This window comes from Zingiber officinale, chromosome 7A, assembly GCF_018446385.1.
Source record: "Zingiber officinale cultivar Zhangliang chromosome 7A, Zo_v1.1, whole genome shotgun sequence".
NCBI classification, from domain to species: domain Eukaryota; kingdom Viridiplantae; phylum Streptophyta; class Magnoliopsida; order Zingiberales; family Zingiberaceae; genus Zingiber; species Zingiber officinale.
The window spans coordinates 107257996-108411428 of NC_055998.1; the positions used below are offsets into that span (position 1 = coordinate 107257996).

General features: G+C 39.2%; 4 protein-coding genes, 4 long non-coding RNA genes and 3 other non-coding genes across 12 annotated transcripts; 7 read left to right on the forward strand and 4 right to left on the reverse strand.

Annotated features, from left to right (window-relative positions):
* The first annotated feature begins 255553 nt into the window (after window positions 1–255553).
* Window positions 255554–255659, forward strand: LOC122003216. Its single transcript, XR_006117870.1, has one exon. It is a non-coding gene; the product is annotated as a small nucleolar RNA R71 (small nucleolar RNA).
* A 263217-nt stretch (window positions 255660–518876) lies between these two features.
* Window positions 518877–520135, forward strand: LOC122000357 (protein XRI1-like). Of its 2 annotated transcripts, none has more exons than XM_042554780.1 (5): window positions 518877–519067; window positions 519145–519272; window positions 519355–519412; window positions 519506–519610; window positions 519682–520135. In XM_042554780.1, the coding sequence occupies exons 1-5, from the start codon at window positions 518956–518958 to the stop codon at window positions 519960–519962; spliced, it is 684 nt and encodes a 227-aa protein (XP_042410714.1). In that variant the 5' UTR covers window positions 518877–518955; the 3' UTR covers window positions 519963–520135. The 2 variants fall into 2 exon arrangements, with proteins under 2 accessions (XP_042410714.1, XP_042410715.1); XM_042554781.1 differs by having other exon boundaries at window positions 519148–519272.
* Window positions 520136–533671: 13536 nt separating this feature from the next.
* Window positions 533672–534202, reverse strand: LOC122000358. The gene is made up of 3 exons (XR_006117100.1): window positions 534111–534202; window positions 533924–534020; window positions 533672–533731 (listed from the first exon to the last, which is right to left on the reverse strand). It is a non-coding gene; the product is annotated as an uncharacterized LOC122000358 (long non-coding RNA).
* Window positions 534203–541291: 7089 nt separating this feature from the next.
* LOC122000359 lies at window positions 541292–541822 on the reverse strand. The gene is made up of 3 exons (XR_006117101.1): window positions 541731–541822; window positions 541544–541640; window positions 541292–541351 (listed from the first exon to the last, which is right to left on the reverse strand). It is a non-coding gene; the product is annotated as an uncharacterized LOC122000359 (long non-coding RNA).
* Window positions 541823–701661: 159839 nt separating this feature from the next.
* On the forward strand, window positions 701662–702362 carry LOC122000360. The gene is made up of 2 exons (XR_006117102.1): window positions 701662–701705; window positions 702099–702362. It is a non-coding gene; the product is annotated as an uncharacterized LOC122000360 (long non-coding RNA).
* Window positions 702363–791614: 89252 nt separating this feature from the next.
* On the forward strand, window positions 791615–791721 carry LOC122003233. The gene has a single exon (XR_006117885.1). It is a non-coding gene; the product is annotated as a small nucleolar RNA R71 (small nucleolar RNA).
* A 43829-nt stretch (window positions 791722–835550) lies between these two features.
* On the reverse strand, window positions 835551–836765 carry LOC121999597. Its single transcript, XM_042554255.1, has one exon. The coding sequence runs from the start codon at window positions 836763–836765 to the stop codon at window positions 835551–835553; it is 1215 nt and encodes a 404-aa protein (XP_042410189.1).
* Window positions 836766–1053144: 216379 nt separating this feature from the next.
* Window positions 1053145–1058627, forward strand: LOC122001967 (probable transcription factor RL9). Its single transcript, XM_042556960.1, has 6 exons — window positions 1053145–1054210; window positions 1054286–1054362; window positions 1055007–1055052; window positions 1055160–1055340; window positions 1057825–1057864; window positions 1058002–1058627. Exons 1-6 carry the CDS (start codon window positions 1053379–1053381, stop codon window positions 1058104–1058106), a joined length of 1281 nt encoding a protein of 426 aa, XP_042412894.1. The 5' UTR covers window positions 1053145–1053378; the 3' UTR covers window positions 1058107–1058627.
* A 3981-nt stretch (window positions 1058628–1062608) lies between these two features.
* On the forward strand, window positions 1062609–1063920 carry LOC122001968. The gene is made up of 4 exons (XR_006117541.1): window positions 1062609–1063183; window positions 1063251–1063346; window positions 1063437–1063713; window positions 1063861–1063920. It is a non-coding gene; the product is annotated as an uncharacterized LOC122001968 (long non-coding RNA).
* Window positions 1063921–1098861: 34941 nt separating this feature from the next.
* LOC122003141 lies at window positions 1098862–1098968 on the forward strand. The gene has a single exon (XR_006117812.1). It is a non-coding gene; the product is annotated as a small nucleolar RNA R71 (small nucleolar RNA).
* An 813-nt stretch (window positions 1098969–1099781) lies between these two features.
* Window positions 1099782–1102228, reverse strand: LOC122001969 (probable xyloglucan endotransglucosylase/hydrolase protein 28). The gene is made up of 4 exons (XM_042556961.1): window positions 1101511–1102228; window positions 1101293–1101393; window positions 1100997–1101205; window positions 1099782–1100442 (listed from the first exon to the last, which is right to left on the reverse strand). Exons 1-4 carry the CDS (start codon window positions 1101713–1101715, stop codon window positions 1099941–1099943), a joined length of 1017 nt encoding a protein of 338 aa, XP_042412895.1. The 5' UTR covers window positions 1101716–1102228; the 3' UTR covers window positions 1099782–1099940.
* Window positions 1102229–1153433: the final 51205 nt, after the last annotated feature.

Genomic DNA, 1153433 nt, shown 5'->3' on the forward strand with positions numbered 1-1153433 from the left:
CACTCTCCTCCTCTCCTCCATTTGTGCCGAGCACTCTCCCTCCCTCTTTCCTCTTGTTGCCGAGAGCAACAACTCTCCCCCTTCTTTCTTTCTTTTTGTTGCCGAGCAACACAAGAGGAAGAAGCCTCCTCTTCTTCCTCCTCCTCTCCACCAAAAGACCTAGCCACTTCTTCCTCCATTGGTGCCGAGCAAAGCAAGCAAGGAAGAAAGGTCCACAAGCAAGTTCTCAACTCTAGGAAACTTAAGCAAAGAAGGTAAGCTTCCCCTCACCTGCGGTACAAGGCTTTCATGTGATTTTCAGATTCTTTTTCTATGCCTTGAAAGAAAGTTTTCCCCTATGTTTGTATACATATATGATGCATGATCAGAGGTGTATGTAACCCTAGAATTTCAATCAAAAATATTGTAAATAGGTTAGGAAAATTATTGTCTAACCAAACTAGTGCAAGTTTCCCTCTATGAAATGCTAAGGACCTTCCTATGGTTTTCTTGCTTGGAAGTTGATTGGAACCAAAAGAACCCCACTCTCATGTTTCGGCCAAGAAAGAATTTAGGGTTAGGAGGACCTTGAATTTAAAATAACTATGCTTATATGACATGATATAAAGTTCTTAAGAGTTGTATACTTGTATGTTGAAAGAAACTCATGAACCTTACTCTTAATATTTCGGCCATGGTAAGGTGATAGTTTAGAGAAGCTTAAACAAAATTCTAATATGCTCAATGACCTCTGTGATATTATGTTATGAAAGATGATTAATGCTCTCATGTTTAATTGGAATGTAGAAAATTAGTTACATGATTTATGACATGTAAGATCACAAGAGTCCTAGCTTGTTTATGATCCAACCTTGTGTATGATGTTCTTAGTAAATCTTGCTATGAAATTTACTTAGGTTTCCCATGCTTTAGGCCACTTAAAGGAAGTTTATATTCTATGAATTTCGGCCAAGTAAGGTTTGAAGGACCTAGAGGCCTTGGAAATGAAACCTAAGGGGTTAAAAGTACTTCTTATGAAAACTTGATAATGTGTGAATGTGATACATGTTTGTATGACCTAAATGAATCATTATGTGTTCGGCCATGAAGGGATAGATGCCCTAGAAACCCTAGAACAAAAATTAAATATGTCTATGCCATGCTGTATGAAAATGATATGATAATAAGTTGGAATGCATGATTGCTTTAGTTACGAAATGATATGCATAATGAAGTTATATTATGAAATATGCCATGATGTGTTATAGCATAGAAAATGCTATACATAATGAAAAGAAATGAAGTTATATTATGATATGTGATAGCATAGAAAATGCTATACATAATGAAAAGAAATGAAGTTATGTTATGATATGTGATAGCATAGAAGATGCTATACATAATGAAAAGAAATGAAGTTATGTTATGATATGTGATAGCATAGAAAATGCTATACATAATGAAAAGAAATGAAAAAGAATAAATGCATGAAAGATTGTTAAGGACATGATATGATAGTTATGCATGATAAGTTATTTTTATGGTTTGTACCAAGGGTGGGCTCCATAAACGCCCCGGGGTCGATGGAGTAAGACTCGGGCCTCGTCAGTAATGGGCCTTTGAGTGCCCTAGGTCGATGGAGTAAGACTCGGGCCTAGTATGTATGCATGGTAGGGCTCAAGACTTGCTACCTTGGACCTACGCATTAAGTATGTGGTACAAACCGGGATCCAAATGATGATGATATTAATTTCAAGTACTATTAAGTATAAGTTTTCAAATTCACGATGCATTGCCTACATTCATATGTGCTTGAATTATATGATGATATGATATAATGTCATGTGATATTATGATATGAATATGATGCCCTTGTATGTCTCATGCTTGTGATTTATTTGTTTTATGATATGATATTCATGCTTCTATGAAATGATATGTGAATAAGAAATATGCATGATATGTTTGAATAGAATGATATGTTATGTTATGATTAGTTGAGACGATGATATGTTGATCCATTCTTGATATACGATGATTCTCGATTTTAGTGAGTAGGAAAGGAACTTACTGAGCCATGAGTGCTCATAGCTTACTTTCCTTGTACCGCAGATAAAAGAGAAAGCTGGATGTACAACGGAGCAGCAAGAGGAGCAGATAGTGATGTGTGTGGTGGTGGCTCGGCAAGAACGATTCGGACAAATTAATATTTTTAGTTATAAGTTCAATATATGCACATTTGAACAAATCAGAATATGTGATATTATGCTTAATAAATTAAATTCTTTAAAGTTTTATTCTTCCGCTGTTATAACTAAAGCATGTACGTAAGTAGTATAAGAACGTAGCGCCACCTTTGGTTGGGTAAGAAGGGTGGGCGTTACATCATCAAGGCTTCTTCATTTGGTCAAGTTTGACTTGACCAAATGCCACCTCATGGAGGAGATCAAGAGACTTGACTCTTGATATTCCATGGGGGTTACATGCCTTGAAGTGGCCGGCCACTTTTAGGTGGAATGAAAAATTGATTTTTCATTCAAGTGGTTGTAACTCCATCTTCTTCTTCCTCTTGAGTTTTCTTCTTGCTCTCCCTCTCCTCCCTACTGATCTCTAAGGTTGCTAGCACATCCTTAGAGATTTTTCTTCATCTCTTGCTTGTGTGGATACACATAGAGAAGTGTCTACTTTGACACTTTCGAGATCCGGCGAACCGAGGACAAGCGGGATTACGAAGGGCTTCGCTTCAAAGGTATAAAATGTTTTTCCTTTGTAGATCTACTGTAGATCATAGTTTGAAACTCGTACTCATATTTTTGAAATCTATCCTTCGCACGAGATCCGTTGGGTAGGGTGATTCGGGGTTTCCGCGACGCGAAAATGTGGTTTTCGTGGCCCAAATAACGCAACAGTGGTATCAGAGCCACGTGCGAAGTTTGTACGAGTTTAGTTTTTGTTTTTATGACAAAAATTCAGTTCTCTGATATTCTGTAATTTTATAGTTTATAGAGTTTCTATGGGTATTTTTCTCATTGAAGCGAAGCACAAGTGTTTCGGCACTTGTAGGCTTCGACTACCGAGAAGAATTTTCCAAAACGGCAAAGTTTCGCCCCAAAATTTTTTGGAACAGCCGGCTAAGGCGCTCTTGGATCACTTAGGAGCAACTCACGATGGTTAGATCGTGGGTAGGGGTACTGCCCCTAATCCCGCAAGGGGATTTGCTCCCCGATTGCGCCCGAAATCGCTAATCGGGACCGCTGGGAAAAATTTACTCATAAAATCTGTAAAATTATAAAAAAAAACTTATAGAAAATTATAGAAATATATAATTTTGAATTATATATTAATTTTGTGATAGTCATGGCCCAAACGACCCAAATTGGATTTGAAAATGTGTTGTAATTCATAATACGGCCTGCGTGTCGTTATGTGATGTGCGTGCTGTATTTATTTTATTTTATTTTATTTTATTTTATTTTCATGACCTTTGCGTCGTGCCTTTCTCTTATATTCTGGTTGTAAATTAGATTTAGACTCGAATGTAACTCGAGTTTCAAAATTTTTATGTAATTTTGAAGCGGTGGAAGGTCCACACGAGACGGAGTTACGAGTAGGGCGCGAGCAACACAAGGTGGTCAAAGGAAGGAGCTTGAGAAGCTGTTGACCTTAGGTTGACCATCCGATCTTCTCATTGGCTTGAGAAGATCATAGTAGGGCCATGACTAAATCACAAATTAATTTAATTAATTGCTTTTTGTGTATGTGATGCATGCTAGTTAATTAAGTAATTAATTAATGCCTAACGATTAGATTAGATCTAAGTCGTGCACATGATGCACCCTTTGATTAGATTAGATCTATCGAGTATATGATACGCATCATTGTTTAGATTAGATCTAAATCACTTCAACTCGTAATGCCTACCATGCCGTGATACCTACCACTACCTCGATCGCATGTAGTTGTTGAATCTGCCAAAGCAGAGCAACACATACTATCTTGGTAGGGTATGGAGGGACAATCTTGGTCCCGCCTATCAATGCATGGGTGAGTACAACTCAATTAGATTGAGTATTCCTAGTTAACTCGGTTGGATCGAGTATAACTATAGGCATTCTTCCAACGGTTGGAAAGTTAGGTCAAAATCACATATATATTAACTCTCGGGCGTATTAGCCAAAGCTAACTCGAGTTTTAATATAAATGCGGATTTTGATTCTATAAACAAGAGCTGCATAGAGATGTAATTGGTAATCGTTACCTACCGATCATACTAAGTCTTGGGCGTATTAGCCAAAGCTAACTCAAGAGTTAGTATGATGTGGATCTTGTCCCACATGAATTATAGAATTCAGTGGGAGCATCATTTAGTTAAAGGCCTAATTAAATGATTAAGAATATGATATTTATTTCTGCTTTTATTTCTGTTGTAGATTACCATGACGTCGAATACGAACACCTTCTCCCTGCGATCTGTCCTCGAGAAGGACAAGCTCAACGGTGCAAACTTCCTGGACTGGTACAGGAACCTAAGAATAGTTCTCACCCAAGAACGTAAACTGTACGTTCTGGAGCAGCCCATTCCGGAGGCTCCTCCTGCCACTGCCCCTCGAGCTGGCCGAGATGCTTTCAAGAAGCATCAAGATGACGCATTAAATGTGTCTTGTCTAATGCTCGCGACCATGAACTCTAAGTTTCAGAAGCAACACGAGTTAATGGGTACTTACGATATGGTTGAACATCTTCGTCAACTGTATCAAGGTCAAGCGAGGCATGAGAGATTTGAGATCTCAAGGGCACTGTTTCAGTGCAAGATGTCAGACGGGGCTCCAGTAGGCCCATATGTACTCAAAATGATTGTGTACATAGAGAACCTACAAAGGTTGGGGTTCCCTCTTGGCCAAGAGCTGGCTACTGACCTAATCTTGCAATCCTTGCCGGATAGCTACAATCAATTCGTTCTAAACTACAATATGAACGAGATTGACAAGCCACTGCCCGAGCTGCTTAGCATGTTAAGAACTGCTGAGCTAAACCTTAAGAAGGCTAAGCCCAACACTGTTCTGATGGTTCAGAAATATAAGGGCAAGGGCAAGCCCAAAGGCAAGGGAAAGTCCCAAGCGAAGGGCAAAGGCAAGGCACTGAAACCTAAAGGAGGGGTCGTCAACGATGCTACCTGCTTCCACTGCGGTCAGACCGGGCACTGGAAGAGGAATTGCAAGGTATACTTAGAGGATCTTAAGAAGAAGCGAAGTTAGATTTTCACTTCAGGTATATATGTTATAGAAGTCAATCTATTTAATTTTACATCATGGGTATTAGATACTGGATGTGCTTCTCACATTTGTACTGATGTGCAGACGCTGAGAAATAGCAGGGCATTGACAAAGGGCGAGGTGGACCTACGAGTAGGTAATGAAGCATGGGTTGTTTCTGTTGCTGTAGGGACTTACTTTCTATCTCTGCCCTCTGGGCTTGTACTAGAGTTAGTCGATTGTTGTTATGTGTCTGCATTAACTAAGAACATTATATCAGTTTCTTGTTTGGACAAGAAAGGTTTCTCGTTTACTATAAAGAACAAATGTTGTTCCGTCTATTTAAACGATATGTTCTATTGTAGTGCACCTCTGATAAACGGACTCTATATTCAAGACCTTGAGAGCCCAATCTATAACATAAATACCAAGAGGTTCAAGTCAAACGACATGAACCAAACCTACCTCTGGCATTGTCGCTTAGGTCATATAAATGACAAGCGCTTATCCCAGCTCCATAAGGATGGTATGCTGGACTCATTTGATTTTGAATCATATGAGATATGCGAGTCATGCCTACGAGGCAAGATGACCAAGACTCCCTTTAGTGGGCACAGCGAGAGAGTGACTGATTTGTTAGGACTCATACATAGTGATGTATGTGGCCCATTCAATGTTGCTGCTAGAGGCGGTTATAAGTACTTCATCACATTTACTGATGACTTCAGTAGATATGGTTATGTGTACTTGATGACACATAAGTCTGAATCCTTTGAAAAGTTTAAAGAATTCAAGAATGAAGTACAGAACCAGCTTGGCAAGAGTATTAAGATACTTCGATCCGATCGAGGTGGAGAATACCTTAGCCATAAGTTCCGTGACTATCTAGCTAAGTGTGGGATTCTATCCCAACTCACTCCTCCTGGAACACCACAGTGGAATGTTGTATCCGAAAGGAGGAATCGTACCTTATTAGATATGGTACGATCTATGATGACTCACACAGATCTTCCGACATACCTTTGGGGCTATGCTTTAGACACGGCAGCTTTTATACTCAACCGAGTTCCATCCAAGGCCGTGATAAAGACACCATATAGGATATGGACTGGGAGAGATGCCCAGGTGTCTTTCATGACGATTTGGGGTTGTGAGGCTTACGTTCGACGTCAAGTCTCAGACAAATTAGGACCCAAATCTGACAAGTGCTTTTTCATTGGATATCCCAAGGAAACTAAGGGATATGACTTCTACATTCCCAGTCAGCACAAGGTAGTTGTGACAAAGACTGGGGTCTTTCTAGAAAGGGACTTTGTTTCTAGAAAAACTAGTGGGAGCGCGTTCGATCTTGAAGAAGTTCAAGATGCGAACAATAGCACTGATGCCTTGATGGAAATTGAACTAGAACCACAAAGTGTTGTGGATGATGTTGTTCCACAAGGAGTTGAGGAACCACAACCAGTTCGAGTAGACCTACCTCTTCGCAGATCTGATAGGGTACGTCTTTAGCCTGAGAGATACTCATTTCTCTTGTCTGACCATGATGATATTGTGCTCATTGAGGATGAGCCTACCACCTATCAGGAAGCTGTGATGAGACCAGATTCCGAGAAATGGCTAGAAGCCATGAGATCCGAAATGGAATCCATGTACATCAACCAAGTATGGACTTTGGTTGATCCACCTGAAGGGGTAAAACCCATTGGGTGTAAGTGGGTCTTTAAGAGAAAGACTGACATGGATGGACTTATCTATAAGGGTCGCTTGGTAGCTAAAGGTTTCAAGCAGATTCATGGTATTGACTATGATGAAACCTTTTCTCCAGTAGCGATGTTTAAGTCCATTCGGATCATGCTTGCTATTGCAACCTACCATGACTATGAGATATGGCAGATGGATGTCAAAACCGCGTTTCTGAATGGAAACCTGCTCGAGGATGTGTACATGACACAACCTGAGGGTTTTGTATATCCACAGCATACTAGCAGAGTATGTAAGCTGCATAGGTCCATTTATGGACTAAAGCAAGCTTCTCGGTGCTGGAATCTTCGATTCGATGATGCAATCAAATAGTTTGGTTTCATCAAGAACGAAGATGAGCCTTGTGTCTACAAGAAGTTTGTAGTGGATATAGTTGTCTTCCTCATATTGTATGTGGATGACATACTACTCATTGGGAAGGACATCCCTATGCTTCAGTCTGTCAAGACATGGCTAGGGAGTTGCTTCTCAATGAAGGATTTAGGTAAGGCATCCCGCATTTTAGGGATACAGATCTATAGAGATAGATCTAAGAGATTGCTTGGCCTAAGTCAGAGTACATACATTGACAAGGTACTCCTACGGTTTGCCATGCAGAACTCCAAGAAGGGATTTTTGCCGATGTCACATGGCGTGAGTCTTTCGAAGACTCAAGGTCCCTCTTCTAGAGAGGAGAGAGACCGCATGGATCAGATCCCTTATGCCTTAGCCATAGGATCGATCATGTACGCCATGCTATGTACTCGACCTGATGTCTCGTATGCTTTGAGCATGATGAGCAGATACCAGTCAGATCCAGGTGAAAGTCACTGGATAGCGGTCAAGAATATTCTTAAGTACTTAAGAAGGATTAAAGAATATTTCTTGATATATGGAGGCGATGATGAGCTAGCTGTAAAGGGTTACAGTGATGCTAACTTCCAGACCGACCAGGATGACTATAGATCGCAGTCGGGGTTCGTATTTTGCATTAATGGTGCTGGAAAAGTTCGAAGTAGGATACAGTAGCTGATTCTACAACAGAAGCCGAGTACATTGCTGCATCAGAGGCAGCAAAGGAGGCAGTTTGGATCTGCAAGTTCATCACTGAACTTGGGGTGGTTCCTAGCATTGCTGACCCTATTGAGCTCTTCTGTGACAACAGTGGAGCTATAGCACAGGCAAAGGAACCTCGCTCACACCATTGGACCAAACACATACTACTGCGCTTCCATCTCATTCGAGAGATCATCGAGAGAGGAGATGTGAAGATTTGCAGAGTACCTACAGAGGCTAGCATCGCAGATCCTTTGACCAAGGCTTTGGCACAGAGGAAGCATGATGGTCACACTAGGTCATTGGGGCTTAGAGCCTACACTGATTGGCACAAGTGCTAGTGGGAGATTGTTAGCTAGAGCCCTAGAGTCAATCATTTGATGATTGTATTTTGGACTAGTTGTATCATATTCTATATAAATAAAGGCATTTGGTTTTTGGTTATTATACTTGTATTGGTGCCAAATAAACTAAGTATAATAACGCCCTTGAGTAGACGGTTCTCACCAATATCAATCGGTTAGTTGAACCGATAGTGAGATGATATAGGGAACACTACTGTTAATCATTACTAGTCGAGTATTAACATTCAGGGACAATGTTAATGCAATAAGACTAGCATGTAGGTCAACTCGATGACTTGATCTCACAAGTCATGGATATAGAGATATCAAGTTGACACATGGGTATGCATTGGAGAATGTATACTGAATGACCCGCCATGAGAAAGTATCATGGATCGTTATATGAGTGTCATATACTTTCTCATGTGGCTATTAGTATGACTACTAGTCCTTAGACCTGAAGTCACCATGGATCCCTACATAAGGAGTTATGTACTTTGGTTTCATCAAACGTCACCCGTAACTGGGTGGACTATAAAGGCGATTACTGGGTATGTAACGAAATATGCAGAGGGATGTGAGTGATGTAGATGGGATCTATCCCTCCTATATGACGGGAGCGACGTCGATATTCTTGATAGAGTGAGACCACGAAGTGCATGGTCATGCCCAAATGAGTCAATATACGATATTGAGCTCATTTGATTGAGTGAGTCTACTTGGAGTTCAAGATTTAGATTGATTAGAGGATGACACGGTCTATGCCTCACATTGATCAATCTAGATATCTAGGATAGAAGGACACTTGTCATATTTTGTGAGGAGTCACAATTAGTAGTCACAAGGTGATGTTGGATCTCAACATTCTTGTAACTTGCGTAGTAATGATGTGTTGCTAGATACCGCTCATTACTTATGCTCCTAAATGGGTTTAGGGGCATTGCCAACGTTACAAGAACCTATAGGGTCACACACTAAGGGCAATTAGATGGAGATTAGGTTCATTAGATGAACCTAAATGATTACGTTCATATGATGAACCAAATTGGATTAAGAGTAATCCAAAGTAGGCTAATTGAGTTGGACTCAATTTGGTTCATGTGTTAAGTGAGTCTAATTTGGACTTAGACTCATTTAATTAATTTAAATCAATGAATAGAGATTCATTAAATTAAAATTGACTTGAACCAATGATTAGATTAGATCAACCAAGGGAGAGAAGTGGTCAAGTTTGACTTGACTTAAGTAGGAAGATGAAGAGTCAAGTTTTTGTTGGGTTCGTCGGGCCGCGAAAACCACTTTTTCGCGTCGCGGAAACCCCGTGTCACCCAAAGCCATGGATCTCGTGCAAAGATTCGTAAACAAAACTTTTCGAAAAACCTTTTTCTTATACGAGTTTGTAAAAACTTTAGATCTACACTAAAGTTAAGATAATTACCCTTGTAGCGAAGCCCTTCGCGTTCCCGCTTGTCCAAGATGTCGCCGGATCTCTAGTTGTCAAAGTAGACAACCTCTATATGTATCCACACGGACACAAGTAGAAGGAGATGACCAAAACACAAGGTGTGCTAGCACCAATGGAGTGTTCGACCAAGGAATGGGAGAAGGAGAAGAGAGAGCACCCAAGGGAGAAGAAGAGTGAATCAAATCAATGAGAGGAAAAACAAAACAACCCCTTAGCCATCAAGTGGCCGGCCACTCTAGGAGGTGTAACCCCCACATTAATTCCAATTAATGTGGAGACCATTAAGAGTTGTAACCCCCATGAGGTGGCACTCTAGGATGATGTGGATCAACACTATTGGTCCACATCTTGCCACCTCACTAAATGACATGGCAACAAGTGTAACCTCCTCATTTAATGTGGGCCGGCCACATTAAATGCTATGGAGGCTTGTAACCTCCATGCGGTGGCACACATTGATGATGTGGAGCAATCCTATTGGTCCACATCTTGCCAACTCACTAGTGATGTGGCAAAAAGTCAAGTCAAACATGACTTTTTCTCTTCCTCTCAAATCAAGTCAAACTTGATCAAATCTCTCTTATGGTTGATCTAATCCAACCATATGATTCAAGCCAACTTAATATAATGAATCTAATTCATTAAATTAAGTTGATTTAATGAGTCATAATCTAAATTAGACTCATTGAATACATGAATCAACTTGAGTCCAACTCAATTAGCCCAATTTGGATTACTCTTAATCCAATATGATTCATCAAATGAATCTAATCCTCTTGGTTCATCATATGAACAAAATCTCCATCTAATTGTCCTTAGTGTGTGACCCTATAGGTTCTTGTAACGTTGGCAATGCCCTAAACCCATTTAGGAGCATAAGTAATGAGCGATATCTAGCAACACATCATTACTACCCAAGTTACAAGAATGTCGAGATCCGACATCACCTTGTGACTACCAATTGTAACTCCTCACAAAATATGTGACATTGTCCTTCTATCCTAGACATGTAGATTGATCAATGTGAGGCTTAGACCGTGTCATCCTCTAATCAATCTAAATCTTGAACTCCAAGTAGACTCACTCGATCAAATGAGCTCAACATCTAATGTTGACTCATTTTGGCATGGCCATGCACTTCGTGGTCTAACTCTATCAAGAATACCGATGTCGCTCCCGTCATATGGGAGGGATAGATCCCATCTACATCACTCACATCCCTCTACATAATTCGTTATTTATAGTCCACCCAGTTACGGGTGACATTTGACGAAACCAAAGTACATAACTCCTTATGTAGGGATCCATGGTGACTTCAGGTCAAAGGACTAATAGTCATACTAATAGCCACATGAGAAAGTATATGACACTCATATAACGATCCATGATACTTTCTCATGGCGGGTCATTCAGTATACATTCCTTAATGCATACCCATGTGTCAGCTTGATATCTTTATATCCATGACTTGTGAGATCAAGTCATCGAGCTGACCTACATGCTAGTCTTATTGTATTAACATTGTCCCTGAATGTTAATACTCGACTAGGAATGATTTAGAGTAGTGTTCCCTATATCATCTCACTATCGATTCAACCAATCGATTGATATAGGTAAGAACCTTTCTACTCTAGGATGTTACTATACTTATTTTATCTGGCACTAGTACAAATAAGCATAATAACCAAAAACCAAATGCCTTAATATATATACATGAATATGATGTACATGAGTCCATACAATCATCAAATGATTGGCTCTAGGGCTCTAACTAACAATCTCCCACTAGCACTAGTGCCAATCAGTATAAGATCTAAGGCCTAATGAACTAGTGTGACCTATTAGAGTGTATACTAAAAGCCTAGCTTTTGGTATAAACATTTATCTAGAAATAAGAATCACATTGGTCAAATGTCTACATTTATGATATATGTAGTTGTTCAATTAATTTATATTGTAGATAACATGGTGTGTGGTGTCACACACAGAGGATCATGTTATCAGTACCTTATAAATTATAAACAGTAACTCACGACCATAATGGAAAGGAACAAACCATTGGAAGGTCGTAGTGTAATTAGGTATTAGTTTATCTTAACTATATAATTACACTAGTACACTTAGAGTGTATTGAGTAGGACCATTAGAGGTCGTTTCTTTTATACTGACTTTATAAAGAAACAAAGACCTCAGTTATTATGGAAGTGTGTGCTCTTAATCCTAATATAATAACAAGCACATATATTTGATATTTATTTCTTTAATTTATCAATGGGTGAGATTTAGTTCGATGAATCAATAGGCCCGATAAGTTGGGAAATGATATCACTTATAGTGTGTATTGTTGATTATAGAAGGAAACTGTGTCCTAGTGATCTAGGTTGAGAATGTCCTCAAGAGGAGCTCATAAGGATTGCCATGTTAAACCCTGCAGGTGGACTTAGTCCGACATGACGATAAGGTTGGGTGGTACTACTCTTGGACTAAGATATTAATTAAATGAGTTGTCAGTAACTCGCTTAATTAATGGACATTTGACATCTTAAACACAGGGAGACTAACACACTCATAATAAGTAGGAGCCCAAAATGTAATTTGGGATTGGTGCGGTAGTTCAATAATAGTTCTTTAGTGGAATGAATTATTATTGATGGAATTAAGTTGTGTGTTCGGGGCGAACACGGGAAGCTTAATTTCATCGGGAGACCAAAACCAATTCCTCCTCTCGGTCCCTATCGTAGCCTCTAATATATAGAGATTTATACCCACCGCATACCCACCTTCTTACCCATCCAATGGGGCCGGCCAAGCTAGCTTGGATCCCAAGCTAGGGCCGGCCAAGTCCAAGTGGATGAGCCATGTAGGTGGCCGGCCAAAGCTTGGGTCCCAAGCTTAGGTGGCCGGCCACTAGAATATTAAAAAGAATTTTTATTAAAATTATTTCTTATGTGGATATCATGATTTTAAAAGAGAGTTTAAAAAATTAAAAATTTCCTTTTATAACTTTCTACAAAAGATTAAGAGAAGAGATTAATCTCTTTCCTTATTTGTAGATTAAAATGATGGTTTTAATTTTTGGTAAAAACTTTCCTTATTTGTAAATCATCTACATGTTTAAAAGAGAGTTTAAAATTTGAAATCTTTCCTTATTTGTTGATTAAAGGAGGATTTTAAATTTTAAGAAAACTTTCAATTTTAATCATGTTCATGATTTAAAAGAGAGTTTAAAATTAAATATTCTCTTTTATAAGTTTCTACAAAAGATTAAGAAAAGATTTGATATCTTTCCTTATTTGTAGATTAAAAGAGATTTTAATTTTTAGAGATAACTTTCTTTTTATCCACATGTTTAAAAGAAATATTTTAATTTCCTTTTTATTAACCACCATGAAGGGAAAAATTATTTGAGAAATTTTTATAAATTTTCGAAAGCAAATTAGGAAGTTTTAATTCTTGTGTGAATTAAAATTTCCTTGATTTGTGGAATGGTGTGGCCGGCCATTGTATTTGTAAAAAGTAAATTATTTTTAATTAAATAAAATTTTCTTTTTCATGGCAAAATAATTAAGGAAGTTTTTAATTAAATTTCCTTATTTGCCAAGACCAATGATTATAAAAGAGGGGGTAGAGAAGGCTTCATGGTGAACAACTCTATTATTCTTCTCCTCTCTTTTCCTCCTTGGTGGCCGGCCCTAGCTTCTTTCTCTTCTCTTCTTCTTGTGGCCGGCGGCAATCCCTCTTGAAGCTCTTGATGGTGGCCGGTTCTAGCTAGAAGAAGAAAGAGAGAAAGGAGGTTTTGTTTCTTGCATCCCTTGGAGCTTGGTGGTGGTGGCCGGACCTCTACTTCTCTTGGAGAATTTTGGTGGCCGAAACCTAGAAGGAAGAAGAAGGTGTTTGGTGGTTCTCATCTCGGAAGATCGTTGCCCACACAGCGTTCGAGGTTAGAAGAGGAATACGGTAGAAGATCAAGAGGTCTTTCTAGAAGGTATAACTAGTATTTTTTCTTTCCGCATCATACTAGTTATTTTTGGAAATAATACTAAATACAAGAGGCATATGATTCTAGAGTTTCGAATTTGTTTTTGATATAGTGTTCTTTTGTTTTTCTTTCCCTTGTGATTTGATTGTTCTTTTCGGTTAACCTAAAGTTATTTTAGGAAATTAAATATTAGCTTTCCATAAAAGGTTTTGTCTAGTCGGTGGTGGTTGCTCCCATATCCAAGAAGGCCATGTGCCTCGCCACGTCAGTACTGGGAACCAATTATGGAAATTAATATTTAATGGAATTAATAACTTAAGGTGATTTGGGTCGAACGTGTTAAGTTCCGCAGGAGACCCAAGTCAAAACCTAAAAGAACGAATAGATTAAGTTTTGGATCAAACGTGTTAAGTTCCGCAGGCGATCCAAAATTTAATTTAAAAGAACACATGGTAGCTAGGAAAAGGTTCAGACCTTTGTACAAAATTTTTGTACAGTGGAACCTCTAGGTTTTCCGAGTAGCAACCAACAATTGGTATCAGAGCTAGGGTTTTGCCTCTGTGTATTTAGTATTAGGTTAATTATGCACATGTCATACATAGTTTAGGCAGGTTAATAGTAGGATGTGCTAACTTTGTGGATACAGGATCCAACTATTATGGCTTTTAATTATTATGTGTGTGATTGGACCCTTGGACATGACAAGGGCATTTATATGTGTGTGCATGATTGTATTAAAATACAGCAGGAGCTGTATTTAGATTTATTAGGATTTTATTTTTGATCTAGATACATGTACATTCCTTTTATGGAATATAGCATCAAAATGTAAAATTCTATTTATGTCGCGGATCGAATCTTGCAAAGCGTGGAACCTTCTAAGAACCAGAGGCGCAGCGGAACTAGGAGCAAGATGGATGCGACAGCTAGACCCGGTGGCGGTGGCCAAATATGGCAGCAGCTTGGGATGATAACACACGGAGGACAACTAGAGATAAAAACCATAATAGTTGAAAATTAGATTTTCTATTTATTGCTTTTATATTGTGCTGTGTGTGCATGTTAGTTTACAAGTTTAGTAGGCTAGCATAGTTAAAAATTCCTCATTTATAAATAACTAAGTGGGAGAGGGATTTTTAAGTAAATCCCATGGTCTCCATTACTGGTTTGTAAGTGATGCAAACAAGCTTGCGCGTTGGCTCTGAGTGCCTTCCTCCATAACGGATGAGCTTGTTTGCAGATCACTAGAACAGACTTCCATTTTTGGATGACTATAGGAAGTTAATTAAGAGCGTGTGATCTTCCCCAACGGAAGGGGCATAATCTTATTAATGGACTTAGTGTCAAGTAATGGTATACACTTAGACACATCTAATAGTAACCTCCCCATCGGAGTCACTGCTATTATTTGTGTGACCAAATGAGACCAACTATTAATTTGTCATAAAACTAGGTTGACAAGATAATAAAATTAAAGGGTTAAAACCCCTCTTACAAATAATTGATTTTGTATACGTCCACACTAACGTGGCATACAAAATTAACGGTGTTTGAGATAATTTTATTTGTCATAAAGTTACGTTGACAAGATATTTAATGGATAAAACCCTCCTCTTACAAATGTTAATTTTGTATACGTCCACACTAACGTGGCATGCAAAATTCACGGTGTTTTGAGGTGTTGGTAAATTTAAATAGTATTGTTAGAGGAATCAATATTATTTTAAATTTAGAGTCTTGACCAAATATTTGATTAAAGATAGATCAACTATTAATTTTATTCGTCATAAAGTAAGGATGATGAGATAATAAAATTAAATAATAAAATTTCCTCTTTGAATTTGTATACGTCCACACTAACGTGGCATACAAAATTCACAGGGATTTTTAAGGAGTTGGTCTTAACCAAATATTTTTGTGATTCTTAGGATGATGGTCAATCCCTAGCTGATATACTTTAGGATAGACTTAGTGGTCCCAATTATAATTGATTGGAAATAGGATTTGGACATTAAGGTAGACTGTTTTTTTAGAACTAAGAATAATAGAGGTGTATTTTATTCATTAGTTGATACATGTTTAGTGGAGTTATCTACCGGTACCTGGAGTGTAGATACAAGATGCCATTAATCATGTCTGCAATTCATTGCAGGGTTCCAGGAAACCCGACAACTAAATGAAAGGTAAATCACCGTCCACATGGGCACTACTGTAAAAGTGGTAGCTATTGCAGTGGGAGATGTTTATCCTTTGATAAGAATAAAATATGGATTTTAAGTAATTGTCTTTACGTACCAAGTTTAGAAAGAACCTGATTTCAGTTTCTAAACTATTATAGATATTGTGTCTATTTTGATAACAAAGTTGTTATCAAGAAAAATAGGGAAGTTATCTATTCTGGTATGATGGTTGATAATTTATAATCCAATAACTCCCACGATGCAACAAATGGAAATTAGTAACACATCTTCTAATTTTAAGAGAAAGCAATCTTCGGAAATGAATCAATTATATCTTTGGCATCTAAAAGCTAGGTTATACTTGAGTAGGATTCATTGGTAGCTAATGAACTTTTGGGTTCATTGGTAGTGGAAATATTTCCAACCTGCGAGTCTTACTTGGAAGGAAAATAACCAAGAAGCTTTTAAGTCCAAGGGGTATGGAGTCAAAGATATGTTGAAATCGGTTCATTCTGATTTATGTGATCCTATGACTATCCAGACAAGAGGTAGTATTGAATATTTTGTCTATTTTATAGACAACTATTCAAGATACAAATAAATTTACTTAATGTACCGCAAGACTAAGTACTTTGATTAGTTCAAAGAGTACAAGGTTGATGCGGAGAAATGTTAAAGTAAAAAGTCACTATGGAAGATCGTAGTGGCAAGTATCTCTTGGGAGAATTTAGGAGTCACTTATCAGTAGTTGGATTTCAACCCCAACTAACTGCACCTGGTACACCCCAATAGAATGGTGTAGTAGAAAGAAGGTAAAGAACTCTTATGAAATAATTAGATAGATGATGAGTTATTCAGAAAATTACCAAATTTGTTTTAAGGATAAACTCTGATAACGAAAGTGAACATAGTACCTTCCAAATTAGAACTCTCTACTCATATAGAATTGCTGAATAGGTGAAAACCTATTTTGAAGCATATTCGGATTCGGGTAATCCAGCACATATGTTAAAGAGAGACAATGATAAGTTGGATAGGAGTTCACTTGTTTGTAAGTTATCCTAGATAAACAAAGGTAGGTTTATAGTCTTAAAAATCAGAAGGTCATTGTTAGCATCAATGACTGATTTTTTAGAAAAGAACTATATAATGAACCACGTGCTCATAAGTAAATTTGTTCTTAAGGAAATAATAAAGGGCATGTCTAACCTAGTACCAACTGTACAAGATGAGATACCACAAGAAAACTGCAACACGTATCACAAATTGATACACAATTACAGAAAGTGTCTTGTTGTAGTGGGAGGGTTGTTATACAACCTAAATAGGGAGAGTTTTTGGACTCGATCCCTGGAGGACATGAACCTGATCTCCGGTCATATGATGAAGCACTCCAAGATAAAGATGCAACATCTTGGCAAAGAGTAATGAATAAAAGAATTAGAATATATGTATTCTAATAAAATCTGGAAGCTTATAGAATCACCAAATGGTGTAAAAGCCGTTGGGTGTAAAAAGGTCTATAATAGGAAAAGAGGGATAGACAGGAAGGTAGTAACTTTCAAAGCAAGGCTTGATGAAAAAGGAAACTTTTTCACTGGTAGTCATGCTTAAGTCTATCCGGATTCTTTTATCTATTTGGCAAGAGGATGTCAAGACAACATTCTTTAATGGAAGTCTTGAAGAAAGCATCCATATAAAGCAACCAGAAGGGTTCATTGCAAAGGGCTAAGAGCATCTTGTGTAAGCTCAATCAGTCTATGGACTGAGGCAAAGCTTCAAGGTCTTGGAACATCCGGTTTATCAAAGTAATCCAGACCTATGGATTTATTTAGTAACTGGATAAGTCTTGTGTATACAAAAGGTGTGATGGAAGCGTGGTGGTATTTCTTGTACTATACGTAGATAACATTTTTGGTAGTTGGAAACAATATCAAAATGTTGTCAGAAGTAAGGGTATGGTTGTCCAAATAATTCGATATAAAGGACTTGGGAGAATGTATATATTTTTGAGATCAAAATAATAAGGGATCGAAAGAAAAAATATATTTTACTTATCCCAAGCTTGATACATCGGAAAATCCTTGCTCGTTTTAAGCATGCAAAACTCCTCGAAAGATTTCTTACTTTTTAAGCATGGAGTGTCTTTATCTAAAGAGATGTCTCCGTTGACATCAAAAGAGATTGAGGACATGTAGGCAGTTCTTTATGCTTCGGCAGTTAGACAACCTAATGTATGCTATACACGAGATCAGAAATCTGTTTTGCCAAGGGCATAGTTAGCAGATATCAAAGTAACCCTAGACAAGGACATTGGACTGCAGTAAAGCATATATTAAAGTACCTTAGAGGCGCTAAAGATTATATGCTAGCTTACAAGGCAATTAATTTGGTCCCTATGGGTTACACGGATTTTGACTTCCAATCGGATAGGGACAATAATAAGTCAACCTCGGGGTTTTGTGTTTACTTTAGGAGGTAAAGTCATAACTATGGAAGAGTGATAAGCATAGGTGTTTTTCTGGACTCCACCATAGAAGCTTAGTATATGGCAAGCCTCTGAGGAAGCCATAAAAGCTGAATGACTTAATTACCTCAAGATAGACTTAGATATGATTTCTAGTTTGTCCAAAGATTATTACAATTTATTGTAATAATAATGGTGCAGTAACAAACTCAAAGAAACCATGAGTCTATAAGGCAAGTAAACACAATAGAGCGCAAGTACCACCCAATACGAGAAATCGTATAAACGAGGAGAAGTTGTTGCCGCCTAGAATGCATCAGATGATGACCTATAGATCTTTTCACTAAGGTCCTTAAGGAGAAAGCTTTTGATGGACATGTTGAAGGGTTGGGAATCAGATGTATGGCAGCAGATATGGCAGCTTAATCTTTTAGTATAAGTGGGAGATTGTTAGAGTGTATACTAAAAGCCTAGCTTTTGGTATAAACATTTATCTAGAAATAAGAATCACATTGGTCAAATGTCTACATTTATGATATATGTAGTTGTTCAATTAATTTATATTGTAGATAACATGGTGTGTGGTGTCACACACAGAGGATCATGTTATCAGTACCTTATAAATTATAAACAGTAACTCACGACCATAATGGAAAGGAACAAACCATTGGAAGGTCGTAGTGTAATTAGGTATTAGTTTATCTTAACTATATAATTACACTAGTACACTTAGAGTGTATTGAGTAGGACCATTAGAGGTCGTTTCTTTTATACTGACTTTATAAAGAAACAAAGACCTCAGTTATTATGGAAGTGTGTGCTCTTAATCCTAATATAATAACAAGCACATATATTTGATATTTATTTCTTTAATTTATCAATGGGTGACATTTAGTTCGATGAATCAATAAGCCCGATAAGTTGGGAAATGATATCACTTATAGTGTGTATTGTTGATTATAGAAGGAAACTGTGTCCTAGTGATCTAGGTTGAGAATGTCCTCAAGAGGAGCTCATAAGGATTGCCATGTTAAACCCTGCAGGTGGACTTAGTCCGACATGACGATAAGGTTGAGTGGTACTACTCTTGGACTAAGATATTAATTAAATGAGTTGTCAGTAACTCGCTTAATTAATGGACATTTGACATCTTAAACACAGGGAGACTAACACACTCATAATAAGTAGGAGCCCAAAATGTAATTTGGGATTGGTGCGGTAGTTCAATAATAGTTCTTTAGTGGAATGAATTATTATTGATGGAATTAAGTTGTGTGTTCGGGGCGAACACGGGAAGCTTAATTTCATCGGGAGACCAAAACCAATTCCTCCTCTCGGTCCCTATCGTAGCCTCTAGTATATAGAGATTTATACCCACCGCATACCCACCTTCTTACCCATCCAATGGGGCCGGCCAAGCTAGCTTGGAACCCAAGCTAGGGCCGGCCAAGTCCAAGTGGATGAGCCATGTAGGTGGCCGGCCAAAGCTTGGGTCCCAAGCTTAGGTGGCCGGCCACTAGAATATTAAAAAGAATTTTTATTAAAATTATTTCTTATGTGGATATCATGATTTTAAAAGAGAGTTTAAAAAATTAAAAATTTCCTTTTATAACTTTCTACAAAATATTAAGAGAAGAGATTAATCTCTTTCCTTATTTGTAGATTAAAAGGATGGTTTTAATTTTTGGTAAAAACTTTCCTTATTTGTAAATCATCTACATGTTTAAAAGAGAGTTTAAAATTTGAAATATTTCCTTATTTGTTGATTAAAGGAGGATTTTAAATTTTAAGAAAACTTTCAATTTTAATCATGTTCATGATTTAAAAGAGAGTTTAAAATTAAATATTCTCTTTTATAAGTTTCTACAAAATATTAAGAAAAGATTTGATATCTTTCCTTATTTGTATATTAAAAGAGATTTTAATTTTTAGAGATAACTTTCTTTTTATCCACATGTTTAAAAGAAATATTTTAATTTCCTTTTTATTAACCACCATGATGGGAAAAATTATTTGAGAAATTTTTATAAATTTCCGAAAGCAAATTAGAAAGTTTTAATTCTTGTGTGAATTAAAATTTCCTTGATTTGTGGAATGGTGTGGCCGGCCATTGTATTTGTAAAAAGGAAATTATTTTTAATTAAATAAAATTTTCTTTTTCATGGCAAAATAATTAAGGAAGTTTTTAATTAAATTTCCTTATTTGCCAAGACCAAGGATTATAAAAGATGGGGTAGAGAAGGCTTCATGGTGAACAACTCTATTATTCTTCTCCTCTCTTTTCCTCCTTGGTGGCCGGCCCTAGCTTCTTTCTCTTCTCTTCTTCTTGTGGCCGGCGGCAATCCCTCTTGGAGCTCTTGATGGTGGCCGGTTCTAGCTAGAAGAAGAAAGAGAGAAAGGAGGTTTTGTTTCTTGCATCCCTTGGAGCTTGGTGGTGGTGGCCGGACCTCTACTTCTCTTGGAGAATTTTGGTGGCCGAAACCTAGAAGGAAGAAGAAGGTGTTTAGTGGTTCTCATCTCGGAAGATCGTTGCCCACACAACGTTCGAGGTTAGAAGAGGAATACGGTAGAAGATCAAGAGGTCTTTCTAGAAGGTATAACTAGTATTTTTTCTTTCCGCATCATACTAGTTATTTTTGGAAATAATACTAAATACAAGAGGTATACGATTCTAGAGTTTCGAATTTGTTTTTGATATAGTGTTCTTTTGTTTTTCTTTCCCTTGTGATTTGATTGTTCTTTTCGGTTAACCTAAAGTTATTTTAGGAAATTAAATATTAGCTTTCCATAAAAGGTTTTGTCTAGTCGGTGGTGGTTGCTCCCATATCCAAGAAGGCCATGTGCCTCGCCACGTCAGTACTGGGAACCAATTATGGAAATTAATATTTAATGGAATTAATAACTTAAGGTGATTTGGGTCGAACATGTTAAGTTTCGCAGGAGACCCAAGTCAAAACCTAAAAGAACGAATAGATTAAGTTTTGGATCAAACGTGTTAAGTTCCGCAGGCGATCCAAAATTTAATTTAAAAGAACACATGGTAGCTAGGAAAAGGTTCAGACCTTTGTACAAAATTTTTGTACAGTGGAACCTCTAGGTTTTCCGAGTAGCAACCAACATCATGCTTCCTCTGTGCCAAAGCCTTGGTCAAGGGATCGTCGATGTTAGCCTCTGTAGGTACTCTGCAAATCTTCACATCTCCTCTATCGATAATCTCTCGAATGAGATGGAAGCGCCGTAGTATGTGCTTGGTCCGTTGGTGTGAGCGAGGTTCCTTCACCTGTGCTATAGCTCCATTGTTGTCACAATAGAGCTCAACTGGGTCAGCGATACTAGGAACCACCCCAAGTTCAGTGATGAACTTACGGATCCAAACTGCCTCCTTTGCTGCCTCTGATGCAGCAATATACTCGGCCTCTGTTGTAGAATCAGCTACTGTGTTCTGCTTCGAACTCTTCCAGCTCACAGCACCACAATTTAAGCAAAACACGAACCCTGACTGCGATCGGTAATCATCCTGATCGATCTGGAAGCTGGCATCACTGTAACCCTTTACAGTTAGCTCATCATTGCCTCCATATATCAAGAAATATTCTTTAGTCCTTCTTAAGTACTTAAGAATAGTCTTGACAGCTATCCAGTGACTTTCACCTGGATCTGACTGGTATCTGCTCGTCATGCTCAAAGCATACGAGACATCAGGTCGAGTACATAGCATGGCGTACATGATCGATCCTATGGCTGAGGCATAATGGATCTGATCCATTAGGTCTATTTCCTCTCAAGAAGAGGGAACTTGAGTCTTCGAAAGACTCACGCCATGTGACATCGGCAGAAATCCCTTCTTGGAGTTCTGCATGGCAAACCGTCGGAGTACCTTGTCAATGTATGTACTCTGACTTAGGCCAAGCAATCTCTTAGATCTATCTCTATAGATCTGTATCCCTAGAATGCGGGATGCCTCACCTAAGTCCTTCATTGAGAAGCAACTCCCTAGCCAGGTCTTGACTGACTGAAGCAAAGGGATGTCCTTCCCAATGAGTAGTATGTCATCCACATACAATATGAGGAAGACAACTATATCCCCTACAACCTTCTTGTAGACACAAGGCTCAACTTCGTTCTTGATGAAACCAAACTGTTTGATTGCATCATCGAATCGAAGATTCCAGCTCCGAGAATCTTGCTTTAGTCCATAAATGGACCTATGCAGCTTGCATACTCTGCTAGTATGCTTTGGATCTACAAAACCCTCAGGTTGTGTCATGTACACATCCTCGAGTAGGTTTCCATTCAGAAACGCGGTTTTGACGTCCATCTGCCAGATTTCGTAATCGTGGTAAGCTGCAATAGCAAGCATGATCCGAATGGACTTAAACATCGCTACTGGAGAAAAGGTTTCATCATAGTCAATACCATGAATTTGCTTGAAACCTTTAGCTACCAAGCGACCCTTATAGATAAGTCCATCCATGTCAGTCTTTCTCTTAAAGACTCACTTGCACCTAATGGGTTTTACCCCTTCAGGTGGATCAACCAAAGTCCATACTTGGTTGATGTACATGGATTCCATCTCGGATCTCATGGCTTCTAGCCATTTCTCGGAATCTGGTCTCATCACAGCTTCCTGATAGGTGGTAGGCTCATCCTCTATGAGTACAATGTCATCATGGTCAGACAAGAGAAATGAGTATCTCTCAGGCTGACGACGTACCCTATCAGACCTGCGAAGAGGTATATCTACTTGAACTGGTTGTTGTTCCTCAACTCTTTGTGGAACAACATTATCCACAACACTTTGTGGTTCCAGTTCAACTTCCATCGAGGCATCAGTGCTATTGTTCACATCTTGAACTTCTTCAAGATCGAACGCGCTCCCACTAGTCTTTCTAGAAACAAAGTCCCTTTCTAAAAAGACCCCAATCTTTGCCACAACTACCTTGTGCTGACTGGGAATGTAGAAGTAATATCCCTTAGTTTCCTTGGGATATCCGATGAAATAGCACTTGTCGGATTTGGGTCCTAATTTGTCTGAGACTTGACGTCGTACGTAAGCCTCACAACCCCAAATCCTCATGAAAGACACCTGGGCATCTCTCCCAGTCCATATCCTATATGGTGTCTTTATCACGGCCTTGGATGGAACTCGGTTGAGAATGAAAGCTGTCGTGTCCCCATAGATGTGTCGGAAGATCTGTGTGACTCATCATAAATCGTACCATATCTAATAAGGTACGATTCCTCCTTTCGGACACACCATTCCACTGTGGTGTTCCAGGAGGAGTGAGTTGGGATAGAATCCCACACTCAGCTAAATAGTCACGAAACTCATGGCTTAAGTATTCACCACCTCGATCTGATCGAAGTATTTTAATACTCTTGCCAAGCTGGTTCTGTACTTCATTCTTGAATTCTTTGAACTTTTCAAAGGATTCAGACTTATGTGTCATCAAGTACACATAACCATATCTACTGAAGTCATCAGTAAATGTGATGAAGTATCTATAACCGCCTCTAGCAGCAACATTGAAAGGGCCACATACATCACTATGTATGAGTCCTAACAAATCAGTTGCTCTCTCGCTGTGCCCACTAAAGGGAGTCTTGGTCATCTTGCCTCGTAGGCATGACTCACACATCTCATATGATTCAAAATCAAATGAGTCCAGCAAACCATCCTTATGGAGCTGGGATAAGCGCTTGTCATTTATATGACCTAAGCGACAGTGCCTGAGATAGGTGTGGTTCATATCGTTCGATTTGAACCTCTTGGTACTAATGTTATAGATAGGGCTCTCAAGGTCTAGAATATAGAGTCCGTTCATCAGAGGTGCACTACAATAGAACATATCGTTTAAATAGATAGAACAACATTTGTTCTTTATTATAAACGAGAATCCTTTCTTGTCCAAACAAGAAACTGATATAATGTTCTTAGTCAATGCAGGGACATAACAACAATCGTCTAACTCTAGTATAAGCCCAGATGGCAGAGATAGAAAATAAGTCCCTACAGCAACAGCAGCAACCCGTGCTCCATTTCCTACTCGTAGGTCTATCTCGCCCTTTGTCAATGCTCTACTATTTCTCAGTGCTTGTACATTAGTACAAATGTGCGAAGCACATCCGGTATCTAATACCCACGACGAAGAAATAGAGAGGTTGACTTCTATAACATTTATACCTGAAGTAGAAATCTTATTTCTCTTCTTCTTAAGATCTTCCAGGTATCCTGTGAAGTTCCTCTTCCAGTGCCCTGCTTGTCCTTGATATAGTTGACGAAGATGTGCAACCATGTCGTAAGCACCCATCAACTCATGTTGCTTCTGAAGCTCAGAGTTCATGGTCGCGAGCATTAGATAGGACACATCTAATGCGTCATCTTGATGCTTCTTGTAAGCATCCCGGTCAGCTCGCGTGGCAGTGGCAGGAGGAGCCTCCGGAATGGGCTGCTCCAGAACGTACAGTTTACGTTCCTGAGTGAGAACTATTCTCAGGTTCCTGTACCAGTCCAGGAAATTTGCTCCGTTGAGCTTGTCCTTCTTAAGGACAGAACGCAGGGAGAAAAAGTTCGTATTCGACGTCATGGTTATCTACAACAGAAAATTTGCAGAAATAAATATCATATTCTTTAAAAATCATTTAATTAGGCCTTTAATTAAATGATGCTCCCACTGAATACTATAATTCTTGTGGGACAAGATCCACATCATACTAACCCTTGAGTTAGCTTTGGCTAATACGCCCAAGGCTTAGTATGATCGGTAGGTAACGATTACCAATTACATCTCTATGCAACTCTTGTTTATAGAATCAATATCCGCATTTATATTAAAACTCGAGTTAGCTTTGGCTAATACGCCCGAGAGTTAATATAAACGTGATTTTGTCCTACCTTTCCAACTATTGGAAGAATGCCTATAGTTGACTCGATCCAACCGAGTAACTAGGAATACTCAATCTAATTGAGTTTGTATTCACCCATGCGTTGATAGGCGCGACCAAGATTGTCCCTCCGTACCCTACCAAGATAATATGTATTGCTCTGCTTTGGCAGATTCAACAATACATGTGATCGAGGTAGTGATAGGTATCACGGCACGGTTAGGCATTTAGAGTTGGTTCGATCTAGATCTAATCTAATCGAGAAGGATGCATCTTGTGCACGACTTAGATCTAATCTAATCGCAAGGGTGCATCATGTGCACGACTTAGATCTAATCTAATCGTTAAGGCACTAATTAATTAATTAATTATTAAATATGCATCAGATACATAACAATTAATTAATTAATCTATTTGTGATTTAGTCATGGCCCTACTACGATCTTCTCAAGCCAATGAGAAGATTGAATGGTCAACCTAGGATCAACAGCTTCTCCAAGTTCCTCCCTTTGACCACCTTGTGTTGCTCGTGCCCGCCTCGGAACTCCATCTCGTGTGGACCCTCCACCGCTCCAATTTGTACATTATAATTTGAAACTCGTGTTACATTCGAGTCTAAATCTAATTTACAACCAGAATATATGAGAAAGGCACGACGCGCAGGTCGCGGAAAAATAAAAACATACAACACGCGCAAACACATAACGGCACACAGGCCGTATTATGAATTACAACACAATCCAATCATATTGGGTTTTTGGGCCATGACTATCACAAATTAATATATAATTCAAAATTATATATTTTTCATAATTTTTCTGTAATTTTAAAAATAATTTTTACAATTTTTATGAGTAAAATTTCCCGGCGGTCCCATTTAGCGGTTTCGGGCGCAATCGCGGAATGAATCCCCTTGCGGGGCCCAGGGGCAGTGCCCCTACCTGCGATCTAACCATCGCGAGGGTTCCTTTGCGATCCAACAGCGCCTAAACCCGCTGTCCCAAAACGATTTGGATCGAGACATTGCCGTTTCGGAAAAATCTTCCCGGTGGGTTCGTTTTTAGCGATTTCGGGTGCAATCGCGATGCAAATTCCCTTGCGGGGTTAGGGGCAATGCCCCTACCCACGATCTAACCATCGTGAGTTGCTCCTTTGCGATCTAATGGCACCCGACCCCGCTGTCCCAAACGGATTTGGGGCAAAATGAAGCCGATTAAAAGAAAACTTTCGGGTAGCTGAAGCCTACAAGTGCCGAGACACTTGTGCTTCGCTTCTACGGAAAAATTACTCATAAAAACCCTAAAAACTCAATTTTTACAGAAAATCACAGAAGGTATATTTTTCATAAAAATATAAACGAACTCGTACAAGTCTTTGCACGTGGCTCTGATACCACAGTTGGGTTCGTCGGGCCGCGCGTCGCGGAAACCCCGAGTCACCCAAAGCCATGGATCTCGTGCAAAGATTCGTAAACAAAACTTTTCGAAAAACCTTTTTCTTGTACGAGTTTGTAAAAACTTTAGATCTACACTAAAGTTAAGATCATTACCCTTGTAGAGAAGCCCTTCGCGTTCCCGCTTGTCCAAGATGTCGCCGGATCTCTAGTTGTCAAAGTAGACAACCTCTATATGTATCCACACGGACACAAGTAGAAGGAGATGACCAAAACACAAGGTGTGCTAGCACCAATGGAGTGTTCGGCCAAGGAATGGGAGAAGGAGAAGAGAGAGCACCCAAGGGAGAAGAAGAGTGAATGAAATCAATGAGAGGAAATTCAAAAAACCCCTTAGCCATCAAGTGGCCGGCCACTCTAGGAGGTGTAACCCCCACATTAATTCCAATTAATGTGGAGACCATTAAGAGTTGTAACCCCCATGAGGTGGCACTCTAGGATGATGTGGATCAACACTATTGGTCCACATCTTGCCACCTCACTAAATGACATGGCAACAAGTGTAACCTCCTCATTTAATGTGGGCCGGCCACATTAAATGCTATGGAGGCTTGTAACCTCCATGCGGTGGCACACATTGATGATGTGGAGCAATCCTATTGGTCCACATCTTGCCAACTCACTAGTGATGTGGCAAAAAGTCAAGTCAAACATGACTTTTTCTCTTCCTCTCAAATCAAGTCAAACTTGATCAAATCTCTCTTATGGTTGATCTAATCCAACCATATGATTCAAGCCAACTTAATATAATGAATCTAATTCATTAAATTAAGTTGATTTAATGAGTCATAATCTAAATTAGACTCATTGAATACATGAATCAACTTGAGTCCAACTCAATTAGCCCAATTTGGATTACTCTTAATCCAATATGATTCATCAAACGAATCTAATCCTCTTGGTTCATCATATGAACCAAATCTTCATCTAATTGTCCTTAGTGTGTGACCCTATAGGTTCTTGTAACGTTGGCAATTCCCTAAACCCATTTAGGAGCATAAGTAATGAGCGGTATCTAGCAACACATCATTACTACCCAAGTTACAAGAATGTCGAGATCCGACATCACCTTGTGACTACCAATTGTGACTCCTCACAAAATATATGACATTGTCCTTCTATCCTAGACATCTAGATTGATCAATGTGAGGCATAGACCGTGTCATCCTCTAATCAATCTAAATCTTGAACTCCAAGTAGACTCACTCAATCAAATGAGCTCAACAACTAATGTTGAATCATTTGGGCATGGCCATGCACTTCGTGGTCTAACTTTATCAAAAATATCGATGTCGCTCCCGTCATATGGGAGGGATAGATCACATCTACATCACTCACATCCCTCTACATAATTCGTTATATACCCAGTAATCGCCTTTATAGTCCACCCAGTTATGGGTGACGTTTGACGAAACCAAAGTACATAACTCCTTATGTAGGGATCCATGGTGGCTTCAGGTCAAAGGACTAATAGTCATACTAATAGCCACATGAGAAAGTATATGACACTCATATAACGATCCATGATACTTTCTCATGGCGGGTCATTCAGTATACATTCTCTAATGCATACCCATGTGTCAGCTTGATATCTCTATATCCATGACTTGTGAGATCAAGTCATCGAGCTGACCTACATGCTAGTCTTATTGTATTAACATTGTCCCTGAATGTTAATACTCGACTAGGAATGATTTAGAGTAGTGTTCCCTATATCATCTCACTATCGATTCAACCAATCGATTGATATAGGTAAGAACCTTTCTACTCTAGGACGTTACTATACTTATTTTATCTGGCACTAATACAAATAAGCATAATAACCAAAAACCAAATGCCTTAATATATATACATGAATATGATATACGTGAGTCCATACAATCATCAAATGATTGGCTCTAGGGCTCTAACTAACAGTTTTGACTTGACTTTGACTTGACCAATGCCACATCATCAAAGCTTCTTCATTTGGTCAAGTTTGACTTGACCAAATGCCACCTCATGGAGGAGATCATGAGACTTGACTCTTGATATTCCATGGGGGTTACATGCCTTGAAGTGGCCGGCCACTTTTAGGTGGAATGAAAAAATTGATTTTTCATTCAAGTGGTTGTAACTCTATCTTCTTCTTCCTCTTGAGTTTTCTTCTTGCTCTCCCTCTCCTCCCTACTGATCTCTAAGGTTGCTAGCACATCCTTAGAGATTTTTCTCCATCTCTTGCTTGTGTGGATACACATAGAGAAGTGTCTACTTTGACACTTTCGAGATCCGGCGAACCGAGGACAAGCGGGATTGCGAAGGGCTTCGCTTCAAAGGTATAAAATGTTTTTCCTTTGTAGATCTACAGTAGATCATAGTTTGAAACTCGTACTCGTAATTTTGAAATCTATCCTTCGCACGAGATCCGTTGGCTAGGGTGATTCGGGGTTTCCGCGATGCGAAAAAGCGGTTTTCGTGGCCCGAAAAACCCAACACTATGAGCACAACGTCATCATGGTCAGACAAGAGAAATGAGTATCTCTCAGGCTAACGACGTACCCTATCAGACCTGCGAAGAGGTATGTCTACTTGAACTGGTTGTTGTTCCTCAACTCTTTGTGGAACAACATCATCCACAACACTTTGTGGTTCCAGTTCAACTTCCATCTAGGCTTCAGTGCTATTGTTCGCATCTTGAACTTCTTCAAGATCGAACGTGCTCCCACTAGTCTTTCTAGAAACAAAGACCCTTTCTAGAAAGACCCCAGTCTTTGCCACAACTACCTTGTGCTGACTGGGAATGTAGAAGTAATATCCCTTAGTTTCCTTGGGATATCCAATAAAGTAGCACTTGTCGGATTTGGGTCCTAACTTGTCTGAGACTTGACGTCGAACGTAAGCCTCATAACCCCAAATCCTCATGAAAGACACCTGGGCATCTCTCCCAGTCCATATCCTATATGGTGTCTTTATCACGTCCTTGGATGGAACTCAGTTGAGCATAAAAGCTGTCGTGTCTAGAGCATAGCCCCAAAGGTATGTCGGAAGATCTGTGTAACTCATCATAGATCGTACCATATCTAATAGGGTACGATTCCTCCTTTCGGATACACCATTCCACTGTGGTGTTCCAGGAGGAGTGAGTTGGGATAGAATCCCACACTCAGCTAGGTAGTCACGAAACTCATGGCTAAGGTATTCTTCACCTCGATCTGATCGAAGTATCTTAATACACTTGCCAAGCTGGTTCTGTACTTCATTCTTGAATTCTTTGAACTTTTCAAAGGATTTTGACTTATGTGTCATCAAGTACATATTACCATATCTACTGAAGTCATCAGTAAATGTGATGAAGTACCTATAACCGCCTCTAGAAGCGACATTTAAAGGGTCACATACATCACTATGTATGAGTCCTAACAAATCAGTTACTCTTTCACTGTGCCCACTAAAGGGAGTCTTGGTCATCTTGTGTAACGCCCACCCTTCTTACCCAAGGGCGGCGCTACGATCTTATACTACTTACGTACATGCTTTAGTTATACTATAATAGCGGAAAATTTTAAATCATTCCTTTTATTTAAATAAGCAAGATATCACATATTTTGATTAGTTCGAATGTGCATATATTGATCATATAACTAAAAATATTAATTTGTCCGAATCGTTCTTGCCGAGCCACCACCACACACATCACTATCTGCTCCTCCTGCTGCTCCGTCATTCCGAATATCCGTCCCCCATATCTACGGTACAAGGAAAGTAAGCTATGAGCACTCATGGCTCAGTAAGTTCCTTTCCTACTCACTAAAACCGAGAATCATCGTATATCAAGAATGGATCAACATATCATCGTCTCAACTAATCATAACATAACATATCATTCTATTCAAACATATCATGCATATTTCTTATTCACATATCATTTCATAGAAGCATGAATATCATATCATAAAACAAATAAATCACAAGCATGAGACATACAATGGCATCATATTCATATCATAATATCACATGACATTATATCATATCATCATATAATTCAAGCACATATGAATGTAGGCAATGCATCGTGAATTTGAAAACTTATACTTAATAGTACTTGAAATTAATATCATCATCATTTGGGATCCCGGTTTGTACCACATACATAATGCGTAGGTCCAAGGTAGCAAGTCTTGAGCCCTACCATGCATACATACTAGGCCCGAGTCTTACTCCATCAACCTAGGGCACTCAAAGGCCCATTACTGACGAGGCCCGAGTCTTACTCCATCGACCCCGGGGCGTTTACGGAGCCCACCCTTGGTACAAACCATAAAATAACTTATCATGCATAACTATCATATCATGTCCTTAACAATCTTTCATGCATTTATTCTTTTTCATTTCTTTTCATTATGTATAACATTTTCTATGCTATCACATATCATAACATAACTTCATTTCTTTTCATTATGTATAGCATTTTCTATGCTATAACACATCATGGCATATTTCATAATATAACTTCATTATGCATATCATTTCGTAACTAAAGCAATCATGCATTCCAACTTATTATCATATCATTTTCATACAGCATGGCATAGACATATTTAATTTTTGTTCTAGGGTTTCTAGGGCATCTATCCCTTCATGGCCGAACACATAATGATTCATTTAGGTCATACAAACATGTATCACATTCACACATTATCAAGTTTTCATAAGAAGTACTTTTAACCCCTTAGGTTTCATTTCCAAGGCCTCTAGGTCCTTTAAACCTTACTTGGCCGAAATTCATAGAATATAAACTTCCTTTAAGTGGCCTAAAGCATGGGAAACCTAAGTAAATTTCATAGCAAGATTTACTAAGAACATCATACACAAGGTTGGATCATAAACAAGCTAGGACTCTTGTGATCTTACATGTCATAAATCATGTAACTAATTTTCTACATTCCAATTAAACATGAGAGCATTAATCATCTTTCATAACATAATATCACAGAGGTCATTGAGCATATTAGAATTTTGTTTAAGCTTCTCTAAACTATCACCTTACCATGGCCGAAATATTAAGAGTAAGGTTCATGAGTTTCTTTCAACATACAAGTATACAACTCTTAAGAACTTTATATCATGTCATATAAGCATAGTTATTTTAAATTCAAGGTCCTCCTAACCCTAAATTCTTTCTTGGCCGAAACATGAGAGTGGGGTTCTTTTGGTTCCAATCAACTTCCAAGCAAGAAAACCATAGGAAGGTCCTTAGCATTTCATAGAGGGAAACTTACACTAGTTTGGTTAGACAATAATTTTCCTAACCTATTTACAATATTTTTATTGAAATTCTAGGGTTACATACACCTCTGATCATGCATCATATATGTATACAAACATAGGGAAAAACTTTCTTTCAAGGCATAGAAAAAGAATCCGAAAATCACATGAAAGCCTTGTACCGCAGGTGAGGGGAAGCTTACCTTCTTTGCTTAAGTTTCCTAGAGTTGAGAACTTGCTTGTGGACCTTTCTTCCTTGCTTGCTTTGCTCGGCACCAATGGAGGAAGAAGTGGCTAGGTCTTTTGGTGGAGAGGAGGAGGAAGAAGAGGAGGCTTCTTCCTCTTGTGTTGCTCGGCAACAAAAAGAAAGAAGGGGGAGAGTTGTTGCTCTCGGCAACAAGAGGAAAGAGGGAGGGAGAGTGCTCGGCACAAATGGAGGAGAGGAGGAGAGTGAGTTGAGGATGAAGCCCCCCCCCCCCCTCATGCCTATTTATACTAAAGTGAGGGGAGGAAAACTTGACTTGATTCATCCTCCTCATTTACTTCTCCTCTTAATGAGAAAGAATATGCTAGAGAAATGCTTCTTGAGTTTCTCTCTTTTCTTTCTCTTAATTTCTCTCCTTTCTTTCCTTTAATTATAATTCCCATCTCTCCTTTTACAATATTCACTCCTATCACACTTGGTTAACACATGCATGCATCCATAAGAGAACCAAGGATCAAATCCTTCTCCTAACATATTTTTGTACAAAATAATTCAAGTATATGCATTATGCATAAATATTTCATACATGCATATATAATATCTCATATCTCTTTTGTTTACATTAATTCCTTGCATTATAAATCATGTATAGAACTTTATATTCTCAACTTTATTTTCTTTCATAAAGTTTTTAATCATCTAAATCCTTCCCATCGTAACATTCAACGTAGACTATCTACACATTCTTTTCATTACATTCGTACTCTCATTGCCCTTACTTTATCTAGGCTTTCTAGGGGTGTTACATCTTGCCTAGTAGGCATGACTCGCATGTCTCATAAGATTCAAAATCAAATGAGTCCAGCAAACCATCCTTATGGAGTCGGGATAAGCGCTTGTCATTTATATGACCTAAGCGACAGTGCCAGAGATAGGTTTGGTTCAGGTCATTTGAATTGAACCTCTTGGTATTTATGTTATAGATAGGGCTTTTAAGATCTAGAATGTAGAGTCCGTTCATCAGAGGTGCACTACAATAGAGCATACCTTTTAAATAAACAGAACAACATTTGTCCTTTATAATAAAAGAGAAACCTTTCTTGTCTAAACAAGAAACTGAAATTATGTTCTTAGTTAATGCAAGCACATAACAACATTCATCTAATTCTAATACAAGCCCAGAGGGCAGAGATAGATGATAAGTCCCTACAGCAACAGTTGCAACCCGTGCTCCATTGCCTACGCGTAGGTCCACCTCGTCCTTCGCCAATGCCCTGCTATTTCTCAGCGCCTGCACATTAGTACAAATGTGAGATGCACATCCGGTATCTAATACCCATGATGAAGAAATAGATAGATTGACTTCTATAACATATATACCTGAAGTGGAAGTCTCACTTCGCTTCTTCTTAAGATCTTCCAGGTACACCTTGCAGTTCCTCTTCCAGTGCCCGGTCTGACCGCAGTGGAAGCAGGTAGCATCCTTGGCGACTCCTCCTTTAGGCTTCAGTGTCTTTCCTTTGCCCTTGGCTTGGGACTTTCCTTTGCCTTTGGCCTTGCCCTTGCCCTTGTGTTTCTGAACCATCAGAACAGAGTGGGGCTTTGCCTTCTTAAGGTTCAGCTCAGCAGTTCTTAACATGCTAAGCAGCTTGGGCAGTGGCTTGTCAATTTCGTTCATATTATAGTTTAGAACGAACTGACTATAGCTATCCGGCAAGGATTGCAAGATCAGGTCAGTGGTCAGCTCTTGGCCAAGCGGGAATCCCAACCTCTGTAGGTTTTCTATGTACCCAATCATTTTGAGTATATATGCGCCTACGGGAGCCCCATCTAACATCTTGCACTGAAATAGTGCCCTTGAGATCTCAAATCTCTCATGTCGCGCTTATCCTTGATACAGTTGACGAAGATGTTCAACTATATCGTAAGCGCCCATTAACTCGTGTTGCTTCTGAAGCTCAGAGTTCATGGTCGCGAGCATTAGACAGGACACATCTAATGCGTCATCTTGATGCTTCTTATAAGCATCTTTGTCAGCTCGCGGGGCATTGGCAGGAGGAGCCTTCAGAATGGGCTGCTCCAGAACGTACAGTTTACGTTCCTGGGTGAGAACTATTCTCAAGTTCTTGTACCAGTCCAGGAAATTTGCTCCGTTGAGCTTGTCCTTGATACCACCGTTGGGTTTTTCGGGCCGCGAAAACCGCGTTTTCGCGTCGCAGAAACCCCGAAAGACCCAGCCACCGGATTCGTGCAAAGAAAAATAAAATAAAATATGAGTACGAGTTTACAAAGTCTAGATCTACAGTAGATAAGAGTATTACCCTCGATGCGATGCCCTTCGCTATCCCGCTAGACCAACGGCTTGCCGGATCTCAAGATTGTCAACGTAGACAATCCTCTACACGTATCCACACGAACACACTAGATGGAGAAGGACCAAACAAGGTGTGCTAGCACCTAGGGTGTTCGTCCAAGATAGGAGAGGGAGAACAAGAAGAAAGAGCTCAAGGAGGAAGAAGAAGTGAATAGCCTTGAATGAGGAAAAATGAATTCCCTTCTCTATGTGTGGTCGACCACAATTGTATCTCCTTTACAATTAATGTGGCCGGCCACATTAAAAGGAAAGGAGGCTTGTAACCTCCATGATGTGGCACACACTTAAGTAACCATGATGATGTGGAACATCATCATTGGTCCACATCTTGCCAACTCACCAATGAGGTGGCATAAAGTCAAGTCAAACTTGACTCTTCATCTTCCTCTCAAGTAAGGTCAAACTTGACTTAATCTCTCTCATGGTTGATCTAATCCAACCATTTAATGCAAGCCAATTTAATATAATGAATCTAATTCATTTAATTAAATTGATTCAATGAGTCATAATCTAAATTAGACTCATTGAACACATGAATTAACTTGAGTCCAACTCAATTAGCCCAATTAGGATTACTCTTAATCCAATTTGATTCATCAAATGAATCTAATTCTCTTGGTTCATCATATGAACCTAATCTCTATCTAATTGTCCTTAATGTGTGACCCTATAGGTTCTTGTAACGTTGACAATGCCCCTAAACCCATTTAGGAGCATAAGTAATGAGCGGTATCTAGAAACACATCATTACTACCCAAGTTACAAGAATATTGAGATCCAACATCACCTTGTGACTACTAATTGTGACTCCTCACAATATATGACAAGTGTCCTTCTATCCTAGATATCTAGATTGATCAATGTGAGGCATAGACCATGTCATCCTCTGACCAATCTAAATCTTGAACTCCAAGTAGACGCACTAAATCAAATGAGCTCAATATCTCATATTGACTCATTTGGGCATGGCCATGCACTTCGTGGTCTCACTCTATCAAGAATATCGATGTCTCTCCCGTCATATAGGAGGGATAGATCCCATCTACATCACTCACATCCCTCTGTATAATTCGTTAAATACCCAGTAATCGCCTTTATAGTCCACCCAGTTACGGGTGATGTTTGACGAAACCAAAGAACATAACTCCTTATGTAGGGAACCATGGTGACTTCAGGTCTAAGGACTAGTAGTCATACTAATAGCCACATGAGAAAGTATATGACACTCATATAACGATCCATGATACTTTCTCATGGCGGGTCATTCAGTATACATTCTCCAATGCATACCCATGTGTCAACTTGATATCTCTATATCCATGACTTGTGAGATCAAGTCATCGAGTTGACCTACATGCTAGTGTTATTGCATTAACATTATCCCTGAATGTTAATACTCGACTAGGAATAATTAAAAGTAGTGTTCCCTATATCATCTCACTATCGGTTCAACTAACCGATTGATATAGGTGAGAACCTTCTACTCAAGGACGCTATTATACTTAGTTTATTTGGCACCAATACAAGTTAGTATAATAACCAAAACAATAAATGTCTTTATTTATATAAGAATATGATACAACAAGTCAATAATACAATCATCAAATGATTGGCTCTAGGGCTCTAACTAACACATTTCCGTCACTTTTCTTGTATACACAAGACTTATCTAGACACTAAATGAATCCATAAGAATGGATCACTTCTTAAAACCGGATGTTCCAAGATCTCAAAGCTTGCTTCAGTCCATAAATGGACCGATTGAGCTTGCATACAAGATGCTCTTTGCCCTTTGCAATAAATCACTCTGGTTGCTTCATATAGATGTTTTCTTCAAGGCTTCCGTTAAGAAAAGTTGTCTTGACATCCATTTGCCAAACCTCATAATCCATATGAGTAGCAATAGATAAAAGAATCCGGATAGACTTGAGCATGACTACCAGTGAAAAGGTTTCCTCATAATCGATTCCCTCTTTCTGAGTATATCCTTTTACAACAAGCCTTTCTTTGAAGGTTTCCACCTTCCCATCTATCCCTCTTTTTCTTTTGTAGATGCATTTACATCCAATGGCTTTTACATCATTTTGTTGTTCTACAAGTTCTCAAACCTGATTAGAATACATAGATTCTACTTCAGAGTTTATTACACTTTGCCAAGATGTTGCATCTTTATCTTGGAGTACTTCATCATATGTCCAGGGATCAGCTTCATGTTCACCAAGGATCAAGTCTGAAGATTCTCCCAAAAACATGAATCTATTAGGTTGCCGAACAACCCTCCCACTACGACCAGGCACTACCTATAATTGCACATCATTTGTGACACGTGTTGCAGTTTCTTGTGGTATCTCATCTTGTACCATTGGTACTAAAGTAGACGTGTCTTCTCTTATTTCCTCAAGAACAAATTTACTCATGGACTTGTGTTGATCTCATAGTCCTCTTCTAAAAATCGAGCATTGGTGCTGACAATGACCTTCTGATCTTTATGACTATAAAATAAACCACCTTTCATTCCTTTAGGATAACCCACAAAAAAGCGAACTTCTGTACGTTATTCCACCTTATCAGCATCTCCCTTTAGCACATGTACTGGACTACCCCAAATCTGAATGTGTTTCAAACTATGCTTACGCCCATTCCATAATTCTGTGGGTGTAGAGGGTACTGACTTAGAAGGTACCAGGTTCAGAATGTACACTGCCGTTTCCCGAGTATATCCCCAAAACGAATTTGGTAATTCTGAATAACTCATCATTGATCTAACCATTTCTATAAGAGTCCTATTCTTTCGTTCCGCCACACCATTCTGTTGGGGTGTACAAGGAGCAGACAGTTGTGATTGAATCCCGACCTCTGATAAGTAACTCTTAAACTCTCCTAAGAGGTACTCACCACCATGATCAGACTGTAGTGTCTTGATACTTTTACCATGACATTTCTCCACATCATCCTTGTACTCTTTGAACTTATCAAAGCACTTAGACTTGTGATGTATTAAGTAAATGTACTCGTATCTCGAATAGTAGTCTATAAAAGAGACAAAATATTCAAAATCACCTCTTGCCTGGATAGTCATAGGTCCACATAAATCAGAATGAACCAATTCCAACACATCTTTGGCTCTATACCCCTTGGACTTAATAGGTCTCTTGGTCATTTTTCCTTCCAAGCAAGATTCGCATGTTAGAAAGTTTTCCACCACCAATGAACCCAAAGGTCCATCGATTATTAACCTTTGAATTATACTCAAGTTAATATGACCTAGCCTTATATGCTAAAGATATGTTTGGTTCATTTCCAAAGGTTGGTTTCTCTTATTAGAATTAGAAGATGTGTTATTAATTTTCATTTGTTGTATCGTGGGAGTTATTGGATTTAGAGTGTACAAATTGTCAACCAACGTACCAGAACAGATAGTCACTCTATTTTTCTTAACAACTACTTTGTTATCAAAAGAAATAAAATATCCATCCTTAAATAATTTAGAAACTGAAATCAAGTTCTTTCTAAAATATGGTACGTAAAAATAATTTCTCAAAATCAATATTTTATTTCTATCAAAAGATAAATAAACATCTTCCACTGCAACAGCCGCCACTTTTGTAGCATTGCCCATGTAGACGGTGATTTCCCCTTCATGTAGTCGTCGGGTTTCCTGGAACCCCTGTAATGAATTGCAGACATGATCAGTGTCTCCCGTATTTACACACCAGGTACCGGTAGATAACACTGCTAAACATGTTTCAACAACTAATGAATAAGATATACCTTTATTGTTCTACTTTATGTGAGGACAGCCCACCTTCCAATGTCCAGACTACTTGCATGTGAAGCACTTGCAATTCGACTTTCTCACACCTCCTTACGGTCCAGTCCCTTGAGGTCGAATCACTTTCTTTGCTAAACTAACTTGTTTCTTTTTCTTCTTCCTGCCTTTCGGCTTAGAAACAGAAACATTTTCAGCAATATGAATTTGAGAACTTTGACAAAATAACCCTTCTGCTACTTGGAGTTTTGTCAGAAGTTCTCCCAATAAATATGTCCTTTTGTTCATATTATAGTTCAGGCGAAACTGCTCAAAACTCTTGGGTAGCGTTTGACGAATAATATCGACCTGGGGTTCTGTTACGCAACCACAAGTGTATGGTTTCATCGTTAGTAATACAAAATATTTATCGAATCCACAGGGACTGCTGATTAAGCACTAGAGATGTCGCAAATAGGTAATCTAGACGGTCGAAGGTTAGCTTTGGCGCTTGAAAACTAACGAGAGTGATTGAAGAGAGAAAAAAGGTTGAGAGAGAGAGAGAGAAGAGATCTTGGAGGGAATGAGCTTTGGGAGATGGATTCTAGGATTTCGATTTCATTATAATACTAGGAGATACTACATAGATTGCTTAGTTTCAATCCCATATGTCAATGCTCTTGCAGGAAGTTAGATTGGCCATTATCCCCAAGTATCATGTAGAGACGATCCCTGTGAAATCTTGTAACGGTTAACCCCCCCGTCACGAGGGCACCTCGGTGGATCACTGGGATACATATCTAGTAAAGAACAATAAGGATAAGGGTAGAGGTTCGGTACGGTTACCTACTCCCTTATGGAGGAATTGCCTCCCCTTTCAAGAGAATGTCCTAGACGTCCATGAACGGGTTACCCTTGTCATTAGGGCCCCTCGGCTATACGATCTAGAGCACTTTTCATGAGAGTAGCGGTTCCTAAGGGATTGTTTCTCCATTTGAGGAAACGTCTTAGACGTCTAGAAAGCGTTACCCCTGTCACTAGGGTACCTTGGTCAATACGCTCTAAGGTATCCCCTTTGCGGGATCAACAATCCTCCACATCAATCAATCAAAGCATAGAAATATAAACATATCACACAAGCATGAACAAGACATTGACAAGTCATCGAATAGAAACAAGGTGAATCTACATAGTTCTACATCTCCATCGTATTACAAATACTCCCTTATCCTAGAAGAGGACGTCTACTCCATTGTGGGGAAAGAACAACCCCAGAACATAAAGAAAAGCGTACTTACAACCCTAGGTGTGAGAAGAAAGGGAAGAAGAGACACTTTGCCGATGATTCCGATGTCTTGGGGATGCTTCCTTGCTTCGGAGATGGACGGATTATGAAGAGACAGCGGTGGATGAAGCTCTATGGTCTTCCCCGAGGAGAGGGATGAAGTTCCGAACCAAAGATGATCCCAAAAGTAGGTTTCTTAACCCATTTATAAGCTAGGGTACGGGCGTCGCACGGCCCGCGCGACGATCGTGTGAGTTGACACGGCCGTGTACATCTTCTGCACTGGTCGAGTGGCATGGACGTGTGAGTTGACACGGCCATGTACATATTCTACACTTGTTGAGTGGCACGGCCGTGTGAGTTTACACGGTCGTGTACATCTTCTGCTCTAGATCAACCGCACGACCATGCGAATTTGTCACGGCCATGCATCAAGCTCGTGCTACACTTGTAAGCCATTTTTGTGCCTCTTAACTTGGTATTCTTGAGATGTGGTCTTCATGAAAGTTGTATATCTTGAAGTTAGCTACAATTTAGTATAAATAACAGCCCAAAACGGACCACAAAGTTATGCCTGTTTTACTCTTGGTGTACAGTGCAGGATTTGACACGGCCGTGTGCTAAGGCCATGTCTCATAGAAACAAACTTTTGACCTTCAAGACTTGGTTTTCTCTAGTTGAAGTCTTCATAAGAGTTGTAGATCTTGAAGTTTTCTACCGAACAGAAATTTATGTTCATTTCACTTTTGGTCTGCAGTACTGAAAATTCCATATGGCCTTCACACGTGCTTGTGGCATTCACACGGCCTCAACACACCCCCCACACAGCCTCCACACGACTGTGTGGGTTCCACACGACCAGAACATGAAGAAAACTTAGTCTTCGCCTACCCGTGACACTCTGGAAGCTCTAGACTTCATGTAGGCTTTGTTTTTGCTCCAAATCACATCCTATCAATCAAAACAAGCAAAGAGTAGATCTCCGAACAAATATAATATAAGTATGACATTATAAGGAAATAGGGTGCAATAAACATAGAATATGCTAATAAAATACAGGTAGATGTGCGTCAAAGCATGCATAAATAATCATATAATCTACGCACATCACACCCCCAGACTTAAACCTTTGCTTATCCTCAAACAAAACCCGCAATCTAGATTCATATGGTTAAATAGTGCATCATAATCTCTAGCGAGTCAATCTAATCCTATCAGATGATTTCATTGGTGAGCAAGATACAAAAGTAGTTTTAGTATGGCCTAAGTAATAGTCCTCCGTGCAAAAGTGGCCAAAATCTATCAAGTTTCAATCCCTAAGTCTAGTCAAGTTGGCATAAAATTGTGTTCCTTATGCTTCCGGTGATAGGCACTTACCTACCACACGCAAGTTCCATTCCCCTCAAAAATGCTATGTATCGTCTACACATGGTCTCAAAGGAATACTCAGTATCAAGAGAAACATAACATTCATTTCCTTAGTAACCTAACTCGGTCTCAAAGGGGTGAATTGCTAGTTTCCACTCACGACAACTATTTTTTTATCCCTTATTATTTTTTTCATTTTTTTTTTGAATGTTTGCAAAGTATCAAACTTGAATAAACCTTCAATGTTTTTTTGGGATTGATTTTTCCAAATGAGCTTACATGATCTGAGTTTATCCAGTAACCAAAATGTAGTTGAGAGGTCACCATAGAAGCAAGAGTACTAGTCCAATTCTATGAATCTTGACTATTTTAGAGTTATCAACCATAAAAAATAGGCATAGTGTATAGAGATCCTAAAACAAGGCCAACACTTAAACTCTAATAGTAAAATATTGCTCACTTCATGCTATCAAAGATAGAAAAAGATAGATCACTAAACATACTAGCACCATAAGTAGCTAATAAACCACATGGAATCTTGAATAAACATGCTAGTATTTTGCAATAGAGAACAAACAATCATGATGTGATGTAAGATGCAACTAGTAAAAAATTTATTAAGCAATAAGAAATAAGCAAAAATTGAACTGAACTAAATGCATCTAATGTATCTCCCTAGACATAAACTTTTCATTGTCCCAATGAAAACTAATAACAATGTGGAGGAGATTAAGAGTAAGAGAAGTTACCAAATAATGTGTGTCAAATGCCCATGTCATCAACTTCTCCATCACGTAATTGCACTCCTCCTAATCTTTAAGTCCTATAAAAGAAGGTAGACAACGAAAATTAAGTAGAGGATACATGTTTATTATAAAGAATGAAACTGGAAATAATTTAATATATGAATGAAGACAACGAAAATGAACTTGGGTTGCCTCCAAAGAAGCGCTTGTTTAAGGTCATTAGCTCGACCACCTCATTAGATTTAACGAAATCGTGATCTAGGAGGGGTAAGATATTTTAGAACCCTCTTACCAAGGGCTCTTATTATGGAGGGAGCTTTCATCAAAAAGTGAAGAATAACTCTCTCCATCTTCATGTTCTTGGAAATTCTTTCAAGAGGTCGAAGATGGTTCAGATCGAGCTTCCAATTATAGGCCCCATGAAAATCTGCACACCCAAAAGAAAAACATACCTCTCCCAAGCATGCTATATCAAATAGAACTAGTACCTTATTAAGATTAACTGAGTATGTATCAAAATTGAATCACATGCAATAAAATTATTTATGGGTACCTCTATAAAGTTTTCCAAAAGATCGCTAGAAATACTAACCTTGCATTGTTGAGATATACCTGAAAGTTCTAAACATGTGGATGTGACTTCTTCAGAATTAAGTACTGGTTCTAGCTCTAACTCAAGTGGTGGTGCTTCTGAAAATGGTGATTCTTGGGGCTTTGCTTCCATTTCACAAGTCCCTACACTTTTATCATCAACCAATTCCATTCTTTGAACTTCCATAGTGTTAATTGGTTGTGCGATAAAAGTAGGTGATTCTTGGGACGTTTCCTTCATAGTACATGTCCCTACACTTTTATCCACCACATCACCATCAAAAATATTGAGGAGTCCACTAACATCAATAGCATCGATGGAGGGATCAACAACATGATCAGATATTTGAAATAATATGCGTAAAGCTGAGATCCCTCGTTGCACCATTAGCTCTTCAGAAACTTGCATTGTGGTCTCCATCTGACTTGGAGCAAGGATATTTGTGTGTTGGAAGTCCTCCAAGTCAACCGGCTCATCTGGTTGTGAATGATGTGGTCTATCAAATGAAAAATCCTCCTGAAACTCTGAGAAACTATGAGATGCTTGACAAGAATGATCAACACCTTGCACACTTCTATAATCAAAATTTTGATAATCCCTCCAATCCTGATTGTAGTGCTGAGGTGGGTCAGAGTTCTACTGCTGAGAAAATGACTACTCAGTCTGCTCTAGAATTAACTGAGGTTGAAAGTTCTGAATTTGATAATCTCCCCAGTCATAGCCATAAGTATCAGGAAACTGCTCATACGCATCTTGATGTTGAGGTTGGAATAAGTAATGGAGTTTCGTGGAAGAGCTAGCAACATTTTGGAATAAGTAACATAAGGCAGCTGGATGGAATGAACTGCCACAAACCGTGCAGATATCATCAGTTGGTTTTGTGGGAGGGTCATCTTCCTTTTGAAAGAGGTGACATGTGGCAGATGGATGAGACGTGCTACCATATCCTCCACAAAGGAACTCAAGTTGCTCATATGGATCATAGCTTTTATCCATGGAAGATCTAGGTCTTACACTCATGAGTGTGAAAAATTCTCTTAAAGACCTACTTGACATGTTAGTGCTCAAGATATCTAAAAAAATATATGAGAAAAATGAAAGACAAGAAATAAAATGTTATATGAAAAAAAAAATGTAGAATTTAAGGACACAAAAAAAGAAAATGCAGATTTTTTTTATTATGAAAAGGGAAAAACCAAAACTGTTCACAAGTCTAGATTAACTAAATTGTCAATCTACTAATGTTAATGCGAACAGTCCCCGGCAACGGCGCCAAAAACTTGTTACGCAACCGCAAGTGTACGGTTTCATCGTCAATAAAATAAAAGATTTGTCGAATCCACAGGGACTGTTGATTAAGCACTAGAGATGTGGCAAGTAGGTAATCAAGACGGTTGAAAGTTAGCTTTGGTGCTTGCAAACTAACGAGAGTGATTGAAGAGAGAAAGAAGGTTGAGAGAGAGAGAGAGAAGAGATCTTGGAGGGAATGAGCTTTAGGAGATGGATTCTAGGATTTCAGTTTCATTATAATACTAGGAGATACTACATAGATTGCTTAGTTTCCATCCTCTATGTCAATGCTCTTGCGGGAAGTTAGATTGGCCAGTATCCCTAAGTATCACGTAGAGACGATCCTTGTGAAATCCTGTAACGGTTAACCCCCCCGTCACGAGGGCACCTCGGTGGATCACTGGGATACATATCTAGTAAAGAACAATAAGGATAAGGGTAGAGGTTCGGTACAGTTACCTACTCCCTTATGGAGGAATTGCCTCCCCTTTTAAGAGAATATCCTAGACGTCCGTGAATGGGTTACCCTTGTCACTAGGGCCCCTCACCTATAAGATCTAGAGCACTTTTCACGAGAGCAGCAGTTCCTAAGGGATTGTTTCTCCATTTGAGGAAACGTCTTAGACGTCTAGAAAGCGTTACCCCTGTCACTAGGGTACCTTGGTCAATACGCTCTAAGGTATCCCCTTTGCGGGATCAACAATCCTCCACATCAATCAATCAAAGCATAGAAATATAAACATATCACACAAGCATGAACAAGACATTGACAAGTCAAACAAGGTGAATCTACATAGTTCTACATCTCCATCGCATTACAAATACTCCCTAATCCTAGAAGAGGACGTCTACTCCATTGTGGGGGAAGAACAACCCCAGAACATAAAGAAAAGCATACTTACAACCCTAGGTGTGAGAATAAAGGGAAGAAGAGACGCTTTGCCGATGATTCCGATGTCTTGGGGATGCCTCCTTGCTCCGGAGAGTGTTTGGATCGTGAAGGGACAGTGGTGGATGAAGCTCTACGGTCTTCCCCGAGGGGAGGGATGAAGTCCTGAACCAATGATGATCCCAAAATTAGGTTTCTTAACGCATTTATAAGCTAGGGTACGGGCGCCGCACGGCCCGCGCCACGGACGTGTGAGTTGACACAGCCGTGTACATCTTCTGCACTGGTCGAGTGGCACGATCGTGAAAGTTGACATGGCTATGTACATCTTCTACACTGGTTGAGTGGCACGGTTGTGTGAGTTTACACGGCCGTGTACATCTTCTGCTCTGGATACACCGCACAGCCGTGCGAATTTGTCACGGTCGTGCATCAAGGTCATGCTGCACTTGTAAGCTAGTTTAGTGCATCTTAACGTGGTATTCTTGAGATGTGGTCTTCATGAAAGTTGTAGATCTTGAAGTTAGCTACAATGTGGTATAAATAACAGGCCAAAACTCCAACATACTACAAAGTTATTCCTGTTTTACTCTTGGTGTGCAGTGTAGGATTTGACACGGCCGTGTGCCAAGGCCATGTCTCATAGAAACGAACTTTAGACCTTCAAGACTTGGTTTTCACTGGTTGAAATCTTCATAAGAGTTGTAGATCTTAAAGCTATCTACATTTTGATATCTGGAATGGCTCATAACTCCAATCGAACAGAAAGTTATGGGCATGTTACTTTTGGTCTGCAGTGCTAGAAATTCCACATGGCCTTCACACGTCTGTGTGGCATTCACACGGCCTCAACACCCCCCACATGGCCTCCAAGCGGCCATGTGGTTCTACACAGCCAGAACATGAAAAAAACTTAGTCTTCGCCTGCCCGTGACACTCTGGAAGCTCTAGACTTCATGTAGGCTTCGTTTTTTCTCCAAATCACGTCCTATCAATCAAAACAAGCAAAGAGTAGATCTCTGAACAAATATAATGGAAGTATGACATTATAAGGAAATAGGGTGCAATAAACATAGAATATGCTTATAAAATATAGGTAGATGTGTGTCAAAGTATGCATAAATGATCATATAATCTACGCACATCAGTTTCCCCATCGATTTCGGCTCCAAGGATTTGTATTTCTTTCAAATGAGCCATCTTCTTGAGGATATGATCCCTCATGGGTGTCCCCTCAGTCATGGTGGTTATCATCAAGTTTCTCATAGCCTCTGCCTAGCAGCCCAATTCTAGTGTCCGAAGAGTTCTTTGAGATTGTACAACATGTCATATGCAGTAGGCATGACCTGATGTTGATGTTGCAATACATTTGACATAGAAGCCAAAATGTAACACCGCTTCATCTCGTCTGACTTCACCCATATCCTATGCCTGTCAATCTCCTCTTCACTAGAATTGCTATTAGGCACGTTAGGACAGACCTCAAAACGTACGAACTTGTACCCTTCAGCAGTTAAGATAATGTCTAAGTTTTGTTTCCAATCAATGTAATTGGGATCAGTAAGTTTGTTTTCTTTCAATATAGCAGCAAGAGGATTGAAAGCCATTTGAAATCCTAAGAACCACAAAATATTTGGTCAAAACTTTAGAATTTAAAATAATATTGATTCCTCAAACAATATCATTTAAATTCACCAATACCTCAAAACACTGTGAATTTTGTATGCCACGATAGTGTGGACGTATACAAACTCAAATATTTGTAAAAGGGGATTTTACCTATTAATTTTATTATCTTGTCAACTTAACTTTATGACAAATAAAATTAATAGTTGGTTTTTTCAGTCACACAAAATAATAGCAGTGACTCCGATGGGGAGGATACTATTAAATGCGCCTATACCATTACTTGATTACTTAGTCCATTAATTAGGATTGTGCCCTTCAGATAGAGAAGATCACACAAAACTAAATAATTTCCTATAATCATCCATAGAGGAAGTTTGATCTAGTGATCCGTAAACAAACTCATCCGATGTGAAGGAAGGCACTTAAAGACAACCGCAAGTTTGAATGCATCACTTATAAACCAGTAATGGAGACTGTGGAATTTAAATAAATAAACCCTCTCCCACTTAGTTATATAAACGAGGAATTTTAACATGCACATTTATCACACATGCACACAAAAGCATACACATCACAGTATATAAAGGCAATAAATATGAAAAAAAATAATTTTTCAACTATTATGGCCTCATCCATAGTTGTCCTCCGTATGCCACTGACCCTAGTCGCCACCAACGGGTCATGTCATGGCGTCTATCTTGCTTCCTTTTCCACTGCGCCTCTAGTCCTCAAATAGCACCACGCCTCGCAAGGATACGATCCGCGATAAAAATAAAATTTTACATTTATCGATCCTATATTCCACAAGGGAATGTACATGTAATCTAGATCAAATAGAATATAAAATCCTAAAACTAATACATGTCCTGCTGTATTTAATAATTACAATCATGCACACACAAAATGCCCTTGACATGTCCGAGGGTCCAAATCACTTACAAACACAATAGGCCATAATAGTTGGAAGTAGGATGTCTGCAACCACAGAGTTAATCTATTTTGCTTATCCTACTATTATCCTGCCTAAATTATATATGACGAGTGCATAATTTAATCGAAAACCAAACACACAGAGGAAGAAAACTAGCTTTGATACTAATTGTTGGGTGCTACTCAGAATTCCTTCTGTTTCCCTTGTAAAAAAAATTTATATAAGCACAGAACTTTTCCTAGCAACCCATAAGCTTTTCAAAAGTTGAACTTGGATTGTAAACGAAACTTAACATTATTAATCCAAGTTTAACTCATGTGTTCTTCAAAAGTTAAACCATATTACAGAAGTTTATTAAATATCTATTTCAAGGATTGGCTTCTAGGTCGTTGGCGAAGCACTCGGCCTTCTTGGTTATGCGATCATCCACCACTTCCTAGATAAAGTCTTTCAAAGAAATTGAATATTTAAGCTTCTTACAGTAACCTTAGGTTTAACTACAGAGATCACAATCGAAGCACAAGATCGAAATACAAAATCAATACACAAAATTGAAACACAAAGTCAAAACACAAAATCGCTAGCCTCTTTTGTCGGCATTTCAGGATCCATACAAAGAAAATAAAACTAGTTGCGCTGCGGAATAAATAACTAGTTGTACCTTTCTTCGTAGACAAAGTGTAACAACCCAAATTTCCTCATTTCGAGTCCTAAAAGTAATTTAAAAATATTTAAAATGCCTTAAAAATATTCTAGAGATTTTTAAAAATTTTTAGAGTAATTTTATGTAATTTTTGGAGGTCGTTTGGTATTTTTACTAAACGAAGGAAGTTTCGACAAAAAATGTCCAAGCCGAGATTCGAACTTGCGACCTCCGGCCGAGCCAACCCTTAAGTGAACTCGGCTGACCAAGTGTGCAAGCAGTCGTTACTGACCAAATAAAGGACAAATTTATTTATGTAGTGGTAGATATAGAAATAATTAGGTATTAAGAGGAAAACTTGAATTGTTTTCCGAAAACCTAATTCTTTCTCACCTCTTCTCCTCTCGCGCGGCGTCGGTCTCTTCTCGGGCAAAAACGCAGCAAGTGGCTAGGGCGTCTCCGGTGGCCGATGAGCACCCTTCTCCGTGAGGTCTTCACACCATCGTGACCCTCTCGTCGAGGAGAACTTGTTGGCACAGAGAAGGGGCCGAGATTTCAAGCTTCTTCGGAACCCTAACAGCTCCTTTATTTGGTTGTGAGCCAAGAACCAAGGTAAGTCGCTACTCACTTGTAGTAGGATAGTTTCGGATTCCTATTCCTTTTGTTTTCAAATTTTCTGTGAAGATTGTTGGTTGTGCTTGCTGCCGTGAGTTCTTATAGGAAGATGAGAAGGGGTTTTAATGGATTTGGCATGTGGTTTAAGCAATTCGGTTATTTTGAGCATGTAGTTTCCTTAATGCTGTTACCATAATGGGTGGGAATAATGGCTTGAGTTATGTTACCTTAATGCTTACACACTTACTGTTTGGTTTTGGGAGCATTCGGTTAGATTCCTCGGTGGTGAGATTAGACCTGTAGACTTGATCTCTATTGCTCTATAAAAGCATAAGTCTTGAATAAGTTTTATACAGTTTTCAAGCTTCAGTAGGTTGTAGTTTTGAATGACTATGAATAGCTTTTTGGTTTCTTTTATTTCCTTGCCGTGGCATTGAGCATGAGGAATCATTATCGCTCTTTTATTAGTTAGTGTGCTTTGTTTCCATGCTTCGGATTTTCTATACATCTAGTGTGCTTTGTTTTCCTTGCTTTGGATTTCCTGTACAGCATTGGGATGGCTAGAAGTTTATGAGTAGCTAGTGTGCTTTATTTGTAACACTCATAGGGTACTTAGCAAGATTTTAGATATTTTTATCATGAATAGGCCTTATATGTAAAATTTCAAAAACAATAAAAATAAGAGAACCAAAAAGAGATGACCAAGGTTTGAACCATGGATCTTTTACTAGATACATGTATGTGTTAACCAATAGACCAAGAGAAGATATTGTTAGAAAGAGAAGTGACAATATAGTTAAGAGTAAGAAAAGAGTTTCTTTCATTTAGAAGGAGAAGTTAGAGTTGCCTTCTTCCTCTCAAAAGAAAAGAGGATTCTTGCCTCCTCTTTTCATTAAAAGAGAAGTAAAGGAAAAGAGAAGGAAAAACCCATTTTTCCTTCTTCTTCTCATGTTGAATAAAAGGAGAAATGAAGGAAAATCTTCATTTTTCTCCCTTCCTCCTCCTCCTCACCATGACCAAGAGCCTCTCCCCACCTCCATTGCCGAAACCCAAACAAAGGAGGGCTCCTCTTTAGGAAGGCTCCACAATCAAGATTACTTCCCTATGGAAATCAGACAAAAGGATGTAAGTATCTCCTCACCTGTGATACAAGTCGTTTACGAAATTTCCATAAGGATTAGAATGCTTAAAAATAAAAATAAAAGAAAAGAAACCCATGCTCATGGATCTCATTATGTTATGATATGAACTTAGTTAAAGATTTATGTTGGAGGTTGTTTAAAGCTTGATCTTCTTCTTATATGTTTAGGCCATGATAGATTCTAGGACTTTAAGAAGCTTAAAATCTAATCTAACATGCTTATAGACTCCCTTATGATATGATAAGAACTTGGCTTGGTATTCATGTTTGTATGTTGCTTGAAATTTATTTTCCTTTCCTTGAAGTTTCGGCCATGATGGATTTAGGATTTCAAGAAGCTCAAAACCTAATTTAACTTGCTTATAGATTCCTTTATGATATGACATGAACTTGACTAAGTATCCATGTTTGTATGTTGCTTGAAAATTTTAATTCCTTTATTGTAAAGGTTCGGCCATGATGGATTTAGGGTTTCAAGAAGCTTAGAACCTAATCTAACATGCTTATAGACTCCCTTATGATATGATAAGAACTTGGCTAGGTATTCATGTTTATATGTTGCTTGGAAATTTATTTCCTTTTCTTGAAGTTTCGGCCATGATAGGGTATAGGGTTTCAAGAAGCTTAAAACCTAACCTAACATGCTTATAGACTTCCTTATGATATGATAAGAACTTGGCTAGATATTGATGTTGGTATGTGCTTGGAATTTATTTCTTTTTTTTTCTTGAAGTTTCAGCCATGATAGATTTTAGGGTTTCAAGAAGATTAAAACCTAATCTAACATGCTTATAGACTTCCTTATGATATGATATGAACTTGGTTAAATATTTATGTTGTATGTTGCTCAACAAAAAAAAAAAATTTAAAGATGATTTCCTTCATTGTAAGGGTTCGGCCATGATTACATTTTAGGGTTCAAGGAAGCCTAAATTTAAAGCCTAGCATGCACATGAATCTTCTCATGATATGATATGAATGTAATTCAATATTCATGCTTGTATGTTGTTAGAGCTTACTTTTCCCTTTCATGAACTTTCGGCCATGACTATATTCTAGGGTTCAAGGAAGTTTAAATTTAAACTTAGAAAGCTCATGGATCCCCTTATGATATGATATGGAGTTAGTTTGGTATTCTTATGCTTGTATAGAACTTAGTTTCATGATCTTAAAGGTTCGGCCACCACTAAGTTAAAAGACCTAGGAAGCTTAGAACCTAAACTTCTTATGCTCATGATATTTTATAGTTTATGATCTGAAATTTATCTAAGGTTCACAAGCTTATATGATGTTGTAATCTAGAACTAAGCATGGTGACTTTCGGCCACCATATGAAATTAGGGTTAGAGACCCAATTATGACTTTGCTAGGTGTCTCACATACTAGGATATGAATTAGGAGATGCTAGTAAATGTTTTCCATGTATGATTATGTTTTCCTATGATGCTTTATATACTTATTTAAGTATGCTTATGAACTATGCATGATGATGACTCTTATGATGTGTTTTATGCTTAAGTATGCATGCTTTATGATAAGACAAGTAACATGCCCATTTATGTATGTTTATGAACTATGCATGCAATGATTCTTATGATGGCTATGTACCCAAGCATGTATGATTTCAAATATGTTGCATGCTCATTTACGTAAGCTTATGAACCAGGCATGAAAATGATTTTTATGATGGCTATGTGCCCAAGTATGTATGCCTTATGATATGATAAGAAAATGGCTAAGAGTTGCTTCCCTTAAGTTGGGATTAAGAGCACTCTTCATGTTAAGACAAGAGCATGACATTAATGTTGATATGATATGACAGTTATGATGATATGATATGCATGACATGTATTTTACTTTGTATGCTTGTACCAAGGGTGGGCTCCATAAGCACCCCTAGGCCGACGGACTATCAACGAGTCTAGTAAAAAGGGATGGGCTCCTTAGTACGCCCCTAGGCCGACGGACTATGAACGGGTCTAGATCCCTAGTAGGTTCGGGGCTAGCTACCCTGTCCTAGGGATTGCGCACATTTATGTATGTATGTGGTACAAGACGGACCCTCATGATGATGATATTATGTTTAAGTATCAAAAGATATGTTTAATGACATCTTGCACCTGACATGACATATGTTTTTAAAAAGACATTCTGCATGATGCACCCATTCATATATGATATGTTTTTTTATGAATTATATGACATGATGTTATGTTATGCTCTTATGACTTATAGGACATAATGTTATGAGATGTTTTGTTTATGATTCATATGACCTGATGATATGTTATGCTTCTATGATTCACATTACATGATGCCTTTATTTATGATATGTTAAGATTATGATGTTTCTTAATGACATGATATGATAGGAGGCTATGTTCACATGATATAATGTTAGATGATTATGTCTCCATTGTTATATGCTTATATGACCATGCTATAAAATACGGTTTTTGTCAGTAGGAAAGGATCTTACTGAGACTGTGTGCTCATAGCTTACTTTCCTTGTACCACAGATAAAGGCAAGGAATGGATGATCTAAGGGAGCTGCAGGAGAGGCAAGGAAATGTGTGTGGCAGTGGCTCGGCTAAGACAAATAAAGACCTGCTTATGTTATTTTTTTTGTTATGACTGACATGAACCAAGTGTATTATGTTACATTCCAGTATGACTTCATGATCTTTCCGCTGCTTTACGTTACTAGAAAGAAATTTTAAATATGCATGTGTATCCTGGAATAGTTAAGTAAGTAAGTAGCCCCGTCCCTTTAGTAGCAGGGAGGGTGGGCGTTACATTATTTTCCTTGCTTCGGATTTTTTTGTACAACATTATTTTAGTAGATGGCATTTCTTTTGCTTGAGCTAAATGACTTGTCTATACTAAGAGGATATAACTGTTCCATTTAATTCTGTTGTAGCAAAAAGAATAATCATGTTTTGGTTTCCTTACTAGTTGCACTTTGGTCTTCCTTGCCGTGGTATAAAGCATGCAGAATAGTGGCATTTTTTAAGTTCCTTTGCTGCCATGAAACTCAATTCAAATTGTTTAGTTTTGAATAGTTGTGTAGTATATAGATTTATCTTTAGTTTTCATTTGCTATTAGATAAGTGGATTTTTTCCATGTTGCCATTAGTAGATCCCGAGCAGTACTTTTCTAGCTTTCCCTATTGCTGTTATTTGAGCATGAGGAGATTTTTAGTTTGCATTTAGTTCCTAGATTCTGTTAAGCATTTCAGTACAGTTTTATTAAGTATTTCCATGCAATTCTGTTAAGCATTTCAGTGCAATGTTAATAAGCATTTTAGTGCAGTTTTGTACGAGACATCCTTTTATTAGAGGTATTAACAAGTATAAGATGATGGATCGAAAGCGCTAGAGGGGGGGGTGAATAGCGCTCGTGGCTATTTCGTATTTCGAAATTGTAAAAGCTTGTTCAGAAATAACGCAGCGGAAAGTAAATAAAGTGGACACGAAGGATTTACTTCGTTCGGAGCCTGTGACGCCTCCTACTCGAAGGGCCGCGATCCTTGATCGCTTCCGGTGGGCAACAACTATAATTCGTAAAAGCTATTACAAGCTAAGTACAATTTAAGCAGAAAAGAATATTGTACCGACAATAAAATGACTAAAACTGAAGCTCCGGGTTGTCGTTGCAGCACTTCTGAGTCGAGACGTTAGTAGCTTGTCGCACGGAGAATGCTTAGAAGATTGTCTTTTAAAGCTGCACCTCAACCCTCCTTTTATATGAGGTTCCGGGCGCCTGGGACCTTTCCGGGCGCCTAGAGTGTGACGTGGCTAGCCAACCAAGTTGCTCCACGTCGCGAAGTCGCGCAGGGGATAAAAGTTGGTTCCGGGCGCCCGGATCTGTTCCGGACGCCCGGACCTGTGCCCAGACCTCCGGGCGCCCGGATCCATCCCGGGCGCCCGGATCACCTTTTTCCAGCAGGTTCCTCTCCTGCAAAACAAGGTTAGTCCGAGAAAATACCCTGCAAGACAATGTTAGAATATGATAAATCATAGTAAAGAAGAACTGACAGTCTTCGGACTGTCCGAGTCTGACTTTGGATTTCCAATCGAAAACCCTAGGTCGACCCGACGCCTACTGTTCCCTCTACGGGGAACACGTCCTCACCTACTCCCCTCAGGAGAGATTACCTGATGCCAGTCCGGTCCTCCAGACCGACTGGACTTTCCGCCTAGGGTTACCACCCCCTAGGACCTAGGGTTACCGCCCCCTAGGGTTTTTCTCCACCTAGGGTTGCCACCCCCTAGGACCTAAGGTTGCCTCCCCTTAGGGTTTTTCTTCACCTAGGGTTACCGCCCCCTAAGACCTAAGGTTGCCGCCCCTTAGGGTTTTCCCTCACTTAGGGTTACCGCCCCCTAGGACCTAAGGTTGCCGCCCCTTAGGGTTTTCTCTCACCAAGGGTTACCACCCCCTAGGACCTAAGGTTACCAACCCTTAGGATTTTTCCTTTGCCTAACCGCAGCTAGGACTTTCCTGAAACACTTATTCAACATGTTAGATCACCACAAACCTTAACTTTGAATCCTTTGCCATTATCAAAACTCAGGTTCGATCGTCGGATGCTTCCCGCACCAACAATCTCCCCCTTTTTTATTATGACAATCGAAATTCAAAGTTAAGTAATAATATGCAGTAAGGTATAAGTACAAGGAAAGAAAAAAAATGGCATTACAAACTCCCCCTTAATATAACCTAAATGGCATTACAAACTCCCCCTTAATATAACCTCCCCTTTGGATTTTTATTCTCTTTGAATTTCTCTACTCTCCCCCTTTGCCATATATAAAAAATAAGCTAGTTTTGAAAAAACTTAACTTTTCAAGACAAAACTTAGCAGAATTTGTTTAAAAATCTTAACTTAGGCAAGAGGCAAATAAAGGTAAGTGAAAAGCAACATCTTAGAGTTGGTTTTAATAGCAACATTTTTGAAAGAAAATTTTGCTAAGGAAAATAGTTTAAGTGCAAAAAAGAACTTTAAATCATTGAGTTTGCTAGAGGAGATTTTTTTTGTGATATATTCAGCTCTTTTTAACTTAGTGAATTTTCTAACAGAAAAAAAAATTTTAAATAGAAGAGACTTGAAAGTCTTAAATTTGAAAAAGTTTTTTGAAAAGCTGTTTAAGATAAATGAATTTCAAAGATACTTAAGGTAAAGGAGAAGCGTTAACCTTAGTGTATAATAGTTTACAAATTTTGTTTTAGTAAGGTATCAGAGCCCTAAGGTCCAAGCATGAGTTAAGATTTGTTTTGATCAGGTATCAGATCCCTTAAGTGCAAGCAACAATTAAATTATCTAATTGGTGTTGATCAGGTATCAGAACCCTAAAGTACAAGTATGCTTAATCTTAATATTTCCATTTCCTTTAGTTTTAGAGATACTTTTAGCTAAGATAAGGTTATTTTTGTCTTTAACAAGTAACTAAGCAAATGTTTGTGATATCACAACACTTTAAATTCTTAGTTTTTAAAAAAAATTGTTTTGATGAAATTTTGAGAATGCTTTGAAAAATACTTAGCATTTTCAGTAAAACTTAGCATTTGAAAACAATTGCTTTGAGAGACACTTAGCATTTGAAAACTTAGCATTTTTTTTTAGCTTTAAAAAATACTTAGCTAAATTTGAAAATACTTAGCTATATATTCAGCTTAAAACTGATTGCCTTGAGAAAACTTCTTGCCAAATAGCTAAGTTTAGAGTATAGTCTAACTAAGCTTAGTTAAAGAAGACTTGATTAAGTACTTAGCTTAAAGAGGTTTTATATAAAGGCTTAGCTTTGAAAACATTCCAGAAGAGTTATAATTTCAGAACCAGGTCATAAATAATTTCAATTTTAAAGTTAAGTTAAGAATAACCTGAATTTTTGAAGATAAGTAAAAAATAGTTTTTAATTTTGAGGTCAAGTTAAAATTTTATTTTAATGAAAAACTAATTTTAAAATCAATTTAAAATCACTTCTCCTTAATAAATACCTTAATAAATTCTTTGAGTTCAGGAGTCCAAGCATGAGAGGTTAAAAAAATAATTTTCCTATCTTTCTATCTCACTCATTCTAGATAAACAAGCATGTTTAGCATATGAGTGAGCGTGAGATGGAGTTAACATTTGCAATCATAATTTTATAATATGATTTGAGAATTAAAGATTTTTAAACCCTTTTAAAATAATTGAATAACATTCTGAAATTAATTGAATAATATTTTGAAATGATTTTTAAAAATTTTTTAATGATTTTGAAATGCATTTTCAAAAGATTTTTGAAATGAATTTTCAAAAGATTTTTCAAATGATTTTTAAAAGAGTTTTTTCAAATAATTTTTAAAGGATTTTTAAAAGATTTTTCAAGTAATTTTGAAATTAAATTTTAAAAGATTTTTAAATAAATTTTAAAATTAAGTTTTGAAGTAATTTTGAAATTAATTTGAATTTGAATTAATTATCAGTTTGTTTTTAATTACTTATTCATCTCACCCGATCTAAATTTTCAATCAAGGAATCCTATAATTTTTGTGAGATGAATTGAGGTTCAATTTAAGGGTTTGGTTTAACTTTGTGTTAGATTCAGGTTTAGCTTTGGGTTCAACAAGTAAGCATTTTTTGGATAAACTTCTGGGCTATGGTAAGTCACAAGGAACTCATTAAAGTAACCACGCCTTCGAGGTTTTCCAAATAGTCCTACCCATTGAACTTAATACTAAACCTTGCTCTAACTAGTTAGGATCCATTTAAGGGTAGCTTCGGTCAGTTCCACTTGGCCAAATGCACCAGGTCGAAGCCATATCTTCCTAGACATGCGATGCCCAAGCTTCCCTAACTTACTATCATCCAAAAACTTCACCAGTACTGTGTTTCAAGTTAAATCTAACCCTTTTAATCTATCCTTACTTACCCTGTCGGGTAATCTACTCTTGTTTACCCATTTCGGGTAGATTAAGTTCGGTTACCCAGTCGGGTAAATAGATTTCGGAATTGCCAGCTATTCTGGACCCTCGTTGAATTTTTTAATTGATTTCGAATTTTGAATTTTGAATTTTAATAATTGATTTCGGATTTGAATTTTGATAATTAATTTTGAATTTTAAATTTTGAATTTTAATTTCGAGTTTTAATTTTGAATTTTAATAATTAATTTTGAGTTTCAATTTTGAATAATTATTTTTGAATTTTGAATTTTGAATTTTGAATTTTAATAATTAATTTCAAATTTCAAATTTTGAATTTTAATAATTAATTTCTAATTTAGAGTTTTGAATTTTAATAATTAATTTCGAATTTAGAGTTTTGAATTTTAATAATTAATTTCGAATTTTGAATTTTGAATTTTAATAATTAATTTCAAATTTAGAGTTTTAAATTTAATTTAATTTCAAATTTTTAATTTAATTTTGAATTTAATTTAATTTCATTTAATTTTAATGGTTTTTCTGTTAACTCCCCCTGGATCATAGCCTCGATATGGCCTATCGAGATAGTATATTTGATCATTCGGGATCCAATATTGACCAAGTCCAACTTGATTAATCAATTTAGACTTGGGGACCCATGCTTGAATTATGTTTCTATTATTTCTATTAACTAGAGACAGATATGATTTATATTTTGTTTTGGTCTTAAATCCAAGTCCGGATTTGTTGTAAATGGCTCGTTGTTTTCCAAGAATTAGATCCAAATTCTTGAAACCCAAGGTGAACCGTTCCAACGTGTCTTTGAGTTCTTTAATTTGAGTTTTCAAATTAGAATTTTCTTCCTCAAGTTGTTGGACTTGAGTCAAATTTCCAATTTGAACTGGTTCAGTTAAAGCACTCAAGTCAGTCGCTTCCTTAAGGGCTGTTACCTCTTTTTGGAGCGACTTAACCCGGACGTTGGATTTAGCCAACTTCTTTAATAAGTAAGGAATTAAATTTTCTGAATCATCTAAGCTAATACTTGAAATTAGAGCACTTACAGTGGTTTTGGGTCCTTCAGAAACGGATACGGATCCGTGGCTTCGCTCGGACTCGGTGTCTGATTCGCTCTCGGTTTCTGAATTGGGCTCGAACTCGGACTCGGCTTCAACAACATGTGCTAGTACTGGTAGAGCGAGAAGGCTCACTTGCTCTTCTTCGTCCGATTCGGATTCATCTGATGACTCGGACCATGTTGCCTTCAGTGCTTTCTTCGTCTTGCTTGTTCCTGCAAATAACGCAACACCTTCCTCGGCCGGACTAGTATTAGTCTGCTCAAATAATTTATTTATTAAACATGGTTACCTGTTTTTGTATTAGGAATACCTTCGTGTAACTCAATCAGATTCTCCCACAGCTCCTTGGCACTTGAGAATGAGCCGGCGCGATTCAGCTCCTTATTCGTTAAGCCACACGAAAGTGTATACGTTGCTTTTGCGTTTGCTTCTACCTTTTTGATAAGGTTCGCGTCCAAGTTCTCGTACGGTAGTGGCTTGCCGGCGCCGTTAGTTGGCAGTTGAAGCCCGGTTTTGATGATCATCCAGACTTCAAAGTGAGTCTGGAGATACTCCTCCATCCGACCCTTCCAATCTCCAAAATCATCTCCGGAGAAGAGCGGTGGGCGAGCAGTGTTGTAGCCTTCTTGATGGGTCATCTTAGAAAGACAATCTCACAAAATAAACACAATAAAACTTGTTCCAAGACTTAGTCTTGGATTAGTAATGCGGAAGAGAAATAAAAATAGTAATTCAGGAATTTTGAGAAAAAATAATAAAATATTATTAAAATAATATTAAAAAAATATTACTACAAATTTTTGAAAATGAAATATTTTGTTAATTCCAACCAATGGTGAAAAGATGAAAATTAATTTTTCAAAAACAGTTTTGGAGGGAAAAAATGAAAGGCGTAATGCTTGAATGGTGGTTGCACCAATTCAAAGCGACCTCGCTCTGATACCAATTGATGGATCAAAAGCGCTAGAGGGGGGGGGGGGTGAATAGCGCTCGTGGCTATTTCATTTTTCGAAATTGTAAAAGCTTGTTCATAAATAACACAGCGGAAAGTAAATAAAGTGGACACGAAGGATTTACTTCGTTCGGAGCCTGTGACGACTCCTACTCGAAGGCCCGCGATCCTTGATCGCTTCCAGTGGGCAACAACTATAATTCGTAAAAGCTATTACAAGCTAAGTACAATTTAAGAAGAAAAGAATATTGTACCGACAATAAAAAGACTAAAACTGAAGCTCCGGGTTGTCGTTGCAGCACTTCTAAGTCGAGACGTTAGTAGCTTTGTCGCACGGAGAATGCTTAGAAGATTGTCTTTTAAAGCTGCACCTTAACCCTCCTTTTATATGAGGTTCCGGGCGCCTGGGACCTTTTCGGGCGCCTAGAGTGTGACGTGTCCAGCCTACCAGGTTGCTCCACGTCGCGAAGTCGCGCAGGGGATAAAAGTTGGTCCCGGGAGCCCGGACCTCCGGGCGCCCGGATCCATCCCGGGCGCCCGGACCACCTTTTTCCAGCAGGTTCCTCTCCTGCAAAACAAGGTTAGTCTGAGCAAATACCCTGCAAGATAATGTTAGAATCTGATAAATCATAGTAAAGAAGAACTGACAGTCTTCGGACTGTCTGAGTCTGACTTCGGATTTCCAACCAGAAACCCTAGGTCGACCCGACGCCTACTGTTCCCTCTACGGGGAACGCGTCCTCACCTACTCCCCTCAGGAGAGATTATGTAATGACCCAATTTTCCCCCATTAGGAGTCTTAAACATTCTTAAAAATATTTAGAAATATTTTAGAAAAATTCTAGAGATTTTTAGAAATTTTTAGAGTATTTTTATGAAATTTTTTGAGTTCGTTTGGTATTTTTACCAAGAGGAAGAAGTTTAAAAAAAATAATAATATATGTTGAAGCTGGGTTTTGAATCCAAGATCACGGACCCGAACCCAAGTCTTAACGAACTCAGACCAACCATCTAGTCTACGGGTGTTTTGTTAATCATATATGGAGCGATATATATTTAAGTAGTAGTTAGGAACAGTAAAATAATAGGAAATAAAATGGTTGCAGCTGGGATTCGAACCCACGAGTTGGGCTTTAAGAAGAAAGCAGCCCACCAAGTGATCCAGCCGTCGGTTTTGTTTAGAAAAGGTAAGAAAATTTATTTAACAAGTTAACAGAATATAGAGATTATAAAAGAGGAGAACTTAGGGCTTGATTGATTACCCGTGACCTAACCTTTTTCCCCCTCCTCCTCCCTTCTGCGCGCGAAAGCGTTTCAGCTAGGGCTTCGATCCGGCGGTCGGCCAAGGTTCCCCGAGGAGTTCCTCCATCTCCTTAAGCTCTTCTCGACGAGGAGGAGTCGGGAGCACGAAGAAGAGTCGGGATTTCGAGCTCGCCGAAAGCCCTAGAAGCCTCCTTCTCAGTTGTAAGTCCAAGAAACCCAAGGTAAGTTGCTACTCACCTGCAGTAGGATAGCTTCGAGGTTTAATTCTTTATTTTCTCCTTGTTCCCGAAGCTTTGCATGAGTTTCCTTGCTTCCTCTATTTTCGGATCTTGTTCTCTTGAATTCTATGGTTTGCTTGTTTGTTTGTTTAGCTTGTGGTTGCTTGCTTCGGATTTTGCTGTTCTAGGCAATGAGCATGAGAAACAATTCAGATTTTGGGTTTCCGGTAGCAATTCCTTTTTGTTTGCTGCCGTGAACCTTAAAGGAAGAAGAGAAGGATTGATTTAGTTTAAGCATGAAGAATAGGAGAATTAGTTTCGAGTTTTAGTTTTCATCTTTGTTTCGGATTGTGTTGCACAGAAATTATGGTTAGGGATTTAGCCTCCCTTTCATGCTTTCGGAACATGTAGAATTTAGGTTTGTGTTCTTTTGTTTGCTGCTGTAATGAACCTGAATTTGCCTTCATAAGATTCAGATTGGAGTTCCTTTGTATGCAGTAGCCTTTTAGCAGGATGGTTATTAGACTTCTTTGATTTCGGAACATGCTATAGTTCTCCTTCTTTGATTCCGATTAAGCTGTACATTCCTTCTTTGTTTTCGGTTCAAGCTGTACAAGAATTTTGGGTTGCTAGGCATTCGGTTAGTTTTGAAGTCGCTGCCATAGAGTTTCTAATCAGAATTTGCCAGATCTAGAAATGAAAATAAGTTTCATATGGGTCTTGTTTAAACCTTTAGCAAGTTTAGCGAGTTCTAGTTCAATAGAAGCATCCTTTCCTTATGCTTGTTTTGCTGGAAATGTTTTAGAATGTGTAGATTCCTGTCTATGTAGTTTTTATTCTAGTGTATCATGTTTCAATTTGTGATAGCAGCAGTAACCTGTTCTTATGCTTTATTCGATTAGAAACAATTCAGCATGTGTAGGTCCATTAAGTGCAGTTTTCCATTGAGTGCAATTTTCATTAAGTGTAGAGTTCTTCCATTAAGTGCAGTTCTTCATAAAATGCAGATTTTTATAAATATTGTACACAGATTTTTATATTCATTGCTTGCAGATTTAGATTTTTAGTTCCTTATGTTATTAGTTGAACATGAGTAGATTTAGAGTTCTAGTTCCTTATGTAATTAAATGTGCATGAGTGGCATTCCTTTAAAGCAATCAGTTTCTGGTTTCTTTTGTATTGGCTATGTATGCAGAATTTAGATTTATCTTTAGTCCTTATTTGTTATTTTAACAAGCATGAGCAGCTATACATGTTATTTATTTCAAGTATTCAGATTTAAGTTTTCTTGCCACCTCAATATGCATGAACGGTTTTATTTATAAGCATGCAATTCTATTTAACATCTCAGCGCAGTTTTATTAAGCGTTTCAGTGCAGATTTTTGTTAAGTGAAATATGCAGATTTTGTTAGGTTTTATAGTATTTTGAGTTTAAGAAAAGGATAAGAAAGATAAAGAAAAGAAAGAAAAAGACCAAGGCCTTAAGTAGATCCCAAAGTCAAGACTTTAGGGATTCTGACACACAAGATGCTTATTAAAATGTCAAGACATTATATATTAGAAGTATTAAAAGATAACAAGTATTTTACTTTTATCAATGACACTGTACTGGACTTTCAGTAGTCCTTGGGCTGGGCTCCCATAGTCGGTCCCTAGGTTCAGATAACCTAGTATGCCGGACTCTCAGTAGTCCTTGGGCTGGGCTCCCATAGTCGGTCCCTAGGTTTAGATAACCTAGTATGCAGGACTCTCAGTAGTCCTTGGGCTGGGCTCCCAAAGTCGGTCCCTAGGTTTAGATAACCTAGCAAATCCTACTAGATTCGGGACCAGCTATCTCGGGTCAAGTTAGGGATGCGCGCATAGTAAGTACAGTTGTCGGGCCCAAGAAGAAGTTGATTATTATTTTGAAGTATTATAAGTATAAGTTTTTGAACAAGTAAAGCAAGTTTTCCATAACTATAAAGTATTAAAGGACAAGTTTAGAACAGATGAATTAAGTTTCATCTTTAAAATCAGCAAGCTGAGTTTTCTTTTATGCTAGCAGCTTTTACATGTTTAGTTTCTTACATGTTATTTATTTGCTAGTTGATGAGCATGTTTAGCTTTATATGTTAGCATTTCAGTTAGTTTGCTTTCTTTATTAGTTTATGAGCATGATTAGCTATACATGTTTAGTATATCAGTTATCATGATGTCCTTGCCATTTGTGAGCATGAGTAGCTATACATGTTAGATTTACTTTACATGTTTAGCCTTTCAGTATGTTTCTTTCACTAGTAGATGAGCATGAGTAGAATTCCTTTTGAGCATTCAGTTTTAGATTTCAGTATATTCTCATGCATATCGACATTTTGTGAGTTAGATAGCGCTTACTAAGCAAATTTTGCTTATAGACTACACTTCCTCTTACTGCAGATACAGGAAAGGAAAAGATATAGAAAGGAAGGCGACAATGAGGTATTCGAAGGATGTGTGATGCCAGGACTATGGAAGCCTTGGGACTAGGAAAGAAGTTTTAGTTTAGTTTTTATTGTCTTTTGCTATGTTAGGAGTACTTGAGATAGTATTTGTTATTTTGATATGATTAGGACGTAGTAGAAGAATTGTAATCTTGTGTGATGATTTCTTATGTTGTATTCTTTATTTTGGATTTATTATACTACGTGGTTGATTGATATGTGTTCCAGCCGCTTGTGGCTGAGCATATATTGCATGTATTGTTGAATAAGGTCACCGGTACAGGGGAGACTTTGTCGAAATTTTTCGGTAGGGTTTCCATGTGATTTTTAATCATACCGGTTAAGTAGAGTTAGTAGTTAAGTAACGGTCATCCTTAGAGAGTAGTAGTAGTAAGAAGGGTGGTCATTACAAATTACCTGGTGCCAGTCCGGTCCTCCAGACCGACTGGACTTTCCACCTAGGGTTACCACCCCCTAGGACCTAGGGTTACCGCCCCCTAGGGTTTTTCTCCACCTAGGTTGCCACCCCCTAGGACCTAAGGTTGCCGCCCCTTAGGGTTTTCCTTCACCTAGGGTTACCGCCCCCTAGAACCTAAGGTTGCCGCCCCTTAGGGTTTTCCCTCACCTAGGGTTACCGCCCCCTAGGACCTAAGGTTGCCGCCCCTTAGGGTTTTCCCTCACCTAGGGTTACCGCCCCCTAGGACCTAAGGTTACCACCCCTTAGAATTTTCCCTTTGCCTAACCGCAGCTATGACTTTCCTGAAACACTTATTCAATATGTTAGATCACCACAAACCTTAACTTTGAATCCTTTGCCATTATCAAAACTCAGGTTCGATCGTCGGATGCTTCCCGCACCAACATAAGAAAGATAAAGAAAAGAAAGAAAAAGGCCAAGGCCTTAAGTAGATCTCAAATTCAAGACTTTTGGGATTTTGGCACACAAGGTGCTTGTTAAAATGTCAAGACATTTAAAGAAGAAGTAATTAAGATATTTTACTTTGAAGAGGCTAGTACCCGACTTCCAAGGTTGTCGTTAAACAAATCCAGGTGACCAATTCCAAGGTCTTGGCCCTGGTAAGACCAAGGTCTTTACCCTCGTAGGACTTGTGACTAGCTACCACAGTCTCTATTAGGGAGCGCGCTTTGGTACTACGCCAGGGCCCAAGAGAAGTTGATTATTATTTTAAAGTATTAAAGTATAAGTTTTGAAACAAATGAAACAAGCTTCACTTATGTTTAGAGTCAGCCTGTTTAGTTTCTTTTAATTCGAAGCATGCAGTATAAGTTTTATTTGTTTCCTGATTAGTTTATTGAGCATGATTAGCCTTATCTTCCAGCATGCAGTTTTATCCTTGTATATCATGAGTATGCAAATTTTAGAGCTTGCTATTGAATATGCATGAGTAGATTTATTTCCTAGTTTCAGTATTTTTGACATGAGCAGCTTTATATGTCTTCTTTTAAAGCATTCAGTTTCTAGTTTCTTCTTGTAAACAAGCATATTCGAGTTTCTGTGAGTTAGATAGCTCTTACTAAGCATTCGCTTATATTTTGCATTTCCTCTTACTGCAGATAAAGGAAAGGAAAAGATTTAGCAAAGGAAGGCGACAAGGTGGTGCGGATGATGTGTGATGCCAGGACTATGGGAGAGACTTGGGATGTTATTGAGTTTTGTGTTCAGTGGATAAGAAACAATTGAGTTGTATTTTATACTTCATGTCATTTGAGTTCATTCGTGTTTTAGATTGCATGCTGAGATGAGTTCTATGTAATAAGTAGATATTTTGGTGTTTGACACTTATTTAATTGCGTGGGTGTTTGATATATGTTCCAGCCACCTGTGGCTGATGTGTACTATATATGTATCTCAGTTTATGGTCACCGGTACAGGGGAGGTGCTGCCAAAATTTTTTTGGTAGGGACTCCTCGTGGTTTCGATCATACCGGTTAAATAGAGTTAGTAGTTAAGTAACGGCCACCTTAGAGAGTAGTGAGAAGGGTGGTCGTTACAGTTGGTATCAGAGCAGTTCCTATTCTCCAGCATCACACATCAGCACCAGCCTTGCCATCTTCAAGTAAGAATGTATTTATACTTTCTTTTATGCTTTTCCTTTAGTGCTTGCAGTATAGAGAAATGTTTAGAAGTACCTGCTCATATGTGTTTAAAGTCAAGAATCATGCTTAAGTAAGATATATCTAGAAAGTATAGTGATGATTTCAAGTTTTCCCTCTGCATGAAGAGAGGTCAAGAAGTGGGCGTCCCCGTACCACTCGTACTGAGGACCGAGCTCAGGAGAACGAAGAGCCCAGAACAACTGAGCCTAATCTTTCTGAAGTTGTTGCCCAACTCCAGAGACAAGTGGCAGAGCAGCAATAAGTGATCATCAATCTGATGGTGAATCAGCAGCCATTCATTCCCACTCCTCCAACTATCAATGTGGAGACTCCAGTGGGGACTGAGGTTCCACCTGTAACGCCCGCCCTCCCTGCTAACCCTAAGGGACGGGGCTACGATACTCCATGTACAAATTTTTATTTTTAAAACAGCGGAAGACTTAAAATAATTTTCTTAGTTTAATAAAAACTTTTCTTTTGTTTTTCTTTTCATCAAATCTGAACTACACTATCATGGCATCAATAACATGATATCAAAATTAGTAGAAACATAACATCAAGTCACACATACGGTACTACAATTCATGATACCAAAGCATAGTTCTTTAAAAGTTTTTAAAGCAGGTTCTTATTTGGTTGCCTAGCCACTGCCACACACATCTCCTTGCCTCTTCTGCTGCTCCTTTAGCTCATCCAGCTTTTTCCTTTATCTGTGGTACAAGGAAAGTAAGCTATGAGCACTCATGGCTCAGTAAGTTCCTTTCTTACTCACTAAAACTGAAAATCATCACATGATCAATGAATGTCTCAACATAACATGATCTCAACTAGTCATGGCATAACATATCATACTCTTTAAGCATATCATGCAACATAACAAAATCATAACTAGTCATGGCATATCATCTCTTAAAGCATAGCATGAAACATAACATAATCATATCTAATCATGGCATATCATAGTATCATCATAGTGGCATGGCATATCAAGCTCTTAAAGCATAGCATGAAACATAACATAATCGTATCTAATCATGACATATCATAAATCATAGCATCATCACAACATGATCATAAGGTATATGCAATATGATTTTGAAAACATGTATCCGAAAAACATGTGTATGTCTCATGATCTTTAAAATCATTTCTTCTTACATATATACTTGAACATAATATCAACATAATCAGGGCCCCGGCTTGTACCACACATAGATAAATCACGTAGATATGCGCGCTTCCTAAGTATATCCAAGGTAGCAAGTCTTGAATCATACTAGGAACTAGGTCCTGATCACACAGCCATAGACCTAGGGGCGTACTAAGGAGCCCATCCCTTTGTTTTTGCTAGCCTGGATCACACAGCCAAAGGCCTAGGGGCTGATTAGGAGCCCACCCTTGGTACAAGCCTTACAAAGTAAAGTAGCATGTATAAAAATGAATCATTTAGTCACATAGCATATCATAGAAGTATGCATCACTTAGGCATACGTTATGTCATAAAAGTATGCATCACTTAGGCATACATCATATCATAAATAGTATGCATCACTTAGGCATACATCATGTCATAAAAAGTATGCATCACTTAGGCATACATCATGTCATAAAAAGTATGCATCAATTAGGCATACATCATGTCATAAAAAGTATGCATCACTTAGGCATACATCATGTCATAAAAGCATGCATATTTTCACCACATAGCATATCATGAGAGCATGCATATTTTAGGCACATAGCATATCATCAAAGCATGCATATTCCTATCCACATAGCATATCATGAAACCATGCATATTTTAAGCACATAGCATATCATCCAAGCATGCATATTTCTATCCACCTAGCATATCATGAAAGCATGCATATTTTAAGCACATAGCATATCATCAAAGCATGCATATTTCTATCCACATAACATATCATGAAAGTATGCATATTTTAAGCACATAGCATATCATCAAAGCATGCATATTTCTATCCACATAGCATATCATGAAAGCATGCATATTTTAAGCACATAGCATATCATCAAAGCATGCATATTTCTAAGCACATATCATATCATGGAAAGTATAAATCACAAACATACATGTTTAAGCATAAGGGTGTATCATGTGATTATACTATCATAAGAAACATGGTAACATAGTTAGCTTGGGTTCTAAGCTTCCTAATCCCTTGGGTTCTTATCAAGGCCGAACCCCCTTAGATCTCAATTTAGGTAAAAACAACCTCCAAGCATGTGGAACGTAAATTATCATCACATCAATTTCATAGGAAGCATTATAAGCATGATTAACTTGGTTTCTAAGTTCTCCAAGTCCCTAAACTTCATGTGGCCGAACCCTATCAGGTGTGAAACAAGGTCCCAAATTTCATGAAAGCATGGAAACCTTAAACCATATTTATAGCATTTTTTTTCCAAGTAACATAGTAAGCATATTTGAGCTAGTTCCTAAGTTCTTCAAGCCCTTAACATATAACATGGCCGAAATTTAACAAGTATTCATTAGGGCTAAAAGCAAGCATACAATCATGTGAACTTGAACTAACATCATGTATAAATTCATAATAAGGCATCATACAATGGGTATGGCCGAAACTTACCCTAGCCTCATTTTAGGTCATTAAACAACATATAGCATGAGAACTTTGGCTTTCTACTTATCATATTTCATGTAGAGTGACATGAGCATATTTAATTTTTGTTCTAGGGTTTCTAGGGCATCTATCCCTTCATGGCTGAAACATACAATGGTCCATTTAGGTCATGGAAAAATTATACAAGCATGTGACTCAATCAACATATTATCATATTTCCATAAGAAGCATTTTTAACACAATTGGATTCAATTCTAAGGCCTCTAGGTCATTTAAACCCTACTTGGCTAAGACTCATCAGTGTTTAAATTTGCTTCAAATAGCCTAAAAGCATAGGAAGTCATACAAGTTTCATAGCATGTATAAAGACAAGCATAATAAACATACATGTGAATTGTGTCTTAGGCTTCCTAGGTTTCTTTCCTTTTTCTTTTATTTTTCCTCATGGCCGAAACCTACCAATCTCTAAACTAGGTTTTAAGTGGCCTAAAGCATGGAAAACCTAAGTAAGTTTCATGGCAAAACTTACTAAGAACATCATATACAAATTTGGTTCATAAACAAGCTAGGAGCCTTGTGATCTTACATGTCATATATCATGTAACTAAATTCTCTATACCCTAATTAAGCATGAGAGCATTAAACAACTTTCATATATTAATATCACAGAGGTCTTGAGCATGTTAAAATTTTGTTTAAGTTTTTTCTAAGCTATCCATCTTATCATGGCCGAAAATCTTAATGAAGAGTTCATGAATTTCTAGCAATATTCAACATGCAATTCTTTAAGAGAACTCTATATTCTATCATATAAACATGGTTACTTAAATTTAAAGGTCTTCCTAACCCTAAGCTCTTTTCTTGGCCGAAACATATGAGTGGATTTCTTTTGGTTCCAAGTAACTTTTAAGCAAGAAAAACCAACAAAAGACCCTTAGTAATTCATGGAGGGAATCTTGTACTAGTTTGGTTAAACAATGATTTCCCTAACCTCTTTAAAATATTTTTGGCCGAAATTCTAGGGTTAGGTACTCCTCTGACTAAGCATCATATAGGTATAAAAACATGAAGGAAAACCTTCCTATATAGCATAGAAAAATATCATGAAATGAGGACTTGTTTAAACCTTCCTAGATTTGAAAACTCTTCTTTGGCCGAATTTTTCTTAAATTCTATTCTAGGTTTTCTAATCCTCATAAAATCCGAAAAGCACATACAACGCCTTGTACCACAGGTGAGGGGAAGCTTACTTCCTTTTCGCTTGTGGATATAAGGTGTGGTGATGGAAGAAGTAGCCTCTTCTTCTAGTTCCCTTCCCTTGATTCCTTGCTAAGTCCTCCTTGTATCTTAGGCTTTCTAAGGAGAAAACCTTGGCTTGGGCTGAAGATGGAGGAGAGGGGACTGAGGGTTCGGTGAGGGAGAGGGAGGATGAGGGAAAATGAGAGAAAAATAGAATTTTCCCTTTACATCATATATTTTTTTTATATTAAGGGGGAAGAGGTAGCAAAATTGGTTTTTACTTTCCTTCTCCTTTAACCCATTTTCTATTTTCTTTTATTTATTTTATTTTCTAATTTATTCTCATCATTTATGATGAGAACAAGGGGGAATGAATCCCCTTCATTCTCAATTTAATGTCACGGCAAGAAAGGGAAAAGAGAGAGAAAGGGAGGAAGGCAAATTGCCTTTCTCTTGCTCTTTTCTTGCTTTCTCTTCTTAGATCTTTACTCCTATCTTTATCATGCATTCCCTTTCCTTGCTATCAATATCTTCTCTCTATCCCAATTGGTTTCTACTTATTAATTCTATAAATTATAATATAAGAGATTCAAGGTTCAATCCTTGACCTCCTCTTCTTTTTATTTCATTTTATTTCTTTTTGCTTCAACTCACTTCTTATTATTTTTCTAAGGCAAAATTCATCATTCTCTTATTTATCTTAAAAGTTTAGTGGGTGTTACATTACCCCGTACCTCATAAAAAGTTTGTCCTAGAACTTTAAAATAGCTCCGGGTACTTTAGTTTCATATCGTCCTCGCGTTCCCAGGTGGCTTCTTCGAATCGTTGATTCCGCCACAGGACCTTTACTAAGGGTATTTCTTTGTTCCTTAATCTCTTGATTTCTCGGTCCAGAATCTGGATGGGTTTACTTTCGTAACTCAGGTCTTCCTGTACCTGTACCGACTGAGGCTCAATCACTTGATCTGTGCTGGGAGTACATTTCTTGAGCATCGATACATGGAACACGTTGTGAATGGCTGCCATGTCTGAAGGTAGTTCCAGTCTGTATGCGACTTGGCCCACTCTTTTTAAAATTCGGTACGGTCCTACATATCTTGGGCTTAACTTGCTCCTCTTTCCAAACCTCATTATCCCTTTTATTGGGGATACATTAAGGAATACCAAATCTTCGGTACTGAATTCCAGCGGTCTGCGCCTTTTATCGGCATAATTCTTCTGCCGACTTTGAGCAGTATCTATTCGTTGGCGGATCTTCTATATAGCTCGGGTGGTGTCATCCATAAGCTCCGTTCGGAATCCCATCTCCTTCTTTTCACCGCTCTCATACCAGCATATAGGGGACCTACACTTCCTCCCATATAGAGCTTCGTAAGGTGTCATTCCAATAGTAGCTTGGTAGCTATTATTGTAGGCGAATTCTGCCAGGTATAAATATCGGCACCAGCTCCCATTGAAGTCCAGGGCACAAGCTCTTAACATATCCTCCAATATTTGATTTACTCTTTCAGTCTGCCCATCAGTCTGTGGGTGGAAGGCTGTGCTAAACAACAACTTCGTGCCGAGGGCCTTCTGAACGCACTCCCAAAAGTGCGAGACAAAACGTCCGTCTCTATCAGAAATAATGGTCTTAGGGATACCATGTAATCTGACGATTTCCTTAACATATATCTGAGCTAGTTGTTCAGTTGAATAAGTCATCTTGATCGCCAAAAAGTGTGCAGACTTCGTCAATCTGTCCACGATCACCCATATAGCATCATATCCGTTTGTCGTCCTGGGTAGACCTGAAATGAAATCCATGGAGATTTCTTCCCATTTCTATTCTGGAATTTGGACAGGTTGTAGTAATCCGCCGGGTCTCTGGTGTTCAGCTTTTACCCTTTGGCAGGTCAGACAAGTACTGACGTACAGAGCCACTTCTCTTTTCATACCGGACCACCAAAATTTCTTTTTCAGATCCTGGTACATCTTAGTGGAACCCGGGTGCATTGCATAAGGCGTTGTATGGGCTTCTTTCGCAACTCTGGATCCTCTGGAGTACATAATCGATCCCTGAGGTATAATATTCCATCGTCTGCGATACGGAACCCGTCATTCTTTCCTTCTATGGTCTCTTGTTTAATTCTTTGAAGGCTCGGGTCCCTGGTTTGCTTCTCTAACATGTTCTCAAATAACGTTGGTGTTATGGTGAGGGTAGAGAGTCGTCCGGACATGGTTTCAACTAACGGATACGAAACATGTCTCAGTTTCTCGATGGATTCCCTCATCAGTTCGCTTTCAGCATTGAATAAAATTCTAGCATACTGACTGAAATTAGATAGCTGACCTGTGACGACAATAGAGGCGTTCGCCACGTCTTCCTGGGTAAGGGAGTAGACTCTGGCATTTGTCACAAGGGGAGGGGCTTCCAATCTTCCTTGGCTGATTGAAGTCCCTTCCATGGCAGCTTGCATCTGGTGAAGCTGTGCGGGGGCACTCCTGTTCTGAAAGTTCTGCGGAGGTGGTGCCTGAGGCTGAGTTGGGCAATTTCTCGCTAGATGACCTTCCTTTCCACAGCTATAGCACTTCCTGGTGCTTAGAAGGCATACTCCGGAATGCATTTTTCCACAAGTGGTACACTGAGGGTATTTAGTTTGCTTATTGGCCGGACCACCTTTTGTGTTGTTCCACTGTTTCCTCTTTCCACTTGAGTTTCCTTTCCAGTCGGTTCTGGTATTGTGCGATATTTGTCCTCCGGTCAGTGCTTGGTTCTTGCCCTTGTTCATTACTTTCTGGTAGTGCTCGGTAATCAGGGCACTGCTGACTAGCTCCTCTGCAGTCTGCGGTCTATTAACTCCGCCGGCTACGTTCAGAGCGATCTCGGGTCGGAGCATCTTTAACATTAACTGGACCCTTTCTTTTTCAGTACTGATCAGTTCTGGGCACAGACGTGTTAGGCGGTTGAACTTCTTGACGGCTTCGTTAACTGACAGATCACCTTGCCGGAACTCAGTGAACTCGTCATAGTGCTTGTTGGTCACTTGCATATGGAAGAATTCTTCTAAGAACTCTGTCTCAAAATCCGTCCACTGCATCTGGTTTATTTGTCTTTTCGCTTTTACTCGGTCCCACCACATCCGAGCATCTCCGATAAGGTAGAACGACGCGCATTTGACCTTCTCGTGTTCAGGCCATTCCAGTAGATCCATTATGCTCTCCACGGTCTTAAGCCAGGCTTGTGCATCCCATGGTTCGCAGTTTCCCGAGAATGCTTCCGGCTTAAGCCTTTGCCACTGAATCAGATAGGCCTCTTGTCGGACCATCGGAATAGGGGCTGCCGGGGGTACTGGCGCGGCTGTAGGTATAACTGGTAGTGTATTCTGATTTGCCGGTGGGGTAACCGGGTTGCCTTGCTGACCCATTAAGGTAGTGATCAGCTGCTGTTGTTCTGTGATCTGATGCTGGAGGTCTGCGACTACCTGTGTCAGGTCTGGTGGAGTCACTGTCCCCTCGGTTCGGGCATTGCGTGTCCTAACCATGTTGATCTAAATAATGACAAATAGACTAGTGTAAGTGGTTATCATTTTTAGCCAATCTAACGTACTGTTTTGTTTGTTTCTATCCATTTGTGAGATTGTTCTGGTATTATTCCTAACCTACCAAGATGCAATCCTAGTCTAAGACTATGACTAAAAATAAAGAATAAGGTAGCAACCATGCATCATAAATAAAGCATAAGCAATATAATAAAGCAAAGAAATAAATAGCAAGCAAATAATGTGACACAAGCAATAAAGCAAATAAAGCATAAATATATAACAAGAAATTTAAGCGTAAGCAATATAAGAAATTCAAAGAATAAATCAAGCAAATAATATATCACAAGAAAATAAGCATGAGCATATAAAATTAAGCATAAACATTCTTACTTGGAGCCGCAGGTCGGAGGCTTGATGTGTGTGTAGTGAGCTGGCAAAAACTTTGGCTCTGATACCAACCTGTAACGCCCACCCTCCCTGCTAACCCTAAGGGACGGGGCTACGATACTCCATGTACAAATTTTTCTTTTTAAAACAGCGGAAGACTTAAAATAATTTTCTTAGTTTAATAAAAACTTTTCTTTTGTTTTTCTTTTCATCAAATCTGAACTACACTATCATGGCATCAATAACATGATATCAAAATTAGTAGAAACATAACATCAAGTCACACATACGGTACTACAATTCATGATACCAAAGCATAGTTCTTTAAAAGTTTTTAAAGCAGGTTCTTATTTGGTTGCCTAGCCACTGCCACACACATCTCCTTGCCTCTCCTGCTGCTCCTTTAGCTCATCCAGCTTTTTCCTTTATCTGTGGTACAAGGAAAGTAAGCTATGAGCACTCATGACTCAGTAAGTTCCTTTCCTACTCACTAAAACCGAAAATCATCACATGATCAAAGAATGTCTCAACATAACATGATCTTAACTAGTCATGGCATAACATATCATACTCTTTAAGCATATCATGCAACATAACAAAATCATAACTAGTCATGGCATATCATCTCTTAAAGCATAGCATGAAACATAACATAATCATATCTAATCATGGCATATCATAGTATCATCATAAGGTGGCATGGCATATCAAGCTCTTAAAGCATAGCATGAAACATAACATAATCGTATCTAATCATGGCATATCATAAATCATAGCATCATCACAACATGATCATAAGGTATATGCAATATGATTTTGAAAACATGTATCCGAAAAACATGTGTATGTCTCATGATCTTTAAAACCATTTCTTCTTAAATATATACTTGAACATAATATCAACATAATCAGGGCCCCGGCTTGTACCACACATAGATAAATCACGTAGATATGCGCGCTTCCTAAGTATATCCAAGGTAGCAAGTCTTGAATCATACTAGGAACTAGGTCCGGATCACACAGCCATAGACCTAGGGGCGTACTAAGGAGCCCATCCCTTTGTTTTTACTAGCCTGGATCACACAGCCAAAGGCCTAGGGGCTGATTAGGAGCCCACCCTTGGTACAAGCCTTACAAAGTAAAGTAGCATGTATAAAAATATATCATTTAGTCACATAGCATATCATAGAAGTATGCATCACTTAGGCATACGTTATGTCATAAAAGTATGCATCACTTAGGCATACATCATATCATAAATAGTATGCATCACTTAGGCATACATCATGTCATAAAAAGTATGCATCACTTAGGCATACATCATGTCATAAAAGCATGCATATTTTCACCACATAGCATATCATGAGAGCATGCATATTTTAGGCACATAGCATATCATCAAAGCAAGCATATTTCTATCCACATAGCATATCATGAAAGCATGCATATTTTAAGCACATAGCATATCATCCAAGCATGCATATTTCTATCCACCTAGCATATCATGAAAGCATGCATATTTTAAGCACATAGCATATCATCAAAGCATGCATATTTCTATCCACATAGCATATCATGAAAGCATGCATATTTTAAGCACATAGCATATCATCAAAACATGCATATTTCTATCCACATAGCATATCATGAAAGCATGCATATTTTAAGCACATAGCATATCATCAAAGCATGCATATTTCTAAGCACATATCATATCATGGAAAGTATAAATCACAAGCATACATGTTTAAGCATAAGGGTGTATCATGTGATTATACTATCATAAGAAACATATAGTTAGCTTGGGTTCTAAGCTTCCTAATCCCTTGGGTTCTTATCATGGCTGAACCCCCCCCCCCCCCCCTTAGATCTCAATTTAGGTAAAAACAACCTCCAAGCATGTGGAACCTAAATTATCATCACATCAATTTCATAGGAAGCATTATAAGCATGATTAACTTAGTTTCTAAGTTCTCCAAGTCCCTAAACTTCATGTGGCCGAACCCTATCAGGTGTGAAACAAGGTCCCAAATGTCATGAAAGCATGGAAACCTTAAACCATATTTATAGCATTTTTTTTCCAAGTAACATAGTAAACATATTTGAGCTAGTTCCTAAGTTCTTCAAGCCCTTAACATATGTCATGGCCGAAATTTAACAAGTATTCATTAGGGCTAAAAGCAAGCATACAAGCATGTGAACTTGAACTAACATCATGTATAAATTCATAATAAGGCATCATACAATGGGTATGGCCGAAACTTACCCTAGCCTCATTTTAGGTCATTAAACAACATATAGCATGAGAACTTTGGCTTTCTACTTATCATATTTCATGTAGAGTGACATGAGCATATTTAATTTTTGTTCTAGGGTTTCTAGGGCATCTATCCCTTCATGGCCGAAACATACAATGGTCCATTTAGGTCATGGAAAAATTATACAAGCATGTGACTCAATCAACATATTATCATATTTCCATAAGAAGCATTTTTAACACAATTGGATTCAATTCTAAGGCCTCTAGGTCATTTAAACCCTACTTGGCTAAGACTCATCAGTGTTTAAATTTGCTTCAAATAGCCTAAAAGCATAGGAAGTCATACAAGTTTCATAGCATGTATAAAGACAAGCATAATAAACATACATGTGAATTGTGTCTTAGGCTTCCTAGGTTTCTTTCCTTTTTCTTTTATTTTTCCTCATGGCTGAAACCTACCAATCTCTAAACTAGGTTTTAAGTGGCCTAAAGCATGGAAAACCTAAGTAAGTTTCATGGCAAAACTTACTAAGAACATCATATACAAATTTGGTTCATAAACAAGCTAGGAGCCTTGTGATCTTACATGTCATATATCATGTAACTAAATTCTCTATACCCTAATTAAGCATGAGAGCATTAAACAACTTTCATATATTAATATCACAGAGGTCTTGAGCATGTTAAAATTTTGTTTAAGTTTTTTCTAAGCTATCCATCTTATCATGGCCGAAAATCTTAATGAAGAGTTCATGAATTTCTAGCAATATTCAACATGCAATTCTTTAAGAGAACTCTATATTCTATCATATAAACATGGTTACTTAAATTTAAAGGTCTTCCTAACCCTAAGCTCTTTTCTTGGCCGAAACATATGAGTGGATTTCTTTTGGTTCCAAGTAACTTTTAAGCAAGAAAAACCAACAAAAGACCCTTAGTAATTCATGGAGGGAATCTTGTAGTAGTTTGGTTAAACAATGATTTCCCTAACCTCTTTAAAATATTTTTGGCCAAAATTCTAGGGTTAGGTACTCCTCTGACCAAGCATCATATAGGTATAAAAACATGAAGGAAAACCTTCCTACATAGCATAGAAAAATATTATGAAATGAGGACTTGTTTAAACCTTCCTAGATTTGAAAACTCTTCTTTGGCCGAATTTTTCTTAAATTCTATTCTAGGTTTTCTAATCCTCATAAAATCCGAAAAGCACATACAACGCCTTGTACCACAGGTGAGGGGAAGCTTACTTCCTTTTCGCTTGTGGATATAAGGTGTGGTGATGGAAGAAGTAGCCTCTTCTTCTAGTTCCCTTCCCTTGATTCCTTGCTAAGTCCTCCTTATATCTTAGGCTTTCTAAGGAGAAAACCTTGGCTTGGGCCGAAGATGGAGGAGAGGGGACTGAGGGTTCGGTGAGGGAGAGGGAGGATGAGGGAAAATGAGAGAAAAATAAAATTTTCCCTTTACATCATATATTTTTTTTATATTAAGGGGGAAGAGGTAGCAAAATTGGTTTTTACTTTCCTTCTCCTTTAACCCATTTTCTATTTTCTTTTATTTATTTTATTTTCTAATTTATTCTCATCATTTATGATGAGAACAAGGGGGAATGAATCCCCTTCATTCTCCATTTAATGTCACGACAAGAGAGGGAAAAGAGAGAGAAAGGGAGGAAGGCAAATTGCCTTTCTCTTGCTCTTTTCTTGCTTTCTCTTCTTAGATCTTTACTCCTATCTTTATCATGCATTCCCTTTCCTTGCTATCAATATCTTCTCTCTATCCCAATTGGTTTCTACTAATTAATTCTATAAATTATAATATAAGAGGTTCAAGGTTCAATCCTTGACCTCCTCTTCTTTTTATTTCATTTTATTTCTTTTTGCTTCAACTCACTTCTTATTATTTTTCAAAGGAAAAATTCGTCATTCTCTTATTTATCTTAAAAATTTAGTGGGTGTTACACCACCAGCCACCCTGGAAGTCGCCACAGTACCTAGAAGACAAGAAGCATACCTGATACAGTGGCTGAAGCTGAAGCCAGAAAACTTCTCAGGCACAACTGAGCCTTGGGATGCCCAAGCTTTGCTCAAGATACTGGAGAGCACCATGGAGCTTCTTGACTGGCCAGAAGTCGAGAATGTCAAGTATGCCTCTTTCTGCCAATCAGGAAATGCTCGTATATGGTGGGAGAGAGAGTTAGAGCAAGAGAGTAGTCAATCAGATGAGCTGGATTGACTCCGAGACAGAGTCTCACGAAGAATTCTTACGACAATGGATCACCAATAAACATTATGAAGAGTTTATAGAATTCAAAAGGTGAACCATCCTTTGAGTTCACGGGAGTGCCGAAGAGGAAGACCCAGAAATTCCTCTCTTCCCTAACAGCTCACCAGATGTTAGCTAAAGGGTGTGCTGGTTTTCTTGCATTCATTGTGAGTACAGAAGAACAAGAAAGACCCAAGCAGGAGGAAGTTTGGATAGTCTGCGAGTATCCAGAGGTATTTCCAGAAGAGCTACTTGGACTACCTCCCAATAGAGAAGTGGAGTTTGAAATTGAATTGGTTCCTGGTACCGGTCCAATTTCAAAAGCTCCTTACCGAATGTCTCCAGCAGAGCTGAAAGAGCTACAAGAACAACTCCAGGAGTTGCTTGACAAAGGTTTCATTCACCTTAGTCACTCACCTTGGGGAGCTCCGATGTTGTTCGTCAAGAAGAAAGATGGATCTATGCGGATGTGCATAGATTTTAGAGCGCTGAGCAAAGTAACAGTTAAGGACAAGTACCCTTTTCCTAGAATAGATGATCTATTTGATCAGTTAAAGGGGGCAATAGTGTTCTCCAAGATAGACCTGCGCTCTGGGTACCATCAGTTAAAAGTGAAGAAAAGTGATATACCCAGAACAGCTTTCAGGGCCCGAAACGGACACTATGAGTTCGTAGTCATGCCTTTTGGTGTGACTAATGCACCTGCAGTCTTCATGGACTTGATGAACAGAGTATTCAGAGAATACCTTAACAAATTTGTCATCGTGTTCATCGACGACATTCTAGTCTATTCCAGACCCCCAGAGGAGCATGACACGCACTTGAGAATAGTCCTACAGACCCTACAACAGAAACAACTTTATGCCAAATTCTCGAAGTGCGAGTTCTGGTTAAATCAGGTGGCATTTCTAGGTCACATTATTTCTAAAGAAGGCATCCAAGTGGATCCTGCCAAGATAGAGGCAGTCAATAATTGGCATAGGCCCAAGAACGTTAGAGAGATCAGAAGTTTCCTTGGTTTAGCTGGGTATTACAGAAAATTTGTAGAGGACTTTTCCAAGATAGCCTCTCCACTAACAGCCCTGACGAGGAAGGACAAGAAGTTTGAATGGTTAGACAAATGTGAGTAGAGTTTCCAAGAGCTAAAGAAGAGACTGACCAGTGCTCCCATCCTGATAGTTCCAGAAAGTGATAAGAGTTTTGATATCTACAGTGATGCTTCCAAGATGGGCCTAGGAGCTGTACTCATGCAAGAAGGAAAAGTTATAGCTTATGTTTCCAGACAACTCAAAAACTATGAGAGGAACTACTCCACTCATGATCTTGAGCTGGCAGCTGTGGTCTTTGCACTGAAACTCTGGCGACACTACTTGTGTGAAGTCCAGTGCAGAATCTTCACAGACCATCAGAGTTTAAAGTATTTCTTCACCCAGAAAGACTTAAACATGAGACAGCGCAGGTGGCTGGAGTTGGTCAAAGACTATGACTGTGAAATCCTCTACCACCCAGGTAAAGCTAACAAAGTGGCAGATGCACTAAGCAGGAAGTCCAGTGCACTCCTGATGTCTTTGTCATCATTAGCCCTGCCACTGCAGAAGGAGTTATAAGATTTCGGACTTGAAGTTATTTATGAGCAACTCTCTGCATTGACCTTAGAGTCAACCCTGCTGGATGATATACAAAGAAAGCAAAGGGAAGATCCAAATATCCAAAGGATCAAGCAAGGAATACAAGAAGAAGAAAATTCAGAGTTTGGAGTATCAGATAGTGGAATTCTTTATCAGAGGAGCCGCCTTTGTGTTCCCAATGATGAAGAGTTGAGAAAGAAAATTCTAGAAGAACCTCATAGTACACCATACTCCATGCATCCTGGTTCTACCAAGATGTACCAAGACGTGAAACAGAGGTTCTAGTGGTCTGGACTCAAAAGAGATGTTGCAAAATATGTCAGTACTTGCCTGACATGTCAGAGGGTCAAAGCAGAGCACCAGAGACCAAGAGGAGTTTTACAACCTCTACCAAAACCAGAATGGAAGTGGGAAGACATATCCATGGACTTTATAACAGGTCTTCCAAGAACCATGAACGGATATGATGTAATATGGGTAATAGTGGACAGATTGACCAAGTCTGCCCATTTTCTAACCATCAAGGTGGCCCATTCTATAGAGCAGTTGGCACAACTGTATGTTAAGGAAGTGATCAGACTCCACGGAGTTCCTAAATCTATTATTTCTGATAGAGATGGTCGTTTCACCTCTCACTTTTGGGAGTGTGTTCAGAATGCACTAGGCACCAAACTCAAGTTCAGCATAGCCTTCCATCCTCAGGATGATGGACAGACAGAGCGAGTAAATCAGATTTTAGAAGATATGCTCAGAGCTTGTGCGCTAGATTTCAAGGGAAGTTGGTGCAAGTATCTGTGCTTAGCTGAGTTTGGTTACAACAATAGCTATCAGGCCACCATTAAGATGACACCATATGAGGCACTGTATGGCAGGAAGTGCAGATTACCCATTTGATAGCAAGAAGCAGGTGAAAGAAAAGAAATGGAAGTAGAGCTGGGCATCCAAACAGAGATGATAGAAGAGACCACTCAGGCTATCCAGAAGATCAGATAGAAAATTGAGACTGGCCAGAGTAGACAGAAAAGTTATGCTGACACACGTCGTAGGCCACTTGAATTCCAAGTAGGGGATTCAGTATTTCTCTGTAACGACCCGGCCCTTTGGGCCCTTTGGGCCCTTTGGGCAGCCCATTTGGCGACCTCTATGTCGTCGACCGGCCCCTTGGGTGGCCCAGCCGGCGGCCCATTTGGCGACTTCTCATGTCGTCGACCGCCGACCCTTATGATCGTGCCGTTACTCACTACGACTTTCCACCCCTGGCCAGTGGATTTTTGCCTCCCTCAGGATTCGAACTCTAAACCCCCAGGCATAAGTATTAGAGTTTATGAATCCAGGTAACCAAGTGAGATGATCTCACTTGGTTACCTGGATTCATAAACTCTAATACTTATGCCTGGAGACCCAAGGGGTCGGTCGACGACATAGAGGTCGCCAAATGGGCCGCCCAAAGGGCCTAAAGGGCTGGGTCGTTATAATAAAAAGGCGCCTTTTTATTATAACGACCCAGCCCTTTGGGCCCTTTGGGCCCTTTGGGCGGCCCATTTGGTGACCTCTATGTCGTCGACCGGCCCCTTGGGTGGCCCATCCATTACTCACTAGTTCTTCCCACCCCTGGCCAGTGGATTTTTGCCTCCCCCAGGATTCAAACTCTAAACCTCCAGGCTTAAGTATTAGAGTTTATGAATCCTGGTAACCAAGTGAGATGATCTCACTTGGTTACCAGGATTCATAAGTCGGCCCATTTCCTAGCCATCAAGGCGTCCCACTCCATAGAGCACTTGGCACAACTATACGTTAAGGAAGTGATCAGACTTCATGGAGTTCCTAAATCTATCATTTCTGATAGAGATGGGCGCTTCACCTCACACTTTTGGGAGTGTGTTCAGACTGCACTAGGCACCAAACTCAAGTTCAGCATAGCCTTCCATCCTCAGACTGATGGACAGACAGAGCGAGTAAATCAGATCTTAGAAGATATGCTCAGGGCTTGTACACTGGATTTCAAGGGAAGTTGGTGCAAGTATCTATGCTTAGCTGAGTTTGCCTACAACAATAGTTATCAGGCGACCATCAAGATGGCACCATATGAGGCACTGTATGGCAGGAAGTGCAGATCGCCCATTTGTTGACAAGAAGCAGGTGAAAGAAGAGAAATGGAAGTAGAGCTGGGCATTCAGACAGAGTTGATAGATGAGACTACTCAGGCGATCTAGAAAATCAGACAGAGAATTGAGACTGCCCAGAGCAGACAGAAGAGTTATGCTGACACGCGCCGTAGGCCACTGGAATTCCAAGTAGGAGATTCAATCTTTCTCAAGGTTGCTCCTATGAAGGGAGTGATGAGATTTGGCAAGAAAGGCAAATTAAGTCCTCGCTATGTAGGACCTTACCTGATTATAGAGAGGATTGGGAAAGTAGCTTACAAGCTAGATTTACCACAGGGCATGTCAGCAATACATAATGTATTTCATGTCTCCCTGCTAAAGAAGTGTCTCCACGACCCTAGCCAAGTGATTCAGCCTCAGTCAGTGCAGATCCAAGAGGATCTTAGTTATGAGAGCAGACCTACACAGATAGTGGACAGAGCAGTCAAGAGACTAAGAAATAAAGAAGTGCCACTAGTGAAGGTTATCTGGCAGAACCAGAAGCACGAGGAAGTCATTTGGGAGCGGGAGGACAGTATGAGACAGAAATATCCAGAGCTATTCTAAGTTCGAGGATGAATTTTTTATAAGGTATGGGGGATTGTAACGACCTAACTTTCCCTATTTCGAGTTCTAAATGTCTTCAAAAAAAATTATAAATAGTTTTAAAATATTCTAGAGATTTTTAGGAATTTTTAGAGTATTTTTACATAATTTTTGGAGGTCGTTTAGTATGTTTACAAAAAAAAAAGAAGAAGTTTTGACCAAAAATGTGGAAGTTGAGACTCGAACCCAAGACCTCTGGCCGAACCCGACTTAACTGAACGCAGCCAACCAATTGGGCTGTGCGTGATTTGTTAATTGTTGGATTTTTCGGGCCGCAAAAACTGCGTTTTCGCGTCGCGGAAACCCTGAAAGCCCCAAAGCCAACGGATCCGTGCAAAGAAAAATTTTGAAAACTATGAATACGAGTTTCTACCGATATCTACTCCTAGATCTACATAAAAAGGGTTATACCTTTGAAGCGAAGCCCTTCGCGTTCCCGCTCGTCCAAACGGTGCCGGATCTCAAGAGTATCAAAATAGATAACCCTCTAGAAGTATCCACACGAACTAATTAGGTGGAGAAAAACCTAAACGAAGGTGTGCTAGCACCTTGATAGGTCACGGCAAGAGAGGAGAAGAGGGAGAGGGAGAGCTTGAGAGGAAGAAGATGAAATGAATGAGATTAATTCACAAAAAAATGAAAACATATCATCCCATTCATGTGCCCGACCACATTAAGATGGTGAGTAACTCCCATGGAATGCCAAGAGTCACAACTCTTGGTAACTCCCATGAGGTGGCATTCCACTTAAGCAACCATGATGATGTGGAGCATCATCATTGGCCCACTCAATGCCGACTCACCAATGAGGTGGTATAAAGTCAAGTCAAACTTGATTCTTCATCTTCCTCTCAAGTCAAGTCAAACTTCACTTAATCTCTCTCATGGTTGATCTAATTCAACCATTTAATTCAAGCCAATTTAATATAATGAATCTAATTCATTTAATTTAATTAAATTGATTTAATGAGTCATAATCCAAATTAGACTCATTAAACACATGAATCAACTTGAGTCTAACTCAATTAGCCCAATTAGGATTACTCTTAATCCAATTTGATTTATCAAATGAATCTAATCCTCTTGGTTCATCATATGTAGGGGTGTCAAAAATGAACCCGACCCGATGACCCAACCCGAGTCGACCCGAAAAAAATCGGGTTCGGGTTGGGCATTTTCGGGTTCGGGTCGGGTTCGGGTTGGAGGGTTGGAGAGTAAAAGAGTCTCGGGTTGGGTCGGGTTGGGTTCGGGTTGACCCGGGTTGACTTAAATATAGGGTTTTGTGGATTTTTTTGGGGTTAAATCAAATTTTATTTTAAAAATTTAGATGTTTTTATGTATATTAATATCATGTTTGTATGATAATGATGGAATATTGAGATAAAAGTGAAGAATTAAAGGAAAAATAGCCCAAAAAAATCGTTTTGAACCGGATTTTCGGGTTATATGGGTCGGGTTCGGGTTGATCGGGTTGGTCGGGTTCGGGTTCGGGTTGAGGTGTTTTGGGTTGAACTCGGGTTCGGGTCGGGTTCGGGTTGGGTTAAAAAAAAAAAAAAAAAAACTTAACCCGACCCAACCCGACCCGACCCACCCGAATTGACACCCCTAATCATATGAACCTAATCTCCATCTAATTGTCCTTAGTGTGTGACCCTATAGTTTATTGTAATGTTAGCAATGCCCCTAAACCCATTTAGGAGCATAAGTAATGAGCGGTATCTAGCAACACATCATTACTACCGAATGTTACAAGAATGTTGAGATCCAACATCACCTTTGTGACTACTAATTGTGACTCCTCACAAAATATGACAAGTGTCCTTCTATCCTAGACATCTAGATTGATCAATGTGAGACATAGACCGTGTCATCCTCTAATCAATCTAAATCTTGAGCTCCAAGTAGACTCACTCAATCAAATGAGCTCAATATCCTATATTGACTTATTTGGGCATGGCCATGCACTTCGTGGTCTCACTCTATCAAGAATATCGATGTCGCTCCCGTCATATAGGAGGGATAGATCCCATCTACATCACTCACATCCCTCTGCATAATTCGTTACATACCCAGTAATCTCCTTTATAGTCCACCCAGTTACGGGTGACGTTTGACGAAACCAAAGTGCATACCTCCTTATGTAGGGAACCATGGTGACTTCAGGTCTAAGGACTAGTAGTGTCACGCCCCGGGGGGAGGGGGGGTCCTTGTCCGAAGAAATTTCAGCAGCACCTCCCCTGTACGGCGGACAATATGAAACATTACTACATACAAAATATACATCAGCCACACTCGGCTGGAATATATGTACCATAGAAAATGGAAACAACACAACCACGCAGTTTAATATACTCAGCCTACTCGGATGGACAAAAAAATAAAATAAGTACAGCGGAAAGAAAACGAAGAGAAAACCCACAAATTGCAAAGTTATCAAAACATCACAAATACCAAGTCCACACAACAAGTATCAAAACATAGTTCTCACAACACCAAATCCAACGAATACGAAATGCAAGTAAAGAGAAATAGAACCAAAATTAATTTTCGAATATGACGCGGGACCCAGGACTGGCAACCGGCATCTCTCCAAGCATCCATGAATAATCTACTGCTACCTGGCGAAAGAAAATCATTTTACGGGGTGGTGAGTATTGAAACTCAGCGGGTATAGAAAGATAGTGCATGAATATAACGTACAACTAGAAAGTGAGCCAAGAGTATACAGTCTCATAAAGGAATAGCAGACACTAAAATAAAGTCATAATAAATGCTCATACCTGAAACCATATCCTAGGCTAGGTATAGTAGGTTAGAACTGGTACTAATCTGCTACAGTACTGCTCATAACTACAGAGGTAATAAGCAGGGTATATACATATTTCCAATGACTAAACATCTACAATGAGAATATATCTCAACCTAAGACAACATATCAGCATAAGTGAACCACAGCAAGAAACAACGGCAGCATAAATATACCACATCAGCATAAGTAAGCAATGATAACATAAGTAAACAGCAGCAGCCAAAGCAGGCATAATAACAGCGTATGCACGGATGGTCACCCCGCCCACCTCTCTGCACCATGACCCCTGTATGGTCGAGAGGCCGGATCAATGACAACTGTACCACCCAAAGGCCGCCACTCCCGCGAGTGACCGGATGGACAGGTGCTGAGTAGCTAACTAGCTACACAGCGAAGGGGGTCCTTGCTGCTCGCAACTCCAGCTACCACTACCCACGCGTGGCCGAGTGCGGCACGACAGGACAAGCGGCATCAACTCCAGCTACCACTCTCTCGAGTGGCCAAGGATGCGGCATGCATGCAATGACATGATGCGAACAATGCAACAGTCATCATATATATAAGCAGAAACAGGTATGCTACATGAAGCCAGCATGCTCAATATCTTACATAAATAAACAACAGCCAAAGCATACAAACATGGTATCTAATATCTACTACTGATCATGGACAACAACAAGAGACTGTATGGATATAAAAATGAATAACTCAAAGATTTTGAGTGGAAGTATCAAACGCAGGAAAATAAGAGTGGAGTCAAGGTAAAAACAATCCTTATCCAAAATGATTCATGCACTAAGGTCAAAGTACTAAAAGAAAACAAAGCAAGAAGTACCCGCCTTAAATGTAGATCGTGCCGGAATAAAATCCACGTTGTGCTGCTCGCCCCAAATCAGTGTCCTACATTCATAGATATTATTTAGCTACTCTCACATGAATCAAACAACTAAACCAATTAGGATAGCCCTAATCAAAACACGATCATCGCTTAGCCCTAATACAATCAACCTTTTTAACCGTTTTGATCCTAAGTTGTCATCATCTACCTATTGATTGATACTCAATCAAAATAACCTCCATCCTAACTAAATTAGCAAAAGAATAACTATTCATCTCCTCAAAACAATACCTCAATTTCAATTAACTCAAATCTGATAATGATCTTGAAAATCAACCACTAGTTAACCACACACAACATATCATGAAATCAAAACCCATTTCGCACCAACTAATTAACCAACTCCATAACCATAATCAGATCCGAGATTAACAATTAAGCACTACTCACTAGCTACTTAGGTTTAGTTTTGTTACCCCAATTTGTCCTACACCAGCTCGGTGGAGATCCCTCTTGTCGAATCTAATGGGAAGATGACTCCATGGTGGCAGCAGGGCAGCAGATCTACCAACGTTCGGCTTTTGAAGGCAGCACAAAACAATAGCACAGCAGCTATTGCCCTAGATCCCGTCAGCATGTGAAAGGCAAATCGATCTCCCAACTCCATCTCTGTTCCTTGGCGACCACTACTCCAAACCACCACACGGGCAGCAAGGAGCTGGATATGGCTTGGCGTCGGGTGTCCGCAACCTGTAGGAGGAAGACGGCAGCCCAACCAGAGCTCAGGTGGTCAGCATTGGAAAAGGGAAGGTGCGATCTGGTTTGGGGATCAACGGCTCGACCCTCACGGCAGTGATGGAGGTGGCGCAGGTCTATCGGGTAATCGAGGCAGCGCGATGCTCAGGAGGCGATAACATCGGGCTTGGGAGACGCGGATCGGCTGAGGGGTTGGCCTCCTCCCTCAGTGCTGGTGGTCGTGGAGATTAACGGCGTCAAGGTGGCGAAGCCCTAGCATCGGTTCGTGGTGGTCGGAGAAGACACCGGGAGAAGGAAGTCTGTGTCGGTGATTGGCGATCGGCGCTCCACAGCGGCAACAGGCGAAGATTGGAGAAGGTGGTGAAGAGATCCCAGGGTGGAGTGGAGGAGACGAGGGGCGTCGGCTGGAGGGGGGGTCGGCACTGCTCTGCGTGGCGGTGGTGGCGCAATGCAGAGGGCAAGAGACTAGGGCACGGGAGAATTTCCCTTTTATAACTTAGGGATTTGTAAAATCAAACCCTAGATCAATTCCTCAATCAACTTCCACCCCTGGTATTCCAAACAGACTTTTTCTCTCACACATAAGTGCATCCCCTCTAAATACCTCCTACGAGCTCCAATTAATTCCAGAAAAATTTCTAAAAATTTCATTAAGGTCATTAGCCTATTAAACTTTATTATTTAATTATTATCTGGGTCGGTATCTTACAAGTAGTCATACTAATAGCCACATGAGAAAGTATATGATACTCATATAATGATCCATGATACTTTCTAATGGCGGGTCATTCAGTATACATTCTCTAATGCATACCCATGTGTCAACTTGATATCTCTATATCCATGACTTGTGAGATCAAGTCATCGAGTTGACCTACATGCTAGTCTTATTACATTAACATTGTCCCTGAATGTTAATACTCGACTAGGAATGATTAAGAGTAGTGTTCCCTATATCATCTCTGTAACGACCACCCTTCTTACTACTACTACTCTCTAAGGATGACCGTTACTTAGCTACTAACTCTACTTAACTGGTATGATTAAAATCCTTGAATAAACCCTACCAAAAAATTTCGGCAGAGTCTCCCCTGTACCGGTGACCAAATCAACAATACAAACAAACTATACTCAGCCACAGGCGGCTGGAACATATATTTTCACAACCAAAAGGAATAACATCACCACGCAGTTTAATGAAATCAAAGCATGCAAGTAATAAATAGCGGAAACATAATAAAAACATACAGTTAACTAACAGCGGAAGACTAAATGACTCATCTAATACATTCTTAATAAATTCTTAAACTAAGTCCCAAGGCTTCCATAGTCCTGGCATCACACATCCCTCGAACACCTCCTTGTCGCCTTCCTTTCTATATCTTTTCCTTTCCTGTATCTGCAGTAAGAGGAAGTGTAGTCTATAAGCAAAATTTGCTTAGTAAGCGCTATCTAACTCACAAAAACTCGATATGCATGTATATAAATAGAAACATGCTAAAACTGAATGCTAACATGCAAAGCTACTCATGCTCATAAATAGCAAATAACAGTAAGCTAACTCATGCTCTCCTAATAGTAAAGAAACATACTGAAAGGCTAAACATGTAAGACAAGTCTATACTATCATGCTAGCATAAAGAATTTAACTTACTGAATTCTAAACACTTTCTGATTTTTATTAAACTTACTTAATAACTTATTCTTTTATTTTACTTATTTAAAACTTATTCTTTAATACTTGTAAACTTTTGTAAACACATTGTTTTATTAGTTCAAAAGCTTATACTTATAATACTTCAAAATAGTAATCAACTTCTTCTTGGGCCCAGGCATAGTACCATCTTATGCGCGTTCCCTAATAGGTTGGGGTAGCGAGCCACCAATCCTAAAAGAGCATACCTCGGTCTACCAGGGCCAAGACCTCGGAATTGAACACCTGGATTTGTTTAACGACAACCTCGGAAGTCGGGTACTAGCCTCTTCTTAAAAGTAAAATACTTATAATCTTAATTACTTATTCTTTAAATGCCTCGGCATTTTAATAGGCACCTTGTGTGTCAAAAATCCCTTAAGTCTCGATTTGGGATCTACTTAAGGCCTCGGCCTTTTCTTTCTTTTCTTTATCTTTCTTATACTTTTCTTTATCTTTCTTATGCATCTATGAATGAAACTAACTATGTAACACATAATCATGCATAGAATACAAAAAGAAATCTGCACATACAATCTGTATTTTAATAAAATCTGCACTTAATGAAAGGAATCTGCACTTAAAATTCTGCATGCTAAGCTAACAAAATTCTGCTCTACAAGCTCTAAGATTGCCTCAGCAATTAAACAGTGAGCTAAAGTGTATAGTAGCTCCAAAGGACTGTTCACACTTAGTAATTCATCACAAAAACAAAAGCTAGTTAAGGTCACAAGCAACCTAAAAACTAAAACTGTTTCATACTTTAAGAACCTAAAGACTCAGACTAATTGTTCATAACACATGGTACACTAAAGCATGCATAACTAGACCTACTCCTCCAAGGAAATAATGAAAACATCTACTACCACATAACTAAATAACACCAATTCGATAATCCCGAACATAACAATTACAAAATTGATTTGAACAGCCACTAAGGCATCATAATCAACTCTAGCTCAGTTCATAGCATTTAGCATATTTTTTTTTTCCACAGGTAATGCATACTATCCTCCATGTTTACTCTAGTTCTGTTCCTAGCATTGAGCACACAATATATATCTGCTGTCGAAGATAATTAGTTCATAACACCTATAGTCCATACTTGCCTATTCTTCTAGCAACAAAGCAACCTGCATGAATCCGTATCAATACCTTTAAAGAACTCAAAAGCACACAATGATCCGGAAAATCACCATGTAACACATCAAAATCCTTTAAATAAACCTTGGAACAGAGATACTAAAGAAACCTAGCAAATTTCATTCTAGAAAATTCTGAATTTCGGAAGCAAAAGAGCAATCAAATCTCGGAATCCACTCTAGGGTTTTCAATAAGCCCCGGAAAAACAAGAACCCGAAACCTCAATTCACGGCAGCATATTTTAAAGCCACAACTTCTATTGAAATCAAAGAATGAATTCGAGAATGCGAAAATCCCTCTCACCACACGTGAGTAAGCAACTTACCTTCGTTTCCTTGATTCACAGCCAAAGGAGGAACCTTCTAGTGCTTCTAGGGTTCGGGTGAACTTGAAATCGGGGCCTCTTCCTCGCTCACGGCTTCCTTCTTGACGAGCGACCTCGGATTGACGAAGAACCCCCGGAGTTCGCCCCTCGCCGGCCACCGGAGGGATGCCCTAGCTGCGGCTTGTTTCCGCCCGGCTGCCTTTGTCGCGCGAGAGAGGGAAGGTCGAAGGAATTAGGTCACGGGAGAGAAAAGAGTATAACTTAACCCTCTCTTTAACTTGTCCTTTTATAACTACAACTTAAGACCAATTCGTTATGAATCTGTTTACGAAATACCCGCTGGCGCGCTTGGTCCGCAGGAAAGAGGATTCCCGAAGGTCTCGGGTTCGAGCCGCCCTCGACTCTTTCCTTTGTTTTTGAAACAGAATTTTAATTTCATTTCTTACAACTACTTAACTACATTTAATTCCCTTATATTATAACAAAACTTGCTTAGCTCAGTTGGTTGTCTGAGTTCGGTTAAGGCTCGGGTCAAGCCCGAGGTCTTGGGTTCAAAACCTAATTTCAACATTTTTCTTTCTTCCCCCCTTTTTTTTTTTAACTTCTTCCTCTTGGTAAAAATACCAAACGAACTCCAAAAATTGCATAAAAATACTCTATAAATTCCTAAAAATCTCTAGAATATTTTAAAGGTATTTCTAAATATTTTTAAGAACTTTTAGAACTCCTAATGAGGAAAATTGGGTCGTTACAATCTCACTATCGATTCAATCAATCGATTGATATAGGTAAGAACCTTCTACTCAAGGACGTTATTATACTTAGTTTATTTGGTACCAATACAAGTAAGCATAATAACCAAAAACCAAATGCCTTTAATTATATAGAATATGATACAACAAGTCCAAAATATAATCATCAAATGATTGGCTCTAGGGCTCTAGCTAACAATCTCCCACTAGCACTATTTCCAATCAGTGTAGGCTCTAAGCCCCAATGACCTAGTGTGACCATCATGCTTCCTCTGTGCCAAAGCCTTGGTCAAGGGATCTGTGATGTTAGCCTCTATAGGTACTCTGCAAATCTTCACATCTCCTCTCTTGATGATCTCTTGAATGAGATGGAAGCGCCAAAGTATGTGTTTGGTCCGCTGGTGTGAGCGAGGTTCCTTCGCCTGTGCTATAACTCCATTGTTGTCACAATAGAGCTCAATGGGGTCAGCAATGCTAGGAACCACCCCAAGTTCAGTGATGAACTTGCGAATCCAAACTGCCTCCTTTGCTGCCTGTGATGCAGCAATGTACTCGGCTTCTGTTGTAGAATCAGCTACTGTGTCCTGCTTCAAACTCTTCCAGCTGACAACACCACCATTAATACAAAATACGAACCCCGACTGCCATCTATAGTCATCCTGGTCGGTCTGGAAGCTAGCATCACTGTAACCCTTTACAGCTAGCTCATCATTGCCTCCATATATCAAGAAATATTCTTCAGTCCTTCTTAAGTACTTAAGAATATTCTTGACCGCTATCTAGTGACTTTCACCTGGATCTGACTGATATCTGCTCGTCATGCTCAAAGCATATGAGACATCAGGTCGAGTACATAACATGGCGTACATGATCGATCCTATGGCTGAGGCATAAGAGATCTGATCCATGCGGTCTCTCTCCTCTCTAGAAGAGGGACCTTGAGTCTTCGAAAGACTCATGCCATGTGACATCGATAGAAATCCCTTCTTGGAGTTCAGCATGGAAAACCGTAGGAGTACCTTGTCAATGTATGTACTCTGACTTAGGCCAAGTAATCTCTTAGATCTATCTCTATAGATCTGTATCCCTAGAATGCGGGATGCCTCACCTAAGTCCTTCATTGAGAAACAACTCCCTAGCCAGGTCTTGACAGACTGAAGCATAGGGATGTCCTTCCCAATGAGTAGTATGTCATCCACATACAATATGAGGAAGACAACTATATCCCCTACAACCTTCTTGTAGACACAAGGCTCATCTTCATTCTTGATGAAACCAAACTGTTTGATTGCATCATCGAATCGAAGATTCCAGCTCCGAAAAGCTTGCTTTAGTCCATAAATAGACCTATGCAGCTTGCATACTCTGCTAGTATGCTTTGGATCTACAAAACCCTCAGGTTGTGTCATGTACACATCCTCGAGTAGGTTTCCATTCAGAAACACGGTTTTGACATCCATCTGCCATATCTCATAGTCATGGTAGGCTGCAATAGCAAACATGATCCGAATGGACTTAAACATCGCTATTGGATAAAAGGTTTCATCAAAGTCCCATGAATCTACTTGAAACCTTTAGCTACCAAGCGACCCTTATAGATAAATCCATCCATGTCAGTGTTTCTCTTAAAGACCCACTTACACCCAATGGGTTTTACCCCTTCAGGTGGATCAACCAAAGTCCATACTTGGTTGGTGTACATGGATTCAATCTCGGATCTCATGGCTTCTAGCCATTTCTCAGAATCTGGTCTCATCACAGCTTCCTGATAGGTGGTAGGCTCATCCTCTATGAGCACAACGTCATCATGGTTAGACAAGAGAAATGAGTATCTCTCAGGCTGACGACGTACCCTATCAGACCTGTGAAGAGGTATGTCTACTTGAACTGGTTGTTGTTCCTCAACTCTTTGTGGAACAACATCATCCACAACACTTTGTGGTTCCAGTTCAACTTCCATCGGGTCTTCAGTGCTATTGTTCGCATCTTGAACATCTTCAAGATCGAACGTGCTCCCACTAGTCTTTCTAGAAACAAAGTCCCTTTCTAGAAAGACCCCAGTCTTTGACACAACTACCTTGTGCTGACTGGGAATGTAGAAGTAATATCCCTTAGTTTCCTTGGGATATCTAATAAAGTAGCACTTGTCGGATTTGGGTCCTAACTTGTCTGAGACTTGACGTCGAACGTAAGCCTCACAACCCCAAATCCTCATGAAAGACACCTGGGCATCTCTCCCAGTCCATATCCTATATGGTGTCTTTATCACGTCCTTGGATAGAACTCGGTTGAGTATAAAAGCTGCCGTGTCTAGAGCATAACCCCAAAGGTATGTCGGAAGATCTGTGTGACTCATCATAGATCGTACCATATCTAATAGGGTACGATTCCTCCTTTCGGATACACCATTCCACTGTGGTGTTCTAGGAGGAGTGAGTTGGGATTGAATCCCACACTCAGTTAGATAGTCACGGAACTCATGGCTAAGGTATTCTCCACCTCGATCGGATCGAAGTATCTTAATACTTTGCCAAGCTGGTTCTGTACTTCATTCTTGAATTCTTTGAACTTTTCAAAGGATTCAGACTTATGTGTCATCAAGTACACATAACCATATCTACTGAAGTCATCAGTAAATGTGATGAAGTACGTATAACCACATCTAGCAGCGACATTGAAAGGGTCACATACATCACTATGTATAAGTCCTAACAAATCAGTCGCTCTCTCGCTGTGCCCACTAAAGGGAGTCTTGGTCATCTTGCCTCGTAGGCATGACTCGCATATCTCATATGATTCAAAATCAAATGAGTCCAGCAAACCATCATTATGGAGCTGGGATAAGCGTTTGTCATTTATATGACCTAAGCGACAGTGCCAGAGGTAGGTTTGGTTCATGTCATTTGACTTGAAACTCTTGGTATTTATGTTATAGATAGGGCTCTCAAGGTCTAAAATATAGAGTCCGTTTATCAGAGGTACACTACAATAGAACATATCATTTAAATAGACGGAACAACATTTGTTCTTTATTGTAAACGAGAAACCTTTCTTGTCCAAACAAGAAACTGATATAATGTTCTTAGTTAATGCAGGCACATAATAACAATCGACTAACTCTAGTACAAGCCCAGAGGGCAGAGATAGAAAGTAAGTCCCTACAGCAACAGCAGCAACCCGTGCTCCATTGCCTACTTATAGGTCCACCTCGCCCTTTGTCAATGCCCTACTATTTCTCAGCGCCTGCACATCAGTACAAATGTGAGAAGCACATCCAGTATCTAATACCCATGATGTAGAAATAGAAAGATTGACTTCTATAACATATATACCTGAAGTGGAAGTGTCACTTCGCTTCTTCTTAAGATCCTCCAAGTATACCTTGTAGTTCCTCTTCTAGTGCCCGGTCTGACCACAGTGGAAGCAGGTAGCATCCTTGGCGACCCCTCCTTTAGGCTTCAGTGCCTTGCCTTTGTCCTTGGCTTGGGACTTTCCCTTGCCTTTGGGCTTGCCCTTGCCCTTATGTTTCTGAACCATCAGAATAGTGTTGGGCTTAGCCTTCTTAAGGTTCAGCTCAGCAGTTCGCAACATACTAAGCAACTTGGGCAGTGGCTTGTGAATGTCATTCATATTGTAGTTTAGAACGAATTGACTGTAGCTATCCGGCAAGGATTGTAAGATCAGGTCAGTGGCCAGCTCTTGGCAAAGTGGGAACCCCAACCTTTGTAGGTTCTCTATGTACCCAATCATTTTGAGTACATATGGGTCTACAGGAGCCCCGTCTGACATCTTGCAATGAAACAGTGCCCTTGAGATCCCAAATCTCTCATGCCTCGCTTGACCTTGATGCAGTTGATGAAGATGTTCAATCATATCGTAAGCGTCTATTAACTCGTGTTGCTTCTGAAGCTCAGAGTTCATGGTCGGGAGTATTAGACAAGACACATCTAATGCGTCATCTTTGTAACACCCATGAAATTTAAAATAGGTATATGAATATTATTTTCCTTAGAGCATAAAGAAATGAAAAGAATAAGAGAAAAAGGAAAATAAAAACAAAAGAAAATATAGAACAAGAAGAGGTGAGGTCAAGGATTGAACCTTGAACCTCCCACAGTTAATGGAGATAAATTGATGAATGATAACCATTAGGATAAGGAGAAATAATTGGATAGAAAGGAATGAAAAATTTAGTTAAAGGAGAAAAGAAAACTAAGCAAAAAGAACAAGAGAAAACCAGGTTGCTTACCTTCTTCTCCCTCTTGGTTAAGAAAAGGGAGGAAGCAAAAGAGGGATTTTCAACTCCCCTCCCTCTCTCTATTTTCGTGGGAATTAATGGAGTGAGGGAAAAGAGGAGTCGGGGGAAAGAATGGGGACATGTCTCATTGGCAAAGGGATAAATAGGATTAGAGAAGAAAAACAAAGGGATTTAATTCATTTTCTTCTTCCTCCTTCTCCCTTCTCCATTCTCACCGAACCAAGAAACCCGTTTCCTCTCCTCATACCCATTTCTAAGTTAAGTTCTTCTCCAAGAAAGATAATTTACGAGAAGGAAACTTCAAGTTCTAGCCCTTACAAGCAAAGGAAACAAGAGGAGGTACAAGAAGAAGAAGCTTCCACCTTCCTTATCACTAGAACACTTTTCTCTCTAAGGAAACCCACAAACGAAAGGATGTAAGTTCCCCTCACCTGTGGTACAATAACACTTATTTTTCTATGTAGAATTCGGTCACATAAAAAGCTAATAAAACATCATGAAGAAATTCTAACCAAGATAAGACCAAAGGAAGGACCTAGAGAAAGAAAGGATCTAAACAGTTATATGCTTGATATTTCTCTTGTAGCATGTATTTTATGGTAAGAAGTTATCTATGTTGAAATGTTTGGTAGAACCTAGATTTATGAGTATTCGGCCATGGTAGAACTAAGGGCCTAGGAGAGCTTTAATTTTAAACTAAGTATGCCAAGATCTCCTTAAGATAAGATATGAAACTATTACGATATACCCATGATTATATGTTAAGTTGAACTCTATTTTATGTCCATGAAGGTTCGGCTATGTTTGGATGTTTTGTTCTTAAAAAGCCTAGGAGAATTTGAAGCAAATCAAAGATGCTCATGATCTCCTTGATGAAATGATTGTGTAGCTAATCTAATGTGCTTATCTTAATTGTTGTATGGAAATTAAATTCATGCTATATAACCTTTGGCCACTTCATGATTTAGGAATTAGGAAACTTAGAACCCAACTCAATCATGCTCATGTTATTCTTTGAAATGTTTGTTAAGAAAATTGTTAAGGTTCTCATGTTTTAGGGCACTTGAACCCTAATTTTAAACCCTACAAGTTTCGGCCAGTTCAAGACTTAGGGCTTAGGAAACTTAGAACCTAACTCAACTATGCTCATGTTATTTCTTGATATATTTGCTATGAAGGTTGTTTAAGGTTCTCAGGTTTTTAGGGACCTTGAACCCTAATATGAAGCCCTACATGTTTTGGCCACTTCAAGATTTAGGGCTTAGGAAACTTAGAACCTAACTCAACTAAGCTCATATTATTTCTTGATATTTTTGCTATGAAAGTTGTTTAAGGTTCTCATGCTTTAGGACACTTGAACCTAAATTTTAAGTCCTATAATATTCGGCCAATACATGATGAAGGACTTAGGAAACTTAGAACCTAACTCAACTATGCTCATGTTATTCCTTGATATTTTTGCTATGAAAGTTGTTTAAGTTTTTCTTGCTTTTAGGACACTTGAACCTAAATTTTAAGTCCTATAATATTCGGCCAATACATGATGAAGGACTTAGGAAACTTAGAACATAACTCAACCATGCTCATATTATTCCTTGAAATGTTTGCTATGAAAGTTGTTTAGGGTTCACAAGCTTGAATGATAGTCTTTAACCCAATGCATGCTTGATAAGGTTCGACCATGATAAGTTGTAAGTTTAAGTAACCTAGAACTCTACCTAAACTTGCTCATGATAGTTCTTATGGTATAAGAAGTGATGCTTGCTTAGGGTTCACATGTTGGGATGAAGTTTTACCAAAAAAACCCAACCTATATGGTTCGGCCACTAAGAGACATTAGGGTTAGAGATCGAATTATGTTTTCCATGTATCTTATATGCCATGATTTTTGAGATTTCTATGCTTCTATGTTTAATTATGCACACTTATGATCTATACATGATGGAACCCCTTATGCTATGGGGTGTATTATTTATGATGAAGCTATGTGCAAATTTATGCATGAAACATATGATGTGCTGTGTGCCAGTTTATGCATAAAATATATGATGTGCTGTGTGCCCCATTTATGCATAAAATATATGATGTGCTGTGTGCCAAATATTTACATACCATTATGATGAGTTGTGTGCCCAAAAGTCTATATGGTATGATATGATAAGTGACACGATGTACAAGAAAAGATAAGAACCATGATATGTATAAACATGCTATAAACATGCTATTTTACTTTATTTTGTCCCCAGGGCGTAGCACAGATGGGGAGTGCATGGTTCTGTGGCTGAAAGGTCCAGGGGTCGATCCCCGGGGTGTCACTGCCTGAGGTTAACGTCTTCGCTATGCACTTTCCACCTGTGTACCTGCATTTACCTCCCTCCATATCCGTGGGACCGGCTCTAGGGGGCCGCTGATGTGGCGGTTCCATATTTTTTTATGCTATTTTACTTTATGTATGGCTTGTACCAAGGGTGGGCTCCATAAGCGCCCCGGGGTCGATGGACTAAGAAACGGGCCTCGTTAGGGATGGGCTCCTAAGTGCCCCTAGGTCGATGGACTAAGAAACGGGCCTAGTATGTATGCCCTGTAGGGTTTAAGACTTGCTACCTTGGACCTACATAGGACGCGCGCAGTTATGTATGTGGTACAAGCCGGGGCCCCAATCATGTTAAGATTATGTTTAAGTATGTATATTATAAGTTTTCAAAGGACATATTGCATATGATTTTATGATACATGTTTAAGAATTCACCTTGCATATACCTTATGATTATGCCATGATATTTATGATGATGTTATGATATGTCAGGGTGCAGTTGATGATTATGTTATGTTATGCCATGATACCTTATGCTTACGTTATGATATGCCATGATATGCTGCATGATATAAAGAATTTCCTCCATGTGTTATGTCTTGTGATTTTAATATGTTATACGGTTTTATGAGTAGGAAAGGAACTTACTGAGCCATGAGTGCTCACAGCTTACTTTCTTGTACCACAGATAAAGGCAAGGAATGGATGAACTAGGGGAGCAGCAGGAGGGGCTAGAAGGATGTGTGTGGTAGTGCCTTGGCTAAAGGAGAAAGACCTGCTTTTTGTTTAATAAGAACTATGCCTAGTTATGTTACTGCTTTATGACTCCATGACATTAAATTTTGTGTTTGGGCATTATGACTTACAAATCATGTTAAGTATGCTATGTGGTTTTATATGTCCAGGTGATTAGTCATGTTGATTTTAAAGAAAAGAAAAGTTTTTAATTTTTATAAATAAGACTTCCGCTGTAGCAAGTAAGTATACATAGGTATGTTTAAGTAATCCCCCGTCGCCTTAGCAGGAGGGGTGGGGCGTTACAGTTTGGTATCAGGGCCAGGTTTAGCCAATTCACTACACACATGTCAACCCTCCATCCTGCCGCTCCAAGTAAGAATCTATGTGCTTAATTTAAATTGTTGTTGTTTGTTTTATGATGCTTTAATATTATGCATGTTTATTTATGTTCGTTATTTAGTTTAGGTATACATGATGGTAGGATAGGAATGGTACTAACCTTTTTGCAACCGAATAGGAATATTGATAATTTATTGTTATTTAATGAATATAAGCATGGCTAGGAGACGTACTACCCGAGAAGACGAGACACCGACTCCACCAGATCTGACCCAAGTAGTTACTAATCTCCAACGTCAGATCACGGAGCAACAACACCTGATCACTACACTAATGGGCCAACAAGGAATTCCTACTACCCCGCCAGTAAATCCGAATGCGGTGCCCGTCGTGCCTATAGTTGCACCAGTACCACCGGTTGCCCTTGCCCCAGTGGCTCGACAGGAAACCTATTTGATACAGTGGCGGAGGCAGAAACCGGACAACTGCTCGGGTACTTGCGAGCCATGGGATGCCCAGGCCTGGTTCAAGATAGTAGAAAGCATAGTGGAACTACTGGACTGGCCCGAAACGGAGAAGATCAAGTGTGTGTCTTTATGTTTTTCCGGAGATGCGAGAATGTGGTGGGAAAGAGTGAAAGCAAAGAGACAGATTAATCTGATGAACTGGATGGACTTCGAGACAGAATTCTTTGAGGAGTTCTTCCATATGCAAGTGACGAACTGACACTATGACGAGTTCACCGAATTTCGGCAAGGTGACCTATCAGTAAACGAAGTAGTAAAACGCTTCAACCGTTTGGCACGCCTATGTCCAGAATTGGTGCGCACAGAAAGAGAAAGGGTCAGACTGATGTTAAAGATGCTTCGACCTGAAATAGCAGTGAACGTGGCCGGCGGAATTAATAGACCTCAGACTACAGAGGAATTGGTCAGCAGTGCCCTCATCACAGAACATTATCAGAATGTAATGAACGGAAATAAGAATCAGGCACGAGCAGAAGGACAGAGACCTTAGAGTACCAAAACAGGCTGGAAAGGAACCCCTATCGGGAAAAGGAAGAAATGGGACAATGTTAAAGGTGATCCAGTAAATAAGCAACCAAAGTACCCTCAGTGTACTATTTGTGGGAAGCTGCATTTCGGATTATGTCACAAAGGTACAAGGAAATGCTACAATTGCGGATGGGAAGGACATTTGGCCAGAGACTGTCCTACTCAGTTTCAGGCACCAATCCAGCAGAATGACTAGAACAGGAATACCCCCTCACAACTACATCAGATGCAAACTACTATTGAGGGAACACTGATTAGCCAAGGGAGATTGGAAGCTCCACCAACTACAACGAACGCCAGAGTTTTCTCGCTTACTAAGGAGGATGTGGCAAGCGCCTCTACTGTCGTTACAGGTCAGCTACCTATTTTTAGTCAGTATGTTTTAGTATTGTTTGATACGGGGGCGACACACTCGTTCGTCTCAGCATCATTTACCAAGAGATTAGACATACCACCCCAGACACTAAATATCACGTTCTTAACAACCCTACCATCCGGGGAAGTTATGCCATCGGATCATATGCTGCGGGCCATACCTATCCGAATCACAGACAGAGAACTCTACTGCAATATGATAGTACTTGACATGCGGGATTATGACATTATACTGGGCATGGATTTCCTGGGCAAGTACGGCGCCTCAATCGAGTGTCGTAACAGGAAAGTAGTCTTCCGACCGGAAGCTGAGCCGATGTTTGAATTTATTGGGGAATCTGGGAAAGAACCTGAAAGATTCTTATCAGCAATAGAGGCACAGAGTATGTTGGACAAAGGATGTATTGGATTTCTAGCACACATAGTTGATACAAAACCAACTAGAAGGCAGAAGTTAGGAGAGGTCAGGGTAGTATGCAACTATCTGGAAGTATTTCCTGATGAACTACCGAGATTAGCACCCGATAGGGAAATAGAATTTGCGATTGAAGTGGTTCCGGGTACTAAACCGATTTCTAAAGCACCTTACCGGATGACGCCCACTGAGTTGAAGGAACTTCAAGAACAGATACGGGAGTTACTCGACAAGGGACTTATTCGCCCCAGTCACTCTCCGTGGGGAGCTCCAGTACTGTTTGTAAAAAAAGAAGGATGGATCTATGCGAATGTGTATAGATTACCGAGCATTAAATAACGCGACGATCAAGAACAGATACCCCCTTCCGCGGATCGACGATCTGTTCGACCAATTGAAGGGAGCAACTGTCTTCTCAAAGATTGATCTAAGGTCCAGCTATCATCAAGTGAAAGTGAAACAAGATGATATACCCAAGACAGCCTTTCAAACAAGATACGGACACTATGAGTTCGTGGTTATGCCCTTCGGAGTGACAAATGCCCCTGCTGTATTCATGGATTTGATGAATCAGGTATTTGCGACATATCTCGATAAATGTGTGATTGTCTTCATCGACGATATTCTCATCTATTCAAGAACCCAAGAAGAACATGCCGAACATCTGAATATTGTACTGCAGATCCTCCGAGAGAAACAACTGTATGCAAAGTTTTCCAAGTGCGAGTTCTGGCTAGATCGAGTTATATTCTTGGGTCATGTCATCTCCAAGGATGGAGTCATGGTAGATCCGAGCAAGATCGAAGCCGTAAGTAACTGGAGCAGACCAAAGAATGCCAGCAAAATCAGAAGTTTTCTGGGATTGGCCGGCTATTACAGGAAGTTCGTAGAGGATTTCTCCAAAATCGCAACCCCCATGACGAATCTCACCAAGAAAAATAAAAGGTATGAATGGACGGAGGAATGTGAGAAGAGTTTTACAGAATTAAAACGGAGGCTGACCAGTGCCCCGATCCTTACTCTACCGGAAAGCAACAAAGTCTTTGATATGTATAGCGATGATTCCTTATTAGGATTGGGAGCTGTACTCATGCAAGATGGCAAAGTCATCGCCTATGCCTCTAGGCAACTCAAAGAGCACGAAAGAAGTTACCCCATTCATGATCTGGAACTAGCAGCTGTGGTCTTCGCTCTGAAAACATGGAGGCATTATTTATATGGAGCCTCGTGCAAGATTTATACAGACCACCAGAGTCTGAAATATTTCTTCATGCAAAAAGACCTAAATATGAGACAACGCAGATGGCTCGAGCTAGTCAAGGATTATGATTGTGAAATCTTTTATCATCCCGGAAAAGCGAACAAGGTGGCCGATGCACTCAGCCGGAAGTCTGGTGCAACCTGACGTCACTATTCTGAGTTCGAGGATGAACTTTTTATGAGGTATGGGGTACTGTAAGACCCACGAAATTTAAAATAGGTATATGAATATTATTTTCCTTAGAGCATAAAGAAATGAAAAGAATAAGAGAAAAAGGAAAATAAAAACAAAAGAAAATATAGAATAAGAAGAGGTGAGGTCAAGGATTGAACCTTGAACCTCCCACAGTTAATGGAGATAAATTGATGAATGATAACCATTAGGATAAGGAGAAATAATTGGATAGAAAGGAATGAAAAATTTAGTTAAAGGAGAAAAGAAAACTAAGCAAAAAGAACAAGAGAAAATCAAGTTGCTTACCTTCTTTTCCCTCTTGGTTAAGAAAAGGGAGGAAGCAAAAGAGGGATTTTCTACTCCCCTCCCTCTCTCTATTTTCGTGGGAATTAATGGAGTGAGGGAAAAGAGGAGTTGGGGGAAAGAATGGGGGCATGTCTCATTGGCAAAGGGATAAATAGGATTAGAGAAGATAAACAAAGGGATTTAATTCATTTTCTTCTTCCTCCTTCTCCCTTCTCCATTCTCACCGAAGCAAGAAACCTCTTTCCTCTCCTCATACCCATTTCTAAGTTAAGTTCTTCTCCAAGAAACCTAATTTCTGAGAAGGAAACTTCAAGTTCTAGCCCTTACAAGCAAAGGAAACAAGAGGAGGTACAAGAAGAAGAAGCTTCCACCTTCCTTATCACTAGAACACTTTTCTCTCTAAGGAAAACCACAAGCGAAAGGATGTAAGTTCCCCTCACCTGTGGTACAATAGCTCTTATTTTTCTATGTAGAATTTGGTCACATAAAAAGCTAAGAAAACATCATGAAGAAATTCTAACCAAGATAAGACCAAAGGAAGGACCTAGAGAAAGAAAGGATCTAAACAGTTATATGCTTGATATTTCTCTTGTAGCATGTATTTTATGGTAAGAAGTTATCTATGTTGAAATGTTTGGTAGAACCTAGATTTATGAGTATTCGGCCATGGTAGAACTAAGGGCCTAGGAGAGCTTTAATTTTAAACTAAGTATGCCAAGATCTCCTTAAGATAAGATATGAAACTATTACGATCTACCCATGATTATATGTTAAGTTGAACTCTATTTTATGTCCATGAAGGTTCGGCTATGTTTGGATGTTTTGTTCTTAAAAAGCCTAGGAGAATTTAATGTGCTCATGATCTCCTTGATGAAGAGATTATAGCAAATCTAAGATGCTCATGATCTCCTTGATGAAATGATTGTGTAGCTAATCTAATGTGCTTATCTTAATTGTTGTATGGAAATTAAATTCATGATATATAACCTTCGGCCACTTCATGATTTAGGACTTAGGAAACTTAGAACCCAACTCAATCATGCTCATGTTATTCTTTGAAATGTTTGTTAAGAAAATTGTTAAGGTTCTCATGTTTTAGGGCACTTGAACCCTAATTTTAAACCCTACAAGTTTCGGCCACTTCAAGACTTAGGGCTTAGGAAACTTAGAACCTAACTCAACTATGCTCATGTTATTTCTTGACATATTTGCTATGAAGGTTGTTTAAGGTTCTCATGTTTTTAGGGCCCTTGAACCCTAATATGAAGCCCTACATGTTTCGGCCACTTCAAGATTTAGGGCTTAAGAAAATTAGAACATAACTCAACTATACTCATATTATTCCTTGATATTTTTGCTATGAAAGTTGTTTAAGGTTCTCATGCTTTTAGGACACTTGAACCTAAATTTTAAGTCCTATAATATTCGGCCAATACATGATGAAGGACTTAGGAAACTTAGAACCTAACTCAACTATGCTCATGTTATTCCTTGATATTTTTGCTATGAAAGTTGTTTAAGGTTCTCATGCTTTTAGGACACTTGAACCTAAATTTTAAGTCCTATAATATTCGGCCAATACATGATGAAGGACTTAGGAAACTTAGAACCTAACTCAACCATGCTCATATTATTCCTTGAAATGTTTGCTATGAAAGTTGTTTAGGGTTCACAAGCTTGAATGATAGTCTTTAACCCAATGCATGCTTGATAAGGTTCGACCATGATAAGTTGTAAGTTTAAGTAACCTAGAACTCTACCTAAACTTGCTCATGATAGTTCTTATGGTATAAGAAGTGATGCTTGCTTAGAGTTCACATGTTGGGATGATGTTTTACCAAAAAAATCCAACCTTTATGGTTCGGCCACTAAGAGACATTAGGGTTAGAGATCGAATTATGTTTTCCATGTATCTTATATGCCATGATTTTTGAGATTTCTATGCTTCTATGTTTAATTATGCACACTTATGATCTATACATGATGGAAACCCTTATGCTATGGTGTGTATTATTTATGATGAAGCTATGTGCAAATTTATGCATGAAACATATGATGTGTTGTGTGCCAGTTTATGCATAAAATATATGATGTTCTATGTGCCCCATTTATGCATAAAATATATGATGTGCTATGTGCCAAATCTTTACATACCATTATGATGAGCTGTGTGCCCAAAAGTCTATATGGTATGATATGATAAGTGACACGATGTACAAGAAAAGATAAGAACCATGATATGTATAAACATGCTATTTTACTTTATGTATGGCTTGTACCAAGGGTGGGCTCCATAAGCGCCATGGGGTCGATGGACTAAGAAACGGGCCTCGTTAGGGATGGGCTCCTAAGTGCCCCTAGGTCGATGGACTAAGAAACGGGCCTAGTATGTATACCTTGTAGGGTTCAAGACTTGCTACCTTTGACCTACATAGGACGCGCGCATTTATGTATGTGGCACAAGCCGGGGCCCCAATCATGTTAAGATTATGTTTAAGTATGTATATTATAAGTTTTCAAAGGACATATTACATATGTTTTTATGATACATGTTTAAGAATTCACCTTGCATATACCTTATGTTTATGCCATGATATTTATGATGATGTTATGATATGTCAGGGTGCAGTTGATGATTATGTTATGTTATGCCATGATACCTTATGCTTACGTTATGATATGCCATGATATGCTGCATGATATAATGAATTTCCTCCATGTGTTATGTCTTGTGATTTTAATATGTTATACGGTTTTGTGAGTAGGAAAGGAATTTACTGAGCCATGAGTGCTCACAGCTTACTTTCTTGTACCACAAATAAAGGCAAGGAATGGATGAACTAGGGGAGCAGTAGGAGGGGCTAGAAGGATATGTGTGGTAGAGGCTTGGCTAAAGGAGAAAGACCTGCTTTTTGTTTAATAAGAACTATGCCTAGTTATGTTACTGCTTTATAACTCCATGACTTTAAATTTTGTGTTTGGGCATTATGACTTACAAATCATGTTAAGTATGCTATGTGGTTTTATATGTCCAGGTGATTAGTCATGTTGATTTTAAAGAAAAGAAAAGTTTTTAATTTTTATAAATAAGACTTCCGCTGTAGCAAGTAAGTATACATATGTATGTGTAAGTAACCCCCCGTCGCCTTAGCAGGAGGGGCGAGGCGTTACAATCTTGATGCTTTTTGAAAGCATCTCGGTCAGCTCGCGGGGCAGTGGCAAGAGGAGCCTCCGGAATGGGCTGCTCCAGAATGTACAGTTTACGTTCCTGAGTGAGAACTTTTCTCAGGTTCCTATACTAGTCCAGGAAGTTTGCTCCGTTGAGCTTGTCCTTCGTGAGGACAAATCGCAGGGAGAAGGTGTTCGTATTCAACGTCATGGTAATCTACAACAGAAATAAATGCAGAAATAAGTATCATATTCTTAATCATTTAATTAGGCCTTTAACTAAATGATGCTCCCACTGAATTCTATAATTCATGTGGGACAAGATCCACATCATACTAACCCTTGAGTTAGCTTTGGCTAATACGCCCAAGACTTAGTATGATCTGTAGGTAACGATTACCAATTACAACTCTATGCAACTCTTATTTATAGGATCAAAATCCACATTTATATTAAAACTCGAGTTAGCTTTGGCTAATACGCCCAAGAGTTAATATAAACGTGATTTTGACCTATCTACCAACCATTGGATAATGCCTATAGTTAAACTCGATCCAATTGAGTTAACTAGTTGCTCAATCTAATTGAGTTGTACTCACCCATGCGTTGATAGGCGGGACCAAGATTGTCCCTCCGTACCCTACCAAGATAGTATGTGTTGCTCTGTTTTGGCAGATTCAACAACAACATGCGATCGAGGTAGTGGTAGGTATCACGGCATGATAGGCATTACGAGTTGACACGATTTAGATCTAATCTAAATGATGATGCGTATCATATACTCGATAGATCTAATCTAATCGAAGGGTGCATCGTGTGCACGACTTAGATCTAATCTAATCGTTAGGCACTAATTAATTACTTAATTTGTTGGGTTTTTCGGACCACGAAAACCGCTTTTCGCGTCGCGGAAACCCCGAATCACCCATGCCACCGGATCCGTGCAAAGGAAAAATTCGAAAAATTTTGAGTACGAGTTAGAAAACTTCGATTTACACTAAATCTACAAAGGCTAAGATGTATATACCCTTGATTCGTGCCCTACGCGAATCCTGCTCGTCCAAAATGCCGGATCTCTAGACCGTCAAGCGTACGGTCCTCTAGAAGTATCCACACGGACAACTTAGGTGGAGAAGACCTAAACAAAGGTGTGCTAGCACCTTGATAGGCCACGACAAGAAGAGGAGAGGGAGAGAGCAAGAAGAACTCAAGGAGGAAGAAGAAGGAATCAATGTGCCTTGAATGAGGAAAATCAATTCATTTCCCATTCAAAAGTGGCCGGCCACTTCATGTTGTGTAACTCCAAAAAATTGCATTAAGTGCAATTAATGTGAAGCTATTAAAGAAAATGGCTTTGTAACTTCCATGAGGTGGCACCCTTGATGATGTGGAGTAACATCATTGGTCCACATCAATGCCAACTCACCAATGAGGTGGCATAAAGTCAAGTCAAACTTGACTTTTTATCTTCCTCTCAAATCAAGTCAAACTTGACCAAATCTCTTCCATGGTTGATCGAATCCAACCATTTGATTCAAGCCAACTTAATATAATGAATCTAATTCATTTAATTAAATTGATTCAATGAGTCATAATCTAAATTCGACTCATTGAACACATGAATCAACTTGAGTCGAACTCAAGTTAGCCCAATTAGGATTACTCTTAATCCAATTTGATTCATCAAATGAATCTAATCCTCTTGGTTCATCATATGAACCTAATCTCCATCTAATTGTCCTTAGTGTGTGACCCTATAGGTTCTTGTAACGTTGGCAATGCCCCTAAACCCATTTAGGAACATAAGTAATGAGCGGTATCTAGCAACACATCATTACTACCCAATGTTACAAGAATGTTGAGATCCAACATCACCTTGTGACTACTAATTGTGACTCCTCACAATATATGACAAGTGTCCTTCTATCCTAGACATCTAGATTGGTCAATGTGAGGCATAGACCGTGTCATCCTCTGACCAATCTAAATCTTGAACTCCAAGTAAACTCACTAAATCAAATGAGCTCAATATCCTATATTGACTCATTTGGGCATGGCCATGCACTTCGTGGTCTCACTCTATCAAGAATACCGATGTCTCTCCTGTCATATAGGAGGGATAGATCCCATCTACATCACTCACATCCCTCTGCATAATTTGTTATATACCCAGTAATCGCCTTTATAGTCCACCCAGTTACGGGTGATGTTTGACGAAATCAAAGTACATAACTCCTTATGTAGGGATCTATGGTGACTTTAGGTCTAAGGACTAGTAGTCATAATAATAGCCACATGAGAAAGTATATGACACTCATATAACGATCCATGATACTTTCTCATGGCGGGTCATTCAGTATACATTCTTTAATGTATACCCATGTGTCAACTTGATATCTCTATATCCATGACTTGTGAGATCAAGTCATCGAGTTGACCTACATGCTAGTCTTATTGCATTAACATTATCCCTGAATGTTAATACTCGACTAGGAATGATTAAGAGTAGTGTTCCCTATATCATCTCACTATCGGTTCAACTAACCGATTGATATAGGTGAGAACCGTCTACTCAAGGACATTATTATACTTAGTTTATTTGGCACCAATACAAGTAAGTATAATAACCAAAATCCAAATGTCTTTATTTATATAGAATATGATACAATAAGTCCAAAATACAATCATCAAATGATTGGCTCTAGGGCTCTAGCTAACATAATTAACTAGCATGCATCACATACACACAAAAGCAATTAATTAAATAATTTTATGATTATGTCATGGCCCTACTATGATCTTCTCAAGTCAATGAGAAGATCGGATGGTCAACCTAAGGTCAACAGTTTCTCAAGCTCCTTCCTTTGACCACCTCGTGTTGCTCGCGCCCTCCTCGTAACTCCGTCTCGAGTGGACCTTCCACCGCTTCAAAATTTACATTACATTTTGAAACTCGAGTTACATTCGAGTCTAAATCTAATTTACAACAAGAATAAAAGAGAAAGGCACGATGCGCAGGTCGCGAAAAAAAAATAAAATACAACACGCACATTACATCACGGCACGCAGGCCGTATTTTGAATTACAACACGAATTATCCAATCGAATTGGGTCTTCGGGCCATAACTATCACAAAAATAATATATAATTCAAAATTATATATTTCTATAATTTTTTTGTAATTTTTCTATAATTTTTACAATTTTTACGAGTACAATTTCCCGGCGGTTCCGTTTTGCGATTTTCGGGCGCAATCGCGGAACGAAACCCCTTGTGGGGCCAGGGGCAGCGCCCCTACACGCGATCTAACCATCGCGAGGGTTCCATTACGATCTAACAGCGCCTTAGCCCGCTGTCCCAAAAAGTTTTGGGGCGAAACTTAGCCGTTTTGGAAAAATCTTCCCTGTAGCGGAAGCCTACAAGCGCCGAAACACTTGAGCTTTGCTTCTACGAGAAAATTACCCATAAAGACTATAAAAACCTAAATTTACAGAATATTACAAAACTGAAAAGTTTTCATAAAACATAAAATAAACTCGTATTCATCTTCGCACGTGGCTTTGATACCACTGTTGGATTTTTCGGGCCGTGAAAACCGCGTTTTCGCATCGCGGAAACCCCGAAAGCCCCAAAGCCAACGGATCTGTGCACAGAAAAATTTTGAAAACTACGAATACGAGTTTCTACTGAGATCTACTCCTAGATCTACATAAAAAGGGTTATACCTTTGAAGCGAAGCCCTTCGCGTTCCCGCTCGTCCAAACGGTGTCGGATCTCAAGAGTATCAAAATAGATACCCCTCTAGAAGTATCCACACAAACTAATTAGGTGGAGAAAAACCTAAACGAAGGTGTGCTAGCACCTTGATAGGTCACGACAAGCGAGGAGAAGAGGGAGAGGGAGAGCTTGAGAGGAAGAAGATGAAATGAATGAGATTAATTCACAAAAAAATGAAAACATATCATCCCATTCATGTGGCCGGCCACATTAAGATGGTGAGTAACTCCCATGGAATGCCAAGAGTCACAACTCTTGGTAACTCCCATGAGGTGGCATCCCACTTAAGCAACCATGATGATGTGGAGCATCATCATTGGCCCACTCAATGCCAACTCACCAATGAGGTGGCATAAAGTCAAGTCAAACTTGACTCTTCATCTTCCTCTCAATTCAAGTCAAACTTGAGTTAATCTCTCTCATGGTTGATCTAATCCAACCATATAATTCAAGCCAATTTAATATAATGAATCTAATTTATTTAATTAAATTGATTTAATGAGTCATAATCCAAATTAGACTCATTAAACACATGAATCAACTTGAGTCTAACTCAATTAGCCCAATTAGGATTACTCTTAATCCAATTTGATTCATCAAATGAATCTAATCCTCTTGGTTCATCATATGAACCTAATCTCCATCTAATTGTCCTTAGTGTGTGACCCTATAGGTTCTTGTAATGTTGGCAATGCCCCTAAACCCATTTAGGAGCATAAGTAATGAGCGGTATCTAGCAACACATCATTACTACCCAATGTTACAAGAATGTTGAGATCCAACATCATCTTTGTGACTACTAATTGTGACTCCTCACAAAATATGACAAGTGTCCTTCTATCCTAGACATCTAGATTGATCAATGTGAGGCATAGACCATGTCATCCTCTAATCAATCTAAATCTTGAACTCCAAGTAGACTCACTCAATCAAATGAGCTCAATATCCTATATTAACTCATTTGGGCATGGCCATGCACTTCGTGGTCTCACTCTATCAAGAATATCGATGTCGCTCCTGTCATATAGGAGGGATAGATCCCATCTACATCACTCACATCCCTCTGCATAATTCGTTACATACCCAGTAATCGCCTTTATAGTCCACCCAGTTACGGGTGACGTTTGACGAAACCAAAGTACATAACTCCTTATGTAGGGAACCATGGTGACTTCAGGTCTAAGGACTAGTAGTCATACTAATAGCCACATGAGAAAGTATATGACACTCATATAACGATCCATGATACTTTCTCATGGCGGGCCATTCAGTATACATTCTCTAATTCATACCCATGTGTCAACTTGATATCTCTATATCCATGACTTGTGAAATCAAGTCATCGAGTTGACCTACATGCTAGTCTTATTGCATTAACAGTGTCCCTAAATGTTAATACTCGACTAGGAATGATTAAGAGTAGTGTTCCCTATATCATCTCACTATCGATTCAATCAATCGATTGATATAGGTAAGAACCTTCTACTCAAGGATGTTATTATACTTAGTTTATTTGGCACCAATACAAGTAATCATAATAACCAAAAACCAAATGCCTTTATTTATATAGAATATGATACAACAAGTCCAAAATACAATCATCAAATGATTGGCTCTAGGGCTCTAGCTAACATTAACCAAGTATGTAGCGAGATGTATTTAAGTGATAGTAAAGGGTAGAAATAAAACCTAGGTTATAAAGGGTTAATTTCTTACCCGAACCCTAATGCTACTCTTCTTCCTCTTCGTGCGTGCGTGACTCTGCCCAAACGAAAAGCTGAAACCCTAGTTTCCTCCCTCCGACGGCCGGTGAAGGTTTCTCTCCGGCGAACCTCACGGATCGAGATTTCCCAGTCGAAGAGGGTCTGTGGGCGCAAGGGAGGTTGAAGATCCGAACTAACCGAAGCCCTAGAGTTTTTTTTCCCCTTCAGTTGTAAATCCAAGAAAGCATTGTAAGTACTACTCACCTGTGGTAGGAGTTGCTAGCTTCGATTTGCTTTCCTTGCTTTCGGATTTTCTGGTGCTGGGTAGGATTGTATGCTAGAGTTTTCCTTTCCTTGCTTGGTTTTGTCAAGACGAATAGCTACACCTATTGGCATGGGAAGTCTGAGTTTTCTGTGATTAATATGCCTCGATTGTATCAGTCCAAACAACCTCCAATTCTGGCACCTAGCTCACGTTTTAAGCCTGCATCAATGGGAACAGCCGGATAGCCTTAATTCCAGCATCTTGTTCATGTTTCCAGCATGCCTGTAGCATTTCAGTGTAGTGTCCGTGTACATCTACTTACTGCTCATATTTTCCAGCAAGTTGTTTTCCTTTTTGGGCCACACAGATGAGCATAAACATCCCTTGACCTTTAGCATTTTGAGTTAGGTAATCCTAGATAATAAGTAGGCATGATCAGCAGGTTGTCTAAGTGGCCATATTAGTTTTGGTGCTATTCTTGAATACGAACGGCCTTATTCTCAATTCAAAGTGTTAGTTCTTTGCTATTTAATAAATATGATCAGCCTATTTAATAGCATTTCAAATTCAGCCTTTGTTATTTTGTTAGCATGATATTCTATTGGGTATGTGCAGCATTGATCCCTTTATTACTAGGTTTCATTTGCTACTGAAATAACCTCAGTAGTGTTGAATTATAATTTAGTTGCTAGTTTCTTGTTTTGATACATATGCATATATGTGTTAGTTAGCTTTTCATAGCTCTTTAATCTAAAGCATGTAGTTAGTTGTTTTGCTATTTTAATAAGATGAATAGCCACGTATTTTAGTGGAAGGATTATGTGTCCTATTAAACCTTTTGAGGATTATGGGTAACTACAAGTAAGAAAAAGACCAAGGTCTAGTTAGAAAAGATAACAAGTAAATTAAAGTAAGAGGCTAGTACCCGACTTCCGAGGTTGTCGTTAAACAAATCCAGGTGACCAATTCTGAGGTCTTGGCCCTAGTAAGACCGAGGTCTTTCCCCTCATAGGACTAGAGGCTTGCTACCTTAGTCTCTATTAGAGAGCGCACATAAGATGGTACTAAGCCTAGGCCCAAAGAAAAAGAAGAAGAAAGAAAAAGAAAAAGAAGAAGAAAGAAAAGTAAAAGTAAAATAAATTAAAAGATTAATTTCAAATATAAAGCTATAAGTAAATGAAACAAGTACCACCTATGTTTAGAATTAACAGAAGTTTAGTTCCTTTAATTCTAAGCATACAGCATGAGTTTCATTACTTTTTTTATCAGTTTAGTGAGCATGTTTAGTTTTATTTCCAGTATTCAGCTTTATTCTGGTTTATCATGAGTATGCAGTTTATTTGAGTACTTTGCTATTAGATGAGTACATGTAGCTTTTCTTTTAGCATTTCAGTTTCAGTATCGTTTGCATTTTTATGCACTTCAAGTTTTTGTGAGATAGTTTAGTACTTACTAAGCATTTTGCTTATAGATTTCTTTTTCCTCCTACTGCACATAAAGGAAAAGCTAAAGTATGAAAGGAAGGCGACAAGGTGGTGGTGATGAAGGTGTGTGATGGCTAGACTATGGGGAGATCAAGAGTTTGTTAAGGAATTATCAAGACTTTTCTATTTAGAGTCCTTTTAGTTTAAATACTATTATGAAGTTGGGATTGTAATTGAGTTTATTCCGTACTTGTAGCTTGATATGTCCTATTGTTGGAGTTAGATATTTGTTTACTATTGCTAGAATAGTTTTCGTTAACTTACTGTGTTATTATTACTGCGTGGGTGTGGAAAAATATGTTCCAGCCGCCTGTGGCTGTGTATATAGTGTTTGTATTGTTGATTTGGTCACGGGTACAAGGGAGACTCTGTCGAAATTTTTTAGTAGGAATTCCTCTAGGGCCGTGATATATCTAAGTGTCGCTAATAATAGCATAAGTGACATTAGTGAGTAGAGTAGTAGTTAAGTAACGGTCACCCTTAGAGAGTAGTAGTAAGAAGAGTGGTTGTTACATTCTCAAGGTCACTCCTATGAAGGGAGTGATGAGATTTGGCATGAAGGGCAAATTAAATCCCCGCTACGTAGGACCCTACCTGATCACAGAAAGGATTGGGAAAGTAGCTTACAAGCTGGACTTACCTCAAGACATGTCAGCAATACATAACGTATTTCATGTCTCCATGCTAAAGAAGTGTCTCCATGACCCTTGCCCAATGGTTCAGCCTCAGTCAGTGCAGATCCAGGAGGATCTTAGCTATGAGAGCAGACCTGCACAGATAGTGGACAGAGAAGTTAAGAGACTAAGGAACAAAGAAGTGCCACTAGTGAAGGTCATCTGGCAGAACCAGAAGCATGAGGAAGTTACTTGGGAGCGTGAGGACAGTATGAGACAGAAATATCCAGAGTTATTCTAAGTTCGAGGATGAACTTTTTATAAGGTATGGGGAATTGTAACAACCCAAATTTCTTTATTTCGAGTCCTAAAATTAATTTAAAAATATTTAAAATGCCTTAGAAATATTCTAGAGATTTTTAAAAATTTTTAGAGTATTTTTATACAATTTTTTTTGGAGGTTGTTTCGTATTTTTACTAAACGAAGGAAGTTTCAACAAAAAATGTCCAAGCCGAGATTCGAACCCGCGACCTCCGGCCGAGCCAACCCTTAAGCGAACCCGGCTGACCAAGTGTGCAAGCGGTCGTTACTGACCAAATAAAGGACAAATTATATTTATGTAGTGGTAGATACAGAAATAATTAGGTATTAAGAGGAAAACTTGAATTGTTTTCCGAAAACCTAATTCTTTCTCACCACTTCTCCTCTCGCGCGGCGTTAGTTTCTTCTCGAGCGAAAACGCAGCAAGCGGCTAGGGCGTCTTCGACGGCCGGCGAGCACCCTTCTCCGTGAGGTCTTCACACCATCATGACCCTCTCGTTGAGGAGAACTTGTTGGCATAGAGAAGGGGCCAAGATTTCAAGCTTCTCCGGAACCCTAACAGCTCCTTTATTCAGTTGTGAGCCAAGAACCAATGTAAGTCACTACTCACCTGCAGTAGGATAGTTCTGGATTCCTATTCCTTTTGTTTTCAAATTTTCTGTGAAGATTGTTGGTTGCGCTTGCTTCCGTGAGTTCTTATAGGAAGATGAGAAGGGGTTTTAATGGATTTGGCATGTGGTTTAAGCAATTCAGTTATTTTGAGCATGTAGTTTCCTTAATGATGTTACCTTAATGGGTGGGAATAATGGCTTGAGTTCTGTTACCTTAATGCTTACACCCTTACTGTTTGGTTTTGGGAGCATTCAGTTAGATTCCTCAGTGGTGAGATTAGACCTGTAGACTTGATCTCTATTGCTCTATAAAAGCATAAGTCTTGAATAAGTTTTATACAGTTTTCAAGCTTCAGTAGGTTGTAGTTTTGAATGACTATGAATAGCGTTTCGGTTTCTTTTATTTCCTTGCCGTGGCATTGAGCATGAGGAATCATTATCGCTCTTTTATTAGTTAGTGTGCTTTGTTTCCATGCTTCGAATTTTCTGTACAGCTAGTGTGCTTTGTTTTCCTTGCTTTGGATTTCCTGTACAGCATTGGGATGGCTAGAAGTTTAAGAGTAGCTAGTGTGCTTTATTTTCCTTGCTTCAGATTTTTCTGTACAACATTATTTTAGTAGATGACATTTCTTTTACTTGAGCTAAATGACTTGTCTATACTAAGAGGATATAAATGTTCCATTTAATTCTGTTGTAGCAAAAAGAATAATCACGTTTTGGTTTCCTTACTAGTAGCACTTTGGTCTTCCTTGCCGTGGTATAAAGCATGCAGAATAGTGGCATTTTTGAAGTTCCTTTGCTGCCATGAAACTCAATTCAAATTGTTTAGTTTTGAATAGTTGTGTAGTATATAGATTTATCTTTAGTTTTCATTTGCTATTAGATAAGTGGATTTTTCCTTTTTTCCATTAGTAGAGCACGACCAGTACTTTTCTAGCTTTCCCTATTGCTGTTATTTGAGCATGAGCAGATTTTTAGTTTGCATTTAGTTCCTAGATTCTGTTAAGCATTTCAGTACAGTTTTATTAAGTATTTCCATGCAATTCTGTTAAGCATTTCAGTGCAATGTTAATAAGCATTTTAGTGCAGTTTTGTATGAGACATCCTTTTATTAGAGGTATTAACAAGTATAAGAAAGATTAAGAAAAGAAAGAAAAAGGCCAAGGCCTTAAGTAGTTCCCAAAGTCAAGACTTTAGGGATTTTGACACACAAGGTGCTTGTTAAAATGTCAAGAAATTTAAAGAAGAAGTAATTAAGATATTTTACTTTGAAGAGGCTAGTACCCGACTTCCAAGGTTGTTGTTAAACAAATCCAGGTGACCAATTCCAAGGTCTTGGCCCTAGTAAGACCAAGGACTTTACCCTCGTAGGACTTGTGACTAGCTACCACAGTCTCTATTAGGGAGCGCGCTTTGGTACTACGCCTGGGCCCAAGAGAAGTTGATTATTATTTTGAAGTATTAAAGTATAAGTTTTGAAACAAATGAAACAAGCTTCACTTATGTTTAGAGTCAGCCAGTTTAGTTTCTTTTAATTCGAAGCATGCAATATTAGTTTTATTTGTTCCTGATTAGTTTATTGAGCATGATTAGCCTTATCTTCAAGCATGCAGTTTTATCCTTATATATCATGAGTATGCAAATTTTAGAGCTTGCTATTGAATATGCATGAGTAGATTTATTTCCTAGTTTCAGTACTTTTAACATGAGCGGCTTTATATGTCTTCTTTTAAAGCATTCAGTTTCTAGTTTCTTCTTGTAAACATGCATATTCGAGTTTTTGTGAGTTAGACAGCGCTTACTAAGCATTCGCTTATACTTTGCATTTCCTCTTACTGCAGATAAAGGAAAGGAAAAGATTTAGCAAAGGAAGGCGACAAGGTGGCGCGGATGATGTGTGATGCCAGGACTATGTGTGAGACTTGGGATGTTATTGAGTTTTGTGTTTTGTGGATAAGAAACAATTGAGTTGTATTTTATACTTCATGTCATTTGAGTTCATTCGTGTTTTAGATTGCATGCTGAGATGAGTTCTGTGTAATAAGTAGATATTTTGGTGTTTGACACTTATTTAATTGCGTGGGTGTTTGATATATGTTCCAGCCACCTGTGGTTGATGTATACTATATATGTATCTCAGTTTATGGTCACCGGTACAGGGGATGTGCTGTCGAAATTTTTTTGGTAGGGACTCCTCGTGGTTTCGATCATACCGGTTAAGTAGAGTTAGTAGTTAAGTAACGGTCACCTTAGAGAGTAGTGAGAAGGGTGGTCGTTACACAAAGACCTCTGATCTTCTATAGTATTATTCTCCTCTACTTGGGCAACAAGCAAGGCATGCCCGGCCCCTTGCTTGGGCACCAAGCAAGGATGTGGTCGGCCCCTTTCTTGGGTAGGAAGCAAGGCTTGGCCGACCCCTTGCTTGACCACCAAGCAAGGATGTGGTCGACCCCTTTCTTGGGTAGGAAGCAAAATCAAATTGGGTGAATGTGAGGCTTTATAGAGGCTACAACAGGGACCGAAAGGAGGAATTGGTTTTCACCTCCTGATGGACTTAAGTTTCCTGTGTTCGACCCGAACACCCAACTCAAGTTCATCAATAATAACTCATACTACTAAAGAGTTATTATTGAACTACCACACCAATCCCATATTATAATATGGGCTCCTACTTATCATGAGTGTGTTAGTGTCCCTGTGTTTATGATATCGTATGCCCGTTAATTAAGTGAGTTACTGACAACTCACTTAATTAACATCTTGCTCCATGAGTAATACCACTTGTTGGAGTGTATACTAAAAGCCTAGCTTTTGTAAACATTTATTTTTTAAATAAAAGAATCACATTGGTCAATATCTACATTTATTTGTTAAATGTAATTGTTCAATTAATTTATAGAGTAGACAACATGGTGTGTGGTGTCACACACAGAAGATCATGTTGACGGTTCTTTATAAATTATAAACAGTTGCTCACGACTAAGATGGAAAGAAACAAACTATCAGAATAGTCGTAGTGTAATTAAGTATTAGTTTATCTTGATTAATAAATTACACTAGTACACTCTAAGTGTATTGAGTAGGACCATTTAGGTAAGTTCTTTTTGTACTGACTTAATAAAAGAACAAGACCTTAGTAATTATGGAAGTGTGTGCTCTTAATCCTAATATAATAACAAGAACATATATTTAATATTTATTTCTTTGACTTATCAAACGGTGAGGTTTAGCTCGATAAATCAATATGCCCGATAAGTTGGGAAATGATATTACTTATAGTGTGTGTTGTTGATTATAGAAGGAATCTGTGTCCTAGTTATCTAGGTTGAGAATGTCCCCAAGAGAAGCTCATAAGGATTGTCATGTTAAACCCTGCAGGTGGACTTAGTCCGACATGACAATGAGGTTGAGTGGTACTACTCTTTGAGCTAGATATTAATTAAGTGAGTTGTCAGTAACTTACTTAATTAGTGGACATTCGTTATCTTAAATACAGGGAGACTAACAGACTCATGATAAAAAGGAGCCCATAATGTAATTTGGGATTGGTGCTGTAACGCCCGCCCCTTATCCCACTCCTGCCTACTGAGGGCGGGGTTACTTTCTTCGACTTAGCTTACATAACCATACATACAGCGGAAGCATATATATTTTTTTCTAGAATCATACTAAGCATATGAGCATGAAATAGCATGGTTCAACTTAAATAGTCATATTATTCATTTCTAACACATGCATAGGGAATCATGAAAGACATCACATAACATAACATATTATTCATAAGTTCACTTCAGCAGGTCATTTTATTTCTTTAGCCAAGTCACCATCACACATCTCTTGCCCCTTCCTGCTACTCCTCTAATTTATCCATCCTTTACCTTTATCTGTGGTACAAGGAAAAGTATCTGTAAGCACTCAAGGCTTAGTGATATCCTTTCCTGCTCACAAAACCAACGTATCATGTAAAAGCATCATATCATACATCATAGAATAAAGGACGCTCATATCATCATATAAATAAAACATATCATATCATGGCATGAATTTCAATAATATCGTAACATAAAGTAACAACATGTTATGGAATAAATCTTATCATGGTATAAGTAACATCATATCATAGCATAAATCATATCATAGCATAAGTAATCATCATATCATGGTATAGATCATATCATAGCATCAGAAATCATCATATCATGGTATAGATCATATCATAGCATAAGAAATCATCATATCATGGTATAGATCATATCATAGCATAAGTGTACATCATGGCATAAGTGAAAGCATCATGACATTTCTTTTCATAGCATTAAGGCATCATATCATAGCATAACTGTAAGCATTATTTCACATCATATCGTAAGCATGGATGCAAGATGTCCTTTAAAACATGGGTAATGTCATGTGCAATATGCCTTTCAAAACATGATTTATGTCATGTGTGAGATGTCTTAAAACAATATCATATAGTACTTGAAAATAATCTCAACATGAAAGGGGCCCGGCTTAGTACCACATACATACATAATGCGCGCATCCTAAGTAGACCCAAGGTAGCTAGTCTTGAACCTACTAGGAACTAGACCCGTAGCTCGGCCTAGGGGAACGTAAGGAGCCCACCCTTTACTAGGCCCGTAATTCGACCTAGGGGCGCATAAGGAGCCCACCCTTTTGGTACAAGCCATTCAAAGTAAAATACATGCCATATCATATCTTTATCATTTCATAACCTATTCGTGTCATTCATAGCATATCATATTCATGTCATTCATAGCATATCATGTCCATGTCATTCATATCATATCATGTTCATGTCATTCATAGCATATCATGTTCATGTCATTCATAGCATATCAAGTTCATGTCATTCATAGCATTCATAAGGTATGCATAAATGGGCACATAGCCATGCATACTTGGGCACGTAGCCATCACATTTGGGCACATAGCCAATATAGGTATCATTCTCATGCATGGTTCATAAGCATACTTAAACGAGCATATATAATATATTGTAACACCCCTAGAAAGCCTAGATAAGAAAGTAAGGATAATGAGAGTACGAATGAAAAGAAGGTGTAAATATTCTAAGTTAAATATTAAGATGGATTTAGATGATTAAAACTTTATGAAAGAAAAATAAAGTTGAGAGTATAAATCATCTATGCATGATTTAAAATGTATGGAATTAATATGGACAAAATGAAGAAATATGAGATAATATATATATGTATGAAATATTTATGCATAATGCATAATATAGTAATATACGAATTATTATGTACAAAAGAAAATAAAATGTTAGAAGAGAGATTGAACCTTGGATCTCTAGTAAGAAACATGTATAGGATACCAAAGGGGATAGGAGAATTATTGATAAGGAGAGAAAGGATTAAGTAGTTAAGAATAAGAAAGGATTCTTTCTACTTAAAAGGAAAAGGAAGTAAAAAGAAATAAAAATATACATAAACAAGTTTTGATCCTTGGTTCTCTTGTGGATGCATGCATGTGTTAACCAAGTGGGATAAGAGAGGATATTGTAAGAGGAGAGATAGGAATTTTAATTAAAGGAGAGAAAAGAGAGAAATTAAGGGAAAGAAAAGAGAGAACTCAAAAGGCATTTCTCTAGAATATTCTTGTCATTTAAGGGGAGAAATGAATAGGGAGGATGGATCAAGTCAAGTTTCCTCCCTTCATTTTAGTATAAATAGGCATGGAGGGGTGACTTCAACTTCATCCCCCACTCATTCTCCTCCTCTCCTCCCTTTTGTGCCGAGACTCACCTCCTCTCTTCTTCTTCTTGTTGCCGAGCAACACAAGAGGAAGAACCTCTTCTTCCTCTTCACTCTCTCCCTCTTTCTCTCTTGTTGTTGCCGAGCAACACAAGAGGAAAGAGAAGCCTCTTCTTCCTCCTCCTCTCCACCAAAAGACCTAGCCACTCCTCTCCTCCATTGGTGCCGAGCAAAGCAAGCAAGGAAGAAAGGTCCAAGCAAGTTCTCAACTCTAGGGAACTTAAGCGAAGAAGGTAAGCTTCCCCTCACCTGTGGTACAAGGCTTTTTATATATTTTTCAGATTTTATGAGGATTTTAAAACCTAGAAACAAGTTTGAGAAAATTCGGTTAAGAAGAGCTTTCGAAATCTAGTGAGGTTTAACTAAGTCTACACTACATGATAGATTTTCTATGCCATAGAAAAGGGATCTTCTTCATGTTTTTACACCTATATGATGCTTGATCAAAGGAGTACTTTACCCTAGAATTTCAGCCAAAAATATTTTTAAGAGGCTAGGGAAATTATTGTTTTACCCAACTAGTACGAGATTCTCCCTATGAAATGTTAAGGATCATGTATTTGTTTTCTTGTTTAGAAGATAATTGAAAATAAAAGAAAAAAAAAAGGGAAAGGAACCTAGGAAGTGTTATACATAATGAAATTTATGCTATGTATATGCCATGATATGTGATAGCATAGGAAATGCTATACATAATGAGAAAAGAATGAAATTTATGTTATGTATATGTCATGATATGTGATAGCATAGGAAATGCTATACATAATGAGAAAAGAATGAAATTTATGTTATGTATATGCCATGATATGTGTTAGCATAGGAAATGCTATACATAATGAGAAAAGAATGAAATTTATGTTATGTAAATGCCATGATATGTGATAGCATAGGAAATGCTATACATAATGAAAAGAAATGAAAAATGAAATGCATTAAAGATTGTTAGGGATATGATATGATAGTTATGCATGATAAATTATTTTTGTATGGTTTGTACCAAGGGTGGGCTCCGAAAACGCCCCGGGGTCGATGGAATAAGACTCGGCCTCGTCAGAAATGGGCTTCTGAATGCCCTAGGTCGATGGAGTAAGACTCGGACCTAGTATGTATGTATGGTAGGGTTCAAGACTTGCTACCTTGGACCTACTTAAGAAGCGCATTATGTATGTGGTACAAACCGGGATCCCTCTAATGATGATATGAATTTCAAGTACTTATAAGTATAAGTTTTCAAATTCATGATGCATTGCCTACATATGTGCTTGAATTATCTGATGATTAGATATTATGTCACGTGATATTATGATATGACTATGAATATGATACCCTTGTATGTCGTATGCTTATGATACCTCGCATGATATTGATATGCAATGATATGAATTCGGTTTTAGTGAGTAGGAAAGGAACTTACTGAGCCATGAGTGCTCATAGCTTACTTTCCTTGTACCGCAGATAAAGAAGCTGGATGAGCTAGAGGAGCAACAGGAGGAGCAGATAGTGATGTGTGTGGTGGTGGCTCGGCAAAGAACGATCCTGACAAATTAATATGATTAGTTATAGAATCAACATATGCACATTTGAACAAATCAGAATATGTGATATTATGCTTAATAAATTAAATTCTTTAAAGTTTTTATTCTTCCGCTGTTATAACTAAAGCATGTACGTAAGTAGTATAAGAACGTAGCGCCACCTTTGGTTGGGTAAGAAGGGTGGGCGTTACATATATCATGGAAGGAAAAGAAAACATAATCATGCATGGATCACGAGTTAACTTTTCCTAATTCATATCATGGCAAAGGAAAGTACATAGTGAGTCATAATTTGGTCTAAATCCTCAACCAACTAAGGGTGGCTGAAACATGCATAGGCTCACTTAGGTTGCATGAAATCATACAAGCATATGAACCCAAATTCATTTCTATAACATTTATCATAAAGAACATCATGAGCATATTTGATTTAGGTTCTATGCTTCCTAGGTTTAGAAACCCACATTGGCCGAAACATACAAGGTCCAAAACTTGGTTACAAATAGCATGTAAACATGTGAACCCTAAACAATTTCCATGCATTTATCATAAGCAACCACATGAGCATATTAGGTTAAAGTTTCAAGCTTCCTAAGTCCACAAACATAGGTGGCCGAATGCCACAAAACATAGGTTCTAAGCATGTGAGTACCCTATAACATTCATAGCATATCATAGAGAAGAACATAAACATGTTAGGGTTGAATTTAGGCTTGCCTAAGCCCTACATTTCACTTGGCCGAAAGTTCACCATGTGAAAACCTAACCCTAATCAACATGAAATCTCAAGTGCATTATGTTATCTTCATATCCTTTCATAAGGTAAGACATAAGTAAGCTAGATTTGAAGTTGAGCCTCCTTAAGGTATTTAATCCCTTCATGGCCGAAACCCTAAGGTAAGGTCCTACTAGTTCTAAGCAACATACAAGTATAAAACATCAAGAGAACATACATAACATATTATGGAAAATTTCATACTTGATACTTCTTCTAGGATTTTTCAACCAAATACAAGCATGTGAGTACCCTATAAATTTCATAGCATATCATAAAGAAGAACATAAACATGTTAGGGTTGAATTTAAGCTTGCCTAAGCCCTACATTTTATTTTGGCCGAAAGTTTACCATGTGAAAACCTAACCCTAAGCAACATGAAATCTCAAGTGCATTATGTTATCTTCATATCCTTTCATAAGGTAAAACATAAGCAAGCTAGATTTGAAGTTGAGCCTTCCTAAGGTATTTAATCCCTTCATGGCCGAAACCCTAAGGTAAGGTCCCACTAGTTCTAAGCAACATACAAGTATAAAACATCAAGAGAACATTCATATCACATCATAGAAGAGATCATAAGCATGTTAGTTTTTAAATTGAGCTTCCCTAGGGTTTTAAGTCTCTTCATGGCCGAACCCTAAGGTGGGGTTTTACCTAACTCCAAGCCACATACAAGCATGAAATATCAAGGTCATATTCATAGCATATCATGAGGAAAGAAAACTTAAGCATGTGGGTTTTGGTTTTGAGCTTCCATAAGCCTTACAAGTGTCATGGCCGAAAGTTCCCAAATGAAACCCTAGGTTGTTAATCCATCTAAACTCGAACAAAATCATATAACAACTTGTACCATAGGTGAGGGGATACTCACATCCTCTTGCTGGGTCTTTTCCCTAAGAGAAGATACCCTTTGTGAAGAGGAAGAAGAAAGCTTCTCCTTCTAGTGCTCCCTTTTCTCTTTCTTGTGAGAGATAGATCTTGAGGATCCCTTCTTGTGGTTTTGTTTTCATAGGGAGAAAACCTTAGTTGGATTTTCGGAAAGGGGAGAGGGGATACTCTAGGTCACGGCAATGGTGAGGAAAGGGAAGAAAAAAAATGAAATCTCTTCTTTGTTTTTCCTCTTATACTAGGTGGGAGTAAGAAGCAAAAGAAACTTTGTTTTCCCTTCTTCTTAATTCATCCTTTATTCTCTTAATGATGAAGAAAATGTCTTCATTCATCCCCTTAGTTCCTCTCCTCTCATTCCCTCTTGTATCTCCACGAAAATGGAAAAAGAGTGAGGAAGGAAAAGACAACTTGTCTTGCTTCTTAATCAAGAGAAGGAGGAAGAAAGCTACTTGATGTTTTCTTGCTTCCTTCTCTTAATCATACCTTTTTATCTTTATCTATAATTTCCATTCTTTATTCAACAATAACTTATGATGGTCTAGTGGTAATTCCATAATCTTTAGCTTAAGAAGGTTCAAGGTTCAATCCTTGATCAATTCCTTTTCTTTTATATATTTTTGGTTCTATCTTATCTTCTTTTATTCTAAGAGAAAATCTCCACGTATTTAGCTTAAGAAATTCGTGGGTGTTACAGGTGCGGTAGTGCTATAATAACTCTCTAGTGGAATGAGTTATTATCGATGAACTTGGGTTGTGTGTTCGGGGCGAACACGGGATACTCAAGCTCATCGGAAAGCCAAAACCAATTTCTCCTCAAGGTCCCTGTCGTAGCCTCATTAAAGCCTCAAGTCCATCCAAATATAAGCCCATCTTGGTGACCAAGAAGGGGGCCGGTCCAATGCTTGGTGACCAAGCAAGGGTCGGCCACATCCTCTTCCAATAGGGGCCGGCCCTATTGTTTGGTGAACAAACTAGTAGGGGCCGACCACATTAATTAAACAAGGAGGATTGTTTTGAATTTTTTAAATCTTCTCTTTGTAGAAAACTATAAATTTTAAAAGAGAGATTTTAATTTCAAAAACTTTCATTATTTGAATTAGGCCACATGTTTTAAAAGAAAGTTTAAAAGATTTTTAAAATTTTCCCTTTTTAACCATCCTCATGGTTTAGAAATAAAGGAAGAGAAGTTTTAAAATTTAAATTTTCTATCACCATGTTAAAAAAGAAAATTTATAAGAGAAGTTTTAGATTTTAAAACATGGTTTTAATTTTTAGAACTTTCCTTTTTTAACTCCTACTTTAGGAAAGAGAGCTTGTAAAATTTTATAAGAGTTTTTCTTCTTGTAAAATTTTATAAAAAATATATTTCCTGTTGGAGTGTATACTGAAAGCCTAAGCTTTGTAAACATTCATTATGAATAAAGAATCACATTTGGTCAAATTGTCTACATTTAGTTGTAGTTGTTCCATTAATTTATATTGTAGATAACATAGTATGTAGTGTCACATGCAGAAGATAATGTTATCAGTACCTTATAAATTATAAACAATAGCTCACGACCAAAATGGAAAGGAACAAACCATTAGAAGGTCGTAGTGTAATTAGGTATCAGTTTATCTTGACTGTATAATTACACTAGTACACTTAGAGTGTATTGAGTAGGACCATTTGAGGTCATTTCTTTTATACTGACTTTATAAAGAAACAAAGACCTCGGTTATTATGGAAGTGTGTGCTCTTAATCCTAATATAATAACAAGCACATATATTTGATATTTATTTCTTTAATTTATCAATGGGTGAGATTTAGTTCGATGAATCAATAAGCCCGATAAGTTGGGAAATGGCATCACTTATAGTGTGTGTTGTTGATTATAGAAGGAAACTGTGTCCTAGAGATACTAGGTTGATAATGTCCCCAAGAGGAGCTCATAAGGATTGTCATGTTAAACCCTGCAGGTAGACCTAATCCGACATGATGATAATGTTGAGTGGTACTACTCTTGGACTAAGATATTAATTAAATGAGTTGTCAGTAACTCACTTAATTAGTGGACATTTGATATCTTAAACACAGGGAGACTAACACACTCATAATAAGAAGGAGCCCAAAAATGTAATTTGGGATTAGTGCGGTAGTTCAATAATAGTTCTTTAGTGGAATGAATTATTATTGATAAAATTAAGTTGTGTGTTCGGGGCGAACACGGGATGCTTAATTTTATCGGGAGACCAAAACCAATTCCTCCTCTCGGTCCCTATCGTAGCCTCTTATTTATAGAGTACTTTACCCACCTATACCCACCTTCTATACCCACCAATAGGGGGCCGGGCAAGCTAGCTTGGGAACCAAGCTAGGGTCGGCCTAGGTATAAATTGGGGTGGCCGGCCCTAGCTTGAACCCAAGCTAGTGGGGGCCGGCCAAATTAAATTAAAAAGGAATTTTAATTTTGATTTTTATTATGTGGAAGAAATAATTTATTAAAGAGTATTAAAATTAAAATATCTCTCTTGTAAAAGATCTACAAAAGATTAAAGAAAGAGATTAGATCTCTTTCCTTATTTGTAGATTGGTGAGATATTTTATTTTTTCTTTAAAAATTATTCACATGTTGTAAAATTAAAATTATAGAAATTTCCTTTTATCAACCATGAAGATATTTTTAAAGAGAAATTTTAATTTTTAAAATTTCTGGAAACAAATTAGGAAGTTTTAATTGTTGATTAAAACTTGTCTAATTTACCTCTTTTGATGTGGTCGGCCATTAGAGATTAATTGGGGAAATTTTATTTTATTTTTCTCATTTAAATCATGTCAAGGGAATTAAGGAAATTTTATTGTAATTAAATTTCCTAATTTGCCTAGGCCAAGGAATATAAAAGAAGGGGTGAGGGTGTCCTCATGAGACACAACATCTATTAATTCTCTCCCTCTTTTATTCCTTGGAGTGGCCGGCCATCCTCTTCCTCTCTCCCTCTTTGTGGTGGCCGAAACTCTCAAAGGCTTGGAGCTCTTGTGGCGGCCGGATACTACTTGGAGAAGAAGAAGAAGAAGAATGAGAGAAAGCTAGCATCTCTTGGAACTTGGTTGGTGTTTTGTTCTTCATCCTTGGTTAAGCTATTTGTGGCCGAACCTAGCTAGGAGGAGAAGAAGGTGGTTCGTGGTTTCTCATCTCGGAAGATCGTTGCCCACACAACGTCCGAGGTTAGAAGAGGAATACAGTAGAAGATCAAGAGAGTTTTCTAGAAGGTATAATTAGTAATTTTTCTTTCCACATCATACTTGTTATTTAAGGAAATAATACCAAATACAAGAGGCTTACGATTCTAGAATTTCGAATATGTTTTTCGATGTTGTGTTCTTTTGTTTTTTCTTTTCCTTGTGATTTGATTGTTCTTTTCGGTTAACCTAAAGTTATTTTAGGAAATTAAATGTTAGCTTTCTATAAAAGGTTTTGTCTAGTCGGTGGTGGTTGCTCCCATATCCAAGAAGGCCATGTGCCTCGCCACGTCAGTATTGGGAACCGATTATGGAAATTAATATTTAATGGAATTAATAACTTAAGGTGATTTGGGTCGAACGTGTTATGTTCCGCAGGAGATCCAAGTCAAAACCTAAAAGAACAAATAGATTAAGTTTTGGATCAAATGTGTTAAGTTCCGCAGGCGATCCAAAATTTAATTTAAAAGAACTCATGGTAGCTAGGAAAAGGTTCAGATCTTCGTACAAAATTTTTGTACAGTGGAACCTCTAGGCTTTCCGAGTAGCAACCAACAATTGGTATCAGAGCTAGGGTTTTGCCTCTGTGTATTTGGTATTAGGTGAATTATGCACATGTCATACATAATTTAGGCAGGTTAATAGTAGGATGTGCTAACTTTGTGGATGCAGGATCCAACTATTATGTCTTTTAGTTATTTTGTGTGTGATTGGACCCTTGGACATGTCAAGGGCATTTATATGTGTGTGCATGATTGTATTTAAATACAGCAGGAGCTATATTTAGTTTTATTTGGATTTTATTTTTGATCTAGATACATGTACATTCCTTTTATGGAATATAGGATCAAAATGTAAAATTCTATTTATGTCGCGGATCGAATCTTGCAACGCATGGAACCTTCTAAGGACCAGAGGCGCAGCGGAACTAGGAGCAAGATGGATGCGACAGCTAGACCCTGTGGCGGTGGCCAAATATGGCAGCAGCTTGGGATGACAACACACGGAGGACAACAAGAGACAAAAGCCATAATAGTTGAAAATTAGATTTTCTATTTATTGCTTTTATATTGTGTTGTGTGTGCATGTTAGTTTACAAGTTTAGTAGGCTAGCATAGTTAAAATTCCTCATTTATAAATAACTAAGTGGGTGAGGGATTTTTAAGTAAATCCCATGGTCTCCATTACTGGTTTATAAGTGATGCAAACAAGCTTGCGCGTTGGCTCTGAGTGCCTTCCTCCATAACGGATGAGCTTGTTTGCGGATCACTAGAATAGACTTTCATTTTTGGATGACTATAGGAAGTTAATTAAGAGCGTGTGATCTTCCCCAACGGAAGGGGCATAATCTTATTAATGGACTTAGTGTCAAGTAGTGGTATACACTTAGACACATCTAATAGTATCCTCCCTATCGGAGTCACTGCTATTATTTGTGTGACCAAATGATACCAACTATTAATTTTATTTGTCAGAAAGTTAGGTTGACAAGATAATAAAATTAATGGGTTAAACCCCTCCTTTTACAAATGTTGAATTAGTATACGTCCACACTAACGTGGCATACAAAATTCACGGTGTTTTGAGGTGTTGGTTAATTTAAAATAGCATTGTTTGAGGAATCAATATTATTCTAAATTTAGAGTTCTGACCAAAAGTTATTTGTGATTCTTAGGATGACTTTCAACCCACTGTCCATCATACTTCAACAGAATAGACTTACTGGACCTAATTACATAGATTGGAAAAGGAACCTGGACATTGTCCTTACTGCTGAAAGATATATATTTGTACTAACTGAGCAGTGCCTTGAAGCACCTACTGGTGAATCTACCCATGAGGAGATTGAATATCATAGGAAATGGGTAAAAGCAGATGAGATGGCGCGGTGCTACATTTTGGCTTCAATGTCAAATGTATTGCAACATCAGCATCAAGATTTACCAACAGCCTATGATATTATAAACAATCTCAAGGAACTCTTTGGTCATCAGGATAGGGCTTCTAGGCAAGAAGCCATGAGAAAGATAATGACAGCCACCATGCAAGAGGGTACTCTTGTAAGGGATCATATCCTAAAGATGATGGCTTATCTGAACGAGATACATATCCTTGGAGGAGAAATTGATGGGGAAACCTAGATCGATATGATCCTCCAAACGCTACCTAGAAGTTTTGAGCAGTTCCGCCTGAACTATAATATGAATAAGAGGATTTATTCATTAGGGGAACTACTGACAGAACTTTAAGCAGCAGAAGGATTATTTCGTCACAATGCTCAAATTCACTATGCTGAAAATGGTTCTACTTCTAAACCGAGAGGAAAGAAGAAGAAGAAACAAGCTGGTTCAGCAAAGAAAGTGAATAAATCTCAGAGTACGGGATTTAAAGCTGGAGTGAAGAAGCCGAAGGGCAAGTGCTTCATCTGCAAGCAGGCAGGACATTGGAAGGCGGACTGTCCTCGTAGGAACCAAAACAAAGGTATATCTCATACTCTAGTTGTTGAAACATGTTTAGCGGTGTTATCTACCAGCACCTGGTGTGTAGATACGGGAGCCACTGATCATGTCTGCAATTCCTTGCAGGGGTTCCAGGAAACCCGACGACTATCTGAAGGAGAAATTACCGTCTACATGGGCAATGCTACTAAGGTGGCAGCTGTTGTAGTGGGAGACGTCTACATATCTTTTAGTAGAAATAGAAATTTGGTTTTAAGAAATTGTCTTTATGTACCCAGTTTTAGAAAGAATTTAATTTCAGTTTCTAAATTGTTTTTAGACGGATATTCAGTTTCTTTCAGTAACGATGTAGTTATTAAAAGAAATAATGTGATTATCTGTTCTGGTGCATTGGTTGGCAATTTGTATACTTTAAATCCAATTTCTTCCACAAAGCAAAACATGGAAATTTATAACTTATCTTCTAATTCTAATAAGAGAAAAGAACCTTCGGAAATGAACCAAGCATATCTTTGGCATCTAAGGTTTGGTCATATTAACTTAAGTAGGATTCAGAGGCTTATAGCCGATGGACTCTTGGGTTCATTAGAGTTGGAAAATTTTCCAACTTGTGAATCCTGCTTGGAAGGTAAAATGACCAAGAGGTCGTTCAAGGCCAAGGGGTATAGAGCCAAAGAAGTGTTAGAGTTGATTCACTCTGATTTGTGTGGTCCTATGTCTGCCCAGGCAAGAGGAGGGTTTGAATATTTTGTCTCTTTCATAGACGATTATTCAAGATATGGATACATTTACCTAATGCACCGTAAGTCCGAGTGCTTTGATAAGTTTAGGAGAGTTTAGGAATTACTTATCAGAGGCTGGGATTCAATCCCAACTGTCCACACCTGGTACACCTCAACAGAATGGTGTGGCAGAACAAAGGAATAAGACTCTTATGGAAATGGTTAGATCGATATGAGTTATTCAGAATTACCAAATTCGTTTTGGGGATATGCTCTGGAAACAGCAGTGTATGTTCTGAACTTAGTACCTTCTAAATCAGTTTCTTCTACTCCCATAGAATTGTGGAATGGGTGAAAACCCAGTCTAAGACATATTCGGATTTGGGGTAGTCCAGCACATGTACTGAAACCAGATGCTGATAAGTTAGAATCTCGTACAGAAGTTCGAGTGTTTGTGGGATATCCCAAAGGAACGAAAGGAGGTTTATTTTATAGTCCTAAAGACCAGAAGGTCATTGTTAGCACCAATGCCCAGTTTTTAGAAGAAGACTATATAATGGATCACAAGCCCAGTAGTAAAGTTGTTTTAGAAGAACTAAGAGAGGACACGTCTACTTTAGTACCAACAGTACAAGATGAAGTACCATAAGAAACTGCAACACGTGTCACACAAGATACACAACCACAGACAGTGCCTCGTCGTAGTGGGAGGGTTGTAAGCCAGCCTGAGGGATTCATGTTTTTGGGAGAGTCTTCGGACTTGATCCCGGGTAAACATGAACCTGATCTCCGGACATATGACGAAGCACTCCAAGATATAGATGCAGCATCTTGGCAAAAGGCGATGAATTCTGAAATAGAGTCTATGTACTCTAATAATGTCTGGGAGCTTGTAGAACCACCTGATGGTGTAAAAGCCGTTGGATGCAAGTGGATCTACAAAAGGAAAAGAGGGACAGACGGGAAGGTAGAAACCTTCAAAGCTAGGCTTGTTGCGAAAGGGTACACTCAGAAAGAGGGAATCGATTATGAGGAAACCTTTTCACCGGTAGCCATGCTTAAGTCCATCCGGATACTCTTATCCATTGCTGCTCATATGGATTATGAGATTTGGCAAATGGATGTCAAGACAGCTTTCCTTAATGGAAGTCTTGAAGAGAACATCCATATGAAGCAACCAGAAGGGTTCATTGAAAAAGGCAAAGAGCATCTAGTGTGTAAGCTCAATCGGTCCATTTATGGACTGAAGCAAGCTTCTAGATCTTGGAACATCCGGTTTAATGAAGTAATCCAGTCATATGGATTTATTCAAAGTCCGGATTAGTCTTGTGTATATAAGAAGTGTAACGGAAACGTGGTGGTATTTCTTATACTATACGTAGATGATATTTTGTTAATTGGCAACAATGTCAAGGTATTATCAGACGTAAGGGTATGGTTGTCCAAACAATTTGATATGAAGGACTTAGGAGAGTGTGCACACATTCTTGGGATCAAAGTGATAAGGGATCGCAAGAAAAAAATGTTGTGTCTGTCCCAAACTTCATATATAGATACAATCCTTGCTCGTTTTAGTATGCAGGATTCCAAGAAAGGTTTCTTACCTTTTAGGCATGGAATAGCTCTATCTAAAGAGATGTCTCCGAAGATATCAAAGGAGATAGAAGACATGAAAGCAGTTCCTTATGACTCGGCTGTAGGAAGCCTTATATATGCAATGCTATGTACGAGACCTGATATTTGTTTTGTCGTGGGCATGGTCAGCAGATATCAGAGTAACCCTGGACAAGGACATTGGACTGCGGTAAAGCATATATTAAAGTACCTGAGAAGGACTAGAGATTATATGCTAGTTTACCAAGCAGACGATTTACTCCCTATGGGTTACACGGATTCAGATTTCCAATCAGATAAGGACAACAGTAAGTCTACATCAGACTATGTGTTTACTTTAGGAGGTGGAGCCATTTCATGGAGGAGTGTTAAGCAGAAATGCGTTTTAGACTCAACCATGGAAGCAGAGTATGTAGCAGCCTCTGAGGCAGCTAAAGAAGCAGTATGGCTCAGGAACTTTCTAATGGATTTAGATGTGATTCCTAGTTTGCCCAAAATCATCACAATTTTTTGTGATAATAGCGGTGCAGTTGCAAACTCGAATGAACCACGAGCTCATAAGGCAAGTAAACATATAGAGCGCAAGTACCACCTGATACGAGATATCGTGAAGCGAGGAGAAGTTGTCATCGCCAAGATTGCATCAGCAGATAACCTGGCAGATCCTTTCACTAAGGCCCTTCCGGCGAAAGCTTTTGATCGGCATGTGGAGGGAATGAGAATCAGATGTATGGTAGAAGATATGACAGCTTAGTCATTAGTATAAGTGGGAGATTGTTGGAGTGTATACTGAAAACCTAAGCTTTGTAAACATTCATTATGAATAAAGAATCACATTTGGTCAAATTGTCTACATTTAGTTGTAGTTGTTTAATTAATTTATATTGTAGATAACATAGTATGTGGTGTCACATGCAGAAGATAATGTTATCAGTACCTTATAATTTATAAACAGTAGCTCACGACCAAAATGGAAAGAAACAAACCATTAGAAGGTCGTAGTGTAATTAGGTACTAGTTTATCTTGATTATATAATTACACTAGTACACTCAGAGTGTATTGAGTAGGACCATTTGAGGTCGTTTCCTTTATACTGACTTTATAAAGGAACAAAGACCTCAGTTATTATGGAAGTGTATGCTCTTAATCCTAATATAATAACAAGCACAGATATTTGATATTTATTTCTTTAATTTATCAATGGGTGAGATTTAGTTCGATGAATCAATAAACCCGATAAGTTGGGAAATGGTATCACTTATAGTGTGTGTTGTTGATTATATAAGGAAACTGTGTCCTAGAGATACTAGGTTGATAATGTCCTCAAGAGGAGCTCATAAGGATTGTCATGTTAAACCCTGCAGGTGGACCTAGTCCGACATGACAATAAGGTTGAGTGGTACTACTCTTGGACTTAGATATTAATTAAATGAGTTGTCAGTAACTCACTTAATTAGTGGACATTCGATATCTTAAACACAGGGAGAATAACACACTCATAATAAGAAGGAGCCCAAAAATTTAATTTGGGATTGGTGCGGTAGTTCAATAATACTTCTCTAGTGGAATGAATTATTATTGATAAAATTAAGTTGTGTGTTCGGGGCGAACACGGGATGCTTAATTTTATCGGGAGACCAAAACCAATTCCTCCTCTCGGTCCCTATCGTAGCCTCTTATTTATAGAGTACTATACTCACCTATACCCACTTTCTATACCCACTAATAGGGGGCCGGCCAAGCTAGCTTGGGAACCAAGCTAGGGCCGGCCTAGGTATAAATTGGGGTGGCCGGCCCTAGCTTGAACCCAATCTAGTGGGGGCCGACGAAATTAAATTAAAAAGGAATTTTAATTTTGATTTTTATTATGTGGAAGAAATAATTTATTAAAGAGAATTAAAATTAAAATATCTCTCTTGTAAAAGATCTACAAAAGATTAAAGAAAGAGATTAGATCTCTTTCCTTATTTGTAGATTGGTGAGATATTTTATTTTCTCCTTAAAAATTATTCACATGTTGTAAAATTAAAATTATAGAAATTTCCTTTTATCAACCATGAAGAGATTTTTAAAGAGAAATTTTAATTTTTAAAATTTCCGTAAACAAATTAGGAAGTTTTAATTGTTGATTAAAACTTGTCTAATTTACCACTTTTGATGTTGTTGGCCATTAGAGATTAATTGGGGAAATTTTATTTTATTTTTCTCAATTAAATCATGTCAAGGGAATTAAGGAAATTTTATTGTAATTAAATTTCCTAATTTGCCTAGGCCAAGGAATATAAAAGAAGGGGTGAGGGTGCCTTCATGAGACACAACATCTATTAATTCTCTCCCTCTTTTATTCCTTGGAGTAGCCGGCCATCCTCTTCCTCTCTCCCTCTTTGTGGTGGCCGAAACTCTCAAAGGCTTGGAGCTCTTGTGGCGGCCGGATACTACTTGGAGAAGAAGAAGAAGAAGAAGGAGAGAAAGCTAGCATCTCTTGGAGCTTGGTTGGTGTTTTGTTCTTCATCCTTGGTTAAGCTATTTGTGGCCGAACCTAGCTAGGAGGAGAAGAAGGTGGTTGGTGGTTTCTCATCTCGGAAGATCGTTGCCCACACAACGTCCGAGGTTAGAAGAGGAATACGGTAGAAGATCAAGAGGTTTTTCTACAAGGTATAACTAGTAATTTTTCTTTCCGCATCATACTTGTTATTTATGGAAATAATATCAAATACAAGAGGCTTACGATTCTAGAATTTCGAATATGTTTTTCGATGTTGTGTTCTTTTGTTTTTTCTTTTCCTTGTGATTTGATTGTTCTTTTCGGTTAACCTAAAGTTATTTTAGGAAATTAAATGTTAGCTTTCTATAAAAGGTTTTGTCTAGTCGGTGGTGGTTGCTCCCATATCCAAGAAGGTCATGTGCCTCGCCACGTCAGTACTGGGAACCGATTATGGAAATTAATATTCAATGGAATTAATAACTTAAGGTGATTCGGGTCGAACGTGTTAAGTTCCACAGGAGATCCAAGTCAAAACCTAAAAGAACAAATAGATTAAGTTTTGGATCAAACGTGTTAAGTTCCGCAGGCGATCCAAAATTTAATTTAAAAGAACACATGGTAGCTAGGAAAAGGTTCAGACCTTTGTACAAAATTTTTGTACAGTGGAATCTCTAGGCTTTCCGAGTAGCAACCAACATTTCCTTCATCTTTAAGGGGGCCGGCCACCTTTGCTTGGTGCCCAAGCAATGTGGCCGACCAAATTGAAATTAAATAAAATCGTCAATTTATTTTTGGTGATTGATTCAATCAAGAGGAAAGAAAAGGAAAACTTTAAAGGGAAAATGAAAAACTTGAGGAAGAATTTAATTTTTTTAAAAATTCTTTCCTTATTTTCCTTGGGAAAGTATTATAAAAGAAGGGGTGAGGAGACTTCAAGAGACACAACTCTTATTCTCTTGCTTGGAGGATCTCTTGGTGACCGGCCCTCTCTCTTCTCCCTTTCCCTTTGCTCTCTTCTCCTTGGTGGTGGTGGTGGCCGGATTTTAGAGGAAGAGGAAGAAAGCTTTTGAGTAGTGTTCATCTTGGAGGATCGCCGCCCACACGACGTCCAAGGCGAGGGAAGGAACACGGCAGAAGATCTCGTGGTCATTAGTTTACAAAGAGAAGGTATAATTAGTAATTGTTTTCCGCATCATGCTAGTTATTTCTTTTTGTAAGAATTCCAAACACAAGAGGCATTAGATCTAGTTTTTAAAATTAGTTGTTCGAGTTTGTGTTTTGTTCTTTTTCGAATTTGTGATTCGATTGTTCTTTTTGGTTAACCTAGAGTTATTTAAGGAAATTAAATATTAGCTTTCCTTAAAAAACTTTGTCTAGGCGGTGGTGGTTGCTCCCATATCCAAGAAGGTCATGTGCCTCGCCATCCAGTCCTGGAAGTCAATTTTGGAAATTAATATTTAATGGAATTAATAACATAGGTGAATTTGAATCAATAGTGTTAAGTTCCGCTTGCGATTCGAATCTAAACAATTAAGAATAGATAACTTAAATTTGGAATCAATGATGTTAAGTTCCATCTACGATTCCTAATTTAACTTCTAAAGAACACAATAGGTTATTTAAGGAAAAGTTTGACACTTGTACAAAATTTTTGTACAGTGGAACCGGTACATTTTCCTAGGACTAACTAATAATTGGTATTAGAGCTAGGGTTTGCCTCTGTGTGTTTTGGTTTTCAAATTAATTATGCGCATGTCATACATAATTTAGGCAAGATAATAGTAGGATGTGCTAACTCTGTGGTTGCAGACTCCAACTATTATGGCATTTAGATATTGTGTGTGATTGGACCCTTGGACATGTCAAGGGCATTATTTTGTGTGCATGATTGTATGTATCAAATACAACAGGAGCTGTATTATTTTTAGAATTTTATTTTTTTTCGATCTAGAATACATATATATTCCTTTATGGAATATAGGATCGATGTATGTAAAATTCTATAGCTGTCGCGGAACGTATCTTTGCAAGGCATGGTGCTATTGGAGGACCAGAGGCGGAGCGGAATAAGAAGCAAGATAGATGCGACAACTCGACCTGATGGCGGTGGCTAAAGATGGCAGCAACTAGGGTTGGAGCATACTGAAGACAGTGATGGAAAAAGGTCATAATAGTTGGAAAATAAATTTTCATATTTATTGCTTTTATTTACTGTGATGTGTGTGAATGCATGTGATGTATGCTGGGATAGTCTAAAATTCCTCACTTTAAATAACTAAGTGGGAGAGGGATTTATTTTAATAAATTCCATGGTCTCCATTACTAGTTTGTAAGTGATGCAAACAAACTTCCGCGTTGGCTCTGAGTGCCTTCCTCTATATCGAATGAGTTTGTTTGCGGATCACTATATCAAACTTCCATTTTGGATAACTATAGGAAATTAATTAAGAGCGTGTGATCTTCCCCATCGGAAGGGGCACAATCTTATTAATGGATTTAGTGTCAAGTAATGGTATACACTTACGCACGTCTAATAGTATCCTCCCCATCGGAGTCACTGCTATTATTTGTGTAACCGAAGGAAAACCAACTATTAATTTTATTTGTCATAAATTTAGGTTGACAAGAATAAAATTAATGGGTAAAACCCCCTCTTACAAATGTTTGATTTTGTATACGTCCACACTATCGTGACATGCAAAATTCACGGTGATTTGAGGTGTTGGTTAATTTAAAATAGTATTGTTTGAGAAATCAATATTATTCTAAATTTAGAGTCCTGACCAAAGTTTATTTTTGTGATTCTTAGGATGACTTTCAACCCACTGGCCATTATACTGAAAGAAAACAAACTTACTGGTCCCAACTATATGGATTGGAAAAGGAACTTGGACATTGTTTTACTGCTGAAAGCTATAAGTTTGTACTGATTGAGCCTTGCCCTGATGCACCTAACGGTGACTCTACCCCAGAGGAGATTGAGTATCATAAGAAATGGGTAAAAGTAGATGAAATGGCGCGGTGTTACATTTTAGCTTCAATGTCAAATGTATTGAAACATCAGCATCAAGATTTACCAACTACTTATGATATAATGAACAATCTCAAAGAACTCTTTGGGCACCAGAGTCGGACTGCTAGGCAAGAGGCAATGAGAAAGTTAATGACAACCACCATGTCGGAGGGGACACCCGTAAGGGATCATATCCTCAAAATGATGGCTTATCTGAACGAAATACAAGACCTTGGAGGTGAAATCGATGGGGAAACCCAGGTCGATATAATTTTCCAAACACTATCCAGAAGTTTTGAGCAGTTTCGCCTGAACTATAACATGAATAAAAGAGAGTCTACGTTGGTGGAACTTCTGACAAAACTACAGGCAGCAGAAGATATATTTTGTCACAGTTCTCAGATTCACTATACTGAAAATGGTTCTACTTCTTAGTCGAAAGGCAAGAAGAAGAAGAAACAGGTCTTTTCAACAAAGAAGGTGAATAAACCTCAGGGTACAGGACAAAAAGCTGGAATGAAGAAACCAAAGGGCAAATGCCTCATCTGCAAGCAGTCCAGACATTGGAAGGCGGACTGTCCTCGTAGGAATCAGAACAATAAAGGTATATCTCATGCTCTAGTAGTTGAAACATGTTTAGCGGTGTTATCTACCAGCACCTGGTGTGTAGATACGGGAGCAGCTGATCATGTCTACAATTCTTTGCAAGGATTCCAAGAAACCCGACGACTATTTGATGGAGAGATAACCGTCTACATAGGTAATGCTACTAAGGTGGCGGTTGTTGTAGTGGGAGACGTCTACTTATCTTTTGATAGGAATAGAAGTTTGAGTTTAAGAAATTTTCTTTATGTACCCAGTTTTAGAAAGAATTTAATTTCAGTTTCTAAACTGTATTTGGATGGATATTCTGTTTCCTTTAGTAACAATGTCATTATAAAGAGAAATAAGGTGATTATCTATTCTGGTGCATTGGTTGGCAATTTATATACTTTAAATCCAATTTCTCCCACAAAGCAAAATATGAAAATTAATAACACATCTTCTAACTCTGATAAGAGAAAAGAACCTTCGAAGATGAACCAAACGTATCTTTGGCATCTAAGACTTGGTCATATTAACTTAAGTAGGATTCAAAGACTCATAGCTGATGGACTCTTGGGTCCATTGGAGTTGGAAAATTTTCCAGCCTGTGAATCTTGCTTGGTGTTGAGAATTTCGGCCGCAAAAACCACTTTTTTGCGTTGCGGAAACCTTGAATGTCCCATGCCACCAGATCCGTGCGAAGTTTATAAAACAAAATTACATGTACGAGTTTATTAAAGCCTAGATCTGCACTAGGAGAAGGAATTTACCCTCGATACGAAGCCCTTCGCAATCCCGCTCGTCCAACGGTTCGCCGGATCTCGAGATCGTCAAGCGTACGATCCTCTAGAAGTATCCACATGAACAAACTAGGTGGAGAAGACCAAACAAAGGTGTGCTAGCACCTTATGTGGTTCGGCCAAGGAGGAGGAGAGGGAGAGCAAGAAGATGAGATGAGGAAGAAGAAAGAATGAATTGGCTTGAATGAAAAATCAACTCATTCATTCCACTATAAGTGGTCGGCCACATTAAGGAGTGTAACCTCCTTTCTAATTTAATGTGGCCATTAAAGAGGAGATTTGTAACCTCCATGAGGTGGCATACACATGTGTAAAAACTTAATGATGTGTAACACCATTATTGGCCACTTTATGCCAACTCACAAATGATGTGGCATATAGTCAAGTCAAACTTGACTTTTCCTCTTCCTCTCAAGTCCAGTCAAACTTGACATTATAACTCCCATGGTTGATCAAATCCAACCATTTGATTCAAGCCAATTTAATATAATGAATCTAAATCATTTAATTAAATTGATTCAATAAGTCATAATCTAAATTAGACTCATTGAACACATGAATCAAATTGAGTCCAACTCAATTAGTTCAATTAGGATTACTCTTAATCCAATTTGATTCATCACATGAATCTAATCCTCTCGGTTCATCATATGAACCTAATCTCCATCTAATTGTCCTTTGTGTGTGACCCTATAGGTCCTTATAACGTTGCCAATGCTCCTAAACCCATTTAGAAGTATAAGTAATGAACGGTATCTAGCAACACATCATTACTACCCAAGTTATAAGAATGTTGAGATCCAACATCACCTTGTGACTACTAATTGTGACTCCTCACAATATATGACAAGTGTCCTTCTATCCTAGACATCTACATTGATCAATATGAGCCATAGACCGTGTCATCCTCTAATCAATCTATATCTTGAACTCCAAGTAGACTCACTCAATCAAATGAGCTCAATATCTCATATTGACTCATTTGGGCATGGCCATGCACTTCGTGGTCTCACTCTATCAAGAATATCGATGTCGCTCCCGTCATATAGGAGGGATAGATCCCATCTACATCACTCACATCCCTCTGCATAATTCGTTATATACCCAATAATCGCCTTTATAGTCCACCCAGTTACGGGTGATGTTTGACGAAGCCAAAGTACGTAACTCCTTATGTAGGGATCCATGGTGACTTCAGGTCCAAGGACTAGTAGTCATACTAATAGCCACATGAGAAAGTATATGACACTCATATAACGATCCATGATACTTTCTCATGGCGGGTCATTCAGTATACATTCTCCAATGTATACCCATGTGTCAACTTGATATCTCTATATCCATGACTTGTGAGATCTAGTCATCGAGTTGACCTACATGCTAGTCTTATTACATTAACATTGTCCCTAAATGTTAATACTCGAGTAGGAATGATTAAGAGTAGTGTTCCCTATATCATCTCACTATCGATTCAACCAATCGATTGATATAGGTAAGAACCTTCTACTCAAGGACGTTAGTATACTTAGTTTATTTGGCACCAATACAAGTAAGCATAATAACCAAAAACCATGTAACGCCCACCCTTCTTACCCAAGGGCGGCGCTACGATCTTATACTACTTACGTACATGCTTTAGTTATACTATAACAGCGGAAAATTTTAAATCATTCCATTTATTTAAATAAGCATGATATCACATATTCTGATTAGTTCGAATGTGCATATATTGATCATATAACTAAAAATATTAATTTGTCCGAATCGTTCTTGCCGAGCCACCACCACATACATCACTATCTGCTCCTCCTGCAGCTCCGTCGTTCCGAATATCCGTCCCCCATATCTGCGGTACAAGGAAAGTAAGCTATGAGCACTCATGGCTCAGTAAGTTCCTTTCCTAATCACTAAAATCAAATTTATATCATTGCATATCAATATCATGCGAGGTATCATAAGCATACGACATACAAGGGTATCATATTCATATTTATATCATAATATCACATGACATTATATCTAATCATCAGATAATTCAAGCACATATGTAGGCAATGCATCATGAATTTGAAAACTTATACTTATAAGTACTTGAAATTAATATCATCATTAGAGGAGATCCCGGTTTGTACCACATACATAATGCACGCGCTTCATAGGTAGGTCCAAGGTAGCAAGTCTTGAACCCTACCATGCATACATACTAGGCCCGAGTCTTACTCCATCGACCTAGGGCATTCAGAGGCCCATTACTGATGAGGCCCGAGTCTTACTCCATCGACCCCGGGGCGTTTACGGAGCCCACCCTTGGTACAAACCATACAAAAAAAATAACTTATCATGCATAACTATCATATCATGTCCCTAACAATCTTTCATGCATTTCCTTTTTCATTTCTTTTCATTATGTATAGCATTTCCTATGCTATAACATATCATTACGTAACATAATTTCATTTCATCTCATTATGTATAGCATTTCCTATGCTATAACATATCATGGCATATTACGTAACATAATTTCATTTCTTTTCATTATGTATAGCATTTCCTATGCTATAACATATCATGGCATATTACGTAACATAATTTCATTTCTTCTCATTATGTATAGCATTTCCTATGTTATAACATATAATAGCATATTACGTAACATAATTTCATTTCTTCTCATTATGTATAGCATTTCCTATGATATAACATATCATGGCATATTACATAACATAATTTCATTTCTTCTCATTATGTATAGCATTTCCTATGCTATAACATATCATAGCATATTACATAACATAATTTCATTTCTTCTCATTATGTATAGCATTTCCTTATGCTATAACATATCATGGCATATTACATAACATAATTTCATTTCTTCTCATTATGTATAGCATTTCCTAGGTTTCTTTCCCTTTTTCTTTTATTTTCCTTCATGGCCGAAACCTACCAGTCCTTAAGCTAGGTTTCTTAAGTGGCCTAAAGCATGGAAAGCCTAAGTAAATATCATGGCAAAAGTTACTAAGAACATCATACACAAAATTGGATCATAAACAAGCTAGGACTCTTTTGATCTTACATGTCTTATATCATGTAACTAATTTTCTACATTCCAATTAAACATGAGAGCATTAATCAACTTTCATATCATAATATCACAGAGGTCTTGAGCATATTAATATTTTTTTTTAGGCTAATCTAAGCTATCCCTTTTATCATGGCCGAAAAACCCTAAAAAGAGTTCATGAGTTTCTAGCAATGTGAACACCCTTTAAGAAACTTTATATCCTATCATAGGAGCATGTTTAGTCTTTCTAACCCTTAACCTTTCTGGTCCGAAGCATACAAGTGAGTTTTTTTTTTGGTTCCAATTAATTTCCAAGCAAGAAAACCATAGAAAGGTCCTTAGCATTTCATAGAAGGAACCTTGCACTAGTTTGGTTAGACAATAATCTTCCTAGCCTCTTTAAAATATTTTTGGTTAAATCCTAGGGTTAGATACTCCTCTGATCATACATCATATCAGTATAAAATCATGGAAAAGAATCCTTCTACATAGCATAGAAAATCTTATCATGAAATGAGGTCTTGTTTAAATCATCTTAGATTTGAAAACCTTTTCTTTAGCCAAATTTTCTTAAATTCTTTCCTAGGTTTTCTAATCCTTATAAATCCGAAAATCACATAAAAGCCTTGTACCACAGGTGAGGGGAAGCTTACAAGTGAGTTTTCTTTTGGTTCCAATTAATTTCCAAGCAAGAAAACCATAGAAAGGTCCTTAGCATTTCATAGAAGGAACCTTGCACTAGTTTGGTTAGACAATAATCTTCCTAGCCTCTTTAAAATATTTTTGGTTAAATCCTAGGGTTAGATACTCCTCTGATCATACATCATATCAGTATAAAATCATGGAAAAGAATCCTTCTACATAGCATAGAAAATCTTATCATGAAATGAGGTCTTGTTTAAATCATCTTAGATTTGAAAACCTTTTCTTTAGCCGAATTTTCTTAAATTCTTTCCTAGGTTTTCTAATCCTTATAAATCCGAAAATCACATAAAAGCCTTGTACCACAGGTGAGGGGAAGCTTACCTTCTTTGCTTAAGTTTCCTAGAGTTGAGAACTTGCTTGTGGACCTTTCTTCCTTGCTTGCTTTGCTCGGCACCAATGGAGGAAGAAGTGGCTAGGTCTTTTGGTGGAGAGGAGGAGGAAGAAGAGGAGGCTTCTTCCTCTTGTGTTGCTTGGGAACAAAAAGAAAGAAAGAAAAGAGGGAGTGTCTCGGCACCTCTAGGAGAAGAGGAGGAGAGTGAGTTGAGGATGAAGCCACCCCTACATGCCTATTTATACTAAAATGAGGGGAGGAAAACTTGACTTGATTCATCCTCCTTATTTATTTCTCCTCTTTAATGATAAGAATATTCTAGAGAAATGCTTCTTGAGTTCTCTCTTTTCTTTCCTTTAATTTCTCTCTTTTCTTTCCTTTAATTAAAATTCCTATCTCTCCTCTTACAATATCCTCTCCTATCACACTTGGTTAACATATGCATGCATCCACAAGAGAACCAAGGATCAAAACTTGGTTATGTATATTTTTACTTCTTTTTACTTCTTTTCCTTTTAAGTAAAAAGAATCCTTTCTTATTCTTAACTACTTAGTCCTTTCTCTCCTTATTAATAATTCTCCTATCCCCTTTGATATCCTATACATGTTCCTTACAAGAGGTCCAAGGTTCAATCCTATTTCTCTTCTAACATATTATTGATATTCTTTTGTACATAATAATTCATATATCACCATATTATGCATTATGCATAAATATTTCATACACATATATATTATCTCATATTCCTTCCTTTTGTTTACATTAATTCCATGTATTATAAATATAGATGATTTATATTCTCAACTTTATTTTCTTTCATAAAGTTTTAATCATCTAAATCCTTCCCATCTTAATATTCAACTTAGAATATTTACACCTTCTTTTCACTACCTTCAAACTCTCATTATCCTTACTTTCTTATCTAGGCTTTCTAGGGGTGTTACAATCTCCCCTACTTATTGAAAGTTCGTCCCCGAACTTAGAATGACAATTTCTGCTCAGATTCCTTAGACGTTGGTGGAGCTTCCAATCTCCCTTGACTCATTGAAGGTCCCTCAATAGAAGTCTGCAGTTGGTGTAACCTTGCGGGACCACCTTGATTCAGAACATACTGTGGTGCTTTAGTTTTGGTAGGGCAGTCTCTAGATAGATGTCCTTCCAGTCCACAGTCGTAGCATTTAATTTTTCCCTTACAACAGTCTTTTGCTTTATGACCCTCTATCCCACAGTTGTAACACTTATTAGTGCTCGTACGACATGTTCCTGGATGTTTCTTCCCACATGTATTGCACTGAGAAAACTTGAGCTGCTTGTTGGACGGACCATTCTTAGTGTCGTTCCGTCGCTTTCCCTTTCCAGTTGGCCTTGATATTTTCCAGTTCTTCCATCTGAGCTTGCTTCTTGTCCTTGCCTAGTGCCTTCAGGTAGTGTTCAGTATTCAGGGCACTGCTAATTAACTCCTCTGTGGTCCGCGGCCTGTTAACTCCGCCGGCCACATTAAGTGCTATCTCGGGTCTGAGCATTTTTAGCATAAGCCTGACCCTTTCTCCCTCCGTCCTAACTAATTTCGGGCATAGTCGTGCCAGGCGGTTGAATCTTTTCATCGCTTCTTCTACCGTTAGGTCACCTTGCCGAAATTCGGTGAATTCATCATAGTGCCTACTTGTCACCCGAGTGTGGAAGAATTCTTCGAAGAATTCCGTCTCAAAATCTGCCCAACTCATTTGGTTTACTGGTCTTTTCACTTTCACTCTGTCCCACCACATTCGGGCGTCTCCCGTGAGACAGAATGATACGCATTTGACCTTTTCATGCTCAGGCCAGTCCAATAGTTCTATCATGCTCTCCATTGTCTTAAACCAAGCTTGTGCGTCCCATGCTTCACAATTACCAGAGAATTTCTCTGGCCTCAGTCTTTGCCACTGGATCAGATACGCTTCTTGACGAACTACCGGTGCCAGATTCACTAGTGGTACCGGTGCTGCTACTGGCTCCGGTTCAACTACTGGTATGGTTGGCGTATTATTCTGATTTGGGGTAGCAGGATTCCCTTGTTGATTCATCATGGCAGCAATCATCTGTTGCTGTTCCGTAAGCTGTCGTTGTAGCTCAGTAACTACATGTGCCCAATCAGGTGGAGGTACGGTCTCCTCCGTTCTGGCATTTCGTCTTCTAGTCATACTTATTTTCCTAAATGATAATAAGTTTAGTCTAAGTTATCATTTATGCATGAATATCTTAACATATCATGTCTAGGTTTCATGCCATGTTTGGGTTATCGTTGAGGTATTCTTTCTTAGGTTGTCATATCATCTTTAGATTACCTTACCATTCATACGCGTCAAGATCTAGCCGATGGTATTATCATTCTTACTTGACTCATGCCTAAATTGATACCATTTCTACTCTTTTTATTCATCAAAAGCTTTTATTACATTTTTTGTTCATAACTTCTTCTCTTAAAAGGCCGGGTAGGTTGTGACTACTCCCGCCATAAAGGACATGATAGCAGTAGTCATCATCAACCCAACCTGTATCGACTTGCCCGGATCATTCGGGTGGATCTGCATTATCGGAGGTTGAATCTCCGATGCCTCTTCCGGGTCGATTATTGTCTCTTCATCCATTCCCTCGTCTTCTTCAACATGTTCGTCCGGTTCCATCGGGTCTTCGTTTAGTTCCCCCTCGAGGTTGTTCAGTCCCCACTCGAAGTCTATTATATCGTTGGGGTTGAAACTCATTTCCATGTATTCAGCAAGGTTAAATTCATCCTCGCCCATCTCAGGAAACTCGTTCTCTCCTTCATAATATTCCATAATTTCTGAATCTTCATCTTCATTATCGTCCGAATTCCCTTCCTCGATTTCCTTGAGATCTTCCTCTCCGAACTCGCCGTGTTCCGGAGATTCCGAGTCACTCACATAGTTGTCGAAGTATTCCAGCATATCGGGTTCATCCGCGAACTCGAGGTATTCGCCAAAATATTCTACATCCTCGGGATCGTATTCGAACGGGATATAGTCCATTTCTACAAGATTTTAAAGATTCATTATTCCTCTTATGTTATAGCCTAAGGTTCTTGTATCTAAGCTACCATTCATGCATCCTAGAATATCACCTACTTATCATCTTGCACCATTTTCTAGGGTATAACTTAAGGTATCGTTCCTAGGCTACCATTCATGCATCCTAGAGTATCATACTATTTTTAACACATACTTGTCATCATGCACCCTTCTCTAGGGTATAGCTTAAGGTATCCTTCCTAGGCTATTATTCATGTATCCAAGAGTATCATACTAATTTTTGCATATAAATAAATTAAGCAACTGAACTTACTTGGAGCGACAGGAAGGAGCTTGATGTGTGTGTAGTGAGCTGGCAAAACCTCGCTCTGATACCACCTGTAACGCCCACCCTTCTTACCCAAGGGCGGCGCTACGATCTTATACTACTTACGTACATGCTTTAGTTATACTATAACAGCGGAAAATTTTAAATCATTCCTTTTATTTAAATAAGCATGATATCACATATTCTGATTAGTTCGAATATGCATATATTGATCATATAACTAAAAATATTAATTTGTCCGAATCGTTCTTGCCGAGCCACCACCACACACATCACTATCTGCTCCTCCTGCTGCTCCGTCATTCCGAATATCCGTCTCCCATATCTGCGGTACAAGGAAAGTAAGCTATGAGCACTCATGGCTCAGTAAGTTCCATTCCTACTCACTAAAACCGAATTCATATCATTGCATATCAATATCATGCGAGGTATCATAAGCATACGACATACAAGGGTATCATATTCATATTCATATCATAATATCACATGACATTATATCTAATCATCAGATAATTCAAGCACATATGTAGGCAATGCATCATGAATTTGATAACTTATACTTATAAGTACTTGAAATTAATATCATCATTAGAGGGGATCCCTGTTTGTACCACATACATAATGCGCGCGCTTCATAGGTAGGTCCAAGGTAGCAAGTCTTGAACCCTACCATGCATACATACTAGGCCCGAGTCTTACTCCATCGACCTAGGGCATTCAGAGGCCCATTACTGACGAGGCCCGAGTCTTACTCCATTGACCCCGGGGCGTTTACGGAGCCCACCCTTGGTACAAACCATACAAAAAAAATAACTTATCATGCATAACTATCATATCATGTCCCTAACAATCTTTCATGCATTTCCTTTTTCATTTCTTTTCATTATGTATAGCATTTCCTATGCTATAACATATCATTACGTAACATAATTTCATTTCTTCTCATTATGTATAGCATTTCCTATGCTATAACATATCATGGCATATTAAGTAACATAATTTCATTTCTTTTCATTATGTATAGCATTTCCTATGCTATAACATATCATGGCATATTAACATAATTTCATTTCTTCTCATTATGTATAGCATTTCCTATGCTATAACATATCATGGCATATTACGTAACATAATTTCATTTCTTCTCATTATGTATAGCATTTCCTATGCTATAACATATCATGGCATATTACATAACATAATTTCATTTCTTCTCATTATGTATAGCATTTCCTATGCTATAACATATCATAGCATATTACATAACATAATTTCATTTCTTCTCATTATGTATAGCATTTCCTTATGCTATAACATATCTTGGCATATTACATAACATAATTTCATTTCTTCTCATTATGTATAGCATTTCCTAGGTTTCTTTCCCTTTTTCTTTTATTTTCCTTCATGGCCGAAACCTACCAGTCCTTAAGCTAGGTTTCTTAAGTGGCCTAAAGCATGGAAAGCCTAAGTAAATATCATGGCAAAAGTTACTAAGAACATCATACACAAAATTGGATCATAAACAAGCTAGGACTCTTTTGATCTTACATGTCTTATATCATGTAACTAATTTTCTACATTCCAATTAAACATGAGAGCATTAATCAACTTTCATATCATAATATCACAGAGGTCTTGAGCATATTAATAATTTTGTTTAGGCTAATCTAAGCTATCCCTTTTATCATGGCCGAAAAACCCTAAAAAGAGTTCATGAGTTTCTAGCAATGTGAACACCCTTTAAGAAACTTTATATCCTATCATAGGAGCATGTTTAGTCTTTCTAACCCTTAACCTTTCTGGTTCGAAGCATACAAGTGAGTTTTCTTTTGGTTCCAATTAATTTCCAAGCAAGAAAACCATAGAAAGGTTCTTAGCATTTCATAGAAGGAACCTTGCACTAGTTTGGTTAGACAATAATCTTCCTAGCCTCTTTAAAATATTTTTGGTTAAATCATAGGGTTAGATACTCCTCTGATCATACATCATATCAGTATAAAATCATGGAAAAGAATCCTTCTACATAGCATAGAAAATCTTATCATGAAATGAGGTCTTGTTTAAATCATCTTAGATTTGAAAACCTTTTCTTTAGCCGAATTTTCTTAAATTCTTTCCTAGGTTTTCTAATCCTTATAAATCCGAAAATCACATAAAAGCCTTGTACCACAGGTGAGGGGAAGCTTACAAGTGAGTTTTCTTTTGGTTCCAATTAATTTCCAAGCAAGAAAACCATAGAAAGGTCCTTAGCATTTCATAGAAGGAACCTTGCACTAGTTTGGTTAGACAATAATCTTCCTAGCCTCTTTAAAATATTTTTGGTTAAATCCTAGGGTTAGATACTCCTCTGATCATACATCATATCAGTATAAAATCATGGAAAAGAATCCTTCTACATAGCATAGAAAATCTTATCATGAAATGAGGTCTTGTTTAAATCATCTTAGATTTGAAAACCTTTTCTTTAGCCGATTTTCTTAAATTCTTTTCTAGGTTTTCTAATCCTTATAAATCCGAAAATCACATAAAAGCCTTGTACCACAGGTGAGGGGAAGCTTACCTTCTTTGCTTAAGTTTCCTAGAGTTGAGAACTTGCTTGTGGACCTTTCTTCCTTGCTTGCTTTGCTCGGCACCAATGGAGGAAGAAGTGGCTAGATCTTTTGGTGGAGAGGAGGAGGAAGAAGAGGAGGCTTCTTCCTCTTGTGTTGCTCGGCAACAAAAAGAAAGAAAGAAAAGAGGGTGTGTCTTGGCACCTCTAGGAGAAGAGGAGGAGAGTGAGTTGAGGATGAAGTCACCCCTCCATGCCTATTTATACTAAAATGAGGGGAGGAAAACTTGACTTGATTCATCCTCTTTATTTATTTCTCCTCTTTAATGATAAGAATATTCTAGAGAAATGCTTCTTGAGTTCTCTCTTTTCTTTCCTTTAATTTCTCTCTTTTCTTTCCTTTAATTAAAATTCCTATCTCTCCTCTTACAATATCCTCTCCTATCACACTTGGTTAACATATGCATGCATCCACAAGAGAACCAAGTATCAAAACTTGGTTATGTATATTTTTACTTCTTTTTACTTCTTTTCCTTTTAAGTAAAAAGAATCCTTTCTTATTCTTAACTACTTAGTCCTTTCTCTTCTTATCAATAATTCTCCTATCCCCTTTGATATCCTATACATGTTCCTTACAAGAGGTCCAAGGTTCAATCCTATTTCTCTTCTAACATATTATTGATATTCTTTTGTACATAATAATTCATATATCACCATATTATGCATTATGCATAAATATTTCATACACATATATATTATCTCATATTCCTTCCTTTTGTTTACATTAATTCCATGTATTATAAATATAGATGATTTATATTCTCAACTTTATTTTCTTTCATAAAGTTTTAATCATCTAAATCCTTCCCATCTTAATATTCAACTTAGAATATTTACACCTTCTTTTCACTACCTTCAAACTCTCATTATCCTTACTTTCTTATCTAGGCTTTCTAGGGGTGTTACAAACCAAATGCCTTTATATATAAGAATATGATACAATGAGTCCATACAACAATCATCAAATGATTGGCTCTAGGGCTCTAACTAACAATCTCCCACTAGCACTAGTGCCAATCAGTGTAGGCTCTAAGGTCTAATGACCTAGTGTGACCATCATGCTTTCTCTGTGCCAAAGCCTTGGTCAAGGGATCTGCAATGTTAGCCACTATAGGTACTCTGCAAATCTTCACATCTCCTCTGTCGATAATCTCTCGAATGAGATGGAAGCGCCGTAGTATGTGTTTGGTCCGCTGGTGTGAGCGAGGTTCCTTCGCCTGTGCTATGGCTCCATTGTTGTCAAAATAGAGCTCAATAGGGTCAGCGATACTAGGAACCACCCCAAGTTCAGTGAAGAACTTGCGTATCCAAACTGCCTCCTTTGCTGCCTCTGATGCAGCAATGTACTCGGTCTCTGTTGTAGAATCAGCGACTGTGTCCTGCTTCGAACTCTTCCAGCTCATGACACCACCATTAATGCAAAACATGAACCCTGACTGCGACCGATAATCATCCTGGTCGGTCAGGAAGCTAGCATCACTGTAACCCTTTACATCTAGCTTGTCATCACCTCCATATATCAAGAAATTTTTCTTAGTCCTTCTCAAGTACTTAAGAATATTATTGACTGCTATCCAGTGACTTTCACCTGGATCTGACTGGTATCTGCTCGTCATGCTCAAAGCATAAGAGACATCAGGACGAGTACATAGCATGGCATACATGATAGATCCTATGGCTGAAGCATAAGGGATCTGATCCATTCGGTCTCTCTCCTCTCTAAAAGAGGGACCTTGAGTCTTCGAAAGACTCACACCATGTGACATCGGCAGAAATCCCTTTTGGAGTTCTGCATGGCAAACCGAAGGAGTATCTTGTCAATGTATGTACTCTGACTTAGGCCAAGCAATCTCTTAGATCTATCTCTATAGATCTATATCCCTAGAATCCGGGATGCCTCACCTAAGTCTTTCATTGAGAAACAAGTCCCTAGCCAAGTCTTGACAGACTGCAGCAAAGAGATTGTTGGTGCAGTGAGCACCAGATGATCGAACCTGAGTTTTGATTATGGCAAAGGGCTCAAAGTTAAGTGGTGGTGTTATCTAACAAAGTTCATGGAGCTTGCAGGAAAGTCCTAAGTGATACTTAGGCAAAAGTCCTAGCTGCGGTTAGGCAGGTAAAACCCCTAGGGGGTGGTAACCCTAGGTCATAGGGGGTGGTAACCCTATGCGGGAAGTCTTGGCAGGTCGATGGCTTCAGGCAAAAGTCCTAGGGGGTGGTAACCCTAGGTGAAAAGTCCTGGTGTCGCGAACCAGGTGAAAGTCTGGACTAGCCAGGAAGCGGATGTCCAGCAGAAAGTCCGGAAGCGTCAAATGCCGAGCAAAAGTCCAGTTGATCTGGAGGATCGTACTGGCAACAGGTAAATCTCCTGAGTGGAGTAGGTGAGGACGCGTTCCCCGTAGAGGGAACAGTAGGCGTTGGGTCGACCTAGGGTTTTCGGTTGGAAACCTGAAGTCAGACTCGGACAGTCCGGAGACTGTTAATACTTCATTTATAATATCTATTGTATTATGTGCTAACTTTGTGCTGCAGGGTAGTGTTTGGGACTAACGTATCTTGCAGGTGCAAAGGAGCAACTTAAAGCCTCGGATGAACAGTGTCCAAGGCGCCTCCATGGAGCTTGGAGGCGCCTCGGATGCAAGGCTGGAGCTGGCTGCGAGAGGCTACTCAAGGCGCCTTGATGAACAGTGGAAGGCGCCTTGAACAGATGAAGGCGCCTGGTGAACAGTGGAAGGCGCCTTGAGTCTGTGATAAGATTCGACCAGTTCGCTCCTCATCTCCCCGGCTGACTCGGCTGTTCAAGGCGCCTTGGTGAACAGTAGAAGGCGCCTTGAACACCCTTTATAAGGGGTTTCGACCAGCAACTCCTCACAAGAACTTCCAAGCAATCTTTCTGCTACAAGCTGCTCACGAGACGATCCCGAAGTGCTGCTACGAGACACCGACGACCCGGAGCTCCGAAATCTTCAGATTACGATATTGTCGTCGGTATAACTGTACTTTTTCATTATACTTAACTGTATTACTTGTACTCTTGTCGAGCTTATAGTTGTTGCCCACGGAAAGCGATCAAGGATCGCGGGCCTTCGAGTAGGAGTCGTCACAGGCTCCGAACGAAGTAAATTCTCTTGTCTTTCTGTGTGTTTGTTTACTTTCCGCTGCGTTACTTCTCCGATAGTTGTTACGATTCCGATAATAGAACGATTTTAGCCACGAGCGCTATTCACCCCCCCCCCCCTCTAGCGCGTCTCGATCCAACAATTGGTATCAGAGCGGGGTCGCTTTGAACTAGTGCAACCACCATTCAAGCATTTTTTGTGGCTTTGTCGTGTGTATAGGGTAAAAATAAAACCTTACGCCTTTCGTTTTTTTTCCCTCCAAAATTATTTTCGAAAAATTCATTATCATCCTTTTCACGGCTTATTAGTATTGATAAAATATTGAATTTGGCAAAAGTTGAAATAATATCTTTTAAAATATTTTTTTTAATAATATTTTATTATGTTTTTTTCAAAACTGGTGAACTTCTATTTCTATCCTTCCATACCGCACTGCTAATCCAGGATCAAATCCTGGTACATTTTTTTTTTTTTTGCTATTTTTTTGTGGGCAAGGTTCTTTTAAATGGCCCTCCAAGAAGGCTTTAGCACTTTTCGCCCCCCGCTCTTCTCCGGCGAAGACTTTACCTATTGGAAGAACCGGATGATCTACCATCTCAAGACGCAAGTCGAGATGTGGATCATCATCCAGACCGGTCTCGAGCTACCACTTGACGGCGCTGGAGAACTCGTTTCATGCACTAACTGGGATACCAGCATAAGAAAGAAGGTGAAGCCGATGCCAAAGCAACTTGTATGCTGTAATGCGGGTTGACAAAAGAAGAACTGAATAGAGTCGGACCATTTTCAAGTGCGAAGGAGCGTGGAACAAACTAAGCGAGTTGCACGAGGGCACGTCAGACGCTAAAGTAAGTAAGCGTGATTTAATTTTAAATAAATTATATAATATTAAAATGCAGGAAGGTGAGACGGCGAACCAGCTTCACGCACGCATCCGGGACCTACTCAACGGGCTTCATGCGATCGGCCAAAAAGTGGAAAACCGCGACGTAATAAGGTACGCGCTAAGTGCTTTTCCGAGGAACACTTTGTGGGCATCCATGGTTGATGCTTACAAAGTTTCCAAGGATTTATCCTCAATAAAATTAGATGAATTGTTTTCTGAATTAGAATTTCATGAGCAGACTAATGCACGCCCGGTCGAGAAAGGTGTTGCTTTGGTTGCAGGTACTAGCAGAACACGTGAACCGACGTCAAGGCGCAAATCTAAAATATCAGAGGACGAAGACGATGAATCAGACGCAGAAGACAAAGACGAAGTTATTTCCAAGTTGATAAAACTCGTACGGAAGATGTGCAAGTCGAAGAAGGCAACTCAAATGAACACAAAGGACAGATCAGATGTCACCTGCTACGGCTGTAACCAAAAAGGTCACTACAAGCCAGATTGCCCAAACAAGAAGAAAAGAAGAAAGGCATTGAAAGCAACCTGGTCCGAGTCGTCAGACGAATCCGAGACTGACAAGGAAGAAGAACCAACGAGCTTTCTCGCATTACCGGCGCAGGCTAACATAATTGACGAAATCGAGTCCGAACTCGAGTCCGAAGCCGAGAACGAGTCAGAAACAGAGTCCGAGCGAAGCCACGGATCCGCATCCGTTTCCGAAGGCCCGATCCCCACTGTAAGTTCTTTTCTTGCCGAAACTCAAATAGATGACTTAAGAAATTTAGTTCCTTATTTGCTTAAAAAATTGGCTAAATCCAACATCCGGGTTAAGTCGCTCCAAAAGGAAGTAATAGCCCTTAAGGAAGCGACTGACTCGAGTTCTTTAACTGAGTCAGTTCAAGTTGGAAATTCAACTCAAGTCCAACAACTTGAGGAAGAAAATTCCAATTTGAAAACTCAAATTAAAGAACTCAAGGATACGTTAGAACGCTTTACGTTGGGTTCCAAAAATTTGGATCTGATTCTTGGAAAACAGCGTGCCGTTTACAACAAATCCGGACTTGGATTCAAGCCCAAAACTAAATATAGATCATATCTGTCGTTGGTAAATAGAAATAAATGGAACATAATTCAAGCATGGGTCCCCAAGTCCAACCTAGTTAATCAAATTGGACTTGGACAATATTGGGTCCCCAAGGATCAGGTCCACTACCTCGATAGACCATATCGAGGCTATGATCCAGGGGGAGCAAGAAGGAAAACAATTTTAATAAATGAAATTCAAAATTCATAAATCTAAAATTAACAATTAAATTAAAATTCAAAAAATTAAAATTCGAAATTTAATTAAAATTCAACATTCGAAATTAAAATTCAAAAATTCAAAAATTCAAAATTCAAATTACAAATTCAAAATTCGAATTCAAAATTAAATTCAAAATTTAAAATTTAAAATTCAATAGAAGGAGGATCCAGATTAGCTGGCACTCCCAACTAAATTACCCGACTGGGTAACACAACTTAATCTACCCGAAATGGGTAAACAAGAGTAGACTACCCGGTAGGGTAATTAAGGTTAGATAAAATAGGCTAGGTTTAACTTTACTAACAGTACTGGTGAAGTTTTTGGATGATAGTACGTTAGGGAAGCTTGGGCATCGCATGTCTAGGAAGATATGGCTTCGACCTGGTGCATTTGGCCAAGTGGAACTGACCGAAGCTACCCTTAAATGGATCCTAACTAGTTAGACCAAGTTTTAGTATTAAGTTCAATGGGTAAGACTATTTGAAAAACCTCGAAGGCATGGTTACTTTAATGAGTTCCGTGTGACTCACCATAGCCCAGAAGTTTATCCAAAGAATGCTTACTTGTTGAACCCAAAGCTAAACCTGAATCTAACACAAAGTTAAACCAACCCCTTAAACTGAACCACAATTCATCTCACCACAATTATAGGATTACCTGATTGAAAATTTAGATCGGGTGAGATGACTAAGAAATTAAAACTAAAATTAACTTAAATCAAGTTAATTCAAAATTAATTTCAAAATCTTTTAAAACTTAATTTAAAAATCATTTCAAAAATCTTTTGAAAATCAAAATTATTTAAAAATCATTTCAAAAATCTTTTAAAACTTAATTTCAAAATCATTTCAAAAATCTTTTGAAAATCAATTTCAAAATTATTTAAAAATCATTTCAAAAATCTTTTGAAAATCAAAAATATTTAAAAATCATTTCAAAAATCTTTTGAAAACCAAATTATTTAAAAAACATTTCAAAAATCTTTTAAAACTTAATTTCAAAATCATTTCAAAAATATTTTGAAAATCAAAATTATTTAAAAATCATTTCAAAAATCTTTTAAAACTTAATTTAAAAATCATTTCAAAAATCTTTTGAAAATCAATTTCAAAATCATTTCAAAAATCTTTTGAAAATCAATTTCAAAATTATTTAAAAATCATTTCAAAAATCTTTTGAAAATCAAAATTATTTAAAAAACATTTCAAAAATCTTTTAAAACTTAATTTCAAAATCATTTCAAAAATCTTTTGAAAATCAAAATTATTTAAAAATCATTTCAAAAATCTTTTAAAACTTAATTTCAAAATCATTTCAAAAATCTTTTGAAAATCAATTTCAAAATCATTTCAAAAATCTTTTGAAAATCAATTTCAAAATCATTTCAAAAATCTTTTGAAAATCAATTTCAAAATTATTTAAAAATCATTTCAAAAATATTTTGAAAATCAAAATTATTTAAAAATCATTTCAAAAATCGTTTAAAACTTAATTTCAAAATCATTTCAAAAATCTTTTGAAAATCAATTTCAAAATCATTTCAAAAATCTTTTGAAAATCAATTTCAAAATTATTTAAAAATCATTTCAAAAATCTTTTGAAAATCAAAATTATTTAAAAAACATTTCAAAAATCTTTTAAAACTTAATTTCAAAATCATTTCAAAAATCTTTTGAAAATCAATTTCAAAATTATTTAAAAATCATTTCAAAAGTCTTTTGAAAATCAATTTCAAAATTATTTAAAAATCATTTCAAAAATCTTTGAAAAACTTATATAAATGCTTTGAAAAATCTTTTGAAAAACTTATTTAAATCCTTTGAAAATTCATTTCAAAAATCTTTTGAAAATTCTTTTCAAAATCTTTTAAAATTAATTCAATTACTGTCAAAATATTAATTTAAAAGGATTTAAAAATATTTAATTATCAAATTCTGATTGCTAAAGTTAACTCTAATTAATTTTCAATAAATTCTCAAAAGTTTAGCATTTTCTCATTTGGAACTTAAATTTTCAATATTTTCAAATAATCTCATCTCAAACTCATTCATAAGCTGCACATGTTTGATAATCTAGAATGGATGAGCTGGAATTAGGATAATATAAAGTTCTTCTTATGCTTGTACTCTAAGACCCTAAGAATTTAATTTGGCATTAATTAAGGGGGAATGAACAGAGTCATGCTAGTACTTTAAGGCTAAACAAATTCCTTTAGGGCTCTGATACCCAATCAAGTTAAATAATTTAATTTGATTCATGCTTGGACACCTAAACTCAAAGAAGTTATTAAGGCATTAACTTAAAATCTAAATTATCTATGCAACAATTCTTTTCAAACACCTTATGAATTGAGCTAAGTACTTCACCTAAATTTTTTTTAAGTCTGAGTACTTAACTATGCTACCCCTTAGGGGGAGCTTAAATTAACTAGACTATTTCTCTCTTCTTAATTCTTTTTGATTTATGTCAAAGGGGGAGAGAAAAGTCAAAGTTAAGAAATCAAGAATGAAAGGGGGAGCATAAACTTTAAATTTTATTTATGCATTGATGCTTCTGGTTAACTTTCATTATTTATTCCTTTATTTAAAAGTTATGTTTTACTTAACTTTGAACCAAGATTGCCATAATCAAAAAGGGGGAGATTGTTGGTGCAGTGAGCACCAGATGATCGAACCTGAGTTTTGATTATGGCAAAGGGCTCAAAGTTAAGTGGTGGTGTTATCTAACAAAGTTCATGGAGCTTGCAGGAAAGTCCTAAGTGATACTTAGGCAAAAGTCCTAGCTGCGGTTAGGCAGGTAAAACCCTAGGGGGTGGTAACCCTAGGTCATAGGGGGTGGTAACCCTATGCGGGAAGTCTTGGCAGGTCGATGGCTTCAGGCAAAAGTCCTAGGGGGTGGTAACCCTAGGTGAAAAGTCCTGGTGTCGCGAACCAGGTGAAAGTCTGGACTAGCCGGGAAGCGGATGTCCAGCAGAAAGTCCGGAAGCGTCAAATGCCGAGCAAAAGTCCAGTTGATCTGGAGGATCGTACTGGCAACAGGTAAATCTCCTGAGTGGAGTAGGTGAGGACGCGTTCCCCGTAGAGGGAACAGTAGGCGTCGGGTCGACCTAGGGTTTCCGGTTGGAAACCTGAAGTCAGACTCGGACAGTCCGGAGACTGTTAATACTTCATTTATAATATCTATTGTATTATGTGCTAACTTTGTGCTGTAGGGTAGTGTTTGGGACTAACGTATCTTGCAGGTGCAAAGGAGCAACTTAAAGCCTCAGATGAACAGTGTCCAAGGCGCCTCCATGGAGCTTGGAGGCGCCTCGGATGCAAGGCTGGAGCTGGCTGCGAGAAGCTGCTCAAGGCACCTTGATGAACAGTGGAAGGCGCCTTGAACAGATGAAGGCGCCTGGTGAACAGTGGAAGGCGCCTTGAGTCTGTGATAAGATTCGACCAGTTCGCTCCTCATCTCCCCGGCTGACTCGGCTGTTCAAGGTGCCTTGGTGAACAGTAGAAGGCGCCTTGAACACCCTTTATAAGGGGTTTCGACCAGCAACTCCTCACAAGAACTTCCAAGCAATCTTTCTGCTACAAGCTGCTCACGAGACGATCCCGAAGTGCTGCTACGAGACACCGACGACCCGGAGCTCCGAAATCTTCAGATTACGTTATTGTCGTCGGTATAACTTTACTTTTTCATTATACTTAACTGTATTACTTGTACTCTTGTCGAGCTTATAGTTGTTACCCACGGAAAGCGATCAAGGATCGCGGGCCTTCGAGTAGGAGTCGTTACAGGCTCCGAACGAAGTAAATTCTCTTGTCTTTCTGTGTGTTTGTTTTGTAAGATATCGCAAAAATTAAATAGTAAATATTATTGGACGAAAAATCTTATTGGATTTTTCTAGAATTTTTAGAAATTTTTCAGGATTTAAACGGAGTCCCTATGACCCGTTTTGAGAGGATGGATTCGGGATACAGTGAAGGCCTGTTTGGATACCCCATTTAAGTTGGGAGCTGATGGAGAAACTAACTTAGGGCTTAGTTAAATATAACCTAAGTATTTAATTTAAAACCTAATCTCTAAATTCCCAATTTTCTCTCCCGAACCCCTATTCCCTCGCGACCTCTTCCCCGACAACCTCTCTGCCGAAACCTCTTTTCCGGCGAATCCTCGCCTCACCGACGCTGAGCTCGCGATCACCGGCCACCTTCCTTTGTGTGAGGCTAGGGCAACGACTCCATTGGTTCCTCTTGCGATTCCCCCTTCTCTCTCTCGTGTCTCTGCTCTAGATCGCCGACGGAGGGCTCTTTCTGCCACGATTGTCCTCGTCGAGTCCCTGAGGAAGAGCCGCCGGACCTTGACGATACCAGCTTTGTCCAGATCATCTTCGGCTGAGCGGTTGGCCCTTCGGCCATTTCTTGTGCGTGGTCGATGGGAGGGCGACTCTAGGGCACGGTGAGGGATTTGATTTGCGTCGTCGCGGATTGATCGAGCCCCTTTCGCTTCTCCTCTTCGATCTGTGCATTGGAGTGCAAATCGAGTCATCACCAGTGGGAGTGGATCACGCGACACCATTGGAATTGATCGATCGAGGTAAGGGCAGTGTCGGGTAATGCTTTGGAATTCAAGGATATTGTGTGAATTTGAGCATTCAATCTTCTTTATAGTGTTGATTGGGTAATGGTTTTTGGGAGGCAGTGACGGTGTTTTGGGTTTCGGCCACCACAACTCCATTAGGGATCACTTTCTTCGTTGGATCTGTGATCAACACCAGCGACTGAAGAGAAAGAGGTAATGGGTGCTATTCTTGTTCTTGGATTTTTGGTGAGGAATAGATTGCCCGGTTGATTTCTTGTTCTTCTTGTTTTAGAATAGAGAAATGCATGGATTGTGGACTTCCCTGTTGCCATTCACTGTCTCTTCACTTCTAGTAGCTGTGGAGGTCTTGATTGAAGAGGTGGGGATCAATTTAGGTGAGTTTTCTTTGGTGATGTATCTCTAGATCCTTCTATTATTGCTCTGTTCTATCAGTGTTGTTAATGGATATGAGATCATGTTTAGTTTAGAGCACATGGAAGCATGTAGAGGGATTCATTGTAGTTGGATGCTCTTGTGTTGGATTAATTGATGACTGGTAGGTTATGTTTGGAAAGATTGAAGGAGTTATAAAGAGATTTGATTAGTGATCGATTAGTGAGAATTAAGGAAATCAATTGAGATGTAGGTTGATAAGGATTTGTATTGTATTATGATGGAGATTTCGTGATCTGGGTTTATTTGGATAAATTGTGATTAGTGGTTTAGAAGGATTTATGATGAGTTTGGACTAGTGTTTGATTGATGATGATTTATGTGAATTGGATTTAAGATGTGTTAATTGTGAAATAGGATTGATTCATTTGTGTGTTTGGAGATTAGTGTGCATTTTGTTGACGTATTGGTTGTTGATGATGATGTTAGGTTGTTGTGGATTTATGATGGAGATTTAATTTTATGATAGGTTATTGTGGGTGGATTTCATTATGTGGTGGATTGGTATTTAAGAGATGGATTTGTTAGTGGAATTAAATAATGTGTTGATTTGGAGGATTAGTCAGAGATCAGTTTTGATTAGAGTGATCATATTGGGTTAGGGATTTTATTTAGCTATTTAATTCATATAAATGTAGCTAAAAAAAATATAAATATATTGATTGCTGCAGGACTTGGATTCGGGACGAGGGTCTCGACGCGGGATTACTTGGCACGATCTACATTTTAAGGCGGGTATTTCTTCCTTGGCCTCTACTTAGTTTTCTTGATCTTAGTGCATGGCTATTATGTGATGGTTTAGGCTGTTTTATCTTATATCATGATCGATTGTTGTTTTTCCTGCATGATACTTATGCTTGACCCTTGTAATGATCTATTTAATTCATATACAGTCTCCACTCTTGATATCTACTCTGTTGTGATTACACGTGTAGAGTATGTCTTGTAGGGTTTGTCGGGTTGTTGGTATTACCATGCTGATTGGGTATATGATGTGGACTGTACATAGGTGGGTATGTGTTATAGGAGTCATCTTGTTGACCGTGCATTTACATGAGGTGTGTACATACGTATTTGTCATGTACTTTTGGAGGAGTGATGTTGATTGTATGTTTGAGATGTGTACACATGTCTGTTGTGTTTTCACTAGAGGATACATGTTGATTGTACTTATATTTTGTGTACATGTGTCCGGTGGGATTCTTGGAGATTTTTGGTTGATTATACATGTGTAGTGTGTACATATGTTTGGTGGGATACGTGGAGGTATCGTGACGATTATACTCATGTTGGAGGTATTTATGAGGTTTGGGGTTATTGCATGGATGATGACTATATATATATATATCATGTTCATCATTCATTGCATCTGATGACCATTGTCTCCCTTGTGGTGAGAGAGTCGTCAGTTGGTTTGGTTTAGCACCGCACACTCGGCCACTCATGGGTAGTGGTAGTTGGAGCAGTTGCTGCTAGTCCTGTCGTGCCACCCGGTCACGAGGTTTAGTGAGATCCGGCGTTGTGAGCAGTCAGGGACCCTGATGCTATGTAGTTAGATAGCTACTAGGGGACTGTCCGCCTCGACCACTATATAGTGGGCTGGAGGGTAGTACAGTCGTCACAGACCCAAGCCTCTCGGCCATACAGGGGTCGTGGTGTTCGGAGAGGTGGCGGGGGTGACCATGGAGCATGCATGCACTTTTGCATATGATGCACGGTGCATCCGGGGTTATATTTGCATACATGCCTACTAGATACTAGTTGCATGTGTTTGTGGTATGTTGCATTTGTTTGCGATATGATTGTTGCATATGGTTGTCATGCTGCATACATGTCATTTATTTTACATGTATATGCAGTCGTATTTATATTGCACAGGTGTCACGGGTATGTCTGTTGCAGATCCAGTGAGGATACTGAACTTGGTATCCTGCGTCGATTTCAGATTGGGTATGTATTTACCATTATGTCAGTAGTGGTTTGTGCAGTTTGTATGTCAGTTATGATTATGTCGGGTTACTACGTCAGGTACGTTCAGATGCATTGATTTTGATAGTATGATCATGTTCTTTGTTTCCCTACTGAGACTGTATACTTTTGATCTCCATGTTTTGTTTATGGACCATGCACTATCTTTTCTATACCCGCTGAGTTACCTATACTCACCACCGCTTGTATACATTTATGGTTTTAGGTAGTTTGTAGATGGTTGGTGTCGCTCGGAGTATCCTGTCTGCCGGGTCTTACGTCACATCCGAGGACCGTGCTTATTTTCTTTTGTATATTCTTTTCTTATTTTTGGCATTGTATTTGTGTATAGCCATGTGGCTATCCTATGGTTTTGAGGTTGTATTTGTGTTTAAGCCGTGCCGGCATGCATTGTATTTATGTGTGTTGTGTGGGTTTTCCTTCGTTTTTCCGCTGCGTTTTGGTACAGCCGTGTGGGCTGTTTTATATATAACTGCGTGGTTGTGATTGTTTCATTCCAGCCGTGTGGGCTGTTATTATAACTGCGTGGTTGTGTATATAAATATTCCAGCCGCATGTGGCTGATGTATTTTGCTTGTAGTGATGCTTCAGATTGTCACCGGTACAGGGGAGGTGCTGCCGGATTTTTGTCTGGCTGAGACTCCTTTGGGGGCGTGACAATTTAGTGGTATCAGAGCGGGTACGATACCTGTCTTGCTATGTATTCTGGTTTTTCGAGATTTATCTGATACCAATTTAGTGGTATCAGAGTAGGTACGATGCCTATTATTCATGTTTTGGATTTCGAGATTCGGTTTTCTTGATGTGACTTTTCGAGTTTTGGGACCAGGCAGCAGCAGGATATCTCCAGGCTATTGGAGGTATGTTTGCATATTGTTATCATACATTTCTGTTGGTGTATGTATTGTTGTCCATCCTAGTTCCTTTTGACATTTGTTAGTACTCTTCTGTTAGTATCTGCCTATTTGTTTGTACCATGCATTTCATGAGTGGGGTCAATCACTGATCACGGTTCACCCTAATGGAGATCAAGGATTTACAGTCTCAAGGGATTTGCCATATCATACTACCAGTAGTTTTAGTGTCTACTACTACTAGTGGTTGAGAGTCAGAGTCACATACTAGTTTCTATTATCATTAGTGGGGTAGTGGATGATATTTGTATACATATGTTGACTCAGATTGTATTACTCCAGTTGGTTAGATCAGTTTAGGATTGATTTACCTGATTGACTTGTGCCATTGTGGATTGATCTATCTTAGTTGGTTCCGTACCCTTGTTATTTTGATTAGTAGAGTATTGATTTACTCATGTTGGTTAGGTTTGTAGATTACCCTTGTTGACTTGGGTAGTGGTGGATTGATGTTACCTTAGTTGATTTGACGAGGATTGATTTACCCTTATTAGATCAGTTAGTTGACGACCGATTTAGTTAGTAGTTTGATCATTAGGGTATCGTCATACTCTATTTTTAGAGGTTCTGATCTTTGGGGTTACTTGTGTTGGGTTAGATATTTGGGAGACTCACTTGAGTACGTGACTTGTACCGTCATAGGGAGGACTGAGTTGGCCATATACTATTATAGGCTTAGTCAGTCTATAGAGGATTGATGTATCCTGTTCCATGGGGACTTTGACCATGGACTGTTTGTACCTGATAGATTGACTTAGAAGGTACATTCGGATAGGATACCTCCACTGATGTAGAACAGTGTAAAGCTACTTGCTTAACACTTATGAGATATAACCGTTATTAGGGTATACGAGTTGGAGAGTACATTTGGATATATGATTCGTATTGACATGAGAGAGTTGAAGTTAGCTGTTTAGCCTTTACGTGACCCGGTACCACGTGAAGGAAGAAGCAGAGAATGTTTTTGGAGCTCAGGTCGTCACATAGTGATTTCCTTGAGGTGTTTGGAGAGAGTAGTTCTCTACTTCTTTCGTCAGCACGATGGATTTTAAGGTGATGACTAGTAGACTCGTCTAACGTTGCTCCATGGGAGATCCTGACTCATAGAGCTGTCGGATGTAGTTAGATATCCTTGATGTACCTAGTGATTTACGACCTGTGATGATACGGAGGTAGGGGTATTAGTGGAGCAATACCTAGGAGTTCTGATCATAACTAGGTATAATTTCATATGATGATATTTGAGGGGTAGAGCGTCGATTGATGGATATTGTGATCAGCTAGTTAGTTATAGTGCTCCTCTATTTTTGTGTTCATTGCTTGATACTGGAGGTTACTGAACCTCAGATGGAGCAATCACAGTATGATGGGGTACAAGATAATGGTTAGACGACTCAGCTACCATTGTCTCTATCAAGTGGCTCAAGACCTTGACCACGTGATCATTTTACCAGATCTTGTAGTCTATATCTCATATTAGAGAGTTTGACCTTTTATCGATATTTGTCGAGGGACATTTATAGGATGATTATGAGAGTGTGGAGATATCTTCTTGATGGGTAGACTCTCAGTCAAGAGGTGGTGTGAATCTTTGGACTTGGGATTGACATTCTTTTACTATGGATATTTGATTATCGGAAAGGATGAGATGATGAGATTTAGCAGACTTTTTGGATACATTTAGTTTGTTGGTAGTGAGTGTTGAAGGTTGGATGCTTTCATTTTTCTCTATCATTATTTAGGAGACTATCTGGTATGATTGATTGATATTGAGGATGATTTGTGATTGGTGGACATTATGAGATCAGGTGTGGTGATATGTTGTCTTTTGATGATCTATTGGTAGATATTTGACTTGATCTATTATTTGGTACTTGAGGTTGATAGTGACATGAGGTGTGATATGTCTGTGATATTATGGATTTGACGATTCGTGGTTGGTGATCTGATCATAGGTTTGCTGTTGGAGATCTTACGGTTGAGTGTACTTGTTGTACGGATATTATGAATCCTTGGTTTTATCATTTAGATTTACAGTGATCAAGATGCTTTTATGGATTCAATGTACTTGGTATTCCTAGGGTGATTGGAGCAGTTTTCATTGTCTTCATTGACGATGTTGTGATCTATTCACGATCCGAGGTGGATCACGTACAATATCTTCGCCTAGATCTAGAGATGTTTCGACGGGGACATCTATATGCGAAGTTCAGTAGTGCGTATGGTGATTGTCTTCTGTGAGATTACTGAGACACGTTGTGACCAGTAGGAGTATACCGTAGATCCACAGGAGATGGAGGCTGTTATCAGTTGGGAGTAGTCGTAGTCTATACCGGAGACTCGCTGTTCCTTTGGTCTGGCTGGATATTACCAGAGATTGATTGAGGGTTACTCCAGCATTATTAAGTCGTTGACTGGACTATCTAGGAAGGGAATGGAATTTTCCTGGATAGATTTTTGTGAGATCAGTTTAGATAGCTGCACCTATCTTAGTATTACTTTCTAGTGTAGATGGATTTGTACTCTACACAGATATATCGTATCTGAGAGTCGTTGCAGTTCCAATGTAGCATGAGCGGAGTAGTCTGGTGCTAGTAGTGAGAATTCTCGTGTAATGGGAATGAGATTATTTGATTTCCATGGGAGATTATCTGTGTTTCCGATTCACTTCTTATCCAGGAGAAGTTACTGCAGGAAACAACTCGATTTGGATTTGAGATATATGATGTATAGAGATTGGAGCATTTTTATTGGTGGAACAACATGAAGAAAGACATCACGGATGTTATAGCTTGATGTCTAGAATGTCAGCCGGTAGAGGCTGAACATCGAAGATTAGCAGGATTGTATCCGTTGATTTAGATACTAGAGTGGAGTTGGGAGCATGTTATGACGGATTTTGTTGTGGGATTATCCTGGACATGGAGAGGATATGATGGTTTGGGTAATCATTGTTGGGCGATGACATGCTTCCTAGCTATCGATTTGTCGGACAGATTCTTTTGGATTGGGTAGCAGGATTATACTCTAGAGGAATTACCGGACTGGATGATGTATCTCTGAGTATTGTTTTGGATGGAGATCAGTGATTTCATGTCATGGTCTTGATTATGGTTACAGCAGACTTTGGATTAGGAGTTTCACTTTAGTATAGATTTTCATCTGAGACTGATGGATAGTTTGAGCGCCTTATACAGATGTTGGAGGATCTGTTGAGAGTGAATCATGGATTTCAGAGGTAGTTGATTTATTCATATTTGGCTAGATTGCAGAGTGGAGTAGTTGAGGAGGATGTTATTTGATTGTTACCCTTGGAGGAGGATCCCTTAATTGATCAGTAAATTTGGGGACCAAATTTTTATTAGTGGGGGAGAATGTAAGATATCGCAAAAATTAAATAATAAATATTATTGGACGAAAAATATTATTGGATTTTTCTATAATTTTTAGAAATTTTTCAGGATTTAAACGGAGTCCGTATGACCCGTTTTGAGAGGATGGATTCGGGATACAGTGAAGGCATGTTTGGATACCCTATTTAAGTTGGGAGTTGATGGAGAAACTAACTTAGGGCTTAGTTAAATATAACCTAAGTATTTAATTTAAAACCTAATCTCTAAATTCCCAATTTTCTCTCCCGAACCCCTATTCCCTCGCGACCTCTTCCCCGACAACCTCTCTGCCGAAACCTCTTTTCCGGCGAATCCTCGCCTCACCGACGCTGAGCTCGCGATCACCGGCCACCTTCCTTTGTGTGAGGCTAGGGCAACGACTCCATTGGCTCCTCTTGCGATTCCCCCTTCTCACTCTCGTGTCTCTGCTCTAGATCGCCGACGGAGGGCTCTTTCTGCCACGATTGTCCTCGTCGAGTCCCTGAGGAAGAGCCGCAAGACCTTGACGATACCAGCTTTGTCCAGATCATCTTCGGCTGAGCGGTTGGCCCTTCGGCCATTTCTTGTGCGTGGTCGATGGGAGGTCGACTCTAGAGCACGGTGAGGGATTTGATTTGCGTCGTCGCGGATTGATCGAGCCCCTTTCGCTTCTCCTCTTCGATCTGTGCATTGGAGTGCAAATCGAGTCATCTCCAGTGGGAGTGGATCACGCGACACCATTGGAATTGATCGATCGAGGTAAGGGCAGTGTCGGGTAATGCTTTGGAATTCTAGGATATTGTGTGAATTTGAGCATTCAATCTTCTTTATAGTGTTGATTGGGTAATGGTTTTTGGGAGGCAGTGACGGTGTTTTGGGTTTCGGCCACCACAACTCCATTAGGGATCACTTTCTTCGTTGGATCTGTGATCAACACCAGCGACTGAAGAGAAAGAGGTAATGGGTGCTATTCTTGTTCTTGGATTTTTGGTGAGGAATAGATTGCCCGGTTGATTTCTTGTTCTTCTTGTTTTAGAATAGAGAAATGCATGGATTGTGGACTTCCCTGTTGCCATTCACTGTCTCTTCACTTCTAGTAGCTGTGGAGGTCTTGATTGAAGAGGTGGGGATCAATTTAGGTGAGTTTTCTTTGGTGATGTATCTCTAGATCCTTCTATTATTGCTCTGTTCTATCAGTGTTGTTAATGGATATGAGATCATGTTTAGTTTAGAGCACATGGAAGCATGTAGAGGGATTCATTGTAGTTGGATGCTCTTGTGTTGGATTAATTGATGACTGGTAGGTTATGTTTGGAAAGATTGAAGGAGTTATAAAGAGATTTGATTAGTGATCGATTAGTGAGAATTAAGGAAATCAATTGAGATGTAGGTTGATAAGGATTTGTATTGTATTATGATGGAGATTTCGTGATCTGGGTTTATTTGGATAAATTGTGATTAGTGGTTTAGAAGGATTTATGATGAGTTTGGACTAGTGTTTGATTGATGATGATTTATGTGAATTGGATTTAAGATGTGTTAATTGTGAGATAGGATTGATTCATTTGTGTGTTTGGAGATTAGTGTGCATTTTGTTGACGTATTGGTTGTTGATGATGATGTTAGGTTGTTGTGGATTTATGATGGAGATTTAATTTTATGATAGGTTATTGTGGGTGAATTTCATTATGTGGTGGATTGGTATTTAAGAGATGGATTTGTTAGTGGAATTAAATAATGTGTTGATTTGGAGGATTAGTCAGAGATCAGTTTTGATTGGAGTGATCATATTGGGTTAGGGATTTTATTTAGCTATTTAATTCATATAAATGTAGCTAAAAAAAAATATAAATATATTGATTGCTGCAGGACTTGGATTCGGGACGAGGGTCTCGACGCGGGATTACTTGGCACGATCTACATTTTAAGGCGGGTATTTCTTCCTTGGCCTCTACTTAGTTTTCTTGATCTTAGTGCATGGCTATTATGTGATGGTTTAGGCTGTTTTATCTTATATCATGATCGATTGTTGTTTTTCCTGCATGATACTTATGCTTGACCCTTGTAATGATCTATTTAATTCATATACAGTCTCCACTCTTGATATCTACTCTGTTGTGATTACACGTGTAGAGTATGTCTTGTAGGGTTTGTCGGGTTGTTGGTATTACCATGCTGATTGGGTATATGATGTGGAATGTACATAGGTGGGTATGTGTTATAGGAGTCATCTTGTTGACCGTGCATTTACATGAGGTGTGTACATACGTATTTGTCATGTACTTTTGGAGGAGTGGTGTTGATTGTATGTTTGAGATGTGTACACATGTCTGTTGTGTTTTCACTAGAGGATACATGTTGATTGTACTTATATTTTGTGTACATGTGTCCGGTGGGATTCTTGGAGATTTTTGGTTGATTATACATGTGTAGTGTGTACATATGTTTGGTGGGATACGTGGAGGTATCGTGATGATTATACTCATGTTGGAGGTATTTATGAGGTTTGGGGTTATTGCATGGATGATGACTATATATATATATATCATGTTCATCATTCATTGCATCTGATGACCATTGTCTCCCTTGTGGTGAGAGAGTCGTCAGTTGGTTTGGTTTAGCACCGCACACTCGGCCACTCATGGGTAGTGGTAGTTGGAGCAGTTGCTGCTAGTCCTGTCGTGCCACCCGGTCACGAGGTTTAGTGAGATCCGGCGTTGTGAGCAGTCAGGGACCCTGATGCTATGTAGTTAGATAGCTACTAGGGGACTGTCCGCCTCGACCACTATATAGTGGGCTGGAGGGTAGTACAGTCGTCACAGACCCAAGCCTCTCGGCCATACAGGGGTCGTGGTGTTCGGAGAGGTGGCGGGGGTGACCATGGAGCATGCATGCACTTTTGCATATGATGCACGGTGCATCTGGGGGTTATATTTGCATACATGCCTACTAGATACTAGTTGCATGTGTTTGTGGTATGTTGCATTTGTTTGCGATATGATTGTTGCATATGGTTGTCATGCTGCATACATGTCATTTATTTTACATGTATATGCAGTCGTATTTATATTGCACAGGTGTCACGGGTATGTCTGTTGCAGATCCAGTGAGGATACTGATCTTGGTATCCTGCGTCGATTTCAGATTGGGTATGTATTTACCATTATGTCAGTAGTGGTTTGTGCAGTTTGTATGTCAGTTATGATTATGTCGGGTTACTACGTCAGGTACGTTCAGATGCATTGATTTTGATAGTATGATCATGTTCTTTGTTTCCCTACTGAGACTGTATACTTTTGATCTCCATGTTTTGTTTATGGACCATGCACTATCTTTTCTATACCCGCTGAGTTACCTATACTCACCACCGCTTGTATACATTTATGGTTTCAGGTAGTTTGTAGATGGTTGGTGTCGCTCGGAGTATCCTGTCTGCCGGGTCCTACGTCACATCCGAGGACCATGCTTATTTTCTTTTGTATATTCTTTTCTTATTTTTGGCATTGTATTTGTGTATAGCCATGTGGCTATCCTATGGTTTTGAGGTTGTATTTGTGTTTAAGTCGTGCCGGCATGCATTGTATTTATGTGTGTTGTGTGGGTTTTCCTTCATTTTTCCGCTGCGTTTTGGTACAGCCGTGTGGGTTGTTTTATATATAACTGCGTGGTTGTGATTGTTTCATTCCAGCCGTGTGGGCTGTTATTATAACTGCGTGGTTGTGTATATAAATATTCCAGCCGCATGTGGCTGATGTATTTTGCTTGTAGTGATGCTTCAGATTGTCACCGGTACAGGGGAGGTGCTGCCGGATTTTTGTCTGGCTGAGACTCCTTTGGGGGCGTGACAATTTAGTGGTATCAGAGCGGGTACGATACCTGTCTTGCTATGTATTCTGGTTTTTCGAGATTTATCTGATACCAATTTAGTGGTATCAGAGTAGGTACGATGCCTATTATTCATGTTTTGGATTTCGAGATTCGGTTTTCTTGATGTGACTTTTCGAGTTTTGGGACCAGGCAGCAGCAGGACATCTCCAGGCTATAGGAGGTATGTTTGCATATTGTTATCATACATTTCTGTTGGTGTATGTATTGTTGTCCATCCTAGTTCCTTTTGACATTTGTTAGTACTCTTCTGTTAGTATCTGCCTATTTGTTTGTACCATGCATTTCATGAGTGGGGTCAATCACTGATCACGGTTCACCCTAATGGAGATCAAGGATTTACAGTCTCAAGGGATTTGCCATATCATACTACCAGTAGTTTTAGTGTCTACTACTACTAGTGGTTGAGAGTCAGAGTCACATACTAGTTTCTATTATCATTAGTGGGGTAGTGGATGATATTTGTATACATATGTTGACTCAGATTGTATTACTCCAGTTGGTTAGATCAGTTTAGGATTGATTTACCTGATTGACTTGTGCCATTGTGGATTGATCTATCTTAGTTGGTTCCGTACCCTTGTTATTTTGATTAGTAGAGTATTGATTTACTCATGTTGGTTAGGTTTGTAGATTACCCTTGTTGACTTGGGTAGTGGTGGATTGATGTTACCTTAGTTGATTTGACGAGGATTGATTTACCCTTATTAGATCAGTTAGTTGACGACCGATTTAGTTAGTAGTTTGATCATTAGGGTATCGTCATACTCTATTTTTAGAGGTTCTGATCTTTGGGGTTACTTGTGTTGGGTTAGATATTTGGGAGACTCACTTGAGTACGTGACTTGTACCATCATAGGAAGGACTGAGTTGGCCATATACTATTATAGGCTTAGTCAGTCTATAGAGGATTGATGTATCCTGTTCCATGGGGACTTTGACCATGGACTGTTTGTACCTGATAGATTGACTTAGAAGGTACATTCGGATAGGATACCTCCACTGATGTAGAACAGTGTAAAGCTACTTGCTTAACACTTATGAGATATAACCGTTATTAGGGTATACGAGTTGGAGAGTACATTTGGATATATGATTCGTATTGACATGAGAGAGTTGAAGTTAGCTGCTTAGCCTTTACGTGACCCGGTACCACGTGAAGGAAGAAGCAGAGAATGTTTTTGGAGCTCAGGTCGTCACTTAGTGATTTCCTTGAGGTGTTTGGAGAGAGTAGTTCTCTACTTCTTTCGTCAGCACGATGGATTTTAAGGTGATGACTAGTAGACTCGTCTAACGTTGCTCCATGGGAGATCCTGACTCATAGAGCTGTCGGATGTAGTTAGATATCCTTGATGTACCTAGTGATTTACGACCTGTGATGATACGGAGGTAGGGGTATTAGTGGAGCAATACCTAGGAGTTCTGATCATAACTAGGTATAATTTCATATGATGATATTTGAGGGGTAGAGCGTCGATTGATGGATATTGTGATCAGCTAGTTAGTTATAGTGCTCCTCTATTTTTGTGTTCATTGCTTGATACTGGAGGTTACTGAACCTCAGATGGAGCAATCACAGTATGATGGGGTACAAGATAATGGTTAGACGACTCAGCTACCATTGTCTCTATCAAGTGGCTCAAGACCTTGACCACGTGATCATTTTACCAGATCTTGTAGTCTATATCTCATATTAGAGGGTTTGACCTTTTATCGATATTTGTCGAGGGACATTTATAGGATGATTATGAGAGTGTGGAGATATTTTCTTGATGGGTAGACTCTCAGTCAAGAGGTGGTGTGAATCTTTGGACTTGGGATTGACATTCTTTTACTATGGATATTTGATTATCGGAAAGGATGAGATGATGAGATTTAGCAGACTTTTTGGATACATTTAGTTTGTTGGTAGTGAGTGTTGAAGGTTGGATGCTTTCATTTTTCTCTATCATTATTTAGGAGACTATCTGGTATGATTGATTGATATTGAGGATGATTTGTGATTGGTGGACATTATGAGATCAGGTGTGGTGATATGTTGTCTTTTGATGATCTATTGGTAGATATTTGACTTGATCTATTATTTGGTACTTGAGGTTGATAGTGACATGAGGTGTGATATGTCTGTGATATTATGGATTTGACGATTCGTGGTTGGTGATCTGATCATAGGTTTGCTGTTGGAGATCTTACGGTTGAGTGTACTTGTTGTACGGATATTATGAATCCTTGGTTTTATCATTTAGATTTACAGTGATCAAGATGCTTTTATGGATCAATGTACTTGGTATTCCTAGGGTGATTGGAGCAGTTTTCATTGTCTTCATTGACGATGTTGTGATCTATTCACGATCCGAGGTGGATCACGTACAATATCTTCGCCTAGATCTAGAGATGTTTCGACGGGGACATCTATATGCGAAGTTCAGTAGTGCGTATGGTGATTGTCTTCTGTGAGATTACTGAGACACGTTGTGACCAGTAGGAGTATACCGTAGATCCACAGGAGATGGAGGCTGTTATCAGTTGGGAGTAGTCGTAGTCTATACCGGAGACTCGCTGTTCCTTTGGTCTGGCTGGATATTACCAGAGATTGATTGAGGGTTACTCCAGCATTATTAAGTCGTTGACTGGACTATCTAGGAAGGGAATGGAATTTTCCTGGATAGATTTTTGTGAGATCAGTTTAGATAGCTGCACCTATCTTAGTATTACTTTCTAGTGTAGATGGATTTGTACTCTACACAGATATATCGTATCTGAGAGTCGTTGCAGTTCCGATGTAGCATGAGCGGAGTAGTCTGGTGCTAGTAGTGAGAATTCTCGTGTAATGGGAATGAGATTATTTGATTTCCATGGGAGATTATCTGTGTTTCCAAATCACTTCTTATCCAGGAGAAGTTACTGCAGGAAACAACTCGATTTGGATTTGAGACATATGATGTATAGAGATTGGAGCATTTTTATTGGTGGAACAACATGAAGAAAGACATCACAGATGTTATAGCTTGATGTCTAGAATGTCAGCCGGTAGAGGCTGAACATCGGAGATTAGCAGGATTGTATCCGTTGATTTAGATACTAGAGTGGAGTTGGGAGCATGTTATGACGGATTTTGTTGTGGGATTATCCTGGACATGGAGAGGATATAATGGTTTGGGTAATCATTGTTGGGCGATGACATGCTTCCTAGCTATCGATTTGTAGGACAGATTCTTTTGGATTGGGTAGCAGGATTATACTCTAGAGGAATTACCGGACTGGATGATGTATCTCTGAGTATTGTTTTGGATGGAGATCAGTGATTTCATGTCATGGTCTTGATTATGGTTACAGCAGACTTTGGATTAGGAGTTTCACTTTAGTATAGATTTTCATCTGAGACTGATGGATAGTTTGAGCGCCTTATACAGATGTTGGAGGATCTGTTGAGAGTGAATCATGGATTTCAGAGGTAGTTGATTTATTCATATTTGGCTAGATTGCAGAGTGGAGTAGTTGAGGAGGATGTTATTTGATTGTTACCCTTGGAGAAGGATCCCTGAATTGATCAGTAAATTTGGGGACCAAATATTTATTAGTGGGGGAGAATGTAAGATATCGCAAAAATTAAATAATAAATATTATTGGACGAAAAATCTTATTGGATTTTTCTAGAATTTTAAGAAATTTTTCAGGATTTAAACGGAGTCCGTATGACCCGTTTAGAGAGGATGGATTCGGGATACAGTGAAGGCCTGTTTGGATACCCCATTTAAGTTGGGAGTTGATGGAGAAACTAACTTAGGGCTTAGTTAAATATAACCTAAGTATTTAATTTAAAACCTAATCTCTAAATTCCCAATTTTCTCTCCCGAACCCCTATTCCCTCGCGACCTCTTCCCCGACAACCTCTCTGCCGAAACCTCTTTTCCGGCGAATCCTCGCCTCACCGACGCTGAGCTCGCGATCACCGGCCACCTTCCTTTGTGTGAGGCTAGGGCAACGACTCCATTGGCTCCTCTTGCGATTCCACCTTCTCTCTCTCGTGTCTCTGCTCTAGATCGCCGACGGAGGGCTCTTTCTGCCACGATTGTCCTCGTCGAGTCCCTGAGGAAGAGCCGCCGGACCTTGACGATACCAGCTTTGTCCAGATCATCTTCGGCTGAGCGGTTGGCCCTTCGGCCATTTCTTGTGCGTGGTCGATGGGAGGTCGACTCTAGGGCACGGTGAGGGATTTGATTTGCGTCGTCGCGGATTGATCGAGCCCCTTTCGCTTCTCCTCTTCGATCTGTGCATTGGAGTGCAAATCGAGTCATCACCAGTGGGAGTGGATCACGCGACACCATTGGAATTGATCGATCGAGGTAAGGGCAGTGTTGGGTAATGCTTTGGAATTCAAGGATATTGTGTGAATTTGAGCATTCAATCTTCTTTATAGTGTTGATTGGGTAATGGTTTTTGGGAGGCAGTGACGGTGTTTTGGGTTTCGGCCACCACAACTCCATTAGGGATCACTTTCTTCGTTGGATCTGTGATCAACACCAGCGACTGAAGAGAAAGAGGTAATGGGTGCTATTCTTGTTCTTGGATTTTTGGTGAGGAATAGATTGCCCGGTTGATTTCTTGTTCTTCTTGTTTTAGAATAGAGAAATGCATGGATTGTGGACTTCCCTGTTGCCATTCACTGTCTCTTCACTTCTAGTAGCTGTGGAGGTCTTGATTGAAGAGGTGGGGATCAATTTAGGTGAGTTTTCTTTGGTGATGTATCTCTAGATCCTTCTATTATTGCTCTGTTCTATCAGTGTTGTTAATGGATATGAGATCATGTTTAGTTTAGAGCACATGGAAGCATGTAGAGGGATTCATTGTAGTTGGATGCTCTTGTGTTGGATTAATTGATGACTGGTAGGTTATGTTTGGAAAGATTGAAGGAGTTATAAAGAGATTTGATTAGTGATCGATTAGTGAGAATTAAGGAAATCAATTGAGATGTAGGTTGATAAGGATTTGTATTGTATTATGATGGAGATTTCGTGATCTGGGTTTATTTGGATAAATTGTGATTAGTGGTTTAGAAGGATTTATGATGAGTTTGGACTAGTGTTTGATTGATGATGATTTATGTGAATTGGATTTAAGATGTGTTAATTGTGAGATAGGATTGATTCATTTGTGTGTTTGGAGATTAGTGTGCATTTTGTTGACGTATTGGTTGTTGATGATGATGTTAGGTTGTTGTGGATTTATGATGGAGATTTAATTTTATGATAGGTTATTGTGGGTGGATTTCATTATGTGGTGGATTGGTATTTAAGAGATGGATTTGTTAGTGGAATTAAATAATGTGTTGATTTGGAGGATTAGTCAGAGATCAGTTTTGATTGGAGTGATCATATTGGGTTAGGGATTTTATTTAGCTATTTAATTCATATAAATGTAGCTAAAAAAAAATATAAATATATTGATTGCTGCAGGACTTGGATTCGGGACGAGGGTCTCGACGCGGGATTACTTGGCACGATCTACATTTTAAGGCGGGTATTTCTTCCTTGGCCTCTACTTAGTTTTCTTGATCTTAGTGCATGGCTATTATGTGATGGTTTAGGCTGTTTTATCTTATATCATGATCGATTGTTGTTTTTCCTGCATGATACTTATGCTTGACCCTTGTAATGATCTATTTAATTCATATACAGTCTCCACTCTTGATATCTACTCTGTTGTGATTACACGTGTAGAGTATGTCTTGTAGGGTTTGTCGGGTTGTTGGTATTACCATGCTGATTGGGTATATGATGTGGACTGTACATAGGTGGGTATGTGTTATAGGAGTCATCTTGTTGACCGTGCATTTACATGAGGTGTGTACATACGTATTTGTCATGTACTTTTGGAGGAGTGGTGTTGATTGTATGTTTGAGATGTGTACACATGTCTGTTGTGTTTTCACTAGAGGATACATGTTGATTGTACTTATATTTTGTGTGCATGTGTCCGGTGGGATTATTGGAGATTTTTGGTTGATTATACTTGTGTAGTGTGTACATATGTTTGGTGGGATACGTGGAGGTATCGTGACGATTATACTCATGTTGGAGGTATTTATGAGGTTTGGAGTTATTGCATGGATGATGACTATATATATATATATATCATGTTCATCATTCATTGCATCTAATGACCATTGTCTCCCTTGTGGTGAGAGAGTCGTCAGTTGGTTTGGTTTAGCACCGCACACTCGGCCACTCATGGGTAGTGGTAGTTGGAGCAGTTGCTGCTAGTCCTGTCGTGCCACCCGGTCACGAGGTTTAGTGAGATCCGGCGTTGTGAGCAGTCAGGGACCCTGATGCTATGTAGTTAGATAGCTACTAGCGGACTGTCTGCCTCGACCACTATATAGTGGGCTGGAGGGTAGTACAGTCGTCACAGACCCAAGCCTCTCGGCCATACAGGGGTCGTGGTGTTCGGAGAGGTGGCGGGGGTGACCATGGAGCATGCATGCACTTTTGCATATGATGCACGGTGCATCTGGGGGTTATATTTGCATACATGCCTACTAGATACTAGTTGCATGTGTTTGTGGTATGTTGCATTTGTTTGCGATATGATTGTTGTATATGGTTGTCATGCTGCATACATGTCATTTATTTTACATGTATATGCAGTCGTATTTATATTGCACAGGTGTCACGGGTATGTCTGTTGCAGATCCAGTGAGGATACTGATCTTGGTATCCTGCGTCGATTTCAGATTGGGTATGTATTTACCATTATGTCAGTAGTGGTTTGTGCAGTTTGTATGTCAGTTATGATTATGTCGGGTTACTACGTCAGGCAAGTTCAGATGCATTGATTTTGATAGTATGATCATGTTCTTTGTTTCCCTACTGAGACTGTATACTTTTGATCTCCATGTTTTGTTTATGGACCATGCACTATCTTTTCTATACCCCCTGAGTTACCTATACTCACCACCGCTTGTATACATTTATGGTTTCAGGTAGTTTGTAGATGGTTGGTGTCGCTCGGAGTATCCTGTCTGCCGGGTCCTACGTCACATCCGAGGACCGTGCTTATTTTCTTTTGTATATTCTTTTCTTATTTTTGGCATTGTATTTGTGTATAGCCATGTGGCTATCCTATGGTTTTGAGGTTGTATTTGTGTTTAAGCCGTGCCGGCATGCATTGTATTTATGTGTGTTGTGTGGGTTTTCCTTCGTTTTTCCGCTGCGTTTTGGTACAGCCGTGTGGGCTGTTTTATATATAACTGCGTGGTTGTGATTGTTTCATTCCAGCCGTGTGGGCTGTTATTATAACTGCGTGGTTGTTTATATAAATATTCCAGCCGCATGTGGCTGATGTATTTTGCTTGTAGTGATGCTTCAGATTGTCACCGGTACAGAGGAGGTGCTGCCGGATTTTTGTCTGGCTGAGACTCCTTTGGGGGCGTGACATGTTTACTTTCCGCTGCGTTACTTCTCCGATAGTTGTTACGATTCCGATAATAGAACGATTTTAGCCACGAGCGCTATTCACCCCCCCTCTAGCGCGTCTCGATCCAACAGAGATGTCTTTTCCAATGAGTAGAATGTCATCCACATATAATATGAGGAAGATAACTATGTCCCCTACAACCTTCTTGTAGACACAACGTTTATCTTCATTCTTGATGAAACCAAATTATTTGATTGCATCATCGAATCAAAGATTCCAGCTCCGAGAAGCTTGCTTTAGTCCATAAATGGACCTTTGCAGCTTGCATACTCTGCTAGTATGCTGTGGATCTACAAAACCCTCAGGTTGTGTAATGTACACATCCTCGAGCTGGTTTCCATTCAGAAACACGGTTTTGACATCCATCTGTCATATCTCATAGTCATGGTATGCTGCAATAGCAAGCATGAACCGAATGGACTTAAACATCACTACTGGAGAAAAGGTTTCATCATAGTCAATACCATAAATCTGCTTGAAACCTTTAGCTACCAAGCGACCCTTATAGATAAGTCCATCCATGTCAGTCTTTCTCTTAAAGACCCACTTACACCCAATGGATTTTACCCCTTCAGGTGGATCAACCAAAGTCCATACTTGGTTGGTGTACATGGATTCCATTTCGGATCTCATGGCCTCTAGCCATTTCTCGGAATCTGGTCTCATCACAGCTTCCTGATAGGTGGTAGGCTCATCCTCTATGAGCACAACGTCATCATGGTCAGACAAGAGAAATGAGTATCTCTCAGGCTGACGATGTACCCTATCAGACCTACGAAGAGGTATGTCTACTTGAACTGGTTGTTGTTCCTCAACTCTTTGTGGAACAACATCATCCACAACACTTTGTGGTTCCAGTTCAACTTCCATCGAGGTTTCAGTGCTATGGTCCGCATCTTTAACTTCTTCAAGATCGAACGTACTCCCACTAGTCTTTATAGAAACAAAGTCCCTTTCTAGAAAGACCCCAGTCTTTGCCACAACTACCTTGTGCTGACTGGGAATGTAGAAGTAATATCCCTTAGTTTCCTTGGGATATCTAATAAAGTATCACTTGTCGGATTTGGGTCCTAATTTGTCTGAGACTTGACGTCTAATGTAAGCCTCACAACCCCAAATCCTCATAAAAGACACCTGGACATCTCTCCCAGTCCATATCCTATATGGTGTCTTTATCACGACCTTGGATGGAACTCGGTTGTGTATAAAAGCTACCGTGTCAAGAGCATAACCCCAAAGAAATATAGGAAGATCTGTGTGACTCATCATAGATCGTACCATATCTAATAGAGTACAGTTCATCTTTTTGGATACACCATTCCACTGTGGTGTTCCAGGAGGAGTGAGTTGGGATAGAATCCCACACTCAGCTAGATAGTCATGAAACTCATGGCTAAGGTATTCTCCACCTCGATCTGATCGTAGTATCTTAATACTCTTGCCAAGCTGGTTCTGTACTTCATTCTTGAATTCTTTGAACTTTTCAAAGGATTCTGACTTATGTGTCATCAAGTACACATAACCATATCTACTGAACTCATCATTAAATGTGTTGAAGTACCTATAACCGCCTCTAGCAGTGAAATTGAAAGGGCCACATATAACATTATGTATAAGTCCTAACAAATCATTCGCTCTTTCGCTGTGCTCACTAAAGGGAGTCTTGGTCATCTTGCCTAGTAGGCATGATTCGCACGTCTCATAAGATTCAAATTTAAATGAGTCCAGCAAACCATCTTTATGGAGCTAGGATAAGCGCTTGTCATTTATATGACCTAAGCAACAGTGCCAGAGATAGGTTTGGTTCATGTCATTTGACTTGAACCTCTTGGTATTTATGTTATAGATAGGGCTTTCAAGGTCTAGAATATAGAGTCCGTTTATCAGAGGTGCACTACAATAGAACATATCGTTTAAATAGACGGAACAACATTTGTTCTTTATTGTAAACGAGAAACCTTTCTTGTCCAAACAAGAAACTGATATAATGTTCTTAGTTAGTGCAGGCACATAACAACAATCGATTAACTCTAGTACAAGCCCAGAGGGCAGAGATAGAAAGTAAGTCCCTATAGCAACAGCAGCAACCCGTGCTCCATTGCCTACTTGTAGGTCCACCTCGCCCTTTGTCAATGCTCTGCTATTTCTCAGCGCCTGCACATCAGTACAAATGTGAGAAGCACATCCAGTATCTAATACCCATGATGAAGAAATAGATAGATTGACTTCTATAACATATATACCTGAAGTGGAAGTCTCACTTCGCTTCTTCTTAAGATCTTTCAGGTACACCTTCCAGTTCCTCTTCCAGTGCCCGGTCTGACCGCAGTGGAAGAAGGTAGCATCCTTGGCGACCCCTCCTTTAGGCTTCAGTGCTTTGCCTTTACCCTTGGCTTGGGACTTTCCTTTGCCTTTGGGCTTGCCCTTGCCCTTATGTTTTTGAACCATCAGAACAGAGTGGGGCTTAACCTTCTTAAGGTTCAGCTCAGCAGTTCTTAACAAACTAAGCAGCTCGGGCAGTGGCTTGTCAATTTCATTCATGTTGTAGCTTAGAACGAATTGACTATAGCTATCCGACAAGGATTGCAAGATCAGGTCAGTGGTCAGATCTTGGCCAAGCGGGAATCCCAACCACTGTAGGTTTTCTATGTACCCAATCATTTTGAGTACATATGGGCCTACGGGAGCCCCATCTGACATCTTGCACTCAAATAGTGCCCTTGAGATCTCAAATCTCTCATGCCGTGCATGTCCTTGATATAGTTGACGAAGATGTTCAACCATATCATAAGCACACATTAACTCATGTTGCTTCTGAAGCTCAGAGTTCATGGTCGCGAGCATTAGACATGATACATCTAATGCGTCATCTTGATGCTTCTTGTAAACATCTTTGTCTGCTCACGTGGCATTGGCAAGAGGAGCCTCTGGAATGGGCTGCTCCAGAACGCACAGTTTACATTCCTAGGTGAGAACTATTCTCATATTACTGTACCAGTCCAAGAAATTTGCTCCGTTGAGCTTGTCCTTGTCAAGGACAAAACGCAGAGAGAAGGTGTTCGTGTTTGACGTCATTGTTATCTACAACAGAAATAAAAGCAGAAAGTAAATATCATATTCTTTTTATCATTTAATTAGGCCTTTATTTAAATGATGCTCCCACTGAATTCTATAATTCATGTGGGACAAGATCCACATCATACTAACCCTTGAGTTAGCTTTGGCTAATACGCCCAAGATTTAGTATGATCGGTAGGTAACGATTTACCGATTACATCTCTATGCAACTCTTGTTTATAGGATCATTATCCACAGTTATATTAAAACTTGAGTTAGCTTTGGCTAATACGCCCAAGAATTAATATAAATGTGATTTATGTCCTATATTTCCAACTATTTGAAGAATGCCTACAGTTAAACTCGATTTAGCTAGTTGTACTCAATCAAATTGAGTCTCTACTCACCCATGCGTTGATAGGCGGGACCAAGATTGTCCCTCCATACCCTACCAAGATAATATGTGTTGCTCTGCTTTGGCAGATTCAACAACACATGTGATCGAGGTAGTGAAAGGTATCAAGGCATGGTAGGCATTTTAGAGTTGACGTGATTGAGATCTAATCTAATCGTAGGGTACATCTTGTACACGATTTAGATCTAATCTAATCGTTAAGGCACTAATTAACTACTTTACTAGCATGCATCAAATACACACACACAAGCAATTAATTATACTATTTGTGATTAGTCATGGCCCTACTACGATCTTATCAAGCCAATGAGAAGATCGGATGGTCAACCTAGGGTCAACAGCTTCTCAAGCTCCTCCCTTTGACCACCTTGTGTTGCTCGCGCCCTCCTAGTAAGTCCATCTCGAGTGGACCTTCCACGGCTCCAATTTTGTACATTACAATTTTGAAACTCAAGTTACATTCGAGTCTAAACTAATTTACAACAAGAATAAATGGAGAAAGGCACGACGCGCAGGTCGCGTATCAAGTATACAGCACACACAATCACATGACGGCACGCAGGCCGTATTATGAATTACAACACAAATATACCAATCAAATTGGGTCTTTTTGTGCCATGACCATCACAAATTATACATAATTCTAAATTATGTAATTTCCATAATTTTCTGTAATTTTAATACTATTTTTTTTTTACAATTTTTATGAGAAAAAATTCTCGGCGGTCACGATTAGCGGTTTTCGGGCACAATCGCGGAACGAATCCCTTTGCGGGGCCAAGGGCAGCGCCCCTACCCGCGATATAACCATCGCGAGTGTTCCTAAGCGATCCTACAGCGCCTTAGTCCGCTGTCCCAAAAGGATTTGGGGCGAAACCTTGCCGTTTTGGAAAAATCTTCTCGGTAGTCGAAGCCTACAAGTGTCTAAACACTTATGCTTCGCTTCTATGAGAAAAATACTCATAAAAACCATAAAAAAAACTAAATACCACTGTTGGGAATTTTGGGTCGCAAAAACCACTTTTTCGCGTTGCGGAAACCCTGAATATCTCATGCCACCGGATCCGTGCGAAGTTTATAAAACAAAATTGCATGTACAAGTTTACTAAAGCCTATATCACAACTAGGAGAAGGAGTTTACCCTCGATGCGAAGCCCTTCGCAATCCCGCCCGTCCAACGGTTCGCCGGATCTCGAGATCGTCAAGCGTACAATCCTCTAGAACTATCCACACGAACAAACTAGGTGGAGAAGACCAAACTGTTAGGACCAAAAGTAGCTAGAGGGGGGGGGGGGGGGGAATAGCTCGTCGCGTTCGCTCGGTGCTCGGCGTTGCTTGTTCCTTCAAAGATGTGCAGCGGAAAATAGAGAAACAAACACACAACGCTAACACGGTTGGTTTTACTTGGTATCCACCTCACAAGAGGTGACTAATCCAAGGATCCACACCAACACACACACCCTCCACTAAATAAAACTCTCCTTTATGGTAACTACCAAGGGCGGAGAAGCCCTACAAGACTCAATACAAGAAGAGAGGGAAAGGATACAAGAAATACAAGCTTACAAGCTTACAATGAGTACAAAACCCTAACCCTAGCTTCTCTTCTTGGCTTTGATCCGCCTCTTGACTTGGAGAGCTTCCAAGATCCTTCAAGAACTGGCGATCTGAGCTTTGTGAGCGCTGTGGAGGAGTTGGCGAGAGCTCTGGGGTGAATCAGTGAGAAGATTACCGCAGCCATCGAACGCCTGCAGCTATAAACGATGTCAACGGTCGGATCCCGATCGATTCGAATGTTCCCAATCGATCGGGGAGACTTTGGATCTATCCACGGATCGATCCAGAGCGCCTCTGTGCTCTGGAAACGCGCCTGGATCGATCCACGGATCGATCCAGCGCTTATCGCGCGAAGCAGCCGCGTCCCAATCGATCCACTGATCGATTGGGACCTCTGGATCGATCCACGGATCGATCCAGAGGCTCTCTGTTCACTGGGACAGGTCTGGATCGATCCACTGATCGATCCACTGATCGATCCAGCACTTGATTTTTGTCCAAAACCAAGTCCCAAACCTCCCAAACCAACATCCGGTCAACCTTGACCTGTTGGTATGTCATGCCTAGCATCTAGTCACTCCCTTGACCTGCTAGGACTCCCTTACCAAGTGTCCGGTCAATCCCTTTGACCCACTTGGACTTTTCTCTGTGCCAAGTATCCGGTCAATCCCTTTGACCTACTTGGACTTTTCTTTCATGCCAAGTATCCAGTCAAACCTTTGACCTACTTGGACTTCCCAGCACCAGATGTCCGATCATTCTTGATCCATCTGGATTTTCCCTTGCCTGTCTTCACTCACCAGGGCTTTCACCTAGCTTCACTCACTAGGGTTTTCCATCTGCCTAGCTTCACTCACTAGGGCTTTCACCTGGCTTCACCCACCAGGATTTTCTATCTGCCTAGCTTCACTCACTAGGACTTTCACCTGCCTTCACTCACCAGGATTTCCATCTGCCTAGCTTCACTCACTAGGGCTTTCACCTGGCTTCACTCACCAGGATTTCCATCTGCCTAGCTTCACTCACTAGGACTTCCTTCTGCCTGGCTTCACTCACCAGGACTTTTCTTCTGCCTGGCTTCACTCACCAGGACTTTCATTTTGCCTAACATCCCAGTTAGGACTTCCCAGTCAAGTATCCAGTCAACCTTGACCTACTTGACTCTTCTTCAATCAATATCTTATTGTCAAACATCTAAACTCAAACCAAGACTCAGCTTGGTTACCCAGGTCAACCTTGACCAACAATCCCCCTTTTTGATGTTTGACAATACCACAATAACACTTACAATCCCATATGTAAGTTAGGCTAATCCCATAGCCTCCTTCTTCATGCCACTAGGTAATGAAAGCATAAATTAAACTCTTCATTCTCCCCCTAAGAGGGCAAACTCCCTCTAGGTAATGAAAGCCTAACTTACGCCCTTTCATGAGTCCTTTCATTCTCCCCCTATGACCTTCCCATAGGTAATGAAGGACTAAGCTTAACCATACATTCTCCCCCTATTGGCACACATCAACCCATCGTTGGACACACATCAACCTATGCTCCAATTCTGGGCACACTTCAACAAATCCATTTGTTGAAGACTCTCACCCTAAAGAGTTGCTCATCGTTGTTCACAACATCACTCGTTGTGATCAACACGATAATGAAGGTCCCATACCCTTCATTTATCCTTAACTTCTCCCTCAATGTAGACAACTACCCAACCTTGAGCATTATCTACTACTTGAGTGTCCACTTGAAATAATGAGGATATCCACTCCCCATTTCTCCCCATTTCAAGTTTAAATGCTCAACCTTGAGCAAGTTCACAACAGAAGGTTAACCACCTTCCAAGGTTCATGAAAAATGATTTTCATGTCTTTAAAGAGTCCCTCCCCCTAAAGACATGGTGGTAACTTCTGTCATTGCACCAACAATGACTTGGAATCCCTAAAACATTAGGAAACCCAAATTTTGAAGTTTTGAGGTTCAAATATTCAAAATTAGAAACAACCTCAATCTAAACTTCTACTTAGTCTTCGTTAACCAATCCATCCTTGTTTTCAACATGAAAACACCCTTTATATGTATACAAATGTATTTAAGGGGTTTGGAATGGTTACCTAGACTCAAAGAGGTTCAAAGATGATGAGCCTTCCCGGCCAAAATCAGCAACTTGGATCGATTGGAGTTGGGTTCAATCGATTGAACCTTTCGAATCGATCCACCGATCGATTCAGACTCCTGATCGATCGGCTGATCGATCCGTGAACTTCGCGGGAATTGCCGTTTGAATCGATCCACGGATCGATTCAGGAACTCCAATCGATCCATGGATCGATCGGAGCTCTGATAGTTGCTGAAATTCCATTTCAATCAACTTCAGAGACCCCTAGAAAATTCTACAAAAATCCAAAAATTATGAAATTTCGTGTAGACATTATTTAGGGCATACTTAATCATGGAAAAATAGCTTTCTATGAAAATACATCATATTTTCAAAGATTGACACAAACTTGAAAACTTGCAAAAACTTTAGTGTTTTTCTTCAAGTTTGTGTCTAACTATTCAATGGTGATTACTATCAAAAGATAGCCTTCACCAAGGTTTTCCAAAAACATTTTAAAACATTTTCAAAACCAATATCCCATCATGTTCCTTGGGCATAATGCACATGACTTGTACATTAGCTTTCCCAATGATGGGAAAACACATAACTATGTGTTTTGATGAATTTAAAACTCAAAAGAATGCACTAAATCAACATCTTGAGTTTTGTTCATCATCCTAACATCTCACTTGTATCTATTGTGGACGAAACACATACAAGTCATCTTAGAGGTCTTTGTGAGATGTAAAATTTGGTTTTTGCCCTAATCTAGGGATCATGCATATCTATCTAGGCATTTTAGAGATATTAGACATCCACCCAGGATGTCACTTGTTAATAAGTGTCGTTAAATGCCATTCGTCCTAAATTACAAGGAATTAAACTAAATGCATGATTATGTTATGGCATACATCAACAGAAAATAATTTTCAAAAGAAAATATCCTATTACTACATGATGTATGAATGTCATGACATGGTATTTTTGGATTTTTCATAATAAAACATGAATGCAAGACTAGACATGATGTCATGGCATATGATGGGCAAACAATCATGGCAAGATTTAGCATAAATAAAATATACCTAGATTAACTATCTAAGTATCCTTAAAGTCTTAGCTAAACTTACAACTTAAACCTAGATTGCCCTAAAGTGCTTCAAGTAAATGCCAAAGCCTAAGTTTGCATTTCTTATTCCCTTGATTAATTTATGCCAATTAAAATTAAGCATATTCCTCAAATGTTGGCATATTCCATTTTTCCACAAGAGTAGCACTTTTAAATTAAGGCTCGGATTGCCTTAAATTGCCTAAGAACATACCAAAATCTCAACTTGATAGTTCTTATGAATTTCCCAATATGTGCCATTTAAGATTAAAATCAATTTTCACCATTTGGCACATTTTACTCTTTCAAGGAGTAATCAAAAGGTCCATTTCATTTTCAACGGTTAACTAAAACCTTGAAAATGCTCCTTGAGTGTCAATTTCCTCAAAGTTGGGTTAACTACCCTTCTAATCGGAGTTGACACTCTCTAACCCATCTATGGGGTAGAGAAGATGCTCCTAGGAACCCAACACCTATTGGTGCTCCTTGGATGCTCTAGGTACTCACTAGGGATAACTTCCCTAGATACCTTCCTAGTGACCTTGTTGGGCTTCTTAGAAGCCTTGGTCACATTTTCTAGGTCAACTCTAGGGATAACCTCCCTTGTGACCTTGTTTGTGACTTTCTTGAAGTCTTAGTCACATTTATTGCAAAAATACTCTTAGGGATGACTTCCCTAGCATTTTTGGCTTGACCACTAGACCTAGGGTTTGTTCCATAACTATATGGAACTCTATGGTAAGAGGGCACATCCTTCTTAGCCTTTGGTTTGTATCCCAAACCTCTATGGCCATTGGATGACTTTTGTACCCCTAAACCTAGGTTATGCTCATTTTGCCCTAATAGGATATTTTCCATCCTTTTTAGGGTCTTTTCAATTTTATCAAGCCTTGATCTCAAGACTTGATTTTCTATCACTAAGTCCTTAGTTTTTGGTTTTTCATTTGATCCATGAGCATTTTTATTCTTGGGCTTGTATCTATTATCCTTAGTGTTCTTGCCTAGGTTTTTACCTACATTCCTAGCCTTAGGGATAGTAGTTTTGGCATGTAGGGCCACATGTTTTTCCTTAAAGCCCTCATGCTTCCTATTCTTATGGTAAATCGCATTAAAATGATAAAAATTTGACCTAGCATGCTTTTTACCATTTTGCAAGGGAATAGGCTCAATGAAAGTTACCTTCCTTTTTACCTTGGAGGCTCCCCCTTGACTAGTGCCTCCTTGAGCCTTGACCATCTTCTTCCCCTTGGGGCATTGACGGTAATGCCCTTTTTGTTGACACAAGAAGCACACAATGTGCTCCTTGCTCTTCTTTGTCCCGGGGGTGGTCTCCTTGGGCTTCTCCTTGCCCTTTTGTGCCACTTGGCCCTTCTTCTTGGCCAAGTTGGGACACTTGCTCTTATAGTGCCCATGTTCCCTACACTCAAAATATATTATATGATTTTTAATATTAATTGAAATATTTATACCTTTGCTTGTAGGGGTGGCATCTTTTTCTTTGGATCCGGAGGTAGAAGCTTCCTCTTGATCGGACCTTGATTCTCCTCCATTTGATTTTTCTTGACTTGTGGAGGTAGAATCTACTTCCTCCTCTTCGTCTCTTGACCCGGATGTAGAAGCTTCTCCTTCTTCTTGATCCGGCGTCACCAAGGATTGCTCCCCCTCAATCCTAGAGGTGGAGGCTTCATCATCTTGAATATGAAACAAGGAGTATGCTCCCTCCTTGTTCCCTTCGTTGCATTCCCTTGAGGATGAAGCTTCTTCTTGGATTTCCTCTCTTCGGAGGTTGAGCATCTATCAACCTCGGAATCCTCCTTTTGGTCTTGCTCCAAAGAGTCACCCTCTTTGGATTCTTCATGATCTTGTACAGTGGAGGGGATCTCTTCATGAAGCTTGGCCAATTTGCTCCAAAGCTCCTTGGAATCTTCGAATTCTCCAACTCGAGCCAAGATGTGGCTAGGCAATAAGTTGACCAGAAGCTTGGTCACTTTGTCATTTGCCTCGCCCCTTTGAATTTGCTCTGAGCTCCATCTGCTTTTCTTTAGAAGCTTGCCCATGGAGTTCGTTGGAGCCTTGAAGCCTTCCATTAGAGCAAACCATTGCTCTATCTCCATCATAAGAAAGTTTTCGATTCTTGATCTCCAAGAATCGAAGCTTGCCGATGTGTATGGTGGAGCCACCCTTGTGTCAAATTCAAGTCCATCTTGGAATTGCATCTTGAAGTTGAGCTTGATAGAATCTTGAACTTGAAGAATTTGCTCCAACTTCTTCACCCTCTAGCTTTTCTTGATATGTTTGCCCCTTCCGGCGGTGATTCCGGTGAAGAGCAACCTTGCTCTGATACCACTTGTTAGGACCAAAAGTAGCTAGAGGGGTGAATAGCTCGTCGCGTTCGCTCGGTGCTCGGCGTTGCTTGTTCCTTCAAAGATGTGCAGCGGAAAATACAGAAACAAACACACAACGCTAACACGGTTGGTTTTACTTGGTATCCACCTCACAAGAGGTGACTAATCCAAGGATCCACACCAACACACACACCCTCCACTAAATAAAACTCTCCTTTATGGTAACTACCAAGGGCGGAGAAGCCCTACAAGACTCAATACAAGAAGAGAGGGAAAGGATACAAGAAATACAAGCTTACAAGCTTACAATGAGTACAAAACCCTAACCCTAGCTTCTCTTCTTGGCTTTGATCCGCCTCTTGACTTGGAGAGCTTCCAAGATCCTTCAAGAACTGGCGATCTGAGCTTTGTGAGCGCTGTGGAGGAGTTGGCGAGAGCTCTGGGGTGAACCAGTGAGAAGATTACCGCAGCCATCGAACGCCTGCAGCTATAAACGATGTCAACGGTCGGATCCCGATCGATTCGAATGTTCCCAATCGATCGGGGAGACTTTGGATCGATCCACGGATCGATCCAGAGCGCCTCTGTGCTCTGGAAACACGCCTGGATCGATCCACGGATCGATCCAGCGCTTATCGCGCGAAGCAGCCGCGTCCCAATCGATCCACTGATCGATTGGGACCTCTGGATCGATCCACGGATCGATCCAGAAGCTCTCTGTTCGCTGGGACAGGTCTGGATCGATCCACTGATCGATCCAGCACTTGATTTTTGTCCAAAACCAAGTCCCAAACCTCCCAAACCAACATCCGGTCAACCTTGACCTGTTGGTATGTCATGCCTAGCATCTAGTCACTCCCTTGACCTGCTAGGACTCCCTTACCAAGTGTCCGATCAATCCCTTTGACCCACTTGGACTTTTCTCTGTGCCAAGTATCCGGTCAATACCTTTGACCTACTTGGACTTTTCTTTCATGCCAAGTATCCAGTCAAACCTTTGACCTACTTGGACTTCCCAGCACCAGATGTCCGATCATTCTTGATCCATCTGGATTTTCCCTTGCCTGGCTTCACTCACCAGGGCTTTCACCTAGCTTCACTCACTAGGGTTTTCCATCTGCCTAGCTTCACTCACTAGGGCTTTCACCTGGCTTCACCCACCAGGATTTTCCATCTGCCTAGCTTCACTCACTAGGACTTTCACCTGGCTTCACTCACCAGGATTTCCATCTGCCTAGCTTCACTCACTAGGGCTTTCACCTGGCTTCACTCACCAGGATTTCCATCTGCCTAGCTTCACTCACTAGGACTTCCTTCTGCCTGGCTTCACTCACCAGGACTTTTCTTCTGCCTGGCTTCACTCACCAGGACTTTCATTTTGCCTAACATCCCAGTTAGGACTTCCCAGTCAAGTATCCAGTCAACCTTGGCCTACTTGACTCTTCTTCAATCAATATCTTATTGTCAAACATCTAAACCCAAACCAAGACTTAGCTTGGTTACCCAGGTCAACCTTGACCTGAGGGATATTGCACCAACACAAACAAAGGTGTGCTAGCACCTTATGTCGTTCGGCCAAGGAGGAGGAGAGGGAGAGCAAGTAGATGAGATGAGGAAGAAGAAGGAATGAATTGGCTTGAATGAAAAATCAACCCATTCATTCCACCATAAGTGGCCGGCCACATTAAGGAGTGTAACCTCCTTTCTCATTTAATGTGGCCATTAAAGAGGAGATTTGTAACCTCCATGAGGTGGCATACACATGTGCAAAAACTTAATGATGTGTAACACCATTATTGGCCACTTTATGCCAACTCACAAATGATGTGGCATATAGTCAAGTCAAACTTGACTTTTCCTCTTCCTCTCAAGTCAATTCAAACTTGACATTATAACTCCAATGGTTGATCAAATCCAACCATTTGATTCAAGCCAATTTAATATAATGAATCTAATTCATTTAATTAAATTGATTCAATGAGTCATAATCTAAATTATACTCATTGAACACATGAATCAAATTGAGTCCAACTCAATTAGTTCAATTAGGATTACTCTTAATCCAATTTGATTCATCACATGAATCTAATCCTCTTGGTTCATCATATGAACCTAATCTCCATCTAATTGTCCTTTGTGTGTGACCCTATAGGTTCTTATAACGTTGGCAATGCTCCTAAACCCATTTAGAAGCATAAGTAATGAGCGGTATCTAGCAACACATCATTACTACCCAAGTTATAAGAATGTTGAGATCCAACATCACCTTATGACTACTAATTGTGACTCCTCACAATATATGACAAGTGTCCTTCTATCCTAGACATCTAGATTGATCAATATGAGGCATAGACCATGTCATCCTCTAATCAATCTAAATCTTGAACTCCAAATAGACTCAATCAATCAAATGAGCTTAATATCTCATATTGACTCATTTGGGCATGGCAATGCACTTCGTGGTCTCACTCTATCAAGAATATCGATGTCGCTCCCGTCATATAGGAAAGATAGATCCCATCTACATCACTCACATCCCTCTGCATAATTCGTTACATACCCAGTAATTGCCTTTATAGTCCACCCAGTTACGGGTGACATTTGACGAAGCCAAAGTACGTAACTCCTTATGTAGGGATCCAAGGTGACTTCAGGTCCAAGGACTAGTAGTCATACTAATAGCCACATGTGAAAGTATATGCCACTCATATAATGATCCATGATACTTTCTCATGGTGGGTCATTCAGTATACATTCTCCAATGCATACCCATGTGTCAACTTGATATCTCTATATCCATGACTTGTGAGATCTAGTCATCGAGTTGACCTACATGCTATTCTTGTTACATTAACATTGTCCCTGAATGTTAATACTCGACTAGGAATGATTAAGAGTAGTGTTCCCTATATCATCTCACTATCGATTCAACAAATCGATTGATATAGGTAAGAACCTTCTACTCAAGGACGTTATTATACTTAGTTTATTTGGCACAGATACAAGTAAGCATAATAACCAAAAACCAAATGCCTTTATATATAAGAATATGATACAATGAGTCCATATAACAATCATTAAATGATTGGCTCTAGGGCTCTAATTAATACTTGGAAGGTAAGATGACCAAGAGACCTTTTAAGGCCAAGGGGTATAGAGCCAAAGAAGTGTTAGAACTGGTTCATTCTGATCTGTGTGGTCCTATGTCTATCCAGGAAAGAGGTGTTTTTGAATATTTTGTTTCTTTTATAGACGATTATTCAAGATATGGATACATTTACCTGATACGCTGCAAGTCTGAGTGCTTTGATAAATTCAAAGAGTACAAGGTTGATGTGGAGAAACGTCCTAGTAAAAGTATCAAGACACTACGATCTGATCATGGTGGCGAATACCTCTTTGGAGTGTTTAGGAATTGCTTATCAGAGGCCGGGATTCAATCCCAGTTGTCCGCACCTGGTACACCCCAATAGAATTGTGTGGCAGAATGAAGGAATAGGACTATTATGGAGATGGTTAGATCGATGATGAGTTATTCAGAATTACCAAATTCGTTTTAGGGATATGCTCTGGAAACGGCAGCACACATTCTGAACTTAGTACCTTCTAAATCAGTATCCTCTACTCCCACAGAATTGTGGAATGGGCGAAAGCCCAGTCTAAGACATATTCAGATTTGGGTTAGTCCAGCACATGTGCTAAATCTGGATGTTGATAAGTTAGAATCTCGTATAGAAGTGCGTGTGTTTGTGGGTTATCCTAGAGGAACGAAAAGTGGTTTATTTTATAGTCCTAAAGATCAGAAGGTCATTGTTAGCACCAATGCCCAGTTTTTATAAGAAGAATATATAATGGAACACAAGCCCAGTAGCAAAATTGTTCTAGAAGAACTTAGAGAGGGCACGTCTACTTTAGTACCAATAGTACAAGATGAAGTGCCACAAGAGACTGTAACATATGTCACACATGATACACAACCACCGACAGTGCCTCGTCATAGTGGGAGGGTTGTAAGGCAACCTGAGAGATTCATATTTTTGGGAGAGTCTTCAGACTTGATCCCGGGTAAACATGAACCTGATCCTCGGACATATGACGAAGCACTCCAAGATATAGATGCAGTATCTTTGCAAAAGGCAATGAATTCAGAAATAGAATCTATGTATTCTAATAAGGTCTAGGAACTTGTAGAACCACCTGATGGTGTAAAAGCCGTTGGATACAAGTGGATCTACAAAAGGAAAAGAGGGACAAACGGGAAGGTAGACACCTTCAAAGCAAGCCTTGTTGCGAAAGGGTACAGTCAGAAAGAGGAAATCAATTATGAGGAGACTTTTTCGCCGGTAGTCATGCTTAAGTCTATCCATATACTCTTATCCATCGCCGCTCATATGGATTATGAGATTTGGCAAATGGATGTCAAGACAGCTTTCCTTAATTGAAGTCTTGAAGAAAACATCCATATGAAGCAACTAGAAGGGTTCATTGAAAAGGGCAAAGAGCATCTAGTGTGCAAGCTCAATCGGTCCATTTATGTACTGAAGCAAGCTTCAAGATCTTAGAACATCCGATTTAACGAAGTAATCCAGTCATATGGATTTATTCAGTGTCCGGATGTGTCTTGTGTATATAAGAAGTGTAACGGAAACGTGGTGGTATTTCTTGTACTATACGTATATGATATTTTGTTAATTGGCAACCATGTCAAGATATTATCGGACGTAAGGGTATGGTTGTCCAAACAATTTGATATGAAGGACTTACGAGAATGTGCACACATTCTTGGGATCAAAATTATAAGGGATCGCAAGAAAAGAATGTTGTGCCTATCTCAAGCTTCATATATAGATACACTCCTTGCTCGTTTTAACATGTAGAACTCCAAGAAAGGTTTCTTACCTTTTAGGCATGGAGTAGCCTTATCTAAAGAGATGTCTCTGAAGACATCAAAGGAGATGGAGGATATGAAGGCAGTTCCTTATGCTTCGGTTGTAGGAAGCCTTATGTATGCAATGTTGTGTACGAAACCTGATATGTGTTTTGCCGTGGGCATGGTTAGCAGATATCAGAGTAACCCTGGACAAGGACATTGGATTGCTGTAAATCATATATTGAAGTACCTGAGAAGGACTAGAGATTATATGCTAGTCTACCAAGCAGACGATTTGGTCCCTGTAGGTTACACGGATTCGGACTTCCAAGAAATGCATCTCGGACTCAACCATGGAAGCTGAGTATGTGGCAGCCTCTGAGGCAGCCAAAGAAGCTGTATGGCTCAGGAACTTTCTAATGGACTTAGATGTGATTCCTGGTTTGCCCAAGATCATCACAATTTATTGTGATAATAGCGGTGCAGTTGCAAACTCGAAGGAGCTGCGAGCCCATAAGGCAAGTAAACATATAGAGCGCAAGTACCACCTGATACGAGATAATGTCAAGCGAGGAGAAGTTGTCATCGCTAAGATTGCATTAGCAGATAACCTAGCAAATCCTTTCACTAAGGCCCTTCCGGCGAAAGCTTTTGATCGGCATGTGGAGGGGATGGGAATGAGATGTATGACAACAGATATGGCAGCTTAGTCATTTAGTATAAGTGGGAGATTGTTGGAGTGTATACTAAAAGTCTAGCTTTTGTAAACATTTATTTTTGAAATAAAAGAATCACATTAGTCAATATCTACATTTATTTGTTAAATATAATTGTTCAATTAATTTATGGAGTAGACAACATGGTGTGTGGTGTCACACATAGAAGATCATATTGACGGTCTTTATAAATTATAAACAGTTGCTGACGACTAAGATGGAAAGGAACAAACTATCGGAATAGTCGTAGTGTAATTAAGTGTTAGTTTATCTTAATTAATAAATTACATTGGTACACTCTAAGTGTATTGAGTATGACCATTTAGGTAAGTTGTTTTTGTACTGACTTAATAAAAGAACTAGACCTTAGTTATTATGGAAGTGTGTGCTCTTAATCCTAATATAATAACAAGAACATATATTTAATATTTATTTCTTTGACTTATCAAAGGGTGAGGTTTAGCTCGATAAATCAATATGCCCGATAAGTTGGGAAATGATATTACTTATAGTATGTGTTGTTGATTATAGAAGAAATCGGTGTCCTAGTTATCTAGGTTGAGAATGTCCCCAAGAGGAGCTCATAAGGATTGTCATGTTAAACCTGTTGGTGCAGTGAGCACCAGATGATCGAACCTGAGTTTTGATTATGGCAAAGGGCTCAAAGTTAAGTGGTGGTATTATCTAACAAAGTTCATGGAGCTTGCAGGAAAGTCCTAAGTGTTACTTAGGCAAAAGTCCTAGCTGCGGTTAGGCAGGTGAAAACCCTAGGGGGTGGTAACCCTAGGTCATAGGGGGTGGTAACCCTATGCGGAAAAGTCTTGGCAGGTCGATGGCTTCAGGCAAAAGTCCTAGGGGGTGGTAACCCTAGGTGGAAAGTCCTGGTGTCGCGAACCAGGTGGAAGTCTGAACTGGCCGGTGAAGCGGATGTTCAGCAGAAAGTCCGGAAGCATCGAGTGCCGAGCAAAAGTCCAGTCGAGGATCGTCTGGCAACAGGTAAATCTCCTGAGTGGAGTAGGTGAGGACGCGTTCCCGTAGAGGGAAAGTAGGCGTCAGGTCGACCTAGGGTTCCGGTCGAAACCCGAGATTCGGACGGTCCGGAGACTGTCTATACTTTATTTTATGTGTACTATGCTAACTTTGTTTTGCGGTATGTGTTTTGGGACTAACACATTTTGCGGGAACAAAGGAGCAAGTTACAACTCGGATGAACGTGTCGAGGCGCCTCCATGGAGCTTGGGCGCCTCGGGTGCAAAAGCTGAGCTGGCCGAGGCGCCTTTGATGGAGTTCAAGGCGCCTTGGACCGGAGGTTGGAGGCGCCTTGGATAGGATGAAGGCGCCTTGAACCAGATAGAGTTCGACCAGGTCAGTGCTGATCCACGCGGGTGACTCGGCTCGTTCAAGGTGCCTTGATGAACAGTGTAAGGCGCCTTGAACCCTCTTTATAAGAGGTCTCGACCAGCAGCTCTGTACAAGAATTCACAAGCTTCCATTCTGCTGTGGTCTGCTCTAGTGCTGCTTCCGAAGTGCTGTTGCAATATTCCGACGACCCGGAGCTCAGATTTCCTTTCTACTACTGTTGTCGGTATAATTTTAATTATAGTTACATTTTGTAATTCATCTGTAATATCCATACGAAATTATAGTTGTTGCCCACGGAAAGCGATCAAGGATCACGGGCCTTCGAGTAGGAGTCGACCTAGGCTCCGAACGAAGTAAACGACTGTGTTCTTGTGTTTGTTTCTTTTATTCCGCTGCTTTAATTACTCTACGAACGTTTTACAATTCCGATAGTCGAACAAAATAGCCGCGAGCGCTATTCACCCCCCCTCTAGCGCGATCTCGATCCAACAATTGGTATCAGAGCGGGGTCGCTTTGAACTGGTGCAACCACCATTCAAGCATTTTTCGTGGCTTTGTCGTGTTTATAGGTTAAAAAATAAACCTTACGCCTTTCGTTTTTTCCCTCCAAAATAATTTTCGAAAAATTCATTTTCATCCTTTCACGGTTTATAAGTATTAATAAAATATTGAATTTGGAAAAATTTGAAATAAATTTTTTTTAATATTTTTTAAGAATATTTTATTATTATTTTATTATTTTTTCTCGAAACTAGTAAACTTCTATTTCTATCCTTCCATACAACACTGCTAATCCAGGATCAAGTCCTGGTACATTTTTTTGCTATTTTTGTTGTGTGCAAGGTTCTCTTAAAATGGCATTCCAAGAAGGATCTGCCCTCCTCTTTTCTGGCGAGGACTTTGGATCTTGGAAGAACCGGATGGAATACCACCTCAAGACACAAGTCGAGATGTGGATCATCATCCGGACCGGACTCGAACTTCCACGTGGCGACACCGGAGAACTTATCTCATGCATCAACGGGATTCTAGCACAATGAAAAAGTTGAAGCCGATGCCAAAGCAACCTGCATGCTACAATGTGGCCTAACCAATGAAGAACTGAACCGCATCGGGCCCTTCGCAAGTGAAAAAGAGTTGTGGCAAAAGTTGATGGAACTACACGAGGGCACTTCCGACGCTCAAGTAAGTAAGCATATTTTAATAAATGATTTATTTGAATTAGATGAGCAGAATAATACTACTTCGGCCGAGGAAGGTGTTACGATGGTTGCAGGTACAAGTCAGACAGTGGAAAAGATATGGTCCGAGTCTTCAGATGAATCCGAGTCCGATGAAGAAGAACCAACGAGCTTTCTCGCGTTACCGGTGCAGGCTAACATAATTGACGAAACCGAGTCCGAACTTGAGTCCGAAGCCGAGAGCGAGTCAGAAACAGAGTCCGAGCGAAGCCACGGATCCGCATCCGTTTCCGAAGGCCAGATCCCCACTGTAAGTTCTTTTCTCGCTGAAACTCAAATAGATGAATTAAAGAATTTAATTCCTTATTTGCTTAAAAAGTTGGCTAAATCCAACGTCCGGGTTAAGTCGCTCCAAAAGGAAGTAACAACCCTTAAGGAAGCGACTACCTCGAGTTCTTTAACTGAATTAGTTCAAATTGAAAATTCGACTCAAGTCCAACAACTTGAGGAAGAAAATTCCAATTTGAAAACTCAAATTAAAGAACTCAAGGACACGTTGGAACGGTTCACCTTGGGCTCCAAGAAACTAGATCTGATTCTTGGAAAACAGCGAGCCGTTTACAACAAAACTGGACTTGGATTTAAAACTAAAATAAAATACAAATCATATTTATCGCTAGTTAATAGAAATAGTAGAAAAATTGTCCAAGCATGGGTGCCAAAATCCAATTTGGTTAATCAAGTTGGAACTGGTCACTATTGGGTCCCCAAGGATCAAGTCTATTATCTTGATAGACCATATAGAGGCTATGATCCAGGGGGAGCTAATAGAAAAATAATATTAAAAACATAATTCAAAATTCAATTCAATTCAAAATTAAATTCAAAATTAAAAATTCAATTAAAAATCAAAATTAAATTCAAAATTCAAAATTCGAAATTCTAAATCAAATTCGAAATTAAAATTCAAAATTCTGAATTCAAAAATAGATGGTGGATCCAAACTAGCTGGCACCTCCAACTGAACTACCCGACAGGGTAACTGAACCTAATTTACCCGAAATGGGTAAAACAAGAGTAGATTACCCGGCAGGGTAATTAAGGATAATTTAAAACGGACTAGGTTTAACTTGACCCACAGTACTGGTGAAGTTTTTGGATGATAGTACGTTAGGGAAGCCTTGGGCATCGCATGTCTAGGAAGATATGACTTCGACCTGGTGCATTTGGCCAAGTGGAACTGACCGAAGCTACCCTTAAATGGATCCTAACTAGTTAGATCAAGGATTAGTATTAAGTTCAATGGGTAGGACTATTTGGGAAACCTCGAAGGCATGGTTACTTTAATGAGTACCTTGTGACTCACCATAGCCCAGAAGTTTATCCAAAGAATGCTTACATGTTGAACCCAAAGCTAAACCTGAATCTAACACAAAGTTAAATCAAAACCCTTAAATTGAACCTCAATTCATCTCACAAAAATTATAGGATTCCCTGATTGAAAATTTAGATCGGGTGAGATGACTAGGAAATTAAATTGACTTAACTTAAATCAAATTAATTAATAATTAAATTATTTTAACTTGAATCATTTTCAAATGAAAATTATGTTAAACTCAATTTCAAAAATATTTGAAAATCTTTTGAAAATCAATATCAAAATTATTTAAAAATCATTTCAAAAATCTTTTAAAACACATTTCAAAAATCTTTTGAAAATTAATTTCAAAATTATTTTAGAAAATAAATTTCAAAATTACTTAAAAATCTTTTGAAAATCAATTTCAAAATTATTTAAAAATCATTTCAAAAATCTTTTAAAACTTAATTTCAAAATCATTTCAAAAATCTTTTGAAAATCAATTTCAAAATTATTTAAAAAACATTTCAAAAATCTTTTAAAACTTAATTTCAAAATCATTTTAAAAATCTTTTGAAAATCAATTTCAAAATTATTCAAAACTCATTTCAAAAACCTTTTAAAACTCATTTCAAAATCTTTTGAAAATCAATTTCAAAATTATTTAAAAAACATTTCAAATATCTTTTAAAACTTAATTTCAAAATCATTTCAAAAATCTTTTGAAAATCAATTTCAAAATTATTTAAAAATCATTTCAAAAATCTTTTAAAACTCATTTCAAAAATCTTTTGAAAATCAATTTCAAAATTATTTAAAAATCATTTCAAAAATCTTTTAAAACTTAATTTCAAAATCATTTCAAAAATCTTTTGAAAATCAATTTCAAAATTAATTAAAAATCATTTCAAAAATCTTTTGAAAATAAATTTCAAAATTACTTAAAAATCTTTTGAAAATCAATTTCAAAATTATTCAAAAATCATTTCAAAAATCTTTTAAAACTTAATTTCAAAATCATTTCAAAATCTTTTGAAAATCAATTTCAAAATTACTTAAAAATCATTTCAAAAATCTTTTGAAAATAAATTTCAAAATTACTTAAAAATCTTTTGAAAATCAATTTCAAAATTATTTAAAAATCATTTCAAAAATCTCTTAAAACTCATTTCAAAAATCTTTTGAAAATCAATTTCAAAATTATTTAAAAATCATTTCAAAAATCTTTTAAAACTCATTTCAAAAATCTTTTGAAAATCAATTTCAAAATTATTTAAAAATCATTTGAAAATCTTTTAAAAATTATTTGAAAATCTTTTAAAAAAAAAATCTTTGAAAATTTCTTTTAAAAGTCATTTGAAAATCCTTTAAAAATTGTTTGAAAATCTTTTAAAAGTCATTTGAAAATTCATTTCAAAATTTAATTGTAAAAATCTTTTATTCATTTCAAAATTATTTGAAAAATCTTTGAAAAACTTATAAAAAAAAAAATCCTTTGAAAAATTTATTTAAATAAAAAAATCCTTTGAAAAATTTATTTAAATAAAAAATCCTTTGAAAAATTTATAAAAAATCCTTTGAAAAATCATTTTAAACTTATTTCAAAATCCTTTGAAAAATCTTTGAAAAAACTTATTTAAAAAATTATTTGAAAAATCTTTGAAAAACTTATTTAAAAATCCTTTGAAAATTCATTTCAAAAATCTTTTGAAAATTCTTTTCAAAATCTTTTAAAATTAATTCAATTACTATCAAAATATTAATTTAAAAGGATTTAAAAATATTTAATTCTCAAATTCTGATTGCTAAAGTTAACTCTAATTAATTTTCAATAAATTCTCAAAAGTTTAGCATTTTCTCATTTGGAACTTAAATTTTCAATATTTTCAAATATGAATTTCGTCTCAAACTCATTCATAAGCTGCACATGTTTGATAATCTAGAATGGATGAGCTGGAATTAGGATAATATAAAGTTCTTCTTATGCTTGTACTCTAAGACTCTAAGAATTTAATTTGGCATTAATTAAGGGGGAATGAACAGAGTCATGCTAGTACTTTAAGGCTAAACAAATTCCTTTAGGGCTCTGATACCCAATCAAGTTAAATAATTTAATTTGACTCATGCTTGGACACCTAAACTCAAAGAATTTATTAATGCATTAATTTAAAATTTAAATTATCTATGCAACAATTCTTTTCAAACACCTTACGAATTGAGCTAAGTACTTCACCTAAATTCTTTTTAAGTCTAGTACTTAACTATGCTACCCTTTAGGGGGAGCTTAAATTAACTAGACTATTTCTCTCTTCTTAATTCTTTTTGATTTATGTCAAAGGGGGAGAGAAAAGTCAAAGTTAAGAAATCAAGAATGAAAGGGGGAGCATAAACTTTAAATTTTATTTATGCATTGATGCTTCTGGTTAACTTTCATTATTTATTCCTTTATTTAAATGTTATGTTTTACTTAACTTTGAACCAAGATTGCCATAATAAAAAAGGGGGAGATTGTTGGTGCAGTGAGCACCAGATGATCGAACCTGAGTTTTGATTATGGCAAAGGGCTCAAAGTTAAGTGGTGATGTTATCTAACAAAGTTCATGGAGCTTGCAGGAAAGTCCTAAGTGTTACTTAGGCAAAAGTCCTAACTGCGGTTAGGCAGGTGAAAACCCTAGGGGGTGGTAACCCTAGGTCATAGGGGGTGGTAACCCTATGCGGAAAAGTCTTGGTAGGTCGATGGCTTCAGGCAAAAGTCCTAGGGGGTGGTAACCCTAGGTGGAAAGTCCTGGTGTCGCGAACCAGGTGGAAGTCTGAACTGGCTGGTGAAGCGGATGTTCAGCAGAAAGTCCGGAAGCATCGAGTGCCGAGCAAAAGTCGATCGGAGGATCGTCGGCAACAGGTAAATCTCCTGAGTGGAGTAGGTGAGGACGCGTTCCCCGTAGAGGGAACAGTAGGCGTCGGGTCGACCTAGGGTTTCCGGTCGGAAACCCGAAGTCAGACTCGGACAGTCCGGAGACTGTCTATACTTTATTTTATGTGTACTATGCTAACTTTGTTTTGCAGGGTATGTGTTTTGGGACTAACACATTTTGCAGGAACAAAGGAGCAAGTTACAACTCGGATGAACAGTGTCCGAGGCGCCTCCATGGAGCTTGGAGGCGCCAGGAAAAGGCCAGCGCAGCTGACTGGAGGCGCCTTGGATGGAGTTCAAGGCGCCTTGGACCGGAGGTTGGAGGCGCCTTGGATAGGATGAAGGCGCCTTGAACCAGATAGAGTTCGACCAGGTCAGTGCTGATCCACGCGGGTGACTCGGCTCGTTCAAGGCGCCTTGATGAACAGTGTAAGGCGCCTTGAACCCTCTTTATAAGAGGTCTCGACCAGCAGCTCACAACAACAATTCACAAGCTTCCATTCTGCTGTGGTCTGCTCTAGTGCTGCTTCCGAAGTGCTGTTGCAATATTCCGACGACCCGGAGCTCAGATTTCCTTTCTACTACTGTTGTCGGTATAATTTTAATTATAGTTACATTTTGTAATTCATCTGTAATATCCATACGAAATTATAGTTGTTGCCCACGGAAAGCGATCAAGGATCGCGGGCCTTCGAGTAGGAGTCGACCTAGGCTCCGAACGAAGTAAACGACTGTGTTCTTGTGTTTGTTTCTTTTATTCCGCTGCTTTAATTACTCTACGAACGTTTTACAATTCCGATAGTCGAACAAAATAGCCGCGAGCGCTATTCACCCCCCCTCTAGCGCGATCTCGATCCAACAAAACCCTGCAGGTGGACTTAGTCCGACATGACAATGAGGTTGAGTGGTACTACTCTTGGAGCTAGATATTAATTAAGTGAGTTGTCGGTAACTTACTTAATTAGTGGACATTCGTTATCTTAAACACAGGGAGACTAACACACTCATGATAAGAAGGAGCCCATAATATAATTTGAGATTGGTGCGGTAGTGAGATAATAACTCTCTAGTGGAATGAGTTATTATCGATGAACTTGAGTTGTATGTTCGGGGCGAACACGAATTACTCAAGCTCATCGGAAGGTCAAAACCAATTTCTTCTCAAGGTCCCTGTCGTAGCCTCATTAAAGCCTCAAGTCCATCCAAATATAAGACCATCTTGGTGTCCAAGAAGGGGGCTGGTCCAATGCTTGGGGACCAAGCAAGGGCCGGCCACATCCTCTTCCAATAAGGGCCGGCCCTATTGTTTGGTGAACAAACTAGTAGGGGCCGGCCACATTAATCAAACAAGGAGGGTTGTTTTGAATTTTTTAAATCTTCTCTTTGTAGAAAACTAAAAGTTTTAAAATTATTTTCAAAAACTTTCCTTATTTGAATTAGGTCACATGTTTTAAAAGAAATTTTAAAAGATTTTTAAAACTTTCCTTTTTTAACCATTCTCATGGTTTAGAAAAAAAGGAAGAGAAGTTTTAAAATTTAAATTTTCTATCACCATGTTAAAAAAGAAAATTTTATAAGAGAAGTTTTAAATTTTGAAACATGGTTTTAATTTTTAGAACTTTCCTTTTTTAACTCCTACTTTAGGAAAAAGAGCTTCTAAAATTTTATAAGAGTTTTTATTCTTGTAAAATTTTATAAAAAATATATTTCCTTCCTCTTTCAGGGGGCTGGCCACCTTTGCTTGGTGCCCAAGCAATGTGGCAGGCCAAATTGAAATCAAATAAAATCATCAATTTATTTTTGGTGATTGATTCAATCAAGAGGAAAGAAAAGGAAATATTAAAAGGGAAAAAGGAAAAATTAAAAGGGAAAAGGAAAAACTAGAGGATGATTTTAATTTTTGTAAAAATTATTTCCTTATTTGCTTTGGGCAAGTATTATAAAAGAAGGGGTGAGGAAGCTTCATGAGACATAACTCTTATTCTCTTGCTTGGAGGATCTCTTGGTGGCCGGCCCTCTCTCTTCTCCCTTTCCATTTGCTCTCTTCCCCTTGGTGGTGGTGGTGGCCGGATTTTAGAGGAAGAGGAAGAAAGCTTTTGGGTGGTGTTCAGCTTGGAGGATCATCGTCCACACGACGTCTAAGGTGAGGCAAGGAATACGACAGAAGATCTCGAGGTCATTAGTTTACAAAGAGAAGGTGTAATTAGCAATTATTTTCCGCATCATGCTAGTTATTTCTTTTTGTAAGAATTCCAAACATAAGAGGCATTAGATCTAGTTTTTCGAATTAGTTTTTCGAGTTTGTGTTTTCTTCTTTTTCGAATTTGTGATTCGATTGTTCCTTTTGGTTAACCTAGAGTTATTTAAGGAAATTAAATATTAGTTTTCCTTAAAAGGCTTTGTCTAGGCGGTGGTGGTTGCTCCCATATCAAAGAAGGCCATGTGCCTTGCCATGTAGTCCTGGAAGCTAATTTTGAAGATTAATATTTAATGGAATTAATAACATAGGTGGATCTGAATCAATAGTGTTAAGTTTCGCTTGCGATTCAAATCTAAACCATTAAGAACAGATAAGTTAAATTTGGAATCAATGATGTTAAGTTCCTTCTACGATTCCTAATTTAACTTCTAAAGAACACACTAAGTTATTTAAGGACAAGTTTGACACTTGTACAAAATTTTTGTATAGTGGAACCGATACGTTTTCCTAGGACTAACCAACACCACTCAACCTTATTATCATGTCGGACTAAGTCCACCTACAGGGTTTACATGATAATCCTTATGAGATCCTCAAGGGGACATCATCAACCTAAATAAATAGGACACAGTTTCCTTTTATAATCAACAACACATCATGTAACAACCCAAATTTTCTCATTTTGAGCCCCAAAAATAATTCAAAAATATTTAGAAATGCTATAGAAAAATTCTAGAGATTTTTAGAAACTTTTAGAGTATTTTTATGCTATTTTTGGAGTTCGTTTGGTATTTTTACCAAGAGGAAGAAGTTTAAAATAATAATAATAATAAATATATATGTTGAAGCCGGGTTTTGAACTAGGACCTCGGACCCGAACCAGGTTTTTATCAAGCTCAGCCAACCAACTGGTCTACGACCTATTTGTGAACATATATGGAGCGAGATATATATAAGTAGTAGTTAGGAACAGTAAAATAAATTGGAAATAAAAGTGCGCGGCTGAGGAATCGAAGCCGCGACCTATGATTTGGTTAAAGCCGGGCTGACCAAGTGTGCTAGCGATCGTTTGTTATTAAAGAAGGAGAAAAATTCCATTTAAGCTATAGTTGGAAACGAAAATAACCTTGAGTATAAGATTTAAATCCTTTTCCTAAAACTTAAAAATTTCTCTCAAAATTCCTCCTCTCGCGACGGCGCGCGTCGTTTCTGTTCGGGCGAAAACGAAGACGACGAAGCCGAAACTAGGGCTCGTCTCCGGCGGCCGGCCAAGGACCTAATCCGAGAGGGTTCTCTACCATCGTGATCACCTTGTCGAGGAGAACAAGTGGAGGTGAAGGAGTTGCCGAGAGCTTGAGTCCTCCGCAAGCCCTAGAAGTATTGGAAGCCACCTTTTCCGGCTGTAAGTCCAAGAACACGAGGGGTAAGTCGCTACTCACCTACAGTAAGATAGCTCTGAGGTTTAAATCTTGATCCTCTCCTTGTTTCCGAAGCTTTGCATGATTTTTCTTGCGTTTCCAGTGTTCGGATCTATTTTGTGCTTGTTGCCGTGTGCTTCAAAGAAAGGGAATAGGGTTTTCTTGTTTAACTTGTGCTTGATTGCTTTGGACCTTGTTTCCTTTTGTTACTGCATATTTCTGAATTATGGCCTGAAGATGATAGAATTTGGGGGCTTGGGTGCTTTCTGCCGTGGTCTTCATGAGGGAAAGGGAGAAGAAAACACTTTGTTTAGTTAGGATTTGTTTGTTTGTTGTTTGTTTAGCATAAGATAGGCAGCAGTGGTTTTCTTTTCTTTTGTGTGCTTGCTGCCGTGCCAAACAGGAACAACCTTGGTTTTGATTTAGATATGATCTTGTGGGCAAATTTAAAAGGTTTGAGCATGCGAGCTGTTTTACCTCAAGCTTTGTAGCTAGAATTCGGATTTTGATGTCCTAGGCAAGGAGCATGAAGAACAATTATGATTTTAGATTTCCAGTAGCAACATTTCTATTCTCTTTTGATTTCTGTGGTACCTAGCGTGAAGAACAATTAAGATTTCTGGTTTCTAGTAGAAATTTTCTGGATTCCTTCAAGCTTTGGAATTAGTATGATAGCTTTTGATTTGAAGTCTTCCTTACATCACTGATTGGTGGTTTTATTGTTAATATTCCTTCCTTGGCAGACTCAAAGAAAAGGAATTGGTTTGATATAAGCTTTGGTTCTATAATTAGGAAGATAATTCCTGTACCGATTTTTTAAGGTTAGCTTAGTTTATAGGGCTTGATGCCGTGAGTTTTTAAAGGAAGATAAGAAGGGGTTTTAATGGATTTGGCATATAGTTGGGTTTAATTACTGATTTAAAGTTATTCAAGTTTGATTCTTTAAGTTTCAATTCAGCAAGTTGACTTCTTGAGGTTCAATTCAACAAGATTAATTCCTTGCATTCAGTTCTAGTGTTGTAGCATTTGTGCATTGCTTGTACATTGCAAGTGTTGGTAGAAGCATGAAGATTAATTCCATAAGCAAGAACAACCTTATAGTTAGCGTGACAGATGGGGGTTCTTTGGTAAATTAATGAGTATGAATAGCTTTAGGTCAGCATTTCAGTTTAGTTCTTTTGCAAAGGTTATTAAGCATGGACAACCGGCCTTCTCTTTTAGCTTTGCAGTTTTATTTCCTTTGCAAATCAGTGAGCTTGAATGGTCTATTTTAATGTATGCAAATCTTAGATTTCCTTGTTATTGGACAGCATGTATAGTTAGATGCAATTCCTTATGTTCACAGTAAGTCTTAACGAATTAAATTTGTTTTATGCAACTCTAGAATCTATATGTACATATAGTATTCTACTTAATCCTTTTAGGGATTCATGAGAAGTTATAAGTAAAAGTAAAGACCAAGGCCTGAAGAAGAAAAAGATAAATATTTTAAAGTATAAGAAGTATAAGTTTTATAGAGTTTCAAGTTCTAACCAGTTAGACCCTTTTGTTATCAATTGTTTAACATGCTATTAGATTCTTTGTTAGTGATCCTTTAACCTGCAGTTATAGTTTTAAGTTTAGCATGTTAGATTCAGATTTCATGAAAACATTTCAGACTCTATTATTCCAAGTATATAGTTAGATTTTTCTTTAAGTTTTTAGTTTCCCTTTGTTTTGCTATGTAACACCCCTAGAAAGCCTAGATAAAGTAAGGGCAATGAGAGTACGAATGTAATGAAAAGAATGTGTAGATAGTCTACGTTGAAAGTTACGATGGGAAGGATTTAGATGATTAAAAACTTTATGAAAGAAAATAAAGTTGAGAATATAAAGTTCTATACATGATTTATAATGCAAGGAATTAATGTAAACAAAAGAGATATGAGATATTATATATGCATGTATGAAATATTTATGCATAATGCATATACATGAATTATTTTGTACAAAAATATGTTAGGAGAAGGATTTGATCCTTGGTTCTCTTGTGGATGCATGCATGTGTTAACCAAGTGTGATAGGAGTGAATATTGTAAAAGGAGAGATGGGAATTATAATTAAAGGAAAGAAAGGAGAGAAATTAAGAGAAAGAAAAGAGAGAAACTCAAGAAGCATTTCTCTAGCATATTCTTTCTCATTAAGAGGAGAAGTAAATGAGGAGGATGAATCAAGTCAAGTTTTCCTCCCTCACTTTAGTATAAATAGGCATGGAGGGGGCTTCATCCTCAACTCACTCTCCTCCTCTCCTCCATTTGTGCCGAGCACTCTCCCTCCCTCTTTCCTCTTGTTGCCGAGAGCAACAACTCTCCCCCTTCTTTCTTTCTTTTTGTTGCCGAGCAACACAAGAGGAAGAAGCCTCCTCTTCTTCCTCCTCCTCTCCACCAAAAGACCTAGCCACTTCTTCCTCCATTGGTGCCGAGCAAAGCAAGCAAGGAAGAAAGGTCCACAAGCAAATTCTCAACTCTAGGAAACTTAAGCAAAGAAGGTAAGCTTCCTCTCACCTGCGGTACAAGGCTTTCATGTGATTTTCGGATTCTTTTTCTATGCCTTGAAAGAAAGTTTTCCCCTATGTTTGTATACATATATGATGCATGATCAGAGGTGTATGTAACCTAGAATTTCAATCAAAAATATTGTAAATAGGTTAGGAAAATTATTGTCTAACCAAACTAGTGCAAGTTTCCCTCTATGAAATGCTAAGGACCTTCCTATGGTTTTCTTGCTTGGAAGTTGATTGGAACCAAAAGAACCCCACTCTCATGTTTCGGCCAAGAAAGAATTTAGGGTTAGGAGGACCTTGAATTTAAAATAACTATGCTTATAAAGTTCTTAAGAGTTGTATACTTGTATGTTGAAAGAAACTCATGAACCTTACTCTTAATATTTCGGCCATGGTAAGGTGATAGTTTAGAGAAGCTTAAACAAAATTCTAATATGCTCAATGACCTCTGTGATATTATGTTATGAAAGATGATTAATGCTCTCATGTTTAATTGGAATGTAGAAAATTAGTTACATGATTTATGACATGTAAGATCACAAGAGTCCTAGCTTGTTTATGATCCAACCTTGTGTATGATGTTCTTAGTAAATCTTGCTATGAAATTTACTTAGGTTTCCCATGCTTTAGGCCACTTAAAGGAAGTTTATATTCTATGAATTTCGGCCAAGTAAGGTTTAAAGGACCTAGAGGCCTTGGAAATGAAACCTAAGGGGTTAAAAGTACTTCTTATGAAAACATGATAATGTGTGAATGTGATACATGTTTGTATGACCTAAATGAATCATTATGTGTTCGGCCATGAAGGGATAGATGCCCTAGAAACCCTAGAACAAAAATTAAATATGTCTATGCCATGCTGTATGAAAATGATATGATAATAAGTTGGAATGCATGATTGCTTTAGTTACGAAATGATATGCATAATGAAGTTATATTATGAAATATGCCATGATGTGTTATAGCATAGAAAATGCTATACATAATGAAAAGAAATGAAGTTATGTTATGATATGTGATAGCATAGAAAATGCTATACATAATGAAAAGAAATGAAAAAGAATAAATGCATGAAAGATTGTTAAGGACATGATATGATAGTTATGCATGATAAGTTATTTTTATGGTTTGTACCAAGGGTGGGCTCCGTAAACGCCCCGGGGTCGATGGAGTAAGACTCGGGCCTCGTCAGTAATGGGCCTTTGAGTGCCCTAGGTCGATGGAGTAAGACTCGGGCCTAGTATGTATGCATGGTAGGGCTCAAGACTTGCTACCTTGGACCTACGCATTATGTATGTGGTACAAATCGTGATCCCAAATGATGATGATATTAATTTCAAGTACTATTAAGTATAAGTTTTCAAATTTACGATGCATTGCCTACATTCATATGTGCTTGAATTATATGATGATATGATATAATGTCATGTGATATTATGATATGAATATGATGCCCTTGTATGTCTCATGCTTGTGATTTATTTGTTTTATGATATGATATTCATGCTTCTATGAAATGATATGTGAATAAGAAATATGCATGATATGTTTGAATAGAATGATATGTTATGTTATGATTAGTTGAGACGATGATATGTTGATCCATTCTTGATATACGATGATTCTCGGTTTTAGTGAGTAGGAAAGGAACTTACTGAGCCATGAGTGCTCATAGCTTACTTTCCTTGTACCGCAGATAAAAGAGAAAGCTGGATGTACAACGGAGCAGCAGGAGGAGCAGATAGTGATGTGTGTGGTGGTGGCTCGGCAAGAACGATTCGGACAAATTAATATTTTTAGTTATAAGTTCAATATATGCACATTTGAACAAATCAGAATATGTGATATTATGCTTAATAAATTAAATTCTTTAAAGTTTTTATTCTTCCGCTGTTATAACTAAAGCATGTACGTAAGTAGTATAAGAACGTAGCGCCACCTTTGGTTGGGTAAGAAGGGTGGGCGTTACAGGTGGTATCAGAGCCAAGTTTTGCCAGCTCACTACACACACATCAAGCTCCTTCCTGTCGCTCCAAGTAAGTACAGTTGCTTAATTTATTTATATGCAAAAATTAGTATGATACTCTAGGATACATGAATAATAGCCTAGGAAGGATACCTTAAGCTATACTCTAGAGAAGGGTGCATGATGACAAGTATGTGTTAAAAATAGTATGATACTCTAGGATGCATGAATGGTAGCCTAGGAAGGATACCTTAAGTTATACCCTAGAGAATGGTGCATGATGATAAGTAGGTGAGATTCTAGGATGCATGAATGGTAGCCTAGATACAAGAACCTTAGGCTATAACATAAGAGGAATAATGAATCTTTAAAATCTTGTAGAAATGGACTATATCCCGTTCGAATACGATCCCGAGGATGTAGAATATTTTGGCGAATACCTCGAGTTCGCGGATGAACCCGATATGCTGGAATACTTCGACAACTATGTGAGCGACTCGGAATCTCCGGAACATGGCGAGTTCGGAGAGGAAGATCTCGAGGAAATCGAGGAAGGGAATTCAGACGATAATGAAGATGAAGATTCAGAAATTATGGAATATTATGAAGGAGAGAACGAGTTTCCTGAGAAAAGCGAGGATGAATTTAACCTTGCTGAATACATGGAAATGGGTTTCAACCCCAACGATGTAATAGACTTCGAGTGGGGACTGAACAACCTCGAGGGGGAACTAAACGAAGACCCGATGGAACCGGACGAACATGTTGAAGAAGACGAGGGAATGGATGAAGAGACAATAATCGACCCGGAAGAGGCATTAGAGATTCAATCTCCGATAATGCCTGATCCACCCCAGAATGATCTGGGCAAGTCGATACAGGTTGGGTTGATGATGACTACTGCTCTCATGTCCTTTATGGCAGGAGTAGTCACAACCTACCTGGCCTTCTAAGAGAAGAAGTTATGAACAAAAAAAAATGTAATAAAAGCTTTTTATGAATAAAAGGAGCAGAAATTGTTATTCTAAGTTCGGGGACGAACTTTCAATAAGTAGGGGAGTTTGTAACACCCCTAGAAAGCCTAGATAAATTAAGGGCAATGAGAGTACGAATGTAATGAAAAGAATGTGTAGATAGTCTACGTTGAAAGTTACGATGGGAAGGATTTAGATGATTAAAAACTTTATGAAAGAAAATAAAGTTGAGAATATAAAGTTCTATACATGATTTATAATGCAAGGAATTAATGTAAACAAAAGAGATATGAGATATTATATATGCATGTATGAAATATTTATGCATAATGCATATACATGAATTATTTTGTACAAAAATATGTTAGGAGAAGGATTTGATCCTTGGTTCTCTTGTGGATGCATGCATGTGTTAACCAAGTGTGATAGGAGTGAATATTGTAAAAGGAGAGATGGGAATTATAATTAAAGGAAAGAAAGGAGAGAAATTAAGAGAAAGAAAAGAGAGAAACTCAAGAAGCATTTCTCTAGCATATTCTTTCTCATTAAGAGGAGAAGTAAATGAGGAGGATGAATCAAGTCAAGTTTTCCTCCCCTCACTTTAGTATAAATAGGCATGGAGGGGGGGGGCTTCATCCTCAACTCACTCTCCTCCTCTCCTCCATTTGTGCCGAGCACTCTCCCTCCCTCTTTCCTCTTGTTGCCGAGAGCAACAACTCTCCCCCTTCTTTCTTTCTTTTTGTTGCCGAGCAACACAAGAGGAAGAAGCCTCCTCTTCTTCCTCCTCCTCTCCACCAAAAGACCTAGCCACTTCTTCCTCCATTGGTGCCGAGCAAAGAAAGCAAGGAAGAAAGGTCCACAAGCAAGTTCTCAACTCTAGGAAACTTAAGCAAAGAAGGTAAGCTTCCCCTCACATGCGATACAAGGCTTTCATGTGATTTTCGGATTCTTTTTCTATGCCTTGAAAGAAAGTTTTCCCCTATGTTTGTATACATATATGATGCATGATCAGAGGTGTATGTAACCCTAGAATTTCAATCAAAAATATTGTAAATAGGTTAGGAAAATTATTGTCTAACCAAACTAGTGCAAGTTTCCCTCTATGAAATGCTAAGGACCTTCCTATGGTTTTCTTGCTTGGAAGTTGATTGGAACCAAAAGAACCCCACTCTCATGTTTCGGCCAAGAAAGAATTTAGGGTTAGGAGGACCTTGAATTTAAAATAACTATGCTTATAAAGTTCTTAAGAGTTGTATACTTGTATGTTGAAAGAAACTCATGAACCTTACTCTTAATATTTCGGCCATGGTAAGGTGATAGTTTAGAGAAGCTTAAACAAAATTCTAATATGCTCAATGACCTCTGTGATATTATGTTATGAAAGATGATTAATGCTCTCATGTTTAATTGGAATGTAGAAAATTAGTTACATGATTTATGACATGTAAGATCACAAGAGTCCTAGCTTGTTTATGATCCAACCTTGTGTATGATGTTCTTAGTAAATCTTGCTATGAAATTTACTTAGGTTTCCCATGCTTTAGGCCACTTAAAGGAAGTTTATATTCTATGAATTTCGGCCAAGTAAGGTTTAAAGGACCTAGAGGCCTTGGAAATGAAACCTAAGGGGTTAAAAGTACTTCTTATGAAAACTTGATAATGTGTGAATGTGATACATGTTTGTATGACCTAAATGAATCATTATGTGTTCGGCCATGAAGGGATAGATGCCCTAGAAACCCTAGAACAAAAATTAAATATGTCTATGCCATGCTGTATGAAAATGATATGATAATAAGTTGGAATGCATGATTGCTTTAGTTACGAAATGATATGCATAATGAAGTTATATTATGAAATATGCCATGATGTGTTATAGCATAGAAAATGCTATACATAATGAAAAGAAATGAAGTTATGTTATGATATGTGATAGCATAGAAAATTCTATACATAATGAAAAGAAATGAAAAAGAATAAATGCATGAAAGATTGTTAAGGACATGATATGATAGTTTTGCATGATAAGTTATTTTTATGGTTTGTACCAAGGGTGGGCTCCGTAAACGCCCCGGGGTCGATGGAGTAAGACTCGGGCCTCGTCAGTAATAGGCCTTTGAGTGCCCTAGGTCGATGGAGTAAGACTCGGGCCAAGTATGTCTGCATGGTAGGGCTCAAGACTTTCTACCTTGGACCTACGCATTATGTATGTGGTACAAACCGGGATCCCAAATGATGATGATATTAATTTCAAGTACTATTAAGTATAAGTTTTCAAATTTATGATGCATTGCCTACATTCATATGTGCTTGAATTATATGATGATATGATATAATATCATGTGATATTATGATATGAATATGATGCCCTTGTATGTCTCATGCTTGTGATTTATTTGTTTTATGATATGATATTCATGCTTCTATGAAATGATATGTGAATAAGAAATATGCATGATATGTTTGAATAGAATGATATGTTATGTTATGATTAGTTGAGACGATGATATGTTGATCCATTCTTGATATACGATGATTCTCGGTTTTAGTGAGTAGGAAAGGAACTTACTGAGCCATGAGTGCTCATAGCTTACTTTCCTTGTACCGCAGATAAAAGAGAAAGCTGGATGTACAACGGAGCAGCAGGAGGAGCAGATAGTGATGTGTGTGGTGGTGGCTCGGCAAGAACGATTCGGACAAATTAATATTTTTAGTTATAAGTTCAATATATGCACATTTGAACAAATCAGAATATGTGATATTATGCTTAATAAATTAAATTCTTTAAAGTTTTTATTCTTCCGCTGTTATAACTAAAGCATGTACGTAAGTAGTATAAGAACGTAGCGCCACCTTTGGTTGGGTAAGAAGGGTGGGCGTTACATGCTATTAGGCAATGAACATAGAATGACTTTGATTAAGTATTGGTTTATTAGGCTAATTGGAGGTTGATCTAGCAGTGATTTTGGTTTATTTTTAGATGAAGTAGGTGGTGTCATCTCTTTAGTGTAAAGTGAGAGATGTTGAATGACTTTAGCTTGTGCAGTGATAGACCAAGAAGTGAGGAGCAGGATTATTTTAGAGGATCACCTAGACTATTGAATGGATTTAATAGAATCTGAAGTTATGATGCTTAAGTAAATGTTCTTTCAATATGCACTTAAGTTATTTGGATTGAATATTCATAGTTTACAATTCTAGTTAGATCACTTCTTTATATTGGTTGAAGTAGGAACGGGCTTTAAAAAAAGTAAGGAAAATTGGAGTAAATATACTTTTAATCATAAATAGATCATGTTGATGATGAAACAGAAAGTTTAGAAAGCAGTGGTTGATATTAGATGAGTGGGGAAACTGAGATAATTGAAATCAATTTGGAAGTTTTAATGTAGTTTAGATCTCCTCATAGTGCAGTTTTAAAAGATTATAGTGAAGTTTGATTAAGTCTTTAGAGTGCAGATCTTTATTAGGAAGAGCTGTGCAGATTTTAATAAGTAGACTTTTATAAGTATAGCATGCAGATTTTTATAAGTATAGTATGCAGATTTTAATAAGCAGATTTGTGTAAGTATTGTTTGCAGAATTTAAAGTGCAGATTTCATTGTGTTATTAGCTGGACATAAGCAGTTTCCTCTGCAGAATATTAAGTGCAGATTTAGTTTAGTTCTTTAGCAAATACAACTTTCATTTATGCTATTAGTTTGACATGATTAGTTTGTGGCAAAGTATAGATTTAGGTTTCTTTGCTACTTCAATATGCATGATTGTGTGTTATCTAGTTAGTTTCACTCATAGATGCATATGGAAAATACCCTATCAGTATTTTGAGTTTAAGAAAAGTATAAGAAAGATAAAGAAAAGAAAGAAAAAGGCCAAGGCCTTAAGTAAATTCCAAAGTCAAGACTTTAGGGATTTTGGCACACAAGGTGTCTATTAAAATGTCAAGGCAATTAAAGAAGAAGTAATTAAGTATTTTACTTTTAAATGGCATGTACCGGACACAAGGTCCATTGGGTGGGCTCCTAGATCGCCCCTAGGCACAAGATCGCCTAGAAGTACCTTAGTAGTTTCGGGATTAGCTACCTAGACTTATATTAAGGATGCGCGCAAATTGGTACAATGCCGGGCCCAAGAGAAGTTGATTATTATTTTGAAGTATATAAGTATAGGTTTTGAAACAAATGAAACAAGCTTCATTTATACTTAGAATCAGTAAGTTTAGTTCTTTTGAATTCTAGCATGCAGTATTAGTTTTGTTTGTTTCCTGATTTGATATTTAGCATGATTAGTTTTATCTACTAGCATGCAGTTTTATCCTTGTATAGTATGATTAGTTATTGGAATTACATGAGTAGTTTCCTTAGCTTTTCTTTGCTATTAGTTTGACATGAGTAGTTATGTTTATGCTTTATTTTCTTTTAGAGCATATAGTTTCTAGTTCTTTCTGTATACATGCATATTCGTGTTTTTGTGAGTTAGATAGTGCTTACTAAGCAAATTTTGCTTATAGATTGCACTTCCTCTTACTGCAGATACAGGAAAGGAAAAGATATAGAAAGGAAGGCGACAAGGAGGTGTTCGAAGGATGTGTGATGCCAGGACTATGGAAGCCTTGGGATTAAGAAAGAAGTTTTCTTTTAGTTTCTATTATCTTCTGCTATGTTAGAAGTATTTGAGATAGTACATGATATTTTGATGTGATTAGGACATAGTAGATGAATTGTGATATGGTGTGATGAGTTGTGGTATTGTTTTCTTTATTTTGGATTTATTATACTGCGTGGTTGATTGATATGTGTTCTAGCCGCTTGTGGCTGAGTATATATTGCATGTATTGTTGAATATGGTCACCCGTACAGGGGAGACTCTGCCAAAATTTTTTGGTAGGGTTTCCATGTGATTTTTAATCATACCGGTTAAGTAGAGTTAGTAGTTAAGTAACGGTCATCCTTAGATTGTAGTAGTAGTAAGAAGGGTGGTTATTACAGTTGGTATCAGAGCAGGTCCCATCCTCCAGCATCACACATCAGCACCATCCTTGCCGTCTTCAAGTAAGAAAGTATTTAATTTTCTTTTATGCTTTCTTTATTATTTGCAGTATAGAGTATCTGCTTATATATGCTTAGGAAAGAAGAAAATTCATGTTTTAATTTTCTATGTTTTGATACATATGCTTAGAAAGAATAAAGACAATTTTAGTTTTGTTTCTCTTATATTCATATATACATAAGTATGTTTAGAAAGGATAGAGAAGATATCAGGTATTATTCTTGGCATAACTAGATGTTAAGATAGAGGGCAAGATAGTGGGGAGTTAGAAGCCCCAGTTAAGTAATTAGAACTAGAAGGACAATGATAACAAGAAAGAGCCAAGCAGGAAGACGTTTGGGTAGTCTGTGAATATCCAGAGGTATTTCTAGAAGAGCTACTTGGACTATCTCCCAACAGAGAAGTAGAGTTTGAAATTGAGTTGTTTCCTGATACCAATTCAATTTCAAAAGCTTTGTATCAAATTTTTCTAGCAGAGCTAAGAGAGTTACAAGAACAATTTTAGGAGCTACTTGACAAGGGTTTCATCCGCCCTAGTCATTCACCCCGGAGAGCTCCAGAGTTGTTCGTTAAGGAGAAAGACGGATCTATGCGGATGTGCATAGATTTTAGAGCGCTGAGCAAACTAGCAGTTAAGGACAAGTACCCTCTTCCCAGAATAGATGATCTATTGGATCAGCTAAAGAGGGCAATAATGTTCTCTAAAACAGACCAGCGTTTTGGGGAACCATCAGTTGAAAGTGAAAGGAAGCAATGCACCCAGAACTATAACGCCCGAAAAATTCTCAAAATTATATTAGAAATATTCTCTAATTTTTCTGGAATTTTAGACTATTTTCTCAGAATTTTTGGAGTAGCGGAAGTAGCAAAAATAAATAGAAACGTAAAATAGCTTAAGCGGGACTCAAACCCGGGACCTATCGAGTCCGATAACTTTTAAATAGCTTTGGTAACCAGGTGAACCTAGCAGGGTCGTGTTAAAAGGAAAGGGGAACAATTATATTTATATTTGAGTTGGTCCGAATTACCCACTTAATATTGTAACGCCCCGCCCCTCCTGCTAAGGCGACGGGGGTTACTCGGACAACCACATGCTTACTTACTACAGCGGAAGTCTTACTTAGAGAATTTAAAAACAACTTTTCTTACTTTAATATCACCATGGACATAAAAGAACCACATAGCATACCTAACATGATTTTTTTTGAGTCATAATACCCAACACATACTTAATGTGTAATGCCCAAAAAATTCTCAAAACTATTTTAGAAATATTCTATGATTTTTCTGGAATTTTAGGATATTTTTATGGAATTTTTAGAATAGCGGAAGTAGCAAAAATAAATAGAGAACGAAAATAGCCTACGCGGGAATTGAACCCGGGACCTAGTGAACTCTATATCTTATAGGGTGACTCTAGCAACCAAGTGAACCCAGCAGGGCCGTGCTGAAAGGAAAGGAAATCAATTTTATTTAAGTTGGAGTTGGGGTGAATTAGATCACTTAATATAAATAAGAAATAATTAAGTGAAGGGTTATTGGGATCATGCTTTTCCTCTCCTCAAAACCTCACCGCCGCCCACCTCTCTTTTCTTCCTCTCTCGGCGCCTCACCACAAGGAAGGCTAGGGTTCCGCACAAGGGCACTTTCCGGCGATGACTTCGACACGAGGACGCTCCCCTCCGCGAGAGGAACGCATAGACGTGAGAAGATCGTCGAAAGGATCGTCTCCTCCGGAAATCTAGCGATTAGAATCGTAAGAAAATCCGAACAGGATGTAAGAAACCCCTCACCTGCAGTTTAAGTAGCTTTCGTGTGAATCTCATGTCTTAGTTTAGTAATATGTAGACTATCGACACAAAGGATGCGAATTAGCGCATACCAAGTGTTCGATTAAATGTTTAGCACAGAAAAATACAATTTAGGCATTTTAGTAACTTAGATAAATGCAATAGAAGCATTTTATAGCTTATTTAGTCTTGCTCCAGCTTTTACAGGACTAGATGTCCAATGGGTGGGCTCCCACAGTCGCCTCTAGGTTAGATAACCTAGTTCTAGGTTTAGACAACCTAGTAAAAGCAAGACAAGAATTATTAGCTTATGTTCAGTATTTTACTTTCTCAGTGGCACTGTACTGGATTAGATATCCATTGGGTTGGGCTCCCATAGTCGTCCCTAGGTTCAGCTAACCTAATAACCCTACTAAATTCGGGACTTGCAAACCCGGGTCTAGTTAGGGATGTGCGCACAGCAAAGTAAAGTTGTCGGGCCCAAACAGCAGCATGATTATGTATTTTCACTTATTATGTAATTAGTTTTCAGAACCTCACAGAATAGCTATGTGAAAGTAGTACAACTCAAGCAATAGTTTAGCATCAGCTTAGTTCAGTCCATGCTCTGTTTAGTTTCCTTATGGAGGCATGTGATAGTCTTATGATCAGTTTGATTTCCACATCTTATGAACCTGTATGCCATGTTTTAGTATTCATGTGTAGTGATTTCAGTATGCCATGTTTAGCATATTCAGTATGTTCTTTTCAAATAGCATGTTTTGAAACCATGAATTGCATCGTTTGCATGTTTTAGTGAGATAGATGGTTTCTTACTAAGTTCTCAAGCTTATAGATACTTTTTCCTTATACTGCAGATAAAGGTAAAGGAAAAATGGACTAGCGGAGGCTGGAGGGCAATGCTACGAAGATGTGTGTGGATGGAACTTGGCACAAAGATCTTAGGGAATGAACCTTGTTTTGGACATTTATGAACTTAGCATTTCTTATCACGCTACTTTTACTCATTTAAGTGGTTGCATGCATGGAGTAATAGAAACTCTGCTTAGATTGTTAGTAAACCTGTTTAGAATGTCTTCTAGTCATTTTAGAACTTGTAATGTGATTGAGGCACAAAACAGTACTGAAATCAGAGCTTAGCTGCAAAATCAGAAACCCCAATTGATCGGTGGATCGATTGGGGGTTCCCAATCGATCAGCTGATCGATTGGGCAATTTGTTCCGTGAACAGTAGGCTTCTGGATCCATCAGCCGATCGATCCTGCAGTTTCTATCGCGAACAGAGAGCTCTGGGATCGATCACCGGATCGATTGACCAGTCTGGATCGATCAGCCGATTGATCCAGAATATTGTCCCGAGCACAGTAGCGTGCTGGATCGATCACTGGATCGATCCAACCCAAGTCCCGCATACAGTAGCCGGCTGAATCGATCACCGGATCGATTCAACCATTCCAATCGATCTGTGGATCGATTGGGAGGTCTGATAACAGCCAGAAATCCTCAGCCCAGTTCCTTAACCATGGGGGAATGTAAAACATGTCATGAATAGTTTAGAGTACATCCCATAACACATATAGAATCAAGAAATGATAATAGTTTAGCAAAGTTTTGATTAGTACAGCTTCCGCACTTAGATTTAATGATGGTCATGGAATAGTTAGCATAGCATAATGTGACGATCGGCCTCACAACCTAGTTAGTAGAAGGTGGGTCGTTACAGAGTGGTATCAGAGCAGTTTCCATACTTCCTACACACACATCAGCATTGAACCTGCAGCTTCCAAGTAAGAACATCTCTCACCTTATTTATGTTTCCTGTTTTCATGTTAGAAGTAAATGAAGCATGTTTATTTATGATAGTACCTAACATGATAACCATAGATATGCAATTATGATTGTATTCGTTATGTATGTCCTCTATGTCTCTAGAATGGCACGAGGACGCCCAGCTAGAAGGCCACCAGCTACTGAGCCCCAGCATGAGGTAGGCAGTTCAGTGCCTCCCCTAGACCTTACAGCATTAGTGGCTCAGTTACAGCAGCAGCTAGCTGAACAGCAACAGGAGATAACCACCTTAAAGGCTAATCAGCAGAATACTCCCACAGTCACCCCGGAACCAAACTTAGCAACACCAGTAGTCCTAGAGGTTCCCCCAGTCCAGCCTGCAGCACCAGTAGCTCTAGCAGCAGGAACACAGAGAGAAGCCTATCTGATCCAGTGGCAGAGAGTCAAGCCAGAGAATTTCTCAGGCACCAGCGAACCATGGGATGCTCAAGCCTGGTTCAAAACACTGGAGAGTACGATGGAGCTTATGGACTGGCCAGAATATGAGAAGGTGAAGTGTGCCTCCTTCTGCTTGACAGGAGATGCACGCATGTGGTGGGAGAGAATTAGAGCGAACCGCCCAGTAAACCAGATGACATGGGCAGACTTTGAGAAAGAATTCTTTGAGGAGTTCTTTCACATTCGGGTCACAAACCGTCACTATGACGAGTTCACTGAGTTTCGCCAGGGCAATCTATCAGTTGAGGAAGCCGTGAAGAAATTCAATAGAGTGGCTCGTCTATGCCCCGAACTAGTCAACACAGAAAAAGAACGAATCCGGTTGATGCTCAAGATGCTGAGGCCGGAAATAGCGATGAACGTGGCTGGCGGCATTCATAGGCCTCAAACCACCGAAAAACTAGTCAGCAGTGCTCTGACCACCGAGCACTACCAGAATAATATCAAGCAGCAGAAACAAGTCCTCTCAGAGTCCAAAGGGCAAGGAGACTCAGGTACTCAGAAACAACAGGGCCACAGCTCTAACTGGAAAGGGAACTCTAGCAATATGCGCAAACCAGGGAGTTACCCAAAAGGAGGACCAGCTAGCAAACAATCCAGTTATCCAAAGTGTGCTACTTGTGGGAAATTCCATCCTGGAGTTTGTCGTAAGGGCACACGAGGATACTTTGAATGCAGACAGGAAGGGCATATGGCCAAGCAGTGCCCGAACAAGATCAGCTTTCCACCACCACAACCGATCCAGTATAAAGCCAAGCCAGCACAGTTGCATCAAATGCAGACCGCCTTAGATGGCCCCCTCATCAGCCAGGGCAGACTAGAAGCCCCTCCAGCTACGACGAATGCACGGATCTACTCACTGACCAGAGAGGACGTAGCAAATGCCTCGACAGTTGTTACAGGTCAGATTAGTATTTTACAGCAAAGTACAACTGTCTTATTCGATACTGGGGCAACCCATTCATATATATCCAGGGCATTTGCCGAGAAGTTAGCAATACCTCCAGAGGTACTCAGTAGTCAGTTTCTGACGACGCTGCCTTCAGGAGAAATTATGGCATCCACGCACTGGCTCAGAGCAGTGCCAGTCGTTATAGCAGACAGAGAGCTCTTTCGTGATCTGATAGTGCTAAATATGACTGACTACGATGTCATCTTTGGAATGGACTTCCTGATCAGATACGGTGCTTCTATAGAGTGTCGTAAACAGAAAGTCGTATTCCAACCTGAAGTAGAAGCACAGTTCGAGTTCGTCAGAGAACCAAAGAGAAAGGCCAAGAAGTTTCTCTCAGCTCTAAAAGCACAGAAATTAATGGATACAGGATGTACGGGATTTTTAGCACACGTAGTCAATACTAGTTAGGACAAGGACCAACAGCTAGCAGAGGTCCGAGTCGTGTGTGACTACCCAACAGTCTTCCCTGAGGAGTTACCAGGACTAGCACCAGACAGGGAGATTGAATTTGAGATAGAGCTCCTTCCTGGTACAAATCCTATTTCCAAAGCACCGTACCGAATGGCTCCAGCAGAACTGAAGGAACTTCATGAGCAACTACAGGAGCTGCTTGACAAAGGCTTCATATGCCCTAGTCACTCACCATGGGGAGCGCCTGTATTGTTCGTGAAGAAGAAGGACGGGAGCATGCGCCTGTGTATAGATTACCGGGAGCTGAACCAAGTCACGATCAAGAACAGGTATCCTCTTCCCAGAATAGATGACCTGTTCGACCAGCTAAAGGGAGCAGCAGTGTTCTCTAAGATAGACCTAAGATCAAGTTATCATCAAGTGAAAGTCAAGGAAGGGGATATACCCAAGACAGCATTCATGACTAGATACGGACATTACGAGTTCATGGTCATGCCCTTTGGCGTGACAAATGCTCCAGCTACTTTCATGGACCTCATGAACAGGGTATTCAGAGAATACTTAGATAAATTTGTTATCGTATTCATCGATGACATTCTTATCTATTCAGGAACTCAGGAAGAACACTCAGAGCACCTGAAAATAGTATTGTAGACCCTTCAGCAGAATCAGCTGTACGCCAAGTTCACAAAATGTGAATTTTGGTTAAATCAGGTGTCCTTCCTGGGTCACATCATCTCAAAGGATGATATTATGGTAGACCCCAGTAAGATAGAAGCTGTGAGTAACTGGAAAAGACCAAAGAACGCTAGCGAGATCAGAAGTTTTCTGAGATTAGCAGGTTATTATTGGAAATTCATAGAGGACTTCTCCAGGATAGCCTCCCCACTTACAGCTCTTACCAGAAAGAACAGAAAGTATCAGTGGCAAGAGGATTGTGAGAATAGTTTTAGCGAGCTGAAAAGGAGATTGACCAGTGCACCTATTCTGACTCTACCAGAGAACGCAGACAGCTTTGACATTTATAGTGATGCCTCTAAGTTGGGACTAGGAGCAGTGCTGATGCAAGACGACAAGGTAATCGCCTACACCTCCAGACAACTCAAGGATTATGAGAAGAACTATCCTACTCATGACCTTGAGCTTGCAGCAGTAGTGTTCGCTCTCAAAATTTAGAGACATTACTTGTATGGAGCTCAGTGCAGAGTGTATACAGATCATCAGAGTCTGAAGTACTTCTTCACTTAGAAGGATTTGAATATGCGACAGCGCAGATGGATAGAACTAGTTAAAGACTACGACATAGACATCCTCTACCACCCAGGAAAAGCAAATAGGGTAGCAGATGCACTTAGCAGAAAGTCCAGTGCTACCTTGTTATCTTTAGCAGCCATGTCACCACCCCTATAGAAAGAGATCACAGATTTCGATCTCGAACTCATAGTCGGACAGCTCTCTAGTATGACATTAGAGTCTACCTTGCTTGGTGACATCCAGACAGCTCAGGAGCAGGATCCTGAAATTCAGAAAATCAAGCAAGGATTAGCAGGAACAGAAAGTGGAGAATTCAGAATGTCCGCTAGCGGGGTGTTGTATTTTGGTGACAGATTATGTGTTCCAGATCAGGAGGAACTCAGAAGGAAGATTTTTGATGAGGCTCACAAGACTCCCTATGCGATGCATCCAGGCTCCACCAAAATGTACCAGGACTTGAAGAAGCATTTTTGGTGGCCTGGGATGAAGAGAGACATCGCTCGATATGTCAGCACCTGCCTAACCTGTCAGATGGTTAAAGCAGAACATCAGAGACCAGGAGGAGTTTTGCAGCCTATTCAGATTCCAGAATGGAAGTGGGAAGACATTTCTATGGATTTCATAGTGGGCTTACCCCGAACCACGAATGGTTTCGATACCATCTGGGTAATAGTCGACAGATTGACTAAATCAGCCCACTTCTTAGCTATCAGGATATCCTACTCCATGGAACAGCTAGCTCAGTTGTATCTCAAGGAGATCGTTAGCCTAAATGGAGTCCCACGAACCATTATATCAGACAGAGATAGTAGGTTCACATCACACTTCTGGGAGTGTGTACAGTCAGCTTTGGGCACGAAGCTAAAGTTCAGCACAGCCTTCCATCCTCAGACAATGGTCAGACGAAGCGAGTAAATCAGGTACTTGAAGATATGCTCCGAGCATGTGCCCTAGATTTCAAAGGAAGTTGGTACAAATATCTGAGTTTAGCAGAATTTACATACAACAACAGCTATCAGGCCACTATCGGTATGACACCTTACGAGGCTCTCTAAGGGCGGAGGTGTAGATCTCCAATCTGCTGGTATGAGAGTGGTGAACAGAAAGAACTAGAACTTCAGACAGATCTAGTAGCAGATACCACAGCAGCTATATAGCAGATCCGCCAGAGGATAGAGACAGCTCAGAGCCGCCAAAAAAGCTATGCTGATACACGGCGCAGACCTTTAGAGTTTTCAGTTGGGGATTCAGTGTTCCTCAGAGTAGCTCCCATGAAAGGAGTAATGCGTTTTGGGAAGAAGGACAAACTAAGTCCCAGATATGTGGGACCATACCTTATCACTAGAAGAGTGGGTAGAGTAGCATATGAGCTAGAGCTACCTCAGGAAATGTCAGCTGTCCACAATGTATTTCTTGTCTCTATGCTGAAGAAGCATATCCCAGATTCCAACCAGGTGATTGAGCCCCAGTTGGTATAAGTCCGCGAAGACCTCATCTATGATAGTCGGCCTACTCAGATAGTAGATCGAGCAGTTAAGAAATTGCGGAATAAGGAAGTACCATTAGTAAAGGTTATTTGGCAAAATCACACAGCAAAAGAGGCAACTTGGGAGACAGAAGTACCCCGAGTTATTCTAAGTTCGAGGATGAACTTTTTATAAAGTAAGGGGGATTGTAATGCCCGAAAAATTCTCAAAACTATTTTAGAAATATTCTATGATTTTTCTGGAATTTTAGGATATTTTTATGGAATTTTTAGAATAGCGGAAGTAGCAAAAATAAATAGAGAACGAAAATAGCCTACACGGGAATTGAACCCGGGACCTAGTGAACTCTATGTCTTATAGGTTGACTCTAGCAACCAAGTGAACCCAGCAGGGCCGTGCTGAAAGGAAAGGGAATCAATTTTATTTAAGTTGGAGTTGGGGCGAATTAGATCAGTTAATATAAATAAGAAATAATTAAGTGAAGGGTTATTGGAATCGAGATTTTCCTCTCCTCAAAACCTCACCGCCGCCCACCTCTCTTATCTTCCTCTCTCAGCGCCACACCACAAGGAAGGCTAGGGTTCCGCCCAAGGGCACTTTCCGGCGATGACTTCGACACGAGGACGCTCCCCTCCGCGAGAGGAATGCATAGACGCGAGAAGATCGTCGAAAGGATCGTCTCCTCCGGAAATCTAGCGATTAGAATCGCAAGAAAATCCGAACAGGAGGTAAGAAACCCCTCACCTGCAGTATAAGTAGCTTTCGTGTGAATCCCATGTCTTAGTTTAGTAATATGTAGACTATCGACACAAAGGATGCGAATTAGCGCATACCAAGTGTTCGATTAAATGTTTATCATAGAAAAATACAATTTAGGCATTTTAGTAACTTAGATAAATGCAATAGAAGCATTTTATAGCTTATTTAGTCTTGCTCCAGCTTTTACAGGACTAGATGTCCAATGGGTGGGCTCCCATAGTCGCCTCTAGGTTAGATAACCTAGTTCTAGGTTTAGACAACCTAGTAAAAGCAAGACAAGAATTATTAGCTTATGTTCAATATTTCACTTGATCAGTGGCACTGTACTGGAATAGATATCCATTGGGTTGGGCTCCCATAGTCGTCCCTAGGTTCAGCTAACCTAGTAACCCTACTAAATTCGGGACTTGCAAACCCGGGTCTAGTTAGGGATGAGCGCACAGCAAAGTACAGTTGCCGGGCCCAAACAGCAACATGATTATGTATTTTCACTTATTATGTAATTAGTTTTCAGAACCTCACAGAATAGCTATGTGAAAGTAGTACAACTCTAGAAATAGTTTAGCATCAGCTTAGTTCAATCCATGCTCTGTTTAGTTTCCTTATGGAGGCATGTGATAGTCTTATGATCAGTTTTGATTTCCACATCTTATGAACCTGTATGCCATGTTTTAGTATTCATGTGTAGTGATTTCAGTATGCCATGTTTAGCATATTCAGTATGTTCTTTTCAAATAGCATGTTTTGAAACCATGAATTGCATCGTTTGCATATTTTAGTGAGATAGATGGTTTCTTACTAAGCTCTCAAGCTTACAGATACTTTTTCCTTATACTGCAGATAAAGGTAAAGGAAAAATGGACTAGCGGAGGCTGGAGGGCAATGCTACGAAGATGTGTGTGGATGGAACTTGGAACAAAGATCTTAGGGAATCGCAGTGAACCTTGTTTTGGACATTTATGAACTTAGCATTTCTTATCACGCTACTTTTACTCATTTAAGTGGTTGCATGCATGGAGTAATAGAAACTCTACTTAGATTGTTAGTAAACCTGTTTAGAATGCTAGTTGATTGTTATTAGAATGTCTTCTAGTCATTTTAGAACTTGTAATGTGATTGAGGCACGAAACAGTGCTGAAATCATAGCTTAGCTGCAAAATCAGAAACCCCAATCGATCGGTGGATCGATTGGGGGTTCCCAATCGATCAGCTGATCGATTGGGCAATTTGTTCCGCGAACAGTAGGCTTCTGGATCGATCAGCCGATCGATCCAGCAGTTTCTGTCGTGAACAGAGAGCTCTGGGATCGATCACCGGATCGATTGACCAGTCTGGATCAATCAGCCGATCGATCCAGAATATTGTCCCGAGCACAGTAGCGTGCTGGATCGATCACTGGATCGATGCAACCCATGTCCCGCATACAGTAGCCGGCTGAATCGATCACCGGATCGATTCAACCATTCCAATCGATCTGTGGATCGATTGGGAGGTCTGATAACAGCCAGAAATCCTCAGCCAAGTACCTTGACCATGGGGGAATGTAAAACATGTCATGAATAGTTTAGAATACATCCCTTAGCACATATAGAATCAAGAAATGATAATAGTTTAGCAAAGTTTTGATTAGTACACCTTCCGCACTTAGATTTAATGATGGTCATGGAATAGTTAGCACAGCATAATGTGACGATCAGCCTCACAGCCTAATTAGTAGAAGGCGGGTCGTTACATAATGTCATGGAGTCATAAAGTAATAACATAAACATGGCATATTCCTTATTAAACAAAAGCAGGTCTTTCCTTTTAGCCAAGCCACTACCACACACATCCTTCTAGCCCCTCCTGCTGCTCCCCTAGTACATCCTTTCCTTGCCTTTATCTGTGGTACAAGAAAGTAAGCTGTGAGCACTCATGGATCAGTAAGTTCCTTTCCTACTCACAAAAACCATATAGCATATCAAAATCACAAGTCAAATTGCATGGAAACAAATAATTTATCATATCAAGTAGCATATCATGGCATATAGTAATATAATCATCATAAAGTATCATGGCATATTCTAACATGAACATCAAATGTATCCTGACATAGCATAACATCATCATGAATATCATGGCATAATCATAAAGTATATGCAAGGTGAATTCCTAAACATGTATCATGAAACATATGCAACATGTCTTTTGAAAACTTATAATATACATACTTAAACATAATCTCAACATGATTAGGGCCCCGGCTTGTACCACATACATAAATGCGCGCGTCCTATGTAGGTCCAAGGTAGCAAGTCTTGAACCCTACAAGGCATACATACTAGACCCGTTTCTTAGTCCATCGACCTAGGGGCACTTAGGTGCCCATCCCTAATGAGGCCCGTTTCTTAGTCCATCGACCCTGGGGCGCTTATGGAGCCTACTCTTGGTAGAAGCCATACATAAAGTAAAGTAGCATGTCATACATATCATAGTTCTTATCCTTTCATACATATCATGTTTCTTAACATATCAAAAAACATGCATATTCGGGCACACAGCACATGCATGAATCATAAGCATACATAATGAACATGTCATTTATCACATCATAAGGCATGCATATTTGGGCACATAGCACATGCATGGATCATAAGCATACATAATGAACATGTCATTTATCTTATCATAAAGCATGCATAATTGGGCACATAGCACATAACAAAGGACATTATCATGCATGGATCATAAGTATACATAAATGAGCATATCACCTATCATAGAAAGACATAATCATTCATGGAATCATTAAATAACATCTCTTAATTCCTAACATAGCATGTGAGGCACATCTAGGTCACTAAACCTATTATGGTCGAAAGTCAAGAGTTGGGACATGATCTCTAGACAACATAGAAACATAAGAATCTCATGATAACTTCACATCCTATCATAAGAAAGATCATAAGCATGTTAACCTAAATTTTTAAGCCCTCCAAGGTTTCTAATTCTTTCATGGCCGAAACCTTCAAGAAGAGCAATCAAGTTCTAAGCAACATGCAAACATGTATACCCTAAACTCATATCATATCATATTTTATAAGGAACAACTTGAGCATGTTTAGTTTGGGTTCTAAGTTCCCTAAGCTTCTAACCTTATCATGGCTGAACCCTAGCAAGCCTTATTCTATGTTACATGTAGCATTAAAGTGTTGATCCTTAAGCCAATATCCTACACATTTCATGAGGAACATCATAAGCACATTTGGTTCAAGTTCCAAACATCCTAAGCCCATTAAACTAAGGTGGCCGAAACATGTTAAGCATGGAAACTAGGTTTCTAGTGGCATAAGAGCATGGAAACCACAACCACATTTCATAGTATTGATCACAAGAAACATCATGAGCCTATTTAAGTTGGGTTCTAAGTTTCCCTAGGCCTTTAGACCAATAGTGGCCGAAACATGTTAAGCATGGAAACTAGGTTACTAGTGGCATAAGAGCATGGAAACCACAACCACATTTCATAGCATTTATCACAAGAAACATCATGAGCATATCTAAGTTGGGTTCTAAGTTTCCCTAGGCCTTTAGACCAATAGTGGCCGAAACTTAGTGTTTTTCATGTGGCCTAAAAGCATGGAAACCCTACAAAATTTTCATGGCATCATTACAAGAAACAACATGAGTAAACTTAGTTTAAAATCTAAGCATCCTAGCCTTAAAACTTAGTGTGGCCGAAAGTTACATGTAACCAAATTTCTATGTAACAAGCAACCATAAGAACATCAAACTAGTTTCATATCATTTCATCAAGAATGTCATGAGCATCTTAGACTTGGTTTAAACTTTCCTAGGCCTCAAATCTCAACATGGCCGAATCTTCATAAGCATGACATAGAATTCAAAACCAACATACAATCATGGCATAACATTTTAGCTTCATATCTTGTCTTAGGAAAAATCATGGCATGCTTAGTTTTAGGTTTAAAGCTCTCCTAGGCCTTTAGTTCTTCCATGGACGAATATTCATGAGCATGAAAATGGAGTTTCAATCAACATACAAGTAAGAGAAAAAGTTAACAACACCATTATCATAGGGTACATAACACAAGAACAAAGGAGCATGTTTAGTTTGAGTCTTTAGCTTACCTAGTCCTCTTGTTCATGCTTGGCCGAGAGTCTAAGGTTCATGGATCTAAGTTCTAATTAATCATTCTAGCATGGAAACATTATATTAACCTCCTACATAAGATACATGTCACAAGAAAAATAATAAGCATATCTAGTTTAAATTTTCTTAGATTCTTCCTTTTGTCTTGGCCGAAATTTCCATAAAGCAACCCTAGGTTTTTAAGCAATCTATCTTCATGGAAAACCATATGAGCTATTGTACCACAAGTGAGGGGAAGCTTACCTAGTGTTCACTTGTTAATCCTTAAAGAAATGGTACCCTTGGTGAAGAGGAAGAAGAGAGCTTCTTCTTTTAGCACTTCTTTTGATTTCTCTTGCTTGGAAGGGTACACCTTGAAGGCTCCTTCTTGTAATTTAGTTTTCTGTTAGGGAGAAAACCTAAACTTGGCTTGTGGAGATGAGGGAGGAGAGTTCTAGTTTCGGCAATGGTGAGGAAGAAGGAAGAAAATGAAATCCTTTTCTTTCTTTCCTTTGTATGCTAAGTGGGTGGAAGAGACAAAGATGAACTTTGCTTCCCTTTCTCCTTAATTCATGTATATACTTTTTCTAATGAGAATATGTCCTCATTCATCTCCCTTAATTCTTCTCATCCTTACTCTCTTAATCCCCATGAAAATAGAGAAAAAAAAGAAAAGACAACTTGTCTTTTGCTTACTCCTTTTTCTTAACCAAAAGGTAAACAAGAGGAAGAACGCTACTTGATTTTTCTCTTGTTCCCTCACTTAATTATATCCTCACTTTTAACTACAATTCCCATCATCTTCCATTCATATGTTATTCATTATTCTAGTGGTTATCATACCTAACTTTATTTCTACCCTTTGTGAGAGGTTCAAGGTTCAGACCTTCACCTCTTCTTTTTATTTCTCTTATTTCTTTTTCTTTTTGATTCTTCTTACTTTTATGCTCTAAAGCAAATAACACCCATATTCTTATCTTATAATTTTGTGGGTGTTACAGTACCCCATACCTCATAAAAAGTTCGTCCTCGAACTTAAAATAGCTCCGGATACTTTTGTTTCATATCATCTTCTCGTTCCCACATGCCTTCTTCGCACTGTTGATTTTGCCATAGGACCTTTACTATGGGTACTTCTTTGTTCCTTAGTCTTTTGACTTCTCGATCCAATATCTGAATTGGTCGGCTTTCGTAGGTTAGGTCCTCTTGTACTTGTACTGTCTGGGGTTGGATCACTTGGCCCGTGTTCGAAATACATTTCTTTAGCATCGAAACGTGGAACACGTTGTGAATGGCTGACATCTCTTGAGGCAGCTCTATTTCATACGCTACCTTGCCGATTCTTTTCAGAACCTAGTATGGTCCCACATAGCGCGGGCTTAGCTTTCCCTTCTTACCGAACATCATTACTCCCTTCATAGGAACTACCTTGAGGAATACTGAGTCTCCGACACTGAACTCCAATGGCCTTCGTCGCTTATCCGCATAATTCTTCTGTCGACTCTGAGCAGTTTCTATTCTTTGGCGGATATTTGTATAACACGGGTGGTGTTATCGATAATCTCTATTTGAAATCCCATCTCTTTCTTTTCCCCGCCTTCATACCAACATATAGGTGATCTGCATTTCCTACCATACAGAGCCTCGTAGGGTGCCATCCCAATAGTAGCCTGGTAGCTATTGTTTTAAGTGAATTTTACTAAGCATAAATATCGGCACCAGCTTCCTTTGAAGTCCAAGGCACAAGCCCGTAGCATGTCTTCTAGCACTTGGTTCACCCTCTCTGTCTGTCCGTCGGTTTGAGGGTGGAAAGTAGTACTGAATAATAGCTTTGTGCCAAGAGCCCTCTGAACACATTCCCAAAAATGCGAGACAAAACGACCATCTCTGTCAGAGATGATGGTCATAGGGATCCCATGTAGTCTAATAATTTCATTGACATATAATTGAGCCAGTTGCTCAATTGAATGAGTCATCTTAATTGCCAGAAAGTGGGCGGATTTGGTTAGTCTATCCACGATTACCCATATAGCGTCATAGCCGTTTGTTGTCTTGGGTAATCCTGAAATAAAGTCCATAGAGATATTCTCCCATTTCCATTCCGGAATTTGGACAGGCTGCAGTAATCCTCCAGGCCTCTGGTGTTCTGCTTTAACCCTCTGACAGGTCAGGCAGGCACTGATGTACTGAGCCACATCTCTTTTTATACCGGACCACCGGAATTTCTTTTTCAAATCCTGGTACATTTTGGTGGATCCCGGATGCATTGCATAGGCCGTTGAATGAGCTTCTTCTAATATTTTCCTTCGCAACTCGGGGTCCTCGGGAATACATAATCGATCTCTGAGGTATAATATTCCGCTGTCCGCGGTACGAAATCCATCATTCTTTCCTTCTAAGATCTCTTGTTTAATCCTTTGGAGGCTTTGGTCACTGGTTTGCTTCTCTAATATATTGTCGAATAGGGTGGGTGCTATGGTCAGGGTGGAGAGTCGCCCGTACATAGTCTCGACCCCATGACAAGAAATGTTTCTCGGTTTCCCGATAGATTCGACCACTGGTTTGCCTTCAGTATTAAATAAAACTTTAGCATATTGGATAGAGATAGGCGGCTGACCTGTTACGACAGTAGAGGCGTTCGCCACATCTTCACCCGTAAGCGAAAACCCTGGCATTCGCCGTCACTGGCGGGCTTCCAATCTCCTTGGCTGATCAAGTCCCTTCTATAGCGGTTTACATCCGTGTAGCTGTGAATTCTGCTGGAATGGTGCCTGAAACCGAGTAGGACAGTCTCGCCAAATGTCCTTCTTGTCCGTAATTATAGCATTTTCTTGTACCTTTGTGACACATTCCGAATGAAGTTTCCCACAAATATAACACTGGGGGTATCTCGGTTGCTTATTCACCGACCCACTTTTGCATTGTCCCACCGCTTTCTTTTTCCGGTAGAAGTTCCTTTCCACCTGGTTTGGTACTCTGGGTCTTTGTCCTTCACTCGTGTTTGACCTTTATTCTCATCATTACTTTCGATAATGTTCCATAAAATCTAATTCCTGTAGTCTGCGGTCTATTAACTCCACCGCCACGTTCGGTGCTATCTCGGTCAAGCATCTTCCGCATCACCGAGACCTTTCTCTCACGCACTAATTCGGGGCAAAAGGCGTGCTGAGCGGTTGAAGCCGCTTTCTTGCCCGTTCAGCGATAAGTCACCTTACCGAACTCGATGAAATCGTCGTAATGTCGGTTCGTCACTTATGGAAGAACTCTTCAAGAACTCATCTCAAGTCCAATTCATCGATTAATTTGTCTCTTAGTTTTAACTCTTTCCCACCACATTCTCGCATCTCAGAAGGAGAAGGAAAGATGATTTGATCTCCTCTCGATTGTGCCAAAGTAGTTCAGCTTTCTACTATCTTGAACCAGGCTCCATCCCACGACTTAGAAGTTCTTGACTTGCTCCCTCTGTATCAAGTAGGTCTCGTCGAACCAGCGGGGGCTACCGTGTCTTGGTGCAACTATTGGCACGATGGGCGCTGCTTATGAAATTCTTGGGTGGTAGGGTTAGTTCTTTTGACCCATCAAAATCATGATCAACTGTTGTTCCGTGATCTAACGTTGGAGGTCGGAAACTACGAGTCAAAGTTTCTTTTGGTCTCATGCTTAGTCGTGCTCTTATAGCCATGCTTATCTTCATTAAATAGCAACAAATTACCGTTATTCCTATTCGACTGTCATAAGGTCATTACTGTTCCTATCCTACCATCATGCATACCTAAACTAAATCAAAGAATAAATAAACATGCATAATATTAAAGCATCAAAACAAAAATTAAATTAAGCATATAGAATCTTACTTGGAGCGGCAGGATGGAGGCTTGACATGTGTGTAGTGGAAAGGCTAAACCTCGCTCTGATACCAAACTGTAACGCCCCGCCCCTCCTGCTAAGGCGACGGGGGTTACTCGGACAAACACATGCTTACTTATTGCAGCGGAAGTCTTACTTAGAGAATTTAAAAACAACTTTTCTTACTTTAATATCACCATGGACATAAAAGAACCACATAGCATACCTAACATGATTTTTTTTTTGAGTCATAATACCCAACACATACTTAATGCCATGGAGTCATAAAGTAATAACATAAACATGGCATATTCCTTATTAAACAAAAGCAGGTCTTTCCCTTTAGCCAAGCCACTACCACACACATCCTTCTAGCCCCTCCTGCTGCTCCCCTAGTACATCCTTTCCTTGCCTTTATCTGTGGTACAAGAAAGTAAGCTGTGAGCACTCATGGCTCAGTATGTTCCTTTCCTACTCACAAAAACCGTATAGCATATAAAAATCACAAGTCAAATTGCATGGAAACAAATTTATCATATCAAGCAGCATATCATGGCATATCGTAATATAATCATCATAAAGTATCATGGCATATTCTAACATGAACATCAAATGTATCCTGACATAGCATAACATCATCATGAATATCATGGCATAATCATAAAGTATATGCAAGGTGAATTCCTAAACATGTATCATGAAACATATGCAACATGTCTTTTGAAAACTTATAATATACATACTTAAACATAATCTCAACATGATTAGGGCCCCGGCTTATACCACATACATAAATGCGCGCGTCCTATGTAGGTCCAAGGTAGCAAGTCTTGAACCCAACAAGGCATACATACTAAGCCCGTTTCTTAGTCCATCGACCTAGGGGCACTAAGGAGTCCATCCCTAACGAGGCCCGTTTCTTAGTCCATCGACCCCGGGGCGCTTATGGAGCCCACCCTTGGTAGAAGTCATACATAAAGTAAAGTAGTATGTCATACATATCATAGTTCTTATCCTTTCATGCATATCATGTTTCTTAACATATCATAAAACATGCATATTTGGGCACACAGTACATGCATGAATCATAAGCATACATAATGAACATGTCATTTATCACATCATAAGGCATGCATATTTGGGCACACAGCACATGCATGGATCATAAGCATACATAATGAACATGCCATTTATCTTATCATAAAGCATGCATAATTGGGCACATAGCACATCACAAAGGACATTATCATGCATGGATCATAAGTATACATAAATGAGCATATCACCTATCATAGAAAGACATAATCATTCATGGAATCATTAAATAACATCTCTTAATTCCTAACATAGCATGTGAGGCACATCTAGGTCACTAAACCTATTATGGCCGAAAGTCAAAAGTAGGGACATGATCTCTAGATAACATACAAACATAAGAATCTCATGATAACTTCACATCCTATCATAAGAAAGATCATAAGCATGTTAACCTAAATTTTTAAGCCCTCCTAGGTTTCTAATTCTTTCATGGCCAAAACCTTCATGAAGAGCAATCAAATTCTAAGCAACATGCAAACATGTAAACCCTAAACTCATATCATATCATATTTCATAAGGAACAACTTGAGCAAGTTTAGTTTGGGTTCTAAGTTCCCTAAGCTTCTAACCTTATCATGGCCAAACCCTAGCAAGCCTTATTCTAGGTTACATGTAGCATGAAAGTGTTGATCCTTATGCCAATATCCTACACATTTCATGAGGAACATCATAAGCACATTTGGTTCAAGTTCCAAACTTCCTAGACCCTTTAACTCAAGGTGGCCGAAACCTATAACTCATGGAATTAGGTTTTTAGTGGCATAAGAGCATGGTAACCACAACTACATTTCATAGCATATATCACAAGACATCATAAGCATATATAAGTTGGGTTCTAAGTTTTCTCTAGGCTTTTAAACTTGTAATGGCCGAAACATATAAATCATGGAACTAGATTTTTAGTGACATAAGAGCATAGGAATCACAACTACATTTCATGGTACTTATCACAAAAACATCATGAACAAATGTAAGTTGGTTTCAAAATTTCTCTAGGCCTTTGCACTAGTATTGGCCGAACCCTAACAAGCATGAACTACATTTCTAGTGGCATAAGAGCATGGAACCACAACTACATTTCATAGTACTTACCACAAGGAGCATCATGAACATATATAAGTTGGGTTCTAAGTTTTCCTAGTCCTTTAATCCAAAGGTGGCCGAAAGTTACATGTACTCAAAATTCTATGTAACAAGCAACCATAAAAACATCCACTAGTTCCATATTATTTTATCAAGAAAGCCATGAGCTTCCTAGCCTTGGTTTAAACTTTCCTAGACTTCAAATCTCATCATAACCGAACCTTTATAAGCATGAAATAAGATTTATAACCAACATACAATCATGGCATAAAACTTCACACCTTGTCTTAGGAACAATTCTTAGCATGCTTAGCCCTAGATTTAAAACTCTCTTAAGCCTTTACTTCTTACATGGCTGAATACTCATGGGCATGAAAATGGAGTTTCAACAATATACAAGTAGGAGAAAAAGTTAACAACATCATTATCATAGGGTACATAACTCAAGAATAAGGAAACATGCTTAGTTTGAGTCTTAAACTTACCTAGTCTTCTTGTTCATGCTTGGCCGAGAGTTTAAAGCTTATGGATCTAAGTTTTCATCATTTATTCTAGCATGGAAACCTTAGATTAACTTTTTACATAAAATACATATCACAAGAAAGATAGTAAGCATATCTAATTACAACTTTCTTAAACTCTTCTTCTTCTTTTGGCCGAATTTTCTTAAGGCAAGTCCTAGGTTTTTAAGCGATCTAACTCCATGAAAAACCATACAAACTATTGTACCACAGGTGAGGGGAAGCTTACCTAGTAATCACTTGTTAATCTTTAAAGAAATGGTACCCTTGGCGAAGAGGTTGTAGGGGGCTTCTTCTTCTAGCACTCCTTTTGATTTTCTCTTGCTAGGAAGGGTACACCTTGAAGGCTCCTTCTTGTAGTTTAGTTTTCTCTTAGGAAGAAACCTAAACTTGGCTTGTGGAGATGAGGGAGGAGGCTTAGAGTCTCGGCAAGGGTGAGGGAGAAGGAAAAAAAAAATGAAAACCTTTAGTTCCTTTCCTTTTTATGCTAAGTAGGTGGAAGTTACCAAAATGAACTTTGCTTCCCTTCCTCCTTATCTCATGCATGTATTTTCTTAATGAGAATATGTCCTCATTCCCTTCCCTAAATTCTTCTCTTTATTATCCTCTTAAACCCCATGAAAATAGAGAAGGAAAGGGAGAAGGACAACTTGTCTTTTGCTACTCTTTTTCCTTAACCAAGAGGTAAACAAGAGAAAGAAGCCACCTGATTTTCCCTTTGTTCCTTCACTAAATTTTAGCTTTACATTTAACTACAATTCCTATCATTTCCCTTTCACATATTATTCATTATCCTAGTGGTTATCATACATAATTTTATTTCTATCCTTTGTGAGAGGTTCAAGGTTCAAACCTTCATCTCTTCTTTTATTTCTCTTATTTCTTTTTTTTCTTTTTGATTCTTCAAATTTTTAGGCTCTAAAGCAAATAACACCCATATACTTATCTCATAATTTTGTGGGTGTTACAGTACCCCATACCTCATAGAAAGTTCATCCTCGAACTTAAAATATCTTCGTCAGGTAGTGCCGGACTTCCTGCTGAGTGCATCGGCTACCTTGTTTGCTTTACCAGGGTGATAAAAGATTTCGCAATCATAGTCCTTGACTAGCTTGAGCCATCTGCGTTGTCTCATATTTAGGTCTTTCTGCGTGAAGAAATATTTCAGACTCTGGTGGTCTGTATAAATCCTGCACTAAGCCCCATATAGGTAATGCCTCCACGTCTTTAGAGCGAAGACCACCACTGCTAGCTCTAAATCATGAACGGGGTAGTTCCTTTCATGTTCTTTGAGTTGTCTAGAGGCATAGGCAATGACTTTGCCATCTTTCATGAGTACAGCTCCGAGTCCTAAGAAGGAAGCATCGCTATACATATCAAAGTCCTTGTTGCTTTCCGGAAGAGTAAGAATCGGAGCACTGGTTAGTCTCCATTTCAGTTCCGTAAAACTTTTCTCGCAGTCGTCCGTCCATTCATACTTTTTATTCTTCTTGGTGAGAACGGTCATCGGGGCTGCTATCTTGGAGAAGTCCTCTACAAACTTCCTGTAGTAGCCTGCCAGTCCCAGAAAACTTCTGACTTCACTGGCGTTCTTTGGCCTATTCCAGTTGCTTACTGCTTCAATCTTATTCGGATCCACCATTACTCCATCCTTGGAGATAATATGACCCAAGAATGATATTCGATCAAGCCAGAACTCACATTTGGAGAATTTTGCATATAGTCGCTTTTCTCGAAGGATCTGTAATACCGTATTCAGGTGTTCGGCATGCTCTTCTTGGGTTCTCGAATAGATGAGAATATCATCAATGAAGACAATCACAAATTTATCGAGATACGCTGAAAAGACCCGATTCATCAAATCCATGAAAACAGCCGGAGCATTTGTCACTCCAAAGGGCATAACTACAAACTCATAATGCCCATATCTTGTTCGAAAGGCTGTCTTCGGTATATCCTCTTGTTTCACTTTCACTTGATGATAGCCGGATCTTAAATCAATCTTTGAAAAGATAGTTGCTCCCTTCAATTGGTCAAACAGATCATCGATCCGCGGAAGGGGGTATCTGTTCTTGACTATCGCGTTGTTCAGTGCTCGGTAATCTATCACATTCGCATAGACCCATCCTTCTTTTTCACAAATAGTACCGGAGCTCCCCATAGAGAGTGATTAGGACGAATAAATCCTTTGTCGAGTAATTCTCGTAGCTGTTCTTGAAGTTCTTTCAACTCCGTCGGTGCCATTTGGTAAGGTGCTTTGGAAATTGGTTTAGTACCCGGGACTAACTCAATCGTAAATTCTATTTCTCTGTCGGGTGCTAATCCCGGTAGTTCATCAGGAAACACTTCCGAATAGTTGCACACCACTCTGACATCTTCTAGTTTCTGACTTCCAGTTTGTCTTGTGTCAACCACTTGCACTAGAAATCCATTACAACCTTCGTCTACCATACTTCGTGACTTTACCGCTGATAAGAATCTTTCAGTTTCTTTCCCAGATTCCCCAATATATTCAAACATCGGTTCAGCTTCGGGTCGAAATACTACCTTCTTATTACGGCACTCGATTGAGGCGCCGTACTTGCTCAAGAAGTCCATGTAACACCCACTAAGCTTTTAAGATAAGTATATGAATGTAGGATTTTGCCTTAGAAAAATAAAAGGAAGTGGGTTGAAGCAAAAAGAAATAAAATGAAATAAAAAGAAGAAGAGGTCAAGGATTGAACCTTGAACCTCTTATATTATAATTTATAGAATTAATTAGAAGAAACCAATTGGGATAGAGAGAAGATATTGATATCAAAGGAGGGAAACTCATGATAAGGGTGAGAGTAAAAGTTAGCCAAAAGAAAATAAGAAAAGAGCAAGAGAAAGGCAACTTGCCTTCCTTCCTTCTCTCCCTCTTTCTCTCTTCTCTTGCCGAAAATAAAAGTGGCTATTTAAGGGGATTCATTCCCCCTTATTTCACCATGAATTATGAGGATAAATAAATAAATAAAAATAAAAATAAAATAGGAAAAAAGGCTAAGGGAGAAGGAAAGCAAAAACTAATTTTGCTACTTCTTCCTCCTTAACATAAAAGGGAGCAAGTAAAGAGAAGAATTCTAATTTTTCTCTCATTTCTCTCATTCTCCCCTCTCCATCACCGAGAACCCCAGCCCCCTCTCCTCCATCTTCGGCCCCATGCCAAGGTTTTCTCCTAAGAAAGCCTAAGATACAAGGAGGACTTAGCAAGAGGAACAAGGGAAGGGAACTAGAAGAAGAGGCTAGTTCTTCCATCACCATACCTTAGATCCACAAGCGAAAAGGATGTAAGCTTCCCCTCACCTGTGTTACAAGGCTTTTTATGTGATTTTCGGATTTTATGAGGATTAGAAAACTTAGAATAGAATTTAATAAAATTCGGCCAAAGAAGAGTTTTAAATCTAGGAAGGTTTAAACAAGTCTTCATTTCGTGATATTTTTCTATGCTATGTAGGAAGGTTTTCCTTCATGTTTTTATACCTCTATGATGCTTCATCAGAGGAGTACCTAACCCTAGAATTTCGGCCAAAAATGTTTTAAAGAGGTTAGGGAAATAATTGTTTAACCAAACTAGTACAAGATTCCCTCCATGAATTACTAAGGATCTTTTATTGGTTTTTCTTGCTTGAAAGTTACTTGGAACAAAAGGAAATCCCCTCATATGTTTCGGCCAAGAAAAGAGCTTAGGGTTAGTAAGACCTTTAAAATTTAAGTAACCATGTTTATATGATAGAATATAGAGTTCTCTTAAAGAATTGCATGTTGAATATTGCTAGAAATTCATGAACTCTTCATTAAGATTTTCGGCCATGTTAAGATGGATAGCTTAGGAAAGCTTAAACAAAATTTTAACATGCTCAAGACCTCTGTGATATTAAGATATGAACGTGGTTTAATGCTCTCATGCTTAATTAGGGTGTAGAGAATTTAGTTACATTATATATGACTTGTAAGGTCACAAGGGTCCTAGCTTGTTTATGAACCAAATTTGTATATGATGTTCTTAGTAATTTTTTCCATGAAACTTACTTAGGTTTTCCATGCTTTAGGCCACTTAAAACCTAGTTTAGAGAATGGTAGGTTTCGGCCATGATGAAAAATAAAAGAAAAAGGAAAGAAACCTAGGAAGCCTAAGACACAATGCACATGTATGTTTATTATGCTTGTCTTTATACATGCTATGAAACTTGTATGACTTCCTATGCTTTTAGGCTATTTGAAGCAAAGTTAACCACTGATGGGTCTCGGCCAAGTAGGGTTTAAATGACCTAGAGGCCTTAGAATTGAAACCAATTGTGTTAAAAATGCTTCTTATGGAAATATGATAATGTGTTGATTGTGTCACATGCTTGTATAATTTTTCCATGACCTAAATGGACCATTGTAGGTCTCGGCCATGAAGCGATAGATGCCCTATAAATCCTAGAACAAAATTTAAATATGCTCATGTCACTCTACATGAAATATGCTAAGTAGAAAGCCAAAGTTCTCATGCTATATGTTGCTTAATGACCTAAAATGAGGCTAGGGTAAGTTTTGGCCATACCCTTTGTATGATACCTTATTATGAATTTATACATGATGTTAGTTCAAGTTCACATGCTTGTATGCTTGTTTTTAGCCCTAATGAATACTTGTGAAATTTTGGCCATGACATATGTTAAGGGCTTGAAGAACTTAGGAATTAGCTCAAATATGATTACTATGTTACTTGGAAGAAAAATGCTATAAATATGGTTTAAGGTTTCCATGCTTTCATGACATTTGGGACCTTGTTTCACACCTGATAAGGTTCGGCCACATGAAGTTTAGGGACTTGGAGAACTTAGAAACCAAGTTAATCATGCTTATAATGCTTCCTATGAAATTGATGTGATGATAATTTAGGTTCCACATGCTTGGAGGTTATTTTTACCTAAATTGAGATCTAAGGGGGTTCGGCCATGATAAGAACCCAAGGGATTAGGAAGCTTAGAATCCAAGTTAACTATGTTACCATGTTTCTTATGATAGTATAATCACATGATACACCCTTATGCTTAAACATGTATGCTTGTGATTCATACTTTCCATGATATGACATGTGCTAGAAATATGCATGCTTTTATAATATGCTATGTGGATAGAAATATGCATGCTTTTATGATATGCTATGTGGATAGAAATATGCATGCTTTTATGATATGCTATGTGGTGAAAATATGCATGCTTTTATAATATGCTATGTGGATAGAAATATGCATGCTTTTATGATATGCTATGTGGATAGAAATATGCATGCTTTTATGATATGCTATGTGGTGAAAATATGCATGCTTTTATGATATGCTATGTGGTGAAAATATGCATGCTTTTATGACATGATGTATGCCTAAGTGATGCATACTTTTATGACATGATGTATGCCTAAGTGATGCATACTTTTATGATATGATGTATGCCTAAGTGATGCATACTTTTATGATATGATGTGTGCCTAAGTGATGCATGCCCTTATGATGTGTGATATGTATAAGTATGACATGTACTTTACTTTATATGGCTTGTACCAAGGGTGGGCTCCATAAGCGCCCCGGGGTCGATGGAATAAGACTCGGGCCTCGTTAGGGATGGACTCCTAAGTGCCCCTAGGTCGATGGAGTAAGACTCGGGCCTAGTATGTTTGCCTTGTAGGGTTCAAGACTTGCTACCTTGGACCTACATAGGTTGCGCGCAATATGTAAGTGGTACATAGCCGGGATCCCCTTTAAGTTGATAATATGTTCAAGTATATATGTAAGAAGAAATGGTTTTAAAGATCATGAGACATACACATGTTTTTCGGATACATGTTTTCAAAATCATATTGCATATACCTTATGATCATGTTATGATGATGCTATGATTTATGATATGCCATGATTAGATATGATTATGTTATGTTTCATGCTATGCTTGATATGTCATGCTACCTTATGATGATGCTATGATATGCCATGATTAGATATGATTATGTTATGTATCATGCTATGCTTTAAGAGATGATATGCCATGACTAGTTATGATTTTGTTATGTTGCATGATATGCTTAAAGAGTATGACATGTTATGTCATGACTAGTTGAGATCATGTTATGTTGAGATATTCTTTGATCATGTGATGATTTTAAGTTTTAGTGAGTAGGAAAGGAACTTACTCAGCCATGAGTGCTCATAGCTTACTTTCCTTGTACCACAGATAAAGGAAAAAGTGGGATGAGCTAAAGGAGCAGCAGGAGAGGCAAGGAGATGTGTGTGGCGGTGGCTAGGCAACCAAATAAGAACCTGCTTTAAGAACTTTTAAGAATTACGCTTTGATTTCGTAAATTGTAGTACTATATGGGTAACTTGATGTTATGTTTCTATTTATCTTGTTATCATGTTATGGAAACCATATTAGTGTAGTTCGGATTTGAAAACAAAAGAAAAGTTTTATTAAACTAAGAAAAAAAAAATTATTTCAAGTCTTCCGCTGTAATATGTACATAGAATATCGTAGCCCCGTCCCTTAGGGTTAGCAGGGAGGGCGGACGTTACAGGTTGGTATCAGAGCCAAAGTTTTTTGCCAGCTCACTACACACACATCAAGCCTCCGACCTGCCGCTCCAAGTAAGAATGTTTATGCTTAAATTTCTTGTTATATGTCTTATGCTTTATTTATTTTTTCTTCCTTGTTATATTGCCTATGCTTTATTTTCTTTGCTATATTGCTTATGCTTTATTTCCTTATGTTATATTGTTTGTCACTCTATTCCTTATTTTTCCTTATGTTGTTTATGCTTTAGTTTCATGTTTTGCTTGTTTATGTTTGATGCTTTATTCCATGCTTTTAGTTATAATTTAGATTAGGATTACGTATTGGTAGCTTAGGAATAATACCAGAACAAATAGATAGAAACAAAACAGTACGTTAGATGGGCTAAAAACGATAACCACTTACACTAGTCTGTTTGTCCTTATTTAGATAAACATGGTTAGGACACGCAATGCCCGAACCGGAGGGACAGTGACTCCACCAGACCTGACACAGGTAGTCGCAGACCTCCAGTATCAAATCGCGGAACAACAACAGCTGATCACTACCTTAATGGGTCAGCAAGGCAACCCAGTTACCCCACCGGCAAATCAGAATGCACTACTGGTTATACCTACAGCCGCGCCAGTGCCCCCGGCAGCTCCTACTCCGATGGTCCGACAAGAGGCCTATCTGATTCAGTGGCAAAGGCTCAAGCCGGAAGCATTCTCGGGAAACTACGAACCATGGGATGCACAAGCCTGGCTCAAGACCGTGGAAAGTATAATGGAACTACTGGATTGGCCTGAACACGAGAAGGTCAAATACGCGTCGTTCTGCCTTACCGGAGATGCCCGAATGTGGTGGGACAGAGTAAAGGCGAAAAGGCAAATAAACCAAATGCAGTGGATGGATTTTGAGACAGAGTTCTTAGAGGAATTCTTCCACATGCAAGTGACCAACAAGCACTATGATGAGTTCACTGAGTTCCGGCAAGGTGATCTGTCAGTTAACGAAGCCGTCAAGAGGTTCAACCGCCTAGCACGACTGTGCCCAAAATTGATCCGTACTGAAAAAGAAAGGGTCCGATTAATGTTAAAGATGCTCCGACCCGAGATAGCCCTGAACGTAGCTGGCGGAGTTAATAGACCGCAGACTGCAGAGGAGCTAGTCAGCAGTGCCCTAATTACCGAGCACTACCAGAAAGCAATGAACAAGGGCATGAACCAAGCACTGACCGGAGGACAAAAATCGCACAATACCAGAACCGACTGGAAAGGAAACTCAAGTGGAAAGAGGAAACAGTGGAATAAAACAAAAGGTGGTCCGGCCAATAAGCAGACCAAGTACCCTCAGTGTGCCACATATGGGAAGATGCATTCTGGAGTATGTCTCCTAAGTACCAGAAAGTGCTATAACTGTGGAAAGGAAGGCCATCTAGCGAGAAATTGCCCAACTCAACCTCAGGCACCACCTCCGTAGAACTTTCAGAACAGGAGTGCCCCCACACAGCTTCACCAGATGCAAGCTGCTATAGAAGGGACTTCAATCATCCAAGGAAGATTGGAAGCCCCTCCCGCTATGACGAACGCCAGAGTCTACTCTCTTACCAAGGAGGACGTGGCGAATGCCTCTACCGTTGTCACAGGTCAGCTACTTATTTACAATCAGTATGCTGTAGTATTATTTGATACCGGGGCAACACACTCATTCGTCTCAACACCTTTTATGAAGAAGCTAGATATACCACTCCGAACTCTAGAGGACACATTGTTAACAACCTTACCATCTGGGGAGATTATGCCATCGGACCATATGCTGCAAGCAGTACTCATTCGGATCGCAAACAGAGAACTCTACTGCATTCTGATAGTACTTGATATGCAGGATTATGACATAATATTGGGCATGGATTTCCTTAGCAAATACGGCGCTTCATCGAGTGCCGCAAAAGGAAAGTGATTTTCCGACCCGAAAATGAACCAGAGTTTGAATTTTTCGGGGAATCAAAAGGAATAGAGAAGTTATTGTCATCTATTAAAGCACAAGGGATGTTAGATAAAGGATGTATGGGGTTTCTAGCGCACGTGGTTAACACCAATCAAGTCAAAGACCAGAAATTAGAAGATGTCAGAATAGTATGCAATTATCCAATAGTATTTCCTGATGAACTACCAGGGTTAGCCCCTGACAGAGAGATAGAATTCGGAATCGAATTGATTCCTGGTACTCAGCCGATTTCAAAAGCACCTTATCGTATGGCTCCGGCTGAATTAAAGGAGCTTCAGGAACAGTTATCCGAATTGCTTGACAAGGGACTTATTCGTCCTAGTCACTCTCCATGGGGAGCTCCAGTGCTGTTCGTAAAGAAGAAGGATGGGTCTATGCGAATGTGTATAGACTACCGAGCGCTGAATAATGTGACGATCAAGAACTGGTACCCACTCCCACGGATCGATGACCTGTTCGATCAACTGAAGGGTGCGACCGTTTTCTCAAAGATAGACCTACGATCCGGTTATCATCAAGTGAAGGTGAAACCAGATGATATACCAAAAACAGCATTTCGAACCCGATATGGACACTATGAGTTCATAGTTATGCCTTTCGGAGTAACCAACGCTCCTGCAGTATTTATGGACCTGATGAATCGGATATTTACGGCATATCTTGATAAATTTGTAATCGTCTTTATTGACGATATACTTATCTATTCGAGAACCCCAGAAGAACATGCTGAACACCTGAATACTGTACTACAGATCCTTCAAGAGAAACAACTATATGCAAAATTCTCCAAATGCGAGTTTTGCCTTGATCGGGTAATATTCCTAGGTCATGTCATCTCCAAAGATGGAGTTATGGTGGATCCAAGCAAAATCGAAGCTGTAAATAACTGGAACAGACCAAGGAATGCCAGCGAAGTCAGGAGTTTTCTCGGGCTAGCAGGCTATTGCAGGAAATTCGTAGAGAATTTTTCCAAAATCGCAGCCCCTATGACAGCCCTCACCAAGAAAAATACAAAGTATTAATGGACAGAAGCTTGCGAGAAGAGTTTCGCGGAATTAAAAAGGAGATTGACCAGTGCTCCGATTCTTACTCTCCCGGAAACCAACAGAGGCTTCGATATGTACAGTGATGCTTCCATCACAGGACTTGGAGCTGTACTCATGCAAGATGGCAAAGTCATTGCCTACGCTTCTAGACAACTTAAAGAGCATGAGAAGAATTATCCCATTCACGACTTAGAACTAGCAGCCGTGGTCTTCGCTCTCAAAATATGGAGACACTATTTATATGGAGCCCAGTGTAAGATTTATACCGACCATCAGAGTCTGAAATATTTCTTCACGCAAAAAGACCTGAATATGAGGCAACGCCGATGGCTCGAGCTAGTTAAAGATTACGACTGCGAGATTCTTTATCACCCAGGAAAGGCGAACAAAGTGGCCGATGCACTCAGCCGAAAGTTCAGTGCCACCTGATGTAGCTATTTTAAAGTTCGAGGACGAACTTTTTATGAGGTACGGGGTACTGTAACACCCACTAAGCTTTTAAGATAAGTATATGAATGTAGGATTTTGCCTTAGAAAAATAAAAGGAAGTGGGTTGAAGCAAAAAGAAATAAAATGAAATAAAAAGAAGAGGAGGTCAAGGATTGAACCTTGAACCTCTTATATTATAATTTATAGAATTAATTAGTAGAAACCAATTGGGATAGAGAGAAGATATTGATAGCAAAGGAGGGAAACTCATGATAAGGGTGAGAGTAAAAGTTAGCCAAAAGAAAACAAGAAAAGAGCAAGAGAAAGGCAACTTGCCTTCCTTCCTTCTCTCCCTCTTTCTCTCTTCTCTTGCCGAAAATAAAAGAGGCTAATTAAGGGGATTCATTCCCCCTTATTTCACCATGAATGATGAGGATAAATAAATAAATAAAAATAAAAAGAAAATAGAAAAAAGGCTAAGGGAGAAGGAAAGCAAAAACTAATTTTGCTACTTCTTCCTCCTTAACATAAAAGGGAGCAAGTAAAGAGAAGAATTCTAATTTTTCTCTCATTTCTCTCATTCTCCCCTCTCCATCACCGAGAACCCCAGCCCCCTCTCCTCCATCTTCGGCCCCAAGCCAAGGTTTTCTCCTAAGAAAGCCTAAGATACAAGGAGGACTTAGCAAGAGGAACAAGGGAAGGGAACTAGAAGAAGAGGCTACTTCTTCCATCACCATACCTTAGATCCACAAGCGAAAAGGATGTAAGCTTCCCCTCACCTGTGGTACAAGGCTTTTTATGTGATTTTCGGATTTTATGAGGATTAGAAAACCTAGAATAGAATTTAAGAAAATTCGGCCAAAGAAGAGTTTCAAATCTAGGAAGGTTTAAACAAGTCATCATTTCGTGACATTTTTCTATGCTATGTAGGAAGGTTTTCCTTCATGTTTTTATACCTATATGATGATTGGTCAGAGGAGTACCTAACTCTAGAATTTTGGCCAAAAATGTTTTAAAGAGGTTAGGGAAATCATTGTTTAACCAAACTAGTACAAGATTCCCTCCATGAATTACTAAGGATCTTTTATTGGTTTTTCTTGCTTGAAAGTTACTTGGAACCAAAGGAAATCCCCTCATCTGTTTTGGCCAAGAAAAGAGCTTAGGGTTAGGAAGACCTTTAAAATTTAAGTAACCATGTTTATATGATAGAATATAGAGTTCTCTTAAAGAATTGCATGTTGAATATTGCTAGAAATTCATGAACTCTTCATTAAGATTTTCGGCCATGTTAAGATGGATAGCTTAGGAAAGCTTAAACAAAATTTTAACATGCTCAAGACCTCTGTGATATTAAGATATGAACGTGGTTTAATGCTCTCATGCTTAATTAGGGTGTAGAGAATTTAGTTACATGATATATGAATTGTAAGGTCACAAGGGTCCTAGCTTGTTTATGAACCAAATTTGTATATGATGTTCTTAGTAATTTTTGCCATGAAACTTACTTAGGTTTTCCATGCTTTAGGCCACTTAAAACCAAGTTTAGAGAATGGTAGGTTTCGTCCATGAGGAAAAATAAAAGAAAAAGGAAAGAAACCTAGGAAGCCTAAGACACAATGCACATGTATGTTTATTATGCTTGTCTTTATACATGCTATGAAACTTGTATGACTTCCTATGCTTTTAGGCTATTTGAAGCAAAGTTAACCACTAATGGGTCTCGGCCAAGTAGGGTTTAAATGACCTAGAGGCCTTAGAATTGAAACCAATTGTGTTAAAAATGCTTCTTATGGAAATATGATAATGTGTTGATTGTGTCACATGCTTGTATAATTTTTCCATGACCTAAATGGACCATTGTAGGTCTCGGCCATGAAGGGATAGATGCCCTAGAAACCCTAGAACAAAATTTAAATATGCTCATGTCACTCTACATGAAATATGATAAGTAGAAAGCCAAAGTTCTCATGCTATATGTTGCTTAATGACCTAAAATGAGGCTAGGGAAAGTTTCGGCCATACCCTTTGTATGATACCTTATTATGAATTTATACATGATGTTAGTTCAAGTTCACATGCTTGTATACTTGTTTTTAGCCCTAATGAATACTTGTGAAATTTTGGCCATGACATATGTTAAGGGCTTGAAGAACTTAGGAATTAGCTCAAATATGATTACTATGTTACTTGGAAGAAAAATGCTATAAATATGGTTTAAGGTTTCCATGCTTTCATGACATTTGGGACCTTGTTTCACACCTGATAAGGTTCGGCCACATGAAGTTTAGGGACTTGGAGAACTTAGAAACCAAGTTAATCATGCTTATAATGCTTCCTATGAAATTGATGTGATGATAATTTAGATTCCACATGCTTGGAGGTTATTTTTACCTAAATTGAGATCTAAGGGGGTTCGGCCATGATAAGAACCCAAGGGATTAGGAAGCTTAGAATCCAAGTTAACAATGTTACCATGTTTCTTATGATAGTATAATCACATGATACACCCTTATGCTTAAACATGTATGCTTGTGATTCATACTTTCCATGATATGACATATGCTAGAAATATGCATGCTTTTATAATATGCTATGTGGATAGAAATATGCATGCTTTTATGATATGCTATGTGGATAGAAATATACATGCTTTTATGATATGCTATGTGGTGAAAATATGCATGCTTTTATAATATGCTATGTGGATAGAAATATGCATGCTTTTATGATATGCTATGTGGATAGAAATATGCAAGCTTTTATGATATGCTATGTGGTGAAAATATGCATGCTTTTATGATATGCTATGTGGTGAAAATATGTATGCTTTTATGACATGATGTATGCCTAAGTGATGCATACCTTTATGATATGATGTATGCCTAAGTGATGCATACTTTTATGACATGATGTATGCCTAAGTGATGCATACTTTTATGATATGATGTATGCCTAAGTGATGCATACTTTTATGATATGATGTATGCCTAAGTGATGCATACTTTTATGATATGATGTGTGCCTAAGTGATGCATGCCCTTATGATGTGTGATATGTATAAGTATGACATGTACTTATTTTATATGGCTTGTACCAAGGGTGGGCTCCATAAGCGCCCCGGGGTCGATGGAATAAGACTCGGGCCTCGTTAGGGATGGGCTCCTAAGTGCCCCTAGGTCGATGGAGTAAGACTCGGGCCTAGTATGTTTGCCTTGTAGGGTTCAAGACTTGCTACCTTGGACCTACATTGGTTGCGCGCAATATGTAAGTGGTACATAGCCGGGATCCCCTTTAAGTTGATAATATGTTCAAGTATATATGTAAGAAGAAATGGTTTTAAAGATCATGAGACATACACATGTTTTTCGGATACATGTTTTCAAAATCATATTGCATATACCTTATGATCATGTTGTGATGATGCTATGATTTATGATATGCCATGATTAGATATGATTATGTTATGTTTCATGCTATGCTTGATATGCCATGCTACCTTATGATGATGCTATGATATGCCATGATTATGTTATGTATCATGCTATGCTTTAAGAGATGATATGCCATGACTAGTTATGATTTTGTTATGTTGCATGATATGCTTAAAGAGTATGACATGTTATGCCATGACTAGTTGAGATCATGTTATGTTGAGATATTCTTTGATCATGTGATGATTTTCGGTTTTAGTGAGTAGGAAAGGAACTTACTGAGCCATGAGTGCTCATAGCTTACTTTCCTTGTACCACAGATAAAGGAAAAAGCTGGATGAGCTAAAGGAGCAGCAGGAGAGGCAAGGAGATGTGTGTGGCGGTGGCTAGGCAACCAAATAAGAACCTGCTTTAAGAACTTTTAAGAATTACGCTTTGGTTTCGTAAATTGTAGTACTATATGGGTAACTTGATGTTATGTTTCTATTTATCTTGTTATCATGTTATGGAAACCATATTAGTGTAGTTCGGATTTGAAAACAAAAGAAAAGTTTTATTAAACTAAGAAAAAAAAATTATTTCAAGTCTACCGCTGTAATATGTACATAGAGTATCGTAGCCCCGTCCCTTAGGGTTAGCAGGGAGGGCGGGCGTTACAGTCCATGCCCAGTATAATGTCAAAATCCTGCATATCAAGTACTATCAGATTGCAGTAGAGTTCTCTGTCTGTGATTCGGATAGGTACGACCTGCAGCATTTGCTCCGACGGCATAACTTCCCCAGATGGTAGGGTTGTTAAGAATGTACCATTTAGGGTTTGAGGTGGTATGTCCAATTTCTTTGTAAATGGGGTTGAGACGAACGAGTGTGTCGCCCCAGTATCAAATAATACTAAAGCATGCTGATTAAAAATAGGCAGCTGACCTGTAATGACGGTAGAGGCGTTTGCCGCATCTTCACTAGTGATCGCAAAAACCCTGGCATTTGTCCCAATGCTTTCTTTTTCCGGTAGACGTTCCTTTCCAGCCTGTTTTAGTACTCTGAGGTTTCTGTCCCTCGGCTCGTGTCTGACCTTTATTCTCCTTCATCGCTTTCTGATAATGCTCCGTAATCAGTGCACTGCTGACTAATTCCTCTGTAGTCTGCGGCCTATTAACTCCGCCGGCCACGTTCAGTGCTATCTCGGGTCGAAGCATCTTCAGCATCAGTCTGACCCTTTCTCTCTCTGTACGCACTAATTCAGGACAAAGGCGTGCTAGTCGGTTGAAGCGCTTTACTGCTTCGTTCACTAATAAATCACCTTGCCGGAACTCGGTAAACTCATCGTAATGTCGATTCGTCACTTGCGTATGAAAGAATTCTTCGAAGAACTCTGTCTCGAAGTCCGTCCAATTCATCAGATTAATTTGCCTCTTCGCTTTAACTCTTTCCCACCACATTCTCGCATCTCCGGAGAAGCAGAAGGATACACATTTGATCTTCTCTGATTCAGGCCAGTCCAAAAGTTCTATTGTGCTTTCTACGGTCTTGAACCAGGCTTGGGCATCCCACGGCTCGCAAGTACCCGAGAAGTTCTCCGGTTTAAGTCTCAACCACTGAATCAAATAGGTCTCCTGTCGAACCACTGGGGCAGGGGCTACCGGTGGTACTGGTGCAACTAGTGGCACAATGGGCACTGCATTCTGAACTACTGGTGGGGTAGTAGGGGTTCCTTGTTGACCCATCAAAGTCGTGATCATCTGTTGTTGTTCCGTGATCTGGCGTTGAAGGTCGGTGACTACCTGAGTTAGATCTGGTGGAGTTACTGTCTCCTCTGCTCGGGTAGTACGTCTCCTAGCCATGCTTATCTTCATTAAACAACAACAATTTATCGTTATCCCTATTCGCCGTCATAAGGTTATTATTATTCCTATCCTACCATCATGCATGTCTATCCTAATTCAAGGTATAACTAAACATGCAGAATATTAGAGTATTGACAAAAGTTAAATTAAACTAAATCAGAGAACATGCATAATATTAAAGCATAAAAAATTAGACTAAATCAAGAATGAGTACACATGCATAATATTAACGCATCAAACATTAAATTAACTAAAACAAAGAATAAGTAAACATGCATAATATTAAAGCATCAAAACATTAAATTAACTAAAACAAAGAATAAGTAAACATGCATAATATTAAAGCATCAAAACATAATTTTACATTAAGCATATAAAATCTTACTTGGAGCGGCAGGATAGAGGCTTGACATGTGTGTAGTGGAAAGGCTAACCTGTCTCTGATACCAAACTGTAACGCCCCGCCCCTCCTGCTAAGGCGACGGGGGTTACTTGCGACACATACATACTTAACACAGCGGAAGTCTTACTTAGAGAATTTAAAAAAATATTTTCTTACTTAAAAATTCACCATAGATATAAAAGAACAACATAGCATACCTATCATATTTTTTTTGAGTCTTAAATACCCAAACACATACTTAAGGTCATGGAATCATAAGGTAAAAACATCAGCATGGTAAATTTCTTATTAAATAAAAGTAGGTCATTTCTTTTAGCCAGTCCACTACCGCACACATCCTTCTAGCCCCTCCTGCTGCTCCCCTAGTCCATCCATGTCTTGCCTTTATCTGTGGTACAAGAAAGTAAGCCGTGAGCACTCATGGCTCAGTAAGTACCTTTCCTACTCACAAAAACCGTAAAGCATATTAAAAACATAAGTCATAAGGCATAAAGACAAATGTATCATGTCAAGAGCATATCATGGCATATCATAACATAACATAAAGTATCATGGCATAATCATAAAGTATAAGCATGGTAAATTCCTAAACATATATCATGCAACATATGTAACATGTCTTTTGAAAACTTATACAATACATACTTAAACATAATCTCAACATGATTGGGGCCCCGGCTTGTACCACATACATAAATGCGCACGTCCTATGTAGGTCCAAGGTAGCAAGGCTTGAACCCTACAAGGCATACATACTAGGCCCGTTTCTTAGTCCATCGACCAAGGGGCACTTAGGAGCCCATCCCTAATGAGGCCCGTTTCTTAGTCCATCGACCCCGGGGCGCTTATGGAGCCCACCCTTGGTACAAGCCATACATAAAGTAAAGTAGCATGTCATACATATCGTAGTTCTTATTCTTACATGCATATCATGTTTCTTGACATATCATAAAACATGCATTTTTTTTTTGGCACACAGCACATGCATGAATCATAGCATACATCATGAACATATCACTTAGCATATCAGAAGCATGCATATTTGGGCACACAGCACATGCATGAATCATAGCATACATCATGAACATATCATTTAGCATATCATAAGCATGCATATTTGGGCACACAGCACATGCATGAATCATAAGCTTGCATAATGAACATATCATTTTTATCATATCCTAAAGCATGCATGATTGAGCACATAGCACATACATGGATCATAAGCATACATAAGAGAGCATATCACTTATCCTAAAAGACATAACCATTCATGGAATCATTAAATAACATCTCTTGATTCATTCATAAGATGTGAGGTACATCTAGGTCACTAAACCCATATGACCGAAAGTCATGAATAGGGGCATGATATCTAGACAACATAAAAATATAAAAATCTCATGATATCTTCACATACTAGCATAATAAAGGTCATAAGCATGTTAACCTAAATTTTTAAGCCCTCCTAGGTTTTAAATTCTTCATGGCCGAAACCTTTCAAGTAGAGCAAACAAGTTCTAAATAACATGCAAACATGTAAACCCTAAGCTCATATCATATCATATTTCATAAGGAATCACTTAAGCATATTTAGTTTGGGTTCTAAGTTCCTTAAGCTCCCAAACTTATCATGGTCGAACCCTAACATGTCTCCTTCTAGGTTACAAGTAGCATGGAAGTCTTGAACCTTAAGCCAATATCTTATACATTTTCATGAGAAACAACATAAGCATATTTGTTTTAAATTCCAAACTTCCTAGACCCTTTAACTCAAGGTGGCCAAAACCTATAACTGTTACGCTCCGCAAGTGTACGGAAATGTCGCAAGTAATATAAAAGATTATCGTACCCACAGGGACTGGAATAAGCACTAGAAATGTCTCAATGCGAATTAGCTAAACAACTATCCAATCGTTTCAAATGCAAAGTAAGGGTAAACAAATCTAATATTAAAGATCAACAAACAAGAGTTTAGTGTTTTGGGTTATGATAAAGGGAGATTCTAGGAGCTTCGGTTTCTTTGTAAGATTTCTTGAATGTAAATGGTTCACCAATTCTTTTCCCTCAATTGTCAAACACTTGTAGAAAGTTGGCGATTCTCTCTTGCAATAGATAACCGGCTAAGGACCGAGAAATGTATCTAAATATGATCAATTAGATGTGAACCTACGTTGTCCTTACACAAAAGTGCACCTATTACTATGCCTTCCTCGGATATCAACATAGAAGCCCACAACTTATTAATCTATCAAGATACAAGAAACTAATCACAAAATCCATCCTACTCTCTTGAATATTCCTATTTCCTCTTCAAGATTATCTCTCAAACGTCCTTACACGGGCTTGCACCTGTCACGTGGATCCCTCGGATGATCGAGTGAGAGTTTATCTCTACAAAGTCCACAAGAAATCCAAACAATCAATCAAGAATGAGAATTAAGCACAAATCACCATTAATCATTCAAGATCTAATTGATACAAGCAAGACAATGTCATTGAAACAAGAAAAATGGCAAATCCATAAGAGATTACATCAATCCATCATACAAATACTCCCTTAATCCTAGAATACAAGATCTACTCCATGAATTGAGGAAGAAAACCCGAAGAAATAAAGATTACAAGCATTTCTTAAATCCCCAATCCAAGAAACCAAGAAGAGGGGGAAAGAGAAAACTTATCTACGAAGAAGCCTCGTCTTCGGATCCAATCCTCGCTCCGGAGTCGAAATCGTCAAGATCTCCCTTAGAATCGCCCAGAAATCCTTCCAAGAATGGGAGGAAACCACCAAATCTTTCCTTCTCCCAAAGGGGGAGAGATCCCCTTTCAATTCATGAAGGAAGGTTTAAATAGAGGAGGAAATCGGGCGCCACACGGCCCCACGACACGACCGTGTGAGATTCACACGGCCATGTCCAGTTCCCTCTCTTCCAATGCTGCACGGCCGTGTGGTGTACACGGCCAAGGCCCTTCTACTCTCTGGAAATGCTACACGGCCGTGTGGTACACACGGCCAACACCTGCTTGGTCTCTGGAAACTCCACACGGCCGTGTGATGCGCACGGCCTCCATCTGCTTGGCCTCTGGAAACCTCACACGGCCGTGTAGATCCACACGGCCATGTAAGGCTTCTGCTCTGATTTCTTCAAATCAAGACACGGCCGTGTGGGATTCACACGGCCATGTCCTCTTCCCTTCCTGTTAAGACTACACGGCCATGTGTGGAACACGGCCTTGATGCTCTCTCCCTTCAATTACTTCCAAGCTTGCCCGAGGACGCATAATCTTCACCAATTTCGACTCCTGTGTACAGAAAATGCACAAAAAGCAGAACTCCGAACCAAAAGAGTAAATATGCTAAAAGGAAAGCTGGAAGTATAAAAATGCATAGATCAAGCATGCTCAAAGTATGTAAATGTGCGTAAAAACATGCATAAAAGAGTATATAATCTACGCACATCACACCCCCAGACTTAAACCTTTGCTTGTCCTCAAGCAAAATGCTGCAGTCTAAATTCATATGTTCTACAACACATTCATAAAACCTAGTGCACTTTCCTAATTCTATCAAAAAGTTTCATTAACAAGCATGATCATGAAAACAAGTAATGTATGGTTCAAGCATAAGAATCTTGTGCACAGTGTAAAAGTAACTCAACACCCTTCAAGTTTCAATCCATGTCCTAGTCAAGTCGTCATCAAATTTGAATTCCTAATGTTTCCAGTGAAAGACAAGTAACCAGTGATAGGCACTTACTCACCATTCACTTGGTTCATATTTCTCAAGTAACCCAAGGTCTCAAAGGTGTGCTCAATCTCAAGAGAAGCTAAGCAGTCATTTCCCCAGTAACCTAACTCGGTCTCAAAGGGGTGACTTGCTAGATTCCACTCATGACAACTGTTTTTTATATCCCTTTTTTTTTTTTTTTTATAAGTGTTTGCATTGTGCAAAACTTATTCACAAATGTACTTTTAGCACACATGTTGGGATATTTTGATTTTTCCAAATGAGCTTTAATGATTTGAGCCTCATCCAGTAACCAAAATGAAAGTTGATAAATCACCATGAAAACCAAGTACTAAGCAAACAAGATGAATCATGACTATTTCAATGACATCAACTATTCAAGCATCAAGCACAAGTGTAGTGAAGATAAAATCCTTAAGGTTGAACCAAAACTAGAACTCATCACCATAAGATTCTTAGCTTATTAATGCTTCCCAAGATAGAAAAAAAAACTACACAAAGTTTACTACTAGCATCATTCGAACATCATGAATCAAGACAATAATCGTGCTAACATTTCACTTGAATCCAAGAAAGCATATAAGTGAAGATTTGATGTTCTCAAAAAAAAAAATTTTTTTTTGCCATGATTATTTCAAAAACAAGCAAAATCAAGCAAAATAAAGCAACAAACAATGAAAATAAGAACCAACATGAAAAACTAGCAAAAACTAAAAATTGAAAACCAAACTAAACAGTACATGACACCCCCCCAGACTTAAACTTTTCATCGTCCCGATGAAATCAATATGGTGGAGGAGGTGGACGAGGGAAAGGGGGTCTATGACGTGGTTGGCCAATAGGAAAACTAGGAAAACCTGGAATCTCACCCAAGGATCTATGATACTCATATAAAGCATCTACTTGTTGGCTAGTAAGTGTCATGCTCTGCATAAAATCTCTCATCCTAGCCTGATCAGTATCATAATCCTGCACAAACTCAGCCACTTGACCTTGAAAATTCCTCGTAAACTGAAAATGATTTTGTACCTCCCTAAACTGATAATCAGATAAAGAGAAGCGACCCTCCAACATTTTTCGTTGGGCATCTTGCTTCTCATGAAGTGATTCTAGAGACGTACGAAAATCTGAAAAATCAAACCTAGACGATCCCGTGCCATATGCAAAAGAATGCCTAGCCGACTCCATGAAACTAGAAGGCTATGGGCGTCCAAATGACGAGGGCTCATGATGTGGCTCAGTGTCTCCAGGTATAGAAGGGTTATCCTCAAAATCTAACTCAGAAATTACCCAATTAGCCGGGTTACGAATAGTAGTTCATTCAGGAAAAGGAAGGGGTAAAGGAGAACCACTCCTCCTAGGAAACGCGAAACCATTCTCATCCCGAACGATCATTTTCATAGCAAGACATGCATCAATGTCAATCATGTCATTACCATGAATTATTTCCAACCCATCAACATCAAGATTTAAATTATAAGCTATTCGGGTAATCAAACCACCAAAAACAATTGATCCCAATGATGCCCTAGCAGATCTTAATAGGGTTTGAACAAAATGAAAACCAAAATCAAATTCAACCTTATAAAGCATAGCCCATAAAGCATAAATCTCTATCTTTTTAACTACCCCATCACTCTCTCCCCTACCAAAAATAGTTTTACTCATGACTCTATGTAGATACCTAAAGATGGGGTTTTCCATATTAGAGGCCTTAGCTCTTGAAGGCTCATAAGGTTGATCTAACCCGGTTATTGCATTCCAAAAATGATTCCAATTAAACCTTGGATCAAACCTACGAGGGCTACCCGTGGTTAATCCAAAACAAGAATTGAAGTCACTAAATGTCCATAGAAATTCTTGGTTCATTAGTCTAAATGAGATTTTTCCAAAATAATCATCTTCATTAGTAAAATGGACATCCACTGATCTTAAAAATTCCAAAACAAGACGAGGATATGTAGGAAAATGTGTGTACATAATATCACTCCAATCCAAAAACCCAATCATCAAATCTACATCTTCCCTAATTCCAAGCATATCAAGAACAGTTGGGTCCATATATCTAGTACACACTATCTTTCTATTGACAAGAATTGCAAATCTAGTTACTTGATCATCATTTCTAAACACAATATTGAATTCATTGTCATTACCTTCGTTGCGTGAAGTCCTTTTGTCTTTTCCTTTCACTGGTTGTTTTCCTTTGTCCCTTGATGGCTCCTCCTCTTTGTCCCCACTGGATCCACCACCTCTTTTGTGAAGTTTCTTCAAAATGTTGGACATCTTGATGAGTTTAGATAGGGGAAGAATTATCTAGGGTTGGAAGAATGAAACACAAAGAACAAAACTTCAAAGAGCAAAGCTCTTAGGTTAGGAGAATGAAAAGTGAGGAGGAGAATCCGGATCTAAGAGATCTTGAGAGATTAGAGAGGAGTTTTTAAGAGATTGGGAGAGAAAAAGATGTTTTGGAGAGTTGGGGATGTGCGGGACACAGCCAAGATCTGGCTGTGTGAGGTAGAAGGAAGACTTTAATAGCTCCCCTACACGGGCCGTGCAGATCTAGACGGGTCGTGCAGATCTACACGGCCTCCCCCTCTTCCTTCACTGGTTTCCTCGCACGACCGTACAGATCAACACGGCCTCCCCCTCTTCCTTCACTGGATTCTTTACACGGCCGTGTTTGAGACACGGCCTAGACCCTTTTCTCCTCGGGAAATCCTACACGACCGTGTCTGGATGACACGGCCCAAGCACTTCCCTTCTCTGCAACTTTTGCCCGACCGTGTATAGCACACGGCCGGGCTCTGTTTTGCACCTAACCTGAAAACAAAATCAAAAGAATGCATCAAACTAAAAGAAATTAAAATACAACTCAAAACTAACTAAAAGAACCCTTGGGTTGCCTCCCAAGAAGCGCTTGTTTAAGGTCTTTAGCTCGACCAAACTTGATCATTCACTTCTTTTCCTCGCCCTTGGAGGACAGATATACTTTTCATTTTTGTTGGGAGATCTTCTCCCAACATCTTCCACCACATTGTCTCCTTCGTTTGGTGGCCTTCCATGAGAATGGAAATTCCATTCCTCAAGTTTATAAATGCTTGTCCTGCTACAAGCACTTAAAAGAGACGAAACATGGTTAGAGATATTAGACAAATCATATTCCAACCTTTCCTTACCAATTACCAAAGAAAGCTTATAATTTTTGACATCAATTATAGCTCCAGCTGTAGCAAGGAAAGGTCTTCCTAATATGATAGGAATCCTAGGGGCCTCTTCCATGTCCAACACGACAAAATCTGTGGGAATAACATTCCCATCCACCTCTACTGGCACATCTTCTATAATACCCAAAGGGTACCTGTAGGAATGATCGGCAAGTTGAAGTGCCATAGTAGTAAGTTTAATGTTTTTGAGACCTAATTTATTACAAATTGAATAGGGAATGAGGCTAACACTTGCCCCCAAATCACAAAAAGCTTTTTCAAAAAATTCTTTTCCTATGTTGCAAGGAATATAAAAGCTCCCTGGGTCCTTTAGTTTTGGGGAAGTGTTCTTCTCAAAAATAGCGCTACATTCCTCACTAAGCGCAATGGTCTCAACCTCTCCTCTTCTTCTCTTGTTTGACATGAGATCCTTCAGGAATTTGGCAAATCTAGGCATTTGAAGAATAGCATCAATAAGAGGTACCTCTACACAAATTTCCTTAACCTTTTCTAAAAACTTGCCAAATTCTTCATCTTTCTTGAGCATTGTAAGTCTCTAAGGAAAAGGGACAGCTTTGCTCTGATGGTTGAGTGGAAGAGTCTCTTCAACCTCAATGGTACTCTCCTCATTAGCTTGAATCTGATTTGGTATAAGAGGAGAGAGCTCTTCATCTTTTTGTATCCCTTTTGGAGCAGTCACTTGGGGGTCTCCCAAGGTCCGTCCGCTCCTAAGCTCAATTCTATTGCAATGCTCCATAGGATTCACATCAGGTTTTCCTGGAAGTTGTCCTGGTGCTCTGGATGATGAGGAAGCTAGTTGGGCAATATGACTATCCTGGATCTTTTGATGCTTTTCAGAATTATCCATTCTCTGAATGAGCTTTGCTAAATCTTGCTTCATTTCATTCTGACTTGAGATAATTTCTTCAAGCATCTTTTCAATATTTGACTTTGGTAAGCCTTGAGAAGATGGATGTTGAAAATTTTGTTACCTAGCTTGAAAATTTGGTCTTGCCCCCATAGATGGTCCTTGATCTTGATTATTTCTGTAAGAAAAATTGGGATGGCTCTTCCATCCAGGGTTATAAGTATTTGAGTATGAGTTGTTCTGCCTTTGATTGTAACTCATGATTGCATCACATTGTTCCAGTTGATTGATTTGTGCAGTGATAGCTCCCAATGGACATGAGTCATTTGAGTGCTCTGAACTCCCACATACTTCACAAGATGTACCAATAGCATTGACCATATTAGCACTAGTCCCCATATTCTCAAATTTCTTTGTAAGAGTGTCTAATTTTGCAGACAAAAGAATGACTGCATATACATCAAACTTCCCTGATGCTTTAATTGTTGGGTTTACAGAAGAATAGCCACCACTTCTTTCATTTGCCCATTGATGATGATTTTGTGCTACACTGTCAATAATTTCTTCAGCTTCATCTAAACTTTTGTTCATAAGTTCTCCTCCAGCAGCTGAATCAAGGGACACTTTGGTATGATAGTTGATACCATTATAAAAAATGTGCAACACTAACCATCTTTCCAACCCATGATGTGGGCATTGTCTGAGCATACTATTATATCTATCCCATGCTTCAAAAAGAGATTCTGAGTCAGTCTGCTTGAAGCTTGCAATTAAATTCCTCATATGAGCTGTTTTGCTTGGTGGATAGAATTTATCAAGAAATTGTTGCTCACACTGCTCCCAAGTGCTGATGCTATTAGGGGCCAAAGAATTTAGCCATTTCTTTGCCCTATCTCTTAAAGAAAACCCAAATAATAATAATCTAACTGCGTCTGAAGGAACTCCATTCATTTTCATGGTACCACATATTTCATAAAAGACCTCTAAGTGTTGATTGGGGTCTTCATGAGGTCCTCCACCAAATTGGTTCTGCTGCACCATAGATATAATTGCGGGTTTGATCTCAAAGTTATTAGCTTCCACTGAAGGTCTTGAAATACTAGATCGAAAACCTCTTGCATAAGGTGCTGCATAATCCTTGAGTGGTCTATTCGCCACGTTCAAATATTCCTGTTCTTCAATTTGCCTTTGCAGAATTCTTCTTTTATGGAAAGTTCTGTCAATCTCAGGGTCAAAAGAAAAGAATTCCCCTGCAAAGTTAGATCTTCGCATACACAAGAACAAGATGGCAAATGACAATTCAACAGATAAAGAAAAATAAAAGAATCAAAAATGCAGAATTGAATTCGTAAAAAGAATTAACAAGAAGTAAAAGTTATACAAGAAAGTAAAAACAGAAATCTACTGATCAGTTACAACTATGCAATATTAAAGGAAAACAAATGTTATGTTTAGTCTAACTCAATTGATAATTCCTAATGTTATAGCGCAGTCCCCGGCAACGGCGCCAAAAACTTGTTACGCTCCGCAAGTGTACGGAAATGTCGCAAGTAATATAAAAGATTATCGTATCCACAGGGACTGGAATAAGCACTAGAAATGTCTCAATGCGAATTAGCTAAACAACTATCCAATCGTTTCAAATGCAAAGTAAGGGTAAACAAATCTAATATTAAAGATCAACAAACAAGAGTTTAGTGTTTTGGGTTATGATAAAGGGAGATTCTAGGAGCTTCGGTTTCTTTGTAAGATTTCTTGAATGTAAATGGTTCACCAATTCTTTTCCCTCAATTGTCAAACACTTGTAGAAAGTTGTCGGTTCTCTCTTGCAATAGATAACCGGCTAAGGACCGAGAAATGTATCTAAATATGATCAATTAGATGTGAACCTACGTTGTCCTTACACAAAAGTGCACCTATTACTATGCCTTCCTCGGATATCAACATAGAAGCCCACAACTTATTAATCTATCAAGATACAAGAAACTAATCACAAAATCCATCCTACTCTCTTGAATATTCCTATTTCCTCTTCAAGATTATCTCTCAAACGTCCTTACACGGGCTTGCACCTGTCACGTGGATCCCTCGGATGATCGAGTGAGAGTTTATCTCTACAAAGTCCACAAGAAATCCAAACAATCAATCAAGAATGAGAATTAAGCACAAATCACCATTAATCATTCAAGATCTAATTGATACAAGCAAGACAATGTCATTGAAACAAGAAAAATGGCAAATCCATAAGAGATTACATCAATCCATCATACAAATACTCCCTTAATCCTAGAATACAAGATCTACTCCATGAATCGAGGAAGAAAACCCGAAGAAATAAAGATTACAAGCATTTCTTAAATCCCAAATCCAAGAAACTAAGAAGAGGGGGAAAGAGAAAACTTATCTACGAAGAAGCCTCATCTTCGGATCCAATCCTCGCTCCGGAGTCGAAATCGTCAAGATCTCCCTTAGAATCGTCCAGAAATCCTCCCAAGAATGGGAGGAAACCACCAAATCTTGCCTTCTCCCAAAGGGGGAGAGATCCCCTTTCAATTCATGAAGGAAGGTTTAAATAGAGGAGAAAATCGGGCGCCACACGGCCCCACGACACGGCCGTGTGAGATTCACACGGCCATGTCCAGTTCCCTCTCTGCCAATGCTGCACGGTCGTGTGGTGTACACGGCCAAGGCCCTTCTGCTCTCTGGAAATGCTACAAAGCCGTGTGGTACATACGGCCAACACCTGCTTGGTCTCTGGAAACTCCACACGGCCGTGTGATGCGGACGGCCACCATCTGCTTGGCCTCTGGAAACCTCACACGGTCGTGTAGATCCACACGGCCATGTAAGGCTTTTGCTCTGATTTCTTCAAATCAAGACACGGCCGTGTGGGATTCACACGGCCATGTCCTCTTCCCTTCCTGTTAAGACTACACGACCATGTGTGGAACACGGTCTTGATGCTCTCTCCCTTCAATTACTTCCAAGCTTGCCCGAGGACGCATAATCTTCACCAATTTCGACTCCTGTGAATAGAAAATGCACAAAAAGTAGAACTCCGAACCAAAAGAGTAAATATGCTAAAAGGAAAGCTGGAAGTATAAAAATGCATAGATCAAGCATGCTCAAAGTATGTAAATGTGCGTAAAAACATGCATAAAAGAGTATATAATCTACGCACATCAATAACTCATGGAATTAGGTTTTTAGTGGCATAAGAGCATGGTAACCACAACTACATTTCATAGCATATATCACAAGACATCATAAGCATATATAAGTTGGGTTCTAAGTTTTCTCTAGGCTTTTAAACTTGTAATGGCCGAAACATATAATTCATGGAACTAGATTTTTAGTGACATAAGAGCATAGGAATCACAACTACATTTCATGGTACTTATCACAAAAACATCATGAACAAATGTAAGTTGGTTTCAAGATTTCTCTAGGCCTTTGCACTAGTATTGGCCGAACCCTAACAAGCATGAACTACATTTCTAGTGGCATAAGAGCATGGAACCACAACTACATTTCATAGTACTTACCACAAGGAGCATCATGAACATATATAAGTTGGGTTCTAAGTATTCCTAGTCCTTTAAATGCAAAGGTGGCCGAAACATATAAATCATGGAACTACACAATTTTCATGACATCATAACAAGGAACAACATTAGTAAACTTGGTTAAAAAAACATCTACTAGTTCCATATTATTTTATCAAGAAAGTCATGAGCTTCCTAGCCTTGGTTTAAACTTTCCTAGACTTCAAATCTCATCATAACCGAACCTTTATAAGCATGAAAGAAGATTTATAACTAACAAACAATCATGGCATAAAACTTCATACCTTGTCTTAGGAACAATCTTAGCATGCTTAGCCCTAGATTTAAAACTCTATTAAGCCTTTACTTCTTACATGGACGAATACTCATGGGCATGAAAAATGGAGTTTCAACAATATACAAGTAGGAGAAAAAGTTAACAACATCATTATCATAGGGTACATAACTCAAGAATAAGGAATCATGCTTAGTTTGAGTCTTAAACTTACCTAGTCTTCTTGTTCATGCTTGGCCGAGAGTTTAAAGCTTATGGATCTAAGTTTTCATCATTTATTCTAGCATGGAAACCTTAGATTAACTTTTTACATAAAATATATATCACAAGAAAGATAGTAAGCATATCTAATTACAACTTTCTTAAACTCTTCTTCTTCTTTTGGCCGAATTTTCTTAAGGCAAGTCCTAGGTTTTTAAGCGATCTAACTCCATGAAAAACCATAAAAACTATTGTACCACAGGTGAGGGGAAGCTTACCTAGTAATCACTTGTTAATCTTTAAAGAAATGGTACCCTTGGTGAAGAGGAAGTAGGGGGCTTCTTCTTCTAGCACTCCTTTTGATTTTCTCTTGCTTGGAAGGGTACACCTTGAAGGCTCCTTCTTGTAGTTTAGTTTTCTCTTAGGGAGAAACCTAAACTTGGCTTGTGGAGATGAGGGAGGAGGCTTAGAGTCTCGGCAAGGTTGAGGGAGAAGGAAAAAAAAATGAAAACCTTTAGTTCCTTTCCTTTTTATGCTAAGTAGGTGGAAGTTACCAAAATGAACTTTGCTTCCCTTCCTCCTTATCTCATGCATGTATTTTCTTAATGAGAATATGTCCTCATTCCCTTCCCTAAATTCTTCTCTTTATTATCCTCTTAAACCCCACGAAAATAGAGAAGGAAAGGGAGAAGGACAACTTGTCTTTTGCTACTCTTTTTCCTTAACCAAGAGGTAAACAAGAGAAAGAAGCCACTTGATTTTCCCTTTGTTCCTTCACTAAATTTTAGCTTTACATTTAACTACAATTCTCATCATTTCCCTTTCACATATTATTCATTATCCTAGTGGCTATCGTACATAATTTTATTTCTATCCTTTGTGAGAGGTTCAAGGTTCAAACCTTCATCTCTTCTTTTATTTCTCTTATTTCTTTTTTTTCTTTTTGATTCTTCAAATTTTTAGGCTCTAAAGCAAATAACACACATATACTTATCTCATAATTTTGTGGGTGTTACATTTTATGCTTCATGTGGTAACAAAAATGATGGAAACCTTAGTGTAAAGTTTCGGCCAAGACATGATACCAAGCTTAGGGTCAAAATTTGAAACTCAATCATGCTTATTTATGCTTATTCATGAGGTATGATATCTTGTATATGGTGAGGTTAAATCATTATGTTACATGTTGCATTAGAAAAATTTTAAACCCTAAATATAGGTTTGGCCAAGAGGGAATGCCAAACCTAGGGTAGAGTTTTGAAACCCAATCATGCGTATTTATGCTTGTTCATGAGGTATGATATCTTGTATATGGTGAGGTTAAGTCATTATGTTACATGTCGCATTAGGAAAAATTTAAAACCCTAAATGTAGGTTCGGCCAAGAGGGAATGCCAAACCTAGGGTAAAGTTTTGGAAACCCAATCATGCTTAGTTATGTTTCTACATGATATATGATCTTTGGTATAATGTTAGATAAGTTTCATGCTACATGTTACATAGATAACTACACCTTAGGGTTCGGCCAAGCAAGTGTAGAGACTTAGAGCCATGTCTTGCAAACTAACCATGCTTGTTTATGCCCATTTATGATATATGGTTATTTATCTATAGGTGGCTTTAGTTTCATGCTTCTTATAGTGAAAAAAAAATGGGAAACCCAATTAATAGGGTTTCGGCCAAGGTGAATAAATGGGTCTAGAGTGAATCTAACCAAGCATGCTTATGTTTTCTCATGATGTATGGTCTTTGATAAGTGATTAGTTTAAGTTCCATGTTCATGATATGATATGTTATGCCTTATGTTATGAGATAAGCTAAGTTCCATGATATGATATGCTATGCTCATGATATGATATGCTATGCTCATGATATGATATGCTATGTTCATGATATGATATGTTATGCCTTATGTTATGAGATAAGCTATGTTCCATGATATGATATGCTATACTCATGATATGATATGCTATGCTTATGATATGATATGCTATACTCATGATATGATATGCTATGCTTCATGATATGATATGCCATGCTTAATGTTATGAAGATCACATGTTATGTTTTATGTTATGATACGAACATGTCATGTTTCATGATATATGTATGAAAGGCTTATGTAAGAAGAAAAGCCTAAGAGTTGCTTCCCTTAAGTTGGGATCAAGAGCACTCTTCATGGTATGGCAAAGAGATGCTTCCCTTAAGATGGGATCAAGAGCTCTCTTCATGATATGACAAGAAATTATGACATGTATGATAAGCTATGATATGCATGATGACATGATATGTATGACATGATATTTTATTTTATATGGCTTGTACCAAGGGTGGGTTCCATAAGCGCCCCGAGGTCGATGGTCTATGAAACATGCCTCGTAAAAAGGGATGAGCTCCTTAGTACGCCCCTAGGTCGATGGACTATGAACGGACCTAGATCCCTAGTAGGTTCGGGGCTTGCTACCCTGTCTTAGGGATTGCACGCATTTATGTATGTATGTGGTACAAGCCGGGCCCTCATGATGATATTATGTTCAAGTATGTATATGATATGTTTTAAAAAAAAAAAAGACATGATGCATATGTGCATTCCATGATACATGTTTTAAAAAAATATACATCTTACATCTACATGCATATATGTTTATGAATTATTGTTTATGTATTATTATTATGAACAGGTATGAGTTATGATACATGCTCACATGATATGATATGTCTATTGATATATACTTACATGATATGCTTACAGGATATGATATGTTCCATGATATGCACTCACATGCTATGTTATGCTATGCTATGTTTTACATGCTATGTTGTGTTATGTGCTTTATGTTTTATGAGTAGGAAAGGAGCTCATTAAGCCTTTGGGCTTATAGTTTTATGTTCCTTGTACTGCAGATAAAGGCAAGGAATGGATAAATTAAGGGGAGCAGCAGGAAGGGCAATGATGATGTGTGTGGAAGTGGCATGGTGGATAGATCAAATAAATTTTTAAATCTCTAGTTGTTTAAATTGTGCATGTGACTAAGTTTGGACCCTATGCTTATGATGATAGTTTGAGCCAGTCTGTTATGCTCTTATGAGATTTTGCTCATGTTATAATAGTTATGATATGGTAAAATGTTAATAAGTTATGATTCACATGCCATGTTTAAGACAATCAAATGCATTTGATAAAATTTTTAAGTATGTCTTCCGCTGCCATGAGTTCATATGCATTAGTATGTTAGGTGAATGTAAGTAACCCCGTCCCTCTAAGGGCAGTCAGAGTGTCCCTGGAAGGGCGGGCGTTAAAGGTTGGTATCAGAGCAGGTCTAGCTTCCACTACACACACATCAAGCCTACATCCTGCCGCTCCAAGTAAAATTTCTATGCTTAGTATATTTCTTTTTATGATGCTTATGCTTAGTTATTTTTATTTATTTTATTTATGATGCTTTAGTAGTATGCATGCTTACTTTATTCTTTTAAGTCACAGTTTTAGTTTAGGTTGCATGATGGTAGGTTAGGGACGATAACAAAACAACTTTACAATAGTTAGAAATGATGATAACCTTACGTTAGTCTGGTCAGAAATGATAATAACTTACGATAGCTCTATTGTCATTAATGAAGATAAGGATGGCAAGAAGACGTAATACCAGAGCAGAGGAGACAGCACCTCCACCTGATCTGATGCATGTAGTCACCGAGCTCCAGCGTCAGGTTACGGAACAGCAGCAGATGATCACTGCTCTGCTGAATCAACAGGGGAATCCTGCTACCCCGCCAGGACACCAGAACGTAGTACCAGTAATACCTATAGCGGTACCAGTACCACCGGCACCTGCACCACCGGTAGGCCCAGCTCCAGTGGCTCGTCAGGAGGCATATCTGATTCAGTGGCAGAGACTGAAGCTGGAAGCTTTCTCCGGTAACTGTGAACCATGGGACGCACAGGCCTGGTTCAAGACTGTGGAGAGCATAGTGGAGTTACTGGATTGGCCTGAGCACGAGAAAGTCAAATGCGCATCGTTCTGCCTTACGGACAATGCCAGAATGTGGTGGGACCGAGTCAAAGCAAAACGACAGATAAATCAGATGTAACACCCCAAATTTCATGATTTAGAGTTCTAAAAATTCATTAAAATATTTGGAAATACTTTTAAAATATTCTAGAGATTTTTAGAAATTTTTAGAGTATTTTTATGCAATTTTTGGAGTTCGTTTGGTATTTTTACCAAGAGGAAGAAGTTTAAAAAAAAAAAGAGAAAAGGAATATGTTAAAGTCTGATTTTGGACCCACGACCTCGACCCGAGCCGAACCTCAGCCGAACCCAGCCAGCCAACTAGTCTGCAAATATTTTGTTAATTATATATGGAATAAAATATATATAAGGTAGAAGTTAGTAATAGAGAATACTCGGAAAAAAAAGGGGTTGCAGTGAGTTTTGAACCTGCAATCTGTGACTTCGAGCAAAACCAGCCCAACCAGCTAAGCTACACAATTTTTGTTAACCTTATATGGAGAGAAATGTATATATGCAGTAGTTGGAACGTTTAAAATAAATTGGAGAAAAAGGGGCGCGGCTGAGAATCGAAGCCCAGACCTGTGGCTTCGAGCAAAGCCCAACGGACCAACTATGCCAGGGGTCGGTGTTAAACAAATATGCAGCGACAAATATATAAGCTAAAGTTATAATCAAAACCATAGTTTTAAAAAGGATCGAATTTCTTTTCCCCGAACCCTAAATTCCGTTTCCTGTCCTCTTCTGCGCGGCGTCACGATTTCTGCTCGGGCGAAAGTGGCGGCGGAGCTAAGTTTCCTTTCTCCGGCGGCCGGCGAAGGCTTTCTTCCGACAAACCTTGCCAATTTTGATCCCCTTCGTCGAGGAGAAGGTGGAGACATAGAGGAATCGCCGAGATCTTCACCTCACCCGGAATCCTAGAGTCTTCCTCTCTTTCTCGGTTGTAAGTCAAAGAAAACGAAGGTAAGTTGCTCACTCACCTGCGGTAAGAGTAGCTCCGAGATTTTCTGCCCTTGTAGCTGTTAATTGAGGTTTCAGATCTTTGTGTTCATGATTTCCGAAGTTTGCTGCTGTGTCGAATTTTGAAGCTTGCTGCTAGGGATTTTAATTCTTGTTTGTTGATTCTTTCTTTGGTTTTCGAAGAATTCTGTAAAGAAGTTTTCTTCTTGAAGCATGCTGCCAATTTTGGTAGATCAAGCATTTTTGTAGATCCAGCATGTTGTGTGGAACTTGCTCGACTTGAATTTACCCTTTATATTACAGTGATAGGATGTACAGATCCTATTTTTATTCCAGGAGAAGAGAATCATGCCTTTTGATTATTTTTCCAGTTTTGATGATCTTTAGAGTTACTTCCCGACTTTGATTCCTTATCAACAAAACCTTTACCTTTCTTTGAGTAAATGGGGTTGCAAATATTGTTTGGCACTTCATTAACAACTTATTATCATTTGAGGAATCAAGACTGGATTAAATTGTAGCTTCAACATTGACAAGCCAATGTGTCTTTTTCATGACTTGTGTTGACACTATAGAGGTTAGCAAGTTCAGTCCTGGCTACCATTCTGTACCTTCCTTAAACCCCTTTAGATCATTCCCCACTTCATTGCCCAATGCGACAACACAAGTTGCTCAGTTGTTGTCCTACTTCATAGCAAATTTGCTAATTTTGGTCCTACTTCATAGTAAAGTTGTTCAGATTCGGATAGTGAGGTTAAGCGATAGAAGGAGATTGTTAGTTGGAATGTTATGGGGTTGATGAGTTTTATTAAACTGCGATTTGACGATTCAAGTTGTATTGTTCATGTTGGAAAGTCATGATTGTTTAAGTAGTTGTGCTCTAAGAAAGGATAAGTTGAAGTATTGTTAGGATTTAGTCCTCTTCCTTGCTTTCAGAACATGTTGTACAGATTAATGGGGTTACTAAAGGTTTTGGGTTAGCTATTTCTGGATAGAATTGTAGTGTTCTAAATGAGTTATCCTTGTGTGTTTTCCCTCATGCTTTGGCTGCTGTAAAGAATTGTTTAGATGAGCAAGAATGGTTATAATTCCGGGATTTTAGAAAGGTTTGGATGAATTTGGTTGATGTAAGTTTGGGTTCTATATTTAGGAAGATAATTCCTGTACCGATTATTGAGGTTAGTTTAGTCTAAAGGTGAGAAGTATGTGGGTGATTTAGTTATGCAAGTAATAAGTTCAGAATAGAAGTTTAGTTTAGAAGATGAGAAAAGAGATTTACATGTTGATCAATGTAGATTTTATAAAGTATTAAGATGCAGATTTTGTTAAGCATAGTATGCAGATCTTAGATAAGCTTAGTATGAAGATTTTAGATAAGCTTAATATGCAGATTTTAGTTAAGCTTAATATGCATGGTGTAATTTGTAGCTTCGTTTTTACTTGTTAACTCCATGAGCATGATTGGCTTTAAGATTAGTATTTTAACAAGCATGAACAAGCATGTATTCTAGTGGAAGAATAAGAGCTCCATTAAATTCTTTTTAGAAGTGTTAACAAGTATAAGATAGATAAAGAAAAGAAAGAAAAGGTCAAGGCCTTAAGTAGATCCCAAAGTCAAGACTTTAGGGATTTTAGCACACCAGGTGCTAAAGAAAATGCCGAGGCATTATATATTAGAAGTATTAAAAGATAACAAGTATTTTACTTTTATCAGTGGCACTGTACAGGACTCTCAGTAGTCCTTGCGCTGGGCTCCCATAGTTGTCCCTAGGTTTAGATAACCTAGTAGTAATGGCAGGCCGACGGTCGACGGTCGACGACCCGAGGGTCGCCAAATGGGCCGCCAAATGGGTCGGGTCGTTACAAAAGTAAAAGCATGTACAGTTGTCGGGCCCAAGAAGATGTTGATTATTATTTTAAAGTATTATAAATATATGTTTTTGAACAAGTAAAACGAGTTTTACATAAACATAAAGTGTTCAAGATTAAGTTTAAAACAAATGAAATAAGGTTCATATAGTTCTAAAAATCCGTAAGTTTAGTTCTTTACTCTACCATGTTTATTTAGTGGATGAGTAGTTTTCATGTTTACCTATTAGATGAGTAGCATGATTAGCTATTACGATTACATGAGTAGATTTCTTAGCTTTTCTTTGCTATTAGTTTGACATGAGCAGTTATGTTTATGTTTTATTTCTTTTTAGAGCATATAGTTTCTAGTTCTTTTCGTATACATGCACATTCGTGATTTTGTGAGTTAGATAGCGCTTACTAAGCAAATTTTGCTTATAGATTGCACTTCCTCTTACTGCAGATACAGGAAAGGAAAAGATATAGAAAGGAAGGCGACAAGGAGGTGTTCGAAGGATGTGTGATGCCAGGACTATGGAAGCCTTGGGAATAGGAAAGAAGTTTTATTTTAGTTTACATTGTCTTTTGCTATGTTAGGATTATTTGAGATAGTATTTGTTATTTTGATATGATTAGGACGTAGCAGAAGAATTGTAAACTTGTGTATTTCTGGTGTTGTTTTCTTTATTTTGGATTTATTATACTGCGTGGTTGATTGATATATGTTCCAACCGCTTGTGGCTGAGTATATATTGCATGTATTGTTGAATATGGTCACCGGTACAGGGGAGACTCTGCCAAAATTTTTCGGTAGGGTTTCCATGTGATTTTTAATCATACCGGTTAAGTAGAGTTAGTAGTTAAGTAACGGTCATACTTAGAGAGTAGTAGTAAGAAAGGTGGTCGTTACAGTTGGTATCAGGGCAGTGTTCCATTCTCCAGCATCACACATCAGCACCATCCTTGCCGTCTTCAAGTAAGAAAGTATTTAAGTTTTCTTTTATACTTTTCTTATTATTGTAGTATAGAGTATTTGCTTAGAAATGTTTAAGTAAGATAGAAGTTCTTGATTTCTTTTGTTTACATATGTATATATGTCTAGAAAGCGTACGGACGATTTTAAGTTTCTCTTCATAACTAGATGTCAAGAAGAGGACGTCCCCGTACCGTTCGTACTGAGGACCGAGCAAAGGAGAACGAAGAGTCCAGAACAGTTTCCAGGACCCGATATGGACACTACGAAGTTGTAGTCATGCCATTTGGTGTGACCAATGCACCTGTGGTCTCCAGGGACCTTATAACAGGTCTTCCAAGGACTACTAATGGGTACGATGTGATAGGGGTGATAGTGGACAGCGAAGTTAAGAGACTAAGGAACAAAAGAGTATCATTAGTGGAAGTCATTTAGAACCAGAAGCATAAGGAAGTTACTTAGGAGCATGAGGATAGTATGAGATAGAAATATTCAGAATTATTCTAAGTTCGAGGACGAACTTTTTATAAGGTAGGGAGGATTGTAACACCCCAACTTTCATGATTTAGAGTTCTAAAAGTCCATAAAAATATTTGGAAATACTTTTAAAATATTCTAGAGATTTTTAGAAATTTTTAGAGTATTTTTATGCAATTTTTGGAGTTCGTTTGGTATTTTTACCAAGAGGAAGAAGTTTTTAAAAAAAAAGAGAAAGGAATATGTTGAAGTCAGGTTTTGAACCCACGACCTCGACCCGAACCGAACCTCAGCCGAACCCATCCAGCCAACTGGTCTGCAAACATTTTGTTAATTATATATGGAATAAAATATATATAAGGTAGAAGTTAGTAATAGAGAATACTCAGAAAAAAAAGGGGTCACAGCGAGTTTTGAACCTGCAATCTGTGACTTCGAGCAAAACCAGCCCAACCAGCTGAGCTACACAATTTTTGTTAACCTTATATGGAGTGAAATGTATATATACAGTAGTTGGAACGTTTAAAATAAATTGGAGAAAAAGGGGCGTGGCTGAGAATCGAAGCCCAGACCTGTGGCTTCGAGCAAAGCCCAACGGACCAACTATGCCAGAGGTCGGTGTTAAACAAATATGCAGCGACAAATATATAAGCTAAAGTTATAATCGAAACCCTAGTTTTAAAAAGGATCGAATTTCTTTTCCCCGAACCCTAAATTCCGTTTCCTCTCCTCTTCTGCGCGGCGTCACGATTTCTGCTCGGGCGAAAGAGGCGGCGGAGCTAAGTTTCCTTTCTCCGGTGGCCGGCGAAGGCTTTCTTCCGACAAACCTTGCCAATTTTGATCCCCTTCGTCGAGGAGAAGGTGGAGACATAGAGGAATCACCGAGATCTTCACCTCACCCGGAATCCTAGAGTCTTCCTCTCTTTCTCGGTTGTAAGTCAAAGAAAACGAAGGTAAGTTGCTCACTCACCTGCGGTAAGAGTAGCTCCGAGATTTTCTGCCCTTGTAGCTGTGAATTGAGGTTTGGTATCTTTGTGTTCATGATTTCCGAAGTTTGCTACTGTGTCGATTTTTGAATCTTGCTGTTAGGGATTTTAATTCCTGTTTGTTGATTCTTTCTTTGGTTTTCGAAGAATTCTGTAAAGAAGTTTTCTTCTTGAAGCATGCTGCCAGTTTTGGTAGATCAAGCATTTTTGTAGATCCAGCATGTTGTGTGGAACTTGCTCGACTTGAATTTACCCTTTATATTACAGTGATAGGATGTACAGATCCTATTTTTATTCCAGGAGAAGAGAATCATGCCTATTGATTATTTTTCCAGTTTTGATGATCTTTAGAGTTACTTCCCGACTTTGATTCCTTATCAACAAAACCTTTACCTTTCTTTGAGTAAATGGGGTTGCAAATAATGTTTGGCACTTCATTAACAACTTATTATCAGTTGAGGAATCAAGACTGGATTAAATTGTAGCTTCAACGTTGACAGGCCAATGTGTCTTTTTCATGACTTGTGTTGACACTATAGAGGTTAGCAAGTTCAGTCCTGGCTACCATTCTGTACCTTCCTTAAACCCCTTTAGTTCATTCCCCACTTCATTGCCCAACGCCACAACAAAAGTTGCTCAGTTGTTGTCCTACTTCATAGCAAATTTGCTAATTTTGGTCCTACTTCATAGTAAAGTTGTTCAGATTCGGATAGTTAGGTTAAGCGATAGAAGGGGATTGTTAGTTGGAATGTTATGGGGTTGATGAGCTTTATTAAACTGCGATTTGAGGATTCAAGTTGTATTGTTCATGTTGGAAAGTCATGATTGTTTAAGTAGTTGTGCTCTAAGAAAGGCTAAGTTGAAGTATTGTTGGGATTTAGTCCTCTTCCTTGCTTTCAGAACATGTTGTACAAATTAATGGGGTTACTAAAGGTTTTGGCTGAGCTATTTCTGGACAGAATTGTAGTGTTCTAAATGAGTTATCCTTGTGTGTTTTTCCTCATGCTTTGGCTGCTGTAAAGAATTGTTTAGATGAGCAAGGATGGTTATAATTCCGGGATTTTAGAAAGGTTTGGATGATTTTGGTTGATGTAAGTTTGGGTTCTATATTTAGGAAGATAATTCCTGTACCGATTATTAAGGTTAGTTTAGTCTAAAGGTGAGAAGTATGTGGGTGATTTAGTTATGCAAGTAATAAGTTCAGAATAGAAGTTTAGTTTAGAAGATGAGAAAAGAGATTTACATGTTGATCAATGTAGATTTTATAAAGTATTAAGATGCATATTTTGTTAAGCATAGTATGCAGATCTTAGATAAACTTAGTATGCAGATTTTAGATAAGCTTAATATGCAGATTTTAGTTAAGCTTAATATGCATGGTGTAATTTGTAGCTTCTTTTTTACTTGTTAACTCCATGAGCATGATTGGCTTTAAGATTAGTATTTTAACAAGCATGAACAACCATGTATTCTAGTGGAAGAATAAGAGCTCTATTAAATTCTTTTTATAAGTGTTAACAAGTATAAGATAGATAAAGAAAAGAAAGAAAAGGTCAAGGCCTTAAGTAGATCCCAAAGTCAAGACTTTAGGGATTTTAGCACACCAGGTGCTAAAGAAAATGCCGAGGCATTATATATTAGAAGTATTAAAAGATAACAAGTATTTTACTTTTATCAGTGACACTGTACAGGACTCTCAGTTGTCCTTGGGCTGGGCTCCCATAGTTGTCCCTAAGTTTAGATAACCTAGTAGTAATGGCACGGCCGACGGTCGACGGTCGACGACCCGAGGGTCGCCAAATGGGCTGCCAAATGGGTCGGGTCGTTACAAAAGTAAAAGCATGTACAGTTGCCGGGCCCAAGAAGAAGTTGATTATTATTTTAAAGTATTATAAGTATAAGTTTCTGAACAAGTAAAATGAGTTTTACATAAACATAAAGTATTCAAGATTAAGTTTAAAACAAATGAAATAAGGTTCATATAGTTCTAAAAATCAGTAAGTTTAGTTCTTTACTCTACCATGTTTATTTAGTGGATGAGTAGTTTTCATGTTTACCTATTAGATGAGTAGCATGATTAGCTATTAGAATTACATGAGTAGATTTCTTAGCTTTTCTTTGCTATTAGTTTGACATGAGCAGTTATGTTTATGCTTTATTTCTTTTTAGAGCATATAGTTTCTAGTTATTTTCGTATACATGCACATTCGTGATTTTGTGAGTTAGATAGCGCTTACTAAGTAAATTTTGCTTATAGATTGCACTTCCTCTTACTGCAGATACAGGAAAGGAAAAGATATAGAAAGGAAGGCGACAAGGAGGTGTTCGAAGGATGTGTGATGCCAGGACTATGGAAGCCTTGGGACTAGGAAAGAAGTTTTATTTTAGTTTCCATTGTCTTTTGCTATGTTAGGAGTATTTGAGATAGTATTTGTTATTTTGATATGATTAGGACGTAGTAGAAGAATTGTAAACTTGTGTGATGATTTCTGGTGTTGTTTTCTATATTTTGGATTTATTATACTGCGTGGTTGATTGATATGTGTTCCAGCCGCTTGTGGCTGAGTATATATTGCATGTATTGTTGAATATAGTCACCGGTACAGGGGAGACTCTGCCGAAATTTTTCGGTAGGGTTTCCATGTGATTTTTAATCATACCGGTTAAGTAGAGTTAGTAGTTAGTTAAGTAACGGTCATCCTTAGAGAGTAGTAGTAGTAAGAAGGGTGGTCGTTACATCAAATGAGATGGACAGACTTTGAGACGGAATTTTTCGAAGAATTCTTCCATATGAGGGTGACAAACAGGCATTATGACGAGTTTACCGAGTTCCGACATGGCGATCTGTCAGTTAATGAAGCTGTTAAGAAATTCAACGATTTGGCGCGCTTATGTCCAGAATTGGTTAGCACTGAAAGAGATAGGGTCAGACTCATGCTGAAAATGCTCAGACCTGAGATAGCTTTGAACGTGGCCGGCGGAGTTAACAGATCGCAGACCGCTGAAGAATTAATCAGCAGTGCTCTGATCACCGAACACTATCAGAAAGCAATGAGCGATGACAAGAGTCAAACTCAACTGGGAGGACAGAAATCTCAGAATACCCGAACCAACTGGAAAGGAAATCACAGTGGCAAACGGAAGCAATGGACTGACTCCAAGGGTGGACAAGCAAGCAAGCAACTCATGTTTCCTCAGTGTACCACCTGCGGGAAGAAGCACCCGGGAATATGCCGGATAGGCACAAATAGATGCTATAACTGTGGAATGGAAGGGCATATGGCTTGGAACTGTCCTACTCAGATTCAGGCACCCCCTCCACAGCATGTCCAAAATAGAGGTGTACCCCCACAACTACACCTGATGCAAGCTGTATTAGAATGCCCGCAGATAAGCCAAGGGAAACTGGAAGCTCCGCCAGTAGCGACGAACGCCAGAATTTTCTCCCTCACCCAGGAAGAAGTGGCAAATGCTTCTACTGCTGTCACAGGCGAACCAATAGTCGAATTTATCGGGAAGCCGAGAAACATTACGTGTCACTGGGTCGAAAATATGTCCGGGCAACTCGCTACCCTGACCCTAGCACCGACATTATTCGACAATATATTTGAGAAGAAAACTAGTGACCAAAGCCTCCAAAGAATTAAGCAGGAAACCTTAGAGGGAAAGAATGACGGATTCCGTATCGCGGACAGTGGAATATTATATCTCAAGGATCGATTATGTATTCCCGGGTATCAGAGTTGCGAAAGAAGATACTGGAAGAGGCCCATGCAACACCCTATGTGATGCATTCGGGTTCCACTAAGATTTATCAAGATCTGAAAAAGAAATTCTGGTGGTCCGGTATGAAAAGAGATGTGGCTCAGTATGTCAGTACCTGTTTGACCTGTCAACAGGTTAAAGCAGAACACCAGAGACCTGGAGGATTACTGCAGCCAATCCAAATCCCAGAATGGAAATGGGAAGATATCTCTGTGGATTTCATCTCAGGAATACCCAAGACGACGAACGGTTACGATGCTATATGGGTAATTGTGGACAGATTGATGAAATTTGGCCACTTCCTGGCAATTAAGATGACCTACTCTATTGAGCAATTAGCTCAATTATATGTCAAAGAAATTGTTAGATTACATGGGATTCCTAAGACCATTATTTCTGACAGAGATGGTCGTTTTATTTCACATTTTTGAGAATGTGTTCAGAAAGCCCTTGGCACCAAGCTATTGTTCAGTACTGCCTTCCACCCTCAGACCGACGGACAAACAGAAAGGGTAAATCAAGTACTAGAAGACATGTTACGGGCTTACGCCTTAGATTTCAAAGGGAGTTGGTGCCGATATTTATGTTTAGCGGAATTCACCTACAATAATAGTTACCAGACTACTATTGGAATGGCACCCAATGAGGCTCTGTACGGAAGGAAATGTAGGTCCCCTATATGCTGGTAAGAAGGTGGTGAAAAGAAGGAGATGGGAGTTTAAACAGAATTCATTGACAACACCACCCATGCTATACAGAACATCCGCCAAAGAATAGAAACATCTCAGAGTCGACAAAAGAGTTATGCAGATAAAAGATGAAGGCCGCTAGAATTCAGTGTCGGAGATGCAGTATTCCTTAAAGTAGCTCCTATGAAAGGAGTGATGAGGTTCGGAAAGAAGGGAAAACTAAGTCCGTGCTATGTAGGCCCATACCAAGTTCTGAAAAGAGTTGGGAAGGTGGCTTACGAAATAGCGCTCCCTCAGGAGATGTCAACTATCCACAATGTGTTCCATATTTCGATGCTAAAGAAATGTATTTCGAGCACGGACCAAGTGATCGAACCACAAACCATACAAGTGCAAGAAGATCTAAGTTATGAAAGTCGACCGGTTTAGATATTGGATCGAAGTATCAAAAGACTAAGGAACAAAGAGGTACCCTTAGTAAAGGTCCTGTGGCAAAATCAACGGTTCGAAGAAGCCAAATGGGAACATGAAGACGATATGAGACAAAGGTACCCAGAACTATTTTAAGTTTAAGGACGAACTTTTATGAGGTATGGGGGACTGTAACACCCATAGGGTACTTAGCAAGATTTTAGATATTTTTATCATGAATAAAAATAAATAGGCCTTATATGTAAAATTTCAAAAACAAAAAAATAAGAGAACCAAAAAGAGATGACCAAGGTTTGAACCTTGGATCTCTTACTAGATACATGTATGTGTTAACCAATAGACCAAGAGTAATTATTGTTAGAAAGGAGAGGGAAATCATAGTTAGAGGTAAGGAAGTGAAGGCTCTCTTCACTTAGAAGGAGAAATTGGAGTTGCCTTCTTCCTCTCAAATGAAAAGAGGAGCGTTGCTTCTTCTTTTCATTTAGAGTGAGTAAAAGAAAGGAGAAGGAAAAATGTAATTTCCCTTCCTCCTCTCATGTAGAATAAAAGGAGAAATTAAAGAAGAGAGTTCATTTTTTTCTCTTCCTCCCTTCCTCCTCCTCTTCACCGTGACCAAGAGTTTTTCCCTCACCATTGCCGAGCCCAAGCAAGAAGCTCCTCTCTAGGAAGGCTCCACAAGCAAGGTCTCTTCCCTAAGAAAAATCAAGCGAGGATGTGAGTATCCCCTCACTGCAGTACAAGTAGTTTCGATTTGTGTTGTATGAAAACGCTTTTGAGATCTTATGAAATTCCTTGAAAGTTTTGGACAAAATAGATTGGTGGTCACTTAGGATTTACAAGTTACAAGTTATGCTTTATGTTGTAGAATATATATATATATATATATATATATATATATATATATATATATATATATATATATATATATATATATATATATATTTACCTCATCTTGAAGTTTCGGCCAAGACAAAAAGGGAAGATCTAGAGCAAAGTTTCTTTTGGTATCATGCTTATCCATGCTCTTATATGATGTAGGTTCTTTCATGTGTTGATAGTTTAAGTTTTAAGACCTTATATGTCATTAAAAGAATTAGAAACCATAACATAATGGTTCGGCCAAGATGAATCATAGAGTTTAGGGCAAGATTTTGAAAAGAAAGTATAATTGTTGTGCTCCTTCATGATATATGAAATTTTATATGTTGATAGCTTAAGGTTTTTATGTTGGTGCAGCGGAGGCCGGCAAGAGGGGGGTGAATTGCTGAAAACACAAAATAAAAATACCCTCCTCGGATTTCAACTCAATTAATGCAATAGTAAATAAGTAAAGGCAGAAATAAAATTAAACTAAGCAAGGAAATAGAAATTAAGTAGAAAACAGGATTTAACCTGGTTACAACCAAGGAGGTTGTTAATCCAGGGCAGTAAGAAAAAGCTCAGTAGAAAAATCTCCTTTGCTAAAGGCGGAGAAACCTTTTACACTTTGGAAGCTTAGAACTATTGCTAGGAATGGCTACACAATGATTGCTTGAGTTGTTGTTGAATTCCTAGCTCCAGGGGCCTTTTTATAGCTCCTGGAAAGTCTATCTCGAGGGTCCAAGGCGCCTCCAACAAGGTTTAAGGCGCCCCCAACTCGATCTGCGGATAAAACTTTATCCGCAGCGCAAACGGTCAAACTGGAATGCTCAAGGCGCCTTAAACAATCATTCAAGGCGCCTTCAATGTGTTCAAGGCGCCTTCAATGTGTTTAAGGCGCCTTCAAGGTTACTGCTACAGTAATTTCAGCCTCTTTTGTCTTCTTTTCTTCTCCTCTTTAGCTTCCGAAGCTCCGTTCTTTTGGGTGATTGCGACCAACCGGAATAGGGCTCACCCGAACCCAATTCCCGGCCTTCTCCTCGAGCAGCCTTCCGTCCCGGCTTAACGTCCCTCGAACGCCGCGCACGCTCTTCACGCCCACCGGAGTACTCTTCCGCAGCTCTCTCGTCCTTCGGACGCACCGAGCCCGTCGGCTCCCTTCCCGTGCCGTCCTTCTCGCTAGCTGCGTCTTCTGCTCGACTTCTTGTGCTCCTAAGCTCCTGCACACTCAGACACAGGGATCAAACACAGCAGGACCTAACCAACTTGGTTGATCACATCAAAACTACCACGGGGTCCAACAATCTCCCCCTTTTTGATGTGCATCAACCCAAGTTCAAGTTAGGGTTAAAATAGACATAAAAAGTAATTTTAAAGAAAAAATTACTAAACTAACAAGTTAAGCATAATTTTTTGCAATTAGTAAAATTGCAACACTTTTTATAATAACAGAAATTTCAGAATTTTCTAACTCCCCCTAAACTTGTATTTTTCTCTCCCCCTTTGATCACAGCAAAAATGGGGTTAAAAAAATAACCTAAGTTAAGTGAAATGTATAGAATTTTAAAAAAAATTCTAATTCAAAAACGAATTTTTCCAAACAAAAAAAATTCTAAGTCAAATTTTTGAATTTTCAAAAAAAATTTTCTAAGTCAATATGAATTTTTCCAAAAAAAATTTCTAAGTCAAATTTTTGAATTTTAAAAAAATTCTAAGTCAATAAAAAAATTTCTAAGTTAAATTTAAATTTTTGAATTTTCACAATCTGACTTTTTAGAATTTTAAAAAGATTTAAGAACTTTTTAAAGCATTATTTAATTCTAGTTTAATGCTTTTTCAGAAAGTTAATTAAACATTTTTTTTCAATATTTTAGCTTCCAGGTCGTGGCGAGGCACTAGGCCTTCTTGGTTATTGGAGCAACAACCACTTCCTTAGACAAAGCTTCCATAAAGAATTTCAATATTTAATTTTCTCACTGTAAGCTTTTAATTTTTGAAAAATTAATTAAGCACAGATTTTGGAACCCAATAGAGGTTCCTACCTACAGGGTTATTCAGATACTTAGGGGGTACATAATTTTTGGGTATCCTTCTAAGCTGGCCCTGATGGTTTCTAATATACCAGTTCAATTTTCCATAAACTTTAATTTTTGAATTTGGAAATCTATTTAAACATGTACTATTTCTTAATTTCTCAATTTCTAATTTTAGATTTTTATTTTCAGATTTCAAATTTTTATTTTCTTTTTCTAATTGATCTAATTCTTTAGACAAAGCTTTAATAAACTCAAAAGACTGTTTAGAGTTTAGGGCACGTACCTTACTTACCTCATCTTGCGATGCTCCCCCTTCATCATTGCTTTCTCCTTCTGATGTTCCTCCCCCTTCATCTATGCTCATTTCTGAGCTAGACGTTTCTTCTAGCTGATGGTTGGCCATCAGTGCTAGTCCCGAGAATTCTTCGATGTCTGACTCGGAGGATGATGAATCTGACCAAGTAGCCTTCAGGTTCTTGTGCTTGGAGGATTCTGGTTTCTTGCTTTTTGATTTTTCCCTTTCTTCCTTTCTCTTTAATTTCGGGCAGTCATCCTTGATGTGCCCTTCTTCGTTGCAGTTGTAGCAGCGAACCGCCCTTTTTCTTTGTTGATGCCTCTTTTTCTGCGGTCTAAATTTATTAGAATTAAAAAACTTATTGAACCGTTTTACCAGTAGTGCTGCTTCGGATTCATCGCCCGAGGCTTCGGAGTCAGAACCGATTACTTTTGCCTTTAGAGCTATGTTCTGACCGGTCTTCTCTACTCCATTTGGCTCTGAAACTCGAGATTCGTGAAGTTCAAAAGTCGAAAATAACTGTTCTAACGTACTTACCTCGAGGTCCTTAGAGATGTAGTATGCATCTACTAAGGAGGCCCACTCTGGAGTTCTCGGGAAGGCATTGAGCGCGTATCGGATAAAGTCCCGGTTGGTTACCTCTTCTCCAAGGTTCGTTAGTTGCATTATCAGCTCCTTGATTCTCGCTTGGAGTTGCGCTACCTTCTCGCCTTGGTTCATCCGGAGGTTCGTCAACTGGTTCCGGAGGATGTCGCGGTTTGCTAGCTTCGCTTCGGAGGTACCTTCGTGAAGTAATTTCCGATCTGATTTACTTCCTGAGGTGGCAGAACGCTGAGTAGGTGGAACTCAGCCTTTCCGTTGGCGACAAAATCTGCTTGCTCCTTTTTGCTCCACGTGTTTTCTTCTTTGTCTTTAGGAGCTGCAAAACCATATTTCATAGTAATTAAAATATCAAAGTCTGTTTTAAAAAATACCTCCATTTTGCGCTTCCATGTGGCGAAGTCTCCGTCGAACTTCGGGGGATGGATGTTCGCTCCGGCCATCGTCTTGATCGTAGTGCTTCAGTTGGCGGTTAGTCCTTCTGAGGCGATCAGGCTCTGATACCACTTGTTGGTGCAGCGGAGAGGGGGGTGAATTGCTGAAAACACAAAATAAAAATACCCTCCTCGGATTTCAACTCAATTAATGCAATAGTAAATAAGTAAAGGCAGAAATAAAATTAAACTAAGCAAGGAAATAGAAATTAAGTAGAAAACAGGATTTAACCTGGTTACAACCAAGGAGGTTGTTAATCCAGGGCAGTAAGAAAAAGCTCAGTAGAAAAATCTCCTTTGCTGAAGGCGGAGAAGCCTTTTACACTTTGGAAGCTTAGAACTATTGCTAGGAATGGCTACACAATGATTGCTTGAGTTGTTGTTGAATTCCTAGCTCCAGGGGCCTTTTTATAGCTCCTGGAAAGTCTATCTCGAGGGTCCAAGGCGCCTCCAACAAGGTTTAAGGCGCCTCCAACTCGATATGCGGATAAAACTTTATCCGCAGCGCAAACGGTCAAACTGGAATGCTCAAGGCGCCTTAAACAATCATTCAAGGCGCCTTCAATGTGTTCAAGGCGCCTTCAATGTGTTTAAGGCGCCTTCAAGGTTACTGCTACAGTAATTTCTGCTACAGTAATTTCAGCCTCTTTTGTCTTCTTTTCTTCTCCTCTTTAGCTTCCGAAGCTCCGTTCTTTTGGGTGATTGCGACCAACCGGAATAGGGCTCACCCGAACCCAATTCCTGGCCTTCTCCTCGAGCAGCCTTCCGTCCCGGCTTAACGTCCCTCGAACGCCGCGCACGCTCTTCACGCCCACCGGAGTACTCTTCCGCAGCTCTCTCGTCCTTCGGACGCACCGAGCCCGTCGGCTCCCTTCCCGTGCCGTCCTTCTCGCTAGCTGCGTCTTCTGCTCGACTTCCTGTGTTCCTAAGCTCCTGCACACTCAGACACAGGGATCAAACACAGCAGGACCTAACCAACTTGGTTGATCACATCAAAACTACCACGGGGTCCAACATTTTATGCTCCATGTGGTAACAAAAATGAGGAAAACCCTAATGTAAAGTTTCGGCCAAGATGGGTTATAAGAGTTAGAGCAAAAATTTTGAAAAGGAAATATGTTGTTATGCTCCTTCATGATATATGAATTTTTATTTGTTGATAGCTTAGGTTTTATGCTTCATGTGGTAACTAAAATGATGGAAACCTTAGTGTAAAGTTTCGGCCAAGACATGATACCAAGCTTATGGTCAAATTTTGAAACCCAATCATGCTTATTTATGCTTGTTCATGAGGTATGATATCTTGTATATGGTGAGGTTAAATCATTATGTTACATGTTGCATTAGAAAAATTTTAAACCCTAAATATAGGTTCGGCCAAGAGGGATTGCCAAACCTAGGGTAGAGTTTTGAAACCCAATCATGCTTATTTATGCTTGTTCATGAGGTATGATATCTTGTATATGGTGAGGTTAAGTCATTATGTTACATGTCGCATTAGAAAATTTTAAAACCCTAAATGTAGGTTCGGCCAAGAGGGAATGCCAAGCCTAGGGTAAAGTTTTGGAAACCCAGTCTTGCTTAGTTATGTTTCTACATGATATATGATCTTTGGTATAATGTTAGATAAGTTTCATGCTACATGTTACATAGATAACTACACCTTCGGGTTCGGCCAAGCAAGTGTAGAGACTTAGAGCCATGTCTTGCAAACTAACCATGCTTGTTTATGCCCAATTATGATATATGGTTATTTATCTATAGGTGGCTTTAGTTTCATGCTTCTTATAGTGGAAAAAAAATGGGAAACCCAATTAGTAGGGTTTCGGCCAAGGTGGATAAATGGGTCTAGAGTGAATCTAACCAAGCATGCTTATGTTTTCTCATGATGTATGGTCTTTGATAAGTGATTAGTTTAAGTTCCATGTTCATGATATGATATGTTATGCCTTATGTTATGAGATAAACTATGTTCCATGATATGATATGCTATGCTCATGATATGATATGCTATGCTCATGATATGATATGCAATGTTCATGATATGATATGTTATGCCTTATGTTATGAGATAAGCTATGTTCCATGATATGATATGCTATGCTTATGATATGATATGCTATGCTCATGATATGATATGCTATGCGTCATGATATGATATGCCATGCTTAATGTTATGAAGATCACATGTTATATTTTATTTTATGATACGAACATGTTATGTTTCAGGATATATGTATGAAAGGCTTATGTAAGAAGAAAAGCCTAAGAGTTGCTTCCCTTAAGTTGGGATCAAGAGCACTCTTCATGGTATGGCAAAGAGATGCTTCCCTTGAGATGGGATCAAGAGCTCTCTTCAAGATATGACAAGAAATTATGACATGTATGATAAGCTATGATATGCATGATGACATGATATGTATGACATGATATTTTATTTTATATGGCTTGTACCAAGGGTGGGCTCCATAAGCGCCTCGAGGTCGATGGTCTATGAAACATGCCTCGTAAAAAGGGATGGGTTCCTTAGTACGCCCCTAGGTCGACGGACTATGAACGGACCTAGATCCCTAGTAGGTTCGGGGCTTGCTACCCTGTCCTACGGATTACGCGCATTTATGTATGTATGTGGTACAAGCCGGGCCCTCATGATGATATTATGTTCAAGTATGTATATGATATGTTTAAAAAAAAAAGACATGATGCATATGTGCATTCCATGATACATGTTTTAAAAAAATATACATCTTGCATCTACATGCATATATGTTTATGAATTATTGTTTATGCATTATTATTATGAACATGTATGAGTTATGATAGATGCTCACATGATATGATATGTCTATTGATATATGCTTACATGATATGCTTACAGGATATGATGTGTTCCATGATATGCACTCACATGCTATGTTATGCTATGCTATGTTGTGTTATGTGCTTTATGTTTTATGAGTAGGAAAGGAGCTCATTAAGCCTTTGGGCTTATAGTTTTATGTTCCTTGTACTACAGATAAAGACATGGAATGGATAAATTAAGGGGAGCAGCAGGAAGGGCAATGATGATGTGTGTGGAAGTGGCATGGTGGATAGATCAAATAAATTTTTAAATCTCTAGTTGTTTAAATTGTGCATGTGACTAAGTTTGGACCCTATGATTATGATGATAGTTTGAGCCAGTATGTTATGCTCTTAAGAGATTTTGCTCATGTTATAATAGTTATGATATGGTAAAATGTTAATAAGTTATGGTTCACATGCCATGTTTAAGACAATCAAATGCATATGATAAAAGTGTTGGACGATCGGTGGCCGGCTTGAAGGGGGGTTGGATAGCTAGGCCACCCCCAAATCGATTTCTTCTCTACACAAGGGTTAGTTCACAGCGGAATATACTAAAACCAAGGGAATGAAACAAACAAGAATGCAAACACTAACAAACTCGATGTAACGTTGTTCGGAGATGTTGCTCCTACTCCACGGCGTGTCCTTGAGGTGGACGATCCCTTGATCCTTCGGTGGATCAGTCCCCGGCAATCTCCGGCTAGAGCTTCTCCTTCTCGGTGGAGTAAACCTCTCACAAAGGCACTCTTCCTCTTTACAAGATGGAGTTAGAATTAGGAGGAAGAGAATTGACTTGCGAGCTTTGGGCACAGAATAGGAGTTAAACTACAAGCATCAGTAACCTCCTCAATGCCCCAAAGCTCCCCTTAAATAAGAGGAGAGAGTTGATCACAAATCAACTCAAACCCTGACACCAGTCGACTGGTGCTAGCCGTTAGGCACAGCCAACGGCTCTTTTCACAGCCAACGGACATGTACCAGTCGACTGGTCTCAGGACCAGTCGACTAGTCCCCTTAGTCGACAAGCACAGAATGCTTCTGTGCATTCTGTGAGTTTGGATCAGTCGACTGGTCTCATGACCAGTCGACTGGTCTCAATACATTCTCACACTCTCATCCTTTCCGGATTCGCCTTTGAAGTCCTCTTCGTCGGCCTTCGTCCCTCAGATGCACCCGAGCACGTGGCTCCTCTCCGTGCCATCCTTCAAGCTGCCTTGAAGTCCACTTCCTTCGGCTCCACTCCATTGCTCCTCGTCCGTGCGGTCCCTCGGATGTCTTCCACACCATCCTTCACCGACTCAACGATCCGAGCCCTTGGATGAGCTTCTCACACTTGCTCTCATGTGTTCCACCAAGTCCTGCATGACTCAACCACATATCAAATACATATGACAGCCTAACTTAAACTCTTTGTGTGAGATCTCGGAAAAAAAAAAAATTAAATGAATAAGGTTATTTGGGAAATGGCCTTATAGAATTTTTCCAGAATTTTTAGAATTTTTCTGGGAATTTTTCGGAGCTCGTACGGAGGGTTTTGAGGGGATCAATTTCGGGTTCGGATAAAGCCTGTTTGGAATACCCGTTTAAGTGAGGAAAAGTTTTGAATTATAAATTCTTTTCCTTTTATTTCTCCCTTACAACGCCGATCCCAAACCCGAGCTTTCTCCTCTCTTCCCCGATCTCCCCTTTTCCTTCTCTGTTCTCTCTCTCGCGGACGAATCAGAGGCGACGGGAGCGGAGCTTCTCCGTTGGCGATCATCCTCGTTCGTCGGAGCTTGCTGGAGCACGGCGGAGCCTAGATCTTCTTCGGCCGAGGGGTTCTGTCCCGTGAGTTCCGCGGCTAAGCGTCAACGGCGAGGTGGCTAGGGCACGGTGAGGAGCAAGATTCGTCGACTCCCAACCGATCGACCTCCGTTCTTCTCTCCTCGCACTACTCATAGTGCGATCCACCTCTTCACTGGCCGGATCTGGATCGATCCAGATCCACCCGATCGTCGGCGTGGAAGGGTCTTTAGGGCTTCGATGGTAAGAAACCTCGATCGATCCTTTCTTCTTTACTTTCTTGTCTCTGCCCTAGATTACCGATGCACCTCCTTTTCTTTGAGGTTGATTTAGGTCACGGATTGGAGATGTTGGGATCATTGAGGTGTCGGATAGGGGCTAGAAGGATTGTTGCTTGATTTGTGATCTACATTGGTTGATCACTTCTCTTGATCCGATCAGTGAGGTGAGTTTTGATTACTATGATGTTCTGGTGTTGTTGTGATCCGATTGAATCCAGTAAGGTGAGGTGAGGTTCGGTTCTAAGATTGATTTAGGATATTGAGATGATTGTGTGACCGATTCTTCCTTTCCCTTGCTCACCAGAAGTATCCGGTTGGTGGACAGCAGCTACATTAGGGCTGTGAGATTCTGTTCTGTTCTTGCTGTGGTGTTCTTTGATCCTTTCTTGGTTCCGGCAGCACACCAACCAGCAGCCTCCTAGTTCCAACATCAACAATAGCTGAGATTGAGGTAAGGTGTAGTGATGTTGATACATGATTAGGGTAATTGTTTCATGTGTTGATAAATTAGTCTATGTATTGAATAGGGTTAGGCTTGAATTGAATTTTGGTTGGAACATATTGTAGATCATGTTTCGAATTTGAATATTAGTTTGATGATCTTGTTCTAGATGGATTAGGGTAAGTGTGATTGATCAGTTATTTATGTGTAGGTCTGATTGGAGGTTGTAATTGGTTAGTTGATTGTGATTAGATATAATTGTTTGAATTAATCTAATAGGGTAATTAGGGTTAGGGTAATTAATCCTAATTTACTATTGGATTTTAATTGGGAAGGTTGAGATGATATTGATTAGGGTTTTGCCCTAATTTGTTATTAGGGATTTTACTTAGCTATTCATTTGGATTTAGCTAAATAAAATATATATATTGTTTGTTGACACAGGATTCTGATTCGAGACAGGCGTCTCGACGTTGACTTCGGATTTGGGATTGTACCTTCTATTTGAGGCGGGTACCCTCTGACTTATCTTTTGATAATGTCTTATGATATGTGTAGCTTATATATATTTACTAGTGGTAGATAGTAGATTATTCTCCCCCTTGGTCTTAGCTAGTTGATACCTATCACATGCTTCATCTGCTAGTTGCTTTACTTCAGGATTGGATATTTTATCTCTTGCCATGTGTAAATATGTTCATAGAGATGCATATCTATAGTGCTCTACTCTACTGGATTAGTTGCTTTACATGTGTGATACATGCTCTTGGATTCATGATACTTACATCATTGTTATATGTGATGTCTTTGGATTTATGCTGTTTATATCATGGTTATATATATGCGTTTACCTTTTGGGCACCCACATATATGGAGGAGGCTATGTTCAGGTATGACATACTGTAGCCGCATGCACCATATTGCATGATTGCATGCTGGGCGATTGACGACTCCAGTGTTGTTGAGCTCGTCGGTCGGCTACATGGACCCGCACACAACGTGTTCACTGCATGGGTAGTGGCACAGCACTCAGGGTGTGTAGGGTAGATTGCCCGGTAGTGCTCCGCTAGGACGCTCATGGGTAGCGTGACAGGAGCGTGGTAGCACACCGGGGTCCCTCCCCGTCATTGCGTACCGGGAGATGAGAGCGTTACGCTCCCTCACTATGTTTGAGGCAGGAGGATAGGTGTACTCCGACAGCATCCCGTCCACTCGGTCACTCATCAGGGGTAGTGATGCACGGTTGTCACAGCCCTACCCACTCGGTCTCACCATTGTGTGTGAGACGGCTGAGCATGGCAGTAGGGGTGACCAGGACATGTCATTTGCATCATATGCACAGATTGCATTATTTATGATTGATGCATTTTGGTGATTGCATATGATTGACATGCATACAGGTTATATGCTTTTGCTCTGACTATTTTTATCTGTGTATGCTCACAGTCATTTGCCCGAGCCTCGCAGGTGAGTACAGTTTATTTCAGTTATGCACTTTTTATATTCTTGCAGTATATTGTATTGCATGCTTATTGTTGGTTACTGCAGTTTATTTAGTCTTGCATACCTGTTATACTTAGGAGACTGTACTATATAGATTGTATGGTTAGAGAACTGTACTATTGATCATATGGTTTAGGAGACTGTACCTTAGGTTTTTACTGGTGGATATATATTGCTGTACATGTCTATTGGTTTACCTGCTGAGTTCTTTGAACTCACCCCGTTGTTACTATTTTTCAGGTTGAGGCCGTCAGGAGAGATTCCAGTCGCTAGCCCCTTTGTCGCGAGGATTTTCTTTGTCGGATTTATTCTGCTTTTGCATCTTAAATACTTGTATTGTGGGTTGTATTGTGGACATTGAACATTCGGGTTTACTACTATTGTTTTCCGCTGCAGATATTTTCATTACTTCGTGGATTTGGTTTTCTTCGATGTAGTGGAGTAGGATGTGTACATATATTTTCGAGATTTTATATCGTCTTTCCTTATTAAACTGCGTGGATTGATTATATGTTGAATTATGTGGAATGTTGATATAAACTGCGTGGCTTGTTCTTTTGTATTGTATTATTCCGGCCGTGTGTGGCCGAGGTATGGAGATATATGTATACTGAGCTTCATATTGTCCGTCGTACAGGGGAGATGCTGCCGAAATTTCTTCGGACAGGGACTACCTGGGGGCGTGACAATTTTTGGTATCAGAGCCAGGCTCACGATACTTGCTCTTCGTTTTGGATTTTCGAGATTTATCTGATACCAATTTTTGGTATCAAAGCAAAGTTTTGTGATACCTACTTGTCGGGTTTCGGATTTACGATACTTTCGTGAGCATTCCTCGATATTTTCGGATTGTACGGATCTCCGTTGATTTTATCGTTTCGGAATTCCGAGGTATTTTGACGAGGTTTTATTGGATCTATTTGGGGGCTATGCAGCGACAGGATATCTCCAGACGGCAAATAGGTAAATCAGGTAATTTTATAATTTTCATACCTGTAGTGATTTCTGGATAACATTTTTACATATATGATACGTGTTCTAGTACTTAAACGTGGTCGCACATGTATGAGGGCGATCGATTCTCTAGAGACAGAGTCTCCAGAGAGTTCTGTTAGGGTTGAACCTGTCCGTCAGGGATAGACTCCTCAGGGTATTGTGACCACGTTAGACTGTCAGATCCTGGCGGTTCCGACTTCAGAGGTACCTACCTCGCCTGTACCGCCAGTAGTACCTACAGGGTACTCGGCACCTTCTCTAGCCGTGCCTACTGCGTACTCGGTACCACCACAGACATCTGTGCTGGTTACTACATACTCGGTACTGTTAGGACCAAAAGTAGCTAGAGGGGGGGGGTGAATAGCTCGTCGCGTGCTCGTTGCTCGGTGTTGCTTGTTTCTTCAAGAATGCGCAGCGGAAAATACATAAACAAACCACACAACGCTAACACGGTGGGTTTACCTAGTTCCGCAGCGATCCCTACTGGTATAGTTGCGGCACGAGCACGGATCCCAGCCTTAGCCGAGTCGATGAAGAGTCGATTCACATTATTCCGCTGGGAGACTGATCCGAGCATAGCTCTCTGGATTGAGACTATGGAGCGGACATTCTTTTACATGGCTGCTCCGAGTGGGAGAAGGTCGAGCTAGCGCTACCACGCGAGATGGGGCGTAGATCCGTGGGACACACGCCCATCATGGCGATCAAGATATTACGGACGAGATTTAGGAGGCATTCGAGAGTCGATTTTCCCGAGCATATCGGATGACTCTTGACAGATTTTCTTTGTCTTCGGCTGAATAACCGCCTGATGGATTATAATGCCGATTCAATAGGCGCCGATTCATCGCCCCGAGTTAGTGGCCGATGACAGATCTCGTATGCTTCAGTTTGTCCAGGGACTGGACGGGCATCTTCAGCTGAAGATTTCTGGTTTTAGTACTTCATCATACACCGAGACACTGGATAGAGCTCTCATGATTGAGTCTACTCATCGGAGAGTGAATGCAGATAAGAAGAGGAAGCAGACTGATCGGACTTCCGGACAGAGCCAGCAGCCACAGACTGCGGGACAGCAGCAGAGCAGTCGCACTCAGACGGGTCAGAGTACTTCTGGGTCATCTGGCCGACCCCAGAAGTCAGGACGATCTTCATCTGGACCTTCCCGCTCTGCCCAGCAGAACAGGAAACAGTCCACTGGTGACCCTTTCTGCACCAGATGCGGATCCCGAGATCACATCACCTCTGCGTGTACTTTGGGACAGTCAGTTTGCTATTACTGCAAACTGCCCGGGCACGTGAGCCGAGATTGTTCGCTGAAGACTCAGCATATAGCCTCCGGGGTTTCGGTTGCGGGAGGACAGTTTGGTCAGTCCGGGACTCGGCGAGGGGGCCCGAAAGCCCAATCATCGCATCGCCAGCAGAGGACAGCTCCCCCTGCGACAGCTGCATATGGCATGCACGGTCAGGAGCATTCCAGTGTTCTGATGGAGTCCCAGGGTTCTATTTCTGGACCTCAGTATCTGACTCAGCCATCGGCGCAGTATCAGTTACAGCCCCAGCCACCAGTTCAGTACATACTGCAGCCCATAGCCCCAGCTCTGACTCAGTATCCAGTACCGACTCAGTGGCAGGCTCAGACGCTGACACAGCAGCCTTTGGCAGTGCTACCGCCTCTACCACCGTCAGATACTGGACGAGTTCACGCGGTCACCCGAGAGGATGCACAGCGGTCCGACGGATCCGTTTTTCGCGGTACGGTTTTACTTTATGCATTTTCTGCTGATATGCTAATTGATACAGGTAGTTCACATTCTTTTATATCTTGTGCATTTATGAGAGAGATTGGTAGACTACCTTCTCATAGACCACGGCGACTGACCGTCTCCTTACCGTCTGGTGATACCTTGGATGTCACTCAGGAGGTCAGAGGTTGTCCGCTAGATTTCGGTAGCATTATACTCACGGTAGATTTGTTAGTATTGGAAATGGTCGAGTTCGATATTATCCTTGGCATGGATTGGTTGTCTGCATACCATGCCACAGTTGATTGCCAGAAGAGGGTGGTTACTTTTCGACCTCCGAACTAACCCTCTTGGGATTTCACTGGCATCAGAGACGATGGGATATCGACCATTTCTGCGATACAAGCGCAGAAACTGCTATCGCATGGATGTCAGGGATTTCTATTATCGTTGATTACTACTGATGACATCAGTAGCCCTCAGCTCTCAGACGGTCCAGTGGTCCGAGAGTATCCAGACGTTTTTCCAGACGAGTTACCAGGTTTGCCTCCCCGAAGGCAAGTGGAGTTTGCTATTGAGCTGATTCCAGGGACTGCACCAGCATCGAAAGCTCCGTATCGTATGGCACCGAAAGAGTTGGACGAACTAAAGGTCCAACTCCAGGAGTTATTAGATAGGGGATTTATTCGCCCTAGTGTATCTCCGTGGGGGTCTCCAGTACTCTTCGTCAAGAAGAAGGATGGTACTCTGAGGTTGTGCATCGATTATAGGCAGCTGAATGCAGTGACTATCAGAAATAAGTACCCCTTGCCACGGATTGAGGATTTATTTGATCAGCTCAGAGATACATCAGTGTATTCTAAGATTGATCTGCGGTCTGGATATCATCAGCTGAGAGTCAGAGATTCTGATATTCAGAAGACAGCATTCCGCACCAGATACGGACATTACGAGTTTTTGGTAATGCCATTTGGGCTTACCAATGCTCCTGCAGTATTTATGGATTTGATGAACCGTATCTTTTTGGAATATTTAGATCAGTTTGTGATTGTGTTTATCGATGACATATTGATCTATTCACGTTCCGAGGAGGAACATGCGCAACACCTTCGCATAGTCCTGGAGACTCTTCGACGACATCATCTGTATGCGAAGTTCAGCAAATGTGCATTTTGGCTATCCTCAGTTGGTTTTCTGGGACATGTGGTGTCTAGCCGAGGTATTTCTGTAGATCCTCAGAAGATCGAGGCTATCACTAGCTGGGAGCAGCCGAAGTCAGTCCAGGAGATCCGTAGTTTCTTGGGCTTGGCTGGATATTACCGACGATTCGTTGAGGGTTTCTCCAGCATTGCTATGCCATTGACACGTCTGACTAGGAAAGGCGTGAAGTTCACGTGGTCAGAGGCTTGTGAGACCAGCTTCCAGGAGCTGAAGCGGAGATTAGTATCAGCACCAGTTTTGGTTTTACCTTCTGGTGATGACGGATTCATACTTTACACAGACGCATCTCTTCAGGGCTTGGGCGCTGTTTTGATGCAGCACGGTAGGGTAGTCTCCTATGCTTCTCGTCAGTTGAAGGAGCATGAGAAGAACTACCCAGTACATGATTTAGAGCTAGCCGCTATTATCTTTGCTTTGAAGATTTGGCGACATCATCTTTATGGTATTACTTTTGAGATTCTTCGATCATAAGAGTCTCAAATATATTTTCACACAGAAGGAACTCAATCTCCGACAGAGGAGATGGATGGAGTTCCTGAAGGATTATGATTGTACTATTAGCTACCATCCGGGTAAAGCTAATGTGGTTGCTGATGCACTGAGCAGGAAGTCCAGAGGGACTTTAGCTTGTCATCGAGTTACAGTCACGGACTTGATTCAGGGATTCGCCGAGTTGGGCCTTGAGGAGCAGGGACGGACAGAGCAGGGTATTCTTGTTACCATGGTTGCTCAGTCGTCGATCAGGATGAGGATTCGAGAGGCCCAGGCCGGAGATCAGCATTTACAGTTCATTAGCAGCCAGATAGCTTCCGGACAGCAGACCGAGTTTACACGAGATGATGAGGGTATTATTTATTTCCGAGGCAGATTATGTGTACCTCAGTCTCACCCGGTCATGGAGGAGTTACTTCAGGAGGCTCATCGTTCTAGATTTGCTATCCATCCAGGTGGGACTCGTATGTATCGCGATTTGAGACGTTCCTATTGGTGGAACGGCATGAAGAAAGACATCGCAGATTTTGTAGCTAGATGTCTTGTTTGTCAGCAGGTGAAGGCTGAGCACCAGAGACCTGCTGGTTTACTTCAGAGGATCCCTATTCCAGAGTGGAAGTGGGAGCATATCACTATGGATTTTGTGGTAGGATTGCCTAGGACTCGACGAGGTCATGATGCGATTTGGGTAATCGTTGACCGATTAACCAAATCCGCACACTTTTTAGCGATTCGGAAGACTGATTCTCTGGATCGATTAGCTGAGTTGTACTGTCGAGAGATTATCAGATTGCATGGAGTTCCGTTGAGCATCATATCAGATAGAGACCCACGGTTCACGTCCCGATTCTGGCAGAGTCTGCAGCAGGCCTTGGGCACACAGCTTCGTTTCAGTACGGCATTCCATCCGCAGACAGATGGGCAGTCAGAGCGGACTATTCAGACATTGGAGGACTTGTTGAGGTCTTGTGTCATGGACTTCGGAGGCAGTTGGGAGGACCACCTGCCATTAGTGGAGTTCGCCTACAACAACAGCTATCATTCGGCTATCCAGATGGCACCGTTTGAGGCGTTGTATGGTAGGCCTTGTCGAACGCCCATCCTTTGGGAAGAGGTTGGGGAGGCCCAGCTGATAGGACCTCAGAGAGCTCAGCAGGATGCAGAGTTAGTTCGCACTATCAGACGGAGGATGTCAGAGGCTCAGGACCGTCAGAAAAGTTATGCTGATCAGAGACGGAGACCCCTGGAGTTCTCCATTGGTGATCATGTATTTCTTAGAGTTTCACCCACGAAAGGGGTGAAGAGATTTGGTCTCCGAGGTAAGCTAGCTCCCCGATATATTGGACCATTCCAGATCTTGGAGAGGATTGGAGCAGTAGCTTACCGTCTGGCGCTACCACCATCTCTAGCCGGCATTCATGATGTATTCCATGTATCTATGCTGAGGAGATACGTATCCGATCCGGCACATGTTCTGTCAGATATATCTGTTCCTATTCAGCCTGATGTTACTTACGAGGAGGTTCCGGTACGGATTCTGGACCGTAGTGAGCGTCAGCTACGGAACAAGATTGTCCGGCTGGTTAAAGTCGGATGGCAGCATCATTCTGACGAGGAGGCTACTTGGGAGCTGGAGGATACGGTCCGAGCTCGATACCCTCATCTTTTTACTTGAGGTATGTGGGTTAGAGTTCTTTTCAGCATTTATACTGTTTGGATATATTTTAGTAGTTGCTGTTAGTTATAGCGAAATTTGGGGACCAAATTTTTTATTAGTAGGGGAGGATGTGAGATCTCGGAAAAAAAAAAATTAAATGAATAAGGTTATTTGGGAAATGGCCTTATAGAATTTTTCCAGAATTTTTAGAATTTTTCTGGGAATTTTTCGGAGCTCGTACGGAGGGTTTTGAGGGGATCAATTTCGGGTTCGGATAAAGCCTGTTTGGAATACCCGTTTAAGTGAGGAAAAGTTTTGAATTATAAATTCTTTTCCTTTTATTTCTCCCTTACAACGCCGATCCCAAACCCGAGCTTTCTCCTCTCTTCCCCGATCTCCCCTTTTCCTTCTTTGTTCTCTCTCTCGCGGACGAATCGGAGGCGACGGGAGCGGAGCTTCTCCGTTGGCGATCATCCTCGTTCGTCGGAGCTTGCTGGAGCACGGCGGAGCCTAGATCTTCTTCGGCCGAGGGGTTCTGTCCCGTGAGTTCCGCGGCTAAGCGTCAACGGCGAGGTGGCTAGGGCACGGTGAGGAGCAAGATTCGTCGACTCCCAACCGATCGACCTCCGTTCTTCTCTCCTCGCACTACTCATAGTGCGATCCACCTCTTCACTGGCCGGATCTGGATCGATCCAGATCCACCCGATCGTCGGCGTGGAAGGGTCTTTAGGGCTTCGATGGTAAGAAACCTCGATCGATCCTTTCTTCTTTACTTTCTTGTCTCTGCCCTAGATTACCGATGCACCTCCTTTTCTTTGAGGTTGATTTAGGTCACGGATTGGAGATGTTGGGATCATTGAGGTGTCGGATAGGGGCTAGAAGGATTGTTGCTTGATTTGTGATCTACATTGGTTGATCACTTCTCGTGATCCGATCAGTGAGGTGAGTTTTGATTACTATGATGTTCTGGTGTTGTTGTGATCCGATTGAATCCAGTAAGGTGAGGTGAGGTTCGGTTCTAAGATTGATTTAGGATATTGAGATGATTGTGTGACCGATTCTTCCTTTCCCTTGCTCACCAGAAGTATCCGGTTGGTGGACAGCAGCTACATTAGGGCTGTGAGGTTCTGTTCTGTTCTGTTCTTGCTGTGGTGTTCTTTGATCCTTTCTTGGTTCCGGCAGCACACCAACCAGCAGCCTCCTAGTTCCAACATCAACAATAGCTGAGATTGAGGTAAGGTGTAGTGATGTTGATACATGATTAGGGTAATTGTTTCATGTGTTGATAAATTAGTCTATGTATTGAATAGGGTTAGGCTTGAATTGAATTTTGGTTGGAACATATCGTAGATCATGTTTCGAATTTGAATATTAGTTTGATGATCTTGTTCTAGATGGATTAGGGTAAGTGTGATTGATCAGTTATTTATGTGTAGGTCTGATTGGAGGTTGTAATTGGTTAGTTGATTGTGATTAGATATAATTGTTTGAATTAATCTAATAGGGTAATTAGGGTTAGGGTAATTAATCCTAATTTACTATTGGATTTTAATTGGGAAGGTTGAGATGATATTGATTAGGGTTTTGCCCTAATTTGTTATTAGGGATTTTACTTAGCTATTCATTTGGATTTAGCTAAATAAAATATATATATTGTTTGTTGACACAGGATTCTGATTCGAGACAGGCGTCTCGACGTTGACTTCGGATTTGGGATTGTACCTTCTATTTGAGGCGGGTACCCTCTGACTTATCTTTTGATAATGTCTTATGATATGTGTAGCTTATATATATTTACTAGTGGTAGATAGTAGATTATTCTCCCCCTTGGTCTTAGCTAGTTGATACCTATCACATGCTTCATCTGCTAGTTGCTTTACTTCAGGATTGGATATTTTATCTCTTGCCATGTGTAAATATGTTCATAGAGATGCATATCTATAGTGCTCTACTCTACTGGATTAGTTGCTTTACATGTGTGATACATGCTCTTGGATTCATGATACTTACATCATTGTTATATGTGATGTCTTTGGATTTATGCTGTTTATATCATGGTTATATATATGCGTTTACCTTTTGGGCACCCACATATATGGAGGAGGCTATGTTCAGGTATGACATACTGTAGCCGCATGCACCATATTGCATGATTGCATGCTGGGCGATTGACGACTCCATTATTGTTGAGCTCGTCGGCCGGCTACATGGACCCGCACACAACGTGTTCACTGCATGGGTAGTGGCACAGCACTCAGGGTGTGTAGGGTAGATTGCCCGGTAGTGCTCCGCTAGGGCGCTCATGGGTAGCGTGACAGGAGCGTGGTAGCACACCGGGGTCCCTCCCCGTCATTGCGTACCGGGAGATGAGAGCGTTACGCTCCCTCACTATGTTTGAGGCAGGAGGATAGGTGTACTCCGACAGCATCCCGTCCACTCGGTCACTCATCAGGGGTAGTGACGGCAGAGTGCACGGTTGTCACAGCCCTACCCACTCGGTCTCACCATTGTGTGTGAGCATGGCAGTAGGGGTGACCAGGACATGTCATTTGCATCATATGCACAGATTGCATTATTTATGATTGCATATGATTGACATGCATACAGGTTATATGCTTTTGCTCTGACTATTTTTATCTGTGTATGTCACAGTCATTCGCCCGAGCCTCGCAGGTGAGTACAGTTTATTTCAGTTATGCACTTTTTATATTCTTGCAGTATATTGTATTGCATGCTTATTGTTGGTTACTGCAGTTTATTTAGTCTTGCATACCTGTTATACTTAGGAGACTGTACTATATAGATTGTATGGTTAGAGAACTGTACTATTGATCATATGGTTTAGGAGACTGTACCTTAGGTTTTTACTGGTGGATATATATTGCTGTACATGTCTATTGGTTTACCAGCTGAGTTCTTTGAACTCACCCCGTTACTATTTTTCAGGTTGAGGCCGTCAGGAGAGATTCCAGTCGCTAGCCCCTTTGTCGCGAGGATTTTCTTTGTCGGATTTATTCTGCTTTTGCATCTTAAATACTTGTATTGTGGGTTGTATTGTGGACATTGAACATTCGGGTTTACTACTATTGTTTTCCGCTGCAGATATTTTCATTACTTCGTGGATTTGGTTTTCTTCGATGTAGTGGAGTAGGATGTGTACATATATTTTCGAGATTTTATATCGTCTTTCCTTATTAAACTGCGTGGATTGATTATATGTTGAATTATGTGGAATGTTGATATAAACTGCGTGGCTTGTTCTTTTGTATTGTATTATTCCGGCCGTGTGTGGCCGAGGTATGGAGATATATGTATACTGAGCTTCATATTGTCCGTCGTACAGGGGAGATGCTGCCGAAATTTCTTCGGACAGGGACTACCTGGGGACGTGACACTTTGACACACACATCAAAACCTAGGTCGATTGTACCAACAATCTCCCCCTTTTTGATGTGTGGCAATATGTTTAAGTTAGGCACAAATAGAAATTTTGAAAATTACAAGCCATGTGTAAACATGAAGGATAATCACCCAAGCTCTCCCTTAACACATGCTCTCAACCTTAATTTTCAAAGATTTTCACACAAATAAAACTAAGTAGGTCTCTAACTTAAACCTACCCCTTTCTCCCCCTTTGACACCATCAAAAATGTTGTACTAAACTCGTACACACACTTATGGTATCAGTTCCAACCAAATTTGGACCAAAAAATTGATTTCAGAAACCCTCAGATTGCTGAACGGCTGGTACCAATCGACTGGTACCTGTCCCAGTCGACTGGTACATGCTGAACCCAAATTTTAGCCTTCTGAGGTCAACTTCAGAAATGCACAAAAAATTCCAGAAAATTCAAAAAATCATTAAATTTTGAGCACATATTTCTTATAATGTTCTTTAATTAGGAAAAATATGATTTCATGAAAAGTCAAAGTATTTTTAAAATTTTGACCCAATCTCAAAAGATCTCAAAGACATGCAAGTTTGTATCAAATTAAGGCTCAGTTTTGCAATCACATGATTTAACATAGCTATATCACAGCAAATAAAACATAGAAATGTTTTCAAAACATTTAGAATATCCATCTATGATCTATGGGCAAGATGTCCATTAATTAAACATTTGCTTTCCCCATAGTTGGCTTATGACCACTAAAAATTTGATACAAACCATAACTCATTAAAAATGCCATAAGCATAGGTGAATTATTTGTATCATCTTAATATCTCACATTTATGGTTAGAAAATAATGCAAATCATTGTGAGATAAAGGTAACCTTTACTTAGCCCTCTTGATCATGAATCTCTATCAAGGCTAAGTCCTCCCCCTTAAGGTCTCAAGTCAACCATTTTTCAAAAATTTGAGTTATGATTTCATTGGTTGACTAAACCCAAAATCCTCTAACCCTTGAGGATTGATTTTGGCACCCAATAGAAATTCTTTCTAATTGGGTTAACCAAGTATTCCTTGGGGATCCATTTTCTATCTATGGTCTTGGTTTTTGATTGCCCCCTAGCAAGTAAACAATGGTAGGTCTTTTCATTATTTGGTTCGTTGTATCCTATCCCATTTTTCTTAAAACTTGCCCTTTGGCTCCCAATGATCATATTTAGGGTTTTAGAGCCAATTTCAAATTTTCTAAGGGCATTGGTAAGGTATTCTACCTTTTCCCTTAATTTCCTATTTTCCTCTTCTAAACATGAATCATTTGAACTTGTAGAGGAAGCATGCAAATCATCATCCCTAATAGGCATGGATTCTAATTTTTCTTTAAGCATGCAAATGTCATGTTTCAAAGACTTGTTTTTCCTTTTTTCCTTGAACAAGTCATCATTTGTGCTTGAAATAATTTTAACTAAGATATGGGGAGGAAGATTATGTACCTCACTTACCGAGAAGTCCGAATCCGAAGTTTGACCTCCCCCTTCACTTGAGCTCCCCTCTTCATCTTCATCTTCACTTGAGCTCCTTCCTTCTTTTTGCTCGGATGAGGTGGAGGCTACATCATCAATTCCCATTAGAGCAAAATTGACTACATGGTGCTCCTCTTCCTCCGATGATGATGATGGATCATCCCATGTTGCTTTTAGGTTATGAGCCTTCTTCCCTTTTTCTTTTGTCTTCTTCTCCTCCTTCTTCTTCCCTTCCTTCTTCTTCAAGAGAGGACAATCATCTCTTATGTGTCCCTCTCCTTGGCAATTGTAGCAAATGATCTTCCTTGTCCTACTTTTGCTTCTTGAACTTTTCCTAGCACGAGATTTGTTAGAAGAAAAGGATTTAAATGTCTTTCTCATTTTCCTTACCATATATGCCTCTTGATCGCTATCCATTGAGGCACTTGATTCTTCGGAGTCGGAAGATGGTGGTGATGAAGATTTCTTCTTCTTTCCCTTTCCCTTGTTTGCCACAAGGGCTACTCCTCTTGATTTATGAGCTTCTCCATCTAATCCTTCAACTCTTATTTCGTGAAGCTCCATTGTTGAGAAGAGTTCATCTAGAGAGGATTTCTCTAGGTCCTTTGATATGTAGTATGAATCTACAATGGAGCTCCAAGTTGTGGTTCTTGGGAAAGCATTTAGGGCTTTTGTCATCATGTCTCGATTTGAGAGTGTCTCACCTACACTTGTTAGTCCATTAATAATTTCTTTAATTCTAGAATGTAAAGTTGATACCTTTTCTCCTTTCTCAAGTTTGATATTGTTGAGTTGAGTTCGAAGGAGGTCTCTTCTTGCCAATTTTGCTTCCGATGTCCCTTCGTGAAGCTCCACTAGCTTTTCCCATAATTCCTTGGCGCTTGAGTAGCTTCCAACCCTTGTTATTTCTTGTTGGGGAAGAACATTATGTAGATGATGGATTGCCTTGGCATTTGCTAGATGCTCTTCTTTTTGCCTTTTGGTCTATCTTGTTATGTCGATTGTCTCATTGTGTTCATCCTTGGGCTCTTCAAAACCACTCCTCATGATTAGCATAATGTCAAAATCGGTATTAAAGAATACCTCCATTCTCCTCTTCCACCAAGAGAAGTCTCCTTCGAATTTGGGTGGATGAATGTTTGAGCCGGCCATTTGATGATGTTGTTCTTCTTGGCGATTAGTCCGTTGAAAAGCTTCCTTGCTCTGATACCAATTGTTGGAGGATCGGTGGCCGGCTTGAAGGGGGGTTGGATAGCTAGGCCACCCCCAAATCGATTTCTTCTCTACACAAGGGTTAGTTCATAGCGGAATATACTAAAACCAAGGGAATGAAACAAACAAGAATGCAAACGCTAACAAACTCGATGTAACATGGTTTGGAGATGATGCTCCTACTCCACGGCGTGTCCTTGAGGTGGACAATCCCTTGATCCTTCGGTGGATCAGTCCCCGGCAATCTCCGGCTAGAGCTTCTCCTTCTCGGTGGAGTAAACCTCTCACAAAGGCACTCTTCCTCTTTACAAGATGGAGTTAGAATTAGGAGGAAGAGAATTGACTTGGGAGCTTTGGGCACAGAATAGGAGTTAAACTACAAGCATCAGTAACCTCCTCAATGCCCCAAAGCTCCCCTTAAATAAGAGGAGAGAGTTGATCACAAATCAACTCAAACCCTGACACTAGTCGACTGGTCCAAGCACCAGTCGACTGGTGCTAGCCGTTAGGCACAGCCAATGGCTCTTTTCACAGCCAACGGACATGTACCAGTCGACTGGTCTCAGGACCAGTCGACTGGTCCCCTTAGTCGACAAGTACAGAATGCTTCTGTGCATTCTGTGAGTTTGGATCAGTCGACTGGTCTCATGACCAGTCGACTGGTCTCAATAGATTCTCACACTCTCATCCTTTCCGGAGTTGCCTTTGAAGTCCTCTTCGTCGGCCTTCATCCCTCAGATGCACCCGAGCCCGCGGCTCCTCTCCGTGCCATCCTTCACGCTGCCTTGAAGTCCACTTCCTTTGGCTCCACTCCATTGCTCCTCGTCTGTGCGGTCCCTCGGATGTCTTCCACACCATCCTTCACCGACTCAACGATCCGAGCCCTTGGATGAGCTTCTCACACTTGCTCTCATGTGTTCCACCAAGTCCTGCATGACTCAACCACATATCAAATACATATGACAGCCTAACTTAAACTCTTTGACACACACATCAAAACCTATGTCGATTGTACCAACAAAAAGTTTTAAGTATGTCTTCCGTTGCCATGAGTTCATATGCATTAGTATGTTAGGTGAATGTAAGTAACCCCGTCCCTCTAAGGGCAGTCAGAGTGTCCCTGGAAGGGCGGGCGTTACAGTAAGTCGCTACTCACCTGCAGTAGGATAGCTCCGAGGTTTAAATCTTGATCCTCTCCTTGTTTCCAAAGCTTTGCATGAATTTTCTTGCGTTTCCAGTGTTCGGATCTATTTTGTGCTTGTTGCCGTGTGCTTCAAAGAAAGGGAATAGGGTTTTGTTGTTTAACTTGCGCTTAATTACTTTGGACCTTGTTTCCTTTTGTTACTGCATATTTCTGAATTATTGCCTGAAGATGATAGAATTTGGGGGCTTGGGTGCTTTCTGCCGTGGTCTTCATGAGGGAAAGGGAGAAGAAAACACTTTGTTTAGTTAGGATTTGTTTGTTTGTTGTTTGTTTAGCATAAGATAGGCAGTAGTGGTTTTCTTTTCTTTTGTGTGCTTGCTGCCATGCCAAACAGGAACAGCCTTGGTTTTGATTTAGATATGATCTTGTGGGCAAATTTAAAAGGTTTGAGCATGCGGGCTGTTTTACCTCAAGCTTTGTAGCTAGAATTCGGATTTTGATGTCCTAGGCAAGGAGCATGAAGAACAATTATGATTTTAGATTTCTAGTAGCAACATTTCTGTTCTCTTTTGATTTCTGTGGTACCTAGCATGAAGAACAATTAAGATTTCTGGTTTCTAGTAGAAATTTTCTGGATTCCTTCAAGCTTTGGAATTAGTATTATAGCTTTTGATTTGAAGTCTTCCTTACATCACTGATTGGTGGTTTTATTGTTAATATTCCTTCCTTGGCAGACTCAAAGAAAAGGAATTGGTTTGATATAAGTTTTTGTTCTATAATTAGGAAGATAATTCCTGTACCGATTTTTTGAGCTTAGCTTAGTTTAAAGGGCTTGATGCCGTGAGTTTTTAAAGGAAGATAAGAAGGGGTTTTAATGGATTTGGCATATAGTTGGGTTTAATTACTGATTTAAAGTTATTCAAGTTTGATTCTTTAAGTTTCAATTCAGCAAGTTGACTTCTTGAGGTTCAATTCAGCAAGATTAATTCCTTGCATTCAGTTCTAGTGTTGTAGCATTTGTGCATTGCTTGTACATTGTAAGTGTTGGTAGAAGCATCAAGATTAATTCCATAAGCAAGAACAACCTTATAGTTAGCGTGACAGATGGGGGTTCTTTGGTAAATTAATGAGTATGAATAGCTTTAGGTCAGCATTTCAGTTTAGTTCTTTTGCAAAGGTTATTAAGCATGGACAACCGGCCTACTCTTTTAGCTTTGCAGTTTTATTTCCTTTGCAAATCAGTGAGCTTGAATGGTCTATTTTAATGTATGAAAATCTTAGATTTCCTTGTTATTGGACAACATGTATAGTTAGATGCAATTCCTTATGTTCACAGCAAGTCTTAACGAATTGAACTTGTTTTATGCAACTCTAGAATCTATATGTACATATAGTATTCTACTTAATCCTTTTAGGGATTCATGAGAAGTTATAAGTAAAGTAAAGACCAAGGTCTGAAGAAGAAAAAGATAAATATTTTAAAGTATAAGAAGTATAAGTTTTATAGAGTTTCAAGCTCTAACCAGTTAGACCCTTTTGTTATCAATTGTTTAACATGCTATTAGATTCTTTGTTAGTGATCCTTTAACCTGCAGTTATAGTTTTAAGTTTAGCATGTTAGATTCAGATTTCATGAAAACATTTCAGACTCTTTTATTCCAAGTATATAGTTAGATTTTTCTTTAAGTTTTTAGTTTCCCTTTGTTTTGCTATTAGGCAATGAACATAGAATGACTTTGATTAAGTATTGGTTTATTAGGCTAATTGGAGGTTGATCTGGCAGTGATTTTGGTTTATTTTTAGATGAAGTAGGTGGTGTCATCTCTTTAGTGTAAAGTGAGAGATGTTGAATGACTTTAGCTTGTGCAGTGATAGACCAAGAAGAGAGGAGCAGGATTATTTTAGAGGATCACCTAGACTATTGAATGGATTTAATAGAATCTGAACTTATGATTCTTAAGTAAATGTTCTTTCAATATGCACTTAAGTTATTTGGATTGAATATTCATAGTTTACAATTCTAGTTAGATTACTTCTTCATATTGGTTGAAGTAGGAACAGACCTAAAAAAAAGTAAGGAAAATTGGAGTAAATATCCTTTTAATCATAAATAGATCATGTTGATGATGAAACAAAAAGTTTAGAAAGCAGTGGCTGATATTAGATGAGTGGGGAAACTGAGATAATTGAAATCAATTTGGAAGTTTTAATGTAGTTTAGATCTCCTCATAGTGCAGTTTTAAAAGATTATAGTGAAGTTTGATTAAGTCTTTAGAGTGCAGACTTTTATTAGGAAGAGCTGTGCAGATTTTAATAAGTAGACTTTTATAAGTATAGCATGCAGATTTTTATAAGTATAGTATGCAGATTTTAATAAGCAGATTTGTATAAGTATTGTTTGCAGAATTTAAAGTGTAGATTTCATTGTGTTATTAGCTGGACATAAGCAATTTCCTCTGCAGAATATTAAGTGCAGATTTAGTTTAGTTCTTTAGCAAATACAGCTTTCATTTATGCTATTAGTTTGACATGATTAGTTTGTGGCAAAGTACAGATTTAGGTTTCTTTGCTACTTCAATATGCATGATTGTGTGTTATCTAGTTAGTTTTACTCATAGATGCATATGGAAAATACCCTATCAGTATTTTGAGTTTAAGAAAAGTATAAGAAAAATAAAGAAAAGAAAGAAAAAGGCCAAGGCCTTAAGTAAATTCCAAAGTCAAGACTTTAGGGATTTTGACACACAAGGTGTCTATTAAAATGTCAAGGCAATTAAAGAAGAAGTAATTAAGTATTTTACTTTTAAATGGCATGTACCGGACACAAGGTCCATTGGGTGGGCTCCTAGATCGCCCCTAGGCACAAGATCGCCTAGAAGTACCTTAGTAGTTTGGGGATTAGCTACCTCGACTCATATTAAGGATGCGCGCAAATTGGTACAATGCCGGACCCAAGAGAAGTTGATTATTATTTTGAAGTATATAAGTAAAAGTTTTGAAACAAATGAAACAAGCTTCATTTATGCTTAGAATTAGTAAGTTTAGTTCTTTTGAATTCTAGCATGTAGTATTAGTTTTGTTTGTTTCCTGATTTGATATTTAGCATGATTAGCTTTATCTACTAGCATGCAGTTTTATCCTTGTATAGCATGATTAGTTATTGGAATTATATGAGTAGTTTCCTTAGCTTTTCTTTGCTATTAGTTTGACATGAGTAGTTATGTTTATGCTTTATTTTCTTTTAGAGCATATAGTTTCTAGTTCTTTCTGTATACATGCATATTTGTGTTTTTGTGAGTTAGATAGCGCTTACTAAGCAAATTTTGCTTATAGATTGCACTTCCTCTTACTGCAGATACAGGAAAGGAAAAGATATAGAAATGAAGGCGACAAGGAGGTGTTCGAAGGATGTGTGATGCTAGGACTATGGAAGCCTTGGGACTAAGAAAGAAGTTTTCTTTTAGTTTCTATTATCTTCTGCTATGTTAGAAGTATTTGAGATAGTACATGATATTTTGATGTGATTAGGACATAGTAGATGAATTGTGATATGGTGTGATGAGTTGTGGTATTGTTTTCTTTATTTTGGATTTATTATACTACGTGGTTGATTGATATGTGTTCCAGCCGCTTGTGGCTGAGTATATATTGCATGTATTGTTGAATATGGTCACCGGTACAGGGGAGACTCTGCCAAAATTTTTTTGTAGGGTTTCCATGTGATTTTTAATCATACCGGTTAAGTAGAGTTAGTAGTTAAGTAACGGTCATCCTTAGAGAGTAGTAGTAGTAAGAAGGGTGGTCATTACACATCATATAAATGGTACTATCTCCCAACTCATCGGGCCTATTGATTTAACGAATAAATCTCACCCATTGATAAGTCAAAGAAACAAATACTAAGTATACATGTTTGTTATTATATTGGGATTAAGATAACGTACGTCCATAATAACAGAGGTTCTGTTTTTTTATGCAGTCAGTATAAATCGAACAACCTCAAATGGTCCTGCTCAATACACACATAGTGTACTAGTGTAATTTTATAGTCAAGATAGACTAATACCAAATTACACTACAACCGTTCCAATGGTTTGTCCCTATCCATCTCGGTCGTGAGCTACTATTTATAATTTATAATGAACTGATAACATGATATTCTGTGTGGCACCACACACTATGTTATCTACAATATAAATTAAATAGACAACTGCATTAACATATAAAATGCAACATTTTACCAAAGTGATTCTCATTTCAAAATATAAATGTTCATACAAAAAACTAGGCTTTTAGTATACATCCTGACATACTTGCCTTATGGGCTCATGGTTCCTTCGAGTTTACAACTGCACCACTGTTGTCACAATAAATTGTGATAACTTTGGGCAAACCAGGAATCACATATAAGTCCATTAAGAAGTTTCTGAGCCATACAGCTTCTTTGGCTGCCTCAGAGGCTACCACATACTTAGCTTCCATGGTGGAGTCCGAAATGTATTTTTGCTTAACACTCCTCCATGTAATGGCTCCACCGCCCAAAGTAAACACATACCCTGAGGTTGACTTACTATTGTCCCTATCTGATTGGAAGTCTGAATCTATGTAACCCACAGGGAGCAAATCATCTGCTTGGTAAACCAGCAAATAATCTCTAGTCCTTCTTAGGTACTTTAATATATGCTTTACGGCTGTCCAATGTCCCTGTCCTGGATTACTTTGATATCTGCTAACCATGCCCACGACAACACTGTTGGTTGCTACTCAGAAAACCTAATGGTTCCACTGTACAAAAATTTTGTACAAAGATCCGAACCGTTTCCTAGCTACCATGTGTTCTTTTAAATTAAACTTGGATCGCCTGCGCAACTTAACACGTTTGATCCAAAGTTTAATTTATTTGTTCTTTTAGGTTTAGACTTGGATCTCCTGCGGAACTTAACACTTTCGATCCAAATCACCTAGGTTATTAATTCTATTAAATATTAATTTCCAAAATTGGCTTCCAGTACTGACGTGGCGAGGCACATGGCCTTCTTGGATATGGGAGCAACCACCACCGACTAGACAAAGTCTTTTAAGGAAAGCTAATATTTAATTTCCTTAAATAACTTTAGGTCGACCAAAAAAAACAATCAAATCACAAAGAAAAAGAAAAAAAAACACAACATCGAAAATAAATTCGAAATACTTGAATCGCATGCCTCTTGTATTTGGTATTTTTACAAAGAAATAAAACTAGCATGATGCGGAAAAACATTACTAGTTATACCTTTTTTTGAAGACAAAGACCTCTTGATCTTCTACCGTATTCCTCTTCTAACCTCGGACGTTGTGTGGGCAACGATCTTCCGAGATGAGAACCACCTTTCCACCTTCCTTCTTTCTTCTAGATTTCGGCCACAATAAATTTCTTCAAGGATGAAGAATTTCGGCCACCACCAATGCTCCAAGGGATGCTAGAGACGAGTCCTGCTTTCTCTTCTTCTTCTCCTTCCTTGATCCAGCCACAAACAAGAGCTCTACCAAGAAGATAGGTTTCAGCCAACAAGAGGAGAGGAGAGAAATAGGGTCGGCCACCAAAACCAAGGAAGAGAGGGAGGAAAAGAATAGAGGTTTTTCACTCATGAAGGCTCCTCTACCTCCTCTTTTATAATCCTTGGTCTTGGCAAATAAGGAAATTTTAATAAAAACAACTTCCTTAATTCTTTTGCCATGAAAAGATAAAATTTATTTAATTAAAAATTATTTTTCTTCTCATTACTATAATGGTCGGCCACACCAAATCTCTAAGCAAATAAAAATTTTAAACACAAATTAAAACTTCCTTATTTGCTTCCGAAAATTTTATAAAAAATTTCTCCAGTAATTTTTATCCCTTCATGATTGGTTAAAAGGAAATTTTATAAATTAAATCTTTCTTTAAACATGTGGATAATTTCCGGAAAGTTATCTCTAAAAATTAAAATCTCCTTTCAATCTACAAATAAGAAAAGATATCAAATCTTTTCTTAATCTTTTGTAGAAACAAATAAAAGAGAATTATTAATTTTTTAAACTTTCTTTTAAATCATGAACATGGTTAAAAGGAAAGTTTTTTCCAAAATTAAAATCAACCTTTTAATCTACAAATAAGGAAAGAGATTTAGCTCTTCTCTTAATCTTTTGTAGAATCTTATAAAAGGAAAGATTTAAATTTTTAAACTCTCTTTTAAATCATGTTATCCACATAAGAAAAATTTTTTAAAATAAAAATCCTTTTATTTTAATTTGGGCCGGCCACACCAAGCTTGAACCCAAGCTAGGGCCGACCACCTTGAGGCACCCATGAACCAAACTTTGGCCGGCCCTAGCTTGGTCTCCAAGCTAGCTTGGCCGGCCCCTATGGGATGGGTAAGAAAGTGGGTATAGGTGGGTATAGTACTCTATAATTAAGAGGCTACGATAGAGACCGAGAGGAGGAATTGGTTTTGGTCTCCTGATAAAATTAAGCATCCCGTGTTCGCCCCAAACACACAACTTAATTTTATCAATAATAATTCATTCCACTAGAGAACTATTATTGAACTATCGCACCAATCCCAAATTACATTTTGGGCTCCTTCTTATTATGAGTGTATTAGTCTCCCTGTGTTTAAGATAACAAATGTCCACTAATTAAGTAAGTTACTGACAACTCACTTAATTAATATCTAGCTCCAAGAGTAGTACCACTCAACTTCATCGTCATGTCGGACTAAGTCCACCTGCAGGGTTTAACATGACAATCCTTATGAGCTCCTCTTGGGGACATTCTCAACCTTGATCACTAGGACACAGTTTCCTTCTATAATCAATAACACACACTATAAGTGATATCATTTCCCAACTTATCGGGCTTATTGATTTATCGAACTAAATCTCACCCATTGATAAATTAAAGAAATAAATATCAAATATATGTGCTTGTTATTATATTAGGATTAAGAGCACACACTTCATCATATGTGCTTGTTATTATATTCATTGCTCTTTGCCAAGATGCTGCATCTTTATTTTGGAGTGCTTCATTATATTTCCGGGATTAGACTCATGTTCATTTGTAATCAAGTCCAAAAACTTTCCCAAAACATGAATCCTTTTGGTTGTTTGACAACCCTCCCACTACGATAATGTACTATCTATAATTGTGTATCAATTGTGATACGTGTTGCAGTTTCTTGTGATATTTCATCTTGTACAGTTGGTACTAGATTAGACATGTTCTTTATAATTTCTTTAAGAACAAATTTACTTATGGGCTTGTGGTTTATTACATAGTCCTTTTCTAAAAATCGATCATTGATGCTAACAATGACCTTCTGATTTTTAAGACTATAAACCTACTTTCATTTCTCTAGTATAACTTACAAACAAGTGAATTCCTGTCCAATTTATCATTGTCTCTCTTCAGCATATGTGTTGGACTACCCGAATCCGAATATGCTTCAAAATAGGCTTATGCCTATTTAGCAATTCTATATGAGTAGAGAGTTCTGGCTTTGGAAGGTACTATGTTCACTTCTGTTTCCAGAGTATATCCTTAAAATGAATTTGGTAATTTTCCAAATAACGCATCATCAATCTACTTATTTCCATAAGAGTCCTTTTTCTACACCATTCTATAGGGGTGCACCAGGTGCAGTTAGTTTGGACTGAATCCCTACTTTTGATAAGTGACTCCTAAATTCTTCCAAGAGGTACTTGCCACTACGATCTCACCGTAGTGTCTTGATGATGTGTGTGGAAGTGGCACGGTGGATAGGTCAAATTAAGTTTAAATTTATATTGACTAAATTGTGCATGTGAACTAAGTTTTGACCCTATGTTTATGATGATGGTTGAGCTAGTATGTTATGCTCTCATGATAGTTGCCATGTTAGACTTATTGTGATATGGTAAAAAGTTTAATAAGTTATGATTCACATGCCATGTTTAAGACAATCAAATGCATATGATAAAATTTTTAAGTATGTCTTCCGCTGCCATGAGTTCATATGCATTAGTATGTTAGGTGAATGTAAGTAACCCAGTCGCTCTAAGGGCAGTCAGAGTGTCCCTAGAAGGGCGGGCGTTACAGGTTGGTATCTGAGCGAAGTTCTACCTTCCACTACACACACATCAAGCCTACATCCTGCCGCTCCAAGTAAGAATTTCCATGCTTAGTATGTTTCTTTTTATGATGCTTATGCTTAGTTATTTTTATTTATTTTATTTATGATGCTTTAGTAGTATGCATGCTTACTTTATTCTTTTAAGTCACGGTTTTAGTTTAGGTTGCATGATGGTAGGTTAGGGATGATAACAAAACAACCTTACAAATAGTTAGGAATGATGATAACCTTACATTAGTCTGGTCAGAAATGATAATAACTTACGATAGCTCTATTGTCATTAATGAAGATAAGGATGGCTAGAAGACGTAATACCAGAGTAGAGGAGATAGCACCTCCACCTGATCTGATGCATGTAGTCACCGAGCTCCAGCGTCAGGTTACGGAACAGCAGCAGATGATCACTGCTCTGCTGAATCAACAGGGGAATCCTGCTACCCCGCTAGGACATCAGAACGTAGTACCAGTACCACCGGCACCTGCACCACCGGTAGGCCCAGCTCCAGTGGTTCGTCAGGAGGCATATCTGATTCAGTGGCCGAGATTGAAGTCGAAAGCTTTCTCCGGTAACTGTGAACCATGGGACGCACAGGCCTGGTTCAAGACTGTGGAGAGCATAGTGGAGTTACTGGATTGGCCTAAGCACGAGAAAGTCAAATGCGCATCGTTCTACCTTACGGGCGATGCCAGAATGTGGTGGGACCGAGTCAAAGCAAAAAGACAGATAAATCAGATGAGATGGACAGACTTTGAGACAGAATTTTTTGAGGAATTATTCCATATGAGGGTGACAAACAGGCATTATGACGAGTTCACCGAGTTCCGACAAGGCGATGTGTCAGTTAATGAAGCGGTCAAGAAATTCAACCGTTTAGCGCGCTTATGTCCAGAATTGGTTAGCACTAAAAGAGAAAGGGTCAGGCTTATACTGAAAATGCTCAGACCTGAGATAGCTTTGAACGTGGCCGACGGAGTTAACAGACCACAGACCGCCGAAGAATTAATCAGCAGTGCTCTGATCACCGAACACTATCAGAAAGCAATGAGCGATGACAAGAGTCAAACTCAGCCGGGAGGACAGAAATCTCAGAATACCCGAACCAACTGGAGAGGAAATCACAGTGGCAAGCGGAAGCAATGGACTGACTCCAAGGGTGGACCAGCAAGCGAGCAACTCATGTTTCCTCAGTGTACCACCTGCGGAAAGAAGCACCCAGGAATATGCCGGATAGGCACAAATAGATGCTACAACTGTGGAATGGAAGGGCATATGGCTCGGAACTGTCCTACTCAGATTCAGGCACCCCCTTCACAGCTTGTCCAAAACAGAGGTGAACCCCCACAGCTACACCTAATGCAAGCCGCATTAGAAGGCCCTCAGATAAGTCAAGGGAGATTGGAAGCTCCGCAAGTGACGACGAATGCCAGAATTTTCTCCCTCACCAAGGAAGAAGTGGCGAATGCTTCTACTGCTGTCACAGGTCAGATATTTATTTTCAGTCAGCATGCTACTGTATTATTTGACACTGGGGAAACACACTCGTTTATCTCTACACCTTTCACAAAAAAGATAGACATACCATCCCAAGTCTTAGATTGCAAGTTTCTAACAACTTTACCTTCGGGAGAGGTGATGCCATCCACTCATATGCTGCGAGCCACACCCATCAGGATCGCAGACAGAGAACTCTACTGTGACCTGATAGTGCTTGATATGCAAGATTATGATATTATGTTGGGCATGGACTTCTTGAGCAAGTACGGTGGTGCAATAGAATGCCGTAATAGAAAAGTAATTTTCCGGCCTGAAGCAGAACCGACTTTCGAATTTATCAGAGAGACCAAGAAAGAAGATAAGAAGTTTTTATCAACTTTGAAGGCACAAAAGATGTTAGACAATGGATGCACTGGGTTTCTAGCTCATGTGGTTGATACAAATCAGGCAGGGGAACTGAAGCTGGAAGATGTCAAAGTCGTATGCAATTACCCAGAGGTATTTCCTAATGACTACCAGGGTTAGCACCTGACCGAGAAATTGAGTTTGAGATTGAATTGATTCCTCGTACGAAGCTGATTTCTAAAGCACCTTACCGTATGGTGCCGGCTGAATTGAAGGAACTTCAAGAACAACTACGGGAGTTACTCGACAAGGGACTTATCCGCCCTAGTCACTCTCCATGGGGAGCTCCGGTACTATTTGTGAAAAAGAAAGATGGGTCTATGCGAATGTGCATAGACTATCGAGCGCTAAATAAGGTTACAATCAAGAACAGATATCCTTTACCATGGATTGACGACCTGTTTGATCAGTTGAAGGGTGCCACTGTCTTCTCTAAGATAGATTTGCGATCCGGCTATCATCAAGTAAAGGTGAAACAAGATGATATACCGAAGACGGCGTTCCGGACAAGATACGGGCATTATGAATTCGTAGTAATGCCCTTCGGAGTAACAAATGCTCCTGCTCTATTCATGGACCTGATGAACCGGGTGTTCTCAACATATCTCGACAAATTTGTGATTGTTTTTATCGATGATATTCTCATCTATTCGAGAACCCAGGAAGAGCATGCCAAACACCTAGAAATAGTATTACAAATTCTTCGGGAAAAGCAACTGTATGCAAAATTCTCCAAATGCGAATTTTGGCTCGACCAAGTATCGTTTTTGGGTCATGTTATCTCTAGGGATGGAGTAATGGTAGACCCAATCAAGATTGAGGCCGTCAGTAACTGGAATAGGCCAAGGAATGCCAGCGAAATCAGGAGTTTCCTCGGACTAGCAGGTTATTATCGGAAGTTTGTAGAGGGTTTCTCCAGAATCGCAGCACCGATGACAACCCTCACTCGGAAAAATAAGAAGTACGAATGGACAGATGACTGCGAGAAGAGTTTCACAGAACTGAAAAGGAGACTGACCAGTGCTCCAATTCTTACTCTTCCGGAAGGCAACGAGGGATTTGATATGTACAACGACGCTTCTAAATCAGGACTCGGAGCTGTACTCATGCAGAATGGCAAAGTCATTTCCTATGCCTCCAGGCAACTCAAGGAACATGAGAAAAATTATCCCACACATGATTTAGAGCTAGCAGCCGTGGTCTTTGCTCTTAAGATATGGAGACATTATCTATATGGGGCACATTGTAAGATTTATACAAATCACCAGAGTCTGAAATACTTCTTCACACAGAAGGACCTGAACATGAGACAACGAAGATGGCTTGAGCTAGTCAAGGACTATGACTGCGAGATCTTTTATCATCTGGGAAAAGCGAACAAAGTGGCTGATGCACTCAGCAGGAAGTCGTAGGCCACCGTAGCACCCGGAACTATTTTAAGTTCGAGGACGAACTTTTATGAGGTATGGGGGACTATAACACCCATAGGGTACTTAGCAAGATTTTAGATATTTTTATCATGAATAAAAATAAATAGGCCTTATATGTAAAATTTCAACAAACAATAAAATAAGAGAACCAAAAAAAAAAGAGATGACCAAGGTTTGAACCTTGGATATCTTACTAGATACATGTATGTGTTAACCAATAGACCAAGAGTAATTATTGTTAGAAAGGAGAGGGAAATCATAGTTAAAGGTAAGGAAGTGAAGGCTCTCTTCACTTAGAAGGAGAAGTTGGAGTTGCCTTCTTCCTCTCAAAAGAAAAGAGGATTCTTGCATCCTCTTTTCATTAAAGGAGAAGTAAAGGAAAAGAGAAGGAAAACCCCATTTTTCCTTCTTCTTCTAATTTGGAATAAAAGGAGAAATGATGGAAAATCCCCATTTTTCTCCCTTCCTCTTTTCTCTCCACCGTGACCAAGTTTCTTCTCCCCACCTTCATTGCCGAAACCCAAGAAAAGGAAAATTTCTCTTAAGGAAAGCTCCACAAATCAAGGTTACTTCCCTAAGGAAATCAAGCGAAAGATGTGAGTATCCCCTCACTGCAGTACAAGTAGTTGTCGATCGTTTTATATGTAGATGTTCTTGTTTTTTTGAAAAGGAAATATGTAGTTCATGCCTCTTCATGATATATATATATTTGTATATGTTGATAGCTTAGGTTTTTATGCTACATGTGGTAACAAAAATGATGAAAACCTCCATGTAAGTTTCGGCCAAGTTGAGTTACAAGAGTTAGAGCAAAAATTTTGAAAAGGGAATATGTTATTTATGCTACTACATGATATATGAATTTTTATATGTTGATAGCTTAGGTTTTTATGCTTCATGTGATAACAAAAATGATGAAAACCTCCATGTAAGTTTCGGCCAAGATGAGTTACAAGAGTTAGAGCAAAAATTTTGAAAAAGAGAATATGTTATTTATGCTTCTACATGATATATGAATTTTTATATGTTGATAGCTTAGGTTTTTATGCTTCATGTGATAACAAAAATGATGAAAACCTCCATGTAAGTTTCGGCCAAGATGAGCTACAAGAGTTAGAGCAAAAATTTTAAAAAGGGAATATGTTATTTATGCTTCTACATGATATATGAATTTTTTTTATATGTTGATAGCTTAGATTTTTATGCTTCATGTGGTAACAAAAATGATGAAAAACCCTAATGTAAGTTTCGGCCAAGATGGGTTACAAGGGTTAGGGCAAAATTTTTGTAAAGGAAATATGTTGTTTATGCTTCTTCATGATATAGGAATTTTTATATGTTGATAGCTTAGATTGTTATGCTTCATGTGGTAACAAAAATGATGGAAACCCTAATGTGAAGTTTCGGCCAAGACATGATACCAAGCTTAGGGTTAAAAAAATTTGAAATCCAATCATGCTTATTTATGCATGTTCATGAAGTATGATATCTTGTATGTGGTTAGGTTAAGTCATTATGTTACATGTTGCATTAGAAAACCTAAAACCCTAAATGAAGGTCTCGGCCAAGAAGGAATGCCAAGCCTAGGGTAAAGTTTTGAAACCTAATCATGATCTTTTGTATATGGTTAGATAAGTTTTATGTTACATGTTACTCAAATGAAACCTAGAACTTCACCTTAAGGTTCAGCCAAGAAAGTGTTGAGATTTAAAGCCATGCCTTGCAACAAACCATGCTTGTTTATGCCTATATGATATTTGGTTATTTATCTATGGGTGGCTTAGTTTCATACTTCTTATAGTGAAAAAAAATGGGGAAAATCCATTTAGCAAGGTTTCGGCCAAGGTGGATAATTGGGTTTAGAGTGAATCTAACCAAGCATGCTTATATTTTCTCATGATGTATAGTCTTTGATATGTGATTAGTTAAGTTCTATGCTGATAATATGATATGCTATGTTCATGATATGATATGGTATGCCTTATGTTATGAGATGAATTATGTTTCATGATATGATATGCTATGCTCACGATATGATATGCTATGCTCATGATATGATATGCTATGCTCATGATATGATATGCTATGCTCACGATATGATATGCTATGGTCATGATATGATATGCTATGGTCATGATAAGATATGTTATGCCTTATGTTATGAGATGCGTTATGTTGTATGATATGATATGCTATGCTCATGATATGATATACTATGCTCACGATATGATATGCTATGCTCATGATATGATATGCCATACTTGATGATATAAAGATCACATGTTATATGTTGTGATACGAACATGTTATGTTTATGATATATGTATGAAAGGCTTATGTTAGAAGAAAAGCATAAGAGTTGCTTCCCTTAAGTTGGGATCAAGAGCACTCTTCATGGTATGGCAAAGAGATGCTTCCCTTAAGATGGGATCAAGAGCTCTCTTCATGATATGACAAGAAATTGTGACATGTATGATAAGCTATGATATGCATGATGACATGATATGTATGACATGATATTTTATTTTGTATGGCTTGTACCAAGGGTGGGCTCCATAAGCGCCCTGAGGTCGATGGTCTATGAAACGGGCCTCGTAAAAAGGGATGGGCTCCTTAGTACGCCCCTAGGTCGACGGACTATGAACGGATCTAGATCCCTAGTAGGTTCGGGGCTAGCTACCCTGTCCTAGGGACTGCGCGCATTATGTATGTATGTGGTACAAGCCGGGCCCTCATGATGATTATGTTATGTTCAAGTATGTATAAGATATGTTTTAAAAGAGACATGATGCATCTGTGCATTTCATGATACATGTTTTGAAAATATACATTTTGCATTTACATGCATATGTTTTATGAATTATTGGTTATGCATTATTATTATGAACCGTTATGAGTTATGATACATGCTTACAGGATATGATATGTTCCCATGATATGTACTCACATGCTATGCCATGCTATGTTATGCTTCTTATATGACAAACTATGTTCTATGTTATGTTTCTCCATGCTATGTTATGCTATGCTATGTTTTACATGCTATGTGGTATTACGTGCCTTATGTTTTATGAGTAGGAAAGGAGCTCATTAAGCCTTTGGGCTTATAGTTTTACGTTTCCTTGTACTGCAGATAAGGGCAAGGAATGGATGAACTAAGGGTAGCAGCAGGAAGGGCGATGATGATGTGTGTGGATGTGGCACGGTGGATAGATCAAATTAAGTTTAAATTTATATTGACTAAATTGTGCATGTGAACTAAGTTTGGACCCTATGTTTATGATGATGGTTGAGCTAATATGTTATGCTCTCATGATAGTTGCCATGTTAGACTTATTATGATATGGTAAAAAGTTTAATAAGTTATGATTCACATGGCATGTTTAAGACAATCAAATGCATATGATAAAATTTTTAAGTATGTCTTCTGCTGCCATCAGTTCATATGCATTAGTATGTTAGGTGAATGTAAGTAACCCCGTCCCTCTAAGAGGGCAGTCAGAGTGTCCCTGGAAGGGCGGGCGTCACATGTGGACGGTGTTTTTATTTTCATTTAGTTGTCGGGTTTCCTGGAACCCTGCAATGAATTGCAGACATGATTAATGACATTTGTATCTACACTCCAGGTTGTGGTAGATAACACCACTAGACATGTTTCAACTAATGAATTAAATACACCTAAATTGTTCTTAGTTCTAAGAAGATAGTCTACCTTAATGTCCAAGTCCTATTTCCAATCATTACAATTGGGACTACTAAGTCTTTTCTATAGTATAACAACTAGGGGATTGACAAACATTTTAAATCCAAAGAATCACAAAAATATTTGGTCAAGATCAATTCTTTTAAAATCCCTATGAATTTTGAATGTCACGATAGTGGGGACGTATACAAAATCAAAAAAGAGATTTTATCCATTAATTTTATTATCTCGTCAACTTTACTTTATGACGAATAAAATTAATAGTTGATTTGTCTTTGATCAAATATTTGGTCAAAACCTTTTAAATTTAAAATAACATTGATTCCTTAAACAATATTATTTAAATTTACCAACACCTCAAACACCATGAATTTTCATGCCACGATAGTGTGGACGTATACAAAATTTAAACATTTGTAAGAGGAGGGTTTTACCCATTAATTATCTTGTCAATAAATCTTTATTACAAAATAAAATTACCTCAAACACCGTGAATTTTGTATGCCACGATAGTGTGGACGTATACAAAATCAAACATTTGTAAGAGGAGTTTTGAATTTTATTATCTTGTCAACTTATTTATTTGACAAATTAATAGTTGGTTTTCTTCGGTCACACAAACAATAGCAGTGACTCCGATGGGGAGGATACTATTAGACGTGCCTAAGTGTATGCCATTACTTGACACTAAGTCCATTAATAAGATTGTGCCCCTTCCGATGGGGAAGATCACACGCTCTTAATTAACATCCTATAGTCCTCCAAAATGGAAGTTTAAGCTAGTGATCTGCAAACAAGCTCATCCGATATGGAGGAAGGCATTCAGAGCCAACGCACAAGCTTGTTGCATCACTTATAAACCAATAATGGAGACCGTGGGATTTATTTAAAAATAAATCCCTCTCCCACTTAGTTATTTAAAGTGAGAAATTTTGACTATGCTAGCCTACTTAGCATGCATACTAACAAGCACACACAACACAGCATAAAAAACAATAAATAGAAAAATTAATTTTCAACAATTATGACTTTTATCTATTGCTATCCTCCGTGTGTCGCCAATCCTAGCTGCTGCCATCTTTGGCCACCGCCACCGGGTCTAGTTGTTGCATCCATCTTGCTCCTTGTTCTGCTGCGCCTCTGGTCTTCAAAAGGTTCCACGCCTTGCAAGATTCGATCTACGACATAAATAGAATTTTACATTTTTCCGATCCTATATTCCTCGAAGGAATGTACATGTAACTAGATCAAAAAATAAAATCCTAATAAAACTAAATACAGCTCCTGCTGTATTTTATAATACAATCATGCACACACAATAAAATGCCCTTGACATGTCCAAAGGTCCAATCACACACACAATATCTATAAGCCATAATAGTTGAATCCTGCATCCACAAAGTTAGCACATCCTACTATTATCCTGCCTAAATTATGTATGACATGTGCATAATTAAACTAATACCAAATACACAGAGGCAAAACCCTTGCTCTGATACCAATTGTTGGTTGCTACTTGAAAAACCTAATGGTTCCACTGTACAAAAATTTTGTACAAAGATCCGAACCTTTTCCTAACTACCATGTGTTCTTTTAAATTAAACTTGGATCGCCTGCGGAACTTAACACGTTTGATCCAAAGTTTAATTTATTTGTTCTTTTAGGTTTTGACTTGGATCTCCTGCGGAAATTAACACTTTTGATCCAAATCACCTAGGTTATTAATTCTATTAAATATTAATTTCCAAAATTGGCTTCCAATACTGACGTGGCGAGGCACATGGCCTTCTTGGATATGGGAGCAACCACCACCGACTAGACAAAGTCTTTTAAGGAAAGCTAATATTTAATTTCCTTAAATAACTTTAGGTCAACCAAAAAAAACAATCAAATCACAAGGAAAAAGAAAAACAAAAAAACACAACATCGAAAATAAATTCGAAATACTAGAATCTCATGCCTCTTGTATTTGGTATTTTTACAAAGAAATAAAACTAGCATGATGCGGAAAAACATTACTAGTTATACCTTTCTTTTAAAGACAAAGACCTCTTGATCTTCTACCGTATTCCTCTTCTAACCTCGGACGTTGTGTGGGCAACGATCTTCCGAGATGAGAACCACCTTTCCACCTTCCTTCTTTCTTCTAGATTTGGCCACAATAAATTTCTTCAAGGATGAAGAATTTCGGCCACCACCAATGCTCCAAGGGATGCTAGAGACGAGGCTTGCTTTCTCTTCTTCTTCTCCTTCCTTGATCCGGCCACAAACAAGAGCTCCACCAAGAAGATAGGTTTCGGCCAACAAGAGGAGAGGAGAGAAATAGGGCCGGCCACCAAAACCAAGGAAGAGAGGGAGGAAAAGAATAGAGGGTTTTCACTCATGAAGGCTCCTCTACCTCCCCTTTTATAATCCTTGGTCTTGGCAAATAAGGAAATTTTAATAAAAACTTCCTTAATTCTTTTGCCATGAAAATGAAAAATTTATTTAATTAAAAATAATTTTTCTTCTCATTACTATAATGGCCGGCGACACCAAATCTCCAAGCAAATAAAAATTTTAAACACAAATTAAAACTTCCTTATTTGCTTCCGGAAATTTTATAAAAAATTTCTCCAATAATTTTTATCCCTTCATGATTGGTTAAAAGGAAATTTATAAATTAAATCTTTCTTTAAACATGTGGCTAATTTTCGGAAAGTTATCTCTAAAAATTAAAATCTCCTTTCAATCTACAAATAAGAAAAGATACCAAATCTTTTCTTAATCTTTTGTAGAAACTAATAAAAGAGAATTATTAATTTTTTAAACTTTCTTTTAAATCATGAACATGGTTAAAAGGAAAGTTTTTACCAAAATTAAAATAAACCTTTTAATCTACAAATAAGGAAAGATATTTAGCTCTTCTCTTAATCTTTTGTAGAATCTTATAAAAGGAAAGATTTAAATTTTTAAACTCTCTTTTAAATCATGTTATCCACATAAGAAAAATTTTAAAATTAAAATCCTTTTATTTTAATTTGGGCCGGCCACACCAAGCTTCAACCCAAGCTAGGGCCGACCACCTTGAAGCACCCATGAACCAAACTTTGGCCGGCCCTAGCTTGGTCTCCAAGCTAGCTTGGCCGGCCCGATGGGTAAGAAAGTGGGTATAGGTGGGTATAGTAGTCTATAATTAAGAGTCTACGATAGGGACTGAGAGGAGGAATTGGTTTTGGTCTCCCGATAAAATTAAGCATTCCGTGTTCGCCCCGAACACATAACTTAATTTTATCAATAATAATTCATTCCACTAGAGAACTATTATTGAACTACCGCACCAATCCCAAATTATATTTTGGGCTCCTTCTTATTATGAGTGTGTTAGTCTCCCTGTGTTTAAGATAACAAATGTCCACCAATTAAGTAAGTTACTAACAACTCACTTAATTAATATCTAGCTCCAAGAGTAGTACCACTCAACTTCATCGTCATGTCGGACTAAGTCCACCTGCAAGGTTTAACATGACAATCCTTATGAGCTCCTCTTGGGGACATTCTCAACCTAGATCACTAGGACACAGTTTCCTTCTATAATCAACAACACACACTATAAGTGATATCATTTCCCAACTTATCGGGCTTATTGATTTATCGAACTAAATCTCACCGATTGATAAATTAAAGAAATAAATATCATATATATGTGCTTGTTATTATATTAGGATTAGGAGCACACACTTCCATAATAACTGAGGTCTTTGTTCCTTCATAAAGTAAGTATAAAAGGAATGACCTCAAATGGTCCTACTCAATACACTCTAAGTGTACTAGTGTAATTATTTAGTTAAGATAAACTAACACCTAATTATACTACGACCTTCCAATGGTTTGTTCCTTTCCATCTTGGTCGTGAGCTACTGTTTATAATTTATAAGGAACTGATAACATGATCTTCTGTGTGTGACACCACACACCATGTTATCTACAATATAAATTAATTGAGCAACTACATTTATCGTAAATGTAGACATTTGACCAATGTGATTCTTATTTCTAGATAAATGTTTATACCAAAAGCTAGGCTTTTAGTATACATCCTAACAAAAACAAATATCCAGTCTTGTACATAGTATTGCATACAATAGGCTTCCTACAGCCGAAGCATAAGGAACTGCCTTCATGTCCTCTGTCTCCTTTGATGTTTTAGGACACATCTCTTTGGATAAAGGTACTCCATACTGAAAAGGCAGAAAACCTTTCTTGGAGTTTTGCATGCTAAAACGAGCTAGGATAGTATTGATGTATGAAGCATAGGATAAGCACAACATTCTTTTCTTGCGATCCCTTATTACTTTGATCCCAAGAATATGTCCACATTCTCTCAAGTCCTTCATGTTGGTTGCTACTGTAACGCCCCGCCCCTTCCTGCTCAAGCTGACGGGGGTTACTTATCTTTTTCTTCTTATCTTATCTTACTTACTCGCTTGTTAATAATCTTTTATACTTAAAACAGCGGAAGTCTTGTTTATAGTATATTTTTTTCTTTTTAAAACTTTTCTTTTACTTTTCAAATCATCATCACTAACTACCTATCATATAAAGTCACATAGCATGCTTAACATGAATTTAAGCCATAATACTAATAAGCATGATGAAATGTCATGGAGTCATGGAATAACGACATAAGCATAATTCTTATTAAATAAAAGAAGGTCTTTCTCTTTTAGCCGAGCCACTACTACACACGTCCTTCTTGCCCCTCCTGCTGCTCCCTTAGTACATCCATTCCTTGCCTTTATCTGTGGTACAAGAAAAGTAAGCTAAGAGCACACAAGGCTCAGTAAGATCCTTCCTACTCACAAAAAACCGTAAATCATAGCATATTCATAAGGCATAAAGCATAAAGACAACTCATCATATCATGTATAGATGCATCATATCGTAACATAATCGTAAGGTATCATGGCATATCATGACAAAATCATAAAGTGCATCCTAGCATAACATAACATAATCATAAGTATCATGGCATATCATGGCATAATCATAAAGTGCATCCTAGCAAAACATAACACAATCATAAGTATCATGGCGTATCATGGCATAATCATAAAGTGCATCCTAGCATAACATAACATAATCATAAGTATCATGACATATCATGGCATAATCATAAAGTGCATCATAGCATAACATAACATAATCATAAGTATCATGGCATATCATGGCATAATCATAAAGTGCATCCTAGCATAACATAACATAATCATAAGTATCATGACATATCATGGCATAATCATAAAGTGTGTCCTGGCATATCATAACATAGTCATAAGTATCATGGCATATCATGGCGTAATCATAAAGTGCATCCTGACATATCATAACATAGTCATAAGTATCATGCGAGATGCCTTTCAAAAACATGTATCACGAAAAATATATGCAACATGTCTTTTGAAAACTTATTACATACATATTTAAACATAATCTCAACATGATTAGGGCCCCGGCTTGTACCACATACTTAAATGTGTGCGTCCTATGTATGTCCAAGGTAGCAAGTCTTGAACCCTACAAGACATACATACTAGGTCCGTTTCTTAGTCCATCGACCTAGGGGCACTTAGGAGCTCATCCCTAACGAGGCCCGTTTCTTAGTCCATCGACCCTGGGGCGCTTATGGAGCCCACCCTTGGTACAAGCCATATAAAGTAAAGTAGCATGTTATACATATCATGGTTGTTATTATTTCATGCATATCATATTTCTTAACGTAGCATATCAAACAAAATTTGGGCACACAGCTCATCATAATAGCATGCATAATTTGGGCACACAACACATCATAAATACATGCATAGTTTGGGCACACAGCTCATCATAAAAGCATGCATAATTTGGGCACACAGCTCATCATAAATAGCATGCATAATTTGGGCACATAGCACATCATAAGGGTTATCAACATGCATAGATCATAAGCATACATAAATAAATAGAGAAGCATAGCAAGCTCTTATCACATCATGAAACATTGCATGTGAGGCACATGGAAATCATAATTAGGTCTCCACCCTAGTATAATATAGTGGCCGAAACACATGGTTGTAAATTAGGTTAACAATCAACATACAAGCATGTGAACCCTAAACCATTATCATATCATGTATCAGAAAGAGCATCATGAGCATGTTTACTTTAAGTTCTAGGTTTTCTAAGCTTGTAAACTCATCATGGCCGAATATCATCAAGCATCCCATTTGCTAGAAAATCAATATACAAGCATGTGAACTCTAAACCAACATCATAAGCATGTTTAGTTTAGGTTCTAGGTTTTCTAAGTCTATAAACTTGTTATGGCCGAATATCATCAAGCATCGTATTTTCTAGAAAATCAATATACAAGCATGTGAACTCTAAACCAACATCATATCATACATCATGAGAAACAACATAAGCATGTTTAGTTTAGGTTCTAGGTTTTCTAAGTCTATAAACTTGTTATGGCCGAATATCATCAAGCATCATATTTGCTAGAAAATCAATATACAAGCATGTGAACTCTAAACCAAAAAATCATATCATACATCATGAGAAACAACATAAGCATGTTTAGTTTAGGTTCTAGGTGGCCTAAGCTTATTAACTTACCATGGACGAAACTTGTGAAGCATGAAACTAGGTTTCATGTGGCATAAAAGCATGGAAACCCTAAACCATTTTCATAGTATTTATTACCAAGAACATCATGAGCATGTTTAGTTCAAGTTCTAGGTTTCCTAGGCTTATAGAATTGTTGTGGCCGAAAGTTCATGGAGCATGAAAACAAGTTCTAACCACACTACAAACATGAGCATGTCATATTAATTTCATATCTTGTCTTAAGTAGGATCATGGCATGATTAGTTTAGGTTTAACAATTTCCTAGGCCCCTAATCCTATCATGGCTGAATGCTTATGAGCATGGAATAAAGTTCAACCCAACATATAAACATGAGCATATCATATCAACTTCATATCTTATCTTAAGAAAGATCATGGCATGCTTAGTTTCGGTTTTAAAATTTCCTAGGCCCTTTAACCTACCATCGCCGAATGTTTATGAGCATGGAATAAAGTTCAATCAACATATAGGAATGAGCATATCATGTTAACAACTCTCTCATCATAAGGTACATATCATAAAACAAAAGGAGAATACTTGGTTTGAGTCTTAACTTACCTATTTCTTTTATTCATGCTTGGCCGAGAGTCTAGGGACATGACTCTAAGTTCTAACCAAACATTCTAACATATAAACATTAGATAAATCCCCTACCATAAGATACATGTTACAAGAAACATATTGAGCATGTCAAACTTGGGTCTTTACATTTCCTAGGTCCTTCTTTTTTTTTTTTTTTTTGTCTTGGCCGAAAATTCCATGAAGGTATCCTAGGTTTTTAGGCAACCTAATCTCATAGAAAATACATAAGCTATTGTACCACAGGTGAGGGGAAACTTACATAGTTTTTCGCTTGTTGTTCCTTAAGAAAAATAATACCCTTGTGAGGAGGAAGAAGAACTTCTCTTCCTAGTTTTCCCTTTTTGTTTTCTTCTTCTTGTAAGAGGTAAACCTTGAGATTTCTTCCTGGAAATAAGGTTTTCTTAGAGAGGAAACCCTAACTTGACCCTTGAGAATGAGAAGGAAAAGCTCCAAGTTTCGGTGGAGAAGGAAAGAGGAGGAAGAAGGAGGAAGAAGAAGAATTGGAAATTTTCTTTCTCTTTTCTCCTCTAAATCCTATTTATTCATCATGAGAGTGAATTATATCTTCATTAATCCCTCCCTTAACTCTTCTATCCCTTCCCTCTTTGATTCCCATGAAAATGAGAAGAAGAAAAGGGGAGGAAGGCAATTTGCCTTCTTCTTGCTCCCTCTCTTAACCAAGAGGAAGAGGATGTAAGCAACTTGATTTTCTCTTGCTCTTTTGCTTAGTTTTTTTTTCTTCTCACCTTTAACTACAATTTTCATTCCTTTCTATCCATATATTATTCATTATTCTAGTGGTTATCATACATCAATTTATCTCTATTATTTGTGGGAGGTTCAAGGTTCAAACCTTCACCTCTCTCTCTTTTTATTTCTATTATTCTTTTTTGATTCCTCTTACTTTTATGCTCTAAAAATAACAACCATATACTTATCTTATAAATTCGTGGGTGTTACAGTACCCCATACCTTATAGAAGTTTGTCCTTGAACTTAGAATAGCGACGGATACTTCCGTTTCATATCATCTTCCCGTTCCCACGTGGCTTCTTCGTACCGTTGATTTTGCCACAGGATCTTTACTAAGGGTACTTCTTTGTTCCTTAGTCTTTTGACGTCTCGATCCAATATCTAAATTGGTCGGCTCTCGTAGGTTAAGTCCTCTTGCACTTATACTGCCTGTGGTTCGATCACTTGGTCCGTGCTCGGAATGCATTTCTTTAGCATCGAAACGTGGAACACATTGTGAATGGCTCGCATCTCTTGAGGCAGCTCTATTTCATAAGCTACTTTGCCGATTCTTTTCAGAACTCGGTATGGTCCTACATAACGCGGGCTTAGCTTTCCCTTCTTACCGAACCTCATTACCCCTTTCATAGGAGCTACTTTGAGAAATACTGAGTCTCCGACACTGAATTTCAATGGCCTTCGTCGCTTATCCGTATAATTCTTCTGTCGACTCTGAGCAGTTTCTATTCGTTGGCGGATGTTCTGTATAGCATAGGTGGTGTTATCGATGAACTCGGTTTGAAATCCCATCTCTTTCTTTTCACCGCCTTCGTACCAACATATAGGGGATCTACATTTCCTCCCGTACAGAGCCTCGTAGGGCGCCATCCCAATAGTAGCCTGGTAACTATTGTTGTAGGCGAATTCCGCTAGGCATAAATATCGGCACCAACTCCCTTTGAAGTCTAATGTGCATGCCCGTAACATGTCTTCTAATACTTGGTTAACCCTTTCTGTTTGTCCGTCGGTCTGATGGTGAAAGGCAGTACTGAATAATAGCTTCGTACCAAGAGCCTTCTGGACACATTCCCAAAAATGTGAAACAAAACGACCATCTCTGTCTGAAATGATGGTCTTAGGAATCCCATGTAGTCTAATAATTTCCTTGACATATAATTGAGCCAGTTGCTCAATTGAATAAGTCATCTTGATTGCTAGAAAATGGGCGGATTTGGTTAATCTATCCACGATTACCCATATGGCGTCATAGCCGTTTGTTGTCTTGGGTAATCCTGATATAAAGTCCATAGAGATATATCTTCCCATTTCCATTCTTGAATTTGGACAGGCTGTAGTAATCCTCCAGGCCTCTGGTGTTCTGTTTTAACCCTCTGACAGGTCAGGCAGGTACTGACATACTGAGCCACATCTCTTTTCATACCGGACCACCAGAATTTCTTTTTCAAATCCTGGTATATTTTGGTGGATCCTAGATGCATTGCATAGGGCGTCGAATGAGCTTCCTCTAGTATCCTTCTTCACAACTCTGGATCCCCGGGAATACATAATCGATCCCTGAGGTATAACATTCCACTGTCCGCGATCCAGAATCCGTCATTCTTTCCTTCTAGGGTTTCTTGTTTAATCCTTTGGAGGCTTTGGCCACTGGTTTGTTTCTCCAATTGGTTGTCGAATAATGTGGGTGCTATGGTCATGGTAGAGAGCTACCCGGACATATTTTCGATCCAATGACTCGTAATGTCTCTCGGTTTCCCGATAATTTCGAACACTGGTTCGCCTTTAGCATCAGATATAGCTTTAGCATATTGACTAAAAGTAGGTAACTGACCTGTGACGACAGTAGAGGTACTCGCCACATCTTCTTTGGTAAGCGAGAAAACCCTGGCGTTCATTGTAGTTGGCGGGGCTTCCAATCTCCCTTAGCTAATCGGTGTTCCTTCAATAGCAGCTTACATCTGATGTAGTTGTGAGGGGGCACTCTTGTTCTGGTTATTCTGCTGGGGTTGTGCCTGAAATCGGTTAGTGCAGTGTCTGGCCAGATGTCCTTCCCCTCTACAATTATAGCACTTTCTTGTACCCTTGTGGCATACTCCGGAGTGTAGCTTTCCACAAATAGTGCACTGAGGGTATTTCGATTGCTTATTCACTGGCCCACCTTTTGCATTGTCCCATTGTTTCCTTTTCCCCGTAGGGGTCCCTTTCCAGCTTGTTTTGGTACCTGAAGGTCTCTGTCCTTCTGTTCAGGCCCGATTCTTATTCTCGTTCATCGCTTTCTGATAATGTTCCGTAATCAGTGCACTGCTGACCAATTCCTCTGTAGTCTGTGGTCTATTAACTCCGCCGGCCACGTTCAGTGCTATCTCCGGTCGAAGCATCTTCAGCATCAGTCTGACCCTTTCTCTTTCTGTGCGAACCAACTCTGGGCATAGGCGTGCCAGACGGTTGAAGAGATTTACTGCTTCGTTCACTGATAGGTCACCTTGCCGAAACTCGGTGAACTCGTCGTAATGCCGGTTCGTCACTTGCATATGGAAGAACTTTGTCTCGAAGTCCATCCAGTTCATCAGATTAATCTATCTCTTTGCCTTCACTCTTTCCCACCACATTCTTGCGTCTCCGGAAAAGCATAATGATACGCATTTGATCTTTACTGATACGGGCCAGTCCAGTAATTCCACTATACTTTCCACTGTCTTGAACCAGGCCTGGGCGTCCCATGGCTCGCAAGTACCTGAGAAGTTCTCCGGCTTCAGCCTTAGCCACTGTATCAAGTAGGTCTCCTGTCGGACCACTGGGATAAGGGCTATCGGTGGTACTGGTGCAACTACGGGGATGACGGGCACTGCATTCTGATTTACTGGCGGGTTGGCAGGATTTTCTTGCTGACCCATCAAAGTCATGATCAGTTGTTGTTGCTCCGTGATCTAACGCTGGAGGTCGGTAACTACCTGGGTCAGATCTGGTGGAGTCGCTGTCTCGTCTGCTCGGGTAGTACGTCTCCTAGCCATGCTTATCTTCATTAAATGACAATAAATTATCTTTATTTCTATCCAGGCTAACATAAGATCATTATCATTCTTATCCTACCATCATGCATACCTAAACTAGAACTGTGACTTATCATCATCAAAAGAATAAGTAAACATGCATAATATTAAAGCATCATAAAAGAATTAAATTAAGCATAAAGATTCTTACTTGGAGCGGTAGGATGGAGGCTTGACATGTGTGTAGTGAAAAGGCTAAACTTGGCTCTGATACCAAACTGTAACGCCCCGCCCCTTCCTACTCAAGCTGACGGGAGTTACTTATCTTTTTCTTCTTATCTTATCTTACTTACTCGCTTGTTAATAATCTTTTCTACTTAAAATAGCGGAAGTCTTGTTTATAGTATATTTTTTTCTTTTTAAAACATTTCTTTTACTTTTCAAATCATCATCACTAACTACCTATCATATAAAGTCACATAGCATGCTTAACATGAATTTATGCCATAATACTAATAAGCATGATGAAATGTCATGGAGTCATGGAATAACGACATAAGCATAATTCTTATTAAATAAAAGTAGGTCTTTCTCTTTTAGCCGAGCCACTTCTACACACGTCCTTCTTGCCCCTCCTACTGCTCCCTTAGTACATCCATTCCTTGCCTTTACCTGTGGTACAAGGAAAGTAAGCTATGAGCACACAAGGCCCAGTAAGATACTTCCTACTCACAAAAAACCGTAAAGCATAGCATATTCATAAGGCATAAAGCATAAAGACAACTCATCATATCATGTATAGAAGAATCATATCGTAACATAATCGTAAGGTATCATGGCATATCATGACAAAATCATAAAGTGCATCCTAGCATAACATAACATAATCATAAGTATCATGGCATATCATGGCATAATCATAAAGTACATCCTAGCATAACATAACATAATCATAAGTATCATGGCATATCATGGCATAATCATAAAGTGCATCCTAGCATAACATAATATAATCATAAGTATCATGACATATCATGGCATAATCATAAAGTGCATCCTAGCATAACATAACATAATCATAAGTATCATGACATATCATGGCATAATCATAAAGTGCGTCCTGGCATATCATAACATAGTCATAAGTATCATGGCATATCATGGCATAATCATAAAGTGCATCCTGGCATATCATAACATAGTCATAAGTATCATGCGAGATGACTTTCAAAAACATGTATCATGAAAAATATATGCAACATGTCTTTTGAAAACTTATTACATACATACTTAAACATAATCTCAACATGATTAGGGCCCCGGCTTGTACCACATACATAAATGCCCACAACCTATGTAGGTCCAAGGTAGCAAGTCTTGAACCCTACAAGGCATACATACTAGGCCCGTTTCTTAGTCCATCGACCTAGGGGCACTTAGGAGCCCATCCCTAACGAGGCCCGTTTCTTAGTCCATCGACCCCGGGGCGCTTATGGAGCCCACCCTTGGTACAAGCCATATAAAGTAAAGTAGCATGTCATACATATCATGGTTCTTATTATTTCATGCATATCATATTTCTTAACGTATCATATCATACAAAATTTGGGCACACAGCTCATCATAATAGCATGCATAATTTGGGCACACAGCACATCATAAATACATGCATAGTTTGGGCACACAGCTCATCATAAAAGCATGCATAATTTGGGCACCCAGCTCATCATAAATAGCATGCATAATTTGGGCACACAACACATCATAAGGGTTATCAACATGCATAGATCATAAGCATACATAAATAAACCTAGAAGCATAGCAAGCTCTTATCACATCATGAAACATTGCATGTGAGGCACATGGAAATCATAATTAGGTCTCCACCCTAGTATCATATAGTGGCTGAAACACATGGTTGTAAATTAGGTTAACAATCAACATACAAGCATGTGAACCCTAAATCATTATCATATCATGTATCATAAAGAGCATCATGAGCATGTTTAGTTCAGGTTCTAGGTTTTCTAAGCTTGTAAACTCATCATGGCCGAATATCATCAAGCATCCCATTTGCTAGAAAATCAATATACAAGCATGTGAACTCTAAACCAACATCATAAGCATGTTTAGTTTAGGTTCTAGGTTTTCTAAGTCTATAAACTTGTTATGGCCGAATATCATCAAGCATCATATTTGCTAGAAAATCAATATACAAGCATGTGAACTCTTAACCAACATCATATCATACATCATGAGAAACAACATAAGCATGTTTAGTTTAGGTTCTAGGTTTTCTAAGTCTATAAACTTGTTATGGACGAATATCATCAAGCATCATATTTGCTAGAAAATCAATATACAAGCATGTGAACTCTAAACCAAAAAATCATATCATACATCATGAGAAACAACATAAGCATGTTTAGTTTAGGTTCTAGGTGTCCTAAGCTTATTAACTTACCATGGCCGAAACTTGTGAACCATGAAACTAGGTTTCATGTGGCATAAAAGCATGGAAACCCTAAACCATTTTCATAGTATTTATTACCAAGAACATCATGAGCATGTTTAGTTCAAGTTCTAGATTTCCTAGGCTTATAGAATTGTTGTGGCCGAAAGTTCATGGAGCATGAAAACAAGTTCTAACCACACTACAAACATGAGCATGTCATATTAATTTCATATCTTGTCTTAAGGAGGATCATGGCATGATTAGTTTAGGTTTAACAATTTCCTAGGCCCCTAATCCTATCATGGCCGAATGCTTATGAGCATGGAATAAAGTTCAACCCAACATATAAACATTTGCATATCATATCAACTTCATATCTTATCTTAAGAAAGATCATGGCATGCATAGTTTAGGTTTTAAAATTTCCTAGGCCCTTTAACCTACCATCGCCGAATGTTTATGAGCATGGAATAAAGTTCAATCAACATATAGGTATGAGCATATCATGTTAACAACTCTCTCATCATAAGGTACATATCATAAAACAAAAGGAGCATACTTAGTTTGAGACTTAACTTACCTATTTCCTTTATTCATGCTTGGCCGAGAGTCTAGGGACATGACTCTAAGTTCTAACCAAACATTCTAACATATAAACATTAGATAAATCCCCTACCATAAGATACATGTTACAAGAAACATATTGAGCATGTCAAACTTGGGTCTTTACATTTCCTAGGTCCTTTTTTTTTTTTTGTCTTGGCCGAAAATTCCATGAAGGTATCCTAGGTTTTTAGGCAACCTAATCTCATAGAAAATACATAAGCTATTGTACCACAGGTGAGGGGAAACTTACATAGTTTTTCGCTTGTTGTTCCTTAAGAAAAATAATACCCTTGTGAGGAGGAAGAAGAACTTCTCTTCCTAGTTTTCCCTTTTTGTTTTCTTCCTCTTGTAAGAGGTAAACCTTGAGATTTCTTCCTGGAAATAAGGTTTTCTTAGAGAGGAAACCCTAACTTGACCCTTGAGAATGAGAAGGAAAAGCTCCAAGTTTCGGTGGAGAAGGAAAGAGGACGAAGAAGGAGGAAGAAGAAGAATTGGAAATTTTCTTTCTCTTTTCTCCTCTAAATCCTATTTATTCATCATGAGAGTGAATTATATCTTCATTAATCCCTCCCTTAACTCTTCTATCCCTTCCCTCTTTGATTCCCACGAAAATGAGAAGAAGAAAAGGGGAGGAAGGCAATTTGCCTTCTTCTTGCTCCCTCTCTTAACCAAGAGAAAGAGGAGGTAAGCAACTTGGTTTTCTCTTGCTCTTTTGCTTAATTTTTTTTTTTCTTCTTACCTTTAACTACAATTTTCATTCCTTTCTATCCATATATTATTCATTATTCTAGTGGTTATCATACATCAATTTATCTCTATTATTTGTGGGAGGTTCAAGGTTCAAACCTTCACCTCTCTCTCTTTTTATTTCTATTATTCCTTTTTGATTCCTCTTACTTTTATGCTCTAAAAATAACACCCATATACTTATCTTATAAATTCATGGGTGTTACAGCTACTTGGAACACCGTTCAGTTTCCCTTGTACAAAAATTTGTACAAGCACAGAACTTTACCTAGCTACCCATGTGCTCTACTGAAGTTAAACTTGGATTGCAAACAATGCGTAACATTATTTATCCAAATTGTTCTTCAGAAGTTAAACTTGGATTGGAAACGATACTTAGCATTTTTATTCTAAGTTTAACTGATGTGATCTTCCACAGTTAAACCTTATTACAGAAGTTGATTAAATATCTATTTCAAAGATTGACTTTTAGGTTAAACATGACGAGACACTAAGCCTTCTTGGTTATGGGATCATCCACCACTTCCTAGACAAAGTCTTTCAAAGAAATTGGATATTTAACTTCTTACAGTAACCCTAGGTTTAACTGCAGAGACCTCAATAGAAGAACAAGATCGAAATGCAAAATCGATACATAAAATCAATAGCACTAAATCGAAACATAAAATCGCTAGCCTCTTGTATTGGTGTTTCAGAATCCATGCAAAGAAAACTAACTAATTAATTTGAAGCGAAAATCATTAATTAGTTATACCTTTCTTTGTAGCTAAAGACCTCTTGATCTTCTATTGTATTCCTCTCCTCCTCTTAGACGTTGTGTGGGCAACGACCTACCAAGATGGAATCCACCCGAACCACTTCTTCTCCTCCAAGACTCTCGAGCCACCAAGGGATGCCAAAATAGGAAACTACCTACTCTTCTTCTTCTCCTCCAAGTAGCCGGCCACCAAGGAGATGGAACTTCTTTGATGTGTCGCCGGCCTTGAGAGAAAGAAAACAAGGAGAAAGAAGAGAAGCAAGGGTTGGCCACCAAGGAAAAAAGAGGAGGAGCTAAGGTGTGTGTTCTCCCATGAGGCACCCTCTACCTCTCTTTTATAATCCTTGGTGAATGCAAAAAAGGAATGTATTTTAAACAAAATTAAAACATCCTTTTAATTACAATATGGTCGGTCATAGCTTGATCAAAAGAGGAAATTTTAACAACAATTAAAATCTCTCTCTTTTAAATTTCCTATTGTCCATGGCCAAAAAAGGAAAGATTTAAAATTAATCTCTCTCTTTTAAATCATGTAGATGACTACAAAAAAGGAAAGATTAATTAAAATTCCTTTTTTAAATCATGGTTACAAAAAGGAAAGTTTTATCAAAAATTAAAATCTCTCTTTTAAACATTATAGATAACTACAAATAAGGAAAGTTTTTAACAAAATTAAAATCTCTATTTAATCCTTTGTAGATAACTATAAAAGGAAAGATTTTAAAATTTTAAAACTCTCTTTTAAACCATGAGGATTGCTATAAAAGGAAATTTTAAAATTAAAATTTCTATTTTAAATCCCTTCATGAATTGCTACAAAAGGAAAGATTTTAACCAAAAATAAAATATCCCTTTAGTTCTAATGGTGTGGCCGACCCCATGCTTGGCCACCAAGAATGGCTTGGCCGGGCACCTCTTGGGCTCCAAGCTAATGCTTGGCCAGCCCCCTTGCTCCAAGCAAGGATGTGTCTAGCCCATTGCTATGGTAAGAAATGGACTTTGTGGATACAAGGCTTTATCGAGGCTACAACATGGACCGTGAGAAGAAATTAGTTTTGGTCTCCCGATGAGCTTGAGCTTCCTGTGTTCACCCCGAACACCCAACGTAAGTTCATCAATAATAACTCATAACACTAAAGGGTTATTATTGAACTACCGCACTAATCCCAAATTTCATTATTGGCTCCTTCTTATTATGAGTGCATTAATCTCCCTGTGTTTATGATATCGAATGTCCACTAATTAAATAAGTTACTGACAACTCACTTAAATAATATCTAGCTCCAAGAGTAGTACCACTCAACTTCATTGTCATGTTGGACTAAGTCCACCTGCAGGGTTTATATGACAATCCTTATGAGCTCCTCAAGGGGACATCATCAACCTAGATTACTAGGACACAGTTTCCTTCTATAATCAACAACACAACATATAAATAATATCATTTCCCAACTTATCGGGCATATTGATTTAATGAACTAAATCTCACTCATTGATAAATTAAAGAAATAAATACTAAGTATATGTGCGTGTTATTATATCGGGATTAAGAGTATGCACATCCATAATAACAGAGGTTTTATTCTTTTATGTAGTCAGTATAAAAATAAACAACCTCAAATGGTCCTACTCAATACACACATAGTGTACTAGTGTAATTTTATAGTCAAGATAAACTAATATCAAATTACATTACAATCATTCCAATGGTTTGTCCCAATCCATCATGGTTATGAGCTATTGTTCATAATTTATAAGAAACTGATAACATGATCTTCTGTGTGACACCACATACCATGTGATCTACAATATAAATTAAATGGACAACTGTATTTAACTTAATACAGACATTTGACCAATGTAATTCTCATTTCAAAATAAATGTTTACAAAAAGCTAGGCTTTTAGTATACATGTTAACAATCTCCTACTTATAATAAAAGACTATGCTACCATATATGTTGTCATACATCTGATTCCCATCTCCTCAACATGTTCATCAAAAGCTCTCGTTGGAAGGGCCTTAGTGAAAGGATCTGCCAGGTTATCTTCTGATGCAATCTTGGCGACAACAACTTCTCCTCATTTCACGATATCTCGCATCAGGTGGTACTTGCACTCAATGTGTTTACTTGCCTTACGGGCTCATGGTTCCTTCAAGTTTTCTACTACACCACTATTATCACAATAAATTGTGATAATTTTGGACAAATCCAGAATCACATCTAAGTCCATCAAGAAGTTCCTGAGTCATACAGCTTCTTTGGCTGTCTCAGAGGCTGCCACATACTCATCTTCCATGGTGGAGTCCGAAACACATTTATGCTTAACACTCCTCCATGTTATGGCTCCACCTCCCAAAGTAAACACAAACTCTGAGGTTGACTTACTATTATCCCCATCTGATTGGAAATCTGAATAGGTATAATCCATAGGGAGCAAATCATTTGCCTGGTATACCAGCATTTTGTTGGTGCAGTGAGCACCAGATGATCGAACCTGAGTTTTGATTATGACAAAGGGCTCAAAGTTAAGTGGTGGTTTTATCTAACAAAGTTCATGGAGCTTGCAGGAAAGTCCTAAGTGATACTTAGGCAAAAGTCCTAGCTGCGGTTAGGCAGGTAAAAACCCTAGGGGGTGGTAACCCTAGGTCATAGGGGGTGGTAATGTAACGCCCCGGCTCGGGCGGGCCCCACCCGAACCGAACCGGGAACGCTACCTGAATTGCCCATCGGGTTGATGACTAGCTCCACAGACCACCGGAGGTCCTTTCAGCGTGCTTTGTCCTCACTCGCACGCACCCTGGAAAACTTCCCAGGAGGTCACCCATCCTCAGATTTCTCCAAGCCAAGCACGCTTAACTTTGGAGTTCTTTGAGTTTGGGCTTCCGAAAAGGAAGGTGCACCTTGGTGATATGGATAGTACCATCTAACCTTTAAGCCATACTTAACCAGAATCTTTAGAACCGGGGTATTACAATCACCCCCACTTAAAGACACAACGTCCTCGTTGTGTAACCACGAATCACACCACAGACAAATCCCAGAATCTCCCTTGCTAGGTGGTGCTCTGGGTGCTCCTGCCACAGGCACACTCACGGTCGCAAGGTTGCTCTGATACCATCTGTAACGCCCCGGCTCGGGCGGGCCCCACCCGAACCGAACCGGGAACGCTACCTGAATTGCCCATCGGGTTGATGACTAGCTCCACAGACCACCGGAGGTCCTTTCAGCGTGCTTTGTCCTCACTCGCACGCACCCTGGAAAACTTCCCAGGAGGTCACCCATCCTCAGATTTCTCCAAGCCAAGCACGCTTAACTTTGGAGTTCTTTGAGTTTGGGCTTCCGAAAAGGAAGGTGCACCTTGGTGATATGGATAGTACCATCTAACCTTTAAGCCATACTTAACCAGAATCTTTAGAACCGGGGTATTACAGGTAACCCTATGCGGGAAGTCTTGGCAGGTCGATGGCTTCAGGCAAAAGTCCAAGGGGGTGGTAACCCTAGGTAAAAAGTCCTGGTGTCGCGAACCAGGTGAAAGTCTGGACTAGCCGGGAAGCGGATGTCCAGCAGAAAGTCCGGAAGCGTCGAGTGCCGAGCAAAAGTCCAGTCGATCTGGAGGATCGTACTGGCAACAGGTAAATCTCCTGAGTAGGCGTCGGGTCGACCTAGGGTTTCCGGTTGGAAACCTGAAGTCGACTCAGACGGTCCGGAGACTGTTAATACTTCATTTATAATATCTGTTGTATTATGTGCTAACTTTGTCTGCGGGGTAGTGTTTGGGACTAACGTATCTTGCAGTGCAAAGGAGCAACTAAAGCCTCGGATGAGCAGTGTCCAAGGCGCCTCCATGGAGCTTGGGCGCCTCGGATCTGGTGAGGCTGCGAGAAGGCTTCAAGGCGCCTTGATGAGCAGTGGGGCGCCTTGAGCGGATGAAGCGCTGAGGAGCGATGGAAGGTGCCTTGAGTCTGTGATAAGATTCGACCAGTTCGCTCCTCATCTCCCCGGCTGACTCGGCTGTTCAAGGCACCTTGGTGAACAGTAGAAGGCGCCTTGAACACCCTTTATAAGGGGTTTCGACCAGCAGCTCCTTACAACAACTTCCAAGCAATCTTTCTGCTACAAGCTGCTCACGAGACGATCCCGAAGTGCTGCTACGAGACACCGACGACCCGGAGCTCCGAAATCTTCAGATTACGATATTGTCGTCGGTATAACTGTACTTTTTCATTATACTTAACTGTAATACTTGTACTCTTGTCGAGCTTATAGTTGTTGCCCACGGAAAGCGATCAAGGATCGCGGGCCTTTGAGTAGGAGTCGTCATAGGCTCCGAACGAAGTAAATTCTCTTGTCTTTCTATGTGTTTGTTTACTTTCTGCTGCGTTACTTCTCCGATAGTTGTTACGATTCCGATAATTGAACGATTTTAGTCACGAGCGCTATTCACCCCCCCCTCTAGCGCGTCTCGATCCAACAATTGGTATCAGAGCGGGGTCGCTTTGAACTGGTGCAACCACCATTCAAGCATTTTTTGTGGCTTTGTCGTGTGTATAGGGTAAAAATAAAACCTTACGCCTTTCGTTTTGTTTTTCCCTACAAAATTATTTTCGAAAAATTCATTATCATCCTTTTCACGGCTTATTAGTATTGATAAAATATTGAATTTGGCAAAATTTGAAATAATATCTTTTAAAATATTTTTTTTAATAATATTTTATTATTTTTTTTCGAAACTGGTGAACTTCTATTTCTATCCTTCCATACCGCACTGCTAATCCAGGATCAAGTCCTGGTACATTTTTTTTGCTATTTTTTTGTGGGCAAGGTTCTTTTAAATGGCCCTCCAAGAAGGCTTTAGCACTTTTCGCCCGCCCTCTTCTTGGCGAGACTTTACCTATTGGAAGAACCGGATGATCTACCATCTCAAGACGCAAGTCGAGATGTGGATCATCATCCAGACCGGTCTCGAGCTACCACTGACGGCGCTGGAGAACTCGTTTCATGCACTAAGCGGGATACCGCATAAGAAAGAAGGTCGAAGCTGATGCCAAAGCAACCTGTATGCTGCAATGCGGGTTGACAAAAGAAGAACTGAATAGAGTCGGACCATTTTCAAGCGCGAGGAGCTATGGAACAAACTAATCGAGCTGCACGAGGGCACGTCCGACGCTAAAGTAAGTAAGCGTGATTTAATTTTAAATAAATTATATAATATTAAAATGCAGGAAGGTGAGACGGCGAACCAGCTTCACGCACGCATCCGGGACCTACTCAACGGCCTTCACGCGATCGGCCAAAGTGGAAAACCGCGACGTAATAAGGTACGCGCTAAGTGCTTTTCCGAGGAACACTTTGTGGGCATCCATGGTTGATGCTTACAAAGTTTCCAAGGATTTATCCTCAATAAAACTAGATGAATTGTTCTCTGAATTAGAATTGCATGAGCAGACTAATGCACGCCCGGTCGAGAAAGGTGTTGCTTTGGTTGCAGGTACTAGCAGAACACGTGAACCGACGTCAAGGCGCAAATCTAAAATATCAGAGGACGAAGACGATGAATCAGACGCAGAAGACGAAGACGAAGTTATTTCCAAGTTGATAAAACTCGTACGGAAGATGTGCAAGTCGAAGAAGGCAACTCAAATGAACACAAAGGACAGATCAGATGTCACCTGCTACGGCTGTAACCAAAAAGGTCACTACAAGCCAGATTGCCCAAACAAGAAGAAAAGAAGAAAGGCATTGAAAGCAACCTGGTCCGAGTCGTCAGACGAATCCGAGACTGACAAGGAAGAAGAACCAACGAGCTTTATCGCATTACCGGCGCAGGCTAACATAATTGACGAAATTGAGTCCGAACTCGAGTCCGAAGCCGAGAACGAGTCAGAAACAGAGTCCGAGAGAAGCCACGGATCCGCATCCGTTTCCGAAGGCCCGATCCCCACTATAAGTTCTTTTCTCGCCGAAACTCAAATAGATGACTTAAGAAATTTAGTTCCTTATTTGCTTAAAAAATTGGCTAAATCCAACATCCGGGTTAAGTCGCTCCAAAAGGAAGTAATAGCCCTTAAGGAAGCGACTGACTCGAGTTCTTTAACTGAGTTAGTTCAAGTTGGAAGTTCAACTCAAGTCCAACAACTTGGGGAAGAAAATTCCAATTTGAAAACTCAAATTAAAGAACTCAAGGATACGTTAGAACGCTTTACGTTGGGTTCCAAGAATTTGGATCTGATTCTTGGAAAACAGAGTGCCGTTTACAACAAATCCGGACTTGGATTCAAGCCCAAAACTAAATATAGATCATATCTGTCGTTGGTAAATAGAAATAAAAGGAACATAATTTAAGCATGGGTCCCCAAGTCCAACCTAGTTAATCAAATTAGACTTGGACAATATTGGGTCCCCAAGGATCAGGTCCACTTCCTCGATAGACCATATCGAGGCTATGATCCAGGGGGAGCAAGAAGGAAAACAATTTTAATAAATTAAATTCAAAATTCATAAATCTAAAATTCACAATTAAATTAAAATTCAAAAATTAAAATTCGAAATTTAATTAAAATTAAAAATTCAAATTACAAATTCAAAATTCGAATTCAAAATTAAATTCAAAATTTGAAATTTAAAATTCAATAGAAGGAGGATCCAGAATAGCTGGCACTCCCAACTAAATTACCCGACTGGGTAACCGAACTTAATCTACCCGAAATGGGTAAACAAGAGTAGACTACCCGGCAGGGTAATTAAGGTTAGATAAAATAGGCTAGGTTTAAGTTTACTAACAGTACTGGTGAAGTTTTTGGATGATAGTACGTTAGGGAAGCTTGGGCATCGCATGTCTAGGAAGATATGGCTTCGACCTGGTGCATTTGGCCAAGTGGAACTGAGTTACCCTTAAATGGATCCTAACTAGTTAGACCAAGTTTTAGTATTAAGTTCAATGGGTAAGACTATTTGGAAAACCTCGAAGGCATGGTTACTTTAATGAGTTCCTTGTGACTCACCATAGCCCAGAAGTTTATCCAAAGAATGCTTACTTGTTGAACCCAAAGCTAAACCTGAATCTAACACAAAGTTAAACCAACCCCTTAAACTGAACCACAATTCATCTCACCACAATTATAGGATTACCTGATTGAAAATTTAGATCGGGTGAGATGACTAAGAAATTAAAACTAAAATTAACTTAAATCAAGTTAATTCAAAATTCATTTCAAAAATCTTTTAAAACTTAATTTCAAAATTCATTTCAAAAATCTTTTAAAACTTAATTTCAAAATCAATTTCAAAATTATTTAAAAATCATTTCAAAAATCTTTTGAAAATCAATTTCAAAATTATTTAAAAATCATTTCAAAAATCTTTTGAAAATCAATTTCAAAATTATTTAAAATTCATTTCAAAAATCTTTTAAAACTTAATTTCAAAATCAATTTCAAAATTATTTAAAAATCATTTCAAAAATCTTTTGAAAATCAATTTCAAAATCATTTCAAAAATCTTTTCAAAATCAATTTCAAAATTATTTAAAAATCATTTCAAAAATCTTTGAAAAACTTATATAAAAAGGATTTGAAAAATCTTTTGAAAAACTTATTTAAAAATCCCTTTGAAAATTCTCTTCAAAAATCTTTTAAAATTAATTCAATTACTGTCAAAATATTAATTTAAAAGGATTTAAAAATATTTAATTATCAAATTCTGATTGGTAAAGTTAACTCTAATTAATTTTCAATAAATTCTCAAAAGTTTAGCATTTTCTCATTTGGAACTTAAATTTTCAATAATTTCAAATAATCTCATCTCAAACTCATTCATAAGCTGCACATGTTTGATAATCTAGAATGGATGAGCTGGAATTAGGATAATATAAAGTTCTTCTTATGCTTGTACTCTAAGACCCTAAGAATTTAATTTGGCATTAATTAAGGGGGAATAAACAGAGTCATGCTAGTACTTTAAGGCTAAACAAAATCCTTTAGGGCTCTGATACCCAATCAAGTTAAATAATTTAATTTGATTCATGCTTGGACACCTAAACTCAAAAGAAGTTATTAAGGCATTAACTTAAAATTTAAATTATCTATGTAACAATTCTTTTCAAACACCTTATGAATTGAGCTAAGTACTTCACCTAAATTTTTTTTAAGTCTGAGTACTTAACTATGCCACCCTTTAGGGGGAGCTTAAATTAACTAGACTATTTCGCTCTTCTTAATTCTTTTTGATTTATGTCAAAGGGGGAGAGAAAAGTCAAAGTTAAGAAATCAAGAATGAAAGGGGGAGCATAAACTTTAAATTTTATTTATGCATTGATGCTTCTGGTTAACTTTCATTATTTATTCCTTTATTTAAAAGTTATGTTTTACTTAACTTTGAACCAAGATTGCCATAATCAAAAAGGGGGAGATTGTTGGTGCAGTGAGCACCAGATGATCGAACCTGAGTTATGATTATGGCAAAGGGCTCAAAGTTAAGTGGTGGTGTTATCTAACAAAGTTCATGGAGCTTGCAGGAAAGTCCTAAGTGATACTTAGGCAAAAGTCCTAGCGGCGCAAGGTAAAACCCTAGGGGTGGTAACCCTAGGTCATAGGGGTGGTAACCCTACGGGAAGTCTTGGCGAGTTGATGGCTTTGGGCAAAAGTCCTAGGGGTGGTAACCCTAGGTGAAAAGTCCTGGTGTCGCGAACCGGTGAAAGTCTGGACTAGCCGGGAAGCGGATGTCCAGCAGAAAGTCCGGAAGCGTCGAGTGCCGAGCAAAAGTCCAGTCGATCTGGAGGATCGTACTAGCAACAGGTAAATCTCCTGAGTGGAGTAGGTGAGGACGCGTTCCCCGTAGAGGGAACAGTAGGCGTCGGGTCGACCTAGGGTTTCCGGTTGGAAACCTGAAGTCAGACTCGGATAGTCCGGAGACTGTTAATACTTCATTTATAATATCTGTTGTATTATGTGCTAACTTTGTGCTGCAGGGTAGTGTTTGGGACTAATGTATCTTGCAGGTGCAAAGGAGCAACTTAAAGCCTCGGATGAACAGTGTCCAAGGCGCCTCCATGGAGCTTGGAGGCGCCTCGGATGCAAGGCTGGAGCTGGCTACGAGAAGCTGTTCAAGGCGCCTTGATGAACAGTGGAAGGCGCCTTGAACAGATGAAGGCGCCTGGTGAACAGTGGAAGGCGCCTTGAGTCTGTGATAAGATTCGACCAGTTCGCTCCTCATCTCCCCGGCTGACTCGGCTGTTCAAGGCACCTTGGTGAACAGTAGAAGGCGCCTTGAACACCCTTTATAAGGGGTTTCGACCAGCAGCTCCTTACAACAACTTCCAAGCAATCTTTCTGCTACAAGCTGCTCACGAGACGATCCCGAAGTGGAGCTCCGAAATCTTCAGATTACGATATTGTCGTCGGTATAACTGTACTTTTTCATTATACTTAACTGTAATACTTGTACTCTTGTCGAGCTTATAGTTGTTGCCCACGGAAAGTGATCAAGGATCGTGGGCCTTCAAGTAGGAGTCGTCACAGGCTCCGAACGAAGTAAATTCTCTTGTCTTTCTGTGTGTTTGTTTACTTTCCGCTGCGTTACTTCTCCGATAGTTGTTACGATTCCGATAATTAAACGATTTTAGTCACGAGCGCTATTCACCCCCCCTCTAGCGTGTCTCGATCCAACACATATAATCTCTTGTCCTTCTCAGGTACTTTAAATAATGCTTTACAGCAGTCCAATGCCCCTGTCCTGGGTTACTTTGATATCTGCTAACCATACCTGTAACACCCCAAATTTCATTGTTTGGAGTTCTAAAAGTGCTTATAAATATTTAGAAATGATTTAGGAATATTATAGAGATTTTTAGGAATTTTTAGAGTATTTTTATGAAATTTTCAGAGTTCGTTTGGTATTTTTACCAAAATAAAGAAGTTGCAAAAAATAAAGAGGTTCTCGGCAGTGGTTCGAACCCACGACCTCCGACCCGATCCAAGACTTAAGTGAAGCGCGATAGCCAAGCGCTCAAGCAGGTGTTTCATGATCAAATTGATGGCGAAATAAATTTAAGTAATAACTGAAACCAAGAATACCCATTGGTATAAAAAGGAATCGGGTTATTTCCTCATGACCAAAACCCTCTCATCCTCTCCTCTCTCGCGTGCGACGGCGCTGCTCGGGCAAAAACGAAGCCGAAGCTAGGGCTTCGTCTCCGGCGGCAGGCTAAGGGGTAATTTCGTGAGCTCTTCACATATTCGAGACCCTCTCATAGAGGAGAACCCGTAGGCACGAAGAAGAGGCCAAGATTTCAAGCCCTCTGAAATCCTAGAAGCTTCTCTTCTCGGCTGTAAGTTCAAGAACACATAGGTAAGTGCTCTCGCTTGCAGTAGGAGTAGTTTTCAGATCTTTGTTTCCTTCTTTAGTTTGAGTTTTTCAACAGACAATTAATAGAAGTCTAATTCCAGCAAGTTTAGATTTTCTTTTGCTATTTATGGGGTACGAACAACCCCTTACCCTTAGCACGTTAGTTGAGTTTTCTTGCTTCTTGATTGTGCATGTTAGTATTTTAGTTTTTAGTTTTGTTACTGATTTAGGGAGCATGAACAGCTTGTGTTTTAAGTATACCATGTTGGTTTGCTCTGTTATTGCAATGAATAAGAACAGCTTTATTTGAACCATGCCGTTTAGACATTTTCTGCTTTCCAATTAGCACGGACGACCTTACCTACGCTCCAGCATGCAGTTTTAGATGTTCCTTTAGCATCCCAGTTTGCTTGTTTTTAGTTCGTGTTGAGTTATTGAGCATGAATAAGTCACATATTTGAGTAGTTATAAGTAAGAAAAGACCAAGGATTTAATTTAATCCCAAATTCCAGAATTTGAGATCAAACATACACCAAGTGTTTGAAGAAATGTCGAGGCACTTCATTTTAGGAGTATTTAAAGATAATATGTATTTTATTTGAAAAGGCTAGTACCCGACTTCCGAGGTTGTCATTAAATAAATCCAAGTGACCAATTCCGAGGTCTTGGCCCTGGTAAGACCAAGGTCTTTACCCTCGTAGGACTGATGGCTCGCTATCTCAGTTTCTATTAGGGAGCGTGCAATGGTACTAAGCCTGGGCCCAAGAGATTATTATTTTGAAGTATAAGAGTATAAGTTTGGGAATAAATAAAATAAGCTTCACATAGGTTTAAAAACCAGCAAGTTTAGCTCTTTTATTCTAGCATGTTGTTTAGACTTTCTTTCTACTATTTGCAAGCATGAGCAGCCTTACATGTTTAGCATTTCAGTCTATTTTGATTCCTCTGTTAGCTTGACAGGTATGACCAGCTGGCCCTTTAGCTTTGCAGTATTGATTTCTTTGATTTCAGTTCCTTTGCTATTAGATGAGCATGAGCAGCTTTTCTTTTAAAGCATTCAGTTTCTAGATTCCTTTTTGTACACATGCATATCCAAGTTTTGCGAGTTAGATAGTGCTTACTAAGCATCAACTTATAGTTGCATTTCCTCTTACTGCAGATAAAGGAAAAGGAAAGCTACAGTGAAGGAAGGCGACAAGGAGGTGTGGGATGGATGTGTGATGTCTGGACTATGGAAGCCTTGGGACCTTGCTAAAGAATTTATTAAGATTAATTCTTATTTAAGTTGATACGAAAATTTTGGAATCTGATTTTCTATTTCGTGCTACTAGGGGATTCATTGATGGGTTAACTATTTTCCTTATTGTTAGCTAAGGTTGCCTGGAAATTTTAATATGATACAGTCATTACACTTGAATTGCATGCATTAGTTGCTGTGAGTTACATGTTCTGTTCTTATTTTCCGGAGCAGTTAAAGGGGGTTAAGTGTTACTATCTTTAGAGTAAGCAATATCAGTTAAGTAGAATGAGTAGTTAAGTAGCGTCCACCCTTAAAGAGTAGTAGTAAGGAGGGTGGTCGTTACAATACCCACGGTAAAATAGATATCTGGTCTCATACATAGCATTGCATACATTAGGCTTCCTATAGCCGAAGTATAAGGTACTATCTTCATGTCCTCTATCTCCTTTGATGTCTTAGAACACATCTCTTTAGATAAAGGTACTCCGTGCCAAAAAGGTAGAAAACCTTTTTTAGAGTTTTGCATGCTAAAACGAGCTAGGATAGTGTCGATATATGAAGCTTGGGATAAGCACAACATTATTTTCTTGAGATCCCTTATTACTTTCATCCCAAGAATATGTCTACATTCTCCCAAGTCCTTCATATCAAACTTCTTGGACAACCATACCCTTACGTCTGACAATACTTTGACATTGTTGCCAATGACCAAAATATCATCTACGTATAGTTAAAGAAATACCACAACATTTCTGTCACTCTTTTTGCATACACAAGACTCATCCAGACACTGAATGAATCCATAAGACTGAATTACTTCATTAAATTGGATGTTCCAAGATCTTGAAGCTTGCTTCAGGTCATAAATGGACCGTTTGAGCTTACAAACAAGATGCTCTTTACACTTTGCAATGAACTCCTCTAATTGCTTCATATGGATGTTTTCTTCAAGACTTCCATTAAGGAAAACTGTCTTGACATCCATTAGCCAGATTTCATAACTCATATGAGCAACAATAGATAAAAGAATCCGGATAGACTTAAGCATGACTACCGACGAAAAGGTTTCCTCATAATCGATTCCCTCTTTCTGAGTATACCCTTTTGCAACAAGCCTTGCTTTGAAGGTTTCCACCTTCTCATATGTCCTTTTTCTTTTGTAGATCCATTTACATCCAATGGCGTTTACACCATTTGGTGACTCTACAAGCTCCCAGACCTGATTAGAATACATAGATTCTATTTCAGAGTTCATTACACTTTGCTAAGATGCTGCATCTTTATCTTGGAGTGCCTCATCATATGTCCGAAGATCAGGTTCATGTTCACCAGGGATCAAGTTTGAAGACTCTCCCAAAAATATGAATCTATCAGGTTTTCTAACAACCCTCCCACTACGACGAGGCACTACTTGTAATTGTGCATCATTTGTGACATGTGTTGCAGTTTCTTGTGGTATCTCATCTTGTACAGTTGGTACTAAATTAGACGTGTCTTCTCTAATTTTCTCAAGAACAATTTTGCTCATGGCCTTGTGGTTCATTACATAGTCTTCTTCTAAAAATCAGACATTGGTGCTAAAAATGACCTTCTGATCTTTAGGACTATAAAATAAACCACCTTTCGTTCCTTTAGGATAACCCACAAACAAACAAGCTTCTATACGTGATTCCAACTTATCAGTGTCTCCTTTCAATACATGTGCAGGACTACCCCAAATCCAAATATGTTTCAGACTAGGCTTATGTCCATTCCACAATTCTGTGGGAGTAGAGGGTACCTTCTTAGAAGGTATCAAGTTCAGAATGTGCACTGTTGTTTCTAGGGCATATCCCCAAAACAAACTTGGTAATTCTAAATAACTCATTATTAATCTAACCATTTCCATAAGAGTCCTATTCCTTAATTCTACCACACCATTCTGTTGGGGTGTACCAGGTGCAAACAGTTGGGATTGAATCCCGACCTCTGATAAGTAATTTATCAACTCTCCCTATAGGTACGCGCCACCACGATTTGACCGTAGTGTCTTAATACTTTTACCATGACATTTCTCCACATCAGCCTTGTACACTTTGAACTTATCAAAGCACTCAGACTTGCGGTGCATCAAGTAAATGCACCCTATCTCGAATAGTCGTCTATAAAAGAGATAAAATATTCGAAACCACTTCTTGCCTGGATAGTCATAGGTCTACATAAATCAGAATGAACCAATTCCAACACTTCTTTGGCTCTATACCCCTTGGCCTTAAAAGGTCTCTTGGTCATTTTTCAATCCAAGCAAGATTCGCAGGTTGGAAAGTTTTCCACCACCAATGAACCCAAAGGTCCATCGGCTATTAACCTTTGAATTCAACTCAAGTTAATATGACCTAGCCTTAAATGCCAAAGATATGTTTGGTTCATTTCCGAAGGATGATTTCTCTTATTAGAATTAGAAGATGTGTTATTAATTTCCAATTGTTGCATCGTGTGAGTTATTGGATTTAGAGTATACAAATTACCAACCAATGTACCAGAACAGATAACTACTCTATTTTTCTTGACAACTACTTTGTCATTAAAAGAAATAGAATATCCATCCTCAAACAGTTTAGAAACTGAAATCAAATTTTTTCTAAAACTTGGTACATAAAGGCAATTTCTCAAAATCAATGTTTTATTTCTATCAAAGGATAAATAAACAGCTGTCACTGTAACAGTTGCCACTTTCGTAGCATTGCCCATGTAAACAGTGATTTCTTCTTCATGTAGTCGTCGGATTTCCTGGAACCCCTGCAATGAATTGTAGACATGATTAATGGCTCCCGTATCTGCACACCAGGTACTAGTACATAACACCACTAAACATGTTTCAACAACTAATGAATAAGATACACCTTTATTGTTCTCATTTTTGAAAGGACAATCCAACTTAGTGTCCAAGTTTTATTTCCAATCATTATAATTGGGACCAGAAAGTCTATTCTCTAATATAACAGCAAGAGATTTGAAGGCCATTTGAAAACCTAAGAATCATAAAATATTTGGTCAATACTTTAGAATTTAAAATAATATTGATTCCTGAAACAATATCATTTAAGTTCACCAACAACTCAAACACTGAGAATTTTGTATGCCACGATATTGTGGACGTATACAAATTTGAACATTTGTAAGAGGGAGTTTTACCCATTAATTTTATTATGTTGTCAACCTAACTTTATGACAAATAAAATTAATAGTTGTTTTTTCTTCAGTCACACAAATAATAGCAGTGACTCCGATGGGGAGGATACTATTTAATGTGCCTAAGGATATACTATTACTTGATATTAAGTCCATTAAATAGGATTGTGCCCCTTCAGATGGAGAAGATCACACGCTCCTAAATAATTTCCTATAATCATCCATTAAGGAAGTTTGATCTAGTGATCCACAAACAAACTCATCAGATGTGGAGGAAAGCACTTGGAGCCAACGCGCAAGTTTGAATGCATCACTTACAAACCAGTAATGGAGACCATGGAATTTAATTAATTCCTCTCCCACTTAGTTATTTAAAAATGAGGAATTTTAACATGCACACAAGCACACAAACATAAAAGGCAATAAATATGAAAACTAATTTTCCAACTATTATGGCCTCATCCATAGTAGTCCTTCGTATGGCGCCAACCCTAGACGCCACTAATGGGTCATGTCGTCGCATCTATCATGCTTCCTTTTCCGTTGCGCCTCCGATGCTCAATTAGTACCACATCTCGCAAGGATACGATCTGCGACAAAAATAAAATTTTACATTTATCGATCCTATATTCCACAAAGGAATGTACATGTAATCTAGATCGAACAGAATTTAAAATCCTAATAACTAATACAACTCCTGTTGTATTTAATAATTATAATCATACACACACATAAAATGCCCTCGACATGTCCAAGGGTCCAATCAAAATATGGCCATAATAGTTGGAACTAGGATGCCTGTAACCACAGAGTTAGTCTATTTGCACATCCTATTATTATCGCGCCCAAATATGTGTATGAAAAGTGCATAATTAAACTGAATACCAGACACACAGAGGCATAAACCTAGCTCTGATACCAATTATTGGTTGCTACTCGGAACACCATTTTGTTTCCCTTGTACAAAAATTTATACAAGCACAGAACATTACCTAGCTACCCATGTGCTCTACTGAAGTTAAACTTGGATTGCAAACGATACTTAACATTATTAATCCAAGTTATTCTTCAGAAGTTAAACTTAGATTGGAAACGATACTTAACATTTTTATTCCAAGTTTAACCGATGTGATCTTCCTAGTTAAACCATATTACAGAAGTTAATTAAATATCTATTTCAAAGATTGGCTTCCAGGTTAAACATGGCGAGGCACTAGACCTTCTTGGTTATGGGATCATCCACCACTTCCTAGATAAAGTCTTTCAAAGAAATTGGATATTTAACTTCTTACAGTAACCCTAGTTTAACTACAGAAACCTCAATAGAAGCACAAGATCAAAACGTAAAATCGACACATAAAATCGATAGCACAAAATCGAAACATAAAATTGCTAGCCTCTTGTGTTGGTGTTTCAGAATCCATGCAAAGAAAACTAACAAATTAATTTGAAGCAGAAACCATTAATTAGTTATACCTTTCTTTGTAGCTAAAGACCTCTTAATCTTCTATTGTATTCCTCTCCTCCTCTTGGACGTTGTGTGGGCAACGATCTACCAAGATGGAATCCACCCGAACCACTTCTTCTCTTCCAAGGCTCTCGAGCCACCAAGGGATGCCAAAATAGGAAACTACCTTCTCTTCTTCTCCTCCTCCAAGTATCCGGCCACCAAGGATATGGAACTTCTTCGATGTGCCGCCGGCCTTGAGAGAAAGAAAATAAGAAGAAAGAAGAGAAGCAAGGGCCAACCACCAAGGAAAAGAGAGGAGGAGCTAAGGTGTGTGTTCTCCCATGAGGCACCCTCTACCTCTCTTTTATAATCCTTGGTGAATGCAAAAAAGAAAAGTATTTTAAATAAAATTAAAACTTCCTTTTAATTTCTATATGGTCGGCCATAGCTTGATCAAAAGAGGAAATTTTAACAACAATTGAAATCTCTCTCTTTTAAATTTCCTATTGTCCATGGCTACAAAAGGAAAGTTTAAAATTTAATCTCTTTATTTTAAATCATGTAGATGACTACAAAAAAGGAAAGATTAATTAAAACTTCTCTTTTTAAATCATGGTTACAAAAAAAGAGAGTTTTATCAAAAATTAAAATCTCTCTATTAAACATTATAGATAACTACAAATAAGGAAAGTTTTTAACAAAATTAAAATCTCTCTTTAATCCTTTGCAAATAACTATAAAAGAAAAGATTTTAAAATTTTAAAACACTCTTTAATAACCATGAGGATGGCCATAAAAGGAAATTTTAAAATTAAAATTTCTCTTTTAAATCCCTTCATGAATAGCTACAAAAAGAAAGATTTTAACCAAAAATAAAATCTCCCTTTAGTTCTAATGGTGTGGTCAGCCCCATGCTTGGACACCAAGCATGGCTTGGCCAGCCACCTCTTGGGCTCCAAGCTAATGCTTGGCCGGGCCCCTTGCTCTAAGCAAGGATGTGTTCGGCCCATTACTTGGGTAAGAAGTGGACATGGTGGATACAAGGCTTTATAGAGGCTACAACAGGGACCGAGAGGAGAAATTGGTTTTGGTCTCCCGATGAGCTTGAGCTTCCTATGTTCGCCCCGAACACGCAACTCAAGTTCATCAATAATAACTCATACCACTAAAGAGTTATTATTGAACTACCGCACCAATCCCAAATTACATTATGGGCTCCTTCTTATTATGAGTGCATTAATCTCCCTGTGTTTTAGATATCGAATGTCCACTAATTAAATGAGTTACTGACAACTCACTTAATTAATATCTAGCACCAAGAGTATTACTACTCAACTTCATTATCATGCTGGACTAAGTCCACATGTAGTACATGACAATCCTTATGAGCTTCTCAAAGGGACATCATCAACCTAGATTATTAGGACACAGTTTCCTTCTATAATCAACAACACACCATATAAATAATATCATTTCCTAACAATGACCTTCTGATCTTTAGGACTATAAAATAAAACACCTTTTGTGTTGGTGCAGGAAGCATCCGACGATCAAACCTATGTTTTGATTATGTCAAAGGATTCAAAGTTAAGGTATTTTGTTTGCTAATATGTTGAATGAGTGTTGCAAGAAAGTCCTAAGTGTAGTTAGGCAAAAGTCGTGGCTGCGGTTAGGCAAGTGGAAAACCCTAGAAGGTGGTAACCCTAGATCATAGGGGGTGGTAACCCTATGCAGAAAGCCTTGGCGGGTCGAGGTCTTCGGGCAAAAATCCTAGGGGGCGGTAACCCTAGGTTGAAATCCTGGTGTCGCGAACCGGGTGGAAGACTGGACCGGTCGTGGATCGGACGTCCAGCATGAAGACCAGAAGACTCGAGCGCCGAGCAAAAGTCCAGTCGGTCTGGAGGACAGAATTGGCAAAAGGTAATCTCTCCAGAGTGGAGTAGGTGAGGACGCGTTCCCCGGAAGAGAGAACAGTAGGCGTCGGGTCGACCTAGGGTTTACGGTTGCGAATCCGAAGTCAGACCCGAAAAGTCTGATGACTGTCACTTGATTTATCATGTTTATATCTGTTCTAACTTTCTCTTGTAGGGTACGTTATTGTTTTTGGACTAACATGTCTTACAGGTACAAAAAGAACAAGTTAAGCCTCGGATGAACAGTGTCTAAGGCGCCTCCATGGAGCTTGGAGGCGCCTCGGGTGCAGAATGTGAGCTGGCCACAAAGTAGTGCTGGAGGTGCCTCGGATGGAGCTGGAGGCGCCTTGGACCAGAGATTAGAGGTGCCTTGGATTGGCTTGAAGGTGCCTTCAAGTGGATGAGTTATGACTAGGTCCGTTCTGATCCACGCGGCTGACTCGACTTGTTGGAGGTGCCTTGGATGGTGTTGGAGGCGCCTCCAGCAGTGTATAAAAAGGTGTTCGAGCAGCAGTGTTATCATCAATTCTGAAGTACTTCTACTACAATGTGCTGCTCCAAAAGATGCCCTGAAGTGCTGCTACAAGTCCCCGACGACCCGGAGCTCCGATATTTCGATTTTGTCGTCGGTATAATTTTTATTATTACTGCACTTATTGTAATATGTATTTGTACTATCTTTGCGCGATATAGTTGTTGCCCACAGAAAGCGATCAACGATCGCGGGCCTTGGAGTAGGAGTCGCCCTAGGCTCCGAACCAAGTAAAACCTTGGTGTTCTCTTGTGTGTTTATTGTCTTTCTTTTATTTCTGCTGTGCGTAATTCTCGATCATTTTACGAATCTGAAAAGTGAAAGCCATGAGTGCTATTCACCCCCCCCCCTCTAGCGCTTCTCGATCCAACAATTGGTATCAGAGCGGAGTACCTTTGATTTGGTGCAACCACCAATCAGCAAGTTTTTTGTGGTGTTTTTAGATTTTTGGGAGTCGATTGAAATTAGTATAATTGCTTAATTCCAATCTAGTTTTTTCTTGTAATCGTATTCTTTTCTCGAAGTTGGTGCAACACCACTCGAGAATGTAAATTAGTCTTATTTTCATACCGCACTACTAATCCAGGATCAAGTCCTGGTACATTTTTTATTTTTCTTTGTGTGCAAGTTTTAGAAATGGCCCTCTAAGATGGCTTTAGCACAATCCGTCCCTCACTCTTCTTCGGCGAGGACTTTGGCTATTGGAAGAACCGGATGGAATACCACCTCAAGATGCAAGTCAAGATGTGGATTAGTATCCAGACCGGTCTCAAGCTTCCACGTGACGACACCCGAGAACTAGTCTTATGCATCATCTGGGACACCAGCATCATGAAGAAGGTTGAAACCAATGCCAAAGCAACCTGCATGCTACAATGTGAGCTTACAAAAGAAGAACTCAATAGTGTTGGACCCTTCTCAAGCGCCAAAGAGCATTGGGAGAAGTGATCAAACTACACGAGGGCACTTCCGATGTTAAAGTAAGTAAACGTGATTTAATTTCGAATAAATTGTATAATATTAAATTACAGGAAGGTGAGACGGCTACCCAACTCCACGCTGGGATACAAGACCTAGTCAACGGGCTTCATGCTATCGGCTAAAGGGTAGAGAACAGGGACGTTATAAGGTATGCACTCAATGCTTTTCCGAGGAATACCTTGTGGGCATCCATGGTAGATGTGTACAAGGTATCCAAGGATCTCTTGTTAATAAAATTAGATCAACTTTTTTCTGAATTAGAATTGCATGAGTAGACTAATGCACGCACAGTCGAGAAGGGTATGACTTTGGTTGCAGGTGCTAGCAGAATGCGTGAACTGAGTTCAAGGCGCAAAACCAAACCCGAGTCAAGAGATGAATCAGAGGATAACGACGAGATTGTTTCCGAACTATTGAGGCTTGTACAAAAGATTTGCAGAAATAAAAAGGTGACTCAAACAAACCTAAAGGACCAATCTGGAGTCACTTGCTACGGCTGTAACAAGAAGGGGCACTACAAGCCAGATTGTCCAAACAAAAAGCAATGAAGAAAGAAGGCATTGAAGGCAACTTGGTCTGAGTCATCAGACGAATCCGAGATTGACGAAGAAGAAGCGACAAGCTTCCTCACATTACCAGTGCAAGCCAACATTATCGAAACCGAGTCTGAGCTCGAGTCCGAAACCGAGAGCGAGTCAGAAACTGAGTCCGAGCGAAGTCACGGATCCGCATCCATTTCTGAAGGACCGAACTGTTGGATCGAAAGCGCTAGAGAGGGGGTGAATAGCGCTCGTGGCTTTCACTTTTCGTTTCAGAAATCTTACGAGTAACGCAGTGGAAATAATAACAAAATAACAATCACACAGAGAACTCCAAGATTTACTTGCTTCGGAGCCTAAGGCGACTCCTACTCCAAGGGTCGCGATCGTTGATCGCTTATTGTGGGCAACAACTATATCGCGCAAAAGTTCGTACAACTGAGAATTACAATAAGTGTAATAATTAAAGTAAACTTATACCGATGACAGAAACTTAGAATCATGGAGCTTCGGGTCGTCAGAAACTTGTAGCAACACTTCAGGGAGTTTTGAGGCAGCGCACTGTAGCTTGATTGCTTGGAAGATCATGTGTTGAGCCTCTGCCTCGAGCCCCCTTTTAAACAGTGCTGGAGGCACCTCCAAGCCTTGTCCGAGGTGCATCCAGGCCGCCGAGTCGCACGCGTGGATCAGCTCTGATCTGGTCGCACCTTATCCCACTGAAGGCGCCTCCAAGCTGCTCCAAGGCGCCTCCAACGCCTGGTCCAAGGTGCCTCCAGTGACCTCCGAGGCGCCTCCAGCGTCTCTGGACAGCTGGCTTCGGCTAGCTCCCGAGGCACCTCCAAGTCCCATGGAGGCACCTCGGACACTGTTCATCCGAGGTCTAAGTTGCTCCTTTGTTCCTGCAAATTATGTTAGTCCCAAACACAAACCCTGCAAAACAAAGTTAGCACAGAAATAATATGATAGATAAACTTGACAGTCGTCGGGCTGTTTGGGTCTGACTTCAGATTTCTAACCGGAAACCCTAGGTCGACCCGACGCCTACTGTTCCCTCCACGGGGAACGCGTCCTCACCTACTCCACTTAGGAGATTTACCTGATGTCAATGCAATCCTCCAGATTGAATGGACTTTTGCTCAACGTTCGAAGCTTCTGGACTTTTTGCTGGACTTCCGCTTCCTGGCTGGTCCAGTCTTCCACCTGGTTCACGACACTAGGACTTTCCACCTAGGGTTACCCCCCCCCCCAAGGACTTTTGCCTGATGCTCTCGACCCGCCAAGACTTTCCGCATAGGGTTACCACCCCCTATTACCTAGGGTTACCACCCCCTAGGGTTTTCCCCCTGCCTAACCGCAGCTAGGACTTTCCTGAAACACTCAATTAAGTGCATTAAATTACAACACAACTTAACTTTGAATTCCTTTACCATTATCAAAACAACGGTCGATCATCGGATGCTTCCCGCACCAACAATCTCCCCCTTATTGATTATGGCAACTGAAATTCAAAGCTAAGTAAAATAGATGCATAAAGTTTAACTAATCAAGCTTAATAAATTTTAAATGCACGCATGGTTAAGCTAAAACTTAAACTTTGTCAGGCTTCCCCTTAATAAAGGCATTCTTTAAAAATTTTCTTTATAAATTTTTGCTTCTGAATTCTGAATTTCTCTACTCTCCCCCTTTGCCATTTATCAAAAAGAATGAATTTGTTTGAAAAAAACTTAACTTTTGACAAAAAATTTTAGGAAAAAAGAAAAAAACTAAGTAAGGAAACTTTAATACACTTTTTAAAAGCAATCAAATCGCTAAGTGAAATAGTTTGAGTTCGAGGTTAGTTTTCTAAAACTTTATCAATTAATTTTGTTAAAGAAAGATTTTTCTTTTGTAGCATAGCAAAAACAATTTTAGTTTTAAGCAATTTAGTCAAGATTTTGAAACATTAGGCTTTTAATAAGGGACAAAGTATTTTGACAACACTTGGTTTTGTATAATATTCTTTAGCTATGTGAAACCAAGGTCTAAAGAGCAATTTTTCTTTCAAAAAGATAAAAAAGTTGACTTTGAAAAATACTTAGTTAAATTTTCAAAATACTTGAGCTTTTAAAATGGCCAGAATTTTAAAAGCTTAGTCTAAAAAGTACAGCAAAAAAAATGACTTTTGAAAGTTTAAAGTTTTGAAAACTTAGCTTAAAGTTTAAATTTGAAAGAATTTTTCTTTTAGACAAATAATTATTTTAAAGCTTTTGAGGGCAAGGGAGGAGCTTCAATCCTTAATATCTAAGCATGAGTTAAGTTAGATTGATTGTAAATTAGCTAATTTCTCTTTAAGTAAGGTATCAGAGCCTTAATGTTCATGCCTGAGTGATCTCAAAAGGATTAAAAATCAAGCACGTAGGTTCGCGGCCACATGTCTAACTATTTTGCTACTAGCTGATTACCTAGAGGGCAACAACTTTCACTTGGTTAGTCAAGTTAAGTCAATAGATCCAGTTAGATTTGACTAGTGTTGGAAGACTTGACTTGATTACTGTTAACTAGTTGTTTAACGCCCAGACTCATATTGATGCACAGATATAAGCATTCTTGAGTCCAGGCTGTTCCCTATGCATCTCACGCCGTTCTATGTTTTTCAAACACAAGCAAGGTAAACCTAGGTGTTTGTGAGATGCTCTGGCTGAATTCTAGGGGAGCATGATTTCTAGGATAGAGCCTGAGCTAATTCCATATTTTGAAAATTTAGTAAAACTGGAATTTTAAAAACAATATTTTCCTAGAATTTTAAAACATGAGATGATTTTAAAAACTATAGGGAACTGATTTGAAAATTAAAAACTATTCTACCTAACGCATTCCTATTTGCCTTCTAAGTGCACTGAACTCAAGTTCAGGTAAGGGTTTTGTGAAAATGTCAGCTAGGTTTGACTTGGACTCAACATAGCTGAGTATAATTTCGCCCTTAGCCACATGATCTCTTACAAAGTGGTGTTTTACCTCTATATGTTTGGTCCTAGAGTGGTGAATTGGATTTTTTGTTAAGTTAATTGAACTCATATTATCAATTAAAATTTTTATATATTTGTATTCTAGCTGATAATCTTTTAGTGTATGCATCATCCATAAAAGTTGGAAAGCACATTCTCCTAGTGCTATGTATTCAGCTTCAGTAGTAGATAGACCAACACAGTGTTGCTTTCTGCTTGACTAACTAACTAGGCATTGACCTAGAATTTGGCAGCTACCACTTGTGCTTTTTCTATCTAATTTGCACCCGGCATAGTCTGAATCAGAATAGCCAGAAAGGTCAAGGGTGCAAGTTCCAGGGTACCAAAGTCCTACATTTAAGGTGCCCTTAATGTACCTAAGTATCCTTTTAACATATGTTAGGTGTGACTCTTTTGCGCAGGATTGGTATCTTGCGCACATACCTACTGCAAATAAAATATCGGGATGACTTGTAGTTAGGTAGAGAAGGCTACCTATTATACTTCTATAGTACTTTGGGTCTACTGATTTTCCATCTGGGTCAGAATCAATGTTGCTATTTGTTGCCATTGGAGTATTTATAATTTTTGAGTTTTCCATGCCAAATTTTTTAATTAGTTCTTTAGCATATTTGGTTTGGTAAATGTAGATTCCATCTTTGGTTTATTTAATTTGTAAACCTAAGAAAAAATTGAGTTCCCCCACCAAACTCATCTCAAATTTGTTTTCCATTAAACTAACAAATTCTTTTAAAAGTTTAGTGTTGGTTGAGCCAAAAATTATGTCGTTAACATAGATTTGGGCAACAAAAATGTCTTTTGCTATGGTTTTGACGAATAGAGTCTGGTCTATTTGACCTTGGTTAAAGCCTTTGGATATTAGGTAATTAGATAACCATTAATACCAAGCCCTAGGTGCTTGTTTTAGTCCATATAAGGCCTTTTTTAGTCTAAATACATGGTTTGGATGATCTAAATTCTCAAAACCTGGGGGTTGACCTACATATACCTCTTCTTTAATAAATCCATTCAAAAAGGCTGACTTGACATCCATTTGGTATAATCTAAATCCTATATGTGCTGCATAAGCCAGCAGTATTTTAATGTATTCGAGTCTAGCTACTGGTGCATAGGTATCGTCATAATCTAAACCTTCAACCTGACTGAAACCTTTGGCTACTAGTCTGGCCTTGTTTCTAACTATTTCACCCTGATCATCCAATTTGTTCCTAAATACCCATTTGGTGTCAATTATGGACTTATCTATGAGTTTAGGTACAAGTTCCCAGACTTGGTTTCTTTCGAATTGTAACGCCCGCCCTCCCTGCTACTAAAGGGACGGGGTTACTTACTTACTTAACTATTCCAGGACACACATGCATATTTAAAATTTTCTTTCTAAAGTAAAGCAGCGGAAATATCATGAAGTTATACTGGACATTAACATAATACACTTGGTTCATGTCAATCATAACAAAGTAACATAAGCAGGTCTTTATTTGTCTTAGCCGAGCCACTGCCACACACATCTCCTTGCCTCTCCTGCAGCTCCCTTAGGTCATCCATTCCTTGCCTTTATCTGTGGTACAAGGAAAGTAAGCTATGAGCACACAGGCTCAGTAAGATCCTTTCCTACTCACAAAAACCGTATTTCATAGCATAGTCATATAAGCATATAACAATGGAGACATAATCATCTAACATTATATCATGTGAACATAGCCTCCTATCATATCATATCATTAAGAAACATCATACTATAACATGTCATAAATAAAGGCATCATGTAATGTGAATCATAAAAGCATAACATATCATCAGGTCATATGAATCATAAATAAAACATCTCATAACATCATGTTCTATAAGTCATAAGAGCATAACATAACATCATGTCATATAATTCATAAAAAAACATATCATATCATGAATGGGTGCATCATGCAGAATGTCTTTTTAAAACATATGTCATGTCAGGTGCAAGATGTCTTTAAACATATCTTTTAATACTTAAACATAATATCATCATCATGAGGGTCCGGCTTGTACCACATACATACATAAATGCGCGCAATCCCTAGGACAGGGTAGCTAGCCCTGAAGCTACTAGGGATCTAGACCCGTTCATAGTCCGTCGGCCTAGGGGCGTACTAAGAAGCTCATCCCTTTTTACTAGACCCGTTCATAGTCCGTCGGCCTAGGGGCGCTTATGGAGCCCACCCTTGGTACAAGCCATACAAAGTAAAATACATGTCGTGCATATCATATCATCATAACTGTCATATCTTATCATCATAAATGTCATGCTCTTGTCTTATCATGAAGAGTGCTCTTAATCCCAACTTGAGGGAAGCAACTCTCAGTCATTTTCTTATCATATCATAAGGCATGCATACTTGGGCACATAGACATCATAAAAATCATTTTCATGCCTGGTTCATAAGCTTACATAAATGAGCATGCAACATATTTGAAATCATACATACTTGGGCACATAGCCATCATAAGAATCATTTCATGCATGGTTCATAAGCATACATAAATGAGCATGCAACATATTTGAAATCATACATACTTGGGCACATAGCCATCATAAGAATCATTTCATGCATGGTTCATAAGCATACATAAATGGGCATATTACTTGTCTTACCCTAAAGCATACATACTTAAGCATAAAATACATCATAAGGGTCGTCATCATGCCTAGTTCATAAGCATACTTAAATAAACATATAATGCATCATAGGGAAACATAATCATACATGGAAAACATCCACTAGCATCTCGTAATTCATATCATAGTATGTGAGATACCTAACAAAATCATAATTGGGTCTCTAACCCTAATTCCATATAGTGGCCGAAAGTTATCATGCTTAGTTCTAGGTTACAACAACATATAAGCTTGTGAACCTTAAATCAATTTCATATCATAACTATAAAGAATATCATGAGCATAGGTAGTTTAGGTTCTAAGCTTCCTAGGCCTTTTAACTTAGTTGTGGCCGAACCTTTAAGAGCATGAAACTAAGTTCTATACAAGCATAAGAATACCAAGCTAACTCCATATCATATCATAAGGGGATCCATGAGCTTGCTAGGTTTAAATTTAAACTTCCTTGAACCCTAGAATATAGTCATGGCCGAAAGTTCATGAAAGGGAAAAGTAAGCTCTAACCAACATACAAGCATAAATATTGAGTTACATTCATATCATATCATTAGAAGATTCATGTGCATGCTAGGCTTTAAATTTTAACTTCCTTGAACCCTAGAATATATCCATGGCTGAACCCTTACAATGAAGGAAATAAATTCTTTTTAAGCAACATACAACATAAATATCTAGCCAAGTTCATATCTTATCATAAGGGAGTCTATAAGCATGTTAGATTGGGTTTTAAGCTTCTTGAAGCCCTAAATCCATCATGGCCGAGACTTCAAAAAAAAAAAAAAAACTTCTAAGCAACATACAACCATGAATACTTAGCCAAGTTCATATCATATCATAAAGAAGTCTAGGAATATGTTAAATTAGGTTTTTAAGCTTTTTGAAACCCTAAATCTATCATGGCCGAAACTTTCAAGGAAAAGAAAATAAATTTCCAAGCAACATACAAACATGGATACCTAACCAAGTTCTTATCATATCATAAGGGTATCTATAAGCATGTTAGATTAGGTTTTAAGCTTCTTGAAACCCTAAATCTATCATGGCCGAAACTTTCAAGGAAAGGAAAATAAATTTCCAAGCAACATACAAACATGAATACCTAGCCAAGTTCTTATCATATCATAAGGGTATCTATAAGCATGTTAGATTAGGTTTGAAGATTCTTGAAACCCTAAATCTATCATGGCTGAAACTTTCAAGGAAAGGAAAATAAATTTCCAAGCAACATACAAACATGAATACCTAGCCAAGTTTTTATCATATCATAAGGAAATCTATAAGCATGTTAGATTAGGTTTTAAGCTTCTTGAAACCCTAAATATCTATCATGGCCGAAACTTCAAGGAAAGGAAAATAAATTTCCAAGCAACATACAAACATGAATACCTAGCCAAGTTTTTTATCATATCATAAGGGAGACTATAAGCATGTTAGATTAGGTTTTAAGCTTCTTGAAGCCCTAGAATATTCATGGCCGAAACATATAAAGAAGGTGATCAAGCTCTAAACAACATCCAACATAAATCTCTAACTAAATCCATATCATAACATAATGAGATCCATGAGCATGCTAAATTAGGTTTGGAATTCAAGAAGGGATCCTAGGTTTCTTTTTCTTTTTCCTTAAGCATTCTTAGCATTCTAACCTTACGGAAATTTCATAAACAACTTGTACCACAGGTGAGGGGATACTTACTTCCTTGTGTTTGATTTACTAGGAGAAGAACCCTTGCTTGTGGAGCCTTCCTAGAGAGGAAACCCTCTTGCTTGGTTCGGCAATGGTTTGGAGGAGGGAGAGGTTTCGGTGGAGAGGAGGAGAAAAAATGCAATTCTCTCTTTCCTTTCTCCTTTTATTCCAAAGGAGAGGAAGAAGACAACATGGATTTTGCCTTCCCTTTCCTTTTTCTCATCCATAATGAAGGGAGAAAGCAAAACTCCTCTTTTCATTAGAGAGGAAGAAGGCAACTCCAACTTCTCGTACCAAGTGAAGGGAGCCTTTCCTTACTCTTAATTATTATACCTCTTCCTTTTATAACAATTATTTCTCTTGGTCTAATGGTTATCGCATACATGTATCTAGTAAAAGGTCCAAGGGTCAAACCTTGGTCATCTCTTTTTTTTTCCATTTTATTATTTTTTTTGCAAATTCCCACATAAGGCCTACTTCCTAACCATGGAAAAATATATGATCTTGCTAGGAACCCACGGGTGTTACACGAATTGTGCTAGCTCTTCCTGCATAGCAATGATCCAGTCTGGGTCTGGTAAGGCTTCTTCTATAGTCTTAGGCTCAATCTTAGAAATAAGGGCAATCTGACTCAGGTTTCTATAAGAGGATCTAGTTCTAACTCCTAGGTTTGGGTCACTCAAAATTTGGTCAGGTGGGTGAGAACTACCTATTATGGTTGGTCTTATATTTGTGTTAGGAGTTAGTTCCTCTAGTTTACTAGTATTCAGTTGAATTTCATCATCTTCTATAGTTCTTGGGTTAATGTCTGCATTTTTATCCATATCTGGTAGATTGTTTTCTTCATCAAATATTACATTAGTTGTTTTTCAACTTTTAGTGTATTTTGGTTATAGACTCTATAGGCCCTACAGGTTGTAGAGTATCCTAAAAAGATTTCTTGGTTTGATTTGGTTGTAAATTTTCCTAAGTAGGCTTTAGTGTTTAAAATATGAACTTTACATCCAAATACTTTTAAGTAGTTTAAGTTGGGAATTTTATTATAATAAATTTCATAAGGGGTTTTATTATAAAATTTGTTAATTAGAATTCGATTTTGAATATAGTTTGCCGTATTTATTGCTTCAGCCCAAAATTGATGATTTAGATTATATTCGTTTTGGCATGGTTCTAGGGGCTTCTTGTAAGGTTCTATTTTTCCGTTCTACTAGCCCGTTCTGTTGGGGGGTTCTAGGGCATGAAAATTCGTGTTTGTATCCGTTGATTTTACAAAATTGGATAAACCTATGATTTTCAAATTCCCCCCCCCCCCCCCCATGATCACTTCTTATTCTTTTAATTTTAGTAACTTTTTCATTTTCTGTTAGTTTACAAAAATTACTAAAGACTTCAAAAGTTTCATCTTTTGTTTTTAAAAATTTTACCCAGGTGAACATGGAGTAGTCATCAATTATAACTAAGCAATACTGGTTCTTGCTTAGTGACTTGGCTCCAAGTGAATCAAATACGTCTAGGTGAAGGAGCTCAAGTAAAGAGTTAGTTCTATCTAGATTGGTTGACTTGTGAGTTGACTTGGTTTGTTTTCCTTATTGACAGGGATGGCAAATTATATTTTCTAGGTTTCTTAATTTGGGCATGTAACGCCCAAAAATTCTCAAAACTATTTTAGAATTATTCTATGATTTTTCTGGAATTTTTAGATATTTTTTCGGAATTTTCCGAGTATCGGAAGTAGAAAAAATAATTAAAACCGCAAAATAGCTTTGGCGGGAATCGAACCCGAGACCTATGGTATACGGGATAATGTTAGTAACCGGTTGAACCCAGCAGGGCCGTGCTGAAAGAAAGGAGAACCAAATATATTTATATTAGAGTTGGGTTCATTAAACCACTTAATATAGATTAAAAACTTAAAGAGGGTTTGGTCTATTTTAAGAGTTTGGTTCGGCACCTCCTCACCTCACGCCACTTTTCTCCTCTCAAAACCTCACCGCCGCCTCTCCCTCTCCTCCTTCTCACGGCACACCAAGCCCCAAGGGCCAAGGGAACTTCTTCCGGCGACGACTCCAACACGAAAAAGGTTCTTCTCCGCGAGAGGAACGCGAAGACGCAAGTGGATCGTCGAGAGGACCGTTTCCATCGGAAAACCAGCGGTTTGAATCGTAAGAAATTACGAATAGGAGGTAAGAAACCCCTCACCTGCAGTATAATAGCTCCGTTTGGTTTTCTACGCATTAGTTTTAGCTATAGGCAGGTTTTTCGGCACATAGGGTGTGTTTAAACCCTCCTCGAGGATTAGGGATCTAGTTGAGCACCTCTAGACGGGCCGGACACGTTGGTCTCCTTTAGTTGGAGATTCTAGACGTTGTCGGGTGCCTAGAGGTGATCTCCCTATTAGAGGAGAGAGTTGGAGCACACCAAGTGTTCGGTAAAATGTTAGTATAGCTAAATACCACCTCAGTTATGTTTAATAGCTCAATTAAATGCATTAGGAGCATTTAAAATAGCGCATTAGTTTAGTTCAGTTTATGGGACTACGGTCCAATGGGTGGGCTCCCACAGTCACCTCTAGGTTCAGATAACCTAGCTCTAGGTTCAGATAACCTAGAAACAGCAAGTTAAAATAGTTAGCTATATTCAGTATTTTATTTTCAGTGGCACTGTACTGGATCAGATATCCATTGGGTTGGACTCCCACAGTCGTCCCTAGGTTTAGATAACCTAGTTAACCCTACTAAATTCGGGACTTGCAAACCCGGGTCTAGTTAGGGATGCGCGCACAGCAAGTACAGTTGCCGGGCCCAAACAGCATGATTACTATTTTCACTTATTATGATATTAGCTTTCAAACTCTTAATCTAATCCAGTGATTATAGTTTAAGATCAGTTTTAGCGCAGTTCAGTTTCAGTTCAGTATCATGCTCCAGTTTAGTTTTTCCCTGTGAATATGCATGATAACTTTATGTGCAGTTGTTATACATGCTTTTATGTTCAGGTTTAGGTATGCCATGATTGTATGCTTATATGCCATGCCATGCTAGTTTATTCAGTATATCCAGCATATGTTTTAAACAGCATGATTTAAAATCATATTTGCATCGTTGCATGTTTTTGTGAGGTAGATGGTTTCTTACTAAGATTTAAGCTTACAGATACTATTTTTCCTTATACTGCAGATAAAGGTAAGGGAAAGATGGACTAGCAGAGGGAGCTGGAGGACAATGCAAAGGATGGTGTGTGTGGCAGGAACTGGAATAAAAGACCTTGGAGAGTTTAGCAAATTAGAAACTAGTTCTTCCTTAAGACATTTTCTTATACTTTGCTTTTTATGCATTTCTAGTAGTTAAAGGTTATGAGTTGATGAACCTTGCTTTAGCTTAAGTTTAGAATTGTTACTACATGTTATTAGAATAGTTTATCATGCATTGGATAGTTGTTATGTAGTATTTTGGCACGCCAAAGTCTTGAAATCGAGTTCAGCGAAATCGAACTCGATCGGTCTCGAGACCGATCGAGCTGGCAATATCCTGGATCGGCCACCGACCGATCCGAACAGATATCTGATATCCTCTGGATCGGACCGACCGATCCGGACGATCTGATAGTTTCAGAGCTTGGTACGGATCGGTCGACCGATCCAGACATACTGGATCGATGCCGACCGATCGATGTACTCTGGATCGGTCGGAGACCGATCCGGATCTGAAGCGATGCGACACGGATTGGTCGGTGACCGATCCGGTGTTCATCCGTGCGATGCGGCTGGATCGGTCCGTGGATCGATCCAGCGGAGCAATCGATCAGCCGGTGTGGATCGATTGGGAAGCTCAGTTTCGACCAAGAAACTCAGTAGATCAACTTCTAGTCCATGGGGGATGTAGGATACGCTTTGTGTTCCTCAGATTGCATCCTTTAGCACATGTAGAACCAAGAACAGTCATCAATTAGTAGAAAAATCTAAATTAGATCAGTTTTCCGCACAGTCAGTACAGTACAACTGTAGCGATTCGCCTTACAGCCTAGCAGTTAGAAGGCGGGTCGTTACAGAGTGGTATCAGAGCAGTATTCCATACTTCCTACACACACATCAGCATTGTACCTGCAGCTTCCAAGTAAGGATACCTCTACTCTCTTTATTGTTTCTTGCTTTCTAGTTACAGTTCATGTTTATATGTCTATTGCCTGTTAGTCTGTGCTAGTCTTTTAACATGATATCAGTAGTTATATAACTGCAATTACCTTAGTTATGTTATGTTCTCTATGTTGTTAGAAATGGCACGAGGACGCCCAGCTAGAAGGGCACTAGCTACTGAGCCCCAGCAAGAGGCAGGCAATTCAGTGCCTCCCCCTTACATTAGCAGCTAGCTGAACAGCAACACGAAATAGCCACCTTAAAGGCTAACCAGCAGAACCCCAGAACCGAATCGACGACTCCGGTAGTCTTAGAGGTTCCACCAGCTCAGCCTACAGCACCAGCACCAGCAGCTGAGCCAAGAAAGGAAGCCTATCTGATCCAGTGGCAGCGGGTCAAGCCAGAGAGCTTCTCAGGCACTAGTGAACCATGGGATGCACAAGCCTGGTTCAAAACACTGGAGAGCACGATGGAGCTTCTGGACTGGCCAGAACACGAGACGGTGAAGTGTGCCTCCTTCTGCCTGACAGGAGACACACGCATGTGGTGGGAAAGAATCAGAACGAAGCGCCCAGTGAACCAGATGACATGGGCTGACTTCGAGAAGGAATTCTTCGAGGAATTCTTTCATATGCGGGTTACAAACCGCCACTACGACGAGTTCACTGAGTTTCGTCAGGGCAACCTATCAGTAGAGGAAGTCGTGAAGAAATTCAACAGGTTGGCTCGTCTATGCCCAGAGCTAGTCAGCACAGAGAAGGAACGCATCCGGTTGATGCTCAAGATGCTGAGGCCAGAGATAGCAGTGAACGTGGCTGGTGGCATACATAGGCCACAAACCAAAGAGGAGTTAGTGAGCAGTGCCTTGACCACAGAGCATTACCAGAACAGCATAAAGCAACAGAAGCAAGTCCCCTCAGAGTCCAAAGGCCAAGGAAACTCTCACACTCAAAAACAGCAAGGCCACAGCTCCAACTAGAAAGGGAACTCCAACAACAAGCGCAAATCAGGGAGTGACTGAATAGGAGGACCATCTAGCAAGCGACCCGGTTATCCAAAGTGTGCCACTTGTGGGAAATTCCACCCAGGGGTTTGTCGCAAGGGCACACGAGGATGCTTTGAATGTGGACAAGAAGGGCACATGGCCAAGCAGTGCCCGAACAAGACCGGTCTTCCTTAGCCACAGGCCAGCCAGCTCAGTTATATCAGATGCAGGCCGCTCTAGAGGGTCCACATATAAGCCAGGGCAGATTAGAAGCCCCTCCAGCTATGGCGAATGCGAGGATCTACTCACTCACCAGAGAGGACGTAGCCAATGCCTCGACAGTTGTCACAGGTCAGATTAGCATTTTTCAGTATAGTGCTACTGTTCTATTTGATACTGGGGCAACCCATTCATATATAGCCAGGATGTTCTCCGAAAAATTAGAAATACCCCCAGAGGTACTCAGTGGTCAGTTTCTGACGGCACTACCTTCAGGAGAGATCATGGCATCCACGCACTGGCTCAGAGCAGTGCCGGTCATTATAGCAGACAGAGAGCTCTTTTGTGATCTGATCCTGCTAGAAATGACTGACTATGACGTCATCCTTGGAATGGACTTTCTGATCAGATACGGTGCTTCCATAGAGTGCCGTAAACAGAAAGTCGTATTCCAACCCGAAGCAGAAATACAGTTTGAATACCTCGGAGAACCAAAGAGAAAAGCCAGAAAATTTCTCTCAGCAATGAAGGCACAGAAGTTGATGGATTCGGGATGTACGGGGTACCTAGCACATGTAGTCAATACCAGCCAGGACAAGGACCAACAGCTAGCAGAGGTCCGAGTTGTATGTGACTACCCAGCAGTCTTCCCTGAAGAGTTACCAGGCCTAGCACCAGTCAGGGAGATTGAATTTGAGATAGAGCTTTTCCCCGGCACCAATCCTATTTCCAAGGCGCCCTACCGCATGGCTCCAGCAGAACTGAAGGAACTTCATGAGCAACTACAGGAGCTGCTTGACAAGGGTTTCATACGCCCTAGTCACTCACCATGGGGAGCGCCCGTACTGTTCGTGAAGAAGAAGGATGGAAGCATGCGGCTATGCATAGACTACAGAGCACTGAATCAGTCACGATCAAGAACAGGTATCCTCTTCCCAGAATAGATGACCCAGTGTTCTCTAAGATTGACCTCAGATCAGGATATCACCAAGTCAGGGTCAAGGAGGGTGATATACCGAAGACAGCATTCAGGACCAGATACGGACATTACGAGTTCGTAGTCATGCCTTTTGGCGTGACAAATGCTCCAGCTACATTCATGGATCTCATGAACAGAGTATTCAGGGAGTATTTAGATAAGTTTGTTATTGTATTTATCGATGACATTCTTATCTACTCAGGAACTCAGGAAGAACACTCAGAGCACCTGAAACTAGTATTGGAGACCCTTCAGCAGAACCAGCTATACGCCAAGTTCACGAAATGTGAATTTTGGCTAGACCAGGTGTCCTTCCTGGGTCACATCATCTCAAAGGATGGTATTATGGTAGATCCCAGTAAGATAGAAGCAGTAAGTAACTGGAAGAGACCTAAGAACGCCAGCGAGATCAGGAGCTTCCTGGGATTAGCAGGATATTACAGGAAGTTTGTAGAGGACTTCTCCAGGATAGCCTCCCCACTGACAGCTCTTACCAGGAAGAACAGGAAATTTCAGTGGACAGAGGACTGTGAGAACGGCTTCAGCGAGCTAAAAAGGAGATTGACCAGTGCTCCCATTTTGGCTCTACCAGACAACACCAGCAGCTTTGACATCTATAGTGATGCCTCTAAGTTGGGACTAGGAGCAGTACTGATGCAAAATGACAAGGTGATCGCCTATGCCTCAAGGCAACTCAAGGATTATGAGAAGAATTACCCTACTCATGACCTTGAGCTGGCAGCAGTAGTGTTCGCTCTCAAAATTTGGAGACATTACCTATATGGAGCTCAGTGCAGAGTGTATACAGATCATCAGAGTCTGAAGTATTTCTTCACTCAGAAGGATCTGAACATGCGACAGCGCAGGTGGCTTGAGCTGGTCAAGGACTATGATGTGGACATCCTCTACCATCCAGGGAAAGCCAATAAGGTAGCAGATGCACTTAGCAGAAAATCCAGTGCTACCTTATTATCTCTTACAGCCATGTCACCGCCCCTACAGAAGGAGATCGTAGATTTCGGTCTCGAGTTCATCGTGGGGACAGCTCTCTACTATGACCTTAGAGTCTACCTTGCTTGGTGATATTCAGTCAGCTCAGGAACAGGACCCTGAAATTCAGAAAATCAAGCAAGGGCTAGCAGAAACAGAGAGTAGAGAATTCAGAGTGTCCGATAGCGGGGTGTTGTATTTTGGTGACAGACTCTGTGTTCCAGATCAGGAGGAGCTACGGAGACAGATTTTAGATGAGGCTCACAGGACTCCCTATGCGATGCATCCAGGTTCCACCAAAATGTATCAAGACCTGAAGAACCGTTTTTGGTGGTCCGGGATGAAGCGAGACATCGCCAGATATGTTAGCATCTGCCTCACCTGTCAGAGGGTCAAGGCAGAACATCAGCGACCAGGAGGAGTTCTGCAGCCTATACAGATTCCAGAATGGAAGTGGGAGGATATCTCTATGGATTTCATAGTGGGACTACCCAGAACCACGAATGGTTTTGATGCCATCTGGGTAATAGTCGACAGGTTGACTAAATCAGCCCACTTTTTAGCTATCAAGATATCCTACTCCATGGAGAAGCTAGCTCAGTTGTATCTTCAGGAGATCGTCAGACTACATGGAGTCCCACGAACCATCATTTCAGACAGAGACAGCAGATTTACATCACACTTCTGGGAGTGTGTACAGTCAGCATTGGGCACGAAGTTAAAGTTCAGCACAGCATTCCATCCTCAGACAGATGGTCAGACAGAGCGAGTAAATCAGGTACTCGAAGATATGCTCCGAGCATGTGCCCTAGATTTCAAAGGAAGTTGGTGCAAATATCTGAGTCTAGCAGAATTTGCATACAACAACAGCTATCAGGCCACTATCGGCATGGCACCTTACGAGGCTCTCTATGGGCGGAGGTGTAGATCTCCAATCTGCTGGTATGAGAGTGGTGAACAGAAGGAACTAGAGCTTCAGACAGATCTAGTCGCAGATACCACAGCAGCTATACAGCAGATCCGCCAGAGGATAGAGACAGCTCAGAGCCGCCAGAAAAGCTATGCTGATACACGGCGCAGACCCTTAGAGTTCTCAGTCGGGGATACAGTGTTCCTCAGAGTAGCTCCCATGAAGGGAGTGATGCGTTTTGGGAAGAAGGGCAAGCTTAGTCCCAGATATGTGGGACCATACCTTATTAGCAGAAGAGTGGGCAAGGTAGCATATGAGCTAGAGCTACCCCAGGAAATGTCAGCGGTCCACAACGTATTTCATGTCTCCATGCTGAAGAAGCATACCCCAGATGCCACCCAGGTGATTGAGCCCCAGTCGGTACAGATCCGCGAAGACCTCAGTTATGATAGTCGGCCTATTCAGATAATAGACCGAGCAGTTAAAAAATTGCGGAACAAGGAAGTACCATTAGTCAAAGTCATTTGGCACAGTCACACAGCAGAAGAGGCAACTTGGGAGACAGAAGCCAGCATGAGACAGAAGTACCCAGAATTGTTCTAAGTTCGAGGATGAACTTTTTATAAGGTATGGGGGATTGTAACGCCCGAAAATTCTCAAACTTGCATTAGAATTATTCTAAGATAATTCTGGAATTTTTAGATATTTTTCCGAAATTTTCCGAGTAGCAGAAGTAGCAAAAATAATTAAAATAATAAAAAGAGCTTAAGCGGGAATCGAACCCGGAACCTCTCGGGTCCGCTAAACCTTTAGTTAGCCTTAGTAACCGGTGAACCCAGCAGGGCCGTGCTGAGAGAAAGGAGCATGTAGGGTTGTGTTTTAATTCCTTCTTATAACATGTTCTAATGCTTTGTTCGGTTTTGGATTTGTTGTCTACTCCTTGGTTCCCATGCTCCACTTTGGACATTGAGTTGAACAATGCTCCCATTGAACAATCATATTGGACACCTAGATCCATGCTCGTGTAGGATACTTATATCCGAATTCAATTAAATTCATATGTGGTGGATAATGGGAAAGTGAGCATAATCTGTAAGTTGTTCTGCCACTAATATAATGCTACTTCCTATATTAATATGCCTTCGGTGGTATCCATTGAAATGTCTGGCCACATTAGATCTTTAATTTGTAAAGGTTAAAGAAAAGCATGTCCTTGCATGTTCCTTTCTTTAACTTTTTGTCATTGGATGTGCCGGGTCTTTTCTAAAAGGCACTTAACTTTTAGTTGCCAAGAAAACCTGAATTATGATTTAAGTATAAGATTTCAGTTTCAGATTTAGTTTCTGATGCTTTCTTAATTAGTTGGAACAACCTTGCCTTAAGCTTGCTAGTTGGATCTTTTTATGCTATGCATTGGGCAAGAACAGTCCTCATTTTTTTAAAGTATGCAGTATAGATTTTTATTAAGCTAGAATGCAGATTTCTGTTAAGTTAGTATGCAGGTTTTTATTGAGCTAGTATGCAGATTTCTGTTAATCTATTATGCAGATTTTTATTAAGCTAGTATGCACATTTCTGTTAAGCATTAGTGTAGATTTTTGATAAACATTGTATGTGCAGATTTCTTTTGTATTCTATGCATGATTGTGTGTTGCATAGTTAGTTTCATTCATAGATGCACACGAAAGATACCCTAACAGTATTTTGGGTTTAAGAAAAGTATAAGAAAGATAAAGAAAAGTATAAGAAAGATAAAGAAAAGCATAAGAAAGATAAAGAAAAGAAAAGATAAGGCCGAGGCCTTAAGTAGATCCCAAAGTCAAGACTTGAGGGATTTTTGGCACACAAGGTGCCTATTAAAATGCCGAGGCATTTAAAGAATAAGTAATTAAGATTATAAGTATTTTACTTTTAAGAAGAGGCTAGTACCCGACTTCCGAGGTTGTTGTTAAACAAATCCAGGTGTCCAATTCCGAGGTCTTGGCCCTGGTAGACCGAGGTCTGCTCTTTTAGGATTGGTGGCTCGCTACCCCAACCTATTAGGGAATGCGCATAAGATGCTACTATGCCTGGGCCCAAGAAGAAGTTGATTACTATTTTGAAGTATTATAAGTATAAGCTTTTGAACTAATAAAACAATGTGTTTACAAAAGTTTACAAGTATTAAAGAATAAGTTTTAAATAAGTGAAATAAAAGAATAAGTTTTTAAGTAAGTTTAATAAGAATCAGAAAGTGTTTAGAATTCAGTAAGTTAAATTCTTTATGCTAGCATGATAGTATAGACTTGTCTTACATGTTCAGCCTTTCAGTATGTTTCTTTACTATTAGAAGAGCATGAGTTAGCTTACTGTTATTTGCTATTTATGAGCATGAGTAGCTTTACATGTTAGCATTCAGTTTTAGCATGTTTTTATTTATATACATACATATCGAGTTTTTGTGAGTTAGAAAGCGCTTACTAAGCAAATTTTGCTTATAGACTACACTTCCTCTTACTACAGATACAGGAAAGGAAAAGATATAGAAAGGAAGGCGACAAGGAGGTGTTCGAGGGATGTGTGATGCTAGGACTATGGAAGCCTTGGGACTTAGTTTAAGAATTTATTAAGATTGCCATTTATTAAGAATGTATTAGATGAGTCATATAGTCTTCCGCTGTTAGTTAACTGTATGTTTTTATTTTGTTTCCGCTATTTATTACTTGCATGATTTGATTTCATTAAACTGCGTGGTGATGTTATTCCTTTTGTGTGTTTGATATGTGTTCCAGCCGCCTGTGGCTGTGTATATTATGTTATGTATTAATGATTATGGTCACCGGTACAGGGGAGACTCTGCCGGAATTTTTCGGTAGGGTTTCCATGTGATTTTTAATCATACCGGTTAAGTATAGTTAGTAGTTAAGTAACGGTCATCCTTAGAGAGTAGTAGTAGTAAGAAGGGTGGTCGTTACAATTATCAAAGGTAACTAAGTATCCACTATCACATAATTGGCTAATACTCAATAGATTGAAATTGAAATTTTCAATAATAGAACTTTTTGAATGACAAAATTGGAGTTAAGTTCGATATTACCTCTTCCGATTACCTTAAGTTTACCGTTGTTACCGAACGCAACTGACCCTAGGTTCTTCAGTTTGAGCTTAATAAACTTCAACCTATCTCCAGTCATATGTCTGGAGCATCCACTATCTATCATCCATTGATCCAATTCCTACACACAAAGTAGTTGATTGGGATTCTTTTAATGGATTAAAAGATAGTTTGAGTGAATTAAGCTCTCTATTTTTTCATCTCACCCGTATTAGGTTTTCAATAGTTATTTCTATGGGTGATTGTGAGATGGATGAATTAGGTTAGTTAATTTGAAAAGTATTTTATAAGTTAAAAAGAATAATTTTAAGTTAATAAAATTTTTGAAATTAAATTTTTAGTTAAATTTTAAAAAATAATTTTAAGTTAATTAATTTTGAAAAATAATTTTAAGTTAATTAATTTTGAAAAATAATTTTACGTTAATTATTTTTTCAAAAAATAATTTTAAGTTACTTAAATTTTGAAAAAATAATTTTAAGTTAATTAATTTTGAAAAATAATTTTAAGTTAATTAATTTTGAGAAATAATTTTAAGTTAATTAATTTTGAAAAATAATTTTAAGTTACTTAAATTTTGAAAAATATTTTAAGTTAAATAAATTTTGAAAAATAATTTTAAGTTAATTAAATTTTAAAAAATATTTTAAGTTAAATAAATTTTGAAAAATAATTTTAAGTTAAATAAATTTGAAAAATATTTTAAGTTAAATAAATTTTGAAAAATAATTTTAAGTTAATTAAATTTTGAAAAATATTTTTAGTTAAATAAATTTTGAAAAATAATTTTAAGTTAATTAAATTTTGAAAAATAATTTTAAGTTAATTAAATTTTGAAAAATATTTTAAGTTAATTAAATTACTGAAAAATAATTTTAATAAATTATGAATTTTAAAATCAAATTTCAAATTTTAATTCTGATTTTGAATTTGAGTTTAAATTAATTTTAATTACAAATTTAATTTTGAATTAATTTTAATTACGAATTTAATTTTGAATTAAATGAATTACGAATTTAATTTTGAATTTGATTATGAATTTAATTTTGAATTAAAATTAATTTTGATTACGAATTTAATTTTGAATTTGATTATGAATTTAATTTTGAATTAAAATTAAAATTACGAATTTGAAATTCAAATTTGATTCTCTTTTAAATTTCTATTTCTTAGTCATCTCACCTGATCTAAATTTTCAATCAGGTAATCCTACAATATATGTGAGATGAATTAAGTTCAATTTTAGGGTTTTGTTTAACTTTGTGTTAGATTCAGGTTTAGCTTTTGGTTCAACAAGTAGGCGTTCTTTGGATAAACTTCTAGGTTATGGTGAGTCACAAGGACATCATTAAAGTAACCATGCCTTTGAAATTTTCCAAATAGTCCTACCCATTGAAGTTAATACAAAACCTTGGTCTAACTGGTTAGGATCCATAAAAAGTAGCTTCGGTCAGTTCCACTTAGCCAAATGCACCAGGTCGAAGCCATATCTTCCTAGACATGTGATGACTAAGTTTCCCCAACGTACTATCATCCAATAATACACCAGTACCGTGGGTCAAGTTAAACCTAGCCCATTTTAATATAACCTTAATTACCCGGCCGGGTAGTCTACTCTTGTTTACCCTTATCGGGTGGATTAATTTCGGAGATGCCAACTATTCTGGAGCCTTCCTTTGGATTTTAATTTGATTTAGTTTGAACTTAATTTAATTTAATTTTAATTTATTGCTAATTTTAATTTGATTTTACTTTAATTTAATTTAATTTATTGTTAATTTTAATTTAATTTTAATTTAATTTAATTTAATTTAATTTGAATCTAGTTTTATTTTTATTGTTTTTCTTCTAGCTCCCCCTGGATCATAGCCTCGATATGGTATATCGAGGTAATGTATTTGATCCTTAGGGACCCAATATTATCCAAGTCCAACTTAATTGATCTGGTTGGACTTGGGGACCCATGCTTGGACCTTTTTTCTATTTGTTCTTTGTATAAGTGATAAATATGACTTATATTTCTTTTTCAATTTGAATCCTAGTCCAGTTCTATTGTAGATTACCCTTTGTGTTCCAAGAATTAGGTCAAGGTTCTTAGAACCCAAAGAGAATCGTTCTAATGTTTCCTCCAGATCCTTGACCTGAGTTTTCAGGCTGAAATTCTCTTCCTCAAGTTTTTGGACTTGAGTCGAGTTTCCAGTCTGAACTGGTTCAGTCAAAGATTCAGAGTTAGTCACTTCTTTAAGGACAGCTACTTCCTTTATAAGTGACTTAATTCTTAGATTAGATTTAGCTAATTTTCATAACAAGTAATTGACTAGATTATTTCGTCAGGGATACTTACAAAGGGATCGGGCCCTTCGGAAACGGATACGGATGCGTGGCTTCTTTTCGATTCTGCTTCCGACTCGCTCTCACTCTCGGACACATCGATCTAGTCTCGGGCCATCAGGGCAAGAAGGCTCGTCTGTTCGAGTTCGTCGTCGATATCCTCTTTTGAAGATTCTTCAAAGGTTGCTTTGTATCCTTCTGATTGGGGCAGTTGGCCTTGATGTGCCCCTTCTGGTTGCACCCATAACAGATCACCTCAAACTTGACCTTTGAGCCTGGTTAAACCTCCTTTGATTGTACGGCTTTCTTTAGGTGTTTCTTGTTGAATCCCTTCTTCTTCTTGTAGAGCTTCTTCATAAGATTCACGAGTTCGGAGGTCAATTCGTCATCTTCATCGTTTAAGTCAGGTTCGACTTCCAATTCAGGTTCAGTTCTTCGCCGTGATATTGGTTCACGTGTTCAACTGGTACCTGCAACCAAAGCAATACCTTTCTCGATTGGATGTGTATTAGTTTGTTCATGCAATTCGAATTCTGAAAACAATTCATCTAGCCTAATGGAAGTTAAATCCTTGGAGACTTTGTAGGTATCAACCATTGATGCCCACAATGTGCTCCTCGGAAAAGCATTAAGTGCGTACCTTATAATATCCCTGTTCTTGACCTTTTGCCCGATAGCATGGAGGGAGTTGAGGATGTCTTGAATCCGTGCATGGAGTTGACTTGTTGTCTCTCCTTCCTGCATTTTCAGATTATATAATTTATTGAACAAGAGATCTCTCTTTCTTACCTTGGTGTCGGAGGTGCCCTCGTGGAGTTCGATCAGCTTCTCCCAAAGCTCTTTTGCGCTGGAGAACGGTCCAACTCTGTTGAGTTCCTCCTTAGTCAGTCCACACTGGAGGGTGCAGGTTGCTCTGGCATCAGCTTCCACCTTCTTGATTAGGGTCGGTTCCCATTTTTTGCAGGATGTCGGCTTGCTGTCTTCGTCGGTTGGCAGTTGTATTCTAGTGTTGATAATCATTCAAGTGTCGAACTGTGTCTTGAGAAAGGTTTCCATTCGCCCCTTCCAATATCCGAAGTCTTCTCAGGAGAAAAGTGGGGGGCGAACGGTGTTGAAACCTCTTGTTGGGCCATTAGCGATATGCAAAAATAACAAAAAAATAGAAATGCCCCAAGACTAGGTCTTGGATTAGCAGTGCGGGAAATCAAGTAAAAAATGAACTTGAGTGGTGTTGCACCAGCCTCGAGCTAAAATCGATTCGAAAAAAAATAATTAGAATATAGCTATTAAGCTAATTCTAATTGACTCCGTAAAACTGAAAATACCACGAAAAATTTACGTGATTGGTGGTTGTACCAGATCAACGCGACCCCACTCTGATACCAATTGTTGGATCGAAAGCGCTAGAGGGGGGGTGAATAGCGCTCGTGGCTTTCACTTTTCGTTTCGGAAATCTTACAAGTAACGCAGCGGAAATAATAACAAAATAACAATCACACAGAGAACTCCAATATTTTCTTGGTTCGGAGCTTAGGACGACTCCTACTCCAAGGCCCGCGATCATTGATCGCTTACTGTGGGCAACAACTATATCGTGCAAAAGTTCATACAACTGAGAATTACAATAAGTGCAATAATTAAAGTAAACTTATACCAACGACAGAATCTTAGAATCGCGGAACTTCCGGACGTCAGAAACTTGTAGCATCACTTCAGGGTGTTTTTGAGGCAGCGCGTTGTAGCTTGATCGCTTGGAAGATGATGTGTTGAGCCTCTGCCTCGAGCCCCCGTTTAAACAGTGCTGGAGACGCCTCCAAGCTTGTCCGAGGCGCCTCCACGCCGCCGAGTCGCACGTGTGGATCAGCTCCGATTTGGTCGCACCTTATCCCACTGAAGGCGCCTCCAAGCTGTTCCAAGGTGCCTCCAATGCATGGTCCAAGGCGCCTCCAGTGACCACCGAGGTGCCTCCAGCATCTCTGGACAGCTGTCTTCGGCTAGCTCCCGAGGCGCCTCCAAGCCCCATGGAGGCGCCTCGGATACTATTCATCCGGGTCTAAGTTGCTCTTTTGTTCCTGCAAATTATGTTAGTCTCAAACACAAACCCTACAAAACAAAGTTAGCATAGAAATAATATGATAGATAAACTTGACAGTCGTCAGACTGTCCGGGTCTAACTTCGGATTTCCAACTGGAAACCCTAGGTCGACCCGACGCCTACTGTTCCCTCTACGGGGAGTGGTTCCTCACCTACTCCACTTAGGATATTTACCTGATGCCAGTGCAATCCACCAGATCGACTGGACTTTTGCTGAGCGTTCGAAGCTTCCGGACTTTCAGCTGGACTTCCACTTCCCGGCTGGTCCAGTCTTCCACCTGGTTCGTGACACCAGGACTTTCCACCTAGGGTTACCCCCGTAGGACTTTTGTCTGAAGCTCTCGACCAGCCAAGACTATCCGCATACGGTTACCACCCCCTAGGGTTTTCCCCATGCCTAACCGCAGCTAGGACTTTCTTGAAACACTCAATTAAGTGCATTAGATTACAAAACAACTTAACTTTGAATTCCTTTACCATTATCAAAACTACGGTCGATCGTCGGATGCTTCTCGCACCAACACGAACCCCACTGTAAGTTCTCTACTCACCGAAACTTAGTTAGATGATTTAAAGAATTTAGTTCCTTACTTGTTAAAAAAGTTGGCTAAATCCAATGTCCGGGTCAAATCACTCCAAAAGGAGGTAACAGCCCTTAAGGAAATGACTGACTCGAGTTCTTTAACTGAGCTAGTTCAAATTAGAAGTTCAACTCGAGTCCAACAACTTGAGGAAGAAAATTCTAATTTGAAAACTCAAATTAAAGAACTCAAGGACATGTTGGAACGGTTCACCTTGGGTTCCAAGAATCTTGATCTGATTCTTGGAAAACAGCGAGCCATTTTCAACAAATACGAACTTGGATTTAAAACCAAAAGAAAATATAAAGCATATCTATCCTTAGTTAATAGAAAAAATAGAAACATAGTCCAAGCATGGGTCCCCAAGTCGAACTTGGTTAATCAAGTTGGACTTGGACTATATTGGGTCCCCAAGGATCAGATCTACTACCTTGATAGACCATATCGAGGCTATGATCCAGGGGGAGCCAATAGAAAGACTATCTTTACCAATAGATAGAATTATTTGATGCTTGATTTTTTTTATTATACATGTTTAGATTCAAGATAGTTTAAGGACGTAGGCATAATTTACACTTGTCTAGTTAAACCTAGGGGTTTCAAAAAGAAAATTAAATATATAATTTCTTTGAGCGGCTCTGTCTAGGAAGTGGTGGATGATCCCATACCCAAGAAGGTCGAGTACCTCGCCACGACCTGGGAACCAATCTTAGAAATGTGTATTTAATTGATTAGTTGAAAAACCTAAGTTTAACTCCAATGTAAATTAATCCTTAGAAATAATCTAAATTCAAGATAATCATCTCACAAAATTACTTAAGATTACCTGATTGATAACTTAGAATTGGGTGAAATGGATCTAGGTTGAATCAACAGCATTAATCTTCAAATAAATTCAAGTTAATTAAATTCAATTTAATCAAATGAATCAACTTAATTTTAAAAATAATTTTTTAAAAATTATTTTTAAATATTTTAAAAACTCTTTTAAAAATGATTTGAAAAGTTATTTAAAAATTGTTTTAAAATCTTCTAAAAATCTTTTTAAAAATCTTTTGAAAACTTATGTAAAAATCATTTTAAAAATCCTTTTAAAAATCTTTTGAAAACTTATTTAAAAATCTTTTGAAAACTAATTTAAAAATCATTTTAAAAATCTTTTGAAAACTTATTTAAAAATCATTTTAAAAATCCTTCTAAAAATGTAACGACCACCCTTCTTACTACTACTACTATCTAAGGATGACCGTTACTTATCTACTAACTCTACTTAACCGGTATAATTAAAAATCTCTAGGAAAATCCTACCGACAAATTTCGGCAGAGTCTCCCCTGTACCGGTGACCGTAATCATTAATACATGACATAATATACACAGCCACAAGCGGCTGGAACACATATCAATCAACCACGTAGTTTATATATCAAAAAGAAGCACAATACCAAGGAAAAATCAACTCTAGCAAATACACGACAAAACAAACCAAATAATAACATGCACAAGTTCTAAATTCGTTAAACACTTAAACCAAAACATTCTAAATAAATTCTGGTTCAATCTCTTAGTCTACTCCATAGTCCAAACATCACACACCATCCGCGCCACCTTGTCGCCTTCCTTGCTATATCTTTTCCTTTCCTATATCTGCAGTAAGAGGAAGTGTAGTCTATAAGCAAAATTTGCTTAGTAAGCGCTATCTAACTCACAAAATCACGAATGTGCATGTATACGAAAAGAACTAGAAACTATATGCTCTAAAAAGAAATAAAGCATAAACATAACTGCTCATGTCAAACTAATAGCAAAGAAAAGCTAAGAAATTTACTCATGTAATTCTAATAGTTAATCATGCTGCTCATCTAATAGGTAAACATGAAAACTACTCATCTACTAGATAAACATGGTAGAATAAAGAACTAAACTTACTGATTTTTAGAACTATATGAATCTTATTTCATTTGTTCTAAACTCAATCTTTAATACTTTATGTTTATGTAAAACTCGTTTTACTTGTCCAAAAACTTATACTTATAATACTTCAAAATAATAATCAACTTCTTCTTGGGCCCGGCAATTGTGCTTTTACTTTTGTAACGACCCGACCCATTCGGCAGCCCATTTGGCGGCCCATTTGGCGACCCTATGGTCGTCGACCGTCGACCGTCGGCCGAGCCGTTACTACTAGATTATCTAAACCTAGGGACGACTATGGGAGCCCAGCCCAAGGACAGAGAGTCCAGTACAGTGCCACTGATAAAAGTAAAATACTTGTTATCTTTTAATACTTCTAATATATAATGCCTCGGCATTTTCTTTAGCACCTTGTGTGCCAAAATCCCTAAAGTCTTGACTTTGGGATCTTCTTAAGGCCTTGGCCTTTTTCTTTCTTTTCTTTATCTTTCTTATACTTGTTAATACTTCTAAAAGAATACTTCTTTAAAAAGAAACTGAAATGTTTAAGCAAATTCTAACTTTAAAATGCTTTAACCCAAAAATCTGCCTACTATGCTAATAAAATTCTGCATATTAAAATATGCATACTATACTTATAAAAATCTGCATGCTATGCTTATAAAAATCTGCACATGTTCAGCTAAGGGTAAATGAATTCTGCACACTAATACTTAATAAAAATCTGCACACTAAAATGCTGCATATTAAGCTGACACAATTCTGCATATTAAGCTCTAAAGAAACTAGAAACTGATTGTATTAGAAGGAAGGCTACTCATGCACATCTAATAACATAAGAAACTAGAAATCTGCTCATGTTATTCCAATAACAAAGGAACTAGAAATCTAAATCTGCACATGTTCATGTTATTTACTAAATCTAAATAACAAAGGAACTGAATGAATATATAAATGCACACTTGAATAGATCTGCTCATGCTCATGCCTACTGGTGGGAGTTGTCTATAGTTCCACGGCAAGAAAGTAATATAAGGGAAGCAAAATGCTATACATAGCTATTCAAACAAACATATATATATCAAATTCACAGCTTAACCCTTTTTATAAGCAACCCTAATTCTCCGAATCATGCTTCATCAGATGGCAAAGAAAACCAACAACATAAACTTCAATTCATGGCAGTAAATGCTAACAAAACTACGATGCTAATTAAGATAATAAGGAAATCTAAGTTTGATACCCATGTAAAACCTAAACAAAGCTTACACTTTTATTGAGTAGAAGAGATCTAAATTGTCTCTAACAGCATACTACTCATAGCCCTAATCCATGAAACCAATAGCATACACTTGATACACTTACCCATTCTAAATTAATCCTTACCCAGCTGAGCATAAGGAAAATTACTACTATTATCACAAAAGTTAACACGTGATGTACTAAAACATGCACACAATAGATCTACACAATCTAATTCTTCCAAACTAAGCATAGCATAAAGAAAAGTTGCTCATATAACTACCCATTGTAGTGTCCACAAAGAAACTACGTACTAGTTTATGCACTTCTTCATGCTCACTGTCTGCCCACAGAAAACAAATGGACGACAATTATCTAAAATGACAATTCACAGTAGAAAACATGGCAGCAAGCTTCACAAGCAACTTCACAGCAGCAATCATTCAAAACAAGGAAGCTCACGGCAGCAAACAACAACTCAACATACTTAACTCTTCCATATCCTTACTTTGAGTCTCACGGCAGTAGCCCTAAACCCAATCTTCACAACAAAAATTCTAAAGCAAGAAGAAACTAAATCCCTAGAAATTCCGAGATTCTTTACAACAAATCTGAAAGCTTAAAAGGGAAGAACAATCTTCTTTATAAAACTCACGGCACATTCACAAACAAGAGAAACTCTAAATCAAAGGCTCGAAACTATCTTACCGTAGGTGAGTAAGCGCTTACCGCATGTTTTTGGATTCCAACCGAGAAGGAGGAGCTGTTAGGGTTCCGGTGACTTGCGGTTTGGCTTCCTCTTCGTGCTCACAGCCTTCTTCTTGACGAGGGGAGCTTGGATCTGAGAAGAGCTCGCGGAAGGATCCCCTTTGGCTGGAGACGAAGCGAGGTCTTCGTTTTCGTTCTCGCTCGGGCAGAAACGGCGCACGCGAGAGGTGAGAAGAAAGGTGCTGAATAATACCTAAGTTCCTCTTTCTTATACTAGGGTTTCATTACAACTTAACTATATTTCGTTATAGATTTAGTTAAGAAAAGTTTGGCTGGTCTGTTGGTTAAGCGAATCTCTGCTTAACCCGAGGTTTCCGGTTCAAACCTCGTCTTGGATATTATTTTTGTCAAGACTTCTTTCATTTTGTAAAAATATCAAACGACCTCCAAAAATTGCATAAAAATACTCTAAAAATTTCTAAAAATCTCTAGAATTTTTCTAAAGTATTTCTAGATTTTATTAAGGTCTTTTAGGACTCCAAATCATGAAATTTGGGGTGTTACAAAAAATCTTTTGAAAACTTATTTAAAAATCATTTTAAAGGAGCTAAGTTTTTGTTGAAAGAACTAAGTCTTTTTAAAAGCACTTTCAAAATTAGCTAAGTGTTTTTCAAACACTTTCAAAAACCCTTAAACATATTTTTCGTTCAAGTTTAGCTACCCCTCAGGGGAAGCTTAAAACTAAACAAAGTTAATAATTTTTTAACAAACCTCTCTCTACTTGGGCTCTTTTTGATTTATGTCAAAGGGGGAGAGAAGAGTCAAAATTAATTTAAAAATATTTAAATATATAACCTTTTGATCTAGGGGAGCATTGGAGTAAGTGTTTGTAATTTAAAATATTTTTGCTTACTTATGCTCCTATTTCTTGTTAGAAATTTTCATAAAAACTGTTATGTTTTACTTAACTTTGAACTGTGTTGTTATAATCAAAAAGGGGGAGATTGTTGGTCCAGGAAGCATCCGATGATCAAACCTATATTGTGATTATGTCAAAGAGTTCAAAGTTAAGGTGTTTTGTTTACTAATATGTTGAATGAGTGTTGTAGGAAAAGTCCTAAGTGTACTTAGGCAAAAGTCCTAGCTGCGGTTAGGCAAGTGGAAAACCTTGGGGGGGGGGGGGGGTAACCCTAGGTCATAGGGGGTGGTAACCATATGCGGAAAGCCTTGGCGGGTCGGGTCTTTGGGCAAAAATCCTAGGGGGCGGTAACCCTAGGTTGAAATCCTGGTGTCGCAAACCGGGTGGAAGACTGGACGGGTCGTGGACTGGACGTCCAACATGAAGACCGGAAGACTCGAGCACTGAGCAAAAGTCCAGTCGGTCTGGAGGACCGAATTGGTAAAAGGTAATCTCTCCAAAGTGGAGTAAGTGAGAACGCGTTCCCAGAAGAGGGAATAGTAGGCGTCGGGTCGACCTAGAGTTTCCGGTTGGGAATCCGAAGTCAAGCTCGGATAGTCCGATGACTGTCAGTTGATTTATCATGTTTATATCTGTTCTAACTTTGTCTTGCATGGTACGTTGTTGTTTTGGGACTAAAATATCTTGCATGTACAAAAGGAACAAGTTAAGCCTCGGATGAACAGTATCTGAGGCGCCTCCATGGAGCTTGGAGGGTCCTCGGGTGCAGAATGTGAGCTGGCCACGAAGCAGTGCTGGAGGAACCTCAGATGGAGCTGGAGGCGTCTTGGACCAGAGATTGGAGGCGCCTTTGTGAGATCTCGGAAAATTTAATTAATAGGGTTATTTGAAAAATAGCCTTATAGAATTTTTCTGGAATTTTTAGAAATTATCTGGGAATTTTTCGGATCTCGAATGGAGGGTTTTGAGGGGGTGAATCAGCGGGTGCGGATAAAGGCTGTTTGGGATACCCATTTAAGTGAGGAAATGTTTTAATATATAAATCTGTTTCCTTTATTTTCTTTCCCCAACCCCATCGCCGATCTCGACCCTTCTTCCTCTCTTCCCCGACGTGACCTCCCCTCTTCCTCTCTCTGTTCTCTCGCGGACGAGTCGAACCCGACGGACCTTCGGCGATCATCGGTGTTGTTTGATGAGGAAGTCACCGGAGCTCAACAGAATCGGAGGAATCCAAGCTGTATTCGGCCGAGGAGTTGTTGTTCGGCGGATCTTGCGGTCGATCGCCGAAGGTGCTGTGGCTAGGGCACGGTGAAGGACCAGATCTCGCATCGACTCCCAACCAATCGTCCATTGAAGCTTGGAGAGGTGCCCTAGTCCGAATTTGTGCCACTCGATCGCCGGCGTGGGTAAGCTAGCCTTAACCGAAAACCCCTCTTCCCGAATTGCCTCTCGATTCATCACTAGATCCCTGTTGATTCAAGGGTCTAGCTAGATTAGGGTTCTGTTCTCCATTGATTCTTCTTGTTCTGGTTTGGGAAAGGAATTGGATCACGTTCTTGCTGTTCCCCTGATCAAATCTTGATCCTCTTCTCTTTGTGGTTGATTTAGGTCATGGATTGGGCGATTTCTTTTGGAGACAACCGATTGAGGTAAGGTTGGGTTGTTAATTTGGTTGGGGTTGGATCTGTGATCTCCTTGCTTGATTCATTGCTTGATCCGACTGATTCCAGTGAGGATTTGTTTTGTGGATTTCAATTTGTGTGTTGTGGTCTCTTTGATCCAGCAGCTCATCTGGGTTTCGGCAGAACCTCTCTCCAGCAGCATCTTGTTTCAATAACAACTTGATTAGAGCAATGAGGTTCTGTTGCTGTGCTGTTGACAAAGGTTTTGGATCAGTGAGGTGATTTCTAGCAGCATTCCTTGATCCAGCAATCAACAGGGGCTGTGAATCGAGGTATGTGTAGGGATTTTGATACATGTGGATTATGGTTGTATTACTTGATCGTGTGTAGAATTGAATTAGGTTTATGTGTAGATTTTGGTATGATTTGGATTACATGATTACTAGATGGTTAGTGATTATGTTTAGATTTATTTGTTTATATTGATCTAATGGAATGATTAGGGTTAAAGTAATTAACCCTAGTCAACCGTTGGATTTCTAATCTAATTGGTGATTAGGGATTAGGTAACTAATCCTAATTAACCATTAAATTTAATTATGTAGATTGAGGTTGTGTGATTAGGGTTTTACCCTAATTTAGGTTTAGGGATTTTATTTAGCTATTCACTTGGATTTAGCTAAATAAAATATATATATTGTTTGTTGACACAGGACTCTGATTCGAGACGGGCGTCTCGACCTTGGATTGTTTGAGTATACCTTCTTTTTGAGGCGGGTACCCTTTGACTTATCTTTTCGATATTGTCTTATGATATGTGTAGTTTATATATAATTACTAGTAGTAGATGGTAGATTTATCTCTTCCTTGGTCTTAGCTTAGTTGATACATATCACATGCTTCTACTGTTAGATGCTTTACATTAGTCTGGTTTACTTTTATCTCTTGCCATGTGTATATGTGTTCATGGTTATGGTTACTTATAGTGCTTATCTACCCATGATTAGTTGCTAGAGATACTTGTTATATATTGTTGGATTCTGTTGTTTATATCTCTGTTATATATATGGGTTTACCTTTTTGGCACCTACGCATATGGAGGAGGATATGTTCAGGTATGACATTCTGTAGCCGCATGCACCATACCGCATGATTGCATGCTGGGCGATTGACGACTCCATTATTGTTGAGCTCGTCGGCCAGCTACATGAGGGCCTGCACTCAACGTGTCCACTGCATGGGTAGTGGCACAGCACTCAGGGTGTGTATGGTAGGTTGCTCTGTCGAGAGCTCCGCTGGTACACTAATGGGTTAGTGTTACGCAGCGTGGTAGCAGGACAGGGATCCCTCCCCGTTATCGCGTACCGGGAGATGAGAGCATTGCGCTCCCTCACTATGTTTGAGGTAGGAGGATAGGTGTACTTCGACAGCATCCTGTCCACTCGGTCACTCATCAGGAGTAGTGATGGCAGAGTGCACGGTGTCACAGCGCTACCCACTCGGTCTCACCATTGCGTGTGAGATGGCAGACTGGCGTCAGGGGTGACCAGGGCATGCCATTTGCATCATATGCACAGATTGCATTCCTTGTGATGATGCATTTTGGTGATTGCATATGATTGACATGCATACAGGATACATGCTTTTGCTCTGACTATGTTTATTTGTGTATGTTCACAGTCAGTTGCACAAGCCTCGCAGGTGAGTACAGTTTATTTCAGTTATGCATTTCTTATTATTCTTGCTGTAAACTGTATTACATGTTTCTTGTTACTCATTACAGTTTATTCAGCTATGCATACCTGTTATATTGTTAGTAGATTGTACTGTAGGTTCTATGGTTTAGGAGACTGTACCTTAGGATATTACTGGTAGTTATATGTTGCTGTACATATCTATTGGATTACCTGCTGAGTTCTTTGAACTCACTCCATTGTTACTATTTTTCAGGTTGAGGTCGTCGGGAGATATTCTAGTCGCTAGCCCCATTATCGCGAGGATTTTCTTTGTTGGATTATATTTTGCTTTTGCATCTTATATACTTGTATTGTGGGTTTGTATTGTGGACATTGAACATTCAGGTTTGCTACTTTTGTTTTCCGCTGCGGATTTGCTCATTACTTCATGGATTTGTTTTCTTCGTTATAGTGGAGTAGGATGTTTACATATATCTTCGAGGATTCTTTATCGTCATTTCCCTATTAAACTGCGTGGATCGATTTTATGTTGAACAGTGTGGAAATGTTGATATAAACTGCGTGGTTTGTTTCTTATTTGTATTGTATTGTTCCGGCCGTGTGTGGCCGAAGTATAGATATATGTATTCTGGATTCATATTGTCACCTGTACAGGGGAGATGCTGCCGAAATTTCTTCTGGCAGGGACTACCTGGGGCGTGACAGCCTTGGATTGGCTTGAAGGCACCTTCAAGTGGATGAGTTGCGACCAGGTCCGTTCTGATCCACGCGGCTGACTCGGCTTGTTGGAGGTGCCTTGGATGGTGTTGGAGGTGCCTCCAGCAGTGTATAAAAAGGTGTTCAAGCAGCAGTGTTAATCATCAATTCTGAAATACTTCTACTACAACGTGCTGCTCCAAAAGACACCCTGAAGTGCTGCTACAAGTCCCGGACGACCCGGAGCTCCGAGATTTTGATTCTGTCATCCGTATAATTTTTATTATGACTGCACTTATTGTATTACATATTTGTACTATCTTTGCACGATATAGTTGTTGCCAATAGAAAGCGATCAACGATCGCGGGCCTTGGAGTAGGAGTCGCCCTAGGCTCCGAACCAAGTAAAACCTTGGTGTTCTCTTGTGTGTTTGTTGTCTTTCTTTTATTTCCGCTGTGCGTAATTCTCGATCATTTTACGAATCCAAAAAGTGAAAGCCACGAGCGCTATTCACCCCCCCTCTAGCGCTTCTCGATCCAACATTTCGTTCCTTTAGGATAACCCATAAACAAGCGAACTTCTGTATAACATGCTAAGTGTAGTTGTTCAATTATTTTATATTGTAAATAACATGGTGTGTGGTATCACACACAGAAGATCATGTTATCAGTTCCTTATAAATTATAAAAAGTAGCTCACGACTAAGATGGATAGGAACAAACTATTGGAATAGTTGTAGTGTAATTTGGTATTAGTTTATCTTGACTATAAAATTACGCTAGTGCACTCTGAGTGTATTGAGCAGGACCATTTAAGGTAAGTTCTTTTTATACTGACTGAATAAAAGAACAAGACCTTTGTTATTATGGAAGTGTGTGCTCTTAATCATGATATAATAACAAGCACATATACTTAATATTCATTTCTTTAATTTATCAAAGGGTACGATTTAGTTCAATAAATCAAGAGGCTCGATAAGTTGGGAAATGATATTATTTATATGGTGTGTTGTTGATTATAGAATGAAACTGTGTCCTAGTAATCTAGGTTGATGATGTCCCCAAGAGGAGCTCATAAGGATTGTCATGTAAACCCTGCAGGTAGACTTAGTCTGACATGACAATAAAGTTGAGTGGTACTACTCTTGGAGATAGATATTAATTGAGTTGTCAGTAACTCATTTAATTAGTGGACATTCGATATCTTAAATACAGGGAGATTAACACACTCATAAGAAGAAGGATCCCATATAGTAATATGGGATTGGTGCGGTAGTTCAATAATAACTCTTTAGTGGTATGAGTTATTATTGATGAACTCGAGTTGGGTGTTCGGGGCAAACACAGGAAGCTCAAGTTCATCGGGAGACCAAAACAAATTCCTCCTCTCGGTCCCTGCCGTAGCCTCTTATTTATAAAATGTTATACCAACCCATACCCACCTTCTTACCCATCCTAAGGTGGCCGACCAAGCCAAGCTTTGAGCCCAAGCAAGGGCGGGCCATGATCAAGCCTTGATGGAGTAAGTAGGTGGACGACCCTAACTTGGAGCCCAAGTTAGTGGTCGGCCACAATTAAAATAAAAGGGATTTTAATTTTTAAAATTTTTTCTTATGTGGAAGCCATGGTTTTAAAAGAGAGTTTAAAATTTAAATATTTCCTTTTATAGCTTTCTACAAAGGATTAAGAGAAATGTTTGATATCTTTCCTTATTTGTAGTTAAAAGGAAGATTTTAATTTTTGATAAAACTATCCTTTTTTGTAACCATCCTCATGATTTTAAAAGAGAGTTTTAAAAATTATAAATCTTTCCTTTTATAGCTTTCTACAAAAGATTAAAAGAAAGATTTGATATCTTTCCTTATTTGTAGATTGAAAAGGAAGATTTTAATTTTGAGAAAACTTTCCTTTTTGTATTCATCCACATGTTTTAAAGGAGAGATTTTAAATTATAAAAGTTTCCTTTTATAACCAACCATGAAGAAAATTTTAAAAGAGAAATTTTTATTTTAAAAATTTTTGGAAACAATTAGGAAGTTTTAATTTTGTGTTTAAAACTTTCCTTGTTTGGAGTGGATGGTGGTGGCCGGCCATTAAGGCTTTATAAGGAAATTTTTAATTAAATTTTCCTTCTTAAACATTAGCAAGGAATATAAGGAAGTTTTAATTTTAAAAATTTCCTTATTTGCCAAGAGCAAGGAATATAAAAGAGAGTGTAGAGGTGCCTCACCTCACAACAACATATCATCTATTATTTCCTCTCCTCTCTTCCTTGGTGTGGCCGGCCCTCATCCTCTCCTTTTCTTCTTCTTTGGCCAGTGGCATCAACTCTCTAGGAGACTTTTGATGGCCGGATTTTGCTTGGAGAAGAAGTAGAGAAAGGAGACTTTGTTTCTTTGCATCCCTTGGAGCTTGGTTGGTGGCCGAAGACCTTCATCTTTAGGAGATTCTTGGTGGCCGAAACTTGCAAGAAGAAGGAGCCTTGGGTGGATTCTCGTCTCGGTAGATCATCACCCACACGACATCCAAGAAAAGAAGAGGAATATGAGAGAAGATCGTGAGGTCTATAAGCTACAAAGGGTATAACTAGTTATTAGTTTCCGCATCATAACTAGTTTATCCTTTTTGTTTAGATCTTGAAATACCAAACACAAGAGGCTAGTGATTCTAGGTTTCAGATTTGTGATTCAAATTTGTGTTTCTTTTGTTTTTTCGATCTTGTGATGCGATTGTTCTTAATGGTTAAACCTAGGGTTACTATAAGGAGATTAAATATTGAATTTCTTTGAAAGATTTTGTCGAGGCAGTGGTAGATGATCTCATACCGAAGAAGGCCTAGTGCCTCGCCATGTTTGACCTGGGAGTCGATATATGAAATAAATATTTAATTGAATTTGTAACATGGGTGGATTTGGATCAATAATGTTAAGTATCGTTTGTGATCTAAGTTTAAACCTCTAAAAACATATAAGTTAAATTTGGAATCAATAATGTTAAGTTCTGTTTGTGATTCCAAATTTAATTTCTAAAGAACACAATAGGTTGTTAGGAATGGTTCAGGACTTGTACAAAATTTTTGTATAGGGGAACCGGTATGATATTCCGAGTAGCAACCAACAATTGGTATCAGAGCTAGGTTTTGCCTCTATATGTTTGGTTTTCAGTTTAATTATGCACATGTCATACATATTTTAGGCAGGATAATAGTAGGATATGCTAACTCTGTGGTTGCAGTCTCCAACTATTATGACTTAATGAGATTGTGTGTGATTGGACCCTTGGACATGTCAAAGGCATTTTATGTGTGTGCATGATTGTATTTATTAAATATAGCAGGATCTGTATTAGCCCTATGAATTTACTTTTTTGTTTGATCTAGACTTCATGTACATTCCCTTGTGGAATATAGGATCGATATATGTAAAATTCTATTTTTATCGCTGATCATATCCTTGCAAGGCGTGGTACTATTAGAGGACTAGAGGCGCAGCATAAAAGGAAGATCAATGGACCCGACGACATGAACCCTAGGGCTGGCAGCACATGGAGGGTAGTGATAGAAGAAGCCATAATAGTTGGAAAATTAATTTCCATATTTATTACTTTTATTTACTGTGATGTGTGTGTGCATGTGATGTGATTTTGCATAGTTAAAATTCCTCACCTTAAATAACTAAGTAGGAGAGGGATTTATAAATAAATTCCACGGTCTCCATTACTGGTTTGTAAGTGATGCAACAAACTTGTGTGTTGTCTCTGAGTGCCTCCCTCCACAACGGATGAGTTTGTTTGCAGATCAGTAGATCAAACTTCCTTTATGGATGGTTATAGGAAATTATTTAGGAGCGTGTGATCTTCTCCAACTGAAGGGGCACAATCTCATTTAATGGACTAAGTATCAAGTAATGGTATACACTTAGGCGCATTTAATAGTATCCTCCCGAACGGAGTCATTGCTATTATTTGTGTGACCAAAGGAATACCAATTATTAATTTGTCATAAATCTAGGTAAAACCCCCTCTTGCAAATGTCTGAATTTATATACGTCCACACTAACATGGCATACAAAATTCACAATGTTTGAGGTAATTTTATTTGTCATAAAGTTAGGTTGACAAAATAAAATGGGTAAAACCTCCTCTTACAAACAATTGAATTTGTATACGTCCACACTAACGTGGCATACAAAATTCATGGTGTTTGAGGTAATTTAAGGTTGATAAGATAATTAATGGGTAAGACCCTCCTCTTACAAATGTCTGAATTTGTATACGTCCACACTAACGTGGCATATAAAATTCACGGTGTTTGAGGTGTTGGTGAATTTAAATGATATTGTTTTGAGGAATCAATATTATTTTAAATTCAAAGTTTTGATCAAATATTTGATCAAAGACATACCAACTATTAATTTTATTTGTCATAAAGTTAGGTTGACGAGATAAAATTAATGGATAAAATCGCCTCATAAAGTTTAAATTTGTATACGTCCACACTAACGTGGCATACAAAATTCATGGGGATTTTGAGGTGTTGGTCTTGACCAAATATTTTTTGTGATTCTTAGGATTCCAAATGTTTGTCAATCCCCTAGCTGTTATACTATAGAATAGACTTAGTAGTCTCAATTATAATGATTGGAAATAAAACTTGGGCACTAGGGTGGACTGTCCTCTCAGAACTAAGAACAATAAAGGTATATTTTATTCATTAGGTATTGAAACATGTTTAGTGGCGCTATCTACCGGTACCTGGTGTGTAGATACGGGAACCACTGATCATATTTGCAATTCATTGTAGGGGTTCCAGGAAACCTGACAACTATATGAAGAGAAAATAACCGTCTAAATGGGCACTACTGCAAAAGTAGCAGTTGTTGCAGTGGGAGATGTTTATCCTTTGATAGGAATAAAATATGGATATTGAGAAATTATCTTTACCTACCAAGTTTAGAAAAAACTAGATTTCAATTTCTAAACTATTCAAAGAACTTGATATTCTGTCTCTTTTGATAAGAAAGTTGTTATCAAGAAAATAGGGAAGTTATGTATTCTGGTACGTTGGTTGGCAATTTATAATCCAAAAACTCCCATGATGCAACAAATAGAAATTAATAACACATCTTCTAACTCTAATAAGAAAAAGCAACCTTCAGAAATGAACCAATCATATCTTTGGCATCTAAGGCTAGGTTATATTAACTTAAATAGGATTCAAAGGATAATAGTCAATGAACTTTTGGGTTCATCGATGGTGGAAAACTTTCCAACCTGCGAGTTTTACTTGGAAGGAAAAATGACCAAAAGACTTTTTAAGTCTAAGGGGTAAGGAGCCAAAGATGTGTTGAAATTGGTTCATTCTGATTTGTGTGGACCTTTGACTACCCATGCAAGAGGTGGTTTCGAATATTTCGTCTCTTTTATAGATTAATATTTGAGATATGGGTACATTTACTTGATGCGCCACAAGTCTAAGTGCTTTGATAAGTTCAAAGAGTACAAGGCTGATGTGGAGAAACGTCAAGGTAAAAGTATCAAGACACTACGGTGAGATCATAGTGGCGAGTACCTCTTAGGAGAGTTTAGGAGTCACTTATCAGAAGTCGGGATTCAATCCCAACCAACTACACCTGGTACACCCCAATAGAATGGTGTAGTAGAACAAAGGAATAGAACTCTTATGGAAATAGTTAGATCAACGATGAGTTATTCAGAAATTCATTTTGAGGATATACTCAGGAAATGGAAGTGAGCATAGTACCTTCTAAGTCAGAACACTCTACTCCCATAGAATTGTAGAATGCGCGTAAGCCTAGTCTAAAGCATATTCGATTTTGGGATAGTCCAGCACATATGCTGAAGGGAGACACTGATAAGTTGGAATTAAGAATAGGAGTTCACTTGTTATCCTAGAGAAACGAAAGGTGGTTTATAGTCCTAATGATCAAAAGGTCATTGTTAGCACCAATGCCCGATTTTTAGAAAAGGACTATGTAATGAACAATAAGCCCATGAGAAAAATTGTTCTTAAGAAAATAAGAGAAGTCACGTTTAAACTAGTACCAACTATACAAGATGAGATACCACAAGAAACTGCAACACATGTCACAAATGATGCACAATTACAGATAGTGCCTCGTCGTAGTGGGAGGGTTGTTAGGCAACATGAAAAGATTCATGTTTTGGGAAAGTCTTTGGACTTGATCCCTGGTGAACATGAACATAATCCCCGAACATATGACAAAGCGCTCCAAGATAAAGATGTAGTATCTTAACAAAGTGCAATGAATACAAAAATAGAATCTATGTATTCTAATAAAGTCTGGGAGCTTGTAGAACCACCAAATGGTGTAAAAGCTATAGGGTGTAAATATGTCTACAATAGAAAAAGAGGGACAGATGGGAAAGTGGAAAATTTCAAAGCAAGGCTTGTTGAAAAAGGGTATCGATTATAAGGAAACTTTTTCACCAGTAGTCATGCTTAAGTCTATCCAAGTTATTTTATCTATTACTGCTCATATGGATTATGAGATTTGGCAAGTGGATGTCAAGACATCTTTTCTTAATGGAAGTTTTGAAGAAAGCATCCATAAGAAGCAACCAGAGGGGTTCATTGCAAAAGGCAAAGAGCATCTTGTATGTAAGCTTAATCAGTCTATTTACGGACTGAAGCAAGCTTCAAGATCTTGGAATATCCGGTTTAATCTAGCCTTATGGATTTATTTAATAACCGGATAAGTCTTGTGTATACAAGAAGTGTGATGGAAACATGGTGGTATTTCTTGTACTATACATAGATGACATTTCGATAGTTAGAAACAATATCAAAGTATTGTTGGAAGTAAGGGTATGGTTGTCCAAGTAAATTTGATATGAAGGACTTGGGAGAATGCGCACATATTCTTGGGATCAAAGTAATAAGGGATCATGAGAAAAGAATATTATGCTTATCCCAAGCTTCATATATCGATATAATCCTAGCCCGTTTTAGCATGCAAGACTCCAAGAAAGGTTTTCTACCTTTTAGACAGGGAGTAGCTTTATCTAAAGAGATATCACCGAAGACATTAAAGGAGATAGAGGACATGAAGGCAGTTCCTTATGTTTCGGCTGTCGGAAGCCTAATGTATGCTATGCTATGTTCGAAACTAGATATCTGTTTTCCATAGGCATTGTAACGACCACCCTTCTTATCTATACTACTACTCTCTAAGGGTGACCATTACTTAACTACTAACTCTACTTAACCGTTATGATCGAAACCACGAGGAGTCCTTATCGAAAAATTTTGACAGAGTCTCCCCTGTACCGGTGACCATAAATTGAGATACAACTATATATACATCAGCCATAGGTGGCTGGAACATATATCAACCACACAAAAGAAATAACATCACCACGCAATTTAATAAAATCAGATCATGCAAGTAATGAATAGCGGAAACAAAATAAAATACAGCTTCTTACTCCAAGATTTTCTTATCAACCTAAATAAAGAATTAATCTAAACAAATTCTTAAACTAAGTCCCAAGGCTTCCATAGTCCTAGCATCACACATCCATCCGCACCTCCTTGTCGCCTACCTTTGCTAAAACTTTTCCTTTCCTGTATCTGCAGTAAGAGGAAATGCAATCTATAAACAAAATGCTTAGTAAGCGCTATATAACTCACAAAAATCTCGATATGCATGTACATATATCTATAACATGAAATAACTGAATGCTTACTAAAGACTAATCATGCTCATCTAATAGTAAAGCAATCAAACAGGCTAAAATGCTAAACATGTAAAGCTACTCATGCTCTTCTAATAGTAAAGAACAATAAGCTAATCCAAATAACATGCTAACATAAAAGAAAACTCAACTTGCTGATTTTAAAACAAAGTGAAACTTAATTCATTTGTCCTAAACTTATTCTTTTATCTCACTTGTTTAAAACTTATTCTTTAATACTTTTATACTTATGTGAAACTTATTTTACTTGTTCAAAAACTTATACTTATAATACTTCAAAATAATAATCAACTTCTCTTGGGCCCGGCAACTGTACTTGTTATGTGCGCATCCCTAACTAGACCCGAGGTAGCTAGTCCTGAATCTAGTAGGGTTTACTAGGTTATCTAAACCTAGGGACGACTATGGGAGCCCAGCCCAAGGACAACTGAGAGTCCAGCATACTAGGTGATCTAAACCTAGGGACGATTATGGGAGCCCAACCCAAGGACAACTGAGAGTCCAGCACAGTGCCACTGATAAAAGTAAAATACTTGTTATCTTTTAATACTTCTAATATATAATGCCTCTGCATTTTAACAAGCACCTTGTGTACCAAAAATCCCTAAAGTCTTGACTTAGGGATCTACTTAAGGCCTTGACCTTTTTCTTTATTTCTTTATCTTTATTATACTTGTTAATACTTCTAAAAGAATACTTCTTTAAAAAGAAACTGAAATGTTTAAGCAAATTTTAACTTTGAAATGCTTAAACCAAAAATCTGCCTACTATGCTAATAAAATTCTGCATATTAAGCTTAATAAAAATATGTTCTAAGATTGGAGTTCTGCATGCAATACTTATCAAAATCTGCAAGCAATACTTATGAAGTCTGCATATCATACAAGCTTAAACTAAATCTAAAACTTGTGGGAATTAAAACCTATACTGCATGCTTCGAATTAAAAGAACCAATCTAGCTAACTCTAAACATATGTGAAGCTTGTTTCATACAAAAACTGAACTCGAATGCTTTAACAAACTAAAATTGAATGTCACTCGAGTGTCACTCTTTAGGGAAAAGTGACTATAACTGATATATCATGTGCCAGTTCTTTCTCTACTATGAGAGTACAGTGTTTTGTACTTGTTCAATGGGAACACTCATCACGTTAGAGATTGGGAGTTTACTAGACTTCTTTGGGTTACGGCTCCAGTTTGGCTAGGTTGTACACAACCCACATAGATAATGAAAACCATGATTGATCTTTTCTTTAAATTCACTTCACAATGAGATACGAAAACAACCAACATAAATGATTAATCCCATTGTTCAAAATCTATCAGCATGGGCTCAAGTATTAGGTAGAGACAAGTTAACTAGGTTTTGGATACGTACTACTAAACATAAAAGGGATCTCATGTCAATCATGCAGAATGAGACACAGGGTGTAAAGATGGTTCAATGTAATTTGACTCCGAGGTCTGGTGTTCTATATAAATTTGCACAATGGAAACCTTTGACTACTAAAATGCTACTTCCTTCCAATTTAGATTTCAATAGGTTGCCCATACTGCGATCACCGAATAAGAAGATTGGACTACCTGATATATGTCGCGAGTAGAATCAAATAAACTCTCAGATGCGTTAAATCTGCAATGCTAAACTGCAATGCTAACAATTCAAAGTCTGCTATGCTAAACAATCGAAAATCTGCAATGCAAGCTCTAAAGCTAGTATAGGATTAGTTAACAGCAATAATCCACAAAAACAACACAATTAAATTTGAAACCTGCTGAAACTAAAGTTCCATCTAAACATGTTCACAACCTAAACTTTCATATAGTAACGGAGAACTTTTAGGGCAAACATGCTGCGGCAGAACTTCAAAAGCCTCACTCCTTATAGGAAATAAAGGTTGGACTAAAAACTCAAGAACTACTCTTATTCCTCTAGAAATCCCACTTCTATACAGCCTTCCGAAGACAAAGAAAGGAATCAAAAAAACTACTAGCAAACTCAAATTTCTTTACAACATGTTCCAAAGCAAAGGAGGTGTAATGACCCAATTTTCCCTATTTCAAATTCTAAAAGTCCATAAAAATATTTGGAAATACTTTTAAAATATTCTAGAGATTTTTAAGAATTTTTAGAGTATTTTTACGTAATTTTTGGAGGTCGTTTAGTAGGGTTACAAAAAAGAAAGAAGTTTTGGACAAAAAAACGTTGAAGGTGAGACTCTAACCCAAGACCTCGACCCGAGCCGAACCTCAGCTGAAACCAGCCCAACCAACCGGTCTACAGTTGTTTGGTGATTAAGAAGGGAAGCGAATATATTTAAGTAGTAGTTGATGACAGAAGTTTTAGGTATTAAAAGGAGAACTTAGGTTTTAGCCGAAACCTAATTTTCCTTCTCCTCTTTCGCTTCACGCGCGACGACGTTCCTGTGCTCAGGCGGCAACAACGCCGAACCTAGGGCATCGACTTCGACGGCCGGCCGAGCACCTTTTTCGTGAGATCTTCACACGGTGGTGGTCACCTCGTCGAGGAGAGCACACGAGTGTCAAGGGCTCTCTGAAACAGCCACACCTCCGAAGTCCTAGAGGTCATCTTCGTCGGTTGTAAGTCCAAGAACGCTGGGTGGGTTGCTACTCACCTATAGTAGGAGTAGTTTCGAGTCGATTCAGTGTTTTCTTTGAAGTTTTTTTTTGGCTTTGTTTACTGCCGTGAACCTGAATTGATTTCCTTTGCATTTTGGTTGTAACCTACCTAAGGATTTCTGTATTTCTGTGAGGATTGATGGGTTAAAGGATTCTGCCGTGAGGTTGAAAGGAAGAAGATGGAGAAAGAAAATTAAGGGAGAAGTGTGAGGAGCATTTAGCTCCTTTTGGTCACCTACCGTGCCACAAAATTCCGAGAGGAATTGTATGCTGTGATTTCATGGATTAGGGCAATGGGCAGAAATGATTTACATGTTTAATAGCAGTAATTAGTTTTCCTTGCTGCAGGGTATCACAATTCAATTTGTTAGACTGGAAAAAAAAATGAAAGAATTAATTAGATTAGCATGTGGCAATTGTTTTTCTTCTTCACTGCTGTAGCACATGATAGGAGGAATAATTGTCGTAGTAATTGGTTCTTTTTGTCTTCTTGTTGTGGTACCGATCATGAAAAGATTTAGTTTCATTTGAGCTTATAGTTTAATAAGTATGCACTGCCGGGTGATTTAGAAATTCTGTTTTTACCACTTAGCAAGCATGAACAACCTCTTAATTACGGAGTCCGGCTTTTATAATAAAGCTTACAATTTGCCCTGCCATGGAACAAAATTGTCCAGTTACATTAAGTTTGTAGATTTGTGTTTTCCTCTTTGCAATTCCTGAACAGGGGCAGTCCATATATAATGAGTATTACAATTTAGTTTTTCCTTGCTGTTAGTAAAGCATGAGCAATTTTTCCATTTGCTAATAATTAAGCATGATCAGTTTAACATGAGCAGTTTTATTTTAGAGTAGGCTTAAAGAAATCAAATTCAGTTTTTCTTGATTTATATCTGTTGTAGCATGCTTAGAGAGTTCAGTTTGCTTTCCTTTGAATTATGTTTATTGTAGCATGTTTAAAGAAGTTTGATTTGTTTTCTTTTGCTTGATTCTGTTGATACATGCTTAAAGAATCCTGTTGCTCTATAAAAACTCTAGGATCTACCTGTAGGTGGGAAAAATAAGAGTTTTAATAAATTCTTTAGGGATTTATAAGAAGTTATAAGAAAGAGAGACCAAGGTCTTAATAGGATCCCTAATTTTAAGAATTGGGATCAGTAGCATATCAAGTGCTCAAAGAAATGCCAAGGCATTTTATTATAAGAATATTAAAGAATAACAAGTATAAGGGAGTAATAGTTAAAAAGAAAATAAGTATTTTACTTTTAAATGGCATATATCGGACACAAGGTCCATTGGGTGGGCTCCTAGATCGCCCCTAGGCACAAGATCGCCTAGAAGTACCTTAGTAGTTTCGGGATTAGCTACCTCGACTCTTATTAAGGATGTGCGCAAATTGGTACAATACCGGGCCCAAGAAAGAAGTTTATTATTATTTTGAAGTATAAAAGTATTAAAGTTTAAGTATTAAGCAAGTAAAATAAGATACAGAGGGTGTTTAGAATTCAGTAAGTTAAGTTCTTTATGCTAGCATGATAGTATAGACTTGCCTTACATGTTTAGCCTTTCAGTATGTTTCTTTACTATTAGAAGAGCATGAGTTAGCTTACTGTTATTCACTATTTATGAGCATGAGTAGCTATACATGTTTAGTATTTCAGTTAGTATGATTCCTTTATTGGTTTATGAGCATGATTAGCTATACATGTTTAGTATTTCAATTAGTATGATTCCTTTGCTATGTATGAGCATGAGTAGCTTTACATGTTAGCATTCAGTTTTAGCATGTTTTTAATTATATAAATGCATATCGAGTTTTTGTGAGTTAGATAGCGCTCACTAAGCTTTATGCTTATAGTTTGCATTTCCTTCTACTGCAGATAAAGGAAAAGCCAAAACGATATGAAGGAGGCGACAAGGGGAGGCTTGATGAGCATGTGATGTTTGGACTATGGAGTTATCTAAGAAGTTGTCAAGAATTTATTAAGAGTGTTTTGGTTTAATTGTTTAAAGTATCTAGAACTTGTACATGTTACTTTTTGGATTGTTTTGTCGTGTTTTGTTAGAGTTGGTTTCCTTTAGTATTTTGCTTCTTTTTGTTATATATAAACTGCGTGGTTGTTTGAAATAAGTTCCAGCCGCCTGTGGCTGCGTATATAGTGTTTGTATATCAGTTTAAGGTTACCGGTATAGGGGAGATTCTGCCAAAATTTTTCGGTAGAGACTCCTCGTGTTAAGTAGCATACCGGTTAAGTAGAGTTAGTAGTTAAGTAGCGTCCATCTTTAGAGAGTAGTAGTAGTGTAGAAGGTGGGTCATTACAGTTGGTATCAGAGCCGTTCCTATTCTCCAGCATCACACACACATCAATATCATCCTTGCCGTCTTCAAGTAAGAAAGTATTTAAATTCTTTCTTCTATTGCTTTTCTTATTATTAGCTGCAGTATATAGTATTTGCTTATATGCGCTCTAGTAATATAGAAGTTTTTGTTTTCCTTTTCTTTATTCATATACATAAATATATCTAGAAAGGATAGAGAAGATATCAAGCCTTTTTCTTTGCATAATTAGATGGCAAGAAGAGGACGTCCTCGTACCGCTCGTACTGAGGACCAGGCTTAGGAGAACGAAGGGCCAGGAGCAACTGAACCAAATCTCTCTGAAGTTGTTGCTCAACTCCAGAGATAAGTAGCAGAGCGGCAGCAAGTGATCGTCAATCTGATGGCGAATCAGCAGCCAGTCCCTCCCACTCCTCCAACGATCAATATGGAGACTCCAGTGGTGACTGAGGTTCCACCAGTCGCCCTGGAAGTTCCCACAGCACCTAGAAGATAAAAAGCTTACCTGATACAGTGGCTGAAACTGAAGCCAGAAAGTTTCTCAGGCACGACTGAGCCCTGGGATGCTCAGGCTTGGTTCAAGACACTAGAGAGCACCATGGAGCTTCTTGACTGGCCAGAAGTCATGAAGGTCAAGTGTGCTTCATTTTGCCATCTGGGGATGCTCGTATGTGGTGGGAGAGAGTTAAAAGCAAGAGAGCAGTCAATCAGATGAGCTGGGCTGACTTTGAAGTAGAGTTTTATGAAGAATTCTTCCGCCAGCGGATCACCAATAAGCATTATGAGGAGTTCATAGAATTCAAACAAGGTGACCTGTCAGTGGAAGAAGCAGTAAAGAAATTCAATCAGCTAGCTCGTCTCTGCCTAGAGCTAGTAAGCACGGAGAAAGAACGAGTCAGACTGATGCTCAGGATGCTGAGCCCAGTGATAGCACTTAGACTGGTGAAGAGTGGAGCTCTCCAGCCTCAGACTGGTGAAGAGCTGGTCAGCAGAGCATTAGTTGCTGAGCACTATCTGGACAGCATCAGGGCACAACGAGCGCAGCATAAGCCAGTCAAGATCAAAGATAAGACAGCTAGGAGTCAGAAACCTCAGGCAAATAATGTAACACCCCTAGAAAGCCTAGATAAAGTAAGGGCAATGAGAGTACGAATGTAATGAAAAGAATGTGTAGATAGTCTACGTTGAATGTTACGATGGGAAGGATTTAGATGATTAAAAACTTTATGAAAGAAAATAAAGTTGAGAATATAAAGTTCTATACATGATTTATAATGCAAGGAATTAATGTAAACAAAAGAGATATGAGATATTATATATGCATGTATGAAATATTTATGCATAATGCATATACATGAATTATTTTGTACAAAAATATGTTAGGAGAAGGATTTGATCCTTGATTCTCTTGTGGATGCATGCATGTGTTAACCAAGTGTGATAGGAGTGAATATTGTAAAAGGAGAGATGGGAATTATAATTAAAGGAAAGAAAAGGAGAGAAATTAAGAGAAAGAAAAGAGAGAAACTCAAGAAGCATTTCTCTAGCATATTCTTTCTCATTAAGAGGGGAAGTAAATGAGGAGGATGAATCAAGTCAAGTTTTCCTCCCCTCACTTTAGTATAAATAGGCATGGAGGGGGGGGGCTTCATCCTCAACTCACTCTCCTCCTCTCCTCCATTTGTGCCGAGCACTCTCCCTCCCTCTTTCCTCTTGTTGCCGAGAGCAACAACTCTCCCCCTTCTTTCTTTCTTTTTGTTGCTGAGCAACACAAGAGGAAGAAGCCTCCTCTTCTTCCTCCTCCTCTCCACCAAAAGACCTAGCCACTTCTTCCTCCATTGGTGCCGAGCAAAGCAAGCAAGGAAGAAAGGTCCACAAGCAAGTTCTCAACTCTAGGAAACTTAAGCAAAGAAGGTAAGCTTCCCCTCACCTGTGGTATAAGGCTTTCATGTGATTTTTCGGATTCTTTTTCTATGCCTTGAAAGAAAGTTTTCCCCTATGTTTGTATACATATATGATGCATGATCAGAGGTGTATGTAACCCTAGAATTTCAATTAAAAATATTGTAAATAGGTTAGGAAAATTATTGTCTAACCAAACTAGTGCAAGTTTCCCTCTATGAAATGCTAAGGACCTTCCTATGGTTTTCTTGCTTGGAAGTTGATTGGAACCAAAAGAACCCCACTCTCATGTTTCGGCCAAGAAAGAATTTAGGGTTAGGAGGACCTTGAATTTAAAATAACTATGCTTATATGACATGATATAAAGTTCTTAAGAGTTGTATACTTGTATGTTGAAAGAAACTCATGAACCTTACTCTTAATATTTCGGCCATGGTAAGGTGATAGTTTAGAGAAGCTTAAACAAAATTCTAATATGCTCAATGACCTTTGTGATATTATGTTATGAAAGATGATTAATGCTCTCATGTTTAATTGGAATGTAGAAAATTAGTTACATGATTTATGACATGTAAGATCACAAGAGTCCTAGCTTGTTTATGATCCAACCTTGTGTATGATGTTCTTAGTAAATCTTGCTATGAAATTACTTAGGTTTCCCATGCTTTAGGCCACTTAAAGGAAGTTTATATTCTATGAATTTCGGCCAAGTAAGGTTTAAAGGACCTAGAGGCCTTGGAAATGAAACCTAAGGGGTTAAAAGTACTTCTTATGAAAACATGATAATGTGTGAATGTGATACATGTTTGTATGGCCTAAATGAATCATTATGTGTTCGGCCATGAAGGGATAAATGCCCTAGAAACCCTAGAACAAAAATTAAATATGTCTATGCCATGCTGTATGAAAATGATATGATAATAAGTTAGAATGCATGATTGCTTTAGTTACGAAATGATATGCATAATGAAGTTATATTATGAAATATGCCATGATGTGTTATAGCATAGAAAATGCTATACATAATGAAAAGAAATGAAGTTATGTTATGATATGTGATAGCATAGAAAATGCTATACATAATGAAAAGAAATGAAAAAGAATAAATGCATGAAAGATTGTTTAGGACATGATATGATAGTTATGCATGATAAGTTATTTTTATGGTTTGTACCAAGGGTGGGCTCCGTAAACGCCCCGGGGTCGATGGAGTAAGACTCGGGCCTCATCAGTAATGGGCCTTTGAGTGCCCTAGGTCGATGGAGTAAGACTCGGGCCTAGTATGTATGCATGGTAGGGCTCAAGACTTGCTACCTTGGACCTACGCATTAAGTATGTGGTACAAATCGGGATCCCAAATGATGATGATATTAATTTCAAGTACTATTAAGTATAAGTTTTCAAATTCACGATGCATTGCCTACATTCATATGTGCTTGAATTATATGATGATATGATATAATGTCATGTGATATTATGATATGAATATGATGCCCTTGTATGTCTCATGCTTGTGATTTATTTGTTTTATGATATGAGATTCATGCTTCTATGAAATGATATGTGAATAAGAAATATGCATGATATGTTTGAATAGAATGATATGTTATGTTATGATTAGTTGAGACGATGATATGTTGATCCATTCTTGATATACGATGATTCTCGGTTTTAGTGAGTAGGAAAGGAACTTATTGAGCCATACCTTGTACCGCAGATAAGAGAGAAATTTGGAACAACGGAGCAGCAGGAGGAGCAGATAATGATGTGTGTGGTGGTGGCTCGGCTAGGACGATTCGGACAAATTAATATTTTTTTATAAGTTCAATATATGCACATTTGAACAAATCAGAATATGTGATATTATGCTTAATAAATTAAATTCTTTAAAGTTTTTATTCTTCCGCTGTTATAACTAAAGCATGTACGTAAGTAGTATAAGAACGTAGCGCCACCTTTGGTTGGGTAAGAAGGGTGGGCATTTTTACAGGTGGTATCAGAGCCAAGTTTTGCCAGCTCACTACACACACATCAAGCTCCTTCCCGTCGCTTCAAGTAAGTACAGTTGCTTAATTTATTTATATGCAAAAATTAGTATGATACTCTAGGATACATGAATAATAGCCTAGGAAGGATACCTTAAGCTATACTCTAGAGAAGGGTGCATGATGACAAGTATGTGTTAAAAATAGTATGATGCATGAATGGTAGCCTAGGAAGGATACCTTAAGTTATACCCTAGAGAATGGTGCATGATGATAAGTAGGTGATATTCTAGGATGCATGAATGGTAGCCTAGATACAAGAACCTTAGGCTATAACATAAGAGGAATAATGAATCTTTAAAATCTTGTAGAAATGGACTATATCCCGTTCGAATACGATCCCGAGGATGTAGAATATTTTGGCGAATACCTCGAGTTCGCGGATGAACCCGATATGCTGGAATACTTCGACAACTATGTGAGCGACTCGGAATCTCCGGAACACGGTGAGTTCGGAGAGGAAGATCTCGAGGAAATCGAGGAAGGGAATTCGGACGATAATGAAGATGAAGATTCAGAAATTATGGAATATTATGAAGGAGAGAATGAGTTTCCTGAGATGGGCGAGGATGAATTTAACCTTGCTGAATACATGGAATTGGGTTTCAACCCCAACGATGTAATAGACTTCGAGTGGGGACTGAACAACCTCGAGGGGGAACTAAACGAAGACCCGATGGAACCGGACGAACATGTTGAAGAAGACGAGGGAATGGATGAAGAGACAATAATTGACCCGGAAGAGGCATCAGAGATTCAATCTCCGATAATGCCTGATCCACCCCAGAATGATCTGGGCAAGTCGATACAGGTTGGGTTGATGATGACTACTGCTCTCATGTCCTTTATGGCAGGAGTAGTCACAACCTACCTGGCCTTTTAAGAGAAGAAGTTATGAACAAAAAATGTAATAAAAGCTTTTGATGAATAAAAAGAGTAAAAATGGTATCAATTTAAGCATGAATCAAGGTGGTCCCGCAAGGTTACACCAACTGCAGACTTCTATTGAGGGACCTTCAATAAGTCAAGGGAGATTAGAAGCTCCACCAACGTCTAAGGAATCTGAGCAGAAATTGTCATTCTAAGTTCGGGGACGAACTTTCAATAAGTAGGGGAGATTGTAACACCCCTAGAAAGCCTAGATAAAGTAAGGGCAATGAGAGTACGAATGTAATGAAAAGAATGTGTAGATAGTCTACGTTGAATGTTACGATGGGAAGGATTTAGATGATTAAAAACTTTATGAAAGAAAATAAAGTTGAGAATATAAAGTTCTATACATGATTTATATATACATGAGATATTATATATGCATGTATGAAATATTTATGCATAATGCATATACATGAATTATTTTGTACAAAAATATGTTAGGAGAAGGATTTGATCCTTGGTTCTCTTGTGGATGCATGCATGTGTTAACCAAGTGTGATAGGAGTGAATATTGTAAAAGGAGAGATGAGAATTATAATTAAAGGAAAGAAAGGAGAGAAATTAAGAGAAAGAAAAGAGAGAAACTCAAGAAGCATTTCTCTAGCATATTCTTTCTCATTAAGAGGAGAAGTAAATGAGGAGGATGAATCAAGTCAAGTTTTCCTCCCCTCACTTTAGTATAAATAGGCATGGAGGGGGGGGGGCTTCATCCTCAACTCACTCTCCTCCTCTCCTCCATTTGTGCCGAGCACTCTCCCTCCCTCTTTCCTCTTGTTGCCGAGAGCAACAACTCTCCCCCTTCTTTCTTTCTTTTTGTTGCCGAGCAACACAAGAGGAAGAAGCCTCCTCTTCTTCCTCCTCCTCTCCACCAAAAGACCTAGCCACTTCTTCCTCCATTGGTGCCGAGCAAAGCAAGCAAGGAAGAAAGGTCCACAAGCAAGTTCTCAACTCTAGGAAACTTAAGCAAAGAAGGTAAGCTTCCCCTCACCTGTGGTACAAGGCTTTCATGTGATTTTTCGGATTCTTTTTCTATGCCATGAAAGAAAGTTTTCCCCTATGTTTGTATACATATATGATGCATGATCAGAGGTGTATGTAACCCTAGAATTTCAATCAAAAATATTGTAAATAGGTTAGGAAAATTATTGTCTAACCAAACTTGTGCAAGTTTCCCTCTATGAAATGCTAAGGACCTTCCTATGGTTTTCTTGCTTGGAAGTTGATTGGAACCAAAAGAACCCCACTCTCATGTTTCGGCCAAGAAAGAATTTAGGGTTAGGAGGACCTTGAATTTAAAATAACTATGCTTATATGACATAATATAAAGTTCTTAAGAGTTGTATACTTGTATGTTGAAAGAAACTCATGAACCTTACTCTTAATATTTCGGCCATGGTAAGGTGATAGTTTAGAGAAGCTTAAACAAAATTCTAATATGCTCAATGACCTCTGTGATATTATGTTATGAAAGATGATTAATGCTCTCATGTTTAATTGGAATGTAGAAAATTAGTTACATCATTTATGACATGTAAGATCACAAGAGTCCTAGCTTGTTTATGATCCAACCTTGTGTATGATGTTCTTAGTAAATCTTGCTATGAAATTACTTAGGTTTCCCATGCTTTAGGCCACTTAAAGGAAGTTTATATTCTATGAATTTCGGCCAAGTAAGGTTTAAAGGACCTAGAGGCCTTGGAAATGAAACCTAAGGGGTTAAAAGTACTTCTTATGAAAACTTGATAATGTGTGAATGTGATACAAGTTTGTATGACCTAAATGAATCATTATGTGTTCGGCCATGAAGGGATAGATGCCCTAGAAACCCTAGAACAAAAATTAAATATGTCTATGCCATGCTGTATGAAAATGATATGATAATAAGTTAGAATGCATGATTGCTTTAGTTACTGAAATGATATGCATAATGAAGTTATATTATGAAATATGCCATGATGTGTTATAGCATAGAAAATGCTATACATAATGAAAAGAAATGAAGTTATGTTATGATATGTGATAGCATAGAAAATGCTATACATAATGAAAAGAAATGAAAAAGAATAAATGCATGAAAGATTGTTAAGGACATGATATGATAGTTATGCATGATAAGTTATTTTTATGGGTTGTACCAAGGGTGGGCTCCGTAAACGCCCCGGGGTCGATGGAGTAAGACTCGGGCCTCGTCAGTAATGGGCCTTTGAGTGCCCTAGGTCGATGGAGTAAGACTCGGGCCTAGTATGTATGCATGGTAGGGCTCAAGACTTGCTACCTTGGACCTACGCATTAAGTATGTGGTACAAACCGGGATCCCAAATGATGATGATATTAATTTCAAGTACTATTAAGTATAAGTTTTCAAATTCACGATGCATTGCCTACATTCATATGTGCTTGAATTATATGATGATATGATATAATGTCATGTGATATTATGATATGAATATGATGCCCTTGTATGTCTCATGCTTGTGATTTATTTGTTTTATGATATGATATTCATGCTTCTATGAAATGATATGTGAATAAGAAATATGCATGATATGTTTGAATAGAATGATATGTTATATTATGATTAGTTGAGACGATGATATGTTGATCCATTCTTGATATACGATGATTCTCGGTTTTAGTGAGTTGGAAAGGAACTTACTGAGCCATGAGTGCTCATAGCTTATTTTCCTTGTACCGCAGATAAAAGAGAAAGCTGGATGTACAACGGAGCAGCAGGAGGAGCAGATAATGATGTGTGTGGTGGTGGCTCGGCTAGGACGATTCGGACAAATTAATATTTTTTTATAAGTTCAATATATGCACATTTGAACAAATCAGAATATGTGATATTATGCTTAATAAATTAAATTCTTTAAAGTTTTTATTCTTCCGCTGTTATAACTAAAGCATGCACGTAAGTAGTATAAGAACGTAGTGCCACCTTTGGTTGGGTAAGAAGGGTGGGCGTTTTTACAAATAAGCAGAACTGTAAAGGCAAGGGTAACAAAAGAAAGCAGTGGAACTCAGGAGGTAACCAGAAAGGAGGACCAGTAAATAAGCAGACCAAGTTCCCTCTCTGTCCTAAATGTCGGAGAACCCATCCAGGAGCCTGTCTTTTGGGTAAGACGGGATGTTATTCCTGTGGTCAGGAAGGACACATGGCAAAATATTGTCTTAACAAGTTCAAAGCACCTCAGCCACAACCAATACAATATGGAGACAAACCTCAGCTACATTATATTCCTGCAACTCTGGAAGGACCTCAGCTTAGTCAAGGAAGGTTGGACGCCCCACCAGTTCCAGCCAGTGCCAGAGTATTCTCCCTCACTAAAGAAGAAGCTGCTAGTGCCTCCACGGTCGTAACAGGTCAAGTAGTTATTTTTCAGCATATAGTTACTACACTATTTGATACTGGAGCGACCCATTCTTTTGTATCAGTACCCTTTGCCAAAGAATTACAGGTACGAACAGAAAGCATGAACTTCAAGTTCCTAACGACCCTACCTTCTGGGGAAGTCATGGAATCCAACCAGTGGCTTCGGGCTGTACCAGTCAGTATTTCAAACCGTGAGCTATGTGTAAATCTGGTAGTCCTCGCCATGCAGGATTTCGATATCATTTTGGGTATGGATTTCCTCAGCAAGTACAGTGCTTCAGTGGACTGCCGCAGAAGGAAAGTGATCTTTTGTCCAGAAGGTGAACCATCCTTTGAGTTCACAGGGGTGCCGAAGAGGAAGACCCAGAAGTTCCTTTCTTCTCTCACAGCTCACCAAATGTTAGCTAAAGGGTGTGTTGGTTTTCTTGTGCACATTGTGAGTACAGAAGAACAAAAAGGACCCAAGCAGGAAGAAGTTCGGGTAGTCTGTGAGTATCCAGAGGTATTCCCAGAAGAGCTACCTGGACTACCTCCCAACAGAGAAGTGGAGTTTGAGATTGAACTGGTTCCTGGTACCGGTCCAATTTCAAAAGCTCCAAACCGCATGTCTCCAGCAGAGCTAAAAGAGTTACAAGAGCAACTTCAGGAGCTACTTGACAAAGGCTTCATCCGCCCTAGTCACTCACCTTGGGGAGCTCCTGTGTTGTTTGTCAAGAAGAAGGATGGATTTATGTGGATGTGCATAGATTATAGGGCTCTGAATCAAGTGACCATCAAGAACAAGTATCCACTGCCCAGAATCGACGACTTATTTGATCAGTTGAGAGGGGCAACGGTGTTCTCCAAGATAGACCTGTGCTCTGGGTACCATCAGTTGAAAGTGAAGGAAAAGGATATACCCAGAACGGCTTTCAGGACCAGATACGGACACTACGAGTTTGTAGTCATGCCTTTTGGTGTGACTAATGCACCTGTAGTTTTCATGGACCTGATGAACAGAGTGTTTAGAGAATACCTAGACAAATTTGTCATTGTTTTCATCGACGACATTCTAATCTATTCCAGAACCCCAGAGGAGCATGACACGCACTTGAGGATAGTACTGCAGACTCTTCAGCAAAAGCAGCTTTACGCTAAATTCTCAAAGTGCGAGTTCTGGTTAGATCAGGTGGCATTTCTGGGTCACATAATTTCTAAAGAAGGCATCCAAGTGGATCCATCCAAAATAGAAGCGGTCAATAACTGGAGCAGACCCAAGAACACCAGGGAGATCAGAAGCTTCCTTGGTTTAGCTGGGTACTACAGGAAATTCGTGGAGGACATTTCTAGGATAGCCTCTCCACTAACAGCTCTCACCAAAAAGAACAGGAAGTTGGAATGGTCAGATAAATGAGAGCAGAGTTTCCAAGAGCTCAAGAAGAGACTGACCAGTGCTCCTATCCTGACATTTCCAGAAAGTGACAGGAGTTTTGACATCTACAGTGATGCTTCCAAGATGGGCTTAGGAGCTGTACTCATGCAGGAAGGAAAAGTGATAGCTTATGCTTCCAGACAACTCAAAGATTATGAAAAGAACTACCCCACTCATGATCTTGAGCTGGCAGCTGTGATCTTTGCACTAAAACTCTGGCGACATTATTTATATGGCGTTCAGTGTAGAATTTTCACAGACCAACAGAGTCTTAAGTACTTTTCCACTCAGAAGGACTTAAACATGAGACAGCGTAGGTGGCTAGAGTTGGTCAAAGATTATGACAGTGAAATCCTCTACCACCCAAGCAAAGCTAATAAAGTGGCAGATGCACTAAGCAGAAAATCCAGTGCATCCCTGATGTCTTTATCATCATTAGGTCTACCACTGCAGAAGGAGTTGTCAGATTTTGGAATGGAAATTATTTATGGGCAACTCTCTGCATTGACCTTAGAATCAACCCTACTTGAGGATATACAGAGAAAGCAAAGTGAAGATCCAGATATCCAAAAGATCAAGCAAGGGATACAAGAAGAAGGAAATTCAGAGTTTCGAGTATCAGACAGTGGAATTCTTTATCAGGGGAGCCGCCTTTGTGTCCCCAATGATGAAGAGCTGAGAAAGAAAATTTTAGAAGAAGCTCATAGTACACCTTATTCCATGCATCCTGGTTCTACCAAGATGTATCAAGACGTGAAACAGAGATTCTGGTGGTCTGGACTCAAAAGATATATGTCAATACCTGCCTGACATGTCAGAGGGTCAAAGCAGAACACCAGACACCAGGAGGAGTTCTACAGCCTCTTCCTATACCAGAGTGGAAGTGTGAAGACATATCCATGGACTTCATAACAGGTCTCCCAAGAACCACAAATGGATATGATGCGATATGGGTGATAGTGGACAGATTGACCAAGTCTGCTCATTTTCTAGCCATCAAGGTGTCCCACTCTATAGATCAGTTGGCACAGCTGTATGTTAAAGAGGTGATCAGACTTCACGGAGTTCCTAAATCTATTGTTTCTGATAGAGATGGGCGCTTCACCTCTCACTTTTGGGAGTGTGTTCAAAATGCACTAGGCACCAAACTCAAGTTCAGCACAGCCTTCCATCCTCAGACTGATGGACAGACAGAGCGAGTAAATCAGATTCTAGAAGATATGCTCAGAGCTTGTGCACTAGATTTCAAGGGAAGTTGGTGCAAGTACCTGTGCTTAGCTGAATTTGCCTACAACAACAACTATCAGGCCACTATCAAGATGGCACCTTATGAGGTGTTGTATGGCAGGAAGTGCAGATCACCAATTTGCTGGCGAGAAGCAGGTGAAAGAAGAGAGATGGAAGTGGAACTGGGCATTCAGACAGAGCTGATAGATGAGACTACTCAGGCTATTTAGAAGATCAGACAGAGAATTGAGACTGCCCAGAGTAGACAGAAGAGTTATGCTGACACACGCCGTAGGCCACTTGAATTCCAAGTAGGGGATTCAATCTTTCTCAAGGTCGCTCCTATGAAGGGAGTGATAAGATTTGGCAAGAAGGGCAAATTAAGTCCTCGTTATGTAGGACCATAACTGATCACAGAAAGGATTGGGAAAGTAGCTTACAAGCTGGATTTACCACAGGACATGTCAGCAATACATAATATATTTCATGTCTCCCTGCTAAAGAAGTGTCTCCACGACCCTAGCCAAGTGATTCAACCTCAGTCAGTGCAGATCCAAGAGGATCTTAGTTATGAGAGCAGACCTACACAGATAGTGGACAGAGCAGTCAAGAGACTAAGAAATAAAGAAGTGCCACTAGTGAAGGTTATCTGGCAGAACCGGAAGCACGAGGAAGTCACTTGGGAGCGGGAGGACAGTATGAGAGAGAAATATCCAGAGCTATTCTAAGTTCGAGGACGAACTTTTTATAAGGTATGGGGAATTGTAACGACCCAATTTTCCCTATTTCAAGTTCTAAAAGTCCATAAAAATATTTGGAAATACTTTTAAAATATTCTAGAGATTTTTAGGAATTTTTAGAGTATTTTTACATAATTTTTGGAGGTCGTTTAGTAGGGTTACAAAAAAGAAAGAAGTTTTGGACAAAAAAACGTTGAAGGTGAGACTCGAACCCAAGACCTCGACCCGAGCCGAACCTCAGCCGAACCCAGCCCAACCAACCGGTCTGCAGTTGTTTTGTGATTAAGGAGTGAAGAGAATATATTTAAGTAGTAGTTGATGACAAAAGTTTTAGGTATTAAAAGGAGAACTTAGGTTTTAGCCGAAACCTAATTTTCCTTCTACTCTTTCTCTTCACGCACGACGGTGTTCCTGTGCTCGGGCGGAAACAATGCCGAGCCTAGGGCATCGACTTTGACGTCCGACCGAGCACCTTTTTCGTGAGATCTTCACACGGTGGTGGTCACCTCGTCGAGGAGAGCACAAGGGTGTCAAGGGCTCACCGAAACAGCCACACCTCCGAAGCCCTAGAGGTCGTCTCCGTCGGTTGTAAGTCCAAGAACGCTCGGTGAGTTGCTACTCACCTGCAGTAGGAGTAGTTCCGAGTCGATTCAGTGTTTTCTTTGAAGTTTTTTTTTGGCTTTGTTTACTGCGGTGAACCTGAATTGATTTCCTTTGCATTTTGGTTGTAACCTGCCTAAGGATTTCTGTATTTCTGTGAGGATTGATGGGTTAAAGGATTCTGCCGTGAGGTTGAAAGGAAGAAGATGGAGAAAGAAAATTAAGGGAGAAGTGTGAGGAGCATTTAGCTCCTTTTGGTCACCTGCCGTGCCACAAAATTCCGGGAGGAATTGTATGCTGTGATTTCATGGATTAGGGCAATGGGCAGAAATGATTTACATGTTTAATAGCAGTAATTAGTTTTCCTTGCTATAGGGTATCACAATTCAATTTGTTAGACTGGAAAAAAAAATGAAAGAATTAATTAGATTAGCATGTGGCAATTGTTTTTCTTCTTCACTGTTGTAGCACATGATAGGAGGAATAATTGTCGTAGTAATTGGTTCTTTTTGTCTTCTTGTTGTGGTACCGATCATGAAAAGATTTAGTTTCGTTTGAGCTTATAGTTTAATAAGTATGCACTGCCGGGTGATTTAGAAAGTCTATTTTTACCACTTAGCAAGCATGAACAACCTCTTAATTATGGAGTCCTGCTTTTTATAATAAAGCTTACAATTTGCCCTGCCATGGAACAAAATTGTCCAGTTACATTAAGTTTGCAGATTTGTGTTTTCCTCTTTATAATTCCTGAACAGGGGCAGTCCATATATAATGAGTATTACAGTTTAGTTTTTCCTTGCTGTTAGTAAAGCATGAGCAATTTTTCCATTTGCTAATAATTAAGCATGATCAGTTTAACATGAGTAGTTTTATTTTAGAGTAGGCTTAAAGAAATCAAATTCAGTTTTTCTTGATTCATATCTGTTGTAGCATGCTTAGAGAGTTCAGTTTGCTTTCCTTTGAATTATGTTTATTGTAGCATGTTTAAAGAAGTTTGATTTGTTTTCTTTTGCTTGATTCTATTGATACATGCTTAAAGAATCCTGTTGCTCTATAAAAACTCTAGGATCTACCTGTAGGTGGGAAAAATAAGAGTTTTAATAAATTCTTTAGGGATTTATAAGAAGTTATAAGAAAGAGAGACCAAGGTCTTAATAGGATCCCTAATTTTAATAATTGGGATCAGTAGCATATCAAGTGCTCAAAGAAATACCAAGACATTTTATTATAAGAATATTAAAGAATAACAAGTATAAGGGAGTAATAGTTAAAAAGAAAATAAGTATTTTACTTTTAAATGGCTTGTACCGGACACAAGGTCCATTGGGTGGGCTCCTAGATCGCCCCTAGGCACAAGATCGCCTAGAAGTACCTTAGTAGTTTCGGGATTAGCTACCTCGACTCTTATTAAGGATGCGCGCAAATTGGTACAATACCGAGCCCAAGAAAGAAGTTTATTATTATTTTGAAGTATAAAAGTATTAAAGTATAAGTATTAAGCAAGTGAAATAAGATACAGAGGGTGTTTAGAATTCAGTAAGTTAAGTTCTTTATACTAGCATGATAGTATAGACTTGCCTTACATGTTTAGCCTTTCAGTATGTTTCTTTACTATTAGAAGAGCATGAGTTAGCTTACTGTTATTCACTATTTATGAGCATGAGTAGCTATACATGTTTAGTATTTCAGTTAGTATGATTCTTTTATTGGTTTATGAGCATGATTAGCTATACATGTTTAGTATTTCAGTTAGTATGATTCCTTTGCTATGTATGAGCATGAGTAGCTTTACATGTTAGCATTCAGTTTTAGCATGTTTTTAATTATATACATGCATATCGAGTTTTTGTGAGTTAGATAGCGCTCACTAAGCTTTATGCTTATAGTTTGCATTTCCTCCTACTACAAATAAAGGTAAAGCCAAAACGATATGAAGGAGGCGACAATGGGAGGCTTGATGAGCGTGTGATGTTTGGACTATGGAGTGATCTAAGAAGTTGTCAAGAATTTATTAAGAGTGTTTTGGTTTAATTGTTTAAAGTATCTAGAACTTGTACATGTTACTTTTTAGATTGTTTTGTCGTGTTTTGTTAGAGTTGGTTTCCTTTAGTATTTTGCTTCTTTTTGTTATATATAAACTGTGTGGTTATTTGAAATAAGTTCCAGCCGCCTGTGGCTACGTATATAGTGTTTGTATATCAGTTTAAGGTTACCGGTACAGGGGAGATTCTGTCGAAATTTTTCGGTAGAGACTCCTCGTGTTAAGTAGTATACCGGCTAAGTTGAGTTAGTACTTAAGTAGCATCCATCTTTAGAGAGTAGTAGTAGTGTAGAAGGTGGGTCGTTACAGGAGGAGAAAACAAAGCTCGGAACTACTCTTACCGCAGGTGAGAAGCAACTTACCACGATTCTTGGATTCTAACCGAAGGAGACGAAGGTTTCTAGGGTTCGGGTCTCTTGAAATCGTGGCCTCTTCTTCGTGCTCATGGGTCCTTCTTGACGAGAGGAGCTCAAATCCGAGAAGAGCTCGTGGAAATCCCCTTCGGCCGGCCACCGGAGACAAAGCTAGGGCTTCGTTTTTCTTCGCTCGACAGAATCGGCGCACGCAAGAAGAGGAAGAAGGGAGAAAGAATTAGGTCACGGCCAAAAAATCAAGCCCTAAGTTCTTTTCTTATAACTCAATATTCTGTTAACTTCTTTAAATAAATTTGCTACCCTTTTCTAAACAGAACCGGCCGCGTGAACACTTGGTCAGCCGCGCATGGGTTAAGGCTTGGCTCGTGGGTTCAAATCTCGGCTGCAACCCTTTTCCTTCCTATTATTTCCTGATATTAACTACTACTACATAAATAAATTTCATGCTTCTTTTAATCAGCAACGACTGCTTGCACACTTGGTCAGCCGGACTCGCTTAAAGCTTGGTTCGGTCGGAGGTCTCGGGTTCGAATCTCGACTTGGACATTTTTTTTGTCGAAACTTCTTTCGTTTATTAAAAATATCAAACGACTTTCAAAAATTACATAAAAATACTCTAAAAATTTCTAAAAAACTCTAGAATATTTTTAAAGTATTTTTAAATATTTTTAACCACTATTAGAACTCCAAATGAGGAAATTTGGATCGTTACAATCCCCGATACCTTATACAAAGTTCGTCCTCGAACTTAGAATAATTCCGGATATTTCGGTCTCATACTGTCCTCACGTTCCTAAGTAACTTCTTCGTGCTCCTGGTTCTAAATGACTTTCACTAATGGTACTCTTTGTTCCTTAGTCTCTTAACTTCTCGGTCCTCTATCATTAATATCGCATCGTACCCATTAGTGGTCCTTGGAAGGCCTGTTATAAAGTCTCTGGAGACCATAGGTGCATTAGTCACACCAAATGGCATGACTACAAATTCGTAGTATCCATATGTGGTCCTAGAAACTGTTCTGGGTGTTTCACTTCCAACTGATGGTACCCAAAGTGCAACTCTATTTTAGAGAACACTATTACCCCCCCCCCCTTTAGTTGATCAAATAGATCATCTATTCTGGGAACAGGGTACTTGTCCTTAACTGTTACTTTGCTCAGCGCTCTAAAATCTATGCTCATCCGCATAGACCATCTTTCTTCTTAACGAACAACTCTAGAGCTCCCCGGTGTGAATGACTAGGGCGGATGAAACCCTTGTCAAGTAGCTCCAAAAATTGTTCTTGTAACTCTTTTAGCTCTGCTAGAGAAATTCGGTACGGAGCTTTTATAATTGGGCTGGTGTTAGGAACCCATTCAATTTTAAACTCCACTTCTCTGTTGGGAGGTAGTTCAAGTAACTCTTCTGGAAATACTTCTGGATACTCACAGACTACCCGAACGTTTTCCTGCTTGGGTCTTTCTTGTTCTTCTGTGCTCGGACCTCAGTACGAACGTACGGGGACGTTCTCTTCTTGACATCTAGTTATTCAGAGATAAAGGCTTGATATCTTCTCTATCGTTTCTAAACATACTTATGTATACGAATATAAGAGAAACACAACTTCTATCTTACTAAAGCGCATATAAGCAATTACTCCATACTGCAAATAATAAAGAAGCATAAAAGAAAAACATAAATACTTTCTTACTTGAAGACGACAAGGATGGTGCTGATGTGTGATGCTGCAGAATAGGAACTGCTCTGATACCAAATGTAACGACCACCCTTCTTATCTATACTACTACTCTCTAAGGGTGACCGTTACTTAACTACTAACTCTACTTAACCGGTATGATCGAAACCACGAGGAGTCCTTACCGAAAAATTTTGACAGAGTCTCCCCTGTATCGGTGACAATAAATTGAGATACAACTATATATACATCAGCCATAGGTAGCTGGAACATATATCAACGATACAAAAGAAATAACATCACCATGTAATTTAATAAAATCAGATCATGCAAGTAATGAATAGCGGAAACAAAATAAAATACAGCTTCTTACTCCAAGATTTTCTTATCAACCTAAATAAAGAATTAATCTAAACAAATTCTTAAACTAAGTCCCAAGGCTTCCATAGTCCTAGCATCACACATCCATCCACACCTCCTTGTCGCCTACCTTTGCTAAAACTTTTCCTTTCCTGTATCTGCAGTAAGAGGAAATGCAATCTATAAACAAAATGCTTAGTAAGCGCTATCTAACTCACAAAAATCTCGATATGCATGTACATATATCTATAACATGAAATAACTGAATGCTTACTAAAGACTAATCATGCTCATCTAATAGTAAAGCAATCAAACAGGCTAAAATGCTAAACATGTAAAGCTACTCATGCTCTTCTAATAGTAAAGAACAATAAGCTAATCCAAATAACATGCTAGCATAAAAGAAAACTCAACTTGCTGATTTTAAAACAAAGTGAAACTTAATTCATTTGTCCTAAACTTATTCTTTTATCTCACTTGTTTAAAACTTATTTTTTAATACTTTTATACTTATGTGAAACTTATTTTACTTGTTCAAAAACTTATACTTATAATACTTCAAAATAATAATCAACTTCTCTTGGGCCCGGCAACTGTACTTGCTATGCGCGCATCCCTAACTAGACCCGAGGTAGCTAGTCCTGAATCTAGTAGGGTTTACTAGGTTATCTAAACCTAGGGACGACTATGGGAGCCCAGCCCAAGGACAACTGAGAGTCCAACATACTAGGTGATCTAAACCTAGGGACGATTATGGGAGCCCAACCCAAGGACAACTGAGAGTCCAGCACAGTGTCACTGATAAAAGTAAAATACTTGTTATCTTTTAATACTTCTAATATATAATGCCTCGATATTTTAACAAGCACCTTGTGTATCAAAAATCCCTAAAGTCTTGACTTAGGGATCTACTTAAGGCCTTGGCCTTTTTCTTTCTTTTTTTTTTAACTTTCTTATACTTGTTAATACTTCTAAAAGAATACTTCTTTAAAAAGAAACTGAAATGTTTAAGCAAATTTTAACTTTGAAATGCTTAAACCAAAAATCTGCCTACTATGCTAATAAAATTCTGCATATTAAGCTTAATAAAAATATGTTCTAAGATTGGAGTTCTGCATACAATACTTATCAAAATCTGCAAGCAATACTTATGAAAGTCTGCATATCATACAAGCTTAAACTAAATCTAAAACTTGTGGGAATTAAAACCTATACTGCATGCTTTGAATTAAAAGAACCAATCTAGCTAACTCTAAACATATATGAAGCTTGTTTCATACAAAAACTGAACTCGAATGCTTTAACAAACTAAAATTGAATGTCACTCGAGTGTCACTCTTTAGGGAAAAGTGACTATAACTGATATATCATGTGCCAGTTCTTTCTCTACTATGAGAGTACAGTGTTTTGTACTTGTTCAATGGGAACACTCATCACGTTAGAGATTGGGAGTTTACTAGACTTCTTTGGGTTACGGCTCCAGTTTGGCAAGGTTGTACACTACCCACATAGATAATGAAAACCATGATTGATCTTTTCTTTAAATTCACTTCACAATGAGATACGAAAACAACCAACATATATGATTAATCCCACTATTCAAAATCTATCAGCATGGGCTCAAGTATTAGGTAGAGACAAGTTAACTAGGTTTTGGATACGTACTGCTAAACATAAAAGGGATCTCATGTCATTCATGTAGAATGAGACACAGGTGTAAAGATGGTTCAATGTAATTTGACTCGGGGGTCTGGTGTTCTATATAAATTTGTACAATGGAAACCTTTGACTACTAAAATGCTACTTCCTTCCAATTTAGATTTCAATAGGTTACCCATACTGCGATCACTGAATAAGAAGATTGGACTACCTGATATATGCCGCAAGTAGAATCAAATTAAACTCTCAGATGTGTTAAATCTGCAATGCTAAACTGCAATGCTAACAATTCAAAGTCTGCTATGCTAAACAATCGAAAATCTGCAATGCAAGCTCTAAAGCTAGTATAGGATTAGTTAACAACAATAATCCACGAAAACAGCACAAATAGATTTGAAACCTGCTAAAACTAAAGTTCCATGTAAACATGTTCAAAACCTAAACTTTCATAAAGCAACGAAGAACTTTTAGGGCAAACATGCTGCGGCAGAACTTCAAAACCCTCACTCCTTATAGGAAATAAAGGCTGGACTAAAAATTCAATAACTACTCTTATTCCTCTAGAAATCCCGCTTCTATACAGCCTTCCGAAGATAAAGAAAGGAATCAAAAAAACTCCTAGCAAACTCAAATTTCTGTACAGCATGTTCCAAAGCAAAGGAGGAGAAAACAAAGCTCGGAACTACTCTTACCGCAGGTGAGAGGCAACTTACCACGATTCTTGGATTCAAACCGAAGGAGACGATGACTTCTAGGGTTCGGGTCTCTTGAAATCGTGACCTCTTCTTCGTGCTCACGGGTCCTTCTTGACGAGAGGAGCTCGAATCTGAGAAGAGCTCGGGGAAATCCCCTTCGACCGGCCGCCGGAGACAAAGCTAGGGCTTCGTTTTTCTTCGCTCGGCAGAATTGGCGGACTCACGAAGAGGGAGAAGGGAGAAAGAATTAGGTCACGGCCAAAAAATCAAGCCCTAAGTTCTCTTCTTATAACTCAATATTCTGTTAACTTCTTTAAATAAATTTGCTACCCTTTTCTAAACAGAACCGGCCACGTGAACACTTGGTCAGCCGCGCATGGGTTAAGGCTTGGCTCGTGGGTTCAAATCTGGGTTGTAACCCTTTTCCTTCCTATTATTCCTGTTATTAACTACTACTACATAAATACATTTCATTCTTCTTTTAATCATTAATGACTGCTTGCACACTTGGTCAGCTGGACTCGCTTAAAGCTTGGTTCGGCTGGAGGTCTCGGGTTCGAATCTCAGCTTGGACATTTTTTTGTCGAAACTTCTTTCGTTTAGTAAAAATACCAAATGTCTTCCAAAAATTGCATAAAAATACTCTAAAAATTTCTAAAAATCTCTAGAATATTTCTAAAGTATTTCTAAATATTTTTAACTACTATTAGAACTCCAAATAAGGAAATTTGGGTCGTTACAAGCATGGATAGCAGATATCAAAGTAACCTTGGATAAGGACATTGGACTGCTGTAAAGTATATATTGAAGTATCTGAGAAGGACTAGACATTATATGCTAGTTTACCAAGTAGATGATTTGCTCCATGTAGGTTACACGGATTTTGACTTCCAATCATAAAGGGACAATAGTAAGTTGACCTCGGGGTTTTGTGTTTACTTTAGAAGGTGAAGCCATAACAATGGAGGAGTGTTAAGCATAGATGCTTTTTGGACTCCACCATGGAAGCTGAGTATGTGGCAGCCTCTGAGGCAGCCATAGAAGCTATATGGCTCAGAAACTTCATGATGGACTTAGATGTGATTCCTGGTTTGCCCAAAAATTATTACAGCGTATTGTGATAAAAAGTGGTGCAGTAGCAAACTCGAAGGAACCACCAGCCTATAAGGTAAGTAAACACATAAAGTGCAAGTACCACCCAATACGAGACATCGTATAATGAGGAGAAGCTGTTGCCGCCTAGATTGCATCAGATGATAACCTGAGAGATCCTTTCACTAAGGCCCTTAAGGTAAGAGTTTTTGATGGCCATGTTGAAGGGTTGGGAATCAGATGTATGGCAGGATATATGGCAGCATAGTCTTTTAGTATAAGTGGGAGATTGTTAGAGTGTATACTAAAAGAGTAGATTTTTGTAAACATTTATTTTGAAATAAAGAATCACATTGGTCAAAAGTCTAAATTTATATGCTAAGTGTAGTTGTTCAATTATTTTATATTGTAGATAACATGGTGTGTGGTGTCACACACAGAAGATCATGTTATCAGTTCCTTATAAATTATAAAAAGTAGCTCACGACTAAGATGGATAGGAACAAACCATTGGAATGGTCGTAATGTAATTTGGTATTAGTTTATCTTGACTATAAAATTACGCTAGTGCACTTTGAGTGTATTGAGCAGGACCATTTAAGGTAAGTTCTTTTTATACTGACTGAATAAAAGAACAAGAACTTTGTTATTATGGAAGTGTGTGCTCTTAATCATGATATAATAACAAGCACATATACTTAATATTCATTTCTTTAATTTATCAAAGGGTGTGATTTAGTTCGATAAATCAATAAGCCCGATAAGTTGGGAAATGATATTATTTATATGGTGTGTTGTTAATTATAGAATGAAACTATGTCCTAGTAATCTAGGTTGATGATGTCCCCAAGACGAGCTCATAAGGATTGTCATGTAAACCCTGCAAGTGGACTTACCTCGACATGACAATAAAGTTAAGTGGTACTACTCTTGGAGATAGATATTAATTAAGTGAGTTGTCAGTAACTCATTTAATTAGTGGGCATTCGATATCTTAAACACAGGGAAATTAACACACTCATAATAAGAAGGATCTCATATAGTAATATGGGATTGGTGCAGTAGTTAAATAATAACTCTTTAGTGGTATGAGTTATTATTGATGAACTCGAGTTGGGTGTTCGGGGCGAACACGGGAAGCTCAAGTTCATCAGGATACCAAAACCAATTCCTCCTCTCGGTCCCTGTCGTAGCCTCTTATTCATAAAATGTTATACCCACCCATACCCACCTTCTTACCCATCCTAAGGTGGTCGGCCAAGACAAGCTTGGAGCCCAAGAAATGGCCGGCCAAGATCAAGCCTTGATGGAGTAAGTAGGTGGCCGGCCCTAACTTGGAGCCCAAGTTAGTGGCTGACCACAATTAAAATAAAAGGGATTTTAATTTTAAAATCTTTTCTTATGTGGAATCCATGGTTTTAAAAGAGAGTTTAAAATTTAAATCTTTCCTTTTATAGCTTTCTACAAAGGATTAAGTGTAAGATATCGTAAAATTTAATAATAAATATTATCGGATGAAAAATCTTATTGGATTTTTTAGGAATTTTTAGAAATTTTTTGGGATTTAAACGGAGTCCGTATGATCCGTTTTGAGAGGATGGATTCCGGGTACAGAGGAGGCCTGTTTGGAATACCCATTATGTGAGAGTTGATTAAGTGGTTAACTTAGAGGTTAATTAGGTTAACCTAAGTATTTAATTAAGAACACAAAACCCCTAAATCCCCGATTTCTTCTCCTCCTTCCCGATACTGCCGAACCCACCTCCCTCTCCCGATCTCCTCCTCACATTACGCCCGAGACCCCCTTCCCTCTCCGACGATTCCTCCTCGCCCGTTCGCCAGCCACCGCGAGTTCACCGTCGGCAGCGTCCTATCCTCTGCGTGCCTCACCAACACCAAGCTCTCTTGGCTGTCGATCCTCTCCTCCCTCTCCCTCGCGATTCCTCCCCTAACTCGCGATGCCGACCTTGTGCTGCTTCGATTCGTCGATCGTCGGACATCCATGAGCAGCCGGTGCTAGCCACCGATTCCTGAGCCCTAGCTTCGGGTCTGCAACCTTCTTCTTGACCCACGACGCCACCCTAGCATGACTCGATCTTGGACCAAAGCAAGAATCGGAGCCCTAGCTCCCATTCCTCGTCACAGTAGCTGTGGATCGCACGACACCAGCTGTAGGGATTGATTGAGGTAAGGCTTGGTCGAGAAATTTTGTGAATTCGAGGATTTTTGTGTAATTGTGTTCGTTTATGGTGTTCTCTCTGATCTAGTCTAGGAGGCGACGTCGGATCAACCTGTTGATGGTTCTTCCCTAAGCAGATCATGATCTTCTCCATTCCTTGCGGTTGATTGAAGCCTCGGGTGAAGAGGTAGGGGTTCAATTGAGGTGAATGTGGTTTTGTTTATGGGGTTCCAGCAGATACAATGGTGTACGATTTCTTCTTGGATTGATTTTTGAAAAGATTTGGTGTATGGTTGATTTTTGTAGCTACCAGGCAGTGTCTAGCTGGGGTACGAGCTCCTGATTTACTGCCATCTCTCAAGGTAAGTGTCTTCCAGTGATGCCCCATTGGTTTTCTTATTAGGGTGCTATTCTATTAAGTTTCCTAATGGATTGTAGAATTGATTCTTGATATTAGTAGATAACACATAGATTAAATGATGGTGTTGAATGGATTAAATGATTAGAATTGGGAAATTGGTGGTGGGAAGTTTAATGGTGATGGTTATTTGGTGAATGATTTATGTAAATGGATACATGATCATTATTGGTATGCGTTGGATTGATTGGGGTTTGTATTGGGTTCGAATATGTGATTAGGGTGATGTAGGTTGAAGTGATTATGGATTTGGTTTGATTGTTGATGGGTAAATTATGTTTAGAAGATTGAAGGATTTAAGGTGCATTGGATTGATTAATAGATTGTGGATTATGTTTGGATCTAAAAGGAGATGAATTAAGAATTATTTGGAGGAATAATCAGAAATCAAATTTGAGTGGAGTTATCCTAATTAGGCAGGGATTTTATTTAGCTATTTTAATTCTTGTGAATTTAGCTAAATAAAATATATATATATTGATTGCAGGACTTGGATTCGGGACGAGCGTCTCGACGTAGGATTGGTTTATCTGACATGGTCTACAGATAAAGGCGGGTATTTCTTCCTTGGCCTCTATGTAGATTTTCTTGTACTTAGTGCATGGTTTTTATTGGATTAATTAGGTTGCTTTATCTTATATCATGATCGGTTGCTGTTTTTCCTGCATGATACTTATGCTTGACCCTTGTGAGGATCTATTTAATTCATATACAGTCTCCACTCTTGATATCTACTCTGCTGTGATTATGCGTGTAGAGTATGTATTGTAGAGATTGTCGAGTGATTGGATTTACCATGCTGATTTTGCATATAACGTGGATTGTACGTAGCTTGGTATGAGTTTTAGGAGTCATCATGTTGACCGTACATTTGCATGTGGTAAGTACACACGTGTTTGGTTATGTACTTTTGGAGGAGTTGTATTGATTGTATGTTTGTTGTTTATACACGTGTCTGATGTGTTTATTACTGGAGGATACATGTTGATTGTATTTATGTATATGTGTCTTGTGGGATTATTGGAGATTCTTGGTTGATTATACATGTGTAGTTGTGTACATGTGTTGGGTGGGATGTGTGGATTTATCATGACGATTATATTCATGTTGTGGAGTGCTTATGTGGAGTTAGAGTTTGCATGGATGATGACGATGTCTTTATCATGATTATATATATATATATATATATATATCATGTTCATCATTCATTGCATACTGACGACTATCGTCTCCTTTGTAATTGAGAGGGTTGTCAGTTTTTATAGTTGTCCACTCTACCACTGATGGAGAGTGGTAGCTGGGAGTGGAGCTATGTCCTGTCGCGCTCATTCAGCCGCTCATTGTTCTGTCAGCCTCGACCACTCTGGAGTAGTGGGTCTTGAGGGTACAGTAGTCAGAGGGTTTGAGTTATGAGTGGTCAGGGACCCTTAGCTATGTAGTTATATAACTACTTAGCTGACCGTCCGCTTCGGGCGCTTATAGCGCTGCATGTACTGGAGGCTAGAACGGTTTGTCACGGACCCAAGCCTCTCGGCCATACAGGGGTCGTGGTGTTTAGAGAGGTGGCGGGGGTGACCATGGAGCATGCATGCACATTTGCATTTGATGCACGGTGCATCTTTGGAGATATATTTGCATACATGCCTAGTGGATACTAGTTGCATGTGTTTGTGGTATGTTGCATTTGTTTGCGATATGATTGTTGCATATGGTTGTCATGCTGCATACATGTCATCTATTTTACATGTATTTGCAGTCGTATTTGTATTGCACAGGTGTCACGAGTAGGTCTGTTGCAGATATGGTGAGTTTACTGACCATTGTACCAGGTGTTGATTCCAGATTGGGTATGTATCTATCATTATGTCGGTTGTGGTTTGTACAGTGTGTATGTTAGGTTAGTAGGTCTGATATGTTCAGATGCATTGATTATGATAGTAGGATCATGTTCTTTGATTCCCTACTGAGACTGTATACCTTTGATCTCTATGTTTATTTATAGTCCATGCACTATCTTTTCTATTACCCGCTGAGTTACCTATACTCACCACCGCATGTATATCTTTATGTTTTCAGGTAGATGGTTGGAGTGTCACTCGGAGTATCCTGTCTGCCGGGTCCTACGTCACATCCGACGAGCGTTTCGGGATTTGTATATCTTCTATTTGTGTTCGATATATGTTATATTTGTTGTGTTGTTGTATTTGTTGTTGTGGTTGTTGTATAAAGCCTAGCCGGCTAGCAGTGTCTTGATGTGTTTTGTATGGGCTTGTCTTATCGTTTTTTCGCTGTGTTGGTTTTTAGTACAGCCGTGTGGGATGTTTTATATATAACTACGTGGTTGTAATTGTTTCATTCCAGCCGAGTGGGCTGTTATTATAACTGCGTGGTTGTGTATATAAATATTCCAGCTGCATGTGGCTGATGTATATTTTGTTTGTAGTGATGCTTCATATTGTCACCGGTACAGGGGAGATGCTGCCGGATTTTTGTCTGGCACGGACTCCTTTGGGGGCGTGACATTAAGAGAAAGGTTTGATATCTTTCCTTATTTGTAGTTAAAAGGAAGATTTTAATTTTTGATAAAACTTTCCTTTTTTGTAACCATCCTCATGATTTTAAAAGAGTGTTTTAAAAATTATAAATCTTTCCTTTTATAGCTTTCTACAAAAGATTAAAAGAAACATTGATATCTTTCCTTATTTGTAGAATGAAAAGGAAGATTTTAATTTTGAGAAAACTTTTCTTTTGTAATCATCCACATGTTTTAAAGGAGAGATTTTAATTTATAAAAGTTTCCTTTTATAACCAACCATGAAGGAAATTTTGAAAGAGAAATTTTTATTTTAAAAATTCCCGAAAATAAATTAGCAAGTTTTAATTTTGTGTTTAAAACTTTCCTTGTTTGGAGTGGATGGTGGTGGCCGGCCATTAAGGGTTTATAAGGAAATTTTTAATTAAATTTTCTTTCTTAAACATTGGCAAGGAATATAAGGAAGTTTTAATTATAAAACTTTCCTTATTTGCCAAGACCAAGGAATATAAAAGAGAGGGTAGAGGTGTCTCACCTCACAACAATATATCATCTATTATTTCCTCTCCTCTCTTCCTTGGTATGTCCGGCCCTCATCCTCTCCTCCTTTTCTTCTTCTTTGGCTGATGGCATCAACTCTCTAGGAGACTCTTGGTGGCCGGAGTTTGCTTGGAGAAGAAGTAGAGAAAGGAGGCTTTGTTTCTTTGCATCCCTTGGAGCTTGGTTGGTGGCCGAAGACCTACATCTCTAGGAGATTCTTGGTGGCCGAAACTTGCAAAGAGAAGAAGGAGGCTTGGGTGGATTCTCATCTCAGTAGATCATCGCCCACATGACATCCAAGATAAGAAGAGGAATACGACAGAAGATCATGAGGTCTATAAGCTACAAAAGGTATAACTAGTTATTAGTTTCTGCATCATAACTAGTTCATCCTTTTTATTTAGATCTTGAAATACCAAGCACAAGAGACTAGTGATTCTAGGTTTCAGATTTGTGATTCGAATTTGTGTTTCTTTTGTTTTTTTGATCTTGTAATTCAATTGTTCTTAATGGTTAAACCTAGGGTTACTATAAGGAGATTAAATATTGAATTTCTTTGAAAGGCTTTGTCAAAGCAATGGTGGATGATCCCATACCCAAGAAGGTCTAGTGCCTCACCATGTTTGACCTGGGAGTCGATCTCTGAAATATATATTTAATTGAATTTGTAACATGGGTGGATTTAGATCAATATTGTTAAGTATCGTTTATGATCCAAGTCTAAACCTCTAAGAACATATAAGTTAAATTTGGAATCAATAATGTTAAGTTCTATTTGCGATTCCAAATTTAATTTCTAAAGAACATAATAGGTTATTAGGAAAGGTGCAGGACTTGCACAAAATTTTTATACAGGGGAACCTGTACAATATTCCGAGTAGAAACCAACACTACCAACCCTAGCCGCCACCAACGGGTCATGTCTTTGCATCTATCTTACTTCCTTTTCTACTGCACCTCTAGTTCTCAAATAGCACCATGCCTCGCAAGAATACGATCCGCGACAAAAATAAAATTTTAGATTTATTGATCCTATATTCCTCAAGGAAATATACATGCAATCTAGATCGAACAAAATGTAAAATCCTAAAACTAATACAGCTCCTGCTATATTTAATAATTACAATCATGCACATATATAAAATGCCCTCTACAAGCCCGAGGGTCCAATCATACACAAACACAATAGGGTCATAATAGTTGGAACTAGGATGCCTGCAACCACAGAGTTAATCTATTTGCACATCTATTATCCTGTCTAAATTTAAGTATGAAAAGTGCATAATTTAACTGAAAACCATACACACAGAGGTAGAAAACTCGCTTTGATACCAATTGTTGGGTGCTACTTGGAATTCCGTTTTATTTCCCTTGTTCAAAAATTTATACAAGAATAGAACTTTTCCTAGCAGCTCATGTGCTCTACAGAAGTTAAACTTGGATTGCAAATGAAACTTAACATTATTAATCCAAGTTGTTCTTCAAAAGTTAAACTTGGATTAGAAACGGAGCTTAACCTTTTTACTCCAAGTTCAACCCATGTGTTCTTCAGAAGTTAAATCATATTACAGAAGTTAATTAAATATCTATTTCAAAGATTGGCTTCCAGGTTAAATATGGTGAGGCACTCGACCTTCTTGGGTATGGGATCATCCACCACTTCCTAGACAAAGTCTTTCAAAAAAATTGAATATTTACACTTCTTATAGTAACCTTAGGTTTAACTATAGAAACCACAATAGAAACACAAAATCAAAAAAACAAAATTGATAGCCTCTTGTGTTGGTATTTCAGGATCCATACAGAGAACACAAACTAATTATGCAGTGGAAACAAATAATAAGTTATACCTTTCTTTGCAGCTAAAGACCTCTTGATCTTCTGTTGTATTCCTCTCCTCCTCTTAGACGTCGTGTGGGCGACGATCTACCAAGATGAAATCCACCCGAACCTTCTTCTTTGCCTACAAGTTTCAGCCACCCAAGGAATGCCAAAATTGGAAACTTCCTTCTCTTCTTGTAAAGCCCGAAAATTCTCAAAACTGTTTTAGAAATATAGTATGATTTTTCTGGGATTTTTAGATATTATTCCGGAATTTTCCGAGTAGCGGAAGTAACAAAAATAATTAGAACCGTAAAATAGCTTAGGCGGGAATCGAACCCGAGACCTATGGTTTACGGATAATTTTAGTAACCGGTGAACCCAGCAGGGCCGTGCTGAAAGAAAGAGGAATCAGTTATATTTATATTAGAATTGGGCCTAGTTACCCACTCAATATAAATAGAAGAACTTAAGTTGGGTTGGTTTATTTTAGGATTGGTTCGGCACCTCCTCACCTCACGCCACTTTTCCCTTCCAAAACCTCACCGCCGCCTCTCCCTCCTTCTCCTCTTCCTCACGCATGGCACACCAAGGCAAGGGTCCATAGGTTCAACTTCCGGCGACGACTCCAACACGAAAGAGGTTCTTCTCCGCGAGAGGAACGCGAAGACGTGATCGGATCGTCGAGAGGATCATCTCCACCGGAACTCTAGCGAATAGAATCGTAAGAAATTACGATCAAGAGGTAAGAAACCCCTCACCTGCAGTATAATAGCTCCGTTTGGGATTTTCTATGCATTAGATTAGTAATATGCAGATTTTGTTGACATGTAGGGTGTTTTAACCCTCCTCTCAGATTTAGGAATTAGTTGAGCACCTTTAGATGGGCCGGACACGCCTATCCTCTTCAGTTGGGGTTGTAGACGTTGTCGGGTGCCTAAAGGTGGTCTCCCTAATAAAGAGGAGAGTTGGGGCACACTAAGTGTTCGATAAAATAACCCGATCTGTAAAAATGCAACCTAGGCATTTTAATACTACAGTTAAATGCATTAGAAGCGTTTAAAATAGTAAATCAGTTTATTTTAGCTGTATGGGACTACGGTCCAATGGGTGGGCTCCCATAGTTGCCTCTAGGTTCAGACAACCTAGCTCTAGGTTCAGATAACCTAGAAACAGCATGTTATATCAGTTAGCTATAGTTATCAGTATTTTATTTTCAGTGGCACTGTAATGGATTAGATATCCATTGGGTTGGACTCCCACAGTCGTCCCTAGGTTCAGATAGCCTAGACGACCCTGCTAAATTCGGGACTTGCAACCCCGGGTCTAGTAGGGATGCGCGCACAGCAAGTACAGTTGCCGGGCCCAACAGCATGTTTAGTATTTTCACTTATTACGTATTAAATTTCAAATCAGTTATGCTAGTTGAGTTTGTTTCCAGTTACAGATTCAGTTTCAGTTAGTTTAGCCTATATTCAGTTCAGTGTTTATTTGGTTGCTTTGCCATGATTCAGTGCTTATGCCATGCTTATATGTTATGCCTTATGATTTCAGTATACCATGTTTTAGTAAGTTCAGTGCATATTTTCAAATAGCATGATTTAAAAGCATACTGCATCGAATGCATGATTTTGTGAGGTAGATGGTTTCTTACTAAGCTTTTTGGCTTACAGATACTATTTTCCTTATACTGCAGATACAGGTAAAAGGAAAGTGGACTAGCAGAGGAAGCTGGAGGGCAATGCAAAGATGGTGGGTGTGTATGGAACTGGAATTAAAGGTCCTTAGGGGACGTAGCAAATTGAGCATTAGACTTTTAGCATTTACTTCAGCATTTTATTTATTGGTTTTGGTTTCATGTTCTAAGCACTTTTAGTTGTGTGTTGCCATGAACTCCTAAACTATGCCCTATGTTAAGTTAGATTTCTAGTTTATGTCGTTAAAATGTTATTACATGTTGTTAGAATAGTTTATGATGCATTAGTTAGATGTTGTGTGGGGTTTTGGCATGCCAAAGTGCTGAAATCAGATTCCCCGGGTGAAATCGGACCTGATCGGTCTCGGACCGATCGAGACTGCTAATCCTTTGGATCGGTCGGTGGCCGATCCGGCCAGTCTGATATGCTCTGTGTCCTCTGGATCGGTTAGCGACCGATCCGGCCCGAACGATAGCCACGGGAGATTTCCGGTGCACCGATCCAGACATACCTGGATCGGTCGTAGCGACCGATCAGGCCACACCTGGATCGGTCTGCAGACCGATCCAGGTGCGTATAGGAGCGATGTAGCTTCGGGATCGGACAACCGACCGATCCAGGGCCTTGTGAACGTACCAGTATCAGCAGATCGGTCTGTGGATCGATCTGGAGGGGGGTCACCAGTTGAAAATACCTCCCCTAGCCGGTGTACAACTCCAAGGTACACCCAGAATGTTAGTGTCAGAGTTAACATTAATCAGATGGTTAGTAAAATTTTAATTAGCCCAGCTTTCCGCACAGTATAGCACAGCAAAACCGTAGCGATTCGACCTTACAGAGTGGTATCAGAGCGGTGTTCCATACTTCCTACACACACATCAGCATTGTACCTGCAGCTTCCAAGTAAGAACACCTCTACTTTATTTATGCTTCTGGTTTATTATTACAGTTCATGTTTATATACCTACTGCTTGTTAGTATGTGATAGTTTAAACATGATGTCAGTAGTTAGATAACTGTGATAGTGTTAGTTATACCTATGTTCTCTATGTCTTTAGAAATGGCACGAGGCGCCCGGCGAGAAGGGCACTAGCTCGAGCCCCGGCAAAGGCGGGCGATTCGGTGCCTCCTCCGGACCTTAACGTTAGTGGCTCGATTCTGCAACTTTGAGCAACCGAAATAGCCACCTTAAAGGCTAATCGATACCCCCAGTCACCGGAACCAAACCGCGACTCGAAGTCTTAGAAGTTCCACCTCACCTCTGGCCAACACCGGCACCTGATGTCGGCACCGGCGGTCCAGCGGTGAGCCAAGAAAGGAAGCCTATCGATCCGGTGCTGAAACCAGAGAACTTCTCAGCGCTAGTGAACCATGGGATGCACAAGCCTGGTTCAAAACACTGGAGTGGACTGGCCGAACACGAGAAGGTGAAGTGTGCCTCCTTACGCCTGACGGAGACGCACGCATGTGGTGGGAAAGAATCGGAACGCCCGGTGAACCGGATGACATGGGCCGACTTTGAGAAAGAATTCTTTGAGGAGTTCTTTCATATTCGGGTTACAAACCGCCACTATGACGAGTTCATTGTCAGGGCAACCTCTCGGTTGAGGAAGCCGTGAAGAAATTCAGCGGTTGGCTCGTCTATGCCCGAGCTAGTCGACGGAAAGGAACGGATCGGTTGATGCTCAAGATGCCGAGGCCGGAGATAGCGGTGAACGTGGCCGGTGGCATACATAGGCCACAAACCACGGAGGAGTTAGTGAGCGGTGCCTTGACCACGGACCATTACCAGAACAAGCAGCAGAAGCAAGCCTCCTCGAGTCCAAGGGCCAAGGAAACTCTCACACTCAGCAGCAAGGCCACGGCTCTAGCGGAAGGGAACTCCAATAGCAGCGTCGGGAGTGACTCAAAGGAGGACCATCTAGCGACCCGGTTATCAAAGTGTGCCACTTGTGGGAAATTCCACCGGGGTTTGTCGCAAGGGCACACGAGGATCTTTGAATGTGGACAAGAAGGGCACATGGCCAAGCAGTGCCCGAACAAGACCGGCCTTCCTCAGCCACAGCAGATCCAGATGCAGGCCGGCCGTTACATCAGATGTAGGCTGCTCTAGAAGGTCCACTTATCAGCCAGGCCGATTAGAAGCCCCTCCGGCTATGGCGAACGCGAGGATCTCACCACGAGAGGACGTAGCAAATGCCTCGGCACGTCACAGGTCGATTAGCATTTTACAGTATAGTTGTTCTATTTGATACTTGGGCAACCCATTCATATATAGCGGGGTTCTACGAGAAATTAGAAATACCCCCAGGTACTCTGTCGGTTTTTACGGCACTACCTTCGGGAGAGGTCATGGCATCCACGCCTTGGCTCGAGGCGGTGCCGGTCATTATAGCGAGGGAACTCTTACGTGATCGATCCTGCTGGAAATGATGACTCTGACGTCATCCTTGGTATGGACTTTCGATCAAATCGGTGCTTACATAGAGTGTCGTAAGCAGTCGTATTCCAACCGGCGAAGCAGGTTCAGTACATCGGAGAACCAAAGAGAAAAGCCGAAATTTCTCTCAGCTATGAAGGCACGAAGTTGATGGATTCGGGATGTACGGGTACCTAGCACATGTAGTCAATACCGGCCAGGACGAGGACCAATAGCTAGCAGGGGTCCGACTACCCAGCAGTCTTCCGGAAGAGTTACCAGGCCTAGCACTAGTCGGGAGATTGAATTTGAGATAGAGCTCTTCCCGGCACAATCCTATTTCCAAGGCGCCCTATCGCATGGCTCCAGCAGAACTGAAGGAACTTCAGGAGCACTTGACAGGAGCTTCTTCGCCCTAGTCACTCACCATGGGGAGCACCTGTGCTATTCGTGAAGAAGAAGGATGGAAGCATGCGGCTATGTATAGACTACGAGCACTGAATCAGTCACGATCAAGAACATGTATCCCGAATAGATGACCTGTTCGACCAATTAAAGAGAGCGGTGTTCTCAAAATTGACCTCGGATCGGGATATCACCAAGTCGAGTCAAGGAGGGTGATATATCGAAGGCGGCATTCGGGACCGATACGGACATTACGAGTTCGTAGTCATGCCTTTTGGCGTGACAAATGCTCCACTACATTCATGGATCTCATGAGCAGGTATTCGGGAGTATTTAGATAAGTTTGTTATTGTGTTTATCGATGACATTCTTATCTACTCGGGAACTCGGAAGAACACTCGAGCACACGAAACTACTATTGCGGACCCTTGAGAACCGACTATCAGAGTTCACGAAATGTGAGTTTTGGCTAAATCAGTGTCCTCCTGGGTCACGTAATCTCAAAGGATGGTATTATGGTAGATCGGCAAGATAGAAGCGATAAGTAGCTGGAGGAGACCTAGGAGCCTGGTGAGATCGGGAGCTTTACGGGATTAGCGAGGATATTCTGAGAAAGTTTGTAGAGGACTTCTCGGATAGCCTCCCACAGCGGCTCTCACGGGAAGAACAAGAAATTTCGGTGGACGGAGGACTACGAGCTTCAGTGAACTCAAGAGGAGATTGACTAGTGCACCTATTCTGACTCTGCCAAAAAAGCTTTGATATATATAGTGGCGCCTCTAAATTGGGATTAGGAGCAGTGCTGATGCAAGATGGCAAGGTAATCGCCTATGCCTCCAGACAACTCAAGGATTATGAGAAGAACTACCCTACTCATGATCTTGAGCTTGCAGCAGTAGTGTTCGCTCTCAAAATTTGGAGACATTACTTGTATGGAGCTTAGTGCAGAGTGTATACAGATCATCAGAGTCTGAAGTACTTCTTCACTCAGAAGGATCTGAATATGCGACAGCGCAGGTGGCTAGAGCTAGTCAAAGATTATGACATAGACATCCTCTACCACCCAGGGAAAGCCAATAGGGTAGCAGATGCACTTAGCAGAAAATCTAGCGCTACCTTATTATCTCTAGCAGCCATGTCACCACCCCTACAGAAGGAGATCGCGGATTTTGGTCTCGAACTCATCGTCGGACAGCTCTCTACTATGACCTTAGAGTCTACCTTGCTTGGTGATATTCAGTCAGCTCAGGACCAGGACCCTGAAATTCAGAAAATCAAGCAAGGGCTAACAGAATCAGAAAGTAGAGAATTCAGAGTGTCCGATAGCGGGGTGTTGTATTGTGGTGATAGACTCTGTGTTCCAGATCAGGAGGAGCTACGGAGACAGATTTTAGATGAGGCTCACAGGACTCCCTATGCGATGCATCCAGGCTCCACCAAAATGTATCAAGACCTGAAGAAACGTTTTTGGTGGCCCGGGATGAAGCGAGACATCGCCAGATATGTTAGCACCTGCCTCACCTGTCAGAGGGTCAAGGCAGAACATCAGCGACCAGGAGGAGTTCTGCAGCCTATACAGATTCCAGAATGGAAGTGGGAGGATATCTCGATGGACTTCATAGTGGGGCTACCGGAACCACGAATGGTTTTGATGCCATCTGGGTAATATACAGGTTGACTAAATCAGCCCACTTTTTAGCTATCAAGATATCCTACTCCATGGAGAAGCTAGCTCAGTTGTATCTTCAGGAGATCGTCAGACTACATGGAGTCCCACGAACCATCATTTCAGACAGAGACGGCAGATTCACATCACACTTCTGGGAGTGTGTACAGTCAGCATTGGGCACCAAATTGAAATTCAGCACAGCCTTCCATCCTCAGACAGATGGTCAGACGGAGCGAGTAAATCAGGTACTCGAAGATATGCTCCGAGCGTGTGCCCTAGACTTCAAGGGAAGTTGGTGCAAATATCTGAGCTTAGCAGAATTTGCATACAACAACAGTTATCAGGCCACTATCGGCATGGCACCTTATGAGGCACTCTATGGGCGGAGGTGCAGATCACCAATCTGTTGGTATGAGAGTGGTGAACAGAAGGAGCTAGAGCTTCAGACAGATCTAGTGGCAGATACCACAGCAGCCATACAGCAGATTCGCCAGAGGATAGAGACAGCACAGAGCCGCTAGAAAAGCTATGCTGATACATGACGCAGACCCCTAGAGTTTTCAGTTGGGGATACAGTTTTCCTCAGAGTAGCTCCCATGAAGGGAGTCATGCATTTTGGGAAGAAGGGCAAGCTAGCTCCCAGATATGTGGGACCATACCCTATCACGAAGAGAGTGGGCAAGGTAGCATATGAGCTAGAGCTACCTCAGGAGATGTTAGCCGTCCACAACGTATTTCATGTCTCCATGCTGAAGAAGCATATTCCAGACGCCACCCAGGTGATTGAGCCCCAGTTGGTACAGGTCCGTGATGATCTCAGCTATGACAGTCGGCCTATTCAGATAATAGACCGAGCAGTAAAGAAATTACGGAATTAGTCAAAGTCAATTGGCAAAATCACACAGCAGCAGAGGCGACTTGGGAGACAGAGGCCAGCATGAGACAGAAGTACCCAGAATTATTTTAAGTTCGGGGACGAACATTTTATAAGGTATGGGGGATTGTAAAGCCCGAAAATTCTCAAAACTGTTTTAGAGTTATAGTATGATTTTTCTGGGATTTTTAGATATTATTCCGGAATTTTCTGAGTAGCGGAAGTAGCAAAAATAATTAGAACCGTAAAATAGCTTAGGCGGGAATCGAACCCGAGACCTATGGTTTACGGATAAGTTTAGTAACCGGTGAACCCAGCAGGGCAAGAAAGAGGAATCAGTTATATTTATATTAGAATTGGGCCTAGTTATCCACTCAATATAAATAGAAGAACTTAAGTTGGGTTGGTTTATTTTAGGATTGGTTCGGCACCTCCTCACCTCACGCCACTTTTCCCTTCCAAAACCTCACCGCCGCCTCTCCCTCCTTCTCCTCTTCCTCACGTACGGCACACCAAGGGAAGGGTCCATAGGTTCAACTTCCGGCGACGACTCCAACACGAAAGAGGTTCTTCTCCGCGAGAGGAACGCGAAGACGTGATCGGATCGTCGAGAGGATCATCTCCACCGGAACTCTAGCGAATAGAATCGTAAGAAATTACGATCAAGAGGTAAGAAACCCCTCACCTGCAGTATAATAGCTCCGTTTGGGATTTTCTATGCATTAGATTAGTAATATGCAGATTTTGTTGACATGTAGGGTGTTTTAACCCTCCTCTCAGATTTAGGAATTAGTTGAGCACCTTTAGATGGGCCGGACACGCCTATCCTCTTCAGTTGGGGTTGTAGACGTTGTCGGGTGCCTAAAGGTGGTCTCCCTAATAAAGAGGAGAGTTGGGGCACACTAAGTGTTCGATAAAATAACCCGATCTGTAAAAATGCAACCTAGGCATTTTAATACTACAGTTAAATGCATTAGAAGCGTTTAAAACAGTAAATCAGTTTATTTTAGCTGTATGGGACTACGGTCCAATGGGTGGGCTCCCATAGTCACCTCTAGGTTCAGACAACATAGCTCTAGGTTCTGATAACCTAGAAACAGCATGTTATATCAGTTAGCTATAGTTATCAGTATTTTATTTTCAGTGGCACTGTACTGGATTAGATATCCATTGGGTTGGACTCCCACAGTCGTCCCTAGGTTCAGATAGCCTAGACGACCCTGCTAAATTCGGGACTTGCAACCCCGGGTCTAGTAGGGATGCGCGCACAGCAAGTACAGTTGCCGGGCCCAACAGCATGTTTAGTATTTTCACTTATTACGTATTAAATTTCAAATCAGTTATGCTAGTTGAGTTTGTTTCCAGTTACAGATTCAGTTTCAGTTAGTTTAGCCTATATTCAGTTCAGTGTTCATTTGGTTGCTTTGCCATGATTCAGTGCTTATGCCATGCTTATATGTTATGCCTTATGATTTCAGTATACCATGTTTTAGTAAGTTCAGTGCATATTTTCAAATAGCATGATTTAAAAGCATACTGCATCGAATGCATGATTTTGTGAGGTAGATGGTTTCTTACTAAGCTTTTTGGCTTACAGATACTATTTTCCTTATACTGCAGATACAGGTAAAAGGAAAGTGGACTAGCAGAGGAAGCTGGAGGGCAATGCAAAGATGGTGGGTGTGTATGGAACTGGAATTAAAGGTCCTTAGGGGACGTAGCAAATTGAGCATTAGACTTTTAGCATTTACTTCAGCATTTTATTTATTGGTTTTGGTTTCATGTTCTAAGCACTTTTAGTTGTGTGTTGCCATGAACTCCTAAACTATGCCCTATGTTAAGTTAGATTTCTAGTTTATGTCGTTAAAATGTTATTACATGTTGTTAGAATAGTTTATGATGCATTAGTTAGATGTTGTGTGGGGTTTTGCACGCAAAGTCTTGAAATCAGATTCCGGGTGAAATCGGACCACGATCGGTCTCGGTGATCGAGGCTGTGTCATGGATCGGTCGGCCGATCCGGCCAGTCTGATATACTCGTGTCCTCTGGATCGGTTAGCCGCCGATCCGGACGAGACGATAGCCACCGGAGATTTCGGTGCACGGATCGGTCGACCGATCGAGACATACTGGATCGGTGGTAGCGACCAATCAGGCCACCCACGGATCGGTCTGAGCCGATCCGGTGACAGAAGCGATGTAGCCGGATCGGACAACCGACCGATCCATGGCCTTGTGAACGTGCGATAAGCGCTGGATCGATGCGTGGATCGATCCGGAGGTCACAGTTGAAAATACCTCCCCTAGCCGGTGTACAACTCCAAGGTACACCCGGAATGTTAGTGTCAGAGTTAACATTAATCAGATGGTTAGTAAAATTTTAATTAGCACAGCTTTCCGCACAGTATAGCACAGCAAAACCGTAGCGATTCGCCTGACAGCCTAGTAGTAGAAGGCGGGTCGTTACACTTCTTCTTTCCCTCCAAGCAAATCGGCCACAAGAAGATGGAGCTTGATGTGCCACCAGCCTTAAGAGAAGAAAACAAAGGGAGAAGGGAAAGAGAGAAGGGACGGCCACCAAGGAGAATAGAAGAGGGAACTTTAGGTTGTGTTGTACCATAAGGCACCATCTACCTCTCTTTTATAATCCTTGGTGAATGCTAAAAAGGAAAGCTTTAAACATAATTAAAACTTCCTTTTAATTCCAATCATGGCAAAAAAGGAAATTTTAATAATAATTAAAATCTCTCTCTTTTAAATTTCCTATTGTAATAGCTACAGAAGGAAAGTTTAAAATTAAACTTCTCTTTTAAATCATGGTTACAAAAAAGGAAAGTTTTATCAAAATTAAAATCTCTCTTTTTAAACCTATATAGATAGCAACAAAAAAGGAAAGATTTTAAAATTTAAAACTCTCTTTTAAAACCATGTGGATGTCTTCAAAAAAGGAAATATTTTAAAATTAAAATCTCTCTTTTAATCTTTTGTAGATTGCTATAAAAGGAAAGATTAAAATCTCTCTTTTATTTCTTTAGTGGTCGCCCCCTTGCTTGGTCACCAAGCAAGGCTTGGCCAGCCACATCTTGGACACAAAGATGGGCTTGGCCGGCCCCTTGCTTGTGCACCAAACAAGAACGTGGCCGACCCCTAGCTTGGGTAAAAGCTGAGCTTTGGGTGGATAAAAAAGCTTTTAATAAGAGGCTTCAACAGGGACCTAGAGTAGGAATTGGTTTTGGCCTCCTGATAGACTTGAGCTTCCTGTGTTCGACCCGAACACCCAACTCAAGTTCATCAATAATAACTTATACCACTAAAGAGTCATTATTGAACTACCACACCAATCCCATATTACATTATGGACTCCTTCTTATCATGAGTGCATTAGTCTCCATGTGTTTAAGATATCGAATGTTCATTAATAAAATGGGTTACTGACAACTCACTTAATTAATATCTAGCTCCAAGAGTAGTACCACTCAACTTCATTGTCATGTTGGACTAAATTCACCAGCATGGTTTACATGACAATCCTTATGAGCTCCTCAAGGGGGCATCATCAACCTTGTAACAACCCAACTTTCCTCATTTTGAGTCCCAAAAATAATTTAAAAATATTCAAAAATACCTTAGAAATATTCTAGAGATTTTTAGAAATTTTTAGAGTATTTTTATGCAATTTTTGGAGGTCGTTTGGTATTTTTACTAGACGAAAGAAGTTTCGACAAAAAAAATGTCCAAGCCGAGATTCGAACCCGAGACCTCCGGCCGAACCAATGTCTTAAGTGAATCCGGCTGACCAAGTGTGCAAGCAGTCGTTACTAATCAATTAAAGGATGAATAATATTTAAGCAGTAGTTAGATAATAAAAACCCTAGTTATAAGAAAAGAAACTTAGGTTTTCTCTCCCGAAACCTTTTCCCTTCTTCTCTTCGCGTGCGACGCCGTTCCTCTTCTCGGGCGAAAATGCAGCAAGCAGCTCGGGCGTCTCCGGCGGCCGGTGAGCACCCTTCTCCGTGAGGTCTTCACACCATCGAGTTCCTCTCGTTAAGAAAGGATGCAGACACAGAGTAATCGCCGAGATCTCAAGCTCACCCGAACCCTAGAAAGTCCTTCTCTTCGGTTGTAAGTCCAAGAACACCTCGGTAAGTTGCTACACACCTGCAGTAGGATAGCTCCGAGGTTTATTCCTTGTTCCTCTCCTTGTTCCCGAAGCTTTGCTTGAGTTTCCTTGTCTTCTCTGCTTTCGGATCATACTGTACAGATGGTTGGTTGGGCTTGCTGCCGTGAGTTTTTATAGGAAGATGAGAAGGGATATTAAATGGATTTGGCATATAGTTTAGGCTTTTAATTACTGTTTTAAAGTTATTCATATTGAGGTTACTCCACATTTTATTGTTTTAGATTATTGCTGCTATTAATATGAAATCACCTCATTGTTAAGTAATTCGGGTTTGTGACTTTGCTGTGCAAATCAGATTAGTGTTAGGAAAAAAAGGGCATGAACAATTCCTTAAGCTTGCTGTTCGGATTTGGGTTTGTGCCAAGCATTGGGTGTGGATAACTTTAATTTGGGAGTTCTGTGAATTTTAATGGCTTTGTTTTCCTTGCTTCAGTTTTGTACAGCATTGGGATGGTTTGAAATGTAAGAGTAGTAAGTGTTCCTTGTTGTCTTGCTTCCAGATTTCTTTCCTGTACAGCATTAGGATAACTTGGAATTAAAGAGTAGTTTAAGGAATTATTCTGCATTGCATTATGTTTTGGTTCCTGGTATGTTCTAGTATATTATCATGTTCACATATCAACTTTTGATAGCATCAGTAATTATCTTTTCCTCATGCTTTGCCTTGTTGGAAACAGCTTAGAAGTGTAGACCCATTAAGTGCAGATTTTTGCATTTTGAAGCAGTGCAGATTTTTACCTTATGTAGTAGTGCAGATTTTTGCATTTTGTAGCATTGCAATTTATCTCCTTTAGCAGTGTAGATTCTTTGTTTCTTATTTTGAAGCATGCTTAAAGAATTTTGATTTTTCTTCCCTTTGTTTTAATTCTGAAATAGCATGCTTAAGGAATTCAGATGTGGTTTCCTTTATTTAATTTTGTTGTAGCATACTTAAAGAAGTCAGATTTAGTTTTTCCTTTGATTTATATATGTTGTAGCATGCTTAAAGAAGTTAGATTTGCATTCCTCTAATTTATTCTGTTGATATATGCTTAAAGAATCCTGTTGCTCTATAAAAACTCTAGGATTTGCATGTAGGTGAAAAAAATAAGAGTTCTATTAAATCCTTAGAGGTTTATAAGTAGTTATAAGAAAGAGAGACCAAGGTCTTAATAGGATCCCTAAGTTTAAGAATTGGGATCAGTAGCACGCCAAGTGCTCAAAGAAATGTCAAGGCATTTTATTATAAGAATATCAAAAGATAACAAGTATTTTATTTTATAGAAAGGCTAGTACCCGACTTCCAAGGTTGTCGTTAAACAAATCCAGGTGACCAATTCCAAGGTCTTGGCCCTAGTAAGACCAAGGTCTTTACCCTCGTAGGACTGATGACTAGCTACCACAGTCCCTATTAGGGAGCGCGCATTGGTACTAAGCCTGGGCCCAAGAGAAAAGTTTATTATTATTTTGAAGTAATAAAGTATAAGTTTTTAGAACAAATGAAACAAGCTTCACTTATGTTTACAGTCAGCAAGTTTAGTTCTTTTAATTCAAAGCATGCAGTATTAGTTTTATTTGTTTCCTGATTAGTTATTGAGCATGATTAGCCTTATCTTCCAGCATGCAGTTTTATCCTTGTATATCATGAGTATGCAAATTTTAGTGCTTTGCTATGGATTATGCATGAGCAAATTTATTTCCTAGTTTTAGCACTTTTAACATGAGCAGCTATATATGTTTTATTTTAGAGCATTCAGTTTCTAGTTTCTTCTTGTATACATGCACATTCGAGTTTTTGTGAGTTAGACAGTGCTTACTAAGCATTCGCTTATAGTTTGCATTTCCTCTTACTGCAGATAAAGGAAAGGAAAAGATATAGTAAAGGAAGACGACAAGGTGGTGCGAATGGTGTGTGATGCCAGGACTATGGGAGAGACTTGGGGCATTTTTAAGTTTCCGCATTTTAGTGATTAATAAATATTTGAGATTGTATCTTACATTTCATGTCATGATTGTGATCTCATGTGACGTCACTAGTATAGTTCTTTTCTGTTTTTGGGCTATTTTTGTATGTGAGTGGTGTTTGACACTTATTTAATTGCGTGGGTGTTTGATATATGTTCCAGCCGCCTGTGGCTGATGTATATATATATGTACCTCAGTTTATGGTCATCAGTACAGGGGAGATGCTGCCGAAATTTTTCGGTAGAGACTTCTCGTGGTTTCGATCATACCGGTTAAGTAGAGTTATGTAACACCCACGAAATTATAAGATAAGTATATGGATAGTATTTTCTTTAGAGCATGAAAGTAAGAGGAATCAAAAAGAAATAATAGAAATAAGAAGAGGTGAGGTCAATGTTTGAACCTTGAACCTCCCACAAATAATGAAGATAAATTGATGTATGATAACCACTAGGATAATAAATAATATTTGGATATGAAGGAATGAAAAATTTAGTTAAAGGTGAGGAGAAAATAAAAGAAAACTAAGAAAAGAGCAAGAGAAAACCAAGTGGCTTACCTCCTCTTCCTCTTGGTTAAGAGAAGAAGCAAGCAAAAGGTGAATTGCCTTCCTCTCCTCTCTCCCTTCTCATTTTCATGGGAAATAAAGAGAAGTTAAAGGGGGGGATGAATGGGGACAAGAATCCTTCCCATGATGAATAAAAAGGATTAGAGGAGAAAAGAGAAAGGGAAATTCTAAATCTTCTTCTTCCTCATCCTCTTTCCCTTCTCCACCGAGAACTAGAGCTCTCCTCCCTCATCTCCAAAAGCCGAGTTTAGGTTTTCTCTCTAAGGGAAAACAAATACTAGCAAGGAGTCTCAAGGTCTACCTCATACAAGAAGAAGAAAAACAAAAAGGGAAACTAGGAAGAGAAACTTCTCCTCCTTCCTCACAAGGGTACCACTTCCTTAAGGATCAACAATCGAAAACTATGTAAGCTTCCCCTAACCTGTGGTACAATAGCTCATGTGGTTTTTCATGAAGATAGATTGCTTAAAAACCTAGGGTTGCTTCATGGAAATTTCGGCCAAGAAAAAAAAGAAGAATCTAAGGAATTTTAAGACCTAACTAGATATGCTCATTATATTTCTTGCGACATGTATCTTATGGTAGGAGGTTAACCTAATGTTTCTATGCTAGAATGTTTAGTTAGAACTTAGATTCATGATCCTAGACTCTCGGCCAAGCATGAACAAAAGAAATAGGTAAGCTTAGGACTCAAACTAAACATGCTCCCTTGTTCTTATGATATGTGCCCTATGATAATGGTGTTATTAACATTTTCTCCTACTTGTATGTTGATTGGAACTTCATTTTCATGCTCATGAACATTCGGCCATGGTAGAACTAAGGACCTAGGAGAGCTTTAAACCTAAAACTAAGCATGCCATGATTTCCCTAAGATAAGATATGAAGCTAATATGATATGCCCATGATTGTATGTTGATTTGAACTCTATTTCATGTTTATGAAGATTCGTCCATGTTAAGATTTGAGGCCTAGGAAAGTTTAAAACAAGTCTAAGATGCTCATGACCTTCTTGATGAAATGACATGAAACTAACTTGATGTTCTTATGCTTGTTTGTTGCATAGAAATTTGGTTACATGCTCTATAACTTTCGGCCACACAAGGTTTTAAGACCTAGGATGCTTAGAACTTAAACTAAGTTTTCTCATGTTGTTCCTTGTAATAAATGCCATGAAATTTGTGTAGGGTTTCCATGCTTTTATGTCACATGAAAACTAGTCTATGTCTTACATGTTTGGCCACCATTAGTTTAAAGGCCTAGGAAACTTAGAACCCAACTTAGATATGCTCATGATGTTTCTTGTAATAAATGCTATGAAATTTGTTTATGGTTTCCATGCTATTATGCCACTAGAAACCTAGTTTCCATGCTTAACAAGTTTCGACCACCTTAGATTAAAGGGCTTAGGAAGTTTGGAACTTAAACTGAATGTGCTCATGATGTTCTTCATGATATGTGTTATGATATTGGTTTAAGGTTCAACACTTTCATGCTACTTGTAACCTAGAATCATGCTTGCTAGGGTTCGGCCATGATAAGGTTAAAAGCTTAGAGAACTTAGAACCCAAACTAAACATGCTCAAGTTGTTCCTTATGATATATGATATGACATTAGTTTAGGGTCTACATGTTTGTATGTTGCTTATAACCTAATTTGATGCTTGATGAGTTCGGCCATGATATAAGTAAAGACCTAGGAAGCTTAGAACCCAAACTAAACATGCTCAAGGTGTTCCTTATGATATAGGATCTGATAAAGGTTTAGGGTTCACATGCTTTTATGTTGCTTGCTAACCTAAACTACAACTACATGTTTCAGCCACTACATGATATTAGGGTTAGAGATCTAATTATGATTTCCCATGTGCCTCACATGCAATGCTTTATGATATGATAAGAATATGCCATGCTGCTATACTCATTTATGTATGCTTATGACCTATGCATGATGATGTGTTATGTGCCCAAATTTATGATGTGCTATGTGCCCAAATTTATGATATGCTATGTGCCCAAGTTCATGATGTGTTGTGTGCCCAATTATGCATGTGATCATGATGTGATGTGTGCTCAAATTCATGATGTGCTGTGTGCCCAATTATACATGCTTTATGTTATGCCTAAGAGTTGCTTCCCTATCAGTTGGGACTAGGAGCACTCTTCATGATATGAATATGACATGAATGATAATTTAAGAATTATGATATGTATGACATGCTACTTTACTTTTAAGGCTTGTACCAAGGGTGGGCTTCATAAGCGCCCCGGGGTCGATGGACTAAGAAACGAGCCTCGTTAGGGATGGGCTCCTAAGTGCCCCTAGGTCGATGGACTAAGAAACGGGCCTAGTATGTATGCCTTGTAGGGTTCAAGACTTGCTACCTTGGACCTACATAGGACGCGCGCATTTATGTATGTGGTACAAGCCGGGGCCCCCCCTTATGTTGAGATTATGTTTAAGTATGTATATTATAAGTTTTCAAAAGACATGTTGCATATGTTTTCATGATACATGTTTAGAAATTCACCTTGCATATACCTTATGATTATGCCATGATATTTATGATGATGTTATGATATGTCAGGGTGCATTTGATGATCATGTTATGTTATGCCATGATACCTTACGATTATGTTATGATATGCCATGATATGCTGCATGATATGATGAAATTGTCTCCATGCGTTATGTCTTGTGATTCTGATATACTATACGGTTTTTGTGAGTAGGAAAGGAACTTACTGAGCCATGAGTGCTCACAGCTTATTTTCTTGTACCACAGATAAAGGCAAGGAATGGATGAACTAGGTGAGCAACAGGAGGGGCTAGAAGGATGTGTGTGGTAGTGGCTTGGCTAAAGGAGAAAGACCTGCTTTTGTTTAATAAGAACTATGCCTAGTTTATGTTACTACTTTATGACTCCATGACATTTAATTATGTGTTTGGGTATTATGACTTAAAAATCATGTTAAGTATGCTATGTGGTTTTATATGTCCAGGTGATTAGTCATGGTGATTTTAAAGAAAAGAAAAGTTTTTAATTTCTATAAATAAGACTTCCGCTGTAGTAAGTAGGTATGTATGTTAAAGTAACCCCCGTCGCCTTAGCAGGAGGGGCGGGGCGTTACAAGTTATTAGTTAAGTAACGGTCACCTTAGAGAGTAGTATAGTAAGAAGGGTGGTCGTTACAAACCTAGATAACTAGGACACAGTTTCCTTCTATAATCAACAACACACCATATAAATAATATTATTTCCCAACTTATTTGGCCTATTGATTTAACGAATAAATCTCACCCATTGATAAATTAAAGAAATAAATACTAAGTATATATGCTTGTTATTATATCAGGATTAAGAGTACGCACATCCATAATAACAGAGGTTATGTTCTTTTATGCAGTCAATATAAAAGGAACAACCTCAAATGGTCATGCTCAATACACACATAGTGTACTAGTGTAATTTTATAGTCAAGATAAACCAATATCAAATTACACTACAACCATTCCAATGGTTTGTCCCAATCTATCTTGGTTGTGAGCTACTATTTATAATTTATAAGGAACTAATAACATGATCTTCTGTGTGACATCATACACCATGTTATCTACAATATAAATTAAATGGACAACTGTATTTAACTAAATGCAGACATTTGACTAATGTAATTCTCATTTCAAAATAAATGTTCATACAAAAATCTAGGCTTTTAGTATACATCCTAATAGAGGGTGCCTTATGGGAATAACGAATAACACATAACACATCTCCATATTTCTCTTGTTCCCTTAGGACTGAAACCTAGGCTTTCCCCCTTCTTTTTTCCTTGGTGGTCGGCCCTTCACTCTTTCTCTTCTCCCTTTGTTTTCTTCTCTTAAGACCGGCAGCACATCAAGCTCTATCTTCTTGTGGCCGGTTTGCTTGGAGGGGAAGAAGAAGAGAAGGAAGTTTCCTATTTTGGCATTCCTTGCGTGGCCAAAACTTGTAGGCAAAGAAGGTTCGGGTGAATTTCATCTAGGTAGATCGTCGCCCACACGACGTCCAAGAGGAGGAGAGGAATACAACAAAATATCAAGAGGTCTTTAGCTGCAAAGAAAGTTATAACTAATTATTTGTTTCCGCTGCATAATTAGTTTGTGTTCTTTGTATGGATCCTGAAATACCAACACAAGAGGCTATCAATTTTGTGTTTAGATTTTGTGTTTCTCTAATGGTCTCTATAGTTAAACCTAAGGTTACTGTAAGAAGTTTAAATATTCAATTTCTTTGAAAGGCTTTGTCTAAGAAGTGGTGGATGATCTCATACCCAAGAAGGCCGAGTGCCTCTCCACTCTGAAGAACACATGGGTTGAACTTGGAGTAAAAATGTTAAGTTCTGTTTCCAATCCAAGTTTAACTTCTGAAGAACAACTTGGATTAAAAATGTTACGTTTCGTTTGCAATCTAAGTTTAACTTCTATAGAGCACATGGGCTGCTAGTAAAAGTTTTGTTCTTGTACAAACTTTTGAACAAGGGAAACAAAATGGAATTCCATGTTGTAACGACCCGCCTCCTACTGACTAGGCTGCGAGGCCGATCGTTACGTAATGCTGTGCTAAATTACTATTGCGAAAATCTGGATTGATTAAAATTTTGCTAAACTGATTACTGGAAAAATCTGAACTTAATATTGTAGGTGTACCTAGGAGTTGTACACATTCTAGGGAAGATAATCTATGCCTCTCGGATGTCCTGCTAGCTGTAATCAGGCATTTCAATCGATCCATGGATCGATTGGGCTGTCGGATCGATCCCGTGATCGATCCAGCTTGATACTGGCACAGAAGAAGACTCTGGATAGGTCGGCTGACCGATCCAGAAGCTGTACCGCTTCTGTATGCGGCTGGATCGGTCTACCGACCGATCCAGGAGTACACTGATCGGTCGGCAGACCGATCAGTGAGCTTCGGTACTCTCTGTTCGCAGACGCCAACTCTCTGTTCGCGCATGGATCGGTCAGCTGACCGATCCAGGGGCACAACCCACACTCTGATCGGTCTGTAGACCGATCTGGGTTCTGATTTCAAATCAGAACCCCTGATTTCAGCACTTGTTCGTGCTAAAATCTCACATTTCACTTATACAATCCATAGAATATATTCTAATGACATAAAGCTAGCATTCTAAACTGGATATAAAGCACGGTCTACTAGTTAGTAGCATTTAACAATTAAAAGTGCGTGAAAATAGAAATACTAAAGGTTCAATTGTTTAAGCTTGCTAGATCCCCTAAGGATCTTTTATTCCAAGTTCCTGCCACACACACCATCCATGCATTGAACTCCAGCTTCCTCTGCTAGTCCATTTTCCCTTTACCTTTATCTGCAGTATAAGGAAAGTAGAATCTGTAAGCTTAAAGCTTAGTAAGAAACCAACTACCTCACTAAAACATGCAATGATGCAAACATGCTTTTAAAGAATGCTATTTGAAAACATGTACTGGCATGGTATACTATGGTTGCAAGCATAAACTGAAATAACTGAACATGTAAGCTGAAACATGGCATAGCAAGCTAATCACATAGAACAATAATAGAGAACTAAGCTAACTGAAGCTAACCTGAAGCTGAAATCAAAGTCAACTAACATAACTGATTTTATGAGTTTTGAAAAACTAATAGCATAGTAGATCAAAATAATAATCATGTGCTGTTGGGCCCGGCAACTGTACTTACTGTGCGCGTATCCCTAACTAAACCCGGGTTTGTAAGTCCCGAATTTAGTAGGGTTTACTAGGTTATCTGAACCTAGGGACGATTGTGGGAGTCCAACCCAATGGATATCTAATCCGGTACAGTGCCAACTGAAACGTAAAATACTGAATATAGCTAAACTGTTCTAAATTACTGTTTCTAGGTTATCTGGACCTAGAGCTTGGTTGTCTGAACCCAGAGGCGACTGTGGGAGCCCACCCATTGGACCGTAGTCCCATATAAGCTAGAATAAACTGATTTACTGATTTAGATTCTTCTAATGCATTCAACTGAGCTGTTAAAATGCCTAATTTGCATTTTTTTTACTTAACTAGCTATTTTATCGAACACTTAGTGTGCCCCAACTCTCCTCTCTATTAGGGAGACCACTTCTAGGTACCCGACAACGTCTAGAAACCCCCACTGAAGAGGGATTACGTGTCCGACCCATCTAGAAGTGCTCATTAAATCCCTAAACCTGCGAGGAGGGTCAATTTCACGCTATGCGTCGATAAAATCTACATATAGCTAAACTAATGCGTAGAAAACCCAAACGGAGCTACTTATACTACAGGTGAGGGGTTTCTTACCTCGTACGCTAATTTCCTTACAATTCTATTCGCTAGAATTCCGGTGGAGACGACTTCTCGACGATCTTCTCGCGTCTAAGCATTCCCCTCGCGAAGGAGAGCGTCCTTGTGCCAGAGTTATCGCCGGAAGATGTCCTTGGGGCCCTAGGGAGAGAACCCTAGGTCTTCCTTGTGGTTGGCGCCGAGAGAGGGAGGAGAGGGAGAGGTGGCGTCGGTGAGGTTAGGGTGAAGGAGAAGTTGCCGAACCAACACCAAAAATAAACCAAACCACTTAAATTTTCTATTTATATTAAGTGGGTATTTCGGCCCAACTTAAACTTAAATATAAATGTTTCCCTTTCCTTTTAGCACGGCCCTGCTGGGTTTAACTAGTTACTAGAATTATCCGTAAACCATAGGTCTCGGGTTCAATTCCCGCTTAGGCCGTTTTCGTTTTCTATTTGTTTTTGCTACTTCCGCTACTCAAAAAAAATTCTTTAAAAATATCCTAAAATTTCAGAAAAATCATAGAATATTTCTAAAATAGTTTTGAGAATTATCGGGCGTTACAATCCCCCATACCTTATAAAAAGTTCGCCCTCGAACTTAGAATAACTCTGGGTACTTCTGTCTCATGCTGGCCTCTGTCTCCCAAGTTGCCTCTTCTACTGTGTGACTGTGCCAAATGACTTTGACTAATGGTACTTTCTTGTTCCGCAATTTCTTAACTGCTCGGTCTATTATCTGAATAGGCCGACTGTCATAGCTGAGGTCTTCGCGGATCTGTACCGACTGGGGCTCAATCACCTGAGTGGCATCTGGGATATGCTTCTTCAGCATGGAGACATGAAATACGTTGTGGACAGCTGACATTTCCTGGGGTAGCTCTAGCTCATATGCTACCTTGCCCACTCTTCTGCTGATAAGGTATAGTCCCACATATCTGGGACTTAGTTTGCCCTTCTTCCCAAAACGCATTACTCCCTTCATGGGAGCTACTCTGAGGAACACTGAATCCCCAACTGAAAACTCTAAAGGTCTGCGCCGTGTATCAGCATAGCTTTTCTGGCGGCTCTGAGCTGTCTCTATCCTCTGGCGGATCTGCTGTATAGCTGCTGTGGTATCTGCCACTAGATCTGTCTGAAGTTCTAGTTCTTTCTGTTCACCACTCTCATACCAGCAGATTGGAGATCTACACCTCCGCCCATAGAGAGCCTCGTAAGGTGCAATACCAATAGTGGCCTGATAGCTGTTGTTGTATGCAAATTCTGCTAGACTCAGATATTTGCACCAACTTCCTTTAAAATCTAGGGCACATGCTCGGAGCATATCCTCGAGTACCTGATTTACTCGCTCCGTCTGTCCATCTGTCTGCGGATGGAAGGCTGTGCTAAACTTTAACTTCGTGCCCAAAGCTGACTGTACACACTCCCAGAAGTGTGATGTGAATCTGCTATCTCTGTCTGAAATAATGGTTCGTGGGACTCCATGTAATCTAACGATCTCCTTGAGATACAACTGATCTAGCTGTTCCATGGAGTAGGATATTCTGATAGCTAAGAAGTGAGCTGATTTAGTCAATCTGTCGACTATTACCCAGATGGTATCAAAACCATTCGTGGTTCTGGGTAATCCCACTATAAAATCCATAAAAATGTCTTCCCACTTCCATTCTGGTATCTGTATGGGGTGCAAAACTCCTCCTGGTCTCTGATGTTCTGCCTTAACCCTCTGACAGGTTAGGCAGGTGCTGACATATCGAGCGATGTCTCTCTCCATCCCAGGCCACCAAAAACGTTTCTTCAAGTCCTGATACATTTTGGTGGAACCAGGATGCATCGCGTAGGGAGTCTTGTGAGCCTCATCTAAAATCCTCCTTCTAAGTTCCTCCTGATCTGGAACACATAATCTGTCGCCAAAGTACAACACCCCGCTAGCGGACACTCTGAATTCTCCACTTTCTGATTCTGCTAATTCTTGCTTGATTTTCTGAATTTCAGAATCCTGCTCCTGAGCTGTCTGGATGTCACCAAGCAAGGTAGACTCTAATGTCATAGTAGAGAGCTGTCCGACTATGAGTTCGAGACCGAAATCTGTGATCTCCTTCTGTAGAGATGGTGACATAGCTGCTAGAGATAATAGGGCAGTACTGGACTTCCTGCTAAGTGCATCTGCTACCCTATTTGCTTTTTCTGGGTGGTAGAGGATATCTATATCGTAATCTTTGACCAGCTCTAGCCATCTGCGCTGTCGCATATTCAGATCCTTCTGAGTGAAGAAATACTTCAGACTCTGATGATCTGTATACACTCTGCACTGAGCTCCATACAAGTAATGTCTCCAAATCTTGAGAGCGAACACCACTGCTGCAAGCTCAAGGTCATGAGTGGGGTAATTCCTCTCATAATCCTTGAGTTGTCTGGAGGCATAGGCGATCACCTTGCCATTTTGCATTAGCACTGCTCCTAGTCCCAACTTCGAGGCATCACTATATATATCAAAGCTATCTGCGTTCTCTGGTGTTAGGACCAAAAGTAGCTAGAGGGGGGGTGAATAGCTCGTCGCGTTCGCTCGTTGCTCGGCGTTGCTTGTTCCTTCAAAGATGTGCAGCGGAAATACAAAGAAACAATCACACAACGCTAACACGGTTGGTTTACTTGGTATCCACCTCACAAGAGGTGACTAATCCAAGGATCCACACCAACACACACACCCTCCACTAAATAAAACTCTCCTTTATGGTAACTACCAAGGGCGGAGAAGCCCTACAAGACTCAATACAAGAAGAGAGGGAAAGGATACAAGAAATACAAGCTTACAAGCTTACAATGAGTATAAACCCTAACCCTAGCTTCTCTTCTTGGCTTTGATCCGCCTCTTGACTTGGAAAACTTCCATGATCCTTCAAGAACTGGCGATCTGAGCTTTGTGAGTGCTGTGGAGGAGCTGGCGAGAAATCTGGAGTGAATCGGAGAAGAGATGCCGAAGGAAATGAACGCCTGCGGCCTTTATCGACGCCAACGGTCGGATCCCGATCGATTCGAATGTTCCCAATCGATCGGGGAGGCTTTGGATCGACTCACGGATCGATCCAGAGTGCCTCTGTGCTCTGGGAAAAACGCCTGGATCGATCCACGGATCGATCCAGTGCTTATCGCGCGAAGTAGCCACGTCCCAATCGATCCACTGATCGATTGGAACATCTGGATCAATCCACGGATCGATCCAGAGGCTCTCTGTTCGCTTAGGAGAAGCCTGGATCGATCCACTGATCGATCCAACACTTGGTTTTTGCCCAAAACCAAGTTCCAAGCCTCTCAAACCAACATCCGGTCAACCTTGACCTGTTGGTACATCATGCTTAGCATCTGGTCACTCCTTTAACCTGCTAGGACTTCCCACCAAGTGTCTGGTCAATCCCTTTGATCCACTTAGACTTTTCTATTCATGCCAAGTATCCGGTCACTCCCTTGACCTACTTGGACTTCCATCAGATGTCTGGTCAATCCCTTTGACCTATCTATATTCCTCGTGCCAAGTATCCAGTCAATCCTTTGACCTACTTGGACTTCCCAACACCAGATGTCCGATCATCCTTGATCCATCTGGATTTTCCCTTGCCTGGCTTCACTCACCAGGACTTTCACCTAGCTTCACTCACTAGGGTTTTCCATCTGCCTAGCTTCACTCACTAGGGCTTTCACCTGGCTTCACTCACCAGGACTTTCACCTAGCTTCACTCACTAGGGTTTTCACCTGGTTTCACTCACCAGGACTTTCACCTAGCTTCACTCACTAGGGTTTTCACCTGGCTTCACTCACCAGGACTTTCACCTAGCTTCACTCACTAGGGTTTTCCTTCTGCCTGGCTTCACTCACCAGGACTTTCACCTAGCTTCACTCACTAGGGTTTTCACCTGGTTTCACTCACCAGGACTTTCACCTAGCTTCACTCACTAGGGTTTTCCTTCTGCCTGGCTTCACTCACCAGGACTTCCCTGTCAAGTATCCGGTCAACCTTGACCTACTTGACTCTTCTTCAATCAATTTCTTATTGTCAAACATCTAAACTCAAACCAAGACTCAGCTTGGTCACCCAGGTCAACATTGACCTGAGGGATGTTGCACCAACAATCTCCCCCTTTTTTATATTTGACAATACCACAATAACACTTACAATACCACATGTAAGTTAGGCTAATCCTATAGCCTCAATCTTCATGCCACTAGGTAATGAACATATAAATTAAGCTCTTCATTCTCCCCCTACGAGGGCACACTCCCTCTAGGTAATGAAAGCCTAACTTACACCCATTCATAGGTCCTTTCATTCTTCCCCTATTGGCACACATCAACCCATCTTTGGGCACATATCAACCCATGCCCCAATTTTGGGTACACATCAACAAATCCATTTGTTGACGACTCTCCCCCTGAAGAGTTACTCATCATTGTTCACAACATCACTCGTTGTGATCAACACGATAATGAAGGTCCCATACCCTTCATTTATCCTTAACTTCTCCCTCAATGTAGACAAATACCCAACCTTGAGCATTATCTAACCACTTGAGTTCCCACTTGAAATAATGAGGATATCCACTCCCCATTTCAAGTTCAAAAGCTCATACATGAGCATTTTCTTTAAAGAAGGTTAACCACCTTCCAAGGTTCATGAAAAGTAATTTTTCATGTCTTTAAAGAGTCCCTCCCCCTAAAGACATGGTGGTGACTTCTGTCATTGCACCAACAATGACTTGGAATCTCTAAACCTTTAGGAAACCCAAATTTAGAAGTTTTGAGGTTCAAATACTCAAAATTTGAAACAAACCTCAACCTAAACTTCAATGAAGCCTTCCTTAACCAATCCATCCTTGTTTTCACATGAAAACACCCTTTGTATGTATACAAATGTATTTTAGGGGTTTGGAATGGTTACCTAGACTCAAAGAGGTTCAAAGATGCTGAAATCAAGCCTTCCCAGCCAAAATCAGCAACTTGGATCGATTGGAGTTGGGTTCCAATCGATTGAACCTTTCTGAATCGATCCACTGATCGATTCAGACTACCTGGATCGATCGGCTGATCGATCCAGCGAGCTTCTGCTCGCGGGAGACTTGCCTTCTGAATCGATCCACGGATCGATTCGGGCACTCCAATCGATCCATGGATCGATCGGAGCTCTGATAGTTGCTGAAATTCCATTTCAGTCAACTTCAGAAACCCTAGAAAATTCTACAAAAATCCAAAAATCATGAAATTTCGTGTAGACATTATTTAGGGCATACTTAATCATGGAAAAATAGCTTTCTATGAAAATACATCATATTTTCAAAGATTGACACAAACTTGAAAACTTGCAAAAACTTTAGTGTTTTTCTTCAAGTTTGTGTCTAACTATTCAATGGTGATTACTATCAAAAGATAGCCTTCACCAAGGTTTTCCAAAAACATTTTAAAAACATTTTCAAAACCAATATCCCATCATGTTCCTTGGGCATAATGCACATGACTTGTACATTAGCTTTCCCAATGATGGGAAAACACATAACTATGTGTTTAGATGAACCTAAAACTCAAAAGAATGCACTAAATCAACATCTTGAGTTTTGTTCATCTTTCTAACATCTCACTTGTATCTAATGTACACTAAAACACATACAAGTCACCTTATAGTCCTTGTGAGATGTGAGATTTTAGTTTTGCCCTATTCTAGGGATCATGCATATCTATCTAGGCATTTTAGAGATATTAGACATCCACCTAGGATGTCACTTGTTAATAAGTGTTGTTAAATGCCATTTGTCCTTAATTACAAGGAATTAAACTTAATGCATGATTATGTTATGACATACATCAAAAGGAGGCAATGTTCAAAAGAAAGTACCCTATAGCTACATGATGTATGTATGATATGACATGATATTTTTGTATTTTCATAATAAGGTATGAATGCAAAACTAGACATGATGTCATGGCATATGATGGGCAAACAATCATGGCAAGATTTAACATAAATAAAATATACCTAGATTAACTATCTAAGTATCCTTAAAGTCTTAGCTAAACTTACAACTTAAACCTAGATTGCCCTAAAGTGCTTCAAGAGAATGCCAAAGCCTAAATTGGCATTTCTAATTTCCTTGATTTAATGTATGCCAATTGAAAATAAACATGTCCTCAAATGTTGGCATATTCCATTTTTCCTCAAGAGTGATTACATAAATCAAGGCCCGGATTGCCTTAAATTTCCAAGAGAATACCAAAATCCCAACTTGGTATTTCTCAAGGTTTTCCCAATTTGTGCCATTTTAAGATAAAATCAATTTTTCACCATTAGACACATTTTACTCTTTCAAGGAGTAATCAATAGGTCCATTTCATTTTCAAAGGTTAACTAAAACCTTGAAAATGCTCCTTGAGTGTCAATTTCCTCAAAGTTAGGTTAACTACCCTTCTAATCGGAGTTGACACTCTCTAACCCATCTATGGGGTAGAGAAGATGCTCCTAGGAACCCAACACCTATTGGTGCTCCTTGGATGCTCTAGGTACTCACTAGGGATAACTTCCCTAGATACCTTCCTAGTGACCTTGTTGGGCTTCTTAGAAGCCTTGGTCACACTTTCTAGGTCAACTCTAGGGATAGCCTCCCTTGTGACCTTGTTAGTGACTTTCTTAGACTTCTTAGAAGTCTTAGTCACTTTGGTTGCAAAGATACTTCTAGGGATATCTTCCCTTGTATCTTTGACTTGACCTCTAGACTTAGGGTTTGTTCCATAGCTATATGGAACCCTATGATAACTAGGCACATCCTTTTTAGCTTTGGGTTTGTATCCCAAACCTCTATAGCCATTGGATGACCTTTGTGCTCCTAGCCCTAGGTATTGCTCATTTTGCCCTTTAAGGATATTCTCCATCCTTTTTAGGATCTTTTCTAGTTTGTCAAGTCTTGACCTCAAGACTTGATTTTCTATCATTAAATCCTTAGGTTTTGGTCCATGAGCATTTTTGATCTTGGGCATGTGTCTATTTTCCTTAGTGTTCCCGCCCAAGTGTCTATCTACCTTCCTAACCTTAGGTTGGGTAGTTTTGGCATGTAGGGCCACATGTTTTTCCTTAAAGCCCTCATGCTTTCTATTCTTATGGTAAATTGCATTAAAATGATAAAAGTTAGAACTATCATACTTTTCACCATAATGTAAGGGGGTAGGCTCAATAAAAGATACCTTCTTCTTTACCTTGGAGGCTCCCCCTTGACTAGTGCCTCCTTGAGCCTTGACCACCTTCTTCCCCTTGGGGCATTGACTTCGGTAATGCCCCTTTTGATTGCAAGAGAAACATATAATATGCTCCTTGCTCTTCTTTGTGTTGGGGATGATCTCCTTGGGCTTCGCCTTGCCCTTTTGTGCCACTTTGCCCTTCTTCTTGGCCAATTTAGGACACTTGCTCTTGTAGTGTCCATTTTCCCTACACTCAAAACATATTATATGATTTTTATTTTTAATTGAAACATTTATACCTTTGTGTGTAGGGGTGACATCTTTTCCTTTGGATCCGGAGGTAGAAGCTTTCTCTTGATCGGACCTTGATTCCCCTCCATTTGATTTTTCTTGACTTGTGGAGGTAGAAGCTTCTTCCTCCCCTTCTTCTCTTGACCCGGATGTAGAAGCTTCTCCTTCTTCTTGATCCGGTGTCACCAAGAATTGCTCCCCCTCAATCCTAGAGGTGGAGGCTTCATCATCTTGAATATGAAACAAGGAGTATGCTCCCTCCTTGTTCCCTTCGTTGCATTCCCTTGAGGATGAAGCTTCTTGGATTTCTTCTTCTTCGGAGGTTGAGCATCTCTCAACCTCAGAGCCCTCCTCTTGGTCTTGCTCCAAAGAGTCACCCTCTCTGGATACTTCTTGCTCTTGTACAGTGGAGGGGATCTCTTCATGAAGCTTGGCCAATTTGCTCCATAATTCCTTTGCATCTTCAAATTCTCCAATTTTGCAAAGGATGGTGCTTGGCAATAAATTTACCAAAAGCTTGGTCACTTTATCATTTGCCTCGCACCTTTGGACTTGCTCTTGGCTCCACTTGCTCCTCTTGAGAACTTTGCCCTTTGAATTTCTTGGAGCCTCGAAGCCTTCCATTAGAGCAAACCATTGCTCTATCTCCATCATAAGAAAATTTTCAATTCTTGATTTCCAAGAATCAAAACTCGTGAAAGTGTATGGTGGAGCCACCCTTGTGTCAAATCCAAGTCCATCTTGGAATTGCATCTTGAAGTTGAGCTTTTTGATATCTTTGACTTTGACAATTTTTGCTTCAACTTCTTCACCCTTTAGCTTTTCTTGTTATGCTTGACCCTTCCGGCGATGATTCCGGTGAAGAGCGGCCTCGCTCTGATACCACTTGTTAGGACCAAAAGTAGCTAGAGGGGGGGTGAATAGCTCGTCGCGTTCGCTCGTTGCTCGGCGTTGCTTGTTCCTTCAAAGATGTGCAGCGGAAATACAAAGAAACAATCACACAACGCTAACACGGTTGGTTTACTTGGTATCCACCTCACAAGAGGTGACTAATCCAAGGATCCACACCAACACATACACCCTCCACTAAATAAAACTCTCCTTTATGGTAACTACCAAGGGCGGAGAAGCCCTACAAGACTCAATACAAGAAGAGAGGGAAAGGATACAAGAAATACAAGCTTACAAGCTTACAATGAGTATAAACCCTAACCCTAGCTTCTCTTCTTGGCTTTGATCCGCCTCTTGACTTGGAAAACTTCCAAGATCCTTCAAGAACTGGCGATCTGAGCTTTGTGAGTGCTGTGGAGGAGCTGGCGAGAAATCTGGAGTGAATCGGAGAAGAGATGCCGAAGGAAATGAACGCCTGCGGCCTTTATCGACGCCAACGGTCGGATCCCGATCGATTCGAATGTTCCCAATCGATCGGGGAGGCTTTGGATCGACTCACGGATCGATCCAGAGTGCCTCTGTGCTCTGGGAAAAACGCCTGGATCGATCCACGGATCGATCCAGCGCTTATCGCGCGAAGCAGCCGCGTCCCAATCGATCCACTGATCGATTGGAACATCTGGATCGATCCACGGATCGATCCAGAGGCTCTCTGTTCGCTTAGGAGAAGCCTGGATCGATCCACTGATCGATCCAGCTCCTGGATCGATCCAACACTTGGTTTTTGCCCAAAACCAAGTTCCAAGCCTCTCAAACCAACATCCGGTCAACCTTGACCTGTTGGTACATCATGCCTAGCATCTGGTCACTCCTTTGACCTGCTAGGACTTCCCACCAAGTGTCTGGTCAATCCCTTTGACCCACTTAGACTTTTCTATTCATGCCAAGTATCTGGTCACTCCCTTGACCTACTTGGACTTCCATCAGATGTCTGGTCAATCCCTTTGACCTATCTGTATTTCCTCGTGCCAAGTATCCAGTCAATCCTTTGACCTACTTGGACTTCCCAACACCAGATGTCCGATCATCCTTGATCCATCTGGATTTTCCCTTGCCTGGCTTCACTCACCAGGACTTTCACCTAGCTTCACTTACTAGGGTTTTCCATCTGCCTAGCTTCACTCACTAGGGCTTTCACCTGGCTTCACTCACCAGGACTTTCACCTAGCTTCACTCACTAGGGTTTTCCTTCTGCCTGGCTTCACTCACCAGGACTTTCACCTAGCTTCACTCACTAGGGTTTTCACCTGGTTTCACTCACCAGGACTTTCACCTAGCTTCACTCACTAGGGTTTTCCTTCTGCCTAGCTTCACTCACCAGGACTTTCACCTAGCTTCACTCACTAGGGTTTTCACCTGGTTTCACTCACCAGGACTTTCACCTAGCTTCACTCACTAGGGTTTTCCTTCTGCCTGGCTTCACTCACCAGGACTTCCCTGTCAAGTATCCGGTCAACCTTGACCTACTTGACTCTTCTTCAATCAATTTCTTATTGTCAAACATCTAAACTCAAACCAAGACTCAGCTTGGTCACCTAGGTCAACCTTGACCTGAGGGATGTTGCACCAACATCTGGTAGAGTCAGAATAGGTGCACTGGTCAATCTTCGTTTTAGCTCGCTGAAACTGTTCTCACAGTCCTCTGCCCACTGAAATTTTCTGTTCTTTCTGGTAAGAGCTGTCAGTGGGGAGGCTATCCTGGAGAAGTCCTCTACGAATTTTCTGTAATAACCCGCTAATCCCAGAAAGCTTCTGATCTCACTAGCGTTCTTGGGTCTTTTCCAGTTGCTCACAGCTTCTATCTTACTGGGGTCTACCATGATACCATCCTTTGAGATGATGTGACCCAGGAAGGACACCTGATCTAGCCAAAATTCACACTTGGTGAACTTGGCGTACAGCTGATTCTGCTGAAGGGTCTGCAATACTGTCTTCAGGTGCTCTGCGTGTTCTTCCTGAGTTCTGGAATAGATAAGAATGTCATCGATGAACACGATAACGAACTTATCTAAATATTCCCTGAATATCCTGTTCATGAGGTCCATGAAAGTAGCTGGAGCATTTGTCACGCCGAAGGGCATGACTACGAACTCGTAGTGTCCGTATCTAGTCCTGAATGCTGTCTTGGGTATGTCCCCTTCTTTAACCTTCACCTGATGATAACCTGATCTGAGGTCTATTTTAGAGAACACTGCTGCTCCCTTTAGCTGATCAAACAGGTCATCTATTCTGGGAAGAGGATACCTATTCTTGATTGTGACTTGGTTCAGTGCCCGGTAGTCTATACACAGGCGCATGCTCCCGTCTTTCTTCTTCATGAACAATACAGGTGCTCCCCATGGTGAGTGACTAGGACGTATGAAGCCCTTGTCAAGCAGCTCCTGTAATTGCTCATGAAGTTCCTTCAGTTCTGCTGGAGCCATGCGGTAAGGTGCTTTGGATAGAGGATTTGTACCGGGAATGAGCTCTATCTCAAATTCGATCTCCCTGTCTGGTGCTAGGCCTGGTAACTCTTCAGGGAAGACTACTGGGTAGTCACATACAACTCAGACCTCTGCTAGCTGTTGGTCCTTGTCCTGACTGGTACTGACTACATGTGCTAAGAACCCCGTACATCCTGAATCCATCAACCTCTGTGCCTTCATAACTGAGAGAAACTTCTTGGCTTTTCTCCTGGGTTCTCCGACGTATTCAAACTGTGCTTCTGCTTTGGGTTGGAATATGACTTTCTGTTTACGGCACTCTATGGAAGCACCGTATCTGATCAGGAAGTCCATTCCAAAGATGACATCGTAGTCAGTCATATCTAGCACTATCAGATCACAAAAGAGTTCTCTGTCTGCTAAAGTGACTGATACTGCTCTGAGCCAGTGCGTAGATGCCATAATTTCTCCCGAAGGTAATGTCGTCAGAAACTGACTATTGAGTACCTTTGGAGGTATTGCTAACTTGTTTGCGAATGCCCTGGCTATATAAGAATGGGTTGCCCCAGTATCGAATAAAACAGTTGCTATTTGCTGAAAAATACTAATCTGACCTGTAACAACTGTCGAGGCATTTGCGACGTCCTCTCTGGTGAGTGAGTAAATCCTCGCATTGGTCGTAGCTGGAGGGGCTTCTAATCTGCCCTGGCTGATATATGGACCATCTAAAGCGGCCTGCATCTGATGTAACTGAGCTGGCTGGCCTCCATACTGAATCGGCTGTGGCTGAGGAAGACTGGTCTTGTTTGGACACTGCTTGGCCATATGCCCTTCCTGTCCGCATTCAAAGCATCCTCGTGTGCCCTTACGACAAACTCCAGGATGGAATTTCCCACAAGTAGCACACTTTGGATTTGCCAGCTGGTCCTCCTTTTGGGTAACTCCCTGGTTTGCGCTTGTTGCTGGAGTTCCCTTTCCAGTTAGAGCCATGAGAGCTGTGGCCCTGCTGCTTCTGGGTACCTGAGCCTCCTTGACCCTTAGGTTCTGAGAGAATTTGCTTCTGCTGCTTGATACTATTCTGGTAATGCTCAGTGATTAGAGCACTGCTCACTAACTCTTCTGTGGTTTGTGGCCTATGAACGCCACCAGCCACGTTCATTGCTATTTCCGGCCTCAGCATCTTGAGCATCAACCGGATTCGTTCCCTTTCTATGCTGACTAATTCAGGGCATAGACGAGCCAACCTGTTGAATTTCTTCACGACTTCCTCCACTGAAAGGTTGCCTTGACGAAACTCTGTAAACTCGTCGTAGTGGCGGTTCGTGACCCGCATGTGAAAGAACTTCTCAAAGAACTCCTTCTCGAAGTCAGCCCACAACATCTGGTTCACTGGGCGCTTCGCTCTGATTCTCTCCCACCACATTCGTGCATCCCCTGTCAGGCAGAAGGAGACACACTTCACCTTCTCGTGTTCTGGCTAGTCCAGAAGCTCCATCGTACTCTCCAGTGTTTTGAACCATGCCTGAGCATCCCATGGTTCATTGCTGCCTGAGAAACTCTCTGGCTTTACTCTCTGCCACTGGATCAGATAGGCTTTTCTCTTTGCCTCTACTGCTGCTGGGGCTACTGGTACCGTAGGCTGGACTGGTGGAACCTCTGAGACCATTGGTGTCGCTAAGTTAGGCTCCTGGGTGACAGTGGGAGTGTTCTGCTGACTAGCCTTTAAGGTGGGTCTGGGGGAGGCACTGAACTGCCTGCCTCATGCTGGGGCTCAATAGCTGGTGCCCTTCTAGCTGGGCGTCCTCGTGCCATTTCTAAAGACATAGAGGACAGGACATGTATAACTAATACAATTATAATTGTATAACTATTGCTATCATGTTATCTACTATCACATACTAACATGCATCAGTTATCTATAAACATGAGCTATAACAAGAAAGCAAGAAACATAAATAAAGTAGAGGTATTCTTACTTGGAAGCTGCAGGTTCAATGCTGATGTGTGTGTAGGAAGTATGGAACACTGTTCTCATACCACTCTGTAACGACCCGCCTCCTACTGACTAGGCTGCGAGGTCGATCGTTACGTAATGCTGTGCTAAATTACTATTGCAGAAATCTGTATTGATTAAAATTTTGCTAAACTGATTACTGGAAAAATCTGAACTTAATATTCTAGGTGTACCTAGGAGTTGTATACATGCTAGGGAAGATAATCTATGCCTGTCGGATGTCCTGCTAGCTGTAATCAGATCCGGATCGATCCCGTGATCGATCCAGCTTGATACTGTCACGGAAGAAGGCTCTGGATCGGTCGGCTGACCGATCCAGAAGCTGTACCGCTTCTGTATGCGGCTGGATCGGTCTACCGACCGATCCAGGAGTACACTGATCGGTCGGCAGACCGATCCAGTGGCTCACTGATCGGTCGGCAAACCGATCCAGTGAGCTTCGGTACTCTCTGTTCGCAGACGCCAACTCTCTGTTCACGCATGGATCGATCAGCTGACCGATCCAGGGGCACAACCCACACTCTAATCGGTCTGTAGAACGATCTGGGTTCTGATTTCAAATCAGAACCCCTGATTTCAGCACTTGTTCGTGCCAAAATCTCACATTTCACTTATACAATCCATAGAATATATTCTAATGACATAAAGCTAGCATTCTAAACTGGATATAAAGCACGGTCTACTAGTTAGTAGCATTTAACAATTAAAAGTGCGTGAAAATAGAAATACTAAAGGTTCAATTGTTTAAGCTTTCTAGATCCCCTAAGGATCTTTTATTCTAAGTTCCTGCCACACACACCATCCTTGCATTGAACTCCAGCTTCCTCTGCTAGTCCATTTTCCCTTTACCTTTATCTGCAGTAAAAGGAAAGTAGAATCTGTAAGCTTAAAGCTTAGTAAGAAACCAACTACCTCACTAAAACATGCAACGATGCAAACATGCTTTTAAAGAATGTTATTTGAAAACATGTACTGGCATGGCATACTATGGTAGCAAGCATAAACTGAAATAACTGAACATGTAAGCTGAAACATGGCATAGCAAGCTAATCACATAGAACAATAATAGAGAACTAAGCTAACTGAAGCTGAAATCAAACTCAACTAACATAACTGATTTTATGAGTTTTGAAAAACTAATAGCATAGTAGATTAAAATAATAATCATGTGCTGTTGGGCCCGGCAACTGTACTTACTGTGCGCGCATCCCTAACTAAACCCGGGTTTGCAAGTCCCGAATTTAGTAGGGTTTACTAGGTTATCTGAACCTAGGGACGACTGTGGGAGTCCAACCCAATGGATATCTAATCCGGTACAGTGCCAACTGAAAAGTAAAATACTGAATATAGCTAAACTGTTCTAAATTACTATTTCTAGGTTATCTGGACCTAGAGCTAGGTTGTCTGAATCCAGAGGCGACTGTGGGAGACCACCCATTGGACCGTAGTCCCATATAAGCTAGAATAAACTGATTTACTGATTTAGATGCTTCTAATGCATTCAACTGAGCTGTTAAAATGCCTAATTTGCATTTTTTTACTTAACTAGCTATTTTATCGAACACTTAGTGTGCCCCAACTCTCCTCTCTATTAGGGAGACCACTTCTAGGCACCCGACAACGTCTAGAAACCCCACGGAAGAGGGATTACATGTCCGGCCCATCTAGAAGTGCTCACTAAATCCCTAAACCTGCGAGGAGGGTCAATTTCACGCTATGCGTCGATAAAATCTGCATATAGCTAAACTAATGTGTAGAAAACCCAAACGGAGCTACTTATACTGCAGGTGAGGGGTTTCTTACCTCGTACGCTAATTTCCTTACAATTCTATTCGCTAGAATTCCGGTGGAGACGACTTCTCGACGATCTTCTCGCGTCTAAGCGTTCCCCTCGCGAAGGAGAGCGTCCTCGTGCCGGAGTTATCGTCGGAAGATGTCCTTGGGGCCCTAGGGAGAGAACCCTAGGTCTTCCTTGTGGTTGGCGCCGGGAGGGGGAGGAGAGGGAGAGGTGGCGTCGGTGAGGTTAGGGTGAAGGAGAAGTTGCCGAACCAACACCAAAAATAAACCAAACTCCACTTAAATTTTCTATTTATATTAAGTGGGTATTTCGGCCCAACTTAAACTTAAATATAAATGTTTCCCTTTCCTTTCAGCACGGCCCTGCTGGGTTCAACTGGTTACTAGAATTATCCGTAAACCATAGGTCTCGGGTTCAATTCCCGCTTAGGTCGTTTTCGTTTTCTATTTGTTTTTGCTACTTCCGCTACTCAAAAAAAATTTCTGTAAAAATATCCTAAAATTCTAGAAAAATCATAGAATATTTCTAAAATAGTTTTGAGAATTTTCGGGTGTTACACATGTAGCACCCAACAATTGGTATCAGAGCTAGTTTTCTACCTCTGTATGTTTGGTTTTCAGTTAAATTATGCACTTTTCATACACAAATTTAGGCAGGATAATAGATGGATGTGCAAATAGATTAACTCTGTGGTTGCAGGCATCCTAGTTCCAACTATTATGGCCCTATTATGTTTGAGTGTGATTGGACCCTCGGGCATGTCGAGGGAATTTTATATGTGTGCATGATTGTAATTATTAAATATAGCAGGAGTTGAATTAGTTTTAGGATTTTACATTCTGTTCGATCTAGATTACATGTGCATTCCCTTGTGGAATATAGAATCGATAAATGTAAAATTTTATTTTTGTCACGGATCATATCCTTACGAGACGTGGTGCTATTTAAGGACCAGAGGCGTAGCAGAAAAGGAAGTAAGATAGAGACGATGACATGACCCGTTGGCGGCAGCTAGGGTGTTGGTTGCTACTCGAAATACCCTTCTAGTTCCCTTGTACAAAAATATGTACAAGTATAGAACTTAACCTAGCTAACCATGTGCTCTACTGAAGTTAAACTTGGATTGCAAATGATGATTAACATTATTAATCCAAATCGCTCTTCAGAAGTTAAACTTGGATTGGAAATGATACTTAACATTTTTACTCCAAGTTTAACCGATATGATCTTCCTAAGTTAAACCATATTATAGAAGTTAATTAAACATCTATTTCAAAGATCAGCTTCTAAGCTAAACATGGCGAGGCACTAGGCCTTCTTGGGTATGGGATCATCCACCACTTCCTAAACAAACCCTTTCAAAGAAATTGGATATTTAATTTCTTACAGTAAATTTGGTTTAACTACAGAGACCTCAATAGAAGCACAATATTAAAACATGAAATCAAAAAATAAAATCGATAACAAAACAATAAATAAAACTGATAGCCTCTTGTGTTTGGTTTTTCAAGATCTATACAATGAACATGAACTAGTTATGATGCAGAAACAAATAACTAGTTATACCTTTCTTTGTAGCTAAAGACCTCTTGATCTTCTGTTGTATTCCTCTCCTCCTCTTGGATGTTGTGTGGGCAACGATCTACAAAGATGGAATCCACTCGAACCGCTTCTTCTCCTCCAAGACTCTCGAGCCACCAAGGGATGCCAAAATAGGAAATTTACTTCTTCTTCTTCTCCTCCAAGAAACCGGCCATCAAGTGCTTCTCCTCTTCTTCTTCCTCCTCTCCAAGCAACCGGCCACAAGGATTTTCAAATCCTTGATGCTGCCGGCCCTAAGGAAGCAAAAGAGGAGACTAGATGAAGAGGTGCCGCCGGCCTAAGAGAAAGGGAGAAGGGGGGGGGGCCAGCCACACCAAGGGTAGAGAGAGGAATAGAATAGGGTTGTTTTTCTCATGAGGCACCCTCTCCTTCTCTTTTATAATCCTTGGTCAAGGCAAAAAAGGAAAATTTTAAACATAATTAAAACTTCCTTATTCGTGGCCTCCCTTTTAAAAAAAGGAAATTTTAATAACAATTAAAATCTCTCTTTTCTAAATTTCCTATTGTACATGGCAATAAAGGAAAGTTTTAAAATTAATCTCTCTCTTTTAAAACATGTAGACAACTAAAAAATGAAAGATTAATTAAAACTTCTCTTTTTAAATCATGGTTACAAAAAGGAAAGTTTTATCAAAAATTAAAATCTTTCTTTTAAACATTATAGATAACTACAAATAAGGAAAGATTTTAACAAAATTAAAATATCTCTTTAATCCTTTGTAGATAGCTATAAAAGGAAAGATTTTAAAATTTTAACACTCTCTTTTAAATCCATGAGGATGGCTATAAAAGGAAAGTTTTTAACAAAATTAAAATCTTTCTTTTAACATTGTAGATAACTAAAAAAAAGGAAAGATTTTAACAAAATAAAATCACTCTTTTAACCATTATAGATTACTACAAATAAGGAAAGATTTAACAAAATTTTGTTTACAAAACTTCCTTTTCACATCTACTAGTGGTCGACCCCTTGCTTGGGCACCAAGCAAGGCTTGGCCGGCCACTTCTTGGGCTCCAAGCAAATGCTTGGCCAGCCCCCTTACACCAAGTAAGGATGTGTCCTACCCATTACTTGGGTAAGAAGTGGACTTTGTGGATATAAGATTTTATAGAGGCTACAACAGGGACCGAGAGGAAAAATTGATTTTGGTCTTCCGATGAGCTTGAGCTTCCCGTGTTCGTCCCGAACACCCAACTCAAGTTCATCAATAATAACTCATACCAATAAAGAGCTACTATTGAACTACCGCACCAATCCCAAATTTCATTATGGGCTCCTTCTTATTATGAGTGTGTTAATCTCCCTGTGTTTAAGATATCGAATGCCCACTAATTAAATGAGTTACTGACAACTCACTTAATTAATATCTAGCTCCAAGAGTAGTACCACTCAACTTCATTGTATAATCAACAATAGGCCTATCAACAATAGTACCACTCAAAGGATTAGGTCCACTTGTAGGGTTTACATGAAAATCCTTATGAGCTCCTCAAGGGGACATCATCAACCTAGATTACTAGTGTAACACCCCTAGAAAGCCTAGATAAAGTAAGGGCAATGAGAGTACGAAGGTAGTGAAAAGAAGGTGTAAATATTCTAAGTTGAATATTAAGATGGGAAGGATTTAGATGATTAAAACTTTATGAATAAAGTTGAGAATATAAATCATCTATGCATGATTTATAATGGATGGAATTAATATGGACAAAAGGAAGAAATATGAATACATGTATGAAATATTTATGCATAATGCATAATAGGGTAATATATGAATTATTATGTACAAAAGAAAATAAAATGTTAGAAGAGAGATTGAACCTTGAATCTCTTGTAGGGAACATGTATAGGACACCAAAGGGGATAGGAGAATTATTAGTAAAGAGAGGAAGGATTAAGTAGTTAAGAATAAGAAAGGATTCTTTCTACTTAAAAAGAAAAAGAAGTAAAAATATGCATAACCAAGTTTTGAACCTTGGTTCTCTTGTGGATGCATGCATGTGTTAACCAATTGGGATAAGAGAGGATATTGTAAGAGGAGAGATAGAAAATTTTATTAAAGGAGAGAAAAGAGAGAGATTAAGAGAGAACTCACAAGGCATATCTCTAGAATATTCCTATCATAAAGAAGAGGAATAAATGGGGAGGATGAATCAAGTCAAATTTCCTCCCCTCATTTTAGTATAAATAGGCATGGAGGGGTGACTTCAAATTCATCCTCCACTCCTCTCCCTCTCCTCCTCCCTCTTGTGCCGAGACCCCCTCTCTTCTTCTTCTTGTTGCCAAGCAACACAAGAGGAAGGAAGCTCCTCTTCCTCCTCACTCCCTCCCTCTTCTTTCTTCCTTGTTGTTGCCGAGCAACACAAGAGGGAGAAGCTTCTTCTTCCTCCCCTCTCCACCAAAAGACCTAACCACTCCTTTCCCTCCATTGGTGCCGAACCTAGCAAGCAAGAAGAAAGGTCCAAGCAAGTTCTCAATTCTAGGAAACTTAAGCGAAGAAGGTAAGCTTCCCCTCACCTGTGGTACAAGGCTTTTTATATGTTTTTATGTGAAATTTATGTAATGCCATGATATGTGATAGCATATGAAATGCTATACATAATGAGAAGAATGAAATATATGTAAATGTCATGATATGTGATAGCATATGAAATGCTATACATAATGAGAAGAATGAAATTATGTGAATGTCATGATATGTAATAGCATATGAAATGCTATACATAATGAGAAGAATGAAAAATGAAATGCATGAAAGATTGTTAAGGATATGATATGATAGTTATGCATGATAAATTACTTTGTATGGTTTGTACCAAGGGTGGGCTCCGTAAACGCCCCGGGGTCGATGGAATAAGACTCGGGCCTCGTCAGTAATGGGCTTCTAATGCCCTAGGTCGATGGAGTAAGACTCGGGCCTAGTATGTATGTATGGTAGGGTTCAAGACTTGCTACCTTGGACCTACGTATGATGTATGTGGTACAAACCGGGATCCCCAATGATGATGATATTAATTTCAAGTACTTACAAGTATAAGTTTTCAAATTCATGATGCATTGCCTGCATATGTGCTTGAATTAGCTAATGATTTGATATGATGCCATGATGATATGAATATGATACCTTTGTATGTTATATGCTTATGATATTACGCATGATATTAATATACGATGATTTTCGGTTTTAGTGAGTAGGAAAGGAACTTACTGAGCCATGAGTGGTCACAGCTTACTTTCCTTGTACCGCAGATCAAAGAACTGGATGAACTAGAGGAGCAACAGGAGGAGCGGATAAGGATGTGTGTGGTGGTGGCTCGGCAAAGAACGATTCGGACAGATTAATATGATTAGTTATAGAATCAATATATGCATATTTCATCTGTGATATCATGCTTAATAAATTAAATTCTTTAAAGTTTTTATTCTTCCGCTGTTATAGTAAAACATGTACGTAAGTAGTATAAGAACGTAGCGCCGCCTTTGGTTGGGTAAGAAGGGCGGGCGTTACAGGTGGTATCAGAGCCAAGTTTTGCCAGCTCACTACACACACATCAAGCTCCTTCCTGCCGCTCCAAGTAAGTACAGTTGCATAATTTATTTGTATGCAAAATAGTATGATACTCTAAGATACATGAATGGTAGCCTAGGAAGGATACCTTAAGCTATACCCTATAGAATGGTGCATGATGATAAGTAGGATGCATGAATGGTAGCCTCGATACAAGAACCTTAGGCTGTAACATAAGAGGAATAATAAATCGGAGCAGAAATTGTTATTCTAAGTTCGGGGACGAACTTTCAATAAGTAGGGGAGTTTGTAACACCCCTAGAAAGCCTAGATAAAGTAAGGGCAATGAGAGTACGAAGGTAGTGAAAAGAAGGTGTAAATATTCTAAGTTGAATATTAAGATGGGAAGGATTTAGATGATTAAAACTTTATGAATAAAGTTGAGAATATAAATCATCTATGCATGATTTATAATGGATGGAATTAATATGGACAAAAGGAAGAAATATGAATACATGTATGAAATATTTATGCATAATGCATAATAGGGTAATATATGAATTATTATGTACAAAAGAAAATAAAATGTTAGAAGAGAGATTGAACATTGAATCTCTTGTAGGGAACATGTATAGGATACCAAAGGGGATAGGAGAATTATTAGTAAAGAGAGGAAGGATTAAGTAGTTAAGAATAAGAAAGGATTCTTTCTACTTAAAAAGAAAAAGAAGTAAAAATATGCATAACCAAGTTTTGAACCTTGGTTCTCTTGTGGATGCATGCATGTGTTAACCAATTGGGATAAGAGAGGATATTGTAAGAGGAGAGATAGAAAATTTTATTAAAGGAGAGAAAAGAGAGAGATTAAGAGAGAACTCACAAGGCATATCTCTAGAATATTCCTATCATAAAGAAGAGGAATAAATGGGGAGGATGAATCAAGTCAAATTTCCTCCCCTCATTTTAGTATAAATAGGCATGGAGGGGTGACTTCAAATTCATCCTCCACTCCTCTCCCTCTCCTCCTCCCTCTTGTGCCGAGACCCCCTCTCTTCTTCTTCTTGTTGCCAAGCAACACAAGAGGAAGGAAGCTCCTCTTCCTCCTCACTCCCTCCCTCTTCTTTCTTCCTTGTTGTTGCTGAGCAACACAAGAGGGAGAAGCTTCTTCTTCCTCCCCTCTCCACCAAAAGACCTAACCACTCCTTTCCCTCCATTGGTGCCGAACCTAGCAAGCAAGAAGAAAGGTCCAAGCAAGTTCTCAATTCTAGGAAACTTAAGCGAAGAAGGTAAGCTTCCCCTCACCTGTGGTACAAGGCTTTTTATATGTTTTTATGTGAAATTTATGTAATGCCATGATATGTGATAGCATATGAAATGCTATACATAATGAGAAGAATGAAATATATGTAAATGCCATGATATGTGATAGCATATGAAATGCTATACATAATGAGAAGAATGAAATTATGTGAATGCCATGATATGTAATAGCATATGAAATGCTATACATAATGAGAAGAATGAAAAATGAAATGCATGAAAGATTGTTAAGGATATGATATGATAGTTATGCATGATAAATTACTTTGTATGGTTTGTACCAAGGGTGGGCTCCGTAAATGCCCCGGGGTCGATGGAATAAGACTCGGGCCTCGTCAGTAATGGGCTTCTAATGCCCTAGGTCGATGGAGTAAGACTCGGGCCTAGTATGTATGTATGGTAGGGTTCAAGACTTGCTACCTTGGACCTACGTATGATGTATGTGGTACAAACCGGGATCCCCAATGATGATGATATTAATTTCAAGTACTTACAAGTATAAGTTTTCAAATTCATGATGCATTGCCTGCATATGTGCTTGAATTAGCTAATGATTTGATATGATGCCATGATGATATGAATATGATACCTTTGTATGTTATATGCTTATGATATTACGCATGATATTAATATACGATGATTTTCGGTTTTAGTGAGTAGGAAAGGAACTTACTGAGCCATGAGTGGTCACAGCTTACTTTCCTTGTACCGCAGATCAAATAACTGGATGAACTAGAGGAGCAACAGGAGGAGCGGATAAGGATGTGTGTGGTGGTGGCTCGGCAAAGAACGATTCGGACAGATTAATATGATTAGTTATAGAATCAATATATGCATATTTCATCTGTGATATCATGCTTAATAAATTAAATTCTTTAAAGTTTTTATTCTTCCGCTGTTATAGTAAAACATGTACGTAAGTAGTATAAGAACGTTGCGCCGCCTTTGGTTGGGTAAGAAGGGCGGGCGTTACAACTAGGACACAGTTTCATTTTATAATCAACAATACACCATATAAATAATATTATTTCCCAACTTATCAGGCCTATTGATTTAACGAACTAAATTACACCCTTTGATAAATTAAAGAAATAAATATTAAATATACGTGCTTGTTATTATATCATGATTAAGAGTACGTGCATCCATAATAACAGAGGTTTCGTTCTTTTATATAGTCAGCATAAAAGGAAACAACCTCAAATGGTCCTACTCAATACACACATAGTGTACTAGTATAATTTTATAATCATGATAAACTAATACCAAATTACACTACAACCATTCCAATGGTTTGTCCCAATCCATCTTGGTTGTGAGCTATTGTTTATAATTTATAAGGAACTGATAACATGATCTTCTGTGTGACACCACACACCATGTTATCTACAATATAAATTAAATGGACAACTACACTTAGCATAAATATAGATATTTAACCAATGTGATTCTTATTTCTAAATAAATGTTTATACAAAAAAACTAGGCTTTTAGTATACATTCCAACATAGGGTTGGTGGCACACAGAGGAAAGCTATGGATGAGGCCATAATAGTAGGAAATTATTTTTCATATTTATTGCCTTTTATGCTGTTTATATGTGTTGTGTGTGTGCATGTTAAAATTCCTCATTTTAAATAACTAAGTGGGAGAGGAATTATTTAAATTTCACGGTCTCCATTACTGGTTTGTGAGTGATACATTCAAACTTGCGCGTTGGCTTTAAGTGCCTTCCTCCACATCAGATGAATTTATTTGTGGATCACTAGATCAAACTTCCTTTATGGATGATTATAGGAAATTATTTAGGTTTGTGTGATCTTCTCCATCTGAAGTGGGACAATTCTAATTAATGGACTAAGTATCAAGTAACGGTATACACTTAAGCGCATTTAATAGTATCCTCCCCATCAAAGTCACTGTTATTATTTGCGTGACCGAAGATAAACCAACTATTAATTTTATTTGTCATAAAGTTAGGTTGACAAGATAATAAAATTAATGGGTAATACCCCCTCTTACAAATGTTTGAATTTGTATACATCCACACTATCGTGGCATTAAAAATTCACAGTGTTTTTAGGTGTTGGTGAATTTAAATGATATTGTTTGAGGAATCAATATTATTATTAATTCTAAAGTTTTGACCAAATATTTTCTGATTCATAGGATTTCAAATGGCTTTTCAATCCTCTTGTTGTTATATTGAAAGAAAACAAACTTACTGGTCTCAATTACATTAATTGGAAATGAAACTTGGGCATTGTCTTAACTGCTGAAGGTTACAAGTTTATACTTCTTGAGGTCTGTCCTAGAGTGCCTAATAAGGATTCTAGTGAAGAGGAGATAGAGAGACATAGGAAATGGGTCAAGGCAGATGAGATGAGGCGGTGTTACATTTTGGCTTCTATGTCAAATGTGTTGTAACATCAACATCAGGCCCTACCCACTACCTATGACATAATAATCAATCTCAAGGAACTCTTCAGACACCAGAATTGGGCTGCCAAGGAGGAGTCCATAAGAAACTTAATAACGACCACCATGACAGAAGGGGCACCTGTAAGGGATCATATCCTCAAGATGATGGCTCATTTGATGGACTGTCCTCACAGAAATGAGAACAATGAAGGTGTATCTTATTCATTAGTTGTCGAAACATGTTTAGCGGTGTTATCTACTGGTACCTGGTGTGTAGATACGGGAGCCACTGATCATGTCTGTAATTCGTTACAGGGGTTCCAGGAAACCCGATGACTACATGAAGGGGAAATCACCGTCTACATAGGCAATTTTATAAGAGTTACGGCTATTATAGTGGGAGATGTCTATTTATCTTTTGATAGGAATAAAATATTGATTTTGAAAAATTGTCTTTACATACCATGTTTTAGAAAGAAATTGATTTCAATTTCTAAATTATTTAAGGATGGATATTCTGTTTCTTTTGATGACAAAGTAGTTGTCAAGAAAAATAGAGTGGTTATCTGTTCTGGTCCGTTGGTTGACAATTTGAACACTCTTAATCCAATAACTCCCACGATGCAACAAATGGAAATTAATAACACATCTTCTAATTCTAATAAGAGAAAGCAACCTTCGAAAATTAACCAAACATATCTTTGGCATCTAAGGCTAGGTCATATTAACTTGAGTAGGATTCAAAGGTTAATAGCCAATGGACTTTTGGGTTCATTAGTGGTGGAAAATTTTCCAACCTACGAATCGTGCTTGGAAGGGAAAATGACCAAGAGACATTTTAAGCCCAAGGGGTATAGAGCCAAAGATGAGTTGGAATTGGTTCATTCTGATTTGTGTGGACCTATGACTATCCAGGCAAGAGATGGTTTCAAATATTTTGTTTCTTTTATAGACGACTATTTGAGATATGGGTACATTTACTTAATGCGCAGCAAGTCTGAGTACTTTGATAAGTTCAAAGAATACAAGACTGATGTGGAGAAACATCATGGTAAAGGTATCAAGAAACTATGGTCTGATCGTGGTGTCGAGTACCTCTTAGGAGAGTTTAGGAGTTACTTATCAGAGGCCCAAATTCAATCCCAACTATCTGCACCTGGTACACCCCAACAGAATTGTGTGGCAGAACGAATGAATAGGACTCTTATGGAAATTGTTAGATCAATGATGAGTTATTCAGAATTACCAAATTCATTTTGGGGATATGCTTTAGAAACGGCGGTGTACATTCTGAACCTCTACCTTCTAAGTCAGTAACCTCTACTCCCACAGAATTGTGGAATGGGCTTAACCCTAGTCTGAAATATATTCGAATTTGGGGTAGTCTAGCACATGTGCTGAAGGGAGACACTGATAAGTTGGAATCACGTACAGAAGTTTGCTTGTTTGTGGGTAATCCTAAAGGAACGAAAGGAGGTTTATTTTATAGTCCTAAAGATCAGAAGGTCATTGTTAGCACCAATGCTCGATTTTTAGAAGGGGACTATGTAATGAACCATAATCCCATGAGGAAAATTATTCTTGAAGAAATAAGAGAGGACACGTTTAATTTAGTACCAATGGTACAAGATGAGATACCACAATAAACTACAACACGTGTCACAAATGATGTACAATTATAGGTAGTGCCTCGTCGTAGTGGGAGGGTTGTTCGGCAACCTGATAGATTCATGTTTTTGGGAGAGTCTTCGGACTTGATCCTTAGTGAACATGAACCTGATCCCTGGGCATATGACGAAACACTCCAAGATAAAGATGCAGCGTCTTGGCAAAGTGCAAAGAACTCTGAAATAGAATCTATGTATTCTAATCAAGTCTGGGAGCTTGTAGAACCACCAAATGGTGTAAAAGCCATTGGATGTAAATGGGTCTACAAAAGAAAGAAGAGGGATAGACAGGAGGTGGAAACCTTCAAAGCAAAGCTTGTTGCAAAAGGTTATATTCAAAAAGAAGGAATCGATTATGAGGAAACCTTTTCGCCGGTAGCCATGCTTAAGTCTATCCAGATTATTTTATCTATTACCACTCATATGGATTATGAGATTTGGTAAATGGATGTCAAGACATCTTTCCTTAATGGAAGTCTTGAAGAAAATATCCATATGAAGCAACCAGAGTGATTCATTGCTAAGGGAAAAGAGCATCTTGTATGTAAGCTCAATCGGTCTATCTATGGACTGAAGCAAGCTTCGAGATCTTGGAACATCCAGTTTAATGAAGTGATCCAGTCTTATGGATTTATTCAGTGTTTGGATGAGTCTTGTGTATACAAGAAGAGTGACGGAAACGGGGTGGTATTTCTTGTACTATACGTAGATGACATTTTGCTCATTGGCAACAATGTCAAAGTGTTGTCAAATATAAGGGTATGGTTGTCTATGTAGTTTGATATGAAGGACTTGGGAGAGTGTGGACATATTCTTGGGATCTAAGTAATAAGGGATCGCAAAAAAAAAAAATGTTGTCATTATCCCAAGCTTCATACATCGATATTATCCTTGCTCGTTTTAGCATGCAAAACTCCAAGGATGGTTTTCTACCTTTTCAGCAGGGAGTACCTTTATCTAAAGAGATGTCTCCTAAGACACCAGATCAGATAGAGGACATGAAGGCAGTTCCTTATGCTTCGGCTGTAGGAAGCCTAATGTATGTGATGCTATGTACGAGACCAAATATCTATTTTGCCATGGGCATGGTTAGCAGATATCAAAGTAACCCAGGACATGGACATTGGATTACCGTAAAGCATATATTGAAGTACTTGAAAAGAACTAGAGATTATATGCTAGTTTACCAGGCAGATGATTTGCTCCCTGTGGATTACACGGATTCGAACTTCCAATCAGATAGGGACAATAGTAAGTCAACCTCAGGGTATGTCACGCCCCAGGTAGTCCCTGTCCGAAGAAATTTCGGCAGCATCTCCCTTGTACGGGTGACAATATGAATCCAGAATACATATATCTATACATCAGCCCACACGGCCGGAACAATACAATACAAATAAGAAACAAACCACGCAGTTTATATCAACATTCCACACAAATCCACGAAGTAATGAGAAAATCCGCAGTGGAAAACCAAAAGTAGTAAACCCAAGTGTTTGATATAAAGTCCACAATACAAAACCCACATCACAAGTATATAAGATGCAAAAGCAAAACATATCCCGACAACAGGAAATCCTCGCGATAAAGGGGGCTAGCGACTAGAATATCTCCCGACGGCCTCAACCTGAAAAGTAGTAAGGTAACGGTGTGAGTCCAAAGAACTCAGCAGGTAATCCAATAGACATGTACAGCAATATATAACTACCAGTAACAATCCTACGGTACAGTATCCTAGCAGTACAACATATAGTACAGTCTCCTAACAGTACAACATATAGTACAGTCTCCTAACAGTACAACATATAGTACAGTCTCCTAACAGTATAACAGGTATGCATAACTGGATAAACTACAGTAACCAACAATAAGCATGTAATACAGTCTACTACAAAAATAATAAGAAATGCATAACTGAAATAAACTGTACTCACCTGCGAGGCTTGTGCAACTGACTATGAACATACACAGATAAAAATAGTCAGAGCAAAAGCATATAACCTGTATGCATGTCAATCATATGCAATCACCAAAATGCACCAATCACAAATAATGCAATCTGTGCATATGATGCAAATGACATGTCCTGGTCACCCCTACTGCCATGCTTAGCCATCTTACACACAATGGTGAGACCGAGTGGGTAGGGCTGTGACAACCGTGCACTCTGCCGTCACTACCCCTGATGAGTGATTGAGTGGACAGGATGCTATCGGAGTACACCTATCCTCCTACCTCAAACATAGTGAGGGAGTGTAACGCTCTCATCTTCCAGTACGCAATGACAGAGAGGGACCCCGGCGTGCTACCACGCTCCTGTCATTCTACCCATGAGTGTCCTAGCGGAGCACCACCGGGCAACCTACCATACACACCCTAAGTGTTGTGCCACTACCCATGCAGTGGTCACGTGTGCAGAGGTCCATGTAGCCGGCCGACGAGCTCAACAATAATGGAGTCGTCAATCTCCCAGCATGCAATCATGCAATATGGTGCATGCGGCTACAATATGTCATACCTGAACATATCCTCCTCCATATGTGTAGGTGCCAAAAAGATAAACACATATATAACAAGGATAATAAACAACAAGAATCCAATATCCATATCCAACATATCTATCAACTAATCCAGTATAGAGGGAAACACAATAAATACCTCTATCTCTATTAACACATATACACATGGTAAAAGATAAAGGCATCCAGTTCTAAAGTAAAGCAACTAACAGAAGAAGCATGTGATAGGTATCAACTAAGCCAAGACCAGGGAAAGTACTAAAACTACCAATCACTAGTAACCGCCTACAGGTATCGAATAAACTATAACCAAGGAAGTGATAAATCTACCAATCACTAGTAATTATATATAAACTGCACGTATCATAAGACAATATCAAAAAGATAAGTCAAAGGGTACCCGCCTCAAATAGAAGGTACAATCCAAATCCGAAGTCGAGACGCCCGTCTCGAATCAGAGTCCTCGATCAAGCTGCTGTACATTGTTGAAACCAAGCAATCTGCTAGATGAGGTTGCTGCCAAAACTAGAAATGCTGCTGGACACCAAAATTACCTTCACAAATCCTCACTGGATTCACCTCACTGGATAGGTTGCTGCCGGACGTGAGGTGAGTAGCTACTGGAAACAAGGTGCACCATAAACAGAACAATAAGGTGCTTGATTCTACTCCACAATTCGGATCAAGAAGGAATCAAGCAGTAAGACTACTGATCAAGCATCAACCCCTCTAGTCTTTGCCCTCTTCCTCACAGCCCCCTTCTGTTGATCCTTTGCCAAGATCGTTTCCACTAGCAACCAGATGAGTCGCTGGACCAAAGCACACCACCAGACACAGCTCTGTGCGACCCTAGTTGATCGGAGTCGAAGGTAGAAACCTCTAAGATCACTCCTCGGTGGCGTCGCTCGATCCAAATCTGATGAGAAGGGAGACGCGGACTGCTCAGTGAACGAATCGAGTAGAAGGAACGAAGGGTCAATAGGCTGGGGACGACACAGATCGAGCACCTGTCGTGCCCTAGCCACCTCGCTGTCGACACTAGGCCGCAGAACTCGCCGGATCAGACACCCATTGGCCAAAGGCAGCCTAGACTTTGTTGGTTCTGTCGAGCTCCGATGATGTACTCCTCCGACCTCGGCGTCAAGTCACCCACAAGAGAGAGACAGAGAGAAGAATGAGAAGAAGGGGGAATTCGGCGTTAGGGAAGAGAGGGAAGAGAGGAAGAAGGGTTCGGGAATCGGCGATGGGGTTGGGGAAAGAAAATAAAGGAAACAGATTTATATATTAAAACATTTCCTCACTTAAATGGGTATCCCAAACAGGCTTTATCCACACCCGCTGATTCGTCCCCTTAAAACCCTCCGTTCGAGATCCGAAAAATTTCCAGAAAATTTCTAAAAATTTTGAAAAAATTCTGTAAGGCTATTTTCTAAATAACCCTATTAATTAAATTTTTCGAGATCTCACAGGGTATGTGTTTACTTTGGGAGGTGGAGCCATTACATGGAGGAGTGTTAAGCAGAAATGTGTTTCGGACTCCACCATGGAAGCTGAGTATGTGGCAGCCCCTAAGGCAGCCAAAGAAGTTGTATGGCTCAGAATCTTCTTGATGGACTTAGATGTGATTCCAGGTTTACCCAAAGTTTTCACAATTTATTGTGACAACAGTGGTGCAGTTGCAAACTCGAAGGAACCATAAGCCCATAAGGTATGGGGGATTATAACACCCAAAAATTCTCAAATTAATTTTAGAAATATTCTATTATTTTTCTGGAATTTTAGAATATTTTTATGGAATTTTTGGAGTAGCAGAAGTAGCAAAATTAAAATAAAAACGTAAAATAGCCTAAGCGGGAATTAAACCCGAGACCATTAGAACCTACGATTTATAGATGACCTTAGTAACCAGGGGGCCCCAGCAAGGGTGTGCTGAAAGAAGAGGAGAGAAATTATATTTATGATTTAGTTGGGTCGTATTAATCACTTAATATAAATAGAGAATTTAAGTGGAGAATTATTATTTTGATCGACAACTTCTCTAATCCCTCAAACCCTCACCGTCGCCCCTCTCTCTTCCTCATCCTCTCGGCGCACAAGCCCAAGAAAACCTAGGGTTCCATCCCTAGGGTCGTAGGAGCACCTTCCGACGACGTCTTCGATACGAGGACGCTCCTCTCCGTTAGAAGAACGCGTAGACGTAAGAAGATCGCCGAAGAGATCTTCTTCTCTGAAAACCTAGCGATCGGAATTGTAAGAAATCTAGCGCAGGAAGTAAGTAATCCCTCACCTGCAGTATAAGTAGCTAATCGTATGTTTCTACATTCTTAGTTCAGCCATATGTAGAATTAGAGCACACCAAGTGCTCGATAAAATGACTAGTACAGTTATATGCTACAGTGGGCATTTTAATAGCTTAGTTAAATGTCATAGAAGCATTTTAAATAGCATACTTAGTCTTGCTTCAGTTTGTATGGGACTACGGTCCAATGGGTGGGCTCCCATAGTCACCTCTAGGTTCAGATAACCTAGCTCTAGGTTCAGATAACCTAGTAAGAGCAAGATAAGATAAATTAGCTTATGAATCAGTATTTTACTTTATCAGTGGCACTGTACTAGACACTTAGTTGTCCTTGGGTTGGGCTCCCATAGTCGCCCCTAGGTTTAGATAACCTAGTAGACCCTACTAGATTCGGGACTAGCTACCTCGGGTCTAGTTAAGGATGCGCGCATAGCAAGTACAGTTGTCGGGCCCATCAGCAGCATGATTAGTATTTTTATCTATTATGAAAATAGTTTTTTCAAAACTTCACAAATCAGTTATGTGAATACGGTATAGTTCCAGCATTAACCTAATATTAATTTTAGCTTAGCTTATGTATCAGTTTAGTTTTCTTATTGATACAACAAATAGTTTATGTTTAGTAGTTGATTGTCATGTTTTAGTCTTTTAGTATGATTCTCATCATGTATATCAGCATAGCATCTTTTAAAAGCATTTCATCGAATGCATGTTTTGTGAGGTAGATGGTTCTTACTAAGCTCCCAAGCTTATAGTTTCCTTTTCCTTATACTACAGATAAAGGTAAAGGGAAGATGGATTAGCGGAGGCTGGAGGTCAATGTGTCAAGATGTGTGTGAGAAGGAACTTGGAATAAAGACCCTTGGAGACTAGCAAGTTTAAAGGATTAGAACTCCTTATATTTTATTTTCCACACCTTTTGAATGTCTAAATGTTATGAATCGTGAAAGTATGCACCATGTTATGCCTAGACTTCTAGCTACCTTGATGTTAGTTGGTAAATTATGAATCATGTCATGCTTAGTAATATTCCAATGGTTATTGGTTGATACATTCATGTTGTACACGAAATTACTGAAATGCAGCAGAAATCAGAGCTCCAATCGATCAGCCGATCGATTGGAGGGTCCCCAATCGATCAGCCAATCGATTGGGAAGTGATCTGTCACGTACAGAGAGCTGATAAATCGATCAGCTGATCAATTGACCATGGATCGATTAGCAGATCGATCGGGAATTTAATTTCTGCGAACAAAGAGCCTCTAAATCGATTATCGGATCGATTGGCCAGGCTGGATCGATCAGTCGATCAATTCAGAATTGACCTCCGTGCACAGTAGCACGTTGAATCGATCAGTGGATCGAACAAATAACTCCAATCGATCAGCCGATCGATTGGAAAGTCTGATTTCAGCTCTTTGATCAAATAGAAAGTTTAGGTTCCCTTCTTTAGCATATGTACAATAATAAAAGTGTATTTCGAATATAAATTCCAGATTTTATAGCAATTAGCAGAGGATTTAAATTACTTCAGCTTCCCGCACATTATATTTCACTGAAAGCACAGAATAGTTTAGTATAATGTAACCCCCGGCCTCACAGCTTAGTCAGTAGGAGGCGGGGCGTTACAGAAATTGATGGGGAAACCCAGGTCGATACAATTCTACAAACGCTACCTAGAAGTTTTGAGTAGTTCCGCCTGAACTATAACATGAACAAAAGAGAGTATATGTTGGCGGAACTGTAGAAGGAATATTTCGTCACAGTTCTCAAATTCACTATGCTGAAAATGGTTATACTTCTAAGTCGAAAGGCAAGAAGAAGAAGAAATAGGTCTTTTCAGCAAAGAAGGTGAATAAACCTCAGGGTACAGGACAGAAAGCTGGAATGAAGAAGCCGAAAGGCAAGTGCTTCATCTACAAGCAGTCTGGACATTAGAAGTGTTGGAGTGTATACTAAAAGCCTAGCTTTTGTATAAACATTTATAAGAATCACATTGGTCAAGTGTCTATATTTATATATACCAAATGTAGATGTTTAATTAATTTATATTGTAGATAACATAGTGTGTGGTGTCACACACAGAAGATTGTGTTATCGGTTCTTTATAAATTATAAACAGTAGCTCACGACTAAGATGGAAAGGAACAAACCATTGGAATAGTCGTAGTGTAATTAGGCATTAGTTTATCTTGACTAATAAATTACACTAGTACACTTTAAGTGTATTGAGCAGGACCATTTAAGGTAAGTTCTTTTTATACTGATTTAATAAAAGAACTAGACTTAGTTATTATGAAAGTGTATGCTCTTAATTCTAATATAATAACAAGCACATATATTTAATATTTATTTCTTTGACTTATCAAAGGGTGAGATTTAGTTTGATAAATCAAAATGTCTGATAAGTTGGGAAATGATGTTACTTATAGTGTGACTTGTTGATTATAGAAGGAAATTGTGTCCTAGTAATCTAGGTTGATAATGTCCCCAAGAGGAGCTCATAAAGATTGTCATGTTAAACCCTGCAGGTGGACTTAGTCCGACGTGACGATAAGGTTGAGTGGTACTACTCTTGGACTAAGATATTAATTAAATGAGTTATCAGTAACTCACTTAATTAGTGGACATTAGACATCTTAAACACAGGGAGACTGACACACTCATAATAAGAAGGAGCCCAAAAATGTAATTTGGGATTGGTGCGGTAGTTCAATAATAATTCTTTAGTGGTATGAATTATTATTGATGAAGTTAAGTTGTGTGTTCGGGGCGAACACGGGAAACTTAATTTCATCGGGAGACCAAAACCAATTCCTCCTCTCGATCTCTATCGTAGCCTCTTGTAAGATTTATACCCACCACATACCCACCTTCTTACCCATCCTAATGGGGTCGGCCAAGCTAGCTTGGAACCCAAGCTAGGGCTGGCCAAGACCAAGTGGATGAGCCAAGTTGGTGGCCGGCCAAAGCTTGGGTCCCAAGCTTAGGTGGTCGGCCACTAGAAAATTAAACAGAATTTTTATTAAAATTATTTCTTATGTAGATATCATGGTTTTAAAAGAGAGTTTAAAATTTAAATCTTTCCTTTTATAGCTTTCTACAAAAGATTAAGAAAAGATTTGAAATCTTTCCTTATTTGTAGATTGAAAGGAGATTTTAATTTTGAGAAAACTTTCCTTTTTAACCATGTTCATGATTTAAAAGAAAGTTTAAAAATTAAATATTCTCTTTTATTAGTTTCTACAAAAGATTAAGAAAAGATTTGATATTTTTCCTTATTTGTAGATTGAAAAGAGATTTTAATTTTTAGAGATAACTTTCCTTTTTAGAAATTATCCACGTGATTAAAAGAAAGATTTTAATTTATAAAATTTCCTTTTTACTAACCAATCATGAAGGGATTAAAATTATTAAAAATTTTATAAATTTCTGGAAACAAATTAGGAAGTTTTAATTCTTGTTTTAATTAAAACTTTCCTTGTTTTGGGGAGAAAGTGGCCGGCCATTGAAATTGAGAAAAGTAATTTGATTTTAATTAATTAAATTTTTCCTTTTCATGGCAAAAGAATTAAGGAAGTTATTATTTAAATTTCTTTATTTTCCAAGACCAAGGATTATAAAAGAGGGGGTAGAGGTGCCTTCATTGCAAACGACTCTATTCTTTTCTTCCTTTCTTTTCTTCCTTGGTGTGGCCGGCCCTAGGGTCTCCTCTTCTCCTTCTTTTCTCTTCCTCCTTTATGGCCGGCGGCATCAACTTAAGGGAAGTCCATGGTGGCCAGTTCTAGCTAGGAGAAGAAGGAGAGAAAGAAGGCTTCATTTCTAGCATCCCTTGGAGCTTGGTGGTGGTGGCCGGATCTTTACTTCTCATGGAGAATTAATGGTGGCCGAATCTAGCTTGGAGAAGAAGGAGCTTGGTGGTTCTCATCTCGGAAGATCGTTGCCCACACAACGTCCGAGATAAGAAGAGGAATACGGTAGAAGATCAAGAGGTTATTTTTGCTTACAAAGAAAGGTATAACTAGTAATTATTTTCCGCATCATACTAGTTTTCTTTGTATAGTTATTTATGGAAATACCAAACACAAGAGGCATATGATTCTAGAGTTTTCGAAATAGTTTTTTCAAGTTTGTGTTTTCTTCTTTTTCAAATTTGTGATTCGATTGTTCTTTTTGGTTAACCTAGAGTTATTTAAGGAAATAAATATTAGCTTTCCTTAAAAGGCTTTGCCTAGGCGGTGGTGGTTGCTCCCATATCCAAGAAGGCCATGTGCCTCGCCATGCAGTCCTGGAAGCTAATTTTGGAAATTAATATTTATGGAATTAATAACTTAGGTAGATTTGAATCAATAGTGTTAAGTTCCGCTTGCGATTCAAATCTAAACCATTAAGAACAGATAAGTTAAATTTGGAATCAATGATGTTAAGTTCCGTCTATGATTCCTAATTTAACTTCTAAAGAACACAATAGATTATTTAAGGAAAGGTTCGACACTTGTACAAAAAAAATTTGTACAGTGGAACTGGTACGTTTTCCTTGGACTAACCAACAATTGGTATCAGAGCTAGGGTTTGCCTCTATGTGTTTGGTTTTCAAATAGATTATGCACATGTCATACATATTTTAGGCAGGATAATAGTAGGATGTGCTAACTTTGTGGTTGCAGGCTCCAACTATTATGGCATATTTTTATTGTGTGTGATTGGACCCTTGGACATGTCAAGGGCATTTAATTGTGTGTGCATGATTGTAAAATTAAATACAGCAAGAGCTGTATTAGTTATTAGAATTTTACTTTTTTGTTCGATCTAGAATACATGTACATTCCTTTATAGAATATAGGATCGATATATGTAAAATTCTATTTTTGTCACAGATCGTATCTTTGCGAGGCGTGGTACTATTGGAGACTAGAGGCGCAGCGGAATAAGAAGCAAGATAGATGCGACAACTCGACCCGATGGCGGTGGCTAAAGATGGCAGCAGCTAGGGTTGCAGCACATGGAGGACAGTGATGAAAATGCCATAATAGTTGGAAAATTAATTTCCAAATTTATTGCTTTTATTTACTGTGTGTGTGCGCATGTGTTATATGCTAGCATAGGTTAAAATTCCTCACCTTAAATAACTAAGTGGGAGAGGGATTAGTATATTAATCCCACGGTCTCCATTACTGGTTTGTAAGTGATGCAACAAGCTTGCGTGTTGGCTCTGAGTGCCTCCCTCCACAACGGATGAGTTTGTTTGCGGATCACTAGATCAAACTTCCTTAATGGATGGTTATAGGAAGTTATTTAGGATGTGTGTGATCTTCTCCAACTGAAGGGGCACAATTCTATTTAATGGACTTAGTATCAAGTAATGGTATACACTTAGACACATTTAATAGTATCCTCCCCAACGGAGTCACTACTATCACTTGTGTGACCAAAGGGAAACCAACTATTGATTTGTCATAAAGTTATATTGACAAGATAGTCAATGGGTAAAACCCTCCTCTTACAAATGTTGATTTTGTATACGTCCACACTAACGTGGCATGCAAAATTCACGGTGTTTTGAGGTGTTAGTAAATTTAAATAGTATTGTTTGAGGAATCAATATTATTTTAAATGTAGAGTCTTGACTAAATATTTGATCAAAGACAGACCAACTATTAATTTTATTTGTCATAGGTTGACAAGATAATAAAAATTAATGGATAAAATCTCCTTTTAGAATTTGTATACGTCCACACTATCGTGGCATACAAAATTCATGAGGATTTTGAGATGTTGGTCTTGACCAAATATTTTTGTGATTCTTAGGTTTTCAAATGTTAGTCAATCTCCTAGTTGTTATACTATAGAATAGACTTAGTTGTCCCAATTATTATGATTGGAAATAAGACTTGGACATTAAGGTAGACTGTCCTCTTAGAACTAAGAACAATATAGGTGTATTTGGTTCATTAGTTGTTGAAACATGTTTAGTGGTGTTATCTACCGGTACCTGGTGAGTATATACGGGAGCTATCATGTCTGCAATTCATTGCAAGGGCTCCAGGAAACCCGACAACTATATGAAGAGAAATCACCGTCTATATGGGCACTACTGCAAAAGTAGCAGCTGTTGCAGTGGGAGATGTTTATCCTCTGATAGGAATAAAATATGGATTTTCAGAAATTGTCTTTATGTACTAAGTTTAGAAAGAACCTGATTTCAGTTTCTAAAACTATTAAAGAATAGATATTGTGTCTATTTTGATAACAAATTTGTTATCAAGAAAAATAGGAAAATTATCTGTTCTGGTACATTGGTTGACAATTTATAAATCCAATAACTCCCACGATGCAATAAATAGAAATTAATAACACATCTTCTAACTATTAAGAGAAAGCAACCTTCAGAAATGAACCAATTATATCTTTGGCATCAAAGGCTAGGTTATTTTAACTTAAGTAGGTTTCATTGGTAGCTGATGAACTTTTGGGTTCATTGGTAGTGGAAATCTTTCCAACCTGAGAGTCTTACTTGGAAGGAAAAACTAACCGAGAAGCTTTTAAGTCTAAGGGGTATGGAGCCAAAGATATAATGGTATTGGTTCATTCTGATTTGTGTGGTCCTATGACTATCCAGACAAGAGGTAGTTTCGAATATTTTGTCTATTTTATAGACAACTATTCAAGACACAGATAGATTTACTTGATACACCACAAGTCTAAGTAATTTGATTAGTTCAAAGAGTATGATGCTGATGCAGAGAAATGTCAAAGTAAAAACATCGAGACACTACGGTGAGATCATAGTAACAAGTACCTCTTAGGAGAGTTTAGGAGTCACTTATCAGAAGTCGGGATTCAATCCCAACTAACTGCACCTGGTACACTCCAACAGAATGGTGTAGTAGAAAGAAGGTATAAGGCTCTTATGGAATAATTAGATCAATGATGAGTTATTTAGAAAATTACCAAATTCATTTTAAGGATATACTCTGAAAACGAAAGTGAACATAGTACCTTCCAAATCAGAACTCTCTACTCATATAGAATTGCTGAATAGGTATAAGCCTATTTTGAAGCATATTCGGATTCGGGTAGTCCAGCACATATGTTGAAGAGAGACAATGATAAGTTAGACAAGAGTTCACTTGTTTATGGGTTATCCTAGATAAACGAAAGTAGGTTTATAGTCTTAAAAATTAGAAGGTCATTGTTAACATCAATGACCGATTTTTAGAAGAGGACTATATAATGAACCACAAGCCCATAAGTAAATTTGTTCTTAAGAAAATAATAAAGGACACGTCTAATCTAGTACCAACTGTACAAGATGAAATATCACAAGAAACTGTAACACGTATCACAAATGATACACAATTACAGAAAGTGTCTTGTCATAGTGGGAGGGTTGTTAAGCAACCTAAAAGATTCATGCTTTGGGAGTCTTTGGACTTACGTGAACCTGATCCCCGGACATATGACGAAGCACTCCAAGATAAAGAGGAAGTATCTTTGCAAAGAGCAATAAATATAGAATTATAATATATGTATTCTAATAGATTCTGGGAGCTTATAGAATCACCAAATAGGTGTAAAAGCCATTGGGTGAAAATAAGTCTACAATAGAAAAAAGGGATAGATGGGAAAGTGGAAATTTTCAAAGCAAGGCTTGTTGAAAAAGGGAAACCTTTTATCGGTAGCCATGCTTAAGTCTATCCGGATTCTTTTATCTATTACTGCTCATATAGACTATGAGATTAGGTAAATGGATGTCAAGACAGCTTTCCTTTATGGAAGTCTTGAAGAATGCATCCATATAAAGCAACCAGAGAGGTTCATTGCAAAGGGCAAAGAGCATCTAGTATGTAAGCTCAATCAGTCTATGGACTAAAGTAAAGCTTCAAGGTCTTGGAACATTCGATTTAATAAAGTAATCTGGACCTATGGATTTATTTAATAATCAAATGAGTCTTATGTATACAAGAAGTGTGATAGAAATATGGTGGTATTTCTTGTACTATACATAGATATCATTTTTGGTAGTTGAAAACAATATCAAAGTGTTGTCAGAAGTAAGGGTATGGTTGTCCAAACAATTCGATATGAAGAACTTAGGAGAATGTGCACACATTCTTAGGATCAAAGACATAAGGGATCGCAAGCAAAGAATGTTGTGCTTATCCCGAGCTTCATACAATCCTTGCTCGTTTAGCATGCAGAACTCCAAGAAAGGTTTCTTACCTTTTAGGCATGGAGTAGCTTTATCTAAAGAGATGTCTTCGAAGACATCAAAGGAGATAAAGGACATGAAGGCAGTTCATTATGCTTCGGTTGTGGGAAGCCTAATGTATGCAATGTTGTGTATGAGACTGGATATCTATTTTACCGTGGGCATGGTTAGCAGACATCAAAGTAAACCTGGACAAGGACATTGGTCTGCGGTAAAGCATATATTGAAGTACCTTAGAGGCACAAGAGATTATATGCTAGCTTACAAGGCAGATGATTTGATCCCTGTGGGTAATAAGGATTTTGACTTCTAATCAAAGAGGGACAGTAGTAAGTCAACCTCGGGGTTTTGTGTTTACTTTAGGTGGTAAACCCATAACTATGGAGGAGTGTTAAGCATAGGTGCTTTTCAGATTCCACTATGGAAGTTAAGTATGTGGCAGCCTCAGAGGCAGCCATAGAAGCTGAGTGACTCAGTAACCTCAAGATGGACTTAGATATGATTTATGGTTTGTCCAAAGATTATTACAATTTATTGTAATAATAAAGGTGCAGTAGCAAACTTGAAGAAATCAAGAGTCCATAAGGCAAGTGAACACAATAGAGTGCAAGTACCACCCAATACGAGACATCGTATAACGAGGAGAAGTTGTTGCCGCCTATATTGCATCAAGTGATAACCTGTAGATCTTTTCACTAAAATCCTTAAGGCAAGGGCTTTTGATGGACATGTTGAATGGATGGGAATCAAATGTATGGCAGCATTTAATGGCAGCATAGTCTTTTAGTATAAGTGGGAGATTGTTGGAGTGTATACTAAAAGCATAGCTTTTGTATAAACATTTATAAGAATCACATTGGTCAAGTGTCTACATTTATATATACCAAATGTAGATGTTCAATTAATTTATATTGTAGATAACATAGTGTGTGGTGTCACACACAGAAGATTGTGTTATCGGTTCTTTATAAATTATAAACAGTAGCTCACGACTAAGATGGAAAGGAACAAACCATTGGAATAGTCATAGTGTAATTAGGCATTAGTTTATCTTGACTAATAAATTACACTAGTACACTTTAAGTGTATTGAGCAGGACCATTTAAGGTAAGTTCTTTTTATATTGATTTAATAAAAGAACTAGACCTTAGTTATTATGGAAGTGTGTGCTCTTAAACCTAATATAATAACAAGCACATATATTTAATATTTATTTCTTTGACTTATCAAAGGGTGAGATTTAGTTTGATAAATCAAAATGCCCGATAAGTTGGGAAATGATGTTACTTATAGTGTGACTTGTTGATTATAGAAGGAAACCTGTGTCCTAGTAATCTAGGTTGATAATGTCCCCAAGAGGAGCTCATAAAGATTGTCATGTTAAACCCTGCAGGTGGACTTAGTCCGACATGACAATAAGGTTGAGTGGTACTACTCTTGGACTAAGATATTAATTAAATGAGTTGTCAGTAACTCACTTAATTAGTGGACATTCGACATCTTAAACACAGGAAGACTAACACACTCATAATAAGAAGGAGCCCAAAAATGTAATTTGGAATTGGTGCGGTAGTTCAATAATAATTCTTTAGTGGTATGAATTATTATTAATGAAGTTAGGTTGTGTGTTCGGGGCGAACACGGGAAGCTTAATTTCATCGGGAGACCAAAACCAATTCCTCCTCTCGGTCCCTATTGTAGCCTCTTGTATATAGAGATTTATACCCACCACATGCCCACCTTCTTACCCATCCTAATGGGGCCAGCCAAGCTAGCTTGGAACCCAAGTTAGGGCCGGCCAAGACCAAGTGGATGAGCCAAGTTGGTGGTCGGCCAAAGCTTGGGTCCCAAGCTTAGGTGGCCGACCACTAGAAAATTAAAAGGAATTTTTATTAAAATTATTTCTTATGTGGATATCATGGTTTTAAAAGAGAGTTTAAAATTTAAATCTTTTCTTTTATAGCTTTCTACAAAAGATTAATAATAGATTTGAAATCTTTCCTTATTTGTAGATTGAAAGGAGATTTTAATTTTGAGAAAACTTTCCTTTTTAACCATGTTCATGATTTAAAAGAAAGTTTAAAAGTTAAATATTCTCTTTTATTAGTTTCTACAAAAAATTAAGAAAAGATTTGATATCTTTCCTTATTTATAGATTGAAAAGAGATTTTAATTTTTAGAGATAACTTTCCTTTTTGGAAATTATCCACATGATTAAAAGAAAAATTTTAATTTATAAAAATCCCTTTTTACTAACAAATCATGAAGGGATAAAAATTATTGAAATTTTTATAAATTTCTGGAAACAAATTAGGAAGTTTTAATTCTTGTTTTAATTAAAACTTTCCTTGTTTTGGGGAGAAAGTGGTCGGCCATTGAAATTGAGAAAAGAAATTTGATTTTAATTAATTAAAATTTTCCTTTTCATGGAAAAAGAATTAAGGAAGTTATTATTTAAATTTCCTTATTTGCCAAGACCAAGGATTATAAAAGAGGGGGTAGAGGTGCCTTCATTGCGAACGACTCTATTCTTTTCTTCCTTTCTTTTCTTCCTTGGTGTGGCCGGCCCTAGGGTCTCCTCTTCTCCTTCTTTTCTCTTCCTCCTTTGTGGCCGGCGGCATCAACTTAAGGGAAGTCCATGGTGGCCGGTTCTAGCTAGGAGAAGAAGGAGAGAAAGAATGCTTCGTTTCTAGCATCCCTTGGAGCTTGGTGGTGGTGGTCGGATCTTTACTTCTCATGGAGAATTAATGGTGGCCGAATCTAGCTTGGAGAAGAAGGAGCTTGGTGGTTCTCATCTCGGAAGATCGTTGCCCACACAACGTCCGAGATAAGAAGAGGAATACGGTAGAAGATCAAGAGGTTATTTTTGCTTACAAAGAAAGGTATAACTAGTAATTGTTTTCCGCATCATACTAGTTTTCTTTGTATAGTTATTTATGGAAATACCAAACACAAGAGGCATATGATTCTAGAGTTTTTGAAATAGTTTTTTCGAGTTTGTGTTTTCTTCTTTTTCAAATTTGTGATTCGATTGTTCTTTTTGGTTAACCTAGAGTTATTTAAGGAAATAAATATTAGCTTTCCTTAAAAGGCTTTGCCTAGGCGGTGGTGGTTGCTCCCATATCTAAGAAGGCCATGTGCCTCGCCATGCAGTCCTAGAAGCCAATTTTAGAAATTAATATTTATGGAATTAATAACATGGGTAGATTTGAATCAATAGTGTTAAGTTCCGCTTGCGATTCAAATCTAAACCATTAAGAACAAATAAGTTAAATTTGGAATCAATGATGTTAAGTTCCGTCTGTGATTCCTAATTTAACTTCTAAAGAACACAATAGGTTATTTAAGGAAAGGTTCGACACTTGTATAAAAAAAATTTGTACAGTGGAACTGGTACGTTTTCCTAGGACTAACCAATAGGAAGGCGGACTATCCTCGTAGGAATCAGAACAATAAAGGTATATCTCATACTCTAGTAGTTGAAATATGTTTAGCGGTGTTATCTACCAACACCTGGTGTGTAGATATGGGAGCCACTGATCATGTCTGCAATTCTTTGCAGGGGTTCCAAGAAACCCGGCGACTATTTGATGGAGAGATAACTGTCTACATGGGCAATGCTACTAAGGTGGCGGTCGTTGTAGTGGGAGACGTCTACTTATCATTTGATAGGAATAGAAATTTAATTTTAAGAAATTGTCTTTATGTACCCAGTTTTAGAAAGAATTTAATTTCAGTTTCTAAACTGTATTTGGATGGATATTCTGTTTCCTTTAGTAATAATGTCATTATAAAGAGAAATAAGGTGATTATCTGTTCTAGTACATTAGTTGGCAATTTATACACTTTAAATCTAATTTCTCCCACAAAGCAAAATATGGAAATTAATAACACATCTTCTAACTCTAATAAGAGAAAAGAACCTTCGGAAATGAACCAAACGTATCTTTAGCATCTAAGGCTTGGACATATTAACTTAAGTAGGATTCAAAGGCTTGTAGCCGATGGACTCTTGGGTTCATTAGAGTTGGAAAATTTTCCAACATGTGAATCTTGCTTAGAAGGTAAAATGACCAAGAGACCTTTTAAGGCCAAGGGGTATAAAGCCAAAGATGTGTTAGAACTAGTTTATTCTGATTTGTGTGGTCCTATGTCTATCCAGGCTAAAGGTGGTTATGAATACTTCGTCTCTTTTATAGACGATTATTCAAGATACGGATATATTTACCTGATGCGCCGCAAGTCTGAATGCTTTGACAAGTTCAAAGAATATAGGGCTGATGTGGAGAAACGTCTTGGTAAAAGTATCAAGACACTACGGTCTGACCGTGGTGGCGAATACCTCTTTGGAGAGTTTAGGAATTACTTATCAGAAGTCGGGATTCAATCCCAATTGTCTGCACCTGGTACACCCCAACAGAATGGTGTGGCAGAACGAAGGAATAAGACTCTTATGGAAATGGCTAGATCGATGATGAGTTATTCATAATTACCAAATTCGTTTTGGGGATATGCTCTGGAAACAGCAGTGTACATTCTGAATATGGTACCTTCTAAAACAGTTCCTTCTACTCCCATGGAATTATGGAATGGGCGTAAGCCTAGTCTGAATCATATCCGGATATGGGGTAGTCCAGCACATGTGCTGAAGGGAGATACTGACAAGTTGGAATCACGTACATAAGTTTGTTTGTTTGTGGGATATCCTAAAGGAATGAAAGTTGGTTTATTTTATAATCCTAAAAATTAGAAGATCATTGTTAGCACCAATGCTCGATTTTTAGAAGAACATTATATAATGAACCATAAGCCCATGAGTAAAATAGTTCTAGAAGAAATAAGAGAGGACACGTCTACTTTAATTCCAACAGTACAAGATGAAGTACCACAAGAGACTGCAACACGTGCCATACATGATACACAACTACAGACGGTGCCTCGTCGTAGTGGGAGGGTTGTGAGGCAACCTGAGAGGTTCATGTTTTTGGGAGAGTCTTCGAACTTGATCCCAGGTAAAAATGAACCTGATCCCCGAACATATGACAAAGCGCTCTAAGATATAGATGTAGTATCTTGACAAAAGGCAATGAATTCCAAAATAGAATCTATGTATTCTAATAAGGTCTGAGAGCTTGTAGAACCACCTGATGGTGTAAAAGCCATTGGATGCAAGTGGATCTACAAAAGGAAAAGAGGGATAGATGGGAAGGTAGAAACCTTCAAAGCAAGGCTTGTTGTGAAAGGGTATACTTAGAAAGAGGGAATCGACTATGAGGAAACTTTTTCGCTGATAGCCATGCTTAAGTCTATCCGGATACTCTTATCCATTGCCGTTCATATGGATTATGAGATTTGGAAAATGTATGTCAAGACAGCTTTCCTTAATGGAAGTTTTGAAGAAAACATCCATATGAAGCAACCAGAGGGATTCATTGAAAAGGGCAAAGAGCATCTAGTGTGCAAGCTCAATTGGTCCATTTATGTACTGAAGCAAGCTTCAAGATCTTGGAACATCCGGTTAATGAAGTAATCTAGTCATATGGATTTATTCAGTGTCCGGATGAGTCTTGTGTATACTGTTGGAATGTATACTGAAAGCCTACGCTTTGTAAACATTCATTATGAATAAAGAATCACATTTGGTCAAATTGTCTACATTTAGTTGTAGTTGTTCAATTAATTTATATTGTAGATAACATAGTATGTGGTGCCACATGCAGAAGATGATGTTATCAGTACCTTATAAATTATAAACAGTAGCTCACGACCAAAATGGAAAGGAACAAACCATTAGAAGGCCATAGTGTAATTAGGTATCAGTTTATCTTGACTGTATAATTACACTAGTACACTTAGAGTGTATTGAGTAGGACCATTTGAGGTCGTTTCTTTTATACTGACTTTATAAAGAAACAAAGACCTCGGTTATTATGGAAGTGTGTGCTCTTAATCCTAATATAATAACAAGCACATATATTTGATATTTATTTCTTTAATTTATCAATGGGTGAGATTTAGTTCGATGAATCAATAAGCCCGATAAGTTGGGAAATGGCATCACTTATAGTGTGTGTTGTTGATTATAGAAGAAAACTGTGTCCTAAAGATACTAGGTTGATAATGTCCTCAAGAGGAGCTCATAAGGATTGTCATGTTAAACCCTGCAGGTGGACCTAGTCCGACATGATGATAAAGTTGAGTGGTACTACTCTTGGACTAAGATATTAATTAAATGAGTTGTCAGTAACTCACTTAATTAGTGGACATTCGATATCTTAAACACAGGGAGACTAACACACTCATAATAAGAAGGAGCCCAAAAATGTAATTTGGGATTGGTGCGGTAGTTCAATAATAGTTCTCTAGTGGAATGAATTATTATTGATAAAATTAAATTGTGTGTTCGGGGCGAACACGGGATGCTTAATTTTATCGGGAGACCAAAACCAATTCCTCCTCTCGGTCCCTATCGTAGCCTCTTATTTATAGAGTACTATACCCACCTTCTATACCCACCAATAGGGGGCCGGCCAAGCTAGCTTGGGAACCAAGCTAGGGCCGGCCTAGGTATAAGATTGGGTGGCCGGCCCTAGCTTGAACCCAAGCTAGTGGGGGCCGGCCAAATTAAATTAAAAAGGAAATTTAATTTTAATTTTTATTATGTGGAAGATATAATTTATTAAAGAGAATTAAAATTAAAATATCTCTCTTGTAAAAGATCTAATAGATTAAAGAAAGAGATTAGATCTCTTTCCTTATTTGTAGATTGGTGAGATATTTTATTTTCTCTTTAAAATTATTCACATGTTGTAAAATTAAAATTATGGAAATTTCTTTTATCAACCATGAAGAGATTTTGAAGAGAAATTTTAATTTTAAAATTTCCGGAAACAAATTAGGAAGTTTTAATTGTTGATTGAAACTTGTCCAATTTGTTCTTCATGATATGGCGCCACTGAATTTAATTGGGAAATTTTATTTTATTTTTCTCAATTAAATCATGTCAAGGAAATTAAGGAAATTTTATTGTAATTAAATTTCCTAATTTGCCTAGGCCAAGAAATATAAAAGAACGGGTGAGGGTGCCTTCATGTGATACAACCTCTATTATTTCTCTCCCTCTTTTGTTCCTTGGTGTGGCCGGCCATCCTTTCCCTCTCTTCCTCTTGTGGTGGCCGAACCCCTCTCTTTCCTTGGAGCTCTTGTGGTGGACGGATACTACTTGGAGAAGAAGAAGAAGAAGGAGAGGAAGCGAGCATCTCTTGGAGCTTGGTTAGTGTTTTGATTTTCTTCCTTGGTGAAGTTTCTTTCTTTGTGGCCGAACCTAGCTAGGAGGAGAAGAAGGTGGTTGGTGGTTTCTCATCTCGGAAGATCGTTGCCCACACAACGTCCGAGGTTAGAAGAGGAATACGATAGAAGATCAAGAGGTCTTTTCTAGAAGGTATAACTAGTAGTTTTTCTTTTTCCGCATCATACTAGTTATTTATGGAAATAATACCAAATACAAGAGGCTTACGATTCTAGAATTTCGAATATGTTTTTCGATGTTGTGTTCTTTTATTTTTTTCTTTTCCTTGTGATTTGATTGTTCATTTCGGTTAACCTAAAGTTATTTTAGGAAATTAAATATTAGCTTTCTATAAAAGGTTTTGTCTAGTCGGTGGTGGTTGCTCCCATATCCAAGAAGGCCATGTGCCTCACCACGTCAGTACTGGGAACCGATTATGGAAATTAATATTTAATGGAATTAATAACTTAAGGTGATTTGGGTCGAACGTGTTAAGTTCCGTAGGAGACCCAAGTCAAAACCTAAAAGAACGAATAGATTAAGTTTTGGATCAAACGTGTTAAGTTCCGCAGGAGATCCAAAATTTAATTTAAAAGAACACATGGTAGCTAGGAAAAGGTTCAGACCTTTGTACAAAATTTTTGTACAGTGGAACCTCTAGGTTTTTCGAGTAGCAACCAACAATTGGTATCAGAGCTAGGGTTTTGCCTCTGTTTATTTGGTATTAGTTTAATTATGCACATGTCATACATAATTTAGGCAGGTTAATAGTAGGATGTGCTAACTTTGTGGATGCAGGATCCAACTATTATGGCTTATAGTTATTATGTGTGTGATTGGATCCTTGGACATGTCAAGGGCATTTTATTGTGTGTGCATGATTGTATTATAAAATACAGCAGGAGCTGTATTTAGTTTTATTAGGATTTTATTTTTGATCTAGTTACATGTACATTCCCTTTATGGAATATAGGATCGATGGATGTAAATTTTATTTTATGTTCGATCTAGTTTACATGTACATTCCTTTGAGGAATATAGGATCAAAATGTAAAATTCTATTTATGTCGCGGATGGATCTTGCAAAGCGTGGAACCTTCTAAGGACCAGAGGCGCAGCGGAACTAGGAGCAAGATGGATGCGACAGCTAAACCCGGTGGCGGTGGCCAAATATGGCAGCAGCTTGGGATGACAACACACGGAGGACAACAAGAGATAAAAGCCATAATAGTTGAAAATTAGATTTTCTATTTATTGCTTTTATATTGTGCTGTGTGTGCATGTTAGTTTACATATTTAGAAGGCTAGCATAGTTAAAATTCCTCATTTATAAATAACTAAGTGGGAGAGGGATTTTAAAGTAAATCCCATGGTCTCCATTACTGGTTTGTAAGTGATGCAAACAAGCTTGCGCGTTGGCTCTGAGTGCCTTCCTCCATAACGGATGAGCTTGTTTGTGGATCACTAGAACAGACTTCCAATTTTGGATGACTATAGGAAGTTAATTAAGAGCGTGTGATCTTCCCCAACGGAAGGGGCATAATCTTATTAATGGACTTAGTGTCAAGTAATGGTATACACTTAGACACATTTAATAGTATCCTCCCCAACGGAGTCACTACTATCACTTGTGTGACCAAAGGGAATCCAACTATTGATTTGTCATAAAACTAGATTGGCAATATAATAAAATTAATAAACCCTTCTTACAAATGTTTGAATTTGTATACGTCCATACTAACGTGGCATACAAGATTCATGGTGTTTGAGGTAATTTTATTTGTCAAAAAGTTATATTGACAAGATAGTCAATGGGTAAAACCCTCCTCTTACAAATGATGAATTTGTATACGTCCACACTAACGTGGCATGCAAAATTCACGGTGTTTGAGGTGTTGGTGAATTTAAATAATATTGTTTGAGGAATCAATGTTATTTTAAATTCAAAGAGTTTTGACCAAATATTTGATCAAAGACAGATCAACTATTAATTTTATTCGTCATAAAGTAAAGTTGACGAGATAATAAAATTAATGAATAAAATCTCCTCTTCAATTTTGTATACACAAAATTCATGGAGATTTTAAGGAGTTGATCTTGACCAAATATTTTTGTGATTTTTAGGATGTTTGTCAATCCCTAGTAGTCATACTATAGAAAAGGACTTAGTAGTCCCAATTGTAATGATTGGAAATAGGACTTGGACATTAAGGTAGACTGTCTTCTTAGAACTAAGAACAATTTAGGTGTATTTAATTCATTAGTTGAAACATGTCTAGTGGTGTTATCTACCAGAACCTGGAGTGTAGATACAAGATGCCATTAATCATGTCTGCAATTCATTGCAGGGTTCCAGGAAACCCGACAACTAAATGAAAGGTAAATCACCGTCCACATGGGCACTACTGTAAAAGTGGTAACTATTGCAGTGGGAGATGTTTATCTTTTGATAAGAATAAAACATGGATTTTTGAGTAATTGTCTTTACGCACCAAGTTTAGAAAGAACTAGTTTTCAGTTTCTAAACTATTCAAAGAACTTGATATTCTGCCTCTTTTAATAACAAAGTTGTTATTAAGAAAAAGAGGGAAGTTATCTGTTCTGGTACGTTGGTTGGCAATTTATAAATCCAATAACTCTCACGATGCAACAAATGGAAATTAGTAACACATCTTCTAACTTTAAGAGAAAGTAACCTTCGAAAATGAACCAATTATATCTTTGGCTTCTAAGGCTAGGTTATATTAACTTGAGTAGGATTCATTGGTAGCTGATGAACTTTTGGGTTCATTAGTAGTGGAAATCTTTCCAACCTACGAATCTTACTTGGAAGGAAAAATAACCAAGAAGCTTTTAAGTCTAAGGGGTATGGAGTCAAAGATATATTGGAATTGGTTCATTCTGATTTGTGTGATCCTATGAGCATCCAGGCAAGAGGTTGTTTCAAATATTTCATCTATTTTATAGACAACTATTTGAGATACGGATATATTTACTTGATGTGCCGCAAGTCTAAGTGCTTTGATTAGTTCAAAGAGTACGAGGTTGATGTGGAGAAACGACAAAGTAAAAGTATCAAGACACTACGGTAAGATCGTAGTGGCAAGTACCTCTTGGGAGAATTTAGGAGTCATTTATCAGAAGTAGGGATTCAATCCCAACTAACTGCACCTGGTACACCCCAACAGAATGGTGTAGGAAAAGGAAGGTATAGGACTCTTATGGAAATAAGTATATTGATGAGTTATTAAGAATATTATCAAAATCATTTTAAGGATATACTCTGGAAACGGGAGTGAATATAATACCTTCTAAAGTCAGAACTCTCTACTCATATAGAATTGCTGAATAGGCGTAAGCCTATTTTGAAGCATATTCGGATTCGGGTAGTCCAGCACATATGCAGAAGAGAGACAATGATAAGTTGGACAGGAATTCACTTGTTTGTGGGTTATCCTAGTGAAATGAAAGTAGGTTTATAGTCTTAAAAATCAGAAGGTCATTGTTAGCATCAATGACCGATTTTTAGAAAAGGACTATGTAATAAACCATGTGCCCATAAGAAAACTTGTTCTTAAGGAAATAATAAAAGACATGTCTAATCTAGTACCAACTGTACAAGATGAGATACCACAAGGAAACTGCAACACGTATCACAAATGATACACAATTGCAGAAAGTGCCTTGTCGTAGTGGGAGGGTTGTTAGGCAACCTAAAAAGATTCATGATTTGGGAGAGTTTTTGGACTCGATCCCTGGAGGACATGAACCTGATCTCCGGACATATGACGAAGCACTCCAAGATAAAGATGCAGCATCTTGGCAAAGAGTAATGAATAAAAGAATTAGAATATATGTATTCTAATAAAATCTGGAAACTTGTAGAACCACCAAATGGTATAAAAGCCTTTGGGTATAAAAAGGTCTATAATAGGAAAAGAGGGATAGACAGGAAGGTAGAAACTTTCAAAGCAAGGCTAGATGAAAAAGGAAACTTTTTCACTGGTAGCCATGCTTACGTCTATTCGGATTCTTTTATCTATTTGGTAAGTGGATGTCAAGACAACATTCCTTAATGGAAGTCATGAAGAAAGCATCCATATAAAGCAACCAGAAGGGTTCATTGCAAAAGGCTAAGAGCATCTTGTGTACAAGCTCAATCAGTCTATGGACTGATACAAAGCTTCAAGGTCTTGGAACATCCAGTTTATCAAAGTAATCCAGACCTTTGGATTCATTTAGTAACTCGATAAGTCTTGTGTATACAAAAGGTGTGATGGAAGCGTGGTGGTATTTCTTGTACTATACGTAGATAACATTTTTGGTAGTTGGAAACAATATCAAAATGTTGTCAGAAGTAAGGGTATGGTTGTCCAAACAATTCGATATAAAGGACTTGGGAGAATGTATATATTCTTGAGATCAAAGTAATAAGGGATCGAAAGAAAAGAATATTTTACTTATTCCAAGCTTCATACATCGGAAAAATCCTTGCTCGTTTTAAGCATGCAAAACTCCAAGAAAGGTTCTTACTTTTTTTTGGATGGAGTAACTTTATCTAAAGATATGTCTCTGTAGACATCAAAGGAGATAAAGGAAATAAAGGCAGTTCTTTATGCTTCGGCTATCGGAAGCCTAATATATACTATGCACGAGATCAGAAATCTGTTTTGCCAAGGGCATAGTTAGCAGATATCAAAGTAACCCTGGACAAGGACAGTGGACTGCAGTAAAGCATATATTGAAGTACCTTAGAGGCACTAGAGATTATATGCTAGCTTACAAGGCAGTTAATTTGGTCCTAGTGGGTTGCATGGATTTTGGCTTCCAATCGGATAGGGATAATAATAAGTCAACCTCGGGGTTTTGTGTTTACTTTAGGAGGTAAAGTCATAACTATGGAAGAGTGATAAGCATAGGTGTTTTTCTGGACTCCACCATAGAAGCTTAGTATATGGCAAGCCTCTGAGGTAGCCATAAAAGCTGAATGACTCAATAACCTCAAGATAGACTTAGATATGATTTCTGGTTTGTCCAAAGATTGTTACAATTTATTGTAATAATGTTGGTGCAGTAGCAAACTCGAAGAAACCATAAGTCTATAAGGCAAGTAAACACAATAGAGCGCAAGTACCACCCAATACGAGAAATCGTATAAACGAGGAGAAGTTGTTACCGCCTAGATTGCATCAGGTAATGATCTATAGATCCTTTCACAAAGGTCCTTAAGGCAAGAGCTTTTGATGGGCATGTTGAAGGGTTGAGAATCAGATGTATGGCAGCAGATATGGCAGCTTAGTCTTTTAGTATAAGTGGGAGATTGTTGGAGTGTATACTGAAAGCCTAAGCTTTGTAAACATTCATTATGAATAAAGAATCACATTTGGTCAAATTGTCTACATTTAGTTGTAGTTGTTCAATTAATTTATATTGTAGATAACATAGTATGTAGTGCCACATGCAGAAGATGATGTTATCAGTACCTTATAAATTATAAACAGTAGCTCACGACCAAAATGGAAAGGAACAAACTATTAGAAGGTCGTAGTGTAATTAGGTATCAGTTTATCTTGACTGTATAATTACACTAGTACACTTAGAGTGTATTGAGTAGGACCATTTGAGGTCGTTTCTTTTATACTGACTTTATAAAGAAACAAAGACCTCGGTTATTATGGAAATGTGTGCTCTTAATCCTAATATAATAACAAGCACATATATTTGATATTTATTTCTTTAATTTATCAATGGGTGAGATTTAGTTCGATGAATCAATAAGCCCGATAAGTTGGGAAATGGCATCACTTATAGTGTGTGTTGTTGATTATAGAAGGAAACTGTGTCCTAGAGATACTAGGTTGATAATATCCTCAAGGGGAGCTCATAAGGATTGTCATGTTAAATCCAGCAGGTGGACCTAGTCCGACATGATGATAAGGTTGAGTGGTACTACTCTTGGACTAAGATATTAATTAAATGAGTTGTCAGTAACTCACTTAATTAGTGGACATTCGATATCTTAAACACAGGGAGACTAACACACTCATAATAAGAAGGAGCCCAAAAATGTAATTTGGGATTGGTGCGGTAGTTCAATAATAGTTCTCTAGTGGAATGAATTATTATTGATAAAATTAAGTTGTGTGTTCGGGGTGAACACGGGATGCTTAATTTTATCGGGAGACCAAAACCAATTCTTCCTCTCGGTCCCTATCGTAGCCTCTTATTTATAGAGTACTATACCCACCTATACCCACCTTCTATACCCACCAATAGGGGGTCGGCCAAGCTAGCTTGAGAACCAAGCTAGGGCCGGCCTAGGTATAAGGTGGGCCCTAGCTTGAACCCAAGCTAGTGGGGGCCGGCCAAATTAAATTAAAAAAAAATTTAATTTTAATTTTTATTATGTGGAAGATATAATTTATTAAAGAGAATTAAAATTAAAATATCTCTCTTGTAAAAGATCTACAATAGATTAAAGAAAGAGATTAGATCTCTTTCCTTATTTGTAGATTGGTGAGATATTTTATTTTCTCTTTAAAAATTATTCACATGTTGTAAAATTAAAATTATGGAAATTTCTTTTTATCAACCATGAAGAGATTTTTGAAGAGAAATTTTAATTTTAAAATTTCCGGAAACAAATTAGGAAGTTTTAATTGTTGATTGAAACTTGTCCAATTTGTTCTTCATGATATGGCCGGCCACTTGAATTTAATTGGGGAAATTTTATTTTATTTTTCTCAATTAAATCATGTCAAGGAAATTAAGGAAATTTTATTGTAATTAAATTTCCTAATTTGCCTAGGCCAAGGAATATAAAAGAAGGGGTGAGGGTGCCTTCATGTGATACAACCTCTATTATTTCTCTCCCTCTTTTGTTCCTTGGTGTGGCCGGCCATCCTTTCCCTCTCTTCCTCTTGTGGTGGCCGAACCCCTCTCTTTCCTTGGAGCTCTTGTGGTGGCCGGATACTACTTGGAGAAGAAGAAGAAGAAGGAGAGGAAGCGAGCATCTCTTGGAGCTTGGTTAGTGTTTTGATTTTCTTCCTTGGTGAAGCTTCTTTCTTTGTGGCCGAACCTAGCTAGGAGGAGAAGAAGGTGGTTGGTGGTTTCTCATCTCGGAAGATTGTTGCCCTCACAACGTCCGAGGTTAGAAGAGGAATACGATAGAAGATCAAGAGGTCTTTTCTAGAAGGTATAACTAGTAGTTTTTCTTTTTCTGCATCATACTAGTTATTTATGGAAATAATACCAAATACAAGAGGCTTACGATTCTAGAATTTCGAATATGTTTTTCGATGTTGTGTTCTTTTGTTTTTTCTTTTCCTTATGATTTGATTGTTCTTTTCGGTTATCCTAAAGTTATTTTAGGAAATTAAATATTAGCTTTCTATAAAAGGTTTTGTCTAGTCGGTGGTGGTTGCTCCCATATCCAAGAAGGTCATGTCCCTCGTCACGTCAGTACTGGGAACCGATTATGGAAATTAATATTTAATGGAATTAATAACTTAAGGTGATTTGGGTCGAACGTGTTAAGTTCCGTAGGAGACCCAAGTCAAAACCTAAAAGAACGAATAGATTAAGTTTTGGATCAAACGTGTTAAGTTCCGCAGGAGATCCAAAATTTAATTTAAAAGAACACATGGTAGCTAGGAAAAGGTTCAGACCTTTGTACAAAATTTTTATACAGTGGAACCTCTAGGTTTTCCGAGTAGAAACCAACATATACAAGAAGTGTAACGGAAACGTGGTGGTATTTCTTGTACTATACGTAGATGATATTTTGTTAATTGGCAACAATGTCAAGGTATTATCGGACATAAGGTATGGTTGTCCAAACAATTTGATATGAAGGACTTAGGAGAATGTGCACACATTCTTGGGATCAAAGTGATAAGGGATCGCAAGAAGAGAATGTTGTGTCTATCTCAAGCTTCATATATAGATACAATCCTTGCTCGTTTTAGCATGCAAAACTCCAAGAAAAGTTTCTTACCTTTTAGGCATGGAGTAGCCTTATCTAAAGAGATGTCTCTGAAGACATCAAAGGAGATAGAGGACATGAAGGCAGTTCCTTATGCTTCAGCTGTAGGAAGTCTTATGTATGCAATGCTGTGTACGAGACCTGATATCTGTTTTGCCGTGGGCATGGTTAGTAGATATCAGAGTAACCCTGGACAAGGACATTGGACTGCTATGAAGCATATATTAAAGTACCTGAGAAGGACTAGAGATTATATGCTAGTCTACCAAGTAGACGATTTACTCCCTGTGGGTTACACGGATTCGGACTTCCAATCAGATAGGGACAATAGTAAGTCTACATCAGGCTATGTGTTTACTCTAGGAGGTGGAGCCATTGCATGGAGGAGTGTTAAGAAGAAATGCGTCTCGGACTCAACCATGGAAGCTGAGTATGTGGTAGCCTCTGAGGCAGGCAAAGAAGCTGTATGGCTCAGGAACTTTCTAATGGACTTAGATGTGATTCCTGGTTTGCCCAAGATCATCACAATATATTGTGATAATAGCGGTGCAGTTGCAAACTCGAAGGACCATTTAGGTAAGTTCTTTTTGTACTGACTTAGTAAAAGAACTAGACCTTAGTTATTATGGAAGTGTGTTCTCTTAATCCTAATATAATAACAAGCACATATATTTAATATTTATTTCTTTGACTTATCAAAGGGTGAGGTTTAGCTCGATAAATCAATATGCCCGATAAGTTGGGAAATAATATTACTTATAGTGTGTGTTGTTGATTATAGAAGGAATCTGTATCCTAGTTATCTAGGTTGAGAATGTCCCCAAAAGGAGCTCATAAGGATTGTCATGTTAAACCCTACAGGTGGACTTAGTTCGACATGACAATGAAGTTGAGTGGTACTACTCTTGAAGCTAGATATTAATTAAGTGAGTTGTCAATAATTTACTTGATTAGTGGGCATTTGTTATCTTAAACACAGGAAGACTAACACACTCATGATAAGAAGGAGCCCATAATATAATTGGGATTGAAGCGGTAGTGCGGTAATAACTCTCTAGTGGAATGAGTTATTATCGATGAACTTGAGTTGTGTGTTCGGGGCGAGCACGGGATACTCAAGCTCATCGGAAGGCCAAAACCAATTTCTCCTCTAGGTCCCTGTCGTAGCCTCATTACAGCCTCAAGTTCATCCAAATGTAAGGCTCTTCTTGGTGTCCAAGAAGTGGGCCGGTCCAATGCTTGGTGACCAAGCAAGGGTCGGCCACATCCTCTTTATTGGGGTCGGCCCTTTGTTTGGTGACCAAGCATGTAGTGGTCGGCCACAATATTCAAACAAGGAGGGTTGTTTTTGAATTTTTAAAATCTTCTCTTTGTAGAAAACAATAAGTTTTAAAAAAGATTTTTTAATTTTAAAAATTTTCCTTATTTAAATTTGGCCACATGTTTTAATAGAGAGTTTTAAAAGTTTTAAAACTTTCTTTTTTTGACCATCCTCATGGTTTAAGAAAAAATGGAAGATAAGTTTTAAAATTAAAATTTTATATCATCATGTTAAAAAAAGAAATTTTATAAGAGAAGTTTTAAATTTTAAAATATGGTTTTAATTTTTAAAACTTTCCTTTTTTAACTCTAGGAGAGAGAGCTTGTAAAATTTTATAAGAGTTTTTTCTTCTTATAAAATTTTATAAAAAAAATATTTTTTCTTTCCTAAATATGGTGGTTGGCCACCTTTCTTGGTGCCCAAGCAAGGGGTCGGCCAAACTCAATCCTAAACCAAATAGGATTGATCACAACAATTGATTTGAAGATTGATTCAATCAAAATGAAAGAAAAGGAAAAATTAAAAGGAAAAAGGAAAAACTCTTGGATGATTTTATTTTTGTAAAAAGTTTTTCCTTATTTGCCTTGGGCAAGTAATATAAAAGAAGGGGTGAAGGGGGCTTCATGAAACACAACTCTTATTCTTTTGCTTGGAGGATCTCAAGTGGTCGGCCCCTCTTTCCCTTCTCTTTTCCCTTTTGCTCTCTTCTCCTTGGTGGTGGTGGTGGCCGGATATTAGAAGAAGAGGAGAAGCTCTTTTGGGTGGTATTCATCTTGGAGGATCATCGACCACACGACGTCCAAGGTGAGGCGAGGAATACGGCAGAAGATCTCGAGGTTATAGCTTACAAAGAGAAGGTATAACTAGTAATTTTCTTTCGCATCATACTAGTTATTTTTCTTTGTGAGAATTCTAAATACAAGAGGCAATTAGATCTAGTTTATCGAATTTATTTTTCGAGTTTGTGTTTTCTTCTTTTTTGAATTTGTGATTCGATTGTTCTTTTTGGTTAACCTAGAGTTATTTAAGGAAATTAAATATTAGTTTTCCTTAAAAGGCTTTGTCTAGGCGGTGGTGGTTGCTCCCATATCCAAGAAGGTCATGTGCCTCGCCATGCAGTCCTGGAAGCCAATTTTGAAAATTAATATTTAATGAAATTAATAACATAGGTGGATTTGAATCAATAGTGTTAAGTTCCGCTTGCGATTCAAATCTAAACCATTAAGAACAGATAAGTTAAATTTGGAATCAATGATGTTAAGTTCCGTCTGCGATTCCTAATTTAACTTCTAAAGAACACACAATAGGTTATTTAAGGAAAGGTTCGACACTTGTACAAAAAAAATTTGTACAGTGGAACCGGTACGTTTTCCTAGGATTAACCAACATTTAGTGGTATGAGTTATTATTGATAAACTTGAGTTGGGTGTTCGGATCGAACACAGGAAGCTCTAGTCCATCAGGAGGTCAAAACTAATTCCTCCTCTAGGTCCCTATTGTAGCCTCTTATTAAAAGTCTTTTTATCCACCCAAAGCCTAGCTTCTTACCCAAGCTAGGGGCCAGCCACATCCTTGCTTGGTGCCCAAGCAAGGGTCCGACCAAGCCCATCTTGGTGTCCAAGATGTGGTCAGCCAAGCCTTGCTTGGTGACCAAGCAAGGGGCCAACCACTAAAGAAATAAAAAGAGATATTTTAATTTTTATTAAAATATTTCCTTTTATAGCAATCTACAAAGGATTAAAAGAGAGATTTTAATTTTAAAATCTTTTCTTTTTTTTTAAGTCATCCACATGATTTTAAAAGAGAGTTTTAAATTTTAAAATCTTTCCTTTTTTGTTGCCATCTATATTGGTTTAAAAAGAGAGATTTTAATTTTGATAAAACTTTCCTTTTTTGTAACCATGATTTAAAAGAGAAGTTTAATTTTAAACTTTCCTTTGGTAGTCATCACAATAGGAAATTTAAAAGAGAGATTTTAATTATTATTAAAATTTCCTTTTTTGTCATGACCAAGGATTATAAAAGAGAGGTAGAGGGTGTCATATGGGAATAACGAACAACACATAACACATCTCCATATTTCTCTTGTTCCCTTAGGGCTGAAACCTAAGCTTCCCCTCATCTTTTTTCCTTGGTGGCCGGCCCTTCTCTCTTTCTCTTCTCCCTTTGTTTTCTTCTCTTAAGGCCAACGGCACATCAAGCTCCATCTTCTTGTGGCCGGTTTGCTTGGAGGGGAAGAAGAAGAGAAGGAAGTTTCCGATTTTGGCATTCCTTGGGTGGCCGAAACTTGTAGGCAAAGAAGAAGGTTCGGGTGGATTTCATCTTGGTAGATCGTCACTCACATAAGGTCCAAGAGGAGGAGAGGAATACAACTTAAGATCAAGAGGTCTTTAGCTGCAAAGAAAGGTATAACTAATTATTTGTTTCTGCTGCATAATTAGTTTGTGTTCTTTGTATGGATCCTGAAATACCAACACAAGAGGCTATCGATTTTGTGTTTCGACTTTGTGTTTCTATTGTAGTCTCTATAGTTAAACCTAAGGTTACTGTAAGAAGTTTAAATATTCAATTTCTTTGAAAGGTTTTGTCTAGGAAGTGGTGGATGATCTCATACCCAAGAAGGCCGAGTGTCTCGCCATGTTTAACCTGGAAGCCAATCTTTGAAATAGATATTTAATCAACTTTTGTAATATGCTTTAACTTCTGAAGAACACATGGGTTGAACTTGGAGTAAAAATGTTAAGTTCCGTTTCCAATCCAAGTTTAATTTCTGAAGAACAACTTGGATTAAAAATGTTAAGTTTCATTTGCAATCCAAGTTTAACTTCTATAGAGCACATGGGCTGCTAGGAAAAGTTCTGCTCTTGTACAAATTTTTGAACAAGGGAAACAGAACAGAATTCCAAGTAGCACCCAACACTCCCTTCCCATACCATCCTTCTTTTTAGCTACATCATTCGCTTGACTTCTTTATAGGATCGATGCGTGCTAGAGGCACTAGTGTCTTTTTCACTCATTTCAAAAAACTCGAACAGAGGTATATGCAGCGAAAATAAGGAAATGAGATAGAAATGAAAAGACAAGCGCTAACATAGTTTCTTTTACTTGGTTCAGAGTTTGTGACGACTTCTACTCCAAGGCTCGCGATTATTGATCACTTATATTGTGCAATCCACTATCAATTCGTAAAGTCTTTACAAAGAAGAGTACAAAAGATTAAGTATTAACAATAAGGTTTACCGACAATAAAGAATAGTAGTAGATCGTCGATTGTCGAGTAGTGTAGGAGAGAGTAGTAGTTATTCTTTCTTGATCTTAGAATGTTCTTCTCTAAGCAACTGGTCGATCTCTCCTTTTATAGCCAACTCAGATCTGATCCAGATCCACTAATTTGAGGATTAGGTTTGACTCGTCGCTGATCAATCGACCGATCCCATCGTTTGGTCGACCAATCCTGCCTGAATTGGTCCATCTTCCCGTCCAGATACAGCTCCAAATGAGTCTTCATTCGATCGACCGATCCCTCCATTCAATTGACTAATCTTACTATCCCTGCTGGCTCATCTAGTCTGATCAGATCAATTTGTAACACCCATAGAATCTCTAATAATGTCATATGAATTTCATGCATGATTAAAATAGGACTTATGTGGATTTTTCCAAAAATAAAAGAAAACAGAACTAAAAAGAGGCATGACCAAGGTTTGAACCTTAGACCTCTTAGTAGATGCATGTATGTGTTAACCAGTAGCCCCAGCAGGGGAGTGTTGTTATGAAAGAGAGGGACATGATAATTAAAGGTAAGGAAAGGCTCCCTCCACTTGGAAGGAAAAGTTAGAGTTTTCTTCTACTACCTTCCATGAGAAAATGGTTTTGCCTTCTTCCTTCATTTAGCATAAATAGGAAAAAGAGAAAGGGAATTTCATTTTTCCCTCTCTTCCTCCTTCCTTCTCCCACCGAAATAAAGCCTCCTCTTCCTCATTGCTGAAATCAAACAAGAGGTCTTCTTCCTAGGAGAACTTCACAAGCAAGGTTTCTTTTCATTGTAAACCAAGCGAAAGGTTGTAAGTATCCCCTCACCTGTAGTACAAGTAGTTTAAGACGTTTCTATGCTTATAGGTTACTTGAAAACTAAGATCTTTCCATATGAGTTTCGGCCATGATGAGGTTAAGGGACTATCTATGGATGTTAAAAGTTTTTATGCTTCATGTTGTTGGAAAATTTGGAATCCTACTCATTTAGGGTTTCAGCCAAGATGTGACAAAAGGTCTAGAGAAAAGTTTGAAACCTAACTATGCTTGTTTTATGCTTCCACATGATGTATGATTTTCTATACCATGTTAGGTTAAATTTCCATGTCTTATGTTGCCTCAAAAACCTAGAAGCTTATCCTTAGGTTTCGGCCAAGGAAAAAAAAAGAACTAGAGAAAGTTTTAAACCTAACTACACTTGTTTTATGCTTCCACATGATGTACGATTTTCTATACCATGTTAGGTTAAATTTCCATGTCTTATGTTGCCTGAAAAACCTAGAAGTTTATCCTTAGGTTTCAGCCAAGGAAAGAAAAAGAAACTAGAGAAAGTTTTAAACCTAATTTATGCTTGTTTTATGCTTCCACATGATGTATGATTTTCTATACCATGTTAGGGTAAATTTCCATGTCTTATGTTGCCTCAAAAACCTAGAAACCTTACCTTTAGGTTTCGTCCAAGGAAAGAAAAAGGGCCTAGAGAAAGTTGTAGACCTAAACTATACTTGTTTTATGCTTCCTCATGATGTATGATTTTCTATACAATTTTAGATTGAATTTCCATGTCTTAAGTTGCATGAAAAACCTAGAAACCTTACCTTTAGGTTTCGGCCAAGGAAAGAAAAGGGGCCTAGAGAAAGTTGTAGACCTAAACTATACTTGTTTTATGCTTCATCATGATGTATGATTTTCTATATAATGTTAGGTTAAATTTCCATGTCTTATGTTGCATGAAAAACCTAGAAATCCTACCTTGAGGTTTCGGCCAAGGTTGAATATTAGAGTTAAAACCTCACTTATGGTTACCAAGGGACTCACTTGCTATGCTATGTAGGTTGCAAAAGTTTCATGCTTTAAATTGATTAAAGAAAATTTTAAACATGCCTTCATGTTTCGGCCAAGATAAGAAGAATGAGGTTAAGAAGCTACCTAGGGTTCCTAAGGTCTTACATGTTATGATTAATCATTATGAGGACTTAGGTAGTTGATTTCATGTCTCCATGTTGTTTGAAAATCTATGATGTATGTTTATATGTTTCAGCCAAGCATGATTTAGGGCTTGTAAGAAGTTTCAAAACCTTAATCATGCATGATGTGGACTCTTTTGATATGATATGAATTTTATGTCACCATGTTAATTGATATATGCACTTATGTCATCATGTTATGAATTCCTATGAGATGCTATATGTTATGTGCACTTCATGTTATCATGTTATATTTTTTATGAGATGCTATATAATGTGCACTTCATGTCATCATGTTATGTTTTTTTATGATATGCTATATGTTATGTGCACTTAGTGCCATCATGCTATGTTTATGCAAGGCTTATGTAAGATGAAAAGCCTAAGAGTTGCTTCCCTTAAGTTGGGATCAAGAGCACTCTTCATGATATGACAAGAACATGAAATGTTATGATATGACAAGAACATAATATGACATGATATTTTACTTTGTATGGCTTGTACTAGGGATGGGCTCCTAAGTGCCCCTAGGTCGATGGTCAATGAAACGGGCCTAGTAAAAGGGATGGGCTCCTAAGTTGCCCCTAGGTCGATGGTCTATGAAACGGGTCTAGTTCCTAGTAGGTTCAAGATTAACTACCTTGGATCTACTTAGGATGCGCACATTTATGTATGTATATGGTACAAAGTCGGGCCCTTATGTTGAGATTATGTTTAAGTACCTATATGATATATGTTTTCAAAAGAACATCTTACATATTCTCCTTTCATTCTATATGTACATGTTTTCACAAAAGCATCTTGCATTCACACATCTCATGCTATATGATTCCTTATGCTTTAGAAAAAATGCTCTATAGAGATATTTTCATGTTATGTGATCTTTATGCTTAGAAAGATGCCCTTGAGATATTATTATGATGTATAGATGTACAAGCTACTATTTTATGCTTATGCTCCCACATGTTATGCTATGATATGTCTTATGCTCTCACATTTTATGATATGATTTACCTTATGCTCTCACATGATATGCTATGATTTCCCTTATGCTCTCACATGTTATGCTATGATATGTCTTATGCTCTCACATATTATGATATGATTTACCTTATGCTCTCACATGATATGCTATGATTTACCTTATGTTCTCACATGTTCTATTTATGATTTGCCATATGCTATGTTTATGATTTATGGATTTGTGAGTAGGAAAGGAACTTACTAAACCTATGTGCTTATAGTTTATATTTCCTTGTATTGCATAAAAGGGTAAAGAATGGCTAAACTAAGGGGAGCAGCAGGAAAGGCAATGATGATGTGTGTGGAAGTGGCATGGTGGAATAGATCCATTTATATTTTAGAACCTATATATGTCTAAACTTGCATGTGAACCATGTTTTGATTTCATGTTGGTATGCCTATGTTTAAGTTATGGAATTATGAATCATGTTCAAGTATTATACATGAATACTAGTATGTAGCATATCCATCATGTTATATGGTTATATTACTCACATGCCATATTTAGTACAATGCATATGATAAATTAGAAAATTTTAAATACACCTTCCGCTGCCATGAATTCATATGCATATGTATGTCACGTAGTCCAAGTAACACTCGTCCCTTCTTAGAGTAGTACTAGCATGGGAGGGGCGGGTGTTACAGTTTGGTATCAGAGCAAGTCTACCTTCCACTACACACATCAAGCTTCCATCCTGCCGCTCCAAGTAAGAATTTCTATGCCTACTTTGTTTCTTTTATGACATATGCTTACCTTATTATGTTTCTAATTATGATAAGAAATTTTTTAGTCTAAGTATGCATGAATATAGGTTAGAATGGTAATTTCATGCTAGCCTTGTTGTCATTAATGAAGATAAGCATGGCTAGAAGACGTAATACCAGAGCTGATAAGTCGGTACCCCCCACCTGATATGATGCATGTAGTTACCAAGCTCCAGCGTCAGGTTACTGAACAGCAACAGGTGATCAATGCTCTGATGAATCAGCAGGGGAACCCTGCCACCCCTTAGCAAATCAGAATACTATGCCAGTCATACCTACAGTTGTACCGGTACCACCAGCACCAGTACCACCGGTAGGCCCAGCCCTAGTGGTCTGACAAGAAGCGTACTTAATTCAGTGGCAAAGGCTGAAGCCAGAAAGCTTCTCTGGTAACTGCGAACCATGGGACGCTCAAGCCTGGTTCAAGACCGTGGAGAGCATAGTAGAGCTATTAGACTGGCCTGAACACGAGAAAGTCAAGTGTGCGTTGTTCTGCCTCACAGGAGATGCTAGAATGTGGTGGGATAGAATTAAAGCAAAGAGACAAATAAATCAAATGAGATGGACGGACTTTGAAACTGAATTTTTCGAAGAATTCTTCAACATGTGTGTCACCAACAAGCACTACGATGAATTCACCGAGTTCCAGCAAGGTGACCTATCAGTTAATGAAGCTGTGAAGAAATTTAACCGACTAGCATGCCTATGCCCAGAATTGGTCGGTACAAAAAGAGAAAGGGTCAGACTCATGCTAAAGATGCTCAGACCTGAGATAGCTCTGAATGTGGTCGGTGGAGTTAATAGACCGCAGACTACCGAAGAGTTAATCAGCAGTGCCCTGATCACTGAACACTAACTGAAGGCGTTGAACGAGGGTAAGAGTCAAGCCCAATCGGGAGGACAGAACCGCAGAATACCAGAGCTGGTTGGTAAGGAAACCCCAATGGTAAAAGGAAGCAACGGAACAACTCTCAGGGTGGTCCAGCGAGCAAACAACTCATGTTCCCTCAGTGCACCACATGTGGAAAGAAGCATCCGGGAAAATGTCGTATAGGCACAAATAAGTGCTACAGCTATGGACTGGAAGGACATAGAGCTAGAGACTGCCCTGCCCAAGTTCAGACACCACAGTATGTCCAGAAGAGAGGTGCTCCCCCACAGCTACACCAGGTGCAAGCTGCAATAGAAGGGACTTCGATAAGCCAAGGGAGATTGGAAGCTCCGTCCGTCACGACTAATGCTAGGATTTTCTCCCTCACCAAGGAAGACGTCGCGAATTCTTCGACAGTTGTCACAGGTCAGATACTTATTTTCAGTCAGCATGCTACTGTACTATTTGATACTGGGCCAACACACTCGTTCGTCTCTACACCTTTTACAAAGAAGATAGACATGCCGCTACAAGTTTTAGATTGCAAATTCTTAACGATCCTGCCTTCAAGAGAAGTGATGTCATCTACTCAGATGCTGCGAGCTGCACCCATCAGAATCGCAGATAGAGAACTCTATTGTGATCTGATAGTGCTTGACATGCAGGATTATGATATAATATTGGGCATGGACTTCCTAGGCAAGTACGGTGCTTCGATCGAGTGCCGAAAAAGAAAAGTGGTCTTCCGACCAGAAGCCGCACAGACGTTCGAATTTATTGGAGAGCCAAGGGAAGAAGCTAAGAAATTCTTATCAGCCTTAAGGGCACAAAAGATGTTAAGCAATGGATGCACTGGGTTTCTAGCACACGTGGTCGACACAAGTCAAGCAGAGGACTAGAAGCTGGAAGATGTCAAAGTTATATGCAACTACCCAGAGGTATTTCCCGATGAACTACCAGGGTTAGCCCCGATAGAGAGATTGAATTCGAGATCGAATTGATTCCTGGTACTAAACCGATCTCTAAGGCACCTTACCGTATGGCGTCGGTAGAATTGAAGGAACTTCAGGAACAGCTACGGGAGTTACTCGAAGGACTTATCCACCCTAGTCACTCTCCCTGGGGAGCTCCAGTACTGTTTGTGAAGAAGAAAGATGGGTCTATGCGATGTGCATAGACTATCGAGCGCTGAATAAAGTGACGATCAAGAACAGGTACCCTCTACCACGGATTGATGACCTAGTTGACCAGTTAAAGGATGCCACCATCTTCTCCAAGATTGACTTGAGATCTGGCTATCATCAAGTAAAAGTGAAACAAGATGATATACCGAAGACGGCTTTCCGAACAAGGTACGGACACTATGAGTTCGTAGTTATGCCCTTCGGAGTGACGAATGCTCCTGCCCTGTTTATGGACCTAATGAATCGGGTATTCTCGGCATATCTCGACAAATTTGTGATCTTCTTCATCGACGATATCTCATCTACTCGAGAACCCAAGAAGAACATGCTGAACACCTGAATATCGTATTGCAGATTCTTCGGGAGAAGCAGCTATATGCGAAATTCTCCAAATGCAAATTTTGGCTCGACCAAGTATCATTTTTGGGTCATGTTATCTCCAAGAATGGAGTAATGGTAGATCCAATCAAGATTGAAGCTGTAAGCAACTGGAATAGACCAAAGAATGCCAGTGAGATCAGAAGTTTCTTCGGGCTAGCAGGCTATTACAGGAAGTTTGTAGAGGATTTCTCTAGAATTACAACTCCTATGACAGCTCTCACCAGGAAGAACAAGAAGTACGAATGGACGGATGACTGCGAGAAAAGTTTCACAGAATTGAAAAGAAGACTAACCAGTGCTCCATCCTTACTCTTCCGAAAAATAATGGAAGTTTCGATATGTACAGTGACGCTTCCACATTAGGACTCGGAGCTGTACTCATGCAGAATGGCAAGGTCATTGCCTACGCCTCTAGACAACTCAAGGAAAATGAAAGAAATTATCCCACTCACGATCTAGAGCTAGCATCCGTGGTCTTTGCTCGCAAATTATTGAGGCATTATCTATATGGAGCTCAGTGTAGGATTTACACAGACCACCAGAGTCTGAAATATTTCTTCACACAGAAGGACCTGAATATGAGACAATGTAGATGGCTCGAGCTAGTCAAGGACTATGACTGTGAGAATTTCTACCATCCAAGAAAAGTGAACAAGGTGGCCGATGCACTCAGCAGGAAGTCCGATGCTACCTCAAAAGAAATTAGGTGATGATATGAAACAAAAATACCCAGAGTTATTTTAAGTTTGAGGGCGAACTTTTATGAGGTATGGGGGACTGTAACACCCATAAAATCTCTAATAATGTCATATGAATTTTATGCATGATTAAAATAGCCCTTATGTGGATTTTTCCAAAAATAAAAGAAAATAGAACTAAAAAGAGGCATGACCAAGATTTGAACCTTAGACCACTTAGTAGATGCATGTATGTGTTAACCAGTAGCCCCAGCAGGGGAGTGCTGTTATGAAAGAGAGGGACATGATAATTAAAGGTAAGGAAAGGCTCCCTCCACTTGGAAGGAAAAGTTGGAGTTTTCTTCTACTACCTTCCATGAGAAGATGGTTTTGCCTTCTTCCTTCATTTAGCATAAATAGGAAAAAGAGAAAGGGAATTTCATTTTTCCCTCTCTTCCTCCTTCCTTCTCCCACCTAAATCCCAAGCCTCCTCTTCCTCATTGCCAAAATCAAACAAGAGGTCTTCTTCTTAGGAGAACTTCACAAGCAAGGTTTCTTTTCATTGTAAACCAAGCGAAAGGATGTAAGTATCCCCTCACCTGCAGTACAAGTAGTTTAAGACATTTCTATGCTTATAAGTTACTTGAAAACTAAGATTTTGCCATATGAGTTTCGTCCATGATGAGGTTAAGGGACTATCTATGGATGTTAAAAGTTTATATGCTTCATGTTGTTGAAAAATTTGGAATCCTACTCATTTAGGGTTTTGGCCAAGATGTGACAAGAGGTCTAGAGAAAAGTTTGAAACCTAACTATGCTTGTTTTATGCTTCCACATGATGTATGATTTTCTATACCATGTTAGGTTAAATTTCCATGTCTTATGTTGCCTCAAAAACCTAGAAGCTTATCCTTAGGTTTCGGCCAAGGAAAGAAAAAGGAACTAGAGAAAGTTTTAAACCTAACTACGCTTGTTTTATGCTTCCACATGATGTACGATTTTCTATACCATGTTAGGTTAAATTTCCATGTCTTATGCTGCCTGAAAAACCTAGAAGCTTATCCTTAGGTTTCGGCCAAGGAAAGAAAAAGGAACTAGAGAAAGTTTTAAACCTAATTTATGCTTGTTTTATGCTTCCACATGATGTATGATTTTCTATACCATGTTAGGGTAAATTTCCATGTCTTATGTCGCCTCAAAAACCTAGAAACCTTACCTTTAGGTTTCGGCCAAGGAAAGAAAAGGGGCCTAGAGAAAGTTGTAGACCTAAACTATACTTGTTTTATGCTTCCTCATGATGTATGATTTTCTATACAATGTTAGATTGAATTTCCATGTCTTAAGTTGCATGAAAAACCTAGAAACCTTACCTTTAGGTTTCGGCCAAGGAAAGAAAAGGGGCCTAGAGAAAGTTGTAGACCTAAACTATACTTGTTTTATGCTTCCTCATGATGTATGATTTCCTATACAATGTTAGGTTAAATTTCCATGTCTTATGTTGCATGAAAAACCTAGAAATCCTACCTTGAGGTTTTGGCCAAGGTTGAATATTAGAGTTAGAACCTCACTTATGGTTACTAAGGGACTCACTTGCTATGTTATGTAGGTTGCAAAAGTTTCATGCTTTAAATTGATTAAAGAAAAATTTAAACATGCCTTCATGTTTTGGCCAAGATAAGAAGAATGAGGTTAAGAAGCTACCTAGAGTTCCTAAGGTCATACATGTTATGATTAATGATTATGAGGACTTAGGTAGTTGATTTCATGTCTCCATGTTGTTTGAAAATCTATGATGTATGTTTATATGTTTTGGCCAAGCATGATTTAGGGCTTGTAAGAAGTTTCAAAACCTTAACCATGCATGATGTGGACTCTTATGATATGATATGAATTTTATGTCACCATGTTAATTGATATATGCACTTATGTCATCATGTTATGAATTCCTATGAGATGCTATATGTTATGTGCACTTCATGTTATCATGTTATGTTTTTTATGAGATGCTATATAATGTGCACTTCATGTCATCATTTTATGTTTTTTTATGATATGCTATATGTTATGTGCACTTGGTGCCATCATGGTATGTTTATGCAAGGCTTATGTAAGATGAAAAGCCTAAGAGATGCTTCCCTTAAGTTAGGATCAAGAGCACTCTTCATGATATGACAAGAACATGAAATGTTATGATATGACAAGAACATGATATGTTATGATATGACATGATATGACATGATATGACATGCTATTTTACTTTGTATGGCTTGTACCAGGGATGGGCTCCTAAGTGCCCCTAGGTCGATGATCAATGAAATGGGCCTAGTAAAAGGGATGGGCTCCTAAGTTGCCCCTAGGTCGATGGTTTATGAAACGGGCCTAGTTCCTAGTAGGTTCAAGATTAGATACCTTGGATCTAATTAGGATGCGCACATTTATGTATATATGTGGTACAAAGTCGGGCCCTCATGTTGAGATTATGTTTAAGTACCTATATGATATATGTTTTCAAAAGAACATCTTGCATATTCTCATTCATTCTATATGTACATGTTTTCAAAAGAGCATCTTGCATCCACACATCTCATGCTATATGATTCCTTGTGCTTTAGAAAAAATGCTCTATAGAGATATTTTCATGTTATGTGATCTTTATGCTTAGAAAGATGCCCTTGAGATATGATTATGATGTATAGATGTACATGCTACTATTTTATGCTTATGCTTCCACATGTTATGCTATGATATGTCTTATGCTCTCACATTTTATGATATGATTTACCTTATGCTCTCACATGATATGCTATGATTTCCCTTATGCTCTCACATGTTATGCTATGATATGTCTTATGCTCTCACATATTATGATATGATTTACCTTATGCTCTCACATGATATGTTATGATTTACCTTATGTTCTCACATGTTCTATTTATGATTTGTCATATGCTATGTTTATGATTTATGGATTTTGTGAGTAGGAAAGGAACTTACTAAACCTATGTGCTTATAGTTTATATTTCCTTGTATTGCATAAAAGGGTAAAGAATGGCTAAACTAAGGGGAGCAGCAGGAAAGGCAATGATGATGTGTGTGGAAGTGGCATGGTTGAATAGATCCATTTATATTTTAGAACCTATATATGTCTAAACTTGTATGTGAACCATGTTTTGATTTCATGTTGGTATGCCTATGCTTAAGTTATGGAATTATGAATCATGTTCAAGTATTATACATGAATACTAGTATGTAGCATATCCATCATGTTATATGGTTATATTACTCACATGCCATGTTTAGTACAATGCATATGATAAATTAGAAAATTTTAAATACACCTTCCGGTGCCATGAATTCATATGCATATCTATGTCACGTAGTCCAAGTAACACCCGTCCCTTCTTAGAGTAGTACTAGCATGGGAGGGGTGGGCGTTACACAATTCAGCCTGATCTCGGTCACCACATATCCACTATTTGGTCGACTGATCCTTCTGTCGAATCCAATCAACTAGCTGGAAATCTACTCAGCTTGTTTGGAGGTTCGATCGACCGATCCCCTGATTCGGTCAACCAATCAAGGCTAAAACTTCAACCTGCAAAATATTAATTTCCCTATAAAATAGAGTTAGACAAATAGTAAATAATAGTAAAGCAATATATAACATTTGACAGCATTCGGACTGTTCAGTTCTGACTTTCTGATTTCCTCCGAAAACTCTAGGTCGAACCAACACCTACTATTCTCTCTTCAGGGAACATGTCCTCACCTACTCCTTTAAGGAGAGTTACCTTTTGCCAGACTAGTCCTCTAGACCGACAAAGCTTTTGTTCAGCGCCCGAGACTTCAGGTATTCATGCTAAACGCCCGCTCTATAACCCGTCCATGACTTTCACTTGGTCCGTGACCACTAGGATTTTCACCTAGAGTCTCCGACTCAAGAATTTTGCCCAAAGTGCTCCACCCACAAAGACTTCATTGACCTAGGGTTATCACCCCTTAAGACCTAGGGTTAATCCCCCTAGGGTTACCTCCCCATAGGATTTCTCATAACCTAAGGTTATCACCCCCTAACCTAGGGTTACCTCCATAACCTAGGACCACCCCCTAAGACCTAGGGTTACCTCCCTTAGGATTTTCCACCTTCCTAGAATCTACTAGGACTTTTACCTAAGAACACTTAGGATTTTCCTACAAACTCAATCACACTTATTAGATAACAAGTAACCTTAACTTTCGACCCTTTACCAGAATCAAAACTTAGGTTTGATCGTCTAGTACTTCCTACACCAACATTCTTGTGTTCTTAAGTTTCTACACACTTAGACACAAGGATTAAACACAATAGGATCTCACTAAACTTAGTTGATTACATCAAAACTATCCCGGGGTACAAACATGTATGACTTGGGAGCCCTCGGGTAATCCTTTAACCGGACTTTCTAGAGTTGCTTCTTTACTTAATACATTAGGACTCGTGTAAACTCTCTGGTGTGACCTACACGGGGTTGTGCCCGACCTTAGTTAGAATTCCTACACGAATGTAAGCATAGAGTTAGGTAGGTGAACAATGCATAGAGACATTAACTAGCATCATAATAAAATCAAAATCCTAGAATCTATCATCCTTCACTCACCTATACTCATTCCCTCTCTACTCTCTCTCCCTCTCTCTCTCTCTTTACTCTCTCTCTCTTCTCTTCTCTTTCTCTCTTAAGCATTTGTAAGCCAACCTTTGATTGTCTGGATAATTCACCATATGAAGTCAATTAGTATTTAATCAATTGTCCTCGTGGGATCAATATTTTATTATTTGATGACAGACATGCACTTGTGGATTGCACATATCAGAGCATTAGAATTATCAAAATCATCAGAATAACAATACGGTAACATTTTTGGAATTTCATACCGAAGGTGGATGGAAGCTCTATCAGAATTATCAAAATCTGAGCAACTAGGAGTATATCAGGGAGCAAAGAGTTCTTGAGCCATGGAAGAACGTAGAGAAAACAGGAATGATCGGAAGAACTTACTGGATTACAGTGTGAGAAAGGAGTTTGTAGAAGAAAAGTTATCGGAGAAGAGATCAGGGAAGACGAAAGGAAAAGTGTTGGGAGTTTGTGGCATTTAGAATTTTTTATAAAGTGCAAGTTAATTAAAGTCTTTCGATCAAAATAGTAGACACACGGAGGATCGATGATTTACAGGAGAAAGATGTAGTTGAGTCATACAAAGAAGTGTGAGTCAAAAGTGTTTCAAAGGAGGAGCAGAGCCACGTGGCATTCACCTATAAATGGGCATTTATGATGGATATGACAATTGAATCATTACGCTAGTGAAGTACCTCTCCACACATTCTCAATACTCTCGTCTGGATGGCCAACATCTGCCAGACAGTTTTTGAAAAAATATCACTAAGTGCCCAAGGTACAAATAAAAACATAAATTTTTGGACAACCTAGTAAAAGGGGCAAACGGACGAAAATCGGACTTGAGTCCAATCAGTCGGCCACACCTCATTTGACTAGACTTAAAGGAGAGGCTAGTGATATGGGATGTAACAAGCAGACCCAGTGTAACGCCCGCCCTCCCTGCTAACCCTAAGGGACGGGGCTACGATACTCTATGTACAAATTTTTCTCTTTTTTTTTTTTAAAACAGCGGAAGACTTAAAATAATTCTCTTAGTTTAATAAAAACTTTTCTTTTGTTTTCCCTTTCATCAAATCCGAACTACACTACCATGGCCTCAATAACATGATATCAAAATTAGTAGAAACATAACATCAAGTCACACATACGGTACTACAATTCATGATACCAAAGTATAGTTCTTTAAAAGTTTTTTTTTAAAAGCAGGTTCTTATTTGGTTGTATAGCCACTGCCACACACATCTCCTTGCCTCTCCTGCTGCTCCTCTAGCTCATCCAGCTTTTTCCTTTATCTGTGGTACAAGGACAGTAAGCTGTGAGCACTCATGGCTCAGTAAGTTCCTTTCCTACTCACTAAAACCGAAAATCATAGTATAATCAAAGAATGTCTCAACATGGCATCATTTCAACTAGTCATGACATAATGTAACATACTCTTTTAAGCATATCATGCAACATGAAGAATCATAACTAGTCATGGCATATCATAGCGTAAAGCATAGCATGAAGCATAACATAATCGTATCTAATCGTGGCATATCGTCATAAGGAGTCATGGCATATCCTACACATGGACATATCATGGAACATAACATAATCATATCTAACCATGGCATATCATAAATCATCATAAGGTATATGCAATATGATTTTGAAAAACATGTATCCGAAAAACATGTGTATGTCTCATGATCTTTAAAACCATTTCTTCTTACATATATACTTGAACATAATCTCAACTTAAAGGGGATCCCGGCTATGTACCACTTACATATTGCGCGCAACCTATGTAGGTCCAAGGTAGCAAGTCTTGAACCCTACAAGGCAACATACTAGGCCCGAGTCTTACTCCATCGATCTAGGGGCACTTAGGAGCCCATCCCTAACGAGGCCCGAGTCTTATTCCATCGACCCCGGGGCACTTATGGAGCCCACCCTTGGTACAAGCCATATAAAGTAAAGTACATGTCATACTTATACATATCATACATCATAAAAGCATGCATCACTTAGGCACACATCCTATCATAAAAGTATGTATCACTTAGGCATACATCATGTCATAAAAGTATGCATCACTTAGGCATACATCATATCATAAAGGTATGCATCACTTAGGCATACATCATGTCATAAAGGTATGCATCACTTAGGCATACATCATACCATAAAAGTATGCCTCACTTAGGCATACATCATATCATAACAATATGCATCACTTAGGCATAGATCATAAAAACATGCATATCTTAAGCATAAAGCATATCATCAAGCATGCATAATTTAACCACATAGCATATCATGAAAGCATGCATATTTTAAGCACTAAACATAGCATCAAAGCATGCATAATTTAACCACATATCATAACATAAGCATGCATATTTTCAGCTCATATCATATCATCAAAGCATGTAAAATTTACCCACATATCATAACATAAAGCATGCATATTTTGAACTCATAACATATCGTAGAAATTCTCATCTTGTATAGCTCACAAGCATACATGTCTAAGCATAAAAGTGTATCATGTGCTCATCCAATCATAAGGAACAATGTAACATGATTAATTTGGGTACTAAGCTTCCTAATCCTTTGGGTTCTTATCTTGGCCGAAACCCTCTTAGGTGTCAATTCAGGTTTTAAACAACATCCAAGCATGTAGAACCTAATTCATCCACATATCATTTTCATAGGAAGTATTATAAACAAGATTTACTTGGACTCTAAGTTCTCCAAGTCCTTAAACCTCATTTGGCCGAACCTTAACAAGTGTGAAACAAGGTTCTAAATGACATAAAGCATGGAAACCTTAACCATATTTATAGCATTTGTTTCAAGGAATATGGTAAGCACAATTGAGTTAGTTCCTAAATCCTTTAAGCCCTTAAAATTATGTCATGGCCGAAACTTACAAGTACTCATTTAGGTTTTCAAGCAAGCATACAAGCATGTGAACTTACTCTAACATCATGTATAAATTTATAAATGGCATCATACAAGTGGTCATGGCCAAAACTTCCCTTAGCATCAATTTAGGTCACTAACAACATATAGCATGTGAATTTTTAGCTTTCTACATTTCATATTCCATGGAGAGTGACATGAGCATGTTCAATGTAAGTTCTAGGGTTTCTAAGGCATGTATCCCTTCATGGCTGAGACTTTAAGGTGTCCATTTGAATCATAGTTAAATATATAAGCATGTGAACACAATCAACATGTTATCTCAATTTCATAAGAAGCATCTTTAACACATGAGGTCTAAATTTTAAGGTTTCTAGGTCTTTAAACCCTACATGGCCGAACCTCATCAAGCATGGAATTTGTTCAAATGGCATAAAAGCATAGAAAGTCATAACACATTTCATAACATGTATAAAAGTCAAGCACTATAAGCATACATTTAAATTGTGTCTTAGGTTTCCTAGGTTTTTCCTTTCTTTATCTCATAGCATATGTTTGGCCGAAACCTTCCAAGTCTTTAAACTAGGTTTTAGGTGGCCTAAAGTATGGAAAACCTAAACAAGTTTTATGGCAAAAACATCAAAGGAACTATACATATAAGTTTGGTTCACAAACAAGATAGGACCCTTGTGGTCATAATTATCATATATCATGCAACCAATTTTCCTATACTCTAATTAAGCATGGGAGCATCAAACAACTTTCATATCTTATTGTCATGGAGGTTTTGAGCATGTTAAAAAAAAAATCTGTTTAAGCTATTCTAAACCATCCACCTTACCATGGCCGAAACATTAAAAGTAATGTTCATGAGTTTCTATCAACATACAAGCATGCAACTCTTTAAGAAACTCTATATTCCATCATATAAACATGGTGAGTTTAAATTCAAAGTCTTCCTAACCCTAAACCCTTCCTTGTCCGAAACTTGTGAGTGGGGTACTTTTGGTTCCAAGTAACCTTCAAGTATGAAAACAATAATGGATCCTTAACCATTTATTTAGAGGGTTTTGTGCAAGTTAGGTAAACAAATAAATTCCCTAGCCCTTATAAAACCTTTTTGGCTGAACTCTAGGGTTAGGTACATCTCTAATCCAGCATCACATATATATATAAATATGAGAGAAAACCTTCTTACAAAGCATAGAAAAATTATCATGAATCAAGGCTTATATTAAACATTCCTAGGATCAACAAATCCTTTCTTTGGCCGAATTTTCACAACTTTGTTTTTAGGTTTTAAAATCCTCATAAAATCCAAAAACACATTAAAACCACTTGTAGCACAAGTGAGGGGATACTTACTTCCTTTTCGCTTGTGGTTCTAAAGTGTGGTGATGGAAGAAAGGGTCTCTTCTTCTTGTTCTCCTCCTTTGATTTCCCTTGGTAGCCTTCCTTGTATCCTAGGAGGAACCTTGTTTTGGGGGCCGAAAATGGAGGAGAGGGGGCTGAGGCTCTCGGTGGTGGAGAGGAGAGAATGAGAGAAATGAGAGAAAAATAAAATCTTCTCTTTACATGCTCCCTTTTATGTTAAGGGGGAAGAGGTAGCAAAATTGGTTTTTGCTTTCCTTCTCCCTTAGCCCCTTTTTTTTTATTTTTATTTTATTTATTTATTTGTTCTCATCATTCATGATGAAACAAGGGGGAATGAATCCCCTTAATTGTCCTCTTTAAGTCACGGCAAAGGGAGAGGAAGAGGGAGAGAAAAGAAGGAAGGCAAGTTGCCTTTCTCTTGCTCTTTTCTTGCTTTCTTTTGGCTAGCTTTTACTCTCATCCTTATCATGAGTTTCCCTCCTTTGCTATTAATATATCATTCCTATCCCAACTGGTTATTACCCATTAATCCTATCATTTACATCATGAGAGGTTCAAGGTTCAATCCTGGACCACTCCCTATTTTTATTTCTTTTTATTTCTTTTTGGTTCAACATTCTACTAATATTTTTCTAAGGCAAATTCATCATTCTCATATTTATCTTAAAAGCTTAGTGGGTGTTACACCCAGGGAATGATGTGGAGATCAAAGTCAAGGTGACGTGGCGATCAAAGTCAAGGGAAGAGAGCATTCCCCACCTGGCTTTGTTATTCGCCTAGTCCTAAGGCTCTCAGTGCCAACCCGACCAGATTATAAGTCATTCGGAAGTGGGCTGACCAACCCTTAAGCCGGTCGTACATAGGGGGTTTAGTACTTTACTCTTGAACTGGGAAGCCAGTAGTCCGGTCATTCAATAGCCGACCGTGTTTAAGGGATATCCGACCCACCTCACATTCGATCGACCATAGGTCCAGTCGAGGTAAAGGTCAAACTCCCTACTCTATACGAGCCTCTCTGTGTACACCCGGTTGGCCCTGTTACTAGGTAACCCTACGGGACCTTGTACAGGATAGAAGGCCTCGATGCTTATTCAACCTATAATATGGCCGAACGGACCCATACAACTCAAACGTATTCGTCTCTTATGCACATAGGTATAAAGCAACTCATTATAAACCCGGCCGGACTTCCGGACCTCAGGTTTGCTTCATACATGTTAGTGTATGGATGATCAATTTAAGGTTCTCTTAGAAGACCCATTATATGATCAACCGGCTATAAAGCCTGCTAGACCTGGGGTACTTAGTGTCATATTATTTACCGGATGGATTTCTAGCATGCTCAGTTTATCATATTGTTGCTCGAACGGATTTCCACCACCACCCAACATATAATCGAGTAGCTTAATGTACCGACGAACTTATAGATGGATGACCTTTTAAGCCAATCGAGGTATACTCAGCAAACAATAATCAGGGAATCATGTCAACCTGTCAGAATAATAACCATATGTCAGAGAATATTCTACTGAAGCCTTCTTCAAGGATTATTATGTTTCCCATCAGTCAACTACTTATGAGACGATCGGAGGAATTGCCACAATATTCCTTCAATCGCCTCATTAATGGCATACGCTATAAATGATAAAAGAAGTATACATGTGGGTAAAGGAAGATTCCTCGGACAGTTACTATACATTGCCTAAGTTATATATTTTTTATTACCCAACAAGTTCTGACATTCTTAGCCACCGTATGATTACAGATGTTATGAGAGGTGATATATAAAGGAGAGTTCTCTCCGTTGAGAATGAACGCTGATGCTCACTCAGAAACTTACTTTTGCGCGCATGTTCTCTACTATTCTTTATTCACTCATTGGGAATTTGTACTAACTTGAGCGTTGGAGGGCCTTCATCAGAGACTTCCTCCCTGATTTCTGAGTATTGACGTTTTGTTTGCTTGTCTTGGTGTGCGCAGGACCGAAAGAAAATCTCTCCTCGGAGTAAAACATCCTCTCCCAATCAACAATTAAGTCGTCATTGTCAGCACATTATCTCTTCAATTTTCAGATAGGATCATATTCATTTGTGCCCAATGTCTTTGATAAAATTGAATCTAACTCTTTATTACTCAAATAATATTAGATATTAATGTTTTATTCTTGAAAAAAATGATGGTAGTGATTCATGTCCATATTCGATTACTTGAAAATTAATTTCCAAGCCAAACTAAGCTAAAACTCACCTGATATTAGCATGATGCTCTGGTGCTATTTAGTTTGTGATGTAAATCAATCAGTCGTTTTAAGGATCCGAGAGCCATAGTTCATCTTTAATGGTTCATGAATTCTACTCAGCTACATAAGCCTGTCATGCCAACAAGCTGGAGCAAAAATAGGATTTCTAGATCTCTTTTCTTACTGGCTTAGGAGAGGAGACAGCCTGATCATAACTCATCAACTGCTTTAATTTATATGTTTGGAGGAAAAGTTCTTCAGGCGTAGCGTAAAGCCTGCTCCTGCTCCATGTCTCAAGCTCAACTCTTCTCTGCTACGCTTCATGCTCTTTAAAGCTTTACACTCTTCTTTAACCACGTCCAGTTACCGAACCTGGATTTCATCAGATTGATTCCGAAGGTAAATATCTTTCCTCTAATTCAAGAATAAATCCACACTCACCTCCGGGACTATGATATGATGGTAATAAGTAGGACTGGCGCCCTACACAACCGGATTTAAACCTCATATGTCAATTATCTCTAAAATTAATTGAACCTTACAAAGTGAATACCTGTATTAAAAATAAATAAATAAATTCACTTTGATCACCAAAGTGATTCGAGATGGGCACAATGCGATGATCAAGTTGTGTCCGCATTAGGGTTTTAGGGACCATGGGATCAGTGGGCCCTCCCAGACAAATCGGACGACATGCCGGTCTGGTTTTCCAAATCACCTGCTTTTTCTTATGAATTAATTTTTCAAAAGACGAATAATCGTAGGCATATAATTAATGCTGCGATGGAGTTGCTAGTTCACGTCTTATTATTGCTTTAGAGCATTAGATCCTATCAAATCAGAGTGCTGCCAGGTGGCGACAAAATCTAGTAATTTGCTTTACCTTTTAAAGTAATATCTACTCTACGCGATTTCAAGTTCCAACAGCTATCAATTGATCTACTGCCCTCAATAATTCCCGAAGCTTTAAATGCGAGAACATTAATTCCTAAAGGTTTTCAATTACATTTTGGTCAAGTTTTAAAGTTTATACCTAACCTCACCGGAAACCAATGAATTGGTTTTTAAAACAAGGAGTGAAGAATTATAAATGTTTATACCTAACCTCACGAATCAGGGCCATCACAATTTCCCCTCTAAATTCAATCTGCGCCCTGAATGATTTGAACTAATGCCAGTTTGTAGGGCATTAATTGTAACTTTCATGCCACTGTGCATTGATGCACAACTGGGGTTTTAGACTTAAGATCAATAATAAGTATTTAACATGGTTGAAAAAAAAGAGAGAAAAAGAACAACATAACGAATCACGAGAAAGAGCCAAAACCTAGTCCTTTAATTTCTTTTTATTTTGGCTGGCCTCTTTGAATATTGTTTTTCAACTTTTTTTCACTTTCCCTCTTCCATTGACCGGGCGATGCCTCGTAATTATTTAGTCGGCAGTCTTTTTCCCAAAAGCTTCTTATTTAACCAGCAAGTGAGCCTGTGAAAGTTTCACAAGAGCAGAGAGCAGAGAGCAGAGAGCAGAGAGCAGAGAGCAGAGCGCAGGCTTGTGCTGTGTTCTTGAAACATGATGGCCATGGACAACTATTTTCTATTCCCACCCCGGACCTGTGATTGTGATTGGGATCCGCACACCTCTGGATCTGCAGATGATCTCCGTCGACAACTCATGCCTTCGGGTTAGCAATTCAATCGTTTCATTTTGAGCCAAATTCCCACTAATTAATTCGTAGATCATGGTGGCGAATGCATGCAGTAGTACTGGAGTCTCCGGCGTCGTCGTCGCAGGCCTCGACCGGCTACTTGCAAGATGCCGTGGCCGAGTGGAGCCTCCGGAGCAAGCGGCGACGCCTGACTTCGCCGTGTCCGCAGGATATTCTCCAGGTAGCCACCTACCACTTCCGATCACACGATATATACAAGATATCGTTAATTATTGACACTCAGTCGACTTCTTTTTGTTAAGGGGTTTTGTTTTGGAGATCTCTTGCTCGACCAGAACTGCATGCCATCTGATCAACCAGGTAATTATTGACTTAATTGATGTATTTAGAATGCGCTCCGTCAATTTTTTTTTTTTTGTAAAAGGTAACTCTTTTCGACCAACTTGTCTCAAGGTGCTTCTTCCTCCTACGAGAAGTCACTGCAATTCTCCAGAGAGCTGCAGCGAAAGGATAGCTCGGATTCGAATTCTAAACCAAAACCAGTACTCACTGCGGAAGGTGATTAATTAGTGGTTGTTATAACAGTGATTAGGAGGGCTAATGTGACTCTGTTTAATTTAACTGTTTAGTTAGCGAGAGAAGGGCATGTGGGAATAAGCAGAGCGTCGCGTACCCGTTTGCGGTGGTGAAGCCGGGTGGACTGGAGGGAGACGTGACGCTGGCCGACATCAACGAGCGAATTTTCATGAGGCCGAAGCGCCCGGTCCGGCACCCGGTGGGGGAGTTTGCGGGTGGACCGTGCGTGGTCTCGCCGGCGGGACCGGGGCTCTCTGGCAAAGCGGTGGTCAGCCTGACCAGGATTCAAACGCGAGGAAGGGGAACGATAACGATCATAAGGACCAAAGGGTGACATTTAATTCGTGGGGGAATTGTGTAACAGCAAAAAGGGGAAAAAGGTTAATTGTGGATTTATATATAAAAACAGAGTTGTACATTGATCTTGTTTCCTATGTATATTTCTCAATACGCAGAATTACACATGAGCCGGCTCTGGAGCTTTGGAGCTTGCTTAAAAAATATACATATTTGATTCATTATTAAAATTTATGAATTCGAACATTTCAAATCTGAATTCAAACTAATAATATTTTATTCAATTATTTATGAGCTACTCAAACCGACTTTTATTATTATTTTTATTTTATTTTACATACTTTTTAATTTGAATATGCTTAAATTATTCAAATAACTCGAATCAAACTTAAATTTAATTTATCTCAAGCTAAAGTTTGATTCTATTTCAATTTAAATTCAAACAACTCTATCTGAACTCTCCATTTCAAATTTTATTTAGAACTGAACTTAGTTAAAGTTATTTGTATTAATTTTGAATTTGTATCGAATTTGAATATTACACGTATTTTTTTTTAGGTCGAACTCGAATATTAGGACTACAAATGAGTATATATTATTATTTATAGAATTATTTTATTTTTTATGTTATGTATTATAGGTGCTACGACTATATCCTGTCCCTTATGGGTGGTACGATAGTTAAGGTATGAGGTGTAATCATATTAAGTCATTGTATCAAAACTTGTCGCGTTCGAGCATGTTTTTCCTCAGGTCTTAGCCACTATACTAATGGCTAGTAGTCACCCATGATTTACCTTCTCTGTGTTGGCTTAGGAACAAGTTGGTCGAGGCACTAGGGGCGAGTAAATCGTCTTTTGCCACGTTAGGATTATATACTAGTCTCCGAAGAGAGTTGAGTTGGTTAGTACGGGGCATAGTTGCTACCATAAGATAAGGATTTGAATCTCAGTAAAATTGAGAAAAAAAAGCCCTTCCTACACTGACTAATTATAATTTCTCAATTTACTTCCTCATAGATAGTCATAAGAGCGATCATATGCCTGCCACATGCTTGCTCAGGATGCTATGATTTACCTCCCTCGTTATGGCCTTGGGTCGAGTGCGGCGGAGGCGCTGAGGACGAACGATTTCGTCTTTTGCCACATAAGAGCGATCATATGAAACCGTTTGGGTGGTGAGTTTTATCTTGTAGTGTCATAGGACTATATACTAGGTGCTATAAATTTAAAGGAAAAAAAATAACACAAACAGTTAAGAATTTTAGTTCTTGTATTTTGATTAGTTAAATTTTCCGATAAATTTTAAAAAGTTGATTTGGATGAACGACATGGTCTTGGATTTATAATTTTAACAGGTGTCTTATCGTAATCATCGAACAATGTAAAATTTGAATGAATGAAATTAAAGATATATATACAACAAGTGTTTTTATTTTGTGGTATAAAATGTTGGAAAAAAACAAAGGTGAATGAAAATGGATGGAAAAGGAACATGGGAAGTTTAGTCTCATGTTGAAAGTTTAGAGGTATAGAGATTGGTTTATAATGAATCAAAATCCTTAGGGTGTGTTTGATTGAGGCAATAGTGGATAATTTTAGTTATAGAGCTAAGACTATATTGTTTAATTTAGGTAGTAAATGATTCTTAAATAATTAATCACTTTTGCCATATCAACCAACGTCATCAAAACTCGAAATGAGATTATCGTCGAAATGGGTGGTTTTTGATGGGTGATTTTCTACGATTCCTGGATTAAGAGAAAAATACTCCCCAAATTATCTTCGGCTTGTTCTTCTCACGAAGGAAGGAGCGGGCGCGGGCGTCTAGGCATCTAGGGAGAGGAAAGAGGCAGGCGTCTGAGAGCGTAGGCACGACCACCGTTCGCCGTTCGCGTCGCTTTGGTTTGTTGCATTTTGCTTGCATTGCCTAGTTCAAAAGTCTCTCTTTTTGTTCCTTTTTTTCTTCTCTCGGTACACTATTTCAACTTTGGTCACCGATGGAGCTTTGTCTCTATCTCGTAGAAGAGGTATTGATTGGGGGTGGTGGAATTGGGCTGGTGGAGCGGCGATGATGTTGAGGCGGGTGGCGGCATTGTTGGTCCCGCCGTGGCTAGAGCCCTTCCTCTCCATTAATTTCTTCGCCTCTTGCGGTTCACTTGAAGGCATTCCGTAGCGAGTGCACCATGTTCTGCCTTGATTGCAACGGTGCCTCTTCCCCCTTCTACTTCTATTGCCGCTTGGATAACCACTCTGGTCACCGCGTCATTCAAGAAGGTTGGTTGTATTATCCCATCCTCGTCATAGCCATAGATTTGATTCTTCCCCCTTCTGTTTTTTTTTTTTTTTTCTTTTTGTTTTGAGCAATGCCGGTGTTGATGAAGAGGTTTTCTATTGCTGGCAGTAGATATGACTGTCTTCGTACGACGATGTGGTAAATATCACAAGGATCCAGAAGGTATGATAGGTGGAAGAAGAGAAGCACAAGCATCAAAGTAGAGCTCCTTCGTCCACTTCACCACTGTTGTTACATAGTGATTGACATTTTCTTTGTTTTTTCTTTTCTCCTATAGCATCCGCTAAGTTTAACTCTGTCGGAGTTGGGACTTTTTTCCGACGAGTAGGATGGTGATCTGGGAGTATTTTGTGGAATCTCTTTACATATTTTTAAGTGGAATGACGAGTAGGCATAGGTTTATCTTGCCGATGATTTGAATGCTGTTTTGGGATCATCTTATTTATTTTTGAGGTCAAAAGTGTTGGAAGAAAAATAGGAAGAGGATAAAAATATGAGAGCAATAATAAATTTTATTGTTCATTGATATTTGTCCAAAGGACAATACAATATATAATGTTTAAAAAGTACTTGGTCAATTAATCAATTAATAAATAACAAAATTATTCTAAGAATTATTCTGATAATTATTCTAATAATTATAATAAAATTATTAGAATAATCCTAATACTAATTTGATTTAATTTGGTCAATTCTAGTGATTCTCTTTTATCTCTTTTACCTCTGACAAACTTAATGGGAGATCTTTGACGTTGAATTTGCTAGCTAACTTGTTGAAACATTATCTGGATAATAGCTTAATAAAGATATCAGTGAAGTGATTTTCAGCAGAAATATAAAAGACAGATAACTGTCGAGCTACTACACATTTACGAATAAAATGAAAATCAATTTCCACATGTTTTATACAAGCATGAAAAATTGGATTTGCTGTGAAATATGTTGCTCTAATATTGTCACACCAAATTTTTAGTGCAATATTTGATGTAAGATGAAGTTCAGAGAGAAGTGATTGAAGCCAAATAATTTCAAACATTGTACTTGCTATAACTTTATATTATGTCCCAGTGCTTGAACGAGATATCGTAGGTTGGTTTTTCAAATTCTATGAGATAAGATTTTGTCTAAGAAATATTACATATCCACTAGTAGAGCATCTATCTTTAGGAGAACTTACCTAATCCGCATCACTATAGACATGTAAATCTCGAGACGATTGGTGATATAAAAGAAAACCATGTAAAATAGTACCTTTGAGATAACGAAGTATTCTTTTTTACATTATCCCAATTTTGTTCAGTTGGAGCATGCATGAATTGACAAGCACGATTTACTACAAAAGTAATATCAGGGCGTGTAATAGTGACATATTGTAAGACTCCAACAATACTTCGATAAATCTGTGGATCAGACAGAGTAGGAGAGGATGAAGTTGGAGAGTTGTTTATAGCAATTGGTGTAGAGATCGGACATGCTCCATCCATTTTGTCTCTTTAGAGAAATCCAATAATATATTTGCTCTGAGAGAAGATAGTAATCCTCATGTGTAATAAACTCAATACCAAGAAAAAAGAGCAATACCCAAATCTTGAGTAGAAAATTCTTGATTGAGAAGACTTAATAAAGCTGTGATACCCTTGTGATCATTGCCGGTTATCAACATGCCATTTACATAAATAAGAAAAAATATCATATATCCATCATTATATTTGTGAAATAGAGATGAGTCAGTCTTTGATCTAGAAAATCCTTGAGCTTATAACCAATTAGATAGTCGATGAAACCATGCACGAGGAGCTTGTCGAAGACCATATAAGGATTTCTTAAGTTGATAAACATGAGACAGAAATTATGGATGAATGAACCCAGGTGGTTGTTCCATTAATATAGTTTCCTCAATATGACTATGGAGAAACACATTTGAAATGTCCAATTGACGTATAGGCCAATTAGAACTAACAATTATCGATAATAATAGTCTGATAGATGTAATTTTGATGACTGGGCTAAAAGTGTCATTGAAATCAATACCTGATTGTTGACTAAATCCTTTAGCTATAAGTCAAACTTTGTACCATTCAAGAGAACTATCAACTCGATACTTAAGACAAAATACCCATTTAGAGCCCACAACATTCATGTAGGGAGTACGCGAAACTAGGCACTATGTTTCATTGCGAAGAAGTGTATCAAATTCTGTAATCATTGCACTACGCCAATTTGGATCCTTGGTCACTTATGTAAAATAAATTGGCTCAATAGATTTTGAAGAGACCACTAGAGCTCGTGGAAGGGGATGGCGAGTTGTCATTGGTGGACATTGTGCATATATGTCACTCAAGGGAAGCATGCGACGAGGAGGATTATTATCTGAATCACTTGTTGATGGCGATGAGGAAGTAGACTGACATGGTGATTTTGATGATGGACTTGTATTATCTTCGACTGGTAAAGCTTCAGAGATTGGATCAATAGCCTGAGGTGATTCTGATGGTATATGGGAGTTATCAGAGATCTCCAGAGCAGGGCCTAAAATGCCATCACTTTTGACAAAATTGGGAGGCATTAAGAAGGTGCGACCTGTATCTGGAAGAGAGATCGAAGAAGCTACTGAAAAAGGGAATAGAGACGTATCAAAAGAAATATATAATGAAATATAAATTCATCTTGTTGGTATATGTAAGTAACGATAACCATGATGCAAATTGTTATAACCAAGAAAAACATATCGTAGTGAACGAGAGTCAAGTTTATGTTTAGAGTAGGGGAGTAACCATGGATAACATATGCAACAAAAAATTTGAAGAAAAGTATAATCAGGAGTTTGAATATAAAGTTTTTTAAAAGGATACTTATAATTGAGCAATGAAGTAGAAAGTTGATTTATGAGATATACGGCAATGTTAACAGCTTCATCCCAAAATTTACGTGGAACTGATGTATGATAAAGAAGGGCTAAGGCAATTTTAATTATATTTCTATGTTTTCTCTCAGCGGAGCCATTTTGTGCTGGAGTGTGAGGACAAGAGACTCGATGAATAATTTCACAAGAGACAAGATGACGATGAAGAGCTTGATATTTGCCTCTTCAATCAGAATGAAAAGAGAGTATTTTATGATTAAAATATCGTTCAACTTGATTTTAAAAATTATAGAATATATCTAATAAATCAAATTTTCTTTCTCATAGGATAGAGCCATGTATATTTACTAAAATGATCAATGAAAATAACATAGTATTGAAAACCTTGGTTATATAAAATAGGTACAGGGCCCTAAACATCTGAATAAATTATTTCAAGTGGAAAATTAGAAACATGATCGGATGAAGAGAAAGGTAACTTATGCATTTTAGATTCCATACATGCTCTACATGAATGAGATGGAGAGGAGGTAAATGAAGTAGATAAACCATAACTATTGATGATTGACTGAACAATGTGAAGAGAAGGATGACCAAGTCAAGCATAACAAGCTGGTTTATTTGTGCGTTCACCAACAAAAGCTTTGATTGAAGAACTCTGAAGATAGTAGAGGTCATTTTTGATTCTCCCATAAAATACAATAATATTTGTTCCTCTATCTTTTATTGGATAATGATTATGATGAAACTAAAAAATGATATTATTATCAAGACAAAACTGACGTGTAGAGAGTAAATTTTTAGTAATAGATGGAACATGAAAGACATTGTGCATGTGAAAAGTACGATTAATATATGTGTTTCCAAGATTAGCAATTTGTAAACCTGAACCATCACCTACTTGAACAGTATTTGAGTCATAATATGATATTACTGTTGGGGTTGCAAGGTTGCAAACATAGTCCCACATTGAAAACACATGAGAAAGATCATAGGTTTATAAGAGAAAGATATCTACATTGACATGAGGCCTTTTGGGTAGAGTTCAAGAGCAAAACCATGAGGGCTTAGGCCCAAAGTAGACAATATCATGTAATTGTAGAGATATCTAAATTTTTTTCGATCCAACAATTAAGGATATTATAATGACATGATGAGTTGCTCCAATGTTAATATACCAATTAGTAGATGAAAATTCTAGCGTTTTACCATGAGAAGGCACAGACGAGAGGACTTTAGGATAGACTTGTGTAGTAGGTGGTTGTCTTGAAGCTGTAGGACCAATGAAATTTGAGTCAAATCATCTAGGACATTAAATACCAAAATGTCCATTTTTGAGACAAATTTGGCATTTCACCCCAGTATATGACCAATCATATCTTCTGGAGTATTGATTTTCAATATGTCTAATGATGTGACAGATTTGACATTGTTCTGAACTTTGTCTTTGGCCATGATGTTGATTATCTGACATTGCAAAGGTATGGGAAGGAGGGCGGTAGAAATTGAACAGCAGCTGTTGTTGTTTCATGGATACCTGGATATCTACTGGCAGCAGGGGCCGTGGCTGGAGAGGCCAGTGGCAATAGGTGCACCGGCGACAGTAGTCCTTCCTTGTTGAATGGTGGCGGCAGAAGAAAGGTTTGGTCGGCGGTAGGGAGGAGCAGGAGCAAGGGTTGGCGGGGCTGTAATATTGACTACAGATTGTCGGTGTCACACAAAGAGTTCTTGTTGGATGGCGACGGTGGAAGAAAGGTTTTCCTTCATTTTCAGCGCAGAAGAATGAGAGAAGGGAAAAGTATGAGAGAGTAAAGAGAAGGCTAATTAAGAAGAAAAAGACATGGAGCAATTTGCATACAACAAGGGATTTTAAAAAGAGAAAATTTACATGCAAATTTTAGGAAGAGAAATTTAAAAGATGGTAACAGTGCACAACAACAAGTGCACATGCATAGTAAAAATCGAGAAAAGAGGAGAGGTTAATTAATAAGGGTTTATCTTTTATTGGATCTTCACATCAAGAAAGTGAGGGAAAAAAAAGAGATGATTTTGATACCATATTACAAGAAAAATAGGAAGAGAAGGCTAATTAAAAAAAAAAAAAAGATGATGGAGCAATTTGCATGCAACAAAGGATTTAAAAGAGGGATTTAGAAAAAAAAAATTTACATGCAAATTTTAGGAAGAGGGATTTAAAAGACGGCAGAACAACAAATGCACATGCATAGTAAAAACCGAAAAGAGAGAAGAGGTTAATTAACAAAGGTTTATCTTTTATTGGATCTCTACCTCAAGAAGGTGAGGGAAAAAAAAAAAGAGATGACTTTAATATCATGTTAGAAGAAAAATAGAAAGAAGATAAGAATATGAGAGTAATAATAAATCTTATTGTTTAATGATATTTGTCTAACGAACAATATAATATATAATGTTTAAAAAGTACTTAGTTAATTAATCAATTAATAAATAATAAAATTATTCTAATAATTATAACAATATTATTATAATAATTCTAATACTAATTTGATTTGATTTGGTGATTTGATCCGGTCAATTTTGATGATTTTTTTTTTTATCTCTTCTAGAAACTTTATGTGGTTTCGTCGGTATTGCACTAATTTTCTGACGATTTGGATGGTTTCATGCATGCACAACTTTTTTGATTTTCTTTTACACCTCCCGCTTGGACTATTTCCGACTGGCTAGCGTCTAAGCGCAACGGTGATAATACACAAAGGACAGCGAAGGTGAAGAGCACAGTATAATGATAATTGAACTTTAGTTTTTTAATTTAAACTTTATTTAATTGATTCAATTAACTCTTAACTTAATAGGCTAATTTAAATAGACTTTCTCACATCTTAAATTATATTATCCTATTAAAATAATTGAACCAAGGGATAATATCATAAATGTTAAATTAGGTTATAGCATTACTTAGGATTGAACAATATTAGGTTATATTTTATTCCCTTAATATTGTGCGGATAAGTCCATGTTTTGTCACATGAATTATTTTTTCTAACTATTCAAGAGTGTAATAGACATATTAATAATCGATCTTACATAGATGCTAATGATAAATCTGTAACCACTTAGTTGACATAGTCAATCATTTATGGTCAACTACTTGCACTGCAAGGTAAGAGAGCAAAGGTAAAAATAACCTCAATTAATACTTGATTATGATTGTGGTTATGTCGTTGCATCTTTGAAAATAGTCGTTCAATGTAATTTTGAATTATCATCGGAGGAGATGAATCTATTTCAAGAAAATTATATCTAATAAAGGTCTCAGCAAAAGTCAACTCAAACTCCCAATTGATAGTTCGGGCACTCAGCAACTTGGCTCAGCTTAGGTCCTCAATCAGCTCTGCTCTTGATAGCTCGGTTCGATTCGGTTCAGCTCGGCTCAACGATACCAAGCAACGTAGCCTTCCTACACAATGCAGTCATCCAACCTTTCCGGGTTGACATGCGAATTTAGAACGTTAAGACTTAAGATCGACAGATAAAAGAGAAGTCTGAATTCTATAATTAGTAATTTTAATTCTGTAAATTTTAAATATATACGGCAGTATCTCCAACATAAAGAAAAGGTATTTCATTTAAGTTTTTTATTTTCCATGTTTTGTTAGGTTTAGGAGCCCTAAATTTTTAGTGGAGCTGTATTTTGGATGAGAGAGTAAAGAATGGAGTCTATCCTTTCCCTTCATGTTTTGCTCCTTTAAGCATGCTTCTTCTGACTCTTCCTTCTAAGTTTTTTAATTTCTTGAGATCATTTTAGATATTTCTCTAAACTTTTCTAATCATAAAACTATCTAAATATATTTATAAGAGTTTTCTAGACATTTAACATACACCATTGTATCAAATTGATTCCAACTTACTATTCAAGATCAGAGGATGCTTATAAATACCTTTCTTCCCTTCAATTATAAATCATCCTCAAGAATAGTAAATACATTTAGTTACTAATCTTTGAAGCCATCCTGATTTCTCTTAGCTTCGTTGATGCAGGTTTCTTGTGGATTTGGCTTATTTGGCAACTTCACGAGGATAACTTCTCTTGTGTCAATCTCAAGATCACTTAAACAAGACATGAGACACACATGCTAGCCAACTATGCGACCACCCTATTATCTCACGATCCTCTTAAATGCGAGAACTAGCCCATTAATTTGTCACACAAACTGCTAGATGAGAAAACTAACCAATAAATTTGTTAGACCTTAACCATTGACTCAAAATACTAAGGATGCGTTTGGTTCGGGGTTATTCTTGATAACCTTGGTTATCCATCCAAGGTTATCAACAAAAACCTTGTTTGGTTTAGGTATTCGATGATTCCTAAGTAATGTTCCATTCCCGACACGTCAGCAAAAGGGTCATGCAGCCCGGAATCGGAAAACCTTAGAAAACTAAGGTTTTTCTTGATTCCGGGGTTAACGAATTTTTTTTACCAAAAATACCCTCCGATAAGAAAAAACATGAAAAAAAAGAAAAAATGTAAAAAAATATTTAAAAATGTAAAAAAAATAAAAAAATGTTTTAAAAAATTTAAAATTTTAAAATATATTTTTTAAAAAAATTAAAAAATTTAAATTTTAAAATAAAAAATAAAAATTTTAAAAATGTTAAAAAAATTTAAAAAAATTAAAATTTTTTTTTAAATTAATTTTTTTTTAAATTAATTTTTTTTAAAAATAAAAAATTTCAAAATTTTAAAAAAATTTAAAAATAAATAAATAATATTAAAAAATGTAAAAAAAATAAATAATATAAATAATATAAAAATATAAAAACATTAAAAAAATAAAAAAAACATAAAAAAGTAAAAAAATATACCGGAAAAGAAAAGTAAAAAATATTAAAAATAAATAAATAAATAATAATAATAATATTATGTATAGTTGGTTTTGTAATTGAGGGTAATACGGTAAAATATTAAACTAGGGTATTCATTAAAACCTTCAAACAAACAAGTTTTTGTTGCATTACCTAGGTTGAACCAAGCAACATTTGGTTATGTTTTATTCCCCATAATCTTGGTTATGTGATTACCTGGTAATCACATAACCAAGGTCATACATGATGACTTGAACCAAACATACCCTAAAGTTAATAATAACTCTCACATCTAAGGTTATTAAATTACTATATTAGCCCACAAGTCACTATGTGAGACTAAATTGGAGTGATATATTCTCCTCCACTGAATCTTTGAGGTTCCCCTCAAGATTCAAACTTCAAATTATAGTCTAGAATCATCTCGTTATGCTTATAAATATTAGATCACGAAGATTGCATAGCTAGATGGTGAACCCAAATTATTAATTCTCGGTACACAACCAAAAAACAAATGCAAGATTTGTTATATATGCGTGCTAATGTGTGATTGATCATGTCAAGTTATAAACGTCTAAAAAAATAAAAAAATAAACTAGATAGAATGATAACACCCTAATGCCTATGAGTTCATATTGAGAAACCCCACACCTGTTTTTTTTTTTTATGGAAGGTAAATATATATATATACAAAATAGAGGCTTACAATGGTACTAGGCGGCTACTCATGCGTGACGAAGTGTGCGAGGGACCTGTATACGTGTATTTGTATTTTCTTGAATACCACATCTATATCAAAACTCACTCCCTCAAATATGCTCATATTCCTTGCCCACCATACAAGGTAAATCATGGATGACATGGCAAGGTGTCAAGCCTCCACCACTCTACTGGTTCCTCTATAGGAATGCCTGAAGAACCGCAACTTCCTCCTATATGCGCTCATCTAGTGTTGCATATTCATCCACCATCGAATCTGTAGAAATTGATACCAAAGAAAGGTAGTCGTCTTTATTGATGACTCCATAAAAAGGTTGTTAGAAAATAAAGAGTACCTAAACCCTAAATTAAAGTGGTAAAAGACTAAATTGCCCTCAAGCCTATAAACAAATAATTTTAATTATATAATTTAACATTCTCCCTCAAATTTATGATGCTACAATCAGAAGCATTGAGAGTTTGTCAGATAAAAATTGGAAGCGCGAAGCGGAATGATCCTTGGTAAAGATATCAGCTATCTGTAATAAGGAAGAAACAAAAGACAATATGATAGTGCAAATCTGTAGATGATAATGAGTGAAATGACAATCTATCTCAATATGCTTCATTCTCTCATAAAAATCTATATTGCACATAATCTGAATGACACTCTGATTATCACAATGAAGAGTAGTATGTTTCTGAAGAAAAATTTTCATATCTGCAAGCAACCAATGCAGCCAAACAATCTCACAAGTAGTGATAGCCATGGCACGATACTCAACTTTTGTGGAGGATCTTGAAATAACATCTTGCTTCTTACTTTTTCAAGAGATAAGAGAATTTTCAAGAAAAATACAGAAGTCAGTGGTCGACTTACAATCCATAAGATCATCCGCCCAATCAGCATCAGAGTATGCATTGAGCTCTAATGAGGAAGTAGAAGGGAATAAGAGACTCTAAAACTGAGTTCCCCGAAGAATGCGAAGAACAGTAGCCCAATGAACTGTGGTGGGTGCAGTGACAAACTGACTAACCACATGTACAATATACGGAATATCAGGACAAGTCACATTGAGATAAACCAAACTTCCCACAACTATACTGTAGATGTTAGGATCTGACAAAGGAGAACCATCTGATAGAGAGTACCTAACATTAATCTTAAGGGGAGTATCAACTACCCTGTTGTCCGTGAGACGTGCACACTCAAATAGATCAGCTATGCACTTTGATTGAGACAAGAGATAACCTTTAGGTGAAGAGGCAATTTCAATCCCTAGAAAATAGTGTAGTAAACCCAAGTCTTTCATAGCGAAATAATGAGCTAATTCAAACTTCAAAGACTCAAGTCCATCAAAATCATCACCAGTAATTATCATATCATCCACATATAAAGATAAAAGTATACGACCTGCACGTGTGTACTTGCCAAATGAAGATGAATCATGATTACTGGGATGAAAACCAAGCGAGGTAACCACTGTGGAGAACTGTCACGCCCCAGAGGAGTCTCTGTCCGAAGAAATTTCGGCAGCATCTCCCCTGTACGGCGGACAATATGAAACTTTCTACATATCACATATACATCAGCCACAGGCGGCTGGAATGATAACAAAAAAAAAATAAAGACAAACACCACGCAGTTAATAAAGATATCCAGCCTCTGGCTGTCACAACCACGCAGTTAATAATAGTAAACAACAACAATAGGACTCTGACTCGAAATCCACCCTACTCCACTACATTCGTAAAGCTCAAATCCAACGAACTCACCTCTTCTGCCGTCTAGGCAGGCATATAGTAGAATAAAAACCAAACCATCCAAAAATCCATCAAACGGTAACAATCCGTACAATATCCATAAATAAAATCCAAAACAAAACTAAAACATAGTCTGATGGAAGAAAAACCAAAATAAAGCAAATAACAACCTAGTAGAGAACTAGCTCTACGTGCAGATGGGGGGCCAGCCGGACAGCCTCAACCTGAAAATATCAACAATGGAGGCGGGGTGAGTCCAACACTCAGCAGGTACAACTGATATGCATAATAAAACAAATAACAGACAACACTAATCATGCGTACAGTCTCCTGAATATGAGGAGGATAAATGCAACTGAAATGAAATCAGAAGATAACTGTACTGACCGGATCAAAGTATAAAGGTAACAGGTCGTCAGACCGAGTGAGTCATAATCCTGTATGCATGTCAATCAATGCATCCAAACAAATGCAGCATATAAGTGCAGCAATCACAAGCAAATAAAAATGCAATAAATGCATATGTCAACCCCATACTCTGAAATCAATGCTCCTGTGCAATGACAGAGTAAACGGGATGCTGTCGGAGTACTCCTGTCCTGTGACCCCAAATCATAAATGGGGGAGCTCAATGCTCTCATCTCCCGGTACACGATGACGGGGAGGATATCTCTGCCGGCTACCACGCTGAGTCTCCTGACCAACGGAGCCAAACAAAGTCCACCATCTGCCGGCTACCACGCTGCTACCCTAAATGCCAACGGAGCCAAACAGAGCGGAACTGACTGCCGGCTACCACGCTGAGTCCTCAGACCAACGGAGCCAAACAGCAGAACCGCCACACACCAGCCAGATATACAACTAATCCATGGGTGGTGTGTGCAGTACATGTAACTGGCGATGGGCTCAACCAAAGTGAAGCCGACAATCGCACAGCATGCAAACATGATGCATGATACTAAGCATGGCAATCTCATGAATAGCATAGCAAGATCCATACATAAATAAAAGGTGTACCACAAATCAATGTATCAGATGGAAGGTACACAAACAGATAGGGTATCATATAAACCCTAGGTCCTGAACATGATGTATCACATGGTTGGGTCACTACCGAAAGCATGTATGGTCAGGTCAATAATAACATGCAGTGCATAATAAATAAACAAACAACATGTAACAGATCATGTAGTGACCAACCGAATCAAAAAGATAACACAATCATTGCTATATGTTAAACACTTTATTATGCATATCAAAAGACATAAGTCAAAGTACCCGCCTCCAATCGAAATGGTCCAACTCGGACGTCGAGATGCTCGTCTCGAATCAAAGTCCTGTGTTAAATCGCACAGTTTAGCTAATTTAATTATAAACAAATAGCTAAACAAATTTCTAACCCACTAACCAGTTAGGGTTAGTTTCGTTAACCCCAATTACACCATTACATAACTTCCAAACCTAATTATTAATTATTGCTAACTCAACTAGCAATAATCTACCACAAATATCAAAACCCTAATCCTTACCTTAATTCAACAGGCAGGAAAGGTGCTGTCGATTGCTACAAAAAGTGGCTGCCGGAATAGGGCAACTCTAATATCGCCGATCTGTTGTACCAAGGATCTGAAAAACCAAAAGGTACCGATCTAATGTTATGATCAACAGTAGCTATAGAACAAGAACAGAACACTAGATCACGACCTAAACCCTCACCTTTCTGTCACAATACCGTATCACCACTGCTCTGAGGAGGAAGAAATGCTCACAGCTAGGGCACAGAGGATTCCCGGCCGGCAGCACTGCTGTGAGGCGGTGGCTCTAGTCGCCGGCGGCAGAGAAGAAATTGGCCGGCACTGTGCAAAAGAGCAACAGCGGCAGTACACAGGGAGGAACTAGGCACCGGAGACTGGTGCTGAACCTGTGGCCGGCGCTCGGCTTCGTCTCGGCGCTGCCACCAATCGAGAGAAGGCGCGGGTTCTCGGGTGGCGGCGCTAGGGCACACGGAAAGAAGAAGAAAACAAGGTTCGGGGTTCGGCCGGCGGTAGAACTAAGGCAGAGAGGAGGGTCGCTGGCGTCGGCAGAGGAGAGAACCGCCGGGGCCGGCGGTTAGGGCAAGGAGTCGAGCACGAGGAAGAGGCGTCGGCGCGAGGGTGCGCGAGTGAGAAAAGAAACGGCGAGGAAATAAAGAAAAATATAAAGAAAAAGAAAAAGAAAAGGAAAAGGAAAAGGAAAAGAAAATAAATCTTTTCCTCATTAAAACAGGGTAACCTAAACAGACCTTTCCCGGACCCTGTTTTTGTCCCCGTTAACATGTCCATACGAGCTCCGAAAAATTCTCGAAAAATTTCTAAAAATTCCGGAAAATTCCCTTATCATTTTCGGTATTTTACATTCTCCCCCACTAATAAAAATTTGGTCCCCAATTTCGTTATCTACCATCAGCAAGTACTAACAACAGATATATAGTAGAAATGCTGAACGGTAAATAAATCACATACCTCAAGTGAAAAGATGGGATATCAAGATGGGGATATCGAGCTCGGATCGTATCCTCAAACTCCCAAGTAGCCTCCTCGTCTGAATGAGGCTGCCATCCGACTTTAACCAGCCGGATAGTCTTGTTCCGCAACTGACGCTCCTTCCGGTCGAGAATCCGTACCGGAATCTTCTCATAAGTAATGTCAGGCTGAAAGGAGAACTGAGATTATCTATCAACACATATATCAGATCGGGTACGTATCTCCTCAGCGTAGATATGTGGAATACGACGTGAACGCCTGCCAAAGACGGCAATAGTGCCACCCGATAAGCTACTGCTCCAATCCTTTCCGAGATCTGGAAAGGTCCAATGTATCGCGGAGCTAGCTTACCCCTGAGGCCAATCTCTTCACCTCTTTCGTGGGTGAAACTCGCAGAAATACCTGGTCGCAAATGAAGAACTCTAAGGGTCTCCGACTCCGGTCAGCATAACACTTCTAGCAGTCTTATGCCTCTAACATCTTCTGTCCGATAGTATGGACCACTTTGCCTCACGTTGAGCTCTATGAGGTCCCAACAACTGGGCCTCTCGGATTCTCGTCCTGATTAACGACTGAGCAACTATGGTAACAAGAATACCCTGCTCTGTCTGTCCCTGCTCCTCAATGTCTAACTCAGAGAAATCCTGAATCAAATCTGTGACCACAACTCGGTGGCAAGCTAAAGTCCCTCTAGACCTCTAGCTAAGTGCATCGGTAACCACATTAGCTTTTCCCAGGTGATAGCTAATGGTACAATCATAATCCTTCAAGAACTCCATCTATCTCCTCGGTCGAAGATTAAGTTCCTTCTGAGTGAACAGATATTTGAGATTCCGATGGTCAGTGAGAATCTCAATGTAATATCATACAGGTACTGCCGCCAAATCTTCAGGGCAAAAATAACAGCGGCCATTTACAGATCATGTACAGGGTAGACCTTCTCATGCTCCTTCAACCGACGAGAATCATAAGAGACTAACATATCGTGCTGCATCAGAACAGCGCTCAAATCCTGAATAGATGCGTTGGTGTAGAGGACATATCCGTCCTCTCCAGAAGGTAAAAACCAAAAATCGAAGCCGACACTAGTCTCCGCTTCAGCTCCTAAAAGCTGGTCTTGCAATCCTCAGTCCGAGTAAACTTCACGCCTTTCATGGTCACGCGTGAAAGTAGCATAGCTATGCGGAAGAAACCCTCGACGAAAGGTCTGTAATATCCTGCGAGTCACAAAAGACTGCGGATCTCCTACACTGACTTCGGCTGCTCCCAACGGTAACAACCTCTATCTCCTGTGGAACCACGGTATACTCCTACTGGTGACCGTGTGTTCCAAACATCATAACAAAAGACAATCCAAACCAGCACTACTGATAATCACATATAGATGTTCTCGTCGAATCATCTCTAGATCTATGCAAAGATAGTGTACGTGACTCACCTCGGATCCGTAATAAACCACAACATCGTCCACAAAGATAATGGACACCTATCCAAACATCCTCGACATACCAGGATTATCGAGTCCCTGAAAACATCTAAGGCACTGTAAGCCTATATGGCAAAAACCAATACACATAATGTCCATATCACAGACATTCCTATCCATAAGATCTCCAATAATAAATCGGAAAAAAAAAATATGATCATCAATAACATAAATCACCAAAGAATAAATCCTCCAGGGTGAGAGCAACGCTCCATCACAGGAAACACCACATATGTGGGAGCAACGCTCTACCACAAGAAATCCTCAATATGTGGGAGCAACACTCCACCACAAATAATCTGAAATATGTATCTGCAATAAATATAGGAGCAATGCTCCGCTACCAGCAATCCGTGATATGTGGGAGCAACGCTCCACCACAAAACAATACCTAAGTACCTCAAGGCACCTAACTATCCAGCTAGAGACTGTACAAGATCTCTCTACCACAATTCACTGTGGTTAGCCTAGAATATAACAACCTAATAACTAATCAAATCCATCATCAACTCTATCAGCATCCTAGAGGAAAATTAGTTGATGGGTTAATTCAACAAATGACATAATGCAGTCACTCCACATTCTGCATTCAGTATAAGTAGAATCATCATACTGCTACCAATAATACATCTAGCACACATGCACACACAACATATGTATGATCAACAAAAACCTCCAATTATTATACACCAAACATACTCACAACTCAGGTATAATCAGTATAATACCTCCAACAATACATACCGAACACGTGTCCAAAATCAATGTAGGTAAAATCAACAATACACCTCAAACAACGCTCATATGACATATATTCACCTATGCCAAGAGTATAACCAACATATACTTCCAATAAAGCATACTAAACCCAGGTGCACTCATAAAATCAAACATAATCAAAAAAATACCTCAGATACCACACCAAACACATATGTACATATCACAACTCAGATTAAATCGACAAAATGCCTCCAACAAAACACCACCGATGTACATATACTACATCTCGGATTTAATCAACAAGATATCTTCAATAATACCTCCAGATACATACACCCGACTACATATCTATGATTCACAAGGAACCTTCAAACCATATCAGAACATGGATACATATACTACTTGCAAATGGACAGTCTACCACAGGACTCCTACAACACATAACAATCATCATATACGTGCAATATAGACATGCAAAATCAGTATACCAGCTCAATCAAAGAGACCAACCTTATGCTACCAACACTCATGGGTTACAGGTATATCTAAACAAAATTCATGCATATGTATCAAGCATGAATACATCAATCAAAAGCAACCCAAAATAAAACAGTCTAATCATCCAGTAACAACCCTGCTCTAGGTTCAAAGGAACTGGTATCGGACAAGAAAGATATACACACCGTGGTATAACATTGCCAGTCAATGTCATACACTACCAAGACTATATCCAATGGAAAAAAAATTTTATCCTCATAAATCCAAAATGTACTCTCCCAGTAAACACTAATAACAATTGTATCCCATAAGTGTTAAGCAATTAGCTCTACACTTCCTTACATCAGCGGGGTCGCATATTCCAATGCACCCTCTAAATTATCCCACCAGGTATATACAGTCCACGGTCAAAGTTTTTCATGGAATAGGATACATCGATCCTTTATAACCTATCCAAGCCGACAATGATATACGGCTGAATCCGTCCTTTCCACGTCAGTACAAAGCATGTACTCAAATGTGCTCTAGATACATAACTAAGCACAAACAACCTAAAGGTTCAAACCTCTAAGAATAGAGTATGACAATCCTCTACTGATCAACCAACAAAACTAAATCATTCATCTACTAACTAATCAAGAATACCTTAATCCTCCACAAGCAACTAAGGTATATCAAACTACGATCAAATGGTATACTACATTATCAAATAACTAAATCAGTTCATGGGTCAATTCAACACTAATACATCATCTCAAACTAGAGAATGTCAATCCACATAATATCATATGAATAAATGTGTACGACCCAAAAGAAAAAGCTAGAATTCAATATCATCAAGACACCCTCATTTTTTTTTATCCTCAAAAATATCAGCCCACTAATATCAGATGAATAAGTCTCTACTCTCCATGAGGGTAAGTTAGCATTCAAAACATCAAATCATTATTTATCCACATAGTTCAATATCAGATGAAACAAATATCAATTTTATCATCCTGTTAACTAACCACAATTAACCAGATTTATTAAAATCAAAAATCTCATAGGCACATAAACTCTCTAGCTTCCAATTTATAATCTGATCACCAACTATAAACATCAACCTGTGAACACCATACATGATACTCACTATATCACCATCAATGACAACCCAAATAAAAGATCATCAAAATAGTTATCCACTAAAAGATCATCAACAACCACATAACATTTACTCTCTTAAATCATTAGAAATCAACACATCAAAATATCTGATCTCACAATATCCCTCAACCTCAAACCATTTTCAATAATGATCAAACATGGTAACTCCCCTAATGAACAATTTTTCATCATATCGGGTATCCTAATATCCAAAAGATATGAGTATAAAACCTCCACTGGCTAAAACAACATAAATATGTAGGTATCATCCACTACCCAGCTAATAATAGTAGAGGCTGGTATGTGCCTCCATCTCCTACTAATAGTAACAGAAGCTAAAATCTACTGATGGTATGATGTGAAAAATCACCAGAGACTATAATCCTTGATCTCTATTAAGGTCAACCATGCTTAATGGCTAACTCATCACAAAAAATATGTGCTACAGCAACCAGACAGGTACTAAATAAAGAATGCTAATACCTGTCATAAACTATAAAATTAAACATCATACCTATATGCCGTCTGGAGATGTTCCGTCGCTGTCCAGTCCCCAAATTGACCTCAAAATTTCCGATCGAGAACAACAACGGAAATCCATATAAATCCGAAACGGAAATCCAAACTCAATCGTAATGGAAAAATTCATGTCACTCAAACAACTACCCAGTTTGACTCGCAAACTTGGGCTAAATCCAAAAATCCAGAATACCCAAAAACAGGTATCCGATAAATCACCAGAACACCGAAAGCAGGTATCATAACCCGCTCTGATACCAAATAAATTGGTATCAGATAAATCTCAAAAATCCAACACACGAAAATCCAACAAGTATCGCCAAACTTTGGCGCTCTGATACCATATCAATTGGTATCAGGTTATACCAACTATGCAAAATACGAAAACAAAGATCGTAAAAATCCAAAACACACAGCAAGTATCGTATACCTGCTCTGATACCACTAAATTGTCACGCCCCAGAGGAGTCTCTGTCCGAAGAAATTTCGGCAGCATCTCCCCTGTACGGCGGACAATATGAAACTTTCTACATATCACATATACATCAGCCACAGGCGGCTGGAATGATAACAAAAAAATAAAGACAAACACCACGCAGTTAATAAAGATATCCAGCCTCTGGCTGTCACAACCACGCAGTTAATAATAGTAAACAACAACAATAGGACTCTGACTCGAAATCCACCCTACTCCACTACACTCGTAAAGCTCAAATCCAACGAACTCACCTCTTCTGCCGTCCAGGCAGGCATATAGTAGAATAAAAACCAAACCATCCAAAATTCCATCAAACGGTAACAATCCGTACAATATCCATAAATAAAATCCAAAACAAAACTAAAACATAGTCTGATGGAAGAAAAACCAAAATAAGCAAATAACAACCTAGTAGAGAACTAGCTCTACGTGCAGATGGGGGGCCAGCGACTGGAACTGCTCCGGACAGCCTCAACCTGAAAATATCAACAATGGAGGCGGGGTGAGTCCAACACTCAGCAGGTACAACTGATATGCATAATAAAACAAATAACAGACAACACTAATCATGCGTACAGTCTCCTGAATATGAGGAGGATAAATGCAACTGAAATGAAATCGAAGTTAACTGTACTGACCGGATCAAAGTATAAAGGTAACAGGTCGTCAGACCGAGTGAGTCATAATCCTGTATGCATGTCAATCAATGCATCCAAACAAATGCAGCATATAAGTGCAGCAATCACAAGCGAATAAAAATGCAATAAATGCATATGTCAACCCCATACTCTGAAATCAATGCTCCTGTGCAATGACAGAGTAAACGGGATGCTGTCGGAGTACTCCTGTCCTGTGACCCCAAATCATAAATGGGGGAGCTCAATGCTCTCATCTCCCGGTACACGATGACGGGGAGGATATCTCTGCCGGCTACCACGCTGAGTCTCCTGACCAACGGAGCCAAACAAAGTCCACCATCTGCCGGCTACCACGCTGCTACCCTAAATGCCAACGGAGCCAAACAGAGCGGAACTGACTGCCGGCTACCACGCTGAGTCCTCAGACCAACGGAGCCAAACAGCAGAACCGCCACACACCAGCCAGATATACAACTAATCCATGGGTGGTGTGTGCAGTACATGTAACTGGCGATGGGCTCAACCAAAGTGAAGCCGACAATCGCACAGCATGCAAACATGATGCATGATACTAAGCATGGCAATCTCATGAATAGCATAGCAAGATCCATACATAAATAAAAGGTGTACCACAAATCAATGTATCAGATGGAAGGTACACAAGCAGATAGGGTATCATATAAACCCTAGGTCCTGAACATGATGTATCACATGGTTGGGTCACTACCGAAAGCATGTATGGTCAGGTCAATAATAACATGCAGTGCATAATAAATAAACAAACAACATGTAACAGATCATGTAGTGACCAACCGAATCAAAAGGATAACACAATCATTGCTATATGTTAAACACTTTATTATGCATATCAAAAGACATAAGTCAAAGTACCCGCCTCCAATCGAAATGGTCCAACTCGGACGTCGAGATGCTCGTCTCGAATCAAAGTCCTGTGTTAAATCGCACAGTTTAGCTAATTTAATTATAAACAAATAGCTAAACAAATTTCTAACCCACTAACCAGTTAGGGTTAGTTTCGTTAACCCCAATTACACCATTACATAACTTCCAAACCTAATTATTAATTATTGCTAACTCAACTAGCAATAATCTACCACAAATATCAAAACCCTAATCCTTACCTTAATTCAACAGGCAGGAAAGGTGCTGTCGATTGCTACAAAAAGTGGCTGCCGGAATAGGGCAACTCTAATATCGCCGATCTGTTGTACCAAGGATCTGAAAAACCAAAAGGTACCGATCTAATGTTATGATCAACAGTAGCTATAGAACAAGAACAGAACACTAGATCACGACCTAAACCCTCACCTTTCTGTCACAATACCGTATCACCACTGCTCTGAGGAGGAAGAAATGCTCACAGCTAGGGCACAGAGGATTCCCGGCCGGCAGCACTGCTGTGAGAAGGTCTCGGCTCCGGTTAGAGTGGCGGCAGAGAAGTAGAAGGGCACAGAGCGATCGGCGGTGGCTCTAGTCGCCGGCGGCAGAGAAGAAATTGGCCGGCACTGTGCAAAAGAGCAACAGCGGCAGTACACAGGGAGGAACTAGGCACCGGAGACTGGTGCTGAACCTGTGGCCGGCGCTCGGCTTCGTCTCGGCGCTGCCACCAATCGAGAGAAGGCGCGGGTTCTCGGGTGGCGGCGCTAGGGCACACGGAAAGAAGAAGAAACAAGGTTCGGGGTTCGGCCGGCGGTAGAACTAAGGCAGAGAGGAGGGTCGCTGGCGTCGGCAGAGGAGAGAACCGCCGGGGCCGGCGGTTAGGGCAAGGAGTCGAGCACGAGGAAGAGGCGTCGGCGCGAGGAGAAAGGGTGCGCTCGGGTGCGCGAGTGAGAAAAGAAACGGCGAGGAAATAAAGAAAAATATAAAGAAAAAGAAAAGGAAAAGGAAAAGAAAATAAATCTTTTCCTCATTAAAACAGGGTAACCTAAACAGACCTTTCCCGGACCCTGTTTTTGTCCCCGTTAACATGTCCATACGAGCTCCGAAAAATTCTCGAAAAATTTCTAAAAATTCCGGAAAATTCCCTTATCATTTTCGGTATTTTACATTCTCCCCCACTAATAAAAATTTGGTCCCCAAATTTCGTTATCTACCATCAGCAAGTACTAACAACAGATATATAGTAGAAATGTTGAACGGTAAATAAATCACATACCTCAAGTGAAAAGATGGGATATCAAGATGGGGATATCGAGCTCGGATCGTATCCTCAAACTCCCAAGTAGCCTCCTCGTCTGAATGAGGCTGCCATCCGACTTTAACCAGCCGGATAGTCTTGTTCCGCAACTGACGCTCCTTCCGGTCGAGAATCCGTACCGGAATCTTCTCATAAGTAATGTCAGGCTGAAAGGAGAACTGAGATTATCTATCAACACATATATCAGATCGGGTACGTATCTCCTCAGCGTAGATATGTGGAATACGACGTGAACGCCTGCCAAAGACGGCAATAGTGCCACCCGATAAGCTACTGCTCCAATCCTTTCCGAGATCTGGAAAGGTCCAATGTATCGCGGAGCTAGCTTACCCCTGAGACCAGTAATTATCATATCATCCACATATAAAGATAAAAGTATACGACCTGCACGTGTGTACTTGCCAAATGAAGATGAATCATGATTACTGGGATGAAAACCAAGCGAGGTAACCACTGTGGAGAACTTGGCAAACCAAGCATGTGGTTCTTGTTTGAGTCCATAGAGAGCTTTGCGAAGCCTGCAAACTTCACCAGATCGGTGAGCAACTCCAGGAGGAGGCACCATATACACTTTTTCTTGAAGATCACCATTTAAGAAAGCATTTTTGACATCTATCTGAGATATCTTTCGTTGACGAACATAGGCAACGATAATTAACATACGAACAATGGTCATTTTAGCAATAGGGGCAAAGGTTTCCTCATAATCCATGTCATACTCCTGAGAGTAACCTTAAGCAACAAGACGAGCTTTGTACCATTCGATAGAACCATCAGATTTAGTTTTAATCTTAAAGACCCAACGAGAACCAATGACACGTTTCCCTGGTGGTAGAGGTACCAAATCCCAAGTATGAGTATGATGCAGAGAAGTTAATTCCTTATCCATAGCAATTTGCCAAAGAGGAATACCGATAGCTTCTCTATAGGACAAAGGCTCAGAAAGATGATGAATAGAGGCAACAAAAGAGGCAAAAGAAGTAGAATAACAAGAATAAGTAAAATCAGGTAGTTTAGTAGACTTACGAGGGTGTGTAGACCGACGAATAAGTAAAATCAGGTAGTTTAGTAGACTTATGAGTATGATGCAGAGCAGTTAATTCCTCATCCATAGCAATTTGCCAAAGAGGAATACCGATAGCTTCTCTATAGGACAAAGGCTCAGAAAGATGATGAATAGAGGCAACAAAAGAGGCAAAAGAAGTAGAATAACAAGAATAAGTAAAATCAGGTAGTTTAGTAGACTTACGAGGGTGTGTAGACTGACGAATAAGATTGTCCGCACTCTCTGGAAGTGAAGGAACAATTGTAGGAGGGGGGTGTGGAGGTGGAGGAGATGTCTCGAGAATACCAAATTCAGTGAAGCTATCATGTGAAAGAGTAGCCGTGGGGGAGGCTTCGTCGGTGTCAGTACTGAAGGGATCAATGTGAATAAGATCTACATGAGTTATGTCATGTGATAGAAGATGTATGGAGAAGAAAGGAATATGCTCAAGAAACACAATATGATGAGAGACATATACTTTTTTACTAACTGGATAAAAACAATGATATTCCTTTTGACCAATACCATAACCAAGGAAGACACACAAAGCAGACTTAGAGGACAACTTATCACGCTCAACATATGGTCAGAGAACAAAATAGGTGATGGATCGAAAGCGCTAGAGGGGGGGAGGGTGAATAACGCTCGTGGCTATTTCATTTTTCGAAATATCGGAATTGTAAAATTAAGTAACGCAGCGGAAAAAGTAAAGCAAGCACATAACGACACAGGGAGTTTACTTCGTTCGGAGCCTGGGACGACTCATATTCGAAGGCCCGCGATCCTTGATCGCTTTCCGTGGGCAACAACTATAAGCTCGTAAAATATTACAACTGGAATATAGTAGAGATTGTAATTATGTAAAGCGAAAACTAATACCGACAACAAAAGATCGAAGAGTCTGAGCTTCGGGTCGTCGGCGTCGAGTTGTAGCACTTCAAGGTCGTCTCGATGGCAGCACTTCACAGAAGAAAGCTTAGAATTTGTTGTTCTCTAGTTGCTCCCTCGACCCTCTTTTTATATGACATTCTTGGCGCCTGGATCCCTTCCGGGCACCTGGAGTGTGACGTGGCCAACCAACTAGGATGCTCCACGTGGCGAAGTTGCGGCAGGGATAACACTTGGTCCCGGGCGCCCGGACCTGTTCCGGGCGCCCGGATCCATCCCGGGCGCCCGGACCACCTTTTTCCAGCAGGTTCCTCTCCTGCAAAACAAGGTTAGTCCGAGCCAATACCCTGCAAGACAGTGTTAGAATTTGATAAATCATAGTAAAGAAGAACTGACAGTCTTCGGACTGTCCGAGTCTGACTTCGGATTTCCAACCGGAAACCCTACTGTTCCCTCTACGGGGAACGCGTCCTCACCTACTCCCCTCAGGAGAGATTACCTGATGCCAGTCCGGTCCTCCAGACCGACTGGACTTTTCGCCTAGGGTTACCACCCCCTAGGACCTAGGGTTACCGCCCCCTAGGGTTTTTCTCCACCTAGGGTTGCCACCCCCTAGGACCTAAGGTTGCCACCCCTTAGGGTTTTCCTTCACCTAGGGTTACCGCCCCCTAGGACCTAAGGTTACCCCCCCTTAGGGTTTTCCTTCACCTAGGGTTACCACCCCCTAGGACCTAAGGTTACCACCCCTTAGGATTTTCACCTGCCTAATCGCAGTTAGGACTTTCCTGAAACACTCATTCAACATGTTAGATCACAAACTAACTTAATTTTGAATCCTTTGCCATTATCAAAACTAAGGTTCGATCGTCGGATGCTTCCCGCACCAACAATCTCCCCCTTTTTGATAATGACAACCGAAATTCAACGTTAAGTAAAAAATATGCAATTACGTATAAGCACAAGAAAGATAGCAAGATAAGCATGATAGCAAGATAAGCATAAACATAACTCCCCCTTAATATAAGCTCCCCTTTTAAGTTTAAATTATTCTCTTTGAATTTCTCTACTAATAAACATAGCTCTTTGAAAGATAGCAAGATAAGCATAAACATAGCTCCCCCTTAATATAAGCTCCCCTTTTAAGTTTAAATTATTCTCTTTGAATTTCTCTACTAATAAACATAGCTCCCCCTTAATATAAGCTCCCTTTTAAGTTTAAATTATTCTCTTTGAATTTCTCTACTCTCCCCCTTTGCCATATATCAAAAATAAGTTAGTTTTGAAAAAACTTAAATTTTCAAAACAAAATTTAGTAGAGTTTGTTTGAAAAACATAGGTAAGAGGCAAAAAGGGGTAAGTGAAAAGCAACATCTTAGAATTGGTTTTAATAGCAACATTTTTGAAAGAAAATTTGCTAAGGAAAATAGTTTTAAAAAAAACTTGAAACCATTGATTTTGATTGAGGAGATTTTTCTTTGTGATATTTTAAATAAGAATTCAACTCTTTTTAACTTAGTGAATTTTGAGGAGTTTCCAAAATTTTAAAAAAAATTTCAAACAACTTCAGAAATTTTCCGATTTCAAAAATTTTCAAGGAAAAATTTCAACTTAAAGAAGTTAATTGCAGCTTAAAGAGTTTTCAAAAAAAATTTCCAACTTAAAGAATTTTCTAACTTAAAGACTTTTCAAAAAAAAATTTCAACTTAACGAATTTTCGAAAAAGTTTCAACTTAAATAATTTTCTAACAAAATTCCAAAAAAATTTTCAAATATAAGAGACTTGAAAGTTTTAAGTTTGAAAAAGTTTTTGAAAAGCTGCTTAAGAGAAATGAATTTCAAAGATACTTAAGGCAAAGGAGAAGCGATAACCTTAGTGTTTAATAGTTTACAAATTTTGTTTTAGTAAGGTATCAGAGCCCTAAGGTCCAAGCATGAGTCAAGATTTGGTTTTGATCAGGTATCAGAGCCCTTAAGTACAAGCATGCTTAAACTTTAATATTGCCTCTAGAGAACATCTTGCCAAATAGCTAAGTCTAGAGTGTAATTTAATTGAGTTTAGTTAAAGAGGATTTGATTAGGTACTTAGCTTAAAGGGGTCTTACATAAGGGCTTAGTTTTAAAGGTCAGGTCATAAATGATGTTAATTTTAAAGCTAAGTTAAAAATATCCTGAGTTTTTAAGACAGGTCAAAAGTAGTTTTTAATTTTGAATACAATTCAAATTTTTATTTTGAATATAAACTAATTTTAGAACCAACTCAAAATCACTTCCCCTTAATTAATGCCTTAATAAATTCTTTGGGTTTAATTAATGCCTTAATAAATTCTTTGGGTTCAGAAGTCTAGGCATGAGAGGTTAAAATTATTTTCCTAACTTTCCATCTCACTCATTCTAGATTAACAAGCATGTAACGACCCGATTTCCCTATTTCGAGTTCCAAATGTCCATAAAAATATTTGGAAATACCTTTAAAATATTCTAGAGATTTTTAGAAATCTTTAGAGTATTTTTACGCAATTTTTGGAGGTCGTTTAGTATTTTTACAAAACAAAAGAAGTTTAGGCAAAAATTGTTGAAGGCGAGGTTCGAACCCACGACCCCGGGTCGGACTGACCCAAGCCAAAACCGGCTTGACCAGCTGAGCTATGAGATTTTTGTTAACTCTATATGGAAAGAATTAAGGATATAGTATAGTTTGGAATAAAACCCTAGTTATTAAAGGACCTAGTTTCTTTTTCTTCCCGAGCCGAAAACCCTATTTGCCTTCTCCCCGATCCCGACTCCGCGCTGCGCTCCTGCTCGGGCGACAGCGAAGAAGAAGCCAGGCGTGGTCTCCGGCGCCGACGAAGTTTCTCCCGGCCATCCTTCACCCGTGAGTGGCCATCCCGATGGAGAAGAGCTCGGGAACACGAAGGAGTTGCCGAGAAGCTTCGCCCAAACCCTAAAAGCTTTCTCCTTCCTTCTTCTCGGCTGTAAGTCCAAGAAACCCAAGGTAAGTTGCTCACTCACCTGCGGTAAGAGTAGTTCCGGGATTTTCTGCCTTGTCGATGTGAATTGAGGTTTCAGATTTAGTTTTCTTCAAGCTTTGATGTTAGCAATTCAGCGTTTGATTTGGGTTTCCTGTTTGTTACCCTAATTGGTATGTTCGGTTTACACATGAGCCCTACAAGTTTCAGAATTTAGCTAGGGTTTTTTGGTTTGGAAAGATCTGATGTCCTTCAGAAGCTTCCCTGTGGTATTGAGTGGATCAATTCATTTATGTTCAGAATTAGGATTTGTTGGAGGTTAAGAGTAGCATGCTTGCTTGATTTCTTTCTTCTGATGTCGATTTTAGCATTCCAGTTGTAGCATTTCAATGTTACTGATATATATGTAATCAGTATTTCGAATTTTCAGTTTAGATCCGCACATCTCAATTATAGCACCTTATTGTTACTGTAATTGACCTTATAGAGTTGGCTAAAATTGGGGCATGCAGTTTAGTTGTATTGAGTAGCACCTTAGTTTAGATTCTTCCTTGTTGAAACGAAAAAGAACAACCTTGGGGTTTGCTATGAGGATTAGTAGTGGTTTAGGTTTTCTTTGGATTTCCTTGCTGCCATGAGACTGTAACTCTTTTAATTCTCTGATATAGTCTTACAAACATAATTATTTGGTCTGTTAAATTGAAAAGGAGCTGAAGTATTGTTGAATAATAAATCAACAATTTGATCACCATACTAGTTCAAACAAGGAGAAGAATACAATCTAATCATTTTAATTTTATTTTCACATCTGCACATTCCATTTTAGTTGTAAAGTCAAAGGTTACGTAGGTTGGTGATGCTTTAGTGAATCCTAGAGTTTTCTATGGATAGTTACCATGGTAAATCTCTTGAATTTTCCTTTTTGTGAAATTCATTCAGCTTGAAATTCCATCTTTGCCATATTCATTATTCCAAACCATACCCACCCATGTTGATGATGACTATATCAATTCTTATAATCTTTGTTTCATGTGTATTGGATGATACAGGATGGTATGATGTACAATACCAAGCAAATAGCTAGGAATCTGGTGTTGTACATATTTCCATTAGCAAAAGCATTTCCTTTAGTTTTTTTTAGATGTTGGAAGCTGTTTTGAGCTTCAATAAGATTCTCACTATTCACTCCTATTTTCCTCATATTCTCCTCTTTAAAATTCAAAGCATTTCAAATTATGCTGGGAATTGTAAGCTACATATGTGAACTTTGACTAGTAGTACATAAATAGATGTTTCACTAGGATAAGTAATCACTGAGGATAAGCTTAGAAGCACTAAGTTAACCCCGCATTACTTGAATTGCAATCCTATCTTTATGAAATTGTGAAGAACAACCCATTCCTTTTGTGCTATAAGTTGAACAAGAACAGCCCATCAAACCTATCCTAGCTTTAGAGCTTGCATTGCAGATTTTTGATTGTCTAGCATAGCAGATTTTGAATGGTTAGCATTGTAGATTAGCATTTCAGATTTTGTTTTTTTGGTTTATTCTAGCATGTTATTTGGACTTTCCCATTTGCTATTGAATATGCATGATTAGATTTCATTTTCTATTTCGTTGCTATAGGTTTGAGCATGAGTAGATTTAGAGTTCTAGTTCCTTATGTAATTAAATGTGCATGAGTGGCATTCCTTTAAAGCAATCAGTTTCTGGTTTCTTTTGTATTGGTTATGTATGCAGAATTTTTCATTGTAGCTTAGTTTTTCCTTGCTAATTCTATGCACATGATTAGTTTTAAGGTTGGTTTCTCCTTGTTAATCCCTTAATTGAAGCATGTGAACTCAAATTATGAGCATGAACAGTTTATGTTAAGTTCAGCAAGTCTAGTTTTGTGTTACGCTTCAATTTCAGCAAGTTTAAATTCCAGTTAGTAGATCTTGTTGTTTCATTACTACCTCATTTAGCATGGACAGATTTATTTCGGCTTTAGTTGTGGTTTCCTACTAAATTACCAAAAGATAAGAGTAAAAAAAGATAAAGAAAAGAAAGAAAAAGGCCAAGGCCTTAAATAGATCCCAAAGTCAAGACTTTAGGGATTTATGGCACATAAGGTGCTATTAAAATGCCAAGGCATTTAAAGAAGAAGTAAATAAGATAATCAGTATTTTACTTTTAAGAAGAGGCTAGTACCCGACTTCACAAGGTTGTCGTTAAACAAATCCAGGTGTCCAATTCCAAGTTCTTGGCCCTGGTAGACCAAGGTCTGCTCTTTTAGGATTGGTGGCTCGCTACCCTAACCTATTAGGGAACGCGCATAAGATGGTACTACGCCTAGGCCCAAGGAGAAGTTGATTATTATTTTGAAGTATTATAAGTATAAGTTTTTGAACAAGTAAAAAATAAGTTTCACATAAGTATTAAAGAATAAGTCTTTAAGCAAGTGAAATAAGATACAGAAGGTGTTTAGAATTCGGTAAGTTAAGTTCTTTATGCAAGCATGATAGTATAGACTTGCCTTACATGTTTAGCCTTTCAGTATGTTTCTTTACTAATCGAAGAGCATGAGTTAGTTTACTGTTCTTTGCTATTTATGAGCATGATTAGCTATACATGTTTAGTATTTCAGTTAGTATGATTCCTTTGCTATGTATGAGCATGAGTAGCTTTACATGTTAGCATTCAGTTTTAGCATGTTTTTATTTATATACATGCATATCGAGATTTTGTGAGTTAGATAGCGCTTACTAAGCAAATTTTGCTTATAGACTGCACTTCCTCTTACTGCAGATACAGGAAAGGAAAAGATATAGAAAGGAAGGCGACAAGGAGGTGTTTGAAGGATGTGTGATGCCAGGACTATGGAAGCCTTGGGACTAGGAAAGAAGTTTTATTTTAGTTTCCATTGTCTTTTGCTATGTTAGGAGTATTTGAGATAACATTTGTTATTTTGATGTGATTAGGACATAGTAGAAGAATTGTGATATGGTGTGATGAGTTGTGGTATTGTTTTCTTTATTTTGGATTTATTTTATTGCGTGGTTGATTGATATGTGTTCCAACCGCTTGTGGCTGAGTATATATTGCATGTATTGTTGAATAAGGTCACCGGTACAGGAGAGACTTTGCCGAAATTTTTCGGTAGGGTTTCCATGTGATTTTTAATCATACCGGTTAAGTAGAGTTAGTAGTTAAGTAACGGTCACTCTTAGAGAATAGAAGTAGTAAGAAGGGTGGTCGTTACAAAGCATGTTCAGCTTATGAGTGAGCGTGAGATGGAGTTGTCTTTGCAGTTCATATAAAACATAAGTTTTGAATTTTAATTTTTTTTTTTTGAAAATTATTTTTCAAATAATGATTTTCAAGTGATTTCAAATGATTTTCAATAATTTTTTTTAAAATGATTTTGAAAATGATTTTTCAAATAATTTTTAAAGGATTTTGAAAATGATTTTTTAAATGATTTTAAAAGGATTTTGAAGATGATTTTTTAAAGTATTTTGAAAATGATTTTTCAATAATTTGAAAATATTTTTCAAATCATTTTTTTAAAGGATTTTGAAAATGATTTTTTTTAAAGTATTTTGAAATTGATTTTTCAACAAATTTGTAAATATTTTTCAAATCATTTTTTAAAGGATTTTGAAAATGATTTTTTAAATGATTTTAAAAGGATTTTGAAAATGATTTTTCAATAATTTTAAAGATTTGCTTATCAATTTAATTTGAATTATTAATAATTAATTTGAATTAATTATTAATTGGATTTGAATGATTAATTGATAATTTTTAACTATTAATTTAATTTAATTTAATTTTTAATCATCAATTTGATTTTTAATCTTTAGTCATCTCACCCGATCTAAATTCTAAATCAGGGAATCCTATAATTTTGTGAGATGAATTAGTTCAATTTTTAGGGTTTAGTTTAACTTTATGTTAGATTCGGGTTTAGCTTTGGGTTCAACAAGTAAGGGTTCTTTAGATAAACTTCTGGGCTATGGTGAGTCACAAGGAGCTCATTAAAGTAACCATGCCTTTGAGGTTTTCCAAATAGTCCTACCCATTGAACTTAATACTGAACCTTGGTCTAACTAGTTAGGATCCATTTCAGGGTAGCTTCGGTTAGTTCCACTTGGCCAAATGCACCAGGTCGAAGCCATATCTTCCTAGACATGCGATGACCAAGCTTCCCCAACGTACTATCATCCAAAAACTTCACCAGTACTGTGTTTCAAGTTAAATCTAACCCTTTTAATCTATCCTTACTTACCCTGTCGAGTAATCTACTCTTGTTTACCCATTTCGGGTAGATTAAGTTCGGTTACCCAGTCGGGTAAATAGATTTCGGAGTTGCCAGCTATTCTTGACCCTCCTTTGATTTTTGGATTTTTGAATTAATTTTGAATTTTTAAAATTGAATTTATTGATTTCGAATTTTGAATTTTAATAATTAATTTCAAATTTTGAATTTTGAATAATTAATTTCGAGTTTGAATTTTGAATTTTAATAATTAATTTTGAGTCTAATTTTTGAATAATTAATTTCGAATTTTGAATAATTAATTTCGAATTTCGAATTTTGAATTTTAATAATTAATTTCAAATTTTGGATTTTGAATTTTAAGTTTAATAATTAATTTAGAATTTTAATAATTTTTAATTTTAATTTAATAATTAATTTCAAATTTTAATAATTTTGAATTTTAAGTTTAATAATTAATTTTGAATTTTAATAATTTTGAATTTTAAGTTTAATGATTAATTTCGAATTTTGATCGTTTTAGCTCCCCCTGGATCATAGCCTCGATAAGGTCTATTGAGGTAATGTATTTGATCCTTAGGGACCCAATACTGTCCAAATCCAATTTGATTGATCAGGTTGGACTTGGCAACCCATGCTTGGACCATTTTTCTATTGATTCTTTGTATGAGAGATAGGTATGACCTATATTTGTTTTTCGTTTTGTATCCTAGTCCAGTTCGATTGTAGATTGCCCTTTGTGTTCCAAGAATCAAGTTAAGATTCTTGGACCCCAAGGAAAATCGTTCTAAGGTTGTCTTCAAATCCTTGACTTGACTTTTTAGGTTGGAATTCTCTTCCTCAAGTTTTTGAACTTGAGTTGAGGTTCCAGTCTGAACTGGATCAGTCAAGGATTCGTTATTAGTCGTCTCTTTAAGGAGTGTTACCTCCTTTAGAAGCGACTTGATTCAAATTTTGGACTTAGCTACTTTATGCATTAAATAATTAATTATGCAATATAACCTATTTTGACTTACAGAGGGGTTTGGCCCTTCGGAAACGGATGCAGATCCATGGCTTCTCTCGGACTCGGCTTCCGATTCATCCTCGCTTCCGGATTCGTTGGTGTAGTCCCGGGCTGTCAATGCGAGAAAGTTAGTTTGCTCTACTTCTTCGTCGTCGGATTCCTCGGAAGAAGACTCGTCCCATGTTGCCTTCAATGTCTTCTTTCTTTTTGGTTTCTTTGGATCCTTCTGGTTCGGGCAGTTTGCCTTGATGTGCCCCTTCTGATTGCACCCGTAGCAGGTCACTTCGAATTTAACCTTCGAGCTTGGTTGGGCTTCTTTAGATTGGATGTCCTTTCTGACATCCTTTTTGTTGAAGCTCTTCTTTTTGCAGAGCTTATTTACCAAGTTGACTATTTCGATTGTAAGTTCATCGTCGTCTTCCGAATCTGGTTCTTCTTCTGACTCAGGTTCGGTTCTGCGCTTGATTTTTGATTCGCGCGTTCTCCCTGTTCCTGCAACCAAAGCCAACCCTTTCTCTGTCGGGCGTGCATTAGTCTGTTCGCGAAGTTCAAATTCTGTAAAAAGTTCATCTAACTTAATGGTAGATAAGTCCTTGGAGACCTTGTAGGCATCTACCATGGATGCCCACAAGGTGTTCCTTGGAAAAGCATTTAAAGAATACCTTATGATGTCCCAGTTGTCTACCTTCTGTCCAATTGCATGAAGACCATTGAGCAGATCTTGAATCCGAGCATGGAGTTGGGCAGCTGATTCACCTTCCTGCAATTTGATGTTAAATAATTTATTGGAAATTAAGTCTCTTTTACTTACTTTGGTGTCGGATGTCCCTTCGTGAAGTTCAATGAGCTTCTCCCACAACTCTTTGGCACTGTTGAAGGGGCCGACGCGGTTGAGTTCTTCTTTTGATAGGCCACATTAGAGGGTGCAGGTTGCCTTGGCATTAGCTTCCACCTTCTTAATAAGAGATGCGTCCCAATCCTCGTATGGTAGTGGTTTGCCGGCGCTATCAGTTGGCAGTTGGAGTCCGGTTTTGACAATCATCCAGACTTCAAAGTGAGTCTGGAGATATGCCTTCATTCGACCCTTCCAGTACCCGAAGTCGTCTCCGGTGAATAGCGGAGGGCGGGCTGTACTGTAGCCTTCTTGAAGGGCCATTTCAGATCAACCTAAAAAGAAAACAACTGACAAGATGTTCCAGGACTTGGTCCTGGCTTAGTAGTGCGGAAGGAAGAAAATGGATCACGAACTTGGGTGGTGCTGCACCAACTCTGAGCAGAAAACTGATTCGAGAAAAAAAAATTAGAATATAGCTATGAAGCTAAATTCTAATCGACTCCGAAAAATCTGAAAATACCACGAAAAATATTTTGAATGGTGGTTGCACCGATTCAAAATGACCCCGCTCTGATACCAATTGATGGATCGAAAGCGCTAGAGGGGGGGTGAATAGCGCTCGTGACTATTTCGTTTTTCGGAATATCGGAATCGTAAAATTAAGTAACGCAGCGGAAAAAGTAAAGCAAGCACAGAACGACACAGGGAGTTTACTTCGTTCGGAGCCTGGGACGACTCCTACTCGAAGGCCCGCGATCCTTGATCGCTTTCCGTGGGCAACAACTATAAGCTCGTAAAATATTACAACTGGAATACAGTAGAGATTACAATTATGTAAAGCGAAAACTAATACCGACAACGAAAGATCGAAGAGTCTGAGCTTCGGGTCGTCAGCGTCGAGTCGTAGCACTTCAAGGTCGTCTCGATGGCAGCACTTCACAGAAGAAAGCTTAGAATTTGTTGTTCTCTATCTGCTCCCTCGACCCTCTTTTTATATGACATTCCGGGTGCCTGGATCCCTTCCGGGCGCCTGGAGTGTGACGTGGCCAACCAACCAGGATGCTCCACGTGGCGAAGTCGCGGCAGGGATAACACTTGGTCCCAAGCGCCCGGACCTGTTCCGGGCGCCTGGACCTCCGGGCGCCCGGATCCATCCCGGGCGCCCGGACCACCTTTTTCCAGCAGGTTCCTCTCCTGCAAAACAAGGTTAGTCCGAGCAAATACCCTGTAAGACAGTGTTAGAATTTGATAAATCATAGTAAAGAAGAACTGACAGTCTTCGGACTGTCCGAGTCTGACTTCGGATTTCCAACCGGAAACCCTAGGTCGACCCGACGCCTACTATTCCCTCTACGGGGAATGCGTCCTCACCTACTCCACTCAGGAGAGATTACCTGATGCCAGTCCGGTCCTCCAGACCGACTGGACTTTCCGCCTAGGGTTACCACCCCATAGGACCTAGGGTTACCGCCCCCTAGGGTTTTTCTCCACCTAGGGTTGCCACCCCCTAGGACCTATGGTTGCCGCCCCTTAGGGTTTTCCTTCACCTAGGGTTACCGCCCCCTAGGACCTAAGGTTACCCCCCCTTTGAGTTTTCCTTCACCTAGGGTTACCACCCCCTAGGACCTATGGTTACCACCCCTTAAGATTTTCACCTGCCTAACCGCAGTTAGGACTTTCCTGAAACACTCATTCAACATGTTAGATCACAAACTAACTTAACTTTGATCCTTTGCCATTATCAAAACTAAGGTTCGATCGTCGGATGCTTCCCGCACCAACAATAGGTACAACCAAAAACATGTAAAGAAGAATAATCAGGAGCATGGCCATATAGTTTTTGAAAAGGAGACAAACCTACATTGTGAGAAGTTGGAATCCTATTAATTACATGAGTAGCAGTAAGAACTGTTTCTCCCCAAAAAATACTAGGAACATCTGTAGACAATAAGAATAAACGGGTTGTCTCAACAAGATGTCTATGTTTTCTCTCTGCAACCCCATTCTGTTCAGGTATTTCTCGACACGAGGTTTGATGTATAGTACCTTCTGATGAAAGTAAATGAGAAAAATTATTGGAAGTGTATTCGCCCTCCCAAATCACAACGAAAATACTTGATAATTGCTAAATGTTGAGTTTTGACAAGAGCTTTAAAGTTATTGAAAATGGAAAGATAATCAGATCTATGTTTCATAAGATAAACCCAAGTATAATGAATACAATCATCAATAAAAGAAATATAATATCTTGATCCCCCTTTTGTAGTAATAGGAGAAGGCCCCCACACATCAAAATGAACAAGATCAAAAGGATTAAGAGAAAAAGATAGACTTTTATTAAAAAGTAATGCAGAAAATTTTGCCAGTTTACAACCACTACAATATGAAATATCATGACTTTTTAAAGTTCCTAATACTCCAAATGAAGCTAAAAATTGTAAACAAGAGGCTGAAACATGACCTAGATGAGTATGCCACAAATAAAAATCAAAAGAAGAACGACTCAATCAGAAAGATAACAAATCGACATTAGAAGCTGCAACATCTGGTACTTGAAGCTTATCTAAGACATAGAGTCCCCCTTACCTACGACCTATCCCAATCACCTTCTGAGATCATGGGTCCTACACATAATAATTGGATGAATAAAAAGATATTAAATATCCAGACTTAAACAATTGACTAACGGAAATAAGATTAAGTGTAAGACTAGGAATATAATAGACATCAGGAAGAGACAAGCAAGTTGTAACAACAGAACCAACACCTAATAATGGCATTAGAGTATCATCAACCGTCATAACTGATAAAGATGAATTAGAAGATAAGGAGATAAAAGATGATAAGTTAGGTGACATATGATGAGAGGCTCCAGAATCTAAGATCCATAAAGAGGAAGATATACCTGATGTACTAGAGGATGACAAACCTATATGAGAAGAAGCAGACATGGCAGAGGGATGTGAAGCAAGGAATTGTTGAAACTGCTCAAGAATATAAGGATCTAAAGAGGGGCCAACCACTGCATTACTAGACTGAGATAGTCTATTTGGCGACTATTATGGTTGATTACCAGATTTCCATGAACCATTCTGATGTAGCAATGGTGGCTGTTGAGGTCGTTGTTGTTGCTATTGCTGTTGTGGTGGTTGTTTTTGCCATTGTGGTAGTTTACCTTTGTTCAATAATAATGGACATTGAGACTTCCAATGTCCTTTTTCTTTGCAATAAGCACACTCATCACTAGAAACCTTCGAAGTCGACCTACTTTGATTATACGACATAGACCGCTGTGGTGCTACAAAAATAGATGACATAGATGGTGCAACAATCCTCTTATCAACCTGAGACTTAAGATGAATCTCCTCAGCTAACAATTCATGTACTAATGAATCAACGGAAGGGAGAGGACTACGTTGCAAAATTGTTCCACGCAATCCTTCAAAGTCATTACGAAGAGCCATCAAGAATTGGACCAGATGTTGCTCTTCTCTACGAGTGACATAAGCTGGGAATACTCACAATTTTGAGGATTTTGTGAGTGCTAACTGGTCCCATAGTTTCGACATGGTAGAATAAAAATCTTGGATCCCCATATCTTGTTGTAGAAGTGCACGTATATTTGCTTCTAATTGATATTGTTTGACAAAGTTAGAATGCGTGTATAATCTTGCTAGATGATCCCAAACCTCTTTGGCCATCTTGTACTTGGCCAACTGAGCACCAATAGAGTGCGAAATAGAATTATTGATCCATCTAATAATCTTCGCATTATCGGTCTCCCAAAAATCCAACAACTTTACATAATCATCAGCATTAATGTCCATAGGTTGAACTCACACACCTGAAATATACCCCCACATAGATTTTCCTCGTAAAATTTTTTTCATAACATATCCCCAATACGAATAATTTTTTCCATCCAATTGGACACTGATCGATTGAAGCGAATCTTCTGTGCGACCACTCATGATGATAAAAAAAATTGTGTTCATGAATAACAGAACACCAAACAAAATCAAGTATTGTAAAAACAAAAGAAACCCAATCCACAGTTTGATCCACGAAAACTGTGGATCGAATTAACAATTCTTTAATCTAATTATCAAAAACATAGAGATGAAGGCTCTGATACCATGTAGAAATTGATGCCAAAGAAAAGTAGTCGTCTTTGTTGATGAATACAAAAAAAGGGTTGTTAAAAAATATAGAGTACAAAGTCTTATATAGTGAATTATTAGAAAACCTAAACCCTAAATTAAAAAAGTAAAAGACTAAATTACTCTCAAGGCTATAAACAAATAATTTTAATTATATAATCTAACAGAATCTTCATCGACAACTGAGTAACATGCCAATAGCTGAAGAAAATATGCTCTTGTGTCTCAATCTCCTTCCCACAAAATTAAGGTACAACTCCTATCATGTAAGTAATCATGCCAGTCTCATGTAGGCAGCCTCCCATTGGCCAACATCCATAAGGTAAACACATGGCTCGGCTATAGGTACTACTGCCACATTGTCGGTGCCCATGGTTGTTTCTGACTCGGGCCGCTAAAGAAGTCATATGTCTATCGTGTGCCCTTGCCTAGCCTTGGCCGACTGAACCATGTGGTTAGCCTTTGTATTGCCCCCTCTATAGAACCTGTTGTTGCTAGTATGGTATCTCAGATTTACAGTATCTTCTTTATTAGCAACGAGTTTGTATGCTTGACCCGCCACTCCCATACCCCAGCTTGCTTGAGATAAGTATGATGAACCTAACATTTCCATAAGGTATGTGTCTTTTCCTAAATGTGCCACAACACCTTTGCTAGTAATGCAAAATTCTAGGCTTTCAAATCTCTAAAGCCTAAACCTCCTTCCTCTTTTGGTTTGTACAATTCATACCATGCAATAGGGGGATGCTTTGTTGTCCACATGAAGCATCGACAGATGTTGTGGATCCAATCCATGATCCCATAAGGGAGTGACAGTAGAGACATCCAAAAGTACTTCACTCCCTGCAACACTGATGTAGTAAGTTGTGCCTTGCTTACATAGGAAATGGTGTTCCTTGACCAAGAGTTGATCCTCTTGGTAAGGGAGTCCATGAGAGGTTCATAATCTACTATCTTGAGCTTTGCATAGGCTAGAGATATCCCCAAGGGTTGAAATGAAAGTCTAAAATCAGAGTGTGTTGATGCAATAACCATGCCATGTACTCCACGTAGATGCTAAAGAGGTAAGGAGACATTAGATCCCTTTGCTGGAGTCCTTTGCCACCTCTAAAGTAACCATAGAAGCAATATACTCGGATCTTCTATAGGGATTTGGGCGACGCCGTCGTTCTCTCCTCACCAATGAAAAGTAGGGGGTGAGTAGGGTGTCAATTTCTAACTCAACATAAAAACATGATCCAAACCGAATACGAAAAAAAAATCATGTTATGGTCAAATCTTATTGGGTTCAAGTTGGGTTTAGGTCGACCTGATTGACACGATTAATAGACGGGTCAGGTTGAAGTCAACCTGAAATGCCCCGATTATAACTTGTGAACCCATTTATAAATATTTTTAGAACGGGGTCGAGTCCGATTCTAGTTGAATTTAGGTTAAAATAAGCATATTTTAATAAAATATGTCTTTTCGGGTTGAGTTCGGATTGAGTTTGGGTTAAGATGAACATATTTTTATAAATGGGTTATTTCGGGTCATGTCTGTTGGGGTTGGATTCATGTTGTAGGTTATTTTAGGTCGTGTTCAGGTCAAATACAGATAAACGAGTCAGGTTCGGATCAAACAATTTGATCCAAAATATTAATCAGGTCAGGATTAGGTTTTGATGTTCAAACCCGTCAATCCACCAACCCAAACTTGACCCGAATTACCACTCGTAAGGGAGAGATCTCTAAATTACTCAATTTTACGAGGACCACACCATATATATGTAGCAATGGATCCGATTCTGTTATCAACTCGTCATTAATAATAGAAATATTTAACATGTTCTACACATGTAAACTCACATCTAATAATACAAACTCATAATTAACCTTAATTAGATCACCTAATGAGTTTGTTTCATAATGACATAACTTTGTATGTTAGAAAATAACATGTAATAACGAGTTTAAATCCAACATCTTTGGTTACTAAAGAACTCAATTTGTCATCTGAACCAACGATAACCTCCTTTCATGGCTAACATGTTTGTGTAATAGGTTGATAGCATTGATGGTGTCTTGGTCTATATCAAAGCTTTGAGAGGGCAATGAAATTGGATGGAGATTGTTTGCTCCAAGCACCTTGCTTGTAGAAACTTAGGGGGAAAAGAAAGTTACATCAAAATACACCCAAAGGGCCCTACTGCCATGTCTGTGAATCATCTTACATTGAATTTGGAGGTTTTTCAATCCACCTTCTTTCACTCCAAGTAGGAGTTATTTTGAGGGGAATCAAAATGTTGAGTTGTATAGTATGGTTAGTTAATTAGCATTGAATGAGCATGCATGGCCATTTATCATGATGTAGGTCCATTCATAACGGTCATTAAATTTTAAATGTTGGTGGGAGCAACTTATGCAATCAGACAGTTAGACTAATTGAGAAGTTCAATCTTTTAAAATTAAATACTAGTCCTTGAAACTTGAAATGTAAAAAGGGGAAAAGAATGCCATGTGATGTGATTAACATAATATATAATAGGTCAAACTAAATTGACATTCTTTGCAGTGAAATTAATAAAAAAAATATATTAATAAGTCAAATTTTAAAATTTTTACACTATTATATTACTGATCAATATAAGAATAACATTGGCGCCACTAGACTTCAAGACTAAACTCTTGACTCATTCATTTTTTTTAACTCAGTATCTGGTTTTCAGTTCTATTTATTGGAGGTGGACGATCCACATGCATGTACCGGCCACTGGATAAATTTAGAAGGGCGATCCACATCTACCGGCCACTGGATAAATTTAGAAAGGTGAACGATTCCTCGTTTAACAACTAACATCTTAAATTTTTTATCTCACTTGAGAAAAATATTCTATAGTACTCCATAGCTAGGGTTTGAAGCGTAAATACTTAAGAAATTGCTTGAGCACTTTACCGTTACACCATGATCCAGGGCATTGACTCATTCAATTCTTGATCCATTATTCGGTCATTGACTATTTAAAAAAATAGATCCATTATCTTAACGATCCCCTAGTGCTGATCCTATGAATATAGAAGGAGATAAATACAGATATACAAGTGTTAGACGTATGATAGGATCACCAAAGATCGTCAATTTTTAAAAATCAACTCTTGATCGTTACGTCAAAAATATCATGTGTCAACTATATATACTACGTCCTAGGACAGTCGTTGACTACTTAAGTAACCATGAGGGATGGCTAATTATTTATTTTATCTTGCATCTAAATTTTATATTTGGCACAAAATTGATACAAGATGAAATAATTACTTTCACCTAAATGAATCTACACATGCTTAAATTTTAAATGAATCTACTACTTTTGCAAAATAAAGTTATCATAACAAAAATAAAAATAATGCAAACAAAGGTAGTTACCAAATTTCTGTCACCTTTATCTTACTCTAGATCATACCGACTTGTTAGATGAGTCACTTCTTAAAAGTTATTGATAAAAGTGATTAAAATGTAAAAGAAATATGAATTAAAAAAAGAAACCTCGAAAAATTTTAATGATAAAAACATAAGTCTTAGGATTGCAACAAGAGCACTTAAAGATTATAAAACAACAGAGTATAAGTATTTTGAGATATAGTATTGTTGTTTTCAAGGTTCCCTTTGTTGGTGAAATATTCCTCTCAACATCAAGTTCAATAAGTTTTAATATTTGATCAATATATTTAATGGTTGCATGATATGTTAAGTAGGTCAAGATTTATATGATATTTGATAGTGAAAGGGTTCAAATGAATTAAGGTTAATTATACATTTGGTAGATGAAAGTATAATAGGAAGTTGAAAAAGAAGTTTAAGTTAGTTAAGGTTGATTAGAGATTTTGTAGTTGAAGTTCAAATGGTGTTGATAATGAAAATCCTAAATGGAAGATTAAATGTTAAGTATGGGATGACAATTCTTGATATGCCATGGAGGACTATATGTAGGCGACTGACGAGGCATATTAACAAGTCAAGGCTGATTGAATAATAAAAAAAAAAGTAGGAAATCATATAGGAGAAGATTTTAGGTAGTGGAAATCCTAACACATTAAAGGTGGCAAGAGATTGGGTAGGGGAAATTCCTAATTGGCTGATGGCAACCATATACTAGGCAATTGGTGAAGTTCCAAAGACAAGGAATCTCTAGACAAGGAACATCCTAGTAGGTCGAGGATATCAGGCAAGGAAGAAGTCTAAGTAAATCGGGGTTAATTTGTACTAGGAAAACAAGAGAGTCCTAGAGCTAGTAAGTCTCTTGGCATTATATGGATCTAGTCTTGGCATGGTTGGACCAAAGTACCAGTCCACTGATGAACTAGAAACCACAAAGATGTGTTTTGGTCAAGTTTAATGTATAATAGTTGATTGAATGGATTCAAAATTTGAAAATCTAGTCAACTAATGTTGATAACAATCAGTTGGATTGTCATCTTAAGACAAAATGAAATTGAACAAAAATATTTATGGTCGACTATGATAGTGGACTGATGTTGAAATAGGAATCTACTAAGGAGATAAGATTCTAATAAAGTTTTGACATAATTGAATTATTACAATCTATAATAAAGCAATTGACTGGTTCACTTGACTGATGAGTAAGCAGTCAACTAGAGGGAAGTAAATAGTCTACTAATCAACATATTCAAGTGAGGAAACAAAATTCTATAAAGGGGAGCTTATGGAGATTTTGATTAAGATTTTGAGTAATCTGCCAGAGGGGATTCTAGATTTTCTATTCTTCAAAATGCAAATCAAAGAAAATATACAATAATCAAACAAAGTTCTTCTTGTAATTTCTTTTATTGTATGAGTTCATTTTTCTTGTATTATTTTATTTCTTGTATCTATTGTAAGAACATGAATATTGCAAGAGTTTTTTCTGCTTTTGAAAGGAATCCAAAGAGGATAAAGTTGGCAGTGCTACTAAGGTTGATTGACAGATCATAGGCCATGGAATAAGAACTAAGGGTTATAAACCACATAAAGGTTAGTTTGTCTTATGCTTGTAGTGTTCTTATTGTTTGTGATTTATATTCTATTTTCAACTACATAATAATACTTTATATATGAGCACGATTGACAAAAAGAGAAAGCAAAATTATCATGCCTATTCACCTCCTCTAGTTGCGCATTCCAAGCCTACAAGTGGTACAAGAGCCTGGATGAATCTTGTTCAAATTGACTATAGAAAAAAGAAGTGATCAAGGAAAGAAGAAGTCTCTGGAGTTGATGAACTTTCAAAATGGCTTGGCTTTAGCAATTCAACATTTGCTGGTCCATAAAGGTGGTTCAACTAAATCAACTTCAGGACTTGGAGAAGTGAAAAATACTAAAGTGAGATTACCACTAATTCTTTGAACTCTCAAGTAGTAATCCATGCCCTCACATCTACATTTTGACCTTGATAGGTCTATTTAGTTGATTTGGCCAAACTATCTTGTTGTACTTGGAAGGGTCAAAGCATTGAGGTGAAATCATCATTGTATTCCTAGAAATTTTACATCATCCATGCCTTCACATCAAAAATTCAATCTCTATAGGTCCATCAACATAATTTGGACAAAACCTCTCTATGGATCTAAAAGAGTTAAGTATTGATTGTAAAGAGGCTCGACAACAAGGAATACATTTAATATGTGTCTGAGGAGATGACAAGTGAGAGAAGCTCTGCCTTCTCTCTAGAAACTAGGGAGGAGCGCTACACCACTATGTGGTGGCTGCTGGCTAACCGTCTAGGCATCGGGCTGTGTGGCGAGAGAAGAGGGCTGCATGGAGGAGAATAGAGCCACACTAGACCTGTATCGATGGAGCTGGGAAGAAGACTTCCGGAGCAAGGAGCAAGCTACTTCTCTCTAAACACTAGGGAGAAGGAGGGGCGCGTTTTCATTTCTGTAGATTGGAGACTGCTCACTTCCATCATGGAGGAAAGCTGCAACGAAGCTAAAGAAAGGAGGTGTTGCAACTTAGGAGCATCGTTGTTGCACATCTAAGAACCAACGATGTGAGGAAAGAGCGTCGCACCATTCTATGCGGCGAAGAAAGCAATGTTGCATCATTTTGTGCGATGAAAAAAGATGAGGTGTGTTGTTTGGGCATGCCCAACCATAGGATGTTTCTCTAAACACTCAAGTTCAGCGATCACTGAAGCTAGGAAGGAGAAGGAACAACCTGCACCGCAAGAGACAAAAAGTTTGGTAGCCAACAACATGTGGTTGTAGGTTGGGGTAGACACCACACCAATAATTACACCACGTTTTCCTTTTCTAGTTGTGGAAAAACTACTTGAGTCGTTGCCTTTCTGTAGCTTTCCACCTTTTGGTTAGCAATGGGCAAGATCAGAAAGCCCCTGCCAACAGACATGCCATACACCAACCACAAAATTCAAATGGTAAGCATCAAACTACAAAATATCAAGGGTAGTCTACAACCAACCAGCAGATTCCTGAGGTGGAGTCCAACATCGCCCAGGTGGTGTATGAGCTTGCTGACAGAGCCATGGTTGCTGATGTGGCAGCCCAACAAATTCATAAGGTCACTGAAGTTGATTCTGATGAGGGCATGAAAGGCCAGCTCATGGTCCTGCCTTACCCACTTGCATAAATAAACCCAAAAGATATCCTATACAGCGGACAACATAGCTTACTGAGTCAACTGATGGGGGAAAACACAATTGACTGAGCAAGGGACCTCCAATGACTTAGGCAACCTTATTTCATGACATTCAGAGAATGAGTACAACAATGCTCTTAACTCCGTTAGAACGATAAGGAAATACGCTCAAAATAGGCTACGATGACATCGCCATGGTGGAAGACTTGATAGGATTATATCTAGTTGGATGTTTCATGGGACACAACTCTAGATGATATGACATGTCATGCCCCAGAGGAGTCCCCGTCCGAAGAAATTTCGGCAGCATCTCCCCTGTACGGCGGACAATCTGAAACTTTCTACATATCTCCATACCTCAGCCACATGCGGCTGGAATAATAACAATAAATATAACACAACCACACAAACATCCACGCAGTTATATATAATCAAACAAAGCAGTAATACTCTGACTCGAAAACCACCCTACTCAACTACACTCGTAAAGCTCAAAAAAACCGATGAACTCACCTCTTCTGCCGTCTAGGCAGGCATGTAGTAGAATGAAATCCAAATCCAAATCCATCGACATAATAAAATCCGTACCATGTCCATAAGTAGATTAATCCAAAAACAAAACAAGTTCAAAACATAGTCTATGAAAGAAAAACCAAAAGACTAATCATATCCTCGAGGTCCGAGGACCAAGAATGGAACTCTCCGACAAAGATCAACGAAAATATCAACAATGGGAGCGGGGTGAGTCCAACACTCAGCAGTACAATCGATATACAAAGTAGGAAACAACACCTAGCACTAATCATGCGCTCCCGATAAGAAAGATAAAATGCATCTGAAGTAAACAGGAGAATCTGTACTAACCAGGTCCCGAGTATAAGGTCAAATAGTCCGAGGGATAAGGAAATCCTGATGCATGTCAAACATAGGTATCAAACAATATGCAGCATATAAATGCAAAAAACACAAACACAGCAATAAATGCATCATGTATGATGCCGATGATCTTAGTCATCCCGACGCCATCGATCATCTCACACAATAGTGAGGCCGAGTGGGTAGGGCTGTGACATGTGCACTCTGTCGTCACTACTCCTGATGAGTGACCGAGTGGACGGGATGCTGTCGGAGTACACCTATCCTCCTAGCCCAAATCATAAATGGGGAAGCGCAATGCTCTCAACTCCCGGTACACGATGACGGGGAGGAATCCCTGCCGGATAACACGTTGTGTCACACTACCCATGAGCGGACCAACGGTGCCTAACAGAGTCCCTGCTGCAACACACTCTGCCTGAATCGACCACTAACCCATGAGTGGTGGTGTGTGCAGATCCATGTAACTGGCGATGTGCTCAACAATAATGGAGCGGACTATCGCACAGCATGCAATCATGCATATGGTGCATGGCAATAACCATAAAAACATCCTGACCTAATCCATATATATAGAAAAGTGCACCCTAGGTCAACGAATCATATCGAATCAAAGGTACACAGAAGGTATAAAAACCTAGGTCCGGAACATGGTGAAGCATGGTATATCACTACCCCCTATAAGCATGTATAAACAAATAAAGTATACATGGGATGCAAATCAAGCAATCAATCAATCATGTATCAGATAATGGGTAGTGACTAACCGAAACAAATAAAGGACATAATTAATGCAACTTGTTAAATTCACTACTATGTATATCAAATGACATAAGTCAAAAGTACCCGCCTCCGATAAAATGGTCCAAATCTGACTCCGAGATACTCGTCTCGCGTCAAAGTCCTGTGATATCAAACATACATTTTTATTTAGCTACAAATTAAACGAATAGCTAAATAAAATCCTTAAGAACAATTTTAGGGATAAACCCTAAACCATAATCTCGACCTTCCTAAATTAAATCCAACAATTAACTAGAGTTAATTTCCCTTTAACCCTAATCATAACATTAGATTAAAAGTCTAAAGCTAATCAAATCTACCTATTCCAAACATAAACATAATCAATCTACTCGAAGTTCAAAACCCTAAACCTTACCTCAATATCCCAGTCGGGGTCACTGATCTACTGCCAAAAGTAGTGGCTGTTGGACCAAAGAGCAGCCCACAACACCCCAATTTCCGGATCCACCAAAACAGCACAACCTACTGCAATTATCGGATCGAAATGAATCAAAAGGTCAACACCACAACAAACCAGATCAACAATTAATCAAAATCCTTGCACCTACAAAATTTCCAACCAAACTAAACCTCACCGGGGACTTGATCAATGGCAGAGGGCACTAGGGCAAAGGATCTTGTCGGCTGCCGCCGCTCGGAAGAGGAGAAGAAGACTTGGTTCGAAGCTAGGGCACCAGCAGCAGGGAGTCGGCTGTGTCGCGAGCCCACAAGAGGAGGAGTCGCGGCGGCAAGGCACAGTGGTGGCAGCCGGCACTAAAGCTCGGCTGGATCCACGTCGGTGAAGGGAAGAAGGCGTCGGCTCTGTGCAGTGGCGCTTGGCGTCACAGCAGCAGTGAGGAGGGGCGTCGGCACCTAGGGCTCGGCTATTAAGGCAAGGAGGAAGATTATCGGGGTGGCTCGGTGCGTCGCCGACGGCTAGGGCTTCGGCAGCAGGGGGTTAAGGCTTCGGCGTAGGCTGTGGTGGCGGCGAGAGGTGGCTAGGGCAGAGGCTAGCTTCCGGCCGAGAGGGGCGGACGGCGGTGTCTCGTCGGACCAGAGGAGAGGGAAAAGGAGGCAGTGGCGGCGGCTGTTGCGGCGCCGGTTAGGGCAAGGAGAAGCTTCGGGAGCGCGAGGGAGAGAAGGAGAGAGAAAAAAAAAAATAAGAAAAGGAAAAAGAAATAAATAAATAAATCTTTTCCTCTCTTAAATGGGTAGCCCAAACAGGCTTTTCCGGATCCCATTTTTATCCCCGTCAACTCGTCCGTACGAGCTCCGAAAAATTCCCGAAAATTCTCCAAAAATTCCGAAAAATTCCCTTATTAATATTCGCCTACTTCCGGTATTTTACATTCTCCCCCTCTAATAAAAATTTGGTCCCCAAATTTCATCATCTACCATCAGCAAGTACTAACAACAGGCAAAGAGTGTAGATGCTGAACGGTAAATAAATCACATACCTCAAGTGAAAAGATGGGGCTATCGAGCTCGGATAGTATCCTCGAGCTCCCAAGTAGCCTCCTCATCCGAATGATGCTGTCATCCAACTTTCACCAGCCGGATAGTCTTGTTCCGCAACTGACACTCTTTCCGGTCTAGAATCAGTACCGGAATCTCCTCATAGGTGACGTCAAGCTAAACTGGAACTAGGATATCTGTCAGTACATATGTCGGGTCGGGTACATATCTCCTCAATATAGACACATGGTATACGTCATGAACTCCTGCCAGGAACGGTGGGGGTGCCAACCGCTAAGCTACCGCTCCAATCCTTTCCGAGATCTGGAAAGGTCCAATGTATCACGGAGCTGGCTTACCTCTGAGGCCAATCTCTTCACCCCTTTCGTGGGTGAAACTTGCAGAAATACATGGTCGCAAATGGAGATCTCTAAGAGTCTCCGACTCCTGTTAGCATAACTCTTCTAGCAGTCTTACGCCTTTGACATCCTCCGTCCGATAGTATGGACCATCTGCCAATCGATCCAGGGGATTAGTCATCCGAATCGCTAAAAAGTGCGCGGATTTGGTTAATCGATCAATGATTACCCAAATCGCGTCATGACCTCGTCGTGTCCTCGGCAACCCTACCACAAAGTCCATAATAATGTGATCCCACTTCCACTCAGGAATAGGAATCCGCTGAAGTAATCCTGCAGGTCTCTGGTGCTCAGCCTTCACCTGCTGACAGACAAGACATCTAGCTACGAAATCTGCGATGTCTTTCTTCATGCCGTTCCACTAGTAGGAACGTCTCAAGTCTCGATACATACGGGTCCCGCCTGGATGGATCGCAAATCGAGAGCGATGTGCCTCCTGAAGTAGCTCCCGTAAAACCAGATGAGACTGAGATACGCACAATCTGCTTCGGAAGTATATAATACCCGCTTCATTTCGGGGAAACACAGTTTACTGCCCGGAAGCTATCCGGCTGCCAATGGACCGTAAATACTGATCTCCTACCTGGCCTCCTGAATCCTCATCCTGATCGAGGATTGAGCAACCATGGTAACCAAAAATACCTTGCTCCTGTCTGTCCCTGCTCCTCAAGGTCTAATTCGGAGAAACTCTGAACCAAATCTGTAAATAAAACTCGGTGGCAAGCTAAAGTCCCTCCGGACTTCCTGCTAAGTGCGTCGGCAACCATATTAGTTTTCCCCGGGTGATAGTCAATCGTACAGTCATAATCCTTCAGGAACTCCATCCATCTCCTCTGTCGGATATTAAGTTCCTTCTAAGTAAACAGATCTTTGAGACTCTTATGGTCAGTGAGAATCTCAAATGTAACGCCATATAAATAATGTCGCCAAATCTTCATGGCAAAAATAATGGCGACTTGCCCAGATCATGTACAGGGTAGATCTTCTCATGCTCCTTCAACCGACGAGAAGCATAGGAGACTACCATATCGTGCTGCATCAGAACAGCGCTCAAACCCTGAATAGATGCGTCGGTGCAGAGGACATATCCGTCCTCTCCAGAAGGTAAAAATTCAAAATCGAGCCGACACTAGTCTCCGCTTCAGCTCCTAGAAGCTGGTCTTGTCATCCTCAGTCCAAGTGAACTTCACGCCTTTCTGGTCAGGCGTGTCAGTGACATAGCAATCCGAGAGAAACCCTCAACGTATCTCAGGAAATATCGAGCCAAACAAAGGAAGTTGCGAGCCTCTTCTATAGACTCCGTCTACTTCCAACGGTAACAACCTCGATCTCCTGTGGAACCACGGTATACTCCTACTGGTGACCATGTGTCTCAAACATCATAACAAAAGACAATCCAAACCAGCACTACTGATAATCACATATAGATGTTCTCGTCGAATCATCTCTAGATCTATGCAAAGGTAGTGTACGTGACTCACCTCGGATCCGTAATAGATCACAACATCGTCCACAAAGATAATGGAAACCTATCCAAACATCCTCGACATACCAGGATCATCGAGTCCCTGAAAACATCTAAGGTACTGTAAACCTATATGGCAAAAACAAAGACACATAATGTCCGTATCACAGACATTCCTATCCATAAGATCTCCGATAATAAATCGAAAAATCTGATCATCAATAACATAAATCACCAAAGAATAAATCCTCCAGGGTCAGAGCAACGCTCCATCACAGGAAACACCACATATGTGGGAGCAACGCTCTACCACAGGAAACCCTCAATATGTGGGAGCAACACTCCACCACAAATAATCTGAAATATGTATCTGCAATAAATATAGGAGCAATGCTCCGCTACCAGCAATCCGTGATATGTGGGAGCAACGCTCCACCACAAAACAATACCTAAGTACCCCTAAGGCACCTAACTATCCAGCTAGAGACTGTACAAGATCTCTCTACCACAATTCGCTGTGGTTAGCCTAGGATATAACAACCTAGTAACTAATCAAATCCATCATCAACTCTATCAGCATCCTAGTGAGTCATCCACTGATAGGAAAATTAGTTGATGGGTTAATTCAACAAATGACATGATGCAGTCACTCCACATTCTGCATTCAGTATAAGTAGAATCATCATACTGCTACCAATGTATACACCTAGCACACATGCTCACACAACATATGTATGATCAACAAAATCCTCCAATTATTATACACCAAACATACTCACAACTCAGGTATATTCAGTATGATACCTCCAACAATACATACCGAACACGTGTGCAAAATCAATGTAGGTAAAATCAACAATACACCTCAAACAACACTCACATGACATATCTTCACCTATGCCAAGAGTATAACCAACATATACTTCCAATAAAGCATACTAAACCCAGGTGCACTCACAAATCAAACATAATCAAAAAGTTACCTCAGATACCACACCAAACACATATGTACATATCCCAACTCAGATTAAATCGACAAAATGCCTCCATCAAAACACCACCGATGTACTTATACTACATCTCGGATTTAATCAACAAGATATCTTCAATAATACATCCAGATACATACACCGAACTACATATCTATAATCCACAAGGAACTTTCAAACCATATCAGAACATGGATACATATACTACTTGCAAATGGACAGTCTACCACAGGACTCCTACAACACATAACAATCATAATATACATCCAACATAGACATGCAAAATCAGCATACCAGCTCAATCAAAGAGACCAACCTTATGCTACCAACACTCATGGGTTACGGGTATATCTAAACAAAATTCATGCATATGTATCAAGCATGAATACATCAATCAAAAGCAACCCAAAATAAAGCAGCCTAATCATCCAGTAACATCCCTGCTCTAGGTTCAAAGGAACTGGTATCGGAATAAGAAAGATATACACACCATGGTATAACATTGCAAGTCAATATCATAGACTACCAAGACTATATCTAATGGGAAAATTTTTTTTTTATCATCATAAATCCAAATGTACTCTCCCAGTATACACTAGTAACGATTATATCCGATAAGTGTTAAGCAATTTGCTCTACACTTCCTTACATCAGTGGGGTCACATATCCCAATGCACCCTCTAAGTTATCCCACCAGGTATATACAGTCCACGGTCAAAGTCTTCACGGACTAGGATACATCGATCCTCTAAACCAATCCAAGCCGATAATGATATATGGCTAAATCAGTCCTTTCCACGTCAGTACAAAACATGTACTCAAATGTGCTCTAAATACATAACTAAGCATAAATAACCTAAAGGTTCGAACCTCTAAAAATTAGAGTATGACAATCCTTTACTGATCAACCAACAAAAACTAAATCATTCATCTACTAACTAATCAAAAATACCTTAATCCTCCACAAGCAACTAAGATATATCCAACCACATAATACCATATGCATAAATGTGTACGACCCAAAAAATAAAGTCAGAATTCAAGATCATCAAGACACTCTCATTTTTATCCTCAAAAATATCAACCCACATAATATCAGATGAATCAGTCTCTACTCCACATGAGAGCAAGTTAGCATTCAAAACATCAAATCATTATTTATCCACATAGTCCAATATCAGAGGAAGCAAATATCAATTTTATCATCCTGTTAATTAACCACATAACATTTACTCTCACAAACCATTAGAAATCAACATATCACAATATCTGATCTCACAATATCCCTCAACCTCAAACCATTCTCAACAATGATCAAACTTGATAACTCCCCAATGACCAATTTTCATCGTATCAGGTACCCTAATATCCAAAAGATATGAGTATAAAAACTCTATTGGCTAAGTCAACAGGAATATGTAGGTATCATCCTTTACCCAGCTAACAATAGCAGAGGCTGGTATGTGCCTCCATCTCCTACTAGTAGTAACAGAAGCTAAAACTACTGATGGTATGATATGAAAAATCACCAGAGACTATAATCCTTGATCTCTATTAGGGTTGACCAAGATCAGTGGCTAACCCATCACATGTAATATGAGCTACAACAACCAGACATGTACTAAAGATAAAGTGCTAATACATGTCATAACTATCATAAAATAAACATCATACCTATAAGCCGTCTGGAGATGTTCCGTCGCTGTCCAGTCCCCAACTTCTGACCATAAAATTCCGAACATGAAAATCATCGGAAGTCCATATAAATCCGAAACGGAAGTCCGAAACATAAACATAATGGAAATCTGTAGCTCCGAAAATAAATACCCAAGTTTATTAGTAAACTAGGCTAACACTCAAATCCAGAACACCAAAGCAGGTATCCACCCACTCTGATACCAATAAATTGGTATCAGATAAATCTCAAAAATCCATAACACGAAGATCAACCAAGTATCGCCAAACTTGGCGCTCTGATACCACTAAATTGTCACGCCCCAGAGGAGTCCCCGTCCGAAGAAATTTCGGCAGCATCTCCCCTATACGGCGGACAATCTGAAACTTTCTACATATCTCCATACCTCAGCCACATGCGGCTGGAATAATAACAATAAATATAACACAACCACACAAACATCCACGCAGTTATATATAATCAAACAAAGCAGTAATACTCTGACTCGAAAACCACCCTACTCAACTACACTCGTAAAGCTCAAAAAAATCGATGAACTCACCTCTTCTGCCGTCTAGGCAGACATGTAGTAGAATGAAATCCAAATCCAAATCCAGTGACATAATAAAATCCGTACCATGTCCATAAGTAGATTAATCCAAAAACAAAACAAGTTCAAAACATAGTCTATGAAAGAAAAACCAAAAGACTAATCATATCCTCGAGGTCTGCAGGGACCAGCAACTGGAACTCTCTCCTGACAGCATCAACCTGAAAATATCAACAATGGAGGCGGGGTGAGTCCAACACTCAGCAGGTACAACTGATATACAAAGTAGGGAAACAACACCTAGCACTAATCATACGTACAGTCTCCTGATAAGAAAGATAAAAATGCATCTGAAGTAAACAGGAGAATACTGTACTAACCAGGTCCTGAGTATAAGGTCAAACAGTCCGAGGGATAAGGAAATCCTGTATGCATGTCAAATATAGGTATCCAAACAATATGCAGCATATAAATGCAGCAAAACACAAACACAAGCAATAAATGCATCATGCATATGATGCCAATGATGTGTCCTGGTCACCCCTGACGCCAGTCGATCATCTCACACAATAGTGAGGCCGAGTGGGTAGGGCTGTGACAACCGTGCACTCTGTCGTCACTACTCCTGATGAGTGACCGAGTGGACGGGATGCTGTCGGACTACACCTATCCTCCTACCCCAAATCATAAATGGGGGAGCGCAATGCTCTCAACTCCCGGTACACGATGACGGGGAGGAATCCCTGCCGGATAACACGTTGTGTCACACTACCCATGAGCGGACCAACGGTGCCTAACAGAGTCCCTGCTGCAACACACTCTGCCTGAATCGACCACTAACCCATGAGTGGTGGTGTGTGCAGATCCATGTAACTGGCGATGTGCTCAACAATAATGGAGCGGACTATCGCACAGCATGCAATCATGCAAATGATGCATGGAAATAACCATATAAACATCCTGACCTAATCCATATATAGAAAAGTGCACCCTAGGTCAACGAATCATATCGAATCAAAGGTACACAGAAGGTATAAAAACCTAGGTCCTGAACATGGTGAAGCATGGTATATCACTACCCCTATAAGCATGTATAAACAAATAAAGTATACATGGGATGCAAATCAAGCAATCAATCAATCATGTATCAGATAATGGGTAGTGACTAACCGAAACAAATAAAGGACATAATTAATGCAACTTGTTAAATTCACTACTATATATATCAAATGACATAAGTCAAAAGTACCCGCCTCCGATAAAATGGTCCAAATCTGACTCCGAGATACTCGTCTCGCGTCAAAGTCCTGTGATATCAAACATACATTTTTATTTAGCTACAAATTAAACGAATAGCTAAATAAAATCCTTAAGAACAATTTTAGGGATAAACCCTAAACCATAATCTCGACCTTCCTAAATTAAATCCAACAATTAACTAGAGTTAATTTCCCTTTAACCCTAATCATAACATTAGATTAAAAGTCTAAAGCTAATCAAATCTACCTATTCCAAACATAAACATAATCAATCTACTTGAAGTTCAAAACCCTAAACCTTACCTCAATATCCCAGTCGGGGTCACTGATCTACTGCCAAAAGTAGTGGCTACTGGACCAAAGAGCAGCCCACAACACCCCAATATCCGGATCCACCAAAACAGCACAACCTACTGCAATTATCGGATCGAAATGAATCAAAAGGTCAACACCACAACAAACCAGATCAATAATTAATCAAAATCCTTGCACCTACAGAATTTCCAACCAAACTAAACCTCACCGGGGACTTGATCAATGGCAGAGGGCACTAGGGCAAAGGATCTTGTCGGCTGCCGGCGCTCGGAAGAGGAGAAGAAGACTTGGTTCGGAGCTAGGGCACCAGCAGCAGGGAGTCGGCTGTGTCGTGAGCCCACAAGAGGAGGAGTCACGGCGGCAAGGCACAGTGGTGGCAGCCGGCACTAAAGCTCGGCTGGATCCACGTCGGTGAAGGGAAGAAGGTGTCGGCTCTGTGCAGTGGCGCTTGGCGTCACAGCGGCAGTGAGGAGGGGCGTCGACACCTAGGGCTCGGCTATTAGGGCAAGGAGGAAGATGATCGGGGTGGCTCGGTGCGTCGCCGGCGGCTAGGGCTTCGGCAGCAGGGGGATTAAGGCTTCGGCGTAGGTTGTGGTGGCGGCAAGAGGTGGCTAGGGCAGAGGCTAGCTTCCGGCCGAGAGGGGCGGACGGCGGTGTCTCGTCGGACCAGAGGAGAGGGAAAAGGAGGCAGTGGCGGCGGCTGTTGCGGCGTTGGTTAAGGCAAGGAGAAGCTTCGGGAGCGCGAGGGAGAGAAGGAGAGTTGGGCACAGTAACGGGAAGGAGTAAGAAAAAGAGAAAAAAAAATAAATAAGAAAAGGAAAAAGAAATAAATAAATAAATCTTTTCCTCTCTTAAATGGGTAGCCCAAACAGGCTTTTTCGGACCCCGTTTTTATCCCCGTCAACTCGTCCGTACGAGCTCCGAAAAATTCCCGAAAAATCTCCAAAAATTCTAGAAAATTCCCTTATTAATATTCGCCTACTTCCGGTATTTTACATGGCATCATGGTAGTTCCCAATGATGGAGGACTTCATATCTTTCTATATGCACAAAAGTGGAAGGATAGTTATCCGATTTTCTATAGCGGTGGATCAATTGCAGCAAAAGGCGAAGCCCTCGCCCCCAGGCCCCCCACCGATCGGACCCACGACCATCGTGAGGGAGGTAAATCGCAGCACCCGAGCTAGTATAGGACGGACCGGGTGGGATACAGGGATAGGGGATTTATTTCCCCGCTGCCACTGAGTTTCGACCCGGCGGCCTCATTGCAGCAACTCCCGTCCCATACCGGCTCGGATGACCCACGGGGTCAACATAATAGTTATCCGATTTTCTATAGCGGTGGATCAAGATTGAGTGCTAGGAGGTGGTCCTTATTTTGTTAGATAGCTCACTCTTCTTGATGGTAATACCTAGCTATTTTCTCTTCAAGGAAGACAATCATTTCATCCCTGCCTAGTGTGCAGAAACTTGGCCTTCTAGCAGACTGCTGGACAAAGTGCGTACTCAACTTGGTTGGCTTTGAAATAGGCAAACAACTTCACATTGACAAGCTTACGCGCACTAGGGAACGACTTGCCTATGCTTTGATGTTGATTGAAGTGGATATGGAGGGTGCATGAGTACAAACAGTGCTAATCTCGCTGATAACAGGAGCACAAATCAACCTCCGAGTCGAGTATGAAACAATGCTTGAGTTTTATGAGAGTTTCCACGAGATTAGGCACATTAAGGAGAATTGTCGGGCAACAAACTAGGATGAGGGCAACCTTGAGCCAACACAAGACCCACACCTTGATCACAATCACCCAACAGATGGTCACTCTCAAGTGGACAGAGACACGCTGCTGGACCCACCCAACAGAAACTACCATTGCAACATTCCATGCCTATTGCCCAATTGAGCCCCAATACATTGCCTGACCAGGTTGAGAAGCTTTAAGTGAGCACTGCCCTACAGCTGGCCACCCAAGGAGGAACCCAATTACACCACAACCCCGTGAGACAAAGAATAGTGATACAAAACAAGCAAATGTAGACAATAGCTTAGGCGAATTAGAGAGCACAACTGCAGCTATCAACCAGCCAAGTTCAATGGATCAACAAACCCACAGTGGCCATGAAATTATGACTGCTCAGTAGACACATGAAGCCCCCTCTTCAGCTCTGCATCAAGCTGTGCAGATGATCAGAATGGGACTGCCCCAACAGGATGGCGAGGAGGATGGACATGTAGTGTCCTCACTGTAACATGAAGATCGCAAGTTGGAACATAAGGGGATTCAATAAATCCATAAAACAAAAGGGGGTCTAGCACCTCCTTCATCGACGATGAATAGCAGTTTTAGTAATATTGGAAGCCAAATTATCGAAAGAGGACATCAATGCTACTCTCCCCCAGTAGTTTTTAGGTATGAGAATTGATCACAACTTTCAATTCTCTAATCATGGTCGCATTTTGGTTCTATGGAACCCACAACTAGTTGATTTGAGCATCCTACGAGTTATGGAGCAACTCTTACATTGCCAAATGAGTTGTAAAATCATGAGGTAGCAAGTTTTGGTGACTTTTGTGTACGGACTTAATAGCACTGTGTCCCAAAGGTCGTTTTGTCAATCCCTAAATAGGCTAGGAGATTCAATCAGCAAACCATTGATGGCGCTCGATGATTTCAACGCCTTACTATTAACCCAGGATAAAGAAGGAGGTAGGCCGGTGACACACTATGAAATCTGGGACTTTGAAGTGACAGTTCAACTGTGTAACTTGGTGGACATGTAGTCAATCAAATGTCTTTTTGTTAGTATTAGTCATAGTACCAGTTATGATATGATTGACAAGGATACTTTTTGTATCATATTTCACTTATTAATAAAAGGTAAAGTTGATTATTATATTTACGTCAGTTTAGTACTGAATGAATAAGTATAATAATGTCCTCGAGTAGAAGGTTCTGGTCTACAGCATATCAATTGGTTGAATTGATAATGAGATATTGTTGATATATAGAATGCTACTCATAACTATTCCTAGTCAAGTATTAATATACAAGGATAATATTAATACGTTGAGATTAGTATGTAGGTCAACGGATGACTTAATCTCACAAGTCATGGATATGAGACATTATGTTGACACATGAGTATATATATTATAGAAAATATACTAAATGACCCACCATGAGATGTTTCATGGTTCATTATATAGTGTCATAAACATTCTTATTGTGACTATTAGTATGAATAGTCCTTAGACATAAAGTCATTACAGTTCCCTACATAAGGAGTTGTGTACTTTGGTATTGGCAAATATCACCTGTAATAAGGTGGACTATAAAGTTGATCACTGGGTATGCAATAAATTATGCAGAGGGATGTGAGTGATGTAGATAAGATCTATCCCTTCCATATGATGGAAGCAATATCTGTGGGCCCCTTGATTAGTAAAATACAAGAATGCATGGTCATGCTCAAATAACTCAATATGCGATATTGAGCTTATTTGATTGAATGTGTCTACTTAGAGATCAATAAACACAAATATTGATAAGAGTATGACACGATCTACGCCTCATTGATCAATTTAGATATCAAGGATAGAAGGATTGAGTTATACAAGATAAAAGACATGGAAAGATTAAGTCGGATCTCGACAATCTCGCCACTTGGATAGAAATGATGCTTTGCTAGATGTCACTCATTATTTATGTATCTAAAATAGTTTTAGAGATATTATCAACATTAGGAGAACCTATTGGGTCACACACAAAGAACAAGTTGATTTGGAGATGAGTTCATATGATGGATCATTGGATTAAGTCTAATTTAAATTAAACTAATTGAGTTATACTCAATTGGATCCGACTATTGGATTGAGTCCAATTCAAATTAGACTCATTGAGTCAATTTGGATTGATGATGATTAATGAGTTAGACTCATTGAGTGATTTGATAAATTTGAATTAATCATGGAAGAGGAGTGTTTAATTTAGAATTGATCATGCATTGGATGAAGAGTGGTTAATTTCGAATTGAACTTGCATTGGATGGAGACAAATATTAATGTCAATTAAAGTAATTGACATTAAGACAATTTTATAAATGAGTACAAAAGTGGTTTTGATTTATTTTCATGAGGAGATTGTGTGTTCTTGCTCTTATTCTTGTCTCCTCTCTTCATTTGGCCAAACATCCTTGTGGTTGCTAGCACAACCTTTGTTGGTTCTCTTCTCCACTTCGTGAGTTCATGAGATGGACAGAAGGTTTGTTTGTGTGGATACCAAAAGAGGCATGGACACGTGATCGTGCTGAGATCCTAGCTCTCGGGAGTTCGTGTTCATGCACTGAAGGTATAACTCCCTTTATGAAACTTAGTATGTGGTTTTCCTTCGCATGGATCTTCTGGAAAAGAACTAGCTATTTTTCGCTACGCTTTCTGCATGTTTAGTGTTCTAGTTCCTTACAGTAGTATCAGAGTCACTTGCAAAGACATACACTAAGTTGTAGTTAGATATTTATATGTAATATAAAAATTACATGAAATGATTACTATGATTTGTGTTATTATGAGTAAGATTTTGGCTAAAGGTCTCAACCAAAATTGTTGTGAACAGTAAGGTCTCGACCAAAACTGTTGTGAAGAATAAGATTTCATCCTAAGGTTTTGTGGGCAGCAGGGTCTCGAGCATTACATCAACTCACATAATGAGTATGTAAAATAATTTTACTTCGGGTGCGTTGCCTTCTTGACCCCTGCCCGCTAACTAGCTAGCGGGGCCTCCATAGCGTTGCGACTCATAATTAATTATTAAAATCATAGTAAATTTTATTTCATAAAGATATTGTGAATGTTATATGACATGGTGCATGGTTATGACCTTTAATCAGATGTGATTGGATGTGTGTGTTGTAATTCATAATACGACATACGTGTTGTGCCTCCCCGTTTTCATTCTTGTTGTAAATTTAGACTCCCTCAAATGTAACTCGAGGTTTCTTAAGATTTTGTAATATATAAATTAGAGAAAAACTAGTCTACTGGATGATGATAAAAAAGGGAGAAGGACAATAACACATAACGACCAAGGAAGCACTTAGAGAAGCTGCTTTTATCTAGATTGACCTTTCACTCTTCTCATTAGTTTGAGATGGGGCCATAACCATGTCACATTTATTTAGTGTAGGATCGAAAAGAATTTAGATATCTCCACAATTACATGATATTGTCCACTTTCGGCTTAAGCCCTCATGGTTTTGCTCTTGGGTTCTACCCAAAAGGCCTCATGCCAATGGAGATATCTTTTTCTCTTATAAACCCATGATCTTTCCCATGTGTTTTCAATGTAGGACTATGTTTGCAATCTTGCAACCCAACAATCCCCCCTCAAACAAAGGACCACAGGACCCACCAGGTCTTCCTGCCCCTCGGTCTACCCGACTTATTAGGACTTCTTGCCTGGTGTCTAGTCCTCTTGATCCGAACATAGGAGCCCTCACTTTCTTTGTTTGAGGTCAATATTGTACCCACATGGCTCAATCAGACCATAGCTCTTGTGCATAGTCGGCGGTTAAACCTTCTAGCAGTCCAGGCTCTGATACCAATTGTAGGATCGAAAAGAATTTAGATATCTCCACAATTACATGATATTGTCCACTTTGGGTTTAAGCCCTCATGATCTTACTCTTGGGCTCTACCCAAAAGGCCTCATGCCAATTGAGATATCTTTTTCACTTATAAACCCATGATCTTTCCCATGTGTTTTCAATGTGGAACTATATTTGCAATCTTGCAACCCAATAATCCAACACCCAAATATTAATTAAATAATAAAGTTTAAAGGACGATTAACCTTACCGTGATTTTTAGGAATTTGTAGGAATTTTCTAGGAATTTTTTGGAGCTCGTTTGACGTATTTTGAAGGGACCAATTATAGGGTTGTAGGAAAAGCCTGTTTGGAATACCCAAAAGTGAGAATTGACTAAGGAGAGAACTTAGGATTTAATTAAGCTAACCCTAAGTTTATATTATATATTTTCCCTAATTCTTTCTCCTCTTTTATTTCCTCACCCGAACCTATCGCCGATTCCTCTCTTTATCTACCGCCGCCAACCCTCCTCCCCTCTCGAATTCCTTTTCATCTCGCAACGCCCGCCGACCTCCTCTCCCCTTCCGAGCCAACGCCGCCGGAGATTTCCTCTCCTCATCTCCCCTAACCGGCGTCCCTTTCTCTTTTCATAGTTGGCCGTTTTCTCTTCTTCTCTCTTGAGCCGTGACGCCGAACCCCTCCTCTTCCATCTCTGCCAGAGCGCCGCCGACCACAACGCCGAGGTCCACGATCGGCCAACTAAACCCTAGATTTGATCTCGGTGTGCCGCCATCCTTGTTGGCACCGTGCCCCAGATTGGATCCACTGCCTCTTCCATCGCTTCGATGCCATCGTTGTTGGAGAGGCAGGGAGAGGTTGCTAATCTTGTCCAACAGCGATAGCTTCACTTTCCGGCAGCACCTTTCTCTAGTGGCCTATCACCATTTGGGGGCAATTGGAATTGGAGGTCTACATGAGGTAGTGTTTTTGGTTTCCAGCAGTAGCTCTGGTTTTGTTCCCGGCAGCAACTTCGTTGTAACTTCGACTACCAGATTTTAGCAACGAATTTCTACGGTTGTGAAGCGTAGGCTGGGATGTCAATTTGGGTGAGTTAGAATTGTTTCATCTTTGGTTTAACCTAATGTGATTATGGAATAGATGGGGGGGGGGGGGGGGGTTTGATTTCAGATCTTCTATGGGAGTTGGGTTAATCAGTTGGTAGGTTGATTTTAATAATTTCATGAGTATTAATAGAAAATCATTAGATTGTTATTGTGATAAGTGGTGATGGGTTATGAATGAGATTAATTCTCAGATTTAATGGATTCAACGATTAGAAAGATTTGAGGAAGTAGCCATATCTATTTGGGTTTGGGATTTAGTTTAGCTAGTAAATGTCATATACAATTAGTTAAACTGTACATTATGTGATTTATAGGGCTGTAATTCGAGATGAGCACTTCGACGTGGAGATTGTTTAGCTCGGTTTACATTTAAGGCGGGTATTTCTTATCTTAATTTTATAGTTTTTTGAACTTAGTGCATGAGCTATCCTTGGATAGAAATTGCTTTTACCTTGACTCCACTCTTATTTATCTTGTGCTTGATACTTCCACTCGATCTTCGAGATATTCATTTTTACATCAATACAGTCTCTTGTTGTTGTTCACGATAGGTAGCAGATACTAGATACTATGGTTGTATGCTTTGACTGTTGTTTATTTATGTACTATATTGAACATGCTGGCTTCATGTAACATACCTAAATTTTGCTTATATTGGTATGATGACTGTTGTTTATTTATGTACCGTATTGAGCATGCTGGCTTCATGTAGCATACCTAATTTCTGCTTATATTTGTATGATGATTGTTGCATTTGGCGCATCATATCATGACATGCATGTCAACGACCAATTCTCCCTTGGGGTCGAGAGAGTCGTTGACCAGGGTCGCATCCTCAGCCACTTGAGAGAGTGGTAGTTGGAGTTGATGTCGATTGTCCTGTCGTGCTTCCACTCGGTCACTCATAGGTAGTGATAGCTGGAGTTGCAAGCAGCAGGGGCCCCCATCGCAGATGTAGCTAGTTAGCAACTATACAACTGCCCACTTGACCACTCGTGGGAGTGGTAGCTGGAGTGTTGTACAGTCTTTCACTGACCCGACATCTCGACCATACAGGGGTCATGGTGAAGAGAGATGGGCGGGAGTGACCATCCGTGCATACGCTGTTATTATACTTGTTTTGGCTGCTGCTGTTTACATATGCTGTTATTGCTTACTTATGCTGCTGTGGTATATTTATGCCCCCATCGCTTATTGTTGTTGTTCACTTATGCTGTTATGCTTACATATGTTGAGATATACACTCATTGTAGGCATTCAGACCTTGGTTTATTCATTAGAAATTTGTATATACCTTGCTTATTACCTCTGTAGTTATGAGCAGTACTATAGCAGATTAGTACCATTTCTGACCTTTTATACCTAGCCTAGGATATGATTTCAGGTATGAGCATTTTTTGTGGTTTTACTTTAGTATCTGCTATTTCCTTTATGAGACTGTATACTCTTGGCTCACTTTCTAGTTGTATTTTATGTTCATGCACTATCTTTTGTTTACCCGCTGAGTTCCAATACTCACCACTCCACAAAATAATTTTTCTTTCGCCAGGTAGATCAGTCATGGATGCTTAGACAGATGTCGGCTACCAGTCCTGGGTCCTGCGTTATATCGGTTTTATTTTCCTTTTACTTGTATTTTTAGTATACAACAATTTTAGGATTGTATGAATTGGTCTGTGTTTGGAGTTTGATTCGTGGTGTTTTGCTATCGTGATCTTGTGGGTGTGTAATCCTAATTAGCTAGTACACTTTAGTTGTGGATTGTGGGGTTTCTCTTCATTTTTCCACTGTGCTTTTAATACAGCCGTGTGGGCTGAATATTAACTGCGTGGTTGTTTTATTGATTTATGTCCAGCAGGGTAAGCTGTGTTATATAAACTGCGTGGTTATGTATGTTCCAGCCATGTGGGCTGATGAATATGTTATATGTGTATTTTGTATGTATATATGCCTCAGGTTGTCACTGGTACAGGGGAGATGTTGCTGGATTTTTGTCTGGCAAATATTTCTCTGGGGCGTGACAATTTAGTGGTATCAGAGCGGGTTTTTGATCTGGATTTTTCGAGTCAATCTGATACCAAGTTTTGGTATCAAAGTGGGTTTGTTGTAACGACCACCCTTCTTACTACTACTACTCTCTAATGATGACCGTTACTTAACAACTAACTCTACTTAACCGGTATGATTAAAAATCACATGGAAACCCTACCAAAAAATTTCGGCAGAATCTCCCCTGTACCGGTGACCATAATCATTAATACATAACATAATATACACAGCCACAGGTGGCTGGAACACATATCAACCAACCACGCAGTATAATAAATCCAAAATAAAGAAAACAACATAAGAAATCATCACACAAGATTACAATTCTTCTACTACGTCCTAATCATATCAAAATAACAAATACTATCTCAAATACTCCTAACATAGCAAAAGACAATAAAAACTAAACTAAAACTTCTTTCCTAGTCCCAAGGCTTCCATAGTCCTGGCATCACACATCCTTCGAACACCTCCTTGTCGCCTTCCTTTCTATATCTTTTCCTTTATCTCTGCAGTAAGAGGAAGTGTAGTCTATAAGCAAAATTTGCTTAGTAAGCGCTATCTAACTCACAAAATCTCGATATGCATGAGGATATACTGAAATCTAAAACTGAATGCTCAAAAGGAAATCTACTCATGCTCATCTACTAATGAAAGAAACATACTGAAAGGCTAAACATGTAAAGTAAATCTATACAATCATGCTAGCATAAAGAACTAAGCTTACTGAATTTTAAACACCTTCTGAATCTTATTTCACTTGTTTAAAGACTTATTCTTTAAATACTTTATACTTATGTAAAACTTTCAGAAACTTATACTTATAATAGTTCAAAATAATAATCAACTTCTTCTTGGGCCCGGCAACTGTGCTTTTACTTTTGTAACGACCCGACCCATTCGGCGGCCCATTTGGCGACCCTATGGTCGTCGACCGTCGGCCGAGCCGTTACTACTAGGTTATCTAAACCTAGGGACGACTATGGGAGCCCAGCCCAAGGACAGAGAGTCCAGTACAGTGCCACTGATAAAAGTAAAATACTTGTTATCTTTTAATACTTCTATATAATGCCTCGGCATTTTCTTTAGCACCTTGTGTATCAAAATCCCTAAACTCTTGACTTTGGGATCTACTTAAGGCCTTGGCCTTTTTCTTTCTTTTCTTTATCTTTCTTATACTTGTTCAAGTAAAATACTAGCCTCTTCAAACATGCTACAACAGATTAAAATAAAGGAAAACAACTCTGAAGTCTTTAGTCATGCTACAGTAGAATTAAATCAAAGGAAGGAAAATCTGACTTCTATAAGCATGCTACATCAGAAACAAATCAAAAGAAAGCAAATCTAACTTCTTCAAACAGGCTACATCAGATTCAAATAACAACATGAACTTAGAACTAAACTTAGGTATAAACAGTTAGAGCTTAAGGTAAATCATGTATAGGAATATGATGGACTTAAAGCTATGCATACTAGAAGTGATAAATTCATATTAAAATAAAACCTAGGTCATGCTTAAAGAATTCAAAAATCTGTATTGCTTCTACAGGTTGTTCATGTTGTCCCAATAGCAAATAAATCTAGAAATCTGCTCGTACACATTTAATAGCAAATAAACTAGAATTAAAGGAATCAAATGCTTAAGGAAATCTAAGTTCCTGCACTGCTACTGAAAGGAACTAAAACATGGATAATCATCTTGATGTGTGCCATGGCTATAATGGAAAAACATAGAAAAGTGTCTCTGCTTCAATCCACGGCAAAAATGGAAGAAAAGAAAACAGAAAAGTGCCTCTACTTCAATCTACGGCAAGGAAGGAAAATTACAATACCAGCCATTCGTCACTAAACTATTTGTTAAATTCTAAACCTAACAATTCTGTATCAACTTCATGGCAGCAACTTCAAATTTAACCGAAATTTGAGAGACTTAATGGGAGCCGACAGTATTCTTTGAGCTAGCATCAAACAAAGCAATCTAAACATGAAAAACAGATCATAAAAGCTGGGGAGCCTAACTGCATGATCAATTCATTTAAATCTCTTCTCCTATTCCTTATAAAACTCACGGTAGCAACTTCAAACTCATTAATCTTTACAGCTTATTCAGAAAATCCAAAAGAATCTCAATTCAAGCTTGGATCCTTTGAATCCCACAGCAGCAAACACAAATAGAAAATTTGTACAACATGCTTCGAATTCAAGAATGCAAAGATCCGAAACTAAATTATTCTAAGTTCCTCGTTCTTGTTCTTTCTTTGAATCTCACAGAAACAAGCCCTAAAACCAAAAATCTCCACAGCAAAACCCGAAAACAAGACAAAACAAGAATCCGGAGCTACTCTACCGCAGGTGAGGAAGCACTTACCATGGCGTTCTTGGACTTACAACCGAAGCAAAGGCCTTAGGGTTTCAGGAGAAGTCGAGCTCTCGGTCTCTTCTTGTGCTCACGGCTCCGCCTTGATGAGGAAACCTGGTACTGATGAAGAACATCCGGAGAATCCCCTCGTCGGCCGCCGGAAGCATACCCTAGCTGCTGCTACGTTTTCGCCGAGAAGAGGTCAACGCCGCGTGAGAAAGAGGGGAGGAGAAGTTTAGGGCACGGGAAAATAATACCTCCCCTTCCTCTCATAACTTATCTCTCTTTTATAACTTAACTATATTACAAGTTCTTATCTGTTCACGAAATAATCGCGGAACAGTTGGTCCGTTGGGTTTTGCTCGAAACCGCGGGTCTGGGCTTCGATTCTCAGCCGCACCCGTTTTTCTCCAATTTATTTCTTTGTTATTAATTTCTATTACTTAAATAAATCTCTTCCTTTATTTGTTCAAGTAACAACTGCTATCCCAGTTGGTTAGCCGGGTTTTGCTCGGGTCAGGGGTTGCCGGTTCGAGCCTCGGCTTGGATATTTTTTTGTCACAACTTCTTTCTTTTGGTAAAAATACCAAACGACCTCCAAAAATTCCATAAAAATACTCTAAAGATTTCTAAAAATCTCTAGAATTTTTCTAAAGCATTTCTAGATTTTTAAAGCACTTTTAGGACTCCTAATGAGGAAAATTGGGTCGTTACAATTCCCCATACCTTATAAAAAGTTCGTCCTCGAACTTAGAATAATTCTGGATATTTCTATCTCATACTATCCTCACGCTCCCAAGTAACTTTCTTGTGCTTCTGGTTCTAATTACTTAACTGGGGCTTCTGACTCCCCACTGTCTTGTCCTCTATCTTAACATCTAGTTATGCCAAGAATAATACCTAATATCTTCTCTATCCTTTCTAAACATACTTATGTATATATGAATATAAGAGAGAAACAAAGCTAAAATTGTCTCTATTCTTTCTAAGCATATGTATCAAAACATAGAAAATTAAAACATGAATTTTCTTCTTTCCTAAGCACATATAAGCAGATACTCTATACTGCAAATAATAAAGAAAGCATAAAAGAAAATTAAATACTTCCTTACTTGAAGACGGCAAGGATGGTGCTGATGTGTGATGTAGGAGAATGGGAACTGCTCTGATACCAACTGTAACGACCACCCTTCTTACTACTACTACTCTCTAAGGATGACCGTTACTTAACAACTAACTATACTTAACCGGTATGATTAAAAATCACATGGAAACCCTACCGAAAAATTTCGGCAGAATCTCCCCTGTACCGGTGACCATAATCATTAATACATAACATAATATACACAGCCACAGGCGGCTGGAACACATATCAACCAACCACGCAGTATAATAAATCCAAAATAAAGAAAACAACATAAGAAATCATCACACAAGATTACAATTCTTCTACTACGTCCTAATCATATCAAAATAACAAATACTATCTCAAATACTCCTAACATAGCAAAAGACAATAAAAACTAAACTAAAACTTCTTTCCTAGTCCCAAGGCTTCCATAGTCCTGACATCACACATCCTTCGAACACCTCCTTGTCGCCTTCCTTTCTATATCTTTTCCTTTCCTGTATCTGCAGTAAGATGAAGTGTAGTCTATAAGCAAAATTTGCTTAGTAAGCGCTATCTAACTCACAAAATCTTGATATGCATGAGGATATACTGAAATCTAAAACTGAATGCTCAAAAGGAAATCTACTCATGCTCATCTACTAGTGAAAGAAACATACTGAAAGGCTAAATATGTAAAGTAAATCTATACAATCATGCTAGCATAAAGAACTAAGCTTACTGAATTCTAAACACCTTCTGAATCTTATTTCACTTGTTTAAAGACTTATTCTTTAAATACTTTATACTTATGTAAAACTTTCAGAAACTTATACTTATAATAGTTCAAAATAATAATCAACTTCTTCTTGGGCCCGGCAACTGTGCTTTTACTTTTGTAACGACCCGACCCATTCGGCGGCCCATTTGGCAGCCCATTTGGCGACCCTATGGTCGTCGACCGTCGACCGTCGGCCGAGCCGTTACTACTAGGTTATCTAAACCTAGGGACGACTATGTGAGCCCAACCCAAGGACAGAGAGTCCAACACAGTGCCACTGATAAAAGTAAAATATTTGTTATCTTTTAATACTTCTATATAATGACTCGGCATTTTCTTTAGCACCTTGTGTGCCAAAATCCCTAAACTCTTGACTTTGGGATCTACTTAAGGCCTTGGCCTTTTTCTTTCTTTTCTTTATCTTTCTTATACTTGTTCAAGTAAAATACTAGCCTCTTCAAACATGCTACAACAGATTAAAACAAAGGAAAACAACTCTGAAGTCTTTAGTCATGCTACAGTAGAATTAAATCAAAGGAAGGAAAATCTGACTTCTATAAGCATGCTACATCAGAAACAAATCAAAAGAAAGCAAATCTAACTTCTTCAAACAGGCTACATCAGATTCAAATAACAACATGAACTTAGAACTAAACTTAGGTATAAACAGTTAGAGCTTAAGGTAAATCATGTATAGGAATATGATGGACTTAAAGCTATGCATACTAGAAGCGATAAATTCATATAAAATAAAACCTAGGTCATGCTTAAAGAATTCAAAAATCTGTATTGCTTCTACAGGTTGTTCATGTTGTCCCAATAGCAAATAAATCTAGAAATCTGCTCGTACACATTTAATAGCAAAGAAACTAGAATTAAAGGAATCAAATGCTTAAGGAAATCTAAGTTCCTGCACTGCTACTGAAAGGAACTAAAACATGGATAATCATCTTGATGTGTGCCATGGCTATAATGGAAAACATAGAAAAGTGCCTCTGCTTCAATCCACGGCAAAAATGGAAGAAAAGAAAACAGAAAAGTGCCTCTACTTCAATCTACTGCAAGGAAGGAAAACTACAATACCAGCCATTCGTCACTAGACTATTTGTTAAATTCTAAACCTAACAATTCTGTATCAACTTCATGGCAGCAACTTCAAATTTAACCGAAATTCGAGAGACTTAATGGGAGCCGACAGTATTCTTTGAGCTAGCAACAAACAAAGCAATCTAAACATGCAAAACAGATCATAAAAGCTGGGGAGCCTAACTGCATGATCAATTCATTTAAATCTCTTCTCCTATTCCTTATAAAACTCACGGTAGCAGCTTCAAACTCATTAATCTTTACAGCTTATTCCAAAAATCCAAAAGAATCTCAATTCAAGCTTGGATCCTTTGAATCCCACGACAGCAAACACAAATAGAAAATTTGTACAACATGCTTCGAATTCAAGAATGCAAAGATCCGAAACTAAATTATTCTAAGTTCCTCTTTCTTGTTCTTTCTTTGAATCTCACGGCAACAAGGCCTAAAACCAAAAATCTCCACAGCAAAACCTGAAAACAAGACAAAACAAGAATTCGGAGCTACTCTACTGCAGGTGAGGAAGCACTTACCATGGCGTTCTTGGACTTACAACCAAAGCAAAGGCCCTAGGGTTTCCGGAGAAGTCGAGCTCTCGGTCTCTTCTTGTGCTCACGGCTCCGCCTCGACGAGGAAACCTGGTACTGATGAAGAACCTCGGGAGAATCCCCTCGTCGGCCGCCGGAAGCATACCCTAGCTGCTGCTGCGTTTTCGCCGAGAAGAGGTCGACGCCGCGTGAGAAAGAGGGGAGGAGAAGTTTAGGGCACGGGAAAATAATACCTCCCCTTCCTCTCATAACTTATCTCCCTTTTATAACTTAACTATATTACAGGTTCTTATCTGTTCACGAAATAATCGCGGAACAGTTGGTCCGTTGGGTTTTGCTCGAAACCGCGGGTCTGGGCTTCGATTCTCAGCCGCACCCGTTTTTCTCCAATTTATTTCTTTGTTATTAATTTCTATTACTTAAATAAATCTCTTCCTTTATTTGTTCAAGTAACAACTGCTATCCCAGTTGGTTAGCCGGGTTTTGCTCGGGTCAGGGGTTGCCGGTTCGAGCCTCGGCTTGGATATTTTTTTGTCACAACTTCTTTCTTTTGGTAAAAATACCAAACGACCTCCAAAAATTCCATAAAAATACTCTAAAAATTTCTAAAAATCTCTAGAATTTTTCTAAAGCATTTCTAGATTTTTAAAGCACTTTTATGACTCCTAATGAGGAAAATTGGGTCATTACATTTGTGATGCTTGTTTTTCCATGTTTTGGATTTTCGAGTTAATCTAATACCAATTAGTGGTATCAGAGCGGGTTTGTGATGTCATTTTTCGTATTGTGTATTTTTGAGTTAATCTGATACCAATTTTTGGTATTAGAGCATGGTTCGAGTCAAATGTTGGGCTTTGTGTTTTTGGGATTTTGATCTTGTTTCGATTTATGATTTTTGAGTTAATCTGATACCAAAGTTTGGTATCAGAGCAAAGTTTTATGATGCCTATTTTCGGTGTTCCATTTTTTTGTAATTTGACTTTTTGATGTGACTTTCGAATTTTGGGACTAGGCAGCGGTAGGAATCTCCAAGCTATAGGAGGTATATAGTATACCATTATCATACACTTCTGTTATTACTTGACTAGTTGTTTATACCATGTATGACTTGTGTTGTGTCAGTCCTTGGTTAGTTCAAGTGTAGTGATAGGTTGTCTCTTGATGATCTATTAGTAGATAAATGACTTAATGATCTATGGTTTGGTATTTGATGTTGATAGCAACACAAGGAGTATCACTGGTGTGATATTTATGGATTTGGTAATTTATGGTTGGTGATCTGATTACAAACCTATGTCCAGTGATCTTACAGTTGAGAATGTCTGTTGTACGGATAATATGAGTTCTTGAATTTACCATTTAGGTTTACAATGCCCTAGATGTTTTTATGGACTCGATGTATTTGGTATTCCTAGGGTGTTTGAGTTTCTCTATTTTGAGCATTTACTCTTGCAATGGCCTTTGGTTTATGGAATTTAACGGATGGAAGAATTGTGAATTGGTGATGCATGCTTGTTTCCGTGATTGCTAGAATTTTGAGATAGCTTTGGAAAATATCTAATTGACTTAGAAGCTATAGTGACCTCCTTGTGATTTTTGGAATTTCCTAACAGAATTGAAATTAAGTAATACTGGTAGCCTTTTGCAGAGAAGACAAGTAGGTGTAATATAAAAAATCTAACCAAATGAGAACCACTTGCAGGCATGGCTATACGTGTGATATCCACAGTTCCATAATGTGCTTTTCAGGTTTACTGCATAAGGAAACTTTCTAAATAGATCTAGTGACAGTGTGCATTATGGATTTCAGATGTAATTAAATTGCCCATAGCTGGCTAGGTAGCAGAGTATGTGAGTAGCGGAAGCTGGATGAGCTCATAACCCATAAAGTAGAGTAAGCGCAGCGGAAGTAGGGCGAGCTCATAACCCACAGAGTCACCACAATCTATTTAGGAGTGGATCATCCTGTAGTTTTCTAAGGGAACCTTAATCCCTAACGGTTGGACTCGTTCATTATACTAGAATGGACGAGTATAGGGTAAACTGCTTAGTTGTTACCTTTAGATGAAGATCCTTGGGTTGAGCAGTAAATTTGGGGATCAAATTTTTATTAGTGGGGAGAGAATGTAAAATATAACACCCAAATATTAATTAAATAATAAAGTTTAATGGACGATTGACCTTACCGAAATTTTTAGGAATTTGTAGGAATTTTCTAGGAATTTTTCAGAGTCCGTTTGACGTATTTTGAAGGGACCAATTATTGGGTTGTAGGAAAAGTCTGTTTGGAATACCCAAAAGTGGGAATTGATTAAAGAGAGAACTTAGGATTTAATTAAGCTAACCCTAAGTTTATATTATATATTTTTCCCTAATTCTTTCTCCTCTTTTATTTCCTCACCCGAACCTATCGTCGATTCCTCTCTTCAACTACCGCCGCCAACCCTCCTCCCCCTCTCGAATTCCTTTTCATCTCGCAGTCTACTGCCGCCTCCCCTTCCAGAAATTTGCGGACATCTCTCCAACCTCGGCATCTCTTTCTCTTCTCACCGTCGGCCGTTTTCTCCTCTTCTCTCCCGAGCCGTGACGCCGAACCCCTCCTCTTCCGTCTCTGCCAGAGCGCCGCCGACCACAACCCCGAGGTCCACGATCGGCCAGCTAAACCCTAGATTTGATCTTGGTGTGCTGCCGCCCTTGTTGACGCTATGCCCTAGATTGGATCCACTGCCTCTTCCATCGCTTCGATGCCATCGCTGTTGGAGAGGCAGGGAGAGGTTGCTAATCTTGTCCAGCAGCGGTAGCTTCACTTTTCGACAGCACCTTTCTCCAGTGGCGTATCACCATTTGGGGGCAATTGGAATTGGAGGTCTACAAGAGGTGGTGTTTTTGGTTTCCAGCAACAACTCTGGTTTTGTTCCCGGCAGCAACTTCGTTGTAACTTCGACTACCAGATTTTAGCAATGAATTTCTGCGGCTGTGAAGCGTAGGTTGGGATGTCAATTTGGGTGAGTTAGAATTGTTTCATCTTTGGTTTAACCTAATGTGATTATGGAATAGATGGGGGTTTGATTTCAGATTTTCTATGGTGGTTGGGTTAATAAGTTGGTAGGTTGTTTCAATAATTTCATGAGCATTAATAGAAAATCATTAGATTGTTATTGTGATAAGTGGTGATGGGTTATGAATGAGATTAATTCTCAGATTTAATGGATTCAATGATTAGAAAGATTTGAGGAAGTAGCCATATCTATTTGGGTTTGGGATTTAGTTTAGCTTGTAAATGTCATATGTAATTAGTTAAACTGTACATTATGTGATTTACAGGACTGTAATTCGAGACAAGCACTTCGACGTGGAGATTGTTTAGCTCGGTCTATATTTAATGCGGGTATTTCTTACCTTGATTCTATAGTTCTTTGAACTTAGTGCATGAGCTATCCTTGGATAGAAATTGCTTTTACCTTGACTCCACTTTTATTTATTTTGCGCTTGATACTTCAACTCGATCTTCGAGATATTCGTTTTTACATCTATACAGTCTCTTGTTGTTGTTCACGATAGGTAGCAGATACTCTATACCATGGTTGTATGTTTTGACTGTTGTTTATTTATGTACTATATTGAGCATGCTGGCTTCATGTAACATACCTAAATCTTTCTTATATTGGTATGATGACTGTTGTTTATTTATGTACCGTATTGAGCATGCTGGCTTCATGTAACATACCTAATTTCTGCTTATATTTGTATGATGATTGTTGCATTTGGCGCATTATATCATGGCATGCATGTCAACGACGAATTCTCCCTTGCGGTCGAGAGAGTCGTTGACCAAGGCTGCTTCCCCGGCCACTCGAGAGAGTGGTAGCTGGAGTTGATGTCGCTTGTCCTGTCGTGCTTCTACTCGGTCACTCATAGGTAGTGATAGCTGGTTACTATCTTACATTAATTATTTTGTACGCATTGCTTCTTTCCGATGATTTTGGAAAGAAGAATTCTAGTGGATTGTCCATCGGTGCGATCAAAGGTTGCGGGTCTTGGAGTAGGAGTCGACATAGGCTTTGAACAAAATAACCAACTGAGTCATCTATTTTACTTTTACTTTTATATTCCACTGCCTACTTTAATATCTATTTTATGAATCAATACGAGAAAAAAAAAGAGTTTTTAAAGAGAGATATTCATCCCCCTCTATCGCTCTATTTCAATCCTTTAGACGAGTCCGACCTCACAGAATTTTTTCACTGGCTACAATGGTAAATCAAGAAGCACGAGTGACGATCGACTAAGAAATCTAGCATCTTTGATTATGTGCCCCATTTAAAAGAAAAAGATCAGGTCATAAATTGGCTCCGAATCAGTCATGACATTAGCACATTACAATAAATGATGGAAGTCTTCCACTGAAACTACCGCGGTAATAGCATGCACACTAAAGCTCACCACTTAGAGATGTCTTGCATGGTGTATTTAATTTGGCAAGTCTGCAATAGATGTCAACATGAGGGACAGGTACCAAATGTTGAGAGCATACTTAGGAAGGTCCAAACCCACGTTTTTTTTATTTTTAAGTGGTTACCATGTAAGAATTGGACTTATTGTTGGGTTTTTTGGGCCGCGAAAATCGCTTTTCGCGTCGCGGAAACCCCGAAACTCCCTAGCCAATGGATCCGTGCGAAGAAAAATTTAAATACGATTACCAGTTTACTAAAACTTAGATCTACTCCTAGATCTACATGGAAGAGATCTATACCTTCGATGCGTGCCCTTTTTCGTATCCCGCTCGTCCAAGATTTGCCGGATCTCGAAAGTATCAAAATAGATACTTCTCTATACATATCCACACGAACACACTAGATGGAGATGACCAAAACAAGGTGTGCTAGCACCTTATGGGATTTGGCCAAGGAAAGGAGAGGGAGAGCAAAAATAGCTAGAGGAAGGAGATGAAGTGAATGCACATGAATGAGAAAATGAATCCACATTCACAACAAAAAGTGGCCGGCCACTTTCCCAAGTGTAACCCCCATTTTTTGTATTAAGTGTGGCCATTAAGAGATTTGTAACCTCCATGAGGTGGCACACACATGTGCTAAACATGATGATGTGTCATCTCATCATTGGCCACTTAATGCCAACTCACCAATGAGGTGGCATAAAGTCAAGTCAAACTTGACTCTTCATCTTCCTCTCAAGTCAAGTCAAACTTGACTTAATCTCTCTCATGGTCGATCTAATCCAACCATTTAATTCAAGCCAATTTAATATAATGAATCTAATTCATTTAATTAAATTGATTCAATGAGTCATAATCTAAATTAGACTCATTGAACACATGAATCAACTTGAGTCCAACTCAATTAGCCCAATTATGATTACTCTTAATCCAATTTGATTCATCAAATGAATCTAATCCTCTTGGTTCATCATATGAACTTAATCTCCATCTAATTGTCTTTAGTGTGTGACCCTATAGGTTCTTGTAACGTTGGCAATGCCCCTAAACCCATTTAGGAGCATAAGTAATGAGCGGTATCTAGCAACACATCATTACTACCCAATGTTACAAGAATGTTGAGATCCAACATCACCTTTGTGACTACTAATTGTGACTTCTCACAAAATATGACAAGTGCCCTTCTATCCTAGACATCTAGATCGATCAATGTGAGGCATAGACCGTGTCATCCTCTGATCAATCTAAATCTTGAACTTCAAGTAGACTCACTAAATTAAATGAGCTCAATATCTTATATTGACTCATTTGGGCAAGACCATGCACTTTGTGGTCTCACTCTATCAAGAATACTGATGTCTCTCCCGTCATATAGGAGGGATAGATCCCATCTACATAACTCACATCCCTCTGCATAATTCGTTACATACCCAGTAATTTCCTTTATAGTCCACCCAGTTACGGGTGACGTTTGACGAAACCAAAGTACATAACTCCTTATGTAGGGATCCATGGTGACTTCAGGTCTAAGGACTAGTAGTCATACTAATAGCCATATGAGAAAGTATATGACACTCATATAACGATCCATGATACTTTCTCATGGCGGGTCATTCAGTATACATTCTCTAATGCATACCCATGTGTCAACTTAATATCTCTATATCCATGACTTGTGATATCAAGTCATCGAGTTGACCTACATGCTAGTCTTATTGCATTAACATTGTCCCTGAATGTTAATACTCGACTAGGAATGATTAAGAGTAGTGTTCCCTATATCATCTCACTATCGATTCAACCAATCGATTGATATAGGTAAGAACCTTCTACTCAAGAACGTTATTATACTTAGTTTATTTGACACCAATACAAGTAAGTATAATAACCAAAAACTAAATGCCTTTATTTATATAGAATATGATACAACAAGTCCAAAAATACAATCATCAAATGATTGGCTCTAGGGCTCTAGCTAACAATCTCCCACTAGCACTAGTGCCAATCAGTGTAAGCTCTAAGCCCCAATGACCTAGTGTGACCATCATGCTTCCTCTGTACCAAAGCCTTGGTCAAGGGATCTGCGATATTAGCCTCTGTAGGTACTCTGCAAATCTTCACATCTCCTCTCTCGAATGAGATGGAAGCGCCGTAGTATGTGTTTGGTCCGCTGGTGTGAGCGAGGTTCCTTCGCCTGTGCTATAGCTCCATTGTTGTCACAATAGAGCTCAATAGGGTCAGCAATGCTAGGAACCACCCCAAGTTCAGTGATGAACTTGCGAATCCAAACTGCCTCCTTTGCTGCCTCTGATGCAGCAATGTACTCGGCTTCTGTTGTAGAATCAACTACTATGTCCTGCTTCGATCTCTTCCAGCTGACAGCACCACTATTAATGCAAAATACAAACCTCGACTGCGATCTATAGTCATCCTGGTCGGTCTGGAAGCTAGCATCACTGTAACCCTTTACAGCTAACTCATCATCGCCTCCATATATCAAGAAATATTCTTTAGTCCTTCTTAAGTACTTAAGAATATTCTTGACCGTTATCCAGTGACTTTCACCTGGATCTGACTGGTATCTGCTCGTCATGCTCAAAGCATACGAGACATCAGGTCGAGTACATAACATGGCGTACATGATCGATCCTATGGCTGAGGCATAAGGGATCTGATCTATGCGGTCTCTCTCCTCTCTAGAAGAGGGACCTTGAGTCTTCGGAAGACTCACGCCATGTGACATTGGCAGAAATCCCTTCTTGGAGTTCTGCATGGCAAACCGTAAGAGTAGCTTGTCAATGTATGTACTCTAGCTTAGGCCAAACAATCTCTTAGATCTATCTCTATAGATCTGTATCCCTAGAATGCCGGATGCCTCACCTAAGTCCTTCATTGAGAAGCAACTCCCTAGCCAGGTCTTGACAGACTGAAGTATAGGGATGTCCTTCCCAATGAGTAGTATGTCATCCACATACAATATGAGGAAAACAACTATACCCCCTACGACCTTCTTGTAGACATAAGGCTCATCTTCGTTCTTGATGAAACCAAACTGTTTGATTACATCATCGAATCGAAGATTCCAGCTCCGAGAAGCTTGCTTTAGTCCATAAATGGACCTATGCAGCTTGCATACTCTGCTAGTATGCTGTGGATCTACAAAACCCTCAGGTTGTGTCATGTACACATCCTCGAATAGGTTTCCATTCAGAAACACGGTTTTGACATCCATCTGCCATATCTCATAGTCATGGTAGTCTGCAATAGCAAGCATGATCCGAATGGACTTAAACATCGCTACTGGAGAAAAGGTTTCATCATAGTCAATACCATGAATCTGCTTGAAACCTTTAGCTACCAAGTGCCCCTTATAGATAAGTCCATCCATGTCAGTCTTTCTCTTAAAGACCCACTTACACCCAATGGGTTTTACCCCTTCAGGTGGATCAACTAAAGTCCATACTTGGTCGGTGTACATGGATTCCATCTCGGATCTCATGGCTTCTAGCCATTTCTCAGAATCTGGTCTCATCACAGCTTCCTGATAGGTGGTAGGCTCATCCTCTATGAGCACAACGTCATCATGGTCAGACAAGAGAAATGAGTATCTCTCAGGCTGATGACGTACCCTATCAGACCTGCGAAGAGGTATGTCTACTTGAACTGGTTGTTGTTCCTCAACTCTTTGTGGAACAACATCATCCACAACATTTTGTGGTTCCAGTTCAACTTCCATCGAGGCTTCAATGCTATTGTTCGCATCTTGAACTTCTTCAAGATCGAACGCGCTCCCACTAATCTTTCTAGAAATAAAGTCCCTTTCTAGAAAGACCCCAGTCTTTGCCACAACTACCTTGTGCTGACTAGGAATGTAGAAGTAATATCCCTTAGTTTCCTTGGGATATCCAATAAAGTAGCACTTGTCGGATTTGGGTCCTAACTTGTCTGAGACTTGACGTCGAACGTAAGCCTCACAACCCCAAATCCTCATGAAAGACACCTGGGCATCTCTCCCAGTCCATATCCTATATGGTGTCTTTATCACGGCCTTGGATGAAACTTCGTTGAGTATAAAAGCTGCCGTGTCTAGAGCATAGCCCCAAAGGTATGTCGGAAGATCTGTGTGACTCATCATAGATCGTACCATATCTAATAGGGTACGATTCCTCCTTTCAGATACACCATTCCACTGTGGTGTTCCAGGAGGAGTGAATTGGGATAGAATCCCACACTCAGCTAGGTAGTCACGAAACTCATGGCTAAGGTATTCTCCACCTCGATCTGATCGAAGTATCTTAATACTCTTGCCAAGCTGGTTATGTACTTCATTCTTGAATTCTTTGAACTTTTCAAAGGATTCAGACTTATGTGTCATCAAGTACACATAACCATATCTACTGAAGTCATCAGTAAATGTGATGAAGTATCTATAACCGCCTCTAGCAACGACATTGAAAGAGCCACATACATCACTATGTATGAGTCCTAACAAATCAGTCGCTCTTTCGCTGTGCCCACTAAAGGGAGTCTTGGTCATCTTGCCTCGTAGGCATGACTCGCATATCTCATATGATTCAAAATCAAATGAGTCCAGCAAACCATCCTTATGGAGCTGGGATAAGCGCTTGTCATTTATATGACCTAAGCAACAGTGCCAGAGGTAGGTTTGGTTCATGTCATTTGACTTGAGCCTCTTGGTATTTATGTTATAGATAGGGCTCTCAAGGTCTAGAATATAGAGTCCATTTATCAGAGGTGCACTACAATAGAACATATCGTTTAAATAGACGGAACAACATTTGTTCTTTATTGTAAACGAGAAATCTTTCTTGTCCAAACAAGAAACTAATATAATGTTCTTAGTTAATGCAGGCACATAACAACAATCGACTAACTCTAGTACAAGCCCAGAGGGCAGAGATAGAAAGTAAGTCCCTACAGCAACAGCAGCAACCCGTGCTCCATTGCCTACTCGTAGGTCCACCTCACCCTTTGTCAATGCCCTACTATTTCTCAGCGCCTGCACATCAGTACAAATGTGAGAAGCACATCCAGTATCTAATACCCATGATGTAGAAATAGATAGATTAACTTCTATAACATATATACCTGAAGTGGAAGTCTCACTTCGCTTCTTCTTAAGATCCTCCAAGTATACCTTGCAGTTCCTCTTCCAGTGCCCGGTTTGACCGCAGTGGAAGCAGGTAGCATCCTTGGTGACCCCTCCTTTAGGCTTCAGTGCCTTGCCTTTGCCCTTGGCTTGGGACTTTCCCTTGCCTTTGGGCTTGCCCTTGCCCTTATGTTTCTGAACCATCAGAACAGTGTTGGGCTTAGCCTTCTTAAGGTTCAGCTCAGCAGTTCGCAACATACTAAGCAGCTCGGGCAGTGGCTTGTCAATCTCGTTCATATTGTAGTTTAGAACGAATTGACTGTAGCTATCCGGCAAGGATTGCAAGATCAGGTTAGTGGCCAGCTCTTGGCCAAGTGGGAACCCCAACCTTTGTAGGTTCTCTATGTACCCAATCATTTTGAGTACATATGGGCCTACAGGAGCCCCGTCTGACATCTTGCACTAAAATAGTGCCCTTGAGATCTCAAATCTCTCATGCCTCGCTTGACCTTGATACAGTTGACGAAGATGTTCAACCATATCGTAAGCGCCCATTAACTCATGTTGTTTCTGAAGCTCAGAGTTCATGGTCGCGAGCATTAGACAAGACACATCTAATGCATCATCTTGATGCTTCTTGAAAGCATCTCGGTCAGCTCGCGGGGCAGTGGCAGGAGGAGCCTCCGGAATGTGCTGCTCCAGAACGTACAGTTTACGTTCTTGGGTGAGAACTATTCTCAGGTTCCTGTACCAGTCCAGGAAGTTTGCTCCGTTGAGCTTGTCCTTCTCAAGGACATATCACAGGGAGAAGGTGTTCGTATTCGACGTCATGGTAATCTACAACAGAAATAAATGCAGAAATAAGTATCATATTCTTAATCATTTAATTAGGCCTTTAACTAAATGATGCTCCCACTGAATTCTATAATTCATGTGGGATAAGATCCACATCATACTAACCCTTGAGTTAGCTTTGGCTAATACGCCCAAGACTTAGTATGATCGGTAGGTAACGATTACCAATTACATCTCTATGCAACTCTTGTTTATAGGATCAAAATCCGCATTTATATTAAAACTCGAGTTAGCTTTGGCTAATACGCCCAAGAGTTAATATAAACGTGATTTTGACCTATCTACCAACCATTGGATAATGCCTATAGTTAAACTCGATCCAATTGAGTTCACTAGTTACTCAATCTAATTGAGTTGTACTCACCCATGCGTTGATAGGCGGGACCAAAATTGTCCCTCCGTACCCTACCAAGATAGTATGTGTTGCTCTGCTTTGGCAGATTCAACAACAACATGCGATCGAGGTAGTGGTAAGTATCACGGCATGGTAGGCATTATGAGTTGACGCGATTTAGATCTAATCTAAACGATGATGCGTATCATATACTCGATAGATCTAATCTAATCGAAGGGTGCATCATGTGCACGACTTAGATCTAATCTAATCGTTAGGCACTAATTAATTACTTAATTAACTAGCATGCATCACATACACATAAAAGCAATTAATTAAATAATTTTGTGATTATGTCATGGCCCTACTATGATCTTCTCAAGCCAATGAGAAGATCGGATGGTCAACCTAAGGTCAACAGCTTCTCAAGCTCCTTCCTTTGACCACCTCGTGTTGCTCGCGCCCTCCTCGTAACTCCGTCTCGAGTGGACCTTCCACCGCCCCAAAATTTACATTACATTTTGAAACTCGAGTTACATTCAAGTCTAAATCTAATTTACAACAAGAATAAAAGAGAAAGACATGATGCGCAGGTCGCGAAAAAAAATAAAATACAACACGCACATCACATCACGACACACAGGCCGTATTATGAATTACAACACGAATTATCCAATCAAATTGAGTCTTTGGGCCATGACTATCACAAAAATAATATATAATTCAAAATTATATATTTCTATAATTTTCTGTAATTTTTTCTATAATTTTTATAATTTTTTACGACTACAATTTCCCGACGGTTCCGTTTAGCGTTTTTCGGGCGCAATCATGGAACGAATCCCCTTGCGGGGCCAGGGGCAGCACCCCTACCCGCGATCTAACCATCGCGAGGGTTCCATTGTGATCTAACAGCGCCTTAGCCCGCTGTCCCAAAAAGTTTTGGGGCGAAACTTGGCGATTTGGAAAATTCTTCTCGGTAGTCGAAGCCTACAAGTATCGAAACACTTGTGCTTCGCTTCTACGAGAAAAATACCCATAAAAACTATAAAAATCATAAATTTGCAGAATATTACAGAACTGAAAAGTTTTCATAAAACACAAAATAAACTCGTATTCGTCTTCGCACGTGGCTCTAATACCACTGTTGGGTTTTTCGGGCCGTGAAAACCGCTTTTCGCGTTGCGGAAACCCCGAAACTCCCTAGCCAATGGATCCGTGCAAAGAAAAATTTAAATACCATTACGAGTTTACTAAAACTTAGATCTACTCCTAGATCTACATGGAAGAGATCTATACCTTCGATGCATGCCCTTTTTCGTATCCCGCTCGTCCAAGATTCGCCGGATCTCGAAAGTATCAAAATAGATACTTCTCTATACGTATCCACACGAACACACTAGATGGAGATGACGAAAAAAAGGTGTGCTAGCACCTTATGGGATTCGGCCAAGGAAAGGAGAGGGAGAGCAAAAATGGCTAGAGGAAGGAGATGAAGTGAATGCACATGAATGAGAAAATGAATCAACATTCACAACAAAAAGTGGCCGGCCACTTTTCCAAGTGTAACCCCCATTTTTTGCATTAAGTGTGGCCATTAAGAGATTTGTAACCTCCATGAGGTGGCACACACATGTGCTAAACATGATGATGTGTCACCTCATCATTGGCCACTTAATGCCAACTCACCAATGAGGTGGCATAAAGTCAAGTCAAACTTGACTCTTCATCTTCCTCTCAAGTCAAGTCAAACTTGACTTAATCTCTCTCATGGTTGATCTAATCCAACCATTTAATTCAAGCCAATTTAATATAATGAATCTAATTCATTTAATTAAATTGATTCAATGAGTCATAATCTAAATTAGACTCATTGAACACATGAATCAACTTGAGTCCAACTAAATTAGCCCAATTAGGATTACTCTTAATCCAATTTGATTCATCAAATGAATCTAATTCTCTTGGTTCATCATATGAACCTAATCTCCATCTAATTGTCCTTAGTGTGTGACCCTATAGGTTCTTGTAATGTTGGCAATGCCCCTAAACCCATTTAGGAGCATAAGTAATGAGCGGTATCTAGCAACACATCATTACTACCCAATGTTACAAGAATGTTGAGATCCAACATCACCTTTTGTGACTACTAATTGTGACTCCTCACAAAATATGACAAGTGTCCTTCTATCCTAGACATCTAAATTGATCAATGTGAGGCATAGACTGTGTCATCCTCTGATCAATCTAAATCTTGAACTCCAAGTAGACTCACTAAATTAAATGAGCTCAATATCTTATATTGACTCATTTGGGCATGGCCATGCACTTCGTGGTCTCACTCTATCAAGAATACCGATGTCTCTCCCGTCATATAGGAGGGATAGATCCCATCTACATCACTCACATCCCTCTGCATAATTCGTTACATACCCAGTAATCGCCTTTATAGTCCACCCAGTTACGGGTGACATTTGACGAAACCAAAGTACATAACTCCTTATGTAGGGATCCATGGTGACTTCAGGTCTAAGGACTAGTAGTCATACTAATAGCCACATGAGAAAGTATATGACATTCATATAACGATCCATGATACTTTCTCATGGTGGGTCATTCAGTATACATTCTCTAATGCATACCCATGTGTCAACTTGATATCTCTATATCCATGACTTGTGAGATCAAGTCATCGAGTTGACCTACATGCTAGTCTTATTGCATTAACATTGTCCCTGAATGTTAATACTCGACTAGGAATGATTAAGAGTAGTGTTCCCTATATCATCTCACTATCGATTCAACCAATCGATTGATATAGGTAAAACCTTTACTCAAGAACGTTATTATACTTAGTTTATTTGGCACCAATACAAGTAAGTATAATAACCAAAAACCAAATGCCTTTATTTATATAGAATATGATACAACAAGTCTAAAAATATAATCATCAAATGATTGACTCTAGGGCTCTAGCTAACACTTATTAATATAATTTGCCTTCATCCATAAAAAAATAGGAGTTAAAATTTAGAGATCTAACTGTAATATCACTCTTGGTATGCCTATGATCACATTAACACGTTTATGCTTGCATTAATTATGCCCTACCAATTTGCATAGATAATGAATCGTTACATCATCTGACCGTTATCACCTAGCTTTTTCTCATCAATGCATGCCTGTCTAACTTTACTGGTGAAGCTTTAGTCGATTGAATCATGCTTCTAGCAATGCATTAATCTTTGATAAATCGACTCCCTAATCAACTCAACCATGTACAATAATATTATATTTGTTAGTTGATCAACTCGAGTCAACTTCTTGGTCAACTTAGTCATCATCTGTCGACTAGATCAATTCAACAATTGACTAGCTTTTTGCCCAGAATTGAAATATTCAGTTTGCTAGTAAGAGCATTCAAGTCATGGCTGTCAATTTCTAAGACAATGTCTAGTAAGTTGGTCAAGTAGAAAGTAACATTATGTTGCTTTATCTACCACTGAAGTTGAATATATAGCCTTAGGTGAATGCGCATCTCAGTTACTATGGATGATACATACTCTTAAAGACTATCAATTGGAATATCAGAAAACAAAAATCTCAATTGATAATATAAGTTCAACAAATCTAACAAAAAACTCAATTCATCACTTAAGGACTAAACATATAGAAGTGAAGCACCATTTTGTAAGGGATCACGTAGCTAAGGGTGATATTGTACTCAACTATGTTGAGTCAAAATCAAACCTAGCTGACTTCTTCACAAAACCCTTACCTGAGCTTGAGTTCAGCTCACTTAGAAGGCAAATAGGGATGTGCTTAGTAGAATAGGACTTATCTTTTCTTGAAAATTTTGTCTTTAAATCACTTTGGCTTTAAAATCTTAGGAAAAACGATTTTCAAAGCTCCAAATTTTGTTAGTTTTTCAAAATCTGGTTTAGCATAGGATTTTTCCCCCTAGAAATCTTGTACCCCTAGTTTCAGCCAGAGCATCTCATAAGCACACTAGAACTACCTTGCTTGTGTTTGAAAATACTTAGAACGGCGTGACGTGCATAGGGTACTGCTTAGACTTAAGAATGCTTATGTCAGTGCATCGACATAAGTCTGGGCGTTAAATACCAAAAATATATCAATCAAGTTAAGTAATCCTATCTTAGACAAATCTAACTGGATCACTAACTTAATTTGACTAACCAAGTGAAAATTGTTGCCCTCTAGGTAAACAACGAGTAGCTAGATGGTTAGACATATGGCCAAGAACTTAAGTGCTTGATTTTAAATTTTCTTATGCTTAGACATTAGAGCTCTGATACCTTACTAAAAGAAATTAATTTGCAAACTCTTTAACTCAGCTCATGCTTAGACATTAAGGTTTTAAACTAATCCTCCTTTGCCCTTAAGTATCTTTGAACACTTTATTTCGGTTAAATACTTTCTCTCTTTCCAAACTATTGTTCAAAAAGCTTTTTCAAAATTAAGAAAATATTTACCCAACAAAACCTTTCGAATTTATTTTGAAAATTTAGCTAAGTAATTTTTCTAACAGATTTTCAAAATTTAGCTAAGTAATTATTCAAACCTGCTCATTTTTGATAAATGGAAAAGGGGGAGAATAGGGAAATTCAAAGTAGGAAAATTCAACTCTATAAAAAGGGGGCCTTTATTAAGGGGGAGCCTTAGCCTTACAATTTAAAGCTTAACTATGCTTGCATTCCTTTTAACTTATTTAAGTTAGTTTTAGCTTAACTATGCTTGCATTCCTTTTAACTTACTTAAACTATGAAAAATATTTATCTATTTTACTTAACTCTGAATTTCAGTTGCCATAATAAAAAAGGGAGAGATTGTTGGTGCGGGAAGCATCCGATGATCGAACCGTTGTTTTGATAATGGCAAAGAAATTCAAAGTTAAGATTATGTCGTTATCTAACAAGGTTAATGGAGTTTGTAGGAAAGTCCTAAGTGGTACTTGGGCAAAAGTCCTAACTACGGTTAGGCAGGTGGAAAACCCTAGGGGGTGGTAACCCTAGGTCATAGGGGGCGGTAACCCTCTGCGAAAAGTCTTGACGGGTCGAGGGCTTCAGGAAAAAGTCCTAGGGGGTGGTAACCCTAGGTGGAAAGTCCTGGTGTCGCGAACCGGGTGGAAGACTGGACGAGCCAGGAAGCGGGAGTCCAGCAAAAAGTTCGGAAGCATCGAGTGCCGAGCGAAAGTCCAGTCGATCTAGAGGATCGAGCTGGCATCAGGTAACTCTCCTGAGAGGAGTAGGTGAGGACGCGTTCCCTGCAGAGGGAACAGTAGGCGTCGGGTCGACCTAGGGTTTTCCTATCGGAAATCCGAAGTCAGACCCGGACAATCTGGAGACTGTCAAATTTATTTATACATATTATTGTTTGTGTTCTAACTCTGTTTTACAGGAAACTAATACTTTCATGCAGGGTTAGGTCTGACCGGGATCGATCGACCGAACATTGGGATCGGTCGACCGAACCCCCAAGCCAGAAGATCAAACTTCCAGAGATTGGACTAGGCTCGACCAGAGGATCGGTCGACCGAACCAAGGATCAGCATCGACTGGATTAGGCTAGGTTGATCGGGTCATAGGAGCTGATCGATTGACCGAACAAGGGGATCGATCGACCGAACCGAGGATGAGACTTGACCAGATCGAAGCGGAGTGAGCGAATCGGATGGGAGAAGACCGTCTGATTGGTCGACTGAACGCAGGGATCGGTCGACCGATCTACCTCGGGTCAAGCCTGATCCTGAAGCTTGGGGATCTGGATCAGCTTCACAGAAGCTATAAAAAGGAGCCTCAGAAGCAGCCGAAAACACAACTCGAACAGAAAAACTTGTGATTTGGTGTGCTGCTCCGAAGCCTTCGACTACACTCTGCTGCTCCGACAATTGGCAATCACTTTCATCTTTTGTAGTTTGTCGGTATAACTTTTCTTTCAAGCTTATATTTGTACTCACCTGTTTGTAAAGATTTACGAACTTATAGTTGTTGCCCACCGAAAGCGATCAACGATCACGGGCCTTGGAGTAGGAGTCGTCACAAGCTCCGAACCAAGTAAATCTTAGAGTCTTTGGTGTCTCTATCTTTTATTTATTTTCACTGCGTTATTCGTAAGATTTTCGAAACGAAAAGTGAAAGCCACGAGTGCTATTCACCCCCCCTCTCTAGCGCTTTCGATCCAATAAGAACTATGTCCAAGTTTCTTTTCCAATCTATATAGTTGGGACCAATAAGTTTGTTCTCTTTCAGTATAATGGCCAGTGGGTTGAAAGTCATCCTAAGAATCACAAAATTAACTTTGGTCAAGACTCTAAATTTAGAATAATATTGATTTCTCAAACAATACTATTTAAGTTTACCAACACCTCAAAACACCATGAATTTTGCATGTCACGTTAGTGTGGACGTATACAAATTCAACATTTGTAAGAGGAAGGTATTACCCATTAATTTTATTATCTTGTAATCCTAACTTTATGACAAATAAAATTAATAGTTGATTTTCCTTTGGTCACACAAAACAATAGCAGTGACTCCGTTGGGGAGGATACTATTGAATGCGTCTAAGTGTATACCATTACTTGATACTTAGTCCATTAAATAGGATTGTGCCCCTTCAGTTGGAGAAGATCACACACTCCTAAATAATTTCCTATAACCATCTATAAAAGAAGTTTGATCTAGTGATCCGCAACGAACCCATCCGTTGTGGAGGGAGGCACTCATAGCCAACACGCAAGCTTGTTGCATCACTTACAAATCAGTAATGGAGATCGTGGAATTTATTTAAAAATCCCTCTCCCACTTAGTTATTTAAGGTGAGAAATTTTAACCTAGTAAACACATCACACACATCACAGTAAATAAAAGCAATATATATGAAAATTAATTTTCCAACTATTATGACATTTTCCATCACTGTCCTTCGCGTGCTGCCAATCCTAAGGTTCATGTCGTCGGGTCCATCGACCTTCCTTTTTTTTTGCTGCGCCTCTAGTCCTCTAATAGCACCACGCCTCGCAAGGATACGATCTGCGACAAAAATAGAATTTTACATATATCGATCCTATATTCCACAAAGGAATATACATGTAATCTAGATCGAAACAAAAATGTAAAATCCTAAAACTAATACAGCTCCTGTTGTATTTAATATATACAATCATGCACACACAAAAATGCCCTTAACATGTCCAAGGGTCCAATCACACACAACAACCATAAGCCATAATAGTTGGAGCCTGCAACCAAAGAGTTAGCACATTCTACTATTATCCTGCCTAAATTATGTATGACATGTGCATAACTAATTTGAAAACCAAAAGCACAAAGGTAAACCCTAGCTCTGATACCAATTGTTAATTGGTCCTAGGAAGATCGTACCGATTCCACTGTACAAAATTTTGTACAAGTGTCGAACCTTTCCTAAACAACCTATTGTGTTCTTTAGAAATTAAATTAGGAATCACAAACGGAACTTAACATTATTGATTCCAAATTTAATTTATCTGTTCTTAATGGTTTAAATTTGGATCGCAAATGATGCTTAACATTATTGATCCAATTCCACCTATGTTATAAATTCAATTAAATATTAATTTCCAAAATTGGCTTCCAGGACTGTATGGCAAGGCACTAGTCCTTCTTGGGTATGAGATCATCTACCACCGCCTAGACAAAGCCTTTTATGGAAAGCTAATATTTAATTTCCTTATATAACTCTAGGTTTAACCAAAAAGAACAATCGAATCACAAATTCAAAAAACAAAAAAAAACACAAACTCGAATCATTAATTCGAAACTCTAAATCATATGCCTCTTGTGTTTAGAATTCATACAAAGGAAAACTAGCATGACACGGAAAATAATTACTAGTTATACCTTTCTTTGTATGTAACGACCTCTTGATCTTCTACCGTATTCCTCGCCTCCTCTTGGATGTCGTGTGGGCGACGATCCTCCAAGATGAACACCACCCAAAAGCTCCTCCTCCTTCTCTAGAATTCGGCCACAACCACCACCAAGGGACAAAAGAGAGCAAGGAAAAAGGAAAAAAGGAGAGGGCCGACCACAAGAGAGAGCACTAACAAGAGAATAAGAATTGATTTCTAATGAGGCCTCTCCTCCCCTTCTTTTATAATACTTGCCCAAGGCAAATAAGGAAAGATTTTTACAAAAATTAAAATCTTCCTCTTATTTTTCCTTTTCTCCTTTTAATTTTCCTTTTCTCCTTTTAATTGATAGTATGGCTGACCCCCTTGCTTGGGCACCAAGCAAGGGTGGCCGACCCATAAAAAGGAAGGAAATATTTTGTAAAAATTTTATAAGCAAAGAAAGAAAGCTCTAATAAAATTTTACAAGCTCTCTTTTAATTTCTCAATGTGGATGTTAAAAAAGGAAAGTCCTAAAAATTAAAACCAAGTTTTAAAATTTAAAACATCTCTTCTAAAATTTCTTTTTTTAACATGGTTACAAAAAAGGAAAGTTTCAAATTTAAAATCTCTTTTAAAAACCATGAGGATGGTTAAAAAAGGAAAGTTTTAAAACTTTTAAAACTTTCTTTTAAACCATGTGGCGTAATTCAAATAAGGAAACTTTTATAATTTAAAATCTCTCTTTTAAAACTTGTAGACATCTACAAAGAGAAGATTTTAAAAATTTAAAACACCCCTCATATTTTGAATTATGTGGCCGGCCCCCTTTCAAATTGCTTGTGGTCGGCCCCCTTTGAGAAAGTAGTGGCTGGCCCCTTTGGCTTGGTCACCAAGCCATGGGCCGACCCCCTCTTAGACACCAAGATGAGCTTTTCATCAGTGGATATGAGGCATTAATGAGGCTACGATAGGGACCTAGAGGAGAAATTGGTTTTGGTCTTCCGATGAGATTGAGCATCCCGTGTTCACCCCGAACACACAACTCAAGTTCATCAATAATAACTCATTCACTAGAGAGTTATTATTGCACTACCGCACCAATCCCAAATTACATTATGGGCTCCTTCTTATCATGGGTGTGTTAGTCTCCCTGTGTTTAAGATATCAAATGCCCATTAATTTAATAAGTTACTGACAACTCATTTAATTAACATCTAGTCCAAGAGTAGTACCACTCAACCTTATCGTCATGTCAGACTAAGTCCACCTGCAAGATTTAACATGACAATCCTTATGAGCTCCTCTTGGGGACATTCTCAACCTAGATTACTAGGACATAGTTTCCTTCTATAATCAGCAACACACACTATAAGTTATATCATTTCCCAACTTATTGGGCGTTTTGATTTATTGAACTAAATCTCACCCTTTGATAAGTCAAAGAAATAAATACTAAATATATGTACTTGTTATTATATTAGGATTAAGAACACACACTTCCAAAATAACTAAGGTCTAGTTCTTTTATTAAGTTAGTATAAAAAGAACTTACCTTAAATGGTCCTACTCATTATACTTAGAGTGTATTAGTGTAATTTATTAGTCAAGATAAACTAATACCTAATTACACTACGACTATTCCAACGGTTATTCCTTTCCATTTTAGTCGTGAGCAACTGTTTATAATTTATAAAGAACTGATAACATGATCTTCTGTGTGTGACACCACACACCATGTTATCTACAACATAAATTAATTGAACAACTACACTTAACATAAATGTAGATATTTTTGACCAATGTGATTCTTTATTTCAAAAATAAATATTTACAAAAGCTAGGCTTTTAGTATACACTCTAACACGGAGATTAGGGCTCTTACACCACGGCATGTCCTTGAGGTGGACGATCCCTATCCGTCGGTGGATTAGCCCCCGACAAACTCCGGCTATCTCAAGTCGCTCCTTGTGGGCGGAGAAATCTCACCACAACATCAACCAAGACTCTTGAGACTAGTAGACTACTAATTAAGGTTTACCACCACTAATTTCGTCAGGGATAACCAAGCTTCCAAGCCTTGGTTATATAAGTCGCGGGTTGAAAACCCCACCTACCAATTGACTGCCAAAACATGCAGTCGACTGCCCTCTGTGGAAATTCGATCGTTACATCCCAACGGCTCAATACCAGTCGACTGCTAAAACTAGCAGTCGATTGCTCCACACTGATTGATGTGCGTAGATTATATACTCTTTTATGCATGTTTTTATGCACATTTACATACTTTGAGCATGCTTGATCTATGCATTTTTATACTTCCAGCTTTCCTTTTAGAATATTTACTCTTTTGGTTCGGAGATCTATTTTTTGTGCATTTTCTGTACACAGGAGTCGAAATTGGTGAAGATTATGCGTCGTCGGGCAAGCTTGGAAGTAATTGAAGGGAGAGAGCATCAGGCCGTGTACCACACATGGCCGTGTAGTCTTAATAGGAAGGGAAGAGGACATGGCCGTGTGAATCTCACACGGCCGTGTCTTGATTTGAAGAAATCAGAGCAGATGCCTTACATGGCCATGTGGATCTACACGGCCGTGTGAGGTTTCTAGAGGCCAAGCAGGTGGTGGCCGTGTGCATCACACGGCCGTGTGAAGTTTCCAGAGACCAAGCAGGTGGTGGCCGTGTGCACCACACGACCGTGTAGCATTTCCAGAGAGCAGAAGGGTCTTGGCCGTGTGAACCACACGGCCGTGCAGCTTTGGCAGAGAAGGAACTGGACATGGCCGTGTGAATCTCACACGGCCGTGTCGTGGGGTCGTGTGGCGCCCGATTTCCTCCTCTATTTAAACCTTCCTTCATGAATTGAAAGGGGATCTCTCCCCCTTTGGGAGAAGGCAAGATTTGGTGGTTTCCTCCCATTCTTGGGAGGATTTCTTGGCGATTCTAAGGGAGTTCTTGACGATTTTGACTCCGGAGCGAGGATTGGATCCGAAGACGAGGCTTCTTCGTAGATAAGTTTTCTCCTTCCCCTTTTCTTGGTTTCTTGGATTGGGAATTTAAGAAATGCTTGTAATCTTTATTTCTTCGAGTATTCTTCCTCGATTCATGGAGTAGATCTTGTATTCTAGGATTAAGGGAGTATTTGTATGATGGATTGATGTAATCTCATATGGATTTGCCATTTTCTTGTTTCAATGACATTGTCTTGCTTGTATCAATTAGATCTTGAATGATTAATGGTGATTTGTGTTTAATTCTCATTCTTGATTGATTGTTTGGATTTCTTGTGGACTTTGTAAAGATAAACTCTCACTCGATCATCCGAAGGATCCACGTGACAGGTCGAAGCCCGTGTAAGGACGTTTGAGAGATAATCTTGAAGAGGAAATAGGAATATTCAAGAGAGTAGGATGGATTTTGTGATTAGTTTCTTGTATCTTGATAGATTAATAAGTTGTGGGCTTCTATGTTGATATCCGAGGAAGGCATAGTAATAGGTGCGCTTCTGTGTAAGGACAACATAGGTTCACGTCTAATTGATCATATTTAGATACATTTCTCAGTCCTTAGCCGGTTATCTATTGCAAGAGAAAACCGACAACTTTCTACAAGTGTTTGGCAATTGAGGGATAAGAATTGGTGAACCATTTACATTCAAGAAACCTTACAAAGAAACCGAAACTCCTAGAATCTCCCTTTATCATAACCCAAAACACTAAACTCTTGTTTGTTGATCTTTAATATTAGATTTGTTTACCTTCACTTTGCATTTGAAACGATTGGATATTTGTTTAGCTAATTCGCATTGAGACATTTCTAGTGCTTATTCCAGTCCCTGTGGATACGATAATCTTTTATATTACTCGCGACATTTCCATACACTTGCGGAGCGTAACAAGTTTTTGGCGCCGTTGCCGGGGACTGCGCTATAACATTAGGAATTATCAATTGAGTTAGACTAAACATAACATTTGTTTTCCTTTCATATTGCATAGTTGTAACTAATCATTAGATTTCTGTTTTTACTCTCTTATATAACTTTTACTTCTTGTTAATTCTTTTTGTACAAATTCAATTCTGCATTTTTGATTTTTTGATTTTTCTTTTTCTGTTAAATTGTCATTTGCTATCTTGTTCTTGTGTATGCGAAGATCTAACTTTGCAGGGGAATTCTTTTCTTTTGACCCCTAGATTGACAGAACTTTCCATAAAAGAAGAATTCTTCAAAGGCAAATCGAAGAACAAGAATATCTGAACATGGTGTGCAAGTCACTAGGAGATTATGGAGCTCCGAAGTCTGCAAAACAAATGGGAGCAATTGTTTACCCTAACATACAAGCAAGAAATTTTATACTCAAACCATCTTTTGTTTCCATGGTTCAGAAAACTCAGTTTGGAGGATTGGAGATTGAAAATCCTTATTCCCATTTGATGGAGTTTTATAGATATTGTTATACTTTGAAATATGAAGAAGTTTCATCTGATATTGTTTAGCTGCTTGCTTTTCCTTTTAGTCTGAAGGATGCTACAAAAAGATGGTACGATTCTCTAAAGTCTCAAAGTATCAGAACATGGGATGAGTTAGAGCAAAAATTCCTTGACCAATATTTCCCTCCAAGGAAAACTACTTATTTGAGAAGTCAAATTTTAAATTTTAAGCAATTGGATGGAGAAAAATTATACCAAGCCTGGGAAAGATATTCTTCTCTTCTGCAGTTATGTCCACATCATGGAATTGAGAAATGGTTAATTATGCATTTGTTCTATGTTGGGCTTTCTTTCTCAAATAAGAATCAACTGGATTTAGCATCTGGAGGATCATTTTTGAAAAAAAGTCTAGAAGAAACTTTTGAGATAGTTGGCAGAATTATGCAAAATTCCAATGATTGGGCAGAGCAAGATAGCTCATTCTTAACAATGGATATCATTAGAGAAAAGGATGATGTTGAAAAAGGGCTTATCTTGAATCAAAATGATTTCCAAACATTATTTCCTTGGTGTTGTGAATCATTATCAAAAATGTTTGGTGAAAAAGCATTTTCAACAGAAAAGGGGGTATGTCTTGGTGATCATAAGGAGGATGATCTGTCTTTAGACAATGAAGAGTTGTTAGAAGAAAGCTTGGTTAAGGGGGAGACTATGTTGATAGAACAAGAGCCAGTTTTACCAGAAATAGTACCACCTCAACTTGAACTTAAACCATTACCACCAAATCTTAAGTATGAATTTCTTGGGCCGAATTCTACTTATCCAGTTATAATTAATGCTCAGTTAAATGAGTTTGAAACAAAGAGACTGTTGGATGAGTTAAGGTTGCATAGAAAGGCCATTGGATATACAATTGATGATATAAAAGGGATTAGTCCATCTCTCTGTATGCATAGAATTTTACTTGAAGAGGGGTACAAGAACTCAATTGAACATCAAAGGAGACTAAATCCAAATTTAAAAGAGGTAGTAAAGAAGGAAGTGATTAAACTTCTTGATGCAGGGATTATTTACCCAATTTCGGATAGTGAATGGGTGAGTCCAGTCCACGTGGTTCCAAAGAAAGGAGGAATGACTGTTATCAAGAATGAAGAAGATAAGCTAATTTCAACACGAACAGTGACGGGGTGGCGAATGTGCATTGATTATCGGAAGTTGAATAAAGAAACAAGGAAGGATCATTTCCCTTTACCATTTATTGATGAAATGCTTGAAAGATTGGCTAAACATTCCTACTTTTGTTACTTGGACGGATATTCTGGATTTTTTCAAATTCCAATTCATCCTCAAGACCAGGAGAAGACTACTTTTACTTGTCCTTATGGTACCTTTGCTTATCGTCGGATGCCATTTGGGCTTTGTAATGCTCCAGCCACTTTTCAGAGATGCATGATGACAATTTTTTCAGATTTAATAGAAAAAATTATGGAGGTTTTCATGGATGACTTCTCAGTATATGGGAATGACTTTGATTCTTGTTTGTCAAATCTTTCTACTATTCTAAAAAGGTGTGAAGATACAAACCTAGTGTTGAACTGGGAAAAATGTTATTTTATGGTTAAGGAAGGAATAGTTTTGGGGCATAAAATTTCAGAGCGTGGTATTGAGGTAGATCCAGCAAAAGTGGAAGTAATAGACAAATTACCCCCACCCATCAATATAAAAGGAGTTAGGAGTTTTTTAGGACATGCTGGCTTCTATAGACGTTTTATTAAGGACTTTTCAAAGATTTCCAAGCCATTAACTAATCTGTTGATTAAAGATGTTGAGTTTTGTTTTGATAGCGAATGTATTGAAGCCTTCAATAAAATCAAGAGTGCTTTTACAACAGCTCCAGTCATTCAAGCACCTGATTAGGATCTTCCTTTTGAAATAATGTGTGACGCTAGTGATTTTGCTGTAGGAGCAGTTTTGGGACAGTGAAGAAATAAGATTTTACATGCGATCCATTATGCAAGTAAAACACTTGATGCATCCCAAGTAAACTATTCTACTACAGAAAAAGAATTATTCGCAGTGGTATTTGCTATTGATAAATTTAGATCTTATCTAGTGGGATCAAGAGTAATAGTATATACTGATCATGCAGCTATCCGGTATCTACTTGGAAAGAAAGACGCTAAATCTAGGTTAATCAGGTGGATTTTACTTTTGCAAGAGTTCAACCTTGAGATTAGGGAAAAGAAAGGAGCTGAAAATGTAGTAGCGGATCATTTGTCTAGAATAGCTCAAAAGTCAGAAAATGAGGTGGATTTTGATTTGCCTATTGATGACATATTCCCGAATGAACACTTATTAGCCTTATCAAGTGTGAAAACTCCTTGGTACGCAGATTTTGTGAATTTCCTTGCTAGTGGAGTGTTACCTCCAGATTTTTCTCATCAACAAAGGAAAAAGTTTTTTTTCAGAAGTTAAGAATTATGTTTGGGATGAACCTCTCCTGTATAAGAAATGCAATGATGTGATTTATCGAAGATGTATACCTGAAGAAGAAGTTAGAGATATCTTGTTTCATTGCCATTCTTTGTCCTATGGAGGACATTTGGGTAGTTCAAAAACGATTACGAAAATTCTTCAAGCAGGATTTTATTAGCCAACCTTATTCAAGGATGCTAAGTTGTTTGTTCAGTCTTGTGATCAATGTCAGAGAACTGGGAATATAACTAGAAGAAATGAAACGATGTTAAATTACATTCTTGAGGTTGAGTTGTTTGATGTTTGGGGAATTGATTTCATGGGACCTTTCCCTCTTTCATATGGGAATAGGTATATTCTTGTGGCAGTAGATTATGTGTCCAAATGGGTAGAAGCTGTGGCATCTCCTACGTGCGATGCGAAAACAGTTATCAAATTATTTAGGAGTATTATCTTTCCAAGATTTGGGGTGCCAAAGGCAGTCATTAGTGATGGAGGATCACATTTTATAGAGAAACAGTTTGAAAACTTACTTAGAAGATATGGAGTGAAGCATAAAGTAGCAACACCTTATCATCCTCAAACTAATGGGCAAGCTGAGATATCTAACCGGGAAATTAAGCCCATATTGGAAAAGACTGTATCCAATTCAAGAAAGGATTGGGCGTTGAAATTAGATGATGGTTTATGGGCATATCGAACTGCTTATAAAACTCCTATTGGGATGACCCCATTTCGATTAGTTTATGGTAAGCCTTGCCATCTTCCAGTTGAACTAGAACATAAGGCTTATTGGGCAATTGCAAATTTGAATATGGATTTAAAGGAAGCAGGGGAGAAAAGGAAGCTTCAGTTGAACGAACTTGATGAATTAAGGATGGATGCATATGAGCATGCTAAATCTTATAAAGAAAGGATGAAGAAATGGCACGATCAACACATTCTTCGTAAAGACTTTAATGTAGGAGATTTGGTTTTGTTGTTCAATTCAAAATTAAAACTTTTTCCTGGGAAGCTTAAGTCAAGGTGGACGGGTCCATATGAGGTAAAGAAAGTTTACCCTTTTGGAGTTGTAGATATTTGGAACAAAGATTTTGGGATAATTAAGGTAAATGGTCAACGTCTAAAAAAATATATTCATGGTACGAAAATAGAAGAGGTACAAAGGTTGTATTTTTCTGAACCCCGCCCTCCAGATTGAATTCTTTTAGCTAGTATAAATTCATTTTGTTGGTTTTTACTTGTTCTTGATTTTGTTTTCAGGTTAGATGCAAAACAAAGCCCGGCCGTGTGCTATACACGGCCAGGCAAAGGTTGCAGGGAAGGGAAGTGCTTGGGCCGTGTCACCCAAACACGGCCGTGTAAAGAATCCCGAGGAGAAAGATGGAGAGGCCGTGTCCCAGACACGGCCGTGCGAAGAAACCCGTGAAAGAAGAGGTTTAGGTTGTGTCCCAGACACGGCCCGTGTCTGGAATCCAGAGAAGAAAGGGAAGGGGGCCGTGTCACAGACACGGCCGTGCGACGAGAAATGAACATGGCCGTGTGATATCACACGGCCTGATCCACATCTTCTTAAGTGTTGGTGCAATTTCCAGTAGGTCAAGGTTGACCAAGTTGACCAAGCGTAAACCTTGGTCATGGTTTCGATGTTTGACAATACAGAAAGACATGTAGACATGGACAATGCAGGTGCAGTTGTCTATGCGGAGTGATACTGATCAGGGTCTGATCAGGTTGGATGAAGAAGAGTCAAGTAGGTCAAGGTTAACCGGATACTTGACTGGGAAGTCCTAACTGGGATGTTAGGCAGTTCGGAAAGTCCTGGTGAGTGAAGCCAGGCAGTTCGGAAAGTCCGGTGAGTGAAGCGGTAGTTTGAAGTTACGGTGAGTGAAGCCGGCGATTCGAAAGTCCGGTGAGTGAAGCGATGGAAATCTGGTGAGTGAAGCGGTGAAAATCCTAGTAAGTGAAGCTAGGTGAAAGTAAAAGTCCCAGTGAGTGAAGCCGAGCGGTGGAGAAAGTCACGGTGAAGCCAGGCAGTTGAAAGTCCTGGTGAGTGAAGCCAGGTAGTTTGGAAGTCCTGGTGAGTGAAGCCAGGCAGTTCGGAAAGTCCTGGTGAGTGAAGCCAGGCAGTCGGGAAATCCTGGTGAGTGAAACCAGGTGAAAATCCTAGTGAGTGAAGCTAGGTGAAAGTGAAAGTCCTGGTGAGTGAAGCCAAGCAGTTGGAGAAAGTCCTGGTGAGTGAAGCTAGGCAATTGGGAAGACCCGGTGAATGAAGCCAGGCAAGGGAAAGTCCTGGTGAGTGAAGCCAGGTAGTTTGGAAGTCCTGGTGAGTGAAGCCAGGCAAGGGAAATCCAGATGGGTCAAGGTTGACCAGACATCTAGTGAAAAGTCCAAGCAGGGAGCTTAGCACGGGAAAAGTCCAAGTATGGAGACTTGGCACGGAGAAGACCAAGTTGGAGACTTGGCACGGAAAGTCGGAGAGGGCTCGGTAGCTCGTTCTCTGGATCGGACGAAGTCGGAGAGGGCTCGGTAGCTCGTTCTCGGGACTAGGTCAAGAGAGGGCTCGGTAGCTCGTTCTCAGGACCATTTAGGGTTTAGGGCTGGAGCTCTAAACCTGGATCGGTCTGGTGACCGATCCAGCGATACGCCTATGTATCTGATCGGTCTGATGACCGATCAGATAACAAACAGAAGGGTTTCAGAGTCATCGATCGACCGAGACCGATCGGGAGTCGATCGGTCTCCACGATCGATCGAGACGCAACCACCTCTCTGAGAGGTGGGATCGGTCCGGGGACCGTTCCTGATCGGTCCCGGGACCGATCGAGGTTTCTGGACCAATCGGTGGCTCGATCGGTCGTAATCAGCCGCTCTGGCACGCTAGTCTTCGCATCTTCTCTTCGCAGTGAAGTGCAGGTTGAGTGCGAGTTATAAAAGGAGTTCAAGGGCTTCTACGGTGCTCTTCTTCTTCCTACTCCTGACTGTGATCGAGCTTTGCTGAGCTCTTAGCTTACTGAGCTTCGTGTGAGCTCCTTCTTGAAGCTTCGGGTGAGCTTTCCTCGACTGATCAGCTGCTGCTGTGAGTTTCCTGAAGTTGCTGCTTCGGGTTATAGTCGACAAGAACAGTAGGCAAGCTTTGTTTTGTACATTCATATTGTCTTCTGTTTTGTGCTGTATTTTTGTACACCTTTCTTGCTGTTGCAAGAAGTTTCTATGGCGGGTTTCTCCACCCAGAAGGTGTGTTCTTATTAGCCGGTTTTCTGGGGACTCATCCACCGACGGATTGATAGGCTTCGTCCACCTTACGGACACGTCGAGGAGTAGGAGTATCATCTCCGAACCTCGTTACATCTTCGTGTTGAGGTTTGCTTCTCCTTTTTCGTTTCTATTTGTTATTTCCGCTGCGCTAACCTTGATTTGTAGAAAGAAACGAAGAATTTGGGGTCGGCTATTCACACCCCCTCTCTAGCCGCGACCGTCGATCCTAACAAGTGGTATCAGAGCAAGGTCGCTCTTCGTTGGATCAACACCCGGGGGAGCACGAGCTAGAGAATGGATCTATTGGGAGAAGATGTCACGATTCCACCCTTCTACGATCGCGACGACTTCGCGTTTTGGAAGGTAAGAATGAAGTACTTTCTTATGACTAACCTTGAAAATTGGAGTTGTGTTCAATTAGGTTTCAAGCCTCCGATTGACAAGAAAGGAGAAACCCTAGAGAAGGAGTGGACCAAGGAACAAGTCCACCAATCCCTAGTCAACGATGAGGTATTGAAAATTTTTGAATTTTCTTTACCTAATGATGTTTTGTGTAGGATAGGTGGATATAACGATGCCAAGGAGTTGTGGAATAACTTGGCAAAGTTCCATGAGGAGAACTCCACTTCAAGTCATGAAGAGGAGTCAAGTGAGCCAAGTAGCTCACTTCATGGAGGAATGGATTTAGAAGTTGAGGGCCACTCAACATCTAAAGAAGAAGAGAAGGAGAGTTCTTCTTCAAGTTCGGAGCAAGAAGAAGAAGCTTCTACCTCCGGAAGGGATGAAGGAGAGAGCGTTCATCCATCCTCAACTCTAGGTAACTCAAGCCATTTAGTTTCTAGCAAATTACACATAATGTGCTTTGAGTGTAGGGAATTTGGGCATTACAAGAGTAAGTGTCCAAAGAGGGTTAGAAAGACTCCACCGGCGCCAAAGGTCAAGGAAGCCAGAGTCCCAACACGCAAGGGCAAGGAGCACGTGGTGTGCTTCCAATGCAAGCGAAGGGGACACTATAGGAGTCAATGTCCGAGGGGGAGGCAACCTCACAAGGACAAGAAGACGAGCACATCGATAGGGGGAGCTAAGGCAAACCCTAAGGTAATCTCTAAGGCACATTATTGCAATAATAATAGGACACATGCTAGTAGCCTTATTGCTATTGTTAATAATGGTAAGCATGATAACATTAGAAATCTATACACATGCTTAGGTGCCAAACATGTGAGCCTAGATAAGGACAACACTAGAAATACCAACCCTAGGATTAATTCATCTATGGTTAAGGAAAATCTAGGTAGAAACCCCAAGACAACTAGACACATGCCTAGGAATACCTCAAAGAAAAATGAAAAATTAAAAATTGAGGTATTAGAGAAGGAGAATCAAGTCTTGAGGTCAAGACTTGATACTTTGGAAAAGGCTCTTAAGAACTTGGAGAAGTCATCTCTAGGGTTTAAGGGTCAAAAACCAATGTCCAAGGACAAGAAAGGTTTGGGTCACAAACCTAAGTCCCAAGTGGTCAAGCCCACTTATCATAATGTTCCATTTGATTATGGAACAAGACCTAGGGCTAGAAAGACCATCACCAAGGTCACAAGGGGAGTCACCCCTAGAGTTGATCTTGATGAGTCCCAAATGACCAAGGCTTCAAAGCCTAGGAGGGTCATTAGAAGGGTTGCTAAGGAAGTCATCCCTAGTGAATACTTAGTGAACCCAATGAGCTCCAATAGGTATTGGGTTCCTAGGAGCGTGATTCCATCACACTAGATGGTTTAGGGTGTGCCTACCTTACTTGAATAGGTAGTTAACCTAATCATGGAAAAAGGTGGCACCTTAGGAATTTTCAAGGTCTAATCAAGCCTTGAAAATGAAATTGAAAATTATTCCTAAGATAATTAGGATGTGCCAACCACATTTGAGGAATTTTTCTAGAGTCAATCTAGTTGGCACATAGTGATCTAAAAGTCTTGAGGATATGATTTTATGTCTATTACACTTAGGAATATAGAATTTATGGCAAAATGATCAAAATTATCAAAAATGGCAACTAAGGCTAGAATTAGGTATTTTCTATACCTTTATGTGCTATTTGCCATATATTGTTTGCCATATGCCATGTCATGACATCATATTTATTTTATGATCATTTAAAACGTCATGATAATGCTTAGGTTATTTATATGTCATGCTCTAGTTAAGTTTCACACTTTATGCCATGACATCATGACATTGGCACATGTTTCCATTTATGATACAATTATATGCCATGTCATCATCTCTTGCATTTATCAATTAATTTGATTTAAGGATAAAAACATAATTTGATATAGAGATCAAATTGTTGTTTAGAAAATGCATGAGAACTTAGCTTAAGATGACCTAAACCCATATCTCACATCAAAATTGACTTGAATATGTTTGATACACCTTAGATGTGTGTGAGATATTAGGATTATGAGTTAGGATCAAGGTGCATAGTTCTTGTACCTAGATGAGCCTAATTCAAATTGGGGATCATAGGGAAAGCTTATGTACAGGTCATGTGCATTTAGACCTAAGATTGTGGTCCCAAATTAAAGGGTTTAAAATCATTTCAAAATTGATTTGAAAAACCTTGATGAAGCTTTTCTAGTGATAGCATTCATCATTGAGCAAAGTGATACAAAGATGAGTTAACTTTGAGCTATTTCAAAGACTTGTGAACTTTGTATCAAGATTGAAAAATGGAAGTTATTTTCATAGAAAACTATTTTTCCTTGATAGTATATGTTATGAGGAATGTATCCTCAAAATTTCACAATTTTTGGAATTTTCTGTAATTTTCTAGAGGTTTCTGAATTTCGGGAGAAGAAATCAGAAATCAGAAATCAGAGTTGTGGACCGATCAGAGGGGATTCTGATCGGTCCAGGGGTGCCTGGATCGGTCACCGTGACCGATCCAGGGAATCCCTGATCGGTCTGGTGACCGATCAGGGCGTGCCAAGTTGCTGAATTTCGACTGTTTGTCTGAAATTGCAGCTATGGAAGTGGTGTTTTAGAGTTCTAAAGGTTTGAAACTCTCCAAGACATTGTTGGTGCAATGGTCAAGGGGGAGTTTTACCTATTAGTCAAGGAGGAGTTGACTTTTAGGGGAGTTTTACTCGTCGAAATTTTTGAGGATGAGTGATATGGGATTATCACTAAGTTGATTGTTGAATTTAGTATTAAGGGGGAAATTAAGGGTTTCAATGAAAGGTATGGGACTTTCATTAGGGAGAAACTCTTGACCTTGATTCACTCCTTTTGATGTGTGTCAAAAAGGGGAAGAATGTCTAGAGAATGTTCAAAGAAGAACATTGGAGTTAGTGGGAGAGTTTGTTGATCACGACGAGTGAAGTTGTGAACAACAATAACTTACTCTTCAGGGGGAGAGTTTGTTGATGTGTGCCAATAGGGGGAGAATGAAGGGTTTAAGTTAGGCCTTCATTATCTAAGAAGGAGGTTGCCTTCATAGAAGGAGAATGTAAGGTTGTAACTTATGTTTCATTACCTAGTGACATGAAGAAAGTTGAGGCTATTGGATTAGCCTAACTTAAAGGTATTGTCAAACATCAAAAAGGGGGAGATTGTTGGTGCAATTTCCAGTAGGTCAAGGTTGACCTAGTTGACCAAGCGTAAACCTTGGTCATGGTTTCGATGTTTGACAATACAGAAAGACATGTAGACATGGACAATGCAGGTGCAGTTGTCCATGCGGAGAGATACTGATCAGGGTCTAATCAGGTTGGATGAAGAAGAGTCAAGTAGGTCAAGGTTAACCGGATACTTGATGTCGGAAGTCCAAAAATTCGGAAAGTCCTGGTGAGTGAAGCCAGCCGTTGGAAGTCCTAGTGAGTGAAGCGAGTGGTGAAGTTAAGCCAGGCAGGTGAAAGTCCGGTGAGTGAAGCCGGCGATGGAAATCCTGGTGAGTGAAGCGGTGAAAATCCTAGTAAGTGAAGCTAGGTGAAAGTGAAAGTCCCGTGAGTGAAGCCAGCGGTTGGAGAAAGTCCGTGAGTGAAGTGCCAGAAAGTCCCGTGATTGAAGCGGTAGTCGGAAATCCGGTGAGTGAAGCGGTGAAAATCCTAGTGAGTGAAGCCGGTGAAAGTGAAAGTCCTATTGAGTGAAGCCAGGTGGAGAAAGTCCGGTGAGTGAAGCTAGGCGTTAGGAAGCACAGTGAGTGAGGCAAGGAAAGTCCTAGTGAGTGAAGCCGAGTAGTTTGGAAGTCCTGTTGAGTGAAGCCGGGCAAGGAAATCCAGATGGGTCAAGGTTGACCGGACATCTAGTGAAAAGTCCAAGCAGGAGCTTGGCACGGAAAAGTCCAAGTATGGAGACTTGGCACGAGAAGACCAAGTTGGAGACTTGGCACGGAAAGTCGGAGAGGGCTTGGTAGTCTCTCGACCGGACGAAGTCGGAGAGGGCTCGGTAGCTCGTTCTCGGAATAGGTCAAGAGAGGGCTCGGTAGCTCGCTCGGGACCATTTAGGTTTAGGGTGGAGCTCTAAACCGGATCGTCCGTGACCGATCCGGATACGCCTGTATCTCGACGGTCGATGACCGATCGATAACAAATGAAGGGTTCAGAGTCATCCGATCCCGAGACCGATCAGGAGTCTGATCGGTCTCACGATCGATCGAGACGCCCACCTCTCTTACAGAGGTGGGATCGGTCCGGGGACCGTAGGTTGATCGGTCCCTAGGACCGATCAGGCTGAAGCCTGATCGGTCCAGAACTAGCCGTTGGCTCACAACGGCTAGTCTTCTGTCTTCTGTTCTTCGCAGGTGGAGTGCAGGTTATAAAAGGTGTTCAAGGGCTTCTACAGGGCTGCTCTTCTTCTTCCTACTCCTGACTGTGATCGAGCTTTGCTGAGCTCTTAGCTTACTGAGCTTCGTGTGAGCTCCTTCTTGAAGCTTCGGGTGAGCTTTCCTCGATTGATCAGCTGCTGCTATGAGTTTCCTGAAGTTCCAGTCGACAAGAACAGTAGGCAAGCTTTGTTTTGTACATTCATATTGTCTTCTCTTTTGTGCTGTATTTTTGTACACCTTTCTTGCTGTTGCAAGAAGTTTCTGTGGCGAGGTTTCTCCACCCAGAAGGAGTGTTCTTATTAGCCGGTTTTCCGGGGACTCATCCACCGACGGATTGATAGGCTTCGTCCACCTTACGGACACGCCGAGGAGTAGGAGTATCATCTCCGAACCTCGTTACATCTTCGTGTTGAGGTTTGCTTCTCCTTTTTCATTTCTATTTGTTATTTCCGCTGCGCTAACCTTGATTTGTAGAAAGAAACGAAGAATTTGGGGTCGGCTATTCACACCCCCTCTCTAGCCGCGACCGTCGATCCTAACAAGTGGTATCAGAGCAAGGTCGCTCTTCGTTGGATCAACACCCGGGGGAGCACGAACTAGAGAATGGATCTATTGGGATAAGTTTTGCACAATGCAAACACTTATAAAAAAAAAAAAAGGGGATATAAAAAACAGTTGTCATGAGTGGAATCTAGCAAGTCACCCCTTTGAGACCGAGTTAGATTACTGGGGAAATGACTGCTTAGCTTCCCTTGAGATTGAGCACACCTTTGAGACCTTGGGTTAGTTGAGAAATATGAACCAAGTGAATGGTGAGTAAGTGCCTATCACTGGTTACTTGTCTTTCACTGGAAATATTAGGAATTCAAATTTGATGATGACTTGACTAGGACATGGATTGAAACTTGAAGGGTGTTGAGTTACTTTTACACTGTGCACAAGATTCTTATGCTTGAACCATACTTTACTTGTTTCCATGATCATGCTTGTTAATGAAACTTTTTGATAGAATTAGGAAAGTGCACTAGGTTTTATGAATGTGTTGTAGAACATATGAATTTAGACTGCAGCATTTTGCTTGAGGACAAACAAAGGTTTAAGTCTGGGGGTGTGATGTGCGTAGATTATATACTCTTTTATGCATGTTTTTATGCACATTTACATACTTTGAGCATGCTTGATCTATGCATTTTTATACTTCCAGCTTTCCTTTTAGCATATTTACTCTTTTGGTCCGGAGATCTGTTTTTTGTGCATTTTCTGTACACAGGAGTCGAAATTGGTGAAGATTATGCGTCCTCGGGCAAGCTTGGAAGTAATTGAAGGGAGAGAGCATCAGGCCGTGTACCACACATGGCTGTGTAGTCTTAACAGGAAGGGAAGAGGACATGGCTGTGTGAATCTCACACGGCCGTGTCTTGATTTGAAGAAATCAGAGCAGATGCCTTACATGGCCGTGTGGATCTATACGGCCGTGTGAGGTTTCCAGAGGCCAAGCAGGTGGTGGCCGTGTGCATCACACGGCCGTGTGAAGTTTCCAGAGACCAAGCAGGTGGTGGCCGTGTGCACCACACGGCCGTGTAGCATTTCCAGAGAGCAGAAGGGTCTTGGCCGTGTGAACCACACGGCCGTGCAGCTTTGGCAGAGAAGGAACTGGACATGGCCGTGTGAATCTCACACGACCGTGTCGTGGGGCCGTGTGAATCTCACACGACCGTGTCGTGGGGCCGTGTGGCGCCCGATTTCCTCCTCTATTTAAACCTTCCTTCATGAATTGAAAGGGGATCTCTCCCCCTTTGGGAGAAGGCAAGATTTGGTGGTTTCCTCCCATTCTTGGGAGGATTTCTGGGCGATTCTAAGGGAGTTCTTGACGATTTCGACTCCGGAGCGAGGATTGGATCCGAAGACGAGGCTTCTTCGTAGATAAGTTTTCTCTTTCCCCCTTTTCTTGGTTTCTTGGATTGGGGATTTAAGAAATGCTTGTAATCTTTATTTCTTCGGGTATTCTTCCTCGATTCATGGAGTAGATCTTGTATTCTAGGATTAAGGGAGTATTTGTATGATGGATTGATGTAATCTCATATGGATTTGCCATTTTCTTGTTTCAATGACATTGTCTTGCTTGTATCAATTAGATCTTGAATGATTAATGGTGATTTGTGTTTAATTCTCATTCTTGATTGATTGTTTGGATTTCTTGTGGACTTTGTAAAGATAAACTCTCACTCGATCATCCGAGGGATCCACGTGACAGGTGCAAGCCCGTGTAAGGACGTTTGAGAGATAATCTTGAAGAGGAAATAGGAATATTCAAGAGAGTAGGATGGATTTTGTGATTAGTTTCTTGTATCTTGATAGATTAATAAGTTGTGGGCTTCTATGTTGATATCCGAGGAAGGCATAGTAATAGGTGCGCTTTTGTGTAAGGACAACGTAGGTTCACGTCTAATTGATCATATTTAGATACATTTCTCAGTCCTTAGCCGGTTATCTATTGCAAGAGAGAACCGGCAACTTTCTACAAGTGTTTGGCAATTGAGGGATAAGAATTGGTGAACCATTTACATTCAAGAAACCTTACAAAGAAACCGAAACTACTAGAATCTCCCTTTATCATAACCCAAAACACTAAACTCTTGTTTGTTGATCTTTAATATTAGATTTGTTTACCTTCACTTTGCATTTGAAACGATTGGATAGTTGTTTAGCTAATTCGCATTGAGACATTTCTAGTGCTTATTCCAGTCCCTGTGGATACGATAATCTTTTATATTACTTGCGACATTTCCGTACACTTGCGGAGCGTAACACTGATCGAGCGAATAGAAACATTCTGTTCGCTGTCAGTCGATTGAACCAGTCGACTGCACCAGTCGACTGGTGAAACCAGCAGTCGACTAGTACCCGAGTACATTCTCTCAGCACTCGGACCCTCACCCTTACGACTCACTTGGCGCTTCTTTGCAGCCTTGACCTCTTGCCTTCAAGCCTACTGTTGGTGCAATATCCCTCAGGTCAAGGCTGACCTGGTTGACCAAGCTTGAGTTTTGGTTTGAGTTTCGATGTTTGACAATGCAGTTGTGCATACAATGCAGTTGTGCATTTGGGGAGATTGTCTGGTGCAATTCCCCTCTGATCAGGGTCTGATCAGGTTGGATGAAAAAGAGGCAAGTAGGTCAAGGTTGACCGGATACTTGATTGGGAAGTCCTAACTGGGATGTTAGGCAGGAAGGAAGTCCTAGTGAGTGAAGCTAGGCAGAAGGGAAAATCCTGGTGAGTGAAGCCAGGTGAAAGTCCTAGTGAGTGAAGCTAGGCAGAAGGGAAAATCCTGGTGAGTGAAGCCAGGTGAAAGACCTAGTGAGTGAAGCTAGGCAATTGGGAAGTCCTAGTGAGTGAAGCTAGGCAGGAGGAAAATCCTGGTGAGTGAAAGACCTAGTGAGTGAAGCTAGGCAATTGGGAAAGTCCTGGTGAGTGAAGCCAGGCAGGAGAAATCCAGAGGGGTCAAGGTTGACCAGACATCTAGTGAGAATCCAAGTAGGTCAAAGGGATTGACCGGATACTTGGCACGAGGAAGAAAAGTCCAAGTAGGTCTTAGGGATTGACCGGATACTTGGCAAGAAGAGAAAAACCCAAGTGGGTCAAAGGGATTGACCAGACACTTGGTGAGAGAGTCCTAGCTGGTCAAGGGTGACCGGATGCTAGGTCTTATGTACCAACAAGTCATGGTTGACTAGATGTTGGTTTAGGGGGCTTTGGACTTGGTTTTGGGCAAAAACCAAGATCTGGATTGATCAGCCGATTGATCCAGCAGATTTGGATTGATCCGTGGATTGATCCAGCAGATCTGGATCGATCAGTGGATCGATCCAGAAGATATGGATCGATCGGCCGATCGATCCGGTGAGTCCCCGCGAACAGAACCCCTCTGGATCGATCGGTGGATCGATCCAGAGGTCCCAATCGATCAGTGGATCGATCCAGAGGTCCCAATCGATCAGTGGATCGATTGGAACGCTGCTGCTTGGCGCGATAAGCGCTGGATCGATCCGTGGATCGATCCAGGCATTTTTCCAGAGCACAGAGGTGCTCTGGATCGATCCGTGGATCGATCCAAAGCCTCCCCGATCGATTGGGAGCATTCAAATCGATCGGGATCCGACCGTTGGCGTCGATTTAAGCCGCAGGCGTTCATTTCCTTCGGCATCTCTTCACCGATTCATTTCAGATCTTCACCAGCTTCTCCACAGCTCTTCCCAAGCTCGAGATCACCAGTTCTTGAAGGCTCTTGGAGGTTCTTCCAAGTCAAGAGGCGGATCAAAGCAAGAAGAAGAAACTAGGGTTAGGGTTTTTGCTCTCATTGTAAGCTTGTAAGCTTGTATTTCATTACCTTTCCCTTTCTTCTTGTATTGAGTCTTGTAGGGCTTCTCCGCCCTTGGTAGTTACCATAAAGGAGAGTTTTATTAGTGGAGGGTGTGTGTGTAGGTGTGGATCCTTGGACTAGTCACCTCTTGTGAGGTGGATACCAAGTAAACCAACCGTGTTAGCGTTGTGTGCTTTGTTTCTATATTTTCCGCTGCGCATCTTTGAAGAAACGAGCAACGAGCACGCGACGAGCTATTCACCCCCCCTCTAGCTACTTTTCAGTCCCAACACCTACTTCCTTTGGTTTTCTTCCCTCGGATGCATACAAGCCCACGACTCGTCCCCAATGCCATCCTTCGTGTATGCCTCGAAGTCGCTTCCCTCGGCCCTTGTCCTCGCTGCCTTGTCCATGGTGCCTCGGATGCTCCATCCTTCATCAAACCCGAAGCCATCAACCTGAATCACATGTGTATCCTGTAGTCCTACACAACTCAAGTACACATATTAAATACAAGGGTGAACCTAAATTAAACCCTTTGCCCAAAACACCAAAACACATGGTCCTGTTGACCATTGGGATTGCTCCAACAACACTCACCCCAGCGTGAGTATAAGTGAGCATACTCTCATGCCTCCAGACTCTCTCCCCAGTGCGAGTTATAAGTGAGCTTGCTCTCACGCCCAACGACTTCTCGGTCGGGATTCGAGACTCTCGCCTTAGTGCGAGTTATAAGTGAACATGCTCTCATGCCTCCAGACTCTCGTCCCAACGTGAGTTATAAGTGAGCTTTCTCTCACGACCAACGACCTCTCGGTCGGTGTTCCAGACTCTCGCCCCAGTGTGAGTTATAAGTGAGCTTGCTCTCACGACCAACGACCACTCGGTTGGTGTTCCAAACTCTCGTCCCGGTGCGAGTTATAAGTGAGCTTGCTCTCACGCCCAACGACCTTTCGGTCGGTGTTCCAAACTCTCACCCCCGTGCGAGTTATAAGTGAGCTTGCTCTCACGACCAACAACCTCCTGGTCGGTGTTTCAGACTCTCACCCCAGCGCGAGTTATAAGTGAGCTTGCTCTCACGCCCAACGATCTCTCGGTCAAAATTCTAGACTCTCACCCCAGCGCGAGTTATAAGTGAGCATGCTCTCACGCCTCCAGACTCTCGCCCCAACGTGTGTTATAAGTGAGCTTGCTCTCATGACCAACGACCTCTCGGTCGGTGTTCCAAACTCTTGCCCCAGCGCAAGTTATAAGTGAACTTGCTCTTACGACCAACGACCTCACGGTCAGTGTTCTAGACTCTCGCCCCAGCATGAGTTATAAGTGGGCTTGCTCTCACGACCAATGACCTCCAGGTCGGGATTCCAAACTCTCACCCCAGTGTGAGTTATAAGCGAGCATGCTCTCGTGACCAACGACCTCCCGGTCGGGCTCTAGACTCTCGCCCTGTTACGAATTGCAAGTGTACGGTTACGTCGTCAGTAATAATAAAAGATATCATATCTACAGGGATTGATTATAATCACTAAAGATGTTTCAAAAGCGAATTAGCTAAACAAACGAATAAAAGATCATTTACAACTAAAGATTAGAAGTAAGGGTTAAATGCAGAAATTCAGTTTTATAAAGGTTCTAGGAGTTTTGGTTTCTTCGTGATATGTATCGATGTAATGCAATCCACCAATTCTTGTTGTAAAATACCGAAAAATGGCGAATAATGACAAGGGAATTTTCTGAAATTTCTGAGAATTTTTCTGGAATTTTTCGGAGATCGTATGGCTTCGGTTACGGGGATAAAAATAGACTTCCGAGAAAGCTTGTTTGGGCTTCCTCATTTAAATGAGGAAATACTTGATTTCTTTTTAATTTTATTTTCTTTTTTTTTTCTTTATTCCTTTTTCCTTCGATCCCTTACTGTGTCATTTCCTTTCTCGCGTGCCCGTGCCCCCTTTCCTCACCCGATCTATTCCCCATGGTGCCCAAGCCGACCAACCGACATCGCCAACGCTCGCGACGGTTTTCTCTCCACCCCTCCGGTACAAGAGAGTGGCCAAAGGAAGCCCTAGCGATCTTCCCCACTGCCATTTCCCCTCTTCCTCACTTCTGCTGACGCCGACTTCATAGCTGGCGCCAACTCCGATCGCCTCCTCTTTCTTTCCGAGACACCGCCGGCCACAGGAGCCCTAGCGCCGACCCTCCTTCTCCTCTCCCACGCCACTTCCCTCTCCCTCACTGCCGAACCCGAAGCCGCGTGCCCTAACCGTCGCCGGCCCTCTCCGCAGTCCCCCTCTGCTGCCGGTGATGAGCAGCCAACCTCAACACCTCATTCCTCTATTCCCTATTTCCGCGAGCAACTATGTTGAGGTAAGCTATATTTTGTGAATTAGAGTGTGATCGGTGATGATTTGGAGCGGTTTGTAGCTCTGATGTGCAATTCAGTGTGTAAATCTCAGACATCGCCGCACTATATCTTTTGTCGGGAGTGCATCGCAGCCATCGGCGCTAGAACTTGTAGTGTTTTCTTGCCGACACTCATAAGGTAAACTACTGCCACTTATTTTGTGGATGTTTAGTATGATCTTAGCACTAATCTGAGGTATTTTAGGTTGGTGGACAGCCGCTTGATCAGGGCAGTGCAGTTAGGAGAGGTTCTGTTCTGTGCTGTGGGATATTCTTGTTCTGGCAGCAACCCTTCCAATAACAATAGCCACTTAGTTCCAACATCTTGTTCGGCTGTGAATCGAGGTAAGTGTAGGGATCTTAATACAGTTTGTAATTGATGTGGTCTATGAATTTAGAATGGAACATGTGGTTGATCATGTTTTAGATTCATGTGTAATTGGATTTAGATTTTGGATTAATTAAAAATGATTGAGGAGTTAGGTGATCCAATTAGGGTTTATGATTGGATCTGGATTTATGTTAGTTTCTCGAGGATTTGATCTAGCTAATTTATTCATATGTACTTAGCTAAATCTGTATATCATGTATTACAGGACTTTGATTCGAGACGGTGTCTCGACGAGGATTTATTCGGATACGATCTTCTCATTGGAGGCGGGTACCTCTTGACTTATCTTTTATGATATTGTCATTTGGATATGCATAGTATTTTATAGCTACAAGCAATGATCATGTTTGCCTTTGGTATGTCACGGTTTGATACCCATAGCATGTTCTGTTTTTGTCGTTTGTTATGTATCCATGTTTATGCCTCGTGATTATTGTCATGGTTACCTTAATTCCTAGAGTAAGTGACATACCATGCTTTACTGATGTAGGACTAGATTTTGGATTTTTATTATCTGGCGTGTGTACCTATATTTTTATATCATATCTTATCTGTAGACCTAGAACCTTTTGTTTTGATCCATGTACATTGTTGGTACATATTTAATGGAGGTGGATATGTTTCGGACCTAGGTTGTTATACCATAGAGGACCTGTATACCCTAGATCTGTGGATTCGACTTACTGGTACTAGGGTACACATTTATATATATATATATATATATATATATATATATATATATATGGATTGATTCAGGATATGGTCATGCTTAGTGTCATGCACCATTCGCATATTGCATGCTACGTGATAGTCTGCTCCATTATTGTAGAGCATATCGCCAGTTTCATCACTATTCAGTGCTCCGTTGGTCCGCTCATGGGTAGCGTGACGCAGCGTTGTAGCACGTCAATTTTGCTCTGTTCGGTGCTCCGTTGGTCTGCTCATGGGTAGTGTGATGCAGCATGGTAGCACGTCAGGAATCCCTCCCCGTCATGGTGTACCGGGAGATGAGAGCATTGCGCTCCCCCATTTATGATTTGGGGCAGGAGTATGTGTGTACTCCGACAGCATCCCGTCCATTCGGTCACTCATCAGGAGCAGTGACGTCAGAGTGCACGGTTGTCACAACCCTACTCACTCAGTCTCACCATTGTGTGTGAGATGACTGACTGGCGTCAGGGGTGACCATGTCATTGGCACCATATGCATTTATTGCATTTATTTGCTTGTGTTTGCTACACTTATATGCTGCATTTTGGTTGATGCATTTGTTTGACATGCATACAGGAGGCATATTGTATATCTGATTTGACGACCCTTTTGTTCTTGATAGGAGTTCTTGGTGAGTACAGCTTCCTCAGTTACCTTTCAGTTTTGCATATTTTCTATATATGATTAGGAAGCTGTATTCCATGTTTATTGCTGTTAGATATATCTTACTAGGCATGTCTATTGGTATTCGCTGAGTTGTTGAACTCACCCCCGTGGACACTATCTTTTTCAGGTAGCAGGTTGGTTATGATGTCGCTTGGAGTATCCTGTCTACTGGTCCCCACGTCACCTCAGAAGATCTATTGGTTTCATTTATGTTTTGTTTGTTTTATGTGTCAGTGTGTTTAGTTTGTCCTCCAGTTTTGTTTCTGGAGTTTTGAAGTTGTTATGTGGTATTTTGTATTATTGTTGGTTGTGTAAGCCTAGCCGGCTAGCAGTTTTGTGTTTGGTTTGTATTTGGTTTTTGTCATTTTTCGTTGTGTTTTGGTTTTGGTACAGCCGAGTGAGCTGCTTTACATATAACTTCGTAGTTGTGTTTTTATTGTATCAGCCGAGTAGACTGTATCATATAACTGCGTGGTTGTGTGTATATTCTAGCCGCCTGTGGCTGATATATATTGTGCATGTAGAAATGATTCAGATTGTCAGTCGTACAGGGGAGGTGCTGTCGAAATTTCTTCGGACAGGGACTCCCCCGGGGCGTGACAATTTAGTAGTATCAGAGCAGGTATACGATACTTGCTACGTGTTCTGGATTTTCAAGATTTATATGATACCAATTTATTTGGTATCAGAGATCGGTTACGAGTCTTATTTTCCCTGTGTTTCAGATTTCGTGTTTTGGTCTTCTCGATGTGACTTTTCGGGTTTTGGGACTTGGCAGCAGTAGGACATCTCCAAGCTTTAGGAGGTATGTTGGTATACTGTTATCCTACTATTTTGTTAGTGTATGCATTGTTGATTGTGATAGTTATGACATGTAATAGCACTTTGTATCTGGTATTTGTCTGATGTTGTAGCCATATTACATGTGATGGGTTAGCCACTGATGATGATCGACCGTAATAGAGATTAAGGGTTACAGTTTCTAGTGATTTTTCATATCATACACCAGTAGTTTTTAGCTTCTAGTACTACTAGTAGGAGATGGAAGCACATACCTGCCTTTGCTATTATTAGTTGTGTAGTGGATAGTATCTACCTATTTATGTTGACCTAGCCAGTAGTATACCATGTTATCTTAGTTAATTTCATTAGTAAATATTGATTTACTCTTGTTAGATCGGTCAGTAGGAGTCTGATTTACACTTGTTGATTTGGGTAGTTGTATATTGATATACCTTAGTTGCTTGTGGAGGATTAAGGTATTCTTGATTAGTTAGTAGATGACTGATTTAGTTTTTTTGGTTTGATCAGTAGAGGACAGTCATACTCTATTTTTAGAGGTTCGAATTTTTTGATTATTTGTGCTTAGTTAGGTATCTAGAGTACATTTGAGTACATGACTCGTACTGACGTGGAAAAGACTAAATTAGCCATATACTATTGTCGGTTTGGTCAGTCTATTGAAGATCGATGTATCCTATTCCATGTGGACTTTAATTTTAGACTGTATGTACATAGTTGGATTGTCTATGATTGCATTTTTCTGTATGATCTTTATGTTTGATTTTATTTAGTTTTACCCCTAAACCATGAGAGTAGGTAGCATAAGGTTTGTGTGGTAGATTGGATTAAATATGCTGATTATACATACCTGTGTAGTTTATACACTTGATTATTATGTGTTGTAGGAGTTCTATGATAGACGGTCAAAATTGCATGTAGTGAGTGTATATTTGTCCAGATGATGTTATTGTGGGTTTCTAGTAGATTATACCCGAGTGGTCTGATTGGTTTATTGGAGGTATTTTGTCGATTAAATCTATGTTGTGAAATGCACACATGTGTTTGAGTGTTTTATTGGAGGTATCTTATCGACTTAATCTGAGTTGTGATATGTGCAGATGTGTTCGGTGTAATATTTGAGGTATCTTGTTTATTATATGATTGTTCTGAGTGTATACTCGTGTCGATTATGATTTGTTGGAAGTATTACGTTGATTATACTCTTGGCATAGGTGTATATATGTCATGTGAGTGTTGTTTGAGGTGTATTGTTGATTATACCTATGTTGATATATGCACACGGGTTCGGTATGCATTGTTGGAGGTATCACGATGAATTATACCTATGTTGTGAGTATGTGTGGTGTGTACAAATTGGAGGATTATGTCGATCATACATATGTTGTGTGAGCACGTGTGGCAGGTGTATTGTTGGTAGCATCATGATGATTCTACTTATGTTGAATGCAGGATGTGGAGTGTCTGCATTATGTCATTTGTTGGATTACCCTGTCAACCCATTTTCTTATCAATGGGTGACTCACTACGATGTTGATAGATTTGACGATGAGTTTGATTTGATTGCTGGATTATTATACCTTTGGCTGCCCACAGTGATATGTGGTTGAGTGATCTTGTGCAGCCTCTAGTTGGATAGTTAGGTGCCTTGGACACTTATGGATCGTTTATGGTGGAGCGGAGCTCCCACATATTATTGTTGGTTTGTGGTAGAGCATTGCTCTTACATATTTTGGATTGTTGTGGTGGAGCGTTGCTCCCACATATTACGGATTGTTTGTGGTAGAGCGTTGCTCCCACATATGTGGTATTTCTTGTGATGGAGCGTTGCTCTCACACTGGAGGATTTATTCTTTGGTGATTTATGTTGTTGGTGATCAGATTTCCGAATTATTATTGGAGATCTTATGGTTAGGAATGTCTGTGATACGAACATTATGTATTTTGGTTTTACCATTAGGGCTTGCAGAGCCTTAGATGTTTTCAGGGGCTCGATGATTCTAGTATTTCGAGGATGTTTGGATCGGTTTCCATTGTCTTTGTTGACAATGTTGTGATCTATTTCGGATCCGCGGTGAGTCACGCACATCATCTTTGCATAGTTCTAGAGATGTTTCGATGGGAACATCTATATGCGAAGATCAGTAGTGCGTATTTTGGTTGTCTTCTATGAGATGTTTGAGACACACGGTCACCAGTAGGGTATACCGTGGTTCCACAGGAGATCGAGGTTGTTACCGTTGGGAGTAGACGGAGTCTATAGAAGAGGCTCGCAACTTCCTTTGTTTAGCTCGATATTTCCGGAGATACGTTGAGGGTTTCTCACGGATTGCTATGCTACTTACACGCTTGACCAGGAAAGGCGTGAAGTTCACTTGGACTGAGGATTGCAAGACCAGCTTCCAGGAGCTGAAGCGGAGACTGGTGTCGGCTCCGATTGTTGGTTATACCTTCTGGAGATGACGGATTCGTGCTCTACACCGACGCGTCTCTTCAGGGTTTGGGTGCTGTTCTGATGCAGCACGTCAGAGTAGTCTCCTATGCTTCTTGTCAGTTGAAGGAGCATGAGAAGAACTACCCTGTACATGATCTGGAGTTAGCTGCCATCATCTTTGCTTTGAAGATTTGGCGATATCATTTATACGACATTACATTTGAGATTCTCACTGATCATAAGAGTCTCAATTATATTTTTATTCAGAAGGAACTTAATCTTCAATAGAGGAGATGGATGGAGTTCCTGATGGATTATGATGATACCATTAGCTATCACCCGGGGAGAGCTAATGTGATTGCCGATGCACTTAGCAGGAAGCCCACAGGGACTTTAGCTTGCCACCGAGTTGTGGTCACAGATTTGATTCAGGGTTTCTCCGAGTTAGACCTTGAGGAGCAGGGACATACAGAGCAGGGTATTCTTGTTACCATAGTTGCTCAATCGTCGATCAGGACGAGAATTCGAGAGGCCCAGTTGTTGGGACCTCATAGAGCTCAGCGTGAGTCAGAGTTGGTCCATACTATCAGACGGAGGATGTCAGAGGCATAAGACTGCCAGAAGAATTATACTGACCGGAGTTGGAGACTCTTAGAGTTCTCTATTTGCGACCATGTATTTCTGCGAGTTTCACCCACGAAAGGGGTGAAGAGATTGACCTCAGAGGTAAGCTAGCCCGTGATACATTGGACCTTTCCAGATCTCGGAAAGGATTGGAGTGGTAGTTTACCGGTTGGCACCACCACCGTCCCTGGCAGGAGTTCATGACGTATCCCACGTATCTATGCTGAGGAGATACGTACCTGACCCGACACATGTGCTGACAGATATCTCAGTTCCCGTACAGCCTAACGTGACCTACGAGGAGGTTCCGGTGCGGATTTTAGACCGGAAAGAGCGTTAGTTGCGGAACAAGACTATCTGACTGGTTAAAGTTGGATGGCAGCGTCATTCGGACGAGGAGGCTACATGGGAGCTCGAGGATACTATCCGAGCTCGATACCCCCATCTTTTCATTTGAGGTATGTGATTTAATGTAAAGTTCAGCATTTATACAGTTTAGCTTTTGCTAGTACTTGCTGATGGTAGATAATGAAATTTGGGAATCAAATTTTTGTTAGTGGGGGAGAATCTAAAATATCAAAAAATAGCGAATAATGATAAGGGAATTTTCTGGAATTTCTGAGAATTTTTCTGGAATTTTTTTGAGACCGTATGGCTTCGGTTACGGGGATAAAAATAAGCTTCTGAGAAAGCATGTTTGGGCTTCCCCATTTAAATGAGGAAATGCTTGATTTCTTTTTAATTTTCTTTATTCCTTTTTCCTCCGATCCCTTACTGTGCCATTTCCTTTCTCGCATGCCCGTGCCCCCTTTCCTCACCCGATCTGTGCCATATGGCGCCGACGCCGACCAAACGACGTCGCCAACGCTCGCGACGGTTTTCTCTCCTCCCCTCCAGTACAAGAGAGTGGCCAAAGGAAGCCCTAGCGATCTTCCCCACTACCATTTCCCCTCTTCCTCACTTCTGCCGACGCCGACTTCACAGCCGGCGCCAACTCCGATCGCCTCCTCTTTCTTTCCGAGACACCGCCGGCCACAGGAGCCCTAGCGCCGGCCCTCCTTCCTTCCCAGTCCCTAGCCCTCTGTCGGACTTCACTACACCTTCTCTCCTGATTGTTGTGAGCAGCCAACCTCAACACCTCATTCCTCTGTTCCCTGTTTCCGCGAGCAACTAGGTTGAGGTAAGCTATGTTTTGTGAATTAGAGTGTGATCGGTGATGATTTGGATCGGTTTGTAGCTCTGATGTTCAATTCAGTGTGTAAATCTCAGACATCGCCGCACTACATCTTTTGTCGGGAGTGCATCGCAGCCATCGACGCTAGAACTTGTAGTGTTTTCTTGCCGACACTCATAAGGTAAACTGCTGCCACTTATTTTGTGGATGTTTAGTATGATATTAGCACTAATATGAGGTATTTTAGGTTGGTGGACAGCCGCTTGATCAGGGCAGTGCGGTTAGGAGAGGTTCTATTCTGTGCTGTGGGATATTCTTGTTCCGCCAGCAACCCTTCCAATAGCAATAGCCACTTAGTTCCAACATCTTGTTCGGCTGTGAATCGGGGTAAGTGTAGGGATCTTAATACAGTTTGTAATTGATGTGGTCTATGAATTTAGAATGGAACATGTGGTTGATCATGTTTTAGATTCATGTGTAATTGGATTTAGATTTTAGATTAATTAAAAACGATTGAGGAGTTAGGTGATCCAATTAGGGTTTATGATTGGATCTGGATTTATGTTAGTTTCTCGAGGATTTGATTTAGCTAATTTATTCATATGTACTTAGCTAAATCTGTATATCATGTATTACAGGACTTTGATTCGAGACTGTGTCTCGACGAGGATTTATTCAGATACGATCTTCTCATTGGAGGCGGGTACCTCTTGACTTATCTTTTATGATATTGTCATTTGGATATGCATAGTATTTTATAGCTACAAGTAATGATCATGTTTGCCTTTGGTATGTCACGATTTGATACCCATAGCATGTTCTATTTTTGTCGTTTGTTATGTATCCATGTTTATGCCTCGTGATTATTGCCATGGTTACCTTAATTCCTAGAGTAAGTGACATACCATGCTTTACTGATGTAGGACTAGATTCTGGATTTTTATTATCTGGCGTGCGTACCTATATTTTTATATCATATCTGATCTGTATACCTAGAACCTTTTGTTTTGATCCATGTACATTATTGGTACATATTTTATGGAGGTGGATATGTTCCAGACCTAAGTTGTTATATCATAGAGGACCTGTATACCCTAGATCTGTGGATTCGACTTACTGGTACTAGGGTACGCATTTATATATATATATATGGATTGATTCAGGATATGGTCATGCTTAGTGTCATGCACCATTCGCATATTGCATGCTGCGTGATAGTCTGCTCCATTATTGTAGAGCATATCGCCAGTTTCATCACTGTTCGATGCTCCGTTGGTCAGCTCATGGGTAGCGTGACGCAGCGTGGTAGCACGTCAATTTTGCTCTGTTGGTCCGCTCATGGGTAGTGTGATGCAGCGTGGTAGCACGTCAGGAATCCCTCCCCGTCATGGTGTACCGGGAGATGAGAGCATTGCGCTCCCCCATTTATGATTTGGGGTAGGAGTATGTGTGTACTCCGACAGCATCCCGTCCATTCGGTCACTCATCAGAAGCAGTGACGTCAGAGTGCACGGTTGTCACAGCCCTACTCACTCAGTCTCACCATTATGTGTGAGATGACTGACTGGAGTCAGGGGTGACCATGTCATTGGCACCATATGCATTTATTGCATTTATTTGCTTGTGTTTGCTGCACTTATATGCTGCATTTTGGTTGATGCATTTGTTTGACATGCATACAGGAGGCATATTGTATATCTGATTTGACGACCCTTTTGTTCTTGATAGGAGTTCTTGGTGAGTACAGCTTCCTCAGTTACCTTTCAGTTTTGCATATTTTCTATATATGATTAGGAAGCTGTATTCCATGTTTATTGCTGTTAGATATATCTTACTAGGCATGTCTATTGGTATTCGCTGAGTTGTTAAACTCACCCTCATGGACACTATATTTTTCAGGTAGCAGGTTGGTTATGATGTCGCTTGGAGTATCCTGTCTGTTGGTTCCCACGTCACCTCAGAAGATCTATTGGTTTCATTTATGTTTTGTTTGTTTTATGTGTCAGTGTGTTTAGTTTGTGCTCCGGTTTTGTTTCTGGAGTTTTGAAGTTGTTATTTGGAATTTTGTATTATTGTTGGTTGTGTAAGCCTAGCCGGCTAGCAGTTTTGTGTTTGGTTTGTATTTGGTTTCTGTCATTTTTCGTTGTGTTTTGGTTTTGGTACAGCCGAGTGGGCTGCTTTGCATATAACTGTGTGGTTGTATTTTTATTGTATCAGCCGAGTAGGCTGTATCATATAACTGCGTGGTTGTGTGTATATTCCAGCCGCCTGTGGCTGATGTATATTGTGCTAAATGTATATTCAGCCGTACAAGGGTGGTGCTACCGAAATTTCTTCGGACAGGTACTCCCCCGGGGCATGACACTTGTCCTCAATTGAAATGTATTTGTAAGAAGTCACCGGTTATTTCCTGCAGAAAACACCAATCAAGGACTCACATTTAAACCTTAAGTAATCAAAGAGTTATGATCCCTATGAAGTCCATTAGTAGGGCAGCCTGTCATGACGCCCCTTGGTCATACGACATAGAAACACATCACAAATCAATTCACATTAAGATATAGAGTTAAGAAAATCAATCCGTCCTACTTCTTTATAGGTTCTTGCTTTACCCCTAAAAGTGATCCCCTAAAATGTCCGTCAGTGGGGCAGCACTTTCCAACGCCCCTCGGTCATATAATTTAGTGAATCCCTCAACAAGATTCCATAAGAAATATAAACAACCAATCAAGAATGATAATTAGGCACAAAACATAACAATCTATATAAGATTGATCGATACAAAACATAACAATATCCTTGAATCAAGAAGATGGCAAATCCTTGAATCTTACATCAATTTACATCACAAATACTCTCTCCTTCCTAGAACAAAGGATCTACTCCATAGAGAATGAAGAAAGAATCGAAGACAAGAAGACCAAAGACATTCTGATCCAAATCAAGAAGAATAGAAAGGAATGCTTATCTCTATACGACGAGTAATCTTCAGACCCAATCCTCCGCTCTTGGAATCGAATCTTGGGCAGAAATCATCTTCTGAATGTTGGAAACTCGCCCAAGAACAGATCTCCCCAAAGGGAGATCCTTCCCTTTCAAAGAGGAAGAAGCTCTATATATAGAAGAGGGCATTTGGGCGCCAAACGACCCAGGACACAACCGTGTGAGATCCATACAACTAGGGCATTCCTCCTCTCGGCCAAGGTCACAAGGACATGCCATGTTCCACTTATGTTTGCTTGCACGGCCGTGTGAAACCACATGACCTGGCCAATTCTTGTCTCTGGAAGAGTTGCACGACCGTGTGACATACACGACCATGCCATTCGTTGGCTCTGGAAAGGCTACACGCCCGTGTAATCATACACGGCCAGGGCGATCTCTGTCACTGGAAAGGCTACACGGCCGTGTAACCATACACGGTCGTGCACTGGCTGGCTGAAGAAGGTGGCACGGCTGTGTAACTTCACACGACCAAGGCATTCTCCCTTGCTGTTGATGCTACATAGCCTTGTCATGACCACACGGCTAGGGCCATTCCCCTTTGCAAGGCCATATGACACTCATTGACAAAATCATTTTCCTTCGTTTGGTTATAGAATCAGCCACGGACATCAATTATTCTCCAAATTTGACTCCTAAAACCATAAAACTCACAAGAGCATATCTCCGAACATAGAAAAGTATTTATGCTAAAAGCAAAGCATGGAGCATGAAAGTGCATAGATAAAGCATGTATAAAACATAAGAATGTGCGTCAAAACATGTTAAACAAGTGTATAAAATCTACGCATATCACACCCCTAGACTTAAACTTTTACTTGTCCTCAAGCAAAATGCTACAATCAAGATTCATGTATTCAATAATGCATCATAATCCTTAATGCACTTTCCTAACTCTATCTAAAAGTTTCATTAATAAGCATGATCATAGAAACAAACAAGTATGACTTAAGCATAAGTCTCCTGTGCACGATGCAAATAAGTAACTCAAAACCCTTCAAGTTTCAATCTTTGTCCTAGTCAAGTCGTCATCCAATTGAGTTCCTAATGTTTCTGGTGATAGGCACTTACCTGCCATATACTTAGTTCATATTTCTCAATCAACCCAGGGTCTCAAAGCCATGCTCGATATCAAGAGAACTATAGAAGTCATTTCCCCAATAACCTAACTCGGTCTCAAAGGGGTGACTTGCTAGTTTCCACTCATGACAACTATTTTTTATATCCCTTTTTTTCAACACTTTTTTTTTCTTTTTTTTTTCATCATCATGCACCTTTTTTTCACTAAGTGATTGCATTGTGCAACACTTAAACACATAAGTTCATAGGCACAAAAGTTGGAATATTTTGATTTTTCCAAATGAGCTTTCAAGATTCGAGCCTCATCTAGTAACCAAAATGAAATTTGAGAAATCATCATGGAAACCAAGTAATAAACAAATAGGATGAATCATAACTATTTCAATGATATCAACTATTCAAGCTCAAGTAAAGTGAAGTGAAAGTAAGATCCTTAAGGTTAAGCTAAAACTCAAAATTATTTCTACATGATACTTAGCTCACATCATGCTACTCAAGATAGAGAAAAGAGGTACACTAAACATACTAGCATCATTTACAATATTATGAATCAAGATAAAGAACGTGCTAACAATTTTTCTTTTGAACAAGTAAGCATGAAAGTGAGGATTGATGTTTTCTTCAATAGGGATGCCACGGAATTTTTCAAAAGACAGTCAAATGACTATCAAAAACAATCCAAACAAAGTAAAACAAATGCAGAACTAAAAACTGAAAGTGTAGAAAAATGCAAAAATTTTCAGGTTACAAACCAAGCCCCCCCAGACTTTAACTTTTTATCGTCCCGATGAAATCAATATAATGATGGAGGTGGACGAGGGAAAGGAGGTCTACGTGGCCATCCAATAGGAAAGATAGGAAAACTTGGAGTCTCACTCAGGATCCTATGATATTCATAGAGGGCATCTACTTGTTGACTAGTAATACTCATGTCCTGCATAAATTCTCTCGTATCATAGTCCTAAACAAATTCGACCACTTGACCTTGAAAATTCCTTGTGAATTGAAAATGATTCAGTACTTCTCTAAACTGGTCATCTGATAGAGAAAAGTGACCCTCCAACATTACTCGTTGGGCATCCTGCTTCTCATGAAGTGAGTCTAGAGATGCACAAAAATCAGAGAAATCAAATCTGGAACTACCCATACCATTGTCAAAAGAGTTCCTAGCAGGTTCCAGATGTTCAGAAGGCTGTGGATGTCCAGATGATGAGGGCTCAAGGTGGGGCTCTGTGTCTCCGGATATGGAAGGAACATTCTCAGGATCTCTATCAGTGATTATCCAATTAGTAGGGTTGCGGACAGAAGTGCGTTCGGGATAAGGAAGAGGTAATGGGAAAACATTCTTCCTAAGAAAAGAGAAACCATTCTCATCCCGACAAATCATTTTCATAGCAAGACATGCATCTATTGGTGCAATCGACCTCCAAGATTTTAATGTTAGACAAATATGTTTAAGTATGCTTAAGTATGGAGCTTGATCTAGGGAAGTCCTAGTTATAGGCTAGGCAAGAGAAGTCCTAGTTGGAGGCTAGGAAAGGGAAATCTTGGCATATCGTGGAAGCCAGGTAGATAAGTCTGGAGGACCTGATCCCTGGGTAGCCGAATGCTGAGGTAAGGGAAATCTCGGTATATCGTGGAAGGCAGGTGGATAGGTTTGGAAGACCTGATCCCTGGGTAGCTGAATACTAAGTGTTGGTGAGTAAAGCCAGGTGGAGAAAACCCTAGGGGGAGATAACCTTAGGTAACGAGAAGTCTTGGAGGAGTGAACTCCAAGCAAGGTTGATCGGATGGTTTCCAGTCGACCGCGCACGGTCGACCGGACCAGCGAATCTCAGTAAATCTAGGATTAGGTTTACCATTATATTCTGTATTACTATTATTACTGTTGGCTAATATAGTATTTCAGGAAAAGTCTTAGTGGATCAGACGATCAGACACTGAGCAGACAAAGTCTAAACATGTATGGAGGACCATGTTTGGTAAGTAAGTTGAGGTAAAGAACTGGAGGAGCGACAGTGTGGTTAGGTTCCCGAAGAGAATAACCTTACGTCGCGGATCCAACTGAAGAAATCGGAAAGTTTCAAAGTTGAGATCAAGACAGTTCTATTGTCTTTTATATTACTCATGCATTATAATATTATTACTGTACTAACATCTGTTTTGTAGGATTCTTTTCTATCTAACACTGGATTGTAGGTCTGGCTGGATCGATTGACTGAACCGGAGGAGCGGTCGACTAAACAAGAAGAAATCAAGTCAGTGTTCAGATCATATCAGAACAGATCAGAGCCCAATCAAAGTTTGATCGGTCGACCGAACAGTAAGATCGGTCGACCGAACCATGATGACTCAGCAATATCAGCATCGATCAGAAGCATAAGGAAAAAGGGCGGATCGGTCGACCGAACCAATCAACATTAAAGCAGCATTAAATGAGGATTGCGACAAATCTCGACGAACAGGGAAGGAGCCAGTTTGATCGACCGAAAAGTGGGATCGGTCGATCGAACTCTTAATGAGCAATTAATGCCAGAGATCGAGCCAGCGTCAAACTCCAGCCAGGAAGGAAGGGAGTTGGTTCGGTCGATCGAACAGAGGGATCGGTCGACTGAACATCCATTACACCTATAAAAAGAGGCTCGAGGTTTGAGGCTGGGCAACACTTTCTGATCAATTGAAGTTCTCTTCTGCAAGCTATTCATGCTACAAGTCTTCATCAGCTCTGCAAGTCACTCCGTTCGATAGTGCCAACCAAAGCTTCAACTCCATTACTTGTCGGTATGTTTTATTAGCTTGCATTATAATTAACTTAAGCAAGATAGTAGGTTGTTACTATCTTTCTTATTTTGTACGTTCTGCTTCTTTCTGAGGATTTCGGGAAGAAGGGTTATAGTGGATTGCCCATCGGTGCGATCAAGGATCGCGGGCCTTCGAGTAGGAGTCGACCTAGACTCCGAATGAAGTAAATAAGCTTGTCTTTCTTTCTACTTTCCACTGTGCACGACTCTGCTTTCAAAGAAAAAGAGAAGTTTTAAAAAGGCGCGATATTCACCCCCCCTCTATCGCACCCATTCGATCTAATAACATCAATATCAATCATGTCATTGTCATGAATGACTTCCAACCCATCTAGTTCAAGCTCCAAATTTATAGCTATTTGAGTAATCAACCCACCAAAAACAATTGATCCCGAGGATGCCCTCCCGACTCTCACCAAAGTTTGCAAAAAATGAAAATCAGAATCGAAGTCAACCTTATGTAGCATAGCCCACAGAGCATAAAGTTCTACTTTCTTTATAACTCCATCACTCTCCCCTCTATCAAAAATAGTTTTACTCATAACACGATGCATGCGTCAAAACTTGACCAACGACCTCCCGGTCAGGATTTCAGACTCTCATCCCAGTGCGAGTTATAAGGGAGCATGCTCTCACGACCAACAACCTCCCGGTCGGGCTCCAGACTCTCGCCCCAGTGCGAGTTATAAGTGAGCATGCTCTCATGCCTCCAGACTCTCGCCCTAGCACAAGTTATAAGTGAGCCTGCTCTCACTCCCAATGACCTCTCGGTCGGGATTCCAGACTCTCGCCCCAGTACAAGTTATAAGTGAGCATGCTCTCACACCCAATGCCCTCTCGATCGGGATTCTAGACTCTCGTCTCAGTGCGAGTTATAAGTGACCTTGCTCTCACGCCCAACGACCTCTCGGTCGGGTCCCAGACTCTTACCCCAGTGCGAGTTATAAGTGAGCATGCTCTCATGCCCAACAACCTCTCGGTCGGGTCCCAGACTCTCGCCTCAGTGCGAGTTATAAGTGAGCTTGCTCTCATGCCTAACGACCTCTCAGTCGGGTCCCAGACTCTCATTCAGTGCGAGTTATAGGTGAGCATGCTCTCACGCCTCCAAACTCTCTCCCTGGTGCGAGTTATAAGTGAGCATGCTCTCACCCCTCCAGACTTTCACCTCAATACAAGTTATAAGTGAGCATGCTCTCACGGCCAACGACCTCCCGGTCGGCACTCACTCCTCATTTGTCTCTCTGCTCGACACTCATCATACTCGCTTCACCCGTCGCTCTGCCCGGCACTCCTCCTTAGCATTTTTCTCACCGTTGTTGCTCGGTCGACACTCATCGCTCACTCGCTGCTCCACCCGTCACTCATCACACTCGCCCCACTTGCCGCTCTACCCGACGCTCATCATACTCGCTCCACTTGCCGCTCTGCCTGACACTCGCTATTCATGTTTCGCTCATCGTTGTTGCTTGGTCGTTTGCTCGACCATTCACTGGTACCACTTGGCTACTCGTTTTATGTCGATCGACCTATTGCTTATTTTTTTCTCGATTAGGCACTTGACATCACTCGCCCATTCTTATTTTTACCCGATAGACATTCTCTCTACTTCTTGGTCGACATTTTTCGATCGCTCGATCGCGATTACTGACGCTCGATTGATATTTTTTGGTCGTGCGCTTGACACCGCTAGTTCATCATCTTTCGACCCGCTCAGCATTCTCACTATTTCCTGGTCGATAATTCTCCATTGCTCGGTCACGATTTATTGACGCTTGGTCAGCATTTTTTTTTCGGTCGACCCGCTTGACATTCTCACTATTTCTTGGTCGGTAATTCTCCATTGCCCGGTCGTGATTTATTGACGCTCAGTCAGTATTTTTTTTGGTCACGCTCACAACTCTGCTCATCCATCATTCTCTCTATGGCCTGGTCATGATTTACTATCGCTCGGTCGATACTTTTTCGGTCGTGCCCTTAGAACCCTTCGCTCGCCCGTTCTCATTCCACCCGATCGACATGATCTCTGTTGCCTGGTCGATATTTTTTCGGTTGTGCGTTTGGTACTGCTCGCCCATCATTTTTTGACCCACATCATTTTTTGATTGTCAGGTCAGCATTTTTTGATTTCCTGATCAAGTTTTACGGTCACTTGATCGATATTTTTTAGTTGCCCGATCATGGTTTGTTGTCGCTCGATCGACATTTCCTCGATCACATGCTCGACATCGCCCACCTATCGTCTTTCCACTTGTTCGGCATGCCCCCTATCGCTCGCTCAGCATTCGCTCTATCGCTAGGCTTAGCATCGTATGACCGTCTGCTCGATATCGCTCGATCTCCCGCTCAGCATCCGATCGATCGCTTGCTCGACAAACGCTTGACACTATTTTTCATTGCTCGCTTGGTATTATTTTAGTCACTTGCTCGGCATCGCTATAGCTACTCATTCGATGTTATAAAACAAGCTCAGTGATATGAGTTTTTGTTCAGTAGCGATTCTGTTTTACGATTAGGCTTGGTCTAGTCAGTCGGACTTGCGCCTCCTTCGACTAGACTTGAGGGGGAGTCTTGTGATGTGGATATAGGTTGAAGGGTAGAGAAGGAATTAAGGGAGGAAGGAGGGGCAATTTGGTAAAAGCATTGTATAGGGTTTTAAGAGGGAGAACACTGTAGCAAAAGGGGGGGCTGCTTCGTGGTGGGGGGTCGCCGCCGCCAGGAAGAAGGCCTTCTTCCTCTCACTCACCTCGCCGGCTCCGATGTCGCAACGTCCGATGTTAGCTGCTCCTTTCTCTCATGCACGAGGCCTCCCGCGAGCACGACGACTTCCCCTCCTCCTCTTTCTCCTCTCCACGGCACCATCACACGTCGTAAGACGCCGTCACCACTGGACCGACCTCGCCGCCTCTGAGCGCCTCTCATCGGAGCCACCTCAGCACCATCCTCCCTCTGTTCTCCCTCCCTCTCCTCTCTTCTCACCGGAGCAGAGCGCCTCTCGCCAGAGCCACCTCAGAGGCGCCCCCTTTTCTCCCTCTCGACATGCCATAGCCCTTCTCTTCCTGTCACCACTATCCACCTTCTCCGACACCCATTCAGCCACCCTTAGATGCCGCTACAGCCGACTCCAGCCCCTCTACAGTCATTGTTGCCACTTCAAGCATAGATCAAGCCATTGAGCCGCTATATTTTTCTCTTCGTACCTCTATTATGTTTCGGCTTTCGAGCTGCGGTCGAATCCTGATCTATGTGTCAGTGTTATATATCGGCCTGTGTGCCAATATTATGTCCCGCCCCGCGTGCCACTAGTACTTCAATTCCTGGCCTGTGTGTTGCTAGTATCTCTCGGCGTACGTGCCGCTAGTACTTCCCGGCTTGTGTGCCGCTATTATCTCCCTACCCGTAGGTCGTCTTCCAGTTCCGAGCTCCACTTCGTTAGATCCAATTTTTCATCTTGCTCTGAGTCACCTGCTCTTCCGGGTCGAGACAACTCGAGCAGTGCCCCATCTGAGGGCGCCCCCTGGGCCAGGGTATGTTTTTTGTACTCGCCCCTCATTTATTTCATTATTATATTATTAGCCTGTTACTTATATATTCATTGGATCTACCTCGAGCCTCAGTGTACCAGAGACCGGGGCGACCCGGTCGCTGGCTGTAGGTAGCATTGACCAGAGGACTTTTGACGACTCTGTCAACATAGAAGCCATCTCAGCATACCCCTCCGAGACATCTCGATTCGTTTAACATTCTATCCACCCCACCCAGTGGTCCGTCTGACTCAGATTCTGGACAGGATCAGTTGCCATCACCAACATAGATGAATCTTTTAGCATCATTTGGTTTTTGACAATACAGACAACCCTGCATAGACACACTAATGTGAGTTGTTGTACTAGAATCTATCCACCATGTGTGTCTAGGCACTGAAATTAAATTAACCTTAGAACAAACCATATTAAGAAGCATGCCTTTCTTAGGACACCAAGTGTGATAATTACTACATTACGTCTTCATATTCCCTTCACCACCACAAAAGAAACAACGAGAGCTTTGAGGATCAATTAGATCCTTCTGTGGGATCATTAGGACCCTTCAGTTGTTTCTTCGGAGATGGTGTATATGCAGCTTCCTTAGTCTTCCTTTTCTGTATTGGTCCCTTCCATTTTAAAGTAGAGGCAAAATGAGCACTTTCTATTTTATCTGTCTTTGTCTTTTCCTCTTCTTGAACACAGTATGATATGAGCTCATTTAGAGGCCAGATCTCTTTCTAACAATTGTAGCTCACTTTAAACTGATTAAATTATGGTGTAAGAGATATCAAGACCAGATGCACTAGCAAGTCCTCAGAGAGGTCAAGCTTGAGTGCTTTCAATCTAGAAGCAAGATGAGACATTTTCATAATGTACTATCGTATGCTGTCTTTACCCCTATATCTCATTGAAATTAGATTCGCCAAGAGTGTACCAATTTCAGACTTTTCACTCTTGGTAAATCTCATTTCAATATTTTGAAGGAACTCTTTTGCTATAGTAATGTCCATAGACATTGTTCCCCTAAAAGTTTCTAGAATGACTTTCTTCATGATCATGAGACACATACGATTTAACCTCTCCCATGTTTCAAGTTCCCTCTTTTTGTCAGAGGTACTCTTATTACTAATGGGAGGAGGACAATCAATCCTTATCACAAGGTCCAAGTCCATGACTCCAAGAACTAGAAGTAGGTTTTCTTTCCATGATTTGAAGTTTGAGCCATTTAACATTGGAATTGAATTGATGTTGGAACTGATATTAGCAGGAATCATATCTGAACAGAGAACAAATAACCAAAACAATATATATGCTCAATAATTATCCATAAAATTTAATAATCAATAAATTTAAATAATGTAAATCTCATATGTAGCAATTAAACATTGATAGCAAATAACATGTCAAATAATAATCTTCCTTTGGATCAATGAATTATTCACATGTAAATAACCAAATAACCATCACATGTTTATCACCATGAGTGTACATATAATCCTATTAAATATTCATCTTCCTTTAGGCCGACTAGTATTCATATATATATATATATATATATATATATATATATATATTTTGTCTTTATTTGAATAAATTGAAATTTTAAATTTTTTAGACTATACAAAAAAATTATGTGATGGAATATGAAATGACAAAACCTTTTGAATTCTGACAAAACCTTTGGAATTTTGAAGCCAAAACCATGAAACTGATTGGCATTCGAAACAATAAAACCTTTAAAATTCTAAAGTCATAATGTGATAATTAAAATTAGGCGGTAGAAAGATATGAAGGAAATCATTAAAAAAAACTTCTATGGTAAGAAATCAGAAATATGGCAAAGACTGCAATATAATGCGTATCGAATAAAGGAAACCCTTTTTTTTCTGTTCTCGCTGCCATCACCGTTGGGTAATATTTCCCTCCAACCACCACCGCCTGACAGTGGCTGAAAGGTGACGATTTGCCCGATTTCCGACGGTTGCAAATCCTAGATCGTGAAAAATTCCATAATCGATCTAGAAAGCCTGACATCAAACCTTTTCGATCTACCAAAATCATATAATATGTACTGATTCTTAATGATTTAACATGAATAACTTGTCAACTCAACTGATTCAAAATCAAAATCAAGTATTGCACAACTCAAATGATACAAAGATAATCATGGTTTAAACTATTTACCTAAACATTTGGCAACTAACCAAACACTATGATTAAACATGAATGAGGATCATGATAGCTGAGAACATTAGGGTTTATGGACGGTTTTGGATGTAGGAGTGTTCAAAGAGAAAGTGAAATGGGAGAATAATTTGGTTTATGATTTCAATTTAGTTGGATATTTCCAGCGATTCTGATCAAACAGGAGCTGTTGGTTGGTTGGTTGGTTAGTTAGCAAGGCCGGTTGAAGTATAAGGGTATTTTGAAGCATTCACTTTTCAAATTGCGGACGTTGATAATTTTTAAAATCACTCGAGTGTGATGGAAACTTATTAAGTTCCTGAAATGAAAAGTTTACCTTATTTTTTTCTTAATCTTATTATATTATATATTTATTTGTTTATAGTTTTTAGGAAAATTTGGACTTTTTCCTTTTTTTATAGAGTTTAGAGTTTCTTAACTTAACTATATAAGATCTTATACTTTGTATCAAGTTTAAGATCTAATAATATGATTAGTTTTTTCTTTCTCTTAATTTCTACATGGTATCAGAGCGGTTCTTCTTCTCTGACCTAATTTTTTCTATCGCCTCCTATTATTGCTTCCTGTTTCCACTGCCGTCTTCTACTGCTGTTATTAATTTCGGTGCCGACATCTATTTTCTATCCTGCTGCTGTTGATTTCAGCGCCGACATCTATTTTCTGTCGATTTCGGCACCGACGTCCTGTCCTACCGATTTCGGCGCTGACATTATTTTCTACCGATTTCAACGCTGACGCTGATTTCGGCACCGACGTCTTATGCTGTCAATTTAGGCACTGACGCTTTTTTCTACTGATTCAGTACCGAAGCCCTATGTTGCAAATTTCGGCATTGACGTCCTTTTCTACTAATTTTGACACCGACGTCATGTGCTACTGATTTCTACCTTTGACATCCTTTTCTGCCTTACCATTTTCTAAAAGTCTTTCTTTTTCTTCTGCTCCATTTGATCTTATCCATTCTGATGTGTGGGAACCCTCTTCTATTCCTACTAAAGGGGGGGGTCAAGGTATTATGTTTTGTTTATTGATGATTGCACTCGTTACTCTTGGGTCTATCTTATGAAACACAGGTCTGATTATCTTATAATTTTTAATAACTTTAGAGCTCTTGTAAAAACTCAACATTCTAGTGTCATAAAGTGTTTTTGTTGTGATTTAGGGGGTGAATACACTTCAAATCAATTTTTATATTTACTTGCTTCTGATGGTACTATTCATTAAATCTCGTGTACAGATACTCCTAAATAAAATGACGTGGCTAAACAGAAACATAGATATCTTGTTGAAACAACCCGTTTATTTTTATTGTTTGTCAGTATTCCTAGTGCCTTTTGGGGGGGGAAGCAATCCTTATTGCTACTCATGTCATTAATAGAATTCCAATCTCACGTAATTCAGGTTTGTCACCTTTTAAAAAATTGTATGGGTATGCTCCTGTCTATTCTTCTTTGTGTGTTTTTGGTTGTACTTGCTTTGTCCTTCATCCACATGCAGAGCATAATAAGTTAGCCTCTCGGTCTGCTCTTTGTGTCTTTCTGGGTTATGGTGTTAGTAAAAAAGGATATCGTTGCTTTGATCCCATTAGTGAAAAATTATGTCTCTCGTCATGTTGTGTTTCTTGAGCATATTCTATTCTTTTCTATTCAGGCTAGTTCGCATAATATGACAAAGTCATATCTACTTTGTATTGATCCTTTCAATACCAATACTGAGGAATATTCACCCACAAATTCTATTGGTAGTTCAACTGAATCTAGTACTTTGGTTCCCGATATATCCGCTCTACATGTTCCTCCTTCTTCCACTACCCAATTATCTCCCGAGGTTGTGGATGATCCTTCTCTCCACCTTCGTCAATCCACTCGTGTTCGTAAGTCTACTAAACTACCAGATTTTATTTTCTCTTGTTATTCTCATTCTTCGCAGCGGAAAAACCTATTTCCTCCAGAAGATCCATGCGAAGGGAGAAGAAAAATATACTAAGTTTACATAGGAACATGAGAGATTATACCTTTGTAGCGTGCTCATGGACTCCAGATTGCTTGGATCACAAAACGATCTCGCGTTCACGCCTCTATTGTATCCACACGAACAAGAGTTCGTTTGTCTCACAAACTCACAAGATGGAGTAAGGTTGTGCTAGCAATCTATAGAGTGAATTTCGGCCAAGAGGAGAGGAGCAATGAGAATGAAGAGAATTATACCAAAATGAAGAGAAAAACACTTAAGTATTTTCATCCAATGAAAACACTTAATTAGCATTAATAGCCTTAATGAGCATTTACACTCCATTAAGGACCACACACTTGTAACTCCTCATTTCAAATAACTCCTCATTTCAATTTCGAAAATTGAATGAAATGTATCATTGAATTTCAAAATTCAATGAATGTCTCATTAATTCTCACTTGGGTCTAATTCAAGTCTAATTCAATCGAGTCTTACTCAATTAATCTCATACACTTCAAATTCAATGAATCACATTTCATTAATTTGAATTGACTCCTTGAATCTAGTTTGAATTGGACTTAATCCAACAATTAGATCCAATTGAGTCTAACTCAATAAGTCCAATTCGGATAAGACTTAATCCAATGATTCATCTCCAAATCTACTTGTTCTTTGTGTGTGACCCAATAAGTTCTCGTAACGATGGCAATGCACCTAACTCAACATTTAGATACATAAGCAATGAGTGGCATCTAGCAAGACATCATTACTACCCAAGTGACGAGAAGGTCAAGATCCGACCTAACCTGTCCGCGGCTATTATCTTGTATGACTTGATCCCTCTATCCTTAATATCTAGATTGATCAATGAGGCATAGACCGTGTCATCCTCTTATCAACCTTTGTGTTTCTTGATCTCTAAGTAGATACACTCAATCAAATAAGGTCAATATCTCATATTGACTCATTTGAGCATGACCATGCTTTCTTTGTGTCCTACTAATCAAGGGGCCCACAGATATCACTTCCGTCATATGGAAGAGATAGATCCCATCTACATCACTCACATCCCTCTGCATAATTCATTGCATATCCAGTATCCACCTTGTTACAGGTGACATTTGTCGATACCAAAGTACACAACTCCTTATGTAGGGAACCGTAGTGACTTCAAGCCTAATGACTATTCATACCAATAGTCACATGAGAATGTTTATGACACTCATATAACGATCCATGAAATATTCTCATGGCAGGTCATTCAATATATATTCTCTAATATATACCCATGTGTCAACCTGATATCTCATATCCATGACTTGTGAGATCAAGACATCCGTCGACCTACGTGCTAGTCTCAATGCATTAATATTGTCCTTGTATATTAATGCTCGACTATGAATAGTTAAGAGTAGTATTCTCTACAATATCTCACTATCAATTCAACCAATTGATATACTGTAGATAAGAACCTACTACCCAAAGACATTATTATACTTATTCAATTGCCACTGAACTGAAATAAATATAATAACCAACTTTGCCTTTTATTAATAATGATATATGATACAAAATGATCTATTTACAATCATCTCATCATTGGTACTAGGGCTAATACTAACACCATTGTCACCAGGAAAACATATTATTGGTTCTTGTTGGGTATATAAGATTAAAACTAAATCTGATGGATCTGTCGAACGATACAAAGCTCATCTTGTTGCTAAAGGTTATTCTCAGGAGTATGACATAGATTATGAAGAAACATTAGTTCCTGTTGCAAAAATGACAACTATTCATACTCTGATTGTTGTTGCTTCTGTTTGTCGATGGAGAATATCTCAGATGGATGTCAAGAGATGCATTTCTAAATGGTGGTCTTCATGAAAAAGTTTATATGACACATCCTCTTGGTATTTCACACAAACCTGGTGAAGTTTACAGGTTTCGTAAAGCACTTTATAGTCTAAAACAAGCACCTCATAATTGGTTTGAGAAGTTTTCTACAGTGATTACTTTGTTTAGTTTTCATCCTAGTAATCATGATTCAGCATTATTTGTTAGATGTATGAGTGCAGGTCGTATTCTTTTATCATTACATGTGGATGACATGATTATTACTGGTGATGATTATGATGGAATTACTTCTTTGAAGTCTGAATTGACTCATTGTTTTGCTATGAAAGACTTGGGTATACTACGCTAATTTCTAGGTATTGAGGTTCAATATTCTCCGAAAAGTTATCTTTTATCTCAGTCAAAGTATATATCTGATCTGTTTGAGCGTGCTCGTCTTACTGATAATAGAGTTGTTGATACTCCTATTAAGACTAATACTCGATATTCTCCATCTGATGTCTCACCTTTGCTGGATCCTAGTTTGTACAGAACTATTTTTGGAAGCCTGGTTTATCTCACCGCGACTCATCCCGATATTGCGTATGTTGTTCATGTGGTTAGCTAATTTCTCACTGCACCAACTACAGTCCTTTGGGCTGCTGTTCTTCGTATTCTCAGGTTTCTTCGGGGCACTCAATTTCAAAGTCTTTTATTTCCTTCTACTTCATCTCTTGAGTTGCATGCATACTCTGATGTGAATTGGGCTGGTGATCATACGGATCGCAAATCTACCACTGACTTTTGAATTTTTCTTGGTGATTCCCTTATTTATTGGAAGGGTAAAAAGTAAGATGTTATTTCTAAATCTTTCACAGAAGTTGAGTATTGTGCCATGACCTCAACTACTTGTGAGTTAGTTTGGTTGCGTCGGTTGCTTGCAGATATGAGTGTTTATCTTCATCAACCTACTCCGTTATATTGTGATAATCAGAGTGCTATTCAAATTACACACAATTTAGTTTTTCATGAGTGGACGAAACATATTGAAATTGATTGTTACATTACTCGTCACCATCTTCAAATTGATACCATCACATTATTGTTTGTTCATTTAAATCTACAGATTGCTGATATATTTACTAAGACACATTTCACTTCACGATTTCATTTTTTATCTGACAAACTATCAATGCTTTAAGCTGTAACATTGTGAGTTTGAGGGGGAATGTTAGATTATATATTTATTTGTTTATATTTTTAGGGTAATTTGGATTTTTTTTTCTTTTTTTATAGAGTTTATGATTTATTAACTTAATTATATTAGACTTTATACTATGTATCAATTTAAAGATCTAATAATATGATTAATTTTTTTTTTTCTTGATTTCCACACATTTGAATTCGAATGATCTTAATAAAAATTTCTAGTGTTAGATCTGTACTACGTTTTAACAGAAGAAGGTCTTGCCTTTGCAACTTCAATAAATGGTCTTCTAAAAGGTGAAACAAGATTCAACTGGGCATGGGATACAATCATGGAAATACTTCATAACATCCAAGCAATCAAGAAGAAAAGAAAAAAAGAAAAAGCAAAACTTGACGTGAGGGAACACAAAAGTGAAAGCATGTTCTGTGATCATTTTATAGGCAGTACTGGGCCTACTCCAGATAATTGCAACTTGGCATGTATTAAACATGCAAGGAAAACTAGCCTAGTTACGATCGAGTTCTTGCTTCCGATTTAATTTGAAGTAAGATTTCAGAAAGGCTGCTTAATTGACCAGTTGATCTTGGACCAGTAAATCATTGCATGTGAAGAAATAATTGTCTACGTCCCACGCTGCTCCCTCATGATGTGGGCATGCGGTGTGTACTTTCGTCGCTCTTCTCGTTCACTAATTCATACTTCTTTAAACATATGCAAAACTATAGAGAAGGCTTGGCCACTACGTGATTGATTGATTGATTGATTAATAGTACTGATAATTGCATACTAGCAGATTCCCTGCTGATCATTTCTCGGATTCTATGCATCAAACAAAGTTTTCAAATGACGAATGAACCAGAGTCCTGTATATCACAGTGAAAACACTCAGGCTTTCACGGGCTAGCGCACATGCATGATTCTTAGAGAAATATTATCATACATAAATTTGAGATCGATTTTAAATAGATATAGAATGCCTTGTTAGTTGTCTCATCTTGTTTTACATGTGTTACTATTATTATTGTTAGATGAAGTCGTGATTTATTTCCTTCTAGAAAATATAAGGTCATCTTAGAAGGGTCATCACTGTGACGATTTCACTTTTTTTCTAAAGACAATGAAAATATTTTTTTTACACTAGACCATGGTACAGTGGTAGAGCACTCATGCAATTTCTAAAGTATATTCTTGATTTAATTCTCAACTGCATTACACTGTATGATATTTTCTACTGGTGAAATGACAAATCTAGGATATTGGATTGCTAGATCACCCGCTACGAACATTTCCAAATTTATACTGATGATCAATGAAAAATTTTCGTGAGACTAAACTAATTATCCTTGAAACCAGTTGACCTAAAGAACTAGATACATGGTGCTAGTTAAAAAAAAAATAAAAACACTAAATTTAAAAATAATAATAAAAGAATGCCCCAAATATTACAAATCATAGAAGGAGATATCTTTTCCAACAAAAATCAAAAGGACATCCTTTTAATAATGTTATCTCAAAAATACTTCTTGATTTAGTGTTGTTATAGCAAGTATAGGTAGCTATTATAATGGGTAGAAATTACCAGTAACTATCATGTGTTGATAAGTTTAGAGTTTATTAATTAGAATTTAAGGTTATTGAATATTATTATATTAAAAGGCGAAGCATTTGCTCCCAGCGCCCCCGCCAGCCAACCACAGGATTAACATGGAGACGTTAAATCACTATAATTGAGGAGACAAGTGGATGTGAGGATGACTTACAGATGCAAGGATTTACATCCCGCCGGTCATGATATTCAACCTCTCGATCTTAAGTGATAAACCTCCATCTATTTACTACCTCAGCTATGTTCGTGAGGGCGCTGTAAATATATTATATGGTAGTAAAAGATGAAATTCGTTACCCCAACAATTTTATATGGTCGGCTCCATAATTATATATGAGGAGATAAATTAAGAAACTATAATGGGTGGAAAATCATAAATATTATAATACTTATGGGTAGTTGCTATAATAATATTAGGTGAAGGAGTATTTTTGAGATAAAATTAGATGGAATGTATGTTTGATTTTTTGGGGTTAAGGAGGTGTCCAATTCTCTTAATTTAGAACGGCTTTCGATTTTAATTTTGATTTTGATTTTGATTTATTTAAAATAGGTTTACAAGGAAGAAAAACAAATCAGCCTGGAAATAACATCCAATCAACGTTGAGGGATGCGTCTCCAGATTTTGACAGGACACGGTGGCACGTAAAGAAGGACCAAAGCCATCGGCTGTCTTCATGCGTTGTCCGCGACAGCGATAGACAGTAACCTATTTGTCTTCCACTATCCAATGTTTCTAGGTTAAACAGGAGATCCTGACAAATAAAAAACAAGCAGAAGGGAGATGTGAGCTTTATTTTGTGATTATTATTAGCAGTAAGGACGAAAGGGGGAAACATTAAGAGTTTTTTTTTTTACAGAACAAGCTCTTGATATATAATTATTTTCAAAATAATCACCAATTTTTAGTTTTTAAAATAAACTAGCATAGTTAAAATTTATAGATAAATACCTCATGTAATTTCATTTTGCAAGCTAATATATGAATGAGTTGAGTTTGTTGAAATTTATATTATAGGACACATAAGTAAATTAGGTGTAGAGGTTAGGAATTTCCCAACTTTGCTCCTAGTAAAAATTTATCTCTTTGCATTAGTAAATAATGGAAAATGCCCTTTTTCTATTTCCATTCCCTCTAGTGTGGTTCCCTTCTAAAGGAGAATACAAAACTCAACGACTTAGATTCCTTGGTGGAACAAGAGTACGAGACACAAAAAATATGAAGTTTGAGACCGTATTCACTAGTATTTAGTTGGATAAACAAATTCGATCGATCATAAAGTATTGGTTAAATTAAAGCAACAGAGTGCCAATGAACTTAGGAATGTTCAGTAGGTAAAGTCCGACCGAGCTTAAAAGTATGCATTCCTAAGCAATTTATATTATATAACCGGCCAAGTGAAGACTGATTGCGTATCATAAGGCTCAACATGATTCGGTAGGCAAAGCCCGGTCGAGCATAAACACAATATAAATATAACACACTCGGTAGTTGAAGCCCGGCCGAGCATGAATATAACTCGCTCGGTAATATAATCTCGGGCGGGCGAGCAGACATATAAGTTACTAAGGTTATCAGAACGGACTCGGCTTGGAAATATCCGGTCGAGCATAGGCATAATACGCTCGATAATAGAATCTCGGGCGGGCATATAGACCTGCACTTTTCTAAGGCTATTAGTATAAGATCGACTTGACAAAATCCGACCGGGGATAAACAACCTTGTTACATCCTTTACATATACTTGACCATAATTACCTTAACAGAAAATATTCTCAATATATAAATACATCTGTTACATTAATGATATATGAACAATATGTGATCATATAACAACCTTTTTTATTTGGTGAGAAATATTTTCTAGAGACTTCTGCAGGTGAATTAAACGACAGAGAAGGTACATCTGGGGTACAAAAAAAATTCCTTGAACTATTATTGCAGATGACGTTATCTCCTAACAAACTCTAATGAACCGAGGTCCATCTCACGAATGCGGAGGTTATATGAGGTGGTATAAAAAGGGGAATCCTCTTCGCTGGCCAGGTAAGGTGAACATCATCACTCAAACCCTAATTCCACTTCAGTTTTACTGTTCTTCTTCCTCTTCCTTCATCTTCCAACGAGAGAATTGACTTGAGCGTCGGAGGGTCTGACCAGGGATTCCCACCCCAGTCTTAGGTCACTAACACTTTGTTGGCGGATCTCGTGGTGTGCAGGCGAGGGCCTCTCTAGCATATCTGCTTCACCAGAGTTCTTCTTCACTGGATCTGTAACACCCATAAATTTCTTTTCCTTCAAAAAGAGCAAAAAGAAATAGGAGAAGAGAAAAAAAATAAAAATATATGTATAAATGACTCGGGCTAGGAATTGAACCCTAGACTTTTGATTTAAGATTGATTTAAGTAGCCATTAGGTGGTGGTAAATCATCATATTAAAAATAGAAAACTATTTATTATATGTCGATTATATGTGGAAAGATGCTTCAACTTCCACGTAGTATAAAAGGGAATTGAAGAGATGAAAACGTAGCTTTTCATCTTCTTTTTCTCCTCTCTAGCCGAACCCTCCCTTTTCCCTTGGTGGTTTTGGCCAAGATCTAAGATCTAAGACTAGGGTTTCCAAATATCTAAGTTCTTCAAGGGAAGAACCTAAGAGGTGAGTTTTCACAAGGACTCTTATGCACGTGAAGGGCGTCTAGGAGATCAAGGCATACAAGAGAGGGTTGATCTTCCCGACACCTTATAATAGTAAGATCTAGCGAAAGGAAGTAAGTACTACTCACCTGCAGTATAAGTTGCTTCAATTATGCATGTATGAACCTCTTTATTGTAGGTTGGTATGGTTGTATGTATGATTAAGAAATATGCATGTTAAAGAAGATGTATGATATGATATGTAAGATGCCCTCTAAAGTTTTGGGACTAAAAGCATATTTAGAGTGTCTTGAATTGCTTCCCACTTAGTTTTGGGGTTAAGAAGCGTATTCAAGTGCCCTAAAGTGCTTCCCTATAAGTGTGAGGGGATTAAGAGCATATAAGGTGTTTGTTTAAATGACAAACAAGTGCAAGTACAAGAAAGTGATATTTAAAAGAAAGTATTTTACTTTAAAATGACATGTACTGGACACAAGGTCCATGGGTGGCCTCCTAGATCGCCCCTAGGCTCCTAGATCGCCTAGTAGTACCTTGATAGGTTCGGGATTAGCTACCTCGGATCTTATTAAGGATGCACGCAAAGTGGTACAATGTCTGACCCAAGCAAGTTATTATTAGTGTCACTAGTTATGTAATATAAAGTTTTCAAACTTCGTTGTTGTCTTAGTGGAAGTGTTCCTAAGGTTGAGAACCTAAGTTGTAAAGTGCAGCATTGATGAACTCTATAATATGCCAAGATTCCTGTTTTCATTACATTACTAGCATGTTTTTAAGTTGATGTTTAGCATGATAAACCTATTTAAAAATACATGCCATGCACATATTTTTGAATTATGCATTTTAGCGTGAATTACTATCAAGTGCATGTTTGTGTTTTCCCCAAGCAGTTTGAAAAGCATGTTTTCATTGTTTGTATTTTCATAAGCAATTTTGAAAAGCCTATTCTTGTTTTAATGCTTGTTTTGTGAGTAGATGATACTTACTAAGCATTCTCTTATAGATTTGTATTTCCTTATACTGCAGATAAAGGTAAAGTAAAGCTCGAGTAGGAGGAGGTAGCAGGGGCGGTGTTTCGTGTGTGTGTGATGGAACAATGGAAGAAGATCTGGGAACTTGTTGTTGATGCAATCAACCCAAGTTTGATCGATACGATCATGGTTTTGATATGTGTGTCAAAGAGTTTAAGTTAGACTTTTATATGTGTTTGATATATGTGTTTGAGTCTTTCAGGACTTGGTGAAACGCACATGAGAAGCTTGGTGCAGCTAAGCTTGGGAAACTCATCCTAGGGCTCAGATCCTTGAGTCGGTGAAGGATGGTGTGGAAGACATCCGAGGGACCGCCAGACGAGGAGCAACGGAGTGGAGCCAAGGGAAGCGGACTTCAAGGCAACATGAAGGATGGCACGGAGAGGAGCCGCAGGCTCGGGTGCATCTGAGGGATGAAGGCCGAGGAAGAGGATTTCATGGGAGACTCCGGAGAGGATGAATGTAAGTGTGTAACAAGGTGCAGTCCAGTCGGTTGTAACTTTTAGCAGTCGACTGCACCAGTCGGTTGTAACTTTTAGCAGTCGACTACACCAGTCGACTGTGCAGTCAACTGGGAGCGAATAGAAGTATTCTGTTCGCTCAGTCGGCAGCGACCAGTCGACTGATAAAACATGCAGTCGACAGGTAAATGATCATTGGCCAACCGTTGGTGCTGCAAAGTAGCCGTTGGCTACCTCTAACGGTAACACCAGTCGACTGGTGTTGAGATGAGTTGATATGATGATCAACTCTCTCCTCTTATTTAAAGGAAGCTTTGGGGCTTGAAGTAGGTTACTGATTATTGTTGAATTACTCCTTGTCATTGCCCAAAGCTTCCAAGTCTATTCTCTTCCTCCTAAACCTAAGTTCATCTTGTAAGAGGAAGAGAACCTTGTGAGAGGTTGTACTCCACCGAGAAGGAGTAAGAGCTAGCCGGAGATTGTCAGGGATTGATCCACCTCAGGATCAAGGGTTCGCCCACCTCAAGGACACACCGTGGAGTAGGAGCAAGCAATCTCCGAACTACGTAAAGGATTTGTGTTAGCGTTTATTCTTTTTTGCTTGCTCTTATTGTTTTGTTTAGTATATTCCGCTACTCACTAACACCTTGTAGAGAAGAAAGCGAATTGGGGGTGACCTAGCTATCCAACCCCCTTCAAGCCGGCCACCAATCCCTACAAGTGGTATCAGAGCAAGGACGCCCTTCAATGGACTAATCACCGAGAAGAGCACTTCATCAAAATGGCCGGCTCAAACATTCATCCACCCAAATTCGAAGGGGACTTCTCTAGGTGGAAGAAGAAAATGGAGGTATTTTTCAATACCGATTTTGACATTATGCAAATCATGAGAAGTGGTTTTGAAGAGCCCAAGGATGACCGCAATGAGACGATCGAAATAACAAGATGAACCAAAAGACAAAAAGAAGAGCATCTAGCAAATTCCAAGGCAATGCATCACCTACTACATGTTCTTCCACAATAAGAAGTAACAAGAATTTGAAACTATACTGTTGGATCAAGACGCGCTAGAGGGGGGGGGGGGTGAATAGCGCTCGCGGCTATTCGTTCGATTCATAAAACTATCGGAGTTAAAACGCACAGCGGAATAAAGAAAAACAAACAGAAAGAACATGAGGATTTACTTCGTTCGGAGCCTAGATCGACTCCTACTCAAAGGCCCGCGATCCTTGATCGCTTTCTGTAGGCAACAACTATAAGCTCGATAAGGTTTACAAGTATAACAATTTACATCTTAATTTAAACCAGAAATCTTATACTGACAACAATGAATGAAAAAGCGAAGCTCCGGGTCGTCGGTGTCAAGTTGCAGCACTTCTGGGTCATCGATTTAGCAGCACGCAGCAAGAGGATCACTTGGAATAAGTTGTTCTGAGCTGTTGGTCAAAACCCTCTTATAAAGGGTGTTCAAGGCGCCTTGAAAGCCATCCAAGGCGCCTCCATGTTGGCCGAGTCACACGTTGAGATAGGGGTTGAACTGGTCGAACCTTATCAGTTTCAAGGTGCCTTCATGCTTCCTCAAGGTGCCTTCATGCTTCCTCAAGGCGCCTTCATCCACCAGTCCAATGCGCCTTGAGCTCCCTTCAAGGCGCCTCCAAACCTGCTCCACAACCAGCTCATCTTTTGCATCCGAGGTGCCTCCAAGCTCCATGGAGGCGCCTCGGACACTGTTTATCCAAGGCTTAACCTTGTTCTTTCGTTCCTGCAAGACATGTTAGATCCAAAACATAAACATATCCTGCAAAACAAAAGTTAGCACATATAATATCATAAATATGAAGTTTGACAGTCATCGGACTGTCCGGGTCTGACTTCGGATTTCCAACCGGAAATCCTAGGTCAACCCGATGCCTACTATTCCCTCTACGGGGAACGCGTCCTCACCTACTCCACTCAGGAGATTTACCTGTTGCCAGTGTGATCCTCCAGATCGACTGGACTTTTGCTCGGTACTCGATACTTCCGGACTTTCTGCTGGACTTCCGCTTCCCGACTGGTCCAGTCTTTCACCTGGTTTGCGACACCAGGACTTTCCACCTAGGGTTACCCCCTAGGACTTTTGCCTGAAGCACTCGACCCACCAAGACTTTCCACATAGGGTTACCACCCCCTATGACCTAGGGTTACCACCCCCTAGGATTTTTACCTTGCCTAACCACAGTTAGGTCTTTTCCTGAAACACTTAACAGACTTGTTAGATCACAACACACCTTAACTTTGAATCCTTTGCCATTATCAAAACTCAGGTTTGATCGTCGGATGCTTCCCGCACCAACATATACAAGTGCCAAGGACTTGTGGGAAAAGCTAGTGGAGCTTCATGAAGGGACATCAGAAGCAAAATTGGCAAAAAGAGACCTCCTTCAAACTCAACTCAACAATATCAAGCTTGAGAAAGGAGAAAAGGTATCAATTTTACATTCTAGAATTAAAGAAATTATTAATGGACTAACAAGTGTAGGTGAGCCCCTTTCAAATTGAGACATGATGATGAAAGCCCTAAATGCTTTCCCAAGAACCACAACTTGGAGCTCCATTGTAGATTCATACTACATATCAAAGGACCTAGAGAAATCCTCTCTAGATGAACTCTTCTCAACAATAGAGCTTCATGAAACAAGAGTTGAAGGATTAGATGGAGAAGCTCATAGATCAAGAGGAGTAGCCCTTGTGGTAAACAAGGGAAAGGGAAAGAAGAAGAAATCTTCATCACCACCATCTTCCGACTCTGAAGAATCAAGTGCCTCAATGGATAGCGATCAAGAGGCATATATGGTAAGAAAGATGAGAAAGACATTTAAATCTTTTTCTTCTAACAAATCTTGTGCTAGGAAAAGTTCTAGAAACAAAAGTAGGACAAGGAAGATCATTTGCTATAATTGTCAAGGAGAAAGACACATAAGAGATGATTGTCCTCTCTTAAAGAAGAAGGAAGGGAAGAAGAAGGAGGAGAAGAAGACAAAAGAAAAAGGGAAGAAGGCTCAAAACCTAAAAGCAACATGGGATGATGTATCATCATCGGAGGAAGAAGAGCACTATGTAGTCAATTTTGCTCTAATGGGAATTGATGATGTAGCCTCCACCTCATCCAAACAAGAAGAAGGAAGGAGCTCAAATGAAGATGAAGAGGGGAGCTCAAGTGAAGGAGGAGGTCAAACTTCGGATTCGGACTTCTCGGTAAGTGAGGTACATAACCTTCCTCCCCATATTTTAATTAAAATTATTTCAAGTACAAATGATGATTTGTTCAAGGCTAAAAGGAAAAACAAGTCTTTGAAACATGATATTAGCATGCTTGAGGAAAAATTAGAATCCATGTGCTCTAAGGACAACAATATGCATGCTTCTTCTAATTCTTCAAATGATTCATGTTTAGAAGAAGAAAATAAGAAATTAAGGGAAAAGGTAGAATACCTTACCAATGCCCTTAAAAAATTTGAAATTGGCTCTAAAACCCTAAACATGATTATTGGGGGCCAAAGGGCAAGTTTTAAGAAAAATGGGTTAGGATACAAGGAACCCAACAATGAAAAGATCTACCATTGTATACTTGCTAGGGGCCAATCAAAAACCAAGACTATAGATAGAAAATGGATCCCCAAGGAATATTTGGTTAACCCAATTAGAAAAAATTTATATTGTGTGCCAAAATCAATCCTCAAGGGTTAGAGGATTTTAGGTTAGTTAACCATTAAAATCATAGTTCAAATCCGTGAAAAATGGTTAACTTGAGACCTTAAGGGGGAGCACTTAGCCTTGATATAAATTCATGATCAAGGGGGCTAAGTAGAAGTTATCTTCATCTCACAATGATTTGCATTATTTTATAACCTTAAATGTGAGATGATAGGATGATACAAATAATTCACTTATGCTTATGACATCTTGATGAGTTATGAAATGAATCAAGTTTTAGTGATCATAGGCCAACTATGGGGAAAGCAAATGTTTAATTAATGAACATCTTGCCCATAGATCATAGTTGGACATTTTAAATATTTTGAAAACAATTCTATGTTTTATTTACAATGGATAGTTATTTTGAAACATATGATTTCAAAACTAGGGTTTAATTTGATACAAACTTGAGTGTTTTTCAAGATGTTTGAGTTTTTTTTTTCAAAACTTCAAAAATATGATGAATTTTTATGGAAACATATTTTTCCTTGTTAAAGAATATTATAAGAAATATGTGTTCAAAATTTCATGATTTTTAGAATTTTCTATAATTTTTTATACATTTCTGAAGTTGACTTCGGAAGGCTGAAATTCAGCTTAGTAATGTGCCAATCGACTGCAACAGATGGCAGTCGACTAGTACCTATTTTCCAGCACCTTCAAGAGCTGGTTTTGGGTATTTTTAAGTCCATATTGATATCATAGTATGTGTACATGTTTGGCACAATTTTTGATGATGTCAAAGGGGGAGAAATGCGAAGGTTGCAAAACTTGAAAATTATGGTTGAGAGCATATGTTAAGGGGGAGCTTGGGAATTATGCTTCATGTTTACATATTGCTTTTAATTTTCATGTTGTTATTAATGCCTAACTTAAACGTATTGTCACACATCAAAAAGGGGGAGATTGTTGATGCAATCGACCCAAGTTTGATCGGTACGATCATGGTTTTGATGTGTGTGTCAAAGAGTTTAAGTTAGACTTTCATATGTGTTTGATATGTGTGTTTGAGTCTTGCAGGACTTGGTGAAACGCCCATGAGAAGCTTGGTGCAGCTAAGCTTGGGAAGCTCATCCTAGGGCTCAGATCCTTGAGTCGGTGAAGGATGGTGTGGAAGACATCCGAGGGACCGCTGGATGAGGAGCAACGAAGTGGAGCCAAGGGAAGGGACTTCAAGGCAACGTGAAGGATGAGACGGAGAGGAACTGTGGGCTCGGGTGCATCTGAGGGACGAAGGCCGAGGAGGAGGACTTCAAGGGCGACTCCGGAGAGAATGAGTGTAAGTGTGTAACAAGGTGCAGTCCAGTCGGTTGCAACTTTTAGCAGTCAACTGCATGTTTAGCAGTCGACTGGAAGCGAATAGAAGCATTCTATTCGCTCAGTTGGCAGCGACCAGTCGTCTAATAAAACATTTTGTCGACTGGTAAATGACCGTTGGCCAACCGTTGGTGCTACAAAGTAGCCGTTGGACACCTCTAACAGTAACACTAGTTGGCTGATAGTTTTGTCAGTCGACTGGTGCTGAGATGAGTTGATATGATGATCAACTCTCTCCTCTTATTTAAAGGAAGATTTGGGGCTTCAAGTAGGTTACTGATTATTGTTGAATCACTCCTTGTCATTCACCAAAGCTTCCAAGTCTATTCTCTTCCTCCTAAACCTAAGTTCATCTTGTAAGAGGAAGAGAACCTTGTGAGAGGTTATACTCCACTGAGAAGGAGTAAGAGCTAGCCGGAGATTGTCGGGGATTGATCCACCGAAGGATCAAGGGTTCCTCCACCTCAAGGACACGCCGTGGAGTAGGAGCAAGCAATCTCCGAATCATGTAAAGGATTTGTGTTAGCGTTTGTTCTTTCTTGCTTGCTCTTATTGTTTTGTTTAGTATATTCCGCTACGCACTAACACCTTGTAGAGAAGAAAGCGAATTAGGGGTGACTTAGCTATCCAACCCCCCTTGAAGGCTGCCATCGATCCCTACACTTGTGAATGTTTGGAATATGTTAGAACGGATGCTAAAGTATTTTTCTCCTTTCCGCTTTACATGAAATACTATCACTAGTTGCTTAGGATGAAGTTGTTATATTGACAGTATAAGAGTGGTGAAGAGGGGAGCTCTAGGGTCTCCCCAAAGGAGAGAACAAACCCTTCCGTAGAGTGGGGTGTGACCTCCACACGGCCCGTGTCACGGCCGTGTGGATTCACACGACCCCCTACTTCCTGCTCTCGGCTAAGGTGATACGACCGTGTGGATTCACACGGTTGTGCACCTCTTCCTCTCGGCCAAAGGGGACATGGCCATGTGAAGTCACATGGCCGTGCACCTCTTCCTCTCGGCCAAAGGGGACACGGCCGTGTGAAGTCACACGACCGTGCACCTCTTCCTCTCGACCAAAAGGGACATGGCCGTGTGAAGTCACACAGCCGTGCACCTCTTCCTCTCGGCCAAAGGGGACACAACCGTGTGAAGTCACACGGCCGCACCTCTTTCTCTCGGCCAAGGGGACACGACCGTGTGAATTCACACGGCCGTGCGCCTCTTTTTCTTGGCCAAGGGGACATGACCGGGTGAATTCACACGGTCGTGCATCTTTGCTTGGCTCTAGGTCATGTTCTATCAGTCGAAACAAATTTAGGGTAGGTCTCTGAACAGTGCAGCTTATAATATGTAAGAATGAAAGCATAAAATTAGATATGAAAAGAGTAACGTCTGCCATGTAAGGTAAGTACGACTCTGTGTTAAGGATGGGGCCGTTATAGTTTGGTATTAGAGCAAGTTCCATTCTTCCGTCACACACATCAAACATTGATACTGCAGCTTCCAAGTAAGAAAGTACCTTCTCACAACTTTTATGTATTTATTATGTTATGATTATTGAGAATTGTTGTTAAGACTAAGCATACTTATACATGAAAGTGCTAATAAGTGCTAATGATAGCAAGTAAGAATGAGAGCATGTTTATACATGAAAGTGCTAATAATAGCAAGTAAGAATGATGATGGGCTAACGAATTGTCTCACTGGTTGGTTTATGAATATGTAGATGGCCAGAGGACGGCCGGCTAGACAATCAAGAGTTAATGAACTTCAACCAGAGACGAATGAGTTTGTACCACTCCCCAACCTTTTAGAACTAGTAATTCAGTTGCAGAGACAAGTGGCAGAACAACAGTAGGTTATAGCCACCCTGACGGCTAACCAGCAAGCTTCTCCTGTAGTCCCACCGAAAGCCAATGTGGTGGCACCAATTATAATCAAGGTTCCATCCGTTACACCTGCATCCCCTGCAAGGGTAGTGAGGTAGGAAGCATACCTTATCCAGTGGCAAAAATTGAAACCAGAGAACTTCTCTGGCACCAACAAACCGTGGGATGCTCAGGCATGGTTCAAAACCCTAGAGAGTATAATGGAGTTACTGGATTGGCCAAAGGTAGAAAAGATAAAGTGTACTTCCTTCTGCCTCACCGGTGATGCAAGAATGTGGTGCGAACGGGTCAAGGTAAAAAGAATAGTGAATCAAATGACCTGGTCTAACTTCGAGACTGAGTTCTTTGAAGAATTTTTTCATATGCGAGTCATGAACAAACATTACGATGAGTTCACGAAATTCCGACAAGGAATTTTATCAGTTGACGAAGCCGTGAAGAAATTCAATAGGCTGGCTCGCCTATGCCCTGAACTGATCAGCACAGAACGAGAACGGGTAAGACTAATGCTCAAGATGCTGAGGCTAGAGATAGCTCTGAATGTAGCTGGCGGAATAAATAGACCGCAGACTGCAGAAGAGCTGATTAGTAGTGCCTTGATCACGGTGCTTTACCTGAACAACATTAAGCAGCAGAAGCCAGTACTGATTGAGAATAAAAGTCAAGGGAGTTCTGGCACTCAGAAAACCCAGGGCTAAGGTTCAACCTGGAAGGGGAGCTCCAAGAGAAAGTAGTGGAGTAATAAAAAGGGAGGATCCGTAAGCAAGCAACCTAAGTATGCTACGTGTCCCATGTGTGGAAAGATGTATCCTGGAATATGTCGCAAGGGAACTAGTACTTGTTATACGTGTGGTCAAGAAGGGAATATGACCAAGTATTGCCCAACCAAGAGCAACCTACCTCCAACACAACCTGTTCACTATGGAGGCAAACAAGCACAGTTACACCAGATGCAAGCTGCATTGGAGGGTCATCATATTAGCCAAGGAAGACTGGAGGCCCCACCAAGTTCTACAAATGCTCGAGTTTTCTCCCTTTCCAGAGAGGATGTAGCAAACGCCTCCATTGTTGTCACAGGTTAGATACACATTTTTAGTCATTATGTAATTGTGCTATTTGATACTGAGGCAACCCATTCGTTTGTCTCCATAGTATTTGTTGAAAGAATAGGTATACCCCCGGAGGTTCTACGTGGACAATTCTTGATGACACTACCCTTGGGAGAGATAATGATGTCTACGCACTGGCTACGTGCTGTGCCAGTCAAAATTTCAGACAAAGAACTGTACAGTGATCTGATAATACTGAACATGTCTGATTATGATGTTATTTTTGAGATAGAATTTCTGAGCAAGTATGGTGCGTCTATCGAATGCTGTAAGTGAAGAGTCCTATTCCAACCCGAGGCAGAGCCTAAGTTTGAGTTCATCGGAGAATCAAAGAAGAGAACCCATAAATTCTTATCGGCCATAAAAGCTTAGAAAATGTTAGCCGATGGATGTGTCGGGCTTCGAGCTCATGTGATTAATACCTAGTAAGAAGAAAACCAAAAGTTAGAGGAAGTTAGAGTCATATGTGACTACCCAGAAGTGTTTCAGATGAGTTGCTAGGCTTAGCTCCGGATAGGGAAATTGAATTTGAGATTGAACACATCCCTGGTACCCATCCAATCTCAAAGGCACCCTATCGCATGGCTTCGGCAGAATTGAAAGAACTTCAGGGACAACTACAGGAGCTTCTTGACAAGGATTTTATTCTCCCTAGTCACTCACCATGGGGAGCTCCGGTGTTGTTTGTAAAGAAGAAGGACGGGTCCATGCGAATGTGTGTGGACTACCGAGCGCTGAACAAAGTAACCATCAAAAATAGGTATCCCCTGCCGAGAATTGATGATCTATTTGATCAGTTAAAGGGAGCCACAAATTTTTCCAAGATAGACTTGCGGTCTGGATATCATTAAGTGAAAGTGAAAGCGGATGATGTACCGAAGACGACATTCTGAACGAGGTATGTGCAATATGAGTTTGTAGTTATGCCTTTTGGAGTGGCAAATGCTCTTGCTACGTTTATGGACCTGATGAATAGAGTATTCAAAGCATATTTGGACAAGTTTGGAATTGTCTTCATAGACAATATCCTTATATACTCCAAAACTCAGGAAGAATATGCTGAACATCTGAGGATAATATTACAGATTCTTCAGTAAAGCCAGTTGTACGCAAAGTTCTCCAAGTGCGAGTTTTGGCTCGATCAAGTGTCATTCCTATGTCACATTATTTCCAAAGATGGGGTTATGGTGGACCCGAAAAAAATAGAAGCTGCGAGTAACTGGAATAGACCCAAGAATGTCAGTGAAATCAAGAGTTTCCTTGGGTTAGCAGGCTACTACAGGAAGTTTGTAGAGAACTTCTCAAGGATCGCCTCCCTACTGACAGTACTTACCAGGAAGAATCAAAAATTTGAGTGGACAGAGGATTGTGAGAGGAGTTTCACAGAGTTGAATATGAGACTGACCAGTGCTCCAATCCTGACTCTTCCAGAGAATAACGAAAGCTTCAATATTTACAACGATGCTTCTAAATTGGGGCTCGAGGCTGTACTGATGCAGAATGGCAAAGTCATTGCCTATGCCTCGAGACAACTCAAGGATTATGAGAAGAACTATCCTACTCATGACCTTAAGTTAGCAGCAGTAGTCTTCACTCTCAAGATTTTTGGAGGCATTACTTATACGGAGCTCAGTGCAAGATTTACACAGATCACTAAAGTCTTAGATATTTCTTCACTCAGAAAGACCTGAACATGAGATATCAGAGATGGCTGGAGCTGGTCAAAGACTATGACTGTGAAATCCTCTACCATCCAAGGAAAGCAAACAAAGTGGCAGATGCACTAAGTAGGAAATCTTGTGCAACGTTATTGTCTATATCTGCTTTGTCCCATTCCCTATAGAAAGAAATAGTAAATTTTGAGCTTGAAATTATTACCAAGTAGCTCTCCACTTTGACACTAGTGTCAACCCTGTTTGGCGAGATACAGAAAGGGCAAGATGAAGATTCTAATATTCAGAAGTTCAAGTAGGGAATACAGGAAGGAGAAAATGGGGAGTTCCGAGTATCAAACTGTGGGATACTATATTATCGTGATCGCCTCTGTGTCCCTAACCAAGAAGAACTTGTTGGTACGGGAAGCATCCGACGATCGAACTCGAGTTTTGATAATGACAAAGGATTCAAAGTTAAGTTGTTTTGTTATCTGATATGCTGATTGAGATTGTAGGTGAGTCCTAAGGTCACTTAAGCAAAAGCCCTAGCTGCGGTTAGGCAAAGGAAAAACCCTAGGGGGCGGTAACCCTAGGTCCTAGGGGGTGGTAACCCTAGGCAGAAAGTCTTGGCGGGTTGGAGTTTCGGGCAAAAACCCTAGGGGGCAGTAACCCTAGTTGGAAATCCTGGTGTCGCGAACTAGGTGGAAGTCTGGATGAGTCGTGGAGCGGGCGTCCAATATGAAGACCAGAAGATTCGAGCGTCGAGCAAAAGTCTAGTCGGTCTGGAGGACCGAACTGGCAAAAGGTAACTTCTCCTGAGTGGAGTAGGTGAGGACGCGTTCTCCAGAAGAGGGAATAGTAGGCGTCGGTTCGACGTAGGGTTTCCGGATGGAAATCCGAAGTCAGAACCGGACAAAGACTGTCAAACCTATTTTTTGTATATTATCTGTTATGTTTTAACTCTGTTTTGTAGGTGATTAACATTTTTATGTAGGGTTAGATCTGACTTAGATCGGTTGACCGAACCTTGGGATCGGTCGACCGAATCCCCAAAGCCAGCAGATCAGACTTCCAGAAATTGGACCAGGCTCGAGCAAAGGATCGGTCGACTGAACCTCATGATCGGTCGACCGAACCAAGGATCATCGACGACTGGATCAAGCCAGATTGATCGGGTCAGAGAAGAAGATTGGCTGACCGAATGACGGGATCAGTCGATCGAACCTCGGATGAGACTTGACCAGATCGAAGCGGAGCGAGCGGATTAGATAGGAGGAGATTGCCTGATCGGTCGACCGAACACAGGGATCGGTCGACCGATCCGCCTCGGGTCAAGCCTGATCCCGAGACTTGGGGATCTGGATCAACATGACAGAGCCTATAAAAAGGAGCCTCGGGAAGCAGCCAGACATCAATCTCGAACAGAACAACCGGTGATTCCGAACGCTCTCCGAATGCTTCCAACACGCGCTGCTACTCCGACAACTTACGACCTCATAATTCTTGTGTATTGTCAGTACCATTTCTTTATTTTAGCACTTGTAATCCTTGATTGTAAAAGTTTTTCGAACTGATAGTGATTGCCCACCGAAAGCGATCTTCGATCGCGGGCCTTGGAGTAGGAGTCGCCCTAGGCTCCCAACCAAGTAAACCCTTGGTGTCTCTTTGTGTTTGTGCTTATTCTGTTTATCATTTCCGCTGCTTTAACTCGAACATTTTCCGTCTCCGAAATGAGTGAAAGCCACGAGTGCTATTCACCCCCCTCTAGCGCTTTCGATTCGACAATTGGTATCAGAGCGGGGTAGCTTTGATTTGGTGCAACCACCAATCAAGCAATTTTTTGTAGTATTTTCAGTTTTTTGGAGTCGACCGTAATTAGTATAATTACTATATTCCGATCTATTTCTTGTTCGAATCGATTTTTGCTCGAAGTTGGTGCAACACCACTCGAGTTCGGTTTTCCTTTATACATCCCGCACTACTAATCAAAGACCCAGTCTTGGAATAGATTCCCTTTCTTTATGCGCAGGTTTTAAAATGACACTTCAAGAAGGTTATAGCACCGCTCGACCACCGCTCTTCACCGGAGACAACTTCGGGTACTAGAAGGGCCGGATGGTGGCATATCTCCAGACTCATTATTGTTGATGTGGGAAGCATCCGACGATCGAACCTTAGTTTTGATAATGGCAAAGGGATTCAAAGTTAAGCTTAATTGTTATCTAATGTGTATGATTGAGTGTTTCAGGAAAGTCCTAGCTGTAGTTAGGCAAGTGGTAAACCCTAGGGGGTGGTAACCCTAGGTCATAGGGGGTGGTAACCTTATGCGGGAAGTCTTGGCGGGTCGGAGCTTCGTGCAAAAATCCTAGGGGATGGTAACCCTAGGTTAAAATACTAGTGTCGCGAATCGGGTAGAAGTCTGGATGGGTCGAGGATCGGACATCCAGCATGAAGACCGAAAGCTTAGGACATTGAGCAAAAGTCTAGTCGGTCTGGAGGACCGAACTGGCAAAAGGTAAATTTCCTGAGTGGAGTAGGTGAGGGCGCGTTCCCCGCAGAGGGAACAGTAAGCGTCGGGTCGACCTAGGGTTTCCGGTAGGAAATCCGAAATCAGACCCGGACAGTCGGGAGACTGTCAATATCTTATTTACCTTGACTATTATATGCTAACTTTGTTTTGCATGGTATGTATTTGGGACTAACACATTTTGCAGGAGCAAAGGAGCATGTTATACCTCGGATGAACAGTGTTTGAGGCGCCTCCATGGAGCTTGGAGGAGCCTTGGGTACAAGGCTGAAGCTGGCTGCGAAGTGAAGCTGGAGGCGCCTTCATGGAGACTGAAGGCGCTTTGGACTGCTTCTTGGAGGCGCCTTGGACCAGTGATGAAGGCGCCTTGAGTCGGATAAGAGGCAGCGGCCAGAAGATCATCACAGCGTTAATAATGGGATAAAACCTTATGGTTTGAGGCGCCTAAATGGGGCTTTGAGGTGCCTTGAACACCCTTTATAAGGATGTCTCGAGGCAGTAGTAAAATTATCACCTTCCAAGACATCTTTGAGCTGCAAACTGGCAACGAGATAATCCGGCCGAGCTACGACAAGTCCCCGATGACCCAGAGCTTTGATATTTCTATTTTTGAGTTGTCGATATAGTTTCTTTTATTGCACTTACTGTAATACTAAATTGTACACTTTGCGATATTATAGTTGTTGCCCACCGAAAGCTATTAACAATCGCGGGCCTTGGAGTAGGAGTCGCTCAAGGCTCCGAACCAAGTAACTCCTCGTGTCGTTGTGTGTGATTGTCTTTTTAATTTCCGCTACGTTTATTACTCAAGTTTTACGAATCCAAAACGAGTGAAAGCCATGAGCGCTATTCACCCCCCCTCTAGCGCTTCTCGATTCAATAATTGGTATCAGAGCGAGATCGCTTCGATTTGGTGCAACCACCAGTCAAGCAAATTTTTTCGTGGTATTTTTTAGATTTTCGGAGTCGATCGAAATCGGTATTCTTGCCGTCTTCCGATCAAGTTTTTTCGTAATTGAATTCTTTGCTCGAAGTTGGTGCAACACCACTCGAGTTCGTTTTCTTTGTTATTTTTTTTAAATCGCACTACTAATCCAGGATCAAGTCCTGGGATATTCTTTTTCTGTCTTTTTGTGCAAGTTTTAAATGGCCCTCCAAGAAGGCTTTATCACAGTTTGACCCCCACTTTTCACCGGAGACGATTTTGGCTATTGGAAGAACCGGATGGAATACAACCTTAAGACGCAAGTCGAGATGTGGATCATTATCCAGACTGGTCTCGAGCTTCCACATGACAGCACCGGAGAATTAGTTTCATGCACCAACTGCGACACCTGTAACACCCGCCCTTCCATGGACACTCTGACTGCCCTAGAGGGACGGGGTTACTTACATTCACCTAACATACTAATGCATATGAACTCATGGCAGCGGAAGACATACTTAAAAATTTTATCATATGCATTTGATTGTCTTAAGCATGGCATGTGAATCATAACTTATTAACATTTTACCATATCATAATTATTCTAACATGAGCAAAATATCATAAGAGCATAACATACTAGCTCAAACTATCATCATAAGCATAGGGTCCAAACTTAATTCACATCCACAATTTAACCAAATATAGATTTAAACTTAATTTAATCTATCCACCATGCCACTTCCACACACATCATCATTGCCCTTCAATTCATCCATTCCTTGCCTTTATCTGCAGTACAAGGAACATAAAACTATAAGCCCAAAGGCTTAATGAGCTCCTTTCCTACTCATAAAACATAAAGCACATAACACAACATAGCATGTGAAACATAGCATAACATAACATAGCATGGGGAATCATAACATAGAACATATCTTATCATATAAGAAACATAACATATCATAACATAGCATGAGGGAACATAACGTAAACATATCATCTCATATAAGAAGTATAACATAGCATAGCATAACATGTGTGAGCATATCATGAAACATATCATATCATGTAAGCACATATCATGAGACATATCATATCCTGTAAGCATGTATCATAACTCATACCTGTTCATAATAGTGCATAAACAATAATTCATAAAATATGTCCATATAGATGCAAGATGTATATTTTCTTTTTAAAACATGTATCATGGAATGCACATATGCATCATGTCTCTTTTAAAACATATCATATACATACTTGAACATCATATCATCATGAGGGCCCGGCTTGTACCACATACATACATAAATGGGCGCAATCCCTAGAACAGGGTAGCTAGCCCCGAACCTACTAGGGATCTAGGTCCGTTCATAGTTAGTCGATGTAGGGACGTACTAAGGAGCCCATCCCTTTTTACGAGACCCGTTTTATAGACCATCGACCTCGGGGCGCTTATGGAGCCCACCCTTGGTACAAGCCATAAAAAAATAAAATAGCATGTCATACATATCATGTCATCATGCATATCATAGCTTATCATACATTGTTGGTTGCTACTCGGAAAGCCTAGAGGTTCCATTGTACAAAAATTTTGTACAAAGGTCTGAACCTTTTCCTAGCTACCATGTGTTCTTTTAAATTAAATTTTGGATCGCCTGCGGAACTTAACACGTTTGATCCAAAACTTAATCTATTTGTTCTTTTAGGTTTTGACTTGGATCTCCTGCGGAACTTAACACGTTCGACCCAAGTCACCTTAAGTTATTAATTCCATTAAATATTAATTTCCATAATCGGTTCCCAGTACTGACGTGGCGAGGCACATGGCCTTCTTGGATATGGGAGCAACCACCACCGACTAGACAAAACCTTTTATAGAAAGCTAATATTTAATTTCCTAAAATAACTTTAGGTTAACCGAAAAGAACAATCAAATCACAAGGAAAAGAAAAAAAAAAGAACACTATATCGAAAACAAATTCGAAACTCTAGAATCGTATGCCTCTTGTATTTAGTATTATTTCCAAAAATAACTAGTATGATGCGGAAAGAAAAATTACTAGTTATACCTTTTAGAAAAACCTCTTGATCTTCTACCGTATTCCTCTTCTAACCTCGGACGTTGTGTGAGAAACGATCTTCCAAGATGAGAAACCACCAACCACCTTCTTCTCCTCCTAGCTAGGTTCGGCCACAAAAAATAAAGCTTCACCAAGGAAGAAGAAAAAACACCAACCAAGCTCCAAGAGATGTAAGCTTTCTCTCCTTCTTCTTCTTCTTCTCCAAGTAGTATCTGGCCTCCACAAGAGCTCCAAGCAATAGAGAATTTCGGCCACCACAAAGAGGAAGAAAGGGAGAAGATGTTGGCCGACCACACCAAAGAATAGGAGAGGGAGAATAATAGAGGGGTTGTTCCTTGTGAAGGCACCCTCACCCCTTCTTTTATATTCCTTGGCCTAGGCAAATTAGGAAATTTAATTACAATAAAATTTCCTTAATTCCCTTGACATGATTTAATTGAGAAAAATAAAATAATATTTCCCCAATTAATCTCTAATGGCCGGCCACATCAAGAGGAAATAAATTAGACAAGTTTTAATCAACAAATTAAAATTTCCTAATTTGTTTCCGGAAATTTTAAAAATAAAATTTCTCTTTAAAAATCTCTTCATGGTTGATAAAAGGAAATTTCTATAATTTTAATTTTATCAACATGTGGATAATTTTAAAGAGAATAAAATATCTCACCAATCTACAAATAAGGAAAGAGATTTAATCTCTTTCTTTAATCTTTTGTAGATCTTTTACAAGAGAGATATTTTAATTTTAATTCTCTTTAATAAATTATATCTCCCACATAATAAGAATTAAAATTAAAATCCCTTTTTAAATTAATATGGCCGGCCCCTCTAGCTTGGGTTCAAGCTAGGGCCGACCACCTCAATTTATACCTAGGCCGGCCCTAGCTTGGTTCCCAAGCTAGCTTGGCCGGCCCCCTATTGGTGGGTATAGAAGGTGGGTATAGGTGGGTATAGTACTCTATAAATAAGAGGCTATGATAGGGACCGAGAGGAGGAATTGGTTTTGGTCTCCCGATAAAATTAAGCATCCCGTGTTCGCCCCGAACACACAACTTAATTTTATCAATAATAATTCATTCCACTAGAGAACTATTATTGAACTACCGCACCAATCCCAAATTACATTTTTGGGCTCCTTCTTATTATGAGTGTGTTAGTCTCCCTGTGTTTAAGATATCGAATGTCCACTAATTAAGTGAGTTACTGACAACTCATTTAATTAATATCTTAGTCCAAGAGTAGTACCACTCAACCTTATCGTCATGTCGGACTAAGTCCACCTGCAGGGTTTAACATGACAATCCTTATGAGCTCCTCTTGAGGACATTATCAACCTAGTATCTCTAGGACACAGTTTCCTTTTATAATCAATAACACACACTATAAGTGATATCATCTCCCAACTTATCGGGCTTATTGATTTATCAAACTAAATCTCACCCATTGATAAATTAAAGAAATAAATATCAAATATATGTGCTTGTTATTATATTAGGATTAAGAGCACACACTTCCATAATAACCGAGGTCCTTGTTTCTTTATAAAGTCAGTATAAAAGAAACGACCTCAAATGGTCCTACTCAATACATTCTGAGTGTACTAGTGTAATTATACAGTCAAGATAAACAGATACCTAATTACACTACGACCTTCCAATGGTTTGTTCCTTTCCATTATGGTCATGAGCTACTGTTTATAATTTATAAGATACTGATAACATGATCCTCTGTGTGTGACACCACACACCATGTTATCTACAATATAAATTAATTGAACAACTACATTTATCATAAATGTAGACATTTGACCAATGTGATTCTTATTTCTAGATAAATGTTTATACCAAAAGCTAGGCTTTTAGTATAAACTCTAACATACATGTCATAATTTCTTGTCATATCATGAAGAGAGCTCTTGATCCCATCTTAAGGGAAGCATCTCTTTGCCATACCATGAAGAGTGCTCTTGATCCCAACTTAAGGGAAGCAACTCTTAGGCTTTTCTTCTTACATAAGCCTTCTTACCTAACATATTTGTATCATAACATAAAGCATAACATGTTATCTTCATAACATCAATCATGGTATATCATATCATGAAGCATAGCATATCATATCATGAGCATAACATATCATATCATGAGCATAACATATCATATCCTGAGCATAGCATATCATATCATGGAACATAGCTTATCTCATAATATAAGGCATAACATATCCTATCATGAACATAGCATACCATATCATGAGCATAGCATATCATATCGTGAGCATAGCTTATCATCTCATGGAGCATAACATATATCATATCATGAAGCATAGCATAGCATATCATGAAATCATACATTATGAGGAAACATAAGAATGCATAGTTGGGTTCAAAACTTTTCCCCAATCCTATTCTTCCAATCTTGGCCGAAATCTTACTAGCATGGATTCTAAACCTTGGCCACCATACAAAGCATGAAACTTAAACCAACTCTAGATAATTAGTCATATATCATAAAGAAGCATAAACAAGCATGGTTAAATTTCAAGACCTTGCTCTAAGCCCATATACTTGCTTGGCCGAACCTTAAGGTGAGTTCTAAGCATTCATTTGTACAATATGTAGCATGGAAACTTATCTAATCTTATACAAAGGATCATACAACATGTAGAGCCATAACCAAGCATAATTAGGTTAGAAGAAAAAAAAACTTAACTCTAAGCTTACACTCTACCTTGGCCGAAACCTACAAGTAGGGTTTCCATTCTTTTAGTGCAACATGTGACATAATGGCTTAACCTAGCTACATACAAGGTATCATACTTCATGAATGAACATAAACAAGCATGTTTAGGCTCTAAATTTTAGCCCTAGGCCTCCTATATTCTCTTGGCCGAAACTTGCAACTAGCCTTTTCATATTTTTTTATACAACATGAGTCATAAAAATCTAAGCTACCAATACACAAGGGTTCATACATCATGAAGGAGCATAACCAAGCATGTTATCATAAAAAAAATCTTACTCTAAACTTCATTCCTATTCTTGGCCGAAACATGTGACTAGGGTTTCCATATTTTTCATACAACATGAAGCATAAAAATCTAGGCTACCAATACACAAGGGTTCATACATCATGAAGGAGCATAAACAACATGTTATCATTAACAAAACTTTGCCCTAAATTGCATTCTTATCCTTGGCCGAAACTTGAAGATAACTTTCTCCAAACTTTATACAACATGAAGCATGGAAAACCTAAACTATCCACATATAAGAAAGTTTAACAAGTTTAGGAGCATAAGCAATAAGTTTCCTTTTTAAAGTCTTGCCCTAAACCCTATAACTCATCTTGGCCGAAACATTAGGTTAGGGTTCTTAAACTTTTTAATATCATATGGAGTATTAAGCTTAGCCAACAACATATAAAAGATCCTATATCATGAAGAAACATAGGCAAGCTTGTTACCAAAAAAAAAAAACTTGGATCCAAACCTTATTATTATTATTTTTTTGATCTTGGCCGAAACTTTAAAAGTGAGGTTCTAGACTTTTTTTTTTCAACATGAAGCATAGCTTGTAAACTTGTTAACCTAAATGACCACCAATCTAACTTGGCCGAAACTTGCAAAGGAAATCTCTAAGGTTTCAATAACGTTTACGTACGAAGAAAATTGAAAGCTACTTGTACTGCAGTGAGGGGATACTCACATCCTCGCTTGATTTTCTTAGGGAAGAGACCTTGCTTGTGGAGCCTTCCTAGAGAGGAGCTTCTTGCTTGGGCTCGGAAATGGTGAGGGGAAGGAGCTCTTGGTCACGATGGAGAGGGGGAAGGGAGCAAAATGAAGATTTTCCTTCATTTTCTCCTTTTATTCTAAATGAGAAGAGGAAGGAAAAATGAGTTTTTCCTTCTCTTTTCCTTCTCCTTTAATGAAAAGAGGAAGCAAGAATCCTCTTTTCTTTTGAGAGGAAGAAGGCAACTCTAACTTCTCCTTCTAAATGAAAGAAGCTCTTTTCTTTCTCTTAACTATATTGTCACTTCTCTCTCTAACAATATCTTCTCTTGGTCTATTGGTTAACACATACATGTATCTAGTAAGAGATCCAAGTTTCAAACCTTGGTCATATCTTTTTGGTTCTATTTTTTTTATTATTTTTGCAAATTTACACATAAGGCCTATTTTTATTCATGATAAAAAATATCTAAAATCTTGCTAAGTACCCTATGGGTGTTACAGTCCCCCATACCTCATAAAAGTTCGTCCTTGAACTTAAAATAGTTCCGGGTGCTACGGTGGCCTACGACTTCCTGCTGAGTGCATCAACCACTTTGTTCACTTTTCTCGGATGGTAAAAGATCTCGCAGTCATAGTCCTTGACTAGCTTAAGCCATCTTCGTTGTCTCATGTTCAGGTCCTTCTGTGTGAAGAAGTATTTCAGACTCTGGTGATCTGTATAAATTTTACACTGTGCTCCATATAGATAATGCCTCCATATCTTAAGAGCAAAGACTACGGTTGCTAGCTCTAAATCGTGTGTGGGATAATTTTTCTCGTGTTCCTTGAGTTGCCTAGAGGCATAGGCAATGACTTTGCCATTCTGCATGAGTACAGCTCCGAGCCCTAATTTAGAAGCGTCGCTGTACATATCAAATCCTTCGTTGCCTTCCGGAAGAGTAAGAATTGGAGCACTGGTCAGTCTCCTTTTCAGTTCTGTGAAACTCTTCTCGCAGTCATCTGTCCATTCGTACTTCTTATTTTTCCGAGTGAGGGCTATCATCGGGGCTGCGATTCTGGAGAAACCCTCTACGAACTTCCGGTAATAGCTTGCTAGTCCGAGAAAACTCCTGATTTCGCTGGCATTCCTTGGCCTATTCCAGTTAGTGACGACTTCAATCTTGATTGGGTCTACCATTACCCCATCCCTAGAGATAACGTGACCCAAAAATGATACTTGGTCGAGCCAAAATTCGCATTTGGAGAATTTTGCATACAGTTGCTTTTCCCGAAGAATTTGTAATACTATTTCCAGGTGTTCAACATGCTCTTCCTGGGTTCTCGAATAAATGAGAATGTCATCGATAAAAACTATCACAAATTTGTCGAGATATGTTGAGAACACCCGATTCATCAGGTCAATAAATAGAGCAGGAGCATTTGTTACTCCAAAGGGCATTACTATGAATTCATAATTCCCATATCTTGTCCGGAACGCCGTCTTCGGTATATCATCTCGTTTCACCTTTACTTGATGATAGCCAGATCGCAAATCTATCTTAGAGAAGACGGTGGCACCCTTCAACTGGTCAAATAGGTCGTCAATCCGTGGTAAAGGATATCTGTTCTTGATTGTAACCTTATTTAGTGCTCGATAGTCTATGCACATTCGCATAGACCCATCTTTCTTTTTTACAAACAGTACCGGAGCTCCCTATGGAGAGTGACTAGGGCGGATAAGTCCCTTGTCGAGTAACTCCCGTAGTTGTTCTTGAAGTTCCTTCAATTTAGCCGGCGCCATACGGTAAGGTGCTTTAGAGATCAGCTTCGTACCAAGAATCAATTCAATCTCAAACTCAATTTCTCGATCAGGTGCTAACCCTGGTAGTTCATCAGGGAATACCTCTGGGTAATTGCATATGACTTTGACATCTTCCGGCTTCAGTTCCCTTGCCTGACTTGTATCAACCACATGAGCTAGAAACCCAGTGCATCCATTGTCCAACATCTTCCGTGCCTTTAAAGCTGATAAAAACTTTTTAACTTCTTTCTTAGTCTCTCCGATAAATTCGAAAATCGGTTCTGCTTCAGGCCGGAAAATTACTTTTCTATTACGACATTCTATTGCAGCACCGCACTTGCTCAGGAAATCCATGCCCAATATAATATCATAATCTTGCATATCAAGCACTATCAGGTCATAGTAGAGTTCTCTGTCTGCGATCCTGATGGGTGTGGCTCGCAGCATATGAGTGGATGACATCACCTCTCCCAAAGGTAAAGTTGTTAAAAACTTGCAATCTAAGACTTGGGATGGCATGCCTATCTTTTTTATGAAAGGTGTAGAGATAAACGAGTGTGTTGCCCCAGTGTCAAATAATACAGTAGCATGCTGACTGAAAATAAATATCTGACCTGTGACAGCAGTAGAAGCATTCACCACTTCTTCCTTGGTGAGAGAGAAAATTCTGGCATTCGTCGTCACTGGCGGAGCTTCCAATCTCCCTTGACTTATCTAAGGGCCTTCTAATGCAGCTTGCATCAGGTGTAACTGAGGGGGAACACCTCTGTTTTGGACATGCTGTGGAGGGGGTGTCTGAATTTGAGTAGGACAGTTCTGAGCCATATGCCCTTCCATTCCACAGTTGTAGCACCTATTTGTGCCTATACGGCATATTCCCGGGTGCTTCTTCCCGCAGGTGGTACACTGAGGAAACATGAGTTGCTTGCTTGCTGGTCCACCCTTGGAGTCAGTCCATTGCTTCCTCTTGCCACTGTGGTTTTCTTTCCAGTTGGTTCGGGTATTCTGAGATTTCTGTCCTCCTGGCTGAGTTTGACTCTTGCCATCGCTCATTGCCTTCTGATAGTGTTCCGTGATCAGAGCACTGATGATTAATTCTTCGGCGGTCTGCGATCTATTAACTCCACCGACCACGTTCAGGGCTATCTCAGGTCTGAGCATCTTCAGCATAAGTCTAACCCTTTCTCTCTCAGTGCTGACCAACTCTGGACATAAGCGTGCTAAACGGTTGAATTTCTTGACAGCTTCATTAACTGACAGATCGCCTTATCGGAACTCAGTAAACTCATCATAATGCCTGTTTGTCACCCTCATATGGAAGAATTCTTTGAAAAATTCTGTCTCAAAGTCTGTCCATCTCATCTGATTTATTTGTCGTTTTGCTTTGACTCAGTCCCACCACATTCTGGCATCGCCCGTAAGGCAGAACGATGCGCATTTGACTTTCTCGTGCTCAGGCCAATCCAATAACTCCACTATGCTCTCCACAGTCTTGAACCATGCCTGTGCATCCCATGGTTCACAGTTCCCAGAGAAAGCTTCCGGCTTAAGCCTCTGCCACTGAATCAGATAGGCTTCCTGTCGGACCACTGGAACAGGGACTACCGGTGGTACTGGTGCTGGAGGTACTGGTACAGCTGCAGGTATTACTGGAACTACGTTCTGGTGCCCTGGTGGGGTAGCAGGATTCCCTTATTGATTCAGCAGCGCAGTGATCATCTGTTGCTGTTCCGTAACCTGACGCTGAAGCTCGGTAACTACATGCATCAGATCAGGTGGAGGTACTGTCTCATCTGCTCTGGTATTACATCTTCTAGCCATCCTTATCTTCATTAATGACAATAGAGCTAGCGTAAGTTATTATCATTTCTAACCAGACTAACGTAAGGTTATCATCATTTCTAACTATTTGTAAGGTTGTTTTGTTATCATCCCTAACCTACCATCATGCAACCTAAACTAAAACTGTGACTTAAAAGAATAAAGTAAGCATGCATACTACTAAAGCATCGTAAAAATAAACTAAGCATAAGCATCATAAAAAGAAATATACTAAGCATAGAAATTCTTACTTGGAGCAGCAGGATGTAGGCTTGATGTGTATGTAGTGGAAGGTAGACCTGCTCTGATACCAACCTGTAATGCCCGCCCTTCCATGGACACTCTGACTGCCCTAGAGGGACGGGGTTACTTACATTCACCTACATACTAATGCATATGAACTCATGGCAGCGGAAGACATACTTAAAAATTTTATCATATGCATTTGATTGTCTTAAGCATGACATGTGAATCATAACTTATTAACATTTTACCATATCATAATTATTCTAACATGAGCAAAATATCATAAGAGCATAACATACTAGCTCAAACTATCATCATAAGCATAGGGTCCAAACTTAATTCACATGCACAATTTAACCAAATATAGATTTAAACTTAATTTGATCTATCCACCATGCCACTTCCACACACATCATCATTGCCCTTCCTGCTACTCCCCTTAATTCATCCATTCCTTGCCTTTATCTGCAGTACAAGGAACATAAAACTATAAGCCCAAAGGCTTAATGAGCTCCTTTCCTACACATAAAACATAAAGCACAAAACACAACATAGCATATGAAACATAGCATAGCATAACATAGCATGGGGAATCATAACATAGGACATATCTTATCATATAAGAAACATAACATATCATAACATAGCATGAGGGAACATAACATAAACATATCATCTCATATAAGAAGTATAACATAGCATAGCATAGCATGTGTGAGCATATCATGAAACATATCATATCATGTAAGCACATATCATGAGACATATCATATCCTGTAAGTATGTATCATAACTCATACCTGTTCATAATAGTGCATAAACAATAATTCATAAAATATGTGCATGTAGATGCAAGATGTATATTTTCTTTTTAAAACATGTATCATGGAATGCACATATGCATCATGTCTCTATTAAAACATATCATATACATACTTGAACATAATATCATCATGAGGGCCCGGCTTGTACCACATACATACATAAATGCGCGCAATCCCTAGGACAGGGTAGCTAGCCCCGAACCTACTAGGGATCTAGGTCCGTTCATAGTCCGTCGACCTAGGGGCGTACTAAGGAGCCCATCCCTTTTTACGAGGCCCGTTTCATAGACCATCGACCTTGGGGCGCTTATGGAGCCCACCCTTGGTACAAGCCATAAAAAAATAAAATAGCATGTCATACATATCATGTCATCATGCATATCATAGCTTATCATACATGTCATAATTTCTTGTCATATCATGAAGAGAGCTCTTGATCGCATCTTAAGGGAAGCATCTCTTTGCCATACCATGAAGAGTGCTCTTGATCCCAACTTAAGGGAAGCAACTCTTAGGCTTTTCTTCTTACATAAGCCTTCTTACCTAACATATTTGTATCATAACATAAAGCATAACATGTTATCTTCATAAAATCAAGCATGGCATATCATATCATGAAGCATAGCATATCATATCATGAGCATAGCATATCATATCATGAGCATAGCATATCATATCCTGAGCATAGCATATCATATCATGGAACATAGCTTATCTCATAATATAAGGCATAACATATCCTATCATGAACATAGCATACCATATCATGAGCATAGCATATCATATCGTGAGCATATCTTATCATCTCATGGAGCATAACATATATCATATCATGAAGCATAGCATATCATATCATGAAATCATACATTATGAGGAAACATAAGAATGCATAGTTGGGTTCAAAACTTTTCCCCAATCCTATTCTTCCAATCTTGGCCGAAATCTTACTAGCATGGATTCTAAACCTTGGCCACCATACAAAGCATGAAACTTAAACCAACTCTAGATAATTAGTCATATATCATAAAGTAGCATAAACAAGCATGGTTAAATTTCAAGACCTTGCTCTAAGCCCATATACTTGCTTGGCCGAACCTTAAGGTGAGTTCTAAGCATTCATTTGTACAATATGTAGCAAGAAAACTTATCTAATCTTATACAAAGGATCATACAACATGTAGAGCCATAACCAAGCATAATTAGGTTAGAAGAAAAAAAAAAACTTAACTCTAAGCTTACACTCTACCTTGGCCGAAACCTACAAGTAGGGTTTCCAGTCTTTTAGTGCAACATGTGACATAATGGCTTAACCTAGCTACATACAAGGTATCATATTTCATGAATGAACATAAACAAGCATGTTTAGGCTCTAAATTTTAGCCCTAGGCCTCCTATATTCTCTTGGCCGAAACTTGCAACTAGCCTTTTCATATTTTTTTATACAACATGAGTCATAAAAATCTAAGCTACCAATACACAAGGGTTCATACATCATGAAGGAGCATAACCAAGCATGTTATCGTAAAAAAAATCTTACTCTAAACTTCATTCCTATTCTTGGCCGAAACATGTGACTAGGGTTTCCATATTTTTCATACAACATGAAGCATAAAAATCTAGGCTACCAATACACAAGGGTTCATACATCATGAAGGAGCATAAACAACATGTTATCATTAACAAAACTTTGCCCTAAATTGCATTCTTATCCTTGGCCGAAACTTGAAGATAACTTTCTCCAAACTTTATACAACATGGAGCATGGAAAACCTAAGCTATCCACATATAAGAAAGTTTAACAAGTTTAGGAGCATAAACAATAAGTTTCCTTTTTAAAGCCTTGCCCTAAACCCTATAACTCATCTTGGCCGAAACATTAGGTTAGGGTTCTTAAACTTTTTAATATCATATGGAGTATTAAGCTTAGCCAACAACATATAAAAGATCCTATATCATGAAGAAACATAGGCAAGCTTGTTACCAAAAAAAAAACTTGGATCCAAACCTTATTTTTATTTTTTATTTTTTGATCTTGGCTGAAACTTTAAAAGTGAGGTTCTAGACCTTTTTTTTTTTCAACATGAAGCATAGCTTGTAAACCTATTAACCTAAATGACCACCAATCTAACTTGGCCGAAACTTGCAAAGGAAATCTCTAAGGTTTCAATAATGTTTACGTACGAAGAAAATCGAAAACTACTTGTACTGCAGTGAGGGGATACTCACATCCTCGCTTGATTTTCTTAGGGAAGAGACCTTGCTTGTTGAGCCTTCCTAGAGAGGAGCTTCTTGCTTGGGCTCGGAAATGGTGAGGGGAAGGAGCTCTTGGTCACGGTGGAGAGGAGGAAGGGAGCAAAATGAAGATTTTCCTTCATTTTCTCCTTTTATTCTAAATGAGAAGAGGAAGGAAAAATGGGTTTTTCCTTCTCTTTTCCTTTACTTCTCCTTTAATGAAAAGGGGAAGCAAGAATCCTCTTTTCTTTTGAGAGGAAGAAGGCAACTCTAACTTCTCCTTCTAAATGAAAGAAGCTCTTTTCTTTCTCTTAACTATATTGTCACTTCTCTCTCTAACAATATCTTCTCTTGGTCTATTGGTTAACACATACATGTATCTAGTAAGAGATCCAAGGTTCAAACTTTGGTCATCTCTTTTTGGTTCTATTTTTTTAATTATTTTTGCAAATTTACACATAAGGCCTATTTTTATTTATGATAAAAAATATCTAAAATCTTGCTAAGTACCCTATGGGTGTTACACCACCGACATAAAAAAGAAGGTTGAAGCTGATGCCAAAGCAACCTGCATGCTACAATGTGGGTTGACAAAAGAAGAACTGAACAGAGTCGGACCATTCTCAAGTGCAAAAGAGTTATGGGAGAAGCTGATCGACCTACACGAGGGCACTTCCGACTCTAAAGTAAGTAAATGCGATTTAATTTTGAATAAATTGTGTAATATTAAATTGCAGGAAGGTGAGACGGCTACTCAACTTCATGCCCGGATACAAGATCTAGTCAACGGGCTTCATGCGATCGCCCAAAGGGTGGAGAACAGGGGCATTATAAGGTATGCACTCAATGCTTTTCCAAGGAATACCTTGTGAGCATCCATGGTAGATGCGTAAAAGGTATCCAAGGATCTCTCGTCAATAAAATTAGATCAACCTTTTTCTGAATTGGAATTGCATGAGCAGACTAATGCACGCTCGGTCGAGAAGGGTATTGCCTTAATTGCAAGTACAAGAAGAACACGGGAAACTAAAGTAAATCACAAAACCAAACCCGAGTCCAAAGACAAATCAGACGCAGAAGACAATGATGAGGCTATTTATGAACTGGTAAAGCTCGTACGGAAGATATGCAAGATGAAAAAGGCGACTCAAACGAAGATGAAGGACAAGACTGGAGTCACCTGCTACGGCTATAACCAGAAGGGGCACTACAAGCTAGATTGTCCAAACAAGAAGAAAAGAAGGAAGGTGTTGAAGGTGACTTGTTTCGAGTCATCAGATGAATCCGAGACTGATAAAGAAGAACCGACGAGCTTCCTCGCGTTACCAGTGCAATCAAACATTGTCGAAACCGATTCAGAAACTGAGAGCGAGTCAGAAACCTAGTCCGAGCGAAGCCATGGATCCACATCCGTTTCCGAAGGACCGAACCCAACTGTAAGTGCCCTACTTGCCGAAACTCATTTAGATAAATTGCAAGAATTAGTACCTTGTTAAAAAAGTTGGCTAAATCCAACGTTCGGGTCAAGTCACTCCAAAAGGAGGTAGCAGTCCTTAAGGAAGCGACTGACTTGAGTTCTTTAACTGAAACAGTTCAAATTGGAAACTCAACTCAAGTCGAACAACTTGAAGAAGAAAATTCCAATTTGAAAACTCAAATTAAAGAACTCAAGAACACGTTGGAACGGTTTACCATGGGTTCCAAGAATTTGGATCTGATTCTTGGAAATCAGCGAGCCGTTTACAACAAGTCCGGACTTGGATTCAAAACCAAAAGTAAGTATAAATCATATCTATCCTTAGTTAATAGAAATAATAGAAACATAATTTTAGCATGGGTCCCAGGTCAAACTTGGTTAATCAAGTTGGACTTGGACAATATTGGGTCCCCAAGGATCAGATCCATTACCTTGATAGACCATATCGAGGCTATGATCCAGGGGGAGCCAATAGAAAGACCATCTTTACCAATAGATAGAACTGATTGATGCTTGTTTATTAATTTTTTTATGCATGGTTAGATTTAGGATAGTTTAAGGACGTAGGTGTAATTTACACTTGTCCAGTTAAATCTAGGGGTTTCAAAAAGAAAATTAAATATAATTTCTTTGAGCGGTTCTGTCTAGGAAGTGGTAGATGATCCTATACCCAAGAAGGCCAAGTGCCTCGCCATGACCTGGGAACCAATCTTTGAAATGCATATTTAATTGACTAATTGGAAAACCTAAGTTTAACTCAAATGTAAATTAATCCTTAGAACTAACCTAAATTAAAGATAACCATCTCACAAAATTACTTAAGATTACCTGATTGATAACGTAGAATCGGGTGAGATGGATCTAGGTTAAATTTAGTCTAAAAATAATCAAATACATTCATTTAAAATAAATTAATTCAATCAAATTCAAATCAACTTAATTAACTCTATAATCAGATGCATTAATTATTTAAAAATTTTAAAAAATCAATTTCAAAATTATTTGAAAAAATTCTTTAAAAAAATCAATTTCAAAATTATTTTAAAAATTCTTTAAAAATCAATTTCAAACTTATTTGAAAAATTCTTTAAAAAATCAATTTTAAAATTATTTGAAAAATTCTTTAAAAATCAATTTCTAAATTACTTTGAAAATTCTTTAAAAATCAATTTCAAAATTATTTGAAAAATTCTTTAAAAATCAATTTCAAAATTATTTCAAAATCATTTATAAAAATTTTTTAATTTAAAAATCATTTGAAAAATCCTATAACAGCTCAATTTCTCAAAAGCCAATTATTTTCAAAAGCATAGCTAAATGTCTCCAGTTTTATGACAAATTTTTTCCTTCTCTAACTTAGCTAAATGTTTGCAAGAAAATTAAGTTTAAAAAAGCTAAGTGTTTACTTCTATACTCATTTTTATTCCTTATTTATTTTGATACATGGAAAAGGGGGAGAGTATAAGAAAATTCAAAGAAAACTAAAGAAAATTCAAAACAAAAAGAAACTTTTTGTTAAGGGGGAGCTTCTATTAAGGGGGAACTTTGTATGTGCTTATGTTTTATTTTTGCTTGTGCTTATTTTATCATTATTGCATGTTTTTACTTAACTTTGAATTTCGGTTGTCATAATAAAAAAGGGGGAGATTTTTGGTGCGGGAAGCATCCGACGATCGAACCTTAGTTTTGATAATGGCAAAGGGATTCAAAGTTAAGCTTAATTGTTATCTAATGTGTATGATTGAGTGTTTCAGGAAAGTCCTAGCTGCGGTTAGACAAGTGGAAACCCCTAGGGGGTGGTCACCCTAGATCATAGGGGGTGGTAACCTTATGCGGGAAGTCTTGGCGGGTCGGAGCTTCGGGCAAAAATCCTAGGGGGCGGTAACCCTAGGTTAAATCCTGGTGTCGCGAACCGGGTAGAAGTCTAAATGGGTCGAGGACCGGACATCCAGCATGAAGACCAGAAGCTTAGGACACTGAGTAAAATTCCAGTCGGTCTGGAGGACTGAATTGGAAAAAGGTAAATCTCCTGAGTGGAGTAGGTGAGGACGCGTTCCCCGTAGAGGGAACAGTAGGCGTCAAGTCGACTTAGGGTTTTTGGTAGGAAGTCCGAAGTCAGACCCGGATAGTCGGGAGAATATCAATATCTTATTTACCTTGACTATTATGTGCTAACTTTGTTTTGCAGGGTTTGTGTTTGGGACTAACACATTTTGCAGGAGCAAAGGAGCATGTTATACCTCGGATGAACAGTGTCCGAGGCGCCTCCATGGAGCTTGGAGGTGCCTCGGGTACAAGGCTGAAGCTGGCTATGAAGTGAAGCTGGAGGCGCCTTCATGGAGACTGAAGGCGCCTTGGACTACTTCTTGGAGGCGCCTTGGACCAGTGATGAAGGCGCCTTGAGTCGGATAAGAGGCAGCGGCCAGAAGATCATCACAGCGTTAATAATGGGATAAAACCTTATGGTTTGAGGCGCCTAAATGGGGCTTTGAGATGCCTTGAACACCCTTTATAAGGATGTCTCGAGGCAGCAGTAAAATTATCACCTTCTAAGACATCTTTGAGCTACAAACTGCCAACGAGATAATCCGGCCGAGCTACGACAAGTCCCCGACGACCCAGAACTTCGATATTTCTATTTTTGAGTTATCGGTATAGTTTCTTTTATTGCACTTACTATAATACTAAATTATACACTTTGCGATATTATAGTTGTTGCCCACCGAAAGCGATCAACGATCGCGGGCCTTGGAGTAGGAGTCGCTCAAGGCTTCGACCAAGTAACTCCTCGTGTCGTTGTGTGTGATTGTCTTTTTAATTTCCGCTGCGTTTATTACTCAAGTTTTACGAATTCGAAACGAGTGAAAGCCACAAGCGCTATTCACCCCCCCTCTAGCGCTTCTCGATCCAACAATTTTGACGTCTGGATGATCGTCAAAACCGGGCTGCAACTACCAACTGACGATGCCGGCAAGCAACTACCATACGAGGACTGGGACGCAACACTAATAAAGAAAATAGAAGCAAACACAAAGGCAACCTGCACACTCCAGTGTGGTATGACAAAGGAGGAATTCAACAGAATAGGACCGTTCTCAAGTGCAAAGGAGCTATGGGAAAAGCTAATCGAACTACATGAGGGTACATCAGAAACCAAGGTAAGTAAGCGAGATCTGCTTTTCAATAAATTATATAATATTAAAATGTAGGAAAATGAGACAGCTAGTCAACTCCACGCCCGGATACAAGATCTACTCAACGGGCTTCACGCGATCGGGCAGAAAGTGGAGAACCGCGATATATTGAGGTATGCTTTAAACGCCTTCCCGAGAAATACCTTGTGGGCATCCATGGTAGATGCTTACAAGGTTTCTAAGGATTCGTCTTCCATTAAATTAGATGAACTCTTCTCTGAATTTGAATTGCATGAGCAGACTAATGCACGCCCGGTCGAGAAGGGTATAACTTTGGTTGCAGGTAGTAGCAGAATGCGCGAATCGAGATCAAGGCGTAGAACCGAACTAGAGTCAGATGAAGAACTTGACTCAGAAAATGAAGAAGATGAACTTATGACAGAACTCGTCAACCTGATAAAGAAACTTTACAAGAAAAAGAAAGGTTTCAACAAGAAGGACCTGAAGAAGGCAATTCAAAGCAAGGAAGTTCAACCAAAGGTGAAGTTCGAGGTAACTTGTTACGGGTGCAATCAGAAGGGGCACATCAAGGCGAACTGTTCGAACCAGAAGGATCCGAAGAAACCAAGAAGGAAGAAGGCCCTGAAGGCAACCTGGGACGAGTCATCCTCGGAAGAATCCGACGATGAAGAACTCAAACAGACAAGTTTTCTCACATTGATAGCCCGGGACTACACCAACGAACCCGGAAGCGAGGATGAATCGGAAGCCGAGTCTGAGAGAAGCCACGGATCCGCATCCGTTTTCGAAAGACCCGACCCCGCTGTAAGTATCCCACGTTTACACAATTTAGTTAATTATTTATTACGCAAATTAGCGAAATCAAACATTAGGATCAAATCACTTCTAAAGGAGGTAACAACCCTCAAATAAGTGACCAACTTCGAATCCTTGCCTGACCCAGTTCAGACTGGAAACTCAACTCAAGTCTAAAAACTTGAGGAAGAAAACTCCGGCTAGAAAACTCAGGTAAAGGATTTGAAGAAAATGTTGGAACGGTTTTCTTTGGGCTCCAATAATCTTGACCTAATTCTTAGGACATAAAGAGCCGTTTACAACAAATCTAGATTAGGTTTTAAGACCAAAAAGAAATATCGATCTTATCTAACCTTAGTCAATAGATCAAATAAAAAGGTAGTCCAAGCATGGGTACCTAAGTCCAACTTGGTCAATCAAGTTGGACTTGGTCAATATTGGGTCCCCAAGGATCAAGTCAATTACCTTGATAGACCTTATCGAGGCAATGATCCAGGGGGAGTAAAAAGAAAAATTATCTTAATAAAAAATAAATAAATTTAATTAAAACTAGAATTAAATAAAAACAAGTTAAAAAGAAATTTAATAATATAGGGAGGCTCCAGAATAGTTGGCACCTCCAAAACTAACCTACCCGGTAGGGTAATTAGGATTAGAATTAAAAGGGCTAGGCTTAACGTGACCTACGGTACTGGTAAAGTTTTCGATGATAGTATGTTAGGGAAGCTTAGTCTATGCATGTCTAGGAAGATATGGTTTCGACCTAGTGCATTTGGCTACGTGGAACTGACCGAAGCTACCCTTTACGGATCCTAACTAGTTAGACCAAGATTTTGTATTAAGTTCAGTGGATGAGACTATTTGGAAAACTTTAAAGGCATGGTTACTTTAAAGATGTCCAAGTGACTCACCATAGCCCAGAGGTTTATCCAAAGAATGCCTGTTTGCTGAGCCCAAAGCTAAACCTGAATCTAACACAAAGTTAAATCAAACCCTAAAATTAAACCTAATTCATCTCACAAAATTATAGGATTCCCTGATTTAAAAATTTAGATCAAGTGAGATGACTAAGGACTAAAATAAATTAAATTAATTAATTAAATCAAATTAATTAAATAAAATTAATTAAATCAAATTAATAAAATAAAATAAAATAAAATTAAATTAAATCAAATCAAATCAAATCAAATCAATCAATTCTTTTTAAAAAAAATTCTTTAAAAACTTATTTAAAAATCTTTTAAAAACTTATTAAAATCTTTTACAAACCCTTTTAAAACTCTTTTAAAACTTATTTAAATATTATTTCAGACTAAAATTGTGTTTTACAATATGTTTCAATATCTTAATAATTAATTACTTTAAGTATTTAACTTAATTCAAATTAAACTCAAATTACTTCAGTCAAACTATCATTTCATCTAATCGACTCCAATTCAAACACTTGATGTGTAGGAATATAAAGAATTGGATCAATGGATGTTGGATAGTGGATGCTCCAGACATATGACTAGAGATAGACTGAAGTTCACAAAGCTCAAATTAAAGAATTTAGGATCGGTTGCATTCGACAACAACGATAAACTTAAGGTAATCGGAAAAGGTAACATCGAACTTAGTACCAACTTCATTATTCGAAAAGTGTTATTAGTTGAACATTGTAACTTTAATTTACTCAGTATAAGTCAACTATGTGACAGCAGGTACTCAGTTAACTTTACTAAATCTGAATGTACAGTTAAAAACATCGACAACCCTGAAATCATACTTAAGGGCATTAGGAGAGATAATATCTATACAATTAATATACCAACATCCTCAATAAAATGTCTCCTAACACAACAAGAGGAAATTGAGTTGTGGCATAGGAGACTGGGTCACACTCATACCAGACTCATTTCAAAAATGAGTCAAAATAGTCTAGTTAAAGGTCTGTCCAAACTAAAAATTGTTGAAAATTCAATCTGTAATGCTTGTCAACAGGGTAAACAAACCAAATCAACCAACAAATTAACCAACTTAAACAGAACAACGTCTATACTTGAGCTCCTTCATCTAGACCTATTTGATTCACATGGAGCCAAGTCACTAAGCAAAAACCAATATTGCTTAGTAATAATCGATGACTATTCAAGATTTACTTGGGTAAAATTCATAAAAACTAAAGATGAAACTTTTGAAGTATTTAAAATCTTTCATAAATTAATAGAAAATGAAAAAGACACTCAAATAAAAAGAATTAGAAGCGACCATGGGGGGGGGGATTTGAAAATCACAACTTTACTGAATTTTGTGAAACTAATGGGTATAAACATGAATATTCCTGCCCTAGAACCCCTCAACAAAATGGACTAGTAGAACGTAAAAATAGAACTTTACAAGAAGCCGCTAGGACCATGTTAAATGAATATAAACTATCTAATCAATTTTGGGCTGAAGCAATAAATATAGTCTGTTATATACAAAATAGAATTTTAATTAACAAATTTCAGAATAAAACACCCTATGAAATTTATTATAATAAATTTCCTAACTTAAGCTATTTAAAAGTATTTGGGTGTAAAGTCTTCATCTTAAACACTAAAGACTACTTAGAGAAATTTTTGTCAAAAACAACCCTAGGAATATTTTTAAGGTACTCAACAACCAGTAGAGCATATAGAGTCTACAACAAAAACACCCTAAAAGTTGAAGAAACAACAAATGTAATATTTGATGAAGAGAATAAACCATGCAATATAATAAATAATAATACAGAAAATGTTAATTCAAGAAATACAGAAGATGATGGCGAAATTCAACCTGAACTTAATGAGTCACAAGAACCTATTACCAACCCAAATATAAGACCAACTAGAACAAGTACTAATCACCCATCTAACTAAATTTTGGGTGACCCAACTCAAGGAGTCAGAACTAGGTCATCTTATAGGAACCTAAGCCAAATAGCCCTGATTTCCAAAATTGAACCCAAAACTATAGATGAAGCCCTGCCAGACCCAGACTGGACCTTAGCAATGTAAGAAGAATTAACCCAATTTGAAAGAAATCAAGTCTAGGAATTAGTACCTAAACCCGTTAACAAGACCATAATTGATACTAAATGGGTCTTTAGAAACAAATTAAATGATCAAGGCAAAATAGTTAGAAACAAAGCTAGGTTAGTAGCTAAAGGGTTCAATCAAGTAGAAGGGTTAGACTATGATGAGACCTATGCCCCTGTAGCAAGACTATGATGAAAACTTGCACCTGGCATATGCAGCACATCAGGGATTCAAGCAATTTCAAATGGACGTAAATCTACATTTTTAAATGGATTCATTAAAGAAGAAGTATATGTAGGTCAACCCCCAGGATTTGAGGACTTAGAACAACCAAACCATGTCTTTAGACTAAAAAGGCCCTATATGGACTAAAACAAGCACCTAGGGCTTGGTATGAACGTCTGTCCAATTATCTAATATCAAAAGGGTTCAACCAAGGTCAAATAGATCCAACCCTTTTTGTAAAAACCTTAGAAAAAGATATTTTTATAGCCCAAATTTATATAGACAATATTATTTTTGGATCAACCAACTCTAAATTTCTAAAAGAATTCACCAAACTAATGGAAAATGAATTTGAAATGAGTCTGGTAGGTGAACTTAATTTCTTCTTAGGTTTATAAATTAAGCATACCAAAGATGGAATTTATATTTATCAAACTAAATATGCTAAGGAATTAATTAGAAAATTTGGAATGGAGAACTCAAAAATTATTAATACACCAATGGCTACTAATGCTAAAATTGACTCAGACTTAGAAGGTAAATCAGTAGACCTAAAATACTATTGAAGTGTGATAGGAAGTTTGCTGTACCTAACTGTGAGTCGACCAAACATTTTTTTCGCAGTAGGTATGTGTGCAAGATACCAATCTAGTGCAAAAGAGTCTCACTTAACCCTTGTCAAAAGAATCCTTATGTATATTAAGGGAACCCTAAATGTGAGACTATGGTACCCTAGATCTTGCACCCTTGACCTAACTGGCTACTCTGACTCAGACTATGCCAGGTGCAAGTTAGATAGAAAAAGCATAAGTGGTAGCTGTCAATTTCTAGGTCAATGCCTAGTAAGTTGGTCAAGTAGAAAGCAACACTGTGTTGCTTTATCTACCACTGAAGCTGAATATATAGCCCTAGGTGAATGCACATCTCAGTTGCTATGGATGATGCATACACTTAAAGACTATCAACTAGAATATCAAAAAACAAAAATTTCAATTGATAATATAAGTTCAATAAATCTAACAAAAAAAACCCAATTCACCATTCAAGGACTAAACATATAGAAGTAAAACACCATTTTGTAAGGGATCACGTAGCTAAGGGTGATATTGTACTTAACTATGTTGAGTCAAAATCAAACCTAGCTGACATCTTCACAAAGCCCCTACCTGAACTTGAGTTAAGTTTGCTTAGAAGATAAATAGGGATGTGATTAGTAGAATAGGACTTATCTTTACTTGAAAATTTTGTCTTTAAATCAGTTTGGATTTAAAATCTTAGAAAAAATATTTTTCAAAGTTCCAAATTTTGTTAGTTTTTCAAATATCTGGTTTAGCATAGGATTTTACCCCCTAAAAATCATGTACCCCTAGTTTCAGCCAAAGCATCTCACAAGCACACTCTAACTTGTTTGTGTTTGAAAATACTTAGAACGGTATGAGGTGCATAGGGTACTGCCTGGACTTAAGAATGCTTATGTCAGTGCATCGACATAAGTCTGGGTATTAAATACCAAAAATATATTAATCAAGTTAAGTAATCTCGTCTTAGACAAATCTAACTAGATCACCAACTTAACTTGACTAACCAAGTGAAAACTGTTGCTCTCTAGGTAAACAACGAATAGCAAATGGTTAGACATGTGGCTAAGGAATTGAAATTACTCATGCTTAGACTCTAGGACCCCAGGGATTTATTTTGGCATTAATTAAGGGGGAGTGAGTGGAGTCAAGCCAAGTTTTTGATTTAATACTTGAACTCTTTGAAAAGTTAAAGCAAATCTAATTATCCTTATCCAGGAAAATAAGCCTTAAGCTTTAAATTGTTTATTATCTTAACTAAGCTTTTATCAATATCTTTTTAAAAAGCCAAGCTGTCTCTCAAATTTAACTAAGTATTTCAAAAAAAAAGGGGCTCGTTCAAAATTTAGCTAAGTAATTTTTCAAAAAGGCTTTTCCGAATTTAACTAAGTTTTTCTTCAAAAACACTTTCAAAATTTACTAAATATCTCTTCAAAAACCTGTCAAAACATAAATTTTTCAAAACTATTCAAAATTAGCTAAGTTACTCTACAAAGTCAAAAATAGTCTTTTCTTAATCCCTCTTCAGCAATTTCCCTTTACACATGTAATGAATCTTCTAATTTCACTTAGCTAAAAAGTTGTGCAAGAAAATCAAGTTCTAAAAAGCTAAGTTTTTATCAAAGTTTCTCCCTCTACTTAAAAGTTTATTTTCTAAACTTTTCTTCTACCTCCTTAAAGTTGTTACTTTGCGAAACAAAACTAAGCCTAATTTTGACATATCCTTTACTCAACTTATCCTTTACTCCTTTGCTTATTTTTTGATATATGGCAAAGGGGGAGAGTATAGAAAATTCAAAGAAAGTCAAAAAGTCAAAGAAAATTCAAGATTTGGAATTTCTCTTCAAGGGGAGCCTTTATTAAGGAGGAGTTTTGTAAGCTTCTTTTAAAGGGGGAGCTTTTTACAAAATTCATGAATTTATGCTTAATAACATTTCTTTATGGTATCCTTCTTTTGCTTAACTTTGAATTTCGATTGCCATAATAAAAAAGGGGAAGATTGTTGGTGCGGGAAGCATCCGACGATCGAACTCAAGTTTTGATAATGGCAAAGGATTCAAAGTTAAGTTGTTTTGTTATCTGATATGTTGATTGAGATTGTAGGTAAGTCCTAAGGTCACTTAGGCAAAATCCCTAGCTGCGGTTAGGCAAAGGAAACCCCCTAGGGGGCGGTAACCCTAGGTCCTAGGGGGTGGTAACCCTAGGCAGAAAGTCTTGGCGGGTCGGAGCTTCGGGCAAAAACCCTAGGGGGCGGTAACCCTAGGTGGAAATCCTGGTGTCGCGAACTAGGTGGAAGTCTGGACGAGTCGTGGACCGGGCGTCTAGCATGAAGACCGGAAGATTCGAGCGCCGAGCAAAAGTCCAGTCGGTATGGAGGACCAAACTAGCAAAAGGTAACTTCTCCTGAGCGGAGTAGGTGAGGACGCATTCCCCAGAAGTTGGAACAGTAGGAGTCGGTTCGACCTAGGGTTTCCGGATGGAAATCCGAATTCAGAACCGGACAAAGATTGTTAAACCTATTTTTCGTATATTATCTGTTGTGTTCTAACTCTGTTTTGCAGGTGACTAACATTTTTGTGCAGGGTTAGATCTGACCTGGATCGATCGACCAAACCTTGGGATCAGTCGACCGAACCCCCAAAGCCAGCAGATCAGACTTCCAAAAATTGGACCAGGCTCGAGCAGAGGATCGGTCAACCAAACCTCATGATTGGTTGACTGAACCAAGGATCATCGACGACTGGATCAGGCCAGATTGATCGGGTCAGAGAAGCTGATCGGTCAACCGAATGACGGGATCAGTCGACCGAACCACGGATGAGACTTGACCAAATTGAAGCGGAGCGAGCGGATCGGGCGGATCGGATAGGAGGAGATCGCCTGATCGGTCGACCGAACGTAGGGATCGGTCGACCGATTTGCCTTGGGTCAAGCTTGATCCCGAGACTTGGGGATCTGGATCAACATGACAGATCCTATAAAAAGGAGCCTCAGGAAGCAACCAGACATCAATCTCGAACAGAACAACCGGTGCTTTCGAACGCTCTCCGAACACTTCCAACACGTGCTTCTACTCCGACAATTGACGACCTCGTAATTCTTGTGTATTGTCGGTACCATTTCTTTATTTCAACACTTGTAATCCTTGATTGTAAAAGTTTTTTGAACTGATAGTGATTGCCCACCGAAAGCGATCTTCGATCGCGGGCCTTGGAGTAGGAGTCGCCCTAGGCTCCGAACCAAGTAAACCCTTGGTGTCTCTTTATGTTTGTGCTTATTCTGTTTATCATTTCCGTTGCTTTAACTCGAACATTTTCCATCTCCGAAACGAGTGAAAGCCACGAGCGCTATTCACCCCCCCCCTCCAGCACTTTCGATCTAACAGAACTGCGACAGAAAATTCTAGATGAAACCCATGGAACGCCCTTCGCTATGCATCCTTGTTCCACCAAGATGTACCAAGATTTAAAGGGATGCTTCTGGTGATCTGGAATGAAAAGAGACATTGCAAGATATGCTAGTGCCTGCCTGACTTGTCAACGGGCTAAAGTAGAACATCAAAGATCGGGCGGAGTTCTGCAGCTTATCTAGATCCCAGAGTGGAAGTGGAAGGATATATCTATGGACTTCATAGTGGGACTACCCAAAACCACGAATGGATTCGATGATATCTGGGTAATAATGGACAGATTGACCAAGTCTGCTCATTTTATAGCTATTAAAATATCCTACTCTATCGAACAACTAGTGCAAATGTATGTTAAAGAGGTTATCAGATTGCATGGAGTTCCCAAAACTATAATTTTAGATAGAGATGGTCGCTTTACTTCACACTTCTGGGAGTGTGTTCAGAGAGCTCTTGGCACTAAGCTGTAGTTTAGCACCGCATTTCATCCTTAAACTAACGGGCAAACTAAACGAGTAAATCATATTTTGGAGGATATGCTACGGGCTTATGCTTTAGATTTTAAAGGGAGCTGGTGTCGATATCTATGCTTAGCAGAATTCACCAATAATAATAGCTATCAAGCTACTATTGGAATGATACCCTACGAGTCTCTATATGGGAGGAGATATAGATCCCCTATCTGTTGGTATGAAGGTGGTGAAAAGAAAGAAATGAGACTCCAAACAGATCTTATCGAGGACACCACCAAAGCCATTTAGAACATTCGCAAGAGGATAAAAACTGCTCAGAGCCGGTAGAAGAGCTATGCGGATGTGCGCCGTAGACCACTAGAATTTGATGTTGGGGACTCAGTGTTTCTCAAAGTGGCTCCTATGAAAGGAGTGATGAGATTTGGAAAGAAAGAAAAGTTGAGTCCATGTTATGTGGGGCCATACCAGATTACTTGAAGGGTTGGCAAGGTAACTTATGAGCTGGAACTACCTCAGGAGATGTCAACCATCCATAATGTATTCCATATCTCAATGCTGAAGAAGCATGTTCCCGATGTAAACCAAGTGATTGAGTTGCAGCCGGTACAAGTTCAAGAGGATCTCAGTTATGAAAGTCGACCTATACAGATAATAGATCGAGAAGTTAAGAAGCTGAGGAACAAAGAAATACCGTTAGTGAAAGTTCTGTGGCAAAGTCAACAGTATGAAAAGGCAACATGGGAACGCGAGGATGATATGAGACGGAAGTATCCACACTTGTTCTAAGTTCGAGGATGCACTTTTTATAAGGTATGGGGATTGCAACACCCGTAAATTTTCTTTCCTCCAAAAAGAGCAAAAAGAAATAGGAGAAGAGAAAAGAAATAAAAATATGTGTATAAATGACCCAAGTTGGGAATTGAACCCTAGACCTTTGATTTAAGATTGGTTTAAGTAGCAATTAGGTGGTGGTAAAGCATCATATTAGAAATAGAAAACTATTCATTATATGTAGATTATATGTGGAAAGATGCTTCAACTTCCACTTAGTATAAAAGGGAATGGAAGAGATGAAAACCTAGCTTTTCATCTTCTTTTTCTCCTCTCTAGCCGCATCCTCCCTTTTCCCTTGGTGGTTTCGGCCTAGATCTAAGATCTAAGACTAGGGTTTCCAAATATCTAAGTTCTTCAAGGGAAGGACCTAAGAGGTAGGACTCTTACACACGTGAAGGGCGTCATGGAGATCAATGCATACAAGAGAGGGTTGATCTTCCGACACCTTATAATAGTAAGATTTAGAGAAAGGAAGTAAGTACTACTCACCTGCAATATAAGTTGCTTCGATTATGCATGTATGAACCTCTTTATTGTATGTTGGTATAGTTGTATGTATGATTAAAAAATATGCATGTTAAAGAAGATGTATGATATGATATGTAAGATGCCCTCTAAAGTTTTGGGACTAAGAGCATATTTAGAGTGTCTTGAATTGCTTCCCACTTAGTTTTGGGGCTAAGAAGCGTATTCAAGTGCCCTAAAGTGTTTCCCTATAAGTGTGAGGGGATTAAGCACACATAAGGTGTTTGTTTAAATGACAAACAAGTGTAAGTACAAGAAAGTATTTTACTTTAAAATGGCATGTACTGGACACAAGGTCCATGAGTGGCCTCCTAGATCGCCCCTAGGCTCTTAGATCGACTAGTAGTACCTTGATAGGTTTGGGATTAGCTACCTCAGATCTTATTAAGGATACGCGCAAAGTGGCACAATGCCGGGCCCAAGCAAGTTATTATTATTTTCACTAGTTATGTAATATAAAGTTTTCAAACTTCGTTGTTGTCTTAGTAGAAGTGTTCCTAAGGTTGAGAACCTGAGTTATAAAGTGCAACATTGATGAACTATATAATATGACAAGATTCCTATTTTGATTACATTACTAGCATGTTTTTAAGTTGACACTACAAGAAAAACCCTCATAGACATTGGTGGAACAACAATGATTTTAAGTAAAAACCGATGTCTTTGAGTATTTTACATCGGTTTTTCCAAAAACCGGTGTCTATGAGCACAGATTTTTGTTCATAGACATCGGTTTTTTAGGCGATGTCTATGATCGCATTTTTTTCGTTAATAGACACCGATTTTAACAGCGATTTTTAAAACCCGGTGTTAATGAACCAAAATAAAATAATTTAATTTTTCCACCAATACTTAGCCAAAATTTACAACACTTCACTCTTCCTTCCAAACCTAAACCTAGAGCGTCGTCCACCGTATACACTTCACTCTTCCCTCCAACACTTCACTCTTCGTTCCAACACTTCACTCTTCACTCAGCCTCACCTCCCTCTTCTCCTCTGCAAGCTCTCTGTGGAGACAGATCTAAGAGTTCCCGAGATCCAGTCGCTGTCGGATCTTCCTGTCGATGAGGTAAACTTCCTTCCTCGACCCGGGATCTAGGCGATTTCTTCGCCGCAATGTACCTCTCTTGCGTTTTTCGTCGAGATCCAAAGACCTACGATTCTGGATTTACTATTTCTATCTTCAGATTCTTGCTTAAAGTTACTGTGTTTGAATGAATGGGATTGGGTTTAGTTCGTTTGGAAGAGACCAGTAACTTGCTGTTCTTGAAACCCTAACTCCCAAGTTTATATACGGTGTCCCTTTCGCTCAAGAAATATTGACTGTAGCTGCACTCTTCAATCTGATCTCCCCCGCTCTTCGGAAACCCTAGGATCATTCTCGTCTGACCTCAAGTAGTAAGTCAAAATGTTCCTGAATTTTGTCCATAAATTGAACTGCTATGACATAGTGTTTCAAGGAATTTATCAGTATCTAAGCTTCTACAGTATCTAAGCATTCGTGTCAGAAAATTCAATGAGTTTCATCGTATAAAACAAAGGCAATCCTTTTTGAATACTGTTTCTTGTTTTCTGCAGGTTAGCCTTGCAGCAAGGCAGCTAAGACATGGATTACTGAACAGAGACCCTGTTAATCGTTTGGGATCAAAAACTGGTGCCAATGAAATCAAGCAACATTCCTTCTTCTGTGAAATGAATTGGCCTCTTATTCGTTGCATGGTAGGAAGCAATCTCACAGTACTTCAGAGTTTAGAGAGGTACTATAGTAAAGTATCTAATCGATCTGTTTGTATTCTCGCAGACACCGCCTGAGTTAGAAGTTCCACTTCAGGTGACTGGAAGGGAACCTGATTCTAAGGTGAAGGATGCACAATTGGCTGATGAACAAATGCCTATTGATTCTCTACAGAATCTGTGAAGTGAGTGCCATAAAACTAAGTTGAATACTTGAATTGAGTAGAATAGGCAAATGAAATTAGCAAAATCAGCATTTGACATGTCAAATGGAAGATGATACACTCCTTATATCATAAATGCTTCCACTGGTTAAGATGTTTTCTTTGTTTTGAATTTTGTGTTTGAAATCATACTTGATTTTCAAAATGCATACTCATACAGAAAACATGAGCTACATACTGCATTGTGTGGCCTCGAGAACAAGGAAATAAAGCCACTTCATCCTGTAGTCTTCATCTGTGTCATGATCAGATTCCAGCTATATTTTCTACTTTGCTCTAGCTCATTTGTGATTGTCGATCCACACGCAAAACATCAGAGAGTTCACTAATTTTGTATCTGAATAATCATAACAGGCAACAAACACAACTAGCTGACGAGATTCAAGCCTACTCAAAGCTCTCATATCTCTCAAATGATTGCATGGCGCTACTCCTGGAAGAGATGGGTTTCGGACCTGGATAATTTTGAGGAAAAAAGGCAAACCATCATGTATAGAATAAGGAAGCAATGGCCGTGCAATGGTAATCTCTGTAGAGTAATATTTGCAGTTAATGTAATTAATTAATGCTTCAGGAGAGATTGATTCCTAAATTGTTGAATGCATGAGATTTCATAAACCACCTCCGAAATAGAAACAAGAATAAATGTGTTGGTTATTGAGGCACATGTAAGATAAGAGGATGAAGTTTATAACATTTTTTGCTCTCAGAATAATGGATCATCTGTACACATTATTATCTGCTATCATCAAATATACAAGTTGATTAAATTTATATGATCAATTTAAATTCATCTGTACACATTATGTGTCATACCTTCTTAAGACATTGCTTCTTATCTTCCCCTGAAATATCTTCCAATGTGCAGTTGTACCAACAATCTGCAAATACTGGCCTATCTCCATTAAGGGTGCACACAGAGCTTCTTGGAACTGATGTTGCAGAAGGTTCACCAAACTGAAATAACACCAAGACCAGAGAATGGTTCATGCTTATAAAATACAGGAACTCATTGTCCATAATTGAGCGATTTATTTTACTTTAACAGATTACCTTCACAAGATCTCCAACATTTAAGCAATCCCTATCATAAGAATGACTCACAGCATCATAATTTAAATATATCCTGATAGGCTGTTTTGAATCCTTTTGTAATGTAGGTGTTTTAGACACCTGAAGCAAAGCTCTTCTACCACTATGTTGTGATCTTGAGAAACTATGTTCATGGTAAACTTGTGGAGTAACTGAGTACTCTTTTCGACCAGGGCTGAAATAAATTCTTAGATTTAGTGTTTTTAGAATGTTTAAGTTCTGTGAACTGTTGTGATAATGGAACCTATTATCTACTTGTTTATTTCTTCACTTTGATTATCATTTGTCATTGATTTAATCTGTATTTTAGTTGAAATATAATTCGACTTCAACTCATAAGGATTTTACACTGACCATATTTTACTTGGTTCTTCTCCATACGAAAATCAATTGACCAGTTATTATACAAATCAAGAATGTAAAATTCCTTAAATTTGTTCTATTTTAATTAAAATCTCATTGCTTCCCAAAGATGACAGTGATCCAATGATTCTTTGCTGGGTTTGATATGAATGAAGAAATTGCATATTTGGTATCCACACTTCTACTTTTTGTGTGAAGGCTTTTACACTGTTTGTCTTTAGGTCTCCTTAATAGTTGCAACTAAGGGTTTGATGTTGTTTCTCCATGTCAAAATGTATTAATTGGCTGCTATATGAAACATGTCTATTTTTTCCTCTAATTATTTCTATTTTAACTAATATCTTACTCATTTTTGAAGTACATGATGATTTGTTGTTGACTTGCATACAAAAGAAGAGAAGTTTATTTACTATGTGTAGTTCTTGTTTGTGTGAAATCTTAATCATTTTCTATTTATTTTAGGTTCTTCATAACATTACTGTTGCAGAATACTTTCACTGGAATATACTACGTGATTCAATAACTCCTATTTTTCCACTGGACTGTTAATCTCTTTTTGAATTTGTGGATAACTTTGCTGCAAACTATGCTCTGAAGAGAGTTTATTATGTCAACTATGCATTGGGGATATCTGGACGCAGGAAACCTTGCTGGCATCTATTATGAACAAAGTCAACTTGACATGGCAATTCTGCATTACAAGCAAGCTATCAACTGCGATTCTACCTTTATTGAAGCTTACAATAATCTGGTAAGTTGATAATGGTCTAATATGTCAAAATGCGGTATCCTTCTTGATGGTGAGCCAGGTTAGTTAATGATCGACTTTCTTGCACATTAAAAGGGGAATGCTCTCAAAGACGCTGGACATGCTCTCAAAGACGCTGGACATTATAGGGTGGCTTTTTAATTTGGATATTTTTATTCTCTTAAGTTTTTTTTCCTTGTTGAATAACTTCATTTTAATAATTTTTCCCAAGTCATGCTTTGCTTTACAACCTAACCATCCACAAGTATTGTCAAGCCTTGGCAACATATACATGGATTGGTAAGCTTTAAAAATGTTTGATGACAACTGTGCGGATAGTTTATTTTTGTTCCTTAATGAAACTTCTCTTCATGCAGCAACATGATGAGTGTTGTTGCATCATTCTATAAGGAAACTTTAGCAGTTACAACAGGGATATTTGCGCCCTTCAACAACTTGGCTATTATATACAAGCAACAGGTAGAGTACTATATCTGCCTTTTTCATTGCTAGTTTGAGAGTTACTACATATTGCCTCATTTAATGGAAGAAAGTCATATAATTTGTCTATCATCTTCTTTGCTGTCTTTGCCCCTAGTTGGAAATTGATAGTTCTCTTGTATTACACTAGGAAAATTATGCAGCAGCGATAGCCTGTTACAATGAAGTTCTTCGTAGACTACTGCTGATGGTCTTGTCAATAAAGGGAACACATTTAAGGAGATTGGTAGAGTTACTGAAGCAATTTAGGATTATATACATGCTGTGAATATCAGACCAACTATGCCTGAAGCCCATGCAAGTTTGGCTTCAGCTTACAAAGATAGGTAATTTTTTCTTTGAATTTGTGCCGGTGTTGGACTATATCAGTATCTTACATCTATGATTCTTCTTTCTATTTATTTGTGGTTGAGATAATTGATGAATGTTTCTCTTTTTAAGCATTCTAATTACTCATCTTGTTACCTGGTGCTCTTACTACTTTTTCAACTATGATTTTTGGTCTTGATTTACTAATATATTATTTATGTGTTTTTACAGTTTACAAATCTCAAGTACTCCAGAGTTGAAATTGATGAAGTGCGGTTCGAGTGGGCTTAATGCATGCTAGATTACATTTGAAGTGCGGTTCTACCTTGATGTATTGTTAAAAGAATGTTCTACTTTGATTCTGATATCTATTAACTTTTGATGTAAAAAGAATATATTTGTGTATTTTATGGATACTGTTATAAGAAGATTATTTATGTAATTTGTCAATATTTGTGTATTTTATGGATACTGTTGAATGAAGAATATTTGTATAATTTGTGTATTTTTTTGGTTACTGTCGGTTTCAGAAATCAAATTTGTGCTGTTAAAAAATAATGATATTACATCGGTTTTCCACCGCTGCAAAACCGATGTTATTAACTAATATTACATCGGTCGTATACCGCTGTCAAAACTGGTGTTATTAACATATAATATTACATCGATTTTACATCGTTGATGAAACTGTTAGAGTGTATACTAAAAGCCTAGCTTTTGGTATAAACATTTATCTAGAAATAAGAATCACATTGGTCAAATGTCTACATTTGTGATAAATGTAGTTGTTCAATTAATTTATATTGTAGATAACATGGTGTGTGGTGTCACACACAGAGGATCATGTTATCAGTATCTTATAAATTATAAACAGTAGCTCACGACCATAATGGAAAGGAACAAACCATTGGAAGGTCGTAGTGTAATTAGGTATCAGTTTATCTTGACTGTATAATTACACTAGTACACTCAGAGTGTATTGAGTAGGACCATTTGAGGTCGTTTCTTTTATACTGACTTTATAAAGAAACAAAGACCTCGGTTATTATGGAAGTGTGTGCTCTTAATCCTAATATAATAACAAGCACATATATTTGATATTTATTTCTTTAATTTATCAATGGATGAGATTTAGTTCGATATATCAATAAGCCCGATAAGTTGGAAAATGGTATCACTTATAGTGTGTGTTGTTGATTATAAAAGGAAACTGTGTCCTAGAGATACTAGGTTGATAATGTCCTCAAGAGGAGTTCATAAGGATTGTCATGTTAAACCCTGCAGGTGGACTTAGTCCGACATGATAATAAGGTTGAGTGGTACTACTCTTGGAACTAGATATTAATTAAGTAAGTTGTCAGTAACTTACTTAATTAGTGGACATTTATTATCTTAAACACAGGGAGACTAACACACTCATAATAAGAAGGAGCCCAAAAATGTAACTTGGGATTGGTGCGGTAGTTCAATAATAGTTCTCTAGTGGAATGAATTATTATTGATAAAATTAAGTTGTGTGTTAGGGGCAAACGGATGTAATTTTATCGGAGACCAAAACCAATTCCTCCTCTCGGTCCCTATCGTAGCCTCTTATTTATAGAGTACTATACCCACCTATACCCACCTTCATACCCATGAGAAAGGGGCCGGCCAAGCTAGCTTGTGGTTCAAGCTAGGGCCGGCCAAGCCTTGCGTGGCCGGCCTTAGCTTGAACCCAAGCTTAGGTGGCCGGCCCCCATTAAATTAAAAAGAATTTTAATTTTAATTTGTATTATGTGGAAGATATAATTTATTACAGAGAATTAAAATTAAAATATCTCTCTTTAAAAAAATCTACAAAAAGATTAAATGAAAGAGATTAGATCTCTTTCCTTATTTGTAGATTGGAAAGATATTTTATTTTTTCTCTCTGAAAAATTATTCACATGTTGAAAATTAAAATTATAGAAATTTCTTTTTATCAACCATGAAGGGATTTTAAAAAAGAAATTTTATTTTTTAAAATTTCCAAAGATAAAAAAGGAAGTTTTAATTGTTGATTAAAATTATCCTATTTGCTCTACATGAGGTGGCCGGCCACATACAATTAATTAGGAAAATTTATTTAATTTTTTTTTAATTAATTGTTGTCAAGGAAAGTTAAGGAAATTTTATTATAAATAAATTTCCTTATTTGCCAAAGCCAAGGAATATAAAAGAAGGGGTAGGGGTGCCTTCATGGTGAACAACCTCTATTATTTTTCTCTCTCTTTTCCTTGGTGTGATGGCCGACCCTTCCCTTTCTCTCTTCTCCTCTTGTTGGCCGAAACCTATCTTCTTGGTGGAGCTTTTGTTTGTGGCCGGATCAAGGAAGGAGAAGAAGGAGAGAAAGCAAGTCTCATCTCTAGCATCCCTTGGAGCATTGGTGGTGGCCGAAATTATTCATCCTTGAAGAATATTATTGTGGCCGGCCATCCTCTTCCTTTCTTCCTCTTTTGTGGTGGCCGAAACTTATCTCTTTCTTGGAGTTCTTGTGGTGGCTGGATACTACTTGGAGAAGAAGAAGAAGAAGGAGAGAAAGCTTGTATCCCTTGGAGCTTGGTTGATGTTTTGTTCTTCGTCCTTGGTGAAGCTTCTTTGTGTTGGCCGAACCTAGCTAGGAGAAGAAGAAGGTGCTTGGTGGTTTCTCATCTCGGAAGATCGTTGCCCACACAACGTCCGAGGTTAGAAGAGGAATACGGTAGAAGATCAAGAGGTTTTTCTACAAGGTATAACTAGTAATTTTTCTTTCCGCATCATACTAGTTATTTATGGAAATAATACCAAATACAAGAGGCTTACGATTCTAGAATTTCGAATATGTTTTTCGATGTTGTGTTCTTTTGTTTTTCTTTTCCTTGTGATTTGATTGTTCTTTTCGGTTAACCTAAAGTTATTTTAGGAAATTAAATATTAGCTTTCTATAAAAGGTTTTGTCTAGTCGGTGGTGGTTGCTCCCATATCCAAGAAGGTCGTGTGCCTCGCCACGTCAGTACTGGGAACCAATTATGGAAATTAATATTTAATGGAATTAATAACTTAAGGTGATTTGGGTCGAACGTGTTAAGTTCCGCAGGAGATCCAAGTCAAAACCTAAAAGAACAAATAGATTAAGTTTTGGATCAAAAGTGTTAAGTTCCGCAGGCGATCCAAAATTTAATTTAAAAGAACACATGGTAGCTAGGAAAAGGTTCAGACCTTTGTACAAAATTTTTGTACAGTGGAACCTCTAGGCTTTCCGAGTAGCAACCAACAATTGGTATCAGAGCTAGGGTTTTGCCTCTGTGTATTTGGTATTAGTTTAATTATGCACATGTCATACATAATTTAGGCAGGTTAATAGTAGGATGTGCTAACTTTGTGGATGCAGGATCCAACTATTATGACTTTTAGTTATTATGTGTGTGATTGGACCCTTGGACATGTCAAGGGCATTTATATGTGTGTGCATGATTGTATTAAAATACAGCAGGAGCTGTATTTAGTTTTATTAGGATTTTATTTTTGATCTAGATACATGTACATTCCTTTTATGGAATATAGGATCAAAAATGTAAAATTCTATTTATGTCGCGGATCAAATCTTGCAAAGCGTGGAACCTTCTAAGGACCAGAGGCGCAGCGGAACTAGGAGCAAGATGGATGCGACAACTAGACCCGGTGGCGGTGGCCAAATATGGCAGCAGCTTGGGATGACAACACACGGAGGACAACTAGAGATAAAAGCCATAATAGTTGAAAATTAGATTTTCTATTTATTGCTTTTATATTGTGCTGTGTGTGCATGTTAGTTTACAAGTTTAGTTGGCTAGCATAGTTAAAATTCCTCATTTATAAATAACTAAGTGGGAGAGGAATTTTTAAGTAAATCCCATGGTCTCCATTACTGGTTTGTAAGTGATGCAAATAAGCTTGCGCGTTGGCTCTGAGTGCCTTCCTCCATAACGGATGAGCTTGTTTGTGGATCACTAGAACAGACTTCCATTTTTGGATGACTATAGGAAGTTAATTAAGAGCGTGTGATCTTCCCCAACGGAAGGGGCATAATCTTATTAATGGACTTAGTGTCAAGTAATGGTATACACTTAGACACATTTTATAGTATCCTCCCCAACGGAGTCACAACTATCACTTGTGTGACCAAAGGGAAACCAACTATTGATTTGTCATAAAACTAGATTGGCAATATAATAAAATTAATAAACCCCTCTTACAAATGTTTGAATTTGTATACGTCCACACTAACGTGGCATACAAGATTCATGGTGTTTGAGGTAATTTTATTTGTCAAAAAGTTATATTGACAAGATAGTCAATGGGTAAAACCCTCCTCTTACAAATGATGAATTTGTATACGTCCACACTAACGTGGCATGCAAAATTCACGGTGTTTGAGGTGTTGGTGAATTTAAATAATATTGTTTGAGGAATCAATGTTATTTTAAATTCAAAGAGTTTTGACCAAATATTTGATCAAAGACCGATCAACTATTAATTTTATTCATAAAGTAAAGTTGACGAGATAATAAAATTAATGAATAAAATCTCCTCTTCGATTTTGTATACACAAAATTCATGGAGATTTTAAGGAGTTGATCTTGACCAAATATTTTTGTGATTCTTAGGATGTTTGTCAATCCCTAGTAGTCATACTATAGAAAAAGACTTAGTAGTCCCAATTGTAATGATTGGAAATAGGACTTGGACATTAAGGTAGACTGTCTTCTTAGAACTAAGAACAATTTAGGTGTATTTAATTCATTAGTTGAAACATGTCTAGTGGTGTTATCTACCAGAACCTGGAGTGTAGATACAAGATGTCATTAATCATGTCTGCAATTCATTGCAGGGTTCCAGGAAACCCGACAACTAAATGAAAGGTAAATCACCATCCACATGGGCACTACTGTAATAGTGGTAGCTGTTGCAGTGGGAGATGTTTATCTTTTGATAAGAATAAAATTTGGATTTTAAGTAATTGTCTTTACGTACCAAGTTTAGAAAGAACCTGATTTCAGTTTCTAAACTATTATAGATATTGTGTCTATTTTGATAACAAAGTTGTTATCAAGAAAAATAGGGAAGTTATCTATTCTGGTATGATGGTTGACAATTTATAATCCAATAACTCCCACGATGCAACAAATGGAAATTAGTAACACATCTTCTAATTTTAAGAGAAAGCAACCTTCGGAAATGAACCAATTATATCTTTGGCATCTAAAAGCTAGGTTATACTTGAGTAGGATTCATTGGTAGCTAATGAACTTTTGGGTTCATTGGTAGTGGAAATATTTCCAACCTGCGAGTCTTACTTGGAAGGAAAATAACCAAGAAGCTTTTAAGTCCAAGGGGTATGGAGTCAAAGATATGTTGAAATCGGTTCATTCTAATTTGTGTGATCCTATGACTATCCACACAAGAGGTAGTATTGAATATTTTGTCTATTTTATAGACAACTATTCAAGATACAAATAAATTTACTTAATGTACCGCAAGACTAAGTACTTTGATTAGTTCAAAGAGTACAAGGTTGATGCGGAGAAATGTTAAAGTAAAAAGTCACTATGGAAGATCGTAGTGGCAAGTACCTCTTAAGAGATTTTAGGAGTCACTTATCAGTAGTTGGATTTCAATCCCAACTAACTGCATCTGGTACACCCCAACAGAATGGTGTAGTAGAAAGAAGGTAAAAGACTCTTATGGAATAATTAGATAGATGATGAGTTATTCAGAGAATTACCAAGTTTGTTTTAAGGATAAAACTCTGAAAACAAAAGTGAACATAGTACCTTCCAAGTTAGAACTCTCTACTCATATAGAATTGCTGAATAGGCGTAAGCCTATTTTGAAGCATATTCGGATTCGGGTAATTCAGCACATATGTTAAAGAGAGATAATGATAAGTTGGATAGGAGTTCATTTGTTTGTAAGTTATCCTAGATAAACAAAAGTAGGTTTGTAGTCTTAAAAATCAGAAGGTCATTGTTAGCATCAATGACTGATTTTAAAATGACTATATAATGAACCACATGCTCATAAGAAAATTTGTTCTAAAGGAAATAATAAAAGACATGTCTAATCTAGTACCAACTGTACAAGATGAGATAACACAAGAAAACTGCAACACGTATCACAAATGATACACAATTGCAGAATTCGTAGTGGGAGGGTTGTTAAGAAACCTTAAAAGATTCATGTTTTGGGAGAGTTTTTGAACTCAATCCCTGAAGGACATGAACCTGATCTCCGGACATATGACGAAGCACTCCAAGATAAATATGCAGCATCTTGGCAAAGAATAATGAATAATAGAATTAGAATATATGTATTCTAATAAAATCTGGAAGCTTGTAGAACCACCAAGTGGTGTAAAAGCCTTTGGGTATAAAAAGGTCTATAATAGGAAAAGAGGGATAGACAGGGAGGTAGAAACCTTCAAAGCAAGGCTTGATGAAAAAGGAAACTTTTTTCACTGGTAGCCATGCTTAAGTCTATCCGGATTCTTTTATCTATTTGGCAAGTGGATGTCAAGACAACATTCCTTAATGGAAGTCTTGAAGAAAGCATCCATATAAAGCAACCAGAAGGGTTCATTGCAAAGGGCTAAGAGCATCTTGTGTAAAGCTCAATCAGTCTATGGACTGAGACAAAGCTTCAAGGTCTTGGAACATCCGGTTTATCAAAGTAATTCAGACCTATGGATTTATTTAGTAACCGGGTAAGTCTTGTGTATACAAAAGGTGTGATGGAAGCGTGGTGATATTTCTTGTACTATACGTAGATAACATTTTTTTTGGTAGTTGGAAACAATATCAAAATGTTGTCAGAAGTAAGGGTATGGTTGTCCAAACAATTCGATATAAAGGACTTGGGAGAATGAATATATTCTTGAGATCAAAGTAATAAGGGATCGCAAGAAAAGAATATTTTACTTATCCCAAGCTTCATACATCGGAAAAATCCTTGCTCGTTTTAAAGCATGCAAAACTCCAAGAAAGGTTTCTTACCTTTTCAGGATGGAGTAACTTTATCTAAAGATATGTCTCTGTAGACATCAAAGGAGATAAAGGAAATAAAGGCAGTTCTTTATGCTTCGGCTGTCGGAAGCCTAATGTATGCTATGCACGAGATCAGAAATCTGTTTTGCCAAGGGCATAGTTAGCAGATATCGAAGTAACCCTGGACAAGGACAGTGGACTGCAGTAAAGCATATATTGTAGTACCTTAGAGGCACTATAGATTATATGCTAGCTTATAAGGCAGTTAATTTGGTCCTTGTGGGTTGCATGGATTTTGACTTCCAATCGGATAGGGACAATAATAAGTCAACCTCGGGGTTTTGTGTTTACTTTAGGAGGTAAAGTCATAACTATGGAAGAGTGATAAGCATAGGTGTTTTTCTGGACTCCACCATAGAAGCTTAGTATATGGCAAGCCTCTGAGGTAGCCATAAAAGCTGAATGACTCAATAACCTTAAGATAGACTTAGATATGATTTCTGGTTTGTCCAAAAATTATTACAATTTATTGTAATAATGTTGGTGCAGTAGCAAACTTGAAGAAACCATAAGTCTATAAGTCAAGTAAACACAATAGAGCGCAAGTACCACCCAATACGAGGAATCGTATAAATGAGGAGAAGTTGTTGCCGCCTAGATTGCATCAGGTGATGACCTATAGATCCTTTCACTAAGGTCCTTAAGGCAAGAGCTTTTGATGGGCATGTTGAAGGGATGGGAATCAGATGTATGGCAGCAGATATGGCAGCTTAGTCTTTTAGTATAAGTGGGAGATTGTTAGAGTGTATACTAAAAGCCTAGCTTTTGGTATAAACATTTATCTAGAAATAAGAATCACATTGGTCAAATGTCTACATTTGTGATAAATGTAGTTGTTCAATTAATTTATATTGTAGATAACATGGTGTGTGGTGTCACACACAGAGGATCATGTTATCAGTATCTTATAAATTATAAACAGTAGCTCACGACCATAATGGAAAGGAACAAACCATTGGAAGGTCGTAGTGTAATTAGGTATCAGTTTATCTTGACTGTATAATTACACTAGTACACTCAGAGTGTATTGGGTAGGACCATTTGAGGTCGTTTCTTTTATACTGACTTTATAAAGAAACAAAGACCTCGATTATTATGGAAGTGTGTGCTCTTAATCCTAATATAATAACAAGCACATATATTTGATATTTATTTCTTTAATTTATCAATGGGTGAGATTTAGTTCGATAAATCAATAAGCCCGATAAGTTGGGAAATGGTATCACTTATAGTGTGTGTTGTTGATTATAAAAGGAAACTGTGTCCTAGAGATACTAGGTTGATAATGTCCTCAAGAGGAGCTCATAAGGATTGTCATGTTAAACCCTGCAGGTGGACTTAGTCCGACATGATAATAAGGTTGAGTGGTACTACTCTTGGAACTAGATATTAATTAAGTAAGTTGTCAGTAACTTACTTAATTAGTGGACATTTGTTATCTTAAACACAGGGAGACTAACACACTCATAATAAGAAGGAGCCCAAAAATGTAATTTGGGATTGGTGCGGTAGTTCAATAATAGTTCTCTAGTGGAATGAATTATTATTGATAAAATTAAGTTGTGTGTTCGGGGCGAACACGGGATGCTTAATTTTATCGGGAGACCAAAACCAATTCCTCCTCTCGGTCCCTATCGTAGCCTCTTATTTATAGAGTACTATACCCACCTATACCCACCTTCATACCCATGAGAAAGGGGTCGGCCAAGCTAGCTTGTGGTTCAAGCTAGGGCCGGCCAAGCCTTGCTTCACTTGAACCCAAGCTTAGGTGGCCGGCCCCATTAAATTAAAAGAATTTTAATTTTAATTTTTATTATGTGGAAGATATAATTTATTACAGAGAATTAAAATTAAAATATCTCTCTTTAAAAATCTACAAAAGATTAAAAGAAAGAGATTAGATCTCTTTCCTTATTTGTAGATTGGAAAGATATTTTATTTTTCTCTGAAAAATTATTCACATGTTGAAAATTAAACTTATAGAAATTTCTTTTATCAACCATGAAGGGATTTTAAAAGGAAATTTTATTTTTAAAATTTCCAAAGACAAAAAAGGAAGTTTTAATTGTTGATTAAAATTATCCTATTTGCTCTACATGAGGTGGCCACATACAATTAATTAGGAAAATTTATTTAATTTTTTAATTAATTGTTGTCAAGAAAGTTAAGGAAATTTTATTATAAATAAATTTCCTTATTTGCCAAAGCCAAGGAATATAAAATAAGGGGTAGGGGTGCCTTCATGGTGAACAACCTCTATTATTTTTCTCTCTCTTTTCCTTGGTGTGAAGGCCGGCCCTTCCCTTTCTCTCTTCTCCTCTTGTTGGCCGAAACCTATCTTCTTGGTGGAGCTTTTGTTTGTGGCCGAATCAAGGAAGGAGAAGAAGGAGAGAAAGCAAGTCTCATCTCTAGCATCCCTTGGAGCATTGGTGGTGGCCGAAATTATTCATCCTTGAAGAATATTATTGTGGCCGACCATCCTCTTCCTTTCTTCCTCTTTTGTGGTGGCTGAAACTTATCTCTTGCTTGGAGTTCTTGTGGTGGCCGGATACTACTTGGAGAAGAAGAAGAAGAAGGAGAGAAAGCTTGTATCCCTTGGAGCTTGGTTGATGTTTTGTTCTTCGTCCTTGGTGAAGCTTCTTTGTGTTGGCCGAACCTAGCTAGGAGAAGAAGAAGGTGCTTGGTGGTTTCTCATCTCGGAAGATCGTTGCCCACACAACGTCCGAGGTTAGAAGAGGAATACGGTAGAAGATCAAGAGGTTTTTCTACAAGGTATAACTAGTAATTTTTCTTTCCGCATCATACTAGTTATTTATGGAAATAATACCAAATACAAGAGGCTTACGATTCTAGAATTTCGAATATGTTTTTCGATGTTGTGTTCTTTTGTTTTTTCTTTTCCTTGTGATTTGATTGTTCTTTTCGGTTAACCTAAAGTTATTTTAGGAAATTAAATATTAGCTTTCTATAAAAGGTTTTGTCTAGTCGGTGGTGGTTGCTCCCATATCCAAGAAGGCCGTGTGCCTCGCCACGTCAGTACTGGGAACCAATTATGGAAATTAATATTTAATGGAATTAATAACTTAAGGTGATTTGGGTCGAACGTGTTAAGTTCCGCAGGAGATCCAAGTCAAAACCTAAAAGAACAAATAGATTAAGTTTTGGATCAAACGTGTTAAGTTCCGCAGGCGATCCAAAATTTAATTTAAAAGAACACATGGTAGCTAGGAAAAGGTTCAGACCTTTGTACAAAATTTTTGTACAGTGGAACCTCTAGGTTTTCCGAGTAGCAACCAACAGAAACAGTGTCATTAAGTGATACTACACCGGTTTTAACCCGATGTCTAAAATGGCAGTCCTTTTACATCGGCTTCATAGACATCGGTCGAAAATGTAATAGACACCGGTGGAAAACCGATGTCTATGAGGGTTTTTGTTGTAGTGTGATGTTTAGCATGATAAACCTGTTTAAAAATACATGCCATGCACATATTTCTAAATTATGCGTTTTAGCATGAATTACTATCAAGTGCATGTTTGTGTTTTCCCCAAGCAGTTTGAAAAGTATGTTTCCATTGTTTGTGTTTTCATAAGCAGTTTTGAAAAGCCTATTCTTGTTGTAATGCTTGTTTTGTGAGTAGATGGTACTTACTAAGCATTCACTTTCCTTATACTGCAGATAAAGGTAAAGGAAAGCTCGAGTAGGAGGAGGTAGCTGGGGTGGTGTTTCGTGTGTGTGTGACGGAACATTGGAAGAAGATCTGGGAACTTGTGAATGTTTGGAATATGTTAGAACGGATGCTAAAGTATTTTTCTCCCTTCCACTTTACATGAAATACTATCACTAGTTGCTTAGGATGAAGTTGTTAGATTGACAGTATAAGAGTGGCGAAGAGGGGAGCTCTAGGGTCTCCCCAAAGGGGAGAACAAACCCTTCTGTAGAGTGGGGTGTGACCTTCACACGACCCGTGTCACGGCTATGTGGATTCACATGGCCCCCTACTTCCTGCTGTCGTCCAAGGTGACATAGCTGTGTGGATTCACATGGCCATGCACCTCTTCCTCTCGGCCAAAGGGGACATGGCCAGTTCTTCAGGAATCCTCTGGTGAAGCACTAGTAAGGGACAAGCGTAAGGGGAAAATGGTGGCTAGCGATAGTTCCCCTGAGAGAATAGTCACTCCTTTCTCTCAGAGGATACTGGATGATCCCTTACCTAAACATTATCAGAACCTAAACATTGGAGAATACTCTGGAACAACAGATCTAGAGGATCACCTACTCAAGTTCGAGAACGCGGCTCTTGTTGGATCAAGAAGCGCTAGAGGGGGGTGAATAGCGCTCGTGGCTATTTCGTTCAGTTTAAAATGTATCAAGTAGATAAACGCAGTAGAAAGGAAAAGAACAAACGCTAACACAAGTTGGTTACTTGGTTCGGAGCCTGTGGCGACTCCTAGTCCAAGGCCCGCGATCGTTGATCGCTTCCGGTGGGCAACAACTATAAGCTCGAAAGGTGTTACAAATTATGTACAATAAAAGCTGTTAAATTTACCAACAACAAAAGGAACTAGCAGATTCAGAGCTTCGGGTTGTCGACTTCGAGTTGTAGCTTTGTCAGGTTATTTCTTGAGCAGCTCGTTGCACAAAGATGTCTTAGAAAGTTGTGTTTTTGTTGCTGCCTCGAGACCCCCTTGTATGCACTACTGGAGGCGCCTCCAACACCATCTAGGGCGCCTCCAACACGCCGAGTCAGCCGCGTGGATCAGTGCTGAAAAGTTCGTCTCTTATCCTGCTTGAGGTGCCTCCATGGCTACTCCAAGGCACCTCTAAGCTCTGGTCCAATGCGCCTCCAGCTCCGTCCGAGGCGCCTCTAGCTCCTCTTCGCAGCCAGCTCACACTCTGCACCCGAGGCACCTCCAAGCTCCATGGAGGCACCTCGGACACTGTTCATCTGAGGTGTGACTTGCTCCTTTGTTCCTACAAAATGTGTTAGTCCCAAACACATACCTTGCAAAACAAAGTTAGCACATAATAGTCATAAATAAAATATTGACATTCTCCCGACTGTCTGGGTCTGACTTCAGATTTCCAACTGAAAATCCTAGGTCGACCTGACGCTTACTGTTCCCTCTGTGGGGAACGCGTCCTCACCTACTCCACTAAGGAGATTTACCTCATGCCAGCATGATCCTCCAGATCGACTGGACTTTTGCTCGGCGCTCGATGCTTCTGGACTTTCTGCTGGACGCCCGCTCCTCGACCCGTCTAGTCTTCCACCTAGTTCGTGACACCAGGACTTTTCACCTAGGGTTACCACCCCCTAGGAATTTTGCCTAAAGCTCTCGACCCGCCAAGACTTTCCGCATAGGGTTACCACACCCTATGACCTAGGGTTACCACCCCCTAGGGTTTTCTACCTGCCTAACCATAGTTAGGACTTTTGCCTAAGTACACTTAGGACTTTCCTGCAATCTCATTCAAACTGTTAGATCACAAAATAACTTAACTTTGAATCCTTTGCCATTATCAAAACACGAGTTCGATCGTCGGATCCTTCCCGCACCAACAATCTCCCCCTTTTTGATTATGGCAACTGGAATTAAAAGTTAAGTAAAAACAAGCATAAATAAACAGATGCATAAGTAACATTTTTTTAAAGTTTTAGTATAAGCAAGCATAAGTAAACAATTTTAGATGCAAACAAAGCTTAAGCTAAAACTTTAAAGTGGAAGGCTCCCCCTTAATTAGAGCTTTCTTTTGAATTTTATACTACTCTCCCCCTTTGCCATACATCAAAATACAAAGAGAGTAAAAAGAGAAACCAAAGTACTTAGGTATATTTGAAAAAGAAAAAAGATGTTTAGTCATACCTTGAAAAATACTTAGCTTTTTAGAAGAAATGTTCTTGTAAGACTTTTAGCTAAGTGAAAAAATATTTGTCATAAATTATTTCAACTTTGAGAAATATCTTAGCTAATTTTGTGATATCAAAACACCGAGTTAAGTTTGAAAAAGCTTTTTTCTTTTGAAAAAAATACTTGGTTAAATTTAGAAGTACACAATCACTTAGAAGAAATTTTCTTTATAAAACATTTAGCTAAGTGAATATTAAGGATTCAGAGAAGATCTTTTAAGATAGTTTTAAAGGATTAAGTTTGAAGAGTAACTTTAACTAAGGAAGATTATTTGTACTTAAAAAGTAACTTAGCAAAATTCGAAAAAGTACTTAGGTAACTTTTGAAAAGCCTTTTTGAGAAAAGTTAGTTAGATTTGAAAGAATTTATATTTGAAATAGAACTTTTCTCAAAATTGGCTAAGTTTGAATATTTGAAAACAGCTATAGAAGTTACTTAGCTAAGATTTTAATAAGGCTCTTGAAAAATAGCTTTGGAAATGTTATTAGAAAATATAGCTAAAGTTGGAAAAGTACTTAGCTTGATTTTGAACTGAAAGATACTGAATTTTAAAAAGTTCTTAAGAAAAGAAATTATTTAGTTTGAAAGATTTAGTTAAATTTTAGCTGCAAAGAGGGAGGAGCTTAACTCGTAAGAATTTTAATTAAGGTCATTCATTCAAATTCAAGTAGTCCTAAAGTCCAAGCATGAGTAATTTTGAAAATTAAAATAAATCATTTAATCTCTTGGGTCAAATGTCTAACCATTAGCTACTAACTGGTTACCTAGAAGGTAACAACTTTCACTTGGTTAGTCAAGTTAAGTTGAAAATCCAATTAGATTTGACTAAGTCAGGATCACTTAACTTGATTACTGTATTTTTGGTATTTAATGCCCAGACTTACTGTGATGCACAAAAATAAGCATACTGAAGTCTAGGCTGTACCCTATTCATCTCACGTCGTTCTAAGTTTATTTCAAACACAAGCAAGTTAAGCCTAGTGTGCTTGTGAGATACTCTGGCTGAAATATAGGGGAACATGATATCTAGTAAAATTCCTAGGCTAAGTCCTAATTTGAAAGTCTAGTAAAATTGGGATTTTGAAAACATTATTTTTCCTAGAATTTTAAAAACCAAACTGAGAGTAAGAAGGATCAAACAAGTGCTAACATAGATGAAAGTTCAACTAATCAAACATGTAAGCACTCAAAGTACTAAGGAGATGTCCAGATCCAATATACAATGCATGGATGTCTAGGATCAAATACAAAGCATAGAAGGCTAGAGTCAAGCAGAAGGATCATCAGCTGGTGGTGGGGGCTGCTTGGGTGCAGGCTGTCCCTAACGAAGAGAAGCAAAGCCGGAGGCTATCTCTGAGCGAAGTAAGCGAAGTTCATCCAGGATAAGTTGTAGTGACTATGCGGACTGAACCTCGAGACGTATAAGTCGGTCCTTGATCGATAAGGAGGTGGATGGTCGTGTCGAGGTCGACGGCCCTACCGAAGTGGAGGGCTGTCCATGAAACTCCTCGGCTGTGAACTCTAACCAGTCCTCTCCCTCAACTAGAGCGAAGAAGGCAATAAACTCGTCGTCTGCCGCGAGCCCTCTCGGAGCAACTGACTCATCCTCGGCTGGCGGAGGCCTGCCCGCCCATGCTAGGACCCCCTGAGCAGTGACATCTAGCACCTAAGAGAACCCAGCCCAAACTCATCATAACGGGTCAGAGGAATGACCGTTCCCCGAGTCACATCTATGCCCTCTATCGTCGAAAAGATAGATGTCAGCACATGGCAGTAGGGCATGTGAACTACTCAGGATGTGACAAGACTAGCCGCATGAACTATTTTAGAGAACATATGTAATGCAATGTCTATATCTAGATGATGACATAATGCATACAAAAAGAAAGAGTGGGACGGACGCATCTTTGGGACATTGATTATGATTTTACTGCATTATTTTGATTCATATATGCATGGTTTGATGTTGATTTCATAGGTTAAAATCATGGTTACATCACATTTTGTGCATTGTGTGTATTTTTGGACTTAATTGCAAATTACTTTATTTTTATATTATTTGATGATAATATTTGATTCTTATTTTGTAGGCATCAAAGGATCTTGGATTTGGATCTATTTGGACCGAAATTGGGCTCGAATCAGAGTTGAAACAAGAAGATCAAGCTTTGGATCGATTTGGGCCGTTCATCAAGAATAGGACAGATCTGGACCATCCGTTGAAGATCTGGCCGATCCAACTTAATGGGGAGCAGATCTAAGCCATTGATGAAGATCCAAAAGTTTTGATCCGGATCTGAGTTCATCCAGCCATTGATCCAGCCGGATTAATCTGGGCCGTTCATTGAAGATCGGCAGATCTGGGACATCCAGTGATGATCTGATCGATCCGACCTACGGGAGGGTAGATCTAGACCCTAGATCAACATCAGTACCTTAGGATCAGATTTTGGATGACTTTTTACCGTTGATTTAGCCCGGAATCATCTCAGGCGTCCATTTCAGATCCAGATCTGATTTAAATCTGAGAAGCTACAGTGAGCTTCTTCGTCGAATCCTCCATTCACAGAAGCTTCATCCCCGTAGCATTTCTCCGGATTCCGGCCCCTTTCTCTTCTCCGATCATTCTTCCGAGCTTCAACCTCGGTGAAGGACGTCCCAGCAGCTTCATCCCGATTCTCTGGAACCGATTTGGGTGTTCCCTCCGGCGCAATCTCCATTTCTTCGATGCCTTTGTTCACCTCAGATTTGGAGGTGTTCTTCCAAATCTGAGCTCCGATTCCCATCAGCAACGCTCGGCGGTGGTCCTCCGGCGTTCCTGAGCTTCATCCGACCACAATTCACATTCCGTAGCTCCCATTCCAGATTCAGAGGTCAAGGATGGCAGATTTCCAGATTTTCAGCACTTGAGTGGGTTTAGGGTTGTTCTTAGCTCGCCGGGGGTGGTCCGTCGGTGTAGTTGAGCACTCCTTGAGCTGATACGCCATTGAGATGTTCCATTGAGGTCCAAAGTTGGGTGGTCTCGACTTTGGCACTATTGTGTGACGGCAAGAGTGTGAAACTTGTGGAATTGGTTGTGAGTTGGATTGGTTAGGATTTATTTCATTTTGTTACTGTTTTTATTATCTTAGAACAGATTCATTTGAAGTTTTGTTATATTTTTATGCAAGTAGTTAGCATTTATTTCCTTGTTGAAGCTTAGTTTAAGTTTTAGTTGATGCTTGGTTACTTGTTTAGTGTTTAAATTCTAAGCTAGGGTTTACATCTTGCTTTAGATCAGATTTACTTGAGTCTTGTTATTTCAATCTTAGTTTGATGTGTGTTAATGATTTAATTATAATGTAGGGCGACAATGCATTATGGTTTGATTGTTGGCACACAAGTAGATTTCATTTGTTTAGGTTTCACTGTTGTTTTAGATTAATTTCTTTACTGCTGTGTTTCACTTTTGTTAGATTTAGATTCAAGCTTAAATCCCCCCAACTCCATTTTTATATCGAAAACCCCAAAAATAGGAATAAAAAGACAATCCTAAATTACATTCTACCGTTGGTTCCTCGGATCGATCCTGGGCTCGTTACTACAACATTATTGTTTAATTAAGGGGTTCAGTGAATAAATACATTTGTACAATTTGATTAGCAGATGTGACAGATTGCTACATCAAATTTTGGCGCCGTTGCCGGAGAAATTGTAATATGCAATGTTTAGTAATTTTAGGATTGTTATTTTGATTGCTTTCATGATTATATATTCATGTGTTGATTTTATTTGTTCCTGAGTCTTCTGATTTTATTTGTTAGTGTTTCAGTGTAAGAACAGGAAATTCAGAAACCATGGATCCATATTATCCGTATTTTGGAGATGGGATGGAGAATTATAATTATCAGCCTCAGACTCAATTTTATCAGCTTGAATATCAGTCCTACCTACCTATGGAGCAACGGAATAGGTATGAGGATGCACAAGAACAAATTGAAGAATCAATGTGGAAATGCAATGAAGTTATGCAACAAATGAGAGAGCATCAAGAGCAGCAATTTGCAAGGATACAGAATATTTAGAGTCAGTTAGATCAGATTGCATCATCTATTAATCAGTTACAAAAACAAAGAGCCAGTGAAGAGGTGGATTGTGGAGATCTTGTCAGGCCTGACACTACTTCTATTTCTTCACAACAATTTTCTAGTTTTATTTGTGATGATGATGTAGTTGTTAAAATTTCTGATTCTACTGATGTTGTTGCTTTAGATGATGTGAATGATGCAGGTATTGTTGCAGAAGATGATTTAAGTGTAGGGGAATGCTTATTGGAAGCATTACCTCAAGAATCACCAAGAATAGAGGATGTAAGTGTAGGGACTTGTGCTATGGAGCCAAGTACCCAAGAATCACTACATGAAGTTGAACATTCACCAGAACTAGAGTTTGAGCATTTATTTGATGAGAAAGAGGTAACAAACACCACTCCAGGTACCTCTCAAGATGACAAGGTGAGTATTTTGTGTAATTTTTCAGAAAATTTTATTGAGGTACCAATTGTTGATTTTATTAGTTGTGATGTAATTCTTGAAATATCTTTTAACCACACTGATATTCTCCTATTTTATTTTTGCCCCACATGTGTGTGGGAGGTGTTTTGTTTTATTGATGTTGTAGGAGAACATAAGCTTCCGGAGTGGGTATTAAAACTGAACCGTCTACAACCTCCGAAAAAAGTTTTCAAGGGAAAAAGGATGAATAAAAAGAATTTAAGTGGAACCATGATTACTCCACTTCCGGGGTGACTTCTTTTGCTAGATCTTCTTCAACCACCAGGAATTTAAAGGGGAGTTGGTTCTAATTTAGCTTTCTTTTACATTTTAATTCATGCTTTGTCTTGTTAATAAATTCTTTATACGTTTCTTTAGTTTCATACTTTGCATTTGCACTTTGTTTTTACATTTTGCATTTTATTTCCACATTTACTTTCATGCTTTGCATTTTGTTTGGTATACATAGCATGTCATTTGAATAAAATTCTCCATGAATTTTTCTAGTGATACTTTTAAGATGGTAAAAGTCTCTTAAATTTGATCATTAATTTTAGGTCATTTGACATGATTGAATGCTTATCTTACATGAAATTGGTTAAAATGGTGGTGGATTCCTTTTTGATTAATCAAGCTTGATTGCATTACAATACCTAGAGAGGACTACTTAAAGCCTAAACTCTATTATTTTCTTTGTGTGGCATGTACTCATAGCAATTGAACTCTAGAACTTGCTTAGTTTCTTTTCAAAGTCACAATAGCATATGTATCCATGAAAAGAAAGGATATTTGTCATAAATTCTAATTTTTTTTTCTTCACAATTTTCTTGAAACATCCTCCTCTAGCATTTTAACCTTTGATCATCTTTGCTTGATATGTTTTTATTGAGAGTGTTGGTTGAATTCTTAATGAGTTAGATTGTGCAAGATGACAAAGAATTAAGTGTGGGGGAGATGTATAGAGCTTTTGTATGCTTGGATTCATTTGTGAATGAGATTCAAGTTCAAACCAATGATGGAGATTTGGAAGATGCAATGGTGTTAAATGCTAAAGGTTTTAAAGATGGAGTTGCTACTGTGCTAGAAAAGAAAATGCTGAAATTTGCAAACTCTGGAGTTGCTGTGGTGTATTGCATTCTGCAGAAATAAACACTATAACTATGGAGCAACAAATGGATTTTGGGCTGCAATAAGTTGTTACTGCAGTAGCTTCTGAACAACAAGAATTCTTGAGGAGAAATCTGATACTCGAATGGAGATATTGCTGAGAAGGAAACAAAGCAACATGACAGGAAATTTGCAGAATTAAAGAAAGAAATTCTGTTTGAAAGAAGCTGTTTTCTGGTTACTGAAAATGCAGTGCAGAATTCAAGTAGTTGGATTGCTGAAACCAAATAGAGCAGGAATCTGTTTGCAAATGCAGGGTTGAATGTCAAATGGTGTATCAATAAGTCTTAACAATGTAGGTTCCAAGCTGTTCAATATGGTATGTTGCTGTGTAGTAATTACAGAATGTGTGGGGTTCTAAAATTTGAAGTAGAAGAGCTAAGTGATGAAATTGGCTTCCTCTGGATTTGAGGTTCTGAATCAAGTGAAAAGAGAAGTCAGAATCAGAAAAAAAAAAAAAGAAACAGAATTCTGAAGAAATTCAAGTGCAGAGCTAAAATGTTGTATCAGTTTGTATCAAAAATTAGAATGCAATATCCAAATGAGTGGAAGCTTAGTTGAATTTAAGAGTTGCTGAAAACAAATGGTATGCTTACCTTGTATGGCATTTGCAAGATGAGAAAAGATGAATGCAGAAAATCTGGACACAGAAATGTAGAAAAAGTGAACTCTTGTAGCTACTGGAATCTGATCAAAATGGATCAGAATTTGCAATTCAATTGGAGAGTGTCATTCCACTAATGAAGAACTTGAAGTTAGCATCATTTAATCAGAAAAGAAGGAAGGAGTGGTTAGCACTTGATACTCAAAACAGTGGGGTGGCAGAAATGCAGGATTTTGTGTGTACCAAAATCAGAGCTTCTTTGAAGGAGAAAGAGAGTATATGAAATAAAAATACAGCACTTGTAGTGAACTAGCTGTTGTTGGAATTGGAAAAGCTAGATAGTATTTCTGAAGTTTGAATACTTGTTCAGTTAGCATTATGCTGTCTACAGCAGTTAAGCTTAGATGTTGAATTTCTTTGTGCTAAACTAATCTGCAGTTTTCTAAAACTCTTGACTTTGTGGTCAAAGTATGTTACAAGCTTTTGGCCTGTAAAACTGAAGTGAAGTAGTTGAATTGGGCTTTCATTTCTTATGTAAGGAATGAATCCTAAATTGCTGAAATTCTGAAACAACAGGACAAATATGAGTCTCTGAATCCTATCTTCACCTTGCTGTGATTTCTGCAACATGTATTCTGTAGAGATGAATTAATGTATCAACTCAAGTTTCTAATGTGCCATTTTGGTAAATATCAAATCTGTGTAGGAATTTGGCAGCTGCATTTCAATGCTGAAATCAATGAGGTTTTTTGAGTTATTAAGCTGGATGCTGATCAGAAACCAGTCAGTAAACCAGAAACCTGCAGAAATGGAATTTATTTCGGATAAGTGAGGAAATTAGATTGCTTGAAGGTAATTTCTGAAGTTGACAAATCCATTTTTGGTGCTGGAATCATTCTAAGATGGTGTGACTGCTGGGATATGTTTAGTGCCAAGCTTATTTGCTGATTTTGAAGAGCAGGAATTGGAAATCAACTTTGTATGGATTCTATGCTAAATGCAATTCTTTGTGAAGCTGAAATCTCCAGGTTATACACTGAAATTATCTTAACTTACAAATCTTGAAACTTTATCTAGAAAAAGGCTTGAGGAATGGGTTACCATGAATTCCTGCAAATACTGGAATCTGTGTGCTAGAATCTGTGTGCAGATGTTGTGCCAGAAATCAGTAAAGAAAATCAGAGAACTGGAACAACAGAATGACGAATTGCATTCCTCTTCATCTAAGTTGTTTACAGAGAAAAATTTGTGTATATATATAGAATGGCAGACTTGTAGAAGTGGTTCTGCAGAATGCTGGATTTTCCTGGATCATCAATTCTGATATTCTAGGTTTGGAAGCTGAACTTCTGAAGGTAGAATCTGTAGTGAAGAGCTCAAGTTAAGTATTACTTAGATTGGTGTTTTTATCCGGAGCCATAATCAGTCCTTTGAATCAGTGAGCTTGGGAATTTGTTAACAATCTGCTTATCTAGAAGCTGAAGCTAAATCTGAGTTGTAGAAATTGCTGAGCAGATTGGAATAAGAAATTCTGAATTTAGAGTATCAATTGCGTGCCAAGTGTCTACATAGGTTCTAATTAGTGACAAACTCAATAGTTCACTGGATGTTGCATTCTAAACTGAATTTACAGCAACTAGTTTTCAGTCAGAAATTCCTGCAATTGAACAACAATGTAATGCTAAACATCTGAATGAATTTGGCATATGTTAGAAGATGAGGAGATGTATGAAAGCTACAACTTAAAGAGTTTGATAGGGCATTTCAATTATTGAAATTTCAGTGAAGCATTTAGATAGGATGGACATCCAAAAGTGAAATCTGCTAATGCTGAGAAGATTTTGTTCCTTCAGAAGTTTAGTGTTCTACTCAAACGTGGAAGCTAAATTTGAAAGCTGAAGTCTGAAAAACAGCAGTTTTTCAATATACCAGAACCTGATCCTCTGAAGTTGGCAGCTTTATTGAATGCTAACTCTGATACTGAAGTGCTGTAACAATTAGAATTCAGAGCTTAGTTTCAATTCTGAAGTTTCTTTTTAGCAATATTTCTTAATTTGGAAACTGCAGCTAAATCAAAATGCTGAAATTCCAGAACTTCATTCCTGCAGATTTTCATAGATTCAGCATCTATGATTTGAAGCCTGAACTCCTTGGAATCTAGAATCATATTATTATTGTTAATTCTCTGAAATTTCTGGAATTTAATTTCTGAGAATTAAAGAAAGTTAGCACATGAATTGGCATTGATTTTCTTTCAATTGTTGTACAATGGATTGATAGTTACAGCTATGCAATAGAGATGCATATCTCCAGCTGAGTGGTATTGAGTGTTAGCTGCAAAAGTAAGATAAGAAAAGAAGTTGATTTCTTCAACTGAATACAATAGTTAATCAATTCAGAAATTATTTTGTGCCACTTGATGATGCTGTCTTCATCAGTATAGCAATCTGAATTTGAACTTCTAACATTCCAGAACCAAATGATACTCTCATCCTAGCTGGATTCTATTTGATTTAAGTTGAAGCCACCTCAGAATTTCAATGCCGAAACATAGGCCTTAATTCTGAAAATTCTGATTTTAAATTCTGAGTTCTGAAGCTTAAAATTGCAGAAACTCTTTCATCTGGAGTATTCAAGATGGTAGCAGGAAATTGTAGAAATTGTCAAAGAATCAATCCCTAAAATTTTTTGAGACCTAATTAATGAAATCAGAAACTAATTGCTGTTGAAGAAAGGAATCAATGTTGAAAATCTGTACCAAAACATAGATGCAGATTTAGCAGAATAGTGTGGAAATTCTGTGCCAAATTGGGAAGAGGTTTGAGATGAGAAAAAGCTGCTGGAATACTGGAGAATCTTCAAATATGCATAGTAAAGGGTCTCAAGAGTCAAGATGAAGAAGTATAGAAGTTTATTGAGAATGAATGATGACAAAGTGATACAAAGTCCACAAGGAGTTGAAGTAGAAATTGAAATCAGTAGGTTGCTGTGCAAAATGGATTTTGAGGCCATGGGTTCATGAAAATTTTGGAAACTTAGCTGCTGATTCAGATTGACGAATGGTTGTCTTGCTTCAACAGAGCTACAAGGTTTTTAGACAAGAAATCTGATACCAAACCAGGAAACAAAGTTGGAACCGAAACTGGAAATCAATTCTAAAATTTATTAAGTTGGTATTATAATATGTGGACAGCCTTCACATTAAACTTGAATAACTTGAATCTGATTATGAGCATTTTCAATTGCTGAACTTGAATCCTTAGACATTTGAATTTGTTTACTGCAATTCCAGAAGTGTTTCTTGAAACATCATCCAAGGATTTTAAATTTGTTGCTGCTGAAAACTTGAATTGCTGACTTCTCAGCAATGCCAATTCCAATCTGTGGAGTATCAAATGAAGTTTTAGAATGCTAAGTATCAGTTGATTGCTGCAAAGGATTAAGGATGAATTAGATGTTGGCTGTTTCAAGAAATTTTAAAGCTGAATGCAGATTTTGGGATTAGCCAGTTACACTTTAATGCAGAAATTAGTGAATTGTTCAGATTCGGTTTTTAAAGTTCTGGAATGTTTACAGAAATTTGACATAAGAAGCAACAAATGGTGCTGAATTGATCTACAGAAAATCCGGACCCAAAGAACTGAAATCATCTAATTGCTTATGTGAAATTGATTATGATTGTGAAATTCTAAAGTCTGCAGAATGAAAAGGGAAGCAGTGGCTAGAAGAGTTTCAAGTAAGTGGAAAGCATGATGTTCTTCATTGTCCGAGACGGCCAAATTTTAAGTGTGGGGGAGGGAGCTATTTTCCATTAGCTAATGTGAGTTTGTTTTTGAGCTTTCAAGTGATGGAGTGGAAGTGAAAAATCCAGTGAAAACAGAAGAAAATTTGGAAATTGGCACATCACAAGAGTGTATCAAAAGAGTATCAAGATTCTTTGTTTGGCATCAAATTGAAGGGGAGGTTAGCTTGATAAGTTGAATTGTTAAAAACAAATGATATTCATCTCTTTTCACATCAAATGGTCAACTCATCAAGTATATTCCTCCCATACTCCCATACTCCCATACTCTCATTCTCTCATTTTCTTCATTTAAGCCTTTTCCTTTGCCACTCCATTCACTTAAATTGTTCTTATTGCTCCATTTTAAATTTTTGATGATAAAATCCTTTTGATTCATGTATGCTATGTTTTATAGTAGTGGAGAAGTAGAATATAAGCAAGCTTATGGTAGTGAAATATTGTGAGTTGCATTGAGTGAGCTCCACTTATACACATGCTTGAGTGTGAGAGATAGATTAGGTAACTCCTTTGTGAGATTGCAACTTGCTTAATTTTTCAATTGGATTGAAACTACCATACCTACTGATTATTGTTTGGATTGTATTCATAATTGTTAGTGATTTTTAGATGGTCTTAATTAAATTCTTTTTACTATCTTCTAGATATTGCTAGGAAATTTTCTATGGAGATGATTTTTAGTTTTCTTTACTTTCACGGGATGTTCAAGACTAAGTGTGGGGGATTTGATAACCATGATTTTACTGCATTATTTTGATTCATATATGCATGGTTTGATGTTGATTTCATAGGTTAAAATCATGGTTACATCACATTTTGTGCATTGTGTGTATTTTTGGACTTAATTGCAAATTACTTTATTTTTAAATTATTTGATGCTAATATTTGATTCTTATTTTGTAGGCATCAAAGAATCTTGGATTTGGATCTATTTGGACCGAAATTGGGCTCGAATCAGAGTTGAAACAAGAAGATCAAGCTTTGGGTCGATTTGGGCCGTTCATCAAGAATAGGACAGATCTGGACCATCCGTTGAAGATCTGGCCGATCCAACTTAATGGGGAGCAGATCTAAGCCATTGATGAAGATCCAGAAGTTTTGATCCAGATCTGAGTTCATCCAGCCATTGATCCAGCCGGATTAATCTGGGCCGTTCATTGAAGATCAGCAGATCTGGGCCATCCAGTGATGATCTGATCGATCCGACCTACGGGAGGGTAGATCGAGACCCTAGATCAACATCAGTACCTTCGGATAAGATTTTGGATGATTTTTACCGTTGATTTAGCCCGGAATCATCTCAGGCGTCCATTTCAGATCCAGATCTGATTTAAATCTGAGAAGCTACAGTGAGCTTCTTCGTCGAATCCTCCACGCACAGCAGCTTCGTCCCCGCAGCATTTCTCTGGATTCCGGCCCCTTTCTCTTCTCCGATCATTCTCCCGAGCTTCAGCCTCGGTGAAGGACGTCCCAGCAGCTTCATCCCGATTCTCTGAAACAGATTTGGGTGGTCCCTCCAGCGCAATCTCCATTTCTTCGATAGCTCTGTTCACCTCAGATGTGGAGGTGTTCTTCCAAATCTGAGCTCCTATTCCTATCAGAAACGCTAGGCGGTGGTCCTCCGGCGTTCCTGAGCTTCATCCGACCACAATTCGCATTCCGCAGCTCCCATTCCAGATTCAGAGATCAAGGATGGTAGATTTCCAGATTTTCGGTACTTGAGTGGGTTTAGGGTTGTTCTTAGCTCGCCGGGGGTGGTCCGTCGGTGTAGTTGAGCACTCCTTGAGCTGATACGCCATTGAGATGTTCCATTGAGGTCCAAAGTTGGGTGGTCTCGACTTTGGCACTATTGTGTGACGGCAAGAGTGTGAAACTTGTGGAATTGGTTGTGAGTTGGATTGGTTAGGATTTATTTCATTTTGTTACTGTTTTTATTATCTTAGAACAGATTCATTTGAAGTTTTGTTATATTTTTATGCAAGTAGTTAGCATTTATTTCCTTGTTGAAGCTTAGTTTAAGTTTTAGTTGATGCTTGGTTACTTGCTTAGTGTTTAAATTCTAAGCTAGGGTTTACATCTTGCTTTAGATCAGATTTACTTGAGTCTTGTTATTTCAATCTTAGTTTGATGTGTGTTAATGATTTAATTATAATGTAGGGCGACAATGCATTATGGTTTGATTGTTGGCACACAAGTAGATTTCATTTGTTTAGGTTTCACTGTTGTTTTAGATTAATTTCTTTACTGCTGTGTTTCACTTTTGTTAGATTTAGATTCAAGCTTAAATCCCCCCAACTCCATTTTTATATCGAAAACCCCAAAAATAGGAATAAAAAGACAATCCTAAATTACATTCTACCGTTGGTTCCTCGGATCGATCCTGGGCTCGTTACTACAACATTATTGTTTAATTAAGGGGTTCAGTGAATAAATACATTTGTACAATTTGATTAGTGGATGTGACAAATTGCTACATCAGACATCCCGAGATGTGATGGGTAGAATGCATGCAGTGAGGACTCTTTACATGACGTAATCCTGCACCCTGAGAGACATCGACCTGAAATTAGAGACTCCAAGTGGTCTCTCTCCACCAAAAAAGTACTCATAGAGTGTATCTAGAGTAATGTGGGAGTAGGGGTCGCCAAATGGTAGATCCCTACTAGGGTAGGACAGGAAAGGAGATGCTGACTGTCTAAGCTCTAAGCTGGTGCATAATAGAGAAGGAGTAAACTGGATGCCCTTTCTGTTGGTGTAATCGACCTCGACGATTTTAATGTCAAACAAATATGTTTAAGTATGTTTGAGTATGGAGCTTGATCAAGGGAAGTCCTAGTTGTAGGCTAGGCAAGGGGAGAAATCTCGGTAGATCGTGGAAGCCAGGTGGATAGGTCTGGAGGACTTGTTCCCTCGGTAGCCGAATACTGAGTCATAGTTGTTGGCTAGGTAAGGGAAATCTTGGTATATCGTGGAAGCTAGGTGGATAGGTCTGGAGGACTTGATCCCTGGGTAGCCGAATACTGAGTCTTGGTGAGTGAAGCCAAGTGGAGAAAATCCTAAGGGGTGGTAACCTTAGGTTCTGGTGAGTGAAGCCAGATGAAGTAAATCCTAGGGGGTGGTAACCTTAGGTAACGAGAAGTCTTGGAGGAGTGAACTCCAAGCAAGGTTGATCGGACCAGCGGATCTCGGTAAATCTAGGTTTAGGTTTACCATTGTTTTCTGTATTTTTATTGCTGTTTGCTAATATAATATTGCAGGAAAAGTCTTAGTGGATCAGGCGATTATACACTGAGCAGACAAAAGTCCAAACAGGTCTGGAGGACCATATTTGGCAGGTAAGTTGAGGTAAGCAACTGGAGGAGCGACAGTGAGGTCGAGTTCCTGAAGGGAACAACCTAAGGTCGCTGATCCAACTGAAGAAACCGGATAGGTTTCTAAGTTCAGATCAAGACAGTTCTACTGTCTTATATTATTACTCATGCATTTTATATTACTGTGCTAATCTCTGGTTTGCAGGATTATTATCTAACACTATTTTGTAGGTTCGACCTGATTGGTCGACCGAACAGGAGGATTGGTCGACCGAACTAGGTTAACTCAAAGCAGGTATCAGTTTAGATCAAAATAGAGTTCAGTCTGGTCAAAGATTGATCGGTCGACCGAACAAGAGGATCGGTCGACCGAACCATGGTGACTCAGCACAGAACAAATCATCAGCATCGATCAATAGAAAAAGGAAAAAGGCTGATCGGTCGGCCAAACTAGAGGATCGGTCGACCGATCTAATCAGTATTAATGGAGCATTAAATGAAGATCTCAGCATATTTCGACGAACAGGGAAGGAAACTGTTCGGTCAACCGAAAAAGAGGTTCGGTTGACCGAACCCTTAAAGAATACTAAATGCAGAAGATCGAGCCAGCGTCAGACTCCAGCCAGGAAAGAAGGGAGAGGGTTCGATCGACCAAACAGAGGGATCGGTCGACCGAACGACAGTGGCACTTAAAAAAAGGATCTCGAGATCTGAGGCTTAGATGAACACGACTGATTATCAAAAGGCACTTCTCCGCACAAGCTGCTCGTACTGCAAGATTCACTACAACTCTTCAAGCTACTTCGGAAGTACTGACCGAGCGTTCATTTCTACATCTTGTCGGTATAATTTTTATAGCTTGCATTGTAATTAATTTAAGCAAGATAGTAGGGTGTTACTATCTTGCTCATTTGTACGATCTGCTTCTTTCCGAGGATCTCGGAAAGAAGGGTTATAGTGGATTGCCCATCGGTGCGGTCAAGGATCGTGAGCCTTCGAGTAGGAGTCAACCTAGACTCCGAACGAAGTAAACGAATCTGTTCTCTATTCTTCCGCTGCTCGACTTTGGTTTTTAAAGAGAAAAGAAGAGTTTTAAAAGAGTACGATTCACCCTCCTCTATCGTACTCATCCGATCTATCACTTTCCACCAACTCTGGTGGAATAGACCAAATCATCAACCCTCTTAAGGTTGTTGAAAAACTGGGCACATAGATCTTGATTTTCTGCATGACTACAGTAAACCAATCTGTCCAACTGATAGTGGGCAATCATCTCTTCGACAGATGGACAATAACTCATGAAACAGGGTCTATTTAGATATCTACATTTAATGACAGAGTATGAATGCAGAGAAAAACTAAGCCTATGCTGCTCAGTGGGGAATCTAGCGTCAGTGGACGGGGCTGTACCCGAGGTGGACGCAACATTGCGTCGCTTCCTAATTTCAACCATATACATAAAAATTTGCAAAACAAGCACTAAAAACATGTAAAGGGTGATTTAGGATAGTTTAGAGTATACCTAGGAGGCATTGTAGGGTATTTAAAGGAGTTGAAGGGTGGAAATCCGGGTTGAAGCCGCCTTGGATCGCTGGTTTCGGCGAGAAGACAACTTGTAACGAACTCCCTGTTCGCTGCATATTTTGACATTCAAGGCGCCTTCAAACTCATTGAAGGCACCTCCAACGCGGAGTTCAGGGCGCCTCGGACCCGGTCTGAGGCGCCTTAGTTGTTTTTGGTGGGAATTTTCCTGCCGATCTTGGAGGACGCCTCTGCCTTAGCAGAGGCGCCTTCGTTCGTCGCTTTTAATTTTAATTTTTAATTTGTTTTTTTAAAGATTTTTAAATAAGTTTTTAAAATATTTAAATAAGTTTTTAAAAGATTTTTAAATAATTTTTTTTAAAAAAAATTTTAAATAAGTTTTTAAAAAGATTTTTAAATAAGTTTTAAAAAAATTTATAAATAAGTTTTTAAAAAGATTTTTAAATAATTTTTTCAAAAGATTTTTAAATAAGTTTTAAAAATAATTTTTAAATAAGTTTTAAAAATAATTTTTAAATAAGTTTTTAAAATAATTAAATAAGTTTTTAAAATAATTTTTAAATAAGTTTTTAAAATGATTTTTAAATAAGTTTTAAAAAGATTTTTAAATAAGTTTTAAAAAGATTTTTAAATAAGTTTTTAAAAGATTTTTAAATAAGTTTTTAAAATAATTTTTAATTAAGTTTTTAAAATAATTGAATAAGTTTTTAAAATAATTTTTAAATAAGTTTTTAAAATAATTTTTAAATAAGTTTTTTAGCATAATTTTTAAATAAGTTTTTAAAATAATTTTTAAATAAGTTTTTTAACATAATTTTTAAATAAGTTTTTTAAAATGATTTTTAAATAAGTTTTTAAAATGATTTTTAAGTATGTTTTTAAAATAATTTTTGAATATGTTTTAAAAATAATTTTTAAATAAGTTTTTAACATAATTTTTAAAGAAGTTTTTTTAAAATTTTTTAAATAAGTTTTTAAAAGATTATTAAATATGTTTTTAAATGATCTTAATTATTAATTTAGTTGTATTTTGATTATTAATTTAATTTGAATTATTAATTTGATTTGAATTATTGATTATTAATTTAATTTTATTTGAATTATTGATTATTAATTTAATTTGATTTAATCCTTAGTCATCTCACCCGATCTAAATTTTAAAATCAGGGAATCCTATAATTTTATGAGATGAATTAGGTTCAATTATAGGGTTTGGTTTAACTTTGTGTTAGATTTAGGTCTAGTTTTGGGCTCAACAAATAGACATTCTTTGGATAAACTTCTGGGTTATGGTGAGTCACTTGGATATCATTAGAGTAACCATGCCTTCGAGGTTTTCCAAATAGTCCTATCCACTGAACTTAGTACAAAACCTTGGTCTAACTAGTTAAGATCCGTAAGGGGTAGCTTTGGTCAGTTCCACTTAGCGAAATGCACCAAGTTGAAGTCATATCTTCCTAGACATGCATAGACTAAGCTTCCCTAACGTACTATCATCCAAAATTTCACCAGTACCATAGGTCAAGTTAAACTTGTTCCCTTTCTAATTAGTTCTAATTACCCTACCGGGTAGTTTGGTTTGGGTTATCCTGCCGGGTAGGTTAGTTTTGGAGGTGCCAGCTATTCTGGAGCCTCCACCTAAATTATTAATAATTTTATATATGTTTATTTAATTTATAGATTAGATTTAAATTTTTTACTTTAAATTGAATTATATTTTAATTATGTTCTTTTAATGATTTATTTGTTTATTAATACAGTTTTTCTTTTGGCTCCCCCTGGATCATAGCCTCGATATGGTCTATCAAGGTAATGTACTTGATCCTTGTGAACCCAATATTGACCAAGTCCAACTTGATTGTCCAAGTTGGACTTGGCTACCTATACTTGGACCACTTTTCTATTTGTTCTGTGTACAAGTGATAAATATGATCTATACTTCTTTTTAGGCTTGAATCCAATTCTGGATATGTTGTATACGACATTTTGTTTTCCAAGAATCAGGTCAAGATTCTTGGAACCCAAAGTGAATCGTTCCAACGCGGTCTTCAAATCCTTTACTTGAAATTTCAGGTTGGAATTCTCTTCTTCAAGCTTTTGGACTTGAGTCGAGGTTCCAGTCTGAACGGATTCAGACAAGGATTTGGAGTTGGTCACTTCTTTAAGGGTTATCACCTCTTTCAGAAGTGACTTGATCCAAATGTTGGATTTTGCTAATTTACGTAATAAATAATTAACCAAATTGTTTAAACGCGGAATACTTATAGTGGGGGCAGGCCCTTCAAAAACGAATACGGATCCGTGGCTTCTTTCCGATTCAGCTTCCGATTCGCTCTCGCTCTCAGACATATTGATCTGGTCCCGGGCTATCAGTGTAAGGAGACTTGTTTGATCGAGTTCGTCGTCGTCGTCTTCTGAGGAAGATTCTTCGAATATTGCCTTCAGGACCTTTTTCTTTCTTTATTTCTTTACCTCCTTTTGGTTGGGACAGTTGGCCTTGAAGTGTCCCTTCTGGTTGCAACCATAACACATCACTTCAAATTTTAACTTCGAGCTTGATTGGGCTTCCTTGGACTGAACTTCCTTCTTGAGGTCCTTCTTGTTGAACCCCTTCTTCTTCTTGTAAAGCTTCTTTACAAGGTTGACGAGTTCGGCCATTAGCTCGTCGTCTTCATCGTCTGAGTCAGGTTCTTCATCTGATTCTGGTTCGGTTCTGCGCCTTGATCTTGGTTCGCGTGTTCTACTTGTACCTGCAACCAAAGCAATGCCCTTCTTGGTTGGCTGTGCATTAGTCTGCTCATGTAATTCAAACTTAGAGAATAACTCATCTAATTTTATAGAAGATAAATCCTTGGAGACTTTGTAGGCATCTACCATTGATGCCCACAATATACTCCTCGGAAACGCGTTGAGAGCGTACCTTATTATATCTCTGTTCTCGACCTTTTGCTCGATCGCGTGGAGGGAGTTGAGAATGTCTTGAATATGTGCGTGGAGTTGACTTGCTGTCTCTCCTTCCTGCAATTTGATATTATATAATTTATTAAACAATAAATCTCTCTTGCTTACCTTGGTGTCAGAGGTGCCCTCGTGCAGTTCGATCAGTTTCTCCTATAGCTCTTTTGTGGTTGAAAACTGACCAACTCTGTTGAGCTCCTTCTTGGTCAGTCCACACTGGAGGGTGCAGGTCGCTCTGGCATTGGCTTCCACCTTCTTGATTAGGGATGGTTCCCAGTTCTCGCAGGGTGTAGGCTTGCCGTCTTCTTCGATTTACAGTTGGAATCCAGTCTTGACGATCATCCACATCTCGAACTGGATCTTTAGGAAGATTTCCATTCGTCCCTTCCAGTACCCAAAGTCTTCTCCGGTGAAGAGCGAGGGACGAACGATGCTATATCCTTCTTGCTGGGCCATTTAGTTAATATGCAAGTACAAAATAGAACGAGATATCCCAAGACTAGGTCTTCGATTAGTAATGCAGGAATAAAGTTAAAATAACGAGCTCGAGTGGTGTTGCACCAATTTCGAGCAAAAACCGATTCATAAAAAGAATTAGAATATAGCTATTAAGCTAATTCTAATTGACTCCATAAAACTGAAAATAACCACAAAAATTATGCTTGATTGGTGGTTGCACCAAATCGAAGCAACCTAGCTCTGATAACAATTATTGGATCGAGAAGTGCTAGGGGGGGGGTGAATAACGCTTGTGGCTATTTCATTCGATTTAAAACGTATCGAGTAGATAAACATAGCGGAAATGAAAAGAACAAACGCTAACACAAGTTGGTTACTTGGTTTAGAGCCTGTGGTGACTCCTACTCCAAGGCCTGTGATCGTTGATCGTTGATCTTTTCCAGTGGGCAACAACTATAAGCTCGAAAGGTGTTACAAATTACATACAATAAAAGCTATTAAATTTACCAACAACAAAAGGAAATAGCAGATTCAGAGCTTCGGGTTGTCGGGTTCGAGTTGTAGCTTTGTCGGGTCATTTCTTGAGCAGCTCGTTGCACAAAGATGGCTTAGAAAGTTGTGTTCTTGTTGCTGCCTTGAGACCCCCCTTTTATGCACTGCTGGAGGCACCTCTAACACCATCCTGGGTGCCTCCAACACGCCGAGTTAGCTGCGTGGACCAGTGCTGAAAAGTTCATCTCTTATCCTGCTTGAGGCGCCTCCATGGCCACTCCAAGGCGCCTCCAAGCTCTGGTCCATGGTGCCTCCAGCTCCATCCGAGGTGCCTCCAGCTCCTCTTCGTAGCCAGCTCACACTCTGCACCTGAGGCGCCTCTAAGCTCCATAGAGGCACCTCAGACACTATTCATCCAAGGTGTGACTTGCTTCTTTGTTCCTACAAAATGTGTTAATCCCAAACTCATACCCTGGAAAACAAAGTTAGCACATAATAGTCATAAACAAAATATTGACAGTCTCTAGACTGTCTGGGTCTAACTTCAGATTTCCAACCAGAAACCCTAGGTCGACCTGACGCCTACTGTTCCCTCTGAGGGGAACGCATCCTCACCTACTCCACTCAGGAGATTTACTTGATGCCAGCACGATCCTCCAGATTGACTAAACTTTTGCTCGGCGCTCGATGCTTCCGAACTTTCTGCTGGACGCCCGCTCCCCGACCCGTCCAGTCTTCTACCTGGTTCGCGACACCAGGACATTTCACCTAGGGTTACCACCCCCTAGGACTTTTGTCTGAAGCCCTCGACCTGCCAAGACTTTCCGCATAGGGTTACCACCCCCTAGGGTTTTCCACTTGCCTAACCGCAGTTAGGACTTTTGCTTAAGTACACTTAGGGCTTTCCTGCAATCTTATTCGAACTGTTAAATTACAAAACAGCTTAACTTTGAACCCTTTGCCATTATCAAAACACGGGTTCGATCGTCAGATGCTTCCCATACCAACAGCTCTGTTACAACAATTCACTGATGGAGTCAAGTGTCGAATGTTCCTAACCACCTTCGGAAGTGCTGCTCAGAGGTGGTTCAAAAGGTTGCCAGAGAATTCTATTAGGCGTTTCAAGGACTTCAGGAAGGTATTTCTCCACCATTTCTCTAGTAATAGGAGATATCAAAAGACTCCGTGGAGTCTTTTCTCTGTGAAACAGGGGCCCAAAGAAAGTATTAGGGCTTATATTAAAAAAAATTTAATCAAGTAGCTATTGATGTTCCTTCTGCCACTATTGAAATTCTGGTGAGTGCCTTTTCTCAAGGTCTTAATGATAGTGACTTCTTCAAGTATCTGGTGAGAAATCCTCCCACCAACTTTGATTTATTAATTGAAAGAGCTACTAAATTCATTAATGTTGAGGAAGCTCAAGCTGCTCGTAAGAAGGATGACATTCAACCTATTCCTACTCTAATTAATGAACGCCCTATGGCTCCTGTTCAACCCCCCAGAGGACCGCGAACAAGTCCTCCACATCATCCACCGGAACCACGACTGAAAGCAGTTTAGCATGTGGAGATGCGACAGTTAGCTCCACAAAGATGGTGTACGTATCATATGGCAAACACTCACAACATAGAGAACAATTTTGTTTTGAAGAATCAACAAATAAGTAATGCTCGGTATCGCCGACGTGCTCCATTTCCTAATCAACCATCTTATCCATGGTAGAATAGTCCCCTCAAGCTGGAATATAGAATAGCTGAACCACAATCTGCGGTGTTACAACTACCGGCCGGGCAAACACAGGTTCAAACACCCGAGCGGGTGCAACAAGAACCATCCTCTGCTCGACAAGAAGAAAACAGAAGTAATGCCGCCCGGGGCAATATTAGCATAATAGAAGGAGAGCTCACCGATGGTGACTCAAATCGAGTGAGAAAATCACACACCCGACAATTAGAAATTCATGCAGTCGGGTGCAACCAAGAGATGGTGAACGAACCTAAAATCAGCTTTGGGCCCAGAGATCTAGAAGGGGTAGAAATTCCCCATGATGATACACTGATCATTAAAGCTGTTATAGCTAACTATAATATTTCACGTACTTTTAATGATACAAGGAGTTTTGTTAATATTATCTTCAAGAAAACTTTTGAACAACTACAGATTGACCCGAGCGAGCTACAACCTATGGTAACCCCTTTATATGGTTTCACTGGCAATGAGGTACAACTATTAGGTCAGATCAAGCTGGCCATATCTTTAGGGGAGGCGCCTCTGATGAGGATAAGGCGATCCTATTTCATGGTGGTGGATGCACCTTCCGCTTATAATGTTATACTGGGTCGACCTACCTTGAATGAGTTCAGGGCAGTGATTTCTACTTTCTGTCAGAAGATTAAATTCCCCGTAGATGATCAAGTGGGGGAAGTTAGAGGAGATCAATTAACTGCACGAAAATGTTATGTGGAGATCATTAAAATAGAAGCCAATGCAGCCAGAAAAATTTAGAGGGTGGAGATCAACACTATTCAAGAAAAATCGCCCGTCCTGGTTTATGTGGAGAAAAAAGAGATACAAATCCAGGTCGGTCGTCTGGAAGCTATTACTTATATAGCATCCAACCTGGATCCTCAACTCAAAACCGAGTTGGTGCAATGCTTGGTTCGCAACAATGATGTATTTGCATGGACACCCAAGGAGGTGACGAGCATATCTCCTCTTGTGATGGAGCATTCACTTCATGTACATCCGGATGCTCGGCCTGTTAAGCAAAGGAAGAGTGATTTCGGGGTTGATCAGAATATAATCATCAAGGAGGAGGTAGATAAATTACTAGAAGTAGACTATATTCGGGAGGTTCAATTCCCCAATTGGTTGGCCAATGTTGTCTTGGTCTCTAAACCAGGGAACAAGCGGCGAGTGTGCATTGATTTTTGAGATCTTAACAAAGCTTGCCTGAAAGACTATTATCCTCTTCCCCGGATTGATCAATTGGTGGATTCTATAGCTGGGTGTGAATTCATCTGCATGTTAGATGCTTATCAGGGATATCATCAAGCCCCACTTGCAAAGGAGGATCAAGAGAAGGTTAGTTTTATAACAGCTGAAGGTACTTATTGGTATAATGTTATGCCTTTTGGATTAAAGAATGTGTTGGTGTGGGAAGCATCCGACGATTAAACTATTGTTTTGATAATGGCAAAGGAACTCAGAGTTAAAATTATGTTGTTATCTAACAAGGTTCATGGAGCTTGCAGGAAAGTCCTAGCTGCGGTTAGGCAGGTGGAAAACCCTAGGGGGTGGTAACCCTAGGTCATAGGGGCGATAACCCTATGCGGAAAGTCTTGGCGGGTTGAGGGCTTCAGGCAAAAGTCCTAGGGGTGGTAACCCTAGGTGAAAAGTCCTGGTGTCGCGAACCAGGTGGAAGACTGGACGAGCCGGGAAGCGGGAGTCCAGCAGAAAGTCCGGAAGCATCGAGTGCCGAGCTAGGTAACTCTCCTGAGAGGAGTAGGTGAGGACGCGTTCCCCGCAGAGGGAACAGTAGGCGTCGGGTCGACCTAGGGTTTTCTGGTCTGAAATCTGAAGTCAGACCCGGACAGTCTTGAGACTGTTAAATTTATTTCTACATATTATCGTTTGTGTACTAACTCTGTTTTGCAGGAAACTAATACTTTTATGCAGGGTTAGGTCGGACCGGGATCGATCGACTAAACATTGGGATCGGTTGACCAAACCCCCAAGCTAGCAGATCAAACTTCCAGAGATTGAACTAGGCTCGACCAGAGGATCAGTCGATCGAACCTTGGGATCGGTCGACCGAACCAAGGATCAGCGTCGGCTGGATCATGCTAGGTTGATCGGGTGAGAGAAGCTAATCGGTCAACCGAACAAGGGGATCGATCGACCGAACCGAGGATGAGACTTGACCAGATCGAAGCGGAGCGAGCGGATCAGATGGGAGAAGACTGTCTAATCGGTCGACCGAATGCAGGGATCGGTCGACTGATCCGCCTCGGGTCAAGCTTGATCCCAAAGCTTGGGGATCTGGATCAGCTTCACAGAAGCTATAAAAAGGAGCCTCAGAAGTAGCCAAAAAGACACATCGAACAGAATAATCTGTGCTCTTCCGTGCGCTGCTACTAACGCTCCAACAATGCTTTACTACTCCAACGAATTAAAGCTCCAAAGTTCTTTGTTCTCATTTCGTTGGTATAGTTTTTCTTATTGCACTTAACTGTAATTCAAATTGTAATCATCTTCTTCGATATTATAGTTGTTGCCCACCGAAAGCGATCAACGATCGCGGGCCTTGGAGTAGGAGTCGCCCTAGGCTCTGAACCAAGTAAATTCTTGGTGTCCTCTGTCTTTTGTGTGTTTGTGCTTATTCCTTTTATCTTTCCGCTGCTTTAACTCGATACGTTTTAAGATTCTGAAACGTGTGAAATAGCCACGAGCGCTATTCACCCCCCCTCTAGCGCTTTCGATCCAACAGAATGTAGGAGCTACTTATTAAAGGCTCATGAACAAGGTTTTCAAGAAACAGATTGGGTGAAATATGGAGGTTTATGTGGATGATATACTTATCAAATCCCTTCAAGCTTCTAACTTATGCAAGGATGTAGAGGAAACTTGTAGAACTTTACGACAATATGGACTCAAGCTTAATCCCTGCTAATGTTTATTCAGAGCTAAAAGTGGCAAGTTCCTGGGATACATGGTAACTGAGCGTAGAATAGAGGCTAACCCCAGCAAGGTTCGAGCGCTCCAATATATGGCTCCCCCACGTAACATGAAAGAAGCATAAAGGCTGACCGACCGGATCACAGCGCTATCTTGCTTCATTTCTAGATCGGTCGACTGAAGCTTCCCCTTCTTCAAGATACTAAGGAAGGCTACTAAATTCCAATGGGATAAGGAATGTGATCGGGCATTCCAAGAATTAAAAAATTATTTGTCAACTTTACCTGTATTAGCCAAGCCTGTAGTAGGAGAAACATTATGGGTTTACTTGTCAGTAAATGAGCATGCTGTAGGCTCAGTTCTAGTAAGGCAAGAGGGGAAGAAACAATAACCTGTATACTTTTTGAGTTATTTACTAAAAGGAGTCGAGTGTCGCTATACTGCACTTGAGAAGTTGGCTTATGGATTGGTGTTAGCAGCCAGAAGATTACGTCTTATTTCTTATCGCATGTAATTATAGTATTAACTAACAGTACTCTCGGTTGAGTTCTTCTTAATCCTGAGGCATCCGGGCGGTTAATCAAATGGATGATAAAACTTAGTGAATATGATATACAGTATCAACCTCGGTCGACAATTAAGGCACAAGCTCAGGCTGACTTTATAACAGAGATACAAGGTTCAAAGGAAGATGGAACTTGGAAAATATATGTGGATGGATCTTTTACTAGACAAGGTAGTGGTATGAGGATTCTTCTTATATCACTAAGGGATGATCGGATGTGACTTTCTGTCCGGCTATATTAGAAAGCCACTAATAATGAGGCAGAATATGAAGCACTGATTGCAGGGTTACAAGCCGCTCGACATGTAGGGGTCGCTCGAGTTTGGATGTATTCTGATTCTCAGCTAGCAGCACAATAGTTAACAGGAATTTTGAAATCAATAATGAGCAGCTTAAATTATATGCAGAAGCATTTGATAAGTTGAAATCAGAATTCCAAGACGTAACTATACAGGAGATCTCTTGATTAGAAAATCAAGTGGCAGATGAGTTGGCTAAATTGGCCTCAACTATAATACCTTGGAACTTAGATAGGCCTGCAGAGTAGACTATGTTGGTATCTTGTATTGAACGACGAACCGATGTGGAAATACAAGGTGATTGGAGAGCATCAATCATTTTATTCCTTCAGCAGGGTGTTCTACCAGAGTATGGAGAACAAGCACGGATATTCAAGAAGAGGGTCGCCCGGTACACTATGGTGGGTGTTACATCACCACAAGTGTATGGTTACGTCATCAGTAATATAAAGATATCGTATCCACAGGGACTAGTTGAAAGGAAATATGTTGCTAAACACGCAAATGCGCAGCGGAAAAACATATTTCCTCCAGAAGATCCATGTGAAGGGAAAGAGAAATTCCTACATATACTAAGTTTTCTACATGAGAGATTATACCTTTGGTGCGTGCTCACCGACTCCCAACAGCTCGGATCACAGCACGATCTCACGTTCGCGCCTCTACGGTATCCACACGAACAAGCGTTCGTTTGTCTCACAAACTCACAGAATGGAGAAAGGTTGTGCTAGCAACCTATGGAGTGGATTTCGGTCAAGAGAGGAGAGGAGCAATGAGAATGAAGAAGTAAGCCAAAATGAAGAGAAAAACACTTAAGTATTTTCATCCAATGAAAATACTTAATTAGCATTAATAACCTTAATGAGCATTTACACTCCATTAAGGACCACCCACTTGTAACTCTTCATTTCAAATAACTCCTCATTTCAATTTCAAAAATTGAATCAAATGTATCATTGAATTTCGAAATTCAATGAATGTCTCATTAATCCTCACTTGAGTGTAACTCAAGTCTCCTCACTTGTGTCTAACTCAAGTCTAATTCACTTGAGTCTAACTAAAGTCTAATTCAATCGAGTCTTACTCAATTAATCTCATACAATTCAAATTCAATGAATCATATTTCATAAATTTGAATTGACTCCTTGAGTTTAGTTTGAATTGGACTTAATCCAACAATTAGATCCAATTGAGTTCAACTCAATAAGCCCAATTCGGATTAGGCTTAATCGAATGATTCATCATATGAATCCTTCTCCAAATCTACTTGTTCTTTGTGTGTGACCCAATAAGTTCTTGTAATGTTGGCAATGTACCCAAATCAACATTTAGATACATAAGCAATGAGTGACATCTAGCAAGGCATCATTGCTACCCAAGTGATGAGAAGGTCAAGACCCGACCTAACCTGTCCGTGGCTATTATCTTGTATGACTTGGTCCCTCTATCCTTGATATCTAGATTGATCAATGAGGCATAGACCGTGTCATCCTCTTATCAAGCTTTGTGTTTCTTGATCTCTAAGTAGACACACTCAATCAAATAAGGCCAATATCTCATATTGATTCATTTGAGCATGACCATACTTTCTTTGTGTCCTACTAATCAAGGGGCCCACAGATATCACTTCCATCATATGGAAGGGAAATATCTCATCTACATCACTCATATCCCTCCACATAATTCATTGCATACCCAGTGATTGACTTTATTGTCTACCTTGTTACAGGTGACGTTTGCCGATACCAAAGTACGTACACAACTCCTTATGTAGGGAACCGTAGAGACTTCAGGTCTAAGGACTATTCATACCAATAGTCACATGAGAATGCTTATGACACTCATATAATGATCCATGAAACATTCTCATGGCGGATGATTTAGTATATATTATCTAATATATACCCATGTGTCAACCTGATATCTCATATCCATGACTTGTGAGATCAAGTCATCCGTTGACCTACATGCTAGTCTCAACGCATTAATATTGTCCTTATATATTAATGCTCGACTAGGAACAGTTAAGAGTAGTGTTCTCTATAATATCCCACTATCAATTCAACCAATTGATATACTGTAGATAAGAACCTACTACCTAAGGACATTATTATACTTATTCAATTGGCACTGAACTGAAATAAATATAATAATCAACTTTGCCTTTTATTAATAATGATATATGATACAAAATGAACCCTTTACAATCATCTCATAATTGGTACTAGGGTTAATATTAATACTAGTTATAACCACTAAAGATATCTCAAAGTGAATTAGCTAAACAATTAACTAGGAATTACACGAACTAAGAAACAATTAGAAAATAGAAATAGAAGAGTAATACAGAAACTAGGTTTTATGATAGCTCTAGGAGATTTGGTTTCTTTGTGATACTTATCAATGTAATATGATTTTATCAATTATATCCTCAATTGTCATGCATTTGTAAAAAGTCGTCGGTTATCTCCTGTAGAAAACACCGGCAAGGGACTTATATCTACACCTTAAGCAACTAAATAGTCATGATCCCTATAAAGTCCGTTAGCGGGGCAGCCCTGTCACAACGCCCCTCGGTCATACAACGTAGAAACACATCACTAATCAATTCACATCAAGATATAAGGATCAGTTCATCTATCTATCCCACTTCTTTGTAGATTCTTGCTTCACCCTTTAAGGTGATCCCCAAGATGTCCATTAACGGGGCAGCCCTGTCACGATGCCCCTTGGTCATACAATCTAGAGAATTCGTCTACAAGATCCACAAGAATTACAAACATCCAATCAAGAATGGTAATTAGATTCAAACACTACAATCCATACAAGATTGAATTGATACAAAACATAACAATATCATTGAAACAAGAAATTGGCAAATCCTTGAAATCTTACATCAATTCACATCACAAATACTCCCTCCATCCTTGAACAAGAAGATCTACTCCATGATACAAAAGAAAAGATCCGAAGACAAGAAGATCGTAAACATTTCGATCCAAATCAAGAAGATAGAAAAGAAATGCTTATCTAGAGACGACGAGTAATCTTCGGAACCAATCCTTGCTACTGGAGTCGAATTGAGAATGGAGACGTCCTTAGATCACGAGATTGCCACCAAAAAGATGGAGGAAAAACCTTCAGATTGGATCTCCCCAAAAGGGAGAGCCTCCCCTTTCAAAGAGGGAAGAACCCATTATATAGAGTAGGGGGTTTGGGCGCCACACGACCCATGTCACGACCGTGTGGACCTCACACTGCCTCGCCTGTTTTGCTCTCGGCCAGAGTCACATGGTCATGTGAGATTCACACGGTCGTGCCATGCTCCGCCTGTGGACGGCTCACACGGCCGTGTGGCACATACTGTCATGCCAGTCTTGGTCTATGGAAAGGTTGCATGGTCGTGTGGCACACACGGCCTAGCGATGTTTGGCCTCTGGAAAGGTTGGACGGCCGTGTAGATCTACATAGTCGTGTTCTGATTCTGCTTCAAAAGTGACACGGCCGTGTGATACCACATGGCCATGTCAGCCCCCTCTCCTGCTGATGCTGCACACCCGATCTGCTCCACATGGCCAAGACCATTTTCCTTCCTTTCCTTTGACATGGACGTGTGGCACACATGGTTGGCGCTGACTTCCTTTGTTCATTGATCAAATTTGCCACTAACATCATTTTCTTTCCAAATTTGACTCCCTTAGACAGAAAATACACAAGAGCAGATCTTCGAATAAAGAAGAGTAAATATGCTAAAAGTAAAGTAAGGAGTATGAAAATACATAGATAAAGCATGTATAAAATATAGGCATCTACGTTAAAACATGCTAAACAAGTGTATAAAATCTATGCACGTCACATCCCCAGACTTAAACTTTTGCTTTTCCTCAAGCAAAATGCCACAATCAAAACTCACATGCACAATAATGCGTCATAATCCCTAATGCACTTTCCTTACTCTATCTACAAGTTTCATTGATAAGCATGATCATAAAAATAACTCAAGTATGGCTTAAGCATAAGTCTCTTTGTGCACAGTGCAAATAAGTGACTCAAACTCTTCAAGTTTCAATCTTCATCCTAGTCAAGTCGTCATCCAATTGAGTTCCTAATGTTTCGGTGATAGGCACTTACTTGCCACACACTTGTTTCATATTTCTCAATCAACCCAGGGTCTCAAAGGCGTGCTCGATATCAAGAGAAGCATAGCAGTCATTTACCCAGTAACCTAACTTGGTCTCAAAGGGGTAACTTGCTAGTTTCCACTCACGACAACTATTTTTTATATCCCTTTTTCCATCATCATCATTTTTTTCATTCTCTTTTTTTTTCATTTAATTTTTTCTAAGTGATTGCAAGGTGCAACACTTAAACACAAATTTACTGCACAAATGTTATGATATTTAGATTTTTCTAAATGAGCTTACATGATTCGAGCCTCATCTAGTATCCAAAATGAAGTTTGAGAAATTACCATGGAAACTAAGTACTAAACAAATAGGATGAATCATGACTATTTCAATGATATCAACTATTCAAGCTCAAGTAAAGTGAAAGTAATATCCTTAAGGTTAAGCCAAAACTCAAACTTATTTCCATAGAATACTTAGCATCATGCAACTTAAGATAGAGAAAAGAGGTACACTAAACATACTAGCATTATTTACAACATCATGAATCAAGATATAAACGTGCTAACCATTTTACTTTTAGACAAGTAAGCATATAAGTGAGGATTGATGTTCTCAATATGAATGCCACAAAACACTTAAAAAAACAAAATGCAAAAATTTTAGGTTGCAAGCCACCCCCTCCCCCCCCCCCGACTTAAACTTTTCATCATCCCGATGAAATCAATACGGTGGTGGAGGAGGAGGTGGAGGTCTACGTGGACGGCCGATAAGAAAACCCGGAGTCTCACTCAGGAACTTATGATATTCATAGAGGGCATTAACTTGTTGACTAGTAATACTCATACTCTACATGAATTCTCTCATCCTAGCTTGATCAATATCATAGTCCTGAACAAACTCGACCACTTAACCTTGAAAATTCCTTATAAACTGGAAATGACCTTTCACCTCTCTAAACTGATCATCTGATAAAGAAATGTGACCCTCCAAAATCACACATTGGGCCTCTTGCTTCTCATGAAGCAAGTCTAGAGATGCGCAAAAATCATAAAAATCAAATCTGGAATGAACCGTACCATAAGCAAAAGAATGCCTAGCAGGTTCCGAATGTCCGGAAGGCTGCAGGTGTCTAGATGATGAGGGCTCAAGGTGGGGCTCAGTGTCTCCGAATAAAGAAGGGACATTCTCAGGATCTACATTAGTGATCACCCAATTAGCAGGGTTGTGAACAGAAGTCCGCTCGGGATAAGGAAGGGGTAGTGGAAAACCATTCCTCCTAGGAAAAGAAAAACCATTCTCATCCCAACAAATCATTTTCATGGCAAGACATGCATCAATATCGATCATGTTATTGCCATGAATGATCTCTAGCTCATCTATATCACATCCCAAATTTATAGCTACTTGGGTAATCAAACCATCAAAAACAATCGATCATGAGGATGCCTTCCCAACTCTCACCAAGGTTTACAAAAAATGGAAACCAGAATCAAAATCAACCTTATATAACATAGCCCACAAAGCATAAAGTTTCACTTTCCTAACAACTCCATCTCTTTCCCCTCTACCAAAAATAGTTTTACTCATAACTCGATGTAAGTACCTAAAAATGGGATTTTGCATATGGGAAGCTTTAGCTCTAGAGAGCTCATAAGATTTACCCAAACCAGTAATTGAATTCCAAAAATTATTTCAATTGAATCTAGAGTCAAACCTGTGAGAGCTACCGGTAGACAATCCAAAACAATTATTGAAATCACTAAACTCCCATTGAAATTCTTGATTCATTAATCTAAAAGTTATTTTACCAATGTAAACATCTTCATTAGCAAAGTGAACATCTAATGAACTCAAAAACTCAAGTATAATACGAGGATATGTAGGTAAATGTGTGTACATGATATCATTCCAATCAAGGGAACTAATCATCCAATCAACATCATCTCTAATCCCTAAAATATTTAGAACAGTTGGATCCATGTACCATGTGCACACAATCTTTCTATTGACAAGAATATCAAATCTAGATTTATGATCTTCATTTCTAAAAATGATATTGAATTCATTGTCATTACCTTCGTCGCGTGAAATCCTCTTTCCCTTGCCCCTTGTGGCTTTTTCCTTTCCCTTTTCCTTTGTTGGTTCCCATCCTCCGCTTGATCCACCACTTCCTTTGTGAAGTTTCTTCAAAAGGTTAGACATGATTTGAAGTTCAAAATAGGGAAAGGCTTTGTGATTTGAGAAGTGAGATCTTAAGAGAATAGATCTTGAGAAATGAGATCTTAGGAATGGAGGTAATTAGATCTTGAAGATAGGAGAAAAGAATTATTATTTAGATCTAGATCTGATATAGTTTGTATAGAAAAATAGGGTAGAGATCTAGATCTGAGAGTTTAAAGAAGATAGGTTAAAGATTAGAAGGGGTTGAGAGAGGGGGGTGTGTAGCCGACACGGCTTGGAAACGGCTGTGCCTTATAGACACAGCCAGGATAAGAGTTCTCCGCACTACCGTGTAGATCTACACTGCCCAAGGTTTCTCCTTCTCGGATATGTCCACACGGTCATGCCAAATGGCACGGGTAGTGCAGTCCCCTTCACAACATGATTCGCACGGCTTGTGTGTGCTACACGGTCGTGTCGATTTCCTTCACTGTTAGCCTCACACGACCGTGCGTGACTCACGACCTCCTCCTCTTCCTCTGGAATCTCCACACGGCTATACAAAATGGCACGGCCTTATCCTCCTTCTTTTCTGGTGTGCACACACAACCCGTGTATGACACACGACCGAGTGCTTCTTCTCCCCTGTAAGTATCACACGACCGTGTGTAGTACACGACCATGCTCTGTTTTATCTAATATTGATGAGTTTCCTCCTTTCCGACTTCTCCTATATTTCCATGCCCATGAAATACTCATGGTCAGCTCATGGAAACAATTTACAACCTGAAAAATAAAAATAAAAGAAATGTAAAAGTACTAACTAATGGAAAAGGAATGAGGCTAACACTTGCCCCCAAATCACAAAAAACTTTTTCTATAAATTCAGCTCCTATAGTACAAGGAATATAAAAGCTTCCTGGATCTTTGAGTTTCTGGGAAGTGTTCTTCTCAATCAAAGTGCTACATTCCTCAGTTAGAGCTATAGTCTCGACATCTCCTTTCTTTCTCTTGTTGGACAAGATGCCCTTCAAAAATTTGGTAAACTTTGGCATTTGTTGGATGGCATCAATCAAAGGAACTTCAACACAAATGTCTTTAACTTTCTCAAGAAATCTATCAAACTCTTCATCTTTCTTTAACATGATCAATCTTTGAGGAAAAGGGATTGCTTGACTTTATGAGTGAAGTGGAAGAGTCTCTTCAACCTTTTTGGTATTCTCCTCTTCTTCTTGAATCTGAATTGGTTCAGGAGTTAGAGGAGAGAGCTCTTCTTTAATTTTCATCCCTTTTGGAGCAGTCATTTGGGGATCTCCCAAAGTTCGTCCACTCCTAAGCTCAATTTTATTGCAGTGCTCTATTGGATTAACATAAGGCTTTCCAGGAAATAGGCCAAGTGTTATTGAAGGTGATGAAGCAATCTGGGCAATTTGTCTATCTTGGATCTTTTGATGTTTGTCAGAATTATCCATTCTCTGAGTCAGCTGTTAGGATGCATACTAAAAGCCTAACATTTTGTAAACATTTATTTTGAAATAAGAATAACATTGGTCAAATGTCTACATTTATGTTAAATGTAGTTGCCCATTTAATTTATATTGTAGATAACATGGTGTGTGGTGTCACACAGAAGATCATGTTATCAGTTCCTTATAAATTATAAATAGTAGCTCACAACCAAGATGGATTGGGGCAAACCATTGGAATGGTTGTAGTGTAATTTGGTATTAGTTTATCTTAACTATAAAATTACACTAGTATACTATGAGTGTATTGAGCAGGACCATTTGAGGTTGTTCTTTTTATACTGACTGCATAAAAGAATAGGACCTTAGTTATTATGGATGTGTGTACTCTTAATCTCGATATAATAACAAGCACATATACTTAGTATTTATTTCTTTGACTTATCAAAGGGTGAGATTTAGTTTGTTAAATCAATAGGCCTGATAAGTTGGGAAATGATATTATTTATATGGTGGGTTGTTGATTATAAAAGGAAATTGTATCATAGTGATCTAGGTTGATGATGTCCCCAAGACAAACTTATAAGGATTGTTATGTAAACCCTGCAGATGGACTTTGTCAGACATGACAATGAAGTTGAGTGGTACTACTCTTGGAGCTAGATATTAATTAAGTGCGTAGTTAGTAACTCTTTTAATTAATGGACATTCGATATCTTAAACACAGGGAGATTAGCGCACTCATGATAAGAAGGAGCCCATATTGTAATATGAGATTGGTACGGTGGTGCAATAATAACTCTTTAGTGGTATGAGCTATTATTGATGACTTGAGTTGGGTGTTCGGGGTGAACACTGGAAGCTCAAGCTCATCGGGAGAGTGAAATCAATTCCTCCTCTCGGTCTCTATTGTAGCCTCTTATTTATAAAGCTTTTTTATCTACCCAAAGCCCAACCTCTTACACAAGCTTAGGGGCTGGCCAAGCCAAGCTTAGTGGTCGGCCAAGCCAAGCTTGGAGCCCAAGACTAGGGCTGGCCAAGCCATGCTTGATGACCAAGCATGGGGCCGACCATGATAAGAAGAGAAAAGGAGATTTTATTAAAGATAAAATCTTTCCTTTTATAGTCATTCATGAAGGGATTTAAATGAGAAATTTTATTTTTAAAATTTCCTTTTATAGACATCCACATGGTTTTAAAAGTGAGTTTTAAATTTGTAAAATCTTCCCTTTTATAGCTTTCTACAAAGGATTAAAGAGAGATTTTAATGTTGTTAAAATATTTCCGTATTTGTAGTTATCTATAATGTTTAAAAGAGAGATTTTAATTTTGATAAAACTTTCCTTTTTTGTAACCATGATTTAAAAGATAAGTTTTAATTTTAATATTTCCTTTTTGTAGATGTCTACATGTTTTAAAAGAGAGAGATTAATTTTAAAACTTTTCTTTATTGCCATGTACAACAGGACATTTAAAAAGAGAGAGATTTTAATTGTTTTAAATCTTCCCTTTTTTGCTTTTGTGTGGTCGACCTTGTATTGTTTAAGAGGAAGTTTTAATTTTTTGTTTTAAAACTTTCCTTTTTAGTCATTAGCAAGGATTAAAAGGAAGTTTTAATTTTGTTTTAAAACTTTTCTTTTTTGCCTTGAGCAAGGATTATAAAAGAGAGGGAGAGGGAGCCTTCAAAAAGGGATAACCTTAGTCTCCTCTCTTGATCCTTGTGTGGCCAGCCCTAGCTTCTTCCCTAGCTCTTTGTTTTCTTTCTCTCAAGGCTAGCGGCATATCAAGAAGTTCCTTTTCCTTGGTGGTCGGCTACTTGGAAGAGAAGAAGAAGAGAAAGGAAGTTTCCTATTTTGGCATCCCTTGGTGGCTCGAAAGTCTTGGAGGAGAAGAAAGCTTGGGTGGATTTCATCTTGGTAGATCGTCGCCCACACAACATCCAAGAGAAGGAGAGGAATAAAACAGAAGATCAAGAGGTCTATAAGCTACAAAGAAAGGTATAACTAGTTATTTGTTTCCGGATCATAACTAGTTCATGTTCTTTGTATAGATCTTGAAAAACCAAACACAAGAGGCTATCGATTTTATGCTATCATTTTTGTAATCGATTTTGTGTTTTGATTTCATGTTTTGATATTGTGCTTGTATTGAGGTCTCTGTAGTTAAACCTAGTTTACTGTAAGAAGTTAAATATCTGATTTCTTTGAAAGGCTTTGTCTAGGAAGTGGTGGATGCTCCCATACCCAAGAAGGCCTAGTGCCTCGCCATGTTTAACCTTGAAGTCGATATTTGAAATAGATATTTAATCAACTTCTGTAATATGGTTTAACTTAGGAAGATCACATCGGTTAAACTTGGAGTAAAAATGTTAAGTATCGTTTCCAATCCAAGTTTAACTTCTGAAGAGCAACTTGGATTAATAATGTTAAGCATCGTTTGTAATCTAAGTTTAACTTCAGTAGAGCACATGGGTAGCTAGGTTAAGTTTTGTGCTTGTACAAATTTTTGTACAGGGGAAACAGAACAGAATCCAAGTGTAGCAATCAACAATTGGTATCAGAGCTTGGTTTTAGCCTCTGTGTTTGGTTTTTAGTTTAATTATGCACATGTCATACATAATTTAAGCATGATAATAGTAGGATGTGCAAATAGATTAACTCTATGGTTCTAGCCATCCTAGATCCAACTATTATGGCCATGTTGTGTTTGTGTGTGATTGGACCCTCGGACATGTCGAGGGTATTTTATGTGTGTGCATGATTGTAATATTAAATACAGCAGGAGCTGTATTAGTTATTAGGATTTTACCTTTTGTTCGATCTAGATTATATGTACATTCCTTCGTGGAATATAGGATTGATAAATGTAAAATTTTATTTTTGTCGCGGATCGTATCCTTGCGAGGCGTGGGACTATTTGAGGACCAGAGGCATAGTGGAAAAAGAAGCAAGATAGATGCGACAACTAGACCCGATGGCGGTGGCTAAAGATGGCAGCAGCTAGGGTTGATGGCACACGGAAGACAGCTATGGATAAAGGCCATAATAGTTGGAAAAATTAGTTTTCATATTTGATCTGGTGGTGAAGGAGGAGGCTGATGTGCGTAGATTTTATATACTTTTATGCATGTTTTGACGCACATTTACATACTTTGAGCTTGCTTGATCTATGCATTTTTATACTTCCAGCTTTTCTTTTAGCATTATTTACTCTTTTTGTTCGGAGATCTACTTTTTGTGCATTTTTTGTACACAGGAGTCGAATTTGGTGAAGATTCTACATTCTTGGACAAACTTATGAGCAAAGCATCAGAGAAAGCACTTGGCCGTGTGCTACACACGGCTCTGCCAGGGTGGAGTGCTCTTGCCGTGTGGTCAACCAGGAGAAACAGACAAGGAAATTGGCCTGACCGTGTGAACCTCACACGGCTGTGCCAAGTTTTGAAGCAAATCAGAGTTCAATCTTTACATGGCCGTGTGGATATACATGGGTGTGTAAGGTTTCCAGAGACCAAGAAGACCCTGGCTGTGTGCATCATACGGCCGTGCAGGGTTCCTAGCGCTTAAAAGTGTTCTGGCCATGTGCACCACACGGTCGTGCTAGGTTTCCAGAAGCTGGGGCAGTCCAGGCCGTGTGGATCTACACGGTCGTGCTTGGAGGTCTTGATGGGAGTTGTCCACGGTCGTGTACACCACACGCCGTGTATGGATGGCAGAGAGGGGAAAGGCTCTGGCTGTGTGAACGTCACACGACCATGCCTCGGGGTCGTGTGGCGCCCGAAAGCCCCCCTCTATTTAAAGCCTCTTTGTAAATTTGAAAGGGGATCTTCTCCCCTTTGGGAGAAAGCAAGATTTGGTGGATTTCTCCCATTCTTGGGAGGATTTTTGGGCCATCTAAAGGGAGATCTTGGCGAATTCAACTCCTGGAGCGAGGATTGGATCCGAAGATGGAGCGGAGCTATATTGTAGATAAGTTTTCTTTCTCTCCTCTTCTTGGATTGGGATAGAAGAAATGCTTGTAATCTTCTTATCTTTGGTTTTTTTCTTCGTTTTATGGAGTAGATCTTTTTGTTCTAGGATGGATGGAGTATTTGTGAGATAAATTGATGTAAACTCTTGTGGATTTGCCATTTCTTTGTTTCTATGATGTTGCCTAGTTTGTATCGATTGGATCTTGAATGATTAATTGTGATTAGGGCTTAATTCTCATTCTTGATTGATTGTTTGGATATCTTATAGACTTTGTCGAGATTAACTCTCACTCGATTTTCCGAGGGATCCACGTGACAGGTGCAAGCCCTTGTAAGGACGTTTGAGGGATAACCTTGAAGGGGAAATGAGAATATTCAAGAGGGTAGGATAGATTTTATGATTCAATCCTTGTATCTTTATGGGTTAAGAAGCTATGAACTTCTATGTTGATATCCGAGGGAAGCATAGTAATAGGTGCAATCCTGTGTAAGGACAACGTAGATTCATATCTAATTGATCACATTTAGGTACATTTTTCAGTCTTAAGCCGGTTATCTATTGCAAGAGAGAACCGATAACCTTCTATAAATATTAGACAATTGAGAAATAAGAATTAGTAAACCATATACATTCAAGAGATCTTACAAAGAAACCAAAACTCCTAGAACCTCCCTTTATCATAACTCAAACCCCAAACTCTTGTTTGTTAATCTTTCATTTTAGATTTATTTTTCATCCTTAACATTTGAAACCAATTGATTAGTTGTTTAGCTAATTCGCTTTGAGATATTTCTAGTGCTTATTCCAGTCCCTGTGGATACGATAATCTTTTATATTACTTGCGACATTTCCGTACACTTGCGGAACGTAACAAGTTTTTGGCGCCGTTGCCGGGGACTGCGCTATAACATTTGAGATTATCAATTGAGTTAGACTAAACATAACATTTCTATTTCTTTTCATTTGCATATTTGTAACTCATCTCTAGTTTTCTGTTTTCATTTTCCTGTATACTTTCTAACTTCTTAGAAATTCTTTTGTAGCAATTTTAATTCTGCATTTTTTTTGTTTTCTAACAATCCAATCTTACCTTTCTCTGTTTTTAATTTCTTTGTTTGATTTAGTTTCTATTGCAATATTTTTCTTGTGTATGCGAAGATCTAACTTTGCAGGAGAATTTTTTCCTCTTGACCCTGAAATTGATAGAACATTTCATAGAAGAAGAATTCTGCAGAGACAAATTGAAGAACAAGAGCATTTGAACATGGCTAATAGACCACTAAAGGATTATGTAGCACCTTATGGTAGGGGTTTTCGATCTAGTATTTCAAGACCCTCAGTGGAGGCAAATAATTTTTAGATTAAACCTGCAATTATTTCCATGGTGCAGCAAAATTAATTTGGTGGAGGACCACATGAAGACCCTAATCAACACTTAGAGGTCTTTTATGAAATATGTGGGACAATGAAAATGAATGGTGTTCCTTCAGAAGCAGTACGGTTATTATTATTTGGGTTTTCTTTGAGAGATAGGGCTAAGCAATGGTTGAATTCTTTGGCTCCCAACAGTATCACCACTTGGAAACAATGTGAGCAACAATTCCTTGATAAATTCTATCCCCCAAGTAAAACTGCTCATATGAGGAATTTGATTACAAGTTTCAAACAAGCTGACTCAGAATCTCTAATTGAAGCTTGGGATAGATACAATAGTATGCTTAGACAATGCCCTCACCACGGTTTAGAAAGATGGTTAGTGTTGCTTACTTTCTATAATGGTATTAATTATCATACCAAAGTGTCTCTTGATTCAGCTGCTGGAGGGGCACTCATGAATAAAAATTTGGATGAAGCTGAGGAAATCATAGAGAGTGTAGCACAAAATCATCATCAATGGGCAAATGAAAGAAGTGGTGGTCATCCTTCAATAAACCCAATAACAAAAGCATCAGGAAAGTTTGATGTTGATGCAGTGACTTTATTGGCTGCAAAACTTGATGCTCTTACAAAAAAATTTGAGAATATGGGGACTAGTTCAAATATGGTAAATGTCATTGCTATATCTTGTGAAGTATGTGGGAGTTCAGAACATTCAAATGACTCATGTCCATTGGGAGCTATCACTGCACAAATTAATCAATTGGAGCAATACGATGCAATCATAGGTTTCAATTAAAGACAGAACAACCCGTACTCAAATACTTACAACCCTGGATGGAAAAATCATCCAAATTTCTCTTATAGAAATAATAAGGATCAAGGACAATCTATGGGGGCAAGACCAAATTTTCAATCTGGGCAACAAAATTTTCAGCAACAATCTTTTCAAGGCTTTCCTACATCCAAAATTGAAAAGATGCTTAAAGAAATTATCTCCAATCAAAATGAAATGAAGCAGGATCTATTGAAGCTTACTCAGAGAATGGATAATTTTGAAAAACATCAAAAGATTTAGGATAGCCAAATTGCTCAGCTAGCTTCCTCATCTTCTAGAGCACCAGGACAACTTCTTGGAAAACCTGATGTAAATCCTATGGAGCATTGCAACATAATTGAGCTTAGGAGCAGACAGACCTTGGGAAATCCCCAAGTGACTGCTCAAAAAGGGATGCAAAATGAAGAAGAGCTCTCTCTCCTACACCTAGTCAAATTTTTAATAACGAGGAGAATACCATTGAGGTTGAAGAGACTCTTCCACTGAACCATCAGAGCAAAGTTATCCCTTTTCCCCCAAAGACTCAATATGCTTAAAAAGGATGAAGAATTTGGCAAATTTTTGGAGAAGGTTAAAGAGATATGCGTTGAAGTTCCTCTTATAGATGCTATTCTTCAAATGCCAAAGTTTGCCAAATTCCTGAAGGACATCATGTCAAATAAAAGAAAGAGAGGAGATGTAGAGACCATTGCACTAACTGAGGAATGCAGCGCTCTTTTGGTGAAGAACACTTCCCCAAAATTGAAGGATCCAGGGAGCTTTTATATTCCTTGCAATATAGGAACAAAATTCATTGAAAAAGCTTTTTGTGATTTGTGGGCAAGTGTTAGCCTCATTCCTTATTTAATTTGTAATAAGTTTGGTCTCAAAAATATTAAACTTACTACTATGGCACCACAACTTCCTGATCATTTCTGCAAGTACCCTATGGGTATTATTGAAGATGTGCCAGTAGAAGTTGGTGGGAGTATTATTCCCACAGATTTTGTTGTGTTGGACATGGAAGAGGACCCTAAAATTCCTATCATATTAGGAAGACCTGTAACACCCAAAATTCTCAACTTAATTTTTAAAAATATTCTATGATTTTTCTGGAATTTTATAATATTTTTATAGAATTTTTGGAGTAGCAGAAGTAGCAAAATTAAATAAAAACATAAAACGGTGTAAGCGGGAATTGAACCCGAGACCTACCGAACCTTACAATTTATAGATGACTTTAGTAACCAAGGGGCCCTAGCAGGGGTGTGCTGAAAGAAGAGGAGAACAATTATACTTAAGGTTTAGTTGAGGAGTATTAATTACTTAATATAAATAGGGAAATAAAGTGGAGAGTTGTTATTTTTGATCGGCAATTCTCTTCTCCCTCACCCTCACCCGACGCCGCCCTCTCTTCTCCTCATCCTCTCGGCGCACAAGCCCAAGGAAACCTAGGGTTCCATCCCTAGGGTCGTAGGAGCACCTTTCGGCGATATTTCAGATACGAGGACGCTCCTCTCCTCAAGAAGAATGCATAGACGTGAGAGGATCGCCGAAGAGATCATCTTCTCAGGAAACCTAGCGATCAGATTCTTAAGAAAACTAGCGCAGGATGTAAGTAACCCCTCACCTGCAGTATAAGTAGCTAATTGTATGTTTTTATGCCCTTAGTTCACTTTTACGTTCTTAGTTTAGTCATATGCAGAATTAGAACACACCAAGTGCTCGATAAAATGACTAGTTTAGTTAAATGCTACAGTAGACATTTTAGTAGCTCAGATAAATGCCATAGATGCATTTTTAAATAGCATACATAGCTTTGCTTCAGTTATATGGGACTACAGTCCAATGGGTGGGCTCCCATAGTCGCCTCTAGGTTCAGATAACCTAGCTCTAGGTTCATATAACCTAGTAAAAACAAGATATGATAAGTCGGTTTATAAACAGTATTTTACTTTATCAGTGGCACTGTACTGGACTTCAGTTGTCCTTGGGTTGGGCTCCCATAGTCGTCCCTAGGTTTAGATAACCTAGTACCCTAGTAGATTCGGGTCTTGCTACCTCGGGCCTAGTTAGGGATGCGCGCACAGCAAGTACAGTTACCGGGCCCATCAGCAGCATGTTTAGTATTTTTATCTACTTATGAAAATAGTTTTCAACTTCACAAACCATATATGTGAATACAGCTTAGTTCCAGTTTAGTTTTCTTAATGTTATAACAAATAGCATAGCTTATGTATCGATTTAGTTAGCTTGTTGATACAAAGATTAGTTTTCCTTTGTTCAGTATTTGTTAGCATGATTTAATTGTCTATATGCCATGTTTTAGCATTTTCAGCATGATCATTAGCATGTATTTTGAATGGCATCCTTGAAAGCATAATTTCTTCGAATGCATGTTTTGTGAGGTAGATGGTTTCTTACTAAGGTCCCAAGCTTATAGTTTCATTTTCCTTATACTACAGATAAAGGTAAAGGAAAGATGGATTAGCGGAGGCTGGAGGGCAATGCGACTGGATGTGTGTGAGCAGGAACTTGGAATAAAGACCCTTGGGAAGTAGCCCACCTAAGGACTCAGTATTTCAGTTTTGGTTATTTTCTGCACTTCTAGAATATTAAGTGTCATGAATTATGAATGTGTGCACTATGTTATGCCTAGACTTCTAGTTACTTTGATTTTAGTCGGTAAGTTATGAATCTTGATCTGTTTAGTAAGAGTTTAGTGTTTATTAGTTGATACATCCATGTTGTACATGAAATTCTGAAATGCAACAGAAATTAGAGCTCCAATCGATCAGCTGATCGATTGGAGGGTTCCCAATCGATCAGCCGATTGATTGGGAGGTAATCTGTCGCGTACAGAGAGCTGTTGAATCGATTAGATGATCGATCGGCCATGGATCGATCAGCCGATCGATCGGGAATTTAATTTTCGTGAATAGAGAGCCTCTGAATCGATCATCGAATCGATTGGCCAGGCTGGATCGATCAGCCGATCGATCCAGAATTGACCCCATGCACAGTAGCGAGCTGAATCGATCAGTGGATCCATCAGACAACTCTAATCGATCAGCCGATCGATTGGAATGTCTGATTTCAGCTAGAAGTGTCTAATTTCAGTTTTCTGATCAGGTAGGAAGGTTAGGTTTCCTTCTTAGCATATGTATATCTTTAAGAGTATACTCTAAACATAGAATTTCAGATTTTATAACAAATAGTAGAAGTTTTAATTATTTTAGCTTTTCCACACCTGGACATTTAGTGATAGTTCAGGAATAGTTTAGCATAATGTAACCCCGGCCTTACAGTCTAGTCAGTAGAAGGCGGGTCGTTACAAGACCATTCCTTGCTACAGCTGGAGCAATTATTGATGTTAAAAATCATAAGTTGTCATTGGTAATTGGTAAGGAACGGTTGGAGTATGATTTATCTAATGTCTCTAACCATGTTTCTTCTCTTTTAAATGCTTGTACCAGGGCAAGCATTTACAAACTTGAGGAATGGAATTTCCATCCTCATGGAAGGCCACCTAATGAAAAGAACAATTTGGTGGAGGATGTTGGGAGGAGACCTCCCAACAAAAATGAAAAATATGTCTGCCCTCCAAGGGCAAGGAAACGAGAAGAATAAGTTGGATTGGTCGAGCTAAAGACCCTAAACAAGCGCTTCTTGGGAGGCAACCCAAGGGTTCTTTTAGTTAGTTATATTTTCATCTTTATTTTGTTTTCACTATGTTTTAGTTTTGTTTTCAGGTTAAAATCTACTTCCATGAGCTGGCCATGACTTCTTCATGGGCATGGAAGTATTGGAGAAGTGGATTAGGAGAATAAACATCAAATGGAATAAAACAGGGCATGGCCGTGTGTTGTACACGACCAAGCAAAGGATGCAGAGAAGGAAGATGACCTGGCCGTGTCTACCAGACAAGGCCGTGTAAAGTCTACAGATAAGGAAAGGGGCAAGGCCGTGTCCGAGACACGGCCGTGTGAAGAATCCAGAGAAGGAGATTTCTTCGGCCGTGTTCCAGACACGACCGTGTGAAGAAGTCCGAGCAAGAGCCTGCAGTGACCGTGTACCAAACACGGCCGTGTGCCAAAACCAGAGAAGTGAACTCGGAAGGCAGTGTCTCTGACACACCCGTGTGAAGAAAGCCGAGAAGAAGAAGGATGTGGTTGTGTCCCAGACACGACCGTGTGAGTGAAGCCGAGGAGGAAAAGGGAGGGGTCGTTTAGATCTACATGACTCGTGTGGAGAAGCCCTTAAGAGGCCGTGTCTTCCTTACACGGCCAGATTTTGGCCGTGTCCCGCACACGCCCACCTCTCTTAAAACATCTTCTTCTCTCTCAATCTCTTTAAAATCCCTCTTTTCTTCAACCTTTTTCCTCAAACTTTCTTAGATCCAGATTCTTTTCTTCTCCAAAACTCAAGATTTTCGTTCTCCTAACCTCAAATCTTGTTCTTCAAAGATTTGTTTCTTTGAGATCTTACTTTTCTAACCCTAAATAGTCCCTTCCCTCATCTAAACTCAACAAGATGTCCAATCTTTTGAAGAAACTTCGCAAAGGAGGTGGTGGATCTAGTGGAGACAAAGAAAAGGAACCATCTAGGGATAAAGGAAAACAACCAATGAAGGGCAAAGGGAAGAGGATATCACGCAACGAAGGTAATGACAATGAATTCAATATTGTATTTAGAAATGATGATAAAATTACTAGATTTGCAATTCTTGTCAATAGAAAGATTGTGTGTACTCGGTATATGGATCCAACTGTTTTAGATATGATGAGAATTAGGGATGACATAGATTGGATGATTGGGTTCTTAGATTGGAGTGATATGTTGTACTCACATCTACCAACTTATCCTCGTCTTGTTCTGGAGTTTCTGAGTTTGTTAGATGTCCATTTTACCAATGAGGATGATTATGTTGGCAGAATAACTTTTAGATTAATGAATCAAGAAATTCAATGGACATTTAGTGACTTTAATACTTGTTTTGGATTGTCCTCCGATAGCTCTCAAAGGCTTGACTCTAGATTCAATTGGAACCATTTTTGGAATTCAATTACTAGACTAGATCATCCTTATGAGCCCTCTAGAGCCAAGGCTTCTCACATGCAAAACCCAGTTTTTAGATATCTACATAGAATTATGAGCAAAACTATTTTTGGTAGAGGTGATAGTGATGGAGTCGTAAAAAAGGTAGAACTTTATTCTCTATGGGCTATGCTATATAAGGTTTATTTTGATTCCGGTTTTCATTTCTTACAAACCTTAATGAGAACTACGAGGGCATCTTCGGGATGAATAGTGCTTGGTGGTTTGATTACCCAAGTAGCCATTAATTTAGAACTTGATTTAGAAGGGTTAGTAGTTATTCATGGCAATGATATGATTGACATGGATGCATGCCTTGCCATGAAGATGATCATTCCGGATAAGAATGGGTTTGCATTTCCTAGGAGGAATGGTTTTCCTCTACCTCTTCCTTGTCCTGAACGAACGTCTATTCGTAACCCTGCTAATTGGGTAATCATCAATATCGATCCTGAAAATGTTCCCTCTATATCCGGAGACACAGAGCCACACATTGAACCCTTGACATCTGGATACCTGTAGCCTTCTGGACATCCGGATCCTGCTAGGCATTCTTTTGCTTATGGTACGGGTTCCTCCAGATTTGATTTTTTTGATTTTCGTACTTCTCTAGAATCGCTCCACGAGAAGCATGATGCCCAACGAAGAATGTTGGAAGGCCGCTTCTCTTTATCAGATAATCAGTTTAGAGAAGTAAAGAGCACTTTCAATTCACAAGGAATTTTCAGGGTCAAGTGGCCGAATTTGTCCAAGATTATGATACTGATCAAGCTAGAATGAGAGACTTTATGCAGAACATGAGTGTCACTAGCCAACAAGTTGATGCTTTGTTTGAGTATCATATAATCCTGAGCGAAACTCCTGGATTCCTGAGTTTTCCCATTGGTCAGCCACGTCATAGGGACCCTTTTCCTCGTCCCCCTCCACCTCCACCATATTGATTTTATCGGGACGATGAAAAGTTTGAGTCTGGGGGGGGGGTGTCAAACCTGATTTCTTTTTGTTTCAGTTTTTGATTGTTTTCTTATTTTTTGCATGTGTAGTTTTTGTTTTACATTCTATTTTGATTGTCTTTCTTGAGTGTTTGTTTTGATAGTCATTTGATTATCTTTTGAAATTCTTTGGCAAACATCTTGAGAACATCAATCTTCACTTTTATGCTTTCTTGGATTCAAAATAAAATGTTAGCACGTTCATTATCTAGATTCATGGTGTTGTAAATGATGCTAGTAGTAAGCTTTATGTACTTCTTTTCTTTATCTTGGGTAGCATGAAATAAGCTAAGAATCATTTGGAGATGAATTTTAGTCTTGGCTTGACCTTAAGAATCTTACTTTCACTACACTTTGACTTAATGCTTGAATGGTTGATATCATTGAAATAGTCATGATTCATCTTGTTTGCTTAGTACTTGGTTTCCATAGTGATTTTTCAAACTTCATTTTGGTTATTGGATGAGGCTCAACTCATGTAAGCTCATTTGGAAAAATCAAAATATCCCAACATTTGTGCTAAAAGTACACTTGTGAAATAAGATTTGCCCAATGCAAATACTTATGAAAAAAATTGAAAAAGAAAAGCAATGACAAAAAAAATAAGGGATATAAAAAAATAGTTGTCGTGAGTGGAATCTAGCAAGTCACCCCTTTGAGACCGTGTTAGGTTACTGGGGAAATGACTGCTTAGCTTCTCTTGAGATTGAGCACACCTTTGAGACCTTGGGTTAGTTGAGAAATATGAACCAAGTGAGTGGCAAGTAAGTGCCTATCACTGGTTACTTGTCTCTCACCGGAAATATTAGGAATTCAAATTTGATGACGACTTGACTAGGACATAGATTGAAACTTGAAGGGTTTTTGAGTTACTTTTACACTGTGCACAAGATACTTAAGCTTGAGCCATACTTGATTTGTTTCCATGATTATGCTTGTTATTGGAACTCTTTGATAGAGTTAGGAAAGTACATTAGGGTTTATGAATGCGTTGTAGAACATATGAATTTAGATTGCAGCATTTTGCTTGAGGACAAGCAAAGGTTTAAGTCTGGGGGTGTGATGTGCGTAGATTTTATATACTTTTATGCATGTTTTGACGCACATTTACATACTTTGAGCTTGCTTGATCTATGCATTTTTATACTTCCAGCTTTTCTTTTAGCATTATTTACTCTTTTTGTTCGGAGATATGCTTTTTGTATATTTTTTGTACACAGGAGTCAAATTTGGTGAAGATTCTACATTCTTGGACAAACTTATGAGCTAAGCATTGGAGAAAGCACTTGGCCGTGTGCTACACACGGCTCTGCCTGCGTGGAGTGCTCTGGTCGGGTGGTCAACCAGGAGAAATAGACAAGGAACTTGGCCTGGCCGTGTGAACCTCACACGGCCGTGCCAAGTTTTGAAGCAAATCAGAGTTCAATCTTTACATGGTCGTGTAGATCTACATGGTCGTGTAAGGTTTCCAGAGACCAAGAAGACCCTGGCCGTGTGCATCACACGGCCGTGCAGGGTTCCCAGCGCTTAAAAGTATTCTGGCCGTGTGCACTACACGACCGTGCTAGGTTTCCATAAGCTGGGACAGTCCAGGCCGTGTGGATCTACACGACCGTGCTTGGAGGACTTGATGGGAGTTGTCCACGACCGTGTACACCACACTGCCATGTATGGATGGTAGAGAGGGGAAAGGCTCTGGCCGTGTGAACCTCACACGGCCATGCCTCGGGGCCGTGTGGCGCCCGAAAGCCCCCCTCTATTTAAAGCCTCTTTGAAGATTTGAAAGGGGATCTTCTCCCCTTTGGGAGAAAGCAAGATTTGGTGGATTCCTCCCATTCTTGGGAGGATTTTTGGGTCATCTAAAGGGAGATCTTGGCGAATTCGACTCCGGGAGCGACGATTGGATCCGAAGATGGTGCTATATTGTAGATAAGTTTTCTTTCTCTCCTCTTCTTGGATTGGGACGGAAGAAATGCTTGTAATCTTCTTATCTTTGGTTTTCTTTCTTCGTTTTATGGAGTAGATCTTTTTGTTCTAGGATGGAGGGAGTATTTGTGAGATAAATTGATGTAAACTCTTGTGGATTTGCCATTTCTTTATTTCTATGATGTTGCCTAGTTTGTATCGATTGGATCTTGAATGATTAATTGTGATTAGGGCTTAATTCTCATTCTTGATTGGTTGTTTGGATATCTTATAGACTTTGTAGAGATTAACTCTCACTCGATTTTCCGAGGGATCCACGTGACAGGTGCAAGCCCGTGTAAGGACGTTTGAGGGATAACCTTGAAGGGGAAATGAGAATATTCAAGAGGGTAGGATAGATTTTATGATTCAATCCTTGTATCTTTATGGGTTAAGAAGCTATGAACTTCTATGTTGATATCCGAGGGAAGCATAGTAATAGGTGCAATCCTGTGTAAGGACAACGTAGGTTCATATCTAATTGATCACATTTAGGTACATTTTCAGTCATAAGCCGGTTATCTATTGCAAGAGAGAACCGACAACCTTCTACAAATATTAGACAATTGAGAAATAAGAATTGGTAAACCATATACATTCAAGAGATCTTACAAAGAAACCAAAACTCCTAGAACCTCCCTTTATCATAACTCAAACCCCAAACTCTTGTTTGTTAATCTTTCATTTTAGATTTGTTTTTCATCCTTAGCATTTGTAACTAATTGATTAGTTGTTTAGCTAATTCGCTTTGAGATATTTCTAGTGCTTATTTCAGTCTCTGTGGATACAATAATCTTTTATATTACTTGCGACATTTCCGTACACTTGCGGAATATAACAGAGGCCCGGCCGTACAGTGGTCAATGACACATGGAAGTCAAAGTCAAGATGGTCAGCCCAAGGGTCTTGCCGAACGGAGGGGTCACCTAGCCGATCGGCTTGGATAGCGCCCCGGTCGGCGCGAAGACATCTCGACCGCAGGTCAGGTTTCCGATGCTTAGGGGTTCTCTTATAAAAGTGTCGATACGCTGAGCCACTCTGCCCGCTCGGCTGAGTTACGAACAACCACGGCTGCATGCCTGTTCGAGTATATTACTGAGCGGCTTTCTCGCTCGGCCCCGTACAGTTTTCACTCCTGAATGCCAAGGAGGCCGAGCGGCCCCCCGCTCGGCCTAGTAACGGACAAGAAACACAAAAGAGGACAAAATGGACAACTGGAGATATCCTTCTCAAGACATGCGCCGTCGACGAACAGCATGGTCGGCGGCCGGACCGGACAGAAGATCGTATGGTGGATGTTTCCACTGTCATGTCAGAGATATGCTCGAACGGTTGCAGTATAGCGTCAGACACATTTTTCTGACACGTCCATTTTGAGGTATGCTTTGGGAAGCGTGCACGCCTCGAAATGCATTCACGTGCCTCCCCGGGATCCTATATAAGGACCCCTAGACTCCGACGGAGGTATGCAATATTCTTCACTGTAGCTACAGTCTCGTTACTCTGCTTCTGCTTCTGCTTCAGCTTCATCTCACCGTTGCCTGACTTGAGCATCGGAGGGTCGTCGCCGGGAACCCCTTCCCGGCTCGACTTTGTTGCAGGTTCGCTAAAGGCCCACGTCATCTTGGAGGTCATCTGAAGGCAATAGAGAGTCTCACATCCCCAGCGTCCGTCGACTCGACTCTCGGACATGTTCAAATTAGCGCTGTCTATGGGAACACACCTGAATCCGAGCGGAGAAGATGGAAGGAACTGGACGACCGCACACTATGATGCTATCTCAAGAGGAGCTCGACACTCTTATCGAGGCGAGAGTAGCAAAAATTATGGAGCAGTAGTAGCAAAAAACGTTAGCCGAGCGGATGGCGCAGCAGGTGACCTCGGCATCGGGTGGCCGAGCGACGCAAGAAGATCGACCAGAGCAGTACTCTACTTGGGCACAGAATAAAGGGAAGACCGGCAAACCAGGAGATGCGCCACCCGCCCCCATTCCATTCCATCGGGCCCTATTCCAAACTCCGTCTGAGCTAGCTCAAGCCAACCAAGGATCATCTAATGAAGCCCCCGCTCGGGATGTCAAAAAGGGCAAGGTGCCTCAGACTGAGTCATCTCCCGAGCAGATTAATCGCCAATTCTCCAAGGAGAGCTTACAGGACCTGCTCCCGAGGCACTACGCCCCATTGGCGATCGGGGAATATAGCGGCGTGACCGACCCTGACGACCATCTCGGTAAGTTCGACAATGCCGCTACTCTCCACCAATATACTGATGGAGTTAAGTGTCGAGTCTTCCTTACGACGTTGTTCGGCTCGGCTCAACGTTGGTTCCGAAGACTGCCAGATGGATCAATTCGAAGCTTTAAAGACTTCCGAACGACATTCCTCCACCACTTCGCCAGTAGCCGACGCTATCAGAAGACCAGCGTCAACTTACTTTCTATGAAACAAGGGTCGAGAGAAACCCTCCGAGCGTACATCCAGCGCTTCAACCAGGCAGCGATGGACATCCCCACGGTCTCATCCGAGACAATGATGCATGCCTTCACTCAGGGCCTAGTCGACGGGGATTTCTTCCGCTCGCTCATCAAAAAATCACCCCATGACTACGATCATATGTTGAAGAAGTCAAGCGAATATATCAACGTAGAAGAAGCCCAGGCGGCTAGGAGGAAAGAAGAATCGTCCGAGCCCTTGCCTTTAGCCGAGCGACGACCGATGGTCATCAATCAGCCACCAAGATGGCCCCGTGTTGAGGGGCACGTCCTCATCAAGAAACAAAGTCGCACACCGTCCAACATATAGCGGCCGATCAGCCTAAGAAAAAAAGAAAGGTATGGACTCCTATGTTTTGTTCACTCCACCGGTCAGCGACCCACAACACCCGTGATTATTGAGGGTTCGTTCCGATCGCTCACCCGGCTCCAAGAAGCTATCACCGCCAATCACCTTCACCTGATCGACGACATCTACCCCAGAGTATCGGGCGGTGGGTGGCTAGGGAGTCCCCCGAACGACAACATCATCACCAGCCGAGGGTCAATCCCCGAGCCTCGCATGAGCGAGCAAGACCATCCACTTGGGAGGAGGAAAATAAAAGCAACGCTGCTCGGGGCGAGATCAACATCATTGCCGGTGGACCAACGGGAGGTGACTCCAACCGAGCGAGGAAGTCGCACGCCCGGCAGCTCAGGATCCACGCGGTTGGATGCAATCAGGAGCGAGCATAGGGGCCCGAGGTCAGCTACGGGCCCAGAGACCTAGAAGGGGTTGAAGTGCTGCACAAGCGGTAATAGCAAATTATACTATTCACCGTATATTCATTGATACAGGTAGCTCGGCCAACATTATTTTCAAGAAGGCATTCGACCAACTTTAAATTGATTGAGCCGAGCTGCTTCCGATGATAACTCCGTTATATGGATTCACCGACAATGAGGTTATGCCAGTCGGCCAGACATAGTTGGCTATATCGCTAGGCGAGGAGCCGCTTCGAAGGACGTGGGCCACAAACTTCATCGTGGTCGATGCCCCCTCTGCCTAAAATGTGATATTAGGGCGACCGACTCTCAACGAGTTCCGCGTGATCGTCTCAACTTTTTGTCAGAAGATCAAGTTTCTCGTGGAGGACAAGGTGGGGGAGGTCCGAGGAGATCAGTTTGTCGCCCGACGATGTTATGTGGAGATGGTCCGAGCAGAGTCAAGGTCCGTTTAGAAAGCGCCGCGCCTGAAGGTAAATACCATAACTGAAAAGCCTCCAACTTTATTTTATGAAGAGAAAGAGGAGGTGCAGATCCAGGTTGGCCAACTGGATGCCACCACGTTCGTTGCATCTGACCTGGAAGCAGGCCAGAAGGAAGAACTGATTAGGTGTCTGTGGCTCAACCACGATGTCTTTGCATGGTCAACCCACGAGCTACTAGGCATCTCGCCGAGCGTCTCGCAGCACGAACTCCATGTCCGGCCGGACGCGCAGCTGGTAATGCAGAGGAAGTGGGACTTCAGTGTCGAACAGAACGTCATCATCAGGGCAGAAGTTGAGAAGCTCCTGGAGGCCGGCCATATACGGGAGGTGCAATTCCTGAGTTGGCTCGTGAATGTGGTGCTGGTCTCCAAGCCTGGTAATAAGTGGAGGGTTTGCATCGACTTTTGGGATCTGAATAAAGCGTGCCCAAAAGACTTTTACCCTCTGCTCCGGATTGACCAAATGGTGGACTCAACCGCTGGATGCGAGCTGATATGCATGCTGGATGCCTATCAGGGATACCACCAAGTGCCTCTCGCCCAGGATGATCAGGAGAAAGTAAGCTTCATTATGGCGGACGACACCTACTGCTACAACGTGATGCCATTCGGACTAAAGAACGTCGGTACCACATACCAGCGGCTCATGAACAAGGTGTTCCGGAAGCAGATCGGACGGAACCTCGAGGTATATGTTGATGATATACTCATTAAATCACTCCGACTGGCCGACCTTTGTGCAGATATAGACGAGACCTTCCGGACGCTGAGGGCATACAGTGTCAAGTTGAACCCTCAGAAGTGTCTGTTCGGAGCGAAAAGTGGACGCTTCTTGGGCTACATTGTCACGGAGCGAGGCATAGAGGCGAAACCCAGCAAAGTAAAGGCGTTACAGGACATGCCGCCTCCCAAAAATTTGAAGGAAGTGCAACACCTTACCGGTCGGATAACGGCCTTGTCGCGGTTCATCTCTAAAACGACCGATAGGAGCTTGCCTTTTTTCAAGATCCTGTGCTGACCCACCAAATTCTAGTTAGACAAAGAATGTGATCAAGTGTTCGAAGAATTGAAGGTTTATCTAAAGTCTTTACCTGTATTAGCTAAGCCAACTGCTGGCAAGCCACTCCGCATCTACTTATCCTTGATTGAGCATGTTATTGGCTCGCCTTTAGTACGGCAAGACGGCGAAGAGCTGCCTGTGTATTTTCTGAGTCATATTCTAAAGGATGTCGAGTTCCGCTACACTGGTCTAGAAAATCTTGCGTTTGCGCTAGTCCTCGCCGCTCGGAGGCTCCGACCATATTTCCTGGCGCACACAATAATCGTCATGACGAATAGCCCTCTAGGGAGAGTTCTCCTTAACCCCGAGGCGTCCGGGTGGTTGATTAAGTGGAAAACTGAGCTCAGTGAATTTGATATCCAGTATCAGCACCGCACGATAATCAAGGCACAATCCTTGGCAGATTTCATCACCGAAGTGCATAATCTCGAGCTAGAATCTTTATGGAAAGTATTTGTGGACGGGTCCTCCGCTCGGCTCGGGAGTGGTATTGGTATTTTATTGATTTCTCCCCAAGAAGAGCGGGTGCAGCTGTCCGTCCGGCTGGATTATTGGGCAACCAATAATGAAGCAAAATATGAAGGCCTCATCATTGGATTGTAGGCTGCTCGGTATGTAGGAGCAAGCCGAGTGATGATCTACTCAAATTCTCAGCTTGCTGCTCAGCAACTCTCAGGAACTTTCGAGATAAACAATGCTAGACTCAAGCTCTACGTGGAGACCTTCCAAAAGCTCAAGGCCAACTTCAGTGACATACAAAAGATCCCCCGAGCGGAGAACCAGGCGGCAGATGAGTTGGCTAAGCTTGTAAATTTGATATCTCCGATCGTCATACAACAACCGATTGAGCAGGTATCATTAGTGGCTCGCATTGATAGGATGGAGGGCCTCACATTCCTGAGCGACTAGAGGACAACCATAGTGGAATTTTTACGATTGGGAGCTACGCCGTCCGATCGGGAAGAGGCCCAGTTGCTAGAGAAGAGAGCAGGTCGGTTCACCCTCATCGGGGATCAGCTCTACAAGAAGGCGTTCTCCTGGTCGTTACTCAAGTGCGTTAACTCGGAGGACGCGGAGTATATACTAAAGGAAGTGCATCAAGGATCTTACGGAGGTCATCTGGGCGGCCGCTCGTTGGCGAGAAAGATTCTGCTGGCCGGGTACTTTTGGCCGACTCTCCAGGAATATGCTGCTCGGACCGTCACTACCTGCCTATCCTGTCAAAGATATCATAACTTCTCCCATCGGCCAACGGAGGAAATGAAGGCGTCCACAATGTCCTGCCCGTTCGACCAGTGGGGCATGGATATTGTGGGACCTTTCCCTATGGCGACCGGGCAGCGGAAGTTTTTACTCCTGGCGGTGGACTATTTCTCCAAATGGGTCGAGGCCAAGCCATTGGCAAAAATAACCGAGCAGATGGTCAAGAAGTTTATCTGGCAGCACATAATATGTCAGTTCGACATTCCACGTCGGCTCGTGTCCAACAATGGGTGGCAGTTTGTCAGCCAACATCTTCTAGAATGGTGTGAGGGGTACGACATTCAGCAGCACCTCACCTCCGTGGCCTACCTATAAAGTAACGGACAAGCTGAAGTCACCAATCGGGAGATCCTTTGGATTCTTCGAGTTCGGCTCGACCATGTAGGAGGCAGCTGGGTGGATGAGCTCCCAGGTGTATTATGGGCGATCCGCACGACCCCTAAGGAGGGAACAGGGGTCATGTCTTTCCACTTAGTATATGGAGGGGAGGCTATCGTTCCCATGGAGGTCGGAATAGAATCCGATCGGGTGCAACAGTACGATGCGGATAACGCCGGGCAGGGCAGCTGGAGTTGGACTTGATAGACGAGGCACGAGCCAAAGCAGCCGTCCGGCTATTGGCGTACCGGCAAAGGATGAAGCAGAATTACAACAGGCGAGTAATTCCCAGAGCGTTCCAGGTCGGCGACCTAGTATGGAAGAAAGTAAAGTCGGTTAGCGACTTAAGCAAGCTGGAGGCTCCCTGGGCTGGGCCCCTCAAGATCATCGAAAAGCTCCGATCGGGCACCTATTACCTTGAAGATGAAGATGGACGACGGCTAGAACGACCAAGGAGCGCTAACCATTTCCAGCCATACTGAGCTGGGTGAAAGGTGCCCCAATTTAATTCATTATGTGTACTTTTTGTTCTTTGGCACCCTTTGAATACAGGAATGAAATCAAGAAACAAGATACCAAGTATGCACCGAACGACCAAGCTCCATTTAATTGTCAAGCGGCGACGTTAAACGCCAGAGTCGGACCGACTATAAACCTCCCGGCCTGAAGACCGTTGAGCGATGACGTTAAATGCCAGAGTCAGACCGGCGACTATAAACCTCTCGGCCTGAAGACCGTCGAGCGGCGACATTAAACGCTAGAGTCGAACCGGCGACCTTAAACCTCCCGGCCTGAAGACCGTCGAGCGGCGACGTTAAACGCCAGAGTCGAACCGGCGACTATAAACTCCCCGGCCTGAAGACCGTCGAGCGGCGACGTTAAACGCCAGAGTCGAACCGGCGACTATAAACCCCCCAGCCTGAAGACCATCGAGTGGTGACGTTAAACGCTAGAGTCGGACCAGCGACTATAATCCTCCCGGCCTGAAGACCGTCGAGCGGCAACGTTAAACGCTAGAGTCAGACCGGCGACTATAAACCTCCGGCCTGAAGACCGTCGAGTGGCGACGTTAAATGCCAGAGTTGAACCGGCGACAATAAAGCCCCCGGCTTGAAGACCGTCGAGCGGTGACGTTAAACGCTAGAGTCAAACCGGTGACTATAAATCGCCCCGCCTGAAGACCGTCGAGCGGCGACGTTAAACGCCAGAGTCGAACCGACGACTATAAACCCCCGGCCTGAAGACCGTCGAGCGGCGACGTTAAACGCCAGAGTCGACTCAACGACTATAAACCCCCCGGCCTGAAGACCGTCGAGCGGCTACGATATGGCTCGACATTTAGTGATGGTCAAGGGGTGACCATAAATCTCAAGGGTAAGGAAAGAACCATGACCCTCTGGCATGACACCCTATCGAGTCGCATGACTATTTACACCAACCAGAAAAAGCATACTAACAAGGAGAGAAAGCAAACAGGATAGCTTCATTGAAAATAAGGTTTTTCGATCGAGCGGCGGGATTACATGAACACTTTGACCTCACTCGAGGTAGTTAAAAAGGTGTTTAGGTATGGTGCGAAGGAGTGATGTGTGTTCCTGGATGGGGATGGTCATAGACTCTACGAGGTGACCCTTGGCTTTCAGATGATCTGCCGTAGCAGAGATGGCCAGCTCAAAGGCGAGAATGAGCCTTCGTAGACCTTCTGAACGAATTTGGTCAAGCAAATGTAGTTCTGCTTCATTACGGCGAAGCGGCTTGGCTCGCCCTCTTGATACTCTTTAAGGGTAGCCCAGGAAGCCTCAAGTGCATCTTAGAGGGTGTAACGCCCCGCCCCTTCCAGCTTAAGCTGACGGGGGTTACTTATCTTTTCTTCTTAAACAGCGGAAGTCTTATCTATAGCATATATATATATATATATATATATATATATATATATATATATATATATATATATTTCTTTAAACCTTTCTTTTATTTTTTTAACACATCATCATCAACTACCTATCATATGAGTCACATAACATGCTTAACATAAACTTAGACCATGATACTAAAGAGCATGATGAAGTGTCATAGAGTTATAAAGGAAACAACATGAACATAATTTTTATTAATTAAAAGCAGGTTTTCCTCTTTTGCCAAGTCACTACTACACACGTCCTTCTTGCCCCCTCCTGCTGCTCCCTTAGTACATCCATTCTTTGCCATTATCTGTGGTACAAGGAAAGTAAGCTGTGAGCACTCAAGGCTCAGTAAGATCCTTTCCTACACACAAAAACCGTATAGCATAAATAAAACTTCAATGCATAAAGCATAAAGATAACTCATCATATCATGTATAGAAGCATCATATCATAACATAATCATATGGTATCATGACATATCTTCATAAAGTCATAAAGTGCATTCTAGCATAACATGATCATGATCATAACCTATCAAAACATAATCATAAGGTTCATCCTAACATAACATAACATAATCATAGGCATCATGGTATATCGTAACATAATCATAATGTGTTATGCAGGATGACTTTCAAAAACATGATTCATGCAATAGTATATGCAACATGTCCTTTGAAAACTTATTTCATACATACTTAAACATAATCATAATATGGTTAGGGCCCCGGCTTGTACCACATACATAAATGCGCGCGTCCTATATAGGTCCAAGGTAGCAAGTCTTGCACCCTACAAGGCATACATACTAGGCCCGTTTCTTAGTCCATCGACCTAGGGGCACTTAGGAGCCCCATCCCTAACGAGGCCCGTTTCTTAGTCCATCGACCCCGGGGCACTTATGGAGTCCACCCTTGGTACAAGCCATATAAAGTAAAGTAGCATGTCATACATATCATGGTTCTTATCATTTCTTGCACATCATATTTCTTATCATATCATACCATATAGAATTTTGGTCACACAGCTCATCATAATGGTATGTAAAATTTGGGCACACAGCACATCATAAATACATGCATAGTTTGGGTACACAGCTCATCATAAATAGCATGGAAACTTGGGCACATAGCTCATCACATATATCATGTATAAATTGGGCACACAGCTCATTATAAATAACACACAACATAGCATAAGAGTTTCCATCATGTATAGATCATAAGTGTGCATAATTAAACATAGAAGCATAGCAATCTCATAAACATGGCATATAAGGTACATGGGAAACATAATTAGATTTCAAACCCTAATGTCTTATATATAGTGGCCGAAACCTATAAATTAGGTTTTAGGCAAAAACTCCCTACCCACATGTGAACCTTAAACAAGTATTATTCCATACACCATAAGAAAACATCATGAGCATGTTTAGGTAGAGTTCTAGGTCTCTTAAGCTTACAACTTATCATGGCCGAATCTTATCAAGCATACATTGGGTTAAAAATTATCCTTCAAGCTAGTGAACCCTAAACAACTTCCATAGCAAACATTTCAAGGAAATAACATTAGCATAGTTGAGTTAGGTTCTAAGTTTCCTAGGCCCTTAAGCATGATATGGCCGAAACTTGTAGGACTTAAAGCTAGGGTTCAAGTGCCTTAAAAGCATGAGAACCTTAAACAACTTTCATAGCAAATAATTCAAGGAATAACATGAGCATAGTTGAGTTAGGTTCTAAGTTTCCTAGGCCCTTAAACATGATGTGGCCGAAACTTGTAGGACTTAAAACTAGGGTTGAAGTTGTAACACCCCGCCCCTTCCTGCTTAAGCTGACGGGGGTTAATTATCTTTTCTTCTTAAACAGCGGAAGTCTTATCTATAGCCTATATTTTTTTTCTTTAAACCTTTCTTTTATTTTTTTATCACATCATCATCAACTACCTATCATATGAGTCACATAACATGCTTAACATAAAATTAAACCATAATACTAAAGAGCATGATGAAGTGCCATAGAGTTATAAAGGAAACAACATGAACATAATTCTTATTAATTGAAAGAAGGTTTTCCTCTTTAGCCAAGTCACTACTACACACGTCCTTCTTGCCCCCTCCTGCTGCTCCCTTAGTACATCCATTCTTTACCCTTATCTATGGTACAAGGAAAGTAAGCTGTGAGCACTCAAGGCTCAGTAAGATCCTTTCCTACTCACAAAAGCCGTATAGCATAAATAAAACTTCAATGCATAAAGCGTAAAGACAACTCATCATATCATGTATAGAAGCATCATATCATAACATAATCATATGGTATCATGGCATATCCTCATAAAGTCATAAAGTGCATTCTAGCATAACATGATCATGATCATAACATATCGAAACATAATCATAAGGTTCATCCTAACATAACATAACATAATCAAAGGCATCATGGTATATCGTAACATAATCATAATGTGTTATGCAAGATGACTTTCAAAAACATGATTCATGCAATAGTATATGCAACATGTCCTTTGAAAACTTATTTCATACATACTTAAACATAATCATAACATGGTTAGGGCCCCGGCTTGTACCACATACATAAATGCGCGCGTCCTATGTAGGTCCAAGGTAGCAAGTCTTGAACCCTACAAGGCATACATACTAGGCCCGTTTCTTAGTCCATCGACCTAGGGGCACTTAGGAGCCCATCCCTAACGAGACCCGTTTCTTAGTTCATCGACCCCGGGGCACTTATGGAGTCCACCCTTGGTACAAGCCATACATAAAGTAAAATATCATGTCTTACATATCATGGTTCTTATCATTTCTTGCACATCGTATCTCTTATCATATCATACCATATAGAATTTTGGGCACACAGCTCATCATAATGGTATGTAAAAATTTGGGCACACAGCACATCATATATTTTATGCATAAATTGGGCACACAGCTCATCACATATATCATGCATAAATTGGCACATAACTCATCATAAATAATACACACCATAGCATAAGGGTTTCCATCATGTATAGATCATAAGTGTGCATCATTAAACATAGAAGCATAGAAATCTCATAATGATGACATATAATATACATGGAAAACATAATTAGATTTCTAACCCTAATGTCTTATAGTGGCCGAACCATATAGATTGGCTTTTTGGTAAAAACTCCATACCAACATGTGAACCCTAAGTAAGCATCATTTCTTATACCATAAGAAACACCATGAGCAAGTTTAGGTAGAGTTCTAAGATTCTTAAGCTTACAACTTTTCATGGCCGAAACTTATCAAGCATACATTGGGTTAAAAACTATCATTCAAGCTTGTGAACCCTAAACAACTTCTATAGCAAACATTTCAAGGAATAACATGAGCATAGTTGAGTTAGGTTCTAAGTTTCTTAGGCCCATAAACATGAAGTGGCCGAGAGTTATAGGACTTAAAACTAAGGTTCAAGTGTCCTAAAAGCATGAGAAACTTAAACAACTTTCATAGCAAATATTTCAAGGAATAACATGAGCATAGTTGAGTTAGGTTCTAATTTTTCTAAGCCCTTAATCATGAAGTGGCCGAAACTTGTAGGGCTTAAAACTAGGGTTCAAGTGTCCTAAAAACATGAGAACCTTAAACAACTTTCATAGAAAATATTTCAAGGAATAACATGAGCATAGTTGAGTTAGGTTCTAAATTTCCTAAGCCCTTGAACATGATGTGGCCGAATGTTATAGGACTTAAAACTAAGTTTCAAGTGTCCTAAAAGCATGAGAAACTTAAACAACTTTCATAGCAAATATTTCAAGGAATAACATGAGCATAGTTGAGTTAGGTTCTAAGTTTCCTAAGCCCTTAATCATGAAGTGGCCAAAACTTGTAGGGCTTAAAACTAGGGTTCAAGTGTCCTAAAAGCATGAGAACCTTAAACAACTTTCATAGCAAATATTTCAAGGAATGACATGAGCATAGTTGAGTTAGGTTCTAAATTTCCTAAGCCCTTGAACATGATGTGGCCGAATGTTATAGGACTTAAAACTAAGGTTCAAGTGTCCTAAAAGCATGAGAACCTTAAACAACTTTCAAAGAAAATATTTCAAGGAATAACATGAGCATAGTTGAGTTAGGTTCTAAGTTTACTAAGCCCTTAATCATGAAGTGGCCGAAACTTGTAGGGCTTAAAACTAGGGTTCAAGTGTCCTAAAAGCATGAGATCCTTAAACAACTTTCATGGCAAATATTTCAAGGAATAACATGAGCATGGTTGAGTTAGGTTCTAAGTTTCCTAAGCCCTTAATCATAAAGTGGCCGAAAGTCATAGAGCATGTAATTTAATTTCCATGCAACAATAAACATAAGAACATTAAGATAGTTTCATAACATTTCATCAAGGAGGTCATGAGCATCTTAGACTTGTTTTAAATTCTCCTAGGCTTCAAAACTAAACATGGCCGAACCTTCATGGACATGAAGTAGAGTTCAACTTAACATACCATCATGGGCATATCATAATAGTTTCATATCTTATTCTTAGGGAGATCATGGCATGCTTAGTTTTAAATTAAAGCTCTCCTAGGCCCTTAGTTCTGCCATGGACGAATACTCATGAATCTAAGTTCTACCAAATATTTGAACATAGAACATGAGATAAATCTTTATCATAAAATACATGTTACAAGAAAAATATCGAGCATATCAAATTTAGATCTTTTCATTCCCTAGGTCCTTCCTTTGGTTTTATCTTGGTTGGAATTCTTCATGATGTTTTCTTAGATTTTTATGTAACCGAATCTTCATAGAACAACAAGAGCTATTGTACCACAGGTGAGGGGAACTTACATCCTTTCGCTTGTGGTTTTCCTTAGAGAGAAAAGTGTTCTAGGTGTCAAGGGAGGAGGAAGCTTCTTCTTCTTGTACCTCCTTTTGTTTCCTTTACTTGTAAGTGCTAGAACTTGAAGGTTTCTTCTCGGAAATTAGCTTTCTTGGAGAAGGACTTAACTTAGCTATTGGAATGAGGAGAGGGAAGTTTTCTTGGTTCGGTGAAGAATGAAGAAGGGAGAAGGAGGAAGAAGAAAATGAATTTAATCCCTTGTTTTTCTTCTCTAAACCTATTTATCCCTTTGCCAAATGAAACATGTCCTCATTCATTCCCTCAACTCCTCTTTTCCCCCACTCCTTTAATTCCCACGAAAATAGAGAGAGGGAGGGAAGTAGACAATCCCTCTTTTGCTTGCTCCTTTTCTTAACCAAGAGGGAAAAGAAGGTAAGCAACTTGGTTTTCTCTTGCTCTTTTTGCTTAGTTTTCTTTTCTCCTTTAACTAAATTTTTCATTCTTTTCTATCCAATTATTTCTCCTTATCCTAATGGTTATCATTCATCAATTTATCTCCATCAATTGTGGGAGGTTCAAGGTTCAATCCTTGACCTCACCTCTTCTTATTCTATATTTTCTTTTTATTTTCCTTTTTCTCTTATTCTTTTCTTTTCTTTATGCTCTAAGGAAAATAATATTCATATACCTATTGTATAATTTCGTGGGTGTTACACAAGTGTCCTAAAAGCATGAGAACCTTAAACAACTTTTATAGCAAATAATTCAAGGAATAACATGAGCATAGTTGAGTTAGGTTCTAAGTTTCCTAGGCCCTTAAACATGATGTGGCCGAAACTTGTAGGACTTAAAACTAGGGTTCAACTGTCCTAAAAGCATGAGAACCTTAAACAACTTTCATAGCAAATAATTCAAGGAATAACATGAGCATAGTTGAGTTAGGTTCTAAGTTTCCTAGGCCCTAAATCATGATATGGCCGAAACTTATTAAGCATATAACTAAATTTCCATGCAACAAATAAACCTAAAAACATTAAGTTAGTTTCATATCATTTCATCAATAAGGTCATGAGTATCTTAGACTTGTTTTAAACTCTCCTAGGGTTTCAAATCTAAACATGGCCGAACCTTCATAGACATGAAATAGAGTCCAACTTAACATACAATCATGGGCATATCATATCATAATAGCTTCATATCTTATCTTAGGGAAAACATGGCATGCTTAGTTTTAAGTTAAAGCTCTCCTAGGCCCTTAGTTCTATCATGGACGAATATTCATGAGCTTGAGATGAAGTTCCAATCCACATAACAAGTAGGAGAAAATGTTAACAATACCATTATCATAGGGCATCTATCATAAGAACAAAGGAGCATGTTTTAGTTTGAGGCTTAAACTTACCTAATCCTTTTATTCTTGCTTGGCCGAAAATCTAGGACTATGGATCTAAGTTCCTACCAAACATTCTAGCATAGAAACATGGGGTAAATCCCTACCATAAAATACATGTTTCAAGAAACATATCGAGCATGTCAAAAATTTAGATCTTTACATTTCCTAGGTCCTTCCTTTGGTCTTATCTTGATTGAAATTCTTCATGGGGTTTTCTTAGATTTTTTTTTCATTTTTTTTTTGTAACCGAATCTTCATAGAACAAACAAGAGCTATTGTACCACAGGTGAGGGAAACTTACATCCTTTCACTTGTGGTTTTCCTTAGAGAGAAAAGTGTTCTAGGTGACAAGGAAGGAGGAAACTTCTTCTTCTTGTATCTCCTTTTGTTTCCTTTGCTTGGAAGGGCTAGAACTTGAAGGTTTCTTCTCGGAAATTAGCTTCCTTGGAGAAGAACTTAACTTAGCTATTGGAATGAGGAGAGGGAAGGGTTTCTTGGTTCGGTGAAGAATGAAGAAGGGAGAAGGAGGAAGAAGAAAAAGAATTTAATCCCTTGTTTTTCTTCTCTAAACCTATTTATCCCTTTGCCAAATGAAACATGTCTTCATTAATTCCCTCAACTCCTCTTTTCCCCCACTCCTTTAATTCCCACGAAAATAGAGAGAGGGAGGGAAGTAGACAATTCTTCTTTTGCTTGTTCCTTTTCTTAACCAAGAGGGAAAAGAAGGTAAGCAACTTGGTTTTCTCTTGCTCTTTTTGCTGAGTTTTCTTTTCTCCTTTAATTAAATTTTTCATTCCTTTCTATCCAAATATTTCTCCTTATCCTAGTGGTTATCATTCATCAATTTATCTCCATCATTTGTGGGAGGTTCAAGGTTCAATCCTTGACCTCACCTCTTCTTATTCTATATTTTGTTTTTATTTTCCCTTTTCTCTTATTCTTTTCATTTCTATGCTCTAAGGAAAAATAATATTCATATACATATCCTATAATTTCGTGGGTGTTACAGAGGGTCTTCATTTCCTCCTCCAGAGCGGCCACCTCTACTGAGCGGCCTTTTTTCTCGACGTCCAGCAGGTCGGCCAATTCCTTCACCCGTTGCTCCAAGGCTCGAGCTTCTACATTCTTCGCGTCCAGATCGACAATGGCACTATTCTTCTGAGTAGTCGCTAGCTCTATCTTGTGGTCGAAGGCTTTGACCTGCTTCTCGAACTGGCTTAGCAGGTTCGCCTGATCAACCGATTTCTTCCGCTAAGCCTCCAACAGTCCCTTCGTCTTGGTCAGCTCTGCCTACAGCTCGGCGTAGGACGATCCCCGAGAGGAAGATGCTTCGCAGGAGATTCTGATCTTCTTCAGCTCATCCTCTAGCATCGCCATACGATTGGCAACGACCAAGCTTTCTACCCAGTTCTGTCAAATAAGGAGCCGTTGAATACAGCTCAGAAAGATCACGCGAAAGAGTTCTTGACAGAGAACTTACATCGGTGGCGTGCTGCAGGTAGCTATTGGCCAGCACACCGGGAGGCATGGCAGCGACACGAGCATGGGCGTCCTCCTATACTTTGGCGAGTGGTCCTTGGATGGTGATAACGTGTTCAGGGGTCGTAGGCCGATCAGATTCTGCCATGTATGCCTCCGTCGAAAGGTGCAGAATGACCTTTATTGTTCAGCGCCCACCCGACGTTGTGTGAGCGGACGCTGAGGGACCGAATAGCTGATCGACGGGTGCAGAGAGTATACCCGAGCGACGGAGCCTCCAACGCACTGGAGGCAAGGAGCTGACCGGCTGCGCCGTGATGGGGTCCGTTGGTAGATCTAGCTGGGAAGGGGTCCGATCAGAGGAGAGGGCCTCAACAGAGGGAGGATTACCTTTGGGGGAGACCGGGCCCGTCTGTTCGGATGATTGGATTGCCGAGGCGGTCGATCGCAGAGGCGTCCCCGATCTGCGTCGTTTCCGTCCGATAAGGGGAAGATCGTCTCCCGACTCAGATTCGTCGCCCCAAGTGGTAGGCTATTTGCTAGAAGTTGCGCTCGTCTCAACGGGAGAGATCCGAGCGGCGGGCTCCCCCACGGCTGTTTCGCTATCACCATCATGAGAGTCGACCGGAGCGATGTCAAGTCGCTCCATTTCCTTGGCTGCTACCACCTCGATCGCGTCAACTTTCTTTTTCTGGATGCCAAATAGCACGGACTCCATCACGATGTTCGCTGCAAAAGCAAAGGAAGAAAATCAGTTAGACTCAAAGTAAAGACACAAGTAAACTCCTTTCCAAGGCTGCTCGGGAGATTCGTCCGGCTCGGACTCAGGCTAAACATGTACATCACCCCCTCTGGTAGGAGCTTATGGATATCGAGCTTTAGGTTGGCTAGCATATTTGCAACTTGGAGATAGTCCGACTGGGTCTTATATCTCTTCAATGCGGGAGGAGTAGGAAATCCGACCTGCCACTTTGTTCGGAAAGGAGGTAGCTCGGGGAATAGCAGGAAGAAGAAGTAATCCTTCCAGTGTTTATTAGAGGAGGACATCTTATCAAAAAAGACTAAGTCGATCCGAGACTGGAACAGATAAGTGCCCAGCTTGGATTGCTTGGGATAATAAAAGTAGTAAAAACCTCCGGGCAGAGAGGTATGTTGTGGATTTTGAATAACACGACAACCCCACACAAAGGCGAAAGGAATTAGGGATGAGCTGGGTGAGCGGAATGCAAAAGAAGTTACAGATTTCAATAATGAAAGGGTGGATGGGAAACCGCAGCCTGACCACAAACTGATCTCGGAAGAAACATATCATGCCGCTCGACGACATGTGTGGCCGGTCAAAAGGCGAAGCCAGAATGAGTTCAAAATCAGAAGGAAGGTCAAAGGAATTAATCAGGTTCTCCGCGTCACTCGCGTCGAACCGTGACTCCATGGTCGTATACCATGGGCCAAGAGCAAGTTTAGAGGGCTGAGAGGTACTGGCCATCGCCGGAACAGTACAATGAACGAGAAAACAGATTGCAATGGAAAAGGTAATCGGAGAACACCAGTGGACGTGGAAAAGACACTGATTGAAGGAGAAGCGAGATACGAAAAAGTAAAAAGGAGAGCAAAGGAGCTTACTAAACAAGAGGATGGGCGAAGAAAGAACGGAGGATCACCGGAAGGTCGAAAAGTTGGGTCACCGGAGCACTGAGTGCAGGCAAAGAAGTTGAACGCGAGCACGATGATGCGAAGTGGCGGAGGAAGAAGAAACGACCTTATAAGGGTTGGGCTCGATCGACTGGAGCCGTCCGATCTAGGTCACGGGATCCAAGGAGTGAATCTGATCGTCGAATTCAAAGGGCCAAGGGTCGCATCAACCCTAACCACTCGAGCAGGCGGTGACGGCTGCATGGCCACATGGCAGCAACTCATAGGGAGCATTTAATGAACTCCATTGCATAGGCGTGGTCGCGTGCTCGACCTTAATGGCAAGGATTTGCACGAATTTCAAGGAGATCCTAAAGACATCAGCTTTAACCGCCCTCGGGTCGGCAAGGCAATCACCAACAAGCAAAACTTTTCAAGTCCCAGTAGATGGGACGCCGAGCGGCTTCGGGGCACCTTCACATTGCCCGGGCGGAGAGGCACTCACATCAATGGCCGAGCAGTCGTTACGCCACCAAGCTAATAGTCCTGCCTTCGACTGGACTTGAGGGGAAGGCACGTGATCCAGTGGTGAAGGAGGAGGCCCGGTCATACAGTGGTCAACGACATGTGGAAGTCAAAGTCAAGATGGTTAACCCAAGGTCTTGCCAATCGGAGGGGTCACCTAGCCGATCGGTTTGGATAACACCCGGGCCGGCGCGAATACATCTCGACCGCAGGTCGGGTTTCTGATGCTCAAGGGTTCTCGTATAAAAGAGCTGATACGCCGAACCGCTTTGTCCACTTGGCTGAGTTACGAACAACCACGACAGCATGCCCGTTCGAGTATATGATCGAGTGGCTTTCTCGCTCGGCCCCGTACGTTTTTCACTCCCGAATGCCAAGGAGGTCGAGCGACCCCCCCCCCCCGCTCGGCCTAGTAACAAACAAGAAACACAAAAGAAGAAAAAATGGACAGCTGGCGATATCCTTCTCGAGACATGCGCCGTCGACGGACAGCATGGTTGGTGGCCGGACCAGACAGAAGATCGTACGGTGGAAGTTTCCACTGTCATGTCAGAGATATGCTCAAACGGTTGTGGTATAGCGTCAGACACACTTTTTTGACATGTCCATTCTGAGGTATACTTTGGGAAGCATGCACGTGCCTCCCCGGGATCCTATATAAGGACCCCTAGACTTCGACGGAGGTATGCAATATTCTTCACTGTAGCTACAGTCTCGTTACTCTGCTTCTACTTCATCTCACCGTTGCTTGACTTGAGCGTCGGAGGGTCGTCGTCAGGAACCCCTTCTCGGCTCATCTTTGTTGCAGGTTAGCTGAAGGCCCACGTCATCTTGGAGGTCATCCGAAGGCAACAGAGAGCGCCACGTCCCCAGCGTCCGTCGACTCGACTCTCGGACAGGATCAATATTTATTACCTTTTATGTTGTGATGTGTGTGCTATGTTTGAGTGCTTGTGTGCATGTTAAAATTCCTTGTTTCTATATAACTAAGTGGGAGAGGAATTATTTAAATTCCATGGTCTCCATTACTGGTTTGTAAGTAATGCATTCAAACTTGCGCGTCGGCTCTGAGTGCCTTCCTCCATAAAAGATGAGTTTGTTTGTAGATCACTAGATCAAACTTCCTTACTAGATGATTATAGGAAATTATTTAGGAGCGTGTGATCTTCTCTAACTGAAGGGGCACAATCCTATTTAATGGACTAAGTATCAAGTAATGGTATATACTTAGACACATTTAATAGTATCTTCTCCATCGGAGTCACTGTTATTATTTGTGTGACTGAAGAAAAACCAACTATTAATTTGTCATAAAGTTAGGTTGACAAGATAATAAAATTAATGGGTAAAACCCCCTCTAGCAAATGTCTGATTTTGTATACGTCCACACAAACATGGCATGCAAAATTCATGGTGTTTGAGATAATTTTATTTGTCATAAAGTTAGGTTGACAAAATAAATTAATGGGTAAAACTCCCTCTAACAAATGTTTGAATTTGTATACGTCCACACTAACGTGACATACAAAATTCACGGTGTTTGGGTAATTTTATTTGTCATAAAGTTAGGTTGACAAGATAATTAATGGGTAAAACTCTCCTCTTACAAATGTTTGATTTTGTATACGTCCACACTAACCTGGCATACAAAATTCATGGTGTTTGAGGCGTTGGTGAATTTAAATGATATTGTTTAAGGAATCAATATTATTTTAAATTCTAAAGTCTTGACCAAATGTTTTATAATTCTTAGGATGACCTTCAATCCCCTTGCTGATATATTAAAAGAGAATAGACTTACTAGTCCCAATTATAATGATTGGAAACAAAACTTGGACACTATGATGGACTGTCCTCTAAGAAATGAGAACAATAAAGGTGTATCTTATTCATTAGTTGTTGAAACATGTTTAGTGGTGTTATCTACCAGTACCTAGTGTGTAGATATGGGAGCCACTGATCATGTCTATAATTCATTACAGGGGTTCCAAGAAACCTAACGACTACATGAAGGAGAAATCACCGTTTACATGGGCAATGCTACGAAAGTGGCGGCTGTTATAGTGGGAGATGTTTATTTATCCTTTGATAGGAATAAAATATTAATTTTGAGAAATTACCTTTATGTACCAAGTTTTAGAAAGAATTTGATTTCAGTTTCTAAACTATTTTAGGAGGATATTCTGTTTCTTTTGATGGCAAAGTGATTGTCAAGAAAAATAGAGTGGTTATCTGTTCTGATACATTAGTTGAAAATTTGTATACTCTAAATCCAATAACTCCCACGATATAACAAATAGAAATTAATAACACATCTTCTAATTCAAATAAGAGAAAGCAGCCTTTGGAAATGAAACAAACATATCTTTGGCATCTAAGGCTAGGTCTTATTAACTTAAGTAGGATTCAAAGGTTAATAGCCGATGGACTTCTGGGTTCATTGGTGGTGGAAAACTTTCCAACTTGCGAGTCTTGCTTGGAAGGAAAAATGACCAAGAGGCCTTTTAAGGCTAAGGGGTATACAGCCAAAGATGTGTTGGAATTGGTTCATTCTAATTTATGTGGACCTATGACTATCCAGGCAAGAGGTGGTTTCGAATATTTCATCTCTTTTATAGATGACTATTTGAGATATGGGTACATTTACTTGATGTGCCGCAAGTCTGAGTGCTTTGATAAGTTCAAAGAGTACAAGGCTGATGTGGAAAAACGTCATGGTAAAAGTATCAAGACACTACGGTCTGATCGTGGTGGCGAGTACCTCTTAAGAGAGTTTAGGAGTTACTTATCAGAGATCGGGATTCAATCTCAACTGTCTGCACCTGGTACACCCCAACAGAATGGTGTGGCGGAACGAAGGAATAGGACTCTTATGGAAATGGTTAGATCAATGATGAGTTATTCAGAATTACCAAATTTGATTTGTGGATATGCTATGGAAACAACGGCGTACATTCTGAACTTGGTACCTTCTAAGTCAGTACCCTCTACTGCCACAAAATTATGTAATGGGCGTAAGCCTAGTTTGAAACACATTCGGATTTGGGGTAGTCCAGCACAAGTGCTGAAGGGAGACGCTGATAAGTTGGAATCGTGTACAGAAGTTCACTTGTTCGTGGGATATTCTAGAGGAACGAAAGGTGGTTTGTTTTATAGTCCTAAAGATCAGAAAGTCATTGTTAGCACCAATGCTTGATTTTTAGAAGAAGACTATGTAATGAACCACAATACCATGAGTAAAATTGTTCTTAAGGAAATTAGAGAAGACATGTCTAATTAGTACCAACTATACAAGATGAGATACCACAAGAAACTGCAACACGTGTCACAAATGATGCACGATTACAAGAAGTGCCTCATCGTAGTGGGAGGGTTGTTAGGCAACCTGATAGATTTATGTTTTTGGGAGAGTCTTCAGACTTGATCCCTGGTGAACATGAACTTGATCCCCAGACATATGATGAAGCACTCCAAGATAAAGATGCAGCATCTTGGCAAAGTGCAATGAACTCTGAAATATAATCTATGTATTCTAATCAGGTCAGCGAGCTTATAAAACCACCAAATGGTGTAAAAGCCATTGGATGTAAATAGGTCTATAAAAGAAAAAGAGGGATAGATGGGAAGGTGGAAACCTTCAAAGCGAGGCTTGTTGCAAAAGGGTATACTCAGAAAGAGGGGATCGATTATGAGAAAACCTTTTCACCGGTAGTCATGCTTAAGTCTATCCGAATTCTTTTATCTATTGCTGTTCATATGGATTATGAGATTTGACAAATGGATGTCAAGACAGCTTTCCTCAATGGAAGTCTTGAAGAAAACATCCATATGAAGCAACCAGAGGGATTCATTGTGAAGGGCAAAGAGCATCTTGTATGTAAGCTCAAACGGTCTATCTATGGACTAAAGCAAGGTTCAAGATCTTGAAACATCTGGTTTAATGAAGTAATCCAGTCTTATGGATTTATTCAGTGTCTGGATGAGTTTTGTGTATACAAGAAAAGAGACGGAAACATGGTGGTATTTCTTGTACTATACGTAGATGACATTTTGCTCATTGGCAACAATGTCAAAGTGTTGTCAGACATAAGGGTATGGTTGTCTAAGCAATGTGATATGAAGGACTTGGGAGAATGTGGACATATTCTTGGGATCAAGGTAATAGGAGATCGCAAGAAAAAGATGTTGTGCTTATCCCAAGCTTCATATATCAATACTATCCTTGCTCGTATTAGCATGCAGAACTCCAAGAAAGGTTTCTTACCTTTTCGGCATGGAGTACCTTTATCTAAAGAGATGTGTCCTAAGACATCAAAGGAGATAGAGGACATGAAGGAAGCTCCTTATGCTTTGGCTGTAGGAAGCCTAATGTATGTGATGCTATGTATGAGACCGGATATCTATTTTACCGTGGGCATGATTAGCAGATATCAAAGTAACCCAGGACAGGGACATTGGACTGTCGTAAAGCATATATTAAAATACCTGAGATAGACTAGAGATTATATGCTGGTTTACCAAGCAGATGATTTGCTCCCTGTGGGTTACATGGATTCGGATTTCCAATCAGATAGGGACAATAGTAAGTCGACCTCAAGGTATATGTTTACTTTGGGAGGTGGAGCCACAACATGGAGGAGTGTTAAGAAGAAATGTGTTTCAGACTCCACCATGGAAGCTGAGTATGTGGTAGCTTCTGAGGTAGTCAAAGAAGTAGTATGGCAGAGAAACTTCTTGATGGACTTGGATGTGATTCCTGGTTTGTCCAAAATTATCACAGTTTATTGTGATAATAGTGGTGCAGTAGCAAAATCGAAGGAACCATGAGCCCATAAGGCAAGTAAACACATAGAGCGCAAGTACCACCTTATACGAGACATTGTGAAATGAGGAGAAGTTGTTGTCGCCAAGATTGTATCAAAAGATAACCTAGCAGATCCTTTCACTAAGGCCTTTCCAGCGAGAGCTTTTGATCGACATGTTGAAGGGATGGGAATCAGATGTATGGCAGCATTTATGGCAACATAGTCTTTTAGTATAAGTGAGAGATTGTTAGGATGTGTGTATGACTAAAAATTATAGTAGTATACTATGTGTGTATTGAGTAGAACCATTTGAGGTTGTTTCTTTTTATATAGACTGCATAAAAGAACAAAACCTCTGTTATTATGGATGTGCGTACTCTTAAATCCCGATATAATAACAAGCACTCATATTTAGTATTTATTTCTTTAATTTATCAAAGGGTGAGATTCATTCAGTTAAATCATTAGGCCCGATAAGTTGGGAAATGATATTATTTATATGATGAGTTGTTAATTATAAAAGGAAATTGTGTCCTTGTGATCTAGATTGATGATGTCCTCAAGAGGAACTCATAAGGATTGTCATGTAAACCCTGCAGGTGGACTTTGTCCGACATGACAATGAAATTGAGTGGTACTACTCTTGGAGCTAGATATTAATTAAGTGAGTTGTCAGTAACTCATTTAATTAATGGACATTCGATATCTTAAACACAGGGAGATTAGTGCACTTATGATAAGAAGGAGCCCATATTGTAATATGGGATTGGTGCGGTAGTGCAATAATAACTCTTTAGTGGTATGAGTTATTATTGATGAACTTGAGTTGGGTGTTCGGGGCGAACACAGGAAGCTCAAGCTCATCGGGAGACCAAAATCAATTACTCCTCTCGGTCCCTGTTGTAGCCTCTTATTTATAAATCTTTTTATCCACCCAAAGCCCAGCCTCTTACACAAGCTTAGGGGCCGGCCAAGCCAAGCATGAAGTCCAAGCTTAGTGGTCGGCCAAGCCAAGCTTGGAGCCCAAGACTAGGACCGGCCAAACCATGCTTGATGACCAAGCATGGGGTTGGCCATGATAAGAAGAGAAAAGGAGATTTTATTAAAGATAAAATCTTTCCTTTTATAGCCATTATTGAAGGGATTTAAAAGAGAAATTTTATTTTTAAAATTTCCTTTTATAGACATCCACATGGTTTTAAAAGTGAGTTTTAAATTTTTAAAATCTTTCCTTTTATAGCTTTCTACAAAGGATTAAAGAGATATTTTAATTTTGTTAAAATCTTTTCTTATTTGTAGTTGTTTATAATGTTTAAAAGAGAGATTTTAATTTTGATAAAACTTTCCTTTTTTGTAACCATGATTTAAAAGATAAACTTTAATTTTAATCTTTCCTTTTTTGTAGATGTCTACATGTTTTAAAAGAGAGAGATTAATTTTAAAACTTTCATTTATTGCCATATACAATAGGAAATTTAAAAAGAGAGAGATTTTAATTGTTTTAAATCTTTCCTTTTTTTGCTTTTGTGTGGCCGACCTTGTAATGTTTAAGAGGAAGTTTTAATTTTTTGTTTTAAAACTTTCCTTTTTAGTCATTAGCAAGGATTAAAAGGAAATTTTAATTTTGTTTTAAAACTTTCCTTTTTTGCCTTGAGCAAGGATTATAAAAGAGAGGGGGAGGGAGCCTTCAAAAAGGGATAACCTTAGTCTCCTCTGTTGATCCTTGTGTGGTCGGCCCTAGCTTCTTCCCTAGCTCTTTGTTTTCTTTCTCTCAAGGTTGGCAGCATATCAAGAAGTTCCTTTTCCTTGGTGGTCGGCTACTTGGAAGAGAAGAAGAAGAGAAAGGAAGTTTCATATTTTGGCATCCCTTGGTGGCTCGAAAGTCTTGGAGGAGAAGAAAGCTTGAGTGGGTTTCATCTTGGTAGATCATCGCTCACATGACGTCCAAGAGAAGGAGAGGAATACAACAGCAAATCAAGAGGTCTATAAGCTACAAAGAAAAGTATAACTAGTTATTTGTTTCCGCATCATAACTAGTTCATGTTCTTTATATAGATCTTGAAAAATCAAACACAAGAGGCTATCGATTTTATGCTATCATTTTTGTTATCGATTTTGTGTTTTGATATTGTGCTTCTATTGAGGTCTCTGTAGTTAAACCTAGTTTACTGTAAGAAGTTAAATATCCGTTTTCTTTGAAAGACTTTGTCTAGGAAGTGGTGGATGATCTCATACCCAAGAAGGCCTAGTGCCTCTCCATGTTTAACCTGGAAGTCGATCTTTGAAATAGATATTTAATCAACTTCTGTAATATGGTTTAACTTAGGAAGATCACATCGGTTAAACTTGGAGTAAAAATGTTAAGTATCGTTTCCAATCCAAGTTTAACTTCTGAAGAGCAACTTGGATTAATAATGTTAAGCATCATTTGCAATCCAAGTTTAACTTCAGTAGAGCACATGGGTGTTGGTGCGGGAAGCATCCGACGATCGAACCTGAGTTTTGATAATGGCAAAGGATTCAAAGTTAAGGGTTGTTGTTATCTAACATGTTGAATGAGTGTTTCAGGAAAGTCCTAACTGCGGTTAGGCAAGTGAAAATCCTAGGGGGTGGTAACCCTAGGTCCTAGGGGGTGGTAACCCTAGGTGGAGAAAAGTCCTAGCTGCGGTTAGGCAAAGGGAAAAAACCCTAGGGGGTGGTAATCCTAGGTCATAGGGGGTGGTAACCCTATGCGGAAAGTCTTGGCAGGTCGATGACTTCAGGCAAAAGTCCTAGGGGGTGGTAACCCTAGGTGGAAAGTCCTGGTGTCGCGAACCAGGTGAAAGACTGGACTGGCCGGGAAGCGGATGTCCAGCAGAAAGTCCGGAAGCGTCGAGTGCTGAGAAAAAGTCCAGTCGATCTGGAGGATCGACTGACAACAGGTAAATCTCCTGAGTGGAGTAGGTGAGGACGCGTTCCCCGTAGAGGGAACAGTAGGCGTCGAGTCGACCTAGGGTTTCCGGTTGGAAATCCGAAGTCAGACTCGGGCAGTCCGAAGACTGTCAGTTCTTCTTTACTATGATTTATCAAATTCTAACACTGTCTTGCAGGGTATTTGCTCGGACTAACCTTGTTTTGCAGGAGAGGAACCTGCTGGAAAAAGGTGGTCCGGGCGCCCGAGATGGATCCGGGCGCCCCTCGGTCCAGGCACCCGGAACAGGTCCGGGTGCCCGGGACCAAGTTTTATCCCTGCCGCGACTTCGCCACATGGAGCATCCTGGTTGGTTGGCCATGTCACACTCCAAGTGCCCGGAAGGGATCCAAGCGCCCGGAATGTCATATAAAAAGAGGGTCGAGGGAGCAGCTTGACAACAACAAATTCTAAGCTTTCTTCTGTGAAGAGCTGCCTACGAGACGATCCCGAAGTGCTGCAACGACACCCCGACAACCCGGAGCTTCAGATTTAGTCCTTTGTTGTCGGTATAATCTTTTTACTGCTTTGAATTGTAATTAGTTTGTAATAGTTTTTACGAGCTTATAGTTGTTGCCCACGGAAAGCGATCAAGTATCGCGGGCCTTCGAGTAGGAGTCGATCAAGACTCCGAACGAAGTAAATCCTCCTGTCTCTGTGTGCTTGCTTTCTTATTTTCCGCTGCGTTTTAATTACTCGAGTGTTTTACGAATCAAACGAATTAGCCGCGAGCTCTATTCACCCCCCCCCCCTCTAGCGCGTCTCGATCCAACATGGGTAGTTAGGTTATGTTCTGTGCTTGTATAAATTTTTGTACAGGGGAAACAGAACGGAATCCACGTGTAGCAACCATCATCAGCAACTTAATTTTCTGCTTCATTTCATTTTGATTAGAAATAACTTCCTCAAGCATTTTCTCCAATTTAGAAAGTTGATAATTCTGAGAAGACTATTGTTGTTGAAAGTTTTGTTGCCTGGACTGAAAATTTGGTCTAGTCCCTGTGGATGGTCCTTGCTCTTGATTATTACGATAAGAAAAGTTGGGATGATTCTTCCACCCAGGGTTGTATGTGTTTGAAAATGGATTGTTCAGTCTTTGATTATAACTCATGATAGCATCACATTGTTCCAATTGATTAATTTGTGCAGAAATAGCTCCCAAAGGACATGAGTCTTGAGCATGATCAGAACTTCCACAAGTTTCACAACAGTATACTATAGCATTGATCGTGCTAGGATTTGTTCCCATACTTTCTATCTTTTTGGTTAAAGCATCCAATTTTGTAGCCATCAAGGTAAACTGCATCCACATCAAACTTCCCTGATGCCTTTGTTAGGTTTGAACAACAATAACCTCCACTTTTTTCTGTAGCCCATTGATGATGATGCTGTGCTACACTGTCAATAATATCTTCGGCCTCTTCTAAACTTTTATTCATAAGTGCCCCTCTAGCGGTTGAATCTAGGGACACCTTTGTGTGATAATTGATGTCGTTATAAAATGTGTGCAACACTAACCATCTTTCCAATCCATGGTGTAGGCATTGTCTGAGCATGTTATTGTATCTATCTCATGCTTCAAATAAAGATTCTGAGTCTGATTGTCTGAAGCTTGCAATTTAATTTCTTATATGAGCTATCTTCCTTGGAGGATAGAATTTATCACGGAATTGTTGCTCACATTGTTCCCAAGTGGTAATGCTATTGCTGGTAGTGAATTTAGCCATTGCTTGGCTCTATCTCTTAAAAAAACCCAAACAATAATAATCTAACGACTTCAGATGGAACACCATTCATCTGTTGGTGCAGGAAGCATCGACGATCGAACCTATGTTTTGATTATGTCAAGGGATTCAAAGTTAAGATTGTTTGTTATCTAACATACTTGAATGAGCTTTTCAGGAAAGTGCTAACTGCAGTTGGCAGGTGAAAACCCCTAGGGGGTGGTAACCCTAGGTGAAGAAAAGTCCTAGCTGCGATTAAGCAAAGGTAAAACCCTAGGGGGTGGTAACCCTATGCGGAAAGTCTTGGCGGGTCGAAGCTTCGGGCAAAAATCCTAGGGGGAGATAATCCTAGGTTGAAATCCTAGTGTCACAAACTGGGTAGAAGTCTGAACGGGTCATGAACCGGACGTCCAGCATGAAGACCGGAAGCATCGGACGCTGAGCAAAAGTCCAGTCGGTCTGGAGGATCGAACTGGCAAAGGTAAACTCTCCTGAGAGGAGTAGGTGAGGACGCATTCCCCGTAGAGGGAACAGTAGGCGTCGGGTCAACCTAGAGTTTCCGATTGGAAATCCGAAGTCAGACCCGAACAATCCGGAGACTGTCAATATTTAATTTACTATGACTATTATGTGCTAACTTTGTTTTGCAGGGTATGTATTTGGGACTAACACATTTTGCAGGAACAAAGGAGCAAGGTACACCTCGGATGAACAGTACGCGAGGCGCCTCCATGGAGCTTGGAGGCGCCTCAGGTACAAGGTGGAAGCTGCCTACGGGAAGGAGCTGGAGGCGCCTTCATGGAGACTGAAGGCGCCTTGGACTGCTGCTTGAAGGCACCTTGGAGTGGCGTTGAAGGCGTGTTCAGGTGGATAACGAGCAGCGAGCATGCCTTATCGACAACGGCTGAATCGAGATCAAATTTTAAGTTGGAGGCGCCTTGGAGCTTAATGGAGGCGCCTTCAATGTCCAATAAAAGGAGGTCTCAAGGCAAAAGTAAGGACATCTTCTTCCAAGCAATCTTTCTGCATCCAGCTGCTAACGAGACAGTCCGACAAAGCTACAACTCGACGCCGACGACCCGGAGCTTCAGATTTAGTATTTTAGTTGTCGGTATAAAATTTATTTACAGCTTTTTCTGTACTTAGCTTGTAATAACTTTACAAAATATAGTTGTTGCCCACCGGAAGCGATCAATGATCGCGGGCCTTGGAGTAGGAGTCGCCACAGGCTCCGAACCAAGTAACCAACTTGTGTTAGCATGTGTTTGTGTTTAATTTCCGCTGCGTTTTAATCGATACGTTTTAATCAAACGAAATAGACACGAGCGCTATTCACCCCCCCTCCCCCTCTAGCGCTTCTCGATCCAACATCATCTTCATAGTTCCGCAAATTTCATAAAAACTTCTAAGTGTTGATTAGGATCTTCATGTGGTCCACCTCCAAATCGATTCTGTTGGACCATACTAATTATCGCAGGATTGATCTCAAAATTATTATCTTCAACAGAGGGTCTTGTAATTGTTAGCTAGAGCCCTAGAGCCAATCATTTGATGATTATATTTTTGGACTTGTTGTATCATATTCTATATAAATAAAGGCATTTGATTTTTGGTTATTATACTTACTTGTATTGGTGCCAAATAAACTAAGTATAATAACGTCCTTGAGTAGAAGGTTCTTACATATATCAATCGATTGGTTGAATTGATAGTGAGATGATATAGGGAACACTACTCTTAATCATTCCTAGTCGAGTATTAATATTCAGGGACAATGTTAATGCAATAAGACTAGCATGTAGGTCAACTCGATGACTTGATCTCACAAGTCATGGATATAGAGATATCAAGTTGACACATGGGTATACATTAGAGAATGTATACTGAATGACCCGCCATGAGAAAGTATCATGGATCGTTATATGAGTGTCATATACTTTCTCATGTGGCTATTAGTATGACTACTAGTCCTTAGACCTGAAGTCACCATGGATCCCTACATAAGGAGTTATGTACTTTGGTTTCGTCCAATGTCACCCGTAACTGGGTGGACTATAAAGGCGATTACTGGGTATGTAACGAATTATGCAGAGGGATGTGAGTGATGTAGATGGGATCTATCCCTCCTATATGATGGGAGTGACATTGATATTTTTGATAGAGTGAGACCACGAAGTGCATGGCCATGCCCAAATGAGGCAATATGAGATATTGAGCTCATTTGATTGAGTGAGTCTACTTGGAGTTCAAGATTTAGATTGGTCAGAGGATGACACGGTCTATGCCTCACATTGATCAATCTAGATGTCTAGGATAGAAGGACACTTGTCATATTTTGTGAGGAGTCACAATTAGTAGTCACAAGGTGATGTTGGATCTCAACATTCTTGTAACTTGGGTAGTAATGATGTGTTGCTAGATACCGCTCATTACTTATGCTCCTAAATAGGTTTAGGGGCATTGCCAACGTTACAAGAAGCTATAGGGTCACACACTAAGGACAATTAGATGGAGATTAGGTTCATATGATGAACCAAGAGGATTAGATTCATTTGATGAATCAAATTGGATTAAGAGTAATCCTAATTGGGCTAACTTGAGTTGGACTCAAGTTGATTCATGTGTTCAATGAGTCTAATTTAGATTATGACTCATTGAGTCAATTTAATTAAATGAATTAGATTCATTATATTAAATTGGCTTGAATTAAATGGTTGGATTAGATCAACCATAAGAGAGATTAAGTCAAGTTTGACTTGACTTGAGAGGAAGAGAAAGAGTCAAGTTTGACTTGACTTTTTGCCACATCATTAGTGAGTTGGCAAGATGTGAACCAATGATGATGCTCCACATCATCATGATTAATTAAGTGAGATGCCACCTCATGGAGGTTACAATTCTTCACTTTAATGGCTACACATTAATTGCACTTAATGCAAAATGGGAGTTACATTCTTTTGAATGTGGTCGACCACTATGGTGTGGTGTGGAATGAATTTTTCATTCATGTGTGCATTCACTCTCTCTTCTTCCTCTCAAGCTCTCCCTCTCCCTCTTCTCCTCTCTTGCCGTGACCTATCAAGGTGCTAGCACACCTTGTAACGCCCGCCCTCCCTGCTATCAACAAGGGACGGAGCTACGATACTCTACGTACGTATTACAGCGGAAGACTTAAAATTATTTTTCTTAACTTAATTAAAACCGAACTACACTAACATGGTTTCATAACATGATAACAAAATAAATAAAAACTTAACATCAAGTCACCCATATTGTATTACATTTCACAAAACCAAAGCATAGTTCTTAAAGGTTTTAAAGCAGGTTCTTGATTAGTTGCCTAGCCACCGCCACACACATCTTCGTTGCCCCTCCTGCTGCTCCTTTAACTCATCCAGCTTTTTCCTTTATATGTGATACAAGGAAAGTAAGCTATGAGCACTCATGGCTCAGTAAGTTCCTTTCCTACTCACTAAAACCAACAATCAGTACATAATCAAATAATGTCTCAACTTAACATGATCTCAACTAGTCATGGCATAACATATCATACTCTTTAAGCATATCATGCAACATAATAAACATTATAACTAGTCATGGCATATCATCTCTTAAAGCATAGCATGAAACATAACATAATCATATCATGGCATATCATCTCTTAAACATAGCATGAAACATAACATAATCTTATCATGGCATATCATCTCTTAAAACATAGCATGAAACATAACATAATCTTATCATGGCATATCATCTCTTAAAACATAGCATGAAACATAACATAATCATATCATGGCATATCTTAAATCATAGCCTCAACACAACATAATCATAGATTATATGCATCATGATTTTAAAAACATGTATCCGAAAAACATGTGTATGTCTCATGATCTTTTAAAATCATTTTCTTCTTACATATATATACTTGAACATAATATCAACATATTTAGGGCCCCGGCTTGTACCATACATACATAACATAGATGCGCGCGCCCTAAGTGTATCCAAGGTAGCAAGTCTTGAATCATACTAGGAAATAGGTCAAGATCACAAAGCATGGCCTAGGGGCGTATTTGAAGAGTCCATCCCTTATTAGCCTAGATCACAAAGCAAGGCTTGGCCTAGATCACAAAGCAAGGCCTAGGGGTGTACTAAGGAGCCCATCCCTTATTAGCCTAGATCACAAAGCAAGGCTTAGCCTAGATCACAAAGCAAGGCCTAGGGACTGATTAGGAGTCCACCCTTGGTACAAGCCTTACAAAGTAAAATAGCATGTATAAAAATGCATCATTTAGTCACATAGCATAGCATAAAAGTATGCATCACTTAGGCATACATTATGTCATAAAAGTATGCATCACTTAGGCATACATCATATCATAAAAAGTATGCATCACTTAGGCATACATCATGTCATAAGAAAGTATGCATCACTTAGGCATACATCATATCATAAAAAGTATGCATCACTTAGGCATACATCATGTCATAAGAAAGTATGCATCACTTAGGCATACATCATATCATAAAAAATATGCATATTCTAAGTACATAGCATATCATTAAAGCATGCATATTTCTACTCACATAGCATATCATAAAAGCATGCATATTCTAAGCACATAGCATATCATTAAAGCTTACATATTTCTAAGCACATAACATATCATTAAAACATTCATATCCCTATCCACATATCATATCATAAAAAGGTATAAATCACAAGCATACATGGTTAAGCATAAGGGTATATCATGTGATTATACTATCATAAGAAACATGGTAACATAGTTAACTTGGGTTCTAAGCTTCCTAAACCCTTGGGTTCCTATCATGGCCGAACCCCCTTAGGTCTCAATTTAGGTAAAAACAACCTCCAAGCATGTGAACCCTAAATCATCATCACATAAATTTCATAGGAAGCATTATAAGCATGATTAACTTGGTTTCTAAATCCTCCAAGTCCTTAAACTCATGTGGCCGAACCCTATCAGTATATAAACAAGGTCCCAAATGTCATGAAAGCATGGAAACCTTAAACCATATTTATAGCATTTTTTTTCCAAATAGCATAGTAAGCATATTGAGCTAGTTCCTAAGTCCTTCAAGCCCTTAACGTATGTCTTGGTCAATCTTTTAACAAGTATTCATTAGGGCTAAAAACAAACATACAAGCATGTGAACTTGAACTAACATCATGTATAAATTCATAACAAGACATCATACAATAGGTATGGCCGAAACTTACCCTAGCCTCATTTAGGTCACTAAACAACATATAGTATGAGAACTTTGGTTTTCTACTTATCATATTTCATGTAGAGTGACATAAGCATATTTAATTTTTGTTCTAGGGTTTCTAGGGCATTTATCCCTTCATGGCCGAAACACACAATGATCCATTTAGGTCATGGAAAAATTATACAAATATGTGACACAATCAACACATTATCATATTTTCATAAGAAGCACTTTTAACACATTTGGTTTCATTTCTAAGGCCTCTAGGTCTTTTAAACCTTACTTGGCCGAAACTCATAGAATATAAACTTGCTTCAAATAGCCTAAAAGCATGAGAAATTATACAAGTTTCATAGCATGTATATAAAGACAAGCATAATAAACATACATGTGAATTGTGTCTTAGGCTTCCTAGGTTTCTTTCCCTTTTTCTTTTATTTTTCCTTATGGCCGAAACCTACCAATCTCTAAACTAGGTTTTAAGTGGCCTAAAACATGGAAAACCTAAGTAAGTTTCATGGCAAAAATTACTAAGAACATCATATACAAAGTTGGTTCATAAACAAGCTAGGACCCTTGTGATCTTACATGTCATATATCATGTAACTAATTTTCTATACTCAATTTAAACATAAGAGCATTAAACAACTTTCATATCATAATATCACAGAGGTCTTGAGCATATTAGAATTTTGTTCAAGCTTTTCTAAACTATCCATCTTATCATGGCAGAAAATCTAAAATAAGAGTTCATGAATTTCTAGCAATGTACAACATGCAATTCTTTAAGAGAACTCTATATTCTATCATACAAACATGGTTATTTAAATTTAAAGGTCTTCCTAACCCTAAGCCCTTTTCTTGGACGAAACACATAAATGGATTTCTTTGGTTCTAAGTAACTTTCAAGCAAGAAAACCAATAAAAACCCTTAGTAGTTCATGGGAGAAATTTTGTGCTAGTTTAGTTAAACAATATTTTTCCCTAACCTCCTTAACATATTTTTGGCCGAAATTCTAGGGTTAGGTACTCCTCTGATCAAGCATCATTTAAGTATAAAAACATGAAGAAAATCCTTCCTACATAGCATAGAAAGAATATCATGAAATAAGGACTTGTTTAAACCATCCTAGATTTGAAAACCCTTTCTTTAGCCGAATTTTCTTAAATTCTTTTCTAGGTTTTCTAATCCTTATAGAATCCGAAAATCACATAAAAGCCTTGTACCACAGGTGAGGGGAAGCTTACATCCTTTTCGCTTGTGGATCTAAGGTATGGTGAAGAAGAAGTAGCCTCTTCTTCTAGTTCCTTTCCCTTGATTCCTTTGCTAAGTCCTTCTTGTATCTTAGGCTTTCTTAGGGAACAAACTTGGCTTTGGGGCCGAAGATGGAGGAGAGGGGGCTGTGGTGTTCTCGGTGAGGGAGAGGATGAATGAGAGAAAATGAGAGAAAAATAATTTTCTCTTTTTCTTGCTCCCTTTTATGTTAAGGGGGAAGAAGTAGCAAAATTGATTTTTGCTTTCCTTCTCCCTTAACCCATTTTCTATTTTTCTTACATTTATTTTATTTTCTATTTATTCTCACCATTCATGATAAAATAAGGGGGAATGAATCCCTTTAATCCCTTCTTTAAATTTTCAGCAAAATGAAGAAGGAAAGAGGGAGAGAATGAAGGAAGGCAAGTTGCCTTTCTCTTGCTCTTTTCTTGTTTTCTCTTCTTAGATCTTTACTCCTATCTTTATCATGAGTTTCCCTCCTTTGTTATAAACATCTTCTCTCTATCCCAATTGGTTTCTACTAATTAATTCTATGAAATATAATATAAGAGGTTCATGGTTCAATCCTTGACCTCCTCTTCTTTTTATTTCATTTTATTTCTTTTTGCTTCAACTCACTTCCTATTATTTTTCTAAGGAAAAATCTCACATTCATATATTTATCTTACTAGCTTAGTGGGTATTACACACCTTCGTTTAGGTCTTCTCCACCTAATTAGTTCATGTGGATACTTCTAGAGGAGTATCTATTTTGATACTCTTGAGATCTGGCACCGTTTGGATGAGCGGGAACGCGAAGGGCTTCGCTTCAAAGGTATAACCCTTTTTCATGTAGATCTAGGAGTAGATCTCGGTAGAAACTCATATTCGTAGTTTTTCAAAAATTTTATTTGCACGGATCCGTTGGCTTTGGGGCTTTCGGGGTTTCTGCGACGCGAAAACGCGGTTTTCGGGGCCCGAAAAACCCAACAGTAATGCTAGAACAAAATCCTCTAGCATAAGGTGCTACCTAATCTTTAAGTGGTTTGTTTGCCATATTTGAATGTACTTGTTCTTCTGAATGTCTTTGTGAGGTTCTCCTTTTGTGAAAGGTTCTATCAATTTCAGAATCAAAAGGTAATAGATCACCTACAAAGTTAGATCTTCACATACAAGAACAAGATTACAGAATTTGATTCACAAACAAAAGAATAAAAGAATGCAAAGAAAAATTAAAGAATAGAATTACAAAACTAATTACAAGTTAGATGTAAGAAAAACAAAGAAAAGTTTAATCTAACTCAAATGATAATCTCTAATGTTATAGATGCAGTTCTTGACAACAGCGCCAAAAACATGTTACATCACCGTAAGTGTATAGTTACGTCGTCAGTAAGATAAAAGATATTGTATCCATAGGGACTGGTTATAACCACTAAAGATATCTCAAAGCGAATTAGCTAAACAATCAACTAGGAATTACACGAACTAAGAAGCAATTAGAAAATGGAAATAGAAGAGTAATGCAGAAACTAGGTTTTATGAGAGTTCTAGGAGATTTGGTTTCTTTGTGATACTTATCAATATAATATGATTTTACCAATTATATCCTCAATTGTCATGCATTTGTAAGAAGTCGTCAGTTATCTCCTGCAGAAAACACTGGCAAGGGACTTATATCTACACCTTAAGCAACTAAATAGTCATGATCCCTATGAAGTCTGTTAGCGGGGCAGCCCTGTCATGACGTCCCTTGGTCATACAACATAGAAACACATCACTAATCAATTCACATCAAGATATAAGGATCAATTCATCTATCTATCCCACTTCTTTGTAGATTCTTGCTTCACCCTTTAAGGTGATCCCCAAGATGTCCGTTAATGGGACAACCCTATCACGACGCCCCTCGGTCATGCAATCTAGAGAATTCCTCTACAAGATCCACAAGAATTACAAACATTCAATCAAGAATGGTAATTAGATCCAAACACAACAATCCATACAAGATTAAATTGATACAAAACATAACAACATCATTGAAATAAGAATTTCGCAAATCCTTAAAATCTTATATCAATTCACATCACAAATACTCTCTCCATCCTAGAACAAGAAGATCTACTCCATAATATAAAAGAAAAGATCCGAAGACAAGAAGATCGTAAACATTTCGATCTAAATCAAGAAGATAGAAAAGAAATGCTTATCTAGAGATGATGAGTAATCTTCAGAACACAATCTTTGCTACTGGAGTTGAATCGAGAATGGAGACATCTTTAGATCACCAGATTGACACCCAAAAGATGGAGGAAAGCCCTTCAGATTGGATCTCCCCAAAAGGGAGAGCCTCCCCTTTCAAAGAGGGAAGACCCCTTTATATAGAGCAGGGGGTTTGGGCACCACACGACCTGTGTCACGGCCGTTTGGACCTCACACGACCTCGCCTATTTTGCTCTCGGCCAGAGTCACACGCCCGTGCCATGTTCTGCCTCTGGATGGCTCGCACGACCGTGTGGAACACATGGATGTGCCAGTCTTGGTCTCTGGAAAGGTTACACGGTCGTGTGGCACACACGACCTGATGATGTTTGGCCTCTGGAAAGATAGCACGGCTGTGTAGATCTACACGATCGTGTTCTAATTCTGCTTCAAAAGTGACACGGCCATGTGATACCACACAACCATGTCAGCCCCCTCTCCTATTGATGCTGCACACTCGGTCTGTTCCACACGGCCAAGACCATTTTCCTTCCTATTTCTTTGACATGGCCATGTGGCACACATGGTTGGAACTGACTTCCTTCGTTCGTTGATCAAATTCACCATGAACATCATTTCCTTTCCAAATTTGACTCCTGTAGATAGAAAATGCACAAGAGCATATCTCCGAACAAAGAAGAGTAAATATGCTAAAAGTAAAGTAAGGAGTATGAAAATGCATAAAATATAGGAATGTGTGTTAAAACATGCTAAACAAGTGTATAAAATCTACGCACATCAGTGGGTGATCAGCTTTATAAAAGGGCTTTCTCTAGTCCTCTGCTCAAGTGTATAGGGTCGAAGGATATACAATATATTCTTCAAGAGGTTCATCAGGGTTCTTGTCGCAGTCATATAGGAGGGAGATCCTTATCTTGAAAAATACTATTGCTTGGGTATTTTTGGCCTATTTTACATGAAGATGCAGCTCGACTAGTAAGAACATGTATGTCTTGTCAGAAGTATTAGAACATTCCACATCACCCCACTAGTCTATTGAAAACTTCTATAGTATCCTGTCATTTTGATCAATGGGGTATGGATATAGTTGACACGTTTCCTTTGGCAACAGCGCAAAGCAAATTCCTATTGGTTGATATAGACTATTTCTCAAAATGAGTGGAGCCTGAACCATTGGATAGGATTATTGAAAACACGGTTATCAAATTCCTATGGCAACATATCATTTGTAGATTTGGTATTCCATACAAGCTAGTTTCTGATAATGGAAGATAATTCCAAGGATAAAGGAGTAAGGAATATGGTGTGCGGGATATGGTATTACACAAGCATTCACCTCTGTGGCTTACCCACAGAGCAACGAACAAGTAGAGGTAACAAACAGGGAAATTATCAGAGGTCTTAAAACTAAATTGGATCATGTTGCGGGTAGCTGGGTAGATGAGTTGCCTAGTGTATTGTGAGCATATCATACTACTCCTAGAGAAGCTATAGGCATAACTCCTTTTCAGTTGGTGTATGGTGGAGAAGCAGTAGTCCCCATAGAGGTTGGGGTGGAATCTGATCGGAGGAGGTTATATGATGATGGTAATTCAGATCAGCGTCTTATAGAGCTTGATCTTATAAAAGAAATTCGCGATAGAGTAGTAGCCCACCTCACATCATATCGGCAACGGATGAGACAAAACTATAACAGGAAGGTAATCCTGAGGTTCTTCCAAGTCGGTGATCTAGTATGGAAGCGCATCAAACATGTTAGAGATATTAGCAAGTTGACACCACAATGGGGAGGACCATATAAGGTAATACAGAAGCTCGCTTCGAGTGCCTACTATCTCCAGGACGTGGATGGGAGGAATCTCGAACGACCTTGGAGCGCGAACCACGTGCAACCTTATAGAACTTAAACAAGTATGCCTATAATTCATTCATGTATTTCATTTAATTTTTGAATATAATGAAGAAGTGCATGTGAACTTCCCCTGAGAAACACATAAATTCTCCTCGAGCAAACAAATCGACCCTCCTTCAACAGTCGATCAGGGATCTTAGGGAGTGACCCGATCGGGCTTCCTTAGAAGGAATAGAGACTTTAAACCATCATACACAGTCGATCGGGGATCTTAAGTAGTGACCCACTCGAACTTCCTTAGGAGGAACTAGAGACTTTAAACCTCTACAGTCGATCGGGGATCTTAAGGAGTGACCCGCTCGGGCTTCCTTAGGAGGAATCGGAGACTTTAAACCTCCATAATCGATTGGGGATCTTAAGGAGTGACCTGCTCAAGCTTCCTTAGGAGGAATCGGAGACTTTAAACCATCATACACAGTCGATCAGGGATCTTAAGGAGTGAACCGCTTGGGCTTCCTTAGGAGGAAACGGACACTTTAAACCTCCATAGTCGATTGGCGATGTTAAGGAGTGTCCCACTCAAACTTCCTTAGAAGGAACCAGAGACTTTAAATCATCACACATAGTCGATCAGGGATCTTAAAGAGTGACCCGGTTGGGTTTTCTTAGGAGGAACCGGAGACTTTAAACCTCCATAGTCGATCAGGGATCTTAAGGAGTGACCCGCTCGAGCTTCCTTAGGAGGAACTGTAGACTTTAAATCATTATACACAGTCGATCGGAGATCTTAAGGAGTGAACCGCTTGGGCTTCCTTAGGAGGAACCAGAGACTTTAAACCATCATATACAGTTAAGCAGGGATCTTAAAGAGTGACCGCTAGGGCTTCCTTAGGAGGAACCTGAGACTTTAAACCTCTACAATCGATCGGGGATCTTAGGGAGTGACTCGGTCGGGCTTCCCTAGGAGGAACCAGAGACTTTAAACCATTATACACAATCGATTGGGGATCTTAAGGAGTGATCAGCTCGAGTTTCCTTAGGAGGAACCAGAGACTTTAAACCTCTATAGTCTAACGGGGAGCTTAAGGAGTGACCTGCTCAGGCTTCCTTAGGAGGAACATGAGACTTTAAACCTCCATAGTCGATTAGGGATCTTAGGGAGTGACCCACTCGGGTTTCTTTAGGAAGAACCGGAGACTTTAAACCATCATACACAGTCGATCGGGGATCTTAAGGAGTGACCCGCTCAGGCTTCCTTAAGAGGAACCGGAGACTTTAAACCATCATACACAGTCGATCAGGGATCTTAAGAAGTGACCCACTCATGCTTCCTTAGGAGGAACCGGAGACTTTAAACCTCTACAGTCGATCGAGGATCTTAGGGAGTGACTCGGTCGGGCTTCCTTAGGAGGAACTGGAGACTTTAAACCATCATACACAGTCTATCGGGAATCCTAAGGAGTGACCCGCTCTGGCTTCCTTAGGAGGAATCAGAGACATTAAGCCATCATACACAGTCAATCGAGGATCCTAAGGAGTGATCCGCTCTGGCTTCCTTAGGAGGAATCGGAGACTTTAAACCTTGAACAAGTTAAGTAGCCTAACTCATTCGGGATTGAATACCCGATTAATATATGATATAGCACATGACTCTATTGGCTTAATTCACTCGGGATTACACGCCCGACCGCAATATCATAGAGCGCAGGAATTCATCATATTAGCTCGCTCGGGGTTATACGCGCCACCAAAATATCATGGAGCACAAGAATTCATCATATCAACTCGCTCGAGATTATACACCCGACTGAAATATCATGGTGCGCGGGAATTCCTCATATCAGCTCGCTCAGGATTACATGCCCGTTCAAAATATTAGGGCACGCGGAACTCAACATATCAATTCGCTCGGGATTACACGCCCAGCCAAAATATCATGACGCGTAGGAATTCATCATATCAGTTCGCTCGAGATTACATGCCCGCTTGAAATATCATGGCACACAGAACTTCAACATATCAGTTTACTCGAGATTACACACCCGACCGAAATATCATGGCACGCAGGAATTCATTATATTAACTCGCTCAAGATTACATGCCCGTCTAAAATATTATGGCACAATGGACTTCAACATATCCACTCGCTCAGAATTACAACGGCCTGATACCTTAGTAACCTGGAATGTATCTATGGTTATTCATCTCAACTTGGGATATAAAACTTAACTAGTACATAAGGATATATGAAGATTCATGAATATGGAAGCATCTACATCTTACCCTTCTATTTTTTCAAGAAGGTGGAATTTGTGAAACTTCATTCTCGCAAATCAGAAGCAGGCAAGGAAGAATATTGAAGTTTCATAATTAACAACAGAAGCAAGAAGCAAGTAAGCACCAAGTCTCATAAGTGTCTTTTCAATTCAAATAATGCAAAATAAAAATACTCAATTACCAATTCATTACATGCTCTTTATTGCATCCTCATTTGAAGTTGCTAACAAGGTCCTTAGGTAGCTCCTTATTAAGTCTACGACGGTTTATAAAATGGGGAGGAGGCTCTTGAGATATATAACCTCCCTCCCTTAGCTATTGAATAACATCGTCTGCAGAATAGTTTAGGGTCCCTATGATGCGTCGCACATATTCACCCTTAAACCCTAGAGAATCCAAGTAGGATAAATGCTTATTCTCCCAACACTCTTTTTCACCTTCCTTATAACTTTGTAGCTCAACCTGTAAGACTAGACGCCTTGTCTTTGAAAGAGTCTTTCTTTCTTAACATGTTCTAGCTCCTTTGAAAGAGAAGTTATCTTTGCTTCCTGAGCGTTCATTTGTTCCTGTCCTTGTAGCAAAGCAAAGTCCTTTGAGGCAGAGTCTTGTGCCTGTTCAGAAGAAAATACATTGTGAAGTTTTTCTACCATTTCTAGGACAGTGGCTTTATGGGAAACATCCGAGTGAGCTTTTTCTTTTAAACCAGTTTCCATCCGAAGTCGAGAATTTAATCCATCCATTTGTAGCTCCAAAGTCTTTTTCTCGTCTTCTTTGGTCTATAATAATTGACAGTGATATTGCAAATCTTTTTCTAGAATAGACAGTTGTTGAGCTTGGGAATTTACTTTCTCCTGCAACTGAGTGAGCTAATTACTAGGAGGAGGAGGACTGGTTCTCAACTCCCTTATTTGGTTCTTCATAGTATTATTTTCTCTTTCTAAGGTCGTAGCTAGGTGGCCCATATGTAGACTCGAAGCAAAAAATTGAACAGAATAATAACTCAATTATATGGGGTGATTACAAATTAATAAAACATGAATAAAACACTTATAGCAGTAGCTTGGCAATTGTAATGGTCATCACAATCAAAAATATTCGTCCCCTTTATGGATGTCTGGCTTTGTAGCCAAGAATCAGCTAGGAGGTCTTGTAATTGAAGAAGACCATAAGTAGCAGGGATAGAGGCATGTCCCAATTGGGAGGGCAATCCTTGAGCTTGCTTAAATAGAGAAGAAGGAAGAGTAGATGCTGAAGGCCCTGCAGAGGAGGAAGGAAGAGGAGTGGAACTAGGGGGAACAACTAGTAAAGGAGAGGGAATTGAAGTGGATAAGACAGAAGTCGCCAGGTTCGGAATTGATCCAGTGGGGGCACTCAAACGAGAAGAGATAGAGGATCTACTGCAGGGTGTCCTCTTGGCTCTTGCTCTAGATGAAGAAGAAGCAAAAACTGGAGGAAGAAGCGGGAGAGATGTAGGCACATCAGGAACTGTTTCGGGAGTAGAAGCTACTGGAGGAAGAGCATGAGACATAGGAATGAGTAGGCCCAGCCTCATCATGTTAAAAGCAAAATTAGAACAGATATGCATATAAGGCATTGGTTCCTTACCTCTCTCATAAGAAATCTCACAGGGAACAATGGGGACCTGCTCAAGAGTAGCAAAAGTATCCCGAAGGGGAGTGCCCCTAGTGATCTTCGGCCTCTTACTCTTGACGACAAACAGGTGTTCTTCCTCTGAAGAAGCAGAAAGCCCTTTAATTGGCTCATCAGGAGAAAGCAAGCCAAGAGTCGAAATGATAGGGTTGGAGCAATGAGCCTATAATAATTCCTCTCCCAACTTATTCAATGATAACTTGTTCAGTGCTGCATTTTTATACATAAGAGCTGGGAGAAGGGCATCGACTGAGAAAAATGGAAACCATACATCAGTAAAGAAAATGATTAGGAAATAACAAACAAGCACACTTAAAAGGTATCCAACTTACCAAACGGAACCTATAATATGGTGTCAACTGGGCATAATACAAAGGGAAACAATAGGGAAAAAAGGACCAGGTCAAGATATTCGGCGAGTCAACATAGACTGAACGAATATCTAGGTCGGGTAAGAACATAAGTTAATTCGGTCAGCCAACATAAATCGAGCAAGTACTTTAAATTACACCAAGAAGTATAATGAGGTTGCTCGGTTCTTATGAATCGGGCGAGTACCTAAAAATAAATACATGAGTACAAATAAACTCGGTCAATCCTTGTGGTTCGGGCGAGTGCTGACACTATAACAAGGGACATAAGGGAGTCACTCGATCTATATAGGTCGGGTAAGTGCCTAAAAATAAGATATATGTGGATATAAATTTGGTCGGCCCTTATGGACCAAGTGAGTGCCTAACCTATACCTATAATGAGTTCACTAAGTCCATTGACGCCGAGAGGACATACAAGTAAGAGTATAGGTACCAACAAACTCAATCAGTCATTATAAGTAGAATGGACACTTAAGCACATAATAAACTCGAATATTTGAAATAAATAGAAATGTAAGTAAGTCGGATTACAATGATCAACACATCAAAAATAAGTCACCAATTTGTTAATAACTTAGGAAATAAGTTAGTAGGTCAATTCTTGATTAATCTCCTCCTATCTAGAAAATGGGGAGGAGGATCAGCAGAAAGAAGACCCTTTTCCTTGAGTTGTTCTATATCCCCATCAGCCTCATAATTGAAAGCCCTGAGGATGGAATCTACAATGGGCTTGTTGAAGTCAGCAGATTCGATGAGTGCCTTAGCTTTTTCTTTGAAACGATCACCCTCACCAGCCTAATAAGTAGCTAATTCCTCTTGAGAGGCCTTTAGCTCAACCTCTTTAGTAGAAGCATTTGTTTTGGCAGTAGTCAGGGATAGGTTCAAAGAGGCTATTTCATCATCTTTGAGATTCAATGTAGAAAGCTTATCAGCTAATTCAGCCTCATGGCTAACTTTCAGTGATGTTAACTGAGAAGATAGCTGGTCAATCTCCGTAATCTGCTTTTTCAACTTAAAGGATAATTCATCACTAAGGCTAGTAGCTGATTGAACTTGAGATTGTAGGAGTGGTAAGCTCTCTAAATAGATGTCACAAATACACTCCCAAATTAATGTTCAGATCGAAAACCCATAACTACACAAAGCAATGTTTTAGTATAAGGTCCGAGTCAAATTTTTCGAGGATCAAGCTAGACGTGTTTGTCTTGGATTAAGAACACTCTTTTTGGGTTTTCTAAATATGAAATGGAGGTTTGGTGTTAAAATGCAACAGAGAGCAGAATTAAACTTGTTGACAAAAACAATTACCTACTGCAGACTTTACTTAAACGTACTAAAATTCAAACACTTAACACATACTTGCACTAAATGGAATTCAACCTAATTACTACAATCAAACCTTGTTTATTCTACACGTGCACAAAGCAAACTAGAACTCTAATTCTTGACTACCAACACTAAATGTAAAACCAACTCTACTTAGCTAATTTAATTCATCTACAGAAACAAAATTCTGAATTCCAGCTTTATTCACTGCAGATTGAAAACAGAGCACTTGCTTTACACTGAACAGAACCAAACAATATAGAAATTAGCTACTCTATTATACGAACTAAATTATCAGCTAACAAGTGGTTTTAATAGAAATTTCAGTCACAACCAAAGAACTGGTTTGCAGCAGCACTGCTACAAACAACAGAATTAAAACAGAACAGCCAAGTTTAGAAATGAAAAGAGCTGATTCGTGCATAAGATTTAAACTAAAAATGAATCTAAGTTATCTTCAAACAATTTCAAAAACAAAATTTGCAGGAACAAGAAATCTAAACTAAGAAACAACTGTAAGAAAAACTAAACATCCCTACACCCAAATCTCGGACCAAATTCGTCTTCTCCTTGCCGTCACACAAGGATCTGCAGAGAACACTCCAACAGAAGTCAGATGGTGTCCTTGAACTCGAGACAACTCAGATTAACTTGTATCAGCTCACAAAAATACAGCGAGATCAATTTCTGAAGTGTCTCTCTGCTGCACGCTGCTGGGTTCACTGGCACTGGAGTCACGAACTGGACGAAGGCTTGAAATGGATGGAAAACTGTCGGAAAAGGCTTAGAATCACCGGAGGACCACCGCCGATAATCCTGTGATGGAATGGAAACTCAGACCAGTATAACGCCGCTGATCTAGGCTGAAAATCGCAACCCACAGCTACAGTACCATGCTCGCCAAATCCACTCGCTGATGAGAACTGATGGTCGGAATCTGATCGTCGGAGGTTGACGAACTCCACGCTGGTGAAGACAAGCTGGTTCGAAGCTCTGGAAGAAGGGAGGGAGCAAGCTTCGTGCCGTCGAAAGAGAAACAGCACGATGAACAGTAGCGAGCTCACTGTTCACCGTGCCAAAATGTCCTTTAAATACCTAGGGTTTTGGCTCATTAAACCCTAAGTTCATATCCAGCTGGGGTTTGACTCGAATCAAAGCTCAATTGGGGTCAGTTAGGGCTTTGGGCTCCATTTGGTTGAGTGAACCATGCCTCCACTTGAATCATGAACCCATTAGTACCCTACAAGACCAAATTCACATAATGAGAAATAAATCATGCATAAGATGGAAAAACCTCATAAAGCTCATAAAAATCTTGTTTGGGGAAACATGATCAAAATTGGAATTAAAAATGTGCAAATATATAAAGAACACCAAATATTAACCCAAAATTAATGTGTTAATTCATAGCTTATCAAATCTCCCACACTTATTCTTGCACGCCTCATGCAAGTGAACCAACTAAAATAACAACTAATATGGTACCTCCTTCTCCTAACTAGTCTTGATCAAGTCCAAAATAAAGTAAAAGGAAGTTATATGTAAGTATCAAGTTTCATAGAATCACACATTCATGACCTCTATTTTCACCTTGGTTCAGTACTTAGTGAATTTCATCCATCATGAATAAAGTGAAAATGATAACATTTCTAATTCTCCCAAGGTAATTTGAGGTGGCTCTCTATTAATCTCAAATCTTGCAAAGGTGGAGGGCACTAAAGCTACTCTTAGCAAATCCACTACCATAAGCTTGCTTTTCATCTAATTCAACCTTCATCACAATATCAAGATGCATAATTATGAAAATTCACAACCATTGGAAAGAAAAGCAAATTAGAATGTAAAAGGAAGAATTAATTCTGATAGAGCAAATAAAAAGATAAAGTTCAACTCAAGGTGGAAGACATAGAATTAGAATGCTATGTGATGTTCAATTTCAGCCACGCATGAAGTTCTGCATTTCTTCATCCCATTGCTTCTTGTTACTGATTTGGTTTTGTAAACACACCAATATGCAATCTTCCTTTAGATTAAAATAGCAAGATAACTTGGCACAATTCAACAAATTGTCTTTGGCACAAAACTGGTCTGCCTTTACTCCGAGCTAAATCAGGATGCAGTTTCTTCTGCAAATGTTCACTTCTTTTCTCTTAACACTCTCTTCTGCATTTGACAGGCAGTAAAGCTTACTCTCTTTCCCTGCAATAGCACAAAAATTTCAGCTTGGATTTACTTTTTCTCACTGCAGTAACAATCCAAAATTCAGGTTGCCATTTTGGTTCAGTTTCAGTTTCCAGCTTTGTTTCCTGGTTTGGTATACAATTTCTTGTCTTAAATCTTGTAAACTCTGGAGAAGAAGGATAACAAATTATCAATACTAAGTGGCAGCTAGATTTCAAATTTTGCTATGGTCATTAGCCCCTTAAACTCCATTTTGCACTCTAGTTTCAGCTTTCCTTCAATGCTAGACTTTGTATCAATCTAACATGTTCACCCACAAGAAATTTTCAATACTCCTTCATATTGTCTCTACAGACCCTTATAATGCATATCCAAAGTCCTTCCATTTTCCAACAGCTCTGGCTCATCGCAATTATCATTCCAAATTGGCACAAAACTGTCATTTTATTTTCTGCAAAACTGCATCTTCTGATTTTCTACACTATACTCATTCATGTCATTTCAGCAATCCCCCTCTTTGTTTTCCTTGCTCAATTTTGGATTTGACACTCTATTTCTTGGATTGATTATCACTTCTCAACATCACTATGTACTCTATTCTTATCCTTCAACCCATTTCATCTTTTCAATCACTATCCAGTGTCATTGCCATTCCATCTTGCAGTGTTAAAATGAATTTTGTTAGAAGCTACTGATGCCACATTCCATTTGTTACTTGATGATTCAGCACTTCATCTGAGCTTAAATTATCCTTAAGATCATTCCTGAAATCTTGATACTCCATTCATTCTAAAGTTCCTGGATTTGCAAAGCTTCCAACTCTTTCAGGACTTCACATAGAATTCTAAACTTCAGGTTTGAACTCTTGATATCTCATCTGATGCTACTGCTTACTCAATTCAAGCTTCAACAATTTATTTCCATAGATCTTTACTATCAATGAATCAAATAGTAGCTTGAATTTAAATCTTGTATCAGCTTATAACATCAATTAAAAGTTCTTGCACTTCAGAATTTCAGTAATTCTGCAACTTCCGGAATTCTGTCCAGCAATTTAATAAGGAATGGAAAAGTAATAAACACAATTTGTTGCTGGTAATACAAGAATTCCATTTAGTTCCCAAAGATTTCAACGCTGATAATGAGATAATTGCACATACTTGTTTCCATTTGCACAGAATTCTGCTTTTCAGATTTCCTCACTGTATAAAGTTCTAATTTGCTGCCCTTTTCTTCAACTTTTCCAAGTAAATGATAATATGTTCAATTGCTTCATTGATGAAATGTTAACCACCAATTGAATTCCTCATTATCATCCATTGTGGTCAGATTCCTATTGTCACAGAAATTCATTATTTCTGCATTCTTTTGTGCCCAAATAGGTTCCTGAATTCATCTTTCCTTGTTTTGCAGACTCCATGAATGATAGCCTACCATTTGTTTCAGCACATTTTTAAATTTCAACTAAGCTTCCAATCATTTGAATTTTGCATTCTGAAATTTGATACAAACTGATACAAGATTTTCAGCTCAGCACTTGAATTTCTGCAGATTTCCAATCTGGTTCTAGAATTCCAAGCTGCACAAATACTTCATCTCGCATTTAAATATATCAAAACTTGGAACAAACACTCAGCAAACTTCCACTGTGCTTCCTCATTTCTGCATTCTTTTTCTAATTCCAGCACAAAAGAACTCCAATTTCAAACTAAACACTTCTCCCACACCTAATCATTTGCTCGTCCCGGCCAAATAAAATCATCACATATCATCCAAATTAACCACATCCAAAGAAATAAAACATGAGGAAAGAATAAAGATATGATGAGTCATGACAAGAGAAATAGCAAAAATAGGTGAGGGTAAAGTGATAATGGAGTATGTTTCATAAAAATGACTCAACAATGATCTAAAGGTATAAATCAGATTTGAAGCAAGTTCTAGAGTGAAATAAGCTACAAGTGCATCACTCAAAATAGGCTCAAACCACACTAGGGAAGTAAAAGTTATCATCCATTCCATCAATCAAGAATCCATTGTTAGGACCTTCGGATGGCTAGAGAGGGGGGGGTGTGAATAGCCTCTTCGCAAACTTACACAAAATTTTCTTCCAAAACTTTGTTAGCACAGCGGAAATAAGCAAGAACAAACTAATACAAGGAAGAAAGCAAAACACCACTAACACAATGATGTACGAGGTTCGGGGATAACTTGCCCCTACTCCTCGGCGTGTCCGTAAGATGGACGATCCCTTGATCTTTCGGTAGATCAACCCCCGGACAGATTCCGGCTAAGTATTTCTCCTTCTCGATGGAGAAAACCTCTCCACAAAGTCTCAAAAGGATTTAAATGAAGCACAAGACTTACAGGATTTGGTGGCTACAATGAATGCACAATTAACTTACAGCCACAATGAAAGCAGAGCTTAAAGAAGCGGACCCTCAGCCAAGAGCTCCACACGACACTCTTGCTTAATCGACGACAGAGAGTTTGCAATGCAAAAACATTCACACCAACCTCTCTTCTTTCTCCTTCTTATTTCTCTGCTTTCTTCACTGCGTTTGCCTGCATCGAATCACTACAAGCTGCATAGAATCGCTGCAACCTGTATCGAATCACTGCAATCAACTCAGGCGTCGCCAATCACTCCTCCTCCTCATCTGGTCCTCTGAACTTACACCAATACCATCCATGGTCTTCACTGGTGTCTTCTGAGCTCGAACCAATGCCAAGGAGTCAAGCTGATTGCAGGCATAACATACCCAGATCGCCAGTATCCGTTGATGCTTCAAATGCACCATTTGCAGCCAAGCTCAGTAGAAAAACCATTTTGTCTTATTCCTCTGATATACCTTAATTTGAATTCAAGCATCGTCATGATACCTGCAACCTGTAACTCAAAAAGCTCACAGCAGATCGTTAGTTCAGAGAAACCAGAAGTTGCAGAAAGACAGCAGTATACAAACGACATCGCTGTGGATCGGTCAGCAGACCGATCCATGGCTCTCTGGACCGATCAGGACACATCCTGATCGGTCCGGGAATAGTCTGATCGGTTTGTGGACCGATCAGCCTATGTGTGGATCGGTCCACAGACCGATCCACCCTTTCGCTTTGAGTCCCAGCGTTTCTGATCGCTTCTTTCTGATCGGTGTGTAGACCGATAAGATAACCCATAGAATGCTTCTGTGTGGTTACTGATCGGTCCACAGACCGATCAGATAACCCACAGAAACTTTCTGTGTGGTTCCTGATCGGTCACGAGACCGATCAGGTGACTTAAGTATCACTGGATCGGTCTGTGGACCGATCAGCTCATTTCTAGATCGGTCCACAGACCGATCCACCCTCTTGTTTTAGAGTCCCAGCCTTCCTAACATCTTCCTGGTCCAGAGAACGAGATACCAAGCCCTCTCTGACCTAGTCCTGAGAACGAGCTGCCGAGCCCTCTCCGACTTCGTCCGGTCCAAAGAACGAGCTACCGAGCCCTCTCTGACCTAGTCCGGAGAACGAGCTGCCGAGCCCTCTCCGACGTCGTCTGGTCCAAAGAACGAGCTACCGAGCCCTCTCTGACCTAGTCCGGAGAACGAGCTGCCGAGCCCTCTCCGACTTCGTCCGGTCCAGAGAACGAGCTACCGAGCCCTCTCTGACCTAGTCCGGAGACCAAGCTGCCGAGCCCTCTCCGACTTCGTCCGGTCTAGAGAACGAGCTACCGAGCCCTCTCTGACTTTGCGTGCCAAGTATCCTTACTTGGACTTTTCCTCTCCTCATGATCAACCTTGATCATCAATCAGTCTGAGTTTAATTAATATCTGATACAAACTTAAATCAGTGTCAACATCAAAACAACAGCCAGGTCAGACTGTATCAACAATCTCCCCCTTTTTGTTGTTTGACAACACGATTTAAGTTTAGATCAGAAGTGTTCATATTTCCATATTTCCCTAATTTTAGGGGAATCAAGATCCTCCCCCAAAGACAGATACAACACCATGTAAGGATAGGGAAATCAAAGTCCTCCCCCTAAAGCCAAACTTTCATTTATCTCTAAACTTAGTTATTCTCTCCCCCTTTGTCAAACACCGAAAAGGTGCGAATTAGGTAAGAAAACTTGAAAAGACTCCCCCTTAACCCATACTGTCATTTTCTCAATTCACCTAGAACACCCTCTAAGTGCATTATAAGACAGTGATAAAGAAAAGAGAGACATACACGACATGGCATATGAACAGCATATTGAAAACCAATAAGGAGCGAAACATAAAGAAGGAAAATAAACAGCAAACATAGATGAAATGAACAAGCATCCAGGTCAGACATAAAATATCCAACAAGCAACATCCAAAAACATAGACAGTCAAAATAACATCATAGAACAATGTATATCACTCAGCCTCCTCATCATGAGGAGCATCAGCATCATCAACGGGAGGAATGGGTCCCTGAGGTGGCACGCCGCTGCTCGAGGATGGATAGCCCGGGAAATCCTGCGGAGGTGGGTATCTGGCCATCCAATCAATAATCACCTGATGTGTCGCCAGCTGCTGACTGCGTAAATCATCGTAGCGCTGGTCAATCCGGACGCGCAGCCCGTGAAGCTCAGCAACCAGCAGCTCATCGTGTCGATCAAAGCGGCTCTCCAGCTCGGCGATCTGCCAGCGCAGATCAGGATCGGCCTCTCCATCGTCAGCAGCAGGAGGACCAGCAACGGGAGCAACCTGTCGTGGAGGTCCCCGTGGTAACTCACCTAGAGCTCTCTCATCCTTCCACCAAACATCCCCATTTTGTCCTATGATTCCAGACTTGGAAAATGCCCGCTTCCCAAGTCTGCAATCCTATCTGACCATCTTGACTATTCTACCCTTAGAGACATCAATCTGAAGGGTCTCGAGCCAATCTATAATTATATGCCCATAAGGCATATAAACAGTATAGCCGCTCGGCTCACTATACGAGATGATCGAGGAGTAGATGCTAGATATGATGTCAAAGTCGAGACACCGACGTAATCCATAAAGCATCAGGCAATGATAAGGTCGGATCTCAGACAATGGTTTAGATGTGATAGGTAGAAGGTAGTTTGTGACAATTTTAAAAAGAATGTAGTCTTGAGGAGATAATCTCAAGGCTGCAAAAATAGGAAAGTCAACATCTAGCTCATCAAGCCCACCCGGTCTAGGTTGTCTGAAGAAATACTCATAGACGGAGTCAGGTGTGACATCAAAAGGTGAGGGTAGGGGGTCTGGTAGATCAGGAAATATCGAAAAGACATTACCAGAACACCTCCGACAATCGAGATACTCAAAGAAGGATGAGAAACTGAAATCAATAGTCTGCTTAGCAACTCTTGTTTTATAACCTACATCATTAGCAGTCTGATGAAGGTTGTTGTAAAACTCAGAGACCAAGTCATAGTTGATGTCCCGTTCTAAGTAGACAAGTGAGTCAAGTTTGTAGTAGGAAATGGTTTCAGACATAGTTGGACAAAATTCGTCCATGAATTTACGATCTACAGACCTACATGGGAGTAATTTGAAAGTTCTTTGTCTAAAGGCTTCCTCAAAAGTGTGGTTCGGGAATCTCCCGGAAAGAGATGGTTGAGGTCGGGAAGGAGCCTTAGACTTCGATTTCTCAGGTGATTTAGAGGTCCCCTCACCCACTGGTTTCTTTCTAAGATGTTAACAATGGGATACAATGGGAAGTAAATGAGCACCGGAGCCGCTAGAAACAAAAACCACAGATATGTGAGAAATGAAATCGAAATGCCAAAGTTCTAGAGAAATAGGGAGTTACCTTGGTGCCATTGAACTTTTGGCTAGAGCTTCGGAGGACTAGAACTTCGGTTAGGGTTCCGGCGTGCAAAGAGAGGAGAAGTGCTGAGGTGTAGGGAAGAGTCAGCTAGGGTTTCGTGTGAAGGAGGAAAAGAAAGGATCGGGAAGTTTTAAGGGTTACAGATGGGTGTACAGTGAAGAAATGATCGGACGGTTGTCCGATCAGGAGGTATCAGGAGCCTCCTGATCGGTCCCTGGACCGATCCAGGAATATCCTGATCGGTCCGCAGACCGATCAGGAGACGATCAATACTCGCTGATCGGTCCCTGGACCGATCAGGGAACTTCCTGATCGGTCTGTAGACCAATCAGAGATTGATCAGTGGATTTTGTACCGGATTGATCTGATCGGTCTCCGGACCGATCAGGGAACTCCCTGATCGGTCTGTAGACCGATCAGAAAGCGATCAGTAGCGGGCTCTGCGTGCCAGGCTGACCTGATCGGTCCGTAGACCGATCAGTGTCTGATACTTAGATATTTCAGTAACTGAAATTCGCAATTTCAGTAACTGAAATTCGCAATTTCACTAACTGAAATTCATAGAGATGTTTGATAGTTCCTGGGAGTTTCTCTAGGAAAACTTCCAAGTTCAGAACCTAGAACCTGGAGGATCTACAAGCATAACTATTACCTAAAAATTATGGCCTGAACTTGTTTATAGCCCTAAAGTTGCAGACATTTAGAAAACAGACAACTTAAGGTCTGAAAACTGAAATTTTTGACTTTTGTTATGTTCAGTTTCAAGTTTGTCAAAATATAACCAACTTGCTATCATTCTTTCAAGGACTTGTCCTAGTATCAATCAAAATCATGAAAAGCATCGTTCAAGTGTATCAAATAGTTCATCAACCACAGTTTCATAAATTCTAGGTAAAAGTCCAACCAAGTTTCCTTGGTTGGAATATATGAGTAAGATCTAGGAACCAAATACATATGAATTATGTAATGGTCTTCCCCATACTCAATTTATGTCTCTTTAACCTAATTATTCAAGGGATGCATGATACATTTTGAATAATTCGGCTGATCCTAGCATCTCACCCCATTTCTAGCAAACAAAAATCATTTGTTAAACCTTATAGTTTGTGTGAGATGTTCCCAAGTTGCCCAAATTAATTTCCCTATTTCTCTTGTTGTTTTAATTGTCCTTATTGATCATGATGAAGTCCTAATGGCCTATTGAGCCAAACACATTCCCAATTCTCTCCTCAAATGACTAAATTCATTTTTCGGAAGAGGTTTGGTGAAAATATTGGCTAGGTTTGACTTTGACTCAACATATATGAGTGCAATGTCTCCCCTAGCTATGTGATCTCTAATGAAGTGATGACGCACTTCAATATGTTTGGTCCTTGAATGATGGACTGGGTTTTTTGTTAGGTTTATTGTTTTGATGTTGTCACACAACACTTGCACTCCCTTATACGAAAGCCCATAATCCTCTAGAGTGTGGATCATCCACAACAATTGTGATACACTCTCTCCCATGGCAATGTATTCAGCCTCGGTCGTGGAGAGAGCAACACAATGTTGCTTCCGACTTGACCAACTAACTAATGATGAACCTAAAAATTGGCAACCCCCACTAGTACTTTTCTGATCCAATTTGTACCCAGCGTAATCGGAATCGGTATAACCTATCAAGTCAAAAGACTCCGTGCGAGGGTACCATAGACCCACTCTAATTGTGCCCTTAAGGTATCTCAGAATTCTCTTAACTGCAATTAAATGAGATTCCTTGGCACAGACTTGATATTTAGCGCACATGCCCACAGCAAAAAGTATGTCCGATCTACTAGCTGTGAGATATAGAAGACTACCAATCATGCTTCTATATTGCGTTAGATCAACTGGTTTTCCATTCTCATCACTGTCTAGGCGAGTGCTCGTCGCCATTGGAGTGGATACTTCCTTAGAGTCACTCATTTTGAATTTCTTGAGCATCTCTTGAGTGTATTTTGTTTGATGGACGTAAATGCCATCTCGAGTTTGTTTGATCTCAAGTCCAAGGAAGAATGTCAATTCTCCCACCAGACTCATTTCAAACTCACTTTCCATGTGAGTGATAAATTCATTCAAATAACCCTTGTTATATGAGCCACAAATTATGTCATCGACATACACCTGGGCTACAAATATGTTTTCACCATCTCTACGCAGAAATAGTGTTGGGTCTATTTGACCTCTCACAAAACCCTTTTCTAATAGGTAAGTTGACAACCTTTCGTACCAAGCTCGAGGTGCTTGTTTAAGCCCATAAAGAGCTTTCTTGAGCTTGTACACGTGGTTTAGAGCTTCGGTATTCACAAACCCCGGTGGTTGTTCAACATAGACCTCTTCTTTAATGAAACCATTTAAGAAGGCTGATTTGACGTCCATTTGATAGAGCTTGAAGCCTCTATGTGCAGCAAAAGCTAGCATTAAGCGAATGGATTCTAATCGAGCCACGGGAGCGTAAGTCTCATCATAATCGAGGCCTTCGACTTGACTATAGCCCTTGGCTACAAGTCTTGCCTTGTTTCTTACTACTTCTCCCTTTTGGTTTAACTTATTTTTGAAGACCCATTTGGTTCCAATAATGGTGGTCTTCTTAGGTCTAGGAACTAAGTCACACACTTGGCTCCTTTCAAATTGACCTAACTCATCTTGCATAGCTATGATCCAATCAGGATCGTGCAATGCCTCATCAACTAATTTTGGTTAGATTTTTGAGATCAAGGCGACCTCATTAGACTCATTTCTAAAGAATGACCTAGTCCTAACCCCTTGTTGAATGCCTCCCACAATCTGGTCTTGGGGATGACTAGAGGCTATCCTAGATTGCCTTGGTGTTGGCGGTGCCTCATGAATGGTCTCACTAGACACAGGCAAGGGCTCAGTATCAGGTAAAGGATCAGACTGAGTCCTCTCTTGCCTTTGCTCATCGTCATCGGAGTTAACTTCGATTCTTTCTATGTTTTGATCATTTAAACTTAGATTTCTAAGTTCAATTTGAATTTCTCCTACATCCCTTGATTGATCATTTGACTTAGGGATTTCTTCAAATGCTACATCAGAGGACTCTTCAATCAATTTAGTTCTATTGTTGTAGACTCGATAGTCTTTTCTGGTTAGAGAGTACCCGACCAGTATCCCTTCGTCAGCCTTAGCCGTGAACTTTCCAAGATGATCCTTGGTGTTCAAGATAAACACCTTACAACCAAACACCCTAAGATGTTTAATTGTAGGGGGTTTCCCAAACCAAAGTTCATGAGGGGTCTTTCCTAAAAACCTATGTATCAAGACTCAGTTTTGCACATAGCAAGCGGTATTTACCGCTTCAGCCCATAAGTAGCTCGGTAGAGAGTACTCATTGAGCATGCTTCGTGCAGCCTCTTGTAAGACTCGGTTCTTTCTCTCCACAACCCCATTTTGTTGTGGGGTTCTTGGAGTAGAGAACTCATACCTATATCCTTTTTCTTGACAAAATTCCAAAAATCTATGGTTTTGAAATTCTCCACCATGATCACTCCTAATTGTTTTAATTGTTGTCGATTTTTCATTTTCAATTCTTCTACAAAAAGAAACAAAAACATCTATGGTTTGGTCCTTATTTTTTAAAAAGAAAGTCCATGTAAATCTAGTAAAATCATCAATGATTACTAAGCAATATCTACTTCCATTCAATGAAATAACATTACTGCAATCAAACAAGTCCATATGCAATAAATCTAAAGCAGTAGATGTACTTACAATGCTCTTACCTTTATAAGGCGCTTTTGTTTGCTTACCCTTTTGACATGCATCACATAGTTTTGACTTTTGGTACTTGATGCTTGGTAGGCCTCGCACTAATCCTTTGTTGACCAGCTTTCGAATGTTCTTCATGTTTACGTGGGCCAACCTCCTATGCCAAAGCCACGATTCTTCTTCTTTTGACATGAAACACTTAGCAGAAGCATTAGTAGCACTTTTAAACGATACTTGATAAATGTTATCTACTCTTGTGCCTACTTTTACCGTGTCAAGTGTGTCAATGTGTTTGACCAGACATTGACTTGAGTGAAACTCAATTGTGTAACCCGTATCACACAATTGGCTGACACTTAGGAGATTAAAAGTCATCCCCTTGACTAGAAGGACATTTCTGATTTGGAGACATTCGGATATATGAATATCTCCAACTCCTATAACCTTAAGGCTATCATTATTACCAAAAGACACATTACCTCTATTTTTGTTTTGAAGGGTAGTAAAGAGTGACTTGTCCCCGATCATGTGCTTGGAGCACCCACTATCAACAAACCAAGTTGATAGATGCTCCCCCTCGACAAATGCCTACAAGACACGAAAGATAGATGTTTTAGGTACCCAAATCTTGGGACCTAATGCATCTACAATGTAAGACCTAGGAACCCATGCCTTGGTTACACCCTTCCTAGTCTCATGAACCCTAGAAGCATGTGATCTATGGAATTGGGTTCTAGACACTAGTGAAATGAAACTAGACTCTTTGGGTTGATATCCTAACCCGGCTTTGTTGTAGACCACCCTTTGGGCATTTAGAATCATGTCTAAGGTCTTAGAGCTAGTTGAGAATTTCTCAAGCATTTTCTTGAGTTTCTCTACTTCAGTCTTTAAAGCTTTGTTTTCATCCTCAAGAAGCTCTTGATGTAGGTCATCGACCTCATCTTCCCTAAGAGCCTTCAATTTTTCTACTTCATCTTTTAGTGATTTAATTTCTGTTTTTGATTTCTTGAGCAAAGTAGATAAATGAGTAATAGTTCTATAACACTTTTCTAAATGAGGCGAAGTTACCTCTTCATCATCCGAAGATGATGAAGCCGCGGCTGACGTGTCACTTGTGTCACCATCACTTCCGGAATCCGGTTCCTCCCTTGCCATGAGCGCTAGTTGACGTGTGCTTTTCTCCTTCTTCTCTTCCTCCGATGAGCTTGAGGAGGATTCATCCCAAGTAGCTTTGAGAGCTTTCTTCTTCTTGGCCCTTTCCTCCTTCTTCTTGAGTTTTGGACACTCGCTCCGATAGTGTCCTTTCTTGCTACACTCATAACAAGTAACGTTAGTCTTATCAATATTTTGATCAACAGATTTACCTTTCCCTTTGTATCTTCGGCTTCTTCTCATGATCCTCCTTACAAAGTTGGCCATCTCGCTTGATGATGATCCACCTTCATCATCGGACTCGGAGAAGGATGAGGATGTAGGGATCTCTTTCTCCTTCTTCTTTTCTTTCTTTCTTCTTCCATCCTTGCTCTTCTCTCCTGCAACTAAGGCAATACCTTTCTCTTTTTGACCTTTGTTAGCAAGTTCATAAAGTTCCATTTCACAGAAAAATTCATCTAACTTAACAATTGAAAGGTCCTTGGAAACCTTGTAGGCATCTACCATAGATGACCACAAGGAATTCCTTGGAAAAGCTTTGAGAGCGTACCTTACGAGATCGTGATTCTCTACGCGTTCATCCACGGAATGAAGACCAATGATGATCTCTTTGAACCTTCCGTGTAGTTCACTTACTGTTTCACTCTCCTTCATGGAAAGATTTTGTAGTTGGTTGAGGAACAAGTCTCTCTTGGCGATCCGAGAGTCTCGAGTTCCTTCTTGGAGCTCGATGAGCTTGTTCCACAAGTCCTTTGCACTCACAAATGGGCCTACCTTGACAAGTTGATCTTTGGCTATTCCACATTGTAGGGTGACCACCGCCTTGGCATCGGCTTGTCCTTTGCAAGTTTGCTCGGCGGACCACCTTGATGACTCTAGTTCCTTACCTTCTTCGTCCATTGGAGGTGTGAACCCTTCTTTGACCGAGAACCACATGGAGATGTCGGTCTTGAGTTAATACTCCATGCGGCTCTTCCAATATTGGAAATCCGCTCCGTCAAAGTAGGGTGGACGATTGGTGCTAAAGCCTTCCTTCTTAGCCATCTTCTTGCTCTTTAGGGTGTTAGTCCGGATGAAGAGCGCCAAGCTCTGATACCACATGTTAGGACCTTCGGATGGCTAGAGAGGGGGGGTGTGAATAGCCTCTTCGCAAACTTACACAAAATTTTCTTCCAGAACTTTGTTAGCACAGCGGAAATAAGCAAGAACAAACTAATACAAGGAAGAAAGAAAAACACCACTAACACAATGATGTACAAGGTTCGGGGATAACTTGCCCCTACTCCTCGGGGTGTCCGTAAGGTGGACGATCCCTTAATCTTTCGGTAGATCAACCCCCGGACAGATTCCGGCTAAGTATTTCTCCTTCTCGGTGGAGAAAACCTTTCCACAAAGTCTCAAAAGGATTTAAATGAAGCACAAGACTTACAGGATTTGGTGGCTACAATGAATGCACAATTAACTTACAGCCACAATGAAAGCAGAGCTTAAAGAAGCGGACCCTCAGCCAAGAACTCCACACGGCACTCTTGCTTAATCGACGACAGAGAGTTTGCAATGCAAAAACATTCACACCAACCTCTCTTCTTTCTCCTTCTTATTTCTCTGCTTTCTTCACTGCGTTTGCCTGCATCGAATCACTGCAAGCTGCATAGAATCGCTGCAACCTGTATCGAATCACTGCAATCAACTCAGGCGTCGCCAATCACTCCTCCTCCTCATCTGGTCCTCTGAACTTACACCAATACCATCCATGGTCTTCACTGGTGTCTTCTGAGCTCGAACCAATGCCAAGGAGTCAAGCTGATTGCAGGCATAACATACCCAGATCGCCAGTATCCGTTGATGCTTCAAATGCACCATTTGCAGCCAAGCTCAGTAGAAAAACCATTTTGTCTTATTCCTCTGATAGACCTTAATTTGAATTCAAGCATCGTCATGATACCTGCAACCTGTAACTCAAAAAGCTAACAGCAGATCGTTAGTTCAGAGAAATCAGAAGTTGTAGAAAGACAGCAGTATACAAACGACATCGCTGTGGATCGGTCAACAGACCGATCCATGGCTCTCTGGACCGATCAGGACACATCTTGATTGGTCCGGGAATAGTTTGATCGGTCTGTGAACCGATCAGCTTATGTGTGGATCGGTCCACAGACCGATCCACCCTCTCGCTTTGAGTCCCAGCGTTTCTGATCGCTTCTTTCTGATCGGTCTGTAGACCGATCAGATAACCCACAGAATGCTTCTGTGTGGTTACTGATCGGTCCACAGACCGATCAGATAACCCACAGAAACTTTCTGTGTGGTTCCTGATCGGTCACGAGACCGATCATGTGACTTAAGTATCACTGGATCGGTCTGTGGACCGATCCAGACAACCAGAGTTTCACTAGATCGGTCAACAGACCGATCCATAGCTCTCTGTGTTAGTTTTAGAGTCTCCCAGCCCTAAACTCTAACATCTTCTTGGTCCAGAGAACGAGCTACCAAGCTCTCTCTGACCTAGTCCTGAGAACGAGCTGCCGAGCCCTCTCCGACTTCGTCCAGTCCAAAGAACGAGCTACCGAGCCCTCTCTGACCTAGTCCGGAGAACGAGCTGCCGAGCCCTCTCCGACCTCCAGGTCCAGAGCGAGCTACCGAGCCCTCTCGGCCTGGTCGAGAACGCAGTGCCGAGCCCTCTCGACTTCGTCCGGTCCGAGCGAGCACAGCAGTGCTCCCGGCCTGGTCAGGAGACCGAGCTGCCGAGCCCTCTCCGACTTCGTCCGGTCCAGAGAACGAGCTACCGAGCCCTCTCTGACTTCGCGTGCCAAGTATCCGTACTTGGACTTTTCCTCTCCTCATGATCAACCTTGATCATCAATCAGTCTGAGTTTAATTAATGTCTGATACAAACTTAAATCAGTGTCAACATCAAAACAACAGCCAGGTCAGACTGTATCAACATCCATCACTAGTATCAACCTATTGCAATCCTAGAGTTCAATCATGCCATAAAGTCTTTAAACATGATAACCAAATTTAACATTCCTTTTCAAATCCCTAAAAATGATACAAAGAAATGTCAAAAGAAGGAAGTACCATTTATTCCAAAAACAAAGACTATCAAACTCAAAGAAATAGTAACTATCATGAAAATAAAACCTAAATTCCAAAACTATAACTATGCAAAAATAAAAACTATGAATGAGACTTAAAATTTATTTATGCAAGAAAATTCTAAATGAAATCGAAACTTATCCTAACAAATAAGAAAAACTACTAAAATCTAAAATTTATTCATTTGCAAAGAAACAAAAGACAAAGTGAAACTCCCCTCTAACTCGGGTAGATAGCATCAACATGTTCTATTTCCTCCACCACCAAGCCCTTCACTTCTTCATGAAACTTTTTAAGCCTTTGTCCATTAACTTTAAAAATACGCCAGTAGACATATCCTGGATCTCAACCACTCCATAAAAGAAAACATTAGTAACACAATAAGGTCCTTCCCATCTAGATCTCAACTTACCTTTAATCAATTTGAGATCGATATAAAAGTACTTTGTCACCAACTTGGAAGTTTTTCACCTTAATTTGTTTGTCATGAAATCTCTTGGTCTTTTCTTTATAAATCCTTGAGTTCTCATAAGCTTCCAATCTAATCTCTTCAAGTTCTTGAAGTTGCAATTTCCTTTCTTCTCCAACCGTTTCACTATCAAGATTGCATGCTTTAACCGCCCAATACGCCCTATGCTCAATCTCCACGGGTAAATGGAAAGCTTTTCCATACACAATCCTGTATGGAGACATTCCTATAGGGGTCTTGAAAGCGGTCCTATAAGCCCATAGTGCATCTTCAAGTCTTTTGCTCCAATCCTTCCTATCTGGTCTCACAGTCTTTTGAAGAATTGATTTCACCTCCCTGTTAGACACTTCTGCTTGCCCATTTGTTTGAGGATGATAGGATGTAGAAACTTTATGTGTAACCCTGTACTTATGTAGCAAAGCCTTCATGTGTCTGTTACAAAAATGAGACCCTTGATCACTTATGATCGCCCTGGGTACTCCAAACCTGCAAAATATGTGAGACCTGACAAAGCTAACAACAACAGAAGAGTCATCAGTCCGAGTGGGAATGGCCTCCACCCATTTGGAAACATAATCAACTGCCAATAAAATGTAAGCAAAACTGAAAGAAACAGGAAATGGACCCATAAAGTCAATACCCCAAACATCAAAAATCTCACAAAATAATATGAATTGTTGAGACATTTCATTTCTAAGTCCTATGTTCCTAGTTTGTTGACACTTATCACATGATCGATAAAAAGCATAAGCATCACGAAAAAGGGTAGGCCAATACAAACCACATTCTAAAACTTTCCTAGCAGTTCTTTGTGGTCCAAAATGTCCTCCACACTCAAAAGAATGACAAAAAGTAAGTACAGACTGAAACTCAGAGTCAGGTATGCATCTCCTAATGATCTGATCACTACAAAACTTCCACAAATAAGGATCATCCCAAACATAGAATTTTGAATCACTTTTTAATTTATCTCTTTGAGCTTTTGAAGATTGTTTGGGATAAACATGTGCAACTAAGAAATTCACTAGATTCGCATACCATGGAGACTCACCCTGCAGCTGTAGAAGCTGCTCATCCCTGAAATCATCATCAATAGCCGAATGGTCCAAGTCTCCTTCGATCCTGCTCAAGTGATCTGCAACCAAGTTCTCCTTCCCGCTCCTATCACGTATCTCTATGTCGAATTCTTAAAGCAGAAGCATCCATCTGATTAATCTAGGCTTTGCATTAGGCTTCTTGAGGAGATACTTCAAAGCTGCATGATCTGAAAAAATAATCACATGAGAACAACGAAGATATGATCTGAATTTATCTAAAGAAAAAACAATAGAAAGAAGCTCTTTTTCTGTTGTTGTGTAGTTTGCTTGAGCTGAGTCCAAAGTCTTGGAAGCGTAGCAAATAGCATGTGGTGCTCCACCCACTCTCTGTGCTAGTACAGCTCCCACTGCATAATCTGAAGCGTCACACATCAACTTGAAAGGTAAGGACCAGTCTGGGGGTCTGATAATAGGTGTTGAAGTAAGAGCCTCCTTCAATCTGTCAAAGGTCTCTCTGCACCTCTGATCGAAATCAAACATAACATCCTTCTGATGTAGCTGAGACAATGGTAGAGCAATCTTACTGAAGTCTCTAATAAATCTCCTGTAGAATCCTGCATGACCAAGAAAAGCTCGCACCTCCCGCACGCATGCGGGGTAAGATAAAGAAGATATAGCGCTAACTTTAACAGGATCTACTTCAATGCCCTTCCTAGAGACTATATGACCTAAAACAATGCCATGCTCAACCATAAAATGACACTTTTCAAAATTTAAAACCAAATCCGTGTCGATATATCTACTCAAAACTCGAGACAAGTTTTCCAAACATGCATCAAAAGAAGAGCCATAAACAGAAAAATCATCCATGAATACTTCCATGCAATGCTCTAATAAATCACCAAAATTACTCACCATGCATCGCTGAAAAGTACCTGGAGCGTTGCACAATCCAAATGGCATCCTACGATATGCGAATGTACCGAAAGGGCAGGTGAAGGTAGTCTTCTCCTGGTCCTCTGGGTCGATGCAAATCTAAAAATAACCAGTGTAACCGTCAAGAAAACAATAATGGGATTTACCTACCAGCCGCTCTAACATCTGATCAATAAAAGGAAGTGGATAATGATCCTTTCGGCTTGCTTGGTTCAGCTTCCTATAGTCCACACATACTCTCCAGGAATTCTTCACTCTCGTGGGCACCAATTCATTCTCTTCATTAGCTACCACTGTCACCCCTGACTTCTTCGGAACCACATGGATGGGACTTACCCATTTACTGTCAGAAATCGGATAAATGATGCCCGCCTGTAAGAGTCTAGTCACCTCCTTCTTTACAACATCCAAGATCAATGGGTTCAGTCGTCTCTGTGGCTGTCTCACTGGCTTCACATCCTCCTCCAAATAGATCCTATGCATACAAATGGAAGGATTGATCCCAGGAATGTCTGCCAGAGTCCATCCAATGGCCTTCCTATGCTGTCTCAAAATCTCTAACAATCATTCCTCCAATCCGGTTCCAAATTCTGAGCTATGATGACAAGTAGCTGCTGATTCTCTCCCAAATAGGCATACTTCAAATGCTGAGGTAATGGCTTCAATTCCTCATGTGTCTGGTCAATAGTAGGTGATTCTAGGGGTAGTGCTGCTGAGCAATCCCCTACACATACCTCTTCGTCTCTGAGCGATCCTAGGGGTAATGCTTCTCCTAAGAAATCCCCTACGCATTCACTTAAGTTAACGTCAGATTCCACATCTAAAATATCTCCCAACAATGCAACGAATTCATTCTCCATACCAAAATTAGAAACCTCTAATTCTGAATCAACATCTGACAAGAACTCCATGCCATCCAACTCCTCCGAGATATCCACGCTAAGTATAGAATGATCCTCTCTAGGATGCTTCATAGCTTCAAAAATGCTGAAACGAACCACTGTGTCTCCTATCTCCATAGAAAGAGTTCCTGCATGCACATCGATCTTGGTTCTAGCAGTCTTCAAGAATGGACGTCCGAGAATAAGCGGAGCCCTGTTTGCAAGCACATCACCCTCCATATCTAAGATGTAAAAATCTGCAGGAAAAATTAACTCCCTCACTTTTACCAATACATCCTCAATCACTCCTGCTGGGTGTGCTTAACTTCTATTGGCCAACTGAATCACTACACCTGTAGGCTGCAAAGGTCCAATTCTTAATGACTGAAAAATTGATTTAGGCATCACATTAATAGAAGCTCCAAGATCTAACATCGCGTCCTCAAAAATACAATCTCCTATAACACAAGGCACGGTGAAAACTCCTGGATCTTCACACTTATGAGGAACTGGCTGAAGTAATGCTGAAACATTCTTTCCCATACTTATCAACTCATTTCCCTTCAATTTCTTTTTGTGCACACAAAGATCTTGAGGAATTTGGCATATTTTGGAATTTGCTTGATCATGGTAAGGAAAGGCACATTCACTTCAACCTTGATGAATAATTTCACCAATTCTAAAATCTTGCTAAGTACTCTATGGGTGTTACAGTCCCCCATACCTCATAAAAGTTCGTCCTCGAACTTAAAATAGTTCCGGATACTTCTGCCTCATATCGTCTTCTTGCTCCCATGTGGCTTCTTTGAACCGTTGATTTTGCCACAAGACCTTTACTAATGGTACTTCTTTGATCCTTAGTCTTTTGATGCTTCGATCCAATATTTGTACCGGTCGACTTACGTAACTTAGATCCTCTTGCACTTGTATGGTTTGCGGTTCGATCACTTGGTCCATGCTCGGGATACATTTCTTTAACATCGAAACATGGAACACATTGTGGATAGTTGACATCTCCTGAGGTAGCGCTAGTTCGTAGGCCACCTTGCCCACCCTTTTCAGAACTTGATATGGGCCTACATAACGCGGGCTTAGTTTTCCTTTCTTTCCGAACCTCATCACTCGTTTCATAGGAGCTACCTTGAGGAACACTGCATCTCCGACACTGAATTCTAAGGGCCTTCGTCTCTTATCTGCATAACTCTTTTGTCGGCTCTGAGCTGTTTCTATTCTTTAGCGGATGTTCTATATAGCACGGGTGGTGTTGTCAATAAATTCTGTTTGAACTCCCATCTCCTTCTTTTCACCACCTTCGTACCAGCATATAGGGGACCTACATTTCCTTCCGTACAGAGCCTCGTAGGGTGCCATTCTAATAGTAGCCTGATAACTATTGTTGTAGGTGAATTCCGCTAAACTCAAATATCGACACCAACTCCCTTTGAAATCTAAGGCGCAAGCCCGTAGCATGTCTTCTAGTACTTGATTTACCCTTTCTGTTTGTCCGTCCGTCGGGGGGTGGAAGGCAGTGCTGAACAATAGCTTGGTGCCAAGGGCTTTTTGAACACATTCCCAGAAATGTGAAGCAAAACGACCATCTCGGTCAGAAATAATGGTCTTAGGAATCCCATGTAATCTGACAATTTCTTTGACGTATAATTGGGCTAATTGCTCAACAGAATAGGTCATCTTAATTGCCAGAAAGTGGCTAGATTTTGTCAATCTGTCCATGATTACCCATATAGCGTCGTAACCATTTGTTGTCTTGGGTAAACCCGAGATGAAATCCATAGATATATCTTCCCATTTCCATTTTGGAATTCGGATTGGCTGCAGTAATCCTCCAGGTCTCTGGTGTTCTGCTTTAACCTGCTGGCAGGTCAAACAGGTACTGACATACTGAGCCACATCTCTTTTCATACCAGACCACCAGAACTTCTTTTTCATATCTTGGTACATCTTAGTGGAACCCGGATGCATCACATAAGGTGTTGTATGGGCTTCTTCTAGTATTTTCTTTCGCAGCTCTGGATCCTCAGGAATACATAATCGGTCCTTGAGGTATAATATTCCACTATCTGTGACACGGAACCCGTCATTCTTTCCCTCTAAGGTTTCTTGCTTAATTCTTTGGAGACTTTGGTCACTAGTTTGCTTCTCTAATATATTGTCGAACAAGGTCGGTGATAAGGTCAAAGTGGAGAGTTGCCCAGACATGTTTCGACCCAGTGACGTGTAATGTTCCTTGGCTTCTCAAAAATTTTGACTATCGATTCGTCTTCAGTATTAGATAAGACTTTAGTGTACTGAATGAAGTTAGATAGCTGACCTGTGACAACTGTAGATGCATTGGCCGCATCCTCCTTGGTGATGGAAAAAATTCTAGCATTCGTCATTACTGGCGGAGCTTCAAGTCTCCCTTGGCTTATCTGCGGGCCTTCTATTGCAGCTTGCATCATGTGTAGCTGTGGAAGTACACCTTTGTTCTGAACCTACGGAGGAATAGATGTCTGGATCTGAGTAGGGTAGTTCCGAGCCATGTGTCCTTCCATCCCACAGTTGTAGCATCTGTTTGTACCTATACGGCATACCCATGGGTGCTTCTTTCCCCAAGTAGTACATTGAGGGAACATGAGTTGCTTGCTGGCTGGACCACTCTTGGAATCACCCCATTGCTTCCTCTTGCCACTGTGATTTCCTTTCCAACTGGTTCGGTTACTTTACGATTTCTGTCCTCCTGACTGAGTCTGATTCTTGCCCTCATTCATTGTCTTCTGATAGTGTTCCGTGATTAGGGCGCTGCTGATTAATTCTTCGGCGGTCTGCGGTCTATTAACTCCGCCGGCTACATTTGGGCTATCTCAGGTCTGAGCATCTTCAGCATAAGTCTGACTCTTTCTCTCTCTGTACTGACCAACTCTGGACACAGGCGTGCTAGGCAGTTGAATCTCTTAACGGCCTCATTGACGAATAGATCACCTTGCCGAAACTCGGTGAATTCATCATAGTGTTTATTTGTGACTCAGATATGGAAAAATTCTTCGAAAAATTTTGTCTCGAAGTCTGTCCACATCATCTGATTTACTTGTCTCTTCGCCTTTACTCTGTCCCACCACATTCTGGAATCTCCAGTAAGGCAGAATGATGCACATTTAACCTTCTCGTGTTCAGGCCAATCAGTAACTCTACTATGCTTTCCACCATCTTGAACCAGGCCTGTGCGTCCCATGGTTCACAGTTCCCGGAGAAAGTTTCTGGCTTCAGTCTCTGCCACTGTATCAGATATGCCTCCTGACGAACCACTGGAGCTGGGCCTACCTGTGGTGCAGGTGCTGGTGGTACTGGAACAGCTATAGGTATTACTAGTACTACATTCTGGTGTCCTGGCGGGGTAACAGGATTTCCTTGTTGATTTAGCAGATCAGTGATCATTTGCTGCTGTTCCATAACTTGACGCTGGAGCTCGGTAACTACATGCATCAAATCATGTGGAGGTGCTGTTTCCTCTGCTCTGGTATTACGTCTTCTAGCCATCCTTATCTTCATTAATGACAACATAGCTAGCGTAAGTTATTATCATTCCTAACCGGACTAACGAAAGGTTAATGTCATTTCTAATTAGTTGTAAGTTTGTTGTGTTATTATCATCCCTAACCTACCATCATGCAACTTAAACTAAAATTGTGACTAAAAAAATTAGGAAGCATGCATACTATTAGAGTACCATAAATAAAATAATTAAATAAACTGAGCATAAACATTATGAATAAAATAAATAAATAACTGAGCATAAGCATAAAAGAAATAACTAAATAAACTGAGCACAAGCATCATAAAATAAATAAATAACTGAGCATAAGCATCATAAAAGAAATAAATAGATAAACTGAGCATAAACATAAAAGAACTAAATGAATAGACTGAGCATAAGCATCATAAAAGAAATAAATAATAACCTGAGCATAAGCATAAAAGAACTAAATACATAGACTGAGCATAAGCATCATAAAGAAATCTTACTAAGCATAAAAATAATTTCTTACTTGGAGCGGCAGAAAGAGACTCGGTATGTGTGCAGTGGAAAGGCTAACCTGGCTCTGATACCAAACTGTAACGCCCGCCCTCCCTGCTACTCAAAGGGACGGGGCTACTTACTTACTTAACTATTACAGGATACATACATATTCAAAATTTCTTTCTTATAACATAAAGCAGCGGAAATGTCATAGAGTTATATTGGAATGTAACATAAATACAATGGTTCATGTCAAACATAACAAAACATTATAGCAGGTCTTATTTGTCTCAGCCGAGCCACTGCCACACACACTTCCTTGCCTCTCCTGCAGCTCCCTTAGGTCATCCATCCCTTGCCTTTATCTGTGGTACAAGGAAGTAAGCTATGAGCACACGAGCTCAGTAAGATTCTTTCCTACTAACAAAATCCGTATCTCAAGTATAATCATACAAGCATATCATCAATGAACAAATAACAAAATCATCAATATGTGAGCATAGTTTCTCATCGTAACATATCCTTATGAATCATGTTTCTAACATGTCAAAAACAAAGGAATCATATGAGGTAAATCATGAGAAGCATAACATATCATGAAACATAGAAAGAAACATATCATATATGAATGGGTACATTATGCAAAATGTCCTTTTAAAACATATGCCATGTCGAGTGCAAAATGTCTTTATACATATCTTTTAATACTTGAACATAATATCATCATCATGAGGGCCCGGCTTGTACCACATACATACATAAATGCGCGCAATCCCCAGGACAGGGTAGGTAGCCCCGAACCTACTAGGGATCTAGACCCATTCATAGTCCGTCGTCTAGGGGCGTACTAAGGAGCCCATCCCTTTTTACTAGACCCGTTCATAGTCCATCGGTCTAGGGGCGCTTATGGAGCCCACCCTTGGTTCAAGCCATACAAAGTAAAGTACATGTCATGCATATCATATCATCATAATAGTCATATCATATCATCATAATAGTCATATCATATCATCATAAGGTCATGCTCTTGTCTTAACATGAAGAGTGCTCTTAATCCCAACTTAAGGGAAGCAACTCTTTGCCATTTCTTATCATATCATAAGGCATGCATTCTTGGCATATGACCATCATATGAAATCATTATCATGCTTGGTTCATAAGCTTACCTAGATGAGCATGCAACATATTGAAATCATACATGCTTGTGTACATAATCATCATAAGGATCATATCATGCATAATTCATAACATACATAATCAACATGTTACTGATCTTATCATAAAGCATGCACACTTAAACATAAAACATATCATAAACAAATTCATGGCTTGCTAGTTTTAAGTTTAAAACTTTCTTGAATTCTAAGTTATAGTCATGGCCGAAAGTTCATAACAAAAAGAATACTCCTAAGTCACATACAACATGAATATTTAGCAAATCTCATAACATATCATAAGAAGTTTATGAACATACCAAATTAGGTTTTGAGTTTCATGAACCCTACCACCTTATCATAGCTGAAACATAACAAGAAGTAAACTTCTAAGCAACACATGAACATAAATACTTAGCCAAATTGCTAACATATCATAAGGAAGTCTATGAACATGCTAGATTAGGTTTTGAGCTTTATGAGACCCTAAATTCTTATCATGGCCGAAACTTCATAAGCCAAGAATATACACTTCTAAACAACACGTAACATGAACACCTAGCTAATTCCATCATATATCATAAAGAAGTCTATGAGCACACTAAATTAGGTTTGGGGCTTCATGAACCCTAAGGATTCATCATGGCCGAAACTCCATCATGTAGGAAATGAACTTCTAAGCAACATATAAGTACAAGTTTCTATCCCATCTTATAACATATCATCAAGAAACCTATGAGCATACTAACTTAGGTTTTGAGCTTCATGAACCCTAAAAATTTATCATAGCCGAAACATCACGCAACAAGAAGTAGACTTCTAATAAATCTTTTAACATGAATACCTAGCCAATTTGATAACATATCACAAGGAAGCCTATGAACATGCTAAATTAGGTTTAGAGCTTTATGAAACCCTAAATCACTATCATGGCCGAAACTTCACAACTAAGAAAATAAAATTATGAGCAACATGTAAACATAAATCTCTTAGTTAATTTCATTACATATCACATGGAGGTCTATGAGCATACTAATTTAGGTTTTGAGTTTCATGAACCCTAATATTTCCATCATGGCCGAAACTTCCTCAAGCAAAAACATAGCTTCTAAACAACATATGAACATGAATCTCTAACAAATTTCATAACACACCATAAATAAATCTATGAGCATGTTAGATTAGGTTTTAAGCCTCATGAACCCTATACTTTTATCATGGCCGAAACTTTCTTCAAGCAAGAACATAGATTCTAAATAACATATGAACATGAATCTCTAGCAAATTTCATAACACATCCTAAATAAATCTATGAGCAAGTTAGATTAGGTTTTAAGCCTCATGAACCCTATATTTTTATCATGGCCGAAACTTTCTTCAAGCAAGAACATAAATTCTAGATAACATATGAACATGAATCTCTAGCAAATTTCATAACACATCATAAATAAATCTATGAGCAAGTTGGATTAGGTTCTAAGCCTCATGAACCCTATATGTTTATCATGGCCGAAACTTTCTTCAAGCAAGAACATAAAATCTAGATAACATATGAACATGAATCTCTAGTAAATTTCATGACACATCATAAATAAATCTATGAGCAAGTTAGATTAGGTTTTAAGCCTCATGAACCCTACATTTTGATCATGGCCGAAACTATATAAAAAAAAAGAGGGAAGGTTAATAAACATCTTAATAAGAAGATCAAGCTTAACATCACACACATAATTTCCTTTCTAACTAAATTCATATCATAACCTATTAAAGTTCATAAGCATGGTTTCTTCTCTTCTTTTATTTCTAATTCTAAGAGTTCAAATCTTTCGAGAAATACCATAAACAACTTGTACCACAGGTGAGGGAATACTTACATCCTTATTTGCTTAAGGAAAAGGGATCTTGCTTGTGGAGCCTTCCTAGAGAGGGGTCTTCTTTGTTTTTGGGTTTCGGCAAGGAGAGGTAGGGGAAGGTCCTTGGTCATGGTGAGGAAGAGGAGGGAGGAGGAAGAGAAGAAAATGAGTTTTCTTCTTAAATTCCCCTTTTATTCATCATGAGAGGAGGAGGGGAAAATGTACTTTTCCTTCTCCTTAATGAAAAGAGGAAGCAAGAATCCTCTTTTCTTTTGAGAGGGGGAAGGCAACTCTAACTTCACCTTCTCAATGAAAAAAAAAATCTCTTTTCTTACCCTTAACTATGTTGTCACTTTTTTCTTTAACAATGATTTCTCTTGGTCTATTGGTTAACACATGCATATATCTAGTAAGAGATCCAAGGTTCAGGCCTTGGTCATCTCTCTTTTTGGTTCTATTTTTATTTTTATTATTTTTGCAAATTCCACATAAGGCTTATTTTTTATTCATGATAAAAATATCTAAAATCTTGCTAAGTACTTTATGGGTGTTACATTTCTTCCTCCATTTCTTTTCTTGGTTGTACACTTCTTTGAGGGAAAGGTAATGGAATGGAAGATTCAGCTCCTTGCTGGGTAATATTGTTGTCCAGATTCTGTGCAGAATTTTCCAGATTCTGTGCTGAATTTGGAGCTGCTAGTGAAGTAAATTCCAAGCCGAAATCTGCTCCATCTATTTGATCAGAATCTGAAACTTCCGATTGATTGAAATGTTGTTGATCAAATCCAGTAATCCCATGCTGTGTAGAATCTGGCTGCTCTGAATTTGCTGGAAAATTCTGGAAACTTTGTGGAGTCAAATCTGAAGCTGTCCTGGATATGCCTTGCTGTGATCTAGCTGAAAAATTCGAATTTGGGTCTGAAATTGTTTTACCACTTTGAAGAGTAAATGCACTCACATTTCCTTTAGGATTTGGAGTCGGTTGTGAAGGTAATTGCCCAGATCCTTGATTTTGCATCTGATTAATGTTGCTAGCAAGCTGCCCAATCTGCCTTTCAATGTTTTGCAATGCTGTATTAGTCCTCTGCTAATGTTGCTGCTGTTGCATCATCTGCTATTGTTGTTGAAGCACTTGCTGCATCAAATCCTCAATTTTTGAGCTGCTAAAGTTCTGCTGAGATTGCATTGATCTTGGGCTTATAGAAGAAGGCAGTGCAAGCTGAGATTGGTGCTGATCTGCATTACTAGGCTGCTGGAAATTCTGGTATGGTTGAAATTGCTGATTTTGGCTAAAGTTTTGCTAAAATTGAGGCTGCTGATATTGCTGAAATTGCTGAGAATGTCCTGTTGGATGATTCTGGTAATAATGTTGATTCTGTTGATGCTGATAATATGGCTAATGAGTCTGCGCTTGTGGTTGTTGCTGAAAAATGCATTCCCATACCTCAAATTAGGATGATCCCTCCATCCCGGATTGTAAGTTGAAGAGTTGGGATCATATTTGTGTTGCTGAAATTGAGGTCTTGAAATGGCCGCAACTGATTCATCTTGATGTAGATTAGGACAATGATCCGAAGAGTGATCTTGGCTTGAACAAATTCCACACAACTTCATCATTGGTAAAGGAAAATTGGAAACATGACTCGAATTTTGCAACGCCATCTGCTTTACTAGAGAAGTCAATTCTTGCAAATTGTTCCTAATTTCTTGTTGTTCAGTTGAAACCAAATGAGTTTCATTAACCACTCTAGTACCAAGAGGTCTACTCCCAAATTGCTGTGAGTTTTCCGCCATATTTGAAATTAGCTCTCTTACTTGATTTGGAGTCTTATTCACCAAAGCTCCTCTAGCTGCTGCATCTATCATGCTCCTATCCATGGGAAGTAAACCCTCATAAAAATATTGAACAAGGAGCTGGTCACTAATTTGATGTTGTGGACAACTCGAACACAGCTTCTTGAATCTCTCCCAATAATCATAAAGAGTCTCTCCCACTACTTGTTGAATACCACAAATGCTCTTCCTAATTGTTGCAGTCCTAGAAGCGAGGAAAAATTTCTCCAAAAATGCTCTCTTCATATCAATCCAACTTGTAATGTATCCAGATGGAAGGCAATATAACCAGTCTTTAGCTGCTCCCGTCAAAGAAAATGGAAAAGTCCTCAACTTAATGTCTTCTTCTGATATCCCTTGTGGCTTCATGGTTGAACAAACCACATGGAATTCATGTAGATGGCGGTTGGGATCCTCTCCTGATAAGCCTTGAAATTTGGGAAGCAGATGAATAAGTCCTGATCTGAGTTCAAAATCTCCTGCCAAATCTGGATAAGTGATGCATGAGTACTTATAAGCCACATCTGGTGCTGCAAGCTCTTTCATAGTTCGATCCCATTCTGTTATCTGATTATCCATCTCTGAAAGTCTGCTCTCACAAGTTGCTGCTGACTTAGCTTGTCTCCTTAAAGCCCAAAAGGTTCTCTCAATCTCCGGGTCAAGTTCAAGAAATGTTGCAAAGGAAGACCTAGTCATGCAAGCAATTCTACAATCAAAATTCAGTAGATATTCAATGAAATCAGAAAAATCAGCAAACTAAAGCTGAAAGAATTATTCACAATCCAAAACAAACAAACAAATCTAACAAAATTTAAAGTTTCCCCGACAACGGCGCCAAAATTTGGTAAGCTCTCTAAATAGATGTCACAAATAAACTCCCAAATTAATGTTCAGATCGAAAACCCACAACTACACAAAGCAATGTTTAAGTATAAGGCCCGAGTCGAATTTTCCCAGGATCAAGCTAGATGTGTTTGTCTTGGATTAAGAACACTCTTTTTGGGTTTTCTAAATATGAAATGGAGGTTTGGTGTTAAAATGCAACAGAGAGCAGAATTAAACTTGTTGACAAAAACCATTACCTACTGCAGACTTTACTTAAACATACTAAAATTCAAACACTTAACACATACTTGCACAAAATGGAATTCAACCTAATTACTACAATCAAACCTTGTTTATTCTACACGTGCACAAAGCAAACTAGAACTCTAATTCTTGATTACCAGCACTAAATGTAAAACCAACTCTACTTAGCTAATTTAATTCATCTACAGAAACAAAATTCAGAATTCCAGCTTCATTCACTATAGATTTAAAACAGAGCACTTGCTTTACATTGAACAGAACCAATCAATATAGAAATTAGCTACTCTATTATACTAACTAAATTATCAGCTAACAAGTGGTTTTAATAGAAATTTCAGTCACAACCAAAGAACTAGTTTGCAGCAGCACTGCTACAAACAACAGAATCAAAACAGAACAACCATGTTTAGAAATGAAAAGAGCAGATTCGTGCATAAGAATTAAACTAAAAATGAATCTAAGCTATCTTCAAACAATTTTAGAAAAAAAATTTGCAGGAACAAGAAATCTAAACTAAGAAACAATTGCAAGAAAAACTAAACATCCCTACACCCAAATCTCGGACCAAATTCGTCTTCTCCTTGCCGTCACACAAGGATCTGCAGAGAACACTCCAATAGAAGTCAGATGGTGTCCTTGAACTCGAGACAACTCAGATTAACTTGTATTAGCTCACAAAAATACAGCGAGATCAATTTCTGAAGTGTCTCTCTGCTGCACGCTGCTGGGTTCGCTGGCACTGGAGTCACGAACTGGATGAAGGCTTGAAACGGATGGAAAACTGTTGGAAAAGGCTCAGAATCACCGGAGGACCACCGTTGATAATCCTATGATGGAATGGAAACTCAGACCAGTATAACGCCGCTGATCTGGGCTGAAAATCGCAGCCCACAGCTACAGTACCATGCTCGCCAAATCCACTCGCTGATGAGAACTGATGGTCAGAATCTGATCGTCGGAGGTTGAGGAACTCCACGCTGGTGAAGACAAGCTGGTTCGAAGCTCTGGAAGAAGGGAGGGAGCAAGCTTCGCGCCATCGAAAGAGAAAAGGCACGATGAACAGTAGCGAGCTCACTGTTCACCGTGCCAAAATGTCCTTTAAATACCTAGGGTTTTGGCTCATTAAACCCTAAGTTCATATCCAGCTGGGGTTTGACTTGAATCCAAGCTCAATTGGGGTCAGTTAGGGCTTTGGGCTCCATTTGGTTGAGTGAACCATGCCTCCACTTGAATCATGAACCCATTAGTACCCTACAAGACCAAATTGACATAATGAGAAATAAATCATGCATAAGATGGAAAAACCTCATAAAGCTCATAAAAACCTTGTTTGGGGAAACATGATCAAAATTGGAATTAAACATGTGCAAATATATAAAGAACACCAAATATTAACCCAAAATTAATGTGTCAATTCATAGCTTATCAAGGAACTCGATTTTGGCCTCATGTTGGCTTAATTTCTCTTTAGCCTCTTATAACTGGGCGGAGAGACTGCTTATTTTCTCAGTGACCTGAGCAGCAGATGTCTCAGAGACTTGTTTCTTCAGCCTCTCATTCTCCCAGCTTAGATCATATATCAACCGAGAAATGCTCATGTTGGAAACCCAACGCTGCAAAAATGGTGACAATTAGAGAAATATTAAAAAAGGAAATTATAACAAGCAAAAAAATAATTATACCTTAGTCTCATCAAGAGAAAATCTATCATCTAATTCAGAGGGAGTAAGTCCTTCAATTAGTGGATGAGTCTCCTCCCAAACAGTGGTAAAAGATCCTCCCAATAATATAGGGAGGACAGAAGAGGAAGAAGAGGCGGAGGACAAGGAAGTTTGAATGGAAGGGGGAGCAAAAATCAAATAAGGAGCTTCATGGGAAGGCAGAGAAAATTGTTCAGGGAATGACATAACAAAAGTAGAAGCAGAGGTGTCACCCTGAGTAGATTGGTCCAAAGGAGGTGAAGTTGGAGAAAAAGTTAGAGTAGGGTAGAGAGCGAATAACGTAGGCTTAGAAGAGGAAGGAGGAATATTCACAAGGTCGTCAGAGGAAGAAATGACTCTTCTTTTAGGAGAAGGAGCCAAGGTTAGTTTGCACCCCAGGTGTTTTTTGGTAGGGCAAAGGTAGGGGCGGCCACAGGAGACTTCTCCGAGCTTACAGGAGAGGTGAGCTCTATGATTGAAGAAGGAACAGGGGAGGTTATTTCAAGAGCTACTTGAGAACAAGAGGCCACGATTAGGGGAATAGGGACCTCTATCGAAGTGGGTTGATTCAACTCAGCAAGAAATTCCTGTTAGTTAGAGCCCTAAAGCCAATCATATGATGATTGTTGATAGACTCGATATATCATATTCCTATATACTTATAAAGGCATTTCTTTATGGTTATTATACTTACTTGTATTAGTGCCAAATAACTAAGTATAATAGCGTCCTTGAGTAGAAGGTTCTTATCTATATCAATCGATTGGTTGAATTGATAGTGAGATGATATAGAGAACACTACTCTTAATCATTCCTAGTCAAGTATTAACATTCAGGGACAATGTTAATACGATGAGACTAGCATGTAGGTCAACTCGATGACTTGATCTCGCAAGTCATGGATATAGAGATAGCAAGTTGACACATGGGTATGCGTTGGAGAATGTATACTGAATGACTTGCCATGAGAAAGTATCATGGATCATTATATAAGTGTCATATACTTTCTCATGTGACTATTAGTATGACTATCAGTCCTTGGACCTGAAGTCACCATGGTTCCCTACATAAGGAGTTGCATACTTTGGCTTCATCAAACATCACCAGTAACTGGGTGGACTATAAAGGCGATTACTAGGTATGTATCAAATTATGCGGAGGGATGTGAGTGATGTAGATGGGATCTATCCCTCTTATATGACAGGAGTGACATCATGATTCTTGATAGAGTGAGACCACTAAGTGCATGGCCATGCCCAAATGAGTCAATATGAGATATTGAGCTCATTTGTTTAGAGTGAGTCTACTTGGAGTTCGAGATATAAATTGATTAGAGGATGACATGAACTATGCCTCAATTGATCAATCTAGATGTCAAGGATAGAAGGACATTGTCATATATTGTGAGAGTCATAATTAGTAGTCACAAAGGTGATGTTGGATCTCAACATTCTTGTAACTTGGGTAGTAATGATGTGTTGCTAGATACTACTCATTACTTATGTTTCTAATGGGTTTAGGAGCATTGCCAACGTTACAAGAACCTATAGGGTCACACACAAAGGGCAATTAGATGGATATTAGGTTCATATGATGAACCAAGAGGATTAGGTTCATGTGATGAACCAAGAGGAATAGGTTCATGTGATGAACCAAATTGGATTAAGAGTAATCCAAATTAAACTAATTGAGTTGGACTCAATTCGATTCATGTGTCAAATGAGTCTAATTTAGACTTGGATTCATTGAGTCAATTTAATTCAATGAATAGAGATTCATTAAATTAAATTGACTTGAATCAAATGTTAGATTTGATCAACTATGGGAGATAAGAGGTCAAGTTTGACTTGACTTGAGAGGGAAGATGAAGGGTCAAGTTTGACTTGACCAAATGCCACGTCATTTGTGACTTGGCATGGGGACGGCCAATGATGATGTTCCACATCATCAAGGCTACATCAAGTGTGTGCCACCTCATGAGGAAGACCAAGAGCCATGACTCTTGGTATTCCATGAGTGGCCGGCCACTTAAAAGGGGAATAAGTGCAAGTGTGTGCTAACTTTAATTATCTCTTCTTCTTCCTCTCTACTCCTCTCTCCCTCTCCTCCATTGTCGTGACCATCCAAGAGTGCTAGCACACTCTAAGTGGTTTTTCTCCATCTCTTGTCCATGTGGATACATGTAGAGGAGTGTACGCTTGACACTCTACGAGATCCGGCTACCGTTTGGATGAGCGGGATAAGCGAAGTGCATCGCTACAAAGGTATAACTTGTAGATCTACTGTAGATCTAGGAGAAAACTATGTACATGTAAATTTTTATCTTCGCATGGATCCGTGGCAAGAACTTCGAGGTTTTCCACAATGTAAAAAGCCGTTTTTGCGGTTCAAAAGTTCCAACAATTCCTGCTCCTTAGCACGGATTTGTTCCTCCTCTAGACCTAGCTGCTCATTGACTAAAGCTTCAAAAATGGCATCCACTGCACAAAATAGAACATTTTAGTTAGTAAAGAAGTAACAAAAAATAAATTAGGGCTTACCCAAGGAACCGCGCAACTCAAGCTTGACGGGGCTCAGACCAAAATGATATAAAAGATCACCATATATCCATTTTTGGATAAAGAAGCGGTGATCCAACAATTTCTCTAAATAAATGGGGAAAGAGGGGTGTAGGTGAAGCTCTTTAATATTAGGGAGAGAAGGAAGAGAGGATTGCCACGCAAAAGACCAATGGATGGGCCCGGGAAATTTTATGAAGAAATAATGAGATTTCCATCCCTTGAGCAAGGAAGGCATCTCTTCAAAAAGAATCATCTTAGGATGGGATTGAAAGAGAAAGACGGCAAGCTCTGATTATAAGTGTTGGTCAATTTGTAGTAATTTTGAATCATAACTACTACAATAAGTGCGTAGGTGGCCTGGTTTCATATATATGGATCGGAGAAAAAACAAAAACAAAAAATCAAAAGAGGGAGAAAGTATACTTTTGAAAAGAAGTTTCTCTAAACTGCCCCGGGTCATGAACTAATACACCAGCAACCTTTGTTCATATTCACAGCAGTACCCAATCAGTTTCACAAGGTTTGGGTGCTTCAGTTGGCTAAGAAAGATGACTTCAGTCTGCACATCAAAAAAATTCTAAACAAATTAAAGGATAAAATTAAAAGGCTCAGGTACAAGACATTTTATCAAACACCTTGACGAAGGATTTGACTAACCAGCCATTCATTGTGCCCCTGCTTTCCCTCCAAACCTAGGGAAGATGTGGTTCACTGAAGAGGGGTTCGGTGAAAAGGGGTTCACCAAAGAGGGTTCACCGAAGAGGGGTTCAACGAAGAGGGGTTCACCGAAGAGGGGTTCACCGCCTATGAGAGGTTTGTGGAGAGGAGTTAGATAGAGAGGGCATGAGATGAGGAGTTGGACAGAGAAGCCGTGCGATGAGGGGTTCGAGAGGAGATCGAAGACGCGTGAGATGAGAGGTTCGGGAGGTATTACAGAGATAGTGGGTGTTGAGTGATTTCTAACTTAGGGTTTTATTACTCCTTATTTGATCCAACGGTTCATAACATCCTAGATTTAGATATTAACTTGACAATAGACAACACTTTTAAAAAATCATTGTTGTAAACACTAAAAAAATTACTAATAGATAATGCTTTTCAAAAAGTGTTGTCTTTGACCCACAAAATAACTAATAGACAATGATTTTTTTAAAAAACATTGTCTATTAGTAAGAAAATAAAGAGATACACAACGTTTTTCACTAAAAGCGTTGTTAAAAAAAAAACAATGTTTTTTTAAAAAAAATATTATCTTTTGAGTGTTGTTAAATCTCAATTTTCTTGTAGTGTATTAGTTAGTTTAACCAGATCAGATTGGTCCAATCAGACCTAGATTTAATTTAAATCATTGATTGATTTAATCAGACCATGATGGTTCAATTAGACCTCGGTCTTGTTCAAACTATGAGTTAGTTTAACCGAACTAGCTTGATCCAAACTAGAATGATTTGGGTTGATTTAATAGGGCTTGGACTAGATATGATCAAGTGATCAGATTTATTATATGGGTCAAATTTGATCAAATAGATTAGATTTATTCTAATGGGGCAAACTTAATCCAATAGACATTAGGTTGATCAAATGGACTTGAGTTTGATCAATAAGTCTCAAATTGACTGAAATGAACTTAGATTAAATAATAACATAACATAGATACAGAAAATCCCTGTCCAATTAGATTAGTTCTAACGAGGGCATTAGACAGAGCTTAGGATCTGGATTCCTAATTGACCAGTCAATTTAGACTCCTGAAAAGCAAGAGGATTTATTTTCTTGATTAATAATATTGGTTCTATGCTTGTATAAATTGAATTAAGCCAATTTTGTATTGGTTAGTTGATTTTGTACTGACTTATTAAATTTCAATTTATAGACGGCACGGATGATTACCAATCCTGGAAACTCGAATAAGAATAGTTTCTAATCCTAGATAATTACAGGATCTGGGTGTTGATTCATTCACTACCGGAGAATCCAAAGGTGGTAGCACACCAGATATGGAGGTTCTCCAAAGGGAGAATCTTATATGCATAGTTATGTGTGGAACTACTTCACCATGAGTTACTAGAGGAAGACCTAAAGAATTTTAGAAGAATCTGAGGAGGATTCTGAAGAAGTTTCGATGATAGATCAAATTAAAAATCTTGAAGTTGGTCTATCTGAGATTACCTCAAATGAGTCCAAGTTCAAGGGGATTATGTTGGCCACTGCACTAGTGTCTATCCTAGTAGGAGTGGTGTTAGCCTATCTAGTTTGTTTGAGTTCTATTATTATTATTGTCATTATGTATGAATAGTATTAGTCTATTTAGTTCATGTCAGTTTGTTATATGTTAACAATATGCAGCATGTTTATTTGAATGATATGTTCAGTCACAAGCTGATTAATCTACATGATACATGATAAATGATTAGTTCATTTTATTAAACGATTAGTTCATTTAATTAAATAAATCATGATAGAATAATGATTAGTTCATTTATTGGGATGTATATAATAGTTGATCAATGTTGATTTGATTGGTCATATAAATGATGAGTAAAACCGTAGTTATCACTTGATTTTATAAACCAACTCAAATTAACATTGAGTTAATCATAAATTGCATGCATATAAATTACACTGAATACTAAATAATATGTTTATTTATGTTAGATCATGGCAAATAAGAGCATTATAGCTAGACTCAATAACAAAGAGAAATTATATGAGGATAACTATAAAATCTGGCAGCTTAAGATACAATATGTTCTTGAGTAAAAGTTCTTGACGCTATAAAAGAGGTTATGAAAGAACTTGTAGATGATCCCACTATACAGAACAGATGAGATCTTGATGCCTATAAGGCATGGAAGGCGAAGGACTCCACTGCTAAGGGAATATTGATTAGTTCAATAATGGATTACCTAGTTTTTGAATATGAGTCATATCTTACGGCTTATGCAGTTTGGGTAGCCCTTAAGGAGACATGTAGTGGAGTAAGTCTGAGCAAGCTTTGACAGCTGACAATTAAGTTTGACAGCTATAAGAAGCATCCGAATATTTTGATGGTTCAACACCTCAAGGAGATGTCGAACATGATTCAGGAGCTTAAAACTATTGACCATGAATTGACTGATGAATAATAAATTCATGCAATTATTCAATCCCTTCCAAATTGTTAGGGACCATGTAGTAGACCCTAACTCACAGTGAGAGTATTAGGACTTTCATTGACATCTCACACCATGTAGAATTGGAGGCAGAGAGAGTTGAATCCGTAAGGATTTTGGACTAGCCTATGTGGCTATTGGTTCTGTTGGATCATCTAGATCCAAGAAAAAGAAATGGTTCTAGAAGGGGAAGGGAAAGAAGAAAGAAGTTATTGCTATGGTACAGGGCCCAATCAAGAAGAAAGGAAAATCCAAGTGTGTCTTCTTTCCCTAAGTATTTTGTTGCTAGTTCAATGTTGTTAGCTGATTATTATCCTTTGTGGATTATAGATTTGAGAGCTACCAACCATGTAGCTCAGGAGTGAGTTACATTTGTAGAGTTCTGACGGGTACCAACTATCGACAAATGGATCTATGTAGGAAACAATGCAAGAGTTGAAGTCAAAGGAGTCGACACTTGCAAACTCATCCTCCGTGGTGGTAGTGTTTTGTTTCTACATGATGTCCTATATGTAGGATCGTAGACATGCTAGGGGGGGGGGGGGGGGGGGGGGGGAATAGCACACGTGACTTTCACGTTCATTTTGGAAATCATAGAGTAAGAATTGCAACGAAAAGTAAGGAGACAAATAGCACAATCGCAAACACCAAGAGTTACTTGGTTCAGAGCTTGTGGTGAATCCTACTCCAAGGCCTGCACGTGAGAGTGCTTTCGATGAGCAATCACTATAAGCTCGAGAAATCTTTACAAGATTAATTACAATTACAATATTAAAACTAAGTTATCAATAATACAAAGATATTGGAAAGGAACGTCAATTGTTGGCGTAGCAATTGAGCATTGTTGAAGCATTTTGTCACAGCACACAGGAGCGCAAGTAGTCAGATTTTCAATTGCCTTGAAGTGTTAGCCGAGACCCCTTTTTATAGCCTTCTCAAACTTGATCCAGATCCCCTGATCTTGGGATCAAGTCTTGACACGACCTAAATTGGTCGACTGATCCCCAAGTTCGGTCGACCGATCCCACCTGAATCGGGCAGCCTTGCAATCTCGGTTCTGTTATTGGGATAGAGTTTCTTCGTTTGGTTGATCAATCCCATCATTCAATCGACTGATCCCCAACTCATTTAATCCGATCAACTCAGCTCGACCACGTCACCGCTTATCCTCAGTTCGGTCGACCGATCCCGAGGTTTGGTCGACCTATCCCTCAATCAAACTCAATCTAATTTCTGAAAATATGATCCTGTTGTATTGGTATTTGGTCAACCTATCCAGATGTTTGGTCGACCGATAAAGGTCGAATCTAACCCTGTAACAAACTATTAGTCTCCCTCAAAATAGAGTTAGACAAATAACAATTAATTAAGTAAAACAACTTTTAACAGCCTTCGGACTATCCGATTCTAACTTCGAATTTCTTCCGAAAATCCTAAGTCGAACCGATACCTACTGTTCCCTCAACAGGGAACGTATCCTCACTTACTCCTCTCAGGAGAGATTATTTATTGCCAGACCGGTCCTCCAGACTGATAGGACTTTCTGCCTAGGGTTACCACCTCCTGGACCTAGGGTTATCTCCCCTTAGGGTTTTTCATAACCTAGGGTTACCACCCCCTAGGACCTAGGGTTACCTCCCCCTAGGGTTTTCCAAAATCTAGGGTTACCACCCCCTAGGACCTAGGGTTATCTCCCCCCTAGGGTTTTCAACCTGTCTAACCGCAGCTAGGATTTTCCATCACCTAGGGTTACTACCCCCTAAGACCTAGAGTTACCACCTCCTAGGGTTTCCCACCTGCTTAGAATCCACTGGGATTTTTGCCTAAGACAACTTAGGTCTTTCCTTCACGATCAATCAATTTTGTTAGATCACAAGACAACTTAACTTTGGACCCTTTGACATAATCAAATCCCAGGTTCAATCGTCTGATGCTTCCCGCACCAACAATCTCCCCTTTTTATTATGGCAACATGGTTCAAAGTTAAGTAAAATATATTAATAAATAAAGGAATTTAAGCATGAGCATAAATACAATAATGTGTAAAAAAACTCCCTTATGCTCCCCCCTTTCATAAAAATTAGGTTTAACTCTTAACTTTTAACTTTTCTCTCCCCCTTTGACATATATCAAAAAGGTGAGAAGGTTGCTTGAAAAAATGTTTTTACTTTGTTTAACTTTAAGCTCCCTTTGAAGGGTAGCATTTAAAAAAATATAACTAAACTTAGCTTTGAAAATAATTGCTTTGAAAAACACTTAGCTAAATTAGAAATGTTTTAAAAATACTTACCTTTTCAACAAACACTTAGCTAAACTTAAGCTTTGAAAATTACTAGCTGAAAAAAAAAAACTTAGTTAATCTTAAGTTTTGAAACGGTCTTAGCTTTTTCCAAAAAAAAAAAAAAATTAGCTAAATTTTAGCTTTGAAAATAATTGTGTCGTCAAGGACATTGCTCTCAAAAGAAGTTGATAAAAACTTAGCTTTAATACTTAGCTTTATAGAGGTTTTGAAAAAGGCTTAGTTAAAAGTACTCAGCTTAAAAAGGATTTTGATTAAAGTTTAGTTAAGTAATTAAAAAAAATTGATAAAAGCTTAGGTTAAGTACTTAGCTAAAAAAAACTTTTTTCTAAAAAAAAAATTTTCAAAAATATTTGAACTTGTTTTTTTCAAATAAGTTTTATTTTCATAAAAGCTTAGCTTTCAAAAAGATTTTGATAAACACTTAACTTTTAAAAATATTTTGATAAAAATACTTAGTTAAGTAAATGATTTTTTTTGAAAAAATACTTTATTAAATACTTAGTTTCTGTCTTTTAGAAAATTTAAACTTTTGCAAAAAATAGTTTAAAAAAATAGTTTCTATTAAATACTTAGTTTAAACTTTTGCAAAAATAGTTTAAAAAAATTTAAACTTCCTCTTTTAGAAGTATTTTGAACTTTTGAAAAGTTTAAAATAAATAAATAAAAATTAATGTCTTAACCTTCTTTTCACTCCTCCTTAATTAATGCCAAAAATGTTTGAGGGTCCTAGAATCCAAGCTTGTAAAATAAATATAAAAAGTTATTATTTATTTTTCTAATTTTTTATCTCACTCATTCTATTTTGTCAAGCATGTTCAGCTTATGAGTGTGTGTGAGACGGAGTTAAGTTGATTTTATCTTTAACTTTGAAAAATATTTATGATATATAAGCATATTTCAAAAATAATTTAAGTTAAATTTGGATTTTAAAAATACTAAATTTGAGATTTTAAAATAAAAATTTGAATTTCAAATTTTAAAATATAAGCTTGAATTTAAAATTTAAATATTAATTACCATTTGGAAATAATTAAAATTTTGAAGATTAATTATAATTTGAAAATTAATTAGTTTCTGAAAATAATTAAGATTTTGAATTATGATTTTTAAATTGATTAATATTTTAAAATTAATTATATGATTTTGAAATTAATTAAGATTTTAAATTATGATTTTGAAATTAATTAAAATTTAATTGAGTTAACTTAATTGAATTATGTTTAATTAATTTTGATTTGGTTAACTGCTTTTTTTTTAAACCTAGGTCCATCTCACCCTTTGCTAGATTTTTAATCAGGGAACCTTAATAGTTTTGTGAGATGGTTAATTTAATCTTCAATTTAAATTCAAATCTAGGGATTGATCAACATTTGAATTAGACTAAGGTTTAACAGTTAGCCAATTAAATATTTATTTAAATAATTGACTTCCAAGCTGTGGTGAGGCACTAGGCCTTCTTGGATATTGGATCATCAACCACTTCTAGACAAACCAGTTTAAAGAAATTGAATATTTAATTTTTTTTCATGGAAATCCTTGGTCTAATTAGTAAAGGGTAGATCAAGTCTAAGTCTTTATCTATCCTAGTCTAAGCATGAATAATAAAAAAATAATAAATCAAATATCAGACAATTCTATTTTATGATAAAAATGGTCTTTTTATTGACTCCCCTTGAGTCATAGCCTCAATAAGGTCTATCAAGGTAATGAATTTAATCCTTGGGGTCCAATATTTGTTGGAGTATATACTTAAAAGTTTAACTTTTGTACACATTTATTTTGAAATAAAGAATCACATTGGTCAAATGTTTACATTTATTTGTTAAATGTAATTGTTCAATTAATTTATATAGTAAATAATATGGAGTGTGGAGTCACACTTAGAAGATCATGTTGTTGGTTCTCTATAAATTATAAACAGTTGCTCACGACTAAGATGGAAAGGAACAAACCATCAGAATAGACGTAGTGTAATTAAGTATTAGTTTATCTTGACTAATAAATTATACTGATACACTTTAAGTGTATTGAGTAGGATCATTTAGGTAAGTTTTTTTTGTACTGACTTAGTAAAAGAACTAGACCTTAGTTATTATGGAAGTGTGTGCTCTTAATCCTAATATAATAACAAGCATGTATATTTAATATTTATTTCTTTGACTTATCAAATGGTGAGGTTTAGCTCGATAAATCAATATGCCCGATAAGTTGGGAAATGATATTACTTATAGTATGTGTTGTTGATTATAGAAGGAATTTGTGTCCTAGTTATCTAGGTTGAGAATGTCCCCAAGAGGAGCTCATGAGGATTGCCATGTTAAACCATGCAGGTGGACCTAGTCCAACATGACAATAAAGTTGAGTGGTACTACTTTTGGAGCTAGATATTAATTAAATGAGTTGTCAGTAACTCACTTAATTAGTGGACATTCATAATCTTAAACACAGGGAGACTAACACACTCATGATAAGAAGGAGCCCATAATGTAATTTGGGATTGGTGCGGTAGTGCGATAATAACTCTCTAGTGGGGCGAGCACGGGATACTCAAGCTCATCGAAAGGCCAAAACCAATTTCTCCTCTAGGTCCCTATTGTAGCCTCAATAGAGCCTCAAGTCCATCCAAAGATAAGCCTATCTTGGTGTCCTAGAAGGGGTCGGTTAATTGCGTGGTGACCATGCAATGGTCGGCCACATATTCACTAGAAGTGGCCAACCCTTGCCTTGGGCAAGGGGGTCGGCCGTAATATTTAAATTTGGAAGGTTGTTTTTGAATTTTTAAATTTTCTCATATATTTACAATTTGTAAAAAGAGAGATTTTAAAAATTTATAAAATTTTCCTAATTTAAATTAGGCCACAAGGTTTTAAAAGAGAGTTGTAAAATTTATAAAACTTTCTTTTAAAAAGAAATATTATTAGAGATGTTTTAAATTTTAAAACTTGGTTTTAAATTTTAAAACTTTCCTTTTAATATCCACATTAGAAAAAAAAAAGAGTTTGTAAAATTTTATTAGAAGTTTTCTTCTTTTAAAATTTTATAATTTTTTTTTTCTTTCCCTTTTAATAAGTGGTCGACCACCTTGCTTGGTGCCCAAGCAAGGGGCCGGTCAAATAATTAAACATCAACATATAGTTGTTTAATTAATAAATCAATCTAGGATTGATTAATTAAAAGAAAAGAAAAAGAAAAAAAATTAAAAGGAAATAGGAATGAGTCTAATTTTTATAAAACTCTTTCCATAATTTTCCGTTGGGAAACTAATATAAAAAGGGGGGAAGGGGAGGCCATAAATGTCACTCCCCAGGTAGTCCCTGTCCGAAGAAATTTCGACAGCATCTCCCCTGTACGGCGGACAATATGACTCTCAGTATACATATATCTATACCTCGGCCACACTTGGCCGGAACAATACACACAAATAGTAAACAATCCACGCAGTTTTATTCAACATTTCTACACAGATATAATATGAACAATCCACGCAGTTATATAAAGAAAAGATAATATAGAAATCAACGAAGATATACGTACACATCCTACTCCACTACAATGAAGAAAAACAAAATCCACGAAGTAATGAAAATATATCCGCAGTGGAAAAACCAAAAGTAGTAAACCCAAGTGGTCGATATAAAGTCCACAATACAAACCCACATCACAAGTATACGTATAAAAGCGAATACAGAAAACGATATCTAGAAATCCTCGCGACAAAGGGGCTAGCGACTGGAATCTCTCCTGACGGCCTCAACCTGAAAAATAGTAACAACGGGGTGAGTTCAAAGAACTCAGCAGGTAAACCAATAGACATGTACAGCAATATATATCCACCAGTAACATCCTATGGTACAGTACACTAAACCATAGAGCCTACAGTACAGTCTCCTAACAGTATAACCTACGGTACAGTCTCCTAACAGTATAACAGATATGCATAGCTGAAATAAACTGTAATAACCAGCAATAAGCATAAAGTACAGTCTATAGCAAGAATAATAAGAAAATGCATAATTGAAATAAACTGTACTCACCTGCGAGGCTTGGGCAAATGACTGTGGACATACACAGATAAAGATAGTCAGAGTAAATAAGCATGTATCCTATATGCATGTCAATCATATGCAGTCACCCAAGTGCATCATCCAATATGCAACAATCACAATAAATGCAATCTGTGCATATGATGCAATATGACATGGTCACCCCTGACTCCAGTCAGCATCTCACACACAATGGTGAGACCGCCTGGGTAGGGCTGTGACACCGTGCACTCTGCCGTCACTACCCCTGAAGAGTGACCGAGTAGACGGGATGCTGTCGGAGTACACCTATCCTCCTACCTCAAACATAGTGAGGGAGCGCAATGCTCTCAACTCCCGGTACGCGACGACGGGGAGGGATCCCGGCTGTAACCCCGCTGTATCGTGCTACCCATGAGCACCCCGGCGGTGCACCACCGAGCAACCTGCCATACACACCCTGAGTGCTGTGCCACTACCCATGCAGTGGTCACGTTGTGTGCAGGCCCTCATGTAGCCGGCCGACGAGCTCAACAATAATGGAGTCGTCAATCGTCCATCATGCAATCATGCAGGATGGTGCATGATGCTACAGTATGTCATACCTGAACATAGCCTCCTCCATATATGTGTGTGCCCAAAAGGAAAATGCATATATATAACCATGATATAAGCAGCATAAATCCAAAGACATCACATATAACAATGATGTAAGTATCATGAATCCAAGAGCATGTATCACACATGTAAAGCAACTAATCCAGTAGGATAGAGCACTATAGATATGCATCTCTATGAACATATATACACATGGCAAGAGATAAAATATCCAATCCTGAAGTAAAGGAACTAGCAGATGAAGCATGTGATAGGTATCAACTAGCTAAGACCAAGAGAGAGAATAATCTACTATCTACCACTAGTAAGTATATATAAGCTATACATATCATAAGACAATATCAAAAGATAAGTCAAAGGGTACCCGCCTGCAGGTATCGAATAAACTATAACCGGGGAAGTGATAAATCTACCAATCACTAGTAAGTATATATAAACTGCACATATCAAAAGACACTATCAAGAGATAAGTCAAAGGGTACCCGCCTCAAATAGAAGGTACAATCACGCCAAATCCAACGTCGAGACACCCATCTCGAATCAGAGTCCTGTGCCAACAAACAATATATATATTTTATTTAGCTAAATCCAAATGAATAGCTAAATAAAATCTCTAAACCTAAATTAGGGCAAAACCCTAATCACACAACCTCAATCTACATAATTAAATCTAATGATTAATTAGGATTAATTACCTAATCCCTAATCACCAATTAGATTAGAAATCCAACGGTTGACTAGGGTTAATTACCTTAACCCTAATCATTCCATTAGATCAATATAAACAAATAAATCTAAACATAATCACTAACCATCTAGTAATCATATAATCCAAATCATATGTAACGACCCGACCCTCTTGGCCCATTTGGCGGCCCATTTGGCGACCCTCGGGTCGTCGACCGTCGGCCCTTATGTCGTCGGCCCATTTGGCGACCTCTCATGTCGTCGACCGACGACCCTTGGCCGTGCCGTTACTCACTAGGACTTTCCACCCCTAGCAGTGGATTTTTGCCTCCCCCAGGATTCGAACTCTAAACCTCCAGGCTTAAGTATTAGAGTTTATGAATCCTGGTATGATCTCACTTGGTTACTAGGATTCATAAACTCTAATACTTAAGCCTGGAGGTTTAGAGTTCGAATCCTGGGGGAGGCAAAAATCCACTGCCAGGGGTGGAAAGTCCTAGTGAGTAACGGCACAGCCAAGGGTCGTCAGTCGACGACATAAGGGCCGACGGTTGACGACCCGAGGTTCGCCAAATGGGCCGCCAAATGGGCCAAGAGGGCCGGGTCATTACACTCTCCCTCTCTTCCCTTTGCTCTCTTTTGCTCCTTTGTGGTGGTGGTGGCCGAATTCTAGAGAAGGAGGAGAAGCTTTCCGAGTGGTGTTCGTCTTGGAGGATCGTCGCCCACACGACGTCTAAGAGGAGGCGAGGGATACGGCAGAAGATCTCGAGGTTTTTAGCATACAAGGAAGAGGTATAACTAGTATTTAATTTTCGCATCATACTAGTTAATTTTTCTTTGTATAAATATCAAATATAAGAGGCATTCGATTCTTGTTTTTCGAATTTAATTTCGATGTTGTGTTCTTCTTCTTTTTCCTTGCGATTTGATTGTTCCTTTTGGTTAACCTAGAGTTATATAAGGAAATCAAATATTAACTTTCCTTAAAAAGGTTTGTCTAGTCGGTGGTGGTTGCTCCCATATCCAAGAAGGCCAAGTGCCTCGCCATACAGCACTGGAAGCCAATTTTGGAAACTAATATTTAATTGAATTTATAACCTAGGTGATTTGGATCAAACGTGTTAAGTTCCGCAGGAGATCCAAATCTAAACCTAAAAGAACATATAAGTTAAACTTGGAATCAAACATGTTAAGTTCCACAGGAGATACAAGTTTAACTTAAAAGAACACATGGTAGCTAGGAAAGGTTCAGATCACGTACAAAATTTTTGTACAGTGGAGCCATTGGGTTTTCCGAGTAGCAACCAACAATTGGTATCAGAGCTAGGGTTTTGCCTCTGTGTATTTGGTATTAGTTTAATTATGCACTTGTCATACATAATTTAGGCAGGTTAATAGTAGGATGTGCTAACTTTGTGGATGCAGGATCCAACTATTATGGCTCATAGTTATTATGTGTGTGATTGGACCCTTGGACATGTCAAGGGCATTTATTATGTGTGCATGATTGTATTATAAAATACAGCAGGAGCTGTATTTAGTTTTATTAGGATTTTATTTTTTGATCTAGATACATGTACATTCCTTTTATGGAATATAGGATCGATGGATGTAAATTTTATTTTATGTTCGATCTAGTTTACATGTACATTCCTTCGAGGAATATAGGATCGAAAAATGTAAAATTCTATTTATGTCGCGGATCGAATCTTGCAAGGCGTGGAACCTTTTGAGGATCAGAGTGGCGCAACGGAACAAAAAGCAAGATGGATGTGACAACTAGACCCGGTGGCGGTGGACAAAGATGGCAGCAGCTAGGGATGACGACACACGGAGGATAACAATAGATAAAAACCATAATAGTTGAAAATTAGTTTTTCTATTTATTGCTTTTGTATTGTGCTGTGTGTGAATGTTAGTGTACATGTTTAGTAGGCTAGCATCATCAAAATTCCTCACTTTAAATAACTAAGTGGGAGAGGAATTTATTTTAGTGAATTCCACGGTCTCCATTACTGATTTGTAAGTGATGTAAACAAACTTGCACGTTGGCTCTGAGTGCCTTCCTCCATATCGGATGAGTTTGTTTGCGGATCACTAGACCAAAATTCCATTTCGGATGACTATAGGAAATTAATTAAGAGCGTGTGATCTTCCCCATCGGAAGGGGCACAATCTTATTAATGGACTTAGTGTCAAGTAATGGTATACACTTAGGCACATCTAATAGTATCCTCCCCATCGGAGTCACTACTATTATTTGTGTGACCGAAGGAAACCAACTATTAATTTTATTTGTCAAAAAGTTAGGTTGACAAGATAATAAAATTAATGGGATATACCCTCCTTTTACAAATGTTGAATTTGTATATGTCCATACTATCGTGGTATACAAAATTCACAGTGTTTTAAGGTATTGGTTAATTTAAAATAGTATTGTTTGAGGAATCAATATTATTCTAAATTTAGAGTTCTGACCAAAATTTATTTTGTGATTCTTACGATGACTTTCAACCCACTGGCCATCATACTAAAAGAGAACAGAATTACTGGTCCTAACTACATAGATTAGAAAAGGAACCTGGACATTGTTCTTACTGCTGAGGGCTATAAGTTTGTACTGTCAGAGGAATGCCCAGAAACACCTAGCAATGATTCTGCCCCAGAGGAGATTCAGTATCATAGTAAATGGGTAAAAGCTGATGAGATGGCGTGGTGTTACATCTTGGCTTCTATGTCAAATGTATTGTAACATCAGCATCAGGACTTACCAACAGCCTATGATATAATTAACAATCTTAAGTAACTCTTCAGACATTAGAATCGGGCTGCTAGGCAAGAGGCAATGAGAAAACTGAAGACAGCCACTATGATTGAGGGGACTCCCGTGAGGGATCATATTCTCAAGATGATGGCTTACTTAAACGAAATACAAGTTCTTGGAGGGGAAATTGATAGGGAAACCCAGGTCGATATCATCCTCCAAACGCTGCCCAGAAGTTTTGAGCATTTTCGCCTGAACTATAATATGAATAAAAGGATGTATTCATTGGCGAAACTTCTGACAGAACTTCAGGCAGCCGAAGGGTTGTTTTGTCAACATTCTTAAATTCACTATGCTGAAAATGGTTCTACTTCTAAGCCGAAAGGCAAGAAGAAGAAGAAACAAAATGGCTCAGCAAAGAAGGTGAATAAACCTCAAGGTGCAAGATAAAAAGCTGGAATAAAGAAGCCGAAGGGCAAGTGCTTTATTTGCAAGCAGACTGGACATTGGAAGGCGGACTGTCCTCGTAGGAAATATACTCTAGTTGTTAATACATGTTTAGCAGTGTTATCTACCAGCACCTGGTGTGTAGATACAGGAGCCACTGATCATGTCTGCAATTCCTTGCAGGGGTTTCAGGAAACCCAACGACTATCTGAAGGAGAGATTACCGTCTACATGGGCAATGCTACTAAGGTGGCGGCTGTTGCAGTGGGAGATGTCTACTTATCTTTTAATAGGAATAAAAATTTGGTTTTAAGAAATTGTCTTTATGTACCCAGTTTTAGAAAGAATTTAATTATAGTTTCTAAACTATTTTTGGATGGATATTCAGTTTCCTTTAGTAACGATGTAGTTATTAAGAGAAATAAAGTAATTATCTGTTCTGGTGCATTAGTTGGCAATTTGTATACTTTAAATCCAATTTCTCCCACAAAGTATAATATGGAAATTAATAACACATCTTCTAACTCTCATAAAAGAAAAGAACCTTCGAAAATGAACAAAACATATCTTTGGCATCTAAGGCTTGGTCATATTAACTTAAGTTGGATTCAGAGGCTTATAGCCGATGGACTCTTGGGTTCATTAGAGTTGGAAAATTTTCCAACTTGTGAATCTTGCTTGGAAGGTAAAATGACCAAGAGGCCTTTTAAGGCCAAGGGGTATAGAGCCAAAGAAGTGTTAGAATTGGTTCATTCTGATTTGTGTGGTCCTATGTCTGTCCAGGTAAGAGGTGGTTTTGAATATTTTGTCTCTTTTATAGACGATTATTCAAGATATGGATACATTTACCTAATGCACCGCAAGTCTGAGTGCTTTGATAAGTTCAAAGAGTACAAGGCTGATGTGGAGAAACGTCTAGGTAACAGTATCAAGACACTATGGTCTGATCGTGGTGGTGAATACCTCTTAGGAGAATTTAGGAATTACTTATCAGAGGCCGAGATTTAATCCCAATTGTCCGCACCTAGTACACCCCAACAGAATGGTGTGGCAGAACGAAGGAATATGACTCTTATGGAGATGGTTAGATCGATGATGAGTTATTCATAATTACCAAATTCGTTTTGGGAATACGCTCTGGAAACGGCAGTGTACATTCTGAACTTAGTACCTTAAATCAGTTTCTTCTACTCCCACAGAATTGTGGAATGGGAGAAAGCCCAGTCTAAGATATTTTCGGATTTGGGGTAGTCCAACACATGTGCTGAAACCAGATGTTGATAAGTTAGAATCTCGTACAGAAGTTCGTGTGTTTGTGGGGTATCCCAGAGGAACGAAAGCTGTTTTATTTTATAGTCCTAAAGACCAGAAGGTCATTGTTAGCACCAATATCCAGTTTTTAGAAGAAGATTATATAATGGATCACAAGCCCAGTAGTAAAATTATTCTAGAAGAACTCAGAGAGGACACGTCTACTTCAGTACCAACAGTACAAGATGAAGTACCACAAGAGACTGCAACACGTGTCACACATGATACACAACCACAGACAGTGCCTCGTCGTAGTGGGAGGGTTATAAGGCAGTCTGATAGATTCATGTTTTTGGGAGAGTCTTCGGACTTGATCCCGGGTAAACATGAACCTGATCCCCGAACATATGACGAAGCACTCCAAGATATAGATGCAGCATCTTGGAAAAAGGCAATGAATTCTGAAATAGAGTCTATGTACTCTAATAAGGTCTGGGAGCTTGTAGAACCACCTGATGGTGTAAAAGCCATTGGATGCAAGTGGATCTATAAAAGGAAAAGAGGGATAGATGGGAAGGTAGAAACCTTCAAAGCAAGGCTTGTTGCGAAGGGGAACACTCAGAAAGAGGGAATCGATTATGAGGAGACCTTTTCGCCGGTAACTATGCTTAAGTCTATCCGGATACTCTTATCCATTGTCGCTCATATGGATTATGAGATTTGGCAAATGGATGTTAAGACAGCTTTCCTTAATGGAAGTCTTGAAGAAAACATCCATATGAAGCAACCAGAAGGGTTCATTGAAAAGGGCAAAGAGCATCTAGTGTGCAAGCTTAATCGGTCCATTTATGGACTGAAGCAAGCTTCAAGATCTTGGAACATCCGGTTTAATGAAGTAATCCAGTCATATGGATTTATTCAGTGTCCGGATGAGTCTTGTGTATACAATAAGTGTAACGGAAACATGGTGGTATTTCTTGTACTATACGTAGATGATATTTTGTTAATTGGCAACAATGTCAAGGTATTATCAGACGTATGGGTGTGGTTGTCCAAACAATTTGATATGAAGGACTTAGGAGAATGTGCACACATTCTTGGGATCAAAGTTATAAGGGATCGCAAGAAAAGAATGTTGTGTCTATCCCAAGCTTTATATATAGATACAATCCTTGCTCGTTTTATCATGCAAAACTCCAAGAAAGGTTTCTTACCTTTTAGGCATGGAGTAGCCTTATCTAAAGAGACGTCTCCAAAAACATCAAAGGAGATAGAGGACATGAAGGCAGTTCCTTATACTTCGGCTGTAGGAAGCCTCATGTATGCAATGTTGTGTACGAGACCTGATATCTGTTTTACCGTGGGCATGGTTAGCAGATATCAAAGTAACCCTAGACAAGGACATTGGACTGTAGTAAAGCATATATTAAAGTACCTGAGAAGGACTAGAGATTATATGCTAGTTTACCAAGCACTCCCTGTGGGTTACACGGATTCGGACTTCCAATCAGATAGGGACAACAGTAAGTCTATATCAGGCTATGTGTTTACTTTAGGAGGTGGAGCCATTACATGGAGGAGTGTTAAGTAGAAATGCGTCTCAGACTCAACCATGGAAGCTGAGTATGTGGCAGCCTCTAAGGCAGCCAAAGAAGTTGTATGGCTCAGGAACTTTCTAATGGACTTAGATGTGATTCTTGGTTTGCCCAAGATCATCACAATTTATTGTGATAATAGTGGAGCAGTTGCAAACTCGAAGAAACCACGAGACCATAAGGCAAGTAAACATATAGAGCGCAAGTACCACCTGATACGAGACATCGTCAAGCGAGGAGAAGTTGTCGTCGCCAAGATAGCATCAGCAGATAACCTGGCAGATCCTTTCACTAAGGCTCTTCCGGCGAAAGCTTTTGATCGGCATGTGGAGGGGATGGGAATCAAATGTATGGCAACAGATATGGCAGCTTAGACTTTTAGTATAAGTGAGAGATTGTTGAAGTGTATACTTAAAAGTTTAGCTTTTGTACACATTTATTTTGAAATAAAGAATCACATTAGTCAAATGTTTACATTTATTTGATAAATGTAATTATTCAATTAATTTATATAGTAAATAACATGGAGTGTGGAGTCACACTTAGAAGATCATATTGTCGGTTCTCTATAAAATATAAACAGTTGCTCACGACTAAGATGGAAAGGAACAAACCATCAGAATAGACGTAGTGTAATTAAGTATTAGTTTATCTTGACTAATAAATTACACTGATACACTTTAAGTGTATTGAGTAGAATCATTTAGATAAGTTCTTTTTGTACTAACTTAGTAAAAGAACTAGACCTTAGTTATTATGGAAGTGTGTGCTCTTAATCCTAATATAATAACAAGCATGTATATTTAATATTTATTTCTTTAATTTATCAAAGGGTGAGGTTTAGCTCGATAAATCAATATGCCCGATAAGTTGGGAAATGATATTACTTATAGTATGTGTTGTTGATTATAGAAGGAATCTGTGTCCTAGTTATCTAGGTTGAGAATGTCCCCAAGAGGAGCTCATGAGGATTGTCATGTTAAACCCTGCAGGTGGACCTAGTCCAACATGACAATAAAGTTGAGTGGTACTACTCTTGGAGCTAGATATTAATTAAATGAGTTCTCAGTAACTCACTTAATTAGTGGACATTCGTAATCTTAAACACAGGGAGACTAACACACTCATGATAAGAAGGAGCCCATAATATAATTTGAGATTGGTGCGGTAGTGCGGTAATAACTCTCTAGTGGAATGAGTTATTATCGATGAACTTGAGTTGTGTGTTCGGGGCGAGCACGGGATACTCAAGCTCATCGGAAGGTCAAAACCAATTGCTCCTCTAGGTCCCTGTTGTAGCCTCAATAAAGCCTCAAGTCTATCCAAAGAAAAGCCTATCTTGGTGTCCAAGAAGGGGTCGGTTCATTGCTTGGTGACCAAGCAATGGCCGGCCACATATTCTCCAGATGTGGTCGGCCCTTGCCTTGGGCAAGGGGGCCGGCTGCAATATTTAAATTAGCAAGGTTGTTTTTAAATTTGTAAATTTCCTTAGATATTTACAATTTGTAAAAAGAAAGATTTTAAAAATTTATAAAATTTTCCTAATTTAAATTAGGCCATAAGGTTTTAAAAGAGAGTTGTAAAATTTATAAAACTTTCTTTTAAAAAGAAATATTATTAGAAATGTTTTAAATTTTAAAACTTGGTTTTAAATTTTAAAACTTTCCTTTTAATATCCACATTAGAAAAAAAAGAGAGTTTGTAAAATTTTATTAGAAGTTTTTGTTGGATCGAGACGCGCTAGAGGGGGGGGGGGTGAATAGCGCTCGTGGCTATTTCGTTCGTATCGGAAAAAAGCGTAAGAGTTAATGCAGCGGAATAAAAACAAACACACAAAGACGCAAGAGATTTTTACTTCGTTCGGAGCCTAAGGCGACTCCTACTCGAAGGCCCGCGATCCTTGATCGCTTCCGGTGGGCAACAACTATAAGCTCGATTATTACAAACTAAGTATTACAAGAAATGCGATAAAAGAAATCTATACCGACGACGAAAAAGAGAAATCTTGGAGCTCTGGGCCGTCGTAGACTTGTAGCAGCACTTCCGGGAGTCTTTCGGAGCAGCACGTTGAGTAAAGAAGACTTGGAACTCGTTGATTTTAGCTGCTGGTCGAATCCCCTTTATAAACAGTGTTCAAGGCGCCTTAAACCCTTTCAAGGCTCCTTAAGTCTGAATTTTATCCCGTTCGGCTCGCTGGGATAATCCTTTGACTGTCGCGACCTGAAGGCGCCTTAAACCCATTCAAGGCACCTCCAACCCATCCAAGGCGCCTTAAGCCTGCTCCTTGTGCCAGCTTAGGATTTTAAACCCGAGGCGCCTCCAAGCCCCATGGAGGCGCCTCGGACACTGTTCATCCGAGGCAAATCTTCGTTATTTTGTACCTGCAAGACATGTTAGTCCCAAACAACATCCTGCAACACAAAGTTAGCACAAAATAACAGTATGGATAATAAAGAATGTTTAAGACAGTCTCCGGACTGTCCGGGTCTGACTTCGGATTTTCGACCAGAAACCCTAGGTCGACCCGACGCCTAATGTTCCCTCTACGGGGAACGCGTCCTCACCTACTCCACTCAGGAGATTTACCTGTTGCCAGTATGATCCTCCAGATCGACTGGACTTTTGCTCAGCACTCGATACTTCCGGACTTTCTGCTGGACATCCGCTTCCCGGCTAGTCCAGTGTTTCACCTGGTTCGCAACACCAGGACTTTCCACCTAGGGTTACCATCCCCTAGGACTTTTGCCTGAAGTCATCGACCTGCCAAGACTTTCCGCATAGGGTTACCACCCCCTATGACCTAGGGTTACCACCCCCTAGGGTTTTTCCCTTTGCCTAACCGCAGCTAGGACTTTTCTCCACCTAGGGTTACCACCCCCTAGGACCTAGGGTTACCACCCCCTAGGGTTTTCACCTGCCTAACTGCAGTTAGGACTTTCCTGAAACACTGATTCAACATGTTAGATAACAGAGAATCTTAACTTTGAATCCCTTTGCCATTATCAAAACTTAGGTTCGATCGTCGGATGCTTCCTGCACCAACAGTTTTCTTCTTTTAAAATTTTATAAAAAAAAAAAAATTTCTTTCCCTTTTAATAAGTGGTCGTCCACCTTTCTTGGTGCCCAAGCAAGGGGCCGGTCAAATAATTAAACATCAACAAATGCTTGTTTAATTAATAAATCAATCTAGGATTGATTAATTAAAAGGAAAGAAAAAGAAAAAATTAAAAGGAAATAGGAATGAGTCTAATTTTTATAAAACTCTTTCCATAATTTTTCGTTGGGAAACTAATATAAAAGGGGGTGAAGGGGAGGCCATAAAAATAGAACAATTGATATTGTGTTGTTGGAGATGAACAAGTGGTCGGCCCCTCTCCCTCTCTTCCCTTTGCTCTCTTTTGCTCCTTTGTGGTGGTGGTGGTCGAATTCTAGAGAAGGAGGAGAAGCTTTCCGGGTGGTGTTCGTCTTGGAGGATCGTCGCCCACACGACGTCTAAGAGGAGGCGAGGGATACGGTAGAAGATCTCGAGGTTTTTAGCATACAAGGAAGAGGTATAACTAGTATTTAATTTCCGCATCATACTAGTTAATTTTTCTTTGTATAAATACCAAATACAAGAGGCATTCGATTCTTGTTTTTCGAATTTAATTTCGATGTTGTATTCTTCTTCTTCTTCCTTGTGATTTGATTGTTCCTTTTTGTTAACCTAGAGTTATATAAGGAAATTAAATACTAACTTTCCTTAAAAGGCTTTGTCTAGTCGGTAGTGGTTGCTCCCATATCCAAGAAGGCCAAGTGCCTCGCCATGCAGCACTGGAAGCCAATTTTGGAAACTAATATTTAATTGAATTTATAACGTAGGTGATTTGGATCAAACGTGTTAAGTTCCGCAGGAGATCTAAATCTAAACCTAAAAGAACATATAAGTTAAACTTGGAATCAAACGTGTTAAGTTCCGCAGGAGATACAAGTTTAACTTAAAAGAACACATGGTAGCTAGGAAAGGTTCAGATCACGTACAAAATTTTTGTACAGTGGAGCCATTGGGTTTTCCGAGTAGCAACCAACAATATTAACCAAGTCCAACTTGATTAGTTAGGTTAGACTTGGGGACCCATGCTTGGATTAAGTTTATATTTGATCATTTTACTAGAGACAAATAAGATCTAAATTTATGTTTAGCCTTATATCCAAGTCCGGATCGGTTGTGTACGCCTCTTTGTTTTCCAAGAATTAGGTTAAGGTTCTTGGAACCCAAAGTGAATCATTCCAATGAGTCCTTGAGTTCTTTGACTTGAGTTTTTAAATTGAAATTCTCTTCTTAAACTTGCTCAATCAAAGAACTCGAGTTAGTCGCTTCCTTAAGAGTTGTTATCTCCTTTTGGAGTGACTTGACCCAGACGTTGGATTTGGCTAGTTTTCTTAATAAATATGAAACTAGATTTTGTAAGTCATCTATCTGAGTACCTGAAATTAGGGAACTTACAATGTTGTTTGGCCCTTCGGAAATGGATTCGGATATGTGTCTTCTATTGGACTCGGTTTCTGATTCACTTTCGGTTTTAGACTCGGACTCGATTTCGACAATATACGCTTGTGTTGGTAGAGTGAGGAAGCTTGCTTGCTTGTGTTCTTCTTTATCGGACTCTTTCGATGACTCGGACCACATTGCCTTGAAGGCCTTTCTTCTTCTGTGCTTCTGGTTTGGACAGTCAGGTTTGTAGTGTCCCTTCTTATTGTAGCCGTAGCAGGTAACTCCAAACTTGACCTTCATGTTCGATTCAGCTACCTTCTTCTTCTTTAGTGCTTTCAAACTAATTTAACTAGTTCGGTGGTGATTTCATCTTCGAGATCTGATTTGTCTTCGGATTCAGGTTCAGTTTGGCGCTTTATTTTTAGTTCTCTCGTTCTGCTTGTACATGTAATCAAAGTAATACCTTTCTCACCAGATAATGCATTAGTATGCTCGTGTAACTCAAATTCTGAAAACAATTCATCTAATCTAATTGTCGAGAGATCCTTGGATACCTTGTAAGCATCTACCATTGATACCCACAATGGATTCCTTGGAAAAGCGTTTAGTGCATACCTTATGACATCATGTTTCTCCACCTTTTAACCGATTACGTGGAGGTCATTGAGAAGGTCTTGGATGCGCGTGTGTAGTTGACTCATAGATTCACCATCTTGCATTTTTAATGTTATATAATTTATTTAAAATTAAATCGCTTTTACTTACCTTAGTATCGGAGGTCCCTTCTTGCAACTCAATTAATTTTTCTCATAACTCCTTTTCACTATTGAAGGGACCAACCCGGTTCAGTTCTTCTTTGGTTAGGCCACATTAGAGAGTACATGTCACTTTGCCATTGGCCTCAATCTTCTTCATCATGGTTGTGTCCCAGTTCTGGCATGACACTGACTTTCCAGCACCGTCGAGTGGGAGTTCAAGGTCAGTTTGGATGATTATCCACATCTCGACTTGCATCTTGAGGTGATACTCCATTCGACCTATCCAATAACCAAAATCCTCATCGGAGAAAAGAGGTGGATGGGTTGTGCTGTAGCCTTCTTGGTGGGACATAGATATAGAATCTCGCACACAAGAAAAATTTACAAATGTTCCAAGACTTGGTCTTGGATTAGTAGTGGGAGAGAAAAATAAAATAACAATTTCGAAAAAAAATAATAAAATATTAATAAAGAATTAATAAAAATATTATTACAAATTTTGAAAAATATAATATTTTACTAATACTGACCAATGGTGAAAAGATGGAAATAAATTTTTCAAAAATAATTTTGGAGGAAAAAAATGAAAGGCGTACTAATTCAGAGCGGTCCCGCTCTGATACCAATTGTAGGATCGTAGACGTGCTAGAGGCGGGGGTGAATAGAACATGTGGCTTTCATATTCGTTTCGGAAAACATAGAGTAAGAATTGCAGCAGAAAGTAAAAAGACAAAGAGCACAATCACAAACACCAAGAGTTACTTTATTCAGAGGCTGTGGCAACTCCTACTCCAAGTCCTGCACGTGAGAGTGCTTTCGATGGGCAATCACTATAAGCTCTAGAAATCTTTACAAGATTAATTACAATTGCAATATTAAAACTAAGTTATCGACAATACAAAGATGTTGGAAAGGAACATCAATTGTCGGTTGTTGAAGTGTTTCAGCATAGCACACAGGAGCACAAGTAGTCTGATTTTCAGTTGGCTTGAAGTGTTGGCCGAGACCCCTTTTTATAGCCTCCTCAAACTTGATCCAGATCCCCTAATCTCGGGATCAAGTCTTGACACGACCCAAATCGGTCGACCGTTCCCCAGGTTCGGTCGATCGATCCCACCTGAATCAGTCAGCCTTCCAATCTCGGTTCTACTGCTGGGATAGAGTTTCTTCGTTCGATCGACTGATTCCATCGTTCAGTCGATCGATCCCCAACTCATCTGGTCTGATCAACTCGGCTCGACCACGTCATCGCTTATCCTCAGTTCGGTCGACCGATCCCTCGGTCGAACTCAGTCTAATCTCTAAAAATCTGATCCTGCTATACAGGGGTTCAGTCGACCGATTCAGATGTTTGGTCAACCGATAAAGGTCGAATCTAACCCTACAACAAAGTGTTAGTCTCCTGTAAAATAGAGTTAGACAAATAACAATTAATTAAGTAAAACAACTTTTGACAACCTTTGGACTGTCAGGTTCTGACTTTGGATTTCCTCCGAAAATCCTAGGTTGAACCGATGCATACTATTCTCTCAACGGGAAGTGTATCCTCACTTACTCCTCTCAGGAGAGATTACCTGTTACTCGGTTCTCCAGACCGACTAGACTTTTTTCCCAGGGTTACCATCCCTAAGACCTAGGGTTACCTCCCCCTAGGGTTTTCCACCTGCCTAACCGTAGTTAGGACTTTCCATCACCTAGGGTTACTACCCCTTAGGACCTAGGGTTACCACCCCCTAGGGTTTTCCAGCTGCCTAGAATCCACTAGGACTTTTGCCTAAGACAACTTAGATCTTTCCTGCAAGCTCAATCAATCTTGTTATATCAAAAGACAACTTAACGTTGGACCCTTTGACATAATTAAAACCCAGGTTCGATCATCTGATGTTTCCCGCACCAACACTATATGCTCCTGAAATTCGACATCTTGTTTCTATTATAGATCTTCTTGATTTAGGGTATTATATTAATTTTTATAGCCAAAGTATTGAACTTAAGATTGACTCAGTGTCAATCGGATATGTTTTTTTATCAAATGGTTCTATGGTTCTTGATGTAGAACTAGATGTCAATTGTGCTATTAAGGGTTATTTTTCAAACATTGCTCTAACTAGTAATGCAGATATCACTAATGAGATTTGGCATACTAGATTAGTGTTGGATCGAAAGCGCTAGAGGGAGGGGTGAATAGCGCTCATGGCTTTCACTTTCGTTTCGGGAGATACACAGAATACGTAGCAAAATAATGAAGAGAAACAAACGCTAACACAATTTCTTTTATTTGGTTCGGAGCCTGTGTCGACTCCTACTCCAAGGCCCGCACGTGAGAGTACTTTCGATGAGCAATCACTATCAGCTTGAAAATGTTGGACCGTGATCGTTCGATAGAGGGGGGGTGAATATCGATTATGAAAATTCGTCGAGTAAACGCAATGGAAAAGAAAGAATAATCCAAAGAGAACACAAGGATTTACTTGGTTCGGAGCCTTTGGCGACTCCTACTCTAAGGGCTGCACATAAGGGTGCTTTCGATGGGCAAATACTAATAATTCGAAAAGGGTGTTTACAGATGTAGTACAGGAATTATATAGTAAAATAAAAACTAACAATATACAGAAATGAGATAGTAAAAAAGAACTTGTCGAGGATCACAGCGTTACAGGAGAACAGGAGAGCAAATCATCAATTCAGAGTTGTTGTTTTGAGCTCCGCCTTTGACCCTCCTTATATAGGAGGCTCGGGGCGACCCGGATCCCTTTCGGGCGCCCTAGTGTGACGTGGCAGGCCCAACCAGTGAGCTCCACATGTCTACGCCGCGAACTGGATAGAAGTTGCCTTCGGGCGCCCGGATCCCTTTTGGGCGCTCGGACCTCCGGGCGCCCGGACCACCTTTCTCCAGAGAACATCTTCTCCTGCAAGACAAGGTTAGTCTAAGGCAAATAGATAATGTATATCCTGCAAAACAAAGTGTTAGCACAGTTTATAAGTTCAACATAAAGAGTATGACTTAGATTCCGTCTTTCCGAGACCGGAATCTAGTCACGATCTCGACTTAGATATCCGAAATGGATCTAAGTCGGATTGACGCCTAATGTTCCATTCCCAGGAAAATGTACTCATAGTCACTCCCCTCCAGTGACTTACCTTTACTTACCTGCCAGACGTCCGGTTAGCCCTTCGACCCGTCTGGAAAATTCTCGCCAGCTATCCAGTTAGCCCGTCGACCTAGCTGGACTTCGTGCCAAGCATCCGGTCAACCCGTCGTCCCGCATAGACTTCGTGCTAAATGTCTGGTCAGCCCGTCGACCCATTTGGACTTCGTGCCAAGCGTCCGGTCAGCTCGTCGACCCGCTTGGACTTCGTGCCAGACATTCGGTCAGCCCATCGACCTGTCTGGACTTCGCCTGCACACTCGATCAGAGTGTTAGATAACGACAAACCTAACTTAACCTAATTTGTCATTCATCAAAACTTGAGTTAGACCGTTAGTGCTAACCGCACCAACAATCTCCCCCTTTTTGATGGAATGACAACCTGGTTAAGTTAGTGAAAATATATGCAAAAACCAAGCATGATTTTTTGAGGTTTAAGTTAGTTTTTAAATTTGACATTTTGTTGTTCTAACTTAACCACCTATCCCTCCCCCTTTGGCATTCATCAAATAAGGGCATAAGTCAAGTAAGCAACAATACAAAGTACAGACAAAGTAAAAATTGTAAGAAATGATGTCAAGTCAACTTGGGGGAGTTTAAACTTTTAACACACATTAATTTAGCTTTTCTTAAAAATAATTAAGTTTTGAAAAAATAACTAATTTAGCAACATAACTTAGTATTTTAGTATATTTGAAAAGCTAATTTTTAAGTATAAGTTTAGGGAAGCTAAGTTTTGATAGTCTAATTTTCAAACATAAGTAAATACATTACAAACATGAGTTTTCAAAATCAAGGTTTCAAGATCACAGTTTAAATTTTCAAAATGAGTTTCAATTTTGAAACACTTTTTACACGTGATTTTTTAAAACCAAAGTTTCAAGACTAAGTTTTAAAAAACTTTTCAAAATTAATTAAACTGAGTTTTCAATTTTCAAAACCTTAGTTTATGAAATTCAATCTCAAAATTGTTTTAAAAAAAAATTTAGAAAAGGCATTATTTTTTATGTAGAGAAAATAATTTTGGTGCTAAGTGTGAAAGTAGGTTGATTTAATCCTCCCCCTAAACTTGACATTCAAAATAGCTATCTAACCAATTAGGTACTTGCTAACTATCAGAAGATAGCAGCTTTCACTTGGTTAGTCAAGTTAAGTGCATTGTAATCAGTTAGTGTTTGACTAAATTGAATAACTTAACTTGATCAATGTCTGTTTTGTATTTAATGCCCAGACTTATGTTGATGTACTAAAATAAGCATCTTAAGTCCAGGCAATCTGCCTATGCATCTCACCCCTTTCTATGTTTGTCAATCACAAGCAAGGTAAACCTAGGGTGTTGGTGAGATGCTCAAGTACTAGTCCTATGGGAACATGATTTCTAAGGGAATTTTTCTAGTTTATGGCTGAAATTGTTTTGAAATTCTAAAAGTGGGAAAGTTTTGAAAAATAAAACAATTTTAACCTAAGATTTAAAACAATCATTTTTTAAAACAATTTTGAATTTTGAAAATCCTAGTCTATTAAACACATCCCTAATTTTCTACGTAGATTGCTAAATTCACTTTTAGGGAGTGATTTTGTGAATATGTCAGCTAAATTAGACTTGGACTCAATATATTTGAGTTCAATGTCACCTTTAGTAACATGATCCCTGATAAAGTGATGCATAATTTCAATGTGTTTAGTTCTAGAATGATGCACTGGATTTTTTGTTAGGTTAATTGAACTAATATTATCAATTAGGACTTTTACATTTGTAAAGTTGAAGTTTAAATCTTTTAGAGTGTGCATCATCCATAAAAGTTGTGCAACGCAGTCTCCTATAGCTATATACTCTGACTCGGTTGTGGATAGAGCAACACAGTGTTGCTTTCTACTAAACCAGCTAATAAGTGATGGTCCCAGTAGTTGACACCCACCACTTGTGCTTTTGCGGTCTAATTTGCACCCGGCATAATCTGTAATGCCCGAAAATTCTCAAATTATTTTTAGAAATATTCTATGATTTTTCTGGAATTTTTAGATATTTTTCCGGAATTTTCCGAGTAGCGGAAGCAGCAAAAATAATTGGAACCGTAAAATAGCTTAGGCGGGAATCGAACCCGAGACCTATGGTTTACGGATAAGTTTAGTAACCGGTGAACCCAGCAGGGCCGTGCTGAAAGAAAGGAGAACCAAATATATTTATATTAGAGTTGGGTTCATTAAACCACTTAATATAAATAATAAACTTAAGATGGAGTTGGGTTATTTTATTTTGGTTCGGCAAATCCCTCTTCACCGAGACCATTCACGCCGCCCCCTCCTTTTCTTCCTCCTTCTCTCGGCGCCACATCAAGGAAAGGCTAGGGCTTTCTTCCTAGGGTCCCAAGGTTACCATCCGGCAACGATTTCAACACAAGGAAGTTCCCTCCGCGAGTAGAGCACGTGGACGCGAGCGAATCGTCGAGAAGTCATCTCCACCGGAATTTCTAGCGAAGGGAATTGTAAGAAAATTAGCGTATGAGGTAAGAAACCCCTCACCTGCAGTATAATTGCTCTCGCTTGTTAGTTTTGGCGTTAGTTCTGTAGTTCTACAGTTTTCAGTTTTAGGGTGTGCTTTTAGTGCACACCAAGCATTCGGTAGAATGCCCAGTTCGGAAGGATGCACCAGTAGGCGTCCTAACAACATGTAAAATGTAATAGAAACATTTTATTCAGCTTATTACCAGTTACTACAGCTATATGGATCAGATATCCATTGGGTGGGCTCCCACAGTAGCCTCTAGGTTCAGATAACCTAGCTCTAGGTTTAGATAACCTAGAACAGCAAAGTAAAATAAAACAGTATTCAGTATTTTACTTTTATTCAGTTGGCACTGTACTTGGATCAGATATCCATGGGTTGGACTCCCACAGTCGTCCCTAGGTTCAGATAACCTAGTAACCCTGCTGGATTCGGAACTTGCAATCCCGGGTCTCGTAGGGATGCGCGCACAGTAAGTACAGTTGCCAGGGCCCCAGCAGCATGTTTAGTATTTTCATCTATTATTATATATAGTTTTCCAAAGATGTAATCAGTGATGGAAACACTAACTTAGTTTCAGTTTCAGTTTCAATCTCGGTGAAGTTTCATTATTTGAGTTCATGACCAGTTAGATGTTTATGCATTACCAGATCAGTATTCATGCTTAGTTTCAGATACAGTATGCTATGCTCAGCTTGTTTGTATGCCATGATCAGTTCAGTACATGTTTGTATGCCATGCCATGTTGCCATGCTCAGTTCAGTTTTCAAACAGCATGTTTTAAAAACATAATCGCATCGTTGCATGTTTTTGTGAGGTAGATGATTTCTTACTAAGCTTATTAGCTTACAGATGCTACTTTTCTTATACTGCAGATACCGGTAAAAGAAAAGTGGACTAGCGGAGGCTAGAGGGCGATGCTACGATGATGTGTGTGTGCAAGGGGTCTGGAATAAAGATCCTTGGGATCTATACGCTTTTATCTCAGTCTTAGTACTTAACATGTCTAGTTTTATGACTTAGTCTTGTTACTAGTTGTTATGGCTTAGTAAACTATGTCTAGTTTAGTTGATCATGTTTAGAATGTTAGTACTTACATGCTAGAGTGTTTTTCATGTATCTAGAGCTTATGTATGTGATTATGGGCACGAATCAGTGCTGGAAATCAGAAATTCTGTTTTCTTTTCAGACTATCAGAGCCTGGATCGGTCAGCAGACCGATCCAGTGCCATTTATTCTCCTGGATTGGTCAGCCGACCGATCCAGATGGATACAGTAGCCTACTGTATCTCCCAGGATCGGTTAGCCGACCGTTCCATCCGCGAACAGAGAGTTCGGGACGAAATCAGCGGTCACTGATCAGGCAGCCGACCGATCAGTGAGCAGCTGGATCGGTCGGCAGACCGATCCAGCCAGCGTTCCCGTGCACGATCAGTGAGCCACTAATCGGTCCGCCGACCGATCAGTGAGCAGCTGGATCGGTCGGCAGACCGATCCAGCCAGTGTTCGCGTGGGTGTCAGTGGATCGTTCCACGGACCGATCCAAAGCTCCAGTTTCACCTCCTCAGTATAGCTATGAATATCTAGAAGGTAGTTGGATATGAAATCTCACTCTCACAGAGTTAACAGAGGCAACTACAATAGTTTAGTAAAATTTTATTTTACCCAGTCTTCCGCATAGTACAGCAGGGTAGTTTCAATAGTTAATGTAGCGATCCGGCTCACAGCTTAGTACCCAGGAGTTGGGTCGTTACAGAGTGGTATCAGAGCAAGTTCCTTACTTCCTACACACACATCAGCATTGTGCCTACAGCTTCCAAGTAAGAACATCTCTCACTCAGTTTTGTTTTCAGCTTTCATATCAGTTATATGTGCTTCATGTTTGCTCTCATGTTGGTAGTTAATTAATTCATGTTTACAGTAATAGTATTTAACATGTTACCAGTAGTTAACAATAACATGATAGCCTAGTTATATATATGTGTTCTCTGCTATTTAGAAAATGGTATGAGGACGTCCAGCTAAGAAAGCATCAGCGGCTGAGCCCCAGCATGAGGCAGGCAGTTCAGTGCCTCCCCCAGACCTTACAGCACTAGTGGCTCAGCTACAACAGCAGTTAGCTGAACAGCACCTTAAAGGCTAACCAGCAGACTACTCCCCCAGTCACTCCAGTACCGAATCTCACGACTCCAGTAATCACAGAGGTTGTACCAGCTCAGCCTGCAGTACCAGTCCCAGTAGCCCCAGTAGCAGGGGCTAAGAGAGAAGCCTACCTTATCCAGTGGCAGAGAATTAAGCCTGAGAACTTCTCAGGCACCAGCGAACCATGGAATGCTCAGGCATGGTTTAAAACACTGGAAAGCACGATGGAGCTTCTAGACTAACCAGAGCACGAAAAGGTGAAGTGTGCCTCCTTCTGTTTAACAGGAGACGCACGCATGTGGTGGGAGCGGATTAAATCGAAGTGGCCAGTAAATCAGATGACATGGGCCAACTTCAAGAAAGAATTCTTCGAGGAATTCTTTCACATGCAAGTCACGAACCGACACTATGACGAGTTTACAGAGTTTCGTCAGGGCAACCTATCAGTTCAGGAGGCCGTGAAGAAATTCAACAGGTTGGCCCGTCTGTGTCCAGAACTAGTCAGCTCAGAGAAGGAACGGGTACGGTTGATGCTGAAGATGCTCAGACCAGAGATCGCAATGAATGTGGCTGGTGGCGTTCATAGGCCACAAACCACAGAGGAGCTAGTGAGTAGTGCTCTGATCACCGAGCACTATCAGCACAGCATCACCCAGCAGAAGCAGGTTTTCACAGAGCCCAAGGGACAAGCTGGCTCAGGTACTCAGCAGAAACAACAGGGACATAGCTCCAACTGGAAGGGGAAACGTAAGGCAAGCAGTGACCCAAAAGGAGGACCAGCTGGAAAACATTCCAGACATCCCAAGTGTGCTACTTGTGGGAAACATCATCCAGGAGTTTGCCGCAAGGGTACGCGAGGTTGTTTTGAATGTGGACAGGAAGGGCACATGGCTAAGCAGTGCCCGAACAAGAACAGTCTTCCTCAGCCTCAGCCGATATAGTATGGAACTCAGCCAGCACAGCTACACCAGATGTATGCTGCCTTAGATGGTCCACAGATCAGTCAGGGCAGATTAGAAGCCCCCACAGCTAACACGAATGCCAGGATTTTCTCACTGACCAAAGAGGACGTAGCAAATGCCTCGACAGTTGTCACAGGTCAGATCAGTATTTTACAGCATAATGCAACTGTCTTATTCGATACTGGGGTAACCCACTCTTATGTATCCAGGGCGTTTGCCGAGAAATTAGCAACACCTCCAGAGGTACTCAATAGTCAGTTTCTGACAACACTACCCTCAGGAGACATTATGGCATCTACACACTGGCTCAGAGCAGTGCCAGTCATTATAGCAGACAGAGAACTTTTTGGTGATCTGATAGTGCTAGAAATGACTGACTACGATGTCATCTTTGGAATGGATTTTCTGATCAGATACAGCACTTCTATAGAGTGCCGTAAACAAAAGGTCATATTCCAACCTGAAGAAGGAGTACAGTTTGAGTACATAGGAAAACCAAAGAGAAAAGCCAGGAAGTTTCTCTTAGCATTGAAAGCACAGCAGCTATTGGATTCAAGATGCATGGGATTTTTTAGCAAATGTAGTCAACACCAGCCAGGACAAGAACCAACAGCTATCAGAGGTTCAAGTCGTTTGTGACTACCTAGCAGTTTTCCCTAAAGAGCTACCAGGCTTAGCACCAGACAGGGAGATTGAATTTGAGATAGAGCTCATTCCCGGCACAAATCCAATTTCCAAGGCACCGTACCGCATGGCTCCAGCAGAACTGAAGGAACTTCAGGATCAATTACAGGAGCTTCTTGACAAGGGTTTCATACGCCCTAGTCACTCATCATGGGGAGCACCTGTGTTGTTCATGAAGAAGAAGGATGGAAGCATGCACCTATGCATAGACTACCGTGCCTTGAACCAGGTCACAATTAAAAACAGGTACCCTCTCCCCAAGATAGATGACCTGTTTGATCAGCTAAAGGGAGCCACAGTGTTCTCTAAAATTGACCTCAGATCAGGATATCACCAGGTTAGAGTCAAGAAAGGTGATATACCTAAAACAGCTTTCAGGACCAGATACGGACATTATGAGTTCGTAGTCATGCCTTTCGGCGTGACAAATGCTCCAGCTACTTTCATGGACCTCATGAACAGAGTAGTCAGAGAATACTTAGACAAGTTTGTCATCGTGTTCATCGATGACATTCTTATCTATTCAGGCACTCAGGAGGACCATGCAGAGCATCTGAAGACAGTTTTACAGATCCTTCAGCAGAACCAGCTGTATGCCAAATTCACGAAATGTGAATTTTGGCTAGACCAGGTAGCCTTTCTAGGTCACATCATCTCCAAGGATGGTGTTATGGTAGACCCCAGCAAGATAGAAGCAGTAAGTAACTGGAAGAGACCAAGGAACGCCAGCGAAATCAGAAGCTTTCTAGGATTAGCAGGCTACTACAGGAAATTCGTAGAGGACTTCTCCAGGATAGCCTCCCCACTGACAGCTCTCACCAGGAAGAACAAGAAATTTCAGTGGACAGAGGACTGCGAGAACAGTTTCAGCGAACTAAAACGGAGATTGACCAGTGCTCCTATTTTAGCTATACCAGAAAACACAGACAGCTTCGACATCTACAGTGACGCCTCTAAATTGGGATTAGGAGCAGTACTGATGCAGCAGGGCAAGGTGATCGCCTATGCCTCTAGACAACTCAAGGATTATGAGAGGAACTATCCTACTCACGACCTTGAGCTTGCAGCAGTGGTGTTCGCTCTCAAGATTTGGAGACATTATTTGTACGGAGCTCAGTGCAGAGTGTATACAGATCATCAAAGTCTGAAGTATTTCTTTACTCAGAAGGATCTGAATATGCGACAGCGCAGATGGTTAGAGCTGGTCAAGGATTATGACATAGATATCCTCTACCATCCAGGGAAAGCTAATAAGGTAGCAGACGCACTCAGCAGGAAGTCCAGTGCTACCTTATTATCTTTAGCAGCTATGTCACCACCCCTAAGGAAGGAGATTACAGCTTTTAGTCTCGAGCTTATAGTCGGGCAACTTTCCGTTATGTCCTTAGCATCTACCTTGCTTGATGATATCCAGACAGCTCAGGAGCAGGATCCTGAAATCCAGAAAATCAAGCAAGGGTTAGCAGAATCAGAAAGTGGAGAGTTCAGAGTGTCCGCCAGTGGGGTAGTGTATTGTGGTGACAGACTTTGTGTTCCAGATCAGGAGGAACTACGAAAACAGATTCTAGACGAGGCTCACAGGACTCCCTATGCGATGCATCCTGGTTCCACCAAAATGTATCAGGATCTAAAGAAACGATTTTGGTGGCCTGGGATGAAGCGAGATATCGCCAGATACGTTAGCATCTGTCTAACCTGTCAAAGGGTTAAGGCAGAACATCAGCAACCAGGAGGAGTTCTGCAACCGATCCAGATTCCAGAATGGAAGTGGGAGGATATCTCTATGGATTTCATAGTGGGACTGCCCAGAACCACGAATGGTTTTGACGCCATCTGGGTAATAGTCGACAGGTTGACTAAATCAGCCCACTTTTTAGCTATCAAGATATCCTACTCCATGGAGAAGTTAGCTCAGTTGTATCTCCAGGAGATCGTCAGACTTCATGGAGTCCCACGTACCATTATTTCAGACAGAGACAGCAGATTTACATCACACTTCTGGGAGTGTGTACAGTCAGCATTGGGCACGAAGTTAAAGTTCAGCACAGCATACAGATGGTCAGACGGAGCGAGTAAATCAGGTACTCGAAGATATGCTCCGAGCGTGTGCCCTAGACTTCAAGGGAAGTTGGTGCAAATATCTGAGCTTAGCGGAGTTTGCATACAACAATAGCTATCACATGGCACCTTATGAGGCTCTCTACAGCGAAGGTGTAGATCTCCAATCTGCTGGTATGAGAGTGGTGAATAGAAGGAACTAGAGCTTCAGACAGATCTAGTAGCAGATACCACAGCAGCCATCAGAGCCGCCAGAAGAGCTATGCCGATACACATGAGACCCTTAGAATTTTCAGTTGGGGATTCAGTATTCCTTGAGTAGCTCCCATGAAGGGAGTAATGTGTTTTGGGAAGAAGGGCAAGCTAAGTCCCGGATATGTGGGACCATACCTTATCACAGAAGAGTGGGCAAGGTAGCATATGAGCTAGAGCTACCCAGAAATGTCACCGTCCACAACGTATTTCATGTCTCTATGCTGAAGAAGCATACCCCAGATGCCACCCAGGTGATTGAGCCCCAGTCGGTACAGATCCGCGAAGACCTCAGCTATGATAGTCGGCCTATTCAGATAATAGACCGAGCAGTTAAGAAATTGCGGAACAAGGAAGTACCATTAGTCAAAGTCATTTGGCACAGTCACACAGCAGAAGAGGCAACTTGGGAGACAGAAGCCAGCATGAGACAGAAGTACCCAGAATTATTCTAAGTTCGAGGACGAACTTTTTATAAGGTATAGGGAGTTGTAACGCCCAAAAATTCTCAAATTATTTTTAGAAATATTCTATGATTTTTCTGGAATTTTTAGATATTTTCCGGAATTTTCCGAGTAGCGGAAGCAGCAAAAATAATTTGAACCATAAAATAGCTTAGGCGGGAATCGAACCCGAGACCTATGGTTTACGGATAAGTTTAGTAACCGGTGAACCTAGCAGGGCCGTGCTGAAAGAAAGGAGAACCAAATATATTTATATTAGAGTTGGGTTCATTAAACCACTTAATATAAATAATAAACTTAAGATGGAGTTGGGTTATTTTATTTTGGTTCAGCAAATCCCTCTTCACCGAGACCATTCACGCCGCCCCCTCCTTTTCTTCCTCCTTCTCTCAGTGCCACATCAAGGAAAGGCTAGGGCTTTCTTCCTAGGGTCCCAAGGTTACCATCCGGCAACGATTTCAACACAAGGAAGTTCCCTCCGCGAGTAGAGCACGTGGACGCGAGTGAATCGTCGAGAAGTCGTCTCCACCAGAATTTCTAGCGAAATGAATTGTAAGAAAATTAGCGTATGAGGTAAGAAACCCCTCACCTGCAGTATAATTGCTCTCGCTTGTTAGTTTTGGCGTTAGTTCAGTAGTTCTACAGTTTTCAGTTTTAGGGTGTGCTTTTAGTGCACACCAAGCATTCGGTAGAATGCCCAGTTCGGAAGGATGCACCAGTAGGCGTCCTAACAACATGTAAAATGTAATAGAAACATTTTATTCAGCTTATTACCAGTTACTACAGCTATATGGATCAGATATCCATTGGGTGGGCTCCCACAGTAGCCTCTAGGTTCAGATAACCTAGCTCTAGGTTTAGATAACCTAGAACAGCAAAGTAAAATAAAACAGTATTCAGTATTTTACTTTTATTCAGTTGGCACTGTACTTGGATCAGATATCCATGGGCACAGTCGTCCCTAGGTTCAGATAACCTAGTAACCCTGTTGGATTCGAACTTGCAATCCCGAGTAAGTACAGTTGCCAGGGCCCCAGCAGCATGTTTAGTATTTTCATCTATTATTATATATAGTTTTCCAAAGATGTAATCAGTGATGGAAACACTAACTTAGTTTCAGTTTCAGCTATTTATCTCAGTGAAGTTTCATTATTTGAGTTCATGACCAGTTAGATGTTTATGCATTACCAGATCAGTATTCATGCTTAGTTTCAGATACAGTATGCTATGCTCAGCTTGTTTGTATGCCATGATCAGTTCAGTACATGTTTGTATGCCATGCCATGTTTCCATGCTCAGTTCAGTTTTCAAACAGCATGTTTTAAAAACATAATCGCATCGTTGCATGTTTTTGTGAGGTAGATGGTTTCTTACTAAGCTTATTAGCTTACAGATGCTACTTTTCTTATACTGCAGATACCGATAAAAGAAAAGTGGACTAGCGGAGGCTGGAGGGCGATGCTACGATGATGTGTGTGTGCAAGGGGTCTGAAATAAATATCCTTGGGATCTATACGCTTTTATCTCAGTCTTAGTACTTAACATGTCTAGTTTTATGACTTAGTCTTGTTACTAGTTGTTATAGCTTAGTAAACTATGTCTAGTTTAGTTGATCATGTTTAGAATGTTAGTACTTACATGCTAGAGTGTTTTTCATGTATCTAGAGCTTATGTATGTGATTATGGGCACGAATCAGTGCTGGAAATCAGAAATTCTGATTTTGTTTCAGACTATCAGAGCCTGGATCGGTCAGCAGACCGATCCAGTGCCATTTATTCTCCTGGATCGGTCAGCCGACCGATCCAGATGGATACAGTAGCCTACTGTATCTCCCAGGATCGGTTAGCCGACCGTTCCATCCGCGAACAGAGAGTTCGGGACGAAATCAGCGGTCCCGATCAGTGAGCAGCTGGATCGGTCGGCAGACCGATCCAGCCAGCGTTCCCGTGCACGATCAGTGAGCCACTAATCGGTCCGCCGACCGATCAGTGAGCAGCTGGATCGGTCGGCAGACCGATCCAGGCAGTGTTCGCGTGGGTGTCAGTGGATCGTTCCACGGACCGATCCAAAGCTCCAGTTTCACCTCCTCAGTATAGCTATGAATATCTAGAAGGTAGTTGGATATGAAATCTCACTCTCACAGAGTTAACAGAGGCAACTACAATAGTTTAGTAAAATTTTATTTTACCCAGTCTTCCGCACAGTATAGCACAGTAGTTTCAATAGTTAATGTAGCGATCCGGCTCACAGCTTAGTACCCAGGAGTTGGGTCGTTACATAATCAGAGTCAGAATATCCTATCAATTCAAAATTATTGGTTCTGGGATACCAAATTTCTACATTTGTTGTTCCTTTAAGGTATCTAAAGATTCTTTTGACTTGAGTCAAATGAGATTCTTTAGCACAGGTTTGGTATCTGGCACACATACTAACTGCAAATAAAATATTAGGTCGACTTGCAGTTACTTATAGTAGGCTACCTATGGCACTCCTATAGTATTTTAAATCAACTGGTTTTCCATTGGGGTCATCATCTAAGATTGTGTTCATTGCCATAGGTGTTTTTATCTCTTTAGTATTTTCCATTCCAAATCTCTTAAGTAATTCCTTAGTGTATTTTTGTTGAAAAATGTAATTTCCTTCATTCGTTTGTTTGATTTGTAATCCTAAAAAATAGGTTAATTTACCTACTAGACTCATTTCAAACTCGTGTTCCATTAGGTTTGTAAATTCATCTAAAAATTTAGAATTTGTTGAACCAAAGATTATATCATCTACATAGATTTGGGCTATAAAAATATCTTCTTTTATTAACTTAACAAATAAGGTAGGGTCAATTTGACCTTGGTTGAAACCCTTTAGAGATTAGGTAAGAAGTTAGTCTTTCATACCATGCCCTAGGTGCCTGTTTAAGTCCATATAAAGTCTTTTTAATTTGTAGACATAGTCAGGGTGTTCTAGATTTTCAAACCTAGGTGGTTGTCCTACGTAGACTTCTTCTTTTATTAGTCCATTTAGGAACGCAGATTTAACGTCTAAACCCTTTGTGGGCTGCATAGCTAAGTAACATTCTAATGGACTCTAATCTGGCTACCGGGGCATAAGTCTCATCATAGTCAAGTCCTTCTACTTGACTAAACCCTTTAGCAATTAGCCTGGCTTTATTTCTAGTAATTTCCCTTGTTTCACTTAGTTTGTTTCTAAATACCCATTTTGTTTCTATTACTTTCTTGTTTTTGGGTGGTGGTACTAAGTCCCAAACATCATTACGCTCAAATTAAGCTAGTTCTTCTTGCATAGCTATGACCCAATCTGGGTCAAGTAGAGATTCAGTTATGGTTTTGGGTTCAATTTTTGAGATTAATGATATTTGGCTTAGATTTCTAAAGGATGACCTAGTTTGAACCCTTAGGTCTGGGTCACCAATTATTTGATTAGTAGGATGATTAGGGTTGACTTTTATAGTTCTAGGATGTTGATTCTCTTTGTAACGACCACCCTTCTTACTACTACTACTCTCTAAGGATGACCTTTACTTAACTACTATTCTCTACTTAACTGGTATGATTAAAAATCACATGGAAACCCTATCGAAAAATTTCGGCAGAGTCTCCCTTGTACCGGTGACCATATTCAACAATACATGCAATATATACTCAGCCACAAGCGGTTGGAACACATATCAATCAACCACGCAGTTAAATAAGTATCAAACACACAAATATCTACTTACTAAACTGAACTCATCCTACATGCAGTCTAAACAGAATAATCTCAAATGACATGAACTTAAAATACAATGCAAATGTTTACGATAACTAAAATGCGGAAACTAAAATTAAAACTTCTTTCCTAGTCCCAAGGCTTCCATAGTCCTGGCATCACACATCCTTCGAACACCTCCTTGTCGCCTTCCTTTCTATATCTTTTCTTTTCCTGTATCTGCAGTAAGAGGAAGTGCAATCTATAAGCAAAATTTGCTTAGTAAGCACTATCTAACTCACAAAATCATGAATGTACATGTATACGAAAAGAACTAGAAACTATATGCTCTAAAAAGAAATAAAGCATAAACATAACTGCTCATGTCAAACTAATAGCAAGGAAAAGCTAAGGAATCTACTCATGTAATTATAATAGCTAATCATGCTATTCATCTAATAGGTAAACATGAAAACTACTCATCCACTAGATAAACATGGTAGAATAAAGAACTAAACTTACTGATTTTTAGAACTATATGAAACTTTATTTCATTTGTTCTAACTTAATCTTTAATACTTTATGTTTATGTAAAACTCGTTTTACTTGTTCAAAAACTTATACTTATAGTACTTCAAAATAATAATCAACTTCTCTTGGGCCCGGCAACTGTGCTTTTACTTTTGTAACGACCCGACCCATTTGGCGGCCCATTTGGCAACCCTATGGTCGTCGACCGTCGACCGTCGGCCGAGCCATTACTACTAGGTTATCTAAACCTAGGGACGACTATGGGAGCCCAACCCAAGGAGAACTGAGAGTCCAGCACAGTGCCACTGATAAAAGTAAAATACTTGTTATCTTTTAATACTTCTATATCATGCCTCGGCATTTTCTTTAGCACCTTGTGTGCCAAAATCCCTAAAGTCTTGACTTTGGGATCTACTTAAGACCTTGGCCTTTTTCTTTATTTTCTTTATCTTTCTTATACTTGTTAATACTTCTAAAAGAATACTTCTTTAAAAAGAAACTGAAATGTTTAAGCGAATTCTAACTTTGAAATGCTTAGATAAACTGGAAACCACACTTAAACATACTAAGAGTGAATGCTTAAACAAGATCTGCATACAAGTTTAAATAGAAATCTTCATATTAAGCTTAACTAAAATCTGCATGCTAAGCTTATCTAAAATCTGCATACTAAGCTTATCTAAGAATCTACATAACATGCTACTCGGAATTCTGTATTCTTAGCTAATAAATTTCTACACTATAATCTCTAAAGCAAATCAAAATTCACAGGATCGGATTGTTCATTCCTATAAGTCCTTTATACATGACTCGTTATATCAAGGTTTAACTCTACCATAATCTGTCCAAACCTTTAGAAAACTTTAGCTATTTAATGATACGGAAATATCAAAGATTAACTCTACCATAATCTGTCGGAACCTTTAGAAAACTTTAGCTATTTAATGATATGGAAATATCAAAGATTAACTCTACCATAATCTGTCCGAACCTTTATTGCATCAAGAGAAAACAAATTCAATCAACATTTATGCTACTACCTTAGCCTTCCACAGAAATGGATCAAAACCATCAAAGAACACAACATCTTCATTCTTATGTCTAATTCTATCAAAATCTGCGTACAACAGCACTAGAGAAAATTCCAACAGTACATCATCAATCAAAAACTTAGTCCCCATAAACCCAATCCAAGTTTCCCGAACCAATAACAAAAACATACATCTCCATCCCTAGGTCTTATTTCCATCAGCAATCAGTCCACTAATCAGCAACAATAAGAAAAATGAAAAACTTCTCTAATCAAACCTTAATCTATCAATGATCTGCTCCAAAACTCCCGGAAACAATAGGAAGAAGCAAAACATCATAAATCCCTACCTAAATCATCAAATCTATACCGCTCTGGTAAAAGCCCAACCTGATTCAGAGAAACCTTTTGAAGGATAGTGCAAGAAACCTTGGGGAAACCAATTAATCCGTGAATCAAAACCACACAAGAAAGCAAAACAATCATCAATTCTAAACAACATCTCTCGAATCTGAAACAAAGCAAAGAGAAAATTTGCAACATCCCAATTCTCGTAGAAATCCATTAAGAATCTCCAACTAAATCAATAACAACAAGGAAGACACAAATCCGAACTCAAACAACCCTTACCACAGGTGAGCAGCGACTTACCTTCGTGTTCTTGGACTCACAGCCGAAAGGAGGCAACTAGGGCTTCGGAGGAGCTTCAATTCTCGGCGACCTCTTTGTGTTTCCAAGCTCCCCTTGTCGAAGTGGTCACACACGGGTGAAGACCGGTCGGAAACAACCCTTCGTCGGCGCTGGAGACCAATCCCTAGGTCCCCTGCTGCGTCTTCGCCTGAGAGGGAGTCGCGCCGACGCCGTGTGAGGAGAGGTGCAAAGAAGGGTTTCTCCTTTTAATAACCCGGTATTCTGTTAACTTCCTTAAATAAAATTTCCTACCTTTTCTAAACAGAACCGGTGGCTGGATCACTTGGTCAGCCGGGATTTGACCGAGCCAAAGGCCGCAGGTTCAAATTCCCAGCCGAGCCTTTTATTCTCCTTTTATTCTGCTATTAACTATTTATTACTTAAATAAAATTCGATCCTTATTTGATCAAGTAATAACTGCTAGCCCAGTTGGTTAGCCGGGTTTTGCTCGGGTCAGGGGTTGCCGTTTCAAGCCTCATCTTGGACATTTTTTTGTCGAAACTTCTTTCGTTTAGTTAAAAATACCAAACGACCTCCAAAAATTGCATAAAAATATTCTATAAATTTCTAAAAATCTCTAGAATTTTTATAAAACATTTCTAGATTTTAATAAGGTCTTTTAGGATTCCAAATCATAAAATTTGGGGTGTTACAATCCTCCCTACCTTATAAAAAGTTCGTCCCCGAACTTAGACTAATTCTGGATATTTCTATCTTATACTATCCTTTACTAGTGGTACTTCATTGTGTCTTAATCTTTTAACTTCTCGGTCCTCCAGTATTCATCTCGCATCATACCCATTAGTGGTCTTTGGAAGACTTGATATCTTCTCTATCCTTTCTAAACCCACTTAGGTATATAGATAAAAGAGAAATAAAACTTCTATCTTACTAAAGCGCATACAAGCAAATACCCTATACTGCAAATAATAAAGAAAGCATAAAAGAAAATTAAATACTTTCTTACTTGAAGACGGCAAGGATGGTGCTGATGTGTGATGCTGGAGAATGGGAACTACTCTGATATCAACTGTAACGACCACCCTTCTTAATACTACTACTCTCTAAGAATGACCGTTCCTTAACTACTATTCTCTACTTAACCGGTATGATTAAAAATCACATGGAAACCCTACCGAAAAATTTCGACAGAGTCTCCCTTGTACCGGTGACCATATTCAACAATACATGCAATATATACTCAGCCACAAGCGGCTGGAACACATATCAATCAACCAAGCAGTTAAATAAGTATCAAACACACAAATATCTACTTACTAAACTGAACTCATCCTACATGCAGTCTAAACAGAATAATCTCAAATGACATGAACTTAAAATACAATTCAAATGTTTACAATAACTAAAATGCGAAAACTAAAATTAAAACTTCTTTCCTAGTCCCAAGGCTTCCATAGTCCTGGCATCACACATCCTTCGAACACCTCCTTGTCGCCTTCCTTTCTATATCTTTTCCTCTCCTGTATCTGCAGTAAGAGGAAGTGCAATCTATAAGCAAAATTTTCTTAGTAAGCGCTATCTAACTCACAAAATCACGAATGTGCATGTATACGAAAAGAACTAGAAACTATATGCTCTAAAAAGAAATAAAGCATAAACATAACTGCTCATGTCAAACTAATAGCAAGGAAAAGCTAAGGAATCTACTCATGTAATTCTAATAGCTAATCATGCTACTCATCTAATAGGTAAACATGAAAACTACTCATCCACTAGATAAACATGGTAGAATAAAGAACTAAACTTACTAATGTTTAGAACTATATGAAACTTTATTTCATTTGTTCTAACTTAATCTTTAATACTTTATGTTTATGAAAAACTCGTTTTACTTGTTCAAAAACTTATACTTATAGTACTTCAAAATAATAATCAACTTCTCTTGGGCCCGGCAACTGTGCTTTTACTTTTGTAACGATCCGACCCATTTGGCGGCCCATTTGGAGACCCTATGGTCGTCGACCGTCGACCGTCGGCCGAGCCGTTACTACTAGGTTATCTAAACCTAGGGACGACTATGGGAGCCCAACCCAAGGACAACTAAGAGTCCAGCACAGTACCACTGATAAAAGTAAAATATTTGTTATCTTTTAATACTTCTATATCATGCCTCGGCATTTTCTTTAGCACCTTGTGTGCCAAAATCCCTAAAGTCTTGACTTTGGGATCTACTTAAGACCTTGTCCTTTTTCTTTCTTTTCTTTATCTTTCTTATACTTGTTAATACTTCTAAAAGAATACTTCTTTAAAAAGAAACTGAAATGTTTAAGCGAATTCTAACTTTGAAATGCTTAGATAAACTGGAAACCACACTTAAACATACTAAGAGTGAATGCTTAAACAAGATCTGCATACAAGTTTAAACAGAAATCTGCATATTAAGCTTAACTAAAATCTGCTTGCTAAGCTTATCTAAAATATGCATACTAAGCTTATCTAAGAATCTACATAACATGCTACTCGGAATTCTGCATTCTTAGCTAATAAATTTCTACACTATAATCTCTAAAGCAAATCAAAATTCACAGGATCGGATTGTTCATTCCTATAAGTCCTTTATACATGACTCATTATATCAAGGATTAACTCCACCATAATCTGTCCGAACCTTTAGAAAACTTTAGCTATTTAATGATACAGAAATATCAAATATTAACTCTACCATAATCTGTCGGAACCTTTAGAAAACTTTAGCTATTTAATGATACCGAAATATCAAAGATTAACTCTACCATAATCTGTCCGAACCTTTATTGCATCAAGAGAAAACAAATTCAATCAACATTTATGCTACTACCTTAGCCTTCTACAGAAATGGATCAAAACCATCAAAGAACACAACATCTTCATTCTTATGTCTAATTCTATCAAAATCTGCGTACAACAGTGTAACGCCCCAAATTTCCTCAATTAGAGTCCTAAAAGTAATTTAAAAATATTTAAAAATGCTATAGAAATATTCTAGAGACTTTTAGAAATTTTTAGAGTATTTTTATGTAATTTTTGGAGATCGTTTGGTATTTTTACAAAACGAAGGAAGTTTCGACAAAAAAATGTCCAAGCAGAGAATTGAACCCATGACCTTTGACTCGGTCAAAACTCGGTTGACCAGGTGTGCAAATGGATTTTTTTGTTTAGAAAAGGTAGCGAATTTATTTAAGATAGTTAACAGAATATTGGATTATAAAAGAGATAAGTTGTCTTGGATTTGTTTGTTTAGAAAAGGTAGCGAATTTATTTAAGATAGTTAACAGAATATTATAAAAGGGATAAGTTGATGTTGAATTTGTTTGTTTAGAAAAAGTAGCGAATTTATTTAAGATAATTAACAGAATATTGGATTATAAAAGGGATAAGTTGATGTTGGATTTGTTTGTTTAGAAAAAGTAGCGAATTTATTTAAGATAATTAACAGAATATTAGATTATAAAAGGGATAAGTTGATGTTGGATTTGTCTATTTAGAAAGGATAACGAATTTATTTAAGGAGTTAACAGAAAAATTAAGTTATAAAAAGGGATAAGTTGATGCTCTGTTTTCCCGTGACTTAAACCATTCTCTCCTTCTCTTCTACGTACGATGGCGGAGCTCGGGCAGAAAATGAAAGGGAGTTAGGGCATCATCTCCAACGGCCGACCAAGGTCCTAGAAGCCCTTTTTGCTCGGTTGTGAGTCCAAGAAGCAAGGTAAGTGCTTCTCACCTGCAGTAGGAGTAGTTTCGGACCTTTGTTCTTCTTGAATTCGAAGCATAAGAAGCGCTTATAGTGCAGATTTTTAATTAAGTCTATAGTGCAGATTTTTAATTAGGCTTATAGTGCAGATTTTAATTAAGCCTATAGTGCAGATTTTAATTAAGCTTGTAGTGCAGATTTTTATGTAAGCTTATAGTGCAGATTTTAATTAAGCATATAGTGCAGATTTTAATTAAGCTTATAGTGCAGATTTTTAATTAGGCTTATAGTGCAGATTTTAATTAAGCCTATAGTGCAGATTTTTAATTAAGCTTATAGTGCTGATTTTAATTAAACCTATAGTGCAGATTTTAATTAAGTTTATAGTGCAGATTTTTAATTAAGCCTATAGTGCAGATTTTAATTAAGCTGGTAGTGCAGATTTTTAATTAAGCCTATAGTGCAGATTTTTAATTAAGCTTATAGTGCAGATTTTTATGTAGGCTTATAGTGTAGATTTCTTAGAGCTTAAAATGCAGATTTCTTTAGAGCTTGTAGTGCAGATTTTTGGTGGAATTTATAGTGCAGATTTTTGGTGGAACTTGTAGTACAGATTTTTGGTGGAACTTATAGTGCAGTTTTTAAAGAAAAAGATTATAGTGCAGTTTGGTTAAGTATTATAGTGCAGAATTTATGTTTGCATAGTAGCATAGAATGTAGAATCTTGATTAGTATAGTATGCAGAATTTTGACTAGCATAGTATGCAGATTTTAGATAAGCTTAGTATGCAGATTTTAGATAAGCTTAGTATGCAGATTTTAGATAAGCTTAGTATGCAGATTTTAGATAAGCTTAATATGCAGATTTCTGTTTAAACTTGTATGCAGATTTTGTTTAAGCATTTTAGTGTTAGAATTTGTTTAAACATTTCAGTTTTGTAAGAAGCATTCTTTTAAAGAAAAGTATAAGAAAGATAAAGAAAAGAAAGAAAAGGCCGAGGCCTTAAGTAGATCCCAAAGTCAAGACTTTAGGGGTTTTAGGCACACAAGGTGCCTATTAAAATGCCAAGGCATTTAAAGAAGAAGTAATTAAGATTATAAGTATTTTACTTTTAAGAAGAGGCTAGTACCTGACTTCCTAGGTTGTCGTTAAACAAATCCAGGTGTCCAATTCCGAGGTCTTGGCCCTGGTAGACCGAGGTCTGCTCTTTTAGGATTGGTGGCTCGCTACCCCAACCTATTAGGGAACGCGCATAAGATGGTACTACGCTTGGGCCCAAGAAGAAGTTGATTATTATTTTGAAGTATTATAAGTATAAGTTTTTGAACAAGTAAAACGAGTTTTACATAAACATAAAGTATTAAAGATTAAGTTAGAACAAATGAAATAAGTTTCATATAGTTCTGAAAATCAGTAAGTTTAGATCTTTATTCTACCATGTTTATCTAGTGGATGAGTAGTTTTCATGTTTACCTATTAGATGAGTAGCATGATTAGCTATTAGAATTAAATGAGTAGATTCCTTAGCTTTTCTTTGCTATTAGTTTGACATGAGCAGTTATGTTTATGCTTTATTTCTTTTTAGAGCATATAGTTTCTAGTTCTTTTCGTATACATGCACATTCGTGATTTTGTGAGTTAGATAGAGCTTACTAAGCAAATTTTGCTTATAGATTGCACTTCCTCTTACTGCAGATAAAGGAAAGGAAAAGTTATAGCAAAGGAAGGCGACAAGGAGGTGCGGATGGTGTGTGATGCCAGGACTATGGAAGCCTTGGGACTTAGTTTAAGTATTTATTAAGATTGTCATTTATTAAGAATGTATTAGATGAGTCATTTAGTCTTCCGCTGTTAGTTAATTGTATATTTTTATTTTGTTTCCGCTATTCATTACTTGCATGATTTGATTTCATTAAACTGCGTGGTGATCTTATTCCTTTTGTGTATTTGATATGTGTTCCAGCCGCCTGTGGCTGTGTATATTATGTTATGTATTAATGATTATGGTCACTGGTACAGGGGAGACTCTGCCGAAATTTTTCGGTAGGGTTTCCATGTGATTTTCAATCATACCGGTTAAGTAGAGTTAGTAGTTAAGTAACGGTCATCCTTAGAGAGTAGTAGTAGTAAGAAGGGTGGTCGTTACAAACAGCACTAGAGAAAATTCCAACAGTACATCATCAATCAAAAACTTAGTCCCCATAAACCCAATCCAAGTTTCCCGAACCAATAACAAAAACATACATCTCCATCCCTAGGTCTTATTTCCATCAACATTCAGTCCACTAATCAACAGCAATAAGAAAAATGAAAAACTTCTCTAATCAAACCTTAATCTATCAATGATCTGCTCCAAAACTTCCGGAAACAATAGGAAGAAGCAAAACATCATAAATCCCTACCTAAATCATCAAATCTATACCGCTCTGGTAAAAGCCCAACCTGATTCAGAGAAACCATTTGAAGGATAGTGCAAGAAACCTTGGGGAAACCAATTAATCCGTGAATCAAAACCACACAGTAAAGCAAAACAATCATCAATTCTAAACAACATCTCTCGAATCTGAAACAAAGCAAAGAGAAAATTTGCAACATCCCAATTCTCGCAGGTGAGTAGCGACTTACCTTCGTGTTCTTGGACTCACAGCCGAAAGGAGGCAACTAGGGCTTCGGAGGAGCTTCAATTCTCGGCGACCTCTTTGTGTTTCCAAGCTCCCCTCATCGAAGTGGTCACACACGGGTGAAGACCGGTCGGAAACAACCCTTCGCCGGCGCCGGAGACCAAGCCCTAGGTCCCCTGCTGCGTCTTCGCCCGAGAGGGAGTCGCGCCGATGCCGTGTGAGGAGAGGAGCAAAGAAGAGTTTCTCCTTTTAATAACCCGGTATTCTGTTAACTTCCTTAAATAAAATTTCCTACCTTTTCTAAACAGAACCAGTGGCTGGATCACTTGGTCAGCCAGGATTTGACCGAGCCAAAGGCCGCAGGTTCAAATTCCCAACCGAGCCTTTTATTCTCCTTTTATTCTGCTATTAACTATTTATTACTTAAATACAATTCGATCCTTATTTAATCAAGTAATAATTGCTAGCCCAGTTGGTTAGCTGGGTTTTGCTCGGGTCAGGGGTTGCTGGTTCAAGCCTCAGCTTGGACATTTTTTTGTCGAAACTTCTTTCGTTTAGTAAAAATACCAAACGACCTCCAAAAATTACATAAAAATATTCTATAAATTTCTAAAAATCTCTAGAATTTTTCTAAAACATTTCTAGATTTTAATAAGGTCTTTTAGGACTCCAAATCATGAAATTTGGGGTGTTACACTCTTGAGGTTGATCTTCTTCTTCATGATTTAGGGGTTGGTTGGTTCCTTCAGAATTGTTTTCTTGAATAAATTCAATTGGTTGTAGTTGAGTTTGTTCTAGGTTTTCGTTGGATTCTTCAAATTTCACATTGGTAGTCTCTTCAATCCTTAAGGTAACCTTATTATAAACTCTGTAGCCCCTACTATTTAGGGAGTAACCTACAAAAATTCCATTTTCTATTTTAGAGTTGAATTTTCCTAAATGCTCTCTTGTGTTTAGGATGAAGACTGGACACCCAAATACTCTAAAATATTTTATATTGGGTTGTTTGTTATAGTAAATTTCAAAAGGGATTTTATTGTGCGTTTTATTTAGTGTTGTTCTATTTTGCACATAGCAGGCTGTACTAACAGCTTCTGCCCAAAAATACTTAGGTAGATTTTACTCATTTATCATCATTCTGGAAGCTTCAAGTAAGGTTCTATTTTTTCTTTCTACAATTCCATTTTGTTGGGGGGTTTTCGGACACGAAAATTTGTGATGATATCCGTTTTCAAGACAAAATTTACTAAAGTTGTGGTTTTTAAATTCTCCCCCATTGTCGCTTCTAATTCTTTTAATTTTGATATCTTTTTCATTCTCAATTTGTTTACAGAAATTTGTAAATATTTCAAAGGTTTCATCTTTATTTTTTAAGAATTTTACCTAAGTGAACCTAGAATAGTCATCTATTATTACTAGACAGTATAGGCTTCCATTTATTTATTTGACTCCATGGGAGTCAAATATGTCTAAGTGTAAAAGTTCTAATATTGAGTTGGTTTGTGATTGATTAGTTGGTTTGTGGGTAGATTTTGTTCGTTTACCTTGTTGACAGGCATTACATATGGTTGAATCTAAGTTAGGTAATTTTGGCAGACCTCTAACTAATCCATTTAGTCTACTTATATTTCTAAAATTCGTGTGTGACATTCTTCTATGTCATAACCAGGTTTCTTCTTTTTGTGTTAAGTAACACTTAGTTGAAGAAGTGGTTAAGTTGATTGCATAGATATTGTCTTTTCTAAATCCTTTTAGGCTTATGTTAGGGTTGTCTAAGTGTTTGATTAAGCATTCTGTAGATAAAAACCTAACCTTATACCTAGTATCACACAATTGACTAATACTTAAAAGATTATACTTGAAATTTTTAACAAGTAAAATATTTGTAATAATAAAGTCAATTTGTAGTTCGATATTACCTATATCGATTACCTTGAGTTTGTCGTTGTTTTCAAAGGCAACTGTTCCTAGGCTTTTGTAAGTAAGTTGAGTGAATTTGGTATGATCTCCAGTTATATGTTTGGAACAACCATTATCCAAAATCCACTTAGTTTACTACAATAGGTAGGAATTGGGGCTACTCTAAATTTTGGACTTATAGTCATTCTTTAGATTTGATGAAAGTAAGTTGAATAAGATTTATTAGAGTGAATTTTTAAGTTAAGTTCAATTTTAAAGTAAAAAAATTAGGTTTAATTTTAAAATAATTTTTAAGTAAAATAAAAATTAAGTTTAGTTTTTAAAATAATTTTTTAAATATTGAAATTTAAGTTTAATTTTTTAAATAATTTTAAATTAAAAAAAATTAAGTTTAATTTTTAAGTTAAAAAATTTATGTTTAATTTTTAAAATAATTTTTAAGTTAATAAATTTAAGTTTAATTTTTAAAATAATTTTTAAGGTAAAAAAATTTAAATTTAATTTTTAGGTTAATTTTTAAGTTAAGAAATTTAAGTTTAATTTTTAAAATAATTTTTATGTTAAAAAGGATTTAAGTTTAATTTTTAAAATGGTTTTTAAGTTAAAAAAATTAAGTTTAATTTTTAAAATGATTTTTAAGTCGAAAAAAATAAGTTTAATTTTTTAAAATAATTTTTAAGTTAAAAAAAAATTAAGTTTAATTTTTAAAATAATTTTTAAGTTAAAAAAATTAAGTTTAATTTTTAATTTAAAAAAATTAAGTTTAATTTTTAAAATAATTTTTAAGTTAAAAAAATTTAAGTTCAATTTTTAAAATAATTTTTAAGTTAAAAAATTTAAGTTTAATTTTTTAAGTTAATTTTTAAGTTTAGAAATTTAAGTTTAATTTTTAAAATAATTCTTAAGTAAAAAAAAATTAAGTTAATTTAACATGTTAATTTAATTGATTTAATTAATTAATTTAATTTAAATTTAATTTAATTTATTTTATTTTAATTCAATTAATTTCATTTAGGTCCTTAGTCATCTCACCCGATCTATGTTTTCAATCAGGGAATTCTATAATTTTGTGAGATGAATTAGGTTCAATTTTAGGGTTTGTTTTTAACTTGTGTTAGATTCAGGTTTAGCTTTGGATTCAACAAAGAAGCGTTCTCTGGATACTCTTCTGGGCTATGGTGAGTCACTTTAACATCATTAGAGTAATCATGCCTTCGACGTTTTCCAAATAGTCCTATCCACTGGACACAGTACAAAACCTTGGTCTAACTGGTTAGGATCCATAAAGGGTAGCTTCGGTTAGTTCCACTTAGCCAAATGCACCAGGTGGAAGCCATATCTTCCTATACATGCATAGACTAAGCTTTCCTAACGTACTATCATCCAAAACTTCACCAATACTATTTTTAAAATTAAACATGAACCCTTTTTAATGTAACGACCCAATTTTCCTCATTAGGAGTTCTAAAAGTTCTTAAAAATATTTAGAAATACTTTAGAAATATTCTAGAGATTTTTAGAAATTTTTAGAGTATTTTTATGCAATTTTTGGAGGTCGTTTAGTATTTTTACTAAACGAAAGAAGTTGCAAAAAAATAATGTTCAAGCCGAGATTCGAACCGTGGATCTCGGGTTAAGCCAAGCCTTAAATGAATCCGGTTAGCCAACTGTTCCACGGCTATTTTGTTATAATATAAGGGAATTAAATATAGTTAAGCGGTCTTAAGAAACGAAATAAAATTTCCGTTTAAAAAGGAGCTGAGGGCGGCTCGAACCTGAGACCTTCGGGAATTCACCTTTCCAGCGGACCAAGCGCGCACGCTGATGTTTTGTGAAAGAGTAAGGCACGAAATAATCTTAAGCCATAACAGAATACCTAGGTATTATAAAGATGGATAAGTTGATGTTATCCCGGAGACCTAATTCCTTCCCCTCTTCTCTCCTCGCGTCTCTCTTCTGCGCGTGACGACCGTGCTCGGGCGGAAGGCAAGGAAGGCTAGGGCTTCAATCCGGCGGTCAGCCAAGGTTCTCCGAGGGGTTCCTCCATCTCCTTAAGCTCTTCTCGACGAGGAGGAGTCGGGAGCACGAAGAAGAGTCGGGATTTCGAGCTCGCCGAAAGCCCTAGAAGCCTCCTTCTCGGTTGTAAGTCCAAGAAACCCAAAGTAAGTAGCTTCTCACCTGCGGTTAGAGTGGTTTTCGGATATTGTTTGGATGTTTTTTTGTTTCCCTTGAATTCGAAGCATGTTGTAATATTTTTGGTTTTGACAATTCTGCCGTGGATCTTAAGGGAAGAAAGTAATTAGATTAAGCATGTAGGTTTGGGTTTGGAGGATTACTGCAGAATAGTTATGATTGAGCTTGGTTTTTCCTTGCCGTGACATTGGGTATGCAGAATGATCAGGTTTAGGGTTTTCTTTTTGTTGTCGTGGCACATAGCATGTAGAACAAGTATGGTTTTGAGGTTACAATAGCAATTTTCATTAGATTTGTTGGTTGTGACATGATGAGCATGTTCGGGTTGAAGGGAAGCTAGCAATCTTGTGTTTTTCTTTTGTTGCTGTGGCACATATCAGGAGGAACAATTACTACAGTGCAGTTTTGATTTGTTATCAATTCATTGGTATGTTGTTAGCCATTTTATCACTTATTCCCTAACCGCAGCTTTAGTTTTCTTTTAAGTTGTGTAGATTAGCAATGAAAAGATTGTGTTCAGTGCTGGCTTTGTAGATTCAGTGCAATGTGGATTAGATTGCTGTTAGACCCCTTTCGTCCATGCTCAGTGCTGGTTTGGTTTATGTGAATGGCTTTAAGGAATAAGTATAGTATGTAGATTAATTGTTAGCATTGCAGTTTAGCATTGCAGATTTTTACCTTTTGTAGTAGTGCAGATTTCTACATTTTGTAGCATTGCAGTTTATCTCGTTTAGCAGTGTAGATTCTTTGTTTCTTATTTTGAAGCATGCTTAAAGAATTTAGATTTGCTTCCCTTTGTTTTAATTCTGACATAGCATGCTTAAGGAATTCAGATGTGGTTTCCTTTATTTAATTCTATTGTAGCATACTTAAAGAAGTCAGATTCAGTTTTCCTTTGATTTATATCTGTTGTAGCATGCTTAAAGAAGTTAGATTTGCTTTCTTTTGATTTGTTTCTGATGTAGTATGCTTATAGAAGTCAGATTTTCTTTCCTTTGATTTAATTATGTTATAGCATACAGATTTAAGTTTAGAGATGTTTACTGATATGTATAAGTTTAGAGTTGTATACGTTTAGAGATGTATAAGTTTAGAGTGTTTACTTGAAGAGACTAGTATTTCACTTGAACAAGTATAAGAAAGATAAAGAAAAGAAAGAAAAAGGCCAAGGCCTTAAGTAGATCTCAAAGTCAAGACTTTAGGGATTTATGACACACAAGGTGCCTATTAAAATGCCAAGGCATTTAAAGAAGAAGTAAATAAAGATAACAAGTATTTTACTTTATTTAAGAGGCTAGTACCCGACTTCGGAGGTTGTCGTTAAACAAATCCAGGTGTCCAATTCCGAGGTTTTGGCCCTGGTAGACCGAGGTCTGCTCTTTTAGGATTGGTGGCTCGCTACCCCAATCTATTAGGGAACGCGTATAAGATGGTACTATGCCTAGGCCCAAGAAAAAGTTGATTATTATTTTGAAGTATTTTAAGTATAAGTTTTTGAACAAGTAAAATAAGTTTTATCTAAGTATAAAGTGTTAAAGAATAAGTTTTAAACAAGTGAAATAAAGAATAAGTTTAGAACAAATGAAATAAGTCTCACTTTGTTTTAAAATCAGCAAGTTGAGTTTTCTTTTATGCTAGCTTGTTATTTAGATTAGTTTACTGTTCTTTTCTATTAGAAGAGCATGAGTAGCTTTACATGTTTAGCATTTCAGTATGTTTGTTTCTTTTACTAGTAGATGAGCATGAGTAGTTTTCCTTCTGAACATTCAGCTTTTAGATTTCAGTATATTCACATGCATATCGAGTTTTGTGAGTTAGATAGCGCTTACTAAGCATTTTGCTTATAGATTGCATTTCCTCTTACTGCAGATAAAGGAAAGGAAAAGATATAGAAAGGAGGGCGACAAGGAGGTGTTCGAAGGATGTGTGATGCCGGGACTATGGAAGCCTTGGGACTAAAAAAAAATAAGTTTTCTTTTAGTTTCTATTGTCTTTTGCTATGTTAGAAGTATTTGAGATAGTACATGATATTTTGATGTGATTAGGACATAGTAGATGAATTGTGATATGGTGTGATGAGTTGTGGTATTGTTTTCTTTATTTTGGATTTATTATACTGCGTGGTTGATTGATATGTGTTCCAGCCGCTTGTGGCTGAGTATATATTGCATGTATTGTTGAATATGGTCACCGGTACAGATTTTTCGGTAGGGTTTCCATGTGATTTTTAATCATACCGGTTAAGTAGAGTTAGTAGTTAAGTAACGGTCATCCTTAGAGTGTAGTAGTAGTAAGAAGGGTGGTCGTTACAGTTGGTATCAGAGCAGTTCCCATTCTCCAGCATCACACATCAACACCATCCTTGCCGTCTTTAAGTAAGAAAGTATTTAATTTTCTTTTATGCTTTCTTTATTATTTGCAGTATAGAGTATCTGCTTATATGCGCTTAAGTAAGAAGAAAATTCTTGTTTTATTTTTCTATGTTTGGATACATATGCTTAGGAAGAATAGAGACAATTTTAGTTTTGTTTCTCTCCTACATAATTAGATGTCAAGAAGAGGACGTCCCTGTACCGTTCGTACTGAGGACCGAGCACAGGAGAATGAAGAGCCCAGAATAGCTGAACCAAATCTCTATGAAGTTGTTGCTCAACTCCAGAGAAAAGTGGCGGAGCAGCAACAAGTAATCGTCAATCTGATGGCGAATCAGCAGCCAGTCCCTCCCACTCCTCCAACTATTAATGTGGAAACTCCAGTGGTAACTGAGGTTCCACCAGCCGCTTTGGAAGTCCCCACAGCACCTAGAAGACAAGAAGCCTACCTGATACAGTGGTTGAAGCTGAAGCCAGAAAGTTTTTCAAGCACGACTGAGCCTTGGGATGCTCAGGCTTGGTTCAAGACACTGGAGAGCACCATGGAGCTTCTTGACTGGCCAGAAGTCAAGAAGGTCAAGTGTGCTTCTTTCTGCTTATCTGGAAATGCCCGTATGTGGTGGGAAAAAGTGAAGAGCAAGAGAATAGTCAATCTGATGAACTGGGCTGACTTCGAGACGGAGTTTTACGAAGAATTCTTTCGTCAACGAATCACCAACAAGCATTATGAGGAGTTTATAGAATTCAGACAAGGTGATCTGTCAGTGGAAGAAGTAGTCAAGAGGTTCAACAGGCTGGCTCGCATCTTCCCAGAGCTAGTAAGTACGGAGAAGGAACGAGTCAGAATGATGCTTAGGATGCTGAGACCAGTGATAGCACTTAATGTGAGTAGTGGAACACACCAGCCTCAGACTGGCGAAGAGTTGGTCAACAGAGCATTAGTCACTGAGCATTATTTGAACAACATCAAGGCACAACGAGAGCAACACAAGCTAGACAAGATAAAAGACAAGACAGTGGAGAATCAGAGACCCCAGTCAAGTGGTCAGAATTGGAAGGGCAAGGGTAACAAAAGGAAACAATGGAATTTTGGAGGTAGCCAAGAGGAAGGCCCAGCAAACAAGCAGACCAAGTTTCCTCCCTGTCCTAAGTGTGGAAGAGTACATCCAGGAACCTGTCTTTTGGGGACAACTGGATGTTATTCATGTGGTCAAGAAGGACATCTAGCTAAGGCATGTCCTAACAAGTTTAAGGCACCTCAGCCACTGTCATTGCAATATGGAGACGAGCCTGCACAGTTACACCACATGACAACATCATTAGAGGGACCCTATCTCAGTCAAGGACAGTTGGAAGCCCCGCCCGTTCCAACCAATGCTAGAGTATTTTCTCTTACTAGGGAAGAAGCTGCCAGTGCCCCACAATAGTCACAGGTCAAATATCTATCTTTTAGCATTTAGCCACCGTCTTATTTGATACTGGGGCTACCCACTCTTTTATCAATTTCTTTTGCCAAATTTAACAAGTACCCACTGTCCAGAATTATTCTAAGTTCGAGGACGAACTTTTTATAAGGTATGGGGGATTGTAATGACCCAATTTTCCTCATTAGGAGTTCTAAAAGTTCTTAAAAATATTTAGAAATACTTTATAAATATTATAGAGATTTTTAGAAATTTTTAGAGTATTTTTATGTAATTTTTGGAGGTTGTTTAGTATTTTTACTAAACGAAAGAAGTTGCGAAAAAATAATATTCAAGCCGAGATTCGAACCGTGGATCTCGGGTTAAGCCAAGCCTTAAATGAATCCAGTTAGCCAACTGTTCCACGGCTGTTTTGTTATAATATAAGGGAATTAAATATAGTTAAGCGGTCTTAAGAAACGAAATAAAATTTCCGTTTAAAAAGGAGCCGAGGGCGGCTCGAACCCGAGACCTTCGGGAATTCACCTTTCCAGCGGACCAAGCGCGCATGCTGATGTTTCGTGAAAGAGTAAGGCACGAAATAATCTTAAGCCATAACAGAATACCTAGGTATTATAAAGATGGATAAGTTGATGTTATCCCAGGGACCTAATTCCTTCCCCTCTTCTCTCCTCGCGTCTCTCTTCTGCGCGCGACAACCGTGCTCGGGCGGAAGGCAAGGAAGGCTAGGGCTTCGATCCGGCGGTCGGCCAAGGTTCTCCGAGGGGTTCCTCCATCTCCTTAAGCTCTTCTCGACGAGGAGGAGTCAGGAGCACGAAGAAGAGTCGGGATTTCGAGCTCGCCGAAAGCCCTAGAAGCCTCCTTCTCGGTTGTAAGTCCAAGAAACCCAAAGTAAGTAGCTTCTCACCTGTGGTAGGAGTGGTTTTCGGATTTTGTTTGGATGTTTTCTTATTTCCCTTGAATTCGAAGCATATTGTAAGATTTTTGGTTTTGACAATTCTGCCGTGGATCTTAAGGGAAGAAAGTAATTAGATTAAGCATGTAGGTTTGGGTTTGGAGGATTACTGCAGAATAGTTATGATTGAGCTTGGTTTTTCCTTGCCGTGACATTGGGTATGCAGAATGATCGGGTTTAGGGTTTTCTTTTTGTTGTCGTGGCACATAGCATGTAGAACAAGTATGGTTTTGAGGTTACAATAGCAATTTTCATTAGATTTGTTGGTTGTCACTTGATGAGCATGTTCGGGTTGAAGGGAAGCTAGCAATCTTGTGTTTTTCTTTTGTTGCCATGGCACATAGCAGGAGGAACAATTACTACAATGCAGTTTTTATTTATTATCAATTCATTGGTATGTTGTTAGCCATTTTATCACTTATTCCCTAACCGCAGCTTTAGTTTTCTTTTAAGTTGTGTAGATTAGCAATGAAAAGATTGTGTTCAGTGTTGGCTTTGTAGATTCAGTGCAATGTGGATTAGATTGTTGTTAGACCCCTTTCGTCCATGCTCAGTACTGGTTTGGTTGGTGTGAATGGCTTTAAGGAATAAGTATAGTATGTAGATTAATTGTTAGCATTGCAGTTTAGCATTGCAGATTTTTACCTTTTGTAGTAGTGCAGATTTCTACATTTTGTAGCATTGCAGTTTATCTCGTTTAGCAGTGTAGATTCTTTGTTTCTTATTTTGAAGCATGCTTAAAGAATTTAGATTTGCTTCCCTTTGTTTTAATTCTGACATAGCATGCTTAAGGAATTCAGATGTGGTTTCCTTTATTTAATTCTATTGTAGCATACTTAAAGAAGTCAGATTCAGTTTTCCTTTGATTTATATCTGTTGTAGCATGCTTAAAGAAGTTAGATTTGCTTTCTTTTGATTTGTTTCTGATGTATTATGCTTATAGAAGTCAGATTTTCTTTCCTTTGATTTAATTCTGTTATAGCATACAGATTTAAGTTTAGAGATGTTTACTGATATGTATAAGTTTAGAGTTGTATAACTTTAGAGATGTATAAGTTTAGAGTGTTTACTTGAAGAGACTAGTATTTCACTTGAACAAGTATAAGAAAGATAAAGAAAAGAAAGAAAAAGGCCAAGGCCTTAAGTAGATCCCAAAGTCAAGACTTTATGGATTTATGGCACACAAGGTGCCTATTAAAATGCCAAGGCATTTAAAGAAGAAGTAAATAAAGATAACAAGTATTTTACTTTATTTAAGAGGCTAGTACTCGACTTCCGAGGTTGTCGTTAAACAAATCCAGGTGTCCAATTCCGAGGTCTTGCCTTGGTAGACCGAGGTCTGCTCTTTTAGGATAGGTGGCTCGCTACCCCAACCTATTAGGGAACGCGCATAAGATGATACTATGCCTGGGCCCAAGAAGAAGTTGATTATTATTTTGAAGCATTATAAGTATAAGTTTTTGAACAAGTAAAATAAGTTTTATCTAAGTATAAAGTGTTAAAGAATAAGTTTTAAACAAGTGAAATAAAGAATAAGTTTAGAACAAATGAAATAAGTCTCACTTTGTTTTAAAATCAGCAAGTTGAGATTTCTTTTATGCTAGCATGTTATTTAGATTAGTTTACTGTTCTTTGCTATTAGAAGAGCATGAGTAGCTTTACATGTTTACCATTTCAGTATGTTTGTTTCTTTTACTAGTAGATGAGCATGAGTAGTTTTCCTTCTGAGCATTCAGCTTTTAGATTTCAGTATATTCACATGCATATCGAGTTTTGTGAGTTATATAGCGCTTACTAAGCTTTTTGCTTATAGATTGCATTTCCTCTTACTGCAGATAAAGGAAAGGAAAATATATAGAAAGGAGGGCGACAAGGAGGTGTTCGAAGGATGTGTGATGTCGGGACTATGGAAGCCTTGGGACTAAAAAAAAGAAGTTTTCTTTTAGTTTCTATTGTCTTTTGCTATGTTAGAAGTATTTGAGATAGTACATGATATTTTGATGTAATTAGGACATAGTAGATGAATTGTGATATGGTGTGATGAGTTGTGGTATTGTTTTCTTTATTTTGGATTTATTATACTGCGTGGTTGATTGATATGTGTTCCAGCCGCTTGTGGCTGAGTATATATTGCATGTATTGTTGAATATGGTCACCGGTACAGGGGAGACTCTGCCGAAATTTTTCGGTAGGGTTTCCAAGTGATTTTTAATCATAACGGTTAAGTAGAGTTAGTAATTAAGTAGCGGTCATCCTTAGAGTGTAGTAGTAAGAAGGGTGGTCGTTATATTTAACTAGTCCTAATTACCCTATCGGGTAGGTTGGTTAGGGTTACCCTGCCGGGTTGGTTAGTTTTGGAGGTGCCAGCTATTCTGGAGCCTCCCCCTGAATTAATGGTCGTTAATTTAATTTTTAATTCTAGGTTTATGTCTATTTCTTTTATAGTTATACTTTACTTGGTGATTGTTTAAGTTTCGGTGAGTTCTAATATATTTAGATTTTAAATTTTTTTTTGTTTAGGTTTATATTCTGGTTTTTGATTTGGTTTATTTGACTTTACGTAATATATTTTATCTTTAGGGATATAATATTGGTTAGGTCCTACTTGTGTGGTCAAACACGTTTTCGGAACCCAAGCTTTATTCGTTGGTTTGTGTTGGGTTATTAAAGATTTAAAAGTTTTATCTGAGTTTGACTTATATCCAAGTCCGGTTTTATTGTAACATGCCTTTTGATTATTTAAAATTAGATCTAAGTTTTTTGATCTTGTAGTAAATTTTTCTAACATTTCTATTAAGTTATTAATTCCTGATTTTAGTGATAGGTTTTCCTCCTCAAGTGTTAGATCTTGAGTTGGATTATTATTTACAATTTGTTCCTTGAGGATTTGATTTTCCTCAAGGAGCAATTTGTTTTCATTTTCTAATTTAACTAACTTATTATTTAAGCAAGAAATAATTTTAAAAAAACTTTCAGTTTAAGGTTAGGAATACCTCTTCGGAACCTTTGGATACGAGTACGGACTCGTGGCTCGATTCGAGTTCGGACCCGTCTTCCGATTCATCTTCCGACTCTGCTTCGCGGGCCATCAGCGTGAGGTGGCTCTGGTGCTTCTGATCTTCTGCTTCCGATTCGTCCGAGGAGGAGTTGTCCCATGTCGCTTTGAGGGCCTTCTTTTTGGTCGGCTTCAGTTTGTCGATCTTCAGTCTTGGACACTCGTTCTTGTAGTGCCCCTTTTTGTTACATCCGAAGCATGTTACGTTCCTCGAATCGGCTGGAGAACTGATCTTTTGAAGATCCTTCTTGCTGAAGCTTCTCTTCCTCCTGGTGAACATCTTCCTTACCAGGTTCACCAGGTGTCAACTGGCGGTTTGTAAGCTTTTGTGACGCTTAGCCATTGGTCGAAATCTGTCTTGAGATACACCTCCATCTGCTTCTTCCAGTATGGGAAATTATACCCGTTGAAAAGGGGAGGTCGCACTGTGCTGAAGCCCTCGATCTGTGACATTTTAATCTGCAAAAAAAAAACAAATAGAGAGGTTCCAAGACTTGGTCTTGGATTAGTAGTGCAGGAAGAATTAAATAAAAATAACTAAATTAGTGTTGCACCAATTTAGATTTAATTACGCCGGAAGAAAATTTCAAAAAAGGTAATAATACCAGTTTGGAATTATACGAAAAACTATAATCCGAAAGCAAGAGAAAAAATTTAAAAAATAGATCACCCCCTTGTCTGATTGGTGGTTGCACCAAATCAGAGCGGTATCTGCTCTGATACCACTTGTTGGACCGTGATCGTTCGATAGAGGGGGGGGTGAATATCGATTACGAAAATTCGTCGAGTAAACGCAACGGAAAAGAAAGAATAAGCCAAAGAGAACACAAGGATTTACTTGGTTCGGAGCCTTTGGCGACTCCTACTCCAAGGCCCGCACACAAGGGTGCTTTCGATGGGCAAATACTAATAATTCGAAAAGGGTGTTTACAAATACAGTACAAGAATTATATAGTAAAATAAAAATTGACAATAAACAGAAATGAGACAGTAAAAAAGAACTTGTCGGAGATCACAGCATCGCAGGAGCACAGGAGAGCAAATCGTCAATTCAGAGTTGTTGTTTTGAGCTCCACCTTTGACTCTCCTTATATAGGAGGCTTGGGGCGACCCGGATCCCTTCCGGGCACCCTGGTGTGACGTGGCAGGCCCAACCAGTGAGCTCCACGTGTCTACGCTGTGAACTGGATAGAAGTTGCCTCGGGCCGCCCGGATCCCTTTCGGGCACCCGGACCTCCGAGCGCCCGGACCACCTTTCTCCAGAGAACATCTTCTCCTGCAAGATAAGATTAGTCCGAGGCAAATAGATAATGTATATCCTGCAAAACAAAGTGTTAGCACAGTTTATAAGTTCAACATAAAGAGTATGACTTCGATTCCGTCTTTCCGAGACCGGAATCTAGTCACGATCTCGACTTAGATATCCGAAATGGATCTAAGCCGGATCGACGCCTAATGTTCCCTTCCTGGGAACGCGTCCTGACTTACCTTTACTTACCCGCCAGACGTCCGGTCAGCCCTTCGACCCGTCTGGACTTCTCGCCAGTTATCCGGTCAGCCCGTCGACCTAGTTGGACTTCGTGCCAAGCGTCCGGTCAGCCCATCGACCCGCTTGGATTTTGTGCCAAATGTCTGGTCAGCCCATCGACCCATTTGGACTTCGTGCCAAGCGTCCGGTCAGCCCGTCAATTCGCTTGGACTTCGTGCCAAACATCCGGTCAGCCCGTCTACCTGTTTGGACTTCGCCTGCACACTCGGTCAGAGTGTTAGATAACGACAAACCTAACTTAACCTAATTTGTCATTCATCAAAACTTGATTAAGACCGTTAGTGCTAACTGCACCAACAGAAAATTCTTTACAAGTATGCAATTTCAAGTACAAGACTAAACAGAGTATACCGACGATATAAGGATGAGTAAGTCGTTGATTGTCAGAGCAGCAGTTGAGCGTTTGTTAAAGCATTCTTGATCTCAGCAAATGTTGTCCGAAGTTGCTGGTCGACCCTCCTTTTATAGTCATGGTAGACCTGATCCAGATCCACTGATCTCAAGATCAGTCTTTGACCCAACTATGATTGGTCAACCGATCCAGATGTTCAGTCGACCAAACCCTCTAAACCTGCCCAGCTTCTCGTCCACATGCTTCTGCCGCTTGGATAAGTCTTCAATCGGTCGACCGATCCTATCGTTCGATCGACCGATCCCACTGACCTTGCTGGTCTATCTGATCCGATCCACCCAGCTCGACTAGGTCATGACTTATCCTCGGTTCGGTGGATCGATCTCTATGTTTGGTCGACCGATCCCTCGATCGAACTCAGTATGCAGTACTAAGGTTCGGTCGACCGATCTAAAGGTTTGGTTAACCGATCAAGGTCTCTATCCCTGCACAAAATGTTAGTCTCCTGTAAAACAGAGTTAGCACATAGTAGATAATATGTAATAAATAAGTTGACAGCCATCAAACTGTTCGGTTCTGACTTCGGATTTCCTTCGAAAACCCTAGGTCAAACCGATGCTTACTATTCCCTCATCGGGGGGCGCGTCCTCACCTACTCCACTTAGGAGAGTTTACCTGTTGCCAGACTAGTTCTCCAGTCCGACTGAACTTTTGATCAGCGCCCGAGGCTCCATAACTTTCTACTGGACATCCGCTCCATGACTCATCCAGTCTTCCACCTGGTTCGCAACACTAGGACTTTCTACCTAGAGTCCCCGACTCTAAGACTTTTGCCTGAAACCCTCGACCCGCCAAGACTTTCCGCCTAGGGTTACCACCCCCTCGGACCTAGGGTTACCGCTCCCTTGAATTTTCCCTTTTCCTAACCACAGTTAGGACTTTTCCTTACCTAGTGTTACCACCCCCTAGGAGCTAGGGCTATCACCCCTTAGGGTTTTCCCTTTGCTTAACCGTAGCTAGGACTTTTACCTAAGTACACTTAGAACTTTCCTGCAATCTCATCAAACTTGTTAGATAACAAGAGAACCTAACTTTGAACCCTTTGACATAATTAAAACACAAATTTGACTGTCGGATGCGTCCCGCTCCAACAATTAGGATACATAGGACCAGAATGTATGAATTGGTTGGCTTGAGAGGATCTATTGGGTACTCAAGCTAAGATTCACTTTTCTATATGTGAGCATTATCTTGCCAAAAAAGAAACTAGGAAACTATTTGGTAAGACTATAAGAGTTGAATGATCATTGCAATTAATTCATTCGGATATTTGTGGTCCAATGAATGTGAAGGCTAGACATGGAGCTTCCTATTTCATTACATTTATTGATGATTTCTCTCATTTTGGTCATGTGTATTTGATTTCTTATAAATATGAAGCATTAGATTGCTTCATTCATTATGTGAACGAAGTTGAGAATCAAACGGAATGTAAAGTTAAGACTTTATGCATTGACCATAGAGGGGAATATTTGTCTGATATGTTCAAGATAATATATAATGATAGATGGATTATTAGACAACTGACAATCCTTGGAACTCCACAGCAAAATAGGGTTGCTGAAAGAAGAAATATAACTCTTCTAGATTTGGTTAAGTCTATGATAGTACAAGATAATTTGTCGATATCCTATTGGGGAGATGCATTGTTAGTTGTGGCTTATATACTTAACAAAGTACCTTCAAAGTTAGTTCCATCCACCCCATATGAATGGACAGATAAAAAATCGGATTAAGTAATCTAAGACCCTGGGGGTCAGCTGCTTATGTTCATGATTGTTCTCACAAGTATGGAAAAATGGGACCCAAGGGTAAGAAATGTATCTTTGTTAGATATCATGAGACATCCAAGGTTATGTTTTCATAGGTGCCCAACTAGATGGAACCATCTCCAAAATAAATTCGAGAGATGCAATTTTTCTCGAAACAGATTTCTCAACCAGAGGTGATGTCGTTAGAATTTTTTTTTAAAAAGGATGAGATATTATCAACAAGAGAGGTGTCAAAAGAGATGCTTGAATCTAGTCAGCCTAATGAGAGTGGTTTGCCAAGTAATAAGTTGACTTCTCAACAACCCAACTTACGAAGAAGTATTCGTAAGATTAAACCTCATAAATGGTTTGATATTGAGAATAAGACATTAATAATACTCTCAGTTGACACAATGAACCTTGAATAGTTGAGAAAGCATTAAGATGCTCAGTTAGAGAAAAAAGGTAAGTTGCAATGGATAAGGACATGGAGTCGATGAGAAAGAATCAAATTTGGGATTATAGTTGATGTTCCTATGGGCCGAAGGGCCATTGGGAATAAGTTGATTCTCAAAATCAAGAGAAAAATGGATCGATCGATTAATCGATACAAATCTCGACTAGTTGCAAAAGGATATACCCAAATAGAGGGTATTATATTTGAAGAGACGTTGAGTACATCTTAGGAGTGAAGATCATGAAAGATTGATCAAAAAGACTTTTGGGATTATCTCAAGAGACTTATATTGCTAGGATGCTATAACACTTCATATGTCAGATTGCAGCATTGTATCCCAAGACTCCTAAAGAAATAACCAAAATAAAGGTAATACCATATGCAGTTTTATTGGTAGTTTGATGTACACTATGTTTTGTACTTGTCTTGATATAAACTATGGTGTTGGCTTAGTTAGTTTTTTCTGGTTAAACCCAAGATCGAGACATTGGAAAGCGGTAAAAAAGATATTAAAATACCTCAAAAGGACAACAGATGAGCCTGTGTGACTACACAAATACGGATTGGGTAAAAGACCTTGATGACATAAAATCCACATCTAGCTATACATTCTTGCTAATGGTGGTGTCATCTCATGGAATAACAAGAAGCAAGCTTATGTAGCCTTGTCAACAATAGAAGCTATATGACTAGGTTTGTGTAGCCTTGTTGACAATGGAAGCTATGCGGCTTGCATATCAGTTGTGCAACAATCTATCTAGTTGAAAAGGTTCCTGGAGAATTTAAAGATTGGTGAGGACAATGAGAGTCCTGTTACAGTGTACTGTGACAGTCAAGCTGAGGATCCGAAATATCACAGCAAATGTAAACATATAAAATTAAGTATAATTTTATAAGGGATATTGTGGATAAGAAAATGATCATTCTTGAGTATATCTCTACAAGTACTATGCTTGCAGATCCTTTTACTAAGCCATTGACTAAAGAGTCATTTCAAGGATATGGGAAGTCTTTGTGACTTCATAAAATGTAACACATTGTAAAATGTCATGATCTATTCAGTGTATATATTGTTACATTTTGGATTAAAGTCTAAATGAGCATGTTAGCAGATTGAGATTAGTCTACTCACATAGACAATCATCTCTATTTCTTAAGTATAAATAGAGGTAAGACCGTTACTTCTGAGACCGCTTATGTAGCTGTGCTTAGAGACATACCTATAAGTTAAGGTCACCTTGATAATTATGCTAAGATGACATCATTTATGTAATGATATGAGTAAATGTACCCACCATTTACTGAATCTGCTTAAGGCCAAATTAGAATTCATATATTGAATTCAGGATTAAACATTAGGTATGTCTAGATTAAAATTTATACAATGTTAAAATTTGAGAAAAATATGCACTCTTTTTAGTAAAGAGAATAGCATCGTAGCATGTGATTCATACCGATGTCCTATGGCGACAAGAAGGGTAGTAGGAGAATGGATCCCTACTTCTCTACTATGTGAGACGTTTGAGATTATAAGTTAATCTCTATTTTACCCTAAGTGACTATTTAGCTATCTACTTGAAGTTATAATCAGTGTATATTACTTTAGCATGTTTCTTATTGGCTATGGATGATTCGGTCTGTTTGCTTTAGCATAACTAGGAAAATGACTAATTAGAATGAATAGATTCTAGTTAAAAATGAAAATTAAATATATTTGCATCTTTTGATGTTATTCAAAAGTTGACCCATTTCTGTTATGTATAGAAATGATTGTGAATATTGAATATGGAACATGCTCTTGACATAATAGTCATTATGAGAGATTAGAGATGTTCATATTGATGTAAATGAGATTATTTAATCTGAGTAAAAAGCAAGACATGGATATCTCCAAGATAATCATTGTGTACCACTGGGAGATTGGATGTTTCCTAGATAACGGATATGTACCACCAGGAGAGAGGCTATGTGTCATTATGAGAATGTCTCTAATTCATTCTATAGAGCAGCTATATAAGGCGTAACAATCTTCTTAGTAATAATTGCTCAGTGTGCTTACTATCGCACGAACCATTTTCTCTAAAGTATGGATTAGATGTTCTTATTTGGTATTTGTGACTAACTAGTTCTTATTTGGTCTTTGTGACTAACTAGTATTTTGCTCTGGTCTTTGTGCCTTGATTACAATATAGTCTATGTGACTTACATAGTCTTTGTGACTAGATGTGTAAGATACTGTAAAATTAAATAATAAATATTATTGGACGAAAAATCTTATTGGATTTCTCAGAAATTTTTAGACATTTTTCGGGATTTAAATGGAGTCCCTATGACCCGTTTTGAGAGGATGAATTTGAGGTACAGAGGAGGCATGTTTGGAACACCATTTAAGTGGGGTTTGATTAAGGAGAAAACTTAGAGTTTAATTAAATTAAACCTAAGTATTAAATTAAGCCTTAATTCCTTATTCTTTCCTTCTTTTTCCGATTTCTTTCCCCTCACGCGAGTTTTTCCTTTCTCCCGAGCCCTCTCTCGCGATTTCTCCCCTAACCCACGATGTCGACCTCGTGCCCTCTCCTCCTCTCTCGCAAGGCTCTTCCCCGACGCCGACGGAGGTTCTTCCCCGATCCCGGTTCTGATTGTTTCCTCGTGCACGGGAGATGCTGCGATCGCGGCGATCGATGGCGAGCTCGCTGTCGGCGGCGGTATTCTCCTCCAGCGGGTTGCAGATGATCCTCTAGGTCGATGGTGCGTGATTAACTTCTCTTCCATCGATTGACCGAGTCCGTCCAGCAACTTGATCTTACCTCTCCGAGTCGCAGACGCCGAGTGCTCGCCGGGAACATGCATCCATGACCTCTATTCTCCCCTGCCCTAGATCGCTGTTGGCGCGCCAACGGCTGGTGATGCCTTAGGGGTTCCGGAGTCGCAGCGTCTCGCCTCCGATGTCATCAACAGGGGGGTTGCTCCGTCAAAGTACCACGATGATGAGCGGAGAGGAGGCGACATCGCATGATGATCGGAGCCCTAGCACCTGTTTCTCACCACACTAACCTACCGGATTAGTCGTGATACTTCCGGCCACGGGAAGGTATGTGGTGAAGTTGATTCTTGTTTTTCTTTTCTTCCTCCAGCTGATCCTTAGTTTGGGCAATGACAAGGGTAGTCTAATGCTTCATCGCAAAACTGTAGGCAGTGACATTTCTTGTTTTCGGTTATTCATGTTGGTGATGCATGACAGGTGTTTGACGAAATGCTAAGCCTTCTTGTCTCCTCTGTTTGCGCTGGCAGCATCATTGGCGGCCCCTGGTTGTAGTTGTTGCTACTAGAACAGTGAGCATTCACTGTAAGGAGCTGTAAGGTAACAAGGACACTCATGTCATGTTGTTGTTTCGTTCACATATTTAAAATATGAACCAAGTGGCTAGGGTACTAATTTAGGGTTTTTGGTTTAGATGGTAATAGCTCCGCCCAGCACTGCTCACCCTTTTCGGCAGCAAGCACATCTTCGGCTGTGGATCACCAACTGATCTTCTGAGTTTAGGTGAGTTTTGAAGTTAAATTCATTTCTATATTTGGATGTGATTAGGGTGATGTAGGTTGAATTGATTATGGATTTGGTTTGATTGTTGATGGGTAAATTATGTTTAGAAGATTGAAGGATTTAAGGTGCATTGGATTGATTAATAGATTGTGGGGTTTGTATTGAGATGGTGATTTGTTGATATGGATTGTTATGTGATCATTCTTAGGATCATTGGATTGATTGTTGGTTAGATTATCTAATGTGGTGATTTGGGTAGTTGTCGATGATGATGTTAGGTTGTTGTAGACTTATGATGGAGATTTGATTTTTATGATAGATTGTTGTGGTTTGATATCATTATGTGGCGGATTGGTAATTAAGAGAGATGGATTTGTTATTGGGTTAAAGGATGTGTTGATTTGGGAGATTAGTCAGAGATCATATTTAATTGGAGTGAACCTATTGGGTTAGAGATTTTATTTAGCTATTTAATTCATATGAATCTAGCTAAATAAAATATAAACATATTGATTGCTGCAGGACTTGGATTCGAGACGAGTGTCTTGACGCGGGATTACTTGGCACGATCTATAATTTAAGGCGGGTATTTCTTCCTTGGCCTCTATGTAGATTTTCTTGTACTTAATGCATGGTTATTATTGGATGAATTAGGCTACTTTATCTTATATGATGATCGGTTGTTGTTTTTCCTGCATGATACTTATGCTTAACCCTTGTGATGATCTATTTAATTCATATACAGTCTCCACTCTTGATATCTACTTTGTTGTGATTACACGTGTAGAGTATGTCTTGTAGGGATTGTCAGTTTGTTGGTATTCCCATGTTGATTGGGTATATGACGTGGATTGTACATAGGTGGGTATGTGTTATAGAAGTCATCTTGTTGGCCGTGCATTTACATGTGGTGTGTACATACATATTTGTCATGTACTTTTGGAGAAGTTGTGTTGATTGTTTGTTTGAGGTATATACACATGTCTGTTGTGTTTTTACTGGAGGATACATGTTGATTGTACTTATATTTTATGTACATGTGTCTGGTGGAATTATTGGAGATTTTTGGTTGATTATACATGTGTAGTGTGTACATATGTTTGGTGGGATACGTGGAGGTATCATGACAATTATACTCATGTTGGAGGTATTTATTGTAAAATACCGAAAAAAAATGGCGAATATTGATAAGAGAATTTTTTGGAATTTTTAGAAATTTTTCGAGAATTTTTCGGAGCTCGTATGGACGAGTTAACGGGGATATAAATGGGGCCCGGGAAAGCCTGTTTAGGCTACCCAATTTAAGTGAGGAAAAGTTAAAATTATTTATTTATTTCTTTTTCTTTTTCTTTCCCTGTTTTCGCCGAAACCTCTCCCCCGCGCGTCCTTCTCTTCTCCTCTGCCGAACTCACCCCGTGCCCTAACCTCCTAGCGCCGGCGGTTTCCTTCTCCCTCGAGTACAAGCTGTGGCCAAGGCGAAATCCCCCCTCTTCTCACCGATTCTGCCCTAGATGCCGGTACCGAGCCGATCCTCTTCCCCCATTTCTACTTCTTCCTCGTCTCCACAGCCACTCTTTACCCGTGCCCTAGCCGAGAATTGCCGCCTCCTCCTCTTCCCTTTTTGCTCCTCGACACCGTCGATCTCCACGGCTACTAACACCGAACGTGGCCACAACAGGGAGGATTCCAGCCCTCTCCCGATCACTCTTCATCGATCTCGCGGCGCCACCAACCATCGGACGTCGCCAGATTCGTCATGCCTCTCCTATTTGTTGATGCTACTGCCCCTCCGACTACCAGGTGACATGGAATTGGGTTTGCTGTGTGAACTTACTTATGTTACATTATCAGCCTTCCGAGGGATTTTGTATAGTATCACTGAGGTTGTAAGTTGGAGGATGGGGATAACAAAAGAGAGAACATCACATTGTTTCATCCCTTCTGATCAAAAGACACAAGGTGATTTTTGTTTGTTGGCAGGATTATCTGTTGACGTTAATGCACATTACTCCACTGCAATAGAGCTAGCAAGATTAACTGGGGATGTAGTCTGACATGCAGGGGCTCTGGAGGGTACCATTTATGTACTATTGGTTGATCGAATGGATTATAAAGATCACGTTCTAGAGGAGGAAGTGAAGTAGGATTTGCTGTAGGTGTTCTTGTTCCAGCATTCCCTTATTCCAGCAGCAAAAGCACGGCTGTATATTGAGGTAAGTGGTAGAAAGTTTGATATATGTGTTGAATTAGGGTTAAATCGGGTAAAATGCTATGATTGATTATTCTGATTTCAAGCCCTAATTCGAATGGATTAGTTAGAATCGATTGAGGGGTTAGATGATCCAATCAGGATTTATAATTGGATCTGGATTTATGTTAGCTTCTCGAGAATTTGATTTAGCTAATTGATTTATAAGTAATTAGCTAAATCTGGATATTATGTACTGCAGGACTTTGATCCGAGATGATGTCTCGACGAGGGATCTATTGCGGATACGATCCTTTCTATTGGAGGCGGGTACCTTGACTTATCTTTTTGATATGTCTTGTTGATATATCTAGTAGGTCATAGCTTTTAGTAATAATTATGTTCGTCATTGTTTCGGTATGTCACTTTTGGATACCTGTAACATGCTTGTTTGCTCACCTGATATGCATTTTATGCTAGTACCCACATGATTATATAAATATATATGCTCTGAGAAATAGTGACATACCATGCTTGTTATGTTCAGGACCTAGGTTTTTGATGCCCTATCTGACCTGTGTACTTTAGATCTTCGTATTTGACCATCGATATTATAATACTCATTTTATGTATATGGATATGGTTATGTTGATCAGTTTATTGCCATGCTTAGTGTCATGCATCATGATTGCATGTTGCGCGATTGTCGGCTCCACTATGGTTGAGCACATCGCCAGTTACATGTACTGCACACACCACCACTCATGGGTTAGTGGTATATCAGACAAGTGTGTGGCGGTTCTGCTGTTTGGCTCCGTTGGTCTGAGGACTCAACGTGGTAGCCGGCAGACAGTTCCGCTCTGTTTGGCTCCGCTGGCATTTAGTGTAGCAGCGTGGTAGCCGGCAGACGGTGGACTCTGTTTGGCTCCGTTGGTCAGGTGACTCAGCGTGGTAGCCGGCAGAGATACCTCCCCGTCATCGTGTACCGGGAGATGAGAGCATTGAGCTCCCCCATTTATGATTTGGGGTCACAGGACAGGAGTACTCCGACAGCATCCCGTCCACTCACTCACTCATCAGGTGTAGTGATGGTAGAGTGCACGGTTGTCACAGCCCTACCCACTCGGCCTCACTATTGTGTGTGAGATGACTGACTGGCGTCAGGGGTGACCAGGACGCATCATTGGCATCATACACATTTATGCATTTACTGCTTGTGTTTGCTGCACTTATATGCTGCATTTGGATGGATGCATATGTTTGACATGCATACAGGATTTATGACACTTCCGGTCTGACGACCTGATTATTCTGATAGGTGGCCCTGGTGAGTACAGTACTCTTCAGCCTTTTCTATTATGCATTACCGTCTTTTGTTCAAGAGACTGTACTCCATAGTTATTACTGTTTGTTATAGTTTACTATACATGTCAACTAGGTATCTACTGAGTTGTTGAACTCACCCCCGTGGACACTATCTTTTTCAGGTACTAGGTTATTTATGGAGACGCTTGGAGTATCCTGGCTGTCAATCCCCACGTCACATCAGAAGACCTGTCTCAACCTTTGTTTATTGTTATTTTTGGTATATGTATTTGTGTACTTAGCATTGTGTTCCGGTTTTGTGTTCGGAGTGTTGTTTTGGTTGTGTGGTGTAAGCCTAGCTGGCTAGCAGTGTTTTATTTGGTTTTGTATGGGCTTGTATTTTATGTTTATCCGCTGTATTGGTTTTGTTCCAGCCGTGTGGGCTGATGATATATATATAACTGCGTGGTTGTGTGTATATTCCAGCCGCCTGTGGCTGATGTATATTATGCCTGTAGAAATGCTTTAGATTGTCACCCGTACAGGGGAGGTGCTGCCGAAATTTCTTTGGACAGGGACTCCTCTGGGGCGTGACAATTTAGTGGTATCAGAGCAGGTATACGATACTTGCTATGTGTTTTGGATTTTCGAGATTTATCTGATATCAATTTATTTGGTATCAGAGATCGGCTTACGAGTCTTATTTTTTCGGTGTTTCAGATTTTGTGTTTTGGTCTTTTCGATGTGACTTTTCGGGTTTTGGGACCTGGCAGCAGCAGGACATCTCCAAGCTTTAGGAGGTATGTTGGTTTAATGTTATCATATACTTCTGTTAGTGTATGCATAGTTGACCATGATAGTTATGACATGTATTAGCACTTTTTATTTAGTACCTGTCTGGTTGTTGTAACACATATTATATGTGATGGGTTAGCCACTGATCTTGATTGACCTTAATAGAGATTAAGGGTTACAGGTTCTGGTGATTTATCATGTCATACACTAGTAGTTTTTTAGCTTATGTTATTACTAGTTGGTTAGCAGATTGAGGCACATACCAGCCTCTGCTTTTATTAGCTGGGTAGTGGATAGTATTTATATCTTTATGTTGACCTAGCCAGTAGAATACCATGTTATCTTAGTTAATTTCATCCGTAGATAATTGATTTACTCTTGTTAGATCGGTCAGTAGAAGATAGATTGACGTTTGTTGACTTGGGTAGTCGTGATCGATTTACCTTAGATGCTTGTAGAGGCTTTATTTATTCTTGATTAGTTAGTAGATGACCGATTAGTTTTGTTGATCCGATCAGTAGGGGATTGACCTACTTTACTTTTAGATGTTTGAATCTTGGGTTATTCGTGCTTAGTTGGATAACTTGAGTACATTTGAGTACATGTTTTGTACTGACGTGGAAAGGACTGAATTAGCCGTATACCATTGTCGGCTTGGTCAATCTATAGAGGATCGTTGTATCCTATTCCTTGGGGTACTTTAATTTTTGACTGTATGTATCTAGTTTGATAACCTAGAAGGTAGAATAAGGAATATCAGGTTGATTGGATTAAATATGCTGATTCTGCATATCTATGTAGTGTGTACATATGATTATTACGGGATGTAGGAGCGTTTTGATGGACGGTCTAATTGCATGTAGTGGGTGCATACTTTTCCAGTTATGATTGTTGTGGGTTTCTAGTAGATTAAACCCGAGTGGTCTGATTGGTTTATTGGAGGTATTTTGTCGATTAAATCTATGTTGTGAAATGTGCACAAGTGTTTGAGTGTTTTATTGGAGATATCTTATCGATTTAATCTGAGTTGTGATATGTGCAGATGTGTTTGGTGTGGTATCTGAGGTATCTTGTTGCTTATGTTTGATATGTGAGTGCACTTGGGTTTAGTATGCTTTATGGGAAGTTGATGTTGATTATACTCTTGGCATAGGTGTATATATGTCATGTGAGTGTTGTTTGAGGTGTATTGTTGATTATACCTATGATGATGTATGCACACGGGTTCGGTTTGTAATATTGGAGGTATCACACTGGTTTATTTACCTGTGTTATGAGTATGTTTAGTGTGCACTAATTGGAGGATTATGTCGATCATACTTATGTTGTGTGTGCACGTGTGTTAGGTGTATGGTTGGTAGCATCATGATGAGTCTACTTATGTGGAATGTAGAATGTTAAATGTCTACGTTATGATATTAGTTGTATTATCTTGTCAACTAATTCTCCTATTAGTGGGTGGCCGACCCACTAGGATGATGATATAGTGGACTATGAATTTGATTTGATTACTGGATTGTGATACCCTAGGCTAACCACAGTGATCTGTGGTAGAGAGATCTCGTGCAGTCTCTAGCTAGATAGTTAGGTGCCTTGGACACACATGTTATGGATTGTCTGTGGTGGAGCGTTACTCCCACCTATTGCGGATTGCTTATAGCGGAGCATTGCTCCCATATCTATTGCAGATACATTTTCGGATTATTTGTGGTGGAGCGTTGCTCCCACATATGGAGGATTTCTTGTGGTAGAGCGTTGCTCCCACATTTGTGGTATTTCGTGTGATGGAGCATTGCTCTCACACTAGAGGATCTTTTCCTTGGTGATTTATGTTATAAGTGGGTGATCAGATCTATTTATTGTTGAGGATCTTATGGTTAGGAATGTCTGTGATACAGACATGATGTGTCTTGGTTTTACCATTAGAGCTTACAGAGCCCTAGATGTTATCATGGACTCGATGATTTTAGTATTCCCAGGATGTTTGGATCTGTGCCCATTGTCTTTGTTGACGATGTTGTGATTTATTACGGATCCGAGGTGAGACACGTGCATCACCTTTGCATAGATCTAGAGATGTTTCGACGAGAACATCTATATGCGAAGATCAGTAGTGCGTGTTTTGGGTGTCTTCTGTGAGATGTTTGAAACACACGGTCACCAGAAGGAGTATACTGTGGTTCCACAGGAGATCGAGGTAGTTACCGTTGGGAGTAGATAGAGTCTATAGAAGAGGCTCGCAACTTCCTTTGTTTGGCCGATATTTCCGGAGATACGTTGAGGGTTTCTCACGGATTGCTATGCTACTTACACGCCTGACCAGGAAAGGCGTGAAGTTCACTTGGACTGAGGATTGCAAGACCAGCTTTTAGGAGCTGAGGCGGAGACTAGTGTCGGCTCCGATTTTGGTTTACCTTTCTGGAGAGGACAGATATGTCCTCTACACCGACGCACCTATTCAGGGTTTGAGTACTGTTCTGATGCAGCACGATAGAGTAGTCTCCTATGCTTCTCGACAGTTGTGGGAGCATGAGTAGAACTACCAGTATATGACTTGTGGCTGGCCGTCATTATTTTGTGCCTTGAAGATTTGGCAGCCTTATCTATACGGTGTTACATTTGAGATTCTCACGGACCATAAGAGTCTCAAATATTTGTTCACTTAGAAAGGAATCTAATCTCCGACAGCGAAGATGGATGGAGTTCCTGAAGGATTTTGATTGTACCATTAGCTATCACCTAGGAAAAGCTAATGTGGTTGTCGACGCACTTAGCCGGAAGTCTAGAGTGACTTTGGCTTGCCACCGAGTTGTGGTTACAGACAGAGCAGGGTATTCTTGTTACCATGGCTGCTTAGTCGTCGATCAGGACGAGGATCCGAGAGCCCTAGGCTGCTGATCAGTATTTGCAGTTTATTTGCAGCTAGATAGCTTCCGGGCAGCAGACCGAGTTCACACGAGACGAAGAGGGTGTTATACACTTTCGAGACAGATTTGGCGTATTTCAGTCTCATCCGGTCTTATAGAAGTTACTTCCGGAGGCTTATCGCTCATGATTTGCTGTCCACCCTGGCGGTACCCGTATGTACCCAGAATTTAAGATGTTTCTATTGGTGGAACGACATGAAGGGAGACATCGCGGATTTTGTAGCTAGATGTCTTGTCTGTCAGCAAGTGAAGGCCGAGCACCAGAGACCTGTCGGTTTATTTCAGCGGATTCCTATTCCCGAGTAGAAATGGGAATATATTATTATGGATTTTGTGGTGAGTTTGCCGAGGACATGACGAGACCATGACGCGATTTGGGTAATCGTTGATCAATTAACCAAATCCGCGGACGTTTTAGCTAATCGGAGGACAGATTTCCTGGATCGATAAGTAGATCTGTTTTGCCGGGAGATCATCAGATCACGTGGTGTCCCGTTGATTATTATTTCGGATAAAGACGATCTGTTTTGCCGGGAGATCATCAGATCACATGGTGTCCCATTGATTATTATTTCGGATAAAGACCCCGATTCACGTCTCATTTTTGACAGAGTCTGCAGCAGACCTTGGGCACGCAGCTCTGTTTTAGTACAGTTTTTCCATCCTCAGATAGATGGATAGTCACAGCGGACCATTCAGACTCTAGAGGACTTGCCAAAGTCTTGTGTACTAGATTTTGGAGGCAGTTGGGAGGACCATTTGCCGTTGGTAGAGTTCGTCTACAACAACGGTTTGCATTCGTCTATCCAAATGTCACCGTTTGAAGCATTGTATGGTAGGCCTTGTCGGACACCCACCCTTTGGGATGAGGTTAGGGAGGCCCAGTTGTTGGGACCTCATAGAGCACAACAGAACGAAGAGTTGGTCCGTATTATCAGACGGAGAATGTTAGAGGCGCAGGATCTCCAGAAGTGTTATGCTGATCGGAGACGCAGACCCCTAGCGTTCTCTATTGGCAACCATGTATTTCTGTGAGTTTCACCCACGAAAGGGGTGAAGAGATTGGCCTCAGAGGTAAGCCAGCTCCGCGATACATTGACTCTTTCCAGATCTTGGAGAGGATTGAAGCAGTAGCTTACCGACTGGCACTACCATTGTCCTTGGCAGGCGTTTTCGTCGTATTCCACGTATCTATGCTGCGGAGATACGTACCCGATCCGACGCATGTGCTGACAGATAAACCAGTTTCCCTTCAGCTCGACGTCACCTATGAGGAGGTTCCGGTACGGATTCTGGACCGGAAAGAGCTTCAGTTGCGGAATAAGACTATCCGGCTGGTTAAAGTAGGATGGCAGCATCCTTCGAACGAGGAGGTTACCTGGGAGCTCGAGGACACTATCCGAGCTTGATACCCTCATCTTTTCACTTGAGGTATGTGATTTGATTTATCGATCAGCATTTGTACTCTTTACCTGTTGTTAGTACTTGCTGATGGTAGATGATGAAATTTGGGGACCAAATTTTTATTAGTAGGGGAGAATATAAAATACCTAAAAAAATGGCGAATATTGATAAAAGAATTTTTTGGAATTTTTAGAAATTTTTCGGGAATTTTTCGGAGCTCGTATGGACGAGTTAACGGGGATATAAATGGGGCCCGGGAAAGCCTGTTTAGGCTACCCAATTTAAGTGAGGAAAAGTTGAAATTATTTATTTATTTCTTTTTCTTTTTCTTTCCCTGTTTTCGCCGAAACCTCTCCCCCGCGCGTCCTTCTCTTCTCCTCCGCCGAACTCACCCCGTGCCCTAACCTCCTAGCGCCGGCGGTTTCCTTCTCCCTCGAGTACAAGCTGTGGCCAAGGCGAAATCCCCCCTCTTCTCACCGATTCTGCCCTAGATGCCGGTACCGAGCCGATCCTCTTCCCCCATTTCTACTTCTTCCTCGTCTCCACAGCCACTCTTTACCCGTGCCCTAGCCGAGAATTGCCGCCTCCTCCTCTTCCCTTTTTGCTCCTCGACACCGTCGATCTCCACGGCTACTAACACCGAACGTGGCCACAACAGGGAGGATTCCAGCCCTCTCCCAATCACTCTTCATCGATCTCGCGGCGCCACCAACCATCGGACGTCGCCAGATTCGTCATGCCTCTCCTATTTGTTGATGCTACTGCCCCTCCGACTACCAGGTGACATAGAATTGGGTTTGCTGTGTGAACTTACTTATGTTACATTATCAGCCTTCCGAGGGATTTTGTATAGTATCACTGAGGTTGTAAGTTGGAGGATGGGGATAACAAAAGAGAGAACATCACATTGTTTCGTCCCTTCTGATCAAAAGACACAAGGTGATTTTTGTTTGTTGGCAGGATTATCTGTTGACGTTAATGCACATTACTCCACTGCAATAGAGCTAGCAAGATTAACTGGGGATGTAGTCTGACATGCAGGGGCTCTGGAGGGTACCATTTATGTACTATTGGTTGATCGAATGGATTATAAAGATCACGTTCTAGAGGAGGAAGTGAAGTAGGATTTGCTGTAGGTGTTCTTGTTCCAGCATTCCCTTGTTCCAGCAGCAAAAGCACGGCTGTATATTGAGGTAAGTGGTAGAAAGTTTGATATATGTGTTGAATTAGGGTTAAATCGGGTAAAATGCTATGATTGACTATTCTAATTTCAAGCCCTAATTCGAATGGATTAGTTAGAATCGATTGAGGGGTTAGATGATCCAATCAGGGTTTATAATTGGATCTGGATTTATGTTAGCTTCTCGAGAATTTGATTTAGCTAATTGATTTATAAGTAATTATCTAAATGTGGATATTATGTACTGCAGGAATTTGATCCGAGATGATGTCTCGACAAGGGATCTATTGCGGATACGATCCTTTCTATTGGAGGCGGGTACCTTGACTTATCTTTTTGATATGTCTTGTTGATATGTCTAGTAGGTCATAGCTTTTAGTAATAATTATGTTCGTCATTGTTTCGGTATGTCACTTTTGGATACCTGTAACATGCTTGTTTGCTCACCTGATATGCATTTTATGCTAGTACCCACATGATTATATAAATATATATGCTCTGAGAAATAGTGACATACCATGCTTGTTATGTTCAGGACCTAGGTTTTTGATACCCTATCTGACCTGTGTACTTTAGATCTTCGTATTTGACCATCGATATTATGATACTCATTTTATGTATATGGATATGGTTATGCTGATCAGTTTATTGCCATGCTTAGTGTCATGCATCATGATTGCATGCTGCGCGATTGTCGGCTCCACTATGGTTGCCAGTTACATGTACTGCACACACCACCACTCATGGGTTAGTGGTATATCAGACAGGTGTGTGGCGGTTCTGCTGTTTGGCTCCGTTGGTCTGAGGACTCAGCGTGGTAGCCGGCAGACAGTTCCGCTCTGTTTGGCTCCGCTGGCATTTAGTGTAGCAGCGTGGTAGCCGGCAGACGGTGGACTCTGTTTGGCTCCGTTGGTCAGGTGACTCTGCGTGGTAGCCGACAGAGATACCTCCCCGTCATCGTGTACCGGGAGATGAGAGCATTGAGCTCCCCCATTTATGATTTGGGGTCACAGGACAGGAGTACTCCGACAGCATCCCATCCACTCACTCACTCATCAGGTGTAGTGATGGTAGAGTGCACGGTTGTCACAGCCCTACCCACTCGGCTTCACTATTGTGTGTGAGATGACTGACTGGCGTCAGGGGTGACCAGGACGCATCATTGACATCATACACATTTATGCATTTACTGCTTGTGTTTGCTGCACTTATATGCTGCATTTGGATGGATGCATATGTTTGACATGCATACAGGATTTATGACACTTCCGGTCTGACAACCTGATTATTCTGATAGGTGGTCCTGGTGAGTACAGTACTCTTCAGCCTTTTCTATTATGCATTACCGTCTTTTGTTCAGGAGACTGTACTCCATAGTTATTAGTATTTGTTATAGTTTACTATACATGTCAACTAGGTATCTGCTGAGTTGTTGAACTCACCCCCGTGGATACTATCTTTTTTAGGTACTAGGTTATTTATGGAAACGCTTGTAGTATCCTGGCTGCCGGTCCCCACGTCACATCAGAAGACCTGTCTCTGCCTTTGTTTATTGTTATTTTTGGTATATGTATTTGTGTACTTAGCATTGTGTTCCGGTTTTGTGTTCGGAGTGTTGTTTTGGTTGTGTGGTGTAAGCCTAGCCGGCTAGCAGTGTTTTATTTGGTTTTGTATGGGCTTATATTTTATGTTTATCCGCTGTATTGGTTTTGTTCCAGCCGTGTGGGCTGATGATATATATATAACTGCGTGGTTGTGTGTATATTCCAGTCGCCTGTGGTTGATGTATATTATGCCTGTAGAAATGCTTAAGATTGTCACCCGTATAGGGGAGGTGCTGCCGAAATTTCTTCGGACAGGGACTCCTCTGGGGCGTGACATTTATGAGGTTTGGGGTGTTGCATGGATGATGATTATATATATATCATATTCATCATTCATTGCATCTGATGACCATTGTCTCCCTTGTGGTTGAGAGAGTCATTGGTTTGGTTTAGCGCCGCACACTCGGTCACTCATGGGTAGTGGTAGCTGGAGCAGTTGCCGCTCGTCCAGTCGTGCCACCCGGTCACGAGGTTTAGTGAGATCCGGCGTTGTGTGCAGTCAAGGACCCTGATGCTATGTAGTTAGATAACTACTTAGCATTCCGTCTGCCTCAGCTGCTTTATAGCAGTTTGGAGTATGAGGCTTGTACGATTGTCACGGACCCAAGCCTCTCGACCATACTGGGGTCGTGGTGTCTGGAGAGCTGTCGGGGTGACCATGGAGCATGCATACGCAGTTATTATTCTTGCATTTGATGCGCGATGCATCTGCATTTGCATACATGCCTAGTAGATACTAGTTGCATGTGATTGTCGTTGTTGCACTTGATTAAGATATGGTTGTTGCATTTGGTTGTCATGCTGCATACATGTCATTTATTTTACATGTATATGCAGTTGTATTTATATTGCACAGGTGTCACGGGTATGTTTGTTGCAGATCCAGTGAGTTTACTGATCATTGTACCATGTGTTGATTCCAGATTGGGTATGTATCTATCATTACGTCGGTTGAGGTTTGTACAGTTTTTATGTCAGGTTTTATGTCAAATATGTTTAGGTGCATTGATTATGATAGTATGATCATGTTCTTTATTCCCTACTGAGACTGTATACTTTTGATCTCCATGTTTATTCATAGACCATGCACTATCTTGTCTATTAACCGCTGAGTTACCTATACTCACCACCGCATGTATATCTTTTTGTTTTCAGGTAGATGGTTGGAGTGTCGCTCGGAGTATCCTGTCTGCCGGGTCCTACGTCACATCAGACGACCGATTTTGGTGTTGTATATGCTTTATTTGTATTTGGTATTTGCTGTATTTGGTGTGTTGTTGTATTTGTTGTTGTGGTTGTTTTATAAAGCCTAACTGGCTAGTATTGTGTTGATTGTATTGTATTGGGCTTTCTGTTATCGTTTTTCCGCTGTGTTAGTTTTTAATGCAGCTGAGTGGGCTGTTCGTTGTATATATATAACTGCGTGGCTGTTGTTATATTGTCCAGCGGTGTAGGCTGAGATTATTAACTGCGTGGTTGTGTATATATTCCAGCCGCATGTGGCTAATGTATATTTTGTTTGTAGTGATGCTTTATATTGTCACCGGTACAGGGGAGATGCTGCCGGATTTTTGTCTGGCAGAGACTCCTTTGGGGGCGTGATAATTTTTGGTATCAGAGCAGGTTTACGATACTTGCTATGTGTTCTGGATTTTTGAGATTTATCTAATACCAATTTTTGGTATCAGAGCAGGTATGATGCCCGTTATTCATGTTTTTGGATTTCGCATTTAGATTTTGTTGATGTGACTTTTCAGGTTTTGGGACCAGGCAGCAGTAGGACATCTCCAGGCTATAGGAGGTATGTTTGTATATTATTATCATACATTTCTGTTAGTACATGCATGGTTGTTCTGATAGTTATGACATGTGTTAGTACCCTTGTTAGTACCTACCTATTTGTTTGTAGCATGCATTGTATGTGTTGGGTCAATCACTGATCACGGTTGTCCTAATGGAGATCAAGGATTACAGTCTCAAGGGATTTGTTATATCATACTACTATTTGTGTTAGTTACTGCTACTACTAGTTGGTTGAGATTTAGAGTCACATACCTGTCCCTGTTATTATTAGCTGGATAGTGGAGGGTATCTATGTACTCATATTGATTCAGTTAGTAGAGTATCGGTTTACTCTTGTTGGCTCGATCAGTTTAGGATTGATTTATCTGGTTGACTAACGTAGTTGTGGTTTGACTTACCTTAGTTGGTTTCGTGCTCTTTTTGGTTCGATCAATAGAGGGTTAATTTAGATTCTTTCTGGTTCCGTTTATAGAGGACCGATTTACCCTTGTTGACTTAGGTAGTTGTGTATCGATTTACCTTAGTTAGTTTTATTAGTAGATGATGGATTTACTTTTGTTGGATCAGACAGTAGTTGACCGATTTATTTTATTGGTCCGACCAGTAGGGGATTGATTTACTCTATTTTTAGAGATTCCTATCTTTGGGATGTTTCATACTTGGTTAGATATTTGGGAGATACATTTGAGTACATGACTTGTACCATCGTGGAAAAGACTGAATTAGCCGTATACCATTGTCGGCTGGGTCAGCCTGTAGAGGATTGGCGTATCCTATTTCATGGGGACTTTGACCATGGACTGTCTGCATCTAGTTGATTGACTTAGAAGGTACATTCGGATAGGATACCTCCACTGATGTGGAAAAGTGTAAAGCTACCTGCTTAACACTTATGAGATACATCCATTACTAGGGTGTATGAGTTGGAGAGTACATTTGGATATATGATTTGTACTGACGTGAGAGAGTTGAAGTTATCTGCTTAACCTTTACGTGACATGGTACCACGTGAAGGAAGAAGCAAAGAATGCTTTTTGGAGATCAGGTCATCACTTAGTGATTTCCTTGAGGGTTTGGAGAGAGAGTAGTTCTCTTCTTCCTTCGGTAGCGTGATGGTTTATAAGGCGATGATCAGTCGACTCGTCTAACATTGTTCCATGGGAGATCCTAACTCATGGAACTATTGGATATGATTAGATATCCATGATGTACTTAGGGATATATACCCCGTAATGATACGGAGGAAGTGGTATTAGTTAAGCCTAGGAGTTTCGATTGTAACTAGGTATGATTTCAGATGATGATCTCGATGGGTAAAGCGTCGATTGACGGATATTTTAATCAGCTATTTAGTTGTAGCATTTCTCTATCTTTGTGTTCATTGCTCGATACTAGCGGTTGCTGAACCTCAGGGTGGAGCAATCACAGTATGATGGGGTACAAGACAATGGTTAGACGACTCAGCTAACATTGTCTCTATCATGTGGCTTAAAACCTTGACCACATGATCATTTTACCAGATCTCGTAGTCTATCTCTCATATTAAAGGGTTTGACCTTTTATCGATATTTGTCGAGGGACATATATAGGATGATGATGAGGGTGGTGGAGATATCTCCTTGATAGGTAGACTCTTAGTCAGCAAGTTGTGTGACCCTTTGACTTTGGATTGACATTCCTTTACTGTGAATATTTGATTATCAGAAAGGATGAGATGATGAGATTTGACAGACTTTATGGATACATTTAGTTTGTTGACAGTAGGTGTTGAGGGTTGGATGCTTTCGTTTTTCTCTTTCATTGTTTAGGAGACTATCTGGTATGATTGATTGATATTGAGGATGATTTTGATTGGTGGATATTGGGAGATTAGTGGTGATAGGTGATCTTTTTATGATTTATTAGTGGATATTGGACTTGATGATCTATGGTTTGGTGTTTGATATTGAAAGTGACATGGAGTGTGGTATGTCTGTGATATATATGAATTTGTTGATTTGTAGTTCGTGATCATATCACAGATTTGTCGGGGGCCTTACGGTTGGGTGTGCCTGTTGTACAGATATTATGAGTCTATGGTTTTATCATTTAGGCTTACAATACCCTAAATGTTATGTTTTCATGGACTCGATGTATTTGATATTATTAGGGTGTTAGACCATTTTTCATTGTCTTTATTGACGATGTTGTGATCTATTTTCGATCCGAAGTGGATCACATACACTAGCTTCTCATAGTTCTAGAGATGTTTCAACGGGAACATCTATATGTGAAATTCAGTGGTGCATATTTTGATTGTCTTATATGAAAAATTTTGGGACACATTGTCTCTGGTAGAGGGATATCGATGGATCCACAGGAGATAGAGGCTGTTATCAGTTGGGAGTAGTCGTAGTCTATATTGGAAACTCGCAGCTTCCTTGGTCTGGCTGGATATTACTAGAGATTGAATTGAGAGTTTCTCCAGTATTGTTATGTCGTTGACTGGACTGTCTAGGAGGGGTATGGAATTTTCCTGGATAGGTGTTTGTAAGATCAGTTTAGATAGCTGCACCTGTCTTCGTAGTACTTTCTAGTGTAGATGGATTTGCACTCTACACAGAGGTATCGTACCTGGAGTTTGGTGCAGTTTCGATATAGCATGAGCGAAGCAGTCTTGCGTCAGTAGTTAGAATTCTTGGGTAATGAGAATGAGATTCTTTTTTTCCGTGGGAGATTATGTGTGTTTCCGAGTCACTTCTTATCCGGGAGGAGTTACTGCAGGAAACACATTGATTTGGATTTGTGATACATCTGGGTGGCACCCAATGTTTGGAGATTTGGAGCGTTCTTATTGGTGGATTTTCATGAAGGAAGACATCATGGATTTTGTAGCTTGATATCTAGTGTGTCAGCACGTGGAGGCTGAATATCAGAGACTAGCAGGATTATCTTCGTTGATTTGGATACTAGAGTGGAGTTGAGAGTATGTTTTGACGGATTTTGTTGTGGGATTATCTAGGACATGGAGAGGATATGATGGTTTGGGTAATCATTGTTGGGTGACGACTTTGCTCCCTAGCTATCGATTTGTGGGGCGGATTCTTTTGGATTGGGTATTAGGATTATACTGTGGAGAGATTACTGTACCTTATGGTATATCTCTCAGTGTTGTATCGGATGAAGATTCGTGATTTCACATCATAGTTCTGATTGAGGTTACAGTGGATTTTGGGTTAGGAGCTTTACTTTAGTATAGATTTTCACCCTCAGACTGATGGATAGTTTGAGTGCCTTATACAGATGATGGAGGATCTATTGATGATGGATTATGGATTTCAGAGATAGTAGATTTTGGCCACAGTTGGTTAGGCAATGATGTGGGAGTAGTAGTAGGATGGACTTATGACTCCCAAAGTCATCGTTATTCACGTGGAGGTGAATCATCATAGTTTGAGAGTTGTTCATATTACTTGGATGATTGGTATATGAGTATATTGCTTTGTGGTTACCCTTGGATGAGGATCTCTGAGTTGACCAGTAAATTTGGGGACCAAATTTTTATTAGTGAGGGAGAATGTAAGATACCGTAAAAGTAAATAATAAATATTATTGGACGAAAAATCTTATTGGAATTTTCAAAAATTTTTAGAAATTTTTCGAGATTTAAACGGAGTCCGTATGACCCGTTTTGAGAGGATGAATTCGAGGTACAGAGGAGGCCTGTTTGGAACACCATTTAAGTGGGGGTTGATTAAGGAGAAAACTTAAAGTTTAATTAAATTAAACCTAAGTATTTAATTAAGCCTTAATTCCTTATTCTTTCCTTCTTTCTCCTATTTCTTTCCCCTCACGCGAGTTTTTCCTTTCTCCCGAGCCCTCTCTCGCGATTTCTCCCCTAACCCACGATGTCGACCCCGTGCCCTCTCCTCCTCTCTCGTGCGACCTTCTCTTCCCCGACGCCGACGCCGACGGAGGTTCTTCCCCGATCCTGATCCCGGTTCTGATTGTTTCCTCGTGCACGGGAGATGCTGCGATCGCAGTGATCGATGGCGAGCTCACTGTCGGCGGCGGTATTCTCCTCCAGCGGGTTGCAGCTGATCCTCTAGGTTGATGGTGCGTGATTCCCTTCTCCTCCATCGATTGACGGAGTCCGTCCAGCCACTCGATCTTCCCTCTCCAAGTCGCGGACGCCGAGTGCTCGCCGGGAACGTGCATCCATGACCTCTATTCTCCCCTGCCCTAGATCGCTGTTGGCGCGCCAATGGCTGGTGATGCCTTAGGGGTTCCGGAGTCGCAGCGTCTCGCCTCTGATGCCATCAACAGGGGGGTCGCTCCATCAAAGTACCACGATGATGAGCGGAGAGGAGGCGACATCGCATGATGATCAGAGCCCTAGCTCTTGTTTCTCACCGCACCAACCTACCGGATTAGTCGTGATACTTCCGGCCACGGGAAGGTATGTGGTGAAGTTGATTCTTGTTTTTCTTTTCTTCCTCCAGCTGATCCTTAGTTTGGGCAGTGACAAGGGTAGTCTAATGCTTCATCTCAAGACTATAGGCAGTGACGTTTCTAATTTTCGGTTATTCATGTTGGTGATGCATGACAGGTGTTTGACGAAATGCTAAGCCTTCTTGTCTCCTCTGTTTGCGCTGGCAACATCATTGGCGGCCCCTGGTTGTAGTTGTTGCTACTAGAACAGTGAGCATTCACTATAAGGAGCTGTAAGGTAACAAGGACACTCATGTCATGTTGTTGTTTCGTTCACATATTAAAATATGAACCAAGTGGCTAGGGTACTGATTTAGGGTTTTTGGTTTAGATGGTAATAGCTTCGCCCAGCACTGCTCACCCTTTTCGACAGCAAGCACATCTTCGGCTTTGGATCACCAACTGATCTTCTAAGTTTAGGTGAGTTTTGAAGTTAAATTCATCTCTATATTTGGATGTGATTAGGGTGATGTAGGTTGAATTGATTATGGATTTGGTTTGATTGTTGATGGGTAAATTATGTTTAGAAGATTGAAGGATTTAAGGTGCATTGGATTGATTAATAGATTGTGGGGTTTGTATTGAGATGGTGATTTGTTGATATGGATTGTTATGTGATCATTCTTAGGATCATTGGATTGATTGTTGGTTGGATTATCGGATGTGGTGATTTGGGTAGTTGTCGATGATGATGTTAGGTTGTTGTAGACTTATGATGGAGATTTGATTTTTATGATAGATTGTTGTGGTTTGATATCATTATGTGGCGGATTGGTAATTAAGAGAGATGCATTTGTTATTGGATTAAAGGATGTGTTGATTTGGGAGATTAGTCAGAGATCATATTTGATTGGAGTGAACCTATTGGGTTAGAGATTTTATTTAGCTATTTAATTCATATGAATCTAGCTAAATAAAATATATACATATTGATTGCTGCAGGACTTGGATTCGAGACGAGTGTCTTAACGCGGGATTACTTGGCACGATCTATATTTTAAGGCGGGTATTTCTTCCTTGGCCTCTATGTAGATTTTCTTTTACTTAGTGCATGGTTATTATTGGATGAATTAGGCTGCTTTATCTTATATCATGATCGGTTGTTATTTTTCCTGCATGATACTTATGCTTGACCGTTGTGATGATCTATTTAATTCATATACAGTCTCCACTCTTGATATCTACTCTGTTGTGATTACACATGTAGAGTATGTCTTGTAGGGATTGTCAGTTTGTTGGTATTCCCATGTTGATTGGGTATATGACGTGGATTGTACATAGGTGGGTATGTGTTATAGGAGTCATCTTGTTGACCGTGCATTTACATGTGGTGTGTACATACATATTTGTCATGTCCTTTTGGAGGAGTTGTCTTGATTGTATGTTTGAGGTATATACACATGTTTGTTGTGTTTTTACTGGAGGATACATGTTGATTGTACTTATATTTTGTGTACATATGTCTGGTGGGATTATTGGAGATTTTTGGTTGATTATACATGTGTAGTGTGTACATATGTTTGGTGGGATACGTGGAGGTATCATGACGATTATACTCATGTTGGAGGTATTTGTGAGGTTTGGGGTGTTGCGTGGATGATGATTATATATATATATATATATATATATATATATATATATATATATATATATATCATATTCATCATTCATTGCATCTGATGACCATTGTCTCCCTTGTGGTTGAGAGAGTCATTGGTTTGGTTTAGCGCCGCACACTCGGTCACTCATGGGTAGTGGTAGCTGGAGCAGTTGCCGCTCGTCCAGTCGTGCCACCCGGTCACGAGGTTTAGTGAGATCCGGCGTTGTGTGCAGTCAAGGACCCTGATGCTATGTAGTTAGATAACTACTTAGCATTCCGTCTGCCTCAGCTGCTTTATAGCAGTTTGGAGTATGAGGCTTGTATGATTGTCACGGACCCAAGCCTCTCGACCATACTGGGGTCGTGGTGTCTGAAGAGCTGTCGGGGGTGACCATGGAGCATGTATACGCAGTTATTATTCTTGCATTTGATGCGCGATGCATCTGCATTTGCATACATGCCTAGTAGATACTAGTTGCATGTGATTGTCGTTGTTGCACTTGATTAAGATATGGTTGTTGCATTTGGTTGTCATGCTGCATACATGTCATTTATTTTACATGTATATGCAGTTGTATTTATATTGCACAGGTGTCACGGGTATGTTTGTTGCAAATCCAGTGAGTTTACTGATCATTGTACCATGTGTTGATTCCAGATTGGGTATGTATCTATCATTACGTCGGTTGAGGTTTGTACAGTTTTTATGTCAGGTTTTATGTCAAATATGTTTAGGTGCATTGATTATGATAGTATGATCATGTTCTTTCTTCCCTATTGAGACTGTATACTTTTGATCTCCATGTTTATTCATAGACCATGCACTATCTTGTCTATTACCCGCTGAGTTACCTATACTCACCACCGCATGTATATCTTTATGTTTTCAGGTAGATGGTTGGAGTGTCACTCGGAGTATCCTGTCTGCCGGGTCCTACGTCATATCAGCCGACCGATTTTGGTGTTGTATATGCTTTATTTGTATTTGGTATTTGCTGTATTTGGTGTGTTGTTGTATTTGTTGTTGTGGTTGTTGTATAAAGCCTAGCCGGCTAGCAGTGTGTTGATTGTGTTCTATTGGGCTTTCCGTTATCATTTTCCCGTATGTTGGTTTTTAATGCAGTCGAGTGGGATGTTCCTTGTATATATATAACTGCGTGGTTGTTGTTATATTTGTTCAGCCATGTAGGCTGAGATTATTAAATACGTGGTTGTGTATATATTCCAGCCGCATGTGGCTGATGTATATTTTGTTTGTAGTGATGCTTCATATTGTCACCGGTACATGGGAGATGCTGCCGGATTTTTTTCTGGTAGGGACTCCTTTGGGGGTGTGACAAGATGACCTTTATGGATTGACTTAGATGAGTGGGAGATGTTGGAATTAAGAAGATGAAAGGGCACTCATTTCCCTTTATCTTCTAGCTCATTTAATTTCTCTATTAATAGAGGGAGAGGAAGAGTCATCTTCCTCTAATATATATTCTTCCAAGCTAAAGAAGAAAAGGGGAGTTTTGCTGGAGCTTGCTGTGTGCAAGGTTTGTACAAAGTCGGGTTTATCCCATATGTGAAAGGTCTCTGTGCAAGGTTTATCCGTGTGCACAAGATTGTAAGAGGAGAACATCCATTAGAGAGGTATTTGGCTCATGGAATCTTGAAGAGCTTTCTGATTTGTTCGTGATCCTTCTTCCGACAGCAAGTTATTTTTCAATATCTTCTCCGATCTTCTTCTTCAAGTATCAATGTGAGTTTTTCATTTTGTATGAAAAGCGAAGATCAAGATCTACTATGAGAGATCATTTTTTATAGTTTTTGTATTTATGTATTTTTCATGCTTTAGAACTATCAATAACTACATTGAAAGTAACTTGCAACCTCTCAAATCTATACCAGAAATTCAACCAATCATGAAGGAAAACAAGCACAACATCATAATTGAATCGGAACCTCCCAAGATGACAGAAAATAAGGCCACGGAAGGAAGGCAAAACAAGGTTGAAATTCAGTCTCAAACTCCAAATTCTATTCCAACATCCTAGAGTGTCACGAAGAAGGAGAACGCCCTCGAATTAAATCTATAATCCCGTTAACCCACCAAATCTGATCAAAATCCTGAAATCCAACATGAAGAAGAAGAGTAACATCATCGAATTCAAACTATGTATCCCAAATCTGTCAAAGAATCTGGAGAGCATTTTGAAGAAGAAGAACTTCATCGAAATCAACTACAATCCCTAATCTGTCGAGAAATCTAAAATACGGAAAACAACAACGTAAGGAAGAAGAACATCATCTTTCCTAGTTCAATTCCAGCAACAATCTGTCCACAAATCCAGAAGCAAAGAGAAGAAGCAAATGCGTCATCGATCATACCCTAATCTGTCCACAACCTATCTCGAAACTTTCAGAAGCAGTAGGAAGAAGCAAACATCATCTTTCCATGCCTAAATCACTAGAAACTTCTATCTAGGAACTCGAACAACCAGAAGAAATATGGCAACATCAAATTCAATCGCAAATACTAAAATCCATTGCTGGAAACTGAAATGAATTAGAAGAAAAACAAGAACAACAAAGGAAAATCGATTCACAATCTAATCCTACTGTTGGACTTCATAGAACTAAGCATTTCAACTCTTCCAAGACATTTAACCCTTACCTCATTGAATCTATACCAACATAAAGGATGCACTTGCCTTTCCCTTCATCATGCCACCGTCGGAAGTCTTCACCCAATGTTATCGCGCCAACAGTGAAGTAGTCGAAGGCCTCTGCGTCTGGTCGTGGTGTCCTTCGCGGGAATGTCAACGTGGGGTGATGCTTGGTCGGAGCTCAGGGTCTGGTGGGAAGCTTCGTCAAAAAGGGCCAAAATGGGCAAGGAGCAGAAGACGATGATTCGAGGAAATAGTGAGAGGAAGAGAAAATCGGCCGAACCTTTTATACCTAGGTTTAATAGTTCTAACTTAGAGTAATTAGATCAATCAACTCCCAGCTTAATTGGGGGTTATTATAGGCTTCCACCAAGCTTAATAGTTCTATCCCTTTAAAACATATCATAAAGATTCATTTTAAATCATGAAAATTTTCTAAAATTCATAGAACATTTTTGTAAGTTAATTCCTTAATTAACGCTTATGAGACCTTGCACTCTTTCTCTTGTTTATTTTCTTGCTATTTTCTTTTTGTACAAGTGTTTATATTGATAGAACTATAAGTCGAGAAAAGTGTTCGTTTTCTTATTTCAGACTATTCACCCCTCTCTAACTGACCTCCAAGGGACCAACAAAAAAGTTCATGTGGGTCAAAAAGGAATGGACATTTGGTAAAAAATCCTTGGTGAGTCATATGTAAGGCCTCGCGAGCAGTAATTAAGGAATTAATTTACACATAATTATGAATTTTAGGAATTAATAAGGATTTAAAATGAACTTGCATGACATGTTTCAAGGAAATAGAACTATTAAGCTTGAGGGAAGCTTATGTTAACACCCAATGAAGTTGGGAGTTGATTGATTTAATTAGCCTAAGATCGAATTAATTACCCTAGGTATAAAAGCCCTAACCTAAGAATTCGGCCGAGGCTTTTCTTCACTGTACCACCCCAAATCGTCGACTTTTCCCCTGCTCATCTCCACCGCTTCGACGAAGCTTTCCACCGCGCCTTGAGCTCTAGCCTAGTGTCGCACCACGCAGCTGGCCCCACGGAGGATGCCATGACCGGACGTGGATCATCGTCGGCACCGTAACATTGAGCGAAGGCTTTCGACGGCAGCACAAGGCAGAGCAAGGCAAGTACACTCCTCTCTATTGATATGGGATCTGTGAGGTAAGGGATAGGTAGCTAGGAGGAGTCAATATACTTGTCTATAATGCTGAGAGTTTCTTCTCACGAATCACTCCGAATTTCCACAATGGGTTTGGGTGTTTGTGAGTGAATTTGGTCTTTGATCAGATTCTTCTTGATGGTTTGGATTATAGACTGAGTTCTAGGTGGTTTCGGCTAGATTTGATGAAGTGTTGCTCCTTCTTGTTTCTTCTAAAAGTCTTGGATAGATTGTTGGTGGTTTAAGTCGTGATCATAGATGCTTTTGTTTTTTCTACTGCTTCTAAAATACGAGATTGATTGGAAGGTGCGGGTTCATTGTGATGTTGTTCTGTTCTTCGAATAGTTGTGGGTCTTATGTGGATGCATTTCGACAATGTTCTACTTCTTCAGATAGCTTTGGATTTTGTGCGAATTCAACTCGGTGTTGTTCTGCTTCTTTGAATAGCTGTGGATTTTGGGGAACTATTTCGGTGGACTCTAATGCAACTCCATGGTGGTTTCATGTTCCTCCTTGGTGTTCTTGATTTACAGGACATATTGGGTTAATTGGAGATTTATTCGATGGTGATTTTGGTTTTCTTTCAAGATAGCTATGATTTTCGAGATAGATATAGCAAGCTGTAATGTGAATTCAATGTGGTTCATGCTCTTTGCGATGGCCTTGGACTTTTTTTTCTTTTGTACAAATAGTAGGATAACGATTTGGTTTTGTAGTGTTTCTGCTTTCCTGTGAAAGGTAACCAAGTGCTGATTTCAACTTTAGCTCTCCTTTGTGTATGCATGTTCTGTTGTTTCCTTTCAAAGTTGATCTGTTTATAGAATGGAAGGATTGTGTTGTTGATGAATAGATAAAGAGAGTATATGGCCATATATGGTGACAGCACAAGTTGGGTGTCCTAGGATGAGCTTCGGGGAGGGTCCTTCCAAATAGAAATAGTAATGCACTGATAGAGAGCTTTGGCTGTATGCCTATGGATTATCCTAGATTGTACATTTAAAGTTCATAATCATAGACCAATTGAATGAGCTCAAATGATAGTTACGCATGTATGTCATTTACACCCTTACTAAGATAAGGTGGTGTTTGGTTCTTTATTAGGAATCATAATGTAACACCCCACCCTCCTCACTACTGGACTGTGAGGGCGGAGCGCTACTGGACTACTAATTTTACTTAACTATCCTTGTTCACATGTTGATAGTAATTCCTAAAACTCTCGGAGAACTCAAAACATACAATTAACTAGCAGGGGAAAACTAAATGACTCATCTAAACACATAAAATCATTCTATGTATAAAATCATCAACATGAATGAACAATTCCAATAGTCTAAATACAAAATAATCTTAATAAATTCTTATGCTAAATCCCAAGGCTTCTATAGTCCAAGCATCACACATCCATCTGCACCTCCTTGTCGCCTTCCTTTGCTATAACTTTTCCTTTCCTTTATCTACAGTAAAAGGAAATGCAACTATAAGCAAAATTACTTAGTAAGCACTATCTAACTCACGAAACTCAAATATGCATGTGAATAAAATAAATCTAAAACTGAATGCTTTAAAGGAAATACTACACATGCTCATCTAATAGCAAAAGAAACAAGACATGCTGAAATGCTAAACATGTAAAGCTTATTTCACTTGTTTAAAACTTATACTTTTATACTTCAGAATAATAAGTTTAACTGAACTAATATATAAGCTGAGCTAAACTGATACTAGGCTAATGCTGAATCTGAACTGTATTCACGTAACTGATTTGTGAAGTTTTGAAAACTATTTTCATAATAGATAAAAATAATAATCAAGCTGCTGATGGGCCCGACAACTGTACTTGCTATGCGCGCATCCCTAACTAGACCCGAGGTAGCTAGTCTCGAATTTAGTAGGATTTACTAGGTTATCTAAACCTAGGGACGACTATGGAAGCCCAACCCAAGGACAACTAAGAGTCCAGCATAGTGCCACTGATAAAAGTAAAATACTGATTCATAAGCTGATTTATCTTAATTACTTCTTCTTTAAATGCCTTGGCATTTTAACGAGTACCTTATGTGTTAAAATCCCTAAAGTCTTGACTTTGGGATCTACTTAAGGTCTTGGCCTTTTTCTTTCTTTGCTTTATCTTTCTTATACTTGTTAATACCTCTAATAAAAGAATGCTTCTTTAAAAAAACTGAAATGTTTAAACAAATTCTAACTTTGAAATGCATAAACAAAAATCTACATATTATGCTAATCAAAATTCTGTATACTATACTAATCAAGATTTTGCATTCTATGCTACACTATTTCTGCATACTATGCAAACATAAATTCTACACTATAATACTTAACCAAACTGTACTATAATCTTTTTTTTAAAAAACTGCACTATAAGTTCCACCAAAAATCTGCACTACAAGTTCCATCAAAAATTTGCACTATAAATTCCACCAAAAATCTGCACTACAAGTTCCACCAAAAATCTGCAGTATAAACTTAATTAATATCTACACTATAAGCTTAATTAAAATCTGCACTATAAGCTTACATAAAAATCTGCACTATAGGCTTAATTAAAATCTGCACTATAAATTCCACCAAAAATTTGCACTATAAACTTAATTAAAATCTGCACTATAAGCTCAATTAAAATCTGCACTATAAGCTTACATAAAAATCTGCACTATAAGCTTAATTAAAATCTGCACTATATGCTTAATTAAAATCTGCACTATAAGCTCACATCAAAATCTGAATTTCCAATTACAAGGGAAAAACAAATCTTGGATCTACTCTAAATTCCCAAGCAACCACAATCCTTTACATCATATTCTGAAAACTAAAAGAAACACTAAATCAAAGCTCGAAACTACCCTTACCGCAGATGAGTAGCACTTACCTTGGTTTCTTGGTCTTACAATCCGAATTAGGCTTCTAGGGTTTTCGGAGAGCTTGAGATTTTGGCTCTTCTTCGTGCCCACGGCTTCTCTTCGACGAGAGGATCTTAAGGAGGTGAAGAACTCTCGGGATTTGCCCTTCGCCGGCCGCTGGAGAGAAGCCTAGCTACGGCTTGTTTCCGCCCAAGAAATCGTCGTCGCCGTGCACAGAGGAAAGGAGAGGAGAAAGGTTTCTAGGTCACGGGAAATAAAACCCTCTCCTAACTTATCCCTTTTATAATCTCCAATATTTTGTTAACTTCTTAAATAAATTTTGCTACCTTTTCTAAACAAAACGGCCCGCTTGGGCACTTGGTCAGCCGGATTCGCTTAAGGTTCGATTCGGGTCGGAGGTCGCGGGTTCGAATCTCGGCCGCAACCCTTTTATTCCAATTTATTTTCTGTTTATTAACTACCACTTAAATAATTTTCACTCCTCCTTTAATCAGTAACACCCGCTTGAACACTTGGCTAGCCGCGTTTCGTCGAAACCTCTGATCGGGTCAGAGGTCGCGGGTTCGATTCTTCATCCGAACCTTTTATTCCCATTTATTTTCTATTTCCTAACTACTGCTTAAATAAATTTTGTTCTCCTTTTAATCAGCAACGCCCGCTTGGGCACTTGGTCAGCCGGATTCGCTTAAGAGTTGGCTCGGCCGGAGGTCTCCGGTTCGAATCTTGGCTTGGACATTATTTTTGTCGAAACTTCTTTCGTTTAGTAAAAATACCAAACGACCTCCAAAAATTACATAAAAATACTCTAAAAATTTTTAAAAATCTCTAAAATATTTCTAAAGTGTTTCTAAATATTTTTAAGTACCATTAGGACTCGTAATGAGGAATTTTGGGTCGTTACATATAATGAGAATGAGAATCATAGTATTGTGGAATGAGAATGGATATGAGCATGAATATCACTCTTAAAAATAATGTTTGGTTTGTTGAATACTTTATATCAGAATAAATCAAAATTTCTTTTATTACCCTTAGAGGAAAATAAGAGAAAAAAAATTAGATATGAGAGAAAGTTGAATATAAGAGAAAAATATGATAAAAGAGAATGATGAGAGAGAAAATATAATAGGAAATAATAAAGAGAGGGAAAGTATGGTGAGAGAAAATGATAAAAGAGAGTGTCATGGGAGAGAGCATAATGAGAGAGGATGAGGAGAAAAAAAGTATGATGGGAGAGAATAAAAAGAGAGAAAGTGTGATGGGAGAGAAGGAAAAGAGTGTGTGAGATGGGAGAGATTGATAAGAGAGACAGTAAGATGAGAGAGAAAGTATGATGAGAGATAAAGTGTGATAAGAAAAAATGAGAAAAGAGTGTGTGATGGAAGAGAATGAAGAGAGAGAAAATGTGATGAGAGAAAATGAAAATAGAGTGTGTGATGGGAGAGATTGAGGAGAGAGCAAGTGTGATGAGAGAGTAAGTATGATGAGAAAACATAAGAAAAGAGAGTATGATGGAGAGAAAGCATGATGAGAGAGGATAAGGAGAGAGAAAATGTGATTAAAGAGAGTGTAATGGGAGGGAATGAAGACAGAGAAAGTGCGATGAGAGAAAATAAGAAGAGAGAGTGTATGATATGAGAGATTGAGGAAAGAAAAAGTATTAAGAGACAAAGAATGATGATAGAGAGAAAGTGATATGAAAGAAAAATTAAACAAATATATTAAGGATATTTTTATCCAAAATTTAACTCCCATTCTCATTCCTATTAAAACCCAAGGGAGGAGGTGGGTTTCATCAATACCCAAGTTTTTGAGTTTCATTTCAAAATTTTAATTCCATTTCCATCAACTAAATATAAGGTTTGGGAATGAATCCATTCCCTCATTTCTAAAGCTCTAAACCAAACGCCACCTAAGTGAAGATTATCCTTTACACTATAATTCTGTTTATTATACGATTGAACTTGCGTTCCGGGTCACCTTTACATGCTGAATTTTCTTTTATTGTGCAATTTAGGCTCATTACCCATGCTTTCCCATACACTGTAGTGTTCATCGTTTATGAAATCGAGTTCATGTTTCATGATAGCTTTTTATGTGGTGTTTTCCCATTTTCTATATAATTAAGTTCATGTCCCATGTTTTCTAGCTCTATTCCTGCTTCATTACAGATTTCATACTATTCATATTGGAATGTTATTGTTGAGTTCATAGAATCACAATGTACATGATGCAGGAAAAGATGACACCTTCAAAGATACTATAGAAGATATGGGGACGGATTAGACAAAGAGGAGGGATGAATGCATGACACACTGTCCAGGGGCATAAGAGCATGTCAATAGTTTTGTCCTTAGCTTGTTATGTGGTTATGAGTTATAGACTATTCATTTTCTCATGTGGATTCGAGTTTAAGAAATTTTCTATTCTAAAGATATATGTTGAGTTTTGATGTTCATATGCAATGAAATTTTCTGTGTTGATAAAAATGTGGTATGCATATGCCTGAGGTATAGAAAGTGAGTCATGGGATTCTTTCATCAGATTTACCGGATGCTAGGTGATATGGGTTAGGTTTAGTAGATCCCCGGTGGGAAGAAAGGAAATAGCATAATTAAGAAGGATAAAGTAATATCGGTTGGGATGTACCTTGAGAAGGACAGAGTAATATCGGTTGAAATATACCTTGAGAGGGATAGAGCAATATCGGTCGGGATGTACCTTGAGAAGGACAGAGTAATATCGGTCGAGATATACCTTGAGAAGGATAGAGTAATATCGGTCGGGATGTACCTTGAGAAGGACAGAGTAATATCGATCGAAATATACCTTGAGAGGGATAGAGCAATATCGGTCGGGATGTACCTTGAGAAGGACAGTAATATCGGTCGAGATATACCTTGAGAGGGATAGAGCAATATCGGTCGGGATGTACCTTAAGAAGGACAGAGTAATATCGGTCGAGATATACCTTGAGAAGGATAGAGTAATATCGGTCGGGATATACCTTGAGAAAGATAGTCTAAACCAATCAAAATAATACTTTAAGAAAAGTCCAAATCAGTCAGGATAATACCCGGAGAAGGATAGAACAATCTCGGTCTGGACATACCTTAAGAAAGGTAAGCTAATATCGGTCGGTATGTACTTTGAGAAAGATAGAGTAATATCGGTCGGGATATACCTTGAGAAAGATAGAGTAATCTCGCCCGGGATAATACCTTAAGCAGGTAGGATAATATCGGCGGGGAGTAAGCATGGTCAGATAAATGAGTCAAGACTGTTTGAGTTAGCACATCTGAACATAAACTAGTATTAGTCGGGTGTATATGATCGTCCGGGTATGAAAAGATACAAGGCTTTACGGAATTTATAGTATATTATTGGATGATTAGGACCTATATTGAACAATAGTAACAACTAGCCTGGACATAACTTAAGCTCAATTCTGTCTAATATAAATCATAGTATAATATCAGGTTGTCTATAATATAATGAAGACAGGGTAAGTAAACATGAGCGATAAATATAACTCGATAGAACAAATGTTTTAAGAATATTCATAAATAACTTATGTGATTGTATAACAAGTTGACTAATTTGACGAGAAGAATGTTTCTAGACTCTTCTATAGGTACTAGATAACAAAGAAGGTACATCTGGGGTACAAAAAAGATTCCTTAAAAGCTATTTTTTGCAAGTACGTGGCTTACGTCATCTCATAACAAATTCTAACAAATCGGGGTCCACTTCATGACTACGAGGGTTATATGAAGTGGTATAAAAAGGAGAATTCTCTCCGTTGGCCAGGTATGCTCAAACTCAAGCTCATGCTCTCGTTCACAACACACATTGCAAACCCTAGTTTTCAGTTATTGTTCATCTTCTTTTTTTCTTCTTCCACACTAAGAGAGATCACTGACTTGAGCGTCGGAGGGCCAAGCCAGGGATTCCTACCCCGGTCTTAGGTAACTGACAATAGTGTTGGTCGGTCTCTTGCGTGCAGGAAGTCGTCGGAGCTCTCGATCTTGGTATCTCTCATCGGATTCTTCCTTCAGTCTTTTGATCTCTGTGCCAGGAGGGCGTCCTGTGGTCTCACTCTTCTAGATCCGCTTTGGTTTTCTCGGATCAGGTATTCCACAGGTATTATTCCTCATTAGCAGTAGGTTTTCTCCCCAACTTTTCATTTTGTCAAGCTTCTCAGACAGGATCACTAGGCAACAAGAAGTCCTAATAGGTCACAAATGATTAGATGTTGGACAAAGGAATCCTAAATTTGGATTCAGAGTTTAGGGTTGGGCAATCGATTAGTGTAATTAATTGACCCAAAGCAATCGATTGAATCAATCAATTGAGAGCTTATTTTGAGAGCACAATAAGGTTCGAAATCGATTGAAGCAATCAATTAGGCTTAAGATAATCGATTAATAGAAGTTTTATGAGGAAATAGAAGCATGCAAAGTCGATTGACCTAATTGATTTAGCCTTGTTAATCGATTGTGAATGCTTTTTCAAGAGAACAAAAGGCTTTAGAACCAATTGAGGTAGTTGATTGGAAACCAACATTGATTGTATGACTCACCAATCAATTGGTCAAGGGAAAAGGGGAAAAGAGTCATTCTGCAAGTTTGAACGGTCTAATCTGACGTGACAATCGATTATGAAGTGTTTTATAGCCTAAAGCCACCCTAGAAAGGGAGCTCCATGAAGATTTGATGTCACTAGTTCTTGGATACTCTGAAGCTAAGTGTTGGTGCATTTCTGAGTCAAGAAGAGGTATTTCCGATCAACAAGAGATCAAACAAACAATGTTTTGATTGTAAAATCATTTTTTATTGTATTTATGTTTGTCTTCTTGTTTCTTGTTGTGTTCTTATAAGAACAAGCTTGTAAATGCTTGTTCACCTCCAGAAAGTTTATGAGAAGGAGAGAGTTCATAGTGAAAGAAGATCACTGATGAACCCTTAGATTAGTTATTTCAAGGAAATGAATATCAATTAAACTAAAGTGTTATACATATGGAGTCGAATTTGAAACCAGATTTCTGCTACATATGCAATGACAAGTACAAAAAAATGAAGAGCACAAAGTAACGATAAAAAGCGATCGAAGCTATTCATCTTTTTTAACTCGCATGTATCCTAAATCTATCCATCACTTTGGATAGACTAACGAGGTTGAGGAGATAATAATAATAATAATAAAATAATAATTATTATTATTATAGAGAAGATTATCTAAATAATTCGATCCCTTGACTTAATAAACCAACAAGGTCAATGAAAGAATAATAATAGAGAGGGATATCCGAATAACTCAATCACACGAGCTGACCAATAAGGTTCGGGAGAGAATAACAGAGAACCGTCGTATATCTTGAAAGGGTCAAAACTTCAACATCATTATCAACGTATTGTATCTTGGTTCATGAACAACATGCAATTAGTCCCCTCTGATGGGTCTAGTGGCTAGCGCATGAGGTGTTTGTCATCATAAGGTCTGGGGTTCGAATCTCGGCAAAACCGAGGTAAATGTCTCTCTTATGTGCTAGTTACTATTCTAAAGACTAGTAGCCGTCCGTGATTTATTTCTTCCATATTGGCCCTGAGACGGGTTGATGAGGATGCTGAGAATGAACGTATTCACCTTTTTACCATCACGAACAACATGCAATTAAAAACAGTTGAAAATTTTGGCTAGTATGTTCATCCGTCGAAAATTCATCCTACCCCAATTCTGACCTCCTCTAACCAATTAAACACCTTGAACGGATGCAGAAAAATTCCATTACTGATATAGAAAGTGTCAATTTAAGATGATGTCGTGACTAGAACAAAATACTTGAAGCCAAAAAGAGCTTAAAAAAATATAGGTTAGATATAAAAAAAAATAGGATCAAATTCAGCTTTTCTTTTTTTATTCCAAATATAGATTAAATATATATCAAAGTTTTTTTTTTGATACTCACACATATTATAAATAATGAATTTTTGAGATTGTCTTAAATTCAACATTCAATAAATGTTCATTTTAGGATCCTTGACACCATTGCACCTGCAGATTAATTCTCAGCTCGTTGTTCATGCAGCTTTCCTATTTATCCGCCGGGCTCTTATATTTCATGTACAGTAGAGATTTATTGATAGTAAATGTCAAAGATAAATGGTTAGCATGTGGATAGAGTCATATTGGGCTGTCATTTGATCATTTTGTTAAATAATTTTAATGGATTGAATTAAAATTTTATCAATCTAAATTCATCATGTGTTGACCCATCGAGACCTACGACCCATGCGGGTCAGCCCGTAATAGACTTGGATTGATCTGTAGATTGACAAATACATATAAAATAAGTTTTATGTCAATTTATTATTATTTTTTTAGATTTATAAAATAAAAATAATATTTTTTATCAAACATGTATACTCGTTTGTATTTATTTATATTTAAAATATATATTTCTGGATATATTTGATTGATGTTTGAATTAAAATATTAAACATATGAAAGATCTTTTAATTTTATTTAAAATTTTTGATGGATTGATTGGTTCATTTAATCCACAGTATGTCTTATATTGAGTGTGGGTTAGGAATTTTATAATTGATTAAAAAAACGAACCGATTCATTCCATCCCATCAAATAACTGATCCGTCGTGGACCGACATGCCCCCAATACAGACCAATCGATCCGCCAGAGACCAATCCGTCCACCACAGATCAACCAACTGACAGCCCTCCGTGGGTGGGGCTGATTTATTATAATTAGTAATGAGAAGCATGCAAGTGCTGCCTGCCAAAGAGAAGAGAATGTAGAATTTGATATTTATTTTCCGTTAGGATATTGGTTTTAATCTTATCAGAAAAAATAAATATATAGCAATTAATGATGTAATTGCTCATAAAAAGAAATAGGAGAAATTAATTAATGCCTCCAAAAAGTCTGTCAAACAAACACTATGCACACCACAGTACGTCGCCTAGATGCCACTGCTATGCATATTTATAACCTGAGTTAGGGATCAGTGACTGCTGAGCGAAAAAATAATAATAATAATTAATAGTACTAGTAGTATAAATAATAATAATATTTTAAGGGTGGAGTTTATGGACCAGCAGCACGGCATGGTGTACGAAAACGTCGACTTATGAGGTAATTAAGTTTGTATTTAATTTGATTCGTTGTAAAATTTAATTATGTGCATATATAATTAATTTATTAAAATTTTAAAAATGATAAAATAATTCATGCCTTTTACACTTCTATGCACGGAGTTTTCTTATCTCCGAATCTTCATCTGTTGGATCTTTCATCTGGTCAAAATCCTTGAACTTTCATACCTAGCACAATACTCTATATGGCTTGCTAGGGCTTTCACGCACAACATTTGACCTCCATAACTTACTAGACTTCCATCCTACCAATACTTTTTTGGATTTTTTATGTTTGACATCCGACTTTCCTAGCTAGTCCACTAGGAATTCTATGTATCTATCAACTTATATGCACCTATATACTTAACACACAATATCATTCACAACAAATTAAATACTTAAATTGGACTGTGATTGTCAGGATTTCTCTATTCAACGTCGTATTTAATTAGGACTTCTGTTTAAAAAAATATATATATATAATAAAATTTCTTTTTTTTTTCATTACAAGATAAGAATTAAGGTTTATATATGATGATTTTTTTCTTTTCTTTGACTCTTGGAATTGAAGTCTATATAAGCTTATCGTTTAGTTATAAAGTTTAGTTTTGGAGATTAATGTTATTTTCAGTCATCTTTTTCTTCTTGGAACGGGTGGTTTTATTTTTCTTGATATTTTTACACAAATCAATAGGGATTAAAAGGTCATTTCCATTATTCATGCGATTCAATAATTGTTTTTGATATTTATGTATGAATTAACAAAATGGATAGTTATATGCTACGTTAAATATAAATCTAATATGTATAAATACATGATATTTTTTTTCACAGGTAAGGATGCGTAAGATAAAGAGGTGCATGGTATCATCTCTTTCAGTAGGGATGTTCTGGTCCGCAAGTTGCGGACCAAGGGATGATCCATTATATGAAAACTATTGATATGAATGGAGCTCATCTTTAAATTAGTAGAGTCCATTCAAATCAAGGGTTTACAATAATGGACCGGATCTGCCCTCCATTTCTTTACCCATAGAATAGCTCACACCGTTCGAGTACGCGGCCACATGCAGACATTCCTTAATAATTGTGCCCAAACCCTTAGATTTTGCTGGCCTGAGATCAGTAGAAAAGGAACAAGAAGCCGCTGCAAAAACGGATGCGATGGAACAGGCCGGAGCGAGATGCCCGGAGGTCACGTGACTTTGAGATTGCATGACAAAGGCAAGGACTAAATTTCTTAATTAATCGTAGATACTGACCTGACATGGAATGAAACTTGAAGCACATCTCAAGAACATTTAGGAGCATGAAATGCTCCGCAGATTCTTCTTGCCTAATTCCTAGAGCACAAAAGACATCGATCCCATGCATCATTCTAATCATATTAGGTTTTCAAGAAGATAATAGTATCCTGATCATGTAGCTAGGTTAAGTATCTGGCTAGCTTATTGGAATTTACAATACAGAATCTTTTGGGCTATAATATAATTGAACAACTATAAATTAAGGATCTACTCTCAAGAAAAGCAAAGTTTCAAAAGTATGAACTAATTAATACTTGGTTCAACCCACATGCACCTTGGAAAATATTATATACCTTGTGCTTTGACCTATTTGGAAACTAATTAAACATTACGGTAATTCTTGTTGGCCAGAATCTGGCCAGCTAGAATTACCTATGCTCCAATTAAAATACATGCATGTACATGCATGTAATTAATGTACACAGATGATATTACCAAAATACTCATGTGTACACTTACATGTATTGATTCTAGCTGGTCAGATTCTGATCATTTAGCATTACCTTAAACATTAATATGTAGATTAATAAATTTAGAATTAAAATCTTAGATAAGATTGCTATAGTCTACATGAAAAGGAACGACAGGAAGAACGACCACCTCAAAATTCAATAACCTCCTATTCTTCTCTTATTCTCTGTCAACTTCAACTTTTATTTTTTTAGAAAAATAAAAAGGGTATCATCCTTAATTATTAGGATCATCAAAAAATATTTTTTCTTAAAAATAAATTAAAATAACACCTCAATATATTTTTTTATTTCAAAAACACTCTTATTGTTCCAATATTGTAGTAGTTATATCATATTTGTTATAAGTTTTAATAGCTACTAAATAAATTGTTATGGTATATTAAAATAAATCGACTCAATTAATTAAACTTACTATATATACGAGAATTATTATACTAATTACCACAATATCTCCTACAACGATAATTAAAAATAATTTTGATTAAGAGTTATTAAAAAGTATTTTGATTGAAAAATATTTCATATATAATATATATTTTTAATAAATTAAATTTAAAAATATTAAATTATTTATTTTAATAAGTTCGTACGTTGTACGTACTATAATAATGTTTAATAAAAATATTTCAAGATAAAAATATTAAGATGATGTTTTAATTATTTTATTTTTTTTTGAAAAATGACACTCGATCTCCTTTCCCTTTTTTTCTATTTTTTTTAAAAATTTAAAATTTAAAATTTTAAGAAATTAAGCAGATCATTTAAAGCCCTCCATTTAATGCGTCTACCAATTTTGTTCCGTTTTCCCGAGGGCAGTGTCGCTCTCACATTCTACAAGGTGATGCAATTAAACACTGAATTGTACATGGTTTTAAATGTGGGGGTGTGCACATATCTATATTTGCCCCAGCGATATTGGCAGAGAGTAGTGGGAGCATGTGACCGTGCAGGAGAATGGAAACGAAGTGAGAAGGATAATTTATCATAAGACGTACATGATATATTGTATTTATCAAAAGGTGTATTATTGTTTGGTATTTATTAAAGGCGCAGATAAATGATGTGTAATACCGAATATAATCCTCTCGCTAATCTCCTCTGATCAGTCATCATTTCCCAGGCATCCGAACCACATTTTTGAATAACTTTGATTTTAAAAAAATAAATTCGATCATTAGTGTACCTCCATGCGAGTGCAGCTCCCTCTTGTAAAACCCTAGTTTAGTGACCTCGAGTGTTTCTCAAGCGGCATCAAGCATTTCAGTTCAATTAAAAATCAGGATTGTTCGCGCAATACAGTGAAGGATTCTAGGGTTTACATCAATCAGCTAGTATCATAATGGCACAAAAACGTCGATCGGGTGTATCATCATCCTCTCTACATCAGTTAGCTGTAAAAGTTATCATTTTACAAACTCTGTGATCTTAAGAAGCTGAACTAGTATGATTTAATTTTTTTATTTTTATAAAGTATAAGGTTCAGTTGATGTTGGACAGAAACTACATTGGAACAGTGTCCTCGGTCACTTTAAAAGTTTTTTTCAAGCATCCACGAAGAAAGGAACGCATGAAGGGTCTGTTATTTTACATGATCGATACATAGTGCTGATCAAACAGTTACCCTTTCGTATTTTTTGAGCATAGAAGATATGCAACATATCCATGGGATTTTGGTAAATATATTTCAAAATTGGGATTCAAGTAGTCAAACCTTTAGATTCTCAGGTACAATTTATAATTTTGTATTTTAATCACAAAGTAGTTGTATGGTAAAATTTAATCTTTTGCTAAACCTGGGCTTGATACGATGCTGTATCAGGCCCAAAGTGGACCTGATACGATGCCATATCAGGCCCAACGTGGGCCTGATACGATGCCATATCAAGCCTAACGTGTGCTTGATATGGCATCGTATCATGTCCACGGTGTTCCTAATACTTTTGTATGTGTTGGTAGAAGTCTAATAATAATTTAACTTGGTCAGGTGTTCCGGTTAGCTTCACAAGAGGAGACGTTTCATTGCTGCTTGGTATTGTAGACCGAGGATTTTCAATTATGATGAATTCAGCTAAAGCATCCAGTGACCACTTTCTAACTTACTTCTCAAACAAAAAAAGAAGCTATTAGATCAAGAATTGAGGAGTTGCTTAAATTTTATGGCAATCACGTTGAAGGCGAAGATGATGTTTTATTATTTTGCAAATTCTATATTTTGTATATATTTGTTTGTGTCTTATTTTCTTCTAGTACATATAAGGTCTCATTAAGTCTTATAGATATAGTAGATGATTTTGAGAATCTTGATAGATTCAACTGGGTTGAAGCAATACATGAATTTATGGCTCCACAATTACCTAAGATTGGGGACATATTTTCATCAACTGAGACAAAACAGTCTAACACCAACCTCTCTTACCTAAAGAGATTTACTGGTCTTTTGGCAGTAAGTGTATAATTTATGTGAAATTTTTTAATATTTTGCGGACATTTTTAAAATAGTTAACCCTTGTGATGGTGAATCAGGCATGATTTTTAGAGCATGTTCCAATCCAAAAATCATACAAAATAAAAGGAGCAAGAATAAATAAGTGGAGGAATATTCCTTCACATATTAATAAGGTGAGAGAATTGATTGACCAAGTCTCATCTAAAAAGGTAAATTTTGAATACTTTGACTATAGTTTGGTTAAAAAGTCTTGTTTAACATATGGTTTAATATTCTTACAGGTTGATTGACCTAATCCCTAATCAAGATGAAAAATCATTGGTTGAGAACCTTGCTGGCGTTGCTGACAGTCCACCTGCAATGGAGGCATCACAAATTGAAGTCACTGAAGTAGGAAGGCAGATTAATAAGGAGTGTTGTAATTACATTATTCAAGCAAACAGAATTAAAGAGCTAACAATGGAGAACATGCAATTGAAGGAGAGGGTGAAAGAATTACTTAAAATAGTTGAAAATAAAGGCATGGAATCTCAATATAGCGAGCCTTTAGATGATCCTCAAATTGAACCTGTAGGTGTTACAACAAGAAGTAGGAGAGGATGTGACAGAAGTCGCTATGATTATAGGGATACTCCAATTGATAGTCCATTATGGATCAAAACTTTACCTAAGAGACAGCGTAGAAACATACAAATAAGTGAGTCTGCAGAGAAAGTTACAAGTCTAGGAGAAGGAAAAAAAGTTGTCAAAGAATATGTTGTTGTGGGCAAGGGAAAAGGAAAAATTGATTTGGATGAAATGGAAGAAGAAATTAATATTATACAATTGATAGAAGACAAATCTGATGAAGAGGCAGAGAAGGATGTAGATATGTTTGCCAAATATGACAAAATGAGGAAACAGACAATTATTGTAAGACGATATCTGCAAACTTCATTGTAATTTGTTATATTTAATGAATTATCTAATTGCCTTTTTTTGTTTGTGTGCATAGTATGTGAAGAAGCAATTTAAGTCTTCCAAGAAAAAAAAACAAGACGAAAAGGTGGCGTACTTGTTAAAAGCCTTGGAGGAAATAAAGTATGTAAATTACATAGTTGATTAGTCAAGACTATTATATACTTCTCTAATTACATAGTTGAGCTAAGGTTATCAAAATTAAATTTGTAAAAATAATATCTGATTTGTTTACTTTGTAGGTTTACAAAGGATATAGTTTGGGAGGAACCACCCTTTTGTTTAAATTTGTATTCCCTTTTATCTGGTGTGAATGGAGAGATGTTGACAAGAGGGGATGTAATCGACACGTATTGTAAAATTCTATTTAGAGGGGCATTCCCATCTGGAAGCACATACAACAAGTCAATATATTGTTCAACATTTTTCACAGTAAGGAATTGATTTGAGTATAATAAAATTTAGAATGCTTTTTATTATTTGGTTATGTATGTATGACTTTGCATATTTGTAGTCATTAATGAAATCGTCAAGTAAGTTTGCCTTCCAACACTTGATAAAGACGGATAGAGGAGATGAAGAGGTAAGGTATATATTTATACCTTTGTGCAGTGATAATGCACACTTCCACTTGCTGCTGGTAGACACCAAATCAATGACGTTCAATCAGTACAATTCTCTAACAAGTGGAAGTAAATACAAATATGAATTTGAAGCAGCGGTGAGCATCTAATAATAATGTGTATGATTGTATTTTAATATAAATGCTAGTTGATGAAAAATGGAAATTTCCTCTTCAATCTTCAAGTATCAGATTTTAAATTATATAGTCGTGAGCACGTTGCTACTATTCATCCAAACTTGGAAAGACATTATCCGTTCGATAAATGGGTCTCTCGCACAATAGAATGTCCACAACAACAAGCAAGGTAGATCAAGCACAGAGTGTGAATATAATTTATTGATAAAAAAATATTGACCATAAAAATGTTGTTGTTTACAGCATTGATTATGGCTTCTTTGTGATGCAATACATTCGATGCCTCCTATATGATATGAAGATGAGCTTCAAACAAGGAGACATGAAAAAGATTAGAATTGATGTAATGGTATCAATTTTGAGGGATAAGTATTTTAAAACATTGGATTAAATATCCAGTCTTGTAAGGTAAAAATTTGTATAGAATGTAAATGAACTTATTACGTAGTGTAGGTAGTTTAATATCTTTGTATGTAGTCTTTGTTGTATAATACAGTGGTATGTAGTATATGAGAAGATTATAAACTGTCACTGGAATATTAATAATATTGCATAGTGATTAGTCAAATATAAGTCACAATATACAAAATACGATGCTGGTGCTTATCAGTGGAAAGAGACATAATGTATATAAGTTGTACTGCACACCATTTCTATCTTCTCAAAACTAAAAACATGGTAACGGTTGGGATTGTTTAAAATATCAAATAGGCTCGGACCAACAGTCGGTTTCAAGAGCATAAGGTCACTAGGTTCCGTGCCAATTGACACGGAGCAATAGCTTATCAGAAATGGGGTATAAATACAAGTCAGGGCGTAGCGCAGACGGTGGACGCATGGTATCTCTGACGTAATAGTCAGGGGTCGATTCTCAGGAACTGACGACCTGGGGTTTACCCCGCCATGTGCCTATGGCCTGTGTACCTGCATGAACCTCCCTCCATATCCGTTTGCCGGCACTAGGGGGCCGCTAAGGTAGCGGATCTACCTTTTTTTTAGTGGAAGGAACTTAGTAATTACGATGATAAAAAATAATTTTAAATTAATTTTAATTAATTAAAATTTATTATATTTGTCATCATAATTAAGATCGTCATCACAATTAAAATCGACATCACACATAAATCAAATAGTAAAAATAATACTTAGAATCTATTATATTTATTACTATACTTATAAATTGTATGTCATATTTAATATTTCTATTATTGTTTGGACAATTTGTATAAATAAATCTATTGGTTTCAATAAATATCAATCAAAAAATTATTCTCTATTTTATTTCTTTTCTTATCTATTAGTTTTAACATGATATCAGAGTCATCTTCTCTTCCTCTTAATTTTCCTCTTCCAAATTCTTGTTACAACAACTACAAGAGTTTCTATATCGAAGTTTGATATCATTATCTACAGTACAACAACCTTGACAACTTCGATAATGACAATTTCAGTAGCAACAATTTTTCTTCTCCTTTCATCAACAATACTTTTTCATCGATGACAATAACTTTGACAACATCAATCCTTGGAAGATAAAATTGTTATTTGTTCATTTTATTTTTCTCTTTGTTTTTTTCCTTCTCCATGTTTTTCCGTTTCTGTTAGAAAAAAAAAACGGTAGAAAGAAAAAAAACAAAGAAAAAAAGTAAAAAAAATTGAGAAAAAAACGTGCAGAAAATAGAACACAAAAAAATAGAGCAGAAGTGGGAAAAACATAGAGAAAAAAAAATCGTGAAAAAAAAAACAAAATGTCTTCTATCAATTTTATTGATATCCTTGTAGTATCACAAAATATATCTTTCTCTTTTTATATGATTCCTTGTTAAACTTAACCATAATAATTATTTACTTTGAAAATTAAATTTTCTTCCTTTACTTTGTGTTCATGACTTGATCATATTGATGGTACTTCATTCCCACAACAAAAAGATAATCTATCTTATGCTATTTGATTTAAGAAGGATCAATTAGTCTTGTCTTGATTAATTTCACCAATTACTGAGTCTATACTTCCAATGCTCGTTAGCCTCGACACCTCTCATCAGGTAGGGAAGCTCTTGATCATTCTTTTGCATCTCACTCTCAAGCATGGGTTTTCCAACTTTATATATAATTACAGTCTGTGCAATAAGGCGATGCCTCTATCAATGACTATATACAATCAGTCAAGACTATTGCTAACAAGCTAGCTGTAATTGGACATTTGGTCTATGATCTAGAACTATTAATGCATGTTCTTGCAGGTTTGAGTCCTTAATATGATAGCTTTGTTCCTATTGCGATGACTCGCATGAATCAAGTATCACTTGAAACTCTTCATGGTATGTTATCCTCTCATGAAAGGCTTTTACAAATACAATCTCAAAGGATGTCAGATTCTCTATCTGTATTGGCATGCAAAATTGCAAAGCTCCACAATCTGATCAACATAATCAATCTCCTCCCCAATATGGTCATCAAACTCAAATTGGAGGTTTCAGAGGCCGAGATAGAGGCTGAGGTTGGGGTCAAGGTCGAAGTCAAGGACACTGTCAGATTTGCTTCAACTATGGTCATTATGCTCAAAATTGTTATAAAAGATATGTATCATCAAATCGATCCCCTCCTTCATCAAATCTGACTCAAGGTCGAGGTCAGGTACTATCTACCTGACTCCATACTTAAGGATTTTCTGGCTCAAAAACTGACTCTTCTCTATTCTACAAATGTAATGAGAAATTTTTAATATTTGTTTTGATTTATGTGGATGATATATTAATAACTGATAGTAATCAAAATGACATTACTACTGTTACAAACCGCAAGTGCACAGTTACGTCATCAGGAATACAAAAGATATCGAACCCATAAGCACTTTTGATTAAACACTAGTTAACTTCACACAGTGAGCTATCTTGATAATCGAAGGTTGGGTGGAGAAAAAGAGAGAGTAAAGAAGGACTAAGGAGAAAGAGAGAAGAAAGAAGAAGCTGAAGTCGGATTTGGGGATGGATAGATACTAGGATTTCGATTTCGTTACGATGCAAGTTAATGTCCCTATGCATTGTTCGTATACCTAACTTCATGCATACACTCATGTAGGGATTCTAATCAGAGTTTGGTACAACCCTGCGTAGATCACACTGGAGAGTTCACCCAAGTCCTAATACCATTAACTAAAGAAGCAACTCTAGAAAATCCGGTTAAAGGGTTACCTTCTATCATAGGGCCTCCCAGTCATATGTTCCTAGAGTTATCTGATTTACTTCCTAATGGTAGATCAATGCAATTAAGTAGAAGAGGTAGCCTAGGAAGTTTGGTTAAAGGGTTACCTTCTGTCACAGGATCCCTCGGTCATATATTCCTAGATTACACAAGTCATTCCCAAACATTAATTTGGGAGAATCCACTAAACTCTAATTAGTTTCTCTTGTAAGAAATCAATCCCCGTTTCAAGGAAACGCCGTAAAAAGTAAGGGATACCTTCTATCACAAGGTCCTATGGTCTTACAATCCAAGGCTCTTTCCTTACATGGTGATCAAAACCCTTCATTTATATGAATTGTCCTCACACACATTTTGTCAAACATATACAAGGCACAACACACATAGATCATGATATAAATGTTGGTGTGGTTAGCACTAACGATCTAACTCAGGTTTTGATAAATGACAAAGCAGGTTAAGTTAGTTTCATTGTGATCTAACGCTGTGACCAAGTGTACAGGAGAAGCCTAGCTAGGTCGACAAGCCGACCGGATAGCTGGCACGAAGCCCAGCTAGGTCGACGGGCCGATTGGATAGCTGACACAAAGTACAGACAGGTCGATGAGCTGGCCAAATGTCTGGCACGAAGCCCAGCTAGGTCGACGGGCTAATTGGATAGCTGACACGAAGTCCAGACGGGTCGAAGGGCTGATCGGACGTTTGGCATGAAGTCTAGACGGGTCGAAGGACTGACTGGACGCCTGGCAGGTAAGTTAAGGTAAGTCACTGGAGGGGAGTGACTGTGATGACGCGTTTTCGGGAAGGGAACTTAGGCGCCGATCCAACTTAGAACCATTTCGGAACTCTAAGTTGAGATCTTGCTAGATTCCAATCTCGGTAAGACAGAATCTAATTACTACTCATTCCTTATATAACTGTGCTAAAAATTTGTTTTGTATGGTAGTATAATTTGCATTTTACCTCGGACTAACGTTTTCTTGTAGGTAGCTGGAAAATAGAGGTTCGGGCGCCCAAATGGGATCCGAGTGCTTGGAATGCAAAATCTATCCCGAAATGACGTTGCAACGTGGAGCGCTCTAGTTGGTTGGGCTTCCTATATAAGGGGGCCTTCTCCATAGCTTCAAATAACAACCACTACAACGCCATCCAATGCTTACTCTGCCGTGTTGTGCTCCTGCGACGCTGCAAAGCCTCTCCGACAACATGCTGCTAAGAAGTTATTTTTCCTTTATTCTATTGTCGGTATTCATTTTAAGTTCCTGTACTTACACTTGTAATATTTTTACAAATTGCTAGTGATTGCCCAACGAAAGCACTCGACGAGTGCGTGCCTTGGAGTAGGAGTCGACAAAGGCTCCGAACCAAGTAAATCGGATTATGTTAGCATTGTTCTTTTTCTCTTCCGCTGCTTACTCTCGATACGATATTTTTTTTAATCACTATTCACCCCTCCTCTAGCGAATTTCTCAATCCAACAAGTGGTATCAGAGTAGGTACCACTCTGATTTGGTGCAACCGCCAATCAGAAAAGGGGGTGAATTTTTTTTTATTTTTTTCAGTTTTCAGTTTTACGTAATAATCCAAACTGGTATCGTTACCATTTTGGAAATTTTCTTGTAGCAATTAATCTGAATTAGTGCAACACTAATTCAGTTTTAGATACTTCTTATTTTTAAATATCGCACTACTAATCGAAGACCAAGTCTTGGGATCTCTTGTTTTTTTTTGTGTGCAAGGTAAAAATGTCTCAAATTGAAGGATTCAACACAGTCCGTCCTCCTTTATTTAATGGGGATGACTTTCCCTACTGGAAAAGCGAATGGAGGTATACTTGAAGACCAACTTCGACTAGTAGTTCAGCGTCACCAGAAGCTACAAGGCATCGATCGACAACTCCAGAAATCCACTGGACTCGGAACAGTCGACTCCGGACATGAAAAAGAAATCCTCGACGAACTTTAAAGCTCTCAACACACTGCAATGCGGGCTGACAAGAGAAGAGCTGAACCAAGTGAGCCCACACTAAAATGCGAAGGAGTTATGGGACAACCTGGTTGAACTACACGAAGGAACGAGCGACGCCAAGGTAACTAAGCATGATCTCCTTCTAAATAAATTATTTAATATTAAAATATATGAAGGATAAATGGTAAATCAACTTCATACGAGGATCACAGACATCCTCAACGGACTTTATGCGAGAGGCCACAAGATGGAGAATCGCGACTTAATCAAGTATGCCTTAAACGTGTTTCCACGAAATACATTATGGGCATCCATCATAGATGCCTACAAGATTTCAAAGAACTTTTCTAAATTAAAATTAGATGAGTTATTTTGCAAACTTGAATTACACGAGCACACTAATGCTAGAACCGAGAAAGGCATCGCTTTGTTCGTAGGTTCCTCCAAGGAAAGGACAAAAACCAAACCTGAACTTGAAGATGAGTCCGACCAAGATTTTGAAGATGAAGAGTACCTGGTGAACCTGGTAAGGAAGATGTTCACCAGGAGAAAGAAGAACTTCAGCAAAAGGGACTTGCAGAAGATCAACTCCCCGACTGAACCAAGGAATATGACTTGCTTCAGGTGCAATAAGAAAGGCCACTACAAGAACGAATGCCCAAGATTGAAGAGTGACAAGTCAAAGACATCCAAGAAGAAGGCTCTCAAAGCAACATGGGATGGCTCATTTTCAAAAGAATCGGAGCCCGAAGATCAAAAGCACCAAAGTCATCTCGCGTTGATGGCCCGCGAAGAAGAATCGAAGGACGAATCAGAAGACGGGTCCAAACCCGAATCAAGCCACGAGTCCATACTCGTTTCCGAAGGTCCCGAAGAGGTATATCTTAATTTAAATAAGATTTTTTTTTTAAATTATTGCTTGTTTAGATAAGAAATTAACTACAACTGAAAATGAAAATAAATTACTTATTGAGGAAAACCATAACCTCAAGGAACAAATCACAAATTCTAATTCAACTCAAGACCTAACACTTGAGGAGAAAAATTCAACATTAAAAATAGAAATTAATAAATTAAAAGGACTTTTAGAAAAATTTATAACAAAATCTAAAAATTTAGATCTTATTTTAAATAGTCAAAAAGTTGTCTACAATAAAACCAAACTTGGCTACAAGTCAAGTTTAAATAAAATGTTTAAATCACTAATAACCCAACACAAACAACAAACTAAAGCTTGAGTTCCAAAAGCATGCTTATAAGAATTAACCAATATTACATACTCAAAGATAAAATATACTATATAAAATCTGATAAACCAAATCAAAACTCAAAACACAAACCTAGACAAACTAAATCAAAATTGAACTATTTTAAAATCCACCAAAAGTTAGACTATTATCAAGTTAAATATAATTATAAAAGTAACGGACAAAAACCTAGAACTAAAACTTGAAAATACAAGCGAATAATTCAGGGGGAGGCTCCAGAATAACTGACACTTCCAAAACTAACATACTCGATAAGGTAACCAAAAACTAACCTACCCGACAGGGTAATTAAGACTAGTTTAAAGGGATAACAGTTTGACTTGACCAACGATACTAGTGAAGTTTTGGATGATAGTACGTTAGGCATGCCTAGGAATATATGATTTCGACCTGGTGCATTTGACTTAGTGGAACTAACCGAAGCTACTCTTTATGGATCCTAACCAGTTAGACTAAGATTTTGTATTAAGTTCAGTGGATAAGACTATTTGAAAAACCTCAAAGGCATGGTTACTCTAATGATGTCCAAGTGACTCACATAACCCAAAAGTTTATCTAAAGAATGCCTATTTGTTGAGCTGAAAGCTAAACCTGAATCTAACACAAAGTTAAACCAAACCCTAAAATTGAACTTAACTTCATCTCACAAAAATTATAGGTTTCGCTGATTGAAAGCATAAATCGAGTGAGATGACTAAGGACTTCGAACCAAATCGAATCAAATTGAACCAAATCGAATCGAATCGAACTAAATCGAATTAAATCAAATTTAATTAAAATTAAATTAAATCTAATTAAAATTAAATTAAATTTAATTAAAATTAAATTAAATCTAATTAAAATTAAATTAAATCTAATCAGATTAAAATAAATCTAATTAAGTTAAATTAACTCTAATTAAATTAAACCAAATCAAATTAAATTCAATTAAAAATTTTGATTTAATTTAAAAATTATTTTATTAATTTAACTTAAAAAAGTATTGTTTTTTACTTTAAAAATTAATTTAAAAATTATTTTAACTTAAAAATTATTTTAAAAAAATAATTTATCATAAAAATTATTTTAAAAATTAATTTAACATAAAATTATTTTAAAAATTATCTTAAAAATTAATTTAACTTAAAATTGCTTTAACTTAAAAGTTATTTTAAAAATTAATTTATCATAAAAATTATTTTAAAAATTAATTTAATTTAAAAATTATTTTAATAACTAATTTACCTTAAAAATTAATTTAAAAATTAATTTAACTTAAAAATTATTTTAAAAATTACTTTATCTAAAAAATTATTTTAAAAATTAATTTATCTCAAAATTATTTTAAAAATAAATTTATCTTAAAAATTATTTGAAAAATTACTTTAACTTAAAAATTATTTTAAAAATTACTTTAACTTAAAAATTATTTTATCTTAAAAATTATTTTAAAAAAATAATTTAACTTAAAAATTATTTTAAAATTTTCTTAACTTAAAAATTATTTTAAAAATTAATTTATCTTAAAAATTATTTTAAAAAATTAATTGAAAAATTAGTTTTAAATCTTTTAAAAAAATCTTTTTAACTTAAAAAAATGGGTCAAAAACCAAGGGCGGACGCCCTTGGTATTTCCTTCCAGGGTGCACGATAAGCAATCCGGGCGCCCCGCCCCGGCTCTCATTCCGAGCGCTCGGAGTGGATCCGGGCGCCCGGATCGGCCTATATAAGGGGCGATAAGGGCGTCCTCTCTCCTTGCACCTCACCCTTCCATTTATTGTAAAGGTTCTCTCCGAGCCTTAACGCGAGAGGGATTGACAATTAAAATTTTCCTTCTTTCTTCGGTTATTACGCCACTGCTTGTCAACCAAGATCATCATTTCTAGTATTCTTATTCACGATGCCTCGATAAATTTTTTCCCTTCTCAAGTTTCTAAAATGCTTCATTTTTATATTTTATGCTTAGTTTAGTTTTTTGTAATAATTTAGGAAACATTCTAGATCTGGTGCTGAGCCCTCTACTGCTAGTACCGACCTAAGGTTCCCTACTGACGAACTTATGATTATGTTTGAGTATATCATTTATATGCCTATCTGGACTAGGTGTTTAGATAGACAGTTTTTCTTGCGCTCCTGCATTCCAGCTGTAGAGGTCATTGACTACTATAGCTTGCAGAACCTTGTTTACAGTACCAGTTCAGTAAACATTGGTTTGTGTGCTGATTTGTACAACAACTTAGTCAAGGTAAATGATCTTACATATATTACTAGGGTAGCTAGTACTGCTATCATGCTATCCCCTACCATTATCCGGACCTTTTTAGGCCTATGCCCCATCTACATGCACTTTTCAGTGCTACCCTCGTCCTAGGGATCTATCATTTGGTGATCCTTACTCATACATTACTCTTGATATGATTTATTCATATTTTTTGGGGGGAGAGCGAGTACCCATTGTTACTATGTTAACGTCAGTATCCCTTCGAGTTCACGACTATGTACTCTATAGAGTTTTAATCTCTTGCATTTTGCCTTTGACCACTCGCGACATCGCGATAATGCATCCATTTCATTCTTTTCTCCTTTATGCCCTTTGCCATAGATTAGATATAAACATTAGCCTACATATCTTTCAGACTATTATCTACTCAGCTGGAGTCACCACCAGTGCACGAGTTCACATGCCGTACTGTCACATTTTGACGGCATATATTGCCTCCCTACGTATTGACGTCAGTAGAGGTGATGTCCGAGTCCTGACTGAGTTTGACGTTGTAGGATCTAGGAACTTCTTTTTAGGAGGTATCCAGATAGATGATGAGGGTGTCCTATCTTGGCGGAGGGGGGCACAGCACCAGCCTGACCTAGATGCCCAGGAGGAGGAGGCAGAGCAGGATGAGTTTATGGTCGCACTATTTGGAGAGGCCGCTCCGACCCCGACACCGCCCCCAACCTGAGCACCACGTCCCGCTCCTCACACTCTAGGTGACTGAGTTGCCAGACTTGAGCTATCTATGACGGGTCTCCGTCAGGAGGTCTCCGATTTTCATTGAGGTATGCGACAGGTGGTCACCGACCTACGATGGGAGATGCGGCAGGAGGTCTCCGACTTGCGACAAGATATGCGACAGGAGATCTTCGACCTTTGATGTGATCTATCCATCTCCCGAGAGGATGATCGGACTCATCATACTGAGTTGATAGAGATGTTACGCTCCTTGGGATCCGAACCACCCTCCTCATCATCCCAATAGACTAGATCGCTACTATGTGTACTATATCATGACTATTGTATTTTGACTTAGTTATATTGCATCTCATATATTGACTTATCTTGTTCTGATTAATAGACTAGGATTCTTAAATTATAATTTTTTTAAAAAAATGTTTTTTTAAATTCTAGGATAAAAATGTTTATGTTTTCAAAATTTTCCATTTTTAGAATTTTTGAAAATTAGATTTAGCCTTAGACTATATTAATCCCTTAGAAAGCATGCTCCTATAGGGTTAGTACTTGAGCATCTCACCAACACATTAGGGCTAACTTGTTTGTGCATTTATGAACTTAGAAAGGGGTGAGATGCATAGGCAGATTGCCTAGACTTAAGATACTTAATTCAGTGCATCAACACAAGTATGGGCGTTTAATACAAAACACATATCAATCAAGTTAAGTTATTCAGTTTAGTCAAACACTAACTGATTACAATTGACTTAACCTGACTAGCCAAGTGAAAGCTGTTATCCTCTGATAATCAGCAAGTAACTAATTGGTTAGACAGTTTTTTATGTCAGGTTCAGGGGGAGAATTAATTCAAATTTCTTTTATTTAGTTTTCCTTTATTAAAAATATTTTGTAAAATTAGTTTTGAAAACTATTTTTTTCATCCACTTTTGAAAAGTATTAACTTTTATAAACTAAGTTTTTGAAAATTGAATTTTACAAACTCAGTTTTAAAAATTAGAAATTGAATTTTGTTGACTTTGAAAATTAGAGTTGGTAAACTTATCTTTTATAATCTAAAGATGAATTTTAAACAAATTTATTTTTTAAAATTTATATAAACTTATTTTAGAAAAACTAACTCTTTCAGAACATAATACTTGAAAATTACTATAAAGTGTGGTCCTTAATGGAGAGTGAATGCTCATTAAGGCTCATTAAGTAAATTAAAGCTCATTAAGTATTTTCATTGGATGAAAATACTTAAGCAATTTTTCTCTCATTTTTTGATAACTTCTTCATTCTCCTTCCTCTTCTCTACTCCTCTTGGCTGAAATTACCTTGCTTGGTTGCTTGCACAACCTTAGATAATTTTCTTCTCCATTTTTGTGAGTTTGTGAGACAAACGAAGATACTTGTTCATGTGGATATCGTAGAGGCACGAACGTATAATCGTGCTGAGTGTTGACCTCCGCAAGTGTACGGAAATATCGCAAGTAATATAAAAGATTATCGTATCCACAGGGACTGTTGATTAAGCACTAGTTAACTTTGCACGGCGAATTATCTAAATAATCGAAAAGTGGTTTACAAATGTTAGGAAAAGAAATAGAAGAGAAAAGAAAGAGAGTAAATAGGGAGAGAATGAGCGTAGTAAATGGAGGAGAATAGATACTAGGATTTCAGTTTCTTTGTGATGTTATTCAATATAAATGATCTACCAAATCTTATACCTCAATTGTCCATCAATTGTAGAAGGTCGCCGATATTCTCTTGCAATAGACAACCAGCCTAGAACTGAAATTTATACCTAAATGTGATCAAATAGGGATGAACCTATGTTGTCCTTACACGGGTTTGCTTGTCACGTGCATCCCTTGGATAATCAACATAAGAATTCATCTCTCATCAAATGCATCTAGGTATAAAGATTAATGTATAAATCTATCCTACCCCCTTGAATGACCCTATTTTACCTTCAATATCCTCCCTCAAACGTCCTTACACGGGCATATTCCTGTCACGAAGATCCCTCGGAAAATCGAATGAGGAATTACCTCTACAAGATCCACAAGATATCCAAACATTCAATCAAGCATGGTAATTAGGTCCTAATCACAACAATCGACACGAGATCAAATATATATAAAAAGGACAAAATCATAGAAATAGGAAATTGGAAAATCCACAAGAGTTTGCACACAATCACATTACATCAAACAAGAACAATGCATCAACATGTCATTGAATAGAATCATGGCAAAAATCTACATAGTTTTACATCATTCATCATATCACAAATACTCCCTATATCATAGATCTAGAGATCTACTCCATTGCAAAGGAAGAATAGCCCCAAAACATAAAGAAAAGTATACTTACAACCCTAGATTTGAGAAGAAGGGGAAGAAGATATGCTTGTCGATGATTCCGATGTCTTTAGGATTCCTCCTTGCTCCAGAGATGAATGGATCGCCAAGGGATGGAGGAGAATGGAGCTCTAGGGTTTCCCCCTATGGGGAGAACCCTTCCCCCAAGGAGAGGGACGAAGTCCCAGATCTAAAATCTCCCAAGATGAGTCAAAGAATGAAAATCTTGACCCTTTTATACCTCCTCCAAACTGCCCAGGAAAACCAGGAAATCAGGGGTCCGGTAAACCAGATTTTTCACCCACTAAACCAAGTTTTCTCATGATTTACCCTCAATCAAAGTTGTAGCTCTTGAAATTATCTTCAATCTGATACTTTAATCGAGCCCTGGATCCAACCGAGCCGAAAGTTATAGTGGTTCAAAGTTTGGTCTGTAGTTTGGGCGAAGGTCCAGTTGAACCCACAGTTGGGAGTCACGGCCGTGCCATTTAGCATAGGCAGACAAGTCTCCCTCTCTATTAGACCTCAAGCAAAGTTGTAGATCTTGAAGTCTGATACGTTTTGGTATAAAGATCATCCAAAAACTCCAACCGAGCACAAAGTTATGGCCATTTTATGATCAGTCTGCAATCTGCCCAGAATTCAGCACAGCTCTGTTTTGGTGTGGCACGACACGTGTTCTTCATCACACGGCCATGTGAGATCCACACGGCCGTACACGGCTTCTTCTCTGGTTGAGTCACATGGCCGTGTGGCACACACGACCGTGGGATTTTTCTTCACTGCCGATGCCACACGGCCGTGTGGATTCACACGGTCGTGGCCTTTCTTTCCTTTGGAAACTTGGCACGGCCGTGCCATTTGGCATGGCTGTGTGTTTCTTGGCCACGGGAAGCTTAGCACGGCCGTGTAAGACACACGGTCGTGGCCTTCTTTACATCTGGTGCTGGAGCACGACCATGCCATTTGGCACGGCCAAGGCATGATTTGGCCACACGGTCGTGTGGCATACACAACCCAAGCATGAATTCTTACGGAGTTGCTCCCGTGTGCGTTTTAGGTCCATTTTTGCTCCAATTAGCGTCCTATCAATCAAAACAAGCAAAGAGCAGATCTCCGAAAAAAATATAATGGAAGTATGACATTACAATGAAATAGGGTGTAATAAACATAGTTTACGCTAATGAAATACAAGTAGATGTGCGTCAAGACATGCATAAAAGTGTATATAACCTACGCACATCACACCCGCAGACTTAAACTTTTTCTTGTCCTCAAGCAAAACCTGCAATCTAGATTCATGTGGTTAAATAGTGCATCATAATCTCTAGCAAGTCAATCTAATCCTATCAAATGATTTCATTGGTGAGCAAGATACAAAAGTAGTTTGAGTATGACCTAAATAGTAGTCCTCCATGCTCAGTGTGAAAGTGACCTAAATTTATCAAGTTTCAATCTCTAAGTCTAGTCAAGTCGTCATAAAATTGTGTTCCTTATGCTTCCGGCGATAGGCACTTACCTGCCACACGCAAGGTTCGTTCCCCACAAAAATGTTATGCATCATCTACACAAGGTCTCAAAGGAATACTCAGTATCAAGAGAAACATAACATTCATATCCCCAGTAACCTAACTCGGTCTCAAAGGGGTGAATTACTAGTTTTCACTCACGATAACTGTTTTTTATCCTTTTTTTTTTAATGTTTGCAAAGTATCAAACTTGAACAAACTTTCATTTTTTTGGGATTGATTTTTCTAAATGAGCTTACATGATCTGAGTTTATCCAGTAACCAAAATGTAGTTGAGAGGTCATCATAGAAGCACAAGTACTAGTCCAATTCTATGAATCATGACTATTTTAGAGTTATCAACCATCATAAATAGGCATAATGTATAGAGATCCTAAAACAAGGCCAATACTTAAACTCTTATAATAAAAATATTGCTCACTTCATGCTATCATAGATAGAAAAAGATAGATTACTAAGCATAATAGCACCATAAGTAACCAATAAACCACATGAAATCTAGAATAAACGTTGATCCTGTCCGAACCAGGAGTTAACGGACGCTGGGGATGTGGCGCTCCCTGCTGGATCCTCGAGTGCTCCGGCGAACCTGCAACAAAACCGAGCCGGGAAGGGTGTCCCGGCCACGGCCCTCCGACGCTCAAGTCAGGCGAGGAATAACAAAGAGGTGGCTTCAGAGACCAGCGTACCTCCGGTGAAGAAATGGAGACCTTATATAGACCTCTCGAAGGAGCCTGGGCGCGCCAATCAAAGCAATCACCTGCTTTCGACCATGCCCAGGTATGGGTCTGTCAGAAGGGCATCCATGCCCAGGTATGGGTCTGTCAGAAGAGCACCCATAAGGCCATACCGCTACTGTATCAACCTCTCCATGATGTGACGGCAAGACCCTCTATCGTGAAATCTTGTGTACGGCATAATCATCCGACATGCCTTTGCTGACATCCCATATCCCGAGCCGAACGAATAGGCCGCTCGGCTAACCTTTGTATCATCGCCTTATCCGCCGAATGGACCACCCGCCGGCCCTTCGATTCGGCCGGCACACCCGCCGGCCATTCCCTCCCGCCTTGGCGTGAAACCCAAGCCTATGGCTAGGTTATCTCTGGCTCCGCTCGAACCTCGGCGCGGCCATTACCCGCTTAGTCGGCCCTCCATCCGTCCTCAGCTGGGACGTGGGTCCCCATTCTTACTGCCGGATCACTTGCCTCCCTTCAAGTCTAGTCGGGAGGCAACTGACTGGACTATGTGTCCGAGCGGCGGTCGCCGCCTTACCGTCGCTTATAATATCCCTTGAGTCGTTCGGCCCTTATGCCAAATTTACGCTTTGGATGTCTTGGCGCTCAACATGGATGTTTGCTTGTCTAAATCTTCTCGAAAATCACGCAAATCCTTTTCATTAAGTCAAAGCATGCGCGGTATGGGCGCATTAATTGCGCCTGGTGACAGAGCACCATGTGGCTCCTCTCGCGTGGCGGTGATGATCCGTACGATGGGACGCCGATTGTTTTGAAATGGACGGTTAGATGATGACCTCGTCTCTCGTGACCTGCATCCGACGGACGAGGCCGACCAGCCTCGTTCGCATAAAGCCTTCGTCTTCGCCCTTACGTCGCATTCTCTGTCTCATTGCGCGTCCTCCGTCGAAGGTGCCCGCGGCTGCATCGTTCCGACTGTCCTAGTTCTTGCCTCTTGGTGGTTTTCGGCTTTCTGGTGATCCTCTCCGTTCATCTTCCCTCAGTAAGCTTCTCCCTTCCTTTCGTTCGGCCTTTCCCTTTCGCGGGGAACTCCTTTCGTCCCCTTGCTTGCGAACTTTTATCTGTCCTCCGTTTCCGAGTTTCTTTTGGCTTCCTTCTTTTTCTTGGTACTTTAGTCATGGCGAGCACTTCCGTACCCGCTGTTGATGTTCATGGTCCTTGGTATATGACCATGGAGAGTAAATTTGACGAGGAGGGCGCTCGGCGTCTTGTTCGGACGTACGGGATCCCGGATGACCATGAAATAGTTGTAGCCGACCCGACCGACCGGCCCCATAACCCGCCGATCGGTACTATTTGTTTTTTTCTGGACCAATTTCAGGGCGGCCTTAGATTTCCTACCCATCCATTTATTTTGGAAGTTTGTAATTATTTCCGCATCCCGCTCGGCCAACTTGTGCCGAATTCCTTTAGGCTGCTGAGCGGGGTGGTCGTCCTCTTTAAGCTGCACAGTATCCCACTCGACCCCAAAATATTCCACTACTTCTTCTACCCCAAACAATCCGAGTTGGGTACTTTTATTTTCCAAAGTAGAATAGGCTTCAAATTTTTTGAGAATATGCCGACCTCCAACAAGCACTGGAAGGAGTTCTTCTATATACGACTTCCCGAGCGGCCAGCATTCAGAACCAAATGGCAGACCGCTGTGCCGACCCAGCCGGAAAATCCAGCCTACCTTCATGCGGCAAACTAGTTGTCCGATCAGCGGTACAAAATCGACCAGTTGCTTCTCAAGGGGGTGTTGTACATTTTTGGATTATCCTCCGTTCGGGCCAATCTTCCCTACCGCATGGGTAAGGACTCTTTACTCACTTCGCCTTTTTTGTCTAACTGATTTTAATTTTTTCTACTGCAGCTGAAGTCATGTGGCGCTCCAAGGCTACTGATCATCTGAAATTGAAAGCCGTGGAAATTGAGGTGGCTACCAAAAAAGAACTCGCCGAGCGGGGTCTAATCCCCAGCCGCCCGGCATCTACAGGAGAGGGGGGGACGCAGTCCGCCCCTGAAACAGAAGTTACCCCAGCCGCTTCAACGGAGGCTGAGGCAGATCCTGTTTCCTCTGCTCCAGCAGAGCTGGGAGTCCCCCAAACCGGGGATTCACCACTGGAAGTTCGGCGGAAACGTCGAAGGGACTCCAGCTTTCCGCCGACCACAGAGGGCGAACCACAGGCACCGATCGAGATCGCTTCACCAGATCGCACGCCATCGCAGATCAGGATCCCCGTGGCCTCGCCCACCGCACAGCCCTCTGGCTCTCCTCCACTGACTCGTCGTCGCTTACGACGGTTGGGCGAGACTTCAACCATAGGGGAGTCCTCGGGCCAGGCGACTGCGGCTGAGGAAGTGCCGGCCGGCCACCCGACCATCAAGACTACCCTTCGATTCCCATCGGAGGAATATTTATTGTCTGCCGACCGGCCATCAAGCCCCGTTCATGAAATAACCTTGAAGGGTCCGCTCGCCAAACTCTTCGAGGACGCCCAGATTCGGGTGGCCCTCATGACGCCCAAGCAGCTCGGCGATAACCACATGCAGCAGGCCACCCAGGTAGGTTCATTTTTCTTCCTGCGCCATGCTACGGTTTGGTTTCTGATTTTATTATTTCACTTACAGCATTGGGCGGAGCAAATCGCCACTAGCCATCGGCTGGCCGAGCTGGAGGATCTCCTGGAAAAACTCCAAGTCTCGGGGGGTCCATCGGCTGAGCGGGAGAAACAAGCCCGTGAGGCCGAACAGAAGAAGGCCGCCGACCTGGCTACAGAGGTGGCTCGACTTGAAGGCCTGGTGAAGAAACGCGACGCAGACGTGAAGCGCGCCAGTAGCCGGAAGAAGCGGGCGATCGCTGATCTGGACAAGATGAAAGTTGAAGTCCGAGCCGTAGATCAGCAATCTAAGAATCTGGAAGCCCAATTAACTGCCGAACGGGACGGGCGCTCAGCTGAATGCACTAAGGCGGAGGTGGACCAAAAAGTTCTCCAAGATTCACTAATTGCCTCCCGAGCGGCTCTCAGAAAGTACAAGGAGGGGGAGCCGAGTCGCCTAGCAGCAGCGCGCCAAGAATACCTCCGCTCGGAGCGGTTCGGCGCAAAATTTGGTGGCAACGTCTCCTCAACTTTCGCCGAGGCGGTCAAGGTCACCATGGCGTACTTGAAGAAGGGTGGGCACCTTCCTGCTGACCTGAGCATTCCCTCTTCAGATCTGGCGGCTATGATTGACGATATCCCGGACGCCTTTTTTAATTTTGAGGACCCGGAGTGAGACGAGTTCTTCCAAGTACTTTCTGTATTTCATCCGTTTTGCGGATGTAAAATTTTTGTACGCGCCGTTCGGCCTAGTTGTGCTCCTTTGCTTGTATTTTTGTTTGCCCTTCATTGCCCTTCTTTTGTCTGTTTGGTGCTTATCCGTAGAGTCAGTTAAGCTCCACGTGTTCCCCGCTAGACGACCGATCAGGTTAATCAGTTGACTTGTTTTCCTCGAAATCGTTTAGCGCTTGGCTATGCCATTTGCATTCAGTGAATGCGAAGTATTGGCAAACTGATGGCCGATCGGCCTTAATCAATTTAGTACTTGCGAACGCTTGTTATTTGGCGTCCTTGGTTTCGTCCAGTAAGCTCACAGTCGCGGGTTCGACTCTCGATCTTTAACGACGGAGCTCGTCGGCGCGGATATTTATAGCCGGTCGGCGCGGCTCTCGATCTTTAACGACGGAGCTCGTCGGCGCGGCTCTCGATCTTTAACGTCGGAGCTCGACGGCGTGGATATTTATAGCCGGTCGGCGCGGCTCACGATCTTTAACAACGGAGCTCGTCGGCGCGGATATTTATAGCCGGTCGGCGCGGCTCTCGATCTTTAACGACGGAGCTCGTCGGCGCGGATATTTATAGCCGGTCGGCGCGGCTCTCGATCTTTAACGACGGAGCTCGTCGGCGCGGATATTTATAGCCGGTCGGCGCGGCTCTCGATCTTTAACGACGGAGCTCGTCAGCATGGACATTTATAGCCGGTCGGCGCGGCTCTCGATCTTTAACGACGGAGCTCGTCGGCGCGGATATTTATAGCCGGTCGGCGCGGCTCTCGATCTTTAACGACGGAGCTCGTCGGTCTTCTGCTCGGGGATTTATAGACGCCGGCTCGTCTCCCGGTTTCCCGGCCGGAGGGTTTATAGACGCCGGACCGTCTCTCGATCTTTAACGTCGGAGCTCGACGGCGCGGATATTTATAGCCGGTCGGCGCGGCTCTCGATCTTTAACGACGGAGCTCGTCGGCGCGGATATTTATAGCCGGTCGGCGCGGCTCTCGATCTTTAACGACGGAGCTCTCGATCTTTAACGTCGGAGCTCGACGGCGCGGATATTTATAGCCGGTCGGCGCGGCTCTCGATCTTTAACGACGGAGCTCGTCGGTCTTCTGCTCGGGGGTTTATAGACGCCGGCTCGTCTCCCGGTTTCCCGGCCGGAGGGTTTATAGACGCCGGACCGTCTCTCGATCTTTAACGTCGGAGCTCGACGGCGCGGATATTTATAGCCGGTCGGCGCGGCTCTCGATCTTTAACGACGGAGCTCGTCGGCGCGGATATTTATAGCCGGTCGGCTCGGCTCTCGATCTTTAACGACGGAGCTCGTCGGTCTTCCGCTCGGATATTTATAGCCGGTCGTCTTCCGTCCGGAGGGTTTATAGACGCCGGACCGCCTCGATCTTTAACGCGTCGGAGCTCGGCGCGGATATTTATAGTCGGTCGGCGGCTCTCGATCTTTAACGACGGAGCTCGCGGATATTTATAGCCGGTCGCGCGGCTCGATCTTTAACGTCGGAGCTCGATGGCGCGGATATTTATAGCCGGGCGGCTCACGATCTTTAACGACGGAGCTCGTCGGCACGGATATTTATAGCCGGTCGTCCGCTCGATCTTTAACGACGGAGCTCGTCGGAGCGGATATTTATAGCCGGTCGGTGCGGCTCTCGATCTTTACGCGGAGCTCGTCGGCTTGATATTTATAGCCGGTCGGCGCGGCTCTCGATCTTTAACGACGGTGCTCGTCGGCACGGATATTTACGGTCGGCGCGGCTCTCGATCTTTAACGACGGAGCTCGTCGGTACGGATATTTATAGCTAATCCGCTCGATCTTTAACGACGGAGCTCGTCGGTCTTCGGCGGGATTTATAGATGCCGGCTCGTCTCCGGTTTCCCGGAGGGTTTATAGGCCGGACCGCTCTCGTTCTTTAACGCGTCGGAGCTCGACGGCGGATATTTTATAGCGGTCGGGCGGCTCTCGATCTTTAACGACGGAGCTCGTCGCGATTTTTATAGCGGTCGGTAGCGGCTCTCGATCTTTACGACGAGCTCATCGCGGATATTTATAGCGGCTCTCGATCTTTAACGACGGAATTCGTCGCGGATATTTATAGCCGGTCGGCTCGGCCTCGATCTTTAACGATGGAGCTCGTCGGTCTTCGCTCGGATTTATAGAATGGCTCGTCGGTTTTTCGCTCGGAGGGTTTATAGACGCCGGACCGTCTCGATCTTTAACGTCGAAGCTCGGACGGTGCGGATATTTATAGCCGGTCGCGGCTCTCGATCTTTAACGACGGAGCTCGTCGGGCGGATATTTATAGCCGTCGTCGGCCTCGATCTTTAACGACGGAGCTCGTCGGTCTTCCGCTCGATTTATAGACGGCTCGTCTCCGGTTTCGGCGGAGGGTTTATAGGCGGACCGTCTCTCGATCTTTAACGTCGGAGCTCGAGGGTATTATCGGCGCGGCTCTCGATCTTTAACGACGGAGCTCGTCGGCGCTGATATTTATAGCCGGTCAGCGCGGCTCTCGATTTTTAACGACGGAGCTCGTCGGTCTTCTGCTCGGGGATTTATAGACGCCGGACCGTCTCTCGATCTTTAACGTCGGAGCTCGACGGCGCGGATATTTATAGCCGGTCGGCGCGGCTCTCGATCTTTAACGACGGAGCTCGTCGGCGTGGATATTTATAGCCGGTCGGCGCGGCTCTCGATCTTTAACGACGGAGCTCGTCGGCGCGGATATTTATAGCCGGTCGGCGCGGCTCTCGATCTTTAACGACGGAGCTCGTCGGCGCGGATATTTATAGCCGGTCGGCGCGGCTCTCGATCTTTAACGACGGAGCTCGTCGGTCTTCTGCTGGGGGATTTATAGACGTCGGCTCGTCTCCCGGTTTCCCGGCCGGAGGGTTTATAGACGCCGGACCGTCTCTCGATCTTTAACGTCGGAGCTCGACGGCGCGGATATTTATAGCCGGTCAGCCCGGCTCTCGATCTTTAACGACGGAGCTCGTCGGCGCGGATATTTATAGCCGGTCGGCGCGGCTCTCGATCTTTAACGACGGAGCTCGTCGGCGCGGCTCTCGATCTTTAATGACGGAGCTCGTCAGCGCGGATATTTATAGCCGGTCGGCGCGGCTCTCGATCTTTAACGACGGATCTCGTCGGCCTTTTAAGGCTAACTCCTTACCAGGCCGAGCGACCTTGGCCTTCGTATCATATCCCACGCTCGTACAATATTCATGCCCGGCCGAACAGCACGGGTCATTCGCTTACGAGTTAAAATATATAAACCTCCCGACCGATCGGTTCGGGGGCCTTCGCTATTCGAGCGCTTGGCTCGGCTAATTTATATGCCCCTGCCGAATAGGCGTGGGGTCTTCACGCGGTAAGCCGTTCGGCGGAGGATGCTCAATGTGTTTTCATCTTTTTGCTTCCTGCATTACAAGTACATAGGCGACCGAAATGTATATAAATTTACATTTAGCGCACCTTTCACCCAGCTCGGATAATGTACTCCCGGCCGAACGGCTCGGGGTCTGCTTCGTCGAGTGCTTGGCTCGGATATTATACCTCCGGCCGAGCGGCACGGGGCCTTCGAAGAACTAACCGTTCGGCTATGAACACAGAATGCCTTGGGAATAATTTGTTTCCTGCGATAAAAGGAGTACAGCTATTTTGAATTTACACAAAATAGAGCAAAAGTGCACCTCTCACCCAGCTCTATATGGCTGAAGGTGATTTGCACTCCATGGCCGATCCAGCATCCGACCTTCCGCATCCTTGAGGTAATAAGCGCCCGAACGGAGCTTCTCAACCACTTCAAAGGGTCCTGCCTAGGGAGCTTCCAACTTGCCGACATCTCCGACTGGTTTGACTTTCTTCCAAACTAGGTCGCCTACTTGAAAGGCTCTGGGGATCACGCGCCGGTTGTAGTTCTGTTTCATACGTTGCCGGTACACCATCAGCCGGACGGACGCTTTAGCTCTTTCCTCTTCGACGAAGTCTAGCTCCATGTTCCTCCGTTCGGCGTTATTTTCATCATAATTTTGTACCCGAACGGACTCCACCCCAACTTCAATCGGGATGACTGCTTCGCCTCCATATACCAAGTGAAATGGAGTGACGCCCGTTCCCTCCTTTGGTGTCGTGCGGAGAGCCCATAGGACGCCCGGCAGCTCGTCTACCCAGCTGCCTCCTTCATGGTCGAGCCGAGCCCGTAAAATTCTGAGAATCTCTCGGTTGGTTACTTCGGCTTGACCGTTACTTTGAGGGTATGCCACCGATGTGAAGTGCTGCTCGATGCCATAACTTTCGCACCACTTCCCGAGCAGCTTCCCAGTGAATTGACGTCCGTTGTCGGAGACGAGTCATCTTGGGATGCCAAAGCGGCAGATGATATTTTGCCATATGAACTTTTTAACCATCTGCTCGGATATTTTTGCAAGTGGCTCAGCTTCTACCCATTTTGAGAAGTAGTCGACCGCCAACAATAAGAACTTCCGCTGCCCGGTAGCCATGGGGAAGGGTCCCACGATGTCCATCCCCCATTGGTAGAACGGGCAGGCCACAGTTGATGCTTTCATCTCATCTGCCGGTCGGTGGGACATGCTGTGATACTTCTGACAGGAAAGACAATTTGCAACGGTCCGGGCAGCATCCTTTTGAAGGGTTGGCCAAAAATACCCGGCTAGCAAAATCTTCCTGGTTAACGACCGTCCGCCTGGATGCCCACCGCACGAACCTTGGTGCACTTCTCGAAGGATGTACTCGGCATCTTCCCAGCTGACGCATTTTAGGAGCGGACGGGAGAAGGCCTTCTTGTAGAGTTGATCTCCCACGAGGGTGAACCGACTAGCCCTTCTCTTCAGCAAATGAGCTTCTTCCCGGTCGGAGGGGGTAGCTCCCGAGCGCAAAAACTCCACAATAGTTGTCCTCCAGTCGCTCGGGTATGTGATGCCCTCCATCCGATCGACATGTGCTACTAAAGATACTTGCTCGATCGGCTTCTGATAGCCGACCGGGGATAACGCGCTTGCCAGCTTGGCCAATTCATCCGCCACTTGATTCTCCGCCCGGGGGATCTTCTGAATAATCACCTCCCTAAAGTTGAGCTTAAGTTTTTCAATGGCCTCCACGTAGAGCTTGAGCTTTGTACTATTTATCTCGAAAATTCCCGAGATTTGCTGAGCAGCCAACTGGGAATCTGAATAGAGGATGACCCGGACGGCTCCAACGTGTCGAGCGGCCTGCAATCCAGCAATAAGGGCTTCATATTCTGCTTCGTTGTTAGTCGCTCGATAATCTAGCCGGACGGACAGCTGCATCCGCTCTCCTTGTGGGGACAACAAAACTATGCCAATTCCGCTCCCGTGTCTAGTGGACGATCCATCCACGAACACTTTCCACACAGCTTCAGGTTCCGGTTCCTGCACCTCCGTCACAAAATCGGCTAAGGCTTGTGCCTTGATAGCCGAGCGGGGCTGATATTGGATATCAAATTCGCTTAGCTCGGTTGTCCATTTGATGAGCCGTCCGGAAGCTTCTGGATTTAAAAGCACTCGTCCCAACGGGCTATTGGTCTTGACGATAATCGTGTGCGCCAGAAAATAAGGACGAAGTCTCCGAGCGGCTAGGATCAGAGCAAAGGCCAACTTCTCGAGTCCGGTGTAGCGGGTTTCAACATCATTCAAGATATGACTAAGGAAATATACAGGTTGCTCCTCACTTCCTGACCGGAATAACGCTGATCCCACTGCCTGCTCGGTTGAGGATAAATAAATATACAACGGTTCGTCGACAGCTGGCTTGGCCAGCACAGGTAGGGAGTTTAAGTACGTCTTCAATTCTTCAAAAGCCCGATCGCAGTCTTCATTCCATTGGAACTTTGTAACTTTGCGGAGGATTTTGAAGAACGGAAGGCTCCGGTCGGCAGTCTTGGAGATGAAGCGTGATAGCGCTGTAATCCGACCGGTCAGCCTCTGTACTTCCCTTATGTTTCTGGGCGGTAGCATGTCCTGAAGAGTCTTCACCTTGCTAGGATTAGCTTCAATACCCCGTTCGGTCACAATATAGCCCAAAAAACGTCCTCCTTTGGCGCCGAACAAACACTTATGAGGATTTAGCTTGACCCCATATTTTCTAAGTGTACGGAAGGTTTCTTCCATATCTTTGCATAAAGTGGCCGCTCGAAAGGATTTGATGAGGATGTCATCTACATAGACCTCCAGGTTGTGTCCGATTTGCTCGCGGAAGACTTTATTCATCAATCTTTGATATGTTGCTCCGGCATTCTTCAGCCCGAACGACATCACCGTATAGCAATACGTCCCGTCCGGTGTAACGAAGCTAACTTTTTCTTGATCCTCCGGGGCGAGCGGCACTTGATGATAGCCTTGGTAGGCGTCCAACATACATATACGTTCGCATCCGACTGTAGAATCTACGAGCTGGTCGATTCGGGGCAGAAGGTAGAAATCCTTCGGGCAAGCTTTGTTCAGATCTCTGAAGTCGATGCACACCCTCCATTTGTTGCCCGGCTTGGAGACGAGCACCACATTTGCTAACCAGCTTGGGAATTGAACCTCCCGTATGTGGCCGGCCTCTAAGAGTCTTTCTACCTCCGCTCGAATGATAATATTCTGCTCGGCACTGAAATCTCTTCTCCTTTGTTTTACTGGCCGAGCGTCCGGCCGGACGTGAAGCTTATGTTGGGATATGCTGGGGGAGACACCGGGCAGCTCATGCGTCGACCAAGCGAAGACGTCATGATTCCTCTGGAGGCATTTGACCACTTCTTCTTTCTGTCCGTCCTCCAGGTCGGCGGCAATAAAGGTTGTAGCCTCCGATCGGCTCGATCCGTGGAGCCTTTCGCGCTGCGCTGGATTCGGCTCGGACCATTTCCACATAGCATTTCCGAGCGGCCAACTGATCTCCTCGTACTTCACCGATCTTGTCCTCGACCGGGAATTTGATCTTCTGGTAGAATTTCGACACAACAGCTCGGAATTCGCTTAACGCCGGTCGCCCCAGTATCACGTTGTAGGATGAAGGGGAGTCGACCACCACAAAGTTTGTTGTCCTTGTTCTCCGGAGCGGTTCTTCCCCTAAGGAGATAGCCAGTCTTACCTGTTCGACCGGGAGAACCTCGTTGCCCGTAAACCTGTAGAGGGGGGTTGTCATGGGTAGCAGCTCGGCTTGATCGATTTGTAGTTGATCAAAGGCCTTTCTGAAGATGATGTTGACCGAGCTACCAGTATCAATGAAGATACGATGGATGGTGTAGTTGGCTATCACCGCTTTGATGATAAGGGCATCATCATGTGGCACTTCAACTCCCTCAAGATCCTTGGGCCCGAAACTGATCTCGGGCCCGCTCGCCTTTTCTTGACTGCAACCCACCTCATGGATTCTGAGTTGCCGGGCGCTTGCCTTTCTTGCCCTGTGCGAATCTCCTCCGGTCGGCCCACCCGCAATAATATTGATTTCTCCCCGGGAGGTGTTGTTTCTGTTCTCCTCTTCTCGAGCGGACTGCCTAGGTCGCTCATTGGACCGAGAACGATCTTCATGCCTTGGAGGGAAGCGCTGTTCGGGAGATCTCCTATATGTTCGCCGACCGGACTCTTGATGCCGCTGCCGGCGGTCGGGCGAAGGCGGTCGACGCGGGCCACCCCGTCGTACGGGATGGGTGATTGAAGGCAGGCCCCGACAGTCGCGGGTGTTGTGGGAGTCAGTATTATGGAAAGAGCAAAACATTGGGGTCCATACCCTCTTTTTCTTCATCTTTGACCGCTCGGCCGCTACCTCTTGGACCACCGGGGACTTCGCATGATGTGCCCGGGATGCCTCAACTCTTGGTCCTCTTGGTGGCTGATGGGCAGCGGGCTGCTTCTGTTCGGCATGGGCCGGACGTTCGGCATGAGTTCCCTTCCGTCGGGCAGCCTCCGCCTCTTCCACGTTTATATACTCATTCGCCCGGTGTAGCATGTGGTCGTAGTCTCTGGGCGGTTTGCGAATGAGCGCGCGGAAGAAGTCCCCTTCCACGAGGCCTTGCGTGAAGGCGTTTACCATTGTCTCCGAGGTGGCTGTGGGGATGTCCACCGCTACCTGATTAAATCGCTGTATATACGCCCGGAGAGATTCTCTTGGTTCTTGTTTGATGGTGAACAGGCTGACGCTTGTCCTTTGATAACGTCGGCTGCTCGCAAAGTGATGAAGAAATGTCGTTCGGAACTCCTGGAAACTAGTGATAGAGCCGTCCGGCAACCTCCGAAACCACCTATGTGCAGATTCCGATAGAGTGGTGAGAAATACCCGGCACTTTACGCCATCGGAGTACTGATGCAAGGTGGCGATGCTGTCGAACTTCCCCAAATGATCGTCGGGGTCGGTCATCCCATTGTAAGCTCCGATCGGCGGTGGTGTGTAGTATTTTGGTAACGGATCCCGATGTATGGCTTCAGAGAACTGTCGGTGAACCTGCTCGGGCGGTGCGTTCGCTCGGGGAGCTTTGCCCTTCCTATGATCCCGAACGGGAGGCTCATCAGATGAAGATCCTTGCTCCCCGTGAGCGGGCGCGATTTCTGGGGGAGTACGGAAGAGTGCCTGAGGGAACCCTCCTGTTGAAACATATTCCGGGCGGTCTGCTTGCGCCGCCCGGCCTGCTGAAGTCGAGGTTGTTTGCTGTTGCGCTCGCTCAGCTTGTGCTTTCTCCTTTTACTGCGCCACTATCTTGGCTGCCCTCGCCTCGACTATAGCGTCCAACTCTTCTTGTGAGAGTACCACGGTATGTAGTCTTCCAGCCTCGTTCATTGCCTCTGCTCGGATGCAGGTGCGTTCCCACAAACGGCGCCAAATTGATCCTGTCCGAACCAGGAGTCAACGGACGCTGGGGATGTGGCGCTCCTTGCTGGATCCTCGAGTGCTCCGGCGAACCTGCAACAAAACCGAGCCGGGAGGGGTGTCCCGGCGACGGCCCTCCGACGCTCAAGTCAGGCGAGGAATAACAAAAAGGTGGCTTCAGAGATTCAGACCAGCGTACCTCCGGTGAAGAAATAGAGACCTTATATAGACCTCTCGAAGGAGCCTGGGCGCGCCAATCAAAGCAATCACCTGCTTTCGACCATGCCCAGGTATGGGTCTGTCAGAAGGGCATCCATGCCCAGGTATGGGTCTGTCAGAAGAGCACCCATAATGCCATACCGCTACTCTATCAACCTCTCCATGATGTGACGGCAAGACCCTCTATCGTGAAATCTTGTGTACGACATAATCATCCGACATGCCTTTGCTGACATCCCATATCCCGAGCCGAACGAATAGGCCGCTCGGCTAACCTTTGTATCCTCGCCCTTATCCTGGCCGAACGGACCACCCGCTCGGCCCTTCGATTCCGGCCGGGCAGACACCCGCTCGGCCATTCAGTCCTCTCGCCTTGGTGTCGGAAACCCAAGCCTATGACTAGGTTATCTCTGGCTCCGCTCGGACCTGCTCAACTGCTTGACGCGGCCATTACCCGCTTAGTCAGCCCTCCATCCGTCCTCAGGCTGGGACCCTTCAGGAAGTGGGTCCCCCATTCTTACCGCCGGATCAAACGTGCTAATATTTTACAATAAGGAACAAACAATCATGATATGATGAATGATATAACTAGCAGAAACAAAAAATTTTATTATGCAAACTAAAATAAACTACATGCATCATCCCCCCAGACTTAAACTTTTCATTGTCCCAATGAAAACTAAAAATGATATATGGAGGAGATTTATGAAGTTTAGAGAAGTTACCAAGTGATGAGCTCCAAATGGTTGGCATTCATGTTTTTAAAGATACTTCTCTATTCAATGCTCACATTCCTCCACAACTTTAAAATCTACAAAAATAAAATAGACAAGAAAAATTAAGTAGAGGATACAAGTTTATTATAAAGAAATGAAACTAGAAAGAACTAAAGACATGAATGAAAACAAGGGAAATGAACTTGGGTTGCCTCCCAAGAAGCACTTGTTTAAGGTCATTAGCTCAACCACCTCATTAGATTCATCTAAATCTTGCTCTTGGAGGGGTAAGATATTTTAGAACCCTCCTATAAAGGGCTCTTATTATGGAGGGAGATTTCAAAATAGGAATTAAAAAAATGAGGTATTGCTCTCTCCATCTTTGTCTTCTTTAAAGTTCTTTCAGGTGGCCGAAGACGGTTTAGTGTGAGCTTCCAATTATTGGCCTCTTGAAAACTTACACACTAAAAAGAAAAACAAACCTCCCATAAGCATGTTATATAGTATAGAACTAGAATCATATCTGTTGGAACCCCAAGGTTGTTTTGGTGTGATCAACAAGTTAAGTTAGGTCCTGCGTTGTTTCTAACCTTGTGTCTAAGTGTGCAGGAGCTTAGGAGCACAGGTACTCGAGCGGAAGACGTAGCTAGCGAGAAGGACGGCACGTGGTGCGTCCGAGGGATGAGATGCTATGGAAGAGTACCCCGGTGGACGAGAAGGAAGCGTGCGGTGGTTCCGAGGGACGAAAGCCGGAGCGGAAGATTGCTCGGGGAGCAAGAGACGCAGCTAGCGAGAAGGTCGGCACGGGGTGCGACCGAGGGACGAAGACTGCGGATGAGTATGCTGGTGGACGAGAAGGACACACGCAGTGATTCCGAGGGACGAGAAGCCGGAGCGGAAGGCTGCTCGAGAAGACCGGAAGTTGGGTTCGGGTGAGCCCTATTCCGGATGGTAGAGATCACCTAAGAGAGCGGATCCGGAGGAAAAGAACCAGACCGAGGCGGGACTGAACCAGAGAAGAAGTCCCGGACGAAAAAGTCAACAACTATTGACTTTGGGCTCCGAGACACCCGGAGCAGTCTGGGGCGCCCGGAGCCCTCCGGGGCGCCCTGAGCAGTAAAATTGACCAGATCAAGTTTTGACTCGATCTGAACGTTGGGGGATAAGTTTTATCCCCCCAGGGCGCCCAGAACCCTTCCAAGCGCCCCGACCAAGGCTATAAATATAGCCTTGGTCCAGAAGCTTTTGAATGAACTCACTGATTGTAAATCCAGTGCTTGCACGCTCTCTTTTAGTCTAAGCTTCTATTTTCTGAGCTACATTGCTGTATGAGGCTTCTCCGCCTGAAGGAGATTTTTAGTAAGCTTAATCTTCCTTGGATTAACAACCACATCGGTTGTAACCAAGTAAATAGTTTGTGCCTCGTCTTTTTCTTTATGCTTTTAATTTATTGGCTTACCTTATATATGCAAGTGTTAGTTTAAAGAGTTCGAGGAGGGTTTGTCATTTTGATTTTTGCAGGATATCAAACCCCCTCCTAGCCGGCCGCAACGGTCCTACAATATCAAGATAAGATGAATAAGTAATAAAAACTTAATCACATCCAACAAAGTCAATTATAGGTACCTCTATAAAATTTTCTAAAAGATCACTAAGAATACTAACCTTGTAGTGCTGAGAAGTACCTGAAAGTTCTAAAGAAGTGGATGTGACCTCTTCAGAATTTTGTAATGGTTCTAGCTCTGGTTCGAGTGGTAGTGCCTCTAAAAGTGGTAATTCTTGGAGCTTTGCTTCCATTACATAAGTCCCTACACATTTATCATCATCAACCGGTTGTGCAACCAAAGGAAGTGATCCTTGGGACATTTCCTCCATAGTATATGTCCCTACACTTTTATATACCACATCATCATCATAAGTAGTGAAGAGTCCACTAACATCAATATCATCAATAGAAGAATCAACGGCTTTATTAGAAATTTGTAGTAAAAGTTGTAAAGCTAAGATCCCCCGTTGTACCATTATCTCTTCATAAACTTGTTTTGTGGTCTTGGGTGCGAGTGGTGGTGCCTCTAAAAGTGGTGATTCTTGGGGCTTTGCTTCCATTACATAAGTCCCTACACATTTATCATCATCAACCGGTTGTGCAACCAAAGGAAGTGATCCTTGGGACATTTCCTCCATAGTATATGCCCCTACACTTTTATCTACCACATCATCATCATAAGTAGTGAAGAGTCCACTAACATCAATATCATCAATAGAAGAATCAACAGCTTTATTAGAAATTTGTAGTAAAAGTTGTAAAGCTAGGATCCCCCGTTGTACCATTATCTCTTCATAAACTTGTTTTGTGGTCTCCATCTGACTTGGAGTAGGAATATTTGTGTCTTGGGAGTCCTCCAAATCAATCGGCTCATCTGGTTGTGAATAATGTGGTCTATACAATGAAAAATCATCCTGAAACTCTGAGAGACTATGAGACTCTTCTATAATCAAAATTTTGATAATCCAACCAATCCTGATTGTAGTGCTGAGGTGGATCAGAGTTCTGCTGTTGGGAAAATGATTGCTCACTCTTCTCTGAAAATAGCTGGAGTTGAAGGTTATGAATTTGATAATCTTCCCTGTCATAGCCATAAGTATCAGGAACTTGCTCATATGTATCTTGATGTTGAGGTTGAACCAAACACTGAAGTTCCGGAATTATAGTAGTCTTTTGGAAAAAATGGCAAATAGTAGCTGGATAAGATATGCTACCACACACTCTACAAAGAAACTCAAATTGATCATCTTCTGAATCATAATATTCATCAGTGGAAGATCTTGCGCTCATGGGTGTGAAAAATTCTCTTGAAGCCCTGTTTGACATGTTAGTGCTCAAGATATCTAAAAAAAAATTACAAGAAAAACTAAAAATACAAAATTAAAGACAAGAAATAAAATGCATAATGAAAAGCAAGAAAGAAAATATAAAAAGAAAAATATCTAGAGTAACTCATATGCTAATCAACTAATATTAATCGAAAACAGTCTCCGGTAACGTTGTCAAAAACTTGTTGACCTCTGCAAGTGTACAGAAATATCACAAGTAATATAAAAGATTATCGTATCCACAGGGATTGTTGATTAAGCACTAGTTAACTTCGCACGGTGAATTATCTAAATAATCAAAAAGTGGTTTACAAATGTTAGGATAAGAAATAAAAGAGAAAAGAAAGAGAGTAAATAGGGAGAGAATGAGCGTAGTAAATGGAGGAGAATAGATACTAGGATTTCAGTTTCTTTGTGATGTTATTCAATGTAAATGATCTACCAAATCTTATTCCTCAATTGTCCATCATTTGTAGAAGGTCGCCGATATTCTCTTGCAATAGACAACTAGCCTAGGACTGAAATTTATACCTAAATGTGATCAAATAGGGATGAACCTATGTTGTCCTTACATGGGCTTGTCTGTCACGTGCGTCCCTTGGATAATCAACATAAGAATTCATCTCTCATCAAACGCATCTAGGTATAAAGATTAATGTATAAATCTATCCTACCCCCTTGAATGACCCTATTTCATCTTCAAGATCCTCCCTCAAACGTTCTTACACGGGCATGTTCCTGTCACGAAGATCCCTCGGAAAATCGAATGAGGAATTACCTCTACAAGATCCACAAGATATCCAAACATTCAATCAAGCATGGTAATTAGGTCCTAATCACAACAATCGACACAAGATCAAATATATATAAGAAGGACAAAATCATAGAAATAGAAAATTGGAAAATCCACAAGAGTTTGCACATAATCACATTACATCAAACAAGAACAATGCATCAACAAGTCATTGAATAGAATCATGGCAAAAATCTAAATAGTTTTACATCATTCATCACATCACAAATACTCCCTACATCCTAGATCTAGAGATCTACTCCATTGCAAAGGAAGAATAGCCCCAAAACATAAAGAAAAGTATACTTACAACCCTAGATTTGAGAAGAAGGGGAAGAAGATATGCTTGCCGATGATTCCGATGTCTTGGGGATGCCTCCTTGCTCCAGAGATGGATGGATCGCCAAGGGATGGAGGAGAATGGAGCTCTAGGGTTTCCCCCTATGGGGAGAACCCTTCCCCCAAGGAGAGGGACGAAGTCCGAGATCCAAAATCTCCCAAGATGAGTCAAAGAATGAAGATCTTGACCCTTTTATACCTCCTCCAAACTGCCCAGGAAAATCAGGAAATCAGGGGTCCGGTAAACTGGATTTTTAATCCACTAAACCAAGTTTTCTCGTGATTTACCCTCAATCAAATTGTATATCTTGAAATTATCTTCAATCTGATACTTGAATCGAGCCCTGGATCCAACCGAGCCGAAAGTTATAGTGGTTCAAAGTTTGGTCTGTAGTTTGGGCGGAGGTCCAGTTGAACCCATGATTGGCAGTCACGGCCGTGCCATTTAGCACAGGCAGACAAGTCTCCCTCTATGTTAGACCTGAAGCAAAGTTGTAGATCTTGAAGTCTGATACGTTTCGGTATAAAGATCATCCAAAAATTCCAACCGAGTGCAAAGTTATGGTCGTTTTACGATCAGTCTGCAATCTGCCCAGAATTCAGCACAACTCTGTTTTGGCGTGGCACGACCCGTGTTCTTCGTCACACGTCCGTGTGAGATCCACACGGCCTCACACGGCTTCTTCTCTGGTTGAGTCACACGGCCGTGTGGCACACACGACCGTGGGATTTTTCTTCACTGCCGATGCACACGACCGTGTGGATTCACACGGTCATGGCCTTTCTTTCCTTTGGAAACTTGGCATGGCCGTGCCATTTGGCACGGCTGTGTGTTGCTTGGCCACGGGAAGCTTAGCACGGCCGTGTGGGACACACGGCCGTGGCCTTCTTTACATCTGGTGCTGGAGCACGACCATGCCATTTGGCACGGCCAAGGCATGATTTGGCCACACGGCCATGTGGCATACACGACCCAAGCATGAATTCTTACGGAGTTGCTCCCGTGTGCATTTCAGGTCCATTTTTGCTCCAAATAGCGTCCTATCAATCAAAACAAAAAAAGAGCTGATCTCCGAATAAAATATAATGGAAGTATGACATTACAATGAAATGGGGTTTAATAAACATAGATTATGCCAATGAAATACAAGTAGATGTGTATCAAGACATGCATAAAAGTGTATATAACCTACACACATCACTGAGATCCAAGCTGTCTGGAGTCCATGAGCACGCATCAAATGTATACTATCATGTTGTTGTTCAAATCTTAGTATATTTTCTTTCCCTTCGCATGGATCTCCTGGAGGAACTAGATGATTTCTGGTGCGCATAAGCATGTTTAGCACTCTAGTTCCTTACAGTGGTATTAGAGCCACTTGTGAAGGGATATATTATGTTATTAGAATTTTTATATGTGATCTAGAAATGCATAATAGGTTTACTATGATCTGCAAATTATGAATTTCGACCAAAAATAATGTTTTGTTGAAAATGAAACATAGTTGGTATGTGACCAGCAAGGTCTCGACCAAAAGTGTTTTGTTCAGAACGAAACATAGTAAGTTTTGAGGATAGTAGAGTCTCGGGTATGGCAGCAACTCATAAATGAGTATACAAAATATTTTTTGCTTCGGGGGCATTGCCCCCTAACCCCCGCAAGGGGCGCAGCCCCTTGACCTCGCCAGCTAATCTGCTAGTGGGACCATCGTGGCATTGCAGCTCATAATTTGATATTCACATCATAGTAGATTTATGTCATAAGGATATTGTGAATATATATATGACATGGTGCATGGTTATGGCCCTTGAACCCCTATGTGATTGTGTGTGATGTTGTAATTCATAATACGTGTTAGTTAGAGCCCTAGAGTCAATCATTTGATGATTGTTGTATGGACTCATTGTATCATATTCTTGTATATATAAATAAAGGTATTTGTTTTGGTTATTATACTTACTTGTATTGGTGCCAAATAACTAAGTATAATAGCGTCCTCGAGTAGAGAGTTCTTATCTATATCAATCGGTTATTTGAACCGATAGTGAGATGATATAGGGAACACTACTCTTAATCATTCCTAGTCAAGTATTAACATTCAGGGACAATGTTAATGCGATGAGACTAGCATGTAGGTCAACTCGATGACTTGATCTCACAAGTCATGGATATGGAGATATCAAGTTGACACATGGGTATGCATTAGAGAATGTATACTGAATGACCTGCCATGAGAAAGTATCATGGATCGTTATATGAGTGTCATATACTTTCTCATGTGGCTATTATTATGACTACTAGTCCTTGGACTTGAAGTCACCATGGTTCCCTACATAAGGAGTTACGTACTTTGGCTTCGTCAAACGTCACCCGTAACTGGGTGGACTATAAAGATGATTACTGGATATGTAACAAATTATGTGGAGGGATGTGAGTGATGTAGATGGGATCTATCCCTCCTATATGATGGGAGTGACATCGATATTCTTGATAGAGTGAGACCATTAAGTGCATGGTCATGTCCAAATGAGTCAATATAAGATATTGCGCTCATTTGATCGAGTGAGTCTACTTGGAGTTCAAGATTTAGATTGATTAGAGGATAACACGGTTTATGCCTCACATTGATTAATCTAGATGTCTAGGATAGAAGGACACTTGTCATATATTGTGAGGAGTCACAATTAGTAGTCACAAGGTGATGTTGGATCTCAACATTCTTATAACTTGGGTAGTAATGATGTGTTGCTAGATATCGCTCATTACTTGTGCTTCTAAATGGGTTTAAGAGCATTGCCAACGTTACAAGAACCTATAGGGTCATACACAAAGGGCAATTAGATGGAGATTAGGTTCATTTGATGAACCTAAATGATTAGGTTCATATGATGAACCAAATTGGATTAAGAGTAATCCAAAGTAGGCTAATTGAGTTGGACTCAATTTGGTTCATGTGTTAAGTGAGTCTAATTTGGACTTAGACTCATTTAATCAATTTAATTCAATGAATAGAGATTCATTAAATTAAAATTGACTTGAACCAATGATTATATTAGTTCAACCAAGGGAGAAAAGTGGTCAAATTTGACTTGACTTGAGAGGAAGATGAAGGGTCAATTTTGACTTGACCATTTGCCACCTCATTAGTGAGTTGGCATTAAGTGGTCCAATGATGATGCTCCACATCATCATGGTTGCTTAAGTGGAATGCCACCTCATGGGAGTTACCAAGAGTTGTGACTCTTGGTATCCCATGGAGGTTACAATTCCCCTTAAAGTGGCCGGCCACTTTTGATGAGGAGTTAGTGCATTTTGTGTGCTTGTGTGAGTAACTCCATCATCTTCTTTCTCTCTAGTTTTCTTCTTGCTCTCCCTCTCCTCCATTACTGATCTCTAAGGTTGCTAGCACATCCTTAGAGGTTCTTCTTCATCTCTTGCTTGTGTGGATACACATAGAGAAGTGTCTACTTTGACACTTTCAAGATCCGGCGAACCGAGGACGAGCGGGATTGCGAAGGGCTTCGCATCAAGGGTAAAACTCTTATCTTGTAGATCTAAAGTAGATCTAGGCATAGAAAACTCATACGTGCAAGTTTTACGTAATTTTATTTCTTCGCACGGATCCGTGGCATGGGGGTTTCGGAGTTTCCGCAACGCAAAAAGTAATTTTTGCGGCCCGAAAAACCCAATAGTGGTATCAGAGCCACGTGCGAAGAGCGTACGAGTTTGGTTTGTATTTTTTATGAAAAATTGTAGTATTGTACTTTTCTATGAATTTCTGATTTTTACAAATTTTATGGGTATTTTTCTCGTAGAAATGACGCACAAGTGTTTAGACACTTATAGGCTTCGACTACCGAGAAGTTTTTTCCAAAACGACAAGGTTTCACCCCAAATCGTAAACCTCAAACCGTTTTGGGACAGCGGACTAAGGCGCTGTAGGATCACTTAGGGACACTCACGATGGTTATATCGCGGGTAGGGGTACTGCCCCTGACCCCGCAAGGGACTTCGTTCCTCGATTGCGCTCGAAAACCGCTAAACGGGACCGCCAGGAATTTTTACTCATAAAAATTATAAAAATAGTAGTAAAATTTACAGAAAATTATAGAAATTACATAATTTATAATTATGTGTTATTTTATGATAGTCATGGCCCAAAAGACCCAATTTGGTTGGAAAGATTGTGTTGTAATTCATAATATGGCCTGCGTGTCATTTTGTGTGTTTGCGCGTGTTGTACTTGATTCACGGCCTCCGCGTCATGCCTTTCTCTATTTATTCTTGTTGTAAATTAGTTTAGACTCGAATGTAACTCGAGTTTCACCATTGTAATGTACAAAATTGGAGCGGTGGAAGGTCCACTCGAGACGGAGTTACGAGGAGGGCGCGAGCAACATAAGGTGGTCAAAGGAAGGAGCTTAAGAAGCTGTTGACCTTAGGTTGACCATCCGATCTTCTCATTAGCTTGAGAAGATCGTAGTAGGGTCATGACTGATCATAAAATATTTAATTAATTGCTTGTGTATGTATATGTGATGCATGCTAGATTAAGTAATTAATTAGTGCCTTAACGGTTAGATTAGATCTAAATCGTGTACAAGATGCACCCTTAACGATTAGATTAGATCTAAATCGCGTATATGATACACATTATCGATTAGATTAGATCTAAATCGCGTTGACTCTAAAATGCCTACCATGCCATGATACCTATCACTACCTCGATCACATGTTGTTGTTGAATCTGCCAAAGCAGAGCAACACATATTATCTTGGTAGGGTACGGAGGGACAATCTTGGTCTCGCCTATCAACGCATGGGTGAGTAAAACTCAATTAGATTGAGTATAACTAGTTAAATCAAGTTTAATTGTAGGCATTTATCCAATAGTTAGAAGATAGGACAAAATCACGTTTATATTAACTCTTGGGCGTATTAGCCAAAGCTAACTCGAGTTTTAATATAAATGCGGATCTTGATCCTATAAATAAGAGTTGCATAGAGATGTAATCGGTAATTAGTTACCTACCGATCATACTAAGTCTTGGGCGATTTAGCCAAAGCTAACTCAGGGCATAGTATAATGTGGATCTTGTCCCACATGAATTATAGAATTCAGTGGGAGCATCATTTAGTTAAAGGCCTAATTAAATGATTACTAGAATATGATGTTTATTTATTTTCTACATTTTTCTGTTGTAGATAACCATGATGTCAAACACGAACACCTTCTCTCTACGTTCTGTCCTTGACAAGGACAAGCTCAACGGAGCAAATTTCCTAGACTGGTACAGGAATCTGAGAATAGTTTTCACCCAAAAACGTAAACTGTACGTTCTGGAGCAACCCATTATGGAGGCTCCTCTTGCCAATACCACGCGAGCTGACAAAGATGCTTATAAGAAGCATCAAGATGACGCATTAGATGTGTCATGTCTTATGCTCACATGAGTTAATGGGTACTTATGATATGGTTGAACATCTTCGTCAACTATATCAAGGACAAGCGCGACATGAGAGATTTGAGATCTCTAGGGCATTATTTCAGTGCAAGATGTCAGATGGGACTCCCCGTAGATCCATATGTACTCAAGATGATTGGGTACATAGAGAATCTACAGAGGTTGGGATTCCCACTTGGCCAAGAGCTGGCCACTAACCTGATCTTGCAGTCTTTGCCAGAGAGCTACAGTTAGTTTGTCATGAACTACAACATGAACGAAATTGACAAGCTACTGCCCGAACTACTTGGTATGTTACGAACTGCTGAGCTCAACCTTAAGAAGGTTAAGCCCAACTCTATTCTGATGGTTCAGAAACACAAGGCCAAGGGCAAGCCTAAAGGCAAGGGAAAATCCCAAGCCAAGGGCAAAGGCAAAGCACTGAAGCCAAACGGAGGGGTCGCAAAGGATGCTACCTGCTTCCACTGCGGTCAGACAGGGCACTGGAAGAGGAACTGCAAGGTGTACTTGGAGGATCTTAAGAAGAAGAGAAGTGAGACTTCCACTTCAAGTATATATGTTACAGAAGTTAATCTATCTATTTCTTCATCATGGGTATTAGATACCAGATGTGCTTCTCACATTTGTACTAATGTGCAGGCGCTGAGAAATAGTAGAGCATTGACGAAGGGCGAGATGGACTTACGCATAGGAAATGGAGCACGGGTTGCTACTGTTGCTGTAGGAACTTATTTTCTATCTCTGCCCTCTGGGCTTGTACTAGAGTTGGATGATTGTTGTTATGTGTCTGCTTTAACTAAGAACATAATTTCAGTTTCTTGTTTAGACAAGAAAGATTTTTCATTTATTATAAAGAACAAATGTTGTTCAATTTATTTAAATGAAATGTTCTATTGTAGTGCACCTCTGATGAACGGACTCTATATTCTAGACCTTGAGAGCCCTATCTATAACATAAATACCAAAAGGTTCAAGTCAAATGACTTGAACCAAACCTATATCTGGCACTGTCGCTTAGGTCATATAAATGACAAACGCCTATCTCAGCTCTATAAAGATGGTTTGCTGGACTCATTTGATTTTGAATCATATGAGACGTGTGAGTCATGCCTACTAGGCAAGATGACCAAGACTCCCTTTAGTGGACACAGTGAGAGAGCGACTGACTTGTTAGGACTTATACATAGCGATGTATGTGGTCCTTTCAATGTCACTGCTAGAGGTGGTTATAGGTAATTCATTACATTTACTGATGACTTCAGTAGATATGGTTATGTGTACTTGATGACACATAAGTCTGAATCCTTTGAAATGTTCAAAGAATTCAAGAATGAAGTACAAAACTAGCTTGGCAAGAGTATTAAAATACTTCGATCAGATCGAGGTGGGGAATACCTTAGCCATGAGTTTCGTGACTATCTAGCTGAGTGTGGGATTCTATCCCAACTCACTCCTCCTGGAACACCACAGTGGAATGATATATCTGAAAGGAGGAATTGTACCCTATTAGATATGGTACGGTCTATGATGAGTCACACAGATCTTCCTACATTCCTTTGGGGCTATGCTGTAGACACGGCAACCTTTATACTCAACCAAGTTCCATCTAAGGCTGTAATAAAGACACCATATAGGATATGGACTGGGAGAGATGCCCAGGTGTTTTTTATGAGGATTTGGGGTTGTGAGGCTTACGTTAGACGTCATGTCTCGGACAAATTGGGACCCAAATCCGAAAAGTGCTATTTCATTAGATATCCCAAGGAAATGAAGGGATATTACTTCTACGTTCCCAGTCAACACAAGGTAGTTATGGCTAAGACTGGGGTATTTCTAGAAAAGGATTTTGTTTCTAGAAAGACTAGTGGGAGTACGTTCGATCTTAAAGAAGTTCAAGATGCGAACAATAGCACTGAAGCCTCGATGGAAGTTGAACTGGAACCACAAAGTGTTGTGGATGATGTTGTTCCACAAGGAGTTGAGGAACAACAACCAATTCAAGTAGACATACCTCTTCGCAGGTCTGATAGGGTACGTTGTCAGCTTGAGAGATACTCATTTCTTTTGTCTGACCATGATGACATTGTGCTCATAGAGGATGAGTCCACCTCCTATCAGGAAGCTGTGATGAGACCAGATTCCGAGAAATGGCTAGAAGCCATGAGATCCGAGATAGAATCCATGTACACTAACCAAGTATGGATTTTGATTGATCTACCTGAAGGGGTCAAACCCATTGGGTGTAAGTGGGTCTTTAAGAGAAAGACTGACATGGATGGACTTATCTATAAGGGTCGCTTGGTAGCTAAAGGTTTCAAGCAAATTCATGGTATTGACTATGATGAAACCTTTTCTCCAGTAGCGATATTTAAGTCCATTCGGATCATGCTTGCTATTGCAACATACCATAACTATGAGATATGACAGATGGATGTCAAAACCATGTTCCTGAATGGAAACCTGCTCGAGGATGTGTACATGACACAACCTAAGGGTTTTGTAGATCCACAATATACTAGCAGAGTATGCAAGCTGCATAGGTCCATTTATGGACTAAAGCAAGCTTCTCGGAGCTGGAATATTTGATTCGATAATGCAATCAAATAGTTTGGTTTCATCAAGAATGAAGATGAACCTTGTGTCTACAAGAAGGTTGTAGGAGACATAGTTGTCTTCCTCCTATTGTTTGTGGATGACATACTACTCATTGGGAAAGACATCCTTTTGCTGCAGTCTGTCAAGACTTGGCTAGGGACATGTTTCTCAATGAAGGACTTAGGTGAAGCATCCCGCATTCTAGGCATACAGATCTATAGAGATAGATCTAAGAGGTTGCTTAGCCTAAGTCAGAATACATATATTGACAAGGTACTCTTTCGGTTTGTCATGCAGAACTTCAAGAAGGGATTTCTACCGATGTCACATGGTGTGAGTCTTTCGAAGACTCAAGGTCCCTCTTCTAGAGAGGAGAGAGACCGCATGGATCAGATCCCTTATGCCTCAGCCATAGGATCTATCATGTACGCCATGTTATGTACTCGTCCTGATGTCTCATATGCTTTGAGCATGACGAGCAGATACCAGTCAGAGCCAAGTGAAAGTCACTAGATAGCGGTCAAGAATATTCTTAAGTACTTAAGAAGGACTAAATAATATTTCTTGATATATGGAGGCGATGACGAGCTAGCTGTAAAGGGTTACAGTGATGCCAGCTTTGAGACGTGGATGATCGTCAAGACTGGTTTGGATCTGCCAACGGATAAAGACGGCAATCCTACACCCTGCGAGGACTGGGAACCTGCATTAATCAAGAAGGTGGAGGCAAATGTCAGAGCAAGCAATACCCTCCAGTGCAGACTAACAAAGGAAGAGTTAAACCGCGTCGGTCCATTCTCGAGCGCCAAGGAGCTATGGGAGAAACTGATCGAGCTTCACGAAGGGACGTCCGATACTAAAGTAAGTAAACGGGATTTATTATTTAATAAATTGTATAACTTAAAAATGTAGGAAAATGAGACAACAAGTCAGCTTCACGCGCGCATTCAGGACCTCCTAAACGGCCTTCATGCAATCGGCCAAAGAATAGAAAACCGCGACATAATAAGGTACGCACTCAGTGTCTTTCTAAGGAACACCTTGCGGGCATCCATGGTTGATGCTTACAAGGTTTCTAAGGACCTCTTTTCAATCAAATTAGACGAACTTTTTTCAAAATTAGAATTGCATGAACAGACTAATGTGCACCCGGTCATTCAAGGTGTTGCTTTGGTTGCAGGTACCAGTCGAACACGCGAACCGAGATCATGACGAAGAACTGAAGCAGAGTCGGAAGAAGAACCTGACTCAGATGATGAAGATGATGAATTAACAACCGAACTCGTAAACCTCGTAAAGAAGCTCTACAAGAAGAAGAAGGGCTTCAACAAGAGAGATCTAAAGAAGACAGTACAATCCAAGGAGGTTCAACCGAGTTCGAAGGGTAAGTTCGAGGTTATCTGCTACAGGTGCAACCAGAAGGGGCACATCAAGGCCAACTGCCCAAGTCTGAAGGATGCAAAGAAGCGAAAGAAGAAGCCCTAAAGGCGACGTGGGACGAATCCTCAGAAGAAGATACCGACGACGAACTCGATCAGACAAGTCTCCTCGCACTGATGGCCCGGGACCAGATCAACGTGTCCGAGAACGAGAGCGAGTCGGAGGCCGAGTCCGAGCGAAGCCACGGAACCGTATCCGTTTCCGAAGGGCCAGACCCCGCTGTGAGTATTTCTAGACTTAATAATCTAGTTAATTATTTATTACGAAAATTAGCTAAGTCGAACCTTAGAGTTAAGTCACTTCTAAAGGAAGTATAAGTCCTTAAAGAAGTGACTAACTCCAAATCTATGACTGAACCAGTTTAGACTGGAAACTCAACTCAAGTCAAAAAATTTGAGGAAGAGAATTCCAGCCTGAAAACTCAAGTCAAGGATCTGGAGAAAACACTAGAACGGTTCTCTTTTGGTTCCAAGAATCTTGACTTAATTCTTGGGACACAAAGAGCTGTTTACAATAGAACTGGTCTAGGATTTAAACCAAAGAAAAAATACAAATCTTATTTATCTCTTGTACAAAAATCAAATAGAAAAATAGTCCAAGCATGGGTCCCCAAGTCCAAATTAATTAATCAAGTTGGACTTGGTCTATATTGGGTACCGAAGGATCAAATACACTACCTCGACAGACCATATCGAGGCTATGATCCAGGGGGAGCAAAAAGAAAAACAATATCAATAAAACGAACATAATTAAATTAAATTTTAAAAAAATTAAAAATTTGAAATTAAATTAGATTATTAAAAATTTAAAATTCAATTAAAAATTCAAAAATAAATTAAAAATTAAATTTAAAATTTAAAATTCAATTAAAAATTCAAAAATAAATTAAAAATTAAATTAAAATTCAAAATTCAATTAAAAATTTGAAAATAAATTAAATTAAAATTCAAAATTCACTTAAAAATCAAATAAAAATATAAGGAGAATCCAGAATAGCTGACACCCCTGACTAAACTACCCGACTGGGTAACCCAACTTAATCTACCCAAAATGGGTAAACAAGAGTAGACTACCCGATAGGGTAATTAAGGTTAGATTAAAAGGAGTTAGGTTTAACTTGACCCACGGTACTGGTGAAGTATTGGATGATATTACGTTGGGAAAACTTAGTCATCGCATGTCTAGGAAGATATGGCTTTGACCTGGTGCATTTGGCTAAGTGGAACTGACCAAAGCTACCCTTTATGAATCATAACCAGTTAGATCAAGGTTTTGTATTAAGTTTAATGGGTAGGACTATTTGGAAAACCTCGAAGGTATGATTACTTTAATGATGTCCTTGTGACTCACCATAGCCCAGAAGTTTATCCAAAGAACGCCTACTTGTTGAACCCAAAGCTAAACCTGAATCTAACACAAAGTTAAACCAAGCCCTTAAATTGAATCACAATTCATCTCACAACAATTATAGGAGTACCTGATTGAAAATTTAGATCGGGTGAGATGACTAAGAATTAAATTAATTAATTCAAATCTAAGTAATAATTCAAATCAACTTAATAATCTAAATTAAATTATTTTAAAATACTTTTAAATCTTAATTTCAAAATTATTTGAAAAATCTTTTAAAAATCTTTTAAACTTAATTTCAAAATTATTTGGAAAATCTTTTAAAAATTATTTTAAAAACTTTTAAAACTTAATTTCAAAATTATTTGAAAAATCTTTTAAAAATCCTTTAAAACTTAATCTGAAAAAAGTCTTTTAAAATTCTAATTAATTAACTTAAAATTATTTTTCAAAATTACTTAAAATTATTTTTAAAAATTAATTATTTTTTTAATTAATTAACTTAAAATTATTCTTCAATATTAATTAAAATTATTTTTCTAAAATTATGTTTCTCAAATTAATCAACTTAAATTATTTTCAATTAAACTTAATTAAACTAAATTCAGTACTAAACATAATTAAAAAAAATTATTAAATATAGTTTTTAAAATTCATCATTAATTAAAAATGGAGTTAACATTTGAAATTAACCTAGTGTTACACTTATGTTTCAATCAAATTCAAACTCAAACTTAATCACTTCACTTTCTTTTCATCAAATAGAGTCCAATTCAAACAATTTATGTGTAGGAACATAAAGAATTGGATCAGTGGATGTTAGATAGTGGATGCTCCAGACACATGACTGGAGATAAATTAAAGTTCACAAAGCTCAAACTAACGAATTTAGGATCTGTTGCATTCGGCAACGACGACAAACTTAAGGTAATCGGAAGAGGTAACATCGAACTTAGTTCCGATTTTATTATTCGAAAAGTTCTACTAGTTGAAAACTTCAATTTTAATCTTCTAAGTATAAGCCAATTGTGTGATAGTGGATACTTAGTTACCTTTGACAAATCTAGTTGTTTAGTTAAAAATATTGAAAACCCTAAAATCACACTTAAAGGGCTTAGGAAAAACAACATGTACTCAATTAATCTACCCATTTCCTCAATAAAGTGTTTTCTAACACAAGAAGAAGAAACTGAGTTGTGGCATAGAAGATTGAGTCACACTCACACTAGACTCATTTAAAAAATGAGTCAAAATGGTCTAGTTAAAGGTTTGCCCAAATTAAAATTTATTGAAAACTCAATCTGTAACGATTGTCAACAAGGAAAACAAACCAAGTCAACACACAAATCAACTAATCTAGAAAGAACTAACTCTATACTTGAGCTCCTTCACCTTGACCTATTTGATTCACATGGAGCCAAGTCACTAAGCAAGAACCAGTATTGCTTAGTTATAATTGATGACTACTCTAGGTTCACCTGGGTAAAATTCCTAAAATCAAAAGATGAAACTTTTAAAGAATTTAGTAATTTTTGCAAGTTAACAGAAAATGAAAAATATATTAAAATTAAAAGAATAAGAAGTGATCATGGGGGGAATTTGAAAATCATAGGTTTACCCAATTCTGTAAAATCAATGGATACCAACATGAATTTTCATGTCCTAGAACCCCCCAACAAAACGGTCTAATGGAACATAAAAATAGAACCTTACAAGAAGCCGCTAGAACCATGCTAAATGAATATAATTTAAATCATCAATTTTGAGCCGAAGCCATAAATACAACAAATTATATTCAAAATAGAATTCTAATTAATAAATATCACAATAAAACTCCTTATGAAATGTATTATAATAAAATTCCCAACCTAAACTATTTAAAAGTTTTTGGATGTAAAGTTCATATTTTAAATACTAAAGATTACTTAGGAAAATTTACACCCAAATCAAACCAAGGAATCTTTTTAGGGTACTCCACAACCAGTAGGGCATATAGAGTCTATAACTAAAATACCCTAAAAGTTAAAGAAACAACTAATATAATATTTGATGAAGAAAATAATCTACTAACTTAAATGAAAATGTTGACATTAATCCAAGAATTATTGAAGACGATGAAATTCATCCCAACACCAATAAACCAGAGGAATCAATTTCTAACCCAAACATAAGACTAACTAGAACAAGTACCTCTCACCCACCTGACCAAATTTTGGGTGATCCAAACCTAGGAGTCAGGACTAGATCCTCTTATAGAAACTTTAGTCAAATTGCCCTCATTTCTAAAATTGAACCTAAGACTATAGAAGAGGCCCTACCTGATCCAGACTGGATCATTGCTATGCAAGAAGAATTAGCCCAGTTTGATAGAAACCAAGTCTGACAACTTGTACCTAAACCCTTAGATAAGTCAATAATTGATACCAAATGGGTATTTAGAAACAAGTTGGATGATCAGGGTGAAATAATTAGAAATAAGGCTAGACTGGTGGCCAAAGGATTTAGTCAAGTTGAGGGTTTAGACTATGATGAAACATACGCACCAGTAGCTAGGCTCGAATCCATTAGGATGCTATTAGCCTATGCAGCCCATAAAGGGTTTAAGTTATACTAAATGGATGTAAAATCCGCGTTCCTAAATGGATTCATTAAGGAAGAGGTCTATGTAAACCAACCTTCAGGATTTGAGGACCTAGACTACCCTAATCATGTATTTAAACTGAAAAATGTCTTATATGGACTTAAACAAGCTCCTAGAGCATGGTATGAATAGTTGTCCAATTACTTAACATCCAAAGGCTTTAACCAAGGGCACATAGATCCAACCCTATTTGTAAAAACTATAAAAAAAGACATCTTCATAGCACAAATCTATGCTGATGATATAATTTTTTGCTCAACTAACTCTAAATTTCTAAAAGAATTCGTTAAATTAATGGAAGATGAATTTGAAATGAGTATGGTTGGGGAACTAAATTTTTTCTTAGGTTTACAAATTAAACAAACAAAAGATGGAATCTATATTTAACAAACTAAATATGCTAAAGAACTAATTAAAAAAGTTGGCATGAAAAATTCAAAAATCATAAATACCCCAATGGCCACTAACATCAACATTGACTCTGACCCAGAAGGGAAAACAATAGACCCAAAATACTATAGAAGTATAATAGGAAGCCTACACTACCTAACTGCAAGTCGACCAGATATAATATTTGCAGTTGGTATGTGCGCAAGATACCAATCTTGTGCAAAAGAATCACATCTAACATATGTTAAAAGAATACTTAGGTATATTAAGGGCACCCTAAATATAGGACTTTAGTACCCTAGAACTAGCACCTTTGATCTTTTTGGCTATTCTGACTCAGACTATGCCGGGTGCAAATTAGACAGAAAAAGTACAAGTGGTAGCTGTCAAATCCTAGGTCAGTGCCTAGTAAGTTGGTCAAGCAGAAAGCAACATTGTGTTGCTCTATCCACCACTGAAGCTGAATACATAGTCCTAGTAGAGTGTGCAACTCAATTGTTGTGGATGATACATACCTTAAAAGACTATCAATTAGAATACAAAAATACAAAAATCTTAATTGATAATATAAGCTCAATTAATCTAACAAAAAATTTAATTCACCACTTTAGGACTAAACACATAGAGGTAAAGTACCACTTTGTAAGGGATCACGTCGCTAAAGATGAACTTGCACTCAACTATGTTGAGTCCAAATCAAACATAGCTGACATTTTCACAAAACCCTTACCTGAACTTGAGTTCGGTGCACTTAGAAGACAAATAGGAATGTGCTGGGTAGAATAGATGCTGCTTTTCAAACTCATTCTCCTACTTAATCATTCTGTTTTTTTTTTCAAAAATTCTAGGAAAAATAATGATTTCAAAATCCCCTTTTCTTAGAATTTTCAAAAATTGGACTTAGTTTAGGCTCTACCCTAAAAATCCTGTTCCCCTAGATTTAAGCCAGAGCATCTCACAAACACCTAGGTATATCTTGCTTGTGTTTGAAAAACATAGAACGACGTGAGATGCATAGGGTACAGACTGGACTCAAGAATGCTTATTTTTATGCATCAATATGAGTCTGGGCGTTAAATACTTTGTTAACAATAATCAAGTCAAGTCCTCCCGCTCTAGTCAAATCTAACTGGACTAAATGACTTAATATAACTAACCAAGTGAAAGTTGCTGCCCTCTAGGCAATCAGCAAGTAGCTAAAGGTTAGACAGTTGGTGAAGGAAATAGAAATATTAAGATTAAGCATGCTTATAATTTAGGGCTCTGATACCTGATCAAGACAAGTTAGATAAGTTGACTCATGCTTGGACTTAAAGACCAACTGAATAAATAACCTAAATTAAATTTTTAGCTACTCTCTCTCTTCATCCAAAAAAAAAATTAACAAGTTCTTACTCCTAATTTTTCAAAAATAAGTATTATTTTATTCAAAATTAAGCTAAGTCTCTTTTCACTTAAGCTATATTTTCAAAATTCAATGTTTGCAAAAGGCTTAGCTAAGTGATTCATAGAGCAACTTTCCAATTTTTTCAAACTTAGCCAACCTTGAAACCTAACTTTATAAATTCTTGCTAAGATATTTTCCTAAGTTACCTTTCAGATAGTTTTGCAAAATTTTAACTTAGTGCTTTCAAAATTTCAGGTGAAAATTTATTTTTCAACTTAGCACTTGTCCCATTTTTTTCATAGCCTAATTTACTTTTCAAAAAGAAAAATTGAAAATTGTTTTCAACTGGCTTATTTTTTGATAAATGGCAAAGGGGGAAAGTAGGAAATTCAAAAGTAAAAAAAAAATAAAAATTCAAAAAGGAAGCCCTGTATTAAGGGGGAGCTTCACAAAAATTTAAGTGTTAGCTTAAGTTATGCTTTTATTTGAATTTATATACTTAAGTTTGCTCACTTAAAACCTTTTAATATATTTATGCATTTGTTTTACTTAACTTTGAATTTGGGTTGTCATAATCAAAAAAGGGGAGATTGTTGGTGCGGGAAGCATCCGACGATCAAACCTAAGTTTTGATAATGGCAAAGAATTCAAAGTTAAGATGTGTGGTGATCTAATGGTCTAAATGAGATTGCAGGAAAGTCCTAAGTGTACTTAGGTAAAAGCCCTAACTGTGGTTAGGCAAGGTGAAAACCCTAGGGGGTGGTAACCCTAGGTCATAGGGGGTGGTAACCCTATGCGGAAAGTCTTGGTGGGTCGAGTGCTTCAGGCAAAAGTCCTGGGGGGTAACCCTAGGTGGAAAGTCCTAATGTCGCGAACCAGGTGAAAGACTGGACCAGCCGGGAAGCGGAAGTCTAGCAAAAGTCCAGTCGATCTGGAGGATCGCACTGGCAACAGGTAAATCTCCTGAGTGGAGTAGGTGAGGACACATTCCCCGTAGAGGGAACAGTAGGTGCCGGGTCGACCTAGGGTTTCCGATCGGAAATCCGAAGTTAGACCCGGACAATCCGATGACTGTCAAACTTCATATTTATGATATTATATGTGCTAACTTTTGTTTTGCAGGATATGTTTATGTTTTGGATCTAACATGTCTTGCAGGTACGAAAGAACAAGGTTAAGCCTCGGATAAACAGTGTCCAAGGCGCCTCCATGGAGCTTGGAGGCGCCTCGGGTGCAAAAGATGAGCTGGCTACGAAGCAGGCTTGGAGGCGCCTTGAAGGAAGCTCAAGGCGCCTTGGACTGGTGGATGAAGGCACTTTGGAGAGCAAAGAAGGCGCCTTGAACCTGATAAGGTTCGACCAGTTCAGCCCTTATCTCAGCGTGTGACTCGGCCAGCATTGAGGCGCCTTGTATGGCTTTCAAGGCGCCTTGAACACCCTTTATAAGAGAGTCTTGACCAGAAGCTCTCATCAACTGATTCCAAGTGAACTTTCTGCTACAAGCTGCCTACGAGACGATCCTAAAGTGCTGCGACGACCCCCCGATGACCCGGAGCTCCGAATTTTCAGTTATTCATATTGTCGTCGGTATAATTTAATCATTTCTTATTGATTATTGTACTTCACTTGTAATTCTATTCGAGCTATTAGTTGTTGGCCACGGTAAGCGATCAAGGATCGCGGGCCTTCGAGTAGGAGTCGAGCTTAGCTCCGAACGAAGTAAATACCCTCGTGTTTGTGTTGTTTTTCTCTTTTATTTCGCTGCGTTACTCAAGTGTTTAATCGAACGATTTACGATTCCGAACCGTGTGAAAGCCACGAGCGCTATTCACCCCCCCCCCCCTCTAGCGCTTCTCGATCCAACATATTTTACCCAACTATAATCAGTCAACCGATCCCCCAGATCGGTCAACTGATCCTGCCTGAATCGGTCCGACTTCCCATCCACATTCTACTACTTGGATAGAAGTCTTTGTTCGATCGACCGATCCTGTCATTCGGTCGATCAATCTATCGATGATCTTAGACCCAATTGACCTGACTCAATCAAGTTGTTCAGTCAACTGAACCCAAGGTTCAATCGACCGATCCCCTGATCAAACCCGGTCGACTCGTTGGAAATCTGATCTTGTTGATTGGAGGTTCGGTCGACCGATCCAGACATTCGATCGATCGATCAAGGTCGAATCTAACCCTGCAAAAAATGTTAGCCCAAAGTGCTCGGATTTTGCCCAAAGTGTTTGACCCGCTAAGACTTCGTTGTTTTAACCACCCCCTAGGACCTATAGTTACCACCCCCTAGGAACTAGGGTTACCTCCCACTAGGTCACCTGCCTAGTATCGACTAGGATTTTTGCCTAAGAACACTTAGAACTTTCCTGCAAGCTCAATCACCCTTGTTAGACAACAAGTAATCTTAACTTTAGACCATTTGCTATAATCAAAACTTAGATTCGATCGTCTAACGCTACCTGAACCAACACAGCATCCTCATATACTACTACCTTCTAATATTATGAACAAATCTCTAAACATGAGAGATTAAAAGTTCCCTCATCAAATTACAAGTTGATCCACTTACAAGTAGATAGCGATGACTACTCTATGGGTTATGCGCCCATCATGCTTCCGCTGCGCCCACACTGCTGTCTAGCCAAATGTGGTAAATCAACTATCTCTAAAATCCATAACACAAACTATCAGCAGATCCTCAAATGTCTTATAGTGTTTAATTAACCCAAAGCTAAATTTGAATCTGACATGCGTTCAACAACCTTTTTCAAAATTATAAACTAAACTTAATTAAATAAAACCTAATTAAAACACAATTAAAATTAAATTAAACTAAACTAAATTATTAATTTAAAACTTATTTAAAAATTATTTTAAAAACTTAATTAAATTATTAATTTAAAATATATTTTAAAATTATATTAAAAACTTAACTAAACAATTAATTTAAAAATTCTTCAAAAAATATTTTACAAAACTTAAAAATCTCATTAATTTAAACATTATTTAAAAATTATTTTAAAAATTTAACTAAATTTTTTATTTAAAACTTATTGAAGAAATCATTAATTTAAAACTTATTTAAAAATTATTTTTAAAACTAAACTAAATTATTAATCTAAAACTTATTTAAAAATTATTTTAAAAACTTAACTAAATTATTAATTTAAAACTCATTGAAAAATTTTTTTACTTAAAACTTATTTAAAAATTAAATTAAACTTAACTAAATTATTAATTTAAAACTTATTTTAAAAATATTTTTAAAATTAACTAAATTATTAATTTAAACCTTTTAAAAAATTATTTTAAAAACTTAACAAATTTTAAAACTTATTTTAAAATTTTAACTAAATTATTAATCTAAAACTTATTTAAAAATTATTTTTAAAACCTGCTTAAATTAAAATTAAAATTAAAAACTTAAGTAAAGTTTTAATTTAAAAATTCTTTTAAAAACTTAACTAAATTATTAATTTAAAACTTATTTAAAAATTATTTTAAAAAATTAATTAAATTATTAATTTAAAACTTATTGGAAAATTATTTTATTTAAAACTTATTTTAAAATTATTTTAAAACTTCACTAAATTATTAATTTAAAACTTATTTAAAAATTATTTTTAAAACGTAACTAAATTATTAATTTAAAACTTATTGAAAAATTATTTTATTTAAAACTTATTTTAAAATTATTTTATTTAAAACTTATTTTAAAATTATTTTAAAAACTTAACTAAATTGTTAATTTAAAACTTATTTAAAAATTATTTTAAAAACTTAACTGAATTATTAATTTAAAACTTATTGAAAAATTAATTAACACTTTATTTTTGAGTTTATTAAAATTTAATAAACATTAATTAAAACTTAAATCGAGAATTAATTAAAATTAAAAATTAATCTAACTTAAAACTTAATTAAATTAAAACATAATTTAAAATTATTAAAGCTTACAATTAATTAAAACTAAGCTTAAATAAAAAAATTAAACTTGATATAACTTAAAACTTAATTGATTTAATTAAAACTTAATTTAAAATTATTAATTTAAAAATCACTTAAAATTATAAAACTAAAATCTAACTTAAAATTTACTTCAGTTATTAATTAAAGTATAACTTAAAACTTAAAATTACTAATGAACATAATTACTTTCAAATACCTTAACAAAATTAAATTAATACTAATAATAATTTATCAAAGCACAATTTAAATTCAAAATTAAATGATTCGTCAACTAAATTTGTAATCATAAATTAATTACAAACAAAATTTAATTACAATTATTAATTATTAATAAGTAGTAATAATAATAATTTAATATATATATAATAAAAAAATAAAATAAAATAAAATAAAATAAAGGTTCAGTCGACCAAATGACCTATTCGATTGACCAAACTTGACATTTATTCTGAATTGCGCCTTGAACCGGTTAAGTCGAGCAATTATTTGTTCAATCGACTAAAAAACTGATTTGATCGACCAAAAACATAAGTTCATCACTGAAAATTGAATCTATCTTCAATTATTCGGTCGACCTAACACCTAGTTCAAGCGACTAAAAACTTGAATTCGACCTGATCTAATGCAGAAAAGTATATATGTGATCAAGTTATTGGTCGATCGAAAATCTAGTTCGGTCGACCGATAACCACCACCTTTTTCTGATTGGTTGGAAACATGGCTTTTTTAAGGGATTGGTCAATCGAACGTCTTATCAGTCGACCAATCGAGGCCCATAAAACCAATACTCCAGTAGAAGCTGAGTCTCATCCAATCCCCTCCATACCTTCTTATCTTTCTTCGCCTTCCAAGCCTATTTCGCCACCTACAACCTTCCTTATACCAAGATCATACCTCGGTATGTTTTAAAAGCATTTTTCTTTTTATGCTTAATTTCCTTATACTCTCTGTTTGTTATCGTAGTGAAAATCTTCGTAAACATGCCCAAAAAGAGGCTAGCTCCTCTAACCACAACTAAGACCTTAGGTTTTCCACAAAGCACCTACACCAATCTTTTAGCAACAAAACCTTCTTAGTAGTAGGAACTAGGTGTCTTATCTACCTTTCTACCAGGCCTACTGTCCTGAAATAATTGATATCATTCAACATTACTCCCTAGATAGTCTGATTCTCTGTAGACACACATACAATCTCACACTTTGTACTAAATTTTAACATAATTTGTGTGAGATTGATGCTTATCACTTTAAAACTAGAGTTGTTTCGAGGGACATGTTGTTTGATCTTGACATATTTTCTCGCTTCTTACCCATGCACCCATCACCAAATTGAATTTTGCCTTATCCCTCTTATCCTAACTCTTTACCTGCTCCATTTTCTCATTTAAATCTTGATGTCATGTATGCCAATTTCTTCCAAGGTCCACATCCAAGGAAGATGTCATTAGTTTCACTTAGTCCAAACAATAATGCCCTATACAAAATGGTGGTGTCTTGCATTCATCCTCTTTCATCCAGGGATCAAGCGTCCTTCGTCCAGTCCATCTTTTTTTTTATTTATGCTCTTAAGCATAAACTAGATTTGGATTTTGGCTATTGGATCTTTAAGTTCATTATCTACTATTCTGGCTATAGTACTTCGTTTAAAGTCCATATGGTTCATTGTCACATTCTTACTGCTTTCATAGCTTCGTTAGGGGTAGGAGTTGGTCGTGGGGAATTAATAGAGCTATCTGATTTTGAACTAGTTAGCCTCCGTCAAATATCCTTGGCAGGGATTAAGGCTAGTTCTCAGGGCCTGATTTACAAGCCTACTCATCCACATTACATTCCTCCTGCTGTAGAAGAGCTTGATATTGAGGATGTTCCTATCATTATAGAGGAGCCTCTTGTTCCATTTTTGGCCTTAGAGTATCCCAAGACTCCATATTTTGATGTAGCACAGGCGACATCATCTTCAACCCCTCCACAGTCTAGAGATCCATTCAGTCAATTGCGTGACGACATCTTTAGCCAATTCAACTCACTTCAAACTATATTTCAGGGGCATCTAGCTGAGTTCCATCCGGACATAACTAAACGAGTTGATACTTTAGAGGGGCAGCAAACTAAGATATTCGATTATTTTTTATCTATGCATGATCACTCATCCCCTCCATCTTATGCTGGACTTGATGCATTTTGCTATTTCAACATTATGACTATGTGTGTATTTAGATTTGGTACTTGTTTGTTATGGGTACTTTTTTGTTATAACTTTCAATCTGCATTTTAATTAAGTTATGCATGTGGTTTATAGAATAGGTTTCTTTACTGAAAATTATTAATTTTTAGTTATTTTTAATTTATGTTTTTAAAATTCTCTTATTTTCAAAAAAGATTTTAAATATTTTATCATTTTGGAGTAGTCTAAGCCTTACCGTAAAATTACATGCTCATATAGTCTTAGAAGCTAGCATCTCACAAGTACAGTAGGGTACATTGTAGAATCGAAAAAAATTTGGATACCTCCACAATTACATGATAGGATTTCTATCCCTCAGTTCACCCGACCTACTAAGACTTTCTTACCTAACCGCAACTAGGACCTCTTGATATAAGATAGAAACCCCCACTTTCTTTTTTCGAGGTCAATATTGTACTCACATGGCTCAATCAGACCATAGTTCTTGTACACAGTCGACGGTTAAACGTTCCGGTAGTCCAAGCTCTGATACCAATTGTAGCATTGAAAAGAATTTAGATATCTGCACAATTACATGATATTGTATGCCCACTTTGGGCCTAAACCCTCATAGTTTTGCTCTTGGGCTCTACCCAAAAGGTCTCATACCAATGGAGATATCTTTTCTCTTATAAATCTATAATCTTTCCCATGTGTTTTCAATGTGGGACTATATTTGCAACCTTACAATCCCAACATACATTACTTGTATCTTTTAAACTATAGAATGGTGTGGGATGCTTAGAACTCAGCCTAAGATTTCAAATGTTTATGTCAGTGCATCGCTATAAATATGAACTTTAAACAAAATACATTGATCAATTTGAAAAATCTAGCTAGTAACAAATTAGTTAAAACTAAAAGCTGAAATTGGCCAACCTGAATCAACAGCTACTATCTTGTGGTAGTTAGCTAAGTATGAAGGTTGGACATTTCATCATAAGGATATGTTTCTAGTTTTTAAACCCATGCTTAGATTTTTAGGCACTTATCAATTTTAGGAGGAGCTTCAATATCATTTTAAAAATTTTCAGGACTAAGAAAATTCAAACTTAATATTTCAAAATTATTTTCAAAATTTTTATTTACCAAATTTTCAAAATTATTTTCAAACTTTATCCTTCAAAATTTTTCCAAATTACTTTCAAATTTATTTTCACACTTTATTTTTCAAAATTACTTTTAAAATTTTTCTTTACCAAACTTCCAAATTTATTTTCAAATTTTTTCAAAATCACTTTCAAAATTTATCTTTAACCAATTTTCAAAAACTAAATTCATACTTTAGTTACCAAATTCCTTATGAATTTTCAAATAATTTCAGATATTATCTTTACAATATGTTTCAAACAATATTATTTTTTTCAATATTATCTTTAACCACTACGTCTTTTTGAAAGTTTTAGAATTTTAAAGCTATTTTTCTCTAAACTCCATCACTTTTGATTAAAAACTTAGGGTGCGTTTGGTACACGCATTTTTCATTTTCATTTTTGAAAAATGCGCATTTTTTAGAAAACAGAAAATGATATTTTGTCATTCTCTGTTTTTCTGGAAAACGCTATCTATTTTTTTAGAAAACATGCACGAAAAACACAAACCAAACACCATTTTTCAGAAAACGCGTGTTTTTCAGAAAATGAAAATGAAAAATGCGCGTACCAAACACACCCTTATCTCTTTGTATTTCCCATATTTTTTTATGGGCGTCAAAAGGGAGAGATAATGAATTCAAGGGGAGTTGTTAAACTCAGAGGAAGAGTTAAGTTAGAAAATGCTTGTTTACTTATCTTTTCATATGTTATTAACTTAACTGTGAGCCTTGATTGCCAAACATCAAAAAGGGGAAGATTGTTGATGCAGGGTGCACCAAAATTTAACCTGAGTTTTAATGTTGTCAAAAGTTCAAGTTAAGTATTGTCGTGATCTAACAAGTTGACTAAGTGTGCAAGTTGTTTACTCAACCATTGAAAGCCCTAATTGCGGCTAGGCTTGGAAAGTCTTAGCAAATCATGGAAGCGAGGCAGGAAGCTCAAGTGGTCAAGAGGACCCGCCGACACCTGGCAGGGAAGCTCGATAGGTCTGGAGGACTGAAGATTGAAAAGAAGTCCTGGTGAGTCAATCCGATGCTAAGCGGTACAGCCCAAATAGGTTTGGAGAATCAATGTTTAGTAGGTAGGTTGAGGTAATCAACTAGAGAGGAGCGACAGTGAGGTTGTGTTTCGAAAAGCAACAAACTCAAGTCGCTGATCCAACTAAAGAAATCAGAGAGATTCCCAAGTTGAGATCAAGATAGCACTATTGTCAATTACTATTCATGCATCTGCTAATCTTTATTTTGCAGGGATATATTATGTTTAACTATATTTTGCAAGAATCGGCCTTATCGGTCGACCAAACCTAGGGATCGATCGATCGAACCAGATCGATTCGGACCAAATATCAGACCAGAGCAGAGCAAAGCAGAGTCCGATTAAAACTTGATCGTCGACTGAACCGTGATGACATGGCAGATCGAGTCTAGGCAAAGAAGGAAGCCAGGCTGATCTGTCAATCAAAACCAATGATTGGTCGACTGAATGATCATCTCATTAATGAAGAATTATGTGTGAATCTCGGTGAACAAGGAAAGTTCACTGTTTGGTCGACCAAATATGGTGATCGGTCGACCAAACCATTAAAGCTCATAAATGTGCAAAGAATGGATCTCAGCGAAGAAAGAGAGCACAAGGTTCAGTGGACCGTTAAGAGGTTCGGTCAATCGAACAGATCAGTCGAGCGATGGATTTATCAGTCGACCGAACCATGCTTATAAAAGGGGAGCTTGAGGCCCGAGGCAAGTATCAAGTTTTTTGTTCACCTCTGTGCAAAAGTTTTGTTCATGCTATTACTCTGCAACACATCTTCAAGCAAGCTACTACTCCGACAAAATACTGACAATCTTCATACTCTTTTTCGATATACTTTATTTTAGCTTGCATTATATTTAAATTCAAATAAGATAGTAGTCTATTACTATCTTATATTTCATCTGTATGAATTACTTTTTTTCGAAGGTTTCGAAAATAAGAGTTTTAGTGAATTGCCCAATGATGCGATTAAGGATCATGAGCCTTGGAGTAGGAGTCGACCTAAGCTCCAAATCAAGTAACCGAAACTTGTTCTTTATTTTTCCGCTGCACTACTCTTGTTTCAACGCTTCAAAAGAAAAAAATTTTAACGTGCGATATTCCCCCCCCCCCCCCCCCCTATCGCATCTTTCGATCCTTCACAGCTGAGAGGATGAAAATATAAATGTGATGACAAGGACCGACATGCATCCCTCCCTCAAACTTACAAACACTAGCTACATTCCAAGAGCAGGTAAACCCCATTTTAATGAAATTTATTAGCAATTTTTTGGTGGTCTAGTAGATTCACTAAATGTACAATTTAAAAGAAGACAACTTAAAAATTATGACAATAACTATCATCTCAAACTAGCTACAAGAATACGCCGATGACAAGCATAGTTGAAAATGCAAGAGCAACTATAATAGCATCAAGATCTATGACTTCCAAATGTCTTCTAGTGCAAGTAAAAAAGATTTTGACAAAATACCTTACTTATGAAGAATTCTAGACCCAAAGCAAAAAGAAGAAAGATTACACCATACTAGCTACTGTTTCAACCTAGATACAACAATGCCAAAGAGCTTCAAAGCAATGCTTGTTGGGTTTCATCATAAACTAAATTCATGGTCGAGAGTAAAGTTTGCCCAAGAAAAAAATATATATAAGAGCAAAGTTTGCTTCTTTTAATATATGGAAGTGGATTATCATAGTTAGATACCAATAGCATTTGTGAACAAACAAGATAAGTTTGTGGATACAATATTGAATCATTAAAGTAAATCAACATTGTTTTCTGAATTTCAGTTGCTTTACAAGAAAAGTGAAAGTAACTTACTTGCACGATTTCACTAATAAAGCTAAAAGCCTCGTGGTCCAATTATAGATCCAGCAAGCAAGTAGCCAGTTATTACCTAAAATACTTCATGAATTAGTAGATATCAAACACAGTAGTAAGAACTGCAAATGGAGCGCACAATTGAAGATAATATAGATGGCTAAATTTTATTAATTATTCAAAGTAAAGGAAGATGATCCCAATAAAAGAACACTATTTTCTAATACTTTCAATACTCATTGGCTGTCCATGCACCACATGTTGTAAACACGATAGCCACCACAAGATCTCGCCTCCGTGTTGGCCTGGAGACAGATTAGCGGGAGCGTTGGGGGCAAGCAAATTACCTTTTACCACATGATAACCAGCACAAGATCAGAAATATTTTGAGCGTATGTCATCTATTTCCAACAGAACACTTCCACCGCTAAAAAAATAATAGAAGAAATCAAAATAAAAATATTAAAAAGGTTCTCAAGTTCATTTCTTGGCCTCAAATCTGTTCCTAAGTATGCAAATGATAGAAAAGGGAATTTGAACCACATCAACTCTAATCATCCTCCAACGTCCCTTCATATGCTTCCAATATATCAATTGCCTTCAAAAGGGCCAAAAAGATAAAGAAATCAAGTAACAAAAAAGTTATCACTTAGTATAAAAAATACAATGGAGATAATTTGATAATAAGAGTATTAATGTCATCATCCAAGAAATGATGGAGAATTCCAGTACAGGTAAAACATGTGCTAATGCAATGCATCACATATAATGGTTAAAGAAATCATATTATAAACATACTATATTTGTTTACAATTTAGAAGAATAGTTACAACTGCTATGCGATTCATAGGAAGTTTTACATAGGGGAGAAAAAGGTGAATTTGGATATTCGAAATACAGCACGTTTTGCAGAAGCTGAAATTAAAAGTGAGTAACCAAAACATTTGAAAAAGTATTCTCCAATGGTAAATGGTCAATAATTAATATATTTACCCTAGAAACCATGGCCATGCATGACTTACTTCGAATTCAAGTGGCGTCTAACAGAAACCCCAATCCAGTTCATGAGGTGGTTTGGCTTCAACGCTAAAAGTTGTTGTCTATTTAAACAAACCTTGTCTGGTCTCGCGTCTGTACCTGTAGGAAACCTCGTGATCATCTTGTTCCCTAGGAAGGCAATCGACAAATCCTCGAATCCTCAGAACCGAGAAACCCTCAATGGGTGTAAATAGATTAAAAATTTCAAAAAAAAAAACAAACTCAAATATTGGCGAAGGGTAAGAAGATGCACAAAGATGAGGCAAGTGCCCTTACCCCCATTGGACGGTGAGTGTTTCATAGTCCTAGTAATCTTTGGGGCACTGGACGTTGATGTTGGCAGGTGAGGGAAGGGGTGCCTGGCCAATGGAAGGATTATATTTGCCGATCTTTTGCACCATGGCTGCAGCGGCAAAGGGACGGGGGAGGAGTCCAGGGAGAGCGTCGGGAATGGAGCTGGGGATGAGGGTAGGGAGGGCAGGTAGATGGAGGAGATGAGTTTTGGCAGAGATGAGTTTTCGTGGAGATGAGTTTCAGAGAAGGTTTCAGCAGTGGGTTCAGTAGATGAGCTAGCATTTCATGGGTTTTGATTGTGTGTTTTGGTGGAGGAGAATTTTGTGAGTTTTGAGGGTTTCATGGGATTTGGTCTGACACTTTTACAAAATCGCGCATTGATGTACACATGTAGATATACTAAAAAATTATGTATAGACAACGTTTTTCAAAAAGTATTGTTTTTATGAAAAAAAACTCAATAGACAACACTTATTTGAAAAAATGTTGTCTTTAATAAGAAATAAAAAACATAGACAATGATTTTAACTAAAAGCGTCGTAAAAAAAAAGACAACGCTTTTAAAAAAAAATATTATCTTTTAAGTATTTGTATAATCACAATTTTTTTGTAGTGTATCTACTAACCTGGAAAGTCAAAGAAAACATTAATGGGTAGTGAGTACAAAGTACTCAGTAGGTATAAGAAGTTAGTGCATTCTACTAAAATATAAGAAGATCAAAGGATGCAGTCTCAAATAAAATATTTACTAACCAACGTATATGTCTCAACATAATTACCTGCTAACTAAAAGTATAACCAATAACATAACACTATACTAACCTACTCAACTAAGTATAACTAACAAATCAGAAGTACATACAATACATCTAAACCTACATGAACAAATATATGACGAACGTATAGAAATAATATATCAAGCACTGACTGCAGGAGAAGTGCTCTACCACAAATGGTCTAGTGTGCAGTCAGGGTAAATAAATAGTCACTGTCCGCAGGAGAACGCTCTACCATGGATGGAGCCGTAGGCGGACATGATGATGTAGCTATCTAGCTCCTCAGGTATGTAAACAGTCATTGTCTGTAGGAGAATGCTCTAGTACGAATGGTCTTGTGGGCAGACAAGGTATATACCATGGCTATCTAGCTATAGACTATGATGATCACGCTACCACAGATGGTCATGTGAGCGATCATATACATCATGATTATTGACGACTCTCTCAACCATAGGTAGGAAACAATGGTCGACAAAGTATACTAACGGTTGCTGAAGATTCTCTCAACAATAAATGAGAGATAATGGTCGTTAGGACATAACAACATAATGCTAAGCAAAAAGTGAATAATCACATCCAGTATAATGCTCTATACCTACATCTTAGTCTAAGATGTAGGTATACAGCCGACCCCACCTAGTGGGAAAAGGCTTGGTTGTTGTTATTGTTGTTGTTGTTGTACCTACATCTCAGTCTAACCATACTAGTATATAAGCATAAACCTAAATAACAAATCAAGATCTAGTAGAACACTTGATATCCTAAACTACAGTATGTTAGCACTAATACACTAGTATGGGTAAACATCAAGCTGGTAACCTAGTTCAATATTTTACAATTATACTACGGTATGAAATCGCTAGCATAAAAGTACAAGCATAAATGACCATAAATAGCATGGATAACGAGACTATGTGGATATCAAAATAGACTAAAACAAGAAGAAGCAGAAAGGTCAACTCAAGGAATAAATGGAGTGGAGTCAAGGTAAGCAAGTAATGCTACCTAATCAATATATATATAAGTTGATATGATCATGAACTAAGATTAAAAATTCAAAGTGGGCAAGCAGGAACTACCCACCTTTATCTATGCCACATGCTAAATGTCCTCCAATTTGAGCTCCTTTCTCGAATTAGAAACCTACAACGAATAATGATGTATGTAGATTTTATATACTTATTTAGCATGTTTTGACGCACATTCCTATATTTTATGCATGTTTTATCTATGCATTTGCATACTCCTTGCTTTACTTTTAGCATATTTATTCTTCTTTGTTCGGAGATCACACGACCGTGTCACTTTTGAAGCAGAATCATAACACGACCGTGTAGATCTACACGGTCGTGCAACCTTTCCAGAGGCCAAGCATTGCCAAGCCGTGTGTGCCACACGGTCATGCAATCTTTTCAGAGACCAAGACTGGCATGACCGTATGTGCCACACAATCGTGTGAACCGTCCAGAGGTGGAGCATGGCACGACCATGTGAATCTCACACGCCCGTGTGACTCTGGCTGAGAGCAAACCAGGTGAGGTCGTGTGAGGTCCACACGGCCGTGACACAGGCCATGTGGCACACAAACCCCCTACTCTATTTAAAGGGCTTCTTCCTCTTTGAAAGGGGAGGCTCTCCCTTTGGGGAGATCCAATTTGAAGGTTCTTCTCTATCTTTTGGGTGTCGATCCGATGATCTAAGGACGTCTCCATTCCCGATTCGACTCCGGTAGCAAGGATTGGTTCTGAAAATTACTCATTATCTCTAGATAAGCATTTATTTTCTATTTTCTTGATTTGGATCGAAATGGTTATGATCTTCTTATCTTTAGATCTTTTCTTTTGTTCTATGGAATAAATCTCCTAGAACTTTGATAAAACCTAGTTTCTGAATTACTTTTCTATTTTCATTTTCTAATTGTTCCTTAGTGTTGGTTGCTACTTAGAATATCGTACTAGTTCCCCTGTACAAAAATTTTGTACAAGTCTCGAACCTTTCCTAATAACCTACTGTGTTCTTTAAAAATTAAATTTGGAATTACAAATAGAACTTAACATTATTGATTCCAAATTCAACTTATCTGTTCTTAAAAGTTTAGACTTGAATCGCAAACAATGCTTAACATTATTAATCCAAATTCACCCATGTTACAAAGTTAATTAAATATTTATTTCAGAGATTGGCTTCTAGGTTAAACATGGCGAGGCACTAGGCCTTCTTGGGTATGGGATCATCCACCACTTCCTAGACAAAGTCTTTCAACGAAATTCAATATTTAATCTCCTTATAGTAACCCTAGGTTTAACCATAAAGAACAATCGAATCACAAGATTGAAAAATAAAGAAACACAAAATCGAAACATAAATTCGATTGCCTAGAATCGTTAGCCTCTTGTGTTTGATATTTCAAAATCCATATAAAGAAAACTAGTTATATCTTTATTTGTAGCTAAAGACCTCTTGATCTCCTGTTGTATTCATCACCTCCTCTTGGACGTCATGTGGGCGACGATCTACCAAGATGAATTCCATCGGGACCACTTCTTCTTCTCCAAGACTCTTGAGCCATCAAGGGATGCCAAAATAGGAAATTTTCTTCTCTTCTTCTTCCTCTCCAAGCAACCGGCTACCAAGATGATGAAGCTTGAAGAACCACCGGACTCAAAGGAAGAAAACAAAAAAGAGAAGAGCATGGAAGAGATTCGGTCACCAAGGAATCAAGGCTTGTGTACCGCCGGCCCTTCAAGAAATAATAAGGGTGCCGACCACACAATGAAGAGAGGAGAAAGCCTAGGTTGTTTTTTTTTTTTTTTTATGAGGCATCCTCTCCTTCTCTTTTATAATCCTTGATCTTGGGAAAAAAATGAAAGTTTAATTAAAACTTCCTTTTCTTCTTCCTATGGACGGCCACATCATGGAGTCTAAAAAGGAAAAAAAAATTACAACAAAAATTAAAGCTTCCTTTTAAACCATGATGTCTATAAAAAAGGAAAGTTTTAAACATAATTAAAACTTCCTTATTTGTGGTCTCCCTTTAAAAGAGGAAATTTTAATAACAATTAAAATCTCTCTTTTTAAATTTCCTATTGCACATGGTAATAAAGGAAAGTTTTAAAAATTAATCTCTCTTTTTAAAACATGTAGGCAACTACAAAAAAGAGAAAGATTAATTAAAACTTCTCTTTTTAAATCATAGTTACAAAAAAGGGAAGTTTTATCAAAAATTAAAATCTTTCTTTTAAACATTATAGACAACTACAAATAAGGAAAGATTTTAACAAAATTAAAATATCTCTTTAATCTTTTGTAGATAGCTATAAAAGGAAAGATTTTAAAATCTAAAACTCTCTTTTTAAAACCATGAAGATGATTATAAAAGGAAATTTTAAAAATAAAATTTCTCTTTTAAATCCCTTTCATGAATGACTACAAAAGGAAAGATTTTAACAAAAATAAAATCTCCCTTTAATCCTATATGGTCGGCCCCATGCTTGGACACCAAGCATGGTTTGGCCGGCCACTACTTGGGCTCCAAGCCTATGCTTGGTCGGCCCCTTGCTCCAAGCAAGGTTGTGTCCGGCCCATTACTTGGATAAGAAGTGGACTTAGTGGATACAAGGTTTTATAGAGGCTACGATAGGGACCGAGAGGAGAAATTGGTTTTGGTCTCCCGATGAGCTTGAGTTTCCTGTGTTCGCCCCGAACACCCAGCTCAAGTTCATCAATAATAACTCATACCACTAAAGAGTTATTATTGAACTACCGTACCAATCCCAAATTACATTATGAGATCCTTCTTATTATGAGTGCATTAATCTCCCTATGTTTAAGATATAGAATGTCCACTAATTAAATGAGTTACTGACAACTCACTTAATTAATATCTACCTCGAAGAGTAGTACCACTCAACTTCATTGTCATGTCGGACTAGGTCTACCTATAGGGTTTACATGACAATCCTTATGAGCTCCTCGAGGGGGCATCATCAACCTAGATTACTAGGACACAGTTTCATTCTATAATCAACAACACACCATATAAATAATATCATTTCCCAACTTATCGGGCCTAGTGATTTAACGAGCTAAATCGCACCTTTGATAAATCAAAGAAATAAATATTAAATATACGTGCTTGTTATTATATCATAATTAAGAGCATTTACTTCCATAATAACAGAGGTTTTGTTCTCTTATATAGTCAGTATAAAAAGAAACTACCTCAGATGGTCCTGCTCAATACACTCATAGTGTACTAGTGTAATTTTATAGTCTAGATAAACTAATACCAAATTACACTACAACCACTCCAATGGTTTGTCCATTCCATCTTGGATGTGAGCTACTATTTATAATTTATAAGGATCTGATAACATGATCTTCTGTATGTCTCCTCACACCATGTTATCTATAATATAAATTAAATGGACAACTACACTTAGCATAAATGTAGACATTTGATCAATGTGATTCTTATTTCTACAAAAAGCTAGGCTTTTAATATACATTTCAACAATCTCCCACTTATACTAAAAGACTATGCTACCTTATACCCTGCCATACATCTTATTCCCAACCCTTTAACATGCCCATCAAAAGCTCTTGCCTTAAGGGCCTTAGTGAAAAGATCCAGGTTATCCACTAATGCAATTTAGGCAACAACAACTTCTCCTCATTATACGATATTTCGTATTGGGTGGTACTTGCGCTCTATGTGTTTACTTGTCTTATGGGCTCGTGGTTCCTTCGAGTTTGCTACTGCACCACTTATTATCACAATACACTATAATAATTTTTAGGTAAATCAGGAATCACATCTAAGTCCATCATGAAGTTTCTGAGCCATACAACTTCTATGGCTGCCTCAGAGGCTGTCACATACTCAACTTCCATAGTGGAGTCCGAAAAGCATTTATGCTTAACACTCTTCCATTGTTATGGCTTTACCTCCTAAAATAAACATAAAACCCCGAGGTCGACTTACTATTGTCCCTATCTGATTGGAAGTCAGAATCTGTGTAACCCACAGGGAGCAAATCATCTGCTTGGTAAACCAGCATATAATCTCTAGTCCTTCTCAAGTACTTTAATTTATGCTTTACGGCAGTCCAATGTCCCTGTCCTGGATTACTTTGATATCTGCTAATCATGCCCATGGCAAAACATATATCCGGTCTCGTGCATAACATAGCATACATTAGGCTTCCTACAGCTGAAGCATAAGGAACTGCCTTCATTTCTTCTATCTTTTTTGATGTCTTTGGAGACATCTCTTTAGATAAAGACACTCCATGCCTAAAAGGTAGAAAACCTTTCTTGGAGTCTTTCATGCTAAAACGAGCTAGGATCGTATCGATATATGAAGCTTGGGATAAGCACAACATTCTTTTCTTGCGATCCCTTATTACTTTAATCTCGAGAATATGTGCACATTCTCCCAAGTCCTTCATATCGAATTGCTTGGACAACCATACCCTTACTTCCGACAATACTTTGATATTATTTCCAACTAACAAAATGTCATCTACGTATATGACAAGAAATACCACCACGTTTCCATCACACTTCTTGTATACACAAGACTCATCCGGACACTGAATAAATCCATATGACTGAATTACTTCATTAAACCGGATGTTCCAAGACTTTGAAGCTTGCTTCAGTCCATAAATAGATCGATTGAGATTACATACTAGATGCTCTTTGCCCTTTGCAATAAACCCCTCTGATTACTTCATATGGATATTTTCTTCAAGACTTCCGTTAAGGAAAGTTGTCTTGACATCCATTTGCCAAATCTCATAATCCATATGAGCAGCAATAGATAAGAGTATCCAGATAGACTTAAGCATAGCTACTGGCGAAAATGTTTTCTTATAATTGATTTCCTCTTTCTGAGTATACCCCTTCGCAATAAGCCTTGCTTTGAAGGTTTCCACCTTCCTGTCTGTCCCTCTTTTCCTTTTTTAGATACATTTATATCCAATAGCTTTTATACTATTTGATGGTTCTACTAGCTCCTAGACTTTGTTAGAATGCATAGATTCTATTTCTGAATTCATTGCTCTTTGCCAAGATACTGCATCTTTATCTTGGAGTGCTTCGTCATATGTACGGGGATCAAGTTCATGTTTACCTGGGATCAAGTTCAACGACTTTCCCAAAAACATGTACCTTTCAGGTTGCCTAACAACTCTCTCACTACGACGAAGCACTGTCTGTAGTTATGTATCATTTGTGATATGTGTTGCAGTTTCTTGCAATATTTCATCTTGCACCGTTGGTACTAGATTAGACATGTCCTTTATTATTTTCTTAAGAACAATTTTACTCATGGGCTTGTGGTTTATAACATAGTCCTCTTCTAAAAATCGGGCATTAGTGCCAAAAATGACCTTCTGATTTTTAGGACTATAAACCTCTTTTCATTTCTCTAGGATAACCCACAAACAAGTGAACTCTTGCCCAACATATCAGTGTCTCCCTTCAGCACATGTGCTGGACTATCCCAAATCTGAATATGTTTCAGACTAGGCTTATGCTCATTCTATAATTCTATGGGAGTAGAGGGTTCTGATTTTAGAAGGTACTATGTTCATTGCCATTTCCAGAGTATATCCCCAAAATGAATTTGGTAATTCTGAATAACTCATCATTGATCTAATCATTTCCATAAGAGTCATATACCTTCGTTCTACCACACCATTCTGTTGGGGGTGTACTAGGTGCAGTCAGTTGGGATTGAATTCCTGAGTTCTGATAAGTGACTCCTAAACTTTCCTAAGAAGTACTTGCCACTACGATCTTACCGTAGTGTCTTGATACTTTTACCATGATGTTTCTCCACATCAGCTTTGTACTCTTTGAACTCATCAAAGCACTCAGACTTGCGGCGCATCATGTAAATGTATCCGTATCTCGAATAGTCATATAAGAGAGATGAAATATTCGAAACCACCTCTTGCCTAGATAGTTCTAGGTACAAATCAGAATGAACCAACTCCAACACGTCTTTGGCTCTATACCCCTTAGTCTTAAAAGCCTCTTGATCATTTTCTCTTCCAAGCAAGACTCGCAGGTTGGAAAGTGTTCCACCACCAATGAATCCAAAAGTTCATCAGCTATTAACCTTTGAATCTTACTCAAGTTAATATGACCTAGCCTTAGATGCCTAAGATATGTTTGGTTCATTTCCGAAGGTTGCTTTCTCTAATTAAAATTAGAAGATACGTTATTAATTTCCTTTTGTTGCATTGTGGTAGTATAGCGTACCAGAACAGATAACTTCCCTATTTTTCTTGATAACAACTTTGTCATCAAAATAGACAGAATATCCATCCTTAAATAGTTTTACAAACTAAAATCAAGTTTTTTCTAAAACTTGGTACGTAAAGACAATCAATGTTTTATTCCTATCAAAGGATAAACATCTCCCACTGCAACAGCTGCTACTTTTGCAGCAGTGCCCATGTAGATGGTATTTTCCCTTTCATATAATTGTTGGGTTTCCTGGAACCCCTGTAATGAATTGTAGATATGATCAGTGGCTCTCATATCTACACACCAGGTAATGGTAGATAACACCACTAAACATGTTTCAACAACTAATGAATAAAATACACCTTTATTGTTCTCATTTCTGAGAGGACAATCCACCTTAGTGTCCAAGTTTTGTTTCGAATCATTATAATTTGGGACTAGTAAGTGTATTCTCTAACAACTAGGGGATTGAAAAATATTTGAAATCCTAAGAATCACAAAAATATTTGGTCAAGACCAACACTTCAAAATCCTCGTGAATTTTGTATGTCACGTTAGTGTGGACGTATACAAATTCAATCATTTGTAAGAGGAGATTTTATCCATTAATTTTATTGTCTTGTCAACCTATCTTTATGACAAATAAAATTAATAGTTGGTCTGTCTTCGATTAAATATTTGGTCAAAATTTTAGAATTTAAAATAATATTAATTCCTCAAAACAATATCATTTAAATTCACCAACACCTCAAACATCGTGAATTTTGTATGTCACGTTAGTGTGGATGTATACAAATTCAAACATTTGTAAGAGGAGGGTCTTACCCATTAATTATCTTGTCAACCTTAAATTACCTCTAACATCATGAATTTTGTATGCCACGTTAGTGTGGACGTATACAAATTCAAATATTTGTAAGAGGAGGTTTTACCCTTTAATTTTATTTTGTCAACCTAACTTTATGACAAATAAAATTACCTCAAACACCATGATTTTTTGTATGCCACGTTAGTGTGGACGTATATAAATTCAAACATTTGTAAGAGGGGGTTTTACCTAACTTTATGACAAATTAATAGTTGGTTTTCCTTTGGTCACGCAAAAATAGCAGTGACTCCGTTGAGGAGGATACTATTAAATGCATCTAGGTGTATACCATTACTTGATACTTAGTTCATTAAATAGGATTGTGCCCTTTCAGTTGGAGAAGATCACACGCTCCTAAATAATTTCCTATAATCATCCATAAAAGGAAGTTTGATCTAGTGACCCGCAAACAAACTCATCCGTTCTGGAGGAAGGCACTCAGATCCAACACGCAAGTCTGTTTGCATCACTTTCAAATCAATAATGGAGACCGTGGAATTTATAAATCCCTCTCCCACTTAGTTATTTAAGATGAGGATTTTAACATGACCACACACACATCACAACAAATAAAAGAAATAAATATGGAAAAATAATTTTCTAACTATTATGGCCTCTTCCATCACTGTCCTCCGTGTGCTGTCAACCCTAGCTGCTGCCAGCTTTAGCCACCGCAATCGGGTCTAGTCGTCGCATTTATCTTGCTTCTTATTCCGCTGCGCCTCTGGTCCTTAAATAGTATCACGCCTCGCAAGAATATGATCTGCGACAAAAATAGAATTTTACATTTATTGATCCTATATTCCACAAGGGAATGTACATGTAATCTAGATCGAAACAAAAATGTAAAATCCTAAAACTAATACAGCTCCTGCTGTATGTAGTACATACAATCATGCACACACATAAAATGCCCTCGATATGTCCGAGGGTCCAATCACACACAATCACATTAGGGTTATAATAGTTGGATCTAGGATGCCTACAACCACAGAGTTAATCTATTTGCACATCCTACTATTATCCTTCCTAAAATATGTATGACATGTGCATAATTAAACTGAAAAACCAAACACACAGAGGCAATATCCTAGCTCTGATACCATTTGTTGGTTGCTACTCAGAATATCGTACTGGTTCCCCTGTACAAAAAATTTGTACAAGTCCTGAACTGTAACGACCCGCCTTCTACTACTAAGCTGTAAGACCGATCGCTACAGTTATGCTGTGCTAACTGTGCAAAAAACTGGTCTAATTTAAATTTTTGTTGCTAACTGATAACTATTCTTGGTTCTACATGTGTTGAAGGATGTAATCTAAGGAATACAAGGTGTATCCTACATCCCCTATGAACTAGAAGCTAATTTGCTAAGTTTCTTGGTCGAAACTGAACTTCCCAATCGATCCAGACTGAACTGGGTCGATTGCTCTCTGTTGGATCGATCCATGGATCGATCCAGACTGCTACTGTGCTCGGGTGATAATCTGGATCGATCGGCTGATCGATCCAGGCTCACTGATCGATCCAGTGATCGATCCAGCGTGCTTCTGTGCACGGGACTTTATTTGGATCGATCGGCTGATCGATCTAACATAGGTCAATCGATCCAATGATCGATCAAAAACCTTTCTGTTCGCGGGGAATAGCTTGGATCGATCGACCGATCGATCCATAGACCTTCTGTTCGCGACAGAATGTGACTGGATCGATCGGATGATCGATCCAGAAGCCCTCTGTTCGCGGAATCAACCCTCAATCGATCCATGGATCGATCGGGGATAGGGGTGAGCATTCGGTTAATTCGGTCCATAAATTAACCGAATTAACCGAAAACCGATTTAGTGTTGGCTAACCGAATTAAATCAAAATTTTACTAAAACTGAATTAATTGAATTAGTTATTTCAATTAACACCGAATTAATTAAATTTGTTTAAAATAACAATAAAAAGAATTTATACAAAATTAATATCAAATTAACCGAATAAACCGAATTAACCAAATGCTCACCCCTAATCGGGGACCCCAGATCGATCCATGGATCGATCGGAGTTTCTGATTTCGCACTGAAACTCTGATTTCTGCACTAGTTTGTGCCAAAATCTCACACAACAATTATACAATGCATGGAAAACATTCTAATATCTAATAACTAGCATTCTAACATGACATAGTGCAAGGTTTATTAATTCATAGCATTTAACCCACTAGGAATGCCGAAAAGTGTCTTAAGAAAGAAACCAAGTTCTTAATTTGCTAAACTCCCTAAGGATCTTCATTCCAGGTTCCTGCCACACACACCATCACTACATTGACCTTCAGCTTCCTTTGCTAATCCATTTTCCCTTTACCTTTATCTGCAGTATAAGGAAAAAGTATCTATAAGCTTTCGCTTAGTAAGAAACCATCTACTCACAAAAACAATGCATAGGATGCAACTCATGATTTGAAAATCATGCTATTTGAAAAACATACTGAATATGCAAGCATGGCATGGCATGGTATCATACAAAGCATGGCATAACATAAGCTGAACATAAAATAAAACTGATCATAACATGTCTAGAACTGTATATGAAGCTATCATATTTAACAACTAAAATAAGCTGAGTTGATACAAAAGTGAGCTAAGCTGAAGCTGAGCTAATACTGAATTCCATTATGTTTTAAAACTGATTTGGAAAACTATTATATATAATAGATGAAAATACTAAACATGCTGCTGTAGGGCCCTGGCAATTGTACTTGTTGTGCGCGCATCCCTAACTAGACCCGGGATTGCAAGTTCCGAATCTAGTAGGGTTTACTAGGTTAGCTAAACCTAGGGACGACTATGGGAGTCCAACCCAGTGGATATCTAATCCAGTACAGTGCCGCTGCTGAAAGTAAAATACTGAAATGCTAATTAGCTGAATCTAGGTTATCTGAACCTAGAACTAGGTTGTCTGAACCTAGAGGCGACTGTGGGAGCCCACCCATTGGACATCTAGTCCCATAAAGCTGAAATAAAACTGATATGCTGGTTTAAATGCTTCTATGCATTTAACTATGTTGTTAAAACTGTCTAATGTTGCGCTAAACATTTTATCGAACACCTAGTGTGCTCCAACTCTCTCCTCTCTAATAGGGGAACCACCTCTAGGCACCCGATAGCGTCTAGAACCTCTATTTGAAGAGGAAAAACGCATCCGGCCCATCCAGAGATACTCAACTAACCCCTAAGTCTGCGAAGAGAATTAAATACACTCTAGATATCAATAAAAAATCTACGTATAACTAAATTATAAGCATGCAATCAAACGAGAGCTACTTATACTGCAGGTGAGGGGTTTCTTACCTCGTATGCTAGTTTCCTTACGGTTCTAGTCGCTAGGTTTCCGGAGAAGACGATCCTTTTGATAGTTTTCTTACGCCAACACGTTCCTCTCGCGAAGGGAAGCGTCCTGGTGTCGGAGCCGCTGCCGGAAGATATCTTTGGGGGGGGGGGCCTAGCCTTGGTGCGCCGAGAGAAAGAGGAGGAAGAGAGGGGCGCCGGCGTGAGGGTTTTAGAGGAGAAGGGATTTGCCGAACCAAAGAAAATAAAAATAAACCAAACCCAACTTAAATCTTCTATTTATATTAAGTGGATAATTGAACCCAACTCTAATATAAATATAATTGGTTCCCCTTTCTTTCAGCACGGCCCTGCTGGGTTCACCGGTTACTAAGGCTAACTAAAAGTTATCGGGTCCGAGAGGTCCCGGATTCGATTCCCGCTAAAGCCTTTTTATTCCTCTAATTAGTTTTGTTACTTCCGCTACTCGGAAAATTCTGGAAAAATATCTAAAAATTCCAGAAAATCACAAAAATAATTCTAATGTAAGTTTGAGAATTTTTGGGTGTTACAATCCCCCATACCTTATAAAAAGTTCGTCCTCGAACTTAGAATAACTCTGGGTACTTCTGTCTCATGCTGGCTTCTGTCTCCCAAGTTGCCTCTTCTGCTGTGTGACTGTGCCAAATGACTTTGACTAATGGTACTTCCTTGTTCCGCAATTTCTTAACTGCTCGGTCTATTATCTGAATAGGTCGACTATCATAGCTGAGGTCTTCGCGGATCTGTACCGACTGGGGCTCAATCACCTGGGTGGCATCTGGGGTATGCTTCTTCAGCATAGAGACATGAAATACGTTGTGGACAGCTGACATTTCCTGGGGTAGCTCTAGCTCATATGCTACCTTGCCCACTCTTCTGCTAATAAGGTATGGTCCCACATATCTGGGACTTAGCTTGCCCTTCTTCCCAAAACGCATTACTCCCTTCATGGGAGCTACTCTGAGGAACACTGAATCCCCAACTGAAAACACTAAGGGTCTGCGCCGTGTATCAGCGTAGCTCTTCTGACGGCTCTGAGCTGTCTCTATCCTCTGGCGGATCTGTTGTATAGCTGCTGTGGTATCTGCTATTAGATCTGTCTGAAGTTCTAGTTCTTTCTGCTCACCACTCTCATACCAGCAGATTGGAGATCTACACCTCCACCTATAGAGAGCCTCGTAAGGTGCCATGCCGATAGTGGCCTGATAGCTGTTGTTGTATGCAAATTCTGCTAAGCTCAGATATTTGCACCAACTTCCCTTGAAGTCTAGGGCACACGCTCGGAGCATATCTTCGAGTACCTGATTTACTCGCTCTGTCTGACCATCTGTCTGAGGATGGAATGCTGTGCTGAACTTTAACTTAGTGACTGTACACACTCCCAGAAGTGTGATGTGAATCTGCTGTCTCTGTCTGAAATGATGGTTCGTGGGACTCCATGTAGTCTGACGATCTCCTGGAGATACAACTGAGCTAGCTTCTCCATGGAGTAGGATATCTTGATAGCTAAGAAGTGGGCTGATTTAGTCAACCTGTCGACTATTACCCAGATGGCGTCAAAACCATTCGTGGTTCTGGGCAGTCCCACTATGAAATCCATAGAGATATCCTCCCACTTCCATTCTGGAATCTGTATAGGCTGCAGAACTCCTCCTGGTCGCTGATGTTCTGCCTTGACCCTCTGACAGGTGAGGCAGATGCTAACATATCTGGCGATGTCTCGTTTCATCCCGGGCCACCAAAAATGGTTCTTCAGGTCTTGATACATTTTGGTGGAACCTGGATGCATCGCATAGGGAGTCTTGTGAGCCTCATCTAAAATCTGTCTCCGTAGCTCCTCCTGATCTGGAACACAGAGTCTGTCACCAAAATACAACACCCCGCTATCGGACACTCTGAATTCTCTACTTTCTGATTCTGCTAGCCCTTGCTTGATTTTCTGAATTTCAGGGTCCTGCTCCTGAGCTGACTGAATATCTCCAAGCAAGGTAGACTCTAAGGTCATAGTAGAGAGCTGTCCAACGATGAGTTCGAGACCGAAATCTACGATCTCCTTCTGTAGGGGCGGTGATACGGTTGTAAGAGATAATAAGGTAGCACTGGATTTTCTGCTAAGTGCGTCGGCTACCTTATTTGCTTTCCCTGGGTGGTAGAGGATGCCTATATCGTAATCCTTGACCAGCTCTAACCATCTGCGCTATCGCATATTCAGATCCTTCTGAGTGAAGAAATACTTCAGACTCTGATGATCTGTATACACTCTGCACTGAGCTCCATTTAAGTAATGTCTCCAAATTTTGAGAGCGAACACTACTGCTGCAAGCTCAAGGTCATGAGTAGGGTAATTCTTCTCATAATCCTTGAGTTGTCTAGAGGCATAGGCGATCACCTTGCCGTTTTGCATCAATACTGCTCCTAGTCCTAACTTAGAGGCATCACTATAGATGTCAAAGCTGCTGGTGTTGTCTGGTAGAGCCAAAATGGGAGCACTGGTCAATCTCCTTTTTAGCTCGCTGAAGCTGTTCTCACAGTCCTCTGTCCACTGAAATTTCCCGTTCTTTCTGGTAAGAGCTGTCAGTGGGGAGGCTATCCTGGATAAGTCCTCTACGAATTTTCTGTAATAGTCTGCTAATCCCAGAAAGCTTCTGATCTCGCTAGCGTTCTTAGGTCTCTTCCAGTTACTTACTGCTTCTATCTTGCTGGGATCTACCATAATACCATCCTTTGAGATGATGTGACCCAAGAAGGACACCTGATCTAGCCAAAATTCACATTTCGTGAACTTGGCGTATAGCTGGTTCTGCTAGTTTCAGGTGCTCCGAGTGTTCTTCCTGAGTTCCTGAGTAGATAAGGATGTCATCGATAAACACAATAACAAACTTATCTAAATACTTCCTGAATACTCTGTTCATGAGATCCATGAATGTAGCTGGAGCATTGGTTATGCCAAAGGGCATGACTACGAACTCATAGTGTCCGTATCTGGTTCTGAATGCTGTCTTAGGTACATCCCCTTCTTTAACCTTCACCTGATGATAACCTGATCTGAGATCTATCTTAGAGAACACTGTTGCTCCCTTCAGCTGGTCGAACAGGTCATCAATTCTAGGAAGGGGATACCTGTTCTTGATCGTGACTTGGTTCAGTGATCTGTAGTCTATGCACAGTCGCATGCTTCCATCCTTCTTCTTCACGAACAATACAGGCGCTCCCCATGGTGAGTGACTCGGGCGTATGAAACCCTTGTCAAGCAGCTCCTGTAGTTGCTCCTGAAGTTCCTTCAGTTCTGCTGGAGCCATGCGATAAGGCGCTTTGGAGATAGGATTCGTACCGGGAATGAGCTCTATCTCAAAGTCAATCTCCCTGTCTGGTGCTAAGCCTGGTAACTCTTCAGGGAAGACTGCTGGGTAGTCACATACGACTCGAACCTCTGCTAGCTGTTGGTTCTTGTCCTGGCTGGCGTTGACTACGTGTGCTAGGAATCCCGTACATCCTGAATCCAGTAGCTTCTGTGCTTTCATAGCCGAGAGAAACTTCTTGTTGGAGCAATCTAGTGACCCTAGGTTTTGATGTTTGGGCAAAGGTTTAAGTTAGTTTTATTGTTGTATTTGATATGCATTGTGAGTGTGCAGGATACAGGTACAACAAGGAAGTCCAAGTGTGATCTTGGCAAAGGAGGAAAGTCCAAGGATGAGTCTTGGCAACGTAAGTCCAAGTGTAACTTGGCAATGAATGAAGTCCCGGAGGCGCGACCTCTTGGCAAAGGAAGACCCGACAACAATGACAAGGCCGATGGAAGCTCCAGAAGGCAAGACGTGAAGGATGGGGAGGCATCCGAGGGATGCAAGGCTGATGGAAGAGGCTAGAAGGCTAGGTCTAGGTTGGTCGGGCAGGGACGAGTGCTGAGAGATTGTACTCGAAGTAAAATATAAGAATTAGGGTTTCCTGCAGCAGTACTGTAGCGTTACTGTAGCAGTACTGTAGCAGTACTGTAGCAGTCGACTGCATGTTTTAGCAGTCGACTGGTGAACGGTCGAATTTCCACAGAGGGCAGTCGACTGCATGTTTTAGCAGTCGACTGGTAGGCGGGGTTTTCAACCCGCGGGCTATAAAACCAAAGCTTGGGAGCTTGGTTTGAGTTGACGAAATTAGACTTGGTTAAGGTCTAATTAGTAGTCTACAAGTGCTCAAGAGTTTTCCTTGTGTCCAAGAGGTCTTGGTGAGTTTGTGGTGAGGTTTCTCCACCCACAAGGAGTTTGAGCTAGCCGGAGGTCTTCCGGGGAGTAATCCACCGACGGATAGGGATCGTCCACCTTACGGACACGCCGTGGAGTAGGAGCTTTATCTCCGAACCACGTAAATGATCGTGTAGCTTGGTTTGCATTCTTTCTTGTCTTGTATTTTGTTTAGCTTGTTTATTTTTGTATTATTCCGCTGCGCAAGCTAACAACGTAGGAAGCGAACGATTTGGGTGAGCCGCTATTCACCCCCCTCTAGCGGACGTCAAGGTCCTAACACTTCTTGGCCTTTCTCTTTGGTTCCCCGCTGTATTCAAATTGCACTGCCGCTTCAGGCTGGAAGATGACTTTCTGTTTACGGCACTCTATGGTAGCACCGTATCTGATCAGAAAGTCCATTCCAAAGATCACGTCGTAGTCGGTCATCTCTAGCACTATCAGATCACAAAAGAGCTCTCTGTCTGCTATAATGACCGGCACTACTCTGAGCCAGTGCGTGGATGCCATGATCTCTCCTGAAGGTAATGCCGTCAAAAACTGACCACTGAGTACTTCTGAGGGTATTTCTAATTTTTCTGAGAACATCCTGGCTATATATGAATGGGTTGCCCCAGTATCAAATAGAACAGTAGCACTATACTGTAAAATGCTAATCTGACCTGTGACAACTGTCGAGGCATTGGCTACGTCCTCTCTGGTGAGTGAGTAGATCCTCGCATTCGCCATCGCTGGAGGGGCTTCTAATCTGCCCTGGCTGATAAGTGGACCTTCTAGAGCGGCCTGCATCTGATATAACTGAGCTGGCTGGCCTGCATACTGAATCTGTTGTGGCTGAGGAAGACCGGTCTTGTTTGGGCACTGCTTGGCCATGTGCCCTTCTTGTCCACATTCAAAGCATCCTCATGTGCCCTTGCGACAAACCCCTGGGTGGAATTTCCCACAAGTAGCACACTTTGGATAGCTGGGTCGCTTGTTAGATGGTCCTCCTTTTGGGTCACTCCCTGATTTGCGCTTGCTGTTGGAGTTCCCTTTCCAGTTAGAGCTGTGGCCTTGCTGTTTTTGAGTGTGAGAGTTTCCTTGGCCTTTGGACTCTGAGGAGACTTGCTTCTGCTGCTTTATGCTATTCTGGTAATGCTCTGTGGTCACTGCTCACTAACTCCTCTGTGGTTTGTGGCCTATGTATGCCACCAGCCACGTTCACTGCTATCTCTGGCCTCAGCATCTTGAGCATCAATCGGATTCGTTCCTTCTCTGTGCTGACTAGCTCTGGGCATAGACGAGCCAACCTGTTGAATTTCTTCACGACTTCCTCAACTGAAAGGTTGCCCTGACGAAACTCAGTGAACTCATCATAGTGGCGGTTTGTAACCCGCATGTGAAAGAACTCCTCGAAGAATTCTTTCTCGAAGTCAGCCCATGACATCTGGTTCACTGGGCGCTTCGTTCTGATTCTTTCCCACCACATGCGTGCGTCTCCTGTCAGGCAGAAGAAGGCACACTTCACCTTCTCGTGTTCTGGCCAGTCCAGAAGCTCCATCGTGCTCTCCAGTGTTTTGAACCAGGCTTGTGCATCCCATGGTTCACTAGTGCCTGAGAAGTTCTCTGGCTTGACTCGCTGCCACTGGATCAGATAGGCTTCCTTTCTTGGCTCAGCTGCCGGGACTGCTGGTGCTGGTACTGGTGCTGGCGCTGGCACTGTAGGTTGGGCTGGTGGAACCTCTAAGACTTCTGGAGTCGTTAGGTTTGGTTCCGGGGTGACTGTGGGGGTACTCTGCTGTCGCTGTTCAGCTAGCTGCTGCTGTAACTGAGCCACCAATGCTGTAAGATCTGGGGGAGGCACTGAACTGCCTGCCTCTTGTTGGGGCTCAGTAGCTAGTGCCCTTCTAGCTGGACGTCCTCGTGCCATTGCTAAAGACATAGAGGACAGAACATGAATAACTATTACAATCATAAATGTATAACTATCGTTATCATGTTATATACTATCACATACTATCATGCAGCAGTTTATCTATAAACATGAGCTATACAAGAAAGCAAGAAACATAAATAAAGTAGAGGTATTCTTACTTGGAAGCTGCAGGTTCAATGCTGATGTGTGTGTAGGAAGTAGGGAACACTGCTCTGATACCACTCTGTAACGACCCGCCTTCTACTACTAAGCTGTAAGGCCGATCGCTACAGTTATGCTGTGCTAACTGTGCGGAAAACTGGTCTAATTTAAATTTTTGTTGCTAACTGATAACTATTCTTGGTTCTACATGTGCTGAAGGATGTAATCTAAGGAATACAAGGTGTATCCTACATCCCCTATGAACTAGAAGCTGATCTGCTAAGTTTCTTGGTCGAAACTGAACTTCCCAATCGATCCAGACTGAACTGGGTCGATTGCTCTCTGTTGGATCGATCCATGGATCGATCCAGACTGCTACTGTGCTCGGGTGATAATCTGGATCGATCGGCTGATCGATCCAGGCTCACTGATCGATCCAGCGTGCTTCTGTGCACGGGACTTTATTTGGATCGATCGGCTGATCGATCCAACATAGGTCAATCGATCCAATGATCGATCAAAAACCCTTCCGTTCACGGGGAATAGCTTGGATCGATCGACCGATCGATCCAGAGACCTTCTGTTCGCGACAGAATGTGACTGGATCGATCGGATGATCGATCCAGAAGCCCTCTGTTCACGGAATCAGCACTCAATCGATCCATGGATCGATCGGGGACCCCAGATCGATCCATGGATCGATCGGAGTTTCTGATTTCGCACTGAAACTCTGATTTCTGCACTAGTTCGTGCAAAAATCTCACACAACAATTATACAATGCATGGAAAACATTCTAATATCTAATAACTAGCATTCTAACATGACATAGTGCAAGGTTTATTAATTCATAGCATTTAACCCACTAGGAATGCCGAAAAGTGTCTTAAGAAAGAAACCAAGTTCTTAATTTGCTAAACTCCCTAAGGATCTTCATTCCAGGTTCCTGCCACACACACCATCACTGCATTGACCTTCAGCTTCCTTTGCTAATCCATTTTCCCTTTACCTTTATCTGCAGTATAAGGAAAAAGTATCTATAAGCTTTCGCTTAGTAAGAAACCATCTACTCACAAAAACAATGCATAGGATGCAACTCATGATTTGAAAATCATGCTATTTGAAAAACATACTGAATATGCAAGCATGGCATGGCATGGTATCATACAAAGCATGGCATAACATAAGCTGAACATAAAATAAAACTGATCATAACATGTCTAGAACTGTATATGAAGCTATCATATTTAACAACTGAAATAAGCTGAGTTGATACAAAAGTGAGCTAAGCTGAAGCTGAGCTAATACTGAATTCCATTATGTTTTAAAACTGATTTGGAAAACTATTATATATAATAGATGAAAATACTAAACATGCTGCTGTAGGGCCCTGGCAACTGTACTTGCTGTGTGCGCATCCCTAACTAGACCCGGGATTGCAAGTTCCGAATCTAGTAGGGTTTACTAGGTTAGCTAAACCTAGGGACGACTATGGGAGTCCAACCCAGTGGATATCTAATCCAGTACAGTGCCGCTGCTGAAAGTAAAATACTGAAATGCTAATTAGCTGAATCTAGGTTATCTGAACCTAGAACTAGGTTGTCTGAACCTAGAGGCGACTGTGGGAGCCCACCCATTGGACATCTAGTCTCATAAAGCTGAAATAAAACTGATATGCTGGTTTAAATGCTTCTATGCATTTAACTATGCTGTTAAAACTGTCTAATGTTGCGCTAAACATTTTATCGAACACCTAGTGTGCTCCAACTCTCTCCTCTCTAATAGGGGAACCACCTCTAGGCACCCGACGGCGTCTAGAACCTCTATCTGAAGAGGAAAAACGCGTCCGGCCCATCCAGAGATACTCAACTAACCCCTAAGTCTGCGAAGAGAATTAAATACACTCTAGATATCGATAAAAAAATCTACGTATAACTAAATTATAAGCATGCAATCAAACGAGAGCTACTTATACTGCAGGTGAGGGGTTTCTTACCTCGTACGCTAGTTTCCTTACGGTTCTAGTCGCTAGGTTTCCGGAGAAGACGATCCTTTCGATAGTTTTCTTGCGCCAACACGTTCCTCTCGCGAAGGGAAGCGTCCTGGTGTCGGAGCCGCTGCCGGATGATGTCTTTGGGGGCATAGCCTTGGTGCGCCGAGAGAAAGAGGAGGAAGAGAGGGGCGCCGGCGTGAGGGTTTTAGAGGAGAAGGGATTTGCCGAACCAAAGAAAATAAAAATAAACCAAACCCAACTTAAATATTCTATTTATATTAAGTGGATAATTGAACCCAACTCTAATATAAATATAATTGGTTCCCCTTTCTTTCAGCACGGCCCTGCTGGGTTCACCGGTTACTAAGGCTAACTAAAAGTTATCGGGTCCGAGAGGTCCCGGGTTCGATTCCCGCTAAAGCCTTTTTATTCCTCTAATTAGTTTTGCTACTTCCGCTACTCGGAAAATTCCGGAAAAATATCTAAAAATTCCAGAAAATCACAAAAATAATTCTGATGTAAGTTTGAGAATTTTCGGGCGTTACATGAACCTTTCCTAACAACCTACTGTGTTATTTAGAAATTAAATTTGGAATCACAAACAGAACTTAACATTATTGATTCCAAATTCAACTTATCTGTTCTTAAAGGTTTAGACTTGGATCGCAAACGATGCTTAACATTATTAATCCAAATCCACCCATGTTACAAAGTTAATTAAATATTTATTTCAGAGATCGGCTTCTAGGTTAAACATGGTGAGACACTAGGCCTTCTTGGGTATGGAATCATCCACCACTTCCTGGAGAAAGTCTTTCAACGAAATTCAATATTTAATCTCCTTATAGTACCCCTAGGTTTAACTATTAAGAACAATCGAATCACAAGATCGAAAAACAAAAGAAACACAAAATCGAAACATAAATTTGATTTCCTAGAATCGTTAGCATCTTGTGTTTGGTATTTCAAAATCCATACAAATAAAACTAGCATGATGCAAAATAAGACAACTAGTTATACCTTGCTTTGTAGCTAAAGACCTCTTGATCTTCTGTTGTATTCTTCACTTCCTCTTGGACGTCGTGTGGGCGACGATCTACCAAGATGAATTCCACCGGGACCACTTCTTCTTCTCCAAGACTCTTGAGCCATCAAGGGATGCCAAAATAGGAAATTTTCTTCTCTTCTTCTTCCTCTCCAAGCAACCGGCCACCAAGATGATGAAGCTTGAAGAACCGCCGGCCTCAAAGGAAGAAAACAAAAGAGAAGAGCATGGAAGAGATTCGGCCACCAAGGAATCAAGGTTTGTGTACCACCGGCCCTTCAAGAAACAACAAGGGTGCCAGCCACACAATGAAGAGAGGAGAAAGCCTAGGTTATTTTTTTTTATGAGACACCCTCTCCTCGTTTATAATCCTTGATCTTGGAAAAAAAGGAAAGTTTAATTAAAACTTCCTTTTCTTCTTCCTATGGTCGGCCACATCATGGAGTCTAAAATGGAAAAAAATATTACAATAAAAATTAAAGCTTCCTTTTAAACCATGATGTCTACAAAAAGGAAAGTTTTAAACATAATTAAAACTTCCTTATTTGTGGTCTCCCTTTAAAAGAGGAAATTTTAATAACAATTAAAATCTCTCTTTTTAAATTTCCTATTGCACATGGTAATAAAGGAAAGTTTTAAAAATTAATCTCTCTCTTTTAAAACATGTAGACAACTACAAAAAAGAGAAAGATTAATTAAATTTCTCTTTTTAAATCATGGTTACAAAAAAAGAAGTTTTATCAAAAATTAAAATCTTTCTTTTAAACATTATAGACAACTACAAATAAGGAAAGATTTTAACAAAATTAAAATCTCTCTTTAATATTTTGTAGATAGCTATAAAAGGAAAGATTTTAAAATCTAAAACTCTCTTTTTAAAACCATGAAGATGACTATAAAAGGAAATTTTAAAAATAAAATTTCTCTTTTAAATCGCTTTCATGAATGGCTACAAAAGGAAAGGTTTTAACAAAAATAAAATCTCCCTTTAATCCTATGTGGGCGGCTCCATGATTGGACACCAAGCATGGTTTGACCGGCTACTACTTGGGCTCCAAGCCTTTGCTTGGCCGGCCCCCTTGCTCCAAGCAAGGTTGTGTTCGGCCCATTACTTGGATAAGAAGTGGACTTAGTGGATACAAGGTTTTATAGAGGCTACAAGGGACCGAGAGGAGAAATTAGTTTTGGTCTCCCGATGAGCTTGAGCTTCCTGTGTTCACCCCGAACACCCAGCTCAAGTTCATCAATAATAACTCATACCACTAAAGAGTTATTATTGAACTACCACACCAATCTCAAATTACATTATGGGCTCCTTCTTATTATGAGTGCATTAATCTCCCTATGTTTAAGATATAGAATGTTCACTAATTAAATGAGTTACTGACAACTCACTTAATTAATATCTAGCTCCAAGAGTAGTACCACTCAACTTCATTGTCATGCCGGAGTAGGTCTACCTATAGGGTTTACATGACAATCCTTATGAGCTCCTCAAGGGGGCATCATCAACCTAGATTACTAGGACACAATTTCATTCTATAATCAACAACACACCATATAAATAATATCATTTCCCAACTTATCGGACCTATTGATTTAACTAGCTAAATCACACCCTTTGATAAATCAAAAAAATAAATATTAAATATACGTGCTTGTTATTATATCATGATTAAGAGCATGCACTTCCATAATAACAGAGGTTTTGTTCTCTTATATAGTTAGTATAAAAAGAAACTACCTCAGATGGTCCTGCTCAATGCACTCATAGTGTACTAGTGTAATTTTATAGTCTAGATAAACTAATACCAAATTACTGTTATACCCCGTGGTAGTTTTGATGTAATCAACCAAGTTAGTTAGGTCCTGCTTTGTGTTTGATCCTTGTGTCTGAGTGTGCAGAAGCTTAGGAGCGCAGGAAGTCGAGCGGAAGACGCAGTTAGCGAGAAGGACGGCACGGGAAGGGAGCCGACGGGCTCGGTGCGTCCGAAGGACGAGAGAGCTGCTTAAGAGTACTCCGGTGGGTGTGAAGAGCGTGCGAGGTGTTCGAGGGACGTTAAGCCAGGACGGAAGGCTGCTCGAAGAGAAGGCCAGAAATTGGATTCGGGTGAGCCCTATTTCGGTTGGCCGAAATCACCCAAAAGAACGGAGCATCGGAAGCTGAAGAAAGCCAACGCAAAAGAAGCTGAGCTGGATAAAACAGCTCAAGGCGCCTTCAAGCTGCCTTGAAGGCGCCTTCAGCTTGAAGGCGCCTTCAAGGCTGATGAAGGTGCCTTAAGCCTTGTCAAACAGACCGTTTGCGCAGCGGATAAAGTTTTATCCGCTGAACCCTTAGAGGTGCCTTGGACCCCTATTGAAGGCGCCTTGGACCTTCGAGATCAGATTTCCAGAGGCTATTTAAAGGCCCCTGGAGCTAGGAATTCACAACAACTCAAGCATCCAACTTGTAATCAATTCCTAGCAACTAAGTGAGCGTTCTAAGTGTAAAAAGGCTTCTCCGCCTATAGTAAAGGAGATTCTTTTAGTGGAGCTTTTCATCGCCCTAGATTAACAACCTCCTTGGTTGTAACCAGGTTAAATTATGTTTTACTTACTTTCCTGCTTTATTTATATAGTTGCTATTTATTGAGTTGAAATCCGAAGAGGGTATATTTTATTTTTGTTTTCAGTAATTCACCCCCCTCTTACCGGCCTCCACTGCACCTACAATTGGTATCAGAGCCTGATCGCCTCAGAAGGACTAACCGCCAACTGAAGCACTACGATCAAGACAATGGCCGGAGCGAACATCCATCCCCCGAAGTTCGACGGAGACTTCGCCACATGGAAGCGCAAAATGGAGGTATTTTTTAAAACTAAATTTGACATTCTTTTAATAATGAAATATGGTTATGCAGTTCCGAAAGATAAGGAGGAAAACACCTGGACGAAAAAGGAGCAAGCATATTTCGTCGCCAACGGAAAGGCTTCTGGAGCTTTACGAAGGTACCTCCGAAGCAAAGCTAGCGAGGCGCGACATCCTCTGGAACCAGTTGACGAACCTCCGAATGAACCAAGGCGAGAAGGTAGCACAACTCCAAGCAAGGATCAAAGAGCTGAACACGCAACTAACCAATCTTGGAGAAGAGGTAACGAACCGGGACTCTATCCGGTATGCGCTCAACGCCTTCCCCAGAACTCCAGAGTGGGCCTCCTTAGTAGATGCGTACTACATCTCTAAGGACCTCGAGGTAAGTACTTTAGAACAATTGTTTTCCACTTTTAAACGTCACGAATCTCGAGTTTCAGAACCCAATGGAGTAGAGAAGACCAGTCAGAACATTGCCTTAAAGGCAAAAATGAACAGTTCTGACTCCGAAGCCTCGGTTGACGAATCAAAAGCGGCACTACTGGTAAGACGCTTCAATAAATTTTTTAAATCTAACAAATTTAGATCGCAGAGGCATGAGAGAAAAAGAAGAACGACTCGTTACTACAACTGCAATGAAGAAGGGCACATCAAGGATGACTGCCCGAAATTGAAGAGCAAGCAAAAGGAGAAGGCAAAGACCAAGTACAAGAAACCAGATTCCTCCAAACACAAGAACCTAAAGACCACTTGATCAAACTCATCCTCCGAATCAGACATCGAAGAATTCTCAGAGATAGCTCTAATAGCTAACCATCAGCTAGAAGAAACGTCTAGCTCAGAGATGAGCATCAATGAAGGGGGAGGAACATCAGAAGAGGAAAGCTGCAGTGAAGGGGGAGCCTCACCGAGTCAGGTAAGTCAGGTACGAAATCTAACCCCGACTCAGTCTTTTCGATTTATTAAATCGCTTTCTAAAGACTTATTCGAATTAGAAAAGGAAAATAAAGAATTGAAAATGAAATTAGCAAAAGCATGTCCACTTGAGATGTACGATAGTATAAAATCAGAAAATGATAAATTAAAATTAGAAATTGAAAAATTGAAATCTGATGCATGCTTAAATAAATTTCCTAAATCAAAATTAAGAATTTATGAAAAATTAAATTGGTACATTAGAAAACACCAGGGTCAACTTAGAAAAGTGCCCAAAAATCATGTACCCCCTAAGTTTTTAACCAACCCTGTAGGAAGGAACCTTTATTGGGTTCCAAAATCTTTGTTAGTTTAAATTTCTATTTTAGTTAAATAAAAGCTTACAGTGAGAAAATTAAACATTGAAATTCTTTATGGAAGCTTTGTCTAAGGAATTGGTTGTTGCTCCAATAACCAAGAAGGCCTAGTGTCTCGCCATGACCTGAAAGCTAAAATATTGAAAGAAAATGTTTAATTAACTTTCTGAAAAAACATTAAACAAGAATTAAATAATGCTTTGAAAGTTTTTCAAATATTTTTTAAAAATTCTAAAAAAAAAATTGATTTTGACTTAGAAATTATTGTGAAAAAGTCATAGATTTTTTTTTCTTAGAATTTTCTTTAAATCTCAGTTACCTTTGCTAAGAATTATTTAGAAATTAATTTTTTCCTTGGAAAATTTTTTTTGGAAAATTCATTTGACTTGAAATTTTTTTTGAAAATTTTTTCAAAAACCTCATTCTTACTTAGAAATTTTATTTAAAGTTAAAATTTTTTCTAAAATATTTTTTTGTTATCACCCCGTTTTTGCTGTGATCAAAGGGGGAGAGAAAAGTACAAGTTTAGGGGGAGTTAGGAAAATAAAAAATTAAAATTTTAATATTTTTTTCCTAAAATGTGTTGCAATTTTATTTATTGTAAACTTATGCTTAATATGCTAGTTTAGTAATTTTTTCTTTAAAATTACTTTTTTGTGTCTATTTTAACCCTAACTTGAACTTGAGTTGATGCACATCAAAAATGGGGAGATTGTTATACCCCGTGGTAGTTTTGATGTGATCAACCAAGTTGGTTAGGTTCTGCTTTGTGTTTGATCCCTGTGTCTGAGTGTGCAGGAGCTTAGGAGCGCAGGAAGTCGAGCGGAAGACGCAGCTAGCGAGAAGGACGGCACGGGAAGGGAGTCGATGGGCTCGGTGCGTCCGAAGGACGAGAGAGCTGCGAAAGAGTACTCCGGTGGGCGTGAAGAGCGTGCGTGGCTGAAATCACCCAAAAGAACGGAGCATCGGAAGCTGAAGAAAGCCAACGCAAAAGAAGCCAAGCTGGATAAAACAGCTCAAGGTGCCTTCAAGCTGCCTTGAAGGCGCCTTCAGCTTGAAGGCGCCTTCAAGGCTGATGAAGGCGCCTTAAGCTTGGTCAAATAGACCGTTTGTGTAGCGGATAAAGTTTTATCCGCTGAACCCTTGGAGGCGCCTTGGACCTTCGAGATCAGATTTCCAGAGGCTATTTAAAGGCCCCTGGAGCTAGAAATTCACAACAACTCAAGAATCCAACTTGTAATCAATTCCTAGCAACTAAGTGAGCGTTCTAAGTGTAAAAAGGCTTCTCCGCCTACACTAAAGGAGATTCTGCTAGTGGGGCTTTTCATCGCCCTGGATTAACAACCTCCTTAGTTGTAACCAGGTTAAATTTTGTTTTACTTTACTTTCCTGCTTTATTTGTATAGTTTCTATTTATTGAGTTGAAATCCGATGAGGGTATATTTTATTTTTGTTTTCAGCAATTCACCCCCCTCTTGCCGGCCTCCGCTGCACCTACAATTACACTACAACCACTCCAATGGTTTGCCCATTCCATCTTGGTTGTGAGCTACTATCTATAATTTATAAGGATCTGATAATATGATCTTCTGTGTGTCTGTCACGCCCAGAGGAGTCCCGGCCAGAGGAAATTCTGGCAGCATCTCCCTTGTACGGGTGACAATCTGAACCATTTCTACAGACACAATATACCTCAGTCACAGGCGGCTGGAATATACACACAACCATGCAGTTTAAATGCAAAACTAAGAGCCCACTCGGCTGTACCAAAATCAAACACAGTGGAAATACAATGGACAACACATACAAACTAAAAACGAAGACTGCTAGCCGGCTAGGCTTACATCACACAACAAAACAACACTCCAGAAACAAAACCGAATCACATAGCTAAATACACAAAATTCATATACTAAAATAAAAATAAACAAAAGCGGAGGCAGGTCTTCTGATGTGACATGGGGACTAGCAGGCAGGATACTCCAAGAAACTCCATAAATAACCAGGTACCAGAAAAATATAGTGTCCACGGAGGTGAGTTCAACAACTCAGTAGATACCAGTTGACATGTATAGTAAACTATAACAAATAGTAATAACTATGGAGTACAGTCTCCTGGAGAAAAGCTGGAAATGCACAATAGAAAAGGCTGAAGAGAACTGTACTCATCAGGGCCTCCTATCAGAATAGTTAGGTCATCAGACCGAGAGTATCATAAATCCTGTATGCATATCAAACATATGCATCCATCCAAATGCAACAAATAAATGAAGCAAACACAAACAATAAATGCATCAATGCGTATGATGCCAATGATGTGTCCTGGTCACCCCTGATGCCAATCAGCCATCTCACACACGATGGTGAGACCGAGTGGGTAGGGTTGTGACAACCGTGCACTCTGTCATCACTGCTCCTGATTTGTAACCGAGTGGACGGGATGTTGTCGGAGTACATCTATCCTCCTACCCCAAATCATAAGTGGGGGAGTGCAATGCTCTCATCTCCCGGTACACGATGACGGGGAGGGATCCCTGCCGGCTACCATGCTGCGTCTCTAAACCAACGGAGCCTAACAGAGCAAAACTGCCTGCTGGCTACCACGCTGAGTCACCGGATTAACGGAGCCTAACTGCAGAATTGCCACACACCTGCCTGACATACCACTAACCCATGAGTGGTGGTGTGTGCAGATCCATGTAACTGGTGATGTGCTTGACAATAATAAAGCAGACTATCGCATAGCATGCAATCATGCGAGATAATGCATGACACTAAGCATGGCAATATCCTGAGCAGCATAGCAATATCCATATATATATATATATAATGTGTACCATAGGACAATAAACCAAATCAAAGGTACATAAATCAGATCATGTATAAAAACTTAGATGGTAGCCTAAAGGAATTAAGAAAATAAACATTTCCTCGCTTAAATGGGTAGCCTAAACAGGCTTTCCTGGGGCCCAATTTTATTCCCGTAAACTCGTCCATACGGTCTCCGAAAAATTCCAGAAAATTTTCTAAAAATTCCGGAAATTCCCTTATCATTACTCGTCATTTTTTGATATTTTACATTCTCCCCCACTAATAAAAATTTGGTCTCCCAAATTTTGTTATCTACCATCAGCAAGTACTAGCAATAAATAGACAATATAAATACTAAACGGAACCATAACTTACATACCTCAAGTAAAAAGGTGCGGGTATCGAGCTCGGATCATATCCTCGAGCTCCCAGGTAGCCTCCTCGTCGGAATGATGCTGCCATCCGACTTTAACCAGTCAGATTTTCTTGTTCCGCAACCGACGTTCTTTCTGGTTCAGAATCCGTACCGGAACCTCCTCATAAGTGACGTCAGGCTGAACTGAAACTGAGATATCTGTCAGCACATGTGTCGGGTCGGGTATGTATCTCCTCATCATAGTGTTAGAGTGTATACTAAAAGCCTAGCTTTTGGTATAAACATTTATCTAGAAATAAGAATCACATTGGTCAAATGTCTACATTTATAATAAATGTAGTTGTTCAATTAATTTATATTGTAGATAACATGGTGTGTAGTGTCACACACAGAAGATCATGTTATCAGTACCTTATAAATTATAAACAGTAACTCACGACCATAATGGAAAGGAACAAACCATTGGAAGGTCGTAGTGTAATTAGGTATTAGTTTATCTTAACTATATAATTACACTAGTACACTTAGAGTGTATTGAGTAGGACCATTAGAGGTCGTTTCTTTTATACTGACTTTATAAAGAAACAAAGACCTCAGTTATTATGGAAGTGTGTGCTCTTAATCCTAATATAATAACAAGCACATATATTTGATATTTATTTCTTTAATTTATCAATGGGTGAGATTTAGTTCGATGAATCAATAAGCCCGATAAGTTGGGAAATGATATCACTTATAGTGTGTGTTGTTGATTATAGAAGGAAACTGTGTCCTAGTGATCTAGGTTGAGAATGTCCCCAAGAGGAGCTCATAAGGATTGTCATGTTAAACCCTGTAGGTGGACATAGTCCGACATGACGATGAAGTTGAGTGGTACTACTCTTGGAGCTAGATATTAATTAAGTGAGTTGTCAGTAACTTACTTAATTAGTGGACATTTGTTATCTTAAACACAGGGAGACTAACACACTCATAATAAGAAGGAGCCCAAAATGTAATTTGGGATTGGTGCGTAGTTCAATAATAGTTCTTTAGTGGAATGAATTATTATTGATGAAATTAAGTTGTGTGTTCAGGGATGCTTAATTTCATCGGGAGACCAAAACAAATTCCTTCTCTCGGTCCCTATCGTAGCCTCTAGTATATAGAGATTTATACCCACCGCATACCCACCTTCTTACCCATCCAATGGGGTCGGCCAAGCTAGCTTGGAACCCAAGCTAGGGCCGGCCAAGTCCAAGTGGATGAGGCATGTAGGTGGCCGGCCAAAGCATGGGTCCCAAGCTTAGGTGGCCGGCCACTAGAATATTTAAAAAGGATTTTTATTGAAATTATTTCTTATGTGGATATCATGATTTTAAAAGAGAGTTTAAAAATTAAAAATTTCCTTTTATAGCTTTCTACAAAAGATTAAGAAAAGAGATTAATCTTTTTCCTTATTTGTAGTTTAAAAGGATGGTTTTAATTTTTGGTAAAAACTTTCCTTATTTGTAAATCACCTACATGTTTAAAAGAAAGTTTAAAATTTGAAATCTTTCCTTATTTGTTGATTAAAGGAGGATTTTAAATTTTAAGAAAACTTTCCTTTTTAATCATGTTCATGATTTAAAAGAAAGTTTAAAAATTAATAATTATCTTTTATTAGTTTCTGCAAAAGATTGAGAAAAGATTTGATATCTTTCCTTATTTGTAGATTAAAAGAGATTTTAATTTTTAGAGATAACTTTCTTTTTATCCACATGTTTAAAAGAAAGATTTTAATTTATTAAATTTCCTTTTTATAAACCAATCATGAAGGGATTAAATTATTAAAGAAATTTTATAAATTTCTGGAGACAAATTAGGAAGTTTTAATTAATTAAAACTCTCCTTGTTTGTAGCTTTGGTGTGGCCGGCCATGTAAATTGAGAAAAGGAAAATTGTTTTAATTAAATAAATTTTTCCTTTTCATGGCAAAAGAATTAAGGAAGTTTTTAATTAAATTTCCTTATTTGCCAAGACCAAGGATTATAAAGAGGGGTAGAGAAGGCTTCATGGGGAACAACCTCTATTATTTCTCTCCCTCTTTTCCTTGGTGTTGTGGCCGGCCAACCTCTCTTCCTCTCTTCCTCTTGGTGGTGGCCGAATCTTCTCTATTGGCTTGGAGCTCTTGTGGTGGCCGGATACTACTTGGAGAAGAAGAAGAAGAAGGAGAGAAAGCTTGTATCCCTTGGAGCTTGGTTGGTGTTTTGTTTTTCGTCCTTGGTGAAGCTTCTTTGTGTTGGCCGAACCTAGCTAGGAGGAGAAGAAGGTGCTTGGTGGTTTCTCATCTCGGAAGATCGTTGCCCACACAACATCCGAGGTTAGAAGAGGAATACGGTAGAAGATCAAGAGGTCTTTCTAAAAGGTATAACTAGTAATTTTTCTTTCCGCATCATGCTAGTTATTTATGGAAATAATACCAAATACAAGAGGCTTACGATTCTAGTATTTCGAATTTGTTTTCGATATAGTGTTCTTTTGTTTTTCTTTTCCTTGTGATTTGATTGTTCTTTTCGGTTAACCTAAAGTTATTTTAGGAAATTAAATATTAGCTTTCCATAAAAGGTTTTGTCTAGTCGGTGGTGGTTGCTCCCATATCCAAGAAGGCCATGTGCCTCGCCACGTCAGTACTGGGAACCAATTATGGAAATTAATGTTTAATGGAATTAATAACTTAAGGTGATTTGGGTCGAACGTGTTAAGTTCCGCAGGAGATCCAAGTCTAAACCTAAAAGAACATATAGATTAAGTTTTGGATCAAAAGTGTTAAGTTCCGCAGGCGATCCAAAATTTAATTTAAAAGAACACATGGTAGCTAGGAAAAGGTTCAGACCTTTGTACAAAATTTTTGTACAGTGGAACCTCTAGGTTTTCCGAGTAGCAACCAACAATTGGTATCAGAGCTAGGGATTTGCCTCTGTGTATTTGGTATTAGTTTAATTATGCACATGTCATACATAATTTAGGCAGGATAATAGTAGGATGTGCTAACTTTGTAGATACAGGATCCAACTATTATGGCTTATAGCTATTATGTGTGTGATTGGACCCTTGGACATGTCAAGGGCATTTTATTGTGTGTGCATGATTGCATTATAAAATACAGCAGGAGCTGTATTTAGTTTTATTAGGATTTTATTTTTTGATCTAGATACATGTACATTCCTTCGAGGAATATAGGATCGAAAAATGTAAAAATTCTATATATGTCGCGAATCGAATCTTGCAAGGCGTGGAACTTTTTGAGGACCAGAGGCGCAGCGAAACAAGGAGCAAGATGGATGCGACAGCTAGACCCGGTGGCGGTGGCCAAATATGGCAGCATCTTGGGATGACAACACACGGAGGACAACTAGAGATAAAAGCCATAATAGTTGAAAATTATATTTTCTATTTATAGCTTTTATATTGTGCTGTGTGTGCATGTTAGTTTACATAGGCTAGCATAATTAAAATTCCTCATTTATAAATAACTAAGTGGGAGAGGGATTTTTAAGTAAATCCCATGGTCTCCATTACTGGTTTGTAAGTGATGCAAACAAGCTTGCGCGTTGGCTCTGAGTGCCTTCCTCCATAACGGATGAGCTTGTTTGTGGATTACTAGAACAGACTTCCAATTTTGGATGACTATAGGAAGTTAATTAAGAGCGTGTGATCTTCCCCAACGGAAGGGGCATAATCTTATTAATGGACTTAGTGTCAAGTAATGGTATACACTTAGGCACGTCTAATAGTATCCTCCCCATCGGAGTCACTGCTATTATTTGTGTGACCGAAGAAAACCAACTATTAATTTGTCAAATAAATAGGTTGACAAGATAATAAAATTAAAAACCCCTCTTACAAATGTTTGATTTTGTATACGTCCACACTAACGTGGCATACAAAATTTACGGTGTTTGAGGTAATTTTATTTGTCATAAAGATTTATTGACAAGATAATTAATGGGTAAAACCCTCCCCTTACAAATGTTTAAATTTTGTATACGTCCACACTAACGTGGCATGCAAAATTCACGGTGTTTGAGGTGTTGGTGAATTTAAATAATATTGTTTGAGGAATCAATGTTATTTTAAATTCAAAGTGTTTTGACCAAATATTTGATCAAAGACAGATCAACTATTAATTTTATTAGTCATAAAGTAAAGTTGACGAGATAATAAAATTAATGAATAAAATCTCCTCTTCGATTTTGTATATACAAAATTCATGGAGATTTTAAGGAGTTGATCTTGACCAAATATTTTTGTGATTCTTAGGATGTTTGTCAATCCCTAGTAGTCATACTATAGAAAAAGACTTAGTAGTCCCAATTGTAATGATTGGAAATAGGACTTGGACATTAAGGTAGACTGTCTTCTTAGAACTAAGAACAATTTAGGTGTATTTAATTCATTAGTTGAAACATGTCTAGTGGTGTTATCTACCAGAACCTGGAGTGTAGATACAAGATGCCATTAATCATGTCTGCAATTCAGGGTTCCAGGAAACCCGACAACTAAATGAAAGGTAAATCACCGTCCACATGAGCACTACTGTAAAAGTGGTAGTTGTTGCAGTGGGAGATGTTTATCCTTTGATAAGAATAAAATATGGATTTTAAGTAATTGTCTTTACGTACCAAGTTTAGAAAGAACCTGATTTCAGTTTCTAAACTATTATAGATATTGTGTCTATTTTGATAACAAAGATGTTATCAAGAAAAATAAGGAAATTATCTATTCTGGTATGATGGTTGACAATTTATAATCCAATAACTCCCACGATGCAACAAATGGAAATTAGTAACACATCTTTTAATTTTAAGAGAAAGCAACCTTCAGAAAAGAACCAATTATATCTTTGGCATCTAAAAGCTAGGTTATACTTGAGTAGGATTCATTGGTAGCTGATGAACTTTTGGGTTCATTGGTAGTGGAAATCTTTCCAACCTGCGAGTCTTACTTAGAAAGAAAATAACCAAGAAGCTTTTAAGGGGTATGGAGTCAAATATATGTTGAAATTGGTTCATTCTGATTTGTGTGATCCTATGACTATCCAGAAAAGAGGTAGTATTGAATATTTTGTCTATTTTATAGACAACTATTCAAGATACAAATAAATTTACTTAATGTACCGCAAGACTAAGTACTTTGATTAGTTCAAAGAGTACAAGGCTGATGCGGAGAAATGTTAAAGTAAAAGTCACTATGGTAAGATCGTAGTGGCAAGTACCTCTTGGGAGAATTTAGGAGTCACTTATCAGAAGTTGGATTTCAATCCCAACTAACTGCATCTGGTACACCCCAACAGAATGGTGTAGTAGAAAGAAGGTATAGGACTCTTATGGAATAATTAGATAGGTGATGAGTTATTCAGAAAATTACCAAATTTGTTTTAAGGATATGCTCTGGAAACGGAAGTGAACGTAGTACCTTCCAAAGTCATAACTCTCTATTCATATAGAGTTGCTGAATAGGCGTAAGCTTATTTTGAAGCATATTCGGATTCGGGTAATCCAGCACATATGAGAGATAATGATAAGTTGGATAGGAGTTCACTTGTTTGTAAGTTATCATAGATAAACAAAAGTAGGTTTATAGTCTTAAAAATCAGAAGGTCATTGTTAGCATCAATGACTGTTTTTTAGAAAAGGACTATATAATGAACCACGTGCTCATAAGTAAATTTGTTCTTAAGGAAATAATAAAAGACATGTCTAATCTAGTACCAACTGTACAAGATGAGATACCACAAGGAAAACTGCAACACGTATCACAAATGATACACAATTAAAAAAAAATGCCTTGTCGTAGTGGGAGGGTTGTTAAGCAACCTTAAAAGATTCATGTTTTGGGAGAGTTTTTGGACTCGATCCCTGAAGGACATGAACCTGATCTCCGGACATGTGACGAAGCACTCCAAGATAAAGATGCAGCATCTTGGCAAAAAGTAATGAATAATAGAATTAGAATATATGTATTCTAATAAAATTTGGAAGCTTGTAAAACCACCAAGTGGTGTAAAAGCCTTTGGGTGTAAAAGGTCTATAATAGGAAAAGAAGGATAGATAGGAAGGTAGAAATCTTCAAAGCAAGGCTTGATGAAAAAGGAAACTTTTTTCACTGGTAGCCTGCTGACAGACAAGACATCTAGCTACAAAATCCGAGATGTCTTTCTTCATTCCGTTCCACTAATAGGAACGCCTCAAATCTCGATACATACGGGTCCCGCCTGAGTTGATGGCAAATCGTGAGCGATGAGCCCCCTGAAGTAACTCCTCCCTGACTAGGTGAGATGGAAGTATGCATAATCTGCCTCGTAAGTATATAATACCCGCTTCATCTCGGGTAAACTTGGTCTGCTGCCCGGAAGCTATCTGGCTGCCAATGGACTGTAAATGCTAATTTTTGACCTGGGCCTCCCGAATCCTCATCCTGGATGACGATTAAGCAACCATGGTAACCAGAATGCCCTGCTCTGTCCGTCCCTACTCCTCAAGGCCCAATTCGGAGAATCCCTAAATCAAGTCTGTGACCACAACTCGATGGCAAGCCAAAGTCCCTCTGGACTTCCTGCTGAGTGCATCGGCAACCACATTAGCTTTTCCAAAGTGGTAGCTAATGGTAAAATCGTAATCCTTCAGGAACTCCATCCATCTCCTCTGTCAGAGATTGAGTTCCTTCTGAGTGAACAGATATTTGAGACTCTTATGGTCCGTAAGAATCTCAAAGGTAATACCGTACCGGTGATGCCGCCAAATCTTCAAAGCAAAGATGATGGCGGCTAGCTCCAATCATGTACTAGGTAGTTCTTCTCATGCTCCTTCAACTGACAAGAAGCATAGGAGACTACTCTGCCGTGCTGCATCAGAACAACGCCCAAACCCTGTAGAGAAGTATCGGTGTAGAGTACGAATCCGTTCTCTCCAGAAGGCAAAACCAAAACTGGTGTCGATACTAACCTCCGCTTCAGCTCCTGAAAGCTGGTCTCACAGGCTTTTGACCAAGTGAACTTCATGCCTTTCCTGGTCAGGCATGTCAGCGGCATAGCAATGCGGGAGAAACTCTCGACAAAACGTCGGTAATATCCGGCCAGTCCTAGAAAACTGCGGATCTCCTGCACTGACTTCGGCTGCTCCCAGCTGGTGACAGTCTCGATCTTCTGAGGGTCTACTAAAATACCTCTGCTAGAGACTACGTGTCCCAGAAAACCGACTGATGATAGCCAGAAGGCACACTTGCTGAACTTCGCATATAGCTAATGTCGTCGAAGAGTCTCCAAGACTATGCAAAGATGCTCTGCATGTTCCTCCTCGGAACGCGAGTGGATCAATATGTCGTTGATGAAAATGACAACGAACTGATCTAGATACTCCATAACCATGCGGTTCATCAAATCCATAAATATCGCTGGAGCATCGGTAAGCCCAAATGGCATTACCAAAAAAAACTCATAATGTCTGTACAACAAACATTCTCAACCAGAGATCCCCGATAACAAGTCTGAAATCTTATCACTAACTACAAATCACCAAAGAATAGATCATCTAATGTGAGAGCTACGCTCCATCACAAAAAATACTACATATGTGGGAGCAACGCTCTACCACCAACAAGGTAACCAATATGGGAGCAGCGCTCCACCACAACAATCCAAAATATGCGGGAGCAATGCTCCACCACAAACAATCCATAATATGTGGGAGCAACGCTCTACCACAACAATCCATAATATGTGGGAGCAACGCTCTACCACAACAATCCATAATATGTGGGAGCAACGCTCCACGACAATAAATCCATAAGTGAACAAGACATCTAACTATCCAACTAGTGACTACACGAAATCACTCTACCACATATCACTGTGAGCAACCAAGGGTATCACAATCCAGTAAGCAAATCAAATCCATCGTCAACTCTATCAACATCGTAGTGGGTCACCCACTAATAGGAGAATTAGTTGACAGGGTAATACAACAAATGACATAATGTAGACACTTCACATCCTCCATTCAACATAAGTAAAATCATCATAGTGCCACCAACAATACACCTGGCACACGTACACACACCACATAGGTATAATCGACATAATCCTCCAATTAGTACACACCAAACATACTCATAACACAGGTATAAATCAGCGTGATATCTCCAAAAATACATTCCGAACCCGTGTGCATATATTAACGTAGGTATAATCGACAATACACCTCAAACAACACTCACCTAACATATATACACCTATACCAAGAGTATAATCAACGTAATACTTTCAACGAATCATCATAGTCACAAGTGTACACACAGAACAAATATAATCAACAAGATACCTCCCATAATACACCAAACATATGTACACATAACATAGATATGAATAATCAGCATATTTAACACAATCAACCTGACATTCCCTATGCTACCTTCTATGTTATCCAACTAGGTACATACAGTCTAAAATTAAAGTCCACATGGAATAGGATACATCAATCCTCTATAGACTGACCAAACCGACAATGGTATACGGCTAATTCAGTCTTTTCCACGTCAGTACAAACCATGTACTCAAATGTACTCTAGATATTTGACTAAGCACAAATAATCCAAAGATTCTAACCTCTAAAAATAGAGTATGATGGTCCCCTACTGATCGGACCAACAAAACTAAATCGGTCATCTACCAACTAATCAAAAATACTTTAATCCTCTACAAGCAACTAAGATAAATCGATCCACGACTACCCAAATTAACAAGTGTAAATCAGACTTCTACTGACCGATCTAACAAGAGTAAATCAATTATCTACTGATGAAATTAACTAAGATAACATGATATTCTACTAGCTAAGTCAACATGAATATATAGATAATATCCACTATCCAGCTAATAATAGCAGAGGATGATATGTGCCTTCATCTCCTAACCAACTAGTAACAGAAGCTAAAACTACTTGTGGTATGATATGAAAAATCATCAGAGACTGTAGTCCTTGATCTATATTAGGGTCGATCATCATCAGTGGCTAACCCATCACATGTAATATGAGCTACAACAACCAGACAGCTACTAAATAAAAAGTGTTAATACATGTCATAACTATCATAGTCAACAATGCATACTAACAAAAAGGTAGGATAACAGTATACCAACATACCTGCTACAGCTTGGAGATGTCCTGCCGCTGCCAGGTCCCAAAACTCGAAAAGTCACATCGAAAAAACTAAAACACGAAATCTGAAACACGGGATATAAGACTCGTAAACTGAGCTCTGATACCAATAAATTATCACGCCCCAGAAGAGTCCCGGCCAGAGGAAATTCCGGCAGCATCTCCCCTGTACGGGTGATAATCTGAACCATTTCTACAGACACAATATACCTCAGCCACAGGCGGCTGGAATATACACACAACCACGCAGTTTAAATGCAAAACTAACAGCCCACTCGGTTGTACCAAAACCAAACACAGTGAAAATACAATGGACAACACATATAAATTAAAAACGAAGACTGCTAGCCGGCTAGGCTTACATCACACAACAAAACAACACTCCAGAAACAAAACCGAAGCACATAGCTAAATACACAAAATTCATATACCAAAATAAAAATAAACAAAAGCAAAGACATGTCTTCTGATGTGACATGGGGACCAGCAAGCACGATACTCCAAGCAACTCCATAAACAACCAGGTACCTGAAAAAGATAGTGTCTACGGGGGTGAGTTCAACAACTCAGCAGATACTAGTTGACATGTATAGTAAACTATAACAAATAGTAATAACTGTTGGAGCAATCCCAATGGTCCGTGGGACCATGTGTTTTGGTGTTTGGGCAAAGGGTTTAAGTTAGGATTGCCCTCGTTATTTGATATGTGTACTTGAGTTGTACAGGACTGCAGGTGACACATGTGACTCAGGTTGACGGCTTCGGGTCCGGTGAAGGATGGAGCATCCGAGGGACCGTGGATAAGGCAGCAAGGACAAGGGCCGAGGGAAGCGACTTCGAGGCATACGCGAAGGATGGCATTGGGGACGAGCCGCGGGCTTGGATGCATCCGAGGGACGAGAGCCAAAGGAAGTAGGCTTGAAGGCAAAAGGTCAAGGCTGCAAAGAAGAGTCAAGTGAGTCGTGAGGGTCCGAGTGCGAGAGAAATGTACTCGGGATGGGAAACCCTAAGTTTAGGGTTGTACCAGTCGACTGGTACTGGAACCAGTCGACTGGGGGTGAGAACAGAGAGGTTCTGTGCCTGAAATGGCTGGGATCAGTCGACTGGTCATGGGACCAATCGACTGGTAGATAGCCGTTGGAGAGCCGCTGGGCTGGCATCAGTCGACTGGTGCAAGGACCAGTCGACTGGTAACGGGCAAATCAGCCTTGCTGATTTCTCAAGCTCTATATAATGGAGCTTGGTATGGCCGGCCAAGGCGACGAAATTAGACTTGGTTAAAGCCTAATTAGTAGTCACCAAAGTGCTCAAAGTTCCCTTGTGTCCAAGTGTTGTTGGTGAGTGTTGTGGTGAAGTTTCTCCACCCACAAGGAGGTTGAGCTAGCCGGAGTTTGCCGGGGACTAATCCACCGACGGATTGAGGGATCGTCCACCTTACGGACACGTCGTGGAGTAGGAGCATCATCTCCGAACCACGTTACATCGAACGTGTTAGCGGTTTGGTTTGCATTTCCTTTCTTTGTCTTGTATTTAGTTTAGCTTGTTTGTTTTTATTTGTATTCCACTGTGCAAGCTAACAAAAGTGTAGGAAGCTAACGATTTGGGGGTGCCGTCTATCTAACCCCCCTTCTAGCTGGCCACCGATCCTCCAACAATAACTATGGAGTACAGTCTCCTAGAGAAAAGCTGGAAATGCACAATAGAAAAGACTGAAGAGAACTGTACTCACCAAGGCCTCCTATCAGAATAGTCAGGTCGTCAGACCGAGAGTATCATAAATCCTGTATGTATGTCAAACATATGCATCCATCCAAATGCAGCAAATAAATGCAACAAACACAAACAATAAATGCATCAATATGTATGATGCCAATGATGTGTCCTAGTCACCCCTGACGTCAGTCAACCATCTCACACACGATGGTGAGACCGAGTGGGTAGGGCTATGACAACCGTGCACTCTGTCGTCACTACTCCTGATGAGTGACCGAGTGAACGGGATGCTGTCGGAGTACACCTATCCTCCTACCCCAAATTATAAGTGGGCGAGTGTAATGCTCTCATCTCTGGGTACACAATGACAGGGAGGGATCACTGCCGGCTACCACGCTGCGTCCACTACCCATGAGCGGACCAACGGAGCCAAACAGAGCAAACTGTCTGTCGGCTACCACGCTGCGTCTCTAAACCAACGGAGCCTAATAGAGCAGAAATGTCTGCCGGTTACCACGTTGAGTCACCGGACCAACGGAGCCTAACAGCAGAACTGCCACACACCTACTTGACATACCACTAAACCATGAGTGGTGGTGTGTGCAGATCCATGTAACTCGCGATGTGCTCGACAAAAATAGAGCAGACTATCGGACAGCATGCAATCATGCGAGATGATGCATGACACTAAGCATGACAATATCCTGAGCAGCATAGCAATATATATATATATATATATATATATATATATAATGTGTACCATAGGACAATAAACCAAATCAAAGGTACATAGATCAGATCATGTATAAAAACCTAGATCCTGAACATAATAAACATATGGTTGTGTCACTATCCCTATAAGCATGTATAATCAGGTAGGTACTAACATGAAGTGCATAATAAGTAAACAAAACAAGCATGTAACAAGTATCGGGTAGTGACCAACCGAAGGAAAGACGAACATAATCATTACTAAAGGTTATAACCTACTAAACATATCAACATGACATTATCAAAGATAAGTCAAGGTACCCACCTCAAATAGTAGGTCCAATCCAGTCAAATCCAACGTCGAGATGCTCGTCTCGAATCAACGTCTTGTAATAGATGGTATACAGATTTAGCTAATTACATATAAATTAATTAGCTAAATCAAATCCTCGAGAAGCTAACATAAATCCAAATCCAATTATAAACCCTAATTGTGTCATCTAACTCCTTTCTAACTAATTTAGTCGAATTAGGACTTGCAATAAGCATAATCAATCATAGCATCGTACCCAATTTAGCCCTAATTCAACACATATATCAAATCCTTATGCCTTACCTCAAATCACAACAGGGATGTTGCTGCCGGAGAAAGGTAGCCGCTGGAAACCAAGAAGTACTTTGTGTTTCACTGTCCAGATCAAAGAGATCAAGAAGTCAACCAAGAAATCTTTTCACCACTACAATCCAGCTAATCAATCTAGCTTCCCTAACCTCCAAGATTACTGCTAGGCGACCTCGTGCTCACGCCGTCAACCAGGGGAAATGATCGGAAACCGGCAGAGGCATAGGAGAGGCGGCACAATAAGGCTAGGTGGCTGCGGTGGTGGAGAACTAGGTCACAATGTGGAGGTAGCCGGCCCTAGGGCAGAAAATCAGTAGAGGGTGACACCTAGGGCACATGGCTGGAGGCTAGGGCACAGGTGAAGGTCGGTTGTAAGGTGTCGTCGCTGCTCCATGTGGCGGCGGCGGTGGCCAAGCAATGCAACAGGAGGGCGACAATGGGTTGGCGGTGGCAGATCGTCGCTGGCGCTTGGGGAAGAGGAGTAGCGGCAGTGGCGTTGGCGTCTGTTGGCCGGCCTAGCTTCGGGCGGAGGAGACAGTGAGTTCGGGAGAAGGGCTCGGTGAGGAAAGGAAAGGAAAGGAGATGAAGAAGATCAGCTCGGGGAAGAATTTGAGGATCGTGAGAAGGGAGTCGGCCACGGCTTAAATCGCAAGGAGAAGAGAAGAAATTGTTGCAACGCCGGTTAGGGCAAGGCTCGCGCACGTGGGTTCGGCGGGGGAAGGGAAACGAAGTAGTAAACGAAAAAGAAAATAAAAGAAAAGAAAAAGGAATTAAGAAAATAAGCATTTCCTCACTTAAATGGGTTGCCTAAACAGGCTTTCTTGGGACCCAATTTTATCCCCGTAAACTCGTCCATACGGTCTCCGAAAAATTCCAGAAAAATTCCCTTATCATTACTCGCCATTTTTCGGTATTTTACAGTGTCTCTTCACACCATGTTATCTACAATATAAATTAAATGGACAACTGCACTTAGCATAAATGTAGACATTTGACCAATGTGATTCTTATTTCTACAAAAAGCTAGATTTTTATTATACATTCTAACACTTAGCTCGTGTAATTCCTAGTTGATTGTTTAGCTAATTCGCTTTGAGATATCTTTAGTGGTTATAACTAGTCCCTGTGGATACGATATCTTTTATATTACTGACGACGTAACTGTATACTTGCAGTGACTGTTACGCATCGCAAGTGTACGGTTATGTCGTCGGTAGTAAAAGAATATCGAATCCACAGGGATTGGTTATAATCACTAAGGATGTCTCAAAAGCGAATTAGCTAACCAATCGAAAAATAGATTATATGACCTAAGAAATGATTCACAAAATTACATGGACAACTTTATTTTTTATTGAGGAACTTAAACACTAGTGAGATAGATAAGTGATATCAATGATTCACATTGTCTGATACATCATGGTGAATCATTAGGGTATCTTGCATTAATCATTGATCAATTATGGGAAAAGTCATCATTCAATTAATGAATACATAGCCTATAGATATAGTTGGAAATTTTATGTTTTAAAAACTATACCATACTTTTGAAAACCCTCAGATGCATTTTTATACAATTTTAAAACGTAATTTGAAAACTTGGCATATAACTGAAGGTTTTTGAACTTTTGCAAGTTTGTGTCAAAATCATGCTTTAAAATGCATTTTAGTCATAGATTTGCATAAGAGAAGTCCCCTGTAAATTTTCAAAATTTTCATAAATTTTTAGAATTTTTGGTGACTTTCCAAATTTAGCATAAAAGTGTTATTTGGAACTTATCGAAAACTAGACAATTGCAATGTCGCAGGTGACAGAAGATAAATTTCAATCAATTGATAACTTGGAAATCAAAACTATAAAGTTGTTGTAGACCTATTTTTGGATTGTTAACTTTATGATGCAAAGGTTGGAACCGCCAACCCAGCGGCCCCCTCACCCCGGCCCCATAAGTATGAGAGGGAGTAAATCACGGTAAATACGGGCCCAGTTATGACATGGCGGTCTTAGGTGTTTAGCACGGACAGATATTGATGTTATCGCAATTGCTACCGCAGACCTTTGACCTCCCGACTCATGATGCAAGAATACCATGTCATAACCGGCTGATCCCGCCCGTGGGGGCGGATTGTTAACTTTATGATACTCCTTGTGGTTGTGGAACCACCATATGACTTAGGAATGCATGCTTATTAGACTCAATTGGTACAATTTTTTTTTTATGATTGTTAAAGAGGAAGAAGAGTGAATGGTTTAAGTTAAAAACTTCCATCTCCTTAGTATATTTTTCAAAAATCTAGCTCAAGGGGATAGTTTAAGTGTAGAGGGAGCCTGCTTAGTTCCTTAACATGTTTATGCATTTTTTATACATGTTTACCTAACTTAACAATATTGTCAACTATCTAAATAGAAGAGATTATTGGTGAAATCACACCCTTAGAGATTGAGTACAATCGATATTTTGATGGATTAGGTAAATAATTTAAGTTAAGATTATTGTTATTTTTGATGTGTATGAATCAGGACTTAGAAAAATAGTCATAAAGATGACTTAGTGTGGTTAGAGTTGGCGGATAATTTGATGACTCGAGGTCTTTGGAGTTCAAAGAAGGATGGAATTTGGGGCAAAGTCACCCATAGGCTAGGGTGGGCTCAAGCCAGACCTAATTTTTGCATCTCATTTGATAATTTTTTTTATCCAACCCCCATAACTTATGGATTATTTCCATTAACTCCCTCCCCCTTCCAATTTTCAATAGATTACCACTAAAAAAACTATCAGAAAAAGTTTGAATTAAAATATTTGATAAGAAATGGTGAGACACAAACTTTAATTTGTGTAGGTCATATGCGAGTTGTTCTCCTTCGCTTTTAATCATTTTGTCAGTGATTTCCTAGAGTTTGGATTATAGGATGTATGCATTCGAACCGTAAGAAAATTCCCGACTAAACCCGGTCATGACCTCCCTTCAAGTTTTTGACAATAATTTTAGCAAAACCATTGCGTGACCACTTTATTATGGCCAAATTGATTTTGCTTCATTTTTTGAGGAGTTTTCACATCGATTCTAGATCTTTGGTTTGAGTTTTTTTCAACAGATGATTATTAAAAAAATTTCCTACTCAATTTAACTGTGATTTTGAGTGTTTTAAAGCTTGATTCCTATTGTTCGAATTTTATGAGTTGTCTTAAGTAAAAATTTTATCTATTTGATTTAGTTTGATTTTCAACTCATGTATCGAGCTAATATTGTTTATTGATTGGTTTATTTTTGTAAGTTCTGAAATTGTGCAACTTTGAGGTAAAATAAGATAACTCTAAAATTATGTTGAATATTTAGTTGTAATTATTTGAGTTGATATTTAGAGATGATGTTTATGAATTTTCACGTTTAGATTTTTGGCCTGAAAAATTTATTTGTGTGAATTTTGGGAAAATAATTTATTGGTTGCGATATTTGAGAATTATAATTATATCATTTATTTATATACTGAATCTAATATATTTATTTAATCGACAAATTTATTGTTTTATTTTAACTCTTCCCATTTTTATAACAGTAACGGAACGTATATTTTTAACTATGAAACTTATTAAAATAGTTCTTCGTAACAAGATAAAAAAAGTATTTTTAATAGATTCTATGGTTATCTACATTAAACTGGAGTCAGTTGAAAAAATTGATAACGAAATAATAAATATTTTTGTTTAATGATTTTAAATATATTAAATATTAAATACTTTTATTACATATTTTTATAAAATTAATATTTGCATAATTTTTTTATTTTATTTATATTTTTAAATTAATTAATTTATTGTATCAATTATAATCGCCAGTTAGCCCAAGGTACTTTTGAATCTTAGCTCTACTCCTGGATGGTATGACATATCCGAGGGACCACAAAAGATGATAAAGTAATTAGCAAGGTAGAGTATGGTTTGGGAAAATTAATATGTAAATCAATGTGTTAATATGGTTTGGATAGTTGTTCTTATTTGTTTTTTAATTATACTGTACTCTTACCTTGCTAAGTAATTAGCAAGATCATTTAACTGTACTAAAAGATGTTAACATTCATCTTGGACGGTCCAGTATTATTGGCACCCTTGGGTTAAACATAGATAGATAAATCACGAGGAATTTTGCTCAATAACAATAATGCATGACTCGTGGTGCTTCCGTACCCATTAAGAATCGACCCAAAACTTATCTAACCACTACATGAACAATCTGCACCAGCCTATGGAGGCTAACAAGATCATTTAAGTTGTGATTTAAGAAGCGTGAGAAAGAAAAAAAAAATGGTCTCCTTTTCTTTTTCATTTTTCAAATTTTCAAGAAATTTTAAAATCATTTTATGTTAAAATTTTCATCTTATTTTTTTATTTCTTCTATGTTTATTCTTATGCATATAGAAAAATAAAAGCAAAAAAAATACAATTATTGAATAAATCCTGTCCTCCATTTGTAAGAGATACTTTCACTTTGTACACCCATTTTTCACAAAAGAAAAAAAAATAGTTGTTGGAGTTGATATAATAAACAAATATTTGGGATGGGTGATTCATAGCCATCATGGAACAAGTTAGAAAATATCAACAATTGACTAAAATATACACAAAAGCAACAATGTTTGAATTTAAGTAACCAATTATGCCTTTTGATCTACAAAACTTGTAATGTAAGATGGAATATAATCTTGGCATATATATATAACTAGTTCAGTTATTTGAGCTTTGGTCTTTTGATCTTTAAAGATAAGCTTACATACAAACACGCTTGATAAAGTTCGGTCGAGAAAAGTGAGTGGCGAGACATGAGACGATTTTTTCCTATACGCATATCAATCAGATCAGAATAAAAGCTTCATCGACCAGTAGTGGTGGCCAATCCCTAGATTCTAAGGCTTTGGGTGAGAACATAAGTATGCATTCATCTCTCACAAATGCACACATGATTATGTCGGTACCCTTGGCGTTGCTGTGGAGAAGGCTCTGAAGGAAGTGAATTGGACTTTCACTTTCTCTGACAATGAGATGAGCAATGAACTGTGAAGTTCCAAAGGGGAAGCATCTTTTCTCTGTTGGGATGCAATATAAAGAAGGGAATGCTTGCTTGCTCGCATAGAGATGCCTTTCTTTGGGGACCAGGATTGTGCAATTTGGATGTGACATTTTGGGGCAAACGTTCTGCAGCAAATGAAGCATAAACTCAGTCTTTGCCCGGTTGTATCCCATCAAATGAGTTAAGGTCATAAAGTATCTTGCTTTCGAACTACTTGTGTAATTAATTAATTTTGGATCTTCCACAAGTAGTGGCCATAGTCTTAGTTATTACTCGTTCCAATCAAACTATTAACATTATTTCACCCTAGTCGTGAGTACATGGCATGAGAAAAATATGAGATCGTGTACTTGCAATATAATTGAATCAAATTAAGATGAACTAAGAATTGGCCCCGTTACAGTGATAAACACCTTCCCAACTGCCATGTTGTTTGGGTTTCATATGTGTTAAATACACACACGTATAGAGGACTCACATGAGGAGGAGGAGGAGGAGGCATCTCTGTCATGAATTGAATTGAAGCAGTGTTGTATGGACATTTCAAATCTCATAAATGCAACATGCATAGCGTTGGAGTGAGAGATGAGAGAGAGAGAGAGAGGGTTGTCAAAGGGGGTTTTATATTCCTGTAGCTTGGGAATCTGAGCAACTTCTTTCTATTTCCCTAACAAAATATTATTATTATTATTAGCCACAAGAAAGTAGCATTGTGGACCTGTGTGATGTGTTTGAGCTAGTAGGCCTTTGGAATTTGAAAAGTTTGGACAGTAGTGAGCCTCCAATCATCCCTGATCATCAAGGAGCACACCCATTAACTCAAGTTAAAAGGGTGATCATATAGAAAACAAATTGTAAATAAGCCTATAAATTGTTGTTTTCTTTTTCTTTTTGCATGTCCTAGGGGTTTGAAATCTAGTCATGTGGGTGTGTGGTGGAGTCAACTTGGTGTTTGGGAGATGTCCATGTGGAAGTGACATAATAATCCTAGACAAGCTTGGTGGAGTGGGACAAGAATATTTGGAAGTATGTTAAGGGAATTAGAACTCGAAATGTTTTGGGTATCTGGTGTGAGCAATATATTGTAATTTGTAATGGCAAATGAAATGAACACATGCATGCATGCAGCTGGGTCTTGAATTCCATTGTGGTCAATGCTGCTATGGGTAGTCCAGCTGACAAAGGCTAGATCACAAAACTGCATGGTGGAAGCAGCGAAAAAGGGGATCAAATTAAGCGAGAGGATTAAATGATAGTGAAGTGGAAATAAAGGGAAGGGTTAAAGTGGCATAGTGGTATGTACGTGACGAGCAGAGGCTTCAGCTGGCCCTTTTAATGTTTGAGGCCGATGAATTCCTCCAACATGCTACGCCCATCGACAGCATTGAATAGTGATTGCTACAGTGGAGGACAGCAGAAATATTGCACGGTGCGGAAGCAGCAAACAGCCCATATGTGCAATGAGATCCCCCCGCTGGGAATGGGACAATGGGTGTTGGAACTATGCAGCGAAGTGGGTCATGTCTTGGGAGACCAGTAGCTGCTTAACAAATGCATGAAACATTGTAACCTACCTCTTATCTAATCCAATTAATAAGAGAGAGAGAGAGAAGAGCAGTAGAAGACGAAGATAGTATGTGTGACAAACCCCCCTCTTTTTTCTCCGTTAAAAAAGGGAGGGAGGAAGAAAGAGAGAATTTCCTTTTTACAGTCCAGTCCACACAAGCGCAGGCAGTGGGGGGAAAGGAATCCGCGCACGAGCCTTGACCCTTCTATCTCTTTTCTTTTACTTTATTTATTTATTTTTATTTATTCACCTAATTATTGTTCCATCGTGCATTAAATTGGATCCCTTTCCTAATCAGAAGCTGAGAGAATGGAAACGCTAAACTGTTTAAAGCTTCCCCCTCGTCCATTAGTTTTTTGTGGAGTGTCATTTTCTCATATATACTTTAAATAAGATCTTTTAATTTCTCAAGCATCAAAGTTTGTCTGTCTCTTTCTCTCTCCCTCCCTGCAATTTGAATCAGTCTCTTCTAATCTCTATGATAAAATCCTCTTTTTTTTTATTAATTAATTGGTCTTTTCTCTTCTTTTCCCGATCCTTAATTAGTCTGCAGCTTATAGTTGTCCTCGGCAAACCTAGGAGCGGTAGTCCATGATCCTTCACACAAGTCTGTTCTTTAACTTTCTTCATATATAGATATATATATATATATATATATATATATATATATATATATATATATATATATATATATATATCAATTAAGTAGCAGTGAACAGATACAAGACGAGCTCCAAACCCTCGTCTCCTCTTTCTCTCCTCTTTTCTTCTGTTAGGAAAACAAGATCCTTTCTCCTCTTACTCTCTCTTACTTAGCCATACGTGTAGGTGTGATTCATTAGGTATATATATATTAAAATGATTAATTCCAGTTGGCCATCAAGAAGAAAGCCTTAGCCTTAGTAGCCTTAGCCATACAAGGAGGAATACAATCAAGCAAAAGGAGGAGGAGAAGGCATGGAAATGTCAATGGAAGCCGCCGCCATGACGACGTCGTCGCCCGACCTCTCCCTGCACATCAGCCCTCCAAACATCAATCTTGCGGATTCAATCTGTGCGAGCTCCGGCGAGTCCTCCCACTGCTTCCGAGAAGACGACGATGATGCCGCTCGCACTAAGCTCTGTCTTTCTTATCCTTCCACTGCAGCGACGGTCGACAACACGTGGTGGCCGCAGCCGCCGAGATTGCTGGAGAACTACTCGCTGATGCCGCCGCTAGATCGCTGCCACATTACTCACCGTGCGATCGGGAGCGGCTCCTTCGACGGCCTCACGCCAATAAAAGGTATCCCGGTCTACAACAAAAATAGCAGTACCGGTGCCGGCGTCGGCACGCCGCTCCCTTTCCTCTCTGTTGATCCCAAGCTTCACGCCGTTTCTGCCTCCGCCTTCTCCTCTCACTGGCCCTCTTCTTCCTCCTCGTCCAATTTCGACGCGATGCCGTCTCCTTCATTCCTCGGCCCCATCCCCAACGGCGCCACGTCTCCGTACCACCGCATGATCTCTCACCCGCAGGCGTCACGGCTCAACGGCGCAGCCTTTTCCCCAGAGCTGTTGATCAAAAACCACAACGCGCACCATCACCATCAGCTCTTCCACCATCACCACTACAGCAATTACGGCATGATCAGGCCCTTCGAACCTTCCTCCCACGCCAACATGTTGATGCGGTCGCGGTTCCTCCCCAAGCTTCCGGCGAAGCGCACCATGCGAGCGCCGCGGATGCGGTGGACCAGCACCCTCCACGCCCGCTTCGTCCACGCCGTCGAACTTCTCGGCGGCCACGAAAGTAGGCATCGATCATACATCCTATCATTTTCTGTCCACTTGCCAATCTTAAAACAGTAGTATTAATCAAATGCAGGGGCAACTCCGAAATCAGTACTCGAGCTCATGGATGTCAAAGACCTCACTTTAGCACATGTCAAGAGCCATTTGCAGGTACCCAGCAATCTTCTCTCTCTCGTTTCCTCGATGTCAATCCTTGGTTAATCATGCTTACCTGTTTCAATCGATCGTTGGTTTTTGTCCTTTTTTTTTTCTTTCTAATCTCATAATTTCTCCATCATCTAATCTGAGTACGGAAGTGTGGTCAGCGAGAAGCAGACACATCTATTCTTTCATTCACTCATTCATTCAGTCACTCATATCACTGCCTCCTCCTCTTTCCATCGGTTACTGTGCCAAATCAGAGGGAGAGGGAGAGGAAAAAAAAGAGTCATCATTTCACAATAATGCATCACACCCAACACCCAACACCAACACGCATAGGGTATGGAGAAGGAAGTGAACAAACAAGCTTCTTTAAAAAGAAAGGTTGAATCTGCCAACTCGGCCTCCGCTTGCAGATAGCTACCTCTTCTGTTCCTGTCCCTGTTCCCGTTCCTGTTCCTTCCTTTTAAATCCAATTAATATATTTTTCTAGTTTTCATCCCCCTCAACCAATGATATTCCTCTTTTTCTTTTATCGTAATTCCTTGCTTGTCCCGTGAGCTCATTGCGTGGTCTTTTCTTGTGTTTGTGCTCTCCCAATTAATCTCTTTCTTCACTGCTCTCTGCAATTTTTCCAACTTTTGCCTCTGCAGATGTATAGAACTCTGAAGACCACTGACAAGCCTGCTGCTTCCTCAGGTAATTCATATTGCTTAGCCTCGTAATATCCTTTCTTCTCCTCATTTTAATTAATTAATTAATCGGCTTGCTTCACAATGCAACGTACCTACATTAATGGCGACCAGGCCAATCAGATGGCTCAGGCGAAGAGGACTTCTCTCCTGCAAGCAATGCTGATCTCAACATCGGACGGCTGATGGAGCAGAGAGTAACCTCAGACGCCGGAGCTAAACCAAGCACTACTTATGCCTTGGACTTCCCTTCTGCCATTGCTAACACCACCACTAAATGGACTAACTCATCAAGGTATATAATCGCTTATTATTTCAGAAAAAACTAAAAGGCAGATATATCTATAACTGCATGCTAAGCGAATGGCAGCTTTTGCTTCTTTTTTTTCCCTTTTTTTTAGTCTTTTTCTTTAGATTTCATGGGGAGAGGAGAGACATGGCACTTAACTTGTAGGACACAAAAAGCAAAGATAAGTAACAAGGAGAAAACAAGTATGAAGAAAGGGGAAAAAAAGAGGAAGATTATTGTGGTGTCGAGATTATTCTTGGCAATTATTTATGGAGGATATATAATGAAATGGTAGGACGGTATAGGGCTGTGACAAGGTGTGTAATAGGTGGTGATGTGTTGTCACATAGGACCAAAAAAGCCTATATACCTCCTGTCTTTTGCATCCTTTTCTCTGTGGCTTTATTGCATTATACAATAGTAGCATGTTAATGGTTCTTGAACACCTCTCAGACCTTTCCCTTTGTTTTCTGTTTTATTTTATTTAATTTTATCTTTCGCTTCGTTGCATGGTTCTGATTCCTGAAATGTGTTTTGCCCTGACATCCCCCGCCACTAGCTAGAAAACTAGTTGTGTTTCTTTCTCTATCTCCAAATAAATGTCCCGTTGCCTTACTAATCAATAACATTGATTCAAGATCTCATATTCCTTCTCTTTGGCCTTCTCTCCTTCCATTAAAAATTTATTATAATAACAACAATATTCATTTGTATCTTAAGTATTTTGACTAATTTGTTTTGCTTGCATGCATGTTTTTATTTGTTAATTAAAAGATTAGATTTGACAATGAGTTTGTGTGGCTTATAGTGGATCCTTGTTGATTTCTATCTTTAGTAACTGATAAAAGCCTCTTTTGTTCGCTTTAGCTTTGCATGAAATTTTATATTCAATTATTTAAATGGAAGCAATTGTCTTATCGAGGAAAAGGAAAGCTAAGCTATCTACGAAAAAAAGCAATCAAATCTTAGATGAATGCAGCATTTATCCTATACTTTTAGAAGAAGATGCACTTCATTTGAACTTTATGTATATACATTTTACTACGTAATTAAATAGTGAAAGACACTTGATTAGTTTTGTCTACAAGTAAGGGTGAGGAGAATTACATTTAGGATAGTGCTAAATGGTTAGAATATGCTAGCCAAGATACATGCATATATGCATGTATTTGGACATTTTAATAATATCATATTTATATATTAATTACATGTATGTATTACAATTCATTTTTAGCGGGTCAGATTCTAACCAGCAAGATTTACTGTTATATTTAATACTTGTTAGAAGAAAAGTTCCTACAAACCTTACACTGACATAAATGCATGTTGTGGCCACTGCTGAGTTTATATTCAATGTAGTCCAAGAAGATCTTTAATTTCATGCTTAGCAAATAAATACTTGCATTTAATATTTTTCTTCCTAACTAATAGGATTGAAGTGCTAAATGGTTAGAATGTAACTAGGGTCATTATTAAGGATGCCCAAATAATATTATATTTTATAAGTCAATTATATCTTTTCCTATCTATTTTCATATTTATTTTTTAAAAATTATCTCTCTATATATATTAATGGTTAATTGTATTTTTAAAATAACATGGATTGATTAAACACGTTAGATTCATTTTCTAGCTAGCCACCCATTGAGATTTATCGATAATTTATATTGACCATTGGAACGCATTTTTCTAAGGTTACTTGCAAGAAAGGTTTTTCGAAAGTCAAATGTCTTATTACTTGCCTGTGAGACTCTAATTTGCCATATTAATTGAATAACATTGTGTTAGCAATAACAAATTCATATAATTAGGTTCGTCTAAAACCTAGAAATTTAATTTTGTCGTAGAAGGGAAAAGCCGTTATTCCTATAAACCAACTGACACAATAAATTTGGCAGAACAATTTTTGAAGACAAGAAACACCAATAGTATTGGAAATGATAGTAGATACTGAAATATATATAAAAGTAAGAATAAAATAAGAAAATTATATGTAGTTTTTGATCATCTGTTATCATAGCATCTTTGTTTACTTAGGAAAACAAATTAAAATTATTATTGATAGCAACAATTAGTGGAACACATATAATTGTTTTGCCTCAATACAAAATCCACCATAAATTTGATTGCCATTGTGTCGAATCACTTAAACCTTTCCTACTTATCAATGGAATTAAATTCAAGAAAACAAAATTGCATCTGCCAAATAAAGTTAGTTGATTAAGATGAAGTTATATAATATTAGATTATCTCCACACTAGCTATCAAATTAAATTGCATCTATTCTTAGAGCTTTCAGAGTACAGTCTAAAGTTATATATAACTCTGAAGTGTAGAAGGTCGCCTGAGTTTTTCATATCTAGCTACATTACTAAACTTAATTACTGTACTCACCATACATTACATAGGGTTTTTTGGTTGATCTATGGTATGAATTGTTGTTGCCTAATGGAAATTTCTTTTATAATATATATGTTGGACTATTTTCAGCCGAAGTGGATGGACGCAACCAAGCTGTGATCTAGACGAAGTACGTCCAAGTAAATTCTTTTTGTGTTATATCGAGATTTAACTCTGGCAAAAAATGATAAAAAGATTTTATAACTGGGATGAATAATCAAGGTAGAATTATGAATCTGAATCATAATCATCTCATGGTTATTGCAGGATAATCATTCTCATAATCGAATGAGCACCTCCGAAGAAGTCAAAAACCCTAGCTTGGAGTTCACCTTAGGAAGACCAGATTGGAATGAGACTGAGCATGTTTGATATATATCATATATATATATATATACATATATATGATCATTTTGATAATTTAGATATGGGCTTCATGGCTAACATTATAATCATGCAATCAATGGAGGGGAAGAAAAAAAGAAGGATCTTGTCATATATATCATGAAGAAGGACTGAAACTAGCAACAAATTGAACTCTATGTCTCATGCATGCAGTAGAATAGAAGTATAGGGTTAGAGGCATCCTCCTCTTTTCCTTTCTCTTTTGGCTAATTAAACTTTAGCCATTGGCATGGGATGACTAAAGTTGAAGGTGGTCATGGTGTCATTTTACACATGGAAAGTGCAAATTGTAAGATGATAAAAAAAAGCTAAAGTTAGCAAGTGCAGTGATGAGGCAACAAGCAATATAAACTAATTTATCTTATTTCTCTCTTCAACATTTGCTTCATCATCGCGGAGTTATTGGTCCAATTTGTCAAACAAAGCTACATATCTGTATTCGAATGTGTGCGTACACAAATATATTGTATGAAAGAGTTTATATAGCATTGTAGTGCATATTGTATAGAGATTTTACTTTGTTGACAACTTTAGGTCAAATTGATTTTATTTGTTTTTAAAAAAAATACAAGCTCACTTGATTTTGTTAACACATTTAAATATTTTAATGCTCTTGCAGGATATGAAGGTAAGTTGAAGAAAAATTTACTGCCCTAGCTTCATTGCACCTAAATGCCTATGGTTACCTCCCCTTATATAGGCGACAAACATCATTTTAGGAATCGAGATAACATAAAAGGACTCATGATTCATTTAGTTTTAACGATTCATAAGACATAGATATATAAAGAAAATGAGACAATCTCCTTAATGGTTACTTTCAAAGTAAGCATAATCTCCTATGTGATATTTTCATTTAGACAACTTTTGATTTTTCAAGAGGATTTCTATTACACCCAACATTAACACCCTCAATGTGCAATTAAATCTTGAAGTTATCTAACTTTTCATTTTGCCAAAAACTTTTTATGGAAGTCTTTGGATTGCACAATGTTTGTGATCTCCAAATGAATTTCCTATTAGTTAATCAAAAACTTATATGCTTTGAATGTCCAAAAAGTAATTTTTTTAGTAATTACAATGGTATTATGTCAAGTAAATTGGGTTGAATCTTGTTGCCCTTTGGCTCAAGTTACAATGAAATTACAAAGCCATTATTTTCTTTTAGATGAACTACTATTTTTCTTTATCTTAATATACTATGATCTATGTTTATCCTAGAGACTAAAAATGTGTTAATTCGCATGACCTGACCATGTCAGGTCCAACTCGAATTAAACGCCTAGCTAGAGGGTTCCATCTCAACTTTAGGATTGTGATTCAATTACACAAATTAAAAATGGATTGTACTCACCATAGTAAGAGACTAATCTTGACATAGACCATATAGGCCAACTTTGATACAATTTTTTTATTTATAAATTAATAATAATAAATATTAAATAATTCAAACAGTAGTTTAAAATTATTAATTTTAATAACATGAATTTTTAAAGACTTTTTATTATTTTGTTTGAATTTTTTAAAATAAAAGCATCAAATTTAATATTAATATTTTAATTAGACAAAATTTATAAAATATTTTTCCTATTTTAATTTCCTTTCAACTTTTATATATATATTTTTTAATTTAAATTATTGGACTTGTAAACTCAGGTTGGCATGAGCACATTTCACTTGGGCTTAATTAGATTCGTGCCAAGTGGATTGTGATTGACATAGTCCATTAGTAGCAATGTCAAGCAAGCATAAGATGTACAAAGTGTATTATTAGTTACATTCAAATTAATTAAATTATTTTTTTATTAATATTTTGATTGGTTAACTAAGGTTTTAATTGATCTGATCAAAGTAGATTGAATAGATCATTATTTCGATTGATCTAATTAAGTTTTTTTTTATTGAACAGATCAAAGTTTGGATTGATCTGATCAATATTTTGATTGACCTCATCAAAGTCTTGATTGATCCAATCAAAATCTTGATTAAACAGATTAATCTTTTCATTATCCTTAATTAAATTTGAATTAATTAATTTATCATGAATATCTAAATTATTACCATTATCTAAACTAGAAGAACAAAAAACAACTAAATTATTACTACTAGCATGCATTTCAAAAATTAGATTTTCATAAATTATAAGTTTACAAACCTTAATTGCCTCCAGATTCACGGATTTCCTCTTCGAGCACTGCTATTTATAGTGTCCCAATTTTTTATACTTGAAGCATACAATATACAATATGCTCTTTCTTTTCTAGATCCCTGGCATAGGTATCTCAATTTCGCCAATTGTGCAAATCGAGTATTAAAAGTAAGGCATCTAATGTTATAATATCCTCTTTTAGTGCACTTAAAACATAGTATATAGAATTTAAAATTTGAATTAAAATTCATACCTTTTGAACTTTAGTTAGGATTCTGCCTCTTAACCCTTAGTGATTTGGACTCGAGCTCGACTTAATCTTTTAGCTTCAAGTGATCCTTGTGAAGCTTGATCAATATGGTCCAAAGATCGTGGGCATATTTGAATTTACCTAATTTGCATGATATTATTAGGTAAAATATTTAAAATTAACTCCGTTACTTTTAAATTTGCTTCTGATTTTTCGGCAGGATTATTGTTTCAACACCACTCACTTGTCGAAATTACCCATTAGCACGAAGTTTCCCATTGTTGGCCTCCAAATCTTGAATATCTCCATCTTGTACAATGGTGGTTCAAAGACCAAATAAAAAGCAAAAGTAATAAAAAAAAATTAAGATGAACCTCTAGCCTTGCTCCTTTAGCATGAGTCTATTGAAGAACTAGCCTCCTATTCTGACACCAATTTTTAGGACCGTGTTGTGAATGCATATCTTTTCTTTTGTGTTCTTATCTATCAAATTAGTTATGCAATAGAAATATAACAAATAAATAAAATAAGATAAAAAGGCAAACCTGAGTTTAACATTGGTCTAACGTCTCTACTCCACCTATGTCTCAAACATGAGAAATCTTTTACAAGTTTAACCAAAATCACAAGCGCAATCAAAACATAATATAAAATAATAAGAAAACAAATAAGCACAACCACAAAAAATGTAGATCCGGTCTGGAAGCCCTGAATGCTGCAACACTCCTTTTAGTGCTTCCCCAATCACATGAACAAGACTTTGAACATTTTTCGAGCATAGAATGAAGAATAACTGATTGCAACTGATGTTGGAAGTAGGTGCCTCAACTCTCCTTTTATAAACCTCTATCGGGAGTTCAGGACTCTTCCAATCACTTGGAAGCTTTTCCAGTCAACTAGACCTCCTTTTCTGTCGCTTGGCCTAGCTTACCTCTAGTTCAACCTCTATAACACTCTAATATTCTAAATCTTCATCCAGCTACAACCTAGAAGGCGATAAATGCAAATAACATGAGGCCTTGGACTAACCTACTGAAGGATCAAAATAGACGAGGGGGGGGGGGGGGCGGTGAATCTTGTTCGTTAAAAATCTTTTCTTTATCGTAAAACCAAATCAGAGTAAGCAGCAGAAATAATAAAACAGAAGCAATACAAAAGCGACACGGCTATTTACTTGATTCGGAGTCTATGTCGACTCCTACTCCAAGACCCACGATCCTTGATCGTACCATTGAGTAATCTACTAAAACTCCTCTTTCCGAAACCTTCAAAAAAGAGGTAATTCATACAGTGAGGAAGAACGATAGTAATACACTACTATCTTCTTATAATAACAATGATTCAACTAAAATAAAATATACTGATAAAAGAAGAATAGAAATGAAGCTTTTGTTGTTGGTGAGACTTCCAGTGTTGTAGTAGCTTGCAGGAGCATATGAGACGTGAATGAGTGCAGTATGAACTGAGGAATCGTAGAAATCAGTTACTGTGCTCAAATTCCTGAAATTTTCTTTTATAGGCACTATTTAGTCGATTGAACCCCCGTTCGATTGACTGATTCTTCTATCCGTCGACTAAACTCTCCACCTTCCTTCTGTGCTTTGATTCGATCCAGTCAATCCTGTGATTTTTGTTGTTTGGTCGACCGATCCCTAGTTCAGTCGACCGATCACTCTATATTACCATTCATTGATGATTCTATCTGATTCTCTGTCATTTCCTTTTATGGTTTGGTCGAACGATCCTCGGGTTCGGTCAACCGATCATGTTGTGATGCCATGTTTGTGAGCATGATCTATTTTTCTATTTTTTTTCCTATTTAGTAGACTGATAAAATGGCCTGATCGGTTGACTAAACCTCCTGTTTATGTAAAACACCGAAAATATGAGAATATTAATAAGGGAATTTTTCAGAATTTTTGAAAATTTTTCGAGAATTTTTCGGAGCTCGTACGAACGAGTTATCGGGGATAAAAACAAGGTCTCGGAAAGCCTGTTTGGGCTGCCCCGTTTTAACGAGGAAAAGTTGAATTTATTTATTTCTTTCTTTTTTCTTTTTCTTTTGTTTTCGCCGAACTTCTTCTATTTCCCCAACCCGGCGATTTCTCTCCTCAAACCGCCGCCCGATCCCTTCTCCTTCTCCGCCGGTCGTCTTCTTCCTCTTCACAGCACCTCTGCCGGCCACCAGTTTTGACCTAGTGCCGCCTCGCTTGTGCCCTAGCACCGCCGGGTGACGATTCTCCTCTGCCCTAGCGCCGTCCTCCGTCCTTTTCTCCGACGCCGACGGCGCCGCAGGGCAGATCGCCAGCGATTTGAGCCCGACTTTCCAGATCCCGTGCCCCTCTCCTCTGTCGATCCCAACATCTTCTCCTCACGCCAACAATGAACGCTGTTGGATCGGGCCAGATCCAGCGATCGCCGGTGGGAAGAAAGGTCGTTAGGGTTCTGGAGGTGAGCAATTGATTTCCTCTTCCTCCTGGTTCTTCTCGGCACCGATCAACGCTCGAGCGCTGGCCGCCGGCATCCGAGACCCCCAGCCGATCTCTCACTTTCAGCAGCATCGGGTCTCCTTCCATCATTGTTCACTGAAGCTTAGAGAGATGCCCTAGATTCCACGATGCCGTGCCCTAGCAGCGATCCTTAAGGTAAGGTGTCACTGGATTTTGATTGATTGGGCTCTGTGTTGCGCTAATCCTTCTTGTTTTGGTTTAGGAAAAGGGGTCAGATCAATTCTTGTTGTTTTCCCCTGATCGGATCTTGATCCTCTTCTTTGCCACGGATTGGGGTCACAAGATTGGAGAAACAGAGGTAAGGTGCATAGTTGTTGCTGGTAATTGGTTGGAGATAGGTTGTTTTGTTGAAATCTGACTTCTTCTTCTTGATCCGGTTGGTGAACAGCAACTTGATTAGGGCATTGAGTTAGGCTGTTTGATCTGTGATCTCCACCAATTGGTTCCAGTGAGGTTTTATTTTGATCAGTGAGGAGTGCTTGGGATGTTGGGCAGAGACTAGAAGTTGGTTGCTTGATTGGTGACCTCTTGCTTGATTCGGTTGATATCGGTGAGGGAAGATTTCAGCAAGATTTTTTTTGTGTTGTGGGTTGCTCCTTGATCCAGCAGCACCTTGGATTCGACAGGACCTCCTTCAGACAGTACATGTTTTGGCTAAGTTTGAGGTATGGTTTATGTATCAAATTATGGATAAATTGGATTACTAGGTGGTTAGATTTATTAAGGTTTTACCCTAATTGAGCCTCAAGGATTTTTAGTTGGTTATGCATTTGAGTTGTAGCTAAATAAAAGTATATATATTGGTGACACAGGACTTTGACGCGAGACGAGCCTCTCGACGTCGGATTTGGGCCTGATACGATCCTTTCTATTGGAGGCGGGTACCTTGACTTATCTTTTCGATATGTCTTGTTGATATGTTTAGTAGGTTATAACCTTAGTAATAATTATGTTCATCCTTGTTTCAATATGTCATTACCAGATACTTGTTACATGCTTGTTTGCTCACTTGCTATGCATTATATGTTAATACTCACATGATTATATATATGATTTTAGAGGTAGTGATAAATCATGCTTTATTATGCTCAGGACCTAGGTTTTTGATATCCTATCTGACCTGTGTACTTGAGATCTTGGTATTTGACCATCGATATTACGATACTCATTTTATATATATGGATATGGTTATGCTGATCAGTTGATTGCTATGCTTAGTGTCATGCATCATGATTGCATGCTGCGCGATTGTTGGCTCCACTATGGTTGAGCACATCGCCAGTTACATGTACTGCACACACCACCACTCATAGATTAGTGGTATATCAGGCAGGTGTGTGGCGGTTCTGCTGTTTGGCTCCGTTGGTCAGGTGACTCAGCGTGATAGCCGACAGACAGTTCCGCTCTGTTTGGCTCCGCTGACATTTAGTGTAGCAGCGTGGTAGCCGACAGACGGTGAACTCTGTTTGGCTCCGTTGGTCAGGTGACCCAGCGTGGTAGCCGGCAGAGATACCTCCCCGTTATCGTGTACCGGGAGATGAGAGCATTGAGCTCCCCCATTTATGATTTGGGGTCAGAGGACAGGAGTACTCCAACAACATCCCGTCCACTCAGTCACTCGTCAGGTATAGTGACGGTAGAGTGCACGGTTGTCACAGCCCTACCCACTCGGTCTCACCATTGTGTGTGAGATGACTGACTGGCGTCAGGGGTGACCATGACATTGGCATCATACGCATTTATGCATTTACTGATTGTGTTTGCTGCACTTATATGTTGCATTTGGATGGATGCATATATTTGACATGCATACAGGATTTATGATACTCTCGGTCTGACGACTTGACTATTCCTATAGGAGGCCCTGGTGAGTACAGTTCTCTTCAGTCTTTTCTATTGTGCATTTCCAGCTTTTGTCCAGGAGATTGTACTCCATAGTTATTACTGTCTGTTATATCTTACTATACATGTCAACTGGTATCTGTTGAGTTGTTGAACTCACCCCTGTGGACACTATTTTTTTTCAAGTACCTGGTTGTTTATGGAGTTGCTTGGAGTATCCTACCTACCGGTCCCCACGTCACATTAGAAGACTAGTCTCCGTATTTTTGTTTATTTTTATCTTGGTATATGATATGTGTGTATTTGGCTTTGTGTTCCGGTTTTGTTTCCGGAGTGTTGTGTTGTTGTGTGGTGTAAGCCTAGCCGGCTAGCAGTTTTCGTTTATAGTTGTATGTGTTGTCTATTGGATTTCCACTGTGATTAGTTTTGGTGCAGCCGAGTGGGCTATTAGATTTACATATAACTGCGTGGTTGTATTTTTGTGGCATCAGCCGAGTAGGCTGCATATAAACTGCGTGATTGTGTGTATGTTCCAGCCACCTATAGCTGATGTATATTGTGTTTGTAGAAATGTTTCAGATTGTCACCCGTACAGGGGAGGTGTTGCCAAAATTTCTTCAGTCAGGGACTTCCCTGGAGCTTGACACGGATGATATCCAATTACCAATCTGATATAAGAGGATTCGTTGGATTTTATTATTATTTTTAGTAAATTATTATTTTTATAATTTTTGAATTTTTTTTGATATTTTAGGTATTTTTGGTAATTTTTATCTTTTACATTTTAGGATTTTTAGGATTTGGAGTCTATTAATTTTTTTTCTATTAAGATTTCTCTTCTTTCTTTGTTTTTTTAGGGGTTTGAGTCTTTATATACGTCTTGTTAGTTGATGTTAGGAATAGTTTTTGGAATTAATAATATTTTTGGCAGTGTCAATTATTTTTCTATTTCCTGGTATTATTTTTTGAATCAACAGGTTTGTAGAAGATTGCTTGCGGTATTCATGCGTGAATCAATGAATTCAATAGCTCATAGAATAATCAATATCCTCGGCATCAATTGGTATTAAAGCTCCTAGATCCCATGGATGGTCGTGGTGACCATGATCGAGGTTGTGACAGATAGGGCCCGACTGAGGAAGCCTCGTACTGTGATCATAACCCCCAAGACTAGATTCAAGATCTAGAAAGACAAGTTCGTAAAATTATCTAAGCATCTAGTGGTACACAATCTTAAAGGTCGTAAGTTCTCTTATTCTAATTCTGGTCTACTTTCAAAAATTCATATCACAGTCGTGCTCAATTCTAGAAAACCCTGGTCGAGAGGAATGATATAGAAATATCAGATATCCATTTGATCTTCCTGTATTTTCTAATACTCTACAAACCAAGGACTTCAGTGTTGGCTTAACAAAGTGGAGAGGATTTTTTATTATGAGAAAGTATCCGATTGTGTAAAAGTTAAATTGGTTGTTATCAAACTCAAAAGCCAAGTAGCGTGGTGGGAACAGTTGTGATGATCACGTGGTAGATAGGGCAAAGCCAAGATTACCGATTGGGAGAAGATGATTGAATGCCACTTTATTATCTTTGGATACACCCAATCTCTATCTCAACGACTTCATACATTGAGGTAGAATGCAAGTTCCCAACGTGCCCTAGTTGGTGAAAAGTCACATAACCAAGTCACATACCCGAAAGCCAATGGGGCGATCAAAACCCTTCCCCAACTTACCTTTAGGATTCATGTTCTATCCAACAGTTACCACATGACAATAATTTACCACATGACAATATCCAACAGTTACCACATGATCAGATGTGACCAGGACACATTATTGGCATCATATGCATTTATGCATTTACTGCTTGTGTTTGTTGCACTTATATGCTGCATTTGGATGGATGCATATGTTTGACATGCATACAGGATTTATGACACTTCCGGTCTGACGACCTGATTATTATGATAGGTGGCCCTAGTGAGTACAGTATTCTTCAGCCCTTTTCTATTATGCATTACCTTCTTTTGATCAGGAGACTGTACTCCATAGTTATTACTATTTGTTATAGTTTACTATACATGTCAACTAGGTATCTGCTGAGTTGTTGAACTCACCCCCGTGGACACTATCTTTTTCAGGTACTAGATTGTTTATAGAGACGCTTGGAGTATTCTGGCTGTCGGTCCCCACATCACATCCGAAGACATGTCTACGTTTTTGTGTATTTTTACTTCGGTATTTATAATTGGTGTAATTAGTGTTGTATTCCGATTTTGTTTCTGGAGATGTTATATTGTTGTGTTGTGTAAGCCTAGCCGACTAGCAGTTTTAGTTTTAGGTTGTATGTGTTGTCCTTTTCCGTTGTGTTTTTGGTTTTAGTACAGCTGAGTAGGTTGTTAAATATATATATAACTGCGTGGTTGTTTATTTTGTTCCAGCCGAGTGGCTGATGATATAAACTGCGTGATTGTGTGTATATTCCAGCCGCTTGTGGCTGATGTATATTTTGTATGTAGATTTACCTCAGATTGTCACCCGTACAGGGGAGATGCTGCCGAAATTTCTTCGGACAGAGACTCCTTCGGGGCGTGTCAGTTTAATTGACTGAACCCTTGGTCCAATGAAGATTTCTGAGTTCTTCACACATGGTCGCTAACAAAGCCTTATTCTGAGTTCTAAGTCAAAAGTTATAACCCTTTGAATTCAAGGGATCATATGATTCTACAACACAGAGTTAATTCGATATAACAATAATATTCCTGCAAAACAGAGTTAGTACAGTATAAAATAATGCATGAGTAAAAGAAGACAGTAAGACCTGTCTTGATCTCAACTTGGAAACCTCTTGATTTTTTCAGTTAGATCAACGACCTAGGGTTTATACTTTCCCGGGACACGACCTCCCCATCGCTGCACTCCAGTTGCTTATCTCAACCTACCTTCCACTCTAGACCTATTTGGACTTTGGTTTAGCATCAGATCGGCTCATCAAGGTTTCCTCTCGATATCAGTTCCTCCAGACCTATCGAGTTCCACTGCCAAGTGTCAAGTCCTCAACCTACCTGGACTTGCTGTGTGACTTCCATGATATGCTAAGACTTTCCTTCTTAACTACAACTAGAGCTTTCCCGATTGAGTAAACAGCCTGCACACTCAGTCAATTCATCGGATCATAATAAGATTTAACTTGAACATTTTGATAATATCAAAACTTAAGTTATATTCTGGTGCTCTCTACACAAACACCTACTAGGTTTGCTTGCTTGGAGTTCACTCCCCCAAGATTTCTCCCTTTCTTAGATTTTACTACTCCAAGACTTCACATTTGCCAAGTGTTTAACTCCCAACTGACTCACTGAGCTTCCACTGCCAAGTGTTTAGCTCCTAGCTGATCCATCGGGACTTCCACTACCAAGTATCTAGCTCCACTAAGACTTCCACTACCTAGTGTTAGGCTCCCAACAAACCCATCGGGACTTCCATTACTAAATATACAACTCCCAGCTGACCCATTGAGACTTTCACTGTCTAGTATTAAACTCCCAGCTAACCCACCGGGACTACCACTACAAAGTGTTCAACCCCTAGCTAATCCATCAGGATTTCCAGTACCAAGTGTTCAACTCTCAACAGACCCATCGAGCCTTTCACTATCATTGCCTAGTACCCTACTATAACTTTTCGCTAACTGTCAATCATCTAATCACTCTTGACCTACTTAGACTTTTGATGTGCGAATATCATAAGTGTACAGTCATCGTCAAGTAATAAAATTATCGTCCACTGGACCGTGTTATTGAATACCAATTTACATGCAAATCAAACTATTTAGACAAACTTGAACAAGATTGGCTATAGAAAATAACTAAGAGTGCTTGAATGAAACGGTGATAAAAACAATTCTAAGACTTTGATTTCACCATAATAATCGTTGATGAATTAATTGTGATTTTTCTCTTCTATCTCAATGTCAGATTATACTTGAAGGGGTTTGACCTAAGGTGATTGATGTGTCTATGGGGAAAGGAAAATAAAGAAAATCACTGATATGTCTATCTTAATGCAACTCTTACTTTCGTGGTGTTGAATTATTTAGGATAAATCCTTGATGCTCTATGGCATGCCATGTAAGCCTCAAGAGGGCTCAACTACTTTCATAGAAGAACTCTCAAGTTAGTTCTATAGGTTGGATATTAGAGTTCACTATTAAGTCCGCCTCCTAATCTCTATGAATTCAACGTATGCTTATATGCTTTGATTATAAACTAGGGTTCACCCCTCTGGCTAGAGAGGTTAATAATTTATCTTAAATCTTGTAGCATAGATGAATAATTGAAATAAACTAGAATTAATCAAGAATCACACATATCATGGTAAAAAGAGAAACAGTGCATTAATATTGTCAAACAATCATTAGGTTACTCCCTAATCTTAGAATTAGGGAGACTACTCTATCATGATGGAGATAAAATCCAAAAAATATTGAGAAATCATTATACAACTCAATATAAAGATAAAGTGTAGGAATAACTCAGTTTGTAGCTAGATGATGTCAATGTCAATGTCTCTAAAAGATGTCCACATGCTCTTTGATGACCGAAATCTCTAGGCTCCTTTGATCTCTTCAAGATGGCTCTCTCTCCTAAGGCTTCTATCACAAACCCTCGATGATATTAGCGGCATTCCCTTTGTCCTTTTATAACTTCTAAAAATTACCAAGTCTTCAACAATTTCTCTAAAAATTCTAGGGGTGTCACCACACATGCCACGATCATGTAAGGGAACACAATCAAGTCGTGTCACTCATTGGAATCTCTTCGTCAAATCCATAATATCGAACATGTCTCTATAGCCTGTTGGAAATTTCTTGCGAGTTATAGCATGGGACACGGACATGTCTATTGACATGACCATGTTATGTTCCATGTTGGATTTCTAGTGTGCTACTCTAATTGTCATTCCACTCCAAGGATGATGCATGGTCATGGAATAGTTCAAGGTCAGGTTGTGTATCATGTTGTAATGTGTGCTTTTTAGACTTTTCATCTCCAAACATGTCCAATTGTTGAGATCTTCACGTCCTATTAACATAAAACACAAAAGAGAAGTTTCTTGTACCAAAAAGATAAAAAAATATTAGAAGTTAATGTAAATATGCTCATATAATGTAGGAAATGCAATATAAGACTGAAAATATGTGTATGATTCACAGACATCAAATATCCTAAACTTAAATCTTTGTTTATCCTCAAGTAAAATCTACGAGTTAAACTAATGTGTTAATGAAACAACATCATTCCTAGCAAATTCATCTAATCCTATTTAGTAGTTCTATTAATGAGCAAAGACATACGAATCATCTCACTATGGCCTAACTTGAAAGTCCTTTATACGTTGTGCAAAGTGACTCAACTTTAAAGTATAAATTAACAATCCTAGTTATTTCATCATTTCACTATGTGCCTAGAGTCTCAACGCAAATGATACTTACCTGCCACACACAAGGATTGTCCCCCCTAATACTTTGCATTATTCACATAAGGTATCAAAGGATCACTCGATGTCGAGATCAATTAATATATATTTTCCTAGTTACCACTAGATCTCAAAGTGGTACCTAATCGGTATTTCCCTAGTAATCATGTGGTCTCACTCAAAGGGGTGCCTTGTTGCTTTCACTCATTATCAAAAACTTTTTTCTTCACATTTTTCAAAAATAATTTTTTCTTCTTTTTATCTTTTTCTATGATTTCCACAACTCGAGTGTTTCTACAATAATCAAAATTTAGTGAGTCCCCTAGGAGTCTAAGGTACTAGTCCAATGCCATGAATTGCCAACTCTCAAAATCAAGTATTATGTGGAAAAGAGGCACTAAACAAGCAAGCCAACAATGAAATTTTTTGAAAAAACAACACTCATGTCTTATTGCTGCTTTTTGGAGAAAATGAATTGCTAGAGATAGGAGCATACTTCTGCAAAAATATTAAGTTTCATGCTAATGTTGTGTTATAAGAAACAAACAACCAGATACATGATGGGCATGAACATAACAAACATAATGATTAAAGCAAAAATATACCTAAGGAAGTAATGAAACAAACTTAACCAAATAAAAACCAATTTAACTCCCCTAGACTTGAAATAAGCATTTCCCTCAATGAAAAGAAAGTCCATTGAGGGGGAGATGGAAAAGGAGAAAAGTGAGGGAAGTGACCTTGCGATATGTGCCAATTATACATTGCATCTACATGTTAGCCTTGCTCCTCCATCTGACAATAATTGTTCTTTCCTCTCCGATGGTGTTCCTCCACCTTGCAATAATGCTCATTTTCCCTCTGATAATGTGCATCCGTCCTCTGATAGTGCTCCTCTGTCTTGTAATTATAGCAAAAGGTAATTACGCTTACCCTAGATGTCTCTCATTTATCCCACTTTAGGTGCCTGGAACTCTTTCAAGCACCTCGACCAGGGCTATAAATGTTGGGTTCTTCGGGCCGCGAAAACCGCTTTTCCGCGTCGCGGAAACCCCGAGTCACCCAAAGCCATGGATCTCGTGCAAAGATTCGTAAACAAAAATTATCGAAAAACCTTTTTCTTGTACGAGTTTGTAAAAACTTTAGATCTACACTAAAGTTAAGATCATTACCCTTGATGCGCGCCCCACGCGAATCCCGCTCGTCCAAATGGTGCCGGATCTCAAGACCGTCAAGCGTACGGTCCTCTAGAAGTATCCACACGGACACACTAGATGGAGGTGACCAAAAACCAAGGTGTGCTAGCACCTATGTGGTTCGGCCAAGGAAGGAGGAGAGGGAGAGAGCAAGAAGAACTCTAGGAGGAAGAAGAAGGAATGAATGATGGAATAATTTTCAAAATGAAAATTGTTCTCCACATTCAAGTGGCCGACCACCTTCTAGGAGGTGTAACCCCCACATTAATTCCAATTAATGTGGAGACCATTAAGAGTTGTAACCCCCATGAGGTGGCACTCTAGGATGATGTGGATCAAAACTATTGGTCCACATCTTGCCACCTCACTAAATGACATGGCAACAAGTGTAACCTTCTCATTTAATGTGGGCCGGCCACATTAAATGCTATGGAGGCTTGTAACCTCCATGAGGTGGCACACATTGATGATGTGGAGCAATCCTATTGGTCCACATCTTGCCAACTCACTAGTGATGTGGCAAAAAGTCAAGTCAAACATGACTTTTTCTCTTCCTCTCAAATCAAGTCAAACTTGATCAAATCTCTCTCATGGTTGATCTAATCCAACCATATGATTCAAGCCAACTTAATATAATGAATCTAATTCATTAAATTAAGTTGATTTAATGAGTCATAATCTAAATTAGACTCATTGAATACATGAATCAACTTGAGTCCAACTCAATTAGCCCAATTTGGATTACACTTAATCCAATATGATTTATCAAATGAATCTAATCCTCTTAGTTCATCATATGAACCAAATCTCCATCTAATTGTCCTTAGTGTGTGACCCTATAGGTTCTTGTAACGTTGGCAATGCCCTAAACCCATTTAGGAGCATAAGTAATGAGCGGTATCTAGCAACACATCATTACTACCCAAGTTACAAGAATGTCGAGATCCGACATCACCTTGTGACTACCAATTGTGACTCCTCACAAAATATGTGACATTGTCCTTCTATCCTAGACATCTAGATTGATCAATATGAGGCATAGACCGTGTCATCCTCTAATCAATCTAAATCTTGAACTCCAAGTATTCTCACTCGATCAAATGAGTTCAACATCTAATGTTGACTCATTTGAGCATGGTCATGCACTTAGTGGTCTCACTCTATCAAGAATACCGATGTCGCTCCCGTCATATGGGAGGGATAGATCTCATCTACATCACTCACATCCCTCTACATAATTCGTTATATACCCAGTAATCGCATTTATAGTCCACCCAGTTACGGGTGACGTTTGACGAAACCAAAGTACATAACTCCTTATGTAGAGATCCATGGTGACTTCAGGTCTAAGGACTAATAGTCATACTAATAGCCACATGAGAAAGTATATGACACTCATATAACGATCTATGATACTTTCTCATGGCGGGTCATTCAGTATACATTCTCCAATGTATACCCATGTGTCAGCTTGATATCTCTATATCCATGACTTGTGAGATCAAGTCATTGAACTGACCTACATGCTAGTCTTATTGCATTAACATTGTCCCTGAATGTTAATACTCGACTAGGAATGATTTAGGGTAGTGTTCCCTATATCATCTCACTATCGATTCAACTAATCGATTGATATAGGTATGAACCTTCTACTCAAGGACGCTATTATACTTAGTCTATTTGGCACTAATACAAATAAGTATAATAACCAAACAAATGTCTTTATTAATATACAAGAATATGATACAATGAGTCCATACAATCATTAAATGATTAGCTCTAGGGCTCTAACTAACAATCTCCCACTAGCACTAGTGCCAATCAGTATAGGCTCTAAGGCCTAATGACCTAGTGTGACCATCATGCTTTCTCTGTGCCAAAGCCTTGGTCAAGGGATCTGCGATGTTAGCCTCTGTAGGTACTCTGTAAATCTTCACATCTCCTCTATCGATAATCTCTCGAATGAGACGGAAGCGCCGTAGTATGTGCTTGGTCCGCTGGTGAGACGCCTTCGCTATAGCTCCATTGTTGTCACAATAGAGCTCAACTGGGTCACGATGCTAGGAACCACCCCAAGTTCGATGAACTTGCGGATCAATCGCCTCCTTTGCGCCTCCGATGCGCAATATACTCGCCTTTGTTGTAGAATCGCCATCGTGTCTCTTGCAACTCTTCCACTCACGGACCACCATTTAAGCAAAACACGAACCCATTGCGATCGATAATCATCGGTCTGGAAGCTGGCATCACTGTAACCCTTTACAGTTAGCTCATCATTGCCTCCATATATCAAGAAATATTCTTTAGTCCTTCTTAAGTACTTAAGAATATTCTTGACCGCTATCCAGTGACTTTCACCTGGATCTGACTGGTATCTGCTCGTCATGCTCAAAGCATACGAGACGTCAGGTCGAGTACATAGCATGACGTACATGATCGATCATATGGCTGAGGCATAAGGGATCTGATCCATGCGGTCTCTCTCCTCTCTAGAAGAAGGACCTTGAGTCTTCGAAAGACTCACGCCATGTGACATCGGCAGAAATCCCTTCTTGGAGTTCTGCATTGCAAACCGAAGGAGTACCTTGTCAATGTATGTACTCTGACTTAGGTAAAGCAATCTCTTAAATCTATCTCTATAGATCTGTATCCCTAGAATGCGTGATGCCTCGCCTAAGTCTTTCATTGAGAAGCAACTCCCTAGCCAGGTCTTGACAGACTGAAGCATAGGGATGTCCTTCCCAATGAGTAGTATGTCATCCATATACAATGTGAGGAAGACAACTATATCCCCTACAACCTTCTTGTAGACACAAGGTTCATCTTTATTCTTGATGAAACCAAACTGTTTGATTGCATCATCGAATCGAAGATTCCAGCTCCGAGAAGCTTGCTTTAGTCCATAAATGGACCTATACAGCTTGCATACTCTACTAGTATGCTGTGGATCTACAAAACCCTCAGGTTGTGTCATGTACACATCTTCGAGTAGGTTTCCATTCAGAAACGCGGTTTTGACATCCATCTGTCATATCTCATAGTTATGGTAGGCTGCAATAGCAAGCATGATCCGAATAGACTTAAACATCGCTACTGGAGAAAAAGTTTCATCATAGTCAATACCATGAATCTGCTTAAAACCTTTAGCTACTAAGCAACCCTTATAGATAAGTCCATCCATGTCAGTCTTTCTCTTAAAGACCCACTTACACCCAATGGGTTTTACCCCTTCAGGTGGATCAACCAAAGTCCATACTTGGTTGGTGTACATGGACTCCATTTCGGATCTCATGGCCTCTATCCATTTCTCAGAATCTGGTCTCATCACAGCTTCCTGATAGGTGGTAGGCTCATCCTCTATGAGCATAACGTCATCATGGTCAGACAAGAGAAATGAGTATCTCTCAGGCTGACGACGTACCCTGTCAGACCTGCGAAGAGGTATGTCTACATGAACCGGTTGTTGTTCCTCAACTCCTTGTGGAACAACATCATCCACAACACTTTGTGGTTCCAGTTCAATTTCCATCGAGGCATCAGTGCTATTGTTCGCATCTTGAACTTCTTCAAGATCGAAAGCGCTCCCACTAGTCTTTCTAGAAACAAAGTCCCTTTCTAGAAAGACCCCAGTCTTTGCCACAACTACCTTGTGCTGACTGGGAATGTAGAAGTAATATCCCTTAGTTTCCTTGGGATATCCGATGAAATAGCACTTGTCGGATTTGGGTCCTAATTTGTCTGAGACTTGACGTCGTACGTAAGCCTCACAACCCCAAATCCTCATGAAAGACACCTGGGCATCTCTCCCAGTCCATATCCTATATGGTGTCATTATCACGGCCTTGGATGGAACTCGGTTGAGAATGAAAGCTGCCGTGTCTAGAGCATATCCTCATAGATATGTCGGAAGATCAGTGTGACTCATCATAGATCGTACCATATCTAATAAGGTACGATTCCTCCTTTCGGATACACCATTCCACTGTGGTGTTCCAGGAGGAGTGAGTTGAGATAAAATCCCACACTCAGCTAAGTAGTCACGAAACTCATGGCTTAAGTATTCACCATCTTGATCTGATCGAAGTACCTTAATACTCTTGCCAAGCTGGTTCTGTACTTCATTCTTGAATTCTTTGAACTTTTCAAAGGATTCAGATTTATGTGTCATCAAATACACATAACCATATCTACTGAAGTCATCAGTAAATGTGATGAAGTACCTATAACCGCCTCTAGCAACGACATTGAAAGGGCCACATACATCACTATTTATGAGTCCTAACAAATCAGTCGCTCTTTCGCTGTGCCCACTAAAGGGAGTCTTGGTCATCTTGCCTCGTAGGCATGACTCGCATATCTCATATGATTCAAAATCAAATGAGTCCAGCAAACCATCCTTATGGAGCTGGGATAAGCGCTTGTCATTTATATGACCTAAGCGACAGTGCCAGAGATAAGTGTGGTTCATATCGTTCGATTTGAACCTCTTGGTACTAACGTTATAGATAGGGCTCTCTAGATATAGAATATAGAGTCCGTTTATCATAGGTGCACTACAATAGAACATATCGTTTAAATAGACAGAACAACATTTGTTCTTTATTATAAACGAGAATCCTTTCTTGTCCAAACAAGAAACTGATATAATGTTCTTAGTCAAGGCAGGCACATAACAACAATCATCTAATTCTAGTACAAGCCCAGAGGGAAGAGATAGATGATAAGTTCCTACAGCAATAGCAGCAACTCGTGCTCCATTGCCTACTCGTAGGTCTATCTCACCCTTCATCAATGCCCTGTTATTCCTCAGCGCTTGTACATTAGTACAAATGTGCGAAGCACATCCGGTATCTAATACCCACGATGAAGAAATAGAGAGGTTGACTTCTATAACATGTATACCTGAAGTAGAAATCTTATTTCTCTTCTTCTTAAGATCTTCCAGGTATTCTTTGGAGTTACTCTTCCAGTGCCTTGCTTGTCCTTGATATAGGTGACAAAGATGCTCAACCATATCGTAAGCGCCCATCAACTCATGTTGCTTCTGAAGCTCAGAGTTCATGGTCGCGAGCATAAGACAGGACACATCTAATGCGTCATCTTGATGCTTCTTGTAAGCATCTCGGTCTGCTCGCGTGGCAGTGGCAGGAGGAGCCTCCGGAATGGGCTGCTCAGTTTACGTTCCTGAGTGAGAACAATTCTCAGGTTCCTGAACCAATCCAGGAAATTTGCTCCGTTGAGCTTGTCCTTCTTAAGGACAGAACGCAGGGAGAAAGAGTTCGTATTCGACGTCATGGTTATCTACAACAGAAAATTTGCAGAAATAAATATCATATTCTTTTAGAATCATTTAATTGGGCCTTTAACTAAATGATGCTCCCACTGAATACTATAATTCTTGTGGGAGAAGATCCACATCATACTAACCCTTGAGTTAGCTTTGGCTAATACGCCCAAGGCTTAGTATGATCGGTAGGTAACGATTGCCAATTATATCTCTATGCAACTCTTGTTTATAAAATCAATATCCGCATTTATATTAAAACTCGAGTTAGCTTTGGCTAATACGCCCGAGAGTTAATATAGATGTGATTTTGACCTATCTTTTCCAACCGTTGGAAGAATGCCTATAGTTGACTCGATCTAACCGAGCAACTAGGAATACTCAATCTAATTGAGTTTGTATTCACCCATGCGTTGATAGGCGGGACCAAGATTGTCCCTCCGTACCCTACCAAGATAATATGTATTGCTCTGCTTTGGCATATTCAATAATACATGTGATCGAGGTAGTGATAGGTATCACGGCAGTGTTAGGCATTTTAGAGTTGGTTCGATCTAGATCTAATCTAATCGAGAAGGATGCATCTTGTGCACGACTTAGATCTAATCTAATCGCAAGGGTGCATCATGTGCACGACTTAGATCTAATATAATCGTTAAGGCACTAATTAATTAATTAATTATTAAACATGCATCAAATACATAACAATTAATTAATTAATCTATTTGTGATTTAGTCATGGCTCTACTACGATCTTCTCAAGCCAATGAGAAGATCGAATGGTCAACCTAGGGTCAACAGCTTCTCCAAGCTCCTCCCTTTGACCACCTTGTGTTGCTCGTGCCCGCCTCGGAACTCCGTCTCGTGTGGATCCTCCACCGCTCCAATTTGTACATTTCAATTTGAAACTCGAGTTACATTCGAGTCTAAATCTAATTTACAACAAGAATATAAGAGAAGGCACGATGCGCAGGTCGCGAATAAATAAAAACATACAACACGCGCAAACACATAACGGCACGCAGCCCGTATTATGAATTACAACACAACCAATCATATTGGGTTTTGGGCCATGACTATCACAAAATTTATATATAATTCAAAATTATATATTTTCATAATTTTCTATAATTTTAAAATTAATTTTTAAAATTTTTACGAGTAAAATTTCCCGACGGTCCCGTTTAGCGGTTTCGGGCGCAATCGCGGAACGGATCCCCTTGCGGGGCCCAGGGGCAGCGCCCCTACCCGCGATCTAACCATCGCGAGGGTTCCTTTGCGGTCCAACAGTGCCTAAACCCGCTGTTCCAAAACGATTTGGGCCGAGACATTGCCGTTTCGGAAAAATCTTCCCGGCGGGTTCGTTCTTAGCGATTTCGGGTGCAATCGCGGAGCAAATCCCCTTGCGGGGTTAGGGGCAGTACCCCTACCCACGATCTAACCATCGTGAGTTGCTCCTTTGCGATCTAATGGCACCCGACCCCGCTGTCCTAAACGGATTTGGGGCAAAACGAAACCGTTTAAAAGAAAACTTTCCGGTAGCCGAAGCCTACAAGTCCCGAGACACTTGTGCTTCGCTTCTACGGAAAAATTACTCATAAAAACTCTAAAAACTCAATTTTTACAGAAAATCACAGAAGGTATATTTTTCATAAAAATACAAACGAACTCGTACAAGTCTTTGCACGTGGCTCTGATACCACTGTTGGGTTCTTCGGGCCGCGAAAACCGCTTTTCCGCGTCGCGGAAACCCCGAGTCACCCAAAGCCATGGATCTCGTGCAAAGATTCGTAAACAAAAATTATCGAAAAACCTTTTTCTTGTACGAGTTTGTAAAAACTTTAGATCTACACTAAAGTTAAGATCATTACCCTTGATGCGCGCCCCACGCGAATCCCGCTCGTCCAAATGGTGTCGGATCTCAAGACCGTCAAGTGTACGGTCCTCTAGAAGTATCCACACGGACACACTAGATGGAGGTGACCAAAAACCAAGGTGTGCTAGCACCTATGTGGTTCGGCCAAGGGAGGAGGAGAGGGAGAGAGCAAGAAGAACTCTAGGAGGAAGAAGAAGGAATGAATGATGGAATAATTTTCAAAATGAAAATTGTTCTCCACATTCAAGTGGCCGGCCACCTTCTAGGAGGTGTAACCCCCACATTAATTCCAATTAATGTGGAGACCATTAAGAGTTGTAACCCCCATGAGGTGGCACTCTAGGATGATGTGGATCAACACTATTGGTCCACATCTTGCCACCTCACTAAATGACATGGCAACAAGTGTAACCTTCTCATTTAATGTGGGCCGGTCACATTAAATGCTATGGAGGCTTGTAACCTCCATGAGGTGGCACACATTGATGATGTGGAGCAATCCTATTGGTCCACATCTTGCCAACTCACTAGTGATGTGGCAAAAAGTCAAGTCAAACATGACTTTTTCTCTTCCTCTCAAATCAAGTCAAACTTGATCAAATCTCTCTCATGGTTGATCTAATCCAACCATATGATTCAAGCCAACTTAATATAATGAATCTAATTCATTAAATTAAGTTGATTTAATGAGTCATAATCTAAATTAGACTCATTGAATACATGAATCAACTTGAGTCCAACTCAATTAGCCCAATTTGGATTACTCTTAATCCAATATGTTTCATCAAATGAATCTAATCCTCTTAGTTCATCATATGAACCAAATCTCCATCTAATTGTCCTTAGTGTGTGACCCTATAGGTTCTTGTAATGTTGGCAATGCCCTAAACCCATTTAGGAGCATAAGTAATGAGCGGTATCTAGCAACACATCATTACTACCCAAGTTACAAGAATGTCGAGATCCGACATCACCTTGTGACTACCAATTGTGACTCCTCACAAAATATGTGACATTGTCCTTCTATCGTAGACATCTAGATTGATCAATATGAGGCATAGACCGTGTCATCCTCTAATCAATCTAAATCTTGAACTCCAAGTAGACTCACTCGATCAAATGAGCTCAACATCTAATGTTGACTCATTTGGGCATGGCCATGCACTTAGTGGTCTCACTCTATCAAGAATACCGATGTTGCTCCCGTCATATGGGAGGGATAAATCCCATCTACATCACTCACATCCCTCTACATAATTCGTTATATACCCAGTAATCACCTTTATAGTTACGGGTGACGTTTGACGAAACCAAAGTACATAACTCCTTATGTAGGGATCCATGGTGACTTCAGGTCTAAGGACTAATAGTCATACTAATAGCCACATGAGAAAGTATATGACACTCATATAACGATCTATGATACTTTCTCATGGCGGGTCATTCAGTATACATTCTCCAATGTATACCCATGTGTCAACTTGATATCTCTATATCCATGACTTGTGAGATCAAGTCATCGAACTGACCTACATGCTAGTCTTATTGCATTAACATTATCCCTGAATGTTAATACTTGACTAGGAATGATTTAGAGTAGTGTTCCCTATATCATCTCACTATCGATTCAACTAATCGATTGATATAGGTATGAACCTTTTACTCAAGGACGCTATTATACTTAGTCTATTTGGCACTAATACAAATAAGAATAATAACCAAACAAATGCCTTTATTAATATACAAGAATATGATACAATGAGTCCATACAATCATCAAATGATTGGCTCTAGGGCTCTAACTAACAATAAATACAGTCCTAGTCTCAAAAGCCAAGAAAGAACACTGAAGAACACTTGTAAACGATTTCTTTTGTCTAGCTTTGTATTTTTAGTACTTCAACTGCTGTAAAGAGACTTCTCCGCCTGAAGGAGAGTTTAGTGAGCTTTTCATCTTCCTTGATTAACAACCTCCCCGGTTGTAACCAAGTAAAATCTTGTGTGCCTTTTCCTTTCTTTAATTAGTTTCTAATTTCTTTTATGCAAGCGTGAGTATAATTAAGCTGTAAAAGCTTGAGAAAGATTATTTTTCTTTGCAGGGTATTCACCCCCTCTAGCCGGCCGCTAAGACTCCTAACAAGTGGTATCAGAGCCAAGACCCCTCAGAAGGACTAACCACCAACTGAAGCAACGAGACGATGGCCAGTGCAAGCATTCATCCACCAAAATTCGAGGGAGACTTTGTGCAATGAAAACAACAGATGGAGGTATTTTTTAAAATAGATTTTGAGATTCTGTTAATTATGAAATATGATTTTGTAGCCCCCACGGACCAACATAGAGCTGGAAAGGAAGAGTGTTTATGGACGAAGAAAGAACAAGCTAATTTTGTGGCGAATAGTAAAACAAAGTTCCATCTACTAAGCGTCCTTCCGCTCCATGAGGTCAATTGAATCGGCAGCTATGACTCCGCCAAAGAGCTCTGGGAGAAGTTCCAGGTACTCCATGAAGGCACTTCGGAAGGAAAGTTAGAAAGGTGAGACATCCTCTGAATCTAGCTAACAAACCTGCGGATGAACAATGGAAAAAAGGTAGCGCAACTCCAAGCACAGATCAAAGAACTCATAACTCAGCTCAACAATCTCAAAGAATCGATAATTAACCGAGATTTAATCTGGTATGCGCTCAACGCCTTCCCAAGAACTCCAGAATGGTCATCCTTAGTAGATGCATATTACATCTCTAAGGACTTCAAGGTAAGTATACTAGAGAATTTGTTTTCTACTTTTGAACTTCACGAAACTCGATGTGCAGATTCTAAAGAAATCGAAAAGTCGAACAATAATCTTGCCTTGAAAGCCAAGAAGGAAGATCTTTACTCCGAAGCGTCGATCGACGAAGATGAAGAGGCGCTACTAGTAAGAAAATTTAATAAATTTATTAAAACTAATAAATTTAAATTGCATACGAGAAAGCATTATCGAAACAAAAGGAAGGTCCGATGCTACAACTACAACAAAGAAAGACACATCAAGTATGATTGTCCAAAATTGAAGAACAAGGACAAGGAAAAGAACAAGAAACCAGCTCAGCCCAAGCATAATCTAAAAGCCACATGGGATGAATCATCGTCCTCTGAATCTGAAATCGAAAGCTACGCCAGACTAGCCCTAATGGTAAACCATCAAAAGGAAGATGAAACCAGCTCAGAGATGAGCATTGACGAAGGGGAAGGATCATCAAAGGAAAGCTACGATGAAGGGGGAGAATCAGAATACAAAGTAAGTCAGGTACGTGTCTTATCTCCTGAAAAGTCGTTTAAATTTATTAATATTCTTTCCAAGGATTTAGTAAAATTAGAAAAAGAAAAGATAGACTTGAAAAGACAATTAGCCAATGCATGTCTCTTAGATTTGTTTGATAATTTAAAAATAGAAAATGACAAATTGAAAATAGAAATAGAATATTTGAAAAATCGTGCATGCTCAAATAATCAAAATATTAGGAGATATAATAATTTAAACTAGTATTTTAAATACCATAAGAACCAAATTAGGAAAATATCACAAAAATACATTCTTAAGAAATTCTTGATAAATCCAGTAGGTAGGAACCTGTACTGGATTCCAAATTCATATTTAAGTTAACTATTTTTTTGGATTTAGGGCTATTAGAAAGAAAATTAAATATTTAAATTCTTTAAAACACTTTGTCTAGAAGTGATTGATGCTCTAATAATCAAGAAAGTCTAGTGTCTCGCCATAGCTTGAAAGTCAATTACTGAATTTAATGATTAATTGACTTACTGTGAAGTATTTAACTAATGCTTTAAATTTTTGTTAGAAAAATAAATCTAATCATTAAAATTTGTTTAAGTTATTTGTTTTGTGAAACATTAATCTAAACAATCTTTTCCCTTATAATTTTTTTTTTTATGAATTAGTTATCAAAATGCAAATGTTTTAAATTTTTCCAAAAAATTTAACTTTTTGTGAAAATTTTTAAGTTCAACACTTAGCAAAAAAAAAAAAATTCTTCAATTAAAGGAGTGTTTTTGTTTTTCCCTTAGGCTTTAAATTTTTGAAAGTCATTTTAAACATACCCCACTTTTAATGTGATCAAAAAGAGGAGTAGTAAAGATTAAGTCTAAGAGGAGGTAATACAATTTTATTCTTTTTTTTGTACTTAATTTTTGTACTTGGAATTTTTTTTGCAAATATCATAACTATTTGTTTATGATTTACCCTAACTTAACTTGGATTTGATCACATCAAAAATGGAGAGATTGTTAGTACCCCAAGATAGTTTTGATGTGATCAACCAAATCAGGTTAGGTCCTGTTGGTTTTTAACCCCTGTGTCTAAGTGTGCAGGAACTTAGAAGAACAGGAAGTCGAGCGAAAGACGCAGCTAGCGAGAAGGACGACACGGGAGAGAGCAGACAGACTCGATGTTGTTGGTCCCTTGGTGGCCGACAAGAGGGGAGGGGTGAATTGCCCTGCAAAAATAAATTCAACTCTTTCTCGACTTATAGCTTGATTAAGAACACTTGTAATAAAAAACTAAGAGACTAATTACAGAGACAGAAACATAAGGAGACTTACTTGGTTTACAATCAAGAGATTGCTAATCTAAGGAAAATTAAGCATACTTTTATGTCGATCTCTTTCAGGCGGAGTAACCTCTTATAACGTTAACAACACACAACTAAAAGTAGGACATAAAGAAATGAATTACAAGTGATTGAATCAACTGCTAAAATCAGAGCTATATTTATAGCACTGTTCCGAGCGCCTGGAGTGGGATAGAATTTTATCCCCGACGCATCGGTCAGCAACCATGTCACTTTTGATAATATTTGGGTTTCAGGTGCTCGGAAGGGTTCTGGGCGCTCGGACTCAATAGGCTCCGGGCGCCTGGACCACATAAGTCAACACCGTTGACTTTTTGCGGTCCAAGTCCTCTGCTCCTGTTCTGCTTGTCTCTGTGGTCCGATCGCCCGGAGCCATTCCGGGCATCCGGAAGAGTTTCGAGCGCCCAGACTCAATAGGCTCCGGGCGCCCGGACCACATAAGTCAACATAGTTGACTTTTTATGGTCCAGGTCCTCTACTCCGGTTCTTCTTGTCTTGGTCCGGGTCTTCCGCTCCGGCTCCACTAACTTGGGTGATTTCGACTATCCGGAATAGGGCTCACAAGAACCCAACTTCCGACCTTCTCCTCGAGCAGCCTTTCTCCCCAGCTTCTCGTCTCTCGAACGTCGCATATGTTCTTCTCGTCCATCGGTGTACTCTTCCGCGACACCTCTTCCCTCGGATGCACCAAGCCCATCGACTCTCTCCCGTGTCGTCCTTCTCGCTAGCCGCGTCTTCCTCTCGACTTCCTATGCTCCTAAGCTCATGCACACTTAGACACAAAGGTTAAACCAAACAGGACCTAACTTAACTTATTTGATCATATCAAAATAATCTTGGGGTTCCAACAATCTCCCTCTTTTTGATCTGAGTACCCCAAGTTAAGCTAGGGTAAACAAATATAATGTAAAAATAAATAATTTTGTAAATAAGTGCAAAAAGATTTTTCAATGAAAAAATTTAGATTATACGTCCCCCTAGACTTAACATCTTTCTCCCCCTTTGATCACATAAAAAAGTGGGGTTCTTAAAAGGTCTAAGGTTAATTTTAATATTAAAAAAAAATTACAATAAATTAGAAAGTTTTAAGTGTTGCAAAAAAAAAAAAAAATTCTAAGTAAGAAAATTTTAAGCAGAAAAAATTTTCTCAAGTTTTTTTTGGTTATATTTCATCACTTATTTTTTTAAAAAAAAATCTAAGTAAGAAAATTAGAAGCAAAAAAAAAATTCTAAGTTAAAGATAAAATTTTTAAGTGAAGTTTGCAAAAAAAACACTTGTAATAAGTGAATTATTTTTGGTGGTCGGTAAGATGGGAAGGGTGAATTGCCCTGGAAAAACAAATTCAACCCTTTCTCGACTTATAGATTGATTAAGAACACTTGTAATAAAAAACTAAGAGACTAATTACAGAGACAGAAACACAAGGAGACTTACTTGGTTTGCAATCAGGAGATTGCTAATCCAAGGAAAATTAAGCACACTTTTATGTCGATCTCTTTCGGGCGGAGTAGCCTCTTACAACATTAACAACAGACAAAAGTAGAACAGAAAGAAATGAATTACAAGTGATTGAATGAACTGTTGAAATCAAAACTATATTTATAACACTATTCCGGGCGCCTGGAATGGTTCTGGGCGCCTAGAGTGGGATAGAATTCTATCCTAGACGCGTCGGTCAACATCCATGTCACTTTTGATAATATTTGGGTTCTGGGCGCTCGGACTCAATAGGCTCCGGGCGCTCGGACTCAATAGGCTCCAGGCGCTAGGACCACATAAGTCAACATAGTTGACTTTTTACGGTTCGGGTCCTCTGCTCCGGTTCTGCTTGTCTCGGTCCAAGTTTTTCGCTCCGACTCCACTAGTTTGAGTGATTTTGACCATCCGGAATAGGGCTCACCCGAACCCAACTTTCGGCCTTCTCCTCGAGCAGCCTTCCTCCCCGGTTTTGTTGGATTTTTCGGGCCGCGAAAACCGCTTTTTCGCGTCGCGAAAACCCTGAATCACCCTAGCCAATGGATCTCGTGCGAAGAAAAATTCGAAAACATACGAGTACGAGTTACAAAACTTCTAGATCTACATGATGAAGATCTTTACCCAAGTTGCGTGCCCTTTTGCGTATCCCGCTCGTCCTCGGTACGCCGGATTTTGAAGTTGTCAATGTAGACAACTCTCTACACGTATCCACATGAACACACTAGGTGGAGGTGACCAAAAACCAAGGTGTGCTAGCACCTATGTGGTTCGGCCAAGGAAGGAGGAGAGGGAGAGCTTGAGAGGAAGAAGGAAGAAATTGCACACTTGAATGAAAAATTGAATTCTCATTCAAACAAAAGTGGCCGGCCACTCTCCATTGTGTAACTCCCAAAATTGCATTAAGTGCAATTAATGTGAAGCTATTAAAGAAAATGGCTTTGTAACTTCCATGAGGTGGCACCTATGATGATGTGGAGTAACATCATTGGTCCATATCAATGCCAACTCACCAATGAGGTGGCATAAAGTCAAGTCAAACTTGACTTTTAATCTTCCTCTCAAGTCAAGTCAAACTTGACCAAATCTCTTCCATGGTTGATCGAATCCAACCATTTGATTCAAGCCAACTTAATATAATGAATCTAATTCATTTAATTAAATTGATTCAATGAGTCAAAATCTAAATTAGACTCATTGAACACATGAATCAACTTGAGTCAAACTCAAGTTAGCCCAATTAGGATTACTCTTAATTCAATTTGATTCGTCAAATGAATCTAATCCTCTTGGTTCATCATATGCACCTAATCTCCATCTAATTGTCCTAAGTGTGTGACCCTATAGGTTCTTGTAACGTTGGCAATGCCCTAAACCCATTTAGGAGCATAAGTAATGAGTGGTATCTAGCAACACATCATTACTACCCAAGTTACAAGAATGTCGAGATCCGACATCACCTTGTGACTACTAATTGTGACTCCTCACAAAATATGACAAGTGTCCTTCTATCCTAGACATCTAGATTGATCAATATGAGGCATAGACCGTGTCATCCTCTGATCAATCTAAATCTTGAACACCAAGTAGACTCACTAAATCAAATGAGCTCAATATCCTATATTGACTCATTTGGGCATGGTCATGCACTTCGTGGTCTCACTCTATCAAGAATATTGATCTCTCCCGTCATATAGGAGGGATAGATCCCATCTACATCACTCACATCTCTCTGCATAATTCATTACATACCCAATAATCGCCTTTATAGTCCACCCAGTTACGGGTGACGTTTGACGAAACCAAAGTACATAACTCCTTATGTAGGGATCCATGGTGACTTCATGTCTAAGGACTAGTAGTCATACTAATAGCCACATGAGAAAGTATATGACACTCATATAACGATCCATGATACTTTCTCATGGCGGGTCATTCAGTATACATTCTCTAATGTATACCCATGTGTCAACTTGATATCTCTATATCCATGACTTGTGAGATCAAGTCATCGAGTTGACCTATATGCTAGTCTTATTGCATTAACATTGTCCCTGAATGTTAATACTCGACTAGGAATGATTAAGAGTAGTGTTCCCTATATCATCTCACTATCGGTTCAACTAACCGATTGATATAGGTGAGAACCATCTACTCAAGGACATTATTATACTTAGTTTATTTGGCACTAATACAAGTAAGTATAATAACCAAAATCCAAATGCCTTTATTTATATAGAATATGATACAATAAGTCCAAAATACAATCATCAAATGATTGGCTCTAGGGCTCTAGCTAACAATCTCCTACTAGCACTAGTGCCAATCAGTGTAGGCTCTAAGCCCAAATGACCTATTGTGACCATCATGCTTCTTCTGTGCCAAAGCCTTGGTCAAGGGATCTGCGAAGTTAGCCTCTGTAGGTACTCTGCAAATCTTCACATCTCCTCTCTCGATGATCTCTCGAATGAGATGGAAGCGCCGTAGTATGTGTTTGGTCCGCTAGTGTGAGCGAGGTTCCTTCGCCTGTGTTATAGCTCTATTGTTGTCACAATAGAGCTCAATGGGGTCAGCAATGCTAGGAACCACCCCAAGTTCAGTGATGAACTTGCGGATCCAAACTGCCTCCTTTGCTGCCTCTGATGCAGCAATGTACTCGGCTTCTGTTGTAGAATCAGCTACTGTATCCTGCTTCGAAGTCTTCCAGCTGACAGCACCACTATTAATGCAAAATACGAACCCTGACTGCGATCTATAGTCATCCTGGTCGGTCTGGAAGCAAACATCATTGTAACCCTTTACAGCTAGCTCATCATTGCCTCCATATATCAAGAAATATTTTTTAGTCCTTCTTAAGTACTTAAGAATATTCTTGACCGCTATCCAGTGACTTTCACCTGGATCTGACTGATATCTGCTCGTCATGCTCAAAGCGTACGAGACATCAGGTCGAGTACATAGCATGGCGTACATGATCGATCCTATGGATGAGGCATAAGGGATCTGATCCATGCGGTCTCTCTCCTCTCTAGAAGAGGGACCTTGAGTCTTCGAAAGACTCACGCCATGTGACATCGGCAGAAATCCCTTCTTGGAGTTCTGCATGGCAAACCGAATGAGTACCTTGTCAATATATGCACTCTGACTTAGGCCAAGCAATCTCTTAGATCTATCTCTATAGATCTGTATCCCTAGAATACGGGATGTCTCACCTAAGTCCTTCATTGAGAAGCAACTCCCTAGCCAGGTCTTGACAGACTGAAGCATAGGGATGTCCTTCCCAATGAGTAGTATGTCATCCACATACAATATGAGGAAGACAACTATATCCCCTACAACCTTCGTGTAGACACAAGGCTCATCTTCGTTCTTGATGAAACCAAACTGTTTGATTGCATCATCGAATCGAAGATTCCAGCTCCGAGAAGCTTGCTTTAGTCCATAAATGGACTTATGCAGCTTGCATACTCTGCTAGTATACTGTGGATCTACAAAACCCTCAGGTTGTGTCATGTACACATCCTCGAGTATGTTTCCATTCAGAAATGCGGTTTTGACATCCATCTGCCATATCTCATAGTCATGGTAGGCTGCAATAGCAAACATAATCCGAATGGACTTAAACATCGCTACTGGAGAAAAAGTTTCATCATAGTCAATACCATGAATCTGCTTGAAACCTTTAGCTACCAAGCGACCCTTATAGATAAGTCCATTCATGTCAGTCTTTCTCTTAAAGACCCACTTACACCCAATGGGTTTTACCCCTTCAGGTGGATCAACCAAAGTCCATATATACTTGGTTGGTGTACATGGATTTCAACTCGGATCTCATGGCCTCTAGCCATTTCTCGGAATCTGGTCTCATCACAGCTTCCTGATAGGTGGTAGGCTCATCCTCTATGAGCATAACGTCATCATGGTCAGATAAGAGAAATGAGTATCTCTCAGGCTGACGACGTACCCTATCAGACCTGCGAAGAGGTATGTCTACTTGAACTGGTTGTTGTTCCTCAACTCCTTGTGGAACAACATCATCCACAACACTTTGTGGTTCCAGTTTAATTTCCATCGAGGCATCAGTGCTATTGTTCGCATCTTGAACTTCTTCAAGATCGAACGCGCTCCCACTAGTCTTTCTAGAAACAAAGTCCCTTTCTAGAAAGACCCCAGTCTTTGCCACAACTACCTTGTGCTAACTGGGAATGTAGAAGTAATATCCCTTAGTTTCCTTGGGATATCCAATAAAGTAGCACTTGTCGGTTTTGGGTCCTAACTTGTCTGAGACTTGATGTCGAACGTAAGCCTCACAACCCCAAATCCTCATGAAAGACACCTGGGCATCTCTCCCAGTCCATATCCTATATGGTGTCTTAATCACGGCCTTGGATGGAACTCGGTTGAGTATAAAAGCTGCCGTGTCTAGAGCATAGTCCCAAAGGAATGTCGGAAGATCTGTTTGACTCATCATAGACCGTACCATATCTAATAAGGTACGATTCCTCCTTTCGGACACACCATTCCACTGTGGTGTTCCAGGAGGAGTGAATTGGGATAGAATCCCACACTCAGCTAGGTAGTCACGAAACTCATGGCTAAAGTATTCTCCACCTTGATCTGATCGAAGTATCTTAATACTCTTGCCAAGCTGGTTCTGTACTTCATTCTTGAATTCTTTGAACTTTTCAAAGGATTCAGACTTATGTGTCATCAAGTACACATAACCATATCTACTGAAATCATCAGTAAATGTGATGAAGTACCTATAACCGCCTCTAGCAGCAACATTGAAAGGGCCACATACATCACTATGTATGAGTCCTAACAAATCAGTCGCTCTCTCGCTGTGCCCACTAAAGGGAGTCTTGGTCATCTTGCCTCGTAGGCATGACTCGCATATCTCATATGATTCTAAATCAAATAAGTCCAACAAACCATCCTTATGGAGCTGGGATAAGCGCTTGTCATTTATATGACCTAAGCGACAGTGCCAGAGATAGGTTTGGTTCAGGTCATTTGACTTGAACCTCTTGGTATTTATGATATAGATAGGGCTCTCAAGGTCTAGAATATAGAGTCCGTTCATCAGAGGTGCACTACAATATAACATATCGTTTAAATAGATAGAACAACATTTGTTCTTTATTGTAAACGAAAATCCTTTCTTGTCCAAACAAGAAACTGAAATTATGTTCTTAGTCAAGGCAGGTACATAACAACAATCATCTAATTCTAGTACTAGCCCAGAGGGCAGAGATAGATAGTAAGTTCCTACAGCAATAGCAGCAACCCGCGCTCCATTGCTTACTCGTAGGTCTACCTCACCCTTCGTCAATGCCCTGCTATTTCTCAGCCCTTGTACATTGGTACAAATGTGCGAAGCACATCCGGTATCTAATACCCACGATGAAGAAATAGAGATGTTGACTTCTATAACATGTATACATGAAGTAGAAATCTTATTTCTCTTCTTCTTAAGATCTTCCAGATATTCTTTGGAGTTCCTCTTCCAGTGCCTTGATTGTCCTTGATATAGGTGACAAAGATGTTCAACCATATCGTAAGCACTCATCAACTCATGTTGCTTCTGAAGCTCAGAGTTCATGGTCGCGAGCATAAGACATGACACATCTAATGCGTCATCTTGATGCTTCTTATAAGCATCTCGGTCTGCTCGCGTGGCAGTGGCAGGAGGAGCCTCCGAATGGGCTGCTCCAGAACGTACAGTTTACGTTCTTGGGTGAGAACTATTCTCAGGTTCCTGTACCAGTCCAGGAAATTTGCTCCGTTGAGCTTGTCCTTCTTAAGGACAGATCGCAGAGAGAAGTTGTTCGTATTCGACGTCATGGAAATTCTACAACAGAAATAAATGCAGAAATAAGTATCATATTCTTAATCATTTAATTATGCCTTTAACTAAATGATGCTCCCATTGAATTCTATAATTCACATGGGACAAGATCCACATCATACTAACCCTTGAGTTAGCTTTGGCTAATACGCCCAAGACTTAGTATGATTGGTAGGTAACGATTACCAATTACATCTCTATGTAACTCTTGTTTATAGGATCAAGATCCGCATTGATATTAAAACTCGAGTTAGCTTTGGCTAATACGCCCGAGAGTTAATATAAATGTGATTTTGACCTATCTTTCCAACCGTTGGAAAATGTCTATAGTTATACTCGATCCAACTGAGTTAACTAGGGATACTCAATCTTATTGAGTTTATACTCGCCCATGCGTTGATAGGCGGGACCAAGATTGTCCCTCCGCACCCTACCAAGATAGTATGCGTTGCTCTGCTTTGGCAGATTCAACAACATCATGCGATCGAGGTAGTGATGGGTATCACGGCATGGTAGGCATTTTGAGTTGTCCTGATTTAGATCTAATCTAAATGATGATGTATCATATATTCGAAATAGATCTAATCTAATCGATAGAGTACATCTTGTACACGATGTAGATCTAATCTAATCGTAAGGGTGCATCTTGTGCACGATTTAGATCTAATCTTAATCGCTAGGCACTAATTAATTACTTAATTAAACATGCATCATATACACAAGTAATTAACTAAGTTTTTTGTGATTAGTCATGGCCCTACTATGATCTTCTCAAGCCAATGAGAAGATCGGATGGTCAACCTAAGGTCAACTTCTCAAGCGCCTTCCTTTTGACCACCTTGTGTTGCTCGCGCCTTCCTCATAACTCCGTCTCGAGTGGACCTTCCATAGCTCCAATTTTGTACATTATAATTTTGAAACTCGAGTTACATTCGAGTCTAAATCTAATTTACAACCAGAATAATAGAAAGGCACGACGCGCAGGTCGCGAAAAATAAAAAAAATAAAATACAAGCACGCACATCACATAACGGCACGCAGGCCGTATTATGAATTACAACACAATTGTCCAATCGAATTGGGTCTTTGGGCCATGACTATCACAAAAATTAATATATAATTCAAAATTATATATTTGTGTAATTTTTCTGTAATTTTTCATAATTTTACAGATTTTATGAGTAAATTTTTCCCGGCGGTCCCGATTAGCGATTTCGGGCGCAATCGCGGGGTTAGGGGCAGTACCCCTACCCGCGATCTAACCATCGCAAGTTGCTCCTAAGCGATCCAAGAGCACCTTATCCCGCTGTCCCAAAAAGATTTGGGTCAAAACGATGTCGTTTCGGGAAAAACTTCTCGGTAGTCGAAGCCTACAAGTGTATAAACACTTGTGCTTCGCTTCTACGAGAAATATTATTCTTAAAACTATAAAAACCATAAATTTACAGAAATGTACAGAAGCTTTAATTTTTCATAAAAATCAAATTAAACTCGTACAAGCTTCGCACGTGGCTCTGATACCACTGTTGGGTTTTTCGGGCCGCGAAAACCGCTTTTTTCGCGTCGCGGAAACCCCGAATTACCCTAGCCAACGGATCTCGTGCGAAGAAAAATTCGAAAACATACGAGTACGAGTTACAAAACTTCTAGATCTACATGATGAAGATCTTTACCCTTGTTGCGTGCCTTTTTGCGTATCCCGCTCGTCTTCAGTACGCCGGATCTCAAAGTTGTCAATGCAGACAACTCTCTACACGTATCCACACGAACACACTAGGTGGAGGTGACCAAAAACCAAGGTGTGCTAGCACCTATGTGGTTCGGCCAAGGAAGGAGGAGAGGGAGAGCTTGAGAGGAAGAAGGAAGAAATTGCACACTTGAATGAAAAATTGAATTCTCATTCAAACAAAAGTGGTCGGCCACTCTCCATTGTGTAACTCCCAAAATTGCATTAAGTGCAATTAATGTGAAGCTATTAAAGAAAATGGCTTTGTAACTTCCATAAGGTGACACCTATGATGATGTGGAGTAACATCATTGGTCCATATCAATGCAACTCACCAATGAGGTGGCATAAAGTCAAGTCAAACTTGACTTTTAATCTTCCTCTCAAGTCAAGTCAAACTTGACCAAATCTCTTCCATGGTTGATCGAATCCAACCATTTGATTCAAGCCAACTTAATATAATGAATCTAATTCATTTAATTAAATTGATTCAATGAGTCAAAATCTAAATTAGACTCATTGAACACATGAATCAACTTGAGTCGAACTCAAGTTAGCCTAATTAGGATTACTCTTAATCCAATTTGATTCATCAAATGAATCTAATTCTCTTGGTTCATCATATGTACCTAATCTCCATCTAATTGTCCTAAGTGTGTGACCCTATAGGTTCTTGTAACGTTGGCAATGCCCTAAACCCATTTAGGAGCATAAGTAATGAGTGGTATCTAGCAACACATCATTACTACCCAAGTTACAAGAATGTCGAGATCCGACATCACCTTGTGACTACTAATTGTGACTCCTCACAAAATATGACAAGTGTCCTTCTATCCTAGACATCTAGATTGATCAATATGAGGCATAGACCGTGTCATCCTCTGATCAATCTAAATCTTGAACACCAAGTAGACTCACTAAATCAAATAAGCTCAATATCCTATATTGACTCATTTGGGCATGGTCATGCACTTCGTGGTCTCACTCTATCAAGAATATTGATCTCTCCCGTCATATAGGAGGGATAGATCCCATCTACATCACTCACATCCCTCTGTATAATTCGTTACATACCCAGTAATCACCTTTATAGTCCACCCAGTTACGGGTGACGTTTGACGAAACCAAAGTACATAACTCCTTATGTAGGGATCCATGGTGACTTCAGGTCTAAGGACTAGTAGTCATACTAATAGCCACATGAGAAAGTATATGACACTCATATAACGATCCATGATACTTTCTCATGACGGGTCATTTAGTATACATTCTCTAATGTATATCCATGTGTCAACTTGATATCTCTATATCCATGACTTGTGAGATCAAGTCATCGAGTTGACCTACATGCTAGTCTTATTGCATTAACATTGTCCCTGAATGTTAATACTCGACTAGGAATGATTAAGAGTAGTGTTCCCTATATCATCTCACTATCGGTTCAACTAACCGATTGATATAGGTGAGAACCATCTACTCAAGGACATTATTATACTTAGTTTATTTGGCACCAATATAAGTAAGTATAATAACTAAAATCCAAATGTCTTTATTTATATAGAATATGATACAATAAGTCCAAAATACAATCATCAAATGATTGGCTCTAGGGCTCTAGCTAACAGGTTTCTTGTCCCTCGAACGTCGCGTACGTTCTTTTCCTCCACCAGTGTAGTCTTCTGTGGCACCTCGTCCCTCGAACGCACCGAGCCCGTCGGCTCTCTCCCATGCCGTCCTTCTCGCTAGCCGCATCTTCCCTTCGACTTCTATGCTCCTAAGTTTCTGTACACTTAGATACAAGGGTTAAACCAAACAGGATCTAACTTAACTTATTTGATCACATCAAAACAACCTTGGGGTTCCAACAGATGTGTCTGAGGGATGAGGTGCTGTGGAAGAGTACACGGACGGACAAGAAGGAGGCGCACGACGTTTCCGAGGGACGAGAAGCAGGAGCAGAAGATTGCTTGAAGGTCGAAAGTTGGGTTCGGGTGCTCCCTATTTTGGAAGGCCGAGATCACCCAAGTGGAGCCGGAGCCAAAGCGGAAGACCCGGACCCTAAGCGAGCAGAACCGGAGCAAGAACACAGACCAAACAAGTTAACAAGTTGTTAACTTGGGTCCGGGTGCCTGGACTGAGTCCAAACACTCGAACGATCCGAGCACCCGGACCATAAAACTTATCCAGATCATGTCAAACGTGATCCGTTGCGATGGAGATAAAATTTTACCCCCCTCCAGGTGCTTGGAACCCTTCCAGATGCCCTGACCAGGGCTATAAATATAGTCCTAGTCCCAGAAGCCTAGAAAGAAGACTAAAGAACACTTATAAATAATTTCTTTTGTCTAGCTTCGTATTTTTAGTACTTTAACTACTGTAAAGAGGCTTCTCCGCCTGAAGTAGAGTTTAGTGCACTTTTCATCTTCCTTGGATTAACAACCTCCCCGGTTGTAACCAAGTAAAATCTTGTGTGCTTCTTCCTTTCTTTAATTACTTTCTAATTTCTTTTATGCAAGTGTGAGTATAATTAAGTTGTAAAGCTTGAGAAAGGTTGTTTTTCTTTGCAGGGCTATTCAACCTCCTCTAACCGGCTGCCAAGGATCCTAACACCTTCAATACGTTCCAGGGTGCCTTCCATGTGCTCCATGGTGCTTCCCTACAGCAAAAACTTTATCCTCAAATTTTTCCTGCGCAAGGGTACCTCTGTCCTATCCAAGGCGCCTTCACGCAGCTTCACGAAACTTGTGTATTTCAGCTCCTGCACAATAGAGTTAACACAATATAAAATAGTATTTATTAATTAATTTGACAATCTCAGAACTGTCTGGTTTTGACTTTTAGATTTTTCGTGAAACCCTAGGTCAAACCAACACATACTGTTCTTTCTATGGGGAACACATCCTCACATACTCCTCTCAGGAGAGTTTAACTGCTATCAAACCGGCCTTATAGACCATTTGGACTTTTGCTCAGCATCCGAGACTTCAGGACTTTCCGCTGGACGTTCGATCCTCGAACCGTCTAGTGTTTCGCCTAGTGTCTGCGATCTCTAGGATTTTCACCTACTATCCTTGACCCGTAGGATTTTTCATCCGATGCCCTCAACCTATTAAGACTTCCACCTAGTCCCTCGGACCAAGACTTCCTTGCCTAGTGATGTGCGTAGATTATATACACTTTTATACATTTTGGGCGCACATCTACTTATATTTCATGAGAATAATCTATATTTATTGCACCTTATTTCGTTATAATGTCATACTTCCATTATATTCTGTTCAGATATCTGCTCTTTGTTTGTTTTTATTGACACGACGCTATTTAGAGCGAAAATGGAGCAAAAACGCACACGAGAACAACTTTGGAAGAAATTGAGCCAAGGTCGTGTAACCCACACGTCCGTGCTCCCCCACCAGAGGCACCTAGCCACAACTAGGGTTTCCTATATACCTAGTATTCACTAGGACTTTTACCTTCCCTAAGTTCACTTAAGACTTTCTTACACATTCAATCAGACTTATTAGAACCACAATAACTCTTAACTTTGAATCATTTTCCATTATTAAAAATTGGATTCGATCATCTGGTGCTCCCTGCACCAATTAAAAAAATTTGAATTGTCTCGCAAGAATCGCTTATTTAGGTCATAAGCTTAACTCCTATAATTTCTAGCTTGGAGCTCTCAGTTTGAGAAGGTTGTGTTTCCCTCCTCCATCAACATACTTGTCCTGGAGTTATTTCTTCATCCTTATTCGCGCCAAGACAATATGCTTGTTACTCTTCTTCTTATCATCTTTCGATCTTTGGTCATTGTCTCTCCCTCTCAATATATCATCTGGAAGATGTTATTGGGCTTATTCTGTTGGTCCCCTGGTGGTCGGTAAGAGGAGAGTGAATTACCTTGCATAATAACAAACAAAAATACCTTTCTCGAAACTTACAACTTGATTAAAATAAATACTTAAACAAAAGAAATAAGATGCTAAAGAAAGAGGCATAGAGATTTACTTGGTTTACAATCAAGGGATTGTTAATCCAAGACGTTAAAAGCTCACTATAGATCTCCTTCAGGTGGAGAAGTCTCTACAGCAGTTAAAGCACTCAATTACAAAACTAAACTGAAAGTGGATCATTTACAAGTGTTCTCTTTAGCAACTAGGATCAGAGATGTATTTATAGCCCTCATCAAGGCTCCTGGAAGGGTTCCAGGTGCCTGGACATGGGTAAAACTTTATCCATGTCGCAATGGATCACGACAATTGGCGAAGCAATAAACTTTCTGATTCGAGTGCCTGGATCGGGCTGAACCAAGCTCACATTTGGGGCGCCTTGGTTGCCCCGGGTGATCCGAGTGCCCGGAGTCCGGGCTTCCGGAATAGCTCCAGGTGACCGGAGCAGAGTCAACTTCTAGTTGACTTTCTGCCCTGGTCTTCTGCTCCGATTCTGCTCGCTTGGGTGGTTTCGGTCATTCGAAATAGGGAACCCATTTTCTGGCCTTCTCGAGTAACCTTCCGCTCTGGCTTCTCATCCCTCAGAAATGTCACGCGCGTCCTTCTCATCCACCAGTGTACTTTTCTGCAACACCTCGTCCCTCAGATGCACTGAGCCCGTTGACTCTCTCCCGTATCGTCCTTCTCGTTAGCTGCATTTTTTGCTTGACTTTCTATGCTCCTAAATTTCTGCACACTTAGACACAAGGCATCAAACCACAATAGCATCTAACTTGACTTGGTTGATCACATCAAAACTACCATGGGGTACTTACATATTCTTCTTCCATTATCTGCAAACAATCTACCCTGCAACATATATTCTCAATAGGCGGTTGATTAATGGCCTTAAATAAGTCAAATTCAATTTTATCTTCGCTAACAACCAATGAGAGTTTATGGTTTTTTACGTCAATCATGGATCCGACAGTGGCTAAGGAGGGTCTTCCTAAAATAATAGATATTTGAGATCTTCATCCATTTCTAATATTACAAAATCATTGGCTACCATAAAATTCCAACTTTCATTGGTACATTCTCTAAAATACTCAGTAGGTATTTAACAGAATGATCTACAAGCTATAAAGATATTGTTGTCCTTTTTAAATAACCCAAACTTAGTTTCTTACAGGTAGAGAGTGACATGAGATTTACGCTAGCACCAAGATCACAAAAAAAAACCTTGTCAATGTTAGTCTTATCGATCATGCAAGAAATAGAAAAATTACCTAGATCCTTGAGTTTAGGGGGTAACTTATTTTGGATCAATGCAATGCACTCCTCTGTTAAAGCCACAGTTTTGTATTCCTCAACCTTCCTTCTATGCAAAAAGCATATTCTTCATAAACTTCGAATAAGTTGGCATTTGTTGCAAAAAATCAAGAAAGGATATGTTCACACAAAGCTCTTTGATAATTTCTAGAAATTTGCCAAATTGTTCATCTAGCTTTGCCTTGGTTGATCATTGAGGGAACATAATTAGTGGTTTGTAAGTCCTCAATGGTGTCGTGGACTTAGGTTCTTCACCTTCCTCATCAGTTCGTATTTTTCTCCCCTATATGTGATGTCCTAATCTATCCATCTTCTTCATCACTTGTACCACTTTCGTCCTTTTTGCTTTCCCTTGGATCATCCAAAGTCTTATCACTTCTCAAGGTAATAGCATTGCAATATTGGACTAGATTTGTCTCTGATTGTCCTGGAACTCTCATAGAGCTCTTAAAGAGGAACTTGTAATCTTCTCAATTTGATTTTTCAAACATTCTAGTATGGTTAAACAAATTGTCTATCTTACCTACCATTTGTTTGTTTGCTTTTCCCGTGGCTTGGTGTAGTTGTTTGAACTCCTCATTTTGTTTGGATTGAGTCATGATGAATATCTCTAGCACAGTTTCTAGGTTAGACTTCTGTGCTTGTTGGAATTCAAATGATGCCTAGTAATTCTCTTGTCCGGTGTTTTCTTGATTGTTCCTATAGAAAAAGTTTGGATGATTTCTCCAACTAAGATTATAAATATTGAAGTATGGGTTGTTTTGTCGCTAGTTATAGTTGTTGATTGTATCCACTTGCTCCATCTGAACTCCTTGTGAAGGTGTAACTCTAACTTGACAATTCACAACTATATGTCTTGCTGCATCACAAATTTCACAAGAAACATTAGCAATATTTACATCGCTAATATTAAATGAATCAAATCTCTCCGACAGAGCATTTTTTTTTGCTACAATAAGATCTAAAATACTTACCTCATACTTACTCGTGCCTCTCCCGTGATTACTTCTTTTATCGAACTACCTCAAATCTTTTAGAAAAGCATTTATTTTTGCTACAATATTATCAAATAATATTATAGGCTTCATCTAACGTTTTGTTCATCAAAGCTCCTGCAATAGCTAAATCCAATAAAATCTTTGTTGAACAAGTGATCCCATTGTAAAATGTGTGGATAATCAACCATTTCTTTATTCCATGATGTGAGCATTGTTGTAGAAGTCCCTTGTATCTATCTCATAATTCGAATAAAGATTTTTCTTTCTTTTATGTAAAGCTTGTGATTTGATTTCTGAGTTGTGCAATCTTGCTAGGAGGAAAATATTTGTTGAGAAAGCTTTGCTTCAACTGGTCCCATGTGATACATCCTGTGGGTCAGGAATGCAACCAAGCTATTACTTTGTCTCTCAGGGAAAAGGGAACAATTACAACCTAACAGCATATGCAAAAACACCATTTATTTTTAGGGTTTCATAAAATTCTAGAAATACTTGTAGATGCATATTCAGATCCAAATTGGTGTTGTTATACCATAGAAAGTAGGGAAGACTTTAGCTCGAAATTATTCATATATATGGAGGTCTTGTAATGCTATATCTCTAGTTACACTACTATCGCAACTAGTGAAAGTAACGTATGAAATTTATAGACTAAGGGGCTGCTGCTTGTTTTGAGGGTTTGATAAATGGAAAATGAGAAAGGAATGAAATATAGGTGGTTGGTTTGAGAATTTCATATTTTCACATTAATTTCATTACTTATTTACCAGCAATCATCCATTCCCTTCTAAAATCACTATATTGAAACCCATTCCTGAAAAAAAAAATGCATAGCCTTTTTTTTGGGTACCCAATCTCTCTTTCTTTATTAGCTCATTCCTATTCCCAAATAGCATATAACCAAACAACATCTATAATGATACTCATTCGCCTTGCTAAACCAAGCAATCCCATTAAATTAATGATACCCATTATCATTCCCGACTAATATCATTCTCATTCCCAACCAAGCAACCCCTAAGAATTACAGAAACGTAACTACAGAAAGTGTCTAATTCCACTTCGATCAATTAATTCAGGTGAACAAATCATTAGCGTTTAACCAACATGCAAATATGATGAACCAGATGTAATAGGAAGAAAATGACCCAAGGTTACAAACCAACATGCAAGTAGAATGAACATTACTAAACTAAGTGCATCTACATCATGCACCATCCTCTCTTACTCGTACTATACAGCATAAATCCAGCTATGATAATAAGCAATAAGCTCACAATGAAATCTCTGATGCGGTCACTGGCCTATGATTGCGCTGGACTCTTCTTTGTTGCCTTCGATGATTGTGAATTCTCACACCATCCACTCCATATGACTGCCTCGCTTCCATTCGATTAATGATACACTCAAGGGGAGGCACTTGGTATCGACAACGATCAAAGCAATAGTAATAGATCATATGTTTCTTCCGGAACCAATTCATTTGTTCTCTTTGCTCGGACGTCATACCCATTGAGCCACACATGGCTGAGTCAGGCCTCTCGCAAGCTAAAGAATGATCCATGGGATTTACTACGCAACCATGGATGATAAGATTTTCAAACTCAGCAACATACGGTGCATATCTGTAGTTGACCTTGTATCTACCACCCAAAGTAGCCCAACTAGAACCATCCCATATAGTAGAGTAGAGAGACATTGGCTTGGAGGGGAAGTATCCTCCAATGGCCTCAGCCTTTAGTACCTCCCTAATTGGGATGTTATCTATGTAGAATCTGCACAATAGAAGAAATATATACAAGATGATTCATAATAAGAGCTTATACATATTTTTTTACCATGATACTTTACAACAGTAGATTTAAGAGGAAACCAAAATAGATGAACAATGGTCAAATCAGATGTAAAATGAAGGAGTAGCTTAGCTATCATCAACTATGTGCACGAAGCTCCCACTAGTGTGGGGTATTGGGTAATGGTCGGATCATATTGTACACAGTCTTATCTTGCATTTTGCAAGAGACTGATTCCCCGATTCAAACTCGTGAACTCAAAGTCACGTGGCAACATCTTTATCATTACGCCAAGACTCCCCTTCTAGCTATCATCAACTGCAAACAAACTAAATAATTCCAACTCCAAACAAAAAGATGAGAGGAAGTGTGCCAAAATAACTAAAACACTAGATGTGAAGATTTTTTCACCATCAAACTTTCAAGAAGGAAGTTTAACAACAACAATTATACTACAAGCAACTGAGTAAATCATTAAGGAGAAAAGGTTGCATTAGAATGAGATGATCAAGTATTCTCCTGATTCAACAGCTTACATGATCCTTTCATGATTCCATAGGATAGAGTAGCGATGGAAGTCGTCTGTCGGATCAAACCAGAGGTCATATCTCTCTTCTCTTCCGACCCCTGTGCTTCCATTTCCATAAACATTGGTCTGAACTCTCCATTCCCTCCCTCTTATGTTCCCCAAGAACTCAAAGTCCAATTCATCATGGTTCTTTGTGAACAAATCTCCATTTGACATCTACGAAATGAGATTTGGAAACAAAGGAAATACATGCAGCATCAAGAACAAAGACATGGGAAAGTTGAAGATAATGCTGAAGCATACATAGAACGCGACGACTACGCCGGCGGTGTAATCGGTAGGAAGCTTGATGGAGGCGCTGAAGAAGCCATGCAAATAGAGATCCTGGGAGGCGAACCCGGCCCCTGAAGCATTCAGAAATCGTCCATTTTAGTGGTGGAAATGCTCAAAAGGTAGAATTTTGAAGAAGCAGGAGAGAAGAGGTAAGGAGAGGAGAGGAGAGGAGAGGAGAGGTACCGAACCTGTTCGCTCGTCGAGGGAGATGCGAACTCTCTTCCCGTCGCGGAGCAAGATGAGGTTGCCGTCGCCGAATAGCTGCGTGTAACCTTCCTCGAAAGAGAGCACCGGGAGACTCTGCAGAGCTGCGGTGGACACTTTGCCGAAGACCAAGAAGGGAGAGCAGGAGGCGAAGAAGAAAGAGGCCAAACGAAGGAGGGAGCTCATCATCTCTCAAATTAAAATGGAAGAAGAAAGGAGACTCCTTTGTTCCCTCCCTCTCTTTCTCTGTGCTGGGTTGTGAAGAAGAAAGGGACGGGCGTGGGAAGAGCAAGCAAAGGGTGCCTTTTAATGTCGAGAGGATCGAGGAGGTCGCTCTTGCCTGCAGTGCTCCCTCCCCTTCTCTCCTTGGATGCTTTCCAGCCAGGGTTTCGCTGTGCTCTCTCTTAAAAAACCAACAATTTAGAACAAGTACACGCATTAGGTCGTCAAATTTGAGTGCGCTGTGCAGATTCTGACATACGAAAAGAAATTTGAAGTTATAACTACTGGGGATTTTTCATTTCCTTGAGCATCCAAATTTCATGGGATCAATCCAGTTCATTCTCCACTGATCCCATTCCATCTCCGCCTGGAATGTCATCTCATCTCCCTCGTGGCTTCCTATCCACATAGAAATTTGTAAGACACTGTCTCCTTCTGAACACTGACAAGTAGCTTGGACTGCCTTTTGCTTTTGCACAGGATGACGATGAGGTCCCTTATGACTATCTTGAACGTTTTATATTGAGTTGAAGGTTTGTTAGAATTTGGAACGATAGTCCGAAGAAACTGGGGTTGTTTTCCTATACAGTTTGTCAAATTCATTGCAGCAGTGATGCTTTAAAAAACTTAGTATTGGCTGAAGTGGTTGATGCAATACATACAAACTTATCAAGTCTTGACGGATATTTCAAAGAATAATTTAAGGTTATAACTTTGAGGTTTAATGATATATTTAACTTTCTTAATGACAATTAAGGATGTTAGGGCATCCCCAATGGTGATTTTTATAGGTTTTTTTTTTCTTTTTGAAATCTATGTCAAAAAGCTGGCCACCATTGTGGCCAAGTTTTTTTTTATAGTTTTAGCTAGGCTCGATAAATCGAACCCAGATTTTTTAACTATTGGTGGGTCATAGTAAAACTAATTATTAATTTTAATATGATTTAATTAGTTTTTCAATTTTTTTTTCTGAACGTTCGTTTTTTCAAACGTTAATTTTTTTTTAACGTTGGTTTTTTTTTCTAACTATCATCAATTTTAGATTATATATATCTATCATCTCTTACAAAATTTTCTCATTCATGCTACACCCTTTCTTATTTTTTTAATCCATTTCATCCTTTATTCTTTTGAAATTGATCCAAATTATAGTGGAGGTTTTAATTTTTTTTTTCAATTATGAAAATACAACTTCGCAGAGTAAAGTTCACGCAATCGTCTTGATGTTCAATATTTTCAATTTTTCACTTTTACACACTATCTTCAAAATTTTTCAAATGTTTCATATATTCCATAATTTCCTCTAAATTTTCAAAATTCTCAAAACTTACCGGCTCCTCCAAGTAATATCCCTCAACTTCCATTCGATATATATCCTCCTGAATATTGGCATTTTATAACAAGTCAATTCGTAATATCGCTCCCTTCTTATGGAATTTCTTCTCTATAACTCTCATTCATACTCTTAGACAAATCAAGAAGGGTCATCATAGATGTATTCGGGACCGATAAAGAATTAGTAACACCATCTGAGGTTCCAGAGTTGAGCAATGAAGGGAGTTTGGATGTGCGTAACACCAAACGAATGAAGTGGTCAATGAACGAAGAGATACACCTTGCAAAGACATGGATCAATATTAGCACTGATCTAATCATCGGTAATGATCAAAAGGAACAAACTTTCTGAAAACGAATCGTGGATTACTATAACAAATATTGGCTTGATGGATTTTTTAAGCGACCTTGGGTGAAGGTAAAATCACATTTCTATAGACTCCATCCGATGGTGAATGAATATACAACAATATACAACAACTTTTATGCATATCATGAAAGCGAGTAGAGAGATGAGAATGTGCTCATGATAGCACATAAAATGTGACAGGAAAATCATTGCAACAAGTTCTTTAATTATAAATATATTTGACAAGTTTTCAGAGATTGTGAGAAATATGCTCCACAGATAGTTGATCATCGTGCTACAAACAATCCAAGAACTCAAAATCAAGAGGGCACACATCCTCTTCCAATCTAGATGCTCATATTAATATAGATAATTGTGAAGTTCATACTCATCTAATGGGACAAAAGGCCGTAAAAAGGAAGGATAAATTCAAAACTATAGACATTGATGACATGAAATTTGATAACAAATGACAAAAATTAGAAGGATTCTAAAGAGAGTGAATTGAGATGCAAAAGCATGAGATGACAATGAAAGAGTATAAAATCTTTATGAAAGATACTAGTAAAATGACAGAATATCAACCTAAGTTACAATCTAAATTTTGTGAAAATATTAAAAAGAAATATGATATGTAGTGGATGTTTTTAAGATTATCTTTATAAAATTTGTTAATTTTTATTTCATCTATATAATTCATTTTTATCTATATTAATATTATTTGTATTAAAATGAGTTTCCTAAAATTAGGAGAAATAATTGACCGCTATAACTAAAGAGATTATTTAAAAATAACTGTTAACAAACTAGAGATGGATAAAATTGACCATTACTAAAGTAGTCGTTATAAAACTAGTCAGTTTAAAAATAGTTGTTACAAATTAGTCATTATAAAAATAACCCTTACAAACTAGCTATTATAAAACTAACTGTTATAAATGTGTTTATATATTCATGTATAGAAGCTACAATCCTCTATTCTACTAACATTGTCATCTCAAACCACATTGATAGTATTCATTTATTTCAAATATCTCACGATCCCAATCGCTCTAGGTGTTCTATTCTCCATGATCAGTGGAGAAATTTTTTGGTAGATTCAGATGATGGAATGGATCAAATGGCGCTGATGATATTAGAGCATGAAGATAAGAAAGTTCTAGCAACTCAAAGTTCTTCCAACAGAACTCATAGAAAGTATTTAAATCAAGATCGTGAAGTTGGGCATGATCACCTTTTAAATGATTACTTCTCTGATCAGCCGGTATATCCTGATGAAATATTTCGACTGCGATTTTGAATGCGAAGAGAATTATTCATTAGCATAGTCAATGTCTTGGAACATCATTCAGAATATTTTAAATGGAGGGTTGATGTAGTGGGAAGACGTGGTTTGTCACCCCTTCAGAAATGCAGGGTCGTTATCCGTCAATTGGCGTATATATCCCTTATCGACATTTGTGATGAATATTTACGTATGGGTGAAACAACTACTCTAGATTACTTGGTCAACTTCTATCAGTGCGTGATTGAAGTATTTGGGGCACAATACTTAAGAAGACCTAATGTTTCTAACATCCAACATTTGCTTGAAATGCATGAACAAAGACATGGTTTTCTTGATATGTTGGGTAGCCTTGATTGTATACATTAGGAATGGAGAAATTACCCTATTGCTTGGAAAGGTCAGTTTACTCGAGGTAATCATGGGGTCCTAACAATTATGCTTGAAGCAGTTGCATCTGCAGACTTATGGATATGACACGCTCTTTTTGAAATCACATGGTCACGTAATGATATCAATGTGCTTAATAAATCATCTTTATTCAACAAAGTTCTATACGAAAATACACCAGAGATTAATTTTATAATAAATGACATATAATATACAAAAGAATACTATTTAACTGATGAGATTTATCCAGAATGGGCTACTTTCATTAAGAACTTTCTGTGCACCCAAGATTCCAAGAGAAAAATGTTCAAACAAAGACAAGAAGCTGCAAGAAAGGACGTCGAGTGAGCATTGGGAGTGCTCCAATCTCGTTTGACAATGATCAGAGGTCCAGGATGATTTTGGTATAAGAATAACTTGAAGGATATCATTATACGTGTATTATTATGCACAACATGATTATTGAGGATGAGGGGGATGCAATAAGTAATTGGTTGAATGATGAAAAAGATCCTCTGGCACAGATATTTCAAGGCTCTATCCAAGAGTATAAGAATACCTTCAAAGAAACTACAAGCTATGTGATAATCAAGTACATCATCAGCTTCAAGCCGACTTAGTTGAGCATATTTTGACACGCTACAAGTACATTCAAGAAAAGATTATTTTTTATAAATTATTTATAATAATTTATTATTTAATATTTTATTTCATGTTTTTAAATTTATAATATTATTTTTAACAAATTAGATGATATAAGAGTGATCCATTAATAAATAATTGAGGTTTTTTAAAGATATGTGAATTGTTAAGTGTGACATCCATAAAAAAGTTGTAAGGAGGTTTTTTATAGTGAAGAGAAGAGTGAAGTTTTTACTTTTGATGTGGCAATGTTGTAGCACCTTGAAAATGGGAAAACCTCACTTTTGAGGTTTTTCCATTGGAGATGCCTTTAGATGTTTTGATGAAAAAAAAAAAGAAATGAATTTACTTGAGGTATGTGGGTAGGATTTCCGTTAAGCATTTATACTGTTTATCTATTATTAGTACTTGTTGATAGTAAATAATGAAAATTTGGGGATCAAATTTTTGTTAATGGGGAAGAATGTAAAATATAATAATAATAATAATAATAATAATAATTATTATTATTATTATTATTAATATAAAATAATAAGGTTTAATGGACGAATAATTTTAATGGAATTTTTAGAAATTTTCTAGAAATTTTTCGAATCTCATATAACGTATTTTGAGAGGATGAATTTATAGATTTGGAAAAAGCATGTTTGGAATAACCATTTAATGGGAGTTGATTGAGGAATAAACCTAGATTTTGATTTGCCTAAACCAAGTTCATATTATAAAAACCTAATCTTCTCTTCTCCTACCCGATTCCCTTCTCACGTCGACACCTCCTCATCTCCTTCTTCTCCATCACGACGCTAATCCCCTTTCTATATCTTCCCCGATCCCTAACGCCCTCCACCTTCTCCTAATCCTCTCCTTCTCCACCTCACTGTCGACTCTCCATTCACACTCAGGAGCTCGATCCATTGGCGAGCATTTATGCAAACCACCACGAGACGCCGACGCTGCCAAGTATTGATGTCGCCGGCCTTTTCCCCCCACCACAAGTGAGAGCTCCAATACCCTTCCGCTTCCCTATTGCTCCTTCTACATCTTAGTTGCCGCTTCTGCACGGGCTGGTTGTATTGGCCAGGGCAAGGATCCAAGCACTATCTTTGATTGGTAGCTGTTGTCGTCCTTGACTCGTCGCCATTGGGCACTCCTCCCTCGACGATGGTCTTGACCAAAGGTTGACAGATGTGCCAGCTAGCTATAGGCTCCACCTTCCCGAGCCCTAGCTCTGATCTCCATCATGACTAGATGTAGCTGGATCTTAGCCACGGGTGGTTGTGGTCTCTATCGGCAGTCAGATCAAGCATCCCCTGAATCTAAACTCAGTGACTTTGTTGATTGTCATGAGCTATCACCGGAAGAGCTAGGTACTGTTAGATTGGGTATAACCTAAAGATGATTAGATTTTTGGGTGATTGATCTACACTTAGTTGTTAATCTTGGATTGATTTGGAATGTAGGAACCATACTAAGTGCGGATTGTGGATGATTTACATAGAGGGCAGTAGCTTCATGGTTGCTCCGACTAGGATTTTCCGACGACCACTTCTCCAGCTGCGAGGTGATAGAAGGATACTCAAATTTGGGTAAGTTGTGGTTTGATTCATACATGAATGTAGATTTAAATTGGAACGGTGTAGTTGTTAACTAGTTGTTATGGATAATAAGTGGTTATTAATTAGTTTAAAGGATGAATGATTTAGTTGTGGATTAATTGATTTGAATTGAGCTACATATTGAGTTGTGAAATGATAAGAGGGTATGAATTGAGTTAAACCTAACAGGATTAATGGGATTGGTTAACTACCAGATTTGGGATTAATAATTGAAATGGAATTAAGATATAGATTCCTAATCAGGTTAGGGGTTAAGTTAGCTATTTTGTCCATGATGGATTTAGCAAACTAGTTCATACTTGACTAGTTATATCATGCATTATGTGATTTGCTGTAACGACCCCACCCTCCTCCCTACTAGTCTGTGAGGGTGGGACGCTACTGGACTACTAACTATACTTAACTACAGTTGCTCACATGAAATTAAGATTACTTGAAACTCTCAGAACTCAAAGCATACAATATGTAATAGCGGAAAACATACTACTCAAGTATACGTTCACAACTAAAACTATACATAAATCTGAACATGCTAGAAACTATATATACAAATCTACACAAGCATGCAACAATGGTACAACTCAGATAATAAACCAATGTGCATAGCAATTAAAAGAAAGAGTTCTAAATATAAAATATCTAATGAGCAAATATAACAACATGAAAGAATAGTTTCAACATTCTGAATACAAAATCTTAATAAATTTTTAAGCTAAGTCTCAAGGCTTCCATAGTCCAAACATCACACATCCATCCGTACCTCCTTGTCGCCTTCCTTCGCTATAACTTTTCCTTTCCTTTATCTGCAGTAAGAGGAAATGCAACTATAAGCAAAATTGCTTAGTAAGCGCTATCTAACTCACAAAACTCGAATGTGCATGTGAATATACTGAAATGCTAAACATGTACAGCTACTCATCTAATAGCAAATAACAGCAAGAAGGTTCTAAACAACACGCTAGCATAAAAGAAACTAAACTTGCTGATTTTTAAACTTATGTGAAGCTTATTTCACTTGTTCAAAAACTTATACTTTTATACTTAAAAATAATAATCTTTTGGGCCCAGGCTTAGTACCATTGCGCGCTCCCTAATAGAAACTGGGGTAGCGAGCCACCAGTCCTACGAGGGTAAAGACCTTGGTCTTACCAGGGTCGAGACCTCGGAAACGGTCACCTAGATTTGTTTAACGACAACCTCGGAAGTTGGGTACTAGCCTTCTCAAGTAAAATACTTATACTTGTTAATACTTCTAATAAAAGAATGCTTCATAAATCAAGCAGTAAGCTAAAAAAAATAATTGTTCATATTAATTGCATAGCACAAACCGAAATCTGTACAGCAAGGCTAAAGAAGGCTGTTCATGCCCCTTTTTTTAGCACAAATCTAAACTGTATAGCAGCTCCAAAGGGTTGTTCATGCTTAGTTACTGGAAACGAAACAAAAGAAAATCTAGCTGCATACTAAAAGGGAGTAAACTAAAAACTGAACTGCACAATGAACTCTTCATGCACAAGTCAAATTAAGCTTGCTGGAAATTTAAAACAGAACCCATAGAAAACTTGTTCATAGCTTAAACTTATATAAGGCAACCGAAATCTGTACTAACAGTGGAGAGACACGGCAAGGACCACTAGGCTACTTAATTGGTATTGATGGCTACTGTATTGATGGCTACTTAAACTTATATTGATGGCTACTATAAATTCAATTAAGCTACTTAACCTTTCATTTCAATGACCACCGAAACCAACACCTTTCCCCCAGTTCAGTACCACGGCAAGGAAACCAAAAGGGACCAAAATACAACTAGTAAGGATAATTGCTACTGTAAACCTAAAACCATAATTGTTCCTCATGCTCCGTGCCACGACAACAACAAAAAAAAGGAAATTGCTAGATTCCATATGAACTGAACATGCTCATCAAGGTCACAAACAGCAAATCTAATTCAGACAACTGAAATACTAAATTCAAAGCCTGAAGAAACAAAGACCACATGCTAAACAATGAATCTATTTCCTTTCTTTGAGATTCACGGCAGCAACATCAAATATATTGTTTCCTACATCATGCTTTGGAAAAACAAGAAGAAACAACCTCTAAAAGCTACTCCTACCGCAGGTGAGAAGCACTTACCTTGGTTTCTTGGACTCACAACCGAACGAAAGGGCTGCTAGGGTTTCAGAGAACTCGAGATTGCGGCTCCTCTTCGTGCCCACAAGCTCTCCTGGACGAGAGGATCGTGATGGTGGTGAAACCGCTCGGAGATCTCCCTAAGCCGGTCGCCAGAGAGAATGCCCTAATTCCCTCTTCATTTTTCGCCCAAACAGTCGTCGCACACGAGAGAGAAGAGGAGAGGAGAAGTTTAGGTTTTGGAAAATAATCCCTAAGTTCTCCCTTTATAACTCGAGTATTCTGTTATCAACTACTACTTAAATTATTTATGCTCCTTCTTTAATCAGCACGGCCCTGCTGGGTTCTTGGTCATCACGCTTCACTTAAGTCTCGGATCGGGTCGGAGGTCGCGGGTTCGAACCTCAGCCGAACCTCTTTATTTTTTAAAACTTCTTTCTTTTGGTAAAAATATCAAACGAACTCCGAAAATTATATAAAAATTTCTAAAAATCTCTAGAATATTTCTAAAACATTTCTAAATATTTTTAAGCACTATTAAGACTTTTAATGAGGAAATTTAGATTGTTACATTTGCAGGACTTTGATTCGAAACGAGCATCTCGACGTGGGATTTCTTTAGCACGCGCTATATTTGAGGCGGGCACCTTCGACTTATCTCTTTTGATATTGCCATTCTGATATGCTTAGTAGGTTATAACTAGTAGTAATGGTTATGTTATTATCTGCTTTTGTATGTCACTACTTGATATCGTAGTATGCCTATAGTGTTATCTGTTGTGCATTTCTGCTTATGTCTTCTTGATTCTTTCCATGTGCACTTTTGTTCATAGAAGTAGTGACATACAATGCAGTACCGTATATAGGTCTAACTACTAGTTTACCACTTGGCATGTGTACCTAGTTTTATTACCTGGATGGTTTATTACTTAAGCATGTGTACCTAGGTTTATTTTCTGGCATGTGTACCTAGATCATTGTTATGGACTTGGTTTTCTTTTTGGTACATATTATGAGGAGGCTGGTATTTTTCAAGATTTACATGGTTTAGTGTCGTGCACCATTTTGCATGATTGCATGCTGAGCGATTGTCAGCTCCATTGTTGTTGAGCACATCGCCAGTTACATGACATACACACACACAACCACTCATGGATTAGTGGTATTTTAAGCAGGGTGTGTGTTGCAGTTTGCTTTGTCAGGGCTCTGCTGGTCCACTCATGGGTAGCGATGACTGCAATGTGGTAGCGGGAAGGGATCCCTCCTCTTGACTATGGCACAGGGAGATGAGAGCTTTGGCTCCCCCACTCTGTTTGGGGTAGGAGGATAGGTGTACTCCGACAACATCCTGTCCACTTGGTCACTCAGGAGTAGTGATGGCAGAGTGCTGTTAGTTAGAACCCTTGAGTCAATCATTTGATGATTGTACGGACTCATGTATATCATATTCTTGTATATTAATAAAGGCATTTGTTTGGTTATTATACTTATTTATATTAGTGCCAAATAGACTAAGTATAATAGCGTCCTTGAGTAGAAGGTTCATACCTATATCAATCGATTAGTTGAATCGATAGTGAGATGATATAGGGAACACTACTCTAAATCATTCCTAGTCGAGTATTAGCATTCAGGGACAATGTTAATACAATAAGACTAGCATGTAGGTCAGCTCGATGACTTGATCTCATAAGTCATGGATATAGAGATATCAAGCTGACACATGGGTATGCATTAGAAAATGTATACTGAATGACCCGCTATGAGAAAGTATCATGGATCGTTATATGAGTGTCATATACTTTCTCATGTGGCTATTAGTATGACTATTAGTCCTTAGACCTGAAGTCACCATGGATCCCTACATAAGGAGTTATGTACTTTAGTTTCGTCAAACGTCACCCGTAATTGGGTGGACTATAAAGGCGATTACTGGGTATATAATGAATTATGTAGAGGGATGTGAGTGATGTAGATGGAATCTATCCCTCCCATATGACGGGAGCGACATCGGTATTCTTGATAGAGTGAGACCACTAAGTGCATGGCCATGCCCAAATGAGTCAACATTAGATGTTGAGCTCATTTGATCGAGTGAGTCTAACTTGGAGTTCAAGATTTAGATTGATTAGAGGATGACACGGTCTATGCCTCATATTGATCAATCTAGATGTCTAGGATAGAAGGACACTTGTCATTATTTTGTGAGTAGTCACAATTGGTAGTCACAAGGTGATGTCGGATCTCGACATTCTTGTAACTTGGGTAGTAATGATGTGTTGCTAGATACCGCTCATTACTTATGCTCCTAAATGGGTTTAGGGCATTGCCAACGTTACAAGAACCTATAGGGTCACACACTTAGGACAATTAGGTGGAGATTAGGTTCATATGATGAACCAAGAGGATTAGATTCATTTGATGAATCAAATTGGATTAAGAGTAATCCTAATTGGGCTAACTTGAGTTCGACTCAAGTTGATTCATGTGTTAAATGAGTCTAATTTAGATTTTGACTCATTGAATCAATTTAATTTAATGAATTAGATTCATTATATTAAGTTGGCTCGAATCAAATGGTTGGATTAGATCCACCATGGTAGAGATTGAGTCAAGTTTGACTTGACTTGAGAAGGAAGACCAAAGGTCAATTTTGACTTGACCTTTTTGCCACCTCATTGGTGAGTTGGCATTAGGTGGACCAATAATGATGTTCCACATCATCATGGGTGCCACCTCATGGAAGTAACAAAGCCACTCTCTTAATGGTTTCATATTAATTACAATTAATGCAATTAATGTGATTTTATGGTTTCATATTAATTGCAATTAATGCAATTAATGTGAATTTTGAAATGTGGCCGGCCACTTGGTTTTTGGGTGGAAAAATTCATTTTTCATTCACTTGTGTGCATCTTCCTCCCTCTCCCTCTCAAGCTCTCCCCCTCCCTCTCCTCCCTTGGCCGAACCACATAGGTGCTAGCACACCTTGGTTTTTGGTCATCTCCATCTAGTGTGTCCGTGTGGATACTTCTAGAGGACCGGCGCTTGACGGTCTTGAGATCCGGCATCATTTGGACGAGCGGGAATGCGAAGGGCATCACATCAAGGGTAAACACTTTTTCCTCATAGATCTAAGTAGTAGATCAGTTTTGAACTCGTACAAGAAATAGTTTTTCTAATTTTTATACGAATCTTTGCACGGATCTATGGCTTTGGGTCCTTCGGGGTTTCCGCGACGCGAAAAAGTGGTTTTCGCGACTCGAAGAACCCAACAGTGGTATCAGAGCCACGTGCAAAGACTTGTACGAGTTAGTTTTTGGTTTTTGGAAAACAAAAAACTTCTGTGATTTTCTGTAAAAATTCAATTTTTATGTTTTTATGGGTAATTTTTCCTTATAGGCGAAGCACAAGTGTCTCGGCACTTGTAGGCTTCGGCTATCGGGAAGAATTTTCCCAAACGGTTTCGTTTCGACCCAAAATCTTTTGGGACAGCGGACTCGGGTGCCTTTAGATCGCAACGGAGCAACTCACGATGGTTAGATCGTGGGTAGGGGCGCTGCCCCTAACCCCGCAAGGGGATTTGCTCCGCGATCGCACCCGAAATCGCTAAAAACGAACCCGTCGGGAAGATTTTTCTGAAACGGTAATGTCTCGGCCCAAATCGTTTTGGGACAGCGGGTTTAGGCGCTGTTGGATCGCAAAGGAACCCTCGCGATGGTTAGATCGTGGGTAGGGGCGCTGCCCCTGGGCCCCAAGGAATCCGTTCAACGATTGCGCCAAACCGCTAAACGGGACCGGAAATTTTACTTGTAAAATTGTAAAAATTAATTTTAAAATTATAGAAAATTATGAAAATATATAATTTTGAATTATATATATTAATTTGTGATAGTCATGGCCCAAAGCCCAATATGATTGGTTGTGTTGTAATTCATAATACGGCCTGCGTGCCGTGATGTGTTTTCGCGTGTTGTATTTATTTTATTATTCGCGACCTGCGCGTCGTGCCTCGTCTTTTATTCTTGTTGTAAATTAGATTTAGACTCGAATGTAACTCGAGTTTCAAATTGTAATGTACAAATTGGAGCGGTGGAGGGTCCACACGAGACGGAGTTCCGAGGCGGGCACGAGCAACACAAGGTGGTCAAAGGGAGGCGCTTGGAGAAGCTGTTGACCCTAGGTTGACCAATCGATCTTCTCATTGGCTTGAGAAGATCGTAGTAGGGCCATGACTAAATCACAAATAGATTAATTAATTAATTATTATGTATTTGATGCATGTTTAATAATTAATTAATTAATTAGTGCCTTAACGATTAGATTAGATCTAAGTCATGCACATGATGCACCCTTGCGATTAGATTAGATCTAAGTCGTGCACAAGATGCATTCTTCTCGATTAGATTAGATCTCGATCGAACCAACTCTAAAATGCCTAACCGTGCCGTGATACCTATCACTACCTCGATCACATGTATTGTTGAATCTGCCAAAGCAGAGCAATACATATTATCTTGGTAGGGTACGGAGGGACAATCTTGGTCCCGCCTATCAACGTATGGGTGAATAAAAACTCAATTAGATTGAGTATTCCTAGTTACTCGGTTGGATCGAGTCAACTATAGGCATTATTCCAACGGTTGGAAAAGATAGGTCAAAATCACATCTATATTAACTCTCGGGCGTATTAGCCAAAGCTAACTCGAGTTTTAATATAAATGCAGATATTGATTCTATAAACAAGAGTTGCATAGAGATGTAATTGGTAATCGTTACCTACCGATCATACTAAGCCTTGGGCGTATTAGCCAAAGCTAACTCAAGGGTTAGTATGATGTGGATCTTGTCCCACAAGAATTATAGAATTCAGTGGGAGCATCATTTAATTAAAAGGCCTAATTAAATGATTTTTAAAAGAATATGATATTTATTTCTGCAAATTTTTCTGTTGTAGATAACCATGACGTCAAATACGAACATTTTCTCTCTGCGATCTGCCCTTAAGAAGGACAAGCTCAACGGAGCAAATTTCCTGGACTGGTACAGGAACCTGAGAATAGTTCTCACCCAAGAACGTAAACTGTACGTTCTGGAGCAGCCCATTCCGGAGGCTCTGCCACGCGAGCAGACCGAGAAGCTTACAAGAAGCATCAAGATGACACATTAGATGTGTCTTGTCTTATGCTCGCAACCATGAACTCTGAGCTTCAGAAGCAACATGAGTTGATGAGCGCTTACGATATGGTTGAACATCTTTGTCACCTATATCAAGGACAAGTAAGGCACTGGAAGAGGAACTCCAAAGAATACCTGGAAGATCTTAAGAAGAAGAGAAATAAGATTTCTACTTCAGGTATAAATGTTATAGAAGTCAACCTCTCTATTTCTTCATCGTGGGTATTAGATACCGGATGTGCTTCGCACATTTGTACTAATGTACAAGCGCTGAGGAATAGCAGGGCATTGACGAAGGGTGAGATAGACCTACGAGTAGGCAATGGAGCACGGGTTGCTGCTGTTGCTGTAGGAACTTATCAGCTATCTCTGCCCTCTGGGCTTGTACTAGATTTAGATGATTGTTGTTATGTGTCTGCTCTTACTAAGAACATAGTTTCAGTTTCTTGTTTAGACAAGAAAGGATACTTTTTTATAATAAAAGACAAATGTTGTTCTGTTTATTTGAAAGATATGTTCTATTGTAGTGCACCACTAATAAACGGACTCTATATTCTAGACCTTGAGAGTCCTATCTATAACATTAGTACCAAGAGGTTCAAGTCAAATGACATGAACCAAACATACCTCTGGCACTGTCGCTTAGGTCATATAAATGACAAGCGCTTATCCCAGCTCCATAAGGATGGTTTGCTGGACTCATTTGATTTAGAATCATATGAGATATGCGAGTCATGCCTACGAGGCAAGATGACCAAGACCCCCTTTAGTGGGCATAGTGAGAGAGCAACTGATTTGTTAGGACTCATACATAGTGATGTATGTGGCCCTTTCAATGTTGCTGCTAGAGGCGGTTATAGATACTTCATCACATTTACTGATGATTTTAGTAGATACGGTTATGTGTACTTGATGACACATAAGTCTGAATCCTTTGAAAAGTTCAAAGAATTCAAGAATGAAGTACAGAACCAGCTTGGCAAGAGTATTAAGGTACTTCGATCAGATCGAGGTGGTGAATACTTAAGCCATGAGTTTCGTGACTACTTAGCTGAGTGTGGGATTTTATCTCAACTCACTCCTCCTGGAACACCACAGTGGAATGGTGTATCCGAAAGGAGGAATCGTACCTTATTAGATATGGTACGATCTATGATGAGTCACACAGATCTTCCGACATATCTATGGGGATATGCTCTAGACACGGCAGCTTTCATACTCAACCGAGTTCCATCAAAGGCCATGATAAAGACACCATATAGGATATGGACTGGGAGAGATGCCCAGGTGTCTTTCATGAGGATTTGGGGTTGTGAGGCTTACGTTAGACGTCAAGTCTCAGACAAGTTAGGACCCAAATCCGACAAGTGCTATTTCATCGGATATCCCAAGGAAACTAAGGGATATTACTTCTACATTCCCAGTCAGCACAAGGTAGTTGTGGCAAAGACTGGGGTCTTTCTAGAAAGGGACTTTGTTTCTAGAAAGACTAGTGGGAGCTCTTGAAGAAGTTCAAGATGCGAACAATAGCACTGATGCCTCGATGGAAATTGAACTGGAACCACAAAGTGTTGTGGATGATGTTATTCCACAAGGAGTTGAGGAACAACAACCAGTTCAAGTAGACATACCTCTTCGCAGGTCTGATAGGGTACGTCGTCAGCCTGAGAGATACTCATTTCTCTTGTCTGACCATGATGACATTGTGCTCATAGAGGATGAGCCTACCACCTATCAAGAAGCTGTGATGAGACCAGATTCTGAGAAATGGCTAGAAGCCATGAGATCCGAGATAGAATCCATGTACACCAACCAAATATGGACTTTGGTTGATCCACCAGGGGTCAAACCCATTGGGTGTAAGTGGGTCTTTAAGAGAAAGACTGACATGGATGGACTTATCCATAAGGGTCGCTTGGTAGCTAAAGGTTTCAAGCATATTCATGGTATTAACTATGATGAAACTTTTTCTCCAGTAGCGATGTTTAAGGTCATTCGGATCATGCTTGTTATTGCAGCATACCATGACTATGAGATATGGCAGATGGATGTCAAACCGCGTTTCTGAATGGAAACCTACTCGAGGATGTGTACATGACACAACCTGAGGGTTTTGTAGATCCACAGCATACTAGTAGAGTATGCAAGATGCATAAGTCCATTTATGGACTAAAGCAAGCTTCTCGGAGCTGGAATCTTTGATTCGATGATGCAATCAAACAGTTTGGTTTCATCAAGAATGAAGATGAGCCTTGTGTCTACAAGAAGGTTGTAGGGACATAGTTGTCTTCCTCATCGTATGTGGATGACATACTACTCATTGGGAAGGACATCCCTATGCTTCAGTCTGTCAAGACATGGCTAGGGAGTTGCTTCTCAATGAAGGACTTAGGTGAGGCATCTCGTATTCTTGGGATACAGATCTATAGAGATAGATCTAAGAGATTGCTTGGCCTAAGTCAGAGTACATATATTGACAAGGTACTCCTTCGGTTTGCCATGCGGAATTCCAAGAAGGATTTTTACCGATGTCACATGGCGTGAGTCTTCGAAGACTCAAGGTCCCTCTTCTAGAGAGAGAGACCGCATGGATCGATCCCTTATGCCTCAGCCATAGGATCGATCATGTACGCCATCCTGTGTACTCGACCTGATGTCTTGTATGCTTTGAGCATGACGGCAGATACTCGGATCCGTGAAAGTCATCGATAGCGGTCAAGAATATTCTTAAGTACTTACGAAGACTAAAGAATATTTCTTGATATATAGAGGCAATGATGAGCTAACCGTAAAGGGTTACGGTGATGCCAGCTTTCAGACCGATGATTATCGATCGCAATCGTGGTTCGTATTTTGCATTAATGATGGTCTGTCGGTGGAAGAGTTGAGCGAGGATACGATGGTGATTCTACAAGAGTATATTCTTTCGCATCGAGGCAAAGGGGCTGTTTGGATCCGCAGTTCATCATCGAACTTGGGGTGGTTCCTAGCATCGCCGACCCAGTTGAGCTCTATTGTGACAACAATGGAGCTATAGCACAGGAACCTCGCTCACACCACCGGACCAAGCACATACTACGGCGCTTCCATCTCATTCGAGAGATTATCGATAGAGGAGATGTGAAGATTTCCAGTACCTACAGAGGCTAACATCGCAGATCCCTTGACCAAGGCTTTGGCACAAAGGAAGCATGATGGTCACACTAGGTCTTTAGGCCTTAGAGCCTATACTGATTGACACTAGTGCTAGTGGGAGATTGTTAGTTAGAGCCCTTGAGCCAATCATTTGATGATTGTACGGACTCATGTATATCATATTCTTGTATATTAATAAAGGCATTTGTTTGGTTATTATACTTATTTATATTAGTGCCAAATAGACTAAGTATAATAGCGTCCTTGAGTAGAAAGTTCATACCTATATCAATCGATTAGTTGAATCGATAGTGAGATGATATAGGGAACACTACTCTAAATCATTCCTAGTCGAGTATTAGCATTCAGGGACAATGTTAATACAATAAGACTAGCATGTAGGTCAGCTCGATGACTTGATCTCACAAGTCATGGATATAGAGATATCAAGCTGACACATGGGTATGCATTAGAGAATGTATACTGAATGACCCGCCATGAGAAAGTATCATGGATCGTTATATGAGTGTCATATACTTTCTCATGTGGCTATTAGTATGACTATTAGTCCTTAGACCTGAAGTCACCATGGATCCCTACATAAGGAGTTATGTACTTTAGTTTCGTCAAACGTCACCCGTAACTGGGTGGACTATAAAGGCGATTACTGGGTATATAATGAATTATGTAGAGGGATGTGAGTGATGTAGATGGAATCTATCCCTCCCATATGACGGGAGCGACATCGATATTCTTGATAGAGTGAGACCACTAAGTGCATGGCCATGCCCAAATGAGTCAACATTAGATGTTGAGCTCATTTGATCGAGTGAGTCTAACTTGGAGTTCAAGATTTAGATTGATTAGAGGATGACACGGTCTATGCCTCATATTGATCAATCTAGATGTCTAGGATAGAAGGACACTTGTCATTATTTTGTGAGTAGTCACAATTGGTAGTCACAAGGTGATGTCGGATCTCGACATTCTTGTAACTTGGGTAGTAATGATGTGTTGCTAGATACCGCTCATTACTTATGCTCCTAAATGGGTTTAGGGCATTGCCAACGTTACAAGAACCTATAGGGTCACACACTTAGGACAATTAGGTGGAGATTAGGTTCATATGATGAACCAAGAGGATTAGATTCATTTGATGAATCAAATTGGATTAAGAGTAATCCTAATTGGGCTAACTTGAGTTCGACTCAAGTTGATTCATGTGTTAAATGAGTCTAATTTAGATTTTGACTCATTGAATCAATTTAATTTAATGAATTAGATTCATTATATTAAGTTGGCTCGAATCAAATGGTTGGATTAGATCCACCATGGTAGAGATTGAGTCAAGTTTGACTTGACTTGAGAAGGAAGACCAAAGGTCAATTTTGACTTGACCTTTTGCCACCTCATTGGTGAGTTGGCATTAGGTGGACCAATAATGATGTTCCACATCATCATGGGTGCCACCTCATGGAAGTAACAAAGCCACTCTCTTAATGGTTTCATATTAATTGTAATTAATGCAATTAATGTGATTTTATGGTTTCATATTAATTGCAATTAATGCAATTAATGTGAATTTTGAAATGTGGCCGGCCACTTGGTTTTTGGGTGGAAAAATTCATTTTTCATTCACTTGTGTGCATCTTCCTCCCTCTCCCTCTCAAGCTCTCCCTCTCCCTCTCCTCCCTTGGCCGAACCACATAGGTGCTAGCACACCTTGGTTTTTGGTCATCTCCATCTAGTGTGTCCGTGTGGATACTTCTAGAGGACCGGCGCTTGACGGTCTTGAGATCCGGCATCATTTGGACGAGCGGGAATGCGAAGGGCATCGTATCAAGGGTAAACACTTTTTCCTCATAGATCTAAGTAGTAGATCAGTTTTGAACTCGTACAAGAAATAGTTTTTCGAATTTTTATACGAATCTTTGCACGGATCTACGGCTTTGGGTCCTTCGGGGTTTCCGCGACGCGAACAAGCGGTTTTCGCGGCTCGAAGAACCCAACAAGTGCACAGTTGTCATAGCCCTACCCACTCGATCTCACCATCACGTATGAGGTGGTTGACTGGCGTTAGGGGTGACCTGTCATTTGTATCATATGCATGGATTGCATTTACTGCTTGTGATTGATGCATATTGAATGCTGCATTTTTTGTGGTTGCATATGATTGACATGCATACAAGGACATAATGTATTTGGTTTGACGAGCCTTATGTCAAGATAGGAGACCCTGATGAGTACAGTTCTTCTTTGTTGTTCAGTTTTTGCATTTCCTATTATTTATCAGGAGACTGTACTCTATGATTATTACTGGTAATTATATTTTACTATGCATATTTGTAGATACCCGCTGAGTATGTTATACTCACTACCCCTTATTTTTCTTGTTGTTTTCAAGTTAACACATAGATATGTCGTGTCGCTTGGAGTATCCTATCTGTCGATCTCACATCACATCAGAGAATGGTTTTACTTCGCTCTTGTTTCCTTTCATATATTCTTTATCGTTTAGCATTGTATTTGTGTTTAGCCATGTGGCTATTTCATTATTTTTGGTATTGTATTTGTTTTGTTGTGGTTGTGTAAGCCTAGCCGACTAGCAGTCTTTGTTGTTTTGGTTTGTATAGGCTTTCTTTCATTTTGTTTTTCCGCTGTATGTTTTTAGTATGGTTGAGTGGGTTGTTTAATATATATAACTGTGTGGTTGTGATATTTTGTTCCAACCGAGTATATAACTACGTGGTTATGTATTTTCTAGCCGTGTCAGCTGATGTATTCTTATGGATGTATGTATTGATTCAGATTGTCACCGGTACAGTGGAGATGCTGTCGAATTTTTATCTAGCAGGGACTCCTCTTGGGTGTGATAATTTATTAGTATTAGAGTCACAGGTTTACGAGGCCTATTTTTGTATTGTTGGATTTCGTGGTTTGGTTTCTCGATGTGGCTTTTCGAATTTTGGGACCAGGCAGCAGCAGGACATCTCCAAGCTATAGGAGGTATGTTTGTTTATTATTATCATGCACTTCTTTAGTACATATATAGTTGTCTATGATAGTTAGTTATGACATGTGTTAGTACTCTTTTAGTACCTGTCTAGTTGTTTGTAGCATATATTTCATGTTATGGGTCAACCATTGATCATGGTCGACCCTACTGGAGATCAAGAATAACAGTCTCAGGGGATTCGCCATATCATACTACCAGTAATAATCATGTTGACTCAATTAGTAGAGTATCGGTTTACTCCTGTTGGTTCTTTTAGTTTATGATTGATTTACCTGGTTGACTTATGCAGTTGTGGTTTGACTTATCTTAGTTGGTTTCATGCTCTTGTTAGTTCAGACAGTAGAGGATTAATTTATATTCTCTTTGGTTCTGTTTGTAGAGGATCGGTGTACCCTTGTTGACTTGGGTAGTTGTGTATCAATTTACCGTAGTTAGCTTCATATGTGGATGATTGATTTACTCTTATTAGATCAATTAGTTTATGACCGATTTATTTTGGGTAGTTTGATCATTAGGGTACCGACTTACTCTAGTTTTATAGGGATTTTGATTTTTGGGTTGCTCGTGCTTGGTTAGATATTTTGAGGCGCATTTGAGTGCATGACTTGTACCAAGGTAGAGAAAACTGAATTAGCCGTATACTATTGTCGGCTTGATTAGTCAGTAGAGGATTGACGTATCCTATTCTATGGGGGTGTTGACTCTGGACCGTTTGTACTTGATTGGATGACTTAAAAGGTACATTCGGATAGGATACCCCCAGTGTTGTGGAAAAAGTATAAAGCTACCTGCTTAACATTTATGAGATACAACCATTACTTGGTTGTATAACTTGGTGAATACATTTGGATATATAATTTGTACTGGCATATGAAAAGGTGAAGTTAGCTGCTTATCTTTTACATGACAAGGCATCATTTGAAAGAAGAAGCAGATGATGATTTTTAAGATCAAGGTGATGATCGGTTGACTCGCCTAATGCTATTCCATTGGGGATCCTGACTCATGTGTTGGGTCCTACTTGGAATTCTGTTCTGTTTCCCTTGTTTAAAAATTTGTACAAGAACAGAACTTTTTCTAGCAACCCATGTGCTCTACAGAAGTTAAACTTGGATTGCAAACGAAACTTAACATTTTTAATCCAAGTTGTTCTTCAGAAGTTAAACTTGGATTGGAAACGGAACTTAACATTTTTACTCCAAGTTCAACCCATGTGTTCTTCAGAAGTTAAACCATATTATAGAAGTTGATTAAATATCTATTTCAAATATTGGCATCCAGGTTAAACATGGCGAGACACTCGACCTTCTTGGGTATGGGAGCATCTATCACTACCTAGACAAAGTCTTTCAAAGAAATTGAATATTTAAACTTCTTACAGTAACCTTAGGTTTAACTATAGAGACCACAAAATCGAAACACAAAATCGATAGCCTCTTGTATTGGTATTTCAGGATCCATACAAAGAAAAACTAAACTAGTTTCGTTGCGGAATAAATTAACTAGTTATACCTTTCTTTGTATCTTAAAGACCTCTTGATCTTCTGCTGTATTCGTCTCCTCCTCTTGGACATCGTGTGGGCGATGATCTACCAAGATGAAAACACCTGACCTTCTCCTTCCTTTCCAAACTTTCGGCCACCAAAGAAAGCAAAGTGAAGAGGCCTCCTTTTTCTCCACCAAGCAACTAGCCACCAAGTGCTTCTTCTCTTCTTCTTCTTCTTCTCCTTCAAGCCGTGACCACCAATGTGAGATGGGCACCGGCCCTAGAAGGAAGAAAGGGAGGAAGTGGGGCACCGGCCTAAAGAGAGAAAGAGAGAAGAAGAGGGTCGACCACCAAGAGAATAAAAGAGAGAGGGCTTAGGTTGTGCTAGTTTTTGGGCACCTCCCTCCTCTTTTATAATCTCTGCTAGCGGCTAATAAGGAAAGTTTTTAATAAAATTTCCTTTTATTTGCTATTGTAAATGGTTACAAAAAGGAAAGATTTTAACAAAATTAGAATATCTCTTTTAAACCATTGTAAATAGTTATAAAAGGAAATATTATAACAAAATTTTGTTTTAAACAAAATCTTCCTTTTATTCCTATAATGGTTGGTTACAAAAAGGAAAGATTTTAACAAAATTAAAATCTCTCTTTTGACCATTGTAGATAACTACAAAAAAGGAAAGATTTTAATAAAATTAAAATCTCTCTTTTAACCATTGTAGATAACTACAAAAAAGGAAAGATTTTAACAAAATTAAAATCTCTCTTTTAATTCATTGTAAAAAGCTATTAAAGAAAATATTTTAACAAAAATTTGTTTTCAACAAAACTTCCTTTTTCTCTTCTTGTATGATCGGCCCCATGCTTGGGCACCAACCATGGCTTGGCCGGCCCACATCTTGGGCACCAGGAGGGCTTGGTCGGCCCCTTGCTTGGGCACCAAGCAAGGATGTGGCCGACCCCCTCATTTGGGTAAGAAGGAAAATCAAAACGGGTGAACGCGAGGCTTTATAGAGGCTACAGCAGGGACCGAGAGGAGGAATTGGTTTTGGCCTCCTGATGAGCTTGAGCTTCCTGTGTTCGACCCGAACACCCAACTCAAGTTTATCAATAATAATTCATACCACTAAAGAATTATTAATGAACTACCGCACCAATCCCATATAACATTATGGGCTCCTTCTTCTCATGAGTGCATTAATCTCCTTGTGAATGTCCATTAATTAAATGAGTTACTGGCAACTCACTTAATTAATATCTAGCTCCAAGAGTAGTACCACTCAACTTCATTGTCATGTCGAACTAAGTCCACCTGCAGGGTTTTGTTGGTGCAGGAAGCATCCGACGATCGAACCTAAGTTTTGATAATGGCAAAGGGATTCAAAGTTAAGATTCTCTGTTATCTAACATGTTGAATGAGTATTTCAGGAAAGTCCTAACTGCGGTTAGGCAGGTGAAAACCCTAGGGGGTGGTAACCCTAGGTCATAGGGGGAGGTAACCCTAGGTGGAGAAAAGTCCTAGTTGCGGTTAGGCAAAGGGAAAAACCCTAGGGGGTGGTAACCCTAGGTCATAGGGGGTGGTAACCCTATGCGGAAAGTCTTGGCAGGTCGATGGCTTCAGGAAAAAGTCCTAGGGGGTGGTAACCCTAGGTGGAAAGTCCTGGTGTCGCGAACCAGGTGAAAGTCTGGACTAGCCGGGAAGCGGATGTCCAGCAGAAAGTCCGGAAGCATCGAGTGCTGAGCAAAAGTCCAGTCGATCTGGAGAATCGTATTCCCCGTAGAGGGAACAGTAGGCGTCGGGTCGACCTAGGATTTCCGGTGGGAAATCCGAAGTCAGACTCGGACAGTCCGAAGACTGTCAATTCTTCTTTACGATGTTTTGTCTTATTCTAACACTGTCTTGCAGGGGATTTTGCTCGGACTAACTTTTGTTTGCAGGTGAGGAACCTGCTGGAAAAAGGCTGTCCGGGCGCCCGGGATGGATCCGGGCGCCCGGAACAGGTCCGGGCGCCCGGGACAAAGTTTATCCCCTGCGCGAAGTTGACACGTGGAGCATCCTGGTTGGTTGGTCACGTCACACTCCAGGCGCCCGGAAGGGATCCAGGCGCCCGGAACCTCATATAAAAGAAGGATCGAGGTGCAGCACCAAGTACAACGACAATCTAAGTAATCTCCCTGCGACAAGCTGCTAACGACTCAATCCAGAAAGTGCTGCAATGACACCCCGACAACCCATTGCTTCGATTTAGTCTTTTGTTGTCGGTATAATCTGTTTACTGTTTTAAATTGTAGTTAATCTGTAATAGTTTTATCGTGCTTATAGTTGTTGCCCACGGAAAGCGATCAAGGATCGCGGGCCTTCGAGTAGGAGTCGCTTTAGGCTCCGAACGAAGTAAATCTTCCTGTCTCTCTGTGTTTGTTATTTCTTTATTCCGCTGCGCTTTTACTCGTTTGTTTTACGAATCGAAAGAAATAGCCACGAACGCTATTCACCCCCCCCCTCTAGCGTGGTCTCGATCCAACAATTGGTATCAGAGCGGGGTCATTTTGAATTGGTGCAACCACCTTTCAAAACAAAATTTTCTTTCGATTTTATATTTTTCGGAGTCAATTAGACTTTAGCCTTAAAGCTTTATTCTAATTCTTTTATCGAATCGGCTTTTGCCCAAAGTTGGTGCAACACCACTCGAGCTCGTTATTACTACTATTCTTTATTCCCGCACTACTAATCCAAGACGTAGTCTTGGAACATATATTTTTGTTGTTTTTGTTGCATATTACAAATGGCTCAACAAGAGGGGTTCAATACTGTTCGTCCCCCACTATTCTCCGGAGATGATTTCGGTTATTGGAAGGGAAGAATGGAGACGTATCTGAAGATTCAGTTTGAAACATGGATGATCATTAAGACGGGACTTCAGCTACCTTCCGATGGCGACGGCAATCCAACCCCCTGCGAGAAGTGGGACGCCTCTCTAATAAAAAAGGTGGAAGTCGACGCCAAAGCTACCTGCACCCTCCAGTGCGGCCTTACCAAAGAAGAACTCAACAGAGTCGGTCCGTTCTCTTCCGAAAAAGAGCTCTGGGAAAAGCTAGTCGAACTCCACGAAGGCACTAACGACACCAAGGTAAGTAAAAGAGATCTTTTACTTAATAAATTATATAATCTAAAGATGCAGGAAGGCGAGACGGCAAGTTCTCTACATGTGAGAATCCAAGACATCCTCAATTCTCTTCACGGAATCGGACAGAAGATAGAGAATCGGGATGTCATAAGGTATGTTTTAAACTCATTTCCAAGGAACACATTGTGGGCATCAATGGTAGATGCCTACAAAGTTTCCAAGGACTTGTCTTCAATAAAATTAGACGAATTATTTTGTGAATTTGAACTTCATGAGCAGACTAATGCACAGCCAACCGAGAAAGGTATTGCGTTGGTTGTAGGTACAAGTCGAACACGGGAACCGAGATCACGACGAAGAACGGAACCGGAGTCGGAGGTTGAACCAGACTCAGACGATGAAGACATTGAAATTACAACCGAGCTGGTAAACCTCGTGAAGAAGCTCTACAAAACGAAGGGCTTCAACAAAAGAGATCTAAAAAAGGCAGTAAAAACGAAGGAAGGTTCACAGAACTCAAAGATGAAGTTTGAAGTTACATGCTACGGCTGCAACCAAAAAGGGCACATCAAATCCAACTGCCCTAACCTGAAGGAAGTCAAAAAGCAAAGAAGGAAAAAGGTCCTTAAGGCAACATGGGACGAATCTTCATCGGAGGACGACGACGACGAGCTCGAACAGACGAGTCTACTCGCATTAATGGCCTGGGACCAAATCGTCGAATCCGGAAGCGAGAGCGAGTCCGAGGCGGAGTCCGAGCAAAGCCACGGATCCGTATCCGTTTCCGAAGGACCAGACCCCGCTGTAAGTATCTCCCGGTTAAACATTTTAGTTAGCTATTTATTGCACAAATTAGCTAAGTCAAACCTGAAAGTTAAGTCACTTCTAAAGGAAGTATCTGTCCTTAAAGAAGTGGCTGACACTAAAACCTTACCTGACCAGAGTCAGACTGAATTTCCAACTCAAGTTCATAAACTTGAGGAAGAAAATTCAAGTCTAAAAAATCAGGTTAAAGATTTAAATACTACTTTAGAATGGTTTTCTTTGGGCTCCAAGAACTTGGACTTAATTCTTGGGACACAAAGGGACATTTACAATAGAACTAGGCTAGGATATAAAAGTAAATATAAATCTTACTTATCCTTAATAAACAAACAAAGTAGTAACACAGCCCAAGCATGGGTCCCCAAGTCCAAATTGATCAATCAAGTTGGACTTGGTCAATACTGGGTCCCGAAGGATCAAATACATTACTTCGATAGACCATATCGAGGCCGTGATCCAGGGGGAGCAAAGAGAAAAACGATAATTCGAAATTAAACTATAAATTCAAAAATTCAATTCAAAATTCGAAATTAAATTATAAATTCAAAAATGAAATTCAAAATTCGAAATTAAATTATAAATTCAAAATTCAAAATTTGAAATTAAATTAAATTCAAAAATGAAATTCAAAATTCGAAATTAAATTATAAATTCAAAAAATTAAATTATAAATTCAAAAATTAAATTATTAATTCAAAAATGAAATTCAAAATTCGAAATTCAAATTCAAATTCAAAATTCAAAATTTAAATTCAAAAATTAAATTCAAAAATTAAATGAAATTCAAAATTCAAAATTAAGTAATTAAATCAAATTAAAAGGAAGGCTCCAGATTATCTGGCACCTCCGAACTTAATATACCCGATAAGGGTAACCAAGAGTAGACCACCCGGCAGGGTAATTAAGGTTAGGTAAAATGGGCTAGGTTTAACTTGACCCACAGTACTGGTGAAATTTTTTGGATGATAGTACGTTCGGGAAGATTGGGCATCGCATGTCTAGGAAGATATGGCTTCGACCTGGTGCATTTGGCTAAGTGAAACTGACCGAAGCTACCCTTAAATGGATCCTAACTAGTTAGACCAAGGTTTAGAATTAAGTTCAGTGGGTAGGACTATTTGGAAAACCTCGAAGGCATGGTTACTTTAATGAGTTCCTTGTGACTCACCATAGCCCAGAAGTTTATCCAAAGAATGCTTACTTGTTGAACCCAAAACTAAATCTAAATCTAACACAAAGTTAAACCAAACCCTTAAATTGAACCTCAGTTCATCTCACAAAAATAATAGGATTACCTGATTGAAAACTTAGATCGGGTGAGATGACTAAAGAATTTAAAATTCAAATTAAACTCATAACTATAATTCTATAATCAATTTGAAAAAGCTTTTAAAAAATCTTTTAAAAATTCTTTTCAAATATCATTTTAAAACCTTTTAAAACTTCATTTCAAAAATCTTTTAAAAAATCTTTTAAAACTTCATTTAAAAAATCTTTTAAAACTTCATTTCAAAATCTTTTAAAAAAAAAAAATCTTTTAAAACTTCATTTTAAAAATCTTATAAAACTTCATTTCAAAAATCTTTAAAAAAAAAAAATCTTTTAAAACTTCATTTCAAAAATCTTTTAAAAAATCTTTTAAAACTTCATTTCAAAATCTTTTAAAAAATCTTTCAAAACTTCATTTCAAAAATCATTTTAAAATCTTTTAAAACTTTATTTTAAAATCATTTCAAAATCATTTTAAAATCTTTTCAAAAATCATTTTAAACTTAATTTCAAAATCTTTGAAAAAACATTTCAAAATCATTTTAAACTCATTTCAAAATCATTTTAAACTTAATTTCAAAATCTTTGAAAAATCATTTCAAAATCATTTTAAACTTAATTTCAAAATCTTTGAAAAATCATTTTAAACTTAATTTCAAAATCTTTGAAAAATCATTTCAAAATCATTTGAAAAACTTATTTCAAAATTCTTTGAAAAATACTTGAAAAAAAAAATATTTCAAAATCCTTTGAAAAATACCTTGGAAAACTTATTTCAAAATCCTTTGAAAAATACTTGAAAAACTTATTTCAAAAACCTTTGAAAAGTATTTGAAAAACTTATTTCAAAATCCTTTGAAAAATATTTGAAAAACTTATTTCAAAATCCTTTGAAAAATACCTTGGAAAACTTATTTCAAAATCCTTTGAAAAATACTTGAAAAACTTATTTCAAAATCCTTTGAAAAATACTTGAAAAACTAGTTTCAAAATCCTTTGAAAAATACCTTGGAAAACTTATTTCAAAATCCTTTGAAAAATACTTGAAAAACTTATTTCAAAATCCTTTGAAAATTTTGAAAAACTTATTCAAAAACCTTTGAAAAATCTTTGGAAAACTAATTTCAAAATCCTTTGAAAAATACTTGAAAAACTAACTTGAAAATCTTGCTCCCCTAAATTTACTAGACTTACAAGAATATGGAATTAGCCCTGAAGGAAATGGAGATTTGAAGTTTGAGCATGCTCATACTTTAGAGCTCTGAACAAAACAATCTGGATAACTTAAAATCTATTTAACCTCCTGCTTGGACTTAAAGACCAGCTAAAATAAATAACCTAAATTAAACATTTAGTCACTCCCTCTTTGTATTAACTCCTATCTTTTCAAAATTAAGTTTTAACGCTAAGTACCTTTTAAACTGAACCAACATTCTCAAAATTCATTGTTTGCAAAAGGCTTAGCTAAAGTGACTCATATAGCAACCTTCAAACTTTCTCAAACTTAGCCCCCTTATAAATTTTAACTCTAAATGCTAAAATATTTTTCTAAGTTAAAAATATTCCGATTAACTAAGTTTCACAAGCCTTCTTCTACCTTCTCTCAAAAAAGATTGATTTCTTAAAATCTTAAAACTTGCTTTCAATTGATTTTTGATATATGGCAAAGGGGGAGAGTAGAAGAAAATTCAAAGAATTAAAGAAAACTGAAAGAAATTCAAATTTTAAAAAGTGAGCTTTTATTAAGGGGGAGTCTTTATATTAAGGGGGAGCTCTGCACTTAATTTAGTTCTGCACTTAACTATCATTATGCTTGTATTTTCATTCTTATCTTTTAATGGCATTATTTTCTTAACTTTGAATTTTTGTTGCCATAATCAAAAAGGGGGAGATTGTTGGTGCAGGAAGCATCCGACGATCGAACCTAAGTTTTGATAATGGCAAAGGGATTCAAAGTTAAGATTCTCTGTTATCTAACATGTTGAATGAGTATTTCAGGAAAGTCCTAACTACGGTTAGGCAGGTGAAAACCCTAGGGGGTGGTAACCCTAGGTCCTAGGGAGTGGTAACCCTAGGTGGAGAAAAGTCCTAGCTGCGGTTAGGCAAAGGGAAAAACCCTAGGGGGTGGTAACCCTAGGTCATAGGGGGTGGTAACCCTATGCGGAAAGTCTTGGCAGGTCGATGGCTTCAGGCAAAAGTCCTAGGGGGTGTTAACCCTAGGTGGAAAGTCCTGGTGTCGTGAACCAGGTGAAAGTCTGGACTAGCCGGGAAGCGGATGTCCAGCAGAAAGTCCGGAAGCATCGAGTGCTGAGCAAAAGTCCAGTCGATCTGGAGGATCGACTGGCAACAAGTAAATCTCCTGAATGGAGTAGGTGAGGACGCGTTCCCCGTAGAGGGAACAGTAGGCGTCGGGTCGACCTAGGATTTCCGGTGGGAAATCCGAAGTCAGACTCGGACAGTCCGAAGACTGTCAATTCTTCTTTACGATGTTTTGTCTTATTCTAACACTGTCTTGCAGGGGATTTTGCTCGGACTAACCTTTGTTTGCAGGTGAGGAACCTGCTGGAAAAAGGCTGTCTGGGCACCCGGGATAGATCCGGGCGCCCGGAGGTCCGGGCGCCCGGGACCAAAGTTTATCCCCTGCGCGAAGTTGACACGTGGAGCATCCTGGTTGGTTGGCCACGTCACACTCCAGGCGCCCGGAAGGAATCCAGGGACCCGGAACCTCATATAAAAGAATGGTCGAGGTGCAGCACCAAGTACAACGACAATCTAAGTAATCTCCCTGCGACAAGCTGCTAACGACTCGATCCAGAAAGTGCTGCAACGACACCCCGACAACCCGGAGCTTCGATTTAGTCTTTTGTTGTCGGTATAATCTGTTTACTGTTTTAAATTGTAGTTAATCTGTAATAGTTTTATCGTTCTTATAGTTGTTGCCCACGGAAAGCGATCAAGGATCGCGGGCCTTCGAGTAGGAGTCGCTTTAGGCTCCGAACGAAGTAAATCTTCCTGTCTCTCTGTGTTTGTTATTTCTTTATTCCGCTGCACTTTTACTCGTTTGTTTTACGAATCGAAAGAAATAGCCACGAACGCTATTCACCCCCCCCCCCCCTCTAGCGTGGTCTCGATCCAACAGGTTTATATGACAATCCTTATGAGCTCCTCAAGAGGACATCATCAACCTAGATAACTAGGACACAGTTTCCTTCTATAATCAACAACACACCATAAAAATAATATTATTTCCCTACTTATCGATCCTATTAATTTAACGAATAAATCTCACTCATTAATAAATTAAAGAAATAAATACTAAGTATATGTGCTTGTTATTATATCGGGATTAAGAGTACGCACATCCATAATAACAGAGATTATGTTCTTTTATGCAGTCAGTATAAAAGGAACAACCTCAAATGGTCCTGCTCAATACTGTAACACCCGCCCTCCCTGCTACTAAAAGGGACGGGGCTACTTACTTACTTAACTATTCCAGGATACATGCATATTTAAAATTTCTTTCTAGTATCATAAAGCAGCGGAAATGTCATGAAGTTATACTGGAATGTAACATAAATACAAATGGTTCATGTCAAACATAACAAAATATCATAGCAGGTCTTATTTGTCTTAGCCGAGCCACTGCCACACACACCTCCTTACCTCTCCTGCAGCTCCCTTAAGTCATCCATCCCTTGCCTTTATCTGTGGTACAAGGAAGTAAGCTATGAGCACACAGGCTCAGTAAGATCCTTTCCTACTCACAAAAACTATATCTCAAAGCATCATCATATAAGCATATCATCAATGAAGACATAATCATCTAACAATATGTAATGTGAGCATAGTTCCTTATCATAACATATCATTATCAACCATGATTCTAACATATCATAAATAAAGAGATCATGTGAGGTGAATCATAAGAAACATAACATATCATCAGGTCATATAAATCATAAAAGAAACATGTCATATGTGAATGGGTGCATTATGCAAAATTTCCTTTTTAAAACATATGCCATGTCGAGTGCAAGATGTCTTTAAACATATCTTTTAATACTTAAACATAATATCATCATCATGAGGGCCACGCTTGTACCACATACATACATAAATGCGCGCAATCCCTAGGACAGGGTAGCTAGCCCCGAACCTACTAGGGATCTAGACCCGCTCATAGTCCGTCGGCCTAGGGGCGTACTAAGGAGCCCATCCCTTTTTACTAGACCCGTTCATAGTCCGTCGGTCTAGGGGCGCTTATGGAGCCCACCCTTGGTACAAGCCATACAAAGTAAAGTACATGTCATGCATATCATATCATCATAACTGTCATATCATATCATCATAGATGTCATACTCTTGTCTTAACATGAAGAGTGCTCTTAATCCCAATCTTAAGGAAAGCAACTCTTTGCCATTTTCTTATCATATCATAAGGCATACATTCTTGGGCACATAGCCATCATATAAAACCATTATCATGCTTGGTTCATGAGCTTACATAAATGAACATGCCACATATTTGAAATCATACATGCTTGGGTACATTGTCATCATAAGAATCATTTCATGCATAATTCTTAAATATACATAAATAGACATGTTACTTGTCTTGTCATAAAGCATGCATACTTAAGCATAAAACATATCATAAGAGTCATCATCATGCATAATTCATGAGCATCCTTAATTAAGTATATAAATCATCGTAGGCAACCATAATCATACATGGAAAACATTTACAAGCATCTCCTAGTTCGTATTCTAGTATGTGAGACACCTAGCAAAGTCATAATTGGGTCTCTAACCCTAGTTTCATATGGTGGCCGAGAGTCACCATGCTTGGTTTTAAGTTACAATGACATATCAGCATGTGAACCTTAAATCAAATTCATGTCATAAACTATAAAGAATATCATGAGCATAAGTAGTAGGTTCTAAGCTTCCTAGGCCTTTTAACTTAATTGTGGCCGAACCTTTAAAAGCATGAAACTAAGTTCTACATAAGCATAAAAATACCAAGCTACCTTCATATCATATCATAAGGGAATCCATGAGCTTGCTAAGTTAAGTTTAAACTTTCTTGAACCCTAGATTATAGTTATGGCCGAAAGTTCATAAGAAGGGAAATAACTTCTAAGCAACATACAACATGAATACCTAGCCAATTTCATAACATATCATAAAGAAGTCTATGAGCATACTAATTTAGGTTTTGAGCTTCATGAAACATAAAACCTCATCATGGCCGAAACTTCATCAAGCAAGAAATAAACTTCTAAGCAACATATAAACATGAATACCTAGCTAATTTCATAACATATCATAAAGGAGTCTATGAGCATATTAAATTAGGTTTTGGGCTTCATGAACCCTAAAAACCTCATCATGGCCGAAACTTCATCAAGCAAGAAATAAACTTCTAAGCAACATGTAAACATGAATAACTAGCTAATTTCATAACATATCATAAGGAAGTCTATGAGCATATTAAATTAGATTTTGAGCTTCATGAACCCTAAAACCTCATCATGGCCGAAACTTCATCAAGCAAGAAATAAACTTCTAAGCAACATGTAAACATGAATACCTAGCTAACTTCATAACATATCATAAGGAAGTCTATGAGCATGCTAAATTAGGTCTTGAGCTTTATGAAACCCTAAAACTCTATCATGGCCGAAACTTCATAAACCAAGAAATAAACTTCTAAGCAACATATACACATGAATACTTAGCTAATTCCATAACATATCATAAAGAAGTCTATGAGCATACTAAATTAGGTTTGGAGCTTCATGAACCCTAAAAACCCCATCATGGCTGAAACTTCCTCAAGCAAGAAATAAACTTCTAAGCAACATATAAACATGAATACTTAACTAATTCCATAACATATCATAAAGAAGTCTATGAGCATGCTAAAGTTGGTTTTGAGCTTTATGAAACCCTAAAACTCCATCATGGCCGAAACATCATAAAACAAGAAATAAACTTCTAAGCAACATATGAACATGAATACCTAGCTAATTTCATAACATATCATAAGGAAGTCTATGAGCATACTAACTTAGGTTTAGAGCTTCATGAACCCTAAAAATTCATCATGGCCGAAACATCATAACCAAAAAATAAACTTCTAACCAACATATGAACATGAATACCTAGCTAATTTCATAACATATCATAAGGAAGTCTATGAGCATACTAACTTAGGTTTGGAGCTTCATGAACCCTACAAATTCATCATGGCCGAAACATCATAACCAAGAAATAAACTTCTAAGCAACATATGAACATGAATACCTAGCTAATTTCATAACATATCATAAGGAAGTCTATGAGCATACTAACTTAGGTTTGGAGCTTCATGAACCCTAAAAAATTCATCATGGCCGAACCTTATTAAGAAGAAGGTCAATAAACATATTAAGAAGAAGATCAAGCTTAAACAACATCCAACATAAATCTTTAACTAAATTCATATCCTAACATAATAAGATCCATGAGCATGGTTTCTTCTCTTTTTATTTTTTTTATTTTCAAGCGTTCTAATCTTTCGAAAATATCGTAAGCGACTTGTACCACAGGTGAGGGAATACTTACTTCCTTGTTTGATTTACTTAGGGGAAAAATCTTGCTTGTGGAGCCTTCCTAGAGAGGAGTCCTCCTTTGTTTTTGGATTTCGGCAAGGAGAGGTGAGGAGAGGCTCTTGGTCACGGTGAGGAGGAGGGGAAGGAGGAAGAGGAGAAAATGAATTTTCTTCTTTAATTTTCCCTTTTATTCATCATGAGAGGAGGAAAGGAAAATGTACTTTTCCTTCTCCTTTCTTGTACTTCTCCTTAATGAAAAGAGGAAGCAAGAATCCTCTTTTCTTTTGAGAGGAAGAGGGCAACTCTAACTTCTCCTTCTCAATGAAAAATCTCTTTTCTTACTCTTAACTATATTGTCACCTCTCTCTTTAACAATAACTTCTCTTGGTCTATTGGTTAACACATACATATATCTAGTAAGAGATCCAAGGTTCAAACCCTGGTCATCTCTTTTTGGTTCTATTTTATTTTATTATTTTTGCAAATTTACACATAAGGCCTATTTTTATTCATGATAAAAGCAATATCTAAAATCTTGCTAAGTACTCTATGGGTGTTACAAATACGCACATAGTGTACTAGTGTAATTTTATAGTCAAGATAAACTAATACTAAATTACACTACAACCATTCCAATGGTTTGACCCAATCCATCTTGGTTGTGAGCTACTATTTATAATTTATAAGGAACTGATAACATGATTTTCTGTGTGACACCACACACCATGTTATCTACAACATAAATTAAATGGGCAACTATATTTTACTAAATGCAGACATTTGACCAATGTGATTCTCATTTTAAAATAAATGTTCATACAAAAAACTAGGCTTTTAGTATACATCCTAACATCATGGACCGATCGTGGATATCCTTGATGGTATTTAGGGATTTATGACCCGCAGTGATATAAATGTGGTGTTAGTTGATTAACACCTAGGAAGTTTCACCTTCACATGAAAATATCATATGATGATTTACGAGGAGCAGAGCGTCGATTGACCATTATGTCAGTTAGCTAGTTATTGATAGTATCTCTATCCTTGTGGGCATTGCTCGTCACTAGAGATTATTGAACCTCAAGTGGAGCAATCGTAGTATGATGCGTTATAAGACAATGGTTAGTTGACTCAACTAGCATTGTCTCCATCAAGTAGCTCGAGACCTTGACCATATGATCTACTACCAAGGTCTTGAAGTATATAATTCGGAATGGGTGTTCAATCTTTTGTCGACATTTATCGGAAGATATTTATGGACATAATTATGAGATTTGTGGTGATATTCCTTGATGGGTAAACTCTTAGTCAGGAGGTTGAGTGATCCTTTAGATTTTTGAGTTGTCATTCCTTTATTGTGGATATTGAGTATCTGAAGGATGAGATTTGACATACTCTTTAAATATTTATAGATGAAATTAGTAGAGTTTTTTTGTATACTTATCTTTTGGATTGATCATATATCTACCACTTGGAGAGTTGTTGATTATCAATCAAGAAGTTAAGGGATATCTCTTGGATTTTAATAGTCATACATCTTAGGTGGAATTGTGATATATTTTTATATCTTGATAGTACACCAAGATGAAAATTTGTTATTGTAAAATTATCAGGTTTGATTGATGTTGAGGATGGTTGGGGATTGATTGATATTGTTAAATCATATATTGTGTTTTGTTATTTTCTGATGATTTATTGAGGGATATTATGAGATCAGATATAGTGATATGTTGATTTCTAATGATTTATTGGATTAAACGTTGAGTTATATGGTTGTCTAATGATCTATTAGTGGAAAATTGTTTTGATGATCTATTAGGGGATATTTGTTTTGATGATCTTTAATTGGGTTTGTCATTGATGGTGACATAGTGAGTGTCATGAGTGACATTTATAGATTTGGTGATAGGTAGTTGGTGATCAGATTACATATTCGTTGCTAGTAATCTTATGGTTGAGTATGCCTTATATACGGACATTATGAGTTATTGGTAATGTCATTTGGGCTTACCAATGCTCTAGTGATATTTATGGATTTGATGAACCGTATCTTCCTAGAGTATCTGAATCGGTTCGTTATCATCTTCATCGACGATATTTTGATCTACTCGCGTTTCGAGGAGGAACATGTACAACATCTTCACATAGTCTTGAAGACTCTTCAACAACATTGTCTTGAAGACTCTTCGACGACATCGTCTATATGCGAAGTTCAACAAGTGTGCTTATTGGCTACCTTCAGTCGGTTTTCTAGGACACGTGGGTTTTAGATTAGGTATGTCCGTAGACCCTCAGAAGATCGAGGTTGTCACCAGTTGGGAGTATCCGCAATCAGTTCAGGAGATTCGCAATTTCTTAGGATTTACCAGATATTACAAATGGTTCGTTGAGGGTTTCTCTCGTATTTCTATGCCATTGACACGCCTGACCAGGAAAAGCGTGAAGTTCACGTGGTCAACAACCTGCGAGACTAGCTTCTAGGAGATGAAGCGGAGATTAGTGTCGGCACCAATTCTAGTTTTGCCCTCGGGAGAGGACGGATTCATACTCTATATCGTCTCTTCTCTACAGGATTTGGGCGCTGTTTTGATGCAACACTGCAGGGTAGTTTCCTATGTTTCTCGTCAATTGAAGGAACATGAGAATAACTACCTAGTACATTATCTGGAGCTGCCTGCCATTATATTTGCTTTGAAGATTTGGCGACATCATCTGTATAGTATTTTATTTGAGATTCTTAATGATCATAAGAGTCTCAAATACCTTTTTACCCATAAGGAACTCAATCTCCGACAGAGGAGATGGATAGAGTTCCTGAAGGATTTTGACTGTACCATTAGCTATCACCCAGGGAAAGTTAATGTGGTTGTCGATGCACTTAGCCGGAAGTCCAAAGGAACTTTAACTTGCTACCGAGTTTTAGTCACAGACTTAATTTAGAGTTTCTACATGTTGGGCCTTGAGGAGCAGGGACAGACAGAGCAGGGTATCCTTGTTACCATGGTTGCTCAGTCAACGATTAGGATGAGGATCTGAGAGGCCCAGGCTGGCGATCACCACTTTCAGTCCATTGGCAGCCAGATAACTTTCGGGCAGCAGATGGAGTTCACCTAAGATGACGAGGGTATTATTTATTTCCAAGGCAGGTTATGCGTACCTCAATCTCACTCGGTTATGGAGGAGTTACTTCAGGAGGCTCATCACTCCCGATTTGCGATCCACCCAGGCAGAACACGCATGTATTGAGATTTGAGGTATTCCTATTAGTGGAACAGCATGAAGAAAGACATCGCGGAGTTTGTAGCTAGATATCTAGACTGTCGGCTAAACACCAAAGACCTGCCAGATTACTTTAGAGGATTCCTATTCTGGAGTGGAAATGGGGGGAGCACATCACTATTGATTTTGTGGTGGGATTGCCTAGGAAATGATGTGGCTATGACGCGATTTGGGTAATCATTGACCGATTAACCAAATCCGCACACTTCTTAGCGATTCGGAAGATTTATTCTCTGGATCGATTAGCAGCTGTATGGTTGAGAGATCATCGGATTACATAGTATTCCTTTGAGCATTATATCGGATAGAGACTCACGGTTCACGTACCAGTTTTGGCAGAGTCTGCAGCAAGCCTTGGGCACACAGCTCCGTTTTAGTAATGCATTCCATCCGCAGATAGATGGATAGTCAGAGCGGACCATCCAGACATTGGAGGACTTGTTGAGGTCTTGCGTTATGGATTTTGGAGGCAGCTGGGAGGACACTTGCCATTAGTAGAGTTTACCTACAACAATAGCTATCATTCGGCTATCCAGATGACACTGTTTAAAGCATTGTATGGTAGGCCTTGTCGGACACCCACCCACTAGGAGGAGGTTGGGGAGGCCCAACTGCTAGGACCTCGGAGAGCTCAACAGGAGGTAGATTTGGTCCACACTATTAGATGGAGGATGTCAGAGGCACAAGACCGTCAGAAGAGTTATGTTAATCAGAGACATAGACCCCTAGAGTTCTCTACTAGCGACCATGTATTTTTGAGAGTCTCACCCACGAAAGGGGTGAAGAGATTTGGCCTTCAAGGTAAGCTAGCTCCACGATATATTAAGCCTTTCCAGATCTTGGAGAGGATTGGAGCGGTAGCTTACCGTCTGGTGCTATCACCGTCTCTGGCAGGCATTCATGATGTATTCCATGTGTCTATACTGAGGAGATACGAATTTGACCCAGCGCATGTTCTATCAGATATATCAATTCTCATTCAGCCTGACGTTACTTATGAGAAGGTTCTGATACAGATTTTTGGACCACAAAAGCGTCAGCTGCGGAACAAGACTATCTGTATGGTTAAAGTTGGATGACAGTATCATTCTGATGAGGAGGCTACCTTGGAGCTCCAGGATACGATCTGAGCTCGATACCCTCATCCTTTTACTTGAGGTATGTGGGTTAGGATTTCCGTTCAACATTTATATTGTTTATCTATTGTTAATACTTGTTGATGGTAAATAACGAAAATTTGGGGATCAAATTTTTATTAGTGGGGGAGAATATAAAATATCATAAATAATAATAATAATAATAATAATAATAATAATAATAATAATAAGGTTTAATAACCTTAATGGAATTTTTAGAAATTTTTAAAAAATTTCTAGGAATTTTTCATAGCTCGTATGATGTATTTTGAGGGGATGAATTTATAGGCTTGGGAAAAGTCGGTTTGGAATAACCATTTAATGGGAGTTGATTGAGGAATAAACTTAGATTTTGATTTGCCTAAACCTAAGTTCATATTATAAAACCCTAATCTTCTCTTCTCCTACCCAATTCCCTTCTCACGCCGACACCTCCTCATCTCCTTCTTCTCCATCGCGACTCCGATCCCCTTTCTATATCTTCCCTGATCCCTAATGCCCTCTGCCTTCTCCCGATCCTCTCCTTCTCCACCTCACTGCCGACTCTCCTTTCACTCTCGGGAGCTCGATCCATTGCTGAGGATTTACGCCAACCACCACGAGACGTCGACACTGCCAAGTATTAATGTCGCCGACCTTTTTCCCCCCACCACAAGCGAGAGCTCCGATACCCTTCCGCTTCCATGTTGTTCCTTCTTCTACATCTAAGTTGTCGCTTCTGCACGGGCTGGTTATATTGGCCAAGGGCAAGGATCCAAGCCCTAGCTTCAATTGGTAGAAGTTGTCGTCCTTGACCCGTCACCATTGGCCACTCCTCCCTCGACAATGGTCTTGACCAAAGGTTGATAGATGTGTCGGCTAGCTGTAGGCTCCACCTTCCGGAGCCCTAGCTCTGATCTCCATCATGGCTAGATGTAGCTGGATCTTAGCCACGAGTGGTTGTGGTCTCTATCGACAATCAGATCAAGCATTCCCTGAATCGCAACTCAGTGACCTCGTTGATTGTCGTGAGCTATTGCCGAAAGAGCTAGGTACTATTAGATTGGGTATAACCTAAAGCTGATTAGATTTATGGGTGATTGATCTACACTTAGTTGTTAATCTTGGATTGATTTGGAATGTAGGAACCATACTAAGTGCAGATTGTGGATGATTTACATAGAGAGCAGTAGCTTCATGGTTGCTCCGACTAGGATTTTCTGACGACCACTTCTCTGGCTGTGAGGTGATAGAAGGATACTCAAATTTGGTAAGTTGTGGTTTGATTCATACATGAATGTAGATTTAAATTGGAACGATGTAGTTGTTAACTAGTTGTTATGGATAATAAGTGGTTATTAATTAGTTTAAAGGATGAATGATTTAGTTGTGGATTAATTGATTTGAATTGAGCTACAGATTGAGTTGTGAAATGATAAGAGGGTATGAATTGAGTTAAACCTAACAGGATTAATGGGATTGGTTAACTACCAGATTTGGGATTAATAATTGAAATGGAATTAAGATATAGATTCCTAATTAGGTTAGGGGTTAAGTTAGCTATTTGGTCCATGATGGATTTAGCAAACTAGTTCATACTTGACTAGTTATATCATGCATTATGTGATTTGCAGGACTTTGATTCGAAACGAGCATCTCGACGTGGGATTTCTTTAGCACGCGTTATATTTGAGGCGAGTACCTTCGACTTATCTCTTTTGATATTGTCATTCTGATATGCTTAGTAGATTATAACTAATAGTAATGGTTATGTTATTATCTACTTTGGTATGTCACTACTTGATACTGTAGTATGTCTATAGTGTTATCTGTTGTGCATTTCTACTTATGTCTTCTTGATTCTTGCCATGTGTACTTTTGTTCATAGAAGTAGTGACATACAATGCAGTACCAGATATAGGTCTAACTACTAGTTTACCACTTGGTATGTGTACCTAGTTTTATTACCTGGCAAGTGTACCTAGGTTTATTACTTAGCATGTGTACCTAGGTTTATTTTCTAGCATGTGTACCTAGATCATTGTTATGGACTTGGTTTCCTTTTTGGTACACATTATGATGAGGCTGGTATTTTTCAGGATTTACATGGTTTAGTGTCATGCACCATTTTGCATGATTGCATGTTGAGCAATTGTCGACTCCATTGTTGTTGAGCACATCGCCAGTGTAATACCCCGGTTCTGAGATTCTGGTTAAATATGACTTAAAATGTTAGATGGTACTATCCATATTACCAAGGTGCACCTTCCTTTACGAAAGCCCAAACTTAAGAAATCCAAAGTTAAGCGTGCTTGGCTTGAAGAAATCTGAGGATGGGTGACCTCCTGGGAAGTTTTCCAAGGTGCGTGCGAGTGAGGACAAAGCACGCTGAAAGGACTTCCGGTGGTCTGTGGAGCTAGTCATCAAACCGATAGGTAATTCTGGTGTCGTTCCTGGTTCGGTCCGGGTGGGGCCCGCCCCGGGCCGCGGCGTTACAGATGGTATCAGAGCGACCTTGCGACCGTGAGTGCGCCTGTGGTAGGAGCACCCAGGGCACCACCTAGCGAGGGAGATTCTGGGATTTGTTTGTGGTGTGATTTGTGGTTACACAACGAGGATGTTGTGTCTTTAAGTGGGGGTGATTGTAATACCCTGGTTCTGAGATTCTGGTTAAATATGACTTAAAAGGTTAGATGGTACTATCCATATCACCAAGGTGCACCTTCCTTTTCGGAAGCCCAAACTTAAGAACTCCAAAGTTAAGCGTGCTTGGCTTGGAGAAATCTGAGGATGGGTGACCTCCTGGGAAGTTTTCCAGGGTGCGTGCGAGTGAGGACAAAGCACGCTGAAAGGACCTCCGGTGGTCTATGGAGCTAGTCATCAAACCGATAGGTAATTCTGGTGTCGTTCCTGGTTCGGTAGCGCCTGTGGTAGGAGCCCCCAGGGCACCACCTAGCGAGGGAGATTCTGGGATTTGTTTGTGGTGTGATTTGTGGTTACACAACGAGGACGTTGTGTCTTTAAGTGGGGGTGATTGTAATACCCCGGTTCTGAGATTCTGGTTAAATATGACTTAAAAGGTTAGATGGTACTATCCATATCACCAAGGTGCACCTTCCTTTTCGGAAGCCCAAACTTAAGAACTCCAAAGTTAAGCGTGCTTGGCTTGGAGAAATTTGAGGATGGGTGACCTCCTGGGAAGTTTTCCAGGGTGCGTGCGAGTGAGGACAAAACACGCTGAAAGGACCTCCGGTGGTCTGTGGAGCTAGTCATCAAACCGATAGGTAATTCTGGTATCGTTCCTAGTTCGGTCCGGGTCGGGGCGTTACAGCCAGTTATATGACCTGCACACACACAACCACTCATGGGTTAGTGGTATTTCAGGCAGGGTGTGTGTTGTAGTTTGCTCTGTCAGGGCTCCACTGGTCCGCTCATGGGTAGCGATAACTGTAGCGTGGTAGCGGGCAGGGATCCCTCCTCTTGACTATGACACAAAGAGATGAGAGCTTTGGCTTCCCAACTCTATTTGGGGTAGGAGGATAAGTATACTCCGACAGCATCCTGTCCACTTGGTCACTCAGGAGTAGTAATGGCAGAGTGTGTAGGATTGAAAAGAATTTAGATATCTCCACAATGACATGATATTGTCTACTTTGGGCCTAAGCCCTCATGGTTTTGCTCTTGGGCTCTACCCAAAAGGCCTCATACCAATGGAGATATCTTTCTCTTATGAACCCATGATATTTCTCATGTATTTTCAATGTGGGACTATGTTTGCAACCTTACAACCCCAACAATCCCCCCTCAAACAAAGGACCACAGGCTCCCTAACATTCGATCCTCAACCCACTAGGACTTCCTGTCCCTCGGCCCACCCGACCTACTAGGACTTCCTTGCCTAGCAACAACTAGGACTTCTTGCCTAGTATCTGGTTCTCTTGATCTAGACACGGGAGCCCCCACTTCTTTGTTCGAGGTCAATATTCCACGCACATGGTTCGATTGGACCATGGCTCTTGTGCACAGTCGGCGGTTAGTCCTTCTGGCAGTCCGGGCTCTGATACCAATTGTAGGATCGAAAAGAATTTAGATATCTCCACAATGGCACGATATTGTCCACTTTAGGCCTAAACTCTTATGGGTTTGCTCTTGGACTCTACCCAAAAGGCCTCATACCAATGGAGATATCTTTCTCTTATAAATCCATGATCTTTCCCATATATTTTCAATGTGAGGCTATGTTTGCAACCTTGTAACCTCAATAGAGTGCACAGTTATCATAGCCCTACCCACTCGATCTCACCATCGCGTGTGAGGTGGCTGACTAGCGTCAGGGGTAACCATGTCATTTGCATCATATGCATGAATTACATTTATTGTTTTGTGATTACTGCATATTTGATGCTGCATTTTTTGTGGTTGCATATGATTGGCATGCATAGAGGGGCATGATGTATTTAGTTTGACGATCCTTATGTTAGGATAGGAGACCCTGGTGAGTACAGTTCTTCTCTGTTGTTCAGTTTTTGGATTTCCTGTCACGCCCCAGAGGAGTCCCTGTCTGAGAAAATTTCGGCAGCATCTCCCCTGTACGGTGGACAATCTGAAACTTTTCTACATCCTCATATACCTCAGCCACAGGCGGCTGGAATAATAACAATAAATAAAATCAATCACCGCGCAGTTTATATAGATATTCAGCCTTTGGCTATCACAACCACGCAGTTAATAATAGTAATCACGAACAAAAGTACTCTGACTCGAAATCCACCCTACTCAACTACACTCGTAAAGCTCAAATCCGATAAACTCACCTCTTCTGCCGTCCAAGCAGGCATGTAGTAGAATAAATCCAAATCCAAATCCATCGACATAACAAAATCCGTACAATGTCCATAAGTAAAGTAATCCAAAACATAACAAGTTCAAAACAATCTAGAACAGAAAAGAAACCAAAAGAAAACTAATCATATCCTCGAGGTCTGCAGGGACCAGCAACTGGAACTCTCTCCTGACAGCATCAACCTGAAAATATCAACAATGGAGGCGGGGTGAGTCCAACACTCAGCAGGTACAATTGATATGCAAAGTAAAGAAATAACACCTAACACTAATCATGCGTACAGTCTCCTGATATAAGAAAGACAAAAATATGCATCTGAAGTAAACAGGAGAGGAACTGTACTAACCAGGACCTGAGTATAAGGACAAACAGTCCGAGTGGTATAGGAATCCTGTATGCATGTCAAACATAGGTATCCAAACAATATGCAGCATATAAATGCAGCAAGCACAAACACAAGCAATAAATGCATCATGCATATGATGCCAATGATGCGTCCTGGTCACCCCTGACGCCAGTCGATCATCTCACACACAATAGTGAGGCCGAGTGGGTAGGGTTGTGACAACCGTGCACTCTGTCGTCACTACTCCTGATGAGTGACCGAGTGGACGGGATGCTGTCGGAGTACACCTATCCTCCTACCCCAAATCATAAATGGGGGAGCGCAATGCTCTCATCTCCCGGTACACAATGACGGGGAGGAATCCCTGCCGGATAACACGTTGTGTCACACTACCCATGAGCGGACCAACGGTGCCTAACAGAGTCCCTGCTGCAACACACTCAATCTGAATCGACCACTAACCCATGAGTGGTGGTGTGTGCAGATCCATGTAACTGGCGATGTGCTCAACAATAATGGAGCGGACTATCGCACAGCATGGCACTAACCACAAAATATCCTGACCTAATCCACATGTATATAAAAATGCATCATAGGTCAACGAATCAAAACAATCCAAAGGTACACAGAAGGTATAAAAACCTAGGTCATGAACATGGTGAAGCATGGTATATCACTACCCCCTATAAGCATATATAAACAAATAAAGTATACATGGGATGCAAATCAAGCAATCAATCAATCATGTACTAAGATTTGGGTAGTGATTAACCGAAACAGATAAGAAACACAATTAATGCAATATGTTAATTTCATTACTAAGCATATCAAGACAAAAAGTCAAAAGTACCCGCCTCCGTAAATAGAAAGGTCCAATCTGACTCCGAGATACTCGTCTCGCGTCAAGGTCCTGTATATTAAACATAAGGTCTAGTTTAGCTAAATTTAATTATAAGCAAAATAGCTAAACCAAAGTATTTTCCTTCAAGAACCCTAACTAAATTGAACTCGAAAATCAATTAGGATTAGCTCCATTAACCCTAACCATTCCACTATTCGATTTCAATTGAAACCTACACATGAATCCAAGTTAACATGTAAAGCTAACACAACTAGCAATCATCAACAACGAAGTCCAAAACCCTAAATTTTACCTCAAACTCACAGCCAGATAGTTTCTACCGGAGAAGGGTTGTTTTGCTGCTGTAAACAAAAACAAGCAAACCTCACAATTGTTACACAAAGCTTACAACCTTATAAAACTTCCACTGACAGCTACCTAAAATCACCAAATTCTTACCTTGTTGCTGCTGGATCAAGATTTGTGGCCGAATTGGGCTGTCCGCCACTAGAAGGTGGCTGCCTGTTGCTTCCTCTGCCGAGACTTCACTGTAGGAGGTGGCTGAAGGAAGACTTAACAGTGGAATTAGGGCACGGACAGAACCACCAAGGCTTGGGTTGCTGCTCCCAACTGAAGACCTACTCAAGCCTCTGGATTCCGGTGATCTAGGGCACAGATGAACCTCGGCGTCGGTAGTGCTCGGCTAACCAGTCGGTGCAAGAGGGAAGCGAGCGGCGTCGGCTGTGGCACTGTGGTGGCAGCCGGCGCTAGGGCAGAGCATAGGTGGCCGGCACTCTCTGTTCAGCGGCAGCAGACGGCGGAGAAACTAGGGCAGACGAGGAGAAAATGGAGAAGCGGAAGAGGCCTAAATCGCTAGGTGTGCGGCGCCGGTTAGGAAAAAGGGGCGGTTAGGGCAAGGAGAGGCGCGGGCTCGGCGTCGGGGAGAAGGAATGAACGGCGACAACAAAAACGAAGAAAAAGGAAAATAAATAAAGAAAAGGAATTAAGAAATTCAACTTTTCCTTATTTAAATGGGGTAGCCTAAACAGGCTTTTCCGGACCCCGTTTTTATCCCCGTCAACTCGACCGTACGAGCTCCGAAAAATTCCCGAAAAATTCCCAAAAATTCTGGAAAATTCCCTTATTAATATTCGCCTATTTTCGGTATTTTACATTTCCTATTATTGATCAAGAGACTGTACTCCATGATTATCACTGGTAGTTATATTTTATTATGTATGTCTGTCGATACCCGCTGAGTATGTTATACTCACTACCCTTTATTTTTCTTGTTATTTTCAGATTAGCACATAGATATACTGTGTCGCTTGGAGTATTTTGTCTGTCGGTCCCACGTCACATCAGAGAACAATTTTACTTTGCTCTTGTTTCCTTTTATATATTCCTTATCGCTTGGCATTATATTGGTATTTAGTCATGTGGTTATTTCATTGCTTTTGTTGTTGTATTTGTTTTGTTGTGGTTGTGTAAGCCTAGTCGGCTAGTAGTCTTTGTTGTTTTGGTTTGTATGGGCTTTCTTTCATTTTATTTTTCCGCTGTGTGTTTTTAGTATAGCCGAGTGGGTTGTTTAATATATATAACTGTGTGGTTGTGATATTTTGTTCCAGCCGAGTAAGTTGAATATATAACTATGTGGTTGTGTATATTGTAGCCATGTGGGCTTATGTATTCTTATGGATGTATGTATTGATTCAGATTGTCACCGGTACAATGAAGATATTGCCGAATTTTTGTCTGGCAAGGACTCCTTTGGGTACCTTGACTTATCTTTGATAATGTCATGTTGATATGTTTAGTAAGTTATAACCTTTAATAATGATTATGTTCGTCTTTGCTTCGGTTGGTCACTACCCAATACCTATTACATGTTTATTTTGTTTACCTATTATGCACTTCATGTTAGTACCTACCTGATTATACATGCTTATAGGGGTAGTGACACAACCATGTGTTTATTATGTTCAGGATCTAGGTTTTTATACCTTATCTGGTCTGTGTACCTTTAATTTGGTTCATTGTCCTATGGTACACATTTTATATATACATGGATATTGCTATACTGTTCAGGATTCTGTCATGTTTAGTGTCATGCATCATTCGCATGATTGCATGCTGCGCGATAGTCTACTCCATTATTGTTGAGCACATCGCCAGTTTCATCTTTGTCGGTGCTCCGCTGGTCCGCTCATGGGTAGTGTGATCCAGCGTGGTAGCACTTCAGTTTTGCTCTTTCGGTGCTCCGTTAGTTCGCTCATGGGTAGTGTGATGCAGCATGGTAGCACGTCAGGGATCCCTCCCTGTCATCGTGTACTGGGAGATGAGAGCATTGCTCTCCCCCACTTATGATTTGGGGTAGGAGGATAGGTGTACTCCGACAGCATCTCGTCCACTCGGTCACTCATCAGGAGCAGTGACGGCAGAGTGCACGGTTCTCACAGTCCTACTCACTCGGTCTCACCATCGTGTGTGAGATGGCTGACTGGCGTCAAGGGTGACCAGGACCCATCATTGGCATCATACACATTTATGCATTTACTGATTATGTTTGTTGCACTTATATGCTGCATTTGGATGGATGCATATGTTTGACATGCATACAGGATTTATGATACTCTCGGTCTGACGACCTGACTATTCTGATAGGAGACCCTGGTGAGTACAGTTCTCTTCAGCCTTTTCTATTGTGCATCTTCTAGCTTTTGTCCAGGAGACTGTACTCCATAGTTATTACTATTTGTTAAAGTTTACTATACATGCCAACTAGGTATCTGCTGAGTTGTTGAACTCACCCCCGTGGACACTATTTTTAGGTACCAGGTTGTTTACGGAGTTGCTTGGAGCATCCTATCTGTCGGTTCCCACGTCACATCTGAAGACTTACCGGTTTCATTTATGTTTTTATTTGTTTTGTGTATTAAGAGTACTTAGCATTGTATATTCTGGTTTTTCCGTTGGAGTGTTGTTATGGAGTGTTTTGTATTGTTTGATGGTTGTGTAAGCCTAGCCGGCTAGCAGTCTTGTATTTTGGTTTGTATTTGGTTTTCTATCATTTTCCGCTATGTTTTGGTTTTAGTACAGCCGAGTGGGCTGCTACATATATAATTGCGTGGTTGTTTAGTTATTTTATTGTTATTATTCCGACCATGTTGGCCGAGGTATATATGGCCCTGAGGGCATTATAGATATGTCTCAGATTGTCACCCGTACAGGGGAGATGCTGCTGAAATTTCTTCTGGCAGGGACTCTTCTGGGGCGTGACAATTTAGATCACTTGGCTACCAGTATTCATAAACTCTAGTACTTATCCTGGAGATCTAGAGTTTGAATCCTAGGGAAGACAAAAATCCACTGGCCAGGGGTGGAAAGACCTAGTGAATAACGGCACGGCCGAGGGTCGTCGGTCGACGACATAAGGGGTCGCCAGTGGGGCCGCCCAAGGGACCGCCAAGGGGACGCCAAATGGGCCGCCAGTTGGGTTGCCCAAGGGGCTGAGGGGCCGGGTCGTTACAATTGGTATCAGAGCGGGGTCACTTCGAATTGGTGAAACCACCATTCAAGAAATTTTTCGTGGTAATTTTTAATTTTTCGGAGTTGATCGGAATTGGTAAAATTGTCGCCTTCTGATATATTTTTATCGTAATCGAAATTTTCTCTCAAAGCTGGTGCAACACCACTCGAGTTCGTGCATTTATTTTTTATCCCACACTACTAATCCAAGACCAAGTCTTGGAATAAAGTTTCTTATTTTTGTTTGTGTGAGATTTTTCTTCTTAAATGGCCCATCAAGAAGGCTACAGCACAACCCACCCGCCTCTCTTCTCCAGCGAGGACTTCAACTACTGGAAGGGCCGAATGGAGTCCTACCTCCAGACCCAGTTTGAGATGTGGATGATCATCAAAATTGACATCTCAATCCCACTCGACGGCACGGTAAAACCGGTATCATGCGAGAATTGGGATGCAAGTATAATAAAAAAGGTCGAGACCAATGCCAAAGCAACGTGTACTCTTCAATATAGTCTAACAAAGGAAGATCTGAACCGAGTTGGTCCATTCTCAAGCATGAAAGAACTATGGGAGAAGCTAAAGTTGCACAAAGGCACCTCAGATACGAAAGTAAATAAGCGCGATCTAATTTTAAATAAGTTATATAACATAAAATGCAGGAAGATGAGATAGTTAGCCAACTTCATGCGCAAATACAAGATCTACTGAACGAACTCCATGGGATTGAATAAAGATGGAGAATCGAGACGTAATAAGGTACGCACTCAACGTCTTTCCGAGGAATACTTTGTGGGCATCCATGGTAGATGCTTACAAAGCATCCAATGATCTTTCATCAATTAAGTTAGATGAGTTATTTTCAGAATTTGAATTGCACGAACAGACTAATGCACGTCCAACCAAGAAAGGTATTGCTTTGGTTGCAGATACAAGCAGAACCCAAGAACCAAAAGCAAAGCACATAACCCAACTTGAGTCTGAAGATGAATCGGACTCGAAAGATGATGAAGACAAGATCACAGCCGAGATCGTGAACCTAGTACGCAAACTCTACAAAAAGAAGAAAGGATTCACAAAGAAAGACATCAAGAAGGTGATTCAGTCCAAGACAGTGCAAGCTAGTCCAAAAGTAAAGTTCGAAGTTACTTGCTACAGCTGCAACCAAAAGGGGCACATCAAAGCCAACTGTCCGAATCAAAAGGAAGAAAAAAAGCAAAGGAAGAAGAAAGCACTAAAAGTAACATGGGATGAGTCTTCTTCAGAAGACTCCGACGAAGAAGTCAAACAGACAAATTTCCTCGCATTGACGGCCCGAGAACAACTCAAAGAATTAGAAACCGAGAGTGAATCGGAAATCAAGTCCAAGTGAAGCCACGGATCCATATCTATTTTCGAAGGGCCTAAACCCACTGTAAGTATTTCTCAATTAAGTAAACTGCATAATTTAGATAATTACCTTATGTGTAAATTAGCCAAATCCAACCTTCGAGTCAGGTCACTCTAAAAGGAGGTAACAATCCTTAAGGAGGAGACTAAATTGAGTCATTTGACTGAGTCAGTTCAAATTGGAAGTTCAACTCAAGTCCAACAACTTGAAGAAGAAATTCCAATTTGAAAACTCAAGTTAAAGAACTCAAAGACACGTTGGAATGATTCACTTTGGGTTCCAAGAATCTTAATCTGATTCTTGGAAAACAGAGAGTCGTCTACAACTGATCCGGACTTGGATTTAAGGCTAAACGAAAATACAAGTCTTATTTATCAATTATAAATAGAACATATAGAAAAATAGTCCAGACATGGGTGCCCAAGTCAAACTTGATTAATCAAGTTAAACTTGGACAATATTGCATCCCCAATGATCAAATCCACTACCTTGATAGACCTTATCAAAGCTATGATCCAGGGGAGCTAATAGAAAAACTATTTTTATAAATAGAATTGTTTGATGCTTATTTTTACTGCTCTTATTATACATGCTTAGATTAGGCTAGATAAGGACCTAGGCATGATTTACACTTGACTAGTTAGACCTAGGGGTTTCAAAAAGGAAATTAAATATCCAATTTCTTTGAAAGACTTTGTCTAGAAGTGGTGGATGATCTCATACCAAGAAGGCCTAGTGCCTCGCCACAGCCTAGAAGCCAATATCTGAAATGAATATTTAATTGACTAATTGAAAAACCTGAGTCTAACTCAAATGTAAATTAATCCTTAAATGATAACCTAAATCAAAGATAAAATTAACCATCTCACAAAAACCTATAAGGTTCCCTGATTGATAATTTAGAAAAGGGTAAGATGGACCTAGGTAAAATTTAGACCTAACTAATTATTAATTAACCTAATCAATTAATTAACTTAATTAATTTATCTAATTAATAACCAAATCAATTAATTAAACTAATCAATTTATAAATCTATTTAATTAATATTTAACCTAATCAATTAATTAACCTAATTAATCTATCTAATTAATAGTCAAATCAATTAATTAAACTAATCAATTTATAAATCTACATAATTAATATTTAACCTAATCAATTAATTAACCTAATTAATTTATCTAATTAATAACCAAATCAATTAATCAAACTAATCAATTCATCTAATCAATTACTAAATTAATCTAATAAATAATTAATTAACCAAATAAATCTAATTAATTTAATTTAATTAATCCAAATTAATCTATCCCATCATTAACTGGTTTAATTCTAAATTAATTTAACTTAATCAAATCAACACTTAACTCAATTAAATCTAAAATTAAACTTAAAACTTAAAATTTAACTTAACTAATTTAAAACCTAAAACTAAACTTAAATAATAATAATAATAATAATAATAATAATAATAATAATAATAATAATAAAAGGCACTGTAAGGTGCCTCCCATAACGCACTGTAGGGTGCCTCCCATAACTTATTGAGGGCGCCCTCCATGCGATTGAGGGCGCCCTCAACACCAGTTTTTTCGACGTACAGAGATCATTCTGTCTGTGTCATTTTCCCGAATCAAGTCATGCTGAGGCACCCTCTCAGCCCGATTTTCTCCCCTTTAACCCCACTAACACCTCAAGATGCCTCTTAGGTATACCCCATTACATTATATGTGTCTGTATGTATGTATGTATATATATATATATATATATATATATATATATATATATATAAGGTTTACTGCAGTCATGCAGTTAATCACGACTTGTGTGCTCAGTTTTATAACAACCTAGATAGAGTAGATGATCTGACTTACTCCACCAGAGTTGGTGGAAAGGATTTTTAGGTTTCTCCCACCCTCTTATGCACTAGTCTAGGACTTAGGTCATCCACATGTTCATTTTTGTATTACCCTAGTAGGGACCTATCATTTGGTGAGTCCTACTCCCATATTACCTTATATACTATCCATATGTATCTTCTTGGGGAGGAGAGACCACCTGTAGTGACTAACTTCAGGTCACTCTCTCTTAGGGTCCAGGACTATATCATGTATCAGGTCCTGACTGCCTGCATTTTGTCGATCGCGTCTTGGAATGTTCTGACAATGCGACCTTCTAATTCCTTCTTTTTGTATGCCCTCAGTCAGTGTTTAGATATATATATAGCATTACATATGTTTCATAACATTATACGTGCATCCAGTCTTGTCACTAGACTCGAGGTCCATATGCCCTATTGTCATGTCTTGACATATATGTTTTCAACCTTAGAGATAGACACGACCCAGGGGAGGGTTACTTCCCTTAATCTTTATGACGAGTTTGGTCAGCGTCAATTAGCCTTAGTGCATATAGACATTACCGCTCAAGGGATCCTATCCTGGAGAGGTGGGCCGCCACTAGCTGCTCCAGCAGGAGATGAGTTTTATGTCCCAGCCGAGGGAGAGGAGTGGTTAGAGCTTACAGAGGCAGAGATCTTTGGGATCCTCCTTCTCTGGCACAACCCTCTATCTCGATTTAAGTAAGAGCTACCTTTCAAGGGGAGTTAAATATTTCCTATCTTTCCATTTTTTTTTCTCTTTGTTAAGTAATATTTTTGATATATGACAAAATAGGAGAGGAAAGTGAAAGTTAAGTAAATAAGTAATTAAGGGGGATATACAAACAAGTTGCAACTAAATGTTTATAATTTTTGCACCTACATGTTTTTCACTTGATTGCACTTGAATCTTGATTTTATGCTTGTACGCATTTATACTACTTTCATATTTTACTTAAACTTGACTTAACTTTGAATTTTATTACCATAATCAAAAAGGGGGAGATTGTTGGTGCGGGAAGCATCCGACGATCGAACCTGAGTTTTGATAATGGAAAAGGGTTCAAAGTTAAGGTTATTTGTGGTCTAACATATTTGAATAAGTTTGCAGGAAAGTTCTAAGTGTACTTAGGCAAAAGTTCTAGTTGTGGTTAGGCAAGTTGAAAACCCTAGGGGGTGGTAACCCTAGGTCCTAGGGGTAGTAACTCTAGGTGGAAAGTCTTGGCGGGTCGAGGGCTTCGGGCAAAAATCCTAGAGTCAGGAAATCTATGTGGAAAGTCCTGGTATCGTGAACCGGGTGGAAGACTGGACGGGTCGTGGAGCGAACGTCCAGCAGAAAGTTCTGGAGCCTCATGCACTGAGCAAAAGTCCAGTCGGTCTGGAGGATCAGTTTAGCAACAGGTAAACTCTCCTGAGTGGAGTAAGTGAGAACATGTTCCCCGGTGAGGGAACAGTAGGCGTCGGTTCGACCTAGGATTTTCATATGGAAATCCGAAATCAGAACTGGGCAATCCGGTGGCTGTCAAATATTTATCTTAATCTTATTTTATTATGCTAAATTCTATTTTGCATGATATGTTTTGTATTTTGGACTAACACATCTTGCAAGGAGTGAAAAAGCCCTAAAGCCTCAGATGAGCAGTACCCTAGGCACCCTCCATGGAGCTTGGAGGCGCCTCGGGTGCAATGCTTGAAGACTCCGCGCAGCAAAGCAGGAGGCACCCATAGGCTTGGAGGCGCCCTCGGGCAGATAAGTTATGGGCGAAGTGGAGCTTATCCACGCTGCGGATCCGATGGGCTTTGAGGGTACCCTCTGTGCTGTTGGAAGCACCCTCAACAGACTATATAAGCCTGTCTCGAGCAGCAGCAAAATAAGAATTCGAAACCGCAATCCGTCTTCCATGTGCTACTCAGAGAACGATCCGATAAAATTGCAACTCGATTCCGACGACCAAAAGCTTCAAGTTTACTAATTCCTTGTTTGTCGATATAAGTTTTTCATTTATATTGTACTTCAAATTGTAACTTCCGAATTGATAATGATTGCCCGAAGTAAACACTCAACGAGCGTGGGCTTTGGA

Excerpts from the sequence above, each read along its gene's own strand:
- LOC122001969 (XM_042556961.1), bottom strand. The coding sequence starts at position 1,101,715 with ATGATGAGCTCCCTCCTTCGTTTGGCCTCTTTCTTCTTCGCCTCCTGC. Across the intron at positions 1,101,206-1,101,292 it reads GCGTAGTCGTCGCGTTCTAT|ATGTCAAATGGAGATTTGTT; the intron begins GTATGCTTCAGC and ends CTCATTTCGTAG. Across the intron at positions 1,100,443-1,100,996 it reads TGGAATCATGAAAGGATCAT|ATTCTACATAGATAACATCC; the intron begins GTAAGCTGTTGA and ends TCTATTGTGCAG.
- LOC122001967 (XM_042556960.1), top strand. The coding sequence starts at position 1,053,379 with ATGGAAATGTCAATGGAAGCCGCCGCCATGACGACGTCGTCGCCCGAC. Across the intron at positions 1,054,363-1,055,006 it reads ATGTCAAGAGCCATTTGCAG|ATGTATAGAACTCTGAAGAC; the intron begins GTACCCAGCAAT and ends TTGCCTCTGCAG. Across the intron at positions 1,057,865-1,058,001 it reads CAAGCTGTGATCTAGACGAA|GATAATCATTCTCATAATCG; the intron begins GTACGTCCAAGT and ends TGGTTATTGCAG.
- LOC121999597 (XM_042554255.1), bottom strand. The coding sequence starts at position 836,765 with ATGGATAATCAGATAACAGAATGGGATCGAACTATGAAAGAGCTTGCA.
- LOC122000357 (XM_042554780.1), top strand. The coding sequence starts at position 518,956 with ATGATGGCCATGGACAACTATTTTCTATTCCCACCCCGGACCTGTGAT. Across the intron at positions 519,273-519,354 it reads GTCCGCAGGATATTCTCCAG|GGGTTTTGTTTTGGAGATCT; the intron begins GTAGCCACCTAC and ends CTTTTTGTTAAG. Across the intron at positions 519,611-519,681 it reads ACCAGTACTCACTGCGGAAG|TTAGCGAGAGAAGGGCATGT; the intron begins GTGATTAATTAG and ends TTAACTGTTTAG.